The 1,153,433-nt window shown below is 44.0% G+C and overlaps 8 protein-coding genes, 8 long non-coding RNA genes and 4 pseudogenes across 52 annotated transcripts in view; 10 read left to right on the top strand and 10 right to left on the bottom strand.

The window, feature by feature from the left end:
• LHFPL3 (LHFPL tetraspan subfamily member 3) overlaps positions 1-223,983 on the top strand; it is a 578,471-nt gene extending 354,488 nt beyond the window's left edge. Inside the window, exons 2-4 of one of the 3 annotated variants that reach the window (XM_047695496.1) lie at positions 52,147-52,383; positions 163,310-163,337; positions 222,955-223,983. In XM_047695496.1, the coding sequence (XP_047551452.1) occupies positions 52,147-52,383; positions 163,310-163,326 (254 nt within the window). In that variant the 3' untranslated portion in view covers positions 163,327-163,337; positions 222,955-223,983. Of the gene's footprint in view, positions 1-52,146; positions 52,384-163,309; positions 163,358-222,954 lie in introns of all 3 variants that reach the window. The other 2 variants (XM_047695494.1, XM_047695493.1) reach the window with 2 other exon arrangements.
• A 6,189-nt stretch (positions 223,984-230,172) lies between these two features.
• Positions 230,173-230,447, top strand: LOC125080402 (mitochondrial import inner membrane translocase subunit TIM14-like; annotated as a pseudogene).
• A 1,903-nt stretch (positions 230,448-232,350) lies between these two features.
• Positions 232,351-232,461, bottom strand: LOC125081577 (uncharacterized; annotated as a pseudogene).
• Positions 232,462-298,394: 65,933 nt separating this feature from the next.
• LOC125081233 (uncharacterized) lies at positions 298,395-302,052 on the bottom strand. The gene is made up of 2 exons (XR_007121622.1): positions 301,911-302,052; positions 298,395-301,700 (listed from the first exon to the last, which is right to left on the bottom strand). It is a non-coding gene; the product is annotated as an uncharacterized LOC125081233 (long non-coding RNA).
• Positions 302,053-323,186: 21,134 nt separating this feature from the next.
• Positions 323,187-325,153, bottom strand: LOC125080479 (uncharacterized). The gene is made up of 3 exons (XM_047694361.1): positions 324,992-325,153; positions 323,908-324,070; positions 323,187-323,691 (listed from the first exon to the last, which is right to left on the bottom strand). Exons 1-3 carry the CDS (start codon positions 325,151-325,153, stop codon positions 323,339-323,341), a joined length of 678 nt encoding a protein of 225 aa, XP_047550317.1. The 3' UTR covers positions 323,187-323,338.
• Positions 324,133-422,748, top strand: KMT2E (lysine methyltransferase 2E (inactive)). Of its 4 annotated transcripts, XM_047695775.1 has the most exons (28): positions 324,133-324,505; positions 342,610-342,652; positions 346,391-346,463; positions 349,345-349,529; positions 375,437-375,551; positions 376,614-376,843; positions 379,909-379,989; positions 383,771-383,829; positions 384,921-385,093; positions 389,886-389,924; positions 394,449-394,679; positions 394,798-394,928; positions 395,928-396,045; positions 396,974-397,083; positions 400,837-401,101; positions 402,045-402,143; positions 411,159-411,323; positions 411,632-411,940; positions 414,558-414,812; positions 414,974-415,118; positions 415,541-415,791; positions 416,169-416,225; positions 416,375-416,938; positions 417,950-418,236; positions 419,068-419,156; positions 419,260-419,385; positions 419,543-419,640; positions 420,477-422,748. In XM_047695775.1, the coding sequence occupies exons 4-28, from the start codon at positions 349,459-349,461 to the stop codon at positions 421,986-421,988; spliced, it is 5,580 nt and encodes a 1,859-aa protein (XP_047551731.1). In that variant the 5' UTR covers positions 324,133-324,505; positions 342,610-342,652; positions 346,391-346,463; positions 349,345-349,458; the 3' UTR covers positions 421,989-422,748. The 4 variants fall into 4 exon arrangements, with proteins under 4 accessions (XP_047551731.1, XP_047551729.1, XP_047551730.1 ...); XM_047695773.1 differs by lacking the exon at positions 342,610-342,652; XM_047695774.1 differs by lacking the exons at positions 342,610-342,652; positions 346,391-346,463.
• On the bottom strand, positions 416,951-417,750 carry LOC125081234 (uncharacterized). Its single transcript, XR_007121623.1, has 2 exons — positions 417,196-417,750; positions 416,951-417,163 (listed from the first exon to the last, which is right to left on the bottom strand). It is a non-coding gene; the product is annotated as an uncharacterized LOC125081234 (long non-coding RNA).
• Positions 422,749-425,619: 2,871 nt separating the features above from the next.
• On the bottom strand, positions 425,620-679,993 carry SRPK2 (SRSF protein kinase 2). 13 transcript variants are annotated; one of them, XM_047695789.1, is made up of 19 exons: positions 673,046-673,202; positions 672,901-672,955; positions 612,684-612,747; positions 575,210-575,273; positions 505,893-506,044; positions 468,743-468,851; positions 467,973-468,060; positions 467,690-467,777; positions 464,444-464,550; positions 453,455-453,620; positions 452,283-452,308; positions 450,637-450,883; positions 449,440-449,922; positions 442,757-442,857; positions 442,537-442,644; positions 438,048-438,117; positions 437,327-437,419; positions 436,924-437,016; positions 425,620-426,749 (listed from the first exon to the last, which is right to left on the bottom strand). In XM_047695789.1, exons 3-19 carry the CDS (start codon positions 612,712-612,714, stop codon positions 426,565-426,567), a joined length of 2,211 nt encoding a protein of 736 aa, XP_047551745.1. In that variant the 5' UTR covers positions 612,715-612,747; positions 672,901-672,955; positions 673,046-673,202; the 3' UTR covers positions 425,620-426,564. The 13 variants fall into 13 exon arrangements, with proteins under 13 accessions (XP_047551745.1, XP_047551736.1, XP_047551740.1 ...); XM_047695780.1 differs by lacking the exon at positions 612,684-612,747 and having other exon boundaries at positions 673,046-673,096; XM_047695784.1 differs by lacking the exon at positions 436,924-437,016 and having other exon boundaries at positions 673,046-673,067.
• Positions 433,342-436,742, bottom strand: LOC125081232 (uncharacterized). The gene is made up of 3 exons (XR_007121621.1): positions 436,027-436,742; positions 434,706-435,812; positions 433,342-434,287 (listed from the first exon to the last, which is right to left on the bottom strand). It is a non-coding gene; the product is annotated as an uncharacterized LOC125081232 (long non-coding RNA).
• On the bottom strand, positions 578,320-579,374 carry LOC125081235 (uncharacterized). Its single transcript, XR_007121624.1, has 2 exons — positions 579,320-579,374; positions 578,320-579,115 (listed from the first exon to the last, which is right to left on the bottom strand). It is a non-coding gene; the product is annotated as an uncharacterized LOC125081235 (long non-coding RNA).
• Positions 679,994-697,270: 17,277 nt separating the features above from the next.
• LOC125080478 (LIM domain and actin-binding protein 1-like) lies at positions 697,271-704,842 on the top strand (annotated as a pseudogene).
• Positions 704,843-725,343: 20,501 nt separating this feature from the next.
• Positions 725,344-782,557, bottom strand: PUS7 (pseudouridine synthase 7). The gene is made up of 16 exons (XM_047695131.1): positions 782,320-782,557; positions 771,010-771,442; positions 768,911-768,995; positions 768,680-768,781; positions 765,251-765,395; positions 758,268-758,379; positions 756,386-756,463; positions 742,847-742,975; positions 742,080-742,205; positions 736,659-736,720; positions 735,482-735,642; positions 734,403-734,529; positions 732,371-732,472; positions 729,363-729,492; positions 727,462-727,553; positions 725,344-726,450 (listed from the first exon to the last, which is right to left on the bottom strand). The coding sequence occupies exons 1-16, from the start codon at positions 782,444-782,446 to the stop codon at positions 726,314-726,316; spliced, it is 2,148 nt and encodes a 715-aa protein (XP_047551087.1). The 5' UTR covers positions 782,447-782,557; the 3' UTR covers positions 725,344-726,313.
• Positions 782,558-787,654: 5,097 nt separating this feature from the next.
• On the top strand, positions 787,655-822,407 carry RINT1 (RAD50 interactor 1). 4 transcript variants are annotated; one of them, XM_047695469.1, is made up of 15 exons: positions 787,655-787,835; positions 788,295-788,340; positions 793,680-793,864; positions 798,520-798,761; positions 802,806-802,979; positions 803,072-803,221; positions 803,970-804,126; positions 805,776-805,886; positions 805,984-806,209; positions 806,729-806,866; positions 809,981-810,180; positions 815,411-815,625; positions 820,338-820,518; positions 820,593-820,711; positions 821,839-822,407. In XM_047695469.1, the coding sequence occupies exons 1-15, from the start codon at positions 787,794-787,796 to the stop codon at positions 822,029-822,031; spliced, it is 2,379 nt and encodes a 792-aa protein (XP_047551425.1). In that variant the 5' UTR covers positions 787,655-787,793; the 3' UTR covers positions 822,032-822,407. The 4 variants fall into 4 exon arrangements, 3 of the variants coding, with proteins under 3 accessions (XP_047551425.1, XP_047551427.1, XP_047551428.1); XM_047695472.1 differs by having other exon boundaries at positions 787,786-787,921; XR_007121574.1 differs by lacking the exon at positions 820,338-820,518 and having other exon boundaries at positions 821,839-822,016.
• Positions 802,680-802,805, top strand: LOC125081586 (uncharacterized; annotated as a pseudogene).
• On the bottom strand, positions 822,130-833,007 carry EFCAB10 (EF-hand calcium binding domain 10). Its single transcript, XM_047695473.1, has 5 exons — positions 832,907-833,007; positions 832,160-832,598; positions 824,083-824,247; positions 823,883-823,970; positions 822,130-822,211 (listed from the first exon to the last, which is right to left on the bottom strand). Exons 2-5 carry the CDS (start codon positions 832,266-832,268, stop codon positions 822,175-822,177), a joined length of 399 nt encoding a protein of 132 aa, XP_047551429.1. The 5' UTR covers positions 832,269-832,598; positions 832,907-833,007; the 3' UTR covers positions 822,130-822,174.
• Positions 833,008-844,818: 11,811 nt separating this feature from the next.
• On the bottom strand, positions 844,819-1,078,323 carry ATXN7L1 (ataxin 7 like 1). Of its 15 annotated transcripts, none has more exons than XM_047695956.1 (13): positions 1,078,076-1,078,313; positions 1,077,490-1,077,558; positions 999,577-999,681; positions 899,540-899,762; positions 876,136-876,419; positions 872,905-872,987; positions 871,704-871,960; positions 861,567-861,759; positions 857,860-857,981; positions 856,145-856,450; positions 852,675-853,614; positions 849,758-849,832; positions 844,819-848,175 (listed from the first exon to the last, which is right to left on the bottom strand). In XM_047695956.1, the coding sequence occupies exons 1-13, from the start codon at positions 1,078,254-1,078,256 to the stop codon at positions 848,134-848,136; spliced, it is 2,880 nt and encodes a 959-aa protein (XP_047551912.1). In that variant the 5' UTR covers positions 1,078,257-1,078,313; the 3' UTR covers positions 844,819-848,133. The 15 variants fall into 15 exon arrangements, with proteins under 15 accessions (XP_047551912.1, XP_047551913.1, XP_047551914.1 ...); XM_047695957.1 differs by having other exon boundaries at positions 844,819-848,172; XM_047695958.1 differs by lacking the exon at positions 1,077,490-1,077,558 and having other exon boundaries at positions 1,078,076-1,078,314.
• Positions 849,965-856,104, top strand: LOC125081373 (uncharacterized). The gene is made up of 3 exons (XR_007121659.1): positions 849,965-850,071; positions 855,630-855,723; positions 855,990-856,104. It is a non-coding gene; the product is annotated as an uncharacterized LOC125081373 (long non-coding RNA).
• Positions 989,825-994,068, top strand: LOC125081371 (uncharacterized). The gene is made up of 3 exons (XR_007121657.1): positions 989,825-989,994; positions 992,257-992,986; positions 993,671-994,068. It is a non-coding gene; the product is annotated as an uncharacterized LOC125081371 (long non-coding RNA).
• On the top strand, positions 996,000-998,448 carry LOC125081372 (uncharacterized). Its single transcript, XR_007121658.1, has 2 exons — positions 996,000-996,111; positions 997,088-998,448. It is a non-coding gene; the product is annotated as an uncharacterized LOC125081372 (long non-coding RNA).
• Positions 1,078,324-1,078,566: 243 nt separating the features above from the next.
• Positions 1,078,567-1,094,730, top strand: LOC125081265 (uncharacterized). 3 transcript variants are annotated; one of them, XR_007121629.1, is made up of 4 exons: positions 1,078,567-1,078,836; positions 1,078,962-1,079,081; positions 1,083,145-1,083,278; positions 1,094,205-1,094,730. It is a non-coding gene; the product is annotated as an uncharacterized LOC125081265 (long non-coding RNA). The 3 variants fall into 3 exon arrangements; XR_007121628.1 differs by lacking the exon at positions 1,094,205-1,094,730 and adding an exon at positions 1,088,178-1,090,007; XR_007121627.1 differs by lacking the exons at positions 1,078,962-1,079,081; positions 1,094,205-1,094,730 and adding an exon at positions 1,088,178-1,090,007.
• The last annotated feature ends 58,703 nt before the right edge of the window (positions 1,094,731-1,153,433 follow it).

Raw genomic sequence — 1,153,433 nt, 5'->3', positions numbered from 1 at the left:
GGTTCAGAGATTAAAAAGCTAGTAATCTATTCAACTAAAAATATACAACCATAAAGAGATTTTTTAATTGTGAAGAAAAACAAAACAGAAATTTCTAAAACCTTGGTTTCCACGGTAACTTTGACTCTTTTGTGTGCATAAAATGCTTTGCATGCCTACAAAGATATTATATCAAGACTGAGCTGTGTCCAAAGCAGCAAGAGCCATGATTATAGACATCCTAGTTCATGTGTATCCCTTTTTCATAACTTGTCTGAAAGAAAATATGATTTCTTTTTTTGGCAAAGCTTTATGTGTGTTTTTTTTTTCTCTGCTCAAAGGTGAGTTATTTCAGATGCATGAGGGGAGAGTGACCTATCTCTGATGGACGTGCGGATAAGGAAAGAATTGATCCTCTGCTTTGTTTTCGACTTTTTCCAGTGCTGTGATTGTCAGGTGTCTTCATAATCTCTTAACTATCAGAAAGGACTGCCTGACTCAGACAGTGCGAGTAGTGAGGTCTACTGCTGCTCATCAATTCTGTCTCCCTCTTGGAGTTCTCCCTCTGGGCACAAAGCCACAAACCACCAACTCGGCACAGGTGCGCTGAGCTTTACCTCTACAAATCCTATGCAAAATATTCTATCACCGCTTCTAAATAATTTTTGGTGAAACCTTTTTCAACACAAAATTCCCAATGCAAATATCCCCTCCTTCCATTATCCTTTTTTTTTGGGGGGGGGGGGATTTCTTAATTGGCTTGCACAGCACTGGTACAAATGAGCACATAAAGGTGTTTTATGTGGCTGTGCTCACATTCTTCTAATCACAAATCACTTTCACGCTCCCTGCCTGTATTAAGCATCACAGGCTACGGGCCATTGCTGTCACTTTATAGATTTGACTTTTCAAGGCTCACAACCCAGCGGCTGCTTTCATCCTCCTGGGTGCCTATGCCTGTAATTTAAATTAGCTGCCCCAGCAGAATCGATGTCATCTGGGTGATGAACTTGTGATCAGCTTAGCCAGTCTTCCTATAAAGCCCCGTAATTGGATCGAATATCAGCATAACTTATATCAGTTATCCCTTTAGTGTACAGCATTGAACTTGTCAATATCGCTAAGGGTAAATAAAGTAAACACACAATTATATCTTCAATTTACAACTTAGAAGTGTAATTAAAGTAACACAAGGAGAGATTGTGAGCTTTCCACTGTATGGTCTTATAGGAATATCATTTTGGTTTCAACACTAACTAGTCATGTGAACTGGAACAAAATCTTTAATTTCTTTCAGTCTCAGTTTTCTCATCTGGTAAAAAGACATTAATAGCCCCATTTATCTAGGACCCTCTGTGTGCTAAGCACTGAAATAATTGCTCTCCATCTTTAATTTATTCCTAATAACAACCAGCAATGTCATATTATGTCCATTTTATGATTTGTTGGAAAATGGGTGTTTGAGTTTCTTTTTGTCTACTAATATCAACATCCCTGTTTCTTTTGAAAGAATTATGCCTTTTGTGTACTACCTTTATGGATGGTGATGGCAGGACTAAAGACCTGTTGATATAAGAAAGTGGAAAAGTATTTAAGTTCTTATATTTTTGCCTTTCTTTATTTCTAAGTACATACTTTGTTGTTGCTGCTACAATGAGTGTTATCATGAAGACCTCCTCAGTGGTGGGATATACACATCCAACATTATGCCAGTAGGCACAGAAAGGGCCAGAATGGTGGGTCAATGGGTTGGTTTTGTCTGGCTACATCCCTTCTGACTCACCAGGCCCACATTAACAAGATGTTAACTATTTTGAATATCATCCATGATAAATGATCTGGGCTCACAGAGTCCCTTCCTCCTAGTTGCATGAACCATCATGTCTGCTAAGTACATGTTTCCCTCCTCTGAACTGAAGACTTCTGGGCCCCAGAGTCTGTATCTGCATTCATCTTCACGTTCTCCAGTTCCAAGCATAGTGATTGGCACAGTGAATGTGATCAGTAAATGTTTGGATGAATGGATAAATGGCTAAAAAGTAACTGATGTGAGGGGTGCCTGGGTGGCTCAGTTGGTTGAGCATCTGGCTTTTGATCTCGGCTCAGATTATGATCTCAGGTTTGTGAGACAGGGCTCCATGCTCAGCAGAGAATTTGCTTGAGATTCTCTTTCTCCCTCTCCCTCCCCACTCTGAAATAAATAAATAGATCTCAAAAAAAAAAAAAAAAAAGTAAGTGACGTGAAACCAATGCTCCAAAAAATGAAACCTGTAAGGTCCATGACTAGGAAGTGGCAGCCCCAGCCCTGTCTCTTCTCCCTGCTTCTTACATAGCAGAGGTGAGAGTTGGCATTCTAAGATCATGGGTGTGCCTACCTCTTACTGGGAATTCGAAATTATTTGTTTCTTTCCCTTCTCCACCAAAGTACTTTTGAGTATCTCAGTCCTCAACCCTTATTTTGGATTGACAACTTAATCTAGTCTTGGTTTTTGTGGTCTCACAAGAAGTAGACCCTTTTGATTCATCCTGAACCCTCGAGGAGTTCCTAGGCTTTTCCTCCATCTTTCTTCCTCTTCCACCATTTTGGTTGATTCCAAGAATGGCTTCATATCCTGCCCTCCTCTTGAGAGCAAACGAACCTTCAGGATCCCTGCGTCTTTTCCTCTACCCAATCAATAAGGGGAAAATAAATAAATTTTATATATATATATATTCATTTCTCTGCATGACTCTCCCAAGACTGCTCTTTATTTCTAATCTGAGTGAAATAATCCTCCTGCTTTCATTTAACCTTAGATGTTTATCCTTTGCAGCTATTGCTCACTTACTGATTAATTTTCATTTACGTACAAATCCATTACAACATCCAGCAGGCCCCCTGCAAGTTCACAGCTTGCCCTTTATGAAGGTTGTGTATTTTCAAAAGTCTGGGAATTACTTGCAATCTGAACTGAATTAGAATTTAATTTTTTAAATCACTTGAGCAAAATATAAAAAGACTATATGCATAGATGCAAGGTGACTTAGTCACATACAGTATAAAGTTTCGAGGACACACTAAATCATTATTTTGTTGGTTTGCCTTAAGAAGTTGTAAAATAGAATATTAAGTAGAAAATGATTTGCTTTTTATCTATGCTGTGTGTTCTCACCCAACACTTTTTGGAGGGTCACTGATATTATGTAATCTTATGATCAAAACGGCTGATGTATGATCAGAGATCTTTATAATCAAAAGCAACACACAGGGAACCTTCTGGCTGGCAGTTACTACTTGTCTTTGCACCTTTGCCACATGCTCTGCATGAAATCTTAACTCAAATGAAGCCAGATGTAATGCTTTTTGATGTTTTCCAAAAGCAGTGTGCACTAGATTGGAAAAAAAAAAAAAAAACACTTGTTTCTCTTTGGGGAAATAAAACATGCAGGTACAGAATAATGAGACAACAGTACAGAAGAGAAAATCTGATGGGAGGCGAAATTGCCTGCTAGAGACTGTGAGCGCCGTGTGAGTTAAGAGACACTGTCCCTAGGAAGCTGTGGATCTGGGGATCTCCATTTAGTGTCAGGAGCTTAGAACTGAATGAGAACAGGAAAAGACAGCTATTTCTTTCTTTTGAAGCTAGAGCCTCAACTAGACCTGGGAATGGAATTGAAAGCATAGCACCTTAAGCCACTCTGTTAGAACTATATCTACTTGTTTACTTGTTGCCCATCTCTATATTCCATCCAACAGTATTGCTCTGCCCATTGAGAAAGGAAGGAACTGTGCTGCCAAGAGGACTTTTGCAGGACGGTTCAGATCCCTGGTGGGAAGAGACCGGTGGGGCACAATCGGTCTTTCAACAGGACCTTCATGGATTTTCCAGGGTCAGCTTAGAGGGAGATAATTTCAGTAGCCCGGATGGAGACACCTTCTGCTTTGTCCATGATGAGGAAAACCTCCAAATACAAGTGCACAGTAATTTCACAACCACATGTTCTAGAAGCTCTGAGTTCATCATGCTCTGGTCTGTTCTCACGTACCTCAGTCTTACTTGCCAGTCACAACAAACAAAGGGGATCCTAGGTAGAGTGAAAAGTTCAACATTTTAAAAACACTCCACAAAGAAATGTGTGTGATTATTTTATTAAATCTGAAATGGACATAAGACTTTGTATGGCATAAAGGCAGTGGAATAAATTATGGGTTGGAAAAATGGACACACCCAACAATGTAAAATTCAAATATTTTTATGTTTCAGAGGATATAGTACATAAAATTTCAATGCCAATCAAAATTAGGAGAAAATGTCTCCAACAAAGGGTAAATATATCCAGAATGTAGATCCATCTTTTAAACCAATAAGAGAAACACTAAAAAGTTGAAAGAAAAAGGAATCAAAGATCTGAGCAAGTCACAAGGGAAGAAATGCAAATGTACTCATTAAACAAACACTAGCTATGTGGCAAGGCACTGTTCTAGGTGGTGGAATGTAACAGCAAGAAAAGACCAAGTTCCTTCCTTCATGGAAAAGAACATTCTGATGTGCAAAGACCATCAATAAGCAAATTTTAAAAGTAGGTAACTACATAATATATCTGATGGTGATAAATACTTTAGAGAAAAATAAAGCAGAACAGCGCAATAAGGAATCCCAGGTATTGATAGTCTGTCAACCTCTCTCAGGAGGCAACATTTGAGCAGAGGAAGAGAGAGCACTCCTAATTAGAATCTAAGTGAAGAAATCCTAGAAGACCAGAAGAGCAGATGCAAATGCCCTGGGGTAGGGAAGGCTTCATGTCTTCAAAATAAGAGCCATCAGTGCGGCTGAGTACAGCTGGCAGAAAGGAAAACAATGGACAATGAGATCAGAAAGGCAGGAGGTAGGAGCAGGCCAAGCAGGGTCTTCCTGCTACTCCCTGCCTTTGCTCTGAGTAAATGGTGAAGCCCTACGAAATTTTGAGCAGAATAGAGACATACTGTAGCCTAAGGTTTAAAGGAACCTCTACTATATGGGGAAAGTGTGAGAAGACAAAGGATTAAGCTGAGGAAGCAGTTAAGAGGCGATTCTAACCTTCCAGGTAGGACATGAAGGTAATTTGGACTAGGATGGTAACAGGAGGGGTGGTGAGAAATCATTTTTGGGTATATTTTAAAGACTGAATCAGTAGGTATTGCTGAAGGATCCAAGGTGTTGTATAAGGGAAAAAGTCTCATATGACGCCTGAGTTGTTGTTGTTGTTGTTGTTGTTGTTGTTGTTGTTGTTGTTGTTTTTAAGATTTTATTTATTTATTTGACAGAGAGAGAGAGTGAACATGTGCACAAGCAGGGGGAGTGGGAGAGAGAGAGAAGCAGGCTCCCCATTGAGCAGTGAGCCCGATGGGGGGCTTGATCCCAGGATACTGGGATTGTAACCTGAGCTGAAGGCAGATGCTTAACTGACTAAGCCACTCAGGCACCCCATGAATGATTTTTCAAGCTGAAATCAGGTGAGATGATCTTTGGCTAGGTACCTCAGAGCTAGGAGGAGAAATTTGTCTGGGTGTGAGCCCGGGACACCCCCACATTGAGAGTCTGTGATTTCCCAATGCCTACCAGGTGGGGCGGGAACATACCCCAACATAATAAAGGCCATATATGAAAAACCCACAGCTAAGATCATATTCAGTGGTAAAAAACAGAGCTTTTCCTCTAAGATCAGGAACAAGGATGTCCACTCTTACTACTTTTATTCAACATAGTACTGAAAGTCCTAACCACAGCAATCAGACAAGAAAAAGGAATAAAAAGCATCCAGATTGGTAAGGAAGAAATAAAACTTTTCACTATTTGCAGATGACATAGGAAAACCCTAACGACTCTGCCAAAAAAAACTGCTAGAACTGAAAAATAATTCAGTAAAGTTACAGGATACAAACTTAATGTATAGAAATCTGTTGCATTTCTATACACTTAATAATGAAGTAGCAGAAAGAGAAATTAAGAAAACAATCCCACTTACAATTGCACCAAAAAGAATAAAACACCTCAGAATAAACTTAACCAAGGAGGCGAAATACCTATACTCCAAAAACTATAAAACACGGATGAAAGAAATCGAAAGTGACACAAAGGAATGGAAAGATATTCAAGCTTATGAATTGGAAGAACGAATGTTGTTAAAATGCCCTTACTACCTAAAGGAATCTATACATTTAATGCAATACCCTCAAAATACCGACAGCATTTTTACCAAACTAGAATAAGTAATCCTAAAATGGGTATGGAATCACAGAAGACCCCGAATAGCCAAAGCAATCTTGATAAATAAGAACAAAGCTGGAGGCATCGCAATCCCAGATTTCAAGATATACTATAAAGTTGTAGTAAGCAAAACACTATGGTACTGGCACAAAAATAGACACTTAGATCAATGGAACAGAACAGAGTTTAGAAATAAGGCAATGTTTATATGGTCAATTACTCTATGACAAAGAAATTAAGCTATATTGTATTTTTAAAAATAATCCCACAACATGGGGCACCTGGGTGGCTCAGTGGGTTAAAGCCTCTGCCTTCGGCTCAGGTCATGATCTCAGGATCCTGGGATCAAGCCCCGCATTGGGCTCTCTGCTCAGCAGGGAGCCTGCTTCCCCCCTCTCTCTCTGCCTGCCTCTCTGCCTACTTGTGATCTCTCTCTCTCTCTCTCTCTGTCAAATAAATAAATAAAATCTTTTTTTAAAAAAATAGTCCCACAACCCCATTACATGAAGGAAACCACCTTGAAACACCATTGGGAAAGACGTGGGGATGTTTAGCCTCAGAAATAAATAAATACATATGAAAGTAAATACATAAATACTCAGAAATAAATAAATACATATGAAAGTAAATACATAAATACATAAAAAATAATTTTCCCTTACCAAAATGGCAAAGGACACAAAATAGAAAAATTCCAGAGTTGGCTAGAAGATAGAGAAATGGTCTTCTTGATATAGTGCTAGGGGGTGTGTGTGTTGGTATTACATACATTTTCTGGTGTCATTTTCTGGCGTCAGTTTGTATCAAAAGCCTGAAAACTTGGCATAGCCTTTGACTCAGCAGTCCCAGCCTAAGAAGTTCTGATTCTCAAAATGTATACAAAGGAAGCAATAATTGATAAGGGCAAAAATTTAACTATAAGAATCTCCACAGTATCCATAATTGAAGTGGTAAAAAGTTCGGACCCATAAGCAATACAGAAAAATCTGTATGAAAAAATACTATGCAGCAATTAAAAGTGATATCATAATAGTAATGACATAGAAAAATATTTCTAATATAGTGAAATTGTTTGACGCATTTCTGTTTATGTATGCCTAGAAAATAGACTGGAAGAAAATACACCAAAATGTCATATTCATTTCTGGGTAGTATGAGATAAGTGATTTTAATTTTATTAGATTTTCCTGTTTCAAATTTTCTACCATAAATTTATTAGCTAGACTGGCACACTGAGCAATTACAGACAAAAAGGCTAGAAATTTTTCACAGAAATAACACCGAAGCAACATCCTAGGACAGCACATCATTAGACTTTTCTACGATGTTAGAAATGCTCTGTGTCTGTGCTAGTTGGGTACTTAAAATGTAGTTAGTTCAATTGAGAAACTGATTTTTCATTTTAATTAAGTTAAACTTACAGAACCACGTACAAATACTGGGTACTATATTCGACAGTGGGATTCTATGGCAGATTGGCATGGCATAGAGAAAAGGATCAGCAGAATTTATTCAATGGAAGAAGAGCTCTGGCTTAGACCAGATCTGAGACTATCAGCCCTCATTGGAATTAGGATGCCCATCAGTTTCCTAGGAGAAATTGGAAGCTCATTTCCAACCCCAGTGTATCAAACTCATCGACGCCTGTAATTTAGGTGTGAGGTAAATGATACAGAATTTTCATTCCATAATGTAGGCTTTTTCTTAATTTATATGTTTGGTTGTTATAAAATTTTTAGTTTAAGACCTCTTCCAGGGGCGCCTGGGTGGCTCAGTGGGTTAAGCCGCTGCCTTCGGTTCAGGTCATGATCCCAGGTCCTGGGTTCGAGCCCCACATCGGGCTTTCTGCTCAGCAGGGAGCCTGCTTCCTCCTCTCTCTCTGCCTGCCTCTCTGCCTACTTGTGACTTCTCTCTGTCAAATAAATAAATAAAATCTTGAAAAAAAAAAAAAAAAGACCTCTTCCAGATCCTGGTAAAGACAGAATTCTGGACAGAGTGAATGCTATCCTAGTATTTCAAGCAGTATGCTGATGTCAGTAATCAACACCCCTTATCAAATGTTGGTTTTTCTTTAATTTATTTGAGAGAGAGTGTGGGGGAGGGGCAGAAAGAGGGAAAGAGAATCCCAAATAGACTCTGAGCCTAGTGCAGAGCCCAATGTGGGGCTCGATCCCAGACCCTGAGATTGCAACCTAAGCTAAGAATTGGTCAGTTAACTGACTTTGCTACCCAGGCACCATCTTATGTTGTTTTTTTTTTTTTTTTTAAGATTTTTATTTATTTATTTGTCAGAGAGAGAGAGGGAGAAAGAGCGAGCACAGGCAGACAGAGTGGCAGGCAGAGGCAGAGGGAGAAGCAGGCTCCCTGCTGAGCAAGGAGCCCGATGTGGGACTCAATCCCAGGACGCTGGGATCATGACCTGAGCCGAAGGCAGCTGCTTAACCAACTGAGCCACCAAAAACTGTTGGTTTTTAAACAGACTTATTACTACTAACTGCCTGTGCAGCATGTTAGTTTAAGAGTACTACCTTATAACGACCTCTTAAAAGGTGTACAGAGGACCTTCTCGTTTCTGGTATTCTTTGTGTGTGTGGCTTATGTTTTAAGAATTATTTTCTTGTTGTTAATGTGCTTAAAAGCTTACAAAAAAGCTACAATCTGTTTTTAGCTAGGAAAAAAGTCACAATTCTTAATTCTTCTTAACCAGGATTATTAAATTTTATAGCACTTAAGGTAATATAATGATTATACTCTGATGGGAGAATGATGTTTTAAAAATAATGAAATTATGGCAGAAGCATTTAGATATAATTATATAGCCCCAATAAAAATTTCAATTAGCCTTCCATTACATTGCAATTAACTTTGCATTTAACATTAGTGTGGCCATAGGCTTCACTTGTTTCTTGTTTTTTGAAAACAACATATGAATATTTTTTGTTTTGTTTCTTCACATTAGTCTGAGAAGTCTCCTGGAAAATTAAATTAAAATCTAAAGAAGTTTTCTTTTAAAAAAAACAAAAAAGTAGAAGATGGGGCACCTGCGTGGCTCAGTGGGTTAAGCCTCTGCCTTTGGCTCAGGTCATGATTTCAGGGTTCTGGGATCAAGCCTCGCATCGGGCTTTTTGCTCGGCAAGGAGCCTGCTTTCCCCTCTCTCTCTCTCTCTCTCTCTGCCTGCCTGTCTCCCTACTTGTGATCCTCTTTCTTAAAAAAAAAAAAAAGTAGAAGATATACTTCAAATGATAACAGTTCATAATTCCCATTATATTAGTTATCTACTGCTGTGTGACAGATTAACTCAAAATTTTGCAACTTAAAACATTTATCAGTCAGTTAGTTTGGGAAGGTGAGGAATCTGAGAGCAGCTTATCTGGGTGGTTCTGGATCAGGGCGTCTCATGAGATTGCCATCAAGCTCTCCACCAGGACTTCAGGATCCTAAAGCTTTCTGTTGCGCCCCAAGTGGAGGACCCACTTCTAATAGGGCTGTTGGCAAGAAGCCTCAGTTCCTTACTGAGTGTTGGCAGAAACGGAAGCCTCAACACTTGGATCTTGCCACAGGGTGCACCCAAGTGTCCTTTTCACATGGCCGCTGACTTCCTCCAGTGTTGGTAATCCAAAAGAGGAGGTGTGAAGCCTCCATGACTTTTATGGCCCAAACATGAAGTCACGTAGCTGTATTTCTTAGTCTGTTCAGGAGAAGAGTCACTAAGTCCCACCCATATTTAAGAGGTAGGAAATGAGATTCTACCTCTTGAAGACCATAGGAATTTGTGCACACACTTTAAATCAAAACATATCTGGAAAGCTAGTTCAACAGCAGCAGGCAAAGCCAGACTTAGAACATCGAATAGAACTTCCTTGCTGAGGTCCACAGCCAAATGTCAGATTGTCTTACACGTTTCTCCCCTTGTTTCTTGGAGTTCTGTTAGGCAGTCCTTGTAACTTTGTGCCTGACACATTTTTCCCAATAAGAATGTACCTTTGTGAGATCAAAAGTCAAAAACATGCATGCTACCCTCTGTTTTTCAAGATTTCTGCTAGGCTCACTATGAAAGAAGAGCTCAAAGAAAACTCAGGTGGTCTCTCAACTGGGAAGGAAGAGGGGCCAAAAAAGTATAATAGTGGGTGCTCTGCGGCTTTGCTTTCATGGATGGAAGCTTTCTATTTGAAATAACCCCTTGCCCTCTGCTACTCCCTACCTGCATTCTGTCCCTGGGTGATCTCATGCAATTCAACAAGGTTCACATTTTTATCTCCAGCCCAGACTTCTCCCTGATCTTTAGAGCGTATCCAGCTGCTCAACATCTCTCCTGGTCTGATTAATTGGCATCTCAAACATACCTGTCCAAAGCAGGCTATTTCCTTCAGAGTCCCAGGGAAGAAGAAAAGCAGTGTGATAAGCAGGCAGAGAGCACTGAGTGTCAGTTGCTCCCCTTGAGAGTGGGCCCTGTTTCTGCTCACACAATGTTGGGGCTGCTCAGTCAGCCTGCCTCTGCGGTTGGCTGTGCTCCCTGTGCCAAGAGATGGGTGGAGTTGTTTCCCACTCCTTTGGCAGCAGGAGTAATTTCCTAATTGGGCTCCAAGCTGAAAACAGATTTGCCCTGTTTGGATGTCGTAGCACTTCCTATGTGATAGCATTGATCACTCCTCATGGTTGCAAGAAAGCTCGCCAACATGGGATTGTTCGTTAATCATTTCTGCCCAGGATTGTGTGGGCAACATGAACATGTATTCTGATGGTGTGGTTTGAGGGCACTTGAAGTGCTTTTATCCCCCAAATACCTCCTTTTATCATACCCCCATACTTCCTTTTATCAAGCCCTACCATGTTCTGGTTCTCACCATATCAGTCACACCTTTGGTCCTTAAAACCAACTCCCCCTGCAGGGCCTGATGCTACTCAAGTCCTTCTAGGGAAGTTGGTCCCAAAGGGCTATTGTAGGTTTTGTTCTATAGTTTCACAAGAAAGAGTATATATGTTACAAAATGACACGTTAGCAGGGACAATGTAATATGAGACGCTTGTTGGCATCTCTGAGAGATCATTGCTTGGAAGAACCGGGACCTCAAACAAACAAACAAAAGCCAGATAAATTTGATTTTATGAGGTGAAAGAAGACAAGAAGTGAAGGTCAGCAGTTTCCTAGGCAGGGTGAATTCTTCCTGAGGGCCAACACACAGAAAGGGAAATATCTGAGGGAGGAAAAGTTTGTCTTGTTCTAAATGTCTCTTGAATGATGAGTTGGCTGACTGCATAGAACTGTAGTAGCCATCAAACGTCCACCAAACTTAAGTTTTTCAAATATTGCTATTTCATATAGGAAAGTAAACATATATTTGAGAAGATTGTATCATATGAAATACAGCCTCTTTCCCAGTCGTAACAGTATTTTTATTCATAAAGCAGTGATTAAGTGAAATGAGTTGTTCTGCATACTTAACGTATCTTGCCAGTTTGCTTTTTGGTTTCCTTCTGTTTCTTTTGCTTTTGTTTCTGTTTTTTAGTGTGCCCTGATGTTTTCTGTCTTATTTACTGCTATATCCCTAAACAACAGCTAACATAGTTCTTGGCACAAAGTATGCGTTCCAAAATTATTTATTGAAAAAAGAAAGAAGCATCAAAGGGTACAAACTTCCAGCTTAAAATGAGTAAGTTCTGGGGAGCAAATGGACGGCATGGTGACTGTAGTTAATGGTACTGTATTGAGTACTTGAAAGTTGCCAAGAGTGTTGGTCTTAAATGTTAAATATTCTCCCTACAATTGAAAAAGTGGTAATTGTGTGGGGTAAAGGACGTGTTAACTTGTCTTACTGTATAATTGTTTCTCAGTATATACTGTTAAATAACAAAAATTTTAGTCCATTTTAAAGATCTAATAGGCTGTAATTAATTCATCCATGAATCAGGCAGCATCCCATCTAGAAAGCAGAGGGGAGCTCCAAGAGGCTACAGAAAAGGAAAGGTTTTTAAAGGTAGAGAGGGAGCAGATAAAAGGAAATTATTAGAAAGAATCCATTCTTTTAGGCAAGGTTGCCCTCCTAAGGGGAACAGAAGGGGTCCATCAGTAAACTTCTTAGTGCTGACCAGGAAATTCCCATGTGGACTGGTTAAAGGTTACATTTCTGGGGAGCTGAAACTGCAGTTAGGTTAGGTATTAAGTCTTGGTTTACTGATTTGGGGTCTTAATGTAAGTGATGCTATTTGGGACATGTGGTTTTCTTTTTAACAACTGGTGTATCAATCTTTACAATGTAGGGGTGCCTATGTGGCTCAGTTCTTTGAACATCTGCCCTTGGCTCAGGTCATGATCTTGGGGTCTTCTGCTCAATGGGGAGACTGCTTGCCACTCTCCGTCTGCCCCTCCCCCCCTACATGTTCTCTCTCCCTCTCTCTCTCCCTCCAAATAAATACAATCTTTAAAAAATCATTACATTGTGTACCTTAAACTTACACAATGATATATGTCAATTATATCTTAATAAAGCGGGGGAAAAAAAGATGAAGGAAAGGAGGGAATAAGGGTGGGAGGAAGGGAAGACCGGAGGAGGGGAGGGAGGGAGGGAGGAAAAGAAGGCAGTAAGGAAGAAGGAAGGCAGGAAACTTTATCATATTTAATCCCCACAGGGTCTTGTTCTCCCTCTTTTACAAATAAGGTTATGGAGGCTTATCAAGGTTAAACCACAGCTAACAAAGAACTTGATTCCCACGTGTATTCATTCAACAAATACTATTCTTCTAACCTTAAAATAAAACAACACTTTGTCACATACAGACCAGATCTCACACACACAGTCCTGGTTTAGATTCTCATACATGTCTATGTGACTTGTGCATAATACTTAAATAGCTCAAGTTAAATCCAGATTCAAGTTAAATCCTATAAAGGAGATACTGTATATATTAACGAGGTCATAGTATACAGATGATAACAGCTGCTGCTCTTCAAGATAAATTGGTGGATTAGCAAATTAATAGTTACCAAAAAAAAAACCCTTGAAAATATAATGAACTACATAATTGCAAAGCATTGTTATTAGCAGCCTAACTAGTTGTGGGAAATAATTCAGTAGGCATCTAGAAAGGCTAATGTTTTACATGTCTCTTTTTCAAACTCAGTTTACTTTATTTTATTTTTAAAGATTTTATTTATTCATTTGAGAGAGAGAAAGAGAGAGCCCAAGCAGGGGGAGAGGCAGAGGAAGAGGGAGAAGCAGACTCTCCACTGAGCTGGGAGCCCGACGTGGGACTCAGTGCCCAGAAGGTCACCACCTGAGCTAAAGGCAGATGCTCAACCATCTGAGCCACCCAGGCACCCATGATTTATCTTAAAACAGCCAGAAAAGGAAAAAGGTACTCCCATGTCCATTTTGTATTAGTATGTGATTTTGGACCAGAGATCTCTCTCTGTAAACTCTCATTCCCCAAAGTGTCATCCAAGGAACACAGCACAGGGTTCACCCGAGACCAGGCCAGAATCCAGGCCCCAGACCCCCTGAATCGGAATCTGCATATTAAGATCCTCAGGTGACTCATAGATACATTGGCTTTTGGGCAGCATAGCTGTAAATCTCAGTGAGCTCATCTAGTAAAATGTAAGAATACAAGTGCCCAAAAGAGTTTCTGACCTTGCTCAAACAGAATTTTGTTCTTTATGCCCAAAGCCCCTGTGATAACAGTAACCTCAAAATCTCTGGGAAGACCACCTATTCTGGCACTACAGGGTCAAGGTAAGGGACTGGCTTTTTAGGGTCCTAGACAGGAACTCTGCCAACTGCAAAAAAACAATTTTTTTTGGATAAATATGTCCCCTCCCTCTGCCCTAATATGTATTTGTAAGTCTATTTTTATCCTCTGAACTGATGAGCCATTGTTAGGATTTGATTGTGTCATGTGCTTTGACATTAATTTTAATATGCAACAGTTTGAATTCAAGGTCCTATTCAGATGGAGGTTTTTTCCTTTTGTGGTGCTTATTTATATCTAACTATAAAAGCAGTACATACTGATTATAGCCAAGTTGGAAAACAAGAACCACTGCTGTGAACATGTGTGTGTTTCTTATCAGTCTCATTGCAAGCAAAAGTGGGATTATACTGGTGAACTTTGTGACCTGATTTTTCTACTTGTCCTAAACACTTGCCCATCTTAGGTAATTTGTAGATGATTAGATGGATCTCTATTATTTAATATTGTGATTATATCAAAATTTCACCACCTCTAACTGAAAAAGTATAGTTTCTAATGTGGTTACTATTTAAATTGTTATGATGAACATTTTTATTTATAATTGATGATTAATGATTTCTTACTATTGGTTCCACCTAAAATTTACTGAGTCAAAGGGTATCTGATACCTTTATTTTGATACATGGTATATCAGTTCATGGTCGCAAAAGCAGTCTAAGTACTAATCTAAACACAAAGCCAAGGAAGTCTAGAGTTAGTACATGTTAAGTCTCTATTAATTGAGGGGCAACATAATGATGGGTCATTATCTTAATTTGCATTCTTTGTTTCTTAGTAAACTTCAATAGTATCACCAAATTACAAAAACAAAAACAACTATCAAAATTCCACATCTCCTTTATATGGTCAATTAATCTATGACAAGGAGGCAAGAGTACACATTGGGGAAAAATAGTCCCTTCAGAATATGGGCTGGGGAAACTGGACAGGCAATGTGCAAAACAATGAAACTGGACAATTCTAACACAAAATAAACTCAAGCACAAAAATAAACTCAAAATGGATTAAAGACCTAAATGTGAGACCTGAAACCAAAAAATCCTAGAAGAGAACACAGGCAGTAATCTCTCTGATATCAACTGTAGCAACATTTCACTAGCTACCTCTCCTAAGGCAAGGGCAACAAAAGCAAAAATAAACTATTGGGACTACATCAAAATTAAAAGAATTTGCACAGCAAAGGAAGCCATCATCAAGACAAAAAGACAACTAACTGAATGGGAGTAGATATTTACAAACTATATATTCAATAAAGGGTTAATATCCAAAATATATAAAGAGTTCATATAACTCAACACCAAAAAAAAAAAAAATCTTAAAATAGGCAAAGAACCTGAACAGACATTTTTTCAAAGAAGACATACACATGGCCAACAGAAATATAAAAAGATTCTCCACATTGCATGTGGAATTCCCTGATGATTACATCAGGGAAATGCAAATCAAAATCACAATTAGATATCACCTCACATCAGTTCAAATGGCTAAAATCAAAAAGACAGGAAATAACAAGTGTTGTCAAGGATATGGAGTAAAAGGAACCCTCAGGCCTTTTTGGTGAGAATGTAAATTGCTATAGCCACTATGGAAAGCACTAGAGAGTTTCCTCAAAAAGTTAAAAATGGAAATATCATACCATCCAATAATTCCACTATTATTTACCCCCCCAAAAAAACCCACTAATTGAAAAAGATACATTCACCCCTGTATTTACTGCAGCATTATTTATAATGGCCAAGATATGAAAGCAACCTAAATGTCAGTCCATAGACACATGGATAAAGAAAATGTGGGAAATATGTGTTGGTGTAGTATATGACAGAATATTATACACCCATAAAAAATGATGAGATCCTGCCATTTGAGACAACATGGATAGACCTAGATGATATAATGCTAAGTGAAATCGGTGAGACTGAGACAGACAAATACTGTAAGTAGGATCTAAGAAAACTGAGTAAACAAAAAACAGAATCAGACCTAGAAATGCAGAGAACAAACTGGTGGCGCACCATTTCCCCAACACCTTATGTGTTCGCCAACCTGGAAGTTCTCTGAACCCTGTACTTTTGGGATTTTTGTGTAGGCTTCTTTACAGAGGCATGATGGATCACGAACTCCATTTCCAGCCCCTCTCCTCTCTGGAGAAGGGAACAGGGGGCCGAAAATTCCAAGCTTGTACTCGTGGTTTGATCTTTCTGGTCACCAGCTCCCATTGAGGAGTCCAGCAAGAGTCACATCATTAGGAGAAAAGACACTCCTATCACCCAGGAAATTCCAAGGGATTTAGGAACTCTACATTGGGAACTGGAATCAAAAACCAAATATTATAAAAGATGCTCCTAGTGTTCTTATCACTTAGGAAATTACAAGAGTTTTAGGAGCTCTGTGCCAGGAACTGGGGACAGGGACCAATAGATAGCTTTTCTATTATCCTGCAGTCATAAAATATTATTCTTTTTATTTCTTTTCAGTGGTTTATAAACATAAAATACATTATTTGCTCGCAGGCTGTATGATTTTATGACTCCCACTCTGGTCTTCTGTCTACACTGCATGCCACTGATATATGCTCAGGCTAAAAGCAGGACTGGTTTGCGGGGTGCGGGGGGAGCATACTCAGCCTAGACCTCTCTGGCTTCTAATTCTTAGACAATCTTCATCCTTTTTTTTTGAAAACTCAGGAGCTCAGGATACTCCTGATCTCTACCACTCCTGGCCCTATTTGCCCAATTTTGGGTGAGAGGAAAAATTGTAGTCCTTTTGTTTCTTTGACAGCAGTAAGAACAAAATATGAATTGATCATCTGACATTATCCTGCTTCTGTGGGTGTTTTTAGAAGCAAAATATATTATCCTTCACAAAGAGAAACTCATTTATTCATTCTTATGACCACTGAGTAAAGAATTAGATACAGGATTTCAGAATGATGCAGCTCTAGTCCAGTTGTTCCGTTTTTTCAGATAAAGCCTAACCCAGAAAGATTTAACAACTCATAAAAAACACTCAGCAGTAGCACAACCCAATCCCAGACACTCCGTGTTCTCTTCCACACCGTCTCCTCCCTGATGCGTCTTCCTTGCCTTACCCAACTAACTAGATTTATAAGTCAGAGTGTGAGAGTACCCGGGAGGCATCCCCATAGGTGCTCATCATGGGATACCCAGGGAAGATGTAACCAGGTACCTGTAGACACAAGAGATCAATCAAGCATCAAGCAGGGCCCTCTGCCACCATGATTCTGTTCATTCAGTAAGAGACATCCATGGTTTTGAGTCCATGATACACACGTTGTGCACGGTCCCTTCTGAGACCTGCCCAGAGAAGTTGCAGGAGTTTCCCACAAGAAGGTCAATTCTTCCTTGAGGCAGTTGTTAAAATGTCCCTGAAGATTTAGGCAAGGAGGAATCAAGAAAATGGTTAGCAAATCCAAGCAAAACCCAAGGTGACTTTGTGGCCAGATGATTCCATTTTGGCTTGGTAAATAGAAAAACCACTTATGTGACCGTGGTATTGCAGAGGAAGATAGGAGGGCTGAAGTGTGCTTTTTAGCTAGAGGGGAGAGGAAGAAGAAGAGAATAAAACCTGATCCTGTATTTATTTAAAATTGAAAGGGTACTTTCTGAAATGATTGTCTGTTAGATGGGTACTTTCTGAAATTTTTTAAGAAAATAAATTTCTGCTTGAGCTCTCTGCACCGTGTACTTCTTAGGGCCTTGTCCCTCCTTGGAGAAGAGTGATAAAAGCTAAGTTCCAAACACTAAGCAGTGTGTACAGGAAGTTCTGTAGAGGTTCAGAATAAACTTCTCCACAAAGCTGGTATGGCCAGAATTGACCAGGCACTACCTGCCAGTGGCCATCATCACGCTCTTAGCCTCAGGGTTGGTGCTTCAAGCTCCCCAGCGGCTCGAACCACAAAAAAATCTGTTCCTTCCTGGGTTGTCCTCTCCAGCTACTTCTAAGAAAGACCAGGTACAAATTGGACAGGGTTGGCCCTTCTCCATCATCTTGGGCACCAGTCTCAAATTAGACCTCTGCTTCCGGAGCCTGGATTCTGAGTTGAAAGTCTAAATAACACAGCAGATTCTCAGAAAGGAGAAAGGACTCTCATTGAAGATATAAATGGGCACACCTTACTAGATTCACGGAGGGGCAGTTACCTTGGATTCTCAGATGCATGGGGCATGCCTTGCTCTACTGAAGCAGAATTGTAGTGCTAGGAATCTGTCAAGCACAGAAATGGTACCGACAAAGAAAGTTAGGAAGTAGTCCCTTACACAGAAGCACAGGAGAAATAAGTACCAAGGATTGGTGAGATTGGGCTTCAGAATGCTGATTTATGGAGGCGCCTGGGTGGCTCAGTGGATTAAAGCCTCTGCCTTCAGCTCAGGTCATGATCTCAGGGTCCTGGGATCGAGCCCTGCATTGGGCTCTCTGCTCAGCAGGGAGCCTGCTTCCCCCTCTCTCTCTTTCTGCCTGCCTCTCTGCCTACTAGTGATCTCTGTCTGTCAAATAAATAAAATAAAATCTTAAAAAAAAAAAAAGAATGCTGATTTATGTTTTCCCATATTTTATTTTTTTTTTAATTACCCCTCCTCTTTCTATATTTGGGAGAGTCAAATTCTTGGCTCTTGAGTTTCAAAAGCCCAATTCCTAGGCTGTCTGGCTGGCCTAGTCAGAGGAGCATGCAACTCTTGATCTTGGGGTCGTGAGTTTGAGCCCCCTGGTGGGTGTAGGGATTACTTAAACAAATAAGATTTAAAAAAAAAAAAAAAAAAGTCTAATTCCTGGCATAAGACCAAAGATTTGGAAGCAGTGTGAATCATGACAGCACAGTGCCTTCAGGGTATGAGGAGGGTTTCGGGGAGCAAAGGTGGTCCCTGAAGAGAAGTCCTATCCCCCCACCCTTCAGGGCTGAGTCTCTAGAGGGGGTGTGCTCGAAACCTCAATGTGCACAGAGCCAGCAAGGGTCTGGTGCCACAACCAGCATCAGGAACAGCTGGGTATCTAGGCAGACAGGCCCCAAACGGCATCCAGCGTTCCTTACACCAGCCTTGGGGAGTCAAGGGGAATCCTGGTGCCTGGCAGGAGTACAGAAACAAAACTCACTGCAACACCATGGTATGGGAGTGATTGTGTGAGTCCCAGGCACCAAGAGCGGGACAGCCCAGGACAGAGAGCTGACCCAGCTGAAGGACTTTGCCATTATATACAAAGTATATGTAATAGCACCCCATCTGGACCAGCAGTTGAAAGCCGGGAGTCTCAATAGACCCCAACATTGACAGGGAACTCAGGACCAGTGCTCTGTAAGCCTATCTGGAGTTTAAATAAAACCCAAGAGAAAGGATGGATAAGAACCTTGAATTGCCTGATAATAGATATTTTTTAAGATTTTATTTATTTGAGAAAGAGAGAGCGAGAGCACAAGAGGGGATAGGGGCAGAGACAGAAAGGAGAAGCAGACTCCCCACCAAGCAGGGAGCCTGACTTGGGTCTCTATCCCAGAACTCTGGGATCATGACCTGAGCTGAAGGCAGACACTTAACCGACTAAGCCACCCAAACACCCCTGACCTGATAATAAGTTTCTATCCTCCATCAGAAGAGGAGATAGAAATTAAGTTCCATTATAGAAAAATACAGGAAGTTGTGTTTCTTGCATAGCTGAATTTGTGACCTGAGATCCTTAATAACCACACACATAATTAGGGATTGGTTTATGTCCTACATAAACTAGAATGTAGCTTAGGTCTGCTGATAGAGTCATAATGGAAGGAGCATTTGCCTCATTTTCCCTGTTCTGAAAGAGCAAAGGCCATAAAAAGTGGTTTAGAACTTTTTAACATCTAACTGAAGTATCCTAGGATTCACGTTGGTGGTCTGTGCTACATTCTCCCTGGGGGCCGTATCCATTTAGGAAAATTTTTAGGAAAAAATGTCTAAAAATGCTCCTTGGAGGAGAATAATGAAAACACAACAGTTGAAAAACACTGGTCTGTTGTAATCTGGAAGGCTTGGGAACCAGACTGAACAGTCTTAGCCTACGTACATCCAAAAACCACTCATTAATGGCACGATGGGAATCACTTTGAATTAATATAGTTAATTCACTTGCTCAGTAAAAACCTAAATTCACACACAAACTCACATCTTTTTTTTTTTTTTCTTTTTCTGGAAGTAGCAGTGGTGGTGATCGAAATCTAAATAAAGTTTGTGGACATGATGTCAAAATAGAATGAAAGCTTTGGAAATGTAAGAAAGTGTACCACAACCACCTCTCCTGAGAAAAGAAAAGGAAGTTGTCAGGTTTGTAACCAAATAAGTGAATGGATTAACTATTTTGATACAGTATCATTGCTGTAGATGAACCATCCCTATAGAAGCAGAACTGCAGGTGTTACAGTAAAAGATGCAAAAGAAGCAAGAAGACAGGGGAGCCTGGGTAGCTCAGTGGGTTAACCCTCTGCCTTCGGCTCAGGTCATGATCTCAGGGTCCTGGGATTGAGCCCCGCATCGGGCTCTCTGCTCAGCAGGGAGCCTGCTTCCCCCTCTCTCTCTGCCTGCCTCTCTGCCTACTTGTGATCTCTGTCTGTCAAATAAATAAATAAAATCTTTAAAAAAAAAAAAAAGAAGAAGAAGCAGCAAGAAGACAAGTACTACACGAAAAGGGCAGAACCTGATCCTGGGTCTTCTACCTTTTTGAATCCTCAGTATTGTGGTTAGGGCAGTTATCTGGCGAGAAATGCCAACGAACAGAAGCAAATATCCTAACTTGTAAACAGGGCAAAGGAAGCTGCTGAGACTGGGAGAGTCAAGGGCTTTGTCTCTGGGTGTTTCTGATCTGGAAGATTGGCCCATTGTTTCTGCTGGGGGAAGTCCATGGGGGTGAAGTCAGGTGACAGATGGAATGGCAAGTATCCAGAGGAAACTTACCCCCTATCCAAGGGACCTACAAGCAGTAAGCAGTACATCTACTACATCTAGCGTGTACCTAGATTAGAAAGACCAGGGCAACAAGCATATAATAAACAGACGGTTGGAAGCTATGCAGAAAGACAGGTACAAAGGCAGTTAGGCGATAACAGAAAGAGAAAACAGATTTGGGCTCACATCCTCGCTCCCCCACTTTGTAAATGTGCACCCCCTTTGCCAGGGGATTTCAATTCTGAGCTTCAGGCCTCTGTTTGTAAACCAAGCTTAATCCCTACTTGCCAGATTGTTTTGAGGATTAAATGAGAATACATTGCAAAGAAGCAGGTTCCGTAAATGGGAGTTTAAATAAAGGGGTGGGTGAAAGTTGAGAACAATGAGATGGAAAGATTTAAAGTGACACTAAGCTAAGTGTGTGTGTGTGTGTGTGTGTGTGTGTGTGTGTGTGTGTGTTTACTTTGTAATATTCACCATAGTGTACCTCCTAACGGGCGTCGAGAGTATGGGTGCACTTAATGAAGGGGATGCGGAGGGAAAGTCTTGGAAGGGAAGGTATAAACAAGTGAAGTCCAGCTCCACCATCACTAAAGAAGAGGACCCATCGCCGCAAGAACTGAGAAATTCAAGGTCATGACACCAAAGGTGAAAGAAATTGGTGACTCTGGGGATTTTTCAGCATTGATAAAATGGGTGTCCCTGCAGAGTTCTAAACCAGGAATTTGTTTTTGGGAGTTAGCCTTTGGTCTGTTCTATGAAAAAGAAATGCACAGCAGCAGACAGACTCATTGGAGAGGGGTTTCGCAGCACTGGAATGAACTTGCAAAAATGACACTAACTAGGAAAGGGGGAGTGGAACCATGAGGAAAGATAAATGAACTCTAAGACGTATTGGCTGGTAAAGTTAAAATGAATGAAATCCCCTGTCATTTTATCCCTTTGTTAGAAATGGTTCCCCATCAACAGGCCAGAGGAGAGAACAGAAGCAAGTCACTCAGGGTAGGATTTCTTTCTTCCACGTCAAGGAGACCTTCAATGACAAGGAGGTAGTTGTCAGAAAAACACCATCTCCAAAAATAAAGGCAAGCATTACCATTTAATAAGAGAGAAGCTCTGAGCAAAAGACTTAGCAAACAGCCCAAGTGCTTTAGACAATCTGTATGACAACTTAAAATTTATTTCAAATTGGCAGATCTAGAAGGAGGCTCGAGTAATTCATATGTTGTGAGAATCCATAAGCAAGGATTGAGCAAATTTACTGCCTGAGAGTATTAACAGCACATAATTTAAAAATAAAATAAAATGTAAAGCTATGTTTCCTGCCAAAAGGAGATTTATAGCCTTCTTGGAAGCACCAATAAAACAGAAATCATACTTGCTATCTATTAGATCAAAGAATATAAGTGTAACAATTCATTTGCCTTGGGGCACCTGGGTGGCTCTGTCGGTTAACTGTCTGCCTTTGTCCTGGGTCATGATCCTGGGGTCCTTTGATGGAGCCCCATGTTGGGCTCTGTGCTCAGCCGGGGGAGTCTGCTTGTCCCTCTCCCTCTGCCTCTGTCCCCAAACTCCACCCCACCCCCACACTGCTCATGCTCTCTCTCTCTCTCTCTCTCTCTCTCTCTCTCTCAAATAAATAAATAAATAAATAAATAAAATCTTTTTAAAAATAATTCATTTGCCTTTTCAAAAATAGTAAGCAGTGTACTTTCGAGATTGGGGCAGTTTCTCCGTATTGGACTTCAGAAGGATAACAAAACTATAAAGCAAAGCTTTTTTGAGCATTTCATCTAGTCTTCATAATTGAGTTTTACCCGGTGTGGATGCAATATTTATGTTGTTAAAGATGAAGGTAAACATGCCAGTTTGTCAGTTCTTTAACTGAGCCCATAGGACATCGGCAACAGGGAGAAAACCCAGTTAATGAATTTGTGTCCGAGGGATCTGCTGGGAAGGCAGCAGGTGTGACAGCGTATTGTCTTCTGAAATTCCGTTTTGCCTTTTATAACTTCCATTTAAATTCTCATCTTTACCACGGTTGTATGAGAGGTTTCTTATTCCCTGCACAATGGTTTTTGTGTTCTTGAGAAGGAAAAACAAACTATCCTAAATAAGGCCTAAATCCTCATCCAATATCACCAGGCCTTTGTGTATAACTCAAAATGCCAAACCAGGGGCTCCTGGGTGGCTCAATGGGTTAAAGCCTCTGCCTTTGGCTCAGGTCGTGATCCTGGGATCAAGCCTGCATCAGGCTCTCTGCTCAGCGGGGAGCCTGCTTCGCTTCCTTTCTCTCTGCCTGCCTCTCTGCCTACTTGTGATCTGTCAAATAAATAAATAAATCTTAAAAAAAAAAAAAAAAAGCCAAACCATTGTGCTTGCCCACCAGGCCCCATTCTAGGCAAGTTCTTGATGTGGAACAGTGTTCCAGGAAAGTTTTCCTGGGCTTTTGTTACATTTTGCTTCTGAATCTTCTGTCATCCTTTTGAATAAGGGCCAGAAATGTATGCACTGAAATTCAGATGTGTAAAAACGATAAAAGAGTAACTTTCATTTTCTGTAACTGATGGAATCTGGCCTGAGAGCTTCTATTCCTACTTAGTGGCCAAAAATAAAAAATAAAAACAAAATCATAAACTTATCAATTAAAGTTAATCATGTCTCTTGCAGTTTATTAAGCTTTGCAGGAGTTGACGTAGACTCTTTTGGGTCTCAGTCAATTCAAAATTTAAAACCCTCAAAGAAAAAGCATAAGCAACAAAAGAAAAAACTGGCAAGTTGAACTTTATGAAAATTAAAACATTGTGCATTAAAGGACACTATCAACAGGGAATCCATGATATGGGAGAAAATATTTGCAAATCAGGTATCTGATAAGAAATCGAGAACCAGAATATATAATGAACTCCTACAACTCAACAACAACAAAAAAACAAACAACCCAATTTAAAGATGGGCAAAGGCTTTGAATGAAAATTTCTCCAAGAAAATATTTAAGTGGCCAATAAGCACATAAAAATATGCTCAACCTCACCAGTCACTAGAGAAATGCAAATGAAAACCGTAATATACCTCATATCCATTAGGATGGTTACTGTCAAATAAAACCAGGAGCTATCTAGTATTGGTGAGGGCCTGGGAGAATTGGAACTCTTATACATGGCTGGTAGGGTTATGGGATTTTTGTTCCCTTAGTGCCCACAGTTCTTGGTCACACCTCTTTGAAGCTTGAAGACGTAGACCAGACGAGTGGTGGGCAGCAAGCAAAGTTTATTGAGCAATAGTATAAAGCTGCCAGAGAGGGAGGGGACCTGAAAGTTTTGCTGTTTTGGCGTTCAAATCTAGGGGGTTTTGGGGTGCCTGGGTGGCTCAGTGGGTTAAATTCTCTGCCTTTGGCTCAGGTAATGATCCCAAGGTCATGGGATCGAGCCCTGCATCAGGCTCTCTGCTGGGCGGGAGCCTGCTTCCCTTCCTCTCTCTGCCTGCCTCTCTGCCTACTTGTGATCTGTCTGTCAAATAAATAAATAAAATCTTTTTTAATAAATAAATAAATAAATAAATCTAGGGGGTTTTGTAAGCTCTTTCGAGGAACTATCTTAAGCAATCCTGGTGTGGGCCCACTGTGGATTGGTTGCTAAGGTGTGCCAATCAGGGCTTTGATCACCCACCTGTCTACCTATCGGGTTATTGTTCACATAGCGATGGTCTTTGGGGCTGACATCTGGGGACTAACTGCCTCATCTTGTGGTAGTGACCCATGTTTTATGGTTAATTGCGTTGTTTCAGGACGTTTTGCATAAGTCACTCCTGCAGAGGCTGCTGGACAGGAGGCTGTCATGCTGTTGTCTAAGCTGTAAATCAGGATGTTAGTGCACTTTCATCTTAACTGTTCTGGCTTCCTGTTTTCTTGTTAGGGACCCTGGCCCTGACCTCCTAAGTGCCAATTAAGCTCTAACAGCAGGAATGTAAATGGTACCATTTTTCCACAAAAAAAATGAAATATAGGATTACCGTATGATCCAGCAGTTCTACCACTCTGTAGACAAAAAATAGGCATACAAAGGAAAAAATGAAAGCAGACTTGAATAGATATTTGCACACCTGTGTTCATAGCAGCCTTATTCATAATAGCTGAAAGGTGAAAGCAACTCAGCTGTCATTGACAGAGGAATGGCTGAAGAAAATGGTATACATGCAATGGAATATTATTCAGCTTGAAAAAGGAAGGAAATTTTCCCTCCAGACCTTCTTTGTGGAGGGTTTTTATCATGAATGGATGTTGTTCTTTGAACATACCTCAACATACTAAAGGTCTTATATGAAAAACCCACAGTCGGGACACCTTTGTGGCACAGTCAGTTAAGCATCTGAGTCTTGGTTTCAGCTCAGGTTGTGATCTTAGGATCGTAGGATTGAGCCCCACGTTGAGCTCCATGTCGGGTTCTCTCTCTCTTGCCATCTGCCCCTCCCACTCATGCTCTCTCTAAAATAAATAAATCTTTAAAAAAAAAAAAGAAAGAAATAAAGAAAAGAAAAGGAAGACCTACAGTCAACATCATACTCAACAGTAAAAAACTGAGATTTTTTTTCCCTATGGTCAATAACAAGACAATACAAGGATGTCCACTCTCACCACTTTTATTCAACATGGTACTGAAAGTCCTCACCTCAGCAATCAGACAACCAAAAGAAATAAAGGCATCTGAATTGGTAAGGATGAATAAAACTTTCACCATTTGCAGATGGCACTGTATAGAGAAAACCCAGAAGACTCCACCAAAAACTACTAGAACTGATAAACGAATTCAATTAAGTCACAGGATACAAAATCAATATACAGAAATCTGTTGCATTCCTATCCACTAATAATGAAGCAGCAGAAAGAAAAATTAAGAAAACAATCCCATTTACAACTGCACCAAAACCAGCAAAATACCTAGGAATAACCCTAACCAAAGAGGGGGAAGACCTGTACTCTGAAAACTGTAAAACACGGATGAAAGAGATTGATGATGACACACAAAGACATGGAAAGACATTCTGTGCTCATGGATTGGAAAAACAAATATTGTTAAAATATCTCTACTACCCAAAGCAACCTACAGATATAATGCAATCTCTATCAAAATACCAACGGCATTTTCCACAGAAATAGTACAAACAATCCTAAAGTTTGGATGGAACCAAGAAAGGCCTCACATAAGCAAACCAACCTTGAAAGAGAAAAACAAAGGGCGTCTGGGTGGCTCAGTCAGTTAAGTGTCGACTCAGGTCATGATCTCAGGATTGTGAGATTGAGTCCTGGGTCAGGCTCTACACTTGGCATGGAGCCTGCTTAGGATTCTCTCCCACTCTTCCTCTGCCCCTCCACCCTCAAAAAAAAAAAAAAAAAAAAAAGGAAAGGAAAACAAAACTGGAAGTATCAACAATTCCAGGTTTCAAGTTATATTATGAAATGGTAGTAATAAAAACAGTACAGTATTGGCATGAAAATAGACCCATAGATCGATAGAACAGAAAACCCAGAAATAAACCTACAATTATGTGGTCAATCAATCTTTGACAAACCAGGAAAGAATATCCAGTGGGGAAAAGAATATCTCTTTAACAAATGATGTTGGGAAAACTGAACACCAACATGCAAAAGAATGAAACTGGACCACTTTCTTACACCATATACAAAAATAAACTCAAAATGGATTAAAGACCTAAATGTGAGACCTGAAACCATAAAAATCTTAGAAGAAAACACAAGCAGTAACTTCTCTGACATGGACCTTAACAACTTCTTTCTAGATATGTCTCCTGAGGCAAGAGAAACAAAATCAGAAATAAAATATCAGACTACAGCAGATCTCCCAAATCCCCTGAGATCAGCTGAACTTTGCATTCATTCCCCAATCTCCTTCAGTCCTTGGCTATAAAGTCTTCTCATCCCTTGCTGCCATGCTCCCCTCTGCACCCCAGGAAGACCACCAGTCAGCGTCTTCACGCATATTCCCCATCCCCCACAAGTGAGGACCATGTAGGATCTACAGGCTGTGGAGAATCAGTAAGAGCTGCCTTGAGTCCTCTTGAACTCAATAGGCTACACCATCCCTACATTTTCTCCCCTCCCTTCCCAATATTGTCTCAAAGATGATCAGCAAAGAAAATACTGGTCCAGGGGTACCTGGGTGGCTCAGTGGGTTAAGCCTCTGCCTTCAGCTCGGGTCATGATCCCAGGGTCCTGGGATTGAGCCCTGCATCAGGCTCTCTGCTCAGCAGGGAGCCTTCTTCCTCCTCTCTCTCTGCCTGCCTCTCTGCCTACTTGTGATCTCTCTCTCTCTGTGTCAAATAAGTAAATAAAATCTTTATATATATATATATATATATATATATATATACATGTATATATATACCGATCCCCTCTGGTTTTGGCTTTCCTTTTAGCCTATTGGAAGTTTCCATAATTTCTCTAACCGCCCAACCTCCTTGACCGAGGCCAGGATTGTTGGAGCCCCTGGGTTCATGAGGGTCTTAGTCAGGGTCTTCACCCTTTACGCATTGCCCGTGAATCTCTTCTTCTTCTGATTCCACCAACATGAAGGGCTTTCCACTCCTGCCCTGGGGTGAGGGGAGTGTATGTGACTCCTTACATGGTATATTTTGCAAGCACTATTAGGTCACCTGTACTTGGTCCATTGGTTGACTCTGAAAGTTGAAAATGTCTGAACTATCTTTATGTTAACATGACTTGCAAATGTGTTTTGGTCTTGGGTCACATGGTACATTTGGTTATATTTCCTTCTTCTATGGGTGACTCAGGGAGAGTATCATTAGCATAGAAATTATTGGATTGACTTTTCTTACATTCCATCAGCAATTTAAGTTTATGCCATGTTTAATTTACAGAATTTGATCTCTAGTTTTTATCTTGCATTTTGTCTTGCATTATTTGTCTTGCATTATTTGATTTTATTATGTCCTCCCTTTTCCCCCTCAGACTTCCATTGTATTCTCTATCCTGTTAAATCCCTTTTTTTCCTAGAGCATTCCATCCCCCTATCCAATTTGCACCTGTTTATCCCCAGGCCTGCAGCACATTCAGTAACATGAATCCCTCTTTATTGCTCTTTTGGTGTAGATCTACTATTTCAGGATCCCATGCCTTCCTCTTTCTTTCTTTACACTCTCGTTTTGCTGGAATATGTCCTCAAATAACTCCTAATAATAGATGTGTGGGTGGTAAACTTTGAATCTTTGTAAGGCTGTAAAGGTCTTTACTCTTCTCCCATTTGATGAATAATTTGTCTGGGTGTGGAATTCTGGGGTGAAAATCCTTTTTCCTTTTTAAGGAATTGCCACTTAATTTCAAGCATCCAGGTGTTGCTGATAAGCCCAGTGTCAGTCTGATTCTTCTCTTTGTTGAACTTTTTTCTCTTCAGAAACTGTTAACATTTACTTCTTCATCTTTGGCATTCTACAGTTTTACAAGGGTAGGTGTTACCTAATTTCACTCATTCTTCTCAACATTTAGTGAGGTTTTTTTTTAAATCCAAAAATTCACATTTTCTGTGATATGTATAGAGAGAAACAGAGACAGAGGAATATTACTCAGCCATAAAAAAGAATGAGATCTTGCTTTTTCCAACAGTATGAATAGACCTATTCAAAATAAGTCAAACTGAGAAAGACAAATACCAAATGATTTCACTCATATTTGGAATCTAAAAAACAAAACAAATGAGTAACTAACAAAAAAGTTGAACAAGACCTCTAAGTACAGAGAACAAACTGATGGTTGCCAGAGGGATGAGGGTGGGGGGATGGGAAAAATGGGTGAAGGGGAGTGGGAAATACAGGCTTCCAGGTATGGAATGAATAAATCACAAGAATAAAGGGCACAGTATACGGAATATATCAATGATAGATTCTCAAATTAAAAAATTTAAATATAAATAAAAGAATTAGAAAAAAGAACAACTATTTTGATTTTAAGACACTTCATTTTGTAAAATTTACCTATGTGTCAGAAAATTATGAAACACACTACATTTAAGAAATATGGATTATGGGGCACCTGGGTGGCTCAGTCAGTTAAGCAACCAACTCTTGTTTTCTATTCATATCATGATCTCAGGGTCGTGGGATTGAGCCCCACATTAAGCTCCAGATTCAGCACACAGTCTGCTTGAGATTCTCTTTCTCTGCTCCCTCTACCCCTCCCCTCATTCACAGTCTTTCTCTAAATAAATAATTATCTAATAAATAAAATATTTTTTAAAAGAAATATAGATTTGAACATATGAATAAAAGGTTGTCTCCAGAAAAAAAAAAATTTTACATCTTTCAGCTTTGGGAAATTCTGTATTTCTGTATACAAACTTCTGTTTGTTCTGACTCCTTGGAGGGCATCCCTTTCTCACTCCTTAGAGTATATTAACTAGAAATTTCTGTGTGTGTATGGGGGAACCAGGAGGATGGTGTTGTTTTCCTTTCTAATTTCTTTCCCCTACTTAATTTTTTATTCCTTTACATGTCATATTTTTCTGCTTATTTTTCGTATTCTCACTTATCTCACAGGCTCTCCTCCAATATCTGTTAATCCTTAATTTTCTATTTAAAATTCAGAATGAGGCAAAAACAAGCCCATTGGAAACCCTGCATATCTGAATGGGGCTTACTAATGAGTGAACTTCACTTAAAGATAAGCAAACAATAAATTGGCCTTCAAAAGAAGAAACAAAATTACAAAGCAGGCCGTTCTTTTCTCTTCAAGCCAATTCCCATACTGTTGCCTCAGTTCTTCCCAGACAATTAGTTCAGTTTCTTTAGAGAAAATTCTCCAATTATTTTTCCTGGGACATAAATGCCTGATGGGCATTACGCACCTAGGTAGGGAATGGGCCAGCTGTTCCAGATAGACACCTTCAATGCACTCCTGTTTTCTCCGTCATGTCTCATCCTTGTTCCTGCCTTTTCTAGTTTCCTGGTAGAATTCTTCCTCAGCCATGGTCCTTTCATCTCATATTTGAGGATGTGGCTGTTTCCAACTTGTTGACTCATTCCCTCTCCTCCATGTGCTCCATGGTTCTGTATAATCCTGGAAGGTTTCAGCTGCCAATAACAACTTTCCCCTTCATCTACTGTCTTGTTTGTTTGGGGATTATCTTTTTTCCTATATTGTGAATTTAATGAGAGTCTCAGAACAATGAAATAAACATATGTCATCGATCTGTTGTCTTGAAAAGGAAAACTTAGTCCTGTCGGTTTTGGATAAAGACTTCTTTCCATTTGTTCTAGATTTTTTTTTTTTAAGCTTCTAGTATCTATTTAATTTCCAAGTTGTTTTTTGGGTCATCTCATCTTTTTATTGTTCATTTCTAGTCTTTTCAAATGAAGATGTAGCTTTTTAAAATCCCAACTTGGATGAATTTATTTAGGCTCTTTATCACCAAATTGATGTTTGTAAGTATTCTATGGACTCAGATGATCTATTCTGTTTGGAGGGTAAAAATTCTATAAATGTCAATTAACTTGACCTTGTTGATTATGTTATTCAAATCCTTTGGTTTATTTATTTTTAGACTATTTTATCTGTCAAATTCTGAAAGAAGTTTATTAAAATCTCCCACTGTAATTTTATCATTTTGTCTTCAAATTTTTAGCAAGTTATGCCTTATCTGTTGCCGACTCTGTTTGTACATAACTTTGGTATGGCTTATTTTTCTCTTGGATTTCATCTTTGGTAGTATATAAATTACTTCTTGTCCCCTTAAATACTGTTAACTTTGAATTCTCATACTCCTGCTTACTGGGTTTGCATGAACTAAGTTTATCTTTGCCCATGCCCTTATTTTTTATCTTTCTTTGTCACTTTATTTTAACTGTGATTCTTGCTGACATATAGATCTTTGTCTAACTGAATATGATAATGTATTTTGATAGGGAAATGCAGACTTTTCACCTTTACTGTGATAACTGATAGTCTTTGTGTTATTCCTTCCATTTATTTTAGACTTGATATTCAACATCCTTTATTTTTGTTCCCCTTCACTGACTTCTCTTTACAGGTGCTTCTCAGTTTTTTCCCCCTTAGGTGGGAGAGCGTGGCTAGAGGGGGCTGAGTTCAGGCATTTCCCTTCTCCCCAGTTGATCAGGTTCTGATAAAATCCTGGTAGCTTGGGCTCTGGTAAAACAGATTCCCATGAGGGCAGGCCTTGTTAAGAAGTACAGAATGCTCCGGCGGATTTCAAAATGGTTCCTGTTTCCCTCCCCCTGCTGGAAGCATGAGGGGGTTTTTCTCTCATCTTTGCTGTGAGGACCTGGCAGAACTCCAGGAAGTTAAGAGTCTGGAGACCGAGCTATAACTGGGTCCCCTGGAGTTTTTAACTCCCAGACCTCTCCACACTGAGCCTCCAGCAACTCATCAAACACAGGTCAGCTGTCCAGCCCCAGCCCTGGTTCCCAAGGAGGTTTCTGCTCCAGTAAGTTGGACACTCTGGACCCCCCCCATCTGTCTCTCCAATTGTGAGGGCAGCGATAGGATGAGGTCACTTCCAGGCTCCTTGTGTGAGTGACCAGAAACTGGCCATTCCTGTCCTTATTTTTCTGGCTTGGCTAGTTCTCTCTTCACTGCATTTTTTTCTTTGTTTGTTTGCCCCATTGGTTTGGAAGTACTAAGGCATTGTTTTCAGTTCTGCCAAGCTTACCTTCTCCCCCAAACAGGTGTAGTCACACTTGTCTTTCTCTAGTCACATGTCAGAATTAAAAGTGTCCTCCCACCTCTTTTCTTGGCCTACTCTGCCCACATTCCCCAAAGATGGAATGTTTAGGCTGTGACAACTTCTTTCTACCTCCAGTACCCCTCTAGACGGTAGTGTCCTGAAACGGGTTCCTACCAACTCTTCCCTTCCCAACTCTGTGTTCGGAGACATCACCTTGAGAGCTTGAAATTGGCCATGAACAGAGTATTTGTGCCCTGAAAATTGGCAAGCACTACAAAGCCAGGCTTTGGATCTTCTTAATCATTTTTCCATAGGGTGAGTCATTAATCATTTACCAGCACACCACTGCGTTTCTGTTTCCGCTAAAGTGTGTGGGTTCTGCTGGCCTGCTGCAAAATTTCAGTTCAGGGCTATTATCTACCCTTTTGAAAGATCTTTTTTTTTTTTTTTCAAAACTCCGTACCATGCAATAACTAATTGTTTTAACTAATCTGTTTTTGCTGTCATTGTTGTGGTCCCTTTCTGTGTGGGACCTTAAAAGATTTTCTTTTTAATCTGAGGAATTTATAAATTTCACCAAGATAAAGCAAGGTATGTAATTTTTTGTTCCTTAATCCCACCTGAGTCTTGGTAACTGTTTTTAATCTAAAAATTTACCTTCTCCAGAGAAAATTCTCTCTTTTTTAAAAAATGTATTTCTATATATATTCCTTTCTTTCTTTCCCTGGAGCTCTTAATACAGCGGTCCCCTTCCCCACAGTTTGGCTGCTGGCAGTCAACTGCGGTCTGTAAACAGACAATCTTCCTTCTAACAAATCATCAGAGGGTCGACTGTAGCCAAACACTATGTCGCAATGCCTCCACCATTCACCTCACCACATAGACATTTCATTATCTCACATCCTCACAAGAAGAAGGGTGAATTTGGGATAATAAATTATTTTGAGAGAGAGAGAGACCACATTCACATTACTTTTATTACAGCATACTGTTATAACTGTCCTGTATTTATTATTAGTTGTTGTCAATCTTTTATTGTGCCCAATTTAGACATTAAACTTTCTCATGGGTATGTGGGTATAGGAAAACACAGTATACAGAGGGCTCATGCATCCACTGGGGGGTTGGGAAACAGTATCCCCCATAGATAAGGGGAGAAAAAGCAGGGTCTACTGTATTTCCATTTTAAGTCTCTAGCCTCCAGATCTCTTGTCTTTTCCCTCATTCCTTGGGATTTTGTTCTTTTCTGCCAATTGTTCTAAAGGGTCTTTCAAACCCTCTTTCAGTTCTCAGGAACAGCTATCTTTAGGGGTTTCTTTTCTTCTTCTTTTTAAATTGAGGACGTCTTGGATATTCTAGCTGCCTCTCCTCAAGGAGCAACAACACTCCGTAGCATGCTGTCCCATTTTTTTGTTCAGCTCTGTGGCAGTAGGGGTCCCCAGATCCAGTTCAACTTTGCCTTCTTGCCTTATATCTCTGATTCCCCCTTACAGACACTGTCTTTTCTTTTGCCTCTGCATGGTTTATTGACCTTCGGTCCTCAGGACTTTGAGGTTCCCTAGGCCATGATGTTGAACATGAAATCTTCTTTGGCTTTTGTCAGCTGCTGAGCAGTCAAGCCAGCAGGTCCCACACGGAGGCAGGAAGGAGACCCATGTGGGAACAAGCAGCGGTCCTCTCTATCTGCAGGCTCTGGGAGCAGCTCGTCCCTCCTCCAGGCCATGAGGTCTGACAGTTCCTCTCCGGGGCACATTCAGCACATGCACACAGGGCTCTGCCTGTCCAGCCCTCTCAAGGAGGAGGAAATTTGGAGGCTTCACACTACCGTTCTCTCCGCTCCTCCTCAACATCGTGGAGAGCAAAGACCTTAACCCTCCTGGTTAAGGCGCCTCCAGGCTCTCCTGCCACCTCATTTTTCCCATTGTGTTTTCAGAGGAGGAATGAGTGGGGGATGTGTTCTCAGGCCTCTGTCTCCTTGTGCATTTTTTTGGTGGCAAGGCAGTTGACAATGTCATAGGCCTACAATCTGACCTGTTTCAAGGTTATAGTAGTCATTACCTGTGATCAGACCAAAGCAATGGCGGGCATGGTACTTGTCAGTATGTAGAACGTTCTAGGATATTGGTTGTTGCCAGCTAGGGATAGCACTAGCGCACGAAGCAGGCAGGGTCATCACTCATAGAGAGGCCTTGTCAAGGACATTGCTGCGTTGGATCTGGCTCTAGCCTGTGACTCAGCATCCCAAGGGACCACTGGGTAAGAGAATCACCACCAGCACCTGTGTCCATTGGCAGAGCTGGACAAGTCAGGCCAGGAGGCAATATTCTCTGTTTCCTGACCGTCGAGGTCTCACATCCAAGATCATGAATCCATGATGTAGTTCATTCTCCAGGTGGAAGCAGAGCTCAAATTTAAGTTGAGTAAAGATCGCATCCTAGTACCACATCATTTGACGATGTATGAGTGGATGCTGTTAGGGTGGTAAAATGTAGGTATTAACTATTCCCTAGAAGCCGGTGTTCAGGTTGGTGTGGCATAGCTTATGAAATGCCCTCTGGTAGCCTCCTTTCCTCAATTAGGAGAAAGGTCATCATTGGTCAGTTGTATGGGTGATGTATGTCTTGGTAACTACATTTCAATGATCAACGTTGATGTTACTATCATTCCAAACTAAGTGACCCAGCCATGATTCTTGTTCTTGGCAACATCTTAAAAAAAAAATAATTTAAAACTGGTACACATGAGTAGTGGCCGTTGTCCCGGGCATAGGGGGTGAGCGATGACAGCTACGAAGTTCAATGCACAACTACACTGATACACGATGCAGACCAGTATCCTGGTTTCTCGGTGCAGGATGAGGAGAAAGCAAAAAAGAAGCTTTAGCTCTTCATTCTCCATTTGACACCAAGCATTCAACCTCCCTGGGGGTCCCGAAGGAACAGGGACATCATCCCTCACGCATGTCCAAAGCACTATCTCCAGTCAATCCCAGGATCTTGAAGTGACCACAGACGGATGGAGACCTACGTTCATGCTCCATTAGGCTTAACTCCGTCTAGACCACACCATTTGCCAGGGTGTGTAGGGTTCAGTCAGGGAAGAGCCAGTAGCGTAAGTTTTCTAACCAGCTCTTCCAAGAAAAATATATTCTGTCCAATTTAGAGCTGTATCAGCCAGAGATGAGTAAAATAAATACCACCTCCCTGCCAGGTGTGGAAACTTCCTGGTCACACTGGACGTGCAAAATTGGGATCCAGTCAGAACCAAAAGGAGGAACGAGCCTCCCATCCAGAAGAGGATGTAATAGGGCAGCAAGTGATGCCCCAGGAAGACCAGCCTGTCACAGCCACATGCCATCTGGAACCTCCAGGAACCTCAGTGGTCTTAAGGAATTTAACCATCTGTGATACAGGTCCTTCTAGGACCACCAAGAGAATGTTCCTTCCCTCCCTCGGACACATGAAGAGTGTTAGGTACAGAGCTATGCCTTCTTCATTTTCTCTGAGACCGATTTTTTGTTTATTTAGATTTTTCAGTATGCTGGCTCTATCCTGGCTTAGAAAAGACATTGTGACTTCTCCTCTGATTTCATCTGCATGACTGAAAAAATGTCCTGCAGAGTGTAAGGAGCCAGTGTGATCCCTTACCCAAGGCAGGAAATGGGATGCATAAAAGGAGAAGAGGTGAGGTTTTGGGGGAACACAGTTGGCCATGACTACTAGCGCAGCCAATCCAAACCAACCAAGAGCGATCTACAACCACGAAATGCTGCTGACTTCCAGAAAATACGAAGAAAGAAATCCAGATGGACATCAGAGAGACCAAAAGACCTAGGATATGTCCAAAATAAAAGGGAAGAGGGGAGCAGAAGTGTGAGTGCCTAGAACTCTTTTCCCCTCGCTTTCAAGGGCCAGCCTGAAGGGCTAGCAGAAATAACCAAACAACTATCACCATACCAGAAGGCCCAAGAGTGAGGTTCTGGTCAGCTTTCATAGCCCACAGATCACTTCACATTTCTGGGTAGCATTCTAGGATCTGGCACTAAAGAAGATATGAGGTGTCCTCTTCCAAATTATAGGAACGGTAAGTCATTTTCCCTGTTATGTGGGCTCTTTCAAGGAAACATATCTCTCACTCTGGAAACATCTAGGGTTGGTATCGGTTGTTGTCTATACTACAGTAGAAGAGGTGAGTGACACACCATGCTACTGATGATACAGGGACCTTGAGTTTGAATCTTACTGTAATAGGACAGAGACATCCCCAGACCTCCTTCTGCTGGAAACTAAATCAAGTTCACCTTTCTTTTGCTGAAATTATTACCTTTTTAAAAATCTCTTTTGTCTCCCTGGTAATTATAAGTTCTGCATATTTCTATTTTGATACTAGTTACCTTCCTATTCTTACATTATATTTAAACCTATATTTGAATATTTATATGCTGTAATTAAATAGACATGCCAGACACTGTTTTACTTTTCTCCTCCAAATCTTAGCCTTCTGTCTCCCAACCTCTTCCACATCTTAGATCTGGTTGAAAGAACAGTGGTCAGAAAAAAAGGAAACAGGGCGCCTGGGTGGCTCAGTGGGTTAAGCCGCTGCCTTCGGCTCAGGTCATGATCTCAGGGTCCTGGGATCGAGTCCCGCATCGGGCTCTCTGCTCAGCGGGGAGCCTGCTTCCCTCTCTCTCTCTCTCTCTCTGCCTGCCTCTCTGTCTACTTGTGATCTCTCTCTGTCAAATAAATAAATAAAATCTTAAAAAAAAAAAAAAAAGAAAAAAGGAAACAAACAATCTTAAGTTTGAGATTCCAAAGCATAGCTTGGAAGTTCAAAATTATATGTTCATTTACACTGAGCACCCTATGTCTCCCTTTCCTCACTTGGTTATTCATTACAGCAGTTAAACTGGGTAACTTTTTGATTCCAAATCCCTTGGCAAAGGGAATGAGATTTGTTTTAATCACCGGTATCCCCAGACCTGCGACATAAATAATACTTACCTGACTGGAGAGCCTGTTTGCCAAGGATACGTAAAATTGCTTTATGTCTGGCCATTCAAAAAACAGCCTTCGTAAGACTCTCCTCAGCCACTGACAAGAACTCCCTTAGCTGGGAATATATTGCTCTAAAGTTCAACAACAACAAAAATCGATGAAGTTCCTACATTTCTTTGACTGAGATTTTGCTGCCAGTTATTTCTGGGGATGTCATTTTGACAATTCAGAATGCCAATACCTTGAGATAAATTGGTCCGTCTCTTAATGTTCATGGGAACCCTAGTATTGCCCCACCACAGGACAATTTCTCAGCAATAGCCTTCTAGTGACGCACTGCAATACAGATATTCGTGAGACCAATTTTTGCATTCCTTCCAACCTACTTGGTCCTTACCTGTAGACTGTTACTTAATGAAGTCACAGTCCTGTCTTTGCCAGATTAGGTACATCAGTCTCACCGGTTCTTAGGTGAATCTGCTTCTCCTTTAGCATTCTAATTTTTACTGTTGGAGAAAACCCATTTGTCTTCCTGGAATAGGAAAAATTAAACATTATAGCTGTAAAGGTGTAAGAGAGGGAACAGCAGGCCGAACACCCAAGGTGTCAATCCTGGCACTTTACTCAATACCTGTGACATTTTTCAAGTTACTTAAGCTCTCCCTTCTTGGTTCATCTTTTATAAAATGGGGATATTAACAGTACCTACTTCCTAGGGATGTAAATGCAGTTTCAATGAGTTGATTCGTATAAGAGAGTATTTGGCACAAGTATTTGATAATGTCGCTCTCATTTGTACATTATCAGAATACTGTAGGAAAATGAAGGCACTACCAGCTTTTGCTCCAATTCCTCTGGAAGATCTTTTTCTTCAAAATGGTTCACACTGGGCGCCTGGGTGGCTCAGTGGGTTAAGCCGCTGCCTTCGGCTCAGGTCATGATCTCGGAGTCCTGGGATCGAGTCCCGCATCGGGCTCTCTGCTCAGCAGGGAGCCTGCTTCCTCCTGTCTCTCTGCCTGCTTGTGATCTCTCTCTGTCAAATAAATAAATAAAATCTTTAAAAAAAAAATGGTTCACACTACTAATTTCACTGGTGATTCTAGACTCTCAGAAGCCTAAATCATGACTGTGGCTTTATAGGAAAATAATACAATCATTAGGTCCAGAGATCAGCACTCATCACATGGGAGTCATGAGTAAGAATTGAGACATTGAGCTCATCCTCCATACTAGACCCATAACGAACTCCATGCAACTAATTCTGGACCTCTCAGTGTGTTGCTTGTCTTCTGAAGGTACGTTCAGAGGTGTGAAGGTTGGGCCACAGGTTGACTATATCAGTACCTGGAGATAAGGGAACAGAACACATATGTACTCTTACTCAAACTTCCAGATGTGTCACATGCCAGAAGTTTCAGGAAGATTTTATTTAGCTCTGTCCCTCTGCAGATAATGTGGGTGTTGATCACCCACATTTTAAGAAAGAATGGAGACAATATACATATAGTCCCTGCCGATGGTCTCTGCAGCGCTGGAGCTGTTGAGATGGCTTTGTTTGTGCAGTTTAGATGAGCTTAGCCAGATAGCATGCTCTAATCACAACAGGAAGCCAGTGCTGAAAGGGCAAAAATTGGGATAAGCAAGACTGATTTTACCTTGAGCCACTACTGGGACTAGCCAGTGACTTAAAGGATTACAAAGTTAGGCTTGATTCAAGCTAGAGGTAATGTCCAAGGCAGAGAGTGGGCAAGCAGTGGATTGGGTCCTGCAGCTAGAAGGCCCATAGGTCAAGGCCTCTCTGAATATCACTTGCTTTGATCAAGGCAATCCACCTTCTTGGAACATAACTCAAGCTTGCCTTTAATGACATAAGAAAGAGAATTCACATACAGAGCCAAACAAAATATCAGGACTGTAGACAAGCAGACTGAAAACATGATCCCATGTTGGCCCCAACGAAAAATCATAAAGCTAATCAGGAAGCCAAGACAGAACCGTGTCACAAGCTGAGGAGACCCAGCAGTGATCCATGGAAGGCCAGCTGGGAGAGGCATGGGTGCTCAGGGTTCATCCCATAGAACAGATCTCCAGCTGACTCTATGTATCTCTGTGTGGACCCAGGTGACTATAAATCTGAAGACCAGAACAAGAGTACAGCAACACACTGTTTTGTGTCATATTACATGGTAGGTAGAATAATGCCTCCCAAAGATGTCTGCACACCAACCCTTGGAAGCTATGAATATGTTCGGTTACATGGAAAAGGGAATGTAGTTTGTGGACACAAGTTTGCTGATCATCTGACCTTATCATGGGGAGATTATCCAGGTTTGCCTAATCTAATCATGTGAATTCTTGAAATTAGAAGGAGAAGAAGTAAACCAGAGCATCAGAGAGGTGGTACACCAAAAAAGACTCAACACACCATTGCTGGCCTTGGAGACGGACAGGTGCAGGGAACCAAGGAATGCTGGCAGTCTTTTGAAGATGGAAAAGAGAAGAAAGTGAATGGTCTCTTAGAGCCTCCAGAAGGAATGCAGCCCTACAATACCTTGATTGTAGCCCAGTCAGACCCTTAGCAGAATTCTCATCTACAGAACTATAATACATTCATGTCGTTTTAAGCCACTAGGTTGGCAGTGATGATTTGTTGCAGTAACAGTGGAAAACGAACGCACATTATGACAAAGGAAATGTTTAGATCGCCATTGACCCTAGAATCAGCCAAACCATAACTTGTCTCAAACGATATTCCTTCTATATAAAAAAGTGACTTCTCCTTGGAGAACACAAGTAATACCTTTGAAGAGGGGGGAGCAGGCTTGTTGGAGGGGGAAGAATGTGTGTTCATCTTGACTCCCTGGAGCTGGGCACAAATCAAGACAGGGACCAGACCCAAGCCTGGATCACAGCCATTTTAGACTGTTCTCAGTTTCCATTCAGGAATGTGAAGTTCTGCCCATAGTCATATATTTGTCTCCAGCAAGAACTAGTATCTCCTACTCTGTCAGGGCAAACAGGTAACTGCTACTCTAGATACAAATAGTGGTCATAGAAAAATTTTTAAAAAAGAAGAACAAGGAAATTCGTCAGTGAAACATATTAGAACAAGGGTACCATCCTGTCACTTTATTAAGTGTTTCTAACTAGCAGAGTCTATCAGTAATTCACAGGGCCATCATCCCAGAACTTAAAATGCTTAGATCATCACAGTACTATAATTACATTGGCAAACCCCAGCCTCAGTTGGCAAAAGTAGCAGATAAATCACAACTGATTTTTTGCATTCCCAGAAGGATCCTGGAGCCTATGGATAAAGGGTGTAAGTACAGAGCCCCGAGGGGAGGAGAGAGCCCCAAGGACAGAGAACAAAAGCCCAAGCTCCAGCTCAGGTTCTAGAACTTACCCTCAGCCCTGCCTGAGGCCACTCTGTGGCACCCAAGTTCAAAGCAAAACCACCTCCAGGGCATTTCTCTGGCAGCTTAAGACTGGGTTAAATTTCATTTTAGTCAAGGGAAGTCATTGTTCTCATTCTAGCATTGTTCTAATGTCACATTGGTCAAGGTTTTATCTATAAACTTTTGGCTACTGCTTTCAGAACTTGAAGTTGAAAGATGTGCGAAAATTTTTTGACAGAACATTTAACACGCTGACTTCTTTTACCCTCTCTTGACCTGGTTTTTGTCCTACACTTCTTTTGATACTTACTGCCAATTCCAATTCAGTTTCTCTGGTGAGTTTCTTATTCCCAGGAAGCAGTATTCTCTATAAATACATAGATTACCGGACAGTCTTGCCATAGATCGGTTGAAGCCTAACATATCTCAAATTATTTATTTTCCAAAGTCTGGATAATTTGTTTTGAATGAGCAGCAAAGAAAATGGAAGGCTAAAAACACACTTTAAGGAAAATCTGCTGGGAAAAGGGAAAAAGAAATAAAGGGAGGGAAAGGGGGAATTTAAACAATTTGCCACAGTTGTCTTTTTCTTTAGATTTTTGTTGGTGTAAGTGTTATAAATCAGTTGCTCTGAGTCCACAGAACCTTGATCTCTTAAGCAGACAAGGGGTGAGGGGATGGGAGGGCAGAAGTGACACTGAAGAGAAGCAGAATAAACGCAAGGAACAGTCAGCTTGCAGATTTTGTTACCCAGAGCCCCAGCATGCTGCTCTGCCCTTTTTTTCCTTTTTTTTTTTTTTAAGATTTTATTTATTCATTTGACAGACAGAGATCTCAAGTAGGCAGAGAGGCAGGCAGAGAGAGAGAGAAAGAGAAAGGAAAGCAGGCTCCCTGCTGAGCAGAGAGCCCGATGCAGAGCTCGATCCCAAACCCTGAGATCATGACCTGAGCCGAAGGCAGGGGCTTAACCCACTGACCCACCCAGGTGCCCCTGCTCGGCCCTTTTCAATGTGGTGGAAAAGTAATTCAGTGCCTGGTCTAGATCATGTCTGTCCTGAATGATACTGTGAGTCCTTTCTACAAAGAAATGACTGCAGTCCATAATGTATACAACCCTTTTTCCACTGTGTAAAGATGAGGACTGGTGCAGAGGGATATATAGATAAAGAAAGACAGGGAGGTAAGTAAGTAGGTAGGTAGGTAGGCAGATAGATAAACTGATTTACAGATAGATAGCTAGATAGATAATCGCTAAACTGTGAAGAAGCACAGCTTGAGAGTCTATTAGAAGTATGTGAATGTGTGCATCTGATCACCCCTGGGAAGTCGGTTCCACCCTTCCAAAGGTGGGCCATCTTTCTTGAACTTGGTTCTCCTTCGGACATTTTTGGCATGCAATATTTAGTTTTCCCATGTGTTTCCTTTGAACAATTCATTTTTGCCATTTGACATTTCTAAAACATTAAAATGTTACTTAAGGAGAAAAAAAGCAAAAGTGAGCAAACAGACTCATAAATACAGATAACAAATAGGTGGTTATGGGGGGGTGGGCAAAATAGGGAAAGGGGATTAAGAGGGACAAACTTCCAGTTATAAAATAACTAAGTCATGGTGACATAAAGTACAATATGAGGTGGGGCGCCTGGGTGGCTCAGTGGGTTAAGCCTCTACCTTTGGCTTGGGTCTTGATCCCGGGGTCCTGGGATCGAGCCCTGTATCGGGCTCTCTGCTCGGCAGGGAGCCTGCTTCCTCCTCTCTCTCTGCCTGCCTCTCTGCCTACTTGTGATCTCTGTCTGTCAAATAAATAAATAAAATCTTAAAAAAAAAAGTACAATATGAGGAATATAGTCAGTAATATTGTAATATCTGTGTATGGTGACAGATGGTAACTACACTTATCATCATGAGCATTTTCTAATATATATAAATGTCAAATCACTATGTACCCATGAAACTCATATAATATTGTATGTTGACTGCACTTAAATTAAAAAAAAAAAAAACAAAAAACAGAAACATAAAAAAGTGAGTGAGCTTTATAAAAGAAAATCTTGCCACTGCTGCCAAAGTTTGTCTCAGGAAAGTGTGTAGAAATGGGCATTCTGTTTCCAGGGGGTCCCGCAAGCTTGGGAGAGCTCATCCTCAGTGAGAAGGAATTTCGTTGTTCCTCAAGTTACCCCTTGTGCTGAAGAATGAAAGCCTGGTAGCCAGATTGGCAGGAGATCCCTGACCTTGTCCAATGGCAGCCAACAGTGACCTTACCTGAGTCCCGTGGTGAGTCAGGGGGAGAGCAAGCATTCCACCCTCTGTGCACCTGCTAGGCGGGAAGACAGGAGTCAGCTTGTGAAGCATTTCTCCAAACTCGTTACTTCCCATAATATGTGTAGGCATGGAGCATCAATGAGTACAAACTGATTCCTAACTACAAGTAATGCAAGGTAAAGAGTAGGTAGCGTTCAGTGATCTCCACTGGCCTCCTTGTCTCACAGATAAAACAGCCACCGCAAAGCTAGCCACATGGGAAACGACTGCCCGGGTCATTTTCGGTCTGTGGCTCCAGCAGATTTGCTGAGAAAATGGTGACACATAGGTACAGCAAAGTGTTCTGTTCATATGGCCACTGGAGAAAGAGAATCTTTTCTTTAGACCCTATGTCTGAAATGCAGTGTAGATTTGAGCCCATGAAAAATGTTGCCTGAGCCAAGGGCTTTCCTGCAAACAAAGAAACAAAATCAATTTCAGACATGTTCGTGACCTGCCGGCCCTTTAATGAACGTGTTCATTAAAACAATGTGTCTATTAAAAGCCAGAGATGTTACTCAGAAACCTCTAAAGAAACTAATAGATTAGTATCTTTATTTTTACCCAAAGGAGATAATTATGTTACAGGCAAGTAACCATGTGCAAATTAAGAAGGTACATATGTATTCCTAGACACGTATATGTAGGGATACACATAATCTCAAAAGGAATATAAGAACATATAAGAATATTCTTAAAGAACATATAGGAATGTCTGGCCGACACATAGGCAATTTAAAATATCAAGCCAAAAAAATCAAGCCAAAAAAGGCGGATTTTCTTGTGAAATGTGTATAAATCCAAGTATACGTGTATTTATGTAGTAAAACCTCATTAATTCCCATTCCACACATGTAGACTTTATAATGACTCTAATGCTCTTGGCATTGTATATAAGATGAAATACTTATTAGGTGAAATAGTAGTGTAAACAAAAGAAATATTTATACATATAAAAGCTCACAGTTTCTAAGTATCATTTTAGTAGTAGCTCTTGTACTCCAAGAATAAGTGTCTAATTATAAACACCATGTTAAGCACTGCCAAGATTCTGTAAGTGTTCTCAGTACTAAAACCAAGGCTCTATAGTGATTTCACATGCATTATTACTGTTAATAAGGAAAGGGTAATAGCAAACTTGGTGGTCAAAGCATGGATTCCAAAACTTAGCCTGTCTGATTCAAATCTGGCTGTCTGTTTTGTGAGCTTTGTGTGACCTTCAGCAAGCTATTTGGAAGTTCTGCGTCTCAACTTCCTCATATATAAAACAGAAAAGAATGTTGGCGTTGACAGAGAAGCAATGAATGACAGCCCTCTGTCCCCTTCCCCTGCAATGGACTGGATTTTTATGTCTCCCCAAGATTCATAGGTTGAAACCCTAATCCCAGTGTGATGGTGTGATGCTGTGAGGAGGTGGGACCTTTAAGAGGTAATTAGGTCATGGGCGTGGAGCCGGCGTGGATAATAAGAAGGGGCAGAGAGTGTGCTAGCTCTCTCTCCACCCAGTGAGGATACGAGCCAGTTATCCCCAAACCAGAAGAGGGTGCTCCCCACAAGCCAGCCATGCTGGCTCTCTAATCAAAGACTTCCAGTCTCCCAAACTGAGGGACCCTCCTCAGCTCTGAACCCACTGAGAAAGAGTGGCCGCAGGAAACCAAAATATCCCCTTTATTATGAGAAAGATTAGGCTGATGAAATGACTGTGGGTCGCTCGGCCAAAAGGACTTCGTCCTAAGCTGCACCTTCAGAATTATGCCTCTTACCTTCCTACTACAAGACAGCCCTGGAAAAGCAAGCCCGCCTTGTGTTAATCCCCAGCGCAGAGGAGTGGAACACCGGCCTCGGCCTCGTGCAATCAAGCCACTCCTCAGGTAAGGTCAGGAAACCATTACACATGGTTACTTGCCTGTGCCCAGATTTTCCTCCAGGAAATCACTCCATCTCCATGGAGAGGAATAGGTGTGGGATAAATGGCCAGGAGTGTTTTAGGGAGAATCCCTCTTTGTGGAAACCGAAAAAGCCAGGACCATGTGCTCTCATGTTTCTCTTGGCTTTGAGAATTAAATGAGATGATGGGCCCTCGACCCCACTCATGGGGAGTATAAATAATTAGCTATTATGATGTGCGTTATTCTTAACTATGTCACTATCAGTAGTTTAAGAAATTTGGTTGGATCCAAGATACATGTCAAAAGCCGTCTAGTGGACATTCTAGAATCCGAACTGCCTTGGGTTTTTAAGTTCTCCATTCTGATTTGTGTTACACTTGGTTATTAAGGTTCAAAATTTGGGTAAATTAGTAGGTGATGTGGTACCATTAATGGTGTTTCCTCCTGTCTGGCACCCTATTCTAGAAAAGCTTTTTCTCTACTCTGTAGCTCCTAAGTGCAGGTATGGGCAGACTCCTGATTAGCCCCTTTCAGCAACACCCAGGGCGCACAGCTGATTCAGCTCAAGGTACAGATAGATGTATGGCTCTTCACCCCGGCAATTAGGGGTGAGCATCTAGGCAGCATAAAGGAGCTTTTACCCTCCTCACACACCCCTGATTCTTGTCTTCTGAGAGCCCAGTGTTTATTCCCACTTTCTCTTCCCCTGCTTTCTAAGGGATTCGGTACTTTTTGTGCTATGACCTCAAGGTAACTCCTAAAATTATACTGGGTTTAAAACTGAAATTTATCAGGATCCCTTTTGTCTTCTCCACCGGACTCTAACCACAGTATTGCATGTCCTGGGTTACCTAGCAACTCGGCTGCCCAGAGGTAGACTGAAGCCTAAGTAGTACCTTCTCCAGCTGTAGAAATACTGCAGCTCTGGTTTGTTGGCTAATGAAGAAGCTGTGGGACGGGGCTCTGCTTTCCCAGGTGTTCAGAGTGACAATCACGTGAAAGTTCCCTCGTGCAGCGAGGTGGCTCGACCAGCATCAGGTCCTTCCGTGAGCTCATGCCTGAGTAATTGATGGAGTTAAGTGAGTGGAGGTTCGTTTTTTCACCATGTTCTCCGTGACTGCTTCAGCAACACCAGGCAATTCATCATGTTCTTTGTGCAACAGTGCGTGGACTTTTTAAAGGATGAATTTAGACGTCCTCTTCCTGTCCAAAAATATACAAAAATAAAATAAGCCATTCTCAGGTTCAAAGTCCTGATTAGGAGAGTTGGACCAGCCGTGAGGGCATGCCCACGTGACCCACAGCCTAGACCCCCCCCCCCTCGCCACCCCACCCTCGTTGCTTTTCTTCTCTTGCTTAATTTTACTTTGGAGAAAGACCCAATTAAAAAGCACTGGTGGGTTTTTCTAAGGACGTTTCCTTCGCAGAGCTTATGTTCCACTCTTTGGCCAGAAAACTGGCAGAGCAATTAGCAGCTCTAGGAAGTTTCTAGTTGTTTGTGTACTGTTTCAGAAGAACCCACTGTGGGCATCAGCAGCCTTCAGACAGAGGGCTCTTGGAGAATGTGAATCCTTCCTAACCGTTTGGAATACACTTAAAATTGAAATCAACAGTCCTGTCCTCACAAGGATGTTTTTTGTTCTAAGTTAGAAGATGACAGCGTACCATAAGGGCACAAATTTCTCTCCGTCATCCTTCTCCACTTACCTCCACCTTGTGAGCTCTTTAACATTCAAAAATGTTCTCTGATACACTTGCGCAAAACCTGCTGCTGAAATAAAGGAATCTATCGCTCCAAGCAACTTAGTCATTTCCTAGGTGACATTCTAATAAGAAACCCATTTGGGAATAATAGTCCAATTGGAACTAATTCTCCATGTATTCCTCGTGGTCAGGAAATAGCATGTGCAAATTAATCAAATGTTCCGGTGCCTTGTGTATTCTAATGTTTAGTATAGTGATTCCGCTACATCTTCTAGGATGATCAATTTGTAAAGCATTAGAAATAATTATAAAACCAAGAGGAGTATTATTTAATTTTTCATTGACTGAGACATTAGCTTAGGATCTTTCAGGTACTGCTTGGGATTAGGAACAGCTGTTGGTTTCCACTGGCTATACGCATTGTGCAGGTTAATAAGGTTCTGGTTAATCGGATGCCAGAAAACAGAATTTATTATAGCACTCAAGCATTCATGCGGAACATAATACCTTTCCAAAGAAACTAACGGGGCCTAAACTATGTTAATGGGTTCAATTAATCTTAAATACACTATAACTTTTGGGGGATTGTGCATTTCAAAAATAGCCAAGTAGGGAAAGTATGGATTAGAGGAGAAGAAAATGTATATTTTGATAATACATTGTCAGAAACTAAAATTTTTGTTATGTAATGGTCATGTGGAAGCACAGCTTTCAAAATTATAGAATTTACTTATTTATTTTTATTTTTTTTATTTTATTTTTTCAGTGTTCCCGGATTCATTGTTTATGCACCACACCCAGTGCTCCATGCAATACGTCCCCTCCATAATATCCACCATCAGGCTCACCCAACTCCTCACCCCCCGTCCCTCCAAAACCCTCAGTTTGTTTCTCAGAGTCCATAGTCTCTCATGGTTCATCTCCCCCTCCGATTTTCCCCAACTCACTTTTCCTTTCCTTCTCCTAATGTCCTCCATGTTATTCCTTATGCTTCACAAGTGAGTGAAACCATATGATAATTGATTGTCTCTGCTTGACTTATTTCTCTCAGCATAATCTCCTCTAGTCCCATCCATGTTGATACAAAAGTTGGGTATTCATCCTGTCCGATGGAGGCATAATACTCCATTGTATATATGGACCATATCTTCTTTATCCATTCTTCCATTGAAGAGCATCTTGGCTCTTTCCACAGTTTGGTGACTCAAAAAATGGGCAGAAGACCTCAGCAGACACTAATCCAAAGAAGACCTACAAATGGCTAACAGACACATGAAAAAATGTTCATCATCATTAGCCCTCAGGGATATTCAAATTAAAACCACATTGAGATACCACCTTACACCAGTTAGAATGGCCAAAATTAACAAGACCATTAACAGCAAGTGTTGGAGAGATTGTGGAGAAAGGGGAATGCTCTTACACTTTTGTTGGTGGGAATGCAAGTTGGTGCAGCCACTATGGAAAACAGTGTGGAGATTCCTTAAGAAATGAAAAATAGAGCTACCCTATAACCTGCAATTGCACTACTGGTTATTTACCCCAAAAATACAGATGTAGTGAAAAGAAGGGCCATCTGTACCCCAGTGTTCATAGCAGCAATGGCTACAGTTGCCAAACTGTGGAAAGAGCCAAGATGCCCTTATTTATTTATTTTTAAAAGACTTTTAAAAGAAAAAAAATTTTTTTTAAGATTTTATTTAACAGAGACAAGTGAGAGAAGGAACACAAGCAGGGGCAGTGGGAGAAGGAGAAGCAGACTCCCTGCTGAACAGGGAGTCTGATGTGGGGCTCAATCCCAGGACCCTGGGATCATGACCTGAGCCAAAGGCGGACACTTAACCAACTGAGCCACCCAGTTGCCCCAGCATAGGATTTATTTATTTAAAAATTGGATTTGAGGGCACCTGGGTGGCTCAGTCGGTTAAGCATCTGACTTTTGGTTTCAGCTCAGGTCACAATCTCAGGTCCTGAGATCAAGCCCTGCATCAGGCTCTGCACTCAGTGCAGTGTCTACCTGTCCCTCTCCCTCTACTCTTCCCCCCTGCCCTCGTGCTTGCTTGGGTGTGTACACAAGCGTACTCTTCTTTCTCTGCCTTAAATGCATAAATAAAATCTTTTTTTAAAAATTGGAATTAATCACAGATTTCACTTAGCAAATTTTAAAAGCTTTCAAATGCAATTGAGCTTCATCTTTATTACTCTATTATACGACCATCCAGATTTTCAGAACAGATACATTAGAAAAAGACCAAATGTTTTACTTTAAGAGAAGGCTAACAAGAAGTCAGTGGAGCATCCAAGATCTAGTCCAATGTCCTGTGGCCTACAGGATACCTGTTATGGAGTACCCTTCCTGGGGGGAGACCTAAACATTTTCCCCAGGAGTCCAGAGCCTGACCCTGTCAGCCCAGGTTTTATCCTCACATTTCTCTGAACAGCTACTCCCTTAGCCTATTGCAAATAAGAATTGCATTTCAAAAGTTCTGTTTTTGGAACTTTGAGCCAAATACCCATTGCATAAAATGAAGCACAATGGCATATCTTCTATCTTATTAGATTCATCTCTTAAAATTTGATTAAGGAAATCCTATCCTTTGAAGATAGGGAGCAATGAGAGAACCCCTCCTGTTCTCCTGTGGTTTTAGTTTCAGATTATTAATTCTACCCCTATTTTTATCCTAATTTGTAACTGAGAGTTTCTAGAAATTTTTTTAAAGATTTAATTTATTTATTTATTTGACAGATCACAAGTAGGCAGAGAGGCAGGCAGAGAGAAAGGAGGAAGCAGGCTCCCTGCTGAGCAGAGAGCCCAATGTGGGGCTGAATCCCAGGACCCTGGGATCATGACCTGAGCCGAAGGCAGAGGCTTTAACCCACTGAGCCACCCAGGCACCCCTAGAAATGGAAATTTTAAGATTGTCTACCCTCAGTGTAAAAAGACCTTGAGAAAAGATGTCTTTATCAATGGCACCATTCCACAAACATCCTGTTCCAGGGCATTGGCCTGCAGTGTCCAGTAACCTGCCCAAACCTGTGTCACTTGTTGATTTCTGTTAAGTTTCGCTAAAGCTATAAGTAATATAGTGTCATTCTCCAAGTGATTCCCATTCATAAAGGAAAAATACTTGCTTTCTATTTTTCTGTGTCAGAAAGTACTTTTCTCATACATAAACATTATTTAATGTGTAAAACATTTAGAATATTTTTAAACTCTTCCAAGTAACATAGCATTTTTAGAGGAGATTTTTCTCAACTGTAGTTTGGATTCAAGCATCTTGTGTGCCTTCCCAAATAAAGTTAATTTTTTCTCATGGAAACCATATATATATTTTTTAAATACACAGATCATCATTGCTAGAAAGACCTTGGAGAACAAGTTGGTATTGTGAGTGCTAGGAGATACAGAAGGAGCGGGAATTTGAAATATTTTGAAAGCATCAACTTTTTTCTTATTGTTCTGAGTACTTGTAATCTGTTGTCTGATCATAACAAAATTGTCTCCATTGAATGTCCCATTTTAAAGATGAATCTGTAACTAGATTTGTAATCTTGGGCAGTTGTGATATTGACTTCTATAAACTATATTTTTGAGTATACTGTCGAGGTATTATAATTCATTTATTCATTTTATTTCCCCATTCAAGCTATTTTAGTGCTAGCTATCTACGAGGCAGTTTTAGGTGCTAAGAGTATGGTGGTTTACCAAAGTTTCCTTCCTCAGAAAGCTTACAGTCTGTTAATTGAAATTCTTGTAAATAAGTAACAAATGTAAAAATCTACAAAGATTCTAAGTAGGTACAGTCAGAAGCTACAGGGAATTTGAGAAGGCAATATTTTAGGTCAAGAAGAATTTGAAATGTCTTGCTTTGTGGATGGTGTTGGATTTGACTTCATCATTGAGAGGGATTTAAGAGTGGACCATTTAGGGACAATGGTGGCAAATACTCAGCAGAAGAAAAAAGAGAATGATCCCAAAACTTGGTGCATAGGCAGGGAGTCAAGTGTGGCTTAACCCAAGTGAAATGGAGAGTCTAAAGGGGACGAAGACTGGGAAAGTAAGTGGGGGCTGGATTGTGGAGACTTTGGAGACCTAAGATATCTTCAGTACTGGGGGGAGGAAGGGTGGAGCCACCAAAGGTTTGGATCATGATGGTCTCAGTGGTCATATGTGATCTGGATTAGAGCGAGGTGAACCGAAGGTAGAGGGAAGTTAGGGTTCCTTTTGAGATATAAGGAGGCATAAAGGATAGTGTCCATGATACCTTCTTATGCAGAGATACTGCATATATACTGTTCTGTAATATAACATGAGACCCTAAATCCAAGTTCTCCCAGGCAGTCTTCCTTCATGTCAGCCCTCTTGGTCTCTGTGTTATCCACATCTGCCTGTAGAGTCATGCTCTTGTAAAAAATAGGAAATCAGGTGTCCACTGCTGGCTTGTTCAAGAGGTAGCAGCTTGCTAGCTTCAGGAATTGTTTGACCCTGACCATCCCACAACTCTATGTTGGTTGTGATATCAGAGTCTTCTTAAGGGACATGCCCTGGAAACCATCACCTGCCTAGATGCATAGCCCATGCCTCCCTTGTAACCCCAACATGGTAATGTTGTCCATCCCGTTACTGATCTCCTGGTTGCTCCTCAAACACCCCAGGCCTCTTTGCAACCCCAGGGCCTTTGTACATGCTGTTGCCTGGAACATCTTTCCCATCAATTTCACAGGTCAGTGCCTTGTCTCTTTCTGGCCTTAGCTTAAATGTCACCCCCTCAAGAACCCTTACCGTTACTCTTTATCTAAGCCCTTTGTTTCTTTCCTACCTAGGACTTCAACTTCCTACTGTTTTATTTGCATGTTACTTTTTTTTTTTTTTTTTTGGCCTCTTTCCCTGCTAAAATGTAATATATACCGTGTCTCTTTTCTGGATTAGTGTGTCTCTAGCGCCAAGAACTATGTCTGGCACTCCATAAGAAATCACTAATATGTAACTGTTGAATTAATGAGTGAATGAATCAATGAATTAGTGAATTAATGAACATACCTGTTGAGAAAGCCCTTTATAACCTAAAACTATCCTTCTTTATTCCTGAATAATTATAAACAGAGTGGCAACAAATGGCCACTTTTCTTCCATAATCAGCCCAGTGACATAGTCTATAAAAAATGTTCATAGGATTCTCATAGTGATATTTGGGAGACAGAATATAAGTATTCTGCTTAAATTCCTGAATTTTCCTTAAAAATTCTGGTACCACACCATATTGCAGTGTTTTTCAGCCTTTTAAAAAATGAAATAGGGGCACCTGGGTAGCTCAGTGGGTTAAGCTTCTGCCTTCGGCTTGGGTCATGATCTCAGGGTCCTGGGATCGAGCCCCACATCGGGCTCTCTGCTCAGCAGGGAGCCTGCTTTCCCCTCTCTCTCTGCCTGCCTCTCTGCCTACTTGTGATCTCCATCTGTCAAATAAATAAATAAAATTTTTTTAAAAATTGAAATAGAGATTAGAAAACATCAGGGTGCATTGCATCTGCTAAGTATAGTTTAGAAAATCTTTTCAGTGTGTGTGTGTGTCTGTAAGGAGGTTCCAGTGTGAAATTATTTTTTACCATGACTCAAAGTCAATATACACTGGGTATTTTCCATGTTATCCTAATCCCTTTATCTGGCTGCTGTCGAGCTCCTCAAAGCCAGTGTTGAATTGTCATTCTACAGTGTTATGATTCATTATGGCTTGTTTGCAGTGGAAGCCTTCCCACAAATGAACACCAAAATTCAATTTTTTAAGTATTTTCTTAGAGATCAACATACCTTAACCTCTCTCAGAATGCTAGGTTTGCAGTAAAGAATGTTCCCAGAGCTGCAGGACTAGGCTGCTTTTAAGGAAACCAGGAGAAAAACAAACAAACAAAAAACAAATATTGAGGATAGGACAGTGGTAAGATTTGCTATTCTTTCAATCAAGAATTTGAGGGGCGCCTGGGTGGCTCAGTGGGTTACACATCTGCCCTCAGCTCAAGTCATGATCTCAGGGTCCTGAGATGGAGTAAGTTCCAGCTCCCTGCTCAGCAGGGAGTCTGCTTTTCCCTATCCCTCTGCCGCTCCCTCCCTGCCGCTCCCCCCTGCACTTGCTCTCTCATGCTCACTCTCAAGTAAATAAGTGTTTTTTTTTAAAGTCCAGAATTTGAAGCAATGATTTGACACACAGTAGCAGTATTTGTTAAAATAACATTTATGTTAACTATTTTTTTTTCCTTTTCTCTCTCTCTCTCAGCTGCCTGCCTTGTGCTCGGCTGCATGATTTTCCCCGATGGCTGGGATTCAGATGAAGTAAAACGGATGTGTGGAGAAAAGACAGACAAGTACACTCTGGGGGCTTGTTCAGTCCGCTGGGCGTACATCCTGGCTATTATTGGGATTTTGGATGCCCTGATCCTTTCGTTTCTGGCGTTTGTGCTTGGTAACCGACAAGACAGCTTGATGGCCGAGGAACTGAAGGCAGAAAACAAAGGTAAGATTGCTTTGGGGAACTCTTATCTCGATGCCTTGAGCATGTCAAGTCCCAGTGCTTCCCTCGTGGGTCTAATTTGCTGCATCTTCCAATGCTGTCTGGTTCACAGATGTTCCCTTAGACTCAACTCAAGAAATTTTACACAGTTGAAATACAGTTTGTATTGAAATACAGTTTATACACTTTACATTTCTAAGGCTCTCAGAGTCCATTATTATTTAAATGTATTTTTCCATTTCCAGTTTCTTTTTCCCTCCCTAAGTTAATGGCTATGATGTAGCTTTTTTTTTTTTTTGGTCTGCTTGATTAGTGAGAACATCCTCTCCATGTATTTCTGCCATTTTCCAGATTGAAATAAAATCCTGGGGAATCTCACAAAACCATCTAGAAACATCTTTATTAAGCTCTTCACAATCATTTTATTTGAATTCAGACTCCTCTCAGAGAGAAGGCAAGTTTTGGCCCTAAATACTTAGGGGTTTCAACAGTTGCCTAATTAACTGAATTAGAACGTGTTATCTGGACGGTGAAAAGTTCTGTTTCTTTTCAAAAAGAAAATGGCTTCTGAAACACAAAGTAGAATATAAAACAGGACAATGACCAGTAAATGATATGTAAATATTACAGTGTGCGTTCAAAGTAGCAAGTCCTTAGTAAAGGTACCTCTCCATTTTCTTTCCAGACTTTTAAACCAAGTGTTTGGGGATAGTTTGGGAATAGAATTTTACCGTCTCTGTCTGTTGCAAACTTAGATTTATTTCACTGTTTTGTCTTGGTTATTTTTAACTTTAATACTTTGGACTTACATCAGCGCCTTCAATTGAGTGACTGCTGCCTCTAGTTTTTATTTCTGATTGCAAACTAAAACTATCTTCGAATTCCAAAATTTAGCTTACTATTTCAAGTAGTTGCTAACTCCAAAAACTCTTCACTGCTTCAACAAGCCTCAAATAGAAGTATGTATTAGTGTCTACAGGAATGTCACATGTAATGATAGTGTAACAAGCTTTATATTTAGACCAGCGCTGTTGATGCTTGTAAACTATGAACTATAAAGAGAGAAAATCAAGAGGTCTGGGAAAGCACAGTCATCCTTGAGCTCTTTATCTCCCTAATTTATGGACAGAAGACATACTAGTTTACTTGGTTTCATCAAAAATATTCTAAACATGGGGCAGCTGGGTGATTCGGTTGGTTGAACGTCTGACTCTCGGTTTCGGCTCAGTTCATGTTCTCAGGGTCATAGGATCGAGCCCCGTGTCAGGCTCCTTGCTCAGCATGGTGTCTGTACCTCCCCCTCTGTCCCTACCCACGTGCATACACACGCTCTCTCCTTCCCTCTAAATAAATTGTAAAAATTAAAAAAATATTCTAAACATAAAAATCTTTCACAAGGGTGTATTGCTTTCTAAAAACAGAATTACTTCCCTCTCATGGTTGTACTTTCTAGATTTAAAAAAAAAAAAAGATGATACAAAGATAATCATTATACTTTTAAAATCCTGTTCCAGATTTAAAGTACTTTCACCTGCGCTCATTCATTGGAACCCTAGTCCGGTCTTTGTAATCTGGTGGGTGTACACAGGTCTCTGTCTTGTTAGTTTCACTTCAAAGTTAATAAGAATAGCTCAATATTAGAATAAATTGCCTTTCCCTACAGAATGAATTCAAGAACACACCACTCAGTTCTGCAGATGTTGATTTCTACCACCACCTAGTAATAAACCGAAGTGCTATTTGTTCACTGTACAATTTAAAATTATCCTGAGAACATTTAACTTTCCAGACCTCTTTTGACCCCCAAAAAAGGAAGTTCAGAAAATGTTTTAAACATAACAAAACCAGGAAGATCTTTTAATTGGCAATTGAGAATTCTAACTTCTGTCCACGTATATGAGTGACAATTCTGAATGCATGCTTCAGAAAGAAATGGCTAGGATTAGAGGACAGCCCTCAACAGTTCTCAAAGTGGGTCTCTTCTTTCGCTGGATTCAGTTACATGTGGGTGTCTGATCTCTTCAGTTGAGGTTTTCATTTTTAAAAAACATTTTCCACTCCAACACCTTGGTAAAAGTGTGGATGGAAAAGGAAGTGAAAAGAAACCAGCACAGGGGCGCCTGGGTGGTTCAGTCTGTTAAGCGTTCAACTCTTGCTTTTGGCTCAGGTCATGATCTTAGGGTCATGGGATTAAGCCCCACATCAGACCCTGTGCTCAGCAAGGAGTCTGCTTGTCCCTCTCCCTCTGCTTCTCTCTCTCTCTCAAATAAAAATTTTTTTGAGAGAGGCCAGTATAAGGTCTGGGGACTATCTCTGCATGACTTTTCCGTGTTTATCATCTTCGTCTGTTTGTATCACACTTGCGTGAGTCCCTAGTTTCTTCCATCTGGTTCTGAAGGACACAAATAAGTAGTGGTTCATCTTTATCAAATGGGACCCAGTAAAGTAACAGAGAGCATCAGGCCATGCTGAGGAACATCTCAGTTGTACCGCATTCTTATTCCACAATCAAATTCTTTCCTCTGAATTCTGAGAACATATCGGCAGCTCTATTGTGTAGAAATTTCAGATCCTCCTCCGATAGGGTCTGTATAAGATCAGACTCAAAAGTGTAATCAAACCTACATGTTCCTGAGGAATGGTACAAGACTCGTCAAAGCTCTACCAAATAGCCTTTAGGGTTTGGTATTATTTAAACACTTGGTTCAGTGTTGAAACCTCCACAGTTGGATTGTTCGGGAGAGCACCAGTCAATGATTGTGTATGTTTGTATATGAACAATTTTTTTCAAAAAAAATTTTTTTAAAGATTTTATTTATTTATTTGACAGACAGAAATCACAAGTAGACAGAGAGGCAGACAGAGAGAGAGAGGAGGAAGCAGGCTTCCTGCTGAGCAGAGAGCCCGATGCGGGGCTTGATCCCAGGACCCTGAGATCATGACCTGAGCTGAAGGCAGAGGCTTTAACCCACTAAGCCACCCAGACGCCCCTCAAAAATTTTTTTTAAGATTTTATTTATTTATTTGACAGAAATCACAAATAGGCAGAGAGGCAGCAGAGAGAGAGAGGAGGAAGCAGGCTTCCCGCCGAGCAGAGAGCCCGATGCGGGGCTCGATCCCAAGACCCTGGGATCATGACCTGAGCCAAAGGCAGAGGCTTTAAGCCACTGAGCCACCCAAGCGCCCCTGTGTATGAACAATTTTACTAAACAGTAGTTCAGTTGCTTTCAAGTGCGTGCACTAACCAAAACTACCTTCGCTGTTACTCTCTATAAATCCTAAGGGGGGAGATCTGATAAGTGGAGAAAACTTGTAAATATGAAGTCGATTATATTTAAATTGGTACTTTTACAATTTGTATGGATACATCCATACCCCTTTTCACTAATTAAAACTTTTTTTTTTCACTATTCTTTTTCTATCCCTTGGTAGCGAAGGCCTCCTTTGGATTTTAGAGCAATGCAATGAGATAGAGGCCACTCTAGCTCACAGAATTTTAGCGAAATTTACTAATGCCACGATGCTTGTGGTATCCTAGAAGCAGACAATACCGTATCTCCAATCTTGGCTCAAAAGAGTAAAACATTTCTGTGTTCTGATATACATTGTATTACTATACACACTTTAATACCTTTTACAATCTTCTTCTAGTTTTATGGTCTGCCAATCATCCTAACAACCTACATCCTATAATAAATAGCAGGGGCATTATGGAGAGACTAAACCTACGAGTGGAGCATATGCCTCCCATTCCAAGAAGTTTGTCCCGAGGAATCTCATGATAGGATTTTATCATCTTTTTGTGACATTTATAATTAATCTAACAATATACTTCTCTGTATCTGGAAAAGCCACCAAATGCGTTCAGGTGTGCCATGTGTCACTACAGTAAGGATACTGCTTACGTCTATGAGTCCTGCCTAACACCCTCCCCAGTGGATAAAACAAGAATCACTGTTACATAAATCCTAGACTATCCTGAAACAGGAAAGGGAACTCCATTCTAATTGTTGAACTGTAGTCCACTCACAGATTCCTTAAGGGAATATAGGATGCTACTGAGCCATTAATTAATGATCACAAAGGTATGATTCAAAGGGAACGAACACAAGGGGTAGGTACACAGGTGAGCTCTCTACCTGGACAGACCACCACCTTTTGTGATAAATTTCCCGGAAACTCTCTCCAATCCCATGAGAACTTCTCCCTTCAATACCACCTGCAACATTTCTTAAGCATTTCCCAGGAGTGCAACAATAATTGAAAGTAGTCTCTGCTGAAATTTGTCACAAATTATAAAATGGCATAATTGGAATAAGGGAGTTTGGACAGAATTTCAACCAATGGAAGGCACCAACTTTGAAGATGCAAGGGTTGTCTTAGAACTTCTGTGAGATATTAAGTTAATCATCTATGTTGCATTATCAAAGTCCCACAATATTCTGTCACGGGGCGGGGGGGCGGGCGCAACAAAAACTCCACTGTAAAACAAAGAGAAGTGAAAACTATTTAAATATCCAACTAACTTATACAGGAGTTATCAGGTGTGAGAAAATTCGACTGTGCATGTGGGAAGCCAGCCCTGCAGGCTGTGTGCCGTCCCTGGCTCTGGGGATAAGAGCAGGTAGGCAGGTGTTCATTCTTGTTTGGGAGCTCAGCAGCATGGTTTCTCAATGAGCCAACAACAGGAGGCATTTCACCTTGATATGCTGCTTAATTGCATATTTTAACACACTGAACCGGGGAATCAATTTAATTATGTAAAATTAAAGTTTCATCCAGATAAAAAGGATTTGAAATGAGAGCTTCATTTTCCATTTCTTTCATTAATTGTGAGAGGATAAATAATTACATTTTCCAGAACTCCTGTGCCACAAATATCTCTTTTCCTTGTCAGACACCGTTCATAAAGAGGTATGTTTCTGCATTTGTGTATATGGTCTTTGGAATTGCTTATCAGATAATTGGGTCCTCTCATGAGCAGTTTTAAAGTCACTCTGTCTTCTAGCACTTAAACTGCAAATGAGAAAACATGATTATCCATTAAGAGGTGACTCTAGCTACCATTTATTAAGTGGCTTAAGCTCTTTTTAATGCTATAATAGGCGGAGTTAAATTCATTTTACTCAAATCGCTAATTGAGAAACCATTCAGAATCTTGATTTAAAGGTCCCACAGATGTCCTGCCACAACCACAGTGTGAGTGGCAGTGTGGTGTAGTGGAAAGAACGTGTGCTGCCTGAAGCCCACGTGGTCTCCGACATTCCCTGAGAGCCCTGCCCCCAGATCTCAGTAGGTCCAGAATGAAGCTTCCTCCTGCATAAGATTCAAGGTTGTCAATGGCACCTGCTGTTTCTTCCAGCTCTAAAATATTCTGATTCTGGGGACACCTCCAGAGTGTCTTTAAAGATGGTCCAAAGGCAATAAGAGCTCCTGCCTCAGAGCAGTGAATATGCCAACGGCTCTTAGGAACTTGTTGGCAACATAAGGGTAACTAAGAGAAGGAAACGATGAAGGTCCAGGGGGAGGAGCTCTAGGACGCCCAGGGTGTGTCTCCCCGAACAGCGCTGTCACACCCCCATCACTCACACCACCAAGTGAAAGGAGTCAGATTTAGAAACGCTGGCCAATGTGCCTCCTTGCCTCACTAATTCCCACGTTATTTGATGCCTGTGTGGACACCTTGACAGTGGACAGAGCCCTAGATCAGAGAGAAAAACTTTGTCTCTGGTCTCAACTCCAACAAAAAGGGTCATTAGGACTTTGAGCAAGTCCCTAAGAACCCAGAACCTCAGTTTTACGTTCTTTAATGTGAGAATAATAATAATACCCAGGTCTGCCCCCGTGGGATTGGGAAAGCCCAGTGAAAGCATGTAGGTAGACACAATTGATAACCAAAATGATCATTACTGATCATTTATCCTGTATGACTTATTTCATCTTTGCAAGAATCCTGTGAGATAGCTATCATTATCCTACCTTTATACATCAGAAACTGAAGCTCAGAAGAATTAAACATTTTATCTAAACTTCATAGCTGGGAGGGAATGAATCCAGGGCTCAAACACAAGTCATTTTACTCAAACCTTCAAGTTTTTTCTACCATACAAGATGGTGAAATCATTTTTTTTAAGATTTTGTTTATTAGAAAGTGCACAAGCAGGGGGAAAGGAAGAAGCAGACTCTCCGCTGAGCAGGGAGCCTGATATGGGACTTGATCCCAGGACCCTGAGCCGAAGGCAAACACTGAACAGACTGAATGACCCAGGCACCCCAGAATCATTTCTTAAAATACTCTGATTCGATTGCTTTCTAACGTGACCAATGAGCCCTGTACAAGTAAAGAGTTTAGTCTTACTTTCATTTGGTAGCTTTTAGATAACGTTAATCAAAAATCTAATCTACTTGAGAATAGACTACTCCCATGTTGGTACACGGTATATCCATTGTCATTTGTCTCAAGGTATTTTTTCATTTCACTTGATTTCTTCTGTGACCCACTGATAGTTCAGTAGCCTGCCGTCAGTTGCAAAAATGAGAAGCAGCCTTTGAAACTCCTCCTACTTCTTGACTCCATAACTTTGTGGGAACCTAGTGAGGAAGATCAGGAAGCCCTGGCAAAGAGTATCAGCCTTTTGAATTAAATCTTTAGTAAGGCCATAGTGAACCCGTGAGCCCCCTGTTTCTCCGTGGGGTTAGTGTTGAACAAAGTGTTCGTGATCGTCATTCTTATATTACCTTTTCACAGTCGACTGCAATGAGCCACCTTGAGACTCCATCAGCTTTTAATGGCTGTCCCTGCCTAGATTCCTTTCTGCCTTGCTGGATTCTTTCTATGGAATCTCCTATGGGGTTTCCTCCCTACTTCTGCGCTCACTCTGTAGGTTATCTCATTGGGTGCCATGTCTTGAGGAAACCATACTAATGACTCCCAGGTTTAATACACCGGCACCTCTCCAGGGAACTCTGGTCTCCCCTAACCAACTCCTACTTGATATCCTTTCTGAATATCTACTGAGCATCTCACACTTGACATGTCTGAGCCCCTGATGTTTCTTCCCCCCAAAGCCCCCACTTAGCACATTCTTCCCCATCTCAGTTAACGACTACTTTATCCTTCCAGCTGCTCGGGCCAAAACTTCAATCACTCTGGACTCCTCTCTTTGTCTCATGACTCACATTTAACCCACCCAAAAGTCATGTTTGTTCTACCTTCAAAATACAGCCAGAATCCTCTGACTTCTCACTCACCACCCTTGTGGCTGCCATCTTGGTTCAGGCCGTCATTGTAAGACACTCCCACGTGGGTTCGCTGGTGCCACCCATGCACCCTTTTAGTCAGATCTCAACAGAGCAGCCACGTGAAACTGTGAAAGGTTGAGGCAGACTGGGCCTTTGCTCAGCTCAGCACCCTCCAGTGACTGGATGACCTTACTCAGGGGAAAAGCCAGAGTCATTCAGTACAGTTCCAAAGACCCATGCCCATTTGCCTTTGTCTTTGCCACTCTGACCTCCTCTCTGTTTTTCTCCACATGTCCTCTGCTCTGGACATACCAGCTTCCTTGCTGTTTCTCAAACACACCAGGGAAGTCCTATTTCAGGGTCTTCATGTTTGCTGTCCTGTCTGCCTGCTATTTTCTTCCTCAAAGCCACAGAGCTTGCTCCTTTGTTTCCTTCAGGTTTTACCCAAACATCGCCTTCCCAGGGAGGTGTTCCTGGCCAGCCTCTCTAAAATTTCACATGCCTGTGCAATCCATCTAACCCACCAAATAGTTTGCCTCTTTGTCTTATGAATTGTCTGCCCCCAGAAAAGTTCCACAAGGCAGGGAGTTTTGTCTGTTGTTCACTACTTGTATCCCCAGTGCCTGGAATCATGCCTGGCATCTGTGGGCCTTCAGTAACCATGTGCTGCATGAGGGAATTATGGAATGAAAATGCATCTATTCTGATTTCTCTCTTATGAGATTCTTCCATTGTTGCACAATTCTTAACCTCAGGAAGTTTTGGTTTTGGTTAAGTTAAAATACACCTCCTTATAATGTCTACCCATTGCTATTCCCTCTTATACTTAAAGCTATTGGCTTATGTAGAAACATTCCTCATGTCTGTAATGGCTAAAGTTGCACATTGACCAAACAGACCAGTTCCCCGTGTCTTGTTGGACATCTGGAGACATTTATGTGGTCACTGCTGCCTACTACCCACCCAAGGCACCCTGGTAGAGTGCCACCCTTGGGAAGAAGAGGAGAGCCAGGACATCCGAAAGTGTGGTAGAAGGAAGAGAATTCCATGGCAGTCACTCATGAATGTGTTCTGGAGATTGTCTCCTTCAGCTTATCCTCCATGCCTAATGGTAATCTGGAGAACATCTGAGTTTGCAAGATTGACTCCAGTCCATTCAACAAACACATGCTGAGGTCATAAATGTACCATGGTGTGCTCGAGGAGGGAGCTCTCTCTCTCTGACCATTACCCAACCTCAGATGATACCCTCAAAATCAGTATATTCCTCTCAGCCTTCCCTAGTTAGTGGACTTGCAAGCAGAAGTGGTTTATGACTCGGAGGGCAAGCAGTGCTGACTTCGAATGCCCCATCATTATCTACTCTACTCCAACAGACAAAATGATTTTGATGTCTCAGTGATCTTTTCCATGCCTGAGAAAGGATCTCTGGGTATTTTTTTTTTAACTTTTTTTTTTAATTTATTTTCAGCATAACAGTATTCATTGTTTTTGTACCACACCCAGTGCTCCATGCAATCCATGCCCTCTCTAATACCCACCACGTGGTTCCCCCAACCTCCCAACCCCCCTCCTCTTCAAACCCTTCAGATTGTTTTTCAGAGTCCATAGTCTCTCATTGTTCACCTCCCCTTCCAATTTCCCCCAACTCCCTTCTCCTAACTCCCCATGTCCTCCATGCTATTTGCTATGCTCCACAAATAAGTGAAACCATATGATAATTGACTCTCTCTGCTTGACTTATTTCACTCAGCATAATCTCTTCCAGTCCCGTCCATGTTGCTACAAAAGTTGGGTATTCATCCTTTCTGATGGAGGCATAATACTCCATAGTGTATATGGACCACATCTTCCTTATCCATTCGTCCGTTGAAGGGCATCTTGGTTCTTTCCACAGTTTGGCAACCATGGCCATTGCTGCTATAAACATTGGGGTACAGATGGCCCTTCTTTTCACTACATCTGTATCTTTGGGGTAAATACCCAGTAGTGCAATGGCAGGGTCATAGGGAAGCTCTATTTTTAATTTCTTGAGGAATCTCCACACTGTTCTCTAAAGTGGCTGCACCAACTTGCATTCCCACCAACAGTGTAAGAGGGTTCCCCTTTCTCCACATCCCCTCCAACACATGTTGTTTCCTGTCTTACTAATTTTGCCCATTCTAACTGGTGTAAGGTGATATCTCAATGTGGTTTTAATTTGAATCTCCCTGATGGCTAGTGATGATGAACATTTTTTCATGTGTCTGATAGCCATTTGTATGTCTTCATTGGAGAAGTGTCTGTTCATATCTTCTGCCCATTTTTTGATATGATTATCTGTTTTGTGTGTGTTGAGTTTGAGGAGTTCTTTATAGATCCTGGATATCAATTTTTTGTCTGTACTATCATTTGCAAATATCTTCTCCCATTCCGTGGGTTGCCTCTTTGTTTTCTTGACTGTTTCCTTTGCTGTGCAGAAGCTTTTGATTTTGATGAAGTCCCAAAAGTTTATTTTGGCTTTTGTTTCCTTTGCCTTTGGAGACATATCTTGAAAGAAGTTGCTGTGGCTGATATCGAAGAGATTACTGCCTATATTCTCCTCTAGGATTCTGATGGATTCCTGTCTCATGTTGAGGTCTTTTATCCATTTTGAGTTTATCTTTGTGTACGGTGTAAGAGAATGGTCGAGTGTCATTCTTCTACATATAGCTGCCCAGTTTTCCCAGCACCATTTATTGAAGAGACTGTCTTTTTTTCCACTGTATATTTTTTCCTGTTTTGTCAAAGATTAACTAACCATAGAGTTGAGGGTCCATATCTGGGCTCTCTACTCTGTTCCACTGGTCTATGTGTCTGTTTTTATGCTAGTACCATGCTGTCTTGGTGATCACAGCTTTGTAGTAAAGCTTGAAATCAGGTAACGTGATGCCCCCAGTTTTATTTTTGTTTTTCAACATTTCCTTAGCGATTCGGGGTGTCTTCTGGTTCCATACAAATTTTTGGATTATTTGCTCCAGCTCTTTGAAGACTACCGGTGGAATTTTTATTGGAATGGCATTAAGAGTATAGATTGCTCTAGACAGTATAGACATTTTAACAATGTTTATTCTTCCGTGGATCTCTGGGTATTTTAAATATTAAATCTGCTTGAAGAAAGGAAGGAGAGGAGGGAGTAAAAAGTGGAGAATCCTTATATCACCAAGTCATGATGTCTAAGATTTAGCCATACCAATAAATTTTCAGCCCATATTCCAGCATGACTTTAAATGAAGTCTTATAATTAGGTTAAAGCCAGCTTTGTCCTCCCACCCCCACCTTCTCTTTTTTAACAGTAACATCATGAGACTTGAAAGTGGGGAGAATCATGACCTTCAGAGACACAGCCCAAGCTTATGGATTTTTTTTTCCGAATTATAGATCTGTGGCCAATTCCTTTTTCTTTTATAAGGCTGGATCTTATTTCAGATCTCTACAGTCTGGATAGCTTTGATAGGCACCTCAATATTTGAAGTTTATTTGTGATCGATTGTCTCTTTCTAAATTTGTTTTTTTTTTAACCTGTAATAAGACTTGCTCATTAAAGTAAACTGCTTTTAGCTCAGGGCAAATCTGTTGTCTAAAGCCCATTAATCTACACTTGTAAACCACAGATATACCTCTGAAAATTTTGTCTCCAGCGTAAATATACCAAAAGTAGTTTATTTTCTTCCTGTTTAGATAGTTTCCCAGCCATAAACCCCCATAATTCTATCTATCCTGAAGCCTCTGGTTCTTTTCCATATGCCCTATCAGAGAAGAAGAGGTACCAAGTGAAACATTAGTGTTCTTGACTTAATTCTAGTTGAAGCTCTTTGGGCCCCGGCTTTCTTATACGGACTTGTTTTTTAAGGTGCATAAATTTATTTATTTATTTATTTATTTTTTGGCAGAGCAGACGTTTACACTCTTGTTACACGTCCATTGGTTCCATGGGAAGGTCAAAGAACACCGTGAAAATGTTACCTGTCACTTGTCCCTCAGAAAGGAGAAGCACAGTTGTTGTTAACATCTGGCAGGGCAGATAAGAACACAGAACCAAGAAAAATTCTGCTGAGATAAATAAGTGTGGAGATTACTTGCTGAAATAGGTGTTGCCTCTGTAATGCTTCATAGAACATAGGATTCCCCAAAAACCACAAATTTCATTTTCTACTCTGAGTCTTAAGAACAAGGACTATGTCTTAATTTATCGGTTATCTCTGGTGTCGTAGATCCTGGGACATGGTGAGTGCCGAATAAATGCGAGCACTTATCGTGATTTTCATTGCCTCAATTTGATGGAAAAAAAAACTGTAAATATTTAATGAATGCCCCCACTTCACATGAAGAAGTTTGTCCCTTCTTTGATTGCAAAGGAAATAAATTTGCCTACACGTTACACACAGATACATATTTTAAAAGAATCATGGAGTAGAATGTTAGAGATACTGTAACTCTGCCACTTTAGGCCAATCACTGCACCTCTCTCAGCCTTGTTTCAACCTCCACAAAAATGTCCTGTGCACTTACCTTGTGCCAAGCAGTGGCCAAAACTATGGCTTTCAGTTCAGCAGGCCTTTATCATATGCCTCAAGCATGTCCAGCCTAGTGATAGACACTGAGAGTTCAAAATGAGTGGGAGAGGGACGCCTGGGTGGCTCAGTGGGTTAAGCATCTGCCTTCGGCTCAGGTCATGATCCCGGGGTGCTGGGATTGAGTCCCGAACCTTGCTTGGTGGGGAACCTGCTTCTCCCTCTGCCTGATGCTCCCCCTGCTTGTCCTCTCTCTTTCTCTCTTTCTCTGACAAATAAATAAAATCTTTAAAAAACAAAACAATGAGTGGGAGAGGCTTTGCCCCAAGTCTCCCCTTTGGGGAGGACACTCAGTGTTAGGTGTGAGGTTATATTTCTGTGGCCCAATCCTAATCTGATGTCTGTGGCCTCACCATGCTGTTGAGTGAATGGGTGAGTGAATTCCACTCCCTGACAGTTGACTTATTCCAGCACCAGTGAAAGATGATGCCTGTGATAAGCAGAAACCGCTTCCCAAGGACAATTAGACATACAAGATTTCATCCACTGAAAAAATCAGCTGTGGAAAAACATTTGCGAGTCTATTAGTATTAAATAAACAGAAGAAGACCCAACTATGAATGAAATGAAAAACAGGATCAATGTAAAGCCAGGGACAAGAAAGGTAGGGGAGATGGGAAGTTTTCTCTTCTTATCAGAGCATTCATTGTAGAGCAGCCTTTTTAAAATCTAAACTCCAGAAATGGCTTTGGGGAGAAGTCACTCTTAACGGCCAACACGATCCCTCTTGAACCCTGGCTTTCCAGCCAGTCAGCCTGCTGATACCCCGCGAGAGCTCTGTTTATATGCATCTCGCCAATGTTTTCTTCCTGCTTCACTGCACACCTAACCTGGGCCTCACATTTGATGGGGAGGAATAATCAGTTTGGCTGAGAAGATATCATCTCCCTAACTTACCTTGACGGTGTCCCCTTTGACGAGGTGCCTGGAATAATCAGGAGGCCAAGTGCGAATTCTGGCAGATACCCTGCTATGCCGTCTGCAAGTCCACGTGCTGTCAGCGCCCACAGCATGAGTGAAGACATCATCAAGAGATCTGGAGGGCAGAGGTCGGCACCTGTGGTGTTTAGTGTCAGCCCCCCTCCACACACATGAATGTTCTAACGGAGCCACTGGATGGGCTGGTGAGAAGTACAGGCAGGGACAGCTGGAGACAGCCCAGGTGAGGCTGCAGCCCTCATACCAGGTTAGCATCTCCAAAGAGATTCAGCTATCCTTCGTCCCAGAGTAGGCGACAAGCCCAGAAGTCCCACGAGCAAGCTCCATCTGCTGACCTGAGAGTTCCTCTCCAGAGGCCAGCCTTTCGGTGCCAGCGTACAACACGAACCAGACGTCCTCTGACCATTCAGGGGGAGAAATGCCATTGTCTGGTCTCCAGCAGCTTTGTTTCTAGTTCACACACAAGAAAAGAAAAAAAGGTTTCCTCACCTTGGTAAGGGGTGGGGTACGAAGATCACTTGTTAATCAATGCAGCTCTCTCCAAGTCCCTTTTTTAGGAAGATTTTCTAGAAGCAGGAGCAGCTGCTGTTTTTATTTGTTCATTTCTGTCTCCTTTATTATTCTTGTGGATTTTTTTTTAGAGTGCAGTTGACACAAAGTGACACACAGTGTTGGGTATACACCTAGTGACTTGATAAGTCTGCTTTATGCTACACTCCCCACAAGTGTAGCTGCGATCTGTCCCACCGTACACGCTCTGATATTACCTTTGACTCTTCGCTATGCCGAACCTCCCAGTCCCATAGCATTCATTCCGTAACTGGGAGCAACTGGGTTTTTTTTGTTTTTGTTTTTTAGTCAACTGCATGGTAGACTCGATATCTTCAGATGTGGAGTGATGATGACCTATTGGGGATCTCCCCTGGGGATCAAGCTAAGGGGGCATTGGGATACAGTCGTAGAGGGAGGGCTTGTAGAAGCAGAAATCATGTGTGATTCTGTCCAACCATCTGGAGAGATCTGAAGAATATTTCAGGGCTTGGGTCCCACCCCAGAGGCTCTCATACATTTGGTGTGAGGTGGTCCAGGTATGAAAACTCCCCCCGAAAATTCTGACATGCAGCTGGGGTTGAGGACCAATGGGTTCACCCAACACCCTCCTTTATTTTTTCTTTCTTTCTTTTTTATTAACATATAATGTATTATTTGTCCCAGGGGTACAGGTCTGTGAATCATCAGGCTTACACAATTCACAGCACTCATCGCATCACACACCCTCCCCAATGTCCATAACCCAACCACTCTCTCCATACCCTCCCTCCCTGCTCAGTTTGTTTTGTGAGATTAAGAGTCTCTTATGGTTTGTCTCCCTCCCAATCCCAAGTTGTTTCATTTTTTCCTTCGCTACCTCCCAAACCCCCCACTCTACCTCTCAAATTCCTCATATCAGGGAGATCATATGATAGTTGTCTTTCTCTGATTGACTTATTTCACTCAGCATAATACCCTCTAGTTCCATCCACATCTTTGGAAATGGCAAGATTTCATTTCTTTTGATGGCTGCATAGTATTCCATTGTATATATATATACCCCATCTTCTTTATCCATTCATCTGTTGATGGACATCTAGGTTCTTTCCATAGTTTGGCTATTGTGGACATTGCTGCTATAAACATTCGGGTGCATGTGCCCCTTCGGATCACTACATTTGTGTCTTTAGGGTAAATACCCAGTAGCAACACCCTCCTTTTACAGATAAAGAGGCAAGGCTCAGAAAGGGAAAGTAAAGAGCATCTCATCAGCTTGAATTATTATCATTAGAAATTAGCGGGTAGCCCATAGCTGAATTTCCCTCTGTAACAGGCTAAGAAATCACTGCTGATCGAGTTCCGTTGCTGCCTTTTTTGGAGAAAGCTCTCTCCCAGCCCTGGGAAATTGATAGCAGGTGCCCCTGCTAGCTCTGTGAACGTGTGCATGCCTCTCTAATCCTCAGTGTCACCACTAGGACATTTCTAGAAACTGCCTTGCAGAGATTTTGTGAAAATAAGGTAATGCCTGTAAACTGTCACGATCCCTGACCCCTATCAGCTGTGGTTCTTTCAAGAGCTTTGATTTTAACTGACAGACATATATACAGTGCTTAGTCCACACCGGGTTCCCATGATGCAGAGCACAGGCCCCTCCCCTTCCCCCCGGCTCTTGTCTCTGCAGCCCCGTGTTGTCCTGATGACGGCCTTAACTAACGTCCAGAGATTGCTTCCTCTACATGCTTAAATATGACTTGGTCATCTGGTAGCTTTTTTGAGTATTTTTAAGAGGACTGCTGAGGGGTGGTTGGTTGGTTGGTTGGAGGTTTGGTTTGGCGCGTCACCTGCCTACAGAAGCTCTACAGAACTCGGGGTGAGTTGGGGGGGACTCCCGTGTGCATTTGCTGCCCAGCGAGCTCACACCGTGCAGCTGGGTCTGCACATTCCGTGACAGTTACCAAGGAGAGCCCTGGATTCCCTGATGAAAATGTGACTCGCTCCTTACAGTGTTGCCTATTTTCAACCTGGCTCATAATGACTCCATCACTGCATTGCTGGACAGATGAAGGGCAAGCCAACCCACGGCCTTTAAAATGTCTGGGAGTGGTATTTTTCAAAAGAGAGGGATTCCAGCCATATTCTCCGACATCCCGCAGAAAGTGGAGAGAATATGATCACTTCCGTTCTTTCACAGGGTTATAAAAATACAGTGCCATGAGGCTGGCAGGTCCCTGTGTTTGGGTCAGAATACGTCTTTATTTCCCTCACTATAAACACGGCAAATAACATCCACATATCAAACCAACATAAGAAATAAAATTTTTATTTGGAGTTAAAATGAACTGTGAGACTCTTCCCTCATTATGCAAAAAAAGAAAAAAAAAGCCATTTTTCTCTGGCTGTGTCTCCTTCTGCTCTCTGATGTGATCCTGTCCCTCACCAGCTCACTCATACCCATTACCCACTTGCCTCATCATTATTATTATTCAAATAATAATAACTCTCTGGGAGTAACTGTCAGACTTCTATGAACCCAGTATTTACCTGGGATGGTTATTTTAAATGGAATGAACTCACCTGGGATGTTTATGTTAAGTGAAATGAAATTTTGGCATCTCTGATATTTTATTAATTAACTTTATTTTTTAAAACTACTAGTTTTATGTTTATAGCAAAACTGAGGAAAGTACAGAGAGCTCTCACATACCCTTTCCCCATACACACAGCCACCTCTACCGTCAACATCTCACATTAGTGTGGTCCCTTTGTTGCAGTCGGTGAGCCAACGTTGACACTGAAGTCTGTAGTTGACGTTAAGGTTCATACTTTGTGTTATACGTTCTTCGGGCTTTGACCATTGGAATCTTTATTTTTTAATAAACACATTTAGGTACATGTGATATAGTTGATTTGAGGACCACACCTTAAGCAACACTGCTCTGAGTCATTTGTAATCATATTAGGACTAAAATTATAATGTAATGATACAGAGGCTAGTGACCATAGGCAGACCAGCACCTTTGCTTCAGAGTTCCTTTTCATAAATATCGTGGCTGTATTCCATGTGTAAATAGGCTCTATTCCAAAAGTTTACTTCTAGATTGGTGTTTTGGAACTCCGATCACATGCTTTTTCATAGAAAGTATTGATGTACACAACAATCAAATTCTTAGACCTGCCCTTCAAACCCCACTTCATGGGGCACCTGGGTGGCTCAGTGGGTTAAGCCTCTGCCTTCGGCTCAGGTCATGATCCCAGGGTCCTGGGATCGAGCCCCGCATCGAGCTCTCTGCTCCGCAGGGAGCCTGCTTCCTCCTCTCTCTCTGCCTGCCTCTCTGCCTGTCTGCCTCATGATCTCTGTCTGTCAAATAAATAAATAAATAAAATCTTTAAAAAAAAAACTCATTTCATTCATAATGTTACAGGACTAAGGTTATTTTAGCAATCACATTTCAAAAGGAAGCAGGAGAAATTCATAAAGTTAGTAGACAAAAATATTTTTTTAAAAATCTTTGAGAACTGGAGGTATGATAGGATTTTTGAACAAAACTACAAAGGTCGAGGTGCCTGGGTGGCTCAGTGGGTTAAAGCCTCTGCTTTTGGCTCAGGTCACGATCCCAGGGTCTGGGATCAAGTCCCGCATCGGGCTCTCTGCTCAGCAGGGAGCCTGCTTCCTCCTCTCTCTCTGCCTGCCTCTCTGCCTACTTGTGATCTCTGTCTGTCAAATAAATAAATAAAATCTTTAAAAAAAAAAAACTACAAAGGCACAAGCCTTAAGGCAAAAAATATATATTAATTGAATTACATCAAAATAGGACTTCTGGGAGCACCTGGGTGGCTCAGGTCGTGATCTTGGGGTCCTGGGATGGAGTCCTGCGATGGGGGTCTCTGCAACAGGAAGTCTGCTTGTCCCTCTCTGATTGCCCCTCCCCCACCCATATTCTCTCTTTCTCTCAAATAAATAAATAGAATCTTAAAAACAAATAGGACTTCTGCTCATGAAGGACAACAAGGACAAAGACTAGGTGACAGATTGGGAGAAGTCGTTTGGAATATTTCAAGCCAATGAGTGTCTAGACCCAGGAATTCCTCCAAATTAATAAGAAAAAAATTAAAATCACTTACAAAATAAGCAAAGATAATGAATAGACACTTTGTAAAAGAGGAAGCTCAAAAACTGAACTAGCATATGAGGAAACGTCCCAAATCATTGGTAATTAGAAAATTGTTAATTAAATGAGTTGTCAACTTAGACTTTTTAGGCTCACAGAATTTAACAAGGTAACAGGTGCGGATTTGCTTCCATGCATTGTTAGTGGGAGTGTGGACTGAAGCAACTATTCTAGAGAGAGATCTAGTCCAATTGTTAAACACACCTGGTGACACGAACAGTTCTGTTCCTGGATTTATACCCAGGAATTTCTTACTAGGGCCCTAAGGGACAGTGTCTGAGGATGCTTACTAAAGTATTATTTGTGGTGGGGAGTTGCAGAAAATCTAGATGTTCATTATGCAGGGATGAATAAATAACTTGGGATGAGTGAAACTCATACTATTATATGGCAGGTCAGAGACAATAGATTAAATGAACACATAGCAACATGGATGGATCTTTATAAAGTATGCTTAATGAGAAAAGGGAAACAGAGTAAGATAGGTAATATTGTTTATATAGGTTAAAGCTAGTGCATACCAAACAACTATCCACATTGTGCAAAATGTATTCAAATAAAAATGTATATTTTAGGGGCACCTGGTTGGCTCAGTCACTAGGGCATGTGACTCCTGATCTCAGGGTCGTGAGTTCAAGACCCCATGCTGGGTATGGAGCTTAGTTTAAGGTAGGTAGGTAGAAATAGATATATATATATTGGTTGCCTGTGGATGGGGGAGCAGAATGAGTGGGAAATGGGGATAAGGGAATTTGCCAAGAAGAAGCAGCACTTCCAGATGTAAAGAATGTGGGCTCTGCCTTCAGACTGCCAAGGTTCACAACTTCAGCTTCACCATTTACCAGCTGTGGATCTTGGGCAAATCATTTAATGTCTCTTAGGTTTGTTATGCATAAAATATAGATCATATTATCTATCTTACAGCAGCACAGTGAGGTCTAAAACCTATAACCCAGGTAATGAACTTAGCTCAGTACTTAATAATACAATCCTATCATATCTCATAATAGAACTCCAGCCTTATTGCAAGGACTGGCTGTGGGAACATAAGTATTTAAGGGTAAGGGGCGCTTGCTTGGCTCAGTTGATTGAGCATCCAAATCTTGATTTTGACTGAGGTCATGACCTCAGGGTCTGAGATCGAGCCTCCCTGTCAGGTTCTGTGCTTAGCACTGAGTCTGCTTAGGATTCTCTCTGTCCCTCCCCTTGCTTGCACTCTCACTCTCTAAGTAAAATAAATAAATCTGTTTTTTAAAAAAAGAATTAAGGGTAGGAAATAGAGCTGGGGAGAAAAAGGAGATGGGAGAATGAAGGTTGTATCGGGAAGGGGATGATTAAGTTTTCCATGTTTCCCAAGAGAATCTCCTAGTTGGCCTTATTCTTTTCTCCTGTCCCCCTCTTTCCTCCCCTTATTTTCTCTCGTACTTCCCCAGAATCACAGCAGGTCCCACTCTTTGCCCCCAATGACAGAGTAAGGTGGGAAAGAAGCCCAAGGAGTACAAAAGATGAGGACCTGGGGTGTGGAGTGAGGAGATGAGAAAGCAGGGAACATATCATTTGATTTTTGCTGTGTATAAACCATCAGTGACTTAAGAGCATCATGTATTACTCCTGACATGTCCATCCATGACCTGGTGGTTAGAGCTGGTGGATTAGATTTGTCTGGGGTATTTCTGCTCCACATGTCTCTCATCCTCTTCCTGGAACTGATAGGCTAGGATGTCCTTCCGGTGGTGATGACAGGGGCACCGAGAAACCAAGTTCAATAACAGCAGGACTTCTGAAGCCTCTTCCGTGCCACAACTGCTAACATTCCATCGGTCAAAGTCCATCATCCTGGGTGGGGAATTGTACCCCACCCACAGGAGGAAGGCACAGCAAAATGATTAGACAAAGAGCAGGGAAGGATGAAGAATGGGAGCCATTGAGGCAATCCACACAGGGAGCCACATACTTAGGAGTGACCAGAGAGGGGGAGCACAGCCTCACTGGAAAAGCAGGAAAACTGAACATCAGGCCTAAGAAGGTCTCGCAGGTACCAGGAAATACCTATCCATATTATGGCAGAAGCCCCAGTGACTAGTGTAGTAGTCATCTTAATACTGTCAATTGGTAACTAAGAAATGATAGGTCTTACTATGGGCCACGGGATGGAACTCTGTCTTGAAAGAAGCAGACAACTGTATCAATAGTGCTGTTTTGAGATTTAAAAAAAAAAAAAAAGAAACGAAAACTCTCAGAGCACCTGGGTAGCACACTTGGTTGAATGTGTGGTTGAATGTCAACAATGGTTGAATGGTTGGTTGAATTTCCAACTCTTGGTTTTGGCTCAGGTAGTGATTTCAGGGTTGTGAGATTGAGGCCCATGTCCGGCTCTGCGCTCAGCATAGGATCTGCTTAAGACTTTCTCCCTCTGAGGTGCCTGGGTGGCTCAGTAGGTTAAGCCTCTGTCTCTGGGTCAGGTCCTGGGATCAAGCCCCGCATCGGGGTGTCTGCTCAGCGGGGAGCCTGCTTCTCCCTCTCTGCCTGCCTCTCTGCCTATTTGTGATCTCTCTCTGTCAAATAAATAAATAGAATCTTAAAAAGAAATAAAGAAATACTCTCTCCCTCTGCCCCCCACCCCCCGTTCATGCTCTCTCTCTCTCAAATAAATCTTTAAAGGGGGGGGGGTACTTACTTGAATTCAGAACAAAGGTGGAGATATTTAAAGACTGAGATTGAGTTACAGGTTTCTGTAAAAGCTGTTCCTAACCTTTAAGAAACAGTATATCGCCCTGAATGTTTGACAGACGTACTATCATAGCCTAATGTTGATGTTTGTACTAATATCCACAGTTACAGTCTGGCGTATATAAAATCTAAATACAAAATTGTCAGTTTCTAATGAAATAGAGGGTTAGCCACAAGTCTCTTTTAAGAGAAAAATAAATCCTCGGTCCCAGAGTAGGAGTAGACCTGCTTAAACAGCCAAAAATAGGTATTCAGGTTATGTTATAAATCCAACAGTTTTTCCTTTAAAGAAGCATTCATACCAAAGACAAACTCTAAACACCTCTGGCTGGATATAAAATATCCCTTTCTCTGCTGGCAAAATTCAATTTAAATGTGACTTTTGTATTTAAAAAAATATGATGATGTACCAAGTGTCTGGTACCAAGGGCAGAACCCTGCAAGCAAAGAGAAAAAAAGCAAAAAGTACGTGAAAATCAATAAAATAGTAGTCATGAATATATAATGGGGATTCTCATTTATCTCTATTTGAGTCCAAATTGCAGCTAAGACCATGTCTTGCTTAGTTTGGCACCCGCAGGGCCTGGCATCAGCAGGTTCTCACTGCTGACTGACACTTAAGTAACAAGGATCTTTGTGCACTCCACCCAAAATGTAAAACCTGAAATGAAAAGTGATGAGCTATTAACACGTATTACCCGTGCAATCTTACAGGTATAGATTCATTTTTCTGTACCACCTGGCCCACTCCACATGTCATTGTTTACTTTTCACAGGGAAATATCACCCAAACAAGCTATGAAACAGATGCACGTAATCTGTCCTAGGAACATACACCGAGGGCCTTCTTCCTATTATTAGAATGCTCTCTTGGTCTCCTGTAAGAGTTGGGTCTTAAAATGAGACTAAATATTTAAAGTATGGAGCGCCAAGTTTCCTTAATCCTTGTATCTTTTTTAAAGATTAGAGCAGACTTATGTCGTCTTGAATAATTTAAGAGGTGCAAATACGAAATTGTCATTTGAAACATCTCAACTCAGGTAATTCCATGAATGTTTCTCTCTGTAATACGCTTGATTGACAGATGATTTCCCAAGCTGACTTTTAAATGGAACCAAGGACAAGTAGACATCTGAGGGAATTGCTTTTCGCTGTCTTTTGTTAAGCAAGGGAAGATGGAGTGGGCTGAGAAACTCTCGTTTCCTGAAAACTGACTTTTTAAAAATGTCGGAAGGGTTCATCAAGTCTCCAGATTCTGCTTTTAAGAAAACCATGGTGGGATGGGGGAAGGGGTGATGCTAGCTGGGATGGGGGGCCCTGAGAGTGGGCATTATCAAGAAGCCTAGGTTGTGGCAGCTAGCCCCACATCTGCATTTGCACCCAGCACAGCCTCTGCTTTGAGTTCTGATTTACCTGCTGCGTGAGGATGTGTGTCTGCATGAGCGTGTGTGTCTGGGTGAGCGTGTACGTCTGCATGAGGGCATGTGTCTGCGTGAGCACGTGTGTCTGCATGAACGCATATGTCTGCGTGAGCTTGTGTCTGCATGAGTGTGTGCATGAGCATGTGTGTCTGTGTGAGGGTATGTGCATGAGTGTGTGTGTTTGAGGGCATGTGTCTGGGTGAGGGCATATGTGTCTGTGTGAATGTGTGTCTGCGTGAGCACACGTGTCTGGGTGAGGGTGTATGTATGAGCATATGTGTGTGAGGGCGTGTGTCTGCATGAGGGCTTGGGTCTGCATGAGGTTGCATGTCTGCATGAGTGTGTGTGTCTGCATGAGTGTGTGTGTCTGCGTGAGCATGCATGCATGAGCACATGTTTTTGAGGGCATGTGTCTGCATAAGGGTATGTGCATGAGCATATGTGTCTTGTGAGGGTGTGTGTCCACGTGAGGGTGTGTCTCAGTAAGGGCATGTGTCTACGTGAGGGTGTGTGTGTGAGCATGTGTGTCTGTGTGAGGGTGTGTCTCAGTAAGGGCGTGTGTCTGGGTGAGGGCTTGTGTCTACGTGAGCCTGTGTGTCTGTGTGAGGGCGTGTGTCTGCATGAGCATGTGTCTGGGTGAGGGTATATGTCTGTGTGAGCATGTGTGTGTAAGTGCATGTGTCTGCAGGAGGTCTTGTGTCTGTGTGAGGGCGTGTGTCCACATGAGCACAGGTGTCTGCATGAGCACGTGTGTGTGAGCTCATGTGTTTGCATGACGGTTCTGCATGAGGGCATGTGTCTGGGTGAGGGTGTGTGTCTGGGTGAGGGCATGTATCTACATGAGAATGTGTGTCTGGATGAGCACGTGTATCTGGGTGAGCAAGTGAGGGGTGTGTCCACATGAATATGCGTGTGTCTGCGTGAGCGCAAGTGTCTGCAGAGGGCTCCACTGGCGTTTGAATGCTGACAATCAGGGTAGAGTCTCCTAATTCAGCAGGGACCTGCCTCACAGAATATGTCATGAGGAATAACGGATAAAAAGACAATGGAATCCTTTGCAGCTACAAAAGACTGCAAAGATGATAATGAGGAATAATTCCCCAGAGAACAGAGGTTTTGTAACCAAGAAGCTACCAAGCAGGTTTTATCAGAAGACTCTCCCCGTGTTCCCTGGGTCTGGCATGAGGACAGGGCAGTGAGTTTGGGGGTGCCTAGACCCTCACTGTGCAGCAGAAATGTCACATGAGCCACATATTTACATTTTCTTGTCACTTTTTTTTTTTTTTACAGTGACAATAATACTGTGTGGTTTACTTGAAACTTGCAAGGATCTTGCCATCCATGGCCACATGTTAATTTTTTAAAAAGTGAACTTGGGGGGCACCTGGGTGGTTCAGTGGGTTAAAGCCTCTGCCTTCGGCTCAGGTCATGATCCCAGGGCCCTGGGATCAAGCCCCGCATCGGGCTCCCTGCTCAGTGGGGAACCTGCTTCCTCCTCTCTCTCTGCCTGCCTCTCTGCCTGCTTGTGATCTGTCAAATAAATAAATAAAAATCTTTTTTTTAAAAAGTGAACTTGGTTTTATTAATTAATGACTATAGTTATCTGAACTTTCCTTTTTTTTTAAAGATTTTATTTATTTATTTGACAGACAGAGATCACAAGTAGGCAGAGAGGCAGACAGATAGAGAGAGAGGTGGAAGCAGGCTCCCCGCAGAGCACAGAGCCCGATGTGGGGCTCGATCCCAGGACACTGGGACCATGACCTGAGCCAAAGGCAGAGGCTTTAACCCACTGAGCCACCCAGGTGCCCCTGAACTTTCCATTTAACATGTAATCAATAGAAGAAATTATACGTTTTATAGTTTGTTTTTTTCATGCTAAGTCTTAAAAATCTGGTGTATATTTTATGCATGCAGCTTGTCTCAGTTCAGATGGGCCACACTGCACATGCTTGGTGGCCACACATGGCCTGTGGCTCCTGTATCACATGGCCCAGACCTTGGCAACAGACAGCTCACTTTATACGAGATGTCTGACTTGTGCTGAGGAATGTCCATGTGAATGTTCTCTTAATTTTCCTCAAATATTGATGGAATCTTACCAACTGGATTTCCCAGCAGGAACCCAGCTTCAGGAAGGGAGGAGGAGAAGCACCCTTGTTTTCTAAGCTACTATGAAAGCAGGGACTTAGGTCACCTCATTTGCTCTACAACAGGTCTGTGAGGAGAGGAAGTGGTTCTCATTTCATAAAAGAGAACATCGAGATTCAGAGAGGCAAGGACTTGCCAAGGTCACACAATGGGGGCAGGTACTCAGGCTTGGCTCCAAACCCTGGCCCTTTCACTCTATCGTGTTCCTGCTCAGGCAGCCCTGGGTAGCAGGTGCTTCTCAAACCAATGAGCTTCCAAATCCCCTGAACGTCTTATTAAAAAAACGGCTGCCGGGCCCTACCCCCGAGTCCTTGATTCAGGTCAGAGTGGGGCTTCCAAGTTCCTAGGAGATGCTGATGCAACTGGTCCAGGAATGACATTTGAGAACCTCTACCGTGGAGACTGGATTTAATGCCTTTAATAGGGGTTGGTCTGTCTGTCTGTCTGTCTTAAGCTAATAATGGAACATCATAGGGATGCTGCCAGAAAACAAACTTTGATTGATAAATGTGTCCATTGTTCTCTTAGCTAATGTTGACTACCATGTAGTATGGACTGGAACAGGTCTCCTCATTCTGAACCTTTTTATTCATTTATAATTAACCACTGAACGTAAGTTCTTCATTGCAGGTGGGGAAGCGTACACCTCTTCACTCAGTTCCTGCAGGGAACAAGAAATTACACGTGTGGATGTCTTGTACCATGTAAACATTGGGTAGTCTTTTCTAAAGTACACACACTTCTAAGTCATCACTACTTCCTTTTGAAAAATTCATACAGTATCTCTCATTGAAGATGCAGCCACATCAAGTATTTTCCCAGTGGCATTTTTTTTTTTTAGATTTTATTTATTTATTTAAGAGAGAGAGCACAGAAGGAGCAAAGGGAGAAAGAGAAGCAAACGTTCCCCCCGAGCAAGGAGCCCGATGCGGGGCTCAATTCCAGGACCCTGGGATCATGACCCGAGCTGCAGGCAAGAGTTCAACTGACAGCCCCCCAGGCGCCCCCAAGTGGCATTTTTTTTAAAGATTTTATTTATTTATTTGACAGAGAGAGAGATCACAAGTAGGCAGAGAGGCAGGCAGAGAGAGAGGAGGAAGCAGGCTCCCTGCTGAGCAGAGAGCCCGATGCGGGACTCGATCCCAGGACTCCAAGATCATGACCTGAGCCGAAGGTAGTGGCTTAACCCACTGAGCCACCCAGGCGCCCCCCAAGTGGCATTTTTTAAAAGCAACTGAGAGTCACTGTCCATTCAGCACAGCTTAGAAAAATCCTATCTGAGGGGCGCCTCAGAGGCTCAGTTGGTTGAGCAGCCACCTCTTGATTTGCACTTGGATCATGAGATCAAGCCCCTAGTGGGGCTTCCTGCTCAGCAGGAAGTCTGCTTGAAGATTCTGTCCCTCTGCCCCTCCCCTCATTCTCAAATAAATAATAAATCTTCACCAACCAAAAAAAAAAAAAAGAAAGAAAAATCCTGTCTGAGTCTTCAACTTAACTATATGCTACCCGCCACTGTTGGGCTCAGAAAGCAAGCAATTATTTACCTCTCCATCTAACCACAAGGTCCACCACCTTTTGCTATACCAAGAAGCTTAGGAGCACTTTCAATCTTCCTGGCCGCTGACCTCTAGCCCTTTTCGTTCTTGGAAGGGAGGACCTTTTCTGTTCCTCTCATTTATTTTTAATGACTTTTTGGCCCTCTCATCTACCCCAGCTCCACACCCTGCCACATCTGAACAGGTCACCTTCTGCGTGTCATGGAGCCCATCATTTTCACAAGATAACAGCCGTCCTGGGAGTGCCGGTTGGCCAGGACCAGGTCAAACGGATATTGGCGCTGAAAATGGAGGAGTCACCTTCATTAGATGCTAGAGCAGAAATCTGAGGAACATCTGTGTGTTCCAAACAGAAAAGGGCGGCAGGGCCCTGTTATAGCTTCAGTCACCAGCTGGTAGTGTAAACAAGAGGCAGGCACAGTGGGACATCAGGCTGGGGAGGCCACGAGGTCTCTCCACTTTACTCACAGCCTGAACCTTTCATAGCAGGTGATTTAAGCCTGTTTGCTTATCTGAAGTGTATGGATTGATTTGGTTTTTGGTTTTTTGTTTTTAGGAGGGTAGGGGCAGAGGGAGAGAGGGAGAGACTCCATGCACAGCATGGTGCCCAGCGCGGGGCTTGGTCCCACGACCCTGAGATCATGACCTGAGCCGAAATCAAGAGTCAAACACTTATCCAACTGAGCCACCCAGATGCTCCTGGTTTTTATTTTAAATTTAGAAGAGTTCGTCCTTCTAGCGCTGAGAGCTTTTAAGAAGAAACGGCAGCGGGGGCAGGGGGGTGGGGTGGTGGTTAATGTATTGGAATAAATAAAAAAGACTAAAAATTATAATACCTGCCAATCTCACAAAGACACATTTTGAACAAAAGCTTTAGAAGAAAAGGCCACCAGTTTAGTCACGCCACCGAGAATACCTGCCATTTCTCCACGCTTTCCCCCACCATTTCCCTCTTGACCACTGGGCTCTGCTCTGTACTTGGGTACTGCTTCCAGAGGAAGTGGTGGAAAGAAGGCAGGTTTGGGGGAGCATGGCATACAGGTCCTAAACCCAGAATCCCTTCACTGGAGTTGATTCAGAAGCCAGTAGAACTGCCCTGGAGTGAGCTTCCCCGGACACATAACCTACTAGAATTCCCATTTAACTGCATCTCCATACCAGCATGGACCTCATCACTGAAACACAAAGCCCATGCCTGGGATGAAGAGACATAGGGTGTCATACTGCGGTCCCTTAGGTAGCAGTGCCAGCAGGCCATATGAGGAAACAGCGTTTTGTCTCAAGAACATGACAAGGAAAAAGGTTAATGGATTTTGCCGGGCACCACCAAAAGGTTTTCTAGCCACATTCCCTTGCTATAGCTCAGTGCTTCTCAGACTTCCATGTGCCCGTGCGTCAACTAGGGATCTTGTTAATACAGGTTCTGATTCCGAAAAAATAGCCTGTGATGCCAGAGGAGGAGGAGGAGGACCACGCTTAGCAAGAACCCAGAGGACTCGGTTTCCTATCTGGAAACGCTGCCTGGCATGACAGGGCTAATATCCAGGAGCTGAGAGTAGATTGTTGACTGTAGCAGGAGGGGAAGAAGAGGGACCCAGGGACCCAGGGGACGAGGAGAGAGAATAAGCACCCGACCACGAGTGACCAGAGAAGGCAGGTAGAACCGCACCGAGAGAGTAACATGACAATAGCAGGTGGTAGTAGCTAGGCAAGCAGTAGCAGTCTAGGATGTGAGAAGCTTTGAAAGGGTAATGTATGCAGTGGGGAATCTCAAAAATACCACATATCTACGTGAGCAGGCAGCTGAGTCACAGATATATAGCCGTGGAACTCAACACGGAACAGGGGACAAAGAACTGAGGGAGGAGAGGGAAGGGAGGGATAGAGATCTCAGCTAGGTCAAGGAGATGGTGGGGGCGGGGGGGACCGAGACACAGACTCAAATCAGGGTCCACAGGACAAGGATCCATTTACCAAAAGTGGAGCTTCAGAAACGTGGTTGAGCCCATAAACATAGAGACTCAGCCCTAAGGAAACTGATCTTTAATATGCTTGGTCTGTGGGTCAGACCCTGGGGCAAAGGGCTTCACAGATCCCACGTCATTCTCACGGATCTCTGGGGCAGACATTAATACTCCATTTTGGACAAATATCTGAGGGTCAGAGGGATTCCATACCTTGCCCTTATTAATAAAGGGCAAACAAAACAACTCCCATTCTGTGCTCTTTCTGTGACCCCCCACGCAGGCCTTCCATTAAGGAGGTAACCTTAATGCCAGCCTGGGCCTCCTGCCATCGGCCCCTAGATCTGAGGAAGGAGGTAGGCCTCCTTCCATGTGGAAAGTGGCCGCAACTGAAGACAGAAGGAGAAGGGAAGGGTGAGACGCCAGGCATCGTGTGAGCTAGGGAAGACCTGCTGTCTCAAGGCTGCGATCATGATTATGCCAAGAAGAGTTTCTTTGTTCTCTTACTTCATCTGGGAAGTACCCTATCTGAAGCTCAGGGCTTGCCAATAATAATGCAGCAAGAGGAAAGGAGAGACACCATAAGGGTCATGGTGTCCCAACCTTAGACCTTGTCCTCGTTTCTCCATGTTGGTCTCTGAACTGGCCTTCCCTCTAGAGCTCAGTGAAAGAAATCAAATGACCCCACAGCATATTCAACTGCCGCGTGCATGTGCTGATGAGCACTCTTCAGCCGAAATGAACAGAAATGGACTGGACCTCATCTGAGAAGAGAGGAGGCAAAATAGGGGCGCCTGGGTGGCTCAGTCAGTTAAGCATTCGACCCTGGATTTCTGCTCAGGTCCTGATCTCAGGGTCCTGGGATCAAGCCCCTCATTGGCTCTATGCTCAGCACTTAGTCTGTTTGCATTTCTCTCCCTTTGCCCCTCCACCCCCCCTTAAATAAATAATAATTTTTTTTTTTTTTTAAAAGGCCAAGTAGATATGGTAGGGACATACCAAGTCACCCACTGAATCCCGCGGCATCCCATGCGTGGCTTGCTACAGGCCACAGGAGGAAGAGTAGAAACTGCATTGGTCAGACTCCGTAGAGCATCGTTCTGGACATCGCCTAGCTTCCACCCAGTAGAGCTGACCTCAAAAGCTGGAGCCACGCCCCATAGCTGGTGAGGGAATGTGTGTGGGGTAGAGGCTGACTGCGGTAGCAGCTATTTCTGTGGCCAGGTCTTGGCTTCACAGGTGCCAAGAATTCTTCTGGTGTGGATCTCGGTCGAAGCCGTGTGGTTCTAAAGCCAGTGGCTACAGGATCAGCTTCTTCCGAGCTTTCTGGAAGGGCAGGTAGTAACTCTCTCCGAGGGTCTCTTCTGTGGGGCGGCTTGGGGGAGTTGTCTTAAAAGCTTGGCCTCGAGCCTGCTCCACTCCCTTCCGGCAATGTTGTAAATACCCAATTCCCACATTAAATCCCTTTCTGCTTAAACCAGCTAGAATGGATTCTCTTATCTGCAACTGAGCCTTGACTAATCCAGAAGGAATTTACAATAAGGATATTTGGGGATGTCATCGAGAAACGGAATAGTAAAGAAATCAGGAGGTAGTCTTTTGCTCTCTGTGTGTGTCTCTCTCTCACCTACTTCAGCTTGCCTTCTCAGTAAACCTACCTCCTACTTCCTCTACTGTCCTTTTATACAAGGCACCTAGAGTTCTCCTGATGTCCTCATTCAGAAATAACAGACAATCCTTTGTGCCTAATCCTAAATTCCTCGAGGAGAAAAACTGAGTGTCATAGATTTCTATCTCTGTTTCAATTGGTTATTATTTCAGCTTCAAAATCCCATGAAGCTTTTTGGTAGTTCAGTAATTCACATTTACAATGAAGAAAACTGGGACTCAGTTTACGTGGCTTGCCCCAAATCACACAACAGGTAAACAGAAGACTTGGGATTTATACCCATGTCTCCTGACCTCGAATTTGAGGCTCATTCCACTATACCATCGCTACCTCTCCAGTATTCATAATTAGATCTCTGGAGCATTTCACAATTTACAATGTGTTTTCATATCCCCAAACTCATCTGATGCCTCCAGCAGTCCCACTGTTGCCATTATGCCCATCTTACACGCAAGGAAATTGATGCTACGGGTGTTATGTGAAAGCTGGTGCCAAGATTCACTCCTCCATCTCCTGGTTGTCAGAGGAATTTGTGTTGGAAGAGGAGCCAAAAATGTAAATGGAGCCCATCTCCTAGGACAGATCCGATCTGATGCTTCAAAGCCAGGTCTTACACCGGGTTCTAAGAGAAGAAATCAGAAGATGACATTTCGGTTTGTGGGCAAATTTTCTTGGCCCCCAAATCTGATAAATCTGATAAATCTAAATAAAGGACAACTTGAAAGGAAAGGACTCCCCAGCCAGCTACAGGGAAGTGTCTCCTCAGCGCCATCGTCAGCGCCGCAGGAAATGTTATGACCTTCGTAGATTCCTCGGGAGTTGATGAAACAGGTCTGAAATCAGGATTTGATGATTTTCTTCAAAGTTTAAAGACCAGCAGGGGCTGTACAGCGCTCTGGAGCTCCGTATTTGGCCAAAGACCTTGCTGTAGCCTTTTTCTGTACTTCAGAGAGATACCTAGATGACCTTCCAATTTTAATACACCTTGGAAAGTATTTCTATTGTCAAGGGACAGGATTAGTATGAAGGACTCATCCTCGCTTCTCGTCATCCCCTTGAGAAGTAGTTATGGGGTGGTGGTGGTTTTTTTTTTTTCGCCTAACTTTTGCAAAGAAAGACATTTCCCGAGAGAAATTACAAAGGCATTTTCTGCACCATCTTTAATAGTTATTGAGCTGCTATCATGTGCCAAGTACAATGCAGGGCATGCAAAGGACCAAATACCTCTAGGATTTTGCAAGCTGCTCCCTTATTTCTCCCATAGTGACCTTGTGGCAGCAGGGCAGAGCCCTGTGATAGAAAGCTCAATTATTGCAATTCTCCCTCAGCTGAGCTTTCAGCAGGCATTTCCACTCCTACAGTTTATGTGCAATGCAGATGTTTGATTACTTTGAGGCACCGTGACGGAAGTCCAGGCTCCAATCTCTTGTGCACAATTCCTGCCCTTTTTCTGGCAAAGTTCTGTCAGCCCCTTCACGGTAAGTATCAGGCTCACTCCTAGCCATTTCACTTCTGACCGCTACTGGGAATGGTTTTAAAACTCCAGCATGTCCTTCCCTATTTTGTAGTCAGCTGTCATCGTTCTCTAAACCCTCCTCTGTGGCTGGGGTCAGTATCTTTTCTGCGCTCTCATCATTGTGTAATAAAAGTCTCTGTTCCTGAATTGGCACAGAAATCCCTAGTGATTATCTGGAATGACCCTAAAATAATTTCTGTCAATGATAAAGCTGAGCTCTGTCATTATTCTGGTATTCTAGAGAACAAAAGAAACTCAGATGTGGGAGACGATTTGAAGCCTGAGGAGTGGGGTGATCCAAAGCTAACCCGTACTTTCTTGGGAGCCTAAATGCTACGGGACCCAAGCTTCAGCAGAGGCCAATATGAGGAGCACCCTCTTGGCAAGGCCCTGAGTTTGGAAAGTTCAAGTATGAGGGGCATGAACCAATAACAAGAAGAAGATCTTTCCCTTGGGTCACTTGTGATCTTTGTTGGTTTTCTCCACCTTGCTCATTTTATGATGATTCTGATTTTAAAGACTGAAATACTAAATGGGTTCATTTGCACCTAGAAAACTATAGTTAGCCTTCTCTTTAGGATTCTATCTTACTGTCAAGTCCATGAAAGGTTTGGGGAAAAGGAAATGGAGTCTTTCTATTCCACCTCATCTATGAGGCAACTCCTGAAAAGAACCTCTGGGGTTCCTTGGCACACAGTTTGAAAACCACTGCCATACTTCTGGCCTTGTGTATGATCCTCTAATTCTAGGCCTCTCGGATGAGTGGCAGAAGTGTGACGTCGGAGGATAAGAAAGAGCGCAAACATTCCTTCTTTCATTCCTCAGTCTTCAACTCCCATTTTTTTTCTCCTAATTCCCTTCTTAATTTTTCTCCTCTATCACCCTACCAATCTACGGCAAAGTTCAAACTGTGAGTTTAGAAAACCATACCAGACGTCCCTGAAAAATCATACTCAAAACACACAGGATAATGTTTTGGGAAGGAAAACCCACTTTAGGGGTTTTCCATAAATATCTCCGATTGGCGCCAAATGCAAACTAGCTTACTCTTGCATACCACATTTGTACTTTTAATTTTCATTATAACTTGCATTTAGCGGAGCTTATAATCATGGGAAGCTTTAGAATTGCTCCTCTTTATCTTCAGAAACTTGGATTTTCTTCTTTTAAAGTTAAAAACAAAAATAACGAAACATCTCCAAATCTCGAATGATGAAGTTATAATCCAAACAAGTAAAAAAAAAAAGGTTAAAGATCAAAAGGAATAAGCTGGTCCTTTCTGAAGATAAACTCTGTCAAGGTAACCACCATGTAGAGGCCCTGCAGTGCCATAGTTCAGTGTCCTCAGTAAGGAGACTCTTGGTCATCCACAGGAAGCTGACAAGCCTGGAGCAGCTGGGGTTTAGAGGAGCTGAGACTAGTCTTTTCCCCGCAGTTAGGGAATGAGCTCTGGAAGACAGGCGGTGAATGCTGGAGGAACTGTAAACCCAGATGTGCCTCTGACAGATGGCCTCCGTCTCGGAGAGGACCTAGAGAGTAGGTCTGAAAATGAAGGCAATAGATTAACTGAATCACCCTATTTCTGATCCCATGAGGCATGTGGAAGCTGATCTGATTCTCTCCAGCTGGTATAGATACAAGAGGAAGTTTGCATTTAAGCACCTTCACAATGGGTTTTAGGTTCCATGTATACGTTTCTTTTCTAAGTTGTCCTCAGCTTACTTTCTTATGCTACCTCGCGTTTCTTTTATTTTTTTTAAGATTTATTTATTTATATGGGGTTAGGGGGGGAGAAAGAGGGAGAGTATAGGAGGGGGAGAGGCAGAAGGAGAGGGAGAGAGAGAGTATCCAGCAGACTCCCCACTGAGTGCAGAGCCTGATACGGGGCCTGATCCCACGACCCTGAGATCAGAATCTGAACTGAAATCAAAAGTCAGATGGTTAACCAACAGAGCCACCCAGGTACCCTGCTACCTTGCATTGCTAAACATCTTTCATTGAGTTTCTCAATGTATAAACCTTAATTAAACCAACCTTGCAACTTCCACGTGAGGCAGGGAGCCCTTTTGTTGGAAAATATCATGGAAGTCAAATGAATTGGCCAAACTATATTACAGATATAGTAGAAGTGTACTTCATTTTTTTTAAAGATTTTACTTATTTACTTGACAGACAGAGATCACAATTAGGCAGAGAGGCAGGCAGAGAGAGAGGAGGAAGCAGGCTCCCCGCTGAGCAGAGAGCCCGATGCGGGACTCAATCCCAGGACCCGGAGATCATGACCCGAGCCGAAGGCAGAGGCTTTAACCCACTGAGCCACCCATGCGCCTCAAAGTATATTTCAAATCCACGGGTTGGCTTGAGAATAAAAACCCAGGGTTCAGTTGCTTCTGACTCCCTCTCCTAACTATCACACCTCCAGATTTAGGGGTTTTCCCCACTTGTAAGATAATTTTTATGTATCTTGTCTTCATATGACATGACTTTTTTTAAAAGATTTTTTTTATTTAATTTTTTTTCAGTGTTCCAAAATTCATTGTTTATGTACCACACCCAGAGCTCTATGCAATAAATATTTATCTATTTTAGAGAAAGAGAGAGAGCATGCATGTGCATTACTGAGGGGCAGAGCAGAGGAAGAGGAAGTGGGAGATATTCAGACTTCACACTGAGCACGGAGCCCAATGCTGGCTTGATCCCACGATCCTGAGATCGTGACCTGAGCTGAAATCAAAAGTCAGAAGCCCAAATGACAACTGACTAAGGCCCCCAGGTGCCCCTATGCGACATAACTTTTAAAGAAATGGTAGAGCAAAGCAGAGAGAGAAGATATGTGGTTTTATCTCTGCCTAAAAGCAAATACTCCCAGATTCTGTTTTCTATCCTTCCATCCCACCACATGGCATCCCCAGCTTTCTAATCCCTAAATCTCTGAGCTAATGACTCTTTCAGCAAAGAAATAGAAGCTACTGACTCCTTCCGCATCAGCCTCTAAGGAGAGTACTTATGAAAGACTGAAGCAGACATCTACACACACTAGTGATTCTTTTCTTGGGGGAAAAAAAAAGAGGGGGGAGTGGGAACATTGCCTCTTTCTTCCTTCCTCTTACTGGAAATATCTCAGGTCTCTAGTTTTGATCTTCTTTTTCTTCTTCTTCTTCTTTTTTTTTTTTTTTTTTTAAGTGCAGCAACCTGGTGAGTTGGCAGAGGGAATCTGAGAATTTGCTGAGAACACTTTACTTGGCTTAGTGAGAAAAAGTTGACACTCAAGGGCAACGTCTCACTGGCCTTTTGTGAACTGGCTTCACAATCCTATCTCTGGGGGGAGAAGACCCCGCTCAGTGCTGTCATTTTTGTTAGTGAAGTCCGCCAAGCTGGGTGTGAGCCTGCTCCTTTGCCCACAGACCTAGAGGTATGAGACAGCAGCACAGGGAGCTAAGGTCTCTTAGCGTCCCATGGTCATCTTTAGTGGCTCCCCTTCCCAACAGCAGACACCCCACTAAGTAGCCAACTGGTTGCACTATTTCTATGACTGCCCCTTTTCCAACAATGAGAAATAGACCAGGGGAGCAAAGCCCTGGCCCAAAAAAAGAAGAGTTTGACTTTCATTTTGGGGAACAGAATGTTACTCCCAGCATCCCCCCTTCCGAGAGGGTTTGTTGTCATCTTCTATCAAATGGAAACAGCCCTCTCCAACTAGCCTATCCTGTTGCTCTCTTCAGTTGCTCTGCAATCCTTTCCACAAACATTAAAACACTCGGGCCCTTCCACACCACACCTGCGTGCACACACAGCCGTTGGATTGCATGAGTAGAATAAAAAGCGATGCTCAGACAAAACCCCTCTGAACACCAGGTTTGTCTTTCTAGAAGGTTCCATCAGATTAAATGCAGTTGCTGTTCAGTAGTTAACAGAGAAACTAGATTGCCCTCAGACTTTTGAGAAACAATATAGGTATGGATATCATTTCAAACATCCCAGGAGTTTCTCATGAAATGCTTCCTTTTTCCATTCAGCTGGTGAACACTAACGGGGACAAGCTGCCTTCTGGCTTTATGTCCTGTATAAAAGCCAAGCTGAAGAGGATCCAACTGTTCAAGTTGGGAAAGAAAAGTGTTTGAGCAGCTTTTCTTACTGTTGTTAAGGAGGAAATGGGAAGAATGGGCTTTGAAAGCAGAGAGATGTTTTTCGTTGTTTTAGTTGTTTTTTGTTGTTGTTTTCCAGAGAGAGAGAAAGCACATATGTGTGGGGGTCAGGGGAGCACACGGAGGGAGAGGGAGAGAACCTTAAACAGACTCCATGCTGAGCTTGGAGCCGGACATGGGGCTCGAGCTCACAAGCTGAGATCATAACCTGAGCCAAAATCAAGAGTGGGATGCTTCACCCACTGAGCCACCCAGACACCCCTAGAGAGATGTGTTTTAACAAAATATTAATGTTTATTTCCCTTTGCCTTTCTAATTACAAGGCATTCTCCATAAAGCATCCTAAAGCCCTGATCCTCAAGATTAGTATTATTACAGAAGGTAAACAAATATTAGATTGAACCATGGGAAATTGCTGGCAGTCAACCTTGTGACCTAAAATATGGCAATTTCCTACAGTACAACCTAATAGGAAAAAAATTAACAATTTTGATATACAAAACAAATTTTTCACTAAGAAGATATCTTCAAAGCAACACCATCTCAACAGAGAAGGGATTTTCTAAGTTTGTTTGTTTGACCTATCAAAAGCTAAGTAATAGGACTTCCTTCCATCTATCTTTAAGGGCCAGCCAGAAAGCTGGAGTCATCTTAGTTTGAAAGATTCTAGAGCCTCAGTACCTTGTAAGAGATATAAGAGGAAATGAGTCAACGAGGGGACTGTACAGTTTCCTAAGGAGACTTAAAGGAAAGAAGATCACTCTGTCAAATGCTGTGACAGGCATGAATTAGATACTCCAAACTGAAGAGAAAAATAGCAAATAAGGAACTAAAAATTCTGAGAGTCTAAGAGGCTGAAGCTCACTTTGAGTTGGGGTCCAGAGAGCAACCGTGGAAGCACATTCTATAAAACGTAGCTCAGTTACTTGACTACTTGTCTCAATGGAGAGGAGATGAAAAATGGAAATAGACCAGTAACTAGCTGCCTTTTATGTAGAAGAGCCTTTCTCAGAGGATATTCAAATAATTTTTCAGGCACACATAAATGCTAGACTCAAAAATACTGACATATTGAGCTTCATAACAGTCTCAGGGGAGTGGAAGGACGCAGAGCGTAATGACACAGGTGTAATCCAGCCACATGGGACCTCTCTGGGAATGGCAGATCGCCCTTTGCACCCCGTTGCAGACATCGTCCATTGATCCTGGCCAGATGTTTCTACCTGAGCCAGAAGGAATCTCAGAGTCCTTCTCAACATGGACTCCAAGAGCCACTAGCAACTAATCCAGAGGAAAGCCAGGATTGAAGCTTATTTTCCCTTTCCTTGTCCCCCTTCTGTGCCTTTGTTAACATCACCCAGAGGGTCTCTCCTCAGACTTACAACCTGCTTCTCCTAGCCCCCACCTTCTTCCAACTAGAACGTGAATTCCTGAAGTGCAGGGATCTCCTTTCTGTTTCTGAACACCGAAGGCCCTTGATAGTGCTTGGCTCGGGGTGGAGCCCCACAGATCTTGATGGAATGAATGATTCTTTGCTTGACCAAACTCATGTTGGGAGCATCGCCTCCGTAATGAACCCTTCTGTGTCCTTCCAGCCGGAGGCCACCTCTTTCTCCTGTTCCTTCACCGAGCCACACAGGATGAGTAACTTCTTTTTTTTTTTTTTTTTTTTTTTAACAAATTTGGATACTGGGAAAATTCTCTTCCAGTTGGTGAAGCTAGGGTTTTTTTTGTTTTGTTTTGTTTTTTTAAAGATTTTATTTATTTATTTGACAGAGAGATCATAAGCAGGCAGAGAGGCAGGCAGAGAGAGGAGGAAGCAGGCTCCCTGCTGAGCAGAGAGCCTGATTCGGGGCTCGATCCCAGGACCCTGAGATCATGACCTGAGCCGAAGGCAGCGGCTTAACCCACTGAGCCACCCAGGCGCCCCAGGATGAGTAACTTCTTGACCACACATAACACACCTGCCTAGTAGACCCCCAATCAGTGACTATTGACTTGAACTACAATAACAGCAGAGACCTGACCAAATAATTACAATAATGGCACTTTTCAGGTATTTTGTTTCATTGATCTTTGTGTCTGCTTTTATGCCAATACCATATTGCTTTGATTATGGCAGCTTTGTAATACAGTTTGAAGTCAGGGAATGTGGTGCTTCCAGCTTTGTTCCTCTTTCTCAAGATTGCTTTGGCTATCCAGGGTCTTCTGTGGTTCCATAAAAATTGTAGAGTTTTTTGTTCAGTTTCTGTGAAAAATGCCATTGGAATTTTGATGGGGATTGCATTGAATTTGTAGATTGCTTTGGATAGCATGGACATTTTAACAACATTCTTCTAATTCATGAGCATGGAATATATTTCCATTTCTTTACATTGTCTTCAGTTTGTTTTATTAATCTCTTACAGTTTTCAGTGTACAAAATTTTTATCTCCTTAGTTAAATTTATTCCTTGGTATTTTGTTCCTTTTGATGCGCACATGCAAATGGGACTGTTTTCTTAATTTCTCTTTCTGGTAGTTCGTTATTAATGTATGGAAATGCTGCAGATTTCTGCATACTGATTTTGTATCCTTCAACTTTACTGGATTCATTTATTACTTCTAACAGTTTTTTGGTGGATCTTTAGGATTTTTCTATATATAATGTCATATCATCTAAAAATAGTGACAGTTTGACTTCTTCCTTTCCAATTTATATGCATTTTATTTCTTTTTCTTGCCCAGTTGCCCTGGCTAGCGTTTCCAATACTATGTTGCATAAAAGTGATGAGAGTGGACATCCTTGACCTGTTCCTGAACTCAGAGGAAAAGCTCTCCGCTTTCCACTATTGAGTATGATGTTAACTGTGGCCTTGTCTTATATGACCTCCATTGTGTTGATATACCTTACCTTTGGACTTTCTTTATTAAGAGTTTTCATCGTAAATGGATGCTGACTTTTCTCAAATGCGTTTTCTGCATCCATTGAGATGACAGTGTGATCTTATCCTTCATTCTGTTAATCTGTGTATCACACTGATTTCTGGATATTCAGGCAGCCTTTCATCCCAGGATTGAATCCCACTTGATCATGGCATATGATCCTGTTAACACATTGTTGAATTTGGTTTGCTAATATCTTGTTGAGGAGTTTTGTATATATGTTCATCATAGATATTGGCTTATAATTTTATATGTGTGTGTGTGTGTGTGTGTGTGTCATCCTTGTCTGGCTTTGGTATCAGAGTGATGCTGGCCTCGTAAAGTAAGTTTGGAAGTGGCTCCCTCCTCTTCTGTTTTTTTGGAAGAGTTTGAGAAGAATGGGTATTCATTCTTTGAGCATTTGGTAGAATTCACCAGTGAAGCTGTCTGGTCCTGGACTTGTGTTTGTTTGGGGGTTTCTTTTTGATCTTTGATTTTTGTTAGTTTCTGTTTTGTTGTTTTAATGCCGTAAAATGACAACATCCCTCTTGATCAAACCTTTAAGGCTATTGATATCTACTTATATTCTTTTGTTGTTGTTGTTGTTGTCGTTTTGTTTTTTAAAGATTTTAATTATTTATTTGACAGACAGATCACAAGTAGGCAGAGAGGCAGGCAGAGAGAAAGGAAGGGAAGCAGGCTCCCTGCTGAGCAGAGAGCCTGATGTGGGGCTCGATCCCAGGACCCTGAGATCATGACCTGAGCCGAAGGCAAAGGTTTTAACCCACTGAACCACTCAGGTGCCCCAGCTACTGATATTCTTGATACGTCCGTGTCTATTATTTTTTTATTCTCTCACCCTAGAGAGATTGAGTGACTTTTTTTTTTATACCATCATTTGACAGATGAGAAAAATGAGGTATAAAGAAGGGAACTGACTTGCCAAAAATCATTCAATTAGTTAATGACACAGAGACTATTAGAACTCAATTCTTTTGACCCCCACGTCCTGCACTCTTTCTGCTCAAATTTAATGGCCTTTGTGTGAGCTGTCTTGCAGCCCTGCAGTCCCAGGGCATGCTGACAGGAGAGCTCAGACAATGGCTCAGATTGTCTCCTCGCAACAACTCTACAAGGACACTGGAACCCACACAGCAGTGCCCTTTCCCATTCTAAGGCCACCTTAGCTCACTCTTCCCAGGAAAGGGCAGGCTGTGCTAACCAGCACTGCTGCCCAGCAAAGTGAACGGAAACATCATGCAGAGATAAAGTAGAAAGCAGAAGCCTCATTCCCTTGCTGCCTTGAAGTAGAGAATAAAGCATCCTTGGAGGTCCTCCTTCTGAGAGTGGGTTCACCTTCTGAATACAAATGGCAACCTCCTTCCCGTGACTCTGCCTGCTCTCGAGGCAGGCAAACCACACATTCAGGGGCTAAGACACATGACTTGGGCTTCAATCCTGCAATCAGATATATTTTTAATTCAAGTTCCGCACAATTTGGTTAATATTAACTTTATTGGGTAATTACCTTATTTGGAGTGCTCTCAACAGCACTGTTGACAAGAATGTCAGCTTGCTATGAGAGATGGGCTTGCTGACAGCAACACAAAAAGAAGCTGAGGCAGGTTTTTCTTTTAACCTATTTATTAAAATTTCATGAGTAAGTCATTTTCTCCCTTGTGGGCTTTTCCTGCTACTTTGTATGGGATCACAGCTGCTTGAATGTAAATGTAGCCGCCCGGTCTCCCTGTGTTCCACAGCCAGAGAGGCCCCCTGAGGGTCTCACACACCGCCCCACTGCCCACACCCCGCCTCCAGGAACTGATGGAGCAGTGAGTCGCTGCTGGCTTCCCGTCACCCATCATCTTGGTGAGCTAAGCACAGACAGGCAGGGTGCTGCTGTGGGAGAGTCTGGGTGGGCTCTGCCCTGAGTTGGAGGGAGGACTTTCTGAGCCTGGTTCTCATCAGCCCTGATTGTCCATATTCATGACGGGAGAGTACCAGTCCCATCAGCACTGCCCCAAAAGCTGTCATGATTAACACCAGGCTATTAGGATTCTCCACAACAGAGCAAAAGTGCCCTCTAGTTAGATAAGTTTAAGAAATATCATGCATACTTCATAGCTCTCCTGGAGAATCACAGCCAAAGTTCAGAAGACTGAAAAGGTCGCTCGGTGCTACAGGTTGAACTGCGTCCCTCCCTCTTCCCACCAAACTCCCATGTTGAAGTCCTAACCCCCAGTACCACAGAAGGTAAACTTATCTGGGTAGAGACTCATCACAGATATAATTAGTTAAGATGAGGTCACACGGAAGTAGGGCAGGCCTCTAATCTCGTCCTGATGAAAAAGGGAAATTGGAACATGGACGCCCACACAGAGGGAAGCCCGGGCAGCTGTGACAGCAGAAAGCGGAGTGATGCCTCTCCAAGGCACAGGATGTCCTAGATGGCCATGAAGTCACCAGATGCCAGGCGTAGAACAGGTTCTCCCCTCACAGGCCCAGAAGGAACTAACCCTGCCAACACCTTGGTTCAGACTTCTAGCTTCCAGAACTGTGAGATGATATCTTTCTGTTCTTTTAACCCTAGAGTGTGGTACTGTGTCACAGCAGGCCTGGCAAACCAATACCGAAGGTAAGAAAAGCAGCCACACAACTGGTTCGTGGAAAAGCCAGGAAGGGAATTCAGCCTCCTGGCCTTTGAAGAGCTCGACGTGCACCACATAATACAGGCGTGCTCAACGCCCATTCCTGGGCTTCTGATCCCTCCTGGAATGTGGCACAGACAGAGAAATGGGAAGAGCAGGGAGATGGGAGGACAGGTAAAGGAAAAGAGACAGGAAGACCGTGGTTTCCCCTTCTTCTCTCTTCCTCTTCTCCTCCTTTCCTTCCAGGGCCCTCCTTCACAAAAATTGAAATGGTATTGGTAGTAAGAGCTCAATTTATTGAGCACTTGCTGTGTGCCAAGCATGGTTCTAAAATGTTTACAGACATCACCGAACCCCAACAACAAGGGAGATGCTGCTGTTATCCCCATTGCACAGATGAAGAAACTGAAGTGAGGATTTTTAGATGACGTGTCCAGTGTTGCTCAGCTCACCAGTGATGGAGCAGGGTTTGGTCCCAGGCTGCCAGGCTCCAGAACCCGACTCTAACCACTGTCCTATCCCCTCCTATACCTTCAGATAATGTAGAGAGAAAGGGTCTTTGCAACCTGCAGTCAAGCAAAGCCTTTAGGTTTTCCAGAGCTTAAACCCCAGGAAAACCTCCAAGTAAATGCTCATCACTGTGTCCCAGTGTTTTTCCAGAACTTGTGCTTTATAGAAGAAGAGTGTTTTTGGCTATTTGTATTCTGGGCATCAAGAGATGGTCTATTCTATTCAAGTGCTTTTGTATATTCAGTTGTAGCTTATCGTGTTCTTCTTCTGGAGCTTTGAGGATCTCTGTTTGCAGTACAAGGAGCATGCTAGATTAAAGGCCTCAGTCAGGAGGCAAAATATAGGACTCTTAAAAATATATATATATAGGACTCTTAGCATCTTCCTACATTAGAGCAGAACCACACTGTAAAATTTCCACTTGCCCTGCCTCTTTGATGCAAGGTGAATGCTGAGCCATCAGCATCGGTGTTACAGTTATAAGACGAATCGCTGGCCTTCCCGGGGAGGGTTTGATTTCAACAGTCATTGTCAATACGCGTGTCAAAGACGGAACCACACCAAGGCTCAAATGTAGGATCACCATAATATGCTGCATTTCAGGCCGTTAAATACGGCTATAAATTTTCATAGGCTCCTAACCAACTAATACTTCCATGGAACCCTCAGCTCTCTTGATGTTACCCATTCATGCCGGAATAACCAATATTTTTATGTTAAAAAAAATTTTTTTTTTCATTTTCCTGCCAGGTACATGAGTATTAGGCGCCATGTAGAGAAAAGTTACAGAGATTAAAGAAACAGTTTGCAAGAATTTAGAATACGCTCTCTTGCCAGGCTGAAGAATATGATTTAAAACCTCAAAGGTTTTTCTCTTACCCTGAAGCAAGCAGCCACTGTAATAATTTAACTGGAACCTTTTATTATATTAGTCATTAACTTTAAAAATGCAAATCTTCTGAATGCAGCCAACAACTAGCAATCTTTCTTCTTGGCTAAAAGGCTTATTCTTCAGGGTTTCTTCTAGATTCTCTGAACTTTCTCTTCCATATTTCCTTCTCAGCTTACCAGAACATAAAAAAATGCATGCTCACATTTTTCTGAAATCGTAGTTTTTCCATGCATGCCCTAAAATGCCTCCTATTTCTATGAGAATCTTGGAATGCATTGGTTGGGAGAAGAGGAGAGTGTAATTTCAAAAATAGCCTTTGTCCATATTTTCTAGTTCTGGTTTAAGTTATAAACTAGCTGGTACCAGACCAAAGCCAAAGAAGGATCTAGATCCAGTGGGATATGAACCTAAATGTGTTCCTAATAACATGAAAGCTTCATGGTGGTGAACATCACAGGCACGAAGGACTAGAAAGTAAATAACCTCTGCGAGTTCAAAGTCATCCAGACTACAGCTGAAATTATATGCCCACACTGGTAAGAAATTATTTGGAAAGATGGCACTTTGCCATAATTACAACGCCAAATAGAGCAATTTAAAATAAAATAAAATAAAAATAGATTTTTTAATTTATTTTTATTTTTTAAACATTTTATTTATTTATTTGACAGAGACAGCTAGAGAGGGAACACAAGCAGGGGGAGTGGGAGAGGGAGAGAGAAGCAGGCTCCCTCACTGAGCTGGAACCCTGACTTGGGGCTTGATCCCAGGACCCTGGGACCATGAACAAGCCAAAGGCAGATGCTTAACAACTGAGCCACCCAGGTGCCCCTAGAGGGGATTTTTTTAAACCACGCCTCAAATCCATGCTCTCAAGGTCCCTCTGGGTCTCCCCACCCCTGCTGCCCATTCGGTCCTCCTCCTCAGGCCTTCCTCCCAAGCTCTGACAAAGACTTCTTGTGTCTGAAACACCCTGAAGTCTTAGTCCAGGCCCAAGAGCCCCCTGAGGCTCCCTCTTTTACTCAGTCAGTGTAAACCCTGGTTCCCACCTAACCCTGTGCTTCCGAATCACCTTCCAAGCCTCCCCCTCTGCTGGGCCCCAATCCCGGGGGTTTCTGATAGTTAGGCTGGCGGAGGAGATACCAGGCCTGAGAATTCCTAACAAGCTCCCAGGTTATAGGACCCTGCCGGTCCCAGGACCGCACTTGGTGAACCCCCGCTCTTAAACCAACAACAAAGTCCCAGATATTTATATGAACATCTAGATTTTCTTCTCGTTGCGTATTTCCCTTGTGCTTGGTCTCCTCCTTTACAGCACGTGGACCTGTGGGGGTCACGTGGGGTGGCTGGGCTGCTAGACGGGAGGGTAACTGATCTCACGTTGCACAAAACCATGACAGACTTTTACAATAAGGGGAACAAACATAGCTCCTTAAGGCCAGATACCCACCACTCCTGATTCAACAGTGGCAAAAAGTTGAAAAAGAAAACAGTGCCCAATTCCATGAGCCCTGTCCGCCTCGCTGGAAAGGACCATTATGTTTCAGCATCTTCCAGAAGGCACAGTGCTGTGTGGTGCTGAACATCATGACCTGTAGGAGCGTCGGGTTGTCTGAGCCACAGGAAGGAGTCACAGGGAGTTCGACGGTAGCCCCGTGGATTATGGCGTGGCCTGAAGAGACAGAAGCTGCCTCTCATCTTCATTTTCTGCCTCAAAAGGACCATGTTGCCTGTATCATTTTTAATGGATCTTTGTACATCCTCTGTTTAGAGATGAACACTCAGGCTCAAGCACTTGGTCTTTTCCTTCTTGGTGCTCCTGGAAAACAGGGATCAAGGAGTAGGCAAAGAAGGGTACCCAAAGAGGCCCAGAACCCTGTTGGCAGACACCCCCAGCCACCCTGATTCTGTTCCTGCCAGCCCAGAGACTGCTGGGAATAAGGAGCCACAGGCTTTTCCTGAGGATGCCCTCCGGTTGGCCTGTCTGCAGTTTCTCACTTCCCTTTGCAGCTAATTATTCCCTTGGCCTGATCCAAACTCCCAAAGGCAACCTTCCCAGAAATCCCTGTCCCTTATCACCAGCACGTCTGAGAAAACCACTTGTCTTATGGAATCACACCTCAGAAAACTGGGGAGACCACATTGTTGTCCTCTCAGGCTGCTGGTACTAGGCTCCATTGCCAGACTAACCCCTTGTTTGCGGTCCTTCCCTACCTGAGAGACTGACCTGGAGGCAGGCAGAGTCGCAAGTGGAAACACAGCAGAAATCGTGTTCTTTGGAGAAGTCTCTTCAAGTAAAAGGAAAAGGGATGACAGGGATCCCCTGTCATTGAAGTAAGGCATTCTGGTAGCCTGGCTTCACCAGCTGCTTGCGGGGCACAGCAGGGTTTGGTGTCCAGGAGAGAATCCGGGATGTCTTGAATCTGCTGTCCTACCCCAAACAGTGCTTCCCCAAGCTCCTTCCGGGACGAGCTGGGCTCCGCTTCCTGGGGCAAGAGCCCTGCTTTAGAGGAAGAAGCAGGACTGAGAAGGAAGCAGATCCAGGTCCTATTAGGGTGGTGGGGCCACAGGTGCCCTGGTTGACAGACCCTGAGCCCCACACCTGGGTCACGATATCCTTCACATGCTGTTGGAACCACAAGATTGAGCGGAGTCTATGTTTGTCATTGTTGGGGGCTCTCAGTGGTCTTCACCTCGACTCTGAAACCCGGCTCTACTGTGAATCAGCCGAATCTCCCGTGACCTTGTGCACAGGGGACAGCCACCCCACCCCAGGCCCTTGTGCCTTGATGAGCTGCTGTGTCCCTAAGCCGGCATTGGTTGACTATCGCTAAGCGGCATGGAGTCTGGTGCAGGGAGAGGGGAGACAGGAACACAACCCCACAGACTTCACCACTCCACAAACTTACCCGAGAGACACCCAGCACTCTAATACTACTATGGGAAAGAACAAATATCCTGACTCCCAAGTAGAATTAAACCCCTCACTCTGTTTCTCGGTTTTCCAACCACTACGTGTACCCTACAGGAGCTCCCTGTGCCCACTAACATCCACTGATTTCCCACACATAACTCCTCGTGCCTGGGCCAACACACTCCCCTCTCCCCCCAACCCCCTCTCTCCTCCCACCATCCTCCTGGAGCTCCCAGGCTGAGGCACCTACAAGTGGTTGGATGCCCCAGCTCTGGCCTGATCGGCCTCCATCAAAATCCAGGCTCCGGTGTGTGGTCTGTCACATTCAGCAAGTGCTGAGCCACTTCATGTTTCAGTGTCCTCTTCTCTAAAATTGGGGTGGTGTGGGCCCCGGGGTGGCTCTGTCAGTAGAGTGTCCACTCTTGGTTTCAGCTCAGGGTCATGCGATAGAGCCCCATGTCAGGCTCCATGCTCAGCAGGGAATCTACTTGAGAATTCTCTCTGTCTCTCTCCCTCTGCCCCTCCACCCCCCCCACCCCATGTGCTATTGTGGACATTGCTACTATAAACATTAGGGTGCACGTGCCCCTTTGGATCACCACGTTTGTATCTTTAGGGTAAATACCCAGTAGCACGATTGCTGGGTCGTAGGGTAGCTCTATTTTCAACTTTTTGAGGACCCCCCATACTGTTTTCCAGAGTAGCTGCACCAGCTTGCATTCCCACCAACAGTGTAGGAGGGTTCCCCTTTCTCTGCATCCTCGCCATCATCTGTCGTTTCCTGACTTGTTAATTTTAGCCATTCTGGCTGGTGTGAGGTAGTATCTCATTGTGGTTTTGATTTGTGTTTCCCTGATGCCGACTGATTTGTGTTTCCCTGATGCACTTTTTCATGTGTCTGTTGGCCATCTGGATGTCTTCTTTGCAGATATGTCTTTTCATGCCTTCTGCCCATTTCTTGATTGGATTATTCTTTGGGTGTTGAGTTTGATAAATTCTTTGTAGATTTTGGATACTAGCCCTTTATCTGATACATCATTTGCCAATATCTTCTCCCATTCTGTCAGTTGTCTTTTGGTTTTATTAACTGTTTCCTTTGCTGGGCAAAAGCTTTTGATCTTGATGAAGTTCCAATAGTTCATTTTTGCCCTTGCTTCCCTTGCCTTTGGCCATGTTTCTAGGAAGAAGTTACTGCAGCTGAGGTCGAAGAGGTTGTTCTCCTCAAGGATTTTGATGGATTCCTATCTCACATTGAAGTCTTTCATCCACTTTGAGTCAATTTTTATGTGTGGTATAAGGAAATCGTCTAGTTTTATTTTTCTGCATGTGGCTGTCCAATTTTCCTAACACCATTTTTGAAGAGACTGTCTCTATTCCATTGGACATTCTTTCCTGCTTTGTCAAAGATTAGTTGACCATAGAGTTGAGGGTCTATTTCTGGGCTCTCTATTCTGTTCCATTGATCTGTGTGTCTGTTTTTGTGCCAGTACCATGCTGTCTTGATGATGACAGCTTTGTAATAGAGCTTGAAGTCTGGGATTGTGATGCTACCAACTTTGGCTTTCCTTTTCAACATTCCTCTGGCTATTCGAGGTCTTTTCTGGTTCCATATAAATTTTAGGATTATTTGTTCCACTTCTTTGAAAAAAAATGGATGGTATTTTGATAGGAATTGCATTAAACATGTAGATTGCTTTAGGTAGCATAGACATTTTCACAATATTTGTTCTTCCAATCCATGAGCATAGAACATTTTTCCATTTCTTTGTGTCATAATTTCTTTCATAAATACTTTATAGTTTTCTGAGTATAGATTCTTTGCCTCTTTGGTTAGGTTTATTCCTAGGTATCTTATGGTTTTGGGTGCAATTGTAAATGGGATCGACTCCTTAACTTCTCTTTCTTCTGTCTTGCTGCTGGTGTAAGCCTTCTATAGGTATTTTCACATACACGTGATGATGGGAGGCTTTGTGTTGTAGAGTGTGAACTCTGCAGCCAGACTTCCTGGGTTCAAAGACCTGGGTCTGCCACTCAATAGCTGTGTGATCTCCGTGCCTCAGTTTCTTCTCCTGTACAGTGGGGATAATAATCAACCTCCCAGGCCTGTTCACTTTCTGAACACCTGGACAGCTGCCCCTCAGTCCTCCTTCCCCCTCAAGCCCTGCCACCTTCAGTGACCTCATCCGAGATCACCCACGTAGTTGTAAACTCTCAGTTCTTGAATTTCCTCTACTTGCTTGCCCTTCAGTTCCTGCATACCCCAGCCACAAACTCTAGACCCTGGACTTTGCCACTAACTAGAACCTCTGGAAAACAAAAATCAGATCTCCATTTTCTGTCCTTCAAGGTGATCAAGACCTTGATCCCTCCAACTTTGACTTTCTCTGTCATCACAGGCTTTGTGACGAGTGTGCCCTCATTTCATTCCTTTCTTTGCAAGCATCCTGAAGTCCTTCGCCATGTTTCCTTCTATGAGTCCACCAAGAGGCCAACCCTACGTTCATCCAACTGTCCACCTTCCTTGATTCTATCACTGGACCATTAAATGGGACCAAGGGAAAAGAAAATCACACAAGCACAGAAGTAGGTACCACTCTCATGGATGCCATCCTTCTGTGTTTCTCGGCTCGGTCCCCTACTGTTCTCCACCAGTCTGAGCCCACAGCCTTGTCTCCGACCTCAAAGGAGAAACAGGTGCTGTCAGATAAATGTCACCTTACAGCTGCTGGGCGTTGTCATGCTTTTCCTCCTCTACATCCTTATTTTCCTGTTCTCTCCTGTCACTGTGGAAGAGGGGTCCCTCCTTCCATCCTAAGGAAATCCCTCTGCCAGTACAAAGAACACAGCCCCTCTGTGTTCTGCAGAACCTTACAGGGTCCATCTGCCCCAGGACCTCTCCCCAGCCTCTCCTGGTGTCCTTTCCATCAGCACCAAAATGTGCTCAAGTCTGGTAACTTAAAACTAAAAACCTTCTTGGGGCACCTGGGTGGCTCAGTGGGTTAAAACCTCTGCCTTTGGCTCAGGTCATGATCCCAGGGTCCTGGGATCAAGCCCCACATCAGGCTCTCTGCTCAGCAGGGAGCCTGCTCCCCCCACCCCCTCTCTCTGCCTGCCTCTATCAAATAAATAAAATCTTTAAAAAAAAAAAAAACACAAAAACCTTCTCTCGACCCTACGAACCCCCTGACCTCCCTGCTTTCTTCACCGTGAAGCTCCTGACAGTTACTTTCACTTTCTCTCTCCTCCCACACTTCCTCCCTGCAAGCTGCCTTCTGGCTTATTAGCTTTTCACCGATGTCACCAGTGACCTCTGTGCTAATAAGTATAAGGAACACTGTTTGGTCCTTATCGTCTTCTACTCCTCTGCACTATTCGACACTGCTAACCACTCCTTCCACTGTCTTCTTTTGGCTTCCATGACACCATATTCTTGTTTTTCTCCTTTCTTAAAATTTACTCTGTGTTGAGGGTCCCTCTTCCCCTACCTGCCCCCTTAAATATTGACGTTCTTTGCGTTTCCATTACTGAACCTGTTCCAGTGATCTATTGCAGAACAAACTACCCCAAAACTTAGCAGCAGAAAGCAATAACCATTTTATTGCATTCATAATATCATGGGTCAGAAATTCAGGCATGGCCCTGCAGGGCAATCCGTCTGCTCTACATGATGCTGACTGGGATCACTCAGTGATATTCAGCTAGCGGCTGGGTTGGGCTGGAAGTTCCAAGACATCTTCACTCAGGTGCCTGGTACTTGGCAGAGTTAACCAGAAAGGTGGTACACTCTCCCTCTCCAAATCTTGGACTTGTCCACAGGGTCTCCCCAGCAAGGCTGCTGGTCATCTCACAAGGCAGGTCAGGGAGCCAATAACAAGTGCTCCAAGACCTAGGAAGAGAAAGCTGCCAGTTTCTCAAAACCTGAGCCTGGACTCAGGCACAGCATTATATTTACCTTATTCTGTTGGCCAACCAATCATAAGCTTACCCAGATCCAAGGGAAGGAGACCTAGACCTCCTCTCTCAGTGGGAAGAGGGATCCAAGACTTTGTGTCCATCTTTAATCCACTGCAGCCCTCTCCTTGGCAAAAAGCAGTCTCCACACAGCACCCATCATCTTTCTCCTGAATCACTGTAACGCCTTCCTAACTGGTCTCCCTCCTCCTGTGATGCCCTTTCCAGCCCATTACCCACAACGAAGCCATAGAGACTTTCTTCAGTGCGTATCATATCACATCATTCTCTGACCCAACCCCTTAGCAGCTTCCCACTCCTTAGCGTGCAGTCCTATGTCAGTCCCTTGTGACTTGTCACTGCTGATATTGTCACTCCACTTCTCACCACTTCTTCTATTCTCAACTCCACAATACTGGTGTCCCCAAGCATGTCACACTCTCCTCAAGCCTTTGTACATTCTTTCCCCTTTGGAATGCCCTTCTATCCAGCATTCCCCATGCCCTACCTCCCATGGGCAAGCACAAGCATGTCGCACACGCACACGCACACGCGCACACACACACACACACTTTCCACTTTCACCCTCCTTCAGAGCTTGGCTTAGACAGGTGATTCTGGAAATGTGGTCCAGAGCAGGCAACATCAGCATCAACAGGGAACTTGTTAGAAATGCACATTCTCAGGCCCCAGACCTACTGAATCAGAAATTCCAGAGGTGGGACCCAGAAATCTTTATTTTGACAGTCTTCTGACTTAGTCATTTGATTTTGGTGTTTGGCTGAGAAACACTGATTTAGATAATCTCTTTCCCAGACAGCTTTCCCTGACCCAACCCTCCCCCCAGCTATTGGAATAGGGATGTCTCCTGCATATTTCCACAGTCATCCCCCACTCCCCCGGTCATCTCCCCATCACAGGATACTGTGATCGCCTACTTGTGTCACCTCAGTGACTCCCTCTGAGTTCCCATAGGCAGGGACTATATCTTAAGTATTACTCTCTCCTCAGCAACTACCTAATGCCTGTTAGGAGAGTAGCTCAGTAAGAAATAGTGAAGCCAAGATTCAAACCCCCGTGTGCATCCCAATCTTCAATCAGTGTAGACTATAAATACCAAAAACAAGAGATCTAATGCACTGAGAGTATTGGTAATCAGCAGCTGGGATCATTCTTCCAGTAAATGCTCTGATCCTTGTGCGATAGAAAGGGACACAGAATAGATACCATGCCTACAAAAGATTTTAATAAAACCCCCAAAGGGAAAGATAGGCACAGTCAAATCAACCTAAAACCCTGAAAAGGGACCACCCAATGCTAGTCCTGCCATCAGATAAACTAAGCTCATCATCATCCCATTTCTGCATGGCCGATTCCTCCAGTGTTTGCATTTTAATACACTAACTGTGTTTAACCAGAGTTTTTAAAATGCCACGGCATCTTTGGAAATTTGACAGAAGAGAAGAATCTGGGTCACGCAACTGTGTAATCTAAATAAGGTATAATTAATATGTCCATCAACTTCCACAGAAGTGATGCTAGTTTGCAAACTATTCATTAATTCTAAACAATAAAGGCAACTGGTTACAATGCACACACTGAGCCGAAGAAGAGAGGCTCACTGTGGTGCCAGCCTGGGGTGCTGTTGGCACTGTGTGGCAATGACCCACCTCTACGTGCTGCGTGGAGGGGGATGACCAGCTAAGAATTGGGCACCAGAATACGAGAGTGGCAGTGTAACTACGGACCCCCAGTCCGTTTAAATGCTACCTTGTGATTCACGAAATACTCTCCACGTTGTGAAAAACATTTGACAAATCAGTAGGGAACTGGGGAAAATGAGCCCTAATCATTGGAAATAAACCGTCAAAGTGGCTACATCTGAAAATCAGGAGAGAACTGAACTCATGTCCCAAGCCCCAACTACTTCCTTGGCCTGTTTAACATTTCTGTACCTCATCTGCAAAATGTGCTAGTAATACCACTTCACGATAAATAAGATAATGCACATTTGTGCTCAACACACAGCTAATACACAAGTAACTATCATTTCTATGTTTAGTAGTCAGAATTAGACAGTGATATCAGAAACCAAGTGGACTGCCTTTCTGCGCTACCCAGAGAAGTGTCCACTTCACCCAGCATTGTTTTGCGTTCCCATGGCAACTTAAAGGGAACCTTTTACAGTATCCAGAGCCCTTGGTGACCTGCAAATAAAAGAGGAGGATGTCCTCCCATTTCCTTGCAGCAGGAACCCACTTAGCTGGGACCAACCTTGACTTCCAGATGGAAGCATACATCTACAAAAGGAAGTGTGATGGGATCTACATCACGAATCTCAAGAGAACCTGGGAGAAACTTCTGCTGGCCACTCGTGCCATTGTTGCCACTGACAACCCAGCTGAGGTCAGTGTCCTATCATCCAGGAATACTGGCCAGCAAGCTGTGCTGATGTTTGCTGCTGTTCCTGGAACCATCCCTATGTCTGGCCACTTTACTCCTAGAAACTTCACTAACTGGGTCCAGGCAGCCTTCCGGACGCTGAGACTTCTGGTGGTTACTGATCCCAGGGCGGACCACCAGCCTCTCACAGAGATGTCTTACATTAATCTACTATCATCAGTCTCTGTAACACAGACTCTCCTCCACGCTATGTGGACATTGCCATCCCTTGCAACAAACAAGGAAGCTCACTTAGTGGGTCTGATATGGTGGATGCTGGTCCGAGAAATTCTGTGCATGCGTGGCTCCATTTACCATGAACACCCATGGGAGGTCATGCCTGATCTCTGCTTCTACAGAGATCCTGAAAAGATTGAAAAGGAAGAGCATTTCCCAACAAAACTGGAGCACTCAGCCGGCCACTGAAGACTGGTCCACAGTTCCCACTGCTCAGGCCACTGAATGGGTAGCAACAACCACTAAGTTGTCCAAATGGGCTCTTCACAAAGGCAAACAAAATGGAAATAAGGTTGACAGGAAATAAATAGTTTCTGGAAAAAACAAGCAAAAAAAGAAGAAGAAGAAGTAGACGGTATGGAACGGTACGAGGTTCCTCAAGAAATTAAAAATGGAACTATCAGCGGATGCAACAACACTACTGCTGGGTTTTTGTCCAATAGAATTGAAAGCAGATTCTTAAAGAGGTATTTGCACACCTGTGTCAGGGCAGTATTATTCACAGTGGCCAAGAGGTGGAAGGAAACCACATGTCCACTGATGGATGAATGGATAAAATGTGGTATGGACATACAATCGAATATTACTCAGCCTTCAAAAAGAAGGGAATCCTGTCACATGCAACAGCTTGGATGCCCCTTAAGAACATTACACTAATTAGCCAGTCACAGAAAGATAAATACTGCACAATCCCATTTACGTGATGTATCTAACGTCATCAAACTCATAGACCTTAGAAAGTAGAATGTTGGGGCACCTGGGTGGCTCAGTGGGTTAAGCCTCTGCCTTCAGCTCAGGTTATGATCTCAGCATCCTGAGATGGAGCCCCACATTGGGCTCTCTGCTCAGCAAGAAGCCTGCTTCCCCCACACCCCCTGCCTGCCTCTCTGCCCACTTGTGATCTCTCTCTGTCAAATAAATAAATAAATAAAATCTTTTAAAAAAAGAAGAAGAAGAAGAAAGAAAGTAGAATGTTGGCTTCCACCAGCTGTGGGGAGGGAGAAACAGGGAGTCATTGTTTAATGGATACAGAGTTTCGGTTTTTTTTTTTTTTTTTTAAGATTTTATTTATTTACTTGACAGAGAGAAACCACAAGCAGGCAGAGAGGCAGGCAGAGAGAGAGGAGGAAGCAGGCTCCCCGCCGAGCAGAAAGCCCAATGCGGGGCTCGAACCCAGGACCCGGGATCACGACCCGAGCCTAAGGCAGCGGCTCAACCCACCAAGCCACCCAGGCGCCCCCAGAGTTTCAGTTTTGCAAGATGAAACAGTTCTAGAAATCTATTGCTGAGCAATGTGAATAAACTGAACACTATTGCACTGTATACTTAATGGCTAAGATGGTAAATTTTAGGTTATGTGTTTTGTTACCACATTTTAAAATTTTTTGATTAAAAAAACTGGACCCGGGGCATCTGGGTGGCTCAGTGGGTTAAATCCTCTGCCTTCAGCTCAGGTCATGATCTCAGGGTCCTGGGATCGAGCCCCACGTCGGGCTCTCTGCTCAGCGGGGAGCCTGCTTCCTCCTCTCTCTCTGCCTGCGTCTCTGCCTACTTGTGATCTCTGTCTGTCAAATAAATAAATAAAATCTTTAAAAAAAAAAAAAAAAACTGGACCCAGTCCCTCCCTTTCTTCCCTGTAATGCTATGTACTCCTGCCCTTCTCACCACTCCAACTCAGTCCCTTTTCCTCCTTCCTCTTCCTTCCCCAGCTGTCCTTTGGGTGTTCACATTCCTCAGAGTCCTGTCCTCAAACATCCTCTCTTCCTGCTGTTGCCCTGCAAAGGATTTTAGCCACTCCTCTGGCTTTACCAGCCACTCACATGTCGGTGGCTCTTCACTGCTCTATCCCAAGTCTCTAAAACTCCATAAATACCTGTGAGTAAATGCATATCTCTATCTAGCCCCTACCCAGCCTGAGGCTCCATTTACTGTCTGCACACCTCCAGCTGACTGGAGGAGCCACCATTCCTTCAAATTCAACATATCCAACATTTAATTGACTTAACCTCTCTTGGGGGAACAAAGAATCTCCTGGGGGCCCTGGATGGCTCAGTAGGTTAAGGGTCCAACTCTTGATTTCAGCTCAGGTCATGATCTCAGGGTGGTGAGATCGAGCCCCACGTAGGGCTCCTCCCTCAGCGTGGAGCCGGCTTGAGATTCTCTCTCTCCCTCTCCCCGCTACTTTCTCCCTTGCTCATTTACCAAAATTAAAAAACAACAAACAAAAAACACCATAACTCCTCCCTGTGATCTTGCGTAATATTGTCCTCAAATCTCTCAACCTGCCTTTACTGAATATCCAAATCCGGCTGATCTTAAACTAGAAATGTTTGGAGAATCTGGTCACTTCTGTCCTTCCCCAGGGCCTCATCTTGTCTCAAGCAGGCTATGGCAGTAGCCTGCCTGTCTCCAAGACAGAAGTTCATTCTCTTCACTAGTGCTAGTTTCCTTCTTTCTAAAGGACAAATCGCATTAGTAGCAACGTTGCTTAAGCTTTAACCTCACTAGCACATCCATAGACTCCCATCTCCTACAGATTTCTTTCTACAGGTGCTGGTTAGACCGTCTATGCCCCTGTGTTCTGTCCCCCACCTATCCCACCAGTCCTTCCTCTCTAGCCCCAAGTCCCCCTGCACTGCAGACACACGTCCTCTCGTGTGCCGGGCCTTTCTATAACTCCATGTCTGTCCACGCCAGCTCTTCTCTCTGGACAGACTCTCCACTGTCTCCAACTTCTCCTGGAAACAACTCATGCTCCATGGGTATGAAATGAACAGTCAGCAAGGAGCATTCTAGCTAGAGGGAAACAACTTCACTTTGAAAATTTTCCTACCTCAGCTCCATGGTCCATCTCCCGCTCAGCTACTGGTAACAGACTGAAATGTTTATATAAAATTCAGCTATCCACAGAGAAAGATATAAAGGCAGGGAGTGGAGGCTTTAACTGACAGTATGTAGAATTAAAACAGTCAATTTTATCGAAGTCAAGGTAGCATAATTAGGAGCTGAGATTTAGAATTTTCTGATAGCTGGGTTGCTGTCTGCTCAGCCTCCTCATCTGTCAAATAAACGTAAGAATAACACCTACCTCTTAGAGTTATCAAATTGTGGATGAGATTATATACAAAATGATTGCCCTAATGTAATGTAATGCTTAATGAATAGCAGCTATTATTACTGTCATAGAATCAGCTTTCTCAGTCTGTTACTTAGGCAAAGTTTCTCACTATATACCCCATTAATGTCTCTAGTGTTGCTGTATAATTCCTGTAGGCAGGGGAGTAAGAGGGATTGAAATGAAAGATGCCATCCTGGACAACATAAGGTGACAGTTCATGGGCTTATGGAGTAGGACTGCTCTGGGGGCAAGGGGGATGGATTCTATATAAAACTTGAAAAGATTTACATACCTAATCATGTTGTTACATATGGTTAGCGCAATCTAATTCTGCTCATTTGTTCTAATTACACAATTAAGTTTAATTACCCAGATCATATGAATGCATTTGTATTATTAGGAAAATACCCTTTAAAGAGACAATGTAATATATTTACTGAAAGCCCAGCATTGTGCAGAACCAACAAGACAGTTCTAGAAAATTCTCTCATTGTGCCCTGTGTATGACTAGGCCTAGTTACTAGTTACAAGCTGTAATGATGATGCTATGTCTTTGCTTTTTCAAGCCACTTGCCTTCATGCTTTGTTTTGTTGTCTTTTAAGTGTTTTCATCACTAGAAAGTGTGAGAGATACTCTTCCCACTTCTGAAATGGGTTTGTTCTCTTGATTGCTTTGGGGATTACTCAGAAACTCTCCTAGCATGATCCCTCAGGCCTCATGTTATCCTTACTGTGATCTCTGCCCTTCAAGTCTAGGAAAGTCTGACAAGTACGGTTAGTATAATTTGGGTGCCTTGTTAAGACATAGCAGCTGTGAAGCCAAAAATTAATGTTAGCTCACTCCCGGGGTGGTCCATGTCCTAATACAATAGAAAGCATGAGAACAATTCATTTGAGATTGTTATCTTCCTTACATTCTTTCTCATTAAATTTTTAAGCCCTTTGCAATGCTGCCTATCCCTAGTGATGCTTTTATAAATCCTGTGTAGTACCATAGGCAAAGTAGAAACCATTTCTTTTTGTTCACACATGGAAGAAAACGTCATTCCTTTATGAAGAGTATTCTCAGCAGATTTCCTGGTTCTGTCCTTATAATCTCTGACACATGATGTAGGTCAACTAATTTGTAGTCGGATAAGTGGAACAGAATCACCTACAGCCTAACTATTAGAGAGCTCAGAATGCATATCAAGGGATATGATCAGATGATTCAAGACCACATTCTCCAGGAGGCCTCAGCATCCTCCATGCCGTATCCTGTCAGCCACAGCTTTTCAAACTGACTTGTCCGTTAACTTAGTTCATTCTCTTCACACACCATTTCACACTTTATCTTTTCAATCTATTGTAGGGCTTCATCCAATGGGACTATAAAACCCTTTTTCTGTTATGTTTGCTCTCTTGCTATTGAGAAAGCATGTAGTACTCTATTTTTGTGCTTAAATTATACATGGGAAAAGACAAACTGAATCCAAAGTTCAAAGTCTAAGGCTTTCTCATGGACCGAGGCTTGTTAATACTTTGACTTTCTTGTTTTTTGGTTTGTTTGTTGTTGCTGTTCTTGTTTTAATGGGGCTGAGGCTGTCTCCTCCCTGCCTTCCTCATGTGAGTGAGTGAGAATTGCTGAAGCCAGAGAGAAAGATGCTGCTTGAGCTTGGACACAGTTTCCTAAGGTGGTGGTAAAGGAGTCCTTTAAGTCATACTTGCTGCTTCTACCATCTTTCTCTTCACCTTCATTCATTCTCTCTCTCTCTCATCCTTCAACAAGGCTTCAGTTACACAGGAGCTGTGGCTAAAGTCAGTGTCAGGGCAAAAATTATGTGGAGCCAAATTGCCCTTGAAAATCTCTTTAGGAAAGCACCATGTCTCTGTCTCCAACATATCAAGCTTTTCTTCCCACCAGTGTGGGAAGCAATTGCTGCTTCCTGGGTGAGTTCCATTCTTGCATTTATGGACTATGCTTTTAAAAGAATAACTTTAAATTCCAAAGCACACAACATGGCAGGATGCCCACACCATGAAAAACACAGGGGAACTGAGAAGGACCAGGTGAAGACGAATTCATAGCCCCCATCACAAGCCCACTGACAGCTTGCCTTCCCCAAATGTAATAGAGGCCAGTAACCAACCTACACTATTTAAATTCTCTCTTTCTCCCTCTTCTGCACACACACAATCTCTCGCTCACTCACTTCTCTCTCTCTCTTATGTTACAGCTAACAAGTACATGCTGTGTTTGTAGTAAATATATGGAGAACCTAGTTCAGTCCTAGGGACAGAGGTAAGGGGATAGTTCTTGTTCTAAGGCTTGTAAACTCCAGCAGACTCCTGAGGTTGACAGAAATGCTAATGGGGACCTCCTTAATTGCATTGGGTTTCTGGGTTTTTCCACGTTCTGACCACCCTTCAACTATCTGCACAGGAAGCCACCATGAGGAAAACAAAATTAACAAAGCAACCTAAATTCTCACTGCATGTCCCACTACCCAACCTGCCAGAAGAAACTTTAGCTCCTGTTTTCAGGCATTAGTCACTCTTTCCCCATCATTTTCTGCTAAATCTACATTTACCATAAAAAGAGTTTAGGGCACCTGGGTGGCTCAGTGGGTTAAGCCTTTACCTTTGGCTCAGGTCATGATCTCAGGATCCTGGGACTGAGCCCCACATGGGGCTCTCTGCTCAGCAGGGAGCCTGCTTCCCCCTCTCTCTCTGCCTACTTGTGATCTCTCCCTCTGTCAAATAAATAAATAAAATCTTTAAAAGGGTTTGGACAGGGTGGCTCCATTGGTTAAGCGTTTGCCTTTGGCTCAGGTCATGAACCCAGGGTCCTGGGATCAAGTCTCACGTCAGTCTCCCTGCTCAGCAGGAAGCCTATCTCTCCCTCTTCCTCTTTCTCCCCCTGCCTGTGCTCGACGCACACTTGATCCCTCTCTCTCTCTCTCTCTTTCTGTCAGATATATAAAATCTTAAAAAAAAAAAAAAAAAGGTGTGTGGACACCCTAAAGAATAGTAGGGAAACAGAACAATTACTCCACTCATAAGCTGTTTCTTTCCATTATTACCAGCCCTGTGGCTGGCTCCAATGCTCTTTGAGGGAATGCCTGTCCGCGCACACCTTCATGGAGGAGTGAAGTCCGTCACAGGAGCCTTTGTCAGCATTCATATTGACTGCAGGCCCTAACTTTCTCTAGAAGCTCTTCCTTTCCATGAAGGCCCTAAATTAACATTATATATTATAGAATTTGCCAGCCAACTACATCTGTCCCTGGGTTTCTGGATTTCCTGATTTAGCCTGCTATTTTTTTATATTCAAAACTGCCTTGCAGGACAAGAAGAAAGCCGGTGGCTGTGGCTCTACTGAGTGGCTTGAGCCATGAGGACCCTGTGTGCTGGCCAGGGCTCTGTGCTCCAGCCTGGCTGTCTGGTTGGTTCCAAAAGCAAACAAAGATTATTCTGATGCTTTAAGCGATGTGAGTCTTCATAGCCTGCTCTCTTCACCACCCACAGCAGTTCTCCCCACAAATTCTTCTTGTAAGTAACTGAAATCAAGATGTCTCCCAACTAGCCTTTTTGCTCCCTGGGTCCTACTCACACATCTCACTGCTCTCCCCACAGACAGATCCCGCTTCCGTGCAATGCTCAGTTCATCTGGATCCTGCCTCCTATTTGAAAACCTGCCCAGCATTGCCTGTCCATACTTATGTCTCCTTTCTGGAATTGCTTATGGGTTTGGTTTGGTTTGGTTTGGTTTGGTACCATCCGGTTTTGTGGTGTCATGTGTCCCGGTGTGAAGGGTTCTTTCTCCAATCAGATCATAAACCTCCTGTGAACAACATCACAAAATTTCTTCCATTTGAAATCCATGGTACCTAAAACAGGCCATTCTAATCTCAGTTATTATCCGATTTATGTCACCTTCTATACCTTACCCTCCTGAAATATTTTAAAGGGCAGTCTATTGCACTGAAATTCACACATGACTGATTGCTAGATGACCAGATTTCCAGTCATTTGCGACTTTGAACCAGTCACATAACCTTTTGGAACTTCATTTCCTTGTGTACAAAGTGAATGTATTATATACCTCTCTCCTTGCCAGGCTCAAATAAGGATCAAACAAGACAGGATAAGCAAAAGCAACTCATAGCTATAAAGATATTATTCAAATGTGTGGCTTTATCTTCAAGTCGTTTGGTTTTTCTATATGTCATTGACATAAATGAAAAGCATGAATAGAGCATCTTTCTGGAAGATCTTCCATAAATTTTAGACTTTCTCATTGTTTTTTTGTGATTAATATTCTCTTGTTACCTTCACAAATCCCCCCCCCCCGCCTTTTTCTTCATGCTTCTTGTTGGTGTAATCGGAACTGTCTTTCTGAGTTGATTTCCCTTCCAGTAACCAAGCTGTCACCCCTGTGATCTGATTTGAGGAAGGGGAGGGGTTATTGGCTTAGCCTTCCCTGGCTTTGGAAAACTTTCTGTTTGTTCACAAAACAAACACAAAAGTACAAAGGAAATTTCAGAAGGCTGGAACCAAGCCTGTAGGCAATATTTTATTGATGGGGCTAGTTCTGACATAATTAAAAAGGGTTTAATTAAGTCATAGATAAAGTATTCTCCTCTCAGTGGTATCTCTGCCCTCTTCCTCTCCCTGCAGAGGCAGGGGCTTGTTGTCTACCATGATCCAAGGATAGAAAGACACACACAGGGGCACACCCCAGGAAGGAGAGTGAATAGAAGTGGGTGCCTCCTCACTAGCTAGCATGCTGGCATCTTATGGGTTTTTGTTTGTTTGTTTGTTTGGGTTGTTTTTTTAATCTGAGAGATCTCTTTTTGGCCAGATTCTTCCCTGGAAGTCAAAATTGCTAGAATTCTCTGCAAGCCCTAACTCTATTACAGTTGAATTCTTCCCCTCCATCATGGCTCCTTATATCAGTCCACTTTGACATAGTGCTGTCCATGACCAAATAGCTTTTTCACTTTTGACTCTTACCCATGCTTCCAGACTCAAATATCAGAAGAATTCTGCTGCCTCTGGGGAAGAAGGCACACGGCCATATAAAATGCTCTCTGGAGAGCAAACCCAAGCACTTTGTTCCTGTACCTTGTTTTTACTACTGTAACTTTACCCCTTCATTTACTAGACAAGGAAGATCTATTCTGTTTTTTTCCATATTCAGTAACTTATAGAGCAGAAAAATAAGATGATCCCCCGATATGCTAAAAGAGTTTGGACAGCTGGTAGACCCAGTTCTGCAGCCACTTCTATTTCTGTCCATAAACAGCTCTGGTGAGTGTCTGACTGTGCAAAGGGATATGTGGCCAAAAGATGCAGATCTTGCAGATACCCTGTGAGCTGACCATTCATCTGTAGCAGATCCTGCTACGTGAGAACATTTATAAGACGCAGTCAGCTGCACAACTGGGCAGTAAATGAAGCATGTAGATTTATATTACCTCCCAGAGAAAAGGGAGAAAACAGAGGAGAGGAAAACTGAGTATTTCATTTCAGCTGTCATAGAAAACGGAGCATTTCAACCAAAATGAAAACAAGCAAACAGAAGGACTAGCGTTGCCTTACAGGAGTGAGATGGAGAAAGCTGATTATTCGTTGTGAAGAAATTTAACAAGGACTCATATGATCTTTCTTTCTCAGGATCTGCTAAGATGTCAGTGATGAAAAAGCAATATTATCAAGGATGGTAATATGTCAGGATGAAAATCAACAGCAGCCACAAAAATGGTAATAAAGTTTTCTAAGGAATGATTGGAACTCATGCTTAGAGAATTAGAACTGTCATCAGAGTGGCCAGGAAGCAACGAGGTGGGCCTGCGGTCCCAGCTGTTGGACAGGATCTGGGTTTGGCTCGTTTGGGTTTTTTAGCACGTTGGCTCCGGTGAAGTGTCCTTGTCCCCAACTGTGAATGCAATGGAACTCTGACTTCACAATAGAGTCCGAGTCCCCTTCCAGGCTCAATTTTTTAAACTCCTGAACTGTTTTGTGTAATCTCCTTTAGGAGAACGTGGTGTCCAGAGAAGCTGGGGTGGTGCAGGGAGTTGCTGTTTGACAGGTTTTTGGATCCATTTATATAAAATCAAAGTTAGTTTAAGGTATTAGAAGATGGGGTCAGAGGGGGCATGGTATAGTTGTGAAGGGAGCCTCAAGGTCCTGATTCTGTTTCTTGAGCCGGGTGCCGTCCAGACAGGTGTTCCCACTTGTGAATGCACCAAGCTTACTCGTGTGATAGGCATGATTTTCTGTATCTACTACAGAAATATAATACACTTCAATAAAATGTTTACATTAAAAGGCCTTTGCACTCTTGCCAGATCTGCTCTAAATAGCCAGCACATTTGAGGGAGGCCAACTGAGTCTTGGTTTCTTCTGCAAAATGAAAAAAAAAAAAAAAAAAAAACCCAGAAAGGTAGATCAGATGATCCCAGCCCTGAAGCTTCTCATTGCCGTGATCATTGGCACATGATGAATGCAGAACATTGATATTCCTACTATTAGTGACTTGAATAATAATCAGAACATGGGCAAGGTTGCCACAGGCCTTCCCAGAAAATGAACGAAAAGGCTCTGTAAATGTGCTAGGTGGGGAATGACCTAGAATAATCAAACTACAGAGCTCCTGTTGATAGCAAAGAAGTAGAATTACGATGGCCATCAGTGTAGACCCCTATTTTATTTTATTTTTTTATTAAGATTTTTATTTATTTATTTGTCAGCAGAGCACGAGAGTTACAGGCAGAACAGGTAGAGCAGGCAGGAGGAAAGGCAGGCTCCCAGCTGAGCAAGGAGCCTGATGTGGGACTCGATCCCAGGACCCTGGGATCATGACCCAAGCCGAAGGCAGATGCCCAACTGACTGAGCCATGCAGGCCTCGCCGACCCCTATTTTAAAAGCAGTTGGTCATCCCACAGTTAGTGATGTGTGCGATCGCGTTAAATTTGAGAACCAATGTTTCTCGAATCTTTTCTTCTCAAAAGTAACTGCTATTGAAATATACTCCAGGAACGTCCAACCAATTCTGCCCCTCAGTGTTCCAAGACTTTCCTTTCCTTCCTTGTTTACTATAAAGTGAATTGAAAGGTCCGCACAGTGGCTGATAGGCAGCTGTCGAGAATCAGCCTACCATCAGTGAGAAGTTGCCAATCACGTCTCACAATGGATGGGAAAAGTCCAGGGCCTGGGCTAGAAGGCATTTGCTGGACCGATAGGAGAAATTACTGTGACCTCCATTTGATGAGTAAATAAGCTATCCCTAACTCCCTATGGGCTTTACCTACAACTGGAATCTCTTAGTAGGCAAAATATGTTCAATAGAACACAGAAGGGAAAAATAAATTATTTGGGTAATACCCTGAAAAATCAAGCTAGGTAGTCAGCACCCGGGGAACAGATCCACAGGGAAATTCTTAAACTCTTATGATCCTTTTCTAAAGTCTTTGAGGTCCATTAGAGACTAGTCACCTGATGCTACCAAGCCACCTGCCTTCATTCCCCCTGAAAACCATTCTGGAAAAGCAGGCCAGACATGCTCTCTGATGGCCATCCCTCTTCTGAATCCCAAGAATAAACCTTTGGTACAAACATAGAAGTGCATTATTTAGTCTTCCAGCAAACATGAAGGGAAACAATGAAATGAAGGAAATGCAAATCATGAGCTGCCACATAAGATCCTAATTACCATAATTTGACCCGGCCTCCTTCCCTCTGCCGGAAAGTCAGCCTTCTGGATGAGAGGGAGCCAAACCAGCTAGATAACAGCCTTCTGTTCTCTCTCCCCATCTCTTGCCTGCTTTCTTTCTTCCTCTCTTCCTTAAATGATGTTCATTAAGACAGCAATTCTTCTAACAGTTTCTAAGCCTCAATTGTATTAGTGAAAGCTTTGCATGACTTGATAAAATGAGCTAAAGAAAAGGAAGGGGTGGGGGGTGGGAGCAGACACACGCTGTCTCTTTATTCCCCAAAGCAACTGCCAGTCTCGGAATATTTTCCTAGAACCTGCCAGAAATCTCTCTCGAATCATCCCTGTTAGATACAAGGGCAGTCCGTGTAAAAGGTCCAGATCTTCCGTGGTCTGGTTTTAGGAAACATTAATAATTCAGGAAAGGGCCAATTCAGACTCCACATGTCAAGTCCCATCAGTACCGCCGTACCTACCACCCCCACACAGCTCCGAGAATAGTACCGTTTCTTAGATTGCTCACATTTTTGCGTTGTCCCTGATTTTTCCTAAACTGTTCGAGGTACGTTAACTTGGCATAGCTTCTTATATGTATGGTGGTAAATGAGCTGGGCTGGGAGACGCACAAAATGTGTTCACTTCATGCCTATTAGAATTCCCCTGAAATATGTCTATTAAAATCTGGATCTAAAAAGCGCATCCCTGCCCGCATCCACACTGGGCTTTCCGCTCTTTGCTCTGACAAGTGCCGCAGAAATGGGCCCTACTGTCACCCTTCAGCTCACGGATGGGATGTGATGGCGTGTTTCATGGCAGCTTTAAATCCGTTTGCTAAGGCTTCCACAGCGCAGCCCCAATTTGGGACTCAAGCAATTAAATCGCAAAGCGCGTGGCCCAGCCATGCTCCGCGCCCCTGACAGAGTGGAGGAACTACTCCACTGACCTTTCGTATTTTATAACGTTTGACCATGCGGGCTGCTTTAGTTTCATCCAGTGTGTAGGCAAGATACAGTTTAATGACAGGACATGTTTGAAAGAAACAAAAATGTCTTTGAGAACCTGGTCCCCTTCTCAGCGTTGGTGTGGGGGCTGCTCTTTGAGGCAAGCCAGGAATGGTCCAAGGAGCTGGACGCAGAGAGTTAAAGAGCGAGCAAGCCGCCTGGGAGGGTCATGAAGTCAGTACTAACGAAGGAAGGAACTCACAGGATACTGGGAGTTTGTGGCAAATCTGTGTTCTATATTCAAGTGAATTGTGACAAGAGGGAGAGGCAGCCAGTAGAGTGTGAATAAGGAGCCCAAGCTGGAGTCAGGGACTATAAATCGGCAGAAATGACATGGCAGGAAACCTAGTTAGGTGGATGTATCAGTTTGGATGCTTTTGGCAAGGATAACTGAGGTCCTGAGGGAGGAGAGGCTGAAGTTTGGCTGACCAACCCCTCCCCCAGCCAGTCATTCCAGGGGGGACCCGGGTTGTATCCAGCTTTCAGCTCTACAGCCATGGTGGTTGGTTCTCCTCTGGTCACAGAATGGCTGCAAATAACTTTTGGGCTTACATGCTTTCCTCCCCCACATCCAGGGAAAGCAAGGGAGTTACTCTTAGATGCTGTCCTAGAAGAATGAGAGGAAACCTTCCCCCAAATCCTCTGCAAACCTCTTATAGCCTCTCATTGGCCTGAATTACATCTTGTCTTCCTTCCTGAGCCATTTGCAGCCAGGCTAAGATGTTTTTGATTGGCTAAAGTGTATCAGGGTCCTTTACAGGAACAGGAAAATAGGGTCAGGCTTGCCTAGCTTAATGGGCAGCATGGGGGAGAGATGGGTAACTAATCAAAGTCAGCATCCTCCTAAGAAGACGGAAGAGGACCTGAATACTGAGTGGATGACTGTAAGAGCCGTCCATGCTGTTCACCCAGTATTTCTGGCTTCCCGCCTTTCTGGCACAGGATGGGATTATGCCTCCATGAGACCATGAGATCCGTTACAGTCAGGGAGTAGTGAGCAGAAGGGACGTGCGTCCCTGCCAGGCCAGAAACTTTAACAGCCAATGGGAGGCCACCACACCTGTCTTTAATTCCACTTGGGAGACCAGTGATGGCTCAAGATGCGCCCCCAAGTGAGGAGACGTGAAGCAGAGCCCCCAGAGAACAGATCCCTTGATGGAGATGAATAAAAAAATCATTCTTTGTCGTTAAAACCCACAAGGTTTTTTTTTTTTTTCTTTTTTTTTTTTTTTTTTTACCTCAGTGTGCCTTAGTCTATCCTTGATGCTGCTCTGGCAGCAGCCAATGTTAGCACCCATTTCTTGTCCTAGGAAGGGAGGGCCAGGTTTTAGGCGAACCCCAATGTCCCATACCAATTGGTGTGGCCAGACCAGGGGGAGGAAGTATGTACTAGAGCCAGAAAAAAGCAAAGTTTTCCTGAGACTCCCCTGCAATACACAAAGCTGCCACCAGGGTTCTCATCCTCAAGAGAGAGGAAAAAGAAAGATATACCCAATTTGTCCTTTTAAAGACTCTAATAAGCTTTAAAAAAAAAAAAGAATCTATTAATCTTAAGGATAAGAACACATGCCTCACATGGAAGAAATAAAAAACAATAAAACAAATAAAGACATCTACTTTTTTTTTTAAGATTTTATTTATTTATTTGACAGAGAGAGATTACAAGTAGGCAGAGAGGCAGGTGGGGGGGTGGGAAGCAGGCTCCCCGCTGAGCAGAGAGCCCGATGTGGGACCCTGGGATCATGACCTGAGCTGAAGGCAGCAGCTTAACCCACTGAGCCACCCAGGCACCCAAAAGGCATCTACTTTCTATTGAGTTTTTTTAATTAATTACTCAAGAATTTGGGGGTGGGGAGAATTACCCAGATCAAGGAAATCTGAATTCTTGGAAACAGTTATTTCAGATCAGACATGTATTAATGGAAAAAATAATAATAACCTACAAAATAAAAACCAAAAATTTTAAGTCTTGCACTCAAATTTTAGGTTTGGTGTTTTATTTTAAGATTTTATTTGTTTATTTGACCGAGAGAGTACAAGTAGACAGAGCAGAAGGTGGAGGCAGAGGGAGAAGCAGGGTCTCAGCTGAGCAGGGAGCCCCACAAGGGGCTTGATCCCAGGACCCTAGGATCATGACCTGAGCCGAAGACAGACGCTTAACTGACTGAGTCACCCAGATGCCCCTAAATTTTAGGTTTGAAGTGCATTTGAAATACAAAGGTGATCCCTAATTGGTACACATATATAATGACACCTAGGCAGTGTTTATTGCTCTGATGAATAGTCTACCAAAAGATTATAGTTCAGGACCATTTCATCTTATAACTATGTCTTTCTCATTCAGACAACCAACATAACACTGTGTAAATTTCAAGTGTACAATGTGTTGATTTGATACATTTGTCTGTTGCAATTTGACCACCCCTGTAGTGTTAGCAAATACCTCCATCTATGCCACATAATTATTTCTTTTTTGTGGTAGGGAAGTTAAAATCTAGTATCTTGGCAACTTTGAAGTTTATAATGTTGTCTGTTATCACTGTGCTGGGCATTAAATCTCCGGACTATGTACTAGTTGTACCTCTACACTCTTAAAATCTCCCCAGTTTCCCTATCTACCCAGTCCCTGATAACCACCTTTTTAACTCGTAATTGCCTTTCTTCTAAAATGACAGCATTTTCTGAATTATAAACAGTGAATGTCTGTGTATGTATGTGTGTGTGTGTATATATATATATATATATAATTATCCCAGACCAAGAGTGAGAAGTACCGTAAAGTCTGGATATTTTATGCGTTTTCCTAGCCTAGTTCTCAAATGAAAATAAAATAAAAAGCCACCATTCTTTTAGGGATTAATAGTTAAAATACCTCTTCCATTTATTCATCCATATTTTCTTCCTCAAAAAATCTTCAAAAACCAACTCTGGTCTTTGCTACTGCTTTTTGGGGACTGACTCTCACCTGTGCATACTGTAAAATTTTCCTAACCGCCTCAGCAAAAAAAAAAAAAAAAAAAGAAAAGAAAAGAAAAAAAACTGTACAGAATATCTTGGTATAATCTGAAAATGATTTGGAGGAGGTTTTTTTCCTTGCTCCCTGAGAGTAATGTTTAAGATTCAGTAGGGTTTTCTCCCATAGTTAATTTTTTATTCCTGCATCCAAAAACATCCTGTCTGGTGGTTGAGAGCTCCCAGAGCAGAAGACCTGGGTAATTTTGATTAGGTCATCATCTTCAAAGCAGGCTACAATTGCCTAATGACAGGATGTTCATTTCTCAGATTTTTTTCCCTATTCTGGAATGCAGTCATAATTCCCTATATGAGAGCTATTTTTGCTCTCCTTTCAGAGATGAAAATACATGGTGGAGGAATTGTTCTTGGGTTGTCTGCTGGCTTATGAAGGGGCACTGACTCAGGAACCAGAAAGCCTGGCCTCTGGGCTGTGGTCCTGGCTGGTTCATGGTTGAGCCAGCCAAGTTCGGATGGGAGTGGAGTCTCAGCCACTTGCAGAAGGGAAAGGTGTGCTGCCCATTTCCCTCCAGGCAACCACACCAGCCTCATCTGGAGAAGACTCCCTTTCCCCTGATAAGTGACCCTTACAGGTCTGTCTGGCCAATCTGGATCCAAGGAGCACCAGCGCTGCCTGGGGCACAGTCAGCGCAGAGAGGAAAGCATCCCAAAGTCCCCAGACCCCGGGCTCCCTCTTCCCTGGCACAGTGGGGGCACGAAAGCTCTTCTAGGATTGCCCTTGGCATCGATGACCCGGGCATCCAGCCTCAGGAGCTGGAAGCACTCTGCTGACAAAAGAGCAGGCTCTGTGTGGGAGTCGTGGGGATCTCTTCTAATGATTTCCATCATGCTCTCCTTCCCACACACTCTGCCCTGAAGCACCTCATTTTCCTTTCGCTTTTCCCTTGATTAATGCCCCTCATAAGTTTGCCTTCCCACAACTCACCCCGCGGCCGCTGCCCCGGCGTCCACTCACTGTCTTGATCTTCCAGAGTTGTTTTCCATCTTCTTTCTTGGCATCCTTCCTCCCACTGAACCCAAAGCCAGTTGGGGCCAGAATCTCTTGTTCTGCTCTTCAGGCGACCTTCCTGCTTGAAAGTGCCAGACTCCAGGTCTAGGTTTGGTCCCTCGTGGCTATTCCTTTCGAAAACCTACCTCATTGATAATGGAGGCTACGTGGCAGCTTGCCTAATATATGTCTATTTGAAAGGCAAAATGAACTTTAAGTATTGCTGTTGAAGTGAGTTTCTGTGAGCTCTGCACAAGGCCTCGAGCCCTCTGGAATGTGTATGCGATAGGCTCGGCTCCATGCCTGAGGCAGAGCGAGAAGCCTCCTCCTGCCTCCACAGCCGCTCTTTGCCAGGGTCTGTCCAGCTCCACGTCCTTGAACGTCTCCTCCCCTCCCTCTCTTTCTGGTGCCTTCCTTAACTTCAACCATTCCTGTTGTTTTAAACTACCCATAATCTAACCTGGGCGCCTGCGTGGTCAGACAGTTAAGCAGCTGCCTTCGGCTCAGGTCATGATCCTGGGGTCCTGGTATCGAAAACCCCTGTCAGTCTCCTCCCTCTCCCTTGGCCTCTCCCCCAGGCTTGTGCTCTCTTGCTCACTGTCTTGCTCGCTCTTGCTCTTCCTCTCTCTGTCAAATAAATTCAAAAAAATCTTTAAAAAAAAATAATCTACCCATAACCTGCAACTCTGGCCACAACTATTCTTTTTTTTAATATTTTTTGAAATATTGTGAAATATTTTTTCTGATGATAATATGATCTACTCTCATCTGAGAAATGTGTTTTTCTTCTGTTAAAATGACATTATTCAAGTAATAACCGTGGCATTCTCGTACTAATGGGAGAATGTGAGCTCTGTGAGGGGAAGGATTTTGCTGTTAATAACTACTTTGTCTGGAGCACAGGAACAGGCCCGAACCATAGCACACATTCAGTCCATGTTTATTGAATAGTTGAATGAATATGTAGATAGAAAAGGATCTTCTTTCTGGAGCTTCTTTTTGTTTCAAAGGATCTGCCACTAGCCAGAACCATTCTTGTCTCCAAATCCTATTTCCCGCTGCCAAATGCAGGATGTCTTAGAGTACCTCAGATACCTCAGATTCACCCTGTCTACACTGAACAAATTGTCCTTTATCCCCACACCCACCCTGTGGCCCCCTGCCACCATCATCAGCATCATCACCATCAAGGGGTAAGCATCGAGATGGTAGAGTTTCTATACACACCCCCAACTCTGGGACCAAAACCAGGGAGTGGACAGGAGGCAAGGGTACCACAGAAGCTCCAGATAGGTTCTGAAGGCCCCAGAATACATAGGCCCTCAGCCTGGTTTCCTTTAATGAAACTACCAGCCTCGTACAGAAATCCACACCATCTGGCACCTGAGCCAGAGATTAGAAGTGGCCTAAGGAGGTGACCAGGCAGATGTGCCTAAGAATGTTTTCAGCTTCCCAAGGGCTGCTCCATGCATGTAGGGGCTGCAGGGGTTCCTGCTTGTCCCAGAGGGGACCAGAGAGGTTCTGGAAAAACCAGTGGCTAGGCAGAGCGTGGGATCTGGACAAAGAGGCCACGGAGCGTGAGGACTTGGGACAGGAAGGATGTAGTGAAATGATGACTGCAAGCAGCAGGGGATCCAGGCATCAAACATCACTACAGGGACACCACAAAGTACCCGGCCCCAGGACCAGCACAGCCTTAGGTAGGGCCCTCACGGCTTTCCTCTACAGATGGTCCTCAACTTACGATGTTGTGACTTACAATCTTTTGACTTCACGATGATGCAAAAGTGATATGCATTGAGGAGAAACTGTACTTTGAATTTCAAAGTTTGATCTTTTCCCAGGACTAGCAAATTGGTGGGACAGTCCTCCGTCATGACGCTGGGTGATCCCAGTCACCATGGGATCACGAGGGTGAACAACTGATACGCTTACAACCCTTCTCTTTTTCACTTTCGGTGCAATATTCAATAAATTACATGGGATATTCAACACTTTATTATAAAATAGGCTCTGTGCTAGATGACTTGCCCAAGTGTAGGCTAATGTAAGTGCTCTGAGCAAATGTAAGGTGGCCTAAGCTGAAGGTAGGCTATTAGTTAGTTTTAGTGGAGTCAAAGGTTATACAAAGATTTTTTTTTTCAAATGCAGATTTTCAACCACACAGGGGGTTAGTGCCCTCAACCTCTGTGTTATTCAAGCGTCAGCTGGGTATCTCTGAACTGTCTCCCATGGATGTTCCATTCTTTCCATCCCCAATGCCAATGCCCAGATCCATTTTGGTCATCTCTTACCTGGATGGTGTGACCCTATCTCTGTCTCCCCTCTTTCCAACCCATCCTAATTCACCCTGCTCCCCAGCTTTCCAATCTATTAAAGGGTGATATTCAAACTCCATAGTTTGTCCTAGAAGCCCCTTCCTAATCCAGCCCTTGTCTACCCTGCCTTACGACCCCTCTGCCCTCTCTCACACATTGTGAATTCAAGCCATAGCAACTATTGGCCATTCCTAGAATAGACCAAGTGCTTTCAACCCACTAATTTCTGCACTTGCTATGCCACCCACTCAGGGTACCCTATCTTCATTTGCAGATCACATTCCCCAACTTATGGTTCCAAGGCCATGGCCGTATGTTAGCCTTTATTGCATTGTATTAGCTTTTATTGCATTGTTTCATGATCTCCAATTTGCCTATCTAACCCCACACTTGAGTCAAACCCTAAAGATCAGGAACCATATGTGGATTAATCTTTATAGCCATACCTTTCTACCATGCTCACTCCTTCCTCCCGACTCAACTTAACAAGGACAGCTGGCCTTTCACACATCAGAACTCCTACCCCCTCTACCCCCAACTAACCCACAGTAGATTGATTTCCACACCAGGGTAAAGGGTTGACAAACAGAAGGAAGATTAGTTTCAGTTCCCACTTACCCCCTTGGCTAGGTGCCTTTTTCAGGGCACAAACTACCCATCTATATGCAACAGCCCAGATCTAAGATGTAATAAGAGCAAAATAAATCATTGTTGATGAATGAGTTTGTCTAGGAAAGAGCCCCTACCTTTGTCCCTTTTATATTTTATGAACTGTTTCTCAGTCATTTATGTAGTTTTTATATTACACTATTTCATTCTTCAGCATGCCATTGATTAACTGATGTCATTTTCACTCACAGAAACTTATACTATGAAATCAGCAGCACTGAAAAATTATTTACCAACATTTTGTTGGGTGATCACAGGTACTCAATATATGCTTATTAAATAAAACTGACATTAATATTTGAAATTTTATTGCAATCCCTTTAATGGTTGCAGTATAACCATTATCCCCATTTTGTCTCTGAAGATAAGTGAACTATATTCAGGGATTGGATTTTAGGTACCAATTAACTGTATCATGAAAATAACAGCAACCTGAACATAAGTGGAATATTGGTGGCTTATTAAACTATAGGTCTTTTGTTTCTTACTAATGACTCTAACACCCAACCAGTTGGTGTGTGTCCCCATGCCCCACACAGCCTATTCACACATTCAGCCTTTGAGCTAAATTAGAAGCCAGGCAAAGCCAACAGAAGACTCTGTTGCAAGTTGAAATGAAATGTTAACACGTGCCTCTTCATTTCTGGAGAGTGAGGGTACTGAAGGGAGTAAGGGGAATTTTAGAATGTACAAAGGTCACAGTGCAGATCAATAAAGACATTGTGCTATAATATACCTTGATTTTTTTAAAAAAGGACATATTTGCCATAAATCTGCTCTAGAAGAAGCTATGAATTCCTATGCAGGATATATAAATATCTTGGAATCCCCATGAGTCTCTAGGCTGCTGCAGATACCACAGGGTCAAAGATGGAAGGAAAGTGATGCCATCCCCTTTGTCTCCAATCTTGTATGCCTCATGTTAGGACAATTCATGATAGGCTAAATATTTTAGGTAAAATATTGATCAGTGTAAGTGAAATAATTTGGCAACTCTAAAACTGTAGAGGACTCAAGAGTTGCTTTCAAATAAGCATGGGATATTCATGACCCTAAAATGTGTCAAATAAATGTTGGTTTCTTCCTCCGTGACCCTTTCAGTTGTGAATTACAGAAAACTTGACCCAAACTGGATTGAGCACATGAGGAATAACTCACTTAAGGCACAGCTGGACTCAAGGCTCATTCAACAATAACATAGGGACTCAGTATCTCCTCTTGGTTCTCCTCCTGCTTTGTTACCTTCAGTCTTGGGCTTTATGTCACAGCAAATGGAACAGCAGCTCTAGGCCCTATGTCCTCTCTAGTTTTAAATCATTCTGAAAAATAAACCATATCTTTCCAGGAATCCCAAGAAAGCTTCATTGTTTTTCATTGGCTCTTGTTGGATCATGTGTCCAAGTCTAAGCCAATCACTATCACCAGGCATGTGACATTCCTATTGACCATACTTGAGGAATGTGTCCTCTTCTAAAGTTGAGATTGCCAGAATTGCTTTAGGAATGATGGAGAGGGCTTTCCCTCAAAGGAAAGTCTAGGTATAATTACCAGAGGGAAGAGGAATAGATAGAAAGCAGAGAGAGGAAAAAAAAAAAAAAAAAAAAACAGGTGTCTGCCATCCCTCTTTCTTCCCTATGGTGGTGGGCAGCATCTAAGTGTCCCCCACTGATCCCCAACTTTTGGTATTCTGTCCTTTTGTAATACCCTCTCCTTGAGTGTGGTTGGGACCTGTGATTTGTTCCTAATCAATAGAATATGGTCATGGTGATGGAATGTCACTACCTCAATTAAGGTGTTAAGACTATGACTTCCATCTTGCTAGCAGACTCTATTAACTTCTTGGTTTGGGTGTTGTGATGAAGCAGGCATCACGCGGAGAGAGGAGAGGCCCACATGGCACGACACTGAAGACAGCTTCTAGACAAGAACTGAGCCCCTCAGTCTTATAGCCCTTATTGTACTGTATTCGCTGACAACCACATGAGTTGCGAATTGTATCCTTTCCCGGTCAAGCTTTCAGATGAATTTCAGCTCTGGCCAACACTTTGATCGCTGTTTTGTGAGAGATGCTGGGACAGAGGACATAGAAGCTAGATTATAAATGTATCCTATTTTAGGCCACTAGGTTTGTGGTCATGTCATTTTGCAGCAGTAAACAACCAATGCACTTTCTTTCCTTCCCACATCTCTTTTAGAATCTCTCCCGGACAACCAGCAGCTTTTGCACCCTGGGAAAGGCCTAGCACTCTCTGCTCCCCGTGCAGTCCCCTCTCGTAGCTGTGCATGACCCTCAGTTTACTGTTCAGAGAAAACATCTGACTGAGCCAATTATCACAGATTCCTTGGGTTTTAAGCCAAAGGAAAGGACTTCGGGTGACATTTCTCATTGAGGATAGCTGGGGCCCTTCTCACATCTCTTAGGTTCAATTACAGAAGTCAGCTTAAGGGAAACAAAGCATTTTGGACCCCAAAATCACTGCTGAGAGAGAGAGAGAGAAATGACTAAAGGGAAAATGTAATTCTTGCTGATGGCAAGTCATGACTGCCTGCAATGATGTCGACACTTGTCACCTGTTACTGGTTTTGAAGTCCTCTCCTATCTGGAGTCAGCAGGAATGGCCAGATTTGACCTCCATGGTCCCACCCAGCCTTCTTTCTGTCCTCAGTTCCTTTCTCTTATTCTCTTTAATCCTTTTCAGGGCTCGCAGCTGCAGCCTCCCAGAGCCCCAACTGCAGGGACACTGAAGGAGGATTCACAGCGATGCACAAAAGCTTCCCGCCACCACAGCACAAAGCCTTTCCTTCAGGCAGGCTCCAAGGTCTCTCCGCTCTCCAGAGGACCATCATCCTCCATGGAGAGTCCTATTTCCTCTCCCCCCACAGGGCCTTTGAGGCTGACCCCACGCCCTCTCTTTGCTCACCCCTGTCTCCTCTCTGCACGACCCGCAGTTTTCAGACTGGGTCCCTTACCCCTCAGGGAACAGGACTGACCAGGTGTGCCCTAGCCGTGCTGCTTCGCCCCGGATCTGAGCTCTGTTCTTCCGTGGACTCAGATTCTGCAACTCAGTGTAGTAGTTGAATCTCAGGGCACGGTGAATGGTGGTACATTCTATGATCAAGCGCTAAAAAGGCGACAGGTGGCACATTTACGGGTAATTAAAGCCTGCCGTAAACTGTGTTATAGTGCATAGACCGACGGTGCAGGAATTACAGCAGCCCCCGGTGAGGAAACAGCTCTCCCATCACATGGCTGAGCTGCATGCAATCTTTCAGACAAAGAACGGGATGAGGGGGGAGCTCCCTACTTCTTTTCTTTTTTTTTTTTTCCTTTTCCAAGGTTTTATTTATTTATTTGACACAGAGAGACACAGAGAGGGAATACAAGCGGGGGGAGTGGGAGAGGGAGAAGCAGGTTCCCGCCAAGCAGGGAGCCTGATGTGTGGCTCGATCCCAGGACCCTGAGATCATGACCTGAACTGAAGGCAGACGCTTAACAACTGAGCCACTCAGGTACCCCTCACTACTTCATTTCTAATTGACATTTAGGTCATTTTGGGTAATAACTGCTTGACAACGCTAGGCATTTGTCTCACTGTGGGTTTTTTTTTTTTCCCAGAGTTCTGATGTGATATGCTGGGGGGAGCATAATGATTCACTCATACTTAAGTTTCAATTTGTTCAGGGCTGAGTTATTCATAGACTCTTTAGAGATGCGTTACGTCTTCTGAATTATTAATTCAAGATAAAACTCGTTCTGGTAGGAGGAATTTCCCTATGACCCTTCATCCAGGGAATCTGCAAATGGTTCTTGATCCCTGCAATTTCCTAAACCAATAAAGGGAGTACACGGGCCCCTCAAGTTGTTTTTGACACAAATCCAAGTTCTGGATTCTGGGACCCAAAGTATCAAAAATCCCTTTGCAGTGATGATACATGCTCTCTTGGTGGCTGTGAACATTTTCTCTGGACTGTCTACTGAAACGAGAGCACTTAGGATCGTTTTTCGGATGTTTGTCCATTAGGTTCTTTGTTCTGAACACCATCTGAAATGTTTTTCAACATGGAAGACAAACCAAAATGATTAAATTCTCTTGACACTTCTGAAATTAAAATCAATTATTTGTTAGTGCCAGGGGGTCCTTTGGCCCCATTCAGTTGTGAACAAAATATTTACCGAGTACCTGTGGGGCTGGGCACTGGAATGAGGAGAGGGCACCCGACAAAGCCTGCTGTGGGCCACACACAGATGAGGAGATCACGCATCTGCCTTCACCTCAGAACTGCCAAAGCTGATGGCCTCATTTTATTCGTAATGCCTCTCAGGCATTAGACACTATTTTTGGAGATTCTCCTCTCCTTTTCTCAGTCCTCTTCTCCTTCTACATATTCTCCTCATAATTTCATTTATTTCTGTGACCCCATTGTGAGGCAAACTGCATTCCCCCCAAAAAAGATGTGTTGGGGTCCTAACCCCCAGTACCTCAGCATGGAATCATATTTGGAAATCCAGTCTTTACAAAGGTCGTAAGGTTACAGTGCAATCACAGATTAGTCCCGAATCCAATATGACCATGTGCTTACAAAAAGGGAAATTAGCACACATGACAGACACAGACACACAGGGAAAAGATCATGTGAAGATAAAGGCAGAGATGGGGGTGAAGCTTCCACAACCCAAGGACCATCAAAGATGGCCACCCGTCACCAGAGGGGAGAAGCCCAGGACAGATTCTTCCTCATGCCCCTCAGAAGGAAGCAACCCTGCCCCTACCTTCATCTCACACTTCTAACCTCCAGAATTCAGAGACAAGAAATTTATCTTCCATAAACCACTCGGTCGATGGTACTTCGTTACAGCTGCCCTAGAAAGTGGACCTAGATCTCAACTCCCAAATTATTGTCTCTGCCTCAAAACATTCTTCAAAACTGCCTGATCGACAAAGGGACACACAGGCTTCCCAAACTCACATAAAGGGCGAATCGAGCCCATGCTTGTATCCTAACAAGCTCTCGGTGAAGGGTAACGGTGCCCCTCACTGCTGCCGCCTCTGAGGCTGAGGATGATGTGGGGGAGTGTGGGGAACAGCAGAGGAAGAAGGGGGAAAAGAAGCAGAAGCAGCAGGAGAAAAAGAGAATGAATCCACTGAGCCTGGCTCCTCTCTGTGAAAGACAAAAGACAGAGACGGTATAAGCAACCTTTCTATCTTTTCTCTCTATACTTCCCCGCCCCGGACTCACCCACTCAAAGAATATAAAGCAGACACATTACTGAATCTTCTGACTGCTCCTACCAAACACACTGGTGGGCACTCGTATTTGATCACAAATGGACAGCCTGGAGAGGAAAGCACAGTTCCTGGCCAGTTCCTCGCTCACTGAACAGAAGTATTTATTTGTGGTCAGGAAGTCTGGAACTCTGCCTCATTAGCCAGCACTATCCTCCATCCAAGTAGAAGTGGGAAAAAGCGGTACGTTCACACAAGGGCCGCGTCTGTGATTTAAATGCCTTGACTCTCTGACTGCTCCTCTCCCCCTTCAGCGACACTCTTTCTCTGATAGAGACGAGGACTCATTAAACAGCAAACTGCGTCCACCTCCCTCAGGAACCGGAGTGTCCAGGTTATTTTAAGTGGTTCCATTTATCAAGCACCTGCTCGATATTCACAACATGGTCAGACACTTACTTTGTATTCATAATTCCAAATGATCCCACCAACCCCTACTTCCAGCATGGAAGACTTGTTATTCCCAATTTTCTTTTTTTTTAACATACCCCTCCCCTCACAAGTGTCTGGATTGCCCAAGGTCATCCAGCTAGGAAGTGACAGAGCTGGGATTTGAATGTGTGCCCCTGTGACTGCCCTGGAACAGTGGCCAAAATGACTCCAAAGCCTGTACTCTTTCCACAACATGGTAGAATTCTCTGGAACTGGAGAAGAGCTGCAGCAGACAAACTCAAGGCCAGAGCTCTGGGTAACAGGAGTCTGTGTTTTGGGAGAGCAGTATTCATTCTCTTTGTTCTGGCGATGGCTGATTTAACCAACTTGTAGTAACTACACACACCACCAGGCAATGTTTATTAGATACCTTCCAGCCAGTGAGTCTTAAAAACAGGTGACTAACAACAACAGCAAAGATGATTGTCATTAAGACTGTCTCTTGAGGTTAGGGTAACCCCCTCACAAAACACTGATTCATTCATTGCCATTTGGTCATTTGCTATCCTCACACACATATCCTGGTGTCTTGGATCATCTTGCCACGAGTTTAAGAATGAATCTGAAGGGGCGCCTGGGTGGCTCAGTGGGTTGGGCCGCTGCCTTCGGCTCAGGTCATGATCTCGGAGTCCTGGGATCGAGTCCCGCATCGGGCTCTCTGCTCAGCAGGGAGCCTGCTTCCTCCTGTCTCTCTGCCTGCCTCTCTGCCTGCTTGTGATCTCTCTCTGTCAAATAAATAAATAAAATCTTAAAAAAAAAAAAAAAGAATGAATCTGAAATACAGGTCTTGGAGAAAGATAATACTGAAGATATCACTTATATGTGGAACCTAAAAAAGAAGAAGTCACAGAAACAGTAGAATGGTTGTTGCCAGAGGCTGGGGGTGGGAGAATGGGGAAATGTTGATCAAAGGATACAAATTCCTAAGGGCACCTGAGTGGCTCTGTCGGTTAAGCACCTGTCTTTGGCTCAGGTCGTGATCTCAGGGTCCTGGGAAGGAGCTCCCTGCTCAGCAGGAAGTCCGCTTCTCCTTCCTCCCTCTCCTCCTCCCCACTCATGGTCTCTCTCTCTTTCTCTCTCAAATAAATAAAAAAATAAAATCTTAAAAAAAAAAAAGTACAAACTCCCAGTTATAAGACAAGTTCTGGGGATACAATGTACAGCTGGGTGATTGTAGTTAATAATGCCGTATTATGCTTGAAACGCTTGCGTACTTCAGCATTGTAAAGAGAGTAGGTCTTAAATGTTCTCACCACAGAAAAGAAATGGTAATTATGTGATATGCTAGAAGTGTTAGCTAACCTAAGGTGGGAATCAGTTTGCAACACAGAAGTGTATCAAATCAGCATGTTTTACACCCCAAACTTGCACAATGTTCTGTGTTAGTTATATCTCAATAAAGCTGTGGGGCAGGGGGAGATTAAAAAAATAAGAAGCGAAGTGCAGGTCTTTTAGCCTGGGGCTCTCCAGAAGGTTATAAATCGTTTAACATCTTTTTCCTAAATGTCAGATTCCTGAGACAGACAGAAGAGGTACCTATGCCTTCAGATTCTTTTCTTAGTACGTGTGCTGAAAAGAGTGAGCAAAATGTGACGCTTTCTTTCCAGTTTCCACTTAGGAGAGCAGATGAGTGACTGGTGCTAGAGGAACCATCCACATCTGCCTTTGAGGGGCTGGGCTTGGATGCAAGGACAGGTTTTCTATTAGGAAAAATCCCAAAGTCCTTGATCCAAGGTCACCTGCGTCCCCTGGTTCTTGATACACTAAAACATCTTGCCAGCACTCTCACAGCAGCAACACCTTTAATTTTGAACTATTCCTAAATAGTATTTCCTGTAAACAATATTATGTCCTAGAACATGAGTCCTAATATGAATATGGATGTAGCACCAAATGAATCGCTTAAGGAGCTTACTACGGAAGAGAAGAGAAGAGAAGAGAAAAGAGAAGAGAAGAGAAGAGAAGAGAAGAGAAGAGAAGAGAAGAGAAGAGGAGTCTGACCCAAACTGCACAGAGCACTTCATTCTACTGTGGCTCAGACACCGTGAGATTTAAATGTTAGTCATTTCATTGATGACTCTTCTGAGCACACCCGTGTGCTGTGTGCACTGAGCCAGGTGTTGGGGAGGCAGTAATGAGCAAGACAAGGATAGTTCCTAGCCACTTGGAGCCACTCATCGTCTATAAGAAAGCAGTTAGAACAAATCGTGGTAAGTGCTCCACTAGGAAAGATGCAGGCTCTACCTGGCAGGAACGCCGAACCTAGTTTAGAAGGGCCAGAGAAGGCTTCTCTAGGGGTGCCTGGGTGGCTCAGTGGGTTAAAGCCTCTGCCTTCAGCTCGGGTCATGATCCCAGGTCCTGGGATCGAGCCCTGCACATCAGGCTCTCTGCTCAGTAGGGAGCCTGCTTCCACCTCTCTCTCTGCCTGCTTCTCTGCCTACTTGTGATCTCTCTCTGCCAAATAAATAAAATCTTCCAAAAAAAAAAAAAAAAAAGCAACAGTCTGAAGGAGCAAGCCAGGCGAAGAGAAGGAGGGCGCCAGACCGGAAGTGTCTGTGCAGCGACCAGAGAGAGTGGGCATGGTGCTTCCTAATACCTGAGGTCCAGGAAGTGGGCATGGTGCTTCCTAACATGTGAGGTCCTGAACGCCTGGAAGGTACAGGATAACACATGGAATGCCAAAAGCAGCCAGAGGTCGAGCCACGATGGGTCCAGTGAACCACAGACTTCAGCCAAAGACAATGAGAAGCCCTTGCAAAGATTTATGCTGAGCTGACATGCTCACTCTTATGGTTCAAAGGGTGGAAATCAAGTCACAGAGAAGCAAGACTAGAGGCAGGAGGACCAGGGACGGAGCTTCATGGAATAGCCCAGGCAAGAGGTGATGCAGTGTAGAGAAGTACCATGGCAGGAACATGCAGAAGGGCTTGCTAGAGGAGGTTTCACAAGACTTGGTGAGAGATCGTCATTCTTCTCCACTTTGAGCCACAGGAAGAATGATCGTGCCCATAACAGGGAAGGGGGGCATCAGTGGAGTAGCAGTCTGGAGACGTGGAAGGAGGCTGGAGAAAGGACATGAGCTCCTTTTGGTAGGGTGACCTATCATTTATCATCCAGACGGACACACATTTGACAATAGAAGGAGGCACAGTTTGTGCAATCGGGACAACAACACAAACTAAGACGGTGCCTGGGAAACCAGGCTTTTGGTCATGCTAGTCTGGGGACATATTGCAGTTGGTGGTCTCGATAATAGATCCAAGGGCAGATGTCAAGTAGGCAGCAGATAGACGTGTCTGACCTTCCTTAAGGTGAAATTCTTGACCAAAGAGTTTTCCAGCAGGAGAACAATTTAGGAAGGCGTTTTTTTCCCAATTGCTTTATGATATGTAATTAAGACACGTATTATGACTGTTGTCACTGTGCATGCCCAAAGAAACTGGCAGGTAGGGATTAGTGCGCTATCCTCCCCTTACAGTGTATCTCCTATCAGAGGGGCCCAGGAGAACTGTCCCCAGCTTGAAGTTAGAGTCAGGATGAGTGCGATCAAGGCGACTTCCCTAAGGTCAGACTTTTAATGAAGGTCAGTTAGAGCAAGGATGGTTGAACACACATATATCCCCAGTCATGGGCGGTAGGGGAAGGGGCAAAAAAAAGCTTGAAAGAGATAAGTCTACTGACTTCAGATTAGTGGCATCATTTTATATCTGGATGACAGCATGTTGTTGCTGTGGTTGTTATCATCATTAGCAATTATCATTATTATTATGACAGATGCCACGCTGATGCGAAGCATTAGTCTTTGTCAATGCGAGCATAAATGAATGCATATATTAAAGTTCTTTCCACTTTCCGTTCATTCGCATTTTGAAAGCTCAACCTGAAATAACGTGAAGACATTTATTGCTGTCACCTACTAGCTGATCCTATCGTTCGAAAAGGAAGCAGTTCTAGAGAATGCACACGCAGTGAACGATCTGGCTGGCAAGCCTGCCGAGTTAGAACATCCCACAAACAAGGTTTAGATTATTATTTGATAATTTGTTACCCTGAGTGCAGTAATTATTTCTCTAATGCTGACAGAATTGCAGCACATTAAAATTCAAGAGCGGCTGGTGTGGAGACTCGGGCTTCTCCCAGGGTCTGAGCCACCATGAACTCTACCGTTCGCTGCATAGGCTGTCTTACTTGGAAAGTGGCTGCTAGCACTTTCTCCGTAATTGATCTTCATGACAATCTAGAAAGGCTCTGTCGGAAATTCAATTATTTTTTTGGCATGACTGCTGTTGACAAGAGAGCCAGCAGCTGCTTTCTCAAATCAGAAAGGGCAGCAAACCCCGAAATGGCCCTCCCCAGTAGAATGGATAAGTAAATGGATTTATTGATGGAGGGGAATACGATACAGCAAGGGAAACTTCAAAACCACAGCCACCCACGTCGATGTGGATAAGCCTGAAAATGCACCATGTTGAGTAAAAGAAGGAAACCGTGAAAGAGTACATAGAGTATTATTCTAGGATCAAAAATTGGACTCAGAATAATGTTGAGATGTGTACTTAGCTGACAACTCCGGAAATGAAAGGAAGGAAGTGATCGTCATCCAAGTCAGAACAGTGTTACTTCCAGGGGAAGGACTTGGCATGGGACTGGGAGAGATACGTGGGCTTTCCAGGATGCTGTCAATGTCCTATTTCTTGACCTAGCTGGTGGTTACATGGTGTTCACTTTATAATAGACTGCGCTTTTGTATTTCACACGCTTTTCTGAATGTGTGCTCTCCTTCACACACACACACACACACACACAAAACCCACATTTTTGAAGCTAAAGAAACTTTTGAATAGTAAATATGGGAGGCCCTAAATCTGTACATTTAACAATTCTAATTATATTCATTTATGCCATGGGAACAGGAATTCTTCCAGTTCTGCCTTTTCCTCCCTCTGTTCAGAGCTCTTCCCCAATGCCGTCCCCTCTCAGTCAAGCCTTTCCACTCACCTCTGACCCCTGCCCCCACGCACAAGATCCCACACCCTGGACCCTCCCTCTTGGTTTCTGAAGCAAAGAGAGGTTACCTTTTGGCAGGCTGCAAGTGTGGTGACGGTAGGAAAGCTGCCACGTTGTCTCATAACAGTACTGGGGAAGACACTCAGTGATAATGGCCTCCCGCCAAACTTACAGTATTAGTAGTGTCCCCTTCTCTCTGAGGAATGACGGATTTATGTGTGGAACTGCCTTGTTCGTTCATGACGACGGAGAGCCCAAACCCCTCCCTGGAGCTGATCACCACGTTCTGTACAGGCCAGCACCCCCTTTCCAATGAGGGGAATTAGCCCCATGGTGTACTTCCTGTTACCTGCTCTGGGACGTTCTGCAACAGTCTTGCCCCTCGTTGAGGATGAGGCGGAGATCCCTGCTTAAAAGAACAACTTGAAGGACTAGGCCCCATATAGGAACATCTGTATTCTTGAGTCCTCCTGGAAAACCTTTTTACAGTAAAAACCTTCGTTAGTAGAAAACCTTCGTTAGTTAGCTTTTCCCTGACTGGGCCCGCCATGGACAACAAGAATCAGCCCCGTGGGTAAGAATTGTGTCCTCAGTTCTCATACCTGTTACAAACCCAGTTTCCTTTCAGCCTAGCAGGATTCAGTCCCGCTCCCCAGGATTTCAGGGTCTGCATGAAGGTTCAGGGCTGTGTGAATCCCTACACTGTCTCCTGAGGTTGCTTCATAAAAGGACGCGTTCGCCAAAGATAAGCAGATGGTCTATACAAAGCATAAACGTGAGCTCTAGCTTAAACCTCTTCTATTTCCTTGGATTTGAAATCATCACCTTTGATCTTAATTTTAGTCCTCTGTGGTAACCATGGTTTCAGAATCCTTCTTTCAATCACTATGAGCTGTTGCATAAAAAGGATGTTGGGTTTAATCTCTTAAGCCCCCTCTGAAATTTCTGCAGTGGTCTGGGTGGCAACACATCTACAAAACAGACTTCAGATGCTGCTTGTCAAAGGCAGGCAGAGGCCGTCAGAGCTGAGCATATGATTCTCAAGACACTCAACATGGCCGAAGGCTCAGTCCTCAACGAGTCTTTGCCCTGCGTGGAAACATCCCTTCTTGCTCCAGTTACCACGTCTCCCTGGAGCCTCCCAGACTCAGGCTGTTTTAACACCACAACATTTTTAATAGAGAAGGCACTTTACAGGGCGCCAGGGTGCCTCAGTCAGTTAGGCGTCTGTCTCTTGGTTTCAGCTCAGGTCATGATCTCAGGGCTGTGGGATCAAGGCCTACGTAGGGATTGGCACTGAACACAGACTCTGCTTGAGTTTCTCTCCCTCCGACCCCTCCCCCTGCTCGTGCTCTTTCTCTCTTCCTCTGTAATAAATATTTTTTAAAAAACTGAAAGAAAAGAAAATGTACTTTCCAAGCCTGCCTCACTAACTCTCTGTCTTCTGACCTTCCAGAGTCCTCTGCCTGGGTCAAGCACATGCTTCTGGCAATGACTGCTTTAACTTCCGAACATTACCTCCCCAGTCATTCTGTGGGTCCCCTCTACCTGCTTTTCCTGCCTCATCCACTTTCCACCCAGACTCTGGCCTGCCCCAAGCCTTCCACAACCTGCCCCACTGCCCCAACACACAAGGGCTTCTCCGGCTCTGAAGGGAGGAGCTCCATCCTGCCTCCCTGCACATCTCACATAGCATTGCTTTGCGTGGCTGTTTGTCTCTGTCCACGCACGGCTGAACTGCCTGTCTTTCTTATAATGTCCCTGAGACTAGAACCATGTCCAGTATTTTCTGTGCCCAGCTGATACTTCGCCGTGCTGCGGGTTCTGTATTGATGGGCTGGGTAAAGGCTCTGGTTTTTTTAGCCTGACTGCGTAACCTTCACATGCCTCCCCTTTTCCCGCTCACCTGATTCACTGTCTCTAACCTTTGTCTTGACCCAGCCGAACCCCAAATGGGGAACACATCTTCCTTATTCCCTGGGAAGTCTTCTCATTAAATGCCACCCTTTTTTGTTTTTCAACAACCTGCTTTCCAACACAGTCTCTGAAATCCATCCTTTTTCCCAGTCTCCTGACATACTTATACGCTTGCGTTTAGAGTGATACTATGTTCTTTGCTCTTATACCTCTCTCCCCTTTAGTCTGGGACCAGCACCGAGGAACAAGAGTATGCCTGCCTTCGCTTTATTACACGACCCCCAGGGCTCACATCCCAGCATTCTGAGGCCTTCCCTGATGGGCTAAGTGGCAGTTTTAGGTTTGGAAGCTTCCTCCCCCTACAGCGGCGTTTTGCTCCTCCTTATCCCATAGGAGGCCCCTCAGACCCGCCACCACTCCCTCCAGCTCCCAAGGGCCCCTCCCTCGTGCTCCATCACCAACTGTCCTGTGAAATCCCCCCATTGTCGACTTATCATAAAGCCTATAATTGAAACACTAGTTCAGCACCAAGCACTTAGACCCACGCTGGCTCTTTAAATTGAAGTTAATCAGCATGAAACACAGTTCATTTCCTCAGTGGTACTGGCTAGAGTTCAGAGGATGAGTAGTGGCTATTGTATTAGACTGCGCGGGCCGAGAACATTTCCAGCATCACAGCAAGTTCCATCGGACGGTGCTCACTTAGAGCAAGAAGAAGTGAGGAGAAAACAGGAGAAGAGAGGGTTTGTTTCACTGGGAGGAAGGGGGGGTCATCTGGCTCATTCGCAGCTCTTAGGGAGGAGTTTGTCTACACTCCCTGAGGAGTACAGTGGTTCATTCTTCTGCTCGGCTTTATTTTCTGTCGATTTCAAGGCAAGTCTTCCCGCCTCCCGCTGGGCAATCTACCAAATCGGTCCCCATCAACAGGGCCAGGAAGTTCTCCCGAAAGTCTTGCCTTGTTTGTGGAATTCCTTGCCTGCCGAAAGCAGACGACCTGGGCAGCCCCATATCATTGTACCTTCAAATATCCGTTGTGATTTTTTTTTTTTTAATGCCAGGCATTGCAGTATCAGTTTTATACTTTACTCTGCTGAGATTCTTTTGTACTTGACCCTGGGGTGAACGAACATAGCACTGTGGACTCCAGTTTATAAGTAAAATAATCAATAACCTAAATTTCAGATGTTCAAAAGAACTCAGAAGGGGGAAACTTGAGCCAAGCCAGAAAAACAGAAGGCATTTCACCTTTCCTATAACGTGGTTATTTACATGGGTTGGGTTTGGGAATCTGTTGTCCTAATAAATCTTTCCTCCTCTCTCGCTCACTCTCTCTCTCTTGCTAAAAAAAAGGGGGGGGGGACTTCCTACGCAAACTCAAGATCTTTGAGATTTCATCTAAGTGCTCATTTTTAGGCTTTTCCCCCTTTTTTAATCTGGTAATGCCATCACAAGCTGTGAGATTCTCTTTTCCCATCATACGCCTGCTATGTAGAAGAAACTGCCTGTACATTTCACAGCTATGTAGGAGTTTATGAGAAAATAGATCATGGCCCCCTGTCAGTATTCACAACGTTTATTTTATGTGCCTTTAAGCATTAGGCAAAGCCCAAACCATTCCCAGCATTACTAACTGGATTTAATATCAGCTTAATTTGATCCCTGTAAATGCAACTGAAAATTTTTCATCTTGATCCTGCTAAGAGAGTAGTAAATCACATGACTGATAGGGAATGTGCTTGCATTTCCAATAATTTTCAAACAGATGGTCCCTGTTTACAACCATCGCAATTAACATATCACCACCAGGACTCCACCACGGCTCACCACGGTTCGGTTTGAGGCAAACATCTTTGCTGCTCTTTGTCTCCAAAACAATATATTCCTCTTGTCCATTTGGATCTGGAGGGAAGGGGGAACCCTACTCTCGACCACTTAAAATTAGCCTTGCCCAGGAGCCTCCAATGCGATTACACACACACAAAACTCTGACCCTTGCTTCTGAATGATTTCTCAATACCCCAGCAGAAAAAAAAATAAAAATAGACAGTAGCAAGCCTGTGCCTTTTTTTTCTTCTTGTCTCATAAAAAGCAGCAGTTGTATGACTTCTGTAATATAAAGTATATGTCCTTCAGCACTAATACCCCATGTCACAGCAGCCAAATTAATCACTTTAAACACTGTTCACAAGGAAGTCCTTTGCTTGAAGGTAATCACAACCGCTCAGGAGTCCAGTTCTTTCATACTGGAGTTCGTTGATTTTTGCCTCTCTTAATAGAGAAGCCAAGCCAGCTTTATAAATCCAGCATGGCAGCCTGCATTTTTAAAGACACACACAATTTGTCAAGGAACGATCAATTTCAGAAATTACAGAGAGACAAACACAGCCATGGGGAAGTTTCAGTGGCCACGACGGTCCCCACCATCGCCAAGCCTCTGATGGAAGAAGTAGGATCCGAGCAGTGCACAAGGTGAGTTGACTGTGACTTTTTATTAATGAGAGAGAAAGCCCTGTCTCTGTTCCGTGTCCTTATGTGTGTAACAATTGGACCCCATAGTTATATTATTAGAGAATCGTCTCCGGGAAAATTGAGCTCATTGGGAGCTTTGCACCTTCTCTCTCATACACATCTGGACATGTTACATCTGAAAATTGGAAAATGCACGTGCATTCACAGACGATGCAAAAATATGAGAGTGGGAAACGCCAAGCCCATTTATCATTCTCAGTGGGGGAAAAAAAAAAGCATACAGGCGGCTGCTTCTGCAAGAGAAGCAAATGAATGAAAAGGGTGAGCAGAGTGCTAATAACGTACCTCGGCTCCGGATTAAAGTGTCAGTGCTCCTGCTCAGCATCTGAGAAGCTGAAATGCTTCTCTGGGTTTTGATTAGGAAAAGGAAGATACTCAAAGAAATGTGAGCTGCTCAGGATACATTTTTGTAAGCCAACCCCGCCCTGTCAAGTCAGTCAGTAGCAGAGATGATGCTAGTGGGGCGATGGGGGGTGGGGGGGACGGGCCACAGTTTCAGGCCCGGCTGAAGTCCTTGACAAAGTCAGGAGGCAGGTGAATTGGTGTTTCCGGGGGTCTTTCCCCAGGCTCGCAAGCAGCCTGCCCAGTGCCCAGCTTTCTTCAGTTCCCGTGCTCCCAGCACCATGCAGAACTTATTTCTCTCTCTGGTCTGGCAGCTCGCAGAGAGCTCTGTGTTGCAAGATCCTGGCCATGCCCTCTCCAGAGGAGGAGGACAGGCCTCCCGTTCCCTTGCAAGGCACCCACTGCCAAGGAAAGCAAACACAGTAGGCGTCCCAACCAGTCCGTCCTGACACTGACTTCAGGCATTTTCAGGATTTGATCCCAAACCGAAGCCTAGACAGACACACACACACCCCCACCACCTAGAGTTTCCCCCACTAAAACTTGACTGCACTTTCCCTTCCTCTGGGAATTCAAACACCTCACCAGGGATTTCTTTCCAGTATTGGCCTGTGCAGGGCTAAGTCCAAAATGGAACCTTCAAAGCATTGGTGCAGTTATTAGAGTAATCATTATCTAAGTTTTTTCTTTTTTCCCCAGTTTTATTGACATGTAACAGACATACAACATTGTATGAGTTGAAGGTATACAACGTGACGATTTGATACACATATCTATTGTAAAATGATTACCAAAATAGGGTTAGTTAACGCTTCTATCACCTCACATTGTTGTCTCTTTGGGGGGAAGGGTGAGAGCATTTTAGATCTATTCTCTTAGCAACATTTAAGTGTATGACAGTATCACTAACCATCGTTACCGCCCTATATACACTCATCTCCAGAATTTAGTCATCTTATACCTGGAAGTTTATACCCTTTGACCAACATCTGTCCATTTCCCCCACCACCCAGCCTCTGACAATGATCATTCTACACTGTCTGTGAATTCAGCTTTGGCCCTTTGAGATTCCATATATAAGTGAGATCATGCAATATTTGTCTTTTCTGTCTGACTTATTTCATTTAGCATAATGCCCTCAAAGTCCATGCATACTGTTGCAAACAGCAGAATTTCCTTCTTTCTCATGGTTGAATAATATTCCATTATATATACACACCACACCTTCATTATCCATTTATCCACACATGGACACTTGGGTTGTTTTCACATCTTGGCTATTGTGAATAATTCTGCATCATGCAGATTCTGCTTTTGCTTCCTTTGAATATATGCCCAGAAATGGGATTGCTGAATCCTATGGTAATTCAATCTTCAATTTCCTGAAGAACCTCTACGCTGTATTTCCACAGAGGTTATACCAATTTACATTCCCACCAATGGTGCACAAGGATTCCCTTTTCTCCACATCCTCACCAACACTTGTGATCCCTTGAATTTTGATGAGAGCCACTCAAATAGGCATGAGGTGATATCTTCTGGGACTTTGTTTGCATTTCCCTGATAATCAGTAACATTGAATATCTTTGCATGTACCTATTGGCCATTTTTGTCTTTTTTGGAAAAATGTCTATTCAAGTTCTCTGCCCATTTTTTATCAGATTGTTTGGTTTGGGGGAGGGTTATTTTTGTTTTTGTTTTGTCATTGAGTTGTAGGAGTTCTTACATATTTTGAATATTAACCTCTTATCAGATGGTGGTTTGCAGATATTTTTCTCCCATTCCGTAGGTTGACTTCTCATTGTCCTGATTGTTCTGCTGTGCAGAAGGGTGCAATTATACTTCCTGATTTTTTGCTTCTGTTGTTTGTGCTTTTAATGTTAAAAAAAAAAAATCATTGGCAAGACCAATGTCAAGGGTCTTTTTCCCTATGTTTTCTTCAAGAATTTTATGGTTTCAGGGCACTTGGGTGGCTCGGTCAGTTAAGTGTCCATCTCTTGGTCTCAGCTAGGGTCTCCTGATCTCAGGGTTGTGGGATCCAGCCCTGTGTCAAGCCCTATACTCAGCACAGAGTCTGCTTGAAATCATCTCTCCCTCCTCGCCCCCAATGCTTGCTCTCTCTCAAAAAAGTAAATAAAATCTTTTATAAAAAAAGAATTTTAGAGTTTCAAGTCTTATGCTTAAGTCTTTAATCCATTGAGTAAATTTTGTGAATGGTATAACATAGAGTTACAGTTTCATTCTTCTGCTTGGGATTACCCAATTCTCCCATCATTATTTGTTGAGGAGACTATGCTTTTTCCATTGAGTATTCTTGGCTCCCTTGTCAAATATTAGTTGCCAGAATGCAAGGGTTTATTACAGCGCTGTTGATTCTGTTCCATTGGTCTGTGTGTCTGCTTTGATTACTGTAGCTTTGTAAGATAGTAGTTTCTGGTATCAGGAAGGCTGATGCCTCCAGCTTTGTTTCTCTTTCTCAGGATTACTCTGGTGATTTGGGGTCTTCTGTGGTTCCACAAAAATTTTAGGATCACTTGCTCTATTTCTGTGAAAAATGTCATTGGAATTTTGATGAAGATTGCACTGAATCTATAGATCATTTGGGATGGTATGGACATTCTTACAATATTAGTTCTTCCAGTCCATGAGTACAGGACATCTTTGCATTTATATGTGTCTTCAATTTCTTTCATCAATGTCATAGGTTAGTGTACAGATCTTTCACCTCCTTGGATAAATTTATTCCTAGGCATTTTATTATTTTTGACACCATTGTAAATGGCATTTCCTAAGTTCTCTTTCTGATAGTTCGTTGTTAATGTATAGAAATATAACTGAGTTCTGAATATTGGTTTTGTATCCTGCAACTTTGCTGAATGCATTTACTAGCTCTAACAATTTTCTCGTGGAGTCTTTAGGATATTCTATATGTAAGACCCTACCCTTTGCAAAAAGGCACAATTTTACTTCCTCCTCAACTATTTAGGTGTCTTTTTTTATTTTCTTTTTCTTGCCTTATTGCGGGTTTAGGACCTCCAGTGTTATATTAAATAGCAGTGGTAAAAGTGAGCACCCTTGTCCTGCTCCTGATCTTAGAGAAAAGCTTTCAACCTGTCACCATTGAGTACAATGTTAGTTGGGGATCTGTCTTATATGAACTTTCCTGTGTTGCTGCATGTTCCTTCTATATTTACTTTGTTGAACATTTTATCATGAAAGGGTGTTGTATTTTGTCAAGTGCTTTTTCTGCATCTGCTGAGATGATCATACAAATATTTTTATCTTTTTTTAATGTAGTATTGCTTTGCTTATGTTAAACCATCCTTACATTCCAGAGATAAATCCCCCTTGGTCATGATGTGAGAGCCCTTTATTTTGCCATTGGATTGAGAATTTTTGCATCCGGATCCATCAGGAATATTGACCTATAGTTTTCTTTTCTTGTAATGGCTGGCTTTGGTATCAAAGTATTGTCAGCCTCATAGTGGAGTTTGGAAATATTCCCTTTTCTTCAGTTTTTGGAAGAGTTTGAGAAGGAGTGGCATTAATTCTTCCTTAAATGATTGGTAGAGGGGCTCCTGGGTGGCTCAGTCAGTTTGGCATCCAACTCTTGGTTTCAGCTCAGGTCATGATCTCAGGATGGAGAGATCAAGCCCCACATTGGGCTCTGTGCTGAGGGCAGTCTGCTTAAGATTCTCCCTCTTCCTCCCCTTTTGCCCCTCCCCTCCCCTCAAATATATACATAAAATCTTTTTTTAAAAAGCAGTGTTTGGTGGGGCGCCTGGGTGGCTCAGTGGGTTAAGCTGCTGCCTTCGGCTCAGGTCATGATCTCAGGATCCTGGGATCAAGCCCGGCATTGGGCTCTCTGCTCAGCAGGGAGCCTGCTTCCTCCTCTCTCTCTGCCTGCCTCTCTGCCTGCTTGTGATCTCTCTGTCAAATAAATAAATAAAATCTTTAAAAAAAAAAAAAAAGCAGTGTTTGGTAGAATTCACCAGGGAAACCATCTGGTAGAGGACTTTGTTTGTTGGGAAGTTTCTTATTACTAATTCAATCTCCTTACTGTTGATCTATTCAGATTTCCTGTTTCTTCAAGATCTAGTCTTTGAAGGTTGTAGGTTTCTTAGAATTTATCTGTCTCTTCTAGGTTATTCAGTTTGTTGGTATATAGTTGTTTGTAGTAGTCTCTTATAATCTTTGTATTTGTGTGGTATCAGTTGTAATGTCTCCTCTTTCATTTCTGATTTTATCTGTATGAATCTTCTCTTTTTTCCTTAATCTAGCTAAAGTTTTGTCAATTTATCTTTAAAAACAACAGCTCTTAGTTTTATTGACCTTTTCTATTGTCCTTCTAACCTCTATTTCATTTATTTCAACTCTTATCTTTGTTATTTCCTTTCTTTTACTAATATTGGTGTAGTTTTTAGAAGTATAAAGTGAGGTTGTTTATTTGAGATCTTTCTTTTCTTGAGTTAGACATTTATCACTATTTCCCTCTGAGAACTCTCTTTGATGCATCCCATAACTTTGGACATGTTGTGTTTTCATTTTAATTTGTCTCAAGCTACTTTTATTGCCTTTTTGATTTCTACTTTGACCCATTGGTTATTCAGAAGTTTATTGTTTAATTTTCAAATGTTTGTGAATTTTCCAGTTTTTCTGCTATTACTGATTTATAGTTGGGAAAAAAATACTTGGTATTATTTCAATTTTAAATTTGCTAAGACTTGGTTTGTGACCTAACCTATGATCAATTTTGGAGAATGTTCTGTGTTTGCTTGCAAAGAAGGTGTATTGTGCTGCTTTGGGATAGAACGTTCTGTGTATGTCCGTTAGGCCCATTGGTCTAAAGTATAGTTCAAGTCCTTACTGCTTTTCTGTCTGGAGGATCTATCCATTGTTTTAAGGTGGGGTATTGAAGTCCCCACCTTATTATTGTATCTGTTTTTCTTTTTAGATCTGTTAGTGTTTGCTTAATATATTTGAGTGCTCTGGTGTTAGATACATATACATTTACAATTATTATATCTTCTTGATGAATTATATAACATCCTTCCATTTATTTATTTAAGTTCCAGTGTAACTAACGTGCAGTATTATATTAGTTTCAGGTGTACAATATAGTGATTCAACAAGTCTATACATTATTCAGTGCTCATCACAATAAGCACACTCTTAACCTCTTTCACCCATTTCACCCATCCCCCCACCCATCTCTCCTCTGGTAACCATGAATTTGTTCTCTATAGTCAAGAGCCTGGTTTTTTGTTTGTTTCTCTCTTTCATTTGTTTGTCTCCTTTTTTCACTGGTTTGTTGCCTAAATTTCACATATGAGTAAAATCATATGATATTTGTCTTTCTCTGACTGACTTATTTCATTTAACACTATACTCTCTAGCTCCATCCATGTTGTTGCAGATGGCAAGATTTTATTCTTTTTTATTGCTAAGTAATATTCCATCACGTACCTATGTAGATAGATAGATTCCCCCATCTTTATCTGTAATGGTCTCCTTTATCTCATTACAACTTTTGAATTGAAATCAATTTTTCCTAATATAAATATAGCTCTCTTTTGGTTCCACTTGGATGAAAAAGTTTTTCCATTCATTCGCTTTCAACCTACGTGTGTCCTTGAAGCTGAAGTGTCTCTTGTAGGCATCTTGTGGCTGGGTCTGGTTTTTATCCATTCAATCATGCTATGCCTTTTGATTGGAGAATTTAATCCATTTACCTTCAGAGTAATTGTTAATAGGTAAGGACTTACTAATGTCATCACAGGGATTGTTTTCTGGCTGTTTTGTAGTTCCCATGTTCCTTTCTTCCTGTCATGATGTTTGCCTTTGTGAAATGATTTCTGTAGTGGTATGATCTGACTCTTTTCTTCTTATCTTTTGTAGGTTTTTGTGGTTACCATGAAGTTTGCATAAAGCACCTTATAGATATAACTGTTTATTTTATACTGATAACTTAACATCAATCACATACAAATCACATACTGTTTTAGTCTCCCCTTTTATATTTTTATTGTCACAACATACTACTTTTTATATTATGTATTCATTAACAAGTTATTGTAACTATAGTTTTTAAAATATTTTTGTCTTTTAACCTTTTATATTACAGTTAAGTTGTTAACACACCACATTATAGTATTCTGAATTTGACTATATACTTACCTTTACCAGTGTGTTGTAGAATTTCATATTTTCTCTACTAATTAGCATCCTTTCATTTCAGCTTAAAGAACTCCTTTCAAAATTTCTTTTAAGGCACATCTTGTGATGATGAACTTTTCAGCTTTTGTTTATCTGGGAAGGTCTTTATCTCACATTCATTTCTGAAAGACAACTTTGCCATATAGAGTATGCTTGGTTGGCAGTCTTTAAATTTTAGCACTTTGACTATATTAACCAACTCTCTCCTGGCCTGTAAGGTTTCTGCTGAAATATCCACTATTGGCTTTATTGCGGTTTTCTTGTAAATTACAAGCTCCTTTTCTCTTCCTACTTTAAAGATTCTGTCTTTGGCAGTTTTATTTTATGTAGTCTCCCTTATCCATGGCCATATTCAACTGTGGTCCAGAAGCAGATGATCCTCCTCCTGATGTATTATCAGAAGGTCAGTAACAGCCTAACACTATGTCACAAAGCCAGTGTCTCATCACATAGGCACCTCATCACACAGGCATTTTATCATTTCACATCATCACAAGAAGGGTGAGTACAATGCAATAGAATATTTTGAGTGAGAGGCCACATTCCATAACTTTTATTATAATATATTGTTATAATTATTTAATTTTATCATTAGTTATTAATCTCTGACTGCCTAATTTATAAATTAAGCTTTATCATAGATATATATGAATAGCAAAAAACATGGTCTAGGGGCGCCTGCGTGGCTCAGAAGGTTGAGTCTCTGCCTTCAGCTCAGGTCATGATCTCAGGGTCCTGGGATCGAGCCCCACATCAGGCTCTCTGCTCAGCGGGGAGCCTGCCTCCCCCTTTCTCTCTCTGCCTGCCTCTCTGTCTGCTTGTGATCTCTCTCTCCTTGTCAAATAAATAAATAAAATCTTTTTTAAAAAATGGCCTATATAGGGCTTAGTACTATCCAGTTTCAGGTATCCACTGGGGGTCTTGGAAAGTATCCCCTGCAGACAAGGGGGGACTACTGTAAGATAAGGGGCCTTGGAGAATACCTCTTTGAGTTTAGAGACCTGTGAGCTTCATGAACTTGGATGCCCAGAACTTGCCCCAAATTTTGGAAGTTCTCTGCCATTATTTCTTTAAAAAGCTTTCTACCCTCTTCTTCCCTCTCTTCTCCTTCTGGAACTCTGATAACTCAGACTGTTTGTTCTGACAGTTTCCAGTAGACTCCCCGATGTGTCTAGTAGGGTCCACATCCTCTTTTTTTTTTTTTAAGATTTTATTTACTTATTTGACAGGCAGAGATCACAAGTAGGCAGAGCAGCAGGCAGAAAGAGAGAGGAGGAAGCAGGCTCCCTGCTGAGCAGAGAGCCTCATGCAAGGCATGATCCCAGGACCCTGAGTTCATGACCTGAGCCGAAGGCAGAAGCTTTAACCCACTGAGCCACCCAGGCATCCCTGGTCCACATCCTCTTGATATCTTTTGGTTCCATCATCGGGCAGCTTAAGACTTGTCAAGAGAGAAGTTGGCCTCTTTAGCAGTGCCCCCATGCAATTGGGGAACCTGGGCACTCACTTACACTCTTACTTTCCCCCACGGGAGAAATTATAGGCCTAGAAGAGCTCTCTGAGCCAGGGGCTGTGCCACCTTGGGGGTAGGGTGATAAAGGTAAAGTCAAACTATTCCTCTTACTCTCTTCACTGCATCTAATCTCAAATTTTTGTCTAAGATAGTGTTCTCCTGACTTCTAGACCATAGCTGAGAGTGTCTGGAGCTGGTTCACGGGCACTTTAGGGTCTGCAGCCAGAACTGAGGTCTGATGTCTATGACTTGACACCCAGGTGGGCGAGACTCCTCCTGGATTCCCTTGGCATATGGTGCTGGTGATAAAACCAAAGCTGGATGGGCCTATAGTCTAGTCCTCAAGGGCATGGTGTTGTTTCTGGGTTTATAGTTGGGGCAATGGTTGGTGACTCAGCTTCCTGGGTGCAGGTGTGTCTCCTAAAACAGTTCTCCTCCTTCTTGAACTACCCCAGGGTGTCACAATTTTCCACCTGGATCCCACAGCTCCCACAAAGGCACTTCTGGCTGTGGATAGATTCCAAACAGTTCTTGCGGAGGGGATACAAGTGACAAAGGTTGGATTCAGCCATCTTGCTACCATCACTTCTTCTGAATACCCAGGCTAATCTTTAGTGCATGTTTTCTGCTTTGAAAAAAAAATTATGTGGTGTTGAATTTTTTAATAAACAGGGTTGGTGGGTGCTTGCCAAAGAAAGCCCATTCTGTAATTCTTAGCAAGTGTCTATAGTGGGGAAGACAATGGAAACTGAGGGTGGAGAGACTGCCCCACATCCCTCTCCAAGGCTCTGTGGACCACTCCTAAGCAGCGCAGTCTTCTGCTAACAGCATCCACCCCACAGCACAGCAGGGCTGACTCTTCAGGAGGAGAAGAGGCAAGAAGTAAGGAATTCCCATTTAGAAGCGCTTGCAGCTACTGGCAAGAAGCAGTTAATGCAAATTCCCTCTGAAGTGAGGGCTGAGGTAGGGAATGTTCTGGAATGGGAAAATGAATTATCCCCTAAGTATATTCACCTGTCCCTGTTCTATAGCACCAAATCTTCAAGTTCTAGGAGATAAAGCTGTGTGGGCCTAAAGGTTCTAGAAGACAAAGGCTGGACCTTTTAAGGGTATTCCATGTGATGCAAATAAGGTGGGACACTGAATTTGCGGTCTCTGATGTATCCTACAGTGTGACCTCCTTGCCACACTGCTTTATAAAACCTAGTGGTGCCATTCTTTTTAAGATTTTTTATTTATTTATTTGACAGAGAGAGAGAGATCACAAGTAGGCAGAGAGAGGGGGAAGCAGGCTCCCCGCTGAGCAGAGAGCCTGATGCAGGACTCAAGGAGAAAGGACCCTGGGATCATGACCTGAGACGAGGGCAGAGGCTTCAACTCACTGAGTCACCCAGGCGCCCTTCTAGTGGTGCCATTTTTAAAGAAAGGCCTAAAGTAGCGAGCTTCTGGAGTTGCAAAAGCAGGAGTTCCCAGAGAAATGAATAAAATAACCAGTTCTCCCAGCTCCAAGTGAAACCTCATTTAGGTACAATAAATTGCACAAATAAGAATATAGGTGAAGTACTTTGCAAACACAGATTAAGTACTGTAATCAAAGGTTGGTAAATTTACCAAGAGTTTTAGAGAGCTACTTAGCTCCCCTGAATTGTAGGGTAGAGATGATAACAGCCTGCATATATTAGAAAGACATCAACACCAGAGAAAGGAGTTGCTCTTTAGCAAGGCATGAGGGGCTATAGCAAACATAGAGCTTGGTGGCAGTATCACCTGGAGAAGGAAGTGGGGACCGTCTTTCAGTGATTGACATCCAATGACCATGAATGGAGCTTTATCACCTAAGGAGGTTTCTGTGAGACAAGGTGATTGGGTGGGACTTCAGTAACCCCGGGCTCAGGCTGTATTCCGGAAGTGGTCTTTGTCTGAAGGGTCTTTATCAAAGGTAGAAAACACAGAGCCTAAATACGACTCTAGTGTAATTAGGGTGTTTGTAAATGCCAGTGTCCAGAAGTATTCAGTCATGGTCCAAGGAGGTATTTGCTGCAGGAAATGCTAAATGCTTAGTATAACACACTTATCAGACACAAAAAGTCCCTAAATAATTTTTGTCTAATTCTGAAAGTTTTTCTGCTGCACGGTTTCTCATTATCACCACAATTGACCTAGACCAACTGCTTCTTTGCAGGAAGGGGATTTTCCTGTATATAATAGAATATTTAGTGACATTCTTGACCTCTACCCATTATAAGCCCATGGGATTCCTCAGTTATAATAATCCAAAATATATCCAGTCTTTGCCAAATGTCCTCTAGGATCCAAAGTTCCCCCTGGCTGAGAACCACCAGCCTAGAGGAAGGAGTTGCTTTCTCTAATTCACACAAAGCCCTCCAAGGGCTGACAGTGGCACGTTAGCAAACCCATCTGCGTGCACCGCCTAAGACCAAATGAGCCATATCAGCTTGGGGGAATCCTCGATGAAACAGAGGTTTGGAATGTCTGCGATCTTCCGCAAAAGGCCAACACAGAGAGAAAGGATATGGTGGGAAGGAAAAACCAAAGGTAGAATTTCAAAGGACAGTGGGCTGATACCCAGAGGTTTCTTTGTTTTCATTGTTCCTTCTCCCAAGTAGTGCTTGTTGAGTGTCCACTGTGTGACTGGCTTGGGGCCATACCCTGTAAGGGCTGCAAAACCGAAGTAACATGGAGTCCCAGCTTTGCAGAACTTCCTAGTCTGCATGAGGAGGTGAGCAGAGATGGGTCCAACAGAAGGATTACATACAGTAGCATGTGTGATGTACAGAAATAGTGATGCATGATTGTGTGCTGTCAGACACAGAGCCAGTCCTACAGCACAGGACGCAGAGAGCAGCACTGACAGCTCTTGAGATTAACAGGTAACTTCAGTGAAGGAAGATGAGTTCATTCCAGAAAATTCTATTGTCCAACTATTTTGTTGGTATCTTTTATCTGAATGAAGATTTTGGAAGGCCCGGTTTGTAGGCCAAGTCTGGTCCTAACCAGCTACTTGACCCTGACTGGTACTTAACTGCTCTAGGTCTTCATTTCCCCATCTCTAAAATGGGCTGGACTGGATCATTCTTTGGCCCTTCCAGCTACAACATTCCCTGACTCTGAGCCCTTTTGGATAATTGTCTCCAGGTAATTGGACTTATTAAGCAGTTTTGGGGTTTCTCCATTCTGAGCTCAGCCTCTCCTCCAACGATATATTTCATCCCAGAATGTGCTATATGAAAAACCGTATTTCCAAGTCGACAATAGCTTCAGTTTGAAATATATATTATGCCATAAAAAAAATCACTATAGATTTGTAAAGCAAAACTTAGAAACATTAAATTAGCCCATAAGAGCTTTAAAATTAATTTGATCTTGAATGTGTCTGTGAATGAATGGGCTTGACATAAGCCTTTCAATTTTTCGCTCCACTTCAGAGAGTGCACAGAGTACTAATGGTAAATCAACCTCCACATTTGCTGATACGGCCACTAAGCTGGGAAAAAAAAGAGAGAGAGATGGCTAATAAACTATTCAAACAAGATTTAGAGCTTGGAAAGCCCAGGGCCCCAGCTTGTGACCTGCCTTCTGTGAATTATGTTCATGTGACTCTGGTGGTGGCTAGAGACACAGAGTGGACACTGGAAGCAGAGAGTCTAGTCACTCAAGATGGAACAGGACTTAGTCTTTATTATCCATTTCAAGCAAGTCTGAGAGAGAGAGAAAGAGTATGTTCTCGGATGGGAGTGATGGAAAGAACTGGAACTGAGGTCAGAAGCATACAGATGTTCACTTCATTTGTCCACTCAGGTTGGCATGGGCTGAGCAACAGTGAGCCTGATGGACTACAGAGTATGTAGACAACAAGAATAGTCCACAGATATCCAATATGCTTGTACAGAATTTGCCATCACACATTAGCTACTCCGTGAAAGGAGAAGCAATATGGCAATAGGATGGACTTGGGGTCAGGTTGATGCCCAATAAAATCTTGACTCTACCACTATCTGGTTGTGTGACCTTGGGCAAGCTATGTAACTTCTGGGAGCCTTCATCTCCCTATCTATGAAATGGATGTGATGAGACCCAGCATCAGAATTGTTGTGAGAATTAAATGAAATAATGGGTATTTTAGGATTAAGTCAGCTGCATATAACAGAAAACCTAAATAATAATGTGTTAAACCCAGTAGAGGTTGACTTTTCTTTGTAGCTTATGAAGCCTAATGGTAGCAGTCTAGGGTAGACAAGAAGGCTCCATAACATCAGGAATGCCCCAATTTCCTTCTTTACTTGGTTTTTATCCTTGAGATTACCTTGTGATCATAAGACAGTTGCTGCAGCTCCAACCGTCACATTTGCATTTCAGACAGGAACAAGGAGGAAGAGGGAAGGACAAAAAAGCCTGCCTCCTGGCTGAGTTTTTAATCCAACAACTTTTATTTATAATTCACCCAACTATTTAAAATTCATTGTCCATACCTATCTTCAAGGGAGACGGAAAAGTTGGTTTTAGCTGGAAACATTAGCACCCCCAACGATACAAGAGATTGTGGCAAAAGGCGAGAATAGGTACTGGTAATTAGCAGTCTCTCTCCTTTTATGTAAAGCATCTAGCAAATGCAAGGTATTCAGTGAATAATAGGTATTTTATTTAATTTATTCTTAAAGCTATCTTGGAAATGTTTGGCTCATCTCAACACACTGTCTCCCTCAGAAGATGTCTTCCATCTCTGAGTGAAGACCCATCCCTCTGAGGCCTCCACCACACTTTGGGGATCCCACAAAGGAGGCTAGACCCTCTTCTAGACCACAGCCCTTTGCATATTTGAAAGCACTCTCCTGTGCTCATCAGGCCACCTCAGCTCCACACAGCCTGCCCCAAGGTCCTTCTGGTCAAAGAGTATTGTCAGAATCCTTCACATTCTTCTCTGAACTAGATTTCTCTTCAGATGTGGCTCCCACAGCAGAACTCAATGATCCAGATATGGGTCACCCAAGAAGAAACAGAAATGGTCCACCAGTTCCCGAGTTTTAGACCCCCTCCTTGCCCTTCACTCCTGCCATGACTGACTTGTAAATCAGTCCCAGGAACCTCATTCAGCAGAGCTCTGACACAGCCGCAGGCCTCTTCATATGGGATGGTCTCCAAAACGCAGCCAAACTCCTCCTTGGGAGCAGAGAAGCAGAGCCCCTGGGTCTGTGTCCCCAGCGCCCCCTCAAAGACCCCAGGCAGGCAGGAGGGTGCTGCTCACTGAATTAGCAGGAAAAAAGACAAGGAGAGAGCCTCATAAGATGGAGAGTGGAGAGCTCCTGCCCCAGGAATCAGACAGCTCAGTAACTCATATCTAGCCCCTTCCTTTGTCCTCTTGTCTAAAACAAACAGACCTAGAGGCTCAGATAGTCTTCCAGCAAAGGAACGGTGTCCCAAGGGGACAGTCCCAAGGCCTGACAAGTCCTTCGCAGGGAGTGAGGCCAGTAGGACTCAGGAGAGCATAGCCATCTGGCCCTCCTGGTCTCCAACCACAAGGGTGTTGGGTAAAATCTCCCAGGCCAGAGCAGCTAAAGTGATCAAACAAATGGTGTAAGTAGGCAGGTAGGAGGAAAAACTGTCCCCAAACATACTAACTCCCAAAGCCCAAAGCCTCCTAAGAGGTCCAGGCTGCAGTCTGGCCCACTGGTCTTGGGACTTAGACACAGCTCTCACTCTCTGGGGAGATAGTGCACCCCCATGAAGGCCTCCCACAGAGTTTGACTCTCACGGACCAAGGGTTGGAGCCTGGCTTGCCAACCATCAAAGGCAAGCAGAAATGGGCAAAAGTAAAGGGAAGAGAATAGGAAAAAAATAAAAAGACTTACTCCTGTAATGGGGAATGTTTGAGGTCACACACAGGTGCCTTTTTTTTTTTTAGATTTTTTATTTATTTGACAGAGAAAGAGAGAGATCACAAGTAAGCAGAGAGGCAGGCAGAGAGAGAGAGAGAGAAGGGAGGAAGCAGGCTCCCTGCGGAGCAGAGAGCCCAACTCGGGGCTCCATCCCAGGACCCTGGGATCATGACCTGAGCCGAAGGCAGAGGCTTTAACCCACTGAGCGACCCAGGCGCCCCACACAGGTGCCTTTTAAGTTATGGATTGCTGGGCTGCTCAAGGAATATATGAAAGAAGGCATGGCTTCCCTTTGCATAGGATGGGTATCCATCCTGGAAACCAAGATGGTTTCCCCAGATATAATTACCAATAGGGGGCGCCTGCGTGGCTCACTCAGTTGAGTGTCCAACTGTTGGTTTCAGCTCAGGTCACAATCTCAGAATCCTGGGATCAAGCCCAGCCTGGAGCCTCACCTCAGGCTCTGTACTCAACATGGAGTCTGCTTGTCCCTCTCCCACCCCCTCTGCTCCTCCCCTCATACTCTCTCCCAAGTGAATGGATAAAGTCTTTAAAAATAGTAATAATAATTACTAATAGCACTCAGTTTCACTCTCAAGAGTGACCTGATCGGACAACAAATGCAATGGTGGCTCAACCTTGGGGAGGGACTAGGAAGAATAAAAATCATTCTTTTGATAATATTTTCCCTGTAACTCATATTTATATCCAGATATTGATGATTGCACCATGTGATCATGTTCAGCTTTACAAATTAAAAATTTTATTCCTTAAATGAAACAAGATGGGATTGGGAGGGAGACAAAAAGAGACTCTTACTGTCACAAAACAAACTGAGGGGGGTCGAGGGAAGGAGTATAGGGAGAGGATGGTGGGGTTTTGGACATTGGGGAGCGTATGTGCTATGGTGAGTGCTGTGAAGTGTGTAAACCTGGCGACTCACAGACCTGTACCCCTGGGGCTAATAATACATTATATGTTTATTAAAAAATAAAATAAATAAATTTTTTTAAATACAGTAAAAAAATTTATTCTTACCCAAGATAAGTTATCATAAAGCACTATATCATCAAGTGCACTTTTATTCTTAAATTTTTTTTTAAAAAGCATCTATGCATAATGGTGATACCAAAATTAACCAGAGAATTTTGACAGAAGTGTAGTCTACACAGTTTTTTGTCCCCCTGATTGTTGGAAGATTCAATTCAGGCAATTCCAGCTTAGGTAAAGAGAGCTTTGGAGGTAAACTAGTCATGCTCTCAAAACCTTCCTGTACTTACAAGTATTTTTTCTTTAAGAAAAAAATGGTTCATTTCTTTTGAAGGAAAAACCAAAAAATTGTTAAAAAAAAAAAAAAACCTAAAAAAAAAAAAAGTGAAGAGCATCATTTAGAGTGTGGCGCTATATGTCAGCCTATGTGTAACCATCTCCTGTGTCCAAGGGAAGGTCTAGGGCAGTGCATTCCATGATGAGAGAGAGACCTGGTGCCCCACCTTCAGCGCACCCCCACATGCACGCCACCCCTCCCCACAAGCTGCCCCCACATGCACCCTACTCCAAACCACCAGGCACCCCGACAAGATTGCCGGGTTCTCTGAGAGCCGTTATGCAGCACCATGTTCTCGTTTGAAAAATAAGAGGCAGTGGGATTTTCATGCATCATGAAAATACTGTGAAGATGAATGAAGTAATGTCTCACAGAACATCTTAATACATCAGAAAAAGATGTTCAGAACGCTGTACAACGCAGGGAGGGTGCTAGATACAGGCTTCAGAGCAACTGGACGGGAATTTGAATCCTCAGCAAACCTGCACTAATGCTTCTTGGTTATCTGACTGTGGGTGAGAGACTAGAAGGTTGCTGTCCTCACCTGTAAAAGGAGGGCTGGGCACCTGCCTAGGATGCCATCCCAATGGACAAAGACAGTGTAGAGGAAATGCCTGTCCTGCAGTAGACCCTCTCGATCCCTGTCTCTGATTAGCCCTTCAGCTCTCTGGGGACTCATGATGTGTGCATAATGTAAATTTTTCCAGCTTTATTGCTTCTCCTGTTTTTCTGTGTTTTGCCATTTCAGTGGCGTTTTGGTGGAAGCCAAGCTGGAATAGTAAGAGAACTTTGAGATGGAATGAACCTTCTAAAAGTCAGCGTTGTCCTTTGTTATTTTCTGCTCCCATAACAGAGCTCGCCACAGAAGATAGACTTGAATGTTTGGGGTGTTTGAGGTCTTAGATGCACCAGATAGCTTTCAGTGGCCTCTTTGGGTAGAAAATCTAGAGTTGGTTGTATTGTCCATCGCTCTGTCAGGCGCTGTTAATACCCACAGCATTACATCCCCTAATGAACATAGAGAACATAAAGGGTAACTATGAAGGACGAAATTTCTCTCCCAGCTACACATTCAGGTACTCTAATTCACAGGCTTGAGTGCATACATCTGAGGAGAGCGCTTTCTTCACAACCCATGTTCACTCTGCCCAAGTGTGTCATGGAGTAATACTTCTGTAAAGCACATTTAACCTGGCCAATTGAGTCTTAAAGTGTGTCTTTTGCTCTTGTTATTTCTCATTTAGAGTACTCTCTCATCCACCTCAGCAAGCTCTTTTCCTGTCATGGCTCGCTACCTTGTCTTGGGATCTTTCTATTTAGTATTTCTACTTGATGGAAAGGTCAGACCAGATGGTTAGAATAACCAAATCCTCAGGAGGACTTTCCTGTCTCTGGGTTCCATGAGGACCCAGCCCCAGGCTCCTTCTGAATCCTCACCTCTGTCTACCTCTTCTGTATCTCCTAGATGTGCCTAGACAGCCCCAGCGTGTTGGCCTCCTGACTTTAAATATTCTGTAGCATCATTTTCCTCCTGAAATCACTTGTTGAGACCTGTTAGACATCACTGGGGTCTGGCTGGATAAGAGGGACCAAAATGGCAAGCCCAGATAAGGTGTGCCTGCTGCTACTGTCCAGTAGAGACAAACACTTGCATGGTGGCAAGTGGACAGAAGGAAGATCTAGAGTCAAAAGCCAGCTGACATGCTTCCAATGTCCCATTGACTAGCTAATCAGCACGTGTGTGCATGGTCTGCTCAGTGTGGCGTGCTCAGGTCCTGGAAGCAGAGAAGGCAGCTTCAGTTTCCTGATGGCTTGGATGAAACATGCCCTAGGAATTCCTTTATTAGATGCCTGTAGTGCTGAAATTTTGCTCACCTTAGTTGAGGTGAACAGCTGATGTTCTCAGATCACTGGCGGCCATTGTAGCCTTGGAGAGGCAGAAATACCTTTTATTTTGATGCAGGTAGGAGACAGTTGTCAGCCAGATTTATAGCGTTAAACACATATAAATTCACATTCTCTAGCATTTTCTTTTTGCCATTCCTTCCTTCCTTTCAGTCTCCCCTTGGATGAGCTCCATTATATTTTCTGCAACACTTCACAGAGTGGCGTCTGGAGTCAGATGCCCCAGGTTCAATTCTTGGCCCTTCAGTTTACCATCCGGATGGCTGTGGGGGATACATTTAACCATTAGGACCTCAGTTTACTGATCCTCACTGACAGAAATGAAAATAGTGCCTACCAGATTGATGTATTGAGATTAATTGAGGTAATCCTCCTAAAGACTCTGGTATCAGACACAGAGTAAGTACTCCAGAAATATTGTTCAATCAACCGATGTTTGCTGTGTGTTTTACTAGTAAGAGTGATTTTTAGAGTTGCTCTCCATGGGGCTTCAGGCTTTGCTTCTAGGCAGACAACATCCAGAGCCTGGGAGACTCCCTGCAGGTACAAATACCACCAGCAAGAAAGTAAGCTTACATAAGATATGACCTGCAGGGGTCATCCCTTGTTCATCCACTTATTCCATTTGATATTTTTTGAGTACCTACTATGTGTTAAGCACAGTTCTAGAAGATGGAAATAAAGTAGTGAGCCAAGTAGACAAAATCCATATCTCCTAGAGTTTGTTTTCTGATAGGGAGAGATGGGCAATAAATCAAGGTAAAAGGCAAGAAAATATCAGAGAGTTGTAAGTGCCATGCAGAGAATTTAAACCAGGTGATAGGCTAGACAGTGGCCCCCCAGGTTGTTTATCCAGGGACGGTCTCCGTGGATGTGGCATTTAAGACTGATCCACCAGCCAGTGAGAAAGACTTTCACGCAGTGGGAAGAGTGAGTGCAAAGATCCGAAGATGGGAAGGAAGAGCAGTTTGGTTGGATGATAGTGAGGGGGAGAATGGTGTGCACTGAAGCTGGAAGGTAGGCAGGGGCCAGATCCCACAGGCTTCCTAAGCCAGGGAAAGGAGTTTGGATTTCATTCCAACTGTGATGGGAGCTATTGGATGGCTGTGAACAGGGAGTGATATAATCGGACTTAAATTTCTAAATGTTCCTCCTGCCTCTTTCCTATCACTGGCCACGGCGGGCCCTGCATGCTGAGGTATTTGTTGTCTTTGGAATAAGCCATCCTATACAGCTGCCTGCCAGAAAAGAGTGCTCAGAAGACAAAGAGGCCATCCCATTCGAATCTGAAAAGCCCACAGTTTTTTCACCCTTTGTCATTTTTACAGGTGACAAGATAAAAGCAAGGATTATACAAGAAGTTGACCACCTACCCTGGGAATCAAAAACCAAGAAAGATGGTATCAGGGCTGTGGTGAACATAAAACTGGGTCCCACCTTCCAGCACCCTGTTTTTCAGGAGTCCACTATGTTCTCCTAGTCATTGCCATACTCCAGAAAGAATTGAAGAGTTATCCTGGCTAAGCGGTGATATGCTAGGTTAACTTTTGGGGCATACCACAGACTAGATGTCAAGAACACCGAGCTCTTATAGATTGTGAGTCTGCCTCTTAGTGTCCCTTCTAGGAGATATGTCTCATAGGATATCAATTTATCTCTGGGGACAGATGAAAATTGTACCCAGTGTGGTTTCTGCATTCTGAAGTTAATGCAGTGTGTTTCAAACAGTGACAGTACAATAAGCATCTTTCCTAATATTTCATGGTGACGAAGATTTCTGTTCCATTTGGAGGCTATCGATGTATATACCACATGGGACAGGGAATCAGAAACCCTAGGTTCTGACCTCAGCTCTGCCACCAATGTGTAAACTTTGGGGAAGCATTTTGAACCTTAGTCTGCTCATCTCTGAAGGAAGGAACTGGAACTGACTCCATCTTGGATCATTCTTAGCTCTCATATTTGATTGTCCATATACCATCATCCCGATTTTCTGAGAGCCCATGTTTGCAAGGCAGGGGCATCTGGTCTACCCTACAGCTGAATGGATGCCACAGGGATTAAGCTTACACCTTGGACATCTTTAGCACCATTCCATTATCAGTTGAACGAACCATCTCTACAGTTAGGAAGAGCACAGCTTTTCAATGAGTCTTCCTTGTGGAACCATTTACTCTGATAATAACGTAGTTACTAGATTTTACTGAATGTTCACCTTCTATCATTCAAGCATCATAATAACCCCATGAAATAAGCAGTATCCCCAATTTAATGCAGGAAACTGGACCTTGGAGAAGTTAGCTAATGTGCCTAAGGACGCAGCTGGAGCATACCAGACCCAGACTCAGGCTGACTCCAAAGCCCACGCAGGAACTGAGCTGCCACACTCCAGCATCATTACTTACTTATTTTACCATACTCCATGGTAATGTATCAAGACATCTGACAGATATTACTAGATGCACAATAAGTCATTATTGAACGAATACATGTTTAATGCTCTGCGAACTTGCCTTCAGCAGCTCCCCATGCTGCTTTGGAGAAGCAGTATAACCTCCTGGTCTTATGTGGATAGGAGAGACAATGTCTAGTTTGACACAAGTTTCCAGGTGCTTCTGATAGCTCTCCCCACACATGTCCACCACCCCTGCCTCACATACACATCTCCATTTAACGAAAGTCATTCTATCATTTCATTTAAATAAAGGCTGATCTTCTTAGAATCTCAATTAAATGACAAGGCTTTGTGTGACTTGACCATAAATACACCCAGACTTCCAACTGTATTGTTTATTCAATAATTCTCCTCAGCACCTTACAGGCGGGTTTTGACGGAGGTTGTCTTACATATTTATGTTTTTCAGAATCTGACTTCTAGAGCATAGTACACATCTTGCATCCAAATTTTATTGATGGATATTAGATGTTTTAGAACATCACAATGGCAAAGAACAAGGACAGAAACGATCTGTAACTGCTATGTCCGATATGTGCCTTAGACACATGTGGCTTTCAAGCCCTTGAAATGTGGTTGAAAAGACTGAGGAACTAGATTTTTAATTGAGTTTCATTTTAATTAAATTTAAGTAGTGACGTGTGTCCAGTGGCTACCATACTAGAAGGTGCAAGTATAAAGAAATAACCTTTCTTCTTTCTTGACCAAAATAATATAGAACTGAGAACTGAGACCCCTCCCATTTTTTTGTAAGTTGCTTTCCATTAAATCCAAAACAAAAATAGCAACAACAACCATAAGAGCCAAGAAGAAATTCTAGCATGCTTCCATGCGCCACTGGGGAATGAATTCTTAATGGAGAGAATTCTGACCCCAGGGGTCGATAAAAACAGGTAGGCAGGAAGAGACGTTCCCAAGGGGAGGTCCTCGGCAAATTCCTAGTTGTGAGACATGGAGCAGACAGAGCCTGTCAAGGAGAGAGTAATTCCCCCTCAGAGGAAAATCTAAATGTGTTTTTAGTCACCTGTCACCCCAGAGGGAGGACAGGATGGCGATGTTAAATTGGCAAGATTGTAAAACACGGAAGTTAACTACCGTACAAGGCCGGCTGAGGTGTTTAAAGTGCATTTTAACTGGTAGAACTTCATTTCCCGAAATCCAGACGGTGGCTGTTGCTGGTGCAGGGCAGACTGCGGACCTCTAGCTCTTTCTTTCCACAAAACTCGCATTTTCAATAAAAATACCGTTCTACCAAGGCGGGATCGGGCTGGATTTTCATCTAAAGCAAATACTAAGAAAATCACAAAGGACCAGGATTCAGAATGAGAGCGATCAGCTGACGAGGTAACAGGACACACAAAACTGTGAACTAAAAACCACCCATTCTGTACAAAAGGGAGCTACCACGGGAGCAAAGAGGGCAAGAAACATAAACTGGAGGGGAAGTTCATTAACGGGCCCAGAGAAGAGAGCGAGAGATGGATTCTGAGCTAGGACAGTTTCTCAAAAGGAATGTCAAGGATGTATTCTTGCGAGGAGGTGGGGGTCACTGGGTTTAGTAGGGATGTTTAAGTTTTATGCTTTCCTTTCACCAAATATAAACATGTAACTTGTCTTTCTTCGGTGACAGTTCTCAACTGAGAATCATTTTCAAAGGATGAGATTTTGGCTTTCTTAAAAAAGCGTTTCTCAAATGCTAGCTAAGGGAGTATATCAGGTCTTGGACGATTATTTTCCTTTAAAGGGGTCCAGAGTTTATTCGGATTTGAGGATCAGTGACCTAAAGGCAGACCATACATACTATCTGATTTTATTCTTATTGGGGGAATGAAAGCAGCTTCCTAACTTTGCCCTTTGCTTATAAAGAGCTTAAAACTCTCTAAATTCAGCAGGGCAGGCCGAGCACAGTGCTCGTATTTTACTCCCTAAGGGATATCATTGCTTAGAAGATTATGTTCTTCTCTTGCAACTGGGGAGCAACACAGCACTGTCATTGAGATCGTGAGTTGGGGGTCCACCACTAACCCTGACTCTCCAGCAGGCTGAGATGTTCATAGCCTTATGTGTAAAACAAAGCAGCGGACTGGGTCACTAATTGCCAAGGTCATGTCCAGCCTAGATTTCTGATTCCAACCATAAATTACAGTCCCATGTTGTAACTCTCCTCTGAAAGACCTCTCAACTAAAAATCATTTTCCCTGGGGCTCTGTGCCATATCTGTTCTTTTCATTGCTACCCTCCACCACTGAGCGCTGAAGGTCCAGGAGGTGATGCATTTGAAGGAAAATCCATCCGCACCCAGTGTTCCACCTGTTACCTGCTACCACCTAGGAAGTGGGAAATTAAACAATCAAACCCAGACTCCCAGGGCTCAGTGCAAATCTCCCAGATATAAAAGAAATACGTAGTCCGAGGGACATTTGGGGTTTTTTAAAGTTTCCAAGGAACCAGACAGCTGTTCGCTAAGTGTGAGTATATCAAGTGGAACCATAAAAGCTATGTCTGCTTTTGTGTTTTGAATATTATAGAAAAAGTTATGTAATGAGTAGCATCTCAGGTTGTTAGTTCATCTACCGCTGTTAAGAGTGACTGATGGATTTGGGGAGCCTTCTCAACAGCCAGCTGTGCCCAGTAGCACCAGTGATGGTACAAGGCCTGCCTGGGTCTGAGGAGCGTGTGCTTAGAACCAAACCAGGGCTGACTTTTGGTAGGGGTAATGCTATTCCTTTTCTCTGAGAAGTCCTCCCCGGCTCTGGAAGGGTGCAGACAACGGATGTCCCATTGCTTCGGCCTTGTTTGAAACATGATACCTATGGCCTGGGGGATACTTCTCAGGGGTCAGAGGGATCCAGAAGAAGTTGGTCTTGAGACCTGACTCTGAGTCTCTGCTTTTAGCTAAAGCAGAGACCATCAGAATACTCTAAAAATGACTCTGGCATCAGTCCTTCATTTGGTGATAGAACCCATTCTTTTGGCCTTTTTCCTCCTTGGGCTACCTACTGAAACTTAGCCTAGCAGCTGACACCTGGGTATATCTGTATTGCCTTAGGGAGGATGGGACCCTGGGACCCAGAGTAGAGCTCAGAAGCTACAGCCATCAGATCGTACTAGAGCTCACCCTGCAGGACAATGGTGCCCTGGCCAGCTTCTCGACGTCAGGGGCTCCAGTCCTCCAGATGTGGTCCTGTGGCCTCATGAGCTCCTTGACCCTCCCAGAAACATGACTTTGCTTGTCCCATCAACCAGAAAGATGTGCCTGCCTCTCTCTCTTCTGTTAAAGCAATGACCTTCCAGACAGTACAGAATGAAAGCCTTCCAGTACAAGAGAGTGACTTACTTGAAATGATTCCCTTGGAGATCATCTTGTGTTTCCCACCCTAGTTATAATTTGGCTAATTGCTTAATAATTCTGTTTAAATGTCTCCATTTCTGCAAACATCAATTCATTAGGTCTACTTTTCCTGGTTGGAAATCTCTTCGCTTCTCTAAATATCCTCGGCCCCTTTCCATTTGCACTTTTGCCTGAGCAACATTCTGATGACATAAAGAACATCCCTTCCCAGAGGTGTTGAGCATATCAATGTGTCTCTCTGGGTTCCAAGCCCTGTAACCTGTAGCCTTGAAACAGGACCTGTGTTTGGGAAAGATCTCAGACTGTGTCTTTATTTTTTTTTTATTAACATATAATGTATTATTTGCCCCAAGGGTACAGGTCTATGAATCATCAGGCTTAGACATTTTACAGTGCTCACCATAGCACATACCCCCCCCCAATGTCCATCACCCAGCCACCCTATCCCTACCCCCTTCCCCAGCAACACTCTGTTTCCTGAGATTAAGAGTCTCCTTATGGTTTGTCTCCATCCCTGGTCCCATCTTGTTTCATTTTTTTCCTTCCCTTCTCCCCATGAACCCCCGCCCTTCCTCTCAAATCCGTCATATCAGAATATGATAATTGTCTTTCTCTGATTGACTTATTTCACTCAGCATAATACCCTCTAGTTCCATCCACATCATCGCAAATGGCAAGATTTCAGGGTTTTGATGGCTGCATAGTATTCTATTGTATATATATATATATACCACATCTTTTTGGATCACTACATTTGTGTCTTTAGGGTAAATACCCAGTAGTGCAATTGCTGGGTAATAGGATAGCTCTATTTTCAACTTTTTGAGGACCCTCCATACTGTTTTCCAGAGTGGCTGCACCAGCTTACATTCCCACCAACAGTGTAGGAGGGTTGCCTTTCTCCGCATCCTCGCCAACATCTGCTGTTTCCTGACTGGGTTAATTTTAGCCATTCTGACTGGTGTGAGGTGGTATCTCACTGTGGTTTTGATTTGGATTTCCCTGATGCCGAGTGATGTTGAGCACTTTTTCATGTGTCTGTTGGCCATTTGGATGTCTTCTTTGCAGAGATGTCTGCCCATGTCTTAATCTATAAAGAACTTATCAAACTCAACACCTAAAGAACAAATAATCCAATCAAGAAATCAGACTGTGTCTTTAAAAAGCCAGCTTCCCTGCCCAATGAAGCTGCCATCACCGATTACCAGCAGCCCTAGCCCCCTCCTGCAGCGGGAGGCATGCCATCCCAGGGTGGGAGGCTGCCCGAGGCAGGAAAACCCAGCCCAGCCTTGAGGAGCCTGCAGCCCAGCTGGCAGCTGGAGAATTCAACTCTGGGGTACCTCTGCACATAAGAATAGAATCCAGGTTAAAACTCCACTTAAAGCAGGAGCCTTCTCAGAGCACACCCATCCATGGTGGGGGACCACAGATACACACACACACACCCTGCTCGTAGCTGGAAGCGGAACACCCTGGTGGTGTCTGTGCTTTGGAGTGGGGGTTGGGATAGCCTGTGACTCACCCCTTCCGGCAGAGGTCGATTAGGCGAAACAGATACAGACACATTCCTTATCATTCGTTCCCTCTGTCCTCTACCAGCTGGAGACTTCCAATGTTGCTTTTCCTTTTTCATTTGAAAAATTTAGCACCTGCCCATCCAACCGTACCAACCCCATCACTTTGGCTAGACGCTCCCATTCCAGAAAGAGCCAACACAACCCCCCACGGCTTGGAGAAAGTGGGAAAACTTAGAGTGACAGAGGAGGAACCTGAAGCTTCCCCCTGGGAAACTTTCTTGGGCTCGTGATGAATAAGAAGTGACAGAGGTAGCAAGCAAAAGAAGGAAGCAGGAAGCACGCCCACGTCCCCTTCTTTCCCTCGGGACCACGATGTCCTGCCAAGTGAACTCAGAGCTGACAGAACGGTTCTGGGAAGGAACGGAGGAGTGAAATCTGTCCTCCCTTACCTGGTAAACCACTTTGTTCTCACGAGCCTCCCGTCCTCGCCTTTAAGCAATTCTGTGTGTGAAGCCAGTTGGAAAACACACGGCGCCATCAGTCCAAAGGGTAATCCCTGGTGACACATCCGCAGCCTTCAACTGTCCGACATGAACCGGGCCTCAGGGTTCTACCTGATCTGTGGGTACGCGATTTATTTTTATTCATCTTTCTTTAAAAAGCTACTCTGAATTTCTTTGGAATTTGCAATCATGCCCTCAAAGAATGATCGTAATACATGAAACGGCTGCCCAGCCTGTGCGTTTCTAACTTCGTCTGTTTCTCCTGAATGCTTGATTTGTTTCTATTGTTTTTTTTTTTTTTCTTATTGAGCATCGAAAACTCACCGTGAGTCCTTGGCTCTCCATTAATGTTTGATTGTCTAGTCTGGGTGGTACTGCCTGAAGAAGCCAAAGGTAAAAGCTAAAGATAACAATGATATCTAACACTTAGATAATGCTCAGTGGTGACTAGGATCAGGTATTTCGTGGGTGTTCAGTCATGCCCTCCTCACCACGATCTTAGGAGGTAAGTGCTCCTGTAGGAACCATTTCACAGATGAGGAAACTGAGGACGGGAAGGATAAGTGGCTTGCGGGGGTCACACAGCTAGCACGTGGTGGAAACAAGATACGAAACCAGGATATGGCTCCCAGAACTCTGTCTTTCATCACGGTGAACCCCCATGCCTATCCTTCTGCACACAGACTGGGAGAGCCCGGAATGACCTTGTTATTTTTAACCATGCACAAAGTGCAAGCTCTTCGTTTATTTTACCTTTAACCCTTCTGTTTTTCCCTCCCAAACTCTCAGACGACGGAAATGCTTAAAGCAAACTAAGGTAGTGTGAGACCACACCATGTAAGTGTGAGCATGGCTCCTTGTGGGTCCGGCTGTTGTGTTGTGCGCTTCTGCCTACCGCCCCCGCATGTTCTCCCCGCTGCTCTTCGCCGGCTCCCCGCTTTCGCCGCTTGGCGCTTGGGCCGCATGAACCATCACTTTTAAGCCATAGATCTTTTCTCGCTCCTGATTTTATATTTGTGCTTCTCTCTCCCACCACCCCTGGCACCTGGGCAGGAGCCAGAGCACGTGCCGCCGTCAGCCCTGCACCTGCCCGGGGCAGGAGCCAGGGACTCCTGTGGAATGCGTGAGGTCATTGTTCTCCGACAATGAGCCCTCGGATTGTCAGCTTTTAGGATGCTGAGCATGTGCACACATTCTTGTGGTGACGCCTGACTTCACAGGGTGGAAACATCTGTGGGCTTCTCCATGCTGGTCGTGATCGCTGCACTGTCCTTCTGGGGCTGCCAGCCTAAGCAGATTATTGTTCTGTGAGTCTTTGTAGAGGTGAACGTTATGTGAAAATTAATACCATCCTGCTGTGGCAGCGCTGAAATGAGCCATGGAGAGAAGTAGTACCTCGTTTATTATTTCCTCTGTATGTATGTATATGATGGACACACATACCTAATGTTAAATGTGTGATCATGGAGAATAATGGGTTTGAGGCCAAATGATGGGCATGGGTTTGAGGCCAAATGATGGGCTCTATGACGCTTCATTCACACAATGGTGTTTTGGTGTTTCCTGAATCCACATAAACTATATTTTCACTTCGAGTGAATTTAATATGTGGTAAACTAGACTTACAGAGTAAGTGGCGGAGGAGAAATTCGTGCCTGACAAAGAATATCTGGAACGTTTGAAATATGACCCTGTCTTACTGTACAGACTTCCCCACCTGCTGACGACCTTGGGGCTGGATCTGCTTGTCCTCAGCCCCACTGAAGTTTCAAGTGTGTGTTCAGTAGGCATCAGGAAGGAGGAAACTTTTCCAAATTAGTTGTTGGAGATGACAAGAACTTAAAATTGAAGGGGCTGTCATGAGATGCGTCCCCTACGTGTTGAGACCCCCACCCCGCCGTTTAGACGTGCACAGAATTCTGGAGCTGATGGATCCTCAGGGATGTTGGGTCCTTTACTCCAAATCCCTTAATTCACAGACGATAACTGGGAGGGACAGTAACTTGCCCAGGATGGTGGGGCAGATGCTGGACTAAATCTCAGTCCTCCTCTTTCCATCAAAGCCTCTCCCCAGTGTATCATCCCAGCTCATTTCTCACTGGGGGAGAACCCCCTGCACAGCCATTCACTTTTCTTCTTAAAAGTGAATGGAACCAAAGGAAACTACATCCCAAGAAAAGACTCCGGTCCCAGTCCCGGCTGTGCCATAAATATCTGGGTGAGCCTGGGAAAGTTACAGTGCCTCTCTGAACCTCAGGCTCCTCACCCATAAAACGAGTGTGAGAACTGCTGGTTTCAGTAAGTATATAAATGCTAACTTTGCTCATGAGCCTCTGGCTGCTTTTGTGCAGGTCCTCCCAGCAGTATTCATTTCCCACTACAGAGTTATGAAAAAAGTTCTAATTGGGCTGTGCTAACCCCAGCAAGAGCCCCATGAGTCTCTATTACCAAGTGAACGGGGACAGAAGCAGGAGGGAGAAGGTGTGGGTGAAAAGCAAGCAGCCTGCCCTCCTCACACCGTCCCATGAAACCAAGGGAGACGCAGCAAACCTCAAACTTGGTCATCTCCAATTTCTGCAGTTCGGGGCTATCTAGCTGATGTCTCCTCTTCTCCACCGCAAGACACCAAGCCCAGTATGTAAACAAGGTTACGTTGTCTCTTTCCAGTGTATTGCTTACGGAGGTGACAGGGCCAGGGAAGTCTCTGAGGCAATCCAAGAGTAATTGGAAAGCCAACAGAGGCCCACAGGTGCCACCTTCAACAAAATTGTGAGAAAAAGCAAACAGGGTTTGCTTTTTCCGTAGGAAATCCATGGCATTTTTACGAGGGATTTTTTTTTATAAAGCAATGAACCATCACTTGATTTAACAATTTGGCCCATTTTGGCTTCTGTATATCAAGTTTAGCTTAACGTGCATCTTTTCTCAAAGTAGCCCATCAGGTCTGCACCTGTCTTCCTTGGAGCTGCTCCTGATTCAAAGTTGAGTGGGAAGAGCAGGTCAGGGTATGGTAGGGAAGGGGCGTGAATCACAGAGATGGACAGTTGCCTGCTCACTTCTTAGGTTCTAATGCTGCTGGACAGAAGGTAGCCCCGCAAAAAAAAGCCATGACCTCAGAGAGTATCCCTGGGGTAGAATTTCAGCACCAGGATTTTGGTGGAGTGGGGAGGTAGGAGGGCAAATCTGGCTGGAAAGTTTGTGTTAAAGGACTCTTAAGTTGCGTTTGCATGGTACCTCATACTGGATTGAAAAATGTCCCTCCACCACATCCTTTGGAGGGAGCAGCTGTTGAAATGATGGGAAGGGCCCAGGGGCCTCTTCCTGGAAACCATCATTGCCCTAGAATTCCCAGCCTTTGTCCAGGGACAACCATTAGCACAGCACGAAGAGGAAAACAGCCTCCTTGGACAGCCGTGCAAGACCAGTTCTCCCACTGAGGATACTGGACAGACGAGCAGAGGTGGTGAGCTCCTCGCGCTACTTTTGTCTTTGCCGGAGAATACATGGGGCCGTGGGAGAGGCACTTTCCCCGGCTTCTTCTGGGTCCTTCCTGGCCCTTCCTAAGATAATCATTATCCTGCTGAGACCCCTAGTGGCCATTTGGGTAACTGCAGGCGTCTGAACAAGGCGCGGAGGAACCACGCGCACACTGAGGGCTGCCCCTGCGTGTCGTCGGAGGTGTGCGGAGGCCTCAGCCTGGAACACTTTCCATGTGGGGAATAAAGGGATCCTCTGTGGTCTGAGGCCCCTGCAACGTCAGCCCGGAGGCCTTGGAGGCCTGTCAGGTGAACGTGTCCGGCAGGCTCCCAACCACAGGATGAGAACTCGGCTTTCTTTCGTGCCTCAGTGATTCCAGCTTAGTTGTGGGACCTGCCGGAAGTCCAGGATTTGGCGGATCCTTCAAGGCTTGCCCTAGAACAGACCTGATCCTCCACTTTTCCCCCAAACCAAGCTGACCAAACCAAGGGTCTGAAAAGTCAGCCACCAGCAGCCTGACAAACACACCAGCCCGCGTTTGCTCCCCCAGGGCCTTCGGTAGCCCAGCCTGGCTTGGGGGCCGGACAGCCCTGGTTGGCCTCCCCAGACACTCAGCTCCCAGAGGGACAGAAAACAAGCCTGCCACCACCCCTGCCTCCCACATTCTGGTCCTCAGGGCTCCCTGAGAACAGTTAAGTAGGTTACCCCTGATGGACACAAAACTAAATTGTGGTAATTGTTCTAACCCACTGGCATTCTCAAGGCGTGGTCCCCAGACCAGCAGCATCAGGATCATTTGGGAACTTAGAAGAAAAGCAGACTCTCAGGCCCTGCCCAGCCCCTGCCCCAGCCACGCAGAATCAGAGTGTCTCTGAACAGGGCCCAACCACTTCCGGGTGATCCTGAGGCCGCCTGTGGTTCAAGAACCACTTCAAGCACCGATTCACAAATGTCTACAGATGAAAGATAATAAACTTCCGGCTTATTTAAAATGTGGATTCTGACCCCTGCCCCACAGGGATTTAGTAGCTCTGAAGCGGGGATGCAGAAATCTGATTTTGAAACCATCGTTCCATGTAACCCTGTTGTGGGTGACCGACGGACCACCATTTTGGATTTCTGCTCTAGAAGGAGCAGGACAAGCACAGGTTAGCTTCCTCTCTTGAATTAGAGGTAAGGGTTGTTCTCACATCTCCCTGGTCATGAAAGAGATCCCTGTAAGTATCTCAGAGTACTCCAGTCTTCATATTGCCACAAGTTGGGTGTTGCTGCAGCCGTGAGGAGAATCTCAGTGGGATCTCTCCCATAATCTGAACAAAGTGATGTTAATGCCTGAGAGACCAGGAAGGAGAGGAAGCCTGTGGCTTCTTAGGAGTCTGGGTCTCTGGGGTGGCGTCCCAGGCTTGTCCAAGCGAAACCGTGTGTCGTCTCTAGGCTGCCATCCTTCGAAATAGTTATTCTTCTCCCTTCTTGAACAGTGAGAGAGTTAATGGTGCTTTCCCAAGAGGACCCAAGAGGCTAGTTCATTCTACCATTGTCAGTTTTCGAAACTTGTCAAGTTTTCAAAACTTGAGGCTATGAGTACTTTTGGCTCACATAGAATTAATTTCTGTGAGGATTCTCGTGAATCAAATGTCCCAGCTCTCCTCAGCACAGGGCCCCGCTGGGAACTCCAGAAAGGATTTGCCATTCTTCTCTGTCCCCTGTCACACTCCCATTTCAACCCCCAGCCCAGTTCCATCCAGGGCACCCACACCCTCCCAGGGCATTCATTCTTCGGGAAGGACCGAGAAGACTAACATGCCGAGTCACACTTTCCAGGGTGTGCTGAGCCGGCAGGAGGCTTGGAACTGACATTCCTGGTGGCTGGTTCTCGTGGTCATTGTCTGACAACATGCAAAGATGTTGTCTTCTTGGGGACAGCAGCTTGATCAGGTCAGGCTTCTATTCTTTCTAGTATGTCAGTAGAGCAGGCAAAGCACTGGCTCCCTTCCTTTCCACCTTCCTTCATCTTCTTCCCCTTATCCATCCTCCCATGCCCTCTTTCCCACGTTTTCTGTCTCTGATTTTCTGCAGCGTTTCCCCTCCTTTTTCTCCATTCTTGCTGGGCCCCCCTCCATCCTGTAAAGTCGGCACCCACCCCAGCCAGGCATTCAAAGGCCTCCCCAGCAGTGTGCACCCTGCCCAGCAGGGACTGCCCCCCTCACCTACTGTAAAGCACAATAGAAAGACAGACGTCTCATCTGCCCTTCCACAGACAGGGGGGGAGAGAGGGAGGCAAGAAAGAGGAGAGCTGCAAAGGAACACCCAAAAAGAAACCATGACCAGTGTTCAAATTTTAAACTTACTCCATGTCCAGAAGGAGTGCAGCCCACTCTCCCAGCAGTGGGGTCAGGACAAAGCACCGTCCTTAAAACTCTGTGTGGGCAGGGGAGAAATGAGGGCACTGCCAAACGTGGGGCAGTACTGAGAGACATGAAGGCTTTATCTAAGGATCAAATCCACTCTTCACAGAGATGTTTTTGGGTCCAAGAGGTCCCCTCTTGGGAGCTGGGAAATGGGCAGGGCTGGCCTTGCTGACAGGGGCATTGATTCTTTTTTTTTTTTTTTTTAAGATTTTATTTATTTATTTGACAGACAGAGATCACAAGCAGGCAGAGAGGCAGGCAGAGAGACTGGGGGAAGCAGGCTCCCTGCTGAGCAGAGAGCCTGATGCGGGGCTCGATCCCAAGACCCTGAGATCATGACCTAAGCTGAGACAGAGGCTTTAACCCACTGAGCTACCCAGGTGTCCCAGGGGGTATTGATTCTGTTCTGGCTCACTCGATCTTTGCTCCCACAACTAGGGTCAGCTCCAAGGGTGCAGGACCAACCAGCATAGTCCTGTAGGGTCCTAAGCTCAGAAGGACCCCACACTGTGTTTTGTAAGTGAAGTCTGATAGGGTAGTGGAAGCTTGGAGCATGCAAAGGGGTAGGGAGGCTCGGAGACTGCTTCTGGGACCCTGCTTCCTGCTGCCACACCCAGCAGATGTTCCCAGCTAGGGGAGGAGGGGGATTTCTCTGCCCGTTTTCCTGTCCCCTGGAACCTGAGCCTGCCCAGCCTTTTCTTCTAGGGCCTGCCCAGTGACCGCTGCCACCTTCTGCCCCAGGAAGGGCTCGGGCATGGGTGGGGAAGATCCTGGCTATGTGCACCTGTCCTGCAGGATCCTGGGGACGGGCCACCATAGTACTGCCTCTGTCCAGTGGACATCAGGCAGGAGGCCACAACTCAGTAAGGGACACTTCCAATCCAGTTACCAAGTACAGAGATTGCAATCCCCTGGGGGATAACCTATCACCGTGTTTGGGGAGACCACGGCGGGGGGAGGGACCTGCTTCAAGCCAGGCAACAATGCATCCGTCTGTCAACAGATGGGAGGGGTGATGCCATCAGGCCCGAGTGGACACACAGAGCAAGGGCTCCCAGCCAGTTCCCTCAAGCCCATCCTATAGCTGGGGGAACCCTCTCTTCCTTCCCAACCTTCCCGAATCTGTGTTGGTATTTTCCAGCCAGTTCAAGGCCTCCTCCAGAGATGAAAAACAAATGATGTGATCTCAGGGATTGCACAAATGAGCTAAATGCTCTGACATTTACATTTAAAGCTAGCACGGCACAATGTAAAAATGAACGCTAAAATTCATGCTAATAATTAAAAGCTTGAACTTTATTTACCTAGAAGGACATTAAGTAGCAAATAAAGAGATGCCTGGGTGGCTCAGTCGGTTTAGCATCTGCCTTCAGCTCAGGTCATGATCCCAGGGTCCCCTGGCTCCTTGCTCAGGGAGTCTGCTTCCCCCCTCCTTGTTCCCCTCTCCCCTGCTTGTGCTCTCTCTCCCTCTGTCTCTCAAATAAATAAATAAAATATTTTATAAATAAATTAAAAGCAAATAAAATATGCCATGACTAGTGGTGGTTGCCCAATAGTGTGAATGTATTTGATACCACCGAACTGTACACTTTAAAATGTGTAAAATGTACATGTAACATACAAAAAAAGGTGAAAAGGGAAAAGTCGATGTTCCATGTATTTTACAACAAGAAAAAGAGTTGGGGCGGTGGTCCTGGGTGGCTCACCTGGTTAAGCGTCTGCCTCTGTCTCGGGTCATAATCTCAGGGTCCTGGGATCAAGTCCCACATCTGCCTCCCTGCTCAGCAGGGGGTCTGCTTCTCTCCCTCCCTCTGCTCCCTCACCCTACTCTTGCTCACTCTTTCTCTCAAATAAATGAATAAAATCTTAAAAGAAAAAAGAAAGAAAGAAAACAAGTGAACTCAAACGCCATGACAAGGCAAGAGAGACCACAAGAAAGAAGGGAAAAGCTTCGTATTGCAATACCTTTAATGGCAATTTTTCCCACTTTCTGAGTAATTTTCTTCTAGCCCCTGAGCCTGCAAATTATGCAGCTGACTGCCTATACCTCAGTACCCCCTGACTAGGAGATGGTCGTATTAATTCTTACACCAAGTTAGAGGTGAAATTCTTTTTTTTTTTTTAAGATTTTATTTATTTATTTAAGAGAGCACAAACAGTGGGATTGGCAGAGGAGGAGGGAGAAGCAGACTCCCCGCTGAGTGGGGAGCCCTGACACTTGGTCCCAGGACTCTGAGATCATGACCTGAGCCAAAGGCAGATTCAACCAACTGAGCCATCCAGGTGCCCCAAGGTGAAATTCTAATCTTTGGGGCAGAAAAAGTTTCCAGTCTATGACTAAAGGTAATATCCATCTTAGCCTCCATTCATCTACAGGAGGAAAAAAGGAAGAAATGTGAAAGTGAAAAAACAAAGAGATTCCTGTGTTTGGATAAGCACCCGGCCACCTTTTGAGGTGACCTCGTGCATGCACTGGACAGCTGAGGTTCCATGGTGAGGTCCATCATTATGAGAGCTCCTCTCTGAGAATGTAGCTTCTCAGGGGCACCTAGGTGGCTCCATTGGTTAAGTGGCTGCCTTCAGCCCAGGTCATGATCCCAGGGTCCTGGGATCAAACCCCACATCTGGCTCTCTGCTCAGCAGGGAGTCTGCTTCTCACTCCACCACTCCCCCTGCCTGTTCTCTCTCAAATACATAAATAAAATCTTTTTTAAAAAAATCTCTTTCTTGCACTCAGCATAACCGTCTGCACTCCCCACATATTGCAAATGACTTAGGTCCCTTATCACCCTCTTGTCTGAAGTGTGGCGCCTCGTGAGATAATTAATAAGCTTGTAGCTTCTTGTGGCTACAAGAGACAGTATAGCAACTTGTCCCTTCCTTCCAGGTTAAGAAAACTTTATCTGAACTGAGGTTGCTCTGGCTTATAAATTCCTCATAGTGACTCTCCATCCACCAGTAATGCATCTAGCCAAACACACCTTTCTTTGCACTCTTGTCAACCTCCATAAGCTCTTTAGGCAGGCGTGGGAAGCTTAATGTATTTCCTGTGACATCGTACCATTCTCCTTGATCAGCTTATCCCAGCTTTGCAAATTGAAAAAAAATTCATTCCTGGCACCAACAGCCTGTTAAATTGGTTCTGATTAATAATTGAATCTTAAGACCCGTTCAAGGCAACATTCATGACAGCAGATTAGCAGGGGAGGGGAGACCGGTGCCAGGTATCTCCGCGTCGTGACGGAACAGACTCATGACCTCAGACAGAGGTTAAAAGCGGAGTCCAGATTCCGGGAGAGTCTAATTCCTTAGAAAAATCATTTCTCAATGCACAGAAACGTCTCCCCTGCCCACTGAGGGGCCTAGCATATATTTCCTAGTGACAGACTTCGAATGCTGATTTGAAGGCATTCTTCTTGGACTTGGAGTGTCTTGTGGTTCACATTAAGCTCTCTTAGATTTTGAATTATTTATAATGGCAATGCAGAATATTTCTTCCTTAATCCTGAATGAGAATATACAGTCCTCCTGAAATGTCAGACTGAGAAACAGAGGCTCCTAGCTTTACAGTCCAAGAGCGTAGCCCTTGTGGGTGATTTCCAGGCACAGAGTGTGTCCGAGCGACTCTAGATCTTCATGCCAAATCCTTTAAGCGTGTCTGCACTTGCTCAACACCAGATTCTCCCAGCCCAGTCAATGGCTGAAGGTCATTTCAATCCTATGCTTCTTTCACCCATTGGAGAAAAAAGGACACCGAGAAGTAAAAGAACAAACAGATTCTTGCTTTGGGCTGAGCACCCATCACATTTTGAAGTGACCTCTAGAGTTTTTCGGTAGAGACCTTTAGGCTGCCCCAAAGTGTTGTCTCAACTGTCGGGGGGGTGGATTTAAGATGCTGGAGACAACCCTCTTTCCAGATCTTCAGATTCTGACTCTGAGGCGTTTTGAGTTGATCCAGAAACTCGCATGTGGTAAAATTTGAGAACCACTGACCTCCTGACACTTTCGTTAATTTCGGTGAATTGTTGTGTTCTCAAAACCTAAGGGTTAGACAATTCTGTTGTATACATGTAATATTGAAATCACTTGCTTAGTAAGACTAATGTAGGTGTTTTGTAATTCCCAGAGATTGAGAGCTAATGCCTTTCAACATACATTCTTTCAATAAGCAGGTTTTGAGGATATACTTTGACCTGGGCACCTGCCCAAGGTTCTGTCAATTTCAGTTGCCAACCAGAAATGAAAGGTGAATCCTAGGCTTGAGGGGAAAAGGGAATCCTGACAGCAAAGAGACTCCCAACCCCCAAGCACGATTGTGATTCTGCTGTGTGCCAGGGGCTTCTTCTCTCTTGTCTCATTTCACCCTCACAATGATCTGTGAAGGCACGAATCTATTGTCCCCGTTTTACAGATAATGATACTATAGCTCAGTGAGGCTGCTCAACTAGAAAGCAGTGAAGCAAGGATTCCCTCCCAGCAGCCTGCTTCTCTAGAATGCAGGCTCTTAGTCAACACCATTCCAGCTGTCAGAGTCGTGTTCCTTCCCCTAATAAGGCAGAAAGCAGGAGGTGATGCTCTCCAATGTGAATATTTTATACTACTGTGTGGCCACCTCATTTCTATTCCACTGGTGATTCCTTGTGTATTAAATCCATGACGCGGGCTTGGATGCCAGGTTCTGGGGATACAAGACAACGACATGTGTGCTTCAAGAGGGTCCCAATTACCAAGTTGCTCAGTCATATAGAAAAGTCTAGAATAGAACTAAGAACAGCACCCCCCCCCCAAGTCCTGGAGCAATCTTGAGGACATTCAGGTGACCCGCCTGCCTTTCTAAAAATGTTCCTAGGAAAAGTAGCTGCACCTCCCTCGAGTTACTGTGATGTCAGGATAACTCTGCCGGCTGGGCTGTTCTTACTCCAGCGAAAACACCCCTGGGGGCAGTAAATTTGGAACTGAATCCTCTTTGTCATGCCATCTGGAGAATTCTAATGTTTTAACACCTTTCAGCTTGTGAAATGCAGTCTTTTTCTTCTTTCTGAATGCTGGTAAAAATTTCCTGGGCTCCCATGACCGCGCTCCCCCAATGATAACAAAACTTACATTCAAACAGCGGAGAGGTTTCTAGCTGAGGGTCCTGCAGGAGAGAAATAGCGGGTATGCAGTCATTACCATGTAGCAGTTTCTATGATAGGAAAAGTCTAGTTGGAATAAATTGGTCAATTCTAGCTGGGTCCCAGGCTGCTCCTGCTAGAAAGGCTGAATCCAATTCAGGATATCTCACTGTCAGTATGAAAACTGTGTATAACTGTCCCAGAGATCCCATAGACTGGCCCCAAAATCTAGTGTTGCAGACGTCTTTCACCCTGACTAATCAATCGGTCAGAACTTTCCTCAGCCCCTTTGACGTTATAAAAGCTACAGGCTGCCCCAGTACTACAAGGGGGCTTCCTAGGGCCTCCCCCACAGGCTGTGAGACCTGAGGCACAGAACTCACAGCACACACAGCTCGCAGACCTCCCCTGCCCCTCCCAATCAGGTCCCCAAAAGCTGTCTCCAGAGACCCCCTCCCAAATATAGGTATGGGGTGTGTGTCTCACTCCAGCAGGCTCAGACTTTGTCAGCACCCCAAGCTGCTTCCTCCCACCTTGAGAACCCTCAGTCCAGGATTACCACCAGCACCCTATCTGCTTTCTCCCCCTGCATCCCCAGGTAGCCGAGGAGAGCCAAAGAAAGCCCCCAAACATGGTGCTGTGTCCACTGAACCCCCACACAGCTACCCTCCACTGAGCGTTCCTTGCCACCTGGTACCTCCTTCCTTCATTCCTCGCTGGTCCCTCATGCCTCCCTTCCACAGGTGGCCCCAGACCTCAGCCTCTCTGCTCCAGTCTGCAATACACCTCCACCCTCAGGGGACCCCACCAGCGCCTGTGCCATGATGAACCTAATCCAGTGACAGCTTCAAATTTCTTCTTGTCTCCCTCAAACTTTTTTTTCTTAAATCATCACCCTTTTTTGGGGTGCCTGGGTGGCTCAGTGGATTAAAGCCTCTGCCTTTGGCTCAGGTCATGATCCCAGGGTCCTGGGATCGACCCCCACATCAGGCTCCCTGCTCAGTGGGGAGTCTGCTTCTCCCTCTGCCTCTGCCTGCTGCTCTGCCTACTTGTACTCTCTGTCAAATAAATAAATAAAATCTTCAAAAACATTTTTTTTAAATCATCACCCTTTTATTATTCCTTCATCTCTGGTCTCTTTCCTTATTCTGCCCCAGAGACTACTCCCCATCCCCCCTACCCAGCTGCTGGGAACCTCCATTCTGCTTTCTGTCTCTATGACTTTTTTTTTAATTATTTTATTTTATTTTGGTTTTTTCATCATGATAAGTGTACTCTTTAATCCCTATTTAACCCATCCCCTACCCACCTCCCCTCTGGTAACCAGCAGTTCTCTGTAGTTAAGAGTCTATTTCTCGGTTTCTCTTTCTCTCTTTTTTCTTTGCTTATTTGTTTTGATTCTTAAACTGCACATATGAGTGAAATCAAAAGGTATTTGTCTTTCTCTGACTGATTTCACTCAGCATCATACTCTCTAGCTCTATCCATGTTGTTGCAAATGGCAAGACTTCATTCTTTTTTGTGGTTGAATAATATTCCATAATATATTCCATAATATTATATATTATTATATGTTGTATTACATATTATTATACTATATATAATATAGTATTATATATAAATATATGGTATAGTATATATGCCACCTCTTCTTCATTCATTCATCTTTCAATGGAAATTGGGCTACCTCTATAGTTTAGTTATTGTTAATAATGCCACAATAAACATAAGTGTGCATGTATCCCTTTGAATTAATATTTTTGTATTTTGGGGGTAAATACCCAGGAGTGTGATTGCTGGGTGATAAGACAGTTCTATTTTTAACTTTTTAGGAAATTCCATACTCTTTCCCACAGTGGCTGTACCAATTTGCATTCCCACCAACAGTGTACCAGGGTTCTTTTTTCTCTACATCCTCTCCAGCACTTGTTGTTTCTTATGTTTTAGATTTCAGCTGTTGTGATAGGTGTACAGTGATATCTCATTGTAGTTTTGATTTGCATTTCCCTGATGATGAATGATGCTGAACATCTTTTTATGTGTCCATTGGCCATCTGCATGTCTTCTTTGGAGAAATGTCTGTTCATGTCTTCTGCCCATTTTTAATTGGGTTGTTCATTTTTTGGGTATTGAGATGTATCAGTTCTTTATATATCTTGAATACTAATCCTTTACTGGATATGTCATTTGCAAATATCTCCTTCTATTTAGTAGGTTGTCTTTTAGTTTTGTTGGTTGTTTCCTGTGCAGAAGCATTTTATTTTGATGTAGTCCCAGTACTTTATTTTTGCTTTTATTTCCCTTGCCTCGGGAGACTTATCTAGAAAAAATGTTGCTTTGGCCAATGTGAGAAGATTTTTATGGTTTCAGATCTCACATTTAGATCTTTAATCCATTTGAGTTTCTTTTTGTGTACAATGAAAGAAAAAGTTTCAGTCTCATTCTTTGGTGTGTGTCCAGTTTTCACAACATCACTAGTTGAATAAACTGTCTTTTCCCATTATTTTTTCCTGCTTTGTCAAAGATTAATTGAGCATATAATTGTGAGCTTATTTCTGGGTTTTCTGTTCTATTCCATTAATCTATGTGTCTATTTTCATGCCAGTACCATACTCTTTTAATTATTACAGCTTCATAATATAACTTAAAATCTGGAATTGTGATACCTTCAGTTTTGTTTTTCTTTTTCAAGATTGCTTTGGCTATTCTGAGTCTTTCATGGCTCCATACAAATTTTAGAATTGTTTATTCCAGTTATATGAAAAATGCTTTTGATATTTTGATAGAGATTGCATTAAATCTGTAGATTGCTCTATGTAGTATGGACATTTTAACAATACTTTTTTCTTTCAATCCATGAGCATGGAATGCCTTTCTATTTCTTTGTGTCATCTTCAATTTCTTTTATCAGTGTCTTATAGTTTCCAGGATATAGGTGTTTTACCTCTTTGGTTAAGTTTATTCCTAGATATTTTATCATTTTTGGTGCAATTAAAAATGAAATTGTGTCCTTTTCTCATTTTCTGCTCCTTCCTTATTAGTGTACAGGTATGCAACAGATTTCCGTACATCAGTTTCATAAACTGTAACTTTACTGAATTTTTCAGCTCTAGTAAATTTTTCGTGGTGTCTTTAAGGTTTTCTATATGGAATATCATGTCATCTGCAAATAGTGAGAGTTTTACTTCTTCCTTACCAGTCTGTATGCCTCTTATTTCTCTACGTTGTCTAACTGCTGTGGCATTGACTTCCAGTACTATGTCAAATAGAAATGGTGAGAGTAGACATTCTTGTCCTGTTCCTGACCTTAAAGGAAAAGCTCTCCGTTTCCCATTGAGTATAATGTTTGCTGTGTAGTTTTCCTATAAGGTCTTTATTATGTTGAGGTATGTTCCCTCTAGACCCATTTTACAGAGGGTTTTTTTTTTTAATCATGGATGGATGTTGTACTGTATCAAATGCTTTTTCTGCACCTATTGAAATGATCATTAGTTTTTATCCTTTCTCTTATCAATATGACATATCATGTTGATTGTTTTGTGAATACTGAACCACCTTTACATCCCAGGAATAAACCCTACTTGATCGTGGTGTATGATATTTTTAAATGTATTACTGGATTCAGTTGGCTAATATTTTTTGAGGAATTTGCATCTATATTCATGAGAGCTGTTGGCCAGTAGTTTTCTTTTTTTGTGGTGTCTTTATCTGGTTTTGGTATCGGGGTGATACTGACCTTATAGAATGAATTTGGAAGTTTTCCTTGCTCTTGTATTTTTGGAATTGTTTAAAAAGAATGAGTATGAAGTCTTCTTTAAACATTTGGTAGAATTTACCTGTGAAGCTATCTGGTCCTGGAGTTTTTTTATTACTGATTCAATTTCCTTGATAATAATTGGTCTGCTCAAGTTTTCTATTTCTTCTGCATTAGTTTTGGTAGATTATATGTTTCTAGGAACTTATACATTTCTTCTAAATTGTCCAATTTGTTGGCATATACATTTTCATAGTATTCTGTTAAAATCATTCGCATTTCTGTGGTGTTTGTTGTTATTTTTCCTCTTTCATTAGTAATTTTGTTTATTTGAGTGCTCTCTTTTTTTTTAATGAGTCTTGCTAGAGGTTTATTTATTTTGTTGATCCTTTCAAAGGACCAGCTCTTGGTTTCATTGGCCTGTTGTATTGGGATTTTTTTTAGTTTCTATATCATTTATTTCTGCCCTAATCTGTATTATTTCTTTCCTTTTCCTGGATCGAGGCTTTGTTTATTTTTTCCCCCCCTAGCTCCTTTAGGTGTTAGGTTAGGTTGTTTATTTGAGATTTTTCTTGCTTCTGGAGTTAGGTCTATGTTCCTCTCTCTCTGTGATTTTGACTAAGTATCAATTATAAGTGGAATGGAGGCTCATATAAGTGGATATAGTATTTATCTTTTCATGACTGGTTTATTTCACTCAGCCTAGGGTCTTTAAGATACATTCGTGTTGAGCATGTGTCAGAATTTCCTTCTTTTTTTTTTTTTTAAGATTTTTACCTATTATTTGACAGACAGAGATCACAAGTAGGCAGAGATAGAGGGGGAAGCAGGCTCCCCGCTGAGCAGAGAGCCCTATGCGGGGCTCGATCCCAGGACCCTGAGATCATGACCTGAGCTGAAGGCAGAGGCTTTAACCCACTGAGCCACCCAGGGGCCCCAAAATTTCCTTCTTTTTTAAAGCTGAATAATACTTCATCATATATATGTCACGTTTTGCTTACCATTCATCCGCTGATAGATACTTGTATTGCTCCCACGTTTTAGTTATTGTGCCTCCTGAATTCTTAATCCCTTCCCCTTTCTGCAGACTGGAGTTTGGTCTATCAGTTGCTTTCTTTTTCCCCACAGTGAAGCCCCTCCTCTCTATTGGCATCTTCCCCTCTACTATCAATGTGCACAAGACCATGATCTGTACCCTCAACCTCATGAGCTTTTACTCTTTCTCTTGCTTTTTCACCACTATAGTTTCACTTTTTTTAAGATTTTATTTATTGATTTTGGCACACATGCACACGCACACACACCAGTGGGGGGTGGAGAGAGACAGAGGGAGAAGGAAGACTCCCCGCTGAGCAGGAAGCTCAGCCCAGGACTCGGTCCCAGGACCCTGAAATCATGACCTGAGCCGAAGGCAGGCACTTAACCAATTGAACCACCCAGGTTTTTATTTTTTTTAAGATTTTATTAATTTATTTGACAGATCACAAGTAGGCAGAGAGGCAGGCAGAGAAAGAGGAAGGGAAGCAGGCTCCCCGCTGAGCAGAGAGCCCCATGCGGGGCTTGATCCCAGGACCCTGAGATCATGACCTGAGCTGAAGGCAGAGGCTTTAACCCACTGAGCCACCCAGGTGCCCCTACAATTTCATTTTTAAAAGTAATCTATTGCCAGTACTTCTCCTTCCACACTATCTATTCACTCTTTCTGGGAAAAAAAAAAAAAATGTGGGGCACCTTGGTAGTTCATTGGTTAAGCATCTGCCTTTGGCTCAGGTCATGATCCCAGGGTCCTGGGGCCCCACTGGGCTCCCTGCTCAGTGGGAAGCCTGCTTCTCCCTCTCTCACTCCCCCTGCTTGTGTTCTCTCTCTCACTGTGTCTCTCTCTGTCAAATAAATAAACAAAATCTTTTTTTTAATTCTTTTATTATGAATATTTCCTACATTCAAAAAAATATAAATAATCATGTGATAAACACCTACTTACTTACCACTTGGCTTAAGAAAAAAAGCATTACCAATAGTATGCCTCCAGAACTGGTCTGGGATTTCATCTTCCTTTTAAACCTTCCATCAGCATCATCCCCCGAGCATGCCCCCCCACACCCCCCATCCCTGCACAAACACACCAAATGACCTTGACCCTTCTCCTTGGAACTATATCTTTTGCCTACCATGACCCTGGACTCTCCTAGTTCCCATCTGAATCACTGATTCCTTCTTTGCCTTCTCTAGCTCTGCTTCCCCTTTCAAGTCTCTGACCTTCATGTTCTGTCATCTTCTTTCTCTACATTATCCTTTTCCCCTGTTTTACTTCTCATGCACTCCCACATTTCAGTGGCTCCCAAGTCTAAATCTCCAGTCTATATTTTATAGATTTAAATTCTAATAATAACATATAATAATGGGATAATAATAATTAAAATCTGTAGTTTCCGTTTGCACGATACTTGTGACTAAGCCTTCCTGCTAGGACCTCTAGTTAGACCTTAGGACTTTATCCTCAACCCATCCTCTGACATTCCCAACAATGACTCAGATGGAGATATGAGCTTATCAGATTTGTAAAGGATACAAAGCTATTCTGGGTATTATATAGCTGGAAAACAGAATATGGATCCAAAAGATTGTAACAGGTTACTCTAACAGAATGAAATTTAACAAAGGTCAACATAAAGACTTGACCATGGATTGAAACACCCGGCGCACAGAGAGGTCATAAGTCAGGAGCTATAGAGAGGAAAGGCGCAAGGGATTTAGTTAAATGGCAAGGTCTTTGGGCACCAATACTGTGAAAAGTGAATGGAATCTTGAGTTATAAAAGATAAATTAGTTACTGCAAGGAAGGGATTGTCCTCCTCAGTTGAACAGTATTTGATTCAGGTCCATCCAGTGCTGATTTCAACTCTGGACACTACACTCAAAGCAAGGCTGTAAGAAACTTGGTAAGTATTCAGAAAGGAACAATGAGGATCATGATAGTACTTAAAATGGGTACTGTGGCCATGTCCTAAGGGCTATCCAGAAGAAGAGAGATTAGACAGACCTTTTGTAGCTCCGTGTTCAGAAGCACCAGTAGGAGGCACTGCAGGATACTGATTTGGCAGAGGCCAGTGGAAAACTAACCACATCTTGGAACTACAGAGCATGGAAGGGACTTTTTAGGGAGTTAATGGGTAATCAGGGGAGGTTTCCAAGTTCAGTGGATAGGGACATGGCAATTCTAGCCTCCTCTCTTCAAATCTCTGCTGCCACTGAGATCCTTGATTTTGTGTACCCGCCTAGACCTGAACTCTCCAACTTTATTGAAGAGTTGGAGTTGGAAAGTCACTGTTCATCCTTATAGCCACAGGGAAAAGCATTTGGAAATTTAAGAAATTTTTTTTTAATCAGAATTTAAAATACAGGAGAACTTCCTTGCCCCTTGATAGGATATCTAGTAGAAAGTCATGACAAACATCATTCTTAATTGTGAAACATTAGACATCCTTCCTTTAAAGTCAGAAATAAGAGATGCCTTCACCACTACCACCAATAAAACATTATGCTGGAGCCCTAGCTAGAGGGATAAGGCAAGAAAATAAATAAGAGATATAAGGATTGCACAAGATGTAACAAAATTTCATTATTTGCAGAAGGTATGGTTGTCTTTATATAAAATTTAAGAAAATCTCCTGGCAAACTACTAGAATCAATAAGATGGTTCAGCAGTATTTCTTGAATATATAATCAATATGCAACAATCAATAGAGTCTACCAACAACAATCAATCAAACTATAAATGTTTCAGTAGCAAAAAAAAAAAAAAAAAAAAAAAAAGACAACAAAGTAGCTCATGTGCTCTGGATTTTTAAGAAAATATTATAAAACTTTACTGAAGGTGGGGCGCCTGGGTGGCTCAGTGGGTTAAAGCCTCTGCTTTCAGCTCAGGTCATGATCCCAGGGTCCTGGGATCGAGTTCCACATCAGGCTCTCTGCTCAGCAGGGAGCCTGCTTCCCCCTCTCTCTCTGCCTGCCTCTCTGCCTACTTGTGATCTCTCTCTGTCAAATAAATAAATAAAATCTTTAAAAAAAAAACAAAACTTTACTGAAGGACATACAAGGAAGTCCAAGTAAATGTTCATGAATGGAAAGTTTGAGAAGCTTAAGTATGTCAATTCTCCCTCAATTGTAAGTCTATAAATACAAATTTATTCCAATCAAAATCCCTATAGAGTTGTCTCAGAACTTGGCAGGCTGATCCTCTATTGATAAAAAGGAATGAAAGACCAAGAATGGTTAAAATATTTTTGCATCTAGATAAACAAGCAAAAAAAAAAAAAAAAAAAAACCCCTGATAGACAAGAATCCAGAAGAGACCTATTTAGATGTATATACCTGGAATATGACATAAATGGCATAAAAATCCATGAAAAAGGGGTTAACTTTTTAACTCTTGGTAGTGAACAGTGCTTCTCCAAATAGAGAAAGAAAAGTTAAATCATATACCTACTTCATACACACAAAAGTAAATTTTATATGAATTAAATATCTATGGAATGAGCAAAACTTTAAACCTTCTAGAAGAATATTTAGACTATTGTTACATCCACAACATAAATATCTACATAGTCCATGTGTCCATATGTATATTTTTGTTCTTAACAAAACATTAAAGCACTAACCATAAAGGAAATGCATGGTAGATTTAACCACATTACAAGTTTAAATTTCTGGCTGGCTCAGTTGGTAGAACATGCAACTCTTGATCTCAGGGTCATGAGTTCAAGCCCCAGGTTGGGTGTAGAGCTTACAAGAAAAAAAAAAAGAAAAATTAAATTTCTACCTAAATAAAAAAATGCACAGGAAATTCACAAGAGAAGAAATGTCATGGCCAATAAATTTACTCAAACTAGGTTTTCAGGACACCTAAGACTTTTGCCTAAAGCAGGGAGGGTTGATTATTAAATAATCCACTGCTGAGTAAGGACTCTGCGTGGTGTGGTTACTCATAGCATCGTATTTGTTATAGCTCTGAGTACTGACTAATCATTTGCTATGTCTGTGTCCAAGGCAGATCAAGCATTTTACTACTAATAAAAGAAGCTCATAACATCCTGGGGGTTCACTTGTATGTGCACAGGGCTAAAAAGACATCTAGATTTATGAGGCCAGTCCTCCAGAGGCCACCCCAGGAATGGACCTGAATGGTCTACCCCCCCCCAACCAGCCCTCCCACACCACACCCATCATTTTGTAGTCTCTTTGCAAAAGCATCTGGGTTTTCCCACTACACACTCCAAGAGGGAACAATAAGGGCCCATTCTACCTTCTTTTTTCTTTTTTAACATATAATGTATTATTTGTCTCAGGGGTACGGGTCTGTGAATCATCAGGCTTACACAATTCATAGCATTCACCATAGCACATATCCTCCCCAATGTCCATCACCTAGCCACCCTATCCCTCTCCCCCACCCACCCCCAGCAACCCTCAGTTTGTTTTGTGAGATTATGGTTTGTCTCCTTCCCAATCCCATCTCATTTCATTTTTTCCCTCCCTACCCCCCACAACCCCCCACCCTGCCTCTCAAATTCCTCATATCAGACAGATCGTATGGTAATTGTCTTTCTCTGATTGACTTATTTCGCTTAGCATAATACCCACCAGTTCTATCCACATCATTGCAAATGGCAAGATTTCGATTTTTGATGGCTGCATAGTATTCCATTGTATATATATACCACCTCTTCTTTATCCATTCATCTGTTGGTGGACATCTAGGTTCTTTCCATAGTTTGGCTATTGTGGACATTGTTGCTATAAACACTCAGGTGCACAAGGGCCCACTCTTTTTATTTATTTGACAGACAGAGATCACAAGTAGGCAGAGCAACAGGCAGTGGGGGGGGGGGGGGAAGCAGGCTCCCTGCTGAGCAGAAAGCCCGATGTGGGGCTCAATCCTAGGACCCTGGGATCATGACCTGAGCCGAAGGCAGAGGCTTAACCCACTGAGCCACCCAGGCGCCCCGGGCCCACTCTATCTTAATGGCAGCTATACATAATGGATTAAAAGTATTGGGATGTATATTTTATCCCCTAGGATGTAAATTACATAAGAACTTCCAAGCTCTCGCAGTGAATGCCTCTCTCTCCTAGCTCCTCTCTTTGCTCGTGCTAACAACTAGAAAAATCAAATATTGAGATAAACCAATGTCTCCTGTCTCCAGATTTGGTAGGACACAGAGAGTAGACTAAGAATCCAGCCTGAAGTAGACAGAAAAATGTAATCTTTTCAATTTTTTTTTTTCTGGAATGTTTTTATCAGTACGATTACCAGAGGCAGTGCCATCCCTGACTTTCCCTACCAATCTTGTGTTTTCCACTGTCACATAAAATTAGGTGCTATTTATCATTTTTTTAAAAAAAGCAAAAGAAGATGATAGGATACAGCAGGTGAATTCTCCATCTCAGCGTTGATACAGGCTTTATCTCAATATAATATACCCCAGATATGTTTTAATTTATACTAATTGTATTAGATTGTGTTCTAGTATGGAAGGAGAAGAAAGAGGGGTGAACAAATACAGCATCAAAAACACTTTACCCGGGGCGCCTGGGTGGCTCAGTGGGTTAAAGCCTCTGCCTTCGGCTCAGGTCATGATCCCGGGGTCCTGCGATCGAGCCCCGCATCGGGCTCTCTGCTTGGCCAGGAGCCTGCTTCCTCCTCTCTCTCTGCCTGCCTCTGCCTACTTGTGATCTCTGTCTGTCAAATAAATAAATAAAATCTAGAAGAAAAAAAAAAACCACTTTACCCACCTACGAGAACAGGTAGAAAGGGCACAAGACAGATCCGGGTTTAATACCATGGCTTAGAATTTATACTACTTTGGGAAACAGATTTAACCCTATCTTTTTTCTCCACTGTGAAATGAGCAAGCATATCTACCTCAAGGAGGTTTCGTGAGGGGTGAGCCTTGTGGGGGGTTGGGGGGGAACACCACCAGACCCCACATGGTGCCCTCCAGGAGAGCGATTCAGCAGAGTTTAATGAAGCTTTTACAAAGTTTAATGAAGAGTTTACAAAGGTGTGGGCGGGGCTAAGGAGAGTGGAGGGACGATGAGGCTTCTCTGGGTTAGCAGCAGAGGGATCCCTCACCAGGGGGGTGGTGAACAAAAGCTGGAGAGAAGTGTAGTAGTGTTGGAGCTCTTTGTGCACCTGGCTGTGGGCGGGGGCCCTCTGTAGAGCAAGGCAGCCCCCAGCTTGTAACCCCAGTCAGGGAGGGCACCCCGACCTCCTCCTGCTTCCAACCCCCTGCCTCTCTGCCTGTGGTTCCCATGGCTGAAGCCTGAGGGCAGAAGAGCCCAGCCCATGCAGTCTAGACAGTGTGCCTCCTAGAACACACAACCCAGTGGAGAAGGGTGGGGAATGGAGTGGAGAGGCCATCAGAAAATATCAAGCAAAGGCTTCCCAGATTTAAGTCTCCTTCCTCACTCCGGACCCCGTGCCACCCCGGCCCCCAGGCTCATTTTGCTCACCAAACAATACTGGTCTCTTCTCTGGAAATTTTTTAGTCACTCTTCTATCTTTTCGAAAAGATTCCACTTGAAAGGCATTCATTATTTTTTTTTATATGATCCCCGTAGCATTTTATGAGGTAAATGGGGCAAGCCGTATTATGCTGAAGCTTGAGGTTAATGGTTCTTCAAAGACCTTAGAAGGTCCAAGGCTATAACCCAGATTCATGAGATCTGTGGGAGGCTGCAGAGACACAGAGGCTGACAAAGGTCATTTGACTATGTAAGCTAATGCATCGTAAACGTTACCGCCAGCCAGCCAGCCAGCTACATCCACGGGGGAAAGCTGTACCTCCAAAAAGGGATTTGACTCCACATATAATGAAGTATCAAAGTGTGTGTGTAGCATATATGCATTTATCTATCTTTATATTCCTTATAAGTCAGGAGATATATATATATATATATACACATATATATATATATGCAACAAAAGATACATATACTTTTTTTTTTTTAGATTTTATTTCTAAGTAAGCTCTATGCCCAAGGTGGGGCTCAAACTTAACAAACCTGAGATCAAGAGTTGTCCACTCCACCGACTGAGACAGCCAGGAGCCCCCCAGTCTATGTTGTTAATAAACGAGAAAGAGAAAATCAGAACCAGGGAATGGAGCACAGTCAATGTGCTAATCTTAAAAGTTACTCTGGGGGCACCTGGGTGGCTGTCACTTGGGCATCTATCTCTTGGTTTCAGTTCACGTCAGGATCTCAGGGTCATGACATTGAACACCACACCCGGGTCCATGCTTAGCATGGAGTCTGCTTGGGATTCTCTCCCTCTGACCTCCTCCCAAACCTCAAATAAATAAATAAATAAATCCTTAAAAAATAAAGAAATAAAAGTTACTCCGGTTGCTGTGGCTAAGCCGCAGATTCAATTCTGAGTTTTTTGGGATCAGTACATGAAACAATTCTCATTCTCAGAAAAGTAACATGCTATTTTCTCCGGGGAAGAAAGTGTGGGAGGCTGTTACCAGAAATAAAGTCTATAATAAATTTCCTTTCAGATAAGACACTGAGTGACATAATGGACAGTATCATTGACAACACATTTATAATCAATTAAAACTGTTTTCCATGGCTATTTCTTGAAATCAGAGCATGACATTTTTTTAAAGATTTCATTTTTAAGTAATCTCTACACCAATGTGGGGCTCAAACCCACAACCCTGAGATCAAGTGTTGCCCCTACAGAACATAAAATTTAAAGTACATGCCAGCAGAGCGTCTGGGTGGCTCAGTCATTAAGCCTCTGACTCTTGATTTCAGCTCAGTCTCAGGGTCCGGGGATTGAATCCTGTGTCGGGCTCTGCACTCAGTATGGAGTCTGCTTAGCTCTCTCCCTCCCTCTGCTTGTTCTCGTTCTCTTTCTCAAATAGATAAAATATTTAATGTTTTTTTTAGATAAAGTACATGCAGTGAAAGTGATTGCGGGAGAAGCTGAGGTCATGTCAGAGCATAAACCTCCCTGGTGTTCTGATGTGGTCAGTGGTGACATCAGTGAACCTAGGTGGGGAGGGGAGGTAGCCCTTCCCTTTGAGATGACATTCCCTGTAGAGCATTCCTATCAGTCAGGCTTTTGACTGGCACAGATATCTGGAGGTTGTTCTGTCCATTAAGGTCTTCACTGAATGCCAGGGGTCCCAAGCTGTGCCCCCCCCCCACCAGGGAATTCATGGGCATGGAGGCACAGAGCAGGTGGTAGGGCTACTGAGAGTCTCCGGCAACAGCATTGTGACTTCTCACTCCTGGAGACCTGAGCCCTGCAGGGGGCAGGTTAGAACTCACTTGGGCCAGTGATGGGCAGTGCCTCCCTGCAACCCGCCCCCACCTCGCCCCATCTTCCAGCACTTTGTTTTCCTATGGAGGAGGAGAAGGAGACAAACTGAATCCAGGATAGAAAATACTCTCCATATTCACCTCCCTCGAATACCAACCTCAGATACCAGTCCCCAGAAAGGCCATACCGTGAGCCAGCTGGAAGACTCGACCTCTCACTATTGCTGGGGGTTACAGACCAGGGCCAGTGAGAGTCCCCTAACCTCTGGGTTTCAATCCAGATGAGATGAGAATGAACTTCAGGGGTGAACTTGAAAGGATCTGATGTAGGCGCTGTCACAGACAGCCCCCTCCCAGCGCCAGGTACTTTAAAACAGTACCCTGAGCCTCCTGTTACCTTTCAGGTAGATGGTATTATACCCATGTTAGTTTTCAGATAAGAAAATGGTGTTCTGAGGTGAGAGGCAATTGCCCAGCGTCACACACTGAAAGAGCTGCACTTGAGCCCCGCTTTTTTGACCGAAACGGGGGCTCGCACCACCTCTCCCCTCCACGCAGCAGTAGGCTTGATACTTGGCCTCTGTGATTTGGAGAAGGGCAGGTCTGGGCTCCCTGGCTACCTGTGCAGTCTTGCCTGACTGGGTACTAGACCCCCACATCCCTCAGCCTGCAAAGCTCAAAGCCAGACATGGATCTAAACCTGCCACACCCAGGGTCAGCTTTTCAAGAAGATTTAAATCCCACTTCCATTGGCTCTTAAAACAACCCAGAAGTAGGTAGAACCAGATGAGCAAGGTTCAGGACAGGAGAGTCAAAAAAGTAAAGCTGTCTGTCTGTCTGCCTCTCTCTCTCTCTCTCACGTGCACACACACACACACACACACACACACACAGCCCTGCAAATGTCCGAGCTGGGAGAAGAGTCCAGCTACTAGGACTGTCTGGCCTCAGGAGAGTCTGTGAGGGAAGATGATGTGTAGCCGGGAAACCAAATGTCTGAGCACCCTTAAGCTAGCTCCGATGTGGACAGCTTAGCCCAATTACCCTGAGCAGGAGTCACGGTCTGTTAACTGCCCGTCATTTTTGGTATACTGGCTTTTCCTAATTAGAGCCCTGACCTGCCCAAAAAAGGAAATGAAGAATAGAAATGGCTTTGCATTATTGATTTCAGATCACATTTTTTGTTGTTTTCCCTGACTTCCACTGAACTTATCTCTCTCCATCAAAAAATCCTATAAAGTGAGCGATGCCAAAATGATGAGTAGGGGTCTTGATCTTCTGGTTGGAAGCATTTCCCTTTATTCCTATGGATGTATCCAACTGCATTCTGGTCAAATGAAATTGACTCTTTTTTTTTTTTAATTTATTTGACAGATCACAAGTAGGCAGAGAAGCAGGCAGAGAGAGAGAGAGAGAGGGAAGCAGGCTCCCCACCGAGCAGAGAGCCCGATGCAGGGCTCGATCCCAGGACCTGAGATCATGACCTGAGCTGAAGGCAGACGCTTAACCCACTGAGCCACCCAGGCACCCCTGAAATTTACTCTCTCGCCTCCATTTTTTTTTTTAAGATTTATTTATTTATTTATTTGACAGATAGAGATCACAGTAGGCAGAGAGGCAGGCAGAGAGAGAGAGGAGGAAGCAGGCTCCCTGCCGAGCAGAGAGCCCGATGTGGGGCTCGATCCCAGAACCCCGAGATCATGACCTAGAGCTGAAGGCGGAGGCTTAACCCACTGAGCCACCCAGGTGCCCCTCACCTCCATTTTTTGATCAGTGTCTGCCAACACCTTGCGGTCACCGGCCAGTTACAAATAAAGCAGTACAGCTAAAACCTCTGTGGGATTTCAGTGACATTGAAGGCATACCAGAATGCAAGGGCTGGGTTTTTAGGGTCTTGTCTCTTCCACTGGCTCTCTCTTCAGCTGGGACCTGTGTGGGAAAAGTCTTGGTTTGTGTGGGGGCAGCTTATGGTCAGGATGGCAGGGTGCAGCCAAAAAGGTGACTGACATTTATTGAATACCTATGGCATGCCAGGCACCTTCCTTCAGTTATCACCTTTAGTTTTCACATAAGCCCCTGTGTAGGAGTTAATGTCCTCATTGCAGAGGTGACAGCAGGGACTCAGGTCAGGTGACTGGCTCAGGCTCACACAGGGAGGCACTGGCTGGGCCCAGATTTGAACCTGGTTCTCTCTGATTACAAAGCCCATTTTCTCTTCCTTCTGTCATGCTCCTCTCCGTTTCACCCCTGGGAGAATCAAGCCCTGAACTCCATAAATTAGAATCAGTCACTTACAAAAGGCGAGCAGCCCTGAGGAAGTATCTTGTATTGGCCTGGACGGGTCTCCTCCTGATGCAGACAGATGTATTTCTCTAGGGGAAAAAGTCCCCCCCCACTTTTTTTTTTTAACTTTAGTGCCCTTCTTCGTCTTGGCCCTACTATTCTTTTTCCCACAATCCTGTCTTCATCCGGCCTCCCAGCCTTTGTCATTCTTCTCGTCATTTCCAAAATCATCTCTCAACCCGCCCCCCATTTCCCTCTTCACTGACTTCTTGCCCAGTCAAGAAATGGGTGTATGGAGTTGCATTTAGCTTGTTACTTAACATAGATGGAATCACCCACTCCATGCCAAGGAGAGGTCGACAAGAAAGCCAGCCATGAAGGGCGGGTGGCTTCCAGAACTGAGAGAGAAGTTGCTGCACAGGCCTGCAGGGGTCAGGAAGGTTTCCAAGAATAGTTTCCTCCTCCGAGATAAGCCACCCCTTACACAGCAGAATCCTGTACAAACAAGCAAAACAAAACTCTGACCTCTACCCTTCAGATGTGCTTATGTTTATTCAAGAAAGGCAGTATGGTGGACGCCTGGGCAGCTCAGTCGGTTAAACGTCCAACCCCTGATCTCAGCTCAGGTCCTGATCTCAGGGTTCTGAGTTCAAGCCCCGCATTGGTCTCCACACCCAGCGTGGAGCCTACTTAGAGAAGTGGTTTTTGTTGTGTTCAGGCTCACAAACTCTGGAGCAGCCGGACTGCCCACAGGAAGACCCCAGCCCCATCACCCGCTCGTTACAGGACCTCCGACAAGTTACCTAATCTCTCCACACTTCCTCTTGCCCGTCTGTAAAATGGGGATAATAAGACCACTTGTCTCTTGGAATTGTTGGGATATACATGTTCAAGAGGTACCTGGATGGCAGCCTGGCACAACGTTAGCACTGTAGAACAGTGTTCTTCACTCGGTCAGCCAGCATGTATGGGGCCCCCTCCATGTAGGACTTCTGTGCAGGAGCTCGTGACAGCACCTGGCCGAGGGCCACCAGGCCGAGTTTAGCCTCAACAGCCTCGTTTTCCCGGGCCACCCACTCTTCCTCTGCCTCTCTGCCCCCGCCCCCTGTGTGCACGCTCTCTCTTCCTCTCTCAAATAAATAAATCTTCTTTAAAAATAAAATGGGGATGGTGATAGCTGAGCTCCCCGCCCCATCCTCCGAGGGATGTCAGGAGAATTCAATTCGATGGAAAGAGCTCATGTACATTACTTGCCATAATGCCCGGCCAGATAAATGTGAGCTATGATTACTCTTCCAGATGCCACTGGAATGCTACACACATCTTCTAGGGACCTATCCTTCCCTCTTTGGCTCCCCGCACGTGAGCCTTCTATAGATATTTTCTTCTTTTTTTTTTAAATTTTTTTTTCTTAACATATAATGTATTATTAGCCCCAGGGGTACAGGTCTGTGAAACATCAGGCTTACATGCTTCACAGCACTCCCATAGCACATACCTTCCCCAGTGTCCACAACCCCACCCCCCTCTCCCCACCCCCCAACAACCCTCAGTTTGTTTTGTGAGATTTAGTATCTTCCGGTTTATCTCCCTCCCAATCCCATCTTGTCTCATTTTTTCCTTCCCTACCTCCCAAGCCCCCACTTTTCCTCTCAAATTCCTCATATCAGGGAGATGATATGGTATTTGTCTTTCTCTGATTGACTTATTTCGCTCCATGTAAAATCCTCTAGTTCCATTCACGTTGTTGCAAATGGCAAGATTTCATTTCTTTTGATGGCTGCATAGTATTCCATTGTATATATATTCCACATCTTCTTTATCCATTCATCTGTTGACGGACATCTAGGTTCTTTCCATAGTTTGGCTATTGTGGACATTGCTGCTATAAATATTGGGGTGCATGTGCCCCTTCCGGTCATTACATTTGTATCTTTGGGGTAAATACCCAGTAGTGTGATTGCTGAGTCATAGGGAAGCTCTATTTTCAACTTTTTGAGGGACCTCCATACTGTTTTCCAGAGTGGCTGCACCAGCTTGCATTCCCACCAACTGTGTAGGAGGGTTCCCCTTTCTCCGCATCCTCGCCAACACCTGCTGTTTCCTGACTGGCTAATTTTAGCCATTCTGACTGGTGTGAGGTGGTATCTCACTGTGGGTTGGATTTGTATTTCCCTGATGCCAAGTGATGTGGAGCTTTTTCATGAGTCTGTTGGATGTCTTCTTTGCAGAAGTCTTCCTACATTTCCATAGGGATTTCAGGTATGAAGAGCCTTTGCCCACTGGCTTCACTGGGTGGGAGATCACAGGGTGGGAGCAAGGTCTGCGGTTGCCCCAGTTACAAAGCTGGTCTCAGGGTCTCCGCAGCCCTCAGAAGGTTGTGGGAAGGGCCTGATAGTGTTTCTCCGGGGAAATGGTGGGACATGGGGGGGTAGGTGAGCAAGTTTTTGGAAACCCCTCATCCCACAGAGCCCTCCCTCACTGACATAAGCACTGATGTTGGCGTGACCACAAGGTGAGCCCGGAAATGTGATAGGACTGCCAAGAAATGTCATCTATACATAGCTGGCAGGGCTCTGATCTTATTCCTCTAATTCTCTTCATTGCTAAACTGTTCAAAATATTAACCTCACTCTGGATATTCAATTAATTTGGACAAATCATAATTGATGCCAATTAACTGTACTGAAGAGCGTCTCCTCTCAATACTACAATTCACAATTGCACATAATTGCCATCTAATTTATTTGCTTTAATTAATATTTGATTTATCTAAAAAGAGACGGGAGAGATTTTTCAAGAGTGTCTGTCTGTGAGTGTTTTGGTGCCTACAAGGTAGCCTTTTGAACGTGAAGGTCATTCTTTCTTATGTCCCAGCAAGTTGGGTTTGGGGAGGCTCTGAGCAGTCACGACAGGAACATGGTGATCCGGGCTCATCCATCACCCCCTAATCCCATGACATTAAAACTCTGCTGTTTGATGGTTCTTGCACAGAATAACTTTACATGCATTTGTCCTCTCTGTTCATGAGGTGGAATGCTCGTTCCCCCATAAGCAAGGCAGGCCCTGGCATAATTGTGCAATCGGAATTTGGTTTTGCTGCTCTTTGTGTCTCTTTCTTTGACCCCCTTACTAGTACTTCCCTGCACCCACGCCCAGGTCCTCACCCTTCCTGCCACCCTCCCCCCAGCCCATGAGACGCAGGCCAGCTCCACACTCTGGGGGAAATTTACTAGTCCTGCGTTCTGGCAAGTGATTAGAGCCCATCTGGGTGAATTAATTCAGAGGAAAATGTTACCTGCCTGATAATAGCTCCCAGATAATATAGCTCTATTTTAACCAAGATCTTCAAAGCTTTAGGCATATTTAAAAGTGATGGAACTGTTACTTGCTAGTAGCAGAGAGAAGACATTTTTCAGACTTCAACAACCCTTTCGAATGCTTTAAATGAGATGACAATCAGAAACATTGCAACTCCACAGACAATAAAGAGAGGCAAGAGGATTTCTAGTTCAGGATGCTACTGATTCAATCTTTTTTTTTTTAGTTTTTGTTTTTTTTGTTTTTTGTTTTTTGTTTTTTTGTCAGAGAGAGAGGGAGAGAGCAAGCACAGGCAGACAGAATGGCAGGCAGAGGCAGAGGGAGAAGCAGGCTCCCCGCCAAGCAAGGAGCCCGATGTGGGACTCGATCCCAGGACGCTGGGATCATGACCTGAGCCGAAGGCAGCTGCTTAACCAACTGAGCCACCCAGGTGTCCCTGATTCAATCTTTATTGCAAATACTTATTGATCACCACTGGCGTCCCACATTGCACCAAAGGCTAGAGATAAAAGAAGACGCACTCGATGTTTATGAAACTTTTCCCTCCCGAGTCTCCCTAAAATCATTTCCTGCACCAGACTGTGAGCTCCTCCTGGGAGCTCTTCGTCATCTTGGGAGCCCCAATGCCAGGCAAACAATTTAAATTCAATACTGAATAGAGGATCAAAATGAAGAACTCCAGGGTCTAATAACATTTGAGAAACACTGGCTTAAAAACATGTTTCTCGGGACGCCTGGGTGGCTCAGTTGGTTAAGCAGCTGCCTTCGGCTCAGGTCATGATCCCAGCGTCCTGGGATCGAGTCCCACATCGGGCTCCTTGCTTGGCGGGGAGCCTGCTTCTCCCTCTGCCTCTGCCTGCCATTCTGTCTGCCTGTGCTCGCTCGCTCTCCTCTCTCTCTGACAAATAAATAAAATCTTGAAAAAAAAAAAGTGGGATCTTCTGGGGATGATGTGTTAGTTGCCTAGATTTAAAAAAAAAAAAAAAAACAAAAACCATGTTTCTCAGGCAACCCACAGACTGGGAAATTTATTTGCAATTACATACCTGATAGGGCACTTTTATCCAAAATATATAAAGAATTCTTAAAACGCTGGGTGCCTGGGTTGTTCAGTCAGTTAAGCATCTGCCTGCAGCTCAGGTCATGATTCCAGGGTCCTGGGATCGAGTCCCGCATCAGGCTCCTTGCTCAGTGGCAAGTCTGCTTCTCCCTCTCCATCTGCCTCTCCCCTTGCTCATGCTCTCTCTCGCTCACTCTCTCTCTCAAATAAATAAATAAAATCTTAAATTTAAGAAAAAAAACTCTTGAAACTCAACAGCAAAAGGGTGAGTAACGCAATTAAAAACTGGGCAAAGAATTTCAATAGCCATTTCTCCAAATGATACACACAAGATATACAGATGGCAAATAAGCACATGAAAACACACTTGACATCATCAGTCATTAGAGTAATATAGATTGAAACTGCAAAGAAAGACCTCTTCCCAACCACCGTGATGGCTGGATTCAAAAAGACCATAACCAGTGGAGAAATTGAAACCCTCCTATATTGTTGATGCGAATGTAAAATGATGCAAACACTTGGGAAAATAGTTTGGAAATTCCTCAAGAAGTTAAACAGTTGCAGTTCAACCCAGCAATTCTACTCCTGGGTATACAACAAAGAGAAATGAAAGCACGGGCACACACAAAAACTCCCCAAGAATGTTTAGAGCGGTTAGTAGAGCATTATCCATAATGGCCATGGGGTGAAAACAACCCAAATAACTCTCTGCTAAAGATTTAATTTAAAAAAATGGCTATATTTGTACAGTGGAATATTATTTGGCAATAAAGAAAAAAGAATGAAACACTGATTCATGTTACAGCATAGACGACCCTTGAGACCATCATGGTGACTAAAGGAAACCAGTCCTAAAGGACCGTCTATTGCATGATTTCATTTGTATGAAATGTCCACAACAGGCAAATCCATAGACACAGAAAGTAGATTAGTCTGGTTTCCAGGTCCTGCAGGGAGGGGAGAATGGAAAGAATAGGGTGTTTGCAGTGATGAAAATATTCTACAGTTAGTTAGTAGTACTGGTTACACAACTCTGAAAATACTAACAATTAATGAATTGTACACTAGAAGACATAACTTAGGGTAGGTGAATTGCACCCCAAAAGACTTATAAGAAAAGTTTGGAGGGGGTGCCTGGGTGGCTCAGTGGGTTAAGCCTCTGCCTTCGGCTCAGGTCATGATCTCAGTGTCCTGTGATCGAGCCCTGCATCGGGCTCTCTGCTCAGCTGGGAGCCTGCTTCCCCTTCTCTCTCTACGTGCATTTCTGCCTACTTGTGATCTCTCTTTCTCTCTGTCAAATAAATAAAATCTTAAAAAAAAAAAAAAGAAAGAAAAGAAAAGTTTTGGGGCACCTGGGTGTCTCAGTTTGTTAAGCGACTGCCTTTGGCTCAGGTCATGATCCCAGGGTCCCAGGATCCCTGCTCAGTGTGGGGTCTGATTCTCCCTCTGCTTCTCTGCCTGCTCGTGTCTCTCGCTCTCTCTGTCAAATAAATAAATAAAATCTTTAAATAAAAAAAAAGTTTCTCTCCCATGGGACTTTTCAGTAGTAACAAATTCTCAAGATTTGAGGTTCTCATTTGCCTGGGATCAAGGGTGTTCCCGAACATACAACTTTCAGTGCTAAAACCAGGAAAGTCTTGGGTGGCGCAGTTGGTTAAGCATCTGCCTTCAGCTCAGGTCATGATCTCAGGGTCCTGGGATCCAGCCCCGAGTCGGGCTCCCCGCTCAGTGGGGAGTTGGCTACTCCCTCTCCCTCTGCTCCTGCTCGCTCTTTCTCTCTCTCCAATAAATAAACAAAATCTTTTTTAAAAAACGGGAAAGTCTAAGGCAAACCATGCAATATTGGGGTAGGTCCCAAATATTTACTTACACCAAAAAACCATTCAGTGTTTATCTGAAATTTAGGAATTCTTTATTTTTATTTGCTAAATCTAGCCACCCTAGTTTTATAAGAGGATCCAATTCCCCTAAATCAAGTTGAAGCAGAGATCTAGAATTAAAATGGATTAAAATCAAGGAGAGACCAAAAGAGCTTAAAGTTAAGAAAAAAGAGGTCCCAAAGCATTTTATAACCTTGGCCAGTGCTATAGCGAAATAGGTTTGTGGAAACCTCTTCAAACCGAACTAAATAGCAAAGTGTTCATATTGAGGACTTCCTTAAAAATGATATTAATAAATAATTACATGAAATAGTGTATTTCTTAAAGGTCTTTAGTCTTCGATGAGGCTTAAATTAAGCTTCCTCCCAGCTGCTGAGTACATGATGAATTGTATTATAAGTGCCTATTTTTAGCTCACGAGTGCTTTGGCAGACAGACTGTTAAAAATAGAAGCAGGCCTAGTAGAGGAGCTGGGGAGCTCTTCCTTACTGATTAATGAAAATGAAGCCAGTCTAACGGTTGGAGGGAAGGTGTATGCCGCTGTGATCAGGTTAAAAGGCTGTGGCTTGTAATTTGCAAATTAGGGTGTCACGTGTCTCTGAGGCAGAAGATGGGAACATCGCTCTAACTCAAGCTCCCCGGAAACGCGCAGATACTGGGAGTAGAGGGTTTGTGTGTTTGATCAGGTGAGAGGCTGGTGATATTTTAAGAATCACTTAGGTTTCTGTCCTGTAGACCTCATGCTGCCTCTGTTGCGACTTGGTTCCTTGACTATTCTGTTCATTTGATGGGTCTTCCTGGAATTTTCAGCACATCCCGTAGCGGCCACTAGGGGGCACCAAAGCATCCATCCCGAGGAAAGTGTGCAAGTCACTGAGGCTTTGTGGCTCGCTCCTGAGCTCCTAGGTGATCACGACAGCCTTCCCCTTGAGCTTTGATGCCCAGACTGCGCTTTTCAGCCGTGCCACACAGTGGTTGAACACGCGGATTTGGAGTCACCCAGGCAGGGATTCCAAACAGAGCTGGATCTCCCATTTAAAACCTTTGTTGCTTCTTAATGCATGCACAAGAATTATAAAATACCTCCCTCGCAGTAAGGTAAAAGGAATTAAATGAAATAGTGGCTGGGAAGTTTGGGATTGTTTTATTTATTTACATAATCTCTACCCCCCCCCCCCGTGTGGGGCTTAAACTCATGACCCCAAGATCAAGAGTCACATGCTCTTCCACCTGAGCCAGCCAGGCACCCCCGTATCTGGAAAGTTCTTAAAACCCAATCCTGTGTCTGGTGTGTGATAAATGTTCGGTTACTGGGTACACCCTGGAAGTCATAGGGTGCCGTCAGGTGCTAACAACATCAGAGAGAAGACAATAGCTTCGTTCCATTCCCTTCCGTACTGGCATCACTTCCCCCTTCTTCTGTCCTTCCACGGGGACACTGAGACCTACTCCCTTCTGTCAGTTCAAAGGTCTTCATTCTGGCAGCTTGCCAAAAATGCCCTCTGTCCCTCAATGTTCGTTCACTCTTCTGTACCCCAGTATTTCCCAGTGCATTTCACGAGCCACTTGCCTCAGAATCATCAGAACCAACAAAGGCGGAATTTCTGGGGATGCAACCTAGGACTCTACATTTTCATGTTTCCTAACTGACTCTTAGGCACCATATTCTTAGTGAGTTTGTTGTTTTTTTAATAGAGATATAGAGCAGACTGATCTCAACCAGCTGCTAGGAGGGAAATTAGCTGATTATCTGATTAAAGTAATTCACACTGAACTGTGAAGAACAAATAAACTTGCCTTTCAGGAGAATTTGCCTTCTGACATTTCGCAAACTTTATGAATTTCTAATTAGTGAACCGCATGGGATGGATGTTTAAAGAAAAGCGGCCTTACTTAGGACCCACTTCCTGGGGGTGGGGGAGGCTCTCTATGCACGTTGAAAGGAAGGGTGTGGGATTTAGGAGCGCATCCCTCCTGTCCTCAGCCACCTGAAACTCCGTGCCAGGCTTGCTGGCTGATGGAGAGGAGGGAAAGAGGAGGAAGGGAAGTGGAAGGCAAAGGAGGAAGAATGGGAAATTGGGGAAGGTTTGAGAGAAAAGTAGGGTGGGGGAGGGGAAAGGGAACAGGAAGAACCCTCTCAAACAGCCCCTCCTCCACAGCTTTCGGTCCCCCCAGACTCATGGGAGGACAGAATGGACTGATGGAGAAAGGACCCACCTGCTGTCCCTTCCACTCTCGACAGTCACGACTGACCCCTCTACTTTATTGGCTATTCGGTTTAATGTTTTAATATGAAGCTGCAATGGGGCGGTACTTAGCTAGTTCCTCTTTCCTGCTCCCAGGCCACTTCTCCTCCCTCTAAAGGCAAGCCTGGCATAGGCCCCAGTCCTTGCACTTCCCTACTTCCCTTCTACAGGCCCTAAGAGTGAATTCTAGTCTCATGGGTTTAAATACCATCAGTACAACTGATGACTCCCACCTGTGAATCTCCAGTCCCCACCTCTGCCTTGCACTCCAGAACCTTCTAACTGAAGACTCTCATCGCCACCTAGATGTCTAATGGCAGCTCACACCTTCAACAGGTACAAAACTACACTGCTGATTTTTCTCCAGAATAACCTGTTCCGGGACACCTGGGTGGCTCAGTGGGTTAAGCGTCTGCCTTCAGCTCAGGTCATGATCTTAGGGTCCTGGGATGGAGTCCCACATCAGGCTCTCTGCTCAGCAGGGAGCCTGCTTCTCCCTCTGCCTGCTGCTCTCCCTGCTTGTACGTGCTCTCACTATCTCAAATAAATAGTAAAGTATTTTTTTAAAAAATAACCTGTTTCTCCCCTAGTGTCCCCCATCCCAGTAAATAACACCTCACTCATCCAAATGGATCAAAAACTTTGGAGTCCTCCATCAGTCAATCAATATCCCTCTGCCCCCTCCACGCACAAACACACACACAGACACACACACACCTCATTCAAACTTTCACCGAATTCTGCTGCTCTACCTGAAGAATGCATCTTGAATCTGAGTCGCATCTCACCACCTCCACCCCTGCCAGCCTGTCCGAGCCAATATTGCCTCTCACCCAAGACACTTCATTGCTTCCTGTCCTCTCTGCTTCCACTGGTATCCTTATAGTCTAGAGGCCGCACACAGCCAGCTTGAACCTTGATTCTCCTCCCTCCCCTTTTCCCTAGCCTCCAATGACTTCTGATCACATGAAAATCAAAATGCCTTACCCTGGTCCTTGGCTCCAACAGGACCTGTCTCATCCACATTGTTGGCCCATCTCTCATCTCCAGCTACCCTGGCTTCTCTCTCTTCCTCCTGCCCTTGCCTTTGGGCAATGATGCCTCCCCCTGGAAGGTGGAGATGCCTTAAATGTCTTGTTCCCTCGCTTCATGCAGAGAACCCTTCCCTGACCTCCTACCCCCAAGATAGCAACTCTCTTCTTATCCCGATTTCTTTTTCTTCATAGCACTTAAAACCACCTGATATATTACAGTATATATGTGTTTGCTTAATGTTTGTCTCCGCATTTGAATGTAAGCTCAGTGAGACTGGGACTTAATGCTCTTTTCCCACCACCCTAGTGCCTGGAACAGTGCCTGATACATCTTATGTGCTCAATTAATATTTGTTGAATGAATGAAACAAAACTACAAATGTGAGTACAGATGGCTACTGACAGGTGCTTTGCAGGTGACACTGAAGGTCCTATTGATTAGGAGAGTTGGAGGAAAGAATGGGATAACTAGCCCCTCTCTCCCCCGACCCCCGATCCTGTGTTGTTTTTATGGCAGCTACTCAAAGATAAGATATGCCCCAATCTCATTCCCTATCTCAGTAAGTGGTCATTTCTGGAGTGCTGGATCTCCTCTTTGCAAACCAGAAAATCTCTTCTTTATTCCTAAGCACGATTACCAAGTCACAAACTCAGCTTTTACCCACTTACTGTACATAAAACAGAGTTAATGAGATTAGGCAATAGGAAGCTTTTCTACTGCAAAATTATATTAATGGGATTCTCCCAGAGGCTAAGCTGCTCCCGCTCTGAAAGTTAAGCACATTCCAGAAATCACATTAAAACTCTTTCAGTCCTCCCTGAGTCTCGGGGGTCGAGGGACGGGAAGCCCGATATAACTTCGCAAAGCAGCTTACTACGCTCACCGTTTGACCATGGGTGGGAGAATCTTCTTAGTGACTTTCTTCTTGTGCCTTAAAGAAATTTAGGGTATTTTCTCTTTTCATGCCAAAGCTTGTTATGCTGACAGCCATTTCCCATAAAATGGTCCCTGTAAAGATGAGCCTAACCTTGCCACACCAGTAGCTGCTCCATAGAGCAAAGCAGAAAGCAAAAGTGATTCCTTTGTAGGAAATACCTGGAGTGAAGGAAGGTGATCATCTTATTTATGCTCTAAGAATATTATCTTAGCTTGAGCTCCCCTATAGGCTGACCATGAAACAAGAAATCAAGGGTGAGTAGTGTTGAGGAAGAGATCCCAGATAACACTGGTAGGAGGTGAGGAAGCGAGACAGGCCAGGGAGGGCAGCCAACGTACTATCATGCAAGCCACTATTAGAGTCACTGGAGCTCTATCCTGCCAGAGAGCTCTAGAATCCCAGGGTAGGGAGGTGATATTTACATGTCCGCTCTCGTCAGTCATGGACAAAGGACTGCTGGGTGTAAGGGACAGTGATTCCCTGACATTTCCAGTCTGCCACATGGATAGGCAGGGAAAGCTCTGGTGTCCAGAGAAAGTCCTCTGGGAAAAAGATGGCAGCTGGACATAGGTCCCGTGGGCACTGACATGGTCAAGCCCAAGGGGAAAATGACTGAGAACCAATAGCCTCTGCTCTGAGGTTTGGCTTTTCCAAAAAGCACTTGTGCCTTAAAATGGATGTTCCCCCTCTTAAAGTCAGCTTGGATGTGAACAAAGCTTAAGAGGAGAACTGTGGAAAGTCTTCAGTGAGAAGTGAAATCCTGGGGATATGTTTGGAAGTGGGTCACCTTGGCTCAGGACTGGATCTGTTGGTCGGGCTTTCTGAGTTGGGCTTGAGTTTTGTTTGTGACAACCCTCAACAGCCTGAGAGTCAGAACAAGTTACAAAGAAGAGTGGATCTGATGGACCCAGCTGGAGAAAGCAGCCCTGGCTTTCCTACTAGAAGCTCTCACTTCCCCTGGGGTAGCCATCAGAAGGAAAGCCACCTGCTGTGGTTGACCCTCCTTCACAGAGCCACGCCGACCACTCTTTCCAAGACCCAGAACCTCAGACACAAGTACACATACATACTTGCTTACTCAGGGCACAATGAGAGTAGAAACACAGCACTGATTAATTTTTTCCTATTTAGACATGTTTTTAAGATATCTCATCCCTTTGAACAGTAAACTCGGTCTAATTATATAAAAATATATAATAGAAAAGTGCATGCATTCCACAAAACATTAAAGGCCTAACATGCACCAGGCGTTCCATTAGGTCATGAGAATATGAAGCACCCAGGTCTTGTCACTGAGTCTTGCCCAGTGCCAGGAGGGAGGGTACACCCTTGTAACGGATACACAAGATTCCTCTGCTGTCATTGGCATACGTAGGAACAAGGCATGAGCAGTCATGTGTGGGCATGTAGCTACCAGAGGCCTTAAACTACCTTTGACAATGGCTGGAAAGCATTCTCAAAAAGCATTTGGGTATTTGGGATGAGTCTAAGTTTTCCAGGAGAAGGAAGAAAGGAGGCTCCTCTCTGAATTGTTTTCATTGACTAATCTGTTGAAAATCCCCAAACTGACTTTTGAAAAGTCAAGCTCATGTCAGAAAGTCAGAGCTGAATAGGTAGAAGGAAAAGGAACAATCCTATGTGTTAAAGAGAGAGAGAGAGAGAGAGAGAGAGATTTAAATAAGTAAATTTTAAAGAGCTTGTTGGCTTCATTCAGTGATTTCCTGAATCAGGCAACATCTCATCCTGCAGACAGAAAGGAGCTCTGAAGAGCTGTACAATATGAAAGGCCTATATACAGAGAAGGGGGCAAAATAAGGAGGTTCCTAGCAACAAGGGGACTGTTTGTTGACAAGGTCACCTTCCTTCAGGAGCCAGAAGGGGTCTGTCAGGCAGATTACCTCACTAGTGCTGACCAGTTCATTCCAGCGGGCTTAAGATTCCACTCCTAGAAAAGATTCAAACAGAAATTAAGTTAGGTATCAAGCCTTTGGTGACATGGGCTTAGCACAAGTGACTCCATTTGGGGCCTATTTTTTTTAATACATGATAGCTTCACCTCAAATAGAGAAGACTTGAGTCTGACCAAAGCCAGAAAGAGAACAAGACAAACAGGCACAAGTATACATAGTATTTAAATTCATAAAGGCAACCAACTAAAAACTGGGAGAGAAAGAATGTGAGGAGGAATGGAGGCAAATTCTCTTTTCTAGAAGAGACTCAACAGATATTATCCAAACATGATAAATTAATAAATAGGGGATTATTTGCATACCATCTCAACTTTTGAAGGAGCTACTGTAATAAAACTGGAAGCTATGAAAAGAGAGCTTCTCCCCAGAGTAAGATTCAGTATGAGAAGCGGTGAGGTGAGGCGGCTCTTCTTACCACAAGTCCATCCCCAGGGTTTGATCTTTTTTTTTTTAACAACATGCACAGAGTGCCTTGAAAAAATCAATTTAAACATTCAGTGGTGCTACACTCCACCTAGTGTGTTGTACCCATCTCAAAGCTATGTAAGTGCAATCAGTTTTTCTTAGGAAAGAGCAACCCTAATTGTATTCTTTAGAGGTCTTCTTCTCTCTTCTCTCCTCATTCAGTCCTTGGGCTCTGGAAACATCTACAAGGAGTATTTCACAGCCTAGCAGAATAGTGCGGAAGGCATCCCGCTGCCCTAACCCTGCAGAGCCAAAGGGAGACCCTAAGGAAGGCTCTAAGTAGTCACAGACCATTATTACACACCTTCATATCTTCATCTGTGCCCCATCTCTTCCTTCCCTGCACTACAACCCCCTGTGGAGCTCAGAGGGTTCAGTGTGTTCAATGTGGAGCTCAGGGGGTTCAAGGGTGGCCTCCAGCTGTAGCCCCGCCCACAGCTCCAACTTGATGCTTACACGTGGGGGCCGAAACCACGCCCGGAAATGGGCTGTGTTGGTCCCTTTAGAACAGAGTCAGTCCCTCCCCCTCGGTGAGTTCTGAACGCTTGCCTGGTGAAAACCTCACTGCCCAGAGCGGAGATAAATTGCTAGCGGGAAGGAACAGATTTCAAGCCAGAGTCCGCAGATCAAGCGGCAGGGAAGCCTCCTCCGGCCAGAGCACCTCAGCAGCCAACCAGGTTCAGGCGAGCAGTGAGGACCGCCTTTGCGCTTGGTTCCACGGTGTGTGTACCAGAGACACAGGCGATGTGAGATGGAATGTGGCTCGCGGGACCGCCTGTAGAGGGCGCTGCGTGTGCTTCCCCGCCCCTGGCAGATGAGAACCGACAGGAAGGGGTGCCCGGAAGCTCACCAGCCACGCCCTGTGTGCCTCACACTCTGCCACAGACCAGAGTAGGCGGCCTTTGAATGTTCCTTTAATTTTTGTTAATGCCCCCACGGTAGATAATTTCTGTTTCTGCCACAGTTGCTGGATACATCTGTTGAGACTTTCTGCTGATCTGGTGCTGTGCCTGTGTGTACCCCAACTTTCCTCTCCCGTTAGAGACCTCCAATTGCCAAAGTAACCTTTGCTACTTAGTAACAACAAAGTAACAACAGTCTTGGGGTTTTGTTTGTTTGTTCGTTTGTTTGTTCTGTTGTTTGTTTTTAAGAGTCTGTTTCGAATGGTCCCTGGATTGGCGTTCTGTTGCACTGGCCAAGCACCATTCCCCAGAATCACTAATAAAGTTATCGAAGTCTGGTTGGAGGTTGGCAAGCCTTTCTAAGAGCCAGAAATCTGCTCCCTATCTCTGGAAGAATAATGTCCTATTACAGTGAACAAGCAACGGACAAAGGAGAAATGGGGTGTGCTGTGGAGAGCATTTTTCAGCCCTCCTATCTGTGACAGCCACCAAGGCAACAATAATGAAGAAAAGAGATGGAGTGTAGACAGGTTGATGGGCAACCTGTCCCAGCCAGCTCTTGCGGTGACTTAAACAGCTCCTGCCCTGCTCTGCCTTGATTCTGGGATCTGCTGGACTTGTTGAGTCACATTCAACACAAGCTAATCCTGCTAACCCGGAATCTGAGAAAAAGAAAGCGAGAGTTATTCTTTCCCATTGTTATGACTTCCTCCCGTCCTTACAAGAGTGTTCTTCTGGTGCGATATTTTGCGAATCAGTCAGAGATTTTCTTCACAGAGCTGGTTCATTCAACAAGAACATATTGAGTGCTATACTGAGGAAGGCATGGAGTGTATGGGGAGGTCCTAAGAGAGCTTGCAGATCCACACATGGCTCTCCTTTTGGTGTGCTCGCTTTTTTTTCCCTCAACTGTGGTTTTTTTGTTTTTTGTTTTTTTAAGATTTTATTTATTTATTTGAGTGAGAGAGAGCATGAGCGGAGAAGGTCAGAGGGAGAAGCAGACTCCCCATGGAGCTGGGAGCCGGATGTGGGACTCGATTCCTGGACTCTGGGACCATAAGCTGAGCTCAAGGCAGTTGCTTAACCAACTGAGCCACCCAGGCGCCCTGGTGTGCTCGCTTTTCACACCATCTCTTAACACCCTCTTAGAAAAACAAGCACAAATCCATGAAGACATTGATGATGGCACCATCTTTAATTTCCCTTTCTTTCCCAGGCATTTAATTTTCAAAATGATAATAGAGCATTTTTCTAATTATAAAAATAATGCATGCTCGGGCCGCCTGGGTGGTTCAGTGGGTTAAACCTTTGGCTCAGGTCATGATCTCAGAGTCCTGGGATCAAGCCCCGAACCCCACATCCAGCTCTCCGCTCAGTAGGGAGCCCGCTTCTCCCTTTCTCTCTGCCTGCCTCTCACTTGTGATCTCTCTGTCAAATAAATAAATAAAATCTTTTTTAAAATAAATAAATAAATATAAAAATAATGCATGCTCAGCTCATTGCAAAAAAAAAAAATCAGACAATGCAGAAAATAAAAAGCACCCTAAATCTATCATTCAGAACTTAATTAGTGTAGTATGGGGCAGATCCTTCCATGTTTTTTTCTATGTATATATAAACATATTTTCTTTTCAAAAAAGGATCACATATTCTATTTAATAGCCTATTTTCATTTAATATATTATAGATGTCACTCCTTTAATTTGGATCTACACTCATTTATTTTGGGGGGAATCTACATTCACTTATATTTATTTTAGCGAGCACGCTCAAGTGCGCACGCACATAGGGGTGGGCAGACAGAGGAAGAGAATCTTCAAGCAGACTCCCTGCTGAGCACAGAGTGCAGAGCCTGAGGTGGGGCTCGATCCCACAGCCCATGAGATCAAGACCTGAGCCAGAACCAACAGACGGTCTCTCAACTGACTGAGCCTCCCAGGCGCTCCTAGAACTACATTCCTTTTAAATGGCTATATGAGCCTGGGTGGCTCAGTTGGTTAAGCAGCTGCCTTCGGCTCAGGTCATGATCTCAGGGTCCTCTCTCTCTCTCTCTCAAAATAATAAATAAAATCTTTTTAAAAAATTAAAAATAGGGGCGCCTGAGTGGCTCAGTGGGTTAAAGCCTCTGCCTTCGGCTCAGGTCATGATCCCAGGGTCCTGGGATCGAGCCCCGCATCGGGCTCTCTGCTTGTCGGGGAGCCTGCTTCCCTCCCTCTCTCTCTGCCTGCTTCTCTGCCTACTTGTGATCTCTGTCTGTCAAATAAGTAAAATCTTTTAAAAAAATTAAAAATAAATGGCTATATGAAAGTACCACAATATATTTATCCAAGGTCATACTTGTGAGATCAAGTTTACTTTTAATTTTTTGTATGATCAACAATCTTATGTGTACAACTTTATTGTTATCATAGTATATTCAGAACATTTTTTTACAAATGCTCATTAAATGCCATCCACTGGATTTCAAGCTCACAGCCTGGTATTATTTGACACTCCTGTCTCATCTGTATAAAGCAAAGAAAGGAGTAGAGTGACAGGCAAGACTATCTCAAGACTCAGAGTTATTCCAGCGAGCAATATCAAAGTAGAATGTTCAAGAAAACAGCAGAGCAGGATCCCGTTTGCCTTTGCTCTCTGTTATCTACTGAATTAGTTTTCATGTGGTAAAACGGAATTAATGATATTACAGGCCACTCAGTGGTACTGTGCAGATCGCCCGGCCTACAGTCCGTGCTCAGTAGAGGTAACTGTTATCGTCATAGAGAAACCTGAAAATTTCAGCCAGTAGTCTCACAGGGAACAAGGATCACAGTTGATTTCTAAGCTTTTTGGGGAGATGTTCTTACTGGGGACATTATTTGACTCAGGGTATGACCACATCCATAAAACAGTAGACAGTCCTCTCCTGCGGTTGAGTCTGTGGCCCTTCCCTTCTCCCCCAAGCCAAAGGCTTTCCCCGAAAGGGAGTTGTATTTCTAGCTCTTGGATGTCATCCTTGGTGCCCATAAAACCCGCAAGAGTTATTTTTAAGTGCTCGATTCCAAAAAAGCCCTTAGAGACTATATGGGCTTTTTTCTTTTTTGGGCGGGGTTAGAGTGAGAAAGAGAGCATGAAAGGGGAGAAGGTCAGAGGAAGAAGCAGACTCCCTGCTGAGCAGGGAGCCCAATGTGGGACTCGATCCCAGGACTCCAGGATCATGACCTGAGCCAAAGGCAGTCGCCCAACCAACTGAGCAACACAGGCGCCCCTATGTGGGTTTTTTGTTGTTTTTTTTGTGTGTTTGGTTTTGTTTTTGGTTTTGTGTGTATGTGTATGTGTGTGTGTCAAAATAGTAAAAACTTCACAAAGAGGTCTTAGAACTGAGGCCTTTCTCATTTCTACTCTATTTCATCTCCTGTCTTTCCCCAGGGAGAATGAGTGTTAAATGCTGACCTTGATTCCACAAACAACCCCATAAAATAGGTACTATGTCCTATTTCACAGATAGGAATGCCAAAGCTATGGCAAGTAAAATTACTTGTCCACAGGTAGGAAGTGGCTGACCCAAGATTCAGACTTTTCTTTGATTCCAAAGCCCAAGTGCTAACAACCTTAAACTTGAAAGCGAATGAGAATCACCTGGGGATTAAGTCAAGCCAAGATCCTGGAATTTACATATTCCCAAATACCCCAATGATTGCAAACCAATTCAAGAAGATCCAGAGGCCACATCTGGAGAAGCTCTGCTCTTGGCCATATGGCCTTTAGAAAGCCCGGTTTTGAGGCTGCTCTCTGTAAGGCCATCGGATTTTTATTCTCCTGGTCATCACCAAAGCAGCTTCACCGAAACTTCTGTACCCCTTCTGATGGATGTATTTTATTTGATGATGTATATATTTGCAGACTTACAGAATGGATCCCACAACCATGGGTTTCTAGATGATTCTCTGTTGCAGTCATCTGTATCATCTCCCCAGGACAGAGTCAAATCAACTGCAGTGACCTTTTCTTCTCTGGAATCCTAACCCTACACCCTCTGTGCCATCATCATGCCTTGCCGTACTGACCCAGTTGGCTTTGTTCCTTCACAACAGGTTTCTAATCCTTTATGTCAGTGTGACAGAACACGGCAAATTGGGAAGATCTGTGCTACTGTGTGTGTAACAGAGGCAGCGTGGGGTACAACAGTCATTCAAAGTCAATTCCATGAAACCTTAGAGAATCACCGAGGTACAATGCAGAGGAGAGGTGGGGAAGTGGGGAGAGCCTGGGCAGGGTGGCTTCGGACCCCAAGACGAGGGAGCCACCCTCAATTCTGTTTCAAGAGATTCCCTTGAAAGAAGTTTTTAACTGGGAGGCGGGGTGGGGGAACCTAGTGGAGAAAGAACACTAGTCTCGCCCAGAATTCTAATCCAGGTCTTCAGCTAACTAGCTTGATGACTTGGGGCAAACTTTGTCTCCCGGCCCTCAGAGGACTTACTGCAACAAAGAAAACCAAAAGGCTGGGTTTGTTGCTACCTGTCTTAGACTGCTAGGGCTGTCATGACAATTTGCCGTGGGCTGAGTGGCTTACACAACAGAAAGAGATTTTCTCACCAGCTCTGGAGGCTGGAAGTCCATGATCAAAGGTGCAGGCAGGTCCGATTTCTCTGGAAGCCTCTCCCTTTGACCCGCAGATGGCCATCTCCTTGCAGTGTCTTCACGTGGCCTTTGTTCTCTGCGCGCTTGCCCCTCCCGTCACTCTCTTTTCTTAGAACGACACCATTCCTGTTGGATGAGGGCCTCCCCCATGACCCCAATTTAACCCTAATTACCTGCTAAAAGGCCCTATCTCCAAAAATAATGCCATTTGGTGGGGAAGGCTTCAATGTTTGAATTATGGGGGACACAATTCAGTCCATAGCTAAGCCGAAGGCTCCTTTCAAACAGTCCAGGGGGAGTTACTGAGCACCAGCTCTCTGCTGACCCGTGCTCTGGGCGTTTGGCACACAGAGGCTTACAAGCTGTGGCCTTTGCGCTCACAGGGCATGCTGTGTAGGATTAGGCAGTTCTGATAAGGGATGATGGGGGCAGAACGCAGTCCTGCTGGAGAAGTGACTTGAGATGACATTTGAAACAAGAGAAGGGTGTTCAGCAGCTAGAAAATGGAGCGAGGACATTTCCAGGAGCAGGAAGGAAGCCTTGGAGGGTCCATTCCGAGACCTGCAGGTCACATTAAATGGGCAAGGAGCGTAGTGTGAGGGAAGGAGCCCCTGAGAGGAGGCTGGAGGGGTGAGGAAAGGCCATGGAAGACCTCGTGGGTGGTGCTGAGCTACGGGGATTGATTGCATAGCAAAGACTCTCCCCTAAAGCGTTTTCAGCAAAGCACAGTCTATTCAGTTCTGCATCATAGAAAGCCCTAAAATCCTCCGATTCAAGTGATCTCTGCTCTCCCTTGCCACTATGTCATTTGCGGCTAACCGATGTCAGCCAGTCAGTGATGGATCATACATTTACTAAATGCATTAATTCTTGGCTACTTCTCTAGCAGGGGCAGTGGTGTGTGTGTGTGTGTGTGTGCGCGCGCGTGCGCGCGCGCATGCTTGATCAAACCTTGGTTATAAATTGCTTTCTGGATTCCGCAGTCCACTTCCCTTTGGTCTAGAGAGGAAGTATACATCATACTTGAATGTCTTAGTTCATTAACACCCAAACACCCAAATGGATAATTAGGATGAGGGCTATTAAATTTGTGGTAATAATGGCAATGGAAAGCCTCAGGGTCCTGAACTCCCTGCTAACAACTCACTCAAGTCCATAGGTCCATATCCTGAGGAACAAAAGCTTCCCTGTTTCCAGAAGAGAGAATGAGTTTGGGTTTTGAAGAGCTGCACCTTACCATAATTTCACAGAAGCCTGTAGAATAGTTCGAAAGAAGAACAGGGGAGCATCATCTGGTTTTATTAGGTAATTATTAACAAATCCCTTTTTAATAGCACAGATTTTAGCATCCTCTAAGAATTTTTTTAAGTTTTCTTTATTTAGTCTACAGCCATACCACCCTGAACACGCCCGATCTTGTCTGATCTCAGAAGCTAAGCAGGGTCGGGCCTGGTTAGTACTTGGATGGGAGGTTTTATTTACTTAACAGAGAGACAGCGAGAGGGGGAATACAAGCAAGGGGAGTGGGAGAGGGAGAAGCAGGCTTCCCGCTGAGCAGGGAGCCCGATGTGGTGCAGAGCTCAATCCCAGAACCCCAGGATATGACCTGGGCTGAAGGCAGATGCTTAATGACTGAGCCACCAGGCACCGCAGAATTTCTTTTTAAATAGTCCCTTCCCTCTTGTAAATTCTGTGCTAGAAGAGGACAGGCATTAAATAAAGCAATCTGACACACAAATAGGGTTTACCAATATACATCACACAGATAATATAATTAAAAACAATATCTTTCCCCCCGGAAAGCCTCACCATAACACTAGTAGAAAAAGAAAAATTCAGGTGCCTGGGTGGCTCAGTGGGTTAAGCCTCTGCCTTCGGCTCGGGTCATGATCTCAGGGTTGTGGGATCGAGTCCCACATCGGGCTCTCTGCTCATCGGGGAGCCTGCTTCCTCTCTCTCTCTGCCTGTCTCTCTGCCTACTTGTGATCTCTCTCTCTCTGTCAAATAAATAAATAAAATCTTTAAAAAAAAAGAAAGAGGGGCGCCTGGGTGGCTCAGTGGGTTAAGCCACTGCCTTCGGCTCAGGTCATGATCCCAGGTCCTGGGTTCGAGCCCCACATCGGGCTTTCTGCTCAGCAGGGAGCCTGCTTCCTCCTCTCTCTCTCTGCCTGCCTCTCTGCCTACTTGTGATTTCTCTCTGTTAAATAAATAAATAAATAATCTTTTTTAAAAATAAATAAATAAATAAAATTAAAAAAAAGAAAGAAAAAGAAAAATTCAGTGCTTAATACTGAAAAAGCATTAAACCAGAATGTGATACACAGCACAGGCAACCTGCTTGGAGAGGGCAAAGACAGAATGCAATTTCACCTTTTTATAAAGCCAAGCAGATATAACCCATTACATACGTGTTTTCAAGATAAACGGTAACAAGTCCTCCAGACGATTTATTATAGACTGTTCACCCTAGATTTAGCTGGTTAATTGAGGGCGGCCATCTGTGTTAATTGGGTTCATGCACAGGAGAAATAAGCTTGCCTTATCTTCACGACAGAGGTGGTTTTGCAGCATGGAACAGGTACTGCTGAGGGGAGGCTCCCAGGCTCCCACGGAAACTGGGAGACGGGGTAGGGGTAGGGGGTTCCCTGGACAATTCTGTTTCAAAGAGATGGCTGCCGTCCTTGAGAAAGACATTCTTGCATCCTAAAGCTGCCGGGAGCGTCAGATAGTTTCTAAAAGGATTTACACACATTTCAGACACAGAGAAAAGGTACAACTGCAAGATTTCCACATGCTCTAAGAAAAGGGGAGTGGGGGGCTAGGTGCCGACCTGTTGAAACTCGACCTCGCTGCAATCACCGTCATACCAACCAGGGGAAGAGTTCACAGAGGACTCACCATGTGGGAACTTAGGTGACGCCCACCACAGCTGGATAGGCAAGACTAGTCCACCCCTGTCTTACACGTGAGGAAACTAGGCCAGGTCACGTACCCAAGGTCACAGAGCCAGTAAGTAGTAAAATTGAAGCTCACACCCAGACAGTCTGTGTCCTGTGTCCCCAGTCTGAAGCGGTGGGCCATCCTGTCTCTGGGAAAAGTAAATGTTTCTGTGATTTACTGTCGGTTAGTATATATACGAGGTATTTCTGGAATGCCATAGTGTAACTTATACTATTGTGCATTTAAAACAAGAAACAAACAACAAAAAGCTACCTGCCAACATTTACTGAGCTCTTCCTATTTGCCAGGTTCACCTGTTAAGTCATAAATGCCTTACAATCATCATCTTGGTCACAATCTTCAGGACAGCCTTGGGAAGGGGCACCCCCATTTTTCAAAGGAAGTACGGAGTGTGAAGGAAGTTCTCTAGTGTTACCCAACCAGTAAATGGTGGAATTAGAGTTCAAAGCCAGAGAAAACAGCTTCAGAACACATACATTTAGGGGTGCCTGTGTGGGCTCCGTGTGTTAAAGCCTCTGTTTTCGGCTCAGGTCATGGTTCCGGGGTCCTGGGATCGAGCCCCGTGTCGGGCTCTCTGCTCAGCTGGGAGCCTGCTTTCCCCTCTCATCCCCCACACCATCCCCCCCTCACCTCCACCTGCCTCTCTGCCTACTTGTGATCTCTGTCTGTCAAATAAATAAATAAAATCTTGAAAGAAAAAAAAAGGAATTCTAAGCCAGAGAAAACGGCTTCAGAACACATACATTTAGCAATAAACTGTAGGCCTCCAAGAAAATCAGAAAATTTATATTATCCAGGAAGGTCAGTTGACTCTCAAGATAGTGTTTGGAGAAGAGAAAGCTTGTGAATGGAGCTTGTTGAGAGAGAAAGAGAGGGAGGGAGAGAGAGAGCAGGCTGCACAGGGAAATGATAGAAATCATCAGTCTTTTCCCTGAACAGGAAGGCGAGGAAGCTCAGAAGGGGATGTGTGAGGCTGAATATTCAATATCAGCAGAGACAAATTTATTATTTTGAGAAGACGGCACATAGTCGGGTGGCATGATTTGCAATTCCGTGTGTGATAATACTCAATTTGGTTTTATTTTTATTTATATTTGTAAAGGATTGTCATGACCACATAGTGAGGTGTTAGTCATGAGCTAGTTCATAAAATGGAAAGGCAAAACAATCACGAAAAATTTCCGAAGAGCACAGAGAAGTCGCTGAGCTAGGGCTGGCCCATTAAGATTGACACGGGATTTATTAGTTCTTGTGCACTGCACTAAGAATTGAGGATGCGGACGTCCTGCCCTGCCATGCATATGTTTCTTGGGCTTCCTTAATAAAAGCCTTTCAACCTGTATGCAATATGGAATGGCTTCATGTTAAAAATGGGCAGTGACTATTATTAGGATGGAGAAACCAGCACCTGTTTTCTTGCTTGCAATAGATTCTGCAGTATTTCTGAATGGGGAGAAGAAGAGAAAGAAAAGAAATGTTCATGAATTGATCATCTAAATGCCTTCTCATGAATTACTTCCTAGAAAAGGTCATGTGAGAAAGCATTGAGCCTGATGTCAAAGTCCAGTCGTCTGCTGCCTGCAGGACTAGCACACAATTATCAGCACCTGATTCTTAGGCCACTTTCTGGCCCTTCTCAGTTAAGAAGGTCTACAGGAGTAGCCAGAATAGTTTAGCAAATCTCCTCCAACTCTCTGTGTTAACATCAATATGTCAGATCAAAAGGGAGGTAGGACACGGAAGAAGATAGGGAGAAAAGCAGAGAATATAAGCTTTTTTCAAAAGTTTACACTTTTACACTTTGTACTTTTATATAAAAAGTTTGTACAAACCCAGTGTGGGGCTCCAGCTCAGAACCCCAAGTTCAAGAGCCACAAGCTCCTCCAACGGAGCCAGCCAGGCGCCCTGGTGTTCTGTTTTCTTTTGTTAAAGGGAAAAAAAAAAAAAAAAACTAGGGGAAGAAAGGAAGAAAATGTGGTAAGACTGTCTCAGATGGTACATTTTTCATTTCCCAGATACCTCTTCACGTATTTATACTACTGTATATTTAATTAAAGCCAAGTGTTAAAAGCGCTGTCTGTGGGCTGAGGGTAGGAGTCGCTCGCCCTCTGCTCCTTTATGGCGGTGTGGAAGGAACGGGGAGTCACCAGAAATCCACACTGAGTTTGCAGGTCACTGAGTACCTCTACTGGTTGCTCGAGATTTGTTTGGTCAGGTTTTCCATGGATGCCTGTGCCTGGTTTGGTTTTATTCAATAAACAGCCTTTGAGCACCTGTGATCCACCAGGCACCTCATTAAGCTGGGAAGACAACGGTGAAGAGGCCACAGTATCTGACTCAGGGAGTGCAACCCAGCGCCTTGGCAGCACCTGGGAGATAGACATGCAGATTCTCAGGCTTTACCTTGGACCTACGGAATCCCAGTCCGCATTTGTAACAGGATCACCAGGTGATTCTGAGACAATATTGAAGTTTGAGGAGCACTGACCTGGTGGGTCATTGGCAGGGACAGGGGGATCCTCTATTTCTTAATTCCTCCATGGTGTCAACCGAGAAAGAATTCCCTGAAATTTAAGCTGAAATGTATTTATTTGGGCAGTTAGAATTGCATTTCGGGAGACACAGACTCAGGTAGAAATCTGAACTCTTGTTCCAAGGAAGACAACAGAAGGGGCAGAATTGTAAAGGCTAAAGCTCAGGAGTACGGTTCTTATTCAAGTCCTCTGTATAAAACAGAGATTGAAAGTAGGTTAACTAGGGGGGACCTGGGTAGATCAGTGAGTTAAGTATCTGCCTTTAGCTCTGGTCATGATCCCAGAGTCCAGTGGTCGAGCTCCACATCGGGCTCCCTGTTCAGTGGGGAATCTGCTTCTCCCTCTGTTCCCTCTGCCTCTCCTTTTGGCTTGTGTTCTCACAAGCTTTCTCTCTCTCTCAAATAAAATCTTTTAAAAAGAAAAAATGGTAGGTTAGCTAGGATTGGTTGGGTTAATATGTAAATGAGGGAGGGAAACTTGTGGAATCATTGGCTCCTTTTGGAAAAATGCTAATGATTCAGGTGTCAGGTTCAGGCGGGAGTTAAGTCCCAGCTAAGGTCTTGCAGCTGGCAAAAAGCTCAAGGTTCCTGGGATGCAGACGTGCATAAATTCCTCCTCCCTTATGGTCTCCTGACCCCATTTTAAAAAGAGACTCTCTTAGCTAGACTTGTTTGCTGCATCTTGAAATTTTCACTTACAATTGGTTCAGCAAGTATTTGCTGTTATAAATCAGACCCTAAGTGCTGGGGGTACACTGTGAGCAAGACAGAGGAGGTCCTGAGAGCCTGGAGCTCACATTCTGATGCAGGGAAGGAATAGAAAACAAGAAAATATATGGCATAGTTAAAGATTGTGAGTAGTTCTATGAAACAAATAAACTGAAAATATGATAGAAAGAAACCAGAATGAACTATTACAGAGTGCTAGAAGTTTTCAGGAGTAAGTTATTTCCATTTTCTATCTTGCTTTCTCTTCTTATCTTTTTTTAAAGATTTCACTTATTTATTTGATAGAGAGAGACAGCAAGAGAGGAACACAAGCAGGGGGAGTTGGAGAGGGAGAAGCAGGCTTCCTGCTGAGCAGGGAGCCCAACACGGAGCTCAATCCCAGAACCCTGGGATCATGACCTGAGCCAAAGGCCAACATTTAATGACTGAGCCACCCAGGCACCCCTTGCTTTCTCTTCTAAAAATGTAAAAAAATGTAAATAGTCACTGCTCCTACCTGAAAAAAGTCAAAGATTATAATACAGTAGATCACCCCCACCCTTATTTTCAGAAGTTATGCTCTAAGACCCCTGTAGATGCCTGAAACCACAGACTGTACTGAACCCTCAAAATGTATATATATATAAGGTTTTTCCTAATCATGTGTAGCTGCTGTAAAGTCTAATTTATAAATTAGGCACAGTAAGAGATTAACAACAGTAACTAATACTAAAACAGAACAATTATAAAAATACACTGTTATAAAAGTTCTGTGAACGTGGTCTCTCTCCAATCTTGGTGTCCTGTATTCATCCTTCTTGTGATGATGTGAGCTGATGCAATGCCTATATGATGAGATGAAGAGACTTGAATGACGCAGCCCTTGTGACACAGAGTGAGGCTACAATTGACCTCCTGATCATATGAAACCACAGAAAGCGAAACCATGGATATGGGGGAACTACTGTATTTTTTCCTCCTTTCCTTTCTCCCAACTCCCTATCCTTCTGCCTCAGGAGCAATTACTAGCAATGCAGATGCCACCAAGCAGGCAGTCACATGCACTCACTCAGTCCCAAATAAAAATTTGGATGCAAAGTACATTATAGCACCCAGAGAGAAGTACTGGTATGCCCTTTCTGCTTAGGGTAAGAAGACATTAGAGAGTCTAGACAAACTGGTAACTGGGAGGTAGCTTCCTATCTGGCTGTCTTCCTGTAGCCCTGTGGTCAGGGGTGGGGAGTGTGCTGGTGGGGGCTCGGAGTGGGACGGTGGCATGAAAGTAAAGATTTAGCCAGTAAAGACGAAGTATACCCTGCCTTTCATCAACCCACTGGTCAATTACACAACAAGCAACTCCAACAAATTCAGACCCTCTAATCACCTACAAAGCTAGTGGTAATCAAACTGCAGCCAAAATCAATATTGGACTTTTTTTTCTTAATCCAGCACCAAAGTATGTTGTGAGCATGTATTTCTTTTCTTTTTTTTTTTTAAGATTTTATTTATTTATTTATTTGACAGAGAGAGAATGAGCACAGGCAGGGGGGGCAGAGGGGCAGAGGCAGAGGGAGAAGCAGACTCCTCGCTGAACAGGACGCTGGATGTGGGGCTCGATCCCAGGACCCTGAGATCATGACCTGAGCTGAAGGCAGACGCTTAACTGACTGAGCCACCCAAGTGCCCCAAGCATACATTTATTTTCAACCCAGATCCAAACTTCCTACAGTCAGAGGGACAAACTAATGATTACTCATATAGAGACTATGGATGTAATAGGAAAATGGAAGTTGGGGTTTCAGGTGTTGCTTCTCTAGAAATTGTGTCAGGAAGGGAAAAAACAGAGATAGCAGTGCGTTCTCTGTCCTGGGAGCACTGTGCCACTGTCCAGCCACACTTGTCATATACAGCGTACGAAACACAGCAAATCTAAACCACAGCCAGAGAGAGGGCATTTGCCCACTGTTCCAGTGATCTATGCTATGGTAGTAAACTATCCCAAAACTCTGTGGCTTAAAACTGTATCAAAGCTTTGTTGGAAAAACTCATACCCTTTAAGACTGCTACTGACAACCACTTTTTTTTTAAGGATTTTATTTTTTATTTGATAGAGAAAACAAGAGAGCACAAGCAGTGGGAACTATAGAGGGAGAGGGAGAAGCAGGCTCTCCACTGAGCAGGGAGCCAGATGTGAGGCTTCATTCCAGCATCCTGGGATCATGACCTGAGCAGAAGGCAGATGCTGAACCGACTGAGCCACACAGACGTCCCCTGACAACCAATTTTATTATATCCCACAATTGTGTGGATCAGGAATTCACATGGAACAATTCTTCTCTTCCATGTAGCATCAACTAGGGTAACTCAATGGCATTCAGCAGGTGGCTGAATGGCATGGAGGGCTCAAGATGACTTCACTCCTATGAAGCAAAGGCTGGAGAGCTGGGTTCAGCTGAGCCTCCCCCACCCTCCATGTGCTACCAAGGCCTCACCCATGTGGTCACTCCAGCAGAGGAATCAGAAACTGTCCTCAAAAAATGTTCAAGATCACTAATGATCCAAATCACAGGGCAAATCCAAACCACAGTGAGATGTCACCTTGTACACATTAGGATGGCTACTGTTACATTATAAAAATTCAACTGAGTACATCTTAAAGACTTGATTGGCTTTATTAATCAATTCATGAGTTGGGCCATATCTCATCTGGCCAGTAGAGGGGAGTTCCAAAGTGGTACAGAAAAGAAAAGTGTTTTTAAAGGTAAGGAGCAGAAAAAAGGAAATTACTGGTTAAGAATCCATTGTTTTAGGCACGGTCACCCTCCTGAGGGGAATGGAAAGGGTTTATCGGTAAGTTTCCTTCTGTGGACCTGGTAATTTGCGTGTTGACTGATTAAAGGTTAAAACTGTAGTTGGGTTGGGGCTCCTGGCTGGCTCAATCAGTGGAATGTGAGACTCTTGACCTTGGGAAGTGGGTTCAATCCCCACCTTGGGTGTAGAGGTCATTTAAAAATAAAAGCTATGGGGTACCTGGGTGGCTCAGGGTGTTAAAGCCTCTGCCTTCAGCTCAGGTCATGATCCCAGAGTTCTGGGATCAAGCCCCACATCAGGCTCTTTGCTCAGCAGGGAGCCTGCTTCCCTCTCTCTCTCTGCCTGTCTCTCTGCCTACTTGTGATTTCTGTCTGTCAAATAAATAAATAAAAATAAATAAAATCTATAATTAAAAAAATTGTAGTTAGGTTAAGGATGAAGTCTTGGTTTACTGAGGGGACCTGGGTAGCTCAGTGGGTAAAGTGCCTGCCTTCAGCTCAGGTTATGATCTCGGGGTTCTGGGATCAAGCCCCATGTCAGGCTCCCAGCTCAGCGAGGAGTCTGCTTCTCCCTCTCTCCCCACTTGTGTTCTCTCTCTCTTTCTCAAATAAATACATAAAATATTTTTTTTAAAAAGTCTTGGGTTACTGACTTTTGGCCTTAACCTAACTGACACGATTTTGGGCCTGTAGTTTTATTTTTAACACTACTATCCCCCCCCCCCAAAGAAACAGAAAATAAGTGTCAGAGAGACAGGAAGACATTGAAACCTTTGTGCAGCATTGGTATGGTTGTAAGAAGGTGCAACAGTATGGGGGTTCCTCAAAGGATTAAAAGTAGAATTACCATACGATCCTGCAATCCCACTTCTGGGTATAGATCCAAAAGAATTGACAGCAGGATCTTGAAGAGGTATTTACATACCCGTGTTTATCATACTATAACCAGAAACTGGGTTTGCCTCTTGGTGGGTGATAAGCCAAAAGACACAACCACGTCAAAGAGTAGAAAAGGAAGGATTTCACTTGAAACAAGAAAGAACAGCAGGGATAGTTCCCAACAGCATCTCCCTGAACAACACTGGAGCAGTTTTAAGCTAAGGCTCACACATACTCATGGGAGGGCTGGCCAAGGAGTGTTCTGTACAGACTTGGGGCAAAAGTCTTTGTAAGTTAACAATGTCCAGGTCCTAGCTAATAGAAGTCACGAGGCTGGCAAAGGTCAGCATCATTCAGTCTCTGGTTCCAATTAGTCCAGTGTTCAAGTGCTCAAACTAGCTTATATCCTGCAAAAACAACTCAAGAATGAGTGTGAGGTCAATTTTTCCTTTCGAAACAGCACTGAGAGTTCTACCACTGAATTCTCATCTCCGATATGGTTAGGTTACCTCCATCCAGGCCTGGTCGTGGCTGTTTGTTTTTACATTCTTCTCTTCCCTGAAAATCATCAGTTAGTGAAGTCTCTTTTTCTGCAGTTTTCACATACCCCATGAAGTTCTGCAAGATATGAGCTTGGGCGAGTAGTGCTGCTCAGGCACCGATCACAAAACACCTGGGTTCCTACAGTGACTTTTCTTATGTCAAGAAAACATCAGGGAGGGACGCTGGGTGGCTCAGTCGGTTAAGCTGCTGCCTTCGGCTCAGGTAATGATCCCAGGATCCTGGGATCGAGTCCTGCATGGGGCTCCTTGCTCGGCAGGGCGCCTGCTTCTCTCTCCTCCTCTGCCTGCTTGTACGCTCTCTCTCATTCTCATTATCTGATAAATAAATAAATAAAATCTTTTTAAAAAAAGAAAACATCGGGGAGCAAGAATTCCTGTCCCCTCAAATGTCCTTCTAGCTGGACTAAAAATCAAATTGCCATGCAACAGATTAACAGGAGAAAATCAAATTTAATAGGTGTACGCCGGGGGAATGCACATAGACATGGAAATTCCAAAGACAGGCAAAATGGGGTGGAGATGTCTTTCTGGGGGTAGAGGCCCAGAACATCAGAGGAACGCATACAGGGTGAGAAGAGCAAATGTTCGGTAACCAGATGTTTGCCCTTCCATACAGATGGGTCACTCAGATAAAACTGATGTGCGTTAATAGCTTACTCTGGGAAAGACCCCCAATTTAGATTCTTCTCGGTAGTTAAGGGAGGTTTCTCTTGAGCCGGCGTAGTCACAGGAAGACAGATACCCTACGACCCCACTCCCAGGAGCCATTTCAAGTTGTCCAACCAGTTGGTAGACACAGAAGGAATGGCAGTTACTGCAGAATGGGGGAAGGGAGAAGAGAGGAGTGTTGTTTCAGGGACATGGAGTTTTAGATGTGCAAGATGGCGAAGTTCTGGAGATTTGTCTCACAACAATGTGAGTATAGTAAACACTCTTGAACTGTGTAATACCTCAAAGTGATGGTTAGATGGTGAATTTCATTTTTATTTTATGCGTTTTTCTGCCACAACAACAACAAAAATAAATTGCCAATAGTTTTTTTTTTTTTTTTCCTTTTTTAATCGCTTTGTTTATTTTAGAGACAGAAAGAGAGCTGGGCGTGGGGAGCGTGCAGAGGGAGAGAATCTCAGATGTGCTGCTGAGCGGAGAGTTGGACGCTCTCAGGGTTCCATCTCACAACCAATGGGATCATGACATGAACTGAAATCACCCGTGGGAGGCTCAAAAGACTGAGCCATCCAGACGGCCCCTGCCAGTTCTCTTAAAGCCCAGATTCAAAGGGAGAGGAACAGAGCCCCACCCCCCATCCCTCCATGCCCCCCCAACCCCCAATAAAAAGAATGCTAAAGAATCTGCAGTCGCCTTTACTGTGCTCTGCCCACCTCGGGGCACATCCTGTCTAGAGCACCTGGGGACACAGAGAGAGAGGCTTTATTTCCAGGTACCTGTTTCAGCCTCCCGGAGAGGAAGGATGTCGGGAGGCCCCAGGAGGGGTGGGCGTGGCTTGAAACAATGGAGTGGGAAGAAATGGCCAAGCTTGTACAGCCAATGAGAGAAAATGGACTGGACCGCCTCCCTTCCTCATTTTCCCAGCAAAGATTCAGTGAGCCATTCTGCTGAAAGCCTGACCGCTCCCACCCCAAGCGTTTTCCTCCCTAAGATGCCTGCCCCCTCCCCCCCATCCCGACGGTGGGGGCCTGTGGGCCCTCATTGAATAGGTTGATAGGAACAAGAAGCAGAAGCGGACCACGGGAGACCTTGCAAAGTCCGCAAACACAGGGAAAATTCAGCCACGCAGCATTTAGATAGTCTGGACAATGTGGACATTATAAACGCCGCTCTCCTGAGCAGCGACTCAAAGGACAGCTTCGCGAAGGGTTTGCAAAGAGCCCTTTAGAAACAGAACACGGGCGACTCAGAGCCCCGTGACGTGTTACAAGGACAAACCCGACTGAACAAAGATCCAAAGCAGTGTTGAATGACTTATTTGTTCAGTCCTGCTCTGTGCAGACCTGGGAGGATATGACATCTTTTACATTGCCTCCCCTGAGCTATGCAATAGCCACGGGGCATGGGAAATGCGAGCAAAAGTTCGTCGGAAAAGAAACCATGTTTTAGGAAGAGGACATCACAGTGTAACCAGAGGAGGGCTTCCCCACCATTCTGCAGACCGCCCGGGTAGCCGGGTCCCTGGCCTGGAGAAATGACGGCCACATCCGGAGAGGAAAACCGGCCTTTTCAACTCCTCCACCCACTGGCTTCCCAAATCTGTGTGCAGGCCCGCCCTTCCCAAGCCTCAGGTGGGAGATTTCTCACCACATTTGCTATTTAAGCCATCCTAGGGGCATTCTCCTTTTGCTGCTCCCGGCAAAGTGTTTTCCTGATATTGTGTGGGGAGTGTTTGTGTTCCAATCACCACCAGCAGGAGCAGGCTGGTTGTTTTCAGCCTTGCAGTCTGTAGGATTCTCAAATACCCTGGGACTCCTGTTGAATGGTGGTATCATGCACTAGGAAGAAAAAAATATGGTGTTTGTAATGTCTGAGGAACTGAGACTCCAAGCAGAGATATTCCCAGGAGGCCCTCGCTGGAGAATGAGTGCCTCCTTCAGTCTTGGACCCTAGGAGCCTCCCTGAAGCCACCCAAGTCCAGCCTCGCTTTCTGGCTCCTCTCATTCCCATTCACTCCGTGGCTCCCCACCCGGCCTTGACACTGCAGGTGGGGAGTGCAGTTCCAAGGCTAACCCAAGTCAACAAAGAAGAGACCTTGAAGAGGGAAGGGTTGAATAATCAACGGTGAGGTCAGTCAGGAATCCAGTGAGGGATCTGGTCACGTGAACGGAATGGGTGATCCAAGATGGCAGCAGATCCAAGAAGGATTGGTGGTGACTGACCCACCTTGGGCAGCCGCTAACTGGGTTAGACCACCCAACAGTGAGTGGAGTGTGAACAGGAACCTTGTGAGATTAGCCCCAGATGTTCTCTTCCTACAAGAAGGCTCAGGATCTTTACAGGGAGATGACCCCCACCCTGCAGAAAGCTTCCTTCTCCTCCTCAGGTTTGGGTGTCAGTGCTAGGGGGCAGAGGGGGCTGATCAAAAGCCCTTCCACCCCTGTGTGCTCTCTTCCCAGCCCACTGTGATGTCGTAAAGTCAAATCAGGCAGCTCAGAGCCAGGGAAAAAGAGAGTGAGAGTTTCAGGTTCCTGGATGCCAACCAATGGTTCACACCAAAGCATGCTTTTCTGTCATGAAACTGGGGGCGTTTTTATTTGTGGATGTCCAGAAAATGAGAGCTACCTTCTTGCCTTCCTCTTCCCCTGCATCACCCACATAGGGCCTGGCACTTCCACGTACTATATTCTCTTCCCGTGTGCGTACCTACCTTTTCAAAACTCATTCCCCTCTTCTGCTTCATGTGTTTATAACTGGCACCCATTCCTCCCTCTCCCCCATCCCAGCTAACACCTTTCATGGATCTTACTAGAAAACCTGGACATTTTGCTCTGTGCATTTGAAATAGAAAAATATTCAGAGAAAAATAGAAAAAAAATAGAAAAAAATTAGAGCACTGAAATCGTAGACACACAAACTTGACTTTGGATTCCATCTAGCAAGACCAGCTCCCGGGCAGCAGAGCAGAGAGCACTCAAGGTTCAGAAGCACCTATAACTGCATGTAAAACCCGTGGGCTGCCTTTGTCGATTTTAATAATATCCGAAGAAAGCATTCCCTTCCATAGGGCTTCTACCAGTGTGATGCAATCTCAGAGAATCATTACAGATTAATCATCATTAGGACAAGATCCTATTTCAATTATCCCCTGTGTCGTCCAGGTACATCAACTGAGCAACTGAGTTCTCTCGCTGAGAGAATTTCATTGGAACCATAATGTGCATAAGATATCTTAAAGTGTTTTAAAGTGTTTTAAAGTGTACCGGAAAACAACAAGGGGATAAGTGCTCGAAAGGACAGAATCTTCCAAAGGTTTCTCTAGCCCTCATTCAGAAACCATAATCTTATCTTGTGATGTGGAATGAGGACTGTAACTGAATAATGGACCGATTGTTTTATTATCATATTTGTTTCTAAGTACTCTGTGATGAAAACAGCCCAGCAGGCTATTTCTTTCAGCCCAAATTTGGCCAGCTAGATGCATTTACCCATCTTCACAACATACAAGGGACCCTTAAGCCCTGGTTAGCAGTGCCGAAGTATATGGAGATCGTCCAGAGAAAAGAATCAATTGTACTATTTGTAGTCATCTTATCAGTATAGGAATAGTCTCTAATAGTGGGCTGGACAAAAGGAAAAGCAGGTTATCCCCTGAGAATTTGTTCTAAAGAAAGAAGTTGAAAGAACAAACAGCTTTCTATGCCAAGATACTTTTCTTGATAACAAAAAAAAAGGGGGTGGGGGACCTACCTACCATCTGCCAGTGGTCAAACAATTGAGAATAGGATACTGAGCTTGGAGTGAAAGGAATGAGATTGGAATGGAATATTCTGCAGCTCTTAGAAACTGATGTTGGTGGGGCATCTCACTGGCTCAGTTGATAGAGCATGCAACTCTTGATCTCGAGGTTGTGAGTTCGAGCCCCATGTTGGGTGTAGAAATTACTTCAAAATAAAAAATCATTAGTAAAAAGAGAAGGAAATTGATGCTGATGATGCAGAGTGGAGATGCAGAAAATTGTGATTCCAACTGTATAAAATAAAGGGCACATTTGGATATGGAACGGAAAGATACATGGGAAAAAAGCAGTGTCTCCTTTGCAGCTGTTACCATGTTGATTGCATAATAAATAACACCTGGAAAGAAAAGGAAAACGCTCAAGTGAGACATTTTCTGTGCCAGGCAGAAAAATTGTTGATGCTCGGGATCATTTCACATTCTTCCTTGCTCCTTCAAAGCAGCCTGTAATCTTCGCCCAGATTTGGGGAACACACATTTCTGGGTGATAGGGGGTCCCCTTGCCAGAAGACTGTGTGCCGTTTGGTTATGGAACAGGTGCCTCAAACTTTTCAGGCTTCTTTAAAACAAATCTAAAGTGCATTCGAGCCATGTGCTGGTGTGGTTTTTCTGTGACAGCTATGCACAAAAATCTTGCTGACAGAAAATGATGCATTTTTTTTTCTTTCTCTCTCTTTCTCCTCCCCCTGCCCCCCCTTTCTGCAGTTCTGCTAAGCCAATATTCTCTAGAATGAGCACAAAACAAATCAAATAACAGCTAAACAAATCGAATAAGAGCTTTTGTACATCAACATCAAGAAGGAAGACTTGCGAGAAATCAGAGTACAGAGACAGATCTGGACGAGAGTGAACCATCTACTTGTCAAGGCACCTTCTAAATCTGGACCGGCAGAGATGGCAGTGATTTTCTGGAAGGAGATGTGATAATGGATTAAACACCAGCTCATGGGAAGATATCGTCGAATAAGATCAGATCACATTCATGAGAAGTCACATTCAGGAAATATTTTAAGAGAAAGGAATATAAATGTGCTAGAATTAACATGTAAAATATATATGTACTGAGGTTTGTAAACTGTCCTTTTTTAATCAAACTGAAAACAAAAAGCTTTAATCTTTCAACCTTCTTTTAATAAAAGGCAGTCAATCCTAAATTATTCCTATCTCAATAGCCAAGAGGCTGATCAAGCATCATTTTACAGAGGAAGGCAGCTTAGGAAAATGCCTCAGCGTATTTTCACAGGAGCCGTGATCTTTGGTTCCCATCTCTGCCGTGCGTTTATTTCACTGTGTAATTAGTAAAACCACTCAGTTCAGAGATGTAACACTTCAAACTTTTTACAGAGTCTGTGTTCAGTTTAATCTGTCTGTACAAGTTATTACTGAGAAAGTGTTTCTGACATATACTAGAACTCCATCAAGCTGTATATTACAGGAAGTACATCTTTACATCATAGGTCCCTGAGCAACCTAGCTATCCCTATCTTTCAGGAAACAGCATCAGGGAACTCTGAAAAATATAGAAAGCTCATTTTCACCTTGGATGCTCACATGTAATATATAGGCTGCTATCAAATAAACACTTTTTTCCTAATTCTCCCTACATAAGAATTTAATATACTTTATAAATAGGCATCTAAAAGCTCTCCTTTTTTTTTCTCTATTTCTTTGCTGTACTTGTCATCAGAAATCCATAGCCTTTTTTTCCCTTACTAACAGGTCTCATTTTTGTTTTAAAAAAAAATCGTTCCATTAAGCCTATTTCTAAATGATAGTAAGTGGTACTAACAAAATAAATAATAATTTAATAGCCTTAGAAATAAATGAATATATACTTATACAGGTCAAGAAACTTGGTAGGAGTAAGTTGCCTGTTTGTTTACTAATGTTGGTTTCAAGAATACTCAGATTTCTTTGAGTTGGTTGATATTTGGAAGTAGTTCCAACTGGTCAGTTGTCTTCAACAATCTTTTGCTCCCAGGCTTTCCCCCACCATAACCCTCATCACATATCTCACCGATATGCAGAAAAATACGTAATACTGTAGTAGCCAACTTCTTGAGAATGGGCACAAGCTAAAACGTACATGCCAGAGGGGTAATCAGTGTGAGCCAAACCATGCTCTATACCCGAGTAAAACATGGAAACGTAGAATGCCTTCATTTTTAAACTCAAAATTACGATCGAACTAGCATACATCCCTGGAACGCCAGAGGGAGGATAAGACAAGAAGTGATACAGATAGGAACTGATTTCCTGTTCCCTGTCTCTCTACAGACAACACTCCCATTTTTGCCAAATGTTTCTGATACTAGCTATCTTTTCACCCTAAATGAGATTATGTTTTAAATGGCTAAGAATATATTACAGATATTCTCAAATGAGTGAACCCCAAATCACAAAGATGTGGGTTTTCTAAAGAACCAGATTAAGGAAATACTTATTATCTCTAAAGGATTAGCCATTCTGGGAGTTACCTGTTACAGTAAATATTAGCTCTCCCCCTGAATTCCAAACACCCTCCTTATGAAACTTAATTACACACAACTTTTCAAGAATTCATCTTTTATTTAAAGGGAGGTACCTCTCTATCTACAAGAAAATTAGAAAGTGTCAGTTTTCTCTAATCCGTGTAAATTACAGATTCCACTGGGAGCCCTCCATCACTGATAGTGATGTTTACGAAAATGAAAAAGTGCTTCCTATCCACATGCAAATGTTTTGTAAAATTTTTTTCTGTAAGACCTAAGTGTAATTTAGCATACCACAGTGCTCTGAGGAGGGTCATCGATGATGTACCATTTGTACATAGGTAATACACCTGTAAATCACTAAGTGTTAAGAAGTATGTTTTTATCTTTAAAAAAAAAAAATGTGACTCCCTTTCTCATTCTGTTCTGTTGTATTGCGTCCAAAAAGTTGTGTGTAATTTTTTTAAGGTCCAGGAAATGTAAAGAAATTTGTTGGAGTATCTGAATTTCTGTAAAAAATAAAAATAAAAATAAGATTTTGTTATTTAAAAGAGGGCTTGGTGATATGGCACACACATTCATCTCATTCAGTGTCTTCGCCTGGTGAGCCAGTGACAACACCATGATTTGACCAAAACGCTTTAATTCAGAAAAACTCCTTTGTGCGGTGCCCCTGGGTGGTTCTGTCAGTGAAGCGTCCGACTCTTGATTTCAGCTCAGCTTGTGATCTCGGGGTGGAGAGATCCAGCCCTGCGTCAGGCTCCACACTGAGTGTGGAAGTTGCTTGAGATCCTCTCCCTCTGACCCTCCCCCCCACACTTGCATGTGCACACATGCGTGCACGTGCTCTCTCTCTCTCTCTCTCTAATAGCAAGAAAACAAATTAAAAAGAAAAAAAAATCTCCTTTCTGTCAGATTCCATAATGTTCACCAACAGCAGACATTTATTAGGTAGACAGGACCCTCATTTAGAAGGCATGATTAACATCCCCAGACCTGGGGCGCCTGGGTGGCTCAGTTGTTAAGCATCTGCCTTCTGCTCCAGTCATGATCCCAGTGTCCTGAGATCAAGACCCGCATCAGGCTCCCTGCTTGGCAGGAAGCCGGCTTCTCCCCCTCCCACTCCCCCTGCTTGTGTTCCCTCTCTCAATGTCTCTCTCTCTGTCCAAAAAAATAAATAAAATCTTTAAAATAATCCCCAAACCTCTTCTAGCCGGTATAGACATACCTAAAACTGAATGTTCATATACTCAGCAGAATGAAATCAGCAAGTAAACAGCCAGACTGCTTAAGTAAAACTTGACCTGAAATAATAAATTGCTCAGTATCCACTCGGCAAACTGAAAACAGCCACCTGCTCCTCGGCCATGAGCAAGCCTTTCCCAGCTATTCATGTTGAATGTGTGCTGTCTAGGCGGGCTCCGGTGCCCCCTCTGTCACTTACTATAGGATTCTGAACACCTCTCAGCCTCAGTGTCCTTACGTATAAAATGGACACAAGTAATAATATCTGGCCCCACAGTGTGTGAGGATCTACATCAAGTTAGAGCATTGTTATGCCTCACTGGTCAGAGATATTCAATGAATGTGAATTCCTTACCCTCTTCTACATTCACGACATTCAAGACCTAGAAGAAAAGAAACACAAAACATGGTTTCTGCTTTCAAAATACTGAGGATGGGGGCACCTGGGTGACTCAGTCGTTAGGCGTCTGCCTTCGGCTCAGGTCATGGTACCAGGGTCCTGGGATAGAGCCCTGCATCAGGCTGTCTGCTCCGCGGGAAGCCTGCTTCTCCCTCTCCCACTCCCTCTGCTTGTGTTCCCTCTCTCGCTGTGTCTCTCACTGTCAAATAAATAAAATCTTTAAAAAAAAAAAAATACTGAGGATAATTAGAGTGACATCAGCAGGGATTGAAAAATCAGATGTCTAGAGCGGCCAGGTAGATATGTGAACTAACACAGCAGAACGAGATGGGGCAGGGAGTAACGGGCACTGTGGAGCACTAGGAGGCCCAGGTCCCGTCTAAAAAGAATAAATAGCTAATACTCAGTTCTCGTCATTCAATAAACGTGTACTGAGTCCCTCCTGTGTGCCAGGAACTGTTCTAAATCCTGAGAAGATGGTGGTAAACCAGACGAGCAAGGTCCCTGCGCTTAGAGGTCTTGGGTTCTAGTAGGAAAAGAGACCATTGGCAGGGAAATGTCATCTAAGAATAGGTGCCCTCGAGAAAATGAGAACATGATGATGTGAGGGAGACATGGAGAGGCTGCTGAAGACAGCTGTGAAAACGTGGCATTTAAAGTGAGATGGGGGGGCACCTGGGTGGCTCAGTGGGTTAAGCCTCTGCCTTCGGCTCAGGTCATGATCACAGGGTTCGGGCTCTCTGCTCAGCGGGGAGCCTGCTTCCTCCTCTCTCTCTGCCTGCCTGTCTGCCAACTTATGATCTCTATCTGTCAAATAAATGAATAAAAAATCTTTAAAAAATAAATAAATAAATAAATAAAGTGAGATGGGGGTGGCATCTGGGTGGCACTGTCAGTTGGGTGGCTGACTCTTGATTTCAGCTCAGGTCACAATCTCAGGGTCACGGGGTTGAGCCCCACGTCAGGCTCTGTGCTGGGTGTGGAGTCCTCTTGGGATTTTCTACCTCTTCTTCTGCTCCTCCCCCAGCTCCCTAAATAAATAAATAAACACAATCTTCCAAAAATAAAAACAAGGTGAGATCAGAAGAAAGGGGGGAGGTCCCATGCCACACAGGGGGAGCCACAAGTCAGAGGCTCTAAAGTAGGAATAAGGTCACTAGGCTTGAGACACAGTCAGGCGACAGTGACTGGTGACTGGAGCTGAACCATGAATGAGGTAGGCCAAGATAGCTGGTGCTGTTGTTAAGGGTGAGGCAAAGTTGTGGAAAGCGATGCAAGCTACTTTATGATTTTAAAGATTACTCTTGGCTTCTGCATCTAGCAGTATACACTAGATGCTCTAAAAAGCCTTCTTTACGTAATACTCCCAGGACTTGGATAAATGACAATGAGCTTATTTTTAATACACAGCTTAGGTTGCAAGAAAGTAAGAGAAATCCCAAAGGCATTTAAAAAAGAAGAGTAAACTGAAAACTGAGCGTGAAGTGTAAGCCAGTGCAGAAACTGGGACTGCATGAAGGCAAATGCATACATCAGAGTGGGAGGTGGGAGGCTGAGCCTTAGGCCACTGGAAATGGATAAGCTGAACTTGAGAGTCCCGCCTGAAAGCAGAGCACTTGAAGAAGGTTGCCACCTCCGGACCAGTGCGGTGTGGGAACGATGTTCATGCTAGCAAACAAAAGAAGTCTTGTCAAAAATTAAGTCTTCTCATTAGCTCTAGATGGATTTGCTGTGGGAAGCGGGGTAGAAAGAAAAAGAATAGTTACCCTCGGAAATGTTTAACCCATGGATATGAACCTCCCGCAATCTGGAATTCAATCTTACACTCTTACATTCTTACTCTTACACTCTTAAAAACCAAGAAATTAAAGAATTTGTCAGAGCCCTGGTAGCTGGCAAATTCAAATATACACCATTTTGGAAGGAAAGCATCTTTGTAACATAGATCTCACCAATTCAGCTCAACAAAGTATGTGTTCACAATTTGTAAGTTACTACACATACAAATAAGCCACAAGAGAGAATCAGCAGAAATCATGAATGACAGACTTTCTGCCTCATAGATTTTAGATATTGCAATTACCAGACCCGTTATATAAAATAATCATATCTTATATGTAAAAGAAATAAAGATGGTATCTACTTGAAAAATATAAAGAAGCCAGTAGATATAATCAGTTAGACTTGAAGAGAAACAAAAAATTTCTTAGAATTGAAAAAAATCATCATTGAAATTTAAAATATGGTGTATCATTTAAATATAAACTAGGTATAACAAAAGAGAGAACTTGTCAACTAGAAGACAAATCTAAAGAAATCACCCAGAATGTAATACAGAAAGCCAAGACTAGAATATGAAAAGTGGTTCAGCAACAGAGAAGATATGTATGTCTAATCAGAAAATATATATGTCTAATTCTAGTAGGAGAACCAGAATAAGGGAAAGACAATATTTGAATAGAAATTGGCTGAAATGTTTCCATAAATGATGAAAGGTATAAATCCACACATAGGAAGCACAATAGTCATCACTCAAGATAAATAAAAAGTAAATTCAAACATGACAGTAAAGTGTAGACCGAAGAAAGAGGAAGGACCATGAAAGTAACCGAAGAGAAATGTCATACCACATACAAAGGAATCATTTCTAAACTGATCATAAATTCCAGAGACATGGGGTGCCTGGGTGGCTCAGTGATTAAAGCCTCTGCCTTCGACCCAGGTCATGATCTCAGGGTCCTGGGATCAAGTCCAGGCTCTCTGCTCAGCAGGGAGCCTGCATCCCCACCCCCGCCCCGCCTGCCTCTCTGCCTACTTGTGATCTCTCTGTCTGTCAAATAAATTTTAAAAATCTTAAAAAAAAATTCCAGAGACATTAGCATATATACACAAAGTGCCAAAGTAAAATAACTCTGTCTAAAATTGTGTTTCAGCAAAAGTTGTCGAAGACCAAAAACGACATACAGTCATCTTGAGATGAACAAAGCTAAGGGGATTACCAGCAATAAAGCTACACAGAAGGAATTTCTGAAAACAAACCTAGAAGTAAGGTTCAAGATGCAAAAAAGAGTAGAGAGCAAAGAATTTGGTACGTAGGTAGGTAGGTAGGTAGCACTGTACAAAATAATAATAAAACATCTAATTTACAGAATTTTTAAAAATGACAACTAAAATACTGGATAACCATACCATGTCAGTTGAGATGAGATGACCAGAGTTTAAGGCATTTATGTTAATTGGAAAAAGAGTTACGTTACAGATTAATAAGTCATAACTAGCAATTGGTTATTTTTTTAAAGATTTTTATTTATTTATTTGACAGAGATCACAAGTGGGCAGAGAGGCAGGCAGAGAGAGAGGGGGAAACAGATTCCCCGATGTGCAGAGAGACGGATGCAGGGCTCGATCCCAGGACTCTGAGATCACGACCTGAGCTCAAGGCAGAGGCTTAACCCACTGAGCCACCCAGTCGCCCCAAATTGGTTATTTATAAAGGGCCAGGTATATGTAACAATTCGTTTAGCCCTCATACCAACCTTATAAGTTAGATACTGTTGTTATCCTCAGCTCACAGATGAAGAGACTGTGGCACAGAAGGTTTAAATAATTTAGCCAAGGTCACACAGCTGGTGAGCAAAGGCATGGACTTGGTGCAATTCCTCCATCCATCCTTTGGAGCGTATGAAGCTCACGTTTGGTGGCTGCCAGGGACCGAGCCCCAGCCCAGGCCAATAGGGTAGTAGCCACTGGCCTGACCACTGCCGCTGCAGGATTGGTAGCCACTGTGTTTTGCCAGTCACGAACCAGATGGAGCCCCAAATAAAACAGGTTTTTCAGTCTCCCAAAATCTGCCTTTCATGGTGGCTATCATGTGTGTGTGTGGGGGGGGGGTTGAACCCAAAATAACAAAACAAGAAGCAGCGTTATTACTAGGCAAAAGTCCTCCTGCCAAGAAAGGGAAAATAAGAGCTGCTCATCGATGAAGTATGCTTTTAAATCACCCAGACAAGGGAGGATCTCCTTATATGGCAGCCAAAATCCATAAAACTAAAGACTTATTAGAAGGTCAAGCTAAAAAATGAAGTAAATGTGTGATGAATTCTAAGTTCTTGTTGATTTATGCATACAAGTGGCAGCTTTTTATAATAAAATGCCTCAAAGCTACAAAAGAAAAGTGTAGGAAAAGGAGAAAAAATAAAAAGCACAATGTAAGGGGCACACCTAGGTGGCTCAGTGGGTTAAGCCTCTGCCTTCAGCTCAGGTCAGGATCTCAGGGTCCTAGGATGGAGCCCCAAGTCAGTCCGTGCACTCAGCAGGGGTCAGCTTGGGGGTTTGCTCTCTCTCCCTCACCCTCTGCCCCTCCCCCCATGAGTGCATGCTCTCTCTCTCTCTCTCAAAAGAATAAATCTTTTTTAAAAAGAGAGATATAGGGGCGCCTGGGCGGCTCAGTGGGTTAAAGCCTCTGCCTTCGGCTCAGGTCACGATCCCAGGTCCTAGGATCAAGCCCCGCATCGGGCTCTCTGCTCAGTGAGGAGCCTGCTTCCCTTCCTCTCTCTCTGCCAGTCTCTCTGCCTACTTGTGATCTCTGCCTGTCAAATAAAATAAAATAAGATTAAAAAATCTTAAAAAAAAGTAAAAATAAAATAAAAAGAGAGATATAAAACATGACACAGAAAAAATGAAAATAAAAGGATAGAAAAAAATCAGGGTGCCTGGGTGGCTCAGTGGGTTAAAGCCTCTGCCTTCGGCTCAGGTCATGATCTCAGGGTCCTGGGATCAAGCCCCACATCGGGCTCTCTGCTCTGTGAGGAGCCTGCTTCCCTCTCTCTCTGCCTGCCTCTCTGCCTACTCGTGATCTCTCTCTGTCAAATAAATAAATAAAATCTTAAAAAAAAAGGATAGAAAAAAATATATAGTAGACAAATACTAACCAAAAGAAAGCTATATTAATAGCAAACCAAAAAATAAAGAATGAAAAATATTTTCAACCATCAAAACAATCACTACACAATAGTGAAGTCTCAACTCACCCACAAAATAGTAGAATTCTAAACATGTGTGCATTTAATAAGATAGCTTCAAAATGTGTATAGCAGAAATGAAAGAATTACAAGGAAAATAGACAAATCCATTATCATAAAGAAATATTTTAACACATTTTTTGCAAATTATTAGTAGATACCTGGAAAATAATAAAACTGCAACATAGCATATCTTGTTTTAATGTCACTTCTATTAAACTCTGTGTACCTTATGTGTTATACCTCAATTTTTTAAAATGTTAGTCACCTACAAAGAAAACAACTATCAGATTTTCAGTGAACTGATTATTTATTTATTTATTAAGATTTCTTATTTATTTATTTGACAGACAGAGATCACAAATAGGCAGAGAGGCAGGCACAGAGAGAGGAGGAAGCAGGTTCCCCGCCGAGCAGAGAGCCCAATGCGGGGCTTGATCCCAGGACCCTGGGATCGTGACCTGAGCTGAAGGCAGAGGCTTTAACCCACTGAGCCACCCAGGCACCCCTGAACTGATTATTTAAAGCTAGTACATAATTATCCAGAGAGCAGAAAGAAACAATGCTCCCACAACTCACCTTGAGGGAAGTTTGATAAAGGAAAACTCTAGGCCAATCTGTGCCCTAATACAAACATCATAATGGAATATTTTTAGGCAAATCACTACATTAAGAGGCTAAAAGATAAAAACCATATGATTGCCTGAAAAATGCAAAAAAAAATCATTTGATATAACTTAAGATCACCCACAATAGCAGGAATTTTTACAAAACTAGGAATAAAGACAATTTTCCTAAGAAACCATTTCTACGAAACAATATACTTGTACATATAATTGTGACATGTTAAAAGTAGTCCCTTCAAAATAAAGGACTAGACAAATAATCCCACCACCAGGATATCTATCAAAATCGTATTAATAAAGCCAACACAGAAAAACAAGAAAAAGATATAAAAAGGTATAAGAATTTGAAGAGGAAAAATTGTCACCATTTTATGATCATAATTGCTCTCATATTAAACCAATAAGAACAGATACTACATTTGATTCTTAGCCAAAGGCCAAAAAGCAATGTATAATTGCCCTCATAAAAAACAAACCAAACGACAGGTAAAAATCATTAGAATCGGGGCATCTGGGTGGCTCAGTGGGTAAGCATCTGCCTTTGGCTCAGGTCATGATCTCAGGGTCCTGGGATTGAGCCCCACATCAGGCTCCCTGCTCCATGGGAAGTCTGTTATCCCTCTCCTACTCTCCCTGCTTGTGTTCCTTCTCTTGCTGTGTCTCCTTCTGTCAAATAAATAAAGTTTTTAAAAAAAATTTTTAAAAATTTTTAAAAAATTAAAAAAATTATTAGAATCGATAAGAAATTAACAAAATGGTTAGATTTAAGATCAATGTATTAAAGTTGCATTTCTTTTTTTTTTTTAAGATTTTATTTATTTGTCAGAGAGAGAGAGCAAGAGTGAGCACAGGCAGATAGAATGGCAGGCAGAGGCAGAGGGAGAAGCAGGCTCCCTGACGAGCAAGGAGCCCGATGTGGGACTCGATCCCAGGACGCTGGGATCATGACCTGAGCCGAAGGCAGCCGCTTAACCAACTGAGCCACCCAGGCGTCCCTAAAGTTGCATTTCTTTAGCACAGCAGCAAGCGATTAAAAAACTATTTTTTTAAATGTAAGTTCAAAACATGTCTTCAATGATAGCAACAAAAATCATGATACCCGTGGGGCGCCTGGGTGGCTCAGTGGGTTAAGCCGCTGCCTTCGGCTCAGGTCATGATCTCAGGGTCCTGGGATCGAGTCCCACATCGGGCTCTCTGCTCAGCAAGAAGCCTGCTTCCCTCTCTCTCTCTCTCTGCCTGCCTCTCCGTCTACTTGTGATCTCTCTCTGTCAAATAAATAAATAAAATCTTAAAAAAAAAAAAAATCATGATACCCAGGAATACAGCTGGCAAAATATGTATGGAAACTTTATGGAGAAAATTAGAAAACTTCATTGAAATACTTGAAAGATCTTTAAAAATGTAGAAATATACTATATGTACTAATAGGAAAATTCAATAGGATTAAAATCAGATTCTATGCCCACCAAAATTTCATCAGAGCTTTCTGAGGAGCTTGACTAGCTGATTCTAAATTTTTGTGAATATACAAGGCCCCTCGCTGGATCAGTCAGTAGAGCATGAATGAGACTCTTGATCTCAGCCTGGTGAGTTCAAGCCCCACATTGGGCATGGAGTATACACACACACACACACACACACACACACACACATATATATATAAAATGATGTCAAGATGTGACAAATAGCCATGATGCTCCTAAAAAAAGAATGAGGTGGAAAAACTTGCTCAATCAGATATTGATTTATTATAAAACTAAAATAATTGAGGGGTGTCTGGGTGGCTCAGTCAGTTAAGCCTCTGCCTTCAGCTCAGGTCATGATCCCGGGGTCATGGGATCGAGCCCTGCACTAGGTTCCCTGCTCAGCAGGAAGTCTTCTTCTCCCTCTCCTTCTGCTCCTCCCCACTGCTTGTGCTCTCTCTCTTCTCTCTCTCAAATAAATAATCTTTTTTAAAAACTATAATAATTAAGATAGACCAACTAATGAAGCAAAATATAAAGCATAGAAGTATATAAATGCATTTTTTTTAACTGAAATAAGAAGAAATGGCATGATACCTCAGTTGAAAAAGTATGTTCTAGTCAGTAAATGGTGCTGGAATGTTTGGTTGTTGTTGGGAGGTATTTCTACAGGAGAGTAGTGTTTCTGCACATCTCATGAGCAGAGGCACTTAACTGCCTTTATTCCCGGTTGTCCTGTCAAGACTCTTTGTATAGCAAACAGCCTGGGAAGATAGAGACAGGGCCTCCTTCTAGAGCAAAGTGTAGGTTTGTTTATTGTTCATCATAAAGGTAACGCCTCCGTCTAAGGCAAGACAGACCCTGGGCTGGCTCATTGCCCAGTATAAAAGATTCAGATTCCCTAGGGCTCAGGGCTCCTCTTCTGTAATACAACCCATCACAAGGTTCACCCAGCCCTCTTCTCATGGCCCTCCAGGAATGCTGCAAAGGGAACCACCACTGGCAAGCAGCTTGACTAGCCATGGATGATGATGAAGTCCTTTGTCTCTGACCAGGAGTCTTGTGTGTTCTGCTGGCATCCAGACACTGTGGCAGGCCAGCTTCTTAGTCTGCCAGTAGGATGAAGATCACCATGCTTCGGAAAAAAAAAAAAAAAAAAAGGAGGGGCACCTGGGTGGCTCAGTGGGTTAAAGCCTCGGCCTTTAGCTCAGGTCATGATCCCAGGGTCCTGGGATCGAGCCCCTTATCAGGCTCTCTGCTCAGGAGGAAGCCTGCCTCCCCCTCTCTCTGTGCCTGCCTCTCTGCCTATGTGTGATCTCTGTCTGTCAAATAAATAAATGAAATCTTTGAAAAAAAAAATCAATTTCTTCAGTGGTTCTGTCTGTTAAGTGGCTGACTCTTGATTTCAGCTCAGGTTAAGTTCTCAGGGTCCTGGGATCAGCCTCCACATCTGGGTGGGCTTGGCGCTCAGCAGGAAGTCTGCTTCAGGATTCTCTCTCTCCCTCTACCCCTTCCCCTATTTGCTCTGTCGTTAAAATAAATAAGTTTTTTTTTTAAATCAGTTTCCTAAAAGTTAAAAAAAAAAAAAGGAAAAACAAGCAAAAGATATGTACAGGAATTTAACAAAAAAAGAAAACATGGGGGGCACCTGGCTGGCTCAATCAGAAAAGCAGACGAATCTTGATCCTAGGTTGAGAGTTTGAGCCCTGCACTGGGTGTAGAGATGACTTAAAAATAAAATCTTTAAACACACACACACACAAATGGCAAACAAATTACAAGATATTCAACTAGTAATCAACAAATTCAAATTAGGGGCACCTGGGTGGCTCAGTCATTAAGTGTCTGCCTTGGGCTCAGATCATGATCCTAGGGTCCTGGGATTGAGTCTCACATCTGGCTCCCTGCTCAGTGGAGAGTCTGCTTCTCCCTCTCTCACTCCCCCTGCTTGTGTTTCCTCTCTCATTGTGTCTTTCTCTGTCAAGTAAAATAAATAAATAAGATATCTTTTTAAATGCAAATTAATTGCAAATGATAATACTCATTTTACTGTCATAAATTATAAGTCTGACAGTACTAAGCATTAGAATGGCTGTACAAAGTGGGGTTTCTAATACTATTGATGAGAGTAAAATGTGGTATAATCACTTTGAAGAACAACTTGGAATTGTCTTCCAAAATAGAACACTTGATTTTGGTTTGGCTTTTTTTTTTACATTTTTTTCTTTATTTTGTTTTTCAAATAGGTAATACCTTTCTTTTTTTCCTTCTTTCTTTCGAGTAATCTCTATGCCCAATGTGGGGCTTGAACTAACAATCCAATCAAGAGTCGTGTGCTCTACCAACTGAGCCAGCCAGGTGCTCCCAAACTGAATATCTGTATACACTAAGTTCATTAATTCTATTCTTAGACAAATATGCTGGAGAAATTATTGCACAGAAACACCCCCAAAAAATTCATCAATAGAGAATAAACTGTGGACTGTTTAAATTTTATATTTCAGTTAATTAATATTACTATAAGCATGGAAATGAATAAACCAAATTCATAAACCTCTACATAAATGATTTGATTAGATTAGATCTATAATGCTGAGTAGGAAAAAAACAAGTTACAGCTGATACACTATGGCTCCATTTCTATAAATGGCAAAAACTAGCAAAACTAAACTATGTCTTGTTCAGAGATAAATGTCTGTATGGTAAAATTATAAAGATAGAAGCACAGGAATGATAAAACAAATCTCAAGATTGTGGTTACTGGGGCGCCTGACTGGCTCAGTGGGTTGAACGTGCGACTCTTAATCTCAGGGTTGTGAGTTCAAGCCTCACATTGGATGTAGAGTTTACTTGCGCGGGGGAGGGGAGGATGGAGAGCAGAAGCAGAGAGAGAAGGAAGATTTCCCCTTGTGGAGGTGAGGGTTGGAGCTGGCAGAAACCAGAGCTGGTGTTGCAGACTGGATTTCCTGGGAAGCCAACTGGGAAAGATAAGGGTAAAAGCGGCTGATCATCCGTCTCTCCCGGTCAGCACCTGCGAAAGTGAGGCAGCAGGGTGGGCAGAAGCAGGTGGGCTCGGAAGAGGGAGGCGGGCTCACGGAGGCCTCTGCTGACCCTTGGGGAGCACAGATGCTGGGATGGCTTTCCAGGGTTGTCCTGCATTACATGAAGGGGCTAGGTCTCGAGCCTCCGTCACTTTATGTAGGGGGTTGGCCCCCAGGGAAAGGGTGTGACCTTGGGTGTGGTGGCTCTCTTCAGCTGAGGGCAGTTTCCAGAGAGGGCAGAGGGCTGTGAGGTATCGGCCCACCCAGCCGTTGTGGGAATGAGGCCTGGTTCTGAAGGGGGCCAGGGGGGCGCCTCACAGCATCTAGGACAGACAAGCGTCATTAGATTATGAGACTCGTTGGAGGAAAGAATTTGGAAGACGAAGAGAGAGAGCACTACTGATTTTTTACTCTGGAAAGGGATGTTGGTTCCTGAGCTAGGAAGAAGAGGAGGAAGAGGTTAGAGAGATGGAAATCCAAAATGATTACGAGAAGGGTGTTGAGTGGGTAGAGGCGACAATAAGGTGGGTGGTCTGACATGGTGACAGCAGTGACAGCAGCATTTGGACAGCACCGTTCAGCTTACCGGAGCTTCTACGTCCATTCATGGCATTTGCCCTCACAACACCCCTGTGAGGTATTATCATGCCATTTAACAAATGAGCAGTCTGGGGCTCAGGCTAAATGATGTGCCCATAAGATCACAGAGGATTAGGCACCTGGCTGGCTCAGTCCAAGGAGCGTGAGACTTGATCTCAGGGTCCTGAGTTCAAGTCCCACATTGGGTGCAGAGATTATTTAAAATAAATAATTTTTTTTTTTTTAAAAAAGATCACAAGGATGGGGCGCCTGGGTGGCTCAGTGGGTTAAGGCCTCTGCCTTCGGCTCAGGTCATGATCCCAGGGTCCTGGGATCGAGCCCCACATCGGGCTCTCTGCTCTGCAGGGAGCCTGCTTCCCCCTCTCTCTCTCTGCCTGCCTCTCTGCCTACTTGTGATCTCTGTCTGTCAAATAAATAAATAAAATCTTTTCGGGACGCCTGGGTGGCTCAGTTGGTTGGACGACTGCCTTCGGCTCAGGTCATGATCCCGGAGTCCCGGGATCGAGTCCCGCATCGGGCTCCCAGCTCCATGGGGAGTCTGCTTCTCCCTCTGACCTTCTCCTCGCTCATGCTCTCTCTCACTGTCTCTCTCTCAAATAAATAAATAAAATCTTTGAAGGAAAAAAATAAATAAATAAATAAATAAATAAAATCTTTTAAAAAAAGGGGCGCCTGGGTGGCTCAGTGGGTTAAGCCACTGCCTTCGGCTCAGGTCATGATCTCAGGGTCCTGTGATTGAGACCTGCATCAGGCTCTCTGCTCAGCAGAGAACCTGCTTCCCTCTCTCTCTCTCTGCCTGCCTCTGCCTACTTCTGATCTCTCTCTGTCAAAAAATTAAATAAAAATCTTTAAAAAAAATTTTTAAAAACTAAAAAAAAAAGCAGTTCTCGGAATAATAATAATAATTAATTGATTGATTGATTTAAAAATCACAGAGCATGATCTTGACGACAGCTGTCCTCATTCCTCATTTTGACAAAAGCTTTCATATATACTTTGGCTCTTATGGGTCTGTGGGCAGGAGATAGCCTGTGTTTGCCTTTCAAAAGTCACGTCCTGAACCTTCAGTTTCTTGGCGGGATTAGCTGGATTTCATTTCTTCTATGATGGTTCCCTGTGATCCTTCTAGAAGAGACTAATAATTTGCATATGATAGCTACAAAGAAAAAAAGAAGGCATTTCTAAGTCAGTTTTTCATTTTGAGGATATTTAGCATCCAGGTACAAATGTACTGCCTTCCCCGAAATAAAACATTAATTCTCTCTCCAAGATAGGATACCAGTTAGATCATTAAAATCCATCCTATTCGGGGAACCTGAGTGGTTCACCCTGTTAAGCGTTGACTCTTGGTTTCAGCTCAGGTCATGATGTTAAGGTCCTGAGATTAGCCCTGAGTCGGGCTCTGTGCTCAGTGCTGTGTCTGCTGGAGATTATCTCCCTCTCCCTCTGCTCCTCTCCTGCTCACTTGCTCTCTCTCTCTCTCTCTCAAATACATAAATAAAATCTTTATTTATTTATTTATTTATTTTATTTAGACAGAGATCACAAGTAGGCAGAGAGGCAGGCAGAGAGAGAGAGAGGGGAGCAGCCTCCCCGCCGGGCAGAGAGCCTGATGCGGGGCTTGATCCCAGGACCCTGAGATCATGACCTGAGCAGAAGGCAGAGGCCTTAACCTGCTGAGCCACCCAGTCAACCCCATAAATAAAATCTATACAAATCAAATCAAATCTTTGAAATCCATCCTACGAGAACCAAACCTTGGTGAACTGAGATGAGGAAATGCATTTACCTTACTTCCCGCCACTCACTCTTTTAAATAAAAAGCTGGGAGTTCCCTTTTATGGGGTGAGATTTATTTCATGATCTCAACCACAAGTCAATGGGCCCCAGGGTTCAGAGAGCAGAAGAGCCAACCTGTGGCTCAATCGGAGTTTCCAGAATTGCTTAAATACTGGCCTTTCCTCTGCCATGAACTGAAAGGAACTTTCCCTCGAGACTGAATTGGCGACTCTATTTGCAATTATGGACTAAAGGCTGATTCCTGGCCAAGCCGAGATGGTGAACTGAAAGGATCCTGGAAGCACGTGGATGCAGTCCTATTTTCCTGACAGTTGCCCAAGTCAAACATTTACTTGAAATTTTAACTGCCTCCAAGGCAGGAATTTCTAAAATTTTAGAAGCAGCTTCCCTATCAATGCTTTTGCACTTTTCAGGTCTTTTGACTTTAAAAAGCTTGTGATTCTTTGCTAGGTGATTAAAACCCATTTGGAATTAAATACAGTTGCCCTGATCATGTCAAAAATGATAAAGTTGCTTCCTAGAGCCTAGTTTACTGTTGATTTTTTAAAATTGATTTTTACTGCCATCTAGTGGTATGTTTCATTGCAAATTTCAACACCTTATAGTTGCATTTCGTCAGTCCAGTGGGTTACCCTTAAAAACATTGTAGAATCAAGGGTTTATGCTTGCAGATATAGAGAGAACTCATCCTCTGTGAGCATAAAAGTCCTATCATATACCTTATAGACTAACAAAAAATTTTTAACATAAATATGGAAAGGATCTCCCAACAGAGATCCTCTTAAACCAGAGGCTCCTAGCATTAACTTTTTTTTTTACTTTTATCTGTAATTTTTACCATAATTATCCCACATAAGTTGTTTCTTTCTCCTAGATAAATAAATATAATTCTGGCTGATTAATTTAATGGTCACTCCCCTTGGAAAGGCAGAACTGTATAAAGATTGAACACACAAGAAAGAACACAATGCTGTGTAGGCTCAAATCCTAGCTCAAAACTTGCAATCTGGGTGCCCTTGGACTAGTTATGAGATGGCTGCATGCCTCAGTTTCATAATCTATAAAACAGGGATAATCATCAAATCTACCTCAGAGAGTAGATTTAGACACTATACTCAGCCCAGAAACTAGCACGAAGTAAGGGCTCAGTGCAAACACAAGTTTCCATACATCCGTAGATCACTGGGAGGCGAATTTGCATAGCCCCTCAGGATGCCAGGATAACAGAAGAGCCCCTGTTGTATTCCATTTGCAAACAAATCTTTAAAAACAACAGGACCCATGGTCAGGTCTCTGGATACTAGAATCACCATATGATCCAGCAATTCTAGATAAATACCTACAAGAGTTGAAAACAGAGACTCAAACGAGTATTTATATTCTGAAACTCACGACAGTATTATTCACAATAGCTAAAAGGTGAGAACAACCCAGATGTCCATCAGCAGATGAATGGATAAATAAAGTGAGATTTATACATACAATGGAATATTATTCAGCCTTTAAAAAGAATGAAATTCTAATATGTGCTAACCACATATGTCGATGAACCTTGGAAACATTGTGCTAAGTGAAATAAGTCAGACACAAAAGAGTAAAGGTCTGATTCCACCATATATGAAGTACCTGAAATACACAAATTCACAGAGACACAAAGAGGCATAATGATTACCAAGGGCTGGAGGATTGAGGAATGGGGAGTTACTGTTTAAGGAATAGAGTTTTAATTTGGAGTGATGAGAAAGTTCTGGTTCGGAAGTAGTGGTGACAGTTGCCCAACAATGTGAATGTGTTGAATGCCCCTAAAACTGTACGCTTAACAATGGTGAAAATGGTAGCTTGTATGTTATATGTATTTTACCACAATGAACAAAATAGGTAGGGCCAGAGACCCGGCCACACAGTCCTCCTCCTCAGTCTTTAACCTCATTACATACACAGCACAGGGATCCTAGGCGGCAGGCACCAGCCCCTCAAAGGAGGCCCCACAGCCTTCTGACTCCGCCCCTCTGTACACACGCGCACACAGGGGCATGCACGCGCACACACACACACACACACACAGGCACACACACACAGGTATCTTTCCACGTTACCTTCTGACCCTTGGAATGAGGACAAACAGGCAGTGCTCCAGAATCCTGGAAAGTCCCGGGGGCTTATGTGACAGACTTTAACCTGGGTCCTTCTCTTCGCCTGAGGCTATCTTGGCCTAGGAAACCGGAGTTATGCTTTTTTTTTTTTTTTTTTTAATTTATTTATTTGTGGGTCGCCTGGGTGGCTCAGTGGGTTAAAGCCTCTGCCCTCGGCTCAGGTCATGATCCCAGGATCCTGGGATCGAGCCCCGCATCGGGGCTTGTGATCTCTGTCAAATAAATAAATAAAATCTTTTATTTTTATTTATTTTTTTAAAGATTTTATTTATTTATTTGACAGATAGAGATCACAAGTAGGCAGAGAAGCAGGCAGAGAGAGAGGAGGAAGCAAGCTCCCAGCTGAGCAGAGAGCCCGATGCGGGGCTCGATCCCAGGACCCTGGGATCATGACCTGAGCCGAGGGCAGAGGCTTTAACCCACTGAGCCACCCAGGTGCCCCAATAAAATCTTTTAAAACAAAGATTTTATTTATTTGTTTGAGAGAGAGAGAGATAGACTGTGAGCAGGGGCACGGGCAGAGGGAGAGAATCTCAAGAAGACTCCCCACCCACTGTGAGGCCCTAACAGGGACTCTACAGCAGCACCCATGAGATCATGACCCGAGCCCTTATAGTTTTAAAAATACAAAAGCAGGACGCCTGGGTGGCTCAGTTGGTTAAGCCGCTGCCTTCGGCTCAGGTCATGATCCCAGCATCCTGGGATCGAGTCCCACATCAGGCTCCTTGTTCTGTGAGGAGCCTGCTTCTCCCTCTGCCTCTGCCTGCCACTCTGTCTGCCTGTGCTTGCTCGCTCTCTCTCTCTCTCTGACAAATAAATAAAATCTTAAAAAAAAAAAAAATACAAAAGCAGGTGTGCCTGGGTGGCTCAATCGGTTAAGTGTCTGCCTTTGGCTCAGGTCCTGATCCCAGAACCCTGGGATCGAGTCCCCCATCAGGCTCCCCATCGGGCTCCCTGCTCAGTGGGAAGTCTGCTTCTCCCTCTCCCGCCATGCCACCCCTTCCCCCACTTGCGCGTGCGCTCTCTCTCTCTCTCTCTCTCTCTCTGAAATAACTGAATAAAATCTTCTTTTAAAAAAGTACGAAGTAGGGGCACCTGGTTGGCTTAGTCAAACAACTGACTCTTGATCTCCGCTCAGGTCTCAATCTCAGGGTCATTGGGCTCGATGCTAGGTTTAGAGCCTATAAAATAAAAAATAAAATAGAAGTACAAAAATATCCCCCCAAAAAGTGTGCATGATTCTAATTTTCATTTGTAGGCAAAGAGTAAATGTGGACAATCTCGATACCTATTGATTAATGCTGAGAAACAGCTTAAATGAACCAGTGAAGCAAAATATAAGCCGGATCCAGAAACAGCTGCGATGCTTCCCCCCGGTGAGGGCTGGACGTGCAGGAGACAGCTCGGCAGACGGAGAGCTAAAAACCTGCTCTTCTACGCTTCATACCAGAGTAAGTAACTGCGTGTGCGAAAGGAGCTGGGGACAAACAAAACCAAAAAGGCTCTTGCCCCAAACCCTACCAAGAAACAGTGTGCTTGGAGAAACAGTTCTGGCCCAGCATTTTGAAAATATCTTATGAGGAGGTACCCATTTTTTCAGTGTATCATCCACAACGTACTGGTTGTCTATTTTCAGTGTATTGGGAGGATCATATCTATCTATTGCTATGTAACAAGTTACCCCAAAACTTGGTGACTTCAAACAACAATCATTATATGTCACTGTCACATTCTCTGTGGGTCAGAAATTCAAACAGGGCACAGCGGGGATGGGTCATCTCAGCTACCCGATGTGTGGGACCTCAGCCACAAGCTTGCAGGTGGGAGGCCGAGCTCACCCAAAGGCTTGATTGCTCACCTGTCTGCTGGTTGGTGCTGACTGTTGACTGAGAGCCCGCTGGAGTTTTGGAGACCAGCCCCGTGTTTTAAATTCTGGTTCCACCCCTCTCCGGGCAAATAGCATCACCTCCCTGAGCCTCAGGCTTCTCACGAGCTAAAATGGAGATAACACTTACTCTAAAGTTACCGTGAGGATCGAAGGATAACAGAACAGAGAATGTCCCTCTTTGCAATATTTTAAAGCTAGAGTTAAGAATTCCCTCAGACTGGGACGCTTGGGTGGCTCAGTCAGTTAAGCATCTGACTCTTGGTTTTGGCTCAGATCATGATCTCAGGGTGATGAGATTGAGCCTGGCGTCAGGCTCTGCACTGGGCGTGGGGAATGCTTAAAAGTCTCTCTTCCCCCTCCCTCTGGCCTTCCGCCTGCCACTTGCACACATGAACACACACACTCTCTCACTCTCTGTCTCTGTAAGGGAGAAAAAAAAGAATTCCGTCAGAACAAGGAGCTCTTTGACAGTAGTAATAAGTGATAATTGCACATCCAGCATTATAACAATAATAATAATAATACTAATAATAACAACAATATTAATAATATCTTATTTCACATCAGGCTTCATGCTGAGCACTAAAATTTCAGGTACAAACCTCTTGTACTACTCAGCTGTATTTTTATTCTTTCTATAGATATGTTAGAAAGAGTGTGGCGTTAAGAGTAGCACATTATTTATGCTTAAGTTCTGTTTTATAAGGGCACATGGCTGGCTCAGTCAGTAGAGCATGCAACTTGTGATCTTGGAGTCAGGAGTTTGACTCCTGAATGTAGAGTTTACTTAAAAATGTAGAGTTTAGGGGCGCCTGGGTGGCTCAGTGGGTTGGGCCGCTGCCTTCGGCTCAGGTCATGATCTCAGAGTCCTGGGATCGAGCCCCGCATCGGGCTCTCTGCTCAGCGGGGAGCCTGCTTCCTCCTCTCTCTCTGCCTGCCTCTCTGCCTGCTTGTGATCTCTCTGTCAAATAAATTTAAAAAAAAATGTAGAGTTTATTTAAAAAGATAAATAGGGCCACCTGGATGGCTCAGTCAGTTGAATGTCCAACTCTCGGTTTCTGCTTGGGTCATGATCTCCTGGGTTGTGGGATAGAGCCCCACATCGGACTCTCTGCTCAGTGGGAAGTCGGCTTAAGGATTCTCTCCCTCTGCCCTGCCCCCCATGACTCATACACTCTAGCGTGCTCTCTCTCTCCTGCTCTCTCTTTGAAATAAGTAAATAAATAAATAAAGCTTTAAAATAAAAATTTGTTTTATAGAAATAATATTTTTTGAAGATTTTATTTATTTGAGAGCCAGAACAAGCAGGGGGAGGGGCAAAGGGAGAGGAAGAAGGAGGCTCTGCTCTGAGCAGGAGCCCGAGAGATGGGGGGACTCCAGGATCATGACCTGGATCAAAAGCAGATGCTTAACTGACTGAGCCACCCAGGTGCCCCTATATTTAAAAGTATAATTTTAAATTATACTTTAAAAAACCCTATACACTGGGTGCCTGAGTGGTTCAGTTGGTTAAGTGTCTGCCTTTGGCTCAGGTCATGATCCGAGGGCCCTAGGATCGAGCCCCACATCAGGCTCTGCTCAGTGGGGAACCCGTTTCTTCCTCTCCCACTTCCCCCTGCTTGTGTTCCCTCTCTCACTGTCTCTCCCTCTGTCAAATAAATAAATAAAATCTTAAAAAAAAAACCCTATATGTTTATCGTGTAGGAAAATAGTTAATTTATTAAATAAATCACACAAAGCATTTCAGTTGGTTCATATATATATAATATATATATATACACATACACACATAATCATTTAATAACCCATATATATGTATGTGTTTGTGTGTGTGTCTATTTTTTTTTAAGTAGGCTCCACACTCAACCCAGGGCTTGAACTCAGGACCCTGAGACCTAGAGTCACACACTCTATCAAGTAAGCCAGCCAAGTGTACCTACTCAGTAACCCACAGACAAGTATTTATAGGGTACCCATTATACCCAAGATATTGCCCTAGGTACTGCAAGGTATGAAAAATAGTCTAATGAATTGTCTTTATCTTCTTAAGCGAAATAACATGAAAACCTAAACACTATAAGATAATGCTGTGAGTGAAGTTGCAAGGAAAGAAATAACTAAATAACACAGCAATCCAGATTGGCTTTGAAGGTATCTGGACCTTAATCTCAGATTTGCTATTTTCTAGCTTTGTGGATTTAGGATTTAGGCGAAATTACTTACCTGTCTGCCTCAATTTCCTTGTCTGTAAAATTGGGCTAATAAGGTATTTGTTACTGAGATATCTCACAGGGTTGTTGTAAGGACCAAAATATATATGTATATACTTATATAATGTTACATATATATATGTACACACACACATATATACATATACAGGGTCTGATATAGAAGGGATGCTCCATTTCTAAATATAGGTTACAGGCTATTAAGAAGAAAGAAATAGGGGCGCCTGGGTGGCTCAGTCAGTTGAGCGTCTGCCTTTGGCTCAGGTCATGATCTTAGGGTCTAGGATCAAGTCCACATTGGGCGCCTTGCTCAGCGGGGAGCCTGCTTCTCCCCCTCCCTCTGCCTGCTGCTCCCCCTACTTGTGTTCTCTCTCACTGTCAAATAAATAAGTAAAATCTTAAAAAAAAAAAAAAAGAAGAAGAAGAAAGAAAGAAAGAAACCAGGCTGGAATATGAAATGTGCTGGGAGATACAAAGAAAGTGGTTTTTGATCTGGCCTTAAGACCAAGCCAGCTTTAAACTATCTGGAAGGAAATGGGCCTGGCTGGCCCAGCTGGAGGAGCATACAGCCCTTGATCTTGGGACAGTGAGTTCAAACCCCACACTGGGTGCAGAGATTACAAAACTAAATAAATAAACTTTTAAAAATAAAATTAATGATCTGGGAAGAGAAGGGAAGGGTGAGGTAGGAGAACCCAGCATGTTCTGAGCATTTGCAGGAACTGGAAGGATAGCTCTGACATCGGCCTGCCACCAATAACGATTCCACTCCCTGTAATAAGGAAACATAGAACAGATCCGAATAATGGCTGACCCCGTGTAGTCCTCACAACAATGCTATGAGGTAGTAATGGTACCAACCCATTCTCCAGAGAAAAAAAAACTGAGGCTCAGGTTTTAAATAATGTGCCCAAGGTCTTGTGGTTACTGAGCAGGAGAGCTGGGCCTGAACCCCACCCCTTCCTCCCAAACCTCAGTCTCACTCCAGACCCTGGGCTCTTAACTGCTGTGTTAAGCTTTTCACTGGTTAATCAGTGACCCATTGTTCACTCTCCTTAACATTTTCCCACAGCCTAGCCAAATCCCAAGACAACAGAACAGAAATCTCTTAGGGAAGGTAATTTTAAAGTAGCTCAAGTTAATATTAAGCCAACAAAACATTATCTGAATATGTCCCAAAGTAATGACTCTTAATCTTCAGGGGTCAGGGAACCCTTTGAAAACCTTACAGCAATTAAGTTCCCTCTTCCTAGAAATGTGTACATATATACACATATATAAAGTGTGCATAGAATTTCAGGGATTTCCCAAAGCCCAGGGACGAACCCTAAGTTAACACTTTTTTTTTTTTTTTTTTTAAGATTTTATCCATTATTTGACAGAGAGAGACAGCAGGCGAGGGAACACAAGCAGGGGGAGTAGGAGAGGGAGAAGTAGGCTTCCGGCAGGGAGCCTGATGCGGGGCTCAATCCCAGGACCCTGGGATCATGACCTGAGTGGAAGGCAGACACCCAACGACTGAGCCACCCAGGTGGCCCCCTAAGTTAACACCTCTTGACCTCACAATTTGCAGAGGAGATAAAGGTCCCTGGAGTGCACATGGCCGGGATAGAGGGGGATTTCACATACATGTCCCAATGACCTCATTAGTAGAGGTAATCAAGGGTGCCGGGACAGGAAGCAGCTCGGCCTACATACATATTCAAACCACAGACTTTCTCTTCAACCACATACATTTCATTGAATAAGGATCTGAGTTCTTGGCAAGCCTCCCGGTGTGGGGCTGCCAAGGGTCGAGCCTTCTAGAGGAAGCCTGTGTGGCCAGATGGTGTTGCTCCTGCCCCACATACACGCCAGGTACCACTGGCAGCTGGAGTGGGGAGAAGCCACTTCCAGCCAGGGGACCAAGAAAAAGCCAGAATCAACCCATCTCCAGGTGCGTCCTTGAACAGTCGAGCCCCAGGCGGCTGGGGCCAAGTCAAAAGAATGATACATCGTTTTCTCCCCCAGCTCTGCGTTAAGCAGTAGTGTCTTTCTCCTCACTAATTTTCTTTTGTGCAATGAACAAAACACAGACAATGTGGTATAACATTAAAAAATGGGCTTAGGGGACAGATGTAGGTTCACTCCTAGCTTTACCACTTAAGGCTACTTCCTTAATACCTCTGAACCTCTGTTTTCTAGCCTAGAAAAGGTAGACACTCAAATTTATAGTCCAGAATTATTCAGAGGACAAATAATAATACGATAAATTCCAGGCACATAATAAGCACTCAATAAGCAGCTGCAATCGGACCTCACAGTGTTTCTGGCTATCAAATTTCCACTGAGATTAGTAGTCCCCTTTGATGGGTGTGTTTAAGTCCTTGAGAATCAAGAGCTATTGTAATCTCCAGGAAATAGAAATGATCCATCAATCCTAAACCCTATCGGTCAGAAGCCATAACTGCTTCCTTTGATTTCTCACCATTCCCGGCACAGAGCTGGGTGACGATTAAATGCCGCCAAGTACATTCGGGCCAGAGGTCACTCTCAGAGAGCAAGGATCACCTCGGAAATTAACAAGAGAGCAGACTCCCTGTTCACTGTCAGAAGACAGGATTAATGTTAAATCATGACTACACTGAAGAGTGCTCTGGGCAGGAGAGGTCTGGTCCTCTGAGGCTGTCTTCAATCCTTTGGTTCCCTGAAAGGAGCTGGCTGCAAAGCACCTTGGAGGAGCTCTTCATCTCTTAACTCGGAGGTAAAGCAAAGGCCTTGGAGAAATCAGCTGGATTTATTTATATCCTGTATCCTTAAAGCAAACAAACAAGAATTTGAGGGGCACCTGGCTGGCTCAGTCAGAAGAGCATGAAACTTTTTTTTCTTTTTTTTAATTTAATTTAATTTCAGTGTTCCAGAATTCATTGTTTATGCACCACACCCAGTGCTCCATGCAATACATGCCGTCATAATACCCATCACCAGGCTCACCCAACCCCCTACCCCCTTCCCCTCCAAAACCCTCAGTTGTTTCTCAGAGTCCACAGTCTCTCATGGTTTGTCTCCCCCCTCCAATTTCCCCCAACTCACTTTTCCTCTCCTTCTCCCAGTGTCCTCCGTGTTACTCCTTAGAGCATGAAACTTTTGATCTCAGGGTCTTAAGTTCCAGCCCCACACTGGAGATAGAGATTACTAAAAATAATAAACTTAAAAAAATTGAAGAGGGTTTACAACAAAAGAGACAATAGACTTGAGAAAATAGAACCCAGGATTAAAGAAAAAAGGAGAAGCAGATGTAATGCCCCTAAAAAGTATCACAGTTACAAATTTGACTCTATGCTTCTTTTTTTTTTTAAAGATTTTATTTATTTATTTGACAGAGATCATAAGTATGCAGAGAGGCAGGCAGAGAGAGAGGGAGGAGGAAGCAGGCTCCCCACTGAGCAGAGAGCCCAATGCGGGGCTCTATCCCAGGACCCTGAGATCGTGACCTGAGCTGAAGGCAGAGGTTTTAACCCACTGAGCCACCCACATGCCCCTGACTCTATGTTTCTTTTTTTTTTTTTTTTTTTTTTTTTTTTTTTTAAAGATTTTATTTATTTATTTGACAGAGAGAGATCACAAGCAGATGGAGAGGCAGGCAGAGAAAGAGAGAGAGGGAGGCAGGCTCCCCGCTGAGCAGAGAGCCCGATGCGGGCCTCGATCCCAGGACCCTGAGATCACGACCCGAGCCGAAGGCAGCGGCTTAACCCACTGAGCCACCCAGGCGCCCTGACTCTATGTTTCTTGAATAAAAAGGGAAACAGTAAGTTTCCTGGCTCTCATCAGAAAAAAAATTAAATGCTGGGATGCCTGGCTGGCTTGATCGGAAAAGCATGTGGCTCTTGCTATCAGGGTCGTGAGTTTGAGCCCCATGATGAGGGTAGACGTTACTATAATAACTTAAAAATTAAAAAAAAAAAAAAAAAGGAAATAAAATACCAGTTTGCAGGGGGGACACAACTCTTTCCTGGCACTCAATTCTGGTGAAATTTTCTCATATGGAACATACATAAAAAACTGCAGTCCCAGCAGGTCCTGTCCTCAGCAACCGCTTTGTGGCTTCAGGTCTTCATAAAGTCAATATCAGGGCGCCTGGGTGGCTCAGTTGGTTAAGCGTCTGCCTTCAGCTCAAGTCATGATCTCAGGGTCCTGGGATCGAGCCCTACATTGGCCTCCCTGCTCAGCAGGGACCCTGCTTCCTCCTCAACCTCTGCTCCCTACTCATGCTTTCTCTCTCTCTCTCTCTAGTGCTCTCTCTCAAATAAATAAATAAAATCTTTTTTTGAAAAGTCACTATCACGAAAATCAAAGGTGCGAGAACATGTTCAGGATGAAAAGATACAAGATACTGAAGAGACAGAAACATTTTCAATGTGTGTGTCTTGGTTGGTGAAGAAATTTGAATAGGGGCTCTGAGGTGATATAGGGAATTATTGCTAGGTATGATAACAGCATTTTGGTGATGTAAAGGATCCCTTTTTCCCCTTCATTTACTTTTGGAAATGTATCTGGAATTATTTAGCGGTGACTTGGAAACGGTTCCAAAAACAGAAAGATACGTATCAAGGGAATGATATCTTACAAAATGTTAACCAACGTTTCGCAATAAGAAGTGAGAAAAGGAAGGCACGGGGGAATGTTTCAGGGGTGTGTGTACCCTACACATGCCAGAGAGAAAAGCCTGCAGGCGTCCCTGGGCACGCCAGACTGGGAGGAATGAAATGGACAGAGTTACGGCTCCATGTGGAAGGCTGGAGCCCCGGTACCTCAGAGTGTAACCATATTTGGAGCTAGGGTCAAAAGTGAGATCATTAGGCAGGACCCTCATCTAATGTGTCTGGTTTCCTTACACAAAGAGGACATTGGGACACAGACCCGTACAGGGAGTGATGTGAAGACACAGGGAGAAGACAGCCATCGACAAGCCGAGGAGACAGGCATGGGACAGAACTATCCCTCAGGGTCCTCAGAAGGAACCAACTCTGCTGACATCTTGATCTCAAACTTTGAGCCTCCAAAAACAAAACAAAACAAAAACAAAAAACTTCTAGCCTCCAGAACTATGAGAAAATAATTTTTTTAAGATTTTATTTATTTAGGGGCACCAGGGTGGCTCAGCAGGTTAAGCCTCTGCCTTCGGCTCAGGTCATGATCTCAGGGTCCTGGGATCGAGCCCCACATCTTCTCCCTCTCTCTCTCTCTGCCTGCCTCTCTGCCTTCTTGTGATCTCTGTCTCTCTGTCAGATAGATAAATAAAATCTTTTAAAAAAAAGATTTTATTTATTTATTTGAGAGAGAGGGAACAAGAAAGAGAGAGAAGGAACGGGTGGAGGGGAAGAGGTATGGGGGAAAGCAGACTCCTCACTGAGCAGGAAGCCTGACCCGGGGCCCCCAAGATCATGACCTGAGCTGAAGGCAGATGCTTAACCAACTGAGCCACCCAGGCACCCTGAGAAAATAAATTCCTGTTGTTTAGGCCAGAGCTAGCAAACTAATACAGCACTCCTGGATTTGTCACCAAAGCCCAGGGTCTTATCCCATATCCCCATGAGGCCCTGACAACCTGGCAAACAGAGCTTTGACTCATCAAAAAGCAGTTGCCCTGTGTAGGCTGGGACACAGACACACACACACACACACACACACACACACACTCCCAGATCCCAGAGCACTGCACATCTGAACAGCTACAATCCAAGTCTGACACATACCGGTCCCCTCCTTTCCTAAGTGCCTTCTGGTCTCTCTGTCTTAAAAATTAAGAAGTGTGTGTGTGTGTGTGTGTGTGTGTGTGTGTGTGTGCGCGCGCGCACGCGTGCGCGCACACACACATACACATACACATTGGAAAAGAGCGAATCTAGCTCTAAAAACCCTGTAGCTAACATTTCTTTACACTGATTGATCATTGGTATCTAGCACTTAGAATTACAATTGATACTCATTTGGGTGCTCTGCTGCCATACTTGATTGCTAAAATATTCATGTAACTTGACACTTGCTGATAAGAGAGCAGCACGGTGCTCTGGGAACCTGGGTGGCTCAGTTGGTTAAGCAAGTGCCTTGGGCTCAGGTCCTCATCCTGGAGTCCCGGGATCAAGTCTCGCATCAGGATTCCTGGTTGGTGGGGAGCCTGCTTCTCCCTCTGACCCTCCCCCCTCTCATGCTTTCTTTTTCTCATTCTCTCTCAAATAAATAAACAAAATATTTTTTTAAAAAATAGCATCACCATCCCCATCACTCCAGCCCCTCTCTGGAAATTCCCCACGATCCAGCAGCTAACAGCTAACGATCAAGGCCTCACACCCAAAGGCTCTCCAGAAGCTGCTCCCACAGTCTTGCCCTCTATTCCAGTAAGACGGATGCTGTCTCTGCCCTTGCTAGTTGTGACGTGCTTTTCAAGTTCATCCCTGCTTCCTATGCTCTTCAGCACTGTCCTCTAAATTCTTTAGGATGCATATTTCACAGCAACTCCAAAGCATATACTGTTCATATTTCCTTTTACAGAAGAATCTGAAGCCCAGAGAAACTAAGTAATTAGCCCAACCCACAGGCAGAGCTGGAAACCACTGCTCCCTATTTTCTGACTGTCTCCCGCTGGGATTGGTAGGTCAGAATTATTTTATCTTTAGAAGAGAGAGAGAGAAAAAAAAAAAAAAAACAAAACCAAAAAAGACCAAGCAGCCAAAAAGAGTTCAGAGGCTGCGGCCCCGGGGTCCTGGAGAGTCTGGGTGTCCTCAGGGTTCCCCTTTTCTCCATGTACCATCGCCCCCTGTGAAAGCACAGGTGCTAGCTCATAGTAAAGATTCACAAAGAACAAGCAGTCTGCGACCAAACAGCTTTCTAAAGCTCTGACAGAAGCTTCTGGAACTCCAGAGGGGCCCCTCACCTGCAGGGACAGTATTCCTTGGAGGGCAAGGCAGGAGGGAGCAGGTGGGGATGACCCATTTAACTGTACAAAGCAGCAGCAAAAGTCTGCATAGCTGTCTGAGGACCCCCGCTCCCGACCCCCAGGCCCCTCAGGGGGTTACAGCCCCAGAACTCTGCGCTCCAGTCCCTAACCCTCGCTCAGATCAGGCAACACCGGGAGGCCCGCCCTCCTCCTTTCACCTTCGACCTTGCCCGTGATTTCCTGGTGACCTTCTAACTTTACTCTTGCCTTTCTCATGGCACTTAACCCCTGCATGACCTGCAGACTCTCACCCTAAAAACCAGGCCTGCTAACCAGCTGGCGTGGATACAATAGCGCTCGGGGAGCAAAGTCATGGGACTGAAACCAGAAGAAAACATATTCATGAGAGGAGCAGCTGGCAGCTGGAAAACAGAAGGAGAGAGAAAGGAAGGCTTGTTCCTACCTCCTACGGGATGCGATTAACTGGGGATTTCAGAGCAAGAGTCACTAGACCTGCCTAAGAAACCCCTCTCCTAATGAAAGCAGTGATGCCCATCACGGCTCCCCCGGGGTTCCCAGCAGGGCTCAGAGGCAAAATCCCCTCGCAGGAGCTTTGAGACGGAGAGCGGTGGGGGTGGGGAGCGGGCTGACTTGGGTAGTTGAGATGCTCCCCATCTAATCCTTCCCTGCAATGAAACACGGAAGAAATCTTCCTGCGGGCGTGTGTTATTGTTAAATAGGTTATTCGTTTTAGAATTTCACAAGTAATATGTTTTTTATTGAAGAAAAAAAGTTAAAGAAGAAAAATAATGTAAAACATTTTTTAAGAAGACAAGAGAGAGAAAAGTTGTCCAGAATACAACCAGGACGTAACTACTGCCAACATTTAATATACCTCTGCTTTTCACACACAGAGTAACTAGATGCTGCTTTATGTGCCCTTAAGAACAGATGGTGTACGCTTTTCCAGGTCAGGATAGCAGTTTCGGCCACCTCCCATCTAGTGGCCACCATGTGTTTCTTTCTTTCTCTCTCTTTCTTTCCTTCTTTCAAGATTTTATTTCTAAGTAATCTCTACACCCAACATAGGGCTTGAACTCACAACCTGAGATCGAGAGTCCCCAACTGAGCCAGCCAGGAGCCCCTCAGCGTGTGCTTCTTTATATGGATAAAAGAGACGGGTTTAAGCCAATTCCCTGCTGTGGTGCTTTGGGATCCTTGATGGATGGAATTTAAATTCTTTTATGAAGCAGCAGACACAGACTAGCAGAGGTGACATCCTGGCCTCTTCAAGTTCCCAAACGGGCCACCGCGCCACTCCCTGTCTAACTACTCTGCATTTTGTATACGGTGCTCCCTCACAATCCCCCTCAGATCCCGTCTAGGTTAGCCACGCCAGGACCATGTCTTGCAGGGGCCGTAGTAGCATCATCTCTTACTTTGGCTTTCCCCTCTCAGCCCTTGGAGATAACAGATCACAAAAAAGGGCGGTTTTAGCTAGATCTTTTTACCAGAATCCTGTATTTTTTTATTAGTGGGCACTGACTTCCAGATCACACTGTTGGCATCTCTCCGCCCACATTAGAGTTTCTGGCTGATCAGAGGAAGGCCCTAGAACTGGCTGGCAAGGGCTTTAAATGCTCCTGCAGGGAGAGGGGTTGGAGACATCACACAGAGAAAGACACCAAGTAGGGAATGCGTGAACGCTTGCACACACACGCATACGCACACGTACACATAGAGGCATGCACACATAAGGGCACACAAGACACAAGCACACACACAGGCACACACACATAGGCACACACCCCAGCATGCACACACACATACAGGCACACACAGAGATGCACACACAGGCACACATACACACACGTACGGGCACACACACGCACGTGCACATATAGGCACACACAGAGATGCTCCAGGCCCTTTGCAATACAAAATGAGAAGCTTCCTTAAGGAGACAAAAGTTGTATGTTATGCATTTCAGAGGGAGAAAAGGCAGACCCCGGGACTGCCGGTGAGAGCCTGCTTTGCCCCACAGAAGTGACGCCCGTGTGGGAGGCATCCTGAGACTGCCGAGCCAGCTTAGGGCTGAGACTACGTCGTCCGGTACACATTTCACACCGCGGCAACCTCTTCGTTTTTTCTTGTCTCTGTGAGATGCCGTAAGATCCGCTCCCTGTGTCACTTCCCCATTGTGGCATTAAGAACACCTTTGAGGGCGCCTGGGTGGCTCAGTGGGTTAAGCCGCTGCCTTCGGCTCAGGTCATGATCTCAGGGTCCTGGGATCGAGTCCCGCATCGGGCTCTCTGCTCAGCAGGGAGCCTGCTTCCCTTCCTCTCTCTCTGCCTGCCTCTCTGCCTACTTGTGATCTCTGTCTGTCAAATAAATAAATAAAAATCTTTAAAAAAAAAAAAAAAAAAAAAAGAACACCTTTGAGACACCCCTGAGCCTTTAAATGACTAAGACACCGCCTCTGAGGTCGAGAGAGCTGGGGTGGGAGTTCGGGAAGGCCACTCCTGCTTTGGCCACTCCTCCCCTTAATGGGGCCCAGGGCTGGAAGCGTCTCCCCAGGCCCATCTGGCAGGGAGTGCCCGAAGGCAGCGGAGAACCACACCCTTGACTTCCCAGTTCCCTTCCCTTCCTGGTAGCCACCCTCTCTCCGGACTTGGAAACGCGAAGTCCCCTTTGTCTTTTCTTCCCTGGTCTCTCCTACACTTAAGCAGCACTCTTGTCAAGCTCTGTGGGGTCTTTCTTTCTTTCTTTTTTTTTTTTTTTTAAGATTTTATTTATTTATTTGACAGAGAGATCACAAGTAGACAGAGAGGCAGGCAGAGAGAGAGAGAGAGGGAAGCAGGCTCCTTGCTGAGCAGAGAGCCCGATGCGGGACTTGATCCCAGGACCCTGAGATCATGACCTGAGCCGAAGGCAGCGGCTTAACCCACTGAGCCACCCAGGCGCCCCTGTGGGGTCTTTCTTCCCACTTTCCTGCTCGCATTTCTTGCTTTGCATTTCCACAGTGATCACCCTAACTGGGGCTTGTCCCCTCCCCTTGGACTGACGACCCATCCTCCTCCGACCCATCCTCCTCCGGTTTGTCCTTGCCGCTCCCACTCCACCTTGTTAACTCCTCCCAGCCTGTGCTACCACCAGACTAAGAACCATAACAGATGATGTGCATTATGTTGGCCTCCTGCTAGAAAATTCTCAGTGGGTCCCCATGGCCTGGGAGAAAGAGCTCACCACAGCTAGGCTTTGTCCTGCCCTCTGACCCTTTTCTTGTCTGGCTGCTTCCATCCGTCTCCCAGATGTGCTGAGCCATCTAGTCTTCCCTGAGATGCTCATCTTTCCCCGGAATCCCACCCCTGGAATGCCTCACTCCCTGTCTCACTTCCTCATTGTGGCGTTAAGAATGCCTTTGAGACACCCCTGAGCCTTTAAATGCCTCACCTTTGTCATCTTTATCTTTGGAGTCAGAATGACCATTCAAAGGAAATCTCCACGAATCTCACTTATCTCTCAACCACGAGAAAGCGCTCCCTCTTCTGTGGCTTTATTCTTTGTACCTTTCACTGTCCTGTATTTTATTATCTGCTTCATGTCTTATCTCTCCTGTTGGATTACATTTCCTGAAGGGCGGAGGCTGAGTTTTGCCGGTCACTGTAGCTCCTACAGCCCCGGGAAAATCTGAGTTTCTGGGAGCTGGCTCGGTAATTACCGGTGATTAACCTGGCAGCTCTCTTGGATACAATACACCCTTGAAGACGTGGTCCCTGGCCCTGGAAGGCTCAAAGGCTCACCCACCTCCTGGATTCCCCCAGGCCTGAGAGCAGATGCCTACACTTGCAAAAAAAAAAAAAAAAAAAAAGCAAGCTTAGGCTAGTGTTAGGGACTGAACTGGGCCCCTCCCCCAATCCATATCCATATATTGAAGTCCTAATCCTCAATGTGGCCTTATTTGGAGATAGAGTCTTTGCCAAGGGGATCAAGTTAAATGAGGTCATTAGGGGTCCTTACGGGAAGGAGATTGTGGACCCACAGACTCACTTGCGGAGAGCAAAAATGAATGTGAGGATCCAGGAAGAATATCATCTACAAGCCAAGGATCTCTGGAGGCTACCAGAAGCTGGGAGGGAGGCCTGGAATAGATCCTTCCCTCACCGCTCTTAGAAGGCAGCAACCACACTGACACCCTGCTATCCAGCTTCTAGCTCCCAGACCGTGAGACCGTCAGTTTCTGTTGTTCTGAGCCAGCCTGTGTGTGATGCTGTGTTAGCGAAGCCCCAGTAAACTCCTGAGAAACATGAGGTGGGCAAAGCCGGGTCTCTGAGATCCGCTGAGCAGTGAGGAGCCCGTGCCAGCAGCCGGGCAGAAGTGGCTGGCCGGCCTCCGAGGGCAAGGCCAGAAGTTGGCCCGCCTGACACAGCTCTTTGAAGAGCGTGTTTTTGCTTCTGCATGTGGGCAGGGGAGGGCAGGCCTGGGGGTGGGGGCCGGAAGCCCGGCTGAAAGGCAGACCCTCCTTCCAGGCTCTAAGTGCTTCCAGCCAAACTGTTTTAAAATGAAAACACACACACACACACACACACACACACACACACACACACACGGACGTCTTAAACTCTGCGGAGCCGCTTTGCTCTTCCCTGGAAACTCCTCCCTAATTACCCCCTTCCACTGTGGCTCCCAGGGCGCCCCTCCTCCTCAGCAGGGGGCCGGGAGATGTGGAAATGCCTTTCCTCCAGACTCTTAAGGGGCATTTCCTGAGCCCTCCTCACCCAAAATACGTCCTCCCACCCCTGGGGAGCCCCGACAGACACGCTAATGATACCGAGGCTGATTCCATATAATTAGGTTTAGCTCAGCGTAAGGGCTCCCCATTGGCAGACCGGAACACCAAGGCCTGGAGGGCCCTGCGGTAAGGCTCCCTGCTGGCAGGAAACGGAAGCCAGAGCTTCAGCCCTTCTCGAGTCAGTCCCGAGCCCTCCGGTAGTGAAGGCAGCAGGCAGGAAAAGGTGAGACCAAAGTTTCCGTTTTTGTGGAGATCACACTCAGGCGCTGAGAGGTTAAGAAACTTGCCCAAGGACACACAGCCAGTAAGAAGAGGGAAAAACTGCAAGGGAGCGCCTGAGGGGCCGCTGAGAGATTGTGAGGAGGGGAACCCTGAGGGTTGGTCGGCACTAAGCTGGCGACCGGGAGACGGGGAGAATGGGCAGATTTGAGATAGATTCTCAGGGAGAAGTAGTCGGCGTGAGTTGTATGTGAGGAGCGGTAAGGAGGAGGGAGAAAGGACGCCCCCAGGCATCTGGGGCCCGGGAGCATTTGGGGCCACAGGGCTGAGTGACACAGGAAGAAGGCCCAGATGTAATGTTCAGGCCCTCACTTTTCCATTTACTGACTGAGATATCCGGAAGTTATGTCACCTCTTGGGACTCCGTTTCCTCCGCTAGCAAATGGGAAAAACAGAACCTCTCCTAACAGAGTTGTCAGGATAAAGAAATAGGATGAAGTTTTAGGATCCAGAAACATTGCTAGCCTCCCCTCTCTTGTCATTTCCCAGGGCTGCCACATCAAGGATTAGCTCATGGGGCTTCTTCCTGGGAGGCACATCAAAGCGAGGTGCAAGTGGGATGGCTTATCTCTCCCAGGGAGGCTGCCTCACTGGGTCACAGTCCGTTCTCACCGGCACACCTGGGCCAGAGTCACAAAGCCAAGCAAATTCCCACAATGTCAGGCCAGTGCTGGGCAGAGATCCAGGAGGTGGGGTCCATCTGGGCTCCTCTCTGCTCGCCCCATGGGACAGGGTTCCTTGTGCAAGGCCCCCAGATGCACAGCCACATACTTTCAGGGAAAAACTCACCCCCCTCTCAAAGTCTTCACCAGGTGAAGGCAGAACCCCCCCAAACCTGCCCTATGCTGCGAGTGATACATCATATTCTGAGAATGACGCCCTCTGGAGTTGTGTGGCAAGAGCTCCGTGAACCAAAGCCAATTCCTAGATGCTTCCTCTGGCCCTACATAGCCCAGGCAAATTGGGGCGACAGGAGGGTTCTCTCTGTCCCCTTCTGCCCTCCTGTCCTGTGATCCTCAGCAGGAGCCTACCTGGAGTCCTGCTCTTCCTCAGCTGCAGTCCCAGCTAGAAGGAAATCTGCCTGAATAAGGGGCCCTTCCATCATCCTGCCTGGGTCTCTAGCCTGACCTTAGTACACTAAATTGACAATTCTGTCATGAGACTAGGCAGGGTAGATCCTACGTCTGTTTGGTGTGTGGTACCCAGTAAATGTTTGTTGAATGAATGAATTCGTCTCTGCTAAGATCTCTGCTGACAGTGGCTTCCTACAGAGATGGTTGCATTTTAAATTAATTTTTATATTTTTTATTAACATATAATGTATTATTAGCCCCAGGGGTACAAGTCTGCGAATCACTAGGTTTACACACTTCACCGCACTCACCATAGCACATACCTTCCCCAATGTCCATAACCCCACCACCTTCTCCCTACCCTCCTCCGGAGATGGTTGCATTTTAATGGAAGGTTCTTTAAAACCAAAATAACACTGGGGTGTCTGGGTGGCTCAGGTTGTGACCTTGGGGTCGTGAAATGGAGCCCTGTGTTGGGCTCCGCGCTTGTCTCTCCTTCTCCCTCTGACCTTCCCCCTGCTCTCTCTCTCTCTCTATATATACAATAAATAAATAAAATCTTAAGAGGAAAAACAAACAAACAAACAAACAAGACAACTTCAGAGTCAAAGGATTAACCACTCTACCTATAGCACACCTGCTGTGACCCTTAGGGAAAGGGAGCCTTTCCAATTTTTCTCGGCCCATGCTAGGCAGGCAACCACCCACCGCCCCATGATCCCTATGGAAAATTGCAGGTGAGCTGGACTGGGGCTCTTGGAGGCCGCTTTCCAGCTACATTCCTTGGCAGAGCTGTTAGGTGTCTGGAGCCTGCGAGAAGGTTGACTTTTCTCACGTCTATGCCCAAGTTTGCTGTCGAGGCCTGGGTACTCTGGACCACACTCTCCATAGCTTCTGAAGGATCCTCACCTCCTGATTAATCATCTCAGGCCTTTTCCCTGTCTCTTATTTCAGAGTATTTTGAACAACACCATTTTTCAACAGGGCCGAGACTAAAATGAGGAGAGTGGGTTCCTCAGCTCTTCGCAAAATTTAAGTGAGGGGGGTGCTGAAACTCAAGTTATCAAGATAAAGGACATTTGGATGTAATCATTTCAAAAATTGAAAGTAATGCAAAATAATCCACAATGGACAAAGTGTCAAAAATTTTTAAAGATTACATTAAAATATTATTAATTTTGATGACTGAGGTTTTTTTTTTGGCACTCCCCCCCTTAAATTCTGGTCTGGAGGAGTACCTCACTAACCTCTTTCCTAAGCCTGTCTCCCAAGAGTCGAGTTGAGGTCTCTAACTGGTGTTGGCTTTGCACTGCCTTTAATTGGCGAGAGCAGCTTCAGGGAGGTTAGTAAGATGGTAATTGGTCTGGGGGCCCATTTACCTCTTTTCAGAAAGTCAGGCAAACAGATCGGCAGGGGGCCAAGTCTATTGTTCCAAAGCTTCCACAGACCTTGAACAGCCCTCTGGCTTTGCGGTCTGCTGATCAGAGGTGCAAAGGTTTATAAACAATCCAAGGCCTTTGATATGGTTGCCAACACCCACATTTTCCATTCTGGGAACAATGCCACGGAGCCACGGAGGGCCACAGCAACCCTCCCCCACCCAACTGAGGAAGTGTCTGCTGGTTGCCAGTGGGGACAGGTCCTGTGAGGGCAAGGGTCGGAAGGACAGAGGAGTCTTTCTTATCCTGGCTGCCAGCCCTTTCCCTCTGGTACATACTGACATCTCCACCCCTTTCGCACTTCCAGAACCTGTGCCTGTCTTATTCCTTTTGTCCTCCTTGGCCAAAGCAATTTCTTTTTTACAGAAAACGCAAAAAAAAAAAAAAAAAAAAAAAAAAAAAAAGGGGCTCCTGGACGGCTCAGTCAGTTCGGCGTCAGCCTTCAGCTCAAGGCGTAATCCCAGCACGCCGGGATCAAGCCCAGCCTCAGGCTTCCTGCTGCGGGGGCGGGGGAATATTTGCTGTTCCTTCTCCCTTTGTCCCTTCCCACCCACCCCACCCCCAATCATGCTCTCTCTTTCTCACAAATAAGTAAATAAAATCTTTTAAAAAAGGAAAATGCACCAAAGAGTGAGCCACCTTGTTACACAAGCAGGCAGACACAACCTCAAGTTCCCCTAACTGACGCCTCTTGAACTCTCTTGTGAAGAACCGGGGCGTCAAATTCGTCCACAAAGTCCCTTTGGGGGAATCCACCATCTGCGGATACCCCCCAGAAAGGTAGTTATCTGGGCTAATTTGACTGCTGTTTTGGAGGACTGCAGGTGAACAAAAGGTGGTTTCCACTAGGCAAAATGTTTTTTCCACTTCCTGTTCTTTGCTCGTTTGTCTTGTTCCGGCGTTAAACCGCGGAGTTTCAGAATCAGATGAAACTTATCAGAAGTCAAGGCCTGGCCCAAGTTCTCCATCGACCCCATACCCTGATAACTAAACCAAAGGGCAGGCGTTTGCAGTGAGGCATAACTGACTGTTCTGAGTCAGACTCTTAGGACAGAGCCCGAATTTCTTGAGAATGTTTCTTCCTAAGGCTGCCCTAATGGAGCTGTGCCTCTCTTCTGGGGAAGCCCGCGCCTCCTTCACTTCCTCCCGCGCCAGGCGGAACGGACGGCCGGGGGGAGCCGGGAGAGCCCCGCGAGCAAGCAGAGCCCCGCCCCGCGGCTTGCATCACTCTCCCGGAAACGGAAGTGTGGGCGCCCGTTTTGTTGCTGTGGCAACACAGGCCGCGGGACAGCGGATCTCTCAAGGCTCCGCCCTTTAAACGAGGGGAAGTTTGAAGCACCTCGTGTCCCCGGGGACGGGACCTCCCTCAGTCGGGGAGAGGCCAGCATCCGAAGACGTCCATGACGCAGAGGAAGCCAGGGGAGGCAGTGGGGTGGCTGATCATCACTGACTCACGGCCACAGACCTCCGAGCGGCCGGGCGACCCCTCACGTCCCCGGTGAAGGAACCGGAGGTCGGAAAGCCCTGGTTCCGGGCCCTTCTGCCGGGGCGTGGCAAAGCCAGGTGCACGGCCCGCCCGCCTTCTGTTTGTGGAGCTCGAGCAGGCGGCAGACGCGCTCACGGGCTCTCCTCCCACCCAGCCCTCCACGGAGACCGCGCAGTCCTCGTTCTTCAGCGGAGGGGCCAAACGGGGACTGCTTAGTTTCCTCACCTGAGAGAAGCGTAGTCTTCGGATGAATTATTAGGATTAAATGAGGTAGTAGTGCGGAATCCAAGAGGGTATAATAAAGGGTACCTCTTATTCCTTACAAAGCTCTGAGATGGGCAAGAAGAAACGCAACATACAAGATCAAAATTAGTAACTTTATCGCTGATCAGTTTTATATTGGAGTCAGTGGTTTGTATTTGAAGAGAAGTGCACAGAGCTAGGCAGGTACCCACACGGGCTGAAGCAGGCCTCTGGACAGGGGACTGTCCCTATAAACCATGGAGAATAGAGCCCATAGCGTGTTCAGGAGGCCAGCTGCCGAGGAGAAGAGGAGAGGGGCTGAGCTATGTATCCGGGATTCCTTCCCCCGGACTCACCGCGAAGAAGTGGCTGCTCCCCTCCACTCCGAGGGAGGAGTGAGTGCGTCAAGGAGTAAAGGGAGGTCGGAAAGCTTAGGCTAGAAGAACTTCCTCTGTGTGGAAGGGAACATCAGGGCCGAGGAAGAAGTTTTTCCGACCCTAATAAATAAGTACTAGTACTTGGTACAATAGTAAGTGCTCAATAAAAGTTGGCTTTTATCATTCTGGCTTCCCAACTAGTCATACCCAAGACTGGTTTACCTTCACCAGCGTGACTCCTCTGTGTCTCCCCTTTTTAGATGTGTGGCGTCAGCCATGTTACTCTCCCTAAGCCTGTGTCCTCCTGTGTAATAATACTTGGAAAACTATACGACTTCAGTGTAAAGCACTTAAGCACAACACCTGGAACATAGGAAGTATTCAATGAATGGTGACAGTTGCTGTTATAAAAAGGAGTAGGGAGTCCAGAGCAAAATCATTGCAAAATTAAGACAGCGACGTGATTTATTTCAAAGGCGCTTGTGAAGGAAAGGATGGCTACTACCCATCAGAATTAGAGCAATTGCTCCTGTGGGATCCACAATCCAGACACCTGATGGGGAAGCCCTGGGAGTACTGCCAAACCCTTTGGGCTTTTCCCCATCACTTTCCCTAAAATGAGGAAAAGCGCATTCCTGTGTTCACCTGTGGAAGGTGATGACAGTGTGGAGGCTGTGAGCTCCTTGGGGAAGGAAAACGAAGTGATATTTTATGTGGGGACCAAGATGGCTTGAGCGAGTCACAGAATCAAAGAGTCCTTGTCTGAGCTCCTGAAGGGTAGAACTGAGGCTGTTGTACTCCCTGCACTGTTGTTAGTCCCTCACTGTGGTGGGTAGCACATAACACACATTTATTCAATATTTGCTGAATAAGTAAGGTTGCTCTGCACACCAGCCACGAGGAGATAGTGCTTAGGAGGCTGTGGTCTTTTTTTCAACATCTAAGTCCTGCTGAACCAGAAGGATTTGTATAATCCCTGATTTTGGTCTTGCTTAAAGGAGGAGGGAGAGAGGAGGAGGTAATCCCCAGAACTATAGATTCCTGATTTATTCTTTTCCTTCGAAAGCCCACTGGATATTATTTTGAATGTGGGAATTTGAGTTACACATGCTAAAGATTTCCTATGCAAAGTGAGATGAGAGAAAGTGGAAATGTAAATATCTTAGCAAGGAGGGTCAGCTATAGAAATAGCCCGCTTTGAGACAGGGATGGATGTAGGACCCTGGAAGATTTAATCAAATTTCATTCTAAAGTCTCAGACACCCTGGGGCGCGTGGGTGGCTCTGTCGTTAAGCGTCTGCCTTAGGCTCAGGTCATGATCCCGGGGTCATGGCATCGAGCACCACATCGGGCTCCCTGCTCAGGGGGAAGCCTGCTTCTCCCGCCCGCTCCCACTCCCCCTGCTTGTGTTCCGTCTCTCGCTGTCTCTCTCTCTCTGTCAAATAAATAAATAAAATCTTTAAAATCAATAAATAAAAAATAAAATAATAATAATAAAGTCTCAGATGCCCGAAGAAGCTAACACACACTTTATATAATAGCAAAAGACTGGATACAGCACAAATGTCCCCCTGCAGGGACCCCTATGTAATGGTCCATTGTGCAGTTGTGAGAAGTAAGAGAAGGAACTCTGTGTATTAATCTGATCCCAGTAGTGTGTCATCACGTGAAAAAAGCAGGGTACAGAACAGCGTGTGGGGGCACCTGGGTGGCTCAGTGGGTTAAAGCCTCTGCCTTTGGCTCGGGTCATGATCCCAGGGTCCTGGGATCGAGCCCCGTATCGGGCTCTCTGCTCAGTGGGGACCCTGCTTCCTCCTCTCTCTCTCTGCCTGCCTCTCTGCCTGCTTGTGATCTGTCTGTCAAATAAATAAAAATCTTTAAAAAAAAAAAAAAAAAGAACAGCGTGTGGAGTATGCTAGTATTATCCAAGAAGGGGAAATACAACTACTTGTATATATTTGCCTCTTTTTTTTAGTGGAAAGATAAACCAAACACTAGTGAAAAATGGTTATCCATAGGAGGTGGGGGGTAGAGTGAAGAGGAGAGAGATAGAAGCTAGACTTGATTACTCTCGTTCTTTGTTTTGTAGATTTGACTCTGGAACCATGTACATATTTTAAATAATTATAAAACAAAATTTAAGAGAGAAAGGTTAAAAAGAGAAATGCTTGGGACTCCTGGCTAGCTCAGTCAGTAAAGAATGAGGTTCTTTTTTTTTTTTTTTTTTTTTTAAAGATTTTATTTATTTATTTGACAGAGAGAGATCACAAGCAGACGGAGAGGAAGGCAGAGAGAGAGAGAGAGAGGGAAGCAGGCTTCCTGCCGAGCAGAGAGCCCGACGCGGGACTCGATCCCAGGACCCTGAGATCATGACCTGAGCCGAAGGCAGCGGCTTAACCCACTGAGCCACCCAGGCGCCCAAGAATGAGGTTCTTTTTTTTTTTTTTTTTTTTTTTTTAAAAGATTTTATTTATTTATTTGACAGAGAGAAATCACAAGTAGGCAGAGAGGCAGGCAGAGAGAGAGAGGAGGAAGCAGGCTTCCCGCTGAGCAGAAAGCCTGATGTGGGGCTCGAACCCAGGACCCGGGATCATGACCTGAGCCGAAGGCAGCGGCTTAACCCACTGAGCCACCCAGGTGCCCCAAGAATGAGGTTCTTGAACTCGGGCCCCATGTTGGGTGTAGAGATTGCTTAAATAAATTTTTTTAAAAATTCCTAAAAATTGAAAGCAAAGGTAACAAGTGAATCAAACTGTATATTGAATTAGTGACTTAACTATGCAGAGAGGAATTCTTTCTTTTTTTTTTTTTCTTTCAAAGATTTTATTTTGAAGTAATCGCTCCGCCCAATGTGGGACCTGAACTCACAACCCCGAGATGAAAGGCTGCATGTTCCCCTGACTGGACCCAGCCAGGTGCCTCGAGAGGAATTATTTCTAATAATTTTAAATCATGGTCAGCTGACTCTATCCCTGCTATGATATATATCCTGAAGGTAAAAGGAACTGTGTATTCTTTTGCTAGGGCTGCTACGACAGGATAGGTACCACAGACCCGGTGGCTGACCCAACCGAAATGTATTGTCTCACAGTTGTGGAAGCTAGAAGTGTAGGAGCGAGGAGCCGGTGGGCTTGGTTTCTTCTGAGGCCTCTCTCCATGGCTTAGAAGTAAGTAGCCACCATCTCCCCATGTCTTCACGTGGTCTCCCTCTGTGCATGTCCATGTCTTAATCTCCTCCTCTTCTTAACCACACCAGTACACAGGACAAGGGTCCCCCTTGATGACATCATTTAACCTTAATTACCTTGCAATGTAGTCACGTTCTGAAGTACTTCAACATATTAATTTGGGGGGACACAGTTCAGTCCATAATAAACTGTAAAGAAACTTAAAACTATATTCTGTGTTGTAGTAGTAATACTGTTATTAGGATGGTGTTTTGTGGGGAGTTGGTAATTTGAGTTTTAACCCTAGCTAAGGCCTCAGATACCATACAGCAGAGATAAGCCATACCTGTTTCCCTTTCCACATTCCTGACCTGTCCAATCATGAGCAAAATTTAAAACGTGTTTAAGCTGCTGAGTCTGGGATAATTTGCTATGCAACCATACTAATCAGAACAGAAGCATTTTGTACCCCCCAACCCCAATAAAATGGGGGGGGCTGGATTTTACTGAGACTCTAGGTAAAATTCCACTGACCAGTTGCAGGATTTTTTTTTTTTTAAGATTTTATTTACTTATTTGAGAGAAAGTGTGAGAGAAAGAGCACAAAAACATGTGGGGGGCAGAGGGAGAGGGAAAAGCAGACTTCCTGCTGAGTGAGGGGGACCCTGATGTGGGGCTTAATCCCAGGACCCTAAAGGCAAACATTTAGCTGACTGAGTCACACAGGCACCCCTGGCCAGTTTTCAGGATTAAGGAATGTGTGGGGGGCACTGGGGTAGCTCAGTTGGCTAAGAATCCAACTCTTGATTTCAGCTCAAGTCATGATCCCAGGGTCCTGAGTTCAAGCCCCATGTCAGGCTCCATGTCAGCAGGGAGTCTGCTTGAAGATTCTCTCTATCCCTTTCCCTCTGCCCCTCCCCATTCTTGCAGTCTCATGCTCTCTCTCTTCCAAATAAGTCTAAAAAAAAAAAAAAAAAAAGGAACATGTAGAGGAACATGATGCAATAGAAATACAATCAGGAAAGTCCAGAATGTGGAAATCTCTGTGGCACAAATGATCTGGCTTTTTCAACAAAAAAAGTTGTGAGAGAAAGAGAAGGGGAATTCATAGGTTAAAAGACTTGAGAAACAGATCAGTCATAAAATCTGACATGCGGGCTTTGTTTGGATCGCGAAGCACACAGACCGAAACAAAAATATTATTCATGATACAATTGGGAAAACTTGGATACTAGCTGAACATTTGATGCTATGAAAATTATGGTCAATCTTTTTAAATTTGATGTTACTGTGGTTATGTTTTGTTTTAAAGGCCTTTATCTCCAAGAGATAGATGCTGAAGGAAATGGAAATGATGTAACATATGGGGTTTTTGCCAAAATAATGACTGTTGTGGGAGTCGGGGGAAGAGAGATAGGGATTGGAGGGGTCCAGACGAAACATGATCAGTCCTGGGCTGGGAGATGAGTGCATGGGACCTTAGTTTACTATTTTCTCTAATTTTGTATGCTTGAAAATGTCCATAATAAAAAGGGTGTTTTTTAAAAAAAGATTTTATTTTTAAGTACTCTTTACACCCAAAGTGGGCCTCAAACTCACACCACCAAGGTCAAGAGTCCCATGCCCTTGTGACTTGACCCCAAGGTCAAGAGTTACATGCTCTTGACCCCAAGGTCAAGAGTCACATGCTCTTGACTGCGCCAGCTGGGCGCCCCAAGGGTGTTTTGTTTTGTTCTTGAGCAGCAGACTTTATCCTTCCAAATATTTGAAGGTATAATTCACTTAATAAGCACTTTATTCAACAATTATTGAGCTCTTACTGTGTGCCAGACCCTAAGCTAAACTCTGAGGCTACAGAAATGGGTGAGTCATGATAGTGCCTCCTTGAAGCTTATAGTCTCGTGGCAAAGAAAGTATGTACACAAATGAAGTATAAGGAGAAGAAAATGCTGTGTGCCACAGAAAGTTCTAGGCGGCCTGTCTAGGGCAGTTTCAGGGAACAACATATCTTTGTAGAATCCACTTTACCCAACAATGACTGAGAACTTGGCTCAGCATCTACACCCAAGTCTCCCAGAACCCAGCTCAATATAGGTTTGAAGCTGTGTGGAAACTATGAAATTATTTGAAAGAGTCTGTGCTCTGTTGGCTGCAGCCTTCCCAGCAGTACAGAGGGTGGTCAACTTTGTGTATCTGCTTCACGGTTGTCTTAGCTCACGCCGCCATAACAAAATACCACAGACTGGTTTAAACAACAGACATTCATTTCATAGCTCTGGAGGCCAGGAAGTCCAAGATCAAGGTGTCAGCTGTTTCAGTTCCTGATGGCAGCCCTCTTATTTGCTTACAGTGTCTTTACTTGGGGAGAGAGAGGACCTGTCCCTTCTCTAATCCCATCATGAGGGTCCTTTCCTCAGGGTTTCAGCTAAGCCTCATTATCTCCTAAAGGCACTATTTCCAAATATTATCACGATGCAGTGTAGGGCCTGAACATAAGAATTTGGAGAGGGTGCCCCTGGGTGGCTCAGTCATTAAGCCTCTGCCTTTGGCTCAAGTCTTGATCCCAGGATCCCGGGATTAAGTCCTGCAACGGGCTCCCTGCCCAGAGGGGAATCTGCTTCTCCCTCTCCCACTCCTAGTCCCACTTCCCCTACTCATGCTCTTCTCTCTCTCTCTTGCTCTTGCTCTGAAATAAATAAAATCTTCAAAAAAATAAATAAAAATAAAAATAAAAAAATAAAAATAAAAAACAAAAGAAATAAAAAATAAAAAAATAAAAATAAAATAAATATAAATAAATAAAATCTTCAAAAAAAAATGCGGCCCACAGACCCAACAGCATCAGAATCACCTACTCTTTAAAAATATTCAGGGGGCACCTGGGTGGCTCAGTGGGTTAAAGCCTCCACCTTCGGCTCAGGTCATGATCCCAGGGTCCTGGGATTGAGCCCCATGTCGGGCTCTCTGCTCAGCAGGGAGCCTGCTTCCTCCCCTTCTCTCTCTGCCTGCCTCTCTGCCTACTTGTGATCTCTGTCTGTCAAATAAATAAATAAATTCTTTAAATAAATAAATAAATAATATTCAGTATCAGGGGCACCTGGGTGGTTCAGTGAGTTGACCATCAAACTCTTGATTTCTGCTCAGGTCATGATCTTGGGGTCCTGAGATCAAGTACTTAGTTGGTCTCTGTGCTCAGCGTGGAGTCTGCTTGTCCCTCTCCTCTGTTCCTTCCCTCACTCACTCTCTCTCTCTCTCTCTCTAAAATAAATAAGTTTTAAAAGTAAATAAATAATAAAAATACTTAACTTCAGAAACTTTGCCTCAGATTCAATAGGGCCAATCTGGGCCCTGGCATCTATTTTATTTTTTATTTTTTAAAAAAGATTTATTTGGGGACGCCTGGGTGGCTCAGTTGGTTAAGCAGCTGCCTTCGGCTCAGGTCATGATCCCAGCGTCCTGGGATCGAGTCCCGCATCGGGCTCCTTGCTCATCAGGGAGCCTGCTTCTCCCTCTGCCTCTGCCTGCCATTCTGTCTGCCTGTCTGCCTGTGCTCGCTCTCTCTCTCTCTCTGACAAATAAATAAATAAATAAAATCTTAAAAAAAAAAAAAAGATTTATTTGTTTGAGAGAGAGAGAGAGACAGCTGGTGGGGGGTGGGGAAGGGCAGAGGGAGAGAGAGAATCTCAAGCAGACTCCCCACTGAGCACGGAGCCTGCCGACTCACCACACTGAGATCACGACCTGAGCCAAAATCAAGAGCCCCCGACTGAGCCCCCAGGCGCCCCTGCATCTATTTTAATAACTTCCTGGTCATTTTCTTGAGCTTCCTTCAGACCAGTAGGGGCACTCACGCCTGGGAAAGGAGCAGCTTAAACATTAAATTTCATAAGGTCACTATTTCCACACCCCAATTTCTTTCTTTTTTTAATTAAAAAATTTTTCATTATGTTTTTAATTTTAATTCTAGTGTAGTGAACACGCAGTGTTCTGTTTCAGTGATTTAGCAATTCGATACATGTTTCATTGCTCATCAATGGTAGGTGTCCTCTTTATTCCCTTCCCCTATTTCACCCACTCCCCCCCCCACCTCCATGTCCCAATTTCTACTTTCTGGTTTTGGTTTTGGATGTATCTTGCATTTCTTTTGCTTTTGGAGCAACATACGTCCTGACTCTGGGTCCAAGCTCCCGGCCTTCTCTCCTGGGCAAATACTAATTCTTCCGCTTATCATATTCGCTCACACCTGAACATAGTCACTGTTTTGTACTCATCTGAGTTAATCCAACTTATACTTGCATTATTTTCTTTGGCTGAAGACTTTGGAAAGCAGCATGAAGCCTGGGGATTTTTCTTTTCTTTCCAGAATGAGAAAACTCTTCTTCGACAGAAGGTCCTTAGTATTTTCATTCCCGGTCCTTCATCTTCATTTAACACCTTTGCACCCACTCAAGAAAAAGAAAATTTTCTAGACCGTTTCAAGGAATTACACACATGGTTTATTAGAACATAAATTCCTCTCTAGAACTAGGACTTTTGGGGCACGTCGGTGGCTTGGCTGGTTCAGCAGCCAGGTCTTGAGTTCAGCACAGCTCATGATCTCAGGGTCATGGGATAGAGCCTGGCGTTGGGCTCCTCATGGAGACTGCTTGAGGATTCTCTTTTTTTGGTTCCCTCAGCCCCTCCCCGCCCACATGTTTCTAAATAAATAAATAAATAAATAAATCTTTCTAAAGATAAATGAATATTATAATAAAATAATCTAAATAGATAAATCTTTTTCTTTAAAAAATTCCTCTCTTTCTAAAATAAATCTTTTTTTTTTTTTTTTTTTTAAGATTTTCTTTATTTAGGGGTGCCTGGGTGGCTCAGTGGGTTAAGCCGCTGCCTTCGGCTCAGGTCATGATCTCAGGGTCTGGGTATCGAGTCCCGATAGGGCTCTCTGCTCAGCAGGGAGCCTGCTTCCCCTCTCTCTCTACCTGCCTCTCTGCCTACTTGTGATCTCTGTCTATCAAATAAATAAATAAAATCTTTTAAAAAATGCAAATGGGGAAGTAAGGCAATCACAAGAGATTATAAGACAATTTAAAAACAGCCAAATAGGAATGACCACGTCCCAGTTATTCCTTTATTGGAATCTGCATTAGTTTGCCAGTTTAGCTGCCTGGCTACACTGAGTGGCTGGTTCTCTGAGGCCCTCTTTGACCAAGTGTGAGCTATCAGAGAAAGCCATCTGGCACTTTCTCCGGGATCTTCGAAACAACCTGCACTTGGTATAAATCTGCAGGAAAGAGAACGGAGAGCCATGGTCTTGTGTCTCCAAAACTTCTGTACAAAGTTGGGGTGTCACTGGAATACATCAGTGAGAGAGAATCTGACTTCCCAGCAGTGTTTGGAAAAAGCCACTGCCAAGGCCACTCTCCACCCTCCTCCCCTTTTCTCTCACCTCAGTCATGGCTGTTATGGAAGCTCTGTCACCCTTTCCCTTCCAGCTCCAGTCCACTCATCAGGGACTCCCTTTTCCCAGGCGGCCAGCCTTCTGCAACCTCCACACTGTGTGTTCAGTGAGCTTTGTCACTAACGCAGGTCCTTGATCTGCCTCCTGTACTGGCCAAAGCACCCTTAAGCGTTCATGTACATTTCTTTTTAAGCAACATTTAATAATTCTCAAGTCCCAAGAAAGCAGAGCTATACCCCAAGGCCCAGAGAGAGCCTGAGAGCTGGCTAATTCATTTTCTGTTTTACATCACTAGCCTGTCACACCATTTCAAAGCACTGAGTTTCTTTTTTTTTTTTCTTTTTAAGATTTTTAAAATTTATTTTAGAGGGAAAGAGAGAGCATAAGCAGGGGAGCAGCAGGCAGAGGGAGAAGCAGGCTCCCCGCTGAGCAAGGAGTCCGATGGGGGACTCGATCCCAGGACCCCAGGATCATGACCTGAGCCGAAGGCAGATGCTTCACCAACTGAGCCACCCAGGAGTTCCTTAAAGCTCTGACTTTCATTCTTGGCATCTTCCATCTTACAACGTGCCAAATGCACAACATTGCAAGACAGCAAGATCTGGATCCTTACTCCTGGGTTAGGCTCTGATGCTGTGATCCTGGTGCTGTTTACACCCTCTGCACCTAAGTCTTACTCAAACAAGATATAGGAACAAAACAATGGGGCGCCTGGGTGGCTCAGTGGGTTAAACCTCTGCCTTCGGCTCAGGTCATGATCTAAGGGTCCTGGGATCGAGCCCCGCATTGGGGGGGGGTCTCTGCTCAGCAGGGAGCCTGCTTCCCCCTCTCTCTCTGCCTGCCTCTTTGCCTACTTGTGATCTTTATCAAATAAATAAATAAAATATTAAAAATATATATATAGGAATAAAATAAAATGCCTATTTGATGCTTACTGAACTCCCCCCGGGAAGAGAACTGCACAAGGTAAGGGAGTTAATTTCCCAAGAGATCCATCTTCAAGGTGCAGCCAGACTCCAGGAAATTTGCTACTGACCTTCCAGATAGAACGGTTCAATGGGCTCTTCTGCTTTGTCCACTAAACGCCTCTCGGGACCTCTCTGAATGATAAGTCAACTTTACACAGAATCCAGGATTTCTATATGCCGAGTGTTGCTAGAAATCTAGGATTTCTGTCTTTCCTACCACATAGATGCTTTTTTGCCTCCTCTGCTAAGCTGAGCAGTGTGGCCAGTAGCCCTGGGAAGTGAAAGCTTGGTCTGGGTATCTTGTTGTCATGACAACATCTATGCTTATTTTACCTTTAAAAAATGAGTCAGAAGCACATATTTTATGACTCCATTTATATGAAATGTGCCGAATAGGTACATCTGGACAGAAGACAGTTGAGACAGAAAATAAATTAGTGATTGTCTAGGGTCTGGGGAATTTGGGGTTGGGGGATCAGAATGGCTTTTTATGGTATGGTGTTTCTCTTGGGAGTGGTAAAATTCTCTGAAATTGTTTGTGATGAAGGTTGCACAACTCTACAAATGTATTAAAAACCATGGAGTCGGGGCGCCTGGGTGGCTCAGTGGGTTAAGCCTCTGCCTTCGGCTCAGGTCATGGTCCCAGGGTCCTGGGATCGAGCCCTGCATCGGGCTCTCTGCTCGGCAGGGAGCCTGCTTCCCCCTCTATCTCTGCCTGTTTCTCTGCCTACTTGTGATCTCTCTCTCTGTCAAATAAATAAAAAATTTTAAAAATAATAAAATTAAAATTAAAAAAAATCCATGGAGTCATACATTTTAAATGGGTGAATTGTATAGAATGTGGATTATAGCTCACTACAGCTACTAATTTTTTAAAGGATTTTATTTATTACTTACTTATTGGATAGAGAGTGAGAGAGGAAGAGGGGGTTGAGGACCAGAGGGAGAGGGACAAGCAGACTCTGCTGAGTGTGGAGCCCAATGCGGGTCTGGATCTCATGAAGTTGAGAGCATGATCTAAGCCAAAATCAAGAGTCAGACACTTAAGTGACTAAGCCATTCAGGCATCCCAATAAAGCTACTAATTTTTTTAAGATTTTTATTTATTTATTTGTCAGAGAGAGAGAGAGAGAGAGAAAGCGGGCACAAGCAAGGGGAGCAGCAGGCAGAGGGAGAGGGAGAAGCACACTTCCCACTGAGCAAGGAGCCCAATACAGGGTTTGATCCCAGGACCCCAGGATCATGACCTGAGCTGAAGGCAGACACCTAACTGACTGAGCCACCCAGGTATCTAAAAGCTGCTATTTTTAAAAGAAGACAGAAAATGCACAGGCAACACTGAGTTGGGTGTGTACTTGAACTTGTTCTAGTGAAGGAGACAAACCACCTTCCGTCACTAAAGGAGAAGAGTCTGGTTTCTTACACTCTCTAGGCTTACTGTATACACAGTTTCTATTTGTGGCCTTTTCATAGCTGTATCACAGGGAGTGAGCAACAGTTCAGTCAAAAACCACAAAGGCCTTGGTTACAGTTTACCCTTGTTTTTGATCAACAATAAATGACTGATGTCACCATGGCTCAGCTCAACCACACAGATGGATTCAGGAAGTTCTGGGTGTGTGCTGGGGAGTAGTGGGGATGACCAGCTGGAGATCAGTGCTACAGAGAGACAGTGGTTGGCCAGACCTCATCTCCAGGGCAAGATGTTGGTGAAGGATGGAAAAATGTCTTCCCCTGACTTGGAAGTGGAATGTGGCTATGGCAGGAATCCCGAGGGAGAGTTCTCTGGCTTGGCTTGGACATACAGAGTGGGAATTTGTGAGAAGACCTCATTTTGAGCCCAACATTTCTCTAATTAACTTCCAGCCCAGCACCCCTCTTCCACTTCACCCCCCAGGGGAAACCATATGAGGTCAGGAGGACAGGGGGCCTGGGGCTGACTGCCCTGGAGGTAGGGTGAAGTTAAAGCACAAGAACATGAGACAATTCTCCTGTTGCTTAGGTCCTGTGATGATTAACTTTATGTGTCAGATTGGATAGGCTACTATGCCTAGAGAGTTGGTTAAAGTTTTTCTGGTTTCTGTGAGCACGTTTTTGGACAAGATTTCCATTAAATCAGTGGACTTTAAATAAAGCAGATTGCCTTCCATCATGTGGGTGGGCCTTGTCCAAGCAGTTGAAGGCCTGAATAGCACAAAAGGCTGACCCTGTCCTGAGCAAGAGGAAATTCTGCCAGCAGACTGCCTTCAGATTTCTTTGGCAACACTGGCTCTTCCTGGCTTGCTAGCAGAGCCTCTACACTGAACTGCAAGTGTTTACTGAGTCTCCAGCCTGCAGGACTCCCCCTTCAGCATTTGGACTTGCCATAAGCATGAGCGCATTCCTGAAAATAAATCTCTTTGTATATATACCTCCTATTAGTTCTGTTTTCCTGAAGAACTCCAACTAATATGGGCCTATATGTCTCTGTTTTCAGGAGGGACACTCAGAGCAGAAGAGAAATATCGCTCTAACCTGACCGAAAGGAGACTAAGAGACAGACAACCAGGGACAGGAGCAGGAGTTGAGGCCTCGGTGTGGTGGCTTAGTGAGCGCATAGCCAATGAGAGAGCCATGTGAGAAACAGGTGAGCCTCCAACTAGAAAAGAGGATTGGGAGACCCTTGCCTCTAAGTCACAGCCCTGGGTGTGAAACTTGGCCAACAGGCCAAGCAAAGATGGAGGAGGGCCTCGGCTTACTTCTCTCTTCTGGAACTTGCGCAGTCAGTAAGTTGCGCATCCACAACTGCAAAAGAGCCTGGGAGATATAGTTTTAAGCTTTTCAGCCTCGGAAACAGAGAAAGGCACCCCAGGGAGAGGTGGGAATGGATACTCAGTGCCAATGGGTGTCCAAGCCAAATAGTGATTGTAACTGGGATGTTATCCTTGCTCTGGCTCGGGAGTAATCTTGTAGTGGGTCCAATCAGTGGCATTCAAGATCAAGTGTGAGGCTTACTCTCCCTCCACTCCCTCTCCTGCCACTAGCATGGTCCAGGGCCCCATCCCCTTCTCAAAGGCTGATGAACACTCATGGATATTGCAAGGAGGGATTATGCATATATGGTACAGTGAGGACAGAATCGGTTGCTGTCAAGTGTAACACCTGCTGGAAGGCAAGTAGCATTGCCCCTTGGCACAGGCAAAATATAGGGCTTACTCAGGTTCAGTTTTCTCCTGGTGGCCCACCCCACCTCTCTCTCTCTCTCATTACCTACATCCCTCTGTCTCCCTTCATCCCTCAGTCTAGAACACTTTGCTAATCTGGGTGAGGAGTTTTGCTTTTGCTCCTAAGGTTTTCTCAGTCCACTTCAGTCCACTAAAGGCCAAGGCCAGGGGTTTTCTTTTCTTTTTTTCAGTAATTCAGAATTATGATTAAAGTGGGAATTTGCCTTTTTAAAAATTTTTTAAAAATAGTTTATTTATTTGACCGAGAGATACTACAAGCAGGCAGAGCTGGGAGGCAGAGGGAGAAGGAGAAGCAGACTCTCCATTGAGCAGGGAGCCTGATGTGGGCCTCGATGCCAGGACCCTGGGATCATGATCTGAGCCGAATGCAGAGGCTTAACCCACTGAGCCACCCAGGTGCCCCAAGACCAGAGGTTTTCAAATGTTGCTGGCATCCTAATCACCCCGAGGGCTTCTTAGGACACAGACTGGCGGCCTCATCCTCAGAATGGGCCAGTTGGTAGGTCCGGATGGGGCCCCAGATTTTGCCTTTCTCCCCCTGTCGGGCCCTCCAGGCTCTCCCAACCCCTCTGCTGGGCTCTCTCTCAGTCTCGCTACTTCTCTCTCTGCTCAAGATGGCCATCGGCTCCTCCCCGTCTTCTCCTAAGGGGAAGGGCTTATGCTGATACTTCCGGACCCCGTGCTGAGCTATGAGCCCAAAACACCTCATCTAAGACTCACGATGATCCTGCAGATGGTATTTTAGTGCTCTTTTCACAGAAGAAAAAATGGAGGCTCAGAGAGGTCGTGCCTCGAGGAGTGCGGGGTCCGCATTTGGACCCAGTCCCGGACCCTTCCCCCACCTTCGTGATCTGGTGTCATTTCGCATCCCCAGCCCATGGGGACAGAGACCTTCAGCAGGACACCTGCCATAACCATGTGTGCAACGAAGAAGCTCCGTTGTAGGTGTTAGTCTCGGGACCCAAGCTTTATGGGATGTGTCACTCATATTGAGGGCTTCGGGGCTGCTGTTTCCATCCAGGAGGCTCATTCCCATATGCATGTTCATTTCTGGGACATTCTTTTTGACAATGAACTTGGTGGGAACTTAAATTTTATTCCAAAAAATCCACAAAATTCCCAGCAATCCCCAAACTGTGTAGATTGCAGGGAGGAGGCATGTTATTTTTTGGCAGAAATAGTCTGGCAGTAAACCTCTAAAAACATAATAAAAGTGCTTTTTAACATCCTGTTTTTCCTCCTTTTGTTGACTTTTGAGCATTTCTTCCCAAGCAAGGAGTTATGCAACAAGATTTGAAAATTGCCAAACTTCTATTTTTTTTGGTAGTTTTATTTCGCTCCTTCTCTGTGTTTCCGCGCACCTTATCTGCTCTGAACTTGAACCTAGGAACTGAAGTGACTTTATAGCATTCTGAGAGTGACCCAGAAACCACATGGGGCTAGATTACAGTTTCCTAACTGTGAAAAATGAAAAGCAAAGTGAAAAGCTAACTATAGGCATCAAGGTCATACATGATCTCCTATCAGTGGGTAGGTAAGCCTACCTTGAAGGTAGGAATATGGATGTTCGTGATAACTGGTTATTGCTCTTCTCCCCAAACAAAAAAATTCAAATCCCTATGTCTTTCTGGTGTCTTCAAAACCTTCCGTTCCAGGGCACCTGTGTGGTTCAGTTAAGCATCTGCCTTCGGCTCAGATCACGATCCCAGTGTCCTGGGATCGAGCCTCGAGTAGGGCTCTCTGCTCAGCGGGGAGCCTGCTTCTCCCTCTCCCTCTCCCCTTGCTCGTGCTCTCTCACTCACTCTTTCTCTCAAATAAATAAAGAAAATCTTAAAAAAACCAAAGCCACCCCAGCCAGTCTGGTGCAGGGGTTAGGAGTATGGACACTAGGAGACCGTTTCTTCCAGATTAGTTCTGCCTCTTCCTAGCTGTGTGACCTTGGCAAGTTACTTGACCTCCGGATGGCTCAGCTTCCTTATCTGTAAAATGCGGATAATAAGGTTAGAGTTGACAGAGTTGATAGGCTGGATTGAATAAGTTAATACATCTAAAACGCTTACCTAGAACCATCTCTGGTGTGTAGTAAATGCTCAGCTAAAGGTTATTCTCATTATAAGATGGCTTTGGTCTTGTGGCATAAATTCGATCACACAAGGTGAACCCGTCTACGAATACCTTTCTAGGCTTCCAGAGTGGTAACGGACTCACGAAGTCCTGGACCTCGCCAAGATGTGTTAGAGCAGCAATTCCTCCAGAACAGTTCGCTCCTTCTAAGCAGCGTTTGTCATCCTTTCCATTAGGCCTCCTTTGCTGCTCCCTGTCAGAGATGAAGACACAAGGGCAAAAGCCACACGTTCAAGCAGTCTCCCATCAGAAGCCCTGGGTGCGACGTGACTTTGCTTGTTTCCAGCCTCCTCTGGGGAGCCTGAGAGCTGTGCAACCTCCCTCTTGGCCCTACCATTGACTAGCTGTGTGATGTGGGACAAGTTACTTCACTTCTCTGAGCTTCAGCCATAAAGAGGAAAATTAAAGGCTGGGGCCAGAACCCTAAGATAGGGGAGCTTCTTACATCCCGGGGAAACCTGCCCAGGCCTCAGAACTGACGGACGACACACTCAGGTGTGAAGTTTGACCATAGCCAATAAGCCCCATCTACTGGCAGTGAAGTCAGCTGGGGTGGGGGAAGCATAAATGGGAGAGGCAGAACACCCGTTGGTTCTTTCCATTCTGTGCTGGGAGGCAGCGTAGCTGAGATCCTGCACGGCCCCTCTGAGAGAGCTCCCCCCGCCAAACACAGTGTCTGGGAATGATGTGGAGCCAAAGTGAATATTGGGAACTCTTGGCCTATGTTTAAGAGTATTTACCTGGTGTGATACTATGATTCACAATAAGAAATAGATGTTTGGTCTTTGACCCCATTTCTGGCACAGTGCCCCCCCAAGCCCCTCAGAATTTTCTAAGGAGTAAGATCCATAAAGGTGTCTTGTTATGATAACAAGGTAAGTTTGCGATGCCTAACTAAGGATGGGGTTGGGTTGCCAGAACCAACCAAGTGATTAGGGGGTTAGAACTTTCAGTCCCACCCCCTTGACCTAAGGGGTGGGGAGAGGGGCTGGAGGCCGAGGTCAATCAGTGGACGATGATGTAATCAATCATGCTCAAGAAATGAAGCCTCCATAAAAACCCAAAAAGACGGCGTCTCAGAGAGCTTGTGGCTAAGTGGATGGAGTTGCTCAGGGAGATTGACGCGCTCGGAGAGGACATGGCAACTCTGTGTCCTTTCTTTACGTCTCGCTCTCCGCATCTCTTCCATCCAGCTGTTCCTGACTCAAGTCAGAAGCCACCATTCTGCTAAGTAAAATATTTGAGTTATGCGAGCCGCTCTAGCAAATTAATGGAACGCAAGGAGGGGGTGTTGGAACCTCCGATCTGTAAATGGTTCGTCGGTCGGAAGCACAAGGGACAACCTGTACTTGCTTGCAATTGTCCCCTGAAGGTGGCAGGAAAGGGCGGGCCAGGGAGAGCGCCGTAGTTCCACTGAGCCCTTAACCGTGGGATAGGACGCTGTTTCCAGGAAGACTGTGTCAGAACTGAGTTGGATTGTGGGACATCCAGTTGGTGTCCGACAGTTGCTCGGTGTGTGGAAAAAGCCTGCCCGTTAGGACTGGGAACAGAAATACCGGTGTCGGGAGGCTCGAGGTTCCCATTCTAGCTGTGCTGTTCACCGTATGGGTGATCTCGCCTGAGTCACTAAACCTTTCCCAGCGCCCGGTTTTCCAAAGGGTGTAGTCGTTCCTAAATAAATATAAGTACGGGAAGCACCTAAGACAGTTTAAGAGAGACTAAGCTCCTAATCATTCATTCCTGTGATCATCAGCGTTTTAGCAGGGTCAGCTGGTGGGTGGTGGGAAGCAGTGGAACTGACTTGGTTCAGTTCCAGGGCTGGTTCTGGAAAAGATCGTCGGGTGGGCTCAGGGGAGGAGGCAAGCTAGGATCAGGTGCAGGCAATTATCAGTATCTTCAGGGGGCAGAGTAAGCAGGGAGTAAATGCCTGGATGGTGGACGAAGGTCGAGGAGGAGTCCTGACTCTCCAGCACACGCCTTACTCCCCAGAGTCCCAGCCCGTGTGGAACTGTGGGAAGACAAGCACGGAGCTGGCGAAGAGGAAGGCAGGGTAGTTAAAGCTCCACTGCGAGGCAGGTCTTTGGTCCTAATGAGGGAAACTGAGGCACAAGGCAGATGTTGAATAAAGGAAGTGGAGGAAAGTGATGCAGGAAACCTCGAGCTCTTGGAACCCTGCCATAGCTCTGGTCCTGGCCACCCAGAACCCCGGCCCTAGGAGCACACCTTCCAGGAATGTGCTCGTTGGATGTCCAGGAGGGTGATCGGGCATGGCCGTCTGAGGGAGATAGGAGCAGAACATTCCTTAGTAGTGACAAGGGCTTGAGCTAGGCATAAAAAGACTTTTCTTAACTATCTTCGGAAAAACGTGGTATTTCTTATCAAACCTGGTTCATTCTTGGAAAAGAGAGCTCCTGGCTCTACCCCAGCAGTCTGTTTTTTCACAATTGCTGAAACAAAACGAAATGGAAAAGTTTGACTGTAAGAATAAGTGAAGTTACTTGGCCTGTAGATTTCATGGAATTTCCCCAAATCCTTTACCGAGGCTCATGCCTTGGTAATGTCGTACATAGGCTTTAAATTGGGACGCGTTTGTTTCTCTTAAGGTCAAAGCAACCCTGACTATTGAACCCTGTTATAAACTGGGTTACCAGAAGTCTGTAAGTTTATACTGCAAATTTCCTGTCACTTTTTTCTCTATTCATTTGTTTGTATGTATGCATTGCTCACGAGGAAGAGGGAATCCATATCGGGGATAGGGGGCAGTTTTTCTAAATTTCTGACTTTTTTACTTATTTCTGCTTAGCATCTCTTTTCGATGCAGTTTAGTGTCTGCTGCTCCTGTACAAATCACTGCATGATTTTTGGCCTCTGCTTTGAGCTTCCTGAGCTTTCTTGTTTATGCTACCTTGGAGCCAAGTGTCCATATAAGGCTTCTTCAATTCAGTTGTGTGTCCCAGGATTTCATCTATGCTTCAACTTGGAAACAAGGTCCCTAAAGGAATTAGCTCTGTCCCTTGCTGATGAAATCGTGAAGAGCAGCAACAACCCATTTCTATTTATTTTTGTTTTTTTCCTTAGAGGAAATGCTCCAGAGAAGTCTGAGGTTTCAAAACTGGGAGAAACTGGCTCATATGTTTATAGATTACAGGATTAAAATATTTGCAGATTAGGGGCGCCTGGGTGGCTCAGTGGTTAAAGCCTCTGCCTTTTGGCTCAGGTCATGATCCCAGGGTCCTGGGATCGAGCCTCACATCGGGGGGGGGGGGTCTCTGCTCAGCAGGGAGCCTGCTTCCTCCTCCTCCTCCTCTCTCTCTGCCTACTTGTGATCTGCCTGTCAAATAAATAAAAATCTTTAAAAAATATATTTGCAGATTAGTACTTTCAGTGCAGATTATAGCTTTTAAAAGTTGAATTCCTGGTGTTCTAATGATTTAAAAAATAATAATAATTTATCGAGGCGCCTGGGTGGCTCATTTGGTTAAGTGACTGATTCTTGATTTCTGCTTAGGTCATGATCTCAGGGTCCTGGGATTCAGCCGCAAACTGGGCTCTGTTCTCGGTGCACAGTCTGCTTGGGATTCGCTGACCCTTTACTCCTCCTGCCCTCCGTCCCCACACGTGTGTGCATGCTCTCTCTCTCTCTCTCTCATAAATAAGTCTTTAAAAAAATAATTTATCATACTTCTTATAGTATAACTATATCTGAAATATCCCCCAATTCCCTTCTGGCACAAAAATTTCAATATGAAGACACCCGGGTGGCTCAGTTGGTTAAGTGTCTGCCTTGGACTCAGGTCATGATCTCAGGGTCCTGGGATCAAGTCCCGAATTAGGCTCCCTGCTCAGCAGGGAGCCTGCTTCTCCCTCTCCTTTTCCCCCTCCCCTCCCCTCACACGCTCTCTCTCAAATAAATAACCATGAAAAACATTTCAGTGTAGGTACAAGATCTGAGCAGATGGTTTGGAGACAAATGGGTAAAGGTTATTACTTTGTAAATTTCGTCAAAGCTTATTTTAAAAATACTGTGCTGGGTTGCCTGGGTGGCTCAGTCCATGAAGGTCAGACTCTTGGTTTCGGCTCAGGTCGGGATCTCAGGGTGTTGGATCAAGCCCCACGTCTGGCTTCGTGCTCAGGGCAGAGTCTGCTTGAGATTCTCTCTCTCCCCCTGCATCCCCTCAAATAAAATAAATAAAAATCTAAAAAAAAACTATGCTATTGGGGGAGCCGGTTGGCTCAGTTGGAGCATGTGACTCTTGATCTCAGGATTGTAGGTCTGAACCCCATGTTGGATGTAGAGATTACTTAAAAATAAAATCTTAAAAAAAAATACTGTGTTATTAAGCTGTCTTTGTAGTGATAGTTATATAGCCCTAAAGTTTTATGTAAATAATGAAAATTTTCATTCAGCAGTTGCATAGATTTAATTTTATTATTAATAGAATACAAAATGTTCTTATTTCAAGCTGGCTTTCTATCTTCATGATCTTTATTAAGTTTAACTGGCCTAACCAGCTAGAATAGACTCTGTTACAGCTCTAATTCATTGGCTTTACAGTCACTGAATCAGAAGCCTTTATAAAAGTCTATTTTGTAGGTAAATCATGTTGTGGGCTCAACACTTTTGAGTAAAACCTTTCATTATAAAGAGATTCCCTTTCGGTTCTGTTAGAAATAATTTTGGTTAGAAAATAAATATTGATTTATTCTTGGTTATGGAGTAAAAAGTGGGAGAGCAAGAAATGTGTGTGTGCGCACGTGCACACACACACTTGTGCATGTATTTAATGGACTAGAACAAATGTAAATTGTTTCCTTGGGTTATCATAAAAACATTTACAATAGCATTTCCAGGGCAATGATGAGAGTTGGTCACAAACTGAGGTCTATTTTAAAAATAGCATATATACATAATATAAATGAGAGAATCCTACATTGTTCGTGTACAGTGTGTGAATTTGCACGTGTGCCTAGCAGTCATGAAACAACGTTTAACTTCACGAATCTGAGGAACTTAAAATGTGGAATTCTAGTAGGGATGCCAAAGAGAGGGAAAGGAAGAGAAAAAAAGGAACAGAGAATACCTGATAATATTTCCTCCTGTTCGGTGGTGTTGGTAAAATGGTAACAAGAGGTTCTTGTTACACACAACTAAAGGATCCATTAAAGTGTGGAAAGTGTTGCTTTGCATAGTCAAATGCTAGGCAGGGAAATACGATGTCACTAGAAATCGCTATAGCAGAGTTTCTGTAGGACAATAAGGCCTTGTTAATCCCATACTAGTTGATTCAAACAGTGTGTAATTCAAAGCAATCGCTGCTCCCCAGGCAGGAATTTAGAATTGCTACATTTGCTAATGTGTCATTCCAAGGGGAAATAAGGTCTGGAAAGGGCCTCCGGGTTGGAGAACTCCGAAGTCCCAAAACAGCTCCGCAAGCAGGGCCAAGTAAAACAAAAGGGCAGAGAACCGCCCTGTGAAGTCAGTCTGCCTTTGAGATGAGCTGTATTTCCCTTGCTTCTCTCCTGAAGTTCTGGGGGATTGCAAACGTCCCCAAAGCAAGGAGCCAGGGGGAGAAGGCAAAGGAACTCAAGTCCTGGATAAGCTGTGATTTCACTTCCTGCCCCCTGGCGACGGCATACAAGTTCGGTCATGAGAGCCCCATGTGTGCGTGAGCTGTATGCATATTTAATTGATGGTGAACAGAGCGTCCTCTCTTGGCATAAGAACCCTGGACAAGAGTCAGACATGAGTCAACGGCAAGAGGAGGCTTGAATCATAATATATTTTGAACAATTTGGTCAACAGTCTTTTTGAGAACAATCCTCCAACTTTATGTTGGCATTTTCATGGAATTGAATGTGAACAGCTTAAAATTCCATGATTTTAAGAAACCTCGGTTTTGGTTCCAATGACCGACCCATGCTCCCAGGGAATGCCACGCTACGCCAGTCTCCCAACAACACTGCGAGGCCAGCTGATGAGGTAAATAAAAAATGGGAGGAGTTGAGGGGTTGAGGTGAAACCCTGAAGAACCCGCCTTAAATGGTGGCGGGGCAGCTCTGTTTGACCCAAGAGCTGCCTGCTAGACACTCAGGAAATGATCAAGAAAGACCTTTGGATGAGACCTCTCAGCGGACTTGGATTCAAATGATCCTTTCGTGGTCTGGGATTCTGAGCTACTATTACGTGTCCTAGCATGCACTCAGGGTGGCTAGGGCAGACGCATTTCTGGCTCGGCTCTATCTACGTGTGTCCCCGGCCATCCCGGCCCCTCTGTATTTGGTTCTGTCCAACCACGGGAAGGGACCCATGGCCCTTCCAGGCTGAAGCACAGAGGAGCACATGGGAATTCTCCATGCCCTGTTTCTTCTCTGGCAGGATGGTGGAGCCCTGACTCCAGTCATATACCTTCAGCTCGGAGCCTCTATCAACAAGGGTTTTTTGTTTGTTTGTTTTAAAATATTTTATTTATCTGACAGAGATCACAAGTAGGCAGAGAGAGAGGGGACGCAGGCTCCCTGCCAAGCAGAGAGCCCAGTGGGGGCTTCTATCCCAGGACCCTGGGATCCTGACCTGTGCTGAAGGCAGAGGCTTTAACCCACTGAGCCACCCAGGCACCCCTCAACGAGGGTTCTTGAGCAGGATTCCCTTGTCCCTACTTCTCACCCCACCCCCGACCTGCATCCATCACGTCACAAAAGCGACCATAGATGTTATTGTGCTAAACAAAGATTCTGGGGACGCCTGGGTGGCTCAGTTGGTTAAGCAGCTGCCTTCGGCTCAGGTCATGATCCCAGCGTCCTGGGATCGAGTCCCACATCGGGCTCCTTGCTTGGCGGGGAGCCTGCTTCTCCCTCTGCCTCTGCCTGCCATTCTGTCTGCCTGTGCTCGCTCGCTCTCCTCTCTCTCTCTGACAAATAAATAAAATCTTAAAAAAAAAAAAAAGATTCTGGACTAATTTTGTTATTGTAGTAGAGGCGAGGCTCATGAAGTGGCTCTTCTGGATCTTTCTGTGTTAAAGGAAACTCCATCCGGAGGGTGAGCAATCGGAGTTAGGCAGTGCTTGAACAAGACCCCCAAGGCTTTGCCAGATTGCCTTGGCATCATGTTCTCCCCAGAGTTAATCCACACCATTGTTGGTCCCTGTTCTAGAGGGAGTGGGGAAGGAGGAAGTGAGGAGGAGCCCTAGTTGATGGGGGGGTTGACATGGGACAGTTCCCTTCTGATAGTTTCTCTTCTTATTCCCAACCTTCTCTTGGGATTTGGGGCTTGCTTAACATAGGGTACAAATCACTGAAATTATTCATTGCGGTTTTCATTTGAGTGAGCTGGTTTCCGCTCCTATGAAGGGTCTTAACAAAACAGGAAGTTTTTCTTGGATCTAGAAATGGAACTCTGCCTCCTGACATGAGTCTTTACCAACTTCTGCAAATCTCTATTTTCCTACTTCCCTGTTAGAAGGTGGAACACAGAGACCACTAGATGGAACTAGAAAATGCCGATTAGTATGGTGGAGTGTTAGGGCTGATTGGCTTTGATAAAATGGCAGCCTGCCCAGGCTAGACCACATCCTCCCATCTGACTGCTTTATCTCCTACCTCTTCATCCACTTTAGCCTTGACAAAGAGGTGTGAAGGGCTGAGGCACACTATGATTGGTAGATACTCCTTGATAGTAATCCTTGATCTAGGTTTCCCTGCTGATATTCCCCAAAAGATTTTGATAGGCGTCACCTAGTAGATTCTACTCCAGGGGTACAGTGAGCACGTCTTATTCTCAATACCTTTCACATGGAGGGCACCCAAGAATATTTGAAGGAATCCAGGAAGGCTTGATTCTTACAACTATCTTGTAATGGGGATTGGAAAAACACGTAAATGTACATTTTATAGCTGGAGAAATGGAAACATGGGGAGTTTGTTACTTGCTCAGGGTCATGAAGTGGTCAATTAAGAGCTAGAGCTAAAATCCAAGTTTCTCCATTTGTTTTCTTTCAGCTGTACAAAGAGGTGAAAGTCCTTCCCCCCCCTCACCCCACACAATATAGCTCATTTGTCATCACCACCATCATGCAATGTAAATTCCCACCCTAAGACTCAACAGCTACATTTGTATCATGCAAGTCTGTCAGGAAAGACCTCAGAATCCTGACATCCCTCTCACAGGGGGATGGAGTCTAAAGGTGGGTTTTTTTTTTTTTTTTTGCCAGTTTTTATTTAAATTCCAATTAGTTAACATATGGTATAATAATAGAGTGATTCATGAGGATGCTAATCCTTAAAATCTTACTCATCTGTATTTTCTGTACCCCCCCAACCAAAGAATAAACATGTATTAACTATGCTATCCAAATGTAATAGAGTAAAAAGGCCTCTCGTTTTCAATGTCTGCACATAGGGAAATTAGTGGGCTTATAGCCCCAATATTAATCAAGTAGGTCTGGAGCAGAAAACCACAGGATGTGAAATGTGGCAGAAACTTCTGGATGTTCTCTGGTCTGTACGTCTTTTCTTACATAATAACAGAATTTTTAGCCAGATACATGGTCACTCAGCTTCCCCGACTTCCTTGCAGCTGGATATGGCTTAACTTGGGAGTAGAAGTTGGTGTATACAACATCCCGAGTGTTGCCCTTAGACAATTTATCTTCTCCTTCCCTGCCGGGATGTCGATATGAATGTTGGAACTAGAGCAGCTACCTTGGGCTATGAAGCAAAAGGCATGTTTCAGGAGCGGCAGCACAATGAGAAAAAGAAACTGGACCGCGAACTCAGCTGAACTGCCACTGTATTTTGGCATCTCTTTGTGAGTTGTTGAACCTATAGCCTAAGCAATACCAGATCTAAACATTTACTTAGAACCGTGGTCCAACTTTCTGACCGGGAAAACAAATGTGGTTTGTGAAGAGGATACAATTGAGTTAATCAAGCTTTCTGTGTTTAGGGTCCGGTTTTAAAACCTCTGTGATCAAAAAAGACCTTCATCCAGGCACGATGGGTTACATAATAAGGACGGTGAAGAAGCTGTCGAAATTCATCTGGCATTTTCAGCAGACCATGTATACTTAGGCTCTCCCCCTACACAACTCAGAATGTGTGCATGTGGTGCCAAGGTTTTGTGTAGGAGGGCTGCCCGAACAAGCCAGCTTGGTATGCAGCCTCGCCAGCAATATGGTAAATTCCAGGCTACATCTGCCGGTTAGTATGAATTCAGATGAGTTAGTAAGAATTAAAATTATTCATGTATTAACACTCAGGATAAGTTAAGATGACTAAAGATCTGGAGCAGCAACTTCTTTTTAAAATAAAGATTTTTATTTATTTGAGAGAGAGCGTGAGTGAGAACATGAGCAAGAGCGTGAGCAGGGGGAAAGGGAGAAGCAGGCTCACCACTGAGTAGGAAGCCCGATGTGGAACTCGATCCCAGGACCCTTGGATCATGACTGGAGCCAAAGGCAGATGCTTAACAGACTGAGCCACCCAGGTACTCCCAGGAGCAGCAGCAGCTTTTTTTTTTTTTGACAGACAGAGATCACAAGCAGGCAGAGAGAGAGAAGCAGGCTCCCTGCTGGGAAGAGAGTCCAATTCGCGGCTCCATCCCAGAACCCTGGGATCATGACCTGGGGCCAAGGCAGAGGCTTGAACCCACTGAGCCACCCAGGCACCCCAGGAGCAGCAACTTCTTAATAGAAATCCTGCTTTTTTGGAGGCCTATTAGGAACACAAAATATGCTTACCTTCTGAGTTGCTCAGTGGCTGAATTGCAGCCACGGGCTCAAGTCTATGACCTTTAGGGGTCCTACTAAATCTCTTCATAATCTATAACCAGAATGTCATCATTTAAAGGGAGGTTGGTGAAGCTCTCCTAACTCAAGTTAATTAGCAGCTCTGGTCTATTTGTGGAAGTATGTAACCTTTCAGGCTCCTTTCAGATTAAATAGCCGATGGAATGCTAGATGTGTCTGAGAATTCCTTCACAACTTTCAAGGTTACTTGGTATTTAATTTTTGCTGTTTTTCAGAAAAGGAATCTAAAAAGTCACACAGGGGTGTCTGGGTGGCTCAATCAGTTCAGCATCTGCCTTCGGCTCAGGTCAGGATCCCAGGGTCCTGGGATGGAGCTCCCCATCAGGCTCCCTGCTCAAAGGGGGGGGGGGGGTTTCTGCTTCTCCCTCTCCTTCTCCCCTGCTTGTGTTCCCAGTCTCACCGTCTCTGTGTCAAATAGGTCTTGAAAAATAAAATAAAATAAAATAAAATAAAATAAAATAAAATAAAATAAAATAAAATACAAAAGTCACACAGCAGCATCAGAATTGAAATCTTCCTCTGAGGTGAAAGCTCATTTTGTTTCCAGCTCTCGCAAAGCAGAGTTGGTCCAAAGGCTGGAAAAGTCCTTTGACGGCATTCCAGCCCCATCAGCATCTTCACATCGCTTTGCTCTTCGCTGTAAACAGTTGTAAATTCCAAGAACCGCAGACACACCCATATAAAAATGTTAATTACCACGATGTCCCGTAAAATCAGATGTAAATGAACAGGGAATTAAGGTCCCATTGGAGTCCCATCTGGGGATCCCCTCCCATCATACAGATCGCTGAGAAAGGACAAGATTTCATTTTTCTTAAGTTGGTTAGCCAGATTTGCCAAATCTGATCCCTCTGTTATTTTGTGACGCTTCTTGGTTCTGGAGAAAATGATGGTTGAGGATATGCTTCGGTGCTTTTCGACCCTGAAACCTGAGGCTTGTTTAAAGAAATAGAACTTCTTTAGGCCCCCGAGTTTTGTTTAAACTTGTGAGGGGGACACAAGTAGGGCCAACTCTGTTAGTGCTTCTGCTTTTTGCTTTCCGAAGGTTCCAGAAACCACAGCTTATGGTGAAGTGCCCTGCAGGAACAGCCGGCTTTAGAAAACAACAAAAATCCCACTGGGATGAAAGAGGCTCATTTGTTTTCAAGTTGTGGCCCTTTTCTCCTCTGGGCAGCAACCTCCCCCACACCCCTCCCATGGCTGTGTCTGAGGCTTTGATTTATAATCCTCCACCCACACAAGCCTTGGCATTCACTGGGATCCTACAAAGAGGTTAAGGTGTAAACCTGGAGAAAGCATTTAAGGACAAGGGTGAGGTGGTGACTGCGGGCTGCTGCTGCGGAGGAGGGAGAGGGTTAAAAAGAGGAAAAGCAATTAGGAGACCACAGGCTTGGCCTAAGCGAATGGGCCCGAGGTGGGAGGCCCTCCGACTGCAGGCCTGCTGAAGGTGGTTTTGGCATTCAAGTCCGAGCCTTTGCCTCTGCATCACAGCTCTGGGGGTGGAGAGCTCCTGTCCCAGTGTCCTGGGACCGGGATGGCCAGTGTCTGCATGCCACTCCTTTGTCAGGATTTGTTTTATATGCTTGCAGAGCCAGATCTGCACGTTCCGGCTGTAAGGCTTGGGATCTGCAGTATATCCCCTGGGGGTAAATAACAGCAACTGCCATCTTTTGCCTGAAAAGAACCTGCTGCCCGAGCTTAGCTTGGGGGTTTAGTGCATGACGAATGCCAAAGGTTTTCTGGGAGAGAAAATGAGACACCTCATGGGTCAGCCTTGGAAAAACTGCAAGGTGCCGACCCTATGTGAGCCATCGCAGGTTCTAATCATTCCCATTATGGCAGGGCTAGATGGGTGGGCTTTCTTGAAAGGGAGGAAACCTCAGAACAGATGTCTTGGTACTTGAAGGGAGTTGCGTGATTCTCCTTGCACTTCTGAAGACTGCATAACCCACAGTTCTCCCCTTTGGAAAGTATTTCTCCCCAGCCCCCTGCAAAGATTTTATTTATTTGACAGAGTAGGCAGAGAGGCAGGCAGAGAGAGGAGGAAGCAGGCCCCCGGTTAAGCAGAGAGCCCGATGCGGGGCTCGATCCCAGAACCCTGTGATCATGACCTGAGCCGAAGGCAGAGGCTTTAACCCCACTGAGCCACCCAGGTGCCCCACTGGAAAGTATTTCTGATGTGAAGTTGAGACCTTGGGCTCTAGAAGCTGACTCAAATTCAAAGTCTGGCACTAACATGTACCACCTGGGTGACCTAGTGTGATGTTCTCCTCTGGAAAATAGGCCTAATACCACCTACTTTACTGGACTAAGGTTGTGGGAATTAGAACTAATGTATGTCAACTACTCAGCATAGTGTCCAAACTTATAATAGAGGCTCAATAATAGTTAGCCGGTAGCTGTTCGCGAAGAAACTAATCTGGGTTAGCACTCAAGCAGTGGAAGGGAAGGAGAAACAATTGTGACCTGTAATATGACACACAGGAAAAATAGCACGGTGACATTTATTAAACACAGGACCAGCCAAAGACTCTAGAATACAAATACCCTCCACAGCTTGTTCAGGAAATCCAATCCAGAAAATAAAATCCAAAAAAAGGAATTTGGATCTTCCAGCTTAAACTGAAGTGTGAATCCAAATCTTCCCAATTTTTCCTTTTCCCCGTCATTCTGCATCTTAGATTTTCTAAGATCTACCATAGAACCATTTACCTTAAACATTAACACAAGTACTTTTAAGGGGGTGTAATTACAGGCATTGTGAAGGATGCAAAGAAACAGGTTTCCAGGACTGGAGAACTTGGCATGAACTGACTCACTAAAATGGGACCAGGGATAAGAGTCCTGCCTAGGCTTTTCTTCTTTCTTTTTAAGCTGTTCAGCATTCTCTGCATTCCCAAACTAGCAGATTAAACGTATGAGTCAAGATTGAATACCCTCTCCAACATGTTTAGTATTGGCTGGGACTATTTATGTGTATTTTTAAAGCTAGCAATTACTGAGCTTCTACTATGTACAAGGTATCCACATTACATGCAATGGCTCACTTAGTGCTGAGGAACCCTACACAGCTCTTGTGATTGTCATTCGTATTTTATAGATGAGGAAACTGAAGTCGGGAGATTAAGCTACTGGTGCAGGGTCACAGGCTAGTTAAGAGTGTCATGGCTGGGAAATAATGTGTAGGTACAGAGAAGGGTGTATCTCTTTGGATGTCGCAAAAAGCCAAGATCAATCACACTGGGAAGGTAGGATCAAATGTATTTTATTTTATTTTTAAAGTAATCTTTACATCCAACACGGGGCTCCAAGTCATCACCCTGAGACTAAGAATCGCAAGCTCTACTGACTGAGCTGGCCAGATGCCCAGGGGAAATTGAAATTCACATTTTACCTTCCAGCTAACAGCTTAGCAAGGGTAACCTGGCTTTTGTTATTTAGAATACACTAGAGGGCGCCAAATACAAAAGCTGTGACTTTGAAACTTTTAATAATGCGGTTCCCACAGGGCTACAAGATCAGTTAATGGATTCAAGCCAAAAGACCATCCCAAAGAGTATGACGCAGTTCATGCTAATTAAGAAGCTGTGTTTTCATTCCCTCAATTATTAAAAAAAAAAAGCCCTCATGCTTTATATTAAGCAATTCATAATGTGTTTCTACTCGATACTGTTATTCAAAGTACCTTTCAGCTAGTTTGTCTGCTCTGACTGCCTTGCGAAGAAGGCAAAGAATAAACTTGGAAAGAACAGGTTAACCTACATGAAATTCTTAAAATATACCTCAGTGTAATTTTTAACCTTTTAAATTTAGCAAAGTAAAACATGCATATATTTTATAAAGAATATAACTCCACCCATATCTAAGAGCTTAAAATGAAAAGGAGTTAAGTCCCCATCTCCAACCTCAAACTGGAAAGGCATCATCTTTTAGCAGTAATTCCAGATTTCTAAATATTTATATTTCTTGATTTATCAAACTATTTTCTTTGAAAATTGAGTTAGCTAACAGAATGAACATCCATCCTTTATAAAGACATCCATCTCTTATAATCCATCTTCCTAAGTTTACAAAAGAACTTTTACTTTACACTATTACAAGAAAAGTACATCACCAGAGAACTCTTAAAAAGAGCTTTTAAAGGGCGCCTGGGTGGCTCAGTGGGTTAAAGCCTCTGCCTTTGGTTCGGGTCATGATCTCAGGGTCCTGGGATGGAGCCCCACATCCGGCTCTCTGCTCGGCAGGGAGCCTGCTTCCTCCTCTCTCTTTGTCTACCTCTCTGCCTATTTGTGATATCTGTCAAATAAATAAAATCTTAAAAAAAACAAAGAGCTTTTAAAGAAGATATTAATATTCTGATCATATACATACACATATTTCTGCAAAAATTACACTGTACATGTAATTTCATTAAACTACACACTGCTTGTATTTCCATATCATTAAATATTCCACTTTGGTTTTTTGTTATTGTAGTGTAACTTACATACAAGTTAATTAAAGTGTAAGGAACTTCCAACTCATCAACCCATGTAGGAATAGGGTCATTTGACTCCACAGTGGGATCTGTGCTGTTTGAAGGCATTATGCGGTCTGAGTTATGGATGCTTAATGTTCGAAGGGGCAAAGACTTAGAGGCTAAGACTTAAAAGAGTCCTGTAGGGTCAACAGAAATCCACCAGAAACTTAAGTTAGCAACTCAACCTGGAAGGGAAGAGTTTTAGTTATTCCTCAACATCTGAAGACTCAGTGAATCACCAATGAGTCTGCTACAAGTTCATGGAGTTCGTACATTTTTTGGTAGGGATAATAATCTTTTATATGTTTAATTTGTATTCTTTTATAAGTTATCACCAAAATTATCTAGCATCTCTCTCTCGTTCTTTTAAGACCACCCCCCCATCTATACTTACCTCCAAATGGTAAGGGATCAAGTGTAGGAAAGCAATATGGCCTGCTATAAGGCAGCTGCCTAAAATGTACCTGGGAAGAAGCTAGTCTACCTCTTAATTCATGCCATGCTAAAATCACACCAAACCTAGGCTTGTCCACTGTCGCTACAGAATATTCATCCAATACAAAGCGCTGCAAACGGGGAAGACAACTAAAGAAACTGTTTTAGGAGCTGGGAGCATCAAGGGCTGCGTGGGAGACGGCAAGCAAACTAAGGAACTTTGTCAGACATCAGCTCTTTCAGGTACTGGAAGGCCATTCCATGGGAATGAACAATCAAAAGCACTTTACATGCCTAGGACAAGGAACATGGCATGAGGAAACAGGTGCTCAATAAACTCTCATAGCTTTCTCTTATTTTTACTTTTATGCCAGACACTGTTCTAAGCGCTTTGCATGCATTACCTCATTTGACCCATCAACAAATGAGGCTCAGAGACCGTCATTTTTCAACGTGGGGCAAAGCCGATGGAGGAAGGGTGGGGGGTGGGGGAGTCGGAATTCAAATACACGCGAGTCTCACCGCAGGGCCACTCTTGCTCCCGCCCTTCCCAGCAGCGTATCAGGAACACGGACGGAACCGTCCTTTCCTCTCCGTACAGAGGACAATAGCCGCACCGGCCGTTACCAGCATTTCCGGAAGATGGCGGCTGCACTGGGCTCACGGTCTGAGCGGAGTGCGTCACCGCGCGGGGAAGCCGAAGAGGCGATACTTTTCTTTTTTTTTTTTTTGGAGAAAGCGATGGATAAACCACATAAAAGAAAGGGAGTCACTTAAGACCCTCAATACCGAAAAAGCTAGTGCCCTGGACCCTAGGGGCCGCAGACAGCGATGGGCGGAAGCCAAGCTGGCAAACCCAGGCCAGCACCACCAGGGCTCTCGGCCGCGCCGGAAGTGCGTTTCTGGCGCTCCTCTGAGATGGCGAGTGCAGGAAGGCAGCGGCGGATGTGCCCCGGCCCGTCTTTTCCCTCCTCAGTTCCTGCTGTACCGCCATAGGCACGCTGGGCCGCCCGAGCTCCCCGCCCCACCCCTCCCAAGACAGAGCCACTTTCCCGCGGGACGAGGGTTAGGGTTAGGCGCGGGCGGACTTGGCCCGCCTGCCCCTCCCCCACCGGGAGGGCGGCGCCCCTGTGACGCAGGAAGCGGCCAGGGCTACACCCTTAACCGCGAGGGCCAAGCTTTCTGCCGCGACACAAACGCCGGGTCCGGACTCGCTCGGGCCGGCGGCCAAGCCACGAGTTTGCATCTGCTGGCAGCCACCCACGGCTCGCTCTCCAGACGCGGGGCGAATGTCTGGACGGCTTGGTGGAGGTCACGAGAACAAATAACCACCGAGGGCTAGAGGTCTCAAGGAAGGGTTTTCGCCCTGTAAAGTGGGTGGTGGGCCCTTAAAGGGGATTCTCAGGTGTGTCCACAGGCACGGTAAGCCAGTTATGTATTGTACGCAGTGTCAGGGGCTATCTCCCCAAAAGGTCAAAACTGGGTTATGAAACCCCTCTTTCATATTGGCAGGTCAGCATGTTGGAAGCCCGTCTGTTTCTTATCAAAGAAAATTTCTCACTGGCTTCTCACCTCAGCCACTTTGAAGTGTGCTCATTTCTCGGTTTAGAGAAGGGGTCACTCCAGCCAGAAGCTAGAGTAACACACAATACCCCTAAACTGAACAGGGCCCTCAAATATCACTAGTTACAGTCCTCATTAACTTAGTTGTCTCTCCCAATTTTAATAACCGGCACGTGACGCTTAACTAAATGTCTGTAGATGGGAGTTGTATGTGCAGTATGTAATACACATGTAAAACATCCTGAGAAGAGAATCTTAAAGTTGCTGTCAAAAGGCCCCTGGCACTTGGGTGGCTCAGTGGGTTAAAGCCTATGCCTTCGGCTCAGGTCATGGTCCCAGTGTCCTGGGATCGAGCCCCACATCGGGCTCTGTGCTCTGCAGGGAGCCTGCTTCCCCCTCTCTATCTGTCTGCCTCTCTGCCTACTTGTGATCTCTGTCTGTCAAGTAAATAAAATCTTTAAAAAAAAAAAAAAAAAAAAAAAAAAAAAAAAGGCCCCTGGCACAAAACTGAAAACCTATGTAGTTGGGGGCAAGGCAACGATCTCTGGAAGTAACTTCTGTAAAGGTCCTTTATCTTTTGGGATCTTGAAAAAAAAAAAAAAAATGAAGCTTACAGCCTTGGCCAGTTAGCAATGTTTTGGGGAAAAGTACTTTTTTCAATGGACTACTACTACGGAAACCAGAGTGGTCCTGTTCTTTCCCCCTTATTTTCCTTTTCTCTACTGGGAAATACATGGTGGTTTCTCAGTGCAAATAATTTGGTCCCACAAAACCACCATAAAAAGGATTCTAATCTGTCACTGTTTAAAGCTGCTCTTTAATGGACAAAGAAACCTGGTTTTTGTTCCTGGATTACCCTTGACTATTTCTCAGTTATGGATGGATTCACAAAATAACGTTAACTTGCTGAAAATATTTTTAAGCCTATCAACAAATGGTCATTTTTTTTTTAAAGATTTTATTTATTTATTTGACAGACAGAGATCACAAGCAGGCAGAGAGGCAGGCAGAGAGAGAGGAGGAAGCAGGCTCCCTGCTGAGCAGAGAGCCCGATGCGGGGCTTGATCCCAGGACCCTGAGATCATGACCCGAGCCGAAGGCAGCGGCTTAACCCACTGAGCCACCCAGGCGCCCCAACAAATGGTCATTTTGACTGCAGTATCCTTTTACGGTGAACCTACTATGCACAGAGGTAACTTCCTTTTACATAAACATTGTCTTGATCGTTAATCCCCTTAACTCATCTGGCCCAGCCAATCCCCTTCCCTGACAATATTTGAGAGAGGTGTTTTGTTCTCTCACCTCCTACAATTATCTTTAGGTCAAGTTACTTTTAATGACTAGGTTTCCTGTTCAACAGGAATACAGAGGAAGAGAGACTATCCATCAAATCTTGGATATGATGCAATTCTCTGTGATCTCAACAGCATTTTCTCCCCCTCCTTTCCCTGTAGGATTGCACTGTAAATTAAAAGCCCCCCCTCCCTTGGGCACCTGGGTGGCTCAGTGGTTTAAGCCTCTGCCTTCGGCTCAGGTCATGATCTCAGGATCCTGGGATCGAGCCCCACATCAGGCTCTCTGCTCAGCGGGGAGCCTGCTTTCCCCTCTGTCTCTACCTGCCTCTCTGCCTACCTGTGATCTCTGTCAAATAAATCTTAAAAAAAAAAAATCTAAAAATAAAAAAAATAAAAGCCCCCCTCACCCACCAAATCCATGACTGCTCAAATACACTCCTCTTTGCAACTGTTTATGCAGTGCCCTATTTTTCTGCATTCCTAAAAGCTTGTTAAAACACTCATTTGGGTTTCTTAACATCCCATTAATATTATGGTATTCTTCATTAATAGATAATTTTCAAAGAGAACAATATCTTCACTGCAGTTCTAGGATCTCAAAAAGGGGACATTTCTTTTTATTATAGTTGCCTTTTCAAAATACAGAAATGATCTAGTTTTGACTTGGTTTGTCAAGAATCTGAACTCTATACAGACACCAGGTAATTCTGATGCAGGCTGACTCAGAATGCACATTTTTTTTTTTTTTTAAAGATTTTATTTGTCAGCTCGCTCCCCATAAGCCATTGGTTTTTAAAATGTGGATCCCAGGGTGCCTGTGTCGTTCAGTGGGTTGTAGCCTCTGTCTTCAGCTCAGGTCATGATCCCAGAGTCCTGGGATTGAGCCCCGCGGGGAGCCTGCTTCCTCCTCTCTCTGCCTGCATCTCTGTCAAATAAATAAATAAAATCTTTAAAAAAAATAAAATAAAATAAAATGTGGATCCCAGGGATGCCTAAATGGTTCAGTTGGTTAAGGGTCCTGATTCCAGGGTCCTGGGATGGAGCCCTGCATTAGGCTCCTTGCTCAGCAGGGAGCCTGCTTCTCCCCCTGCCCACTATCCCCAAACCCCACTTGTGCTCTGTCAAATAAATAAATCTTAAACAAAAAAACGATGCTTAGCGGCAAATACATCATGTTTGCTTGGAATTATTTCTGTGGTCGATTCCAAGGTTATCCTGGCACCCTGTAGATTTTGTCGAATCAAATGGAAAATACCTATAGAGGTAGGCAGAAAACTGAATAAACTGTACGAAAATGAGAATCTTTTTTAAAAAGATTTTTATCCATTGATTTGTCAGAGAGCGAGAGCATGAGCACTAACAGGCAGAGGGAGAAGGAAGCTCCCCTCTAAGCAAGGAGCCTGAAGCCGGGGTGATCTCAGGAGTCTGGGATCATGACCTGAGCCAAAGGCAGATGCCCAATCAAAAAAGCCACCCAGGCGTCCTGCAAAAGTTTTACTATATATAAAGTAACACAGCCAAATGAAATGTGCTAGATGGAAACTGTGACCTTTCTGTAGAAAAACCTGTTTCACAAAGACTTTGTTATTTAAGATGTTCAGGCTCAGATATAATGTATTCCAAGTTTATTAAACCAGTCTAAGTTCTCCACCTGTTTATGATTAAAATTTAAAATTCTTTTTTTTTTTTAATTATTTATTTGACTGAGAGGGAACACAAGCAGGGGAAGTAGAAGAGGGAGAGCAGGCTTCCCGCCGAGCAGGGGCTCCAACCCAGGACCCTGGGATCATAACCTGAGCCAAAGGCAGACACCCAATGACTGAGCCACCCAGGCGCCCCTAAAATTTACAATTCTTTTTTACCTTTGTTAATACTAAGGGTCCAAGTTGAGGGAAGTGCTGCTGTTGGGAAAGCCCTGTTAGCAAGCAAACGGAGCCTCTGCAGGCCCAGGACTTGAATCAAAATGTTGAAACAACAAGAAAAAGCCTACTTGTCTTACAGTCACACCTTGCCAAATACCTGGCAAAATCTATTGGTTTAACTCAGTGAGACATTCCCCAAAGATGTGAGACAGACACTGTGTCTCCTTTGTAGGGGTGTCCCCCTGTGACAGGCAACTTCAGGGTTTTTGAGTAAGGCTTTGCATTAAGGGTAAGTGCTACACGGCAGCACATAACATCTGATGGTATTTGCTACATCCTAAGCAAGAATATACTTGCTAAGGCTGGATAGAGTGCACAACTGCTAAATTGTTCTGCGTAAGAAGACTTAAAGGAGGAAACTTTTAGAAAGACCAGGCAGCTGAGAGTGAGAAACAAGAGCAGGAGAAACAGTACTATATAGTGCACTTTAAAATTTAAGAGGGTTGTGCTCATGTTTCATCGCAATTTAAAAAAAAAAAAAAAAAAGCAAAAACCGAGAGCTGCATGGGATTTTGTGAGCAAAATGGGTATTTTGTAATTTAAACTCCCTACTCAGTCTATGTTGTGAAATCATGAATAAAATAAACACTATGTCTCACAAACTAAATTCTTTTTGAGGAATGTGATTAAGTTTACACAGCCCTGTTTTTAAATTTTGGCAGGAGTCAAAGGCTGCCCAAGCAGGGCAGCTGCATTTAGGATGTACATGCATGGACGACCAACCTTAAGGCCAATACAGCTTTGATAACTGCTTTATAAAAAGCTTACACCTCACTGAAGAGTCCGTCATCTTAAAATAAAATCTTGACCATGTTTAACTTTACGAGTAGTCTGTCGAGTAATAAAAAAGTGTTTACAGTAATTTGTGATTCCACTGCAGTAAAACTTTCATAGTAGTGCCATCTTTTGAAGGTTGTTTTCCCCAGCAAGGAGGCAAATCTCCTTCCATTTATTAATGTCACTTATCCCATCAGTTTATTCTTTTTGAATCCTGAACATGGTACAGGCCTTGGTACACGAATTACTTAACCTAGTAGTTTCCATTTCTCTTTAAAATAAGGGTATTGCCAACATGGTATTTCAGGGAATGCTGCTAAATAACCAACCACTTAACAACAGGAAAGTGAGATTAAGTAAAACTACTAGAGAACTGTGCACTAAGTCAAAGTTAAAATACATCTGTATTTGCTTGCTGTGGTGTGATATATTTTTAAATTACTTTTTCTTCCTGTCTAACAGGGTATATTAAAGCTCTATCCTAAAAGTTTAAATATACCAAAACAATTTTTACATGCTGTTGTAAATTCATTTTAATGGTGGCATATTACTCCATCTACTGGCTGTGACATGATACATATAATTATTTGCCTATTCACTAGCCAGTTCTTTTAATATTTGTATTCTGACTTCCTGGCTAAGCTGGCTTCCCTCTTTTCTACATACTCACTGACTCCTTGATGAACAGCAGGCTCTCTGGTAAACCATTTCAGCATTGTTTTTACAAGTCTTATGTTCAAAGTATTTCCTTTAATTGCTCTCTCTAGTCTAGGGATCTACTTTTGGGGGGTGGGGGGGTGGGCAGGTATAAGGCCACCCTGGAAGTATTCTAGGCTTTTCAGGCCACAGTATCAGCCACATGGGACCCCCCCCCCCCCTCACACACAACTTTTTTAAGGAACTTTAATTCCCAGGCTGTGCTTCCTGTATTTTGCCCATTTCTTTCCTAGTCATTACTGGGGGGGAAAGGGTAAATTTCAGTTGTGTGCACATATGATCACAGTAACTTAAAAAGTTCTGGCTAGATATTTAATTCAATTTGGTCTTCACCATAATACTTCTTGGCATCTCACATTATCACTGTATGCTTCTGTTTGGCCAATTCATACAGCATGTATTAAAATATATGCCTGCTACACTATGGAGAAAGAGAAAATGATTAAAATAAGAAATCACTACAAGTGGGATGCCTGGATGGCTCACTAGGTTAAGCATCTTCCTTTGGCTCAGGTCTAGGTCCCAAGAGCCCTGAGATGGAGTCCCTCATCAGGCTCCTTGCTCAGTGGGGAGCCTGCTTCTCCCTCTGCTTGTGCTTGCTCCAACAAGTAAATAAAATTAAAAAAAAAAAAAAATCACTTAAAATGATTTAAGTTTATTGAAACAATGCTACAATCATATATGTATAATCTGTTACATGTTTTTATCTCACATCTCAAATAGGTCCTAAAACTTGCTACTGCAATTCTAAGCTAACATAATGAAAACTAGAGTTATTTTATGAAAATATTCCCACAGATCTGAAAATCACAATAGTTCAAAAACAAACAACAACCCTAATAACCTGGTTAAGTTTCTCAGTTTACTTATGGAGTGAGCTACATGTCCTAATAACCTATGTTGTTTGCTACTTACCCACCCAATTCCTTATTTTACTCAGGTTTCTGTGGCACAGAATTAATTTAGGATCTTGTATTCAGTTCTACAGCCTAAAAGAGCTGTCCAAAGATACGATGAAGATGAACTGCCCCCAAATCACTGTGGCTATTTGAAGAAAAGTCAATCACTTTTTAGGCAAACTAAAGCTTGCATAAAGAGGGAGAGTAATTAGTTAACACTGGATACCTTAGAGGATTTTAGGTTGATCCTAAATTCAACCAGTCTCCACTAATACTTGTTAAGCTTATGCTGAATGGAGCAAACCTGCAGATAACCCTGCTCTCTTAAGATACGTAGTGTTTGAGGGGTGCCTGCATGGCTCAGTTGGTGGAATGTGCAACTTCTGATCTTGGGGTTATGAGTTCGGCCCCATATTGGGTGCAGAGATTACTTAAAAATAAAGTCTTAAAAAAATACAGTGGTTTGAGAGAAGTTTAATAGGGTATTTTCTTGTTCATGTATTTGGCACTTGGTGAACTCTGGTTTTAGAAATAGTGACCTTAATTAAGATGACTCTCTAGGGGCAACAGAAACCATCAAATGATAAACAAAAGAGAATGAAGTTCTTCTCTTTGACAATCATAACCCCCTTATCTCAGCCCTTGGGAGCTTATATGGCACATTATTTATAACCGCAGCCACTCAAATTACTCTTTGCTGCCTCTCTGAACAGGAAGAATGATTAACACGGTGGAATGTTGGAAGGACTAAATTCCACACCTCATTTATCCTTTCAGCCATGACTTTATTAGGCAGGATGATTTAAAGTCTAGTCCTTAAAAAAAATTTCTTTCTTACACAATTCCTTATCTTACTCAGTTACCCTTAAATGCAATTGTGTTGTCTTTTGCCTATCACATTAAAAAAACCCATAGCTAATGAGGTGGACTACTTTGTTATCCAATTCGGAGAATCCCAATCCTTTAACTTTAAAAAAATAACCCAAGTCCCCCAAACTAGTGACTTCTGCCCAGTGCTTCAAATGTCAAAATAAAGAAATCCAATGAAATGAGGGTATCATAGAGTAACCACAACTCTCAGGGTAGCCAAATACCTCATTATCTCAACAGTGACGCCTATGAATGGATAACAAGATTCCCACTGTTCCTACCTAGCACCCAGTGAAGCGTAGTGGAGCAACTAGCTTGGCAGAATCAGCAGGAGAGACCTGGTTGACCTTAACTTTGATCTAAGGGAAATTAATTGTATTTTTTTCCCCTGGTTAATCTTCTGGATAATACAGTGACCATGGTAGAAGTTACTCCAGACTAAGACATGTCCATATTCTCAGAAACACTCTCTCACACAATGTTTATTGCCAACTTGATGGAAGATTTTTTTGTATTTACTGTATTTTTTTCATATGTATCTCCCTAGGTTTGGCTGTATTACTGACTTGCTGAAATAACTGTAGTTCCTTGTATTTAGCTTTTATAAGTGATGTAAAATTCAAAACAATGCTTATTTACCTAAGGTGTGGGAGCTCAAACATACCTGATCTTATTAAGATAAGCAAACTTGATGTCTCTCAGGCTGAAGGCACAGCAACCAGGAGACAGGTTATGTTTTTAAAAAACAAAAAAAGGTGTTTTATCAGTTTGTTAAGAAAGGAAACTTAAATCTCTTCGGCCAGTACTTTACCTCCATTACAACACAAAAAGTGTAATTATACTCAAAGTGTAATTATACTCAGAGCTGGTTGGTGAAAAGGATACCAACACATGGAATTAGATGATTTACTGGCATTATCACCAAATTTTCTATGTTGAAGTGGATCCTTAAAGACCTAGCTCAATATAAGATCTACTACTCATAAGTTACTAATATTAGATGAAGTGCTGCTTCTTTCCACTGAGTTGCACAGAATTTAAAGTTACTGGTTTGAGCTTTAATGGAAAACATTAACCTTAATTAAAAGATCACACTGTATAGGGGGTGCCTAGGTGGCTCAACCAGTTGGTTGTCCGCCTTCAGCATGGGTCATGATCCTGGGGCCCGGGGAGCGAGCCCCTTCTTCCTCTCCTTGCTGCTCCCCCTGCTTGTGCTCTGTCAAATAAACAAAACAAAAAAAAACTTAAAAAAAAAAATCACACTGTCTAAAACATCTCAGAATTGATTCTTTGTAATAGCTGTAGGAGGAAATGTCACTATCTTTACATAATAGCTGATAGCTCCTCCCTGCCCCCATTCAGATTTTTTAAAGTACTCTCTACACCCAAAGTGCAGTTCTGACTCACAACCTGGAGACCAAGGGTCACACCCTCCACCAACTGAGCCATATACGTGCCACTCTCCCCCACTCCCCTTAAAAAAATGTTTTTTAGAAGATTTTATTTTTAAACATTTTATTTGAGCGGGAGGGAGAGATAGCGACAGACAGCTTGAGTGGGGAGGAAAGGGAGAAGCAGTTTCCCCACTGAGAAGGGAGCCCAACTCAAGGCTTGATCCCAGGACCCCGGGATCATGACCTGAGCTGAAGGTAGCAGTTTACCTGCCTGCACCTCCCAGGCACCCATAGAAGATTTTACATTTAAATGACCTCTACACTCAAGTGGAGCTTGAACCTACCAACCCCAAGATGCAGAGTTGCATGCTCTAGCAACAGAACAGCCAGGTGCCCCAAAAGCTCCTCCCCTTTTAAGGTGCTCATATATTAAATGTGGGGAGTTTAGAAATAGGTTTCCTTTTCATAACAAACCTAAACACACTTAAGAAACCAAAACAACAAAACACCAAAAAACCTAAATAAGCACACAGACTGATTTAGACTCTAAGAATACTTGGCTTTTATCTAGAGAAAAAAGTTCAGTCCGTCAGAATATTTTAAATTTCTTTGAAAAAAATTTATGTTGCTGTTCTGATAAAGTTATTGAGAAAATTTTAAGAAATAGTTCATGACAACAGTACTTGCAAGCTTCTTAGATTGGAGAGGTCTAATATTACAGCAACAATTTTCAAAAAAGAACTGAAAAAAATTCTTTGTACTGTAAGTTTGTATAGACCTTTTATTTTATTTTTTTAAAGATTTTTATTTATTTGACAGAGAGAGATCACAAGCAGGAAGAGAGGCAGACAGAGAGAGAGGAAGGGAAGCAGGCTCCCTGCTGAGCAGAGAGCCCGATTGGGGGCTCGATCCCAGGACCCCGGGATCATGACCTGAGCCGAAGGCAGAGGCTTAACCCACTGAGCCACCCAGGTGCCACTGTATAGACCTTTTAGTGAAAACTCTGACATATCTAAGTGTTTATTAAATAGAACTCTTGGGGCACCTGGGTGGCTCAGTCAGTTAAGTGTCTGACTTCAGCTCAGGTCATGATCCCAGGGTCCTGAGATTGAGCCCCACATCAGGCTCCCTGCTCAGCAGAGTCTGCTTCTCCCTCTGCCTCTCCCCCCTCCCCCCCACTTGTGCTCTCTCTTGCTCACGCTCTCACTCAAATAAATAAAATCTTAAAAAAAAAAAAAAAAAAAAAAGACCTCTGCATGACAAGTACCTGAGGTCTGTCAAAAATGCATTCCTGGGTCACATTAAATACTTCAGCATATGGTTCTTCAGGAATTGCTACACCCTAAGAAAATTATGAATGATGACACCTAACATCTTGTTCTGGGGAAGTTTGGGTGTGGAGCTCAGGAATGTATAGTTTAATAAGCTTCCCAGATAATTACAGTGATCAAACTGGCTTGGGAACCACCGACTTGCAACATTTTAACATTCCCATAGAAGGGAAACAAATTTTAAAAAGTGGTTTTTCGGGGGGACACCTGTGTGGCTCAGTTAGCATCTGCCTTCATATCAGGTCATGATCCCAGGGTCCTGGGATCAAGTCATGTATCGGGCTCCTTGCCTAGCGGGAAAACCTGTGTCTTCCTCTGCCTGCTGTTGCCCCTGCTTGCACATGCATGCTGACAAAAAATAAAATCTTGGGGGGTGGGGGTGGGGAGAGAAAATGCCAGAATCTAGCCCTGAACTTTCATCCTATCAATAGAGGGTTGTTGAACTGTTAAGAAAAGTTCGCTATAGGAAAGATAACTTCTCTAAGTTAAAGTACCTTTATAGTTATCTTTTTCTATGCACTGGAAAGGTAGGTTACACATGACAAATAACCTAACACATGGAGAAGAATTTTCAACTTGCCCAACACAACACTGTTTTGAGAGGCTTTTACCTGCCTGCAGTGGAGAGTAGTACCAGGAATGTCTGACCTAGGATTGTTAATCTTTCATGATAATTATACCCGATTATTTTACCTAAGACCAACAGATGTCCAATTATTATTATTATTTTTTTTTAGTTTTTTTTTTTTTTTTTTTTTGGACAGATAGAGATCACAAGTAGGCAGAGAGGCAGGCAGAGAGAGAGGAGGAAGCAGGCTCCCTGCTGAGCAGAGAGCCCGATGTGGGGCTCGATCCCAGGACCCTGGGATCATGACCTGAGCCGAAGGCAGAGGCTTTAACCCACTGAGCCACCCAGGCGCCCCTATTATTATTATTTTTAAGAGTAAGAAGGCTTTGCCCTTTGGCACAAATCATTAGCAATTTTAGGTCTCCTAACTTTTAACTACAAAAATTCATCTCTAATCTTTCCTTCTCTTCACAATCTAAGTTTTGGAGCTGTTTTGCCAATTTGTATTTATACCAAAGGAAGAAAAAGTTGTAATAAGCCAAACATCTACGTGAGCATTTACTCTATCCTGGGTATTAATGCAAGCACTATTTATCTCAGGGAGACAAAGTGAAACACTGCCTTTCTGGAGTTTGCATTCTAACGGGGTGAGGGGATTCTAACAAGCTTATACTTCTAACAAACTACAGTAAGTACAGTAGTAGTGCTGGATAAAAGGTACATGGAATTATAAAGAACAATGGACTGCTTGGAAAAAACACCAGAGGAAGCTTCATAGAGGAAAAACACTTGAACTGAAGGATGCCTTCACAATGGGGGAGAGAGAGGGAGAAAGTACTTCATGAAAAGATGATCACATATAAACAAAGGTCTGAAAAAACAAAGTAGCTTTTTTGGGGGTGTGGAAGCAAAAGAAGGTGCAACTGAATCTTTGGAAAAAAGGCAGAGCTAAACACAGGGCCTTGTTTGCCATCCTGAGGAGCAAGGACTCCTCCATTAAAGCATTTCTAGTAAGATCAGATTCACATTTTAGTAAAATCACTTGGAAGGATGACACATAAATTTCAAGGAGTAAGATTATAGCCAGGATCAGCACAGAGGCCACTACATCATCAAATATGTAATAATTTGTTTATCTGGCAAATACTCAGGGCAACTGCCCACTCTATGCCAAGCATGAAGTAGTAGTAGTCATGATGAAGACAAGGGCAGGCAGACCAAGAAATAAAAGGGTTAAAATGGACATTACTAGGGACATAATGGACACCTGGTGTTAAAGGACTGAGAATGGGGCGTAGGTTTCGGACAAGCTGAGACCATACTGGTTTTAGTTTGTATCTTAGTTTTTAGTTAATGTACGAGCATTTTCCAGTATCATTACAAACAATAACAACTTTGGGGAAAAAAAATTCTGGTAATACATGCCTGCTGCAGAAAATCCATCTATAAAGCCTACAATCCAGAAAGACCCAGTGAAACCATTCGATTTTTTCTTTACCCATTTTTTTTTTAAAGCTTATTTATTTTTAGAGGAGGAGGGAGGGGCAGAGGCAGATTCTTTTTTTTGTTTTGTTTTGTTTTTTTTAAATTTATTTATTTGACAGAGGGAGAGAGATCACAAGTAGGCAGAGCAGCAGGCAGAGAGAGAGAGGAGGAAGCAGGCTCCCTGCTTAGCAGAGAGCCCGATGCGGGGCTCGATCCCAGGACCCTGAGATCATGACCTGGGCTGAAGGCAGAGGCTTAACCCACTGAGCCACCCAGGCGCCCCCAGAGGCAGATTCTTAAGCAGGCTCTGCACCCTGTGCAGAGCCCAACTTAGGGCTTGATCTCACAACCCTGAGATTGTCACCTGAGCCAAAATCAAAGAGTCCGAGGCTTAATCGACTGAGCCACCCAGGTGTTCCTCTCTACTCATTTCTATGATAACACTTATGTAAAAGTCCCACAAAATTGTAACCCTATTTTTGTTACCATTTCTTTGTAGTATGTAATACTTTGAAATGATTCTTTGCAAATAGTTTTAATGACTGTTATTCATGAATTTACCCTAATTAGACTGCTGGAAATACAATAATCTATTATACATATATAATACACACATTTGTTTACTTCTAAGACTGACTTGTCATAAAACAGGAGCTGAGATACAGGAGTCCCAAATAGCCCAAAATGAATCCTGAATATTTTTCAGTATTCCACAGCAAAATGAGAACAATGTGGCAAGCTTTTCAAAAAGACAATTTATTATCTTTAAAATCATATGTCCTGCGGCACCTGGTTGGCTCAGTTGGTTAAGCATCTGACTTCAGCTGGGGTAGTGATCTTAGGGCCTGATCCTAGGACCCGACACAGCAGGGAGTTTGCTGGTCCCTACGTGCCCTGCCCCCCACCCCCGCCTCACTAACGCTTGCTTGCACTTGCACTCTCAAAACAAATCTTTAAAAAAAAAAAAATCCTATGTTCTTATTTGCTATTAATAACTATTTAAAACCAAATGCTGCATACACTGTCACTATTTTAAGAACTGAAACTGGCAACTATGTTTATTATCTGTATTATCATTTGATTCATTCAAGAAATCCCAAAGTCTGGAAACCAATGGATTTGAACAGCTCTGAAACCTGCCAACTCTTTAGTTTCTCTCATATATACCAAATCTGAGACATTCTGTCAAAAAAAACCACACAAGTTTCCTAACTGCTTTGTTGATTCATATCCTAGAGATCTAGATGAACACTCATTACTTGAATTCTTGAAGTTATCCTGTTCTCAAACAACAGCTCTGTATGGTTTGAATGGAATACAGATTTTGAGTCTTTCCCATCTTAACCATTCTATGCTATCAAGGCTCCTGTGAGACACAAAACCTTAGACAATGAGGTCTGTGATTTAGAAGGAACAAACCTAACCTGCTTGTTGGGAAGCTATCTCGCCATCGACAGCTACTAAACACAAGGGAGTTACCCACACACCTTGGCAAAGACTGTTTATTATGATTAAGAATTACCCTGTTTTTCTTTAAATTTTATTTATCTGTCACAGAGAGAGAGAGAGAGAGAGAGCGAGCGAGCGCACATAAGCAAGGGGAGCAGCAGGCATAGCAGGCAAAGGGAGAAGTAGACTCCCTACTGAGCATGGAGCCCAATAGGGGACTCAATCCCAGGACCCTGGGATCATGACCTGAGCCGAAGTCAGACACTTAACCACCTGAGCCACCCAGGCATTGCAATAATTATACCATTCTTGTAAGCACCTTTTTCCCCAAGTAGCTCATAGCCTTCTGGTACACAATGCCTCCTTGATGCACAGTAGCAGCAGAATGAGCAAGAAAATAAGGTCTGCCAGTGAGACAGAATGACTATAAAGAGCATGAATAATCAAACTCTAAATACAGAAAATACTTTCAAATTCACAGCTTTTTAAAAAAATTAAAAAAAAAAAAAAAAAGAATCCATTTATTTATTTGACAGACAGAGATCACAAGTAGGTAGAGGCAGGTAGAGAGAGGGGGAAGCAGGCTCCCCGCCCAGCAGAGAGCCCGATGTGAGACTCGATCCCAGGACCCCGAGACTATGACCCGAGCCGAAGGCAGAGGCCCAACCCACTAGGCCACCCAGGCGCCCCATTTTTCAAAATTTTTAAGTTCAAATATAATTAACAGTTAATTTTAAGTGTACAAAAATCCATAGCTTTAAGTCCACATGGCCTGTGATGTCAACCTCTTCCTATTCCTTCCTCAATACCCTTCATATGAACCTTCATATGAGCAGTACCGTCAAATGAATTACCTTCATATGAACATTAGAATAGAGCCCAAAGTTTAAAAATTAAGTTAAAAGTTAAAAAAAAAACAAACCCTCACTGGTCTGGCTGTAATTATTGAGTTCTAAAATACCAAATTTTCAGAGCACCTGGGTGGCTCAGTGGGTTAAAGGCTCTCTGCTCAGTGGGGAGCCTGCTCCCCTCCCCCCACCTGCCTCTCTGCCCACTTACAATCTCTGTCAAATAAATAAATTTTAAAAAAAATAAAATGCCACTTTAAAAAAAATACCAAATTTTCGATAGTTAAAAGATACACTTTTCACTGAAAATTCTTTCTAGAGTATTAAATTAATACTTCACACATAATGCTTAACTGTCCTCTCCAGCATTGACCCGGACTTGATTTTTATAATCTGGTTCCTTCATTTTACTTTGCTAATTCATATTCAGAATATTTTAATTTTCACACAAATTAGTTGTTTCATAAAAATGCATCGCATGGAAAAACCATTTCAGTTTATTTACCAATGTAAAAGTAATTAAAGGAAACATATGACTTGGTGGACTGTTTTAGAAATAGAAAACAAAACTTACTGAATTTTTTTGGTGATGCATGATGGCAAGGGTTGGAGGGGGCAGTTTATGCATAGAAAACCAAGCATGTACTTCTTTTCCGCAAATAACTGATTTTACCAAGCACCTGTATGGACAACTTAACCGTGAGTGTGAAGAGTTTAACGTTTAAAAACTACATACTTTGATCTAAGCCTCCCATTAAACTACTGTCAGAGTTTATCCCTGAACATAATTTTTCCATTTAGCTGACAGAAAAAAGAGATACACAGAAACAATTCTATGTCATAGCTATTAAGATCTTATGAGCATTTATTTATTTTTACACCGTAAACCTCACTCTACTACTTTCAGTGTTTTGTTTTTAGTTTCTGAGAAAGCTATCTGGACCTAAAGCTATGAACTACAAAGTAATCTTCTACCTAAATGCAACTTAAGAGGTCAGTTTATTTTGTAGCTTAATACAAGAAAAGTTTGAATCTTGGCTTCCCTCTCAATTTTACTATGCTAGCTAACTTCTGGTCATCTTTACAGAGGCTGAGCACTTCTGTAATACCAAACTTTGGTAGGTCAGCGATAAATAAAACTCATTCTTGCCTCCAGAGGCAAGGATAACAATTTTTTGAAAATGTAATTTTTAAGTAAACTTAAAAATGGGGCTTACAACCTCAAGATCAAGGGGCACACGTTCCACTCCACTGACAGAGCCAAAGATTACAAATTTAGAGGACTCTGATACACAGGTATTTACAGAAGAGTACACACTGTTACATTAACTACAGAAATGGTATAGCTGTTGATCGAGGGAAGTCTGTAGAGTACAGAATAGAAAAAAAAATGGGAGAGGACAGTAAAAATGGGAACCAAAAATTAGCTATTTATTTTATGTTAATGATCACCCAAGAGAGATGAAGACACCAGATATAAAAAGTATCGAAAATAAAAATGAGTTGAGGAACCTGGGTGGCTCAGCCGGTTAAGCTCCAATCATGATCTCAGGGTCCTGAGATAGGGCACGGTGTCAGGCTCCCTGCTTGGTAGGGAGTCTGTTTGTCCCTGTCCCCCTCCCCCCATTCATACACTCTTCCTCTCAAATAAAATCTTTTGAAAAATGGACTTAACATAAACATTAAATAAAGAAATTAAATACATTTACTAAATTAAATAAACATTAAATACATTTCATATAGAAATGAAAAATAATGAATCAAATGTGAAAACACCTTAGGTAAATAAAATAATATCTAAGTTATCTTGATGGGTATTTCCTCATTTGCAAAAAGGACTAAATAAAAAATCACTAAAAACTATCACTAAAAACTAACTGCTGGGGCACCCAGATGGCTCACTCAGTTAAGTGTCAGACTCTTAACTTCCGCTCAAATCATGATCTCAGGTTCCTGAGATAGAGAGGCCTGAGTCAGGTTCTGAACTAGGCATGGGGCCTCCTTAAGATTCTGTCTCTCGGGGCGCCTGGGTGGCTCAGTGGGTTAAAACCTCTGCCTTCGGGTCAGGTCATGATCCCAGGGTCCTGGGATCGAGCCCCGCGTCGGGCTCTCTGCTCAGCGGGGAGCCTGCTTCCTCCTCTCTCTCTCTCTCTCTCTCTGCTTGCCTCTCTGCCTACTTGCGATCTCTGTCAAATAAATAAATAAAATCTTTAAAAAAAAAAAAAAGATTCTGTCTCTCCCTCTACCCCTCCTCTCCCTGGCAACTTGCCTGCCAACCTCCAGTCCCCCCCCAAAAACAACTAACTGCTGCAGGATACATTATAAAAGCAAAGATAATGCAAGTTTAGCTGACATGCGTTAAGTATAAATGGTATTCATTCTCAGCTGGTTCTGACCTTTGTATGTCAACATTTAAAAAACAGGAACAGGTATCTAGTACAGCTGCGCCCCACTCCCGCATTTTGAGCACACAATATAAATACACACACAAACCACCAGACACTTGATATAAAGCACTGTAAGTCAAACTTTGTTTTTCAAAAGTTTAACTGTTAAAGCCAAGAACCTTCAGAAAAAAAGGTATTGGCTACAATAATATTTAGCTCACCCAGGAACCATATTTGGTGACCGCTCACATGATGAAACAAGGGCTTAGGCATTTTTTTTTTTTAAACAAACAAACAAAAATCACACTGAAACTTGTTTAGTTTCACACAGGTGTTATATTTGGGACAGACTTCCTTTGTGAAATAGAAAAACTATCCTGTCAAAGTACCAGTAAGGCTGATAAAACCACACGTGGAAGATGGACACTCTTAAACTTTATTAAAAGCACTAAAACAATTAATACAGCTCATAATTGAGTCAACATGTGTAATATGGAGGTGGCACCTGGGTGGTTCAGTCTATTGAGTGCCCAAGTCTTGGTTTCAGCTGGGGTCATGAGATTGAGCCCAGTGTCAGGGTCCACACTCAGTGGGGAGTCTGCTTGTCTCTCTCCCTGCCCTCCATTACTGCTCCAACCCATGTGTTCTTAAAAAAAAAAAAAAAAAAAAAAAGTGTAACACAGAAATCTGCCCAGGCAGGAAGTATTAATTCTATAAGACATGTGTTATATACAGAATATAGGTTATATATTTATTTAAAGAAAAATGCCAATGATGACAGTGTTTTCCCTTCTCAATGTCCTAACTCAAGTGAATACTATTATACAATAAATTATTTCTGCTTTCCAATGGGTGTACCTCCAGATCTATAAATGGGTAAGTTCTTCTGAAATAAACACTGTAAAATGGTGAGGACATGAAAATCTCGTAAATGAATTATGAGAACTATTTAGGACTATTTTCAAGTCCAATCACAACTTTCTTACAGCAGTAGTTTTATATGGCCAGATAATGTACTATTTAATACTAACCTCTTGGTCATATAAGGGTAGCATTTATCTATTACAACAATGATTGTTAGGATTTTTGCTGACGGCCAAATGTTTGTATGTTGTCCTAAAGCTGTAAAAAAATGCACTTGGCATGGGCATAATGAATTTAAGATGTACAAACATGAACAGAAATACCTGAAATTTGAAGCATCCTAATAAAATTCTTTTGGGTCTGGAATTTTAGTAAGGAAAGCAGGTATCAAGATGTATTTCCTGATGCAGGAGGCAAAATTATCAGTTCTGGCTTTTGTTATACAGGTAAACACAGATTGTCTGTGCTACATGGATTCTCAGCGTAAAATTTAAGATGCCAGAAGTCTCTTAAATCCATACTTATTATTTGTGACCATCAGTTATTATCTCATGCTGTCAGGCACTAAGCTATACATTCGCGGATTAAACAGTTTACAGATGAGGAAACAAAGCAGCAAGTCAGTAAGAACACGTAGGTTGTAGAGGTGCCTGGATGGCTCAGTTGGTGGAGAATGCAACTCTCATTTTGGGGTTGGGCCTTTGAGCCCCATGCTGGGTATGGAGACCACTTAAAAATGCTTAAAAAAATAAAATCTAAACAACAAAAACCACAGATTTTAACAGGTGGGCATAAACAGGAAAGGAAGTTATCAGACTTGCTCATACCTGCTCTTTCATCCCCCCCTTTCTCTTAAAAGATTTATTTATTTGACAGAGAAAGATCACAAGTAGGCAGAGAGGCAGGCAGAGAGAGAGAAGGGGAAGCAGGCTCCCTGCTGAGCAGAGAGCCCGATGCCAGGCTGGATCCCAGGACCCTGAGATCATGACCTGGGCTGAAGGCAGAGGCTTAATCCACTGAGCCACCCAGGCGCCCCTTCCCCTGCTTTTTTTAAAGAAACCAAATACTTTTTCTAACCCTAATCACACGTAAGAGTGAGGTAAGATTAGGAATTAAACTGACAACCTAGTTATATGACAGACTTTTTACTAATGGTCTAGTTTTCAATTTGGAATTAGTTGGCAATAGCTGAGTCCAAGACCTAATCTGAGACTTTACGCCAGTCATTTCCCTCTTTGAGACGATGTCCTCAAAACAGAGAAAGAAAAAATGAAAGTCTTGAGCTTCACTACCAAAGGACTAAATTAAAAAAAAAAAATAACATGATCCTGGGATGGAGCCCATCAGGCTCTCTGCTCGGCAGGGAGCCTGCTTCCTCCTCTCTCTCTCTCTCTCTCTGCCTACTTGTGATCTCTGTCAAATAAATAAAACCTTTAAAAAATAATAAAAAATTAAAAAATGATCTGGTCACAATCCACCCTCTTTTCCAGTCTTATCTCTCCATGTACTGCATGTAAGCATAAACTAGTTTCTTGTATTTTAAACATGTCCTTTATTCCTGTTCTATGCTTTTGTATATAAAGCTATGCCAACTACAAGTATGTTGTGCTTCACTGCCTGTAGCCTGTCACTAATGAAATCCACAAATATTTTGCCTCCTAGGCCAAAAATTTGATTTCCTCTGTGAAACACATTACCTGTGAGCAGGCATTCTGCCTGAATGCTTATGGTACATGCCCACATGGCTTAATCCTAAACTAGATTATAAACTAATAGTGTAGGGGCCTAATCCTGGCTTGCACAATGACAGGTACAAATATTTCAGAAAGATGAACATGACAGACAGAAACCAGAAGTGAGAGCTAATAACACTGGCAAAATATGTGTCCAAAAAAGTGGGGGGGGACCCCTCAATTTAACATGATGGTATAGAATCAGAGCATATTGCATTCAATTACATAGCTCACTGACTTGCTACTATTACCATAAACATAAGGTATGGCAACATTTTCAAGCACCTGGCCTCAAAGCTGTTTATTATTTGTACAACAAAACTGGGTATCTATTATATGCCAGGAATTTTGCACTTTAGCTATGAAGATAAATGAGACACTGCCTATCCATATCTCACTACTGAATAGAAAAGAGGAACACCTGGGGTGCCTGGGTTGCTCAGTCAGTTAAGTGCCTGACTCTTGATCTCAGGGTCCTGGGTTCAAGCCCTGTGTTGGGCTCTGAGGGTACTTATTTTTTTAAAGATTTTATCTTATTTGCCAGAGAGAGAGCACAAGCAGGGGGAGCAGTAGGCAGAGGGAGAGAGAGGCTCCCCATTGAGCAAGGAGCCCGATGTGGGACTTGATCCCAGGACCCTGGGATCATGACCTGGGCCGAAAGCAGACGCTTAACTGACCAAGCCGCACAAGCGCCCCTGAAGACAAATATTGAAACTTAGGACTTTTCTTTTTTTTATAATTTTTATTTTATTTATTTATTTAACAGAGAGAGAGAGAGAGAGAGAGAGAGAGAGATATCACAAGTAGGCAGAGAGGCAGGCAGAGAGAGAGGGAAGCAGGCTCCCCACCGAGCAGAGAGCCCGATGCGGGGTTCGAGCCCAGGACCCTGGGATCACAACCTGAGCCAAAGGCAGAGGCTTAACCCACTGAGCCAGCCAGGCGCCCCAGGACTTCTTTTTTTTTTTTTTTAAGAGATTTTTACTTATTCATTTGAGAGAGTGTGTAAGGAGAGAGCTGGAGCAGGGGGAAAGAGCAGGAGCAGGGGGAGGGGGAGAGGAGAAATGGATTCCCTGGGAGCAAGGAGCCTAACATGGGCTCCATCCCAGGACCCTGGGATCATGACCTGAGCCGAAGGCAGAGGCTTTAACCTACCGAGCCATTCAGGCGCCCCTGAATCTTGGGTCTTTTAACTTTAGTGGTGTTCACAATCCTCAATCTCTGGCAAATTATTTGGAGGGTTTTAAGCAAATAAGACGTGTTTTGGAAAGATGTTTGATTACATCAAGCCAGAAGCGTAGAAGAACATCATTAACCAAAAAAAGAAATTCAAGAAGGAAAGTTGAGAGAGAAAAAGTTCAGTTTTGAATTTCTTTAAATTCCGGAATCCTCAATAAGTAAAGATGTAGGAACTGATAAACACAACTGGTGAAGAAGGGCTGGGGACATAGCACTGGGAGATACCAACAGTTAAGAAGTGGAAGAAAGCAACTAATGAAAACAGGAAAGACAGAAGTAGCACCTAGCAAAGGGTAGCATATAAACCAAAAAGTTTCAAAAAGGTATATTCGTCTTTTTTTTTTTTTTTAAGATTTATTTGAAAGAGAGCGTGAGTGAGTGAGAGTGGCAGTGGGGGGTTGCAGATAAAGAGGGACAAGCAGACTCTGCACTGAGTGTGGAACCAGATGTGGGGCTCCATCCCAGAATCCTGAGATCATTACCTGAGCTAAAATCAAGAGTTGGATACTCGACTGACTGAGCTACTCAGGTACCCCTCAACAAGGTATATTCTAAGCAATTAAACATGACAGGGTTAAGACAACCCATATCTGGAGCACCCCGGAGCACATAATACAGAACTTCCACAAAATGTTACATATGCAGACAATTGCATATAATTTTTCCTTATTCCCTAGACTATGAATCCTGACTTTTGATGTTATTAGTATAGCTCCTGTCATTTAATTTTTAAAGGATTCTTCAATCACCCATCTGATGTATCATGGGAATAAAGAGAATAGCCACAGAATGTCTTGCACGGATGTGGTCAGACAAGTTGTGTTTAGGACAGAGCAGAAGTGCCTACACTACCATACTATACCATACTACTGTTACTATGTGAACTTGAGAGTAATGAGTATTTCTGCTGCCTTTTCAGGTTTCAACCACAGAATGTGGGGGGAAAAAAGCAATTTCTTGCATATCTAGAGTAGTTTTTGGAAAGCCTGCTGGTTCAGTTGGAAAGCATGTGACTCCTGGTCTTGGGGTTATTAAGTCTGAACTCTGAAATAGGTGATTACTTAAATAAAACTTAGAAGAAAGTTTTCTTTAGGAAGGAGTGGCTTACCTTACCGTAGCCTTCCTCCGTAAAAAATGTGAACACTAGGGAGAAGACTAAGCTGGAGAAATAGGTTCCCTCTTTATCTAAAAACGTCAAAACTTATCAGAAAGACAATGGGAACCAGGCATTGGTCTTACGTGTAAGTGATGGAGAGGTGCAAATAGGTCACAGAGTGAATTTATTTTTACATGTAAAAGGAGAGGTTAATAGGGGCACCTGGGTGGCTCAGTTGGTTACAAATCTGCCTTTGACTCAGGCTGTGATCCAGGAGTCCTGGGGTCAAACCCCACAGTAGGCTCCCTGCTGGGTAGGGGGATTCTGCCTCTCCCTCTGCCCCTCCTCCCCTGCTTTCTAATAAATACACTCTTAAAAAAAAAAAAAAAAAAAAAAAGATCATAAATTCCTACAAGATTAGTTAAGTCCTGACCTACCTATAAGATTTCAAGTGTCCAAAAAATCAGTAGCAATTTTCCCTAGTTCAGAGTTGGACATATAATAGCTAAACCATCTTTTTTTTTTTTTTTTAAAGATTTTAATTATTTATTTGACAGAGATCACAAGTAGGCAGAGAGGCAGGCAGAGAGAGAGAGAGAGGATGAAGCAGGCTCCCCACTGAGCAGAGCCTGATGTGGGGCTTGATCCCAGGACCCTGGGATCATGACCTGAGCCAAAGGCAGAGGCTTTAACCCAATGAGCCACCCAGGTGCCCCAATAGCTAACGATCTTACACAAACCAAACATTTGGGTTGTTACTTTACTCCTTATGAATCAAGTCACTGGTGGTTGAAGCAACCTGGTTTGAAAGATTTACCAAGCAATGTGTGTTTTCCAGAGTTAATCAGAACTGGTTTATGCTATTTTACTTTCTAAAGAAGGAAGAAACCTAAAGGAGGTGATGAATAATGAAAACCTTGTTTGTTTTATTTTTAAGATTTTATTATTTGACAGAGAGACAGTGAGAGAGGAAACACAAGTAGGGGAGTGAGAGAGGGAGAAGCAGACTTCCTGCTGAGCAGGGAGCCTGATGCAGGGCTCCATCCCATGACTCTGGGATCATGAGGCAAATGCTTAATGACTGAGCCACCCAGGTACCCCAAACCTCATGTTTAAAAACGAACTAAAATCCTAACCTAAGACAACTTGGCTGAAAAAAATCTCCACTTATTCGAGAATCATTTAAAAATTTTTAAGGGTACTTTAAAATGCCATCATTTCTGCACATCACAGAATAATCTAACAGTAAGAGGTATCCTTAGGATAGTTATGAACGGGCACCTGGGTGGCTCAGTGGGTTAAAGCCTCTGCCTTCGGCTCAGGTCATGATCTCAGGGTCCTGGGATCGAGCCCCGCATCGGGCTCTCTGCTCAGTGGCGAGCCTGCTCCCCGCCCCCCCTCTCTGCCTGCCTCTCTGCCTACTTGTGATCTCTGTCTAATAAATAAATAAAACCCTTATTAAAAAAAAAAAGGATAGTTATGAACAAAATACTATTTTTACTATGACTAACAAGACTCGGGTAACTAAATATGTACTGGTATAGAACTTATTTTTATTTATTCATTTTACTTTTAAAAAAAACGAGTATAGTTGACATATGTTACATTAGTTTTCTCTATACAAGGATTTGACAAGTTTATTATACATTAAGCTATACTCTCAAGCGTAGCCTACGGCCTACTGTCAACATATGATACTATCACAGTATCACTGACTACATTCCTTATGCTGTGCATTCTTTTCCTGTGACTTTTATTCCATATAATTTAGCCATCCCCCCAAAAAAAGAATGAAATCTGTTCCCTTAGATCTAAAATGTGAACATGTCCACTTTCTTGTTAGATCTATTAAGACTGAACACTCAGCTTTAACACTCATCTTCTAAAACTACCTTAAATTTGGTATTTAAATTAAATAATAATTTAATTATTTTTCTTCAAAGTCAGTTCTTTTTTCAATCCAGATCCAGGCAACATGCATGATGTTCTTCTAATGTCGTATACCACCTCCTCGTATTACTCCCATTCTCACTCAGACTCTTCATCTACATTAAGGCCTCTTAAGTATCAGTCCCTTCCCCCAAGGGTGAAGGGCAGGTAAGATGTAAAGATTTAAAACAAGTCCTAATACACTTCACTGTCCCGTCTCTCCACTTAAAACTAAGTTTTCATTCAGATGGTGTAATTCAGACAAAGAATATAAACTTTAGCTAGGTCAGAGTGGTGCTGAAATCACCTATGCCAACTTCAGGTAAGTAGCAGCACGAACAGAGATAAAGTATACAGTAGTATCAAATATGTTTCCGGGCACTCAGCATTCCTTTTGGGGGGTGCAGGGATTCACTAGCAGTTAAGATTTTGAGTGCTTACGGTAGGATAACTTCTCTCCACTCTTGCTATACTAGTATGAGTGACAGAATACAGCTTACCTTGCTAATTTAAAAAACTCCTGTTATTAATTCCATCTGTTATATCCTCACTTATTAACCAGGGATCTTTCCTTTCTTTAATGTTAACTATTAGCAACAAGCCAACCTATACAAAAAGAGACGGACGTGGCATTAAAACTGAGCTAAATTTAAAAAGGTAGAATAAAAACTGGGAGAAACTAGCAAGTAAACATTTAGACACAAATGCTTCGAACGTTCTAATTACCAAGTAGTTTATCTTGCCAACCTAACTGAAAATATAAGGGCTTGGAATTATGTTTTCTGTGTCTTAAATATGGTAGGAATGCCAATTACTGTATTCAAATTAGAGTTGGAGTTTCAATCTGTCCCAGGAACAAAGCAATCAAAGGGGAAAAACCAGATCACAGTTTTAAATTTGAGACACAAGTACATCAATATACTTTGGGAGGGGCACTTTTAAAAATACTTTTTAGGGGGCGCCTGGGTGGCTCAGTGGGTTAAGCCACTGCCTTCGGCTCAGGTCATGATCCCAGGTCCTGGGTTCGAGCCCCACATCGGGCTTTCTGCTCAGCAGGCAGCCTGCTTCCTCCTCTCTCTCTGCCTGCCTCTCTGCTTACTTGTGATTTCTCTCTGTCAAATAAATAAATAAAATCTTAAAAAAAAAATACTTTTTAGGATAAGTAATATTAAAGTGATATCATCACTTAGAATAAGCTTCTATATAATTTAACTCGATTTCAGTTTTAGTTGTATGAGGTATCATTTACTCTAGGTCGATAACCAATCTATTAGGACCAGTACTGTTTAAGAGATAGTTGTTCAGTGAAGGTATATTCTGTACCTCGAAAAGACAAGGCTGACCATATTGCTGTTTTGTGGTGTGCTTACAACAAAGGAACAAACAAACAAAAAACCCAAATCCAATTTTCTTTTATAATACAAAGACAAGAAAAACTGCATACTTCAATGCTTATGGCAAACAGAGGCAGCAATTGGAAAAAGCCATAAAATACTTTAAAAAAAGACAAAACACAATCACCAGCTCTAAACAGGACAAGCAGAGCTGGAAAACTAGGTCCATTCAGAAATTTTGTTCTGTAAATTACCACTCATTATGAGTAAAGAAAGGACCTCCAATAGATTTCTCAGCTCTTCACTGGCTCCATTTTTACATTTCATACTAAAGTTTATAGTTCACACTGAATGTTAAAGAGCCCATTTTCTATATCTACTGTTAAATCATTCCAGAGAACACTACAGTGGGCTCTGTAAGATTTTGCTAGCTTCCTGTCTGTTTCATTCAGGTGGAAGCAGAATACTATTAGTTTCTGTATTTTCCAGGGCAAACTCCGTACTTAGAAGATGTTTCAGGGCGCCTGGGTGGCTCAGGTCATGATCCCAGGGAAATGGGATCTAGCGAGCCCCACATTGGGCTCTCTGCTCAGCAGGGAGTCTGCTTCCTCATCTCTCTCTGCCTGCCTCTCTGCCTACTTGTGATCTTTGTCTGTCAAATAAATAAATAAAATCTTTAAAATATATATATATATATATGTTCCAAACTTGAACAGTTAGCAGGGAGACTACTGGCCTGATCATTTTTTTTTTAAAGACTTTATTTATTTGAAGAGGCCCCAGCCAAAGGCAGACAGAGCCACCCAGGCACTCTAATTTTTTTTTTTTTTAAAGATTTATTTATTTGGGGCAGGGCCGCTCCATCTCATGACCTGAGTTGAACCCAAGAATCCATGCTCAATGACACTCATCAGACTAAGCCACCCAGGGACCCCTAAGCCTGATCTTTTTGAATACCAGAAGGCAGTTAACTTCAAAATGTTTTTTTAATACTCTGGAATAAACCTATCTTTTTCTTAGGAAAACCAATCAAGTTGACTCAAGGTGTCCACAACTCTGAAAAGTTTTTTTTGAGGACTATTTGCATATATGAATTTCAGGTTTAGTGTTAAGATAAATAACATCTAGGGGCGCCTGGGTGGCTCAGTGGGTTAAGCCGCTGCCTTCGGCTCAGGTCATGATCCCAGGTCCTGGGTTCGAGCCCCACATGGGGCTTTCTGCTCAGCAGGGAGCCTGCTTCCTCCTCTCTCTCTCTGCCTGCCTCTCTGCTTACTTGTGATTTCTCTCTGTCAAATAAATAAATAAAATCTTTAAAAAAAAAAAAAAAAAGATAAATAACATCTTGCCCAGAAAGAAAGAGGTAGCATTAAATCCATTTTTTAGGAAGTTAAACTAATCAGGTGGCATGTTCAACCGTAACATTTTAAGGTATATATATTTTTTTTTTTTTTTTTTAATTTATTTATTTGTCAGAGAGAGAGGGAGGGAGAGCAAGCACAGGCAGACAGAATGGCAGGCAGAGGCAGAGGGAGAAGCAGGCTCCCCGCCGAGCAAGGAGCCCGATGTGGGACTCGATCCCAGGACGCCGGGATCACGACCTGAGCCGAAGGCAGCTGCCCAACCAACTGAGCCACCCAGGCGTCCCCATTTTAAGGTATATTTAAGGGCTTAAGTTAAATCCTCAGACATATCTTTTTGTTCTACACTTCGACAACACTAAAGTCAGGGGTTGGAGTGGGGCAGAGGAAAATTCCATATAAAAAAACAAAATCCAGGGGGGCGCCTGGGTGGCTCAGTGGGTTAAATCCTCTGCCTTCTACTCAGGTCGTGATCCCAGAGTCCTGGTATCAAGCCCTGCATGGCATCGGGCTCTCTGCTTAGCGGGGGGGGGGCTCTGCTTCCTTCTCTCTGCCTACTTGCTATCTATCAAATAAATAAATAAAAACCTTAAAAAAACAATTATTTAAAAAAAAATCCAGTGAAGACCCATTTAATCAGAGTATTTTCCTACTTTGAACTTGAGCTTCAAAAGATAAGACAATCACTATTCAAAAATACCCTAAAAGTGGGCGCCTGGGTGGCTCAGTGGGTTGAGCCGCTGCCTTCGGCTCGGGTCATGATCTCAGGGTCCTGGGATCGAGGCCCGCGTCGGGCTCTCTGCTCAGCGGGGAGCCTGCTTCCCTCTCTCTCTCTCTCTCTGCCTGCCTCTCCATCTACTTGTGATCTCTCTCTGTCAGATAAATAAATAAAATCTTTAAAAAAAAAAAAAAAAAACAAACAAAAATACCCTAAAAGCTTTAACAGCAGACAAAAGGGTCACCAATGTTTATAAAGTTCAAATCTGACCCTTAGAATTCTTACTGAAGAGCTTCATTTAACATGCGATTTTAATAAGCCCTATTATTGGAATGCCAATCTCAGGATACATAAAACACATGTAGGTACCAGAGGCTGTCACACAGACACTTATAAATGACAGCAAGAAAAATGATAAAAACTAAACTCATGGGGGTCCTCTGCTATCAGAGCAAGCAGTACTAAATACTTCAATAAGGCCCAAACACATCAAGGAATTAAAAACCCAAATAATAACTGGTGTTTATATACTGAAGTTAAAATGTCCTCTAGATTTGAGAAAGACGATGTTGAAAAATACGGCCAGTTTTTTTCTTCCCATCTTTCTGCAGTCAGAAATATCCCACCAGCAGCGCCGTCCCCCTTTTACCTAAGTCAAAGGGAAGGAAACCTTGCCTATGAGTCTCCTAATCCTTCCTTTCCTCATCAAACCCTGGTACTCAAGTGTGCTTTTGGTAAAGTGTGAAAGCTACAGTTTGCACTACAGTTTATTAGTAGAGTGTTATCTTAAAAAAAAAAATACCCCCCCCACACGGGTATACCTGAAAGCCAAACAAGTGTCAAGCATTGGGCCGCATCACTATTTAAAGAACGGTTCATATGACTTGGGAGCTAAAATATAAAGTTTCAGGAGGCAAAGTCTCAAGTTACCCAGGAGTGGGAAGTACTTTGGGTGGAACGGACAAAGACACAAACGTATGAAACAGCACTCCAGGTGTATTTTATCAACTAGGGGATGTCTGTCACCTAAAGCCAGTTACAAAACTTCCAATTATATAACAGATGATAATTTGAATCAAAATGTAAGAAGGCTGGGCTATGGTTTACTCAAATAATTAAAGAGAATGAGAAGGAAAAATATTTTGAGGGAATGGGTGAACAAAGTTCTTTGGAATCTAGTACCAAGCTCAGTATTTTTTCGGTAGTTTAGGAAGACTGTGGGCACCCCCCCTTGTATACCTTAACACTGCATTTACAGCTTGAGATAAAAATTTAGGCTTTATGGAGTCATAGAAATAAATGAAATTGCCCAGAGAGAACATATAACACAAGGAGGTAGTCAAAGAAATAATTCCAAGTAGTATTTAAAACACCATAGGAACGTGGCAAAGAAAAACTAGAGCTCAAGATGTGGCAATTGGGAATAATGTAGACATACTGATGAAAAAGACAAAAACTTGGGGCGCCTGGGTGGCTCAGAGGGTTGAGCCTCTGCCTTCTGCTCAGGTCATGATCTCAGGGTCCTGGGATCCAGCCCCACATCTGGCTCTCTGCTCAGCAGGGAGCCTGCTTCCCCCCCTCTCTCTCTGCCTGCCTCTCTGCCCTACTTGTGATCTCCCTCTGTCCAAAAAAAAAAAAAAAAAAAGTAAAATCTTATAAAAAGAAAAAAAAAACAAGGATGTTTCTATTAGCTTGAAAAATGGCCTCTCTTCCTTATTAAGGGAGAGTGAAGCTAGGAAGACTGAAAATTACCTTAAAAACCTGACTTCAGGGGTGCCTGGGTGGTTCAGTGGGTTAAAGTCTCTGCCTTCGGCTCAGGTCATGATCCCAGGGTCCTGGGATAGATGGAGCCCCGCATAGGGCTGTCTGCTCAGCAGGGAGCCTGCTTCCTCCTCTCCCTGCCTGCCTCAATGCCTACTTGTAATCTGCCAGTGAAATAAATAAATAAATAAATAAAATCTTTAAAAAAACAAAACAAAATGAAACAAAAACCCGACTTCATATTTGTTCCCTTTTTCCTGAGCCAAAATAAAAGTTGCTATGACAGTTTAGGGAGACACAATTTATACACGACAAATCCTCCAAGTTATTCAAGAGTTCTTAAATGCAGTGCCCATTTTCTATTCACAAAGGATGAACACAAAAAACTCTGAACTCTAAAATCTTAGTACTACTTAATATTTACACTTTAATTACAGGCTTTTCAGTTTATTCATACTGTTACTTCAATGAAAAAGCCACAAAAACTAGCAAGGGTTTAAGTATAAACAAAATCTTGTTTTCACACTACCAAGTCTACAACTAACACTATAAGAAATAACATAACCTTGACCTGAGTTAAATCCATCTTTTCAGGTCTAGCAAACATTTCCTCCTAGCACAAGATGTGTCCTGTCAAAAAGCAATTCAGGTTTCGGTGCAAGTATCTTTGTTGTGTGTAACTCCCTACTCTCACCACCACCAGAGGGGAGAAGCTTTTTCAATTTTCACCAGTTTAGTTAAATGGCTACTATGCTTGTCTGTCCAAGTGGGAATAACCAAAAACAAAACTAGTATTTCTTACTGAACCTACCAATATAGGCTACTTAATAACTTTTGAACTAAAGACCTTCAACTAACAAGGTTTCAAAAACTGTAACTAAAGTTCCACACTTCCTACAGAAGTGGTTTAAAGAGGTAGGCTTCATAATGGTGCAGGAATCTTAATGAGTAACATTTACCGAAAGTGATTTCATCTTTTATTTTTAAAAACCATACATAAGAGGGCAACAGAAAGACAAAAGTTTGAAAACATCCTTATTTCATGTAGATTACAACAGCAGCAGCTTTTATTGTTATTACTAATCACTCCTAAATTTGAAAAGCGTATCCACTAAAATGACATATTCTTTTAGAATATACAGATAGGGAGAATATGAAAAGTACACAGGAAGGAACAGAAAGCCTGAAAATGATCCTCAAAATTCAAATGGTAACTTTTAGGAAATTTTAAGTGTTCCTGGGTGTTACTTACACCTTTTACACTTGCTTCCAAATATAGGAAATATTTTTTCCTCTGGGATCTGAGAAACCTAACGCTTTCTCAAAAAATTACCGATAACTTCTTGACGTTGTGGCCCAGCTAGTCTTTTTTTACTCAGTCCAGCGGCCCTCAGGGACTCGCAGATGACTGCGACTCCAACACTACGAACCTGTCACCTTACGTAAGAACTTTGCAAGGAGAAAGGTAGGTAAGAAAATAGGGCACCAAACCTCCACCACCAACAGCCGTCACCCCGTAAGGAGTGTCCCTCCAGGGGCTTTCCCCCCGCAGCCGCAACTGTAAGCTATATGGGGGAGGGGAATCGCTCTCAAACAGTCATCTCTTCCTTTTCAGGCCGCCAACGCCGACCGCACCACAGTCTCCTCCGCCCAAGCCCTTTCCCCTCCCCCGCCCAAGCCTGGGTCGGAGCCAAACCCCACAGGAATGCAGCCCGGTCACATGCGCTGCGGCGGCGGTGGACGTGCCTCTCCCCCCGCGCCCCAAGGAGACCCAGCGCCATCTTGCCCTGACGCAGTTACAAAAGTCATGGGAGGAATTTCGTCTCCTCGTCCCCGCCAGCGCCCCAAAGTTTCGCAGAGGCCGAGCCGGGGCCCTCACCTCGCGCAGGGACAGGAGAAAATACTCAGGGAAGAGCCTTGAGATTCTCTTCGCCACTGCTTGGGTTCCATATCAGCCGCGGCAGCAACGATCACCATCGTCACTTCTCCCTCTCTGCCTTTGCAACAGCCTCCCCCGACGGCTCTGGCCCCCACCCGCCGCTGCAGCATGAGGTCATCGCTAGCCAATCACGACGCGCCCGACAGAACACATCAGGCACTGATTGGCTGCACGGACCGCCTCTGCCTCTCCCCACTTCGCTTACCAAGCGCTCCCGGTCTCTGTGGAGCGAGAAGACGGAAACCGCCATTTCGGGGGAAAGACCCCGAAAACAAGAACAAGAATCACCGTGTTATTTTAGTGGGGAAACCCTTGTTTTATTCTTTGGCTTCCCCTTTTTTTCTTCGAGATAACCATCTCTCTGTCCCTCCCTCGTTTAATCACCACCACATAAAGGAACTCCCGCTCCCCACCCCGCACACTGTCCCGCCGGCGGGGAAATCCTTCCCCTGGGCCAAAAGAAGTAGGAGGCAGCGACGGCAACTGCACCGACGGCAACGGCAGCTTTTTACCCCGAAACACGGTGGCAGGAAAGCGGCGCTGACGGTGGCTGTACTTTTCCTGCTGCTTCTCCCCCCGACCTCTTCCGTTTCTCGCTCCTCCATCGAGACGGCGCTGGACGCCCCAGCTCCGCTTTTATCCGGTGCCCGGAGTCTGCGCACTGGAGCCTCCACAGCCCCTAGTGGGCGTCGAGTGACACCCCAACCGAGTTCACCCAGCGCTGGAGGCCAGACTGGGGAGGGGGAGGGGAAGACTGAGACTGAGATGGTTTGGGGAGTGGGAGAAAGTGCATCGCTTTAGGAAGGGGGGGGAGTTGTTCCCAGGGCCTAAAGTCCTCATCCTTCCACCCAGCAGTGGCGTGCCCAACGTCGCCGATATCCAGACTTGAGGGCTGCTCAAGGAAAAGGGGTAAAGAACCAATCCCACCAAATACCGAAACTTCCCAAACCTTCTGTGAATTGTTGAATGCATCTGTTGTGAAAAAGACGGAGGTTCTGCCCACCTCTCTGCCTCCAGTTGGCTATCTTCAAGCCTCTCTGGAAGAGGCAACGGCGGGTGGCAGCCCACAAGCAAAATGGCGGCGGGAAGCTTCGTCCCCTCCCCCTCTGCCCCTGCGGAGCGGGGCGGGCGGGCCCCGTGCACTTGCCGCCGCCGCCGCGGCCGCCGCCGCCGCCGCCGCCGCCGCGGCCGCCGCCGCCGTCGCCGCCATTTTCCCAGAGCGAGAGGCAGTGACACTGAGCGGGCGCAGGGGGCCGAGTCGGAGACCGTGCCTGAGTTCGGGAGCGGCAACAGAGGGGGCATAGACACTCTGAGCAGCCTTGCCGTCGCCTCTGCGTTCCTGTTGACTGTCTGGGTGCCCCCTCCCCTACTCTTTGATTGCTGGTGAAGAGGCTGCGCGCTGCTGTTTGGGGAGGGGGTGTGTGGAGCCGGGTCCTGTGTCCGCAGTGGCTGCTGTCGGGGGGTCGTCTGTTCGCGGAGGTGTGGAGAGACTCCCTGGGGGTCGAGCAGATAACGGGGTTCGGGTGTCTGGTGTGTGAACATCACAGGTCAGTGCTTGTCGTCTCCTTGGGAGTTCTTGGGGTTTGTGGGGTGGAGGGACGCGTGTTTCAAGGGGGAGGGGGCTTTCTCATTTTTATTCTTTTGCGAGGGGGGTGGGGGGAGTCGACGTTGACTCTCAGGTGTCTGGGCTGGAGGAAGACGCTGCTTGTTTGAATAGAATTTATCCTTTCTCTTCCCTGTCCCTAGAAAGGGAGCATTATGGCGGGTTTTAGGGTTGGGGAAAGGGGAAACTGGCAGTTAAACCCCCTTGAGAGTGGGAGTTAGGGAGGGGGCGCACTCCTCATTGGCAGCGGGTTAAGGCCGCTTGGGTGAGGAGGGAGGCTTGTGACTGTTAGTAGGGTTTGTGTCGAAGTGGTCCCAGGAGCTGCCAGTCTCCCTTTCCTCGACCGCATCTTGTTCAGGTGCTGAAAAACCGTATAGGCCCCATTTTCTTCTTCTTCCATTAATTGCTTGGTATTCTCTGGTGCAATTACCTGGTAAATACGAAGGGGGTTAAGAGGACGTTCTGGGTCTCTATCTCCCTTTGTGGGGGAACGAGACAGCTCCTCATCCTCTCCGGGAGAGGGTAAACCCGCCCCTGAGGTGGTCACCCCAGTACCCAGCCTTCTCAGTCTCCTCCCCCACTCCTCTTGCATTATCGCGGTCCTTTACTGTACCGCAGGCTTAGAATCCACAATATGGCACATTTCAGAAAAGCTTATTTTGACCAAAGGGATTGGCACAAACACTGTGGCAGCAGATAGAGAAGAGAAACAAACGGTTCACTGTGCTAAACGGGGGAGGGGGGAGAGAAAAAACAATCCGGAGTGCTCTCTTCCATTGGCCCCAGTTCCGTAGAGATAGATCCGTTCTTGCTAGACTCTTAAGAATGATACAATTTAAAGTCAAAGAGAAATCGCTAGAGTTCGCTTTGGAGTAAACCCTGGGTTTTGTTTTGGTTTGGTTTGGGTTTTTTGGTGCCTGTTTCCCCTCCTTTTAGAGATGTGAATAACGTAAGGTGTTGGAGTTCTGGAGACCTTGGAGAGAATTAAGTGAGGTGCATTCAACTCTAGGCTGGAGACATCAATACCTAATTGGAAGATAGCCCCGTTTTTTCCTTTATTTTCCGAGATGGGAAGTAAAAAGTGAAATTTCCCTCTTTTGTCCTTTACAGATTCTAAAAATGGCGGCCCCAGGCTGATGTTGTGGTAATCTAATCAGCTCGGGTCCTCCACACCCCATGCAGTGCGTTTGTCTGCAGCATATTACGGGCTTATTATGTTTACATGAAAAGACTGTGCTTCTTTTCTTCCCCAAATAGTTTACAAAAATGTGTTGATTTTACTGCAAATTACAGTGCTGTGTTTTAGTTGATTAATTTTATTGGTTTTTCCTGAGAGGCAAATAAAATGACACCACTTTCGAAAAAAAATTAAAACACTCAGGTAGCCTTAGAAATTCAAGTAGTGAGGGTAGGTACTCTTAAACATTTAAAAAAAAAATTACTTGGGACAAGGAATAGTTTCTTGCTTGGTTTAGTGCAAGTGTTTTTTATTCTCTGTGCTAAAGTAAGTTAAAATGTTTAATAAGTGTGTAAGTGTAACATTTTGTGGGACTACATGTTTTAATTTAAAGTGAAATGTTTCCCATCCACTTCTTGACCAATTTTGTGAATTTTGGTTTTTGTACTCTTTCAGATTAATTTTTAGGGAGCTGTACAAACAAGCCTAAACCTGTTACTTCACTGGGTGTGGAGATGCTTGTTCTTCTCATTATTCTATTTTGCATCCATTTTTCTCACGTATTTTAGCATTCCTTAAGAATTTTCCAAGTTATCTGTATATTTCACGAAGTGCAGCTGCACACTTTGCTACCTTTTAAAATTGTTTTATAGCATACTATTGTAATTATGTAAGTAGAAAAGTAAGGCTTTAGTTCTTGAAGCCACCCCCCCCCCCACACCAATGCCCATTTACCTATTTTGGGATGTGGAACTTTTTCTGTTTTAATGACTTGAAGTAAAAGCCATATCATAATATAGGGTCTTGAATCCATTTTATTCTAATTTCAGAATCTACTAGATTGAGACAGAAAATTAAATGGTGTCATTTACCAGTATTTGAAAAAGTAGGAATGATTAAAATTCACCTCTGTAGTAGGAGGTTGATATTTTTGGCCTCAACTTAGCAGTGAGTTTTCAGTGGGGCCATTAATGGCGTTTAATGACCAGTCTGATATGGAATAACTGAAAGATGAGTGCCTTTCAATCCAGTAGTTCTTAAAAAGGTTGGGGAGTATACACCCTTTAATGATTCTTTTATTCCACTGTAAATTCTGCTCTGATATTTACAGTGGAACAAGAGAATCATGAAGTTCACAAATGAGCTAGTTTATTTTTTGTTCTACAAAATAATCTTAGAAATAACTGGCTTAGAGAGTTTCATCATGGAAGACTGAGCACATAACCTTACTTAGAATCTTTGAAATAATAGTGGGTAGTAGGAGTATGTGTAGGGATTTCTGGTCAATACTCATTTTTATTATGCTCTGGGTGATCATGTAAGTCTAGGTCGTAACTTCAGTGTAATGATTGTGCGTTTGTTTTATAGACTGTGTGGTTAAGATCTGTGGTTCAGAAGGTTGGTACTTTAACTTACTATTTAATGTAGGAAATCAGTATACTCTTAGGGAAATTTGGTTTATGTAGCCAGGGGAGGGAACACTGTCTACACCCATTGTTTTTTCTTGATAGTGACCTTGATCAGGTCTAGACACAGAGCATTTGGACTTACTTGGCTTCAGATAAACAATACCAAGTTAGAAATCATGAGAAAAGCTGCCTTCACGCTATTAGCTTTCCTCATACTGGGCTGCTCCATTGCCTTAGGTTTTTTTTTTTTTGCTTGTTTTGATATATGTTTGAAGTATGTTATACTTTATTTTAAATGGTTAATTTATAAATAACATGGTTATAAATGTTTGGCTTTTGTTAATGTATACCCCATTGACTGTGTTTTAAATTAGAATTGTAGAGGCAAATTTATTAAAAGGTTAGGCATGGTTTTTTCTCTCGGTGAGTTTTGATACAGTATGTCTGGTAGGGTAGGGGGGAGACTAGTCAAATGGTCTTTTGTTCTTAGGGTAGCTGAGTTTTGAGGGATTAGGTGTTTATCTGTTTAAGTGGATTTGTGGAAAATTATAACGTAATTGGAGAGCAAATTTATTTTTAGAGACTATATTTTGATCGTACTTCCCTTTTGTTGTCAGTGTACGTTATAGGATCCCTTTGATCTCAATTTAAGTTTAGAACCTTTACAGGGCTCCTCCATTTCCCTTCAACTCTTTAGATCTCTGATAGCTCTCTCACAATTTTGGCTTGTCTTAGAGCTTCCAGCCAGAGAATTTTTACCATGTATACCACAGTAAGCTCTAGGACTTCTTGGATCTAAAATGAGGAAGTGAAGATAAAAGCCCAATTAATAATTTAGGAGAAATTCTTCCTTTTAACACACACCTTAGTGGTCTTAGTGAAAGTCTAACTTCTTAAATTGGTTTCTTATTTCTAAGAATAATGTACCCATTTTCACGCATCAAAGCCTTACACCTGTAGGGTTTTTTTTTTAAAGTGTGTTACATAAATCCTAACAGATCCGCTTTTCTGGAAGTTAGTACTGGGACTTAAATGTGTGCTATCATTGAGTGTTTAAAATGGAGAAAACGAAAAAGACTTGGAAGAACTGTCAAAAGGAGCTAAAGAAATATCAGTGTGGAATTTTTGTAAAAGATGCTGTGTTTATTTTTTAAAATATTTTAATAATGTATAACTAGCTTTCATTTCCAAAGGATTGATTCACAGTAGAGAGTAGGTGCTCACTTATTTGTTGTACTTAAAGCTTTCATTTAAGCAGACACATCTCAAATATTCTGGGTGATCAGGAACTGTTCCTTGTGATATGTTAGAATAAATGTTTAATACTTGTATTCAGGGAGAATTTTTAATGTTAGCTATAGAATTATTTTTACTTTATGGTAAAATTTTTCTTTTGTGTTGACTGACAAAAAAACAAGGATACTATTTTAGATGTTGCTGTATAAGTGTTAGTTTTTAGGCTGAGTTTAAAATTGGAGTACCTTACTGTCTCTTTTTGACTGTCTTTTGTAACGTACAAGTGTTGGGAAGAGCCTTTTTAAAATATTAAATGGATAATATGTATTACTTAAAATTTTATTTAATATGGAAGAGGAATATTTATGGTTGAAAATAGTTTTTTAGCACACCAAATTTGAAGTAACAGTATTTAACTAAAAATCTTGCTATTGCAATTAAAGTAATTCCTACCTAAAGAGAGAGGTAGGAATTAACCAAAAGATTTTTTTTTGTTAATTGTGAGCATTCATGCTAAGTGCTACATTAAAAATCAGATGGTGACTGGGGCGCCTGGGTGGCTCAGTGGGTTAAAGCCTCTGCCTTCGGCTCAGGTCATGATCCCAGGGTCCTGGGATCAAGCCCCGCATCGGGCTCTCTGCTCAGCGGGGAGCCTGCTTCCTCCTCTCTCTCTCTCTGCCTGCCTCTCTGCCTGCCTGTGATCTCTATCTGTCAAATAAATAAATAAAATCTTTAAAAAAAATCAGATGGTGACTAAAGCTAATTTAATTAGATATTACTTGTATCTTTAAGAATATAAGAAGTTTTTATTAACCATTAGTAACTAGGATGCTTTTTTACTTAAGTCAGAGTCAAGAAAATAGTTGGGCCTTACATTTCACTTGATAAATATTTTCCCTTAATATGAAATCAGTTCTTTCTTCCCTACAGACAGCTCATAAATAAAATTCTATTTTTAGGTAGTTTACAAAAGCCGTTTTTGTATTGTTAGGTGAATTTTCCAGCTTTACTGGAAAATCTGATTTGATTATTTATAAGAACTATTTGTTTGGGATCTTGGACTTTTAGTGCAACAGCTCAGTCAATTTTTTGATGTGTTGAGTTATGCCATCAAAACAAGATATTATGGCTTTCCACACATAAGTAATCTATAATATAGTAATTCATTGAGTGAATAATCGATTACTTGTCCATTATTTCTAGTTAAAATATTTATTTTTGCATTTTAAAGTTGTCCTAAGTGTGAAATCTGAGTTTAATTAAGACAGGACCTGAGAAAATTATTTGTGCAACTTTCTTTATTTGAGTTGTACAGTTGGAGAAGAGATAATTTTCTAGCAACTCTTAGATGTTTGCTTAATTTAGAGTTAATCTGAAGGAATAAACATCTTCGTCCTGAAGTTTATAATTGAGAGAACATTGAGTAATCACACCTGTGTTATAGCTAACTTTGTTACAGCATTTAAGGTCTGAGCCTATGGCAATAAAGTTAACTAATGGAACAGTGGGATTGAGATAGTTTTGGTTTGTGGTATTCATAAAATAATCTTAAATTCCAAGTTCACAGAATTAGGTTAGCTAACATTTTATCTACAACCAGAAAATTTTTTTAAAACATTTATTTGACAGAGAGATCACAAGTAGAGCAGCAAGCAGAGAGATGGGGGGGGGGGAAGCAGGCTCCCTGCTGAGCAGAGAGCCCCATGCAGGGCTGGATCCCAAGACCCTGAGAACATGACCCAAGCCGAAGGCAGTCTTAACCCACTTAGCCAGCCAAGTGCCCCTAAGACCAGAAAAATTTTCAATGTTTAACTCTATTTTGACTTTTGTTTTCAAAAGGTATTTATAACATAATTTTTACTTAAAGACTAACTGAAAAAAATTCCTCTTGTTTTTGTATGTTGTTTGAAGAAAGACAGGTTTCAGTAATTTGAAAACCCATTTTCTGTTTAATGATATGGCAAAAGATGGGAAGATTCTTATGTGACTGATTGAAAGGTTGAGACTGCTTCATTAGCCATAAATTGATGGGGTTCTGGGGTTGGTCTGATACATAGTAACTCTTCTTGAGAAAGTAAGATTGTTCCTTTTGAATTATTTGCTTTTCTGCTGCTTCTCTTTAAATGAAGCTGCATAATTGGCTGAATTGACACAGCCCTGTTACATCTTACCATTAAGCCCCCAGCAAAACCATATTTTTCAAGCACAGACAAAAGATTATTTTATTTCTACTTCTCAAAAGCCTGCTGTTTTACAGTTTGTTTGGATGCAAGGTACAGAAATCAGCTCCAGCTGTAGGGAAATCTTAGAGAACTTTTTTGAAGAAAGTACAGTTAGACCTCACAGGAATTGGCAAGGTGTCAGTAAGCCACTGTTCTCCATCTTGATCCCTTTAATTAGCTGTGACTGGTTAAGGAGATGGTGGTAGAATGGGTATTTATGGTGTGGGGGAGTTTGCTTGGGTGGAGAGCAAGAGAAGGACACTTAATTCATCGTAAAACAATTGCTTTTTTTCCCGGGATGTTCATGTGTACTTGGGAGGGCCTCTGAAACTAAATAGTGTCAAATGCATGATTCCATTTTTTAAATTTAATTTTATTTTTTTAAAGATTTTATTTATTTATTTGAGAGAGAGACAGTGAGAGAGAGCATGAGCGAGGAGAAGGTCAGAGAGAGAAGCAGACTCCCCATGGAGCTGGGAGCCCGATGCGGGACTCGATCCCGGGACTCCCAGGATCATGACGTGAGCCGAAGGCAGTCCTCCAACCAACTGAGCCACCCAGGCGTCCCTCCATTTTTTTAATTTAAAAAAATACATATATTATATATAATTATATACACATATGCTGAGGAATACTGCCGAAACACCAAGATTTTTTCTGTTTTTGTTTTTTTATTTTTAAATAATTTCAGGCTTACAGAAGTTACGAGTAGTACAAAACTTCCCTTAAGCCCTTTACTCAAATCCCCTCATTTTTAACATTTTGTCATATTTACTTTATTATTTTCTCTGTGGATGTGAAAAGAAATTCTTAACTATTTGAGAGTAGATTGCATATATGATGCTGTCTTATACTTAAGTATGCATTTCCTAAGATCAAGTGTCTTAAGTAAGCAGAGTGGTTAAATTTAGGAAATTTAGCATTGATGTAATACTTTCATCTAGATTGTTGTCCATATTCCATTTTCATTGGCTCCCAGTTATGTCCTTTATTAGCACTTTTTTTCTGGTTTGGTTGCCAATTCAGTATCACAGATCGTGTTTAGTTCTCGGGTCTCTTAGTCTTTCATGATATTGGCAGGCTAGTCATTAAAGCAGTGTCCCTCAGTTGGGTTTACCTAAGGTTTCTTCATGATTAGATTCAGATTTTGGACTTTTTTCTGGAGTACTAGATAAGCAATATATGGGTTTTTTGTTTTGTTTAATCATCTGGATGCACTTAATATTTGTTTGCCTCTTATCAGTAGTTCATTTTAATTGCTTGGTTAAGGCGTGGTGTAGTTTCTCCATTGTATAGTTACTGTTTCTCTTTTTGCCATTATTAAGTAATTTGTGGGAAGGTATTTTGAGGTTGTGTAAATATTCTGTTCCCTGTCAGACTTTCCTAGATTCAGTGTCTATTGGTGATTCTTGCCAGAATAAGTTTTTACCATGTGGCTGCAAACACACCAAAGTTTTTAGCAGTGATTTGTGTCTGGGTAATTGGAATTATGGGAGTTTTCTTTTTTCTTCTGGTCTTTCTGTGAGACAGATGAATCGTTTTTGAAATCACACAGATTAAAATCCAATTTAAGGAAGGAAAGTGTAGATAATTTGGATAGTGTCAGATAGTGTCATTTTCTACACAAATGGGATTTAAAATAGCTTACTGAATGCTGTCCTAATTTGAAATTCAAAATACAGAAAATAAGTACATAGGTTGTTAAATTATTTTTTTAATTATAGTGTTCTAATTACTCATTTAGTTTTTAGAATTATTGCTAAATGAGCCTTGAGTTAGAGTTGTTTAGGTTTATGATTTGCTGCTAACGCTCGCATTTTGATATCTGAGACAATGCTGAAAATATATATACATATATGTATTTTTAAATTTTATTTATTTGACAGAGACACAGTGAGAGAGGGAACACAAATGGGGTGGTGGGGGGGAGGGAGAAGCAGGCTTCCTGTTGAACAGGGAGCCCGATGTGGGGCTTGATCCCAGGACCGGTAGATGGCTAACAACTGAGCCACCCAGGTGCCCCTGAAAATATGTATTTTAATTATGGTGTTATTCCCCTTTCTCCATTAAAAAAAAAAATCTTTGAAGTAATTCTTTTGAAAATTTTTTTCCTGAAATTATTGAGATAAGTTTTTTTAACATATATGCAAGTTTGTTCTTTTTTTTTTTTTAAGATTCTATTTATTTATTTGACAGAGATCACAAGTAGGCAGAGAGGCAGGCAGAGAGAGAGGAAGGGAAGCAGGCTCTCTGCTGAGCAGAGCCCAATGCGGGACTCTATCGCAGGACCTTGGGATCATGACCTGAGCTGAAGTGAAGGCAGCGGCTTTAACCCACTGAGCCACCCAGGCACCCAAGTTTGCTCTTCTAAAAAGGGTTGGTGAAATGGTACATTTAATAGAGCAGAGCATCAAACATCTATAACTCTTAGAACAAAGTGCTGTATGATTTTTGGAACAAATGTAGTACTCACTGTGGAAAAGTTCATTAGAACAAGAAAAGAATAAACAGGGAAAATACTTATTCAGACTTTAATTACACTATAATGATACTCTTATCAATTTGGCATATTTCTTCTTAGTGATAACAAAATATTGGTAGTCAAATTGGGTGGTGATTTGAATATTTTACTGATTTAAGCCCTGGGTAACATACTGAATGAAAATTACTAATTTCTTTGGAAATTTTCAGAGAAAATTGGGAGAAGAAAATTTTGAGACTTGTGGGTACTTACAGAGTGGAGATTACATTCTCTAAAACTTGAAATATCCTGGGGCGCCTGGGTGGCTCAGTGGGTTAAATCCTCTGCCTTTAGCTCAGGTCATGGTCCCAGGGTCCTGGGATCGAGCCCCACATCCGGCTCTCCGCTTGGTGGGGAGTCTGCTTCCCCCTCTCTCTCTCTGCCTGCCTCTCTGCCTACTTGTGATCTCTCTCTCTGTCAAATAAATAATAAAATCTTAAAAAAAAAAACTTGAAATATTCTTCTGATAAATTTAAGAACATATTTCAAAATAGGATTAATGAGATGATACACTTGAATCAGCATTTTGTAGGGGCTTAATTAATTTAAATCAACTTATCTGTGTCTTAAGAGGATGAAAGTTCAGTTTGTAGCACTACTAAATCATACTCTGTTGTCTTAAAAAAGTACAGGGTGAGAGGTGCAAAACAAATCTCATGATGAACTGAGGATTTTCTTTTAGGCCACAGCCCCCATGCTGGTTATGTAAAGTAGCATCATATTGACTGAAGCTAAGAAACTAGAGTTAGAAATGATTTCTGAGATTTTTTATTTAAATATTTTTCATTGTGGTCCAGGGACCACATGTATTATTTACGTGGTGCTCACTAAAGCAAACATTCTTGGGCCCCATTCCAGACCTACTTAATCACATCTAGTGGAGTTTTGTATTTGCATTTTAGTTGCTAGTCTCAGCTAGTTTTTACAGTGTTCTAGCTCTTCCCTTTTATTTTGCAAGTAGAACAGAAACCAGGGAGGTTAAATGATTTTCCTTAGCTCATATAGTCAGATAGTGGTTGATCAGGGTTTAAAATTTAGGTCACAATTCTTGATATTTAAACTTTTCCAGGAAACCATGCTGACTGTCCTCTTGAGAAGCCAGTCCACTATTTTTAGATTATCTGAATGAAGGAATACTAGTCTTTGTGCAGTGTCATGTGACAGACTATGTTTTGTGTTTCTTTACATCCCAATTCAAGATTATCTGTTGGTTTCCAGAACCCACGTGTTATTTGGATGAATCTCGGATTAGAATTTTAGCAGTACAAATTGTGATCAAGTTGTGGTGAGCCTTGAATGCCAGGACAGAAGATTATGGACTTTATGGGAGAGCTGCTGAAAAATTTGCTTTGGGGAGTGACATACTAGGACTTGATTATCCCCTCCAATTTTTAAGATTATGAAAGCAGTATATATTCATATTATATATGACTCAGTGATACTTCTTTAGAGGCAGTATTGCATAGGACTTAAAGTAGAAACTAGAACTATAATGAAACCAGATTGTATTGCCTTATGATCTTGGGCAAGTTACTTATCTTTTAGTGCCTTAGTTTTTTGATCTGCAAAATTGAGATAATAATAGAGCCTATCTTATAGAGTCATTTTGAGAATTCATTGAGTCAATAGGTGTACAATTCTTAGTAAGTTCTCCAGCTGTTTGTGTTGTAGCTGTTCCTGGAAAAAAAGTGAGTCTCTGATTCTATCCCCATTGTCTCATGTGCTGTACTGATCACTATTTATAGCTTTTATATATATACAAACACACACACATGCACACACATATATATAATTTATTTAATTTTCTTTTTGTATATTGTGTTTTTCCCAAAGCCTTTTATATAGATATTGTAGAGGATTCCTTAACTTTCACTTAAAAAATATTAGTGCCAGGGATTCCTGCATGGTGCAGTCGGTTAGGTGTCCACTCTTGGTTTCAACTCAGGTCATGATCTCAGGGTCCATTTTAAATTAAAAAAACAGTGTTTAAGGTATATGTAATTTTTTTTTTTTTTTTAAGGAAGACGTTTCCTTTTTTTTTTTTTTTTTTTAAGATTTTATTCATTTATTTGACAGAGATCACAAGCAGGCAGAGAGAGAGAGGGAAGCAGGCTCCCCGCTGAGCAGAAAGCCCAATGTGGGGCTCGATCCCAGGACCCTGAGATCATGACCTGAGTTGAAAGCAGAGGCTTAACCCACTGAGCCATCCAGGCACCCTAGTATATATAATTTTTTTTTTAAAGATTTTATTTATTTATTTGTCAGAGAGAGAGAGGGAGAGAGAGCAAGCACAGGCAGACAGAATGGCAGGCAGAGGCAGAGGGAGAAGCAGGCTCCCTGATGAGCAAGGAGCCCGATGTGGGACTTGATCCCAGGACACTGGGATCATGACCTGAGCCGAAGGCAGCTGCTGAACCAACTGAGCCACCCAGGCGTCCTGTGGTATATATAATTTTTAAATGAATCTCCATATTAACTGATGAACTCAACAAATTTCGAGTTCCTCTTGTCTATACATCCAGATTTTTTGGGGGGGGGGGTTGTATCTTGGAAATAAAATGCTCTTTTATGCTAACATCTTGATTTCAGACTTTGGTCTCTAGAATTGTTTATGATCATGTGCTGTACCATCCTTAAGAAACAAATCCACCCCTCTATTCCAGTTAACCTCAGTGAATCCCATTGCTAGACAACATACATGCAGCACACACCATATATACACAAATAAAAATAATTAAAATGCTGTTTCAGAATCTGTGTCTTGTCCTACTGGGGTTTATAGAATTCTGTCTAAATGAAATGACATTTCAAATGTCTATGGAATTGAATAGATGTGCTGATCTGTCAAGATCCCTTCGTTATTTTGTGAGATTTACTTTCTTTTTGTGAGATTTACATTCATTTCTTTAGGACTCTTCTGTTAATATTGTAAACTAGATTCATTTAGTGGCAAATAGTTGAACACCCTCTAATTGAAAGTGTTATGGTAGCTACTAATTTTGGCTTGCTGACCTTGCACATATTTCCTAAGGGAAGTAACTGTTGATTGTGTTGGCTAATAACTCTCGGATCAGTTTGTGTGGTTGCAAATTTTAGCCTGTAGTTTTTCGATACATTGTAACATGGTTGCTGTATGTTAGCAAAACCTATTAATTACACACTAATGTAGTAATTTTTTTATTTTATTTTATTTTTTTTTTAAAGATTTTATTTATTTATTTGACAGAGAGAGATCACAAGTAGATGGAGAGGCAGGCAGAGAGAGAGAGAGGGGGAAGCAGGATCTCCGCCGAGCAGAGAACCCGATGCGGGACTTGATCCCAGGACCCTGAGATCATGACCCGAGCCGAAGGCAGTGGCCCAAACCACTGAGCCACCCAGGCACCCAATTTTTTTATTTTTGAATTCCAAGTAAAAACTGGGAGATCTTAGGGACTTGGTATTGTGCCAGAAGACAAAAGTTCTTTTATTGTGTAGTTACTTTGAGAATATTTTATTTATCATTTAAATTGAATCCAGAATGATAATGGAGATTTGAAAGGAGTCTCTGCTGGTATAGCCTTTTATAAAAGGAGTCTCTGCTGGTATAAACTCTCACTTACAGGGAGTTTAAATTTTATGCCTCTTATATCCTGAGGTAAATTGTTCATTAAGGATTTGGAGAAAAGTATTTCTAGTTCAGCCCCTAACTTCGCACAGCAGTTTTTTCATGTACCAATGACGTTTATAAGGGTGGCCAGTTGGCTCAGTAAGTGTTGATTATTTTTTATCTATGTATATACATAATATTTTCTATTTGTAAAGACAAGTCTTTAAGTTGGAAAGTAAAAGTGGATGTAGCCTGTCTCATAGCAAATATGCTTGTCAATAACACTTTTATCTACCAGGTTCATTCTTGACATTTTATTTTACCCTTTATTGTACAGTTTCTCTGTGATTATATGCCTGTTCAAAACTAGCTACTCTAGGGTGCCATTGGGGTTGGGCCTCTGCCATCAGGTCAGGCCCTGGTTTCAGGGTCCTGGGATTGAGCCCTGCATCAGGCTCTCTGCTCAGTGGGGAGCCTGCTTCCCCCCTCTCTCTGCCGGCCTCTCTGCTTACCTGTGATCTCTCTCTCTGTCAAATATAAATAAATAAAATCTAAAAAAAAAGAAAAAAGACTGGCTACTCTAAAAGCTTGAATAAGACATAATAAGTTAATAAAGTTTGCATTTCTGAGTAATTTTCTTAATGGAGGCTTAGATCTACTAATTCCATAATTCATTCTTGTGAGATGCATAGACATTTTTTCCCTAAGCTTCAACTCTTTAGTTCTTAGGCACTGGTCTTTTCATTTCCGGGTTTTTAAATTTTGTTTTTCTATTTATATTAATATATGCAGAGGAAGAAGTTGATCATTGGATACTGTAAGTCTTGGGATTAAAAAGACTTGGGGGGGCACCTGGCTGGCTCATTGGGTTAAGTCTGTGCCTTCGGCTTAGGTCATGATCTCAGGGTCCTAGGATAGAGCCCTGCATCAGGCTCTCTGCTCAGCAGGGTGCCTGCTTCCCCCTCTCTCTCTGCCTGCTGCTCTGCCTACTTGTGACCTCTCTGCCTCTGTCAAATAAATAAATCAAAAAATCTTAAAAAAAAAAAAAGACTGGGGAAAATTTTGTAGAAATAAATGGTTTAAACATGGAAAGTATTTTTTCTTATTCATTTTGCTAGTCTCTTGCTGATTGTATAGTTTGTTGATACTTAGAAATTACTCTTTTTTAGATTTATAGCCAATATTTTAAACGTGGAATTTTAAGATCTTTTCAGATATTTACAATAATAGAGCTGCTATTTTTCACTAAGTGTCTTCAGTGGTCCACAGTTTTGTGACTGGGATTGATTAAATTATCATTAAATTGAGTAATGGGAACTTCATGCTTTTAATTCTAAGAGGGAAGGTGCTAAAATTCATACCAACTCTGCAAGGTAGATATTTTACCCATTTTTCATGAGAGACCTAGAGAGACTCAGAGTCGCATAGTTAAAGAGTGACTGATAAGGGGTCCCTGGGTGGTTAAGCATTGAACTCTTGAGTCTAGCTCATGTCACAATCTCAGGGTCATGAGATCGAGCCCCTCATCAGGCTCTGCACTGGTGTAGAACTGGCTTAAGATTCCTCCTCATTACCCCCCCACCTGCTTGCTCAATCCCTCTCTCTCAAAAAAAAAAAAAAGAAAAAAAAGGCCACTGATCAAGAATTTGAATTCAGATCATTTGAAAAAAATCTCAGCTCTCTATTGATCCTTATAAAGGACTAATTTTTGACTAAGTTATGAGAATACACAAATCATTATCAAAGGCAATTTACTTAAAACTACTCTGAGATACCTTTGATTGTATTATATTGCCCTAGCTCTTCAAAAGGGCCTTAAGGGCAACTTAATTTTGTTTAGTGCTCATTCCCAAGCACATAAACCAGTATATAGAACATGTTAAGGGACGCCTGGGTGGCTCAGTTGGTTAAGCAGCTGCCTTCGGCTCAGGTCATGATCCCGGCGTCCTGGGATCGAGTCCCACATCGGGCTCCTTGCTCGTCAGGGAACCTGCTTCTCCCTCTGCCTCTGCCTGCCATTCTGTCTGCCTGTGCTTGCTCTCTCTCCCTCTCTCTCTCTGACAAATAAACAAATAAAATCTTAAAAAAAAAAAAACATGTTAACATATATGTGTTAAATGGATAAATTTTAGTTTATTTTATTGCATTTTAAATTAATAGAATAGTTACCCTGTACTCTGGGGAAGTGCTTAAGAATAAGCAAGATTTCTTCCATTGTTTGGAGACCAGGTATTCAGAAGTCAATGGTGGCAAGCTGGAAGGGTTGTTGATTATTGGAAGTTATTCAGATGGTGAAGATGATGGTGGGAGCCATGGAAACTGAGGAAAAATGGATCTGGAACACTGAAGAGGCACAAAAGGCTTGTTGAGCAAGTATAACAGGAGACTAGAAAAAAGAAGGATTAAAAAGAACTAGGGGAATGGGGTACAAACAAAAAATGGAATGCAAAGTGTGGAAGAGATTCAGTTTGTTTGGTTTTTGCAGTGATGGCAGATGTTTGGATAGATACATACCCTATAGATGGCTAGGAATAGGAATTCAAAGAGGAATGAATGGTGAAATCCAGTGTGGGTGGAGATTAATAATAGGGAGGATTGAGCCTTGAGAGACTCCACATTTTAAAAAGTAATAAGAGAAAGAAACAATTAAAAAAAAAAGTTCCAGAAGGAAATCAATAATGTTGTTCTCTGACAGGTATTTTGCTTTGTTTTGAGATATGTTCCTGTTTATCTAAAAGAGGGAGGAAGGGATTGAATGTGTTAGGGTGAGGAAAAATATGATTTAATCCAGAATAATTTTAGGTGGTATCTTCACTGCCACGACCTGGGCTTTGATAGCTAAAATGTAAATATTAGTTCTTGGTAAAGGGTAAAGTAGATGATACAGTTTTGAGAACTAAGCATCTAATAGCTATTTCAAGTAATGGGTCAAATGTAAGCTAGTAGCTTAAAAAAATATAGTAACATTCTTTGGGAAGTTAGGAGATTAGGGTGGAGCAGGTTTTATAGCTGGGATAGTTTTTTGAGGTAGCCTGGCCAAATTTTTGTTTATAGAGGAGGAAACAGCCCTCAGGAGGTTGATCTAGAGACCTTAATGCTAGTGTGGGTTTTTTTTTTTTTAAGATTTTATTTATTTGACAGAGATCATAAGTAGGCAGAGAGGCAGGCAGAGAGAGAGAGAGAGGAGGAAGCAGGCTCCCTGCTAAGCAGAGAGCGCAATGCAGGACGGGATCCTGGGACCCTGAGAATATGATCTGAGTCGAAGGCAGAGGCTTAATCTGAGCCACCCAGGTGCTAGTTTTGTAGCAGAAAAGTCTAAGTTGGGAAATTGGGAATGCTTCCAAGGAAGTGTAGTAAGTATTTACATAACTCTTGAAGGTTTAATAAGGTTTTTGTTGGTGGGATGGACAAAAATGAAGGACTATTACTGTAGAAAATTTGAAGGGGAATGAGCGAAGTTATGCCAACAGTAGTAAAAAGACTGGCAGTCAGAGAATTTATGTATTGGAACAGGGTTACCTGGTAATGTCAAGATTAGGAACTTAACTGTAATTACTGTGAGCTGCTATGCTTTTGTGAAGAGGGCAAAATTAGGATACTAGTGCGTTTTGAAGTATATCTGTTCAGTGTCTAAGCAATTGTTACAAAGGGCTTTTTAGAAAATAAGACATCCAGGCCACATCCCAGACCCACTAAATCAATCTGTGGGAATGAGGCCTAGGAATCCATCATTTCCAAGTCCAGACCCCAGTATATGAAAAGTAGCAATTTGTGGGTTTATGTTTGAGAACCACTGGTTTAAAGGTCAAGTTAGAAAGGAAAAGAGACCGCTTAAAAAATTGCTCTGGCAGCCCAGGTCTGAGATAATAAAATGTAGACGGTAGAACCTGAAAGATTTGTTTAAATCCTATTCATTAGATTTGATACATACTGTTTTTAGTTAGGGAAGTAAGAGAGGACTCAAGATCTCTAGTCTGAAAGAAATGATTCAAAATAGTGATTGAAGGTGTACTTAGTTAATCCTGGAGAGGACATTGTTTTACTTGAGACTAGAATGAAGAATGAGAGAATAAAATTATTACCAGCTTTAATTGTTTCAAGAATTATGCCCTTATATGGTGGGATACTTATTTAAAGTCTGAAAAAGCAAGAATGAACCAGCCTAACAGTCTGTATAGGTTGACTGAAAGATAAATGCAGTTTTTTTGTTGTTTTTGTTTGTTTGTTTTTTAATAGAGTAGACTCCGGCACTACTTTTGGAAGCTTATTTTTTCTTTTCTGCTTTGGGCAGGTAGAGTATACCAGTGAAATAAGTTTTTCATGTCATATGTTGAGTCAGTAAGTATTTTCTTTTAACCAGTGATTTTTGAGCTATTCTCCAGGAAGCTGTATGCTTTTCATGGAACTTAACTGGTGGGTGGTAGGACATACAGGCAGGAGCATACCCCTGCCACCCTCTTTAACCACAGACATAGCAAATGTGGTACAGATGCCTGTTGTACCTGTTCACAGACATTACTGATCACTTGAGGCCTCCTGCTATTGTATCTGGCTGTGGCCTCCTTAACATAGTACTTCAAGTTGACATTAGCAATCGTTGGGGAAAGCATAGGAGATTCAAGCTATTTTTCAATCTGGAGTCAAAATACATGCTTAGATTTCACATGGGGCACCTGGGTGGCTCAGTGGGTTAAGCCTCTGCCTTCAGCTCAGGTCATGATCTCAGGGTCCTGGGATGGGGCCCCACATCGGGCTCTGTGCTCAGCGGGGAGCCTCCTTCCTTCCCTCTCTCTACCTGCTTGTGATCTCTCTCTCTCTCTCTCTGTCAAATAAATAAATAATCTTAAAAAAAAATACATGCTTAGATTTCACTGTATAATGTTATTCGTAAAAAAGTTTCTATCAGTACTCAAAAGTTTGAAGGCCACAATTTAAATGTCATTTTAGAAAATTAAGTTTTAAATTTTGAAGTAATGTAGAGTTACATGCATTTGTAAGAAATAATACAGAGAGGGATCCCTGGGTGGCTCATTTGGTTAAGTGTCTGCCTTTGGCTCAGGTCATGATCCCTGAGTCTCCCAGGATCAAGCCCTGCATTAGGCTCCCTGCTCAGTGGGGAGTCTGCTTCTCCCTCTGCCCTCCTCTGCCTTGTGCTCATGCATGCTCTCCCTCCTTCCCCCCCAACCCACACACATAAATAAATAAAATCTTAGAAAAAAATACAGAGAAACTATTTTTCCTTTATGCAATTTCCCTCAATGGTAGCATCTTGCAAAACTGTAGTACAGTGTCACGGCCAGAATATTGATACTGATAGAGTCTATTCACTTCGGATTTCCCCAATTTCACTGTGTGTGCGTGTGTGTGTGTGTGTGTGTGTGTGTTTAGTTCCTGGCATTTTTATCACATGTAGGTTCCTGTATCCACTACCACACTCAAGATACAGAACATTTCCATCTCTACAAGAATCCCTGGTGTTACCCTCTTACAGCCACACTGATGTGTGTTCTGTTTCTATAATTTGTCATTCAAGACTCTTTTGTAAATGGAATTACATGGTATGTGATCTTTTTGGGATTGGCTTTTTTATTTCACTCAGCATAATTTCCTTGATATTCATCCAAGTTGCATGTATCAGTAGTTCCTTTATATTACTAAGTAGTGTACCGTTTAATATCATTTTCTCATTTTCTCATTTGATAGGTTACCCCATAGGACATGCAGCCTCAGACTTTTCCTTTAAATCTGTAGTACACGTCTCTCCTTTTCTTTTGTTAACTTCCCTGATTCTGTTTTCTCTTAATATCTCAATCACCATCTCCATGAGCGCTGTTGGGAGCACAGTTAAAAAATTACTAATGTGGATAGCAACTTTTTTTTTTTTTTTTTTACAGAAGGACGTTGTACCCATGAAGTATGTGGTATTATGCTTTACAGGTATGATGCTTCACATATGTGATGCTTTACATTGAAGCATGTGGTATTACTGCTTTTGTTTGTAAAAGTAAGCTATTAAGGAATTTGGGAAGGTGATTCTTAACTTTGAAGATTTTTTTCTTCTGCACTTGTATTGTGAGCAGTAAATTCCAAGATATGTAGTTGTGGGCCATATTGAAAATAGAAAGTGGCAATAGATAACTGTTTTAGCAGGAAATAGCTTTTGTTATATTCTCAGGTATGAGTATAGACGAAACTCTCTAAGTGCAGTTTTGTGTGTATGGGAAACAGATTGTATTTTTATACCTAGGGACAGTCTAACCTGTCAGATCTTACCAGTCACTGAATTGCTTTTTATTTTATTTTAAAAAATATTTTATTTATGAGAGAGAGAGAGAGAGAGAGAGCGCGCGAGCAAGCATGAGTAGGGAAACTGATGTGGGGCTTGATCCCAGGACCCTGGGATCATGACCTGAGCCGAAGGCAGATGCTGAACTGACTAAGCCACCTAGTTCCCCCTAAATTGCTGCCTTAAAAGGCCACATTTTATACTGAAGTTTAGTGATCCCCAACACTTTGGGAGATAAATACTCCTCAAAAAAGCATCGTACATTAAAAAATTGATAGTAATGAATTAATTTTTTTAGCTTATAGGTGCTTTGGGGTGGGGAAGGAGGAATGTACCAGTGTTCAGAAGTTTTCCAGAAACCCTAGTAGAAAGAATGGTACCCCATTTTATAATGCCAGACAAATAGTTCACTATATTGTATTCATACATGTATTTTAAGAATTAATGGACTTCATCTTTTAGAGTAAGTGTAGGTTCACTTCAAGACTGAGAGGAAAGTATAGATTTCCCACGTGCCTCCTCCTGACCCAAGTACAACCTTGCTCATTGTCAGTGTTCCTCATTATTATGGTACATTTGTTACATTTGATGAACCAGCAGTGAAACATCCTTATCAACCAGAGTGTATAGTTCACATTACAGCTCACTCTCTGTCTTCCATGTTTTCTTTTTTTAAAGGTTGTTTTTAATACTTTAATACCCTTTTTTCAAGTTTATTTATTTGATTAGTAATCTGTGCACCCAGTGTGGGGCTCAAACCCACAATCCTGAAATCAGGAATTGCATGCTCTTCTTACTGAGCCAGCCAGGCACGCTGGCCAGAAATTCTTAATAGTTGACTTGACTTTTGCAAGTATAATAGTTGAGAATTGTTCTCCAGTACTCATTCTTAAGGACTTTTATAAATATTTAGTTCCCAGAAATTTTATCTGATCATCATAGCTAATACTGAGTGCCACACACAGTCTTTAAAACAATTCAGAAATACATGTTCTATGATTATTCCTGTTCATAGATGAGGCGCTAAATTAAGGCTTTGAGAGAATAAGTAACCATTATTAGTAAGTGTGAATGTGAATGAATGTGAAAATGTGAATGTGAAAGAATGTGAAAGCTGAAGCATTGCTACTTTGACATTGAGTTTAGTAGTAATGGGATTATATTAAATATGATACAGTAAAACACTGAGACTTTTACAGAACCAGAAGATACACTTTCTGAACATTGAATTTTATATTATAGGTTCCATTTTTCAAGTAGGTCCACCAGCGTTAACCCTGGCACAAGAATACAGATTTTCTTAGAAATTTCATTTGCTACAAAAGGATTATAATGGGGTGCCTGGGTGGCTCAGTGGGTTGAGCCGCTGCCTTCGGCTCAGGTCATGATCTCAGGGTCCTGGGATCGAGTCCCGCATCGGGCTCTCTGCTCAGCGGGGAGCCTGCTTCCTCCCCTCTCTCTCTGCCTGCCTCTCTGTCTACTTGTGATCTCTGTCTGTCAAATAAATAAATAAAATCTTTAAAAAAAAAAAGGATTATAATGTAGGTTGGTGAGATTGCTTCTAGGAACCAAGTGGTGGTTTAAAGGGGATTCAAGTTAAAAGTTAACTGGTTAGATAGGTGGTCTTTACTTAAATAGTTTTGTATAAGGAATTGAGTTATATATTAGTAATCTCAAATTTGTATATTACTTGTATATTACTTGTAAATTACTTGTATATTAGTAATCTCAATTTGAAGCACAAATTTGTTCGTGAAAATAGAGAATTTGAATATTCTATGATGATGTCCTTTGCACTGTCCCTGAAATATTTTAAATCCAAATTTTAGACTTTGAGCTATAGGTCTCCTCTTTTGTAGTATTTTAGTGCATTGTTGTAGAATGCATGTAAGTTGAGTAAGTAGATCAAGTTTGGGGGAAGAGCAAGGTGGGTTTCATTACTGTTCTTTCAGTGTGCTGGAATAAATGTGGTCCAGATGTCCTAGAGTGCAACACTTACGTATTTATTTAATTTCTCCTCTTTTTGAGAAAGGCAGTTGTCAATTTTTTCCTCTTAATTGTAAACAACAGTCATCTAGCAAATTTTAATTTCAGGCAAACTAATGTGTAGGTTCTGGAATCAGACTGCTAGCATTCCAGTCTTGATTCTCCTATTTATTAGTGATAGAACTTTACAGAAGTTTAATCTCTCCACTTTGTCTGTAAAATGGGGGTAATAAATATACCCCCACCATAGGTTTGTGATGATTAAGCATTGCAAGCACTCGGTATTTGTTATTGCTGTCAGAACCTCTGTTTGGGGAGATTTGAGTATTAGGTCAGTGCTTGTAGAGCACTGTCTGATAATAATATTAACCCAGTTTGAGAAGTAATTCATTCTGTTGTCAAAATTATTTTTTGTTGCTTTTTGGAATATGATATTCAGTGGTTAGATTATCAGGAGTGATCTCCTAATATACTTGTGATTGTATGATTTAAACTGTAAGATCATCAGCCTAACCTACCTCCATTTATAGTTGAAGCCCAGAGTAGTGAAATGACTTGTCCAGAGTTTCATAGGTAATACTTGGTAATAGATCTCGATCAACCAGTATTTTTTTTTTTTTTATTATACCTTAGCTAATTGCTACAGAGGAAAGAAATCTTATATTCATAGTGAGGGCAGTTTAATTTCTAATTTATAAGGAAATCTTATGTATGTGGTCCCTCACAATTTCTTTCAAGTTTCTTTATTTCATTTTCATTAGTAATTTAGCCAAAAATTCACCAGCTTATTAGTGATACATGTCCAAAACACAAACACTGATTTAATTCTAATATTTTTTGAACTGTGTATAAGGTACTTATAAGGGACAGAAAGATAATAAATGACTCTTCAAAGAGATTTTGTTAAATTGGGCACTTTTATTCATAATTTTAGAAAAAAAATTTCCTCATATTTTCATCCTTCTGCATTTGGGTATGATATTCATCTTTTCAGTGGTATTTTTTGCCTTCTGAGCATGGGCTTAAAAGCAGCCTCAGCCTTCCAGTTTTTCTCATAGACTGTTTTGTAATTGCTTTTCCTAGCTTTTCATCTTGTTTTTCCTACTTTAGAGTTTTGTTTTTGTTTTGGTATTGTTGCCTTTGCTTTGCTAAATCTGTATTTAATATTGTATTTTCTCAGTTTCTGTCCAGTTTGATTTGGTATTTAGCTTTAATTGTTGCCTTTACTGTGTTTACACTCATTTGTATAAAGAAGTGAAGGATAAATTTTTTTTTTTTTTTAAGAATTAGCTTCTGTCTTTGTGTGAGTCCCTTTGGTTTTAGGTGCCATATTAGACAGACGTACCTATAATTTTATGCCATTTAAAAACAGCTCAATACTCCTGTGTTCACTTGGTTTTTAGGTCTATTCTGGATAGCAGGTTTTGTGAAGACATTTATTCTTTCTTCGACCTCAGATTTGCCAGACATCTCATGGTATTTCCTTTTACATTATTTCTTTAATGGCTGCCATTTATTCTCAGTGTGCTTTGTATATATTTTACTTGATAGTTGGAAAATCAGTTTCTTGATTCGCATATAAGCTGTGAAAGCTTTGTGGTAATTGTTTGGATAGTGTTGAATTGTTGAATTTCCACTAGTTGTGAGTGTGTTGGAAGCTCACACCTTTTCCGCTTATTACCTTGGCTTTCCGTTCTTATTTTTAAAGAAGTAATGATTTCACCCTAATGAATTTATGATTTTATTAAGTATCAACTATATTTTTAAACAGTGTGAGTTTTCTGGCTAGAGTTTTTGATATTAATGAATACAGTGAAATATTTGCCATTTTATGGTCTCAGTAGCTGGGACCTCTTAGCTTCTAACCTTTTGTGAATAAATTACTGAGATTTTCCCTGTTAAGTCAAATTCAGTCTATGGTTCTGTTTCAATTGGGATGATGTGTCTATCTTGGGGATTAGCATCTGTGTTTTTAGAGTGATGTATTTGTGGAGAAGGTATCATGTAATTGCTGTTATAGCACTTAATTCTAGAGGTTGGCAACTCATTTGGCTAATGAGGCCAGGGCTGCAGTTTCATCTTAGGTGCTCTAATTCATTCACCAGTCCCTTAATAGAGTGTTAACGCTGCAGGCATTGTGCAGCGTTTGAGAGATAGGCCGTAATCACACAGACACAAGCTATTGGCTGAAATAGGCTCATGGCAAGCTCTTCATTGCTGTTTAAAAATAGTTCAAATGTAGTTTATTGAGTGTATATTTTATAAAAATGGAGCATACTATTGAAAACATACTCAAGTAGATTCTTTAGGTTGGACATATTACTCATTTACGTAAAGGAGTACATAACAATTTGATTTCTGCTTTCTTGTTTCTGCCTCTGATTAAAACAAACAAAAATGGCACTACTAAATATTTAACAACATACACCTGAAATGTAAGACTTCTTATGAGTCTGATGTAAAGATAAGCTGAGCTGAAGAAAACATCTACCAAATAGATCCTAACAACAAGGAAGAGAATTTTTTTTTTTTTTTAGGTTGTAGTTGTTACCTGTTGTTAGGCTCATGTCTTCAGCATTTAAAAGAAATACACAATGAGGTACCATTTGAATGAACAAACTTACAGTTTGGTATTACTTGCATTTTGTTAATTAGAAATTTTTATAGCTTTATGTGGCTTTCATGAAGTAACTCTGATATGGTCAGGTGTAGAAAAGAAGGTGGGACAGCTTTTCATTTTTCCTTTTTCTCATTCTGCTTTAATTATTTTTAGAGAATGATTTTAATTTGATGGAGCAAACTATAAAAACATGGCAAGTTGAAAACTGTAATTACTTTAGTTTCAAAAGCTATTAGAAGATTCACTTTAAATGAAGTCTAGAGAGCTTTTCCATGAAAGAAGAGCAACTCTTCTTACGTGACTGCCACATGTTGATTGCCAAAAAAATTGAAGTGCTGTGTACAAAAATGCTTTGCATTCATTATTTAATTTTCTTCTCAGAAACCCTATGAGGATAAATTCCCATTTTATGAACAAGGAACCTGAGGCTTAGGTTAAATAACTTGCCTGGCTCACACATCTAGTGAGCGTTAGAGATACGTCCAGTGCTTCTGTTTTTAACTTTTAGGTGCAAAAGCCTGTTATTGTGTACTTTTATTATAATATCTTATAATCTAGTAGGTCTCCCCCAGTTATACATGGTTTAAAAATAGAGGCTAGTTTTCTTGGAGAATTCAAACTACTGTTACCACTTTATTCCCTGTTTTGGTATTTACTCCAATAAGGTATGAGCTCACAGTCTGCATTATTTGAGAAATAGGAATTAACCTGAATTAGGTATTCTCGAGGTTACTTGTAAAAATTAAAAAAATTAAAAATAAATACAAGAATTGCTGTTTGAAGAAAGCTTGCTCTTCAGTATTTCAGGTATAACATGGCAAAAAATGATGTTGACTGTTGCTCTTTTCCTGTTTATAGGATTGTCTTTCTGTTTTGTTCCTGACTTGTACTATTTTATTATTTGAAAGATTTTGAGTAGATACTTCACGGAGAGTACCATGTACAAATGTTATACAGTGAATTAGATTAGAAGCATTGATGTTAAAGCTGAATATATTTTGTTACTTGGTAAATGTGTTTAAAAACAATGAAGTATATTAGTTAAGAAATAGCCTGTATTAGGGAACATTAGTTCTAGGGAGTTGATACTAACTGAAGAAATGGAGAACTCCCTCAGTAGACCTATATTTACGTAGTATAGAAAATGATAACCACTTTAAAGCAGTGGGTTTTATTACAAATAAAATAGCTTTGCTTTTATACATATATAAACAATAGAGAGGAATTGGTTCAAATCCTGGGTTTATTTCTTCAACTGAGCAGCCTTGTTTAAGTTTTTTAATCTTTCTTGGTTTTGTGATCCTCAATGGTAAAAGATCCCTATCTCCAGCTGTAAGGATTAAATAGATGATCCATCTAAAAGCATAATATGATGCTCAGTCCATAGTAAGTTCTCAGTATTTGTTAGTTTAGATCACTTTCTGAACCGGAAGACTTGTTTTAGATACTAGTGCTGTAAGAAATTCCATTTTATCTTTCAAAATGAGTAATATTTGTTGGTTCTTCACTAAGCAGTACACCTTAGTTAATCTTTCTTTTGGTATTTTAAATTCATTCCCAAAGGGAGATTTTGATTTAGAAACTTCCTTCAGTCTCCCTGAGCACATTCCAGTATATATGGATATTTTAATGAAGAATGCTTTCTTCATGTTTTTTACTTACTGTTTTAATAGTATGACTGTGTTAGGAATATGAAGGTGATCTTTAACTTTTTGTTCCCCTTCTTTTTTTAAACAGGGTTTGTGGATGCACTTAGATGTTTGCAATGAGCACTGTGGCTGGCATGCCCCAGTGTTTTGGATACCAATGCATAGGACTCCATAGTAATCGAATTTACCAGAGGCGAACGTCATGAGCATAGTGATCCCTTTGGGGGTTGATACAGCAGAAACATCATACTTGGAAATGGCTGCAGGCTCAGAGTAAGTATTTAAATTAAAAGTATTTTGGATAGGAAAGGCAAAATATTTTATACAGTTATTTTAGCACAACCAAGCCATGGTTGATTTGCATTTATATTTTTTCTCATTTTAGATTCTTATTAAAAACAAAATATCAGAAGGTTAAAATTCCTTTAACTAAGTTACTTTTTAAAACAATTCTTCAGCCAAATGCTGTATCTTTTCTAATTCCTTTTGTCTTTTCTGTCTGCTAACTGTCAACCTCAAGAATCAAGATCTAATGGGTGCCTGGGTGGCTCACTTCATTTTGGCATCCAACTCGATCTCAGCTCAGGTCTCGATCTCAGGGTCGTGGGTTCAAGATTACTGTTGTTTTTTTATATTGTAAGATTTGTCATGTTTATATTGGAAAAGTAATTTGGTTTTAAATTTGAATATTTGAAAAAAAATCTGAATATTTGAAAATATTGTAGGATCCGTTTAAATGTGGAATTTGCTTTTTTTTTTAAGTTGAGTTGAAAAAACTTCAAACCATTTTTAAATAAGAGAAAGGGATTATTTTCTGCTGTATGATTATTTTGATAACCTTTGCTTTTATGAGAGCCATTTCTGATGGATTTAGTGAAAGGTTCTTACCCTGACTCCAGACTATTTGGTCTAGGCAGTTGTGCATATAGATTTCATTATATTTTGTTTTTGAATGACCAGCCACTTTAATAGTAGGTTATATTGGCTGTGAGGATTAATTGATTGTTTTTGGAAATTACAAGGGATTCAAGTAGCAGTGTTTGACGCATAGAAAGATGCATATGTTTGTTCTCTGTCTTAGTGAATAGATATATTGTGTCTAATGGGACTCTGATCAGAAAGCTGATCTTAATAGAATTTAAGTTTGAAAAAGGAAATTTATTTATTTTAGGGTCTCTAAAACTGATACATAAGAGGATAAAAATGCTATTTATTCTCCTTTTGCTGTTGTTTCATGTGGTCTGAAGTGTTTCACCACTTCTGTTTATGCCATTGGGAAAACCCTAGAGATGCTCTCTATTGTTTCAGTAATATATTATACAGTCTGTGTAACTGTATGATTGTTGTAATATAGTTTTTAAAAGCCATTATGTTTTTTGCACTATGTATAAATTATTTTTGTCATAAAATAATAGATTCCTAATGGGGCACTCTGTGACAGTTGCTTTGCCATTATTCTGCCCAGATAGGGATACTGTTGGAAGGAAAGATCCTGGAAGCAGTGCTTGGGAAACAAAGGGTTCTGAGTCTAAAGTACTGTTTTTTCTTAATATGAAGTATCTGGTAGATGCAAATCCATATCTGATAATACTTAAAGGCACTTATTGGTAAAGATTCTTTGCTTCCTAAATAGAATCACCTCTTAAGTTCTTTTCTTTAAAACAATAGTCTTTTAAGCAATTACTATAAGGTGTAATTTCTGAAATTTATATACAGGGTAGGAATTTGTCTAGTATACAGTATGAGATGCATCTGTGTTTTGTTGGCATGTCTAGTATTTGCTCTTGAAAATAATTCACAGAGTGGAAGGCATTATACAGTTAAAAGGGAATGAATAATACAGTGAAAGAGGACAGTGTAGGGAACAGCTTCCTGTTTTTTTAATTGAATATATTTATTAGAATACTTAAGAAGTATGATTTATATTATGGCGCCAAAACTTTTTGGGTACAAATATGGCCATTTTGATTATGGGAAAATGATCAATTTGTAAGTAATTACAGAATGACTGTCTTTCTATTTTAGGAAATTATTTTTTTTTCTATTCCACATACAGGTGTATATTTTTTTTTAAAGGTTTTATTTATTTATTTATTTATTTGACAGAGATCACAAGTAGGCAGAGAGGCAGGCAGAGAGAGAGGGAGAGGGAAGCAGGCTCCCTGCTGAGCCGAGAGCCCGATGTGGGACTCGATCCCAGGACCCTGAGATCATGACCTGAGCCGAAGGCAGCGGCTCAACCCACTGAGCCACCCAGGCGCCCCCATACAGGTGTATATTGCTTGGGCATAGCTTCCCCTACTTAGTGGGCACAGAAAGTATAGCTAGTGCCAATGTTTACTATGGGACAACCATCAGAATTTTTGTGGTTTAATTTTCAAGCTTTTAAATTCCCTTTTTAAATATAAAACCTGGAAGCTTAAAAAGAGCCTTAAATAATATTTTCCTTGCTTCCCACAGAAATGAAGCTTTTAGAGTTGTTTTTATAAGAAATTTTGATGTAATTAATGCAGTGCTTTCTTTTTATTTCAAATACAGAAAAGTTGTGTAAGATGGAGGATGCGGGGGGAATGGTGCATGGAACTTCCCTCTCTATTTCTTTACCTTCTGTGAAGCTGCATAATTATTTCAAACTAAAATGTTTTTAAGAGAATTACATTTTATTGTATACATGTGGCTAGATAATAATAATTATACATAAGTATTTTTAAAAAAGAAGATTGTACGAACCATGAGAGACTATGGACTCTGAGGAACTAACTGAAGGTTTTGGAGGGGAGTGGGGTGGAAGGTTGGGTGAGCCTAGTGGTGGGTGTTGTGGAGGGCACGTACTGCATGGAGCACTGGGTGTGGTGCATAAACAATGAATTCTGGAACACTGAAAAATTAAATAAATAAAAATAAAGAAAAAAGATTGTGCTGCTAAAATACAGTCTACCACTAATAAACTATTTTAAAATTTAGGAGATACTCAGTGATTGTTTATTGAGTGTGTTATATACTAGACCATATTTATACTAGCTTCTAAGGCTATAAAAGAGAATTTATTGGATTACTTATTTATCTAGTTTATCTGTAGCATTTTATAGACAGGAAATTTGAAGTTTGAATGTCTAGTTTAGGATCTCTGAAGAATGGGTTTGCTAAGCCCTAGTCCATTATTTCCATACTTGGTAACATTTGCTGTTGAATTATTGTGTCTCTAAAATAAAACTCATTAGTCTTACCAAGTCCAGCTTCTTCTTTTTTACTTTTTTTTTTTTTTTTTTTTTGCTCTTCTCATCACTAAGTTTTGAAAAACCTTAGGTTTTTTTTGCCTTTCTTTCAAAGTTAGGGATCTTGTATTTTACTTCTTTCTGTTCCCTATTACTTGCCAAGATTGGCTCTCTACCTAAATGTTTGCACTAAAAAAAAGAGTAACTTTAAAATATTTTATGAGTGTGCTCGCTTCGGCAGCACATATACTAAAATATTTTATGAGTAACTGACCAGTGAAGATTGATAGACTATTGTTCAGGTATATCTGCTTTAATAATAAGAATAAAATTTAAAAATTTTTGTTTCATTAGCCTAAGTATTTTTAAATTTTATTTATTTATTTTTAAAAAGATTTTATTTTATTTGACAGCGAGAGAGGCAGTGAGAGAAGGAACACAAGCAGGGGGAGTGAGAGAGGGAGAAGCCGGCTTCCCGCAGAACAGGGAACCCGACATGGGAAGTATCGATGCAGGGCTCCTGGGATCATGACCTGAGCCAAAGACAGATGCTTAACGACTGAGCCCTCCAGCCACCCCTAGCCTAAGTATTTTTTTAAAGGAGTTATAAACATTCCACAGTCAAATGTAATTGAAGATGTTTTATTTAAAAATTAGTTTTTACTATACATAGCATTGATAAAAACCAGTACCTAGATCTTGATGAATAGAATTGGATTTGGAGCCAAATGCTACAGGGGAGACTCTTAAGATACCTTAAAAATTGCTTGTTAACTCTTTAGATCTTAGCAGCAAGTTTTTACCTGCATTGTGTTCTTAGATTTGAAAAGTACCCATCACAACATACAGGTTAATATGATGACTCACTGATTTCCTCACTAGTGTCTCGCATGATCCCGGGTACAATAAAAAATGTGGAAAGATGATAATATATTTAAAGGGAAAATTGAGCTAAGTGTAAATGCAGTTTTTAAAAACTTGATTAGCAAAATGACCATAATTGGAATAAACAGGAGACTGCCTTTATTATCAGGAAGTGCCGTCTGTAAAGTTTTTTTGATTAAGGCTTAATACTAGAAGTGGATTTCTTCTAACATAATTTCATAGGGTAAGACTAGTAATCCAAAAGAAAGCACATTTTGGATCATCACTTAAAGCATCAGCTGTGTGGAAAGTGTTTTACAAAAGGCTCAGGTTACGAAGGTAAAGTATAAATTTTACCCTTACTCTTTTTTTTTTAATTTTTTTTTGTTTGTTTATTTATTTGACAGACAGAGATCACAAGTAGGCAGAGAGGCAGGCAGAGAGAGGGAGGGGAAAGCAGGCTCCCTGCTGAGCATAGAGCCCGATGCAATGCGATGCAATGCGGGGGCTCCATCCCAGGACCCTGCGGTGAGCCAAAGGCAGAGGCTTTAACCCACTGAACCACCCAGGCGCCCCTGAATTTTACCCTTACTCTTAAGGAAAGTATAAGCATTTGGAAGTCAGAAATCTAGATCAGAGCTGTGCAATAAGAAGTACATAGAGTCATGTATACTTTCAGATTTTCTAAAAAAAATTTTTTTCCCTAGTGTCCCATATTATAAAAAGGTTTATAAAAAGTTGAAATTAGTTATGTATTTAACAGAGTCTGTCCAGAGTATTATCATTTTAACATAAAATCAGTATAAAAATGTGAATGAGAAATTTCATGTCTTTTTCTCCATACTAAAAATATTTAAGATCTGGTATGTATTTTATACCTTCAGCACCTCTTAATTCAAACTAGCCACATTTCAAGTGTTCACTATATGTCTAGTGGCTACTGTATTGGATAAAGAAACTCTAGATTAGACAACAAAGTGGAACATCAGGAAAGAAGGACATAGTGAAGCCTAGGCTGTAGGCTAGTTAACGAAAGTTGTAAAAGTGAGATCTATGAATCTCTCTTTCTGAATGAGAAAGATAAAGATAGAGCTATGAGGTAGATATTGTCATTCTTAATTTATAGATGAGGAAACTGAAGTCACAGAGCAGAAAAGTGGCAGAGGCAGAACTCACTGTGTTCATTTTAGGCCTTTTCTGTAATATAGCTCCTTTACTAATATTACAAAGAATATTTATGCCATAATTGTTTTGACATGTGGTTCATATATATAGTAGCTTCATTTCTAGCAGTAGTAAATTCAGGGTAATAAATAACTGCATATAATAACACAGGTATTCTCAGGTCGTTGCTCAAGGATAAGGGAAGTAAAAGAAAACCTAGACTCCATTATCATTAGACAGGAAAGATGAGCCAGAATTCAGCTGTTTATTAGAATTGTGTGTTTTTTATCCTAATGGAGAGAGCTTACCTCCTCTATTTCTTTTTACCTCTTCTACCTCTGGTATTCCAACTATCTGAATTCCTAAATTGGTTAAATAATCAAACAAAAAGATGGGAAGTCCTGGGGCTGGAAAGTGGGAAGATGTGTGAATGGGGATGTTAAATTTCTTCTTTCCTAGCCTTTTTAAAAAAGAAAAGCCAAACTACTTTTCTCGTCAGCAACTGGGAATAAGATTGCCAACATTATATTCCTTTTAATATTACTATTTTGGTACCATTAGAAATCATTAAAATGAGCTCTTATATAATTATGGGTACTTTCAGATGAGGTAGACAGATTACTAAATGTGACATGTAGGTTAGAGATGAATTATTTTGGAGGAGGGCTCCTTTTCCTATACCTGGCAACATAGTAAATACTCAGTTCATAACTAACAGTAGGAAAAGGAAATATCTAGATTTTCAGTTTTGTTCGGCCACTGTCCTACTACATGACACCGAATTATTGTAGACTCTGGTTATCTTACTTTGAAAAAGAGGGCTTGGATTGAGGTATTAATGTGACTCCTTTTGACTTGAAATTTATGAGGTTCCATACATTTTTACCTGTATTTGTTATAGCATGTGGTACTAAGTTATTTCAATGTCACTAGAGCCACCTGCTGACAGAGTTCATTACTTGTTGAAATGTTTGGGTGCTTTTAGTCTGAATTTGTGTAATTGAAGATGCTAAAGTATTTTGTGTCTAATGAAATGTTTTTAGTAGCATTTTACTGGTTCATTTTCACTGATGCTCAGCATTTTCACCTCTTATTTCTTTACACATAATCCACTATCAGGAAACTAATACTTTCTGTTGCTCTTAAAGTAAGTGTTGATTTGCTTATCCTAATTTGGAAGTGCTTTCACTTAAATGTGGTTTTGTTCTAACATTTAAAAGCCTGTTTTATAGCACTATACTTGCATTGTTTAGAACTGTTCTTAGAATGATGCTGAATCATACTTAATCATACACAATTTTTCTTCTAATTTTTTTCACTTGTGATAATTAACACAAAGCTCAGCACATTAATGCAGCTGTCTGTAACACATGTATCCCGGCAAAAAGCCAAGTATTCCCATTTTGAAAAAAAAAAAAATTTTAAAAAGGCAGCTAAAGGTGATGAACAGACTTCAGTAAGGCCACATAATTAATAAAAAGTAAAGTTAGGTTCGAACCCAGGGTTGCTTGACCACTTGGTCAGGAGAGCTAGGTTTTACTAACAGATGAGTTAAATGAAGTAAGATGCCACATGAAATAAACTGAGGGCAGTTGTCAAACCAGACCTCTCTTTTTTAAAATGTTTCTTGGTGTGCTATTATAATGTGTATGATTTTCATGTGATATCTTTAAAAAATAATAGGTTATCGCAAGGATAAAAGAAATGGACAAGCTTTGATTACAAATCTGAAGGAGCATATTGAGAACTCACAGAGATCTTTTTTACCTGTTACTGTAGTGGTTAGGGAGTCATTCTATCCATATGCCATTACTGACACCCAGGTATGTCTTAACGTTAAAAAGAAAATTAGAGATTTTACCTAAAACACTGATATATAAACTATTAAAATCAAACTATATTTTGAAGGTTTATATAAGGAAGAAATTAAATTTTTGTTGAGAAAAAAGAAAATCATAAAACTCCCAATTTTTGAGGAATCACATCTTATTTATTCAAACACCCCCTTTTTTTGTTTGAGATTTTATTTATTTATTTGACAGAGTCCGAAGTAGGAGGGGAATGGCAGAGAGAAAGGGAGAAGCAGGATCCCTGCTGATCAAGGAGCCCGATGTAGGGCTGGATCCCAGAACTCTGGGATCATGACCTGAGCCGAAGGCAGATGCTTAACTGACTGAGCCACCCAGGTGCCTTTCAGTCACTGGTTTTTTTTGTTTTGTTTTACTACCTTTTTTTTTTATTTGAGAGAGAGAGAAAACACGGGGGTGAGGGAAGGAGCAGAGGGAGGGGGAGAGAGAGAGGCAGACTCCCCACTGAGCAGGGATGAGCAGGGAGCCTGATATGGGACTAGATCCCAGCGTCTTGGGATCATGATGAGCTGAAGGTGGATGTTTAACTGACTGAGTCACCCAGGTGCCCCTCAGTCACTTTTTAAAAAAGATTTTAGGGGCGCCTGGGTGGCTTAGTGGGTTGAGCCTCTGCCTTTGGCTCGGGTCATGATCCCAGGGTCCTGAGATCGAGCCCCGTATCGGGCTCTCTGCTGGGCAGGGAGCCTGCTTCCCCCTCTCTCTCTGCCTGTCTCTCTGCCTACTTGTGATCTCTGTCTGTTAAATAAATAAATTAAAAAAAAAAAGATTTTGTTTATTTGAGAGAGAGCGTGTATATGCATGAGTGGGGGGGTGGCGATGGAGGGAGAAAGAGAAGCAGACTTCCCCTTGAGTGGGATACCCAATGTGGGGCTTGATCCCAGGATCCCGAGATCATGACCTGAGCCAAAAGCAGATGCTTAACTGACTGAGCCTTCCAGGCACCCCTATTCAGTCATTCTAACCTGTTCTTTTTCTCTATTGCCTCATTTAGTGATCGGTCCTTTTCTCTTTTTAGATCTTAAATTCACTTTACCTAATTTAGTTAAATGCCTGCACCAAGAATGCATAATGTGCATTGGATGGTTATTTATGATGCCTTTTTGAAGAATTAGAATATTTTGGTCTAAATAAGATTTTTAATTTACAAAGTGGTTCCAGAAAAATGGGGCAGCATCATCAGGTAGATTACTGCAAACAAAATAATAGTAGTTCTGCCTTCTAAGTTTTTGACAGTAATTTAGAACTTCAGTTAGCACGTTTGGAAATAGCCTGTTTTCATTTTTACAAATGGAAATACTACATAAAGGAATAATTTTAATTTTAATGACCAAAAATATTCTCCGTATTTGTGGAGTTTGATGTAATGAAAATTAAAATGGCATAGATTCAGGATTACCAGAACTCAGGCTTTGTGTAACTCTATAAAGTGACACAAACTACCATTTTGTATTACAAAAATGAGGTAAAGCTGTTTACCTCATTAAGTCACTAATCCACAGGCATAAACAGCACATAAACAGTATGCCTATTTCACAGGCATACTGGGGACAGTGCTGTTTAATGGGAAAAGTTCTAGAGCACATTCAGAGATCCAGGCTTTGGTATTTTCTTGGCTGTTTCAAAGCCACGTGACTTGGAATTAAGAGTTCATTTTACAGATGTGGAAACTAGACCCAGAGTGGTTATATGACATGTCGCAAGGGTACATAGTGACTTAGTGGTAGAGTTAGTGCTTGAATTGATTGTGTTTTGTTTTGTTTTAAAGATTTTATTTATTTATTTGACAGAGAGACACAGCGAGAGGGGGAATACAAGCAGGGGGAGTGGGAGAGGGAGAAGCAGGCTTCCCGCCAAGCCAGGAGCCTGATATGGGGCTCGATCCCAGGACACTGGGATCATGACCTGAGCCAAAGGCAGAGGCTTAACCTACTGAGCCACCCAGGCACCCTGAATCTGTAGAGTTTTTGAAGCTAGCATCAGTCATCTCCTGTGGGTAAAGCTGGAGGGTAGACCATGTGATCTACAGAATACTTTCTGGGACAGTGAACATTACTTTGGAGCAGCAGAGATTCTTCCCTGAACAGTTCCTGTCCCTTTGCGCTCTGTCCCATACCAAGTAGGACTCAGCAACTGATCCACCATCCCTAGCTTCCATATTGCCTGGGGTCCAAAAACTGCCTATTTCACTGTACCAATCTGGACTGAGCCAGAACAGATCGACTCTCAGCAGGCCCGGCCTAGAACAAACCTCCTTGCAGGAAAAGAAACTGTGCCCCAACACTCTCTTGGGGCCAGATGCAAACCAAGCCTACCACATCTTTGTTCTACCTCCTCTACTTACCAAGTCTTAGCAGCAGTATTTCACCTTCTCTCCAGGCCCCGAACATCACCCCAAGTAGGTCCTGGGAGTGGCTAATTCGGTTTAAATCTTGACCCTCTGTCAGTATTTGTGCCTCTTACTTTAATAATTCCATGGGCACTGTCTCAGTTGTAGGCCTGGTCATGTGTTTGAATTCTTGCACTGATCTTCCCCTTGCTGTGTACAATTTGGCTCTGACTTTGGCTGTGCTGCTGTCACATTGAGGCAAATGCATAGTTTTCAGACTTATTGCTTGCTCTCTCAGGATTTGATACTGTGACTCTTAGTACTTTTGTTTTTAGTGAAACTACCTTTTTGTAGTTTGGCTCTTTTTATTGCAGAAAAATAAAGCTAATATAAAATTGATTACTTTAGTCATTTTTAAGTATAGAATTCAGTGTCATTAAGTACATTCATAGTGCTGTGCAGTCAGTCTCACATCTGTTCCCAAACTTTTTGATCATCCCCAACAGAAACTTTGTATTTATTATATACACAGACCTCTTTGTCCTCTTCAGGCCCAAGTGCTTGGCACCTCTATTTTACTCTCTCTCTCTTGCTCTCTCTCTGTCTCTTCTAGATACTTTATATAAATAGAATCATAAAATATTTATCTTTTTTGTGTCTGGCTACTTAGCATAATGTTTTCAGGGTTCGTGTAGTAGCAGTTATCAGAATTACCCTCTTTTTTATGGTTGAATAATATTCCATTGTATAGATGTACTGCATTTTGTTTATCCCATCATCTGTTGATGGAAACTAGGACGTTTCCCTCTTTTGGCTATTGTGCATAATGCTGCTATGAATATTGGCATAAAGTATCTATTTGAGTCTTTGATTTCAGTTATGTGGGGGGATATATACTTAGGAGTGGAATTGCTAGGTCATAGTTAATTCTATGTTTAACATTATGAGAAACCACCAACTGCTTTCATCTAGTTTTCTTTTTGTGCCTTAATCTTTTTTTTTTTTTTAAAGGTTTCTTCTCCGTTTGTTAAATATTTACGCTTTCTAGGAGTCTTTAACTTAACCTAACCGTGTACCCTGTCCTGGAGGTTTCATCCACTTCCGTAGCTTTCACCATTTCCTACATGCTCATGACTTCAAATCATCCTTAGCCTAATTCTGTCTCATGAGCTCCACCCATAGAGCCCCCTGCATTACTAGATCTCTTAGGTGTCTCATGACTATAAAGTAGATGTGTGTCTCTGTAGTGTGTGTGGTAGTGAATCCTTTTTCACTTCCCACCTTATTTTGGAATTTAAAATTAAATTTAGAGCTGGAGTCAGCAGACTGTTTCTTTAAAAGGCCAAAGAGTAAATATGTAAGATTTGGAACAGTACGGTTTCTGTTGAAACAACTCCGTTGTATTGTCACTGGAAAGCTAGGCAGTATGTATAAAGGAATGGGCATAACTGGGTTCTAGTAAAACTTTATTTACAAAACCAGGCATTGTAGCTGGCTTTGGTTTAGGGATCCTAGTTTGCTGTCTCCTTGTTTAGAGAAAGTGAATCTTGGGTATTCTTTCAAGTAAAGAGTATCATTCTTTCTGATTTCTTTGTCATGACTCTATTTTAATACAGGAACTTCCTGTTTATTAATAAATATTTATTAAGAGCTTATACTATATCAGTATGTTTCAGATGTAGGAACACAGCTCCACATCTGAAGTCTGTCTATACTCAAATTTTGCTTTTCTTATAAAATGTCAAATTTTGTTCTTGTACTTGCTGTCTGGATCTCATTCCCCCTCATCTTTTTCAGGATGTTTACACTTCACTCTGACCTGCCATCCCATATTTCCTGCATCTTCAGTTTCTTTCTAATTAGATCATTCCCATCTCATATAAATACCTGAAGAGTGCTACCCCTTTTTATTTCCTATTCCATTTTTCTGTTCCTCTTTATAGTAAACTCCTTGAAAGAGTTCACACTCAGCTTCAGGCTACACAACACCATTATAAATACCCAGGTTGTCAAAATAATTGGTAGTCTTCCTTAATTTATATAGCTTTATCAGCATTTGATATAAAACTGTTTCCTCCTACTAGAACGATTTAACCCGTTGGCTTTCTGGATGCCACACTTAGCTGGCAGTTCTTTCCCATTTTTTGCTTGGTTTTCTTCCCTCAGATCTAACTCTGCTCCAGGCTCATCTTTTTCGTTAAATGACTCCACCTCTATCTAGTTGCTTAAACAAAACCCTAGGGCATTCTGGGTTATTCCTTTTCCCTTACCCACCACGTCTGATTCATTGATTAGTTGATTAATCCTGTGTCTTCCTCCAAAATACACTTTGAATCAGAATACTTCTCTCCATTTCTACCATTGTCCTAGTCTAAGCCCTTTTCATCTCTTGTTTGGACACTACAGTAATTTCCATGTTTCTCTTTTGCTTTCCACAATTCATTGTTTCTGTAGAAGATAATGTAATTCTGAAGCATTAAACAAATTTCTCCCACTTGAAAACCTTCCAGTGATTTTTTTGTTTCACTTAAAATCCTATCTTTTGGTACTGTAGGCCCTACTTTTCTAATCTCTGCTCCATATTCTCCCCTTAACCTACTGTTAACTCCCATGTTTATATTATTTTCCTTGTTCTTTTGAACATTCTAAACTTGGTCCTGCCTTTGGACCTTTGTACTTGATGTTCCAGCTACCTTGAACATTTTTCTTTTCCTCTTAGCATAGTCTTCGCTGAGCTCAAATACAACTTTTCAGTGAGGCCTTTCCTCTGCACACTATCTAAAATAGTGCCTGAAAAATCTCTCTGAAAAAGTCTTGTTTTCTTTCATTATTTTTTCCTTATCTTTTTACTGAAATACAAGCTTCATGTATATAAACATCTGTTTTATTATTACCACAAGCCCTGGCATATAGTAAGTATTGAATCATGAATCATATTGGTCTCTTTGTTAACTCTGAAGCCTATTATATAGCACTGATTGTTGAATGTTCATATCTTAGCTAATTTTATTTCAGTTGTTTAGGAGAGACAGAACTAAAGCTAGAAATATTTTATAGCCTCTCCGTTGTAGGAAAAGATGTAAGGAGCTATAGAATTGAACAAACTATTTCCTGTGTATAAAAAACCTTACACAATTGGTGTGATTTCAGTGATTGAGTTCAGTGCTGTAGTTCTTTAAAGTAGCTGTTTTAGTTAGTACCTATTTCAGGAAGCTGGGAAATAATAAAAGGCATTAGGAAACTAGTGGCATTAAAATAGCAACTAGAGAGAGATTGAAGTTTACTGTATACATTACCTGAGTGACTGTTCTGATGGTGATAGGCTACATTAGACAGAATGTAAAAGCAAGAGGGATGATATAAGATTCTCCAGTATTAGAATTTTAACAAGTGATGGTACTTTTTTTTTAAGTGATAGCATTTTGACTAGGATACTTGAAATCATATTTTCTTTAACTGTTGAGGGATTAAGTGATGAAATTTCCCTGACCAGTTAAAAGTAGGAGTTTAAAATATAATTTCATCTTCTTAACTGTAGAGTCTTTGTAAAGATCCCTTTTTGGAATCTTGGTAGTAATGTGCTGTAGATCAAAAATGGGCACTTGAATCTGATTTAATCTTTGTGCAGCTAACCAGCCAAATAAGAGATGCTGTTATAAATAAAACAACCGTATAAAAGCCTTCTTTTAGAATACAGAACAGTTGATTAAGGGGAAAAGTAGATGCAAAGAAGTTCGGCATGTCATGTAATAATTAGAAATTAAGTGGATGAAAAGATAATTTAAGGCATATTTGGCAAATGATACCAAGTTTGGTAAGGTTTTAAAAACATAAGGCTACTAGAGAATTAATGGGACTTTCTGTTGATAATGTAATTCACAGATTAAGAGATTTACTAAGAGTTGTCTTTTAGTAATAAAATATTTGAAAGTCTTTTATTTCTACATTGTCATTGAAAGTAACTCAATATCACATGAATCTTATAGTGGTTAATGTGCCCAGTGTATGTAATAAAAAATTGATTGTAGGTAAAACACCAAGGTGGGTTGGTTCCATACTTAATTGAAGAAACTCATTTGTAGAAATTACTGCTTGTAATAGCAAGTTACACATTTTATTATCCCTTTCTTAAATAAAAAAGTTTACTGATTTGGACTGTGGGCACTATTTGCTCATGAAGATTACTTTGAAACTATAGACAGGGTATTAATTTTCAGTGAAGCAAAGAACAGCCAAGGTAACTTACTTGTAAGTGGGGTTGGAGAGGTAGACTTTTTACATGCCCTGATCAGGATCAGGGCTTTTTCTTGAACCTACTGAATCTGGGAGAATTGCATACCTATTACTCAACCTTGCATTTGGAACCCTTAGATTTATTTTGAAATGCTGCTACTCTGATCACATTGTTACCTTCCTTGGTGAAGAAACAAATCATTAGTGGCTCTGTACAGTTTTTCAGAATAAAGATATTCCTTAGCTAGATACCCAAGGGTGGTTTTTGAACTTGTGCTTGGTTAACTTATCTGCCCTCATCTCTTGGCCTCTTCTACATACTTTAACTCCATCTGCTCTGAATTGTAGCAATTCTAGCCCCCCTCAACCTTTGCTAAGCAGGGAGTCTACTTGTCCCTCTGCCCCTCCCCTGGCCCATGCTTGCGTACGTGCGTGCGCTCTCCCCCACCCCCGTTTTTCTCCCAAACACATAAATAAACAAACTTTAAAAAATCCAGGGTTTTAGTAGTTCCAGGTGTACAATATAATGATTCAGCAATTTTATACATTACTCAATGCTCATCACAATAGTGTATTCTTAATCTCCTTTTTCTTTTTCACCCATCCACCACCCCTCTGGCAACCACCAGTTTGTTCTTTGTACAGTTTTAAGAGTTTTTTGTTTTTCTCTTTTTTCTTTGTTCATTTGTTTTGTTTCTTAAATTCCACATGAGTGAAATCATACGGTATTTGTCTTTTTCTGACTTTACTTAGCATTATACCCTCTATATCCATCTATGTTGTTATAAATGGCAATATGCCATTTGTTTTTATGGCCGAGTAACATTCCTCTGTGTGTGTATGGTGTGTGTGTGTGTGTGTGTACATGTACATGCCTTCTTCATCCCTTCATCTGCTGATGGACACTTGGGTTGGCTCTGTACATTGGCTATTGTCAATAATGCTGCAAGTAAAATAGGGGTGCATATATCTTTTTGAATTAGTGTTTTGATTTTCTTTGGGTATCCAGTAGTGGAATTGCTAGATCATATGGTAGTTCTATTTTTTATTTTTTGAGGATCCACCATACTATTTTCTGCAGTGGCTGCCCCAGGTTGTGTTCCTATCAACAGTACATGAGTGTTCCTTTTTCTCCATATCCTTGCCAACACTTGTCATTTCTTGTTTTTTTTTATTTAAGCCACTCTGACAAGCATAAGGTGATACCTCATTGTGGTTTTGATGTGTATTTCTCTCATGATTAGTTATGTTGAGTATCTTTCCACGTGTCTTTTAGCCATCTATATATCTTTGGGAAAATGTTATTCAGGTCCTCTGCCTAAATTGGATTATTTGGGGTGTTTTGGTGTTGAGGTATACAAGCAACTCTTTCTAATCTGTGCTTCCTGAACTTCAGTGAACATGAGGATGAAGGTGCTTATTAGGGGTGCCTGGGTGGCTTAGTGGGTTAAGCCTCTGCCTTCAGCTCAGGTCATGATCTCAGGGTCCTGGGAGCGAGCCCCGCATCAGGCTCTCTGCTCAGCGGGGAGCCTGCCTCCGCCTCTTTCTCTGCCTGCTGCTGCTCTGCCTGCTTGTGATCTCTGTCTGTCAAATAAATAAAATCTTAAAAAAAGAGTGTGCTTTTTAAGTTGTAGATTTCTGAGCCTGATCTTTAAGAAAATTTTATTTACTTGGTTAAGTAGAGCTATAAAAAATTCATGACATGCATTACATGTGATTGTGATACTGGTGTTCTGTCAGTCATGCTTAGAGAAACGTGCTTAAACATGTCTTGGTGTTTATATCTCTGACTGCATGTGTGCTTTCAGTGTGGAATACCTTCTTCATCTCTTCACCTTTCTCTTTCTTGGGCTTGTTAACTTTTCATTCCTTACAGTTTGGTAAATACGATTACTATTGTGAAGAGCCCCTTGCATACCTCTGATGACACTACTATAATCACTGATATACTTGTCTTCCCCATGGATCAGTTTCTTGAGAAGGACCACTTCTTTCCCTTCTTTATTTCTTAACTTCGAGCATCTCAGTGTCTTCTACTTACAGATGTGTGCTAAAATGTTTATTGAGTGAATTAAAACTGTATTATAAGTTCCTTGAATACAGGGACAGTCAGTGTCTTACCTTTCATAGTGCCTGGCAAGCAGCAGGCCCTCAATATTTGTTTAATGCTTGCTAGTCCAACTGAGGTCTATGGATATAGTCCCTAGGGACTTTATGAGCCCTATGAAATTTTAATTAATTTTTTTTTTTTTTGCCTTTTCCCTTTTGAGCTAGGAAAAGTCTGTTCAGAGTGATCTTGGATGACCACCACTTTATGCTGAGTACTGCCATGAGTTTTCAGTGCAAGTGCTTATTTGTGTTTGATGATGTTGGTATACAGATCACCTAAAGACCTAGTTTAACATGTTTCTCTAAATCCAAATCTACAAAGAAACCCCCCCTCCTTCTATTGCAGGGTTTTGTGTGTTACTTAATTTTGACCAATAGCTAAGTAAGCAAACACTATTCTATTTTTTTTTAAAGATTTTATTTATTTATTTGACAGAGAGATCACATGTAGACGGAGAGGCAGGCAGAGAGAGAGAGAGGGAAGCAGGCACCCTGCTGAGCAGAGAGCCCGATTGGGGACTTGATCCCAGGACTTGATCCCGATGCGGGACTTGATCTCAGGTCATGAGATCATGACCTGAGCCGAAGGCAGCGGCTTAATCCACTGAGCCACCCAGGCGCCCCAGCAAACACTATTCTAAAGTCTAACTGACCCCTTATATTCCTTGAATACTCCCCATGCAATTTTTTCTCGTTTTGCATATGTGTGGCATATTGTCTTTCTCCATCTTACTGGTTTAAAATTTTTTTTTTTTTCAATAGAAGATACATGCTTGGTATAAATTTCGAATGTTTAAAGTCTGTCTGTCTTTCAGAAATATTATCATTTTTAATAAAACTTCATGATGTTTATTCCTTATCCTTCCTCTTATTCAAATATATGTCCTTCTCTTGAATTCCCTTGATTTGGGGGCCTTGAACTTTTGCAACCCCTCTAAGGAGGTGGTCTTAGGCTCAACTAAAGATTCAGATTTATAAGACTATTGTAGGCTGTACTTGGCACTAGTCTATGTGGTATCCTGGACAGGAGCCCCAGTTTATCAGAGGTCAGCATCAGTTGTTCATGTCTGTATGAGACCATGTAGGAGTGCAGTCAGCCATCCAGAAACTATGTTCTTCGACTTCTCAAGTGACTGTCAGGTACAAGGAGACAGGGTCCACATTAGGAGCTATGGTAGTCCTGATTTAGAACCCTTATGCCCTTAAGAAGCCATTATTTCTTGTAACAAGCATAGGCGAGGTTTCCAAGTTCCCTGAAAGGGGCATGCCAGTTAGAAGAGTCACTGCATCTTTGGGAAGTTCAGATCTGTGGTATCCTCATCAAATATTTATAGTTTTCTCAGTCTAGACAAAACTTATTTACCAATCAAGGGTCATTTTAATTTGCCAAGCAATATAGCAAATTACCCAGTCAGGTAAAAGAGCAAAATCTCACACAGAGGAGGAAAGAGTTCTTGTTAAGCATTTGCCCATACTTTTTTTATGGTATTTATTTTTGCCTTGTATAGTGCTACCTGTCTCTTTTTGCTAATGCTGCTGTTCCTCCCAAGATCAGAAACTCTTTGAGTGATTGGAGTATGTTTTATATCTCTTTATCCTGTCTAGGATCTAACAAGTTACCTTAATCACATAGTGAACACCATCATAGAACTAACTATTCATTGAATTACAGTTTGTATGCTCCTTTGGCTGTAAGGTAAATCCACCAAGAAAACTTGGAAAAAATTTTCTGACTGGGATTTATCATAGATGGAAACAGAGTCTAGGAATAAACTTTCTGGGTGAAGTGATATAAACAGCGGTGTCCTCCTGCACGACGGGAGTTGCTCTTATTTTAATGTCTATATGGCTTCTTTGAGATAGGGACTGTATCATGATGTGTCCAGATTCATTCTTCTATGTACTGAAAGCATATGTTGTTAGTGGTGATAAAATACAAATTTGAGAATACTTCAGAAAATAGCGAAGGTTTCTCAATGGGCAATGACAGAAATACTAAGATATGGTGGTTTTTTGACTTTGGTATAGTTATGTCAAAAGAATCTAGAAAATGAGGAGCCATCATGATGAGATCATCACTTTCTACAGAGTGTGTTATACTCATGGCTGGAGTACCCTGCCTTTCTGTTTGCCACATCTTATTGAAGAAATAAATGGATCTGAAGAAAGCTAAATGATCACCAGGGCCTCAGGGGCTGTGTTATAAAGACAGTTAATAAGGAGAGCCTGGTTGGCTTGGTTGGTAGAGTATGCGACTCTTGATCTCAGGGGCATGAGTTTAAGCCCCACTTTAAGTCTAGAGATTACTTTAAAAACTTTTTTTAAAAAGATGGTTAATAAGATTGAGACCTATGGGGGCACCTGGGTGGTTCAGTGGGTTAAGCCTCTCCCTTCAGCTCAGGTCATGATCTCAGGGTCCTGGGATCGAGCCCCGCATTGGGCTCTCTGCTCAGTGGGAAGCCTGCTTTCCGCTCTCTCTGCCTGCCTCTCTGCCTACTTGTGATCTCTCTGTCTCTGTCAAATAAAAAAATAAAAAAAAATCTTTAGAAGATTGAGAACTATGAATCAAGAAACAGGATAGTTCAGTGGATTGACCCAATCATATGGACAGGTACTTAGTCACTTAACATTAATACATAAAAACTAGGGAGCACCTTTAGAGTTGTAGAGGAGTAAAAGATGGCAAAGTATTTCTTTGCAAAGCTTTTGAATAAAATGGCTCTTTCCAAGGAGCTTACATATCAGTTCTTGGTTTAACATGTTAGATATTAGATTGGGTGAACAGTGACTCAAATGCATTGTGTCTGATTTTGTTAATCTAGTTAACCTCATGTGTATGTATTAAGTATTCCACAAAATCATGTTGATTTTTCATTGACATGCCTAAGGCTGAACATACCTATGTATAGTCCTTTTAAAAACCTTTCCAACCAAAAACCTTAAAGTTACTACTTTTTTTTTCTTTCTTAAAGATTTTATTTATTTATTTGACAGAGAGAGATCACAAGTAGACGGAGAGGCAGGCAGAGAGAGAGAGAGAGAGAGAGAGAGAGAGAGGGAAGCAGGCTCCCTGCTGAGCAGAGAGCCCGATGCGGGACTCGATCCCAGGACTCTGAGATCATGACCTGAGCCGAAGGCAGGGGCTTAACCCACTGAGCCACCCAGGCACCCACAGATTACCTTTCTTGATGTAAAGTTTAGTCTCTTACTATGTGAAGAATCATGTATTTATGGACTCAACTTTAAGAAAAAATATTTTAAAATTCTGCTTTACAGAGGGATTACCAAGGAATCATTTTATTTCAAGGCACTTACTTCAGTATAATTTTGGGAGTATACTTTTAAAAAAGAATGAACTTTAAGAGGACTTAGCACATATTTAGTGCTAAGTATTTACCAAATGATTTAAATATCAACAGTGTTTTTGATAACTTGCAAATTTAGTGATTATTTATAACAGGTGTAGCTAGACCTTGTACTTAGAATCATTGTTGGAAGTTTGAATTACTGTGGATTCAAGGTTTTAAAATAATTGAAAAGTAATTTCAGACTGAATATTTAGTTACACCTGAGAGACATTTCTGAAGAAAAAAGTAGCGTTGCATATCTGCATGATGCATTATAGTTGAGAAAATGCATCTTCATATCCTTTCTATCTTTTGAGTTTCATCCATATTGTTGGGAAGAACGTGAAGGGGGATATTTATCCCCACATTATAGATAAAAAGTTGAGCTTTAAAAATGTGACTACTCAGCTGTACCCATTGAATGGCCAGTCTTAGACACAAATGTCCCAATTCCGTGCTTTTTAAAAAAGTTTTAATTAAAGTAATCTCTACACCCCACATGGGGCTCGAACTTAAAATCCTGGAGATCAAGAGTTGAATGCTTTTCTGACTAAGGCAGCCAGGCACCCCTGTGTTCTTTTTTAAGAGAAGATGCCTTGTTAATTTTGATGGCGTTTGGAAGAAAGAAATAATAAATCCATGTGATAAGATGGTTGATAGCCTACAGAAATATTATATGAAAGGTAATAAGTTAATAGTACAGTAAATAAGTGCTATAGGAGTCCATAGGATTTATAAAAATTGTGATGAGTAGAAGCAGTTAGGAAAGTACTCCTTGAGCATGTGAAGTAAGCTTTGAGAGATGGGTTGAAATCAAGAAGTAAGGGTTGAGATTCCACAGATAGAGGCTTAGAAATAGAAATCCCCAGGATATCTTCCTGAGTTTGGGAGGAAAGGAAATAGTATACCATTCTTACAGGTACTTATTGAATAAAGGATAGTAAATATAAGATGAAAACGTTGGGGAATGTAAAAAAACTTTTTAATAAGGAAGTACAAAAATATATACAACAGTAGGGAATACAGTGTAATAATTGCAGGTGCCCATTACTTAGCTTCAGTAGTATTCCAAGTTTTGGAATCTTGTTTCATCTATTTTACAGTTTTATTGAAATATTTTAGAACAAATTCCTAGGTCATTTTACTTGTTTTCTCCAATATACACCACTTACAGATAAGGATTTTTTAAAAACCACAATACTATTATTTTGTATGGCCAAATTAACACTTTCTTAATATAAAATACCAAATTCATCTTCAGATTTCCCTTACTTGTCTCAAAACTGTCTTTTTGTAATTGATATATTCAAATTGACATCCAGACAAAATCTACACATTGTATTTGATTGAAATATCTTTGAATCTCTTTTATCTGCAGCAACCTTTTAAATTTATTTTCCCTCATACCATATACTGGTAAAAAAATGGGAGTCTTTTGGTCTGTAGAAGTTTTAATGTTCTGGATTTGGCCTGTTGCTTCCTTTTGCCGTCATGTATTAATCTACTTACTCCTGTGTTTCTATAAACTGGTACTTTGACCTAGAGATGCGATTAGCTTCAGATTTGTTTTTTCCCTCTCTCATTTTCCTTTTTTCTTTTCAGCATGATACTTTCAAAGTGGGACCTTGTACTTTCTGTTGCATAGTATGAGAGAGGCGCAGAAAACTTGGTTGTCTAACTTTCAGTGATGACAAGAAAGATCAGCGGGTTCAGGTGTTGTCAGCCTTATCTGTCCATCAGCTTTCAACCTTTCAAGGTTTTAGCATCCATTGGCTATCTTTTGCCTAAATCCGTCATCTCTAGAGGGTTGAAAATTCGTGATTTTTCTACTTTGATCATTCCTTCTGCATTTATTAGCTATTAGGGAACTTCCAAAAGAACCAGTCAGTATCTGAGTGTTGGCTTAGTCAACAAGAGAGCATATTTCTTTTTTAAGAGAGCATATTTTTAAATTTGGTTTTAGAGCCAAGTTGCATATTAGAAACTCTGTATGCATTTCATGTCCTCAATTTGTGGGAAACAGAATTCAGAGTTTTGAAAAAGAGAGTTCATGTACAAATTCTGTTTTGACCATTTGGCCATACCTTATTGCATGTATCTATCTATATTTATTTTTGAAGATTTATTTATTAGAGCATGTGCGAACAGGGGTAGGGGCAGAGGGAGAAGAAAAAATGCACATTTCCTGCTGTGCTCAGAACCAAACATGGGGCTCCATCTCATGATCCTGTAAGATCATGACCGGAGCCAAAACCAAGAGTTGGACGCTTGACCAGCTGAGCCACCCACGTGCTCCTCTTAGTGCTCATATATTATGAATACTTTAATTGCATGTTATTTTTTTAAACACTGAATTCTCAGATTAGAGAGTGATTATCTTTTGGAAAGTTTCCCATGGATAGAGAGTATCTCTTTGATAGTGATCATTGTTTCAGTGATTTAAAAACACATACAAAGCCATATATGAGTGAGTACAAGTAAGTATCTTACTACTTGAAAACTGACATCAGAATTATAAAGGTTGAAATCTTATCGGTCTCTAGGATGAAAAAAGCAGCATGATTTATGTTTTGATACGTAATTATGTATAGAAATATGCTAATGTTTCTTTATGATAAATGGTATATCTATATTCGTATTTATATGTGTGTGTGTGTGTGTGTGTGTATAGATATATATATAAGTATATAGGCTAAACAGAGCACTATAGCAACCGTTCACATAAAAATTTGTTATTGCATATTATCCCTTTAGCTCTACATTAGAAATTTATTAAAGCTTTATGAAATGGTCCAGAAGATTTTGATGGAAACTTCTATAATCTCAGTATAGTTGTTTTTGTTACTAAGAGTTCCTGCCAAGGTGTTACCCATCTGTAAATATAGTAGGTTTGCTTGGATATAATTAGTCATTTTTTGACTGGATATTTAAATGAGTTCTCCTCTTACATATTGTTTTATGAATAGTATTACAATAAACATCTCAAATCTGCAGGTCTTCATCTAGTGGGAATTACTTTCTTAGGATAAATTCCTGAAAATGGCATTACTGGATCAAAGGATGTTTGACTTTTGGTATTTGTCACAAAGTTGTTTTCATGTTTACAGTGTTACAGAAATGTAGAGTTTTGAGGATATTTAGCACCGTGAAACTTATAAAGAATATTTCTAATGATATATATTGTATGACTTTTTTAAAATGCTATCTTATGGTTCAGGAAAAATCCTTAAAATATTTTTTTCTTAAATGTTTTAAAAAATATTTATTTATTAGAGAGTATGTGTAAGTGGGGGGAGGGGCAGGCAGAGGGAGAAGCAGACTCCTGCTGAGCAGAGAGCCTGACGCGCGGCTGGATCCCAGGACCCTGTGATCATGACACCAGCAGAAGGCAGACGCTTAAACTGACTGAGCCACCCAGGGACCCCATCAACCAGATTTTTTAAAAAAAGTGACCATTACCACCTTCTTAAAATTACTTTTGGTATAAGCAGCAGCATTAGAAATGAGGATCTTGATAAAGAATTTCTACTTTCTTCTATTGCCAAATAGTCAGTGGTATAGCTTTAATTTGAATCATGAGGTTATGCATTTGTGACTTATTTACATGCTTGAACTTAACTGCTTTTGTGCTGAAAATTTTTTTATACTGAACCATTAACTACTCCAAAATACCGAAGTTTTTGCTATACTCTTCAATAGTATATTCAGAGTTTGATCTAATTCTTAAGTCTGAGTCTTTCTCTTTTGACCAGAATACCTCCATGTTGCCTTAATAGTAGTATTATAGATCAGGAATTCCCTAAATTTCACTTCTTCCTTCAACATAAATTTTTTAATTTTTAATTTTTATTTTTGAAGATTTTATTTTATATTTTTGACAGAGATCACAAGTAGGCCGAGAGGCAGGCAGAGAGGGGTGGGGGGAGGAAGCAGGCTCCCCGATGAGCAGAGAGCCCGATGCGGGGCTTGATTCCGGGACCCTGGGATCATGACCTGAGCCAAAGACAGAGGCTTTAACCCACTGAGGCACCCAGGTACCCCATCCTAATTTTTTAAAAAAAGATTTATTTATCTATTTGAGAAAGAGGCAGCATGCTCAAGCACAGGCCATGGGAGGGGCAGAGGTAGAGAGGAGGGGAGAATCCTTGAGCAGCCTCCCAGCTGAGCATAGAACCCAACATGGGGCTCAGTCCTGGGACCCAGAGATCATAAGTCAGGTGAAATCAAGAGTCAGATGCTTTGCTGACTGAGCCACCCACGAGCCCTGACTTCTTCCTTCTGTGTAATTGTTGAAGAATTTTAAAGCAATCAATATTGTAAATCACTCAAAGGCAGTTTGCTAGTACCTATCCATTTTATATGCACTTACCCTTCTGTTGAGCATTTCTATCTCCCAGGGATCATACTGTAGAAATACTCCCATGTATTTTAAGAAGATACATTGAACAGTGTGCAAATGCAGTGATACCTTTAACAATGAAGAACAAATATCACCAGTAAGGAAGTTGTTTTCTTTCTTTTTACTTATTTATTTAGTTTTTAAGATTTATTTATTTACTTGACAGACATCACAAGTAGGCAGAGAGGCAGGCAGAGAGAGAGAGGAGGAAGTAGAGAGCTGCTTCACAGAGAGCTTGATGGGGGCTCGATCCCAGGACCCTGGGATCATGACCTGAGCTGAAGGCAGAGGCTTTAACCCACTGAGCCACCCAGGTGCCACTGTTTTCTTTCTTTTTAGAGAGCATGTGTAGTGGGGGGAGGGACAAATGGAGAGGGAGAGAGACTCCCAAGTGGACTGTGTGCTGAGCATGGAGCCCATGTGGGGCTGGACTGCACAATCCTGAGATCATGCCCTGAGCCAAAATTGAATCTGACACTTTAACTGACAGAGCCACCCAGGCGTCTTCTCCCGAATAGGGAAATTGTTAAGTACTATGTACACTTATATATTGAAGTCAGTAGTTATTAGCAAAAATAAGGTAATAAGTATTGACATTGGAAAAGCTGATTATGAAAAAGCAAATATAGCATATTCTCACTTTTTATAATTTTAAAAAGATTATTTATTTGACAAGAGAGAGGGAACAAGCAGGGGGAGTGGCAAGCAGAGGGAGGGGGAGAACCAGGCTCCTGACAAGCAAGGAGCCCATGCGGGTCTCCATCCCAGGTCCCTGGTATCATGACCTGAGCCAAAGGCACCCGCCCAACTGACTGAACCACCCGGGCGCCCCTGTATATTCTCAGTTTTTGAAATAAATAGCTCTGGTGGCTGGGTGGTGGTCATTGAAAAGGGTTTGTGCTATGGTGAGCGCTGTGAATTTTTTAAGACTGATGAATCACAAACCTGTATCCCTGAAACAAATAATACATTGTATGTTTTTAAAAAATGAAGAAAAATAAACAGCTCTTAGATTTATTTATGGATAGAAAAAATTTAGAGGGAGTTACATGGCCTCTTAACATGGGTATGTTTGAGATTTGGATGAAGACATCTTTCACTTTCTTATGTATTTAAGTTTTATGCAGTGAGAATGTGTTGATTTTAAAATTTAAAAATTTCTTTTTTAAAAGAAAGTAATCAAATAATTTTTAAAATAGCAGCATAGGCATTGATTTTCAAAGTATTCAGAAAATTTTTGGAGGCTCTTCTGCTATTTCCTCCAGAACCATGTGACAACTTCAGTTTGTGCTTCTGTTCTCTCCTGGTTGTGTAATACTAGGTCTTAACAACAGCAGCCACTTAGAGCTAAATTGAGACTTTGTACAGGGGATTGGGGGGGGCAGTATATCAAGAAGCAGTTGACTATAGAAATATGAAACCAGGGTGTAAGTACATGAAGAAGTATTAAACCATGAGGAGTGCAAAAGTACTAAGTTCTAAGGGCAAGTTTTTAATGCGAGGTAAGATAAGGAGTGTTATGAAAAAATCTTCTCAGTTGGTGGCTGCGATAAGAATAAAGGCACAGAAACAGGTTATGTTTTGTGTATGCAAGCCAGAAAGTAATTTTATTCTGAATTGGCTTCAGAAGTAGGTTTACTACCATATTGATCAATAGGAATTACCAGGATAGGGTTCAGGAGGATTGATATGAGTAAGGAAATTGGGAAAGTGATATATGTATAATGTTAGGCCAGGGAGCTTATATGTCAGTGACAGTGGGTGAGTTGTTAGTCCCATTTGTATAATTCGATGGTCAGGTCATCACCTAACCATTGTAGGCGAGAACTGCTGATCTTACTCTACCTGCTGCTTATATTTTTTTGTAAGCAAACCTTGGTTCGTTGTGAAGTTTGCTATTTCTTAACTTTATTTATTATTTATTTATTAATTACTATTATTTATTCTTAACTATTCATTAACTTTAATGATATTTTCCAGAGCCTCGTTACATCTTGGCACACTAATGTAGACCTACAGTTTTGAACATTGAAATGTGTACCTCACATTGACATTGGGTTCTACATAGATTCAGTGTGTTCTTCCTCCTGTTTAAATTCTCTCTGCCACTTTTCTCCTCCCCTGTGTTTAGTGTCCCCAGTGCCACTGAGTATATTAAAGAATGTTTAATCTCTGATAATTTTTCCTAATGAGAGGGCAACTATATTTGAACTTGGAGGTAAGATATTATTTTACTTAAAAGTTTTGTTGTTAGGACACAGAATCTAGATAGGATATATAGGATATATCTCATCCACAGGGTGTCTGCCTACTATGAAAAAACATTTGTATAGAAATAATGACAGGGGGCGCCTGGGTGGCTCAGTGGGTTAAAGCCTCTGCCTTCGGCTCAGGTCATGGTCTCAGGGTTCTGGGATCGAGCCCCACATCGGGCTCTCTGCTCAGCAGGGAACCTGCTTCCTCCTCGCTATCTGCCTGCCTCTCTGACTACTTATAATCTCTGTCTATCAAATAAATAAATAAAATCTTAAAAAAAAAAGAAATAATGACATTTGTGTAGAAACAATTTATATGAAATAAATGCTTAGAATTTTAAATGGATGAACAGAACAAAAATGAGTGGAATTCTCTTTAATGCAACTCTTCCCCCTCCAGACCAGAATCCGTAGAAGCTAGCCCTGTGGTAGTTGAGAAATCCAACAGTTATCCCCACCAGTTATATACCAGCAGCTCGCATCATTCACACAGTTACATCGGTTTGCCCTATGCGGTAAGTGTCTAATATTTCTCTCAAAGGGTACTTTTTATATCTAGAGGTTGAAAGTAGATGTGGTATTGTACCTAAAACAATATTTAGAAAAAATACTTGTTTTATATTATCTAAATAATTAGGTATGTAATTTATAGTTTAACTTTTTATTACTCTCACTATATTGAGGGATTAAAATTCTAAAAGAGGCATTCCCTAGAAGTTTTATTATTAATCTTACTCTTATCATTATGCATTTTATGCTATTAATAGTTTAGTGTTATAATTCTTTACCTTCTCTATAAAAAAATAGGGTTGTATTTACTATCTACTGTTGATTCTAAATTATAAAGTAATTTTATAATTATATAATTGCTACTTATTGAGCACTTATGTGCCAAACTTTAAACATTTTTACATATATTATCTCATTTAATCTTCCAAACCACCTTCATCAGATGGGCATAATTTTTGTCCCCATTTCATAGCTGCAAAAATGAAGGGTTATCTAAACTCATTCACTTGTTGCATAGCTAGGTACAAGTTAGATTGTAACAGTTACAGAACTGGACACATTTGTGATACTATCCGGGTAAATTATGAGGGATTTTTACCTCCGGGACCAGAGTAAACACCAAATTTTTAAAAATCTATATAGGGATAATATGTCTTTATTAGTTGTTTTTGTTATTCTTCAAGAATGTCTCCACATTCCTGAGTTTTTTTGTGGGTTTTTTTTTGTTTGTTTGTTTTGTTTTTAACCCCTATCTTCACATCTTGTACCTGCTTCTATCTTGAAGGCGGAGCTCTTTAACCAAAAGACTTTGAGGATATCTTTTGATTAGGGAGGTGAGGGCATGGAGTTTGAGGGAAGTCCTTGTGCAGGTGACTGAGATTGGGTAGACATTTTCACTTACTAGTATGGTTTAATATCTAGCTTCACCAAGTCATTATTTTAAAGGTATTAGGGAAGAAATGGGTCAATTTCATATTTCTTGAATATTCAAATTAAGGACTGACTTTTATCTAAGTTCATACTGTTGTTGGAATTATATTGTGCTGTATTTGTGTTCAATTATCCAGGACCATAATTATGGTGCTCGTCCTCCTCCAACACCTCCGGCTTCCCCTCCTCCATCAGTTCTTATTAGCAAAAATGAAGTAGGCATATTTGCCACTCCTAACTTTGATGAAACTTCCAGCGCTACAACAATCAGCACATCTGAGGATGGAAGTTACGGTACTGATGTAACCAGGTGCATATGTGGTTTTACACATGATGATGGATATATGATCTGTTGTGACAAATGCAGGTAAAATACCTTATGCTGTTCGTTTACTCTTCTTGAATGTTGCTAACCTTTGATTGTTATTCTTGGAGAAGATAAAGTCACTTTTAAAGGAATTGATGAACACATTTTTTTTTTTTTTTTTGATGCATTGCTAGTATCAATGCAGTGTGTTTTGCTAGAAAAATTCCTTATGGGAAAGAAGCTCTGTTAGAGTTTGTTAGAAATCCTCATTGTTAACTGAGTAATAGGCAGTCGGTTCTGAACTTCATTCGTATAGGATCCCATCTCTCTTTTTGCTCATCCAATAATAATACAACTACACATAGTGGTAGACAAGATAGAAAAATGAGCCCTCTGAATTTCCTTTGGAATTATTTGTGCTGTATAGTCAACTGTGATTTTCCAGTTTGGGGGAATTATACATTTTGATTGATGTCTGTTTGACCTGACTCTCTCACCTCCTTTTGACTTGAACCTTGCAGCCCTCTGGAGTCTCCTTGAACCAGAACCACAGTCTCCCCTCCCCCAACCCTGGTTCAACCACCAAGAAAGGCCTCCTCCCCTAGAGAAGGTGTGATTGGGACAGAAAGTGGGGTTTTCTTTTCTTTTTTTGTTTTTGTTTTTGTTTTTTTGTTTTGTTTTGTTTTTTGATTTGTTTTGCAGGGGAGGGAGTTGGGGAGGGTGGAGAGGGAACTGTAGGATTTTAGCCTGAAAGTTACTGAGTCCATCCCCTGTACAGTGGGAAGCAGAGAGGATTTAAGCAGTGTACTGTAGGGGGTAAGATATTTTGGTGGCTTTACACAATTTCCTAGGTCAGATGTTTGTGGCAATGCTTCATTATTTGATTTGAAATAGTATAACATATACCCATATTTGAGTATGAGTGTAAAAATACATCTTAGAGCCAAATATAAATTACTTTGCATTATTTGTAATATTCTTCCCATCTATTACATGATTAGGAGTTGAATGTTACTGATAAAAACATGCATATAGGGTTATATTTTAAAAAGCTGATTTACTGGGGCGCCTGGGTGGCTCAGTGGGTTAAGCCGCTGCCTTCGGCTCAGGTCATGATCTCGGAGTCCTGGGATCGAGCCCCGCATCGGGCTCTCTGCTCTCTCTGGGAGCCTGCTTCCTCCTCTCTCTCTGCCTGCCTCTCTGCCTGCTTGTGATCTCTCTGTCAAATAAAAAGAAAAAAAAAAAAATCTTTAAAAAAAAAAAAAAAAAGCTGATTTACTTTTGCCAGAAGGAGGGAATTAGTCTTAACTGGAGAGTGAAATTTGACATTTTTGTGTAAAGATGTGATATTTTGAATTTTAGTAAAATTATTGTGATACCTTTTAAAATTTAAAAATAAATACTCATTACCTGTGACACATATCATTAGTATGAACAGTCACCTCAGTAAATTTATTCAGGAGGTAAATTTAAAAACTAAAAAAATAACTTCAATGATAACTTGTTTTCTTCATTATTTTTTTAAATAATTAGGAAATTTTAGTTCATATTTTAACTGATCATGTAATAATAGCTTTCTCTTAGCTGATCTTGTCTAATGTGATAAATTACTTACCATTTGGCAGTGTTTTCATTTTAATGCAGTGTTTTCTTTCGATTTCATTACAATGATCTAGATATAATATAGAATTATCTCAATTAGAAAATAGTGAAATAGTCCTTAGGATTTATACCTGTCTGCAAATTCTTGAAGGACCGGTTCAGTTTTTGGATTGTTCAAGGTATTTGCTTCTCAGCAACTGCTCTCTGTTATGAATCTGTTTTTTGTTGTTGTTGTTGTTGTTCTATTTTTCTACTACTTAATCTGTAGTATATTTGCAAGGCTTTACCTCTTTTTCTCTCTTTTTGTTCTGTATTGCTTCTGTGTATGTTCATGTACCTCCTGCCTATACTCCTCTTTCAAGTTTGACACCTAGAGCTCAGATCATTTATTGCATTTTCTAGTTTTGTTTCTACTTTCATCTGCATGACATTATTACTTACCAAATTTAATTTAGTTTGTTATTCTAACCTGCCTTGTCAGGTGCTCTGCTTTTATTTCTCACTCCCCCCCCCATCTTATGTTTTGTTACCTTCCATCTTCTACCAATTCTTTTCCCAGCTTTCCCAGTTTAGAAGTGAAGAGCATACTATAGTTAACTCAGTAGGGATATATTTGAAATGGCTAATTATTATATAAAGAATAATTAAGATCTATCTATCTGTCTATCTATCTATCTGTCTGTCAGCTTTGGGCCAATTAAAGTCCTGGCAACAAAATAAGTAATAGTAGCAAATTGAGAGATTGCCTCAAAGTGATCCATGTATTCCATAAAAATAATTTGAGGACAGAATAGGTTTAATCCCTATCCTTATGGAATGTATCTTGGATTCTTTAACTTCTCTGCTGCTTTTTAGTTCTGTCCTTCTTTAAGTTTTGGAATGTTGGAAAATCGTCTTAGTTGTTTTTTCTACTTTGGGTTTCTTCTTTGAATTAACTGTATACCACCAAAGCACCTCTAGTTTTACCTCGTGCCTGTCAGAGGAGATCTGTACACATCCTGAATTTTGAGTCCTGTATAATCTGACTACACTTTACTAATCCAGTTCTACCCCCCTTTATGTCTCAGAATGAAAATCCCCCTTCATATTGATAACTGCCTGCTGGCTGTTGCTCCTTATATCTGTCTACTTGAGAAAAGTTGCTATAATGACATCATTTCTTTCTAATCTCCCAAATGAGGTTTTAATTCAAGTCCATTATTCGCCAGGGTTATTTTCCCATTACTTAAAATAGTGTGGACATCTTCATGCTGTGACTTTTGATAATATTTATAATGTATACTACCTTTCACATTAAAAGTTATATTTGCTTTAGAAATAAATATATATATATATAATCCTGTATTTGTCCTCCTGAGCATCTCAAAGTTTTATCTCCCCAAGGACATATTTTTATGAATTCCTCACAGCACCTTTTACAGTGCTAAACTCAAAGTGTGTGCTTACTAAGTGATAGTTAAATAGACAAATCTTAAATTAAGAATATTCTATTAACATTTTATATGTTCTGCTTTTTCTTTAAGTGTTTGGCAACATATTGACTGCATGGGGATTGACAGGCAGCATATTCCTGATACATACTTATGTGAACGTTGTCAGCCTAGGTAAGTTGTGCATACTTACAAGATTTCCAGTTAATTTACTGAAGTAATCTTCTGTTAAGAGAGGTTTATGTATGAATTCTGGATTAAACAATTAATGGATTACTGTGTTTCATCAATTCTAAGATAAACTTTACATTTTTATGTTCATTATATTTTTTTTGTATTCTGACATCTCTAAAGGAGTCTTTCCATTGATAATATGCCATAGTTTACTTTGTGGAGTTTTTTGTTTTTTTTTTTTTAATTTATTATTAGTGCATAAAATAGTAGCACATCTTCTAAGTGATGGCATCTTTTTTCATGGGAGTGCACTATGTTAAAGAGTTACTAGATCCACGTATTCCATAAAAAAAATTATTCCACCACCCTGCTTCAATAATTTTCAACAATCTTTTTCATTTATACTGTCATACATATCTTCTCCCTTTCACACATTTTAATGGGAATCCCAGATACAGTATTTCATACACATGTATCCCTATGTATTTCAATATATATATATTTATATGTTTTTCAATATATATCTGTAAAAGAATTTTTTAAAAATCAACCCCAAACCATTATTATACATGCAATAAAATTTATTATCATTCAACCACGGTTAAAATACTGATTGGTTGATATACATCTGTCTCTTAAGACTCTGGTAATACAAACCTCCTTCCATCACCCCACCAACTCTGGTCTCACTTTTAAGGAACTGAATTGTTTGTTCTGACTTGTTTGCTGATTGCATTATCATGATAATAACCAGTTTCTATATCCTTTGTATTTCTGTAAACAAGTGTGTGATGGGATTTTTGGGGGAGTGCTGAGAGGAGGATTTTTCATAGACTGTTCTGTCAGGTAGCACATAATATCTGGTTGTCTCTGTGATAGGACACATTGATAGTCCTTATTTAGATCCATTAATTTATTAGGGGTTGCAAGTTAGTGCCATGTTAATCTTATTGCTTATAACTTATTAGCTGGAATATTTCTATAGAAACAAACTCTCCCATATTAACTGTTCAGTGCTCTTAAGAAATACAGTTGACCCTTGAACAGCATAGTTGTGATCTGTGCAGATCCACTTAAATGTGGATTTTTTCTTTTTTTAATGTGAATTTTTTTCAATACAGTATGTAAATGATTTTTATGACTTCCTTGATCACATTTTCTTTTTTAAATTAAATTTTATTTGAGAGAGAAAGAGAGGGCACGAGGTGTTGGGGGGAGAGGCAGATGAAGAGGGAGAAGCAGACTCCCTGCTGAGCAGGGAGCCAGCAGATTCGAATGTGGGGCTGAATCCCAGGACCCTAGGATCATGACCTGAGCTGAAGACAAGATGCTCAACTGACTGAGCCACCCAGGTGCCCCCCCTTAATTACATTTTCTTTTCTCTGGTGCACTTCTGCTGTAAGAATGTATAATGCATATACCAAATATGTGTTAATCAACAGTTTGTTATCAGTAGGCTGACACTCAATAGTAGGCTTTTAGTAGTTTAAGTTTTTGGAAAATCAAAAATTATATGCAGATATCTGATTGCACAGGGGGGGTTGGTGCCCCTAACTCTTCATGTTGTTCAAGAGTCAACTGTATTTCGGTAAGGAAAGGCAGGATAAATGTTTGTTGATTCTGACCCTTTATTTACTAGTGTTGAGAATACTGAAAAGAAATTTAAGTATCATTATGAATTCAGAGATTTAAACATCTTGGATATCAGTCTGTTGCAGTTATCATTCTTATTGATACTCAAATTTTGTCCAGTTTTGGTCATTGGGAACCTCATCAAGTTTGCTCTTGAGCCCTTATGACCGTATCCTACTGGTACTTGATAGGTTTTGTGCTTTCTGGTATAAGAAGTCTCGAGCTTATTTTATACTCTTGTGCCTCTGAGAATTGGTTTTCAGTTGTAGAATCTGAGAGCTTAGTCATGCTCCTTCCTACCGGATTGGTCATGTTCCTAGGTCTTTGTCTTTTTAGACAAAGCTAGGAAATAACGTTTTGTGTGTTATTTTTAAGATAAAGTACATGAGTTTATACAGATAATTGCAATTTAAATTTAGGAATATAAAGTTTTCATTTAGCCGTTTCTGTATTCCATTTTTACCTCCTAGTTCCCAGCAGTATAGACAGTAATGTAATTAGAATCTCACCAATTACTTAGTTGCTTCATTTCATAGAAAAATACAGTGGTCTCAGAGCAACAATACCAACACTAGCACCAACCATATGATTGTGTAAAACAGTTCATTTAATTAATTTATTTATTTGTTTTTAATGTAAACTCTACACCCAAATTGTGGCTCAAATTCATGACCCTGAAATCAAGAGTTGCATGCTCCACTGCTGAGCCAGCCAGGAGCCCCTATGTAAAAGAGTTAGAACTTTTTTTCTTAAGTTTTGTTCCACAAGGAATGTATAGTTACTGTGTTTAAAGTCCCTTAAAAGGATTTCACTGTGTGATTATAACACCAGCTGAATACACACTATGTTGATGTTATTTTATTTTTGATTTTTTAAAATAAAACCTTTTATTTTGAGTTAATTACAGATTCATATACAGTTATGAAATAATACAGAAATTCTGTATATACTTTACCCAGTTCCCCCTTATAGTGACATGTTGCAATACTATTAATACAGTATTACGGTTAGTATATTGACATTGATACAGTCAAGAAACAAAATATTTCCATGGAGAGGATCCCTAATGTTGCATTTAACGGCCACACCACCTTCCACTTCTCCCACCCCTCTCATACCTGACCTTTGGCAACTCCATTGCTGTAATCTATAATCCATGGCTATAATTTTGTCATTTCAAAAATGTTGTATAAATGGAGTCATAAAGTATGTGACCTTTGGGATTGGCTTTTTTTACTCAGCATAATTCTCGGGAGAGCCAGCTAATTCGTTGCGTGTTACCAGTATTTTGTTCGTTCTTACTGCAGAGTAGTGTTCTGTGATATATATGTACAGTAACCACCTACCCATTGAAGGACATTTGGGTCTTTTCCACTTCTGGGCTATTACAAATAAAGTGGCTGTGAACATTTGTGTACAGGTTTTGGTGTGAGTGTTAAGTTTGTCTTCTCTGGGTTAAATGCCTAGAAGTGCAGTTGTTTAGTCACATGGTAGTGGCATGTTTAGTTTTACACAAAATTGTCCAGCTGTTTTGTGGATCAGTTGTACCATTTTACATTCCTATTAGAAATATATGAATAATCTAGTTACTTTTTATTTTTAGGATTGTTTTGTACTTTATTTTTATGACTATATGCTAATGTGATTATGTCCTTCCACCCCTGAAGTAGGATAAAAAAATTCTTTCCATTGTTTCCTTATTAGAAACAGATATATACATACATATTTGTATTTCTTACTTAGGTAAGTGATAGTATATTACAGTTTTTGCCACATTTCCTTTTTTCTCTTAAAAATATTTGCAGAAGGTCACTTTATAGTGGTATGTAGAGGTTGATTGATTTCTTTCCATCCCTTCAAGGTACTCCATCTTTTTCATGAAATAGCATTCTTTTTTTAACAGACTTTTTGCTGTTTCCTAAGTAAAAGGTTTTTTTCTTAAAAGTGCAGTAGAGTCACTTAACTGGCATCTACTGCTAATTATGCTGGATAAGATCTAACTAAGGCAAGGGACAATACATATATTTTATACTTTTCATTTTTCAGCAAGAACATACTAGAGAAATTGTAGTTTATCACGTTTAAAACCAATCTGCTTATACCTAAAATCATGAAAGTTTGATAAATAATCATTAATATTTTAATACAGGAGTTTGGATAAAGAGAGGGCAGTGCTACTACAACGCCGGAAAAGGGAGAATATGTCAGGTAGGTGAAAAGAATCTATACTAAATGAAGATCAGTGTGATGGAGAGAATGAGTGGCCTGCGTATTTTAGTCAGATGTAAACACCTTAGCAGTGAATGTTGATTGTGTATATGACTTAAAATCAGGTAGAGATTTTAAATAGTCTTTTCTTTTTACAGATTATAGAATAAGAATGTACTTATTTTAGAAAACATAGGAAGTAGAGGAAAATAAAAATTATAAATCATCCGTGTTTTTCTACAAAGGTAAATTGGTTTAAAGAAGTATTAAAATATGTTTGCTTTTCAGAGAGATGGTGATCTGTTAGTTTATCATATGGAATAGTAGTTTTTCATTTTTTTTTTAAAGATTTTATTTATTTATTTGACAGAGATCACAAGTAGGCAGAGAGGCAGGCAGAGAGAGAGAGAGGGAAGCAGGCTCCCTGCTGAGCAGGGAACCCGATGTGGGGCTCGATCCCAGGACTCTGGGATCATGACCTGAGCTGAAAGCAGAGGCTTTAACCCACTGAGCCACCCAGGTGCCCCCGTAGTTTTTCATTTTTAAGAATAGATTTTAGAAGTGTAACTGCAAATAAAACTTTCATTTTGGCTTAAAACAGTACTAGGTTACAAATGAATAATCATAGTTTATTGAACTCGTCCTGTTTGATGGACATTTAGGAAGCTTCCAGTATTTTCCAGTACCTTCAATGAAACCCTTCTGGATAAGTTTTTTTTTGGGGGGGGGTTCCGTTCACTTTATCTTTGAATACATACTAGAAATGGGATTACTGGGTGAAAGGGTAATAAATGTAGAATTTTGCTAGATATGGCTAAATTCCCCTTCATAGGGAATTGTGAATTTCCTTGCAGCTTTCCCACAGTCACACCATCTCTGTGTAATGTCAGACTTTTGTATCTAGTTTAGTGTGTAAGAAATGGTACTTGTAGTTTGCATTTGAATATGTCTTTGAGGTGAGGAAGTAAAAAAAAAATGTTCTTCAGACAGATGGAGATAAACAGTTTGCCATGTAGAATGCCATGTAGTTTGTTTTTTGTTTTGTTTGAAATAGTATTGGAAGTACAATAGTTTCTGTTTTGCCTTGAAAGATGGTGATACCAGCGCAACTGAGAGTGGGGATGAGGTTCCTGTGGAATTATATACTGCATTTCAGCACACCCCAACATCGATTACTCTAACTGCTTCGAGAGTTTCCAAGGTTAATGATAAAAGAAGGAAAAAAAGTGGGGAGAAAGAACAAAATATTTCAAAGTGTAAAAAGGTAAGTTTTTCCTTTCTTAAGATGTATATATGGAAAGTGGTGGGAGCTGAGTTTTATAGGAAAGGCAGATGAGTATTGGATGGTAGCCAGAAAAGGTGTTAGAATCTTAAGTTTTTTAAAACTCATTTTAAAATTTTAATGTTTAAAAGATTGGAGTGTAATAGAGAAGAATGTTTGCACAATGATTTGCAGTCATCACTAGTGAAACTAGTCCTAGAAATGCAAAAGCTAAAATAATATAGAAAAAATTGCTGTTTTAGAAAACAGAAGTGGGAGTCCTAAATTTTTAATAGCTTATGAACAGGTAAAGGAGCACAGAATGATTGTGAATGACTGTTTATATTTATTCTCTGAATTATATTTAATCATTTTAATAAGCCCCCATATTTATTGAATTCCTTATCATGTAGATTTTTTTCACTTAAATTCTATGTGATAAATTATCCCAAGGATGTAGAGGCACAGAATCATTTCTAGGCCACTTTTTCATTAAGTTTGTTATAAATGCTTTTGAAGATTTTTGTCTGCTAAGGTAAAAAATACTTTTCACAATGACTACATTGCTATTGTAGAGTGAAATTATCCCTAGATAATATAATCAGGGTTTTTCAAAGAAAGCATTTTTTTCCTCGAGTAATTCACGATATCATCTGGTTGTTTACTAGGCAGCATGTACTTTGCATTTTCTAATTTCACCTCTCTGCTTAAAATGTACCTTGACTATAGCAGTCTTCACGCATTATGTCCCTGTCTCCAGTTCTGCCATTCTTCTACCTGTATTTTACCCATTGTGGATAGTTTGTTACTAAATTCTACTTGTACTTCTGTGTGTTAGCTTTTTCTTTTCTTTTTTTAAGTAAGCTTCACACCCAGTGTGGGGCTTGAGCTCATGACCCTGTGATCGGGAGTCACAGGCTGTACTGACCGAGCCAGCCAGGTGTCCTACTGGGTGTTACCTTTCCTTATGCTGTTCCTTTAACCATTTAGAATGCTAACCATTTAGAATGCTCTCTTCTCAGGAGCCTGGATGGCTCAGACAGGCGTCTGCCCTTGGCTCAGGTCATGATCCTAGGGTCCTAGGATAGAACCTGCTTCTCCTTCTCCTTCTGCCACTCCCCCTGCTTGTGCTCTCTCTCTGTCAAATAAATAAAAAAAATCTTAAGAAAAAAAAAGTTACCTGAGGGGCATCTGGGTGGCTTCTTCAGTTAAGTGTTCAACTAGTGATTTTGGCTCAGATTGTGATCTCGGGATTGTGAGACTCAGCCCCTAGTTGGGCTCCATCCTCAGAGGGGAGTCTGCTTACCCTCATCTCTCTCTCTCCTTTTTATTTATTTTTTCTCTCTCTCAAATACATAAATCTTTTTTTTTTTTTTTAAAGATTTTATTTATTTATTTGACAGAGAGAGATCACAAGTAGACGGAGAGGCAGGCAGAGAGAAAGAGAGACTCCCTGCTGAGCTGAGAGCCCGATGCGGGACTCGATCCCAGGACCCCAAGATCATGACCTGAGCCGAAGGCAGTGGCTTAACCCACTGAGCCACCCAGGCGCCCCTCAAATACATAAATCTTTTAAAAAATATGTTACTTGGAAATTTTATCCTTGTATATTTTTTGTTTCAGGTCCTTTGGTTTTACAGATCTATTTTTTGAGTAAAGCATAGATTTCTGATTTTTTTCTGGCTGGAATGACTTTTGGCTATTTAAAATGAATCAAAGTTATTTCAGAATATTGCTTTGTATTTGAGAGATTTTTTTCTCTCGTGTAATGTTAGTAAATGTAGACAAAGATTAGAAAAAAAAATCAGGAACTGTGCATAGAAAAATCTAGTTAGCTGTATCCACTCTTAAGGTTTTACTATTATTTGAGGTTAATATGTAATAAAAAATATATAACAAAAGGATATATACAGTTTTGCTTTTTACTCAGCCTGTTGCTGTTACAGTTAATTGTTAAAAATTTGAATGGAGTTTACAGTAGATGTTCTGGATAGATAACAGTTGTTAAATACTCAAAACCGTAGCAAGGTATTGGTGTCTCAGCAGTTCAGGACTTTGACATAAAGTATTAGTACTGTTGTTTTTGTTTTGTTTTTTAAGCATGGAAGGGACAGAGGGAGAGAGAGACTCTTTTTTTTTTTTTTAAGGTTTTATTTATTTATTTGACAGAGACACAGCGAGAGAGGGAACACAAGCAGGAGGAGTGGGAGAGGGAGAAGCAGGCTTCCCACCCAGCAGGGAGCCTGATGCAGGGCGATCCCAGGATCCTGGGGTCATGACCTGAGCTGAAGGCAGACACCCAACAACTGAGCCACCCAGGCACCCTGAGAGAGAGGCTCTTAAGCAGCTCTGTGCTCAGAATGGAGCCTGAGGCGCAGGGCTCCATCTCCTGACCATTAGATCATGACCTGAGCAGAAATAAAGAATCTGACACTTAACTGATTGAGTTGCCCTGGTGCCCCATGAAGTATTAATATTAGTGATAATGCAGAGTAGCATAGAAAAAGATGTGTATTGTGACTATTTTCAAATTCTTTTTTTTTTTTAATTTCAGCAGCATAGCTATTATCCAGCCTCAAAAATCTTTTTTTTTTTTTTTAAAGATTTTATTTATTTATTTGACAGAGATAACAAGCAGGCAGAGAGGCAGGTAGAGAGAGAGGAGGAAGCAGGCTCCCCGCTGAGCAGAGAGCCCGATGCGGGGCTCGATCCCAGGACCCTGAGATCATGACCTGAGCTGAAGGCAGTGGCTTAACCCACTGAGCCACCCAGGCGCCCCCAGCCTCAAAAATCTTTAAGTTATCTTTACTTTTGGACATTCAGATTGATTTTCTTTTTCTTTTTTTTTTTTTTTTTAAAGATTTTATTTATTTATTTGACAGACAGAGATCACAAGTAGGCAGAGAGGCAGGCAGGGAGAGAGGAGGAAGCAGGCTCCCCGCTGAGCAGAGAGCCCGATGCGGGGCTCGATCCCAGGACCCTGGGATCATGACCCGAGCCGAAAGCAGAGGCCCTAACCCACTGAGCCACCCAGGCGCCCCTCAGATTGATTTTCAAAAGCACTATTAATTTTTTCCTTTGGAATGTCTCTTACTTTTTAATTTTTCTTCTTTTGCTTCTACAAACTCATCTAAGCCCTCATCACCTCATTAAATACCATATTTAATTTCTCCAACTTTATCTTTCTGCTTTGCAACATCTCCTGTGAATATTGCTCTTATATCTCTTCTCTGCTTAGAAGTATTTTATTGATTCTTCTACCGTAAAGAAAAGCATAACTGTATTCGAGTCAGAATCATAAAATCGGACTTTTTAAAATAAGGCTTCCAAGATCTAATTTTTAATTTTTAGCCAATTTTATTTCATACTCTTCAGTAGGTACAAGTGCGTTTATTCATTTTTCCTTGACTGTGACATATTTTTTCCTATTTAATGCCTTCTTTCATATTTTTCATAATTTTTTAGAAGATTTTATTCAGGGGCGCCTGGGTGGCTCAGCGGGTTAAGCCGCTGCCTTCGGCTCAGGTCATGATCCCAGGTCCTGGGTTCGAACCCCACATCGGGCTTTCTGCTCAGCAGGGAGCCTGCTTCCTCCTCTCTCTCTCTGCCTGCTTCTCTGCCTACTTGTGATTTCTCTCTGTCAAATAAATAAATAAAATCTTTAAAAAAAAAAAGATTTTATTCATCTGAGAGAGAGGGAGAGCACGAGGGGTGTACAGAGGGAGAAGGAGTACCAGACCCCCCGGGGGCAGGGGGTGGCTTGACCCCAGGACCCTGAGATTATGACCTGAGCCACCCAGGTGCCCCTCATATTTCTTTAGTATTAGGATTGGGTTCCTTTCAGTTCATCTCTCTGAGTACATCCATTCTCCAAAGTCTACCTAGCTCTTTTCCCATGTTTCCCATGAAGGTTCATTGCCTTGTTTTTGTTGTTAGTAAATCTTGCTTTCTTCTAACATGTAGTCTACACACAGACTTGACACTTAAATATATTTGGGTCTATATTGCTTACTCTCGGCTTATGTTTGTTAGTCCCCCTAGAGACTTTTGGGGTGGAGTGATGATGAAGATAAATGTTAAATACCACTTCAGGACCCAGCAGATTAGTGAGCTGTCACTAAATACTTATTGAATAAATACAACTCTCTTTTACCACAGTGCTTATTTCTTAAATAGCACAACAAGTTCAAATCACTTACTAGTTGACTTAGAGAATTAAAGTAGTAACATTATTTTATCACTCCCCAAACTCATGACTTCAATAAAATTATTGTAATATTTTTAATACCCTTTCAATTTTAATCAGATATTTTTCCATGGTTGTAATAATTGAGCACACAGAAAACGTGAGGGTTTTTTGGGCAGCATCATATACATATTCTTATAATCTGCATTTTTTTTAATTTGAGTATAGTTGACATAAATTGTTATTTTAGTTTCAGGTATACAAAGTTTGCACTCTTTTTTTTTAATTTTTTTTTATTTGAGAGTGGGGTGGGGAGAGAGAGAGCGAGCATGCATGAGTGCAGAAGTAGAAGGGAGGGGCAGAGGGAGAGGGAGAAGCAGACTCCCCACTGAACGGGGAGCCTGATGGGGAACTTGATCCCAGAACTCTGGGATCGTGACCTTAGCTGAAGACAGATGCTTAACTGACTGAGCCACCCAGGCGCCCTGTCTGCATTCTATTGTTAATAATAGAATAATATTCTAGTAGATGACTTTAGTGAACTGATTGATTCTTAAATATTATATCCAGTTTAAAGAAAAACTCACTCAGAATTTAATGTTATTTCAGGCCTTTCGTGAAGGATCTAGGAAGTCATCAAGAGTTAAGGTAAATACATTAAATTTAAGTCCTTAGTACCAACTGTCAGTTTTTCAGGAGCTTATTAAGTGATTGTCCATAATCTTTTATGTTCTCTTCATTGTGTATCATTTATTGCTTATTATATCTTTATCAGAAGTGGCACAATAGAAAATCCTATTTTGATTAATATGCCACTCTTGGAGTTTACTCACATTGTTAAAATATTAAGCAAAAGGAAGTGGTATGTAAGTAATAGCTAATATCAAAATTTGGGGTAATATGAATTTCAGTTATTGCATTCCATGCCTCCCAGTACCACTTCATATACTGGACATATGAATGCAAAATCACATTGAGAATTTGAAAATTTGTGTATTTTGCATAGTTGGGATTCTAGTGATTTAGTCAAGTAAGTTGTTATAAAATACTGTAAAATCACCATGAAGTACAAAGTAGTCACCTGTACCTTGAATTAATTAGAATATATCCTCAATTTTGTAGATGGCCAGATTGCTGAGAGAGGCAAGGCTCTTTAGCTCTACCCCCCCCCCCCCAAATGATAGGTGTTGGATAACAGAGGTCAGCTATATAGTATGTCGATAGCTTTCTAGGTTATATGGTTAAAGGATAATGGGTTTCTCAAGTTGTCAGATAGTAAAATAGGATGTGGGGAGCATGTTACAGTCTATTTGTTGTGCCCATCATGTAAAGCATAATAGTTACTCATTATTCCACATTCCCTGGAAAACAAATCATTAAACACCTGTGCAGTGATGATTACTGCATACTTTTGTAGTTCTTTCTCAAGAAAGTTAATACATGGTGACATTCAACAGACTATAAGCACAAAAATGTTCTTTCTGTGTTAAAGTTGTGTTAAAGTATATGTTTGTACTTTTATACTTACTATATATATATTAAACTTGGGTTTATGGGATATTCTCTGACATAATGTACAGTCTGAAAAGGTTTTTGGATTTACCCAGTGGAAACTCAGTACTCTGTAGTTTCCTTTTCTAATTCATCCTGTAGTCATCCCAATAGGTTTATTGAAGATGGGGTATCTTTTACTTAAGTGAAATATTTTCATTTATTATGTAAAGAAGTGACTAAGAAAGTGAAATTTTAATAATCCTTTGTGAATCTTTAAAGATATATACATATATTTTAGAAGATTTTATTTATTTGACAGAGAGAATGAGAGGGAGAGATCACAAGTAGGTAGAGATGCAGGCAGAGAGAGGGGGATGCAGGCTCCCCGCTGAGCAGAGAGCCTGATGCGGGACTGGATCCCAGGACCCTGATCATGACCTGAGCCGATGGCAGAGGCTTAACCCACTGAGCCACCCAGGCGCCCCTAAAGATATTTTTTTACTTAAGTCAAAGATACTTTCTTTAAGATGCAGCAATTCCAGTTAGTAATTCTGTAGTATTTATAGGTTGAAGAGATACAGAAGAATTTACTGCATCAAATATATACCAGGTCAGTAGAAGGCTTGGTTGGTGGGGGGCGGGGGGTAAAAAAGAAAGAAAAAAATCTTTAAAATTTATTAGATTTCTTGGGGCACCTGGGTGGCTCAGTGGGTTAAAGCCTCTGCCTTCAGCTCGGGTCATGATCCTAGGGCCCTGGGATCGAGCCCCGCATCAGGCTCTCCGCTCAGCGGGGAGCCTGGTTCCCCCGCCCCTGCCTGCCTCTCTGCCTACTTGTGATCGCTGTCTGTCAAATAAATAAATAAAATCTTTTAAAAGTAAAAAATAAAATTAATAAATAAAAATTAATAAAATTAATAAATAAAAAATAAAAGCTAAGATATTACTAGATTTCTTTAATAAAGCTGATGAAAGCCTTAATATGGAGTATTTCATATTTGTGTAAAAATCTATTACAAGGTGGTCATCATAATGTTGAATATATAATTACATAAAGTATCAGTTGGTAAAAATAAACACATTCCTGTCAAGTAGTTGAACAACTTACTATAGTTTGTTTCATTGTAGGAAAGAATGATAACTTTTTGTAATAAAAATTACCTATATGGAAGGTGGACAAATGGTAAACTTTAGTGTTTACTGTACATGTGTACATGGCTAACAGGATATATAAGAGCTTTTATGAATTCTACATGTGATTTTAAAATTTTAGTTATGTAGGTTGTACATACTTTAGAAATAACAGTCTTTATTAGTAGTACATCTCACACCAACTGAGAAAATAAATGCCTTCCTAAAGCGACAGTTCTTAAACAGTTTTGTCTCAGGGCCTCTGTGTACTAAAAAAAATTATTGAAGAAACCAAAAAAGCTTTTTTTTTTCCTGTGTTTTTCTTTTCTTTTTTTTATAAACGTATAATGTATTATTAGCCCCAGGGGTACACGTCTGTGAATCGCCAGGTTTACACACTTCACAGCACTCACCATAGGAAATAATCTTTTCTCATCAAGGTGTTCAGTGTTGTAGAAAGAAATTGATGAATAGCATTTACAAAAAATTGAAATGTCATGTGTTAAAATCATTTACAATCTGAATTATGCTAATGAAACAAAAGTTTTTGTTATCTGCATTGATTGATTTTTATCCCAAGATTGCAAATAAGAGTCATTCTGGAGATGCCTGGGTGGCGCAGTGGGCTAAGCCTCTGCCCTCGGCTCCGGTCATGATCTCAGGGTCCTGGGATCAAGCCCTGCATCGGGCTCTCTGCTCAGCAGGGAGCCTGCTTCCCCCTCTCTCTCTGCCTGCTTGTGATCTCTCTCTGTCAAATAATTAAAATCTTAAAAAAAAAAATCATTCTGGAAGGGGTGCCTGGGTGGCTCAGTCGTTAAGCGTCTGTCTTTGGCTCAAATCATGCTCCCAGGGTCCTGGGATCGAGCCCCAGGTTGGGCTCCCTGCTCAGTGGGGCGCCTTCTTCACTCTCTCCCTTGTGTTTGCTCTCTCTGTCTCTGTCAAATAAATAAATGAAATCTTAAAAAACAAAAACAAAAACCTTGTTGTGGGCATCCACATTTTAATATATTTTTAAAATGTGTGGTAATTATGCCTGTCTGTAAGTTGCATTCCAGCAAGAAAAGTGTCCCCTTTTGTTCTTTTTTTTTTTTAAAGATTTTTAAAATTTTTATTTTATTTTATTTTATTTTTTGAAGATTTTATTTATTTATTTGACAGAGAGAGTACAAGTAGGCAGAGCAGCAGGCAGAGGGAGAGGAAGAAGCAGGCTTTCTACCAAGCAGGGAGCCTGATGTAGGACTCAGTCCTAGGATCCTGGGATCATGAACTGAGCCTAAGGCAACCACTTAACCAACTGAGTCACCCAGGCGTCCAGTAAGATTTTTTTTTATTTTTAAGTTAATCTCTACACCCAGCATGAGGCTCAAACTTACCATTCCAAGAGCAAGAGTTGCATGCTCTTTGAACTGAGCCAGCCAAGTGCCCCCCACTTTTTGCTCTGTAACAGATTAAGAGAGGCTGTGACTTTTTGTACTTTGCACTAAGCATTCTTATCTTTTGGGTTTTTAGTAGGAGGTATAGATGAAGAGCAAAGGTCCTTGCTGTCACTGTGACCCTTGAATTTAGGCTATAGACCATTTTGGTCATTTCACATTCTGTGAGATACTTTGTTCCTTATGTCAAATTTATCATGTGGACAGTTGATTATAGATCTTGAAATTACACTAAATTAAGATATCAACATGTATTTTTAAATAAAATGTGTTAAAATTGTAGTCTGTCAAAACTATAAATACAAGGTAGATACTGACAGTCTCTAATAAAAAAGTTCATTTTTTTTTTTTTTAAAGAGCTCCCAAGAGAGCAGTGGGAGAGGGGCAGAGGGAGAGGTGGGGGAGAGAGAATCTTAAGCATCTTTTTTTTTTTTTTAAAGATTTTATTTATTTATTGACAGAGAATGACAATGAGAGAGGGAACGCAAACAGGGGCAGTGGGAAAGGGAGGAGCAGGCTTCCTGCGAGCAGGAAGCTTGATGTGAGGCTCTATCCCAGGACCTTGGGATCATGACCTGAGCCGAAGGCAGACGCTTAATGACTGAGCCACCCAGGCACTCCAATCTTAAACATCTTAAGCAGAATCCACACCCAGCTCAGGGCTGATGTGAGTCTCTGTCTCTCAGCCCTGAGATCATGACTTGAGCCACAGTCAAGAGTTGGACGCTTGAGAGTTGGACACTAAGCCACGCAGGCTTAGTCAGCCCCATGCTATCCTTTTTTTAACCAATAGCTAGCAATGACTCCAAAGTTTGAAGTATTTGCGGTTTTATTAATGGCCCCCATTTGGCTACAGTGGTATCAGTGAAGGCTAAATTTTTGCTAGTCCAACATAACTTGGTCTCCTTTAGTTTTCTAAGTCCTTACCTATCTGGCATGCAGTATGAAGATGGAGTAGGCTGCTCATTTATGGTCTGTTTTTCCCTAGGACCTCTGAAAGCCTATCATTGTCTCTACTTTATATTACATTCTTTTACATAGATGATCATTTATTTGAGTGTGTGTATGTAAATACTTGGAAGTCCAGATATTAATGCTTAGTTTGCTGTGATTTTAGGGTTCAGCTCCAGAGATTGATCCTTCATCTGATGGTTCAAATTTTGGATGGGAGACAAAAATCAAAGCGTGGATGGATCGCTATGAAGAGGCAAACAGTAACCAGTATAGTGAGGGTGTTCAGAGGGAGGCACAAAGAATAGCTCTGAGATTAGGCAATGGAAATGACAAAAAAGAAATAAATAAATCAGATTTGAATACCAACAATTTGCTCTTCAAGCCTCCTGTGGAGGTAAATATATCATTTGCCCAAAAAAATTATGAAACAAAACCGTTTTCTAATGCATATCTTGAGTAGTTAGCTTTAAAGCAATCAGGTTTAATTAATCTCAACATTTCTCTGGTTTTAGAGCCATATACAAAAAAATAAGAAAATTCTGAAATCTGCAAAAGATTTGCCTCCTGATGCACTTATCATTGAGTACAGAGGGAAGTTTATGCTAAGAGAACAGTTTGAAGCAAATGGATATTTCTTTAAGAGGTATATTCCTTTATTTTACCAGTTATCTATAGTTATGAGTTGATTTTGTTTTTTTGCTGTTTTACCAAGATGCTGTGTTCATACATATTTTGCCTTCCTAAGTGCATTTTAATACACTTAAAAGTGTAGTGTGACTGAACAATGACTAATGACAAACTTTTGAGCTATAATAAAATACAGCAAAAAGCAGATGTATTCCTCAGTCTCTTACCCATCTCTGTCTTGCTGACACTCCTACAATAGTCTACTTCAAAGATAAACTAAAGCAGTTTAGATGGATGTTAATGGAAAACTCTGATTACCTAAGATTCTAAGGAATCCTTTTGCATCCAGGACCTTTCCTAACTCCTTGTGACATAATTGGTAGAACCTGAAAAGACCATTGGTGATCACAGGCAAAAATTCCTTTCTCTTTATTAGAGGATGTTAGATGTGCCCTACTTTAAAACCTTCACTTTCTTGGTACTGGAATGGCTCTGGAGCCCTCTTCTATGGTTGGTGATTTTGATGGGGATTTGATGTTGTGACCCATTGCTTCCCTGAGGTGTAGAAATATGTTGGTATCTCTACAGAGAGAACATTCTCAGTCTATATGATTATTTGTTGTTTATAATTGAGTTTTTAAGATTTGAAAGATATACAAGAATACTTCTCTTTTACATACAAATTTTATGTGAAACAGTGCTGTAAATCAAACACTTAAGTGCACTAGGAGATAGGGATTTTAAAGGCATCCAGTTATGAATCCTTCTGTAAAGGCAGTAGTCACTCCCTTTTTATTTTTCCTTGTAAATTTGAATTTCTACCTTCAGTTAATTAACTTTGATTTAGATAAGATTATTGGGGCAGGTAAAAATCTGATTAGCATGAACTTGCCCTTAACAAATGGGTTCTGGTATCAGATTGCCTGTATTCAGATCTTGGCTTCACTATTGACTTTGAGTATTTTAGAAGTTTGATAATATGTTAATAGTTGATAATGCATTTCTTTCTTTGTAGACCATATCCTTTTGTTTTGTTTTATTCTAAATTTCACGGGCTAGAAATGTGTGTTGATGCAAGGACTTTTGGAAATGAGGCTCGGTTCATCAGGCGTTCTTGTACACCCAATGCAGAGGTAAGCTTACAAAAATCTTTTTGGGAGGCAGGGGTTGGGGGGATATGTGGAAATGAGTATCAGACACAAATCTGGTAGCCTTTTTGACTATTGATGAATTTTATAGTGCCCAGTGTGCTTCCATTATGAAAAATCAGGTGATTACTTAGCTCTCAGGTCTTAGAAATGACTTTGCACATTTTGAAGAAATTGTGATTTTTTTTTTTTAAGAGGAAATACTGGACTTTGTTTATTTCTGAAGCTCTGTGGGTCACATACATCTTGATCTGATTGGATCAAGATAGATGACAAAACTAAAAGCTAAAGTAGATTTTACATGTGCTACTATAAATTTTTTTAATAAAAATTCTGCTTTAATTTGGAGCCTGAAGTAGTAGTTCTGGTTTTTCATGCCAGAGTAAACATTTACAATTTATATGTTACAGTTAAGAGTATAGGTTTTGAAGCCAGACTTACTAGATTCTTGTCTTCTCTTTGATGAACTAGCTTTGTAATCTTGTCTGTGCTTGTTTTCCCTGTAAAAACTTATTGGGAGGACTAAAGGAGTTAATACCTGTGAAGTACCTAGAACAGTGTCATAGAAAAGTGTGGTGTTAACTGTACCATTACTCATTACTGCATGTCATCATATCAAACGTATTATCACTTATAAAACTCCCAATTCCAGGGATACTGAGAGGTGAAAAAATATGCATTGTGGAATTGTGAAGTGTAGTGTTTGCTTTTTAATGCTACGTGGTGGATTGCAGAGTTTGCCTCACTGTACTTGCTTCCAGCTGATAACCACCAGTTTAGAGTTACAGTCTTACAGTTGCATATTTTTCACATTGTACTCATGAATTACTTTGAAAAGTTTTCAAAATTGCAGGATGAGGTCTTCTAAAGATAGAAAATAATTTATAAAAATATAAAATTATTCTTTTAACAGGTGAGGCATGAAATTGAAGATGGAACCATACATCTTTACATTTATTCTATACAGAGTATTCCAAAGGGAACTGAAATAACTATTGCCTTTGATTTTGACTATGGGAGTTGGTAAGTTCAAGTCTCTAAATATGTTATCTGTTTTGAAATAGTTCCTTAAGGCCCTCCTAAAAATCTAGGTATTGTCATCACTTTCATAGTTTTTTATTTGTATGTATTACGAGGCAGTGAAATGTACTTGAAAACAAGCATTTTTGGGCGCCTGGGTGGCTCAGTGGGTTGAGCCGCTGCCTTCGGCTCAGGTCATGATCTCAGAGTCCTGGGATCGAGCCCCGCATCGGGCTCTCTGCTCAGCAGGGAGCCTGCTTCCTCCTCTCTCTCTGCCTGCCTCTCTGCCTGCTTGTGATCTCTCTGTCAAATAAATAAATAAAATCTTAAAAAAAAAAAAAAAAAAGAAAACAAGCATTTTGGTGTCAGCTTCCACTAAGCATTATTACTTAGTTCTTTTCCAGACTTTTATTATGTAAATGATCACAGTAATTTAAAAAGGTAATCCTAATTCAGCCATATAACACTGACCTTGTTTACATGAGAATTTCTTCTTTCTTGTATTTTAGGGGATACATTTTTGATCTTAATGTAAGTTAATTGATCAGTGTGAATGGATAATTCACTTTTGCCCTTCAAAATAAAAGAAAATTGTGCAGGGGCCCCTGGGGTGGCTCAGTTGGTTAAGCAACTGCCTTTGGCTCAGGTATCCCGCTTCAGGTTCCCAGGGGAATTTGCTTCTCCTTCTGACTTTCCTTCTCCTGCTCTGTCTCTCAAATAAATAAATAAAATCTTAAAAAAAAAAAAAGAAATTGTGCAGATTTTTTTGTAGTATAAATTGAAAGGGTTTGTTGGAGTCCTGTAAGGAAATTCTGAGAACTGTTGTTCTGAAACACTAGGGAAATAAAGTTAATTCTGAGTATAAAAACTTTTTTTAAAGTTCTGTGTAAATTACATTCTGTAGTGTTTTGTTTTCATCTTTTCTCATTTGTTACTTTTGAGATTTGGTTCTTTGATTTTGTATAGCTCTAGTTCACTTGTTTTCACTGCCAGTAGCATTTATCCATTTCTCTGTTGGATCTTAAATTTACCAGAACCGTTCCTATGACTCCTTGAACGTGTCTTTGTGGGCCCATGTTCTCTCCATGGGAGAGAATCTAGTGGGTATGCTTGCTCAGCTGTGGGATGTGCATGGCCTCAGTGTTACCTGACATGGGGTCATGACCAGTTTCTATTCTCACACCTTTCTTCTTGCTCTACACTTCCTGTGACTTTCAAAAATTGGTGCTAATCCATGTGAAATGGTATTTTTTATACATACGTGTGTGTGTGTGTGTGTGTGTGTATACACATGTAATATGTGTGTGTGTATATATATATATATATATATATATATATTTTTTTTTTTTTTTTTTTTTTTTTTTTTTTTAAAGATTTGTCAGAGAGAGAGAGAGAGAGAGAGGAAAGCAGAGGGAGATGCAGGCTCCCTGCTGAGCAAGGAGCCTGATGGGGGACTCAATCCCAGGACACTGGGATCATGACCTGAGCCAAAGGCAGACGCTTAACCTAGTGAGCCACTCAGGCATCCCATCTTTTTATATTTTTAATTATCATTTTCCTTGATTATTTTGTAAGCCCAAGGATCTTTTTGTATATTAGTCATTTGGATTTTTTGTATATTTTTTGTATATTAGTCATTTGGATTTCCTCTCTCATGAATTGTTCAATTGCCTTCAATTTTCCTACTGGTCTTTTTCTGATTTTTTTGGGTGGGGAGGGGAATGGTTCTTTTGTATCCTGTAGTCTGTTTGGTTATAAGCATTTGAGCTCATTTCCTCCTATTCTGTATTTTACTTCTAAAGTTTTGTATGGTAACCTATTTAAATGTGTAAGTTTTACATGTTCATGATGTTTTCTGTTAATGAAATTCCACTTCCTGCACTGTGTATCTCTACTTGATTGTTGGGAGTCAAATTTATTTTAACTTAAGCATGACCTTCTTAGCCCCTTTTCTCCCAGATGGTAGAAAATTTAGCATAATGGCTCTTTGCTCATTGCTTTGAAAGACTGTCTCTCATAAGTGGTTAAGAATATAAGCTTTTTATAATCTGAGTGGTTTCAAATCCTAGCTTGGTTGCTTATTCAGCCGATTTCTTCATCTCATTATATCATAATAGAAGAATAATAATACTCACCTAACAGGAATGTTTTGAAGATTCAATGAGTTTAAGATATGTAGAGTGTTTCCTGGCACAAAATAAGTGCTTTTAGTAAACATCAGCTGTTGGCCATCATTATTTGCAGTTGTTATCCTAAAATCAAAGAAAACATCTAGAAAGACTTTCAACCTAGTTTCTAGTAATACCTAATTTGGGGAGATGGGTCCCATAGATAACAAATTTTTGAGTTCTATCCCTGATTTACAGATTTAGGCAGTTTGACTTGTACTAATCTTGAAAGTTAATAAGGAACAGTATTAGGAACTGTAATAATTAGTGAATTAGTGAATCACTGTAATTAGTGAATTAGTATTAGGAACTAAAATAATTAGTGAATTATTTTTATGGTGAACAAGTATTAAACTACTTAAAAATATGTCAAGTGGGGGGCTTCTAGTGTTTTACTCAGGTTTGGGCATTTTGCCTGCATCCTGGAGAGAAACTAAATGGTGGTGGTAGGGATATGGAGGGCAGAGTTAAGAAGAGATGGAAAGTGTGAGCTTTGGACTCACACAGACCTGTACCTGAATGTTGTCGCAACTGTTTAGTAACTGTGCCACTTTGGACAAAATGCTGAACAAATGCTGACAAACTGTTTTTAGTAACTGTGCCACTTTGGACAACAACAAAATGTTGACTCCTCTCTGTATGGTGGAGGTAATAATTACCACTGCAGTGAAGATGAGAGATAGTGCAGTTATTTTTCAAGCGTCCATTTGAAAGAGGGAGTACTTAAGAGAGGTGAAGGAATACATAACTTTACCCTTTTTCAGGGTGGCTTTTTTTTTAAATAAAGATTTTATTTATTTATTAGAGAGCATGAAAGGGGAGAAGGTCAGAGAGAGAAGCAGACTCCCCATGGAGCTGGGAGCCTGATGTGGGACTCGATCCCAGCCAGGATCATGACCTGAGCTGAAGGCAATGGCTTAACCAACTGAGCCACCCAGGAGCCCCTCAGGGTGGCTTTTTAAAGACAACTGGTTACCAAAGTCATTTCTTAAAGTATAAGACATAGTTAAGGTTTGGGACTACTGAAGTAAATACCATTTTTGCCTTAATGTGAACCAAATGTATCGTTTCGCTTACAAGGATTCACTTTTAATTCATTGAGGTTTTTTGGTTTTTTTGTTTTCCTCCTCTAAACCATCACTGGTTATCCTTACGATTGAAGGTCCAATCTCTATCAGAAATCAACTTCTAGGGGCGCCTGGGTGGCTCAGTGGGTTAAGCCTCTGCCTTCGGCTCGGGTCATGATCTCAGGGTCCTGGGATCAAGCCCCGCATTGGGCTCTCTGCTCGGCAGGGAGCCTGCTTCTCCCTCCCTCTCTCTGTCTGCCTCTGCCTACCTGTGAACTCTGTCAAATAAATAAATAAAATCTTTAAAAAAAAAAGAAGAAATCAACTTCTAGGATTAATGTTTTTTAAATGAGGGAAAAAAACTTTTGTGATAGTTATGGGGCGTGCAAATTAGTGAAAAGTAAGGATTGCTCATTAAGTGGTAGTAGTAGCATGCAGCTTTGCAGAGTTGCAGCTTAAAATGAATTAGACAATTTTACAGTTTGTGTCTTGAATAAATATTGAACTGGTTATCTTTCCAGTAAGTACAAGGTGGACTGTGCATGCCTCAAAGAAAATCCAGAGTGCCCTGTTCTAAAACGTAGTTCTGAATCCATGGAAAACATCAACAGCGGTTATGAGACCAGAAGGAAAAAAGGAAAAAAAGAAAAGGATATTTCAAAAGAAAAAGATACACAAAATCAGAATATTACTTTGGATTGTGAAGGGACAACCAACAAAATGAAGAGCCCAGAAACTAAACAGAGAAAGCTTTCTCCACTGAGGCTATCAGTATCAAATAATCAGGTATGCTCTTCTGATTGTCAGCGGAAGTCAACAAAAGAACATAGTTTGTCGTATTTTAACCTCTTTATGTAAAATGGTTTAAATTTTTTAAGTTAAATCTATTGTTACTTAATGAAGTACCTAGAAACATAAAACACAAGTACAGAAGTTCTGCTAGAATTTGTGCAGTGTTCGTTAAGCTCGTTAAACAAATGAGCCAGCAGATCCTTGCAGAATTGAATACAAGATTTTTCTGTAACTGGGTGATTTAAAAACTTCTCCCAGATGGTATTGTCCTTATCTTAATAGTAAGTGTTCCTATTTAAAGTCTTAATTTCCTTTTTTTAAACATTTGGGGTATAACTAAATCAATTCTATAAGGATGAGACAGAAGATTTTTCAGAGAAAATACTCTTAACATGTAAGATCATTTTGGGGGAGGAGTTTGGCCCATATGTCTGCCCTGCCAGGAAACAGTTTCTTATATGGCCTCTACATAAATGGAAGTTAGGAGGCACCATTTAAAGTGAAAAATAAGTAAGATTTCACTCCTCTCCAGTAGCCCATTTTCCATGATTTAATAGTTTAATTAACTTAATAATTTCCCAGAAGTTTTAAATCAAACATTTATTAAGCACTTGGAATCTCCAGGCAGCAAGTTTTATGAAGTAATTTTACATGTTTATGTTTTGGGAAGAATGTAAACAGAAAGCTATGATACCATATTTGACCTTGTGGGCTCTATTAATATTATGGACTAGAACTCTAAAAAGCAAAATCATTTAATTTTGAAAAAAATTTTTAATTACAGCCAGTTTTAAGGTTCTGAAATGGATTTAAGTAGGCTTGTAATTTTTCTTTGTTGAATACATTAGTTGTCATTTAAAGGTATTTTAATAGTTCAGTGTCCCTAGTTTGTAGATGGAATAGTAGTTTCTATAAAGCAGTCATTTCCATCTTTCAGGAACCAGATTTCATTGATGATATAGAAGAAAAAACTCCCATTAGCAATGAAGTAGAAATGGAATCCGAGGAGCAGATTGCAGAAAGGAAAAGGAAGATGGTAAGTTGGGAAGCCGTAGCTGCTTCATGCTGTCTCGTGGGCTTACGACAACTGCTCTTCCCATAGAGATTGTTGTTGCCTTTAGGAAGGTTTTGACACTGTTCTTTATTAGGAAACATGTTAGCAAACATGATGTGCCACTGAGCATTTCTGTTTGACTTTGTTATTGCCATTCAAATAACTTGCACTTATCTCTTCTATTTTTATGGTGTGTTCATTAGAAATTTTAGAATGTATGACATTTAACATTTTTAAAGCTGAGAACTACTAATAAATTTTAATGCCAGAATTACTATTCAAAATCTTTCATTAGCTAAATGTTCCTTTTCATAATTTAATGTAAAGCAAAAATGGAATTTTAAACCTTACACCACCACCAAATAAATGAGTTATGTGTAAAAAAAAAACCCCACTGTTTGGTAGCTACTATGTCTCTCATACTGGTATCATAAAATAAGGTTTTCATTAAAATGCATTTGGTATTTATGTTCCTTGTTCTACTTTTTATACAGATATTTGCAAATAAATAATACAAGATATTTTATTAGAAATCCATGTTAATTTAGCAGTGGATATATATTATATAGGCCAGTTAAGTATTACATATGGTATAGTTTACCCAAAGATTTGAAAATGACTTTACACACCAGTTAATGATCCTAATATGGGTTTTTCCCCACTCCCTTTTACTTTATATGCTTCCTTGTTTCCTATCTGTGATTTTCACGCTGAATTCCATGGAATCTCAGGTGTCTTACACTTAGGGTAGGGAGGGATAGGATCTTTGGAATTTGGTCATTGTAGGCCTACTTAATGTAAGCCTGGATGGTCATTCCTGTAACATTTCCTTGTTGACATTCAGAATTATGAGAGCAATGCAGAACTGTTTCCCAGCCTTTGGATTTCAGAGGCACTGCTCTGAGGGTGTGATAGGGTGATATTAGAGATCAGAGAGACAAAAAACAGCTGTAGGAGAAGGTACTGAAGGAGTACCTGAAGGAGTCGCCATGAACCCTTTTCAAGATTTGATTATATCTGAATTATCTATACCTACCCAAATCACCTGTGGCCCTCTCTTGACTAGATTTTAAGTATTGGCCCATTCATTCTACAGTAGCCACAACAGTGTATTTGCACTAACCTACAAAACCAATTTGAAGTATTACTGGTTTTTGGATGAATAATGTGTCTGGTAGAAGGAACCTCTTTCACAGGTGACTTTAAGGGCTATAATAGCCACTTGGAAAAAAATCACGAGATTTTAAAAAAAAGGTTTAATGCCCTTAAAATAATTTTACTCAGATTGCATTTTTTATAAAAGTTTTTGTGACTGTGGGACTACTTTAAAAATACGTCTCTCTTTTAATGCTGAGAAAATCCATGAACTTAAGAACATCCTCATTTTTAGAACCCAGAAGAAAATAGAAATACCCTTTTGCTGATGGAACTTTGGACAGATAAAAATGCTTAGTTGGTCCATTTTTAGTCCTGATTTTACCTGTTAGTATGCTATATTAATACAGGCAAATGCTTCGAATTCCGTGTCCATTTGGGCATACTCATTTTAATGTCTGCCCAGTCTAAGGTTGTTTGTGTGCAGCTAGGTATTTTTCATACAAGTAAAATGTGGAAAACTTGAAAAGTATCAGTGTTCAGAATTTGTCTGGTATTTTGAAGGGCTATGAAACAAATACTTAAAAATCTTTTTCCTTGACCTGTAGTTCTCAAAATCATTGTAGTGTTACTATTTCTAATGGTATATTTGCTTTGATATCTCAGTTACAGAATTTTTGGATATACTCATATAAGCAGAATGCAAAAGCATGCATCCTAGGATTCTTAAGCCAGTTTGGCAGGGTCTCCCCACCCCTGCCAACTTATTAGTATTTGTGAGGAACAAAAGAATTCGGTTCTTTAAATATTAGCCTTTAGTGTCTGTCTTTTGTATTGGTTAGGTTAACATTAGCAGTTGGAAAGATTAAGGATAGCTCGTGAGAACCTTAGGTTAAACTGATTGAAATTTCCTTCTGTGAGAGGACAGACTTTAAATTATTGTGGATATAATAGGAGATTCTAGTTGTCTTGTATATTTATGAGATTGGGATATAAAAGGAGTTAGTCATACTCTTTTTGTCATGTCCAAATTCAAATATACTTTAGCCCATCCTTTTGTAGTATAGCTTGAACTGTATGAAACTGTTGATTCGACAGTCTTTACCTACATAAATGGCACTTGTTCTTTAAGATTTTACTTACTTGACAGAGAGAGACAGTGGGAGAGGAAACACAAGCAGGAGGAATGGGAGAAGGAGAAGCAGGCTTCTCACAGATGAGAGGACACTGGGATCATGACCTGAGCTGAAGGCAGACCCTTAATGACTGAGCCACCTGGGTGTCCGTAAATGGCAATTTCTTGAACAACCTAATATTTAACATTGTGTTCAGTCTCCCAAGAATTGCACCAGTGGATGTATTATTTTGTTGCTTGCTTATTCTTTTTGGTGAAGTTGGGAGATAAGACTGTCTCTGCCTTCAGGGGCGTTTACAGAAACAATTACAGTACGACAGATGTAGTAATGGAAATATAAATCTGATAACCTAGAGCTGTGGTTGGGTTGGGGGCTGCTCAGAGGCCATTCATGAAGTAGTGTTTATGATGGACCTTAGCAGTACGGTTGGAACAAGTACAGATTAGCTTATAGCTAAACTGTATGGCACTGAGTGGAGAAATAGCCCATGGGGAAAATAGCCTGGAAGGGGTTATAAAAGTGATAAATCATACTTGGCTGGGATTATGGAGGGTGTTTTTGCGGGGAGCAGGGAGGTAAGAATTGGTAGCAGATCACATGAAATGTTGAATGATAATTCCATGGAAGACTATTCAAATTATTGTATGACTAGATACAAAGCTTTTATTAACACTTTCCTTTTCCCTCCATTTTTCCCCCCTTAAAAAGTTGTCACCTACCTACAAAAGCAAATTTCTGCCTAAATGGTATAAGAACTGAATAGATGGTTATTGACCTTTCCTTTAGCCGGTAAGAAATACTTCTGTGGCAGTGGGTTTGGAAATTGACTTTGGAGAATCTTACAGTCAGCCCAGTTAAGCTACAGAAGTTGAAATAGGGTAGAGAATCACCTGATTCCAGAACCAGGGCACTACTGAGTGGACACCCCCAGATACATAGTAGTTGGTGAGGGGAAGTGAGGCGGCTGTGATCTCGTCAGAGGTAGAGAGTGTGCGGCCGGGGGTTAGATACTGGGAAGCGCATTGCATTTTGTTGAACTAACAAGGGGTCAGTTTAAACATAAAGCTTTTGAAAGATTTAAATAAAAAAGGTGGCTTGCCACTCCACATTTATTATGGCATGAGAAGAACTTCCTCAAGTATCTTCTAATCAATGTTTTCAAAATAATTTTTTGTGGCATTGTGGAAAAACTGTACCTTGGGGATATATATAGTCTTGGTAATATTTGATGGTATATTTTCGTCAGATTGCTTACACTGGAATCCAGGGAAGGTGGCCAGGAGGCCATCACAGTTTGGAGGATAGAGATTTAAGGAATGGGCGCCTGGGTGGCTCAGTCTGTTAAGTGTCTGCTGTTGGCTCTGGTCATGATCTCAGGGTCCTGGAATCGAGTTCTGCATCAGGCTCCCTGCTCAGCAGGGAGTCTGCTTCTCCCTCTTCCTCTGCCCCTCCCATTTGTGCTTGCTCTCTTGTTCGCCTGCTCTCAAATAAATGAAAAACAAAATCTTTAAAAAAAAAAAAATTTTTTTAGGGGCGCCTGGATCGCTCAGTGGGTTAAACCACTGCCTGCAGCTCAGGTCATGATCTCAGGGTCCTGGAATCGAGCCCCACATTGGGTGCTCTGCTTGGTGGGAGCCTGCTCCCCCCTCCCCTCTGCCTGCCTCTCTGCCTACTTGTAATCTCTCTGTCAAATAAATGGATAAAATCTTTAAAAAAAAATTTGTAATTTTGTTAAATGGTATAGCCCCAGCTCCTAGGAGGAAGAAAAAGCTGCCTGGCTTTATTAAAAAGTCTGTGGTCGGTAAATGAGCCTACTAAATATTTGTGGCAGCCATTCAAGTAGAGATATGGGTAAGCCTGTAAGTGTGAATTTACCGAAGCTTCCTTATAGGTCAGGAAGTGTCCTGGAAGCCTTGTTAGTATGCAGAAATCTCCATCATTTTCTTATGCCTCATCCTTCACACCAGAAATTATTCCACAGAACTCAAGTACATTTTTGGGGGGAGGGCAGAAGAGCTCCATGGCCAGTTGAGTTTAGTAAACAGTGCTTCAGTTTCCCAACTTTGAGTTTCCCAGTATACACACAGTGTGTTTAAAAACTTGAGAAACTCCGTTTGTGAAACCATTTCATAAACTTACACACCCTGCAACTTGTTTGTGGTGATACCTTTGATATCCTACAGATTTTTATTCGATGGTACAGGCATCCTGGGGGAAAAGACTAGAAAGAATCCTGTTGTTCCTAATGTCTCTAGGAAGTAACTTGACTTAGATCACTTTAGAAGATGAGGAAGAAATTTTGATAGTAAGATATCATCAGGATTAATCTTGGCCAGAAAGTCATCTGATGATATGTGTAATATATCACCCATCTGATCAACTTTCTCTCCTTATGACATGATTAAGTTTATGTCGGTTACTAGTTTTAATTTTCTTAGGTCCTCGTTTTCTCTTATTAGAGAATTTAGGAATTGTGTTCTGAGTGATTACTGACATTAGGCTACTGAATAGCAAAAAGGAACCCATGTATTTTTATCGGTATTCTGTTTAAACAAACTGAGGATCTTCAGCTTCACCTGCCTTGATAATAAACTCAGGATTCCCAAAGTCTTGCTAAAATACTTCATTCCATGCTTTCACGTAACAGTGACATATACTCTATGTAATATATACACAATCCTTACTCATTTAACAAAACTGTGAGTGTTTGCTGTTTGCTAAGGACCACTGAAGGTACTGGGTGAAAAAGGCAGCCAGGTTCTGGAGAAAATTTCCTGGAGGATGGCATGCATGGAAAGAAGAAACAGATCTCAAAGAGGAAGCAGTACTGTGAGGATAAACTGAGTCATGTGGTAGAGAAGAAATGGGGATGTTATTATTTTGGAATTATTCTGTTGGTAATCAGTAATCGTAACCATTTTTTAGAAGATTAATAAATTACTCTCTAACTCTTGTTCAAGAGGATAAGCCAAGTTATTTGGGTGAGGAATCTCTTATTTCAAGGCTGTGGGTAGGGTAATTTGGCAGGCTGACCCTGCTGGTTCCCTTTCCTAAAAGGCAAGTTTTTTCTTTTGAGAACCACTTTCTGCCCATTAGCAAGGTAAAAAAATAAACTGTGAGTCCCTAGAGGTCTTCATTTTGTTTCCTTCTCAGTTCTCGCTCTCTCCTATGAGGTGCGTTGCCCTCTGTGCCCGTGCTGTGGGGCACGCACAATGCATCAGCTTGTTTTTACTCAGTAAAAAAGTGCCAGTTATCTCTAATTATTAGGATGAATTATAAGTTTACTCAGTGGAGTTTCTTTTTTTAGTTGCCATATTGTATAAAAATTTAATGTGTGTTCTTTATTATGTGCCCTTGAACTATATGGACTTCACCGTTTATTGAGAGGCTTAGATAAGATCTTCATAATCTCTTCCAAGTATATCAAGTTATATGGTTTCAAGACAGATTTGTCCTCCATTGTGTTTGTATATGGAAGCACGAAATTGGAATAAAAATACTAAAAATATCTACTCAAGTGATAAAATCCTAGAAAGGGATGTTAAGCAGACTTTTTTCTGCTTGCAGGAATTACAGTACTCTAGATTTGCTCTGTAAGACCGTAAACTAAGGTACATGTCATGAAAGCAATGTTGATAGATATCATCAGGGATCCTTCATAGGTTAGCACCCAGTACTCCAGCATTAACAGCATGTCAAATGCTAATGTAGTATTCTTGAAAGGCAAACCTAATTCTAACTCTGTATCAGGTCTGTGATTGCTCAGCTCACAGATAGCTGATTCTGAGGTCGGGTCATGGGCTTGGAATAAAGAGTCATGGTTACAGAACATGCAGGTCTTAGCACTAAGCCATATCTGAACAGTATCAAGCACAGATGTTGGGGTCTGCTGGGGTTAATTAGGACTCCTGATATCGCTAATCCCCTACACAAACTGTAGCTACCCCAGGCTATATGTATAAAACTGGTTATTTTTCCATTAGGTCTGTAAAATAGACAAGTTTTCAGTCATTAAATACTGTGTATCTGATTATGTACTCAATGCAATGGTGAAAACAAATGCTGAACGACATATGAAACTTGGAATTTAAAATGAAAGTAGACCGGTGTGCTTATGTTTTTTTTCACGTAGAAAATCAAAGGCGTGCTTACATTTCCAACACTTGTGTTTTTTAACGGTGAGATTGTATTAAAAGTAGTAGGATGTCTTTAGTGCTTTCAGCTGACAGTTGTAGTAAACATGGGAAGAGTTACGCTTTATTTTGCTTTATGTAGTATTGGTGGTGGTTAACTGGAAAGAGTAAATTAGGAGCCAGAAAACTTGAATAATCATCATGGCTCTGCCTTTGAATGAGTCATATAATGCACACGGGCTTTGGTTTCTTCAGCAGCACAGGACTAGATTTTTTTAAAGATCCTGACTAGTTCTAAAAGATTGAGTCATCTCTAAAATATTTTCTTTTGACTGTCAGTTAATTGTATTGTTTACATGGAGTTCAGTATTTTTATTATTTCATGAGAGAAATAGCATGCACGTGTGTGCAAGCTGCGGGGTGGGGACGGCGGGAAGGGAGAGGGAGGGAGGGAGGACCTTAAGCAGGCTCTGTGCTCAGCGCAGAACCTAAAGCAGGGCTATATCTCATGACACCCAGATCATGACATGGGCCAAAATCAAGAGTCCGATGCTTAACCAGTGGTGCCACCCAAGGCACCGTGGGAGTTCAGTTTTTAATTGAATGAATTTGGTCTTTATGTCAAATAATTTTATCTTTGACCCTCACTCTAAACATTTAAAACAAATGAATATTAACTATGTCAGATTTTTGTCATAAGTTCATATTTATCTTAAATGCTAGTAATTTTTTATACATAAACTGATTTGCTAAGTTTATTTCTTCTGGAAAAATGTACTTTTTGTCAGATATATTTTAAAATTTTTCAAGAGAGAAAATAACCGCAATAGTTAACCCTTTCTCCCTCTTCACCCCCCTCCCCTGTTCAACAGTTGAAGCAGTTAGGAAAATAATTTTTTAATTACTCTGGATTTCTACATTTAGGATTTTAGAAAAGCCCTCATACAGAGATAGGGTTTTTATAAAGAGCTATAAGATGAAAGGGGTTTGAGTAAATTTCCAGTTCCAGTGAAAAGATCACTTTTGCCTATGCTGTTAATTTTAGTACCAGTTAACCCATCCTAAAGCAAGAGAAGTAAGGTACAGACGTATGTATGTGTCCACAAACAAGCAGCCTTGCCTCTGTGGGCTGGCTTCCTTACCTGTAATACAAAGTGAGGATGACGGGTTTTGTAAGAGTGGCCAATTTGCAGTACGGCAATTTGTTGCGACTAACTAGAAGCTCAGCAGTATTGTCAGAGGAGTCTGCTGACTGTTTCTGTCCCCAAATTGAGTGTAAAAAAAATGAAGAAAAGGGGATACCCACGTGGCTCAGTCAGTTAAGTGGCTGGCACTTGATTTCTGCTCAGGTCATGGTATCAGGGTTCTGGGATTGAGCCCCACTTTGGGCTCCACGCTCAACAGGGGAGTCTACTTGTGAATTCTCTCTCTCTTCTCCCTCATCTCCTCCCCTTCTCATGCACATGCTCTTATCTGTAAATCTTTTTAAAAAAATGAATGAAAAAATACAGTAAGCAGTAGTTTCCCCAGTGTGTGGGTGTCTTAATGCTTAAACCTCTGCTGATAATTGCTGGGACTAAAGCTCCAATGTGGAGAAGACCATGCAGCCCGAGCTTGAGATCCCAACCCTTCTTCCCCCATCACTGACAGAAAAGAAGGAAAGCCAAATGGTCCTGATACTCAGGAGCTGGTTCTCTTCATGTGGAGAACTGGACAGTCCATGGAAGTGCTTCCTGTTTCTCGTTGAAAGCTGAAGCACTTGACAGGCCCACAAGGCCAAGGCTCTGGGTCTTGCTTTTAATATTCTCTCTCTAAAGAGAACTGAAGGTCAAAGGAACTATTGCTGTTCTTCAGTCCCTGCCTTAAACTGTCAGCAGAAGACAGGAAGGTCAGAGGGTAGGAGGATGCGTTGCAGGAACTCTGACAGAGGGCAAGAAAGCTAAAGTACAAATAATCACTCACAATTCGGGAATGCCATTTTCCAAGTGCTATTGGCAAGCTGCACAGATATTTCCCAACTGAATTCAACAACAGTTCAGTGAAGTGTAATTATTATTATCCACATTTTGTAAGAGGCTCAAAAAGGTTAGTATCTAGGGTGGTTAAGTTGACTAGAGTCACAAAGATAGTGACTAGTGTCACAAAGATAGTGACTAATACAGTCATAAGTTGAACCCAGGACTTCACCCTGTAATATCCTGCCACGTATCAATAATGTATTCATTCCCTAAGTTTCTGTGAATGTGATCTTTTCAACATTCATTAACGTGGAACTTTGAATCTTATTTTTAAAAGGGCTAACTTCCCTTTTATTCAGAAGGATTTTCAGTTTGGAGTAAAGCAAGGTAGATTTTATGCCCCCCCACTTTTTTTCGTTTTGCTTAACACTTATCTTTGACAATCATCCAACCCTTTAATGAAATGTATTTGCAGTGAAAGGGCTTCCTGAGATGTTTCGGACTCTGAAGGATCTCGAATGAATATGTCTCCCTCCCCCCACCCCCCTAAGCTATCATCAGTAGAAATGTTTTGCTAACATCATAGAATTTATTTTTTACATTTACAAGAACAGTTGGACTTTGGAATTTTACTTCAGTGCAATGACATTTATTATGCCAATTAAAATTTTTTAGACAAGAGAAGAAAGGAAAATGGAAGCAATTCTGCAAGCTTTTGCCAGACTTGAAAAACGAGAGAAAAGAAGAGAACAAGCTTTGGAAAGGATCAGCACAGCCAAAACTGAAGTCAAAACTGAATGTAAAGATGCACAGGTTGTCAGCGATGCTGAAGTTATTCAGGTATCATTATTCAGGTTTAGTTTTGTTTTCATACTTAAGCACTTTCGGAGAAAATTGTCACACCGATTTAGTTGCATCTGTAAAGAATTTTTAACGTGTTAGTAGCATTTTTCAAATTCTGAGAATTTAGACCTGAGATACAAGATTCTATTTGCTTTGTTTTAGACTAAAAAAAAAAAGGTTATATTTATCAGAATTCATCAACTTCAGGAAATTAGCTTCTGAAGTTGATTAATGCTTTTAGATTTCAGCTTCTTACTTATGTAAATGTCGTGTGCAAAGTTCCACTCTGTTGTATTTTGAATTAGGAACAAGCAAAAGAAGAAACTGCTAGCAAGCCAACCCCTGCCAAAGTGAATAGAACTAAACAGAGAAAAAGTTTTTCTCGGAGTCGGACTCACATTGGACAGCAGCGTCGGAGACACAGGACTGTCAGCATGTGCTCAGATATCCAGCCATCTTCTCCGGACATAGAAGTCACTTCACAACAGAATGATATTGAAAATACTGTACTTGCGATAGAACCGGAAACTGAAACTGCACTAGCAGAACTAATTCCCGAAACTGAAGTCCCAACACTTACTAAATGTCCCGCGAAGTACCCTAAAACTAAGAAGGTAGGGCTCTTCAGGAGCAGGGAAACTCTTCTCACGAGAGTATCTATGACGTTAAATATATTCGTGTTTTTAAGATTTAGTCTGTAACATAAGGAATAGAATAGAACAACAGGCGTAGTTTTTACACTTAACAGTTTTCAGACTAGAACAAAAATCACAAAACAATAAAATCAGTTAATAAAAATGTTTGCACTGTTGTTATGAACAGAGTTAAAATGGTCAGTATATCAAGACTTCCTTTTGGAAATTACAAATCACAATGTAATGATTTTAATCATTTATCAAAATTCCTTTTTTTTTTTTTTTTTTTTGCCTATCCTGTGTACTAAATTTATACTTCGCAGAAACAAATGGTTTTATATATGTTATCTTTTATTTTTTTACTTCCTAAAGTTTTCACAATATAGGGAGATTATAAGAATTAAATGTGAAGAAATTCCTGATTGCCATAAAGGGTAGTTTTCAAGTTTATTCATCTTTGAAAAACTGTTAAGACTTAATAAAGCTATTACGAGAAACTATTCACTGAGCTAAACCAGCCTGAATTTCACAGCTCAGAAATAACAGAACATCCTTAAGCACCCCCAACCCCCAGTAGAATAGAATACAGTACAGTGGAGCACAGATAGCAAAGTGGTAATCCTTGGGCTCTTTTGAGCGGGGAGGGGTTAGATCATAACTAGATTCCTCTTGTACACTTGTACACAAAATGTTTTCAAACTTTATCTTGTTCTTACCAGATTCAGCACAGTTTGTAGGTACTGTAAAACCAAAAGTATGTTCAGTAAACATCTGGGATGAATCTGGGAGTATATTTTAATGGCGAGTCAGAGGGTTAGTTAGAGATTTAAGACACAGTTCTAACTGGAAGGCTGTACTCTTCCTCACTGCCCCATGGATCTTGAACAAGCCAGCCAACATTTGCCTTAACGAGGAGCGATTTAAATATATGTTAATTTGATACTGTCAACAATGAGCAGTTATTTTTGCCCACTTTGGAAGGACAAAAAACAATTGCAACTTTTCTTTGTAACTTAGATTAGTGAAAAGAAAAACTCATGTTTTAAAAGAGAAGCTACTTCCTCTACTACAGATAAGACATAATTCTGCCTTTTAGTTTTTAGATGGCTTAGTTATGGTGGCGCTATCAATTTATTTCAATTCCTAGTCAGAGATGTAGACTTTACTCCCATCTGATTCTCTAAAAAAAGCCTCCTTTGCCACAGATTTTGTTGATGGTATTCCATTCTTTTAAACATACTGTTCGAGCATGAAAGTATCATGATTCCCCCTAATGTGAAGGCTTCATTCAGTGTAATAAGACATAGTATCTACTCTGCCAGATACTGTGCTACTTGAAGAGCTTTATAAATATTATTTAGCTCTTCCAATCCTCAAAATAATCCTATTTGTAGAGCTAGTTTCTGTTACGACCTTTCTTTTACAGATAAAGATTGAGATGTAGAGAAGTCACGGTGTGAGTGGCAAAGCCGGGATTCCTACCCAGGCAGCCTGGCTGCAGACTCCACGAGCTTTCTCTTTGTCCAGGATATGCAGTTGTACAGACACGGGGGGTAAAAAAAAAAAAAAAAAAGGAAAAAAGATGCTAAAATGTTTTAATGATTATCACTGGAAGACAGTGTCGGTAGATTATTTTTTCACTGTGTGTATAATTATGTGTGAGAATGCATATATTACTTTAAGTTTTATTTTTTTAGAACAAATTAGAGTAAAAATAACAAGAATATCATTTGATTACCAGATAGAAGGATATGAATGCCCACACAGCAAACAAAATGTGCTTGTGCTGACAGATGTAATCCTTATTTCCGTGCCCATTACAATTGCTTTATTAAATAACTGTAACCAGCCTACAAAAAAAAGTGAGTAGTAGGTTCCAGGTATATTCATAACAAGTAAACTCTAAATTACATACACTGTAGATAAAAATAAATCAACAGAATTAATATAAAAAGGGCTATGTAAATTTTAAAGCAGGGGGTTTTTTTGTTTTGTTTTTTTTTAAAGATTTATTTATTTGACAGAGATCACAAGTAGGCAGAGAGGCAGGCAGAGAGAGAGAGAGAGAGAGAGAGGAGGAAGCAGGCTCCCCGCTAAGCAGAGAGCCCGATGTGGGGCTCGATCCCAGGACTCTGGGATCATGACCTGAGCTGAAGGCAGAGGCTTCAGCCCACTGAGCCACCCAGGCGCCCCTAAAGCAGGGTTTTTAATGCTGACACTTTTTTTTTTTTTTTTTAAATATATATGCATTGATCTCATCATTGGAAATTCTGATAGGCAGCCAGGGTACAAAAACACTGCATAAAACCAGATTTTTCTTACACAATGATAACAGAAGCAATAACAAACCTAAATTTAATGTTTGTGTTTATAAGATAGAACTGAAGTCTCTTAGACCTTGCTGTTTTACAAGGTCTTCCTGGAAGAGTACTATTGTATACAAAATTTAGAAGTAAGGTAAGTTAACCAAAGAAATGTAATGATTGCCCAGTGTATCATTTTGGATAATATATCAATTTCAAATTTGGTATAAAAATGTTCAGTAGGACAATCTGTGCAATTATATATAGAGTGATCAAATTTTTCTTTTCTCTAGCACTTGGTCAATGAATGGTTAAGTGAGAAGAATGAGAAGACAGGAAAACCTTCAGACAGCCTTTCAGAAAGGCCTCTGCGCATAACTACAGATCCTGAGGTGTTAGCTACCCAGCTCAATTCCTTACCAGGCCTGGCCTACAGTCCGCATGTGTACTCTACTCCTAAGCACTATATTCGATTTACTTCACCATTCCTTTCAGAAAAAAGGAGAAGAAAAGAACCTACTGAAAACATTTCAGGCTCATGCAAGAAGGTAAACCATTCTTTGGATATAAAAATCTAGGAATAGCCAAGTGCCAGTCTCCTTCCTTACTACCATCCCTGTTGGTGAAGTGCTTTTTAGAATCAGCTCTACATTTATAGGCTGTGTGAAGAGCTACAAACTGATTCCTGTTCATTTGTTATGTATTTCAGCGATGGTTGAAACAAGCCTTAGAAGAGGAAAACTCAGCAATTTTACATAGATTTAATTCACCCTGTCAAGAAAGATCCAGAAGTCCTACAGTCAATGGTGAAAGTAAAAGTCCACTACTACTAACTGATAGCTGTTCCCTTCCAGGTAGAATTTCTTTTCAGTGTTGTTTTAGTTTGAAGAATGTGGTAGGATGTACACAGCTTGTGTAACAGACACATTCTAGTTGTTACATGCTTTATGAAAGAAGCATTTTGTTATTGTTTCCAGTCCTCTAACCTTTTGTTTGAAGATAAACATGAAAACCTTAAATTCGCAGTACCCTATATATTGGGGCTTATGGTTGAATTTTTGGCCTGCTTCTCAGATCGAAAAGAACTCTCCTGTAAGCACTTTGGCTCGTGGGGGTGGGGAGAGCTTGTTTCATGTTCGTAGTATCTTTGAAAACCCTGAAATTTAGTTTGGGGGTGAAATTCATAATTACTATTGATGATGTTTTGACCTTGCCCAGAATACAGAATGTAGCAAATACCAGCAGTATAATGTCTGAATTATTATTTCACCAACAGATCTAACTACACCACTTAAAAAACGAAGACTTTATCAGTTGCTAGATTCTGCTTACTCTGAAACCTCCACACCTACTCCTTCACCGTATGCTACACCGACTCACACAGATATTACTCCCACGGACCCATCATTTGCCACTCCGCCACGGGTAAAATCAGATGATGAAGCCTGCAGAAATGGTTATAAGCCCATATATTCACCGGTTACCCCAGTAACTCCTGGCACACCAGGAAATACCATGCACTTTGAGGTGAGAAATTTAAATGGGGAAAAGAAAACCTATGGGGATGGTACTTAACAGCTCCCACTGCCCCCGAACTACTGTGCTTTGAGTAGGAAGAAAACATTTTTAAGAAACCAAGAGAGTAAATTTGGAATGTGCATTGATGTGAATTTAAACTTTTATATTTTTATTAAAATGAGCATAACTTTGATCTTACTGATACTCGGTGTCAGACTGAATGGCTCTGTGTGTATCAAACTGACCTTAAGGCAGAGATTTTACAGGGGGAATGGAAATAGAAAGAAGTTTAAAACCAAAGTCTTTGTAATAGTTTGTTTGGATTTCTGTGAATATCATGGATTTATAGATTTTAATTTTCAGTTCTACTTATTTATTTTATACAGAATATTTCTTCCCCAGAAAGTTCTCCAGAAATTAAGAGACGCACTTATAATCAAGAGGTAAGGAGTTACGCAGAAAGATTGTTTAAATTGGTGACCTTTTCCTCTCACCATTATTTTGCTTAAATTATTGGGAGATCTTAAAATAGTACATAGTCTCAAGATGTGGTTATTTGTGTAATTTTTTTTTGTTTTAACTCCTTAAACAGGGATATGACCGATCTTCAACCATGTTAACATTGGGGCCTTTTAGAAATTCTAATTTAACTGACCTTGGTCTGCAAGAAATAAAGACTATTGGTTATACCAGCCCTCGCAGTAGGACTGAAGTCAGCAGGCAGTGCCCTGGGGAAAAGGAATCCGTGTCAGACCTTCAGCTGGGACTCGAGGCAATCGAGCAAACTGCCTTACATAAAACCATGGAAGCACCTACACATGACAGGACTGATCCTAACAGCCAACTGGAATCTGCTCACTCTGGACGGGGCACAATGTATTCTTCCTGGGTAAAGAGTCCTGACAGAACAGGAGTTAACTTCTCAGTAAACTCTAACTTGAGGGACCTGACGCCCTCACATCAGTTGGAGGTTGGAGGAGGCTTCCGAATAAGTGAGTCAAAATGCCTGATGCAGGATGATACTAGAGGCATATTTATGGAAACACCTGTGTTTTGTACTTCAGAAGATGGGCTTGTTTCTGGTTTCGGACGGACTGTTAATGACAATTTGATCGACGGAAGTTGCACACCCCAGAATCCACCACAAAAGAAAAAGGTTACAAATTTAACGATTTTAGTTCTTTTAATAGTGTCTTTTTCATACTACTTCTGAGGGTTATTAGCAGTTATGTGTTATGTAAGGCATTCATACTCCAGGTATTCAAGTTAAACTTATGTACACTTTCAAACCTTTTGTAAATGCTCAATTAGAAAATGCAGAGAAGTAGAACATTCTAGTGATATGGGAAATGCTTACAAGCACGGTTTCAGAAATCGAAACCTCAAGATGATTTATTTCACTGAAAGAGTAACTTCAAGATAACCACTTCCTAGCCAAATAAAGAGAGTTAAATAATACTTGTGTTATTAATATCCTTATTTTATGTAGAACAGGCAGCTTTGTATTGGAGAAATGCTTCTTTCTTCATCCATAATATCTATAGTATTTAGGCCGTGGATATGAGTATTTTGAAAAGTGTTCTGTAAATAATTGTATGTTCCCTGACTTACCACCTTTGGTTGGCAGCAGACATACTGAGACAATTAGAATGCCTTACTGCAGAGAAATGGAATGAACTACAACACTTATTTTGTTAATGGGCTTATTGCTTTGCAAGTCAAAGAATTTTAGTGATGTGTGCTTTTAATTTTTATAACAGAGTCCAGTTGGCAACTTTGTGGGAAGCAATGTAGTATAGTGGAGAGAGCACGGGCTTTCAAGTAAGACCTAGGTTCGAATCCCGGCTCCAACACTCACCAGCTGTGTGACCTTGAGTGAGTGAGTTACTCAATTTCCTCATCTGTAAAATGGGGATGATAATATACCTATTTCATAGGGTTGTTGTGAGGATTAAATGAGATAATGTATGTAAATCATCTAAATACAATGCCTGGCATATACTAGGCATTGGTAATTGTTAATTATTATTATTTGTTCAAAATCAAATTATTTTACATAATTTTCCTAATGTAAATATAGTAATTCTCTTTAGAAAAAAAAATAGATTGACTCTGACATACAAAACAAGAATAAAAGATTTGCTTTTCCTTCACTTTCTTGCTCAAGGTCTCTCTATTAGAGTACCGTAAAAGACAGCGGGAAGCCAGGAAGAGTGGCTCGAAGGCCGAGCACTTTCCACTGGTTAGTGTGTCACCTCACGCAAGCGGCAACTCGAGCAACAGTGGTGACGGGTGTGGCAACAGGAGCGAAAGCGGGGAACAGCTAGAAAGCACTGCTAGCCTGCCGTTACCAACACCAGCTACCGTTTATAGTGCTACTTCGGAAGAAACCAGCAATAACTGTCCTGTTAAGGAAGCTTCTGCCAGTGAGAAGAACGACCCGGAAGTTCAATGGTAAGCCTGTCTAAAAGAGCTCACTGCTAACTTTAGAACTCCGAGCAGTATACCTTATAATTAAAGGAGTCTCTGTTCTTTATCGTCCAGGCAGGATCTTTTCTGTGCTGATTGTGACCGCAGCTAGATCTAGAAAGATCTGAAGTATGCTGTTCTGCAAAGCACAAGCTTTGGGTAGCGAACTCTCTTCCTGTTTGTCATCATTACCCCAGTTCTAAGGAGAGAGATGTTTGCGGTCCTAATTTTGAGAGATCCTCCTTGCTGATAGGGCTTTAAACCCGCTCTGTATTTGCCTATGTTAAGGGTCCACTGTGCTTCCTCTTTGACAGTTTTCGATTTTTCATAATATCCCTCTCCAGAGAACTTTTATCGTAGTCTGTATCCTGCCTGGGGTTTCCTTAGATCCCTAACCAGTTACAGAAAAGAAGAACCAGGTTTTAGTATTTCTTCAGTAAGAACAGCAAAAGCTGGATATGGGATGGGTCTTGGCAAAGGGCAGAAGGGCTCATTCACTTTCCTCTCGGGTCCCCTTCCCCCTGAGCGCGTCCCATTACTCTTACAGTGCAGACACAGGCTCACCTGTAAAGGGTGTTATCTGGTGCCCGCCATGACATTCTGAGTGTGGATGCACTTCAGCCCCCCACCCTTCTCCCACCAAGAAATTGCTTAAAACAAAGGACTGGAGTCTGGCTACTTTCAAAGCTTTACACCTGAGTATTTTCCCAGCAGAGCAAAAGCCTTGGTCTGAGAGGACATGTTGACCATCAAGGACAAAGACTAATCTAGCTGGCAGTAGCTTCCTTGAATTGAATGTATGATTTTATGTTCAAGGACTGCTTCAACCTCAGTGGAGCAAGTGAGAGAAAGGAGTTACCAGCGAGCACTACTTCTCAGTGATCACCGAAAAGATAAAGACAGTGGTAAGTGAGCTTGTTCCTTTGCCCAAAAGCGGAGCCAGCTAATCCCTGTGCACCCTTGTTCTTTGCGGTTCTAATGTTCTCTTTGGGTCTGCTTCATCTCTAGGGGGAGAGTCACCATGTGTCCCATGTTCACCGAGTCATGTTCCGTCTTCACCTTCATCTCATTCAAATCACATTCCCCAGTTGCAACCCAGGGGCCCAGTCCCTCCTTTCAGTGAACTTATGGAAGGTCAGTAAGCAGATGACCTATCGTGGTTATTGTTTTAAAAACCTTTTTGACTCAGCAAGGAAAGTACCTTTCTACAGAGTTGGGCTGAATAATGTTAGTACAAGGCAGCGCTGGTCGTGCAATGTTCCATTCACTCCAACTTTCTTCTGCTTTACAGATCCTGACCCTGAAAATCCAGAGCCCGTGACTACAAGTGAATGTCCATCCCCAGACACCTCTCAAAACACTTGTAAAAGCCCTTCAAAAATGAGCAAGGTAATAAAATTGACCTTTGAACATGGCTGTTCAGGAAAGGCGGCGCTCACATGCACGTGGATCTCTCTCCTGCCATCCCAAGCATCAGTTTGCTATTTTTGGACACTTTGGCATCACACGGTCTAACGTGCTCACTGCTCTTCAGTCCTTTACATTTTCTCCTGGAGGTCCACCTCTGTCACCCCAGGAAATGCAGTCTTTTCATACAGTTTTGGACCACGTGGTCCGTTCTCTAAAAACAAAAAGTCAGATGACACGTGTTGAGAAGCAGTGCTCTGGCCATCCTGATTCAGGAAGAGGGGCCGGTCTCGTGTGGCGGCAGGTGCTGTGCGAACTAAGGACTGAGGGGTGGGAGACTGGGGCTCTTTTTCCGTTTATGTGACATCACATACACTGACTTGTCTTATACCTGGATTGTTCATGTCTGAACAACGTAAGAGATGTTTCGGGTCAGAACAGTTGGGGTGAGCACGTTCATTTACTCAGACCGGGTGATAGGTTGGGTGCAGCACGTCCTGTTACGGAACTGAAACTTGCTCAGTGAATTCTTCCAGAATAAGGCTCGAAAGCAGGTTGGATCACTGAGGGGAAAAAAGGCTAATGGAATGTAAAGACCATTCTCTCCTTAAACTTGTCTTCCATAAAAATTAATCCAGAGAATCTGGTGGAAGCTCAGCACCAGAACTCGGTAGACTAGTGAAAAAGCTGCCCTTGCAGGATCCCACGCCTCTGCGACAGACCTCCCCAGTCCACCTTACCCGCTTCCCCTTTCTAAAGTGAACCCCGAAGTGCCATTCGTACCCCTGGTAACGGACGGATTCGTTTTCTCTCCACAGCCCGCGTCCCCGGGACCCGTACCTCCTGTTCAGCCGCATGGGAAAATAGCCACAAAGTCCGAGTCCCACTGGGAGGCCGCAGCTGCCACGTCGGAGGTGGAGAACGGGGTGCACCTGAAAGCAGAGCTCCCCCAGAAGCAGCTGTTAAACAGCACCCAAGCACTTCCAAAGAACCCTCCTCCTCAGCCGCTCGCTCGAAGCTCCGTCGAGCAACTTGCACAGAAGCTGCCCTCGGCGCCGGTCAAGTTGCACTGTCCTCAGTCCCCTCACGTAGAAAATCCTCCCAAGTCCTCGACACCCCACCCGCCTGTGCAGCACGGGTATCTCTCACCAAAGCCCCCTTCCCAGCAGCTAGGCTCGCCCTACAGGCCTCATCACGCACAGTCGCCTCAAGTGGGAACACCTCAGCGAGAGCCTCAGAGAAATTTCTACCCAGCGGCACAGACCCTTCCGGCCAGTACTCCGCCGGCCCCGTCCGGAGCACTGTTCACGCAGACGCCCTCAGGACAGTCTTCGGTGACCTACAGTCCGTTCACCACCCCCAGTCTGAGCAGCACGGCACCGCCCCCTCCGCCCCCACCGCCCCCTTCTTCCTCATCTTACTATCAGAACCAGCAGCCCTCTGCCAACTTTCAGAATTATAATCAGCTTAAAGGTAGTCTTTCCCAACAGACTGTGTTTGCTTCAGGACCAAATCCAGCACTTCCGGGCGGCGGCAGCCAGCAGCCGGCTCCAGGCCACCACGTCACTCCGGGGCATTTCTTGCCTTCTCCGAACGCTCCTCTTCACCATCAAACTGCTGCTGCTGGGGTGCCCCCCCCGCCCCCCCCTCCCCCGGCCCCAGGGCCACACCTCGTGCAGCAGCCCAGCTCCCATCAGCAACACTCTGTCGCTCATGTCGTAGGGCCTGTTCACGCGGTCACCCCCGGGTCCCACATTCATTCTCAGACTGCTGGACACCATTTGCCACCACCCCCGCCACCTCCCGGTCCTGCCCCTCATCACCACCCACCACCCCATCCTTCCACAGGACTCCAAGGTCTACCAGCACAACACCAGCATGTGGTCAGTTCGGCACCCCCCCCACCCCCGCCGCCGCCACCTTCCAGTGTCTTGGCTTCTGGGCACCATACCACCTCTGCTCAAGCCTTACACCATCCACCTCCTCAAGGACCTCCACTCTTCCCTGCAAGTGCTCATCCAGCCGTACCACCGTATCCCTCCCAAGCCACACATCACACCACTCTGGGACCGGGACCCCAACACCAGCCTTCTGGAACAGGGCCACATTGTCCATTACCAGTCGCAGGTCCTCATCTCCAGCCCCAAGGACCAAACAGTATTCCAACACCTACTGCTTCAGGGTTCTGTCCTCACCCTGGCTCTGTGGCCCTGCCACATGGGGTTCAAGGACCTCAGCAGGCATCTCCAGTGCCTGGACAGATTCCAATTCACAGAGCACAGGTGCCACCAACATTTCAGAACAATTACCATGGTTCGGGGTGGCATTAAAATGGACTCCAAAAACATTTTTTTAAATGTTCTGTAAGATAAACTGTATATTTCATATGTACCTATTAAGGTACTTTTTAAAGCTTGTACATGAAACTTTGTATAAAAAAAAAAAACAAACACCAGTGCTCTTTCACTGTATTTTTCCCATTTTTGCTTTTTAAAATTCCTTAAAAAATGTGCTGTTAAAAGCCAGTATTAGGTATCTTTATTTTGTAAGTGAACATTCCAGCTGTTTTTCTGGCAGTAGATTTGATGCTACATGATCTTTAAATTTTATTGTTGCAGTTAAAATTCATTTAGTGAATGTTTTCTATATTATTTTATACATATGCATTTAAGTACACAGCTAAGTAATGGCACTATGAGGATTTTTTTTCCTGTCAGCAGTTCTGTGAGTGCATCTTAGGTATAAAAAAAAAAAATGCAATACAGATCTTTATAGTTTGGTGTGGACATGGCTCATTTTGTTTTATCGGTTATTTGCAAGCAGAATGTAATTTAATGTATAGATGATTTTTAACGTCTCCTGACAAACTGTAAATACTGCACTTCTTTTGCGTATATAATTGCTTACAGCTTTTCTCATTTGATATATAGCATTGTACATATGACAAGTCTTTGCAAAACTGTGTGATCTTTGTGAAAGTAGTACAGTATATGGCCTTTAATTTCTTTTTTATTTTAAATATACTGTCACATTGAAGCACTGGTTGGGCATTTTAATTCATGTTAATAAATCACAATTATGTCAGTTTTACCAAATTGTCCTGTACAACTTCTGAGATTGGAGTCTGTTTAAGCCAGTGTGTGTGTTTTTTTTTTTTAACGAGAAGTTCCCTTTCATCAGATCAGTTTGTCAGGGGTTAGCCTTCCGTTTTCTTCAGCTACACCTACCTCAGCTGGACTGTAGCAGACATCAGGAGGCAGTGAGCAGTTGGGCTGTTCCTTTAACGCTCCTTCCTGTCATTTCTGCAGGAAACTTCTAAGCTGGGTTGGAGGCGCTACCTCTAGCTGACGTCATACAAAATGAGTCCATATCGTTAAGTATTACACGTGATCGAGTTCTAGAGTGGAACTGACAACTGTTCAAAAACATGGCGTAGTTTTGCCTGACAAGTATCTCATTTGTACACTGCAGAACATGCATGACAGCAATGTCCTACTGATGAATCAAAATTATTTGAAAACCTTTTAAATTAACATTTACCATCTAGCTATAGTATTAAAAAGAAAGTACTAATAGGAGGTCTTAAAAATTTGTTTTGGGTGTATAAAATAAAGGAAAACGGCATCATTCTTAGAGTTCTCAAGTGAAATGAAAACAGCCTCTCAGACGGACACTTTGCTGAAATACCCAATGCTAGTTTTTGTTTTGAAAAAATTCGGTTTTCTACCTCTTCGGAGGATTGATTAGGTAGAACCATAAGTAATGACACATTTTTCCAATTTTCACCTGACATAATTTGGCACAGCATTCTGTGGTTTGGAGAAAAACCTCAACAGACATAAACATCACTGGGTAAGATTTGGCAGTAATAAAAGATGTTTTACAGTAACTTTTAATGTCCATTTCCTTTTAAAAACCAGCTAATCATGGTACAGGAAGAAAGCTGCGTTTAGGGCTCAGTTCTAATCAGCTTCAAGTTTTAAAAGAACTTGGGTCAACTTCACCCTTCTTGACTTGGCAAACAACACTCTACTTACGGTATTCGCTAAAGAAACACTTGTCCAAGAAATCACGGCTTCACGTCACCCGGCCCGAGGTTTCACAGAACAAAGGTGGTTAATTAACTATCAGCACAGTGAGCGGTAGCCTTCACCTCTTTCAAAGGACTGTTCTAAGGATTTAAAACTCCTGTGATAAATCTGCCTACGACAGAAATAATGATAGAGAAGCTTTTCTATGAACTGCAGAATCTCTTTTATTCTTTGACTCCTTGATGAAGGGCACATACACTCTCAAATATCGTCTCTACCAGAATTTCATTCAAGTTATAAAAACAATAATGGAAGAAAAAGTGGCATTTAAGGAATAATCTCAACTGTTAATTGAAACTGAAGTTCTCTACCCAAGGAGAGAAACAGTTTATCGTGTTTAACTAACTAGGAATGATTCAGGTACAAGAAGAGGCAAGTGAGTAAATCAATTTTCACCTGAAAAGTTTGCTTTCCTGAAGCCTCTAAACTTGCTTTTTTTGGCCTTTGAGCGGTTCTAATTTCCAGACAGCCAGCTTCTCATCTGCCACATTCACGATCCACTGCTTGTCCTTTTCCAGGAAGACTTGGCACGGGCTAATGAGAGGAAAAGCCAGGACATTCACTGAAACCACCGAGCTGGCCTCCGTGAGCCACGCACCAGCGCCGCTCCTTCAGCGCAGTATTCTCTCCTCAAGCCACCGAGCTTCTGCTACAAACCAGACTATACCTAATACAAACGTACATTCCTTCTAGAACTTTTTTACATTGTGTAAGGGACAGATCTTTCCAAATTCCTAACAATTGAGTTTATTTTCTAACATGAGCCAAAACTGCATTAGATCAAGTTCATTCAAGTGTGCTACAAACCCTGACACAGATTTTTCAGAGTTAGGGAAGACGTGCTTTGTGGTTCTCGTGAGAACGGCTCCTACGGAAACTGCAGCAACCATCTGTTGCAGAACTGGCGGGATAACCTCCAGCCTTGTCAGAACACAGCATGCGTGATGCCTACGGAAGTGGTTACGCTCTATCGTCTGTTCCCTCAAGGTGAATACAGTTAAAAAGAAAATTTGCAATGCTCAAACACAATGCAGTTAGTAGGTTTCTGATGGAACGTGAATGAAAAAGAATCACTGAAATCCTAGGTAGTGCATCTGTCCTACAGCAATTCTTTTAGGTCCATATTCTACTCTTAAAAAACAATGATTTCCTGTAATAAGGCTTAAGCATGTTCTACAGCTACGTTCCCTGCAATGGGAACGTGGGTACTTCTTTAGTTGGGGTTACGCTACACTAAAAGGAGAGCAAATGTTTGTTGATTCTATCGCTTCAAATATAGGCCAATGACCAAGGCAATGTCTGGAAAAAAAAAAACCAAAACACTTTAATTTTTAAGACAACCGCAAGCACCTCAAACAATGGATTATTATTACAACACTTGTTATCTTTTCACAATCTAGTTATTGCAAAGGCATATGGATAAATGTTAATGGACAAAGTCAAGAAAAACGAGGCACCTTAATGAATGTAAAATTTTTAAAAAACCTGACATTCAATCCACTGACTTCTAAAAGAGGCTAAATACACCTCCATATATTACATTCTAAAATTGTATTGCCTACTATGGTTTGTGTCCTGGATTCTATAACATTAAGGAAATGCATCAACAAAAATCGTGTGCAACCTGCAAAGGGAAAATCGTTTTCTCAACCTCAGTGCATGGGAAGACAATGAAAAAGCTAGTGATGTCGTCGTAGCCGCACAGCTAACCGCCTACGGAATGAGTGCGATCCCCGCAACCTCGCAGACGCCAGGCTCGTGCCCGCTGCACTGCTAACTGTGCATACCATACCTGGGTTTTGGACAAACACAAGCAAACTTCTCAAAAAAAAAAAAAAAAAAAAAATATATATATATATATATATATATATATAGATATATATATATATATTTTGTTTTTTCTCATTCCACACACTGCACATGGTTTTGTCATCCAATTTAATCTACGTAGAGTTTAACTTACAGTGTTTGGAGGAGGCAACACCACATGGTACCGGGCTATCACATTTTTAAAGGGAAATTGCTCTTTTTCCTTTAAAGTACTTTTAAAAAATATGCAAAAATATGAATGGGAGTGCTAAAACTATAATACGTATTTTAGAATGAAAGCATGTCTTGCTTTAAAGTGCCATATAGGGAATGACATAACTCAGAGCCACTTTCTTTAAAATCCAATGTAAAAGGACTGTTATGGAATGAAAAGTCTGCCCCACTCCTGGGAGCAGTTCAAGTCCGCTACATGCAACTCAGGCTACAAAGCACTCAAGACTTGGTAGCTTTTCTGAAATTTGAGTCCCCATCCCATATTTAATGGAGATTAACATTTACAGGTGCATTTACATACACTATAGTACAGGAATGATGTCCCTTTGCCGGAAGATAAAATTGTACATTTCCTTGCTATTTCTTGGTTCCAACTTGATAATTTCTTAAGATTGTAAATTATATAGTACTCAGCTAAAATATTTCTTCATAAATAGTTACAAAACCTGCCAAAACACAAGGGGGAAAGTATTTTTTGTTCAAAAAAACTGACATTTGAATGTCACACGACACAAACAATGCTTCGAGACATGTTATTGTTTCCAGAAGAGAGTGGGTCAGTAAACTACTAAGCTGAAGACAAAAGACTACCCTTCCCCAGGATCACAGTGCACAAAAAGCAAAATGTCAAACAACAGTACCTCAAAGCAAAATAAAGGTCTGAGGATGAAGCCAGCTCACTTGTAATCCTGTTAAAGAATGAGAGTCACCGTTTAGGTCCAATGCACTGGAAAACATTTGCTAGCTCAGAATGCTCTATTTGTAGAATCTGCTAAGAATTCAACCAAGGATGCCGAAGGCATTCGCCAGCTGAGGCTCGTTTTTCTGGAACCATTTCTAACATGGGAATCAGGAAATCTGTAAACTGTGCAGCATCTTCGTGGGGCCAACCGTACTTTTCCACAAGGACATCAAAGAGGCTCCAGGGCTTCAGCTTGGTGATGTGCCGCAGCTCTCCTACAGGGAAGAAACAGGCAGGGTCAAGAAAGCTCCAGATGTGCACGTCCCACGGGTGGTCCGGGCGGGCGTGTGAGGAAGCAGCCACCTACCTGCCCGACACTGAGCCACTAAGCCACAACGAACAAACCAGCTTCCCCCCCAAGATGGTCGTCCTTCAAGGTCTACAAGGCTGTGTCATATTTCAAGTAAGCTTGGCAAATGCAAATAAGGGGTTCATCAAACAGGGAACAGTCCACTTGAATCAGTTCCAGGTTTTTTTAAATGAGCAGAGGTGTCGAGTTCACCCGGAATATTTTCTTTTCTCTCTCTCTTTTTTTTTTTGAGTTTATGTATGTATATATTTTTAGTCAACTCTACACCCAATGTGGGGCTCAAACTCACAACCCCGAGATCCTTGAGAGTTGCGTGGCTCCTCTGGAGCCAGCGAGGGGCGCTCCCACTCAGAATGTTTTCCTTAGCAAAGAACGACAAAGGTGCTACTCTCCCACCAATGTGGGATCTCTTGCAGTCTGTAAACAGGCTTAGAAAAAGCTTGAAGATACACACTATATAAACCCCTTGGAGCATGACTTCTGCATGTGACCATGCAGAGAGAAGGAAGTCTCTCCTTCTAGAACAGCGCCGTCATAACTTTCTCTGGTGGCAGAGATGCACTTTATCTCCCTGACAGGGCAGCTGCGAGCTGGAGGTGACCACTGAGCCCTGAGACGTGGTTATCAGTGCGACTGAGGAGCTGAAGTTCCCCTTTGTTTAAATTTCACCAGCCGCTAGCGGCTACTGTAGCAAGCAACCCCGTCTTAGAGGCCGACCTGAATTAAATACCATTCATTTCTACACACGTGCTCCAACATCTGAGAGAGCAGAACATCGGATCTTGAAGTTAGACTGTGCCAATGTGCTGGCTGCACGTACAAGGCAGAGGTTGCAAGCAGCCCCCACTGACAAGCTACAGGGACTGACGATCCGGTCGATGGTCGGACAACAGCCTTTTCCAGGATAGGAACAAAAGTTGTCACAAGTCAAACTACCGAAAGGTGAGGATCCCTTTCATGACGAGTAACTCCCTTTTTCTTCCAGTTAGACATCTGCACAGGACCCCACACCCATGGCCTGGCTCACCGATTTATGCATCTCAACTTAGCCCACCCCCCTTTCTTTCATCACAAAGATGATAAAAGCACATTACAGAAAATAAAAAAACACAAGCAGAAACAACTATAATTCCACCCACAAGGATCTTTCCTTTCGGCCCACATGCTTTCTCAGTGACACTCCTGGGAAACGGTAGGTCTACAGAGCTGTAATCGGGCATGCACAGGATTCGGAACAACGTCCTCTGTCAGAGGGATGGCGCGGAAAACACTCTGAGGACAAGGAGAGAGGACAGACTGCAGCATGGGCATGGAACTGTCAGTAGGTCTGTTTTCTGAGGAAGGTGGACCTGCTGAGAGGAGAGGGCTCCCTCCTGTGGAAGGACCACGTCCCTGAGCACAGAGTCCAAGCTGCCACTCCAACTTCACCCCCTTGCATCTGCAATCCCAGCTCTGGAGCTTCAGCACCCACCAGCCCACGCCCCAAATCACACACACTGCAAAGTGAGAGGGACGTGCACAATTACAAGTGCTCACTAACAGGAGAATAGGGCTTAAAAAACAACAAACCACACTCCATCCACTCGATGAATACTACTTAATTACATGGCAGAATGTTTGGTACTAGAAGAACAGAAGACTAGAAGAACATGATCACAAGAGTAATTTCCACAGTCCCTAGAAAGGCAAAGCAGGTGCCCCCGAACTCCAGCTTCATTATGGGGTTTTACAGTGACTGTGGCTTTCAGCAGAGCCAGCCTAAGGAAACTAAGAAAGTTCACACACAACAAGCTAAAGGCAAGTTCTTTGGGAAGGGGAGAGAACTTCACTGACCTTCATGTCTTCTGACCCGGAACACGCCCCGGGCTCGCGAACAGATGTACCTGCTGAGACGCGCAGTTTGCCCAGAACAAGGAAGGAATGGCTTTCTGACGGAGCCGGTTTCAAACTAAAATGCATCAAATTAAGTACAATCTTCCATGTAAAGAAAGAAGCTTTACTGGAATCAGCCACCTTAAAATCTGCATAAGAACACTGATGAAGACAATACACTGCAGAAGACCAGGGCAATCTGTATTCATACCTAACTGGCTGTGAACCAACAGAGATTTCTAAAGAACAGACTAGAATATCTACCTTCCTTCCACCAGGTAATTCCACACAGAAAACTATGTGCAAAGAGGCTGTCAGGAAAACAGGAAACGTGCAGAACAGTCTTAGGCACCGATAGGTACTGACCACAGCACAACAGTGTAATCACAGAATACGGAACGGCCTCCTAAGGAGCAAACATGTGGCCACGCAGACAGCTGGAAAAACGTGCCAAGAAAAACACAGGACATAAACTCGCCTAGGCCCTATGATTACATGCACTAGTTAGTATGTTCAATTCAATATGAAACACAGTCTTCTAAACAATTGATAAAGTATGATTTCACTCATACATGGAATTTAAGAAACAAAACAGATGAACACAGCAGAAAGGAAAAAAAGAAAGAGAGAGGGAAACAAGCCATAACAGACTTTTTTTTTTTTTTTTTTAAGATCTTATTTATTTGACAGAGAGAGAGCGAGCGAGCACACAAGCAGGGGGAGCAGCAGGTGCCCCGCTGAGCAGGGAGTCTGAGGCGGGGCTCGATCCCAGGACCCTGGGATCCTGACCTGAGCTGAAGGCAGATGCTGACTGACCGAGCCCCCCGCAGCCGGCCCTAAGAGTCTCACTAACAGAGAACGGACAGAGGGCATCTGAAGGGGAGGCGGGTGGGGGCTGAGGAGGGCCCTGGTGATGAGCACTGGGTGTTGTAGATAAGTGATCATCACTGAATTCTGCTCCTGAAACCAATATTGCACTGTACGTTAACTAAATGTTAACTAGACGTTCGATACGAAGGGGAAAAAAAGGAAAGAAAACAATAGTTGATAAATGTTCCGTAATAAACTCTAAGCCCCCAAGCCTGTGCAGCTGCTGCTGTCAGGACAGCCTCACCTGGTAAGGAAGGACCTCGGGTCCACCCCGCAGCTCCAGCCCCACCAATCACATGCGGGAAACACAGCCAAGCCACTCCTACCACTTAGAATACAAAATAAAATAATAACACGTGTAAGGGAGGGAAATAAGAGACCAAAATGAGGGGGGGGAAATTGAGACCACTATTTCTTATTATACAAGTAGCTCCTGACAAGTCAACAAATTTTTACCTTGACGATTTTTTCTGGCCTAGGAAAATGTACCAAGGTATGTTTCATTCAAAGTTTGCAAATAATTAGACACTGAATAGTGCCAGTCTTTATTCTTTAAACCGAGCTTCCTTTCCTTCTTAAAGAATGCTGAGAATCACAGACTCTTTCCTCTGGAGCCCAGCAAGGCCAGATGGATGGCCCTGACCTCGGCAGCCCACCCCTGCCCCCCACCACCAAGTAAGTCAAGGCTTTGGGGCTGCAAATATATTTGCCAATCCTAGATTATCAGAATGCCTTTTAATTTTTATTATTTTTATCTTATTTTTTATTTAGAGAGAGGGAAGGTGCACACCACGTGCATGACGGGGTGGGGAGGAGCAGAGGGAGAGACAGAATCCGAAGCAGACTCCACACCTAGCACAGAGCCCAAAGTGGGGCTCGACCTCACGACCCTGAGATCATGACTGAACTTGTAGCTCAGTCAGTTAAGCCTCTGACCCTTGATCTCAGCTCAAGTCTGGATCTCAGGGTGGTGAGTTCAAACTCTGCATTGAGCTCCGCACTAGGCATGGAGCCTACTTTAAAAAAAAAAAATTCTCTGTGGAAAACAAAAGGATAATCTCCAGGACCTTGAAGTAGGCAATGGTTTCCTGAATGGACATGAAAAGTACAAGTAACACCGGGGTGATGGACACTGGGGAGGACATGTGCCATAATGAGCTCTGGTGTTATATGAGACTGGGGGGATCACAGACCAGGACCCCTGAAACAAATCATACATTATAATTTAAAAAAATTAAAAAGTAAAAGCAACAAAAACAAGTAACAGAAGAAAGCGTAAAAAGTTAGACTTCATCAAAATTGAAGTTTTATACTTCAACATCACACATGCACATTCAAAAGAGATGAAAACACGTCCACCCAACAGCTGTACAATGCTCACGGCACCATTATGCCTAAGAGCCGAAGAGTGGAAACACGACCCACCCAGCCGTCAAGAGACGAGTGTGCAAGCCGGCACACGTCTCTGCGCACACACGAAGCCCGCAGTCCCAAAAGCAGTGGAGGGACCCCGAGTGCACAGACCGCGGGACCCCACCCATGTGAGGTGGCGGCTTTCTCAGGGAGAGTGAAGACGGCTGCTCGACTCTGGAACGTGCCAGAAACTACTCAGCTGTCCACCTGGAAACGCATGGGACGCAAGAGATGGCCTCTCGATAAAGCTGCTCTTTAAAAAGGTACAAGTCTTACAACAGAGTGACACCTGAGAGAATTCCAACACAGGAAATGTGCGTCCAAACACCCCCACTGGTTAGCAGCTCACAACGAGCGATGCAGTACACGGGGAGAGCTCTGACTGAACCTGCTACAGCAATAATTTCATCACTTTTTTGGCATTATATGCTTAAGTTCAAATTGAAACGATTAAAACATGGATTCGGACCTATGGTCAGCTGTGGCCTGGGGTCTGTTCTTTTCCAAAGTGTCTGCTGTGTTCAGTGTCCTGAGTCGGCCTCTACGCAGTGGCATTATTGCAACAGTGTCCTCCCGTCTCGCACCCCAACCCTGGGCGGGGGGTGCCTGGACGGTGCAGCCTTCCAACAGGGCCCCGTGAGAGGGTGCGGGGTCGCTGCAGGGGCGTCCAGGCTGAGAGAACACGGTGCCACCAGCTCCTGGCTCACGAAGACCTCCAAACACCAAAGATGGAACAGGGCTCAGGTTTCTGAGTGTATGAAGCCCTCAGGGTGCCCCCTCTGCACCAGGCTGTAAAAAGACACAGCGAGCCTTGGATCGCGCCGAGAACCTCACCACTCAGAGCCCCTGTTTGAAGTCCGACTGCCGCGCAAGTCGTCCACAATTAAGTGTCAGACTCACTGGCGTGAGGAGCCTTTTCTAGATGCCTGCACTGCACCCATCTCCTGCGGAGATGATTCCTGCGCGCGCGGCCCCCCGCGCTGTCACCCGGCCGTCACTCGCGGCCAGCACACCCTGCCCCTCCACAGCGGTCCCACGCTTCCCAGAAATCAGGCCATCTGGTGATCTGGGGTGATTCTGGGCAGCATCACAACCCTTCCAACAGCTTCCATCTCAAACCGAGAATGAAGAACACGGAACAGAGTGTCTCGTTTACAGAGCTCCCCGCAGTGCCTGGTCTGTCCAGGGCCACGCTGCATCCACAGCCCGGGACATGGGAGGGCAGGACGCTGCCAATACTCCGGACATGCAGGTTACATGCGTGCCCTGAAGTCTCCAGTAGCAATTCAAGGTCTCTGGTCCCACACACAGACCATCCTACACATTCCAGCACACTCGATGGCCTTACTTAGAATCAAAGCAATTAAAAAAAGAAGTCAACTCCTCTAATACTTCCATTCTCAACACAGTGACCTTTAATCAAACGGTGGCAACCGCCTCAACACACAGGGAGGTGGGCTCCCGCCGGCACTGTCTGTGCCACCACCACTTTTGCGCCGGAGCTCTTCTGGAGGACGGCTCACTTCTGGGGCTGTGTCAGCCTGCTCTAGCAGCCATCACAAAGTACAACCGAGTGGCTTATAAATCAACATTATTTTCTTGCCCATGGTCCTGGAGGCTGGTATTCTGGGAGTGACCACCAGCCACAATGGCTTCTGCCGCAGGCTGTCCTCTGGGTCACGGGCCTCATGTCCTCATGGGGCACACGCAGCGAGGGAGCCAGCTGGGGTCTCCTCCACAAGGGCACTAGTCCCACCCATGAAGGCTCCGCCCTCATGACGCCCTCATGACCTTCTGTACTTTCCCAAGGCCCCACCTCTTAATACCACCATATTTGGGGGGTTAGGATTCCCACATATGAATTTGCAGGGGGAGGCACCTTCAGACTGTAACAGGACAGGACAGGGACAGAATTCACAGAGATGCTTGCTTCTCTTGGGGAACATCTTCACACACTGATCAAGATGATTTTTATGAGCAATCTTTGGTGGCTAATGTCCGCATCGGAAGGAATAGCTTGCTGGTTATTAAAGCCTGACAGGGTGAGAACAGGAACTACATCCTTTGCCAAAAAATCCAGCTTCTTTTAAAAATCCCTGGCCAAGAAATAACTCAAACTAGTAACAACCATTTTACCCAGAATAACTGAGATGTCACTTAGCAGCACTTGATCTCTAGCCTCCTTTCTCCCCGGCCTCCCAGTGGGGAGGAGATCTGCTTCCACCCAGGAGCATGGAGAGCACAAAAATGTAGTGCTGTTCACTCCCTCTCAACCACTGGCTATTTTCCAAGGTGACTTCAGCAAATTAGTAAGTATTCGGTTTTGCGTTTATCAGTTCTGGTACAAAGGTGTTTTTTAAAAAAATTTTTAATGGATACACTGAAGATCTCATTACTTCCAAAACGTATATTCACACACATTACCAAAGCCCACCTTTAATGTAGCATCGTCCTAGGGCACACGGTGAAATCTATTTTCACAACAGGCCGTCATTCATCATCGTACTAGTTCTGTGACTTTTAACAACCCTAAGTCCCTTCTTGTCTCCAGTTATTATAATTCAACAGTGATCAGGACCAAAGCCCCAAGTCCCAGTCATTTTAGAGGATGTCTTGCCTAGTCACAAACTCTCCCTTATATCCAAATGAAGAAGAAAAGTAACACCAGGTCACAGTGTTTTCGGTCTACATTTACCAAGGATGCCAAACACACTTCCGCTCTGCAGCTCGACAAGCCCCTCAAACCTGCCCCACGCACGTGAGTCCCAAAGCGCGTGCGCGACCGAAACCTGTGGCTCCAGCAGCACGGTCCTGTGCTAGCACTCGGGCTCCCATGGGGCCGCGGGCCGTGACTGCGCACAGACCACGCCGAGTCCCAGGACTGGCCGCGTTGCTGACAGGGAGGCCAGTGTGAACATCGCCTGCCAGCACCAAGGGCTACGGGTCGGGCAGCTCTGAGTGGAGACCCGCCGGCGACCCGGCATGGGTTCACTGTGCATCACTCATCAGCCTCTCCTGTAAAGACAGCACCTGCCAGCTGGGCTGAGGCGAGGCTTCTGGGCCCTGTGCCAGGTCTGGGCTTGTCCTCAGCAGGAGCTGTCCCTGGTGGTCTGCGGCCCAGGCAAAGCATGAGGGCACGAGAGGTTCAGAGCAGCTGCCTCCAGGAACAAGTCTGAGCATATGACCTCAAATAACTCCCACAACTTCACTCTCTCACCATTCAGGTCCCCTGCCTGCGTCTCAGTTCCTCTTCCTCCCCAGGGACAATGCACTGAGGGAGCTGCAGAGCTTTAAGTAGCATTTTAAGAACAAATGAATTTGAAGATAAAGAATTATTTGTTTTCTATTTTGGACACCTGCAAATGAAGTGGATCTAGTAACAATAACTGTAATGGACTGTGACAATTCAGTTTATTTTTAATTTTGATGGTTGGGTATTTGGTTTCTCCTAAAATGAGAAATATTTTAAACTATAAAGAATTTTCTAATCAGTTTCAACTTTGCAGGCAGTTTCCTGCATAAATTGGGAAGTAACACTGGAAAGTAAGAATTTGGTTAGTAGGGAAGGCTGTATTTATAATTTGCATGCTACTTGCAATTTTTTGTTTTTCATCTCTTGTAATAATGGAATGGAAATGTAAGCTGTAAAGATTCTCAAATATAAAGTATTTGCTATGATGTAAAAAAAAAAAAAAAAACAAAAAACTGTACTGCAAGCGGCTCCTCGCTGCGGAGCAAAGGCAGCAGCAGCACCTTTCTCGGCTGTCACCCCCCACAGCCTGATGCCAGAACCTGCTCACGCACCCGTGGCAGACCCTGCGGTCCAGTGCCCTGCAGTGCCTGTCCCCTCTCCCAGAACATCGGCAGGTCAGTAATATCCCCTCTTTCAGGACAAACTAAGGGGGTAAGCTCTCTGCCATGCTCCCCTCCAACCCCCCACCTGACAACAGTGACAGCCGTGGCTGGGGGCTCACTGCAAGTCATTTGCCAGCAAGTCCTCCTACCATCTCTCCAGGCTCTGAACACATTCTCCAGTGCAGAAGAAGGGGTCTGCCTGATTAAAACAGAGTTCCTCAAGCCACAAGGAATCCCAAGCCATAATCATCCGGAGCTTTCCCTCGCTTCAACCATTTTCAAGTAACATTTTCTGGAAGTTTCCTGTGCAAACTTGGTCCACTCTCCCAGGAAAACCACTGTCTAGAATTTCACCCTGTTTAGAGTGTTATTTTGTTTCCAACTTTGCCTTAGTGGACATGGCACAAGCTACTAGAATGCCACACACTGCACAGATACCTCTTACATTTCTTTGTAACAACCACAAGGAGGGGACCTGAAGATGAGACACGCCCAGCCTCACAGCACGCTCACACCCCAGCTGTCGCCGAACACGGTTCAGTGGCAAAGCCATTCTGCTGCCCTCAAGCCTCCTGGGGCCCCTGTGTGAGGGGAACCACGGAGCTTGCTCATGGGACCCAAATGCAAAGACCACATAGATTCTGGGAACCAAAATACAGGCTGTCTGAAGAACAGTTCTCCCTGACAATCTTTTCTCCTGTGATAAGCCTTTAACGGGTAATAAGAGAGTAACTGCGTCAGTTACATACTTCAGAGGCTGCCCCCTAGGTGATCCCAGAACAGCTGGGAGTCGGGGTCGCTGTGCTCAGAGTAAGAGGCTCAGGAAATCGCCAGCTTCGGCACGGTCAGTTCTCAAGTCTCCGTGCATTTCACAAGAATATGTAGAGGATGAAATGAGGGCTGATTAGGTCAACATCACCAAAGGGTATAAAAAAGGATTATTCCTCTAAAAGAGTAACTTATCAGGCACCTGGGTGGCTCAGTTGGTTGAGCGACTGCCTTGGGCTCAGGTCATGACCCCGGACTTGCAGGATCTCGGACCGCCTCGGGCCCCCAGCTCCTTGGGGAGTCTGCTTCTCCCTCTGACCTTCTCCTCTCTCATGCTCTCTCTTACTCATTCTCTCTCAAATAAATAAATAAAATCTTTAAAAAATTTTTAAAAAAAGAGTAACTTATCTATCTCATAGGAAAATACAAAGTCAAAACCAGTCCTCTAAATCTGGTTAAAGCAGAGAGGAACAGAGTACCAAGGACTTTCAGAAATTTCTAGAAACTCCATGTCCTGCTCAAACCAACTTTAAAAGTTATTTATTAAAGGGTGCTGCAGCCCTCACTGCCCACCCCACCCCCGCAAAAAAATCCAAGCTGGAAAAATACGAAAAGGACCAACATGCTCACACAAAGGAAAATGGCAATGGGGAGGGTCCTTCAAAAATAAATTCCTGGGGCTTTAGGGTATTTTAAAAACCTGATCACTAATTAAAGACTACACAAGGCAAAGAAACATCTATTCAGGGTCACCTCAAGGGAAGATCAACAGAACTTATCAAAGTAAATCAGCTACAACACAGTATAAGTAATGCAACAAGAGAACAAAACTTGATTTCTCCGAGTTTGGGGCATAGGGTTTCACAGGCCCACAACCACTCCCCAGTAGCTCAAACAGACCCAAGACGACACGGACAGACATTCATTAAGTCCAGCCCCTCAGCTGCCTCCACTCCATGGCAGAAACACTGGGGCTCCAAGAACAGAGAAAAGGAAAGTTAAGTCTAGCTGGCTCCTGAAGATCACTTAAACTCCTTTTTCCAGATCCACGAATATACACATGGGCTCAGACTGGGACAGGGAGGTGGGGAGGAGCCCAAGGGTTTCAGGAAAATTGTGCTCTTACAAAATCCGTACTCCACAGATACAAGACGGTTCGAGCTTATGCCTTGAGAGCTTTCTTCAGCAGAATCCCCAGCTGTAAACGTCCAGGTCTTTCTCCACTGCCCAAACGGAAATGCAAAATTTCTCCTTTTGGGAGAGGATTATGCTGGAAATTAGCGTTGCATAAATACCGTTACCTTTTCTGGTGAAAAACTCCTTGGAATATTTCCCCAACATAGCGTATTTTCGAGGGACTTTCCCCAGCAGTTCAATGATCAATGCTATGTGATCTGCATTGGGAAACATTGCCAGCAAAACAGAAACACACGACAGTTTAATCAGTACACTGCATGCGGACACTGCTACCGCCCGCGCAGACAGAAACAGAGCGCCACCTGGTAATGCGAGCACGGATGCACGGGGCAACCACAGCCCGGGGCGAGTGCGGTCTGCCCTCTCAACTTTTAAATCAGCAGAGGAGTTTGGCTAGGTTGCTTTTTGAATTTAGGAGACAGGTCTGTCACCATTAATGCTACGATCAGCAGCTGCTGTCCCGTTTCTGTCTGCATCATGGCGCTTTTCAAAAAGATGAGGTACTACCTCTGCGATTGAAGAATTCCCGAGAATATTTTCCAGACAGAGCAAAGTGCCTTGGGATACTGCCTAGCAGCTCTATGATGTGGGCTATGTGGTCTATGGAGGAGAGAAAAAAAAGGATACGGGAATGGGAGGGGCAGAGGGAAGGATGGGATAAAAGAAGAGGGGAAAAAATTGAAATTAGTAAAAAATCCAAAATAGATTCAAATCAACAATGTCTGCGCACATCCATGCAGAGGCTCCTGGGGCTGGCGGGCCTCAGGCACCGTCTGGAGCATTAACGGTGACTGGCCCCAGCTCACCCCCAGGCCACCCCAGCATTGCAAGCAAATAAGCATGGAGATGGTCAGGTTTACAGATGGAATTCAAGCCAGAATTCCCCGGTTTTCAACTCAGCTCCCCAAGAGGACAGAGAAATGGGCAGCAGACTGGTGGACACAAGGACCACAGAGAGGCTCTGCGGTTCCCACAGCCTGTCCTCTCCTGGCCACCAGGCACTAGGCCCAGGGCAAGCAGGAGGCCAGGTGAGCTCGGGCCAAGGGCTCTCCACAGAGCTGCACATCCACTGTGCCCAAGGGGGCTTCAAGCTCAAGGAAAAGTGACTGAATTGGGCGTTTGAAAACCGGAACACAGCTCTCTTTCAGTATAGAAACATATTACTTTCCAGAAGCTCGGGTCTCTCAGGAGACCCCGCCTGGGATGCGCGGTAGACAGCGCTACTCACCTTCATCTCTGGAGTAGTCTTCCCCGGAATGTGGTTCAAACAAATAATCTCCCGTTGCCAGCTCAAATGCCTAGGATACAACAGATGACATGCTAAGCACTCCGTGAAGCGGCCCCCAAGGCAGAAACTTTTTCTCCTTGTACAAGAGACCTACATTTTATGAGGATCTGATCAAACCAAAGGGCCTTCTAAAAGAGTTCAACACCAACTTTTTTCTTCCCTCCAAAAAGTACGAGGAAGTTTCAGAAATACTCTTCCATTTCCTCTCTTGGAGGATGTCAAGTCTACGTCCTCCCCTCATCCTGCAAGAAGCATGTCGGCCAGGTCTGCCGGGGACCACACACCCCCCCGCCCCCGAATGGCAGGACTGGACTCGATTCAGGACCAGGGCTGACTCATGCCTGCCCTCTGCCCACAGGCTCACCCAGCCCCTGGCGAGCAGGTGAAGCAAAGACCCTCGTGTCTTGGTAACCAAGAGCTCTTCCCAGCGTCTCATCATTTCTTTCACTTCTGACTCAACCAAGGGAAACCCAGAGCCACAAAGAAGGCTCTGTGGCTCCTTCTCTGGGCCCTGGGCGGGGAGGACCCCGGGGGGTAGAGGGCAGGGAGAGCTGGCCTGTCTCCTGGGTTGCCACTACCTGCCCCCACACCTGCTAGCTGGCGGGGGAGGCCACGTGTTTCCGTTTCTGCCAGGCAGTCTTCTCCCCCTGTCTTCAAAAAACCCCTCAGGACCACGAGTTTCATCTGCTAACGGTATATAAAGATGGCAACTGCTGCTGCTGTGCAGATCCAATACCATGTTCTTAAAATCTTTTTTTAAAAAAGAAAAGGCTCAATCCTATTTTTGGTTTTTGTACACGTCTATTCTGTATTAGATCTTGCTGTTCTGAAAGGCACTCAGGGGCCCTGCCCTCCCGCATCCCCCATCTCCTCCCCAGGCCCCGAACAGGGTGCAGGGCAGGGCCTCCACCACGGCCTGCCACAAACCAAGGATGGGCACAGGCGGGCCACAACCAGACTGCCTCCCCCCCCACCTTTTTTTTAAGGAAAGGGGGTAAATGGGGTGACAAGATGGTCGTCAGCTACCCTATGAGAGTACCAGTTCATGAACTCAGAATCCCGCAGGACCTGGATACACCCAGTGTCAGGTCACGCAAGTGCGGCAGAGCCGCAGAAGGTCCTCACCTGGGGCCTCTCCCTTCCACCCAAAGAACAAGAAATACCTATTGCAGATCAGGGCACAAAACCTCACACGTGGCCGCGAATGCAAAGGGAACAGTCGGATCTCATGTAAATGGCCAGAAGAGTCTTCCTCACCTGGGACAAGCCATGAGGAAGAGGGGAGACCATGAGCAAGCGAGGAGCCGCTGTGGAAGCCCCGAGGATGGTGCCTGGGCTGCTCCTGGCCCCGCCCTCGAGCCCTTGCTCACTCTTCTAGTTCGTTTTCAAGAACATTTCAATCGGGCAGAGTCTACTTCTTACAACCCAACACAAAGATATTAACTGAGTATTCCTTGAAAGATGACCGTTCTGATTAGCACCCATGTTATTTCCAGTGAAACTCTCAAATCAAAGAAGCCCCAAAGAAAGGATTTAAAAGAAAATAAGGAAGAGGAAAGGTAAGCTGGAGGCTGTCCTGTCGTGCTATCTGGTCCTAGTTCTCTGAAGAAGGATGAGATTTTCTTAACAAAAAGGACCTGTTCAACAGCGCAGAGGCAGGTATTGGGTAACGTCGGCCGCCGAGCTTTCTGGCTGGCTTCCGTGGCGGTAGCCACGAAACTGTGGAAGATGATTGCCTTCCACTCACCAAGTCCCTCCAATACAACTTTTACTGTTACTAGTTCAATACTCAGGAACTGTGAACGCTTTCCTCCTTACCTGACCAGATCCCCTGTCAGGATGGCCCCCACACCAAACTCTGTTCTCAGGTTCTGGGAAGAGCGCACACTTCTTTCTTGGATGCCCTTCCACACCACTCTAAATCAGTAAGGTTGCCTCTTCTTTCTGAGATGTGACCAGTGCTGAGGAAGTCGGGTGACGTCTGTCAGACTGGCTTTTCCTACTTCTAGGGCACTCACTGGGGCCCCCTGCCGAACCCGAGGAAGTGCCCTCTCCTGGGGCTCTGACACAAGTCCAGAGCACTCCACGCCTTGGCCCGCACGGAACTTTTACATCACATCCATTTCCATCTGGAAGGGTCCCAAAAGTCCAGAAAAAGACAAGAGGATCAACAAGTGGCATATTTCAGTTACTCTGCCTTGTTCTGTTGTCTGTCCTGACAACAGCGCAGGCACTCATCACTGAGCTTGAGCACCAGCTGCGCGCGGGCGCCCTCAAGTCCACCGGGGTGTGTGCGAGACTGAGCGCCATGATGCCATGAAAGGACCGCACGCCGCACCCACCACCAGGCTGGAGCTCCAGTACAGCGTCGGATCATGACTTTAATGTACTGTTGTACTTCCAAACTTCAACACAAGCAAGGACTGGGAAAAACTGCCTTGTGTTTACCAGGTCCTCTAGGAAGAACAAAAGGGACCTCTCAGCCTCACCCTCCGGGATGGAAGGTGGGGGTGGGGAATAAGGCTTGTCCCCTTCCAGAAAGAAAAAAGAAAAAAAAAAACCACCCTGGTGACAACCAACTGAATTTAAAACTTTAAAAAACCCTCCAAATAGCCCTCGAAGCCCTGAGGGAGTTACACCTACTCTGGGGGAGGGGAGACAGGAGAAAGGAGATAGGCTGCTACTTCTGTGCCACTGTTTACAGGAGTGGAAGTGGCCAGGATGCGGATACCATGTGAGGGGACAAGTCCGGACTCATGGAAGACAAGACAGACAACGGGTATAGAAGTATTCTGACAGCTCCACCATTATTCTCCTACCTCTGCGATCCTGTCCTATTTTTCTGGTTATATCACCAAAATTTAACACCCCAAATTAGAAGCACAGGATCTCAGAGTTGAAAGAGCCTTCAGGATCTAATTCAGGGCAGCCTGGTATGGTCCCTTCTGTGTTGCTGGGGACATGTAAGACTTGACCTCACCACATCCTGAAATGGAACATTTCTCTCCTTCCTATTGACCTCCGCTCCTGCCGCTTCCAGGCCCCCCGCCTCCCCCCACACTCCAGAGTCCCGTTCCTCCCTGCACAGCAGTCTCCAAATTCAAAGCAGCCATCATAGACCCACCAATTCTTTTCACCATTCTTTTCCATACCTAGCACAGCAAAGACCTAAGTTCTGATACTCACTGAAAAACTTAGTTTTAAAAATTATTATCTAGTATAATTTGTCAGAGCAAAGTGGGAACAGAAAGGCACAGTTGCGTTGGTGGTATAGTGGTTAACATAGCTGCCTTCCAGAAAGGCACAGTTTCCAATCTATTGCCTGGGATCTTCGTAACTTTACACAAACATCTACTTTTTTTTCATATCATCCAGCACCACGCTTTTTACTGTAGCATCGGAGGGCTTCCGGCACAGCCAACTCTGAAGAACTGTTAATCTCTGAATAACAATGACATTCATTCCTCATTGCTCTTTTTATTAAGAAGACAAGTGCCAAGTTTCATACAAAAAGCCTCTTGTTTTAAATATATCAGAGAATTTGGAGGAAAAAAATAAAGTTCAAGAAAAACATGAAATAGCACCGCAAGCCCCCCCCACCTCCCCCCGCACGCTCTGGCTGGGAAACAGGGTCAAGAAAGAGGAAGTGAAATTGGCTTATGGATGAGGGCCCACTCATGCTCATCAAGTCACAGGTCAGCAGTAAGTGAGAAAAAGGCCCCGGTGAGGGCCTGGGGCGCAGTGTGGACACAAGCAGTCTCGTGATGCAGCCAAGAAATGAGGACACATGGGGGAAAAGAAGAGGCGTCGAGGCCCTGACAATACGCCGTCATGTTCTCCCTGGGAACAGACTCAAAGGGGATCGTGCAGCTGCTGTGTCTGGAAGTCAGTGGACAGCCTACAGCAATAAGCCAGAATATTCTCTAGATTTTGCCTTACAAAAGAGAGACATTCTACACTGGCACAAAGGGAAATCCTTTCCTTTGCGGTAAGGACAAGGTCTGCCAGAGGTCACCAAGACGGGCTCCTGCCTTTCGACCTCAATCTTCCCCTCAGACATCACTGCCCCCTCATCCTCCACAGCATGAGTATAGGGCAAACCTGCAGACGGCCTACAAACTTTCAGAAACCAGGAGGAATTACTTGAAGTGATTTTGTCTCCAGAGCAGAGGGTGTGGTTCTCGGGGCGGTGGCCTGAAGAGGGCCTTGACCAGAGACTATCTTAAGACTAAATCAGAGATGCCCAACCCCCAAACACACCTGAGAAGAACTCAACTCTTCCAGTTCTCAACCACTCAAGGCAGCACGCATGCCCTCTCCCATCCCGCGGTCGGGAAAATGCACGCCATGAGCCGTGGGGGGACTGTCCCATCATGAGCATTAAGGGGATGAGCCTTGCACAGAAGAGAGTGGCCGAGGCTGTCCTTACCATACACGCTGTGCTCCAGATGTCAGCAGGCGTACTGTAACCTGCCCCTATTAAAACCTCTATGGATCTGTACTGACGCGTCTGGATGTCTTCTGTGAAGTGTTTATGCTGCAAGGGAACACACTGCATTACCAGGGAGGAAAACAGGTGTTAAGAGCAGAAAATGTCTTCTAATATATGATCACGAGCAAAATGTTCTAGAAAGAAAACTCTTACTTACCACCCAACAAGCATTTCCCAGGTCGGCAATTTTAACTCTAATTTTCTCTGCGTTCCGCGGATCCAGGGGATTCACCAACAAGTCAGCCGCCCGGGTTTTTGCTGGCATGAGCAAACAGCAGGACAGTTAGTGTTGGGACACGGTGTCTGCATGTATGCACACAGTGCTTGCCGGCCACAGTCTCCTTTTCTAAACAAGTGATGGGATGATCACTTAGGCCTGGAACTCTGTAAGTTGACCTCAACAGAAATTTTAAATTCTTGGTCTTCATTCCTGGAAGATAGTTCATAAAAGAGAGCACACTGCGCTGCCCAGACACCTCCCTGCTCTGGCCTTGTCCTTTCTCCTTATATCCTGGCTTCCTTCACCTCTAGGTTGACCCTACTCGGCTCCCTTTCGCGTTTTTCTAGCCTCCCCTCACTGCAGCAGAGCCCACAGCGGACCACATCGAGTTCACCGGCACATCACCACGTGAAACCTGAAGGTAGTGAAGACATGTCCTGAGGTCCGATACCCCTGTAAGTGACACATGTCTACCTGGTAACCACCTCACCTGCCTCTCCTTCCACTTGGGCTGAGCACACAGACCTCAAAGTTTAGGTGATAGCTGATTCACAAACAGAGATGAAAGGCCACGACTAATCAGCTTGGGTTTGGCCCAGATTTAAACCCAGGGTGAACCCGAGAGAAGCTCAATGGCAGACACAGGGTCACCAGGCTTCCTAGCCCTCCTGGGCCAGAAAAGCTTCTCAGACAAGTCCAGACCACGCCCGTCTCAAGCACAGTTAACCAGCGGCAACTGACAAAGGAAAGCCACTGGGAGGGGCCCAGACAGAAAATCCTGAAGCGAGTAAGCGTCTTCAAACCTCCCCGCTGACCAAAAGCTTGGATTTCTAGAGGGGATGAGTTATGACCATGGCTCTTATTTCCTGTAGAAGTCATTCTGAAATGGTATTTACAGACTAAACCGAAAAGTCCACTCAACGCAGAACATTAAATACCCCTTCGTTCACTCAAAGCTGCACACTGCTAAAGCACACACAGCCTCCTTCGGGGACACCTGTGCCACAGAGCCCCGGGCTCAAGGGCACTCTGACTCCTGGGCATTCCCACACAAGGCCACCACGCTCACCTGTTAGCAGCACAGCAAGTAAGCAAGGCAGCCAGGAGCTGGGGCACCCACAGAGCTTCCCAACATCTTAACCCTCAAGACCCACTCCTCAGGCCTGTGGGTCAACGTGGACAGGCCAGGCTCATGTGTTCCCTTTTGGCTATCTGCCCTATGACCACTTTCTTCTAAGGATGCCCGTGTGCTGTGGGCTTCACCGAAGGCGGTCTGAGCTGGCAGAACAAACAGGAACTCACAAAGGAAGAGAAGGAAAGCAGAGACCCACATGAGGAGCAAAATGTTTATGGTGACTGGGGGGCAGGCAGAGAACAGAGCTCCAGGAGAAACATCAACACGCTGACCCAATGGAGAGGGGGCCGCACTAGAAATGGTCAGACGAATCCCGCATGTCACTCAGTCAAGGAGAGCCAGCAGGCAAGAGCATGGAAGCTGAAGTCTGCAGAACTGGGCTCCAGGGGTTAGAGCACTGATCTCGTGAAGTCTGTAGAATAGGATTCAAATCGAAGTTTCAACATCAACAAGTTATAAGACTCTGGCACGTGACTCAAATTCTGTGAGGCTCAGTGCTCCAGAAAGAAGAGGAAGGGGCCATGCTACCCTCACCCAAACCAACCAATCAACATAGGAAGCCAGACCACCCTCCCCCCAAATCCCAGACAGAGGCTTCCACCAGCCAGAACCAAAGCCCCACTAGCAGAGAGCAGAGGAGAAGCGAAACAATTCCGATCAACATTCTAAAGAAGAAGGGGCTGAAGCTCTAGTTCTGACTAGCCCAGAGTAAGTTGGTGCCCTAGGGTACTCGTGGGGAAGGAGGGGTCTGTGATCACCACCCATTCCCAGGTATTTATAAAGAGGTCTCCCAGGAGCTACATTATTCAAGTAAGTTAGAGGAAATGCACTGTAAAAAACACAGCATCGCACATGTTCAATATAGTTTCTTTGCATTTAACCCCTCTCATTTATGATCACTAGACAAAGTCTCTTTGGTGACAGGTGGTTATCCTCCCGGTTCAGTTGGTCAGCAGGGACCCTGCTCACGATGCCTTCCAAGTAAGAGGGAATTCATTTCAGAACTTTAACTGGTGAAGAACACAAAGCAGGCTTTTAAAGGAGAATCAACTTGCATTTCTGACTTCCTTCTCTCAGTGTGATAATTCCCCAGGCCAGGGTACTTGACTGCAACCCTCAACAGAGCCTATTTAAACACAGGGACGCTTGTGCCTGCTGTGTCCTCATACCAACTTCGCTTGGCCCAGGAACCAGCCGGCTCCTCTGACTACATCATCACTGCAGTGGCCTCCCACAGCCCTTCCATGTTCTCCGCCTCTGCCAGGAGGGGATGTAAAGTGGGAAGAGAGAGGTGGGAGAGGTCATTTCAGGAAGGACTGGAGCTCTCAAATCCTCTCTGATGACCTGGTATCTGAGGGACACTGTTCATTCCACGTGAAGCCATCTTAGAAAGGAGTGAGATGGCAGCGTGATTCCTGAGTGACCACGCAGCCGTCCCCATTCATCTGCAAGGTGCTGGGCTGGGCTCATGCTCTTTATTGTACTTTAAAACGTCCTCACAGTAGAGGTGTGGATACCCTGTCGATAAGTGGCTCCAGTGCCAGGCCCAGGAAGGAGCAGCACTGGGAGAACTGAATGCCCGAGCCTGGTCCATTCATTCACCCAGTATGTACCGAGTCCCTTCTGTGTACTATCCTGGCACTCAGAACAGCATGAACAAAATGTGTAAGGCTCCCACCACATCCCAAATGAGGAAACTCACATGTCAGTAGGCAATGAAGTAAATAAAATGGTGGAGTCACATGCCATGTCAGAGAAGAAAGAAGAAAAACAAAGAAAGGAGATGGGACGATGAGGGTGTGCAGGGGACGTCTTTCCAGAGACGGTGATGTGTGAGGAGAGGCCTGAACAAAGGGAGACGCAAAGGGCGAGAGGCTCTGGGCAGAGGGCCACATCAAGTGCGGAGTGCCAAGAAGCAGAAACAAGCTTGCATGCTCGAGAGCCATGAGGAAGGAGCCATTGTGGGAGGGCGGGGCGGGGGGGGCAGTGCCAGAGAGCGAGCTGCCGGAGAATGGGCTGCAGGGAGCTCCTGAGCTTTACAGAGTGTGATGCCTCGGAGTGTGACTCTGAGTGGAACAACACTGGAGGTCCTGGGGAGAGAGCGGGAGGGAAGATGACAGGATGTGCTTTGAAAAGCTCTCTGGACTGCCCCACAGAGGACAGGCCGGGCAGCAAGAGTCACAACGAGGGCAGCGACCCGGATTGCTGCCTCAACCTTCAGTGGCCACCCAGGCACTCCAGGGAAAAGTCCACACCCTTCCACCTGGCATGTAAGTTCTCCCTCCACCCTTTCCTTCTGGCCATCCTCTTCTACTACGCCCTGACGTGTGTAAGCTCTGCTCTAACGACAAGGACCCACCAACTCTGAACACAGCCTTCTCTGTGGCCTCATGGTCACCCAGTGGTAGGGGGCCACCTGGCCGCCCTGGACCCTGCCCCTCCCACGCAGGCGGCTACCCATGGTTGTCGAACCAACACTGAGGGCCTCTGGACCAAGAACTGGATAATGAAATCCTGAACCTGGTGTGTACCTTGAATTTTACAATAGTGGTAAGAGATTCGGATCAACATGAAAAACCGGCCTCGTATTTCTCCCTGACAGGACACTGACGCAGCAGAAAGGCTGCTGGGGACGGAGCGTGTGCCAGACAGAAAATTCTGGTGCTGAATGGGAAAGGCGGGACCGAGCGGAGAAGAGGAGAAACAGCTATCAGGGGTCTGCTCGTTACTCCGTAAAGCGCTGACTGAGATGCCGAAGATACAAAGATAACGCACATGGCTCTCAAAGAGGTCACATCCTAGCGAGGAGAAAGAGAATGGAAAAAACGAGGGTTCAGCTAAGAGAAGCATGAGCAGTAGGTGAAGAGGGGAAAGGCAACAGGCTGGCTGGAGAGACCAGTCAGGGCCTGTGTGGAGCTGCCGGCTGGCAAAAGAGTGAAGTTGGCCAAAAAGACGAACCATGGATCCCAAGGAGGAAACGTTTCGAGCAGTAGAAAAAGCGTCAGCAAAGGCGCAGAAGCATGAGCAAACATGCCATTTGCACACAGACACTCTTCCTTAGATCCCGCAAATAAGCCTGGGAGAAGCTATTATACTTGTGATCGTGGAATTCTCTCACCGTTTACTCCTTTAATAAAGAATGTTTGCGTATCCACGTCCACAGAGACATGTTTATGAATTTTACATGCTACTGTTCCTATATATTCTGTACATGATAAAAGCTTAAAAAAAAATTAAGTCACGGAAGAGATTATGCTGAGTGAAATAAGTCAAGCAGAGAGAGTCAATTATCATATGGTTTCACTTATTTGTGGAGCATAACAAATAGCATGGAGGACAAGGGGAGATGGAGAGGAGAAGGGAGTTGAGGGAAATTGGAAGGGGAGGTGAACCATGAGAGACTATGGACTCTGAAAAACGATCTGAGAATTTTGAAGGGGTGGGGGGTGGGAGGTTGGGGGCACCAGGTGGTGGGTATTGTAGAGGGCACGGATTGCATGGAGCACTGGGTGTGGTGCAAAAATAATGAATACTGTTATGCTGAAAAAAATAAAAAAATTAATAAAAAAAAAAAAATTAAGTCACAAGAACCACTTGGAGACACACTGACTCCAGCCTGGGGCAGGGAGAGTCTGAACTGGGAACGTGGTTCCGGAAAGCAAGGAAGCGTGCAAAGAATGACGGGGTCGTGTCAACAGGACAGAAGAGACAACTGGAAGAGGCTCGTGTGGCCCAAATTTGGGACAGTTCAAGCATCAAACAACTAGAAGCTGTAAATGATTACAGACATAATCCAAAGTGTTTATCAGGAGAACGAAGAATCCACAAGCACATGCATGACAGGAAGGGACATGTGAGAGGTGGCAGGGCGGGAGGCTCGCCTGGAGAGAGTGTGAACAGCCTCACCTTCTCCATCTCCTCCATCAGGCTGCTCCTGAGTTACAGCATTTCGTAACAGACCAGTGACCCAGCAAGCAAGCCGTTTTCCTGAGTTCTGTGAGCTGCTATAACACGTTAACTGAACCTGAACCGGCTGACATGGGCATCTCCGAGTCATGGCCCATGGATCGAGAAGCACAGGTGACAACATGGGCTTGTCACTGGTGTGTGAAGGGGGTGGGAGTGTCTTGTGGGACGGAGGTCCTTTTTTTTTTTTTTAAGATTTTATTTATTTGTCAGAGAGAGACAGAGAGAGAGTGCACGCACCCACAAAGGCAGGGGGAGCAGCAGGCAGAGAGAGAGGGAGAAGCCCCCAGTGCAGGGCTGCATCTCAGGACCCCGGGATCATGCCCCGAGCCAAGGGTAGACACTTAACCAAATGAGCCACCCAGGTGCCCCTGGGACTGAGCCCTGCATCTGTGGGATCTGATGCTATCCACAGATGGTGTCAGAATTAAGCTAAATCGTAGGACACCCAGCTCGTGTCAGAAAAGTTTCTGGTGTAGGGAAAATGGCCTACATACCCATTAGGTGACCAAAGGTGTCAGAAGTAGTGTGTGAGAGCGAAGGAGACACACAGAAGTGAGGCTTTCCCTCGATGAACCCACCTTCCATGTGAGAGCATTTTATAAGCACCTTTGAAGAGTTCTTGATCAGAGTAAAAGTAAAAAGGAACAGGGTATTCCATCCAAGTAAGAAAAAAAAAAAAAAATAACCCACATCCTTAGGACAATTAGCTAGAGCCAATGAGGAACACAGATGGCTGTGCAGGTCTCCCCCCTGCTGGCCTGAGGGGCTGCAGGATTCCGTGGGCTCTTGCAGGGCTGGGTCACTGACGCGTCATGTGGTAAACTCTCTTGTCAGCAGAGGGAGCAGAGGAGGTTTCTGAGCCAGTCCTCTGCGGGTTGGAACGGAAACCATCCGTGATGCCCCGGGTTTGCTTACTGGGGCCCCTAGCATGACACCGGCAGAGCCAGGTCATGTGGCATTCACTCTCAAAATACGGGTTTGACAGAGGTCATCATCACATTAAAATCCATGCCACTTCCTCTAAAACGGCTTTAACATTTCAATAGCAGAGTTCTACAATCAGGAACAACCATCAAAATAAAATAAGAGAATTTTTCCTCAATACAGACAAAGAGCAGGTGTATTTTTTTCCCTGAATACAAACGAAATGAAACAAAACCCAAAAACTAAATACAACCTATCAGATGGAAGTAAAAATTAGGAACAACACACTCTATAAAAGCTACAGTACGTGTAAGCCGCTGGACTGGGAAGGTTTTCGCAACCATAGATGTCACTAGTTACAGAAGGAGTAACAGAAGCTCTGAAACGCGACTGATACTCAGAGAGCGAGAGAGAGCCTACGTGGCACCGAGTATGTCTGAAATTACACCACAGATTCGGGAGCAGAAACACGAGAACGGTTAATGCACACGTACATGATGTGACCATCTCCAGCCGATCCCCTTCACAGCGTGTGTCAAGAACACGACACCCAGGCCACTGTAAGCAGACACTGGTGGGGAAGGACACTTACTTTTTGGCAAATCTCCAGTGCTGGAGGCTGACACCGTCCGGCTTCTGTCGTGGGATGGACTGCTTTCCTCAGGCTCGGTAAGTGGGGATCCCTCGGAAAGTGCAGAGCCACAAGCCACAGGTTCTAAGGGCCCAGAGAACAACGATGTGGAAAACTCCGGAAACTGTGACTCGGGAATTTTATGCCGTCCATTTGGCAATTCACCGTTGAATTGTTCATAGGAGCTGCTATATGTGTAATCGCTTTCTGCATTTGGCTCATCGAGGTTATATTCCTCAGGATTTGGGCAATCTTCTTCTTCTTCATCTTCATCATCCAGCTGCTGTTCCAGTAAGAACGGGCCATTCTCAATATGGCCATTGGTTTTGGGGGATTCTATCCACGCAGGGTCTGTGTTGGTCAATTCCTGTTCAACATCGTCTTCATCTTTCTCAGTGTTTTCTTTCTCGGTGTCTTCTTTCTCTTCCTGGTCCTCAGCCTCACCTTAAAAAGTTGATGGGTTCAGAATCAGAATGTGTCACTCTCCTTAACACAGTGGCACTAAGCACATACTTCCTCCAACAGGAGACCATTTTGAATGTACTTAATTTAATATACTTAATCCCTCCACCCATCCCCCGCTCCTCCCCGCTCCAAAGTAAGCTCTACACCCAGCATGGGGTTCTCAAGTTACATGCTCCAGCGACTGAGCCAGCCAGGTGCCCCTGGATTTGCTTGATTTATGTACTACAGAGCAAAAGGCCTCTTGGCTGTCAGGGTAAGATCTTAGGTTTTCTAAATCTTATTTTTCATTTAGTAAATGACTGGCTAACTCTTATTAGGAAAAAGATTTGGGGAAAAATGACTATTTATAAATAGAGGTGCCTTTCCACTTCTACCCTCTCCTCTACAACCTTCTGAAAATGTCCGTGGGTACATTACTGTTAGGTTAAAGGTTAATTACAAAATAAAGAACAATCATTAGCACAATCAAGACATGGTGTCAGACTTTCTCCATTTTTAAAAAACTATTTTGAAATACTAACATATTTCTGGCATTCATTTTACAAATGAAGTGGCAGGTGGTTTGGTTTCCCATATTCCCCAACCGCGAGCTGATAAGAATCACCCTCGCATGTGAAGGAGGAGCACAAGTGAGCCTGTGCGGCGACCCTGCGGGAGCCCAGGGAGGGAGCTGCAAGCCCTATACAGACTGACCATTGTCGTTGGTGGGCTCGCCCTCGGCTGCGTCCTCTAAGCCGGCAGCTTTGAGTTTGCTCTCTGGGCCGTACCCATCGTCCTGTTCATTGGAAGGTGCCGCCAACGTGATGTTTTCTTCTATTATTTTCCTTTCGGCTTCTCGCTCCAATTCTTCTATTTCCTGCAGGCGCTTTTCCAGTAACTCAGCCTGCCTTTTTTGCTTCTTCTTCAGTTTTTTCTTTTTGTTCTTAGATATTTTTCCTATCTACATGTCAAGAAAATGCCACAGGTCAGTCTGCCTCTTGGGGAAGCACTACACAAGAGGTCCAGCGCCAGCGGCACAGCAAACACGGACAAGTCCTGTTTCCTCGGGGCTTATTCGTGAACACCAAATGACCAGACATGACAGCCATGTCGTGCTTGGGGTTACAGTGAAACCAGAAAAAACAAGCCTAACATCAAGTAACGGGGATACTAGCAGGCCCTGCCCTCAGAAGGACACAAGGCTCCCTTCCCAGAAGTCTGTTTCAGTTCAACTTTAAGAACAGAAAATGCTGAGACACTCTGGCCTTTGAACAAGCACCACCTCCGGCAAGTTCTATCTCCCGCTACCTCCACACAAACTAACAGTATGTCCTCTCCTTCCTGTCGTCCCTGACTCTCTGCCTGCCGACACGGGTGTCCTGCTCTGTCTACAGCACTGCTGGTGTTTGGGTCTCACACGCTGAGCTGCTACCAACAGCCAGGACCGCAGAAACGGTCAGCCATCAGCACACCAAGTCAAGGAGAAAAAGACAAAGCCACAGGCTTGGCCTGCCTCCGATCAGGCCACATGACTGGGCAAGTGCTAGCAACGACAGTCTCCAGTCTTGCCACAGAACCAATCCTCAAAACGAGGGGCTCAGACCACCACAGGCCTGGAGGCAACAACTTGGCACCTCAGCAAGCCGGGTGGCGTAAGTATCACGACTTCCTCTGGTCCTGGGACTTTCATTCCAAAGCTCAATTTCTTGACATTTCCTTTCAAATGCTTCTGGTTCATAAAGCTCTTTCAAAATTTCGCCAACTCAAGATCTACGTATTCTATCCTCTACTGGAGCTGAGCAGGTGGAGGGACACGGGGTAAGATTTCATTCCAAGTAGCTTGTTTCATACCATACACAGACAATACTCTTCCATACTTAACTACTGGCTGGAAAACAAACTGGGAGTATAAGCTTCAGAAAAGTAGGTATCTTAGAGGCAAATCGGAAGTAATGTTAAGGGTTTTAAAATAATCACACTTCAAGCTCTATCTAGATCATGTCACATTTCACCAGGCTCAGCCAACGGCATCCCAGAAAGTGCACAGGGAAAATGAAGATCAAACGTGGAAAAGCTCGAACGACACCAACTCTAAAAATCACAATCACTTCAACTTACTGAAATAGCAAGTCTCATAGATTCAAGGATACACACAAACACGCCTGTCTTTTGCATTACTATGTATTAAACATCTACAATTGAGAACATAACAAAACAAGGTATAACCATTCCCCCCCAAACCACCTTAAATGAAAAACTGTTGCAAAAAAGCAGAGACTACTGTTGTAACTTGAAAAGCTCGGTAAGGAACAGCTGCTTCTGACGCAACGGTGAATACAAGCGTACAGGTAAGTACTTACGGGCTTTTGCTGCGGAGCCGTACTCACTAAAACAAAATGAGACAAAATGAATGTTTAGAGGAAAACAGATCTGTATCTTTACACAGGTAACCTGAATTGTAAAATGAAAGCAATTATTGCCTTTTAATGGCTATCCAACATCAAAGGAGCTAAACATCAGAGCTTCTTCGTCATCGAGATCTAAAGAAAGCTGACCCAACTCAAATGACAGGCTCTGAAAAGGCACAGCAGCCGATGTTCCTATGAAGGCACATCTCTTATTTATCAAAAATTAAATACCCACTCATTTCAAAACAGGTCAATCCTAAACTCTGACTGGTAACTTAGGAAAACAGATAAGAGTTCACAAATGTCACATAGTCATCTAACTAAATTTGTTTTATTGACAATAAAATGAACAGTTTAGGAGATGTACATCTGTGTTTGAAAACTAGTTGGCAAGTCTATGCAGTGGAAATAAATAAAATATTCTAGAAATGCCATGACTGGTCTTTGCGGGCATCTTTAAGAAACAACCCCCTAGTGGGAAACAAGACGAGGAGGCAGTGCCTCTCCTGAGAGCCACGTGAGTCACTCGACCATAGCCCCTCAGCGACACACTTGCCTGACAACACACCAGGGGGCAGGCAGATCATGTGAAGAGATGGCGAGAGTGATCCCTGCGTCCCCACAGCCATTACACTCCATCAAAACCAGACGGAAAGCTCTAGATGCCGATACTCAAGGCAGTTGGCCTTCTCCCACCCTTGAGTCTTTTGTAACCGATTCCAAACCTCCAGTTAGACTCGGATCGATGACTAACCAGAAGCTAGGAAGCATTCTAACAAACCAGAGAACAGTTCTGAGGACTACAGGTTGCCACAAGCAAGCTGTTACTGTGCACCCCACCACAGACGAGTGCGCAGCATAAGACAATGTTCCAACGTAGATGAAGCAGCTCGTAAGATTTCAAACGCTCTTTCAAGGGAGGATAAAGTTAAGCCACTCAAATATTAAAGCAGAATTTAATTGGGGCATCTTCCTTTTCAAAAAAGGTCTCGTGATGTCTAGCAATCAGACTCTTCCAAAAGTTCCTACGAGGTACACATTTGACTCAATTGCCTTCAGTGTGCAGCTCCGCCAGCTCTCGATGCCCCCAAACAAACTGGAACCAGCCAGCTTGGTGCCCTCACCTGCAGACCCTGAAGGAGGAGGAGCACCTGCTTTCTGCCACTCGGTGGCCTCGGCTGCCATTCTTCTCACATACGCGTCATCCACACACATCAAGATGTTCTCTGGCTTTATGTCAGTATGAATGATCTTGCACTTACTGTGCAGATAATCTAACCCCTGAAGGACCTGGTCGGAGTAAATCAAGAGAGGACAGGAGTTATTAATACCTTCGTTGTTCAACATTTGTAAAATCGGCAACATAATCACGTGGCACCAAATACAACAGACATGAAGGCTGCTTCGTAAAAATCTGCCCCGCCCCGGCCCCCAGAGCAGCCCAGTACCTTCCCATGAGCTACTGATATGCATCGTTCTGGTGATTCTTTACGTTCATGGGAGCGAGCACACCTGCACATATAGTTTGTAACAACTTTCTTGAAATGTAAATTACATACGATTCACGATTCACGCTTTCTGGTGTACAATTCAATGGTTTTTAGATGTGCACCATCACCACTATGTAAATTAAAACGTTTTACCCACGGGCAGTCACTCTCCCTCTCCTCTCAGCTCCCAGCCCTAGGCAACCACGAGTCTACTTTCTATCTGCACACATCTGCTGGCTGTGAACGCTTCATATAAACGGAATCTATAAAGTGGTCTTTTGTAACTGGCGTAACGTTGTAAAGGTCTGCCCCCTGCATAGCGTGTACCTCCTTCTGCTCCTGTAATTGCCCAGTAATACTCCACTGGCCATGCCGCATCTCGTCGAGCCGTTCAACTCATAGGTATTGGGATCGTTTCCCCTTTTTGGTTCCTATAGAGAGTACTGCTCTACACATTCATGTAGGAGTTTTTGTGCACACACACATTTTTATTTTGGGGGGGGCGCATACCTGGAGTACAGCCGTTGGGTCACAGGGTAACTCTGGTTTTCTACAGCGGCCGCACCCCATCACATTCCCACAAGCAACGTAGGAAGGTTCCACCCTCCGCGTCAAGGCCTACACTTTGTTATCTGTCTTTATTTTAGTCACCCTAGTGGGTGTGATGTGTGATCTGCATCTCTGTGATGTTTAATGATGTGTATGAATTTTTAATAGCACAAGAAAGGAGGATTAAACAGCTGTGGAATCCAGACCACACAAGAGCACCAAACCCAAAGAAACTGCTGGACCAGAATATCCATGAAAACTAAACCCACAAAACTTACAGAGTGCAGTGACCTAGATACAAGGTCACAGTATTTCTAGAACTCTTTCTGTTAGAGAGGAATTCTTTCAATTCTTCCCATCAACAAAAATATATTTTTTAGGGGTGCCTGGGTGGATCAGTGGGTTAAGCCTCTGCCTTCAGCTCAGGTCATGATCCCAGGGTCCTGGGATAGAGCCCCGCATCAGGCTCTCTGCTCAGCGGGGAGCCTGCTTCCCCCTCTCTCTCTGTCTGCCTCTCTGCCTACTTGTGATCTCTCTGTCAAATAAATAAAATCTTTAAAATATATATATATATATTTTAAATATTCCCATCATGTTCCTGTATGTTATAAATTCTATATATAATATTTATATATTAAATATTAGCAATTAATAAATATCATCATAGGGGCGCTTGGGTGGCTCAGTGGGTTAAAGCCTCTGCCTTCGGCTCAGGTCATGATCCCAGGGTCCTGGGATCAAGCCCCACATCAGGCTTTCTGCTCAGCGACGAGCCTGCTTCCCCCCTCTCACTCTGCCTGCCTCTCTGCCTACTTGTCATTTCTGTCAAATAAATAAAATAAAATCTTTAAAAAAAAAAAAAAGAAACCAAGATGAGCATGGGCATAACAAATAAGTTCCTAGTAAACACCAAAAGAGTGAAACAGATAAAACCATAACAACAGAAGGTAAAGCACTTTTTTTGTTTTTTTGCCTGAAAATTATTATTTAATGTTTGCAATGGTACTGCGATTAGAACTACTAAATTATGTTTAAAACATCAAAGGACAAGGAAGAAAAATTCATTATACGTTTCTATAAAGAATTAGGTTATAATCCAGATGCCTTATGTTATTCACTGACATTCATACATCTTCTTTGTTCAAAATGAAATAATATGGGGAATTTTTATATTTGAATAACAAGAGAGATTCCGAGAACTGCAAGAAATTAATGGACAGGAACAGTAATGATTTCTAACCTATGGAGGTAAAGGAACAAGATTTTTGAGAAACTTTAAACAGCTTAAAATTATTCCAACTGAAATTGCATTTCAGTGATCAAATATTAACTCAAAGTAAAAATGTCAGCATCTTCTCACTACCATTTCATGCCTGAGTCACTCCTATCTTTCCAACCTGAGCTCTTTTGTGATGGTCTGGTTGTCTTACTGTGTGGGAGGCTACACAAGTAAGAGTTAATGTGATCCAGCATCCAGATGTGTTCATGAGTTCCCAATGAAAAGCAGGCACTTGAGATGAACACAGTGTTCTCAGCAAGAAGTTAAGGTTCCAGATTTTTAAAATATTTGCGATTGCATGCCACTGGGTTACCTTTCCTTAAGAAGCACAGCTTATAATGTCTAATGATGAACACAGATGAAGAATGGACTGCTGAGACAGATTAAGTATGTTAATTAAGATAATGCAAATCTTAAAGGAAATAACTGACAGACATAGCACAGTGTGGTGTTAAAACACAACCCTGGGACTCACCCACTCCCAGACTGCGGCTACATCATGCACTCACTGGGCAAGGTCCGCACACTGTCTGAGCCTCCATTTTCACATTAAAAAATGGGAGGAATGTAGCTACTAAGTAGAAATATGGTAAGAGTTACTCTATGGAAAATCTACAAAAAAAGAAGGTCTAGCTCACAGGATGCTCAATAATGGGAGAACTGAACTAAGTCAAAACACTTATATTGACATCAACAAAATAACTTTAACTTTGCTAAGTCACTTATTAAACTTCTCTGAGTCTCTTTCTCCCACCTAAGAGTGGGCTATCCCTGATAAATTCTGTGGTACATCCCAGCAATGAAATTCTGACGCCTTAATTTAATTCCGAACTATAATTTTTTTTATAAAGTCTCCAGATGTAGACTAAAAAGAATGGTTATTCTGAAAAATAGCATTTCTCTTCTCAGCCAGTGAAGTTTAAAGCAATAAAGCACCCCAGAATCCAGAATAAACAGTAATGATGGGCAATCTCATAACCATTTATGCAGAATAACTAAGATGATGCAAAATAAGAGAAAAGCAGTGAATCAAGCTTCATGCCCAAGGATAGAGCTCCTCTTGCAAAATCTGAAAAACAGAGTTAAAAGGAGCCTTTACTCATTTTCTGTGTTTCGTGCACTTGCCAGGCCCAGTATATTTCTTTCTTGCCTAAAAAAACATACTTCGCCTCATCAGCAGGAGGCAGCAGAGGCTGCAGAGAACCCTGCCAACCGGCTGCTGGAATCTAAGCCGCCAGGAGCGCTGAGACCAGTCTGAGCACAGCCGGGCCTGGGGCAGGGCTGCATCTCATTTAGAGGAGCTGGATCACACCCTCGGAAGCAGGGGCCAGTTCTATGAAGTTGGACGGGCAGGCTAGCAGCCTATCAGCGAAGGCAGAGCCCAGGCCTGGGAGCCAGGAGCCCCCAGTTCTGCTCCAGATACTAACTAGCTATGGCTCAAGCAAGTCCCCTTCCCTGATCTCAAATTCATCTGTAAAGTAAGGGGTTTGGTCAGACAGTCCCTTAGGTTTCTCTCTGTACACCCATGAAGATGGTGGAGATGGTCTGCTGCTGGTGTGAGTGACATAAAGCTGCTCCTCTTGCAGCACGCTACAACAGTCCCATGATGCTGCAGATACAACAGCAAGAGTGAGCTGAGAGGAATGTGGGAAATTCCCTCAAAGATCTCTTCTGGGCCCTGCTCACTCCCCAGAAAATGAAGCTTCCTTCAAAATCCTAAACTGTAAAAAGAAACAGAATGAGAGCAGCTTTCTAAATTATTTTCTGACTCTGGTCACCACATGGGGACTTTCTTCCTTCCACACCTGAACAAAGGACACGGGGCGAGGAGATTTGGCCGGGCTCTTACTCTATAAGGCCTTACTATGCAGCGGCCGGGCCAACAGGCAGCAGGAAGGGCTGGCCCACGCAGGAGCCCTTCGACAAGATACTAACACCGGGTGGTGTAAAGGAAAGCACACCTGATGGTTCTCCTCAGGCCTGGACACTTTCTACTAGGAAAGCTAAGGCTCCCACTGGATTTCTTTTCTTCACTGAACAGACACGAGGTAAACCCTACAAGCTGATTCTGACAATTCTGACAATCAACCCACTGAGCCACCCAGGCGCCCCCAATTCTGACAATCAAACTGAATGGGGAAGTGTAGGGATCCCCACTCAGTGGAAAGGGTGGGTGTGCACGCACACACAAGTTTCAGTGGACACTGTGCTTGTCTCCTTTGACACAAAACAACCTTCTACCCCGTGTTCTTTTTTTTTTTTTTTTTAATTTATTGATAGACAAGTAGGCAGAGAGGCACGCAGAGAGAGAGGAAGGGAAGCAGGCTCGCCGCCGAGCAGAGAGCCCGATGCGGGGCTCGATCCCAGGGTTCTGGGATTGTGAGGCAGAGGCTTTAACCCACTGAGCCACCCAGGCACCCCTGCCCCATGTTCTATTCTAACTCAGGACTACTGAGAATCCGTGAAAAAACCCTGCAGCCGTTCTGAACGTGGTTGGAAGGAAAAGAGAAAGCCTCCGTGCCCTGTAGAGGGTGCCACAGAGCGCTGCGCTGGGAAAGAGGCTCACCCCATTTCATAGATGAGATCCCACCTTCAGAGAAAGATTCCGAGTTAGGACAGAACCATATGTACCACCACAATGAACATAAAAATGTTTACCAACTTAAAATTAATCTTCTGTTCTATCATTGATTCCTGGCTCAGTGATCATAAATTCACGGGTAACTAGGAGCAGGGACATAAATGAAATGGTCAACAGATACTCAGTGTAGACAAAGGCATTCAGTGCTAACAGTCGACTCATCCTGCCCAAGCAGGGCCCGGTTCTTCATCCGCCCCCAGAATCCCCGCCCCACAGAAGCGGGGTGTGGAAAAGCACTGCATTGCACAAGCCCCCTTGGCTAAACAGCACAGCACATATTACCAATTACAAATCACTTAGTAAGTAACACCTGATGACTATTCTTTTAAATACTCTAATTGCTAGTTCTACTATTAAGGCAAAGAATTACCACAAACAGACCCCCAAAGGCACACTTTTCACAAACACATGCTATCACCTAAATGCTCCCAGGTTTTTCCATGTAGACGTTTCACAGGACCTTGCAATTGAGAGCATGGGTTCTGGAATTACATCACCTGAATTCAAATCAGCGCTTCAAAAAGAGGGGTGTCAAAGAGTACTGTCAATGCTAGTGATGATTACAGTTATAGAAAAGAGTAGTAAGAATTTTTTTTTAATATATTTTATTTATTTGTCAGAGAGAAAGGGAGGGAGACACAGAGAGCAAGCACAAGCAGGGGGAGCAGCAGGCAGAGGGAGAAGCAGACTCCCTGTGTAGCAAGATCAATGCAGGACTCGATCCCAAGACCCTGGGATCGTGACCCGAGCTAAAGGCAGCTGCTTCATGGACTGAGCCACCCAGGCATCCCAAAAGAGTAATAAAAATTTAAAAATCCAGAGCTACAAGCTGCAACTGCTAGTTTTTCCAGTACCATAGCAAAGTCACCAAAATCAGGGCCTTGCCCTTACCAAGAAGCCACTTCCTTTCTTCCTTTCACATTCCTATAAAGGGTAATGAACTAAACCGTAAGGTTTTATTTTATTTTATTTTTTTTTAAGATTTTATTTATTTGACAGAGAGAGATCACAAGTAGACGGAGAGGCAGGCAGAGAGAGAGAGAGAGAGAGGGAAGCAGGCTCCCTGCTGAGCAGAGAGCCCGATGCGGGACTCGATCCCAGGACCCTGAGATCATGACCTGAGCCGAAGGCAGCGGCTTAACCCACTGAGCCACCCAGGCGCCCCTAAACCGTAAGGTTTTAAAAAGTAAAATATCAGCTACCCCTTCAACGTACAAGCAAGTCAAAGCCAGGCCAAGAGGAGAGCAGCATGTAAAGAAGCCGCACCTTCCAAGCTCCACAATAAACATGGCCAACACGAGCACCCGTCTCTTCTCCTGGATGCAGAAGGAAGAGCAAGACATGAACCAGACCTCACTACAGCCAATTTCAAAAGCAGCACGGAAAGCTGGAGGTGAACAGACTAACACAAGCCTCCACGCCTGAGCCAGAGCAGCCTGGGAGAGGCCGCACAGAGCTTGCCAGACACCACCAGCACGGGCCTCTCCCCCCCGCCCAGCACAAGCCACCAGGACTACACGAGGACAGCTCAGAACTGACCAACGGACTGACAACAGTACATGGGAAACCCTGAAAAGACAGATGATTCAATTATGTCATTACTTTTAAAATACAAACTAGGGGTAATGCTGGTCTACAAGCCCATAAATCACAGAAAGTGAGCCATTTTGTAGAATAAAAAGAGGAATGTATACTGCTTTCATTTAAGTAAAGAGCATATTAAAAACATTCTTTGACCACCTCTGGCACGAGGGAAGCTCCAAAGAGACACAGGAGTCACAGAGAACTCATAACTCCAGAAACCCGCACGCAGGTGGGGACACACTGGGCACTTCACGCTGGTCACCACGCTGGACGCTTAATCCACAGTCCCTCCGTGTTAATTCCACAAATTACCTATTACCATCCCAGCTTTACAAAGGAGAAAGCAGGCTCACAGAGGCTACATCACCAGAAAAGGGTCACAAAACAGTACATGCCAAAGGTATAATGTGAAGTGAGGCCTACTGGCAAGGCACCTAGCAGGGGTACCTTCCCCTATCCCAGTGGTTTTCTCCCAAGAGGGAATTCCACCTCCTCAGGAACACCCCACAAAGTTGAGAGACCTTTAAAACCATCACAGCTGGGGTGGTGGTGGCTGATACAGGCATCTAGTTGGTTGAGGGTAGGGGATGCTGGTGAAGATCCTACAAGACAGATCCCCACAACAAAGAACTGTCCAGTCCAAAATGTGAGTAGTGCCGGGGCTACGGGGCTGCGGCCCATGCAGGAAGATGCTGTGATCATCAGGAAAGGCCCAAATGGAAGTGCAGGTAGACTGAGGCGGCAACAAAGAGCACTCCTAACCGGGGCAGTGTGGGAAGCCTTCATCATGGAAACAGGCTGAGTCTTTCAAAGCCTGGGTAGAAAAGAAAGGGTGGTATTTTCGGCAGCCTAAGACAAAAGAAATGATCAAAGATGTGCAGCTAAAAAATGGCCAGGTGAGTACTTCCTCTAAAATACGTACAAAATGAAACCAGTAAAAATTCATGAATAAAAACTCAGGTAAATCTGCATGTATTTATAAATGCTTGGGCATCTTTGAACATTCATAAGAGACTGGTAACTTGGTTGTCTCTGGGTGAGAAACTGGGTGCCAGAAGGACGTAACCATTTAGAACACTTACATGCATTACCTATTTAAAAGATTTTTAATGGGAAAACATTTACCTGCCAGGAGATAAAAGCTGAATTGGGATTTGCAAGGGGAAATATGGGCTGATACCAGATGGCAGAAAACCTTAAATAGTTTCATAGGAAGAATAGTGATTTAACTTTTACTGGACATTAGGCCAAGTACAATTCTAAAGGTACCCTATGCTGCTTGGCAAATGCTAAAGGTAAAACCTCCATAGCCAAACGCTCTGGGTACGAATGCCCATTCCACAGCTTACTACTTGTTTAAGTCCCTTCCTGACTGGGGGAAAGTTAAACTCTCCACACCTCCATTCCTCTTCTGTAAAATCAGAAGGGTAAAAATACCTATTTCATAGAGTTACTGTGAAGAGTCAACGGATTAAAATTTGCAAAGTACTTACAATGCTGCCTGGCACATACTAAGTAGCACTGAATAAAAATCTGTGATAATTAATAGTAGCATCCCTTTACATGTAACAACAATTGTACAAGGAAGGTATTTTTATTATTCCCATTTTATTCATGATGAACTTGTGGCTTAAGGAGGTTAAGGAACTTAGCTCAAGTTCCAAGCTAGAAAAGGGTACATCTTGATACCAAAATTCGTTCTCCCACCACATGTAGCTTCCTGAAAGCAAACGTTAAGCTTCAGACAACACGCACTGGAAAGCCACTAAAGGTTTCAAAGCAAAGTTTTGTTTTGGAAGGTAATTGCCAATGGAAAGGAGATAAAAATTGGCACAGGGAAATGGAGTAGGGATGCGCAGGCATCTGGGAGAGTCGAGAGAAGCCCATTAAAAGGTACTGGCTGGAGGGCTAAGGGTCTGAACTAAGGACAGTGGTGCTGGAAAGGGAAAGACCAGGAGTAAAAGGCACAGCACAGGAGGAAAGGAGGGCCAGGCGACCAGTGAAGCATGGCAAGTTACAGACGATGGGGGACTGGAACGGGGTCAGCCACACCTGACTTCGAAGACAAGGGAGGCCACATAGTGACAGAGTATTAGAAAGCTGGTCTACCTTGTCTGTTTCAGGAAGCACTGAAACTGTGAGGTCTATTTATAAAGGATTGTCCCGCTATTACCTAGGAGTCAAAAGTATTGAATCCATAGGCTGTATCTAAAGAAATAAAGGGAATTCCAGGTGATATAGATTATTAACTGGATAGATAACAATTTACTACTTTGAAAGTTACAAGTTTAGGGAAAGAACTCCAGAATCGACATCTTTCTTACATAAAATTAAAGGTGGGGTCACACTAAAAGCAAAACTTCTAAATATTTCCTATAATAACTAAGTACAGAAAATGAAAAAAAAAATTTTTTTTAAAGATTTTATTTATTTATTTGACAGAGAGAGATCACAAGTAGACGGAGAGGCAGGCAGAGAGAGAGGAGGAAGCAGGCTTCTTGCTGAGCAGAGAGCCCGATGTGGGACTCGACCCCAGGACCCTGAGATCATGACCTGAGCCGAAGGCAGCGGCTTAACCCACTGAGCCACCCAGGCGCCCCCATGAAAATTTCACTTTGAATTTTTTCTAGACCAATGAAATGCTATAAGAGCTCTCAGTGTATGTGAATTACACACTCATTAAAATCATTTGTTCATTGGGCAAGGACCCATGAAAATTTCATTAAACTCCAACAATTTCATCTTTAGATTTACAGACTCTTTCACTTGCTGAGAAAGGCCACATTTTGTTTCCCCGTTCAGGAACACAAAATAAGTATAAACAGCTCATCTGCGAAGTCATGTCCTTTCAGTGCCCAGCGTAAGCTGTGCTGTGGTCAGTGACCTCAGGCAGCCACAGACAGCTTTCAAAGTACCAGGTTCCAGGGGATGACAGACCTAAGTGAAACAGATGCGAGCTGGGGTTTCTCAAATTATCTGCTCTTTGTTAGAATCTGTAAATCTTAATATTTTCAGGATTTATCAAGAGATAATTAAGACATTTTTTCGGAGTTTTAACAAGATGACTTTTTAGAGTTCAGAGTTGCCACTAATAGTTATAAATACCAAAGTGTCATTTAGGTATCAAAAAATTCCAATAAAGGTTAAATGCCATCGTTAAAGGGAAATTGTTTTTTGGTTTGAGATATTAGCCATGTTAAAATAATAAGTTAAAATGCTACTATCTAAAATCTAAAAGGGAACAGACAGTATTATTAATCCAGAGCTGGCCACAAGTCCACAAAGGGCATGTGCATGTACCCAACATAATATTGTGCACAGAATAGGATTTCCCTGGATAAGCCAAGGCAAAGGGCCTTTCTCTCTCCGGCCTCTCCTTTCACAGGACATGTATAATGCTAAGAGACAAGCTGCCAATTTGCAATGCAAAGAAACAAAGATAAATGACAACACTCAGGCTAAGCAATGCTACCTATATACAATTTCAAAAGCAAAATCCAAGATGCTTTCACAAACCAATTTAAGCTCCAGAATCTTCATAAAATGGGTTTAAAAACCTAGTCCTGTGCATGTAAATACCATCTGTGGAAGGTTATTTTGTAGGTGCCCAGCACTTGAATTCACAATTCTTTAATTGTGAATCATTCCCTGATTCTTTTCCTATGTAAGAATTGTAGACGGAGGCCTGTGTTTTGGGTCTAGAAACCTCCCCCACCAACCCCAAGCACCAGCTTAAGCTCTGGACCTAAATGGGCAAGGGATGGGCGCCAAATCACCCAGCCCTTTCTTGAGCAAACCAAGTAAACCCCCTGATATATCACTTACTCTGCAGAATTGTCCATGGCAACTGTCCATGATACCAGAACAGGTAATTCAGAATAAGTCGTATCCACAACTTTCCTAATGTAGGCTATAAGGGCAATGAGGAATACAGACTGATGTATTCCATGCAGAAAACTGAATCTGGTAAATTTTCTAATTAGGAGATCTTCCACATGTGTAGACTTTCATTCTATTAATCTTTGCTGGAACATTGTCCCTGAACCAGACCCCAGCTAAAGGTTTCCTTCTGTGCAGGCAAATGAACAGAGTAAAAATCTAACATAATACTCCATATATAACTTCAACATTCCTTATATTATCTTTCATTTAGCCTCCATCCAAAGAGACATAGAAATAGTAAAAGAACACAAATCATCTATTTCTTCTGAATTATTTTCTAAGGAACTAAGTGGGACATTTCACAGTAATGATATTAGATAAAACAATTTCTCAGCATGCTGTATCACTTACCTTAAAAAAAGGTCAGTACACCAAAAGAAATGCATGCCTGACATTTACATACTGCCCTCTGTACAAGACAGGATGGCACATGACTAAATACCTATAAAGTTGACTTAACAAGTTCAACATGTTACGCACTGTACTATACACGTATGTATTTATGAAACAGGGATTATATTTATACGAGTGTGTGTGTGTGTGTGTGTGTGTATTTAAGAACAGGAGCTTTCGTTGAAAGTCGAGCCAGTTAGGGAGGAGAGGATAGGGACTGCCCTCAGAACCTCACCTGCCGAATGATACTCTTCACACAACGAACTGGGAGGCCTTGGTAGTTGGACTTGATGATCCACTTGAGGAGATGGTGGCCGAGTACTTCGAAGACCATGCAGACATCTGGGACATGGTAAAGGATCATCCAGATACACTTCCTGGAGTGATGCAATTACTCAAAGCAGCAACTTTGTGGCCCTTGGTAATTTTTTCTTTATAAAATACAACATCATGGGCACCTGGGTGACATAGTCGGTTAAGTGACCCTTGGTTTCGGTTCAGGTCACGATCTCGGGGTTGTGAGATCGAGCCCCACATAGGGCTCCATGCTCAGCACGGAAACTGTTTGGGGTTCTTCCTCTCCCTCTCCATCCCGTTCTGCCCCTCCCCCTGCTTGTGCATACCTGCACTCTATCTCTTAAAAAACAAAAACAAAAACAAAAACCACTTTAAAATGCAATGTTACTACTATCAGTAATAGTGATCATGTGCTGTTTCTCACCAAAATAAATAGATCTAACAATTCCTAAGTACTTATATCTTCTATGTTTCTCAATGTATGCTCGTCAAACAATGTGCCTAGCCCCACACAGAGGTGGCCACAGTGAACCCAGGAGCTGGAAGAGCTTTCTGGCATCACACAGTCCCAAGGTGGTCTGGCCAGGATGTAAACCCACACCTCCCTGCACTCATGCTCATTTCAACACCCCTCCCTGATCATCAGTCGTAATGAAAGTGAGCAAGGCTGAAACCTCATAAAAACTAACTGGGGGGGACCCAAAAAACTCTGTCTTTAGGCAATCAAGGAGGACACTTAATTCCAATCCATGAAACACTTTTATATTTTATATATTTTATAAAAATAGAAATTTAAAAAACACAGTGAAGATACTTAATCTTTTCCTTCAATAGTATCTTTCATTGCAGAACCAGACCAACTTTAATACTCTAGGCAGTTTTCAATAACATAGGATCACAATATAAGACATGGCACTTAAGACCCACTTACAGGGGCACCTGTGTGGCTCAGTTGGTTAAGCGACTGACTTTGGCTCAGGTTATGATCCTGGAGTCCCAGGACCAAGTCCAGCATCCAGCTCCCTGCTCAGGAGGGAGTCTGCTTCTCCCTCTGACCCTCCCTGCTTTCATGCTCTCTCTCTCTCCCTCTCTCATTCTCTCAAATAAATAAATAAAATTTTAAAAAGATCCAGGGACGCCTGGGTGGCTCAGTTGGTTGGGCAGCTGCCTTCAGCTCAGGTCATGATCCCAGCGTCCTGGGATCGAGTCCCACATTGGGCTCCTTGCTTGGCGGGGAACCTGCTTCTCCCTCTGCCTCTGCCTGCCACTCTGTCTGCCTGTGCTCGCTCTTGCTCCTCTCTCTCTGACAAAAAATTAAATAAAATCTAAAAAAATAAAAAAATAAAAAAATAAAAAAAAAGATCAAAAAGAATTAAATCTATGGAATCTGAGGTGTTGTTTCTTGTTGTTTTAAAGATTTTATTTATTTATTTGACAGAGAAAGACACACTGAGAGAGGGAACACAAGCAGGGTGTAAGAGTAAGAGTAAGAGAGGGAGCCCGATATGGGACTCGATCCCAGAACCCTGAGATCATGACTCAAGGCAAAGGCAGGCGCCCAATGACTGAGCCACCCAGGTGCTCCTCTTGTTTCTTTTTTTTAAATAGAAATCTAGTCTGCTGCAGACTTTCTGGGACTGTGACCCACCCAAGTCCATCACACAAACACATTCATGTTATTCATACAGGAAGATTTAAAATGGCTCTGAAACTTCTTGAGAGTACATCATTCGTCCCTGGAAGCCTACAGATAGATTATTAAAGCAGGTTAGTTGATTTAATATTCTCTACAATATCTGAATCTACCAAATCACATCATCACAATAACTGTTGCTTTAAATACTTTTAATGAAAATTTAAAAAAGAAAACATTTCTACAGTGGAGAACATTATAGACTTATGTATAGGTAATCTAAAGCCAGAAGTTTCTTACTATTTCCCAAATCATCATTAAAAAAGGCAAACTAAGGATTAGCATTAGTAAAAGACAGAGAATCAAAGGCCAGAATTTCTAAATTATGACCTAAATCTTCTTCAAAGCACTGACAACCTGGATTATAATGGTTTCCTAGCATCCTATTTAATGGTAAAAACAGCCACTGGAATATATATACCCCAAACACTCCATTTACCTATATATCAGGTAGTTTCTCCAAAGAAATCCTGTCAGCTATCCCAATAAGCTGCCTTACAGAACTGATCCAAAGAAGAGGGGCCGCCCTGCCTGCCCATAAATAAACAGATTCAGCAGGAGACTAGTCAGAGGATCAGCTCTTTCTGTATGTGGAGGTGGGGTGGGGGGGACTGGCACCTGAGTGACTCAGTTGGCTGAGTGTGTGACTCTTGACTTTGGATGAGGTCGTGATCTCTGGGTCTTGAGACGGAGTCCTGCGTCAGGCTCCATGCTCAGTGGGGAGTCCTGCATGAGATTCTCTCTCTGTCTCCCTTCACTCTTAAACTTGCTCAAAACATAAATAAATCTTTTTTTTTTTTTTAAGTGGGGAAAAATGCACTCAGCAACTAGCAAAAATAATCTTGAGGCAAAGGTCAAGGTGACACTAGCAGGCATTGGTACTTACTAGTAGTAGCCTCTAGTCCAATCTCTAGAAGAAATACAGAACCTCCCTCAGACATACAGGGTATGAAGGAAGTGGCTCCCCAAGGATTAAAGCTTAGGAGATGCAGAAACAGGGTGCCATTCTGGGATCTGAAGTGGGAGAAGGCTTTGTCCTTGGGCTTCTGGAGTTTGACCAGGTCAAATACCAAAATGATGGATCTGATCCAAACATGGTAAGATGATGATCCTGGCTTTTGACACACTGATCTTTGCTCCCTGTAGTCTGTAAAGATGACTATAACCCATCTTTCTCTACTCTCCCCTTACACATATGTAAGGCCCTCCCTAGCTTGGTAGTGAAGGTAGAGGGGCTGTCTGTAAAGAGCCCAGTACCTGTGCAGTAAGGATGCTTAAGATGTTATACAACCTCAGAGACACCAGACACGAAATGGACTGGTGGCAGTTGGGGAATTTTTTTGGCATACCATTTTATAACAATCTGCAATGATATTAGAGGCTTTATGTGGACATTGATACAGCAAACAGAGGTTTAAATAAGCTTAAAATATTTCCATATTTTAAAAGTAAAAAGTCATTAGGAAGAAAAGGAACTGTCAATAAGGATACGTATTCCATTCATGCCTGAAATCTTGAAGTCATCAATTAACTGTACTACCATGTCTTTATTTGGGTCAGTGGGATCACTTTCTCGAACCTATGGAAAGAAAAATGAATTCAAGAACAGAACCATTTAGGACCAAAAGTTGTTTCCATTATAACCAACCAAAAACATTTTAGCAAAAGTGATGTTTTTAAAAATAAAAGATTCAGTATTTGAACATAAAAATCCCTCTGTAAAATTTTAAGTCATTAATTCTTCTTGCATTATTCACATTTTTGCAGTACTTACACATTTGAGCAATTTTATTTCATCCAAGGCTGTCTCTGTATAATGCTGGGCACTTTTTACAACTTTCATTGCAACAAATCTTTTCCCCCTTAAAAAAAAATTTAATATTATCAGCAGAACTTATCATTATAATAAAATCGATTCAATAAATAGAAACTTCTAATAACCTTCCCTTTAAAATAGTACTTTTCAAACTGTGTGGCCACAATTAAGCAATAGGCTAATGGATCAAAACAATTTCTTTTTTGCTTTGTTTTTACCTAATAAAAGGTGGACTAGAAAAATGCCAGAGTTCATCATACAGATTAAGGGTAATTCTTATTTTATAAGACCTGTGTTTTATTACACACACATACACACCATCTGTGTGTGTGTCCTGGGTAGGAGCTCGGTTTCAAACTATGGGGTCATGACTTTTTTACGAAAAAGTCAGAAACCACAGGTTTTAAAAGCCTATACGTTATTATTTTACATGTGAATATTTTTCTGATGTGGATGAATTACCACAAGAACAGTATGTCTGACATAATGCTATTTCAATGAATAAGCTTCAGATATAAAAGCAGAAAAAGTTAATATATTAAGATAACACACAAGTGAACTTCTTACGGGGGGCCATAGCGTGCAGGGTGGTGTCTAGCTGGGTGAGGCAGGCCTGTGCTAAGTACTATACATACCACAACAGAAGTAGGTGTGCTCCTCAGCCATACCTGATGATAAAGGTTGAACTAGACCAGAAATCAAATGCACAAATGACAAAGTACACTTACTGCATATCCCAGCACAGCCAGACGGTTGAGAAGTGTCCCCATCCTAGCTTCCTAATGACATGGTATCGGCCATTGAAGAGGTCTCCAATTTTCACTGGATGGTAGCCACCTTTTATTAAAAAAAATTTTTTTTAATTTCAGAGAAATAGTAATAAAATCTCTTCCTTTGTGTCAGTTTTTCTTCAAGATTTTATTTATTTTTAAGTAATCTTTATATCCAACCTAGGGCTTGAACTCAAGACCCCGAGATCAAGACTTACATGCTCTATTGACAGAGCCAACCAGGTACCCCCTTCAGTCAGTTCTTGATACCATTTAAGAAAGCTCTAAACAATAAAATCAGATCAAAGTATGTTTAATAATTAAACATTTTTCTCAAAAATATCTTTCATCAAGACAAAAATGTCCTTTGCCTTCCTATTACGCTTTCTGTTCGTTCTGATTTAACTCAGAAAGACAACATGCCATTCAGTACCCCATAACAATAATTTCGGGTTTGTATTTAAGTCTAGGTATACATAATATGCACACACCAGCTTGCTACCTTTCCACAAGTCATCGTCTTCTCTTTTAAGCAATAAATTCAACACAAATCTTTTTGGGTCAGTAGAACATAACTCAACAAAATAAAGGGTGTATACTCTACCTCGTTTTGCATACACCAATAGTTTATGCATAATCAATAAGGAATCATATAACGTACAGCAGTTTACCCTCCAACAGAGTTTGCTCCTCTCCCCATACTTCCTCCAACCTCAAAAGCCCTGGTGACAAACAGGCTGGATAGAGAGAGAGGACACCCTGTTGAGGCAGATACTTGGGAAAGATAAGGGTGCTTTCACAGATGTGCAGCATTAAAAGACCTTTACTTTGGATTTGGAAGTAAAATAAGCAGGCTAAAAAGTAGCGTGTAGAATATGATAACATTTTTGTGAAACACACAAGGAAAAATCTAGGAGGATAAGATGTTAGCAACGGGGCACCTGGGTGGCTCAGTGGGTTAAAGCCTCTGCCTTCGGCTCAGGTCATGATTCCAGTGTTCTGGGACGGAGCCCTCTGCCTGGGGCTCTCTGCTCAGTGGGCAGCCTGTCTCCCCCTCTCTCTCTGCCTGCCTCTCTGCCTACTTGTGATTTCTGTCAAATAAATAAATAAAATCTTTAAAAATAAGATTAAAAAAAAAAAGATGTTAGCAACAAACACCTCTGGGTATAAAATTACTTTTATTCTTTTTTATCTATCTTAATTTTTTTTATTAAAACAATGCTTTCCTACTTCTTATCCTTTTAACATCTGCTTTTTTACTGCAATGTTGTTATCTCTCATTTTTTAAATCTACAGAATTCTTACAAATCACTCAAGAAAGACCTGGATAGTTGGTGTTCAGAGGCTCAAAGCAGGTGCAGAAGTATTCAAGCCACATCTTTTAACATATCTCAGTATCTTTCAGAGGGCTAGGAATAAACTTCAAATAACACTACAAATGTTTATGAATTTTTAAACTGTTAATCAGTGGAATTAGTGAAGCAGAAATCTGACCAGATACTGAGTTTCTTACTCTCCTCCCACTATATCAACATTTCTCAGATCTTAATATCGAAGTCTTTAACAATATTCTGAGTAAAAGATATGAGCTAAAAAATAATAAATTAAGAATATGGCAAATTATTAAATGAATGAAAAGGTGGTGACTAAACTCACTGTAGTAATCATTTCACAATAAATACATATGTCAAGTCATATTAAGCTTATACAGTGCTGAATTATTAAATACATCTCAATAAAATTAGAAGAAAAAATAGTTAAACTAAAATTGAACTGGGCTCTGAGTTTACAATATAAGTTTTGAGCCATTAAAATTAACACTGGAAAGGAGGAGGAAAAAACCTATAAATTTCCAAGTGCAAATTAGGGGCACTGTGCTAGGCACTTTATTTTCAAAACCAGGTTCCAAGAAAGGAAAGGAAACCACAATATGGTGCAGGCATTCCATGGTGGGGGCTGGGGGAGAAGAAGGGAGAAGTCCTTTTGGGAAATTTGAAGTTCAACAAAGCAAAGCAGATTTCCTGACCAAGGGGTTCAAAGAGCCCAATGTCTTAATACACAGTGGGACCTCAAAGAGGAAAGAGCAAGCTGCAAATCCCAGACATATTTGCTCATGAAATAATTTCTTCAAAAACAAAGAAAGAAAGAAAGAAACAACAACAAAAAAAAAACACCAAGTCACATTTCACAACACAAGGTATTTAGGAAATACTGAGGTCTATGTCATTTCTTACAATCACCCCCAAAGCCGATGGTGTGACTGCTATACTGCTGAAGTGGGCACAAGTCTCAGAGACAGTAAGTAAGAGGGTCAGGGCTAGAAACTGGGTCAGATTCCGAAGTCCATGCTCTGTCTACCAGAAAGAAATGTATTTCATTTTTAACAACTGCAGTCCTATTTCCTGATCTTAGTATTTGGGGAACACTTGAGAGCTTAATTAAAAGTTATTTACTACTGGGGCGCCTGGGTGGCTCAGTGGGTTAAGCCGCTGCCTTCGACTCAGGTCATGATCCCAAGTCCTGGGTTCGAGCCCCACATCGGGCTTTCTGCTCGGCAGGAAGCCTGCTTCCTCCTCTCTCTCTCTGCCTGCCTCTCTGCCTACTTGTGATTTCTCTCTGTCAAATAAATAAATTAAAAAAAAAAAAATCTTTAAAAAATAAATAAATAAATAAATAAATAAATCGATTGTGCAATGTATTGCTTTAAAAAAAAAAAAGTTATTTACTACTTAATTGCATATTATTCCCAATATTAAAGTCTCTAAATTTAAAAAAAGTTGAATTATTCATAAAGAGAAGAAATTTGTATCATTATGGTATGTTTCAGACTTGGATTCTCCAACAACGAGAGGAGCACTAGTTCCTATATAATCACAGTGTAAGCACAGCCACTCCTTTTCTCAATAAGACTCTGAAAGTTGAACAAAAGAAATTACTAGTTTAGTCCCGGTATCTCAGGAGCCCACAGATGAGGTAAGAATGATGTACCTAGCAGAGGATTAAAAATAACAATAATAATAATAATAATATACCTAAAAGCAGGCCAACTAAAACAAGACGGGGTAAAGAAGCAATTTTTTAATACAAATATAAAAACAATGGGGCGCATGGGTGGCGCAGTGGGTTAAAGCCTCTGCCTTCAGCTTGGGTCGTGATTCCAGGGTCCTGGGATCGAGCCCCGCATCGGGCTCTCTGCTCAGCAGGGAGCCTGCTTCCTCCTCTCTCTCTGCCTGCCTCTCTCTGCCTACTTGTGATTTCCATCTGTCAAATAAATAAGTAAAATCTTTAAAATAAATAAATAAATAAATAAATAAAAACAATAAAAAGTACTAAACACTTATCTTTTAATTTTGAAAATATGACAGAATTTCAAACCAGTATTCCATATATTCTCCCTAACTACCAAATCCATAGAAAAAAAGTCTCTTCTGACCATTTTTTTTTTAAAGATTTTATTTATTTATTTGACAGACAGAGATCACAAGTAGGCAGAGAGGCAGGCAGAGAGAAGGGGAAGCAGGCTCCCTGCTGAGCAGAGATCCCGGTGTGGGGCTCGATCCCAGCATCCTGAGATCATGACCCGAGCTGAAAGCAGAGGTTTAACCCACTGAGCCACGCAGATGCCCCTCTTCTGACCATTTTTCAACCTCTTCCCATAGAAGGGTAAATAATATTCATGCTGCCAGAAGGTAGACTATGACTCCCCCTAACAAACCACACCAACCTGCCCAACACCCACAGAAGTAGAGAAAAAGGACACTCCAGTAACTCTCCCAATTAATTCTCCAATTCCTTGAGATCAGCTAACAGTGTGCACCACAATGACTACTAGCAATGGACACTCCATGGTTGACAACACTGTCTAGCACACAAGGAATCTTAAGAACAGTCACAGAATAGGTAAGGACATCTCCTGCTGCTGTTTAACCAACAGGCACTAAAGGAATTTATCAACAGTGCTACCCATAGATCCTGCTCATGGCATCAGGCAGAGTACCAGAAAGGATCAAGCACCTGAGAATTACCATGCCTTGGGGTTTAGCTGACACACTTGTACTTCAATATTTGTATTATTCAATATAAAAACCATGCACTTATCACTTAGAAGTTTATCTCTGATTATTAAAAAATAAATACTAGATCGGATTACAAATACTAGAGAATAAAAATAGATTGTTAAGTAATTAAGTTCACATGCTGATTTCTTCTTCAACTCCTATCCCTCCAGTACATTGAAGAAAACTGTAGCTAAAGCTCTAGTCCAACTATCAAGGCTCCAAAGAAGGCAATTCTAAAACTATCCTTCTTAGCTGTGCTAGAAATTGCTGGCCAAAGATAAAGATGACTCTTCTTTCCCTTGCTGAGCCAAAAATAGGGTCAATTTGAATGAATCAAAAATTCAGAACACTGTTATACAAAATAGTTTGGAAGGATTTTCAGCAAAGTCTTTATTTTCTAATAAAGATACTATATTAAGTACTCATTTCTTTTGGACCAACACTAGTTTCTCAGGCCTCTGGTGGGGAGGCTGTCTCTACAACCACTGAAGGCTATCAAAAGGTGTAAAGAAAAACTTGAGAATCACCTCCAATACATGCAGTCTTAAAACAGGAAGGTGTGGGGGCGCCTGGGTGGCTCAGTGGGTTAAGCTTCTGCCTTCGGCTCAGGTCATGATCCCAGGGTCCTGGGATAGAGCCCCGCATCAGGCTCTCTGCTGAGCAGGGAGCCTGCTTCCTCCTCTCTCTCTGCCTGCTTGTAATCTCTGTCTGTAAAATCAATCAATCAATCAATCTTAAAAAAAAAAAAAAAGGAAGGTGTGGTAATATGTAATTCATTCACAGAACAATAATAAAGACACACCTGGGATCACATAAGATATCTGTGCTTCTTTCCTCAAAAGTTAATAGAGCAGATACAAAAGCAGTAAAGCTACGGATGATCTGAATACACCACCAACCAACTTGATATAATTGACATTTATAGAACACTCTAATCAACAGCAAACATTTTTTTTTCAAGTACACAGAACATGTACCAACATAGACCATATACTAGGCAAAAACAAGCTTCAACAGATAAAAAAAATTCAAGTACTATAAAGTGTGTTCCCAGACCACAACAGAATTAAGTTAAAAATGAGTAACAGAAAATGGAGGCTCTGTTACTCATTTTTAACTTAATTCTGTTGTGGTCTGGGAACACACTTTATAGTACTTGAATTTTTTAATATCTGTTGAAGCTTGTTTTTGCCTAGTATATCATATGATCTCCCTGATATGAGGGAGAGGAGATGCAACATGGGGGGTTAAGGGGGTAGGAGAAGAATAAATGTAACAAGATGGGATTGGGAGGGAGACAAACCATAAGTGACTCTTAATCTCACAAAACAAACTGAGGGTTGATGGGGGGAGGGGGGTTGGGAGGGGGGGGTGGGGTTATGGATACTGGGGAGGGTATGTGCTATGGTGAGTGCTGTGAAGTGTGTAAACCTGGCAATTCGCAGACCTGTACCCCTGGGGATAAAAATATATGTTTATAAAAAATAAAATTAAAAAAAAAATGAGTAACAGAAAATACCACAAAATTGGAAAACTAACACACTTCAGAATAACCCATGGGATAAAGAAGAAATCAAAAGGAAATTATAAAGAATTTTACACTAAATGAAGATGAAAACCTAACATCAGAATCTGTGAAATGTTGTTAAAACATTAAAACTTAAGAGGAAAATTTAGAGCACTAAATGCATATTATCAGAAAAAAGTTCTCAAATCAATAAGCTGTTTCCAGCTGAGAAAAACAGAAGAAGAACAAATGTAACTTCAAGTAAGCAAAAGAAAGAGAATAAACATATGAGCTGTAATCAGTGAAATAAGAAACATAAGAGAGAAATCAGTGAAACCAAAAGCTGGTTCTTTGAGAAAATGAAAATAATAAATCGACTAAGTTGACCACAGACAAAAGAAAGAAAACACAAATTACCAACACGAGTGAAGTGACATCACTACATATTTTATAGCTAGTAAAAGGACAGCTATAGAGAATACTACAAATTTATACCTATAAATTTGAAAACATAGAAAAAATGGACAAATACCACGAAAAACACAACATACCCAAGCTCCAATCAAGAATCACATACCTAAAAAACTCTGTTTCCGTTTCTAAAAAAATCAATTCGTAGGTAAAAACCTTCCCATAAAAAATGAACTGGTGAATAATCTCAAACATTTACAGGAAAAATACTTAAAATTCTACATATTTCCTGAAAACTGAAAAGGAGGAAATACTCCTAATCTCATTCTATGAAGCCAGCATTACTTTGATTCCAAAGCCTGGCAAAAATATAAGAAAGTTACAGGCCAATTTACCCCATGATGTAGATATAAAAATTCTGAATAAAATTTCATCCAATCTAATTAAATAACATATAAAAAGGATAATACTCCATGACCAAGCAGGTTTTAATTCCAGGAATGAAAACTTAGAAGCCATATGATTAGCTCAATAAATAGGAAAAAAAAAAAATCTCCTAATAGCCAACACGCACTCCTGGTCAAAATTCTGGACAAAGCAGGAACAGAAGAGCATCTGTGAAAAACCTACAGACAGCATCAGACTTAAAGTTGCCAAGGAACGGAAAGAAGAGGGGACTCATTCCTAGATTAAAAGAACTAAAAAAAAAAAAAAAAGTAGTTAACATAATGGGTAAATCCGATTAGGACCCAGATTTAAAAAGAAGAAAAATATAAGTGTAAAAGACATTTCTTCAGACAATTAGGTAAACTTAAATAAGATATGGATTTTAGATATTACGGAATTATTCATTTTCTTAGTTCGAACAATGACATCATGGCTATATAATGAGAATGCTTATTCTTAGATAAGTCTGCTGAAAATTTTTTGGAGTACAATGTCATGATTTTTGTAACTTCCTTTTCAGTAATTCAGCAAAAGAAAATATATATATATATGTATACAATAAAGCAAATAAGGGAGAATGTCAGCAACTCCTCATCTATGCTAAAATGGTAACACCCTCCTCCACAGAGGAAATGCAGGAACTCCCTACACTATTCCCTTCAACACTTCTGTATGTTCGACAATTTCCATAATAAAAAGCACGTCATTTTTAACCAGTCTCTTACTCATTCCAAATGTGTGCAGGGGAGAGGGCTGTCTAGAGGCAAGCCCCAAACAGCTAAAAACCAGTTTCAACCACTGAGGGACAGAGGATGCTCTGCAGCGTGACCAGAGAACACACACAGTGGGACCCTACTTTTACTAAAATGACCTCTAAGAAGGGGCGCCTGAGTGGCTCAGTGGGTTAAAGCCTCTGCTTTCGGCTCAGGTCTTGATGCCAGGGTCCTGGGATCGAGCCCTGCATCAGGCTCTCTGCTCAGCAGGGAGCCTGTTTCTTCCTTTCTCTCTGCCTGCCTCTCTGCCTACTTATGATCTCTGTTTGTCAAATATACAAACAAAAATCTTTAAAAAAAATTATAAAATGACCTCTAAGAAATAAGTTAGAAGGAAAGCAAAATAAAAAAGCCTACTGAAGGTCCACTCTTGATTCCTTGTGTTTATGATGATACTTATGATCATTCCTACTAAACGTGTGTGTGTGTGTGTGTGTGTGTGTGTGTGTGTGTGCGCACGCGCACACGTGTATGTCAGGGGGTGGCTAGCGAGGCTCCACCATCATCAGTTCCCTGCCATGTGGGAAGCACGCGGGAGAGTCAGAATTAGCATCCAGATGTGCCAGACTCTCAACACTGGGCTCTTTCTGCCACACCATGCTTTACTAGTCACCCATGAGCTAAAATATGTAACCCTTTTCTTTCTGTCTACAATTGTAATATGAATTAAGTGAATACTGGCATTGTGAATAAACAGAGAGAAAAAAACTCCAAAATAAAAACTGCCATTTTCAATGGTATCTATTTTCTCAGTACGAGGTATTGACAACATGCCTGAGTTGGAAATGGTTTGCCTGTCAATGACTCGTAAGAATCTATTGTAATTGGTCTTTATGAACAAGTTTTACAAATATTTAGCAACCATAATTTTGGTTATGAACTAAATATGAAAATAAAGTATTGCTCTAAAAGTTTATCCCACATAAGCTTTGTAAAATTTCACAGTTGCATCTCTCAGTTGTGAAAATGATGTTTACAGGCAACATCAAATAAAAAATGTTGAAATCTAAGAAAATACTCTTTTCTTCATTAGTAAGTTACAGCATAATTTAAATCACATTCACCCCACCCAAAACCATAAGATACTTAGGAATAAACCTAACCAAAGGGGGGGGGGGGGGCTAAAGGATCTGTACTCAGAAAACTACAGAATACTGATGAAAGAAATTGAGGAAGGCACAAAGAAATGGAAAAACATTCCATTCTCATGGATTAGAAGAACAAATACTGTGAAAATGTCTATGCTGCCCAGAGCAATCTACACATTCAAAGCAATCCCTATCAAAACACCATCAACTTTTTTTCACAGAACTGGAACAAATAATCCTAAAATTTGTATGGAACCAGAAAACACTCCGAATAGCCAGAGGAATGTTGAAAAAGAAAACCAAAGTTGGCAGCATCACAATTCCAGACTTCAAGCACTATTGCAATGCTGCAATCATCAGGACAGCATGGTACTGGCACAAAAACAGACACATAGATCAATGGAACAGAACAGAGAACCCAGAAATGGACCCTCAACTCTATGGTCAACTAATCTTCAACAAAGCAGGAAAGAATGTCCAATGGGAAAAAAGACAGTCTCTTCAACAAACAGTGTTTGGAAAATTGGACAGCCACATGCAGAAGAATGAAACTGGATTATTTCCTAACACCATACACAAAAACAGACTCAAAATGGATGAAAAACCTAAATGTAAGACAAGAATCCATCAAAATCCTTGAAGAGAGCACAGGCAGTGACTTCTCTGACTTAGGCCGCAGCAACTTCTTGATAGATACATCTCCAAAGGCAAGAGAAACGAAGACAAAAATGAACTATTGGGACTTCCTCAAGATAAAAAGGTTTTGCACAGCAAAGGAAACAGTCAACAAAACCAAAAGACAACTGACCAATGGGAGAAGATATTTGCAAATAACATACCAGATAAAGTGCTAGTATCCAAAATCTATGAAGAACTTATCAAGCTCAACACCCAAAGAATAAATAATCCAATCAAGAAATGGGCAGAAGACATGAACAGACATTTCTGCAAAGAAGACATCCAAATGGCCAACAGACACATGAAAAAGTGCTCCACTTTTTCATCAGGGAAATACAAATCATTTTGTATTTCATTTCATTTCATCAGGCATCAGGGAAATACAAATCAAAACCACAATGAGATATCACCTCACTCCAGTAAGAATTGCTAAAATCAACAACTCAGGAAACAATAGGTGTTGGCGAGGATGCGGGGAACCCTCCTACACAGTTGGTGGGAATGTAAACTGGTGCAACCATTCTGGAAAACAGTATAGAGTTTCCTCAAAAAGTTAAAAACAGAGCTACCCTATAACCCTGCTGGGTAAAAAATACCACTAGTAGTGGGGTGCCTGGGTGGCTCAGTGGGTTAAAGCCTATGCCTTCAGCTCAGGTCATGATCTCAGGGTCCTGGGATCGAGCCCCGCATCGGGCTCTCTGCTCAGCAGGGAGCCTGCTTCTCTCTCTCTCTCAGTCTGCCTCTCTGCCTACTTGTGATCTCTCTCCATCAAATAAATAAATAAATAAATAAATAAATAAAATCTTTTTAAAAAAAAATAAAAAAAATAAAATCTTTAAAAAAAAAAAATACCACTAGTGGGTATTTACCCCAAAAATACAAATGTAGTGATCTGAAGGGGCACCTGCATCCCAATGTTTATAGCAGGAATGTCTACAATAGCCAAGCTATGGAAAGAGCCAAGATGTCCATTGACAAATGAATGGATAAAGAAGAACACACACACACACACACGCACACACACACACACATGAAAGAGAGAATATTACACAGCCATCAAAAAATGAAATCTTGCCACGTACAACAATGTGGATGGAACTAGAGGGTATTATGCTAAGTGAAACAGGTCAATCAGAGAAAGACAATGATCATATGATCTCACTGATATGTGGAATTTAAGAAACAAGGCAAAAGATCATAAGAGAAGAGAGGAAAAAATGAAAGAAGACAAAACCAGAGAGGGAGACAAACCAAGACTCTTAATCTTAGGAAACAAACTGAGGGTTGCTGGAAAGGAGGTAGTGGGAGGGATGGGAACTGGGTGATAGACATTGGAGAGGGTATGTGTTGTAATGAACACTGGATATTATATAAGAATGATGAATCACAGACATGTACCCCTGAAACAAATAACTGTATGTTAATGGAAATTTAAAGAATAAAAATAAAAAATAAATCACATGTATCCCAGTAGAAACATTAATAACACTACACATTAAAAGGCAGCAGAAATAAGAGTATTAAAAAATATCCCTAGTAGCCATCAAAACAAAACAAGGCAATAAGAAAGACTCTGACACGACTATTAAACTCCCTTCAGATTAAGGGAGATTCAAAAGCAGTTAAGCAAAGGAATCACTATTATTTAAAGACTCTTGAATATAGGGGTGCTTGGGTGGCTCAGTCAGTTAAGCGTCCCACTCTTGGTTTTGGTTCAGGTCATCATCTCAGGGTCATGAGATAGAGCTGCAAGTCAGGCTACTGCTCCCCACAGAGTCTGCTTGGGATTCCTTCCATCTCCCTCACCCCACTGCTCCTCCCCACACTCCACCACTTGCTTGCACACATGTGTACATGTGCTATCTCAAATAAATAAAATCTTTTTTGAAAAACCCTCTGGAGGGATGCCTGCGTGGCTCAGTCAGTTAAACGTCTACCTTCAGCTCAGGTCAAGATCTCAGGGTCCTGGGATTGAGTGCCGCACCGGGGTCCTTGCTCAGTGGGGAGCCTGCTTCTCCATCTCCTCCCCTCTCCTCCCTGCTCATTCCCTCTTTCACTATCCCTGTCATTATCTTTCTCAAATAAATAAAATCTTATAAAAAACCCTCTTGAATATAAGTTAATCTGTTGTTATACCAAATACTCTCTGTAACACTAATGAATAGGAGAGAGCTCTACATGGAAACCCAGAGCAAAGGAATGCTCCAAAAGAATATTCCTACTTATCTATGACCTAGAGAAGTAACAACAAAAATGACTTGAGAGTAAAATATGATAAAATGGAGAAACAATTTCAGTAGTAGAGCCACAGAGATTTAAGTAAAATCCATAGGTTGAGAGACCCTGAATATCCAAAATGTTCATATAAAGTCCCATGAATAATTTTAAGCTCTTGACTAACTGCCAATTACTTATTCAGATTTGTGCTTTAAAAAGGGTGCTGATTTGAATCACACTGGCATTTACTAGCTATGTGACACAGAGCAAATTACTCTGTTTCTCTGGGTATTTGCCCCTACAAGTCACCTGATCAGGACCGTACCTGGGCACACACTCAGTGCCGCCTAAGTGTTCCCTATTGTTCTGCCATTATCCAAATCCACTGTGACTGATGACAGACTAACAAGTCAGCAGACCAGGGTTCAGGGTATTGTCTATAGCTCTTTAATTCACTAATGTAGCCCCTTTTGTAAAAGGTTTGTGATACGCCAGATATGATGACTAAAAGCTGCCAAATGTCAAAAAGAAAGAAACTCATTTTTTTCTTAAGGTTTTTGTTTTAATTCTAGTATATTAACGTACAGCATTATATTAGTTTCAGGTATACAGCATAATGATTTCACAATTTTATACATTACTCAGTGCTCATCATGGTAAGTGTACTCTTTAATCCCCATCACCTTTTTAAGTCCCCCCACCTCCATTCATTTGCAGAGAACAAACTCTATAGTTAAGAGTCTGGGGGCATCTGGGTGGCTTAGTCGGTCAGGCATCCAATGCTTGGCTTCAGCTTGAGTCGTGATCTCAGGGTGGTGGGTTCCAGCCCCATGTTGGACTGTGCTCAGCAGAGAGTCTGCCTGAGAGTCTCTCTCCCTCTTCCTCTGCCCCTCTCCCCACTCGCACTCTCTAATAAATAAATAAGATTTTAAGATTTTATTTATTTATTTGGGAGAAAGAGAGAAAGAGAGAGAGAGCATGAGAGGGGAGAAGGTCAGAGACAGAAGCAGACTCCCCGTGGAGCTGGGAGCCTGATGCAGGACTCAATTCTGGCGCTCTGGGATCATGACCTGAGCCGAAGGCAGTTGCTTAACCAACTGAGCCACCCAGGCACCCTAAATAAATAAAATCTTTAAAAAAAAAAAAGGTCTGGTTCTTGGTTTGTCTCTTTTTATTTTGCCCATTTGTGTTTTAACTTCACATATAAGTAAAATCATATAATATTTGTCTTTCTCTGGCTGACTTATTTTGCTTTGTATTATACTCTCTAGCACTGTCCACATCGCTGCAAATGGCAAGATTTCATTTTTTTTTTTAAAGATTTTATTTATTTATTTGACAGAGAGAGATCACAAACAGGCAGAGAGGCAGGCAGAGAAAGAAGGAGAAGCAGGCTCCCCGTTGAGCAGAGAGCCCGATGTGGGACTCGATCCCAGGGCCCTGGGATCATGACCTGAGCCGAAGGCAGAGGCTCCAACCCACTGAGCCACCCAGGCGCCCCAAGATTTCATTTTTTTTTTAAGATTTTTTTTAAATTTATTTATTTGACAGGCAGAGATTACAAGTAGGTAGAGAGGCAGGCGGAGAGAGAGAGAGAAGTGGAAGCAGGCTCCTGGCTGAGCAGAGAGCCCGCTGTGGGGTTCAGTCCCAGGACTCTGGGATCATGACCTGAGCCAAAGGCAGAGGCTTTTTTTTTTTTTTTTTTAAAGATTTTATCTATCTATCTATCTATCTATCTATTTATTTATTTGCCAGACAGAGATCACAAGGAGGCAGAGAGGCAGGCAGGGGGGCGGGGGAGAAGCAGGCTCCCGCTGAGCAGAGAGCCCGACCTGGGGCTCGATCCCAGGATCCTGAGATCATGACCTGAGCCAAAGGCAGAGGCTTTAACCCACTGAGCCACCCAGGCCCCCCAAGATTTCATTCTTCTTTATGGTGAATATTCCACTGTGTATATGTGTGTATACACACATTTTCTTTACAAATTCATCTATTGATGGACATTTTGCCTGCTTCCATAGTTTATGGCCTGTTATAAATAATGCTGCAATAAACACAGGGGTGCACGTATCCATTTGAATTGCTGCTTTAGTATTCTTTGGGTAAATACCCACTAGTCCAATTACTGGATCGTAGGGCAGTACTATTTGTAACTTTCTGAGGAAACTATATACTGCTTTCATTTTTCAAAGATTTTATTTATTTGGCAGTGAGAGAGAGAGAGAGAACAAGCAGGGGGAGTAGGCAGAGGGAGAAACAGGCTCACTACTGAGCAGTGAGCCCGATGTGGGGCTCGATCCCAGGACCCTTGAATTGTGACCTGAGCCGAAGGCAGGAGCTTAATGACAGAGCCACCCAAGCACCCCCATATACTGTTTTCACAGTCACTGCACCAGCTTGCATTCTCACCAACAGTGCTAGAGGGTTCTTCTTCTACATCTTCAACACGGTTTTGTTTGTTGACTTTAGCCCTTCTCACTAATGTGATGCTCGTGTGAGGTGTTATCTGACTGTAGTTTTGATTTGTATTGCCCTGATGATGAGTGATGTTGAGCAACTTTTTATGTGTCTATTGGTGATCTGGATGTCTTTTTCGGAGAAATGTTTGTTCATGTTTTCTCCCCATTTCTTAATGGATTATTTGTTTTTTAGATGTTGAGTTGTATCAGTTCTTTATACATTTTGGATACTAACCCTTCATCAGATATGTCATTTGCAAATTTTTTCTCCCACTCAGTAGGTTGTCTTTTAGTTTTGATTGTTTCCTTCACTGTGCAGAAACTTTTTATTTTGATGGAGTCCCAGGAGTTTACTTTTGCTTTTATTTCCCTTGCCTCAAGAGGCATATCTAGAAAAATTTTGCTATGGCCAATGTCAGAGAAATTATTGCTTGTGCTCTCTTGCAGGATTTTTATGGTTTCAGTTTTCACATTTAGGTCTCTAACCCATTTTGAATTTATTTTATCTATGGTATAAGAAAGTGGTCCAGTGTAGCCGTCCAGTTTTCTCAACACCATTTGTTGGAGACTTTTTCCCATTGCATATTCTTTCCTGCTTTGTTCAAAATTGACTATACCATTATGGGTTTATTCCTGTGTTTTCTATCCTGTTCCACTGATCTATGTATCTATTTTTGTTCTAGTACTACACTGTTTTGATTACTAGAGCTTTGTAATGTAGCTTGAAACCTGGAATTGTGATGCCTCCAGTTTTGCTTCTCTCTTTCAAGATTGCTTTGGATGTTCAGGGTCTTTTGTGGTTCCACACACATTTTAGGATTGTTCTAGTTCTGTGAAAAATGCTGCTGGTATTTTGATAGGGATTTCATTATATCTGTAGATCGCTTTGGATAGTATAGACATTTTAACAATATTTTTCTTCCCATCAATTCTTTGTGTCATGCTCATTTCTTTCATCAATGTTTTGTAGTTTTCAGCATCTAGGCCTTTTACCTGTTTGGTTAAGTTTACTCTCAGGTATTTTATAATCTGGGGTGCAATTGTAAATGGCATTGATTTCTTAATTTCTCTCTCACTGCTTCATTATGGGTGTATAGAAATGCAACAGATTTCTGTACACCGATTTCATATCCTGCACCTTTACTGGATTTGTTTTATCAATTCTAGCGGTTTTTTGGTGGAATCTTTTGGGTTTCTGTCTTATCATGTCACCCACAAATAGTCAAAGTTTTACTTCTTCCTTACCGATCTGGATGCCTTTATTTCTTTTTGCTGTCTGACTGCTGTGGCTAGGACTTCCAGTACGAATAGAAATGGTGAGAGTGGCTGGGTGTCTCAGTCGGTTGAGCATCTGACTCTTGGCTATGGTTTAGGTTGTGATCTTGGGGTCATGAGGTTGAGCCCCATGAAGGGTTCCACACTCAGCATGGAGTCTGCCTGAGATTCTTTCCCTCACCCTCTGCAACCTCCACCCTAGCCAGATGGCTCATATGCTTGCTCTGTCAAATAAATAAATAAAGTCTTTTTTAAAATTTATTAGAGAAACTCATCTTTTTATCAATGGTGTATTCAAACATTAAAATATACTTTTAAAAGAATCCAGGTTTTCAAAATTCAAGTTTAATGTCATTTCCTAAGAGATGAGACTGTGGCTTATCGTTGTCTTATAAAAACTGTGGCTTCTATTTTGGGTGCTCCCTCCTCCCCCTTCTCTGCTAAGCTAGCTGCCTTGTTGTAAGCAGCCCTGTGGAGAGAGGCACATGTGGCGGTAACGGAGGCCTATAGTGAACACCAGTGAGGAACTGAGACCTGCCAACAACCACCTAAATGATCAGGGAAGCAGATCCTTTGGGCCAGTCAAACCTATAGATGACTGCAGCCCCAGCTTGATGGTAACCTCATGAGAGAACTTGGTCCCAAACCAACCAGATTTCTGCACACCTTTTGAAATAGACATTGATAGCCTTTGTTCCAGACTATCTTTCAAAGGATTCCAAGGTGAATAACCTTGGAAAACAGACATACTATCTGCCACTAGAGAAGAGGGTACACTGGTTTGCTATCCTGTATGATAAGTATCTCCCCCCCCCAGGAACAAAGGTTGGGCAGGTTTGGTTGCATACCAGGAAAAGATTAGAGTTTCCCAATCTTGAAGTTCCTCAGCTTTGATACAAAGGCACAGTGTGAAGAGCACCGACCTGGGCCTGCCTCCACATGGCCTCTGTGGGACTGGGGCGGTGGGGGAACCAGTATGGACATGAGCACACGCTGCTTCTTGTGCTGTAATAAAACCCTTTGTTTCTGAAGCAGGAGTATCACGTCTTCTGCAAGCATCTGTGAAACTGGCTGGCTAAGTTATCAGCTTGCAGGAAGAATAAAATCTCACAAATGTCTTGGTTCATGATAGATTTATTTTTAGCACCATGAGAAAGCACTCTTGTTTAGAGTGACTAGTTTGTTTTCATCTTATGAAAACTGTCAGTCTCACAACCACTGCATTTCCTTCCTTGCTTTGATGACTAAGAAACCCAGAGGAAAATCTGCAACACTCTTAAATTGTACAGATACTTATTTATATATCTTTATGTATTAACCTTAATGTGACTAATTTTTTCTTTAATTTCCTCATTATTTGTCTATTATAGTCTATGTATTTTATGTGTAAAATGTCTCAAGTATGTAAAGTGTTAGGATACAATTAACAGCTACTTATCATTCAGGATAAGCTCAAACAAGGCCCTCTCCAGCATCAGCATTTCCTGATTTCTCCTGGATGAGGAGAAGCTCCTGTCCTGTACTACTCTTATGAACCCCTATAATGTCTCATTATGCTGTTACAAAGCACAATGTTTTAATTATTCATTTCCTCATTTGTCTTTCCTCAGATTTTACTTTAAAGGTTTTGTTATTATTTTTAAAGATTTTATTTATTTATATGACAGAGAGAGACACACTGAGAGAGAGAGAACACAAGCAGGGGGAGTGGGTGAGGGAGAAGCAGGCTTCCTGCTGAACAGGGAGCCTGATGTGGGACTCGATCCCAGGACCCTAGGATCACGACCTGAGCCGAAGGCAGACACTTAATGACTGAGCCACCCAGGCACGCCAAAGATTTTTTTTTTTTTTAAAGATTTTATTTATTTATTTGACAGAGAGAGATCACAAGCAGGCAGAGAGGCAGGCAGAGAGAGAGGAGGAAGCAGGATCCCCACTGAGCAGAGAGCCCGATGCGGGGCTCGATCCCAGGACTCTGAGATCATGACCTGAGCCGAAGGCAGCGGCTTAACCCACTGAGCCACCCAGGCGCCCCCAAAGATTTTTTTAAAGTAATCTGTACACCCAATGTAGGGCTCAACTCAAAATCCAGAGATCAAGAGTCACACTCCATGGAAGGAGCCAGCCAGGCGCTCCTTTCCCAGGAGATTTTAAACACTACGAGGAGAGAGACAGTGTCCCTAGCAGATAGTACCTGATCACAGCAGGCAAGTCAATAAAATACACAAGAGAGAAAGCAGAGAACAGAAGAGACACAGATGGGAGCGAGGCTGGTTGTCTGTTCCTTGGTATGGTGTGAGGAAGAACTGAAAAGGCTTTACCAGTTTAAGATGTGGGCTAGCATTAAATTCTGAGTTAATATTACACTTAAACAGAAAAACAAAAAAAAAAAACAAAAAACGAAAAACAGAGGAAGGCCCAGAAGGAAAAAGAGATAGCAAGAGGAAAATTACAATAGCAGGAAGGCATGCTCACAGTAAAATCAATACTTCTGTTTGCTGCTAAGAAGAAAACAAGAAAAGCACTTTGGGATCAGATTGTGAAAAGCCTCGAGAGTTGTTTCATTATTAACTGTGAACAGAATTTACTAATACAGCATATCCTTAGAAGATTTCCCTTTATTTCTCTTATGAACAGACAGGGGAAGAGTAAACTAATAATTTAAATGTATCCCAAGTAATATCAAATAAAAACACCACTGAGAGAATTGTGTAGTGGAAAAATTATACTTTTTTATACTGCAAAATTAAAACATACAATACTTAAGACAAACTGGTAAGAAGGAAATTGAGCCCTGATACTATTTCTAAGACCCTAAACATGGCCATCATAGGATCTACAAATATTTAAGGGTTAAAGTCCACTAACAGCTCCAAATATTTACAAAGTTGGAATGTGATTCTAGACAAAAATCAAATAGAGTAAGGATATGATCTGCTTTTATGATCAATAATTAGGTTTCTTGTCATTTCTTTAGTGCCATAGTTTTATAGATATAGCAAAGTTTTTCTAAAATATAATGATGTGGACATTTTCACTTTGCTAGAAAAGACCCTCAAGGGGCATCTGGCTGGCTCAGTCAGTACAGCATGCAACAACTGGTCTTGGGTTGTGAGTTCGAGCCCCACACGGGGTGTAAAGATTACTTAAATATAGAATCTTTAATAAGAAAGGAATGCCAGAGCCCACAGTGGACATGCAAATCCCATGGTGGAGCAAGGCAAACTCTAAAAGCCTCATCTCTACAGTCTGTAGTCTAGAACACTTCTGAATCACTTCTTAATCCAGGAAGAATGGTTTAGAACATAGTATTCTATAAAGGCACCTTGAAGGTAGGTAGACCTTAAAATGCAGAGGAGTTAACATCAGATTATAAATGGTTAATGGATGTTTCTCATGTTTATGAGTTTCTCATACATATACATACAACAAGTCTGCAATTTCACTAAAAATATATTTTACATACAATAATCTACAAATCTCAGAATTCACAGCTAAAGAGCTCACAGACACATTTTGTATCCATTACTAATACTTTCTATTATTTCTCACACAGTGCCAGGCACAGCCATTTATCTCTTCATGTGTCTTTGATAGGAGAATCTAAACCACTGCTCTATTAAATATGTTGTTATAAAATTTACCCTTAAATTGAAAAATACAGTCAACAGAAAGTAAATACTGATTCTTCAAAGTCCTTTTGAGCATCTAGTTAATATACCTACTTAATAGTATGTTGTAAGATAAATACTCCAGAGGCTGATAGAGCTGAATTTTTCAGGTATGATTTTGTCATTTAATGAAATCAGTCTTTGTATCTATCCCTCTACATTAATTTTGGTTGTCTGCAGTTATTTTTTTGAAGAACAGATTTCTCAGAGAAAAATACTCCCTCAAGACTTGCATGTACCTAACAGTTTTCATGGGACCTTTAGAATTGAAGGTCAGTTTGACTGGATACAAAATGCTTGGCTCAGAATCTCTTTCCTTCAGTATGTCAAATGCATTACGCTATTGTCTTCAACAATACGCTATTGTCCTACAACACTGATGTGCAAAAGTCTGATAACAATCTGATTTTCCTCCGATAAGATGTGGTCATTCTGCCTAAAACTTTTATCACTATATCAAGCAGATTAAGGCTGCAGTGTTTATTGGGATTTCATGATTTTTCCAGCTTTTATATCTTATTTCTTGTTCTTAGCCTTCTCCTTACTTGCTTTCTGGGCAAAGGAAGAGTATATATATATATATATATTATTTGAAATTCTAAAAGGGCGTTACTCTCCCCTTTTAGTAAACATAGTACAAGAACTTGGACATTATTCCTATGTACTCAAAGATTCTGGGCTCATTCTTGGTTCTTAATTATGTTCTAGATAAGTTCAAATATATTAATATATGAACTGGGAAAACAATTGATCTGGGAAAACAACTGAGAACGTATTGGGTAAAAGCAGAATTCAGAAATCAGAAAACAAAACAAACAAACAAACAAACAAACAAAACACTGAGATTTCCTTTAGTAACTAAGAAACTTTTCAAGTAAAAGTACCCTGAAAGCAGTTCCCTGGCCATTTGAATCCAAAGCCCATAATTACACGCACTCAGATACCAATATATAACTGAAAGACTACACTCCTTTACGAAGTCAAGGCCCTTGTTATTTCTGGCTCCTACTGACCATAAGACAGCAAGGATATACCGAAGTGCACAGCAAGGTCAGACTCAACCACACAACTGCAGGTGTCTTCCAAAGCAGATGTTACATCTTTTAGAAAAAATGAAGAAACATTGTGTATAATCCAAATTCTCAATTATTCTTAAGAAACGTTTAAAATGGGAAAAAGAACATAGGTCTTAGAGTCAAAGGACTACAAATATAGTAAGTAAAAGATATTTAACATATATAGAAAACAGAACTTACTTTGAGCCTCAATCTAAAGCCCCATCTAGATTTATAATCCAAAAGCAAAGAATGCTTTCTAGTTTAATCATCATGAGAAAGCCCAACTCATGAACCAACTTGTGCATACTCCTTTATGAGGCACCCGACACAGCAATTTGATACAGTTAGTGGGCTTCAGGCTTAGGACTTTGAATTTATGCCAGACAAAAAGAGTATTAAATGAATTTATGCTCTAGGAAAAGTAGTTAAATGATTACACAAAAAAATAAACCTAGCTAAACATTCACGGGAGGCTGCAATGTCCTTTCATTAAGTTCTTGTGACATTCTTCCAACAAATCATATTCCCCAAAAAAAGACACAATATCTTCCAAACCACTTGCTCTTCTAGAACCCTGAAGTTCTATCACTAAGAAATGGACTCTACTTCTCTTCCTTGTGGGATCTGATCGGCTTCCAAAATGCTTCGAGCAGAAGAATGTAGCACGAATGGCTGCGTGATTTCTGAGGCTAGGTTGTAAAAGGCAACACCGCCCTGACTTTAAAATTTAAAAGGTGGATGTCTGCTTTTGGAACTCTGAGTCACCAGGTAAGAAGCGTGACTATTCTGAGGCTGCCATGCTGTGAGGAAGCCAAGCCACATGGCAGGGTTCCAGCTGGCAGTTCCAGTCTTCCAATCCTCTGTCCCAGGGACCAGATATGTGAGAGTAAACAAGCTTCCAGATGATTCCAGTCCCCAGCCCATCAAGTCACTTCAAGCCTTTGAGATGTCTCAGCTAAAGCCACAGACACCATGCGGCAGAGGCAAACCATCTTGTTTTTGCCCTTTCCAAATTCCTGATCCATAAAATCATAAGCAAAATTAAAAGCTGGCATAAGGCTGCTGAGTTCTGTGATAATTCATTATTCAACAATAATAGCCAGACAGTCACTATTCTGCTTACCACAACAGCTATGTAAAACCTCCCTATTTTGCAAGAAAGAGGTAATCTCAACCTCTCCAATACTATCTCCAAAATTCACTCATTTAATTCTTTGTCAGCCCTTCAACTTCTCTTCAGATTTCTTCTCTTTTTTTTTTTTTAAGATTTTATTTATTTATTTGGCAAAGAGAGATGACAAGTAGGCAGAGAGGCAGGCAGGAGAGAGGGGGAAGCAGGCTCCCCGCTGAGCAAAGAGCCAGTTGTGGAGCTTGATCCCAGGACCCTGAGATCATGACCCGAGCCAAAGGCAGAGGCTTTAACCTACCCAGGTGCCCTGAGATTTCTTCTCTTCTGCCTAAAAATATGCTCAAGGGATCCTGTCCTAGAGTCAACTTTTCCTTGTTAATTGGGTAACCAATTTGCCTCGCCCCCAACAAGCTAAAAATGTTTTCATTTTACCCAAGGATCTGCTATGATCACTCTAGAACACCTGGTCATTATCCATGACCCCAATCAAGGGGTCTCTAGGGCACTCCCTCCAGGTAGGTCACTGACCCTGTCTTAACCTTCATCCTCCTCAAACTGTGGCTTAAGTGAATACTGCTATTATTAGATCCTTCCTTCCTGAAAACTGCTTCTTCTGTGCCTCAGACCTAACAGCCTTGGAGAGAACTTTACCATCTCAGTGTATTATTAATAGAGGAAAAACTACTATTCTCCCAGCAAGAACTGTGGTCTGGAAGTCTGAGCGAGATTTAAGTTTGAAGGCTCACAGTGAATATGAGTGATATGGTGAAAAGAGCTGAGTAGCCTGAAAGAATGGATGAAAGTCACAAAACTACGTAGAACGATTTTAATTAGCATATAAAAGGACAAAAGAATAAAGCCTAATCAAGATATGATGAAATTATTATAAAAGAACTAAACCTTTAGAAAAAGAAACACAAGGTCACATGACACAAAAAGAATAAAATCAAGCTTTAAAAACCCAATAGTCAAAAAAATATGAAGGACACAATTAACTTTAGAAATGTTAAATACAGGGGCGCCTGGGTGGCTCAGTGGGTTAAGCCGCTGCCTTCGGCTCAGGTCATGATCCCAGGTCCTGGGTTCGAGCCCCACATCGGGCTTTCTGCTCAGCAGGGAGCCTGCTTCCTCCTCTCTCTCTGCCTGCCTCTCTGCCTACTTGTGATTTCTCTCTGTCAAATAAATAAATAAAAATCTTAAAAAAAAAAAAAAAAAAAGAAATGTTAAATACAGGGCGCCTGGGTGGCTCAGTGGGTTAAAGCCTCTGCCTTCAGCTCAGGTCATGATCCTAAGAGTCCTGGGATCGAGTCCCACATCGGGCTCTCTGCTCTTCCGGGAGCCTGCTTCCTCCTCTCTCTCTGCCTGCCTCTCTGCTTACTTGTGATCTCTGTCTGTCAAATAAGTAAATAAAATCTTAAAAAAAAAAAAAAAAAAAAAGAAATGTTAAATACAATCAGCCAGTCTTACGAAAAATCAAATGAGTAAAATAACAACAGAGATTACTGGTGACACCGTGTAGTGGTGCTATGTGGAACCACCCTCATGTACTTGTGGTAAATGTATAAATCAGTATAATATTTCTGAAGGGCAACTGGTGACTTTTTTTCCCCTCTAAGATTTTATTTTTAAGTCTTCTCTACACGAACTCACAACCCTAAGTGCAAGAGTTGCAAGCTCCACCGACTGAGCCTGCCACCCCCCAATGGTGACATGTTTTAAAGTCAAAATGTACTATGCATCAAACTAGCTAATCCCATGTAAACATTCATGCTCAAAACAAACCCATAAGATAAATACACAAGCAGTTCCCAGTAGTATTATTTACAACAGTGAAAGGGGGAGACATTTAAGTATCAAAGTTAAAGTAAATAAACAGAATATAATATCATGCAGAAAATCATGATGCAGAACTGTATTTAGATTCATGGAACTGTATCCATAAATATTACTGAAAGAAAAATAGCATGATAAGGATCATGCACAGATCAATTTCATTTATGGAAATTATACACATACGGATATACATATACATTATATATATATATATCATATATATAATATACATTTTATTTATACATATATGCACATATATATACACACACACATACATACATACATTAATTTCTGGGAGGACACCTAGGAAACTTTTTTTTTTTTTTTAGAGAGAAAAGGTTGGGGAAGGGGGCAGGGGAGCAGAGAGAGAATCCCAAATAGAGTCCACACCCAGCACAAAGCCTGATGCAGGGCTTGATCCCACAACCCTGAGGCCATGACCCATGCTGAAACCAAGAGTCCACAGCCCAACTGACTGAGCCACCCTTTAAATTCACCTTGGAAAAAATGGACTGCGGAATACTGTGTTGGAAGTAAAGTGAGAACTTTTTTTGCTTACTTTCCACTTGGTTTGAACTTTTAACATTACTAAAATCATTAATAATAAATTAGGAGAGGGCGCCTGGGTGGCTCAGTGGGTCAAGCCGCTGCCTTCGGCTCAGGTCATGATCTCAGGGTACTGGGATCGAGTCCCACATCGGGCTCTCTGCTCAGCAGGGAGCCTGCTTCCCTCCCTCTTTCTGCCTGCCTCTCTGTCTACTTCTGATCTCTCTCTGTCAAATAAATAAATGAAATCTTAAAAATAAAATAAAATAAAATAAATTAGGAGAGGGTAGCAATATGGCTTTCCCGTGTACTGAGAGTGGAGGAAAGTTCTCACAGACCCTCATAATGAGAACATGTGTTATTATGAACCATGGGCTCAAGAATAACGGAATTTTCATCTGAGTACACGCACACATATACACAAATAGCAACTCCAAAGAAGATATGGAAACGGCCACTAAGCATATGAAAGGGTGATCAGTACCAAAAGTCACTTAGAAAATAAGGGGTGCCTGGGTGGCTCAGCGGGTTAAAGCCTCTGCCTTCGGCTCAGGTCGTGATCCCAGGGTGCTGGGATTGAGCCCGCATCGGGCTCTCTGCTCAGCAGGGAGTCTGCTGCTTCTTCTGACCTTCTTTCCCCATCTCATGCTCACTCTCTCTCTCATTCTCTCTCTCTCAAATAAATAAAAATCTTTAGAAGGAAGGAAGGAAGGAAGGAAGGGGGAAAAAAGAGAAAAGGAAAGGGAAGAGGAAGAGGAAAAGGAAATCAGAGGCCCCTGGCTGGCTCAGTTAGAAGAATATGTTGTGAGTTCGACCCATGTCAGAATTAGAGATTAACTAAAAGTTAATGTCAGAATTAGAGATTAACTAAAAGTAAAATCTTTAAAAAAAAAAAAAATCTGTGTCAAAATCACAATGCGATTCCACTTCAGTACCACTAGCATGGCTAAAAAAGAGTTAAGTATTGGCAAGGATGTGGAAAAACTGTAACCTTCATATACTGCTGGTGAGAATATACGGTGATATGTAGCTTCTTCAGAAAAAGTCTGGCAATTCCTCAAGATATTTAAACATGGAGTTACAATATGACCCAAAAACAATTCCACTCCTACGCATACCCAAGAAAATGAAAACACACCCATTTAAAAACTCATATACAGGGGCACCTGGGTGGCTCAGTGGGTTAAGCCTCTGCCTTCGGCTCAGGTCATGATCTCAGGGTCCTGGGATCGAGTCCCGCATTGGGCTCTCTGCTCAGCGGGGAGTCTGCTTCCTCCCCTCTCTCTGCCTGCCTCTCCGCCTACTTGTGATCTCTCTCCCTCTGTCAAATAAATAAAATCGTTTAAAAAAAAAAAACTCATATACAAATACCCACACATATACACACACAGACATACATACACACACAGTAGCATATTATTAGTAGCCAAAAAAAAAAAATAGAGACCAAATGTAAATCAACTGATAAATGGACAAACAAAATGTAATACATCTCAAGCACAGCATACTGTAGTCTAAGAAGGTATAAAGTAGTAACATACGCTACAACATGGACCAAAGTTAAAAAGATGCAAAGTACGCCAGCTACAGAAGACTACGTACTACAGGACTCTGTTTACATGAAATGTCCAGAATAAGCAAATCCATAAAGAAAGAAAGTAGAGTAGTGGTTGCCCAGGACTGGGAAGAATGGGGATGAGGACTGACTGCTAATGAACATGTTTCTTTTTTGGTTTCATTTTGATGAAAATGTTATGGAATTAGTGCTAATAGTTGCCCAATCTGTAAATATACTGAAAAACAATGAATTGTAGCTTCTAAAGTGGTAAATTCTATGTAAAGTACCCCCCTTCCATTGTTTCCACTTAGCATGGCCAACCGCAACCGGGAAGCAGGTGAGCCTCCCTCTGCAGGTCACCAGAAGAGCAACAGTAGCCTAACATGAGGTCACGATGCCTACATCATTCGCCTCACTTCATCTCATCTAGCAGGCTTTTTTTTTTTAATGATTTTATTTATTTATTTGACAGAGAGTGAGCACAAGCATGTGGGGAGAAGCAAAGGGAGAGGGAGAAGCAGGCAGTCAACACGGGGCTCGATTCCAGGACCCTGAGATCATGACCTGAGCCGAAGGCAAACTTAACAGACTGAGCCACCAGCGTGCCCCGAAGGAGGCTATTTTATCATCTTACATCACCACAAAAACAAGAAGGGAGAGTAAGAACAATAAGACATTTTCACAGAGAGAGAGAGAGAGAGAGAGAGAGCGACCACCTAACTTTGATTACAGTGTATTATTATAATTGTTCTATTATTGTTGTTAATCTTTTTACTGTGCCTGATTTATTTAGAACTTAAACTTCATCACAAGTATGTATGTATAGGAAAAACATGTATATATAGGGTTTGCCACTCCCTGCAGCTTCAGGCATTCATGGGGGTCCTGGAACATAACCCTAGTGGTTTGGGGTTGGGGGGGGCTATTGTAATCAATACACAAAACTGTATGAGGGGGAAAAAAAAAAGCAAGTTTTCAAGTACCGCTAGTCAATACCAAATAGAAGGAAAAAGAAAAAAAAAACCTTCAACAAAATCTAAAACTCCTTTACTTCATTTCAGTCTTTTCAATTCTAGGTTGAAACAGGATCTGGTACAGATAAATAGGAAAATCACCCTGCCCAATCCATCCTACCAATTCAGAATATCAATGCTAAGAGGGAGAGGGAGAGGGAGAGGGATCTGGATAAGGAACTCTTAAGAATACAGCTCTTTTTTATACAAGTCTCAAGAGAGAAATAAACATAGGCAACTCTATTGTAAACTTCAAAGTTGCTAAGAGACTAGACTGTCATCGATCCCACTATGAAAAGGAAATGATAATTATGTGACATGATAAAAGTGTTACCTAACACTAAGGCAGTAATCACAGTTCAGTATACCAATGTATCAAGTGAACACCTTACTTACATAATGTACATCTTACAGAGTGTTGTATGTCAATTTAGTAAAAATAAATTCGAAAAAAGAGAAAATAAATTATTCTAAAACTTGTCTCATTACTTGGTTCTGTTTGTAAATGTTTTCAAAATCCTAATTTAGGTCCCAAAAGAATCAAACATGCTTGGGGCCCACTGAGAGAACTGGTAGACAGCCCCAAAGAGCCAGAATGTATCAGTTTGGGGCCAAAGAAGGAAAGTAAAGGAAGTTACGGTCCAGTGAGCGGGTAAATGGACTGGGAGAGGATGGGACAGAAGAGCGAGCCCTCACATGGCCTGCAGACTCTTCCTAGATCCAGCCTCCTGGGCCCCGTGGTGCAGACCAGCAGGGAGGGGGCTGTGGGGCGACCGCAGGAAGCATTTGCACAGGGGAGACGGGGAGGTATGGAGCAAGGGCAATGCTGTGCAGACTCCTGCTGGACTAAGTGGAAACAGAGGAGGCATTTGGGCTGCACCACCTGGTCCTGCTCTGGCATCCAGCACAGCAGGGACAGCCCCACAGCATGACCAGGAGCAATCTCACAGCAGGTACCAGCAGCATTGGGTCATCGAGAGGCAGGGAAAGTCCATGGCAGACAGCATGTGGTGGTACTGGCCCCAATCCCATGCCACCCACCTCTGGGGACATGCAGACCCAAAATGGCCAACGATGCAGGGGACCTGCCGGTAGGGCAAGAACCGCAGACATCGAGAAGGCAATTAAGACCCCACGGGGCGCCCAGGTGGCTCAGTGGGTTAAGCCTCCGCCTTTGGCTCAGGTCATGATATCACGGTCCTGGGATCGAGAGCTGCATCAGACTCTGCTCAGCAGGGAGCCTGCTTCCCCTCTCTCTCTGCCTACTTGTGATCTCTCTCTCTGTCTAATAAAAAGAAAAAAAAAATCTTTAAAGAAAAAAAAGACCCCTCTGCACCAAAAAATGGAAAACTCCAGTTACACAACTGACTACGCACAGAGACCAACAGCTGCTGTCTGCTAGTTCCTCGATCTGCTCCATGTCAAGCCGAACCCCAGTTCTGGCTGTTCTCCTACCTCTCTGCCTGCTCTTTCTCTCTCACCTTGTTCCTTCTCCTCCTACATTCCATGGCATCTCCCAAAGGCCTGTCAGTGAACAGCCTTACTGCATCTTTTGTATTCGCTTAACACCTCTTCCACAATTTGCTTTCCTATCAGATCTGTAGTTCTTGTGCAAGGTTTGGGAAGAGTCTCAAGAACCACAGAACCGTGGAGCTGAGGAGTCCCAGAGACCCCGCCACTGACACCAACTGCAAGTCTGCAGGTTCCAAAGACAGGCTCGGCTGCAACAGTTAATCCGTAAGAACTCACAGAACTCCCCGAAGGCTGTCATACTCATGATTACATTTTATTACAACATAAGGGCCACAGATGACAGTCAACCCAGGCAAGAGAGGTAAGGCAGGCTCTAGGAGGCTCCCAAATGCAGAGCATCCAGGTGTCCTCTTCTGCCAGCATTAAATCATGACTCTAAGGCTTAACCACCTGAGCTACCCAGGTGCCCCCGGCAGTGCTGCTTCCTTTACTACACCATTTGCTAGCAGCTCTTCTGAGCCCCGGATTCCTATTTCCAGCTGTCTTCTTGATATCTACGCCAGTGTCTTTAAACTAAATGAATAAAGTCAAACTCAAAATTTCCCCAGACCAACTGTGATTTCACTGTTCCTGTTAATAGCTCCAAATCCACTCTTTCCAATAAGGAATTGAGGCAGTTCATAAAACCACAGTAAAAGATACAAAATTAGAAGGAAATTGGGGCAAAGAAAAAATAGCCCTGAAAAAAATAAAATAGAATAATGTTGCAGTGAAGATAGGACACAGAATACAATGCTGGGAATTCTTGCTCACTTGTTAATAGGAGGGTTGCACATTTGGCTCTGAGTTCTTTAATAGCCAAATAACATCCTAAACAAAGAAGAAATGGCAATCAGATTCAGAATTCACAGAGCCCTTAAAAAAAAAAAAAGACGTCCAGAATGCACTCTCTTCTTCCAGTCGCACCACACACAGTTCAAGACATTGTCCTTTATGGTCAGTCTTTTGTCAAAGACAGAAATGCTTCCTCTATGATGCTGCTTACTTTTTGACCCCTCCATTATGTGTATCTTCTCTCTCTAATCATTCAAGATTGACAAATGAATCTTTCTTAAGTACAGCCATTGCCCATGCAAAATCTGCAATGGTTTCTCACTCTGTTTTTCTTTTTTAAACATTTTTTTTCTATTTACAAAAAAACGCATGCTTAGTACAGAAAATCAAGAAAAATTAAGACAAAACGGTAAAACACACACACACACACACACACACACACACACACACACACACACGAGAAATCCTATAATCCACATTTACCTAGGTATGGCAACCATTTTTTAAGTTGAGGTAAAACTGAGACACCTGGGTGACCAGTCAGTTAAGTGTCTGCGTTCACCTCGGGTCATGATCCTGGGGTCCTAGGATCAAGTCCCACATTGGGATCTTTACTCAGTGGGGGGCCTGCTTCTCTCTCTGCCTGTTGATCCCCCTGCTTGTGCACTCGCTCTCTCTTTTTCTGACAAATAAGTAAAAAAATAATAAAAATTTTAAAATTGAGTTAAAATTTACATACAATGAAGTCAAACATCTTATTACATAATTCCCTGATATTTGACAAATGTATACACCCTAATCAACATGAAGAATATTTCTCCAGACTTCCTATGCTTGTTCTCACAGTCACATTCTTTGTCAGCTATCTATGTAACCAGTATTTTCTCCTAGTCTGAGGCTAGTCTTTTCATTTTTAAAAGTGCCTTTAAATCTGCAAATACTTTTTTATTTTGATGAAATCAAATTTATTAATCTTTATTTTGTAGTTAATACGTCTTGCTTATTCTCTAAGAAATCTTCCCTACTGCAAGTTTGTGAAGATATCCTACTTTTTTTTAATAAGCTTTATAATTTTAGCTTTACATTTAAATCTATGATCCATCACAACCTGTCAAAAGAGAGCTAAAAAATACCTACACATCTACCATAAGGTCAGAAACAATCGATGATGTCCACTCTTACCACACTTCTATTCAACCTTAGGCAGGGAGCAAGGAAGCAAGAAAGAAAAATAAAATGCATAAAGAATGTTGAGGAAAACAAGTATCTGCATGACACTTTGTGATATGATAAATGTGCAGAAAATGCCATGTGCAGAAAATCCCAAGAAATCTATATACACACACGAACTAGTTTGGGTTCCTTCATATCTTACTACCCAATTTTAATTTACTTCATGTACAAATTTCTTTTCCTCATCTTCGTCCTCTACATGATGCTCCCAAATTCCTCTTCAACCTAATCTACGCATCAGCCTTTAGCTCACCATGGGCTAGGAAAACAAGAGCCCCCAGCGCTTCACAGAAACACCGGTCCCAGCCTCGAGGGCTGAATCAGAGAAGTGTCCTGTGCCATCAGTAAAGTCCAATAATTCTCCAGTGGCAAGGCCCCCTTTAACATCTTCTAGGAAGTCTTTTACCTCTAACCAAATACATCAATCCTCTAAAAGCTCTCACCAATCTTCCTTTTCCTTCTTATAATTATTAACCACACAGTAAAGGTAAAAAAGGCTATTTAAGTCATTTCTCGATGTGGCCTCTTCAGTCACTACTCAACAAGCCACACATTATTCTACTAGGTGCCAGGGACGGACTGCAAAGGCAAGACCAGTGAAGGACTGACTGGCTTCTACCTACTCTAGCGGCAAAGTCCCAAGGCCATGAACTCCCGGAGAGTCGGGGCTGCTTTCCAATTCACCTTCCTAGTCCCTGAGGTAAAACATAACACCTGACACAGAGTAAGCCTCAAAGAATTGAACCGTCACGCTAACTAACGCTTAGTGATCGATCCCCCGGTCAGTGGCAACTGGCAGCACCAGCGGTCCTATCAGGTGTCAGGATCTCCTCAGTCCCCACGAAAGAAATGTAATGAGGCCTTCTGTGATTAACTCAGGAGCTTCTATGACTTTTCTCACACAGATAAGCAGAGTTTCTTTTTGAGGCTTCAGGTAAGCCAAATTAAGCCAAATAATTTTAAAAACATACACAACCATGGTAGGATTAAGGTGTGCACAGCCTTAGTGGTTTATAAGGAAAATAACTAAATGAATAAAGGTGATCTTTTTTATACCCCCCCCACCAAAAAAAAAAGGAAAAAAGCAAACTAAGGATGACACTTCTATAAAATACAAGCTGTATGACACTGGTTTCTAAGGCAACCCTATGTAAGGTGTACTGTGTTCTTATTTTAAGACAAGCTAAAGCTATAATAGTCCCAAGGCATACACTGTAGAGAGAAAAGGCCAGTAAGAACATATAACCATCAATGTGAAATTTTGAGAGTTATTAAAATTCAGTCAATCCAAACTTTTCATAGATGGAGAGGCAATTTGTGTGTAAGAAAGTCATCAGACATTTTTATACTGTGTGAATATTTATACTGTTTATCCTATCTTTTGAAGAAGATATTCCTAAGTTTCAATATACCAATGTATCAAAAGGAACCAACTGGATGCCACTCAAACGTGGATAATAAATAAGACCTCTGGAGCATTACGGATAATTTTTAAAAGATTTAGGGAAGAAACGAAATCTGTATTCTGACTTGTGTCCCCTTCAAGGCATGTCAACCTTCTCACTCTTGACATGCCTTCTGAGACACACGGGAAACATTGGTGTCATTTGTCCATCCATTGTAACTTAACACTAGAGACAGTTCCTTCATCCAACCAAAAATACTTATTGCACTGTGGAGATTACACACACAGGGGGGCTGACAAAATACACAGCCCCTGACCACAGGGAATCTTCCAAACTGAGGAGAAGGAGATCACAAATGAACCGAAAAATAACTGTAGAATTACATACCCTGGTGCCGGCTGGGGGCCGGGAGGCTGTGGGACATGCTCTTGTGAGGGGCAGGGGCCTAAGGAAGATGTGACTCAGGGTTTAAAGAAGGTCTTTCTGAGGAAATGACACACACTTACCAAGTCAGACCACAAAAGTGTTGAAATCGAGGTCTCCAGAAATAATACCCGATGAAACTGTGCAAGGTGCCAACTTACTGAAGAACGATTTAGGGGAGGATCTCCAGGAGGCAGGGCAGGCAGGATGATCTAACAAAACGACTTTCCAAAGACCATCACCACTGACCAGTCCCCGTAGCAAGTCTGTGCTGAGGGTGGGAGAAACGTTCAGACACAAGGCCGTCCAAAGCCGGTAATTCCCCTCATGCGCCTCAGTCACCTACGGTGAAGCGACCGGAAGGCACTTCTCTGTGCTGGCTTTGAGGCGCAGAGGCACCCACGTACCTTAGCTGGGCCTGACGAGGCTCTGAAATACGTAGGGGTGCGGGTCGTCCTCGCTGAAATCCCAGTCCGGGGGTTACAGTCCAGCCTAGGAACGTCCAGCGGGCACCCCCAGCCATTATGAGGCAGGAGCTACCGGGTCACACTCTGCAGAGCCACCAGCGCCGCAGTCTCCCCTCACGACCAGGTTCCACTCTGGCGAGGAGGCTTTATGCTCAAACTCACGGAGTGTGCGCATGCGGCACAAGGGCCTCCCGGAAGTGTCTGTTCAGTGGCTCATCCTGTGCCTGACCCTTGTTATCTTCCAGGCTTGGAAGCAGGAATCTGAACAAACTGCCCGGCCTGCTGCTACAGGTCTCGCCTGAGACAACTGACCAGAGGAGAAACCAAAATGAGACACAGAGAGAGAGGTCACGTGGCACGGCTCTGTCTCTCCGGAGGCCGGGGCTTGGCCCCGGCACAGTGAGGGAACGAAGACCCCATGGGGGCGGCACAAAGGAGACCAGCATGAAAGCACAGGCAGGAACAAACGCGGAAGGAGAACGAAGGAACAAGGGCAGGACGGAGGAAAATAAAATTCACATTTCTTAAGCACCTTCTATGTACCAGGCAGTATGGCACATACGTGGTGTATTGGTCCCATTTTCATCCTCATAAAACCTTAGGTGGTATGATGTGGTTGTGTGTCATATTACATGGGGAGACGATATTCCATCACAGATGAAGAAGCTGACGCCTGGAGGGCAAAGAGCCTGACTGAGGCTTCTCTGAGCTGAGAAGCCAGATTCTGGACTCAGACACCAAAGTCCATAGTCCTCCTGGGTCTGGTGGGAGAATGAAAAATAAAAGGAGTGGGAACAAGCCAGCCGTGAAGACAAGAGAATGCACAGCCAAGTAGAAAGGAGCAAGGAAGAATGCTTTAGCGATACTAGAACTCTAAACAGTGGCCTTTGGGCTCAGGTGGCTGAGGTTTCCTATGTTTCAAATGGGGAAAGACATGTTAAGAGATGAAAAGGAAGGTTGGTTGGTCAAGAATGATCCAGGAGGGCAGAAACCCAGACGCTTAGCACAGCTCCTGTGAGGCACTGGGATTCCAGGCCACTGCACACTCCAACCCATGACCTGTTTCCTGAGGTGAACAAACACTTCTTTTGTGAAGAGATAAAACAGGTACTGCGTTTTGTTGTTGACATTTTATTTTACTTTGTGAATACTAAGAAGTGGTTGGTAGGGCAGAGGTTCTCTAGGAATGAAGTCAAAGAAAACAGAAGGGACAGGAAACAGACAAGACACCTCCTCAGACTAAGTAAAACCCACCCCTAAAAACTGCAAAAGCCATCCCTTCCCTTCCCCCGCCCGAACAATTCAGTCCACAGTCACGAGTCAGGGTGGAGTGACACGGGTATCTGAGCACAGGCTAGGCAAGGGCAAAGTGGGGAGATGCCCTCTGAACCAGAGACAGCGACTGGTGACTCATCATGTACACGGAAATTAATCAAATAATTAAACGTAATGAGGATAACGAGAGCCTAGCCTCTTATTGTCAAAGAAAGAAAGAAACACAGAAATACAGAAAGGGAGAAAACTGGGCTGAATCCCCTGGTATTAGAGTGGAATTAGAGCTACCTGATTAAATTCACATATCTTAATAAATACATAAGTAAAAACAGAAATAATCGTAAATGTAGAAATATATATAAACATAAAAGGTGTGTGTCTCCCTAGACCTATGTTAAGAGATCTACAAACACTGCTACCCCAGTAGCAGTGATAATCAGTGATAATCAGTGATAATTGATTTGATAATCAAATCCAATGCCCAGATCTTATTTTCTAAATCCTATCCTCCCCTAAAAGAGACCAGGGATCCTTGTAGAAAGAGTAGACTCCAGGGCTGGGGTAGGGAAAATACAAGCCTGGAACAGTTTACTATACTTGAAAGTAAGCAAGTACTCAAAGAATGACAAGGACATATAGAAAGGACACAGAATCAACCTGAAAGAACTCCTAATGGCCAAATGTGGGATAAGCCACGTACCCAAACAAATAAGGAGAGGAACTGGTTAGAACTCACTGAATAGGGAATTCCATGAATGAGGCCATGTGACATAGCCAGACAGACAACACAGGGAGATGGATGGAAGGAATGGGTGGGAGACAGGAAGAGAAAAAAAGGAGAGAAAGAAGAAAATATATTTGTTGACAAGAGGATACTTAAACAGTCTCAAAGAAGTAACTCTCAACAAAATCTGTATTTATGACCAGCAGAAAAAAGTAACTTCACAGAACAGATCATCTGGCAGACACCATCCTAAACAAAGTGACCACATCAACTCCAATGGTATAAACCAAAACACTGCACTTCTTGGTAAAATAACATGCTAAGAGAACACTTCCCAAAGAGGAATACTTTTCTGGATTTTTTTTTTAAATGATTTTATTCATTTACTTCACAGAGAGCAAGAGAATATAAGAAGGGGGGAGCAGCAGAGGGAGAGGGAGGAGCAGGCTCCCCACTGAGCACAGAGCCCTCCAATCTGGAGAGCTGGGCCCCTTGATCCTAGGACCCCAGGACAATGACCCAAGCCAAAGGCAGATGCCTAACAGAATGAGCCACCCAGGTGCCCCACAACACTTTCCTGATACTCCAAACTAAGAAACGGGGGGTGGGGGGGGGGTGGGGGGTGGGGGGGGGGGGTGCACACCGGGCTGGCTGAGTCAGCAGAACACACCTCTCTTACTCTCAGGGCTGTGAGATGGAGTTCCACCTTGGGTATAGAGATTACTTTAAAAACAAACAAACAAAATCTACAAAATAAAGAAGTTTACCAAACTAAGAAACATACAAAATAACGAACCTACAATCTTCAAAAATGTCAGTCATGAAAGCCAAGAAAAGATTAAGGAACTATTCCAGATTAAAGAAACAAGTGTTCACAAAGAAAAAAACAAGCCAAACAAGTCATTTGCCCCTCAACAGGGCAAACCAAGACTGAATTATAGTTTCAAACTACCTCAGGAATGTGACCTTTTAGGAGTCAACCAGGAGTTTCCTCATAAGTACAGTGAGGTAATCTGCATGATAAAAATGCTACCACCTCACTCTCCGCTCTCCTCACTAGAAGGAAGAGGTCCTGGCAGGAAATAATCCTTCCTCTTGGTAGTAACTCCAAGCCTCACCCTCTTTCCCAGAGAAAGCTCTCCTTTCACAACTCCGAGGAGCATCTCCACTTGCTGGATTACAGATGCTGTCCAATTCGTGAAAAGCTTAATAAAGCCAACTAGATCTCCAAATCTATTCAGTTGAATTTTATTTTTTAACACAAGAAAACAAACGTAACATGATACTGAGAAGGACTGGTTTCACATAAAGGACGATATTGGCAGCTGGCAAAACCTGAACAGAGTCTGAGGAATGAACCGCAGAACTATTACAATGTTAACTTCTTGATCTTGATGGCTGCATTGTACTTACAAAGAAGAATGTACCTGATTGTGGACAAAATACGCTAAATAACTCAGGGGTGAATAAGCAGCATGTTGGAAATTTAAACTATTCAGGGCTGGAGGGTGGGGGTGGGGTGCAGTTCTAGTCCCAGACATTCCCAATCAGTTTCACAGACTCCTTGAATGCATTTACCTCAGTTACCTTGGACAAAGGGTTCTGATCTACATACAAAATTCACAGAGTAAAGCATCTGGTATGTGTAATGCTGACTAGAAGCACAAGTAACTTAGCAAAATCTGGAAAGACAGAGGGAAAGCGAGAGAGAGAAACTTCTCTCTCTCACACATGCTTTAGTGAGGCTGACTTTAATACTCTAAGATGTTTAGAGTTCAGTAAATGTTACCTAAAATCAGCCCTGACTGTGAAATCCTTCATTCACAGGCCTGTATTTTGGTCTGAGGTGTCTGCTGTGCAGATCTACAGACTGGAAAGGGATAACAAGAGCACTGGTTACATCTTCTGATCCACACGCTTCAGAGCCAGATGTGAGGCAAAGGGCTCTCATTCTAGCAAGGTGGGGCCCGTGTGCTAAAAAGAAATGTTCCTACAGAACCAACCTAATGCTCTGGCCTAAGCAGTAAAATTGAAAGACAACTGTCGGCATCTCCTTTTCAAACAACTTCATTTATGAACCAAGAAATGCAGAGTAAGAGGGAGGATACAAAATCTCTTCTTTTCACCTTTCCACAGACTCCTGTTATATTCCATAGTAGATGGCAAAGACCTCTGGGGTCACAATCACTCCTCATAAAAATGCTGAAGATCTACATTCCTTTTCCTAAAGAAAACACAGATTCCACATGTAGAAACCCATTCTATGGAACAATGAGGTCAGAGTGGAAGATTGGTTCTTAAACTTTTACAGCAGAACATAATTTTCTCTTCCTCCTAATAGGTAACTAAAAAGCACAATGTTCTCATAACCAATACAAGAATGGCCTGTAATCACGAGGTAAGTGACACTACAAAGCCAGAGAGTCATTAATGCTCTATGGCCTAAACAGCAGAATCTGCTTTACATCTATCTTAATCTATAGCAAATCAGTGTTTCATCACATGTTCAGAAGCTCAGACTATCAGACTGTGATAATTTTCTATTAGACAGAGTGAAACTCCAGATGAGTAAATTAAGTAAAGAGGAGTCAAATGGACACAGCAACTTCCCTTCTCCTGCATTCTCAGAGTCCCGTCTACACCAAGTATAGAGTCTGGATCCCACTGTTCTCAATATTCATCATACAACATGCTTGGCATTTAAGGAGTTTAACTCTATGTTCTTGATCTTTAGGAAGCATCAATACAGCAACACTTTGCTTGAGTAATTTTTTTTTAAGATTTTATTTATTTGTCAGAGACAGAGTACGTGCCCGTGCACACAAGCCGAGGGAGCAGTAGGCAGAGGGAGAAGCAGACTCTCTGCTGACCAGGGAGCCTGAGGCGGGACCTGATTCCAGGATCCAGGGATCATGACCTGAGCCAAAGGCAGACGCTTAACTGACTGAGCCACCTAGGCATCCCTCACTTGAGTAATTTCTGTGTCTTCTGCAAAATCACAGCTAAAAACATAATCCACTATGTCACACAATGGTAGAACCCACAGAATGTCTTTTTCATTGAGCACAATGCCAGGAAAATGCCTGTTTCTGTAAACAAATGAACTGGCTTTCTTTCCACAGACAATGAATACTATGTAATTCAATGCTATACAGAGAAAGGGCTGGTTCCTTGTTAGTCTTAGCAGCCTGAAAACGTGAAGTCAAGTCTTGCACAAGAGTTAAACCGGCCCCCTCAGGAGCCTGATAATTTCAAGTCTCTATGTTCTTCCTAGATGGCTTATTCCGTTTTTATCTTTAATTGTTGCTTAGTACTATCTTTAATTCTATTAGTAGATTTAAATCCTCTGGTAAGTACTCAGTGTGAATGTACATATGTATATATTTTCTATAGGTTACAGTTTTCCTTCTGATGTTTCTTACATTTTGGGGTATCATTCTATATTCAATGACCCAGAAATTAAAAATGATACTGATACCAAGAGGTTAATTTAATAAAGACCAAGCAATGGGCCTCATTCGCTCCGCCTGACAAACCCCACGAGCATATCACCTTTGCAGTAGTCGGCAGGGTCCTCCTGCTCCTCATCGTCGGATCCTAGGATCTCCTCCTCCGGTTCTGGGGGCGTGGGGTCCGGCAGGGGCGGCGGGGGCGGCGGAGGGGGCGGTGGAGGAACTAAGGGAGCTTTCTGCTGAGGCTCCGGCCTGAAACAGTGGAAGGAAAATTCCTGTTTACTTAGAAGTCAGTCTTGCATTATGGACACACATGAGCGTTTCTTAATACAAGACAAAAAAATAAAACACACTAAGAAGAGTTGATTAATGTCACTTTGTCATTCTAGCTGAATTCAAGTAATGTTTCAACATACAGGTCAAGAGGAAAGATTATACTTTACAGACATATTTTCACTCAAAGATTCAGTATTTCTTAAGTCCTGACAAGATCATAAAATATAAGTGAAATAAAGTATTCACCCTTACCCCCCACGATACACAGCCTTATTAGTTAGAACACATCCCACAGAGATTATAAAAAGACAGATGAAAGCAGCCCTGAACGTAAAAAAGGACTTAGTTTCCATTATTTAAAAATGAAATCCTATTGAAATAGTAAGAATGTGGTTAGGTTTCTTGGATGCTTCTAAAAGCTGATTAATATACACTGTAGCTGATGTACAGTCATTTTCATCACAGAATTCACAGTTATCGATCAACCTTGCTTATCAAGAACACTGTCCCCAAACTGGAAATTAAACAAAGAAAATACCCATTGTCAAACACAGATACTGTCCAAATATTAATGCCAGGTTTGCAAGGTTTGCAAAATGGTCATTTCTAATCGTCACATAAAGGCTCAATGATGATTAATTATGCTCTTTTACAAAAGTTAAGAAAACCTGTAATGAAAAACATTTTTAAGCTTGAGAGATTACATATATAAACCTTCTTTCAGGAACCTAGAAACTCAAGAGCATACTGAATATATTTGCTTAAATAAATAAGGCATTCATAATGCAATCCTATAAAATCAAGCTTTCACTTACTATAAAATGTAACTGCTATTTCTAACCATGTCCTTCTGGGGAAACCTGAACCTAAGGTCACAACACAGGCATAGAAGCACATCTCTCCCTTCAACTAAGACAAGCTGCCCTAGCAATGGAACCACCACTGCCCTCCCTGGGCTGACCAGAGCTTCGTGGGTAGGAAATGGGGATGTGCGGATACCCTGCAGAAGGTATCTGTGTTCCCCAGAGAGAGTTTCAGTAGGTGAGCAGGGGGTCTCTAGTCTGGGAGCCAGGGGAATCCCACAAGCCCTAATGTGGTAGACAAGTGCTCTTGGCTTTGGCCTGCCCAGTATTCATGGTTCCCCTTCTAAAAACACCCTTCAAGACATCACTACTCTCTGCACAGTGGAAGGCAGCTTCCAGATCTGCTCTCTTCCTGGTGGTACAGGGGAGGGCACCGACAGCTAGAGGTCACCTGAGAGCCCTGGTGCCTTCGGATCAGCAGTCACAGGGCGCAAGTTCATCTGCAGTTGCTGGTACGAGGCAGGGCCAGCAGAGCTGCCCTGACCACTGACCCCTTCTAAGCTGGACCTCTAAATTCTTGCCACATCTAAGATCCTCCAAATAGCACTTACTATATTGCCTTAAGCCTAAGTTAACTACAGTTCATTTATGTGGTTCATCCCCAACACTCACATTGTCGCATGCAACAAAGGGGGGCAAGGGTTGAAGGCAGCGGAAACTCTAGCAGTCACCAGGAAGAGGTAGGGGTCCTTAAAGGCAAATGCTGGCAATCAGGACCACCTTTGGCAGAACTAACAAACACTTATGAGCTGAAAATGACTTGTATTGATTTCTACTTGCTAGAATTTATGAAGACTCAAAGTTACAGCCCTCTGGGTGACAAACATACGATCGTGGTGGTGATCATATTCTGAGTTAGCCACTGCTCATGATGAAGCCCTGGCAGAGAAGAGTCACAACCAAACACCCACATCACTGCCAGGATGCATCCAAAAATACATCCAACAGACCTTATGCAAGTGTGATCATCTTTCTGGCAGCTTTGCAGATGCTCCTTCTCTTGTTAACATATGTGCTCTTACTGCAAGTGGAATGTACTGGACAGAAAAGAGGTCCGAGGAGGGGGAGGCAGGGGAGGACTGCACCCATCCCACGGCTTCTCCGGAGAGAAGAGAAGAGAAGGTTAGCAAGATGAATGGTCTCATGCGACCCATTCATTCTTCAGGGCCGTTAGCAGAATCTACCCAGCTGAAAACTCTGCTCAATCAGAAATGCTTTGAAAGTTAGCTATTTCTTCCTTAGAAATTTTATATGAATAAACGAGGAGATTCTCCAAATTCAAAAGAAAACATGTTCTATTCCCTATAGAAACTAGGGAACAAGGAATGAAAAGAACAGAACCGGAGGATCTTGTTTTACTATTTGTTACATTTGGGCCGGGTAGCAGGGGCTGTTTTGTCCTGTTGGGATGTTATCAGCATCCCTGGCCTCAAGCCGCTGACGTCAGTAACATCCCATCCCCCACCCCCAGGTGCGACCATCAAAACTGGGTCCAGCCTCGGACAACTCCCCTGGGGACAAAATCATGGCCATTAGGGATCCACTGCTCTCACAATATTTTCTGTTTTTAGCTTCATCTCTATGGAGTAGATTGTATCTGTGTTAAGAGAAAAGAAATTCTAATTTTAATGGGCTCATTTTCTCTCATTTGAGAGGCTCAAATACCTTCATCACAATGAGTTTCTCTTTGCTTAACAAAATTCTCAGACCCTCTTGTCTCAATGAATAGGCACCTCCCACCCCTCCAGGGAGGACCACACTCAACAGGCAGGCAAAAATCTCCCCCAAAGCCAGTCAGTTCTCTCGGTTAAAGGGATGAGTCGGGGTGCCCTGAAGTATAAAGCAAGCTGAGTAATGCTGACGTAACATTCCAACCAGCCATCATACCGAAGGATCTAGGGCTATGCTGCCTAAATCAGCAGCCGCTGGCCACATGCAGGTATTTGAAATGGGACTAATCCAAATCAAGGTAAGTGTAAAACTACACACTGGATTTCCAAGATTTCAAATAAAAAATGTAAAATATCTTATTAATAATTTTATATTTATTACATGTTAAAACAATAATGTTTGGGATATAATAAAATATATTATTAAAATTAAACTCACCTGACCCTTTTTACTTTTTTTTTAACGTGACTACTACAACACTTTGAACTACAAATGAGGCCAGCACTACTCTAGGCCCTTCAGATCACCAACCCCACAGGACAGATTCCTGGTCACCCAATAACTGGATTTTTCTTTTCCCTTCTTTTCTTTTCTTTTTTATGGCTTTATTTATTTATTTGGAAGAGAGAGAATGAGTAGGGGGAGAAGCAGAGGGAGAAACAGATTCTCCGAGGAGCAGGGAGCCGGATCCCAGGACACTAGGATTATGACCCAATCGAAGGCAGACGCTTAACTGACTGAGCCACCCAGGTGCCCTGTGATTTTTTTTTTAAGGCTTCTCCCAGGAACGCCTGGGTGGCTCAGTTGGTTAAGCAGCTGCCTTCGGCTCAGGTCATGATCCCAGAGTCCTGGGATTGAGTCCCACATCGGGCTCCTTGCTCAGCAGGGAGCCTGCTTCTCCCTCTGCCTCTGCCTGTGCTCACTCTGACAAATAAATAAATAAAATCTTAAAAAAAAAAAAGGCTTCTCCTAGTAACCTGCCTCACATCAATTATCACTAACTATTAAATCACTCAACTCAGCATAGTAAGGCTCAGAACAGTGTTATAGTCCCAATCATTATCTTTTTCATCCCATCCATCCTTGTTACTGCTTCCACACAGGAGAAGCTCTGGTAAATCTGCTGTAGGGCAGCTGTGTGGACTAGGCCACACATCTTTTTTTTTTTTTTTTTTAAAGATTTTTATTTATTTATTTGACAGAGAGAGATCACAAGCAGGCAGAGAGTCAGGTAGAGAGAGGAGGAAGCAGGCTCCCTGCTGAGCAGAGAGCCCGATGCGGGGCTCGATCCCAGGACCCTGAGATCATGACCCGAGCCGAAGGCAGCGGCTTAACCCACTGAGCCACCCAGGCACCCCTAGGCCACACATCTTTAAGGCTGGCTTCTTCACAGTGGTTTCTCATGGCTTCTATAGCAGCTGTTTCTATCACCAAATACATACTCATGAAATTTATCAACAGATTTTAAAAAATATCTTTTCATCAATCCTGTTGAAAACCATCAAAAAGATATTTCATATAAGAATTACTAGAAGCACTTAAGAAGCCATGCAGGGAACTCATAAATATTTTCACCAAGGATGCCAACACAATTAAATGGTGAAAGAATGCTCCTTCCAAAAAATGGTATTAGGAAAATTGGTCATCTGTATGAAATGGGGGAAAAAAAAAAAAGAATCTGTAACTCTACCTCACAGAAACATAAATATTAATTTGAAATGGTTCAAAGACTTTTTTTTAAAAGATTTTATTTATTTATTTGACAGAGAGACAGGGAGAGAGGGAACACAAGCAGGAGAAGGGGCAGAGGGAGAGGGAGAAGCAGACTTCCTGCTGAGCAAGGAGCTCGATAGGAGCCTCTGTGAGGCTCGATCCCAGGACCCTGAGATCTCTGAGATCATGTGAGCCTCTGTGAGGCTCGATCCCAGGACCCTGAGATCATGACCGAAACCAAAGGCAGAGGCCTTCATTACCCTAGGGCTAGGCAACATTTCTTAAATATGACACTAAAAGCATATGCAATAAAAGAAAAAAGATAAAGTGGACTTGATCAAGATTAAGAACTTTTGTGTTTCAAAGGGCAATCAAAAAAGTAAAACCAGTCTACAGAAAGGATGAACATACCTGCAAATCATACAAGATAAGGGTATTATATATCTAGAATATAAAAAGAACTCGAGGGCACCTGAGTGGCTCAGTTGGTGGAGCCACCTGCCTTCGGCTCGGGTCATGATCCCAGGGTCCTGGGATTGAGCCCCGTATCGGGCTCCTTGTTCATCGAGGAGACGGTTTCTCTCTCCCTCTGCCTACCACTCCCCTTGCTTGTGCTCTCTCTGTCAAGTAAATGAATAAAATCTTTAAAAAGTAAAAATAAACAAAATAAAAGAACAAGAACTCGGGGCACGTGGGTGGCACACTTGCTTGAGCCAACAACTCTTGGTTTTAGCTTAGGTCATAATCTCAGTGTCACGGGATCGGGCCCCATTTTGAGCTCTACACTCGGTGCTTCCCTCTCTCCCCCTCCTGAGCTCATATGTGTGTGTACACACATGTGCTCTCTCTCAAATAAATACATCTTTAAAAATTGTTAAAAATAGGGGGCGCCAGGGTCACTCAGTGCTTAAAGTCTCTGCCTTCGGCTCAGGTCATGATCCCAGGATCGCGCCCCACATCGGGATCTCTGCTCGGCGGGGAGCCTGCTTCCTTCCCCCCTCTCTCTGCCTGCCTCTCTGCCTACTTGTGATCTTTTTCTGTCTCTCTGTCAAATAAATAAATAAAATCTTTTTAAAAATAAGTAAATAAATGTTAAAAATAAAAATAAAAAGAACTCTTACAACTTGACAATAAAAAGGCAAACCCAACTTAAAAAAGGAAAACGACTAGAAGAGATATTTTCCAAAGATGACCGGTAAATGACCAACAATCACATGAAAGGTGCTCAACCTCACTAGCTGTCTGGGAAATGAAAAATCAAAATCACAATGAGATACCACTTCACACCCAATAGGATGGGTATAATTTAAAAACAAACAAAACAAAACACACAATAACAAGTATTGGGGAACCTAAAGAAATCAGAACCTTGAATTTGCAGCACGACTGTTACACGGCCCAGCTGCTCGGCAGCTGGGCAGTTCCTAAGAAGGTTGAATTCAGACTTATCATAAAACCCAACAATTCTACTTCCAGGTATATACCCAAAAGAAATGAAAACGTATGTCCCCACGTAGTCTTGTGTGAAAATATTCATAGCAGCATTATTCATAATAGACAAAAAATGTGCACTGACTGATAAATGAATAAATAAAATGTGATATTATTAAGCAATAAAAAGAAATGCAGGGGCGCCTGGGTGGCTCAGTGGGTTAAAGCCTCTGCGTTTGGCTCAGGTCATGATCCCAGAGTCCTGGGATGGAGCCCCCAATTGGGCTCTCTGCTCAGCAGGGAGCCTGCTTCCCACCCATCCCCCGCTCTGTCTGCCTCTCTGCCTACTTGTGATCTCTCTGTCAAATAAATAAATAAAAATCTTAAAAAAAAATAGGAAATGCAGTACTGACATATGCTACCACATGGGTGACCCCTGAAAACATTATGCTAAATGAAAAATACCAGGCACCAAAGACTACGGTGTAGGATTCCATTTGACATGAACATGTCCAGATCAGGCAAATGTACAGAGAACAGAGTAAATCAGTGGTTTCTGAGGGCTGGTGGTAGGGAAAAGAGAAAAGGAAGGGGAATGGGATTAGCTGTTCGCATGTACCGAGCAACTTCAAAATGCTGGGTTTTTTTAAAGCAAAAAAGTGCACGCACACGCAAACACACACACACACACACACACACACACACACACAGGTATCTTATAATGTCCACTTTAGAAAGGATAGGCCTACAAGAAAAATTAGAGATACCTACGTTTGGATTTAGAAAATCTGTACACATGGTCTCCTTCACAATTGCCCCAGCCACATTATAGCAGAAAGCAGTATGTAGTTCTGTAAATTAATTTAAAGAACATGTTCTCATATAACATAAACAAGGTACCACCCTCAATGACTAGAATAAAAAAAATTTAGAAATGAAATTCCAACTTGTCATTTTATTTTTCACAAAGGATTACATATTCATTTTTCCCAACAAAGGACACCTAAATATTCTCACTATTCCAAATAGGATGAGCAAAAAAAAATGCCATTTAAAAACAAGCGGTTTTCCTTAAATATTATAATACTGAGATGATTTTACCATGCTTATCTACTGCCTATTGTATTTTTCATGTACATTGGCTCTACCACACAAGGGAGGAAACTCGAACCCTAGCAAAATGCACGCATCATCGGCCCCACACTGTCATGGCAACCGGAGTCCCGACTTCCTTCCAGCTGCTACTTCTTTTGAGCAGAGAAAAGGACAAATAAACTTCACATTTGGCAGAAAAAAGGCCTTTCCTTTATTACCAATGTAAATGGCAGCTAACACTAGTTTAAGAAATTAATTTATTCACTTCATCTTTAGCCAAAATATACTTTAAAAAATAAGTTCAAAATGAACTTCTAGAACATTCACATAAAGCCAAATTTTGTTTTCTTTCCCCCTATGTCCACCACCTAATCTAAAACTCCCTCCCTCCCTCCAACTCCCCATTCTTGATGGTAAATTGTCAGCCAGAGGAATAAGCAATCTGCCATTTCTGCATAAGGACAGAACTAATCAATATATACTTTCTCTCAAAATAGCTTATCCGAAAAGCCTTGCTGTAGCACTGGGGTAAAGTCTCACAACTAAGGAGAAAAAAAACCCGTAATGATTTCATGTGTTCTTCCCTAATGAAAAACTTCCAAACTTTGGGTAAATCAAACATGAATGGTAAGTGTCTGCTGTGGTAGGCCAACTTCTAAAACTGAGCCCCAGTGACCCTCACCCTACAGAATTCCCTGTTCCTCTGAATGTGGGTAGATGCTGTGAACAAGATACCACTCTTACCACGATATTATGCTACACAGCAAATGGGCAGGTATGCTGGGGTGGGCTTGACCTAATTACATGAGCCTTTTAAAAGGAGAGCGTTTTCTCTGGCTGGTCACAGAAGTCAGAGTCGTGCTGCAGCTGGCAGAGGAGAAAGCAAACAACCCTGCTGTGAACTGCCCATCAGGGTCACAGAGCAAGGAATTTCCAGCCACCTCTGGGAGTGAGCACAGTGCCCAAGCCAACAGCTAGAAGGACTAACAAGGACTTCAATGCAAGGAAATGAGTTCTGCCAGTGACCAGTCATCTTGGAAGAGTGCTCTGAGCCCCAACAGAGAACCGCAGTCTTGGCCAACAGCTTGATTTCCAGTCATGAGAATCCAGTCATGCTGTGCAGCCCTAATTTCTGACCTACAGAACTATGAGCTAATAAATGGGTATTGTTTTGGGCTGCTAAGTGTCTGGTAATTTGTTACACAGCAACAGAAAATGAATACAGCTGCCAAGTAAGTTCTAAGTAATAGAGCAGTTCATGTTAATTTCTCAGATTTTGGCCTCAACTGAGGTCCAGGTTTTTTTTTAGGTAGTTAAAATGGCCAGAGGAATTAAGAAGCTGGGTATTCAAGAATGGAAGCCAATTCTTTTTTGAGCATAGGCAGGTTAAAAAAAAAACAAAACAAAACAAAAAAAACCACGTATGCCCCAAATTCTAACAGAAATAATCATAATTCCAAGCTAGAACATTTAGACCTTATTTTCCAAGACTACATTTTTTTCTAGAATATGGAACACAGCCAACTAAAATTTGGTGACAAAGCAAACAGACCTGCCTCCCAACTTATTAACATTTTAGATAAGAAAGGAGTTAACTGGGCACCTGGGTGGCTCAGTGGGTTAAGCCGTTGCCTTCAGCTCAGGTCATGATCTCAGGGTCCTGGGATCAAGTCCCGCATCGGGCTCTCTGCTCAGCGGGGAGCCTGCTTCCCGCTCTCTCTCTCTCTGCCTGCCTCTCTGCCTACTTGTGATCTCTCTCTGTCAAATAAATAAATAAAATCTTAAAAAAAAAGAAAAGAAAAGAAAAGAAAGGAGTTAACTCTTTGATCACCTAACAACAGATATATGACAGAGCTACACACTTCTTAAGCCACCGGTACTGTGAATGTTTTAAAAAACCTTAGTGGGACCTGGGAGAAATATTACTACTGAAGTTGAAAAAGACTAACAGAAAAAATATAAGCCAGAGCTAAGAGGCGTGTAAGAAGACATCCACCGATCCCACACACGGTCAGAAGAGTGTCTACCACAACCCAGCAAAAGCTTCCCAGGAGCCCAGCACTGAGGGATGCACTCTAGCAAGGAGAGAAATGCAGGTCAACAGGGATACATGAACACAAGCAGTGCTTCCCAGGTATCGTCAGGGAGGGGGAGATGGCAGAAACACCTACATGCTGGGACTGACCAGGACAAAGCGCGAAGGGTCGGGGCAGCAGACAGGTGGAGGCCCAAGTCCCGGGGACATAAGGTGACCAGAAGCACAAAGGCCTAAAAGAGCCTTTGGAGTGCCATGGCTGGAGACAGGCAAGAGATTCTGCTGTCATCAACTCATGGAGGAATGACCCACAGCACCGTTCTAAGCAGGCTGGGCTCTATCCTTATAGCAAGCAGGAGCCACTGAAATGTAAGAGATATGTTTTCTGCCAAGAACATACGGAACTGGTATGTGGAATGGGTAGAAAGGATAAAAGCCAGAAGCAAGGAAACTGGTGCGGAGCCCAGAGAAGAGAGGATAAAGCCATGAACTCAGAACTTGGTAATTCAGTTGGTGGAGGTTGGTCTTTGCCTCCTAGATTTCTGGTAGTAAGATAGCACTACCATTAATTTGGATAGCAAACAGAGCCAGGAGGAAGAGAGGAAGGGTTTCCAGAGAAAATTTCCTTCTCTTTTAGTTCATCTCAGTTTGAGAGGCATTTGGGACACCCAGCAGTATAGGAATATAGTGGCTTGCTTGGTATATAGAATCTATAGCTAAAAAATATAAATTTGGGCTATAAATAGAAGTAGAGCTCATAAGCAAGCAGCTTATGGTAGCTACAGCCTTTTCCAAAGTACGTGAGAATGCCAAGGAGAAATGATGAGTGAAATGGCCCAGGGCAGGGGCGTCTGGTTGGCTCAGTGGTTAAAACCTCTGCCTTCGGCTCAGGTCATGATTTCAGGGTCCTGGGATCGAGTCCCGCATTGGACTCTCTGCTCAGCAGGGAGCCTGCCTCCTCCTCCTGTCTGTCTCTGCCTGCCTCTCTGCCTACTTGTGATCTGTCAAATAAATTAAAAAAAAAAAAAAAATCTTAAAAAAAAAAAAAAGAAAAAAGAAAGAAAGAAAGAAAGAAATGGCCCAGGGCAGAGCCTAGCGGAGCCAGAGTACAAGGTTATGAAGGCACCAGCTTAAAATCCGTAACAATGACCAAGACTATAATCACCAATATAGAGTCATATATTTTATGTACAGACTTTTTTTTTTTTTAAGATTTTATTTAGTTGTTTGACAGACAGAGATCACAAGTAGGCAGAGAGGCAGGCAGAGAGAGAAAGGGAAGCAGGCTCTCCGCTGAGCAGAGAGCCCGATGCGGGGCTCGATCCCAGGACCCTGAGACCATGACCCAAGCCGAAGGCAGAGGCTTAACCCACTGAGCCACCCAGGCGCCCCCATTTTATGTACAGATTTTAAAGAATATGCATATATTCTTTATACCTCTTACATGAGGTATAAAAACCTCATGTAAGCCTACCTTTTACATTAGGATGAGATATGCACTAAAAAAAGGAAAAAGAGAAAAAGAGCCAGCAAACCTAGGTAGGACCCATATGTGTTTCCACCGAAATACTGTTTGTAGGTGATCAAGTCAAAGGGGCGTAGGCTCCTTGGCTACAAAGGAAGGACTGTTTGTTGAGACCTGTGTGTTGACGAAACTTACTACGACCACTCACGGCTGCCTCGTGTTACTCAGGAAATAATGCAACACGTACCACTTTGGACAAGACTTCTGCAAACATCCACAACTTTTAAATCTGAAAGCAACTGTAATTATACAATTCAATAGGCACTAGCCAAATTAATTAAGAGAGTAAAATTTAAAATTCAGTTCTTAATCACTCTAGCCTCAGAAGCACTCAGCAGCCACACACGGCTGGTGGCTACGGTACTAGGCAGCGGAGACCCACAACATTCCCGTCACCACAGGAAGCTCTATTGGACAACACTGCTATAGGCGATATTCTAAAAGCATGAACTTCTTCCAGCATGTCATTGTTTTTAATAAATAAATAAGATCAACCAAAAGAGTCTGAAACATTTTTCTATGCAGCCCACTACTAGAAGTTTGAAAAATAAGCTATAAAATTATAAACAGGGCGTGTATATTCAATTTAAATTGGACAGATGATTCCAATATCTGAATACCCTTTGGCTCAGCACACCTCCTTCCTGGAATTCATCTTACTGATACACTCACAGTGACAAGGTCTGCAAACAGCAATATATCAGAACCCAAATGTGTAGCAAGAGAGGACTTATTATTAATAACACCTGGTAGATTACGACAGACATATACAATACAACTCTGCCAGAAAGAATGAGATGAATGAGATTAAGAAAAGTCCACCCACAATGGCATCTAACAGAATAAAGTACTTAGGAATAAATTTAACAAAATAATGCCAAAACTTGGGACACCTGGGTGGCTCAGTGGGTTAAAGCCTCTGCCTTCGGCTCAGGTCATGATCTCATGATCTCCGGGTCCTGGGATCGAGCCCCACATCAGGCTTCTGCTCAGCTAGGAAGCCTGCTTCCCCCTCTCTCTCTGCCTGCCTCTCTGCCTACTTGTGATCTCTGTCTGTCAAATAAATAAATAAAATCTTTAAAAAAAATAATATCAAAACTCATACAGTAAAAACTAAAAAACATTAAAAAGAATTTAAAGAAGACCTAAATAAACAGAAACGCATGCTAGCTTCATGGACTGGAGATTTAATACTGTTAAGATGACAATATGCCCCCAAATGATCTACACATTCAATTCAATCCATAGCAAAATAATAGCTGGCCTATTTGCAGAAATTGACAAGTCATTCCTAAAATTCATATGCAAATGAAAGGGCCCAGAATAGCCAAAACAATCTTGAAAAAGAGCAAAAATTGGAAGACTCATACTTCTTGATTTCAAAACGCACTACACAAAGGCACAGTAATCAAGACAATGTGGTATGGACAAAAGGTTGGACGCATATTAATTCTGTCCAATAGAGTATGACTTTTTGCTTTGATATTAAAAATCAATGAGTAAAGCAAAAGCTAATGAAATGTGTTAGCAGCATGCAGAACAAAATCTTTCAACTATATCTCTTGTTACACAGTACATTGTCATGTGAAGGTGTAAATTGGAAGAAATGTTGATTCTGTTTGTAACTGATATTGTGAAGCCTTTTATGAGCTTTAAAATAAAGTTCATCTTATGGTGTCATTTCTTAAAAAAAAAAAAAACAAAAAAAAAAAACGAGTTGACGGGAACTGAGAGTACAGAAATAAACCCTTAGCATATAGTCAACGGATTTTTCAGCAAGAGTAGTCTTTTCAACAAGGGCAGTGCCAACAAAGTGATGGGACAACTGAATATCCACATGGAAAGTACAGACTCCTAACTCACATCATACACACTAAAAAATAACTCATAACAGGTCAAAGACCTAGATGTTGAGATCTAACACTAAATAAATCTCCTAGAAAACATGCTCATCATCCACTGTCAGAAAAATGAAAATCAAAACCACAATGAGATACCACTTCACAATTACCAGGATAATAATCTCAAATCAGTAACAATCAAGTGCCGTGTGTGTTGTTATACTGTTGTAAGGTCCAGGGGCAACAATGACAAGAACAAAATACACAGAAAGGCAACAATGTTCTCTTGGGCCAGGTGAGTCCCAGGGAATGCTTAGAGAAAGGAGTCACAGTTGAGGCTCTCCTATAAGGAGTGACAAGTAGCAAGGGAAAAGACTTTCGGGCAGGGAACTGCATGAGAGAACACAGGTATGGCGGCAGGAAAGGGCTTGTTCAGCTTTGCTGACACATAACAGATAGATAATAGCATGTGATGGCAAGGATGTGCTGACATCAGAACCCTCGTACACTGCTAAGGAGAAAGGAAAATGGTGCAGCCATTTTGAAGACATTTGAAAAACTGGAGGCACTTTCTCAAAACGTTGGAAGAGAGTTACCGTATGACCCAGCAATTCCACAACCAGGTATATAACAATGAAGAGAAACTAAACATACATCAAAACAACAACTTGTATATAAATCGTCAGTGCATCACTACTCGTAACAGCCAAAAGGAACAACCATCCAAATGCCCGTTACCAGCAACAAAACAATCAAAAGGAATAAAGTACTTTCAGAGGCTACAACGATGATCTCTGAAAGCATTATGGTCGATCAGAGAAGCCGGTCGCTAGAGATTATGGTGAATGACTCCATTCTTACACAGTTCCCAGAACGGACAAAAGATCAACAGCTGCTTAAGGGGATGGGAGGAAATGGGAGGACGACTCACGTCTAAGAGTTCCTTTGCAGGGTGATGGAAATGTTCTAAAATTAAGTGGTTGGTGATGGTTGCAAAACTTTAAGTATACTGGGAAACCTTGAAATTGTACGCCTGAAATGGGTACATTTAGAGTAGGTGAATTCTCTCTCAAGAAAGGTGTTACACAGAAATAATGAGGCAGTGCTCTATGTACAGACAGGGAGGACGTGCCCTGCTAAACACAAGACGCCAAGCAGGTGTCTTATGCCGTGCGGACCTCCGGCTCTGCAGAGACAAGAAGGGTGTGCCTTGTGTTGCTATCTCTGGATGGAGCGACAAGAAACCAGCAGTGACGGCAGTGACGGCTCTATGCAGGGGGAGGAACTCAGTGACTGGTGGCCAGGGAAAGGAATGAACGTTTCCAAAATTCCTCATGCGCCTTCCATACTTTTCCAATTTGGTACCGCATACACGCCTACTTAACTTATAAAGACAGGAAAGGAAAATAAGGAAAGAGAAACAAGATGCTGGGAAAGTAGTTCACACCTATGACACCCATTCCCTGCAGTTCCGCTAAGGAGAACTTACTACAGAGCTCTAATATAGAACCAGAGGTTCAGCTAAAGGTCAAAGTCCAACTGCCATGCAGCTTTCTGATAGAAAGGCTGTGGTCAGGCTTCACTATTAGTTCTAGGACTTACAAATCCAGCGACAAGTTCTCGGGGCCTGGAAAGAAAGTCAGAGTGTGGTGAAAACTGAGAGAGATGATACATAAGTGGGCCGGGATGGTGACTGTGCATGTAGTGGCAGGCAGGGTATCAAAGTGAATCCTGCCCTCCCTCCCCACCGATGTGTGGTGACTGTGAACCTGTCTGTCTCTGCAGGGCTCCAGCTGTGGCTAAGAGGGATGCCCTGACATCTCCCCTAACACTGCTAGTGGGCCTCTGGCCCTCTGTTCACCTGTGACTGTCGTAATGCAAAGGCCGGCCTCAGCCCCACCCCTTAACCCCTGTGTTTCTACACCCGTGTGATCTCATAGTCATGATTAGTTAGAGATTTAGGAATGTTTCACCAGGATCTCTGTTGTTAACAATCACATATCCCTATAGACAAAAAAGGGGGCTATATTGTTGTTATAATCATCTTTGAAGAGAATGATGTCTAACATGAATTTTTAAAACTTAATGTGTAAACAAATTGCTTAATAAATCTTCTCCATTAACACATGACTTGGGCGCCTGGGTGGCTCAGTCAGTTAAGCATCCGCCCTCAGCTCAGGTCATGATCCCAGCGTCCTGGGATCAAACCCTGCATCCGGCTTCCTGCTCAATGGCAGCCCGCTTCTCCCTCTCCACCACTAGTGCACTCTCTCTCAAGTAAATAAATAAAACCTGAAAAACAAAAACAAAAAAACATGACTCATTCTAACTGGGTCTTTTTTGACAAGTACAAAGGTAAGAGCTTGTGAGCTAGGGTTCCACACAATGAGCTTTACACATCAAAACTGTTCCCACATTGGGGCGCCTGGGTGGCTCAGTGGGTTAAGCTGCTGCCTTCGGCTCAGGTCATGATCCCAGGTCCTGGGTTCAAGCCCCACATCGGGCTTTCTGCTCAGCAGGGAGCCTGCTTCCTCCTCTCTCTCTGCCTGCCTCTCTGCCTACTTGTGATTTCTCTCTGTCAAATAAATAAATAAAATCTTTAAAAAAAAAAAAAAACTGTTCCCATATTAAAAACGATATCCCCCAGAGGGGAGACAATTCACAATTGCTGGCACAGAATTTTGATCACCTGAAGATTTATTGGTCTTCTCCAATACATTCCGTCTCTCTGGAACTTTAGTTTCATTCATCCATATTGTTAAATTTTAAATAAACAGCTTTATTTCTGAAGGCAGTTGTTTCAATTAGCCCTACTACCAACCTCACTGTAGGAATTGTGTATATTGTTCTTTGAAGATGTTAAAGCACATGCATATTATTCTTGTAGGAGTGGCCATTCTCAGAGACTGGTGGTTACCTGAAGAAGCCATCAGAAAAACATTTTCCAAGGAAATGAGACATTCTGCAAGCACCAAATCCAATCCCAGCGGGAGAGGCTCCAGAATAAAGTGGGAGTAGGTTAGGATTCCAACTACGTGGACAGGCTCTCGGAAGAGGTAAGACCAGAAGAAGTGAAGCAAGCACCCAGGATTGGCCAGTGAGGTGGACGTGGGATACCGTGTCGAACTTCTTCAGGTTGGTGTGGATGGGGAAGTCCTCCTTAGGAATTCATGGCCTCGCGCTTCCCAGCATGCGGAGTTAGCACCGGAGTTTATCATCATACCTGCCCCGTCCTGGAAACCTCCCAAGCCAAGTAATCTAGAGTGCTTCTGGGTCGCTGCCGTTTTAGGGCTCCCAGAGGAAGTAAAAACAAATCCTCTTGGGAGAAGTGTACCCTCAGTCCGGGCTCCCGGGTTTCTCAGTGACTAAGACTGTGGAAATGTAACAGTTTTTTTTTTGTTGTTTTTTCAAATCATCACGGAAACAAGGAAACAACACCCTGCGAGCAAGCCAAAAGAAATAATCAACAAAAACAGATTTCAGATACTAGTATTGTGGAATACAGAATATAAAATAAGGATGTCCTCAATGTCGATAGAAATACAGGAAATAAAGCATGAGCAGAAAAAAATAAGACTTAAAATTCATTGAGCGGATTAGACCACAAGTAGACTGAAGACGGACCTGAAGAAATCACCCAGTACAGATCACAGATAAAGAGACTGAAAATATGAAAGAAAGGTTAAGACATGCAGTAGAGTGAGAAGATCTAAATTAATACCTGGATCCAAAAAAAGGGAGAAAACAGAGAAGAGTCACTATTAGAAGAAATAACAGCAGAGGATTCTCCAGAATTGATAAAATAATATAATAATAATAATAACTTCTCAGATTCAGAAAGCACAAAGTATGCCAGATAAAAAGGAATCACAATAGAGAAAAATTGAAGAACCCCAAAAGCAAAGAGAGAAAAAAAGTAGGGGGGGGGGACAGCCAGCTTTCCTACAGAGAATGACAACCACACTGTCACCAGACCTCTCAAAAGGAAGAATGCAATTTGTCAAACAGTTGTGTGAGATCACTGAAGTGTCAGGAGCCAGTAACTGAATTCTTGGTTGTGTAACTGGCTAAAGACAAAATACACGTGAGCACATGCACCGGGAGGAGTCCTCTCTGCTACTGACAGCCACTTACGGCATACAGAGTGTGACTCACCAGGACGGAGATGAGGCCCAGGAACCTGCATGTTCGGGCAGAACCACAGCCCCCCGCCCCTGCACCAGACTCTGACGCCCTCCACTGCATGCACATGTCACCACCATCAACATTACACACCAAGTCTTTTGCTCTCGTTTTCTGTATTACTTTCTAACGACCTTTTAAACAAGAAAAATCAGGATCACGTGCACTTTGGATATAAGTGTCAAGTAAATCTTCAGACAAATAATGTGCTGATTTCATGCTGTCCAAAAGATGATGGCAGGAAAGATAAACTGTGGCTAAACAAGGGAATAACTACTCAGCAATAAGACAATCAACTGTAAGCACAGTGCTCGTCACTACCGAGTACAGAATAGTGCGGACCCCTCAGTTACTGACATAACACACCCGGCACTCAGTCCCGACCTTCGCTCCGTGTGAGAGGACGCGCTGCCTCACAAGGGCAGTACCTAACCGGAGAGAAAACCAAAGCTCCAGCCTTAAACACAGGAAGAGTCTTACCTAAGGTGGAACAGAAATTCAACACATACAGTGGTACTAAGACCAGCTCCCATGACAGCAGATACTACAAACGACTCTCGCGTTCACAGACAACAGAGTCCCATTTCAGTGCGAGTTTATCGAATAACTGAAGACTGTCCCGATGAACATCGAACTCACAGCGCTGTCGGGGCAGGGACTAGAGCCCTCGACCCATCTGAGCAGCTCACCAACTCACCGCTGACAGAACGCACAGACTGGGACATTCTCTCCCCTTCCCTGTGTCATAAATTTTGTGATTCTACCTCACAGTTCCAAGTTCTGCTTGATTTCCCGAGTACTGAGAAGATACCTCATTTATGTATTCAAGAAATATTTACTGAACTCTTTTTCTTGCTAAAATGAGTAAAATATGTATCTTTATTCACAGAACTAGGACTCTAACAGGTTATATACAGGTATAATATACAAGTATATCAGGTTAAATAACAAACTAAAACAAGCCACACACTGGTTTGAAAATATTATTTCTGTTAACTCCCAACATATTCAATTTATAGTTTCCCACACTGTTATAAGGTCCAGGGGAAACAATGACAAGAACAAAATACACGGAAAGGCAATGACACTCTCTTGGGCCAGGTGAGTCCTGAGGAATGCTTAGAGAAAGGAGTCACAGTTGAGGCTCACCTGTGAGGCGGGACAAGTAGCAAGGGAAAAGACTTTCGGGGCAGGGAACTGCATGAGTGAACACAGGTATGGCGGCAGGAAAGGGCTTGTTCAGTTTTGCTGACACATAACAGACCCACAGGAAAATACTGGCAGAAATTCTATAAAGAAAGGTTCGGACCAGATTTTGACACCCTTGAATAAAGAATGTGGACTTTATTTCTGGTAAGATATAAATGCCATGCAATATTTAATCTACTTTTATCTTAGAAGCCGTAACACAATAGTTCCTAAAGCAGACTATACACCAAAATCACAGGGAAGCTTTTCCAAAAAACCAAAGCCTAGGCCCAGGAGACTGTGACTCAGTGGGTCTGGAATGTGTCCTGGACACAGTCACTAGGAGACTGGTACACACCCACGGTTAGAAGGCACTGCCACCTCTACCAGATGTCTATCAGTAATGCACTCAAGTGTGCTTATGATTCAAACACAGTTGACCCCTGAACAATGTGAGTGACAGGAACACCACCAACCTTCATCCAGTCAAAAATCTGCATATAATTTCTGATTCCCCAAACACTTATCCACTGTTCACCAAGTGCCTTCCTTATAAACAGCCAGTTAACACACATTTTCTATGTTATATATGTTACATATTGTATTCCTACAATTAAAAAACTGAGACAAAAATATTAATAAAACTGTAGGGAAGGTACATTTATAGTACTGTACTGTATATAAAAAAAATATCTGTGCAAGTGAACCATTTCAGTCCAAACCCCTGTCATTCAAGGGTCGACTGCATGGGCAAACAGATAGGAGGAGACTAAAGCAAAGAAAGGCTGACAGAAATAAAAATTTCTAATCCTCTAAAAGACTTCAGGAAATGGATCTCCCTTTTAACGAATGCATATTTCTTAAAATTTACTATCCTAATCACCCACTTCAAGTAAAAGCAACTTTGGGTTAATTCCATTAAAATATAAATAATTATATCCTTATGTAGGAGGAGTTCCACCTCAGAAAACCACAGTTCAAGAATGTCTAATTTAAACATGACTGATTAGCATACATATTTCTTCTGTCTTTCCAATAATAAAAAAACAAGAAAACCCACAAGAACAAAGACAATAAAAAGTAAAAACTGAAAAACAAGACATTTGATGTTTTTTGAAAACAAAGTGAATGGAGGAGATGAGCAGCAGGAAGAACACAAGCAGCTACAAGTGAAAGTCACTGCAGAAACAGACACTGACTAGACACTGGTGCAGCCTCAGCACCAGGGCAGGGTACGGCAGGAGGGGGGGCGGGGGGGTGGCAGCACTGGATGAAGCCCAGGCTCCCTCCCCACACACCCTCTCCCCTCAGAGTGGCCAGATTACAACTGTCCCTGAGGCCAAGACTAGATGTTTTGGAGACTGGAGGCACAGAGCACACGGTAAGGTACTGAGATAAGCGACATTTTGACGATGAACAGTGAGACTCTCGGACTCCTTACTCCACGCTGCTTCCACAACCACAAGCCCAGCTGCACCTTCTCCTCCTGGGCAGGAGTCTGGAGAAGTCTTTCCTGGAGAAACTCAACAGTCTCACCCAGGCCAGAGCCATGTACAATTACAACGGAATTTTTTCCCACCCTCCTCTTTTTCTGTGATACAGAAGAGCGTTTACAAATCACCCACTGGATTCTCCCTTGATGAAGGTCAGTTAGCCCCTCTACCCAGGTTCCCTCCAGCTTTCTAGCGCTGGGTGGTCCAGCGTTCTTTACCGGGTCTTATGCTACGGCAGACGACCAAGGACAAGAACTAGGCCTTGCTGCCTCCTACCTCACACAGGTGCCTACTCAGACAGACCTTAAATAATGCATGCTGAGCGAAAAACCACACCTGAAAAGGTGAATACGTGCTACTTTCTAAATCATCACACCTGTAATACTCTGATTTCCTCGCTTCACACAGCTTCGGAACTTCAGTGCAATCACAGAAATTCTCTGAATTGAAGAGTATATTTCCTAGTCCTTTCTTTCCCCCAAATATGCAGTAAATAATGAGGTTTGGTTTGCAAATATAAAAAATTCTGTTGAATAGATACTATTTCTATATGTCAGGAATTCATGAGTAAAGAATCCCAGTAATGACTCCGTCACAAACTGGGAGCAAAAACAGGGAAAACTTTCTGACTAGTGTACTCTTGACCCAGAGGCATACAAGCTAAATAGTCTCATTACCACTTATTAGAGAGAATCTGAGGAACTCAAATAATACGTGATTGAAATCCTGAAAAATGAAGTAAGATTTCATTTAAATGATTTGTGTTTTCAAATCAGCAGACAAAAAACAAAATACAGCCACTGCTCAAAAGATGGAGTTTAGTAAAATCCATGTTTCCTACACTGAATCATTTAAGTGATCCCCGACCTCTAGGGCCCATTTGTCGTTTAGACAGTCTGACTTGCGACACCCAGCTGACACTGTCATTCTCTCCACAGCCTGTCAGTATATGAAACACATCACAACCAGCACACCATTCTAGGAGAATTCTTTTTTTTTTTTTTCTTTAAAGATTTTATTTATTTATTTGAGAGAGAGACAGTGAAAGAGAACATGAGTGAGGAGAAGGTCAGAGGGAGAAGCAGACTCCCCATGGAGCTGGGAGCCCGATGTGGGACTCGATCCCGGGACTCCGGGATCATGACCTGAGCCGAAGGCAGTCGTCCAACCAACTGAGCCACCCAGGCGTCCCTAGGAGAATTCTAACACACTGTTTTCACTACAGTTCGCCTTAACCACCTGGATATGTCGAGGCACCCAGATTCCCAGCATTAATTCTCTCAACCCAGACTGGGGCTAATTTGTTTCAGTTGGTATCTTAAATGTCTAAAATGTTTTAAAAGAGCACTGGAGGAGGAACAACAGCCATAAGTGCCAATATAATCATCTTTTAACAATGGGGAGAAGTAAAGAGTAGAAACTGATAAAATTATAAATCATCAATTTAAAATATTTGCAGTATTTAGTTGGCAGAGTCAGAAAATGAATTACACATGAATACTTTAGTCCGAAAGGTTTACTAATCCTGCTCACCTTTTTTTTGACGACGTAAGGAAATCTCTAAATCATAGTATACTGTTCCTTTATATACCTGTTTTTATAAACTAAATAATATTTCACTCCTTTCAATAAAATTTGAAAAATACAAAGCAGTAGTTAAATACACAGCCCGGAAAGTTCACAGACCTCTTTTTTTTTTTTTTTTTTTTTTAAGATTTTATTTATTTGAGAGAGAGAGATCATAAGTGGGCAGAGAGGCAAGCAGAGAGAGAGAGAGGAGGAAGCAGGCTCCCTGCAGAGCAGATAGCCCGATGTGGGACTCGATCCCAGGACCCTGAGATCATGACCTGAGCTGAAGGCAGGGGTTTAACCCACTGAGCCACCCAGGTGCCCCCACAGACCTCATTTAAATAGGATGAGCCCTGTGGCCTTGAACGGGCCCCTGGACCTTCTCTGCTGCGTACTTTCCTCATACCTCATTCACCTGCCAGTGGCAGCCGCCCTCATGCCCTACTTTGGACCTAGACAAGCATCTCTACCAGCCTGCCAAACTGGTGAGCAGAAATCTGCATGTTTCTTCTAGGATCTCAAACCAACATCACACCAAAGTCTACTTTCACCCCAACTGCACCTGTTTGCAAAGATCTATGCCTCAAATCATTCTTTGATGACTGTCTTGAATCCCAAAGCCGCTCGTCCTACAGGCTATCCCTCCATCAACCCCTGCCTTAAACACCGTCCTCCTGCATCCATCTCTGACGTGCAGTCCCTCCCCATTCAGCCCATCTCTCCCTTCACCAGAGCCACCTTGCCGAATCAGAGATACGACCTGGGGTATTTCTGCTTGAAAAATAGTATTTATTTTTCTTCAGATAACAAAAACATTTTTGTTCATTATTAAAAGTATATCAGGGAGCTATAAATAATTATTTACAGACCTAGTGTACAGAGATAAGCCATAATATCTCCATATATGTCCTCCCAACTTTTACCCATATATACCTTACTTAATTTGAGGATATTCTTTCCAGGAGTCATGAGCATTCTCTTCTGTCATTAAAAACTCTCTAAATGCCATTTTAATAGGCAGAGACTACTTCATGACACACATCTACCAAAATTACTTAACCATTCCTTTGTTTTAAGCCTCGAAAAACTGTATCTAATAATGTTTAAAAATATCTTTGGTCAAACATCTTTGTCTATATCTTACAAATTATATTCTTGGGACACAGTCTCAGGAGTAAAACGATCAGATCAGAGATTACAGACATTTAAAGACTGCTGTACGGAGACCTGTGCACCCCTGGCTCTCCTCACCAGGGAGCTTCTGTACTGGGAGCGTAACAGTGTGGTACGGGCTCCCGCACACGGCAGCAGCAGGAGACTCTTTGCTTATCGGAAGGAGCATCCCATGCGACATAACAACAAAAAGGCACTATAATCAACAAAGTATGAAACTCAATATGTGAAGTAAAATTTGATCTAACAATACTGAAGACAATATTCTAGCCATTTTATAAGCATTTTAAGCAGAAACTGTTTTTGTTAACATCAAAATCACGGTTTTAAAACTACTTTTTTTTTTTTACATACTTGGTATCTATTTCTTTAAACACTGTTCCCCCACATTCCTTTTAACTTTTTCATCATTACTTACATTTTTGAGAAAGAGCATTCTGATACAAATACAGAAGCTGAATCCATGATAACATGAATCTTAAAAACATACTTCTGAAAGACTTCCACTTACATGCAATAACCACACTAACACTGTATAGGTCTGTGTTGTTTCATCATGAACAGATATGGACCCTGACCTCCTGGAGTACTTGGTTGGGTCTACACTGGAACCGGAACAAGGAAGTTTGTATTTGTAATTTTAAGGGTGGAAAAAGCCAGCGAAATTCTAGTTACTGCTACAAGCCAGGCGTTATCTAAATGCTTTTGCATTTATTCAAATATGTCTTTTTTTTCTTTCCAAGATTTTATTTATTTGACAGAGAGAGAGAAAGCGAGAGCACAAGCAGGGGGAGTGGGAGAGGGAGAAGCAGGCTTCCTGCCCAGCAGGGAGCCCGATGCAGGGCTTGATCCCAGAACCCTGGGATCTGAGCCAAAGGCAGACACTTACAGACTGAGCCACCCAGGCGCCCCTCTAATACATCTTTTTAAAGACTAATTTCTTAAAAAGCACAAAGAGCACAGAAGAAACTTTCACCACTGATGCAATTACTCTTTATGCAAAATGACCGAGCTGTAAGACGCAGCGGCTGAGTGCGGCACTGAGCTGCACACAGACACCACAGAGGACCTGCTGCCTCAGCCCAGGGCCCAACAGTCCAAAGAAAACATGAGACTATGACACCTCACAACCTTAACTCCACTTGCCCAGAACAGGCTCAAGGACAGCAATTTTTTTTTTTTTTAAGATTTTATTTATTTGAAAGACAGAGATCACAAGTAGGCAGAGAGGCAGGCAGAGAGAGACGGGGAAGCTGACTCCCTGCTGAGCAGAGAGCGCGATGCGGCCTCGATGCTAGGACCCTAGGATCATGACCCGAGCCGAAAGCAGAGGCTTTAACCCACTGAGCCACCCAGGTGCCCAGGACAGCAATTTCGAAAAGATTTCTCTTCAGCCTAAAAACAAACAAAAAAAACCTGCAATGGATTATTTGCTGTTGCCTTCCAGATCCTTTCCGGTACATCGCCGAAAATGAAAAAGCATCTTCAAAAGAAGTTCCTGATGTGCTAACCCATCACAAGCTCTCCACATTTCAACAATCCAGGCACAATATGGGACTAAAGGCCCCTCCTTTGCAATTCGTCCTGCCACACCTCTGCACCAGAATGCCAAAAGTTTAACTATCTGCCACCTCTGTGCAACCTTCTGCTTCATAAAAGCCATTTTTCTGATAACTTATACTCTTCCTTCTGCCATCAACTCCTGTGAAATGTCTGTGTCCTCTGCAGATATAAGGACAATGCTACCCACATCCCGCTGGCATGATCGTGAACTGAAGGGACACACTGGGCTCCCCCACTTGCAGTGTTAGCACCACCTCCAACCACCCAGCTCCTGGTTCCCTGCCTTGCACACTGCACAATCTCAAAACTCCCCATTCTTACTCTCCCCTGTGTCTGAGACAGTTGAGGTGAAGAACAAAAGAACCCCAGATAATGGAGTTCTTGCTCCACAGGTATTGTGAAAATTGCAAATGTGCAAACATTTAACATATCCTTTAATTTAAAAACATGAAATTAGGGACACCTAGGTGGCTCAGTCATTAAGCATCTGCCTTCAGCTCAGGTTATGATCCCAGGGTCCTGGGATCGAGCCCCCGTTGGGCTCCCTGCTCAGTGGAGAGCTGCTTCTCCCTTTCCCTCTGCCTGCTGCTCTGCCTACTCTTGCTCTCTGTCAAATTTTAAAAAACATGAAATTATTTCCTTATTTTTAAAAACTACTAAGTCCGGGGCGCCTGGGTGGCTCAGTGGGTTAAGCCGCTGCCTTCGGCTCAGGTCATGATCCCAGGTCCTGGGTTCGAGCCCCACATCGGGCTTTCTGCTCAGCAGGGAGCCTGCTTCCTCCTCTCTCTCTGTCTGCCTCTCTGCTTACTTGTGATTTCTCTCTGTCAAATAAATAAATAAAATCTTTAAAAAAAAATAAATAAAAAAATAAAAACTACTAAGTCCTTCTCTTTTTTTTTTTTAATTTATTTATTTGATAGATAGAGATCACAAGTAGGCAGAAAGGCAGGCAGAGAGAGAGGAGAAAGCAGACTCCCCGCTGAGCAGAGAGCCCGATGCGGGGCTCGATCCCAGGACGCTGGGATCATGACCTGAGCCGAAGGCAGAGGCTTTAACCCACTGAGCCACCCAGGCGCCCCAACTAAGTCCTTCTCTACCCTTAATTATTTTAAAATTATTTTTATGGTTTTTTTTTTTAATTTATTTGACACAGAGAGAGAGATCACAAGTAGGCAGGCAGAGAGAGAGGGGGAAGCAGGCTCCCCGCTGAGCGGAGAGCCCAATGCAGGGCCATGACCCTGAGATCATGACCTGAGCCGAAGACAGAGGCTTAACCCACTGAACCACCCAGGCATCCCTCTACCCTTAATTTTTAAAAATAAATCAGGGGCGCCTGGGTGGCTCAGTGGATTAAAGTCTCTGCCTTCAGCTCAGGTCATGATCCCAGGGTCCTGGGATCTAGCCCCGCATCGGGCTTTCTGCTCAGCAGGGAGCCTGCTTCCTCCTCTCTCCCCTCTTTCTGCCTGCCTCTCTGCCTACTTGTGATCTCTGTCTGTCAAATAAATAAATAAAATCTTAAAAAAAATAAAAATAAAAATAAATCAAATATCCAAATACAATAAAATTATTACCTTGTAATTACGGATAATATATATGGAAATTTAAACAGACAAAAAGGTTTTATCCGGAAATCACACCAATGCTTTATTAAACCACCTGACCAGTGAAGGCTTCAACACCAAAGGGCTCCTGCTATCCTACATTATTTTAAGGGAGCATTCCAAGCCACTTAATTTAATCCTGCTCACTGAGAACCATCATCTGTTCTCTCACTCTAAGTACAAATACACTTTCAGGAGTGATATTTTAACTTCATAAAGTAATAACTGACCTTCAAAAGACACTAGAAACTGTGAAAGATTCAAATCCTCACTATGTTGGCCATGGTTTTCATTCAACAAATACTTACAAAAGACTAACCATGTGCCGTGCACTGTGGCAGGCACTGTAACGATTTACAGAGAGAGAGACCATCCGATGACCAGCACAGAGCCGTGCCTGTTGGTGTCAGTAGTGACTATTAACATGTCATCCTTGAAGGTTCTTAAGTAACAGCTCCAACACAGAAAGACATAGAGAAGCAACGTTGGTTTCCATTCCACTACCAGGTGCGTCTCCAGCATGTTCCTACAGAAAAACGGTTTATACATATGGTGTCGGCTGGAACAGTCAACTTTGGATTTTATCAAACTTCTTTCATGTGCGGAGGAGAACAATAAAGTAATAAAAGAATAAATGCAAAACTGGCTTCCGGAAACTAACTGCAACGAAAACAGAAGTTAAAATTATAGAACCATGACAGTGAACAATTAAAAATCCTTATGTTCGGGGGAACATGGGTGGCTCAGTCAGAGAAGGATCCAACTGCTGATCTCAGGGTCGTGAGTTCCATCGCTGCACTGGGCTCCATACTGGACATGGAGTGTACTTTAAAAAAAAAAATTCTTTTGGGGCGCCTGGGTGGCTCAGTGGTTAAGTTGCTGCCTTCGGCTCAGGTCATGATCTCAGGGTCCTGGGATGGAGCCCCGCATCGGGCTCTCTGCTCTGCGGGGAGCCTGCTTCCTCCCCTCTCTCTGCCTGCCTCTCTGCCTGCTTGTGATCTCTCTCTCTCTGTCAAATAAATAAATAAAATCTTTTAAAAAAAAAATTCTTTTAATGTTTGAGAAAGTAATTCGTAAAATTAAAAAAATCCCAACAGATTAACCCAATACCTAACGATACATCTAAAAGTTCTGTAAATACATATAAATTGTATCATGAGGCAAAACCAATTCCCTATTATAATCATCTCAAGTATCTCTACTACTATTCAAACTGGTACTTTGTTATACAATCTTAGTACCTTTCTTTGTTTCATTTTTAGTGCAAAAATCACCTTTTTAATCAAAACTAAAAAGAAATACTATTCTATAAACATAAAACAATGATTATAAAATATTAGTTTTAGTTCTTCTGAAATGGAATCAAGCAGAAATGATGAGCATAATCATGTTCCTACAGAAAACCTGACTTAAGTTCTAATCCAGCCCTTCTGCTTCCCCTTCTGGGGAAGGCCACCATCTTTACACACGTCAGTGGTGAAGAAGGAAGCTAGGAGTTACCTCAGTGTCAGTCCCTACCCCTGCATCTGATCAGACACCAACAAACTGACTGCCTCCTCCATGTCTAGCCACCCTCCCCCTCCTACCCTCTCACTGTCCTGCTCTGTTCCATTCACAAACACCCCACGGAATCATTACACCCCCCTCAGCCTCTGCTCCCTCAATTTTGTCCCACACTGTACTCAAAGAGGGCCTTTAAGAACACCAATCTGGTATCATCATGCCTTTTTTAAACCCTTCTGCCCTTGGGGCGCCTGGGTGGCTCAGTCAGTTGAGCACCCGCCTTCAGCTCAAGTAAGGATCCGGGAGTCCAGGGATCAAGTACCGAATCAGGCTCCTGGCTTGGTGGGAAGCCTGCTTCTCCCTCCCCAGCCCCCTGCCTGCTGCTCCCCCTGCTTGTGCCCTCCTGCACTCGCTCACTCTCTCTCTCTATCTGTCAAATAAACCTAAAAATCTTTTTAAAAAATAAATAAAACAAGCCCTTCTGCCATTGAGATTGAGGAAAATATTCTTTTTTTAAAAAAGGAATTTATTTGAGAAAGAGCACAAAAGAGAGAGCGAGAGCGTGCACAAGTTGCGGGGGGTGCAGCAGAGGCAGAAGCAGACTCCCCTTCGTGGGGGCCTGACAGACACGGGCCTCCATCCCAGCACCCTGGGATCATGACCCACACTGAAGGCAGATGCTTAACCAAGCCACCCAGGCAACCCAAAGCAAAAATATTCTTAATATAATGAATACATCCTGATGATCCTGCTTGCAAACCCAGCCTCACCTCAACACCACGGCTCCTTCTTTTCTCCCCCGTCTTGATTATATCATATTCCATGACTTCAAGCATACAACAAAGTATGCGCAGCTGCCATGTTTACAAACTGTAACCCTGTCCCATGTGCTTCAGACCGTTTTAGAGACTAACTTAAAACAGACAGACTTGAAGACCCTCAGATCCTCCCCCAACCCTTCTACTGGTAAGAGCTATCCCAAAATTAAGGTTCATCATACCTATGCACGTTTTTATACTTTAACATGTATCACTTCACATTATTACAAACATGCTGAAATTGTCACGCACGTCTCCTTATACACATGCACAAGTGTTTCTCAAAGGCAGTCTCTGTCAAGCTACACCCAGTAGCTCATGAAACCAGTGCCCTGGGTCACAGCAGTATTTTATTAAAAAATGGAATAATGTAGAAAAGTGTGTTTGATTTACTATGAGGATTGTTTCTTTAAAAAACTTTCAGTTCTACATGCGAAGTTCTGTATATGCAGTGGGTCACAAAGGAATAAAACATGAAAACCATATACTTGAAGGTATATACCCAGAAGTAAAAGCTCTAATCAACGGGCTATGCACATCTTCAATTCTGATCCACTGGTAACATAGGTAATTATCCACCTGGAAATGTTCTTTGAGGTGTGAGGTAGAGCTCTAGCTTTCGTTTATCCCATATGGATAACCAACTGTCCCAGCAGCATCTACAGACTAATAACTCCCACACAATATTAAATCACACTGCCCTCTCTCATTTTATATTTCAGTGCTTTTTTTTTTTTTTAAAGAGAGGGAGAGTGTGCAAGTGATTGGGGCGAGGGGAAGAGGAAGAGGGGCTGAGTGCAGAGCCTGATCTGGGGCTTCATCCTAGTACCCCAAGATCATGATCTGAGCCAGAATCAAGAGTTGAACATTGGGGCGCCTGGGTGGCTCAGTGGGTTAAGACGCTGCCTTCGGCTCAGGTCATGATCCCAGGTCCTAGGTTCGAGCCCCACATCGGGCTTTCTGCTCAGCAGGGAGCCTGCTTCCTCCTCTCTCTCTGCCTGCCTCTCTGCTTACTTGTGATTTCTCTCTGTCAAATAAATAAATAAAATCTTTAAAAAAAAAAAAAAAAAAGAGTTGAACATTTAACCAATAGAGCCGTCCAGGTGTCCCTATATTTGAGTGCTTTTATGTCCTCTGTAATATTCCATCATTTTCTCCCCAAAAAAGACAAGTTATTTGTCAGAGTTTCTTTCTAGGAATCCAGAGTCTCTATCCTTTCCTCAGAAAAGACTTTAACCCACTCTCCCCCACGAACACACCCCTCACTTGTCATACAGTTACGGCTGGCTCAAATTTCAGCTTGCCACCTTCTTCCATTTTGGAACATGCAGAATTCTAAATTGAACTGCAAACTGCCAGTTAAAATACATCTTGCCATTATCCCTGTTGTATACTTTTATGAATTTGGTATGTTTATCTACCATTTAAAGTGAACTAAACATCCTCTCTTGCCCCCCCCCAAAAAAAAAAATTAAAATGTTTACTTGTTAAATCAAAGTTAAACTTTTCATGAACAAAAAAACTAATCTCAAGACACACATGAGCTTAAATATAAAAAGGGTGTTAAAACATCAAATCAAGTGATTCCCTTTCCTTTCTGAAGCTTTCATACTCATGTTAACGAAGCTAAATTTACCTAGAATCCTGCCACCATCCAAAAACTGTCAATAAAATTTGGCTTCCTCTTCCATCTTAAAGACAGTGAGTAATTTATTTAAGCCTAGCAACCAGCCCTCTCCATTTGCACTGGAGAATCACTGCAGCTGCTATCCCTGGAGCAAGCTACAGACTGAGGGCAACCAGCAGTTAGAATCACTGCCCTAGTTACTTTCTACTTAAGAGTCATACTTCAACCCACGAGTTGGTTCTGTATGTTCCGGGTCCTGGATTAGGTGTGGCAGGGAGGGCTTCCCATCATCCATCAGCCTCTTATAGGTAACAGCCACCATACTCCCCAAATCCAGTCTTAAGCATGACACACAGCCTATATTTTCACTCACAACATCTGAAACCTTCTAAATTTGGTGAAAATCTGCGGAGCCATTTTCTACATTGTAATTACAGATAGACACAGAAATTTAACTTTATTTATAAAGTTTAATAGGCTCCACATAGAAAACAGGCACTCTTCAGACTAGAGAAAATAGAAAATACATTCAGTAAAAATATTTGCCAAAAACACACTGCCCTTATTTCCTATAACAATTTCGTTATAGCTGAATTCATACTTCTAAAAAACATAATAGATTAGTGAGGCTCCACACCTGTAGCATCTAGAACTTGGGCAACATAGCCACTAACCACATGTGGCTATTTAAATTTTAGTTTTAACTATTAAAGAAATTAACCTAAAGACTCAGCAGTCTTATCAGCCACGTCTCAAGCATTCAACAGCTACACGCAGCAGGCTTGTTTGCCATACTGGACAGAGTACTTCCATCACAGTGTGCTCTACTGAACAATGCTGCTGCAGAATTTAAAAGCTGTGAAGAGTGCTAATAAAATGAACTATATTTTTAAAGATTTTATTTATTCACTTTAGACAGACAGAGAGAGTGAGAACGATTTGTGGGGGAAGAAGAGAGGGAGAAAGACAAGCAGACTCCACATGAGTGAAGAGCCTGATGCGGGGCTGGAACCCATAACCCTGGGATTACCACCTGAGCCAAAATCAAAAGTTGGACACCCAATCGAATGAGCCACTGTGGCACCCCAAAGTTAACTTTAAAATATAGTTTTATTACCAAATACAAACTTCTGTTGCGTCTCAGAATCTAAAGGCCTCCAAAATATGGTAATAAGTATGCCAAAATAGTAATTCTATTTTATTTTTTTAATGCTTTTTTAAAGTTTATTTTTTTAAAGTAACATCTATACCCGACATGGGGCTCGAACTTACCACCCACAGATAAGAGTCACGTGCTTTTCTGACTGAGCCAGCATGGCGCCCCTAAATCTATTTTAAGTAAAATAAATACAAAATCTTACCTGCCTATGAAGCATTTAGGGATTACATTTATGTACTTCACAATACACAAAAATAAGAGAAAAACTTTTTACTTTAAAAAAAAACTGCATGTGTTCAAGGAAGAAACAAAATTCATGCTTTAAAAAGATTTCCAAAAAATAAAAAAATAAAAAGATTTCCTTGTCACCAGCAGCAAAGACCTTCCCTCAGAAAGAAAGCTCCCCGCCCCAAGTTTGGGTTAAATCAAAAGAATATCCTGACTGGGATATAAGGATAAGAGCAGTGACTGCTTTCATCTGCACCAGGAGCTAATCACTTCTCATCTCTCACTTACTCTACCCTTCTGTGTTAAATTACTGGAGACACCTTAGTGGCGAGTGGTTACAACTGCGACTATTAACTGTTGCTTGGCCCCTTTTCCCCCAGAATCAAAGGCACCGTAACTCCCAAACTCAATAACTGAAAGCAAATAAAGAACTCTTACAACTCAGTAATAAAAAAGATAAATGGCTCAATTTAAAAATTGAGCAAAAGATCTTAACAGACATTTCTCCTAAGACGATAAACAAATAGCCAGTAAGCACATGATGATAAGTAATGATGCTCAACATCATTAGCCATCAGGGACATAAAAATAAAAACCACAGTGAGCTACCACTTCACACCCAATAGGATGGCTATAACAATTAAATAAAAGCTAGTAACAAGTGCCGGCAAGGATGTGGAAAAACTGGGAATCCCTTACACTGCAGGTGGAATGCAAGGAAGTGCAGCAGCTCTAGTAAACCGTCTGGCAGTCTGTACAGAAGCGGAAACATAAGCATTACCATATGACCTAACAGTTTCACTTCTAAGTATACCCAATAGAAAAGCAAACAAACAACAAAAAAAAAGTTGACTCAAAAATCTGCACAAGAATATTCATAGCAGCATCAATCAAAAGGGCCAAAAAACCAGAAACCCAAATGTCCATCAACTAATGAACGGATGAACAAAATGTAGTGTATGTGTGCAACAGAGTATTATTCAGCAGTAAGAAGGAATCAAGAACGAATATATGCTACAGTATGGATGCACTTCGAAACATTATGTTAAGTGGAAGAAGTCAGTAACCAAACACATGGTTCTACTTGTACCAAATGTCCAAACTATGCAAGTCTGTAGAGAAAACAGATTAGTGGTTGTCCAGGGCTGGGGGCCAATGGGAAATGGGGAATGATTGCTACAGGGGTCAGGATTTCATTTGGGGTGATAAAAATGTTCTAAAATTTACTGTAGTGATTGTTACACAATTGGGTGAATATATCAAAACCACGGACTTGTGCTTTTTAGACGAGTTAACTATATGCTATGTGAACTATAGCTCCATGTTATGTATATATGTTTTTTTTTTTAAAGATTTTATTTATTTATTTGAGAGAGAATGAGTGAGAGAGAACATGAGAGAGGAGAAGGTCAGAGGGAGAAGCAGACTCCCCAAGGAGCTGGGAGCCCGATGCGGGACTCGATCCCGGAAGTCCAGGATCATGACCTGAGCCGAAGGCAGTCGCTCAACCAACTGAGCCACCCAGGCGCCCCTGTATATATGTTTTTAAGTAAAATTAAATGCAGAGCTTATCATTTTCCTATTAAGCTGACTTTGTTCACTTGAAGCTTTATAAGGGAAGATATGGGGCTACCAGCCAAGTGAAGTAAGCCATACAGTGAGCCAGAGAGCTTAACAAAAATCAGGAAGGATCTGAGCCCAGGATTTGACTGGACATTATCCCAAGGCTTTACCAGGAGATAAGAAGCTTATGTCTCCCAAAATCCATGTCCCTGAGTTTGAAGACAATCTCCCAGAAATTCTCCCCAAAGAGCCCCCAAAGTAAAGCATCTCTGTTATTTTATAACCTCACCCAGGGAAATTTCAAGGTACAAAGACATCAAGTCTACAAAAAATAGTTAAAGCACTAACACACAATCAACAATCAGAATGTAAATCTGAAGAGTGTCTCTGGTTGAAGGGACATTAGGTAGGCACAGTCTTTTTGTCTTTTCTAGGTTTTCTCCCTTGGGTTCCAAATTCATAGCCTGGCTTTGAAGATAAAAAATGTTTTCAGAAACACTTCATTATGAATTTGGAAGAATTCACACTTACCCTCAAATTCTGCAACACCTCACAAGATCCGAATATTCTAATATTTTAAAATTCTTTAAAATATTTAAATAATATTTTTAAAATTCCAATATTTTAAATATTTTCCAGTATTTTAAAAATTCTGTCTCTTTCAATGATGCAACCATTCCTATTCTTCCAACCTCAAAAGCCACATTATGCCTCAAATCCAGAATTTCTTCACAGCTCAGAACCCATTACACATCACAGACACTTGTCACCTCCCATCCAGCTTCACTTCACCGCACCCTCACCGGGCTCAAGACATTTACATGGTTATCTTCTCGTCAATTCATAGACATCGGCAAGAACATGAACAAAACATGTTCACCTACTTCTGCACTCCTGTGTCCATGCCACCAGTATAAAGAATATAACAGAAGTATTATATGTAATAACTACTGAGATTAAACGAGTGCTAGGTATCATCCTAAACTCTTGACAAAATGTGTATTCATTCACTCCCCTGTACAACACTATCATGGAGGGCATTATTATCCTCCATTTTGCAGAACAGAAAACAGACCAATTTGATCTAAGCTTGGTAACTGGGGACCCAGAATCATATCAAGGAAAATAATGAAGGAAAAGTCCAGCAAGAGGGCTTAACGAGTCTTAAAACTATAATTAATTCTCCCCATCCCACCCTCCTAGACCACCTTTCCTTTGAATTATTATCCCCTTACCTCATCTGCTGCCAAACAAACACCATATGCCACAGACCACAGGAAGTCCCTTTAAAGGAGAATGTGCTGCTAGAATCTTTATTGCCATTAATTGAACCAGTAATTCTCAATAGTACTTTTTAAGTACAGAATATATTATTAAGGAAAAACATTTTAGATTTTAATGTATTCACCTTGTCACAGTTCTTCTGTCAATCATGTAAATATTAAAAGCACTAAAAATATAGTAATGGAATGCCCTCTTCCAGATTGTGGGGCAGTGAGGGTAAAAACTGAGGTAGCTACAGCATACTTCATTATACTTAATTATCCAGAAAATCCAATATCCTATACTAATAATACAAAGCAGTTCTGAGAGGCCCAAGAAGTGTATTTTCTTTTCTCTTTCATTTAAAAAGACATTGTTTTATTTTTTTTTATTTATTTTTTTTAAAGATTTTATTTATTTATTTGACAGACAGAGATCACAAGTAGGCAGAGAGGCAGGCAGAGAGAGAGGAAGGGAAGCAGGCTCCCTGCTGAGCAGAGAGCCCGATACGGGACTCGATCCCAGGACCCTGAGATCATGACCTGAGCCGAAGGCAGCAGCTTAACCCACTGAGCCACCCAGGCGCCCAAAAGACATTGTTTTAAAAAGCATAGCAAACATCTCACAACCTACTTTGACCCTCACAGAAATGAGGAAGAGGGGAAATAACTGATACAGACAAATTTCCATACTTACCAGCTATTTTTAGTATTTTTAATCTACTATTTTAAAAAGAGAAGGCTTTAATAACAAAAATATGAATGATGGCCAAAACCAACATCCCACGCTGGGACGGGAGAAGTGTCTGACACCAGGAATGGATAGAGCCCACTGTATGCAGAAAATTAACTTGCTAGGAGAACAGTACAGTGCCTAGATTTAAAGCTTTTGGAAACACTTAGAAAATTTACATTTGCAGCTGCAAGGCACATCAACCTTCTGAAAATATCTCTCTTCAAAAAATGTTTAAAACAGAAATTTCTGACATTCCAGTATCTGGATACTAAAGGGAATAGGAAAGATGTAACCCAAGTCTTTTACATGTGTGGTATTGGGCCACAGAAACGAATTGGAAGAGGACACCAAAACACCTTTTTGTTTACATTGGAGTAAATTAATATCTACAGTCATTTATCTCTTTTATACAGAAACATCAGAGTTTCTGCTGATTACGTACAACTATGGCTCCAGAAGCAGCAGCCTGTTCGCTGCCTTTTCACTGTGGCATTGATGCTGGAACGCCACGGACCCACCGACAGTTGCTGAGAAAGCTGGTACCGAGAGGGCAAGAAAGGAGCAGGGAGCTCACTCAGTTCAGCAGGGCAAGCGGAGAAACCACCCTAAGATGAGAAAGGACAGGCCTGCTTTAAATGGCCTTCCCGCTAACGTAGGGCAAACCCAGACACAGACAGACAGGGCCTCGATTACATCAGACAGACGGCCTCAAGCTTTGCTGTGACAGAGAATTCTCACCTTCCCTCTCCTCCCACACCCGTCCTACAGATGGAGAGGGAGCGCAGGGATAAAATGCTGGAGCGAGGACCCCTGACGGGAGCCCAGGGACAGGTCCTGGTTATGTTAACATCCGGCACGGAGGCCACGAGGGGCGAGAGGTGCAGCGACCACACAGGGAGCATCTGTGTGCACCGGCGCAGACGAGCAGACCCAGAAGCAGCCAAGCAGAGTCACTGTCCCAGGAATCCCGCCCAGAAGCCAAGGCGACCACCTCAAAACAGCTTCTAAGAACAAAATGGTTGTGACGAACATCATAAGGGCTTAGCAACCCAGAAAGGTCTCACGGGGGGTGGACCTGAGCTCGGTCCTGACACAAAGGGAGAATCCAGGTGGGGGGACATTTCCTGACGGGAGACTGACCCCCTTCTTCCAGCCTGAAAACCCGAGAGCACCAATGAAGCCAGTCGGACAGCCAGAGCACCCAAGGATCCGAGTGACCAAAACCACAGACTCTTTTTTTTTTTTTTAAAGATTTTATTTATTTGACAGAAAGAGATCACAGGTAGGCAGAGAGGCAGCCAGAGAGGAAGGGAAGCAGGCTCCCTGATGAGCAAAGAGCCCGATTCGGGGCTCAATCCCAGGACCCTGGGATCATGACCTGAGCCGAAGGCAGAGGCTTTAACCCACTGAGCCACCCAGGCGCCCCAAAACCACAGACTCCTTTAAGGGAAGGACAAAGTGCTCCTTTAACAAATGATAAAGACACTTGGGATGGGACTTGAAGGACGTGTCCCGGACAGAGGTGGAGGTAAACAGGGCACTCCAGGGGAGGAGCAAACTCAGCTCTGAAGACAGTGCGGACCCCAGTTGCGCCCCGGCTCTGCCAGGCTCTACAACTGGCAGAAGGGCGAGTAAGCAGTAAACGGAGGACAGGAAAAGGACAAGACCATGTGTGCCTTAGAAGGAGTAATGGAACAATGTAAACAACGGGACTGGAGGAACACAGGAAGCTGAAATGATCTACCCAAAGAATGGATTTATTTTCCTATAAAAGACACATGTACCAATGAGATGCCTTTGATACACCTTTCACATTGCTTCCAAGTTTTGGGTTTTTTTTTTTTTTTTTTTAAGATTTTATTTATTTGAAAGAGAAAGAGGGAGGATGAGTGGGGGAGGGGGAGAAGAGGGAGAAGCAGGCTCCCCGCTGAGCAGGAAGCCCAATGCAGGGCTCCATCCCCGGACCCTGGGATCATGACCTGAGCCGAAGGCAGATGCTTAACCGACTGAGCCACCTAGGCGCCCCTGTTCCAAGTTTTCAAAAACAACCATATACACTGATAAAGGTATACTGACAAAGGCACTCGTATGCCACTGACGAACATAAATTGCTAGAATCACCAGGCAATATGGATCAGAAACCTTTAAAATGGCCTCTCTTGTGATTTTTCCTTAGGAATTTGTCCATGGAAAACATTCCAAATATTTTTCTGTTAAAATGTTTATAGTAGTAGAGGTGCCTGGGTGGCTCTGTGGGTTAAGCCTCTGCCTTTGGCTCGGGTCATGATCTCAGGGTCCTGAGATCGAGCCCCACATTGGGCTCTCTGCTCAGCAGGGAGCTTGCTCCCCGCCCCATCCCCCCGCTCTGCTTGCCTCTCTGCCTACCTGTGATCTCTGTCTGTCAAATAAATAAAATCTTTAAAATAAAATAAAAATAAAAATAAACTCAGTCACATAAAAAGAAAAAAGAGATAAGAAAAAGAGTACAGATGTGTGTCAGTAGTTGCCACTGGAACGTCAGATTGTGGGTATTTTAAGAGACAGAATTAAACAAATACTGTTTGAAACAATGCAGATATGTTAGTAAATAAGACTTTGAAACATACACTAATATTTCACCTATGGGTTACAATTGCTTTTTGATCTATTCAGAGATAACGGAGTGCAAATTAGATAAAACTCTTCTATCTCACTTAAGAAAGAGATCTTGAGTACCTATGAGACATGAAAGACAGAACTGAATAATAAGTATTTACTGATGTTTAACTGTCACACTTCATTCGATCTCAATATAACGTAACAAACTATTATTTTCAATTCCTGGAGACTGAGAAAGACGAAGTAACTTTCGCTAGGTGATACACCTACACAGTAGCTAAGCCATCCTTCACACCAAGACTGTCTATAAAGCCCATGCTCATTACACCTGGTTATGAATTACCCAAAGAGAAAGCCTTCAAATAACTTACACATTAATAGAAGAAATAAAGCAGCAAACAGAAAGCAGGGAAGCAGTGAAGACAGGTGCACTGACATGCGGCACGTACCATCTGCCAAGGCAGGAAACGGTACTCTCAACCTCAAGGGTCTGGGGAGAGAGGGGTACAGTAAACATGAGGAGAGGATGGGAAAGGAGTTTCAAAGAGTACAAAGAAGCCCGCAAAGAGAAAGGGGGTCCCAGACCATTCCAGGCAGAGAGGACAGCACAGTTTTCTTGAAACCGTAAATATGATTTGACAATTGCTCCCCCAAAATTTTTGGTAAAATTCTAGGTATAGAGGTGAAACAGCCAAATGTTTTATTATAATATTTAATCACACCTTAAGCATATGTAGTGAAATGCATATTATAAAATATTGTTCAGCTTGTTTTTCTTACATTCATGAAGCAACTTTATTCAAATGCGTCATATGCATCTTGGTCATCACTGTATCCATCAGTAAAGCCAACTCTTCAGTCTAAAATGGGTTTTCCAAATTAAAGCATCTTTATTTCTAGTCCTTTGGCAAAGGAATTTTGTTCTTGTTTTTATTTAAATAAATATAATACTGCCTGTGGACCTGTTATCCCAACTCAGAAATAACCATTCGATTAGCCATTTGATTTACACAAACAGATACACAATCTCCACATCACAATCACCAATGTTTTTGCTTTTTGTGTGATCTTTAAAAGGCGTTAGATGGTCAACACCTGCAACTGTGAGGACTATTAGAAAATCAGTGTTAAAATGCCTTTGCCTTTTTGAAAACTACTTCCACTACTGAGTTCTAAAAATATCTGAAATTAAGCACTGATTCAAATCATTTTGATTTATAGTATGTCATCACAAAGAATTCTTTGCTATCCAAAATAATGTCCTTGAGACAGCCCCCAACCTCAACATGAGAGATGCCCGCACTGCTCTTCTCTGGGGGATATTTTCTGGGAAGGGGAGTACTCACCTTATATCCAAGCCATCCCACTACTTCTACATTAACTTAAGTACACATAACAGTAAGGGCAGGGGGAGAAACTTAAAATTGGTTTGACCTAGACCAAAGTTCTCAAACTGGTGTAAATCAGAATCTCCTGATGAACTTGTTAAAGCTCCTGGGTCTATCCCCAAGTTTCTGTTCCACAGAAATGTGATAGGGACTGAGAAGTCCCATTTCTAAAGTCCCCAAGTGATGCCAGTGCTTTGGGGACCAAACGCAGATCCGGATTACACTGGCCCCTGTTTATGACATTAACGGTTTCAACTGTGTCCTTAGGTTATGGGGAATCACTGATGAATTTCAAGCAGGGAAAGGACATTAGAAGACTTGTAATTTTTAAAATATCACTGTGACAGCAATATAGAGAATGGAGGTGTCACATACAACATATTTCACTTAGTTTAACGTGTATTTTTCACATTTTAAATTTTTGATCGCAAGATGCATTTTGTAATCAATGGTGTAATACAGTTTAATACACAATGAACTTTCTCAGTGGCATGTCAAACAATGATGTGTGTTATGATTTACAGGTGGCTAGTTCACCGAAAAATAATCTCTCTTCTCATTCAGCTGTAGGAGGGAAAAGTAGGTTTTATTCCCATTTTACAGACGAGGAAACAGATTTTAGGGCAATATAATAGACCCATTTCAGATCACGCAGTTAGTAAATGATGGGTCCAAGATTAGAAAACCCAAAATCTTTGACACATAAACCAAACATCTTTCCTCCAATATGATACTGCTGACAACATGACCTGCAGTCTGCACGCCAGACAGAGCAAAAGGAGAGGAGGGCAAACCAGTGCAGCAGAACGTACCAACAAGGGGAGCCAAGGGAAGTTACGGACACCAGGTGAGAAATACCAAATTTAAGCAGTTAAGATGAATTGCTTCGAGGTTTTTATTAAGGAGCTATAAATAAATGAAGAGAGTCAAGTGAACCCCTCCACAAACACAGAGCTGGAACCAGAACAGCAGCTTGGGATCACTGTCCCACAGAGTGCTGCAGGATGCGGAGATGACATAATGTCTCTGAGGAGACAGACAATGGTTTGAGGATTCACTTTAAATTATAGCAGGTTGATACCGTGAAGTCAGGTTTCTGCCACGACTGGCCCTGGGTCTGGAGAGCTGTGGGAACACCACGCATCATCAGCTTGCTGAGACTACCAGAAACTCAAGAGATTTCACAGCAGTGCACAGAAACTACTCTCAAAAACAAAACAAACAACCAAAGTAACAACCCACAGGCTTTATGCTTCTGATCAGATTTGGTTTGAAACATCACTTTCTGGGGGTGCCTGGGTGGCTTGGTCAGTTAGGCATCTGACTCTGGATCTCAGCCTAGGTCTTGATCTCAGGGTCATGAGCTCAAGCCCTAGCCATGGAGCCTACTTAAAAAAAAAAAAGGTGACTTTCTGAAAAGACCACTCTGTCGGCTGCCAAAATGATTAAACCTGAAACTTAAAGAAAAAGAATTAGAATAGGAAATCCAACATATGATTTGTCATAATATCCTGCAGATCTCCACTCCTTAGTACAAGTCTACTAAATTATGTAACCTACTCAGCACATTCTCAAAACACACTTATACCTTTACTTGGATCAATTAAATGTTATAACTCCTAGGAGAAGAATGTGCAAATATCGTGTTCATCAAACAGATCTTCCTTACTAAAACAACTGAAGAGGGGAAAACCATTTAAGCTGGTAATTCTTCTGGGGCCCAAATATTTTTCATCACTGCAAGGAACTCTAAACACTACTTCAATCCCACATTCCACTTCTGATTAGAAACGTGTAAATCAGACTTAACTTTGAGGCCACGAAATTTTTCCTGTAATTACCATGTATGTTTAAAAACTTGAATGCCTCTGACTCTATTAAGTAAAGCGTTCTCACACAGATGGCTTCTGCCACCAGACCTGAGACACTGGGGTGCTCTATTAAAACCATAAGCCAAACTTTAAGAACCTAAGAAAGCATATCCAAAGCCACTAACACAAGAGATTTCTATTTTTCTTGCTTGGTTTTAGGTTCGCTATATACACATAAGTCTTGAACTGATTTCAGAGAAAGCGTTTAACTGTTTATAAACAACCAATAACAGCAGCAGCACACTCTGACAATTACAGCACTCAAAACGCTACAGTATTATTAAGTTTGAAACAACTCATGAGAAGAGTCCAGAGCTAGAGGCAAAGCACGTATCTACATCAACCCTGCTGTTAGAAAAACCACTCCGTGCCCCGAACAACGGACAACGGGCCCCAAGGAAGGGCGGAATCACACAGGGTAAGCGACAGCAAAGCAACATGAACTGGGACTCTCAACTAGTGGTAATTAATGGTCATTTTCAAATCACAGCAAATGCCTTTAGAGGGTGCATGCCTCATTCAAATGCCTAAGAGACAGGGTATCAAGATAACTAGACTACGATGATGATGACAATTCTCATCTCCTGGGTGTGCCTAGATGATAAAAGAAGTTCATACGGGAGTCACCCTGAAACTCTGCCTCTCACTCCTACAGTAGAAGAGGGGATCTGTTCCTGCTCCTGAAAGGGCAAAGGACAGCCCCATGGCCCAGGAGGAAAATCACTGCAGGAGGGGTCCGGCCACAGCCGTGGGACTTGTGCAGGAGCCATGATGTCCCAAGGCTGACTCGAGGCAATGGCGGTGGCTGTTGCCTCTCTACTGGTCCCCCAGCCTCTCTGCTGTTCCACCACCTACATCTGTGACCCTACAACAACAGGGGTTTGAACTGTAAAAAATCTCCCCTATAAGTGGACTGGAGATTTTTTTCAATAAAATATTGTAAAATTTTTTGGAGATCTTTGACAATTCGAATAAACAGGCAGACAAACCGCATGGCCTAGAAATATAAAAAAAAAAAAAAAAAGGAAAAAATTAAGTATGTCAGAAATACATAAAATAATATAGATACTAATCTCCTTTATCATTTATTACCATAAAATATACACAAATTATAAAAGGTTAAAATTTAGGGACGCCTGCGTGGCTAAGTCAGTTGCCTTCGGCTCAGGTCATGATCCCAGGATCCTGGGATGGAGCCCCAGGGCAGGCTTCTTGCTCCCCGGGAAGTGGGGAGGGCACTTCTCCCTCTTCCTCAGCCCCTTCCTTCTTCTACACTGTCAGGCTCGCTCTCTCACTCTCTCTCAATTAAATAAAATCTGGGGGCGGGGAAGGTTAAAACTTATCAAAACTTGGGCGCCTGGGTGGCTCAGTGGGTTAAAGCCTCTGCCTTCAGCTTGGGTCATGATCCCAGGGTATACCTTGGGATCAAGCCCCGCTTCTGGCTCTCTGCTCAGCAAGGAGCCTGCTTCCCCCTCTCTCTCTGCCTGCCTCTCTGCCTACCTGTGATTTGTCTGTCAAATAAATAAAATCTTAAAAAAAAAAAAAACTTATCAAAACTTACACACACCCTTATGGACTATACATGGCACCGTTAGCAGTCAAGAAAAATAGAAACAAAGATGCAGTATTAAATAGTAACTGCACAAAATGAACTAATTCAGCCTGCACTACTGCGGTAACTTCAGAGCCACCTCTGCCGCCAATGCGGGGGGCTCAAGGGTGCAAGCGCCCACCTACAGCACTGAGTAACCCTCATCACGGCACAGGCGGGCTCTCTCTCCAGGAAGCTGTGTATCTCGGTAAAAGTGATCTCTCTCAGATCTCATGTGTTTTTCGCTGTGTTTAGTGCCAGACCGTAAACCCTGAATAACACCTAGGGACCCATAAGAAGCGCCACAGATGATGTGGGAAGCGCTCCCAGCAAGCATGACCTTACAAGAAAAAGTTCAACTGCCTGCTGTGTATGCAGACTGAGGTCTGCAGCTACGGTGTCCACCATTTCAAGATAAACGAATCCAGCGTAGGGACCGCTGTAGAAGAAAGAAAAGGAAGTCGATGACGCTGTCGCTGCTGCTATGCCAGGAGCCATGAAAACCTTGGACTTTCTGCAAAACACATTTTTATCCCGTATTGAAAATGCAGCTTTTATGTGGGTACAGGATGGCGAGATGAAAGGTATACCTCTAAGACTAAGAGGATTCAAGAAAAAGCCAAGTCATTACATGACAACTTCAAATAAAAGGCAAGTGAATGCTCTAAAGCTGGAAATTTTAATGCCAGCAAAGGATGGTGTGATAAATGCAATAAGAGAAAAGTTAAGGGGGGTGGAGGGATGGGTGAACCCGGTGATGGGTATTAGGGAGGACACGGCTTGCACGGAGCAGTGGGTGTTATATGCAAACAATGAATCATGGAACACTACATCAAAAAATCATGTTGTACTGTATGGTGACTAAGAGAACACAATAATCAATTAATTTATTAGTCAGTTAATTAATAATAAAAAGAAAGTTAAGATAACAGAAGAAGCAGCGCTGCCAACCAAGAGACAGCAAATGACTTCTCTCTCAGATGCCATTAAGAAAATTACTGAGAAGAAAGGATAGCTGCCTGCATAGATTTTAACGCAGACCAAAGTGCCCTATTCTGGATAAAAGTGCCATAAAGGACATTTGTAAGTCGGACAGAGAAGGGAGCACCAGGACTGAAGGAAGGAAGGAAGGAACAGTCTGCTTCTACTGTTTGGTGCAAGCGCAGCTAGGCTTGTGACCAGGACTGCCCTTATCTGCAAAGCCGCTAGCTAACCCCAGAGCCCGGAAGGGCCAAGATAAACAGCAGCTGCCAGTCTTCTGGTTGTATAGCAAGAGGCCTGGACAATGAGAACCCCTTTTTCTGGATATTCCCTCAGGCTTTGTCTCTGAAGTCAGGAAGTGCCTTGCCAGTAAGGGCTGCCTTTTAAAGTTCTTTTGATTGGTCAATGCCCCCACCCAGAACCCCAAGAGATTAGCACCAAAGGTATTAAAATGGACTACTTGCCCTCAGACACAATGACTCTAACTCAGCCTCTAGATCAGGGGTCACTAAGGCTCATTACACATGTGATGTATAATGGAATGGATTGTGAACACTGTGGAAAAGAACCCTGACAGAACATCATTAAAGTCTAGAAGGATTACACCACTAAAGAGGCCAGGGTTGTTACTGAAAAAGCCATGAAAGCCATCAAGTCTGAAACAAGGCATTCCTGCTGGAGAAAACTGTGTCTAGATGTTGTGCATGACTTCACAGGATTTATGACGGAGCCAATCAAGGAAATCATGAAAGAAACCGTTGATATAGCAAAAATGGTGGGTGGGTAAAGGGTTTCAAGATACGGATCTCAGTGAAACTCAAGAGCTGACCACACCAGAGGAATTAAGAGAGGACTGGCTGGAGTTGAGTGCTCTCGGATACCGCCAGATGATGAGGAAGAAGTCGTCACAGGAGAAGCAGCGCCAGAAAACAGACATTGGACAATCTAGACTGCTTTTGATTTCTTTTACGACCTGGACCTGTCTGTGATATAGGCACTGAATCTAAAGTAAACAGTGCAAGATGGACAGGTACCAGACAGAAACATTTTCAGAGACGTGAAATAGCAGAAGTCTAACATTACGACATATTCCCAGAGGGTGACACCCACTGTGCCAGCCTCTGCGGCCTTGCCTTCCATCACCTCCACCTCTGCCCCTTCTGAGGCAGAAAGACCGGCCCGCCCCCTCTTCTACTTCCTCCTCAGGCCACGAAACCCCAAGACGACAAGGAGGAAGATTCCATGATGACCCACCTCCACGTAGTGAACAGTAAACAATCACCATGCTGTGCAGGTAATACACTCCTCCGTGGTGTGTGTGCGTGTCTTTGTGTGAAGATCTAAGAAGTGCAGGACAAGCACCGCACAAGACATTTCCCTGTCATCACCATCACCGCCTTCACATTCCCCATAAACAACATCGCATGTCCAAGACCTGCATGGACGTGGACAGCCTATCCTTACACAGGCACAAGGTGACTGATAGTTAATACAAAATATTGTGATTTTCTATTTTATAACTCTGCTTTTAAAGAATTACGTTACTGGGGGTGCCTGGGTGGCTCAGTGGGTTAAAGCCTCTACCTTCCGCTCAGGTCATGATCCCAAGGTCCTGGTATCAAGCCCCATGTTGGGGTCTCTGCTCTGCAGGGAGCCTGCTTCCTCCTCTCTCTCTGCCTGCTTCTCTGCCTACTTGTGATCTCAGTCTGTCAAATAAATAAATAAAATCTTAAAAAAAAAAAAAAAGAATTACATTACTGTATAGTACGCCCCTCTCATACCTAGAGGAACTGCTCATTATCCTATCATCACAGGTAAGGGATTTTTTAATTGTAAAAATGTTTCTAATACTGTATTATGAATGACTATCATACTGTATGGCACAAAAATGTTGTAACGATTCATTCGCCAGTGTATAAGCCAGGCTGCCATGAAGCAATTGTACTGATTACAGAAGCTTCCATAAAATAACTGTACTGCTGCTTCTTCATTATGAAGGCATGAATCATTATACCTGTAAATAAATACAAACTACTTCTTCACATTATGTTTTCATTTTTTCTCAGGATTTGTTTATCTGAGGGATGCCATATTCGATAACGCACACGTGAGTTGGGCAGGGCGGAAGGGTGAGGGAGAGAGACTCCTCAAGGAGACTTCCTGCTGAGCACAGAGCCCGATGCAGGTCGTTCCCAGGAGCCCAAGATCACTACCTGAGCGGAAACCAAGAGTCGGACACTTACCAACTAAGCCACCCAGGTACTCCTATGTTTTCATTTCTGATGTCTAGTGTTAATGTGTGCAACAGCTACAGTGTTCTGTACCATCTAAGACACTACCAATGCAGGTACTGACAGACAATTCACGTTATCAGCAGACAACAGAAACTTACGCGATTGACAAACACTGTACAGTACTATAAATGTATTTTTCTCTGCCTTATGATTTTTATAACATTCTCCTTTTTCTAACTTACTTTATTGTAAGAATACAGTATTATAATACATGTTGTTTCAGGACTTCCTTTCCGTCAATGCCCCCGATTCTTGGTCACACCGCTCTGAAGAATGTAGAGGTCGACCAGACAAAGTGGTGGGCAGCGGAGCAAAGTTTACTAAGGGACCATACAAAGCTCCCGAAGAGGGAGGGGACCTGAGAGGAGTGGTCCTGGAGTTCCTAAGTCTGGAGGTGTTTATGAGATTGCTGGTGGGCTGTTTTAATCTGATTAACCCTCCCTGCCCCAGTCGCCCAATCAGGTTTTTGACCACAGGCTCATCTACCCATCACGTACTTGTTCACATGGGAAAGGCCGGAAGGCTCCTTCCAGGGGGTACAGAATAACAGGATGGGATCTCTTTTCTTTTAAGGGTAGTTTCCTCTTAGGACAGGGGTCCCTTGCCCCACTTGCCTTTCTTCTGACTATCCTCCCATTAGGTGTAACACACAAAATGTGTGCTATGTCAGCATCGGGAAGGGTTCCGGTCAAGTGCAGGTGATTAGTGGTTATGTTTTCGGTAGTCAAAAATTACATGCAGACTTTTTACTATTGGGGGGTCAGCATGCTTAACTTCTGCACTGTTCAAGAGTCAACTGTACTTCAATCATTCCAATAAACTATTTCTTACTTAAAATAGACAGAGTTGGGGGTCGCCTGGGTGACTCAGTTGGGTAAGTGTCAGCCTTTGGCTCAGGTCATGATCCCAGCATCCTGGGATCGAGCCCTGCGTGGCGTGGGCTTCCTGCTCAGCAGGGAGCCTGCTCTCCCTATCCTTCTGCAGCTTTCTTACTCTCTCAAATAAACAAATAAAATATTTTTTTAAAAATAGACAAAGTTGGTTTATATTGCTTGGAACGCAAAAGCCTAATTGATAGACTTCAGCATTATACAGTCCCCATTTAATTTTTGTTAAACAAACAATTTTTGAAATGTCTTTAGTTTTTTGTTTTGGTTTTAATACCAAACTCATTTTGTTTAGTAGAAAATTGGAAAGTAGGGCACATACGCTGAAGAATGTAACATTGTTCATAATCCCACCACCTAGAGAGACAACCACAATCACTTTGGAACACCTTTCCAAGCTTTCTGCCCAAATGGACATTTGACCCCGGAGAAGAAAGTGTGGACACAGTAACCACACTGCAGATCTATGAAGACATTAAGCCAGGGTGACCACATAATTCATTATTCCAATACATTTTTAATAGTGAAAAGGCTTCTTTCTTTCCTTTCCCTATTAAAAAGTCAGCCAAGAAAACATACTTAAATTGGGGCTACCCTTGGCAAACCCAAGTGTACAGTTGCCCTACATATCTGAATAGTTCAGCCTACTGATTAGAAACCTCTACTTCAGAAACTGTACCATTCATCAGAAAAGGGTATGAATCATAAATTATTCTTCTTAGCAGGATTTATTTTTATCAACTGGCAAAAGGGGAACAAGAAGATAGACCTTTCTATGTCCTCACAAATCCAAAATTTTAAAGAACGTCTTAGAAAACTATAATATAACAAGCCATCAGAAAATGCAAAATATAGCCATCACTCCTTCCTTCTTAAGTCAGAAAAAATGCTGATGCAACTTGTCTTTGCACAGGAAGCCATTCAATAAAAAACAGAGAACAAAGGACTCCTTTCCTGAATTATCAAGGCACCGCTGAAGCAGTACGTCCAGTTCTTCACACCCAGAATAGTCTATCTTTTAGGGTTTTCTTCCCCCTTTAAGTAGGTCAGAGCCCTTAAGAAGGCTGGAGGGGAGAATAGCCGAACATCAAAATACATTGTTTCTAACAGACTCCTAGGAGCTGACAAGAAGTGATGGGATGAGGGGGAAAAGATAAAACATCATTAACAGACTCTAATTCAAGGGAAGCAGACAGAACAGTGCTCTACAAAACAAAGCAACAGAAAAACTGTGCAAGTATGGGAATACCGGAGAACAGATCCAAAAACAGTGATACACGGTTGATGAGAATATGAAAGCCAGAGTCCCTCGAGCTCATTTTTTTTCTCCCCCTTCTGAACGAGATCTTGCTTTGCAGCAGCTTTCGCTTCTGGCTCTCTGCCTCAGTCAGCAACTGCAGCTTACCCACCACCTAGTATTTCCTCTTGTTTCCCTGGTTCTTTTCTCAAGATGCGACCTGCTCACTTTCCCCACCTCCACTCATCATATTTTACCTACAGGAGAGTAAGTTCTGTCTCTGAATCAAATACTCTGGGTTCAGCCTGAAAGGTCAAAAGTCAATTTTTTACGAAATTACCTTTATCCTTTTAGAAAAGACAGAGAAAGAGTAATTTTATCTGGAAGCAATATAGAATGAACACATTTTAAAACATTTCTTTAAACCGAATCCCAAGAATACAGAATGGGTATAAAAATCGTGTGAGGCACTACATATTATACCTGGTTCGTACAGTTCTGTATGTAGAAATCCTAGAGAGAAATTACAAACAGGCAGGGATGAAGGGAGAGAGGGAGGGAGGGAAGAAGGAAAAAGCTTTTTTAACATTTAAAGCCTAAACATAGATTGTAGTTTCAGAAAAGCACAGGGTGAACTAACAGTTGACCTTGGAACCTCACTTGCCTCTAAAAATGAAAAGATTACAGAGGAATGAGAAAGAACACTGCTTTGAAACAACATTTAAAAAAATATGTTTTTTCTCATATGTTTTATTTTAAACATACTCTTGAGTCACTGGAGGCCTTTACTTACCACCAAGGAAAATACTTACCTGGTATTTACCCAAATGCTTATTTATCAGTATTTTTAAACCAGACATATGTATCTCTTGAATATTGGCCTGTTTGAGGCGTATAATTAAAGTAACCTTTGGCAGCACAATTCCAGCTCAATGCTTTATTTTTGTTATCATTTTGTTTGTCTGCCTTTTAAAGAATGATCAAGAACCAGTTTATACAAGCATTGAAATTGTGTCAGAATACAAAATGACTTTTTAAAAGGAGATTATAGAGTAAGGAAGGGATGTAAACTCCATTTTGTAATGTTGCTAATAAAGAACTCTAAGTAGATGATAACAAACTGAGGTAAAGAACAGGGCTGTTCAGCTCAATTTAAGACATTCCTTCTCTGCGGCCTCTCCTAGCTCCTAGACCATTTATTGAATGGTTAAATTCATGATTCCCCGACTGGTATGCATTCTTATATTTGCTCTGTACACATAACAGGGACCGGGGCCCAGAGAAGGTTACCTGCTTGCCTAAGGTAAACAAAGCAATTCAGTGACTGGCCTGGTTCCAAAGCATGGGATCGTAAAACAAGACCACCCACTGCCTCTTGAGCATCCACTTGATACCATTACCTCCTTGGGCATTATCCTCTTTATTTTAGAGAACAAGAACACTGGGGTGCCTGGCTGGCTCAGTCGGTTAAGGCTCTTGGTTTCGGCTCAAGTTATGTGATCCCAGGGTCGTGGGACAGATCCCCACATCAGGCTCCCTGCTCAGAGCAGACTCTGCTTGTCTCTCTCCCTCTCTCACTGTCTTATAAGTAAATAAACAAATAAGACAAAAAAACAAATAAGACAAATAAGACAAGCTTGCCAAAATTTAGTTTCTGGTCCATGGCTCTGAAGTCCATACATTCTTTTCAATATATCCTCCTGCTTTTAATACTAACGTTCTATAAATCTATCACCACAAGATGATCCCCCCCCGACACACCTTATGGGAAACTTGATTCCCACAGGATGGAGATCAAGTCAGATTTGGTCTTTTGTTGCCAAAGCTGTTCCTCCTCCCTTCCAGGTCCCCACTGCTGTCCCAGGAAAAGATCAGACAATTCTCAAGGATTTACATTATCATCAGCCACTCCCTCTAACCAAGCTTCTCAAACAGATAATTGGAAAAGCTTAAAGACATGAAAGGACTTCTTCCCCCAAGAAGTTATCAGGGCAAGGCCACAGTCAACAGTCTGACTTCCTCTGAATAACCTTCTTCCCAAGTCCAAGGACCAAATCATATACTGATGTATTTTTAAAATAAAAAATTAAGTATTTCCTGCTGTCATTTCTATCTGGTGCCATTCTCACCTGATTTACGACAGGCAACACTTCTAGGTCTGCCACCGCCTCTATAAAATGAGCAACATCATCTCAAACGATCCTTCCGACTTAGAACTCTTAAGTTATCTCAAAAACTCCCCTCCTCCTTCGCCTGTTTGTGAGGAGGAGGCTGAAAATTTATGGGGGCTGGGGAGCAGCGGGTGAGGGCTGCAGATAAAACCCCACAGTAAGTAAAGCAAAGTCACTATTACTTGGTTCTACCGAATATACAAGGACCCACTCGCAGGCACACACACAAAGTCCAACCTGAAACGAGCAACAAAAACAACCCAGAGCTTGTGCTTTGCCAACCCAAAGTGAGTCATCTATTTTTAGCTCACATCCACTCAGGACAGGGCCTAGACTGGTCTGTAGCAGCCACATGAGCAGCCAACTGGGCTCACCAATGAATCTTAAGGCAAGCTGCATCTCTCAAGCCTTAAGAGTAGCCTTTGGCTTGACTACAGCTATAACCTGAATATAAGAACAGAAAGCTCTGAAGCCTTACAGCTTGCCAAGGAAGTAGCATTTCAAATATTTAAGTCTAATTCCCCATTTTATTTATTCTGGTAGAAGGTGTGGCCAAAGTTCAAAAAGGCTGGACATCTTTACATTCTAATCGCAATTTTCCAAGTCTGTGTTAGTCATTTTATAGTTGAGGAACCGGAGAAGGAGCAAAGGTGACCAAGATTAAAATTAAAATCCTAAAGTCACTTGTAAAACAACCTTAAATAGTAAATGGTGATTTTAGGGCTGTGAACAAAGCTGGTAATTTTAATAAACTTGGAATTTGAGAAAATACACAAAATTTTAAATTTCAGTTATCAAGATTATAATTTTCTATAAATTAGAGCATATTGATCAAATAGTTGCAGTTCAGTCAATCACTTAAAATTTAAATGGTATCAACAAAATTTTCTCACTCCAATCCAGGAAGCTGTGCCTAGTGTTCTCGCTGCTGCCATCAGTCACACGCAAGGGAAAGAGCACGAGACAAACAGGTAGTGGAAGGCTCAAGTCCCAGTTCTGCCATTAATGAACTGGTATGCCTCCCAAGGTCTGTGGCTCACAGGTAATTCAAACATCAGGTGGTACTTCCGGAAGAAAAGAGTGCTACCAGACAGAAGCCGCTGGAGATCCCACCGAAGACAATGTGAGGGTTTCCAAGCACAGCAAGGTTGGGTAAAACGGCTACAGAAACAGACATTTAACAAAGCTTTTCAGAAGAGAATAAAATAAGGGAATACTTGCCCAATACTGTCTAATAAAAAAGACAAAAATAATCTTTCCTCAGAGAAAACTTCCTTACTAATCGGGAAAGCAACTGAAAAACCTTCATTCAGATAAACGTTTGTGTCTCCTATACAGGCCAGAAGACGTGCCAGGAGCACAAAGATGGATAAAACTCTGTCTCTCACAGTCTCGTGGGGTGACAGGCAGCTTCTCAGACACATGTATCAATGGCTTTCGGGGAGACACAAAGAGAAGGACGCTCTACAGGGGTGCTGGAGGGGCAGTGCAAACTGGGGTTACTATCAGAGCAGTGAGGTCCACACAGCGGGAAGAGCATCAACACAGCAAGGATGGTGAGGCCAAGGCAGCGGGGCAGCAGGAAGTGCGGCTGGGGAGCACCAGACAGTGAAAGACCTTCTCAAGCTAGGTGAGTAAGTCTTTTAGGAACGCCATCCCGGAGATGGCTCAATGGGCGGAGGGGATAGGCTAGTGGCAGTCAGGAAGGAGACTAAGCAGCACTGGAGTAAAAGCAGGGCACAAAGGTCACAGGGGAGCACACGGTTTGGAAAGAACTAGTGTGAGAGAATTAACAGCCCCCAGGGACCAACCAGATGTGGACTAGGAGGCAAATTGAGAGGATAAGGCAATGCCAAGGATTTTGAATCTATAGAAAGTTATAAATACTCACTTTTTTAAATTAAAATGAGCAGTGTGACAAAATCTGAGAGACAGAAGGACCATTCCTGGTCACAGCAGGCCCCTAATTTGAGCTTGAGAGTTAACAAGTAACATAAGCAAGAAATCTGGCAGAGAGAGGACAGCGGCTCCAGCAGCTGCTACAAAGAAAAGCTTAAGAACTCTGTACACAGCTGCATTCAAACAGTGCAGGGTGAGGGCACCAAATCCTGAACAGTAACTCTGGGGCCCCCAAAACATAACTACTAATAGCCAGGAACCCTCACTGATAACCGAAATAATTAACACACATTTTGTATATTATATACTGTACTCTTACAATAAGGTATGGTAGAGAAAAGAAAATGTCAAGAAAATCATAAGGAAGAAAAAAATAACTTATTGTATTGTTAAAAAAAAAAAAAAGTTCTCTATCAGCGGACCCACACAGTTCAAATTCCTTCAACTGTCCACATCAGCAAAAATCCTATTTGCTGGGCTGAGATTAGGGAACTTCTTTCTATCCTTATATACACCTTACAAAATTTCCTGTTGCCTTCTACTTTCTTTCAAAGATATTTATAATGTTCATTTAAGCCCACAGAGGCAGGGAAAATTTTAGCATTAATATTTAAACACACAGGGTAATTTTTGTCCTTGACTCCAGAGCCCCTAAGGGCAAACATACATCAAAAGCATGATTTATACCCTCTCTTCCCCTTACAACTACATTTTACAAGACAGAACAGTGAGACACAGATTGGCCATATAACCTATCAGCACAGTGAAGAAGGATTAAACAAGATAAAGACTTTATTTATGGTATGGTTTCAAAAGACATTTAGGTAATGATGTAAAGTAAGCAGGTTGATACATATGTCTATAGCTCAGTATGGAGAGCTAAGATAGAAATCTGGGAGTCACCAGCACACAGATGGTACTCAATACCATGGAAACAGTTGAGATCATCTTCAGAGAGAATGCAGACAAAACAGAGCAAAAGACCTAGGACAGAGACCCCAAGGAAGGGCCAACATTTGGATAAGGAAAACCCAAAGAAATTGAGAAGGATGATGTGGTTCATCTTCTGTCCCAACTTTTTTCTAACCCAAAACAGAAACTTCTTATATTAAGTATATCTACGTATTTCGGCGCCAGGTATTTTGAATGCTGAAGACAGCTACAAATTTCACCAATTTCAGTAAGTGGCTAGTGACAGTAATCTTTCATTTGCCTCGAACTGTCAGGAGTTAAATCTGCTGATGAGTGACATTTCCAGATAAAGAAAGCTTTTCCCTTTACACGTATAGCTCACAGCTCAAATAACTTCAAGAATCAGGTAGGTGAGGGGCGCCTGGCTGGCTCTGCCAGTAGCGCATCCGCTCTTGATCTGGGGGTTCTACGTTTGAACCCCATGCTGGGTGCAGAGATTAAAAATAAAATCTTTAAACCAAATACATAAACAACTAAATAAAATCTTTAAAAACAAAAAAGAAAGAAAGCATCAGATAGGTGAGTGTGAAGCACTAACATATACAATGGTCAACGTTGGGTCCTGGTCCTACAGGCAAGGGCCACAGCTGACCCTATGGACATTCAAATGCAGTGTACTGCAGAGAAGAAAGGAGGGTCCTGGTACACAGAGCCATGTGAACTGGGAATCAAAACCACATCTCCAGGGGCTCACAACTACAGCACAAGGCTGCATATTAACAAAGTCTTTCTTCCAGCCATTAACCATTCCCCTCTAAAGATGAAGTACAAATTCATTCAGTGTTGTAAAAAGAAGACACTTTTGGGACGGCTGGGTGGCTCAGATGGTTAAGTGTTTGCCTTCGGCTTAGATCTTGATCCTGGGGTCCTGGGATCGAGTCCCGCATCAGGCTCCCTGCTTTGTGGGGAGCCTGCACCTCCCTCTCCCTCTGCTACTCCCCCTGCTTCTACTCTCTCTCTGTGTCAAATAAATAAATAAAATCTTAAAAAAAAAAAAAAAGGAGACACTTTTTAAACTCATCAGCTCTGTGGCTTTGGCTGCTAACTCCAATCCACCCATAAATCAGAGATCATACTGCTCTGAGGACTAACTAAAAACGTGCCTAGAAAAGGTTACAAATTTGGTGACAGAAAAAAGAATGAGGAGCTTTCTCAACGTACCACTGACTGCTAAAGCGTAATAATACCTACATGGCTGCTAAGAATCATCAAAGCACCATATACACAAATTTAAAAAAAAAAAAAAAGGGAGCTACACCTTTTACAGGGGTCTCATTTTTTTTTTTTTTAAAGATTTCTTATTCTGACAGAAAGAAACACAGCGAGAGAGGGAACACAAGCAGAGGGAGTGGAAGAGGGAGAAGCAGGCTTCCCATGGAGCAAGGAGCACAATACAGAGCTCGATCCCAGGACCCCGGGACCATGACTTGAGCTGAAGGCAGACATTTAATGACTGAGCCACCCAGGCACCCCTACAGGGTTCTCATTTTATTGTTCGAAGTTTTTAACCATTAACTGAACAAAATATGACAGAATAATGGTGCCTAACAAAATGTATTAAACGGTAGCTAAAATGAAGTTTGATTCTCCGTATCAGAACTGACTATACTGATGACCTTTCTTAACCTTCTCCTGCCAGTACTTCTGTGACTCCAGAAGGTCAGAGTCACTGGTCCTCCTGCCTAAGAAATTGCATAATTCTCTTCAGACAGAATAGATTTGGGGCTAAGAAGCCCTGTCAGGCCACAATGGGTGATAAAGGGAAGACGACAACAGAAGTGTGACTTCTGTCCACATGTGCCCATTACCTTTGCTTTGTTCCAGGGCCACAGCTGGCAGCGCGAGTCGCACTGCCTTATTGGTGCTTGTACACTGATGCTGCTGGAGGAACATGTGAGGAGTGCACTTGTTTATTAAATGCATGCGACCTACCTCAGGACACCCTGTATGTGGAAACCCTCGAAATCCTGGTTGTTCTGTGTCCCCTGCAGAGGGTGGGGCTGTGCCCAACCCGGACCACCACCCAGAGCATGACATCATCATATATAAACACACTGGTTTTCTCACCTAACCACACTATACTTCTAGAGAACTGTTTAAAGAATGAAACTAACAGTGAACAGGGGAAAGCCCTATAAAACCAAGCACTAGTGGGGCACCTGGTTGGCTCAGTGGGTTGAAGCCTCTGCCTTCAGCTCAGGTCAGGATCTCAGGGTCCTGGGATCGAGCCCCACATCAGGCTCTCTGCTCAGCGGCGAGCCTGCTTCCCCCTTTCTCTCTGCCTGCCTCTCTGCCTACTCGTGATCTCCGTCTGCCAAATAAATAAATAAAATCTTTAAAAAAACAAAGTACTAGTTATTTCTTCCATTCTCTGGCTAGACCAGAGCTAGAAGAACAGTCCTCGTATAATTTAAAATCACCACTCCTGCTTTTCTTAAAGAAAAAAGGAAACCATCAGACCAATTTCTTTGTACAATGATCCAAGACTCTAAACTTAAAGTACTAAAAGTTATGGGTTACAAGAATCTAGGGGCACGTCCGACTTTTGGTTTCAGCTCAGTCATGATCTCGAGGTTGTAAGACTGAGCCCCGTGGCAGACTCTGTACTCAGCGTGGAGTCTGTTCAAATTCTTTCTCCTTCTCCCCCTCTCCACTCACTTGCTCTATCTAAAAAAACTTTTAAAATTAAAAATAAATCTTAAAAAAAAAAAAAAAGAATCCAGTGTGGAAGCTTAGAGGAATCACTTCACCATGTGGGGCATCAGTCTTCCTCATTCAGAAGACAAGCGTGGAGGAATCACTGGATCTCCAAGCTCTTCCTTGCTGTGATTTTTTTTTCTCATTCTGTTCATCTATGTATGCCCGGGCAAAAGGACTAGTGAAATGCTGTTAATTAGTTAATAAAAATGCATCATTATAACTCAGTTGCATCATTCATAAATGAACTTTTACATTCCACTACCTCAACTGTGTTTAAGTTAGAGGGGAAATGACAATTTTAGGGGCAACTGGCTGGCTCAGTCGGGAGAACATGGGACTCTTGATCCCAGGGTGATTAAGTTCAAGCCCCACGCTGGGTGTGGAACCTACTTTAAAAAAAAAGAAAATGACAACTTTGGAAATGTGGTGATTCCTCCTAACATTTCCTTTCAGTAAGTGTAGGAGGTAGAATGACAGGCGATAAGAAGTGTGAATCTTTGATTTCTTCACATGAGCTCCTGTTGTCCACGTGCTTCTCAAAGCATGACCATGTCGCTCAGCTACGTTACTCTAATGCCCCAAAACACACCATTTTGTACCACATGCCCTCACACGTAACAAACGATACAAAGGAACACTAATGTGTTGACCTGTGGGTGAAAGGCTGGCTGTGCCCCACTCACAGGGGACACGATGTCAGTCACCACCCGGTAATTCCACATGCAGAGACAGACAGGATTTACCTCACGCACATGTAAGGTGTGATGCCACTGAACTCTTGGTGGAAATTCTTAAGTTCAGAACCACAAAAATGATCAAATCATAGGAGGTAAGTAGACAGAGCCTTATTTTTAGAAAAAGTTAACTTCCATACATCTACTTCAAAACATTAAATGTAAAGAAATTGCATGGAAAATGCTCAATTTGCATTTATATAAAGTATCACTACAAAGAGCTCCCTTGTAACACCTAGTCCTAAGAATCAGAAGGCTTTTAATGATCTCCGTGAACTGACTGGTTTCAACTACCAGAAGGGTGGCCACAGATAAGCAGTTCCATTTCTGTCACTACCTGTTAAATATTTGATAGCACCTCCGAGAGAAGCAGAACAACTGTGTTCTTCTCCAGGAGCTGTCAGACTGCCACACCGGACCTTAGGCTAGTGCCGGGAACATGACGGCCCCATGGGCAGCGAGAGCAGCAGAAGCCGCGTGGGAGCAAAGGCAGCGGAGGGACCCAGCGAGCACCGGCTGGACACTGCACAGCTCCACATGCCCAAACACGACTTGCCCATTTGTCTGCTTGGAAATAAATACTTGCATCTACGCGGAAACCTTAGAAGGATCAAAGACACCACCACAGCAATAAATCCATAATCAATATCCTCTCCTTTCAAATACAAAAGCTCAGGAAAAAAAGCAACAAATTATTAACCACAAAAATTCTGTAATCATGACTAATCATACATAACAAAGAAAAAAATACTTAAGGTTTGACAGGCCAACCACCTGTCCTCAGGACATCCCTATCCATCTAAACAAATAAGGAACCAGTCTCTCTTTTTTTTTTTAAGATTTTATTTTATTTATTTGACAGAGATCACAAGTAGGCAGAGAGGCAGGCAGAGAGAGAGAGAGAGGAGGAAGCAGGCTCCCCGCCGAGCAGAGAGCCCGATGCGGGGCTCGATCCCAGAACCCTGAGATCATGACCTGAGCCGAAGGCAGAGGCTTTACCCACTGAGCCACCCAGGCGCCCCAGAACCAGTCCCTTTTAAAAATCTTGAAGAGAGGGGCACCTGCGTGGCTCAGTGGTTTAAGCCTCTGCCTTCGGCTCAGGTCATGATCTCAGGGTTCTGGGATCGAGCCCCGCATCGAGCCCCGCATCGGGCTCTCTGCTCGGCGGGGAGCCTGCTTCCTCCTCTCTCTCTCTCTCTCTCTGCCTGCCTGTGATCTCTCTCTCTGTCAAATAAATAAATAAAATCTTTTTTTAAAAAAATCTTAAAGAGAAACACACTCCACAAGCTCTTGTGGTAATCCACTTCAATGTTTACTAATCACAGCATCAAGGAATTCACCTACCCTCTGTCATTCAAATGGTAAATACTGCCATAACGCTACCACCCCTTTCAGAGCAAATGCATGGTAACATTTTGTCACCAACTCTACAACACATCTTGCAACCTTTGATTCTATCCTGGAGGGGAAAGTGCATTTCTTTTTTTTTTTTTTTTAAAGATTTTATTTATTTATTTGACAGATCACAAGTAGGCAGAGAGGCAGGCAGAGAGAGAGAAAGGAGGAAGCAGGCTCCCTGCCAAGCAGAGAGCCCGATGTGGGGCTCGATCCCAGGACCCTGAGATCATGACCTGAGCCGAAGGCAGAGGCCTTAACCCACTGAGCCACACAGGCGCCCCGGAAAATGCATTTCTTAAGACTTTCTTAAAAAACCTGAGACCGGACTTTAATGCTTACAGGTGCATGTGTAAATTCTACACATGGGTGGAACATTTCCCTTGCTAAACCCTGTCAATGGCATTAAAATCCAAAAGCCTGGGTGCCTGGGGGGCTCAGCTGGTTGAGCATCCGAATCGGGTCTGGCTCAGGTTTTGATCTCAGGGTCGTGAGATGGAGCCCTTTGACAGGCTCCAAGCTGGACATGAAGCCTGCTTGAGACTCTATTTCTCTCTCTCCCTCTTCCCCTGTTCATGTGCTCTAAATAAATAAAATCTTTTTAAAAATAAAATAAAATCCAAAATCCTGACCACTGAACAGAAGAATCCTTGCTGCCAGGGCACAGTATCTCTCTGCCCTGTTGTCCCTACCCTTCCTACACCTCTTTCCCAGCCTTACAGAATTATCTGGAGTTCCCAAATGGTACCACAATGTTTCAATTCACTCTGACTTCTCACATGCTCTCTCCCCAGACTACAAAGCCAACCTGAGGACTGCAACTTCACATTTTAGCCCCCCAACTCTACAGAAACACACACACACTGCTGGGCCCTCCCCTCCAAAACTCAAAATTATAGCAGGAAAAATGCAGTTTGCCAAAAATAGATCTTGACTAAAAAGGTGATTAATTTTTACAATAAAGTCAGTGAATACTTACTAAACACAACAAGGCCCTAGTTCACAACCCCTACAAGGAGGGTTGGAGGAACTTAATTTCTACACACCTTTAAAAAAAATTTTTAAAAAGGAAAGCCTATCATTGGTGTTAAACGTTCTGTCATCTGTATCAGGTGAGAAGCTTCTAAAATATAACTTCCTACAATTTCTTACAAGATTAAGATTCATGGGCGCCTAGGTGGCTCAGTGGGTTAAGCCTCTGCCTTCGGCTCAGGTCATGATCTCGGGGTCCTGGGATCGAGGCCCACATGGGGCTCTCCGCTCAGCGGGGAGCCTGCTTTCTCCTCTCTCTCTCTATGCCTGCCTCTCTGCATACTTGTGATCTCTCTCTCTCTGTTTCAAATAAATAAATAAAATCTTTAAAAAAAAAAAAAGATTAAGATTCATTAACAAAGGCACTCAGTATCACTTCAGCATTTCATAAATGCGGATGAATACAAGAATCTACTGTGTCTTACAGTCTGTTAAAGTTGGTTTCATGGACTCTGCTCTCGCGTATGCACACCCAGAGGAACACTGAAGGCGTCACAGAAGCAGCTGCCTCCCCCAGAGAGAAGAGCTCGGGAGCAGGACTGGTACAGGTAAGCAGTGGCTAGCACACAGTCCGTCATCGACACATGGCCATGAGACTCCCAGATACGAGTGTATGGCTGCCAGTGAGAGTGTAAAGCCCTATCTTTGGGGAGCAAAGTAACAGTCCTGCCCAAGACCCTGTACAAGCTGGCTTTGCAAGCCATTCCAACTCTAAGACCACCCAGACTCCATAAATACAATCACAGTATGCCCATCCCTATCACAGACTCAGTCCTATGCAGCCTTTAAAAATGAGACCATAAAAAAAATGATGCTACAGAAGATTTACTTAATAATACAAGAAAGACTGCATGAGATAAAAAGCCAATTCCAAAGTAATTTGTCAGTATGATACTGGGTTTTCTTTCTGATGGTGGTGATCCTGTTAAAGTATGTCTGCTTGATTTTTATAGATGTACTTACAGTAAAACAAAATATTAACTTCAAAAAACTAATAATGGTGACTGACCTTTAGTGATAAAAGCATGGTGCTTTTTGTGTCCTTTTTATCTCAATTTTCTAAAATAAATAAACTGGAGATATGTGAAAAAGACAGTAAGGGGCACCTGGCTGGTGCAGTTGGTTAAGCATCTGCCTTCAGCTCAGGTCATGATCCCGGGGTCCTGGGATTGGGCCCCATGTCAGGCTCCCTGCTCAGATGGGAGGCTGCTTCTCCCTCGCCCCTGTCCCTCTTCCCTGCTCCTGTACACACACACACACCCACACACACACACACACACACTCTCTCTCTCTCTCTCTCTCTCTCAAATAAATAAAATCTAAAAAAAAAAATTATATTAAATAATACTAATCATAATTAAGTTAAAGAAAAGGTTTAGTTCTCCTGTAGGAACTAGTTTATTTTCTCCTTATAAGTAAGAGCAACATTACTTTTTTTCTTTAGTCTGGCTGTCAGGAGACTTTAACGTCAAATGTGCCAGTCACCATTAGCAGGTGCATAGAAAATGCCACGCATCTGGGGTGGGAGGGGGGAGGGGGCTGCTTCTGACTATCCACCATCACAACCTTCTACCCTGACCTGCATTTTCTCAGGCCCTTTCTCTATTGCATTGTAGATATTCTTCTAACTAGCCTCAAAAATATTTTTTTGTGGGACGAGTGTGGGTGAAGGGGGAAAAGAAAGATGGGAAAATAAGGGAAAGGAGAAGGAGAAAAGGAGGAAGGAGAAAAGGAGGTGGCAGTTGCACAAACGGGATATTGCTGTACCTCTGTAATTTTCAGGTTAACTTACTGAAGTTTAAGTTCTACCATGGTGGGCACCCTTTCAAGGGCCCTTCCTACTTCAAACAGTTGAGATCTTCCTGAATTTTGGTACCTTAGTACACAGTTATTAGAGCACGATCACCATTAGAAAAACCTAGAGACACACTTCTTAGTAAAACAATAGTTGGACTTGTGTGCCTCCCGTAGACAGAAATGCTTATAGTACTCACAGGACTTGAAAATGCTTTACTGTAACTCCACACAGGTTTGCGGCCCCCAGACTGGAAATCAATGTGCTCCAGCACAGTTTACCATGAGCTGAATTCAGACGGCAGATACTCTTTTCTTTTAAGGCTCGTACAAGTTTTGTTTTTTAACTTGGATCATCATTCCAGTGAGAGCTCTGGGGGCGCCTGAGTGGCTCAGCAAGTGGAGTGAGCAACTTTTGATCTCAGGTTTGTAGGTTTGAGCCCCACAATGGGTGTAGAGATTACTTAAAAATAACATCTTTAAAAAATAAATAAAAAATGAGAGATCTGACATTTAAAAAAAAACGAATTCTCAACTTCTCCTAAAAATCACAAAAGGCAGCACAGCTTGGCTTGTATTTCAACATGTCAGCAGCCAGCAAGAGTGGATCAGCAGCCACTTCTTTATTTACTTATTTGTTTTGGAAGGACACGGTTCTTTATAAACACTTGATGTCAAAAACACATGTCATTATAAAAACTGCATTACAGGACGCCTGGGTGGCTCAGTGGGTTCAAGCCTCTGCCTTTGGCTCAGGTCATGATCCCAGGGTCCTGGGATGGAGCCCCAATAGGGCTGTCTGCACCACAGGGAACCTGCTTCCTCTTCTCTCTCTCTCTGCCTGCCTCTCCGCCTGCTTGTGATCTCTCTCTGTCAAGTAAATAAATAAAATCTTTAAAAAAAAAAAACTGCATTACATACCGACAGATCAAAAGTGTAACACCGCCAGCCACTGCAGAATTAGTGTGTCTTTGCATACCATATATTTGTGTGTATAGGCTCATTCATACATACACGCGCAGACACACACACACGCGCGCACCCTTATATTATAAACTCTGGGTTTACAGAAGCTAGAACATCTTTAAAAACTTTTTTGCCACCTGTTTTCCACCTTTCCTACTCTCTTTTTTACAATGTCTTTTAATAATATTTTTGCATTATTAAGTCTTCTATAACACAGTTTAATCTCTGCATCATATTCCTTACACTGTATAAACTACAACGAATTTAGTACTCTCACACTGCGAATCATTCTGTTTATTTCCAGTAGCTTTGGTATCATAAAGGTGCAGAGTAATTCACAAAGACCATTTTGGTTTTATTTTTGCCTTTGAAGAAGCACAGAAAAAGGTGTTGAGTTCTCTGTGCTACTTCTCCCCAATTCTCCCTCCCTTTCCTCTTTTTTCTTTTTTAACTGAAGTGTAACAGCAGCCACATCTCTAGATGGGACTGTGGTCTCCAGTGTTGTGGAGGCCGCACCTGGCCCTCCTCACTCACTCACAGTTGCCGTGGGTAGGCAAATGTCTGTAACCCCTTCACCTCACCCCTAGCCTTTATATACGTTCACCCAAAGTGCAATTACTGGTTATTTGTGGTCTTTTCAAAAAAGTGCCAAGAGCCTCCCCCTGGAGTGGTCCCTGAAACAGTGCTCAGCACACCACATGCCCAAAACACTGACCGACTAAGGTCAGGGGTAAGACACACACCAAGGCCTCTTCTGTCAAGAGCCTATGCTTTCATGCTGCCTTTGCTGCTCCCAGATTTCCAAATCACTGACTGGCTAGTGCACAGCAGCTGCTGAGAAATGCTGGACGGATGGACAGATGATGGATGGAGGACACATGTAATGTACACTAAAATTAGTCTTTAATTTCTGCCAGCCAGTAGCCGGGAGAATTCTGCTCCCAAGGGAATCTGCAATATGCTTACTAGAGCTAGAGTTCTCTTTTATTGTTGTCGTTGTCGCTCTGACACTAGCTGTTCACATGTGTGCAAAATTTCCCTGCTCTGCCATTTGGGGGTGGGGAGGAGGGCAGTTCCCAAAGCACAGAGAAAGTGCTACTGTGGGTACACAAAATGGTGACAGGTAACACTTGGGACTTGGTACTGAATTACAATGAATCACCTACTGAGAGAGTTACTCTTTTCCTGACTTTTCAGGCTATCTGAGTCTATCAGAGAGCATGTCTCACTTTGGTGCTAACACACATTTAAGCTCCTTTCTGACACTTGCCAGTTTAATTTCCCTTGTAAACAGAGGGAGCATATGGCCAGGCCTAAAACCTTTACCAGACAAGAGAATCGAGACAGGATTTAATAGAAATTTTTTAAGTTTTTTAAGTTTCTCATAGGAATACAAAGATTTCTTTTTAAAGAAAATTAACTTTAAGAAAGCATTATAAAAATCTATGTTACAGGGGTGCCTGGGCAGCTCAGTGGGTTAAGTCTCTGCCCTCGGCTCTGGTTCTGATTCCAGGGTCCTGGGATCGAGCCCCACATCGGGCTCTCTGCTCAGCAGGGAGCCTGCTTCCTCCTCTCTCTCTGCCTGCCTCTCTGCCTGCTTGTCATCTCTCTGTCAAATAAATAAATAAAATCTTTAAAAAGATATATATGTTACATACGTTTTATCACAACTAAAAACAAGCAAAAGACATGTTATTAAGTAAATAACAGCAAAGGATGAAGTACAACCAAGACAAACAGCACCAAGGCGATATACAAAGCACTGACATCTGGGGAAGAAATGGCTATCGTTTGATGCTACCAGTTTGAAAACGAGATGGAAAGTGTTCAGATTTACTTTAATTTCCATTTTATATTATAACAAATATAAAAAATATCTGTAATAACAAACTGCATATTTATGGTGACAGAAAAACCTAAGATGCATAACCTTGCTACTCTGATTTAAATTAGCTTATTACTAGCACTGACTATATATGAGAATACATATAACCATTTATGACTATATACGGCTATACTCTATTATTCTAAGCCAACATCATAAAATGATGCCCTATACCAAAAAAGTCTTCCCCAAAAGTTCCCAAATTGTAAGCCGCAAATGATGATATAAAATAAAAACATTCCACAATGAAAATACTTCTATATTTAAGTTCTTCAGCTGGGGCTAATACTAAGTAAACTAATAAGGAGACCCAATGTCACTGATACTTCCCTCTGTCAAACAGCAGCTGTGACAAATGCTAGAAAGGTGAGGTACACGGTTCTACAAGGGCTTACAACAGGTGTAATCGGACCTCAGCAGGGCTTCCTTAAGATGGGAGGGATAGGAGCAGCGTAAGACTAAAGCAAGAGGGAGAGGAGTACAGTCAGAGGAGCCTGAGGTCGGGCTGGAGAATGTGGGTGCTCACCGGCTCAGGTATGGAGTTCTCCTCTCTGCCAAGGACAGTGGGGAGAGAGCTGAGGGGTATCTAAAGAGGAGGGCCCTGCCTGAACAGATCCAAGCTCGGGAAGGCTGTGCTGGCTCTAACATGGTAGCCCTGCAGAGAGGCAACAGGAAGCAGAAAGTTTAAATTGATAATAAACACAATAATCCAGAAATTACTGCATCTAGACCACATAAATAATGACCAACAGGAAGGAAGAGCAGATAATTGTCCCGGTTTTTTTTAAACAGACATTAAAAGACAATAGTACACTTTTATTTAGGTGTATGATACAGAAATTTAAGAGACTATGATATAAAATGTAACAACTCTACAAATTTAACATTATAAAAATGTAATATAAAATCAAAACATATCAAAAATGTTCTCATTTCTTGGTCAGACCCAAGGTGGCCTACCGGAGGTCTACGGAGGCGTTCTGGGGGGGGCGCTGAGCACCAAGAACGGAGGCCCTGATTACTTCCTCAGTTCTCACCCAGGCTTTTATGTTTTCTGTGATAGGCCTCTAATAAGGTTTAAATGAAGAAGTAATTTTGCTACTGAGACCAAGTCTGAAAACTAATGGTAACACCTGTGGCCTCCAGGGCCCAGTATAAAGATCAGAATCAGTCAGTGGGAGAGCAGTACCTCAGATAACTACACCTTATGATTCCCATTTGGTCTAAACTTCTAATTTCCTTCATGAAAGCTGGTACTCAGAAAGTCCCTTATCTCTATCTAATTCTCCTCCCAAAGGTTCAAACTGTTGGTCACACCCGCACACCTATCAGAATTCTGACAGAGAAAGAGAAGGGGAAGGGAAAAGAACTGGGGAGACAGAGAAAAAGGATGTATAAGTATCAGCCTCACCGGGACCTGGAGAACAGCTAGAACAGCTAGTGCGAGTGCAGACTGGCACACTCACTCTGGAAAAGTGGCAATGTCGCTAACACTTAGCAATTATGCTCCTGGGCGTACACAAAACAGAAACACACTGGTCCACTCCCCAAAGGGCATGTATACAAATGCTCAGAGCAGCAGTGTTCCTAACAAGCTGCAAACATCCCACATGCTCATCAACAGCAGAATAGATAAATAAAGCGGGGCACATTCAAACGGTGAATTCTGCCCAGCGACGAGACCCAGCCAACTCCCAGCCGACTCCCATAAGCACAAAACACAAGTGCGCCTCACAGGTAATGGGGATGGGGAAAGCAGACAGACCAAAAGCGTGTACAAAGGGTTTCTAGTTATAGATGATGCTCAAAAACAGACCCAAATGAACAGTCCTATGGAGAAATACCTTCATCTTTACCTTACTACTAAGACCCAAATGAATCCCAGTCTTAATATATTAAGAGCCAAAAACTTTTATTAAGTAAACCTAGCAGAAAATCGTAATGACCTTGGCCTTGGCAAAGATTTCTTAGATACAACTCATAAAACATAAACTACAAAAGAAAGAAAACCCAATAATTGGATTCCATAATGATCTATGATCTGTGCACTTTCCCATATATACTTTCAATAAACATATTACTAAAAATTAAATGAAAACAGAAGCAACCGCAATGACTGAATGGAGGGAGACCACACAGTCAGCCACTGTCATCTCTTCTCACCACTCAGGGAAAGTCTGTCCCAAGTGCATTTGCCCCACAAACTCAGAGTATGGCTGAGGTGACGATGAGAAAGGGAGAGACAGTCACCACTAACTACCCACCCCACCTTGGGAGCTGGAATGGGTAGACAGAAATTACAATGAAGAGGGAATTTTGTTTTAAGATCTCTTTTTTCGTTTGTTTGTTTTTTAAGTAATCTCTACACCAAACGTGGGGCCCAAACTTACAACCCCTGAGATCAAGAGTCGGACGCTCTAGCGACTGAGCCAGCTAGGCACCCCAGAAGAGGGAATTTTTTGGTAAAATCTAGCTATCCTTCCATGACTGCTCTTAGTTCACCACAGAGACATGGAGGAAAATACATTTGACACAAGAGCAAATAAAAGGCACCTTGGTCCTGGACCCTTTCCCCGAACACCCTTCACTTACCTCTCCCATCCTGATTTTTAAATATTCCCCCCCTCCCTTCCCCTTATTCTTCCAGGCTTCCCTTTTTGCTTTCTGCAACCACGCATCATTATCATATGCCCTTTTTCTTTCACTTATGAGGCTCCAAAATAAGAAAAGGAATTAAAATACACACACAAAAATAGCACAGGTTCTCTGTGTGTTTCAAATGCCCTTCTTATGCTGGGGTAGGGACAACAATCTCACAATCCTGTTTATACAGCATAGGCAGAAAATAGGACACAGCGCCAATGTTTTTATACTTTCTCCCTCTTCCTTTCTCTCTTCTCCTGAAGAAGGTAGTTACCAATTTATAAATTCAATTAAGTCCTAGCTCTGTGGGATACTATAACCTCAGCTAGCCCTTATCTGCTACAGTATAAAGAGCCCTTTTAACCCCCCAAAATGTCAAACACCTAATACACACACACGAAATGATCCTTTTGGTATCTGGGAAAATGCAAACTTCTGACAGACTGTGAACTTTATTAATTACAACAACATTTACATTTCACAAGAGCAGATGGGAGCAAAGCTTTGTGTGAATGCAGGTTCCCGGCTCCGTGGGACCTGCCAGGCACAAACTCCTCAAACTCCCCACCTTCCCAGGAGTCCTCATGTAAAGACTGGGAATCCTCACTCTGAGCACCTTGGGCTCAATCCTTCTTTACTGATTAAGAACAGTCCGATTTTGTTCATGAGTTCACTGAAGAACTAGCAATACAGCTGGACAAAAATTTTAATGGAGCAAAGTTCCTTCTGCTCACTGAGGTCCTTCAGGGGATGATGCATCAGAGGCCTCCGCACAGCGTGCCCATGCGTACGCCCTCTCTCCCGCCCTCCCTCTCCATCCCTCTCCTCCCTCCTCACTTAGAACTTGTATTTGGAACTGTTTAATAAATGATTACTACCTTTTTGCTAGCTATTATCATGATTACTACTCCTTTTCCTCCTCTTCCCTACCCACTCCATCCCATAAATTTCCAAATCCCATTAGTGTTATGGCTAAGAAAAGTCAAGAAGAAATAAAACCTTGAAAACCTAGTTTTTATATCAAACAAACGTTTGCAGCTTTCTTTTTTTCATTAAATGGGGATAGGTGAGGAAGTAATCTTCGAATGGTCCTCTCACTACCATATTTAAGATGAATATATTCACTCATTCAACAGGCAGCAATTAAAAAGCAGATACCGGTAGTTACGATTTGCTTCTAAAATCTGCAGAAGGGGCCCCCTTGCAACCGACAGATGTTCCTCTTAACTGGCAACGACATCCATCAGGTATCACATGGTTTGTTGTTGTTTAATTCATTCAATAATGTTCTCTGACCTTAATTTAAAAAACCAAGTTAACATTTTCCCCTTTCTCCAAAGCTTAAAACCAAAAAACAATTATAACTTTGTCACCCCAATGGATTTCATCCTATGAGTCAGCCATTCTGAACAGGACTCCTAGCATCCCCTACAAAATAACATTCAATGGACCCCCACTACTTTGTTAAAGGTAAAAATATAATCTTAAATGTCAAGGTTTTATTGAGATCTGTGTTAAGAAAATATATTTTCTTATTTAGGCTCCAAAACAACCTTCAAAATTCCATATATTGCTTCAAATCAGATTTATTCCTTAATGAAGGATCCTAAGTCCACAAAAGTATTTATTTTTTTGTTTTGTTTCTCCCATTTTATAAAATTGAACAAGAACTGATTCAACCAACACTAGATGTCACACAGGACTAGCAATTCCCATGAAGCAGGTTAAAAATATGAGATGGAAGAACTATTAGGACATCACTGTTTGTATTTATTATATTTTATACTTAGAAATGTTGCTTCTCCACTGGATGGCCTGAAATATCAAAAGATCATTGTATGCTGCAGTGAACAAAATCAATTGTAGAAAATGGTAAGTTTTGGTTTCTTGCAAACAAGTAGCTTCTCCCTTCTTTTAAAGAAGACAGGCTTTCTTCATCATTTTTACCAAAAAAAAAAAAAAAAAAAAAAAAAAAAAAAAAAAAAAAAGGAATACTGACCAGATATAAATTCAAAATAGCTTTAAGACTTAAGGTCATGACTCAAACACTCAAACAGCTAAATTTAAACAAACAAACAACTAAGACTTTCAAAAACTGAAGTAACTGGAGGACGAGGAACTGGAGGATGTGATGTAATGTTACCTGATGTTACAAGCTACTTACATTCATGGGCACAATATAGCATTACTAGGCCATGAATTTTTTTTTTTAACTTCATATTCTTGTTTCTCAAATTTTTTCAGACACATTAAAAAAGACAAAAGGTTTGGCTACTCATTATTGTATGCCTTTTGAAAAGAAGAGAAAAAAGGCATAAGTTCTATTTTTTAATATATATATACATTAATGAAGCAACTTCCTTGCAAAGTGTTGGCTGACCCATAAACTACATTTATCACCCATGAAGTCAGCATATCACAAGGGTCATATATGTCTAAGCACCCCCAAAAGCATAACAAACAAGCTCTGGTAAAACTGTGTATAAAGCTGTCACAAGCCTAGTGGCTGCTTTCTAAACTTTGAAACCATGACCACATGCGACCTCCCTTTCCATCAAATTTAACTACAAGAGCGTAGATAAAAAGACTTTTAAAATAGTAAATAACAATAATAATAAAATAAATAAATGTAATTACCAAAATATTTTAGCACCTTTCCTTAGAAGAATGTATTTTAACCATAGAAACCTCACACATTCCTAACATGTTTCTCGCTAAGATTCATCCATTCTGTCCAACCTTCAATTGATCAATGCAGAATTCATGCTACTCAGAAGAGCTGACATAATTATTGCCGCCATCCCACTGAGAATGCTCTTCCTAGTAACAAACTCCAACATTACAGTTGGCATCCGGACCGCTCACTATTTACACCACTACCCTCTCCCCTTCCCATCACCACCATTTTACTGGCAGAACACTCACAAGGCTCAGGATTGTTTTTCATCTCAGCAAACAAGAGTGTTCAAAATCAGATGGCTAGCCACAAACCAGGAGTTAGAAACTACATAAAAATAAACACAAATGTGAATAAATTTTTCTATTTTCAGTTTCTGAAGAAAGCAGTTAATGTCTTATTTGTAATGTTCTAAATTACAGCCAGGAGCCTTTTTCCTAATTACACTAATAAATCGATTTAATGTCATCATTTTGCCATCAGCTCACGTCTTCCATACACTAGTGGACTTGAATTAAACCCATTTTACCATGGTATCTTCTTCGCCTCATTTTTTCCCCAGTGCTTTTCCTCGATCATCCTCAACTACTAAATCATGCCTCCATAATATTTTCCTAAATATTAAATCTGTGAACAAAAAAGATAACCTGAAAACTAACCACCGGAGAGACAAATCAACACACCTTCAATACAAAATATCAACATGAAGTATAAACTATTAGGTAACCAAGAGAAAGGTAAGCATCAGCTGTATGCCCAGGAACCTCAATTTAAAACATTATGTAGTATGCACAATTTTGGCAAACAGAGGTGAACACAATATTTACATATCAAAATGGGCAACTATATAGCCTCATTTCTGGCTGGAGATAAAAATATCTTAATTCCATTTATTAAGTAAAATAGCCATTTTAAGGAAATACCTCCTTTTACAGGTATAAGCATTTGACTGACAGATAAAATAATTGCTTTAAAAACACTTCTGAGTCATTTTGTCCTTACCTGCAGGCACGAACCATTACTGCATGCAGTGACTGTTCCATTTCCTAGCACAGACTTGAGGGAGCATCATATCTCTTTCAGAATGTGACTAATCTGTGGGTTTGCAATTCCTAAGCTATTTACAAATGGCACTCCCTTTCCACATAAGAAAATATTTATGACAACCAAAAGCCAAGTATTTTTAACCTACATGGTACAAATCATGTTGGTAATTTTGTAGCAACAACCTCAAAATACAGGAAGAAAATCTAATACTATTATTTCCTTAAAGAAAGCAAGATTTTTGTTTTGCAGCGAAGTAAATTATTTTCTAAAGCCTCCAACAGCTGTCACACATGAACGAGCACTCTGCTGGGCTATGGTGTACATGCTGCAGCTGATTCGGCTTCACTATTTTTTTAAAAAATCAATTACCCTTTGTAAAAGCAGAACAGCCGGCCCAAATACACATCTTCAATACACCACAATGACCAGCATGCAGTACAAAACGTTATACAGCAAACTTAACAAGGAAAAAAACACGTCCTGGTTTGTTTCTTAGCAATGCTACACCATTAATTGTTCATGCAAGAGATGTAGCTGTACCTTTCTGAAGAGGACGACTTCTCAGAGTTAACTGACATCAGCAGCTCAATCTTCTGCTTGATTTCTGGAAAAATCAGAAAATATTCACAACCAAGATTGCCTGCCCTTGCTTTCAAGCTTTATATCAACAGATTTTTCGTCTCTGATCCCTTTTGTTCAAAAAGAGGCCACAAGATTCGCAGTACTTCTGTTAGGACTGGGATTCGATGGTGCTATAAAGGGAAAAGCTCCAGAGGCACCAGGCCTTGCTAAACTATGCACATGACTGTTTATGAAAGCAGGAAGTACCATTTCTTTTAAGCAGAGGGGTGTTTTCTTTTTTAAGGTAGAACTAGCACGGCTCTGCCAGAAGATTTCAAATGCAGCAAATTAAAACACAAACAAGAAACACTCACCACTGCATTCGATACCCTAGATCATCTGAGAAGCCTGGGTAAGAAAGGTATGAGCTGTAAGGAACAGATGTGCAACCCTTGGCTCCTTGCATTTCACTGGCCCTAAAAAATATGGCTCAGTGAATCATTTTTGTCACTTAAGAATGAAATGTTAAACGAGAACCCCAATTTATACATTGGAATTTTTTTTAACCCCTGTTATAATTTCTTGCTTGTCTTTAATTGAAGAATCTGCCTAATACCTAGTCCCTAACTCCTTTAGAAAAAGACTTCTATTTTACACCTTAATTCTCCCCTCCTCCTTCGGAATACAGCACAAGTGAACAGCAACACCCAGTCACCGAGCAGATAATATACTTGTCCTTTTAGGAAAGGACTCACAATGCCATCTGCAACAGAAATGGAAGCGCCAATTCAATTTAATTAAAAGAGAATTGCCGATACTGATTTGGAAAAAAAAAAAAAAAGATAGACTAAAAGGGAAGGAGAAGTAAAAATAAAAGGGAGAGGGGAAAAGAAAAAGAAAAAAAACCCTAACACATTTCCTTTAAAAATACTAATGACTAACCTAAAAATACGTAATTTTATGTGAGTAAAACTGACAAGGTCCCATTAGACTATTTCACATGCAAAGCTGTTTTCCTATTCGTAAATGTGATTTCTATGCATAATAAAAAGTTCACACACCAAACATATAACACCTGGCCCCTAAAATGCAACGAGAGGCAGTCACAGGAGTCCAAAGTGGACCTCAAGAGTTTGGAGGGTTTTACGGGGAAAACAAATCTTAATTTTTAAGAATATTGATTACAAAAATCAAAGGAATATGGAAAGATAGAAAAGGAAAAGGGAATAAAAATTAGTTTTTTTTTGTTGTTGTTGTTGCCTAAAATACAATGGACCTGTTTAGAATATAGCCTTTCAACGTTGTTAAAATAAGGGATTTTCCAAATTGTTTAAGCTTCATCCAGTGGGCACTTCATAAAACTGGCACAAACAGAATCTGCCACAGGCTGTGGCCAAACTCCCTAACCATCGGGGAGAGCATACCACACGGTGGTTAAACGGAGACGACGACAATGAAACTTACCTTAAGGATTCCTGTGTGGTTAACAGAGTACCGCACGGGGTGCCACAGCAAACATTAGTAAGCCCCCACCCCCACCCCACCCCAGCTTCAGAAAATCACAGAGTTTAAGAGCTCAGGCTCAGCCACCAGCAGCCATGGATTTGAAGGCAGGCTCCTCCAACGTTTTTAATAGCCACATGACCTTGGGGAAATTACTTAGACTTTCTAAAAGCCTCTATCTCCTCTCCTATAAAATGGGGATAAAAACTGGGCTTGGAAAGGGCTGCTGTGGGGATTTAATGAAATACAGTGTTCCGTGACAGTCATGCAGATGGAGGGTCGTGCCGGACAGGGTTCAGCCCTCCCTGTCTACTGCTAGGGAGTGTCTGGCAGAGAATAGCAATCCTCAACAAATACTTGTTGGATGAGTTAATGAGGTACATACACTAGGTCTGTCCTGCCTTAAGCAGCTTTTCCACAGTTTTGATCCACCTTCTCCCTCTTGCTATCAAGCTCAATATATACTTTTTTGTCACTATAGTTTGATTACATATGGAAGCATAACTAATCTGTATCTCAGCCTCCCCATGTAGAGAGTTACTCTGTTTCTTAACCAAGTCAGAAATGTGGTTACATTTGAATCCTTCTTCATTGTGGTGATTGCTCATTTCAAAAAGACAAAAAATTCGAACTTCGGTGTGCAGAAGATCTGTGCACATAAGCTGAAAGACCCCAAGTTTAGGGGCACCTGGGTGGCTCAGTCAGTTAAGTGTCTGACTCTTGGTTTCAACTCGGGTTGAGTCATGGTCTCAGGGTTGTGGGATCAAGCCCAGTGCCAGGCTCTGTGCTCAGCGCAGAGTCCACTTGTCCCTCTTCCGCCCAGTCACGTTCTCTCTCTCTCTCTCAAATAAATAAATAAAATCTTGGTGGGGGGGACTCCCAAGTTGTTTTGTTTTTTTTTTTAAGATTTTTTTATTTATTTGACAGAGAGAGAGAAATCACAAGTAGGCAGAGAGGCAGGCAGAGAGAGAGAGGGAAGGAAGCAGGCTCCCTGCGGAGCAGAGAGCCCGACGCGGGGCTCGATCCCAGGACCCTGAGATCATGACCTGAGCAGAAGGCAGAGGCTTTAACCCACTGAGCCACCCAGGCGCCCCAAGACCCCCAAGTTTAAACCGCACAGCTCTTAGGGAAGTGTATAAACATTAGAAACAAAAGTTAAAGCTTTGAGAGCTCCAAACCAAAATGGTTTCCAATAATGCACGGACAGGTTTCTACCACCATTTTCACAATTTCTTTAAACCTTCAGATTTGTTTCTAGCTCCCAAAGGACTAAAACGTTTAGGAATATTCACAAATACTACGTGAATACTGTATACTCTGAAGCCAGTGTATCCTGTCTACTCTACTATCCACTCCTCTTTACCAATACCGGCCATAGTCTGATTCCTCCCCACATTCATTAACAACTCTAGAAGCCATCCCACCACAACGCCTTCCATGCGATGTTCATATTGACAGGCCTTCCAAAAACCCTTGGCTAAGGACCTCAGCCTCCTGAACCCCTCACTCTTACACACACTACAAATTAGCTTGCTGTTCCTCTATTTCATTCACAGTATCTAGGATCCTATACTTTTTTTTTTTTGCATTTAAGTCCACCAATATTTTCCTTAATGAATGATGGTCTTTCTGTTACATTTAGATTTTCCCCACACCAAATTTTTTAAATCACCCTGTTTCCTTCCAATACCTTATAATTTTATTTAGCCTGTAAACCTTGGACCCTCTTAGAAGGTATTTCAGTCTATGAATTCATGTAGAGATCCAGTCTGCTTTTATAGTTAATTTAAAACCTTATGTCCCCTACCCCCAGAATTCTAAATTACTCTCTTCACCACCACGCCTCAGTTCTTTCAAAGCGGCAGTCTTACAACCCCGTAAATACATATTTATTCAACCAACCACGGTCTCTATTTATTCATTCAGGCCAATGAGTACTAAGGCCACATGTCTTTATTTCACAAAGAAAATGAACAAGTGGCTCCTATGTAGTCTGAATAAGCATATTCAAAATTATGGTTGATTTTTTTTTGTCACAATTTTGTTCTAATTTCTAAGCAACATTATGGGACAACACAAGTTTCTTGTTTTTCTAATCCTTTTGTGTTCTTATGATTCTCCTCCTAACTCTAGGTGCTTTGCCATATCATCTTTTTTCACACAGACCTTACATGTTAGCGATACTTCTCTTGCATGACCTCTTTTTACTCACTGACTCTTCCATCTATTCCCTTGACATCCACAACCAAAGGACACTGAGGATGACTAAACCTGAATTTCGAGCCCCATATTCTCTCCTGCAACCCAGAACTGTAGGTCCTTCCAACCCTACTGGACATCTTCACCTACATACATGGTCCTGACATGCCCTGAACACAGCATCTTTTTTTTTTTTTTAAGATTTTATTTATTTATTTGATAGAGAGATCACAAGTAGGCAGGGAGGCAGGCAGAGAGAAGGGGAAGCAAGCTCCCCGCTGAGCAAAAAACCCGATGTGGGGCTTGATCCCAGGACCCTGAGATCATGACCTGAGCCAAAGGCAGATGCTTAACCCACTGAGCCACCTAGGCGGTGCCCCTGAACACAGCATCTTAAAGCTAACCTCATCAAAGCCTCAGTCTAGGATCTCCTGTTAAAGTCTTCATCTCCCTTGGGCACCTGGGTGGCTCAGTGGTTAAGCCTCTGCCTTCAGCTCAGGTCATGATCTCAGGGTCCTGGGATCGAGTCCCACATCGGGCCCTCTGCTCTGCAGGGAGCCTGCTTCCTCCTCTCTCTCTCTCTCTGCCTGCCTCTCTGCCCACCTGTGATCTCTCTCTGTCAAATAAATAAAATCTTAAAAAAAAAAAAAAATAAAAAAAAAATAAAGTCTTCATCTCCCTGAACAGCAGCAGCGTTGCCCTCCTGAGCCAAAAATTTCTGAAGGACCCCAGACTAGCACCCCTGTCTCATCTGGGCTACCATCACTACCACTCACCCTTTTCAATCTATTTTATGTTCCAGCATTACTCAGCACTACTTTGTGATCCCCCAAACACACCATGCTTTCTCACACCAACTCTTTTCTGACACAGTTTCCTTCCCTAGGATCCCAGTGCCCAGTCTGCTTCCCCTGCACCCCCACCTCCCTTTTCTAATCTCAGCCCAAGTGCCACCTCCCCTCCGACAGTGCCCAGACAGCACATACTTCACCTCCTCTGCCCCCTCTGCAGATCACATACACTTGCACTAGAGAATTCCTAAAATATATGCACTACTTGGCCAACACCCCTGAGACCACAGCTTCCTTAGGGATGGGGACCTGACATTTCACTGCAATTCACACTTACTTACTGAGTCTTTGATGGTTTTCTTAGCCAATTCTAGTCAAAGTTACAATCTAGCTAATTTGGTTTCCTTAAATATACATTTCCAAATACAATTAGCCAGCACGTCGAACAACTGCAGACTTAGGAGAAACCTCAGAGATCATCACCTTGCTGGACCACCCTAATTTATGAAGAAGAAATCGGAGAGTTAAAAAGATAAACAACTGGTAGCAAGAATACTCTTCACCTTCCCCATAAGACCACCGTCTCTGAGAGCTATAGTTAAGTTTCCAAAGACGAGCAACCCAAGCAGAACATGCAGCTTCTTTAAAATCAGCTTCGGGACGCCTGTATGTCTCAATCCGTTCTGTCTGCCTTCGGTTCAAAGTCATGATCCCGGGGTCCTGGGATTGAGCCCCAAATCAGGCTCCCTGCTCAGCGGGGAGCCTGCTTCTCCCTCCCCTTCCCACTTGTGCTTTCTCTCTATCTCAAATAAATAAACAACATCTTTAAAAAAAAATAAGTAAAATCAGCTTCTAAATTCTATATTCTCATATCTCCAATTAATTAAAATCATCACTATTGGTCAGCTTTCTCCATTACAACTGCTCCGTCTATGACATCATACTCTTATTATTCATCACTTTACACACTAGAAGGGAAAAACCAATTCACCATGATCTCCCAACTCATGGTCTTCTAACCAACCTATAGACCTTCTTCACAAAAACCTTTTATTCTCATACCTACACTTTAAAAGATACTCAAATTCCTTGTAAAGATGATTATTTTTAACTCTTCGGTTAATGGCCTACTATCTCTAATATTTCATTTTCCAATTAATAACATGAGTCTGGAGACACATGGCTGAGTCCAGAGCTAAGCCTGTCCCTAAGAACCCAGAATAGCAGTTACCAGTAAGTGCTATTAAAATAAAGTCCAATAAAGGATGTGCTTCACAGATCAGACAGCCCGGGAGGGAAAGTGGGAGCACCAAGTCCACCTGGATCCGGAGAGCGGCGGCAGCATGAGACTACCATGCCCTGTACAGCACTACACACCCACCACGAGCTCACGTGGGACGCCCCTTCCTTTTAGGACATGGAAATTAAATAAGACCTCGATTCTTACACCTACATCCTTTTCTCATGGGTGTTATTCCAACAGATTTACTAAACTTCTTTTCTCTTGCCAAATTCTTTACATAATCATTCACAAAGCTGATTTTATTTTGAATACACATAAATAAGGAGGATTTTTTTAAATTAATGCTTTATATATATTTGGAACCGTTTCAGGCCACAAGAAACAGGTATGTGCTCAGTTTGCTTCAGGTGATAGGATAATACTGCAAGAAAACATCTAGAAGTTAAGAATAGAAAAATGCCTCCACAGGCCTCCCAGTGAGAATCTTGCTCAAAAGGCAGGGCCGCTCTTGATACTCGGTTCTGTTACCAAGTGCTCTGAGGGATTGCTCTCCACCTTAATGCTTCCCCATTCTGGTGATTCAACACCTCTGTGACCCTAATTCTACTTTTCCTATCACTACCAATTAACTGATTCTCCGCTCTCTTTCACATGTTCACAGACTCTGCTGCCCCGGGATGCTGGCTAGCAGCCTTCTCTCTCTCTCTCTCTTTCTCTCTCTCTCTCTCTCTCTCTCTCTCTCTCTCTCTCTCTCGGTGTCTCCAACTTCACCCTGCATGTATCTTTAAGGGGCTCCCATTTAAATAAAAAAACACTGGGCCTGCAGAAGCTTTCTGGCTCAAATGTCAAGCCCTGATATTACCATCTGGGACCAAGTACTGTGTTCCCAACTCAAAATCAAAGACGGACACAGACGATACCCTTCATAAAGGGGTAGGAGTAAAGCAAGCTCTGCAAAACCACTAAGAAGGTCGGTGACTAACTGGCCAACAACATGAAGACAGTTCAATCTTAAAAAGGAGTCCTTGCTATCCCAGCATTCATTATTCAAGTCATCTTTTATAAGAACACACAGAAAAGCAAAAATTGTGCAAACAAACACAATTGTTAATGAACTGACCATTCAAACTGTCCCTGGTTATCCCTAGCCTCTATATCCACCCATCAACCCCCTTCTCTCTCTCTCTCTCACTGATTCTCATATACTCCCAACAATTCAAATAGAATGCAAACCCAGAACAAAGTGAAAACTGAAAAAAGGCAACAACACAAGGTGCAACATTTGACCAAAGATAATAATGAAATGTTGGAATCCCAAGTGAGGACAGACACTGAGAAATCAGGTCATAGGAGGAGTCAGGAAGGTTAGTAATTGGTTAAGAAAAATCAACAAGGACAATAATATGCCAAGTGTATCAAGAATGATTATTTATCAGTGACTAATGGGAAAAATAATAAAACTCTTAAATAGTTTACAAAAATGACCTTCATTACAACTGCATTGCCAATTAAAAGATACCCAATCACTTTATTATATAAAATTTAGTATTAAAGCACATGTCAAAAACAACTGACACTTGATACATTCTTTGTACACTCTACTACTCAGGACTTATTTTTCAATTACAATTCAAATTTTGATAAATAAACTTACGTTCCAAACCTGATTTTATTCTTCAAGACAGAAGTCCCAATTTCACCCCCTTCCTTAAAAGTAGTCTTTTTCTAGTACCAAATTTCCTCATGCTATAATCCCCCAACAGGGTTACTTGTGTTCCTGAACATGGTACGGTGCCAGTGGAGTACACTGTGTTCACGCCAAACCCTACAATGGGGCGGAGGTGGGAGGTGGAGGGGACTGGAGGAGGAGGAGGAGGTCTCCAGCTGGTGAGGCTTCAGTCTGAACTTTCACGGTAGCTGTTGCTGCTACTTATGAGAAACTTCATTTACTAGAGGAAATATGTTTCCTCTGTCACTTCTTAAATTATTACTGAGTGCAATTTATAACCTAAAAGAAAGATTAGTTTAAAAGGAAAGGTTTGCTACTGATTTTCAAGTCGTAGTGAGAAAAGTGGGTCAATCCCCTCAAACTGGGATTCCCATCCTCACTCACCCCCAGAAGCCTGCAAGCAAGAGGCAAGGAGAAGAGGAGCCAGGGGCTCTGGCTGTGTCTGCAACAGCCCCAGATCCAGGTTACCCATCCTGACTCTGCAGGGGTGCCTTCAGACTTCACAGTACATCAGGCAATATTTGTTACATTGTTTTTGTTCTTTTCATGCTGAGGAATTTCAGGACAACTAACTACAAAAATGCATTAAAATGTGAAAATACGCATGCTTAAATAAATGTTTCATTTTATTAGCATCATCATCAGTGTCCTCCCTCTATCAGTAATGAAATATAATGGAACTAATCCCTGAAAACTGCCTACACATTTCTCACCACAGCAGAGGATCATTAATAGTTAATCCCAGCTGCTAAACAGAACAAAGGCACTCTTACCCGGACTCTGTTGGGGAGACAGAAGAAGTAACACAAGTTCTTAGAAAACTGAGCTGTTACACTCAGGGTGAGAGATCCAATGCTCTGTTTACCATGAGATCAAGTTTAAAGCTTTCTCTGTTTTACACTTATAAAATAAATACCGTTTATAAATTTTTCTGATATAAGAATTTTAGAAATTACAGTACTCAGAAAAAGGAAGTATTTTATAATCTTAATTAAAAGACTGTATTTCATACTAATTATTAACATACAACTGAAACTACGTGATTCTTTAATATTGTGGCTTACAATGTCATAAATTAAGACATTTTAATTCCATTTACAATTTTGGCATATAAAGGACTGTGAGTTCACCAATGCAATGAATTCTTGCTTTCCAACTCCTTTAGTAAATTAAGGTCCATTCATACATCTTGAGAAGTAAGTTCACTATCTTAAGAGGTGGTAAAATTATTTACTTATATAAGAAAAGAAGCCCTATCAAAATATGAAATATAAGGAGGGATTAGAGTCCCTAACTCCCAATCTATGTTAACTTTCAAACTTAAGAACTGAAATTGATGATGCAGGACAATTTGTCCACCTTTCTACACTCCCTCAGTACCAATAGGCATGGTACTAAATTCTACCTGAACAGGGGGAGGAAGAATGTGTCTCAAAAATACATAGGGCAAAATTCCACTCCTCAGAGAGTTCACAGCCCAATATTTAACATTTAGCTTGAACTATAAGGCCTACTGGAGCCCTTTATGTGAACTAAATAACAACTGAAGAAAAGGTACTTAACATAAATTCAATTTTGCATGCACAGAAACTAAAGCTTTGAAAAGAATCTCTAAAACTTCCAGAGCTAAACAGTTCCATTTAAAATAAAATCAAAAAAGAATACAATACTGAGGAATCCAAGGAAATGACAGACATGCACACTGAAAATGCAAAACACTGCTGAAAGAAATTAAAGACTTAAATGAAAAGACACCCTGTATTCATGGGTTGGAAGACCTACCATTATTAAAATGGTCAGCCTCCCCAAAATTGATCTACAAATTCGCACAATTCCTATCAGATTTCTTTTTTTTTTTTAAGTTTTATTTATTTGACAGAGATCACAAGTAGGCAGAGAGAGAGAGAGAAGCAGGCTCCCAGCTGAGCAGAGAGCCCGATGTGGGACTCGATCCCAGGACCCTGGGATTATGACCCGAGCTGAAGGCAGAGGCTTTAACCCACTGAGCCACCCTGGTGCCCCTCCTATCAGATTTCTAACTGCCTTTTTTTCCTTCCAGAAATGGGCAAGCTGACCCTTCAATTCAATCCTTGAAAAAGAACAAAATTGGAGGACTCACATATCTTGACTTCAAAACTTAATACAGAGCTACAGTAATCAAAACAGTGTGAAACCAGTATAAAGGGATGACATATAGATCAATGGAATAGAGTAAGATTCCAGAAATGAACCTTCCCATTACAGCCAAGTGATTTTCAACAAGAGTACCAAGGCCATTCGATGGGAAAAGCATTCTCTTCAAAAGATGGTGCTAGGGGGCGCCTGGGTGGTGCAGTCAGTTAAGCATCTGACTCTTGGTTTTGGCTCAGGCTGTGATCTCAGGGTCATGAGACAGAGCTCTGTGTAGGGCTCTGCACTCAGTGCAGAGTCAGCTTGGGATTCTCGCTCTCCCTCTGCCCGTCCTGCTCATGCTCTTACTCTCTCTCTAAAATAAATAAATTCAGAAAAAAAGAAAAGATGGTTCTAGACTACTAGATATATACATGCAAAAGAGTAATGTTGGATTTCTATCCACAGCACATACAGAAGTTAGCCCCAGATGGATAAAAGGCCTAAATATAAAGGCTAAAACTATAAAACTCTTAAAAGGAAATATAGATGTAAATCTTCATGATTTTGGATTAGGTGGGCTTTTTAAACATGACACAAAAAGTAAAAAAAAAAAAAAGAATAAACTGAACATCCTAAGAATTACAAGATTTTGTGCATCAAAAAGTAATTATCAGGGCATCTGGGTAGCTCAGTGGGTTAAGCCTCTGCCTTCGGCTCAGGTCATGATCTCGGGGTCCTGGGATCGAGCCCCACATCGGGCTCTCTGCTCAGCAGGGAGCCTGCTTCCCCCCTCTCTCTGCCTGCCTCTCTGCCTGCTTGTGATCTCTCTGTGTCAAATAAATAATTAAAATCTTAAAAAAAAAAAAAAAACAGTATCAAGGGAAAAAAGGTAATCCACAGAATGGGAGTAAATATTTGCACATCATTATATCTGATAAAGAACCAGAATCCTGGGGAGCCTGGGTGGCTCAGTTGGTTAAGATACTGCCTTAGGCTCAGGTCATGATCTCGGGGTCCTGGAATCAAGAGCCTACTTCTCCCTCTCCATCTGCCTACTGCTCTGCCTACTTGTGCTCTCTCTCTGTGTCAAATAAAAACCTTCAAAAAAAAAAAAAAGAACCAGAATCCTGAATATATAAAGAATTCTTACATTCAACAATTAAAAAAAAATTTTTTAAAGGGCAAAAAAGATCTAATAGACATGTCTAAAGAAAAAAAAATGGCTAGTAAGTACGTGAGAAGCTACTCAATGTCATTTGTCATCAGGGAAATGCAAGAGAGAACAATGAAATATCACTTTATACCCACTAAGATGGCTATAATCAAAAAGACAGCAGCAAGTGTTGGCAAGGATGTGGAGAATTTGGAAACTTCATTTACTGTTGGTGGGAACGTTAACCAGCACAGCAACTTTGGGAAACAATCTGTCAGTTCTTCAGAAAGTTCAACCAAGTGTTACCACATGACCCAACAATTCCCCTCCTCAGTATACACCCAGGAGAAATGAAAACATATGCTCATACTTTTCACAAAAAAATGTATAGACAAGTGTTATTCATAACATTCAGAAACTGTCAGCAACCCATATATCCATCAGCTGATGAACGAATAAACGAAATGTGGTATATCCATACATAAGAGAAATGTAGTTAAAGATTCATGCTACCACACGGATAAATCCTGACACATTATGGAGAGTAAAATAAGCCAGACACAAAACACGAATTGCATGATTCCATTTACATGAAATGTCCACAACAGGGATATCAGGAGAGACAGTAAGTAGCCCTAAGGGCAGGCGGGGGGAAGGAAAATGCAGAGTGTCTCCTCTAACACCGAAGAGTTCCTTTTTAGAATGACAAACATGATCTGGAATTAGGTAATGGCAATGTTTTTACGAGATTATAGGCATTCTAAAAGCCACTGATATGTAAACTTTAAAATCATGGAAAAGGTAACATACGAATTTAAAACCAAAAGGGATGCCTGAGTGGCTCAGTTGGTTAAGCGTCTGCCTTCGGCTCAGGTCATGATCCCAGCGTCCTGGGATCGAGTCCCACTTCGGGCTCCTTGCTCAGCAGGGAGCCTGCTTCTCCCTCTGCCTCTGCCTGCCACTCTGTCTGCCTGTGCTCACTCTCTCTGACCAAAAAAAAAAAAAAAAAAAAAAAAGTTAAAAAAAAAAAAAGCAAAACCAAAATTAAGGTTTCAGATGTTGCTGAGCCAGTATGAGAACCTGGACCATAGAGCTCTGAAGCCAAGCTTCAGCCTGCAAGGGGGAGATGACCAGACTGGGCAGAGGGAAGGCCAAAGAAGGCATTTGACCTTCATTACTAGGGTTAGAGGACTCTGCCAGGTGCAGAAAAGTCCACTCCCAACAGGAAAATGGCAGAAACAAAGCCAGAAAGACCGCCGTCGTGTGGATAATCTGAGCTGCTTTGGTGATTGGCGAGAGCCAAGGAGGTACTGGTAGGAGATAACGCCGGAGACCCTAGTGGGGCTTTTCATGCCAGACAAAGAAGTCCTCTTTTCCATATGGTAGAATACAACCAACTATACAGCCAAAGCTAAAATAAGAGATTCAACAGGTGAATCAGAGTGAAAAGCAAATTTTTAAAACCTTATGTCATGCTTGAGAAACAATATTCAACTTCATGGCGCTATTTATGAGACTTGTCAATTCTCCACAATTCAATGTGTATCTTTCCGCCCACACAGTGCCCCTCAGGAACTTAGCCAATTATCACCTCTCTCATTTGTAAGTCCTAAAATTCTCACCTCAAGCATCAGTCCTCCCTTATGTCTATAAAAATCTTTAACAGAGGCAAGCAATAGTAAAGCCTACTTCCAAGGCTTTGTTGCTTTACAAAATGTTACGAAGTACCACAAATACTTCAGCAAATCAAATACAGGCTACTTTATTTTTGTCTGTGGGATTTCCTACCAATTACATAGAAAAAAAACCTCAACTAGTTCTCCATTTTAATATGCAAAAATCAACAAACTGGGACTTAAACATATCAAGGAAACAGAAAACCTTAGTTTTGTTACATCATAGTGACCTTGAATCGATATTCCAGAGTACAAGTTCTTCATCCATATCATCTCTGAGCATGTATCGAGTTGCTGGTTTCTAGTCATTAGAAAACAAGTATTTTGAGCATGAAACAATACCTAAAGATTAAGACATTAGGATTCATAATTGTCTCTGTGATAACTAGCAACAAGAGTAACAACAGTTAACAACTAATATTTCATACCAACCACAATGCGTCAGGAGCTCATTTGCTTTCTGTAATAACTCTTAATAATCTCATACCTCTGTAAGATCAATATTATCATTAACCCCATTTTGCAGATAGGGAAACTGAGGTACAGAAAGGCTCAGTAACTTGCCACTGTTCACAGAGCCAGTAGACGGGGAATCTGAACCGCAGCGGCCCTGCACATTGTCTGGGCCCTCAACCATTATGCTCTCTGTGTGGCCCATTTAAAATATTCTCAAGTTTTTCCATAGAAGAAAAATTTCTTCCTCTCTGTTCATCTTAAAATAATCATTTATGTGTTAAGCATCTGCGGGGTAAGGCCATTAACTTATATTAAGAGTTGAAAGAAAACCCAATTTTTTGGCTATAATTTGATTGCATTTTATGGGGCAAGCTAGGTTCTGAGCCAGTACTGGGTAACTTGGGCACTCTAAGAAAGTCTTGGGATGTACTTCTTGTATTTTTTTTTTTTTTTTTTTGACAGACAGAGATCACAAGTGGGCAGAGAGACAGGCAGAGAGAGATGAGGAAGCAGGCTCCCTGCTGAGCAGGGAGACTGATGTGGGGCCCGATCCCAGGACCCTGGGATCATGACCTGAGCCGAAGGCAGAGGCTTTAACCCACTGAGCCACCCAGGCGCCCCAAGTACTTCTTGTATTTAATTTTCCTCTTCATCCTAAGGGCCGTGTGCACTTATTTGCAGACCTACCAAATCACTCTCTTGGGGTGATGATGCCGACAAAGTCCTAGAGGTCATTCTGATGCACAGCCAGTGCTGAGAATCACTGGTTTTACACTTGGCCCCTGTCCTCCTTATTTAACTAAAAGGACAGTATTACCAAAAAAAAAAAAAAAAAAAAAAAAAAAATCATTTCACAAGCACAAATGGGCCAATCATGCCAAACAATATTCTATTTATTGACTTCAATATATGGAATGCTAGATAGTTAACAATCCAGCAATTCCACTTCTTCCAAACCTAAGCAGAGAAACAGTCCCATCTGGCCTAGGAGAATCACACAAAGACGCTCGTCAGAAGCTGTATGCCACAGCACATAATGGTTAACAACCCAACTGATAAATGAACTATGGTACATTCATCCCACACAGCATTTGAAAAGAATGAGGTAGATCTGTTTACTGAATGATCTATAAAACTAAAACTGCAGCTTGCAGAATACACACAGTATAATACTACTTTTGTTATACACACGTATTTTCACAGGTGTACCTATGTGTGTATATGTATATACATATAAATGGGAAGAGTATATTCCAAAATGATTAGAAAAAGGTCTTCCTTACTTCTGCAGATGAAATGAGGAATGAGGAAATGGCAGCCAGAGAATTTTACATTTATGTGCATTCAACTTTTACAGGTATTATTTGTGTAATTAAAAATAATTTTCTTAAATGACATTAAGTGTTGCCAAATGATATTCCATTTAAAATAAACCCCTTTTGTGATTATCCAGCTTTCAAATGGACATTCTGCAGGAAGACTGTCATCACACCCTTATAAATAGCCTCCAAAATGCCAATTTTCACTTTCAAATAAAATTTACAGTTTAATCAAGATCAAAGCAATGTCTGTTGGAATCCTGAGCGTGTTATACTGAAAGTGGAGGGGGGACAGCGAAATTCTTCTGACACCGTACTAACATAAGAAAGGGAATCTTGTAGGGGCGCCTGGGTGGCTCAGTGGTTGAGGCCTCTGCCTTCGGCTCAGGTCATGATCTCACGGTCCTGGGATCGAGTCCCGCATCAGGCTCTCTGCTCAGCGGGGAGCCTGCCTCCTCCTGTCTCTCTCTGCCTGCCTCTCTGCCTACTTGTGATCTGTCTGTCAAATAAATAAAAAAAAAAAAACCTTAAAAAAAAAGATACAGAAATTTAAAAAAAAAGAAAGGGAATCTTGTGAAGGTTGTACAAATTGCATTTAAAACTAGCTTTAAAAACTAAATTCAGTCTGTCCCTTCTAAGTCTATCATGAGCAGGCTCTTAAAACAAAATAAAATTCCTGAGACAAATTGGTGAATTAAAAAAAAAAAAAGTATCTAAAAATGTAACTTAGCAGTCCAAAAATGATCAGGTTCCAGCCAATGGATGCAGTGAGCCTACAGACTGCGCTAGAGAAGAAATGTAGAAACCGATGGACAAGGGTAAGACAACTAAATTGTGTAAGCAGAGTCATGGAATGTCTGCGTTCTTTTTTAGACAGTGCAGAGGGGAAAGGCATGAGCTTGAGAAACTGAAGTGCCAGTGCAATTACATAGCAAAAAACACGTCCCACAAAAGAACCACTGCAATGAAGAGCTAAGTATAAAACAACTCAAGAACAGAGGGTTAAGAAATTCTAGTCTTGCTTTTTTTTTTTTTTTTTTTTTTAGATTTTATTTATTTTTTGAAAGAGAGACAAGGCGAGAGAGGGAACATAAGCAAAGGGAGTGAGTGGGAGAGGGAGAGGCAGGCTTCCCACCGAGCAGGGAGCCTGATGGCGGGGCTCGATCCCAGGACCCTGGGATCATGACCTGAGCAGAAAGCAGACCCTTAATGACTGGGCCCCCCAGGTGCCCTAGTCTTGCTTTTATTAAAAATATAACTTCCAGGACACCTGGGTGGCTCAGGGGGTTAACCCGCTACCTTCAGCTCAGGTTATGATCCCAGGGTCCTGGGATCAAATCCCGCGTTGGGCTCCTTGCTCAGCAGGGAGCCTGCTTCCCTCTCCACCTCTGCCTGCCGCTCTGCCTGCTTGTGCTCGCTCTTTCCTTTTCCCTGACAAATAAATAAATAAATAAAATCTTTAAAAAAAATATATATATATATATATAAATTCCTTCCAGTCATATCATTATCTACTTTAATAAAATAGTTTCTCGATTTATACTGAAATATGCTAGCCAATGTGTTTTTAACTCATCTGAAGTAACTTGCTTTTTCCTTTTTCTAAAGCCTAATTCTCTGAAAACTGGACCAATAACAAAGAAGGGGGGATAGGGGAAATATGTGGACTGAGAGCATTCTACTTCTTTTGGGAAAGTGAAGTATTCAGGTGCCTATTTTGCTATTCTTCAAACTTACAGGGTTGGTTAAGTGTTCAATTCTTGATTTTTAGGTCAGGATTGTGAGATCGAGTCCCATGCCGGGCTCCTGCTCAGTATGGAGTCTGCTTAAGATTCTCTCATGCCGGGGCGCCTGGGTGGCTCAGTTGGTTAAGCAGCTGCCTTCGGCTCAGGTCATGATCCCGGCGTCCTGGGATCGAGTCCCACATCGGGCTCCTTGCTTGGCGGGGATCCTGCTTCTCCCTCTGCCTCTGCCTGCCACTCTGTCTGCCTGTGCTCACTCTCGCTTCTCTCTCTATGACAAATAAATAAATAAAATCTTTAAAAAAAAAAAGATTCTCTCATGCCCTCTCCCTCTGCCTCTGCCCCTCCCCCTTTCTTGAAAACAAAGAAAAACAAAGCACTTACATTTGTATTTCATTATATATATGAACGATTGCATAATTTTTTAATGTTTTTAACTTTTCACCAGTTCTTAACCAGTTTCCCCTGCTTTCCCTCCTCTGAACACTGGCAAAGCTCAGCCCCCGGCCTTCAAGGAATGAGTGACTCTGGATAGCCATGTGCTCATGACAGCTGAAAGACTATGTGCCTTACCTTACTTAAGCCATTCTGGATTGAAACATTCACTTCACTCCCTCAGAGACTTCTGTTCTAAGCACTACTCGAACATCCTCACGGGTCTCTGAATGGTAGCGGAAGGTCTGCTTCGGCACCAAGGCTCCAGGTTAGGACAGTGCTTTAAGCTTCTTATGGCTTTGCTTTGTTGTCCCTTACAGGGGCTACATGTGGGCCCTTCCCACCGGCTCATTCCAACCTGGTGAGTGCACTATAGACAGTTTCCCACACTGTACTCCAAGTTTTCTTTAAACTCTCTCTAACACTTGAATGTTTCTGGGTCCTAGACATTCAAGGCTCATATAAAAACAGTTCTAGGCCCACTCTTTTGAGGGTCCCACTGCCACAGTACATCTGCTGCTCTTTGAGCATCCATTTCGTTCCTTCACAAGTAACTAGCTCTAGACCTGCAGCGTGCACATGGAATATAGAAGTATTCCACATTATGGTGACAAAAGGAACCCGTTCTGCATTACGACGTCAACGGTAACTCCCGAAGGTGCAAGGATAACACATCTTTATCTTCATAAAACACTGTGAGACAGATACAACTGTCCCGCCTATTTTGCAGATGAGTAAGGGAAAGGCAGAGGTAAGGTAACAACGGGTCTAAAAGTTGTGCAGCCATTTCACGGCAGACACAGAACGTGGCCCCAGGTGAGCCAAACTCTGAAGCCAATGCTAGCCACGTCATACGGTGGCCCTACCGAACTGGCCCAATCTCTCCGTGTCAGAAACCCAGATTCCTGAGGCACGGAATGCATTATTCCTTTTGGGCTTCTCTCGCCAGGATGCAGTATCCGCAAGATGCTGGGCCCCCTGGGGCCTGCCTGTGCTGGAACCAGGGTGCACGCCTGACCCAGCCCCTCCGGAGGAGACAGCATGTGGCAGACCGACACACGGGCAGGCTGCCACGGGGCACCTCCAGTCTACAATCCTGTGTGCCCCTCGTGCCCGACAGCGGCCCTGAGTGCTTGGCATACATCAAGCACAATCCCCGAAGTTCAGGGAATAGGGATGGAAAAGAAAAATCCCAGAGTTTGGGCAGGAGTTTTTCATCAAGCCGCACGGCACCCACTGCAATTCCTGGTCCTTCAGGACCAGGCTCTATTCCATGTTCAATTTTTCTCCGCAAAATGTTAATTACCTATGGTTTACCAGCACTGTATTTAGGACAGCGTGAATCAAAAATCCTGTCAAGAGTTCTTTACATCTACTCATCAAGGTTCTGGCAAAAAGAAATTCAGAGTTAAGTATTTCTTCCTCTAAAGGTTTTTAACCCTTGTGAAGTCTGAAACAAAGGAAGAGACAGGCCTGAATCTTTGTTATCTTTTAAATCCTCTTTTTCTGTAGTGGACTATAATCTCCTCTAAAATTGTTTTTCAGCAAATAATCTTCTTCTTAAAAAAAAAAAAGTTTGTGCTGCCTAATAATTTTAAGTAATCATCCTTTATTCTAGACCTTCACTGTCCAATACAGAAATCACCAGCCCCATTTGGCCACTGGGCACTTGAACGGTGGCTACTCCCAACAGAGATGCACTTAGCATAAAAAGAAAATGAAAAATAATCCATTAATATTTTTATACAGAATACATCTTGATACAGGATTTTGAGATACTGGGTTAAATGTATTATTTAATTATATTATTGGATTTGTGGAATAACACTCAGCCGTAAAAAAAAAAAAAAGATGGAAATTCTGACACATGTTACAACATGGATGAAGCTTTAAAACATGCTAAACGAAGTAAGTCGAACAGAAAAGGACAAATATAATTCCACTTACACGAAGCACCTAGAATAAGTAAGTTAGGACAAAAATAAAACAGAGGTTGCCAGGGACTGAGGAGGGGAAATGGGAGTCATGGTTCAGATTCCACAGTGAAGAAGCCTCACTCAGGTGGTAAGAGAGGTAGCAAAAGTTCCCTCGGATTCTCGGTATAGAGGATATCATCACCGCCAGCAAATCAGTTGGTAGTTTGAGAACCTCTAATGAATACTACCCAATTTAACCCCACAGGAAGAAAAGTGTAGTAAACTGGTTTGCTATCATCAAGCTTAAAAGACAAATCTCATTTTGTCCTACAAAAGAATGGGTCTGAGGAGAACAAGAATACTCTGTGAAACCTCAGAGCCACTCCATAAACCATTCCACAAGTGCTTTTTTTAACAAGTATCTTCAAAATACTCCGACCAACACAATTAGCTTTGTGCTGAGAGCACTTATCTGCATAAAAGACACAATTTTTCAAAAGTAACATAGGGGGCGCCTGGGTGGCTCAGTGGGTTAAGCCGCTGCTTTCGGCTCAGGTCATGATCTCAGAGTCCTGGGATCGAGCTCGCATCGGGCTCTCTGCTCGGCGGGGAGCCTGCTTCCTCCTCTCTCTCTGCCTGCCTCTCTGCCTGCTTGTGATCTCTCTGTCAAATAAATAAATAAAATCTTAAAAAAAAAAAAAGTAACATAGTACACAAAGAAGCAAACAATCTGTTCTTTTGATTTCTGATATTCAGTCCTCTAAATGTACCAAGTTTCCAAATCTCAATTTATAGCCACATTCCCTTGCTCCCGATTTATAAGATACATTTAGTTCCATCTCATATTTCTCGAGGCAATGAGTCTTTTTTTTTAAAGATTTTATTTATTTATTTCACAGAGAGAGAGAGAGATCACAAGTAGGCAGAGAGGCAGGCAGAGAGAGGGGAAGCAGGCTCCTCACTGGGCAGACAGCCTGATGTGGGGCTTGATCCCAGGACCCCGAGATCATGACCCGAGCCGAAGGCAGAGGCTTAACCCACTGAGCCACCCAAGTGCCCCGGCAATGAGTCTTTAGAAAACAAATTCCAAATGTAACAAACATACTGACTAAAAATCAAATATGCAATGAAGGCAGAAAGAAACTTCAGGGAAACAGGAAAGAAAATAAGAGCTAAGTCCACTGGCTTTGCAAAAAGTAAAGAAATCCAGTCTCGGGAAGCCGAAGGGTGAAAGAGCATCGCAGCCGCTCTTGGATGCAAGCACACGGAAGGCGCACGACACCCTGCGCCCACAGACGAGGACTGCTAACAACGGCAGCTAACGGCTGTCCCTTACCTGCTGGGGGGGCTTCCCGCGTATTAGCTCAGCTAATCCACACAAACCCCCTGGAGCTGGTACTATAATTATCACCCTCCCCTCACTTACTGACGAGGAAACAACGGCTCAGAGAATTTAGTAATTGTGCCCAAGGCCACAGAGCTGATAAACGGTAGAGCTGGCAGACAGAGCCAGGTAACCTGGCTCCAGAAGCCGCTACTACAAAGCGCCTCTCACAATCTTTACAGCAGGTTCTCGATAACATTTACGGTGGAGTTCAAGGGCCATAAACTAACCAAAAAATGTAGAGACTAAGAATACTGACTGAGCTCCTCACAGTCACTGGACAGGACTCAAGGGAATTTTCAGTAACAATAACTCACAGGTGTGACAGAACTGTCACCTATTTTAGAAATAAAACATGAAAACCAAAAGACTGTTGGAAATAGCAAATCAACTGCCAATCACATTACCAATCAATTATGGTGAGTTCGATGATACACTGACGGAATGAAATGACACGGGCCGGCTCTATACGCCACACAGGAGTCACAACTGCTGGAACGCGAGGCAGGACACAGCGCATCTGTTGTGCCTTCGCCACATTTTCCTTCACCATCAACTGGATTTAATGTCTTGCTCAACATTCGCAAATTTCTCATCTTTAACACATGGCAACGTCCTCCAGCCTACCTCCTTGGTTGCCCACTTTGGCAAGAGATGAAGCAGACAGAGGCCCTCACGACAGTCACCAGAAAGGCTTTCAGAGGTGATCGCATTCTGGCAAACTATTTCCCCAAACCTGTGAAATCTTATCAAGCTTTAAGAGAGTTAACAAAACTTCTGATAATCACCTGTATCAATTACTTTGGTTTTCTTTTTGAATTAAGGTATAATTCACACATGGTAAAATTCACCCTCTAGCTTTCAGTTCTCTGTGTTCTGTGCAAAACAAAGACAGTTGTGTGCCAACCCCACCGACAAGATATAGAAGAGTTGCAGTCCTAAAACAGTTCCTCCATGCGCCCCTACAGCCACCCTCTCCCCACCCATGACCCCTAGCAACCACTGATCTGCTTTTGTCCTACTGTCTTGCCTTTCCCTATACAAATGCAATTGTACAATCCTCAGGCTTTTAAGTCTGGCTTCTTTCACAAGCATAACACCTTTCTTTTTTTCAAAGATTTACTTATTTACTTGAGAGAGAGAGAGACAGAGAGTGCGAGCAGGGGCAGAGGTAGAGAGAGAGAAAAATCCTCAAGGAGAACTCCCTGCAGAGCAGGGAGCCCGATGTGGGCTCAATCCCAAGACCAGAGATAATGATCTGAGCCAAAACAAAAATTCGGCCACTTGACCAACTGAGCCACCCACACGCCTCAAGGCGTTAACACCTTTTAGATTCACCCATTGGTTGCAGTGGTTATCGGCAGTCCATTTCTTTCTCCTGCTGAGCAGCATTCCACTGTACTGATGTATCACCATTCGTTTATCCATTTACCAGTTGAGAGAGATCTGAATGGTTACCATTTTTTGGCAATTGTTTAAATTTAAAAAAAAAAAAAAGCTGCTACAAAATTAGTGCACAGGTTTTTATATGAACATAAGTTTTTATTCCAGGAATAGGTTCATATGGTATGATGTGTGAGGGGTCCATTGGGTCCACATCCTCACCAGCACAACAAGGTACAGTCAGTTTCTTTCTATTCTAACTATTCTGAAAGGTGTATGGAGGTATCTCATAATTCAATTTACATTTCCCTAATGACTGATAAAATGGCCATCTTTTCATGTGCTTATTTGCCATCTATACATCTGCTTTACTGAAATGTCAGATCTTTTGCCCATTTTTTAATTGGTATCTTTTCCTGAGTTTGCAAAGTTCTCTATATATATCCTAGAAAAAAGTCCTATACCAGATAGATGATTTGTAAATATCTTCTACTAGTTTGTGGCTTCTCTTTTTGTTATCTTAACAATGTCTTTCTATCCTTTTCTTTTTTTCTTTTTTTAAAGATTTATTTATTGAGGGGCGTCTGGGTGGCTCTGTCGTCGAGCATCTACCTTCAAATCAGTTCATGATCCCAAGGTCCCAAAAGCAAGCCCCATGGTCCTGGGATCGAGCCCCACATCTGGCTCCCTGCTTGGCAGGAAACCTGCTTCTCCCTCTCCTACTCTCCCTGCTTGTGTTCCCTCTCTCACTGGGTCTCTGTCAAGTAAATAAATAAAATCTTTTTTATTTTTTTTGAAAGATTTTATTTATTTATTTGACACACAGAGATCACAAGTAGGCAGAGAGGCAGGCAGAGGCAGAGGGAGAAGCAGGCTCCCTGCCAAGCAAGGAGCCCAATATGGGACTCGATCCCAGAACGCCGGGATCATGACCCGAGCCGAAGGCAGCTGCCTAACCAACTGAGCCACCCAGGCGTCCCTAAAATCTTTTTTTAAAAAAAGACTATTGAGAGAGAGACAGAGAGAGCATGAACAGGGGGAGGGGCAGAGGGAGAAAGAGAATCCAGACTCCCCACTAAGCACAGAGCCGACTTACGCCTGATTCCAGGACCCCAAGATCATGACCTAAGCAGAAACCAACAGTCGGACGCTTAACAGACTGAGCCACCCAGGCACCCCAAGAATGTCTTTCAAAGAGGAAATGACTTTAAGTCCAATTTATCTTTTTTTTTTTAATGGATTATGCTTTGGGTTTACTTAAGAAGTCTTTGCCTAACTCAAGTCACAAAGGTTTTCTCCAAATGTTTTCTTCTAGTAATTTGTAGTTTTGCATTTAACCCTATAATCCATTTTGAGTTAATTTTTGTATGTTGAGCAAGGTAGCAATTATTTTTTTTTATTTTTACTGCTTGATCCAAAGTTCTGGCCTTTTGAGGACGCGGAGAAAGGGGAACCCTCCTACACCGTTGGTGGGAATGCAAACTGGTGCAGCCACTCTGGAAAACTATATGGTGGGTTCCTAAGAAAGTTAAAAATAGAATTACCCTATGACCCAGAGATGGCAGTACTGTGTATTTACCCAAAGAATATAAGAACACAAATTCGAAGGGGTACATGTATGCCAATGTTTACAGCAGCACTATCAACAATAGCCTAATTATGGAAAAGCCCAAATGTCCATCAACTGATGAATGGATAAAGACGATGGGGGGGGGTGTATTTATATATATATAACAAAACACTACTCAATCATCGAAAAGAATGAAATCTTGACATTTGCAACAATGTAGATGGAGCTAGAGTGTATTATGCTAAGTCAAGAAACAGACACCATAAAATTTAGAATTTAAGAAACAAAACAGATGAACATATGGGCAGGAGAAAAAAGAGAGCGCAAAACAAACTATAAGAAACTCAATGATGGGAGCTCCTGGGTGGCTCAATTGGTTAAGCGTCCAAATCTTGATTTCAGCTCAGTCATGATCTCAGAGTCTTGAGATCAAGCCCTAGTTGGGATCTGTGCTGGGCATGGAGCTTGCTTAAGATTCTCTCTTTCCCTCTCCCTCTGCCCACACTCCCCCATTCCCCATCTCATGTGCACGCATGCACTCGCTCAGTTGCTCTCTTCTCAAATAAATACATAATTTTTAAAGTTTTTGTTTTATTTTGTTTTTAAAGATTTTATTTATTCATTTGACAGACAGAGATCACAAGTAGGCAGAGAAGCAGGCAGAGAGACGGGGGGGGGGGGGGGGGGGGGGGGGGGGGTGGAGCAGGCTCCCTGCTGAGCAGAGAGCCCGAAGCGGGGCTCGATCCCAGGACCCTAGGATCATGACCTGAGCTGAAAGCAGAGGCCTTAACCCGCTGAGCCACCCAGGCGCCCCTAAATACATAATTTTTAGAAGAGACTTTTAACAACAGAGAGCAAACTGAGGATTGATAAAGGGTGGGAGATGTGCTAAATGGGTGAGGGGGGTTAAGAAGGTCACTTGTGATGAGCACAGGCTAACAAGGGAATTGCTGAATCACTATATTGTGCACCTGGAACCAATATAACACCGTGTTAACTATACAGGAATCAAAATAAAATGAAAAAAAAAAAAATAGTACTGGCCCTTATGAGAGGATTTATTTGAAAATGTTTTCCGGGCATCTATATTTGGCCTAGGGATATAAGAGTATATAAGAAGGCACAAACTAATACAGACAACAACATAATCAACTCACTAAAATACAAGGTGAGCAGTGTAAGAACAGACTACGTCCAAGTACAAAGCAGGAGAAGGCACCCAGCAGCTGGCAGAGGGCTAGTTTCATGCCGAGCAACAGTTCAGGCAGAGAACAACATCCTAGGAAGAGGAAACACCATGAGCAATATACAAAGATTCAAAGAACAAGGCTGGTTTAGGAAATAGCTGGGGGCGGGGATTCTTCTAGACCACTCCCTATGCATGGCAGGCATTTCTGGCAAGCCATTTGAGGGGACTAAAAAGCTAAAAACCCCACTACACAAGTAAGCCATGAAATTCGATCACTACGACAGGATAATAGTATTTCTGAGTCTATAAAAGCAAACAAAATTATCAAATAAAGACGCTTTCAGGATAGTGTGGCTCAGAATAAGGTGTCCACCCCACCCTAGAGCAGGTCCAAGTGACTGCGCCCAGGCCCAGCAGGGGAGAGAGGAGGTGCAGACAGGCCCCCAGCACAGCTTGTCCCCCAGGAGGCCTTCACGTGTGCTCCTAGCACACGGCTCTCATGGCCACCAAGAGAACCAGCAACAGCCCCCATTCAGCTAGCACTGCTCACCCACCAGTCCAGACACTGCTCAGTTCTGTCAGCCCAAGTTACCGATGGCACCAGCACCACTAATATGCCCTAATTTCCCATTGCCCTCCCCCCACTGCCCACTGGAACTTAACAACCATCAGCCGATCCCCACAACCTCTGCCCCGGCTCTGAGAGGACTGCCTGACCAAACCTGACCAGCAGCCTTGATGACGTGACTTCTCCTGCAGGCCCCGGGGACCAGAGGCCCTGGTTCCTCCAGTGTCCATATTCTGCAGGGCCTGCATGGAGGTGGGGCCACTGTTCTCACGTCCCCATCCTTATTGCTGAGTGGGTTCAGGTGGGAGAGCCTGATACTTCAAGTTCCCACAACGCTCTCAACTAAGGGCTTTGTCCCATCTCAACATTGTGAACAGCCTCTTTTCCATCCACATAATTTTTTAAATGAATTATTTTCCATATAGTTAGAATGAAGAACAGAACTTCTGTTTGGAGAATTCCACATTTTAATAATCTTTCTGTAAAAGATGTTGGTGAACCAACTTGTCAGAAATTAATAAAGAAAACATGAACCTTGTAAAGATAAAGTCAATTGCTATCTGGATAAAACTGTATCGATGCTCAGAACAGTAAAGACTTATATTTGTTATCTGCAGGACAAATAATACTTTCTTCAACTGAAACATCAACACTTTCTTCCATCCTATCCCTAACGTTAAGGAAATTCACCACCCCACATGGCCCACAGTCCAAAACCCACTTGCACAGCTTCTACTCTTAAGGGACGCCTGGGTGGCTCAGTGGGTTAAGCCTCTGCCTTCGGCTCAGGTCATGATCTCAGGGTCCTGGGATCAAGCCCTGCATCCGGCTCTCCACTCAGCAAGGAGCCTGCTTCTCTGTCTCTCTCTGACTGCCACTCTTCTCTCTCTGTCAAATAAATAAATAAAATCTTTAAAAAATAATAAAAATTTTTTAAAAATAATATTTTATTTTTAAGGAATCTTTACACACAAAGTTGGGCTCAAACTCTCAACCCCAAGATCAAGATCCGCATGCTCCACCAAATGAACCAACCAGGCCTCCCAAAAAGGAACTTTTTAAATTTTTAAAGAGGAACTTTAAAAAATAAGAAATAGGGGCGCCTAGGTGTGTCAGTCATCAAGCATCTGCCTTCGGCTCAGGTCATGATCCCAGGGTTCTGGGATCGAGCCCCATGTCAGGTTCCCTGCCCAGCAGGGATTCTGCGTCTCCCTCTCCCATTCCCCCTGCTTGTGTTTCCCCCCCTCACTGTGCCTCTCTATTGTCAAATAAATAAAATCCTTGAAAAAAAAAAAAAAAAAAAAGAAATATTAGCCTTCTCTTCTACCATAGGCAGAGGAGAGCTATAATGGTACCTCTAACCACCATAAGCGTAACCCATTCTAACACAATGCCTTACAGGAAAGCAGGTCACCCCAATGGCTCAGCTTAATATAATCATAAAATTTAGAATGACAGGATGGGTGGACCACATGTAATCCTTCATAAAAATATTTCTTCCCACTGAGCTTCTGAGAGTTTGTGTGTGGCAGAATTTGCTGGTAAGGACAGTTCCTCAACCCTTGACCATCGAGACAGGCAATAATGGACCACAGGAAGCTCTTGGTGAAGACAGCCACCTTTCCCACAAGACCTAACAATTCCTGTAGCTCTCCTCAGAGTACAGTTTATGTTTGCCCTAGAGTTGTAAGAGGGATACCTACACACAACAAAGGGAGATGTGGAGAATATGAAAGTCAGTTGGGAAAATGCCCTAGATGTGTGAAGAGCTGGAGGTGATGACATTTGAGCTCAGTATCTACATGGCCCCGATAGTCGCTACAGGAAGAACAAGGAAGCAAAGTATACCATGTCCTGAGTCAAAATGAGCAGGTAATGGGCCTGTAGTGAATGACCAGTTCTGGTTCAGAGTCTCATCTAATCTCCTCACCTGTGATAATAGTATTCTGACTTCTATGTAAGAACCCACTCCTCCCCAACACTCACACATCCAACTCAGCTGCCATCAATACAGTATCTAAGGGAATACCCTTATCACATTTCCCAGAAAAAGAATGTGGTGCCAGGTGACCCAAACTACTCCAATCAGAATAAGCATAGAGTACAATACATTTTCACAGGTCTAAAATATTTCCAAAGTAAAAATGATCTCTTCTTCAAGTTATAAGCATATGAGGACACCACCATAAATGAAATATAATACTTAACAAAGAAACTTGATGCTTTAACCTAATTTAAGGGTACAAATCTATTTTAAGATTGATTGATTGAGGGGTGCCTGGGTGGCTCAGTGGGTTAAGCCTCTGCCTTCAGCTCAGGTCATGATCTCAGGGTCCTGGGATTGAGCCCCGCATCGGGCTCTCTGCTCAGCAGGGAGCCTGCTTCCCCCTCTCTCTCTGCCTGCCTCTCTGTCTACTTGTGATCTTTGTCTGTCAAATAAATAAATAAAAATTAAAAAAGAAAAAAGGACTGATTGATTTTTAAAGAAAAAAGAGAGTTGAAAAGTGAGCAGCAGGGGGGTCAGGAGGGTCAGATGGAGAGGGAGAGAACCCTCAAGGCGACTCCAGCTGAGTGCAGAACCCGACTCGGGGCTCAATGTCAGGATCCTGAGATCATGACCTGAGCCAAAATCAAGACTCTAACGCTCAAGTGACTGAGCCACCCAGGCACCCCTTATGTAGAAAACTTTTAAGTGTGACTTTTGTAAAAATTATGAAAAAGACAAACTAATGTTTCAATGCAACATTAAAATACACGTGATTTTCTGGCATGATTTATGGAAACAAAGAGACAGGCACAGGAGGAATGTATTGCAATTTTTTCATATGCAACAACTGTTTTCAAGGCCAAAGCATAATGGGTTAATGTAAATGCATGTATAGGCTCCACGCTGATCTATAATGAAAAATGACCCTACTGAGAAAAAAATATTCAATTTTGGGAGTCATAATATCCACAAGTGAACTATATGGAAATAAAGGGGGGAAGCTCTTAATTTTTATATTACTAATAAAAAAAAAAACCTGAAATAAATAAATAGGACTTGATTCCATGATGACAGCATTAAGTACTGAAAACGTCCTCAAAATTAGAGTCGGAAAATTGGGATTTAAATTTTTCCTCTTTAGTTAAATTACATTAAGTCTCATCTTCCATAAGTCTTTTTCCTCATCTATAAAATGCTATCAGTGTAATAATTTAATTCATCCAACTGAATAATTACGCAGAAAAATCAGAACACAAGAAAATCTGTTAGTTGAGGGAGAGGGCTGAGGCAGGGTGGCTAAAAAATATATCAGAGGTAGGGGTGAATAATGTTCCAATTATTTTCACTAAGTGACAAAAAACAGAATCTGTTCTTTGTTTTGGATCTTTCATGGACAGCTAAAGAAAATAACATTTTGAGAAAATTATAAGAATACTAATGATAAAAGGTTTCGTAGTCACCTAAAGACACAAAATTTGCGGGGCGCCTGGGTGGCTCAGTGGGTTAAGCCGCTGCCTTCGGCTCAGGTCATGATCTCAGGGTCCTGGGATCGAACCTCGCATCGGGCTCTCTGCTCAGCAGGGAGCCTGCTTCCTCCTCTCTCTCTGCCTGCCTCTCTGCCTGCTTGTGATCTCTCTCTGTCAAATAAATATATAAAATCTATTAAAAAAAAAAAAAAAGACACAAAATTTGCAATGGAAAACTTTGTTGCAGTCCAAAACCCCCCCCAAAATCTCCATATCAAAATCACAAGCGAGGACAATGCTAACTTGTTTATTTGATCTCAATGGCTCTGCTACTTAGGAACATCCCACAAAGACCAAAAGTCAAATGGACCCATTGTTCGAGTCTGCTGAAGTAACAAGGAGTTAACTGTAGCTCTGAAACTGGTTTCATCATCCTGAAAACGTTCTGGCTCATAGTCTGAGTCAAAAACAGTAAGCCAAAAACTCTAACAACTCAGTACTGCCTATCCAGGTTACTCACCAGAGTTGGCACTCGGTGATTTTTGGCCAATGCCAAATATTGATTCTAACATCAAAGGATAAAAGACTTATGACCAGTGAACATAGTCAAACCCTGAAAGTGTAACGAGACCTTGAGGTACAATGGCAGCGTTGTTGGAGTAAGTACACAGCATTTGGAAGCCAGACTCATTTCAACTTGAGACTGGTAAATGTATTTGTAAGTCTTACGCAGGTCATAAAAGCTGCAGAGAAGTATCACCTTAAATCTCTTAGAACAAGGCAGACGATGCACACATGCATACTACAGTCACTAGAAATGTCCTGCCCAAAGACTGGACACGGAGTCTTGCCTTAACCCTTCGTTTCCTATCAGGTAATATCCTACACTTTAATTAGATGGGGGGGGGCCTGAAAGAAAAACCAAAATATTTGATCTTTTCATTTAGTATTAATTATTGAGACTATAGGACTCTAGAGACTAATGATTCTAGCGAGCAATCCACAACAACTCAGGACTGTCCCAGCCCCAGGTTATTACTAACTGCTACACAACAACTACAGACCAGACCCTTCAGACAGACCCTTCTCCCTGCAGAAGAAAAACTAAAAGCCTCCCTAGACTAAAGATAAATCAAAAAGTATATGGCTTTATAAAATCAAACCACCACACAGCTACAGAAGATTCTGATCTAACTGAAAAATACACTATCACTCTAGAAGCATCCAGACCATGGCAAGAAATAACCATTGCTCAAAATGCTTTCTATCAAGTACTTATTTTTTTATAAAGATTTTATTTATTTATTTGACAGAGATCACAAGTAGGCAGAGAGTCAGGCAGAGAGAGAGGAAGGGAAGCAGGCTCCCCACTGAGCAGAGGCTTGAGAGGGATTACAAGTAGGCAGAGGGAGACAGAGATGGGAAAGCAGGCTCCCTACTGCGCAGAGAGCCCGATGCGAGGCTTGATCCCAAGACCCTGAGATCATTACCCAAGCCGAAGACAGAGGCCTTAACCCACTGAGCCACCCAGGTGCCGCTCAAGTACCTATTTTAATGGGTTCCTATGCCCTCTGTATCGCAAAGCCCCAGACAGAGAATACAGGATGTTTACTTAACAAAAATCCTGCCTTATCACAGCAGTATACAAAAAACCATGAAAAGGAGCTAATAGTTTATTCTAAAGAAATAACTTTAAAAAACAAAAAGCTTCCTCCAGATAAACTAGCTCTCTTCCTCATTCCTGTGTTATTCTAATTGTCTTCTGTATGACTTGGGGGACAATCAGAGCGAAATTATCCAAAAGGAAGAAGATGAAGAACAATGCAGAGGAGAAGAAAACTCTGTCACCCTCTTGGGTTCAGCCACCAGGCCCACAAGTCAAACTGATGAACCACAAATTAACAGGAGGAAAGAAGCTTGTTTGTTTACACCCATCAAGTGCATACAAATAGGAAAACTCAGGTGATGAGGAACTCAAAGGGCTGGATGGAACACAGGGCTTCATGCTGCAAGGGGAAAAAAAGGCTAAGAAAGGAAAAGAGGTCCGGGGAGTTGCGAGAAGAGGACTAGGATAAGGACAGTAAAAAAGTGCTATTTAGGGGTGCCTGGGTCACTCAGTGGGTTAAGCTTCTGCCTTCAAGCTCAGGTTATGATCTCAGGGTCCTGGAATCAGCCTGCTTTCCCATCTCTGTCTCCCTCTGCCTACTTGTAATCTCTCTCTGTCAAATAAATAAAATCTTAAAAAGAAAAAAAGCACTGTTTATAAGGTTTGTTACACTGAGAAGATTCTCCTCACTCCCCGTATGAGAAAGGGAAACACTTCTACAAATGGAAACTTATGTCCTGCTTTTACACAGAAAATAAGAGGGCAGAGAGCTAATGGCCTTCAGTTCACAACAATCTTCTTGCCAGAGTGAGGTGTTTTGAGGTGGCAAACTTTGTTCTCCCTTCAGCATGCTCAGGGAATACCACCAAAAAAAATTATAAAAATGTTTTTTTCTTTAAATTAATATTTTAAGTACTTTTTCAACTATGGGTGGCAATGGAAATTCTTTTTTAGCTTGCTATTGAGAGTACTGTCACTTTACATTTTGGAGGAAGAAAAAGACACCCTGTGCTTCAGCCTTTTATAGGACTGAACCAGGCCCTGGAGGGCCATTGATCTCTGTACTCCCACCTCGTGCCTTTCAATATTTACCAAAAGCACCATAAATAGTTTCAGAACATTAATGAAAGTCTTAAGAATTATGAGTTATTACTGCAAAGGACATATTAGAACCAAACCATTTAAATAGAAATATTTAAATTTAAGAGACCACACCACAGTCAACTTCTGCTCAACTCTTTTAATAACCAGGCAAACAACATTCTTTTAAAATCACAGAAAGAGGAGAGGAGTTTTCCACCATTGAAGTAGCAGGATGTTACTCTGCCTGAACAAAGAAAAAAAGTCATGTAGAAAGACGTGTTGGCTAACTGCCGCCCTCTCGCTGGCAAGAGGCCACCTTCAGCTGGAAAAGCATTTAACCAAAACATTCATTTACAAATGCCTTTACTGGCAATCCATTTTAATGTTGTATACGTCTCCAACTCAAGGAGAGAGTAACTTTCAAGAAGAAAATGAAAAATAAATGTCATAAATTTTTCAGAATTAGAAAACACTACCACAGGAGCATTTATGTAACAGAAGATAATCCCATGAAAGGGAAGGAAAGGACTCTAATACCGAGAAAAGCAATGTTGGAACATGAACTTACAATCTGCTTATGGAAATAAAAACTCACGTTTAGGGTCAGGCGTTAAACATTCATGCCAAAAGGAGGTTTTAGTAGAAGGGTCGTATTTTATGTCAAACCATGATTTCCCCAGTAGGGATGGGGGAGGACAGTGTCAATTAAAGTAATTAATTTTTAGTGCTATTTCAGGAGAGTCTTACTACTAAAAAATTTAGAAGTACAAGGGCCTTTCCATCTGCCATGGTGGATACAAAGAGGCTTTTCTTCACGTAAGAAAGGCCTGTTGTTAAAACAAGAATTCCGTGATCTTTTAAAAAGGATAAACGAATGATAAACCAAAACAAGGCGTATAGAATCAAATAATTTCCAACTTATACTAAGTGGTTCACTCCAGAACTTAGTCTGTTAAAGCTGGTGACCTAGAACTCTACTGAATATCAACTGAGACAGGGAGGCAAGAGAAGTGCCTGCCCTCCCAACCACCCCCTGGCCACACCATCCATTTGGCCACTGACATATACTGAATTTTCACTCTCTCCTGATACTTCCAAGTCTTATCCCAATCTTACTTTTTTTTTTAATATTTTATTTATTTATTTTGACAGAGAGAGAGAGATCACAACTAGGCAGAGAGACAGGTAGAGGGAGAAGGGGAAGCAGGCTGCCCACTGAGCAGAGAGCCTGATGCTATGCCATGTGGGGCTCCATTCCAGGACCTTGAGACCATGACCTGAGCCGAAGGCAGAGCATGACCCATTGAAGCACACAGGTGCCCATTATCTCAATCTTACTTTTACATGGAAAAAAACTCCCATGAGAAAAAGTACCAAAGGTATACCTCTACAAATGCACAGTGCCTTGAGGAAATCTTCAATAAATGCAAGCATGACAGAATCCAGAATCCAGAGGAATTTAGAGTCCAAATGATTTCTGAATTTCCTACACTGGACTATAAATATACATTTTATAATCAGGATATATATTTTTTATAATCAAGTAGTAACTTAACAATTAGGTGGGATATACCATGGCAATTAAGGGTATGGGCTCTGGCTGACTGCCCAGACATGCATGACCACTCCTAAAATTCAAACTACTTACTATCCCAACCATCATCTAGAAAAAGAGAATTTAGGGGTGCCCCAGTCGGTTAAGCAGTTAACTTCTGATTTCAGCTCAGGTCATCATCTCAGGGTCATGAGATTGACCTCAGTGCTCAATGGGTGGTCTGCTTGAGATTCTCTCTCTCCCTATCCTTCTGCCCCCCAAAACACACACACAAGCACCCTTTCTAAAAACAAATAAAACTTAAAAAAAAAAACCACACACACAGAAAAACAATGTATTAAGAATATCTGTCTCATGAGACAGTAATGAGGATGACACAGATAATATATACAAAAGTGGTTGGCAGGGGCCCCTGGGTGGCTCCATCAGTTAGGCATCTGCCTTCGGTTCAGGTCATGTTCCTGGGGTTTGGGGATCAAGCCCTGTGTCGGGCTCTCTGCTCATGGGTTCCCTGCTCATCGGGAAACCTGCTTCTCCCTCTCCTCCCTGCTGTGCTCTCTCACCATCCGTGTCTCTCAAATAAATTTTTTAAAAGGGGGGGGGGGGTGGTTGGCAAAGTGGGTGGCCTTTATTAGATATTAGAGCTTCACTACTAGAGTTGTAGGCTCATCACCTGAATATATCCCAAAGTTAGAAGTTTGGGGTGAGAGCTTTGTTGCTCTACCTGGAGGTCATACTTGTTTATGATTCCGTTTTCACAGAAAATTAATTCGGGGGGGGGGGCGCAGGTGGCTCAGTCATTATGCCTCTGTCTTTGGCTCGTGACCCCAGGGTCCCGGGATCGAGCCCTGCATTGGGCCCGCTGCTCAGCAGGAAACCTTCTCCTCCCTCTCCCACTCCCCCTGCTTGAGTTTCCTCTCTCACTGTCTCTGTCAAATAAATTTTAAAATCTTTAAAAAAAAATTCTGCATCAAATTAAAAACAAACAAACAAACAAAAAAAAAAACACTGGGAAAAAACCCTGTCCTCCTTTTGTCAACAGCCAACCTTGAACAGACTGAGATGGCACCCAAGCATTTCTTTTGCTCCCCTTCTCCCATTTCAGCACCCAAGCATCACAGGATTATGTTCTCAGAGGGCTTTAGAAAACCCATGCTGCTGCATGCTGTTTACAAAGTGTAAAAATGTTCATACAGCTTAAGTGAAAAGTACTGTACACTAGAACTCCAGGAACCACCAGAGCAGGACCTTAAGGAATGGTGGACATGCACTGACTCTCTTACTTGTACAGACTTTCATCTTCATTCTGATCACCACTTAAAAAGCTATAATGCTCAATTCTTATTGCTGATTTGGAGCCAAAGAGTATTGTTTCTGAAACTTCTGACTACAATGTTACACATAATGTAACAAATTTCAGTCAAAAGAATTCTTGTTTGTGTATCTCTCCATTGATAAAAATAGTAAACACAGTGGTAGAAGCAAGTGTGCTAAGTACTTATTAATATACCTGACACTACTGTAAACACCTTACATATATTAATCTATTTACTCTTTCCAACAATGCTGAGTAAATAGAGCATACAGCTGAGGAAACTGAGGCACAGTAGGAGGAAGTGGTGAATCTCGAGACTGAGACCCAGACACCATCTCCTGCTTCTAGCCACCAGGCCGGTATGTCTGGCAGCTGGGAGAACTGCTTCTGTTGGCGGGACCACTTCCCTAGTGCCTAAAGCACCTGACAGCGCTATGCCCAACATGTGGGAGTACAGAAAGGAGGAATCCGGAGTTTCTGCTTACTCAACTAAAAAATTATTTTCCCACAGAGAGACATGAGACTCCTACCCTCTCTTTTCTCAATTAGCATTAATAGACTCAATAAGAGGATACTGTCAGCAATAGTATTCCCAGGATTCATTCATTCTTATCTGAAAAGCAGTTTCGTAATTAACCTAAGTACTTATATGACATAACTTCACCAAAAATAATCAGAATTTCTCCCTCCTTAATCATTCATTTTCATTGGAGCCTCCCCTATCTGCCCCTGGTATCTCACCCCTGTCTAATCCTTGGCCCACAATGCTACGGAGTCAAGCTTCAAAGACAAAATCCGATCCCCTTACTGCCCCACTTAAAGAAAGCCCTTTAGGACTGCCCCATTTCCTACGTCTACAGTTCTTTGCTTGGACTTAGGATCAGCCCTCTGTGAATTTATGCACCATGGCCAAAAAAAAAAAAAAAAAAAAAAAACACACACCACGAATTTTGCATACAGTCACACCAAGAACACAATTTACTTAATGCCTTAAAATTCCAAACATAAGTAACAAAACTCCATCTTTAATCTCATAAAGGAATTAAAGATTTCTCTAAGTAAATCCATAAATATTTGCTAGGTAAGAGATATTCATATTTTAGGTCGCTAAGAGATTTTAGGTTCATATTTAAGTTCATATTTTAGGTAGATAAGAGATTTTAGGAAGGTAAGAGATGTTCACATTTTAACCAAAATCCATTCATCAACATACAGATTACATGTCAAAAACTTTAAAAGGGAATTTAGGAACTTCAGAGTGATAAACTTTCCCATAACTAAACATGTCATTTTATTTGAACTTGTGTAATTAGGACATTCTGCTAATGTCCTTGGAAGTTCAACTCACCAGCACTTTGTGAATGTCTCAGTTGTGTATGTATATAGGAAAGTTTCAAGCTCTATCCTTCATCAGCCTCACAGAAAGACAGAACTGTAGAAACACACCAGAAAGCAGAACCTCAGTCTGCCACCCACCTTCTACCTAAAGACCAACTGGAGGCAGACAGAGATCTGGCTGCAGGGTATGCCCTCCATCCTTCCTCTGCATCAGGGACCTAACCCCAAGCGTCTCAAGCGAACAATAAGAAACACGAGTAAAGCCAGTCTCCTGTGAGATGAAAGGGATGGGAGTACGGCAAATCCTCTAAACGGGGCAAGAACCACAACCAGGCCTAGTGAACAGTGCAGTAAAGGGATGCTGATGCACAGTGGCCAGACAGTCTCGTATTTTCAGAAGATGGAAATAGGGATTTTGTTTTAAGAGCAGTAAAGTCATGAACCTTGGAAAGTGATACATGTGTTTTTTACTTGAGACAGAGAGAGAGCAGGAGCAGGAGGGGAAGAGCAGAGGGAGAGGGAGAAACAGGCTCCCTGCTCAGGGAGCCCTATGGGGGCTCGATGCCAGGACCCTGAGATCGTGACCCGCACCGAAGGCAGATGGTTAACCAACTGAGCCACCCAGGTGCCCAGAAAATAGGGATTATTTTAGGAAATATCCCAAGTTTCCACGCACGTAAGGTACACAAACATATCCACAAGTACGATCCAGCCCATACCCACCAGCTGGCGCCTCATGACCGTTCAGACCTTATTTATTAATTGAATAGCCAGGTATTTGGGCCAACCCTGCACCACACACACTGCTAGGCTTGGGGACAGACAAAGAAGTCAATGTCCTCATCCAGTGGAGGATAAAAGCACACAGACACAATGCATAAACATTGTGGTCAGCACGACAGAGCCAGGCAGAAGCCATGGCAGAGTGAGAAAAGGAACCCAGGTCAGCACAGAAAGAGTGCGAGACATCAGAAGAGTCTTCCCTGCATCTGCGCACACCCCAGGGATGAGTCCTAGCAGAACTGAGGCAAAAAGAAAGGAAAAAGCAGAGTGGCCAGGCTGCAGCTGAGAGAACCATAACACAACGTGCAGGACGAGGGAGCCAGGGGCCGGAGGCGCCCGGCGGGGTCCCAGACCAGGGCAGGGTTGGGGGCAGCGAACACCGGGCAGGTGGACCAAACGAAATTCAGGGAAGAAGGACAAACTGAACACAAACGCCCACAGCAGATAAAACCAAGAGAATGGATCATATATCAGTGTGGAGAAAGCAGCAATTCTGACAAATGCATTCAGAATTTTAATAGTACTATAGTAAAATCTTCTCTTTACTAAAGTAATATATGCTAAATTAAAAAAAAAAAAGAAAACAGTCATATACAAAGAAGAAAATGTTATATCACCCATAATCCTACATTAGCGACTGCACAGTTCTCCCCATCTAGAAATGCCCAACGATATTCTTCTCCCCAATCTCTGTTTTTCCTTTCATCCCAATTTTTATCTTTTACTTAGACTTCTCCATTTGAGCACATCTACCATAAGCCTCCTCAAACCTTCTGTGATATGAAATGGAGCATAACACAATAATTTAAGTATCAATTTAAAAATTGATTTTCCTTAATACACATTCCTTAATACACCTTTCCATAATACACATTATTTATGCCAACCACTTCAGCCTTTTCACATAACACAAGTCAGAGAGAGAGACAATCTTTACTCTTTTTCACCAGAGCACCCATAGTCGAGGTAGGAGGGGCTTGGCTCCATACATGTATGACCCTGCTTAACTGCTTTAGTTAACTAAAAGCTGCAATTAAAGTGAAGAGCTGGGGCTCGGGTGGCTCAGTGGGTTAAGTGTCTGCCTTAGGTTCAGGTCATGATACCAGGGTCCTGGGATCAAGCCTTTCCTTGGGCTCCCTGCTCAGCAGGGAGTCTGCTTCTCCCTCTCCAGGGGGGGAGCTCTGAGAGCTCTTGGTCTCTCGGTCACTACTGCCTCTCTCTAATAAATAAATAAAATCTTAAAAAAAAAAAAAACCATCATAAAGTGAAGAGCTATTTTGTGCATCAAAAGACATTATCAAGTGAAAAGACAATCTATGGAATGGGAAAAAATATTTGTAAAACATTTATCTGATAAGGGTCTTACAACTCAACAAAGACAACCAATTAAAAGACAAGCAAAGGACTTGAATAGACATTTTTTCAAAGAAGATCTAAAAAGGACCACCAAGCACATGAAAAGATGTTTAACATCAATTAGTCACTGGAGAATGCAAATAAAAACCACAAGCTCTTCCTCAAATCCTAGTACATGACCGTTCACAGCAGCACTATTCCCAACAGTCAAAAAGGAGAAACAAGCCAAATGTGCATCAGTGGATGAGTAAACTGTGGTATGTGTGTGCCATGGATTCTCATTCAGCCAGAGGAAGGAATGAAATCTGACACACACATTTTTTTTTTAAAGATTTTATTTATTTATTTGACAGAGATCACAAGTAGGCAGAGAGGCAGGCAGAGAGAGAGGAGGAAGCAGGCTCCCCGCCAAGCAGAGAGCCCAACGTGGGGCTCGATCCAGGACTCTGGGATCATGACCCGAGCCAAAGGCAGAGGCTTTAACCCACTGAGCCACCCAGGCGCCCCACTGACACACATTTTAACATGGGACCTAGAGGACCTTGTGCTGAGGGAAACACCCCAGTCACAAAAAGATGAATCCTCTATGATTCTACCTGTACAGGTATCTGGAGCACTCAAGTTCATAAAGACAGAAAGCAGACTGGTGGCTGCCAGGGTCTGCAGAGAGAGGGGAATGAGTGAAGTCTATAGTACATGATTTATATCTCAATAAAAGTTTATTCTGAGTAAGCAGCTGCTCTTTTGGAGCTACAGAATCATATAAAACAAAACCAAAACTTTACTAGGTCAAGTGCTATCTTCCCATATTTCCACCCTTGTCAGTTCTCGGCAGGTACCAGCTAGCTTCTCTCCGCCCTTTACCAGGGGGAAAACAGCAACAGGCAGGCTGGTGTCGAGCAGCTGGGCTGCAGGTGCACGCCGGCGCTCCCTGGCCTACTGAGAAGTGCGCACACGCCCGCTCACTCAGGGCTCCGGGGCTCTGGGACCCTGGGACCCCACCCGCCGGGGCGCTTCGATGCTCTGCTGTGTCTCTTCAGCAGCTACAGACTCACCTCACCGCTGCCACCTGTCTCCTTCCTGTCCTTCTGCTCTGCTGTCAATTCTCTTCTCACACTCGGCTGGTAAACACTACACTGTAGCCGGGTCACACCTGAACTCGGCACTGATTAAAGTATGTCCCAAGTACAACCTCTGCCTTTCTGGTTTCCAATGTTGCTTGTGCTACGGAGTGGGTTACTGACAAGCTTTCCAAGCTCTGGTATTAGAGGAAGGGGCTAAAAAACCAAGGGGGAAAAGTACTCTGAAGGCAAGGGAGGGAGGGAGAGGATGAAGAAGCTGTTTCAAAGCACCACAAGAACATGATCAAAAGCCCAACGACTGGGGGACACTGTTCTGCCAGCCAAGCCAAAGGAATAGTACTCCAAATGACTAAGGAAGACAATATAAAAGACCAGGTTACCAGCTGTGAGAGTCAAGCAGCTCAGTCAGGAGCAACAAGAAACACAAAAAGTGGGGAGATGAAAAAAGACCCAGGAAAAGGCAAACCCCAAGGATGCAAGTCCTCGGATCAGAACAAATTCCTTCCTGCACCCACATCCCCACATCTAGTTACAGTGACGGGCTCCAGAGGCACAATACCACCCAGGACCAGCAGGGGGGGCCGTGGAGAAAATCCTCAAGTGGCAGAGAAGCACAGCATGTATTTTAGAAAGCTTCAAATCACTGAAGATGCCTTGTTTCAATGTTCCGAGTAGGACTACTTGTGTCACTGTGGATAAGTCAAAGCCTGGCTATAATAGCCTTTACGTTATCACTGGAATAGCCCCTTACGGTTTCCAAAGAACATCTAACTTCAGCCTCACAATTATCCCAGGCAAAGAAAATACCCACCCTCCGCTTGTAAATGGAAGGTCCTCTGACTTGACTAATCTCCCCACAATACCGTGTGACTCCGCTGACTGACGTCAGGAGAAATATACACATAGGCCCACAGATGATGAACAAATAGAGAAAAACTGGAGTCGACAGCAGGAGAAGCAAATAAAGAATGAACACGGAGAACAGGAACAAAGGTTATTCTGTGGAAAATGTGTAACATCTGCCATACACAGAGCATAGCTATGCAAGCTAAACGGCACACTCACACAGCAAACACGGTGAGCCGCCACACAACGGAAGAACAAGGAAGGGAAGCAGGTTAAGGTCGGAAGGAAAGGAAGATTCTTGGGTTTTGTGTTCTTTTTTTTTTTAAATTTTTAAACTAATCTCTAGACCCAATGTGGGGCTTGAACTCACAACCTCGAGGATCAAGAGCTGGATGCTCCATGAACTAAGCCAGCCAGGTGCCCCTGTTCTTTTTAAATGGGGCAAACAAACAGGGAAAAAATGCCAGTAGAAAGGGAAAAGCTGTGAACTTCAACACCCACTGCGGCAAGGTTAAAGTAATTTCCTTAAGATCACTTACTGAGCCCTCATCCACGCCTACAGGTCCTGTCCGCACACCGACGATAGCCTACTGGCATCTAATGTTGGAGAGTTGAATCCTTACTAGAAGTAGCACAGACCTGGGTTCCATACCACGAATTTCGGGGTGGAACTTTAATAGCTCACTGGGTACTGCCTACACCAGAATGACAACATGCCCAAATGCGCAGAAGATGTACTTTTCTTTCCCGGAGAGGGTGCTCCCGAGCTCCTCTTACTGCCACTGGGCAACTCCAACAGGCATCACCTCCAGGAAGAAAGCCAGAGGGGCTGCTTCTTCAAAGACCACAGACCGCTGAGACTGAAAATCTGGAACCTCCGACTTCACAGCCAGTCTTCTTCCCTGCAGTCTGCACTGTAGCATGGGTTGCTGTTTCAGAATTATTTTCATCACAAGTAATTAGAGGAATGAGAAGTGGAGTCTCCCAAACCAAACCTTAAGAAACCTAATTCCGTCATAAAGCATTAAACAGACATTTCTGAGCTCTGTTTTCAACTCCCTTTTCAGGGGATGGTTCCTTCTCTGCTCACAAATGCAAGTAACTCGGCACCACTCAACACCTGGTTTGTCTCTGATCCATAAAAGGCAAGACTTTTATCTTGGTACATAACACTTAAACACTATTCTGTTCACTGATGCCTAAACTAGTCTACTCATCCTTATCACCCTGTTTAACTTTCTCCAGAGCACTGATCTGAAATTAGTCATGGTCACAACCACATCCCTAGCATACTGAAGAAATGGTTCATTAAGTATCTGCTGTGCTGACCAGTAACAAATTCATTAACAATATACCTCAGAAATGTTCAGTCACCTCCCCTTCCCTCTAGTCACCTCAGAACATGGGGCTCAATTCCACACAGAGCACGGAATTGAAGGCAAGAGCTGAGGTCAGAACAGGTGGACTCAGCCCTGCACTTCCTGGCAGCTGAAGGCGCTCTTGCTGGTTGTAGATGGAACAATTCATGCAGCCGTAAGTGTAACAATACACAAATACGGTTAAATCCATAAGTAATTTTTTCAGTCATTCTGGAAGAAGCCAGTAAATCAACTATTTTGAATGTGCTAAATAAAAGGGAAGATTATACAAAATGCACCTGAAGTATCCAAACAGTTGATATGGGGAAGCTTCTCTACAATATTGTAGGAAATGCATAAAGAAAAGATGGAATGGGGCACCTGGCTGGCTCAGTGCGTAGAGTGTACAACCTTCCATCTCGAGGTTGTGAGTTCAAGCCCTACACTGGGTGTAGAGCTTAGTTAAAAATAAAATCTTAAAAGAAAAAAAAAAAGACAGAATGATAATATCAACCTTTTAGAATACCGAATGAGTTAATGGATGCAGACAGGGGCCACCACAAATGGCTGATGATAACACAAAGAAAGGAAAATCAAAAGATAAAAAGTTAAACTTCTTTCTGCCAAAAAGTAGTGATTTTTTTAAGCCTGGGTAAAAAACGGCAAAAGATATGACAGGGATTGTGGGGATAGAGGGGGCACAGAGTAGAAAGACATGCAGGTGTTTCCTGAACCCTTGTTTTTTTAAAAAGAGAGAAATACTCAAGTAGAAAAGCTGCCAAAGTAAAGAAACTAAAAATTTACAAATGAAAAACCAGAAACAGCTAATAAATATAAAGGGGGAAAGTTTAACCTCATTTATAATCAACTACAAATTAAAATAATGACCTATTTAACTGCCCTGTCGAGAACTCATTACAAGAGTTTAATTACATGATTTGAGAAAGTATAAAATGGCAAAACCTTCCAAAGAGATCAGTTAGGAAATATGCTTCAAATATATATATATATATATATATATATATATATATATATATTTATTTTATGATTTTACCTATTTATTTGACAGACAGAGATCACAATCAGGCAGAGAGGCAGGCAGAGAGAGGAAGGGAAGCAGGCTCCCTGTTGAGCAGAGAGCCCAACGTGGGGCTCGATCCCAGGACCCTGGGACCATGACCTGAGCTGAAGGCAGAGGCTTTAACCCACTGAACCACCCAGGCACCCCCAAATACATTTTTTTTTCAAAGATTTTATCTATTTATTTGACAGAGATCACAAGTAGGCAGAGAGAGAAGGGAAGCAGGCTCCCCGCCGAGCAGAGAGCCCGATGTGGGACTCGATCCCAGGATCCCAGAATCCCAGAATCACTACCCGAGCCAAAGGCAGAGGCCTCAACCCACTGAGCCACCCAGGTGCCGCCTCCCAAATATATTTTTAAGGCATCTGTTGATCTAGTAATTTGAAATCTAGAAGTTCATATTCCAGAAATTTTATATTCACTAAGTGTTCATTACAGCATTAAATATAACAGAAAAAAAAGAAAAAAGAAAAACCCTGCAAACATAAATGTCCAAAAACGGGAAACATTAAACAGTAAATAAAACTGCATGATTTAGTAAAGTTTCATTAAATAATCATTCTCATGAAGAATGACTGAATGAAGAATTTAAGGGGAAAAAAACACACTTTAGAATATACTGTTAACCTTAAGAAAACATAATAAAATAGTATGTTAGATTTATCAATTTTCTCATGCACATTTATAAAGGAGGCTAGAAAGATCAACACTAAAGTATTACCAATCCCTAATTAGTGAAGTTAAGTATTCTTTCCCTTTTACACTCTCGCCTGAACTCAAAAATGTTGGCAATGACACACATTATTTTCCTATCTGGAAAAACGACATACCACATACACCATCAGCTCAACTGGCCAAAGGGTTTCAGTAACACTAACTCTACAGAAAACCCTGGGTGACTCACGGAAGCTCTCTGTGCCTGTTTCTTCAGAGATAAAGTTCACAGGCCGAACTAGATGAGTGGTTTTCGAAATGTGAGATCATGGATGTGAAATACTTCGTATCACACTCATACACGTGAATGTTGTTTATTCCTATTAACCAGTGGCTCACAGCAGCGGCGAACAGAACCTGCCAAGCAACATGGGGATCCCAGACCCACAACTCTCATTTCAGCTACTTGTCCTTGACGCTTTAAATGCTGGACTCCGGGATATGATTTCAATTAAAGAAAAGGTTCGACCAATTCTAAAGTTCTAAAACCACTTAAGTAGATAACCCCTAAAGTCCCTCAGAGTATTATATGTCATTCTAAATATGACACCTTTCTCATCCCTTTGGCAAGTCTGGAAACACCCTTGGTGAACACACAAATATTAAAAATCTAGGTGAAATATATTTCACATGGGGTGCCTGGGTGGCTCAGTGGTTTAAAGCCTCTGCCTTCAGCTCAGGTCATGATCTCAGGGTCCTGGGATCGAGCCCCGCATCGGGCTCTCTGCTCAGCAGGGAGCATGCTTCCTCCTCTCTCCCCTCTTTCTGCCTGCCTCTCTGCCTACTTATGATCTCTGTCAAATAAATAAATAAAATTTTTAAAATATATATATGTGTATATATATATTTCACATGATTCTAATATACTGCATAATAACTTTTTGTTAACTCTGAGATTCTATGATGGTTTTCCTCCTAATGCATATTCATGTCACAGATATTAGTTACTAAAAATTTTCTGAAATTACTTCTCAGTTGGTATCCTGAAACTCCCAGCATTTTTACACAATGCAAAACACTGTACTAAATGAAAAAGGTATCTTTCAGGTAATCTTAAAAGTGTGCCTCTTAACTTGAAAAAGAGCTCTTTAAACAGTGGAAACCACCTCTCAAATTACTGTTTGGAAAGGACTGGAAAGGAGCATTAACTTTGGTAGTCTATTATCCACTACTCGGTGAAGACACTCTCAAGGGCAAGGTAACACACAGTATTCACTTGTACTGCATCCCCTCCATTAAGTAAGTAAGTGCTTCAGAGCAAAGTCCCTCCGTTAAATAAGTGCTTCAGAGCAAAGAGCACAAATTAGTACAAGTGATTCTAAAAGCCAGAGAAAAAACCCACTAGATAAACTACATTCCTGACTCCTAGCTTGACAATATTTTATTCCTTGACCTTATTTCAATTTTACAAATGAGATCAAAGATCAAGTAAATATCACTACTTTCCATGAGCATCTTTCTAAACCAAGATTCCTGTTATTCTTAACGAAAAAAGTTAATGACAAGAAAAAGGGGGGAAATGGCTGCAAGCACAAAGTGGTACAAGACAGAGCAATGGTCAAATGACCTCTGAATTAGACTCTCCACAATCCAGGAACCATTACATCCACCTAGAGGTGAGTGTTGTTTAGGGAAAACATGTCCTCTTTGATTTCACCCAATTTTAGTTCCAGCCAACTGGCCTCTATTTCCTACTTCCATGACCATGGGTAAGGTATGCAACCTCTCAGGGATCTATGTACCTCATTTGCAAGTAAGGAATAACAATGTCTAGTCTCCAGGGCAGGCCGGCGGCACACATGAGAATGATGACTATTAGGAAAGTCATAAATATTTGCTGAGTCTGAAAATCAGACCCTGGTTTGACTCTCTTTCTTTTTTCCTACCGGGAGGAAGAGCTGCCACAGCAATTCATACCAGGGTGCCCATTCCCCCCCAACAACTCTCAAAGTAGGTTCACACATCCCAAGAAATCCAGGAGCTCTATCTTCGTAATAACAAGACAGCCTCTGCCCTTTGCGCTGTGCTGACATTTGCACCGACAAAGTAAATGGGGGGGGGGGGGGACACGAGCACCTCATCCCCACTGGCCCCAAATGGCACCCAGCAGCAGTCACTGTACTCTTCACCTGACTTGCACCTAAAATAATGGCAGTTTCACTTCAGAGTGTATTTGACCAAGGAGTAAAACATATTAATTTTATCATATCTCAACCCTGAGCACATATTCAGTCGGATGAAACAGGAAGCACTTCTGCTGCACACGTTCATCTCAAGGGAAAACCCCCTGAGCCAACAAGGGGCCAGGCTGCAAAGAGAACTAGTCTCTTTTTCCAGGGACACCCCTCTTACTTAACTAAAAGAGGAGCCATGGTTATTCAAACTCGGGTATCTGTCAGACAGTCTCAAATATTAGTGAAATGAAGCTCCTGCATTAATACAAACACTGGATGCAAGGACACAGGATGAGATGAAAGATTTTTTTTCATTCAGCCAAAATAACATTCTGTGACAGACTAAAGGCAGAAGCATATAGAAGAAACTAGCTTCTATTAAGCCAGACATTAATGAGACTGACAAAAATGTGAAACAATCTCATTCTAATTTTTAGTTTCAAAAAGTATTTATTTTTTCATTTAATTTTTTCATTAAAAATATGCTATTTTATTAATATGCAATGGTTTAGGGCGCCTGGGTGGCTCAGTGGGTTAAGCCGCTGCCTTTGGCTCGGGTCATGATCTCAGGGTCCTGGGATCGAGTCCCGCATCGGGCTCTCTGCTCGGCGAGAAGCCTGCTTCCCTCTCTCTCTCTCTGCCTTCCTCTCCGTCTACTTGTGATCTCTGTCAAATAAATAAATAAATAAATCTTTAAAAAAAAAAAAATATATGCAATGGTTTACTATTATTCTTTAAATTAACATTTTTTAAGTTTCTCAATTTTAATTTCTTAAATTTTTTTTAACATTTGTGGGGTTTTTTTTAAGATTTTATTTATTTGCGGGCACCTGGGTGGTTCAGTGGGTTAAAGCCTCTGCCTTTGACTCAGGTCATGATCTCAGGGTCCTGGGATGGAGGACCTGGGATGGCAGGGAGCCTGCTTCCTCCTCTCTCTCTCTCTCTCTGCCTGCCTCTCTGCCTACTTGTGATCTCTGTCAAATAAATAAATAAATAATCTTTGAAGATTTTATTTATTTGACATAAAGAGTGAGAGCGCACAAGCAGGGGAGCAACATTCAGAGGGAGAGGGGGAAGCAGGGAGCCCAAAGCAGGGCTTGATCCCAGGACCGGGGGGGACCCCAGCCAAAGGCAGACACTTAGCCAACTGAGCCACCCAGGTGCCCTCAATTTTAATTTCTAACGAAGTACCAATAAACATAAACCACATTTTAAAAAGCTCTTTAGGGGGCGCCTGTGTGGCTCAGTGGGTTAAGCCGCTGCCTTCAGCTCAGGTCATGATCTCAGGGTCCTGGGATCGAGTCCCGCACCGGGCTCTCTGCTCAGCAGGGAGCCTGCTTCCCTCTCTCTCTCTCTCTGCCTCCCTCTCCATCTACTTGTGATCTCTCTCTGTCAAATAAATAAATAAAAATCTTTAAAAATAAATAAATAATAAAAAGCTCTTTAGTCTCCTCAATAATTTTTAAGAGTCTGTAAGAGTCCTGAGAGCAAAATATTTAAGAATCACTGACTGGGGGCGCCTGGGTAGCTCAGTTGTTGGGCGTCTGCCTTCAGCTCAGGGCATGATCCCAGGGTCCTGGGATCGAGCCCCACATCGGGCTCCCTGCTCAGCAGGAAGCCTGCTTCTCCCTCTCCCACTCCTCCTGCTTGTGTTCCCTCTCTCACTGTGTCTCTGTCAAATAAATAAATAAAATCTTAAAAAAAAATCACTGTCTATACAATTATCACATTCCTTAATTCAAGCTATTTGAAAAATCAGAAATGTCACTCAGCACCTGAGGATTTTATGTCCTGTCACATCCTTAACAACAAAGAAATATACTAACCTTACTTTCAGTTTACCCTTCAGTTGTCAGTATGATACCTTAATGGACCTTTTAACTTTTTTTTGATACATGCTTCCTCCACCACCTTTGAGAATATGAGTAAAGCTCTCTCTAGAACACAGAACCCAAGCACTAAAGAAGGCTTGCAATTTCTGGATTCAAGAACAGTGTCCTTCAGTCCCAGCCATGAAAACTCTGGCACTGGAGAGCAGGGAGGAACCTGGACTTCACATGCCCAGTTTTTAGCTGCTGCACTCCAAAGACAGTCATAAATCAAATGATCACCATCCAACTCACAAAACAGTAATTTACATGCAGGAGTGAAATTAGTGTTTTAAAACAAAACCTAGGTAATATTTTCAAATAAACCAAGGAGACCTATCTTAACCAAAATAAACACAAACCCAAAGGAGTAAAAATGAAATCTAACATATTTTTTAAAAACTGGTTAATTTACTCAATATTTCCAAAGTGACTGGAAGTCACAGTTAAGAAAAAGCTATGTTCACAATTATCATCATTTACACCATTTAGAATCTCTAATTTCAGTGAAAATGTACCTAAATACTATTTTTAAATTCTTTTTTTTTTTTTAAGATTTATTTATTTGTCAAAGAGACAGAAAGAACACAAGCAGTGGGGAGGCAGACTCCCCCCCAGAGCAGGGAGCAGGATCCTGGGATCACCAGAAGGCTGCTGACCAACCGAATGAGCCATCCAGGCTTCCCTATTTTTTTTTTTTTTTTAAGAATTTATTTATTCAGGGGCGCCTGGGTGGCTCAGTGAGTTAAGCCGCTGCCTTCGGCTCAGGTCATGATCCCAGGTCCTGGGTTCGAGCCCTGCATCGGGCTTTCTGCTCAGCAGGGAGCCTGCTTCCTCCTCTCTCTCTGCCTGCCTCTCTGCCTACTTGTGATTTCTCTCTGTCAAATAAATAAATAAAAAAAAAAAAAAAAAAGAATTTATTTATTCATTTGACACAGAGAGGCAGGCAGAGAGAGAGAGAGAGAGAGGGAGGAGGAAGCAGGCTCCCTGCCTAGCAGAGAGCCTGATGCGGGACTCGATCCCAGGACCCTGAGATCATGACCCAAGCTGAAGGCAGAGGCTCAACCCACTGAGCCACCCAGGCACCCTGGGCTTCCCTATTTTAAAATTCTATACTTGCTAATGGAGGACTCAAAAAATTTTCACACTGCAAATGTCCTTTTCAACACAGCAGAGTTCTATCCAAAGAGAACTATTAAACATTAGTCTCTCAGAATACAGGGACAAGTACAAGCACAATAGTCTCCAGGTGTTGACGGTTTCATGAATTTTTTTAAAGACCATTTATAGTATCAAGGTTTAAAATTATCCTACTCTTTGTGTCTTCCACCTTCTTGAAAACTTATTCAAGAAACACATTAATGATTAACCTTAACAACCTTTTGTTTTTATTGCCAATATCCACTCTTACATTTAATACAGGAAGAGGAAAAAATTATATGATCTGCTTTTTAAATGTTTTTCCAAATAATCAAGTGGTCCTTTTCTGGTAAACCAGTGTAACAAATTTAAATATTACATTTTCTTTTTAGTCGCAGTGTTGTCCATAGGCTGTGTATTTAAGGCAAATTAATACTCAGAAGAGCAAAGCAACATCTGTGCTTTAAAACACACATAAACACACATCAACATATATCCTCCCCCCCACACACACACAGCCACATCCACTCCCTCAACAGAGGAATGAACTGTAAGCTAACGTTCCTCTTTCGCTCAGCACCTCTCATCTTCAGTCCCTTACTTTCTCTAACACAAAACATTGCCAATTTAATCGTGAGGAAGAGGGGAAAAGAGGAGCTACATATATGCAAACTGTTCATGTTAAACTGAAAGCAAGTTTATCATTATCATTATTTGTTGAGAATCAAAGATTCTCATTTTAAAATACATTACTGGGGTGCCTGGGTGGCTCAGTGGGTTAAGCCTCTGCCTTCGGCTCAGGTCATGATCTCAAGGTGCTGGGATCAAGCCCCGCATCAGGCTCTCTGCTCAACAGGGAGCCTGCTTCCCCCTCTCTGTCTGCCTCTCTGCCTGCTTGTGATCTCTGTCAAATAAGTAAATAAATAAATAATATTTTTTAACAATACATTATTAATTAATTACCTTGAGAATAATGTACAGAATAAACTGTAAGTTTTCAGAAAAGGCAACCAGTAAGCCACTTCACAGTACTGAACTACCACTGGCAAACTAAAGAGGACTCAGAGAAAGGCAGGACGCCTGGGTGGCTCAGTCGGTTAAGCGTCTGTCTCCGCCCCAGGTCATGCATGATCCCAGGGTCCTGGGGGTTCCCTGCTGGGTGGGGAGCCTGCTTCTCCCTCAGCTTCTGCAGCTCCTGCTGAGATATTCGGAGTAGAAAATCCGAAAGGACAACATGCAGAACAGACGGGTGGCAGCTAGGAGCTGGAGCAGGGAAGCAAGAAGCTGCAGCTATTTAATACAAACTGGTTTCTACTGGTCTGGGGGCCGGTGGTGAAACATTTTGGAACCGGCGCTTCACAACACTGTGATTATACTGAACGCCATGCTTTACTTTAGACTGCTTGATTTTATGCTGTGTGAATTTCACCTCAATTCTTTTTTAAGTTTGCAAGGATGTCTAATTTGCTAGTCTGTACATCTCCACCTCAGCCAGGAATGCTCTCCCCAACTCAATGTGCCCCCCTCAACACTTTAGGTCTCCCTGGCTCACAGCCTAGATGCAGCAGGAGAGAAAACACTGGATCAAAAATGACCTACGAAGGGGCACCTGGGTGGCTCAGCTGGTGAAGCGTCTGCCTTCAACTCAGGTCACAATCCTGGGGTCCTAGGATCGAGCCCTGCATCGGGTTCCCTGCTCAGTAGGAAGCCTGCTTCTCCCTCTCCCTCTCCTCCTGCTTGTGTTCCCTCTATCGCTGTGTCTCTGTCAAATAAATAAAACCTAAAAAAAAAAAAAAAAAAAAAAAAGACCTATGAAAACAAACTGTAAGAAGGTGTATTTACATAAAGACCGAAATTTTATGCTGGGGGAAAAAAACACTAGAGAAACATATACACTAAAACTTAACAAAATTCAAAAACAAATGGAAGGTGAGGAGCTCTGTGACTACAGGCAGTGACAAACATTAAGTCTACGTTACCACCACCAATGCTTGAAAATATCAGGCAGCAAAGGACTCCCTCTTAGGTTTCAAACTTCAAACCACAGGCAGAACTGCACAGACAGTTCTCTGAAACACTTACCCATATTTCACATTTGAGACATTGCAGGCAGTCTATTAGTTTCTCAAGAACTGATTCTTAAAGCAAATAAAATTAAATACTGGCCCTGTTCAGAAATGTTAAGAAAAATAAAGTCTGGGCGCCTGGGTGGCTCAGTGGATTAAGCCGCTGCCTTCGGCTCAGGTCATGATCTCAGGGTCCTGGGATCGAGTCCCACATCGGGCTCTCTGCTCAGCAAGAAGCCTGCTTCCCTCTCTCTCTCTCTCTGCCTGCCTCTCCATCTACTTGTGATCTCTCTCTGTCAAATAAATAAATAAATAATCTTAAAAAAAAAAAAAAAGAAAAGAAAAATAAAGTCTTTCTTCTCAGTTACTTACTGTGTAACTTACTCAGCACTCAAGTGTACAGGATGCTACATATTGACAAAGAACACAGGGGAACCGTGTTTGATGCCTTTAGAGTGAATATTTTAAGGATAAAGTGGGAATAATACATCAGTTTCCAAGAAGTTGAAATGAACCTATATTATGTATTACATAAATATGTCTATGCCTTTAACACTATAGTGATGATCTGGGGACACATCACTCACACTCTTCCCTTAGTAGACCAAGTAACCTGCTGAAAATTTCCCTTCAGGAAGCTTTTTTCAAGGTAAGAAATGCCACCTTCGAGTATGCATGATAGAAACAAATTAAAAATTTAAAAGAATCAAACTGTGTCTCCTTAAAATTACTTTGACCAAATGACTCAACTGAAAAGCTAACAACTGTGAAACATGGATAAGTAAGGTTAGTAGACCCTTTGACTGGAGAGGAACACTACTGACATGTATAGGGTACATCCATCAGGCATGCCTGGGGTTTTTCCACCTATTACCATTTAATGCCCAACAACCCTGTTACTCCTATTTAAAACCCGCCATGTACGTACACTGAAGTAGGTACATTAGCAAGTTAACTGAACCTATTCATCAGAAAGAATCATGTAGAGGCAGTTTTATGCAAGCAAGACTTTTATGATTCTCAACTGTAACCTCCTTCCCCCACCCAAAAGGTGCTCTCAACATCCCTACACATACTAATTTGATAAGTGATCCAAATCATCTAAGTCAATGATAAAAATATTTAGCAGAATACAATCAAAGACAAAGTACTTCATCTCACTATTTAATGAACCATTTTAAAGTTTAGAAGTTGGTGATTAGGGCGCCTGGGTGGCTCAGTGGGTTAAAGCCTCTGCCTTCTGCTCGGGTCGTGATACCAGGGTCCTGGAATCGAGCCCCGCATTGGGCTCTCTGCTCAGTGGGGAGCCTGCTCTCCTCTCTCTCTCTCTCTCTCTCTCTCTCTCTCTCTCTGCCTGCCTCTCGCCTACTTGTGATCTCTCTCTCTCTGTCAAATTTTTTTTTAAATCTTAAAAAATAAATAAATAAATAAATAAATAAATAAATAAATAAAAAAGAAGTTGGTGATTAAATCATTGACACTTCCGGAGAGCAGGTGTTAAACTATCTAGGTATGCAGTTATATAAACCACGTTTCTCCAACACTTCAACAAAGTATCAGCAGAGACTATGACATGCCTTGCTGAAATCAAATCCTCAGATGGCTACAGTGGCATTGTACACAATGCTGTGCACATGAAGAACTCAAGACCTGGAAATGTCAAGACAAGTTCAGTTCCCACACCATCTCCATGGGTGAGCTAAGACTAGAAACCAGGTCCTCTGACCCAAAGAAAAAAAAAAAATTCATGGCATTATGTAACACCACCATCTTTCCCAAATTCCTCAAACCTTAAAAAAACCAAGAAGCTAACTTTGACTTTTTTTTTTTCTCACACCCCATCAGTAAATCCAATCAGCTCTTTCTTCAATATAAGTCCCCAATCTGACCTTTCTCACCTCCTCCATTAAGACCGCCTGCCCAAGGGGCACCTGGGTAGCTTGGTTGGTTAAGCATCTGCCTTCTGCTCATGTCATGATCCCTGGGTCTTGGGATTGAGCCCTCCAATGGGCTTCCTGCTCAGCAGGGAGTATGTCTGCTTTTCTCTCTCTCTCTCCCTCCCTGCCCTCTGCTGCCCCTCCCCACTGCTCATTCTCTCAAATAAATACATAATTTAAAAAAAAGAAAAAGAAAAAAGACTACCTGCCCAAGCCACCAGTACTACCCTCCCAGATCAACTACTGCACCAACTTCCTCCCTAGAATTCTGCCATTCTACAATCCTTTACCATACAACAGCCAGAGTGACTGATTTTTTTTCTTTTTCAGTATTTTTTAAGAGAGTTATTTATTTATTTGAGAGACAGAGCAAGAGCGAATGAGAGAGCACAAGCAGGGGGGGAGGGGCAGAGGGAGAGGAAGAAGCAGACTCCCTGCTGAGCAGGGAGCCCGATGTGGGACTCCATCCCAGAACCCCAGGATCATAACTTGAGCCAAAGGCAAACACTTAACCAACTGAGCCATGTAGGCGCCCTTCTTTTTCAGTTTTGAAACAATGAAAAGGACAGTACGAAGAACTTTCTTCCTCAAACCACCTAAGAGTTAGCTGCCCCCCTCAGGCTCCATCATCCTCCAATACTGAAACAAGGATGGCCTAGATAACTGCAACATAATCATCAAGACCAGAAAATGAAGACTGATAGATGACCATGACTTAATCCTCACAGCCCATACTAAGCCACCCCTTCTATGTGGTGGGGACAGCATGGGCTCTGACTCCCTGTGCACTCTGCCCTCCTCTCGGGACACTCCTCACCCTGATCAAGCTCTCCCGTCCCACACCAGGAACCCAGTCAGAAAGATCTGGCTTCACCCTGCTTGGGCTCTGACTCCTGTGACATCTCCCGTGCAGGCTCTTCTCAACAGTGACATTCTGTCACAAACCGCCCTCCTCATCCCACTTGGGCCCAGACATGCTGCTCTGGGACACACAGCTCCCCACACCCCTCCCTCAAATTGTGTGTGCCTACCTAGCTCTGCCCCACCTAACAGCTTTAGGACAGAACTGTTCTGGAAGAAGGGGTTTGGGAGAGTAATCATTACACATGTACACAGATTTCACTCTTTGGCTTAAAATCCTCCTATAGCTTTTTTATCTTTCTCAGAATAAAATCCAAACTCTTTTCCATGGTACAAAAGGTCCTATAGATCTGTCTCCATCACTTGATCCAACATACGCTTGCTGGCCTTCAGTCAACATACTAAAGAACTCCTTCTTACCTCAGGGCCTTGACAGTGGCTCTCCAGCTCCTTGAAAGCTTCCCCACTCCCCAAACCTCAGTAACTTCAAAGCTTATTTCCTAAGAGGCTTTCCCCAGTACATTCCCCATCCACAATCCCCACACGCCCATTGCCCCTTGCTGTATTCCCATAACTAGAACAGTCCTTAACACACGGAGATGACAAACATCTACAGGACGGCGGAATTCCTCACGAACTCATCTTGTAACGCAAACTAAGCAATCGTAATGCCATCCTATATGTACAGGATATATGTAAAGATGAGAGAAATGGCTAATTTTAAGATATTAATGTTGACAGGTTACATAGTGCTCCAAAGTACACTGTTAGTTGCAATAATTCCAAGCATCTGGCTTGAGTTTACTTTCTCTTCTTCACAAAGCTCAGAAAAGGGCAATGTCTACCCGGCCAGTAATTGACAAGATCATGACTGGGACTTGGGCCTTCTAAGTACTATTAATTACACCACGCCAGCCCCTCTGTACGTGCAGCACCACTAGTCACTTAGTCTCATAATTCCCAACATCCTTTCCTTTGAATTTCCAGAATTACTGGACTGTTTCAAAAGAACAGCTAGAGGTACAGAAACACTGTAATTTAGATCTTGCTGAAAGCCAAATGCTCGCGCCAACTGCAGGTCTATTACACCATAGCTCTGCTTTTACCAGGGGTTCCGGCAAAAGACCCTTGATAACAGGCATTTTAGTCCCATATTCCAGGAATCAGCAAACTCTAGCCCATCACCTGTTTCTGTAGCAACACGAAAGCTAAAAATGGTTTTTACATTTTCAAATGGTTGGGGGGGAGAATAAAAATAATAATATTTCATGACATCTGAGAATTTTACGTAATTCCGAGTCTCATCATCCATAAAGAAAGTCTGACACTCATCTGTTTACTTCCCAGGCCACTTCGGCACTGGAATGGCAGGATGAGGTAGTTGTAACAGATATCATGTGACCTGAAAAGACAGAAACATTTACTATCTGATCCTTTACAGGAAGAGTCTGTCAACCACTCTCATAGTCTCTCAGTCTTGGCACCTCTCCCCAGCATACTGACCTCCTCCCTGCCAAGTTCAGGTTAGGTTTCCCTGAAGCCCCTGATTCTTCCCCTATCTCTGCATCCACGTGAGCTGTGTAACTATCTCCTTACAAGATGCAGCATGAAGCCCACAGCTCCTCCTTCAGGACAGTATCCCAGTGCCTAGCAATGCCATTCACACTTGGTGCCCAGGACCTACTCAATGAAAAGACAGAAGGTACTAAATTCAGAGGAGCTGATCTAAACAACCTTCAAACTTACAAGAGTTTCTGCCAGAAACACAGATTATCAGACTTCCAAAGGAGTCCTACGAATGGCTCTATCCCTTGGTTCATTCCAGTCATAAACCCTAATATCACACAAAATGGATCAGAGTAGGGCAGGAAATTGGGGGGGGGGGGGTAAGGGTTGGGGGAAAGGGTTAAACCAGCCTGCAACCCAGCAGTAAAAGGTTTTAACAACAACAAAAATGGTCAACAACAACAACAAAAAGCAAAACAAAAAGCCGGAATGCCTCAGGTTCCCGGGCTCAGATGTGAGTCTTCACAAAACTCAGCTACAGGACAGGCTGCTCCTCAGTTTCAACCACCCCCTCCAAATATCTTTCTCCCATGTCACACTGCCTATTAGTCACCCAATTTATTCACTCACCTTACAAAAGAACCTTTTTAAACACAAATAGATTCAAAAAGCTTAAGAAAATGTCAAAGCTTCATCGCATTATTGCGGACCAGACAAAGCAGTTTTGATTGTGAGACAGAAAAGTAAGATTCTCAACCAGGGAACCTAGGGAAAACTGGGACAAGAAATAGACCCAAAAGGCAAAACTGATGGAAAAGGTACAGAAAGGGAAATGGGAGGTGTCTAATAAAGAGACACTCAGTTCAATTTTCCTTAGGTCGAGGGCTCATCTCTACAATGTGGTTTAAAAACTGCTGGAACACAAAAATGTCTTCTCTTCAAAAGAAAGACAACTAATCAATGTAAAAAGATACTAAGAGAATTAGACAATTATCATTTGCAACCCACGGTTACCCACTGATTCAGGCAAGAAATACCAAGTGATGTTAAAACCATTGCATAATTATAAGAACAGACAGTCACACAGTCTCACAGTATCTTATTAATTTCAAAAGGGAGGGGGTGCCTCGGTGCCTCAGCCGGTCAAGTGTCTGACTCTTGACCTTGGCTCAGGTCTTGACCTCAAGGTTTTGAGTTCAAGCCCTGTCTGGGGCTCCACACTCACTGGGGAATATGCCTGAAGATTCTTTCCCCTCCCCCTCTCTACTCCCAGCTCACACTCACCCAGCTCTCTAAAATGACTAAAATCTTAGGGCACCTAGGTGGTTCAGGTGGTTAAGTGTCTGCCTGCAGCTCAGGTCCTGATCCCAGCATCCTGAGATAGAGCCCCATGTCAGGCTCTGCACAGCGGGGAGCCTGCGTCTCCCTCTCCCTCTCCCTCTGCTCTCTCCCTCCCATTGCTTTGTTCTGTCTCTGTGTCAAATAAATAAAAATCTTTAAAAAATAAATAACTAAAATCTTAAAAAAAAAAAAAAATTAACCTGAGTGAACTGTTCCAGATCAGTGCTACCTAACTCACAGACCAGTAAAAGCCCTCAAAATGTTTGTTACTGATCGATGGTAAGTACACAAATTTAGAGTTCAGAAATATTTATAGCAACTTGATAGTAGAATCTAATTTTTTAAATGAGCCTCATTTTTATTTTCCATTTTATTTTCATAGTAATTCATTATTATTGTATTTTAGAAAATTACTGATCCACACCAGAGTGGAAATGAAAGAAAAAAATGCTCCTTTGCCCTGTAGAGTCTCAGAAGTACTATTCCAGATTAAGAAGAACTAAGAGACATGACAACTAAATGCAACATGTGATTCTGGGTTTAAATTTTACATACATACATACATTCATACACACACACACACACACGAAACACGGGTATATATAAATACTACATACAGATACATACGTATGGACTATACACTGAATGATATCATAGTAATGTTAAACTTCCTGAGAGCGGTAACACTGTAGATGTGTTACAGAAAAATATCCCTTTTCTAAGGAGACATGCTTAATTATTCAGGGGTGAAATCAGTATGTCAGCAACTCTTGGAGCGCCTGGGTGGCTCAGCGGGTTAAGCGTCTGACTCTCTGAGCTCAGGGTCCTGAGACCAGGCCCCATGGCAGGATCCGTCATCAGCCGGAAGTCTGCTGGAGATTCTCTCTGCCCCTCCCTGCACTCACACATGGACAGGTGCTCTCTCTCAAATAAATATCCTTTTTTTTTAAAGTCAGCAACTCTTTTTTTTTTTTTAAAGATTTTATTTATTTATTTGACAGACAGAGATCACAAGTAGGCAGAGAGGCAGGCAGAGAGAGAGGAGGAAGCAGGCTCCCCGCCAAGCAGAGAGCCGGATGTGGGGCTCGATACCAGGACCCTGGGATCATGACCTGAGCCGAAGGCAGAGGCTTTAATCCACTGAGCCACCCAAGGACCCCAAAAGTCAGCAAATCTTAATGGCTACTCCTAAATGGATTACCGAGGGATAAAGTTGTAAGATGGGTGGGGTGGGGTGGAGTAGGGTGGATGGTTAGATGAAATAAACTATTTAATTTAAAAACATGAAAACTATCCCAGTGTAACTACGATTAACATAAATTTGAGATTAAGTGAAATACCAAGTAGAAACCACAGAGACTATTTCCTTTAACTTCACCCTTTGATAGTAAAATTCACATGGGTTTGACAATAAATCTAAATGACAATTACTATATATTCACAGGTACCAGATTTCCAAAGTAGAACAGTTTAGAGTTTTCTGGTTTTAAAAAGAGAAGACAATGGGGCGCCTGGGTGGCTCTGTCAGTTAAGCGTCTGCCTCTGCTCGGTCATGATCTCAGGGTCCTGGGATCGAGTCCCATAGCCGTCTCCCTGCTCAGCAGGGAGCCTGCTTCTCCCTCTCCTCCAGCTCGTGCTCTCTCACTATCTCCGTCTCTCTCTATCTCTATCTCTCTCTCACTATCCCTGTCTCTCTCTCTCTCAAATAAATAAAATCTTTAAATAAATAAAATAGAGAAGACACTAATCGATGGACTAAAACAGTATTTTTAGGCATATTTAAATTTTTAACCACAAATAATAAGGAATGTCTCAATACATACTAAATATAGTTTAAAACAAAAGGAATAACTTTGCATTGTACTTCATACTACTTAAATCTACAATAAATTTCAGATGTGTCAAAGAGTTAAATATAAAGAATAACCCATAAAAACAAATATTGATCCTAAAAACATATCCTAGCTTTGGAGAAGAGGAAAATTCATTACCACAGAAGGAACAGACAAGAGAGATGAACAGAAAACAGTTCAATGAGATCTGACAGGTAAACCTTCAGTCTTTAAAGTTAATTCATTCATTGGACTTATTTAATTCATGCAACCTTCCAAGCACAGGTGTAGGTCCTGCATTTTCAGAGTCTGAATAAAGTGCCCGTGATGCCCAGAGGCATAGAGTTCAAGTCCATAGGGAACTGAGCAAACAGTACAAAAAGCAATGTAATGTTCTGGTACGCACCAAAGAGGAAAGGACAACTGCTCCAAGAAAAGACCCACTGAGTAAGCAGTGCTCTTAGAGGATGGGCATGAAGTAAGTCTCTGAGGGACAACACCAAAGTTGGTGCCAAATAAAACACAAGAAACCAGCAAAATGAAGAAGAGGGAAAACAGCAGCTCAGAAAGACCAGAGGCAGGACAGAGCCCAGAGAACCATGAACGATACCGCTGGGCAGGGGCAAATGATAAAGATGATATTCTGAAGCACCAAGAAAAACACAAGTTCCTACACAGTACATCACTGCAAGGGGAGTATACATTCCTGACAGCCACCTACATGTATCCACGAAACAGAATGACATACAAAGCCCAAAACTGGACAGGATAAGGAAGGAGACAGAACTGCAAGCTAGTGTGTTCTTTCTAAAGACACTCTAGGGACGCCTGGGTGGCTCAGTTGGTTGAGCGGCTGCCTTCAGCTCAGGTCATGGTCCTGGCGTCCTGGGATCGAGTCCCGCGTCGGGCTCCTCGCTCAGCGGGGAGCCCACTTCTCCCTCTGCCTCTGCCTGCCTCTCTGTCTGCCTATGCTCACTCTATCTGACAAATAAATAAATAAAATCTTTAAAAAATAAAAAATAAAATAAAATTAAAAAATAAAGACACTCTAAAAATAAATGACAGAAACTCTAACATTTCTCACACCTTTGAACTTCTACTTCTCCAAAAAATTACTCTTCCTCCCCCCAAAAATCCTAGTGGGTAAAATATATCCAAGAGAAGTGGTACTTACGAAATAAAAAGGAAACCACCAAAAAGATAAAAATGTGGAACTATGTAAACTGCAATGTGTTAGTTTACATGAGAAATGTATATGAGTATAGGTTAGAAAGTACCCAAAATATATCAGGTAGTAAATAATGGGGGGCTCCTGGGTAGCTCTGTTGGTTATGCATCTGACTCTAGATTTCAGCTCAGGTCATAATGTCAGGGTCGTCAGACTGAGCCCTGAGATGGCCTCATGCTGGCGTGGATCCTGCTTAAGATTCTCTCTCTCCCTTCCCTCTGCTTCTCCGCCCCCCGTGGAACAAAAAGTAGTAAAAAATGACATTTAGTTTGTATATATGGGCAAAATAGAAGATGTTTGTACACCTTTAAAAAGTGTTAAAATTTGCAGTGACAAAAAACATTCTGTGAGCACTGGTTGTTCTGCTCAAGATTATTTATCTTCAGTTGTGTCTTTTGTAATTGAAAAGATGAACAAAGAACTGAAAGTATTGTAACACTCTTCTTCCTATTTTTTCAGAATTAACTGCTAATATTATAAAAAATGGCTAAAAAAAAAAAAAAAAAAAAAGCTAAGCTAACCCTTAGTAACCCTGAGTACCAAGCCCCTCTCCTACTTCCTAGCAGCCATGAGGTTCTGTTGTGACCCTGACCATCCACCCTGGATAGTTTTGTAAGAGACAGAGGATTCCCAGAGAGGGTTGGCGGGAGAAGAGAACACAGACACATATCCATCAACAACAGATGGTACTGGAAAACTTTTACAAATGGTACTGTACTTTTCTCTCCTTTGTCAAACTTTCTTTTTTTTTTTTTTAAAGATTTTATTTATTTATTTGACAGACAGAGATCACAAGTAGACAGAGAGGCAGGCAGAGAGAGAGAGAGAGAGGGGAAGCAGGCTCCCTGCTGAGCAGAGAGCCCGATGCGGGACTCGATCCCAGGACCCTGAGATCATGACCTGAGCCGAAGGCAGCGGCTCAACCCACTGAGCCACCCAGGCGCCCTCCTTTGTCAAACTTTCTGATGCAATGCTGTCTAGTTGATACACGTTAACAATAGATCTGATGCACTTATAACATTACAACATATGAATATACTCCCCATTAATAAACACTGATTTTTCCCAGTTTAGTCTATCATACAGTGTTATAAAGTTTCTGGGTTTTTTTTTTTTAATATAACCTTACTTTCAGTAAGTTAAAAAACACTACTTACTATAGTATCATGTTATTATTAAGCTTCTAACAAAGCAAGGCACAAAGTAACTCCCCAAATCATGCTTATTTGTGTCCACTGGGAAATAAATCCAATAACTGCATTCCCAGATTTTACACACAACTATAAATTAATCATCCAACTATCAAAAATCGATCACAGCCTTAAAAAATAACTATATATATCACACAAAAATAGAATCTATACCGATTTTGCAAATCAAAAGGCATGTACTGGGTGACTCAGTCAGCCAAAACTCTTGGTTTTGGCTTAGGTCATGATCTCAGGGTTGTGGGATCGAGCCCCAAGAGCAGAGCCTGCCTAGGATTCTCTCACTCTCCCTCTGCCCTTCACCACCCCAACCCCTGCTCAAGTGCTCTCTCGCTCTCTATTAAAAAATTAAAAAAAAAAAAAGGCATGTACTTAGGGCATAAACACAAAACATTTATTTGTAAGAAAATATCAAATATACCTTATCTATATATAAGGTGTATGCATTTACTTAATACTATTTTTCCTGAAATTTTCATAAAAATAGATTCAGATATTGATCTGTTGCCACCTACTGGTTAAATTCATACTTGAATAATATCACTGCACATTAAATATTCACTATAGTTAATACAAAATACAGAGTCAAAAATTTTAGTAATGATCTTTACAAAATTTTACTAGACTACTCTGATAAATTCAGCTTTGGAGAATTTTGGGTTTTTTTCTTTGTGTTTTGGTGAGGAGGAGTTTTTAAAGCTACATCATCATGAGTTAATGATACCTTGACTTTCAACAATACTTTTAACAAAATCTTCATCTGTGTGTTCGTAATTTTTGTTTGTTTGTTTGTTTGTTTTTTAAAGATTTTATTTTTTTATTTATTTGACAGAGAGAGGGAGATCACAAGTAGGCAGAGAGGCAGGCAGAGAGCAGGGGGGAGGGGAAGCAGGCTCCCTGCTGAGAGCCCAATGCGGGACTCGATCCCAGGACCCTGAGATCATGACCTGAGCCGAAGGCAGAGGCTTAACCCACTAAGCCACTGAGGCGCCCATGTTCGGAATGTTTTAAAACTAAAATACCATTGTAATTTGTGAAGAACATAAGAATCTTTATTTAATTAAAACACTTCCAGAATGTTAATCTTTTTTTATTTACAACTCAAATGTTTACAAGTGTCAATTTTCCAAAATACCGAAGTTATACAACTTCAGACATTGTCATCTTTTTCACTATTGATTTGTCAGAACGAGGACATCCCCCAGAGAAGGCCCACATATTACATTTGTTTATTTTGCATTTTAAGTATCTTTTACTTTACAGCCGTCCCTCCCCCCTCCTTTTTTTTTTAATTCAATCACTAGGTAAAGTGTCCGTCGTCCCAATGCACTGCTTTTTAGAACCACTATTTTAGTTGCCCATATTTAAAAAGCAAAACAAACAAATGTAACACATGGACTTATTTTTGGGTCCCAATTCTAAAAAACTCAACTGTAAAAAGTAATTGAGGAAATGTGAATACAAGATTGGGTTTTAGAGGATCCAGAGAGAATTTTATGACTTTGTTAGATATGATAATGAGCTGTGACTATGTAAGAAAATGTCCAAATCTTTTAGTGACTGCTATGGACTGAATTATATCCCCCTAAATTCGGATACTGAAGCCCTAACCCCCAAAGTGAAGGTGTTTGGAGATGGGGCTGACAAGTGGTGATGTTCACTGAGAGAAGGTCATAAGTCCAACTAGCGCCCTTGTAAGAACAGCAGGCAGAGTCTTCCTCTCCAAGTAAGGACTCAGCGAGGGAACATCTGCAAGCAGGAGGATGGCCCTCACCAGAGCCGGACCCGCCTGTCTCACACTTCTAGCCTCCGGAACTGTGAGAAAATTCATGGCTGTTATTTAAGCCCCACAGTCCACGGTATTTTGTTATGGCAGCCCGAGTTTAGACCTCGATACAGGATGTGGAAGTACTTAGGGGTGAATAATAGATCACATATCCCCTGGGACAGGATCTCAGGGTCATGGGATGGAGCCCCGCACCCTGCTCTGCTGAGTGGACAGTCTGCTGGGGATTCCCTTTCTCCCTCTCCCTCTGCCCTCCCCTGCTCATGCTCTCTAAAACAAATAAATGTCTTTAAACTGCACGCACGCACACACACACACACCAAGAAGATGTGACACAGGAGGAAGTAGACAACAGTCCAGTTTCTTAATGATCCTCTATTTCTTCATTTTTTTCTGGTTGCCACATAGATAGGTAATTAGATACACCTCCTCAAACTGGTATAAAGCATCCACACTGAATTATTTATCACACTTTTCCTGGATATTGATGTAATTCAATGATTTCCTCCCCAAAGACTACCCTTTCTGAGCTTATAACAAAATAACTTAAAAGTGCCAAAACAATTTAAAGAATATATGATATAGCATCAACCAATTATTGTCTTCCATAGACAAGTTCTCTGAGTTCTTTCCGTACATATCAAATTAACGCTCATGGCAATCTCACCAAGTCAGAACAACAGTGATTCCCATCAGGGGTGATTTTGATATCCACCCCCTCCCCCAATGCCCAGAGACATCTGGCAATGTCTGGAGACATTTTTCGTTTTCAGGCTGATTAGCTGCAACTGGCATCTACAGCTCCAAGATCGAAAAATGCTGTCTATAATCATTCTCCATTTTACTGATGAAAACAAGTTCAGAAGAATAGAGTAATTTTTGCACGATCCATGTCACCCAAGAAGTAGCAAAGCTGCAATTTAAACCTCGGTCTAATTCTAGAATCCACAATCATAGCCATGATTTATGTAAGCTAAAATTATAATAAAGTAAAAAACTAAAATTAAAAAATATATACTAATAGCATCAAAAAGTACTAAATACTTAGGAATAAATATAAGCAAAGATGTGTCAGAACTGTACACTGAAAACCACAAAATTGTTGCTGAAAAGAAACGAAAGACAACCTAAATGAAGGCAGAAACATATGTTCACGGACCAAAGACTCAACACTGTTAAAATGTCGCTTCTCCCTCCGCCAAATTGATCTATAGATTCAAGCCCAATCTAAATTAGCACTTTTTGGTAGAAACTAACAAGCTGATCCTAAAATTCACAGAGATATACAAAGGATTTAGAATAACAACAAAAAGAAAACTGAAAAATAACAAAAATGGAGGGCTTAAAGCACAGGACTTCAAGAGTTATTAAAGCTGCAATAACTAAGACTTTACTGTTTACAGTTACTTTACTGTTTACTGTTACTACATCTAGATGGGTGAAGAGGTCTATAATCGGTAAAATAGTCACTGTGAGTCCAGAACAGAATACACACAAATATGGTCCATTAATTTTTCACCAAAAAAAAAAAAAAAAAGGGAATTCAGTGGAGAAAGAATAGTTTTGTCTTTTATTTTTTTAAGCGGGCTCTACACCCAGCTGGGAGCTCAAAGTGGAATTTGAACCCACAACCCTGAGATCAAGACCTGAGCTAAAATCAAGAGTCAGATGCTCAACTGACTTAGCCACCTAGGTGCCTCGAGAATAGTCTTTTCTACAGAAAGTGCTGTCTGACTGGCTCAGTGAGTAGAGAGCATGTGACTCTTGATCTCAAGGTGGTGGGTCTGAGCCGCACACGAGGTGCAGAGATTACTTTAAAAAAAAAAACTTTAAATTAAAAAAAATTTTAAAAAGATGAAAAGTACAGGAAAAATAAACCCATCTGCAAAATAAACTTTGATCAGTGTAGTTAATTTACGTGTTTAATATACAAAAATCAGCTCAAAATGGAAAAAGTAAAGGCTAAAACAATCAAAATATCTAGAAGAAAACATAAGAAGACTAGTTTGGGCAGAGACTTCTTAGAACCAAGAATAAAAGAAGATTCGTTAACTGGACTTCATCAAATATAAGAACTTCTGTTCCTTAAAAAATTGCCAAGAAAATGAAAAGACAAACCATAGCTTGTGAAAAAATATTTGCAAATCATACATCTGATAAAGGACTTGTACCCAAAATATAAAAAGAACTTTCAAAGCAAACCAACCAATTTTTTTAAATTTTTGAACGATTTAAATAGACGCTTAATCAAAGAAACCTAGTGATGGCAAAAAAAAAAAAACGTGAAAAGATAGACGCTTACCATCATTAGTCATTAGAAAATACAAACTAAAAACCATGAGACTGGGTGTCTGGGTGGCTCAGTGGGTTAAAGCCTCTGCCTTTGGCTCGGGTCATGATCTCAGGGTCCTGGGATGGAGCGCTGCATGGGGCTCTCTGCTCAGTGGGGAGCCTGCTTCCTCCTCTCTCTCTTTGCCTGCCTCTCTGCCTACTTGGGATCTCTGTCAGATAAATAAATAAAATCTTAAAAAATAAGATAAAATAGAAAGCCATGAATACTACCACACACCTATTTGAATGCCAAAATATTAAAAAAAGATTGGCCATGCCAAGTGTTGACAGGGATATGGAGAAACTACCACTGGTGGGAAGAAAAAAATAGTAGAGCCACTTCGGGAAACATTTGGCACTTTTTAAAAAAGATACCCTTATTACATAACCCAGTCGTCCCACATCTACCCATCCAAGAAAAATGAAAGCACATGCCCATATAAAGACCTACAAGTGTTCACCACAGCTTCTTCATAAAAGCCAGAAACCAGAAATAAATGCCCATCAATAAGTAACAAATATCAACAAATTGTAGTATATCCATATAATAGGATCCTACTCAGCAATAAAAATGAAAATACTGATACACTCAGGGCCGCCTGGGTGGCTCAGTGGGTTAAAGCCTCTGCCTTCAGCTCAGGTCATGATCCCAGGGTCCTGGGATCGAGCCCCACATCAGGCTCTCTGCTCAGCGGGGAGCCTGCTTCCCTTCCTCTCTCTCTGCCTGCCTCTCTGCCTACTTGGGATCTCTGTCAAATAAATAAATAAAATCTTTAAAAAAAAAAAAAGAAAAGAAAATACTGATACACTCAAAAAGGAGGACAAATATCAAAATAATAATTGTGCTGAAAGAAGCCAGACACAACCGGATCCATGATGTATGGCTCTTTTATATAAATTTTAGAAAAGGAGAACTCATCTACATGATAGAAGATTGGTGGTCATCTAATAAACAAGGTGGGGGAAACAGGGAAGGCCAGTAGGGAAAGATTACAAAGTGACAGGAAAAAACTTCAGGGGATAATGGATATGTTCATAATCAAGACTGCAGGGATGGTTTCACAGGTATATTCATACACCAAAAACCTACCAATGGGATGCCTGGGTGGCTCAGTTGGTTAAGTGTCTACTTTTGGCTCAGGTCATGATCCTAGGGTCCTGGGATCAAGGCCCACATCAGACTCCCTACTCAGCAAGGGAATCTCCTTCTCCCTCTTCCTCCCCCCCAGCTTGTGCACTCTCTCTCAAATAAATAAATAAATAAATCTTTTTAAAAAAATCAAACACATACAAATTACTGTATGTCAACTGCACCTCAATAAAATTGGTAAAAATCCAAAACAAAAAATGTATGCAAATGGTCTACAAGAATATATACAAAAATGAAAATAGTACTAGGAATGTTGAGTTCACATTCAACATCATTTTTTAAATGTGTCAATTAAAAGAAATAGAGATCACTTCTTTCATATCTCATATAATTCCGAAAGGGTTTGTGGTTGTGCATAATAAAAGTAGACTTGTTAATAAAACCATTAAACAAGACAGTAAAACTGTTATCAATTAGAATTTGAAAGAAAGATTTCAACTGATAATTGCAAAAAAGGAAAAAACAGCCAGCCACCTGCAAAATTTACTCCTTTCCTGAACTAAAGCTAATTTTATTAATTTTCCAAAATTTAACACAACTTATTTTATATTCCTTCATTTTTCATCTTCTTTGTCCCGTATGTCAGGAGTTGTCTTTTCCATTTTCAAATTCTTTCTCACCAATCCAAGCCATTTCTGTAATGAGGCTGAACACTGATGAACTTCCATGGCAGCCTCCCAGCCTTTCCGCCCTGCATCCCATTTCTCCTCATTCCAAAGCAAGCTGAACAATTCTTCCAGAGATGGCTTTCCCAAGGTTGCTGTACTGATGAAGAATCTTAAAACAGCTATCTTAAGGAGCTGACGTCCAAACAACACACCAAGAATCTCCATAACCTGCTCTTTCCCCAGCCACCCTCATACCCTAACTCTCATCACCTACTCTGGATTCCCAGCACTTTGGACTCCAAATCTCTGGGTGTGGGGCCAAACACGTTCTACCCAGGCAGGATGAATCTTACGCACACGAAGTAAGGACTGAAAAACCTGCTGGTATAAGCAAGGGTCTTCCATAGCAGAAACTTTGCTGAGCTCCCTGGTCTCATCTCCTAACACTTTTCCAAAAAGACACTGAATTCTAGACACACCAATCATGTGCAGAACCCACCTCGCTCTGTCTTGACTCCATGCGTCCTCACACATGCTGCTCTTCTCTCGTAGCAACGTCCGATTCTCCCCAGTCTGGTCATTCTTCTCCCCCAGCCCCCAAGCATCCCAACTACAGATGTGGCCCAGATACGCTTCAAATAAGGAGGGAGAATGAAATGGAGTATGTAAAAGTAGGGGAGAAAAGATGGAGCCAAAAAGAGGTGAGAGAATAAACTGCTGAACGAGGTCCCAAACATAAATGACATAGGAAATGTGTCCCCGGTCGACCTTTGCTAAGGGGCCTGGACAGCAGGGTGTGTTCGTGGGCTAATATACAAGAATGAAGGGAAGCAGGAGGAGAGATGGACGAGGTCGGTAAGTAGAAACCTGGAGGAGGCGCCAGATGTGTCTCAAGGACCTACTGCAAAATGGCAGACGTGTGCAAAACTCCTGTCAAGCGGAGCAATATTTTAGCAATGCCTGACTCAAAAATGGAAGAAGGTGAAGGCCAGAAAACCTGTAGGAAGTTGTGTGACTCTCAAGTTCTCTCCCAGAATTCAGGCCTTTGAGGAAAGAACCCTTGTTCATCTTCCATTCCGCACACATTCATAGGTAGCTCACTTTGAGTACACTTCCATTTAGCACTGGTATTTCAATATCCTGTTAATGAGATTATCAAGCACTGGCTCTTCCTCTCTCATTTTTTCACAAAACTATACTTCATGGTTTACAATATCATATCCTTCCATTTTTCAATAAAATTCTCACCAGAGGTTGGCAAACTTTTTCTGCAAAGACCCAGGTGGCAAGTATTTCAAGGCTTGTAAGGAGTATGATCTCTGTCACAGCACAAAAAGCACATAGACACAATGCATGAAGAAACCAATGTGCTTCAACAAAACTGTGGACACTGAAATCTGAATCTCGTATGATTTTACGTGTCACAAAATACTCTTTTGAATTCAGTCATTCATTGAAAACCTTAAAAGTCATCTTATCTCACAGAATACACAAACACAGGTATTTGTTTACTGTTTTTTGGCCATCAAGCCACCGTTTGAGGATTCCTGTTATACATCCTAACCTAAAATTTCAACTGCACAGCCTTTCCATCACTCCAATTTCCACAGCACCACTATTACTTTCACCTGCAAGTCTCTGCTAAGACCCTACTGTCAAGTAACCAACAGAAAGGCATTCCTTTGACCTAAACTCATTCAAGTTCACCCACATTCATATTTTTTTTTAAAAAAATTGCTTATCTAGTTTCTGATTTAAAATACTAAAGGAAGGAGAAAGGGATTTTTTTTTTAAGATTTTATTTATTTATTTGTCCAGAGAGAGAGAGCACAAGCAGGCAGAGTGACAGGCAGAGGCAGAGAGAGAAGCAGGCTCCCTGCTGAGCAAGGAGCCTGACGCAGGACTTGATCCCAGGACCCTGGGATCATGACCCGAGCCGAAGGCAGTGGCCCAACTGACAGAGCCACCCAGGCATCCCAGAGAAAGGGGTTTTAAGTAATTGTGTAAAGGGAACAAAAAAGAACAACTCTTATACTGACGTCAAGTGTTCAGAGTCCATTAGGACAATTCTCAATTCACAGTCCAGTTTCTCTCTTGCAGATTCAAAAACTAAAAACAGTAGCTTTTCAGATTGATAATGAGATTATCTAAGCTCATTAGAAACATTTTAAAGAAATGCACAAGACCAAAGAAATGAATAACACCACCAAATACAGTGCAAGAAATGAAAAAATACTGTATTAAAAATAAGGAAAACACATTATATAACATTAAGAAGTTACAACAGAGAATAAGATAAAATACAATCGAAACACCGTATCTTCTGAAGGATAAAACTTCTCAATTCTTCTATTAATTCATAAATATTTATGTTATGCACAAAGAAATCAGTGTGTTTGGAATATAAAGCTGGCCAAGAAACAAATTTCCAAAACAGATTCGGCCAATGACCGCAGGGGCACATGTTCTATTAACTAGTCTCCCAAAAGCTTAGCCACTAGCCACATGTGCTTATTTAAATTAACTTCTGTTAAATAAAACTAGAACTTCAGTCCCTCAGTCACAACAGCCAACTTCAAGTGATCAAGAGCAGGCTTACTGGGCGCCTGGGGGGCTCAGTCGCTGAAGCATCTGCTTTTGGTCAGAGCCCAGGGTCCTGGGACAGAGTCCCTCATTGGCCTCCATGCTCAGCGGGGAGTCTGCTGCTCCCTCAGCCTGCCGCTCCCCCTGCTGTGCTCTCCCCCTCTGGCAAACAAATAAATATTTTTAAAATAATTTAGATAAATAAATGAATGCATATAAATACAATGGGACATTATTTGGACTTCAGAAAGAGGTAATCTTGACACACACACTGTAACACTGATGAACTCTGAGGCTATTATGCTCAGTGAAACAAGTCAGTCACAAAAAGTCAATGCTCCATGACTCCATTTTTTTTTAAGTTTTTATTTATTTGACAGAGAGACAGAGATCACAAGTAGACCAACAGGCAGGCAGAGAGAGGGAGAAGCAGGCTCCCTGCTGAGCAGACAGCCCAGTGCGGGGCTCGATCCCAGGACCCTGAGATCATGACCTGAGCTGAAGGCAGAGGCTTTTACCCACTGAGCCACCCGTGACTCCATTTATATAAGAGATCAGGGGCACCTGGCTGGCTTAGTTGACAGAGCATGTGACTCTTGATCTTGAGGTTGTGAGTCTGAGCCCCACACTGGGTGTAGAGATTACTTTAAAAAAACCTTAAAAAGAAAAAAAAAGGATCTAAAGCTGTCAAACTCTTGGAAACAGAAAAGAAACGGTGGTTGCCAGGGGTCAGGTAAGGGGGAAGAGAGGAGATGCTGTTTAATGGGTACAGAGGAGTTGCAGTTCTACAAGATGAAGAAGTTCTAGGGTTGAGTTACACGGCAATGTATGTACACGCTGCTGTACTGTACACTGAAAATGGTTCAGATGGTAAATTTTATGTTGTGGCTTTTTTTATAATAAAGGAAATGAATGTATGTAAATTATTTCTTGTAAGTGACAGAAAACTGGCTCTAAAGCAAACCTGACAAACTTTTCTAAAGAACACTTAAACTGTTATGTATTAAAATATTGACAATGATCTCCAAAGGGATATTCATGGTAACTGGCTGCTACTGAAATTTTCTCTTCAATATTTTAAGAAATAAGCTCTCTGGGAAGCTTCACAAAGATATTTTACTATAAATATATTTTAACGATACTATATGTAGTAAGTGTCAATTTCTATTTCTCTACTGTAGCAAACACTAGTGTGAAAAATCTTGTCTCAGTCTTTTAGAAATTAAAAAGAAAAAAAAAATCAAATGGTTTTTTCATAATAGTAGCCAGTGACAAAACATTTAATTAAACTCTGATTTCTTTAAGAGTCATGTGCTCACCAACTGAGCCAGCCAGGTGTCCCTGAAACTCTGAACAGGGTTTGAATATGGGATGACGGAAAAGTTCTGGAGGTGGACAGTGGTGACCAATGCAAGACAATGTGAACATACTTGATGCTCCTCCACAGTATGTATACTTACAAATTAATTATCAAAATGGTAAATGTTATGTTATGTACATTCCACCACGATTAAAAACAGACTCTGGGGGCGCCTGGGTGGCTCAGTGGGTTAAGCCACTGCCTTCGGCTCAGGTCATGATCTCAGGGTCCTGGGATAGAGCCCCGCATCGGGCTCTCTGCTCAGCAGGGAGCCTGCTTCCTCTTCTCTCTCTGCCTGCCTCTCTGCCTGCTTGGAATCTCTCTCTGTCAAATAAATAAAATCTTAAAAAAAAAAAAAAAAAAGACTCTGGTTTCAACAAGAATGAGAAGCTTCTATGTGAGTCATCTGCAATAGTTTATCAACCATTTTTGTTACATTTATTTATTTAATTGAGAGTGTGAGTGGGCGCCTGAGGGGGTGGGAGGGTGGCAGGCAGAGGAGGGAGAGTCTTAAGCAGACTTTGAGCTGAGCACACAGCCCAATGCAGGGCTCGATCTCCTGACCCTGAGATCACAATCTGAGCCGAAAACCAGGAGTCAGATGCTTAACCAACTGCACTACCTAGGTGCCCCATGAACCTAGATTACTAAGTCATTTGCACAATAAACTACCACTAACACAGATATCTCAAGGGTTTCCGTTATTCATAAAAAAAAGATTACATCACAATTGGAAATTTTCCTTAAAAACAGAAACTTAGAAAAAAGCAAAACATTTTCAAACTGATCCACAAATGACACATACTAATATTCAAGAGACTGTAACTGCTCAGCAAACTTAGTAAGTCACTATCTGGTAGAGCAAAGTTAGAAATATTTTCTAACCAAACTAGTTCTATATAATCAAAGGATACATTTTTAAAAAGGAAATGTTTTACTGAAAGAAACATATCTGACTGTGGATCAAGGATCCTTCATAAATATCCATGTGAAAGTCCTAGGGCCGAATACTGGTTGAAGCCCAAGGAAGCGATAACAGAAAGGACACAAGCCTAAAGAAAAGACCCTTCAAGTGACTATTTATTAATACCTGGCCTGATATGTACAAGCATTATACTAAATATATCCCATGAATTCTTATTTAATCTTCACAGTAACCCCATGAGATGGACAACTGAATTAATCCTGTTTTACAAATGAGGAAACTGAGGCACGAGAGGGGTCAGACACCATGCTCGAGATTACACAGTCCGGGACTGGACTGAGCAGTCACACCGGTCAGCAGAGCCCACAGCACCTGAAGGGGTGCAGAGCCCATCGCGGGTGCTATCGCTTTGCCGGCACCTTGGTAACTTCCTGTGAAGCAGCCTGCAGTTTCATGACCCTATTTTCAAAGAGGAAATGGACTTTTAGGGAGGATAAGCCACATCCTCAAGAGTCTCAGGGAGCAGGGAGCAGAGCTGAGTTTGCAGCCCCAGTCTTCTGACTCCTCCCCCAGCGCCTTTCCTCCTCACTGTGCCTGGCCTGTGTGCTGGTTTTAAAAATGTGTTCACAAATTATTTAATGTGCCTCTCTTCAAAGAGCACAGCCTCTACTCTCCCCGCAGTAGTAGCTCACCTCTAAGCACTGAAGTGTGGTGGAGGGGGCAGTTGTGAGACTTCCCAGAGGAGGTCATGAAAAGCATGGCAGCCTCCTCCTTGCTCCCTCAGATCATCACTCTGGATGAAGCCAGCTGACATGTTGTGAGGACACTCAAGGAGAGGTCCACACGGCAAGGAACTGAGGTGTCCTGCCAACAGCCCTGTCAGTCAGCCAGCTTAGAAGGAGCTCCTCCAGCCCTAGCCAAGCCTTCGAAGGTCTGCAACTCTGAGCCAGAACCACCCAGCTCCACTGCTTCTGAATTCCTAACCTCAGAAACTAGGCAGTGATAAACGTCTGTGGTATTAAGCCATGTAGGTTTTTTCCCAGCTTTACTGATGCATAATTGACAAAATTTTAAGATATTTAAAAATGTGCATCCTGGTGATTAAGTCACTGTGTTTTAAGGTAATTTGTTGCAAAGTAATAAATAACGAATAGAGCTAGGAAGGAAAACACAGATCATCTCACAGGTGACCAAGACCCTAAAATCAAGAGTGCAGGCTCTGCGGGTCACCTCTCCATAGAAGCTAGACGACCAGGACTAAGGAGCAGGTCCTCAGTATGACAAATAATAAGCTCACTTTAAATACCCTCCCCATTTTACAATAATCTTTCCATTTACTGTACCTCTTAGTCACTATGAGGACTAAAGGGAAGAACATGTCCAGCCCTCAGCACGGTGCACGCACTGAAGGTTTAGTAATGTTCATGGTGTACTAATTTCTTTAATCTGCCCTTAGGTGGCAGCCACCCCAGTCTTAATAAACATGCTTCAAAAATTCCCAGTTCTCCACAGGGAACATCTCCATTAGACACCTAAATTCTCCACTGGCCTTCTTTACTGGTCTTCATTTGCTTCACTTGCTCCTCTGCTACACAGGACACACATTCAAACAGTCCCCAACCCTTGGCTTCCAGAGAATAAACGACTAATAACATGGTTCTCTTCAGGTCTCTGCTAGTGCTGCTACTTCTCTTCCTGCCTCTTCAAAATATAGGTTATCCTCAACATTCCCTTAATTCTCACAGAGCCTCAATTAGGACCTTTGTGCGGATGACCCTCTGACTCCTAAATGTATTATGGCCGCTATCTCTCATCTGAGTGGACAGATGAGATCCCAATTTCTGCAGCTCAGCAGCCACATTTGAATGTCTCACAAGAACCTCAAACTCAACAAAATCCCAATTTTTTTGCCTCCCTCCTCTATTCCTTACATTTTCCCCTCATCTCCATGCCCAGCCCTGCTTCTCCTCTTGTGCCCACAGATCAAAATCTTCAAAGTCAGATGATGACATAATCAAAGTCATATGAAAATGCTCCCCCACTTCTACTCTCCACCAACGTGTGAGGCCCTGTGCTGGGTGCCAGGGACACATGGCAAGCAGGACAAGGTTGCCCCCTAGAGCTCAGAGTCTAGCTGCTTCCAACTTGTGGCCAAGTCCTAATGATTCCACCTGTGCAGATGCACATTCCCTCCTTCCTTTCCATTCCTCCCACAGTCACACAGCCTCGTGCACCGGGATGACTGCGAGAACATGCGCAATTATCTCTCCAAATCTTCACTGTCTGCCACAGACCTCAATCCAACCTTCACGTGGCTGCCCATGACCTTCAGCAGGTGATCATGCCACGCCTCCTCGAAAATCTGCCATGGTCCGCACTGCTCTCAGAGAGAGTCCGAGTTCCCTAACGCCACCTTCATTCCTTTCCCACTAGAATCACCTTCGGCATCCTGCCCTGCACTCCAGGTACGCACGGAGACATTCAGGACCTCTCGCTCTCCCTCACACTCAGGCCTGTTTCCCAGCTATTCCCTCAGCATGTCACAGCCTCAATGAAAACCCCCTGGGGTAGTCATCAGAACTGAGCCTTCCCTGAATCTTACACTGCACAACACCCGCACTGCTATTTGCTATCCACCCTTTCCACGGATTATCACTGCTACTTGTTTACGGGCCTGTCACAAATCCTGGCCTGCCGCTAATTACCTTGGCAATATCGAGTAAGTCATGGCATTATCTGAGGTTCAATTTTCTCATCACTAAAATGAAGGGGTTAGATTACGTAACTGCTAAGGAACTCCCAACTCCTAACTTTATCTTGCATAAGGATGAGTCTTATTTATCTTTGGAAAAGGAAGCACAGGGGCGCCCGGGGGGATGGATCAGGTCAGCATCCATCCCACTCTTGGTTTCAGCTCAGGTCATGATCTCAAAGGTCGTGAGACTGAGCCCAGCATCAGGTTCCATGTCCATCATGAAGTTTGCTTGAGATCCTCTCCCTCTCCCCCATCCAAATGCATGTATGCTCTCCCTCTAAAATCAACAAATAAGGGACACCTGGATGGCTCAGTTGGTTAAGCGTCTGCCATCAGCTCCGGTCATGATCCCATAGTCCTAGGACTGAGTCCCACATGGGGCTCCCTGCTCAGTGGGGAGTCTGCTTCTCCCTCTGCCTGCCACTCCCCCTGCTTATGCGCACTCTCTCTCTCTGACAAATAAATACAATAAATAAATACAAAGATAAAGTAAAATCTTTAAGAAAGACAGAAGGAAAATAGGGAAGAGAAGAGCAGAGCAGCGGTAAGCTTAGACCTGGTAGTCAGACAGCTGGTCTGAATCCCAGCACTCCATCCTCCAACACTCAACAATAGGCCTAATGCTTAGCCTTTATACCTCAGCTCCTCATCTGTAAAATGAGAATAATAGTAGTATAATCTGGGACGCCTGGGTGGCTCAGTTGGTTGGACGACTGCTTTCGGCTCAGGTCATGATCCCGGAGTCCTGGGATCGAGTTCCGCATCGGGCTTCCAGCTCCACGGGGAGTTTGCTTCTCCCTCTGACCTTCTTCTCGCTCATGCTCTCTCTCACTGCCTCTCTCTCAAATAAATAAATAAAATATTTAAAAAAAAAAATAGTAGTATAATCTGCAACAAAACTAAGAGGCAACCCATGGAATGGGAGAAGATATTTGCAAATGACATAAGAGATAAAGGACTGGTATCCAAGATCTGTAAAGAACTTCTCAAACTCAATACCCAAAGAACAAATAATCCAGTCAAGAAATGGGAAAAAATGAACAGACACTCTGGGACACCTGGGTGGCTCAGCTGTTGAGTGTCTGCCTTCGGCACAGGTCATGATCCCAGGGTCCTGGGATAGAGCCCCACATCAGCAGGGAGCCTGCTTCTCCCTCTTCCACTCCTCCTGCTTGTGTTCCCTCTCTCGTCGTATCTCTGTCAAATAAATAAATAAAATCTTAAAAAAAAAAAAATGAACACTCTTCCAAAGAAGACATACAAATGGCTAACAGACACATGAAAAAATGTCCAACATCCTTAGCCATCAGGAAAATATAAATCAAAACCACAATGATATACCACCTTACACCAGTTATAATGGCCAAAAATTAACAAGACAAGAAACAACAAATGTTGGCGAGGACACTGAGGAAAGGGAACCCTCTTACACTGGTGGTAGGAATGCAAGGTGGTACAGCCACTTTGGAAAACAGTGTGGAGGTTCCTCAAGACGTTAAAAATAGAGCTACCCTATAACCCTGCAATTGCACTACTAGGTATTTACCCCAAAGATACAGATGTAGTGATCTGAAGGGGCACATGCACCCCAATGTTCATAGCACCAACATCCACAATAGCCAAACTGTGGAAGGAGCCGAGATGTCCTTCATCAGATGAAGGGATAAAGAAGATGTGGTTCAGGGCGCCTGGGTGGCTCAGTGGGCTGAAGCCTCTGCCTTTGGCTCAGGTTATGATCCCAGGGTCCTGGGATCGAGCCCCACATCGGGCTCTCTGCTCAACAGGGAGCCTGCTTCCTCCTCTCTCTCTGCCCACCTCTCTGCCTACTTCTGATCTGTGTCTGTCAAATAAATAAGATCTTAAAAAAAAAAAGAAGATGTGGTTCATACATACAGTGGACTATTACTCAGCCATCAGAAAGGATAAATACCTACGATTTGCATCAGCTTGGATGGAACTGGAGGGTATTATGCTGAGTGAAGTAAGTCTATCAGAGAAAGACAATTATCATATGGTTTCACTCATATGTGGAACATAAGGAATAGCACAGAGGACCACAGGGAAAGGGAGGGAAAACTGAATGGGAAGAAATCAGAGAGGGAGATAAACCATGAGAAACTCTAGACTCTGGGAAACAAAATGAGGGTTACATAAAGGAGGGGGGTGGGAGGATGGGGTAACTGGGTGATGGGATTTAAGGAGGGCACACGTTGTGACAGGCACTGGGTGTTACACGCAACTAATGAATCATTGAACACTACATCAAAAACTAATGTAATAAGTTGGCTAATTGAACATAATAATAATAAAATAACAATAATAATAATAATAATAATAATAATAGTATCTGTCAGCATTTTCGGGGGGGTTTTGTAACATCATTCCAGTTTTGTTTTGTTTTATTAATAGCTTTAGACAGATCCAATTCACTGACCATACAATTCACCCATTTAAAGTGTACAATCCCATGACTTTTAGTATATTCAGAGTTCTGCAAGCATCACCACAATCAATTTTAGCATATTTTCATCACCCCAAAAAGAAACTCATAGCTATCAGGGCGCCTGGGTGGCTCCGTGGGTTGGGCTTCTGCCTTCAGCTCAGGTCATGATCTCAGGGTCCTGGAATCAAACCCCCCCATTGGGGGGGTGGTCTCTGCTCAGTGGGGAGCCTGCATTCCCCCCACCCCCATCTGCCTCTCTGCCTGCTTGTGATCCCTATCTGTCAAATAAATAAATAAAATCTTTAAAAAAAAAAAAACCAAACCTCATAGCTATCAACAACAGCTCCCTATTTCCCCTCCCACCCAGACCTGGGCAACCAGTTCTCTATTTTCCATCTCTATGGATTTGCCTCTAGAAATTTCATGTCAACATAGTATCTGGTCACTCATGACTGGCTTCTTTCACTTGGTATGCTGTTTTCAGAGTACATCTAAGATGTAACATGTAACATTCACTCACTGTTTTTGTAGCCAAATGATATTCCACCATGTGGATTTACTACATTTTATTTATTCATTCATCAGTTAATGGACATTTGGGTTATTTCCACCCACCTTGATGAGGAATGTTGGTCTTTCAGTTTTAAGTAACAGAAACCCCAGCTCAACCTGGCTTATGTAACTGCCAAGTCCAGCAGGTAGCCCTTGCTTCAGACGGAGTTTCAGCATCATTTTCAGGATCGAGACTCTCTCCACCTTTTGGTTAGGCTCTGTTCTCTGTTCATTTGCAGGATCAGCCTGGTGACAAAATGACTTCAAATAACTCCATTTAACAACCTCTCACAGTCAAGCCAAAGAAAGTAAAAGCTTCTTCCAGATCCTCAAGCAAAAGCCCTGTGATGAGCTCTAGGTGGGATCGAACTGTGGCTGAAACAGCCGATGCTCGACCCCTAGAGCGTGAGGAGAAACAGGAAGAGACCCAAATTACTGAACCAAAAATAGACAAGGGATACTCCCCATACAAAAACTGCGGCTTCCTTCCAGTAGAAGAAATGGATTCTGGACAGCTGAAAATTTAAAAAGCCCAATTTCAGGCTGTTAGAATTAAAAGAAGTACCTGTTAAGCATTTAGTAGAATGCCCAAGACACAAATGCTTAATAAACATTAGTTGCTCTATTAGCCATTTATGGATATGAGATAAACCACAAGAAATGTGATAGAATTGGACACTTAAGGAAAAAAAGCCAATCTCATATAGCTCAATGTCATATATACTCAGCTCAAAATTGAGGCATGTTCAACCATATTTGCTTTTTCATAGTGACATACAAGATTACATCTTTATTGAAAAGAAGGAATGAGGCTTATTTTCAAAATCTTTAAAAACTTGAGGTTACAGAGTAGAGAATCTCTCCACTTTAAGAGGGATTTCTCTGGTCTTATAGAAAATATGACAGGCAAAGCCTGGGAAAGCAAAGTCCCTGAGATGGGTAGGGCTGCAAAGCATTTCCCACCCTAAGAGCAACACCACGGCTCAGGCCTAATACCCACCTTCATCCTTTATTAGCAAAGTTCTCAACTCTCTTAAGAAATCTTTTCATGGGAAAATACCACATTTGTGGGGGGCGCGAGGAGGTGTTTTATTTTGTTTTAAATATCACTTTGATTTCTTAATATTAGCTAACAGGAAATTAGAATTCCCCTTTACAAAAAGTGGTTTTTCAGTCTTACCCAAAGTACATTTACTTCATAAAACAAGGGATATCAAATGTTTATTTCCTTCTTAGACTCTGCCTAAAAAGGACTAAAAGGGAATGCCTGGGTAGCTCAGTCAGTTAAGCAACTGCCTTTGGCTCAGGTCATGATCCCAGGGTCCTGGGAGCAAGCCCACAGCAGGCTCCCTGCTCAGCGGGGAGTCTGTCTCTCCCTCTGCCTGCTGCTCCCCCTGCTTGTGCGTGCTGTGTCAAATAAATAAATAAATAAAATCTTTTAAAAATAAATAAATAGGGGTGCCTGGGTGGCTCAGTGGGTTAAGGCCTCTGCTTTTGGCTCAGGTCGTGATCCCAGGGTCCTGGGATGGGGCCCAACGTCAGGCTCTCTGCTCGACAGGGAGCCTGCTTCCCTTCCTTTCCCTCTGCCTGCCTCTCTGCCTAGTTGTGATCTCTGTCTGTCAAATAAATAATATGTAAAATCTTTAAAAATAAATAAATAAATAAATAGATAGATAAACTTCAAAAATTACTGAGCCTGGATGGCTCAGTCAACAGGCTGCCTTCGGCTCAGGTCATGATCCCAAGGTCCTGGGGAAGAGCCCCACATGGGGCTCCCTTGCTCGGCAGGGAGTCTGCTTCTCCCTCTCCCTCTGCCTGCTGCTTTGCCTACTTGTGCTCTCTATTTCTCTATCAAATAAATAAATAAAATCTTTTTTTAAAAAATGACTACTGGGATCAGCCATTCCTTTTATCACATGCATTCGTCTCCTCCTCCCTTGCCCTTCTTCTAGTTTCAAATTATACACCTAGACAGAGATCACCTACTATGAACAATTAGTATCTCCTTCATGATTTCTAGAAGTAATTTCATTGCTCTAATTCACTATAAGGACTTGTGCTTAGACAATGTACCTCCCATAAAAACTTATAGGTGTTGGTATAGAAAGGTAAAGATTTAAGCTGGCCAACAGACTCATGGAAAGATGCTTAACATCACTCACCATCAGGGAAATACAAAACAAAACCACTATTGGGTATCACCTCACACCAGTCAAAATGGCTAAAATCAAAAAGACAAAGGGGCACTTGGCTGACTCAGTAGGAAAAGTACTCAACTCTTTCTTAGGATCCCAGGGTCCCAAGAGCCCCACATTGGAGGTGGAGTTTACATTTAAAAGAAAAAAAAATGTAAGCAAAGCAAGTGTTGAGGCACCCCCGTTGGATCAACTGGAAGAGCATGTGACTCGCAGTGGGTGTGGGTGGCTCAGTGGGTTAAAGCCTCTGCCGTGGGCTCAGGTCATGATCCCAGGGTCCTGGGATCGAGCCCCACATCAAGCTCCATGCTCAGTGGGGAGTCTGCCTCTCCCTCTCATGTCCCCACTCGTGTGTACTCATCTTCCTCTCTCAAGTAAATAAGATCTTGAAGAAAAAAAAAAAAAAGAGCATGATCTCAGGGTCATGAGTTCAAGCCCCACGTTGGATGTAGATTACTTTAAATAAATAAATAAAAACTTTAAAAGAAAAAAAGAATTAAGTGTTGGTGGGGATGTGGAGAAAAAGGAACCCTCTTGCACTGTTGGTGGGAATGTAAACTGGTGCAGACACTATAGAAAGAGTATGGAGGTTCCTCAAAAAATTAAAAATAGAAATACCATTATGATCCACTAATTTCACTAGTGGGTAAAAAAAAACAAGAAAACAAAAACACTAATTTGAAGAGATAATATATGTACCCTACATTCATTGCAGCATTACTTATGATAGCCAAGATACGGAAGCAACCCAAGTGTCTATAATGGATAAAGAGATAAAAGAGATATGGTGTAAGTGCGCAGGCGCAAACATGATGGAATATTACTCAACCATAAAAAAGAATGCAATCTTGCCATTTGCAATAACATGGATGGACCTAGGGGGTTTGATGCAAAGTGAAATAAGACAGAGAAAAACAAATACCACATGACTTCACTTATACATGGAATCTTAAAAAAAAAAAAAAGTACAAAATAAGAAACAAAAAACAGAAACAGACCTATAAATACAGAGAACAAACCGATGGTTGCCAGGGGTGAGGAAAAATGGGGGAACGGAAAAATGGGTGCCGTGAGAAGGGACATACAGGATTCTGTCATGGAGTAAGTCAGTCTGGGGATGAAAGGTACAGCAAGGGAATACAAGCAACGGTACTGTGACAGAGCTGTTGAATCACTGAACTGTACATCTGAAATTAACACAACATGGTATGTCAACTATAGTTCAATCTTTTTTAAAATTAACTGTGTGTCTGCATCTTGATTACACAGTTCTTTTTTTTTTAAGATTTTATTTATTTATTTGACAGAGAGACAGTGAGAGAGAGCATGAGAGAGGAGAAGGTCAGAGGGAGAAGCAGACTCCCCGTGGAGCAGGGAGCCCGATGTGGGACTCGATCCCAGAACTCTGGGATCATGACCTGAGCTGAAGGCAGTTGCCTAACCAACTGAGCCACCCAGGCGCCCACTATAGTTCAATCTTAAAAAGTTTAAGCTGGTCAAAATAAAGGAACGTGCATGTTTAGATAAGAAATTTTCACAATTCCACAGCTTGCCTTTTGTCCTATTTTAAAAATCCCTAAAATACAACTGAGATATCAGTAAACTAATAGCTGCCACTTACTGAGCATTTACTATGTGCAGAGTGTGTGTGTGTGTGTGTGTGTGTGTGTGTATCTCACTTAATCCTCACATTTACATTTAGAAGTAAGTACTCTTAGCTCTACTTTAGGATGAAGAAATTGAGCTTTAGAAAAGTTAAATAAATTATCTAACACCACTGAGAAAAGTGATCCCTTTAAGCGCAAACCCTGGTGGGCGAGCTCTGATAGCAATTCCAGCATCAGCAAAGAATACCCAAAGGTAACTCAGACTCCGGGGAAGAGAAGCCATCACATTTTCTCTGGGAAGTTGGGGAAGTGAGACAGCATTTTCCTATACAAAGTAACAGACAAAGCCCAGGAGCCTCTAAGAAGTAAACTTATCATCGAGTGTCCCTTAACTCGATGACAAAGATGCTGCTAGTAGCAGGCAGGAGTGGAGCTAAGGTTCCACTCAGCTGGAACCTCCCCCAGAGCTTACTTGTCTTTTAACTGTAAGTTTATATCCTTCGACCAGTCTGCCCTTTCCCCCTCACTCCCCAAGCCCCTGGCAAACACCACTCTACTTGCTGCTGCTAGGAGTTTATCTTTTTTCAGATTTCGCATGTAAGTGAGATCCCAGGCCCACTCTTACTAGCTGCTATACAAAGGATATTGAAAGCCTCAGCCCTGTAGCTACTAAAAAACAAAACAACACACAAGTTTTTAAAGCTAAGACAGAAAACAACGTTATTTTTTTTAAAAAACTATCTTACTGTACACGAAAATTTTCTACTTGAATTTCCATCCCACTCCCACCACATCTGCACATGACAAAACAGTCCAGACCCATGTGGCACGCCAACAGTCATCTCCACCCAGGGAAAGAGAATACACTTTTTTTTTTTTTTCCTCAGAGAGAAAAGGGAAGAATTAAAAAATAAGGTTCTTGTGGTGCCTTGCTGGCTTGGTCGGTATACAATGCAACTCCTCATCTTGGGGTTGTGGGCTCAAGCCCCACACTGGGTGTAGAGGTAACTTTAAAAAATAAATGAAATCTTGGGGCGCCAGGTGGCTCAGTGGGTTAAAGCCTCTGCCTTCAGCTCCGGTCATGATCCCAGGGTCCTGGGATCAAACCCCACATCGGGCTCTCTGCTCAGCGGGGAGCCTGCTTCCCCCTCTCTCTCTGCCTGCCTCTGTCCCTAAATTGTCAAATAAAATGTTTTTATAAATAAACAAATAAGAAATAAATAAATAAATAAAATCTTTTTTTTTTTTTAATAAGTTTCTTGCAATAATCTCTCTTCGGGGGTTTAGAAACTTCACCTTCTGTATCAGACCCAGAATTGCTTGTCTTTCTGCAGAACAACTGGTGGTTTCAAGGACCACTGAATCAGAGTCCGGGGCAGCAGGCCCACACTCTCACCGGCTCAGGCACCGAACGGGTTGACGGGTTGCCTGACTTGAATCAGGTCAGATCCCTCGATGAAGGAGAAAGGAAGAAGAAACGAAGTCCTGAGAAATGTGAAGCTGTGTCCACGAAGCCGCCATGGGGAGCCCCATAGGGGCTGAGGGGAAGGCCGGGCAGCCACGACCCCTCACCTGCCAACTCCCCCAGAACTTTCCCCATTTTACATGGAAGAGTTCTCCATCAAATTTTATTTACTTTTTTTTAAAGATTTATTTATTTATTATCTATTTGACAGAGCAAGAGAGAACAAGCAGGGGGAACAGCATAGGGAGAGGGAGAAGCAGGCTCCCTGCTGAGTAGGGAGCCCTATATGGGACTCAGTCGCAGGACTCCAGGATCATGACTTGAGCTGAAGGCAGACACTTAACCGACTGAGCCACCCAGGAGCCCTCCATCAATTTTTATTTAAAAAGCCTTCTGCCACTGCAAAGTAAGGGGGAACAACACTCGTCCCAGCACCGACGCTGCATTCTCGGACCCACAGCCCTCACGCGGTGTGCTTCATCTGCAAAAGAGTCAACTCCACATTAATGCTGCAAGTAACATTCGATTACAACTTATTTGGGGATAAAACACATCATACCTCCTCCTCAAAAGATTGCTCTCCTCAGCAAGAGATTCTAGAAATAAAAACAAGCAGGAGAACAAGACTCCCCATGCGAGCCAGCAGCACCTGTGCTCCACCAGCACCCAGGCACGGAGCCCCAGGAGCCCAGGGAGCTGGAGAGCCGGAGAGCCAGAGAGCCAGGGAGCTGGGGAGGCCTTCCAAGGGCGAGGTCCATCTTCTCGCCTCTGTGTCTCAGACTTCTGCTTCAGGTCAGGAGGTAGCCTGGGCTGAAGTCTTTCTTCACTCCTTCCCACACCCTACCTAGTTAACCTGCACATCCAGAGGCACAGCTACAAATTTTCAGTGCCACAGGGATGTGGCATCCACACTCTACGCCTGATTACACTGAGCAACAGTCATGGGCTACAAAGTATCAAAGCTTAAAACATTCAACAACCTCACCCGGGTGTCCCCTCTTGTGCCTATCTTTTTAGACCCCACATTTTAAGACCCTGACTTTAGAATTATCATGTTTAAAAATATTTACATTATTTGTCCAAGAGATAGCTGAAATAAATGTACCCTGAAATTGATAAATCAATCATTAATTTGATTATTATTAGCAAAGCAGTGTGGCTACAAAAATATTCAATGTAGAATGGAATTCAAATATCGGGGGCAAAATGTTATGTAATACATTTTGCAGGATTTATCTAGTAAGGCTCAGAACTAAGCATAAAGTATCACATATGCGCAAATATATAAAACATGGTCTTTCCCCAAAAATTCTCTCAAAAAAGAGATAGTTTTCTTATACTCCAGTCCTTACAAAGCATTTATTATGACAGATTGCTCCTTCAACTATCCTATCTTTAACATAATAAGGGAAAAATATCTTCAAGCCAAGAGGAAATGAACAATCAGGATTATGGTAATGCTAGGCTTGATGGCAGAGGACAGAAGATTATTCCCAGAGGAGCTTGGCTCAGAGGAGCTGGTCAGACAGAATGGGGGAGGAGGGATAAGCCACTCTTCACTGACTGAGAACCTTCTGGGGGAACTGGCTGAAATCACTGTAATCAATACTAATTTGGAAGGCTTAGAGACATCAACCCCATAAAATCAATTTAAAAGGAGGCAAGTAAATTCAACACATTTTTGGAATTATTCCTTAAGATATTATTTCATTAATGCTATACACAAGCCTGTTTTTAAAAATTGTTTTAGGGGTGCCTGGGTGCTCAGTGGGTTAAGCCTCTGCCTTCGGCTCAGGTCATGATCGCAGGGTCTTGGGATCGAGCCCCAAATCGGGCTCTCTGCTCAGCAGGGAGCCTGCTTCCTCCTCCCTCTCTCTCTCTCTTCTCCTGACTCTCTGCCTACCTGTGATCTTGGTCTGTCAAATAAATAAAATAAAATTATTTAATAAAAATTTTTAAATTGTTTTAAAAAGCAAGTAAATCATTAAGTTGTAATAAATGTAATTCCACAAAACAAATGAGGAAAAATGAAACAAAACAAATGTCTCATTGTTTTGCAGTTAGCTGCCACCTGGATCAAATATCCAGTGTCAGTGTCCTGTATGGATTCAAGAATGATGCATCTCAGGTTAGACTGAAATAAATATCACAGGCTCTCTTCATACTATCTTCACAGTTTTCCTGTAAATTTAAACTTGTTCTAAAAAATGAAGCTTTTAAAGAGATAGGACTTGTAACCACACATCCCCAGAGGCTGGGGACAGGAGAAGTAGAGGAAGGTAGCCAAATGTACTAACTTCCAGTCATAAGACAAATAAGGACAGGGGATGTAGTGTGATGTCGTATGATGTAGCTTGATGACTATAATCAACAACGCCATTCAGTACACATGAAAGTTGTTAAGAAAGTAGATCCCAGGGGCATCTAGGTAGCTCAGTCATTAAGTGTCTGCCTTCAGCTCCGGTCATGATCCCTGGGTCCCGGGATGGAGCCCCACATCAAGCTCCCTGCTCAGCAGGGAGTCTGCTTCTCCCTCCCCGACTTTCCCTGCTTGTGTTCCCTCTCTCCCTCTCTCTCTCTCTGTCAAATAAATAAATAAAATATTTAAAAAGAAAAAAAAGTAGATCCAAGGAGTTCTCATCACAAGGAGAAATTTCTTTCTTTTCTTTTTATTGTATCTTTATGAGAAGATGGATTATTAGCTGAACCTGTGGTGGCAATCATTTCACAACAAACATAAACTGGACCATCATGCTATATGCCTTAAACTTACACAATTACTTCTCAATAAAACTAGGGAAAAAATTAAGTTTTAAAAAACATATACCATGTGCTCTGGAAAACCATTAACTGGTTCAAAAAGCATTCTTTATTTAACACGTTTAAAAAACCTTTTTTTTTGTAAATCGATAAAATAAGGAAGACAATAATCAATCTCCAAAACCAATTACTCAGACATAGCAATTTCAAGATTCTTATAACTTTAACAGCTTTATTGTGGTATGAAGTTGTATGTATTTAAGTCATATATCATGATGATATGACATAAGTATTTTTGTGAAATAATTATCACAATCGGGTTAATTAACACATCCATCACCTTACACAGTTACCATTATTGTATGTGTAGTGTATCAAAAAGCATTTCTAATACAGTCATGGATGTCACAAATATGAAATGTCTCAATAAAACTGCTTCAAGAGGTGGCTCAGTTGCTGGGTATCTGCCTTCAGCTCAGGTCATGATCCCAGGGTTCTGGGATCAAGCCCTGCATGGAGCTCCCTGCTCGGCAGGAAGTCTGCTTCTCCCTCTTCCAGTCCCCCTGCTTGTGTCCCCTCTCTTGCTGTGTCTCCTGTCAAATAAATAAGTAAAATCTTAAAAAAAAAAAAAAACTTCACAAAACTTAAGAGGAAAAGAGACATTCCTTTTTTAAAGGTTTTTTTTCTTTATTTGATAGAGACACAGAAAAGAGATATTCCTAAAGTAATGTATAAATTCACTTATGAATTTAAATGTATGTGTAATTAACTTTAGGAATTAAATATCATAAGTAAACATTTGACTATTCCATTTATATCTCAGATTTATATATTCAAGTTGTAGACAATCTTAATCTTCTCACTGGGGAATTAGACTTATAATCAAGGGTGTCTTATATTCATAGACATAAGGTATCTTACAAAACAAATTCAACCTGAAATGTTCCCATGGAGACATACCAGACAATACCCCCATCAAAACACAGAAATAAAAAATTCTCTTGTTAATACCTGTCCACACAAGTTACTCTAACACCTCCAAAGTCTTAAAGGTAGACCGTGCTACCTTTAACCTTGGCTGATAATGCTCCTGAAATCAAGGCAGGCCACAAGCTCAAAAATCTGGCAACAAGTCAGGTAAAGACTTTTGTTTTTGTTTTTGTTTTCTGGGTTGTTTGTATTTTGTTTTTTTTTTTTTTTTTTTGAAAACAGAACCCAAGATTTGGTGTCAAAAATCTGGGGGCCCTATTAAAACTTTTTTTTTAAACTGCATTTTTTAAGATTTCATCTATTTATTTGACATAGCAAGAGAGAGCACAAGGGGAGGGGGGAGGGAGAAGCAGACTCCCCCTTGAGCAGGGAGCAGGATGTGGTGCTCAATCCCAGACCCAGGGATCATGACCTGCTCCAAATGCAGACACTTGACAGTTGAGCCACCCAGGAGCCCCTGGTATATAAATTTTTAAAGTCACCTTTCTAGGGGTGTCAGCAGAGCATGTGACTCCTGATCTTGGGTTCTGAGTTCAAGTGCCACACTGAGCACAAAACTTACTTAAAAAAGAAAATCAAAAATAAATAAAGTCGCTTTTAAAAATGTATTTCTAATTCAAGACTTGTCAGGTTTCCCTAAATTAATCTACAAATTCAATTACCTCAAACCAAAGAGCAAAAGCAAACTGGGGGAGGGACTTAGAAATGTGATCTTTAAAAAAAAAAAAAAGAAAGAAAGAAATGCGATCTTAATAAATAAATATGCAAGAATTGCCCCCAAAATTCTGAAAACAAGAGTAACAAGGTGTGTATGGGTGATGGAAGAGAGCTTCTGGCCTACCAAACACCTGTAAAGTGTATCTGAAACTACAGCAATTAAAACAACATGGAACTAGAGCAGACAGAGAAGTGAATACACTCTACATGGAAATGCAACACAGCTGGGACAGCTGGATATGTCACTGAGGAAAAACAGGACAGCTTTAACGCCAGAAGCCTATTAACAGCCAAACTTTCCCGCACTTACCACAGGTCCACAACCCTGAGGGCCGGACGTTACTCCACTCTAGTTTTGGGGGGGCCAGACATTACTCCATTCCAGTTTTTTTTAATTTTCCAAAGATAATACAGTACCTATATAATGTATTATGTAACATTCCAGCAAGGTCTAGGAACATGTTTTTTAAAACATGCAACCTATAGCCTTCCTCATCTCAGGGAAAGTCACCATACTCATGTCCTAAGCAAACCTGTCTCTGATCCTCCCCCTTCCTGTCAACTCAGGGTTTCTGCTCCAAAATCCCACATGCCAGTATTTTCAACCTCTCCCTTTCTACAGACTCCTTACCATCTGCTTGCATGGTAAGCAGGGTGGAGGTGGGGGACGGGGGCGTGGAGGAGATGACCCACTTCTCAAGAACCACTTCCTCAACCTTTTCTCCTTCACACAAAGTTTATTCGAGTAATTTTTTTTTTTTTAGAAGTATCTATTTATTTGAAGGGGGGAGGCAGAAGGAGAGGGAGAGAAAGTCTTAAGCCGACGCCCTTGCTAATAAACATGCAGCCTGAGGCAGGGCTCAATCTCACGACCCTGAGATCATGACCTGAGCCAAAACCAAGAATCCCCACTTAAGTGACTATACCACCAGATGTTCCAAGGAGTACTCTTCTAAAAGGGGAACAAGAAAAAAAAAAAAAAAAAAAAAAAAAGGACTCCAATGTCCTGTCATCCCATTCACTGATCTAAAAGCACTGGCGTTGGGGCGCCTGGGTGGCTCAGTGGGTTAAGCTGCTGCCTTCGGCTCGGGTCATGATCTCAGGGTCCTGGGATCAAGCCCCGCATCGGGCTCCTTGCTCAGTGGGGAGCCTGCTTCTCTGCCTCTGCCTGCCTCTCTGCCTGCTTGTGCTCTCTCTCTATCAAATAAATAAATAAAATCTTTAAAAAAAATAAAAATAAAAAAATAAAAGCACTGGCGTCTAATGACCCCCTAACTGCCAAAATCAAAGGCCAAGATTAGAGCTCATCTCTTGGACTTTTTTGCATACTGTGACTCTGGTCTCCGTGAATCACCTTTCTCCTGGTTTGCCTCTCTGGCTCCTCCTTTACCAATCCCACCTGTGGCTTTCTTCTGTTCACACACCTTCAACCAGCAGCCTCCAACAGCTTTTCCTAACAACTCCCAATACACATCTCCCAACCACAGCTCTTCCCAGTGCTCCAGCTGCAAACACTGACTAGCATCTCTAACTGGACTCACAGAGACACCTCTAACAGCCTAACCAGAGCCAGCCATCATCAGCTTTTCCCAAACTGGATCTGGATTTTCTGTCTTGAGGAATGACAACACCATCCATAAATTTTGCTAATTCAGAAACTTGGGATTCATCCTCCCACCCAACTCCCACATTAAATTGGACACTAAATTCAATTAATTCTACTGCTTCCTTAATACCCATCAGTCTCCAGAAGCCTCCTCTAATAGCCTCCTAACAGATCTCCTGGCTTCTAAGGCCTTCTCCACACAGTGGCTAGAGTAATCTTCCTAAAAATCTCAACCTGTGCCTCTGAACAGCTCCCCAGTCCCTTGTCAACTTCCTCAGACAGATGAGCTCCACTCATCGATCACCACACTTTGCACCCTAGCCTTTCCTACCTGCTTAACAGTCTGGAAATACAAGCATGCCGTTTATACCAGCTGCAACACTCCTTCTGCCTGGAAGACACTCACCCTGCTCCTCTTCTTACTTGGCAAACTAGTACTGGCTCTCCAAGAATCCATTTAACATAACTATGAATCTACTAAAAACTCCTGAATTGTACACTTTAAGCAAATGAATTTGATGGTATGTAAATTGTATCTCAATAAAAGTGTCATAATCTCCTACAAGAAAAAAAGACTTGAAACCCAGTATCTTTTTTTAAAGGGAAAAAGACAAAACAAGCCCTTCACAAAATAGGAAATTCAAATGACCAATAAACATATCAAGAGATGTTCAACACAATCACTCAGAAAAATACAAAACAGAACCAAAAGGAGGTATCAATATATACCTAGAAGAGCCAAAATTAAAAAGAATGATTCTATCGAAATTAAGGAGTCAATCCCATTTACAATTGCACCCAAAACCATAAGATACCTAGAAATAAACCTAACCAAAGAGGCAAAGAATCTATACTCAGAAAACTATAAAGTACTCATGAAAGAAATTGAGGAAGACACAAAGAAATGGAAAAATATTCCATGCTCATGGATTGGAAGAACAAATACTTTGAAAGTGTCTATGCTACCTAAAGAAATCTACACATTTAATGCAATCCCTATCAAAATCCCATACATTTTTTTTTTTTCAAAGAAAGGGAACAAATAATCCTAAAATTTGTATGGAACCAGAAAAGACCTCGAATAGCCAGAGGAATATTGAAAAAGAAAGCCAAAGTTGGTGGCATCACAATTCCGGACTTCAAGCTCTATTACAAAGCTGTCATCATCAAGACAGCATGGTACTGGCACAAAAACAGACACATAGATCAATGGAACAGAATAGAGAGCCCAGAAATGGACCCTCAACTCTATGGTCAACTCATCTTCAACAAAGCAGGAAAGAATGTCCAATGGAAAAAAGACAGCCTCTTCAATAAATGGTGTTGGGAAAGTTGGACAGCCACATGCAGAAAAATGAAACTGGACCGTTTCCTTACACCACACATGAAAATAGACTCAAAATGGATGAAGGACTTCAATGTGAGAAAGGAATCCATCAAAACCCTTGAAGAGAACACAGGCAGCAACCTCTTCGACCTCAGCCACTGCAACTTCTTCTGAGGAACATCGACAAAGGCAAGGGAAGCAAGGGCAAAAATGAACTACTGGGATTTCATCAAGATCAAAAGCTTTTGCACAGCAAAGGAAACAGTTAACAAAACCAAAAGACAACTGACAGAATGGAAGAAGATATTTGCAAACGACATATCAGATAAAGGGCTAGTATCCAAAATCTATAAAGAACTTATCAAACTCAACACCCAAAAAAACAAATAATCCAATCAAGAAATCGGCAGAGGACATGAACAGACATTTCTGCAAAGAAGACATCCAGATGGCCAACAGACACATGAAAAAGTGCTCCACACCATTCGGCATGAGGGAAATACAAATCAAAACCACAATGAAATACCACCTCACACCAGTCAGAACGGCTAAAATTAACAAGTCAGGAAATGACAGAAGCTGGCAAGGATGCAGAGAAAGGGGAACCCTCCTACACTGTTGGTGGGAATGCAAACGGGTGCAACCGCTCTGGAAAACAGCATGGAGGTTCCTCAAAAAGTTGAAAATAGAGCTACCCTATGACCCAGCAATTGCACTACTGGGTATTTACCCTAAAGATACAAATGTAGTGATCCGAAGGGGCACGTGCACCTGAATGTTTATAGCAGCAATGTCCACAAGAGCCAAACTATGGAAAGAGCCTAGATGTCCATCAACAGATGAATGGATAAAGAAGATGTGGTATATATATACAATGGAATACTATGCAGCCATCAAAAGAAATGAAATCTTGCCATTTGCGATGATGTGATGGAACTAGAGGGTATTATGCTTAGTGAATAAGTCAATCGGAGAAAGACAACTATCATATGATCTCCCTGATATGAGAAAGTGGAGATGCAACATGGGGGGTTTGGGGAGTAGGAAAAGAATAAATGAAACAAGATGGGATCAGGAGGGAGACAAACCATAGGAGACTCTTAATCTCATAAAACAAATTGAGGGTTGCTGGGGAGAGGTGCGTAGGGAGAGGGTGGTGGGGTTATGGACATTGGGGAGGGTATGTGCTATGGTGAGTGCTGTGAAGTGTGTAAACCTGGCGATTCACAGACCTGTACCCCTGGGGCTAATAATACAATAAATAAATAGGGGCGCCTGGGTGGCTCAGTGGGTTAAGCCGCTGCCTTCGGCTCGGGTCATGGTCTCAGGGTCCTGGGATCGAGCCCCTCATCGGGCTCTCTGCTCAGCGGGGAGCCTGCTTCCTCCTCTCTCTCTGCCTGCCTCTCTGCCTGCTTGTGATCTCTGTCTGTCAAATGAACAAATAAAATCTTAAAAAATAAATAAAATAAATAAATAAGTAAAAAGAATGACTCTATCAAATGTGGCAAAGATAAAAAGCAACTGAAACTGTCATACATTGCTGGTGTGAGAGTAAGAAGTCCAATCAAAACTATCTCATAATAAAGATGGGAGAAAAACATCTTTGCCCTTACTACTAACACTACTAACTTTGCCCTTACTACTAACACAGAATAATACCTATTCTGTAATCTAGCAATTCTACTGCAAGGGCTTATCTCCAAGAGAAATGAATGCAAACATCCACAAAAAGGCATGTACAAGAATGTTTATAGCTGCCTGGCTCAGGCAGTTGACGGTCCAATTCTTGGTTTCAGCTCAGGTCATGATCTCAGGGTCGTGTGATCGAGTCCCTACCTCCACTTCCCTCCTGAGGCTCCACTCTCAGCAGTCTGCTTGAAGTTTTTCCCTTTTTCCCTCTCCCTTTGCCTCTCCCCCAGCTCACTCACTCTCTGCCAAATAAATCAATCTTAAAAAAAAAATATTACCATCGGGGCACCTGGGTGGCTCAGTGGGTTAAAGCCTCTGCCTTTGGCTCAAGGTCATGATCCCAGCATCCTGGGATCGAGTCCCGCATCGGGCTCTCTGCTCAGTGTGGAGCCTGCTTCCTCCTCTCTCTCTCTGCCTGCCTCTCTCCCTACTTGTGATCTCTGTCTGTCAAATAAATAAATAAAATCTTAAAAAAAAAAAAAAATTACCATCAGTTACAAATGGTATGGTAGTGAGCACTTCTTTAAAAAGAAACTTTATTCATAATGCTTTATTCCTTATGCAGAATTATTCAGAATGCTTTATGCATAATGACCAAAAACTGAAGAAAAAACTACTCATCAACAGAATAGACAAATAAACTGTGATATAGTCATTCGATGGAATAGTACAGAGCAGTCAACAGTGAACTACTGGTACCTGCAACAACATGGACAAACCTCACAGAGGCCAGACACAAGAGTGTTCTCGATATGAAGTTCAACAACAGGCTGGTAATCAATAATGCAGATGTGAGCACAGTGGTCATCTCTGGGTGGCGGGGTACAGACTGGGGAGAGGCCTGAGGAACCAACCTTGTGAGGCAGGTACCGGAAGGCTGTGTATCTTGATCTGGGTGGTGGTTACAAGTGTACGAATACATGAAAAATCATCAAACTCAGGGCACTTTACTCAGAAATAGTACACTTTACTATACACATACATATATACCCTATACCTCAATTTCTTAAAAAAAACTAACAAAAAAATGCACAAGTAGACTATGATTACCAGTACTGTATCATATACCTGGAAGTTATTAAGAGTGTAGACCTTAACTGTTACCACCACACACACACAAAATGGTAATTATATAAGAGAATGGAGGTGTTAACAAACCTTACTGTGGCAGTCATTTCACATTTCACATGCATGAAATTATCATGTTGCACACCTCAAATTTACATGTTATACAGCAACTATATCTCAATAAAGACGGAGAAAAAATATGCACAAGCAAAAGGATAATACACCCAAGTAACTGGTGGACCTACAACTGATATTTATTTCTTTAAATTGTTCTGTACTGTCTGAATTTTCCAAGACCATATTACTTACTTCTAATCATTAAAAAATTTTAAAAAAAATTTTTTTAAAGCTATTTCATTAGAATAACAGTAGTGCTAAAATTAAACAAGATCTCTTCCTAAAGCCTTTACTTACCAATCAAAGCACCACTGCACCTAAATCACAGTGCTTATCACAGTGTCCCACCACGGTCTACTGACCATGAGACACATCTATCTCTCCTACTCTCCAGTTAGAACTGGGCTTTATTTATCTTAATCTTCCTAGCAAACAACACACTCCCTAGCACTAAGAATTTGGTTCATATGTGTTTGTTATATTGAATTGTCTTGTAGTAAGCAAAAATATTTGCAGAGTAAACAATATGTAACAACCCAAGAAGTCAAAAATAAGTGATTACCTTCTATGGGAGGTATTCCAAGGTCATGGGTTTGTGAGCTTGAATTTATACTCCAGGAGAGTCAGGTTGAGGTTTACCCAATAAAAATATCAACTTGCATGACAGCATTCCTAAATTGTCTCACCTGTGATTTACTGACCCAATGCCACCAATCCCATGCCAATCATTCCTGTAGCAGTCAGAACCTACACCACAGAACAGAGCCAAGCAATAACCTATAGGATCCACCCACCAACAGAAAGTTAAAAGCCCAAAAGATCCAGCAAAGAATCCTATCACCAACAGCATACACACAGATCACAGATATCCTACAGAGGAAAAAAGAGAGAGAGAGAGAGAAAGATACACATCAAGAGACCAAGTTGCTAACTCCCTAGAAAGCCAAAGTACAAACATAAGTCCTCCAGCAAACATTCTCTTGGGTATTTATCTTACAGAAATGGAAACATATTCACATAAAAACCTATACACAAAGGTTCAGCAGCTTTATCCGTAAGAATCAAGAACTGGGGGGGGGAGGGCACCTGCTCAGCAGGGAGCCTGCTTCCCCCTCTCTCTCTGCCTGCCTCTCTGCCTACTTGTGATCTCTGTCAAATAAATAAATAAAATCTAAAAAAAAAAAAAAAATCAAGAACTGGAAGCCATCTAAATGTCCCTCAGCAGGTCAATAGATACATAAACTGTGGTACATCCACACCATGAAATACTATTAAGCAGTAAAAAGGAATGAGCTACTGATACACCCAGCAACACCGAGGAGTCTCAAAGGCACTGAGCTGAGTGAGAAAAGAAAGTCTCCAACAGTTACATAGTGTGTAACTCCGCTTATGTAACAGTCTCAAAGTGGCGAGATCAGTGCTGGAGAACAGACCAGTGCTCGGCTGTCCAAGGTGAGGGCTGAGGGCAGGGTCAGACGCTAAAAGGGTAATAAGAGGAACTTTCTCTGTGGTGGTGAAGCAGTATGGCATCCTAACCCTGGTGATGACCACATTCATCTAAACAAGTGATCCATCTGAGAGAACAACACACAGCAAGTACGAATAAAAACCAGTGAAACTTTATTTCAGTTAATAGCATCATGGTGGCAATGTCAATTCCCTGGTTTTGGGAATCTTCTATGGTTATGTGAGATATCACCACTCGGGGAAAGCTGGATAAAGGGTACACAGGGAACTCAGTATCATTTTTGCAACCTCTTAAGAGTCCCCGATTTCAAAATGAAATATTTAAATTTTTAAAAAAAAAAGGAGTTGGGGGCACCTGGGGCACACAGTGGGTTGGGGGTCCGACTCCTAGTTTTGGATCAGGTTGTGATCTCAGAGTCAAAATCAAGCCCCACAAGGGGCTTCATGCTCAGCACGGGTTCTGCCTGAGATTTTCTCCCTCTCTCCCTGCTCACGACCACTCTCTCTCTAAAATAAATAAATCTTTTTAAAAATAATTGGACTATAATAATTTATAGTCAAAAAGTGGAAAGAACTTGAATGTCCATCAATGGATGAATGGATAAATAAAACACGGCATATCAATACAATGGAACATTATTTGGCACTACAGAGGTATGAAGTACTGGGCGCCTGGGTGGCTCAGGTCATGAGCCCAGCATCCTGGGATCAAGCCCCCATATTGGACTCCCTGCTCAGCAAAAAGCCTACTTCTCCCTCTCCAGGTCCCCCAGGCTTGTGTTCCCTCTCTCGCTATCTTTCTCTGTCATCAATAAATAAAATCTTTAAGAAAAAAAAAAAAGGATGAAGTACTAATACATGTCTCAACATGGATGAACCTTGAAAGTGTTATGCTAAGTGAAAGAAACCACACACAAGATGACAGAATTTATATGAAATAGCCAGAATAGGTACATTCATAGAGACAAAATAAACTGGGAGCAGGGAAAGATGATACATGGCTGCTAAAAAGTATGGGGTTTATTCTTGGGGGAGGGGAGGATGCAAATGTTGTGGAATTAATCATTGTGATGGTTCCACAACGTTGTGAATATACTAAAAACCAGCAAATTATACACTTGAAAAGATAAATCTTATAGTACATGAATTACATCTTAATGAAGTTACATGCGTTAAAAAAAAAAAAAGATGCTTAAAAAATTTTATACATGGGGTGCCTGGGTGGATCAGTTGTTAAGCGTCTGCCTTCAGCTCCGGTCATGATCCCAAGGTCCTGGGATCGAGCCACACATCTGGCGGCTCTCTGCTCGGCAGGAAGCCCGCTTCTCCCTCTCCCACTCACCCTGCTTGTGTTCCCTCTCTGGCTGTGTCTCTCTCTGTGTCAAATAAATAAATAAAATCTTTTAAAAAAATTTTTATACATACATTCATTCATTCATGCCCCAAAGCAACACTCTCCCAAGCCATATGATTTAGCTAATTCTTAAGATTCATGATTGAATTGACACTGCAGTCCTTCCCTGCTGCCTGTTACTCACAAAGCAGCTCAATTAATAATTAGCAAACTAAACTCACTGGAACAATCTGACAAGATTAAAATTTTGACTCAGCTAAATAGAGAAATCTTAATGCTATTCCTGACAATTACAAATTCAGCATACTAAAAAAGTAGCCTCCAGGAACTGGCTCAATTCATAAAAGCTCACTGAATGAAAATGAATGAAGAGCCAGCTTGCGTATACAAGTAGATAATGACAAAAGCATATCATATTACATCAACCCAGGCCCATGTTGTCACATAATTTAGGTTTGCCAGTCATTATATTTATATGGTTTCAAATTAGACCTATTACTCCTTTTCCTCCTCTGGAGAATTAATCAAAAAACAAAAACACTGGGCATCAGGAGACCTGAATTCTGGTCCAAACACAGCTAATTGTGTGACTATCACCTTCCTCAGGGCTGACTATAAAAATCAGGACTTCTCCTCAGACCAGCCGTCTCTGAAGCCCCTTCCACCACTTCTGAGACCACTGCTTGCAACCTGAATCAAGTCACCATGGTTTCCCTCAGACAGAAGGCCAGCTCCCAGCCTCTACTTCTTCTCTATCCCTGACAAGCCACTCTCCACAGACAATCCGAGCTCTTTTAAAACAGGAACTGATCCTGTCAGTCCCATCGGTAAGCCCCTGGACGCCCTACAGGGCAGGGCCCTACCCACTCTCGACCTCCCCTGTCACCATCTTCTCCCAAAACACTCCAGTGACCCTGACCTTTGGGGTCCTCCAACATCGCTACCCATTCCTCCCCAAGGCCTCTGCCACACTCCCATCTCCTCCTCCTCATTCTAGTTTCTGGTCAAATGTCACCTCTTGAGAGAGCTGAGTGTGGACTCGAGTCCCAGGCTGCCTATATTCAACTCTGCAGCCAAGCATGTTGCTTGCCCATCTGTAAAATGGTGATCAAAAATAGTGTCTACCGTAGTGCTGTCACAGGGTAAGAGGCAGTAAAGCTATCAGCATGGTGCCTGGCACTGGGTTCAAATGTCACCTACCACTGTTACTTAAAGTATCCCATCTTAATGTTGTCCCTATCTCATAGCATAGCACCATCTGAATATGCCATCCTGATCTGTCATCATCTTTGACAAGAAGGGGAAATCTGGATAAAGGGTACACAGGGAACGCAATACCCCCAATACCCACAGAATGTAACATTCATGAGGAGCTTTGTCTTGTTCAAAGCTCTATCACCATCTCCAAGGAAAGGCGTGTAAATACTTGTTGAACACATGGATAAATCATATCAAGCGTTCCTTTAGAATGTCTTAATTCAAAGAATTAAGCAAAAAATGGCATTGCATTTATCAGTTATATAATTGGGCTGGTCTCCTCTTGTTAATTACCCTGCAGTCCAACTAATTTACTCTGCCATTGCCTGGGGGCTTTTCCCTCAAACCTTATCACATAAATACAGAAGACAATGGAAGAATCTGGAACGTTAATCTCTTAGAGTGAAAACTGGATATTGTGGATATACACTAATTCTTTATAAACATACCACATAAATCCAAACTGCAGCACATCAAAAAAGGCTCTTGGAGGGGCACCTGGGTGGCTCAGTGGGTTAAAGCCTCTGCCTTCGGCTCAGGTCATGGTCCCAGTGTCCTGGGATCGAGCCCCACATCGGGCTCTGTGCTCTGCAGGGAGCCTGCTTCCCCCTCTCTATCTGTCTGCCTCTCTGCCTACTTGTGATCTCTGTCAAATAAATAAAATCTTTAAAAAAAAAAAAAAAAGGCTCTTGGCCATTAGGAAAATCATACCCTGAAATATGAAAATATGAAACACATGTTGACTTAGTTAACTAAAAGGGTTTTTCAACATGTATGTCTACCTATAACATATACACAAACATATTATACATACATATGTGCGTACACACACACACACACACACAGAGCCATTCCCAAAATTGGGGACATGCTTTTTTCAATTCCTTTTTACATTTCTAAACATAATGCACTATGTGAAAATAAATGCTTCGAATTTAAATTGTTTTTTAAAACCCAATACTGAGGATCTTAAACGTTACAGTTCTCCTTACTCATGGGCTTAATCTCCCAACATTCAAAGCAAATCCCAAATTTAAGGCCCTGACTTGAAAGCCAGCATTAATTTTGTAAAGCATCTCAAAGTACCACATCCATTCTGTTTTAACGTCTTAAGAACCCAATATCAGATTTTTACCCACCAGTTAATAAGTCCTTAATAAGCACTTTTTCTATCACTGTAATAATTTTTTAAGGCATTATATGGAGATCCACATTTTGAGACCCTGAAAATACTTTCAAGTTATAGTCCATCTTGAGTGAACAAAAATCCTGTCAGAAGTAACCCTTCAGTCAGTTTTCATAGAGAGCCTGAAATTCACCAGGCAGAGACCAAGGTGGATAGGAAGGGGAAAGCCTAGGAATGCTGCAGGGTAGTCCCCCAAAGGAAACAGAACCAGAAATGTTCGCGATTCTAAAGAAAATCATGGACTACCATCCCCTGGAAGACCACAAATACCACCGAGTATCTCTTGCTCAAAAGGAAGAGTGAAGCCACAAATCTAGGAGTAAAGACGCTGAACGCCGGCTGGCTTTTTAAAATTGAGAGGAGAAGGAGCGACGCGGCGGCGCTCTGCGGTCGGAGCAGCTCTCCAGGAAAGGCTTCTCCGGCGCCGGCCGCTCCCTCCCCGGGCAGAGGCCAGGCTGGAGGTGGCCGGCGGCTGGCACGTTTTAAATATCTCCACCCTATTCATCAACTGCCCGGCACAACGAGGGCCGGGGAGCCGCGCCGGGGACCGCCCGCGCACACGCCCACCGGTCCCGCGCAGCCCGCGACCCGGGCGCACCCGCCGCGCAGCGAAGTGACGCTCGGCCCGAGCAGAAAGTTTCGAATAAAACCCCGAGCCCCGAAACGCACAGGTCTCGGCGCTGAACTCGCGCCAGGAACACGCCCGAGGCAAAGCACTTGACAACCAGCTCGGGTTTTCAGCCGCAAAGGCCGAGAGGCGGGGGCCGGGGAGGAAGAGAAGGCCACACACACACACACACTCGCTCACTTTCTGGCACACTCGGCTCTTCTTCCTCTTGGGCCCCCGTGCCCAGGTGAGAGCCACGCAGCAGCCTCACGCGCGCACGCGGCGGGGCCGGGGAGGCAGACGCCAGCGCCCCTCCAGGGAAGGGCCCGCGACCCCTGGGCCAGCGCGGCGCGCAGGGGGGAGGGTGCGCAGGCCCGGCGCCCCCGCGCCCCGCCGCCCGTCCCCCGCCCCACCGCCGCGGCCGCAGCGGCCGCCGGGGCCCGGGGGTCCGGGGATGCTCTGCGGGCGGCCGCGGGCTCGCGCGCGCCCCTCCCCCGCCCGCCCCTCCCCCCGGGCCGCCCGCCGGGGCGCGCAGGAGGCGAGCGCCGGCGTCCCGGGGGACCAGCCTGCGGCCCTGGGGATCCGGGCAACTTTCCCCTGCGTGGTCGCGGGCAGCCCTCGACAGGCGGGGGCACAGGCCCCGGGGCTAGCGCGGCGTGGACTCACTTTTTCGGATGTTTCTCTCTTTTCGGCCTCCGCTTTCGGGCCTGAATGGCCAGCACTAGGGAAAGAGAAGACACACATTAACGGTCGGGCCGGCCGGCCTGCGGGGCCGCGTGGCGGGGAAGAGGGGACGCCGCGGGCCACTCACCTTTCCGGGAGCTCATCCCGACGCGGCGGAAACGGGGCGGGGGGCTTCGCGGCGGCGGCAGCGGCGACGCGGGAGCCGAGCCGAGCCGAGCCGGCTGCAGCCTCCACTCGCTCCGCCAGCCGGGAGGAGGCGGGAACCGCGCCTGCGCCGCCGCCGCAGCAGCCGCCGCTCCCGCGGGGGGCCCAGCGAGACCCGCCCCCGGCCGGCCCCGCCCCCGCCCCGCCCCACCCCCACCCGCCCGGACCCCCTGCGCCGAGCCCTCCCGCGCGCCCCGCACCCACCCACCTGCCCCACCTGTGCAGAAGTCACTCCCCGCCACCACCGCCACTCCCGCCCACGGCGTCCCCCGCCCCTGCCTGCGGCCGGGGCCTCCGCCTCTTGCGCCCCCGCTGACGGCCCAGGCCTCCCGACCCTCCTGGGCACCCGGCCCGCGCGACCCTCCTTCTCCACAGCCTCTCCCCTACGCACCCCGGCCGACCGCGCCACCCGCCTCTCCATGCGCCCTTCCTTGGCTGGCGCCTCCGCGGGTCTCACACCACCTCTCTTCGCGCGGCCTCTTCTCCCCCTTTGCTCCTCTACATCCTTGCATCCCCATGAGCGCCGCTTCCTTCTCTCCGGCGGGTGTGGAAAGGGCACAGGACCAAGAGCGGGGAAACCTGGGTCCTTCACTAGCTGTGTGACCTTGGAGAAGTCCTCTCATCTCTCCCCTTTGCCCACCCCACAGGACTGTTAGTTCAATTAAGGGAAAAGACGCAAATGGTATGGAAAGTACGATGAAGTTTTGGCACCTGAATTAAAGCCCAGCTCAGTAAACAAGTGCATGACCGTTAACACAACAATCCCACCAAGTAGTTATTGTCTACATCCTACAATGAGGAAACTGAGTCCTAAAGAAGTTGAACAGTTTACCCAGCGATAATTCAAACTTAGGCCTAGCTATCTCCGAATCCTTTCCACCTACCATGCTACCTAATAAAGACGGGAATCACGCTGGTAGTGGGACAAAATGACAACTGCAGTGTTCCTTTGTTTAAATAATTATAATGTTTTGGAAAGAGAGCCACCCGGACCATTTACTCTCTTTGGTTGTACAACTATTTTCTTAACTCATCAAAGTAACTCGTCTTATTCTGAAGATGCTAAACCCAAAGAACCGAAAGCACAGCTTAGATTTGATGACCCTTTCACTTTCACAACATTTTTTTTAAGTTCTTATTTTAATCACCTCCTTGGAGTGCACTCCTTACTCCCCATCACCTACTTCGGCCACCCCCCCACCCACTTCCCCTCTGGTAACCATCAGTTTGTTCTCTCTACTTGAGTACTTTCTCAACTTTGTATTTTCAAAAATATTAACCTTACAGAAACGTTATGAGAAAAATATAAGCAACGCCCATATTAACCCATATTCACCGATTTTTAACATTTCATCACATTGGCTTTCCTTGTGTGTATGTGTGCGTATGGAACTTTCTTTGTTGTTTTTGCTGAATCACTGAAGTTTTTGCATTGTTAGCCTTTACCCTCAACATTTCGATGAGTATCTAAGAACAAAGATATTCTGCATAATCAGAATTCCATTATCATTCCAAGAAAATTTAATATAATATAATATTATTTGTAATATTATCTGTACAGAGGCCATATTCAAATTTTTAAAATGTCCCTTTTTGCTGACTTTTCCCAATCCAGGATACAATCAAGAATCATGCATTACATTTAAATGCCTTGTCTTTTCACACTCCTTTAGTCTAGAATAATCCCTAGCTGTTGTTGTTTTCATTTATAACATTGACTTCATTTGAAGAACCCAGTTCTACTGTTGTGCAGGATACTCCTCACTTTGTACTCGTCTGTTCCCCGTTAGATTCAAGTTAAATAATTTTGTCAGGTACACTGTATGGATGATATTGTGTCCATCTCAGTATGTTGCAACAGAAGGGAAATGATGGCATTTTGTTCCATTATTTGTGATGTTACATTTAATCATTTTTCTATGGTAAAGCTAGCTTTGTTTCTTTTCTATTTAAAAAAGTAGTCTATGTAAAGAATGGGTAAAGGACTTGAATATACCTTTCTCCAAAGATACGCAAATGGTCGAAAAGCACATGAAAAGATGCTCAACATCATTAGAGAAATGCAAAGCAAAACCACAAGGAGGGGCCCCTGGTTGGCTCAGTCGGTTAAGCATCTGTCTCGGGCTCATTTTATGATTTCAGAGTCCAGGGTCAAGCCCAGCATCAGGCTCTCTGCTCAGCAGGGAGTCTGCTTCTCCCTCTTACTCTACCTCTGTGCTCTCTTGCTCTATCTCTCAAATAAATAAATAAAATCTTATACACACACACACACACACACACACACACACACACACACACTAAGATACCCTTTCACACCTACTAGGTTGGCTATATTCCTTTTTTAAAATGGAAAATAAGGGGCACCTGGGTGGCACAGTCGGTTAAGCTTCAGACTCCTGTTTCGGTTCAGGTCATGAATTCATGGGTCCTGAGATCAACCCCCATGTCAAGCCCACATCAAGCCCCACGTGGAGCCCCACGGGCTCCGCACTGAGTGGGGAGCCACTTGAGATTCTCTGCCCCTCCCCCGACTCACACGCTCTCTCTCTCTCTCTCTCTCTCTCTCTCTCAAATAAATAAATCTTTAAAAATAAATAAATAAATGGAAACTAAGTGTTGGCAAGGATATAGAGATATTGGAATCCTTGTACATTGCTGGTGGAAATGTAAAATGGTGCAATCACTGTGGAAAACAGTCCCACAGTTCCTCAAAAAGCTAAACATAGAATTATCAGCGATTCCACCCCTAGGTATATATCCAAAATAACTGCAAACAAGTACTCAAATCCTTGTACACAAATGTACACAGCAGTGCTAATCACAGTAGCCAAAAGGTCAGAAACAACCCAAATATCCATCAGCACATGAATGGATAAACAAACTATGGTTTACACATACAATGGAACATATTTTTTTAAATGGGTGTTGCTTACCCCCCTTTTTTAAAGATTTTATTTATTTATTTGACAGAGAGAGAGATCACAAGTAGAGAAAGCAGGGGAAGCAGGCTCCCTGCTGAGCAGAGAGCCCGACTCGGGGCTCGATCCCAGGACCCTGAGATCATGACCTGAGCACCCCTACAAGGACCCAGGCACCCCTATAATGGAATATTTTTCAGTCCATAAAAAGAATGAATAAGGGGCACCTGGGTGGCTCATCATCTATTGATGATGCTTGCCTGGGTCGATTACTACTATCATGGTTGTACAAGAATGACACTATAATCCTGTCATTCCAACTCTTCCACCTGTATTGATTAGGTGGCATTCTTATATAAAGAAGACCTTTCATTTCTCACCACTCCTTGGTTCTCTGTTTTTGGCTTGTTTTTTGCCTTTGTTTTTGGTATCAATATTGACAGTAATTTCTGTCACTTTGATATTTGATCTTGAATTGTTCCATATTTGACCACGAAAGACCCTTCCAATTGGTAGTGACCTTTAGATATGTCCCAGTAGATTTTTGAGCACCTCTTCACGTTCCGGCACAAGAAGTTACAGAACACCTTGTGCTTTCCTTGACATGGTCTCAAAACCAGCACGTGTCCAGTCTTAGCTCCTTCTGGAAGGTGATTAGAAGCTTGGAAACCAAAGAAATGTGAATTTGAAACCAATTTCTTTTATTATTTTTAACAGCTTTATTGAGATTTAATTCACATACCGTTCCATTCACCCCCCTTAAAGCGCAAAATTCAATGGTTTTTTAGTACGTTCACATGGTTGTGCAACCACCACCACGATCTAATTTTAAAATTTTTTGTCACCCCTAAAAGAAACTCCATAGTCATTAGTAGTCACTCCCCATTTCCCCCATCCTTCCCTGCAAAGCCCTGGGCAGCCACTAATCTCTTTTCTGTCTCTATAGACTTGCCCGTTCTGGACAGATCATGTAAATGAAATCATACACTATGCGGCCTTTTGTAACTGGCTGCTTTCACTTAATGTTGAAGCCAATTTCTGCTACTAATTTCTCCATAACCTTGAACAAGTTACTTAATTACACCATCTGGAAAATGGTAATAATATCAATACCAATCCTCCTTGATCAATATGATAATCAAATAAAATAAGTAACAATTTAGTACATAATTAATTATAATTAACACTAGATGGGAGACACGAGACCCAATCTGCCTGCTAGATCTTTGCATTCATTTGTTCAACAAATAATTATCCAATACCTATTAATGTAGCATTATTCTACATATTGAGTCTATAGCACTGAAAGAAGAACACAGAAATCTCCCTCCCTCGTGGAGCTTACATTCTGCTGCCAGAAGAGAAAATAAACAAAATAAATATGTGAAGTATCACTATGATTACTAGATGGCAGTAGCATCTATAAAAAGAAAAAAACAACAACTAAATGAAAAATTTAAAAATACCAACCTTTCAGGGAGGTCTTTTCTTTTTTTCGAGAGTTTTTTTTTTTTCCTTAAAGATTGTATTATTTATTTATTTATTTGACAGAGAATGTGAGAGAGAGCACAACCATGGGGAGCAGGAGAAGGAGAAGCAGGGTCCCTGCTGAGCAAGGAGCCCGATGTGGGACTCGGTCCCAGGACATGGGATCATGACTTCAGCCGAAGGCAGAGGCATCACTGACTGAGCCACCCAGGTGCCCCTGAGGAGCACCTGGGTGGGTCAGTCAGTCAAGTGTCTGCCTTCGACTCAGGCCATGATCTCAAGGTCCTGGGATCAAGCCCAGAGTTGGGCTCCCTGCTAAGCGGGGAGTCTGCTTCTCCCTCCCCCTCCCCCACTACCCTTCCCCCTGCTTCTGTTTGTGCTCTCTCAAATAAATAAATAAAATCTTTTTTTAAAAAAAGGTCTCATGGGGCGCCTGGGTGGCTCAGTGGGTTAAGCCGCTGCCTTCGGCTCAGGTCATGATCCCAGGTCCTGGGTTCAAGCCCCACATCGGGCTTTCTGCTCAGCAGGGAGCCTGCTTCCTCCTCTCTCTCTGCCTGCCTCTCTGCCTACTTGTGATTTCTCTCTGTCAAATAAATAAATAAAATCTTTAAAAAAAAAAAAGGTCTCACTGAGAAGATAACAATTAAAGATCTAAGGTGATCTTGTCAATCTTTTTACATCTATAAATTAGGAGAGAACCACATTTGCCACCTACAATATCTGTGAATTGCTTTGAATTTATTGAGTTAAAATACACCCACTTAATTATCAATCAATAAATTTGCACATACTATATTAGGTGCTTACAGAAAGAATGATAAAGTATAAACCTAGTCTCTACAAATTTAAAAATTAAAAATTTGGGGGCACATGGCTGTTTCAGTGAGTAGAGCATGCGATTCAATCTCAGGGTCAGTTGTGAGTTCAAGCCCCATACCGGGTGTGGAGCCTACCGAAAAAAAATTTTTTTTTAATTTTAAAAATGGAAATTTAAAAATGGAAAATTTCTTTGGGATGCATAATTTAAAATGACATTTTCAATGAAATTAGAAAAAGAAACAAAAAGAGTATAAGTATTTTTTTAAGTTTTTTTTAAAGCTCTATATACCCAACATGGGGCTTGAACTCACAACCCTGAGTATAAATTTAATTTTTTTATTCTACCATTATTTATTGCTAATAAATCTAATTCTGAGATTATAGTTAAGAAGCGGTAGTATTAGAACTGGATATATTTTGTTCTCTGTTAGCAGTCCAACAGAAATGAAAAGGGCAGTATATGTGCATTTTCCCCCCAATCTAGCACAACGGAATTCAAGGTGAACCTTTCATGTTAATCTTTACTAAACATAAGAGAAAATTACAGAATGCCATAAACCCAATTGTACACTAACATTTCTAAGTAGAGCTATTAAATCATGCCATATGGTAGAGGATATATTTAGTATGTCATAGAATTAGAAACAGACTGGAGAGGTCATACAACCCACCTTTGGGCCTTTAGTGGATGTGAACCTAGCCTCTTTCTAAAGGCTCTCCAATGCTTTGACATTTCTAGGAAAGTTCCTTTAGATCTAATTTATACCTTCTGTTATGAAGCTTAAGCCCGTCTTTTATGATTACAGCATATTTCTCAATGGTATTAGTGCCATTAAAGCAGGAATTTAACCCAGAAGTTAGTGCACAGAGTAGTAGAGCCAGACTGCCTGAGTTCAAATCCCAATTTTACCATTTACTAGGTAAACCTCGGGCTGGGTAACTTGGGCAAGTTACTCAGTTTCTCTGTGCCTCAGTTTCCTGAGCTGCAAAACGAGGATAGTAATATTAACTACCTTATATGCTTGTGAGGATTCAATGAGTTGTTTCATATAAAATACTTAGAGAACGATCTAATTGTTCAATAAACATTAGCTGTTCTTGGGCGCCTGGGCAGCTCAGTGGGTTAAAGCCTCTGCCTTTGGCTCAGGTCATGATCCCAGGGTCCTGGGATCAAGCCCTGCATGGGGCTCTCTGCTCGGCTGGGAGCCTGCTTCCTCCTCTCTCTCTGCCTGCCTCTCTGCCTACTTGTGATCTCTGTCTGTCAAATAAATAAATAAAATCTTAAAAAAAAAAAAGAAGTTTAAAAAAAATACTAGCTGTTCTTATCTATATGCATATCAGGACATGTCTTACTAATCTATTGCTACAAAACAAATTTCTCCCAAATTTAGCAACTTAAAACAAACATATATTATCTCACGATTTTTGTGGTCTGGGCCTTGGGGAGCTGTTTGGCTGGAGAGTGAAGTTGTCACTTGGGGCTGCAGTCATCTGGAGGCTTGAGGAAGGCTGAAAGATCTGTTTCCAAGATGGCTCACTCACATGGCTGTTAGCAGGAGGCCTCAGACCCTCACTGGCTCTTTCGAGGAGGCCTCACTTGCTCCACCTAGATCTTCCCATAGGGTGGTTGAGTGAGTGGCTTCCCCCAGAGAGCAAGGAAGAAACTTCACTGTCTTCTGTGACCTACCCTCAGAAGTCACAATCTGTCATTTTCACCACATTCCATTCATGAGAGGGAAGTACAGCCCATGCTCAAAGGAGGAGCACGAAACCACTTCTTGAAGGGAAGAGTGACAGAGAATAAGTGGACATAATTTTTAAACCACCACAAGGGGTCATTCCTTCTTTCTTTCAGGGCCTCTGATTTGCGAGTGAGAATCCTTACAGACCCCCTCATTGGGCTATTGTCTAAACAGTAGAAATGAAAGGGAATTTTCAGTCCAATGTTCACATTAAATAAAGAAAAGGGAATGTAGTCTAGATTATCTAGGGAAAATCAACAATAGTAATAGATGTGTTATAAATAAAAGGAGCCAGTTAAAAATGGCTTCGAACGATCTGTCCAAGGACTGTATTACTAGGGATATAGAATCTTGACTAATATGCCAGTGCGTATCTAAACAAATCAGAGGGTCGGACCATAATAAACTATGCCAAACTCTCGCACCCTGGGCCCCAGTTCTTTCCAGCGTTTGAACATGGACAGAGCCATGAGAAAATACTTGTTTCTCAAATACATGAACTCTCTGAGTATAAGAATTTTGTTTTCCATTTTATGGTAACTGATTCAAAAATCCAATATAAAATCTGATGTAAAAATAAGCTGAGGGGCACCTGGATGGCTCAATGGGTTAAGCCTCTGCCTTCGGCTCAGGTCATGATCTCAGGGTCCTGGGATCGAGCCCTGCGTCGGGCTCTCTGGTCAGCGGGGAGCCTGCTTTCCCCTCTCTCTCTCTCTGTCTGCCTCTCTGCCTGCTTGTGATCTCTGTCAAATAAATTAATTAAATCTTTAAGGGGCGCCTGGGTGGCTCAGTGGTTAAAGCCTCTGCCTTCGGCTCAGGTCATGATCTCAGGGTCCTGGGATCGAGTCCCGCATCGGGCTCTCTGCTCAGCAGGGAGCCTGCCTCTTCCTCCTGTCTCTCTCTGCCTGCCTCTATGCCTACTTGTGATCTGTCTGTCAAAAAAAAAAAAAACCTTTAAAAAAAAAAGCCAAATTAAAACATATTAAAAAAATTAATTAAATCTTTAAAAGAAAAAAAAAAAGAAAGAAAGAAACAGCTTTCGAGGGGCACCTAGGTGCCTCAGTCAGTTAAGTGTCTGACTCTTGGTTTCAGTTTAGATCATGATCTCAGTGTTGTGAGATCAAGCCCTGCATCAGAGCTCTGTGCTCAGCATGGAGTCAGCTTAAGATTCCCTCTCCCTTTCCCTCTGCCTCACCCACTTGTGCTCTCTCTCTCTCTCTAAAATAAATAAATAAAGCTTTAAAAAAAATGGCTTTATAGTCAGGGCACCTGGCTAGTTCAGTCAGCAGAGCATGTGACTCTTGATCTCAAGATTGTAAGTATAAGCCCCACATTGGGTGTAGAAACTACCTAAAAAGTAAATCTTTTTTTCATTTTCTAAGGCAGGGAAGGGACAGAGGGAGAGGGAGAGAGAATCTCAAGAGGATTCTATGCCCAGCACAGAGCCCAACTAGAGACTCAATCTCACAACCCCAAGATCATGACCCCTGAAATCAAGAGTTGGATGCTTAACTGACTGAGCCCCCCAGGTGCCCCATAAAAATAAAATCTTAAAAAAAACACAAACACGGGGCGCTTGGGCGGCTCAGTGGGTTAAAGCCTCTGCCTCCAGCTCAGGTCATGATCGCAGGGTCCTGGGATCGAGCCCCACATCAGGCTCTCTGCTCAGTATGGAGCCTGTTTCCTCCTCTCTCTCTGCCTGCCTCTCTGCCTACTTGTGATCTGTCTATCAGATAAATAAATAAAATCTTAAAAAAAAAAAAACCCACAAACACAAAACAGCTTGGTGAGTCCTCAAGATTATAGTGTTCAATTATACTTATTTGAGGGGCACCTGGGTGGCTCAGTTGGCCAAGCGTCTGCCTTCCGGCTCAGGTCATGATCACGGGGTCCTGGGATGGAGTCCTACATCAGGCTGTTAGTGGGGAGCCTGCTTTTCCCTCTCACTCTCCCTCTGTACTCTCTGTCTCTCTCATATAAATAAAATCGTTAAAAAAAAACAATGTTGAACCCTCCCAGTACCTCCCGAAAGCCCCCTCGTCCCTCCTCAGTCACTACTCCCACCCAGATAACCTCTATTCTAACTAGCCTGCTGATTAAAGGTGCTCAGTTTTTAGGTTTATGTAAATGAAATCATACACTAGGGCTTTGCAGTTGGTTTCTTTTGCTGGACCTCATGTTTGCAAGACTGAGCTGTGTGTTACGTGCAGTAATACTTTCATTAGAGTGTTCCATTTTGTGAAATACCACTTGTTTTTTAAATCCACTGGTGCCATTCACTTATTTATTTTTTTAAAGATTTGGTTTGAAAGTAATCTCTGCACCCAGTGTGGGGCTTGCACTCACAACTCTGAGAAAAAGAGCCGCATGGTCTACCAATTGAGTCCGCCAGGGGCCCCCACTGACACCATTTATTAAACTGCTTGGTGTCTTGGTGCACCTGGGTGGCTCAGTCTGTTAAGTGTGCTACTCTTGATTATCAGCTCAGGTCATGATCTCAGAGTGGTGAGATAGAGCCCCGCCTCAAGTTCCACATTGGGCGTGGAGCCTGCTTAAGATTCTTTCTCTCCCCCTCCCTCTGTCCCTCCCTACTACACTCTCTCTCAAAAAAAAAAAAAAAAAAAAGAAAAGAAAAGAAAAACAAGGGGCGCCTGGGTGGCTCAGCTGGTTAAACACCTACCCTCAGCTCAGGTCATGATCCCAGAGTCCTGGGATGGAGCTCCAAGTTGGGCTCCCTGCTCAGCGGGGAGTCTGCTTCTCCCTCTCCCTCTGCAACCCCCCGCCTCAAGTGACCTCTCACTCTATCCAATAAATTAAATCTTAAAAGCAAAAACAAACAAGCAAACAAAAAAACAAGTACTGTGTCTTAACCCCAAACTTGCCCTTCTAGTCTCAGCTTTGTAAGGAGGCAGCTGACTCAGCCAACAGACTATAATTAGTTCTGCCGGCTGGGGGCGCCAGAGGGAGCCTGGAGCCTGGAAACGGAGACGGAGTTTACCCCCTTCCTGTGGTTGGCGGGTCCTGTCACCATCATCTCTTCACAACAGCAGAGGGGTCCAGTCTCAAGTTTTATAGTGTACCTCAAACCAGCCTCATGCTATCCCCTCAGAACGACACCCAACGCCAGGCAATACCCCCTCCTCAGACCTCCGAGTCCCAGCCCCTTCCTCTAAGCTGGGCGTACCCCAGCTCTGCACTTTGTTCCCCAGCTGTAGAGAAGGGAATTCCTGCAATATGGTCTTATCACAGTGTCCCCTTTATCCTCTTTTCGTTCTGCAGTACCTGTTCAACCAAACGATGCCTTATATCCTGTTTGTTTGTTTGTTTGTTTTGTTAAAGCTGCTGATCTAACTGCCACAAGAAAGTAATTTCTGTTTTGTCTCCGGACTCTGATGATCACATGATTCTACCAGTGATGCGTGGTTCCGCTGTCTCCAGTTTGGGCCATTACGAGTAGCGCTGCTATGAATGTTCTCGTCCCTGTCTTTGGGTGAGTATGTGTCTATAACCTAGAAAATGGAATTGCTAAGTCAAAGGGGATGTGTGTGTGTGCTCACTTTTAGCAGACAACGGCCAAAGGATTTTCCCAAATGGCTGCCGCAGTAACTGCATTGATTTCAAGGCATTCTCCTGGATCTCACACTTGATTCTCAGAACTTCTAGACATCATGAAGTCCCACACGCTTGTAATTTACTTTCCACGTCAGGATTTTTATGTTGCAATGCTAACAAAAACTAGACTCTGTTGCTTAAAGAGGGACTGTATGTCCTTAGTTCCACTGGGAGTGCCTAGCACATAGTAGGTGGTGCTGAATAAATGACAAGAACAAAAGGAAGTTTAAATCTGTCCCCTTGTACAGCTGAACTCATGTGAAACAGTAATGTAAACTGAGGGCAGTCCTGTCCAAGGGCATACTCAGTAACCCAAGAACACATCCCTCTGGGCAGCTGGAGATAAACAGGACTTGGTTTCCACTGGCTGCTTCTATTGTCCTGCAAGACCCATTTCGGGCCTCACAGTCTGCTGAAATGACTTGACAGAGGAACAGACCCAACGCGACAGTGGCAGGGGGGCTGCTCATGGGCTGGGCAGTCTCCCTGCTTAAACTCTCTCCCCAGGGCGTCTGGGCGGCTCAGTTGGTTAAGCGTCTGCCTTCAACTCAGGTCATGATCTCAGGGTCCTAGGATCGAGTCCCACACTGGTCTCCCTGCTCAGTGGGGAATCTGCTTCTCCCTCTACCTCTGTTTACTGCTCCCCCTGTTTGTGCTCTCTCTCTGTCAAACAAGTAAGTAAAATCTTAAAAAAACAACAACAACCTTTTTTAAAAATTTAAGTAAGCTCTACATCCAACATGGTGCTTGACCTCACAACCCTGAGATCAAGAGTCACACGATCCACCGACTGAACCAGCCAGGCGCCCCCTTTCTCAAAAATCGTCAATGGAGATCTGAAACTGAATTGAATCCCATGGAGATTTATTCTTAGAGGGACTCAGACTTCAGGGGGTTCCCCCTCAAACTTCCTCAATGTCTTAAGAATCACTTACACATGGGGCACCTGGGTGGCTCAGTGGGTTGAGCCTCTGCCTTCAGCTCAGGTCATGATCTCAGGGTTCTGGGATCAAGCCTACATCGGGCTCTCTATTCGACGGGGAGCCTGCTTCCCCCCCACCCCCACCTGCCTCTCTGCCTACTTGTGATCTCTCTCTGTGTCAAATAAATAAATAAAATCTTTAAAAAAAAAATCACCTACACAAGCTCCAAGGCAAACGACCCACATCAGCAGACCCCACCAGAAACCTTTACAAGCCAAACTCTGAAGAACCAATGGGTTTCTAGCACCTGCTGGGAGCTCAGGGCTCTTGATTTCAGCTGATCATGGAGAAAAAGCAGCAACTTGCTAGAAAGATTTTGGTTCAGGAAGTTGGCCACCATCTAGCCCTTCTTTTTTTTTTTTTTTAAGATTTTATTTATTTATTTGACAGAGATGACAAGCAGGAAGAGAGGCAGGCGGTGGGGGGGGGGGGGGAAGCAGGACCCTGAGACCATGACCTGAGCCGAAGGCAAAGGCTTTAACCCACTGAGCCACCCAGGCGCCCACCATCTAGCCCTTCAACCTGCTCAACAAACATTAGAGAAAGGGAAAAGGGGAGGAGGAGTGAAGGCAACATACCCATTTGTTTATAAAATAACTTTTTAGAAGTAATCTCTACACCCAATGTGGGGCTGGAACTCACAACCCCAAGACCAGAAGTCGGATATTCCACTGACTGAGCCAGCCAGGCATCCCTATCAAATCATCTTCACGTGCTCTAGAACAACACAATTTACAATTGCATAAATCTATTTTTATATAACATAGGATTGTTAGAGTGATATTCTTCTGACTTTATAAGTAATATAAACTTATTGAGGTTCTTTTAGTAGAATAGTCAAAACAATTGACTATACCAAACTATGAATTAAAGATAATGGTATTGGGGTGTCTGGGTGGCCTCTTTAGTGTCTGCTTTCGGCTCAGGTCATGATCTCAGGGTCCTAGGATCGAGTCCTGCCTGCATCGAGCTCTCTGCTCATTGGGGAGTCTGCTTCTCTCTCTCCTTCTCCTTGTGCTCTCACTCTCTCTTTCTCTCTCAAATGAATAAAAATATCTTAAAAAAAAAAAAACCCTAAATCTTAAAAAAAAAAAAAAAAGACAGTGGTATTTTGAGAGGCACCTGGGTGGCTCAGTCAGTTAAGTGTCCAGCTCTTTCTTTTTTTTTTTTTTAAGATTTTATTTATTTATTTGACAGAGAGAGAGAGAGCATAAGCAGGCAGAGAGGCCAGCAGAGAGGGGGAAGCAGGCTTCCTCCTGAGCAGAGAGCCTGATGCGGGGCTCGATCCCAGGACCCTGAGCATGACCTGGGCCGAAGGCAGAGGCTTAACCCAGTGAACCACCCAGGTGCCCAAGTGTCCAACTCTTGATTTCAGCTCAGGTCATGATCTCAGGGTCATGAGACTGAGCCCTGGATCGGGCTCAGTGCTGGGCATGGAACCTGCTTAAGATTCTCTCTCTCCCCTGCTCCCATGGCCGCTCCCCACCACCACCCCCTCTAAATAAATAAACAAACAAGCAAATAAATAAATAAATAAATTAAAGACAATGGCATTTTTGAATCTCTGGGTACGTATGGCATGTTTTCGTGACTCACCACGGCCAGTGACATACAGCAAGTGGATGTCTCCTCTCGTGCACCATTTGTCACCAGAGAGGAAGGCAACATGTTGTGTTGTCATCGTGGAGGCTGATGTACGGGCCTCCTATTTCCGAGTCCTCAGGCATGTCTTCAGTTCTCACTCTCTCCTTCTCCTTCCCCCTTCCTATCTAATGCCAGATTCACACACAACCAACACCTAAAGAGTCTGGGCGTCACAAGTTGAGAATGGCCTCAGTTCCCTATTGCTGCATAAAAGAAGAAAAAAACCCTAAAATTAGTAGCTTACAACAACGATTTTTTATTTCTCGAAATGCTGTGAGTTCACTAGGCGGTTCTTCTGGTCTCATCCGGGCTCACTCACGCTGCTGCATCCATCCAGTGGATGAACTAAGCTGGAGAGCCCGGGATGACCCCGTTCCTATATCTGAGACCTTGAAAAGACCGGAATGGGGTTGGGGGGACCTCTCTCTCTCCATGAAGTGGTTCATCATTAACTGGTCTAGCTCAACTGCTTAGAACGGCAAGGTGAGAGTGAAGGCACAAGCTGTGCAGGCTTCAGAAAAGTCACACAATGTCATTTCCATACTATTCTATTCCTTTAAGCAAATCCTAAGACCAGATTGATTGCAAGAGGCAGTGATACCAAGGGTGTGAATTTAGGGAGGCGTTATTCACCAGGCGCACTTTATAGTAGTCTACCATAGGTGTATGTGTGTGTACGTGCATGCACACACAAGTGTGTATGTGTGTATGTGTGTGTATACAATCCCATGGACTTCATTTGAGGCATGCTTGCCAATGCACTCAAACCTCTGCAAGGCCAATCTGTCAACAGTTTTACTTTGTGCAGCAACCACAAGGAACAAAGGCTTGGAATACACATTACATTTATCTTGCAATTTTTGGCTAAAAGAATGCTTTCAGATCCATGACATTAAATTCTTTCAAATCCATTCCATGGACTAGGTAAAGGTGCATGTCCCTGTGCTATGATAGGACATTCATTTGGTATTTGATCCCAGTTCCTGGCTCAGAGCTTCTACAACCCTTTGGGATTTCCTGAGTATTAGAAGGGTCTTTTGTTTTTCATGATGAACCCATTTACATCACACCTGACCAACTTAGGGTAAAGTTTCTAGAAAGCCTCAAGATAACCTGGTCACCAGAAAAACCCAGTGATGAGAGGGTTGAAAGTTTCAGTCCCTCCCCTGACCTCCTTGAAGGGAAGGATGGCTGAAGGTTGAGCTCGTGAAGAGAGAAAGTCTTTTTTTTTTTTAAAGATTTTATTTATTTATTTGACAGAGAGAGATCAGAAGTAGGCAGAGAGGCAGGTAGAGAGAGAGGAGGAAGCAGGCTCCCTGCTGAGCAGAAAGCCCGATGTGGGGCTCGAACCCAGGACCTGGGATCATGACCTGAGCCGAAGGCAGCGGCTTAACCCACTGAGCCACCCAGGCGCCCCGAAGAGAGAAAGTCTTGAACAAAATTTGAACTTCCAAGCTGGTGAAGCATCCAGATGCTGGGGGGGGGGTGACCAGAGGGAGCAGGGAAGCTCCATGCACCCCACCACTCAAACTTTGCCCTGTGCCTCACTTCTGTTTGGCTGCTCCTGAGTTGTGTCCTTCATCATAAACCAGTAAAATGCCCTCCTGAGTTCTCTGAGACATTCTAGCAAATTATCAAACCTGAGAAGGGGGTTGTGGTGACCCCTCCTTTATGGCCAGTCCTTCAGAAGCGTGGATGATGTCTCTAAGACTTACAACCAGTCCTACAGCTGGAAGGGGAGCAGTTTCGCAGGTTCTGCGCTAACCCCAGTTAGTTACTGTCAGAACTGAAGTGAATTCTTGAACACCCACTGGGTGTCCTGAGAATCAGAGGATTGGTTGTCTGCATTGGGAAACACTCCAGAAGTCCCATTTTTGCAGTAGGTAGGAGAGCTAAGACACACACAATTTTTTGACCCAGCATATACTTTTTTTTTTTTTTTTTTTTTTTTTTGTCCACTGTGGTTCCTCCTCTTTGAAAATAAAACATTAGGCCACCAGGGTGGCCAGTTGGTTAAGCAACTGCCTTCAGCTCAGGTCCTGATCCCAGCCAGCATCCTGGGATCGAGCCCCGCATCTGGCTCCCTGCTCGGTGGGAAGCCTGCTTTCCTTCTTCCACTCCCCCTGCTTGTATTCCTGCTCTCACTGTCTCTCTCTCGCTGTCAAATAAATAACTAAAATCTTTAAAAAAATAACCCAATCCAAAGTTCCAAGGAGAAAATTGAGTTGACTGTCATCTACTTATATACATGCACACACAGCACCACTAGAAACAAGATATCTAAACTGTCTGGAAACAAATAAACCAAGTATCATGACAGCAAACATTTCTGCTAATAGTTCCTGGCAAGCGTTAAAATCAATTTAGAGCAGATAGTGGTGCTGGACGTGTCCAGAAAGTGAGTTATGCTGAGATCTATAAAACAAACAAAAAGCTTCCTATAACATTTTCAGTGGGACAAGGTCTGAAAAATCGACCTCGATTTTTCTCAAAAAGGTATCTTCTCAAAAGTACCAATAGGCAACTCTGCAATGACAAGCTACAGTTAGACAGACTATCATCTGAGTGTTCAGTTCTGAAAGCACTTGGGAGGCCTTGTCACCTGCAGCACCTTGGACAGAGGATTAGCGGGTCTCCGTTAGCCTCCACAGCCTTAAGGGGTTCTTGTTTAGGATTCTCAGACCCTACATGGGCGATGAACATGCTACTTTGCTTTTTCATTTTGGAGTAAAACAGTCTTATAAATAGTTTTTCTCGGGGTGCCTGGGTGGTTCAGTGGGTTAAAGCCTCTGCCCTCGGCTCAGGTCATGATCCCAGGGTCCTGCTCGCATCGGGTCCCGCATCGGGCTCTCTGCTCAGCGGGGAGCTTGCTTCCTCCTCTCTCTCTGCCTGCCTCTCTGCCTACTTGTGATGTCTGTCTGTCAAATAAATAAATAAAATCTTTAAAAATATAAATAAATAGTTTTTCTCCTATATCGTTTTGCTCAACTACATAAAATCATGATTTTTTAAAAAAATGTAAATGTGTAACCCAGAGAAAAAAGGTAAAAGTATTTTCATACATAAGGCACAAGATTACCACAATACCTTTTTTATTTTTTTTAAAGATTTTATTTATTTATTTGAGAGAGAAACAGTGAGAGAGAGCATGAGCGAGGAGAAGGTCAGAGAGAGAAGCGGACTCCCCGCGGAGCCGGGAGCCCGACGTGGGACTCGATCCTGGGACTCCAGGATCATGACCTGAGCTGAACACAGTCGTCCAACCAACTGAGCCACCCAGGCGTCCCAACACAATACCTTTCACTAGTGAACCAGTCTGCTAATGCTACTAACACTAGAGCCAGACCTCCCCCACCCCCTGCTTCAGACTGGTCACTGTTGATCAGTCTTCTATAAACTTGCCTCCCATAGCCATAATGGAAGGGAAAAGCTTACTTGTTCTTGTTTCCCTTGACCCATCCTTACACTTTCCCTCTTCTTTAGTCATGTTCCAGATTCAAACCATCTTCCTCTGGTAGCAGCCATCATTGGATGCCTACCCACGAGCCATTTCCCTTTTCCTCCATGTGGGCAGCGCTCTATTTTTTTTGTTTCTGTGTTCACCATCCCTCCATTATTGGACTATATTTTGGTTGATCTAAGCCAGTGGTTCTCAAGTTTTTTGGTCTCAGAATCTCTTGACACTTTTTTTTTTTTTTTAGATTTTATTTATTTGAGAGAGAGACAGAGAAAGAATGCACACAAGCTGGGGAGGGAGGGGCAGAGGGAAGGGGAGAAGTAGACTCCCCGCTGATCAGGAAGCCTGACTTGGGGCTCCATCCCAGGACCCTGAGATCAGGACCTGAGCCAAAGACAGACGCTTAACTGACTGAGCCACTCTGGCATCTCTCTCGATACTCTTAAAAATGGTTGAGAACCTCAAAGAACTTTTGTGTTACCATATTAGAAATTAAAACCAGAAAATTACTTACTGATTGATCTATATTAAAATAATAATATGCCCAGTATGTAAATTTAAATAACATATCTTGGGGTGCCTGGGTGGCTCAGTCATTAAGCATCTGCATTCGGCTCAGGTCATGATCCAGGGTCCTGGGATCAAGCCCCTCATCAGGCTCCCTGCTCAGTGGGGGTCTGGGTCTCCCTCTCCCTCTCCTCCTGCTTGTGTTCCCTCTCTAGCTGTGTCTCTATCAAATAAATGAATAAAATCTTTTTTAAAAAATCCTTATTTCAAATAGCCCTCATAATTTTCTATATCTGGCCCAATTCTTGTCAGATCTGATTAGATTATCATTTTTTTATCTTGTAAAATAGCTTTCTATGAGTTTGTCACTGTATGTCATTTCCTTGTTGTTAGTTTGTGCCCATAATGTTAGTGTTATCTTCAATCTGTGATTTCTCAATTTTTTTTTTTTTTTTTTGGTCTCAGGACCTCTTTCTACATTTAAATTATAGACCTCAAAGAGATGTTTTTTGGTGTGGTTATAAATCTATTGATATTTATCATATTGGAAATTAAAATAGAGAAAAATTTAAAAACATAAATCCCCAAGCACACATTCCATTTGTAGCAGAATGATGATGTCATCATGTCATAGAGCCCGTAGAAAACCTCGCTGCATATTCAGGAGAATTTGAGAGTGGAAACAGGCACATAATGTCTTAGGGCTATGTATTTGGGATTCCCAGACCTCTTGTGGGTTCCCAGACCACACTTTGAGAATCGCTGCTATGGAAGAATTTTTTTTTTTTAAAGTAGGCTCCATGCCCACCCATTGCGGGGCTTGAACTCATGACCCGGAGATCAAGTGTTGCATGTTCCACCAACCGAATCAGCCAGGTACCTCTCTTGGGAGAATCTTTTTTTTTTTTTTTTAAGATTTTATTTATTTGACAGAGATCGCAACTAGGCAGAGAGGCAGAGAGGAGGAAGCAGGTTCCCTGCTGAGCAAAGAGCCCGACGCGGGGCTCGATCCCAGGACCCTGAGATCATGACCTGAGCGGAAGGCAGAGGCTTTAACCCACTTAGCCACCCAGGTGCCCCTCTCTTGGGAGAATCTTTTGAAAGCCATAGATTAATTTTGTGAGGGCTGGTTTCACTAAACTAATTATACAACCTACAAATCTAGTAATTAGGCTGGTGTAATCTGCAATTGGCTCCTTATTCTGAAGTGTGATGATGCCTCCATACCAGGTGAGGAAAGACCCCAAGTCTTTCCTGAGAATAACATATCTGACACTGAATGACTGATGTATGAGTGACAGGATGCCAGAGTCAAAAATCCACATACAAAATACTAATTGAGCTTAATTTAACACTTACACAAAAATAAACATAAATACATGATATACTACTTACTCCAATATCCCAAGCAGCCTACACCCCACTATAGAACCCTAGATGTAGTTAGTGTGTAGCGTATTGCCTAAGAGAACAGCCCAGGAGGGGGCCCTAGGGTAGTTTGGATTGGGTCCCCTGAAAAGATAATCTGAAGTCTTAACATACCCTCCCCTTCACCCCATACCTGTGAATATGGCTTTATTTGGAAATAGTCTTTGGAGATGTCATCCAGTTAAGATGGCACCATACTGAGTTAGGGTGGCTCCTAATCCAATGACCGGTGTCCTTATAAAAAGAGAAATCTCGGGCGCCTGGGTGGCTCAGTGGGTTGGGCCTCTGCCTTCGGCTCAGGTCATGATCTCAGGGTCCTGGGATCAAGTCCCGCATCGGGCTCTCTGCTCGGCAGGAGGCCTGCTTCCCTCTCTCTCTCTGCCTGCCTCTCTGTCTACTTGTGATCTCTCTCTGTCAAATAAATAAATAAAAAATCTTTAAAAAAAAAAAAAGAGAAATCTCTGGATAGAAAGATACAGAAGGCAGAGAAACAGAGGGGAGAAGGCCACATGACCTTGGAGGCAGGTGTTGAAGTAGTGCGTCTACAAGGCAAGGACTGCCAAGGGTGTGGGCAGCCACCAGAAGCTAGGAAGAAACCAGGAAGGATTCTTTCCTAGCACCTGCACAGGGAGAATAGCCCTACCAATGCCTGCATTTCTGACTTCTAGCCTCCCGACTTGCGAGGGAATACATTTCTGTTCATTTCTTTGTTTTAAAGTAAGCTATGCCCAATATGGGACTCGAACTCACAACCCTGAGGTCAAGAGTGGCATGCTCTTCCGACTGAGCCAGCCAGATGCCCCACAGTTTCTGTTGGTGTGAGCCAGTTTGTTACAGCCACAGTAGGGAAGTAATAAAGGGCCCCATGTCTGGAGAGGCCTTTTGGGTCTTGGAGAAAAAGGTCAGAGGACAGGGTTGGGAAAGACAAATTCCAGGTGCTGTTGCTCAGTTTTGTCTTTCAACTATCTACCAGCACAACTCCTAATTCTGGGTTACATTCTGAGCAGTTATTATTAATGATCTATTTTCTTTATCCTATTATTATCTATTTACTAATTCAATATTTTTTAAAGATTTTATTTATTTGAGAGAGTGATTGCACATGAGAGAGGGAGAGGTGTAGAGGGAGAGGGGCAAAGGGAGAGGGAGCAGCAGGCTCCCCACTGAGCAGGAACCTGGGATCATGACCTGAGTTGAAGGCAGATACTTAACCGACTGAGCCTCCCAGGCGCCCCTAGATATTTTCTGTCTTTATCCTACTTCTATTTGTCTGCTCTTTGACAATCAAAGCAAAAATCTATTCTTTCTTAAATCTATTCTCTATTATGTATTTCAATATTTTGGTTTGACTCTGCAACTGTGAGGCTTCAGTAAATATTTGTTTCCTAACTAGTGTAGGAGATGGGGAAGGTCTTCTAAAGGATATATGTCATAAAAGATTTAAATTTCTGCATCATAGGGAGGGTCCATATGCTGAATATGTGTTGACTTAATTTTTTGTCTGTGTGCTGACTTAATTCAGTGTTTCTTTATTTTAATTTTTTTTAAAGATCTTATTTATTTATTTGGCAGACAGAAATCACAAGTAGGCAGAGAGACAGGCAGAGAGGAAGGGAAGCAGGCTCCCCGCCGAGCAGAGAGCCCAATGCAGGGCTCCATCCCAGGACCCCGAGACCATGACCTGAGCTGAAGGCAGAAGCTTTAACCCACTGAGCCACCCAGGTGCCCCTAATTCAGTGTTTCTTATTTACAAGTTTGAGTAGAAGCACTCTGGAACTGATAAGAAATTTTACCTATTACTTTTCTTTTCTTTGGTTAGTGTATTTCAAAACTGCCAAAGTGCTTAGATGATTTCAATGTTTGTTGTTTGTTTCTTTAAGATTTTACTTATTTATTTGACAGAGAGCAAGACAGCAAGAGAAGGTACACAAGCTGGGGACTGGGAGAGGGAAAGCAGGCTCCCCACTGAGCAGGGAGTCCGATGTGGGGCTCGATCCCAGGACCATGAGATCATGACCTGAGCCCAAGGCAGACACTTACTGGCTGAGCCACTCAAGTGCCCCAAAGTTTTTATAATTCTTATAGGCATATATATTTTATAATATATAATGCATACATATATGTAGGCATATATAATAAATAATGTATATATACATATATAATTCTTAGAGGCATAAAACATTTTAACCAGGAATGAGGTTTAGCTTATTATTCACACTCATAAAAAAACCTATAAATTGAGAATATTTCAATAAATGATGTTAAAAGATGAACTGAAGTACGTGAAGATTTTGAAGAGTTTACACGAGCCAACATCAATTTGGGCAGTGCCAAACAAAGAACGGGGAAGAGCACTCTACTAGGGGAAAAGCTTTTCTATTTTTTTTAAGGATTTATTTATTTGAGGGGCACCTGGGTGGCTCAGTGGCTCAAGCCTCTGCCTCCCTTCAGGTCATGATCTCAGGGTTCTGGGATCCAGGCCTGCATGGGGCTCTCTGCTCAGTGGGAAGCCTGCTTCCCCCCCCACCCTTCTCTCTGCCTGCCTCTCTGCCTACTTGAGATCTCTGTCTGTCAAATAAATAAATAAAATCTTTAAAAAAAAAGGATTTATTTATTTGAGTGGTGCCTGGGTGGCTCAGTGGGTTGGGCCACTGCCTTCAGCTCGAGTCATGGTCCCAGAGTCCTGGGATCGAGTCCCATGTTGGGCTTCCCCTGCTCTGTAGGGAGCCTGCTTTTCACTCTCCCACTGCCTCTCCCCCTGCTTGTGCTCTCTCTCTATGTCAAATAAATAAATAAAATCTAAAAAAAAAAAGAATTTATTTATGTGATAGTGAGCAAGTGAGTGAAAGAGAGAGAGAACACAAGTAGGGGGAGGGGCAGAGGGAGAGGGAGAAGCAGACTCCCACTGAGCAGAGAGCCCAATGTAGGGCTTGATCCCTTGACTCCAGGATCATGACCTGAGCCAAAGGCAGACACCCAACTGACTGAGCCACCCAAGGGAGGTGCCCCATGAAAGGGGAAATGCTTTTATAGAGCATGCAAAAGCAAAGCAAGGAAATTATTTGATCAGCTATAGCTTAGAGTAGCTTTATTTGGGAAAAACTACTCGGATTTGTGATTAGTTGTTCTTAGTTTTCAATTTCTTAATCTTGAGGCATTTACAGGACTTAACTCTGGCTTAGGTTTCCATTTGCTTATACAGGCTATCAAGATGTTAGAGCCACCTCAGTCTAATGGGCTCTGGGTTTAATTACTTTAATGATGGTAATATTACATCAAATATCTGAAAATCACCTGCTCTTCTTTAACTAAAGAAGCATTTAGCTAACAGTTTGGGATAAATGTTGTGAATATTTAAAAATTATAATGACTATAAAAAATTGTGGCTACAAAATTACTACATCATCAAGGTGGGTCACCCCACAATAGTTTCGATTTTCATTTCCCTGATGATTAGTGATGTTGATGCCATCTTAATGGCAGCATTATTTACAATAGCCAAGGTATGGAAGCAACCTGCCTGTCCACTGATAGATGAACAGATAAGGAAGATGTGGTATTCATACGATTTCACTCATATGTGGAATTTATGAAACAAAACAAGCAAAGGAAAAAAAAAAAAAACAGTGGAATGAACCAAGGTTCAGACTCTTAACTACAGAGAACAAACTAATGGTTACCAGGCAGGAGATGAATGAAGGGAATGGGTGAAACAGGTGATGGGAATTAAAGAGGACGCTTACTATAATAAGAAAGAAAACCAGGGAACCCTGTAGTGATGGAAACGTTCTGCATCTTGACTCTATCCATTTCAAGGTCCTGATATTGTACTATAGGCACAACAGGTAAAGGGAATATGCATCTCCCTGTATTATTTCACAGCAACATGTAAATTCACAATTAGCTCAAAATAAAAAGTTTAATTTAAAAATATAGAATTAGGGGCGGCTGGGTGGCTCAGTTGGTTGACCGTCTGACTATTGATTTTGGCCCAGGCCATGATCTTAGGTCCTGGGATCTAGCCTCGCTTCAGGCTCCCTGCTCAGTGGGAGTCTGCTTGAGGATTTGTTCTCTCTCTCTCTCTGCCCCTCCCCCAATTGCACTGGCACACGCACACTCTCTATCTCAAGTAAATACATAAAATCTTTATTTTTTTTTAACATTTATTTATTTGACAGAGAGAGAGAGATCACAAGTAGGCAGAGAGGCAGGCAGAGAGAGAGGGGGAAACATGCTCCCTGCTGAGCCGAGAGCCTGATGTAGGGCTCGATCCCAGGACCCTGAGATCATGACCTGAGCTGAAGGCAGAGGCTTAACCCACTGAGCCATCCAGGTGCTCCAATAAATAAATCCTTAAAAAATCCTTTAAATTTTTTTAAAAATATAGACTCAATTAAAAAATATGTAGGGTATATGTGTGTGTGTATATATATATATATATATATATATATATATACATATATCTAATATATTTATAATATGGGCATACATACAATATATATGATAATAAATATATTACTACTCAGTCATAAAAAAGAATGAAATCTTACCATTCTCAACAACATGGATGGATGTAGAGGGTATTAGGTTACATAAAATAAGTTAGAGAAAGACAAATACCCTATAATTTCACTTATGTGTGGAATGTATAAGACAAAACAAATGAACAAACAAACAAATAAAAGAGAAATTCATAAATATGAAAAACAAACTGATGGTTACCAGAGGAGAGGTGCGTAGAGGGATGGGTAAAATCGAGAAAAGGGATTAGGAAGTACAAACTCCCAGTTACAAAATAGGTGAGTCATGGGATAAGAAGTAAAACATAGGGTACATAGTCCATAATACTGTAATATTGTTTGGTGACCGATGGTGACTACACTTACCATAGTGAGCATTTCATAACGTATATAAATGTCAAATCACTATGTTGTACACCTGAAACTAATATAATATTGAATGTTAACAATACTTCAATTAAAAAGGAAAAGGAAGAGAGAGAGAGAGAAATATGGGTCACCCTTTAATTTTTGGCAAGCTTTGATGTAACAGGACCTTATTCTACACTGAGTTCTGACTTGAGAAGCTGCCTGAAGACCAATATTCAGATGAGGGGATACATGAGGAATTACTTTAAAGAACATGGAATGAGAGTGTTCTGATAATACAGTGGTTAGGGAGGAAGGCATGCAAACTGGTTCATTATACTTTTAGTTCCAATTGTTTATTTAAAGATTTTATTTATTTATTTGAGAGACAGCAGGAGCAGGGAGGAGAAGGAGAAGCAGGTTACCCGCTGAGCAGGGAGCCCGATGTGGGGCTCAATCCCAGAACCCTGGGATCATGACCTGAGCCAAAGGCAGAGGCTTAACCAACTGAGCCGCCCACACACCCCTAGCTCTGATTGTTTAAAAATACTATCGAAACATGAATAAGGCAAAGAGATGGTAGCATATCTTTTGAGGATCACATTAAAGCATTGTTTAACGTGACCACCAAAGTATGACTTAATTCTCTAGAACCCAGGGGTCAGCAAACTTTTTCTGAAAAATGAGTCAGGTAAGTCAATATTCAGGGTTTTGTTTTTTCACAATCCTTAAAAAATGTAAAAGCCACTCTGAACTCAGGGGCTACACCCAAATCTGGCCTGCTGACAGTTTGCTGATTCTAGAAGTCCCTTTGTTTCACTATTCACTATTTTTGTTCGTTTCAATATTCACTATTGATTAAAAGCCTAAGATTCTATGAATTTACATGTTAACTTGTAGATTTTTCTCCAGTAAAGGTAAAATTTAATGTCTGGTAGAAATATAACTTGAAAGGTTATGGGGAAAAAAAGTTTATGGTTTTATTGTCACAGGATATTAACAGTTTTGTATCTAATAGAGCAATCCCTTTTTAAAAAATTGAACTTTACGGGCGCCTGGGTGGCTCAGTCGGTTGAGCATCTAACTCCTGATTTCGACTCAGATCATGATCTCAGGGACGTGGGATCGAGCCCCATGTCGTTGGGGTTCCCATTCAGCAGGGAGTCTGCTAGAGATTTTTTTTCTCCCTCTTGCATGCTCTCTCTCTCAAATAAATCTTTTTTAAAAATTAAATTTCTAAATTTGAGATCATTGTATGTAGATTTACATTCAGTTTTAAGAAGTACTGCAGAGATGGTGTGTGATCTCTACCCAGTTTCTGCAATGGTAACACCTTGTAGGACTACAGTACAGTATCACAGCCAGGATATTGCCTGATAGAGTCAAGACACAGCATTTCCATCCCCTCAAAAATCCCTCAGGCAGCCATTTTGTAGCCACACCCACTTCTCTCAAGACCCCCACCTCCTTCTTAATCCCCAGCAACGACTATTCTGTTCTCCATTTCTGTTTTGCCATTTCAAGATTATAGAGAAGAATCATATCTGTAACCCCATATATATAACTATATAACCTTTTGGGATTTTTCTTTTTTCACACAGCATAATCCTCTGGCAATTCATTCAGGTGAGAGGTGAACAATCTTACTTCTTTTTTTTTTTTTCTTTTTGGTGAACAATCTTACTTAATTTAAATTTCCTTATTGAAAGGCCTATTCAATACACAATTCCTCAAATACCCTTCAAACTAGCCTTACTGTTCTGTTTGTTCCCTCACTGATGAGGGGACGAAAACCTTTTCCCTGTGTTCGGACACATTAATTTTTTTTTTTTAAAGATTTATTTATTTATTTATTTATTTTACAGACAGAGATTAAAAGTAGGCAGAGAGTCAGGCAGAGAGAGAGGGGGAAGCAGGCTCCCTGCCAAGCGGAGAGCCCGATGCGGGGCTCGATCCCAGGACCCTGGGATCATGACCTGAGCCGAAGGCAGAGGCTTTAAACCACTGAGCCACCCAGGTGCCCCAGGACACATTAATTTTTTTTTAAAGGTTTTATTTATTTATTTGAGAGGCAGAGAGTGAGAGAGAGAGAGAGAGAGGAAACACAAGCAGGGGGAGTGGAAGATGGAGAAGCAGCCTTCCCACTGAGCAGGGAGCTCAACACAGGCTCGATCCCAGGACCCCGAGATCACAACCTGAGCCAAAGGCAGACGTTTAACACCAGGAGCCACCCCGGCACCCATTTTCCCTGCATTCCTTCTCTATTTGTAGGAGTCATAAATATGTCATAAGTAAATATATACACTGTTTAAGTATAGTTGACACACAATGTTAGGTTAGTTTCAGGTATACCGCATAGTGATTGGATAAGTCTATACCTTACACTATGCTGTAGCTACATCTGTCAACACACAACCCTATTAGAGTCCCATTCACTATATTCCTCAGGCTGTACCTTTCATCCACGTAACTTATTCTTTCCATAACTGGAGGCCTGTACCTCTCACTCCCCTTTGCCCATTTTGCCCAATCCCTCACTGAGTCGCCCCTCGGGAAACAACCAGTTTGTTCTCTGTGTTTATGTGCAAAAGTCACATTTTTAACTTTTTGAAATAATACTTGGATATAATTACTTTTCCAGTGCTTGCTCCCTAGAGAGAATTTCCAGTTGGCTCAATTTTTTTTTACTTAGAAAACTTGCATCTAGTTAGAAAAGATCAGATCACCTTTCCTTCCTTTAGCCAGAATAAAAGTGTAATTTGCTTTATTTGAGTTTCAAAGTAATGATAAGAAATATGTTCTCTCTCCAGTGACAGGTTATTTCCATGAGATTTTGGGGTGAGTTGAGAAGAAAGAAATTTTTTTTTAAGATTTTATTTATTTATTTGAGAGAGAGTGAAGGAGAGAGAGTGGGGGGGGGAGGATCAAAGGGAGAAACAGACTCCCTGCTGAGCAGGGAGTCCCATGAGGGACTCGATCCTCGAACTCCAGTTCATGACCTGAGCCAAAGGCAGAGGCTTTAACCCACTGAGCCACCAAGGCGCCCCAAGAAAGAAATTTTTAAATAGCATTTTTATTCTATGCCACTGGCTCACTTTTTATTTTTTAAGCAGGGATTCCAACAGTATATCAGCATAGAGATTTATGATTAATTGGTCAAAAAACCCCATGTGTCTTTCGGACTTCAATATTTTGCTTCTAGTGAGAAGTAGATAGTTTATGATCATCACTTAATAGAAAAGTTATGTTTTCTCAGATGAGAAGATTAGAAGCCACTTAGTCCACTCCCCTCCTTTGGAGCAGGACTAAAATAATCATTTCTTAAGAAACCAAACAAGAGTGGGGTGCCTGGGGGGGCTCAGTCAGTTAAGCGTCTGCCTTTGGCTCAGGTCATGATCCCAGGGTCCTGGGATTGAGCCCCGCATCTACTAAGTAGGGAGCCCGATGCGGGGCTCTCCCTCTTCCCTCTGCCGCTGCTCCCTCGCTTATGCTCTCTGTCAAATAAATAAATAAATCTTAAAAAAGAGAGAGAGAAACAACAAAAATCTATTATGGGAAATCTCAAAATACACATGAGTAGAAAGAATGGTATAACAAACCTCTATGTAAATGCAATATATTTAAATGCAATATATATATACACATATAAATGCAATTTATATATACATATTTTTACAGAAATTGTGCATTTAAATGCAATATATATATGCATATATAAATGTAATATATATACACATATATTTTAATGCAATATATATATACATATATTTTTTTTGACAGAAATTGTGCACTCAAGTGGGAGGTGAGGGACAGAGAGAGGGAGAGAGAGAATCCTAAGCAGAGTGAATAAAGTCAGTATTAGTAATATTTGGCTAACCTTGTTTCATACATACGCATCATTTCCTCCAACTCAGTAAATCCCAGACATCATATAATTTGATCCGTAAATACTTCAGTATGTATCTATAAGAGATAAGACACTTTTTAAACATAACAACCCCATTATCACACTGAAAAAAGAGTAACACTCTAATATGCGGTCAGTATTCAAATGTTCTCCAGTGCCTCTTTTTAAGGTGGGGGAGGGGCAGAGGGAGAGAGAGAATCACAAGCAGGCCCCACACCCAGCAAGGAGCCTTATGCCAGGCTCAATCCCACGACCCTGAGATCATGACCTGAGCCAAAATCAAGAGTTGGACACTTAACTGACTGAACCACCAAGGTGCCCCTTTCAAGCATCTTTTTACAAATGATTTGAAACCGGATCTAAACAAGATTTGTTGTGTATATTTTTTTCTTTTTTTTAAATACCATTTCTTTTTGAGCAGCTTTATTAAGGTAATATGGACATACAAGTACATGTTCAAGTATACTATTAGATAATTTTTGACATGTTATTCACCTGAGAAATTATCACCACAATCAAGTTGATGAACAAAGCCATCACCCCGAATTTCCTCATGCCCCCTTGGTAATCCTGCCCCTTCCAATGTCCCCACACACTCCCATCCCCAAGCAACCACAGACCTACTTCCCATAGATTAGTTTGCATTTTCTAAAACTTCTTTTTTTTTTTAAAGATTTTATTTATTTATTTGAGAGAGACAGTGAGAGAGAGCATGAGCAAGGAGGCAAGGAGAAGGTCAGAGAGAGAAGCAGACTCCCCATGGAGCTGGGAGCCCGATGCGGGACTCGATCCTGGGACTCCCAGGATCATGACCTGAGCCGAAGGCAGTCGTCCAACCAACTGAGCCACCCAGGCATCCCCATTTTCTAAAACTTCTTAAAAGTGGAAACATACAGGGGCTCCTGGGTGGCTTGGTCAGTTAAGAACCTGACTCTTGATTTTAGCTCAGGTTGTGATCTCAGGCTCGTGAACTTGAGCCCCACATCAGGCTCTGCACTCAGCGCGGAATCTGCTGAGACTCTCTTCCTCCGCCTCCCCACCCTATTTTCTCGCTCTTTCTCAAATTAATAGATAAATCTTTTTAAAAGATGGAATCATCTGTATTCTTTTTAGGTCTGGTTTTACTCCCTCAGCATAATTATTTTGAGACTCATAATACTGTTGCATGTATCAATAGTTTATTCCTTTTTTGTTGCCAAGCGGAATTGCATTACAGGGATGTATCCCAATCTGCACCACCATTGACTTGTAGATGGATACTTGGGTTGTTTCCATTTCTCAGCTATTACAAATAAAGCCGCTCTGAACATTTGTGCAAAAGACTTTGTATCTACATGGGCTTTGCTTTCATTTCTCTTTGGTAAATACATTAAGAGTAGGATCGATGAGTCATGGGTAGGTTCTGTTTAACTTTCAAGTAACTACAGAATTGTTTTCCACAGTGGCTGTAGCCCTTTACAGTCTCTCCAGCAGGAGTATGAGAACTTCGATGCTCTGCATTCTCAGTAACACTTGGTATGGTCAGTCTTATAAGTTTAAATATTCAAATTTTAAACATTCTTACAGGCGATGTCCCTGTTTTCTAACTACATTTGCATTTAAGGACAGATCATCTTTATTATCTTTAACCAAACAACACATTGCAACAGACTGAATGCAAAAGCAAATATGAAAAGTCTATCTCCTATTACACCAGACATCAAAGAGACTTGCCAAAATGTAAAACAGTGTCATCCTTCTCACTTTTTTTTTGTCTTTGAAAATAGAGTTTTTTCTATAGAAATATAATATAAATGGGTTTACTATTCTTTTTGTAAATTAAGATAAAATTCCTCTCTCAGGTAGATGCTTTTTCCATGTGACAGGGCTGTAAACTGTTCACAGTTGTCTGAAAGGTCAGTGGACCAGGAGCAGCTTAGAGTTTTAACTTTAATTTTAAAAAGAACAACGTGTTTGGAGTGCCTGGGTAGCTCTGTCCATTAAGTGTCTGCCTTTGGCTCAGGTCATGATCTCGGGGTCCTGGGATCGAGCCCCGTGTCGGGCTCCCTGCACAGTGGGGATTCTGTCTCTCCCTCTCCTTCTAACCCTCTCCCCACTCTGGCTCTCTCTCTCTCAAATAAATAAAATCTTAAAAAGAAAAACAAACACAAAAACAGAACAACATGTTTGAAGGTTTCAACAGGCAAGTTATAACTTCTTGTTCCTCTAGAACACTGATCATCTCCCCCAGCCCTGCAGGAGGGGGATCCTGATTGTGGTAAAGAAGAAGTGGGAGAACCCAGCCCTGGGGACAGAGTCTCCCACAGACTCCCTCTGAACAGCAGTGCTGAGGTCCGACTCAGAGGCAGCCGTCCTCCTGGTGAAGAGGCATCCTCTGCTTCTGAGGCCCAAGCCGACCATGAGGAATGAGTTCACTGCAGACCCAGGCTCGGACCACCTCCTGAAGCCCGTGTTCAGTGTCCACATCCCCGCCTTGAAGGCAGTGAGCGTCTTAAAGACCACTCGAAAGAAAGTTAAAAAAAAAAAAAAAAAAAAAAAAAAGGAAACTTGCCTAGGAGAATTCAAGCACCAGGTAAAAAAAAACCTGAAATCAGTGAGAACAGGGAAGCTGCAAACAAAACAGGGAGATACCATGATCCGCTGAACAGGCTTCAGATGACGGTTGAGGAGGGCGAGCCAACATCAACGAAGCAGATTCTTCAGGCCAGAGCCACAGAGCAGGTGGAAGGAGGATCTCTGAAAACAGCCACTCTCTGGATGATGTGGAGACAGGCCCCGGTCAAAGCGGAGGAAACCAAGAGCCAGTGAAATCTGGATTCATGACCCTTGTCAGAAATCTCCATCAAGGATCGAATGGCCAAGCACCAGGCAGCTGTGTCCGAACAGAGCAGTTCCGCCAGCTCTACAAATGACTTGCAAGCTGCTGGTAGTGAAATCAAAACTCATAAATTAGAGCAAAAGGAGAACGTGCCCCCAGATCCTGAGGTCTGCCTCGCCCATCAGGTTGGAGACAAGGTGTCTGCCACTGAGAAGAGTCTGGCAGTCCGTTCCACCGCTGTTGAGGATGACTCTGTAATTCCCCAGTTAAGAGTGAGGTCCAGCAGCCTGTCCATCCCAAGCCACGAAGTCCCGATGCCAGAGCCTCCAGCCTCTCTGGGAGTTCTCCTCCTGAAGCAGTGAAGAAGTTTCAGGGACCTGCAGGAGAGACTCATGCACCAGGTCAGAAGACAGTCTACCCCATGGAGCGCGTCTGGGCCAACTGGCGGGGAGGTCACGTCAGCGGCTTCTGTTGCTCCTACTGCAACAGCGGACTTAGTCTAGGAACATACGTGTCTTTACATGAGGGAATCTACCACAAGCCTCACTTCGACCAACTCTTTAAGGCTAAAGGCAACTATGAAGAAGGCTTGGGGCACGGACCACACGAGGATCTGTGGGCAAGCAAAACTGAAAAGGAAGGGACTTTGGAGAGACCAGCCCAGCTTCCAAATACGGGGGAGACCCCTCAGAGCCCAGGGCTGGAAGATGCCCGCATTGAGAAGGTGGGTGTGCTGACAGCAAGTGTGGAAGCCAAGGCCTTGTCGCAGCCAGAGAAAGAAGACAAGCCCGCTGAAACCAAGAAGCTGGGGACTGCCTGACCACTGCCCCCCTCCCCTGGCCCCCAGAACCTGGTAGTTCAGGAAGGACCTTGGAAGAAGGGATCAAAGTCTCTAAGCCCAACTGGCCTCCTGAGCATGAAATCAGCAAGCCTGACCCTCCCGAGGACCTCGATCTGGATCTGAAGAAGCTAAGACGGTCTTCTCTGCTGAAAGAAAGAAGTCACCTGCTCACTGTAGCAGCTCCATTTCAATGACTTCAGTCAAGAGCCCCCAGATCCCATCCCCACCTATAAGGAAAGGCTGGAGCATGTCAGAGCCGAGCGAGGGGTCTACAGGAGGAAGGACCGCAGAAAGGAAACAAGCGGAAAATGCCAATACCTCCGAAAAGAATGGTAGCATGGGAAAAACATCATGGCAAACCCAGGAATCCGGAGGAGGGGAGACGGGGGTGGGGAGGAGAAGAAAGGGAGATGGTGGTTTTGAGATGGGGAGTGAGACTCTTACAGAGAATGGTGCAGACTTAGATGGAGAGGATAGAGACCTCAAGCAGCAGTCTCCATGAGCACCCAAGCCTACAGACTGGTCCAGCTTTGCAGACGATACCTCCCCTAGAGAAGTCACTACCCAGAATCAGAAATCCCGCAATATAGGATTCTGGCGGAGAGAAGTAGTCAAAGAGCTGTCTGTGGAGGAACAGATAAAGAGAACCCAGTGCTATGACGAGGACGAGGACGAGGACGGGGAATGACAGACTGCAAATGGATGCAGCATTCGGTTTGTGTCTGTGTTAGGGAGCCCCTGCCTGTTCTCACAGTGACGCTCGCACCCAGATAAGAGCATAACCTGTAATGTACATGGGAGTAATTTTGGAAGAGTTCTTCCTTCAAAAAAAGAATGCCATACCGCAGCTTAAGTGAACCAATTCTAAGTGCTAGAGATAATATGACTTCAGTCCTCTATTTTAGCAATGCTGATATGCATGAGGGGCTTTCAGGTCTTCTCCTGAGGGGAATCATGCCAGCTGATACAGTCCACACCCCACTGTACTCCCAAAAGGCAATACAAAAATACACGATTAGTAGCACACTGTTACACTAAAAATTCAATTATGGAATTAGGGAACATAGAGAAGGGGTTTAGGGACCTAAACATTTTGACTGAATACATTGTATTTTATTTTTAAAAGATTTTATTTATTTATCTGACAGAGAGAGACACACAGCAAGAGAGGGAACACAAGCAGGGGGAGTGGGAGAGGAGAAGCAGACTCCCCACTGAGCAGGGAGCCTGATGTGGAGCTCGATCCCCAGGATCATGACCTGAGCCAAAGGCAGATGCTTAACCAACTGAGCCACCCAGATGCCCCTCACGTACAAGTTTTTGTGCAGACATGTTTTTATTTCTCTTGGGTGTATAGCTAGGAGTGGAACTGCTGGCTCCTATGGTAACTCACTATTTAACTGTTTGAGGAACTGCCAAATTACTTTCCATAGCAGCTGTACCTTTTTACATCCCACCCCTCGGCAATGTGTGAGGGTTCCAGTTTTCTCACCTCTGTGCCAGTGCTTATAATTATTATTTTTTAATTTATTTTTAAAATTATAGTCATCTGAGTGGGTGGAAAGCAGTACCCCATTGTGGTTTTATTTTGTATTTCCTGATGGCTGATGATGTTGAACCTTGTTTCATGTGCATATTGGCCATTTATACTTCTTATTTGGACCAATGTCTGTTTAAATCTTTTGCCATTTTTTTAAAGATTTTATTTTTAAGGGGCACCTGGGTGGCTCGGTTAGTTAACCGTCTGTCTTCGGCTCAAGTCATGATCTCAGGGTTCTGGGATCGTGCCCCATGACAAGCTCCCTGCTCAGCTCACTCTCCCTCTTCCTCTCCCCCTGCTCGTGCTCTGTCTCTCTTTCTCTCTCTCTCTCAAATAAATAAAATAAAATCTTAAAAAAAAAAAAAGATTTCATTTCTAAGTAATCTCTATACCCAAAGTGGAACTCAAACTCACAACTGCAAGATCAAGAGTCACATGTTCCACCAACTGAGCCAGCCAGGGGCCCCAATCTTCTACCCATTTTTAAATTGGGTTATTTCCCTTTCCTTGTTGAGTTGTTAAGAGTTCTTTATATGTTCTAGGTACTAGGCCCTTACCAGATATAGGATTTATAAATATTTTCTCCCATTCTATGAGTTGTCTTTTCACTTACTTGGTAGTGTCCTATGATGCACAAAAGTTTTAAAATTTTGGGGCACCTGGGTGGCTCAGCTGGTTGAGCATCTGACTCTTGATTTTGACTCAGGTCATGATCTCAGAGTCCTGGGCTGGAGCCCCACGTCAGACTCTGTGCTCAGCGGGGAGTGTGCTTGAGGCTTCTCTCTCTCCCCCTCTGGCTGCTCCCCCTGCCACGCATATGCTCCCTCTGAAATAGATAAATAAATCTTTTTAAAAAGTTTTAAAATTTGGATGAAGTCCATTTCATTAACTTTTTCTTTTGTTCTTGTGCTTTTAGCATCATATCTAAGAAACTGTTCCTTAATCCGAGGTAATGAAGTTCTACACCTATGCTTTCTTCTAAGAATATTATAGCTTTAACTCTTACATTTATATCCTTAATACATTTTGAATTAATTTCTGTACATGGTGTCATGCAGGGTTCCAAATTCATGCTTCTGCATATGTATATTATATAAAAAATTATTCTAGGGGTGCTTGGGTGGCTTAGTCAGTTAGGTATCTGAGTTTTGATCTCAGTTCAGGTCTTGATCTCAGGGTCATGAGTTCAAGCCCTATATGGGCTCCATGCTGAACGTGGAGCCTACTTAAAAAAAAAATTACTCTAGGGGCTCCTGGGTGGCTCAGTGGGTTAAGCCTCTGCCTTCAGCTCAGGTCATGATCTCAGGGTCCTGGGATCAAGCACTGCATCAGGCTCTCTGCTCGGCAGAGAGCCTGCTTCTCCCTGCCCCCTGCTTGCCTCTCTGCCTACTTGTGATCTCTGTCAAATAAATAAATAAAATCTTTTTAAAAAAATTACTCTAACACTTGTCAAAGATGATAAAAACTTTTCAACAGACAATTGCAGTGGGATTTTGTAATAGGAAGAGAGATTAGGTTCAACTACAAATATAATAAGGAAAAGTGGGGATTGATAGCCAAGGAGCAGGGTTGGAGAGGATGTCAGTGGGTGGAAAAATAACTAAAGGAAACATCAGGGTAAGGGGTGACTCTGGCTAAAGTGACTTGACAGGATTCTTGGTGAAGTCAGGTCAGCAGGATCAGACACAACCTGGGGGGGTGGTGGGGAAGGGGAATTTGAATATATATTGAGTGTGGCGTTCTTTTTAAACTGATTGAAAAGATTCTTGCTAAGCTGGGTGATGCAGGCCCAAGAGTAAACACAGAAAGTCAAAGCCTAGAGGGATTATAGGAGCCTGACCAGAGTTAGGTCAAGGTGGGGGTCTTTGCCAATATTCAGTTGTCTCAACACCATCTGTCGGAAGATTCTTCTCTCCTTATTAAATGAGCTTGGAACCTTGCCAAAATGAGCAGTTGATCATAGGTGTTTGGTATGGATTTACTTCTGGACTCTCAATTCTGTTTCATTGATCTATACATTCATCCTTATGCAGATAACACACTGTTCATGTGCCATTTTACATTAGCTTTGGAGTAGGTTTTGAAATCTGAAATGGGAGTCCTCCAACTTTTCTTGTTTAAGACTGTTTGGCCAGGGGCACCTGGGTGGCTCAGTGGGCTAAAGCCTCTGCCTTTGGCTAGGGTCATGATCCCAGAGTCCTGGGATCAAGCCCCACATCGGGCTCTCTGCTCAGCGGGGAGCCTGCTTCCTCCTCTCTCTCTCTCTCTCTCTCTCTGCCTGCCTCTCTGCCTACTTGTGATCTCTGTCAATAAAATAAACAAAAATCTTAAAAAAAAAAAAAAAAAAAAAGACTGTTTGGCCATTTGGGGTCTCCTGCATTTCTTTATGAACTTTAAGAACACTGTTCATTTTGCAAAATAATCGGTTGGAATTTTGATAGGAATTACACTGAATCTGTAGATTCATTTAGGGATTATTACCAAAAGTTATTATTACAGATATTTTAATTATTTTACTTAAAACATTTTTCATTTTATCTATAAAGGAAACTCATTGGTCCTATCATTTCTCCTCAAGTAAAGTTTCATAAAGGATCAGTATAATGATCCAACTATATTATAGGACAGAAATAAAGGAAATATGCATTTCACTAAGTACATGTCCAGACATGACCATATAGGAAGGCTGAATGAAATAATCAGATACTGGAAACAATGTAGAATCACAGTGAATGTGACAGCTATAAACGCTGAGTAATATGGGAGTTGTATGGTATGTTCAATATCCATCAAAAGCATTGACACCGGCAATACATTTTTCAGAAATGGTGAAATCTTCGGGTACCTGGCTGTCTCAGTCTTTGGGTATCTGCCTTTGGCTCAGGTCATGATCTCAGGGTCTCAGGGTCAAGCTGGGGATCAGGATCTCTTCTCAGCAGGGAGTCTGCTTCCCCCTCTCTCTTTGCCTGCCTCTCTGCTTACTTGTGATTCTCTCTCAGTCAAATAAATAAATAAAATCTTTTTTAAAAAAGTAGCTTGTGTTTCAAATCTTGGTTACTATGTTCATTTTTCCAGGCCCTTTATCAATATGTCACAACAAAGTATCCATTTTCTCAACATCTAAACTACATTTAGAAAATCAGGTCAAATTTCAAAGGAAACTAAAATATTGTGTTGGTCAAGGAATTTTGGCTAGAATGATTTGGCTCATTCTCTCAGAGTTCTCCAGCAGATCATCATCTCTGAAGACAGAATTTTCCATTGGAGTCAGCAGAATCTCGAGAAATATTCAACAGAGCATTAATTTTTGAATGGCTAAGTCATGAAAAATCTGTCACATAGATCTTAAATAATTTTTAAATACTAACATTACCCAAACTTCAAACTTCCTGTAATGATTTTTCCTCCTTCTTTTATTCATCTTATTGTTACTATTATTATTGTTTGTTTTTTTATGTTACTTGGAAGGCTTATGGGAACAAAATTGGTGTTATATTATTTGAAGGTGTTTTTTTTTTTTAAGATTTTATTTATTTATTTGACAGAGAGAGAGAGAGAGATCACAAGTAGGCAGAGAGACAGGCAGAGAGAGAGAGGAAGCGGGCTCCCTGCTGAGCAGAGAGGCCCGACATGGGACTCGATCCCAGAACCCTGAGATCATGACCTGAGCCGAAGGCAGAGGCTTAACCCACTGAGCCACCCAGGCACCCTTGAAAGTGGTTTTTAAAAATAAAGTTATGCGGGGCACCTGGGTGGCTCAGTGGGTTAAGCCGCTGCCTTCGGCTCAGGTCATGATCTCAGGGTCCTGGGATCCGAGTCCCACATCGGGCTCTCTGCTCAGCGGGGAGCCTGCTTCCTCCTCTCTCTCTCTCTCTCTCTCTGCCTGCCTCTCCATCTACTTGTGATCTCTCTCTGTCAAATAAATAAAAAAAATCTTTAAAAAATATATAGTTATGCAAAAAAATAATAAAAATATAGCTATGCAGGCAAAATAAAAAGAAAAGGTAGAAAGAACTGAAGTAGAACAGAAGGTAGAAAATGAAAAATGAAAGTCGCCCCTTTCTCATTTCCAGGTTCATGTGCACAGACAACCACTCTTCATAGTTTCTGGTTTTCATTCTTTCGTTCATTATCCTTATAACATGAAATAAAATCCATCCCTGTTTGTATCCTGACTTTAGGCTGTATTTTCTCCTTCCTAGTATATAAGTGATTCACTTATATGGTCACTTCTCATTTACTCCCAACAGTTCCAGTTTGATCTTCTACTTCTACTGGCTATCTTTCTCTCTTTAGATATTATATGACATCATCTACTTCTTAAATTATAAATGTCACACTGTATCTATGAAAATGAGTAAATTAGTATATTTATTCTTTTAAGATCCTCCCAATTTTTTCTAGTTATATTATCCTACTTGTCAAGACAAATATTTATACACTGTTTATCCACTAAAATATAAAGCTGAATTTCCTCTTGGCTACAGCTAGCCATGTGTTTTTGCCTTGGAGGCTTTGTATTTGCTCTTCATGGCTCATTCCCTCACTTGATTCAGATCTCGGCCACCTTCCCAACGTGTCTCCCACTTGGAAGAGAGTAAGTCCATGTTGTGTTCACTGAATGTTCCCAATGCCAGGAACTGTTCCTGGCCAACAAGCGCTCAATAAACATACATTTATTTATTTATGATTTTATTACTTATTTCAGAGAGAGAGAATGCGCAGGGGGGTGAGGCTGGATGGAGGAAAGTGAGGGAGAGAGAGAGAAGACTCTGTGCTGAGCAGAAGCCCGACGCAGGGCTGGATCCCAGGACCCAGGGATCATGACCCAAGCCAAAGGCAGTCACTTAACCCAAGGAGCCCCCTAGATACCCCTCAATAAACATTTATTGAATGAATAAATCCTAAAAGACCAAAGAAGATGTCATAAAAGATGTGAATGTGTAAATATCATTACAGAACCAACTAGTATATTGGAACTAATAAAAAAAGGAAAATGTAACCCTATGCTGTTAACATTCTGGCACTCAAAAAAGAACCTTCCACATATTTCCTCTTTTATTTCTTACATGAACTATGTTGCACTTTAGTTTCTAACTGCTACTCCCACATCATGGTTCATTGTTGGATTATTTATTTATTTATTTATTTAGCAATCTCTACACCCAACCTGGGGCTTGAACTCACAACCCCGAGATCAAGAGTCACATGCCCTACTGACTGAGCCAGCCAGACGTTCCTTCTGGATTTTTAAAATTTTGTTGGAGAATCTCTTAAAAATCCCCCATGCAGGGGCTCTCTTTATGTTTGAAGCCATCTTCATTTGGTCTTTACATTTGACTGATGCCGTAGCTAAGTATAGAATTTTAGGTTCTAACGCTTGTCTCCTCCATCTCTGAAGCCATTGCTCCCACACCCTGCAGCATTTGGTGATGAGAAATCTGACGTCGGTCTGATTTGGATACTCTGCAGGTGTCACGGCTTTTCACCCCTGTCTTCGGAAGATTTTTGGCTCTGAAATCTCATCAGAATGTGTGGGCCTTTCCAATTAGTCCTGCTTGACAGTGAGTGGCATTTTTCTTCGGTGAGAGGAGATTTTCTATGATTTATTTCTCCACACACGTCTTTGTTCTCCTTCTTTACAGCGACGTCGCCTCCATCTGCGGTCTGGTTTCTGTTCTGAGAGGCTTCCTCTACTCTGTCCTCCTGATTACGGGTCCTTGCGCCAGCCCACTTTATCATCCATGATGGTTTTCAGGCAATCACTCCCTTTCCTTGCAGACTGTTGGACAGATGCACCAACGTCTGAGGATACTAGTTAGGACCATTTGAAATCTCTTCTTTCTAGAGTTATTTAAGTCTCCTGTGGGGTCCGTGATTCAGTTGGTTCATCTTGGGCCTTCCCGTCCATGCTGCTGCCATGTTTCTTTCCGTCTTGCTTGCTCAGACGTTCACTCAGACATCGGTGCAAACGCCTCCAAGGGTTGGCCTCGGCTGTGGTGGGCAGGTTTCAGCAGTGATGTTCTCTGGCTCCCGCTGGCCTCTCCCTATGGGGAGAGTGAGCTGCTTCTGAGGAAGTGGCAGGGCCTGCCTTCCAGCGTGCCTCACCGACAAGATGTGTGGGTGAAGAGCCAGGCAGACTGGGGAACCCCACAATTGCCAAACTGAAAAGGGTTCTACTTCAGATGGAACAGATCAAGTGTGTTTCCTCCTACGTGCTGCCTTTCCCTCCTCCCCACGTGCACATCCGTGGTGGAGTCTGAAGTCCACTCAGACACTGTTCTCCTTCGCCCTCCTCAGGCCACGTGCCCACTTTCTTTGGAGAGCTGTTCATGGGCTTCAAGGGCAACAACACTTGGAACAGAGCCTAGTCCTTTACAAAGTGCCCAACAAATATTTGTTGAACAAATAAATGGTGGAAAAGAGAGGGGAGGTAACCAGCTGTCCTTGTAATTCCAAGCATGCTTCTTTCATGACTTACTCTAAATATGGCTTCCCAGCCCAGCCCTGCTCTTTCTTTTCTCGACTTCAAGCTTGCCAAGTGCCAGGATTCCCTCATTACATACAGCACGTTGGGCTAAATCCAGTTTCCTCTTCTTTTTCTCTTCAATGTCTTCCAACCTGCTCCCTCTCCTATAATTTCATAGTTAAATGAAAGTCAGATGTGTGTGTTCAGTCTGCCATGTTAAACCAGAAACATACCTGAAAGTATAGGTACTAAAAAAATTGTATTTTAGAATATCTGTTGAACTCTTACATGATGGAAGGTGGAAAAAAGTGAGCAGAGGTTTTTTATTTATTTATTTATTTATTTATTTATTTTAAAGATTTTATTTATTTATTTGACAGAGAGAAATCACAAGCAGGCAGAGAGGCAGGCAGAGAGAGAGGAGGAAGCAGGCTTCCCGCTGAGCAGAAAGCCCGATGTGGGGCTCGAACCCAGGACCTGGGATCATGACCTGAGCCGAAGGCAGCGGCTTAACCCACTGAGCCACCCAGGCGCCCCAAATTTATTTATTTATTTTTTTAAAGATTTTATTTATTTATTTGACAGAGAGATCACAAGCAGGCAGAGAGGCAGGCAGAGAGACAGGAGGAAGCAGGCTCCCTGCTGAGCAGAGAGCCCGATGCGGGACTCGATCCCAGGACTCCGAGATCATGACCTGAGCCGAAGGCAGCGGCTTAACCCACTGAGCCACCCAGGCGCCCCAAGCAGAGGTTTTTTAAAAATTTATTATATGTTGGTATTTTATTTGGAACTTAGGGAAAAAAATATATAATTTAATTGAGTCCCTGAAGAAAAATTAGTGGGCTACGAGTTAGAGTTTTTGCATATGTTTTTAATAGAATTCCATAGCCACCTACTTAATACATTTTTTTTTTTTTACAAGTTTCACTATTTAAGTAATCTCTCTCTACACCCACATGGGGCTCAAACTCATAACCCCAAGATCAAGATTTGCATGCTCCTCTGACTGGGCTACTCAGATGCCCCTTAATATATTTTTATTGGATAAAATGACTGATTATGAATAATAGATGAAATTTCAGGAAAAATATAGTTCTGTCAGTTGAATATAAACCTCACTTAAAAATTTCTTTTTTAAGATTTTATTCATTGTTTTTGATAGAGAGACAGCGAGAGAGGGAACACAAGTGGGAGTGGGAGAGGGAGAAGCAGGTTTCCCACTGAGCAGGGAGCCCAACTCGGAACTCGATCCTAGAACCCTGGGATCATGACCTGAGCCGAAGGCAGATGCTTAACGACTGAGCCACCCAGGTGCCCATAAGCCTCATTTGAAATAAATTTAGCTTTTAAAGAAAAAAGCACAGAGTATTACATGGAAAAGATGTTGCAGCATAGTATATACACCTTGATTAAAAATGTGTGTGTATATACATATGTATGTGTGTATGTCCATCTTTGTGTATAGGCACATACAGATATGGATATATACACACATATAAACATAGAGAAGAAATTAGAAATAATAGCAAACTGTTAATAACAGTCATGTTAGGAGGTTTAGGATTAATACAAATGGTGTTTGAGAAGCACAAGAATGACATTTATTCCAAGTGGGGGCACTATTTATTTATTTATTATTTTATTTTATTTTATTTTATTTTTTAAGATTTTATTTATTTATTTGACAGAGAGATCACAAGCAGAGAGAGAGGAGGAAGCAGGCTCCCTGCTGAGCAGAGAGCCCGATGCGGGGCTCGATCCCAGGACTCTGAGATCATGACCCGAGCCGAAGGCAGCGGCTCAACCCACTGAGCCACCCAGGCGCCCCTATTTTTTATTTTTTTAATTTTAATTTTTTTTAAAGATTTTATTTATTTATTTGACAGAGAGAGATCACAAGTAGATGGAGAGGCAGGCAGAGAGAGAGAGAGAGAGAGGGAAGCAGGCACCCTGCTGAGCAGAGAGCCCGATGCGGGACTCGATCCCAGGACCCTGAGATCATGACCTGAGCCGAAGGCAGCGGCTTAATCCACTGAGCCACCCAGGCGCCCCTAATTTTTATTTTTTAAAAAACATTTTATTTGTTTATTTGACAGAGAGATCACAAGTAGGCAGAGAGGAGGGAGAAGCAGGCTCCCCACTGAGCAGAGAGCCCTATGCAGGCTCAATACCCGGACCCCAAGCCGAAGGTAGAGGCTTAACCCACTGAGCCACCCAGGTGCCCCGGGACTATTTATTTATTTATTTATTTATTTTTTTAAAGATTTTATTTATTTATTTGTCATAGAGAGAAGCGAGAGTGAGCACAGGCAGACAGAATGGCAGGCAGAGGCAGAGGGAGAAGCAGGCTCGCCGCCAAGCAAGGAGCCCGATGTGGGACTCAATCCCAGGACGCTGGGATCATGACCTGAGCCGAAGGCAGCTGCTTAACCAACTGAGCCACCCAGGCGTCCCTATTTATTTTTAAATTAATAAATTAGAGGGGCGCCTGGGTGGCTCAGTGGGTTAAAGCCTCTGCCTTCAGCTCAAGTCATGATCCCAGGGTCCTGGGATCAAGCCCCGAATCAGGATCTCTGCTCAGCAGGGAGCCTGCTTCCCCCCACCGCCCCGCCTGCCTCTCTGCCTACTTGTGATCTCTGTCAAATAAATAAATAAAATCTTTTAAAAAAATAAATTAATAAATTAGAGAGAGAGAGCAGGAGCAAGGGGGAGAAGCAGAGGGAGGGAGAATTTTTTTTTTTAGATTTTTATTTAATTGAGAGAGAGAGAGGAGAGGGATAAGCAGACTCCATGTTGAGCACAGAGCCCAGCTTGGAGCTCATTCCCATGACCTGAGCCAAAATCAAAATTTGGAGGCTCAAAGGACTGACCCACCTTGGAGTCCTGAGAGAATCTGAAGCCGGCTCCACGCCCAGAACAGAGCGAATGCAGGGCTTGATCTCGACCCTGAGATCATGACCTAAGACAACATCAAGAGTCAGAGAGAGAGATCACAGAGAGATGCTCAACTGATTGATCCACTCAGGTGCCCCCAAGAAAGACTATATATAATTATGTACATGTTTAATGTGAAAAAATACATATGGGGGGGACTTCCAGTTTCAGTTCTGATATATAAAGAGTTTGGAAGTTGTCACCCATGTCCTTATAAGGAAAAACTTGAACAAACTGAAAATCAGTGACTTGAATGAGTTTTCTTGGAGCCATCAGAGAATTCAGGCTGCAGGGCAAGCTGTCACCTCAGAATCTGGAGACAGGAAAACACAGAGAATCACAGATGAGATCAGCTTACCTGGGACAGAAGCTCCTGGAGCCATAAACTGGTAGATGAGTAAAACAGTAACTGAAGAATTGCCAGGGGCTGGGTGTGGACTAGCTTGGGGCAGGAAACTCCTATTGGCTGTGGCCTTACAAAGGCCCCCCACATTCTAGTAGATTTTACTTCTAGAAACCCCACTAAGTTCTCATTATGAAAAGCCAAGAAGAAACACTTGTGTTTCTGGCAGGGGGGAGGGAAAAGTGACCGTTTTGATATATGCACAGAGTGTTCTCCATGACAAAGCCCTCTTCAGCAGGGTAAGTAGACCTTAACAGAGCTTTATCTGACTCTGGGGGAAGGAAATTACCCAAATTCAGCCCCCCTCTAGCCTTCCTGTCACACCTAAAGGGAAAAATGCTGAGAGGCACTTGTGAAAGTCACACTCAGGGACACGGACCCCTTAAAAAACTGAGGTTTAGTATAGGATTTAGAATAAGATTATACCCCTCACCGTGCCAACAGGGCTAAAAAATAACAGTGGACTATAGCTGAAAGAGCAGCAAAGGTACAGATTCTATTTAAGAAGGAGTTTCCGGGGAAGATAAAACAAGGACGTGAGAGGCCATGAAAGCCTCCAACACCTACAGCTGCAACAAACATGAGAAACAGTCCAACTCCTAGCCAGATTAACACCAAACCACACACTGGACACCTACTTATCTCCTATTACCCAATACATGATGTCAGGCTTTCAACAAAAATTTGTAAGGCATACTAAGTTTCAAGGCAAGAAAAAGCCCTCTTCAGCAGGATAAGTAGACCTTAACTGCTACTATCAGAGTAGATCTAAAAAACAAGACCCAGGGGTGCCTGAGTGGCTCAGTAGATTAAGCCTCTGCCTTCGGCTCAGGTCATGATCCCAGAGTCCTGGGATGGAGCCCCACATCGGGCTCTCTGCTCAGCAGGGAGCCTGCCTCCTCTTCTCTCTCTGCCTGCCTCTTTGCCTACTTGTGATCTCTCTTTGTCAAATAAATAAAATCTTAAAAAAAAAAACCAAAAACAAAACCCAAGACCCAATTGTATGTTGTCTAAAAGAAGTCCACTATAAATATAAAGATTTAAGTTAAAAGTAAAGTGATACCCTGAAAACACTAATAAAAAGTAACCTGGAGTAGCTGTATTAATGTCAGATTTCAGAAGAAGGAAAATGATCAGAGATAAAGAGGAGCATTATGTAAAGATAAAGAAGTTAATTCTCCAAGTAGACTTAACAGTCTTTTTTTTTTTTTTAAGATTTTATTTATTTATTTGTCAGAGAGAGAGAGATCACCAGTAGGCAGAGAGGCAGGCAGAGACAGAGGGAGAAGCAGGTTCCCCGCCGAGCAAAGAGCCCGATATGGGACTTGATCCCAGGATGCCAGGATCATGACCAGAGCCAAAGGCAGCAGCTTAACCAACTGAGCCACCCAGGCATCCCTAGACTTAACAGTCTTAAACACCTATGCACTTGACAACAGTGTGTCAAAATATGTGAGGCAAAAACTGACAGAAATTCAAGGAGAGACAGATAAACCCACTATTGCTTCAAGAGACTCGAACACTCCTCTTTCGGTAATGAATAGATCCAGAAGGCAGAAAATCAGTAAGGATCTAGTTGACCTGAACAGCACTGTAAGTCAACTTGGTCTGCTCAACATCTATAGAACATTTCGTCTAACAACAGCAGAATATACATTCTTCTCAGGCTCACGTGAACACTCACCAAGATAAACCGTATTCTGGGCCATAAACCATACATGAAGGAATTTTTGAAAAGACATATATACAAAGCAACATTCTCAGATCACATGAAATTATTTATTTATTTTTGAAAGATTTTATTTATTTGAGAAAGAGAACACAAGAGAGTGAGCGAGCGGGCAAGCATGAGCAGGGGTGAGGGAGAGGGATAAGCAGACCCCCTGCTGATGCAGGGGCTCAGCCCCAGGAATCCGGGATCATGATCTGAGCCAAAGGCAGATGCTCAACGGACTGAGCCACCCAGGTGCCCCAGAGCACATGAATTGAAACGAGAAACCAACTACAGAAAGCTTGTAAACCCCAAATATCTGGAGATTAACAAGACTCTTTATTTATTTTTTTTTTTAAGATTTTTTTTTTTTTTTTTTTTTTTTTTTTTTTTTTTTGACAGAGAGATCTCAAGCAGGCAGAGAGGCAGGCAGAGAGAGAGAAGGAAGCAGGCTCCCCGAGAGAGCAGAGAGCCCGATGCAGGGCTCGATCCCAGGACTCCGAGATCATGACCTGAGCCGAAGGCAGCGGCTTAACCCACTGAGCCACACAGGCGCCCCAACAAGACTCTTTAAATAACATACTAGTCAAAAAAGAGCCTGCAAGAAGAACTTAGAACATATTTTGAACTAAATGAAAATGAAAATACAACTTACCAAAATTTGGGGATGCAGTAAAATCAGTGCTTAGCAGGGCATTTACAACATTAAACGCATGTTCTAGAAAAGAAGACCTAAAGTCAATGACCTAAGCTTCCCTCTTAGGCAACTAAAGAACAGCAATTTATGCCTAAAACAAGCAAAGAAAAAAAAAAAATAGAGCAGCAATCAGTGAAATTGGAAACGAGAAAACAATCGAGAAAAAGCAATGAAAGCGAAAGCTGTTTCTTTGAAAAGATAAAATACATTGTGAATTCTTAAACATTAGCTTTGGTGATTTTGACTGCAAATACGAATCAGAAACTCATTTGGAAGGTAATATGAGGGGCGCCTGGGTGGCTCTCCCTCTGCTCTTCCTCCCTTCCTGCTCACTCACGCTCTTTTTAAATAAATAAATAAAGTATCTTTAAAAAATGTACCATGAGGGGTGCCTGGGTGGCTCAGTGGATTAAAGCTTCTGTCTTCAGCTCAGGTCATGATCCCAGGGTCCTGGGTTCGAACCCCACATCGGGCTCTCTGCTCAGCAGGGAGCCTGCTTCCCCCTCTCTCTCTCTGCCTGCCTCTCTGCCTCCTTGTGATCTCTGTCAAATAAATAAAATCTAAAAAAAAAAAAAAAAGTAACATGAGCTATAAGAGAAAATCATCTGGATTTTTTAACATTTAGTCTTGCCCTTAATATTTTAGTGGACAGTAAATGGATACTCTCAGTTTTATTATTTTTTCATTTTTTTTTTAAAGGAAGCTCTGCACCCAATGTGGGGCTTGAACTCATGACCCTGACATGCTCCACTGACTGACCCAGCCAGGTGCCCTCTCTGGTTGGTCAGTGTAGTCATGCCTTTTTATTTAATTTTTTAATTTGAATATAGTTGACAATGTAACGTTAGTCTCGGGTCCATAAGAGTGATTTTGACTTGTCTGTATGCTATGCTGTGCTCACAGGTGTTAGCTACCTCTGTCACTATACAGAACTATTACAATATCAGTTATGTCTTTGCAATTATCTGTCTTTGCTGAACCTAAAATTAGGACATTACACATCTAAGAACAAATATACCCTTAACGTCTTAAGTGCTACAAAGTTCTTCAAAGTTCTGTGAAAAACAACTATCTCCGTTATCTTGACTATTCACTTAACAAAGCTTCCATTTTCTGATGTACTTTCCACAGTTACGTATTTATTCTGCTGGGTGTCCCTTTACCACCACGCTCGCGGACTCTTTCTCCTTTGCCATCAGTCAGTAGATGCACAGGAAGGAAGTAGTGGACAAACTGACCTCAGGAGCTCCCTCAAGGCAAGGTCTACTTAAAGACGGAACCAGACGGTATTATGTTGAGCGAAATAAGTCAATGAGAGAAAGACAATTATCGTTAAGATCTCTCTGTTATGAGGAATTTGAGATTCAGGGCGGTGGGGTATAGGGGTTAGGGAATGAAACAAGATGGGATCCAAAGGGAGACAAACCATAAGAGACTCTTAATCTAAGGAAACAAACTGAGGGTTGCTGGGGTGGGGGTGCAGGGAGGGGTAGGGTGGTTGGGTGACGGACACTGGGGAGGGTATGTGCTATGGTGAGTGCTGTGACATGTGAAAGCTTGATGATTCACAGACCTGCACCCCTGGGGCAAATAAAACATTATATGTTAATTTAAAAAAAAAAAAAAGATGGCAACACAGTTCATTCCATATACCAGGAATGGAATAAACATTTGTGGAATGAATGCCACATGTTTTCCTACAAAAAAGCCAGAGATACCAATAAGCTGTGCTGTATTTAAAGTAAACTTTAGGGGCATCTGGGTGGCTCAGTGGGTTAATCCTCTGTCTTCAGCTCAGGTCATGATCTCAGGATCCTGGGATCAAGCCCTGCATCGGGCTCTCTGCTCAGCAGGAAGCCTGCTTTCCCCTCTCTCTCTGCCTGCCTCTCTGCCCACTTGTGATCTCTCTGTCAAATAAATAAATAAAATCTTAAACAAAAAACAAAAAACAACTTTAGGGATCTGCTTCTCCCTGATCCTCCCCCTACCCAGCCCTGTCATGTTTTCCCCCTGGGTGGGGGTGGAATCTAAAAATTAGTAAACTGTATCTTGTGGGATTTGGGCAGAATAAGGGAAGAGGATTAAAAGTACAAACTTCCAGGTATTAAATAAGTAAGACCTGTGGGTAAAATGTACAGCATAGGAAACATAGTTGATAATATGTAACTACTTTGTATTGTGACAGATGGTAGGTAGGTGTTATCAAGGTGATCACTTTGTCATGTATATAAATGTTGAAGCACTGTATTTTACACTTGAAACTAATACTGTATGTCAACTGCACTTCAATTAAAAAAATAGACTATATCTAATTTTGAAAGATTTTCACTGTTTAAAGATACTCACATTCTGACTTCCTCCTAATTAATGCACAGAGACCCTGCTCTAAGAGGCCAAGATGGCCCAGCAACAAAGCTGTTAATAAAAAGAAAAACAAGTAAGACAAAAATCTCAGCCCCATCACAGTTGTCTTACCACCCCCACACAACCTGAATTTCTGGTTTATGCTAACCAGTCACATAATCCTCATTCTCATGCCCTGAAACCTCAATTTATATTCCATAGATTTGGAATTTATAATCTAGAGGTTGCACTGAGGATTAGCTTCTGCAATATTTAAAGAGAGAAAATTCCAGAGTGTGATTGGAACTGCCTAAGGAAAACTTCAAGCATTCTGAAATATTTCAAAATCTATTAATGATATTTATGTGCTCCCATAGCAAAAATACTTACTCCAATCTCCATAAAACTTAATAGTCTAATAAGCTTTTCAAAATCATATTTAATTAACTTTCCTCCCATATTCCCAATTTTACACATTAAACTGTAACACTTAAGACAAATTTGCCATCATACTGATGACGTGCAATAAAGGAAGGATCTTTAGAACTTTGCTATCCAATATTGTAGTCATTGGTCCCATGTGGCTATTGAGCACAGGAGATGTGGCTGGTCCTAGTTGAGATCTGTTTTAAGTATGAAATACACACTGGATGTTAAAGACTCAGTACAAAAAGGGGAATGTATTTAGCTTTAATTATCTTTTTTTTTTAATTTTTATTTTTAAGTAATCTCTATACCTAAATGTGGGGCTAGAACTCACAACCCCGAGATCGAGAGTCACATGTTCCACTGACTGAGCCAGCAAAGTGCCCCTGTTTTTAGCTTTTTTATTTTTTTAAAAGATTTTATTTATTCATTTGACAGAGAGAGAGATCACAAGTAGGCAGAGAGGCAGGCAAGAGAGAGAGGGGGAAGCGGGCTCCCCACCAAGCAGAGAGCCCGTCTTGATCCCAAGACCCGGAGATCGTGACCCGAGCCGAAGGCAGAGGCTAACCCACTGAGCCACCCAGGCACCCTGTTTTTAGCTTTTAATATTAATTACATGTTGAAGTGATATTTGGGATATATTGGTTTAAGTAAAAGACACAAAGTTAATCTCACTTGTCTCTTTTTAAATTATTTTTTTTAAGTAATCTTTATACCCAATGTAGGGCATGAACCCAAGACCCCAAGATTGAGAGTCACAGGCTCTACCAGCTAAGACAGGTGCCCCTTTTTACTTTTTTAACGGAAGTATAGATGACACACAATGTTATATTAGCTTCCAGCATACAACATAGTATTCCGAGAAGTCTATACCTTATGCTGTGCTCATTAGAGTAGCTCCCATCTGTTACCATACAATGCTATTACAGTATCATTGACTACACTCCCTAGACTGTGCCTTTTATTCCCATGACTTATTCCTTCCATAAAACCTGAAGCCTATTATCTCCCACACCCCTCCTCCCATTGTCTATCCACTACCCTCCCCCCCCAACTATCAGTTTATTCTCTGAATGTATGGGTCTGTTTCTGCTTTTAGTTTTAGTTGTTTTTTTTTTTTTAGATTCCACACATAAGTGAAATCATACAGTATTTGTCTTTCTTCGTCTGATTTATTTCCCTAGCATTATACCCTCTAAATACCCATTTGTTATAAATGGTAAGAGCTCATCTTTTTTTATAGCTGAGCAATAGTCCATTGTGTCTTTATCCCTTCATCTATCAATGGATCTTTTTACTATCTTAATACAGCTACTACAAAATTCTGAATTACATATGAACAGATATTATATTTCTCTTGGACGGCATTGTTCTAAAGCAACATTCGGAGCTCCTGACACAATAGGAGGTATACATTAGAAGGTAAGGGTCTTGAATAACGTCTCCCATTATAGGTCCCTTTGCATCTCTTTTACATACTGGTCACTTTCCCAGAGTCTTCAGCACAGATGGAGAAGCTGCCACACAAAGTGATCCCTGTACTCATGCTAGACCTCCAAACCATATGGACTCTAGCCATCCGTGCTTTTCATAGTTGCTGCTTTCATTAGAAGCCACAGTGTGCGCCACCCAAGGAACATTTTTTTTTTTTTTTTAAGATATTATTTGAGTGAGAGTGCTAGAGGGATCACAGAGGGAAAGGGCGCAGACTCATCTGATGAGCAGGGAGCCCGATGCAGGGCTTGATCCCAGGACCCTGGGATCATGACCTGAGCTGAAGGCAGAAGCTTAACCAACTGAACCACCCAGGTGCCCCAAGAAGGAACATTTTTATTTAAAGCAGTTACAACTTTTGAGGGGATGATTTTCCCAAGACAGGGTTGACTAAATCTTTGGAGGAGGTATCCAGATCAAAGCAAGGACAGAGAGAAGGAAAACAGGACCATAGGTGGTCCCAGAGAAGACCAGAAAATGGAAGCAAGTTTAAGGAATACTCTTAAGATGATTTATTTCAAGAGGGACTCCTAAATCACCAATATGAGCTCTGGATCTAATTGCAAGGTCATCCAACTTGCACATGTTGAACATGTACAATGTGCCCTTAGTCATTAGGACCACTGGGTGTCACACCTGGTCGACAGACTCCTGTGTAGCTCAGGTGATTGGTGTGTGACATCTAGAGTGGTGCCATTCTGGACAGCCACCACCACCCATACATGGCAATGGAGCAGTACAACTGTGGGTAGCTGAAAAGCTCCATTATAAATTTGATTTAACTTAAAAAAATTTGTTGGGGGAGGACCTGGGAGGCTGTCAGTTAAACATCTGCCTTCAGCTCAGGTCATGATCCCAGGGTCCTGGCATCGAGACCCGCAACGGGCTCCCTGCTCAGCAGGGCATCTGCTTCTCCCTCGCCCTTCGCCTGCTGCTCCCCCTGCTTATGCTCTTGGTCTATCTATCTCTCTGTGGAATAAATAATAACACCTTAAAACTTTTTTTAGTTAAATTAAGTTAACCACCTTTGGCTGGTGGCTGCTGCACTGGCCACTGTGTCTGCAGCCTTGCTTCCCCAAGTGCCGTGTGCAGACTAGCAACACAGGACCCTCCGGAAGTTTGTCAGAACTGCAAAGTATTTCCGACTCCACTCGCAGTTCCCGAAGTACACCCACAGTGTACAAGACTGCCAGGGGGTTCCCACGCACATTCAAGTTTGGAAAGCCCTGACTTAGAGTAGGGGGTCTTATTTAAAGTCATGTAAAAGTTAGCCTATCTATGTATGTGTAGATACATAGGTGTACACCCACCAGGGGTGTGTGGGTGTGTCTATACACACTTGCTCTCTTTCCTTCCCCATAAGGCAACATCCATACTTTTTCCTTCAATTTTTCAATTCATGATCCAAAACTGAGATGTTTTAGCCTATAGGAATATGGCCCTATAAATCAGGAAGGCAGATTTCCCTGATCAGACAGAACTGTGCTGTAATCCTTGGCTCTGTAGCCACACCCTTCAGCCTGTGGGGGCAGAACCCGGACCTTCACAGCTTGGAGCTCGTCCCCCGTGCTGTCACTTCCTCACGGTGGCAGCGCCAGGGCACTGTCTCTGCCTCCGAATACCGCACACACACACATCCGTACAGACTGGAAGTAACACACACACACACACACCCTATTGTGTAACACACATACAAAGAGATCTTTTTTTTTTAAAGATTTTATTTATTTATTTGACAGAGAGAGATCACAAGTAGACAGAGAGAGAGAGAGAGAGGGAAGCAGGCTCCCTGCCGAGCAGAGAGCCCAATGCGGGACTCGATCCCAGGACCCTGAGATCATGACCTGAGCCAAAGGCAGCGGCTTAACCCACTGAGCCACTCAGGCGCCCCCAAAGAGATCTTTATTAGTGCAAGCTTGGCCACAAAAAGCATCCTGGTAAAAATGGCAGCTTGTGCTCGTTTGCACTGTGTGGCACAGCTGGTCAAGTTTTAAGTACGTGTGCTACTGCGGATGCTAAGTTTTTGGCTGGACTCAAGTCGGAAGTATTCTTTTATTAGTGTGATTAGAGGCTGTTTAGTTACTCTCTGCAACATGAAACCATGAGCAGAAACAGGTGATAATATGCGTTGATTATTTAGCTTCTTAATTAACAGTGCTGTTTATATCATAAAAAATAAGGGTCTTTTATTATTTCTGTTAGGCAAAAACTGAGAACAGAAGGTATTTGTACATGGAGGACGAGGCTCACAGAAATGTGTCCCCTTTGTGAACAGCAACAAAACGTCCTGACGTCGATGCTAAGGCAATGATTTATTCCAAGCCGGCAAGTCCCGGGGTTAGATGGGCGGTCCCAGGGTCTCAAGGCAGCGCGAAGACTCAGCCTTGAATCCTCTTTCCCAGTGGTGTTTACCAGGAAACACGCACAAGCTGGCAGGGGGCTAATGCAGCAGGCAAACGAACTCATGCCACAGGGCTGTAAGTATTCCCCAGATGAAGACCATGTTTCTAAGTTTAGCCTTTTCCCCCCCTAGTAACGTAAATTTATAAATGCAGAGCTACTGGAGGCACCTGCATTAGGCAGTTAGGTCCCCTGCGGGAGTCCTTTTCCACTCATCAGTCTGACGAAGGAAAGTAACTTGCTAGCGCTGGAAAGCACCAACAGTCCAACATACATTTAACAAATTGGGCTTTTGTAGGCCAGAAGATTCTGTAGAAACTAGCCAGCTGAGAGGGTTCTTTCCCATGAGATCTCTAATCCTTTCTCACCTCTGCAGTGTGATGGACGCCACTAATACACAAGGGCTGAAAACCAGTTCTCAAGTCTTCCACTGCCAGACACGGGACACGTCACCCACACCGCCATGGGGAGATGTTCCTGGTAGGGAAGCTCTTTTCCGTTCCTCTCTCCAGAAAGCATGCTGGGAAGCAAGTGAAGGATGCCTCGGGAAGAATAACCCTGAATCCAGTCTAACTGGTCCAACCGCCGTAGAGCCTGACATGCAACTAGGGTATCCTTGTGATATCTCACACCCGCGCAGGACACCTCTTTGTGTGGACACCATCTCTGAGGACCCCTCATTCACTTCGTTCCTTGCCCTCAGTCTGGGCCAAGGTTCTCATTTGCGCTCGGTTTTAGAGAATTTATTTGATTAACATATAACTAGTAGAAAGGAGTTTTAAAAAATATTTATTATACTCTGTTCTAGAAATGGTAGAAAATAAAAATCGGTGCACTGACGTCACACACACCCTTGGCAAGGCCCGCGTAGCCTCTCACGCCAGAGACAAGTTTCACACAATGCCAGAAACGCAAACACCTATGAGGCAGGTGACAGAGGCCGATGCTGCTGATTGGAGGAGCCCTTGTGAAGGTTTAAAGTTTTCTTCTCTGCTGTCACTTATTTTGGGGCAAATAACCAGTCCAGTGGAAGGAGTTCTGAACATAAAAGGCACCTGGAGTAAAAATCAGACCTTGACTAATAAAAATCGCTCCATGTGTTTACCTTGAGGAAAAAAAAGCCCTATCAACCCAACCTTCCGCAAGGCGATGAGAAAATAAACGCAAAGCTATAGCAACGGAAAGATCTCTCAGCACTTGCCTCAACCTGGTGCAGGAGTGAGATGATGACACAGTCACGTGTGTGTCTACAGACCTGGCGATGTTTTATCATCATTTCAATAAGCACGAGTACTGTACTTGTAGTAATAGCTGGGGGGCGGGGTGCTACTTATTCATAGTCAAGATTTGTTGCCTTTTCTCTTAAAATGCATCACTGAGTACTCCATTCATGGATACGTTAAAAGTTCATGTTGTCCATTAAGAATGTAGCAAAAACCTAAAACTGCACTTTAAACCAAAGTCCTTTTTAAATTATTATAAAGCCAGGAAAGCTGACATTTTACTATGATTTAAGCACCTGAAATATATTCTGATCAATTTATATCCTCTGAGCTAGAATTAGGATCCTCAGGATTTGTGTATGTGTACAAATACTGCAAATTAAGCTAATAAAAACCTGAAAAAATACAAATAATCTTTAACTACAAAGATCTAAAGTTCTCCTATGGGTCTGTACTAAGAGAAAAGGGAAGAGGGAGCCGGCGAACACTCGTGCGTCTTCTAACCCTGGGGGAAAGGACTCAGCGGAGCCAGGTGGTGTTCAGCTGGGTCTGGTTCTTGATGCTGGTATCCATTTTTAGCACTTCGCGAATGGCCATGGTAGCGTAGGTAGAGGGAGGGAGAGAAAAATCCATCTTCAGAGCTCTGTATTTGCCTTCTGCCAGGCAAGAGAGAAGAGAACAGTCAGAAAAGGCAGGCAGTGGCAGACAGACCGGGGCGAGTCCTAGCGTCTGTACAGAAAGAAAACCACCTCACTCCTTTCCTCAGGCGCTACTTCCCGTGGGGCCTCAGAGAATAAAACGTGGAAGTGAGACCTGGCAGTATGGGATCCAGCTGAATCCCTATGGTGATTCTACCTGGAACCTTCATAAAAAGGGCAGGAGACACAAAAGCAATAGGGTGGAAACAGACAAAGGAATGGTGGGAAAACTTGGACGATGACAAGGCAAATTTCATGTGTTAGACTCCGTTCCTGGACTTTGACTCACCTGTGTTAACTTGGGGGGACGTGGGGAGGCGGTGGAGGAAATATTCGATCACCTAACACCACAACCTTCCGTAACGTTCCTTCATTCTCAGCAAAATCTACCGTTTTAATTATTAAGGTATAACCATGAAACTAAGATGACAAAACACAAAATAGAAGTCACTGAGCTGGTGGAAGGTGGTGGTGATTGTAAGAGTTTTTTTCTTTCTTTCTTTTCAAAGGCTTTATTCATTTATTTGAGAGAGACAGAGAAAGAGCACAAGGAGTGTTAGCAGCAGGCAGAGGGAGGAGCAGATTCCCAGCCGAGCAGGGAGACCAACTCAGGGCTCGATCCCTGGACCCTGGGATCATGACCCGAGCCGAAGGCAGACACTTAACTGACTGAGCCACCCCAGGCACCCCAAGAGTTTCTGTTTTGTTTTTTAAAGATTTTATTTGACAGAGAGAGAGAAAGAGTGAGTATAAGCAAGGGGAGGGGCAGGCAGAGGGAGAAGCAGGCTCCCAGCCGAGCAGGGAGCCCGATGTGGGGCTCGAACCCAGGACACTGCGATCATGACCTGAACCAAAGGCAGATGCTTAACCTACTGAACCACCTAGGTGCCCCCAACATTTTTTTCTTTATGTTTTGGATCAAGAAAACATTTCACAATTGACACAGAACTGACGGCTGAGTAAACTTACCAGAAGCAAACACTGGTGGTGGTTTCCCTTCCAGGTTGTCCACATCTGTGTTGAAGAGTGGGATTTTAGGATCATCGTACGCAACGACTTCCCTTCAAAACACAGAACAGAAGTGTGAATGTGCACTGCCATAAACGGTTATTAAGCTGCTCATTGCCATTTGCTTAGAAAGAAAAACACATAGGCCTGCTGGAAGTAATTCTGGGTGGAACTATTCGGTAACAGGATAGGACCAGATCTTTCATGAGTATTGCCTTTACATCACTATATGGTAAGGTGACAAAGGATGCCAGCCTCTGTAAAAAAAAAAAAAAAAAAAAAAAAAAATACAATATATTTCCTTGGGACAGAAATTCTTTTTATATGTAACTGATAGGTAGTAAACTTCACTTTGCACAGATGCGAAATGAATTAATAATGGCATTTATGTTTTCTCCAGAGTGGTTTTTACTACTAACACTGTGGTTACTCACGAGGAACTGTTCTCTGGAGTGGGGAGGACCAAGTCCAACCCTGCCAACCTTACCCCACAACCCAGGAAGAGGAGGGAAGACAGGAAGGGAGAAGGAGATGGAGAGAGGAAAGAGAACTTTCTGGCAATGGACAACTGACTCAAGATCCAATTTTAAAAATTATCAAATAAAGCTTTAGTTCACATTAGGTACTAAAATATTTTAAATGAGGGACGCCTGGGTGGCTCAGTTGGTTGGACGACTGCCTTTGGCTCAGGTCATGATCCTGGAGTCCCGGGATCGAGTCCCGCATCGGGCTTCCAGCTCCACGGGGAGTCTGCTTCTCTCTCTGACCTTCTCCTCACTCATGCTCTCTCTCACTGTCTCTCTCTCTCAAATAAATAAATAAAATCTTAAAAAAAAAAAATATTTTAAATGAGTTAATACATATATACTTTTTTCTCTTTAGAAACTGTTATTAAATGTTATTAAACTGTTATTAAAACAAATAGATCAGGGGCACCTGGGTGGCTCAGTGGGTTAAAGCCTCTGCCTTCGGCTCAGGTCGTGATCCCGGGGTCCTGGGATCGAGCCCCGCATCGGGCTCTCTGCTCAGCAGGGAGCCTGCTTCCCTTCCCCTCTCTCTCTGCCTGCCTCTCTGCCTACTTGTGATCTCTGTCTGCCAAATAAATAAATAAAATCTTTAAAAAAAAAAAAAAAAACAAATAGATCAGTGTTTGGAACTGACAGCTAATTCTGAATAAAGGTAGCTTGTTCAGGGATAGCTCTGGTAAGCAAATCTCAATGTTTAAAAGATTTCTTTCTGGGGCACCTGGGTGGCTCAGTGGGTTAAAGCCTCTGCCTTCAGCTCGGGTCATGATCCCAGGGTCCTGGGATCAAGCCCCGCGTCGGGCTCTCTGCTCAGTGGGGAGCCTGCTTCCCTTCCTCTCTCTCTGCCTGCCTTTCTGCCTACTTGTGATCTCTGTCAAATAAATAAAATAAAATAATACTTAAAAAAAAATAAAATAAAAGATTTCTTTCTTTTTATTTGGGGGGGGGGCGGGGAAGAGCCTCAAGCAGACTCTGGAGCCAGATGCAAGGCTCAATGTCACCACCCTGAGATCATGACCTGAGCTAAAACCGAGCTGGATGCTTAACTAACTGAGCCACCCGGTGCCCCAACAAATCTCAATTTTTTATTAATAGGGAAAAGTTTATTCTCCGCACATTTCTTCAATGATTTAGCAAGGTCAATAAAATGTTAACTTTAACACTTTCACTCATTTGTTTCCCGATGATTTGAAAAATCCCAAGTAATAGCAATAATAATAGTAATAACAGCAAGTAGCACTTCTACACCAGGTCGTAAATGATGGAACATATATAGGAGATGCAAAAGCTTTCAGTCTCACATAATTCAGTTCTGTATCATTCCAGACGGTCACTCACCAACTGACATTCTGAGGACGAATAATGATCTTTCGGTAGGCCCCTGATAAGGAATAATCTCGAATTTTGTGTCTCATGTTGTCAATATCCAGGTTGTCTGCTGTGAGCATTTCCCTGTAGGCTTCGCTGACTATAAAATACAAAAAGTTAGTTGGAATGCAGCATGCCAGCAAGCTACCTTCAGTTAGACTATGAAGAGAGTAACGTGTACATTCAGTTAGATCGTCCTAACAAAACCAGAAATCCCTCTAATGTATAATCCAGCCTGTCCTCTGGAATCGAAATTTAGGGACTTACTCCCACGTCTAGGAGTCTGCAGCTTAGTTTGGACCAACTTGTAAGTTATCTCTTGCGAGCAGCCACAGTATCTGGGCATAGGTTCTTAAGCTAACTACAAAAGCATTTCCTCCGAAGTTGTTAACCTACAATTTATACATGCTCAGAGCTGGAAGAGACCACGCACATGGCCTCAGACTCTTTCTAGAAGAAGGCAGATATAAGTTATATATATAAGAGACCTGGGAAAACCATATGGGCTCAGCCTCACACCTGATGTGGGAATACCCGAGAGAGGCCGTCATCCAGCCTTGCTTGCATGTGGCCAGTTACTGGTCACCAATTCCTTGTGAGAAACACAATTGTTAGAAAGCCCCTTATTCCGGGCTGTAATCTGTCTTCTTAGAACTTCCGCTGATTGCTTTGGAACACAGAGGATTCACTGCCCTCACGTACTCACGAGTACTGGCCCTTTAAGCCGTTTCTTCTCTAGGTCACACACCTGTTCCTTCAACTGTCCCTCCTCTGCCGTTTCTGTACTCCCCACAAAACACTCAATCGGCCTCAGAGTAGCAGTCTGATGCTAGTAAGAACTCCAGATACTTTACGTAGACTACTATCAAACTAGGCCTTTACAAGAATACTATTTACATTAAACCCTATTCAATACCTTCTGCAGTTCTTTTCAAAAAACTTATTTTTCATACAATTAGTATTAACCATTCTGGGTAAAAGAATCTGCAAACATGATAAACAGGTTTCTTGATTCAAGTTATTCATAAAAAATGCCGGGTAGACCAGCGTGAAGGAAAGACTCCCTCACAACACACCTATGAGACAATAGGGATCCCTACACTGAGCACAGCTGGACACCGCGTGCGCGTGTGTTACCCATCCATGCGCCCGACCTGCCACCCATGCAGTCTGTGAGCCCCTGTCCTGGCCACAAGGTTTCCATGAACGGCCTGGTCAAAGGCTGTGCTGAATTTATGTCTTAACTGGCATTAGCCCATAATTCTGATCCTGAGAGGTACAAGAAAGAAGAAAAGAATGTTCACTTTTTCTTTCTTGGAAAGAGAGCAAGTGTGGGTCTGAGCATCTTAAGTGCTTTCCTTCTCACTAGTTCCCAGTGTCAGTGTGTCCTCAGGGCCTCCTCGTCTCTGTTCCTGCCCCTCAGCAAAGTCAGCCTCGGAAGTATGAGGAGCACAGCAGTTTGACTGTGTCAACCAACATGGAAGTGGCAGATGACTAACTTTTTTAAGTATCTGCATTGTCAAAGAAGGGTGTTATTATTGAATCATTCTCTAACTTGTACAATTTCAAGGAACAGAACAGGAAAACCATTCTGGTCCCTTGACAGAAAAGATGGTTCTCATTTGTTGGTTCAAGGAGGCGCCCAACGTGGGGCCTGAACTCATGACCCTGAGATCAAGACCGGAGCTGCAATCAAGAGTCAGATGCTAATCAGCTGCGCCACCCAGGTGCTCCAAGAGAAAAGTTTTTTTTTGTTTTGTTTTTTTTTAAAAGATTATTTATTTGTTTTGACAGAGAGAGAGAGAGATCACAAGTAGGCAGAGAGGCAGGCAGAGAGAGAGGAGGAAGCAGGCTCCCCGCTGAGCAGAGAGCCCGATGCGGGGCTCCATCCCAGGACCCTGAGATCATGACCTGAGCCGAAGGCAGCGGCTTAGCCCACTGAGCCACCCAGGCGCCCCTACATAATTTTTTTTAAAAAAGGATAGGCTGTAACATCAATAATATTCAGAGGCCAGTGGTTGGAGAATGCTATTTATTGATCCTGCCCAAGGAGGGCGTGAATCCTCTTTTTCATCGGGTACCTTGTGATGTCTGAGAGGCAATCTGTTAGGGTGCTGTTTGCAAAAAGGTTTTTTTTTTTACAAGAAATAACCTCCCACAGACCAGTTCTGGCTAAGGGTAAACTTCCAGGGTCAGATCCATCAAGCTGGTCCCATGCTCAGAGTTGCCTTCTTTTTTCCAATTTCTGAATCCCTGAAGAATGAAAGTTCCAGTCCACAACCCCCAACCCTAATCCATGAAGATAAGGGAAGTAATTCCTAACAGCCTATGGGGAATGGGAAATAAGGGTAGTGAATGCTCACTTTTCACTCCATAAGCTTCTGTGCTTGTTGACTTTTAAAACACAGTAAGCAGGTATTATTTACATGGTGTCAAAGAAAAAAGGCTGAAGGAAGGTAAAGTTGAACAATCCATTCACTTTCTCAATGACTTTTTCCAAAGCCTTCCTATCCTTTATAAGAATTAGTGGATTTCAGAAATTTAAATGATGCCACTAATAACAGCAACACTAGGAACAATAATACCAACACTACTACAACTACCCCATTACCGCTGCCACCACCACCACCATTTTGCTTCTCAATTTAATTATCCAGGGGGGCCTGGCTAGAGTAATCAGTAGATTAAGGGATTCTTGATCTTGGGGTTGTAAGTTTGAGCCCCATGTTGGGTATAAGAGACTTCTTAAAAATAAAAAAATTAATTTATCTATCTCAATACATCCCTTCCTGGGGGACTTTATATGTAAATATGATTTATAAATGCCTGAAATTGAAACATTTTCAAGTCTGATGGAAATCAAAGTTCTAAAATTCTATTTCAAGTACTGATTATTTTTCCCTCCTCTCTCTACTCTTCACAGCCAATGGCTTAAATACGTCAAACTTTGAACTGTTTTCCCCAAACAGGGAACTTACTTTTATGCTTTGGGTAGATAACATCAAAACCTGGCAAGGGCATTACCACATCATGGATGGAGTAATTATTAACATCTTCTTCATCGATGTAGGTGGCTGTAGCTGCAAGTTCACAAAAAGAGAAATTGAGAAAAATTGTGAAAATAGGTAATATTTTCATGAGCCTGAGCTTCTAAAATTATACACATCTAAGAAGTCAAAAGGGCAAGTTGACATGGCTGAGTGGCCTACAAAGCTTAAGAAATGAAGTTAGGGATCTTTTTGTCTTTTCTGCTCTACCCAAGAAATAAAAATCATGGACTGAGAACAAGTGGGAAGCGAAAAAAAAATTTCTCAGTTGCACCCTCAATTTTTTAGAATTTTTTTTTAAATGATCAGCTCCTGTGAAGTGTGTAAACCTGGCAATTCACAGACCTGTACCCCTGGGAATAAAAATATATGTTTATAAAAAATAAAAATTAAAAAAAAAATGATCAGCTCCTTTATAAACAACACTATAAAATACCATCTAGAATGCTATCATCAATGGATGCATTTTGCTAAGAGAATAATTTTATTTATTTATTTATTTATTTATTTATTTATTAAAGATTTTATTTATTTATTTGACAGAGATCACAAGTAGGCAGAGAGGCAGGCAGAGATAGAGGAAGGAAAGCCAGGCTCCCTGCTGAGGAGAGAGTCCGATGTGGGACTCGATCCCAGGACCCTGGGATCATGACCTGAGCTGAAGGCGGCGGCTTAACCCACTGAGCCACCCAGGCGCCCTAAGAGAATAATTTTAAAAAATCCACCTGCATTTAGAGAATGAAATGTAATGGCACATGGGACATCAAAATACACTGGATGTAATCAACACTAAATGAGGTTAAAAACTACTAATTTAGGATAATCAACATTTCTCAACAGAAACCTGGATCTATCAGGCATACATGCAGATGAGCAGGCTATTTCTGCAGATAGTAGAAGGACAGGTGGGTATGCCAGAAGGAAGTGGACTATGGAAACAGACAAACCTTGATTCTGAATCCCTGCCTTTTCTTTCTTTTTTTTTTTTAAAGATTTTATTTATTTATTTGACAGACAGAGATCACAAGTAGGCAGAGAGGGTGGGGGAAGCAGGCTCCCTGTTGAGCAGAGAGCCTAATGCGGGGCTCAATCCCAGGACCCTGAGATCATGACCCAAGCCAAAAGCAGAGGCTTTAACCCACTGAGCCACCCAGGCGCCCCTGCTTTTCTTTCTTTAACCAGCCATGGAACCCTGTGAACCTCGTCTGAAGAACAGAGAGAATACTTCACAGAATACTATGAACTTTAAACCAGAAAATGCAGACAAAGGGCTTAGCACAAGGCCTGGCCCGTAGTGAGAGGGATTGGCATCAGAGGGGATCATCTGTGTGTCTTCTGAATGCTGTGGGCACAGGGTATGCACTAAATATCTGTTATATCATGGCCCGTATGTAAAGCGGGCTCCAGCTGAGTGTTGACTTAAAGAAACTCTTTGAAACTGGCAGACAACAGCTGAGAGGCCAAGGTATGTCCAGAAGTAGAGAGGAGTAACTGCAAGACCCAGATTACAGTTTGGAAAAAGATTTAAGGCAACACTGAGTCCAAATCTTATTCTAGCTGAGAAATAGCCCAGAGACCCAGAGAGAGTTAGGTACTTATTCAAATTGGAGATTACTCCTTTGACAGAGAGAGAGACAGAGAGCACAAGCAGGGGGAATGGCAGGCAGAGGGAGAGGAAGAGGGACTCCCCACTGAGCCGGGAGCCCGATGCAGGGCTCGATCCCAGGACTGCAGGATCATGACCTGAGCCAAAGGCAGACACTTAACGGACTGAGCCACCCAGGCATCCCTAACTGGATATATATTTTCATTAAAGACACAGGTCCAAACTGTTCAATCTGAGTTTACAACGTCTTTCCATTTCAACTTTACCAGACATCTCTCTCTCTTTAGTGGCCAGGCTGCATTTTAAGCACAAACAGCTAAGCCTAGTTGGATGGAATGAGGATATCTGCCTTTTTACCTCCTTTGAGAACAAGGTCCCCTGGAACAGGCTTCAGTCCATACTCTTCTATTCTCTTGCTTACCATGTTATTCCACACATAGCTTTGATAGCTATGAATATACATCAGGCGATTATTTCTTGGTATCTGGAAGGAAGAAAAAAATGGGCAAGGAAAAAAAAATACACATTCTGAGTATTAGAAGTACTGTACTTTCCAAGACATCTCATTTGTTTAGTGGTGACCCTAGGATAAGCAGCCCATATGCTGAATGGATAGAAACAGTGGGTGACACACAGCAACCAGTGTGAGGGACAGAGCCCCTGTGCCTACGAGTGCTCAGTCGCTCCGATTTCAGCAGCTGCCAGGCATTCATGCAACGAAGGCAACTCTGGGAGACCCTATACCCTGATTCAAAGACACAGCGCTCCTACTGCAGAAACTGACACGTCACTTACAGAGCAGACCATGCTTCCTTCCTGATTAATTCCATGGAAGGAGAAAACCTGAAGGAACGGACAACTAATTTAATGCAGCAAAAAAGCTGTTTTGTTTCCCTGGGGAAGAGCAGAAAAGACTGAAGGTGAAGAGTTAAACTTTGGTCTCTTCTGGGTTACAGGTATCCGAATGCTAGCACAAGCCATGCGTGCCAAGATGGGACCCACTGCTGAACCACCACGAAGAAACCAAACTAAAATGTGATCATTTAGACCACTCCTCGTGCAGCCTCTTACTTAGGTAGGTCACAGGGCTGATGCTGGAGAATGACCAAGAAATGAACTCTAACATGGTCTGTGAATTTCTGAAGTACCAAGATGGTTAACTTAAATTTCCTTGTGGATAATATCTTCCATTTCAATGCTCTTCTCATGCCCTCAACGTTAACAGTTACTGCCAACATTTCCTGCACCCACCCTCCACCCCCATCACCGTTCAGGGCACAAACAAGGATCACTCTGGTCACCTGCCACTCAGAGATCACCAAAGGATCCTTATTTACCTTCTGCTCTCTCAAAATTTAGTAAAATATTTAAAGAAAAAATTTAAAAAGCATTAAGCCACCTCAAGTCATTCGCCTGACTTCACAAATAGGACTCACTATGCCAAACGCAGAGACTATATTCTTCATTCCATATTTTGAAAGTCCTCGAAGCAGCTGCCCTTCCACACACCTTTTGACAGGAAGTTTTCTGAGGGCAGCGGCTGGGTCTTTGGTCTTTGCCCACTCTTCTCTGCACTTAACCAAGTAGCCCTTTTCGGCTGGGGGGAAGAAAAGCTGTGATTAAAATAAATTATTGACAGGCAGATTTCTGTAACTTAATGTGCTGCTGAGAGGACACAAAATTAGAAAAGGCTCTCTGTGCTTCAGGTACTCTGAACAGCTTCTGCTCACCTGAGAACAGCCACCAGAACGTGACAAGACAGGACAGGCAGAGCGCACTGAACCAGCCGGCTCTGTCCACCTTCCGCCACCCCAGGATTTAAACACCATTACTGTTCCATGATAATGGCTGAGTCACAACACAAAACCCAGGTAGGCCTTTCTTCCTTCTCCTTCTCTACTGGGTGGGTAAATTTAAGAGGCCACTCTCCTTAAAATTAGACAACTTTATCTCTCTTAATTTGGAAACGATTACACAAAGGGCATACCTGTTTTGATAATTTGTACAGGTTTTTTTTTTTTTTTTTTTTAAAGAGGCCTATGCCCAGCACAGAACCCAAAGTGGGGCTCAAACTCACGACCCTGAGATCAAGACTGCGCTGAAATCAAGAGTCAGACCCTTAACTGACTGAGCCACCCAGGCGCCCTAGTACAGTAGCACTTAAATCTTTTTTTCATACAGTATGAATGTAGAGGTACTTTCTGGGAAGTTCTTGACAAACTCTTTAAACTAAAAATCCTCAACATTTTTTGGCCCAGTTTTTACATTCTATCACGCTATGCTTAAAAATTAACCACAAGTGAAATGTGTCTGCATTCCTGAATGTTCAGAGATTTAGCAGAGCACAGGGAAAAGGAAATACATGTATTCATTTATGAATGAATAAATTAGATGAGCTAAACTGCTGAAAACAGGATATGTTATAAATCTCACATATATATATATACAGAATTTGTGAAAAAATGAATTATCCTTTTATTTTACTATAAAAACAATCTTGAAAATTCTGAAATAACCACCCCCAGTATGCACACATACTTTTTATTCAAAGCAATTCCACGAATACTTAACAAAATATTCTATTTCTTTCATTAACATGAATTTTATTCATACCTCCAGAACGGGGTTTCAATATTAAATCCATGACTTCAGTCCAGGAATTCTGCAGGATAGCTCTAAAATTAAACATCATTTATTTTACTTAATTTTGCAGTAAGATGTATTATATATGTCAAAATCTGTGCAGTCACAAATCATGTTAACTGTCTATATCTTATTAAATGCAAAAGTGAGCTGGAAAACTAATATAATGATAAAGGTTTCAAACGTAAATGCCAAAAGAACTTAAAAATGAGAGAACAAAATGAAGAGCATGTTCACTCATTAACATTCAGTATCACCCTCAGTTTTAAAATGCTAATAGTATAAATACTACCAACTCATCAAGCTGTTATACATGGTATTACATGTATAAATCAAAGTTAAGCCTTTCTGCACTTGAAACTTCTCAAGAAATTTCTCCTCCTTGTTAATACCTTTTTGCCTAGACAAACAGAATAAATAACACTTTATCCTTCCTTACTATTCTTGCGAAAATGGAAATACCTTTATTTTTACTGATTATAATATATGCTTCTTAAAAATTAAATAGTATGTAAGAAAGGTTACCTGTTATCTAACACTATCTAAATCAACACTTTAGAGAGTATTTTTCATAACTTAAAAAAAAATTTTTTTTAGAAGATTTGAGAGAGAGAGAGAGCAACAGAAAGTGAGAGGCAACGAGCGATGGGGCTGGGGGAGTGGACAGGGAAGGGAAGGGGCAGAGGGAGAAGCAGATTCCCCACTGAGCAGCGAGCCCCAAGTGGGACTTGATCCCAGGACTCTGGGATCATAACCTGACCCAAAGGCAGACGCTTAATTGACTAAGTCACCAAGGAGCCCCATTAAAGATTTTATTTTTAAGTAACCTCTATATTCAATGTGGGGGTAGAACTCACAACCCCAAGATTAAGAGTCACACGCTCCACTGACTGAACCAACCAGGTGCCTCCATGATGTTTTTGATAAATCTGTAAGCATATCCAATTTTTCCTTTAACTTTTATTCCATTATATGTTGCCATACAAAAATTCTATTTTGGGTGTCTTACCTAAATTCTTCCAGTTAAGATTTCTGGTGTTGGGAATCATGCTTAGAAAGGCCTTCCCTAGTGGCACCTGGGTCAGTTAAGTGCCCAAATCTTGGTTTTGGCTCAAGTCATGATCTTATGATCCCATGACTGTGGGGTTGAGCTCCATAGGGAGTCCCAAGTCAGGCTCCATGCTCAGTGGGGAGTCTGCTTGAGATTCTGTCCTCCTCCTCCACGCACCCCGCCTACTCACTTTTTCCCTCTCTCTAAAACTAAATCTTTAAAAGAAGAAAGGCTTTCCCCACCAAAAGGATACCGAAATCCCTTCTACTAATTTTTGTTTTTAGTTAATTGGGATTTTTATTTTTCATATTTAAGAAACCTATATGGCATATTTTTGCATATTAAACTGTATAAAATGCTGTTTGGTATCCAATGATATGATCATATCGATTTTTTATCTACTAATGTGATTAATTACGTAACAGACTCCTACTGCTGGCCATCCTAGCAGTCCTGGAAGAAGCCATGCTCTATCAGTCCTTCAATATTCTCCTGGATGACACATTATGCAACTGGCTAGACTATCCACAACACCTCCAGAGAGAGCGGAGAATGAGTTCAGGATGAGGCACTGGTCGGTCAGGTGGCATAGAAGATGTCTGTGTTCAAAAACCTGTGACCTGGCTGGCCCCTTGATTTTGTAAATAGGTTTCTTGCAAAACACCTGTGCTCCTCCCTGACGCATCATATGTAACTCCTTCCACACTGTTCCACACTCAGCAGAGCTGAGCACCTGCTATGAACACTCCTTGGCCCACCAAGCCCAAGACATTTACTACTTGGCCCTTCACAGAAAAAGTCTGCCAATGCATGGTATACTACCACGTTTCTTAAGATGCTGCCACATACACAAAAGTTCACTACCTAGTGCCATATGAAATATGTGCAGATTTCACTTACAAGAGGCCATTCTATCTGGTCCTCTACACATTAAGATGTTTCCTACTTTTCTTACGTTACCCTTTCTTTCTTCCAACCTTTTTTTTTTTTTTTAAAGATTATTTATTTATTTATTTAACAGACAGAGATCACAAGTAGGCAGAGAGGCAGGCAGAGAGAGAGGGGGAAGCAGGCTCCCCGCCGAGCAGGGAGCCTGATGCGGGGCTTGATCCCAGGATCCTGAGATCAAGACCCAAGTCGAAGGCAGAGGCTTTAACCCACTGAGCCACCCAGGAGCTCCCCCCTTTTTTAATTGTATATAAAACGCAAAACATAAAACTCTTAATTTTAGCCATTTTTAAAGTGTAAAGTTCTACGCCACTGAGTGCATTCACACCGTAACCATCAGGACGACCTGCCCCCAGAACTTTCACATCTTCCTCAACTGAAACTCTGTACACATCAAATAAGTTCTGTCTCTTGGCAACCACTGCTCCACTTCATGTATGAATCTAACTATTCGAGGTACCTCAGGTAAGAGGATTTACACAGTTTTTGTCCTTTTGTGCCCGGCTTATTTCATTTAGCATCAAAGTCTTCAAGGTCTATGCATGTTGTAGCACATGTTGGAGTCTCTTTCCTGTCAAAGCTGAAGATACTCCACTGTATCGATCTAACATGTCTTGGATCCATTCACCTGTTCAAATGGACACTATTGCTTCCACCTTTTGGCTGCTGTGAATACTGCTCTTAAAAACATGGGTGTGTGGGGCGCCTGAATGGCTCGGTGGGTTAAAGCCTCTGCCTTCGGCTCAGGTCATGATCCCAGGGTCCTGGGATCGAGCCCCACATTGGGCTCTCTGCTCAGCGGGGAGCCTGCTTCCTCCTCTCTCTCTGCCAGCTTCTCTGCCTCCTTGTGATTCCTGTCTGTAAAATAAGTAAATAAATCTTAAAAAAAAAAAAAAAAAAAAAAACCCATGGGTGTGTAAATACTTGCTGAGTGTTCATGTTCAATTCTTTTGGGTAGATAATAAAAAATGGAATTTATGGATTATATGGTGATTCTACATTTGATGTTGTGAAGAATTACTGTATCATTTTCCATAGCAGCAGGCCCATTTTATATTCCCATCAGCAATGCACAAGGGTTCCCATTTTCCCACATCTTCACCAACAATTTATTTTTTTAAATAATGGTCTAATGGGTATAAAAAATTAGCTCATTATGGTTTTGATTTGTATTTCCTTAATGATTGGTAATCTTGATTGTAATCTTTTCGTTATTAGTTTATGAGTCATTTGCATTTCTTCTTTATGAAAGGTCTATTCAAGTTCTTTGTCAATTTTTAATCAAGTTGTTTTGTTATTGTTGAGTTGTAAGGAACTCTATATGTTTTGGACATTAACCCCTCAACAGATAACCTGCAAATATTTTCTCCCATTCTGTGGACTGCTTTCTTATTCTGTTGATAGTGTCCTTTCTACACAGATATTTTTAATTTTATGGAACCCAACCTATTGTTAGATCCAAGAAATTGGCAATCAAATGTCATGAGGTTTTCCCCTAATTTTATAACTGTAGTGGTTCAGGTCTTGGATCTATTTTTAGTTAATTTTTGTGAATGGTGTGAGACAACTTGTAATGGTGTTAAGGGTCCAACTTCACTTTTTTTTATGTGTATATCCAATTTCCCCAACATAATCTGTTGAAAAGACTGTCCTCTCCCCCCTGGTCTCATTACCCTTGTCAAAAATCATTTGACCATATATGCAAGGATTTATTCCACTTAAAAAAAATAATAAAAACAGTTTTACTGGGATATAATTCATATATCCATATAATTCATCTATTTAAGTGCACAATTCAATGCTTTTGGTATAATCACAGAATTGTTTACATTACACAATCATTCTGGAACATTTTTAGCACCCAAAAAGAAATCCTACACCCATCAGCAGTCACTCTCCACTACCCCTCCCCAAACGTAGGCAACCACTAATCAGCTTTCTGTCTCTATGTATTTGCCTATTCTGAATATTTCATATATATGAATCCTACAATATCTTGCCTTTTGTGACTAGCTTCTTTCACTTAGCATGTTTTCAAGGTCCATCCACGTAGTCGGAGTCAGTACTCCATTCTCTTTCATCGTTGAATAATATTCCATGTGATGTATGGATACATCACATTTTGTTTAACCATTTATCAGTTGATGGGACATCTGCGTTGTTTCCATTATTTTTGGCTGCTATAAACATTGGTGTAAATTTCTGTGTAAACACGTTTTCAATTCCTGAGTATACACCTAGGAGTGCAATAGCTAAGTTGTATGACTGAACCTTCTGGGGACTAGCCAGGCTCTTATCCAAAATGGCTGTACCGGTTTACATTTCTACCAGCAGCACGTGAGGGTTCCAATGTCTCCACATCCTCACCAACACTTGCTATCGTCTGTCTTTGTGATGTTAGCTATCATAGTGGATATGAAGTGATAGCTCACTGTGGTTCTAAACTGCTTTTCCCTGGGGCGCCTGGGTGGCTCAGTGGGTTAAAGTTTCTGCCTTCAGCTCAGGTCATGATCCCAGGGTCCTGGGATCGAGCCCTACATCGGGCTCTCTGCTCAGCAGGGAACCTGCTTCCCCCTCTCTCTCCGCCTGCCTCTCTGCCTACTTGTGATCTCTGTAAAATAAATAAATAAAATCTTAAAAAAAAAAATCTTAGAAAAAAAAATTTATTTAAGTAATCTCTACACCTAAATGTGGAGCTTGAACTCATGACCCAGGGATCAAGAGTTGCACGTTCTTCCAACTGAGCTAGCCAGGCGTCCCTTTTAAAGTTTTTTTTTTTTTTAAAGTTTATTTATTTAGTGATCTCTACACCCAACATGGAGCTCTAATGACCCCCAAGATCAAGAGTCCAATTATTTATTGATGGAATTTCCACCCTAGCTTATACTATAGGGATTCCCCATTGCCTGAAAGTGAATCAGAGTTCTTAAACTTTACCACGCTATATCCGTCCTACACCACTTTCTTTAAGGGTGGGGAAAGTGCAGATGAAAATTTAATAAACTGGAAGGCACTTGTAAAAAGAGATCACAAACTGTATCATCTTTGTCAGGCTACCCAACAGCTTATTGTACTGAGCCAAGATTTACCTGTAAAAAAGCAACTAAAAATAGAATTCCTAGATGAGTTATCCCAGATGAGAGAAAAACTTACCTTCCAAATTATAACCTTTTCAACAGTGATTTAATTTATTATTATTATTTTTATATCAATTTGTATTATCTTAAAACACAACAAAAATTAGAAGGATTCTACAGATCAGCTGATGAGACATACTGGTTCACTCAGCCCAGACATGAATGATAAAGAACAACAGCAACAACAAAAAAAAAACCTTTCTTCTTTTTCCAAGTGAGCTCTTTCAGACAGAAGTTAAGAAATTAAATACGCACCTTCCAACCTGATATGTGGGGACAGCGGTAGTTCCAAATCTTTGCATCCCATAGTAGTTAATAAATCCGATCTCCTTGAGAGAGTTCATAGCTTGCTGAACTTGGTCATCAGTTCCTGTTATATTTCTGCAAGGGCCCAAGTTACCCAGAGAAAAAAACGGAGTCAAATACATTCAGGGATGCCTATCATCAATGATATGGCTTGGCTTTGTGCCTTTCCCTTATCCCCTGCAGCTTTCTCTCCACCTGCTGAGGACTCTGTGCTTTTTTAAAAAAACGGTGGTGAAATACATATAACATTAAATTGACCATTTTGGCCATTTTTAAGTACACCGACAATGTTGTGCAACATTCCCCACTATCTACTTCCTGAACTTCCCACTCTTCCCAAACTGAAACTTTGGACCCATTAAACAATAGCTTCCAAGTCCCCATCTTAGACTCCCCGCCTTCTACTTTCTGTGTCTGTGAATTTGCCCATCCTAGCTACTGCCTATAAGCAGAAGCATAGGCTCTCCATCTCTTAACACCGTGTCTGAAGCACATGGCTCCTTTCCAAAGGAGGTGCTGAGTTTTGAGAGGTGAGGGGGTGTTGGTACAATTCTCCAGCACTATTTGCTCTTCCAGCCCTATGAGGCTCTGCTGGGCCTTCCCTCACTGACACACCTGCTAGAACCAGCTCACCTGGATTAATAACTATTCCGAACAGATGTGAGGGGGCCCAGGGGGACCCTCTCTGGTTTGCACTCCTACCTGCAGGTCTTTACCTGAGGACAACTGTGAAGTGATTCCCTTGAAGCTCTCCCAATTTCAGAGGGTTTTTCTGATAGCTGAAATTTCCCAGCTTAAAGTTCATCAAACACTTGTTCAAGTGGGCAAGTCTTTGAGCGGTTATTCTAAAAAATATAAAATAAAAAAGCAGCACAGAGAGGATCATGAAATACTGCCTGAAGGGGCGCCTGGGTGGCTCAGTCATTAATCGTCTGCCTTTGGCTCAGGTCATGATCCCAGCGTCCTGGGATCAATCCTCCCATCAAGCTCCTGTACAGCAGGAAGCCTGCCTCTCCCTTTCCCACCCTCCCTGCTTGTATTCCCTCTCCCTGTCTGTCAAATAAATAAAATAAAATAAAATAAAATAAAATAAAATAAAATAAAAAGAAATACTGCCTGAATGAAATAGTCTTGGGCACCCTGCTATAGGAAACAACAGCTAGAAATAAGACTGCACCAAGTTATGAGGAGCAGAAACACAGGCAAGTGGGCTGAGCATTTTTCATTTCCCTCTGGATTGTTCCTTCAGCAAAATGATGCTGGTTTGATATTACTGGATAGATTAACCTGGGCCACATTTATATTCATAAAGCCTACTGTGATTTATGTGTAATGGAACAATCATATCTGTAAAATTTGCTACATTTTGTGAGAGGGAAGGGGATAATAACAGAGAGCAATCCCTTAGTCCTATTTTCATCTATCAGAAAAAATACTGTGATCTTAAGAAAACTTGAAAATGTACAGAGAAAAGAAAAAAAAATCTGCTAATATTTAACTTTGCATTTCCTCCCATTCTTTTTTTTCAAACATATTATATAGATACAGATAAAGATGGCATTCTACTACAAATGTGTACCTTGCTATCATTTAAAAGGTGTAAGAATGGGGTACCTGGGTGGTTCAGTTGGTTAAGTGTCTACCTTCAGCTCAGGTCGTGATCCCGGGGTCCTGGCATCAAGCCCCAGGACCATGATTGTAAAAGGAGTTCTCCCTCTCCCTCTGCTCTCTCTCAAAAAAACCAAAACAAAACAAAACAAAACAAAAACTTTAAAAGGTATAAGGAAATTTTCATGAAAATTCCTTAACTTCTTTAATAGTAATTTACATAGAAAAACAAACACAGAACTGAAAAACCGATGTCCTCTCTCTATCCCTCAACACCTCTCCTCATCAGCAGCCCATGTTAACAGTTTTTTTTTTTTAAGATTTTATTTATTTAGTTGAAAGACAGAGATCACAAGTGGGCAGAGAGGTAGGCAGAGAGAGAGGGGGAAGCAGGCTCCCTGCCGAGCAGAGTGCCCAATGCAGGGCTCGATCCCAGGACCCTGGGATCGTGACCTGAGCTGAAGGCAGAGGCTTAACCCACTGAGCCACCCAGGTGCCCCAACAGTTTCTTGTGCATCCTTCCAGAAACACTTTCTGTATAAAGAGGCATAGGTGTATCCAGTCTCCTCCCTTTTTGGAATTTTTTGGTAAGATCTTTATATGTTGTATATATGGAAAAATACAAGACTCGTTAAGTGTTCTGCTTGATGAATTTTCACCAAGTGAACTCAACCATGTAACTAGCACCCAGATCCTCCCCTCTTTTGTTACATTATAAATTGTTCAGCCCTTTTTTTTTTTAAGATTTATTTATTTTTAGAGAGAGAGAGTCTGTGTGTGAGCAGGGTAAGAGGCGGAGGGAAAGGGGAAGCAGACTCCCTGCTCAGTGGGGAGCCCAATGCGGGGGCTTAATCTCCGGAGCAGGAGATTATGACCTGAGCTGAAATCAAGAGTCGATGCTTAACCGAGCCACCGAGGTACCTAGCATCTTGGCTTTCTTCCACTTACAAATGCATATCCGAGATGCGCTTTATCCACACAGTACTTCCGAGGCTGCTGCATTCTTTGCCCAGGTGCACGGGATGGCTGTTGTCCTGCCTATTCAATCCTCTATCTGACCCCCCATTGGTGTACATTTAAACGACCTAACTTTTGCTATCACAAACAATTCTACAGCAAACATCCTTACACACACATCTTTGTGTGCATCTATACAGATGCATCCTCGGAATAAATTCCTTGATGTGGGAGGTACGGATTTTAAATTTTAATCCCTACTGCCCTCCAAAGAAGTTTTAGCAACTCATGCTCACACTATTAACATATGAGTGCCTATTGCCTCATCCTTGTGTCTCCTGCCAGGGCCTATTATAAACCTTTTTGAGGTCTGCCAGACTGTTAAAAAAATATCTAACCTTGGTTTTTATTTGCACACTTCCTCTTATGAGGTTAAACATTTCTACATATGTTGGTTGTGAACTGTTTGTCCTGTTACTTTTTTTTTTTTTAACATATTTTGGATTGTTATTATTTTTCTTTCTGTTTTCAGAGTAAAGAAATCTGTCCTTTACCACATACTTTGTAAATATTATCTCCCATTTTGTGAGTTTGTTTATTTAAATATTTTATTTATTTATTCAACAGAGAGATAGACAGCACAAGTAGGCAGAACAGCAGGGAGAGAGAGAAGCATGCCCCCTGCGGAGCAGAGCACCTGATGCGGGGCTTGATCCCAGGACCCTGGGATCATGACCAGAGCCTAAAGCAGTTGCTTAACCGACAGACATCCAGACAGCCCTAGTTTATTTCTTTTCATAAAAAGATTTTATTTGTTGGGCGCCTAGGTGGCTCAGTTGGTTAAGCGGCTGCCTTCGGCTCAGGTCATGACCCGGGAGTCCCGGGATCGAATCCCACATCAGGCTCCCTGCTTGGTGGGGAGTCTGCTTCTCCCTCTGACCTCTCATGCGCGCTCTCTCTTATTCTCTCTCTCTCTCAAATAAATAAACAAAAAAATCTTAAAAAAACAAAAGATTTTATTTATTTCAGAGAGAGAGAGAGAGAGCATGAGCTGGGGGGAGAAACAAAGGGAGAGTTGAGCAAGGAGCCCAATGTGGGACACAATCCCAGGACCCTGGGATCATGAGTTGCGCCAAAGGCAGACACTTAACTGACTGAGCCACCCAGGTGCCCTGAGTCTAGTTTATTTACAGTAATTTATACATTAGAAAATCTCTCCCTACCTGTTTTATTAAAAAAAAAAATTCAGAGCTGGAGAAAAATGGCAACATTGTAACCTTGTACGTTCTAAGAGACTTACCAACTGTTAACTCCCTCCCCTTTTATAAGTCTCTAACTAGGAACCTGCACACGTACACACACATGCATACACAAAGACACACATGTGAAATCTAAATACTTTACTGAATGATTCTGAGTTAGTTGCAGACATCACACCTTAACCCTAGTGACCCCTGTGTGTGTATCCTTGACTGCTACCCATGCGGGTCCTGGTCAGGAAGCCCAACATGAATTTGACACTACTGTTAGGCAGTCCGCACCCACACTTACCCAGTTACCCGATAAAATCATTTCAATTTTTTTAAAGCTCCCTGAATTCAGGATCTAACCAAGGACTGCATCTGCCGTCATGATGTCCGGTTAGCGTCTACTAAGCTGTGTGCATCAGCCCAGCCTTTTGGTTTCTGCTGGTATCTGACTTTTGGCAGAATCTAGGCCAGCTGTCCCACACCGTGCCTTTACATTCGGATTTGTCCGATTGTTTCCTCGTGATCCGACTCAGATAAACACATTATTTAGGTGATGCTATGACCTTTTCAGCGGATCCCAGCAAAAGGCAACAGTGTTCAGTTTGTCCATCACTGATGGTGATAAATTTAATCACTGGGTTAGGATGGTATGTGCTAGGGTTTTCTACTGTAAAGGGACCTTCCCCCTTCCCTAATCCTTAGGATTATTCTGTTCCTCAGTCTTTCATCCGCCTGTCCAGGTACCCCATGAGTCTTACTGCCTGAAGCAAACACTGGTGTGTTAATGTGAGAAAGAGTGTTTTACTCGATCTACCATTCCTCCTGCCTTAGGTGGCATTCTTCTGTAAACAAGGGACTATAGAGCAGAATTTTAGTTATGTTCATGAATTTTTTTTTGTTCTAAATAGTTCTGAGATTTAGGGTTGCCTGAGTGGTTCAGTCAGTTGAGCATTCGCCTTCAGCTCAGGTTGTAGGATTGAGCCCCATGTCGGGCTCCCTGCTCAGCAGGGAGTTTGCTTCTCCCTCTCTGTTCACTCGCTCTCTCTGTCAAATAAATAAAATCTTGAAAAAAAGAATAGTTCTGAGGTTTAAGACATACTCAGGGTATCCCTAGCCAGAGAGGTTTTTCGTTTTTGTTTTTAAATGTTTCCCAAGCGTAGAATACTTCTACCGTTTTTTGTTTTGTTTTCAGGAAAAAGGACACTTTCCTTTTTTTCCTTTTGATTATGGTACTGATTCCTTTTTATCACACTTCACTTAGAGCAGGCCATGTGCTCACCAACACACTGACCTTCACTGTTGGGGTTTTCTAAGTTCACAGCAGGTCGGTCGTGGAGAAAAGAAAAGACCTTGGGGCACTGCTGCCCAGGGGCTTTGTGTGGGAGTGTCCGTTGCTCCTTCCCCAGTCTGCCTGTGATGCCAAAAGTGGGTTCCTTACAATGGAGGGGAATATAGGACAGGTCCTGCTGACTTGGGAAGGCTTTCCTGCTCTCGCTCCCCCCCCCCCCCCCCCCGGCTTTAAATCATGGCGTCTCCTTATCCTAAGCAACAAGAAGGTGAAGGAAAGGGGGAAAGCGTTTTTCACACATAAACTGGCAACCGTGTCAGCAGCTACTCAGTGGCGTGGACTCCACATTTTAAATTAACAGTATCACACACGCCTTTCTGCTTTATGGCCTTTTATTTTTTTAAGATTTTATTTATCTGACAGAGAGAGACACAGCGAGAGAGGGACCACAAGCAGGGGGAGTGGGAGAGGGAGAAGCAGGCTTCCCACTGAGCAGGGAGCCCGATGCAAGGCTCAATCCCAGTACCCTGGGATCATGACCTGAGCTGAAGGCAGACGCTTAATGACTGAGTCACCCAGGTGCCCCTTTTATGGCCTTCTAAAGAGGCCAACTGTGGAGTAAAAAAAACTGCACCAAGGACCTGACTACAAAAAAAATAAATATGTATTTATCTGTATCCATGGGCAGTGATACTGTGGCTGGTGCTGCTTTGTAACCGGTTTTGTTACTCTCTGGCAGAGGCGAGTCACAGCTCTGGAAGCCATTCCCAGTGATCACCTTCTTTACTTCAAACAAAAGTTTTCTTTGTGTGAAGAAAAAAAAAATCTGACAAGGATTAGGGAAGGGGGAAGGTCCCTTTACAGTAGAAAACCCTAGCACATACCATCCTAACCCAGTGATTAAATTTATCACCATCAGTGATGGACAAAGCATTGCCACTTTACCCACTCAGTGAAGACAGACAAAAGTCATCATTGATTATTTTGTACTTTTTTTATGTTTAAATTTTTGATTCACCTGGAATTTATTTAGACTAGGGAACAGAGGTAAAGAGCCAATTTTTTTTCCCAGATGGCTATTCAGTTATCTCAACAACATTCATTGACTCATTTTTTCCCTCTGATCTTTTATTTTTTAAAAATTTTATTTATTTATTTGACAAAGAAAGAGAGAGAATGTGCAAGTGCACAAGCAGGGGGAGTGGGAGAGGGAGAAGCAGGCTTCCCACTGAGCAGGGAGCCCGATGCAGGACTCAATCCCAGGACCCTGGGATCATGACCTGAGCTGAAGGCAGACGCTTCACCAACTGGGCCACCCAGGCACCTCCCTCTGCTGATTTTAAATGCTACTTTGAATACACAGTAAATTTGTGGATGGATTTGGGTCCCTAATTATTCTACTAATTTATGTGCCAAGATCAAATTGCTTTAATTGTGAAATTTCTATATGCTTTAATATATACAAAGGTTAATCCCCCTTGGTTAGTGACTTCTTCCAGAATTTTTTTTTATAGCTAGTTTTCATCTTAAGTTTCCTACATTAACTTTATGATTAACTTAGTTAAACAATACCATTCTACGGCTATTCTCACTAGTAGCAGCACAAATTTATACACTTATTCAATAAGAAAAGACATTTATATGGACCCAAGAACAGGTTGTATCATTCGCTCATTCAGTTCTTTTACATCTCTCAACAGTATTTAAAAATTTTCTTCATAAAAATCCTATATATATATATATATTTCTAGGTATGTTCTTTTTCTCCTTGTGTAAAAAACTTCTTTTCCATTATAATTTCCATTAAGATATTGTCTTCATATTACGTTTCGTCTCTTTCTTCCTTCCTTTTAAAGATTTTATTTATTTGACAGAGAAAGACACAGTGAGAGAGGGAACACAGCAGGGGCAGTGCAAGAGGAAGAAGCAGGCTTCCCGCTGAGCAGGGAGCCCGATGCAGGGCTCAATCCCAGTATCTGGGGATCATGACCTGAGCTGAAGGCAGACTCTTAACAACTGAGCCACTGAGGCGTCCCTATATTAATCTTTCTTATCTTGTATAACTTTCAGTCAACTCCTTTGGGTAGAAATAATCATTTATGACAAAAACTGCAATTTGGCCACCACCCTTCTAATTTTTACAACACTTACTTCTTAAAATTTTTTTAAAGATCTTTTTATTAATGTCTAGGGGTGCCTGGGTGGCTCAGTGGGTTAAGCCTCTGTCTTCGGCTCAAGTCATGATCCCAGGGTCCTGGGATCCAGCCCTGCCTTGGGCTGCCTGCTCAGCGGGGAGCCTGCTTCCCCTCCACCCCCTGCCTGCCTTTCTGCCTACTTGGGATCTCTGTCAAATAAATAAATAAAATCTTTAAAAAAATAATAATAATTTTGTCTGTACTATAGTTTGTCCAGAACAACAACAAAAATAGTGGTAATAGTGTGGTCATCCTTATTTATTTTTCTCCTGACTCTAAATGACATGCTTCTGGTATTTCCCCAATAAATAAGACACTGGCTTTTCATTTGAGATTTTCATATTTTATCATGTTACAGTATTTTTATATTGTTATGACAACTTGCATCTCTACTTTAGTAAAAAGGGTTTTTGTTTTTTTAGAAATAATCTAACATGGGGTGCCTGGGTGGCTCAGTCGACTGTCTACCTTCAGCTCAGGTCATGATTTCAGGGTCCTGGGATCAAGCCCCTGGTCAGAGCTCCCTGATTATCGAGAGCCTGCTTCTCCCTCTCCTTTTGTCCCTCCCCCTGCTTATGCTGTCAATAATAAAATCTTAAAAAAAAAAAAAAAGACTCTAACATGGTCAAAAACAATGCACCAATTAAAATTCATCTGTTTTAACCATTCATTCTATCAAGATTCTCCAATTTGGGCCATTTGGGTTGTTCACAATTTTTCAAAATCACAAATAATGCTGCATGGTACCTCACTGTGCATAAGATGGTTTCTGACTTTCTCTAAGTTCAGATTTCCTCTGAAAAGACATCTACTCTGAGAACTACAACAACAAAGGGTGTTTGTGCTTCACCTTGGGGAACAATACACCTGACACTCTGGACTGGTTTTCAGCCCTAGTCCTGGAGCTCATTCCTGCTGTCAGGAGCCACATTCTGGCTTTAGCCTGAAAATGCAGGCGCTGGATGGGCGTGTGCGTCTGGCTGTGGAGCCCGCGCACTGGGCCAGCACGAAAGGCCGAGCTCTGCCCCGGAGTGCCTGGTCCACACACCCAAAGCAGCTCATCACGGAAGCCGCCCTGCACAGTGTGCGTCTCCGCCCGCCTGAAGTCCCAACGTCCCAGGAAGAACTGACAGGCAAACTCTGTCATAGCCTTAGTTAAAAACATGCTGTCTACTGAATCCAACTGTTTAAAATTCATCTATATAATACCAGCTTGCCAATTCATCTCACAGAACTCTTTTTCTTTGCTGAAAATTTCCCTATACTTCCTAAAGATACGCAATCATCTCTTTGCTGCATATCAATCAGTTTGTTTCCCAGCTCAACATGTGCAAAAGCAGCCTGACCAAATTTCTTGAGGAAAAAAATCTGTCACTGCACCATTAATTAATATAAAACACAGGAAGCTAGAGAGAAAAACTGGGAAATGGGCAAAGCTCCTAGTCCAGTACCCTTCCTCACCACATCCAATCCGAGGACCAAACAGCATAAAGCAAAGCTCGTGCAGCCTTGGGCCAGTGGCAGGTCCAGGAAGAAAGGACACCAGGTCCTTATCTGCATACATATGCAGACAGTGGTGGGACCACACGGCATAAATTAGTCCAGGACTTACATCCCAAGGAGTCCAGGAAGCAGAGATCAGGAGGAACAGAGGGGAACAAGGATGACAGAACTCCTCTTTGGTCATAACTGCTGTTGTAGAAACGAACAAGATATTTAAGAGGGAAGAAGTAATCAAGCACCTGGCAGCTCTGGAGAGACTCTGGAGAGTACCCCCTGGAAGCCATGTGAGTACCTGACGGCTCCGTTGTTTTCTCTGTTTTTTGAGATAAAATTAATATAACCTAAAATTTATCACTTTAACCATTATAAAGTATACAATTCAGCAGTTTTTAGTACATTTACAGTGTTGTGCAACTGTTACCACTATCTAATCCAAGAATATTTCCATCACCCCCCAAAAAACCCTACACCTATTAATCCCATTTCCTCTCCCGGCAGCCCCTAGCAACCACTCATGCACTCTGTCTCTATACGTTTCCCTATTACGGACATTTCACATAAACATAATCATATATGTGGCCTTTTTTGTCTGACTTCTTTTATTTAGCATCACATTTTTAAGATTGATCCATGCTGAGTGCCTGGGTGGCTCACTGGGTTAAGTGTCTGCCCTCAGCTCAGGTCATGATCAGAAGGTCTTGGGATCAAGCCCCGCGTCTGTCCCGGGTGGGGATGGGGTGGGTCCCTGTTCAGCGGGGAGCCTGCTTCTCCCTCTGCCCCTTCCCCCACTCATGCTTGCTCTCTCTCTCAAATAAATAAAAAACATCTTAAAAAAAAAAGGTTCCTCCATATTGTAATATGTATCAGTACTTCGTTCCTTTATATGGCTGAAGCATACTCCATTACCTCTTCCTGAACACACAACAGACACATATTTCTGAATCCCACTGGCACAGCAGAAAGCAAGAGGTATACTCATTCTTATAGGATAGGATGGGCATTCCCTGAGCAGAGGTGGAATGGGGTTGACAGTATCTTCCTGATACTGTTCACAGTTTTAATTCTGATGATCTTGGATAGAGCTCTATGGTTTTAAATTCATAGCGAATTCTGTGACTAACTTGGGACTACTAAAAATCTCACTTTTAAACATCAGGAGCCAACCTAAGCAACACGTTGCACAAAAAGCCTTTATTAACAAAGCCAGTGAAACACTGGCTCAGGCTCAGAAAGGAGATTGGCAGGAAGAGACAGGAAAAGAAACAAATCATTCTGAATGGGGCTGTTCCTGCTGGAGAGTTACATGAAGCTGAAAAGAAATGCTGCTTACTCCCAAGAATGGGCGATTCAGCAATAATCAAGACCCCTGCGAGGCAGAGTAGGGTTATCCTGTGTACTCGTTCTCACGGGAAAGGCCACCCTGCCCGGCCCCGGGGATCCATTAAGCCAACGAAGGGTGTCACCTGCATCCGCGAGATAAGTGCTATGTGCCTTCCAAAGGCCAACACTTAGGTGTCTAATATAGTTTCTTACTAAGTCAACAGGAAGATGAGAAAAGCAGCAAAAGGCTCAGAAGACAAAGCTGCATTGTGATCAAGTGTGACACCTGGTGGCTGACCAAGAAGAGAAAGAAATACCTTCACTCCAAATATTCAAAGATTTCACATCATGTAACACAATATAAAATAATGAGATGCCATTTTTTGACCCTCAGATTAGTAAAGGATTAAAAAAAAAAACAGAAAACCGTAACACGTATTAGGGAGGATTCTGGGGAAGCAGAATAAAGGTGTAAATGGTACCACCTTTCCACAGGGCAATTAGGCTTTGCTGTCAAAAGAAACTGTAGAGGGGCGCCTGGGTGGCTCAGTGGGTTAAAGCCTCTGCTTTTGGCTCAGGTCAAGATCCCAGGGTCCTGGGATCGAGCCCCGCATTGGGCTCTCTGCTTGGCAGGGAGCCTGCTTCCCTACCTTTCTCTCCGCCTGCCTCTCTGCCTACTTGTGATCTGTCTGTCCAATAAATAAATAAAATCTTAAAAAAAAAAAAAGAAAGAAAGAAAAGAAACTGTAGAGTTCCACATTTCCTTTAAGTCAGAATTCTGCTACTAAGTTTTTTTTGTTTTGTTTTTTTTTAAGATTTTATTTCTTTATTTGATAGAGAGAAAGTGCACAAGCAGGAGGAGCAGCAGGGATAGGGAGAAGCAGACTCTGCTGAGTAGGGAGCCTGACACAGGGCTCGATCCCAGTACCCCACGATCATGACCTGAGCTGTAGGCAGATGCTTAACCCACTGAGCCACCCAGGCGCCCTTCTCTGCTAAGTTTATCTTAATGAAGTCTTCACAGATGTTTGCCAAGATTTAGCTACCAATATGTTTCTCATGGAATTGCTTATAATAGCAAGAAATGGGAAACAATGTCAACATCAGAAATTAGGGTTCGCCATATTTTATGTATCTTTTGCCATGTACTAAAAGGGAAAGATGTACATCATTTACTGTTCACAAGAACACATCTTATATAAATATTTTGGTTCACAGGGAAAAAGAGTCCCCCACAAAAAACACACCAAGCTGTGAACAAGGCAATCTCTGAAGGAGTACAATTATGGCAGAACTTTCATCTTCCACCTCGTTCCTTCTGGGAGGAAAATAAAACAACTAAATTACTTAATTTTTAAAAGATATTATTTTTAAGTAATCTCCACACCCAGCATGAGGCTCGAACTCACAACCCGGAGATCAAGAGTCACACGCTCTACTGACTAAGCTAGCCAGTCGCTTGTGAATTTATGATTTTTTTTTTTAAGATTTATTTATTTGACACAGAGAGAGAGAGAGAGATCACAAGTAGGCAGAGAAGTAGGCGGGGGGGGGGGGGGGGGCGGGGAGCAGGCTCCCCGCTGAGCAGAAAGCCCGATGCAGGGTTCAATGCAGGACCAAGACTAGGGCCTGAGCTGAAGGCAGAGGCCCAACCCACTGAGCCACCAGGCGCCCCTATTATGATTTTTTTCTAACTTTTTTTTAAATTTTGGTGAAAAAACTTGCAGAACCAGCCGGACAGCATAGGAGTTGACTACAATGATAGTTTAGATACAGAGGACAGAAACACCAGAGTCTTTGAGCCACTGCTGCTCCCCCTAACCCTTCAGAGTTTCTGGCTAGCCCAGTGGCCCCACTACCGGCAGAGGCAGTTTCAAATCTTCCCACTCTTTTCAAGATCCCTCCCCCAATCCTGCCCCCTGCACTCTCAGCAGATGACTCCATATTCTGCATCACAGGACGAAAAAGAACAGGCCACCACGCAGGAACATTTTTAGGCGTCTCCTGCTGTTCTTGCAAACACGTCAAGATTCCCACAAACCTTAGCAGAGTCACGGAGAGATGTTCTTTTTTTTTTTTTTTTTTTTTTTAAGATTTTATTTATTTATTTGACAGACAGAGATCACAAGCAGGCAGAGAGGCAGGTAGAGAGAGAGGAGGAAGCAGGCTCCCCGCTGAGCAGAGAGCCCAATGCGGGGCTCGATCCCAGGACCCTGAGATCATGACCTGAGCCGAAGGCAGCGGCTTAACCCACTGAGCCACCCAGGCGCCCCACGGAGAGATGTTCTTACTTCGCATTTTCATGACCACATCACGCCTCCTTCCCGAAGTCAAGGAGGAAAAGGGCTGCAAAACCATTAGGATGCAACCAGATGCTTAAACCTGACACCATTTCATGTGAATCAGAATAGTCGTGGGAAAGCAGCAGACTATAGGGGACCGTGGGGTAAAGAGGAGAGGTCGCCTCAAATTCTTCATGAAAAGATAAGGGAGTTACAAATAAATGCACATATTTAAGTGGGGACAGCAAGCACAGATGACTTCATTTATCATTACAGTATAATTAACGTGTGGTAAACTGTACATATTCAAAATGTACAAGATTTACCACGTGAATAAGCCCATGAAACCATTACCACATTCAAGATAATGAACACACGCATAACCCTCAGAAGTTTCCTCCTGCCCCTTTATTTCTCTCTCCCACCACTCCTTACCTTGGGGTGGGGGCGGTGATGGTGTGTGTGTGTGTATCTGACTTCACATGGCTATAAACTCGGCGAGGGGTGTGTGTGTGTGTGTGTGTCCCCGACTTCACAAGGCTAGAAATTCATCTTCTCCCCTTCCTTTCACTCAACTGGCTGGGTTCAGAGCCCCCAGGACAGAGCAATAGCCGCAATCTCCAGGGTCACCTGCCTGCTCCAGTCACAACCAACCCTTCCTTACTCCTGCCTCTCCACACAATGCCCTCCGTTTAGATCATGGCCAAGTCCAAGATCCTCACCACAACCTGCAGGGTCCGAGGACCCTGATTTCTCACTAGCTCCCAGAAGACTAAAGTCACCTGCCAAGTACCAAAAGTGGAGTGCTCCCCAACTCCTTTCCAGAGTCCTTTCACAAGGTATTTTCTCGGTTCAAACAAGCAACCCTAGACCCTCTGCAGCCCCAGAAAACTCCTACTCATCCTTCTAGAATCTAGACCAGTGGTTCTCAGCCCAGGTGACTCTGCCCTTCAAGAGACATTTGGCAAAGTCTGGAGACATTTTTGGTTGTCACAACTGGAGGGTGGGGGGCAGGGTGGGAGGAAGCTGCTGACATCCAATGGATAGAGCCCAGGGCTGCCATTAAATGCCCTACAATGCACAGGACGCTCCCACAACAAAGAATTATCCATCCCAAAATGTCACTGGTGAAAGCGGACATGCCCTGATTAGATTAAAACTAGAGCATCCCGTTTTCAGTGAAACTGGCCTGCCCTAATACCCCCACATTTATCTCACTGTGTGATAAGCTCTGATTTACTTGTCTGTCTGCTCCATTAAATTGTAATTGCTTTAAATGCACAGACCATCTTTTCATCTGTATATCCCCAGTGTGTAACAAAAGAGTCACTGTTTTGTAATTAAATTTTAAGTAACATATTTAATAATGAATGAACAAAAAAGGACGGAAAGAAAGAAGCACTTATTCTCTTGACTCTACCACAAAAATCCTTTAAAAATCACACAAACAATACCTGTATACTCCTAAAAACATTAGGAAATACAGAGAAGCAAGAAGAAAAAAGAATAAAACTGATTTTTCAAATAGGCAGAGGCACCATTTAGAGAGAGAAGAGAGAGGGGTGCTTGGGTGGCTCAGTCGGTTAAGCGTCTGACTCTTGATTTCAGTTCAGGTCATGATCTCAAGTGGTGAGGTCAAGCCATGCATCAGGCTTGTGCTCAGTGTGGAGCCTGCTTTGCCTCTCCCTCTGTTCCCTCCTCCCTATGCTTTCTCTCTCTAATAAATCTCTCAAAAAAAAAAAAGAAAAGAAAAGAAGAAGAAGAAGAAGAGAGAAACCTCCTCACGGTGAATTTGAGGACGGTGGCACTAGCGTTTTTGCAGAACAAATCCTGACGTGTACTTGGTACTTACTTAAGAACAGCAATCTCTTGAACGGTTATGGCCCTTTTATCTTTGGTTCCCATGTAGGAGAATATGTTTGGTTTGACTCTGGTAAGACAAAAACAAAACCATATGAAGTTGCACATCATTAAAAAATCGTATTTCTCATGATTTAAGACACAAAGTAAATAAAATGGGACCAGAATAGGAGAAGAGTAAGGAGAAACTTGATTTTAAAATGTACCCGGGGGCGGCGCCTGGGTGGCTCAGGGGGTTAATAGCCTCTGCCTTCGGCTCAGGTCATGATCTCGGGGTCCTGGGACCGAGCCCCGCATCAGGCTCTCTGTTCGGATGGAAGCCTGCTTCCCCCTCTCACTCTGCCTGCCTCTCTGCCTACTTGTCATCTCTCTCTCTCTGTCAAATAAACAAATACATCTTTAAAAGATAGAAAAATAAAATGTACCCAGGAAACAGTATGCAAGCTAAGGAAGTAAATGATGCCTGGACAGCAACCTTCTTAGCAGGGCTTGACTTAGAATGTTTGTGACTATGAGTGAAAAAACGTGCGATCAGAAGACTTTGCTAGCCAGTCGCCAAAAGGAAACAATGTACTTCCTATTGACCGTAGGCCTTTCTTTAGATGACATGACAGTGAAGGTAAAGAGGAATTCATTCTAGATATGTAACATACTACTCTGAAAATATTATTATCTTCAGTTTTTAAAAAGTTAATAATACAAAGTTTCCATAAATTCATGGTATTTCTTTGCATAAAAAAGCCAAACGCTGTAATAGGGATCTGAATAGTTGTGATATGAAGATGTAACTAAGATAGTTAACAATGAAGTATTTTATAGAAACTGCTCCACGTGAAAAGGAAAAGGACAGGACAAACTGCTTGAATTCTGAGCGCTCTCCAACTGCCCACGCCAGAGGAAGTCCCTCCGCAATGGTGTATCCTTGCAGGCTCAGGGACAGACAGGCCCCACCGACTCTCTCCCAGAGAACCAGCAACGAGAGTAAAGTAATGTCCCTTGTAGGGTACTGCACCCTCCTGGCTAGAATACGGACTTACTGGCCCTGACTCCCAGTACCTCAGAACGTAGCTGCACTTGGACAGGGCCTTTAAAGAGGTGGTTCGGTTAGAATGAGGCTGCTGGGGGGCCCTTATCCGATCTGTTCCAGCAGGAAGAGAAAATCTGGACAGACTGTGGGACACACACGAGAGAAGGTGGCCATCTATAAGCCACAGAGAGGCCTCAAGAAAAAACCCAAACCTGCCAACACCTTGATCCTGGGACCCCCAGTCTCCTGAGCTGTTACTGAAGCCCCCCAGTCTGTGACAGTTTGGTATGGTGGCCCCAGTGGACTGACACATTGTGTACCATGTTTAAACTGGGTTAAATGTGTATCAGAAAGTAAACTTCCAGTGCACACAGACTGGCTGCGGTGCCTGCATCCACAACTGAAAAACAATTCTTTGGCTCCTGGCCGATCCTCGGAGACTCAAACCTGTCCTATCTGCATTCCCAGGAGGAAATCCAACTGGTCTCAAGCGTTCGATCAAGTCCATCTCCAAGAAGTAAAGAGTTTACAGTCTAGTTAAGCAAACCCCTGCAAACACATCAAAGTGTAGGCTTTCCAAGAAGCAAGTTACTTTTTATTTTCAACTGGATGGGCTAGTATGATAACTATTTACTTATAGAATTTCCATCTTGAATCACTAGCAGTATGCATGAAGGTAAAAAAAAAAAATCAATAAATAATTCACCTACTGCCTAAGGAAACCGTAACTGGAGGGCACATTTGCTATCTGTTTGCTTATTTCCCTGCTTGTTTTTCATTAGCATTGAAAGAGGAAAATAAATTCCCGTGTTGTCATTTTGTGTCCACACAAGAACGAGATACTAACCGTAAGTATTTGGACAGCACATTAATAGCATCCATGGTGTCTTTGTTTTCCTTGTACAGTACAAAGTGGCAGTAACTTCCCCTAGATTTTGGCCAAGAATGTTTTCTTGGATCTTAAAAACAAAAAAATTAAATGTTATACAGACCATAACAAAAGTGCTCTAAACATAAGCTTTAGCTTATGAAACCTACAAGCTCATTTTTTGCTAGAGAACCTCTGAGTGAGAAATCCGATCTAGTCTGACAAGAAATATAGGTTAAGCGGTAACAGCTGTGTGGACTACAGGTATGACACTTCCTGTGACTGGAGACTCCACATCATCTGTCCACATTCACAATCAAAAGCTGAAAGGCAGGTTATGTGACAAATGAGTATGACTAACCAGCCATCCTCACACAGAGCAACTCCTCACACAGAGGGGTCCCCACTCCCCAGTGGCGTTTACTTCACAAACGCGTATCTTCTTGGTGGGTAACTGGCTTTCTGGAACACACGTGGTCCAGAAGGAAAGAGAACTCCCCTTGGAATCTACACGCCCTGCCTCATATCCCAAGCCGGGAGTTCACACATACATGACATCAGCAAGGATGGGGACAAAGTTTGTGAGGAGCTGCCTCAGTGACACGTTCAAACTTTCCAAAGGCCACTTCCTTCACTAAAGTTGAGTTAATCCTAGGTGGTTTACAAACACTTACCTGGCAGAGAACGTGGCTAGCATTCAAAACATAATGGTCATTATTCTTGGGGAAAAGGAAACTCTAAAAATTAAGCCAGGTTAAATGTTAACTTTCAATGTGAACTTCTGAACTACAGTTACTTTGATTATTCAACTTTCTGAAAAGTGACCAATATGTCCAGGCTTTGGAAAACATTTAAAAATTTTCTTTTAAATGTACTATCATCAGAGACGTATTTTTAAAATATTAGGATTTAAACTCTGATTGTGAAAAATCAACATAGTTTGGGAAAAACAGGTAAGCCACAACCCCACTTCCAGATGCTGTACAATGATGTTCCCGCGTCTTGAGCAACACACAGCAGCAAATTTCATCTGCACACCTTTAATTCACTTGATTTCTACAACTTTGTGAAAGAAAAACTGTGGAAAAAGTATTTCATACAATCCTTAGAGTCTTCTCCTTCTAAAAATGTTCCTTTGTCTTTGTCCCTAAAAATAATTCTTTAGGATGAACTCATGAATCTGTCCTCTTTAGAGACGTAAGAAACTTCTGGTACTGAAGTTGCTGGTACATTCGGCTTTGTCAAGGCAAAAAGCACTCTTGGTACGTTAGTGATTTACGCTACAACGTAAACAACAAATGAATCAATGGATCATCTTGCAAAACCGCCACAGCCTGCATGCTCAGCGAACTGCTTTCCCTTTCTGATAAAGGTGAAGGTGAGACTCTTCTGTCTTGAACAACAAAAATATTACAAGTATTTCTTTGGCTCTTTGTGGGACTTCCTCGCAACTCATCCTCAGGAAATTGTGAATAAGAGTATTATTTTTGGCTTTCCATCCAGCTCACCAGTTAACCAAAATTGTCTTCTACTTAGCACTTGGGAGAAAAATCATTGGCATTTCATTTTCTCTACATGAAACACCAACCGCTCTTACCTGCTGCAGTTCTGACCTCTGTCCAAATGCACAGCATAAAGAGCACAAGAGAGCAATGTTTAATTTATAATAATATTAAAGTGCTTTAGAGGTGAACATGCAAATGATCGCATGGAAATTTCCTACCAAGGACTGCTACAGTACCTGGTAGTTATGTGGTGGGTTAACAGCCATTCAGACGTTAACAATGGAATGTCACAGAGGCAAACAGTGAACGAGGAGAAAACTCACCTATAGGTACCAGCCTCCCTGTCTCAGCCTCCTCACAAGGGCAGGTCTGTTCATCCTCAGAGCTGCACTGGCCGTACCCACGGGACGCAGCGTAAGGTTTACAACTGAATACAGTGTGTTGTCTACCCAACACTATTGTTACAAGGCATGTTAACTGGAATTTAAATAAAAGCTTAAAAAAAAAAAAAGACCTAATGCAAAATGCTGCCCCATCTAGAGATTCGTTTTCACAAAGTGCTACTTGTGATTATCTTTTGGTGGTGACACTGCATGTAATTATTGTTTATCTTTGTCTTTTTCCGTGCTTTATGAGTTTCTGGCATTGAGTTATAAAGATTTTTTTATTCGATAAAGATTTGAGAAATCCTGGGGCGCCTGGGTGGCTCAGTGGGTTAAGCCGCTGCCTTCGGCTCAGGTCATGATCTCGGGGTCCTGGGACCGAGCCCCGCATCAGGCTCTCTGCTCAGCAGGGAGCCTGCTTCCCTCTCTCTCTCTCTCTCTCTCTCTCTGCCTGCCTCTCCGTCTACTTGTGATCTCTCTCTGTCAAATAAATAAATAAAAACTTAAAAAAAAAAAAAAGATTTGAGAAATCCTTACAGAAAACAGCTCCTGAAATGATAAATTTGAAGGGATTTAAGATGATTTTAGAGACTTCTATTTAATGCAATGTTCAGACCTTTTTTGTATCATTGTCTGACAAGTCATCTATTGTAAAAGACATATTTGAAATGATTGGGGGAAAAACTGAATGTGCACTGGGTACTGGATATTAATAAATTATTGTTCGTTATGTAGGATGTGATAATGGTTTGGGGTTTTAGTCCCTAGCTGCTAAATACACACTGAAGTATTTATAAGTGAAATGAAGTGCTGCGGAGAATTTTCTTTAGAATACTCCACAAGAAAAATGAGCAGGAGGAAAAGATCAAGCAAAAACAACAGAATGTAAACAATCTTCAAGGTGGTTGGTGGGTCCACAGTGGTTCAATATATACCACACTCTGTGCTTGTTTGAAAATATCCATAATACAAAGTCGAAAAAACCTTGTGATCAGAAATGATGTAGTGGAACTGTATGCGTCCTTAGTGACCCCCTCAGGACCCCTTCCCCTTCCCAATCAACTATAATGGCGAGAAATGAATGAGGCCACAAGGCTAAAAAACTTAATGCCTAAGAGAAACCATGACAACCGAGCATGAGTTTTGGCTCACAAGCATGCATCTTTTATTAGCAAATCCAAGCACTGCACATGCATACCATTATCTCCTCTGTCACTAACATACGAGGATTCTTTTTCTAGGCACACTCAGTATACAAAACAGCAAGTATATGCATTAATTAACCGGGAATATTTTGAATAATGGAAAAATCAGCAAGACTCAACTTATTCTGGGTGAATGGGACTTTCTAAAACTCCAAATCCTTGGAATGCTAAGGAGCATGTATGTAGCTTTGTAATTAAAGAGAATTAAAAATGACTCTCAGACTCTTTTGAGACACACTGATTTAAAAGATAGAATGCAAAGAATTCTCGGACTGAGATCATAGAAAGCAACCTTCTGATGGTCTGATAGGGCAGCGCCAGTCCAGTAGAAATAGAAACCAGAGAGAAAAAGAAACCACATTCGGGAAGGGTCAGGTATGGAGTACAGAGATCCTCATGAATAAGGAAGGAAAAATGTAGCTCTAGAAAGATGACATGATGGTGTAGCATACAGAACATCCTTTCCTTCTTATTCAAGGCCATTTCCAGGACTGCATTGCTACACACTGACCTTCCAGCTGCCTCAGGATCCTGTCCCACCCGCTATCACTCTCCTCCCAGAATTTCTGCTCACCCTCTGGCTCTTTCCCTTCAGGAGATCAAGACGCCAGGGCTCTTCCATTTTAAAAGTCAAACTTGCATCCCTCTCAACCATGCTGCTCTCCTTTCTCCTTCTCTTCACGGCTTATTTTTTTTTTTAATTTTAAATTATTCAAGTAATCTCTACACCCCAGGTGGGGCTCAAACTCACGCCTGCGAAATCACACCTCCCAATGAGCCAGCAGAGCGCCCCTCTTTATGGCTTATTTCAAACAGCATTCCGTATTGGTGCCTTCCAGCTCAGCCTACGGTGTCAACCGGTTCCCAACCCTATTCTACTGGAGCTTCTACGGCAAACGCCCCAAAGATATCGACGTAGCTACAAACGGACACATCTATTTTAGAGTTCTTCTCTTGCCAGATCCATCTGTAGTATTTTCCACTGCTAATCACTTTGGTTATTGGCATTCCCTCTTCCTGTGGATTCCACAATACCAGCCTCTCTCAGAGAGTTTCCTTTTTATCCGTCTGGCCCTTTCTCTGGAGTCTCTGTGGATTTCTTTATCTGGGAGGGTATCCCCGCTGGGAACCATTCTTTTCAGAAAGTATACAGGAACCTCTACATATCATGTGGCAAATTTTTTTCTTATTTTTTACTTAAGTTTTTTAAAAAAGATGTTCTTAGAGGCATTTGGAATATATGATCTATCTGAAAATACTATTAGTTTACCTGACTACATGGCTTATAATAATTACACGATATTTTCAGAAAATACTGTTAGGCATGGTTTGGTAGGTGAATCAAGGTGCCCTGTCTATCAGACTGGATTCACAAACAACATAGCATCGGAGGTAAAAGAGCTGGTAATCTGTGGTGTCTGGGCACCATGATGTGGGATCCACTGTTTTAGGGTGCATGGCTCTAGCTGAGAAAAGTTTAGGTGAGAATATTGCCAATCTGCTCAATAATGCATATGATAATTAATATCAGGGTATGGTAGGAAAGAAGTGCTGAAAACACTGTAAGCTTAGCTTGGCAATGAAACTCTAAAGGCTAATTTATTCATATGCTAGTGAAGGTAGCTCAAAACGGTAAGTTATCATTGGTACTGGACTCTTATTTGCAGGGGCATGAAGGGTGGTCTCTGGATACCAGCTTTCCCGACTTTTCCAACGGTCTTTAACTAAGGCACTCTCACTGGTGGGGAGTTGGATCTGCAAGAGATGAACACAGGCCCTCCAGTGTCTGTCTGGGGCTATGAGGAGGTGGGTGAGAATGGCTCAGACCTCTAGTCCACTTTGACGAAACACCAAAACGACTCAAGCTCAAGAGGTTTAGAACTCTGGGGCGCCTGGGTGGCTCAGTGGGTTAAAGCCTCTGCCTTCGGTTCAGTTCATGGTTCCAGGGTCCTGGGATCGAGCCCCGCATTGGGCTCTCTGCTCGGCGGGGAGCCTGCTTCCTCCTCTCTCTCTGCCTGCCTCTGTGCCTACTTGTGATCTCTGTCAAATAAAAAAAAAAAAAAAGAACTCTATGCAGGTGACGATCCAATCTGACCTGCCTTCATGCTTCCTCCAGTGAGAAATTCCTATTTTACTGAAGATGTGCAAGGGAAAGAGGGAGGGTGGTTCAGGTCCTACAGAGCTCAGCATCTCACCTAAAAAATCTTAAGGAAATTTCTTATTTGGAAAAAAAGGAAGGTGGGTATGGCTTAGGCATAGAGAATGTGGCTAAAGACAGAATGTGAGAGATCTGGTGCCACTCACTTGAGGGGAAAGGGTGGGAAGACTCTCAGGGTCACCATGACGTGCAAATAAACACCCTAACACCCCTGCAGGTCACAAAGGCCAGCATCCTCTAGGAAAGAAAGATAATTTCCAAGCAGCAGCCAGTCAAAACAATCCAGGTTTTGCTAACCTGCTTCCTCATGACCACACTCAGCAGAATCAGGACCTTGCCTTTAAAAGGGGGCTGCTGCCCAACATGGGAATTGCCTCTCTACAAGGAATGGCTCACTAGCAGCCGTGCTCAGCCTGGGCTCCTTGAGAGAACGGGAGTCTGAGTGCACCATGGCACCCTTTCTACATCCAGGACAGTAACCAGCCATCTGCCAATCTTGAGAGAAGGCAAAAAAAAAAAAAAAAAAAAAAAAATCCACTCAAATCACTTTCCATTGGGATTAATACTCCTGAACAGCCCTGGCTGGAGAACCATTTTATACTGTGACTCAGACATCAAAGAAAGCAAGCAAGACATCAGCATGTGGCTCGAGGAGTGATTAACAACCCATGCCCTCAGCTGTTCCAGAACACACCATCTCATTTCCTTTGCAGCATCCACTGAGAAGTGAGCTCCAATGTCCACCTTCTCCTCCCACCTGCTCAAGATTTCTCATTTCTGTGTCACTATCCAGACATACTGAACCAACTACATTATTTTTTTCAGGCACAACTGAACCTTATTTCTGTGCCCATTTTTCTTATAATGGCCTCATTTCTCTAGATTTATAGTTACAAACAATTAAGGCTTCATCCACTCACAGCATTAACCTGAGAGAAGACTGACAAAGCACCAACAGCGTGAGCAGTCATTTGTTACGCAGTCTTCGAGTTTTGCTCTGACAAATATATCTAGAAATAACTCTCCCCTAATAGAAGCCATCAAGGGTAGGAGACGAGGGTGAGGAAATATCTTTTTCCTCACTGTCATTTTCATTAGAATTTTGTCTGCTGATTTGGCAGACGACCTATTTTTTCTTAAGGATATAGAAATTTTCATGGCTATAGAAAACATATTAGACTTGTTTCAAGGGAATGATATACAACAAAAGATGAGCATGGGTAAAGGGGTGCTTTCCCGTATATTCTATGGTTTTTTTTGTATGAGTGAAAAAACTCACAGTTAGAAAGCAGCAGGCCTTCCAATATAGGGCTTGGCAGAAAATATGCCACTGGGATTTGGGGTCCACGGAAAGCTTTCTTTTCTCCATTAAGGCACGGAATGAGCAATACCCTTCCATTTTCTTCTTGAATTACTGCTGAGCCCATTCTGCTCCTCAGGGAACGTATCAAATTCCTAGCACTGTCTCTTCGGCACCACTGTAACTACAGCAAATCGTGACTCCCAAAAGAGACCCACTGCTCCCAACCAGACACATTCTACAGGGCTGCTCTGTGAACGTGAAAGCTATCATCCACCTTCTCTGAAAGAGTGACACGGCCAATATCCTCTCCCGCCCACCAGCCAAGTAGCCCTGAAACATGAGCGGGCAAGAGCAAGAGGAGCAGGACGGTCCCCAACAGCACAAATGCCAGGTCACTCGCACACTTACTTGCCAGAGCCTTTTTCCCAGCTGCATGGTAGGCTACAATATATTTCTTCCCTTCTCTGTCCTCTGTTTTTGTCTCTAATCCTGGAAACAGAGATTTAATCGCTTGATGGATGACGGTTCTTTTCTCTTTGGTGTCCTCAATAACCTATTAAAAACAGAAATACTGCGACTACTGATTTAACAAACATCAAATAGAGAGATAACACTAATGAGTCAGTAAAAACACGAGTCGTGTTATCAACCGTGCGAAGTAACAGAGTCCATGGGTAGGACTGCTGGATCTCCCAGAGCTCCGTAACGCTGCTCATCTTAAGAGCCTGTTTACTGAGCGTGACCGCCGCCAGGCACAGTACCAAGAACTTCACAGTCATCGGCTTATTTAATCCCCATCATCTCCTCACCATGCCATCCCTACACCTGCTCGGAGAGAAGGAAAACGAAGCTGACAGAAGTGAAGGAATGTGTCCCAGCTCACAGCTGGAGGAAGGCAGCGCCAGATGTGAAATCCAGGCTGTGAGACTCCAGAGGCGCCCATCACAGACACTGCCGCTCAGGGACTCGGGGCTCCCAGACGGCGATGTCGGCAAGCTGGGCCTTTGGGGGATCACACACTCAACTCCCTGGAATGCTCCAATCTACAACTGCCCCACAGTGAACCCTATTTTAGATGAATTATTTTATAATGATGTTCTAGCACATTTGTTCATAATAAAAAATAAAATCAACATCAAGAAAATGTAAACTTATTAGTTATAGAACCATTGTTCAGGGGTGCCTGGGTGGCACACTAGGTTGAGCGTCTGACTCTCGATTTCGGCTCATGTCATGATTCTCAGGGTCGTGGGATCGAGCCCTGAGTCGGGCTCCAGCTCTGCACTGGGTGTGGAGTCTGCATAAGATTTTCTCTGCCCGGGATGCCTGGGTGGCTCAGTTGGTTAAGCAGCTGCCTTCGGCTCAGGTCATGATCCCAGCGTCCTGGGATTGAGTCCAACATCGGGCTCCTTGCTTGGCAGGGAGCCTGCTTCTCCCTCTGCCTGCCTGTGCTCGCTTTCTTGCTCTCCCTCTCTCTGACAGATAAATAAATAAAATCTTAAAAAAAAAAAAAAAAATTCTCTCTGCCCCTGCCCCCTGCTGCACACATGTTCCCTCTCTTAAAAACAAACAAACAAAAAAACTGTTGTTCAATTTCTGAATGTCTCACATTAAGAAAATCTCACACTAAGAAATACATTTCGTATCTGGATTCAACCACCAGAAGTAAAGACCTAAAATTTTTTTACAAAAACAGTATTTATCCTTTATGTGTACAATACACTGTTATTTTCTGTTTTATCGTATTGCATTCACACAGATGTCAGTTAAGTTCTACTGAACTAATTCCATGATCCACTGAGGACTGTAACCTGCAAGCTGAAAAACACCAGGATACACTAAACTATTTGCTAAACTTAGTAATATTTTAGTAAAATTAAAAATGTAAAAGAAAACAAACTACATTTTAATTACAGACATGTGACATTTTCATATTAAAAATGAGTCTAGATCTGGTATTTACTGAGCACTGAGATGGAATCAAACTTTGTACAGATGACTGAACACATAGTTAGACTTCAAATATTTGGCAAGTCCGTCCTCATTTTACAAATAAGAAAATGTGCCCAGGCTTTATCTTTAAAGGTAAAAACTTTCAGTAGATGTCATGATTATAGCTTTTCAGATGACAGTAAATTTTGCTGTCCACGCAGGAAAACACACACTACAGGGTTGAAATCTGCCACTGTGTTGTACAAGCAAGAGAAACCTGAGCCACCCTCCCGGATGGCTCCCCAAAACAGTTCTTTGTTTTCTTTTCGGCACTGCAAGATTTTGTCCATCGGTAAATTCAGTAACTGATGAACCCTAAAACTGTAATATACATACTTTGGGGACATTTCGGTGGATGGGAAGAAGAGGCAAGGGTTGGGGGCAGATAATGAATTCTGGAAAGTTATGGTAAGCTCTTGTTAACTGGGAGTGATGGAAAGCGGGATTTCAGACAACCCCAAATCAAGTAGGTCATTAAACTATGGTATAAAATGAATTTAACATAAACTTAAAATTCTAAAAATCTTATGCTACAAGACTCTTAAAATCTTGTATCACCTAGAGCTGCGCTATCCCATACAGCAGTCATGAGCTACAGATGGCAACGGAGTCCCTGAATGTGGCTAGTCTGAACTGAGCTATGTTACCAGCATAAAAGAACACCAGATTCTGATGATTAAGCAGGGGGAAAAAAGAATGTAAAAACATCTCATTTGTAAATAAAAATATATATGTATATAGATTACCTGTTGAACTATTCTATTTTTTATTATTTTTAAAAATTTGTTCATTTATTCCAGATAGAGCAAGAGTGGGGGAAAGGGCAGAGGGAGAGGGAGAAGAATCTCAAGCAGACTCCCAGCTGAGTGCAGAGCCCAGCGTGGGGCTCGATCTAATGACCCTGAGACCATGACCTGAGCTGAAATCAGGAGTCAGATGTTTAACTAAGCCACCTAGGTGCCCTGAAATTATATTTTAAAATGTACTAGGGTAAATAAAATATACTGTAAAAATTAATTTCACCTCTGTAAGTTTTTAGAAAGTTTAAAATTAAAAACATGGCACGCATTATAATTCCACTGGACAGCACTAATTGAGAAGAATAAAATTTTCATAACAAAAGCTTTTGAAAAGGCATCCACTATTGCATTTAGTAGCTCAGCTCTCCTTTTCCTCCATAGTGGAAGCAGATTGAAGTTGAGCAGAGATATTTCCCTTCTCTTTCCCCAACACCTCTCCCTCTAAAAACCCACCTGAGACCCAGAGGCTGCAGGAGGCAGAGCCAAGGCCACCGCCTCCCTATCAGGCCACACATCTGATTGTCAGGCTGTCCTAGTCTTTGGGCTACAGACACCATGTGACAGAAAAGTTACTCTATGGTTCCGAACAATACCTTTCTTTGTTGATTTGTGGTCATGTATAAAATTTTCTTAAAACAAAAATGTTAACTTTTTTGTTGTAGTTTATCTGGATATAGGTTATCTGCCACTGACAGAAACATTTTTTTAAAATTCTATCTATCTATCTATCTATCTATTTATTTATTTATTTGACAGAGAGATAGAGCCAAAGAGCACAAGGAGGGAAATGGCAGAGGGAGAGGGAGAAGGAGACTCCCCTGCTGAGCAGGGAGCCCCATGCCCTAAGGCAGATGCTTAAGTGACTGAGCCATCCAGGCACCCCGATAAAAACATTTTTAGTGTAATGCTCTTTTACATCAAATAGAGCAAGGTCATCCTTTTATAAACTACTATAATTTTTCTAATAGACACTTAGATATGTTCACCCAAAAAGCAGCACTCAAAACCCTAAAGAAACTTTTCCATGCATTTTTGTGCTATTTACCTCGATGGCAACACTGGTTTCCTTATTTTTAAAAAGCTGGAGTTCTTCTAAACGCTGCTTTTCTTCAACTGTCAAAACCGTAAATACATCTTCTGAAGGATCCTTGAAAATAAATGAAACTCCCAGTGAGTCAAACACAGAATTTAAAGCTGTTAGAGATCTGTATTTCCAGGATCTCCAGGAAATGCTATTTTATACAGAAGGTGACTTCTACTGGAGAGCTGCTCTTACCTCCTCATCCACCGGGACGGACAAGTCATCCAAATGGCTGATCTGTCCATCTTTTCCTATTTCATGAACAACGAAGTCGGAGTACCTAATGAAAAGGAAACACAAATTTTCAAAGCATTAACATTTTGCTTCCTAGTAATTTTAGGAGAAAATTTATTAACATTAAGCCTTGTTTTTTAACAATCTTCAGTACAAAATTCACATGGAGTTATTTCTTCTGGTTTCTTAATGAATTCTAAGCCATGGCTTGGCTTTGTATTGGAATGTAAAGGCCCTCTGAACTTCTAGAATATTCTTTCAGAGAAATGCATAAATCAAAGCATAGGAATGTTACAGAGACAGTCCATACTAAAGTGAATCCTAAAATATGGGACGGTTAATTAAATCGGAACCCTGTGAGTCTACCATGAACCAACCTGAAGCTTACTTTTATGCTAAATACTCTACACACATTACTTAAAATCCTCTCAAAAACCCCAAGGTGGTATTAGGACCCATTTTCTGGAAAAGGCTACTGAGGCTCTGAGTTAAGTAAACGCAGTGACCGGACCAGATTCACACCCAGATCCACCTGCTTTCTACTGTAGACATGGCACATTTAGGTGAAAGAGCTGAGTTTAAGATTTGAAAACCAATTCAAGAGAAAACTTAAGACCATTTACAATAATATATTTTAAAGAAGTAAACAGCACTAATTCACATATGAGCAAGGCATGCCACAAAAATTATTTTTATTTACTCATTTCATCTTTAAATGGCTTCATCTGCCTATTTAGGCAGCTCTTCTCCATCCCATTCTGTGAGGACCTATTTTATATTTTTATTTTAGCCAGAGGCTTCCATTGAGGTTAAACAATAACTTTGTTGTTTAACCCTTAAACTGTCCCTGCTCCCCTTCCCCCAGGGGACTTAAAAACAAGTCCTGGAGACCAGCTCCAGGTGTGGAGGCCAAGAAAAACAAGGCTGTACCCACCTCGAGTCTAGCCCTGACATAAGTACAGCCATCTTGGCAGAGCAAAAGCCGGCACCTGGCCCTGTAAGAGTGGGTTAGCGTAAGAATGGCCATCCTGACAGCCGGGAAGCCATTTTACTGAGCGTCCCTAATCAGCCCACAAACGCACATGTAACTTGAGATAAGAGAAAGTAGCTAAAACCTGAAAAAACAACTTAATCATATACCACCAGGGCCGGTTAGGTGGTGGCACCACAGGGATCAAATGTTGAAGAAAAACAAATAGTTAACTTGCAGAGATCACAATCCTGCAAGACAGGAGTCTCCCTTGGTTTGCAAATGTCCTGGTGATTTACAACAAAAAAGGCTATCTCTTCAATGGCCCAATTTCCAGAGACAAAGGGCTCAGTTCCTCAAGGCCTAAGGTCGCCCTCCCCCCCCATAAAACTGAAGGAGGCTGAGGCAGAAGGAAATGTAAATAAAGTTAAATTTCTTCTAAACCTAAATCACACTTAACTGCCAGGACGGCTCCAGGGTGATGCCAGGGTGGCAAAAGGTTAAACTAAGTTAAACTGTCAAAGTGGGGCACAAGATATGTTTGTAGCTGTGAAAAAGTGCCTTGAAAATGCTATATAAACCCTTGGCTTTGAGTGCTCCGGGTCCCCGGTTTTCCGCTGCGCTGGGCGGATACTCGGACCCCAGCTAGATGGAAATAAACCTCGCTGTGTGACTTGCATTATCAAGAATGTTCTCTGTCTAGTTGAGGGGTGGTCAACTCCATACCCTAACAATTCCTTTGTGACCATCAGTAAACAATCCTTGGGGATAGAAAGCTAAATAGAAGAATAAACAGAGGGCGCCTGGGTGGTTTAGTCATTAGGCGTCTGCCTTCGGCTCAGGTCGTGATCCCAGGGGTCCTGTGATCAAGTCCCCCATCAGGCTCCTTGCTCAGCAGGAAGCCTGCTTCTCCCTCTCCCACTCCTCCTGCTTGTGTTCCCTCTCTCGCTGTGTCTCTCTGTCAATTAAATAAATAAAATCTTAAAAAAAAAAAAGGAGGAAGAAAAAGAAATAGAAGAGCCTCTTGCTGATTTCTTCAAGAAAAGAACAAAGAGGATGAAAATAACTTGACACGTAAATAAAAACATACCTTTCTTTCAAGATGCCTGAAAATCCCTGATGAGAACTTACAAACTTGGTGATGCCAACATCAAGTTCGGTGAGGCCGTGCTTCATCATGTCTGCAAAACTCTCAGCTTCCTCCTCCTCCTCACCCTCCTCTGAAAGGCCATCTTCTTCCTCTTCTTCCTCCTCCTCCACCTGCACATCAGAATTCTTTCTACCGTCTCCGGCACTTACAGCTGCAGGCGGTCCAGGCACATCTACACCGCCGGAAGGAGAGACATGCTCCAGCCCATCCTGACCTGTGGTCAGACCGCCATCCAAGACCTTCTGTCTCTTTGCCTCCTCTGATGGGGCCACACAGTCATTATCTTCGACAGCATGAGACCCTCGTTTCAGCGACACACCAGTCACTTCTGTCATCTCCATTTTTAAGGCTCCAAGAAAACATTTAAGAGAACCTTTTGGGAAGGAAGAGAGAGCAGGAAGTAACAATCACTTCTGTTAAGAGGTGTTAAGGGGTGAGTTTCAGCAAACAAAGGCACAATTAACTTTGCTCCTAGGGTCCGAAAACTCATTTATTACAATAATTCTTCCTGATGCTGGAGCAGAAAAATGGCACAACACTTCTGCACAGAATTTGAGTATGTTTCATAAACCTTAAAAAAATGTATGTTCTTTGACCCAGAAATACTACTTTCAGGAGTATCTTAAAATAACTGAAGTGCTTAAATTTTTTTGCTAAGTGTTTCAAGTTCAGCTGTAAGGATACTCATCTCAGTGCTTTCATATTAGCAAAAAACTAAGAACAATGATGCCTGGGTACATAAACTAAACAATAAGTCGAAACAGTGTGAATAGAAACTGGGAAAGGTGGTTACTTCTAGGATAGGGTATGGGTGGCTGGGCTGTTTTTACTGAAAACCGCAGTCAGGCTACTTGAACTTTGTTTCACGAAGATTATTATCCTTTCAAAAAACTGATTAAACAAAAATAGTGCATAAATACACTTACTGACATGAGTGCATACTCGTACCATATTAAAAATAAAAAGCAAAGGGGATGCAGAGTTGCTTACTAGGTACAGAGTTTCAGTTTTGCAAGATTAGAATGAGCTCTGCATACTGGTTGCACAACAGTGTGAATGTGTGTAACACTGCTGAACTGTATGCTTCAAAATGGATAAGATGGGGCACACGGGTGGCTCAGCCAGTTAAGGGTCTGCCTTCGGCTCAGGTCAGGATCCCTGGGTGCTGGGATCCAACCCTGTGCTGGGCTCCCTGCTCAGCGGGGAGTCTTGCCTCTCCCTCTGCCCCTCCCACCACTTATGATCACTCTCAATTAAACAAATAAAATCTTATCCAAAAAATGAATAAACTGGGTTGCCTGGATGGCTCAGTGGCTTAAAGCCTCTGCCTTCGGCTCAGGTCATGATGAGCTGGGATCCAACCCCAAGCATCAGGCTCTCTGCTCAGCAGGGAGCCTGTTTCCCTCTCTCTCTCTGCCTGCCTTCCTACTTGTGATCTCTGTCAAAAAAAATTAAAAAATAAAAAATAAAAATAAATGAATAAACTAATGTTACATGTTATATGTATTTTGCTACAATTTAAACAACACAGTTTATCATTTAACCAGCCCACACATAATATAATGAGGGAAAGTCTAAGAAGCCATACATACTTCCCAGTACTGAGCAGCTTGCCAGAGGGGTAACATGTGGCAATCAAAATAAATACATTTATCTAATTTGATCTTACTTGGTACTCTTGGTGAAATAAGGATAAAAGTTTTCCTGTGTTAATTATATAGGGAGATGATAAAATTAACATGCTACAAACTTAGTAAACATTCATAAATATAAATCAGCAGAAAATTAATATTTGAAGGTTCTCCAAGGCCTAGTTAATAAGAAACCCAACTACAGAAGCTTCTACAGCAGAATAACAACAATGAACTGAAGTTTAAGAATCCACATTTGCAGGGTGACCGGCTGACTCAGCTGGAGGAACGCGCAACTCTTGATCTCAGAGTCATGAATTTGAGCCCCACGCTGGATGTAGAGATTACATAAATAAACAAATATTAAAAAAAAAAAAAAAGAATCCACATTTGATATTGCTTCATTGTCAAAAATCTAGAATGGAAAGAAAAGTAAAGTAAAACAAACACACACACAAAATGAAAAGAGGATGATGATGACTACAAAAAAAATGGAAGAAGAGGTACAAAAAGATACGAATAAAATCAATTTCCTTTGAAAGACAAAAATTTAAGTAAAGAAAATGGAAGAAACTAAGAAACTGGAACAGAATTAGAGGTGATACAAAATCACCTCTAATTCAAAGAAGAAAGTATTTACTCCTTATTTGTTCTAAACAAACTATAATAAAAAAAAAGAATATGCATTCATGAAATGCTGATGCTAACTCATGCTCACGTTGTCACCAAAGCTGCCCTCACAGAACCTACAGGCCAGCAAGGAAGACAAAGAGGGCACAGGGGGTCACTCGGGGACTAGGGGAACACACAGAAGATCTCAGAGGGCACTGATGGGCAGGGTGTCAGAGAAGACCCCTCTCCTAATGCAAACCAGAAATGAACACCTGAGCCAAGTTTTGAGGACAGGGTAAGGTCACAGAAAGCAGGAAGGAAGCTGTTTGCTGGGGTGGGGGGGTGGGGGGTGGTAGCAGGTGCAGAGACAAGGAGGCATGGGAGAGCAAGGAGCATGGGAAGAGGCCCAAGGAGCTCATCACACATCATGGAGAGTAAAACACACAGTGAGAGAGTCTGGAGCTAAAGCTGGGGAGTGGGCAGATGCCACACTAGGCAGAATGCAGGGAATTCCATCTTGAAAACCAAACCACCGCTAGACTTTTGAGTTCGAAAGATTTTGCGGCACCTCTTTGAAGAGAAACCAGGGTTAGCTGGAAGACTAGGTAAGAGACTATAGCCAGGGGCGTCTGGGTGGCTCAGTGGGTTAAAGCCTCTGCCTTCGGCTCAGGTCATGATCCCAGGGTCCTGGGATCAAGCCCCGCATCAGGCTCTCTGCTCAGGAGGGAGCCTGCTTCCTCCTCTCCCTCTGCCTGCTTCTCTGACCACTTGTGATCTCTGTCTGTCAAATAAATAAATAAAATCTTTAAAAAATAAATAAATGAATGAATGAAAGAAAGAAAAGAGGCTACAGCCAAGGGGCACCTGCCTGGCTCAGTGGTCAGAGATTGTGACTCTTGATCTCCAACTTGTGAGTCTGAGCCCCACAATGGGTGTAGAGATTACTAAATAAAAAATAAATAAAACTTAAAAAAAAAAAAAAAAAAAGAGGGTATAACCGAAATTGAGCCAAGAAATTAGTACAATGTGATCTAAAGCTAAGGCAAGGGCAACAGAAAAGAAGTTTGGATTCCAGGACATTTAGGAGGTGATGGGAACAGGACTGGATGACAAATGTGGGCAGAGAGGAAACACTCCAGGATGACTCAGGTTTTCTGCCTTGGGGACCTGAGAAGACAGGGGAGCTCTTCCTGGCACGAAAACCCCAGGCAGAGGAGCAGGTGGTGGGAAAAGACAAGCCCACTTACAGTCCTGTGGTGTCACAGGTACTTTGAAACATCTGGGAGCCAGGCACCCCCAAACCTGCGACAGCCTCCCAGTGAGGGTACAAAGCCCTAGCTGGTGTGCCAGGATCCACGGGGAGATCCCCAGACCTTCCCAGGCCCGAGCTCTCAGCGGGGAGGAAGCGCAGCCTCAGCAGCCTGGCTTGAGTCGGCAGGATGTCTACCTCCTTCCCAGAACACCCAGGATTCATCAAGCTCCTTCTCCACAATTGACAGTCAGAAGCCCTGGTGGGAATGTCAGTTACAGCCTCTGCAGAAATGTCCAACCGTCCTGCGTCGGCCCCGCCCATCATCTAGTGACCACTGTTCCCCACAGGCCTCCAACAACTCACGCCCTGCCCCGGGGGTGCCTGTTTCCTGCCTGACTGCTCATAAGCTCTCCCCAGATATTTTGTAGACTTCTTGCAACAGGTGCTGAAACTGTTTCTCACCTACAGAGATCAAAGACACACTAAATAGCAAATCTCTAAGGAAACAGTGGGCCTGGACGACCAGCCACCATGAACGGCCACTAACGTCACAACAAACAGACAACCAGACACACCGCAAGGCCCGCAAGGCCCCGCAAAGCACATGCTATCATCTGTGAAGTATTCTTTTTTTTTTTAAAGATTTTATTTATTTGTCAGAAAGAGAGAGAGAGAGCGAGCACAGGCAGACAGAGTGGCAGGCAGAAGCAGAGGGAGAAGCAGGCTCCCCACAGAACAAGGAGCCCGATGTGGGACTCGATCCCAGGATGCTGGGATCACCATGACCTGAGCCGAAGGCAGCTGCTTAACCAACTGAGCCACCCAGGCGTCCCGTATTCTTTTTTTTTTTAAATCTTATTTACTTATTTATTTGACAGAAAGAGGCAACCAGAGCAGGAACACAAACGGGAAGTGGGGGAGGGAGAAGCAGGCTTCCCACTGAGCAGGGACACTGATGAGGGGCTCCACCCCACCACCCCAGGACCCCGGATCATGACCTGAGCAGAAGGCAGAAGCTAACGACTGAGCCACCCAGGCACCCCTCTGTGAAACATTCTTACTGACTGGAACTCGATGTCTAATTGGTAGGTTAGATGGCATACAGAGACAGAAGGTTTTAAACTCTATCACAGCGAGGAACCGGCAAAATTCTGAATGTGGAAAACTCTACAAGGACAAAGACAGTTCCTTCACTAATAAACAACAAAGGGGAAAAAAGGGAGGGGAACTTAACAGATAAACTTAAAAAGAAATGCAATGAGTGGATTCTTCTTTAAATAAGTCAACTATTTAAAAAACTGTTTAGGGGGCGCCTGGGTGGCTCAGTGGGTTAAGCCACTGCCTTCGGCTCAGGTCATGATCCCAGGTCCTGGGTTCAAGCCCCACATCGGGCTTTCCGCTCGACGGGGAGCCTGCTTCCTCCTCTCTCTCTGCTTGCCTCTCTGCCTACTTGTGATTTCTCTCTGTCAAATAAATAAATAAAATCTTTAAAAAAAATAAATAAATAAATAAAAAACTGTTTAGGACAATCAGGGATGCAGAAATACTGGGGATATTTGATGACATTAAGGTAGTATTATCAATTTTTTTTTTTTTTTAAAGAGAGAGCATGTGTATGTGAGAGTTTGCAGAGGAAGGACAGAGAAACTCTCAAGCAGACTCCTCGCCCACGTGGAGCCCTACATAGGTCTCTACCCCAAGACCCTGAAATCATGACCTGAGCCAAAATCAAGGTCAGACAGGAGTTTGACGCTTCACTGACTAAGCCACCCACGGGCCCCAGTACTGTCAACTTTTTAAGGTACAATTATGTTACTGTGGTTACATTTAAAAATAGAATTCTTGGGACGCCTGGGTGGCTCAGTTGGTTGGACGACTGCCTTTGGCTCAGGTCATGATCCTGGAGTCCCGGGATCGAGTCCCGCATCGGGCTTCCAGCTCCACGGGGAGTCTGCTTCTCTCTCTGACCTTCTCCTCGCTCATGCTCTCTCTCACTGTCTCTCTCTCTCAAATAAATAAATAAAATCTTTAAAAAAAAAATAGAGTTCTTATGTTTTAAAGATACCAAGTGAAATATTTATGGTTGAAAATGACGAAGTCTAGAATTTGATTCAGGATAATTTACCAGTGATGAATGGAAGTGGAAAAGGTATAGATTTGAAACCACGTAGGTAATTACTGAAACTAAGTGATGGTAACAACACATCTTCTACTTTGAGCTTTTGTTTTTCTTACAAGAAATTTCAAACCTACAAAGTAGAAAGAGATACACAAGCTATTCTGTTCCAATCAAACCACTGATGTTTTCCCTTCTTCTGTCCCACCCTCTGTCATCACCTGCTCTTCCGACCGGTTCCAAGAAACTGCTTCCTCCACCCTCACTTCCTCAAGTGCCCCAAGACTTAGTATCTGTGAGCCACCACTCGACACTCCTGCTCCTTGGTCCTGCTCCATGATCCCTGCTAGACCCCAGGCCAAGTACCAACCCTACTGCCTCCATCTGTGCTTCTGGTTGCTGCTGGAGAAAACCACACCTGATCAGGAGAGTTCCTCTCTTAAGGACAGCCATCCCAGGTCAGGACAGGCTTCTCTGAGTCCTGCTGGCCATCCACAAAGAAAACAGGGATTACCTTATCAGAACCACTTCCCTAAATACAGCAAGCCTCTTAAAAGAACCCGTGGTCATTTGAACACTCACTCCACCCCTTCCACAAACGCCACGCACCCTGCACCAGGCGTTTCTTCCAGGCACCACAAAAAGACATTGTAGCAAATGAAACTACTGCCCCACCGGTGTGGGGCTAACGTTCATTTGAGGGAAGATCCTGCTTCTTCCTCCAACACGCCAATCCAATTGTTTCTTTACAGTTCTGTGATGGCGTCCTTGTGCCCAAACCACAGCTGCGCTATCCTGGCTCTAACTGACATCTTTTCCCAAAGGGACATGGTTCACTGCTTCCCTTCCTTGAAACCCTGCTTCTACTCCTTGCCCTTCTCCTGCCTCTCAAGCTGCTCTTTCCCCTTCCTTCTCTGCTGCTGCCACTTAAATGGGGGCATCTCCAGCTTCCCACCAGTCTTGTTCCCCGCTCCAATTCATCCCAGCTGAGACCCCTTTCCAACTTCCCACATTGCCTGGGGGCCCAAAGCAACAGTGAGGACAGCTAAGCAACTGCAGAGTGTGCACGACAAAAGCATTCAAGCCTCTCCTCGGCCCTATGGCTCGGGGTGGGGGGGTACCCCAGAGATTATGGCTCTAGCTCCAGCTTACCCAGCTCAGAAGAGCTGAACCAAATGCTCAAATTCAACATGCCCTAAACTGATCTCAGCATTTCCCACCTTACACCTCTTACCTCAGGGGATGTTACCACCGAGGTCAGAATGTGGTCATCACCCCAACTCCTTGCTCTCCTCTCTGCCCACATCAGTGATTTTATGCAGACAGTTCTAGAAGGTTTAGAACAGCACTATTATGCCTACCATCCCCAGAATAAGAATATAGGCATATGAAGTATCACCCACGGGTTTCAACCCAGTCTGGGTTCTACCCTTCACTACATGGTGGCTCGCCCCTCTACAGGCTGAGTTTCTTTCTCTGTAAGGCTGAAAAATGATGACTTGCTCAGAGGTCTATAATAGCTGTTCCCAGTCAACTGCTGGTCATTAATATTTATTATGGATGGTTTACACAGCAGAGCTGTATTGCTGAGTCTGGAGAAAAAACAAAGCTTCTTATGCTTCTTTTGTTCTCTGGGTTAATGATTAAACATGGTTTCCTCCTTCAAATACCATTTAATTTTTTTTTTAAAGATTTTATTTATTTATTTGACAGAGAGAGAAATCACAAGTAGCCAGAGAGGCAGGCAGAGAAGGGGGGGGGGAAGCAGGCTCCCTGCTGAGCAGAGAGCCTGATGCGGGGCTTGATCCCAGAACCCTGAGATCATGACCTGAGCCGAAGGCAGAGGCTCAACCCACTGAGCCACCAGGTGCCCCCAAATACCATTTAATTTTAAGAGCCCCTCATAGCACTGCCAACAGCACCAAATAAACAGGCCTTTAATATTCTTTGGCAGTTTTTTCCTTGATACTTGTGGATACTTGTCTAATCTCTTTTTCTTATTATGTTTTACTGTAAAGACAAGCTCATTAACTAATCTAACTTTTGTGTTCCCAATTATAGTTTTCATTTGTTTTAGCCAATGGCCCTTTCACAGGCATTAATTATTAAAGTATACATAGCACCAATGTCTATAAATCTGTTAATATATATTTTGCTGGGCACTTGGGTGGCTCAGTCGGTTAAGCAACTGCCTTCGGCTCAGGTCATGATCCTGGACTCCCCAGACTCAATCCGATCCGGCATCAGGCTCCCTGCTCGGCAGCGAGTCTGCTTCTCCCTCTGACCCTCCCCCTTCTTACCCTAGCGCGCACACCTGTGGGCTCTCTCTCTCTCTCTCCCAGATAAACAAATAAAATCTTAAAATACATGTATATTTTATATATCATATATATATATATTTTGCTAAGTTCTTTCACTGGACCTAGAAGATAAAAACATATTTAACTAGAACAGCTGTGCAAACTTCTAGACTAGGAGAGAGCAAACTCAAATTAGTACCATTTTCATAATCAGGAACTACATAGAAGGGAAGACTAAAATGCAATATAATTTTTAAATGGAGGGAGGGAGGGAGCAGATCCTCTGAACATGGAAGAGGCTGGGAAGAATTCAAGCAGAAAGAGAAAATGGCCCTGACTACCCCAGTATGATTTTCCTAAGGAAATCAGTTTTGCATTCAGGAAAATCCAAATATACATATTCAAGCACTGTACCTCACAGCTGGAAAAAATGACTGGCTTTTTAAGAAGGGGAGGAAGGGTGGAGGGTACAGCTTCAGGAGTTTTTTTAATGGTATTTAAAAAAAATGTTTTTAGGGGCATTTGGGTGGCTCAGTTGTTAAGCGTCTGCCTTCAGCTCGGCTGCCTTCAGCTGGGGTTGTGATCCCAGGGTTCTGGGATCAGCTGCATTGGGCTCCCTGCTCTGCGGGGGACCTGCTTCTCCCTCTCCCACTCCCCCTGCTTGTGTTCCTGCTCTCGCTCTCTCTCTCTCTGCCAAATAAAAGTAAAATCTTTAAAACAAAGCTTTTTTAAAAATTTTATGCTGCACAAATACACAATCCAGAACAATAGTCAAGTAATATAGTCACAGTCAAGTAATATAGACCAGAAGCTTGATTCTGGAACCAAGAAGAGAATGAATCTACTGATACTTTCCAATGAACTTCAAAGTCCTACACAATTTTTTGAAGACAGGACTAAAAAATGGGGTTTTGTCTCTTTTATACTCCAAATGACCCAAATGAGATCAGGAATATTACAATTTTAACAATATATATTTTTTTATAATTTGTTAAAAGATTTATTTGACAGAGAGAGAGATCACAAGTAGGCAGAGAGGCAGGTGGGGGGGGGGGGGAGCAGGTTCCCTGCCTAGCAGAGAGCCTGATGTGGGGCTTGATCCCAGGACCCTGGGATCATGACCTGAGCCAAAGGCAGAGGCTTTAACCCACTGAGCCACCCAGGCGCCCCTTACAATATTTTAAAGTCTTTTTCATTAAGATTAGATTCACCAATAAGCTTCCTTTACACCCACAACAAAAAATGTTTAGCATTCTCAAAACTGTAATACAACACTGATAGTCCCTTAACATATTTCCTGCAAAGTGAACATCTTAAAAAAGCCGTATTGGTCTTAATTCTATGTTCAAAATACAACATCCACTTTTTAAACACATCCATCCTCTGCAAACTGTCAATAATCCCTTTAGCTCACAATAAACAATCCTTTCCCCAGGGCAGAACACACTACACTCTAACATGCAAAATCATTAAGTCCATTAGATTCATTAATTCCACAAATATCTGTGGACCCCTTATAAGTCTGCCACTAGTCTAAGCACAGGGGGGAAAACGGACAATTTCTTGCCCTAAGTTTACATTTACTTAAGGATATTATCAATGAATAAAGTAATAATCTCTCAGAAATCTGCATGCAGAATTACAAATAAAGCACAGTAAAGGGAAAGAGGAAGAGGAGTGCTATTTAGTGAACATCTCTAAGTAGGCGTCCTTTGAACCTTGACTGGAAGGAAGAACTAGACATGAAAAGATGCCTGTGGGATGAGTTCCAGGCAGTAGGACTAGGACAGGTAAAGGACCTGAGTCAGGAGCAAACTTCATCAACAGATCAGCTAGACTGTAATTTCTGTCTCCTATTTGGGGGTAAAAGCTATGTTTTATTAATACCTGTATCACCCCAGCTTCTACCAAAAGTTATGTGCAAAAGGTTAAGGGTCCCAGGGTGGCTCAGTGGGTTAAGTATCTGCCTTCAGCTCAGGTCATGATCCCAGGGTCCTGGGATTGAGCCCTACATTGGGCTCTCTGCTCAGCAGGGAGCCTGCTTCTCCTTTTCCCGCTGCCTGCTGCTCCTCCTGCTTGTGCTCTCTCTCTGTCAAATAAATAAAAATATTTAAAAAAAAACAGGGACGCCTGGGTGGCTCAGTTGGTTGGACGACTGCCTTCAGCTCAGGTCATGATCCCGGAGTCCCGGGATCGAGTCCCGCATTGGGCTCCCAGCTCCACGGGGAGTCTGCTTCTCTCTCTGACCTTCTCCTCGCTCATGCTCTCTCTCACTGTGTCTCTCTCAAATAAATAAATAAAATCTTTAAAAATATATATTTAAAAAACAAAATAAACACACACATAAAACAAAAGTTGTTAAATTAATATATACAGATTGTTGGCTACTTGCCTAATGACTGAACATAATCACTGACTATCCGTCCCCTTTTCAATATGAGTGTACTGGCTTCTTTTTGACAGATCCGTCAATTGTCAAGGCATCCACAAACCAATGGGGGAATGCCTGTTTTCACAGATCAGACTGGAGACTTGAAACAAAAGCCCTTCATAATCCTGTATTTTCGGAATTTAAAAAAAAAAAAAGTGGTCTGACAGCGCGATCAAATATGTGACAAACGGAACTCTCCAAACCCTACTTCCTGGCAGGCGCTAATAACCCAGGCAATAAGGATGTCCTTCGAAACCTCTCAGTGCTGGGCTGGCGGACTCAGCGCGGATGAGTTTTCAACAAGCACAGCAGCACCTACAACATCCACTCATTGAACACGGACCCGGCGGAGGGCTGGAGACAGGACTCTTCGGCCCCAACTTGTTCGCTCCTACTCTGGCAAACGTGTACTAAAGCAGCAGCTGAGTGCCTGCCTGGCGTGCAGGAGGCTCGCAGTAAGCAGTGATGGATGAAAACGAGGACAAAAGCACGTGGGCTTCACCCCGCAGAAGACCGGCCCCGCGAAACACCCGAGCCCTTAAGGCTCCGGGATACAGGCCGGTTTTCTCCCCAGCGAGAAGAGTTTAGGGAGCGTCCCGGACGAAGAAAGGGAGGAGAGGGGCCTGGGCCCGCGGGCTGCAAACCGCGCGGGGAGGCGGGAGAGCGCGGCGCCTCCTGCCGACCGGCCCCGGGAGGGGGGGCGGGACTGGCACCGCGGGAGCAAGACCGCTGGCTCCAACCGCGCTCTCGCGGGCACGGTCCGTAATGGAGGCACCGCAGGCGCTCCGCGGGCTCAGGCCGCGGCCGGGACGCCTTCTCAGTCTGCACTGCCCCTCAGGGCGGGGCCCTGGGGCCGGGCCGTCGGCTAGCCGCGGTTCCCGGGGGCTGCGGCGAGGCCAAGCACTTACCCGGGGCCTGGGAGCGCGGGCGCGGCACCGGCCGGGCGGCGAGGGGGCGGGCGTGCTGCTCCGGGCGCAGGAGGGCGGCGGCGACGAACGCCACTCGGAAGAGCCAGCTGCGGGGGCGTCCCGACATAGGCAACGCTGCCAGCGTCTTCAGCCCCTGCGCCGCGGAACGCGCGCGTGGACTAGCCGGGGGGCGAGCTCTCACACGTGCCGCGCAGCGACGCGCCGCCGCTGGTCGGCCCCACCCCCGGGGCGGAGCCCGGTCTCCGCCGTCGGCCCCGCCCCCGCGCCGGGCTCTCCCGGGGAGACCCCGCCCCCTTTCTGCAGCAGGGTGTCCCGGCTTCCTCGCGGAGCTGCGTCTCGCTGGTTCCCTGAGGCCTGGCAGGCTGCGGGGTGGGGAGCTTGCTGAGGCCCATTCGCCTGGGCTTTGAGCCCGGCAAACTAATTTCATCGTGCACCCAAGAGTGCTTTACGCTGCCTTTAGGACCTCTAAAGTGGCCACGGCCTTACTATAAGGGTTTCTTCCACATAGTTAAGGCCCTTTTGTGTTCTCCACACGCAACTAACTTAACGAAAATAGTAACTTAAGGGACTATATTCTATTCAGGTTCTATATATAATTTCCTCCAAAGTGCAGAGAATCCAACAGAACCATTTTCCCACTTCTTCGATTTACCCCTCCGGCTTGACGGCTCCCCCATAGGATCTGCTTCAGGAAAACTGATCTTTAGCAAGTTTGTGCTTCTGTGAGAAGAAAAAGCAAACCCATTACTCCTTCCATGCTCTTCAAATAGCACACGTTAGCAAACAAACCCGGGCCTCGAATAGCTTTTGCACATTCAATATTTTGCCAGATCTCAATCCTTAGTGAAAAACCGGTGTTATTTCCGAGTTCTTCTTCTTTTTTTTTTTTTTAATTGTGGTAAAATACACACAACATAAATTTACCATTTTAACCATGGTGGGGCGCCTGGGTGGCTCAGTGGGTTAAAGCCTCTGCCTTTGCCTCGGGTCCTGATCCCAGGCTCCTGGGATCCAGACCCGTATCCGGCTCTCTGCTTGGCGGGAGGCCTGCTTCTCCCTCTCTCTCTCTCTCTCTGCCTGACTCTCTGCCTACTTGTGATCTCTGTCTGTCAAATAAATAAATAAAATGTTTTTTTAAAATTACAATTTTAACCATGGTCAAGTGTACAATTCCGTGTTCAGTGGCATTAAGTACATCACACTGTTGAGCAACCGTCCACCTCCAGGACTCTTTTCATCTTGCAACACTGAAACTCTCTACCCAGGAAATAACAACTCCGTTGTCCCTACTTTTGGCCATGGCAACCACCATTCTACTTTTCATCTGGGTGAATGTTACAACTGTAGGTAACTCACGTAAGTGGAAATCATACAGTATAGGTTCCCTTGTGACTGCCTTATTTCCTTACTGTTCATCCATGTTGTGACATGTGTCAGAATTTCCTTCCTTTTTAAGGCTGAATAATATCCCATTACATATTATATAACCACATCTGTCACCTCTCATTACTTGGATTGCTTCCACCTTCTGGTTATTGTGAATAATGCTGCTATGAACGTGGGTGTTCCAATAACTATTGGAGACCTTGCTTTCAATTTTTTGTGGCATATACCCAGAAGCAGAACTGATGTATCATATGGTAATTCTATTTTTTTTAAAGCTTTTATTTATTTATTTGACAGAGAGAAATCACAAGTAAGCAGAGAGGCAGGCAGAGAGAGAGGAGGAAGCAGGCTCCCTGCTGAGCAGAAAGCCCAATGTGGGGCTTGAACCCAGGACCTGGGATCATGACCTGAGCCGAAGGCAGCGGCTTAACCCACTGAGCCACCCAGGCGCCCCGGTAATTCTATTTTTAATGTTTTTTTGAACAACCCCCACATTGTTTTCTATAGTATCTGTAGACTTGTTTTTAAAATCTGGGTGTACGTTATCCATACTCAGTATGGACAATTTACTCAGACTGGTAGGATTCTATATTGCCTGTCTCTGAGGTCAGTCACCTCAATTAAGTACAGTACCATGGACTGTTTTGTCTCTAATGCATGTATAAGCACATGTCCTCTGGCTATGGCTAATTCATAGGTTAATGTTCCAGTGACAGCAACTGCAAATATTTTTACCACAGCCTCAGTAAAACTTCGATCCCAAACTTTAAATTTTTGTATACTTCAAAGAGTGTCTTCTCTGAGAATGTGTCTACATTCCTTTGGCTGTTAGCTAGGTCCACAGCCAAAACTTACCCTTTTTGCATTTTTAGCCTGAGCTGCCTTAGACAAGGTCCAAGTGAAACATGTATTGTTAGTTTTGTTTTTCAAAATGGCAGCTCTTTATTGGCTTTTTTTTTAAAGATTTTATTTATTTATTTGAGAGAGAATGAGTGAGAGATAGTATGAGAGAGGAGGTCAGAGGGAGAAGCGGACTCCCCAAGGAGCTGGGAGCCCGATGCGGGACTCAATCCAGGAAGTCCGGGATCATGATCTGAGCCGAAAGCAGTCGCTCAATCAACTGAACCACGCAGGCGCCCCGGGCTTTTTTTTTTTTTTTTTTAAGAATTTTATTTATTTATTTGTTAGAGAGAGCGAGCGAATGAGCGTGCGAGCACAGGCAGACAGAGTGGTAGGCAGAGGGGGAGGGAGAAGCAAGATCCCTGCAAAGCAAGGAGCCTGATGTGGGGCTCGATCCTAGGACGCTGGGATCCTGACCTGAGCCGAAGGCAGCCACTTAATCAACTGAGCCACCCAGGTGTCCCTCTTTATTGGCTTTTATACTTAAAATAATGCAGAAGCATTCAAAGCCTGTCCCAAATTCCAACTTCCTCTAATAATCATTTAACAATTTAATGTTCTCCTTGACTTTCAAATTATATTTAACATGTATATTATGTATATTATTCAGGATCCTGCTTTTAACCCACACCAGCACTATGTATTGCTAAGTGCGTAACAGACACAATGTATCTCTTGTTTATCCTTATTATTGCCAAGTATTCTGTCCATTTTAGATGGCCTCTCTCCACTCCCCAGATAGTAGTTGATTGTTTTTTGTGCTCCCTCAGTCACTGCAAACATTTCTGTTGTTGAGCCTACGGCATCCAAACTTAAATTATTTTTATTTCTATTTCCCTTACCAGAAAGTGAATTCTTCAGAAGCAAAAATATGAGTTTAGAGCAATCTTCTTTTCCCTTTAATGTTTTTATTTTTATCAGTTATGCATGTTTGTGATTTAGAGTCAAATAGTTCTGTAGAAATCTTTTAATTTGCAATGAAAGAGTAAAGGTTGTACCCCCACCCCCTCCTTACCAATTTTCCCCTCCTCAAAGACAGTCATGTCACTTTTTAATTTTTATTTATTTATTTAAAGACTTTATTTATTTATTTGTCAGAGAGAGAGACAGAGACAGAGCACAAGCAGGGGGAGTGGCAGGCAGAAGAATCCGGAAACAGGCTCCCTGCTTGGCAATGCAGAACTCAATCCCAAGACCCTGGGAACATGACCTAAGCTGAAGGCAGACACTGAACCTACTGGGCCATCCAGGCCTCCCTCATTTCACACTTTTAAAAAGACTTATTTATTTATTTTTATTTTTTTTTAAAGATTTTTTATTTATTTATTTGACAGAGAGAAATCACAAGTAGATGGAGAGGCAGGCAGAGAGAGAGAGAGAGAGAGAGAGGGAAGCAGGCTCCCTGCTAAGCAGAGAGCCCGATGCGGGACTCGATCCCAGGACCCTGAGATCATGACCTGAGCCGAAGGCAGTGGCTTAACCCACTGAGCCACCCAGGCGCCCTATTTATTTTAGAAGGGAAGGGGCAGAGGGAGAAGGAGAGAAGGAATCCCAAGCAGGATCCCCGCTGAGCATGATGCCTGCCATCGGGCTCAATCCCACAACCCTGAGGTCATGACCTGAGCCAAAATCACGAGTCAGGCACTTAACCGACTGAGCCACCCAGTGTCCTCATGTTGCCTCTTTCAACAGCTATTGTGATATTTACCTTCATTTCTCTATATAAAATGTTTGCATTGCAAAAAATAAAAATAAAAAAATATTTGCATTGCTATTTCTCAATTTTTCACTTTCAAGCATTATCTATTGACTTCACTAAGTGGAAGATGAGGTTTTAACTTTTCTTCCTTCACCCATCCCTCCCCCAACCTCACCACACTTTCAACTCTTTATCTACTCAATCTAGTTATACTGTCCTTTCTTCTCTCTTTTTTTTTTTTTTTTTAAGATTTTACTTAATTTATCTGACAGAGAGTGGCACAGTGAGAGAGGGAACACAAGCAGGGGTAGTGGGAGAATAAGAAGCAGGCTTCCTGCTGATCAGGGAGCCTGACACAGGACTGGATCCCAGGACCCTGGGATCATAACCTGAGCTAAAGGCAGACGCTTAATGACTGAGCCACCCAGGTGCCCTATACTGTCCCTTTTTAAAAATATATACATATATATGTATTTAGATTTTATTTATTTATTGACAGAGATCACAAGTAGGCAGAGAGGCAGGCAGAGAGAGAGGGGGAAGCAGGCTTCCGGCTGAGCAGAGAGCCTGATGTGGGGCTCAATCCCAGGACCCTGGGATCATGACCTGAGCTGAAGGCAGAGGCTTTAACCCACTGAGCCACCCAGGTCCCCCGAGCCCAAACTTTTTAATGATTGTTTCAATCTCCACCTCCCAAGATTTAGATGGTTGAGGTGTTCTATCAGTTTAATCTGTCTGAAGGAGTCTCTCCTGGAGCCTTTTGGACCTGCACCAGTCCACGTCTGGTGATGGTTGGTGTCAGGGACTCTCAATTCATTTTTCTTCTGTATTGTGTTCTCTGTTTCCTATATCCCATGTCTTCTTTTTTCTTTTAGTCCCTCATTTTAGTAGAGCACAACCTCCAGAAGCATCCTGAGAAAGACGAAGTAAATGTAAGGGAAAGGACAAAGAAATGAAAAATAAGGAAGAAAAAATGAGAAATTCGGGGACCATTCCAGGGAATCCAAATCTGAAAAATAAGAGTTCTGAAAGGAAAAACCAACAGCGGTTAGGGAAGTAATGGTCGTCAACAAAAAGTTCAAGAAAACGTCTCCAAACTAAAAACTATGAGTTTCCGGGTTAAAAGGGCCCACTGAGTGCCCAGAGAGGTGGAGGTTTTTTCCTGGTTGAGAAGAACCGCCCCCCGCCCCCCCAACCTTTCTCGGGAAAGCCTTGGGGCACAGTGCCCACTTTCTGAGCGGCCGAGCCGGCCTCCTGCCAGGAGGGGGAGCTATGGCGCACGGCTGGCGACTGCGCGGGCAGGGCCTCTCTGGGAAGAGAGGAAGAAACCAGAAAGACGGAGGGGAAGTAGCGGTGGCGTCCAGCCCCACAGACTTGCAGGCTGAACGGGTGTGTGGCCGCTGGCCGGCCCCGAACGGTACAAGCCACGCTGGCTGCGCGTGGAGCTGAGGACTCGTGCGGAGGCGGGATGCTCCCGGGCGGCGAGATCCGCGAGTCGCCGGCAGCTCCGGTGAGGCGGCCTTGGTGATCTGGACAAGGGACACCAGTGACCCAGTGCGGTGGCACAGATCTCCCAAGGAATATTGTGTCTCTAAGGTGGCCTTGGCAGCCTGGCGACGTGGTTTCCGTGGCCCGGGGGAGATAGCGCTTGCAATCTAGTGAGGTGGCACGGACCTCCCAGGGGAGCTGGCCCCGAGGCGGTGGCTCTGGCCATCCCAGTGAGATGACACAGACAGATCTCTCTAGGGACGTGGCGCTGGAAGCTGGGCGCGGTAACGCCAGCCATCCTGGGGTGATGGCAGTGGTGGTCCCAAGGGCCACCTGCATCAGATGGCCCTGACCCCTCAGGAAGGCCCCAGGGGAGGGGGTCTGGGACCTCGTAGTGCTCCAGTGGATGCCCTCTGGGAATTCTGTGTGAGTTCCACCTATCTCTTCAGTCTTAATGTGTTCGTTACACCTGTTCTTCTAGTGCTGCTCTGAAAGTGGTGACGAAAGGAAGGACGTCGAAGAGAAAAGTAAGCGGACTCTATAAACACCTAAGCATTCTGTACCCAGCCATCTCTCCAAAACTCAGCCCTCCTGGGTCTGCAGCGAACCGCCTTGCTGAGCCTGTTATCTTTTAGACGAATCTCTCTTTTTTGTACAATATGCTTGCATAGTATTCGGTATTGGTTATCATTATATACATATCTTTCTTTCTAAAATTGTAAAATATGGGATGATTTGGAGATAAACATTTCCTAATCCCTACTTAGTGCAGGGTCTGGTGTGGATTTACTGCAGTGCTGCCCCTCATACTGGATTCAGAATAATTAGGGCCCGCCTGTTATTTTAATGAAGCATTGACTTATCAAGCATCAGGAATTTGGAGGGGCTAATGATCTAGGAGAGATGACCACCGCTTTAATTGGAGTAAAAATGGTAATTGATTAGTTGTACTCTACCTTCGGTGAATTTTCCTTTAAAAGTTGAGGTGGGAGGAAGAGGACAAGTGATAACTTGTTTCCTGGGTCTTGGTCTGGACAAGGAAGAGGGAAAAGGTCAGCACCTCCATTTTCCACCTAGGACAGGAGCATATGTCAAGGACATGGACATTAGTCATTTTTACTTTAATGAGCTAAGCATGGCAGGCTTTTGGAAATCAAGGAGTCTTCAAGGGCATTTGAAGTGAAATTTATTAGGGGAGAAAGGGAAGAGCATCTAACAGCTGTTTCATCAGAGGGTTTTGGTTCTTCTGACCATGGCAAATAGTCTAGGAATGAATAGTGATAGTAGGAAGGGTATCCACATTACCACAATGGCTTCAGGAGTTAGGCTTGCCCTTGATATTGCCCGCTGATCTAGTCTGCCTCAGAAGGAAAGCTCTAAGTAGTCCACAGCCCTTGACAGGCATAGCTCCCACAGCTTCGCTCCCTTGTAAAAGGATTGGAGAGTACCCCAGTCTTTGAGTTAAACCCTTCCCTTTTCCACCTTTGCCCATTCAGATGCCTGGAAGTTGATGCCTACTGAGCTGTCATTTACTAGAATGAGAGACAGACTATAGACTTTGTCCTTGTCCCTCCTTTGGTGGCTTGGTCAACTTCTTTGCAATTAGGAGTGCTCATTACAAAAAAACGAGAAGAGAGTCATAAAAGCCTCGCAAATCATCAGTGTGTCATCTTCATGAATATCATTTGGGGCACCTGGGTGGCTCGGTTGGCTAAGCCTCCCTGCTCAGTGGGCAGTCGCCTCTCCCTCTCTCACTGCCCCTTCTCAACCCCTGCCCCCGGCCTCATGCTTTCTCTCTCTCAAATAAATGGATCTTTAAAAAAAATATGTCATTTGACTAAGAATGTACTATGCTGCATTTAAATGGTGATGTCAAAGGAATATCACTTAAAGGAGTACCTGGCTGGCTCAGCCGGTAAAGTGTCTGTCTTCGGCTCAGGTCATGATCCAGGGTTCCTGGGATGGAGCCCCTCTTTAGGCTCTCTGCTCAGTAGGGGTCTGCTTCTTCCTGTGCCCTTTTTCCCCCACTCATGCTTGAACTTGTTCACTCTCTCTCTTTCTCTCTGAGTTAATTCAATAAAATCTTTGAAGAAAGAAAATCTTTAAATCTTGCTTATTTAGGATAAAAAAAGAGGACACCATGACTCCTGTACATAATGGTAGATGGGTTTCTGTATTAATAAAATTTGATGGAGGCCAACCAATTCTGCTCATATTTGAAAGAAAAAAAAATAAGAAAATTGCGTTGAGAGTCAGGAAACATGGACTTTAATCCTGTTTATAACCTTTAAGTATAAGCCGGGCAAATGTTACCATTTATAGTTGGGAAGTTGAGGCACAGATTTACGCTAGTTTTGCTTCTTCTTACTAGTGGGCTGCTGGTTCTCATAGCACAGAAACAAGCTTTTAATTCTTATAAGTTTAATAGAACAAAGGAAAATTTGGTCTTGGAGGGCTGGGGAACATTCCCAGTCCTAAACACGTTGCTATATATTCTGTTAATCTTTTTTTTAAAGATTTTATTTATTTATTTGAGAGAGAGAGAGACAGAGCACGACGGGGGAAGTGTCAGGGAGAGAAGCAGACGCCCTGCTGAGTAGGTAGCCTGGTGTGGGGCTCGATTCCAGGACCCCGAGATCATGACCTGAGCCAAAGGCAGACGCTTCATTGACTGAGCCACCCAGACGCCCCTGTTCTGTTAATCTTTACATAAATAATTGAATATCTGACAGTTACATTTTGCATTTAGGCAAATCTTTTTTTTAGATATTAATATTTTCATTTTATCAGAAGTAACAGTTATTTTGTAATGAGGCTGATTATAACCTCTTGCCTTTCCCTCATTGCTGCTTTCTTAAAACTTCAGTTTTGGTAAAGAGCCAAGTTCTACAAGGGCAGCTCCAGAAGAACAGAGGCGAAGTTCAACCAGTATTGCTCCCCAGGAGGCTCTGTATTGTTCCCCCAGCTTTATCTCTCATGCACACACACTGTTTTTTTCTTTTTTAGAAATTGCTGCAGTCTCTAATTAAACATATGCTAGTATAATTAAGCTTTTAATTTGTTTATAAACTCATTGTGAATGGTTTGTTTAGAGAGGACCAAATCCTTTAGTTAAACCTGAAGTAGAGAAATGCACTGTATGTTCAGGTTTATTCTAAGGTTTGGTTTCTAGGAAGTCTGCTTTTTGTCTGGGACCTTATTTTATAGCACTTATTTTCATCTGGAGACCAATGGCTATTCCTCTTACATTATCTTTTTTTTTTTAAAGATTTTACTTATTTGAGGGCGCTGGGGTGGCTCAGTGGGTTAAGCCTCTGCCTTCAGCTTGGGTCATGATCTCAGGGTATTGGGATTGAGCCCCTCATTGGGCTCTCTGCTCAGCAGGGAGCCTGCTTCCCCCTCTATCTTTGCCTGCCTCTCTGCCTACTTGAGATCTCTCTCTCTGTCAAATAAAAAAAAAAAAAAAAGAAAGAAATCTTTAAGACTTTATTTATTTGAGAGAGAATTGCACAAGCAGGTGGGGGGTAATTACAGAGGGGATGGGAGAGAGACAAGCCTATTCCCTGCTGAGTGTCGAGCCTGATGTGGGGTTTGATCTCACATCCCCCAAGATCACCACCAGAGCTGAAACCAAGAGTCAGACACTTAACTGCCTGTGCCACCCAAGCTCCCCCCACCACCTTTTTAAAAAATCTGTAGGTCCTACTAAATCTAGGGGGTTTAAGCTCTGTCTGTGGAATAATTCAAATTGTGGAAAAGCAGCCACCATTGTACCAAGTTTCCTAGCCTTCTCCAGGAAGAAGGGTACCCTAAGTAAGCAAAGGGGGACAGCCTGCACATGCAACAGATACCTCAGAGGAAACAGTGTATCTAACACACAGGGCTCAAGTGGAAAGAGCCTTGGTAGGCACTACAGATCACGTCACTCCTACCTTCCTTGCCAACACCCCACTGTGGCCTTCAGATTTCTGTGGGGTGTAGCCACGTCCAGCCGGGCACAGACTGTCAGTGAAGGTAGAGCTGGAGAAGCTCTGCAAAAAAGGAGCAGTGCTGTTGGTCCACAAATTCTGGACAGTGGAAGAGGATTTAATTTCCTTTGAAGTGGATTAAGTGTTTACTAGAAATCTGTTTCTTTGACTAAAAAATGGAGAATGTAGCTTCAACGACTTAATTATTTCTGAAACATTGTGGACAGTGGAAGAAGGTATAGAGGCCTGCAGAGTGAAAAACTGACTTGGAACTGATAGGAAACAATTGGCGTTCAGTCGCAGAGTGAGGAATGGGCTTTTGGGAAATCCCACCCGCTAAATGGGGTGAGAGCAAAGTTACACAGTATTCCTGTTTTCACTGGGCATTGTTCACTCCATCACAGGCCGTGCTGCCTCTGCCACTACTCCTCCATAGAAATGGCTCAGGGTTCCAAGTCATTTGTTTTCGTCATATTTAATAAGCGTGTATAAAATTGAATGACCCAGTTCAAGTCTAGTGTATTTGCCGTGGAAGGAGTCTCACTTCAGACTGTACCAAGTTAGTGGTTGCACGTATCATTTTGCGTTTTTCTTAGTAATTTGTGTTTTCTTTCACAGTTCCTTTTATTTTCTTTTTCCGACATGGGCATCTTACTTTGTACAATGGCATTTGAAGAAATGGCATTGAAAAAAATTAAAATTTTTTTAAAATTTAAAAACTTTAAATTAAAAAAAAATTATTATTATTTTTACTTTTTAAAAAAAGAGGGGTGCCTGGGTGGCTCAGTGGGTTAAAGCCTCTGCCTTCGGCTCAGGTCATGATCTCAGGGTCCTGGGATCAAGCCCCACATCAGCCTCTCTGCTCAGCAGGGCACCTGCTTCCTCCTCTCTCTCTGCCTGCCTCTCTGCCTACTTGTGATCCCTGTCTGTCAAATAAATAAATAAATAAATCTTTAATATAAAAAAAGATTTATCTGTTTATGAGAGAGAGAGGGAGTGTGTGTGTGTGTGTGTGTGTGTGTGTGTGAGTGTACAAGAGTGGGGGAGAGGCAAAGGGAGAGGGAGAGAGAGAATCTCAAGCAGTCTCCTCACTGAGCATGGAGCCTGATGTGGGGCTCAATCTCATGACCCTGAGATCATGACCTGAGCTGAAACCAAGAGTTGGATGCTTAACCGACTGAGCAATCCAGGTGCACCTAAAACTTTTTTACTCTTACATAAGGAGGAGATTTTACTCATTGGTCAGCCTTTCAAATTTTTTTTTCATGTACTTGAAATCTTTGAATACTTTTTCCTTTTTTTAACATTTTAAAATCAGAGTCCTCTGGTGTTATTCTAGATCACATTATCTGTTTCCTTACAAATTTTGAAAATATATTACTACTGTAATAAAAACCGTATCCATAAAATAGTATTTGACCTTTTTTTCCTCTAGTAATAAAATAGATTCATAAGATAAAAGTCTTCTGGAAAAGTTTAATATTTGCTTATAACTGCATTGTCATGCCAACATCAGTTGAAACCCATGGTTACTAGGAGAGACCTCAGGATTTTTCCTTCCTCTGAATTTCCTCAGCTCCTAAGCATTTTGTAGTACTTGATAGATTGCTTTATAGCTATTCATTTGGATATCTGTGTGTGTGTGTGTTTGTGTAAAAAATAAATCCAAAAAATCCACATATATGCAAATACATCTATACGTATTATATATATTAATTTTGGTATTTTATATGTGTGTAAATGGTGTATGTATATATACATGAACATATATATGCATACCATATATGGTGTTTTTTTAAAATTACTGACTTTTGAAAGTAGATATATTGCTTTGTATATCTTTTGTATTTCCTTTAACTCCATGGTACTTAGTAATGTTGAATAATCTTTTGTTTTAGGTGATGTGCATATTACAGCTCTTGTTGGAAATGAACAAGTCAATGAAGATACAGATAATGGTGATCTCCCTTCTTACATGTCTGCATTTATAGAAAAGGAAGTTGGAAGTGACCTTAAATCTTTAAAGAAACTTGATAAACTCCTAGAACGGATGACAGAAAATAAAATGCAGTTAGAAGAACAGGCAAGTATTAAAACTCATTGAAATAATATCAGAAGTATACACATACTATAATATAAACATAACCGGTATTATATAGGGAATTTTGAAGATATAGCTTATGACTAATAGTCTAATCATTTAAAACTGTTTAATAGGTTTTAAGACTTACAGTGTGCTAGGTATTTTATGAATTATGTAAAAGACAAAGATCCTGGGGCCACCTGGTTGGCCCAGTCAGTGGAATGTACGATTCTTGATCTCGGAGTTGTGGGTTTGAGCCCCATGTTGGATGGAGAGATTACCTAAAAATAAAATCTTAAAAAAAAAAAAAAAAGACAGTTCCTGCTGATATTATTTGGGTCTTAAAAATATAATGACAGGGGGGGCACCTGGGTGGCTCAGTGGGTTAAGCCTCTGCCTTCGGCTCAGGTCATGATCTCAGGGTCCTGGGATCGAGCCCCGCATCGGGCTCTCTGCTCAGCAGTGAGCCTGCTTCCTCCTCTCTCTGCCTGCCTCTCTGCCTACTTGTGATCTCTCTCTCTCTCTCTCTCTGTCGAATAAATAAATAAAATTAAAAAAAATATATATATATAATGACAGGGGCGCCTGGGTGGCTCAGTGGGTTAAGCCGCTGCCTTCGGCTCAGGTTATGATCCCAGGTCCTGGGTTCGAGCCCCACATCGGGCTTTCTGCTCAGCAGGGAGCCTGCTTCCTCCTCTCTCTCTGCCTGCCTCTCTGCTTACTTGTGATTTCTCTCTGTCAAATAAATAAATAAAATCTTTAAAAAATATATATATAATGACAACCGGGCCGCCTGGGTGGCTCAGTCATTAAGTGCCTGCCTTCAGCTGGGGTTGTGATCCCAGGGTCCTGGGTTTGAGCCTTGCATCGGGCTCTCTGCTCAGTGGGAAGCCTGCTTCTCCTTCTCCCACTCCTCCTGCTTGTGTTTCTTCTCTCCTTGTGTCTTTGTCAAAAATACAACGACAGCTAATGTTTTAAGTAGCTTTTCATACAGTGACCTTATTTTTATTTATTTATTTATTTTTTTAAAGATTTATTTATTTGACAGAGATCACAAGTAGGCAGAGAGGCAGGCAGAGACAGAAGGGGGGAAGCAGGCTCCCTGCCAAGCAGAGAGCCCGATTCGGGGCTCGATCCCAGAACCCTGGGATCATGACCTGAGCTGAAGACAGAAGCTTTAACCCACTGAGCCACCCAGGTGCTCCTGACCTTTTTAAAAAAAAAAAAAAAAAAAAACTTTATTTATTTATTTGGCAGACAGAGATCACAAGTAGGCAGAGAGGCAGGCAGAGAGAGAGGTGGAGGCAGGCTCCCTGCGAAGCAGAGAGCCCGATACGGGGCTCGATCCCAGGACCCCAAGATCATGACCTGAGCTGAAGGCAGAGGCCTAACCCACGAGCCACCCAGGCGCCCCCATACAGTGACTTTTAAAGTGCTTTTACAACTAAGTCATTTCATGGTATATAAAAATGTTATAACATCATCATTCCAAACTTTGTATATGCCCACTCATAAGGAAAAAACATGAAAATGAGTATAACATAATAGTGGTTATTTATGGGTGGTGCATCAACAGGTGATTTATTTTCTTCAGATCTTTGTGTGTTTTCAGTGTTTTCTTTTTACAGTGAACATATTACTTAAAATAGTTTTTAAAACACCCAATGAATGTAATCTTAAAACAAGTGTTTGTCAAGGATAAAAGCTTTATATCCTGTAGCTAATATGTTGGGCTAAGGAAACTGTGTGTGGCTATGTTGGTGTTAGCCCTGGGTTGTCAGTCGTCCTGTGTTCCCATCCCCAGCACCTTCGGCCTCCCGTCTTCCTGTCTTTCCCCCATGTCTACCTCCAGTCTGCCCCGTCTTCCTCTTCCACTCCCGCAGGCAGGCTGTGCTGGGCTCTCTGAGGAATCCCACCGAGGAGTGCAAGGAGGCTGGCCTGGATGAGTGGTCTCCAGCCCCACCCGGCAGTGCTTCCATGGCTCCTTCCCTGGGAAGGTCGGCTCCTCTGCTCCTCCCCACAGCTATTCTTGAGAATTCTGACCCAAGATACTATCCCATCTGGCCATTCTGTCTTTGCCCTTTCCCAAAAGAAGAAATTGAGAGCGCTTAGCGTGAACAGTACACACCACAGCCCACAAACTTATCTGCAATCATTTCTACTTGGTAATTCAGCAGAGGATCGATCTGAGGCAGTCCTCATGCCTCAGGTCCCACCTGCCACCTGAGTGAACTTGCTTCACACTTTTGTAGTGAGAACCTCTGCTCCTCAGCCAGTCCTGTCCCCTCAGCACAGGAACACACCCAGATGTTTGCTTAAAACCCAAACAAAAAACCATCCCCTCATCTTTTACTAGGTGTTCATTCCTTTTACTGTTAGACTTCCTCAGAAAGTCATCTTTCTTTATGTCTATCTCCACTTCCCAGTTAGGCCCGTTTCCCCGATGACTGCAGAAGCTTCTGCCGAAATCCCTACTGAACCTTAAATTCAGCATGTCTGTCTCTAAAGATGCTTCCCCTCCTTGGAAAATGGTACCACCATCTGCCTGTCACTCAGGCCTGAAACTAGGAGCCTTCCTGGGTTGCCCATCATCCTGCCTCCACCTCCCCATCACCGAGACATCAGAGTTTCACCCCCGCTTCACGTCTCTGGTGTCTTTTCACCCCAGTATAGGGCTGCAGCCTCTCCTGCACTTGATGGCGGTTTGCACATCATCTGTTTCCTTCCCAGCCCCACACTAGCTATCTTTCATTTGTATTCTTTACAGAAACTATGTGATGTGTAAATAAGCAAATATATATATATAAAATATAGTCAACAGCTTTTATGTATATATAAGCATATGCATATTTCAAATATGTATCACTTAACTTTTTGTAATTAATGTAATATACTACTTTTTCATATCAGTGTATATAGAGCTCTCTTTTTTAATGGTTTTATGATATTCAGCTATGGCTGTGCATAATTTCTTTGGCCAGGCCCTTGTTGGTTGACATTTTTGATGTTTCCAGTTTTTATTATGGCAAATAATAGGAGAATAAACGTAATATTTTGTCACTTTATTTTCTAAATCATAAATCTAACTGAACGATTTCCTTGTTCAAATCTCTTGGGGCACCTGGGTGGCACAGTTGGTTAAGCATTTGACTCTTGATGTCAGCTCAGGTTTTGATCTCAGGATCATGAGTTCAAATCCCACGTTGGGTTCCATGCAGACATGGAGTCTACTTAAAAGAAAAGAAGAAAGAAAGAAAAGAAACTCTTACTGGCTTCCCCTTGTCTGTTGGGAAAAGCCCACATTCTTCTAAGGCACAAGATGTCCCTGTGATCGTATCTCTCCCTACCAATCTAGACTCATCTCTTCTTCCTACGTTTTGTTTGTTTGTTTGTTTGTTTGTTTTGTTTTGTTTTTTTGAACTGTATTCTGTGCCTTACTCAGCTCTTTGCTGTTCTCTGATCATGACCGAGTCATTCCTTTTCCTGGAATGCCCTTTCCTTCCAAAGCTCCCCAGAAAATTCCCGCCCATCCTGTGAAGGTTTGTGCAGGAGCCAGGCAACCACCTCAAAACCTTGTTGGCTAAAGTGTGAGAGCTTGTTAGACATGTGGAATCTCAGTCCCTACTTTAGACCTAATAAGTTCACGTTGGCATTATACCAGATCTCTAGGGGATTCCTGTGCACATTCCAGTGTGAGAAGCACTACCTTAGTCACCATTACACCTCGCATCTCTCTTTCACTGCATTCATCCCATAATAAAGGACGTATTTGCTTACATTTCTCTTCCACACGAACTGAGCTTTAGGGTAGAGGCTGTCTTGTTTATCTGTTCCTAGCACAGGGCCTTGTGAAAAGTGTCTAATCAGTGTTGATTAAATTATAATTCCCCTATAATAGTCTTTGTACTGTATTGATACCTAATGTTTGTATATGTTTTTCCATGTGCTATAAGAAGAATGAGTAAATACCATATCTCAAGGCATTATCTGGTTATCATCTTACCAGGTCAGTGGTTCTCAACCTGGACTTAAATCAGAATCACCTGGGTAACTTTAGGGACATACACATACTCAGACTTTTAGAATCAGAGCTTCATTTGTTTTTTTTTTGTTTGTTTGTTTTTTTAAAGATTTTTATTTATTTATTTGTCAGGGACAGAGGGAGAGAGAGCGAGCGAGCACAGGCAGACAGAGAGGCAGGCAGAGGCAGAGGGAGAAGCAGGCTCCCTGCCCAGCAAGGAGCCCGATGTGGGACTCGATCCCAGGACGCCGGGATCACTACCCGAGCCGAAGGCAGCCGCTTAACCAACTGAGCCACCCAGGCGTCCCTCATTTGTTTTTGAATCAAAGTATTTAGTAGATAAAGTATAAAAGTATTCTCTGGCTGGACCTTCTGAAAGTGCTGAGCTACATGAGGGCAGATCCAGAGGTGTTTACTGGGATGACAGGCCGCTCCCCACACATCTCCACATACAGCATTTTGTGTTTCGGTTTGGTGGGTACAGGATGCAGAAATCACACCTCTCTTTTGAAGCTTGTAATTGACAATTTTCAGTTCTGTTAGAACAAATGTGTATTTTGAAGGTAATAGTCTAAAGAAAAGGGTTAGGAAAATTTTATCTGATTGCTGCTGTTTTTGTTTTTTGTATGGTCAGGTACTTACGATTTCATCAGAAATCCCTAAAAGAATTCAGAGTGCCTTAAAAAATGCAGAAGAATCAAAGCAATTCCTTAATCAGTTTCTGGAGCAAGAAACTCATCTCTTCAGTTCCATTAACAGCCATTTGCTGACCGCACAGCCCTGGATGGAAGATCTTGGGGCCATGATCAGCCAAATTGAAGAGATTGAGCGCCATCTTGCTTACCTTAAATGGATTTCACAAATTGAAGAACTAAGGTAAAAAGGGCCTCTTTGTTCTCATAATTATTATTTTCCTTTGAGGCTCTGTCTTAGTGAGTGCATGCATGCCATTAAATAATTGAGTTAATTAAGGATTATAATAATATAATTTTACCAGTTGTTATGAAAATAGCATTATGATTATGATTCTTTTCCTTTATTGTGAATGAACATAAAGTTTTCAGGGAGCTTAATTTGCATTTGAAAGAAAGTAATCTAAGTAAAAATTGTAAGTCCTATACTTGTGTTGTGAACACATAATAAAAACTGTTATTTATAAAACCAAATTAATGCAACAACTCTTCAACGTAATATTCTCTACTTTTACTTTTTAGACATGGTCACTTGAAGTGGATTGCTTTCTCTAAAATTTGAATTGTTTTCAATGAGAATCATTTTTTTAAAAGACATTTACTTATTTGAGAGAGAACATGAGAGAGAGAGGGAGAGGGAGAGAGAGAGGGAGAGGGAGAGAGAGAGACAGCACTAGCGCACAGCAGGGGGAGAGAGAGAAGGAGACTCTCCACTGAGCAGGGTGCCCCATGTGGGGCTCCATTCCAGGAAACGCCCCCCCCCCCCCGGGGGGATCATGACCTGAGCTGAAGCCACCCAGGTGCCCCCAATGGAAATCATCTAACAAGAGCTACACAGTATTCTTGGATGAGTAACAGAGTTTTGCTACCTATGGGTAGGGGGAAAAGTACATACTTTTTTCTGAATCAAATGTGTGTTACTGGTGTTGACTGTGTCTGATATTGCCTTTCAGACAAGCTAAATGAACATTTCTGCCTAGATTGGCACATTATTTGGTTTCATGATATAGTCCCCCAGCCCCTCCAAACTGCGTGGTTCCATCCTGCTTGGTTTCAACTACTCTTGCTCCAAAGCTGTCAGCAACCATTCATGTTGTCTGGAAGGCTTAAGGAGGAAAGGTCATCCAAGAGTCTTAATGTCCCATTGTAAATTCATCACAGTTAGTATATTTTATGTTATGTCTTCCAAAGAGTAATGCAGTATCACTTTGTCCTGCATTTTTCTTGAGATTTTAAAGAGTTTTACCTGTCAGTGTGGTGTGAAAATCTTTGAGTTGCATCTGAGTTTTACATTTACAGCAAGAGTGATATGCCCAAGGTTGTAGTGTTACCAGTGATTCCAGATATCAGCTTAAGCTTTTAGACCATCTCCTTGTTTAGATAAATTACTTGCAATGAACGAATTTTAAACCTTCCTTCTTTTTACTTCACTGCCCCTTGCCCCTCTGAAAGATAATACCAATAAGGGGCAATATTAATATTAATAACCTTATTAAGTAGAATAAATTGTTTAAAAGCCTCACTCTTGTAGTAGCCAAGGTAATAGGTTAATTAAAATAGGACTATGGTTGTAGATAGCTTTTATCTATGTTGGAATTGTTTAAAAGAGATATTTGGGGGTGCCTGGGTGGCTCAGTGGGTTAAGCCTCTGCCTTCAGCTCAGGTCATGATCTCAGGGTCCTGGGATCAAGCCCCGCATCGGGCTCTCTGCTCAGCGGGGAGTCTGCTTCCCCCTCTCTCTCTGCCTGCCTCTCTGCCTGCCTCTCTGCCTACTTGTGATCTCTTTCTGTCAAATAAATAAATAAAATCTTAAAAAAAAATAAAAGAGACATTTGGCTTGGAAATCATATTAGAAATAGGAAACAGGGCATCTGGGTGGCTCAGATGGTTAAGTGTCTGCTTTCAGCTCAGGTCATGATCCCAGGGTCCTGGTATCGAGTCCCACATGTGGTTCAGCAAGGAACCTCCTTCTCCCTCTCCATCTGCCTCCCCCTGCTCGTGTTCTCTCTCTCTCTCTCTGTGTCAAAATAAATAAATGGAATCTTAAAAAAAGAAATAGGAATCAGAGCGCTTGGGTGGGTTAAGCCTCTGCCTTTGACTCAGGTCATGATCCCAGGGTCCTGGGATCGAGCCCCACATCGGGCTCTCTGCTCAGCGGGGAACCTGCTTCTCTTCCTTTCTCTGCCTGCCTCTCTGCCTACTTGTGATCTCTGTCTGTCAAATAAATAAATAAAATCTTAAAAAAAAAAAAAAGAAATAGGAATCAAATTCATAATCAAGTAAAGCACAGCTATTTCTCTCTTTAATAACATGCAAGATCTTTCCTTTAGGTCTTCAAGATAAATCTCTATTTCTGGCTTCCTTAGGGCTTCTGAGATTTTCTTCATCTTCTAAGTTCTAATGTTAACCTGCTTTTCATTGGCACTCTCTTTTTTAAAAGAGCCGTGTTGGGCACCTGCGTGGCTCAGTTGGTTAAGCGGCTGCCTTCAGCTTGGGTCATGATGATCCCAGGGTCCTGGGACCAAGCCCCATGTCAGGCTTCCTGCTCGGTGTGGAGCCTACTTCTCCCTGTCCCGCTCCCCTTGCTTGTGCTCTCTCTCTCTCTGTGTCAAATAAATAAATATTTTGACATCTTAATTAATTAATTAATTGAAGAGCAGGGTTCTGGGGCAGCTGTGTGGCTCAGTCGGTTGAGCATCTGATTTTTGATTTCTGCTTAGGTCCTGAGACTGCGCCCCCTGTCAGGCTCCGTGCTCAGTGGGGAGTCTCCTTGCGATTCTCTCTCCCTCAGTGACTGCCCCTTCCAACTGCTCTCTTGCACTCTCTCTCTCTCTCAAATAAATAAAGCTTTAAAAATTTTTTTTTAAAAATTAAAAAGTTTTTTTGTTCCTTTTTCTTAGATAGTTTAAGCTATGGAATATGTTATTATTATTTTTTTAAATTGCTGTGGGTTTTTGTTTTGCGAGCGAGTGCAAGCAGGGAGAGGCAGAGGGAGAGAATCTTAAGTAGGCTCCATGTCCTTGCACGGAGCCTGGCGGGGAGGAAGTGGGGGCTTGATCTCATGACCTGAGTCGAAATCAAGAGTTGGATGCTTTTTTTTCTAAATGAGTTGGTTTCTTGATATTCTTTTTTTTTTTTTTTTAAGATTTTCTTTTACTTATTTGACAGATAGAGATCACAACTAGGCAGAGAGGCAGACAGAGAGAGAGAGAGGAGGGAGCAGGCTTCCCGCCAAGCAGAGAGCCCAACGTGGGGCTAGATCCCAGAACTCTGAGATCATTACTTGAGCCGAAGGCAGAGGCTTTAGCCCACTGAGCCACCAAGGCATCTCATTTTTTTAAAGATTTTTATTTATTGGGGTGCCTGAGTGGCTCAGTGGTTTAAGCCTCTGCATTCAGCTCAGGTCGTGATCTCAAGGTCCTGGGATCGAGCCCTGCATCGAGCTCTCTGCTCAGTGGGGAGCCTGCTTCCCCCCTCTCTCTGCCTGCCTTTCTGCCTACTTGTGATCTCTGTCAAATAAATAAAATCTTTAAAAAAAAAAAAAAAGAGAGAGATTTTTATTTATTTATTTGACAGAGAGAAAGCACAAGCAGGAAAAACAGCAGGCAGAGGGAGAGGAAGAAGCAGGCTGCCCGCTGAGCAAGGAGCCTGATGCAGAACTTGATTCCAGGGCCCTGAGCTGCAGGCAGATTTTTAACTGACTGAGCCCCACAGGAACCCAAGAGTTGGGTGCTTAACTGATGGAACCATTTAGGTGCCCCTAGAATATGTATTTTTATCAAAAGAAATATCTCATTTTAATTTTCCTAATTTTTTTTTGAAGTATAGTTGACACGCAACATCTAATTTTTAAACAAAGTGTTTGCTTTATAAAGGCAAATAAGCAAAATGGTAGTTCATGGGATCTGTTTGTCTGGTTTCAAAGAATTTGATTAATTGGCTTTACATGGAAATCTTGACTTCTGGCTTACCTAGAACAATTTTAAGCTTTGGCCACATTGGTAAAAAAGCCACTTCTAGCTGGTGCTTCCTTTTTCCTTGTATGTAACTTGATACACAACAGGAAGGAGAAGCAGTTTTTCTGCATTTGGAGTTCTCTTGAAGCTTTGCGCAGTGGCAGTATCGTAGCCAATGAGGTTTATCCGAGGCGCGATTATTGCTAATTGAAAACTAATTGGAGTTCTCTTGAACAAACCATCTTTGAAGTTTGCTTTGCCTCATTTTGCAGCGATAACATTCAGCAGTATCTGATGACCAATAACGTCCCAGAGGCAGCCTCTATTCTGGCGTACATGGCAGAACTTGACATCAAGCTTCAGGAATCATCTTGTACTCATCTTCTCACATTCATGAGAGCCACTGTTAAATTCTGGCATAAGATTCTCAAGGACAAGCTTACAAAGTAAGGAATTATATTGCATGCTAATTGCTTTCAGAAGGATATTTTGTGACTTGTATTTTAACTGAAATATGTGTGTTACTTTTCTGTTACAGTGATTTTGAGGAAATTTTGGCCCAACTTCATTGGCCCTTCATCACACCCCCCCAGTCTCAAGCTGCTGGCTCGAGTCGACCAGCCAGTGCCCCTGACATCTACACCAACCTGGAGACGCTGTTTTGTCAGCTTCTGAAACTACAAACCTCGTATCTTTGTTGGAGTTCAAACTTACTAAAATGGCTTTTTTTTAAAGAGTGGATTCGTGGCTGGAGAGTAAAACTTTGAAAGTGGCCAAGAAGCCAAGTGGGGGTACTGGGTTTGGTCTTATCTTTATATTTATATACCCATGGGGTGGTAAATTATTCTCCTTTCGAGTGAATTACATGTGGGGCAGGGGAGGGTCAGGCTGAAATACGACCGATCCAAGTTTACATCACACTTACATCATACGTAGGTCTCTTGGGAGAAAAAAATAAAGCAATTGGGAGGAGATCTTAGTAACTTTGTGTCAATTTAATAAAGTGATTTCTTTTTTTTTTTTTTGTTAAAGATTTATTTATTTATTTGAGAGAGAGAGAAACAGCACGAGATTGGAGAAGGTCAGAGGGAGAAGCAGGCTCCCTGCTGAGCTGGAAGCCCAGTGTGGTACTTGGTCCTAGGACTCCGGGATCATGACCTGAGCCAAGGCAGTCACTTAACCAACTGAGCCACCCAGGCGCCCCAATGAAGCAATTACTTGAATGTGTTTAGTTCCTTACTACTATTTTTTATTTTAGGAAAGATAGATTAATTTTAAGAACATTTTTGTGCATTTTTTATTGAAATCATATGTAATGTAAAATTTTCTGTATTATAATTAATTTTACCTAGTATCATATATTTGTTGGGAAAATATATCACATGTACGTATACACACACACACATGTATTTTTTCCCTTGACTCGACTATGTCAGAGATGAATTACTTACTGAGCCAAAACAACTTCCAGAGAAATACTGTCTTCCTGCCTCCCCGGCTATCATTCTGCCCATCCAGGTCATGCTGATGCCCCTCCAGAAGAGGTTCAGGTATCACTTCAGAGGGAACCGACAGACTAATGTTATAAGTAAGGTATGCTTTCTCAACTCTTTTGTCCTTGGTTTTTATTAATAGCAAATGCGAAGTGTTCTGTACTTTTCTGGTTTAAGTTAAAATCTGATTCCATTCACATTTCTTTTTTTTCTCTAAAGAGTTAAATTCCTATTTTGTCACTGTCCTTAATAGATCTACTTCTGGGGCTCCTGGGTGGCTCAGTGGGTTAATCCTCTGCCTTCGGCTCAGGTCATGGTCTCAGGGTCCTGGGATCAAGCCCCGCATCTGGCTCTCTGCTCAGCGGGGAGCCTGCTTCCCTGTCTCTCTCTCTCTGCCTGCCTCTCTGCCTACTTGTGATTTCTCTCTCTATCAAATAAATAAAAAGAATTTTGCATTAAAAAAAAATTGATCTATTTCCAGACTTTTCTTGAGAGGTTGTCGAAATCCACTCACTCATTAGCATGTCATGCCCTTACGACCACAAATCATTTTAGCATCAACGATCTATTCAAAAGCTAATACTCTGCTATCTTGCCTTCCACTTCTTTTTCTGATACATTTATAAACCTGAAGAAGCAATTTGCACAGTGAAGCGTGTGGGGCCAGGTATAAACAGTGCCCCACAAATGCCACAGCAGTGTTTTCCTAGTTCTTTTTTTATCCCCTTGGTTCTTAAATTCGGCTTCTTTTGTGTTTATGGGGCTCCTTCTTTTTTGGATGGGGTGTTGGTGGAAAGAAGAGTAGAATCAATTAGTAAGTGGTAAGTGAGACAAAGCAATAAACCTAAAGCTCTAGAGAAGCAGTAAGAAAGGTAAGAAAATTGTGTTAGGTTGACTCCTTCCTAAAGTGCTTTCACCGTCATCAAGCCTAAACCGTGCAGTCCCTTAGATTACAGGTGCTTGTTACTCATGTTTGTATTTCCAGCACCTAGCACACAACAGTGATTTACCACCCAGCAAATGTTTTTGAATACTAGCCCAACAAAACTTGGAAGGTTTGTAGAATCGGCTCTAGGGACAATTTCAAAAGCTGCTACTTACATTATTTTTCTCTGATTATACCTGTTTTAAGGCATATGTTGTTTTGTTTTGTTAATTTACCTTTTTAAAAGACAGAGCAGAAGAAAATCAAGTTTAAAAGTTATTTTGGAATGCTATGGCCAAAAACAAAAAAAAAAAAACAATTTAAAGGCTGTCAGATCTTTTTAATACTCATTTTGTGTATTTCCAGAGAAATACACAAAAACAACTTATTTTTATTTTATTTTATTTTTTAAAAATTATTTATTTATTTATGGGGGGGCAGGTTCTCCACTGAGCAGGGAGCCTGATGTGGGACTCGATCCCAGGACCCTGGGATCACGACATGAGCCGAAGGCAGACGCTTAACTCACTGAGCCACCCAGGTGTCCCCAAAGTGCCACATTTTCAATATACCTGGTACTGTAACTTTGTGAGTTTATTGACTTCTGCCACATTTTGGGAATTTGGTGGGAATACATTGGGATACATTTGATTATTAAGCCTTGCATGACCTTAAAGTTCAGAATAGAAATTACGTCCTTACATTTAGGAATTTTCAACTAATTTTTGTAAGTACCGCTTGTATACAATTAAATAGAGCCCTTTAATTGTAACTCTCTACTTGGAATGACTTAAGAATTCAAACTGTTTTACTTCTTTCCTTAGCCTGAATGGTACCTGGCTCAGGTGCTTATGTGGATTGGGAATCACTCTCAGTTTCTGGATGAGAAGATTCAGCCGATTTTGGACAAAGTGGGCCCTTCGGTAAATGCTAGGGTAAGAGACTCAGTCCTAAGCATTCCAGTTTTAGAGTTGGATGTGTCCACAAATAACCTGTCATCTACATTACCTTACGCGTACATATTTCTTTCAGCTCGAATTTTCCCGGGGCCTTATGATGCTCGTTCTGGAGAAGTTAGCTGCTGATATTCCGTGTCTGCTCTACGATGACAGTCTCTTCTGTCATTTGGTGGATGAGGTGCTTTTGTTTGAAAGGGAGCTACACAGTGTTTATGGCTATCCTGACACGTTTGCCAACTGTATGCATATTCTGTCAGAGGAAACCTGTTTTCAGAGATGGTTGACTGTGGAGAGAAAATGTAAGTGCTCTTGTAGCCATTGGGTGGGAAGAATTGTCTTCTTTTGTGGGTATTAATATTTGGTGTTTTTCTTCCCCAGCTCTGGGTAGAAAACTAGAGTCATCTGAATTTTTCTTTGTCATGGTTTACTAAGGTGCCTTATTTGCTTCCCATCAAACTTCAGTTTCTCTTGAATTTACACTTAGACTGTACATGTTTCCAGAATGCAGCAGTCAAGCCAGTAGCCTATACAGTTAGCTGTCCTACCGATTGTACTACATTATTTCTGTAATTGGTAGAAACTGTTGGCTGTAGCTTATCTAATCAATGTAAATATTTTGAAGATTTTGGGTAGGGGTGGCAGGGAGAAGTCAAGTATCTTGTTCAACCCTAAACCAGAGCATGTTAAATATAATGCAACCAGTAGGGGATTGTGGAATTGTTTACTTTTTACAGGAAAGTCATTCCTAAAAAATTGTGCTGAAAATTAAGAGTATCTATAATTACTTAAATGACATATTCCCTTTTTCTGCATATTAGTTGCTCTTCAAAAAATGGACTCTATGCTTTCATCAGAAGCTGCCTGGGTGTCCCAATATAAGGATATCACCGATGTGGATGAGATGAAAGTTCCAGATTGTGCAGAGACTTTTATGACGCTACTACTGGTGATAACTGGTAAGTAGAAGTCTTTTAAGATATAACTTTGTTTTAAAAGTACTGATTCAGGGCGCCTGGGTGGCTCAGTGGGTTAAGCCGATGCCTTCGGCTCAGGTCATGATCTCAGGGTCCTGGGATCGAGTCCCGCATCGGGCTCTCTGCTCAGCAAGGAGCCTGCTTCCCTTCCTCTCTCTCTGCCTGCCTCTCTGCCAACTTGTGATCTCTGTCTGTCAAATAAATAAATAAAATCTTTAAAAAAAAAAAAAAAGTACTGATTCTTCATATGGTACTTTTTTGAGTAGTTCAACAAAATTAATATCATATAGTGGTTATTTTAATATCTTTAAATACAGTTTCTATCTTGGTAGAATCCTAGTACAATATACTAGCTTTCAGATTTTTAATAATTTAATGTCTTAAACATTGGTATATATAAGGAGGAAATTCCTGAATGGCTACCTAAAAGTAATTAATGAGAATTTTATTTATTTATTTTAAAAGATTTTATTTATTTATTTGACTGACAGAGATCACAAGTAGGCAGAGAGGCAGGCACAGAGAGAGGGGGGAAGCAGGCTACCCGAGGAGCAGAGAGCCCAATGTGGGGCTTGATCCCAGGACCCTGGGATCATGACCCAAGCTGAAGGCAGAGCCTTTAACCCACTGAGCCACCCAGGCGCCCTAGAATTTATTTTTATTACCAGAATTCTTTTGCCATTCAGCTTAAGTGTCTTCAGTAGATTGACCTGAATTTTATTTTATTTTATTTATTATTATTATTTTTAAAGATGTTTATTTATTTGACAGAGAGAAATCACAAGTAGACAGAGAGAGAGAGGAAGAAGCAGGCTCCCTTCCAAGCAGAGAGCCCGATGTGGGACTCGATCCCAGGACCCTGAGATCATGACCTGAGCCGAAGGCAGAGGTTTAACCCACTGAGCCACCCAGGCGCCCAATTGACCTGAATTTTAAATACTGTTATTTTTCTCCTTGATATAGAAAAGATTGCAGAAGGGACCCCTGGGTGGCTTAGTCGGTTGGGTGTCTGCCTTTCGCTCAGGTCCTGATCCCAGGGTCCTGGGATCGAGTCCCGCATCGGGTTCCCTGCTCAGTGGGGAGCCTGCTTCTCCCTTTCCCTCTGCCCCCCGACTCATGCTTCTTCTCTCTCTCTAGTGCTCTCTCTCTCAAGTAAATAAATAAAATCCTTTAAAAAAGAAAAGATTGCAGAAGAATACAATATTAGGGGCGCCTGGATGGCTCAGTGGGTTAAGCCTCTGTCTTCAGCTCAGGTCATGATCCTGGGGTCCTGGGATCGAGCCCCGCATCAGGCTCTCTGCTCAGTAGGGAGCCTGCTTCCTCCTCTCTTTCTGCCTGTCCCTGCCTACTTGTGATCTCTGTCAGTCAAATAAATAAATAAAATTCTTAAAAAAAAAAAAAAAGAATACAATAATAAAGTGACTTTAAGGATTGGAATAGTAAGAGGAACTCTTCTTATAGTGCAAGAATTTCTGGCTGGAGGAAGGCCCAGCAGCCTCTAGTCCTGTTTGGCCCATCCTTGTCTGCATTGTCCCACTGGAAACTTGCCACTGCTCCAGGTGCCCCTGAGCCCTCAGTACCATCCTTTTCTGGCTTGTCCATTTCTTGGGCCTGTGTAGTCACCTGAACAAGTGTCATTCCACCCTAGCCAGTAAATAACTCCATATTCTTCATTGTGTGAAGAATATGAAAAACACTAGAAATAGAACACACAAGAAATCTAAAAAAACTTTTTTTTTGGGAGGTGCCTGGGTGGCTCAGTCATTAAGCGTCTGCCTTCAGCTCAGGTCATGATCCTAGAGTCCTGAGATCGAGCCCCGGCATTGGGCCCCCTGCTTGGCAAGAAGCCTGTTCTCCTCTCCCACTCCCCCACTTTTTTTTTTTTTTTGAAGATTTTATTTATTTATTTGACAAAGAAAGAGAGAGAACCTGAGCAGGGGGAGGGGCTGAGGGAGATAGAGAAGAAGAAGAGGGAGAGAGAGAAGCAGGCTCCCTCAGGGAGCCCGACACAGGGCTCCATCCCAGTACCCTGGGACGATGACCCAAGTCAAAGGCAGACATTTAGCTGACTGGGCCACCCAAGCGCCCCTTCCTCCTGTGAAAAAATAAGTCATTTTTTTTTGTTGAAGAAATGGAACGATTTTTGCATATATAGATCTTTGACTTACAGTGGGGCTATAGCCTCATAAACCTATCCTAAATGAAAATATTTTAAGTAAAAAATGCATTTAATATGCCTAACCTACTGAATATCACAGTCTACCTTGCACATGCTCACAACACTTAACATTAGCCATTCATTGGGCAAAATCATCTAACAGAAAGTCTATTTTATGATAAGGTATTGACTGTCTCATGTAATGTATTGAGTGCTGCACTGGTGGCGAAAACCAAAATGGTTGTGTGGGTACAACCGTTCTGTAAAGGCCGAGAGGGCATCGGTTGTCTTCCCTCTCCTTCCCGTGGCTGACAGAGCTGTGGCTTGCTCCCACTGCCCAGGGTCATGAGAGGGTTGTACCCCATATTGCTAGTCTGCGAAAAGATCCAAATAAAAAATTTGAAGTCATTTCTATGAATGCACATGGCTTTTGCACTATCGTAAACTTGAAAAAATCTTAAGTTGAACCATCATAAATCAGGCACCATCTACAAATTCCTCATGCCTTAAAAAATTTGGCATGTGACTTATACACAGTAAAAGACGTGAATCTGAAGTATACAGTTCAGTGAGTTTTGACAAGTACATATACTTGTGAAACCCATACCCTTATAAAGTATAGAAATAAGTCCGTACATGAACAGTTGATAGAGGTTTTTGGTGCTTTTCTTTTTTTTTAAGATTTTATTTATTTATTTATTTGACAGAGATCATAAGTCGGCAGAGGCTCCCCACTGAGCAGGGAGCCCGACGCGGGACTCGATCCCAGGACCCTGGGATCATGACCTGAGCCGAAGGCAGAGGCTTTAACCCACTGAGCCACCCAGGCGCCCCCAGTTGATAGAGTTTTTGACAAAGGCACCCAACAGTGTCAATAGGAAAGCCTCTAACTGTGTAACGGATGGAACCCAAACCTTCATGTCTTACTTTTTCCACAGACAGATATAAAAATCTCCCCACAGCTTCCAGAAAGCTACAGTTCCTGGAGTTACAGAAGGACTTAGTAGATGATTTTAGGATACGATTAACTCAAGTGATGAAAGAAGAGACTAGAGCTTCCCTTGGCTTTCGATACTGTGCGATTCTCAATGCCGTGAACTATATCTCAACAGTCCTAGCAGATTGGGCTGACAATGTTGTAAGTTAATGTACTTTTATTCATCTATTTTAATATATATTTTTAAGTTTACTTATTTATTTTTGTTAATTCTGCATCCAATGTGGGGCTTAAACTCACACCCTGAGATCAAGAGTTAGTTACATGCTCTTCTGACTGAGCCAGCCAGGCACCCTATTAATATGCTTTTATATTAAATAACAAATTAGTAGTTTTAACAGTTTTACCTTTTGAAATGTTTAATTTATAACATGCTGAAGTTACACATTAGGTAGAATAACAATTAGGCCAAATTTAGGGGATATGATTAAATTACATATTTTTCTCAATTAAGTCTCAAATGGTTAAATAATCCCAAGATTTTAATCATTAGAAAAGAAAGGCAACCTTTCGTGTAATAGTTGTCTGTAGAATGAACCTTTTTCTTCTTTAGACTTGGGAAATATTCATGTATGGTAATTGCCATCTCGGAAAAAGCTAACATCGAATAAGGGTGTCAAAATCAGTAAAATCCAGGACTGTAAGAAAGATCGAATAATAGCATTTGAGGGGCACCTGCCCCGCTCAGTTGGTAGAACATGGGACTCTTGGTCTTGGGGTCCTGAGTTTGAGCCCCACATAGAGATTACATAAAAAAACAAAATAAATAAAATAATGATATTGGCTATCTTTTGAATGCCTTCAAGACACGAGTAAATAGAGGGGCACCTGCGTGGCCCAGTTGGTTAAGCAGCCGACTCTTGGTTTCAGCTCAGGTCGTGATCTTGGGTGACATGGAGCCCTCTCTCTCTGTCCCTCCTGCTTGTGCTCTTGCTTTCTCTCTCAAATAAATAAATCTTTAAAAAAGAAACAAAACATGAGTAAATCTAATAATAAAAGGGATTCCCATGTGCCTATGACCCAGCTTCTTAGACCAGTTTTGTTTTAAGCCTCTTCTCCACCCCCCACCCTTGATTATTTTGAAGATCTTAGATATATTTCATGATAAATATTTTTTTTTTTAATTTTATTTATTTGTCAGACAGAGATCACAAGTAAGCAGAGAGACAGGCAGAGAGAGAGGAAGGGAAGCAGGCTCTCGGCCAAGCAGAGAGCCGGATGCGGGGCTCGATCCCAGGACCCCGGGATCATGACCTGAGCCGAAGGCAGAGGCTTTAACCCACTGAGCCACCCAGGTGCCCCTCATGATAAATATTTCAAAATGTATCTCTAAGAGAACGCCTTTAAAGAAAAAGTACCACAATGCCATTATCACATCATCCAAAAAAATTAATTTCTTATAGTGAGAGGTATCTTTCAAATAAACCTAAAAATAAAAACCTTGGGTCTGGTTAGCATGTATTACAAGGGCCTTTTACATCCAGGAATTTTATTTATCTTTCCTTTTTCCACACAATGCTGTGTGTTGACAGATTTGGTCTGCCTATTTATTTATTTATTTATTTATTAAAGATTTATTTATTTGAGTGCATGCACACGCTTGAGAGCAGGGAGAGAGAACCCCAAGCTGACTCCTGATAAGTGCAGACACTGGGCTCGATCTCACAATCCTGGCATCAGAACCTGAGCTGAAATCAAGAGTCAGAGGCTTAACAACTGTGCCACCCAGGTGCGCCTGTATTTACTCATGTTTTAAAGGCATCAAGGGGCGCCTCTGCCTTCGGCTCAGGTCATGATCTCAGGGTCCTGGGATCAAGCTCCGCATCCGGCTTTCTGCTCAGCAGTGAGCCTGCTTCCCCATCTCTCTCTGCCTGTCTTTCTGCCTACTTGTGATCTCTGTCTGTCAAATAAATGAATAAAATCTTAAAAAAAATAAATTTTAAATTATGAATTTATGACAAAAAAATTATATAATGCTAGTGTATTATATAGAAGTTCTATTCCTCTACTGTGAAAGAACGAATGAAACAAAAAAGTCTTTAATCTTAATTAAATACAGGGTAATAAATTTAAAAAAATAGGGAACAAAAATAAAATAATAACAAATATAAACAAGATGAAAACCTGAGAAACACAATCATAGTTTATTCTATTCTGGACTCTTTGGCTGGGACTTAAATATATAAAGCCTTTTTTCTACAAAAACATTAACTGAAATCCATGTATGTAATAACATTCTGCTAAGCAAGGAAAATAAGACACAAAATAATTACTTCATAAAATGAATATAATGTAAAGTGTAATGATCACAGCTTTTGTTTATAATGGCACCCAATTAGAATACATTTATTCATTGTGTACTTTTATGTGTTGTTTTTCTCATCCTGTACTTTCTTCACTCAGCCCCCACACCGCTCCATGTTCTGCTAAGCTTTGTCGTAAAACAAATTGACATTCTTCTTTCTTGTGCCAGATGATCTAATAAGAGACTCATTCAGGGCCAGATTTTTAGCTTCAACGAATTATTTGTGAAACATCATTAAATACTTTACTTGGTGCCATAGTCTGTTAACGACAGTGAATTGGCCATCATCCCTATCCTTAGGAAATTTATAATCTGATGCTGAATTAACTGGATCCTTCTGTCAACAGAAGAATAACTAAATTTAGAGTTACTCTTCAAATCATGAATGAGTTTTGTCCTTGCATGTTATTATATTACAAATCTGTTTAACATCAAAAATTGACTTTCTTCATGGTCCTTCAGGCTGTGAATGCTTAAAATAAAATTAAAGCTCTTGTATTGTCTAGATAGAAAAAAGAAGAGTGGACAGAGTTCACTTTCCATTCATTTAGATTCTATGCTAATAGCTGTCTGACTATTGCCAGATTGTGCCAAGCCTGACATACACAGCCCTTCAGCATCAGGACTTTTTGAGTTGTAGGTGACAGAAACCAGATTCATGTTGGCCTGAGTACGAGTGGGGGGCTGGGGTGAGGAGGTGAGGATTTGGTGTAACTGAAAGCATTAGGCATGGCTGCCGCTGCCCTAAAGTCATTCACTTCTGGCTTCGTTCTCAGGCAGGCTCTGGGGAGCATGGCCATAGGTGGCTTCAAGCTCACATTGTCATTCACCAGTCTCCAAAGGTCCAGTGCCTCTTCTACGTTTGAGCAGAAAATTCCATCTTAGCCTCTCACATGTCCATCCGTGAACAATCCCTAGTGTGGCCATATCCAGTCCCCAGTTAATGGACATTTAGGCTATTTTTAATTTTTTGCTAATTATCCACAGCATTATTCATATTAGAAAAATATTTTTTGCTACCCTACAGAAAAATAATATGAATTCTACTGAAAATGCCACTATGAAAATGGCATTTTAATTTTCCTTTTTTTAAAATTAATTAATTAATTAATTAATTTGACAGAAAGAGAGACACAGCGAGAGAGGGAACACAAGCAGGGGGAGTCGGAGGGGGAGAAGCAGACTCCCCACTGAGCAGGGAGCAGGATGTGGGGCTCAGTCCCAGACCCTGGGATCATGACCTGAGCCAAAGGCAGCTGCTTAACTGACTGAGCCACCCAGATTTTAATCTTCTCTTTTTTAAAGATTTATTTATTTATTTATTTGACAGACAGGGATCACAAGTAGGTAGAGAGGCAGGGGAAGCAGGCTCCCCGCTGAGCAGAGAGCCTGATTCGGGGCTCGATCCCAGGACTCCCGAGATCATGACCTGAGCCAAAGGCAGAGGCTTAACCCACTGAGCAACCCAGGCGCCCCTCGCATTTTAATTTTCTTAACTGTCATAAATCTCTTGGTTTTACTACAACTCTTAGTCTGTACCCAGAAAAAATGAATACCCAAAGAAGTTAGCCATCAGGCAAATGCAAATTAAAATCAGTGAAACCTCTACCTCTGAAACCAATAATTAAATTATATGTTAATTGAATTTAAATAAAAATAAAAAATAAAATCGCAGTGAGATGGGCTGCCTGGGTAGCTCAGTCGGTTTCTCTTGATTTCAACTCAGGTCATGATCTCAGGGTTGTGAGATTCAGCCCCACCTTGGGCTCCGTGCTGGGTAAAGAGTCTGCTTGAGATTCTGTCTCTCCTTCTCCCACCAGCCCCTCCCCCCACTCCGGCTCCTTGCACACACCCTCTCTCTCTCATTCTCAAACAAACACAGTGAGATACCACTAAATATAAACTAAGATGGCTATAATAAAACAGTAAGTGTTATCAGTGCAGATGTGGAGAAATTTGTATGGTCACACATAGTTTGTACAGTCACTGTGGAAAACAGTCTGTCATATCCTTAGATAGTTAAACCTAGAATTACCATATGATCTAGCAATTGTACTTCTAGGTGTATCCAAGAGAAATAAAGACCTATGTCTACAAAAAACTTACACAATGTTCATAGCAGTGTTATTCATAAAGACAAAAAGTGGAAAAAAAACAATTATCTGTCAAATGATGACTGAATAAATAAATATAAATAAAATGTAAATATATTGGAATATTATTCAGCAGTGAAAAGAAATTAAGTACTGATTGATATATGTTACAACATAGATGAACCCTGAAAACATACTAAGTGAAAGATGCCAGTCACAAAGAGCCATAAATTGGGACGCCTGGGTGGCTCAGTTGTTTGAGCAGCTGCCTTCGGCTCAGGTCATGATCCCAGCGTCCTGGGATCGAGTCCCACATCGGGCTCCTTGCTCAGTGGGGAGCCTGCTTCTCCCTCTGCCTCTGCCTGCCACTCTGTCTGCCTGTGCTCTCTGACAAATAAATAAATAAAATCTTAAAAAAAAAAAAGCCATAAATTGTATAATTCCATTTATATGAAATGTCCAGACAGGCAAGTTGACAAAGACAGGAAGATTAGTGGTTGCCTACAGTTTGGGGAGTAGGGAGGGCAGGCAGGGAGGGAATTGGGAGATGATGGTTAAGTGTGGGTATCTTTTGGGGGTAAAGAAAACATTCTAGAGGCGCCTGGGTGTCTCAGTTATTAAGTGTCTGCCTTCAGCTCAGGTCATAATCCCAGGGTCCTGGGATCGAGCCCCACATTGGGCTCCCTGCTCAGCAGGGGGTCTGCTTATCTCTCTCCCACTCCCCCTGCTTGTGTTTCCTCTCTTTCTGTCTCTCTCTGTTAAATAAATAAAATCTTAAAAAAAAAAAAAAGATTCTAAAATTGACTCTGGTGATAAATGTACAACTCTGAATGTACTCTAAAACCCAGTGAGTTGTCCATTTGAAATGAATAAGATGTAGTACGTGAATTATATTTCAAGCTGTTAAAAAAGAAGTATCTTTTTTTTTTTAAGAAGTATTTTAATAACCATGTGAACCTATTTTTGCTTTCAGTTTTTCCTGCAACTTCAACAGGCAGCACTGGAGGTCTTTGCAGAGAATAACACCCTCAGTAAGTTGCAGCTGGGACAGCTAGCCTCCATGGAGAGTTCTGTCTTTGATGACATGATTAACCTGCTGGAACGTTTAAAGCATGACATGTTGACCCGCCAAGTAGACCACGTTTTTAGAGAAGTTAAAGAAGCTGCAAAATTGTATAAAAAAGAAAGGTAAGTCCTTTTGTATTTTCTGACAACTCAACTCTCAAATCCAGTTTGCTAAAAATTGAAAGACGATAAATACCTATTTTTCTCAAATTATTCCAAAAAACAGAAGAGGAAGGAAAGCTTCCTAATTCACTCCGTGAGGCCAACATTACCTTGATACCAAAACCAGATAAAGGCACCACAAAAAAAGAATTATAGGCCAATATCCCTGATGAACATAGATGCAAAAATCCTCAACAAAATACTACCAAACCAAACCCAACAGTGCATTAAAAAAAAATCATTTGTCATGATGTGGGATTTATTCCTGGCTTGCAAGTGTAGTTCAGTATTTGCAAATCCGTCAGCATGACACGTTACATCAACAAGAGAAAGGATAACCATATGATCATTTCAATAGATGCAGAAAAATCATTTGACACAGTATAACATCCATGATAAAAACCCTCAACAAAGTAGGTTTAGAGAGAGCACACCTCAACATGATAAAGGCCATCTATGAAAATCGCACAGCAAACATCATCCTCAATGGGGGAAAACTGAGAGCCTTTCCCCTAAGGTCAGGAACAAGACAGGGATGTCCACTCTCATCATTTTATTCAGCCTAATACTGGAAGTCCTAACCACAGCAATCAGACAACAAAAAGAAACAAAAGGCATCCACATTGGTAAGGAGGAATAAAACTTTGCTGAAGACATGATACTGTATACAGAAAACATAAAAGACTCCACCAACAAACTGCTAGAGCTGATCATGAATTCAGTAAAGTCAGAGAATATACAACATACAAAAGTCTGTTGCATTTCTCTCCACCAGTAATGAAGCAGAAAAAGAAATTAAGAAAACCATCCTATTTAAAATTGCACCCAAAATAATAAGGTAACATAGGAATAAACCCAACCAAAGAGGTGAAAGACCCATCCTCTGAAAGCTATAGCACGGATGGAAGAAATTGAAGATGACACAAAGAGGTGGAAAGACATTCTGTGCTCATGGATTGAAAGAACAAACATTGTTAAAATGCCTGTGCTATCCAAAGCAGTCTACACATTTAATGCAATCCCTATCAAAATACCAACAGCATCTTTCACAGAGCTAGAACAAATAATCCTAAAATTTGTATGGAGCCGCAAAAGACCTCAAGTAGCCAAAGTAATCTCGGAGGGAAAAAAAAAAGTGTAGCTGGAAGCAGCAGGATTCCAGACCTCAAGTTATATGACAAAGCTATAGACATCAGAAGAGTACTGGCCCCAAAAATAGACACATAGATCATAGAACAGAATAGAAAACCCAGAAATAAATCCATGATTATATGGTCAATTAATCTTCGACAAAGCAGGAAAGAAAAATGGGAAAAAGTCTCCTCAACAAATGGTGTTGGGCTGGGGCGCCTGGGTGGCTCAGTGTGTCAAAGCCTCTGCCTTCGGCTCAGGTCATGATCCCAGAGTCCTGAGTCGAGCCCCACATTGGGCTCTCTGCTCAGCAGGAAGCCTGCTTCCTCTTCTCTCTCTCTGCCTACCTCTCCCCCTACTTGAGATCTCTGTCTGTCAAATAAATAAATAAATAAAATCTTAAAACAAAAAACAAATGGTTTTGGGAAAACTGGACAGCTACATGAAAAGGATGAAAACTGGGCCACTTTCTTACTCCATATACAAAAGTAAACTCAAAATGGATTAAAGACCTAAATGTGAGACCTGGAACCATAAAAATTCAGGAAGAGAACACTAGCCAGAACTTAGATATCAGCCATAGAAACTTTCTTCTAGATAGGTCCTCTGAGGCAAGGGAAACAAAAGCAAAAATAAACTATTGGGGCTACATCAGAATAAAAAGCTTCAGTACAGGGAAGAAAAGTCAATAACTAAAAGGCAATCTATAGAATGGGAGAAGATATTTGTAAATCCATATCTGATAAAGGGTTATATATCCAAAATATATAGAGAACTTCTAAAACTCAAAAAATAAATAGGCCAATTAAAAAATGGGCAGGAGCACCTGGGTGGCTTAGTCAGTTGAGTGTGGGACTCTTGATTTCAACACAGGTCTTGATCTCAGGTTTGGGAGTTTAAGCCCTGCATTAGGCTCCATGCTGGGCATGGAGCTCACTTTATTTTTTTTATTTTTTTTAAGATTTTATTTATTTATTTGACAGACAGAGATCACAAGTAGGCAGAGAAGCAGGCAGAGAGAGAGGAGGAAGCAGGCTCCCCGCTGACAGGAGAGCCCGATTCGGGGCTCGATCCCAGGACCCTGGGATCATGACCTGAGCCGAAAGCAGAGGCTTTAACTCACTGAGCCACCCAGGCGCCCCGCATGGAGCTCACTTTAAAACAAAACAAAACAAAAAAAACAGGGCAGAAGAACTGAACAGATATTTTTTCCAAAGAAGAGATCCAGACTGCCAGCAAACACATGAAAAGATACTCATCATCACTGACCATCAGGGAAATGCAAATCAAAAACCACAATGAGATATCGCCTCACACCTGTTGGAATGGCTAAAATCAAAAACAAGAAAAAACAGGTATTGGCGAGGATGCGGAGAAAGGGGAACCCTCCTACACTGTTGGTGGGAATGCAAGCTGGTGCAACCACTCTGGAAGACAATGTGGCGGTTTAACTCAAGAAGTTAAAAATAGAGTAACCCTATGATCCAGCAATCCCAGTACTGGGTATTTACCCAAAGAATACAGAAACACTAATTCAAAGGAATGAATGCACTGCAATCTTTATAGCAGTACTATCTACAATAGCCAAGTTAGGGCAACAACCCAAGTGTCCGTCAACTGATGAATGGATAAAGATACACACACACACGTGTGTGTGTGTGTGTGTGTGTGTGTGTGTGTGCCTGTGTGTGCACGTGTGTGTGCACATATCATAGTATATGTAATATAATGGAATATTATTCAGGCATAAACAAGAATGAAATCTTGCCATTTGCAAGACATGAATGGAGCTAGAGAGTATTATGCTAAGTTAAATAAATCAGAGAAAGATAAATAGCATAAGATTTCACTCATATGTAGAATTTAAGACACAAAACAAATGAGCATAGGGGGAAACAGAGATGAATCAAGAAAGAGACTCTTAACAATGGAGAACACACTGCTGGTTACCAGGGGGGAGGTGGCTGGGGGAATGAGTGAAATAGGTGACAGGGATTAAGGGAGTACGCTTGTGCTGAGCACCGGTGATTTAAATAAAAACTTAAAGGGACACCTGGGTGCCTCAGTGGGTTAAGCTGCAGCCTTGGCTCAGGTCATGATCCCAGGGGCAGGGGATCAAGTCCCACATCAGGCTCCTTGCTCAGCAGGGAGCCTGCTTCTCTCTCTGCCTCTGCCTGCCACTCTGCGTGCTTATACACGTTCTCTCTCTCTCTCTGACAAATAAATAAATGAAATCTTAAAATAATTTTTAAGACCTTAAAAACAAATTGAAAGATGATACATATAGTCAATTTCCAAGGCATCTAGACAGCAGAGTTTGGCTCTTTGTGCTACAAACTTTACCTTTTGATGGAAATCTTTCTAAAATATATTCAGACATTCTTAATCAGAATAAACTGATCATAGTTGAGCTCCAGGACTGTCTGTAAATACAGGGAGCTGGTGTGTGATGTGGAGCTGAAGGGCCTGTCACCGCTCTACCAAGCATGGTCCAGGGGTGTCCTTCGTGCGCCTGCCTGTACACTTGATCCCGCTGTGGTTCTGTGTGCGCCGCACAGTGTCCTCTGGGAGAACAGTGCCGGTCACATGGAGTATTTCTAATCAGTATGGAAGTGTTTTCAGTCCCTGTGATCTTGCCGAAAATCAGATCACGAAGTTAGCAGATGTCTTAAATGCTAATACAGGTTACATGTTGCCTGTTTTATAAATATTTCAGTAAGTCGTATTAAAATCGGGGGATTTAAAAAAAACTATCATCCTCATTACATAGGGGGTATTTAATTTAGAACTAAAGTATAAATTGGGCGCCTAGGTGGCTCAGTGGGTTAAGCCCCTGCCTTCGGCTCAGGTCATGATCTCAGGGTCCTGGGATCAAGCCCCACATTGGGCTCTCTGCTCAGCAGGGAGCCTGCTTCCCTCTCTCTCTCTCTGCCTGCATCTCTGCCTACTTGTGATTTCTGCCAAATAAATAAAATCTTTAAAAAAGCACTAAAGTATAAATTTATTTATTTAAGATTTTATTTATCTATTAGAGCGAGAGAGAATGAGCAGGGGGGAGAGGGAGAAGCAGACTAACTCCCCGCTGAGCAGGGAGTCCAACGCAGGGCTCGATCCTGGGACGCTGGGATCATGACGCTCAACCGACTGAGCCACCCAGGCACCCCAAATACATTTATTTCCTGAGAGAGCTTTCCATGCTGGGCTGTGTATAGTTTCTTTCTTTCTTTTTTTTTTTATTTGACAGAGAGAGAGAGATCACAAGCAGGCAGAGAGGCAGGCAGAGAGAGAGGGGGAAGCAGGCTCCTCCCTGAGCAGAGAGCCCGATGTGGGGCTCGATCCCAGGACCCTGAGACCATGACCTGAGCTGAATGCAGAGGCTTAACCCACTGAGCCACCCAGGCGCCCCCTGTATATAGTTTCTTATCCAACGTGCACTTCCCCGAATTTGAAAGGATCTGTTAAATCTTTCAAAACACCACGTTTGGAAAATCTTGTAGTCAAACTTAAAGTGCCACAGGCCGCACTGCTCTTGTGTCTTGCAGATGGCTGTCCTTGCCGTCGCAGGCTGAGCAGGCGGTGATGTCCCTGTCCAGCTCGGCCTGCCCGCTCCTGCTCACGCTCAGAGACCGCTCCCTTCAGCTGGAACAGCAGCTCTGCTTCTCCTTATTTAAAATTTTCTGGCAAATGCTTGTGGAGAAGCTGGATGTGTACATCTACCAAGAAGTAAGTAAGAGCAGACCACATGTCGGGGCCTCGAGGATCAAGGCGACCGTAACATGAGCTGCTCTTTGTTTCAGATCATTCTGGCTAATCACTTCAATGAAGGAGGAGCGGCTCAGCTGCAGTTTGATATGACCCGGAACCTGTTCCCCCTGTTCTCCCACTATTGCAAGAGGCCGGAAAATTATTTTAAACAGTAAGCTCGATATTTAACAGTGACTGCTAATGTGTCAAGTGTTTAGAGGAGGTTGATTCCTTTTGTTTTGTTTTGTTTTGTTTTTTTTTAATAACAACTCTCAGGGTTCCAGTGATGTTTGGTGGGATAAGTAAAGCATCAATTGAAATTTTAAAATATCTAGTATGTACCCAGATAATCAAAGATGTGATTCATGACCCCCCAGATTTATCAGGACTGGATCTAAACTATGTGTTGGGCCTTTTGTTTCTTGCATTTGGTTGAATGCTCCTATTTGCCTGTTACTAGAGAGAGAAAATGCAAACAAGTACAATTCTGCCATATTCAAGAAGTAGAAGAAATTAAAATTATGCTTAATACCTGGTAGTAGGCCAGGCCTGAAGAAAATCTGTTTTCTTAAATATTTAGTATTAATTTTGATTCTAAGCATAACTATAAATGTATGTAAGAACATTTTTAGAAATTGCTGATGTAGGGGCGCCTAGGTGGCTCAGTGGGTTAAAGCCTCTGCCTTTGGCTCAGGTCATGATCCCATGGTCCTGGGATCAAGCCCCGCATCTGGCTCTCTGCTCCGCAGGGAGCCTGCTTCCTCCTCTCTCTCTCTCTCTCTCTCTCTCTGCCTGCCTCTCTGCCTACATGTGATCCCTCTCTGTCAAATAAATAAAATCTTAAAAAAAAAAAAATTGCTGATGTAAAATTTAAATTATTGGGGGGAATTTGAGATTATAAAGTATTCCTTTTAAAGTTATTATAAAATGAAAGATTTATTTTTGCTCATTTTAGTAAATCATCTGAAATTTTCTCTTCCCATATTCTAATCTAGCTAAACACTAAACTACATTTAATAGGCTATTATGTTAGTATCATTATTATATTTTGGGAAGTAATAGATACATATTGAAAACAATGGTCCTATTATAGTAATCTAATGAAATATAAACACTATACAAATACATAGTCCTAATGTGTTAAAAGAGCCAAATAAATCCATCAATACTTTTTACAAAAGGCATATGGACTAGCAGTGCAGGGAAGTTGTTGAGTTTCTGAAAATGAATATATTATGGAGTAATGTGGATGATACAGATAATGGACCTCCTGCCCTTTTTTCCTCTTTTTCTTAACAGTGTCAAAGAAGCCTGTATTGTTTTGAACCTGAACGTCGGTTCTGCCCTACTTCTGAAAGACGTCCTCCAGTCCAGTTCCGGGCAGCCTCAGGCCACAGCAGCCTTAAGTGAAGTTGGAATTTACAAACTGGCTCAACGAGATGTTGAGATTCTACTTCATTTGAGGACAAACTGGCCTGACACTGGAAAATGATGTATCTTTTCTTGTTTTGGAGTGTTTCGTTTTTAACAAAGAGGAAGCCAGTTGGATTTCGAGTTATATGATGATCTGAATTAATGAAACTGGACAACTGAAAACTTTATAGAATCATTTATTATCTTGGACTTACGGTGTTATTAAAATGCTGACCATATTTTCTCAGTCCTCTTGTTCCTAAGAAAATAAAAACAGAAAACTCAGAAGCCAGAAAAACTCAGAGTAATTCCATTTGCAAATATAAATGCTAAGTCTGTCTGTTGAGTAAGATACAAGAGCAGAGATAATAAATTACAATGAATTTTCAATTTCCTATGCTAATTAAGGGAGACTACTATAGATAATCAAACACAGCAAATAAATATTTTAAAAATCAATGCATGTTTATGATTGAAGTTCTTGTATTTGGTTTGGAAATTCACTGTGTTTCCTGTAAGAAAACATATGGGATGGTGACTAAAACAGAATTGCTCTCATTTTCCACAAACGTCCTTACATTTAAAATCCTTCCTAGGGGTGCCTAGGTAGCTCAGTAGGTGAGCATCAGACTCTCGGTTTTGGCTTAGGTCATGATCTCAGGGTCCTGATCTCAGGGTCATGGGATCGAGCCCCATGGTTTGGGCCCCCAGCTCAGTGGGGAGTCTGCTGCAGATTCTCGTTCTCCCCCTCCCTCTGCCCCCCTACCCCTGTGCACACTCTCTCTCTCATAAATAAATAAACCTTTAAAAAAAATCAATAAAATCCTTCCTAGTTCCATTCCATATGACAGTAGACAGCCTTTTCTTTTGGATGAAACATTTCAGGCCAGAGCACTGTTTATGTCTTTCCCCCGCAAGGGTAGGGATGGGAACTAAGCAGTTTTTGTTTAATATTTATGTAAGTAACAATGAGCTGGGAATCTAAGTTTTTTTTTCTTCCAACTTTTCCCTGACTCTGGACTTTGTTACATAATGATTTTTTTTTTTTTTTAAAGATTTTATTTATTTATTTGACAGACAGAGATCACAAGTAGGCAGAGAGACAGGCAGAGAGAGAGAGGAGGAAGCAGGCTCCCTGCTGAGCAGAGAGCCTGATGCGGGGCTCGATCCCAAGACCCTGAGATCATGACCTGAGCCGAAGGCAGAGGCTTAACCCTCTGAGCCACCCAGGCGCCCCATAATGATTTCTTGATTAATAAATCCTCAGAGAACAAAATATTTAAAGGCATTGAGTTACCTTGGTCAGAAGCCTTCTACAGCTATCAAATTTTATTTTTTTTTCCTGATTTAGCATTTAGTTAGTACTTTTCAAGTGTAATACCCGAAATCTAAAATTGTTGGGCTGGCATGCGACTTATACTGATTTTTTTTGTTTTTTTTTTTTTGTTTGTTTGTTTTGAGTAAGCCCTGCACCCAACATGGGGCTTGAACTCATGACCCTGAGATCAAGAGTCTCATTCTCTACTGATTGAGCCAGTCAGGCCCTACAACTTCTACCATCGATAAACATTTACTTGGTGATAAATAACTTTGAGGAAATGTTCTGAGAGAACTTCTACTGCTCTATATTTTATAGAGAGATTTTCCAACTGGTGTATTGGGCTCAAAGCTTTTCTGTAAGTTCTAGCAGACTAGTGCTTCTCTCCCTCATTCTTTGAGAACTGCTGAGCTTTCCCATGGAGAAAAGAATGAGTCTGCCCCAGAATTTCCTAATTCCAGACTTGACTGTCACTCCTTGCTTTCTAGATAGCTGAAAGTTTCAAGGGAATGAAATGTTTCTGTCAAAAGGAAGGAACTTCTGTTTTAAATTATAGTCTTTGTACCTCAAAGTCATGTCCATTAAATACCAGCCATGTCAAAATAAACTTACACTTCAGATCTGAATTTTTCCAAAGTTATCACATGTCCATCATCTTGTAAAACTTCATCTTCATCCAACAGACCCAGGGTTTTCAGGCCTGTAAAGTCAGAATAAGAAGAAAGGAAAATTCATGAAGCAAGCATTATTTTCAACTAAGGAAAGTTCAAGAACGAGCACAAACTGTACTTCAATGGGTAGGGGATACTGACCTTCTCGGTACTGCACAAATGATATGGTGCCTTTATGTGAAGTATCCATCATCTCAAACATAGACACGATGTTAGAGTGATCCATAAAGAAAGGAAAAGCCACGCCTGTTACTTTGGCAATTCTCAGTCGTTCCAATATAGATATTAAATACTCTCTTGGTTTTTCTGTAAAAGAATGGTTCCAATTCTTTCTGATATAAAATGAAGATATATCACACATGGAAACAGTCATTTAACAATTATTAAGTAACTACGTTCAAGGTACTGTACTAGGCACTGGGGTCATATACCTTGCTCACAAGCAAAACAAGACATTAGACAATTAATTACATATACAAAGTGCTCTACCCAGATATGGGACCTGGGAATTTTTTTAAAAAGAGCTCCTCAGGTGATTCTAATTTGTAGATAAGCGTCGAGGGGGAGGGAAAAAAAAGTATAACATGAGGGGTACCTGGGTGGCTCAGTGGGTTAAAGCCTCTGCCTTCAGCTCAGGTCATGATCCCGGGGTCCTGGGATCGAGCCCCGCATTGAGCTCTCTGCTCAGCTGGGAGCCTGCTTTCCCCGCTCTCTCTGCCTGTCTCTCTGCCTACTTGTGACTTGCGATCTCTCTCTGTCAAATAAATAAAATCTTAAAAAAAGTATAACATGATGCATGGAACAAAGTAGCTAAAAGAAGGGATCAAATGCGGGGCGCCTGGGTGGCTCAGTGGGTTGAGCCGCTGCCTTCGGCTCAGGTCATGATCCCAGGTCCTGGGTTCAAGCCCCACATCGGGCTTTCTGCTCAGCGGGGAGCCTGCTTCCTCCTCTCTCTCTGCCTGCCTCTCTGCCTACTTGTGATTTCTCTCTGTCAAATAAATAAATAAAATCTTAAAAAAAAAAAGAAGGGATCAAATGCAAATAAAAACAGAGACTCTTAGGTTAATATAGTCTTCCAATTAGGAAGGATGAATGTTCACGTATAAAAGCAGTAGTTTGGATAAGTAGGCCAGCTTTCATTTGAGCAACATGGAGGCTGGAAAAAGATCAATCTACTTTCCAGAAATAATGCCGGCCAGTTATGATGAAAAGCAGCCAGAAGTTAAGATGGAGCAGCTGAGATGATAAACGCCACTCATTACACACACACACACACACACGGTGATTATATATTTCTTTCAAAAACTTTTTTCCTGATGGGGCGCCTGGGTGACTCAGTAGGTTAAGCGTCTGCCTTCGGCTCAGGTCATGATCCCGGAGTCCTGGGATCGAGCCCCGCATCAGGCTCCCAGGAGCCTGCTTCTTCCTCTCCTGCCTGCCACTCGCCACTTGTGCTCTCTTTCTCTTTCTGTCACATAAATAAATAAAATGTTAAAAAAAAAAAAAGACGTTTTCTTGAGAATTTCATAAATATATAAAAGCAGGAAAGTATAACGAACCCGTCAACCCACTCTAACTTAAAATTTGTGGCCAGTCTCATTTCACCATCATCTCATCCAGGCCTCCTCTTCCTGTATTGTTTTGAAGTCAATTACAGTGATAATATTTCATTAATAAATATTTGAGCATGTATCCCTAACAGATAAGGACTCCTTTTGAGATACAACTGACATGTAGCATTGTGTAAGTTTACATAATATGTTGATTTGGTACATTTTTAATTTGCAATATGATTGTCACTGTAGTATTCGCTAACACCTTTACCACATATTTCTTTAAGATCTAGTCTCTTAGCAAGTTTGGTGTTTATCACACAGTGATACTGTCTGTAAGCCCTATGCTGTGCATTAATTTCCAAGAATTACCTTACTTGCCCTCAAACAACAGCTCTCCTACTCCCCCACCGCTCACCATTCTACTCCATTTCTACAACTGGCTTTGTTAGATTCCCTGTATAAGTGGTGTCTTGCAGTATTTGTCTTTCTCTCACTTAGCTCATTTAGCCTATCCTCAAGGGGCATCCTCGCTGCAAATGGCAGGATCTCCTTCTTTCTCATGGCTGAATAACATTCCATTGTACAAATATACCACATCTTCATTATTCATTTATCTGTAGACAGACACTTGGGCTGTTTCCATACCTTGGCTTTTGTGAATTATGCAGCAGTAAACATGAGTGCACAGATACCTCCTTCAGACCCTGTTTTCATTTCCTTTGGATATACACCCAGAAGTGGAATTGCTGAGGCATATGGTAGTTCCGATTTAATTTTTTTTTAAGATTTTATTTATTTATTTGACAGAGATCACAAGTAGGCAGAGAGGCAGGCAGAGAGAGAGGGGGAAGCAAGCTCCCCCCTGAGCAGAGAGCCCGATGCGGGGCTCAATCCCAGGACCCTGAGATCATGACCTGAGCCGAAAGCAGAGGCTTAACCCACTGAGCCACCCAGGCGCCACTGATTTAATTTTTTTGAGGAACCTCTATACTGTTTTCCATAGTGGCATTTCCCTTATAATTAGTGATGTTGGGCATCTTTTTTTTTTTTTTTTTTTTTTTTTTAGTAATTGCTACATCCAACATGGGGCTCAAACTCATGACCTCAAGATCAAGAGTCCCATGTTCTCCTGACTAAGCCAGCCAGGAGCCCTGCCTTGCCCATTAAAAAATATATATTTTATTTACTTGTCAGATAGAGAGTGAGAGTGAGCAAGGGAGTGGCAGGCAGAGGGCGAAACAGGCTCCCCGCCAAGTAGGGTGCCTGATGCGGGACTCGATCCCAGGACCCCGGGATCATGACCTGAAGGCAGATGCTTAACGGACTGAGCCACCCAGGTGTCCCATTTTTAAATCAATTTTTTTGCTATTGAGTTGTAGGAGTTCTTTATACATTTTAGATCTTAAATGATACATAGTTTGCAAATATTTTCTCCTATAGGTTGCCTTTCCATTTTGTTGATTCTTTTGTGGTGCAGAAGCTTTAAATATGATATAATCCTAGCTGTTGGTTTTTTCATTTTGTTCTTTGTGCTTCTGGTGGTGTATCTAAAAAATCATTGCCAAGACCTGTGTCAGGGAGCTTCTTCCCTGTGTTTTCTTCTAGGAGTCTTATGGTATCAGGTTGTCCCACAAATTTTATGAATTGAGAACACTTTTTAAATATAAAAAAGTTGGGGCGCCTGGATGGTTCAGTCAGTTAAGCATCTGACTTCTGCTCAGATCATGATCTCAGCGTCCTGTCCAACATGGAGCCCCATGTTGGGCTCCGTGCTCAGCAGGGAGTCTGCTCCCTCTCCCACTCCCCCTGCTGTTCCCTCTCTCAATGTCTTTCTCTGTCAAATAGATAAATAAAATCTTTTAAAAATGAACACTTATTCAAATAGCACCCACACATTGTGATTACGTTTTTAGATCTCTCTTGTGCCTTTCTGTACAAATTTTAACAGACTATAGAAACAATTGGGTTACTGAAGGCAATCCCACCACGTACGTGGTCTTCTGTCGCTTCTCTCTGAACTACTTACCAAATTCAGAAAAAGAAGAAAGGCCAAGTTTGAATTTCAATTTACTACTTTTCTTTTTAAGAACAGAGTAAGTAAATAATGCTAATGGAACTTGGTGTGTTTCTCTGATGAAGGATTTTTACTGTATATCCTTTAGACTACATGAGATGCTATAATGTTTAAGTCTAGAGTCTATAATTTATACTCCACCTGCTTCTAAAAATGTTTTGAAAATGCTTACAACAGAAGTAATAAAAATATTACCTTTAAAGAAATATTTTATTTTTAAGTAATCTCTCTACCCGACATGGGGCTTGAACTCACAACCTGGAGAACAAGAGTCATTTGCTCCACTGACTGAGGAAGCCAGCTGCCCCTAAAGATAGGACTTTTTAAAAACACGAAGAGGGGCTGCCTGGCTGACTCAGCTGGTTGAGCGTCCCACTCTTGGTTTCGGGTCAGGTCATCTCAGGGTCCCGGGATTGGGCCCCACGTCAGGCTCTGCACTGGTCATGGAGTTGGCTTGAGATTCTCTCTCTCCTCTCCCTCCCCTTGCTTGTCGGCGTACTCTCTCAAACAAATAAATCTTAAAAAAAATTTTAAAATAAAACATGAAGGGAAGATCCAAATGTTACTAACTACCTAAGTTATATAAATGTCAGCTGATAATGACACTCAGTTTTTGTAAAACAAAACCTCAAGTTCACATCTTAATAATAAATGCTAATAATTGTTGAGCCCTCACTATGGGCCTGGTATTCCCCATAACCATCAGTTCCCTAAGACCACGGCTAGCATGAATCCCTAATGTGCTCCCTAAAATGTGCAGTAAAGCCTAGTTTCTAGGAGTTAGTAGGGAGTTAGTAGGGAGCACTCTACTAACTCAAATATGGGAAGCATCTGGAAACCCCAAACCTTGTCAGCATGATGGTCTCTGTTGAGATTTTCCTCCTCCGTAACTCTCAAAGGTATCTTATCCTCATTTAACCATTCCCATAGCAATATCTCTCACCTAGGTTACTACAACTGTCTCTTTTTTTAAAATGAAATTTTAATTCTATTAAAGGCCTCTCCTAAGCATTTATACTCCCTCCCTCCCTAGCACAGAATTGTCGCTAGGAAGTGACACATTTTCCTACCGAATGACTTCAGGTCATGTTAGGTTTTGCTGTTAAATGAGTTATGAAAATCTGTTAGTTTCCAGAGCTGATAGAATTCTGGAGTTGAGGATGTGGGATTGTAGACCTGTTCCCTCAACAGTAGTAACACAATCAAACTGCCTAGACTTATTTTCCATAAATCCCTTTTTAAAATTTTTTTATTTTTTTAAAAGATTTTATTTATTTGTTCGACAGAGATCACAAGTAGGCAGAGAGGCAGGCAGAGAGAGAGAGGAGGAAGCAGGCTCCCTGCTGAGCAGAGAGCCAGATGCGGGGCTCGATCCCAGGACCCTGAGATCATGACCCAAGCCGAAGGCAGAGGCTTTAACGCACTGAGCCCCCCAAGCGCCCCCATAAATCCCTTTAAGATCCAAGCTTTTCAAACTGGAATCCATGTCATAATGCCAGAGGCTTCGGATAGACCCGAGGTAAAGATAATGTTTCTTCCTGAGAATCAATCATACTCTAGTGAGTAATGTGAAACATTTATAGTAAGAAATGGGTATTTCTGTAGAACAAAACTTGTAAATTTTTATGGTAATACAAGTGACTCCAAAGAAACTTGTCAGGCAGCAGCAGGCTAAGGTCTCAGATACCAAAGGTACAAGTCCCCTCTTCTCTGCCATTAGGAGAATCTGGGCAGGAACCTTGGAGAGGCATTGCTCTATACTCTGGACACCAGCCAAACTCTTCCTTAGCTTCTCCTCAGTATTTCCTCATCTTTTTCCGGCCCCTCCCCACTCCCTTTGGAGTTTGTAAAGATGTTTCAAGAAGTTTACATTGTGGGGTGCCTAGATGGCTCAGTCGGTTAACTGTCTGCCTTCAGCTTGGGTCATGATCTCAGGGTCCTGGGATAAAGTCCCACATCTGGCTCTCGGCTCAGCAGGGACTCTGCTTCCCCCTCTGACCCTCCCCCCTGCTTGTGCTTGCTCCCTCTCTCTCAAATAAATAAATAAAATCTTTAAAAAAGAAAAAGTTCGGGGCGCCTGGGTGGCTCAGTGGGTTAAGCCTCTGCCTTTGGCTCAGGTCATGATCCCATAGTCCAGGGATCAAGCCCCATATAGGGCTCTCTGCTCAGCGGGGAGCCTGCTCCCCCCCGCCCCCCGCCTCTCTCTCTGCCTTCCTCTCTGCCTACTTGTGATCTCTCTCAAATAAATAAATAAAATCTTTAAAAAATAAATAAATAAATAAAAAGAAAAAGTTCACATTGTTACAGGGCGTAACAGCATCTCAGTTTCTTACATTGATAATTATTTAAATTATGAACGGGATAGGATTACAATATCAATTGTGTAACTACTACCAGACCTCCCCTTCCTATCCTCTGCTGAGAAAATTTGTCTTTTTATTTATTATTTATTTATTTATTGGAGAGAGAGAGAGAGAGAGAGAAAGGGAGAGAGCATGAGAGGGGTAAGAGTCAGAGAGAGAAGCAGACTCCCTGCTGAGCAGGGAGCCTGATGTGGGACTCGATCCCTGGACGCCAGGATCATGACCTGAGCTGAAGGCAGATGCTCAACCAACTGAGCCACCCAGGTGCCCGAAAATTTGTCTTTATCTTAGATTCTCTTTCCCCCACCATGCCTTCTAGAGGAGAATGCTGCTTTTGCCAGGCGAGTTCAAAGCCTTTTATGTTAAAGGAAAAAAACGAATCCTTGAGATACTACATTGGTTGACATTAGAAAGAGCTTGAGAGAAAAAGGCCAGAAAAGAAGCAGGAAACGGGAAAAAAAAAAAAATCTACAAACTAAAAAAAGACCACAAAGTACCTACTAACACAGTGAATGAGAAAACAAAGAAAAACAAACCCACTTCAAGGCATATAAACATTTAGAACAATAGGGATAAAGGGTGCCTGGGTGGCTCAGTGGGTTAAGCCTCTGCTTTCAGCTCAGGTCATGGTCTCAGGGTCCTGGCACTGAGCCCTAGAGCCCGGCATGGAGACCCAGCAAAAAAAAAAAAAAAAAAAAAGGAGGACATGTATTTAAAAAAAAAGAGAGAGAGAGAACAACAGGGATAAAATAAAACTTCCAGAAGAGAGAAAAAGTCTTCATTAAACAGGTCAAGAATCTGATGACGTCATGCCATCAGACTCTTCAGAACAACTGTGGCAATCAGAAGACGAAGGGGCACAGCCCTCCAAATTCTGAAGGCAGTACTTTCTGAGAATTGTATCTACCCTAGTTATCATGTTTGAGTGTAGGATGAGACACTACCATACACGTGAGTTCTCAAAATATTTACCGCTCCAAGGAAGCAGGCTCCTTGGTCTGTCCTCTAGAGGAGGGGAGAAAAGGCAAAAAAAAAAAAAAAAAAAGTGCGGGTGGGGGTGGGGGAAAGAGACCCAAGCACCATAAAACAGGCTGTAAGCAGAGGAGAGAGGTGAAAAGGTTAAGGTCTGAGAAGAGAGAGGGAAACCCCTGAATTACAGCCACACAGCAGTGCAGCTGGGCCATCAGTCTAGTCCGGAGCAAGAAGACAGAGCTGGGGGATGCCCTGGGGTAGGGGAGTGGTTACACCATGACTCTCCTCTCCTAGACTCTTCCTGTCCTACCTAGAGGGGAGCTCTGCTTGCGACAAAAAGAGAATATCGATGACTGAGTAGTAATGACACAAAATTTAAGTCAACATTTAAAATGTGGTATTACTAATTTCCAGGAAATCAACAAAGGAAATACAGTCATAGCATGCTACACGGATTCGCTGTGGATATTTGCCTAATAATAATAATGCACATTCTAAATGCTGGCCACACCAAAACTGAATTATAATTTTACTGGGAAGGTGGGGATGAGTGGGAACAGGTGTAAGTGTACATGCATGTCTGTAAACGAGCTGACGTTTCCTCCTACACAGTATAAAGCTAAATCTAAACCCCGGGGGCTGAGGGGACATTTGTAAGTAGCAGTGAAGTCTGTGATCTAGAAATATCAAGGAGTTGGCAATCATTCTTTACAACAGGAATCTGGGGCAGGGAGGGAAATGCTGTTTTTCTCTATAAGCCTTGGGGTGCTTTTTGACTTTTAAACCCCATACGCATATACTTTTATAAAAATCGAAATGAAACACGTGATGGTTGCCAGCCGTAGGGTTAACTTATATATTACCCTTTCAATCTTCCCCACGTGTCCACAGCTCGGTACTGTTCCCCCATTCTCCAGAAGAGGACCCTGACGTGCAGGCCCTCGCCCACACTCCGCTAGTGTTAAGGACGACCCTCCCCCGAGCCTCTCCCCACCCGCCGCGAGCCTCCCCCTACGTGAGCCCCGCGCACCTGGCCAGTGGCCGGCACAAAAGAGGCCGTTCAACCAGTACTCGCTTGACTGAGGGCCACAGCCGCCGAGAGGCCGGGCGGGGAGTGCGTGCTGCGGGGTCCGGGGAAGGCGAGCGGCCCGGCGGTGCGTGCGCGCAGGGAGGGCGGTACCGGGAGTTTCTGGGAACCGCCAGGGCAGGGAGGCGGGTGGGAACGAAAGCCGAGCGGTAGGCAAGACTCTTACCCGGCCGGAAAAAGAGTAGGGTGCTGGTGAGATAGTTCAGCAACTCCATAATCCGGTGTTTTTCCAAGTAACTCCTGGCCTCCAGCTCCCTGCTGCCTCCGGCCTGCATGGCTCAGCGTGGGGGCGTTGCTAGGCGACCAGGCGGCGTCGGGGCCGTTGGGCTCCACCCGCTCCGCCCCGCGCGGTCGGCCTTCGGGGGCGACCTGAGACCGGAGTTCTCCACTTCCTCGCGGAGAGGAAGCCTGGGGCGGCGTGGGGTGGCGCCTGCGCGGAGGCTGAGGGTGGCCGGTGCAGAGCCCCTGGCGGGAGGAGGGTCCGGTTCCCCCGCTGGGCGGAGGGCTGGGCCTGATCGGCTTTTCCTGTTTTTGTCTCGAGCACCTAACCCAGTGCCTGTTGATCCAGGGACTGAGACCTCAGGTTCTAATAACATAGGATGAACCTGGGGAATTAGAGAGCATGCAGGGAGAGTCCTAAATCGGGGCAGGAGTCCGCCGGCTCTCTGCCCTGGGCTGCGGGTCGGGAAGCGTGCTGGGATCCTGAGCGCCAACGTCTCTGAAGCTTAACTAGGCTGCGCTGAGGGATCGTGTCAAAGACACCTGACAGTAGTGTTGAGGGAGAGTCACTGAGTACGACGGGATGCAGGTGCATAGCGGGGCCCGCGCTTCAGTCATCGGTTTGCCTCGGAAACTGGACTCTAGGCTGGGACTTCTGTCCTTGAGGGCCAGGCTCGGAAGCCTGTGGCCTTACCGTCAACAGGGAGTTATCCCAGGACAGGCACTTCAAGGAGAGAAAAGACAAATGGCCAATAAACATACGAAAATATTCCCGGCCTCTTCGACAATCCTGTAAACAAAACTACAAGAAAATGCCAGTTTACATGTAGCAGACTGGTCATAGTTAGGAAGTTGGACAATATCGAGCTGGCAAGGATACACTGCGACAAAACAGTGATGACGGGAGCCCAAATTGGAACACCCACTTTGGACAATCGATTTGGAATTATCTTGATAATGCAAGCATGTTTCTGCACTCAGAGAGCAGCTCTTGGACAGGTGTACCTGGATATGTGCACAAGAATGTTCACAGCAGCACTCTTCATAATAACAAACACTGACGGCCCCCAAATTCATCAAGAACACAATGGATTGGGGAGCCTGGGTGGCTCAGTTGGTTGGGCATCTTTGGCTCAGGTCATGATCCCATGTGTTGTGGGATAGAGCCCCATATGCGGCTTCGTGCTCCCGGTGGAGTTTGCTTGTCCCTCTCCCTCTGCTCTTTCCTGGCTTGTGCTCTCTCTCTCTCTCTCTCTCTCTCTCTCTCTCTCTTTCTCTCAAATAAATGAATAAAATCTTTAAAATGTCAGGACTGTTCTTTAATGGAGGAAGAGAAGACTGCGTGGTGGTCCATTGGAGACGGTGATTTCTGCCTGGTGCTCTAAGCTCAAGACATTTGGTCCTCCCTGTGAGAGCTTCACTTACTCTCCCTGGGTTACTCGTGCCCTGAATAAATAGCTCTGCTCTTGGAACCTCAGACGACCTAGAACCTTGACCTGGAAATGCAGCGGTCCGATCTTCTGTGACTGTGGAGGCAGGCTGCACGCTGGACCCTGCGGACGTCTTCCTGACTGTCTTCTGTTCCAAAAGGCCTGGCTGCGTTCCTGTGCCCAGTGCTCCCTCTTACTATTCCCACGGAAGTGATGCTAAAGAGAAGTATCCAGATGCCACCTAGTGGACCAGCTATTTCTGTTGATGCCTTTCCTCTCTCTCAAGATTTTACTTATTTGAGAGTGTGTGTGCCTGAGCGTGAGCAGGGGGGAGGGCAGAGGGAGAAGCAGACACCCCGCTGAGCGGGGAGCTCCATGCAGGGCTCGAGGTGGGGCTCGATCCCAAAACCCTGGGATCGTGACCTGACCCAAAGGCGGATGCTTAGCAGACTGAGCCAGCCAGGTGCCCCATGCTGGTGCCATCTCTTAAGGCAATTTGGGCTTAATTAACCACCGTCATCAACATCGCCATCCTAATGCGTCACCATCCCTTCGACTTCCCCCTCGCCCCTCTCCTTGTTATTGCTAACCCTTTAGTGGTTTGGGAGAGTAACTCCAGTTGGAAGACATGAAGGCGGTGGTTCGCAGTCACAACTGCACCTTAGAACCAACCGGGTTCTTTAGAGAGTACTGGAGGCGGGGCCCCATTCTAGACGCACGAAATGGAATCTCTTGAATTGGGGCATGAACATTGGTAGTTCTGTTGTTGTTGCTTTAAAAGCAAGGATTGAGGTATAATTAACATTTAAAAAACTGCACATCTGGGGTGCCTGGGTGGCTCAGTGGGTTAAAGCCTCTGCCTTTGGCTCGGGTCATGATCTCAGGGTCCTGGGATCAAGCCCCGCATTGGGCTCTTTGCTCAGCCCGGAGCCTGCTTCCCCTGCCCCGCCGCCCTGCCTGCCTCTCTGCCTACTTGTGATCTCTGTCAAATAAATTTAAAAATAAATAAATAAACTGCACATCTTTAAGGTTTACTCATTGATAAATATACATCCATGAAACCATGACTGCAGTCGAGACGAGAAACATATCTATAACCCCCAAAGGTTGCCCTGTGCCCCTTTCTAGTTCCTCCCCCTCACCCCTCCTCCACCCTGCTCCCCCATCGCCAGGTAACCACTGACCTGCTAGTTATTCCTCTAGATTAGTTTACATTTTCTGAATTTTATATAAATGGAGCCACACGGCGTGGGTTTGCTGTTCTTGTTTTGGCTCAGTGAGTGTCTTTCACTCGATATAATTTTTTTAAACATTTTATTTATTTATTTGTCAGAGAGAGAGAGAGAGCACAAGCAGGGGGAGCAGCAGAGGCAGAGAGAGAAGCAGACTCCCCGCTGAGCAAGGAGCCCAATGTAGGACTCGATCCCAGGACCCTGGGATCATGACCTGAGCTAAAGGCAGACACTTAGCCAACGGAGCCACCCGGGCGTCCCTCAATATAATTATGTTTTGAGACTCACCCGTGTCGTTGCACGGCGCCGTACCTCATCCCGTGCTGGTGCTGAGTAGGACTTCAGGGACGGCGGAGCTATGACAAACAGATCTGACATAAACATCGGCATATGGATCTGGGTTGGGCACGTGAGTTCATCTCAGGGTAAGAGCTAGGAGTGGACTGCTGGATCATATGGGAAGTGCAGTATTTTGAGAAAATGCCAAACCATTTTCCCCAGTGGCTGTGCCATTTTACCTCCCCAAACTGGTGGTTATGAAAGGCCCCCCAGGGTGAGCCTGGTGCTCGGGCAGGACTGAGACCCTGCCTGATGGCCACCTGGGAGGCCTGCGCTGAAGGTCTGAGTAACATTGCTCAGGATCCCCGAGAGTAGAGTCCCGCCCGTCTCCATGCAGGACACACGCGGGAATCTCCCGGGAGCTTTCTACAAACACAGCGTCTGTTCCTTCCCCTGCAGGGACCCTGATGTGATTGCTCCACAGACACCGGGCACGTGGCGGGGCTATCTCAGGCATCAGAGCTTTTCCTAACAGCTTCCTGGGTAGTTCTAGAGCACAGAGTGACTAACCCCCCTTGTTTTCCCAGGACCCCTAGGGGGCCGGTTCTGGGAAACTTTATCATCACAAGACTAGGAGAGTCCCAGGTCAGCTGAGCACCTGGTCACCCTGTTTGTGGACCACTAGCACAAGGGCGTGGGCTTTGGTGTCAGATTTGCCAATCTCTCCGTGCACCGGGGATGTGTAGCTCACGGGGCCAGTGTGTGTGTCGGGGGCCATTGTATAAGGGGGAAGCTGAGCCTCCACAACAGATTGTGGGTGACTCCTCTCTGTTTTCTGTTTCAACCAGGAGTAAGTCAGAGATGCCTCAGCTAGGAGTTTTGCTTGCTGTTAAAAAGGAGGGTAAGGGGCACCTGGGTGGCTCAGTTGGTTAGGTGTCTGCCTTCGGTTCAGGTCATGATCCCAGGGTCCAGGCTCCTTGCTCAGCAGGGAGTCTGTAACTTAACCACCTCCCTCTCCTTCTGCCCCTCTCCATTCTTATGCTCTCTTGCTCAATTGCCTTCTCTCTCTCCCTCTCAAATAAATAAATAAATAAATAAAATCTTAAAAAAAAAAAACAGTGTAGAAATTTCCATGTGGCCTTCCTTTGGCTCTTCCCAATGACAATACATCACATAACCATAGAACATCACCATCAGGGCGCCTGGGTGACTCGGTCGTTGAGTGTCTGCCTTTGGCTCAGGTCATGATCTCAGGGTCCTGGGATCGAGCCCCGAATTGGGCTCCTTGCTCAGCGGGAAGCCTGCTTCTCCCTCTCTTACTCCCCCTGCTTGTGTTTCCCCCCTTGCTGTCTCTCTCTGTCAAATATATAAAATCTTAAAAAAAAAAAAAAAAAGAACATCACCATAGAACTAGGAAATCAACACTGGTACATACTATTCACTGGGGCATAGACCTCATTTGCATTTCACTAGTTTTTACCTGAATTCTTTTTTCTTTTTCTGTCCTGTTTCACTTTTTGTTTAAAAAGTAATCTCTAGGGGCGCCTGGGTGGCTCAGTGGGTTAGGCCGCTGCCTTCGGCTCAGGTCATGATCTCAGAGTCCTGGGATCGAGCCCCGCATCGGGCTCTCTGCTCAGCGGGGAGCCTGCTTCCTCCTCTCTCTCTGCCTGCCTCTCTGCCTGCTTGTGATCTCTCTGTCAAATAAATGAATAAAATCTTAAAAAAAAAAAAAAGTAATCTCTACACCCAACATGGGCCTTGAACTCATGACCGCAAGATCAAAAGTTGCATGCTCTCCTGACCGAGCCAGGCGGGCACCCCAGTTCTGTTTCATTTTTGAGGATACTTCTGTATTTCAGAATATCATATAAACGGAGCTTCATTTTATAAACTGAGACTAAATTTAACTTCCATCCCACTGACTGGGTCTGCTGAAGCTTGAATTAGGTCCACCAAATTGAAGCCCAGAACAAAATTTATGAAAAACCTTCTTTGTGCTTCTAAATTATTTCTATGATGGATGACCTCAGATGATTTGCTATTTATACAATTTACCTGGGGGATCGAGGACCCTTTCCCAAAAGGCTTCCCGTGCATGAGCTGTGTGGTCCTCACCAAATGACTTGACCTCCGCAAGCTTTGGTTTTTCTCAACTGTAAAATGGGGACAAGAATGTCACCCACCTCATGCAATTATGGAAAAGCCTTGCCCGCAGCTGGCAGCCTGTGGGGTGGAATGGAGGGTGTGGTCTCTCATGGCCATGGGTGGTGACGAGGGGGCACATGGTCCTGTCTTCCCTAGCTGAAACTGAGAATGCATGTCCCCAAACAACACTACTGCACTGATGTGTGACTTCAAGTGCATCGTGGATCTGTGGGCTCTTGTGGCTTGTCCTGCAACCCAATCACCCTTGATATGACACTTAAATGGAAGAATATATTCAGTTCCAAATGAAGCATTTGGAGCACAGCCCACAGAGTGGGGACGGCTTTTACAGGAAAGACAGATCATTGCTTTGTATATAATTTTTTGAAACTAAGAGACCCACTTTGCCCCAATGTCTTTTTCAGCAGAAACAAGTTTAGAAGGCAAATAAAAAGGGGTTAAAAAAAAATTGGATGGCTTCATTGTTAGTCATTTCTAAGGGATATCAAAATTCTCCTTTCTGGTCTTACTAAAGGATTAAATTATTTCATGTAGTTTGACATTAATTAATATAGAATTACTGGTCATAAGCACACCTGTTGCATTGGCCAAAATGGATTCATTTGGAGTCAACTGTACACCTCTCCTCCCTCTCTGTGTGCAGCAAAGTTGGGCTGATGGCTCAAAATGGGTAGGCCACGGTGGGAGTATTAACATCCCAGAAATCATCAAGTGCTTCCCCTGGCATTCCCCGAAGCCCAATATTTGACATTTATCCACACACCATCGATGCCTCCATTATTATTATTTTTTTAAAGATTCTGTTTTTAGGTAATCTCTACACCCAACATGGGGCTAGAACCCACAACCCTGAGATCGAGTCCCAGGCTGCACCGACAGAGCCAGTCAGGTACCCCAACGCTTCATTTTTTAATTCAACATTTATTGTATGTCTGCCACTATTTTAAGAACCATGTGGCATTGAACAAGACAGCTCCTTGGAACTCTAAGGGGACACCTAAAGGTAAATTTAAAGTCCAAGGAAGCATGAAATATACATGGTTTGAAAGAAAAAGCACCTGAATGTCAGGGTAACCCACGTGAATTTCCAACTCAACATGGCTGGTGGGAAGGACTGCGTTTAAAGCATCCCCCACCCCCTGCGGTCCATTTTTAACCACCTCCAGAAAGTGCATTCATTGTAATCAATTATACTTGCTCACTTTCAGTTATTTTTTTAAAGATTTATTTATGTATTTATTTGAGAGAGAGAGAACTAGAGTGAGCACACAGAGGCAGAGGGAGAAGCAGACTCCCCACTAAGCAGGGAGCCCAATGTGGGGCTCCATCCCAGGACCTTGGGATCATGACCTGAGCCAAAGGCAGATGCTTAACCAACTGAGCCACCCAGGTGCCCCTCACTTGCCGTTTTTCTCTGGTCCTATTTCCAGACTTTTCAAGTTTTCACGCCCAGAGCCAAACACTGTACTCTGTCAAGCACAAATGTGAGATTACCTCATGGCTTCATTATATTTCCTCATTACTTAGGCCTCTGGTATTTTAGGTATTTGCTTACCTAAATTTTAAAAATATCAAAGCAATACACCCAAATGGTAACAAATTAAAATGATGAGAGGAGAGGAGTTCATGCCTCATCCCAGCCCCCATCCCATCTGATGCTAACTTTCTCCGCTGAGCCTGGTAACCCGGAATCCTGAATCTCATTATCCCATTCCATTTTTCTAGAAAATACCCCTTCTGGCTCCAGCTGGGCAGGTAGGGAAAGAGTAGTTGCTTGGCTGCATGGGGGAGGTGACCGGGATCCCCGGGGTCCAACAACCTCCTATGAGACTTTTCACGCCCTTCTCCATTTTCAGCCCATTTCTGCCCCTTCCCCTCTGTGGCACCTGCCGCCCCTAGGGGGAGCTGGGGAGAAAGCAGGCCTCTCATCAGCATTCTTCTTAAACCGCTTTGCAACTTTCTTCTTTCTGCCGACACAATTATCGCTCCAAGTCTGCCATTTACTTTTCGTGTCTGTGTGTAAACTTTTCAACCTCAAAGTGCACAGTGAAATGAACCAGTCTTGAGCCTACAACCTGATAAATATTTCACCAATAATTATATTCATGTAACAAGTTCCCAGGTCAAGATACAGAACACTTCCAGCACCAGAAACCTCCCTTGTGCCCCCCAAAGTAAGAGCTATTCTACAAAGCCGTCTGTTGGTATTCAAGGCTTTAATTCACAAGGTTACTTTGAATGCCAATTCATTAATTAAAATGTTGAACAGCGCTGGGTTCAGTGTAGACCTGGAGGGAACATCCTGCCAAGCGTTTGAAGGTGAGTGCCCCTGGGGGCACTCTCTCCACTGATTCAGTCAGTCACATACTCAGGGCGGTGCATCTAGTCCATAGCAAATTTGTCTCAGTTTATTGAGTTGGACAGAACCAAAAGACTTGCAAAAATTGCAAACAAAACCAAAAACATGCATCTGATTTTTTTCCAAAAGAAAAGCTCCCGAATCATGGTTTCCTCCCTGTTTGCTTCACTTCTCTGGGGCTCTCTGCCTTTACCCCATTCTGATAACGTGTTGGAATTCTGTCTTTTTCCTGTCAGCCCCAACACGGTGTCCAGATTACTCAGGAAAATTGGGAGATGCGTGTGTGTGTGTGTGTGTGTGTGTGTGTGTTTGGTTGGGGGCTTAGTAATAATGGGCTAGGAAATCAGATAGGGAAGTGAAGGGAGCCCAGAGAAACCAAAAATCCTAATACAGGATGCACAAGCTCCAATTTTTCCAGCAGCTTCCACAGTGCTTGCTCAGGTCTCAGAGGAAGCAAATGCTTTTGTGATGATGAGGTTTGCTTTAATTAGAAATTTACTGAAATATTTGAAGGTGAAAGGGAAGCCCAGAAAACTTCCCAAAATTTCTGAAATCGAGAGAACTTTCCCAATATTTGTGACTTTAGATCAGATTTGTATTTCAAAAGGTCACAATGAATGACACACCTCCAAGACGCTGGCAAGCTTCCTACAGTCGTTCTGTCCTGACGTGGACTTTTATGGGATTTAGTTTTTGAGATATTCAGCTTTTCTGCACTTTCCTCATTTACCTACCTAGGTGAATGGCTTACGAGGCTGTACTGAATAAAAATACACTTATTAAAATACATGCCTGGGAACTGGACGAATCCCAACCACATCAGAAAGCAAGAAATAATCCATTGGGCAAGTGGTTATTGCCTAATGGGAAAAATCAAAAAGGAGAAAAATATTTTAGTAAAAGAAATTCCAGAGACCTGAGTAAGCCAATTAAGAGATGCACAGAATTTTATTTTAGTTTAAAAAAATATTTTATTTACTTATTTGTCAGAGAGAGAGAGCACAAGCACGGGGAGCAACAGGCAGAGGGAAAAACAGGGTCTCTACTGAGCAAGGAGCTCAATGTGGGACTTGATCCCAGCACCCCAGGATCATGATCTGAGCCGAAGGCAGCACTTAAGCAACTGAGCCTTCTAGGTGTCCTGTCACATAGACTTTTAAAACCTCATTGTGGAAGAATCTGTAGGTGGAGTTTATTTCTACAGGAAGCAGTGAGATACTACGGAAAGAGCCCTAGCCCGAAAGAACAGGCTTGCCCATCAGCCAGCGGTGTGGTTTTTGTACCTCAGTTGACCTCTGTGTCTCAGTTCCCTCACTTGTAGAAGAGGGTCTTTAAGATCACTTCCGGTTTTCTAGGGGTTCTCCGAACCTGTGACTAGAACCGAAGGAGGCTTCTCAGTCTAGGTTTGGAAAACACAGAATGCATAGGCTCCTTTCAAAATGGAGTGAAAGGTGACCCAGGCCAATGCGGTGTTGGGTGGCCAGTCGGAGACAAAGCTTAGAACAAATGGCTATATGCTGTCCTTGGTGCTAGAAGCATGACACTGAGGTTTTGTGACTACGGATAATCCATTTGTACAAACATTTATTTTCAAGGTGCTCACTATGTGCCAAGTCTCAAATCTGCTTCCCCTGGTTTTCTTTTCTGCACAACAGTGAAAGGCAGAGGCAGAATGGTAAGAAATGTGTCTTAGTGTGACTTGGAACTCCAATGGCCCTGCTCTGCCCTTCGTGTGCTTGAACCACTCTCCAAGATCGTCTTCCCTGAGCCGGGACCTTGCTTTGAACACGGATCTCGAATGTGCTCTCAATGCTGTGGCAATCTAGTTTCACTAATGATTACTTAATTCTTTCTTAACACTTCTCCCACGCTCCCACACACATTCAAGTTACCTGCGGTCATGGAGAAAATGACGGCCACCAGGTGTGAATTTTCCCTGTCTTCCCAACAGCCAGTCTGCAAGCTGACTTCTTCCCCACTGCCCTGGAGGAAGGGCCCCTCTTCCTACTGGTCTTTCCATTAAACAAGGAGGCCTTGAGACTGAGGAGACACTAATGCCCAGTGGCCTTTGTAAACCACCCCAAATCTCTGCTCATCAATGCCTCAAGGTCACGAGCACAGAACACTAACAAGGTCAATCAATCACCAAAGTCAACCAGGCTTTAAGCTACAGTCCATCCAAGAACTTCTTTGCTTCTACCTTTTCTCTGTAAAAGTCTCTTCCCTGTTGATGGTGCGCCCCAACCACTTCCTGTTTGGTGCTGCCTATTCAAATTCTTTTTGGCTTAAATAAACTCTTAGAGTTTAAAAAATATGCCTCAGCTTATCTTTTTTTTTTTTTTAAAGATTTTATTTATTTATTTGACAGAGAGGTCACAAGCAGGCAGAGAGGCAGGCAGAGAGAGAGGAGGAAGCAGGCTCCCCGCTGAGCAGAGAGCCCGATGCGGGGCTCGATCCCAGGACTCTGAGATCATGACCTGAGCCGAAGGCAGCGGCTTAACCCACTGAGCCACCCAGGCGCCCCATGCCTCAGTTTATCTTTGAACCCTACAAACATATGCGTTTTGGTTCACCTCCCTCTTGGCTTCTCAAAGCCTTCCCTTCTTTTTTTTTGGGGGGGGGGTGGGGGTTCTCCTCAAAAGAGAATGTGAGCAAGAGAGTGAGCATGAACAGGGAGGGGGCAGAGAGAGAGAATGAATCTTAAGCGGGTCAGCGCCGCACCCGACATGGGGCTCCATCTCATAACCCTGAGATCATGACCTGAGTCAAAACCAAGAGTCAGACACTTTATCACTTGACCCACTGAACCACCCAGGGGCCTCTCCCTTTTTTTTAAATCACCCCGTTTCTTCTGCTCTTCCCCTCTCCTACCATCCCATTCTTACCAGCATATGAATCATAATCTTGTCTCTTCTCTCCTGAAAAACAATAAACAAAAAGAAACAAAATCCAAACACTCTCTTGAGCCTTCTTATCTCCTTAAGATCTGCCGACATACATGAATTTCCTTCAAATCACTCCAGTCTGGCTGTGGGCCCTACCATGCCATCACACCTGCTTTGCAAGGGTCACTGTAGTGGGTTGAATAGTAACCCCCCAAACGACAGGGCCCTGGAACCTTTGAGTATGAACTTATTTGGAAAAAGATGTCATTAAGCTAAGGATCTAGAGATGAGATAATCCAGGATTTAGGGTGGGAGGTAAGTCCCCTGCGGATGTCCTCACAAGAGAAAGGCAGGGGGAAATCTTTGATGTGGGAGAGACATGGGGGCCATGTAGGAGCCATGTGAAGACAGAGGCAGCGATGGGAGGGATGTGTCTACAAGCCAAGGAATGCCACGCACCGCTAGCAGTCCACAGAAACTGGAAGGATTCTCCTCTAGGGCTGTCAAAGGGAAGGCATGCCTGCTTGATTTTGGGATTTACGGTCTCCAAAACTCTGAAAGAGTAACTTTTTGCTGCTTTAAGCCACCACATCGTGGTAATTTGTTATGGCCACCCTAAGAAACTAATAGTCACCCATAACCTCCATGCTACGTAAGTCCAAACATGATACCATCTGGATCTAACATCATGCATGGTATCTGACTCAGTTGACTCTTCCTTCCTTGAAACAGCTCACAGTCCTCTCTTTGAGGGAACCACTTTCTGTTGGGTTCTCTCTTCTCTTTGGGAATCCTTCAGCTTCAGGTTCTTTGCTAGTTTTCTGCTTCTGCCTCACCTCTAAGTGTCTGCTCTTCCCGCTCTATGTTCTCTGAAGCAATCCCACTCATGCTTGGGGCTCTAAATATCATCCATATACTAAAGGTCCCCAAACTGGTGTTTCCAACTTAGAGCTGCTGATCCTTTCAGTCATGCGTCTGTCATACCTACTTGGCACAGCAGCTTCAGTGATCCAGTGATCCCACTGATGAGACAACACATGTCCCCAGAAAAGGACTTCTGAGCTTCACCAATCTCTCCTCCTGCCTGTCCCCTGAAAAACTCATTCCTCCTCTGGTTTCCACATCTCAAGAAATGGCAGGCATCTCCACGTAACCCAGCCTGGGAGTCATTTCTCCCTACTCTCAGATCCAATTCCTAAGCAAGTCTTGTCAATTTAATATGTAAGCTGTATCTCGACTCCATTTACTTCCCCTTGTCTCCACTGTCATCATCCTGGGACCACTAGAACATGGTGTCTCACCTGGTCTCTTGAACTAGTTTCTGAGTGATTCTCCACGCAACAACTCGTATGTAGGGGATCAAGCCATGTCCCTACTTTAAGCCCGTCAAAGGATTCCCACTGAACTGAGCATGAAATCCAAATTCTGTGAGGCCTTCTGTGACTTTGCCTAGTCTTCTGTCCATCTCTCTCCCTCTGCTCTGTCCACAGTGGATCTTCCTCAGGCTCTAAGTACTTCCAAGTGTTTCCTACCTTGGACCATCTCTGCCGGGGATTCTCTCCCCCGCACTGTGCTTTCAGCTCACTTCCTCGAAGGGGACTCCCTGATGGCGCCCTATCGTCCACTGTATGTCAGCTTCTCCTGTTCTTTTCTTTCACAGAATCCGATTCTTTCCGCGACAGCCTTTGCCACAAACCGTAATTACACATTTGATCATGTGTTTATTTACTGTCTTCCCCACTGGGCAGCTTCCAGAAAGCAGCTGGGACCATGTCTGTTTCTCCTCACTGAGCAGAGAGCCTCGTTGAGGGGCAGCCACCCCACGATGCTCCATAAATATTTGGTGAATGAATTCACACTCTTCTAGCAAATGTGCATCCTAGCAGGAATACTTTGACCCAGAAGACAAAAGAAATAGAAAAAAATCTAAATTTTATGAAAACCCAAAGACTTTGTTTTACAAACATATAAATTATTTTATTTACAAAGCCATGTTACAAAAAAAAAAAAAAAAGGCAAAAAAAAAAAAAAAAGTACAATCGCTCACTGGAGAATGTCTCCAGGCCTGGTGCTGAACCATGGCAGTATCAATGGATACATGTTTGTTCTTTCCTTTTAAAACTGTAAGCCGTAGAATTTACTATTTACACCTACTTTAGACATTTATTCTGCTTACAACATCACAGGCATGGAATGACTTCTATCTGATAGTGCTAATACGTAAAGGTGCGGGGACAAAGAAGGAAAATACTTAGTGTTACAAAATATGGATCGTAGAAAAGAAACCCACTCCACAAGTGTGGCGTTTGTTTAGAATGTTGGGACATGCTTTCTCCAAAATTCTTCTGGAAAAGGTTCTAAAATCGGTAGTAGGAAAGGATAAATGAGCAGGTGCAAATTCTTGTCTGTGCAACAACAGTTATTGAATATACCCCATGACTGACCAGCTACGTAAAACCCACAGAGTTTTGTTAAAGTGCCATGGGCCGACAGCATAACAAAATAGAAGGTGTAAATAGAAAATTTTTCTTTTTTTTTCCTTTTTTAAAACAAGAGTTCACTGAGAATCAGCAATAATAGAATATGCTGTAGAAACTATTCTCTACAAAGGTTGATCAGCGTTATTTACAATTGGTACATTGATACAAAAGAAGGCATACAAGTTATCCAAGTCGCTTTTTTTTTTTTTTTTTTTTTTATGGCTGACAGGTCTATGCATTGTGTTATGCTTAACAACCAGAGCTTTCGAGCCTCTATGGCTGATGACAAGTCATGAGATCTTCAGGCAAATGAAGGGGGGAATGGTGTGTGTGTGTGTGTGTGTGTGTGTGTGTGTGTGTAGTCAAGGGGCTGGGGCGGGATGCGCAGAAGTACCCAAAGGGTCTCACCCTAGTAATGCTTTATAGGCTGGTCCAGTCGAACTCCATTAAAACAAACCCAAAGAAAACCTTTTATTTGCATTCCATTTTTCAAGCTGTAAGTTTTTAATACATCATTATAAAGTAAACCTGTGGTTGACTGTGAAGGAAGAAACACCGTGGGTTTTCCCTTTTTGCTCAGTTTTCCAGAAATGTCCTCACCTTGGTCAGAGCCAGTCTTTCACCAAGTAAGCAGCATTCGGTGGGGAGCCTCTTTATTCCAGCTTGCAATTCAAGATGCAGACAGCTAAAATGTTTAAGCCTACTGAATTGCTCCTTTCGTCCCTGTCGAGACATTATTTCTCAGAAGCAGCCACTTAATCTCTCAACCATTGTTTTCCCTCTTTTGAGTTTAAGAGTTTATAAATCAGAGGGTTATTTTGTTGCTGAGATTTTTTTGTTATTTTTTTTGTTTTTTACTCCTGCAGGTTTTACAACTTAAAATAAATTATAAAAAAACAACAGACTTCTAAAACCGAACGAGACAAAAATTGTGCAAAAATAACAAAGATATGTACATACTTTTCCGTCTGAAGAAATGTACAATAAAAACATAATTCAAAGAACATTTTAAAAATATAAACATTGCTTAAACTTTCCTACGTTTCATATTGTTTCTGAAACTATTCTGGTCAGTTAGCTCTGTAATATAGTAAAACATAAATTATTACAAAATTAACACTATAAAAATTTACTTTAAGAATATCTTCTAAATTTTTTTTCCAAAGGGTCTAACCTGTTTATAATTTCTTAAACATTTTATAAGTCTTAAAATCTGCCTTAATTTTTTTTTAAAAAAGAAAAAGTAACCATCTTCCCTTCAATTTGTAGTCTCTTTTTCTCAAGATGTAAATAAACCGGCATATAAGTGCACTTTTAACACTGTAGAAATAAAAATGAAATCATCTGAACTAATGTCCTGGTACCTAATATCAACTCCTGATTTTTAAAAAAATCTTCATTTTATATTAAAAATTTTAGGAATCCTATAAGAAACACGGTCAGTGCAATTCCATTGATACAAATCACTCCATTTGCCTCCCGTCTTCGCAAAATCCAATGTGGTAAAACGTAACAGTAGTCTGATCTTTGGGTTGTGGGGATGGGAAGGAAAAGGGAAACTTCGGGGTTGGGATGAAGGTTTGGGTCCAGCTGCGAAACTGGCATTCATTTCTGATTTAGGGATGAAGCAAAACTTCCTGGTCTCTCTGGCTAATATATCATATACAAAATTTCATGATTAATAGCACAAGATGCCTATTTCATATTGTGAATTCCTTTCCTGATTACCATTCCGTAGTACAGCTTGTGGTTATTGCTATTTCTTTTAAAACTCCAGTGTGAACAGCTGCAGAGCTGTGGGGCTCTAGCTTTTCTCTTCCCACACTTTCAGACAGCTCTGCACTAAGGGGTAGGTAGCTGGGCTGACCATACCTCCCTGGGGTGGCTGTGTCCAGGCTGGGGCTTGGGATAGCCTAGCACAAGCTGACTGATGGGTGTGCTGACTGCCTGGGACCCTGGGGCTGGGGGCTCCGAGGCGGGAGGGCAAGACTAGAAGTTACTTATTCTCCCAGGTGTCTATTGCTTAACCCTTCATGGAAGTTTGTCCTCAGACCCTTCCTGCACGCCCAGCCCTGCTTCTACTCCTCTTGCCTAGCCCTGGAAGGCAGCTTAAGAACTTGCACCGTGGAAGCTGTGTCTCAAGCCCTGAGGGACCTCCTGGGGTCTCCTGCCCTCCTTCCTGGGATTTCTCCGCCTCTGGTTCGCCTGGCTTTGGCATCACTGTAGACCCGCACCCTGGAAGGGATTCTGCTGCACAGATGCCTAACAACCTCATATTATCAGTCACTGGCTTTCCTCTGTCTTTTGACAGGTATCTTCCCCTACGCAGAAGCTCTGCTTCTTGTCACCTTCCAGGCCCATTCCAGCCCGTCCCTGACCCCGTAGCTCCTCTCTGAGCTGCACAGCTGGACAGTGGTATCGGCTAAACGACATAGTTCAACAGCCACTCTTCTCGGTTTTGCTCATAGCATCTGGCTCTCGCAGTGCTGGTGCGGCGCAGAACCCTGATGAGCGCGCTCAGCCCTCACGGGGCTCCCTGCTCTCAGCGCCCCAAACACAGGCTCTTCCCCAGGAAAGCCCCACCCCCAGCACACTGTCCAAGGGGGAGCCGGCTCCTTCTGCATGGCCAGTGAGGACCCGGTGAGCGGCAGGTGGGAGGGGACGCAAGGGATGGGTGGGAGGTCGAGGAAAGGAGCACCGCGTGCTCAAGTTCAAGAGTTTCAGACAACACCAACCGGGAGCGGACATTGGGCCATGTCTGCGCTCATGGCTGGAGCGAAATGATGGTGCAGTAGCAGCATGGGAAGCTAGAGGGGCGACCCCGAACTTGGAAGAACGTATACACAAGGCAAATGAAAGAACCCAAACAGAACACTGGTTATTGTTTTCTGTAAATCTTAAATTCACATTCTTTTGCCTTTTGCTCTTTCTTCAAAACTAAAAACTGGTCAATTAAAAAGGAAGAAGAACGGCCCGAGCCACAGTCACGGCGCAGGAAACAGACTCTCCCCGGCTACGCGCTCCCCTCCCTCCTCCTCCCACCTTGGCCAGGCGGCCAGGCATTGGTTTCCAAGTGGCTTCACAGTCTTGTTATGGAAGAGTCCTTATCCTGCCCGTTCGGTTTGTGGTCTTCTAGGAAAGAAAAGAAAAGCTTGTTTCAAAAACCGTACACTTGGGATGACCCGCAAGAATTCAAGAACAGAGAGGCTCAGTTTCCACGGCTGTGATACAGAGCCACCTTGGGCCTAAGGTCATGGTGAAAGGCATGTGAGGCGCCGGGTGTGGAGGGCTGTCTGCACCTGCGGCCACACAGATCCTCTCTGGGGGGGAAGACACAGGGACACATCTCCTGGACATGCATGGTGGGGGTTCCCTACTACAGAGAGATCTGGAATAATGGGTCCATCTGTTTTTTTCCTCTCTTAATTCACCTTTTCCTACCTAACCTGTAGACCACAGGGAGAATTCTCTAAGGAAGACGTCTAATAACAGGTTAAGCACAGAGGCTCTGGCTTCAAGTTTCTTAGCCTCTCCCTCTGGGCATCTTCGGCTTATAACATGAGGATCATCATTTGTCCCTCATACAATTGCTACAAGGGTTATATGTATGAAATGTATGTGAAGGGCTCAGCACAGCACCCACAGAGAAAAGCCTCAACAAATGCTATTTTATTACTATTACATCTGTTAAGGGTGACCGTGTAGCCAACAGGTACACTGTGCAACCTGTGGAGGAGGCCGGTCACAAACGGGGGCAGGTTACCAGGGCATATATGACTCCAGCCCCCGCCCCCGCCCCAGCACAGAGGATAGGCTGCAGGTCCTCAGGCACAAAAAGTGACTCAAATTAGTGGAGACGCTCCTTGATCTAGGGATACAAAAACTATTTTCCCATAATCTTCACTCAAACACTACCCAACACTGGTGGAGAAACCCCCAAAGGTCAAAATGCAGGCATATTGCAATCTGTTATCTACAAAACCTCTGCAACATTGAAAATGATGTAACACAGCCGTGCATGTATTTTTTCCAGTCATGTAGAACACACCTCACCCCACTGCCTACTCTCCCTGGCCTCCCTCAGAGGCGCACACACACTCCACTGGAGAAAATCATCTGTTCGCTGACTACTCTCGCACTTTGAGTTTGTAGAAACTTCTAGATCCACCTTGAATATTCCTACCATGAAACCACATCTTGAATAGCAGCCACAGCTCACCAGAGGCCTTGAGAAAGGACTGATGGATCAGTGCCCGAAGCAAGGCCTTCTGGTCAACACCATTCATTTTCACGATAACCTTAGGAGGTAGGCGTCACCTTTGCCACTGAACAGATGAAAACACTGAGACTCAGAGAAGGAACCTGCTTAATATCACATGGCTGCGATTAATAATCGGGCTAAGACTTATAGTGTTTGGTCTGTGTCAGGCATTTTCTAGAGGGCTTATGCAGATAAGTTAATTTAGTCCTCACAAAAGCCATATGGGGTAGGAGCCATTATGATCCCCGTCGTGGGTGAGGAAACTGAAGCACAGAGAAGTTAAGTAACTTAGCCAACGACGCACAGCTACTAACAAGAAGGCTAAGCTCTAGAAGCGAAGAAGCTACACTCTTAACTGGAGCTGAGGTGAGTCAGGGTCTGCCCCAACAGCCTCGCTCTCTCTGCTGGTGACCCCGTGTATTCCCTCCCCACAGCCCCTTCCCAGTAACTTACCGGTCGGCTGTGTCCTGGGCTGGATATGCTTGAAGGACTGGATTGTGACAAAGCTAGGCTGCTATTTTTCCCGACCTGAAAGACACCAGCGAAGTCCCCCTCAGATCCACCAGCCAGCCTGCTGCGAGAGACCCCCGGTATCCGGCGCCGCCCAGGGTACAACAGCGCCCTCCGGTGGTGAGTCGCTCGCGTTTCCCTCTTAGATGGCGGAAAAGACGCCAATGGCTCTGGGGACACCCTGAGGACGCCCTTCCCATCCCAGAGGGAAAGCGGAATAGTGGGTAACTCTTAATTCTGCTTCCCAGATGTAGCCGGTGAGTTTCAGGGGTGAGGATGAAGGCGTCTGGCGAGAGGCCTCGCCCCTCCTGGGGGTGGGGGTAGCATTTACCCCCGCAGAGGCCCCTGCTTCTCCACCTCTGACCTCCCAAACGGGTCCCAGACCTGTCTTGCTCCCAGCCCAGACTCCCTGGGACTAGCTCAGGATAGAAGCTTGCCTCTTATTCTGGCTGCGTTTTCCTGGCCACCGGACGCAGCGAACACCTTGCTATCCTAAACTAGCCAAGTGAGGGGGCGGGGCGGCTGTGGGTGTGGCCGTCGAGCTCCTCCCCTTCCTCTGCGTCCTGGGTGCGCACGTGGTCGGCGGGTTGCTCAGGTGAGTACCCTGCCTACAGGCAGCTCCTTGGGCCTATAAAGAGCTCATCCTCTCTCTTAACTTGCCTTTGCAGAAAGACGTCTGCCTTATACTCGCAGCCTTGTTTTTTTGTTCAATTTACTACCTCTGTGAGAAATTCTGGTCTTAGACCTACCAGATACAATTAGATAAATCCCCATTTGATTCCCAAAGCACGTTTACCCTTCCTTTCTCAACCTAGGTCATGCTTCTCTCAGTCTCCTAAAAGAATCCACACAGATTGCAAAGGCCTTTCCCCAGCACTTGGACATCCCTGGGGGGTGACCCTAGACAAAGGCTTTTCTAAATGACCCGGTGACAAGCACCCAGGTATCACTCGCATCCGAGAGCCAGTGCGAGCTAGACCCGAGGCAGCTGTTCAGGGCATCAGGTTTTTTTTTTTTTTTTTTTTTTTTTTCCCCTCTTGATAGATGCTCTGGTAGAGACCTGTCTGTTCCTTTCACCCCTCGCTTTGACTAATTCATTGTGTTAGCTAAACACTTCTTACAGTCCTGCTGACCCAAGGGCAAAGAGGACATCGCTGACTCGGTACAGAGACATTCCCTGAACACAGAGGCAGGGAGGTTAAGGGCCCAGACTCCAGAGCCAGACTGCCTGGCTTTGGATCTCTGCCCCACTATTTCCTTGCTGTGTGACTTTGGGCACGTTGTTTAACCTTCCTGTGCCTCGGTTTACTCATTTGTAAAATGGGGGGTAAGGTAATAATTAAGTGAATGAATATATCTGAAGGGCTTGGAACAGAGCTCATCCCTTAAGTGTTGGCACCTAGAACTTTATCTAAAACGGGTGCCACTAGGGGGCGCCTGGACGGCTCAGTCGGTAAATACCTGACGGTTGCAATCTGAATCTTGCAGGAGGGATATCCGCGTTGTGAGTTCAAGCCCCCTGTTATCAGGGTGGCCTGGAACCCAATGCAGTGACACCCCTGACCAGCTGACTCGGTCTGCATCTTAATAAGACCCTCCACTCCGCTCGAATACACAACCCTAGGGGATTCCTGTTACACATTCAAGTTCAGAAAGTGCTGGTTCTGAGGCCTGAAGGTGGCCCGGATCAGCAGTGTAGTCTCTGGAGAGGGCCCTGTGGTTGCTAGCCCGCCTCCCCTACATGACTGGCGGTGCGGAGGTCAGAACAGTGGGACACCTGCCGCAGCTGCAGACGGGTGTGAGCGTCCCGGGCTCCAGCGAGAGGACCTACATCTCCCCCGGTCTTACCTTGGCCTCAGTGTGCAGCTTGTCTGGCCCTTGGGACCCAAACGGGCTGTCTCTCATGTGTCTACTTGTGATTTATGAATCCCCCTCAAGATGCTCTCTTTGTGGAGTTTTAACAAGTTTAAACATGACATAAAACATTAAAACATCTGTTTAACAACGAACTCTCATCTCTCCGAAGTCCTCATCCCCACACAGGGATGGGCCGAGGGTCCGGCCCACTTAATTCTAAACCTGGGCAGCCGCAGCCCACAGTCCGGGCTGTGGGGCTCAGGCTCTGAGGCAGGCCTGTGAGTGTGGCCCTCTGCCACCTCCACCCCCTTCTGGACGCCCAAGCAGCAGCATCAGGAGGGGGTGGGGTCTCTCCAAATAGCCCCCCCCCCCCCCCACTGGAAAAGACCAGGCTTGAGGATGCCTGAGACTGGACTCTTCTCGCCCCATCTTCCCAGGCTTCCTCACGGTACGCCCTCCTACTTGCACAGCGGCATCACTGGACACGTCTGGGCCGGCTGGGGTGAGAAGCAGGAACGCTCAGGCACCCAGGGGGCAGCAGCACCAGCCACCACATCCCAGGTAGGGGCTCCCCCCAACCCTTGCCCCCCCCTGCCTATCACTGAACCTGCCTGGGCTTTGGGCCCTTCCTCGGGGGCTTCCCGGAGATCAGATTTAATGCAGTCGTCCTCAGAGCTCAAGATACAGAAGAGACAGGCGTGGCGGGGGAACTCAGCATCCCCCCGTGCCTCACTTTCCTCATCTGTAACGCAGTGATAACAAACGCACCAACCGCTCTGGGTGGTGGGGTTTAAACGAAGTGATATTTGCACAGTGCTTCGAACGGCCCAGCACACAGCTACAGCCACCTAAAGTATGTGTTCACTAAGCCATCCTCAGAACAGAGGCCGCTCTGGTCTTGACCTGAGCCACCCGGCTCAGCAGGGGCACTGCCCAGCCCGCTCCGTCCCCCAGAGCCCACGAAGGCAGCGCCAGGAGGCCCCCGGAAGCACGGGTCCCTTACCTGCCGAGAGGAGGCGCTGTTAACGGGATCGGGCACCGGTGCGAGAAGGCTGGGAGGGTTCTTTTTGTGAACGCTATTCATACCAGGCATTTTAGTGATTTTACAGGCTTTGCTACTAGAACTCGAGTTCTTACGCTTTTTTCCTTCTGATTTGTCAAAAGAGAGGGGCAGCGAAGACACGGCATTGTGTGAGGCCAGAGAGAGGTCCCCTGCAAGGGAGGGCACAGAGAGGGGACAGGAGTCACTGCTGCCGCCCACAGAGCCCACGTGTCTCACTATGTCCGCGGGGCCGCCGGGCAGCGAGGTCCGTCCTGAGGGCTCCAGTTTGGCACTGAGTGGGCTCACCCCATTGTTTGAGTTGTGCACAGACAGACTGTTATAGGGAGGGGCCGCCTGATAGGAGTTCAAGGCTGAACTGGCATTCAAGACACAGTTCTTTCTGTGGGGCCCTGACAATGGAGACGAGAGGGATGTCGGCAGGGTTAATGAGGAGGAGGAGGAGGAAGTCGAAGGCTGCGGCTTCCTCTTTTTGTTACTTGGAGACTCGTCGCTACGGGCAGACAGGTCTTTGACTTTTGAGGATTTGCTGGTTTTGGTTTTAGATGGCTTGTGGGATGGGGAAGGGATGACGGCTGGTATCGGGGACACGGCGGGTGGGGTCTTGAAGGTTGAGTCCATGATGCTGAGGGTTGCAGCCACATGGGGGAAAGCTGTGGTGTGTGACATGAGGGCACTCGGGTCCGGCGACGCCACAAAAGGTGCGTTTGAGAGCATGGCTGATGTCATTATGTAGGAAGAGGTGAGTCTCGAGCTGATGGGAGCTGAAGGAAGATACACGGCACTGGGGTTGTTGAAAGGCTGGGAAACGGATGCTGGAACGGGGGTGGTGATGTGGGCTGCTGGCGAGGGCATGGGGCTATCTGCCGCAGGAGGGATCTTCCTAAACATGAGAGAAGAGTGAAAGAGAAACCGTGAGAAACAGGCTTGGCAGCGCTCCAGAGGCTCGAGCACGTGTGAGCGGCAGGGCTCCACGGAAACCCGGGGTCGAACCACACTATGGAAGATGAAGCCTTGGAGGATGGCGGACTCTGAATTATGGCCCTTCCCTGCAGTTCCCCCCATTGCAACAGCCAGCAACCTAGTCTGAGTCACTTTCAGGTTCTCAGATCCTTTTCTCCATGCTTGGCTACCGGATAATGGCCGATTTGGGTTCATGAACAAAGGCGAATGTTACTTAGAATAAAAATTTCCCCGACAGTGTTCTCTCTCTCTCCCTTTTTCTTTTCCTTTCTTTCTTTCTTTTTTTTTTTTTTGGCAGTGATGACGGTGATTTTTAATGAGAAGCAGTCATTTCACAGGTAGGTCCTGGCTTGATGTAAGAAGTGTGAGGACAGGGCTTTGCCACCTGTACCTGGGGGGACAGCCCTGCACACTGCCTCTCGGGGCTTCCCAGCCCCTCCTGTCCTCTGCCCAACCCTCCCCTGCCTCCCCACCGCTGGCAGGCCAGCATCCTCTTGCCTTTGCTGTCTGCTGCCTCCGCTTTATTCTGCAGAGAGGCATGAACACGTGAGCTCGGGGCTGGGGCTGCTGGCTCCGATTTATTCTTATTCACTGCACCCAACCTCAGCTCTCACTCTGAGGAGCTATGATGGGGGTGTGGCGGCCCTCACACAGGTCTTCCCGCCCTTGGGTTAGGATGGGGTGAGAGGACAGCGACCCCCATGGATCCTGACCAGGGGGTCAGGAATTTCCAGTTTGTTCTGAAGACAGATGCAGGATATGGGCACAGGAAAACACAGGGGGTGGGGGTGGGGTTCTTCCAGGAGGTTGGGGAGCCCAGGCCAGCACCAGGTGGCAGGTCACTCTTGAGGCCATCCTGTCAACTCCGTCTGTTGACTCTTACCTCCAGACCATGGTTGGCTCGGTGTCGCCGCTACTCTGGGAACTGGGAGGGGCACAGGGGCCTTGGGGTCACCCTTTGTTCCTGATTTTTTTTTGGGCAAGAAAGGATACTGACCTCAGGAACCAGGTGAATATTTTCAAACGGGCGCTTTCCTATCTTTCCCCTCGCTCTCCTCTCCCCGCTTCCCTGGAAATCATTTTCAGGGGAGCCGAGTCCTCCCACCCCCCAGCAGTCAGGAACTAGCACTCTTTCTTTGAAAGCAGCACTGGCAGGTGGGGAGACTTGGGACCTGCACCCCCAGGCTTCTAGCAGGTGTGAGATGGGGCCTCTCGGCCTCTTGAAATTCCTTGGCTCCTTGGCCACCCTCTCAGCTGGAGTAGCAGGACGGGGTGCCCCTGGACTCCCCAAAGAGGCCCCACCAAGGAGGACATTCCTCTCCTAGCGCTGCCCTGAGGACTCGGTCTTTTGCCTGCAATCTGGTGGAGCTTATGGCTTCCATCTTTAGGGTGGAATCCAAAGGAATCCTTGAATACAGAAGCAGCACAGGGTCCTTGAAAACATCAGACCAAACGGATCAAATATAAGAGAAAAAATGTTGCGAAATCCACTGTGGCCGTGATGGCGTTCAAAAATCTACCTTTTCTTAAGCCCAAAGGATATAAAAGGTCCTGTCGGCACCCAGCCAGGGCTCCTCAGTACTTGTTGCAATGAACCGATGAGTGAATGAATGGATGGATGGATGGGAGGGCGGACAGGTGAGCAGGTGAGTTCTCAGCAGCAACGTTACTATGCATGCGGGGAAGGGACTCCCAGGAGAGCAGACCCGGAGGCCTGGACACGCCCTTCAAACTGTCTGGCAGGCACATGCCACCCTGACACTTTCGGGAAGACTTCTCGGGCTGTGCGGGCTTAGCACGCTCTCCCTCTCCCTGCCGTCTGTCGCCAGCCCGCGCCGTCTTTCCCTGACTCCAGTTTCTCACCAGCTAAAGTAGGGACAGAAATACATGCGGGCAGAGGTTTGGCAGTGACTTGTTAACAAATGTTATTTACAGATACCAGATGGCTCCTTTAGAGAGGACCCTGAGCAATGGCCTTAACTGGGATCGACTCCGAATGCCCTGATTTGTAACTTTCCCACTGAGTCACGTGAGTGTGTTTTGACTTGCGAGGACAAGCAAGGGCTGGAGTCATCCGTCTTACCCGGGACACTCCGGACGGGGGTGGGGGTGGTGGATGCTATTTTCCTCATCTACTTTCTGTCCCTTGTCTTCTTTTCCCCAGTAGCCCTAAGTGGAGGGCAGAGGCAGAGGAGAGAGAGGGCAGGGGTGAAGCAGAGCGAGGGGCATGTGGTTAGGCTCACTGTCCCCGGAAGCCCCTGCCTCCCCGGCTCGACAGTTTATGTGTTTTTCTAGGTGGATGGCAGTGGACTTCAGCTCTGCGGGCTGTGCCCTGGTTTCAACTTTGCACGCTGGCCTAGAAAGTCCCATCCAAAAGCCCACAGATGCGAATAAATTACGGACAGCGCCCCTCCTCCCCTGCCAGCTGGCATGGAGCTCCAGATGCTGACCTGGCTGAAAGAGAATACTGTGTTGGCGTCTCCTGATGCAGAGTTAAATGCTTGTTAAAGAAAAAAGAGTCTTGGCCGTTCCTTTTCTTCCTAATGTCTTCCACGCCCCCATCGGCTGCCACGCCTCCAGGTTCGGGCCCGTCGGGGCCTGGGGTTGGGGCAGCGAGGCTGAGAGGGCAGCGGGGTGCTACGCTCTCCAGAGTTGACACCCAGGCAGCCCCAATGTTGCTCAGTGACAGCAGATTGGTTAGGCAAGTCCTGAAAAGGGGGGAGGGACCTGACGCCCTGGGGCTCGGGTTTCTGTGCCTGAGGAGGAAAGGAATATGGAGCTTGAGCTGACAGGACACCAGGTAGCGAAATACAGATCAACACATTCCTTCCACGTGTCCGGGATTTACACTTCCACCACACAGGAGCGCAAAGAGCTGTGGGAACCCCCGGGGCGGGCTGCCGTCTTGGGGGAGCAAGCGCACCAGGGTTAACCCCCCAAACACTGGGAACCCAGGAACCCCACATGCAGCGCCCGGTGGTGGCTGTTTAGGGCGGTCACAGGCAGACACCGAGGGTGCCCTTCAGACACACTGAGCTGTCACTTCCGTGAGAAGAAGCGATAAGCTTCTCTTGTGGCCCTTGCCTATTTGGTAGTAAGTGTCACCACGGAGTCCACTGGGACAGCGGCCTGCACACCCCGCGGGGCTGGCTTCTGCTAGAAGGTCGGGTCTGGAGGCTCTCTGGGCATCGCAGTGGAAAGGGGCTGAGGTGCCACAGCTGCCTGGGACACGGGTCAGCTCTGAATTCTGTTCCCGTGTCCCCTCGCCGCACCATCCCATTCTTAGGAACGCCTTCCTGCTTTTCCCCGGCTTCCCTCAGTAGGGTTCGGGATTCACCCGTGGCTTTCCTGACCCACCTGGGCCCAGCCCTGAAGGGTCCATGACTCTAGTGGATTATGATGTCCTAGGGGTTCACTTCTGTGGGAGTGGGGGTGCGGGCTGGCCGTGCATTCTCAGCCCGTTAGCTTGTCATTCTTTCACAAGGGCATTTGGCTAAGGCAGGAAGTTTCCTCCCCTTTTTTATGAGTCTCCTGTTAAGATGTAAATACATCGGGAGGTGCTGGAGAAGAAAGGGGGCTCAGAGAAATGGAACATAAGCTGGGGCAGGGGGGCAGAGAAGTACAGGGAGAGGTGAGGAGAGAGCTCTAGCCAGGCGGGAAGGGCCAAAGACAAGCTTAACCAACTTCCAACATCACTCAGGACCCGCCCTGTTGGCCGCCATATGTATTTTTCTCACAGGACATTAAACAATTAGAAATTGGTCCATAACCATTGTGAAAATTTTAGTATCGACATTGTAGCATTAACATTACAGACAGAGGCATATTCTTAGTATCCTTAGATGTTCTTAGTCACAGCAAAAAGGCCCTTTAACAGTCTTAAGTAGACGAGATCTTATCTAATGCCTTTTTCACTTAGTTTAGAAGATTACCAACGCAAAAATGATCTCCAAAGAGGACAAGGCATACCACATGTCGTACGCGTCTCTGAGAAACTGTCGGAAAGCCATTAAGAAGACCTGGTACTTATGAATTAAGCAGGGATCCCGATTTCAGAATCATTTTGTTCCATGAAAAGCCAACTACCACATTCATCCAGAAAGCTAGGGTTCAGACAGTCTCGGGGTAGCTCTGAGTGTATATTACACAAAAATGGCTCACTTACTTCCACATCTGTGAATTCAAGTGTTTTTCTACCATGGAGTTTAGTGCGAATCGAAAACGATCCCATCTTCTATCAAACACATAGTACCCTCGTCCCATGAGGCGACTCCCGAATGAGCAAAACTGTGAGGGGAAAAAACATTTTAATTTTGATTACAGGTTAATAAGCTAATATAAACCATGCAGAGAAAAATAACATTTGCACAAAAACACACAGGGGTACAATTTTACTCAAAATAAAGAAGCAAATAGTACTGAAGCCAAAAATATTTCTGTGGTGCTCTCGGCTGTGCTCTAGATTTTCTGCAGAACCTCATGTTAGGACTCGACAGTAGTGACATTCAATCTTCTGTGGCCCTGAGGGCTACCTTCTCTACACCCAGGATCGAGCCAGTATTATAGGTTAAAAACAAACACACAAACCAAACCAAACCAGCAGTGGGGAGGGTTTTTCAGCACTGCCTGCTTATGGTATATCATCTGTCTTCTCCAAGGACTCGGTGGTTCCCTGCTCCTCCCTGCAGTAATGGACACTATTTGTCCTGACAGTCTGCCAACTGGTCAGAGCTTTCCCATCTGTTGCCAACAGAGCCATTTCACTTCCAGGGAGGCTATAAACTCCTTCCTTCCCCAGTCCCGACCTCATGTCCACCTCTCCACACTTTAGGCTGCCCTGTGACACATCACCGTCACCACGCTTCTGTTCATGCTGTTCCCTTGGCTCGTTCATGCTGTTCCCTCTGTTCCCTGTCTTCTTCCCTCTTCTCTTGACGTCCCAATTCTCCCCTCCCCCAGTGGTCTAATCAAGACTCTCATTTCCAGTGGCTCTTATGTGACCAGCCTCATGCCTCTAGCTCCCACCGCATACCTATCGCATGCATTATTACATGTCACCTTGGAATTGGCTGTTTTATGTTCTATGTAAATAATATCTATGTGCTTTGCTTGATTTTAAGTGTATAAAGGCTGGAAGCCTCGTTCTCTTCTTCCTCCTTAGTGTGAGGATGGTAGGGAAGAGATCTGGGATAAAGAATGGATTGCAGAGATAAGGTCCGACAAAATGTTTTTTAAAGCAAATCGTCACATTTAGAACATGTGGCTGAAGTATGTGCAGTAAGATGTTTAACGAATGTCACTGGATTACAATGTTAGGGCAACCAGAAGACCTGCAGACAGAAATTCGAGAAGCAGCCTCTGAGAAGGTGACATTTGGATGGTCTAGAGCTCAGGCGAGTCTGCAGAAGACTCTCTAACTCAAATACAGCTTCTCCCCCTTTCCCCAGACCTCCCGGCAGCTCCCTGGCCTCCATCCCAGACACAGAGGCTTTGGCACTCATTCCACAAACCCTTCCTGGAACCAGCCTTTGGAACGGTTCTTAGGAGGAAATGCAAGACCTTGCTTTTGTTTTGTTTCTGCTTATGTTTTAGGGGCTTTGCATGAAAATTCTGTCACCCTTCAAATCTGGTAATCCTGATGAAAAACTCTTTCCTGCACTTTCCTACCAAGTGCTTACGGACGGAGCAAGAAAATAAACAAAAGGGATTCTCCAATGTGGAAGCTGGTCCCCAGCAGCATGTGGAAGCTGTTCCAGGTCTAGACATCTTTTCTTCCTTCGTCCCAGTTGCTAAAGACACCCTGAGTGACCGTTCATGATAAAAAGTGATTTAATGTAACAATTGACCATGAGGAAAAGGACAAAGCAAGGAAACAGTCCATGGGCTTTACATTTAAATCAGCAAAACATGAAGGGCACACAAATCCTCCATGCCCAGAGTTGAGCTAAGCCACTGGAGCCTGGCAGCCTGTCACTTGGACAAACATCCCAGGCTTTGGAGTCTGGCCTTCTGGTAGAGCCCAGGCTTCCTTTCAAACTCAGAAGCTGAAGGCTCCCTATTGTCTTTGCTACCCATGTCTCTAATTCGATACCGACACAAGGTTAGCACCCAAGAGGCTCCTGTTCTCTGCCACCCATCGTGCCTTAGATGGTGCTGCGGGTCCTCACTGCCCCAGCCACCATGGCTGGCTCTGCTGCCAGCCCACCCATACTTCTCCCCTCACCTTTTCCTGCCTAATGGAGCCGCCCTTTTGTTCCGGTATCTGACACGGAACAGGGAGTAGGGAATGGGGTGGGGGTGTGTATGGGGTCCCTTCCCAGAACCTTGAGATGAACCTTGTCTACTTTCATCCTGTGTCACTGCAATCCCCTCGTCCTGAGCCCCCAGTTGGTACAGGGGTAGGCTCGTCACCCTTTTCTGCTGGACGGAAGCAGATGCCTGCTGGGGGAGCTCAATGTAAACTTTCCTTCCTTAAGAAATGATATAAGATAGCACCTTAGAAGAAGACTCCCTTTCTGTTTGTCCCCTTCTGGAGGGTGTGACATGGGAGCTGTCGCAGGCACAGGGGACCGTGGATGACAGGCAAAGAGGCTTGAGAGATTCTCGCTGAGTAGCACCATATTACGGAGGTGCTGAACCAAGGAGGCAACCACCTACCTCTGGACCTCTTGTTCCATAAGATGAACCAATGACTGTGGTATACACTATACATGACTTCGACATTCTGTTCCTGGCAATCAGAGGCATTCCTCCCCGTCCCTATTTCTGCATTGTCTAAGCAGCAAAGTCTCAGGGTGTTGGTGAACCACAGGTCACCATCATCCCCAGAAACGGTAAGTGAATTTGGCCTGTATCCATCATACAGATAGAAGGGAGGAGGCACTCACTCTATCTTGTTGCAGGACTTTTTTTTTTTTTTTAAAGATTTTATTTATTTAAGTAATCTCTAAACCCAGTGTGGGGCTCGAACTCCCAACCCCGAGATCAAGAGTCACATGCTCCACTCACTGAGCCAGCCAGGTGCCCCAGTACAGGACTGATTGTCCCTACAGAGCCCATGACATCTAGGGATAGTCAAAGGAAACCTTGCAGGGCTCCAGCTGGGACCAGACCAAAGAGGCCATGGGGTCCCACGTTCCAGGCCCCCCTGAATTTGGCTACGTGATGGTAGCCAGGAAGTCCCTTCTTAAGTGCTTGTAGGGCAAATGTAAAAAAGCCTTTAGCTCATACCTCCTGACACTTCCCACCTCGATTTCAATGACCTTTTGAACTGTCGAAAGAAGACTCTTTCAAGGAATTGGACTTTTTAACCAGTGATCATGCTGATGTGCAATGTTTCCTCCTCTCTTTGCACACACACACACACACACACACACACACACACACACTCTTTCTCTCAGTTCTGGTGCCATATGGTCATACTTACTAATAACAATAAAATTCAGAACCACAGGGGAGAAAAGCAGCTAGGGCTGGCACCTGGCATACTGCTAAGACAGACAGTTTCCAAAGCAGGTGAGCTAGACGGACTCTGGAAACCAGAGGCTCCATTCTGAGCCGGGTACAGCCGCAAGGTCAGCTGCCCAGCGCACTTACATCAACATCATTTCTCAGGCCTTCTCGCTGCAAGGTGGACCACGGCTACTCAGACGCTTAAAGGATTATAACCAGGTGGGAGCCCTGCCCTTTCCTTCTGGGATGTTCAAGGGTAAACTGAAGGCAGTCGTTCAACCTCAGGGTAAACCTTTCCATCAACCACTGTTCTGGCAGCCTCTCCTCAGGAATGGGCGCTGGCCGGCAGGGCGACCTAAACGCCTGCAGGGCACCGGGGGAGGGGGCGGAAAACACATGGGTGGAAACACGGTGGCCTACCGCAAGAGGTCTGGGGTGGTGGGTAGAGAAATGACAGTCTAACTTCTCGGGTTCGTCAGCTCCATCCATCTCCCCTTCATCACTCGACAGCCGGCTGGTGAGGTCCCCTCCGGCGGGGGGCAGCGGGGGCTCCGGGCCGTAGCCGCTGTGGTTTGAAGATGTGCTGCTGCTGATGCTATTTGCAGAAGACGGTCTGAGGGCAAGAGAGAATGGACAGAATGAACTTGGCGGAGGGAGGAAGACCCACCGGGTTGAAGGGAGCTCCGAAGGCAGACTGATCCGCTCTCTCGATACATCAAGGAAGGCGGGCCAATGGTAAATTTACACGAGGGAAAACTTCGGGCTGAGAGCAGGTAGGGATCAACAGGCTTTCTACAGTGATCCAGGGGCGCTTAGACTCTGCCCTGCTTAAGTCCAGGCACCAGGGAAAACTCCAACGATGTAAGTGGAACATAAAATACAGTAAGAGAGAATTAACTTAAAACCAGTCCTCTAACGAATTGTTATAACTCATCTGTTTGCATGTAAGTAATTTGTACTCGTCATGTAGCTGCTTCTTCCTGAAAGTGGAACCTGACAGGAAGATCAACCAAGTAAACAACTTCAAACCAATTACCGAAATATCAGTCACGAGGGAAGATGGCCCCACACTTGGTTTTAGCTACTAAACTCCAGCTTTATGAAATTAACACACTGGCATGGAAAAAGTCTTTGTCCCATTGATGGGGCAGAAGTCTCTTACCCCACAGTTAGATCTGTCCCCCCCCCATTTTTTTTTTTTTTTCTTTTTTAAAGTAAGCTCTACACCCAATGTGGGGCTTGAACTCATGACCCTGAGAACAAGAAATGCATGCTCCACCACGGACCCACCAACAGAGCCAGCCAGGTGTCCCCAGATGTGTTTCTTTTTCTTTTCTTTTCCTTTTTAAAGATTTTATTTATTTATTCGAGAGAGAGAGAGAGAGATAGAGAGAGAGAGAAAAGCACTAGCTGTGGGGAGGGGCAGAGAGAGAAGCAGACTCAGGGAGCATAACACAGGGCTCAATCCCAGGACTCTGGAATCAGGACCTGAGGCAAAGGCAGATGCTTAACCAACTGAGCCATCTAAGAGCTCAAGCTGAGTTTCTTAGTATCATGCCACATGTTGTTTAATCATATCTTCTGAGGATGAATGTTTCCATTTAACTTTTGACAAACCACTAGAACCACAGGCTGCCATGGCTGGCCTACAGTAGGTGCTGCAGAACTGTGTTTCTCGCTGAAGGAATGAATGTGTTCCCTGTGTATGAACAATCCAGCAGATCTCATCTGGATGACAGCTAAGCTTGAAAAGCAATGTCATAGGAGGAAGTACCGCGGGTTTCATGAGCAGCAAAAAACCAAAACAAGGAGAAAGCAAAAACAAACCAAACACATCGCTATCAGTGAAAGACCTAAAGGAGGAATAGATAGATAGATAGATAGAGTTAGCTATCAGTTGTTTTTCCTCAGGAATGGGCACTTGTTTTTCCTGCTTCTCCACTTTCAGAAGGTGACTGGGGAGAAATACAGGGAGAAAAAGAAGTTTGGGAGGAAAAAAAAATCCAGATCCTTTATTTAAAAAAATATTTTATTCATTTAACAGAGCAAGAGAGAGAGAGAGGGTGCAGAAGCAGTGGAGCAGCAGGCAAAGGAAGAGGGAGAAGCAGGATCCCCATTGAGCGGGGAGCCTGATGCAGGACTCGACCCCAGGAACCCGGGATCGGGATCTGAGCCAAAGTCAGACGCTTAACCGACTGAGCCACCCAGGTACCCCAAAATCCAGATCTTTTAAAAAAATGGGCTTTCTGCATTCTGCTCTCCCTTCTCCCTCATTTTCACTCTCAGTGCTGTCCAGGGGTCAAACAGCTAAGTTCAAATCGATCCCCAAAACAGTCCTTTAAAAGCAAAGCCACAAAAGTGGAAACAATCTGAACGTCCATCAATAAATAGATGAATGGATAAAACATATTTATGGTATAGCCATACAATGCACTATCAGTTAAGTCCTAAAAAGGAAGGAAATCTGGAACACGACAACACGGATGAACCTTGAGGACCTGATGCTGAGTGAAATAAGCCAATCATGGGCGCCTGGATGGCTCAGTGGGTTGAAGCCTCTGCCTTCGGCTCGGGTCGTGGTCCTGGGGTCCTGGGATCGAATCCCACATCGGGCTCTCTGCTCCGCGGGGAGCCTGCTTCCTCCTCTCTCTCTGCCTGCCTCTCTGCCTACTTGTGATCTTTGTCAAATAAATAAATAAAATCTTTGGAAAAAAAAAAAAAGAAATAAGCCAATCATGAAGGACGAAGATTGTATGACTCCACTTATGTGAGATACCCACAGTAGTCACGTTCACAAAGACAGGAAGTAGAACAGTGGTTACCAGCTATTGGGGATGGGTGCAGAGTCTCTCTACGAGATGACAGAAGTTCTGGAGATGGATGGTGGTGACGGTCATGCCACGATGTGCATGTCCTTAAGCCACGAACATATACACTTAGAAATGGCTAAAATGGTAAATACACCTTACGTATATTTTGTCACACACACACATACACAAAATCCATAAGAAACCAAAAACAAGGCCACAGGTAGTTTGCAGTGTCACTATAAGAACTCTGTTGGTGTGATAATTTATTGACTGTCATCTTCCTGTATTTAAGCAAGCAAGGATGCCATTCATTCTGCATGTTCCACGTGTATCGTCCAGAGAATACATCACCTCAAGTGCACTCCTAGATGCCTACTCTCCTGTATCAGAAGGGGCAAGAACATTATTGCTTATTTACAGCTGGAGACCCAAACACTAAACAATTTTGATAATGCTGAAACATGCAAAGAGAGAAAATGGCACCCATAATCCTGCCACTCAAGATCAAATGTTATTACCATTTTGATTTATATCCTTCCAGATTTCTCTACTGTGCATAGATAGCACACGCGTTTTTAAGCAAGAACTGGATCGCACCGTACATACTATTTTGAGATGTGCTTCCCCCCCACCCAGCCTAGTGATGTTGTAGAGATCTTTCAACGTGTAGAACTATATCATCATTTTTAAAAAAAGATTTTTATTTATTTGACAGAGATCATAAGTACGCAGAGAGGCAGTCAGAGAGGAGGGGAAGCAGGCTCCCCGCTGAGCAGAGAGCCCGATGCGGGCCTCGATCCCAGGACCCTGAGATCATGACCTGGGCTGAAGGCAGAGGCTTTAACCCACTGAGTCACCCAGGTGCCCCATATCATCATTTTTAATATTCCCCAATATTCCGTAGTAAGGATATATCATAATTTACTTAATTAGTCTATTGATGGACATTGACATTTTTTCCAAAATTTCTAGCAGGCTCTTTTTGAGGCCTTCTCCATGGTGATAGGGCCTCCTTGTCCTGCAGGAGATAAAAGTGAGCTGGGTTTTGTTAAGTGTGATTAATAGCATTTTCGTTATATAGGAAAATATCTTTACTTTTTAAAGATGCATTTGGAAATCTTTAGAGGTGAAATGTCATGTTATCTGTAATTTACGTCAAAATGTGTCACCAGAAAATGTAGATAAAGTAAATACAATAGCAAGATGTTAATATTACAGCTGTTAAAACTAGGTATGCAGGTGTTCATTTTATTATTCCTTCTACTTTTCTGTACGTGGGTAAAATTTCATAACAAAAAGTAAACAACAACAACACGACAACAACAGAAAAAAACCAGAAAGTGAGCTACTGGTACAGATACGTGTAAGGAAGTAGTTGAGGAACTTCCTGTTATATGGGCCACATGGATTGAACACGCTTATCTCCTCATCCTCCCCAAACACTACTAAAATCACAGTAAAGGGATCAAAAAGGCATGGCTCCGAAGAACAAAGAGATCAGCAGAAATACAGCGATCCTTATGGTAGTTACTCCCCAGCCTCCATTTAACCCCTAAACCAATAATGGAAATCTCATTCATCCGGCTAATGATTGGTTTGGAAAAGGGCATGAGAAATACATAAACATTTTTTTCTTGGGGGGTGGTTGCAAAGACTTTTCTCACTTTTATAATGAGACACAAGGAAAAAGTGGTCTCCACCTTCTTCTGGATGTCCCTGGAAGTGCAGCTGCCATCTTGCTACAAATTTTGAAGATGAAACTGGAAGACAGAAGAGGATGGAGTAAAAGAAAGGCAGGGAACGAGAGCTGATTCCTCATCTTTGGGGACTGGTGCCCTTTCACCTCTGGACTTCTTGTCCCGTGTGATAAGAAAATTTTTAATTATTTAAACATTTAGGAAGACTAGGTTTTCTGCCACTTGCACCTGTAGCATCCCAACTGATACAGTGTGAACGTGAGACTTGAACATATTTTCAGAATACAGAATGTGTCTGCAGAAGTGTTAAATGGAGGGCAAGGAGCTGACCTACCACAAAACCTCTGAGAAGCAGGGCACCTGGAGCTACCTCAAGCTGCAAAGATCATGGGTGAGGTGAAGGCTAAACGTAGTGGGAAAGTTGAAAGTCTTCCCATGTGGTAGCTGGACCAAAGGTCAACACTAGGACCTTACAAGGCCAGATGACTCACCATTGCCCCTGCCAGGTCCCACCTCTTCCAATCAACTCTCCAACAAGAGAACAGAAATTTACTCTTCAGAGAAAATGAACTGGAGAGACCCTAGATAAGGGGCTGCCAGGCTCAGCAGAGATCAGGAGAGAGGCAGAGGGCTGGAAACAAGGTGACCATCAGCTTTCTCTAGTCAAATCCTTAGTGGGCACTCCCCAGAATGCCTATCACTGGCACATCAGCAGAGAGGAGTCTTTTACCCTGAGAAACTGAATGGCTCTGGAGAAAAGGATTCCAGATCTTGCCTTTGGGAATCCTCTAAAGAAAGGCTGATTGGTGACCTGATGACTTTTTTGTTGACAGTCCCACACAAAGACTTCCAACCGGCCTGTTAGCACTTCTCTTCTAAATGTGAATGGTTAGGGATCACTTAACATTCCTGGAACATCTCCATAATGAGACCGACCAGCCAAATATCAAACGCATGAACACACATGAAAGAAATGAAGAGAATGAAGCAAAGAGGAGAAAATTTAAAAACCTACCTTACAGATATTAGAATGGTATTAACTGCAAAATGATAGTATCTTGTAGGATATTATAAGAAGCAGTCATAGGATGGGGTGCCCAGGTGGCTTGGTTAAGCATCGAACTTTTGATTATGGCTCAGGTCAGGATCTCAGGGTCTTGAGACCAAGCCCCACATGGGGTTCCTGGCTCAGTGGGGAATCTACTTGACCTTCTTCCTCTGCCCCTCTCCTCACTTGCACATTCTCTCTCTCTCTCTCATAAATAAATCTTTTTTTTTTAAAGAAGCAACTGTAAGAAGTTCTTTTTATATAAGAACCAGATCCCAAAGATTTAAAAAAGTAAATCATAAATTGGTTATTTCATATACAGTTTTGAAGGTAAGATAAAAGAACGTTTTTTAGAAAGAATAACAGGAGATTAAGAAATAGCAGGAGAAAAGAGACAAGAGAAGGAAAGATCAGAGCAAAAGGTCCAACATCCAACTAACAGGAGGTCAATAAAGAGAAAAAAGACTATAGTGGGGAGAAAATTAGCCATGGTGTAACATAGGAAATTATCCCTGAGACAGGTGTTCATAGACTGCAAGGATCTACTAAGTACCAAGTACCATGAATGAGAAAAGACCCATATTGAATGATCCCTGTGAAACTTCAGAGCCCCAGGTCTCGGAGATTAAAAACAGGTCATATGCAAAGAGAAGGACAACAGACTCCCCAATAAAAACCTTTGGTGCTGGAAGCCAATAAAAAAATGTCTTCACAATTCTATAAGGAAATGATTTTCAATTCAGTTATATATTCGGAGAGATTATCAATTAAGTGTAAGGAGAGAATAAAAACATTCTCAGGTGTGTAAAGTTTCTAAAAACTGACCCCCGTTGCACTTTTACAGGAAGCTGATGGAAGAGCTACTCCATCAGAATAAAAGAGCAAACCAACAGACAGGGAGGCAACGGGATCTAGGAAACACGTGCTCTAACACAGACTGGGTAGAGAACCCCCCCAGGATGGCAGGAACTACTTACTGTTTTTTGTACTAAGTCTTTCAGTTCTATTTGACTTCTGAACTATGTGCCCATTTTACTTTCATTTAAAAAAAAGTTTAATTAAGGAAAAAAAATAAGAAAAAAATGGTTGAAACAATAAAAAATTCTAATTGCTGGCTGAATAAAAGAGAGATGAGGGGAGGAGAATCCTATAGAGGGAAGCTGAGCATGGAAATTTGCGTCTAGAGCAGAATGGGCTCTGAGAGCAGAGACAGAATCATGAATGATGACAGTGTGCCTGTGCACACGGAGAAGAAGCTCGGAATTTGTTCCTTTGTAGGTTTGATTCACTCAAGATGTAGGCACCCTCTGGGCGATAATGGGGTAGGGGATGTTTTCAAGACCTTCCAGCTCTGATCACTGTACCCCAGGGCAGAAGCTGGAGGGAAGGAGTTTGATGGAACCAAGCTGCGTCTCAGAAAAATAAGGCTTGGTGAGGAATGATGGGGAATGGGGCAACCAGTCATGAGAATGTGTTGAAAAAAATCACTTGAGTTAAGCTGCCACCCACCCTTCTGAGGTCAGCATGGCAACATCCACCATTCTCCATGGACCAGTCTGGTCTAAAGACCACGTGACAATCAGTGATCCCTGTGCTTCCAGTTCCACTCAGGGAAACTTAAAGTTCCTCCTCCACTCTTTTGAGGAACCATGAGCATCAGTCTGTCTGAGTGCTCTGGGGAAGACAGCACAAGATAATCGACCTTAACTGAGTCCCAACTATGTGCCAGGCATGCAACGTACATTTTCTCACTCAATTTACCCTCTGCTTTAGGTGGGTGTAACTCATCCACATTTCTCAGATGAGGGAATGGGTGGCAAAGCTAATGAGAAGCAGAAATGAGACTTGATACTATCTGCCTGACTTCAAAGTCCCTCAGATTGGGGCGCCTGGGTGGCTCAGTGGGTTAAAGCCTCTGCTTTTGGCTCAGGTCATGATCCCAGGGTCCTGGGATGGAGCCCCGAATCGGCCTCTCTGCTCAGCAGGGAGCCTGCTTCCTCCTCTCTCTCTGCCTGCCTCTCTGCCTACTTGTGATCTCTGTCTGTCAAATAAATAAATAAAAATCTTTGAGAAATGGATGTAGAAAAAAACAGAGGGTCGGGGCACCTGGGTGGCCCAGTGGGTTAAAACCTCGGTCTTCAGCTCAGGTCATGATCCCAGGATACTGAGATCGAGCCCCGCATCGGACTCTCTGCTCAGCAGAGAGCCCGCTTCCTCCTCTCTGCCTGCCTCTCTGCCTACTTGTGATCTCTGTATGTCAAATAATAAATAAAATCTTTAAAAAAAAGAAAAAGAAAAAACAGAGGAACATGCATGAAGTCAAGGGTTACAGTGTAGCAGTAACACTTATCCTAATGAGGCATGAGCTAGAGTTGCTTTCATTCGAACCATCGCTGCCCTTTTTCAGGTATCTAGAACCTTCTGCCTCTCTCTCCACTTCCTGTGCCAATATAAAATTCCTTGGATTTTGCCACTTCATACTTTAAAATTTTTTAAAAAATTTATTTATTTTAGAAAGAAAGCACAAGCACATGAGCAGAGAGACAGGCAGAGGGACAGGGAGAGGCCCAAGAACTCAAGCAGACTTTGTGCCGGGCGCCAAGCATGATGCGGGGCTCCATCTCAGGACCCTGAGATCACGACCTGAGCTGAAACCAAGAGTCGGATACCCAACTGACTGAGCCACCCAGGCCCCCACTATTTTTATACTTTAAGATTAGATATGTGAGCGTCCACAAGACAGAGGGGAATGTGCCCAGGTTTTGTCAGCACGGGCTTCCATGGCTTACCTTTCCTCCCTCCCTCCTGGGGGCCGGAGACTGGCTTGTCAGCGCCTAGCTCAACCCTCAACCCTCTTTCCGCAAAAGTCCTGATGGGTTTGGTTGGGCTGGTCATCCATAGCCTTGGACTCTCTGGGGGTACATAATATGTTCCCCTTGGAGCTGGGGCCAAGAAACAGAGCATAAAGCCCCTATTCGAAGGCCCCCAGGTTGGTGAACAGTGCCCGGGAGGATAGGCAAATGGAAATCTGGGGGCCCCAAGGCCTTTATTTCCTCACACTACTTTCTATGGGACACCTATAATAAAAGAGGGTTTTCAAACTGGGTTCCTTGGAGCCCTGGGGGACTCCAAGGTGATCCTTGGATGGGCTAAGGGGACAGCAGGCTCTGGGTGCATGTGCGAAGGGAGCGGAGTGGAGCTGGCGTTAGGTGGAGCAGGTCTCTGTTTTTATACTGGGTACACACAACGTTTTATGGGAAGTGAGAAAGCTCTACAGCCACAGAAGAGTTTGAGAGCCACTGTGCAGAGACTTGAAGCCCTTCCCGGAAATCTGGAACAGAACTGCCTGCTTAACTCTAAAGCTCAGGAAAGGTAATAAATATCCTTTGGCAAATTCTGGCATGACCATGAAAAGTCGTTATAAAATGATCCTGCAAAACGACAGGACGTCTAAGTTGGTGGCAACACCAGGGCAATGTTTCTGCCGCAGGAAATGTGTGCTGGTGGCCCTTCCACCTGACTGTCCTCCTGAACCTGAAGCCGCCCTTCGCAGTTCCGACAAAGGGACTCCAGCTATCCATCTGGATCAGACTTACACCAAAGTGGAAGGCAGGAGGGTGAGAACCCGGCAGTTCCGTGCCAGCTGTCATCAAATATTTGTTTTTGCTTTAAAAATCAACCCCTTCCCCTTGTTTTGTAACTGTGTTCTCTTAATGCTTGCTTGCTGACTGCACAATTACCCTTTGAGATTCATGATGTACACCTTAAAAGCGATCAGATAATACCACTACCTGTACGTCTCATTATTTTATTATTAACGTTTCTTTTCCATGAAGTTATGAGTATCTGAGTCTCGTTTCTTCTAAACTCTGAATTCTTAAAAAGTGGGATCTAATTGCATTCATCTCTGCACTGTTGCTTGAAAGTAACTGACACAGTTCAGGTGTACTTGGGAGATAGCTCGGGGTTGGTTCTAGACCACTGCCATAAAGACAGTATCACAATAAAGTGAATCAAATACATTTTGGGGGCTTCCCAGTGCCTATAAAAGTTATGTTTACACTATATTGCCGTCTATCAAGTGTGCAGTAGCATTATACCTAATGTGCATGCTTTCATTAAAAAATACTTTATTGACACAGAGACACGAAATGAGCAAACCCTGTTGGGAAAATGGCGCCGGCGGACTTGCTCGACGCAGGGTTGCCACAAACCTTCAGTTTGTTGAAAAAAAAAAAAAAAAAAAAAAGCAGCAATATCTGCGAAGCACAATAAGGAAGAGGTACACTAGTCCCTTGCTCATGGAGCCAGCACTAGATAAATATTTTTGGATGAAGGGCTCCCTGTCTTATTACCTGGAAACTGGTTGGCCGCTCAGGATTCCACTGCCCATCAAAACAGACATGCATGGGTTTTAAATCACTCTTAATCCAGACGGATTTTAATTCTGTTTTCTGTTCTTTCCTCTCTGTCCAGGTCAACCAAATAAAACCCCAAACAGATGGCTCAGTTTTCTTGGTGTGGAGGGAGATGTAAGGACAAATGGCCTCAGTGATGCCAGTTTTCCTTTCGCCCTGATCATAGGAGAGTTGTGGGAAAAAAATCCACAAAATTACGTGGCACCTGGGCTCCTAAGGTGTGATGACTGCCCCACTCTCAGCGCCAGGAGTGTCCAACTCATCTAAAAACTCAGGCAACCGGAAAGTTGCCCAGGGGCTGGTCGGTCATCCTTCCACGTATTAATTCCCGGATTAGTCTTGCTCCGTCTGCTAAAGGTCTGCTATGAAGATGAAGATGAAGATGGTGACAGCAGTAAAATCCACCAAAAGCTACGTGGCGGCCACTGGCTGAGCCCCTCATGCCCATGATCTCGCTTAAACTCCACAACCGCCTCACGGGGAAGGACTATGAGAACTTCCCCTGCCATGTGATCAGACCGCACGTGACCCGGCCAGTCACTTGACCTAGGACCTGGGGCTTCTACCGGCAAAGCAGGACTTACCTAGGAAGCACAGAATTAGGTGGCCTGGATTTTGCAGGGGAGGCGACTTTCGGTTCTGGCCCAGAGCTCCCTGAAGGTCCTGGCAGAGTGTCCTGGCCCGGCCCGGGTTGGTTTGGAAACACTTCCCTCGCCGAAGTCAGGAGATGTTCTTTATCTTTGACTTCTTTTTCCCGGGACTTGGCTTTGTGTTCTGCCAGAAGGAGGTCAAATTGCTTTTTCCGGCCCGGGACTGCCCTCCGATGGCTTAGCGAATGTGTCTAAGGAGAAGAGAGATGAAAAGCACAGCCTCTTTGATCAGCACATAAACCTTCTTCCCCAGGCCCTCCATCTCAGATACAGCAATTCATGGGAATTTAGAGGTGCTTGAAAAGTCAACTTCAAGGCAACAGCTCCCGTGCTGTGGCTGGGAAGAGGCAGACACCACGCAAACGCAACCATGCCCTACACTCCTGGTGTTAAGAAGCCAAAGCTTCCTCCAAAAAAAAAAAAAAAAAAAAAAAAAAACCAACAACAACAAAAAAAACCAACCAAAAAAACCACAAAAACCAAAACCCAACAACAACTGGTGCAGGATGATGAGCCTCAGCGCAGAGCCCACGGAAACCTCTCTGAGGCCAGGCGACGGGGAGGACGGGCTAGAGTTAATCCGGGTGCAGGTGGGAGGCTCGCCGTGGCCCAGACCCACGGAGCCACCGGGCGGAGGGGGCCACGGCCTCGATCCCAAGAAGCACTAGCAGTTCAGTATGAAATACAGGGCTGGGGGCTGCCCGATGGCGGCTGCCTTGGGTTCAGCTGTCCCCCTGGCCACCCAGTGTGGCCCGATCAGGGGCGCGGCCGCTGGTCCTCCCCTCCACGGCTGCCTTTCAGGCCGCCGCCGCCGCCGCCGCCGCTGCCGCCGCTCCTGCATACATTAAAACGTAGCAGGGTTTAGAACCGCCTGTGAGTGCCTATAAATACAATTTACTGTCTGGCCTCACAAGTAACAGGGGAAGCCTATTTTTTTTTTTTCCTTCTTAAAAAGCCAGCCAGCTCGAGGCAGGCACTCTGCTACCATGGAAGAGAAGAAAGCATTTCCCTTACAAAGAACAGCTGGGGGTCATGTCGAGGTTCCACACCCTGCCGTGTGCAGAGAGTGGCATGCAAACATTTCGACAAAGGCCCCAGCGAGAGCAGGAAGTATTTTTTATGGAAAGAGAAATACCTTGCAGGTGAGGGATCTTGTGCAAGGTTTCTTTGTCTCGGGATCCAACACTCCACAGTGTTTATTTGGGTCAAATTCTCTCTCTGGTTTAAGAAACAAACAAAAAATATAAGAAAAAAGGAGACTAAATAGGATTTGGCATTAAGACTACATTTAAAAAAAAAATGCACATTTGCACCAACAAGTGAGACATTGTCAGGCAATCTGGTTTTTTGTTTTTCTTTTCTTTCTTTCTCTTTTTTTCCCAACCGGCTGCTAAAATGCTTCAAGAACCGCTCAGGGGGAAATACACTCCCCTCTGACCCCAGAGTTCCAAGTCCAGCTTAGGTCGGGATGCGGGACACAGCCCCAGCGCAAGGACTAAGGAGGGGAGGGGCGGGCAGGCACAGAGGGCAGGAAGCCCTGATGCTCACACACTTTATCTCACTTAAACGGTTCCCCAAGCACTTGGTACTTCGGGCGCAGCTGGCTGCAGACCAGGGAGGGCCACCGTTTCTCCTGGGGCAGCTCCAAGAATACATCACACACCCCCCTCCCCAGCCCCTTACCTTCCCGCTAGTTCTCGCTAAGTAAGTGGGAGAGTGTTCCTTGCCATGTCAGTGTGACCTGCCTCTCTTGTGCTTTGCCAAGTCCTCAGCACCGGGCTTTCCACGCAGCCCAGCTGACCAGAAACACGGTTTACCTGATTCAGCAATGCTTGGCAGTGTCACAGGCAGGGCAGGGGGAAAGGCTGGGTATGTGCTGTCTGTGCACGTGAAGGTGAAGGGGCACAGAGGGCGGGGCCCACCCACTGGGGACGGAGGATGGCTGCAGGGAGGCCAGGCTTCCTCTCTCCTGCCCTCTTACTGGGCTGTGGATGGCACTTGGTGATGTTCCTTCTAAGAAGTCTGCTCTGACTATGCCCACTTTGGATCCCTTGCCCCTTCTGGATGACCAACACGCTCCCCTCCCCTGGAAAATGAGGGGACGTGAGACAAGCCCTGATGGATGCTTTCCGCTTCAAAGGTCCACGTCTCAGATAGGCCATGCTGTTTCGGGAAGGCTCCCAGCAACCACCTGGGTCCTTTGGCACAGGGAAAACATAGCTCCTCTGGGCATTTGGGGAGGTTGGCAACAGTGTTGCAGGGTGGGTGGGTGTGTGGGTGGGGGGCTCGTATATCAGTTTGCAGGAAAGTCTCCTTAAGAGGTTTGAATGGCTGCAAACCAAACAGGGCTTTACCTGAGGAGCCGTCTGAGATTGGTGGAGGAAACTCTGAGCATAATAAATGAACGTGTTCTGTTTTTAAAAGAAAGTCTGGGGCCTGTGGGGTGGTTGCAACAGTGGCAATGATGACGGCTGCAATGAAAACCATTCTAAGATCTGAGACAGGTTTCCTGGCTGGACATCAAAATGCCTCCCCATCTTTTTTTTTTTTTTTCTTTTCTTTTTTTTCAACGTAGGGCTTGAACTCACGACTGGAGATCAAGCATCTCAGGCTCTTCTGACCGAGCCAGTCATGCGCTCCCTCACACCGCCTGCAACTTCTTATTGTGGTTGTTGTTAGCTTCTTTTTTAAGGCTAGAAAACTGTGAGGCCTGGAGAGGCCCGTTTCCTCCGAGCCCTCTCTGCCTGCTGAGGACTCCCCAGGAGCCAGGCCCCAGGCTGCCTGCCACCGAGTTCTTTCCCCGGGGCCTGTCAGAGTCACACCCGGGCCCAGATCCACAACAGCGCTCACCCTGGCCTGCAACCGCTCACCCTGGCCTGCAACCGCTCACCCTGGCCTGCAACTGAGCAGGTTGTTAGGCGGGGGTGGGGGGGGTGGGGGGGGTAGGGGTGTGGGGGTAGGAGCTTGCTGCCAAATGTGAAAGCGAGACAGAAACAAGCAAAAGACCCAATGAGACAAAACAACCAACAAAATGCAAAACCAACAAACACCAAAGAAGAACCCCAACCACCCCTCTACGACTTCAGGCTGGGCCGCAGGCTGGAAGCCATGATCATGCTTCTGCCTCTGGAGGCCGCCCAGCTGGGCCTACTGGTTTTTCCAGGGATGTTGCCACCCACCCCTGCAGAGTGAACTTGAACTTTCCGTTCAGGAGAGAGCCAGGAGCTGGGGGCTCCTGTCCACACAGCCCCCCCGCCCCCGCCACAATGCTCAAAGACTGCGCCAGGCTCTACCTTTCTTTCTTCAGAGTGGGTGAACAGTACCGAGGGAGAAGTTTAGGGTAAACATCTTTTGCATGCTTGGGTCCAAAGAACTTTTAAGAAATGATTTTTTTGAACAGTTACAGATGTTAAAATAGGACACCTGAAATACAGATTAACACGAAGTAAAAAATAAAAATGACCCACAGTTCTTAGGCTGATTCAGAATTACGCTCTTACTGGAGGGCACAGTTTCTCTCTCTCACCAGGTGGCTTTCACTGTATTTTCTTTCTTTCTTTTTTTCCAGTCAACATTTGATAAATGCCCCCGGTGTGTGAAGAAGTAATAAAGTTTATAGCTTTTCTTGGTCTTTTGGAGAAAGCAGAACCGCCAGATTTAGTTCCACAACAAATCCAAAGCAAATATCATCCACATGGGGGCCCCTGAAGGCAACCACTGCCTCCAAGACCAGCCCTGTGCACCTTTCTGGCCATCCCAACTGTCTACGCAGATAACCGAGAAGGATCCGAGAGAAACCCCTCAGCCTCGCACTGGCTGTGCTGGTCTGCGGGTTCCCAAGTGGGAATTCCAACCTGAATTTGTAGGAAAGGTGGTCGTAGCCCCAGACCATGGAATCAACCAGGCGACCAACTAAGACCCAAGCATGGAGCGGGGCAGACAGCACTCACGGTCCTGCCCCCGCGTCAGCCCTGACCTACTGAGAGGTTTCCATCCCTGTGACTGTCCGACTTCCCTGCGGAGAAGCTTCTGCGGAACCCGGGGCGGTTCAGCCCATCAGCCTGATAAGACCCTGGAGAATGAATGGGCTGTCGTGTTTGATATAAGGCATCCTGTCTTCTGGGCGGGGAGGACCCCTCCTGCTGAGCACTGAGTCAAGAGCGAGAGCTCTCATCTGGCCCGGAAATAAGAGAACCCGTTTTCCCTCGCATTTTTAAGTTGGGTGGGGGGTCCTGCTGGCAGGTAAAGCCCGTGTTCCCCTTACAACGAAACGGACCTGCTTAATGATAAGAACACAGCACTGCTTGATCTTGGAACGTGACCCAGATCTAATCGTGAGCCAGGCTCGAAGGAAACAGACACGTACCTGAAAGTCTCCTGTAAGGCTTGTTGTTGTTTTTGGTGCCATTCTGGTGCTTCTTGTCTATTGTGGCAGACAGAATTCCTTTGCCATTTAAGATCTTCTCTGGGGAAGGTGGCACTGACTTGGACATCAAGACTGGCTTAATTAAAGGTGGGGTGGAGACAGCAGAGGATGACATGGAGCAGGAGGTGACCACGGTAGTGGTTGTAGAGTTCATTTTGACATTGGCACCATCTGCCTTCACTAGGTTAGGGATTTTCTCTAAACTGACTACAGGAACCGGAACACTGGAAAATAAATGAACAAACACACACAATTGCCTTCTTTGATACATGCGGTCTGCTGAGAAGCTACACGCGCCTCTCATCATCAGAACACTTGCTTATCACTTATTTATACTCCTCTCATAAGCAAGCAGCAGGAATCCCGTTTGGACGGGAGGGAGATCTGTGTCTCGGAAAGGACCGACAGGGGGTTCAAGGCTGGCACAGTGCCAGGGCCGGCTCAGATCTGAATGAGTCCCTCCGGCACCGGGCTGTCCCCATAGATCCTGCAGCTCCCCCCTTCTCAGTCCCTCTCTGCCGGCGGTCTCTGGGACAGCACCTTGGGCAGAACAAGGTGCCTGCTGGGAAGCTCAGGGAGAGATGCTGTTTGTCCCCTGAAGACGGCGTGCTACCATGCCACTTGCTGAATCACGTCCCCTCCCCCTGCTGCTCGTTGGCCTCCCACCTTGGAGATCAGGCTTGACATCTGCTTGGCTTGGGAGTGCTGACAGGCTCACACCACACGGAGGTATGGCGGCAGGCCAGCGCTCCATGCCACATGCTTCGGGAGGACTCCGGGAGCACTCAAATCCTGGGGATGGGCTCCAACGGAGTGAGGCACCGTGTAACGTTATTGAATATTCCATTTTAGGAAGCTAGTTATGTAAATAGGCAATTCTCAAGGCTGGCAGGTGAGAGGATGAATTTTAAGAAGACAGAGCACAAAGGTGCATGTTTGCTCTTCAAAATGTGTCACCTCAGCTCCCCTTCCCTACGATTTCTCCTGTAATGGATATGCATTTGATTTCTGCACATTTAATGCTGGAGAACCCTGTATCTGGGGGGCCGTGAAGGAGTCTGTCTCAGGGTCTTAAAAGATGAGATGGGATGAATACGCTTTCCTTTGGTTCCTGAACTAGATTCCCTTTCCTCCTTGCAGGAGGGCAGAACGCTAACACTTTAGCCCCCCGATCATCTCTGAGCTGAGTGGAGCCGACTTAGCTATCTGAATGCCAAATGGTCTAGAATATAGCTTATACATGCCTGCAGACAATGTAGGGCATGAAAGAGAGGCTGGTATTTGGGGGGGAGGAGTCTTATCTGTCCACATGGCTGGTGAGCTCTTCCTTCTCTATGATTTATTCACAGATCATTTTTTTGGTCAATTTGTTCATGAACTCATTTCAGCAACCCCTCAGCCCTTGCCGCTTTGCTTACTCTGAAACCCGATCACAGATGTTATTCGTAGGTCTTTGCCAGGGAGAAGGGCACTTGGTGGTGAAGCGGATTGTAGCTGGACGTCCCTGACTTTGTCCTGGGACCACGTGCTTTCTTGACCCGGGGAAGGGAGGTGTGGGACTTCAAGCCCCGTGTGAGGGGAAACTGGAACAGTGGGTTTTAGTAATACACCAAGTCCCTGATAATTCCGCCTTTGACCAGTGTCTCAGTCACGGAGGTACAGCTGGACTGCGGCAACTTTCTATTTAATGGTGATTCTCAGAACACTCACACAGGGCTGAGGAACGGCACAGGCAGCCCTTGAAGTCAGCACACTGAGAAGCTGTAAAGATACTACCTGGTGAAATTAGTGTTGCACTCCTGAGTTTTTCCAAATGGTAAAATAATAATAATAATAATAATAAAACCGGGGCGCCTGAGAAGCTCAGTGGGTTAAAGCCTCTGCCTTTGGCTCAAGTCATGATCCCAGAGTCCTGGGATCGAGGCCTGCATCGGGCTCCCTGCTCAGTGGGGAGCCTGCTTCCCTCTCTCTCTCTCTCTGTCTGTCTCTCTGCCTACTTGTGATCTTTGCCTGTCAAATAAATAAATAAATAATATATAATTAAAAAAAATAATAATAAAACCACGGGATGTGGAATTCTTCTAGGCTTCCTTCACTCAATTTTAAGAGACACTAATGCCAATCAGGGTCTTGAAGAGCCGTTCCCACACTTGTTCATAGTGGCACAATTCAAATACTATCCATGGGCGGATGATGGGATAAACAAAATGTGGGCTTGCCATACAACGGAATATTAGCCAGAAGGAAATTCTGACACACGGATGAACATTGAGAACATTACACTAAGTGAAATAAGCCAGTCAGAAAAAGACAAATACTACAGAATTCCACTTACATGAGGTGCTTCGAGGGGTCAAATTCTGAGACAGAAAGTAGAAAGGTGGTTGCAAGGGCTGGGGTAGGGGAAAACAGGGAGCTGTTGGTCTGCGTGTGTGAAGCTGCAGTTTTGCAAGATGAAAAGAGTTCTGGAGATTGGTTGTAGGACACCGTGAATGTATTTAACACTGCTGCACTATGTATTAAAAATGGTTAGGATGGTCAGTTTTTTTTTCTTTCTTTTTTTAAAAAAATTCAATTCAATTAATTTATTAAAGATCTATTTTATTTATTTATTTAAAGATTTTATTTATTTGACAGAGACAGAGCACAAGCAGGGGGAGAGGCAGAGGGAGAGGGAGAAGCAGGCTCCCCGCAGAGCAGGGAGCCCGATGTGGGACTCTATCCCAGGACTCTAGGATCATGACCTGAGCCAAAGGCAGTGCCTCAACTAACTGAGCCACCCAGGCGCCCCAAAAGATCTATTTACATTAGAGAGAGAGAGAGAAAAACCATGCAGGAGTGAGGGAGGGGAGGGGCAGAGGGAGAGAATCTCAAGCAGACTCTCCACTGAGTTAGGAGCCAGACACAGGACTCAATCCCACAACCTGTGAGAACATGACCCGAGATGGATGTTCAACCCACTGAGCCACCAGGCAGCTCCCCCCATTTTTTTAGAGTGTGTGTGTGCATGTGTGTGTGCAAACAGTGGGGTGGAGGGTATGGTGGAGGAGCAGAGGGAGAGGGAGAGAGACAATCTCAAGCAGACTCCTGCCAAGTGCAGAGCCTGACGCGGGGCTCAATCTCGCGACCCTGAGATCGTGACCGGGAGCCAAAATCAAGAGTCGGATGCTTAACTGACTGAGCCACCCAGGCGCCCAGGATGGTAAATTTTCTTATGTGTGTATTTTGCCACAATTAAAAATACAATCCAACTCCCCAGCCCCCAAATTCATGCAACTTAAATTATACATCAATATCTTGACTTTAAAAATACTCATTACAAGAGCTGCTTAAAAAGCTCTTGTCGATTTAGTCACCTTGGTTCTGATCTGTTGATTTTTATTATTTTTAAAGAAGGAAGTTCAACTTCAAATGTTGATGGAATTCCAGGTGGGAAGATTCTTCCGCGCCTGAGCAGCCTTCTCGGATGTACTTCGTCGTGAAGCCCAGTAAATTCAGGACAAGAAACTAGGACCCTTGGGTTTCAAGGCCGGCTCCTGTCCCATGAGCTGGTAGGAGAAAAGGGAAGGCCTCCAGTCTTTGTGAAAAATGGCCGGGGCCCATGTTGAGTACCGCGATCTCAGCGGACAGATATGATGTTGGGAGAGAATAATCCAGAGTGATTGTATGAACTGGAATAAATTTCAAAACTGAGCCAAATGGTCCTCCGATGCTCACAGTACAGTCTGTATTTCTCCCCTAAAGTCAATGTCCAGCTCCAACAGGCTCCTTAATTCAGCCATGAGCACAGTGCCAGCTGACTCCTCTTTGGTCATGCTTCTGTCCTACTGTGTTGGGAACTGAGCCTGAGCCAGGCCCCCTAATACCTGTGACCGATCTCCTGATTTGCAACTTTCTCCGTTATATAACAAGTGTGCTTCATTCCTACCCGGTACTGCCAACGCTTCCAGAACTCCAGCTGGACTGCGATCCCAGCGTCCATGGGCAGGATGTGGAATTGGAGTCCATCACATACTAGACGAGAAGCCTAATGTGAAGTTCTCTGGATTGAGTTTTCTTGCGTTGGAATGGAAGGTGTTAGGGGGAAAAAGTCCGATCAAGAGTGTTTCAGTGGGTTCCACAGACCAGGGGAGTAGCAGGGACTCAGCCGCTGAGTAAGTGCCTCTGATACCAGCTCTGGTGGGGGGGGACACTCCATCTTGGCAGCGGGAAGAGGGTAGGAGACTCTAGTTGTTTTGGGTGAGAATTCCAAGGGTGTCCAGTAACGAATGGAGATTGGCTGTATATAGAATGAAGGAGGAAAGGGATTCCTGGGGGGCTCAGTTGGTTAAGGTTCTGCCTTTGGCTCAAGTCATGATCCTGGGGTCCTGAGACTGAGTCCCGCACTGGGCTCCTTGTTCAGTGGGGAGTCTGCTTCTCCCTCCGCCTGCCCCTCCCTCTGCTTGTACCACCCTCACAAATAAATTAAAAAAATTTTTTAAGAGATTTTACTTTATTTATGTGACAGAGAGAGACACAGCGAGAGAGGGAACACAACCAGGGTAGTAGGGAGAGGGAGAAGCAGGCTTCCCGCAAAGCAGGGAACCCGATGCGGAACTTGATCCCAAGACTCTGGAATCACAACCTGAGCCAAAGGCAGATGCTTAACAACTGAGCCACCCAGGCGCTCCAATAAATAAAATCTTTAAAAAGAATGAAGGAGGAAAACCTGGAACCTGACCTGGATACTTTTTTTTTTTTTTTTTTTAAGATTTTACTTTTTAAGTAATCTCTATACCCAATGTGGGGCTCAAACTCACAACCCCAAGATCAAGAGTTACATGTCCTTCTGACTGAGCCAGCCAGGCAGCCCTGACCTGGATACTTTTATCTTTGGTGTCCCTTCTGCCCCGCTTTTGGGCTTACCTGCTAAGGTAACCTGCCTCTGGTCTGAGCTGAGACGGTACTTCTGCTGGGAGGTAAAAACGACAGGGAAGCAGGCATCTCGGTGATGGTGGGAAGAATCAAACCCATCCCCAAAGGAAATGAGAATCAGAGACAGACAGAGAGAGGTGAAAAGCCTTCCCGTTTGCCCTTGCCAACCTCATTCCCCAGGATAAATGTCAGCCGTCCATCCAGTGGAATATTTAGTCTCTCTTCTTCACCACTGTTGACAACAGCCCTCAGATCCGAAGCTGATGAACAAAGGAGGAAATGATGGCAAGATGGTGCCACCTGATTTGGAAAAACTAATCCCAGAGACTCCATCTTTTTCCAGCTATGAGCTCAGGAAGGTGCGGAGAGCCCCGGCCGCTGCTTCCGGGGCACGCCGATCCCCGCGGGTGTCTACACTCCAGGGCATGGGAGTGCAGCTGTCCGGAAGCCTTCTGTGGCAACTGCCTCCTGCTTTCTCCCACCGTCCCCTCTCTCCCTGCTCCCCCTTCCTCTCCCATCACCCCTGGCCAGGACAGCATCCCAGCCCTGGGCAGTGGACCCTGAAAAACAGATTTAATTTCTTTCCACTGGTAAGAAGCCAGAAAATGCTGACCCCCCACTTTCATGGTGCAGGCATCTCCCCTGCGTGGAATCCGGGTAATTCAAACACCTCCCTGTGCTGTTGGCGCTGGGAGGAGTGGGGAGCTGGCAACACCCGGATGACTAAGCAGATTCATTACTCTGCGTTCTTAGGTGATCCACAAGCCTGGCAGTGACCCCTGAGGTCCCGTCTTTGCGGTCTGGAGGGGTGCACGCAGGCGCCCCCTGGAGTCTCCCAATTCCACACACAGGTCACCTTGCTGTTGGCCTTTCTCGGAGCCGTATCTGAAAGGGAGAGAGGGGGGCGCCTGGGTGGCTCAGTGGGTTGAAGCCTCTGCCTTCGGCTCGGGTCATGATCCCGAGGTCCTGGGATAGAGCCCTGCATCGGGCTCTCTGCTCAGCAGGGAGCCTGCTTCCTCCTCTCTCTCTACCTGCCTCTCTGCCTACTTGTGATCTCTGTCTGTCAAATAAATAAATAAAATCTTTAAAAAAAAAAAATGAAAGGGAGAGAGGAGTCCAGGCTCGGCCCTGGTTGCTTTCATAATCCTGTTTTATTCCCTTGAGATGAACTCTTTCCGGGAGCCCAGGGTGGCAGCTTGTTTTCCTGCTGTGTCGAACACCCTGGGAGTCATCTGCTCCCAGTGACCACGGTCCCTCTGTCTCTGGTCTGGGAAGGGATCCCGCAGCTGAGAATAGTCCTCCCTCGTCTTCCTTGCTCTGTGGGGACAGGTCTACCTTGCTGAGTCTGGGCCGTTTGGCTGCCACGTCCTTTTCCTGGGGGCCTGTCTGAATTTATCATTTTGGACCAAGGAGGGTGCTCTGGCTCTAAGAAAAATGGTTCTCGTGCCACCGAGTGGCAGTGACGTCTGCAAACGAGCAGAAGTGGAATGTCTTACAGCGCTGTTCCAAGGGCTGCCCGTGTCTCTTCGGGCCCAGAGCTCTCCGGCTGCTCCCCATGCTTGGGGATCATGATTTATTCTTTTTTTTTTTTTTAAAGATTTATTTATTTATTTGACAGACAGAGATCACAAGTAGGCAGAGAGGCAGGCAGAGAGAGAGGGGGAAGCAGGCTCCCTGGAGCAGAGAGCCCGACGCGGGACTCGATTCCAGGACCCCAGGATCACGACCTGAGCCGAAGGCAGAGGCTTTAACCCACTGAGCCACCCAGGCGCCCCATGATTTACTCTTTCATCGTCAACGGATAAGCCTCAAAAGAACGGTTCAGAAAACCTTTGGGCCTGCAGAAATAGGTGCCAGCCCAGCTCCATTTACCAGCGCGGGGCAGAGATGGATTTGTCAGGCAGGAGCCTGCAGACATACTGTATTTGTGCTGTGGGTTATGTGTCTGGTGGAGAGTTCTCAGTGGTCTGGTTTCTTCCCACCCATTCTTTTGACAAAGGCCCCTGTGCCTGTCCTCCTGGCCTGGCAGAATTTCAAGGATCTCCGATTTACTGCACCCCACCCAGCCTCCTGCCTTGTAAGCAGTGATGGCATTGAAGTCATCCCAAGTGAAAGGGGATCTGCTCTATTTTATTATTATTATTTTTTTAAGATTTTTATTTATTTATTTGCCAGAGAGAGAGAGAGAGAGAGAGAGAGAGAGCGCAAACAGAGAAAATGACAGGCAGAGGGAGAGGAGGAAGCAGGCTCCTCCTGAGCAGAGAGCCCGATGCGGGACTCGATCCCAGGACTCTGGGACCATGACCTGAGCCGAAGGCAGAGGCTCAACCCTCTGAGCCACCCAGGCGCCCCATTATTATTTTTTTTATTTAAAATTTTTTAAAAAATATTTTATTTCTTTATTTGTCAGAGAGAGGGCACAAGCAGGGGGAGCAGCAGGCAGAGCAGGCAGGGGAAGCAGGCTTCCTGCTGAGCAGGGAGCCCAATGTGGGACTCGATCCCAGCACCCTGGAATCACGACCTGAGCTGAAGGCAGACGCTGAACCCACTGAGCCACCGAGGTGTCCCGATCTGCTCTATTTTAAAAGACCCTCAGAGAAGGAATTCTATTTGGCTCTCTTGGGAGATTTTGGGGGGCTGCTATCAAGATGTTTTTTACATCACATTTAAATTCTTTTTTAAGGGGCACCTGGGTGGCTCAGTGGGTTAAAGCCTTTGCCTTTGGCTCAGGTCGTGATCCTGGGGTCCTGGGATCGAGCCCTGCATCTGGGCTCTCTGCTCAGCAGGGAGCCTGCTTCCTTCTTTTTCTCTCTGCCTGCCTCTCTGCTTACTTGTGATCTCTGTCTGTCAAATAAATAAAATCTTAAAAAAATAAATTTAAAAAAATTTTTATTCATTTATTTGACACAGAGGGTGAGCACAAGTAGGCAGAGCAGCAGGCAGAGGGAGAAGGAGAAGCAGGCTCCCTGCTGAGCAGGGAGCCCAACTCTGGGCTCAAGCCCAGGACCCTGGGATCATGACCTGAGCCGAAGGCAGACGCTTCATTGACTGAGCCACCCAGGCGCCCCCACATTTAAATTCTTTAAGTAGAGAAAATACCTGGGATGTTCCTGAAGGCCAAGAGTCAGACAATTGCTACGGATCTGCCTAAGTAAGAGAGCTACGAAGTCCTCCCATGGTATAGCACATAGAGGAGGTACGGCAAAAATCCCGACGAATGAATAAATGGTTTTTTTGTTTTTGTTTTTCATTTTTAATCTCGGAAAAGATTGGGGAAACTTTCAGAAGGCCAATCTGTAAACACCTTAAGCACACAGAAAACAGGGTAATCGGCCACAGGGCACAGTCAATAAAAAACCAGCCAGATTAATCTAATATTATTTGGTGGCTGACTGTCAGGTCTGGCGGTCAGAGAGAAGGCACGGTGTCTAATCTCTCCTGGCCTTTTGCACGACTTTGGATTCGCTCCCATAGAACCCACCCTCAGTAAACTGGGAAAATGTGGCCAGACCACACAGCCACAGGGGGTGAGCGGCCCTGGCGACAGAGCAAAGACCAGCTAGCGGCGGCTTATGCCAGCTCTGGGCAGCACCCTGAGCAGAGCTCACAGGGGCCCCTCGCCCGCCAGGAAGGTGAAAGCATCTTCACCTGTTACTTGGATGATGGGCCGACACCTCGTCTGTCAACTGGGGGAAGAGATGGTCAGCCATCAGCCACCGTGAAGAATGGTGTGGGACTCTCCCTTAAGCCCGTTAGGAACAGGGGAGAGATGAACAAGCTGAGCTGATGAATTGGAAAAGTGGCCGGAGGCAAGTGAAATAAAATCAGTGAGCACAAGTAGGGCTGACTCCAAGGGCTGTGCCTTGTCACTGTTCTAGAGGGTGTCACAAGACAGTGGAGGATGATGGTTAGGAATGCAGGCTTCAAGTCAGATGAACCCAGATCTGGATCCTGCTTTTTCTACTGCTGGTTTCATAAGGGTAGGCCATCCGACTTCCCGACTCTGGTACCTCCATGAGCCCCTAAGGACTTTTGAGAGAATTAGAAGAAGGGACAGCCTCGTGAGGGGCAAAACCCACTCAGGCATAGGAGGCTGCCCTGACTACCTTATCTCAGGACTTTACCACTCTGGGCCTCAGTTTCCCTATCAGTATCAGTTTCCCTATCAGTAAGATGAAGATGATGATGGAGATTTGAAAGGATTACATGAGATTTTCATATGAAGTGCACAGTAGAATGGTGGGCGCACGGTTGGCTTTCAATAAATTGGAGAGAAAACAAAAAGGGGAGAGAGGATCCTGCTGTCCCCTCTCCCGACTGACCCTGCTGCTTCTTCTGGGTATACATCAGGGGTGCAACTCATCAGAAATGTATGTCCCCTTTGCCCTTCTGGTCCCACCACAGAGGGAGGGGGGTACACAAGGTAGGGAGAGGCAGGGGCAGCAGAGGCTGGGAGCGAGTGGACCTTCCATATTCACCCAGAGTGGAGGACCACTTCTGGGGGGTGCAGTGAAGAGGAAAACCGAAGCCAGGGAAGACATCTTCCCCACTGCTTCTCCATCCCTGGTCTTCCATGCATGGCCCAAGCTCATACTAACGGGCTGAGCTCCCGTCTGGAGAACACATTCTGGAGGAAGAGTGAGCAGAAACTCCAGCCTCCTTCTTAATGCAAACACGTTGTGCTGTAACCCCAAATTATGTTAGGCAATTGGCGGGGGGAGGGTCCTTCTGGCTCTACAGTGTGTCTTCTGGAGGAGTAACTGCTTGGGCCCCTTTCTAAGCTGCTCCAGATTTCCTGGAAATGGGAGGCCCCAGTACCAGCCCCTGCTAGTCTCTCCAGCATTTTTGTTAACCAGGGCTTCCCAGGGCGAGGAGCTTGGGAGGTGGTCTCCAAACCTGCTGGGAGATCAACAGGCACTAAATGACACTCCGGGGAGTCACGATGCCCTAAAACTGTGGGAAAAATGGACAAGCCAGAGGAGAGGAGGATAGAGAAGGAAAAAACAGTCCTGGCACAGTAGGGTACGCATGCTGGACAGGCTGTCTCTGGGGTGCACTTGGGACCAGCAACGCTGCCAGGAGGGGTTTGGCATAAGCCCTGGGCCAAACCAATGGCCCCTAAAATGAACACTCAGTGAAATTCACATCAATGCATAAAGGGTGTCAGAGCCTTGGAGGGCAGGATGTGAGATGTCAGACGCCAGGAAGTAAGTGGATTCTGGAGGGAGCGACGGGTGCAGAGTGGAACAGAGCCCCAGATCCCCGGGCAGCCCAGGAACAGGCTCGGCTCCGGAGCAGCAAGCAGGTGCACTCCCCTCTGCAGCCACCAGAGGTCAGAGGCTCCCGCTCCTGGAGCTGCTCCTCGCCTCCCGCAGCCAGAGCAGCCCCAGACATTTATAGTCTCTTTCAAGCCCAGGAGCCATCACCGGCCAACCAAGCCGGGGGAGGGAAGAGGAGTCCTCACAGAACAGTCTCTGTCTCCCTGCCAGCGGAGGCCGGGTGCCGAGCCCTGACCTCAGGTCTCAGCCTCTGCTTTCAGGGAGCTTGTCCTGAGCGTAAGAGGGGACCAGGAAATGGTGTAGCATCCCTGGCCACCTGTGGGGGTCCCAGTCTCTGCTCCCCAGCTTCCTTCAGAGACCAAGAGCCCCAGGGGGCATCTTCCCTCACAGGAGGTTGTCACTCGCCCTGCTCTTTCCTTCTCCACCCCCGAGCCCCACACCCCAGCCGTCTCCACCCAGAACAACGAGCACACTTCGTTGAAACCCTTGACGTTACAGTCTTCACAGGACCTACAGCACACGCGGGAAATTCTTCGTCCCAAATTTAATACGCTTTGTCTTTTTAAAAAACCCACATGTGAACAACATCAACAGCCAGTTAGAGACCTTGGGTCTTGCACGACGTTCAGTCACTCACGGGGTCTACCTGCTCCTGCCTTGTCTGTCCTCCTCCCTCCCTGGAGCCTGGAGGAAAACCCCACCACCAGCATTGCCACCCTGCCCCCTGGCTCTCCCCTCTCTCCACTCGGCTACCAGGCACACTGGTAGCCACGTCTGACCCTGCTGTTCCAGGTGTGGCAGGCTCCCCACAACCCAGCCCAGTCCACCACAGCTCCTGCCCTGGGGAACCCTCTGCATAACCTCATGGGGCTCTCACCGCTCCCTGAACACGCTGCGAGCATGGCCTGGCTCTGGGCCTTTACGTGGGCTGGGCGGCGCCTTCTTCAGGTGTGCCCTCCTCCCTTCTCCAGGGAACACTCCTCCATCTGCTGGGATCGGGGTGGAGTGTTCTCTTCTCTCGAAGCACTGGCTGGTCCTTCCGAGGTGTTTGGGCCACATTCATCATGTCAAATGTCAAGGTCTCAGTTCTGTGTTTGTGGCCTGACCAGAAAATGAGCTGTTGCCTGAGGACAAGGACCTTGACTGAGTGTATACATTGCTCTGGAGTGACCCCAGGGACAGATGCATTATTGGGCACTTTGGAAGGGCACAAGACATGGTCGATGAATGAATGGCTGTTCTCAGTAAAGGTGAAGTCAGGATAAAAACCAAACCAGAGCTGCACCAGAACAAATAAATGCTTTAGGTAAGGACCAGCCCACAGCTCTCTCTCCCACAGACCGACGACGAAGGTTGTGGGGGGGGCTTGTCGACCCTCCCCCGGCCTCTTACTCCTCTCACTGTCCCTTGACACTGCCACATGCCGGCCAGGAGGCTATGCGTTCATAGGGAATATGTGTCTCACCCTCAGGCCCGCTGGATAGGTAAGGGGCCTGGGGCTTAAAAAGGTTGTCCCAGGGCCCTCATTCAGCAAAGAGAAGGGCAGCCATGGGGCTTGACTTCGGGCAGCTCTAAGGACAGCGCCCTTGATCTTGGCACTGGCAGTGAGAAGTCCGGGGGTGGGGTTCCCCCTCTGGCCGTTCTCTTCATCAGGATGCGCCTGCTTCCTCCTCTCATCACTGAGCAGGCGAGAGGCTCAAAGGGGTGGGGCTACAAGGTGTGGCGCAAACACAGAGGATGCGGTGGCCACGAATCCTTGTGGCTCCGTCACACTGTTCTCCCCCTTCCCCAGCTCTCCAAAGCTCTGGTTTCCTCCCCTGGACTCTGGTCCCTATTTCTGAGCCCTTCTGTGACTTGACAGGTCAGGGGAGTCTAATACACAAGGAGCTGTCCATTGTCCTTATCTCGATCATCTGGAAACCCATGCAGCCTTTGAGAGGTTTCCGTTCCTGTGCCTGCCTGTCCTGGAAAGGACACCATCCCCCCCCATTCCTGCCCCCCATGCTTGCATATTCTGGCCTGTCCCTCCCAATCTCTCACCAGCTATCTTTTTCACTCACTCCTTCCCTCTGGGGCCCCTTCCGGTAACTTCCACCCTGCCTTTCTCCTCTCTGACCCTCTGTGGCACTCCTCCTCCCTCGCTACCCAAACCCGCACCACTGGTGGTAAAAACTGGCCTTCGAATGTCCCCCCCCATCTCTTGTGTGAGGGGCTGGATGTGGACATGGGATCTAGGGAGGGACTTCTGTGCAAGGCCGTACCGACGACATCTCAGCTCCCTCCTGACTCGGTCAAGTGCACACCGGGACACGGGCACAGACACAGACGGGCCAGTCGTACGGGAAGCACCGAACCTTCCCCTTCTTGCCAGAGTGCAGAGGGTTTCTCCTTTTTATCATCCCAGAACCACAGTTCTCCTTTCCTAGCTCTTATAATTGGGACAGGGACAACGACTCCACGATGGGAACTGGCACTTTGATTTCTCATCAAGAACCCGAAAGGTACGCTATTTATACCCGTCATTTCCTTTCACATCAGAAAAATCTCCGTGAGGTAGAAGGAGCCGCTCTGTGTCACGGACTACTTCATTTATTCACGCATCATTCATTCATTTGGATGTCTGGGATTTCCCAGCCTGAGTGGGAGCCCCGAGATGAGTCCCTGTGTCCTCCGGGAGCCACTAGTAACAAGCCGTGGTCTTGCCCCCACTTCATGCCAACACCAGGCAAGACCAGATAAGCCAGCCTCATTTCTCCCAAGGGATGGGGCCCAGGCCTCTCAGCTATCCCCCCGTCGCCATACGACACTGGGAAGGGCTTCAAGAGCACGTGTACTCCCCAAACCCCCGAACCCCCACCACTCCGGGAGGACACGCCTCCCATTCTAGGCGTCCAGAGTAGCCCTGCCTAAGGGAGGGCAGTGACCCTGTCACCCCCACCTCACTGTCAGGCATGCACAGGAGGCCGGGGAGCCTGCTGATTTTTCTCTTGCTCTGGCTCATTCTCTTTCTGGGGTGGCAGGCTCGTCTCCTGCATTTTTAATAGCTGGGCGTATTCAGCATTCATCACACACATGTGGGCCGATCAGGCCCAGAAGAAGGCAACAAGCCACGCGAGGAGGGAAGCCTCACCCGCTCCCGCCCACACCAACGGGTTTGCAGGTGTTAAGTGTCCCCACAGCTCCCTTCCTGGTCCCGGGTGGCCAGAGGGACAGCAGAAGGGAAAGTCAGACTGGCCAACCCGGTCCACTAGGCGGGGCGAGTCCCCTGGCTGAGCAGGGGGCTCAGAAGTAAAGGCTGCGATGTTCATTTTAAGCTCAAAAGAGCCAAAGCGCCATAATTCCCTCTCGACTTCCACCTAGGGACAGAATCATCTTGCCACCATCCCTCGGCCTTTCTAGGCTCCGTGGACACTGAGAGGGTGAGATGACACAGTATTCCCCCACCGCTGGCCCCCTGAGGGCAAGGCACTGGTGGAGGGGGTCTCTGGGTGGTGCTGAATGGGGGCTCTGGTGGCTGTGAGTGGTGGCATAGGGATGCCCCTTTTTTCCCTTTCTTCTAATGCAGAGTTATTTTTTAACCTCCCAGCCACAAAAGGGAGAAAACAACACACCCGCAGGCCCTTTAACCTTGAGTGAGATGCCAGGAGGTCAGCCTGAACTCAGGAGTGGTGTTTTTTATTGCCGTACATGGGGATTTGAGCTACTTGGAAAAGGGCGCCCCTCAACTCCTGTTAAGTCTAATCTAAAGGCCATGCTCCATCCCCTGCACGCAAGCCTTATGCTTTCCTGACCTTTAGGGGCTGCGGCAGAACTCCTTCGGGGGCAGGGGATCCTTGGCACGGCCTGCCTGCGTCCGCCAGGCCCATTCCCACCTCACACCTAGTGGCAGCTGGCTAATCCAGGCAGGGCAAACGTGCCTTCCACCCTGAAATCTGTCAGCTCCTCTGGGGAGCATGATGTCACGGAGATGCCAGGAGCCACGTTCATGCACCTGTGAATCAAGGAACCAGAGGGCCCCACCCAGGGTCGCCTGGCCTAGGTGCCCAGATCTGTGTGATGCAGCAACCACTAGCTGTTTGTGGCTAATGAGCACTTAAAAAAAAAAAAAAAAAAGATTTTATTTGTTAGAGAGAGAGAGAGAGAAAGAGAGTACAAGCAGGGGGAACAGCAGAGGCAGAGGGGGAAGCAGGCTCCCCGCTGAGCAAGGAGCCCGATGTGGGGATCGATCCCAGGACCCTGGGATCATGACCTGAGCTGAAGGCAGATGTGTAACCCACTGAGCCACCCAGGCATCCCATTATAGAGCACTTTAAAAAGGGCTGAGAAACTGAATTTTAAATTTTATTCAATCTGAAGAACTTGATTCAGTTATTAGAAAATGCTTCAGTGTGTTTGGAACAACCTAGGTATGCGAATTCACATTTTACAATCTCTAGTTGTTTACAAAATCTAAATATAGGGTTAAGTATTTATGATGAAAACGCACTGTCCAAATTGACGTGTGCGGTAAGTGTAAAATACAGGCTCTCAAAGACTTGGTAGGGGAAAAAAAAAAGAATGAAAATGATCCCACTGATACGTTAAAATTAGAAGATTGTGGATACATTAGGATAAATAAAATACACTGTTAAAAACTGTGATCTTGGGGCGCCTGGGTGGCTCAGTGGTTAAAGCCTCTGCCTTCGGCTCAGGTCATGATCCCAGGGTCCTGGGATTGAGCCTCACATCGGGCTCTCTGCTCAGCAGGGAGCCTGCCTCCTCCTCCTCTCTCTCTCTGCCTGCCTCTCTACCTACTTGTGATCTGTCAAATAAGTAAAAATCTTTAAAATAAAAAATTGTGATCTTTTTGGGTGCCTGGGTGGCTCAGTGGGTTAAGCCTCTGCCTTTGGCTCAGGTCATGATCTCAGGGTCCTGGGATCGAGCCCTTCATCGGGCTCTCTGCTCAGCAGGGAGCCTGTTTCCTCCTCTCTGTCTCAAATAAATAAAATCTTAAAAAAAATTTTTTTGTCATCTTTTCACTTTCTCCACCGTGGCTACTAGAAAGTTTACCACTACACGTGTGTCACACATTGTATTTTCACTGGAGAATGCCAGTCCAAACAGTTGTAGGTAAAAGGTTAACTGTCTTCAAGAACAGAAATCTTACCCTTTCAATGGTCAGATCAATTTCATTCAATTCAACAAATATTTACTGACAAGGGGACCACGTTGGCCGAGTGTGAGGCCTGGCACTTACTACGGAGCAGAAGGAGTGGCAGGAGGTCTAACCTGGGGCAGACCCTGGACAGAGTTGCAGGAGAGGTAGACATGAAGTGCTTTGGGAATTAAAAGATGTCAGTGTATCAGGGGCCTGCAGGGAGGAAGCGGGTGAGGCACAGGGTTCACGGAGAAGGTGGCCGGGCGGACAGGCCGTGAGGGCGCTAAGGATCTGGACCAGGAAAGAAGGACCAGAATGCCGTGGGAAGAATCTCAGCTCAGCAGTCCTTCCCTCCTCAGACACTCTTCCCTCGCACACCCTCCACCCCCTCACCGTCCTCGGCCCTTGACCCCTGCTCCTCTCAAGACACACAAGCTTCCCTGGAGGACCCATCTGTACCTCCAGTCTCCACGCCTGTGTCTACACTGATGACTCCCACAGCTCCTTTCCCAGCCCACGCTGCTCCCTTGACCTCTGGGTCCCCACATCCAATGCCACCAACCGGACATCTCTATGTGGATGTTTTAGTGCATTTCGCTTGGTCGCAATTTGCACACGCTGCGTAGAGCAAGTCTTTCGGTGCCATTTTCCCAACGGCCACCTGCTTACTGTGCGTCTCTGTGTCACATTTTGGTAATTCTTGCAGTAGTTCAAACTTTTCATTATTACGATGCTTGTTATGGGTGATCTTTGATGTGACTGTTGTAATCATTGCTTCGGGGCGCCGCGAACCGCATCCATAAGACCACATCGTATAAGACCACAGATGCAGCTGAGCAACAAGCGTATTCTGATAGCTCCCCTGACCAGCCGTTCTCAGCCGTTCTCAGGCTCTCTCCCTCTCCTCGGGCCTCCCGGATTCCCCAAGACACAACAGTCTTGAGATCAGCCCAGTGAGTAACCCCACAACAGCCTGTAAGTGTTCAAGGGGAAAAAAGAGGCACTCGTCTCTCACTTTAAACCGAAAGCTAGAAATTCTTTAGTGTAGCAAGGAAGGCATGTTGAAAGCTGAGACAGGCCAAAAGCTTGCACTGGATAGCCAAGCTGTGAATGCAAAGGAAAAATTACTGAAGGAAATTAAAAGTGCTACTCCGGAAAACACATAAATGATAAGAAAGCCAAACAGCCTTACTGCTGATAAATGGAGAACATTTTAGAGGTCATGGATATGGACGGTGATATGGACAGATCAAACCAGCCACAACTCTCCCTTAAGCCAGAGCCTAATCCAGAGCAAGGCTCTAACTCTTCAATCCCTGAAGGCTGAGAGAGGAGACGAAGTAAGAGAAGAAAAGTCTGAAGCGAACAGAGGTTGGTTCAGGAGGTTTAAGGAAAGAAGGCGTCTCTAGAATGTAAGAGAGCAAGGTGAAGCAGAAGGTGCTGATGGAGAAGCTACAACAAGTTCTTCCAGAAGATCTAGCTCAGATCATGAATGAAGGCGGCTGCACTGAACAAGAGGTTTTCAGTGTAGGGGAAACAGCCTCCTACTGGAAGAAGATGCCATCTTCTGGGACTTTCATGGCTACAGACAGATCAATGCCTAGCTTTAAAGCTTCAAATGACAGGCTGGCTCTCCTGATAGGCAGCTGGGGACTTTAGGTTCTACCTAATGCTCATTTACGAGTCCAAAAATCCTGGGGCCCTTAAGAATGACACTAGATCGACTCTGCCTATAGCTCTCTAAAAGAAACACCAAAGCCCGCCTGACACCACATCTGTGTACAACATGGTTTACTGAAAATTTTCAGCCCATTGTGGAGAACTCCTGCTCAGAAAAGAAAAGAAAAGAGAAAAAAAAAAAAAGATTCCTTTTAAAAGGAATCTGCTAGGGGCGCCTGGGTGGCTCAGTGGGTTAAAGCCTCTGCCCTGGGCTTGGGTCATGATCTCAGGGTTCTGGGATCGAGCCCCAATTGGGCTCTCTGCTCAGCAAGGAGCCTGCTTCCTCTCTCTCTCTCTGCCTGCCTCTCTGCCTACTTGTGATCTCTGTCAAATAAATAAACAAAATCTTTAATAGAAAAATATAAAGTTTAAAAAAAATAAATACGACTGCTCATTGACAATGAACTTGGTCACTCAAGAGCTCCGATGGAGATAGACGCTGCGATTTGAGTTGTTCTCATGCCTGTGAACACGGCGTCTGGTTCTGCAGCCTGTGGACCAGGGAAGCACCTTGAGTTTCAAGTCTTACTACTGAAGAAATACCTTTCACTTAAGGCTGTAACTGCCCCCGATTGTGATTCCTCTGAGGGGTCTGGGCCAAATGAACTAAAAATCTTCTGGGAAGGATTCACCATTCTAGATGCCATGAAGAGGGGTTCGAGGCTCCAGTGGAAAAAGTAGCTACAGGAGGGTGGAAACAGCCAGAGAATCAGGGTGAGAAGTGCAGTCTGAAGACATGGTTGAATGTTACGATCTCGTGCTAGAACCTGAACGGAGGAGGGGTCACTCCTGATGGAGGAGCCAGGAAAGTGGTTCCTGAGATGGAATCTACTCCTGGAGAGGATGCTGTGAAGACCGTGGAAACGACAGCAAAGGATTGAGAATACAGCAGAAACCTAGTGGATAAAGCAGTGTTTGAGAGGATGGTCTCCAGTGTTGAAAGGAATTCTGGCGACTAGGGGTAAAATGCTCTTGAGCAGCACTGCACGCTACAGAGAAATCCCTCTTGAAAGGAAAAGTCAACCAATGTGGCAAATGTCATTGTTGTTTTACTTTAAAAACTTGTCACAGCCACTCCAAGCTCCAGCAACCGCCACCCCCATCAGTCAGCAGCCATCCACACGAGCGAGACCTTCTACCAGCAAAAACATTACGACTCCCCGAAAGCTCAGATGATGGTAAGCACTTTTCACAGCAATGAAGTAGTTTTATGTATTTATTTATTTGAGAGAGAGACAGAGATAGCAAGCAGGGAGGGGAGGGAGAAGCAGGTCCCCAACTGAGCAGGGAGCTGGATGCGGGGCTTGATCCCAGGACCCTGGGATCATGACCTGAGCCCAAGACAGATGGTTAACCAACTGAACCACCCAGGTACCCCACAATAAAGTATTTTTAAATTAGGTGTGGGGCTCCTGGGTGGCTCAATCAGTTAAGCATCTGCCTTTGGCTCAGGTCATGATTCCAGGGTTCTGGGATCGGGCCCCACATCGGGCTCCATGCTTGACGGGAAGCCTGCTTCCCCCTCTCCCACTCCCCCTGCTTGTGTTCTCTCTCTTGCTGTATTTTTCTCTGTCAAATAAATACATAAATAAAATCTTTTAAAATACATCCATCCATACATAAGGTGAATACACTGTTTCTTAAAGGCAATGCTGTTGCACACTTAATGATTACAGTGTAGTGTATACATAACTTTTGTATACACCAGGAAACCCAAAATTCATAGGACTTGCTTTATTGCACTATTCACTTTATCGCGGTGGTCTGGACAGGAACCTGCCCATCTCCGAGGTGTCTGGACTTCACACGCATGGACTTCCCAGTTTAATCCTGCCTTTCCTTCCCACCCTAAACCCTGGCCCTTCCTATCCTCCTCAAGAGACAGCAGCAGGACCAGTCAGCCCGCTATCCGGGCCCGGGAGGACAGCGGCATCCTGCTCTTCTCACGAACTCCGAGCCCTGCGTGCAATGAGTGCTGAGGTCCTGTGGCGGTTTTCTGCCCGGTGTTTCCCCTACCTGGCCCCTCCTGCACATGCTCTCGACCGCTGCCTGCGTGCAGAATGTCCCGGCACCTCACCCGGGATATTCAAAGCTCCCTCACTGTTCTTGCTGCTTTCCGAGGGGACCCTCAAGCCATCCTTCACACGGCCGGCAGGGGGCCCCACCACCTCGGAAAGCTGCTGTAGTGGGGGGCGCGGGAGGGGCAGAGGGAGGGAGAATCCCAAACAGGCTCTGCGCTCAACACAGAGCCCCACGCGGGCTCGACCTCACCACCCTGAGATCGTGACCTAGCCAAAATCAGGAGTCGGAGGCTTAACCACCTGAGCCGCCCAGGCGCCCCTGGAAGCTGATCTCCTTTAGCAGCTCCGTGCAGCCTTCCAGAAGTCCAAATCCCTGAATTTTTTTTAAAAATTTATTTATTTGACAGAGATCACAAGTAGGCAGAGAGGCAGGCAGAGAGAGAGAGGAAGGGAAGCAGGTTCCCTGCCGAGCAGAGAGCCTGATGCGGGGCTCGATCCCAGGACCCTGGGATCATGACCTGAGCGGAAGGCAGCGGCTTTAACACACTGAGCCACCCAGGCGCCCCCAAATCCCTGAATTAAGCACACAGAGCGGAACTTCATAATATGGCCCTGCCCACCTACCCAGGTTCACCGCCCCCCTCTCCCCACGTGCAGATACTCCTATGCAGTCCATTCCCTTTGCCTGGGACCCTCTTCCCACTTTCTTTTTTTTTTTTTTAAAGATTTTTTTTTTTTTTTTATTCGACAGAGAGAGAGATCACAAGCAGGCAGAGAGGCAGAGGAGGAAGCAGGCTCCCTGCTGAGCAGAGAGCCCGATGCGGGGCTCGATCCCAGGACTCTGAGATCATGACCTGAGCCGAAGGCAGCGGCCCAATCCACTGAGCCACCCAGGCGCCCCTCTTCCCACTTTCTTAAAAAAAAGTTCAAAAAACCCCAAAGCATGTTGGTAAAATAGATAAAACATTCACCATTTGAATCTAGTTTTCTTTTTCTAGATGACTCCTATTTATCCTTCAAATTCAGCTCTAGTATGACCCCTTCTGAAAAACCCTTCCTGAGTCCTCAGGCTGGGGTAGGTGCCCATCTTTTGTTCTACCAGTATCTTAGTTCTTAACACATTGTACTCTGTGTTAGCATCTGTCTCTTTTTATTACAGACTCCCTAAGAGAGTCTGTGTCTTTTTTTTTTTTTAGGATTTTATTTATTTGAGAGAGAGGGAGCACGCACAAGAAAGAGCACATAAGCTGGGGTGGGGGGAGTGGCAGAGGAAGAGGGAGAAGCAGACTCCCCACTGAGCTCAGAGCCTGACACGGGGCTCAATCCCAGGACCCTGAGATCATGACCTAAGCCGAAGGCAGATACATAATGACTGAGCCACCCAGGCAGTCTGAGAGTCTTTGTCTTATTTAATTTTGCATCCCTAAGGCTTCAGTGTGCAGTTGTACAGGTTATGCACTGCACCAGGATTTCTGCTTGAGGAATTGAGTAGGGGATGAAGACAGTTAGCCAACAGTGCACTCTGGGACAGGGCTGTATCCAAGCTTTTTTCTATTTGCACAAAGATGCCATAGAGGACATCAGGGGCCCCCATATATACCCTGAATATAGGCCTTGTTACAGAACTGGCACACAGTATTATAGTAGGTGCTTATTAAATGTTAAATTGAGTAACGACAGATGGATGGATATTTTAGACAGGTACCAAAGAAAGGCATGGTGGGGAAGCTTGGGGCCAGTTTGTAGAGGGTCTAACCCTTAGTCCAGAAGGCAAAGAGGAAGCTTTGAAAATTTTTGAGATGACTGTGACTTAGACTCGCAAACTACTCAGGCTTGAAAAGGAGACTCAGAGAAGTGAAGTGACTTGTTTAAGGTCACACAGAACATTTCTGGCTGAGCTCGGACTTGAACTGGCTTCTCTTGCCCCAGCTCTCCGCTGGCGCTTTCACACTGCTCTCCAGGGAAGCCTGCCAGAACCAAGGCAGAGTCCTCTGAGTCTCCAAGAAAAGTCTTCCCAGCCTTCCCGACACACTCCTGGCAATGGAGGGTTGGGGGCTGATAGCTGGGCTAGAGGCCAGGGAGAAAGCCTCCTGCATTGCCCACCTCTTGTCAGTCTTCAGGTTTGCCTACTTGAAGGTGGGCAATCACCAGCCAGGTTTCCACTCTTCATACAAGACAAGTGCTCTAGTGTCTGGAGCCTCTTTTTCCCTAAGAAGGATTTCCCTCCTTGCAATCCTTCTGGCTGCTCTTCTGTGGGCCCTGACCAATGTTCTCAGAGACTTCCAGAACCACTCTGCTTGGGCTGATGGGCCTGGCCCACAGCGGTCTTCACAAGGGCATGTGGCGTTTGTCTGAATGGAGCGTGGGGACTGATCTAACCCAGGGGTCTCCCTGAGGAGACGTCTTGGACGTCTTGGAGCATGTCTCATGCCGCTGGGACGTCTATCATCTGTGATCCGTTTTGTTCATGTTATGATCTTCCGTGACCCCGGATTTTCCTTCTGGCTCCTTCCTCCAGGGCCCCTGGTCCAGCTCTCTCTGGTGGTTTCTCAGTACTCTGGACTCTGAAGAAAGGACTTTATCCTTTTCCATTTTCAACTTCATTTCTCTAGTTTTGCAGAGAGATTTGACTTCTCAACCTTTGTCACCAGTTAGAGGAGCTCTGTCCTTTGGCGCAGATGACAATGAGGATGGTAACATTATCCTCACGGATATGTCAAATGTGTGCTCCTCTCCAGACATTGCACTTGCTGCCTTTATAAAAATTAGCTCACTAGGGCCTCACAGGAATTCCACGGGGTAGAGCTCCCAGTAGCCCCATTTTACAGATGAGGAAAACTGAGGCACACTGGATTGAGCAACTTGCCCAGGGTCACCCCGCTGAGACCTGTATAGGGGCAGTGATGGCCAGAGCATGCATGTGCTTACATCGAGACACCTAAAGCTGCTGAGGTCACAGATACAAGGGAGCCTCTCATCCGAGCTAGCGGGTCTGGGGGCTACCCACCGTCGCTCTCAGGCTGGGCCTTCCCTAACCTGCTCCATCCTCCTACAGGATGGCCCCGGCATCCTAACAAGCAGAGAGAACAAAGCCTGCCCACGAGGCCCACCTGGATGACAGGTAACTCCCCTCCTTGACAGCTGTGTCTAAACCTTTCCACTCTATCACAAGAGGCTCTCTAATTGATCTGGCATAATTAGCTCTTTACAAAGTCATCATAATTTCCAGTGAGCGGTGACAAACTAATTGATGGATGATTTTAGTCCACAGCTTTACTAGGTATGAATTTAAGTGTAATTAACTATCATTAATTAACAGAACACTTTTTCTCTTTAAATATACAAATGAGGCAGGCTCCACACTTATCCCTCGTCTGCCTCCACGATGCCTGAACGAGAAGGCTAGAGGCTCTGTCAGAAGCCAGTCCCTTAAGTGTTTCACGTTGGGGCTGTCCATATTTGAAGACGTTCGCCTCCTGCCTCCTGTCCTCCTTTCCATGTCTCGTTTCCTATCTTTCCACTCCACAGGTAACCTTTCCCTGACTTTTGGGTAAAGACTGAGATAAAAACAAAACAAAACGAACCCAGAGCCTCTGATTCTCCACAGTCACTTGCAAGCAGCCCTCTCCCACCCCTCAAAGGGGTGACATTCTCTTTGGATTTCCTCTTTTTCTTTCAGTGGTCAGCTCCCCATTACCTGCCTCTGTGGGCTGCTATTCAGAGCGGAGGCCAGGCTGCTCAGGGCAGGGACGCTCGGTGGGGGGCTTGCCTCACAGGGCCTCACTCCCCGCTGGGCAAACCGTCCCTGCTTTTGATTATTTTCATCAGTGCTTCTCTTCACTGGGGCGGAAAACGGAGATGACCGCCTCACTGAGGAATACTTCCCTGGCACCCTGTTCTTAGACATGGCTTGGCTCAGCTCTCAGGGACAGAAAGGCTTCCCCTGTCAGGCACGTGGTGCCTTAAGGCCCCGTGTGCCCTCTCAGGATTTAGGTTTCTCGTCCCCAGTCTACGGCCATACCACCCTGAACGCGCCCGATCTCGTCTGATCTCGGAAGCTAAGCAGGGTCGGGCCTGGTTAGTACTTGGATGGGAGGTTTCTCGTCCCCAGTCCCGTCATTCTGGTTTTCTGCCCCTTCCCTCCTCATTCCCCAAATTCCTGGACACGTCGCCCAGGATCAAAGCCAGAGGGGTAAACACCGTTTCCTGCGGTGACCCAGGACTGACGTGCAGGGGGGACAGACAGCTATCGGCTGCCAGCGCCCGACACTCACCATGGTTTGTCCCTTGATCCTTTTGCAGAAAAGACTGTGTGCTGTTTGCTGCTGGAGGTAAGGAGATTGTCTTTGGGCGTTTTGAATGGCTTTGAGGTGCTGCTGGCAGAGTTCTGGCCGCTGAGACAGGCTTTAGTTTTCACCTGTACTAACGATGTCCTGGAATTGGAGGGTGGAGATGCCGGAGAGGGAGAAGGCCTACACATTGACCCGTGTCTTCTCTCTGCAGAGGAAGAAAGAAGAGAACTCAGCACATCACGGGTAGCACACGAGCCCCACACGCTCACGCACACTCAAATACACAAGAGGCAAAGAGAAAAGCATCTATCTTGCAGGGTCGGGACCCCAAAGCCCCAGTTCTGACTACGATTCTGTCTGGACATCTGCTCCTATCCCACCAACGAGGAGTGACGACGTTCTGAATTCTTCTGTCAGATGGCACGTTCAGCTAATACCCGGCTTCTCAAGGAGGCGTCCACCGGGCTTGCTTCCTGCAAAACCAGCCCCAGAGGACTAGCAGAGGGAACCAGGTGTTCCCAGAACACCGTGGGGCAACCATACAGCCCAAGTGATCCCCAGACAGCTCCTCGGAGGCCACAAGGTCCCTCAGCAGCGGGTAGAACAGGGCTCTCAAGAGAACAAATAGGAAATTCTTGAACCTGACCCCCACCCCCCCACCCCCCAGCAGGAGCATGAAGGTCAGAAGGAACAGGAGGGCTGAATAAAAGGGTCTTTGAATGCCAGGAAGTGGCCCGGCTTCTGTCCACGTGCCCCTGCGGCCTCTCCAGGGCTCACTGAGGGCCAGGCCCCAGCTGCTGGGCTCGGACCCACAGAAGAACATCCGTGCTTGAGGGAGAAGTCACAGATGTGGGGCTGGGTCTAGGTGGACGGGCACAGCTTCCTGAGGTTCTACAGAAAATACTAGAGTTCTCCGCAGATAAGCCTCACTTGTTCTCCCACCGTTAGCCCATGTGGTCTCGACTCAACAGGCAGGATGGGGATGCTGACCAGGATGACAGATGCACGATGTCAAGTCCTTAACTGTTGCAGGGTAACGGGTCTGACCCATGCTAGGGAAGCCCCTCTCAAGAAAAACGTGCACTTACACACGCACGAAAACTTCATACACAATTATAGGAAGGAATCCTGGACCCCCAAAAGACAAAGGCTCTGAAATCTTAAGTTCCTTCTGGCTCTCTGGGGCCCCCATACAGTGAGGGGGCCCTGTTCGTTCAAGTGCTGAATAAATAAAGAAAATTACATCAGACATCCTCATGTGGGGCACCTGCCCGGCTCAGTGGGTGGGGCACGCAACTCTTGATCTTGGGGTTGTTAAGTTCGAGCCCCAACCACTCTGGGGGTCGACATTACTTAAAAAATAAAATCTTCCGAAAGAAAAAAGAAAAAAAAAAAATGATGTCCTGATGGGAAGAACTAGACATCACAGATCTAGAAATCTAGGCTGAACGTGACAATGAACAAGGTGGGAGCTGAAAATGATAGTCCACGTTGTCCCTCCATCTCCAAGCTGGGTATCAGGCTTTTCTCATGAGTGAGACACTTCTGGCAGTAAGTTATTCCGGGTACCTGGCCTAGGAGGAGAAAGCCAAGTTCACTTGGTGATCGGGAATGGGCTCTTGGGGGTTTCTCTGGGTTCCCTCACACTGATGGGCTGCCGGACTGTCTCATGCAGACTGACTCTCGTCCTCTGATGAAGTGGGGCTTGGGGGAGAAGCGGATTTTCGAGCACCATCTGATTGCTGAGGGTACTTCTGCCTGACCAGTGCTTGTAGGTTGCCTATACTCAGGAACTTTCCTGGGTAGTTTTTCTTCACTGAGTCAGAGCAGACCCTGCATCCACGCTCCGATCCTAGAACCATCCTGCTGTAGGTTTTACAAACCAAGAGCTGGTCCCAGGGCATCTGTTTTGAAGTAGTGGGAGAACCCTGGGCTGCGAGCCAGGGACCGAGGCTCCAACTCCAGCCACCCCGCAGTCCTGGGCCTCTGGCCTGGAGTCCGCCACTCGCGCAGTCTCAGTCTCCGTGTCTTTATCTGTAAATGAAGAGGGTCCCTAGGTGGCTTCTAAGGTCTCTTGCCTCTCCATTACCATAAATATAAGGATACTTACACCTGCTGCTTCTCTCCTCATCCCTCATGATTCCCGAATATTATGGCAATAATTACAGCTGAAGTATTGAAATATTTTACCCAGGCAGGGTCTTCCTTGGAGGAATTCATCCTTTGTGAAATTGGACTGGCCTTTACAACCCCTGCGAGACAGGCAGGAAGCAGCCAGGCGTCTCCACCCTCCTCACGGCTGACTGGCCAAAGAAGACCCAGAGCTGCGAGGTGACTCGCCAAGGTCAGGGCCAATGGCTACGCGAGGAATGGGCCTCTGTGCCGTGTGCAGGGGGCCGAGTGGTTTCTCAGGAAGACAGGAAATGGGGTGTACTGCAACCAAGATTTGGAGCCAGGAAATTAGGAAGTGCAGGACTCAGAATCACAGAAATTCAGAACTAGATCGAAAGTCAGCCGGTCCGATCTCCGTGCTGATGGACGAGGCTACAGGGGCTATCGGTTACCAGCCTGCAAGGCGAAGCCAGTTGGGGGCCACGCCGAGACCAGAACCAAGTCTTCTCGCTTCAAATCCATAGTTCTTGCTGCCCTTCCGGAGGCTTCCAGAATGAAAATACGACTCTGATGTTTACCACCACTGTTTTGACATTTTTGACATTTTCATTTACTCACTTGCTGATCACTTGCTCAAGCTGACACAGTGGGGTTGGGGGGTGGGGGAAGGATGTGCAGAAATAGTTCTCAGCTCTGGGGGAGAGGTGGGCTTTGATAACGAAGAGAAATTTTGTTTTGCTAAACTAAGAGTTAAAAATAATACAAGTAAATGGAGAGAGACAAATACCATATGATCTCACTCATATGTGGAATTTAAGAAACGAAACAAACAAAGTAAAAAACCAAAAAACAGACTCTTAACTAGGGAAAACAAACTGGTGGTTGCCAGAGGGGAGGTGGGCGGGGGGGGATGGGGGAAATAGGTGATGGGGATTAAGATTAAGAGTATACTTGTCATGGGGTGTCCCGGGGGGCTCAGTCGGTGAAGTGTCCATCGCTTGAGTTCAGCTCAGGACACTGAGATGGAGCCCGGTGTCAGGCTCTGTGCTGAGCATGGAGCTTGCCTAAGATTCTTTCTCTCCCTCCCACTCTGCTCCCCACCTAACTCGCGTGCCCTATTAAAAAAAAACAAAGAGTACATTTGTCCTGATAAGCAGGGGGTAACATACAGAATGGCTGAATCACTATATAGTGCACCTAAAACTAATATAACACTGTATGTTAACTCTACTAGAATTATAGCTTTTAAATAATAATAATAATAATAATAATAATAATAATAGTAAACAAAGATAAATCACAAGGAAGGGTGTGATTAAGGACAAAATGAATGAGCCACACCAATGATTCTGAAATCACCTTCTCACGGAACTCTGTTTAGTGACCCAGCCAAAACGTTCCACTCCTAATTTCACAGAAAAAAAGGAAATCAACAGATACGCTTATTTCTTGGTTTTTAGTTCCATAAATTCTCCTCAAATGACCAATTAGAAGAACAAGTTGTAAAGGAGAGAATTACTCATCAAAACCTAAAGATAGCCCTTTACCCTTAATTTAAAAAAAAAATGTGTGATTTTGAATTGTAATAAACAGATTAAAGCAGTGTTTCCTATTGAACTATACCTTATTGTTCAGACAGGAGTAAATGTACCACTCTTTCAAGGTACCCCACAAAGAGACCCGTACTTCTGTCCCCTGAGCTTCGAGAACAAGCTTGGCAGCCACTGGTACGAGCGAGAAAGGCTGTGTACGGATTTAAAGTGGGGAGCCCGGGTCACAGTGATCAGAGCCTCCCTTAGTAGGCGAGCCGCACACTTCACTCGGCGAAGCTTTTGAAAATGGGGAGAACTGATGTCCTGGGTAGCGCGGAGTGAGTAGATTTTTCAGAGAGATCCAATTCCTATTCAATCGGTATTCCTCTAGTCTGGGATGACCCGCCCGTGGAGAACTCACATGGTTTTTGTCTTTTGGTGGAGAGGTGGGTGGGCTGCTGATAGAGGCAGACGGGGTCCCGGTTTCTCGTAAAAAGGTACTCTGTGCGGGGGCAATGTCCTTGGGTAAAGCATTCCAGATTTATGACAATCATTCTGACACGAGTCCTCACCTACCCTGGGCTTATTTTTTTCTGTTTTGGTCAAGGTACAGCCTAAGGTAGATCTTTATAATTATACTTATTCCACCTGCCCTGCCCAGGAAGAGTTTATAGAACATTGAATTTTTTATTCACTATTAAAATACATTATAGACTTTTACAATTTTTTTAGAGAAAAATTCTTTTTCTCCAATTTTTCTTTCTTTTTTTTTTTTTAAGATTTTATTTATTTATTTGACGGAGAGATCACAAGCAGGCAGAGAGGCAGGCAGAGAGAGAGGGGGATAGAGCAGGCTCCTTGCTAAGCAGAGAGCCTGATGCAGGGCTCGATCCCAGGACCCTGAGATCATGACCTGAGCCTAAGGCAGAGGCTTTAACCCACTGAGCCACCCAGGCGTCCCTCTTTCTTTTTCAACGTAAATAGATGCATTAGCAAAACAGCAATCAATTGCTGTTTTGGATTATTCTTTTTCAACTACCGTTACTCTATTTATATGCTACTGATTCTCATATACCGGTCAATTAAAATGGTTAGAAACAGTCAATCATTGCTCTATATTATTGAGCCACTTTTTTTTTAAATTTTTTATTTTTTCAGCATAACAGTATTTATTGAGCCACTTTTTAAGCCATGTGCTTACTATCTGGTTTTTTGGTTTTCTTTTTTGGCTTTTAAAAAAAAATAATTTATTTAAAAAGGGTTTTAGGATTATTTCTTTGAGGGATCGTTTCCAAAGCGAAAGACTGCCAACAGTTCATCGCTCTTACGACGCGTGTCTTTCTGGACAGAAAGACCAAACCCATCTACTGTGCCAAAGCTAAATACGAATAATAAAAATAAATAAATAAATATTCCACTTACTCCTAAAGTGGAAACAAAGTCACCGTGAGAACACCCATACAGAAGTAAGTGTCAAGAACAACGTCTGCGATTGATTTTGGCTTAGCAACCTCTGGTCTCAGCCCTCTGTCCTCTGGCCAACACTACTACTAATTTATTAAGAAAGTCCCCTGTATCAGGCAGTCTACGAAACACTTGATTTCCCTTGGAGCATTTAATTCTTTCAATACCCTAAGAGAGGTATTATTACTAGCTCTCTGCCACAGATGAAAGGAATGAAGTTCAGAGACATGACGTGCCCAAGGTTACAAAGCTAGAAAACATCAGAGCCTATGGTCTGAGCTCTACCACCTGACAATCCTGGAAGACGCTGCAGTGGACAGGGGAGCCTGGAAGATCCCTGAGGACCACCCCCCGCCCCACCCACCTGTATGGGCATTCCAGCACGGCACTCCTGCTCCCTTAGGAAGAGGAAAGAGATGCCTTTTAGGTCCTGGTCAGCAGTCCCATGCCCACAGCCTGAGGCCCCAGCCTTGAGGAGCTGGGGACTCCAGGACCGAAGACCAAATCCTTTTACTTGTTTTGCATTTCTGCCACAAGAAGTCCAGACCATGGCCTCAGCAGCTAGGCTGACCACCTGCTTCACCATACAGGCCTTAACCATCCAGGTGTGACTCCAGGGTGCACAGCTGGAGACCAGCTGAGTAACGGGCTTGCAGACATCGCCTCCCAGCGTTCTGAAAATCTCTGGTAAGTGTGGGGAGCCTGGTGTCTCCACAGTCCTTTCTCTCCCTTGCTCTCCACTGGCTGGAGGCACCTGGTCCTTGAGCAATTCCATTTCAGTAAAAATTCGGACCTCCCCCACCCCATGCTTATTCACTGAGATATTTTCATATTCACAGCATCGATATCCTGCATTGAAAGCCTCAGCGCAGACGCCTCATTGAATGGCTGAGCCAGCTACCAACACCCAGTGTGGTTCCCTATACAGGCTTTAGAAAGAAACTGTCCTGAATTTTCCAATATGTCTTTTAGGGGACCCATCCCCTCCCAGGAGACTTTGAGCACTGCCATCACCTGTGGCCCTCACGGTTGTGTCGGCTCACTCAGGCTTAGGCTAGCCTCTGGCTTTCTCATTCAGCAGCGAGGACTCTCTTTCAGCCCCCAGCTCGGAGGGCAAGTGCTTGGTGGATGATGAGCCCGGCTCCGTTTTATCAATGGATTCCACCTGCAGTAGGAGCCGCAGTCGGGATGCTGTCCATAAAGGACAACCCCGAATTCCAAGTGAGCGTCTTCCAAAAGAAGACTGGAGCTGGAAGGTGAGGGGTGCAGCACGGACCCTGGCACAGGGAACCTGTCACCTTCCCTGCATCCCTGCCCCTGAGGCAGGTAGTCTCCAGTTTACAGCCATGGACACGAAGGCAGCCCGAGTTAGAGAAACTTGTCTGGAGTCACAAGGGAATTAAGTGGCAGAGTGGGGGCTAGAATCTGAGCCTGCAGTCTCATTTGCCACGATGGTCGTTAGACACTAAATATAGTGCCATGGTGGTTAGGGGAAGTGTATTGACCTGGTGGGATATTCTCAGCAGGGGATGAAATGAAGACACAGCAAAGTCAGGCAGGCAGAGCTGTGTCTTCTGCCAGAGTGCTGTAAGCCCCTCTGAAATGCCTCCTCCCTCCTCAGGCCAGAGGACCTCTTTAAAAGATCCCGGGGCAGGGACACCTGGGTGGCTCAGTTGGTTAAGCGGCTGCCTTCAGCTCAGGTCATGATCCCAGCATCCTGGGATCGAGTCCCACATCGGGCTCCTTGCTTGGCAGGGAGCCTGCTTCTCCCTCTGCCTCTGCCTGCCACTCTGTCTGCCTGTGCTCGCTCTCACTTCTCTCTCTATGACAAATAAATAAATAAAATCTTTAAAATAAAATAAAAGATCCCGGGGCCTGAGCGGAAGTGCTCCCGAAGGCATGGGCACCTACCACCAATCAGCGTATACTGGCTCTTCTTTACCCTTTTCACCTCCTACCCACTGCCAGGCGGCGGGCACCGTCTGCAGCACCTAAACAAATGCCACTGTGGGCTGGTGGGTTGTGCCAGCTCGGTTCTCAAACCCCTCCAGGCTCTAGCTGGGTTTCTTGGTCATCTGGTCACTCCGTCCATTCATTCAGTTAGGAGGAGAGAGGGCGCTCTTGAGTGCTTCTGCGTCAGGCACCGTGCAAGCTACTTTCCGGCCTTCCAGCTCACACAATCTACTCAACAGCCCGACAACGTGGATGCTGTTAGCCTCCTGGTTATAGGCAGGAAAATGAAAGCTTAGCAAGATTATGAAACAAGACCAAGGTCATGCAGCCCTTGCCATTTGAGAGGAGAGCCCATGTCCACTCAACCCAAGCCAACGCTCTTCCCACACCACGCCACCCTGCTTGGACGTTCTCTTCCCTTCTACACTGCAGCAACGCGCTTCTCCCATGATTCTTCACAAAGCATCTCCCGTTTTCAGAGCTGGCCCAAGACACAACTCTGAAGCTCGAGAACTTGAGATCCTCTTTATCTCCCCCGTGAGCTCTCCCCTCTCCTTTTCTTGGTTATTTATACTAAGGTGCAAGTTTCTGGCATCACCTCCTGCTGGGCATGATTTGGGGAGTCCCAGGGACTTTCCAGGGCCCTAAAATACTTCCATCAGCCCTCAGGGGTGAACCCCAGTCCTCAACAGGCACCAAACCTAGCTCTAAGAAAAAACCACAGCAAATATAGACCTCTGGGGAAACAAACTCATGCAGACACTGCTGGGGTACTTTCAAGGGATGACATTTCTCTGGAGACCAACCAGTGATAATAGCAAGAACCAAACAGGAATCCACAGCCTTTGATCTGGTAATCTGGTAACTATAGTCTGGAAAGCAGACCTCAAGGAAATCATCCGCCCCCTTCCCCCACTGCAAAAAAGTTCAAAGATAGTCTCAGTGTGGCACTGTTTACAATAGTAAAAAATATCACAACTGACCTGAATTATCTATAATAAAACAACTGAAAATGACAGGAACAAGGGTCATTATTATCCCAACCTAAGAAAGGTGTATGTGAGATCATGTGCCCAAGCCCACAAGGAAATTACAAATATCACAAATCATGTGTAACCATGAATCATTACTTTACAAAAACAAAAAAAAATGTAACACACACACTCACATCTATATGAATACAGAATGTAGACAGATGGGGAAAAAGACAAAGGATATAGGATGGACTGCTTAATAGGGTTAGTTTTGTTACAGCTGTTTAAGTCCATGTAAGACAAAAAAATCAAAACAAACAAAAACAACTACGAACACATCCTTAATCTGAGAGGGGGGCAAAGGAGGGCGAACAGGTGCAAATACAAAGGTAGGAAGGAGTCAAACGTGTTTAAGTCACCCCTGTTCATGCGTTCATTCATATGTAAAGCATTTCCTAGACACGACACTGTGTGCCACGCACTGGGATGGTGGGGACGAGACACTGTCATTGCCAGAGGGTTCCCTCAGGATGGGGGGACACTCCAGATCCCGGGCTGGCCACCACTTGGTCACCCTGAGTGGTGGAGGAAGGCTGCTGCCGGCAGGACCCGAGGTCTAGCCCTCCTGCCTTGTGGGACTCCGCCTGCAGGCAGAGCCTGGATTCTCTTAATAATACCAGGCCTTTTGTTGTCCCGGCTGTCCTCATGTGCCCAGAGCCAACACGGTAGTGGAGGGGTTGAGAAGTTCCTCTGCATGGTATTAAGTCTTCCATCAGAACGACTGCCTCCAACAACCACCCAACAGACCCACTGCACAAGCCACACGAGTCCAAACACAGGAGCCTCCAAAGCTTAGGTGAAAACTGGTGGCTTCCGGCTTTAGGATAAGCTAGCTGTTGGATTCTACCTTAGGCTGGCACAGCTAACCTCCTCCCCGCCCCAGGGTGCCACAGGGACAGGTGTGACAGGCAGCTGGAAGCTGGGTGAAGCAGGAGGCATGGACTGCTGTGTCTCTGGGGAGAAAATATGCGAATGGGGATTCCCAATGTCTAAAACACCTGAACAGCTGGACTGAATCTTCCCATCAGTAGCTTTTCCCCAGAGGCAAGTGCTTAAAGAGTCCCTGTCACAGGCATGCCCTGTCCACACCCCACAGGAGGTGGGGAGAATCCTGCAGCAAGAGGTAGAGAAAGGGGCCAGGCCATACCTCTATCTCTGGGACCACTTGGTGCAGTAAGGCCAAGGCCCGCAAATCTGTATTTTTTTTTTTTTAAAGATTTTATTTATTTAATTGACAGACAGAGATCACAAGTAGGCAGAGAGGCAGGCAGAGAGAGAGGAGGAAGCAGGCTCCCTGCTGGGCACAAAGCCTGATGTGGGGGCTCGATCCCAGAACCCTGGCATCAAGACCTGAGCCGAAAGCAGAGGCTTTAACCCACTGAGCCACCCAGGTGCCCCAAATCTGTATTTTTTAAAAGTCCCAAGGGGGGACACACTGGGTGGCTCAGTCGGTTAAGCATCTGCCTTTGGCCCAGGTCATGATCTCAGGGTCCTGGGATGGAGTCCCACATCTGGCTCCCTGCTCAGCGAGAAGCCTGCTTCTCCCTCTGCCCCTCCCCACTGTTCCTGCTCTCTCTCTGTCAAATAAATAAATAAAATCTTTAAAAAAAAAGAAAGGTACTGAGGTGATTCTCATGCTCTGTGCCAGCTTTGGGAGTCACGGGAAATGTGGACCAGACACTGCTGTCTTTGGAATCGGAAGGATCTGCGCTCAAATCCCAGACCTGTCACCCATTAGCTCTGTGACTGTGCAGATAATGTAACCCACTCCCCGAGCCCTAATTTCCTTACCTATAAAATGGGAACAACACTGTCCACGTCATAGGGTTGCAAGCGGGCAGGTGCCCCCCGCCCCCAGACACTGATGCGCCCTGTCTCGCCACACACCTCATGCTGTCATCCCTGGCTGACCAGCCTGGCGTCCTGTCATTGTCACCTCGAGGGCAGGTGCCTCGTTCCCTCTTATCCCTGGCAGTCGGCCCTGTGTCTTGCCCTAATAGGCACTTGCTGCGTTCAGCGTCGAAGAAATGAGTGTTGGGAGGATCGACGACCCAGAGGAGGTAGCGACCAACTCACTTACTGTGGTAAGTGCCAACTCACTTATTTTAAGTTCCCCATCCGCATGAAAACGTCGATTTTTTTTTTTTTTAAATACAAGGCGTAGCCTTACTAAGTGGGTAGCTCCTTCTCCCTGCCCCTGAATTAAAACGATTCCATGTACAAGAATCCTCTGGGAGCACACTGTTGTAAAAAAAAAACACACAGGCTGAGGAAGGAGAGGCCACCGGGGCTCGATCTGTCTCTGTCCTGACCTCCAGTCTCCAGAGTGCAGGGCCACAGCCTCTTCCAAGAGAAGCTTCGAGGTCTCAGCTTCCTGCGAAGCCCACGGTGGCACCCAGAACCACTCACCCCACAGACTGCCGGGGTCCTGCAGCAACCACTAATAACGGAACCACTTCTGTTCTCCTTGGAGTGGCAGTTGGCAGTGGCAAACAGGAAGTTGTCTTGAAATAGGGTGTGGTTGTACCCTGTCAATATGTGCGTACAGAGACACACTTGTTTTGTCTCTCCCCGGCCCCCTTCTGTTTGCCCCTGCCCTCCCTTCTTCAGGAGCGGAAGGTCTGAATTATTTTGGGGAGAACAAAGCCTTTTCACCTGATTGAAGATCAGCCACTGACTACCACCATGCGCACAAAAACCCGGGCAGAAGGCCACCTAACATAGATGGAGGGTCTGTCTTCCGACCGTCAGTCACTTTGCTTGTGGCAACTGAGTTAGTGACTGTGTGTGTGAGCCCGTATGAGTTTTCTCCTCTACATCACCATGGGCACACAGGAAACAAAACCTGAGCAAGAAACCAGGGCAGGTACACCGCCAGTCATCCCAGGGAGCCGGCCAGTCTACCCAGGGTGGGGGGGTGGGAGGCCGGCCAGCAGTGTCTGCCCAGGGCCCGCTGTGGGCACACCCGGGACCGAGGACCGCCCCCCCCCCCCCGCCGCCCAAGTAGGAAATGGGAAAAATCACAAGTCCCGAGTGTCAAGTGATTTTCAAAGTTCGAGGGCAAGAGACCCGAACTATTTCTTCATGCAAATTACATATAAAAATGACCAAACTGATGGCCAGGGAGGTCTATGCATTAAGTGAGCTGCGCAGAGGTGCAGAGAAGTGGGGGTGACGGGTGGGTGAGGTTCCCACGGCTAGGGGAGGTGTGCCATAAAATTTCCCACTCCACTTCTTCCCAGGCCCTAAGGCTAGTGCCTCCAGAAGGGCTGTCCAAAATGGACTGGTCCCCAACCCAGCCTCTTACTCCTGACCTCTTTCTGAGGCAGCTCCTTTCCCCCCGCATGCCTCAGCCCTGTCTGGGGCTCCGGTGCCAGCCCACAGCCCCAGAGCGCGGTCTGTGCTACACCTCGGACTTGCTAAATGGATCGTGGGCTGACAGCACACTCCGCCTGCCAGGCTCTCTCTTCCGTGACCTGGGCCCAGCCCCATGCCATCCTGTGTGGCAGACAGGCCCTGCGCTCACACTTACACATCCTGGGGAGACAGCCTTGCCGTTTGGATAAGGAGGCTGAGCCAGTGACACGCTGGGCGACGCGAGCGACTCGTGGGAGCTGTTTCCTGGCTCCTGGCTGAGGGCCCTGGCCAGTCAGAACGCACCACTTCCCCTTTAAGAGAGCACGCCCAGATGCGATTAGGGAAAGGCAGAAAGAAAAGCCCGGAACAGTCAGGGCTGTATCCCGAATTTGGCAGATGAACTTGGGTTTTCCTGAACTGCACTCACAAGGTGTGGTCAGAGGCAGTGGGCTCCCCTGGGGGCTGATTTGAGCAGACGGTGTTTGGGGAAGGGTTTGGGGGGCGGCCTGCCGCAACCCCCACCCCACCCCCATTCCCTGGCTTGATGGCCACGTGCAAACTGCATGGGCCCGGCTCCCAGAGCCGCTGTCCGCTCGGGCCTGGTCTGGGCCGCCTGCGGGAGCTCAGGCCTTTCTGCTCCTCCTTCCCCCAGGGCCCATCCAGCACGCAGGGCAGAGTCCACGGCAATGCCTGGCCCCGTGCTTTCGAGAGTAGAGACATTATTATAAAGACTGAAAGATACTTTTGTGGGACATTTTAACCACTAATTCCAGAGGGGAGTTTTCATTCATTCTGGCTATTTAGGGAGTTCATTCCTTGAGCTTGGCAAGGAGACTGGGGGGAAGACGATGGTCCGAAAAAAACCCAACAGTTCACAAAAGGCCACGTGTTGTAGAGTTCCACTGATAAGAAATATCCAGAACAGGCAAATCCACAGAGACAGAAAGCAGATCAGTGATTGTGGGGGTGCTGGGGAAGAAGGCAGCGGGGAGGGACTACTTAATGGGTATAAGGGCTCTTTTGGGGGTGACGAAAATGTTTTAGAACTAGGTAGAGGCGATGGTTATCCTGCATTGGGAACAAACTCACTGCCACGGAACTGTATGCTTTCAAAGTGTTAAGTGAGGGGGCACCTGGGTGGCTCAGTCGACTAAATTCCACGGCTCTTCGTTTCAGCTCAGGCTGTGATCTCAGGATCGTGAGATCGAGCCCCGGGTCAGGTTCTGCGCTCAGTGTGGAGTCCGCTTGAGTCTCTCTCTCTCTCTCCCTCGCCCCCTCCCCCCTGCTCTCTCTCCCTCAAATAAATAAATCTTTAAAAAAATTGTTAGGCGAAGTTCACCTCAATTTATTTTTTTTTTTAAAGATTTTTAAATTTTATTTATTTGACAGAGAGAGATCACAAGTAGACAGAGAGGCAGGCAGAGAGAGAGAGAGAGGGAAGCAGGCACCCTGCTGAGCAGAGAGCCCGATGCGGGACTCGATCCCAGGACCCTGAGATCATGACCTGAGCCGAAGGCAGCGGCTTAATCCACTGAGCCACCCAGGTGCCCCTCAATTTAAAAAAAAAAAAATCCGGTGGCAAAGTGCATTTTGGGCAATTTTATCTTCTACTGAGATCTCTGCTGTGTTCCAACATTTTTTTTTTTTAAAGATTTTGTTTATTTATTTGTCAGAGAGAGAGAGAGAAAGAGCAAGCACAGGCAGACAGAGTGGCAGGCAGAGGCAGAGGGAGAAGCAGGCTCCCTGCCGAGCAAGGAGCCCGATGCGGGACTCGATCCCAGGATGCTGGGATCATGACCTGAGCCGAAGGCAGCTGCTTAACCAACTGAGCCACCCAGGCGTCCCTGTTCCAACATTTTTTTGTAAAACCTGGTTACTACCTGAAGTTACTACCTGGTTACTGTCTAAAGTCAATCCTGGCTGAGGAACATATGTCCTCTAATAAGGAGAATTAAAAACAAACTTCTAAGAGACAAAGGGTTTACAAGCCACAGAAGTACAGCTCTATGAAGAATTTTCGGCCCAGGGGAAGACAGTATCCTCTTAAACCAGGCCACATATGCGAAGCAGGGCCTTCCTGCCTTTGCAAGACCATCCCACGTTGGGACCATTCCTTCAGTGGCTTACCAGCATAACTGAAGCCGGCCAGAGGGAGTCTCCCGAGGAGAATAATTCAAGAGGACGTGACTTCGGGCCTCTGGATTCTTGGCTCCCTTTCCCCTCTTGGAGAGTTTCTTCCCAGAATGAAGGAGAACTCGTCAGCTTCTGACAGGTAGGGTGTAGTGCTGGTTGGCCAAGCAGAACTGGTCTCCACAATTCCATTACTTTGGGATGGAGCCAGTGGGAATGAGGGGGTGTGAGCCGATCACCGACCTGACCCAGGTTCACTGGAAGGAGAGTCCGGTCCTCCTTTCCCAGTTACTTGCAGCTTTGCCTAGAGACAGGCTGCCTGTGTGGGTAAGGCTGTGAGCCTTCTCTGCTGAACCCTAGGCCAGTAGGTCAAGGGCCCATGGGTATACTTCCCACGCTTAGGGGACTGTCAAGAGGAGGTCTGCAAGATGTTGCCATGTTTCACAGATGAAAGGGCAGGCTCTGTGGCCCGGGAGCCCTACCCTTTCCAGAGACAAAGGTGAACAGCTTTCCTAGTCTCTGCTGAGTTCCAGGATAGCCCACGGGGCAAGAGCTGTGAACAGCTTCCTTGGGTCAACTCTCCCAGAGCCCTTGATCCTTCTGGAGCACCTTCCCCTGCTTCCTTAACCCTGTGCTCTCCTACTACCTCCAGCACCCAGGGAATGAGTCGGTGGCCTACATTCTCAGCAAACAGGTGGTTTATGATAAAAAGATGCAATATTTACCTCTACTGCTCTAACGTTAGAACCTTAATTCTAAGTACAAAAAACAGGCAGGTTTGGCCCAGTTAAAAAATGCACAAAGGTCTTGAACACAGACATTTCTCCAAAGGAGATATGCACAAGGCCAACAAGCACATGAAAAGATGCTCAACATCATTAGTCAGTAGGAAGCAAATCAAAACCACAATGAGCTCCAGCCTCACACCTACTAGGGTGGCTGTATATAAAAAATAACCCAAAACAACCAAAATGTAAAATGACAAGTGTTGGCAAGGATGTGGAAAAATTGGAACCCTTAGGCACTATCAGTGGGACTAAAATGGTGCAGCCTCTATGGAAAACAGTTTGGGGGAGCACCTGCATGGTGCAGTCAGGTAAGGGTGAGACTCTCGATGTCGGCTCAGGTCATGAGCTCAGGGTCATGAGATCCAGCCCTGTGTTGGGCTCCGAGCTGGGCACGGAGCCTGCTTAAGATGCTCTCTCTCCCTCTGCCTCTGCCCCTCCCCCTGCTTGCACTCATGCTCCATCTCTCAAAAACAACAAAAAAGAAAGGAAACAAGTTTGGTAGTTCCTCAAAAAATTAAACGCAGAATTATCATAGAATCCAACAATTCTGCCCTAAGGTAGATACCCGAAAGAACTGAAAACATGTGCCCAAACAAATTCTTGTATACAAATGTTCATAGTAATACTAGGAACAGACTGCTTCAGGATATCAGGGCTGGGGCGTGTGGGTGGCTCAGTCGGTTGGGCATCTGCCTTCAGCGTGGGTCATGATCCCTGGGTCCTGGATCGAGTCCCACCTCTGGCTTCCTGCCCCGTGGGAAGCCCGCTTCTCCCTCCTCCATCTGCCTGTTGTTCCCTCTGCTTACACTCTCTCTCTGTCAAATAAATAAATGAAATCTTAAAAAAAAAATTATATTTAAAGGATAACTCAGAGTTACTTTCAAAAGGATGTAATTTTAAAAATCACTAAAAGGATGTAATTTTAAAAATTAAGTAAGTTATTTATTTTAGAGATAGGGACAGAGAGAGTAGGGGAGGGGCAGAGGGAGCGGAAGAAGCAGACGCTGAGGGAGGAGATTATGACCCTGAGATCATAACCTGAGCTGAAATCAAGAGTTGGTTGCTTACCTAACTGAGCCACCCAGGCATCCTAAACGAGGTAATTTTTAAGTTAAGGGAATTAAGGTGGTCAGTAGGAGACAGCTCACAGGCCCTCCATGATAGTTCTCAAAGAAGGCCAATTTGGGTCCATGAAGAAGTGTGAATTTACTTCAAACAATATCACACATGCGCTTGCACACGCACGTACACACACACACACACACACACACACACACACACACACACACACACCAGGCATTGAGGCACAGTTCCCCTCTGCCAGCCCCTCATCTCTGCTACAACCGTCATTTCCATCAGAGGGACTGTCATTCCCGTGACGGAATCATCATTGCCACCAATGATGGCATCTTAGACCTTGATGTTGGGACAGAGTAACAGACTCCCAAGAGGCGAGAAGAAGCCCCACAGATAATCACTCTCTGCTAATCCCTGCTGGCCCCCTCTTGGGACTGCTGTTGCCTCCCTAGCACTCTGGCCGTGGGGCTGCCCAGCCTGGCTTCTCCCCTTGGAGACCTGACGTGCATGGCGCCTTCCAAGCGTGCACCAGGTGGGACAGAATGGCATTTCCATTGGCTGTTGGAGCCTCCTCCCCTCCTGAGCAGCTCTGCAATGTTGCATGTTAATCCCATTTCTGCTCCGTGGGAGTCACCTTGACCCAGTCTTACTTCCCTTTCACCAACACCTTGCCAAATACTTGCTCCTTGAAATCTTTCTCCCGGCTAAACACCCCAGACGTCTTTTTTAAACCTCACAAAACATCATTTTCACTATTCTCATCTCTGGGCTGTCTTCAGCTCTACTGTCGGTCCTTCATAAACTGTGGAACTCAGAAGAGAGAACTGGGGTTTGACGGGGTCTGAGCAGCTCCTAGCTGTCCCTCCTGGACATGATCCTCCTATCTACACAGCTAGAGAGCCAACCTCGATTTTTTAATTTCTGATAACTGTATCACCCCTAAGTCTTATTTCACACAAGTTCCTGCCAAGCCACGAAGCCACAGGTATCCTTTAGAAATGTCATCTGGTTGGTTTAGTCTGACCTGCTGAAATCGTTTTGGACCCTGATCCATTCACATATCCATTCTCCCTCCCAAATCTGCCACCTGCAAACTAGAGAAGCCTGCCATCAATACCATTCTTCTTCCAAACCCCACAACGCGGAGGAGGACACGGCCAAGTGTGTGACTGCAGACATGCATCCCCTAGAGTGACCATGATCCGTGAACAGCACTCTTGGCCACTCAGCTCAGGTGTGTCACTTAGCCCACATTTCTTCATCTTCCCTCGGAAGGATCTCATGGGCAACCGACAAATGGGGCTAACAACCCCCGTCTTCTTACCAGTGGTGGTGAAGATTAACCGTAAAGGTCTTAGAGCAGGGCATTGCACAGAGTGAGCAATCAAATGTTGCTTTTATAACTGACAGGAAACACAATTAAAAAAAAAAAAACACCCAACCACCTGGTTTTCCAATTCTCAAACTACCGCTTTTTTTTTTTTTTTTAAAGATTTTATTTATTTATTTGACAGAGAGACACAGAGAGAGAGGGAACACAAGCAGGGTAAGTGGGAGAGGGAGAAGCAGGCTTCCCGCTGAGCAGGGAACCCGATGCAGGGCTCGATTCCAGGACTCTGGAGTCATGACCTGAGCCGAAGGCAGACCCTTAACTGACTGAGCCACCCAGGCGCACCCCCAAACTACCACCTTATTGGCAACCAAATACAGACAGTAGGCAGCTGAAATCAAGAGAAGAAGCAGTGGAGTCCAAGAGCTGGAGTGTCAACCCTGGCTCTCCTTCCAGAATTTCCATGCTCAGGGGTTAACAATACTTGCCCTCCCAGGGTTATAAGGAGGAGTCAATGAGATCAGGCATGTAAAAAAAGGTTTAAAAGTTGAGTCAGGCTATGCCAACATAAAAGAAGAGTTTTATGATTATTGCCGTTATAAATAACCCAGATTCCCCCCTCCACTGGCAGAAACCCGCCTGTTAAACCTAGGAGGAACCAGCAGCAGCATTCAGGCTGCCGGAAGCTGGCTGTTCGGCACAGAGCAGCTGGACTGCTGCAAGGGAGCAGACGCCTGACCTCCTCTCGGGGCAGTAATCCCCTTCTTCCTCGTCTCCGACCAAAATCCAGGCTGGCTCACAAAGGGTAATGGATCCTCCCCACCAGCCCGCAGAAACACTCATCTCTCCATGGTCTTGCTGTCGAGACCCGAACTCGAGTCATCCGCAGCAGGAACCCAGTGCGCAATGAAGGGCTGGGAGGGCTGCTCCTAGTTCCTAGCTCTCCTCTCCTAGCTTCCCTGTGGCTTGAGCAAGCATGACCACAACTCATCCGTGGGTTTCTGAGTGGGGCGGCAGTTTCCAAGAACACCAAGCTTTCGTCTCTGCCATTCTCCAGGTGGGCCCCCGGGAACCCCACTCTTGCCTTGGTTGAGGGTGGGTACCTTCTGAGGGAACAAATGTCCTTTACGGAAGAAAAAGAACTTGGGGGAAATTTTGTGTGAAGGGCTATCAGGGGGCCACCTGATGGCTCCTAGCATCTCCAGGTCAAAGATGTCTCACAGCAAGGGAAGAGGGAAGGAGATGGACGGCCACCCACAGGCCCCTGGGAAAAGAGCAGCTGTTGAAATGGGAGACATAACTGGCTAAATTTTCCTCTCCTAGCCCATGCGAGGCTGGGTTCCCAACTTCCAGAGGGAATGAACACTGAGGGCAGATTTAAATATATATACATAATTGTTGGCAAGACACCGAGAGGATCACGCCAACAAATCTATTCACAGTTCAAGGAGTCTGCCCAGAAAGGCATCGGGAGGAAGAGGCCCAGAAGGGAAGGTAACACTTTGTCAGATGATTTCTGGGGCCAAATGGTCTACCAGCTACCCCTGCTCAGCCCACCCCTACAACAGCCTTCCTCAAAGCAGGTGAGCTGCTGAAATCATCAAAAAATCATCACAGGACACATGAAAGCTTACTCAGACGTCCACCGCCACTGGTGACATCTTGTGCCTTTGAACATATTTTATCTTTTTCTCATTGTGTTCCCTTTGACTGTGCACCCACACAGAGAGACGGTGCCTGGTTCTCTACACTCATATGTGCAGAACAAGGCACAGATGAACCTCGACATCTTGCTGGTGCGGAAGTGCTCCGACGCAGCTAAGGAACAGAGCTACAGTGGGACCAGGCTCAGTGCACCGGCGTTGTGGGCTGAATTACGTCGCCCCCAAATCCGTATGTTGAAGTCCGATTCCCAGTATCTCCGAATGTGACCGGATGAATGGGCAGATAAGGCCTTCACAGAGGTGATTAAGTTAAAAATGAGGCCAGTTGGGGGTGGGCTCTATTCCAGGAGGTCTGGAGCCCTTTGATACAAGAGGGACAACCTGAGGAGGAGACAGCAAGAAGACAGCCATCCGCAAGCCAAGGACGGAGGCCTCCGGAGAAACCGAGCCTGCCAGCACCTTCATCTTGGGACTTCCAGCCTCCACAACTGTGAAAAAATAAATTTCTGTGGTTTAAGCCACCTGGTCTGTGGTACGTTGTTATGACAGCCCTAGCAAATTCATGCAACTGATTTACCTAAAAACCCTCGCTGTTCTCCAGATTGGAGACAAAGAGGAGAGGACAGAGGACAGAGTCCTAAGCTCGGACATGCTGTGGAGCAAATGGAGCTTCTTCTTAGTCTGAGACGTGCCACTTTGATGGCAAATTGTAGCAAGGTCAAAGTGGGGACAGTCTACTGGTCACCGAGGACTGCCAAATCGTGCCTTCCCCGGCGGCCCGAGGCTGAGGTAGCCCGGAGGGCCACAAGCGTCTGGGATGAAAGAAGGTGACTAAGCCGCCGCCGCCGAGGAGTAACCAACTCTGCCTAATCTATGTGTCACTGCTGTTGTTCCAGAAAAGGAGAAGACCTTGGGGATGAGTGAGCCAGCAAGTGAGGTGGCCACCTGCAAACTCTCATAGGTTTGACAAACCAACTCAAATCTGGCCCAACTGCTGCCTTTGGCATTGGGAACCGGCAATCTCCCAGTCTGCTTGGATGCCTTGGCCCTCCCGCAGCCTCCAGGACCCTGCCAGACCATGGGCTTCCCACCGAGTGTGGGGCCCAGCCGAACCACTCCCTGGGGGCCAGGAGTGGACCCCCAGAGGGACCCACAAATGCTTGCTGCTGCTAAGGGGCCCAGACACACCCAGCAATTATCCATCCAACCACAGCTCTCTCCAGGAGGGCGGCAAGGATCAAAGCAAAGAAGGAGGGTATTTGAAAGGTATCGGCGGGCGGATGTCTGGAGGGCCTGGGAGGGGCGGCATGCTCTGAGAGGTGGACAAAGGGCTGTGCCTTCACTCTCTCGAGGATGCCAGGGTGGGCGGGACTGGCTAATTCAAATGCAAAAGCCTCAGGGCAGGAAGACTGGGAAACCTTTCCATTCTCCAGCTCCATCCGAAAGGCCTATAGGTTCTCTCCAGGTCCCTTCATTCACTCTGGCCGTGAGGTTGTTTACCCGGAGGAGTGGGAGCCCCCATAATCACCACTATCTGAGAGCACACAAACCAACACACACTTTGGGCCCCTTCAAAAGGCGAGCCTCAAGTCCTCCCGCAACCCCAAAACCTCAGTACAGGAGGAAGAAGAGGGAAGTGTCGTAGGGACCGCATCCTTGGGGGTGGATTAGAATCACGCGGGAACAAAGGGGATCCTCACTTCTGCAGTGTGGTTCCTGGGGATGGATGGGCAACGGGGAGGGGAAGGTCCGACAACGGGCAAGCCTGGCCCTTCAGCCTCTTTCTGCTGGGACCCAAGGGCTTCTCTTGTCCTTCACCAGCTTGGCGGGGCTACTGTGAGGAAGCAGAGGGCACGCTCTCAATTAAGAGAGCGGAAGCCGGACAGCCTCATCATTGTTGTCTGCAAGGTGAGAGGAGGACAAACAAACCAAACCAAACCAAACCACCACCAAGGAAACTGCACTCTGCTACAGATTAGAGAAACGTGGAGAAGAACAAGAAATCGGCTCCTGGCCTTGCTCAGCAGTTACAATGACGCCGCGTTTACTACCTTGGAAATTTCCGCCTCAACCATCCATTCTCATTTGCGTGTGCGAGTCACTGATGGTAGGTGTGGGCCTGTCTGTGAGGGACCCACAGACCTGCAGCAGGGCCGACTTCCCACTCCGAAGGCCTTTCGCACAAGCCCACACGATGTTTACTGTTTCCTCCCTCCCTCCCGATTTGTTCCTTTAAAAATATTTAGCCCGAGGCACAATGAATTGTCTCCTTTACAAGCGTTCCCCTGGACCATTAGGCTGGGACTCCGCACTCATTACGCTGGAGAAGGTACTACTCCCCATGCAAATTCCAGGAGCCTCCGACCCAGAGATGGGAGGTGCTCAAGGTACGCTATCAAGGGGTGATTTAATTACACAGCCATTCAGTGGGCAAAGCAGAGCGATTTCCAGCCAACTGTGCTAGTAAATATTATGGAAGCCCTTTCAGAAAGTTCATTCCGGCTTAGTGATCTCAAGCATGCCCAGATTTCCTCTTCATTCCTGCACATACCACCCCCCCCACAAAGGTGCCACCAGTAGGTGCTACCCACCCCCTGCCGGGGCCAGAAGATCCAATGGATAATGCATTAGCTGGGATGCCACCTTGCCGTCGATTATGACTCTTGTTTTTACGTCGCGAACACCCGAGGATCACAGACGCGCAGAGGAGGACAAACTTTGCTAGCCATGAACTTTCCAGCGGCCGGCCCTTCCTCTGCCCCTACACCGCCCCCGCCCCCTGCCTGGGCCCCCCGCTCTTGGTTGGTCCCGCCGGGTGGCTTCTGGGAGGGCCGCGGTAGCCAGCGGACCCGGCTCCCGTGGGTGGGACAGCACAGCCACCACAAACCCACTCGGCCCGTGTGAAACAACACCCAATCACTGCATCCACCCTCCCAGAGCGCCCCGGAGGAAATGGCATCATGACTTTCATTTTGCTCCGTTTCTGACCGACCCAAGGAAAACAACTCGTCCTAAGACAATCCTCGGGGTATCCGATGTCAGGGGCTGGGCGGGACGCTCCGGAATGTTATCAAGTGACCTCGAGGAGAAATTAATTTTCAGGAGCTAAAATAACCGCCTGCTGCCCAGGCACGGCCAGTTTCCCTCCCTGCAGACGCGGATTTTCACTTTCCCCAGCCAGAAGAGAACACACTCCTGCATCCCCGTTTCTTCAGAAAAGTCTATAAATAACCGAGGATCAGCAAAATTATGCAAAACACCCTGCTAGGAGAAGAAATGTAAACTAAAACCACTTACAGAGAGACTCAGGCTGCCAACTTAATCTGATTCTACGACGACTGTAAACATGTTGTACTTTTGGAACCTGAAGAGATCCACATTAGCACGGATGCCATCGCAAAAAAAAAAAAAAAAGAAAAGAAAAGAAAAAACAAAACAAAACAACAACAGCTAAACAACAAAAACCCACCCCTGAAACCGAGCAGCACGGTCCGGCGCCCTGCACCGTCCGGACCTGCGGTGACCAGCTGCGGCAGCAGCAGCGAGCCCGGCTTGCACACGCCAACTGTTTTGACTACGGGCACTTGTTAAACACAGAGTTTCAGGTCCTACCAGTTGGACACCAGAAGTTCATAGAACTGACCCGGTGCCAAGAACAACAAGCACAGAAAGCGAAACGGCTGCCTCGTGTGCCGTGTTTTTGTTAACTGTTTATGCAAGCCCCAAAGCGATTGGGGAACAATTACGAATAAAGCAGAACTTAAAGAACAAAAGCAAAAGATTACCACCTTGAAGGAAATGGAGATGTTGGCAGATAAAGGACAGACGTCAACCTAGTTTATCGGTGGGGTGGGTGGGTGGTTTTCGGAGAGAATCAGTGGAGGGGGGGGAGGGGCAGGTGTCACATGACAAACTGCCGTTATTAGGAGGAACCGGGTGCTTCCTCGAAGCATCTTTTACTTTGAGATCGACTTAAGAGATCTCGCAAATGCTGAGGCCTCAGTGCACATCTGGGGGTGACTGCAGAGGCCCTGGAATTTGGAAGTTGGCAAATCCCATAGGAGGAGAAAGGGGCGCGCTGAACAGAGATTTCAAGACACAGGAAAGGGACTTCCAAGCGTCCTGCTCCGTGATGTGAGATCACCGAGCCACTCAGGAAGCAGACGCAAGGGCCCGCGTCCCTGGGTTGTTTCTGTCCTGGTCCTGAGAAAGGTTTCCCTGCCCTCTTTGGGTTTAGGGTTGCTGGGGTCAAGCTTTTGCCTTCATCCGGGACCGCACTCTGTGTTCTTTAGGTGACAGTGAATAAAGTATTTTCATCTGGCAAAATAAAATAAAAAGGAATGTTTACATCGCCTGTTTAACCAGGGTTTCCATTTCTTCTCCAGAATGCATTCAGCACCATCTCAGGTGAGGAACAAGACAAGAGAATTAACCAGATTGTCTGAGGATTTGAAAAAGTGAATTCCAAGAGAACTGGGGTATAGATGTAAGAGTGAGGAATTTTAAATTGCTGAGTGGACTCAAGCCCTCCTCCCATTATCTAGCTATCTATCTACCTATCTATCATCTACCATCTATCTCCTTATCTAAGGAGATTTCAAAATGTAGCAAGCAAGCCTAGCTAAAACAATCTCTTTTTAAAACGGGCTTGGGAGGCCGTAAGGGAAGGGGAATATTTGCACGTCCTTATTGTAGGAGCCAAGAACTTTTAAAAAAGGCTTTTAGCCAGCGGCAAGCCCTCAGCCGGGACCTAACTTCCTCCTCAAGACACCTGAATCATCCTCACTCTTCATCTCAGAAAGAGCCCATGCAATTAACACGGTTCAGTCCCTTATTTGTATATTAACCTGACCAATCCCAGCTAGCCTAGTTTCAATGCCTCCTTTGCACAGAGGACCTGAATGAGGACTGCACACCTAGCCCTGCCCCTTCTTTGTCTTCCTTAGGACCCAGTCGCGGTTTCTACCTGAATCTGTGTCTCCTCAATTCCAACTCTAGCGGCACAAGTGAATACCCGTTGGCTTAAATTTTCATGACTTCTTTCTTGGTCCACACTATTTATCTATCATCCATCATCTACCTTCGATCCGAAGAATCCAGTGTTGCCACTTTCCCACTCCAGAAGGTTAGGAAAAAGCAATGAGTAAGTAGTAACAGGTTGTTGGGATAACCACTGTGACTTAGGCCAGATTCGTGTTTATTCTGGAGAGTAAATGTTGTTCCTCTGGTTCCGGGGGTCAGCAGTGTGATGGTGGACACGAGCCCACTTAGTGGCTACGAGCCCACATTTTATTACAAACTAGATATAGAAATAGTTTCGCTGTGATCTGAAATGGAGCCCTCCCCCACCACCCCCTGGAGCCAAACACTGCAGCTGCCTGACAGATCAAGAGAGAAGAGCAAAGGCGTCCAAGACAAAGGAAGGAGCTGAGGAGGAAGACGGCTGGGGGTGGGGGAGGGGAGAATGGGGGAAGGGCTTCTGTGGGAGAGAAGGATCCGGTTGGGCCCAGGGGGTTTCCAACCACCTCTGGGCTCTGGGTTGGCAACTGACTCTAGAGAGTGACCCCAGAACTTTTGCTAGGCGTGCCCTCCACGTAGAGCGCCATGGTTTACGGGTCCCCTTCAAGCTCATTATGTTATTTGCCCCTCAGAGACATCCTGAATGGGCAGGTCCCGAGCAACGAAGGAAGCAAGCTGAGGCCCAGCGAGGCCTCTGTCTCACCCCGACCCGCGAGAAGACTCGCGTGCCGCGCTGGCCTGGTGCTTTCTATTCACAGAGCACTTGAAAAGGGGCAGGGTTTATCCTTCCCATGTCCAAACAAGTACACCGAGATTCTGGGGAGGCCACAGGTCATGTCCAAGGCCACACTGCAAATAATATGCAGCACTGGGTCTCCTAATTGCTCATCCATCCTTTCTTGCTTACCTTTACCATGTTCCCAGAACACTTAATGATTGACCCAAAAAGGCCACCAACGTGGCTGTATTTTAAGAGCACATCATCTCTAGGTTCTTCTCAGAACTGTGTGCACAGCTCTTTGGCAGCCGTTCACAGTGCCGCTCCCCAGTGTAAGGGGTGCCTCTCCACGCCTGTGAGCTGCAAACATCTGGACAGCAGAGCTCTCGTAAGTCAATGGGAAGCCACCATCTCCGCTCCGTGAGAACCCTGTCCTTCTTCGTCCGCTTACTACTCCCACGTGCTAACCCCTGGCTCTTCCCCTAATCCTCATCTAAGGAGAAGCCCCAGCAGAACGTCCCAGCAGGCCTGCCAAGCTGAACATTAGGGAGTCTGCATTTCCAAGGTGTGCTGTCTCCAATGCCGGAGGGATGGGGCTCAGCCTACGGTTTGGTGGATGTCTTCTTCACGGGTGTGTTTCCGGGCTATGCTTCTGCTGAGTTCTGTAGCAGCAGAGGCCACTGAAAATATTGGATCAAATGGAGGGTCCCACTATCGTGTTCCTGGTCTGTGCTGAGTGGACACGCTCACAGCCTGATAGAAAATGGTATCGCTATTGTGTGATACACCGTGAGCGAGTTTATTGCAGATTTGGGGCACTTCCTCTGAGGGAATATGGTAGTGAGTTCCTGCAAATGGCCACAGGGTTTGTGGGGGAGAATGGAGATATGTGTCGGGAATCCAAGAGCTCAGGGCCATGATCAGTGATGCCAAACGTGGAGGGCAGAGGGAAGACAGTCCGGAGGCAAAGATTGCAGAGTTCTAGAGTGTTTGGCCACTGCCTTATGAATCCACCTCTCCTCCTCTTTTCTCCCCCAAAACCCAACAAGAAAACATAGAAGCAAAAGCCAGAGGAGCTGGGGGTCAAGGCAGACTTTATGTTCAAAGTGCCTACGCAGCCTAGCTGGTGAGGACTGATCAAATGCAGAAGGTTTTGTTGGCTGCAGAGGCTCTGTGGTCAGAGGAATGCACAGGTGGCACCTCTCACTGGTTTATTTGAGGTTGTTTTGGTTTGGTGACCACAGGACATTTGCATCCATGCTCCCTGAAAAGAATGTAAGGCCTGGGTAAATGAGAACAGTCTCGGTAGGAAAACTCATTTGCTTACAAGATAAAAAGCGAGTAGAGTACTTCCACATAACTTGTGACTCTTGTGAGCAGAGAGACCACTTTTTTAAAATCCCAAAATGGAACACATGGTTCAGCAGGCACTGGTATATTTAGGGAAGACAGGGTAGGCTATTTAAAATCAGCAACTTCTGAAAATCCTTGAGGCATGACCACCCGATCTGTACGATCACATTAGTAAAAGTGGGCTAGGAGTGGGCTGTGGAATATTAGCAGAAACTTGTAGTTAGTATCCGTGTGCTCCACAAAGCGAGCTCTACCACAAACAGACAAACAGTACTCTGTCGGTGGATACGGTGGTTTGGGGAAGGCAGGTGAGGACAATACATCCAGGCCCCTGAGGACGATGGCAGAGGGTGAGACAGAGCTGAGGCCCTGGACCCACTCTCTGGGTGTCGAGACTCCCCCTAGTGAAGGCAGCTGCCTCAGAGTTCATCCACACAGGAGGAAGCTGGTCAGGGACCAGCAAGGTCTTCAAAACATAGCCCGGACATGTGGAAAGCTGACCAGGAAAAGGACGGAGCCAAAAAAAAGGACAGAGGCCTGAGGTGTCAGGGGACAGAAAGCCACAGCAGCTGTGGCCACGGATTTGGCTTCTCGTCCCTTGGGTTCTTGTCCCTGATGCTCCCTACACACTTTCAGGTCAGGACCTGTGGCCCAGCTCCATGCTCTTCCCTTCTGCCTGGATTCACAGGGGCTGAGCCAGCCTTCCAGATCTTACCTGGAACTGGCTTTTGGCTTAATCCTTGGTGATGTGGACTCATGATCAAAGCCATGGGCCAGTGGTATCCACATGGAGGCTACATACCCTGGGCTTTTGGGAGAGTATCAGTTTCTGCCAGCCTGAGTGCTATGGCACCACAATTTGCAAAGTGGCTTTAAATGTGGGTTGACTGGGCTTGGACCACCGGGCTGTAAGTTCCTTGAAGGCTCCAATTCCGAGCCTCGTTTATTTTGAAGGCTGACACCTCGCCAAGCACAGAAGCCTTGCTGTGAGTTTTTAATACGTGTTTTGAATGAATGATTGAAATTCCTCGTAACGTACACCACAAAGATACATGGATACCTCACTGGGCAGCAGCAGGGCTGCGTTGTGAATGACCAGACCCGGGCTCCCATGTACGAGATTACTGGGCAAGCCGCTGACCCTACTCTAGGCAGTTTGCAATGCTGTAGCCTGGCTTTCCGCTCCCGGCTGAGCTGCCCTTTGCCCTGTTGTCGACTAGCTCTTCCTGGTCAATACGTCAAATGTCGGTGCACTTTCCACCCAAATGCAAAGAAGACAAACTAATCAATAAATGAACCTCCCCCTGTAGGGGTTTTGAAAAGTGTGCGTGCGAGTGTGCGTGCATGGCTACATTAAGAGTAGAGAGCTTGGGGTGCCTGGGTGGCTCAGTGGGTTAAAGCCTCTGCCTTCGGCTCAGGTCATGATCCCAGGGTCCTCAGATTGAGCCCGGTGCCGCCGGGCTCTCTGCTCAGCAGGAAGCCTGCTTGCCTCTCTCTCTGTCTCTGCCTGCCTCTCTGCCTACTTGTGGCCTCTGTCAAATAAAAAAATAATCTTAAAAAAAAATTTTAAAAAAAAAAGAGTAGAGAGCTCCCCCCCCCCCTTTGAGAATGGGTATCTTACATTGATTTTTAAAAATTACAGCAAAAAGGGTAGATCCTGTGCGCCCAACCAAACCTAAATAACAAGCAATCGGGCCCTGGGTAGGTAAATTACTGAGCCCGCTACTCCGTGGAATGCTGGGAAGCTATAAAAGTGATGATGTAGATCTATATTCACTGAAGTGCGTCCTCACCAATTCTAAATGAGAAAAAAAGGGCAGATTTCAAAAGGCAGATTTCCACTTTTATTTTTTAAAATATAAGATGTATGCATATAGATACACGCACACAACACAGAGACAAACATAGAAACACAGAAAAATGACTGTTACATTTTACACCAAAATATTTACTTTTTTTTTTTTTTAAGATTTTATTTATTTGAGAGAGAGAGAGGGAGCAAGTGCAAGCTGGGGGAGCAGCAGACAGAGGGAGAGGGAGAAGCAGGTTTCCTGCGGAGCAAGGACTCGATCCCAGGACCCGGGGATCTTGACCTCAGCCAAAGGCAGACACTTAACGACCAACTGAGCCACCCAGGTGCCCCACTTTCTTATTTCTTGAAATTTAGGCAGTTTTTACAATGTATTACTTTCATAATAAGAAAGAAAAGCAGTTTTCACTTTGGGGAAAAAAAAACCCCTGCTTTATTATGCAAAACGGTATACTGTGCCTGGCCTCCCCACCTCACCCCCACCTCAGGTGTGACTGTTGCCATGGGAACATTTGCTTGGACTAGGCATCAACAAGGCGGGATACTCCTACTCGGGTGGGCCTTTCACCTTCGGCTCCCACTAGCTGGTTTCCTCAAACTTTCAAAAAAGTTCTACTTATACAAATAAGGGTAAGTGGAATCCTTATTAGAAAATTTTTACATTAATGCCTTTAAGGCAAAGGAAAGGCTTACAGGTTGTACTTGTAAGGCTCATTCTCTCTTCTCTGATGGAATTAAGGGGGAAAGTAAATCTCCAAGCAGGACAGGGATGGCTTTTACTTCCCTGCAAAAGCAGGGTCACTCATGGGGTCTCTCCATTCTATAGGAAGACAAGTGAAAGAGTTGACATGATCTATATTCTAAACATGTATTTATTTGAGAGAGAGAGCACCTACATGCGCAAGTAGATAGAGGGAGGGGCCGAGAGAGTCTTTTTTTTTTTTTTTTTGAAGAATTTATTTACTTATTTGAGAGAGAGAGAGTGAGTACAAGCAGGGAGAGCAGCAGGCAGAGGGAAAGGGAGAAGCAGGCTCCCTGCTAAGCAAGGAGCCCCATGTGGGACTTGATCCCAGGACCCTGGGATCATGACCTGAGCCGGAAGTCAGCTGCTTAACCCACTGAGCCACCCAGGCACCCCCTTCATCTATGTTCTAAAGCTAGTTTTCTCCCAAGCCAGAGTTAAGTCAAAGCATGAACCAATGTTGGGTTTAAGGACAGGAATAACCCCCAGCTCTTGTCAGTGCTCTTCTCTGCACAAAGTGTATTCACGTCTATGGGGTGACTGGTACCTCCTGTAAGAAATGAGTAGGCAGAGAGGGCAAGCAAGTGTATCACTCTCAGTTTACAAATGAGGAAAGGAAGACTTATCACGGTGAGGCAGGCAACGTGCCCAAGGCCTGCCTACTGGAACTGGTAGAGACAGGACTCAAACCCAGTTCTCTTGGGTGTGTTCTTTTCGTTCTGTGCTACAGCACTGTCTATAAATAGAGTAACCATATACTTTCTTATCCTAACTGGACACTTTCGAAAATAAAAGGGGGTGTAAAATGGATGGGCCGGCCCCAAGGCAACTTTCCCGAACAATCCAGGATTTTATGGTCACTTTGAATATAATCTGGCCCCCCAGCCCGCCACCAGGAATCATACGTTTCGAACGGGATGGAGAAATGGAACTCAGTTACAATGTCTGTAATTTAAAGTACTTTAATACAAACAAATAAAAGAGAAAAAAAAGTACTTGAGTCTGACTGGTGGTGTACTGTGTGAGTCTGGGCTCTCCCTCCAGGGGTGACCAGCTCACAAGTTATCAAGAACACAAAATCCAGGCGCGCCTGGGTGGCTCAGTCAGTTAAGCGTCTGCCTTTGGCTCGGGTCTCGATCCCAGAGTCCCGGGGTTGAGCCCCATGTCAGACTCCCGGCTCTTCAGGGAGTCTGCGTCTCCTTCCGCCCCTCCCCCCAACTTGTTCTCTCACTCTCTCTCTCAAATAAATAAATAAAATTAAAAAAGAAAAAGAAAAAGAAAAAGAATACGAAGTCCAGCTTGGGTAAACGGTATTAATCTTAGAGGTCACACTCCAAAAGTGGCTGCGTTAAGGGGAGGTGGTGGGGGGATGGGCAAAATAGGTGATGGGGATTGAACACTGATGAGCACTGAGTAATGCACAGAATTGCTGAATCGTGAGAAACTAATATGCTACTGTTTTTTTTTTTTAAAGATTTTATTTATTTATTTGACAGAGAGAGATCACAAGTAGATGGAGAGGCAGGCAGAGAGAGAGAGAGAGAGAGGGAAGCAGGCTCCCTGCTGAGCAGAGAGTCCGATGCGGGACTCGATACCAGGACCCTGAGATCATGACCTGAGCCGAAGGCAGCAGCTTAACCCACTGAGCCACCCAGGCGCCCGCTACTGTTTTTTCTTAACTATACTGGAATTGAGATTAAAAACTTAATACAAATTAAGAAAAAAAAACCCACAAAAAATTCCCAAAGTGGCCGACTATTTTAAATCCCTTCGCTATCTGTTTTTTTGATCAACACTCTAAACATAAAAAAATGGGCTTCTGTTCGGTGAAACCTTGACTTAGTGTAAGGAATGCTAGAAAATGATTCTTTTTGGTGAAATTAGAGGTATTCAAGATAGGTGGCCGGGGCAAAGGCCTTAGACACATCCCACCCTTGAATGAACAGAGGGTTCGAATCCAGCGAGGCCCGTCCCTTCGCCCTTAGGGAAGGCACCAGAGGTGGCCTTGGGCAGCCAGTGAGTTAGGAGGGTTGAAGACAGCATGATGCTGATTTGGGGAAACAGAGTCCTGTGTTTGGAATATTCTTGTCACTGCCTTGAGTGAACCTTCTGTACAGGGATGGCTGGGATAGCTCCGAGGAGAGGAGGCGGGGACTTCAACATGTTTACCCAGGAGCTTTAGTCCATTGTTTTCTTCCCACTGGTTGATGCACATCTGTTTAATCAATGTTGTACCAACCGCAGCCTTCAGTCTGACAGGAAGACCCACTATAACCTGGTAGTTATAGTGGAGCAGCAGCCCTCACCACCTCAACCTTCTACAACCTTCTACCATGGCAACCCCGAGGAGTTCTGTACCGCCACAGCAGCTGAGGTCAGTCCACAGCGAGCATGCCTCTAGGTGAGTCTCTAGTGGGTAGATTTCAGGAAGGGATCCCTTGAAACACATTCCTTTTCGGGCGCCTGGGTGGCTCAGTCAGTTGGGTGTCTGCCTTTGGCTCAGGGCTCTATCCCTGGGCCCTGGGATCGAGCCCTGTGTTGGTCTCCCTGCTCAGGGGGGAGTCTCCTTCTCCCTCTGTCCCTCCCTCTGCTCTCTCCCTCTCAAAAAAAAAAAAAAAAAAACCAAAAAAACTTAAAAAAAACCCCCAGGGGTGCCTGGGTCATTCAGTGGGTTAAAGCCTCTTCCTTTGGCTCAGGTCATGATCTCAGTGTCCTGGGATCAAGCCCCAAATTGGGCTCTCTGCTCAGCGGGGAGCCTGCTTCCCAACCCCCTCTCTGCCTGCCTCTCTGTCTACAAGTGATCTCTCTCTGTGTGTCAAATAAATAAATAAAATATTAAAAAACACCCCCCCAGAGCCCCCCAAAACAAACAAAAAAATTCCCCCAACATATTCCTTTTCATACCAGATTATGAGCCTCATGAAGGCAGACACTGGGTTTGTCTCATTCACTCTTCTAGTCCCTAAGCCTCATGCAGTGCCTGACCATAAAAATTAAGCGACAGACACTCATCCAATGAATAACAGAAATGAATAGGAATTCTTTTATTTCTAGCATGTATTTTATTAACTAATCTGTGATTGTTCTTTACTCCGCTAAACGATCACTGATTTTCATATACCATATTCTGCTGCTTGCTTTGGATTAAGTCAGTACCTTAAAAAGTAACAAATAGGGCGCCTGGGTGGCTCAGTTGGTTGGGCGACTGCCTTCGGCTCAGGTCATGGTCCCAGAGCCCTGGGATTGAGTCCCACAACGGGCTCCCAGCTCCATGGGGAGTCTGCTTCTCCCTCTGACCTCCCCTCTCATGCTCTCTCTCACTCTGTCTCTCTCTCTCTCTCAAAAAAAAAAAAAAAAAAAAAAAAGTAACAAATAACAAGTGGGTGGAGGGGCCTGGCTGGCTCACTCAGTACAGCGTGCAACTCCGAATCTCAGGGTTGTGAGTTTGAGCCCCGTGTTGGGAGGAGAGATTACTTAAAACACGAAACACAACAAGCTGGTAATAAAAACCATGGGGACAACATGGTTTAATCTTCACAACAGCACACTGAGATTGGTATCCTCGCCCTCTCATCTGGATGAGGAAATCAAAGCCCAGAGCAGCTCAGACTCAAGTGAATCAAGGCAGAACCTGAGTTTAGGACGTGAACTCTGTCGGATTCCGAACCCAAGTGCGCTCTGCTGTCTGGAGTTAGCAATTCCTCAGTGGGGCAGGGATTAAGTTTTTAAAACTTTTGTTTTATTTTTATTACTTGTACGCTACATGTCCTGCTTCATGTCCTGCTCTTGAACACACACAGTTTTTGGCACTTCGTGGTATTTTATCAAAAGCTTTTTCTGGGCCGGGGAGGAAAGCTAGATGGATGTTGGAATATGGGAGCCAGTTTTCCGGTTCTTTTGCTTTTAATTATTTTGATTGACATGTGGCATTGCTCTCGATGTCTAATGGCCTCTCGCGTCTTTGAGCCGCAGAAGAATCAGTCCCTAGGAATCTGTCACAGCACTCGTCTCCAGGGCCCTGGGCGCTCTGGCTCGCTCTGATCCCCTCCCCGCCCCCCCCCCCCGCCCCCCGGCATCCTTCCCTCCTGTCACCCTGGACTCTGGACAGCATTTTGTTTCATGCCCCTGTGACTCGGTGCACAGTGTTCTCCCCTGGAATCCACCCTAGCCTTCCTCACCTTGCTTAACTCTTTGTCTTCTGTCAAGACCCAGTTCACACGGAACCACATTCGGGCTATGCGGGGGACCCCATCACCCTGCACCTCTCCCAGGCCGCCTCCAGTCCCCTTCTCGGGGTTCCCAGGACACACTGGGTACACCTCCACTTAGCGCGTGGTCCACGGCTCTGGACTGACCCGTGGGACGGCCTTCCTCTCCCACGATTCCCAAAAGAGCCGCAGTCAAAGATCTCATCTCGGCGCTGGCACACAGCAGGCACTCAAAGTGTGTCAGAGAACACTGCGGGGACGAATCGGGAAATAATTCGCCAGTCCGCGGTAAAGCAAGAGAGAATGCAGGGATCAGCTAGGCCAGAAGTTTTGAGTGGGCAGAGGGCTAGCTAATCTTAATCACTTGTCTTAGCCAGTGGGCTCAAAAGTTATTTTTTGAAGCCTAAGAGCACACGAGGGTGGGTTTTTATGAGAGGCAACAGTCTATTTAATTTTGAGAATTCTCCCTTGCTTGTTACCGGAAAAAAGAAAAAAAGAAAAAAGCTCTGGAGAAATTTCCCCGATGCAACCAGTTACAAGGTGGCTAGTGTTTTGTGGGCTCCCGGCATCCCCTTGGGGGCTGGGGGTGAGCTGACAGCACCCATAGGTCAGGTGGCCCTGGCAGTTCACGGGGCGCTCACCAACTCCGGGGTGCCCCGCTGAGCTGAGAAGTTCCTGGGTCCCAGATGCACGACCCGAGGAGAGCCGCAGCTTGATCTGACCGTGGGACTCTGGCCTAATGAAATAAACAATTCCCAGCAGAGGCTGACCCTTCAGAATGTAATTCTTTCTAACCACACTGTGTAGATAAAAATAATTTAGTGATTTCCTCCCACTAAACTCTTGGGCACCAACCAAGAAGTCTGCAGCTTGGCTGTTGGGATGCTAACTGTACGCGTGTAAATATTTAGGCGTTCCGGAGTTCTTATCAGTGTTTATCCCCAGGGATGCACCTGGCAGTTTCAGTCGGATGATTTTTCCCTGGGTGGGGCTGTCCCAGGCATGGCAGAGCACTTAGCACCTCCGGATACTAGGACGGCCACAAAAACGCACATTTCCAGATGTGTCCAGGGGTGAGAGCTGTTGCAAGTCCTGGGACTGCTGGTGGGGTTAGCTTTAATTCCTTTGGTGGCCGCAGGGGCTTGGAAGGGATCAAACAAGCCACCCGCACCAGTGGGGTGTCAGAGAGAAGTCAGAGAGAGAGAGCGCACCGGAGTGGGAACTTGCCTGAGAACAAGGCCTGCCTGTGGGAGACAGTAGAGGTCCAGAAAGCAGGGAGGATGCCGGGGTTGCTTGCGTGAAGAAGTCAAAGCATCCAGCGAGCTGGCCTTCCAGAACCAAGAGATCAGAGCTGAAGCAGAGGCCTACACGGTGCAAAAGGGCTGGTGGAAAACAATGGCCGTGAACTCTGGTGACGCCGGGCCTCCTCCTCCCAGCCTGCAGAGGCCAAGGAGGACACAGACACAGGACAGCGCTAAAGGTCCCAAGGTTCTGCGGAGCACCAACAACACAACAGCCTCATCCCTGCCACCATCACCGCCGTGGCCAGCCCTGTCCACATCACCCACTGCCGAGAATTTCCAAGTCTCTCAACATGACCTTCCAAAGGGCATCCTGACTCCAAAGCAGGAGAGGCTCTAACAGTAGCCAGGGAGAAAAACTGGCCGAAGTGCTGCTGAGTTGGAGGGGCCACGGGCACAGAGACCCCACAGCCATCACTCGGATTTTGGGGCTGGACACTCGCTTGAGAGCTGGAGCAGGAAAGCACTGGGCAAAGCTATTAGGAAGCCACTTATTCCTTTGTCTCATCGTTCTCACTTATTTAAAGTTTATTTTGCTCTGTTGTTTGCAATTTTACAAGCGGCCTTAAATCCTTTTGTAACAAGGCTGGGTATAAATAAATAAAGCAAAGAAATGAAATACACGGCTGCAGCGTCAGCACTGCCAGACTGGGCATGAGGAGCCTGGCTCGCATCTCAGAGAAGGAGGCGCTTGGCCGAAACGGGGGTGAGGGGAGCTGGCGCGACCAGGAGAACAGTGAGGGCTGGCCCTGGGCCTGGAGCCTGTGTCCTGTCCTGTCCCCATCCAGGAGTCCCAGCACCTTGTGCAAGCTAACTAACATCTTGGGCCTCAGAGTCCTCATCCTTAAAACGAGAGATTTCACTGGATGGATTCAAAGGTCCCTTTATGTCCCAGCACTGGGATTCTAAGCCACACCCACACTTGGCTCTGGTTCCTCGTGCTCTTGACTCTTTCTCAATACACCGCCTCTTCTCCAAGGGGAATGGACCAGTCGGGGCTCCTTCTAGAGGACTTTCTGTCCGTGCTGACAAATGGAAATGGCACCGGTCAGCTGAAGAGATAACTGGTCCGACCAGAGAGATGAATGTCCCATTACAAGAATCTGAAGCACTACTCGTTTGAGATGAGAGAAAACCTGAGTTTTATGGGATAATTTTTTGACCAATTTTCCCACTGTAAAAGGGGATAAAAACACTGGTTTTTCTTTCCACTCACTGATGAGGTGGTAAGTTTCCTACTTTTAAATAAGTTCTGTTATAGAAATGAATACCACCTTTGTTTTCCCAGTTTCTATGACTGCTACATGGATCATTAATGATCAAAAGGATATTAGTAGCATCTGCCCAGGAAATGAAAGGCGTTGTTAATGTTCTGGGACATTCTTCTCTTAGCTATCCATTTAAGATTTCAGTGTAGCTTGTCTCTCAGACCCGTAGTCACCATTCCTACTTTTTTTTTTTTTTTTTTGAGAGAGTGAGCGAGAACACGCATGTGTGCATGCGGGGGTCAGGGCAGAGGGAGAGGGAGAGAGAGAGAATCTTAAACAGGGTCTAAGCCTGCCGGGATGTGGGGTTTGATCTCACGACCCTAAGATCATGACCTGGGTTGAAATCAAGAGCTGGATGGCTTAACTGACTGAGCTCCCCAGGCGACCCACCAACCCTTAGGGCCTCTGTTGCTCTGCTGCTTTTAGCACACCCCATTCCAGAGAATTCCAGACTGCCAGAGAAGAGTGCCCTACAGGTGCTTCTCAGAATTTAGACTGCTCATTAACTACCTGGAGATCTGGTTAAAATTGCAGATTCCATACGTCAGCATCTAATCACGCCTTTTTATCTTTCTGTATTTCTGATGCTTTAATATCTGAGAGTCTTGCTGACCATGGGCTGTCCAACTCCCTAGAGGTAGCAAAGGACTCACACACAATGTATCTTTCATATGCAAATCAACCAATCTAAAGCCCATACCCACAACCATCTCCTTGACAGTCTAGGCCACTGCTCCCTTGTCCCGGTCACCCCAGGGTGGGATACAGATAATCAGAGACGGCCCCTACACCCCGGAACCTGCTTTGATTACTCCAACTAGCCACTGCCATGCCTGCTTACTCTGCCTCACCTGCTCCTTCCCGTGCAAACCACAGCAAAGGCTCCTGCCGCTGCTTTCCCCACTTCCTCTGCCGCCTGACTGACCCAGGCGCTTCTCTGTGTGGTCCTGAGTGACACAGCACACCTCCTCCTCTTTGGAACTGTAACAAAGTACCTTGTCACAGGCAACAATCTCCTGATCTGTTGACCTCACCAGCCCCGAGGAATAGTAAAACCTCCATCTTCCAGGGGCTGGGCATGGGGGTGCAGATGCTGCTGTTCTGGGAACCACACTCGGCCGTGGAGTGGGGGTTCAAGGCTGGGCTCTGAGGGCAGTGCCCGCCCCACAGACACGCTGACACGTGGGTCCACAGAGCCTTGGCGACACAGAAATTAAACAAAATACAATGAAAAGGAAGCAGGGCCCGAGGCCCTTAAACTATATCAGACATAGTGGCAATAAGGGTGATCCCAGGCCCCGGTAGGGGGGAAAGAGTTAGGGCTCTGGGGGGACAGCGGGCACAGGGAGCTTGCTGTGTGCTCCCTGCCTGAGCCCCATCTGATGTGGGCCCTGGAAGCCACGTAGGCATCTGTGGGAAGCCCCAGTCGGGAGGCTCCAGAGGACTCCCAGGATCCGAGCTCCTTATGGGTCTCCAGAGCGAGAGGCTATGCAGGTACCCGAGCCACAGGAGGGCTCTGTGGGCCTCCCACCCCCAGCAAGACTCGGGGCTTACAGAAGTGGTCTAGGCGGGATCTCAAACCTTCCCACTCCCTGTCAGAGCACTTTCCTCCGCCCCAGGGCGGTGTGGCTCCACGTGTTACTAATCAAAGCAAATCCTGATTAAGAACTATCAATTGTTAGTACTTCACAAGGCTTATCTCATCTAATCCTCAGACCTCAGAGAAGTAGCTGCTATTTAAATCCTTATTTTCAAGATGAGTAAGCAAGTGCAGAGAGGTTAAATAGCTTGCCCAAGCCACCCACTCATTGGCAGGATCAGAATTTATATCCACGTTCTGTGTAACGGGGCCTTTGCCAGCCGGCCAAGTGCTGCTTCTGAACCTAGGGCCCTGTTATCCCAGAAGGAGGCCTCCGTCTGCAGCATTGGCATCAGCAGGCGCCCCGCCCAGACCTGCTGACCTGGGATCTGAGCGTCACCCCAGCACACTCCGCTGCACACTGCAGTTGGAGAAGATAATATCCAAAGCAAAACTGGTGGACGCTCATTTCCCAGGCTAGACCCATAGCCATAGCACAAGTTTAACTTGAAGCACAGATTTCACTGCTTGGAGGAATGTTCTGGAAGGCGGCCTGGTATGCCAGCAAGAATTAGGCAAGAGTGCGAAACCCAGTTCCAGCAGTAGCTTACTAGCTCAGAAACTTTGGGCAGAGAATGTGAACTTATTTGAGCTTCCCCCCACCCCCACCCCCAATCTGGAGAAGGGGGATGCAATATCCACCCCCTGGAGTTCTGGGGAGCATTAAGAGAGAGAACTGTATAAAGCGCACTCACGAGGTGCCCAGCAATGGCGGCCCCAGGAATTTCTCAGAGCTGCCCAATTTTCTAAAATTCACGTTCTTTCGTATCCTGCTATCAGTCTGAATCCTGAATTCCTTTGGTGCCAAACCAAGAAGAGCTTTCAGAAAGAATAAAGAAGTCATAATCTTGAATAACTGGAGTGTTGAGAACTATCTAACTAATGCCCAAAGGCATTACTGTTATCACCCAGATGCGGTGAGTGTCTCTAATACTATCAAAAAAGCTGCCAGCCCCATGGTGTGGGAGGAGTGCTCACTTGTGAATGGCGGACATTCACATTTAAAGCAATCGCTTTGCTCCTGACTACTTCCCTCCGACACCTGGTAAAGTTGTTACCCATGGCATATTTATAAAAAAAAATTTTACCCAATCCCATACCCCAGAAGTGCAGCAGGGATTATGGTGTGAAAAATCAGCCCCAAGTACGCACCCCATACTACAGTGATGATTCCAGTCCTTTCGGAACCAAACCCATCCTCTCACTTCCAGTCCTACAGACACCTTGGAGGAAGCAGATGTCACGCTGATTAGGGAGGGCTGGGGCATCCCAATCAGACACCAGCAGGCTTCAGGTATAAGCAAAGAAAAGGGACCCTCCCCAAAGCGGGGGAGGGGAAAGAGAAAGGATGTGGTAGGGGAGGACGGGAGCCTCAGGGGGCATTTCTGTCATCTCTACCTTAGTAAGCTGCTATCAAATCAGCTTTTCACTCAAGAGCAGGGGGTACAAGTAGAATTCAAAGAATTTTTTAAAAAGATAAGAAAAAAATGTAACCCTAGCTGTATTATATAAATTAAAACCCCACTGGGACATGTCAGTAGTTACTCTTCATATCTGTAAAGAAAAATTTCAATGACAGGGTGTAGGTGGTAAATTGAAAACCTGAGCAGACCTCATCTTTTCATTATTCCCTCCAGGATTTGAAAATCGCCACAAAAATATTAGATATTTTGTATGTGGGGGCCCAGTTCCCCCCCACCCCCCGGTCCATTTAGATTCTGATCTAGAAACAAACAAAACACCTAACAAATGCCAAGACCAATGTGGGTTCTCATGCACCTTAACTCGGTCACTGTTATCATGTTACTTGTTAAATAAAAAAGCGAATCATATGGAGTACTGGCTGGCTCCGTCGGTGGAACGTGTGATTCTCGATCTTGGGGTTGTGAGTTTGAGCCCCACGTTGGGTGTGGAGATGTCTTAAAAATAAAAACCTTAAAAACCAGTTGAATTGTATAAGCAATATATGTGTGTGTAATACAAAATGTAGAAAATTCAGACAATGAATGAGGAAGAAAACTGGAATTACCTGTGGCCACTACACCTTTTTGTTTAAAAATTCACGTATGTGCATATTTTAAAAAAATGAGACTGTACTAAGGACTTTGTATTAAGTGGATTTAATGTTATTTATTTTTTGCATCATGAACATTTCTTCACGATATTAAAAAAAAGTCTTTTTAAAGACTTATTTATTTGTTTGAGAGAGAGGGAGAGAGAGAGAGCACACCTGGGGCGGGTGCAGAGGTAGAGAGAGAGAGAGAATCCCAAGCAGACTCAGTGCTGAGTGCAGAGCCCAATGCAGGGCTCAATCTCGAAACCCTGAGATCAGGACCTGAACGGAAACTGAGATGGGGCTCTTAACCCACTGTACTACCCAAGTGCCCCATGAAAAAATTTCTGAAACTATTTTGAGAGGTCTACTTGGTATTCTCATAGCCCTACTGTCAGGGCATTCATATTGGTTCCAATTTTTTGCTATTTTAGATAATTGTGTAGTGAACATCCTTTAGGTAAAATTTTCACACATTTCTATTTACTTTCTTATGTAAACTCCTAGAAGCAGAATTTGTGGTTCCAGGCCCTTGATTCATGAGTCAAATGCCTGGTGGAAAGGGAGGCCCCATTTACATGCCCATCAGCTTGGGAGTGAGTCTGTTTTCTTTCTTCCTCACTAAAACTTGGTATTGTCGACTTCTAAACATTTGCCATTTTTTTAAAAAAAGATTTTATTTATTTATTTGACAGAGAGAGAGAGAGAGATCACAAGTAGGCAGAGAGGGAGGAAGCAGGCTCCCCGTGGAGCGGAGAGCCTGACGCGGGGCTCTATCCCAGGACCCTGGGATCATGACCTGAGCTGAAGGCAGAGGCTTAACCCACTGAGCCACCCAGGCGCCCCAACATTTGCCATTTTGATAAGTTTTTGTTTTACTTATTTATTTTTTGTTTACCATTGAGGTTGAATATTTTTCATGTTCATTGACTACTTGAGTTTCTTCTCTTATGAATTGCCTGTTTATATTCATTCTGGCATTAGTATATTTGCTTTTGGTCACTAATCTGCAAGAATTTTTTATAATAGTATGAATAGTAATATTTTAAAACCATAAGTTCAAAATTATAATTGCTTCTTAATAAGACAACTGGGAAACAGTTACTATCCAGCATTAAAAGGTGGTTTTTAGTTTTTGTGGGTTTTTTTTAGCTTAGTTTTTTTGTGATGGCTTAGAGGGGGAAGAAATGGGGGCAGGTGAAGTTTAAATCTGATTAAAAAAATCTTTGTCATCAAACTTGATCCTGGAATTCTTGTTTTAAAACTGCTTCCCTTGTGGGCGCCTGGGCAGCTCAGTCGGTTAAATCTCTGCCTTCGGCTCAGGTCATGATCCTGGGGTCCTGGGACTGGGCCCCACATCGAGCTCTGCACTCAATGGGGAATCTACTTCTCCCTCTTGCTCTCAAATAAATAAAATCTTTAATAAATAAGTAAAACTGCTCCCCTTTTAAAATACCAACAAAAATATCAAAACCCCAGACATAAAAATAACGACAGGGTGACCCCTTAGGTTGAGTCCCGAGCCTGTGCTAGGTAGCCTAGTTCATCTGTGGCAGGATGCCCGGGTGGGGGGGTGCAGAGGAGAAGAGTGGTCACGTGGGCACTGACCCACGTGGGTCCAGCCCCAGTGGCCACAGGAAGGATAGAGCATTTTGCAGAAGTTCTTGTTTGGATGAGAGCCAGCAAGCCAGTGGGTTCGAATTCTTGAGTTCCCGTGTGCCACTTCACCTAAGCTGAGCGATCAAAAGAACCCATGTAAATGCGACTACCCCCTCCCTCGGGGTGGATGAGATGGAAGAAGGTTTTTTTTTTTTTTTTTTTTTTTTTTTTTTTAAAGATTTTATGTATTTATTTGAGAGAGAATGAGTGAGAGAGAGCATGAGAGAGGAGAAGGTCAGAGGGAGAAGCAGACTCCCCAGGGAGCTGGGACCCCAATGCGGGACTCGATCCTGGAAGTCCGGGATCATGATCTGAGCCGCTCAACCAACTGAGCCACCCAGGCGCCCTGGAAGAAGGTTTAAGAAAGCTACCACAAGGTGTCCTGACCCACTGTTCCCAAGGGACAGGGCCACATCCGCCTTCTGGGTGTGGATGCCTGAGGGCTCCCCAGAGAGGCGGGGCATAGGTGGATACAAGCTCTCAGTTCTCAAGGAGCTGTTGACCAGAGTAGGAGAGAATGTGGCCAGCCAGGTCCGGAGGGTGGAGGGTGAGGGCGGACAGGAGGCAGGCAGCCACCTGGTACTTGGGGCAGACCCAGGTGGCTCACGGTAGGGCAGGTGTTCAGGTTGGATGCTAGCCATTCGCACGCGCTCTGCGTCTGCCAAGGCATCTGTCTGGACTACAACTGTGCAAATAGAACAGGAAGTCCAGAACGAAACAAAAGCCGAGAGGAGGCTGCAGCATCTGAGTGCGGGTCGAGCACATTCCCGGAGAGAGGACTTAGCTTGTGGGGAAGGGCTCAGTGTTGAGCAAGGACGCATGGGCTCCAGGGTGGGAAGTCAAGTAGCGCGTTGCCTGAGGCCTGTCCATATTACATCTAGATTCCAAATGAACAAAACTAGGTCACAGACCATCCATGGTGCTCGCCAGGCTCGCACATTTGCCCACTACAAGAGAGCTTCCTCTCCTTTTGCAATCAAGAGTTGAAGGGCAGATACGGGAAGGGTAGGCAAGAAAAGAGACCAGGCAGGGGACAGGTAAGGAGAACTTTTGGTACTTCCCCCTTTTGTTTCTTCTTCCAATTACAGGCTTTAATTTTCCTCTGGGGAACACCCTTCTCCCACATTCAAGTCTAGGAGGCCCTCATGGGGTAGGCTCTGCCCCACCTCTCACCTCTTGGAGGCTTGGGAGACGCTCTCTAGGGAACATGGCTAGTGGCCAAAACCAGTATCCCAGGGATTTGTACAAGCCCTTCCAGGTTAAAGAGCTTCCACTGATACAATTGCCACCTGGGCTCTGGGTCTTTCTGGTTTCCTAAATTCATGCATGACTGTGTGTCTTAGTTCACTGCGTTAGGATTCCCATGGCCCTCGAGGCACTGACCAGATCCCAGGAGCCATCCCAGAGCTCCCTCTGAAGCTGGAGCAGGAGGGAGTACAAAGGATGCAGGTCAGGAATTGGAGCCTCCTTGGAAAGAGGAATTACATTACATTTGGGGTGAATCCGACACCTATTTAAATCGGGGGCGTACCTGAAGCCCACAGTGGAGACAGGAAGTTAGGGTTTGGCAGCCCAACAGACTGAGAACAGACCGAAACCCACCGCTTACAGAAAAAAGCAACAGCACAGGGAGTGAGCCCTGCTTTCGAAGTTGATTTCTGCTGCTCAGTGACCGGCAGGAGAAAGAGCCGCGGTGAAAAGCCTGGCCAAGAACACACTCCAAGATGGCGCTACCGGAGAGCCAGGGAAAGGAGACTCCCCTCAGCCGTGCCCCAAACTCAGGATTTTTCTGAAACCCGGGGTGACTGTCTAATCCCTTCAGGGTCTTCTGACCTTATAACTGCCAAAGCCGAATTATATCTTAAGCCCTAGAGAGCCTGGGGGCCTGGGCTGGAATGTGGGACCTAGACTCTACTTCCTGCTCCTTTAAATAGTCTGGATAGGTCTTCGGAAGGCTGGGATCTTGATCTTGGTGCCGTCCTTGGCCCACAGTGGCTTCTCTGGGCTGTGATCCTCGGTGCAGGTGGTTAATTCATTAACACCTGCAGAGTGTAGACAGGAGTGGGCAGAGCTAACTCTGGCTTAGTAGTAATCCAGGTACTTCCCTTTACCTCAGAGGACCTGGCGTCCTTTGGGTTTCTACCAGAGGACCCAGGGTGCTCTCCACCTGTCTGGCTGAGGCAAAGCAAAACCTTGGTAAGCGCCAAGCAGGCTCCCCAGGGCAGCCGTGCCTCCCTCCACGAGCACTTGTTTCACTTCCCTCCCTGTGGCCCTTCTAGTCTCTTTGGCCCGGGGGGCAATAGGAACTCTGTTCTGGGTCCACACACATGGCTTCTCTGTCTGTGGCCTGACCCCCCAGAAATTCTAGCAAGATGACCCTTCATCCACAACAGTCTGGGCGGCCGTGACTACAAACACCTGACCTCTGAGGCTGCCGCTGAGGTGGGGAATGGCTGGGCCAGGATGGTGGCTTCAGATAGTCGGGGCCTTCCTGCCCTACCTCGCTCCCTCCAGCCTGCGGGCTGTCGGTTGGAACGAGGCAGAGGACACCCACACAGAGTCATGGTGTGACAGGGCATGGAAGTCCCCCCACATCTCTGACTCAGCTGATGTCCCCATGGCCTCCAGCGCTGCTCCCCGTGCCTCCCCGCCCCAAACCAAGGAAGCAGAAGAAGGAGTGGAACCAAAGGCTGACTTAGGGAGAAGCCCGGCGACGGGCAGGGGGCCACGACGCACCACACCTAGCTGGATCCTTCGGCACAGCTGGCCTTCAAGCGGCTCATCATTAATATCCGTCTCTGGAAGACACCAGGCCAGCTGGAGGGCAGCAACGCCATCCTGTGTGCGTCCTGTTCTCCCGCACATGGCGCATCTATCACAGCCGCTCCTGGAGGCCCGGCCACGTGGGGAAGGGGTCTTGTCCCAGGGCGGGGGTGGGGAACAGTGGGGATGGAGTAGGCGCTTGCACCAGTGGGGGTGTCTGTCATTCCTCTGCGACCTCATGGTGCAAAACAGGGCGAAGGCCCCAGGGCAGCGGGGAGGGATCAGCCCAGAGGAAACTGGGAAGAATTCCCAGGGGCTAGTGGGGCCGTGTCAGGCTACCGCTCTGGCCAGCGGGACCCACGGTCCTCATCTTGAGACCATATGGCTGGTTGCGCTCATCCTGTGACTGCTCCTCGCAGACACAAGTCTGACCAGTGCGTTTTTGGGAGGGAAACGCTCCGCCGAAACTTGTTTTGGAGAAACTTTTTACATTAATGGGAACTGGGTAGCCTAACTGATAACGCAATGGGGTCTTTCTCCTAAATCCCTTCTTCTAAGCTTATGTTCTCCTGGAAGTGACTGGTGGTCCCTCTTTTTAAGAAGGGTGTGTGTGTGTGCGTGAGCACACACGTGCATGGACACACGCATGCCTGCATACACGCTCGTACGTGCCTCTGGGTCTATATTAAGGAAACATAGTCCCACTTCCAGTGTTCAGGTTATGTGGCTCCTGATCTTGACGCTCTCGCTCTCTGGCTCTGGCTCTAGGAGAGAACAGGCGTATCCTATCCTGTTGCATCTCTGCAGAGCAGAGGGATCAGGGTAGAGCAAACACGATTCTGCCATTTGTGAGCCGTTGCTCTCTGAGCAGGTTCCTGTTCTCTCTGTACTTCAGCTTCCTTATCTATAGACTGAGGATAACGAGAGCCCAGGTGACAATGTGTTACTGTGACGATTAAATAAGTTAAAATACAGAGACCACTTAGAAAATTTCCTGGCACAGGGGCATCTTGTCTGATTTCACCTCGGGTCTCTTGATTTCAGCTTGGGTCATGATCTCAGGATCCTGGGATCAAGCCCCATGGCGGCTCCGTGCTCAGTGGGGAGTCTGCTTATTCCTCCTTCTCCACCCCTCCCTCTGCTTGTGCTCTCTCCCTCTCTCAAATAAATAAATAAAATCTTAAAAAAAAAAAAAAAAGAAAATTTCTTGGCAAACAATATGTATTCAATAAGTATGTGGTATTATTTATATTGTTACTCAACAATAGCAGATGGCATTATTATAAATAAAATGGGGTGGAGAGTTGGACTGCATCATAACCCAGGTCTTCTGCAGCTTTGAAATTTTATGATATTTTGGAAGATTCAATGAATTCTGAGCGGATCCTTTGAAGGAAAACATCAGCCATGGAGAACCTAGGACTAGGCTGCCTACCCTACTCCTGGCCCCTGTATGTGCATTTTGTGTAAAGCTCGTGTGTCTCCGGTTGGTACAAACCAGGACGGCCGTGGGTCCTCTAGTCTGTGCCCTATGAATGCTATAGAGTGCTGAGGCCATAACCCTTTCTCTTTGGCCGGTTGGTGGATTCTAGCTCCGCCCCCCGGCTGCAGCTCCGCCCCCCGGCTGCAGCAACCCCGCCCCCCCCGCAGCTCTGCCCCCAAACGGCCCCTCTGATAAGCTGGGCTGTTGAACTGGGCCACTGAGGTCAGAGCAAACAGATTTCCACTCTCCACGCAGCTGCTAAGATCCTCCATTGGCACTTGATTTTGCGCAAAGCAGGGAGAACAGGAGAAGGCTAGATTTTGGAACGGAAAGTCATTGCTAGATGTGGGATTGAATCTTTCCTTGATGGAAACAGGATATTTGGGTTCAAAGGCTCCTTTTTCAAGAGAACCAAAAGACAGGGTGTATTAGTTTCCAGGGCTGCTGGAACAAAGTACCACCAACTGGGTGGCTTAAAGCAAAAAAATGTATTCTTTCCCGCAGTTCAGAAGGCCAGAATTCTGAAATCAAGGTGTTGGCAGGGTGAGTCCCTTCTGAAGACCTTGAGGAAGAATTTGTCCAAGGTTTCCCTCCTAGCTTCTGCTGCGTCCAAATCCTTCTATCCTTCCTCTCATAAAGACACCAGCCTCTAGGTTTAAGATGGGCGCCAACTGGATCTAGCGCCCACCCTGACCCAATACAACCTCACCTTACCCGGATTGTGTCTGCAGGCCCTATTTCCAAATAAGGTCACATTCCCAGGTAGGGGTGGTGGGATTCGAGCATATCTTTTTGGAGGGGGCCACAGTTCAACCCCTTATGCAGGATGGACAGGGTCCAGAACACGGAGTTGAGGAGAGGAGAGAATTTACTGTTTGACAACGAGAGAACAAGAGAAATCACCTCTGCTCTGAGAAAAGCTATAAACCACTAGTAAGTGGAAACAACCAGTCTCCCTCCATCCTGCACTCCCCACTCTGGAGCCGGTTGTGGTAAATTATAGGACCACGGGGAGAATAAGCCCCCGATAATTAGCGTCCTGATGAAAGCTCCTCCGCAAACCTTTAAAAAAATCTGTCTGACTCCTTCCGCACCTCCTCCTCAGATGCAACATCTACGACTTCCCACGGTTGGCAGGTTACGTGCGTAGAGCCTGCTTCATGGGGAATCTGCTCTTTAAATGTGAAGCATATACCTGATTCTGATTAATCAGAACAGGGACATTGTGAGCAACTTTAATTTAATTTTTCCACATCTGATTAAATAGCAGCCCAGCAAGTTATTAGCTTTCACACATCCATCCAAACGCCCAATCACCTCAGAAATAATTCCGGGAGCATAAAGCGGTTTTGAGAGTGAAGCTGGAAACGCTGCACATCTGGGAGGATTGAATCCGCCATTCACCTTATTTAAGGATGCTTAACACATCTCCTGTCCCTCAGCTTGCACAGAAAGTGCCTCATCGGCCCCTTAGCATGACCAAATCAGGACGATGCTGAGAGTCCAAGGTGACGGCCAGCAAAGCCAGGACCGCAGCATGTCACCCTCTCATGTGTGTCTCCCCAGTGCCGGGCTTCCTGCCTGGAACCCAACATATGCTCAGCCAAAGGGGAAATGAAGGTGCAGAAATGCAGTGGCCGCCTCTGTCACGGAGATTCTGGAAATTTTCAGCCCGTCTGAGTAACTGGATGCCACAAGGCCAACCCCGTGGCCAGCCTTTAGTGGATGATCAAGCGTGACTGCCAAATGAACTCAGGAGCTTCCTTACTCCGAGGGAGCACGTGAGAGGCCATGAAAAATCTCCCCTGGCGTCTCCCATCTTGGTCCTTCAGTGTCTGTGGCGTTCTGGCCCCTGTCAAGCCGATAAGGAGTTCCTGGGGAGTCAGACAATTGCTGTACATCTGCTTAGAATCGTGACCCAGAGCCGGTAGCCCTCTATACCACACTGTCCCTCTTCTAATTATTTAACTATTACAATTTTAAAAGCCCTGGAAATCATCACAGTGTGAGGTTCTTTTAAATAACACACAGTGAGTCTTACCCCTTAGTTACTATTCTCTGGAGAGAAACATTAAGACAAATTAGAAACTGGCAGTCTGATTCCTTTCTCGGTCCCACTCAGCTATGTAATACGGAACAAGGTTTTTTTCCTGACTTAACTATACCAAGAGGCATTTTGACAGTAGCTGTTACAGAAAACATGCATTTTGGTGACCCAGCAATTCCTGGAGAAGTGCTTGTACAAGACTGTCCCTGTAGCGTGGCTGAGGAGGGTAGAGCGGGACCCCACAATCGGGACCCACATGTCCATTCTGTGCAATGTTGCTCAGGGGCACAAAGCCACACATGGACTCGAAAGATAGTCAAGCTGAGTGGTTTGGAGAAAATCGAGGTGCAGCAGTTATGAGTGAAACTATTTGTGTCAAAACGAGAACATTTCTACACTTTAAAAAAAAAACATATTTTCAACGCAGGGCTTGAACTCAGGACCTGGAGATAAGACCTGAGCGGAAATCAAGAGTCGGGTGCTTAGCTGACTGAGCTATGCAGGTACCCTAGCATTACCACACATTTTCTATGAGTACATATATATGAGGATATAATTGCAAGAAAAAAGTGAGCACTGGGGCGCCTGGGTGGCTCAGTGGGTTAAGCTGCTGCCTTCGGCTCAGGTCATGATCTCAGGGTCCTGGGATCGAGCCCCGCATTGGGCTCTCTGCTCAGCAGGGAGCCTGCTTCCTCCTCTCTCTCTACCTGCCTCTCTGCCTGCTTGTGATCTCTCTCTGTCAAATAAATAAATAAAATCTTAAAAAAAAAAAAAAGTGAGCACAGACACAGCCCAGATGTACAGCAACGTTTATCATTAGGAGGGGAACTGGGGTTGGAGCAGTAGTAAAGTAGTATTACACTGGGGCGCCTGGGTGGCTCAGTTGGTTAAATGTCTGCCTTCGACTCAGGTCATGATCCCAGGGTCCTGGGATCCAGCCCCACACTGGGGCTCTCTGCTCAGCAGGGAGTCTGCTTCTCCCTCTATCTCTGCCTCTCCCATCTGCTCTACTTATTCTCTCTCTCTCAAATAAATAAATAAAATCTTTAAAAAAAAGTAGTATTAAGTAGTTTAACTTATAATAAATCTATTGTGTAATGTGAGAATTACTTTTTAAAAAAACCAAGGAAATGAAAAAAACGTATGATTGTACCACTTTGTTTCTTACGGCAGTTTTTCTCTGTGGATTTATCATCCTAGCTAGAGATAAAACATTAAAAGAGTTAAAAAAGTGTTCTGTGGGGCACCTGGCTGGCTCAGTCGGTAGAGCATGTGAATCTCTCTCTCTCTTTTTCTTTTTTAAAAATATATATTTATTAAGTAATCTCTACCTCCACCACAGGTCTCAAATTCACGATATTTACATATTGGGGTTGCAACTCTTGATCTTGGGGTTGTAAGTTCAAGCCCCATGTTGGGTGGAGAGATTACTTAAAAAATAAAAGCTTTAAAAAATAATGTCCCCTTATGGGCCCCTGGCTGGCTCAGTTGGTACAGCATGTGACTCTTGATCTCGGGGTTGTGCGCTCAAGCCACATAGTGGGATAGAGCTTACTTTAAAAAAAAAAAAAAAAATTATCCCCTTAGATCTCAGGAAGGAATATAGACCATGACAAGAGACTCTACTTGTATTACAAATTATGAAACCACCCCACTGAAGAGGGCTGGGGAAAAGTGTTGACCTAAGTAACCTTCGAAATGAGTGGAGTCTCCAAGACTAAAGGCATAAACGCTGTGTGCTAGTGGATAAAGTTGTTCTCCACGGGGACACTGGTTAACAATTCCGATACTGCTGTCGATGCCGACTGGAATTGAACAATGGAATGGAGAGCATATGGGGGAAGGCAGGTTTAACTTTACACATAAGCTAGAATGATCTGTGTGGTAACAGGTAAGAGCTGGAGACATCAGCAAGAACTCCTGCTTACCTTCCTAAAACTACAGATGGTTATATACAGAAATATTTATAGATATGTATATATACATGAGTTAGGTTAGTATACACACGCATTTTCTTGCTCTGTCAGCTGAGAGGGTCTGGAAGCAACAACATTCCAATAGCAGTGAGCACACCCTGGCTTTTTTTTTTTTCTTAAGATTTATTTATTTGAGAGAGAGAGAGAGAGAGCGCGTGAGCAAGCACAGGGGGTGGGGGGGGCAGAGGGAGAGAGAGAACCTCAAACAGACTCCCCACTGAGCCCAACACAGAGCTTGATCTCGTGACCCTGAGATCCTGATCTGAGCCAAAATCAGTAGTCAGTTGCTTAACCTACTGAAACACCCAGGTGACCCCAGATCCTGGTTTCTAATACCATTCTTCAGCAAAAGGAACCAGGACTCCTTGGGGAAATGGTTGATTTTTGACAGGGACAAGATATACAAGGTGAGCCTCGAGGGTCTGCTGGTGCCAAAAGGTAAGGATAAGCTCAACCTACCCCCTCCCCCGCAAAACCCCTCCAACCTCTATATGTCAAAAGAACACAGGAATCAGGGCACCTGGGTGGCTCAGTGGGTTAAAGCCTCTGCCTTTGGCTCAGGTCATGATCCTAGGGTCCTGGGATAGAGCCCCACGTTGGGCTCTCTGCCAGGCAGGGAGCCTGCTTCTTCCTCTCTCTCTGCCTGCCTCTCTGCCTACTTGTGATCTCTCTCTGTCAAATAAATAAAATCTTAAAAAAAAAAAAAAAAGAACACAGGAGGTCAATGGAGAGAGCTCCCAATGGCCAAAACTGGAAAAATTTGAGCAAAAAAACAGAGTAGTATTGGATGGGAACCGCAAAATATAAAGATCTGTGAGTCCAAATTGATATAAATAAGTGATCAAATAATAAATAAATGGGGAAGAAGACAGATTTCCCTTTCAAAAGAATTCCAAAAAATATACGTAGATATTCCATCCTTAAGGAGGGAGAGCACAACTCCTCATTTCATAAGTGTGGGCTGTGCATAGTGACCTCCTTGCAAAGACTATGGGATGGGAAAGGGCAGGGGGAGTAAGTTTGCTGGAGAGCCTGCACGAGATCATGACCTGAGCTAAAACCAAGAGTTGGATGCTTAACTGACCTGAGCCACACAGGTGCCCCTAAAAAATAAAATCTATTAAAAGAAGTGTCCTTTTAACTTATACATTATTTCCTATTCCTTCTTAAAAAACCCCAAACACCCTGAAACCTAAGTACAGATTTCAGATTTACAAGGATAAATCATGGACTTTTTCCCTTGGGAGAGATTTTGGGACGAGGAGGCTGAGTACTTTAGACTATAGCTGGGATGAATTTCTAGTCTAGTCTCAGCAGTGATGGCTGCTGAGGCCTTGGCAAGTCAAGGGTGCACTTGCCCAGATGGGCATTTGTACTCAGTACCAAGGCAACTGGAGTCTAAGTTGGGTGGGGCAGGGTCATTGTCCACTTTGTGTGTAACTCATGAGGTACCCTGTCAGCCCCTGGACTCCTCCCACGGGCTGCTGGTTTTGATGTGAGCAGTAGCCGGTGAGAGCCAGAGGCTGGCGACAATCCATCACTCTTCTGTTCAAAATTCTATAATCTCCTGTAACCATCTGCTTTGTTTACCCCCGTCCCATCACACTGGGCTCCTGGCTGTTCCTCAAATCCAACAAGCTCGCTCCAGCCTCAGGGCCTTTGCACCTGCTGGTCCTCTGCCCGGAATGCTCCACCTTTGGGAGAGCTCACGACCTGTTGTCACCACTTCTTTAGGGTCTCTGCTCAAATGTCACAGCACCAGAAAGGCCTTTGTGGCTAAAATAGCAACGCCTGCATCATCACTACATTGCCCGGGCTGGCTGCATTTTTTCTTTCTGTGTGCTAACACGCTATCTAGTTAGTGGCTTATTATCTGTTATCTCCAAGTAGAAGGCGATTCCTGTAAGAGCCGAGACCACATTTTTCTTGTTCGCTGCTTATTACCGACATCAAGACTAGAACTTAGTACTTAGCCCGCACTCAGTGATATTTTTGGAATGAATACATGAATGCATGGGAGATGTTTTTACACTGCAGGACGGTGAATGACGCGTGTTGATAAATAGTAACAGTCACACTCACAACGTATTTCTCAGTCCCTTTGATTCTTTACAGCTCAAAGAGCTACCTTCTCTGCAAACTCTTGTTTGTCTTTGTACAAAAGTATATGCATATATAAGTGGATTATTCATTCAACAAATATTTGGGAAGTGGGCCTTGCATGTCAAAGTACTGCGGTGGGCACCATATATAGAGGTGAATAAAATCCACTTTCCAAGGTCTGGGAGTTCCATCCATCCATCCCATCCTTTTGGGATGCAGTGCCAGACACTGCATGTTTTTTATTTTAAAAGATTTTATTTATCTGAGAGACACAGAGAGAGAGAGAATGAGCAGAGGGAGGGGCAGAGGGAGAGGGAGAAGCAGGCTCCCCGGTGAGCAGGAAGCTCAACGCGGGGCTCAATCCCAGGACCCCGGATAACGATCTAAGCTGAAGGCAGCCGCTTAACCGACTAAGCCCCTCCCAGGCACCCCCAGATTCTGCATGTTTAAGTAGCACTGGATACACACCCCTGTCTTTCTCATGGCAGAGAACTGAAGAATTTAGTTGTGGCTCTGCTGGTAATTTTCGGACCCCCAAATCGTTAAACTCTGAGCATGAGTTTCCTCATCCATAAACGAGAGTCTGAGTCCCCCAGCCAGTCTGCCACACCGGGAGCTGCTGGCAGCATCAAAGGACGAGACCCCAAAAGAAATGCACCTCGGACACTGTGAATCCCTGGTCACACATGCGGGGTTCTCAGGCAGCAAATGCTTAAAAACAAAACCAAAACCCAAACGCAAGGACAGACACACAAACAAAACCGAACAAAACAAAACCCCAAACTCCCATCTTTTGCTCTGACCGCTTCTCAGTGGGCCTCAGAGCCCGAGGCAGCTGCGGCTTCTGGCGGGGGCCGATCCGCCATCACTCAAAAACTCAACGGTTGGACACAAATCAGGAGAGGCAGCCCAATTCCTGTCAAGGTAATCCTTTGCAGATTAAGTAGACCATCAATAATCTTTGGTTACCATTTGATTCAAGCACACACCAGCTCTTCCCACCCCGGCCTCTCCTGCAGCTGAGGGCCTGTCGGCTATTGTGTTCTGTTCTAAAGCCTTCACAACCCTCAGAGTCTCCTTTTATATTTTTTAAAAACCTTGACTTGGCCGGCTCTGGAGTTTCTTCCAAGATGGGGCTTGCTAGTAAATGAAAGTGATTCCTGAGTGTTGACATATAAACATCATTGACCAGGCTAGGCCTTCTTCAAAGGGAAGATACTGTAAGTCTTCTAAAGTCTAATCAAAGTGAATAATGGGGGGCGGGAGGAAGGGGAGAGAGAGGAAGAAGAAGGCATGAGCCAAGGCGAGTGGGCGACAGAGGGAGCCAAGGAGAATGCACAGGACACAGTCCTTCCTGGAGCCATGGCCGGGTTCCTCCATCAGCTCTGGCATTTTCTTGCCTTTGTATTCACGCTCTCACTTCCCGATGGGGTGCATGAAATTGTCAGCGTTCACTGAGAAGGGGGAGGCTTGCAGACAGAGCTGGCACATTTATTCTATGAGAACAAAGACTCGTCCCTCTGCGGTGTGTCGTGTCCTCTCAGGGCTGAAGACGGTTTCAAGGTAAATACTAGAAGAAACTCTTGTTTCCTCAGCCTCTTCCGTATGAGATCCCCACGTCCCGGACTGCATAATAACAACATCTATACAGGAATGATGCTGTCGGCTGGCTGCCTTTCACAGGGCCCTTGCTCTGAGCCAGGGAGACACTAAGTATTAATCTGCCAACAGCTCACATGGCCTGAGACGCTTATCTGCACTGAGACCCTTGTCCCTCTTCTGGGACTTTCCCCCACATATTTCGGGGTCCAGAAGCTTCCATGGGTCATGTGGCCATGGAAGCTCATCCCTACTCACATCTGAACTCTCCCAGTCTTTTTTTCTTTCTTCTGATGGAAAAACTTCAAACACACAAAGGGAAAGAAGAACATTAGAGGCACCTGTACCCACCCCTCCCCGCTGTAGGAGTTAATATTTTGCCATTCCTATTGTTTTCTATTCCCACCCTGAAGGCTCCTTTTAGGGACTATTATAAAGGGAACACCAGACACTGTACCACCTCACCACCGCTCCTTGGAATCTTTCGTTTGTTCTTTCACTTGCTTTAATGATGCGGCGACTCTGAGAACCCAGTGAGATTTCCTGCTGGTTCTTTTTCTTGGAAGGAGGTGGCGTGGTGCACACAGGAATACGGTTTGCATTTCTCCTCTATCAATTAACCCAATCTAAGCCAACAATCTGTTCATTTAAAAAAAAAAATGTTGTCTTATGGTGAAAGTTGTTCAAATTGCCTTATTATTATTATTTAATGAAACAAGGGATGGAGAGTAGATTTACACCTAATGACGGAACTGAAGATGGATATAAAACTATTATTGTCACCTTGAGTTCTGAGGACAATGGATGGTTGGAAGGGTTTCCAGGGCCCCGGTCTGGGATGGATATCTAGGACATCTGTCCTCTAGGGAGCTGACAGGACTGTCTGATGAGGCTTCAGCCTGCGTGGTCACAGTGCTGTCCCTGCTGGTGCCGAGCACGGGAACTGGGGAATGATGAAGGCGGAAAAGCCGGACTGTGGATTGACTGTGTGCCCACACTGCGAATTAATGATTTATGTAACTGCTTAGCACGTGTGCTTAATGACCTTGTGGCATGACAATGAGCAGGTCTGTCATTAAAATCCTACTGGAGTCCAGAGACTGAAACTCTGTGGGCTCTCCTGGCCTTCCTTTGTGGCAGGCAAGGTTGCTGGCTCAGAAGTTGCCCATGCAAGTGGCCCTGTTGCTGGCTAGGTCTTTGGTCTCTCAAGACGCGGCACGTGGAGCTTTCTGGAGACCTTTAGGCTCTGATGGGAGCCTTGGGGTGACTGTGGCTAATGGCTGCCTCTTCTAGCTCTGATTGTGCCAAAGCTTTGTCTAAAAGTCTCTCCTCGAACTGCTTCTGCCGTGCTGGGACGGTTTCCCCAACCCAGGCTTGCGGACTTACGTAATTTCCAGTTCCCTGAAAGCGGTGGTTCTGGGGAGTTGAAAAGTGTATCCATGGCCCGGTGCTTCCCCAGACTAGTGAACTCGGGATCTCTGGGAGTGGGGCCTGGCGTTCCCCAGTGATTCTTACCCGCCTTCAGGGCAGAACCTGGGGCCTTAGAGCAAGTGCTTTGTGCACACAGTCCTGCTTTCTTCCCCTCTTTCTTTGGGGGTCATTTTTTCCTCAAAGCTTTTCAGATAGAAGAGACATGTGCTTTTCAGGTTTAAACATTGAGGTCATGCTGGTTTCATAAAACGAAGTGAGGGAAATTTTCATCTTATTCCACGACCTGAAATAGTTTGAATACAAAGAAGATACCTGGTTTTTGAAGACAAGCTAGTGTCCAGTTGTGAGACCATGAAGGCCTTTCAAAAAGGGCCCCTTTAATAAACTTTCTAAAGCATTCTATGGTTATTGCTCAATTCAAGGTTTTCTACCTCTTTGGGGGCAATTTTGATAATTTATATTTTGCTAGGAAATTCTCCATTTCCTCAAGATTTTCAAATTTATTGCCATAGATGTTCACATACAATGCTTTTACAATTCTTTTACTCCTTTCCCAATGGGTAACCACATTTTCTTTCTCATTCTAATGCTGCAGACTAGGAGCTGCTCAGATCTCCTCTGCTGAAATAATAGCAGTGCTTACTGATCACTGACCACATGCTAGGCACAGGGGGCTAACTGCTTTACTTGCAGTAGCTCCTTTAACCCTCAAGAGCACTCAGTGAGATAGGTACTCTTAAGAGCCTCATGTTACAGACAAATTCCTCACCTGTAGGCACGCAGAGAAGTTAGGTAACTCGCCAGTAGCTCTGTATGTTGCCTACTGACCTGTGTGTGTGAGCTGAGACGCCACCTACCATTTGAGTCTGTTATTCTAGGGTTAAGAATTAAGGGGAAGGTGAGAGCCTGGGTGGCTCAGTGGGTTAAAGCCTCTGCCTTCAGCTCAGGTCATGGGCTCAGGATCCTAGGATGGGGCCCCATATTGGGCTCTCTGCTCAGCGGGGAGCCTGCTTCCCCCTCTCTCTCTGCCTGCCCCTCTGACTACTTGTGATCTCTCTCTGTCAAAATAAATAAATTAAAAAAAAAAAAAGAAGAGGAAGGGGAAAGGAACAACAAGAGTGTTCCTGTTCGAAGTTCTTAACTAGAGTGGATAATCTAAGAGTTGTGTGGCTGGGAGGGGACAAGATTCCGCCAGCAGAGAGTGGCCCAAGGCTTGGGGTTGTGAACGCCAGTGCTTAGACGGATTCTGTGCTATGTGACTCTTTTCATGTCCTAGTTCGAGGTCACTTGGACTCAAGGACCTTGAGTATTCAATTCATCTCTGGGTTATACGTTCGAGCCCCACCTTGGGTGTAGAGATTACTTAAAAATAAAATCTTAAAACAAAACAAAACAAAACAAAACCCTCCCAGAACTGGCTCTCTCTTTGCTTCAAGAATAAAATCTGGACTTTTCAGTTTGGCCTTGAAGGATTCCCACCACCTGGCCCCAACGGGCATTCTAAGACCATTCTAAGCTCAACAGCATCTGTCAGTCTCAACTCCAGGCTCTGTATGTCCTTGTATGTCTGCCTCTGGATCTCTGCCCATGATTTTCCCTCCACCACGAATGCCCTTTCTCCATCTCTGGATACACGAATGCGATGAATCCCTCAAGCTCTAGCCGGTCACGACATGGGTGTCAATCCTCTCTTCCTGTAACTACACAGCACTACCACAGACATACAGCTCACCGTGTGTGCCAGCATTTGATTCTGCTGGTTTATTCAGCCTTCAGAACAATCCTGTAAAGGATGTATTATTCCTGTCTCTCTTTTATAATTGGGATAACTGAGGCTCAGTCATTAGCTCAAGGCCCCAGGGCTATAGCAGAGCTGGGATTCAAATCCAGGCAGTCTGGCCCCACACACCTAACCTGGACGCACGGTGCCTGTGACTCTCTCTCCGCAGGGTGAATTATAGTGACTTTCACACTTGTCTTACCTTCCCTATAGGACAGCACGCTCCTCCAGGAAGGGCTGTGCCTATGGTTTTGGTGTACGTCTGTAGTAATGGGGCACCTGGCTGGCTCGGTCAACACAACATGTGACTCTGGATCTTGGGTTGTGGGTTCAAGCCCCGACGTTGAGCGTAGAGATTAGTTAACAAAGAAATGGCTTAGTTGATGTGCCGTAAGTATCTGCCCAGCCAGAGAATAACACAGTACTCAGTAGATGGGTTGAGCAGGGCAGGGGTGAGGAATTTGGACCCAAGGTCCCCGAGGTCAAGACACTTTAAAGTGTAGGTAGGGAGGCCAACTTGGACAAGCGATGCAGTGGAAAATCTCGGCTGGAGAGTAAGCAAAAGCAAATGCGGTGAGCACAACCTGAGGCAGGCAAGGGGGATGCCAGCAGTGGTGTGGAGGTCTGCACGCTCTGAGGGACCTGTGGCCATACCATCGTAAGGCCTTGCTGCACAAAGTGTGGTCCCTGGACCCACCACAGGGGGCCTGTTCCAAAGTACAGACTCCTAGAACCCACCCCAGACCATGGAAGCAGAATCTGCTTTTTTTTTTTTTTTAAATGATACAGAACTTCATATATATATATATTTTTAAGAGAGAGCGAGCAAACACACGTGCTTGTGTGTGGTGGTGGGAGGCGTGGAGGGAGAGGGAGAGAGAGAACCTTAAACAGGCTCCACACCCAGTGGGGAGCCAGATGTGGGGCTCCATCTCACAACCCTGAAAGCATGATCTGGGCTGAAACCAAGAGTTGAATGCTTAACCGACTGAGCCATCCGGGCACCCCAGAATCTGCATTCTGACCAGACCTTCACAGGAGTCATATGGACACTAAAGTTGGTAAAAGGCTACCATAAGGCTAGACGTTGAGGCCCACCCCCAGAGGCTGTAACTTAATTGGTCTGGGCTGAGGCTAGTTCTAAAAAAACATTTTCAGGTAACTGTAACATGCATCCCATGCCTTCCCTGGAGACCTGTGGAACAGAAAGATGGGGGAATGGCAGGGGAGGGAGAATTCCAGCTCTGCCGCTAACAAGCTGTGTGGCCGTGGGCATGGCACTCAGTGTCAAACGAAGAAAGCAGATTCGATCAGTGGTTCATGACACTCAGAATCAGAAAATACACATTCTTGGGTCAAGTGAATTTTAATTCCCAGGGCCGGGCCTGAGGAGTTTAGCAAGGACTTCAGGGGCCATGGGCACTCATATAGCTTCTAAACTGGGGAGATCCGCAGAACATTTAGAGCTGTGGCTCTCACGCTGGAAATGTATCAGAATCGCCTAGAGAGCTCTCGAAAAGTATCAGGACCGAGGCCCTCCTCCCAGACATGTTAGACCTCGAACCCGAAGTTCTTCTAAGTGACTAGACTATGCAGTATGGAAAACCACCGGGGTCAGTGAAAGATGTGGAGGTCACACAGCACCAAGAACATGGCTTTTGAGGTCTTTTCAGTTCTTGGAGTTTTCTATTTGTGGAATGGGGATAACAACACCCATTCTGGAGGCCTGTTGTGAGGATTAAGTATAAAGTCACATACACCTTTGACCTCAGTCAAAAGTCACTTCATTGTGTATCCAGCTTCCTCGGTGGACTGATGAGAACACTAAACCCCAGAAAGGCAGGTCCAAGTTCACATAGCTGGGCAGCATGAGAACAGACACGACACTCTGCTTCAAATGCTAATTCTACCTCACTGTGTGGCCTCCTCTGGATACAGGAAAAGAGCCCAGAGGAAACTTAAACGACCCCAAATGACCACACTGAACTTCGGCCAGAGCACTGGGCCAATAGACAGTCCCTCACACAAAATAAAGCCTTAGTTTTCCTTACCCAAGAACCAGGCCACCCCCCCCCCCCCATAACCTTGGCTGTCAACATGTTTGATTCTGACCCATATGAGCTCAATATTTTTTTCTGATCACAGTATCAGGAGTGAAAGAAATGCCTCCATGGGGACAATGGAGTGGGAGAATGATTCTTCCCCCACTGTGTGGAAGGTGAGCGGGAATGGGAGGTGAGGGCTGAGAGCTCGGCCAGCTGGAAGGTGGTTTCAGCAATTCCAGTGTGAGGGCTTGAGGAACTGTGAGTACCATGGGTTGAATTGGGTTCCCCTAAAAGATGTGGAGGTCCTGACCTCCCCCGTACTCGGGAATGTGACTTTTCTTGTAAATAGGGTTTTTGCCGATGGTCGAATTAAGACAAAGTCATGAAGGTGGGCCCTGATTTAATAGGACCGTGTTCTTAGCAAAAGGAAATCTGAACACAGAGATAGATGCACACAGGGAGAACAGAATGTGAAGGTGAAGGCCGAGACTGGGGTGATGCTTCCATAAGCCAAGGAAGGTCTAAAATGCCTGCTGGAGCATGAAAAGCTAGGGGTAGGCATGGAGCAGATTCTCTCCCCCAGCCCTCAGAGGGAAGAGACCCTGCGGACAGCTTGACCTCAGACGTCTAGCTTCCAGAATTGTAAGACAAGAAATTTCTGTTGCAGTACTTGTTACAGCAGCCCTAAGAAACAGATATCCCGAGCGCCAGATCCTTGCTCAAAGAACATGCTGTCATGCACCAAGGCAAAGACGAGAACTTCAAAGGAATAGGAGTGTTCTGTCTCTCGTGTGACTTACTCTATGACGCAGATGCCCTGCCTTCTTTGGTGCAGGGACCTAGCCTTGAAGTAGAGCTTGTGTTCTAAGTTCAAGATTACCAGTCTCTTTGTTGAGGTTTTCAAATATGTCTGGATATGAGCAAAATCCAGGGGTAATTTTCTCATTGACCAGTACAGCAGGCGATAACTCTCTTTCTCGCGCTCTCTCTCTCTCTTTTTTTTGAGAGATAGAGAGCACGTGTGAGCACGGAGGTGGGGGTGGGGGGCTGGCAGAGTGAGACGGAAAATCCTAAGCAGGCTCCATGCTCAGCCAGGAGCCTGACTCGGGGCTCGATCTCAGGAGCCTGAGATCATGACCTGAGCCAAAATCAAGGGTCAGATGCTTAACCAACAGAGCCCCCAAGGCACCCCAGGTAATAACTCTAATATGGTTTGCTTAATACGCACTCGGTGTCTTTCTAAGTGCCTTCTGGGATCAATTCATGCATGGAGCTCCTTGCTCAGCGGGGTGCCTGCTTCTCCCTCTGGCTGCTCTGCCTGCCATTATCCCTGCTTGTGCTCTCTCTCTCTGACAAATAAATAAATAAAATCTTAAAAAAAACAAAGCCCCCCACCCCATTTTCCATAACACACACACACACACACACACACACACACACACACACACACACAGGACCGGGTCCCTCCTACAAAGCCGGTCACTGGCTGCTGATCCCACAGCTACCCCTAGTGGATATCTTCCAGTGGCCAGCTGCTTGCCCTTCCCCCTCTCAACACGCCCGGCGCCCGCCCCAACTTCCAGCCCTGGTCCTCTAGCTAGAATGAGGAAGCGAATTACTGCTTCTTTAGGGGAAAGCAAGACCTCCTAAGGCCAAGGTCATTGCTTTCCAAACTGGGATTTGATGGGTCTTTTTACCTTCCTGGTCAGTGTGCAGGGGACTCGGCCTCCCAATCTCCGTTCGTGATACTGGTACAAAATAACAACTCTCGCTTTGACTAAGGGAGTCAGAGAGGGGAAAGGAGGGGGCAGGAGAGCAACACCGAGAAGGAGAAGGTGAATGGGCGGAAAATAATGGAGGGAGAAGAGGGAAAACCGAAGATGATTGCCTATCTGTGCCAGGAACGGGGGCTAGGTACTCAGCACGCACTTCCCACCGCCAGAAACCCCAAGAGGCTGGGCAGCCTGCTGCACAGAGCTGGACTTGAACCCAGTACCCCAACCGGTGTCCCTGAGAGCTAGGGGGTGGTGCGGTGGGGTGCAGCAGCCTGGCTTAGCAGTTCTGACAGGACGGGACTCTTCTCCACGAGGATTTTTGGTCGGGTGGGGAAGTGATGCTCACGGCATCTATAACGTCCACAAGGAGATTTGGCCACGATTCCAGGTAGCCCCTCACGGCGACAGTGAGAAGGTAGCTGAGAGGTTTTTCCCCCGCTTAGAGACAGATGAGAGTCACCCAGATACGGAGTCATCGTAGTCCAGGCGGTGCCCACGCCTGTGCCCTGGGCCGCTGTCCCCCGCCCGCCTCCTGCCCCGCCCACCACAGAGGCTAAGGAGGCCAGATGTAGCACAGCTTCCTCTCTGAATTAGCCAGCGAGACAGCCCCGGTGCTGTCTGCTAACTTAGGAGGAAATAGATCTTTCCGCCTCAGTAACAACAAAATTGGTCTTTGCATCTGTGAAAATTACGCTCTAGATGACGGCAATCCTGAACATTAATCAAGTATCAATCACTGACATGAGTGGAAAATAGAGCTGGAGTCTTTATTCAAGCCTTGTTGTGAGCAAAGCCAGGCAAGCGCTGATTGCCGAGGAAGTCCTCTCCTAGGTTTGAAACAGCGCTGTGGAGTGCAAAGAGCACGAACTGGGGCGGGGGCAGAGGCCCAATGATACTCCCCTAACTGCGTCTGTTCCTTGGGCCTCAGTTTCCCCATCTGTAAAACAAGGGAAACACTGCCAGCCCTCAGGTCACTGAGGGACTGAGTGAGAGGAGGCATGTTAAGTGTGTATCCTACACAGGCCCTACACAGAAGTGATGATTTTTTGAAGATTTTATTTATTTATTTGAGAGAGAGAGTGTGCATGCATGAGCGGGGGGAGGTGCAGAGGGAGAAGCAGGCTCCCCACTGAGCAGGGAGCCCAACTCGGGGCTTTATCCCAGGATGCTGGGACCCTGTCCTGAGCCTAAGGCAGACACTTAACTGACTGAGCCACCCAGGCGCCCTGGGATCAATGATTTTTTAATGGCTCTGAATAATTGGGGAGAATAAACCTACTTTCCTGCCAAACATTAGCTCAGAAGGTATTTAACATGCATGGCGTCCATACCAGCTGAACCTTCTCTTTAGGTCCCAGTCCAGTTTCTGAGCTGTCGGGTCCCCACCAAAAGGGCCTCCCCTCCTCTCCGGAGTGGCCCTGTCCTGCCCTCCCTCTGTCCTTGTCCCAACATCTCAGACTCAGACCTCACCCTGTGGCAAGGGCCTTCTGCCCCAAATACAAAACTTGAATTTAACCCTCAGAAAACATCACACAAAGGAAACTGAGGAACATTTTGTAAGATTATTATCTTGTAATCTTGACCAGGGTCAAGGCTGGGAGCCTCGGACTATAGGACTCTCCCCGATTCAAGGAGACTAAAGGGACATGACAGAGAAACCCAACATGTAATTCTGGACTTTTACCTTTTTCTTGGCTCTAGGGGGAGGTTGGCAACATTTGAGTAAGGTCTCTGTTGGTGACATTGGTTTCCTGATCTTGATAATTATACTACAGTTATGTAAGAGAGTTTTTTGTTTTTAGGAAATACACTTTGAAATATTAAGGGGTAAGAGGACATGATACTTGCAACTTACTCTCAAGCCGCTCAAAAAACCTTTAAAACACAATATATAAAACATGTAAAAATGTCTAGCTACACACCTATATGTGGGGGAGGGGGTTGAACTATTTTTTGCAACTTTTCTGTGAGTCTGAAATGTCCTCCTTTAGCCCAGACAAGCACTGCACAGTCAACCACGCTGCCCCCCTTCCACTTTGGGAATGTCCTTGGAAAAGGGTGTGCAGGGATTTCTTTTGTCCTCCTTGGGCCACTGGACTCAGGGGCAAATAACATTACTGTGGGAAGGGTCCTCAGAGACCACCCAACTGGAACCCATCCAGGTGACGTGGCTTGTCATCCCTTGGCTGAATGGGCCCGAGCCGGCCTGGATTCTGTGTCCCAACCCCCCACCCAATGCTCGTTCTTCGACTCCACACTATGCGACTGCACAGTGCATTTGGCCACAAAGGAGTGACAGCTGTGACAGGACATGGATCCTTCTGGCCTTGAGGGCAATGGATGGAGACCTCTCGAGAGGGGGAAGAGGCCCCGGTGTCAGCATCCTCTTCCTTTCCTGCAGAGGGACTGGGGTATGAAAAATGTTCAGCTCTGATCTCTTCTGCTCCCAGGGCTCAAATGAGTCTCGAATTTGTCCCTCAACCCCGACCTCTGTCTGAAGTCCCCACTCCTGGATCCAACATCCAACTCTTGCCTGTTGAAGGGGCACCACTAATGCAGTATGCAAAGCCAAAAGCTCCCCTTCTCCCCTCCCCCACTCTTCCTCATCTCAGTCCAGCCCCTCCACTCGCCTGGTTGCTCAGGCCAAGCCCTGAGGGTCAGTCCAGCCTCCTGTTCACTGGCCCCCCCACAGCCTCATCATCAGCCACATTGTCCTGTTTGCACCCCCCTGCCCCCAACACAGACCCAGAACTGGCTTTTCCCCAGCACCACTGACACCAGCCTGACTCAGGCCATGGCGCTTTCTCCCCGGGGCTTCCATGAGCACCTTCTGATCGGATCCCTTTCCATGTGTGTTCCCTGCCAGTGACCAGAGGGAGCTCAAAATCTGCCCAAGCACGTCTGCCTCACTCTGAACTAACTCTCACAAGGGTCTACCCCACGGGTCTCCTCAGAGTCATGCCACTTTCTCCTTGTCCTTCACCCTGGAAGCTCCAGGCACCCCAGCTCTGCTGCACCAGGAGCATGACCTGCCTGGCACACCCCCGTTTCAGGGTCTTCCCCTGGCTGCTCTCCCTGCCCTGAGTCCTTCTGCCAAGTATCCACGAGGCCCGTCTCCAAGTTCACGCAGGAGCGGCCTCTAGCCTCTTCAGACAGGCCTTCCCTGACTGACTCATGGGAAGCAGCACTCCCGTCCTCCCCCATGCCGATTTTTCTGGTCTCTATCCCCTCACTAAGTTCCTAGAGGCCGGGGATCTATTTGGTTCCCTTTGTATTCTAGCTACTGAGTGGCACCTAATAGGAGCTCAGTACATGTTTGTTAAAGTAATGAATGAATGCATTGTTAAGTTAAAGAAGCAAGGAGCGGAACAGTGTCTATAATACACACCCACTTATTAAAAAAGAAGAAGAAATGAACACATCTATGCTTGCCTCACTCTGGGAGGAGTTAATTGCTATGGCTTCTGGGAGGGTGAACGGGTAGCTGGGGGCAAGAGAGGAGGAAGACTTGTCAGTGTAGACCCTCTTGGTACCTTTTGAATTTTTTTTTTTAAGATTTTATTTATTTATTTGTCGGAGAAAGAGAGAGAGAAGAGAGCGAGCACAAGTAGGGGGAGAGGCAGGCAGATGGAGAAGCCGGCTCTCTGCTGAGCAGGGTGCCCGACACAGGACTGGATCCCAGGACCCCGGGATCATGACCTGAGCTGAAGGCAGACGCTTAACTGACTCGGGTCCTCAGGTGCCCCCCTTTTGAATATTTTCATAGGGACATGTATTACTGATTTGATGAATTAAGGATACATATGTATATCAAATCATTATGTTGTACACCTAAAGCGAATACAATGTTATATGTCAATTACATTTCAATTAAAGAAAAGGCCACTTGTAATGAAATCCACGTTCCAACCCCCATCCCGCCGAATGTTATAAGGCACACTTCCACCAATGTGGACACACGTGTTAGGGATGTAAAATCGTGATACACAGATTCTGTTTGGGCAGGCTCCCGTGATGTCCGTGACTTGTGTGCATGTATCTCACAGAGCACCTGTCCATTGGTGAGGTTCAACAGGAAACATCTACTCAGAACTACAGAGTGTTAGAGCTGGAAAGAGTCCTCTAAGATAACAGATCCAACCTCCGCAACCCCTTGCTACAGTAGAGGGACCCCAGACCCGCTAAGGCGGGTCTTTTTTTTTTTTTTTTTTTTTTTACTGTAACACCGTTTGGTGAAGTTTATCCTAGTCGAGGCTAAGAGACATGATATCTCGTGCCTACAGTCAGAGTTCCCAGAAACATCCCACACACACATGCAGTCCCCTAGAGACCTAACTAAAAAGTAACTGAAAGGAAGACTGAGGCAGAAGAAACAAAGGCAAATGAGCTGGAAGGATTACTTGTGGTTAAAAAAATAAAAATAAAAAGTATGCCCAACCCCAAGGCCCAGCCTAGGTGGGGGCTGTGACTTTTCTAGGTCTGAGGGGCCTTGGGGCCCTCTGCTGTACCTGGTAATGTCCTGGCCCTTCAGGCTCCTGACGAGAAATATGAAAAGACATTGTATCTGCGAAAAGGGGCCAGGGGCCGTGGTGGAGCACTGGACCTTGACCCCCGGCAGTGTGGGCCGCCTCTCTCACCACCCTGAAGCACTCTGGGCAAATCACTTGCATGGCCTCAGCGGGTCTGGTGTCCCTCTACTGTAGCGAGGGGTTGCGGAGGTTGGATCTGTTATCTTAGAGGACTCTTTCCAGCTCTAACACTCTGTAGTTCTGTTTTGAGTAGATGTTGCCTGTTGGACCTCACCAATGGACAGGTGCTCTGTGAGATACGTGCACACAAGACACGGACATCACGGGAGCCCTCCTGCCCAAAAGTGACCCAGCTGGGTGTCCTCTGGGCTACCTGAGCCCGAGCATGACTGAGTCAGAATGCTAAGGCTCACCCTCCTGCTTCCAGGGGCTTCCTTGTTGAGCCCTGGAATTTGGGGCTTTTGTACCCTGTGCATCTGACAACTTGTATTAGCCAAGTAAAGTGCTCTGGAGGGCTGCTACACATGATCTGAGCAGAACAACCAGAGCCTGGCGTGGACAGGGCTTCGTCTGCGTCCTCGGGGCTGGGCCCACCCAGAAGAGCAAGGAGGTCAGGTGGTTTCATGAGCCAGTAGGCCAGACTATTAAAGTAAACTTCCCTTTCCTGAAAGATGCTGGCAAGGAAAAAACCATGAAAGGACCTCATGTGGGGGAGGGGAGTGGGCAGTGGGAGAGAAAACTTGTGGACATCGACTCTCAAATTATCTGCAGGAGGAGAAGGAAGGAAATGGCAGGAGGGCATGGGAACTGGCTTCTCCCTTTGGAGTGCCTGCGCGTTACTGTTTTCATGACTGCAGTTGCCTTGCTAGCTATTTTAGGCTGCAACTGATAGGAGGACTGGTTCCCTCTGCACATGCCCGTGAACTGGTGGAGAGAGGTTCGGGAGTCTGTGGGGCTCCAGAGGGAATTCCCTGGGGAATTAAAGGGTTCTCAGTGGATAGTCCTCAAAATTGAGTTTAGGGCGTGGTTACAGCATGGAGGAGTACTCAAGGGTGAATGAAAATCCTTTAAGTCAGATTGGAATGAGAAAGAAAGTCTATCTCTCAAAAGAAGTTGGATGATACCTATGGTTTGATTTTCTTCCTATTTCTTCAAAGTTTTATTTACTTACGTAATCTCTACACCCTACAGGGGATCGAACTCATGACCCTGAAATGAAGAGGTGCATGCTTCTCTGACTGAACCAGCCAGGTTTGATTTTCTTAACCAATTTTCTTAACCCATGTATTTAAGCCTAATTCTGCCCTTACTGTGAAAGCTCAGGAGCTGTAGTCTTTGGAGGTGTTTTTTGGGGCCTGGGGGTGTGGTGGCGGGGGAGGGGCACAGAGTTGTCACACTCAGAAAAGGACCATTAAAAGAGGCCATGGAAACTCCGTCCCTGGATATTAAAGTAGAGACAAGACAGCATGTGGGCTGGTGGATTTAAATTGAGGAAAGCTTTAGAATCCCTCTGGGGTAGGGCCTGTTCTTTATTTCAAAAGCCCCAGAAACAATTGCAACTCAATCTGCTTGTCTATTGTTGTCCCCATACCCACTGGTCCCCAGGTCCAGGCGCCCTGCCGAGAACCACGGCTGGACCTGTTCTGGACACTTATGGCCTAAAATGAATCAGCCCGTGAAGTTTCTCCCTGCGTTCTGACTACAAAATCTTCATGTACCTATTACAGTTGTGCCTCATAGCGATCTCCTTGGCCTTCAAATGGGAGAACTGGGGGTCTACCCCATTTTTTTCTATTTAAGAACATTCCAGAACTGTGTGTATAGCCTGCAGGCACCTCAGGAGGAAGTGCAGACTGCAGTCTGTTTTAACACCAAAGGAAGGTCATGTCCCATCTCCAGGCCAAGGCCTGCTCTCTGCTGTCATTCACCAGTATGCACTGCAAACAACGTTTTGTGAGCAGTTCAATGTTACCTTTACAATTGCACTGTTTAAAATGTTACTTTTAGGGGCGCCTGGGTGGCTCAGTGGATTAAAGCCTCTGTCTTCGGCTCGGGTCATGATCCCAGGGTCCTGGGATCGAGCCCCACATCAGGCTCTCTGCTCAGCGGTGAGCCTGCTTCCTCCTCTCTCTCTCTGCCTGCCTCTCTGCCTACTTGTGATCTCTGTCACATGAATAAATAAAATCTTTAAAAAAATTTAAAAAAATGTTACTTTTACCCATCACTTTCCAAATCTGCAAGACTCCCTCCCCAACCACCCTGTCCCCCCTCGCTTCTCCTCAAAATAAGGCCTTAACTCTCTTAAAGTGGCTTTTCCTTTTTTTCAGTTTGCCACTCAAAGCCTTCCATGATCTGGCTCCAGTATGATCCTCCAAGCTTCTCTTTCTCCTTATAACCCAGGCCCACTGCTTCAAGCTGGCCGGCAGCCTCACTGTTTCATGTTCTCCTCGAGTGTTCCAGTAACTGCGTAGGATTGTATCATTAGGATTATGGATGCAACTTAAGCCATTCCCAATGGCGGAACATCTTTCTGCTGCTCCTCTCTGAATTTTGTCAGGAAGGGTCCAAGGAATCGTCTAGACCAGCGGTTGTCAACTTTGGCCAGTCACTGGAATATGGGATTATGGGCAGCGGGAAGGTGGGGGGGTGGTGCATTTTTTTTTTTTTTTAAACTGAGATAGAACATGTATATAGGAACGGGGAAAAATCACAAGTGTAAGCCCTTTAACTCTGGGTGTACAAAACAGCCTCATGTGACCAGCATCCACATTAGGAACCAGAATGTTATCAACAACCCAGAAAGGCTGGGGTGAAGGAGGCTTTTGAAAAATTCTCACAAGTCAAGTCCAGGAATTTATATCTTTAAGGTTTTCCCCAGAGATGTCTGGTTTCCCACGCACCTACTGGACTCAGAGAGCAGGAATCTACCAAGGATTTTCAAATTGCCCCTCATGTGTCACCCGGGGGGACGGTGGTTGAGGCAGGGAAGTGTCAGACCCGCCGGGATCTCTTTCTTAAACGGAGACTCCAGCTCAAGAAAGGCCTTTTCTCTGTGGATGGAAACAAGCCCTCACTCCACAGTCCTGAAAGCTAGCTGTATCGGTCGGTTCAGTCGAGGAAACAGACCTATGAGGAGGGGTCCAAGTGGATCTGTATATATATGCATCAAGGACGGGCCTTGGACCTTTCACAACAGGACTTGCTGATTTAACAGCCCCTATAGGGCTGTTGTTTTGGTGTTCGATGCTGGAGCGTGAAGTCCATAGGGCAGGCAGTTAGGAAGGAAAGACCTTGGTAGACCAAGAATAATCTAGAATCCCATGAGGATGGATTAAAACTCCTGCTGCCTTTGACCTTCACAGTAGGGATATCTATCCCTCAGGAGCCATGGAGCTAAGCACTTGCAGCCGGCCGGAGAGTCAGAGAAGCCAAAGCGGGATGCCCGGAAAGGAGGAGGGATGGCAGGCCTGGCCACTGCTGCCCGGCAATCCAGTGAGCCAGCAGGTAGACCACAATGCACGTACTGCTTCCCTTCTGTCCTCCAGCTCTCCCGAGAATCGCTCTGTGGCCCAACCCAACGAGGAACCCACAGACCAGGGAATTCTGGGAGATGTAGTTCAGCCTAGCCACACCTCCCCACGACAAAGCCATCACCACCCGTCTGGTTCTCAAGCCTGGCTACTCGCTGGAATGACATGTGGTTTTTAAAAACACAGACGCCAGGACTAGCACCACATTATGGGAAAGCTTCCCAGGCCACCCTAATGTACAGTCGTGGCTAAGAACCACTGCCTGGCAACCTCGGGACTAGCCCCAACCTGGGGCTCAAGAAGATCAATTCTTCTCTCTTTTTGCCTCAGGAAGAGCATAACAAGATCTGGTTATTCTTTCGAAGGTTTTCTCATTCTCCTGCCGTCCGCATCATCCTGTCTAATCTGCACAAACCCAGCCACAACCCTCCCTCAGTCCACAGCACACTGGCTGCCCGGTGGACCAAGCTTCCTGGCTATCTCTCCTTCTGTGCTCAATAGATTGGGGGCACAGAGGGCAGACCCTGGGATCATCCCAATGCCAGCAAGCTCATCAAGAACTAGAGACTCAAAAGGTTTCACTAGTAAGCTTCTAAATAAAGCACCTCTTCCTCCTAGGCATAGACGAATTAAAGGATTATAACGCAGCCAAGTGGTCAGCGAGCACTTTGCCAACAGAGGGCAATGGAAGAGAGGGATGCGGAAGAGCTTGGGGCAGGGGAGTAGGTCCAAAAGCATGGGCGGTTCTTCATGGGAGTAACTCTGTCACAGGGAATGGTCATCTCCATGACGGATTCGACCCATTGCTTTCTTTCTTCTAGCCACAACATGGTCGTTCCTAATGAGGTCTGCGGCTGAAGTGTGAGATTGACACGAATGGTCAAAATAAGGTCTTTGGGATTTCCTCTGGGTTTGTATTATTTATGCCCTCCCCATTACAGTAGTGAAAGCCTGCTGGGCCACCCTTATTTACCCTTACTATCATTACACCTTATTTACCCACACTCTTATTTTAACCATAGCCCATACCCATACCCAATACTCTTTTTTTTTTTTTTTTAAAGATTTTATTTATTTATTTGACAGAGAGAGATCACAAGCAGGCAGAGAGGCAGGCAGAGAGAGAGGAGGAAGCAGGCTCCCCGCTGAGCAGAGAGCCCGATGCGGGGCTCGATCCCAGGACCCTGAGATCATGACCTGAGCTGAAGGCAGCGGCTTAACCCACTGAGCCACCCAGGCGCCCCCCCATACCCAATACTCTTATTACCCATACTCTTACCCATAAATCTTATTTACCCTTATTATTATTACACCTTATTTACCCATACTCTGTAAATAAGTTTAGAGAGAGAAACCTTCTGAGAGGTACCAGCAGGAATCTTTTGGACCATCTCCGTGAAGCCACCCAGGGAAGGATTGGGCCATGCTCCAGAATGTTCAGTGGCCTATGTTTCCTGTGTGAGGTCGCTTTCTGTGCCCTGGATCTGAAGTGGATCTGAAGCTTCTTGAGGGCCAGGTTGATCTTTGATCCCCCTTTACTGGGATCTCGGTGCGTAGGACAGGGCAGCAGGAAGGATCCCTGACACACAGACCCCAAGTTCCAGGTTCCCGTTATAGCTCTGCTCCTCAAAAGTGACTGGACCCCTCCCTGCCTCAGTTTCTGTCTCTGAGAAGTGGGAAGTACCTACTTCATGCAGCGCCCTTGAGACAGCGTGTGGGGAAATACTTCCGTGACCCAGAAGTGTCGTCTAAGCAGGAGAAACCGTGGGAAGGGCTGGTACTTCTCAAGAATTAGGTGCTGGCTGAGTCCCTTGTCGAGGAAAGGGAGGCAGGAGGGCTGACCCCAGGCTGCTGCGAAGGAGATGCCTAGAGGCGGAGGCAGGGGAAGGGGTTCCTCAGAGCCTACGGAGCGACAGCAGTCCCTTTCTCCCTGCCCCTCTTGGGATATCCCTGCAAACACTTCCCCGATACAAGCTGGTTTTGGCCTGGTTCATTCATTCATCGTCTTCATCCAGTGTCTCCTGAGCCCCCGGCGTGTGCCGAGCACCGTGCCGGGGGTTGAGAATTGAATGGTGAGCAAAACCAGATGAGGTCCCTGCCCTTCCTTCCCAAGCAGGTTTGGACTCAGGCTTATGCACCGAGAGAGCTGGACAACTAGCATCATGCAGCCCCCGGGACGGATGGCAATGTCGTGATCTTAGAGTTAGCTGAAAAATATCAACGAGTTGAGGCCAGGTGTAATACGAAGAAGAAAAGGAAGAAAAGGTAGAGTCCCACCAACCCCTGTTGCATTCTCCCTTACTGTGTCCTCACCTCAGGCTTCAGGAGCCTACTCTTTGACTGTATCCCCTGTTGAAACTAGCTCTCACCTAACTTCCTCGTGCTAAGGTGGTCAGTGCTCTCGTGGAACGACACTTCACAGGGACGAAAGCCTCGAAGTAAAGGAATGGTATCCCTGCTGGACAGAGAGATGTGAAAGGGCACCCTAAGATCACACCCCAAGGGTAGTCGCTGCAGACAGGCATTTCCAGGGACAGCGAGGTGGACAAAGCAGGGGCTCATGGCAGGGGGAAGGTCCCCAAAGCAAACCTTTGTGGCCTTTAGCGATTTCCAGAGATCAGGGAGGAGGAAGAGCGGGAGAAGATGTTGTCAGGCTCCCAGAGTCTGTTTAGGGAGGGTGGGTTTGCAGGTGTTTATACCAGTACCAAAAGCAACTGACTAGATAATTAGGTACATTAAAAAGAAAAAGAGAAAAAAGAAAGACCAGAGGATTTTCAGTAGCCAGAACCCAGAAAAAGCTCCAGCCCCAGGCTCACAGTTCCGACCAAGCTGCCAGAAAACCCCACTAGTGGATTTCCAGCTGGATTTATAATTTACCTCTCAGTGAGAAAACGAAGACATATTTTAAGATCGCCACCCTTCCCCCTCCCCCCAAGCCAAATTCTGGAAGGACTGTAGGTAATATAAACCCCAAGTGGTCTCATTAAAACAGAAGTTTCTATTGTAAAACAAAGCATAGACACTCAAAACCACACAAAGCAAACGGACTGCACTGGGCAAGATGAGAAGGCAAGCACCCCAGGAAGCACCGGCCAGGGGAGGGGAGGGGACTGTGCCGCTCCCCCGCAAGAGGCCCCTACATGCACCCGTCCCAACTGCAGCCCTCCTCCCTCCCTGGCTCCCAGAAGCTACTGCACTCCTAACTTCAGTTCCTCGTGTTTGTTTATGGTGTCATCACCCATGTATCCCGAGACGCTGTAGGCCAGTCCCGTCCACATTTTATTTTATTTTTGAGGATTTTCTTTCTTTGTGTGAGAGAGAGAGTGTGCAGAGCACATGCAGGGCAGAAGAGGGAGAAGCAGGCCCCCCGCTGAGCAGGGACCAGGATCTGAGCTGGAGGCAGACGGCTGAGCCCCCCAGGCATCCCAGTCCAACCCGTATTTTTAGATGTCCTTTACATTTCTTATAAGTGGCCACGAGTCCTCCCTCCATCTATGCCTTTTCCTTGCACATGATCTGTGGAAGGCTCAGGCCACCAAACCTGCCTTTTCCCACCATCCGGATTTTGTCTTGGTGCATGCCAAACGTGTCCAAGGGCACTCATTCTTAACCCAAACAATCACGTCTGAGAAAAACCCCCATACACAAGCACCTCACCGTGATCACTCTCTCACATTAAAGGTAATGAGAGGAGGAGAATGGGATCTGGGGGAGCTCTCTGTGAAACTAGTGATTTACGACTTTTTTTTTTAAACAATTGGAAGTGACTGGGGAATGCTTTTCTTTCATGCCTTTCAATATAGTTTGGAATGGGATTTGACATCACACTATGCCCCAGGGCCCAGGGTTGTCTACTGTTCAGTTTTATCAAAGATGATTGCATAATAGCAGCCTGGATGTAGCAGAAGCCGAAGGAATCTCGACCACTAACTAGACTCACCAAATGTAATAAATAAATGATAGATGAAGGGAAGACGAGACGGGCCATTCACTTATGGTCTGGAGCAAGAACAGTTACACTTAGAAAGTTTTTCCTTTCTCCAATCTCAGCAGACAGTCCCACAAACACAATTATTAGCATTATTGCAAAGGGCTTTATCAACTACTGACTTAATAAAGAGTGCATCCACTTAATGGTGACCTCTAGATCCCCCCCTCCAGTAAGTCCAGGACCCTAAGTTACATGCTCCAGGGCCGTGACACCCCCAAATGGACAAAAGAAATGAGCACTCTTGTACTAGGAGATGAGAGGTTTTATAACACTTAAAATTAAACATGTGTGAGTGACGCCTGGGTGGTTCAGTCATTAGGCGTCTGCCTTCGGCTCAGGTCATGATCCCAGGGTCCTGGGATCGAGTTCCGCATCAGGCTCCCTGCTCAGCGGGGAATCTGCTTCTCCCTTTCCTGCCCTTCCCCCCTGCTCCCGCTTTCCCTCTGACAAATAAATTAAAATCTTAAAAAAAAAAAATTAAACACATATGGGGTTTGTTTTGATTTGCACAGAAAGAAAAAACTCCAAAACTGATGGGTACAGCAAAAAATTCAAAAGCCAAGGCACTCTTCAAACGCAATAGGCTCCCAATACTACCTTCAGACCTTTATTAGGGCAGAAGTCATATAAAAGCCACGGAAGGGCCCTGAAAGACGTCAGGGGGAATAAAAGAAGTCAGGCAGAGGTCCCAACAGATCACATCCTGGTTCTCGGTTCATATTTCTTCCCTTGGTTCTCCCAGGGGGTTTTATTTGTGAAGGAGATCAGGATTGTTTGTCCCTGTTAACAGCGGGGAGGATACGGGATGGGAAGGAGCAGGGATGGAAACTTAAGGAAACTTCTCTGGTTATGATCAGGAGAAGAACTTAGGCACAGTGGACAGGCAGACCAATGTCTTTCCTGGCCTCAGGAGCTTTTCAAATCTGCTTGCAAGATTGGGTTCCTGCTCTTAGAGTGTAGACGGTTAGTGAGTTGCAATTTGGTAAGTTTTTACAATGCTCTAGGGTATTTCCAATGATGACCTGTGTGTTTAAAGCTCTACAACTGAATTAACTTCGGTTGAATTCACTGTCACTGAATTCACAGTGAAAGTGAATTCACTTTCACCGAAAAGGCAAATATGATTCAGAAGCTTTTGTCTTATTCTTAGTGCCCGTCCTAGGCTACCTTCCTATAAGATCGGATACTCCCTGGAATTCCTTCCTGCCTGGGCTCTGTGACACTGTCAGGCTGGGGCTCGAGTCTAGCTGCTTATCTTCCTGGCTGCTCCCCCTGTGCCTCCAGCCCCTCTCTGGCTCACTAGGCCTTCCAGGGAGCTCTTCCCTGACCCCCTTCCTTGTACCTGTCCTCCACCCCAACGCCATCATGGACTCCTGTCTTCTCAAGATTCCTAACTTCAGCCTCTAAGAACCACCCAGCATATGACATTCTGGAAGTGCAAGCTGAGCTGGGGCCCAGGGGGGATGTCCTAAGGCAGACCAGAACTTGGAAAGGGGGTTCAATCTACCACGGCTTCCATGCCTCTGTTAGCTCACTGCTCCTGCTGGGGAGGGCTCAGTCAAAGCACGTTATATGCATTATGGTGAAAGCATGATTATACCCGTTTTCCACACGAGGGATTTCAGCCAGCAGAGGACAGGAACTAGGTGGGGCGGAGGGGAACTCTTAACCCAACTCTGAACCACCAAGCTCTTTCGTCTGAAGCAGGAGACTGTGTCCTCATGTTTCTGGACATCTGAAGGACTCAAGAGCTTTGGGGTTTGCTCCTTTGGGGGACCAGAGGGAGGACAGATCAATGGTTCCAGGTTTCAGCTCTGCTGCCCCTGCCAGGCAGCCATGGGAGAGGTTCCACCCCTACCTCCTCACACTGACCACCCAGCTTCCCCGTGAGGGTCTGCCACTGAATCAGGTACAAGGCCTTTGCCCTGTGACTGTCAAGGAAAGTTCTAGACCTGGGAGCTGTGGGGAAGAGGCAGAGACATGCATGGATTGGTCTTTAGATGGGCAACATGGGCTTCAGCCATCATGCTCAAGGTCTTCGAACCCTCCCGGAACCATTTTAAAGTCTTCTTGGAAGACTGCCTCCTTACTTCACAGACCCATGTTCCACACCATCAACTACTACATGGAAATGAAATAACTCGTGGTCTTTTCTTCTAGGTTTTTTTTTTTTAAGGCTTTATTTATTTATTTGGCAGACAGAGATCACAAGTAGGCAGAGAGGCAGGCAGAGAGGGGGCAGAGGAGGCTCCCTGTCGAGCAGACAGCACAATGCGGGGCTTGATCCCAGGACCCTGAGATCATCACCTGAGCCGAAGGCAGAGGCTTAACCCACTGAGCCACCCAGGCACCCTTCCTCTAGTTTGTTCTTAACATTCTTCCTATTGAGTATCTAGTTTCGTCAGCCAGGGTTTAGAGCATGGAGGGGTGAAGATGAATGTTGAGACTGGCCACTGGAAGTTCATTAACTCATCACATCTTTCTTATTCAACAAGAATAAGAATACCGTCCCGAGATGGTAAGCGTGGGGCTCTGGTGCAGCCTGGGCCACTCGCCTCAAGGGCCCGCATACAGAGAGATGGGCTGCGTCTCGGTGAGGCCTAAGCTGCCATGTTGGAGTAACCATGGACCTCTGGACCTAGCTGGGGTGTGTGTGTGTTAGAGTGACCTACCCTGCATGGACAGTTGTGGTAGAAAGTGAAATGTAAACAGAGACCCCAAAAAAGCTCACAGCAGTGAAACTGCCCTCACACGGATCTCACACCACGGCTACCAGCCTACACATCCAGCTCTGTTCCTCCTATCGGGACGCAAGGAGTTAAAAATGAAACGACCCTAGAAACTGAAACCTACTTATCCATGGCAATGTAAGAAATAACTGAGGTTCACTGGGCCCTATTACAATAAATGTGTGGGGTATTCTCTTATCCTCAGATGCTCACTTCTTCACTTGTCCGCACCTGTTGCTGGCAGCTGGAGTAATCTCACCAATTCTGCTGTGTGTGCAAATCAACTTGATTTCCCTCCGAAAAGATAAAAAGTAGTAAAGTGATGAAGTTACAATTAAGGTACGTCACTGAAAGCACAGACAACGTGAAGAGGCTGAGGAGGACTTGTCCTGAGGTCACCAGCGACTGCGAGTTGAAAGACTGTTTTCCTCTCATTCCTTGCTTGCTTTACTGTATGTGATGCTGTGGTCAATCAACACGCCTCCTCTCACTTCTTGAAATTCCCTCCTCTTTTGGCTTCCATCACACTATTCCTGGCTCTCATGCTGGCTCCCCATTAATCTGTCCATCCGTCCATGCAACCATCCATCCATCCGTCCACCCATCCATCTATCCATCCAGGCTTCTGACAGCTAGTGACAAGCACTGGAAAAAATGACAAAGTATATTCATGTCTGGCTTTACAGTTAAAAGATGTTTATGTATATTATTTCATGAATTTCTCACTACAACCAAGTGAAGTGGCTGTTGGCACCCCCACGTTACAGATGAGGAAACAGACCCTGAGAGGACCTGTGATTTATTTACAACAGCACAACCAGCAGGTGGCAGAGTGTGAACATGCATTCAGCTTTTCATCCCAGAAAGAATTCATAATGGCATTCTACTGCATACTGGTCGACTGTAATCTCTCTACTAGTTAAATGTCATGATCCAGTCAATATGTATTTATGAGACAGTGCTAGGCTCTGTGGGATCAAAGACTGGGTCCCTGCCCTTGTACAGTTTGTGGTCTAGTGGGGGAAGACAAACATTAATCATGTGTTCACACAATAAACATTTGTTTTGGGGGTATAAGAGAGTGCCTACTTAGTTATGGAAATCAGAGAAGTCTTCTAGGAGGAAGTAATCACTAAGATGCATTCTGAAGGATGAGTAAAGCGTTAGCTTCAAAAAGAGGAGACGAAGGAAAAAAAAGGTGTACACAGAGAAGGAAAAGCATGTGCAAGGGCCCTGTGGCAGAAAGACCCAATGAGCTGAAACGCTGAAGGTTGGCTTGACTGGCATACAGAGAGTGAAAGGGGGCCTGGCACAGGATGTGGTTCAGACCATGCAAGACTTTACAGCCATGAGAATGATTTCCTTTGAGCTTAAAAGCAATGGGAAGCCACAAGTCAAGAGAATGATATGATTAACTTTGATCTTTGATTCTGACTTTGGTGTGCAGGATGGATTGTAGAGGAGCAAGAGTGGAAGCACGGAAAACAGCTGGGAGGCTTTTGCACTTGTCCAGGTGAGAAGCAATGACAGCCTGGACCAAGGTGGTAGTGGTGGAGATGAGGAGAAGAATCCCACAGAGGCCCCCTGCTCTGTGCAAGCCCATTTTCTCCCTAAACCCTGTCACCAAGAGTGTGCTCACGAGTTTGCAGCACATGGAAGCTTGTCCACACTGCGGGGCTCCACTGGAGTCTCCTCTTCCAGGAAGCCTTCTCCAGACAAGGCCAGTCCTCCAAGATCTTTCAGAAGCTCTGTCTACCTTCTGCACTGTCCATTCTCACACCTGATTCTCCTCTATGGCTTGGCTGTTCTCCGGTCCATTCCTGGAGATGGCTTCATTTGTCTTGTTGTCTTGCTTCCTCCCTTTGGAAAGTAAATGCTTTGTTGGCATTTGCTGAATGGTATCAACAGGGCTCCTCTGGAAATCACATTTGTAAATGATTACTCACGCCAATTGCCTTATCTTTTCTCCCCCCCCTAAATTAAACACTGGTTGCTTAAATCTGTCTTCATGATCTTGTTCTATCAAAACGTATGTCCCCAATTTTTCTATAATTTCCTCTAAACTCGTTTCCACATTTCTCCTAGTAGAGAGCAGTTCCAGAGGGAACCGAGTGAGAGGGCGGGGTGGGGGGCAGGAGTGTAATTAAACAGGGGCTGTCTGACCAGAATTCCTATACCTTTTAATGGGATATTTGATTAATCCTTTCCACAGGCACCATTATTCATGCCTTGATGGTATCTCATTTTATAGCCCTTAATACATGGACCCAATTTATCCACATCACATTGTATTCTAATACTTGTCATCCAAGTTATTAGCTATCTCCTTCTTAGTGTAAAATCATCAGCAAGTTTGATTAGCTTATTCCCCAGGGATGATAGGGGAGATAAGAACAGACACAGTACAATATGACCACCAATGATTCTGCATTCTCAGAAGAAGACTGCTAACCTGGGATCCATTTATGCAGCCAGGGTAGCCGAAACAGGCATGTGCCCCCGGGGGAGGGTCTCGGTGTGGGACCCAGGAACCACAGCCACAAAGGGCTGATGGCCTCTGTGCCTGGCAGTACGGAGCCACCATCCCTGATGAGGTCACTTCAATAAAAAAGAGTGAGGCTTCCCCACTCCTGCTTCCTAACATCCCCTCCCCCCAAGTATTCTTCCCGGGAGGCGCAGCCCGCAAGCTCCCCTTTATCCCAGGACACCACATCTGCCTGGAATTGCCCTGCTTTGGTGTCCTGGGTACCTGCCAGGCCAGATGACCTGGGAGGTGCCAGAGCTGCCGACTGCTCTTTCTCTAGCACACAGATGGCTCTAAGCAGGTGCCCTTCTTCCTCTTCTCTGAAACCCAACCTGAGCCCTGGGACTCACAGGGGGCTTCAGTCCCTTATAAGCAAGGTAGCACATGGCCCAAAGAGACCCCTACAGGATCATGGACTCCAAACCCCCAGAGTTTCCAATGCCCCTTCCTCTATGCAACCACTCCTCCTTAGCCCCATCCGGCAGAACTCCCACAGCTGCCCCTGGAGTCATTTTCCAAAGGCCTTTCACCAAAGGCCCCATATAACTGACTCCTGCGCTTTTCTGAGCCTGGCAACGGGAGGGTGGGAGGGGCTCACTCTGCGGTGGCGCCCCTCCTTCCTTTCCCCTGCAGTGGGGGCCAGCCTGAGGCACCTGTTTTAGCCATCTGGCTTCCTCTCTCTCTCAGCTTGCAGGCGCCGGCGGGGGGGGGGGGGGAGGCAACTGTTCTGCTGTGATTGGGAGAAACTGAGGCCTCCTGCCTACAGCCAGGTGAGTGCTCCATCTTGGAAAAGGGTCCTTCGGCCCCAGCCAAGCTTCAGGTGACTGCTTGACTACAAGTCATGAGAGAGCCTGGGCCAGAAGCACCAGCTATGCTACTCCAGGCCTGGGTCCCCTGGAAACCATGTAAGACAAGAAATACTTGTGGTTTTAAGCTGCCAAATGTTGGGGTCACTTGTTACACGGCAATAGGTTACTTATAAACTTTCCCTACTTCAGAGGAAGGTCTCGGTCCCCTCCATCCCTTCAAATCCCTTCTTAGGCTCTGCTTTGATCTCTTCTTTCTGTTTAGTGAGTCTGGTGTCCCTCCGGTACCTTCTATTGACCTGTCGCTGGCCTCTACTGAGTGTCCTCATGGTCTCGAGGACTCTTTCCCTGAGAAGAGGGGGGATGCATGGTGCTGGGGAGCTCTCCAGGGCCTGGGTTTGGGAATTCTAGCTCTCTGCCTGCCATTCAAAATGACATCTAAACTTAGAATGACTTTTTGCAAAGAGCAGCCTTCCTTAGGCCATGAAGCTCCCTCTGTGTTTCCGAATCCCGGGGCCCTAATGACTACGGTCGGGCCGACAGGCAGCATAAAAAGCCTTTTTGCAAGGAACTTGTTCCCTTTTGTCTCATATGCTCATCTCCTGTACCCTTTTTGCTCATCTACAGTTTCTGCAAAAGGTCACGTCTCATTTCAACTTTCCTGCTAAGCGCATCCAACACTAAGTAGGGATTCCCAGACTGGAGGGAGATATAATCTGGCTCAAATGTTGCAAGCTGTACCACCCTGCTCCACCCCTCCTGGCTGTGTCCCACCAGCATAGGCCACCATCAAGAGGAAGGAGGTGATCTGATTCTCACTTCTCCTCTAAATGTACAAGGAACAAAATGTGGTTTGTGATTAAAAAAAAAAAAAAATTCAGGTCACTTTTCTATCTGATTAAATTCTGGTACTTTTTACAGAGTCTATCTTAGGTTGATGGGGCAAGGTCAGACGACTAACTAAAGGGATGTCAATCTCTTGGAAGTCCTGAAACAGGTGAAGTACCAGAAGACCGAAGCAGCAGAATGGACCCAAAAGCAGCAGTTCTCAAAGTCTAGCCCCTGGGCCCATGGCATCAGCATCCTCAGGAGGCCTAGTGAAAATGCACATTCCCAGGTCCCAGTCCAGACCCGCCCAGGCACAAACTCTGAGGCTGGGGCCCGGTGATCGGTGTTTTAAACAAGCCCCCTGAATGATACTGATGCATGGCTAATGGTTCAGTATCACTGACTTAGAGGATTAAACATCTAAATTATTCATTCTTTCATTCATGAGACATTGACTGAGTGCCTGTTTGCCAGACACTCTGGGGCAGGGAAGAGGGATTACGAGGAACTCCTTCCGAGAGCAGTCTGCAGTCCTCCCTTCTCTAGCTTTATGACAAAGCTTAAAAAGAAAGCAGGAATTTGCAGACACTCATCCAAGGAGTGGAGATCATTCTTCACATGCAACTCTTTCCAGACGGGCAAGAGGCACACCCAAACGGTGTTATTTATTTATTTTTTTCCAGGAGTGATTATACTCTCAATATAGTAACTTTTTGAAAAATAAGTAAACATGTGGGTTTAATATATCATGTCAGCTGGCTTAGCCTTTTAAGCTTTAAAAAAAAAAAAAAAAGATGATGTGATGTCGCCATGAATGAAATACAGAATTACCTTAGAGAGGCACTAAAATTCACACCTGTCTTGCTGAACAAACGATTCTCTCATTTCATCCTCTTGATGAAGTAAGAGTTTCTGTAAGTCTAGGTAAGTCACAAGAGCTAAGATGTACTGTGCGTTTCCTACAGCGAAGCTCGGGACATTTCTACGTTTGATCTTCTCCTGTCCTTATAAAGTAGATGCCGCAAACACACATGGTGGGTAGAGGAAGGACGAAGGCCGGAAGAGGCAGAAAGAGGTCCAGACCCAGCCCTCAATCTAGCATCAATTACCCTCCAGGGCTGTTAGTCCAGTCCCACTGGGTCATCATGTCGCTCATTAAAACTACTGGTTAGTGGGGAAAATGTAAAAGCAAATGCCACCCTCTCCTCAAAGATTTCTAGTAGGAAACCGCTGGCTAAAGCTCAACTGGGGGACTTATTTCTAAATGACAAAGGTCACGCTGGCTTTCTCCTTCAGTATCACAGGTAATTAGGAGCTGTCTCCGAAGTCCTTATGGTGGCGGAGAATGGCGGAGAATCTGGTCCACGCTCAGAAGATCCAGCTCTGAGGAAATGCTCCACATTTGCTCCTTTCTCAGGGTGCCCCGGGGATGCTCAGTGACTCACTGTAATACTATCAGGGCAAATGATCTCCCTGTGGTTAGGGACGAGCTTGAGTTGATCCAGCCAAGCCTGGGCTCTCGTGACTGGGGCTGCCCGGTGACTCTGGCAGCCACAGGGGGGAAGGGTATGACCAATGACCCCAGAAGACATCAAAGCTGTCTGGCAGGACCAGCAGCACATGCAGACCTTGGCATGGGCAGCAGGCCTGCCCTGGCTCACGGAGTTCATCCGCCCATAGGACTAGCCTTTATTTACAGGGGCGTCATAGGTCTCCCGTGTTTTGGCGAGCAAGAGGCCCCCGGAGGCCTCTTCTGCCTATTGCGTCCTTGGGAATGACCTGGTGACTTTAGTTATAGGCCACCAAGAAAATCTATGGTCCATGCGGGTTGTGTAGGAGACCATGGGGGTTTCTCTCCGGCCACACAGGGAGCGTGGAACTTGAGGTGAAGGAAACGCACCTGCCTTTCCCATTGGCTTTCTATTATCAATGTTTTTTGGAACACCAAGCCCCACCCCTCTCTCTTTCTAATTCAGGGGTGTTTGCTGGCTTCTGCTGAGACATTGATTTGATTAGTGGCATTCTGTGGGACTAGAGACATGAGAGGCAGGGCTCGCAAACGTATGATTCATTTCAGGAGTCTGAAATGAGAAACGCACCCATCACTGGCACGCTGGGGGCTGGGAGGTTCTGAGAAAGCATTTCGTGCATAGAAATGGGACATGTGATGAAAAAATTTGCTTATGGCTACAATTCTGGGGCCAGGGACCACCCCACCGTGCTCTCCATCCCTGTGGAGTGACGGCTTCGTGGGAAACCGCAGGGATTAGACATTCCTGCATTGGGACACCCATGCGCCGCCTCATTTATCTACCTGTGACAGGGACAGTACTGGAAGAGAATCAAAAGATGACAAATTGCTTCTGGTTTTAAAGGAGCTGTTCAGGCTGGGTGTACGCCCAGGGGGAACCAGGTTTCATGCCAGGAGCCGTCACTTCTTCCTGTCATGAGGCCACATTTTGGCAAACACCATCCCGCAGATGACTGCTGTCTCCTTTCACCAGCGGATTTAAAGACACTTGCTCTGAAAGCCCGAAATCCCGTCATTCTGAAGACGTGTGCAGCAGAGAGCAGAGCTGCCCACACACCGTTGGCAGGCAGGGCAGCAGGCATTGGACAGGAGTCCCAGATGACAGGGATTTTTCCCTTGTTGAGGCAGACAGATAACAGGGGAATGATTTCGTAGGATTCCAGACTCGAGATGCAGTATCAGCGAGTGACTCTGGGAAAGACAGACTTGCATGAGATAAACAGACAGAAATTTCTAGGAGACTGGCCACTGGAATCTGCTTTTGTGGATACAGCCAGTGGTCCAGCCAAGCCTGGTTATCGTCTGGCTGTGACCCTTCTTCTTTCCAGCCGACGCTGCCTCTCTGACAGAGAGGTGGCTCAGATGGTTAAATGTCTGCCTTCAGCTCAGGTCATGATCTCCACATCCTGGGATGGAGTCCCAGCTCTGGCTCCCAGCTCAGTGGGGAGTCTGCTTCTCCCTTTCCCTCTGCTTCTGCCTCTCCCTCTCCTTCTGCCTCTGCCCCTGCTTCTGCCTCTCCCCCTGCTTGTGCTCTGTTTCTCTCAAATAAAGAAATCTTAAAAAAAAAAAAAAGTGGGGCACCTGGGTGGCTCAGTGGGTTAAAGCCTCTGCCTTCGGCTCAGGTCATGATCCCAGGGTCCTGGGATTGAGCCCCACATCGGGCTCTCTGCTCAGCAGGGAGCCTGCTTCCCCCCTCTCTCTCTGCCTGCCTCTCTGCCTACTTGTGATCTCTGTCAAATAAACAAATAAAATCTTTATTTATTTAGTGAGGGTCAGCACCCTCAGTCCTCCGGAGGTGAACCCCTCTCAGCCAGTCCGGTGTGTGTTCTGTCACTGCCATAAGCCAGAATTCGCAAGGCTGGGGAAGCCCTCAGGATGCTTATGGGGACAGATGCTGGCTGTTCTTGCAAATGCCACACGCGCGGTTACTCATTTCATCCTCCTGACAACCTCTGAGACAGGTGCTAATTTCACCCTCTTTTGTGGATGAGGAAAGAGGCGTGGAGATTGAGGGACTGGCTGAAGTTCCCCTGGCTGGCGAGGAGCAGAGAGAGACACCAGCACACAGAGGCAGCTTGCTCCAGGGCCTGGCTCCTTCCTGACCTGTGCTGCTTCTCCTAATACAATCCTCTTCCAAACATGGCAGCTGAACCCCACACGGCCACTGGTCTGCCTAGGTCTTCCTGCTTCCCCAGCCCCAATCCTCTGGAATTCAGTGCATGGCTGGCGCTGGACCGCAGAGGCCAAAATGTGAAAGGACAGAGGTTCATCTCCAATCCCCTATGTGCTTCTAAGTTCAGGCCAGGCATTCAAATGTTTATTTTGTGCTTGTTTGTTTTGAACACGCCGTGTGTGTTTGTGGCACGGTCTTTGCGTCCTCCTTCCGTACACAAGCACCTGGCCCTCTCCCTCACACCTCTCCCGACTCTGGCAAGGCTCCCTCTGCCAGGGACTGACGTTCCCTGCTTCACCTCATGGTACATCGCAGCTAAAAACTCCCTTTCCCACATGGCAGCAAAGCATATTTATAGTGCAAGTCACATGCCAAGGCATTTTCAAGGTCTTCATTTCTAATAATAACCTTGGAGCGTCACCACCAAGCCCATTCCACAGATGGGCAAAGAGAGGCGGGAGGTCACAGCAAGGCTGCCAAGGAGTCCTGAACGGTTTGGTCTCTCTTTTTTTTTTAACGATTTTATTTATTTATTTGACAGACAGAGATCACATGTAGGCAGAGAGGCAGGCGCAGAGAGAGAGAGAGAGAGGAGGAAGCAGGCTCTCCACTGAGCAGAGAGCCCGATGCGGGGCTCGATCCCAGGACCCTGAGATCATGACCTGAGCCGAAGGCAGAGGCTTTAACCCACTGAGCCACCCAGGTGCCCCACGGTTTGGTCTCTTGAGCCACTCACACCTAATTCTCTCTCCTGACTGCTTCCTCTCATCTTCCTGCTTAACAAACTTATCTGAGGCCCGGGAATGAGGGAAGCTATCAAGATCAAATTGTGTTGTATCTGTGTCTATAATCGAGCTCGCAGAATACTAACAAGCAACACTAAGCCCAGCTTTCTGCCAAACCCCATTCTCATTAGTAGGTTTACAGGCATATGAAACACATACTTGGAGTTTTTGGCCCACACAATTCTCTCATCACCAGTTGTAACTAATCAGAATGCCGAGAGGATTTATTCTCAGGTGGAATGCAACCGAACGCCTTCAGCGTCTGCTCAAATGACCGTAACTTTTTTCTGATGGAATCTTCTGACCAGGAAATGAAAGGATGGATCCTAGCCTATGAGCAGGCTGAATAATATTCCTTCAGAATCAGGACAGTAAGGCTGTTTTTCAAGTAGTTATTACAGAAAGCTTGGATCCCATGTGAAGTGGAGACGAGAAAGCGAGAAGAGGGAGGCGCTGGTTGCTGGTCCATCTGGAATTAGAAACTGGCCGAGGCTGGAAGTTTCATAAAGGTACACTTGCCTCCAATATTTTGCTGCTGCTGTGCATTTCTTCCCTGGGGTCTCGGTCCACGGAAAACACACTGAGGTCAGATTCAGGAGTCCTGAGTGCTTGTCCCACCTCTGCAGCGGGCCGTCAGCGACCTTCGGAAGGGTGCGGAGCTTCTTTGAGCTTCCGGAGCTGGGAAGCCAGCGCCCAGTTCCCCTCACTGAGTTGTTACCACGGTGAGAATGAAGAAGTTACTAGAGAGTGCTTCATAAATGACAAGATGCTCTAGAAATTGAAGATATTTCCAGAGATACATGCTCACCCTCAGAAGGCTGTAGTGAGAATAGAAGCCTCTAGTCTCTGTGTTCAAAGGAATCATCTTAGAGAGATGCTGTGTCTAAGTGGCATTTGGCCGCTCCCAAATGCGCCACAGGAAGGCAGTCTGTGTCATGGCATTCAAAAGGAGGCCAAGGGACACTATTTTACTTGTTCACCCTCTCTACTCATGTTCACCCTTGAGTCCTCTCACCACCCAATGCAAGGCTTGGCATACAGTGGGTGCTCACAAACATGAGACAAATCAATGAGTGCCAGTGTAAGGATTTTAGTCCCTAGTGTAGAAAATTCACCCACAGGAAAGGAGCTGGGCTGAGGGGAGAATTTCTGGAAGCCTGAGTCTAGGGTGAATGGCCAACATGGCCCCAGTGACTTCCCAAGACAAGCTGGTCACTCTACCAAGCGTCATACTTAAATATCCATTTTGCCTCCTCCCAGGTGGCAGGCGGCAGGGAACAAAGTCTCTGAACTGAGGGAAGTCTGGTGGAAGGCATGTGTGTCTCCGAGCTCCTAAAAAGTGGAACCCTAGAGATTTAGAATCTTGACGTTTTCTTTTCCCCCTTGGCCCCCATTTGTTTCCATTTCCTGAGCTGACACCATCTCTCGCTGTGAGGCATCAAACAGAATTTCTGCTCCATCAGATGATCACCTTTAAGCTCTTTCCCTGACCTCTGTCACTGGCTTCCTGCCACTAGTTAAATCTACCAAACTACCAGGGGGATGTGTGGTGCAAAACTGCAGGGCTTGCAGTAGGGACCGTCTGAAGTGCCCTGTGCAATATTCCCCAGGACATGCGTGGTGCAGAACCACCGTCCAGATCAAGGGCTGGTGGGTGCAGGGAGCAGGGAAATCACACTTCGGGCTAGTGAGGAGTTGTGATCGGCGGGGATTTCTCCTTTAAAAACTTATAGCCAAAGCCTGCCTGAGACCATTCAATATTCATAAGTGGAAAGCAGAGACGGTGTTTCTGTTCCGCCAAGAGCGATAGCTATTTATCACAGCAAATGACTGAAATCGTTGTACGTACAATGCTTTACTCAGTGCTGTAAATTATGGCGTACAGAAGATTAAACTTAAGCCTAATGCTACCCTTGAGCCTCAACAGCTGAGTCCTATAAATGGCTCCCCGTTTAAAAGAATCTTTTTCCTGGTTACTATTTAAAAGTGTAGTTCTATTAAAAGCTTGTCTTAAACATAAATTACCAGGAAACCTGCCCCCGGCCCCAGGCAGGCTCTTTCTTGGGGCACTGACTCACAGAGTCACGTCTACCTGAAGCATGTGCTGTGCTGACCTCCAGAGGGGAGGCAGACAGAGCCCACGGGGGTGAGAGGGACTCCCGGTGTGTGGAATGAGCACTGACGCTGTGCTCTGCCAGACCTGAAGGCTTTAAGGAGACCTTCAGACTCTGAATGATCCCGAACCCCTCAACACTTCGAAGAGCGTATTTCTTCTGCTGTCTGCTGGTCTGTGAGGTGTCATGGAACCCTGACCTAGGACTGAAGCCCCAACTTTCCTAGCTAAATTTTATTCTCCAAGCACTTGTTTTCTCAAATGTGGTCTACGGACTGAAAGCACCAGCATCACCTGGAAGGGCATCAGAAACACAGACATACTCAATCAGAATCTGCATGTTAGCAATTTAGCATTTAGCAAACACCTGGGGGATTCAAATGCACACTAAAGTTTGGGAATCATGGGATAAGAAAGCAGGAGTCAGGAGGGAGGGGTCCCTTCATTTTCTCACTAAAAATCTTACACATGACGAACAGGACGTATGGGAACAGGGCCTAGCAGTACAGCATAGGGTTCTGAATTCTCTGTTGTCCAGTCCTACTTCAGAATGTTTTCAGACACTTGACAGATTTTTTTAAAGACTGGAAATGGATGTATCACTCTGAACTAGACAGATGTCCAAGAGCACCCCAGGGTGTAAAACGGAGTAAATTAGCCAAAAGTTCATGCTTTAGAAATCAAAAAGGTGCCTCTAATCTGCCTGTGAGTTAGTAGGCTGAGAATGCATGGCAATGTTTTGGGCAAGGATTTCAACTCTTTATTGTAATTACCAGTTGACTTTAAGTTAAGAGAAAAGTGTACAAAGGTCTTTGTGTTGTTTGAGAACACCAAAATCCTGGATAATTGTAGCCTTTACTAGGAAAAAAATTATTATTCAGTATGATGTTAAAAACTTAATGGCAATCACCACATAAATAAATAGATAGATAGACAGATTTTTTTATAGATAAAATAAAATCTATTCTGGCCAAACTAGCAGAGAAAAAAATGGGAAGAAGGTTAAGAAAACTTGGCTAATCTAATGGAAGATAGGAAAGGAGAACAAAGAAGCAAACAGGAAGCAAGGTACACAGAAACACAAATTAAAAGACAGAAATAAGTCCAAATATATAAAGTAATCACAATAAATGTAAATGGATAAAACCTACCTATTAAAAGGCACTATCAGATCGGACTTTCACAAAAGCTAGCTATATACTGTTTACAAGAGAAGAGCCCAAGACAAGAGAACACAAAAGAGTTGAAAATAGGGATGCCTGGGTGGCTCAGTCATTAAGCGTCTGCCTTTGGCTCAGGTCATGATCCAGGGTCCTGGGAAGGAGCCCCACACTGAGTTCCCTCCTTTGCGGGAAGTCTGCTTCTCCCTCTCCCATTCCCCCTGCTTGTGTCCCCTCTCTTGCCGTCTATCATAAACAAATGAAATCTTTAAAAATAAAAGAATTTAAAATAAAAGACTGGAAAGAGACAAGACAAACATTTATTCACCAAAAGAAAACTGGGTAAGTTAATCAGATAAAATAGGACCTAAGGGGAAAATTAATGAGATGAAGACTCTACCATTAAAAAGACATGTGTCATAAACTTATATGCACCCAACAGCACAGTCTCAAAACTGTAAATCAAAAGCTATCCGAGTTCCAGGAGAGCCTGACATACTTATAACTGTCATAGGAGACTTAAGACCCTTTTCTCAGAGGGATGCCTCAGTGGCTCAGTCGGTTAAGTGCCTGCCTTCTGCTCAAATCATGATCTTGGTGTCTTGGGATCAAGCCCCCCATCGAGCTCCCTGTTCACATAGAGTCTGCTTCTCCCTCTCCCTCTACCCCTCCCACTGCTCATGCCTACACACTCTCTTTCTCTATCAAATAAATAAAATCTTAAAAAAAAAACAAAACCCTTTCTCAGAAATCACAGACCAAGCAGACAAAAATGCTCAGGATATATAAGATTTGAACAAAATAATAAATACAGAGAAACTTGCATACAAAAGAGAGGGTAAACACATTTTCTAATCACACATGACACATTAAAAAAAAATGATCGCATGCTAACTAGTCACAAAGGAAATATCGTAAGTTCTAAAATGGACAACTTAGAGCTGACATTCTCTGTCCATCGTAAACTAAACCAGAAATCAAAAATAAAACAACAGTAAGGCCTCCCCCAACTATTCTTACATCTGAAAACTAAAACCACACTCCTAAATTACCACTTGGTGGTTGTGTGATTTTTTTTTTCTTCTTCTATGTGTGGCCGAGTTACTATGGGACCATGTTAATTTACATGACATTTGTCAGTGGCTATCACCAGAAACAGGAAACTCCCTGAGCCATGATAACTTCATTCTTTTGTGCTTTGAACTTAATTCTACACCAGGGGGAAGATGAAGTACAGGAGTCCTGGAAGAAAAGAGGGATGTGCGTGGGTTAATTATGACCCAGCGTGTAGGCCTAGAAGCTGCTCCTGGCTCATTCCCCAGGCTGTGCTGGCTCGCCCCACTCTATGCCCATCTCCCTCCACTCACTGATGTGGGCTGTTTGGAGAGACTGTTCTGGAAGTGCCACTGGCACCTGGGGGAAGGTGCTATCCGGTTGATGTGGCATCTGACAATGAACAGTGTCCTGGAATGGAGCAAACACTGCAGGTAAGAGAGTGTATGGGGCCTTCTGTTCATTCTTTTCCACGGCCAACCACTGCTGAAAAATGATATGTTAAGGCTGCAGAGGAGAAGCCCAGGAAAAATACAGGTCCGGTTATCCTGCAGGGAGGAAGGGTCTTGCCCAAGGACTCCCTCAAGACAAAACCCCAACCAGGCAAATGCTCCGTCCCCTGGACTGCATTGCTGACCCAATTCAGTTCCAGAGCTAGCTGATGGAGGGGACAAATATATATATATATATATATATATATATATTTTTAAGATTTTATTTATTTATTTGACAGGCAGAGATCACAAGTAGGCAGAGAGGCAGGCAAAGAGAGAGGAGGAAGCAGGCTCCCTGCTGAGCAGAGAGCCCGATGTGGGGCTTGATCCCAGGACCCTGGGATCATGACCTGAGCCGAAGGTAGAGGCTCTAACCCACTGAGCCACCCAGGCACCCCTATATATTTTTTTTAATAAGATTTCATTTATTTATCTGTCAGAGAGAAAGAGAGACTGTGAGCGAGCACACGCAGGCAGAGTGGCGGCAGAGGCAGAGGGAGAAGCAGGCTCCCCGCCGAGTAAGGAGCCTGATGTGGGACTCCATCCCAGGACGCTGGGATCATGACCCGAGCCAAAGGCCGCCACTTAACTGACTGAGCCACCCATGCGTCCCAGAGGGGACAAATATTAAAAAGAAAACCGCCCAACCACGGAAAATGGATGGTATGCAGGATCAGGGCAATGTGGCCCAAACCGAATTACTGACGGGTCTGTAAGTTCTGTGGGTGAGCGGAGGCAGGAGGCAGAAAGATGGAGGATAAGAGAGAGGGGACGCAGCTCTTCTGACTGTGGCTGGTGCACCTGCTGTGGTTAAAACAGCCTGGTGGTTTCCTGGGGCACAAATGTCCCCCGGCCACCGGGCGGGCCAGCTTAATGGGGCAACCCCTCCACCTCCAGGCCTCCTCGCGGGTCTCCCGGCTCCACCACCACTGCTCCCCCTTCTCTGAAGAGTAGCCGAGGCCCAGGTTTGTCCTAAGGGCAGAGGTGCCCTACTACCAGCTCCCACGATGAGTGTCACCAGTAGTAAGGATCCGACAGCACAGCTGGGAAAGCAGGGCTGGGATTCTGAAAGCACCTGCCATCCAGGCCCTGCTTCCTTAAACACGTGGTAGCTTGATCACCTATATCTCTGGACATCGTGCCACCATCAAGCGGACACCCAGAGCTGACAGTAGTGTGGGTCACGGAGCAAGGATGTTGGTCGGGGCCTGGGTCAGTGTGACCTTGCTGATGGGGACAGAGGCAGTGCACTCCTGCTGGAGGCAGACACTTGCCAAAGAGAGTCAAGAGCAGTTGGTGGACAGCACGGACCCAGCACGGATGCCGCCGCATGAACCTCTGTGGGAGGCTCAGGAATCTGAAGAAGTGATTCCTGGGGGAGGAAAGCAAAGCATTGACAACACTCATAGACAAGCAAATCACAGGGTTTGCCAGAGGCCACACCTTGGACAGAGATCGACAGCTGCGGTTTTGTAAAGCTAAGGGAACTTTCTCTGGAAAGAAAGTTATTATTATTCATTGCACACGAAGAGGGTTCATCGTCGTGGAACAGTTTGCTCGCTCCCAGTCGTTACTGCCCCCAGACCACTTATCTCTCCAGTCTTCTGCTTCGCCTAACTTGTGCCCAGTTCCAAGGGGCCTGGCTCGGTGCAGCCCTCCCTGAGCTGCAGGATTCCCTGGATCCCAGGACACCACTAACTGCTAAGAAGCCATGGCAATTTAACAGCACCTTCCTCCAGAGGAGGGAGCAAGAAACCTGCCACAGTCAGTGTACACATGAGGGGAGAAGGGCTTTGACTTTAGAAACAAGAGGGCCTGGAACCTTCCTTCACATCCCCGAGGTGAACCTATACAGGGCTTCCTCGTATGGGACGCTCTCAGTGACCCCTGCCGCGCACTAAGAACCAGCCCCTTGAACGAGAACTCCAGAGACCCTTCTAAGAGGACAAGCGCTCAGCAGACTTCGAGCTTCGACAGCAGCGGGGATCCTGCATCCGGGTGTGAGGCAAAAATGGTGTATAATCCCCACGCCCTCAAATGCCCTTCTGTTAGAAAGCATAGCGCCCAGGGTTTGGGAATCGTGGACTCTCTCTATGGCCAGTTTCTCCTCCAGGGTTGGTGGGGGAGAAAAAGAAAAAAATCTCTGTTTCTCCGCTCCGGCACCAGATGAAGTGGGTTTGTGTCTGGGGTCATGTTATTGGAAACAGAAGTGCCTGACGACGACCATGATAGTTACCCCGTGTTTGTGGCTGGATTAAGATAAACTCGGTGATTAGACTCCACAGTGAAAGAGATGTTCCTGTGTTTCACTCCAAGACCTCAGATCAATTTAATCCTCAGAGAGCAGCCACGAACCTCCGGAGGGATCTGGGCACAGGTCCCCCGGTGTGCGTGTGCCCACCCGCGTCTAGCTGCAGCTCTAGCTTTCATGGTACGGTTCGCCACACCAGGGAGGGACCTCTGCCTGCGAAGTGCTGCCCTCCTCACGGCTTGGGATGCAGAGGATTGCAAAATGACCTTTTGAATCTGTGCTGGCCACATTCTTTCCTTGGATTTAAATAAAGCGATGACTGTTCCCCTGATTTTCCTTGGTTGATACAGCTCTGAGGAATGGAGCAGGGCAGTCGCACAGCAGGGACAAGCCAGTGATGAGTCAGAAGCTGGGGGTCATATTATGGGGAGAGCCCTCCAGAAATCAGCTGTGGTCAAGGATCAAAGCTGCAGCCTCCCAAGCTGCCCGCAAGGAAGGACGTTTCCCCGGATGCCGCCTCTCCAACCGTATTGGAACAGAGCTGGTCATTCTCCTTCAAGGAATGGTGTCTTCTAAATGAATGTACTCGTTCACATGTGGAATCTGGCTTCTTCACAAACAGCAAGCCAATTTTTCTTCATTGTTTGCTTCCTTCCTCTCTTCTCCCTTCATTTTCAAAGACATGTACTGAGCAGCAACTGTGTATCCAGCATCATCATTAACGCAGGTAATATAATGCAGGTGATGACAGGGGTCCTGGCTCCTTGGAACTACTCCTGGTGTGTGTGTGTGTGTGTGTGTGTGTGTGTGTATGACAGAGACAGAGAGAGGGAGAGAAAGAGAGGGAGAGAGATGGGATGGACAAGTCAGCGAGCACTTCCAATAGCCCTGATGTATGCAAATGCTGGTGAAGTGGAGGGCGCCAAGGGCACCCTAACTGGGATCAGAGGAGTCCTTCCTTCTACCTGACTGCATACCAAGTCCAGAAATATGCTCCACACCGGGACTCAGGGACGCATACAGCTCATCTGCTGGTTTGCAGGTGACCCTGCTGCATAGTAATCAGTCCCATAGAACATGGGGATGCCAGGGGCAGAGGAACGACCTGACAATTTGACTGGGTGGCAGCTGACCTCAGCACAAATGCAGATAGAATACTTGGGGCTCTGTCAGCCTAAAAAGAGGTCTATCAGGGATGGTAAAAATGAAGTCACCCGCACTTGGGAAAAAAAAAAAAATCTCAAGACCCATCTGAGATGGGGATTGTCAAGGTCAGTTACAGCCTATGATGGCAAATCTAGGGGCTTCTTCTCTTTTCTCCTCTCACTCAACCTCTTGGCATTTGACCGGGTCTACTTAAGGCCCTGCTGTCTTGGCTTCCATGTTGTCATCCTCTGCTGCTTTTTCTGCCCTGCTAACTAAGCCTAAATGTTGACCCCTCTCTTTTCCAATGTGGCCCATCATCAAATTCTGTCAGTTACTTTTCCAGAACAGACTTCAAAGTTATCCTTTTCTATCTGCACAGTGCTGCTTTCGTCCCTAGGAGGTTTCCCAGGCTGCAAGCCGCCAGAGTGATCATCTAAAAATATCAACCAGATTATGTCTTTGCCTCACTCGATGCCCTCAGTGTATTCTCACCGCACCCAGAATAAAACCCAAACTCTGGGCCCTGGCCTGCAAGGCTCTATGGTTCTGGTCCCCACCCACCTCTCCTGCTGGGACATTCCCGTGCCAGCTCTTTATATGACTTGACTGCATTTTTGTTTATGTCATTTAACCTCCCAGAATATTGGCTTCAAGAAAGCCATGCCCTTGTCTGTGACACTCACCAGGACACCCGCAACACAAGAACAATGCCTGCGTGTAACAGGTGCTCAGGGAACATTTTTCAAATAAATGAATGAGTCAAAACCATGCGACTCTGAAGGTAACCCGTGAGATTCAGCCTTCAAGAAACAGGCTTTGATGAGATTATAAGGGAGACTTTTTTTTTCAATTAAAGATGAATTCAACAATCCTAAGGTTATGAAGATCCTATTGATTTAGCTTTAAATTTGAGCTGAACTGTTACATCTGCTGTTTGTTAGCATTTCTACTTAATTTACAGAAACATGCAAAAAGGGAATTTCGATCGGTGTAGAGGAAAGCACCAACTGTGGGCCTCAGGGTTCCATTCTTTTGTTGGAGATACAGGAGAACCTACAGGCGCAGGTACTGCTGATGGTACCCACTCCACCACCACGAGAAGCTCCCTTCTTTTTATCTGTCGATATTTAAAGAGGTTTGGGGCTGAGGCTCCAAATACACTCACTAGGGCTGATTTATTCCTCCCTTCTTCCTTGTGCCCGAGACTGTGCCCAAGTTCCTCACCTCTGCCAGTGAGCAGACCAGGTCAGCAGTGTGGGTGAGGAAGAGACAGGGAGCTCAGTTGCCCGAGAGCACCTGTGCAGATCCCACAGGGGACCCCGAGGACCTCTCTGTAGCCAAGCCTAGCTACAGTGCTACAGAGAGCTCCAGGCCCAAAACTTTCCACCTGGACCATGGTTAAAGTGACTTGAGTCAGACAGAGGTTAGAATCCAAGTTCTGCCACGTATATCGGCCAGATCTGGAGCAGATTTCCAAAACCCTCTGAATTTCCCTTTCTTGGCTGTATGACAGGGAGAATATGACCACATGGTGACAGGATTAGCTAACACACGGAAAGCTTAGCACGTGTGAGGGCTCACGACATGCGTCAGCTTTATCATCATTGTTGTTACTGGTATTTTTGTTTGCCGTTAGCAGAGCAAAAAGAAAAGTCCGGGTTGGGGACCAGGTCAACCTGCTCTGTTCCAGACCCAGCATTGACTGTAACTTGGGCAGATGCAAGTTCAAAATATAAACACTTGAACTGGAGCACAACGCGGTCCTACTTGTGGGTTCTTGCAGATGTAATGCTTGACTTAAGGTATAACCGTTTGTTAATCGGTCTGTCGCTTCTTTCCATAGGGATCTCTGTAGGATTTGTAGGAATTTCCTGAGGACCTAGCATATGATCCACACTTTACCAGGATGATGGGAAGATGCGATCAGAAGAAACAATGGCAGACACTGCTTCTGATCATAAGGAACCCCAAAGACATACCAGTCTAGGAGCTCATTCCGGACTGGGGTACATTCATCAAATTAAAAGTAAAAAAGAATCCTACTAACAAAATAAAGTTTGCACATATTCCCATGCTTTTGCCAAGCCTTATTAATTAATGCTGTCAGACTCGACAAAGACTATGTTTGATGAGAACAATTTCCTTTAATTATTTTGTACTTCTCCAGGGTAAGTAATCCAGTCTCATAAAAAAACGACGAACAGTAACAACAACAGAAATGTAATCTCAGCAAACAAATCCAACTGCACTGACACTCAGACCCAAGGGCTCCGTGTGGTGAACACAAGCACCTTCAGACAGGAAGTGATCTAGGATCATTAGTCGCCGATGATTCCCGAGAAGCCCAGGGGGCACTGACATTCAGAGGGACTGACTGTCTCTAGGGCTCAGAAGCCCAAATGGTGTGTTTCCTCCTCAACTAGAGGTCACCCGGAGACAGCCAAAGTGAAAAGAACAATGGCAGGAAAGCCTGGAACCTCCTTAATGAGGCTCCCGTGTGTAGGGCTGCTGGGCTGTGTCGCTCCCGGGACCCAACCGACACTGGCATCTGGACATGTGTGCAAGGAACGGAGGTGAGTTGCTGTCACTCATTTATTTTCCTGCTCAGCCTCTCTGCTTTAGCTCACAGTTCATTAAATCCTGCTGCATTCACCATCAACATGCAAAACAGCTACTTGAAGGGCATTCAAAAATATAATCAGGGAAGGGAATAAAAGCCCTCTCTGAGAAAGAGGGGAAAAATTAATCCTCTCTTGTCTATTGAATGACATCTAGGTTCTTTGGTTCGAATACATTCTTTTTCTTTTTTTCAAGTAGCAGCGACATCCCAGGATTATCTCTGTCTGATGGATGGGGTGTGGGGCTGCGGGGCTCTCCTCTGCGTGGAGGGCAGGAACCAAATGTGGCTAAATGATCTGTGTCTATGGATGTGCTCTTTCTTTTGCCTCTTCTCCCCTTTTTTGGTTTGAGGTGGGAAAAACTGCGGCTTCGGGGCTTCTAGAAGATAGCTTGTATTAGGGTTGGCATACAAATGTGACGGGGAAATTAGCCCGGTGACCAGCTCTGTGGAAGCCGAAATAGTAAACTTTCTCCATGCTGCCGTGTGTGATATTCTGCTATGTGTGTATGTGCACACGCATTCACGTTCATGCAGAGAAAAATTTAAATATAGAAAAGCACAGGATATGCGATAATACGTGGGGGTGTTCTATGTTATGGGAGTCGTTTTTTAACCGGGGGCGGTTTTTGTCCCTTAGGGAACACTGGCAGTGGCTGGAGACAGTTCTGGCGATCATGACTGAGGGTGGTGGCTGCTACTGGCATCGAGTGGACAGAGGTCTGGGAAGCTGTTCGGTGCCCCACACTGCACAGGGGGTCCCCAACACAGACAATTAGCCAGCCTCCGACGGGACCGGTGTCACTGGTGAGAAGCCCTGCTTTACTGTAGTAGCTCATTATGCAAATATATTGGAGATAAAGAGAGGGGAAAAAAATCATACTCCTTTCATTTGGACAAATCCTACAACTACAACTTCATAAATGTTCAACCCCATTACAAAGATACTACTTAAATCTATTAGTCTTCTTTTCGGCTGACTACAATATTCTAAATTGTTAAGGTGCGCCACTACTGAAAGTAATACTAAATTTTTTTGTCCATGGCAAGCACCTCACACCTCCTTGTTTTGAGCTCATATCCACGCCTGTGCACACAGATAAGACTCCTGTGCACGCGTGCACACATGCACACGCACACACACGCACCCGCATACACGTATCACAGAGAGAGGGTTCTTTTTGGAAAGATGGTAACGACTGCGTCTCTGGGATGAGGGTGGGCCCCACAACAACGGACGTAAGAGGAAGGTCTCACATGCCATCCTCCGACTCTGTTTTATTTATTTACTTTAAAGATTTAATTTATTTGAGAGAGAAAGACCGCGAGTACAAGTAGGGGGAGCAGCGGATGGAGAGGGAGAAGCAGGCTCCCCACTGAGCAGGGAGCCCATCATGGGCCTCGATCCCAGGACCCTGGGATCATGACCCGAGCAGATGGCAGACGCTTAACTGACTGAGCCACCCAGGCAGTCCCTGCACAAGATTTCATTACAAATCTCTGTAGCGTATCGCCCGGTTTTCGATAGCTTAACTTTTTTCTTGTTAGAGCAAAATTTGTTTAATTATTGTACAAACTACTTTCCAAAGGCAACTTCTTCTTCTTCTTCTTTTTTAAGTAGTCTCCATGCCCAACATGGGGCTTGAACTCATGATCCTGAGATCAAGACCTGAGCTGAGATGGGAGTCAGACACTTCACTGACTGAGCCACCCAGGAGCCCCAAGTTCTTTTAATCATTACAACCACCTTATGGGCTAAACCACTCTACCCATTTTAAGCATCAGGAAACTAAAGCACAGAGAGGCCAAGTAACCTGCCCAAGTCACATAGCTAACAAATGGTAGAGCTGGAACTTGATTCTAAGCAGACTGACCCCAGAGGGGCCAATCACACCATGGCATACCATGGCAGCATATCAAGCTACAACTTGGGCTGGACAGCCTCCAAGGCAAGGCTTCTGTTTCCCCTTTCTGTGACTATCCCTAAATCACCCCAGCAACTCACCTAAGGGGCTTTAGAAATAGAGCAATCCCTCAAAAGTCTAGATCGTCTGAGTAGAGGTTTAAAAGACATTGAAAGGACCCTTGCACAGACTCAGAAAACAGAACTCAGAGGACCAACACAGGCTCCCAGAGAGCCCCCGCCTGTGCAAAGCACAGCTTTTTATGTCTGGGACATCAGCATGGGGCACAAAGTCAGGAGCAAACAGGAAGGCAGAGAGTCCTGGGAGTGGGGACTCATGGGACCCCATATTGGCAAAGCAGCCAAAGCAGGATGGACCCTGGCAGAGACCTGAGAGAGGGTCCTGGAGTTTCACGGAGTTTCCAGAGGATCTGACACTGGGCCTTATGCGAACACAAACCAGATCTATAGAGCCATATCCTCAGGGCCCCTGGCCGCGTAGCCATCTGCAGGCTGACAGTTACTTGCCTCCAAGAGTACGCGAGGCGGATCAGTCATGGGCCCGTGTCTACAGGCTGACCTCGGCACTCACGTCCCCTGAGACAGGGCAAGAAACGAAGACAGGAAGCATTTTACTGAACCAGTTTTCCCATTTTTCATAAGAAACATTCAACTTAATAAGAAGGAGCCACACTTTATTGAGAATAATAGCGACCCTTTCTTTATTTCTTTACCATGTGCCGGGAAACTCTACTCTATCTCCTCTCCTCACAGTAACAGTGAGGCAAGAACTATCACCTTCATTTTAGAGGACAGGGAGGCTCAGAAAGGTCATGCAATTAGCCCACCGTGACACAGACGGTAAACGTTAGTCCAGATTCTAGCCCAGGTCTGTCTTACTCCGAAATTCATGATTTTTTCCACTATGGCTTTCAATTTTTCACGTTACCATCAACCTTCAAAGTCCCCAGGACCAACTGCCTAAATACTTACACACACACACACACACACACACACACACACACACTCTCTCTCTCTCTCACACAACCATGCGCTTTTTTCAGTTTAACTTAAGCAACCGGGACATTGAGATCTCGGATATCGTCACACACCCATCTCTTGCTCTCCGTGCCGGTAACCATAAAATCCAGGAGCTGAGTCACACGTGCTGTGAATGAGTAAGTGGCTAAAAGAACACCCTATCCAGTTCCATGTCATTTAAAAAAGTGACAAGACCAGGGTCTCAGGGCTGGGAATGGCTGAGCTGGGATTTGGCTCCAGGAGCACTGGCCTCTAGGAATGTCCCTCCCAGTGCACCCCAGCTCAGCTTCCTGGGGTCAGTGCCCGTGATGATGGTTCATTTCGGGGCGTGGGAATACAGAGCTAACAAGACACGTCCCTGGTCCTGAAAAGATCTGAGAGGCGGGTAGAGGGGCTGAGACAGTCCGCAGACAACCGAAGCACACGGCAGAAGATGTCGTGGCACAGGAGAACAGAACTCGATGGCTCCTAGGAGGGACGAACCGCGTCCAGCTGGGGGCAACGGGGCATGATGCCAAGAGGAACCCATGTTCTGGGGGTAACTGCAAGAAGGTGCTTCCTGCCAGTGATTTCACACCAACCACTCCATGAGGCAGACCAGGTGGAGAGACAGAGGCGGCCTGCCCAAGGTTACCCAGTTAACACGAATTGCTTTGTCTGGCTCCCATTCTATATCCTCCCCATCATAACAGACTTCAAATGCTGTCTTATGGACCCCCGCAGGCTGGGGCTCAGGAGAGGCCAGGCAGGTGGGGCTCGAGCTTCTATAAGAAGTTCAACGCCAGCGGCTTTCCTTTGCATATATATTTTTGGTGGGGTTCTCCATGAGATGCCTTTTGAAACAAAGCTCTGATAACAAAATAGGGGATAAAGACCCGTACTCCCAGGTGCTACTCGGTCAGTGAACCGGGGCAGCTCCTGGAGTCTGGGCAGGGCGGGGAGGGCAGGGGACCCCTGCAGGTGGGCATGAGGGACAAGGGCTAAGCAAGCCAACGATGCATGTCCCTCGCTCTGGAGTGGCGCTCCCTGCACTGAACCAGGCTCTGCACCTGCCTCGCTTGGAGACCGCAGGCACGGCAGTTCTGAGCCTGAGCCTCCTCCTGTTCAAAACAGGGATCACACCAGTACCTGCCGCACAGGGCTGCTAAGAGGACCACACACGCGAAAATCGGGAAAGCGCACGGCACGGTACATGGCACTTAGCACAGTGTCCCTCTTATGAACTTGTCGGAAATAGCAAGGCTAGTCAGAGGGCATAAAACATAGAGAAAAGAAGTATCATGAAGCCACTGAAAGAATTCTCAGGGACACTGAGAACTCCTCCCTGTTCCCAAAGAACTGCTGTGGCTCCGAGCTCTGCCTTGCGTTCTCCCGGTCTGATAAGCGTGGGGTGTGCATCAGCAGGACACACACCTGAAAGACAAGGTTTGGTCACCTCTGTCTGCTGAGCTGTGGTTGTGTTCCCACCGCTACTCGTCAGCTCATTCGGCAAGAAGCTCGGTGGAGTCTGGGCTTCGAGTGATGAGGTCGGTCTCCCCAAACCCCCATTCTCATTTACTGCCACTGCTCAGAGAAGATGGCCATAAAACCTCAGGCTGTCCCCCTGAACTCGACTTGGCTCTTGAACTGAAAGGCCTAGAACAGAGGGAGGCAGGAGCATCAGTGGAGCCAAGCCCTCGAGACCTCTTTCACTGGCTAGAGGAGGCATCGCCTTGGACAGAACTCTGCAAGGCACGGTGAGGTCCCAGGTCCCTTTCTGGTTCCTTCCATCACAGACTCTGCCAGTGAATCAAGTTCCTAGGGAAGGTTTTGAGGGCCTATGGGATTTTCATCTGTCCCGTTCCATCTGTCCTGTTCATCCGTTCCCGTTCCCCAGTGCTCAGAACAGCAGCACGTCCCTGCGAATGAATGAATGCCCACCATATTCGGAGGGCTCTAGCCTCTGCATCTTCCCGAGACAAACCGAAGCCATCGGCCTCGCGGATTCCACGGTCATTCACTGAACAAACCAGCTGTGTGGGATCCTCCCGCCATTGCTCTGCTTTCCATCCCCCCACCTGTCACCTTAGCTGGTAGGTGTCCCCTCTGGGTCTCTGACAGCTTCCCTTTGGAAAGGCCTGCCCTATTCTCTCCTCTTGGAGGAAGAGAGGGTCACTCGCTGCAGAGCACTGAGCAAGAAGGTCAGCTCATGCCGAGAATACAACTTGCTCCTTTTGGACTTAGCCTGCCAGAAGCGGAAATGTTAGAGCTAGAAGCACCTCTGGAAATCACTCTCATGGAAGACACGCAGAAACCAAGCTCACGGAGCTGGCCGCAGGGACAGCGGGAGACTGGGCCTCTATGCAGAAGCTCGCTGTATGGCCCTTTCCCTCGGGCCCCCCCTCTACCTTGTGTAGGTAAGGAAGTTTTGGAAAGCGCCTATAAATCCTGCATTCTCTGTCTACGTATTAAAAACATGAAATATTCCCACTGTATATATATATATACATATTAAGATATGGATATATCATACACATACATATTCATAGATGATATTAGAATACATAAAAACTATTCTAAAGGCCCAAATACACTTACTGAAGAGCTTGGATAAGCAACTCCCTTTCAAACCTATTTATTACAGAACAGTGACAACTGAAGGGGGTGGGAGAGAGCCAGAAATTCCAAGTGTGAGAAGGGAAATGTGTGTTTTACAAAAGCATACCCAGGATTATTATCGCTTTGATTTTTTAAGGCACGATATTTAATGTGCTTTAAGCTACAACAGTAAAAAGGGGGCAGCGAGACACTACATTCACCCAAAGAGAGTGAGGCTTAAATACAAAGATCAGGGAAGCCTCTTCTGGAGTTCACAGCTTTGGAAACCATCTGGTCCAACTCCCTGCTCAACGATAAGGAAACTTCCATCCCCAGAGGTTCAGCGACTGCCTGTCCGAGGTCAGTAGCTGTTTATGCGTTCCTGACATAGCGGTCACGTGGACTTTATCTGTCCTGTGTCCATGGCACCTGCTCTGAAGGGGGGCCTAGGTTTGTTGGTGACCTACCGAAGGGCATCTATGACACCAAGGATGTAAAGATACAGAGGGAAAGCAAGTTCCCAAACACAAAGAGCATTCTTGGAGACAGAGAAACTGAACCTGAGGCGGGAGGTACCAGGCATCTCCTTGGGGCAGCACCCCCAACAGCCCCCACACTAGGCTGCCCTCAGCCCCAGCCCGTTCTGGGGGAAGAAACCCCGGGAGACTCAGTCTGGCCCCCTCGTTCAGGGATGTCGGGCTGCAGGGGCCATTCCTCAAGCCACCACTCTGCCCTTCCTCTGGTCACCTTGGGGAGGCCCTCGGAAGGTTGGGCGGACGGCTGCCTTCTGGTCCCATTTCCCTAAACAAGTTGCACATTTTCCCTCCTTTGCTCTGACAGGGCTGAGCCTTTCGGAAGGACTACAGCTCAGAAAATAGTGCCCCTGAGAGTAGAGGCAGAGCCGCAGGAAGTTTCCCCATCGCCTTGGGCTGAGGTAGGCACAGGGGGCCGACCCTGTCTGGGGGCCAAAGTGGCGGGGGGAGCGGCGGCTGCGAACGTGCGGCGGGGTGCGGGGGTCCACTTACCGCAGTGCGCCTGGAAAACCTGTGGCTTGACGGCCTGATTGCAGGCACTGCACACTACGAGATAGAAGTCGTCATGTGCGGGATAATGGCCAAATAAGTGCATATCTGTGGGGGAAATGAAAACACGGTGTTTTGAAAAAAGCAATTAAGTCTCAGAAGGTCTACAGTTTCCTCTTGCAATTTCCTCAAGGACAGTTTTTCAAACGAGACGCGTAGAAAGGCAATGATCTTTACTAAAGGGAACACGGTCCGTGCTCATGGGGCTCCCAGCTGTCACAGAAGCTGCAGCCTTACGGATCCCCCTCCTCATGTCACCCCTGGAGGTGGACTGCTGTAACCCTCGGTGTGGATAGCGTGGGGGGCTGCCCCGGGTCCTATGCTATGGGAAGTTACCTCTTCCCGACAGACAGCCCACGTGCTAGTGGGCACCTGACGGGGCTCCAGTTATTTGAGGACGTGGGGGGGTTCCCCCAAGCCCATTCCAACTTCAGCAGAGGTCTCTCAGGTGGGTTGCGGGGGCAGGAGGCCTGTGAGCGCTGCTGCCTGTGTTCTCCACTGCCTGAGGGAGACCCCATGGCAAAGCCTCCAAACAAGCGATTTGTTTGCTGCCCTCATTACCTGTTACTCATCTGCCCGATATTTACTGAGCGCCAAGTGCCAGGCACTGGGCTCGTGCCAGGAAGGACCACTGAATGCCAATGAGGGCCCCACTCTCCTGGAGCGCACGGCGGCAGAAGAGACAAGTACTAGACAAAGATCACCACACAAGTCACCACGTGGCTCTCCCTGGGGTTCATGCTAAGGAGAGAGATGGAAGAGTCCCAGGAGAGCGTGTGGCCCCAACCTGGTCAGAGGCATTGAAGAGGCTTCCCGGAGCACGGTGTATTTTGGCTGAGACCTTGGGATGCATGGGGGTTCAACAAAGGGCTGGGGAGGAAGGTTCTGGGTCTGCCAAGGTAGGAGTCGCTGTGTGTCTGAGGAACCTCTTGGTTCTCCGAGGAAGAGAACAAGGGGAGAGCCCAGAAGCTGTAAGGCTTGTGGACGGAAAGGATTTTGAACCTGATTTTAAAAACGACAGAAGCTACTGAGGGTTTTTGAGCAAAGGATTGACACGATCAGCTATACACTTAAAAAATCAGTGGTGTGGCCTAAGGGACATGAATGCATACGTCCACACAAAAACTTGCTCATGTGTGCTCCTAGCAGCATTATTCACAACAGCCAAACAGTGGGAACAACCCAGACACATGTCCATCAACTGGTGAACAGGTAAAATGTGTCCTAAGCAGATCGTGGAATACTATTCAGCCACGAAAAGGAAGGAAGTGCTGACACCCGTTATATCCTGGATGATGCTTGAAGACATTATGTGAAGTGAAAGGAGCCAGACACAAAAGGCCACATGTTGTAGGATTCCATTTGTCCAGGGCAGGCAAATTTAGAGACAAAAATTAGATTTTTTTTTAAAAAGAGTTTATTTATTTGACAGAGAGAGAGAGTGAGAGAGAGAGAGAGTGCGCGCGCACAAGTAGGGGGTTGGGGCAGAGAGAGAGAGGGAGAGCTGGCTCCTCGCTGAGAAGAGATCCCCAGACTGGGCTCAATCCCAGGACCCTCAGATCATGACCTGAGCTGAAGGCAGACACTTCACCCACTGAGCCACCTGGGCGCCCCTCATGGGTGAATTTGTACAGTATGTGAATAAAAGTTGTCAAAAAAGAAAGAAAAGTTCTGAGGAGACACGGTCACATCCCCTGGAGTATCACTGGGTGCACACGGAGCCCTGGGGGCACTTGGCCCTGACTCCGCTCAGCCCACCAGCTCTAGAGTCGCTCCAGAATCACACAGAGCAGGAGGCTCAGGGACACCGACGCAGCAGACACAGGACTTGGAGGACTTAGAAGACAGTGTCTGCAGGAGCGCGCTTTCCGTCGCAAGCCTCCTGAACTTCCTCTCCTTACCCCGCAAGGCCTCATCTTCTAGAATCAACCTGTGTCTTTCACAAAACCCCGGCAATCACAGGACGGTTCCCCCAGCTGCAGAGCTAGATCACAGGGAAAACCTGGTCGCCCAGGATGCGGGGGTAACTCGTTTATCACCCAGCAGCTGCCTTCCCAGGGGCACCCTCAGCGCTGTGCCCTCGGAAGAGCCCCACTGCCCGGAGAGAAGTGGAAGAGACATGTTTGTCACTGGGCAAGGGGCTGAGTCCTCTGTGGCCCTGGAGGAGGTGTGTGGCTGTGCGGGTGCCGCTGGCTCTGGGCACCTCAGGTCCTCTCGAGGTGGGGGTGGGGCTGGGGACGCAGGCCCCCTGAACTTCTCACTTGTCGGTGGCCCTGGGTGCGGCCTGTTATTTCCCCTCTCAACGACTCGCCTCTGTTTCCACTTCTGACTAAGACTTGTTACCGCAGGGCAACGTTATGAGTCAGTGCCTGGTGGGCGGGAGGCCCCGGGAAAGAGAGTTGGAGAGAACACAGCCGTGACAAGTGTCCTGAAGCATGAGGAGGTCCATGCTGGGCCCAGCCAACGTGTCCGGGGCCCCTGGTTCAAGCAGCACAGCGTGGGGAGGGTGGCTGTTGGTCTCCTTCACTGCTGACACCACTCAGTTCTACTCTGGATTATATAGTCTGTTATTTTTATAATACATGTCCTTTTTTTAAGGACAAAATTGATCCATGTTCTTTGAAGACACATTTGAAAAATGCAAAAAAGCCAGAAGAAATTAAAAAAAAAATCACCAGTAACTTTTATTCACATTTTGCATCTCATTTAGATGTCGCATTTTACGTCCAGGAACACGTGAAACCAGGAGCTGGTGAGGGCTAAGACTGAGGACTTACTGGTTCGACAAGCATTTACCGAGGGGCCTTGCATCCTTTCTGCAACAGATTAAGCTATGCAGGAACAAAAGAAACTGATGAATTCAAAACACAGGCGTGAACAAAAATGTCTTGAGTGCCTACTGTGTGCGGGAATCTGTGCAGAGTCTGGGAGGCTCCGGGGAACGAGTGGTCTCCACACCTCTGTAGTGCATGCCTGCTGACCTGTTCAGAGGCTCTCAGGAATCCTGCTTCTGGAATCCTTCAGAAATCTGCAGAACTCCCCCCTCACTTCCAAGGTACACACACTCATCTCTGGTCATGAGTTCAGCTAGCCAGAGGCTGGCCCCAGCGGTGTGTGCGTGTGCGCGAATGTGGGATCCCGGAGAGAGTGTAGAGAAACCCTTAACTGTGCGCTCCTCTTCAGGCTCTCCGCTCCACTGAGACCCTTCCTGGTTTCCTCTCGGGCACTTTCAACCTTGCCCATGTTGGTTAAAAGTGTGTCTCCCATGAAGTGAAAGGACCTGCTTGCCTGCCTGCTGACTCCTCAGCTGGCCGGTCTCAGAATCTCCTGTGCAGGCTGCCCAGGTTCTGAGAGTCCAGCAGATGGGGGGCGAGATAAGGGCACTTGGCCTCTCAGAAGACCACTGCCTCAGGTAGCCTGGCCATTACAGTCCCTGTGCTGTTGGCTTGGGGAGGGAGGAAGGTCGGGCAGAACTGAAAACTACTACTCCCAGCACGATGCTAGGTATTCTATTCATTAATTTCCTTTCTCTCTCTCAACTTACTGCCCAAACAACACATTCAGTGCACTGTTGAAAAGACCAACGGTGGTGTGCTGAAGTGGACTTGTCCCAACGCATCTCTCCCCAGTTTGTTCAGTGGTTTCATAGTGGGGGCTTGGAATCAGCCTTTCTGGGGGTATTTACAACATGGAAAGGGGCACAGGCTACCAATCAGGTCTGGTCTTTTGAAGAGCTGGTTTTCAAGCATTTAGCTAAGTACCAGTGAATAAAGATGAGAAAACAGGGAAAAAGTGACCACCTGCAAGGAGGCCACCCCAGGGGTAGCCACTGTTGACCGGTTACTGTGGCTGTTTCTCAACTTTGTGATGTGATAACATTACCTTGGTTAATCCTCATAATGCATCTAGAAAGTTGCCATCACCTCCACTTTCCAGGCAAGGAAACAAAGGCAGTTTGCTTGAGATCCCGGGGTGGTGATTTGTAAACTGGGCTGAGACGCCAGGACGCTCTACCTAAAGGGGATACCCCCTCCTCAGCAAAGGGCTGCTTCCTTCCTTAAGAGAGCAAAAGCCCAATTCACAGATGAAGAAACCAGTTTGGAAGGGTCTCCTTGGTGACTGCCAGGCTTTCCCAAGTCTCAGAGGGAGTTACTGGCATGAGCACAGGCCTGGAGTCAGAAGGAGGGATTTTTTTGTACAGTGCTCATAGCTCTGCAACCTCAGGGAAGGTGCCCAACCTCTCTGAGTGTCAGTTTCCTCATCTGAAATGGGGCTTACAGGTCACAGAGTTGCTGTGATGGCTCATAAAAGTTTGTGTTTTCTTCCACCAGGGATCTGGGAGAGAGTGTAGAGAAACCCTTAACTGAGCTCATCTCTCCTATTTTCCAGAACTAACTAGCTCCATCTCCATCGGGACAATCCTTGCTCTAGGCAACATATCCTTTGTGTCTCCCTCATGACCACTCACAGGAGACCTCCTGGGAAGGATGGGGGTCCCTGCCACCTGCAGAATTTGCACACGTGCATGGACTGATGAGGGCTGAAATCCTTTGGGAGGGCTCTCTCTCTGGCTGTGGCTGGATTCCAGGAAAGCATGAGCACAAAAATGATGAGACTTTGCCCAGTTTCAAACACAGTGTTCAACCATCTCCCAAACAGAGAAAGGCAAACTTCTGTTTTGGCTCATTCTGCCCCTGCAAATAGATCACCTGTATGTCAGAGAGGGTGCCAGAACCGCCAGGGCACGATCACAGTGGTGACCTCAGTCATCTCCCTGGCCTGAGGGAGCAGGGAGGGAGCTAACTCCATTAGCTCAATTTTGCAGATACAGAAAACAGGTACGCTTGCTTCTAGGTCAGTATTTTTTAGTTTCTGAACCCTAACCCACTATAAACTATCTATCTATCTATCCATCCATCCATCCATCCATCCATCCACCATCCCTCCTTGGAACATGTATATCACACTCCGATGGGTTCTGTTCTACTCATTTCTTTTTGTTTTACTATATTCTACTTCATTTAAAAAATGCTCATTGAGATTTCACAATTTCAGGACTCCTTAGTGGGTCACAACTCCAAGTATCTGAAAAACACTGCTCAAGGCAAAGCAGGCAGTCAGGGGCTGAGCTCCGCCTGAGGGTTCACTGGGGACTCACCGAGGTCTGAGCTGGTCCTCAGTGGTCACGTGGGAGTTGGGAGCCTGGAACTGAATTGTTAGTGCCAATTTTATGCTGGAGCCCGTGGTACCCCCTCACAGGAGCTGATGGTAAAGTCCCATCTCAGCATTCGAGGAGGCACGCTGGTAGCTTCAATCAGCCAAGGGGGACATATTCACACTGGGTGAATCGGTATCCACCTGACACCAGAGAGAGCTGGGTTCTTCTCTCAGAGAGCAGGCTGTATAAACATTTAAACCACTGACGAGCAGCCATTCTGTGGTCACTCTTCCCTGTACTAACTTCCCTAATTACAAAAACGGAGAAAAGTATATTCATCGTCTATCACAGTGGGATGCAGAGAGCCTTCTGTGAACTTGGGAGGAAATCGTTACATGACTATAAAGTCATGGTTGGGGTACTGATCGTGAGCCCAAGAACCCACGCACAACGGAGCCAGGTGGGTGTGTGGATGGCTTCCTGTATCCGATGAGCACAGGGAGGCCACAACGTGCCAACGGTATGGTGGCAAGAAGGGGGAGGGGCTGGCACAGTGGGGGAGAGAGGGTGAGAATTAAGTTACTGGAGTACTTTCCAGTGTCTGTCAACTTAATGCCTCCTTACTAAGGGTTATTCACGGAGGATACTCTCAGAATGGACTCACGGTATTAACCTAGTGCTCCTTATAAGGTCACCGCAGGCCATTCTCAGTGCCCCAATTTAAAGTGGGACTCCTTCACTTCCTTCCTTCCTACTACTAACATGCTCACTGATGGCAGAGTGGACTGTCAACCGCTATCCGTGAGGCTGGCACCCTTGGCCTGCTTACGGATGGCCTCACCTTCCCTACACACACCCCACCCCCAGACAGCACAGGATGGGGGAAGGGGACAGAGCTCAGCCGTGATGGAAGGAGACGCGCAGTTCGAGAACGCAGAATGGTTTCTGTGAAAGTAAAACAGTAACTCTCATGTCCTGGTGTCATTGGCTGTCTTTTAAGTCAATGCAAAAAAGAAAGTGGTGGGATAGGAGCCTCGTTCTACTCCAGATACACAGCTTTTTGAGGGGAACCTTTTGACATGCAAAGCCACGTGTGTGCCCGAACTTCTGCTGCAAACTGTCCTCACGTTCTCAAAACGGCTGCTGTCACGGAAAAGGCAGGGTAACACGTCCAACCCACTGTTTGTACAGGGTGGCTGCTGAGATGGGAAGACAGCTGTTTGTGTGGACCCGGGGATCCGCAGAGGTGCTGTGCGCCTTTGAATTTGCCCCGGACGCCCTCCAGAGCCCAAGACTCCGACATTATGAGGTAACAACTGGTTGAGAGCTCAGAAGATGAAGAAGTTGGGAAGGCTTGAGTCAGGATTGATGCCTTCCCCCTGCGAGTGGGAACGCCGAGCGGAGCGCAAGCTGAACAGAGAGGCCACAAGAGGCTGACTTGCTTTGAAAGCAATGGAACGGCTTCTCGGCCATCGGCGGTACCTGTGCCTTCTAGAGAAAACCCCACGGCGCGGAAAGGAAGACAGCACAACAGACAACGCTGAATTTCAGTTTCCATTTAAAAAAAAAAAAAAAAGCCCCAGAAAATGTCCTTCAGTTTCCCCCAAAAGTCTGGTCCACGGTTGGGAAACCACCCCAGTTGCTATAGGAATGATAAAAATGTCAAGGTAGCCATTGCCCTAACACCCTATTATAACAATTACCTTTAATTTAAAAATTACGTTTCCCTTTTCACAGACTCCAAAAAACTTGTGAAAAATGAAATGAAAAAAAAAAAAAAAAAAAAAAGGAGGTTGTATTTATGTAATTGCAACCCACCACGCCCTTTCCAGAAAGGTGAATGCGAGCCCTGCCTGAAACTTTGCACGCCTCTGCCCGTGGGATGTAGCTGGGCACGCGGAGCTCGGGAGGACCTCAGGGAGTGCCGACCCCGCGCCCAGGGCTGGAGAGCGGCATGCCGCTGGGCTTCCTTGCAAAACCATCAGAAGGGCGAGCTGGTGGCTGCCAGAGGCACTGATCTGTGGGCTTCCCCTTCCATAAACTCAAACAGGGGAAATCGCTGGGAAGAACCGTCGCTGTGGTTCAAAGAGCCACGTGACTGCCTCCAAGCGGATTCTGATCCGGACGCATAAGGGCACCTACAGGAATGACGCGCGTGCCACCTCGGGAGGCGCATTCCTCACGCTGGGAGAGGCTGGGCCCGAGCGCCTTCCCGTCCCCCATTCCCCCATTAATCTTAATACGCTCATTACACAGTTTTTATTAATTCGTCTTTTCTCTCTGCCGGTGGAGTTTTCAGCAGCATTTTAATCACTTGTGTCAAATGGAAAGCTTGAGGGGATATAAAAAACGTTTCTCCTTTGCTCTGACAGCGTGATTCTGTTTGTTCCTCAACTCCAGAATCTCCTTAAATCTAGAGATCAAAACAACGTGGGGTTTTCAAACAGTGACCTCAGACCCAATACCTCCCACTTCTCCGGCAGAATGTTGAACTCCCCCTCTAGGAAAATGCAAAAAAAAAAAAAAAAAATGTGGTCACTTTCCGTCTTTCAGATCTCTGAAAACCCAGGGCCTGACTGTGAGGGCTTCAAAAACAATGAAATCTGGAAACGGAAACTCCAGGGGAGGACTAGAAAGCAAGCAGCAGCAGAGAGCTCCTCAGCGTCCCTGAGGGCGGGCGGGCGAGTGCGGGTGGCAGGCACAGAGCCTTTCTTCTCTGACAGACCAGGACTAACGGGGGCCCCCAGCCTGTTCTTGCTGCGGCTGGGCCGGAAGGCGTCCCCCTGCACGGCGGCCGCTGGGAGCTAGGTCCGGTAGCAGGTGGACGCTCCCCGTGACACTGTGTGAACCACTCCTAACCCAACCAAGCCACAAACCCCTGCCGGCCATGGCCATGGCCTAATCCCGCCCCCTCAGAAGGGCCTTTAACTCCCATGCAGTCATGCTCTGTGCGGTGAGGGGGGCTGCTCCCTGGGCCTCAGGCCTCTCTCAGCAGACTCTCCCCGTGCTTCCTCCCAGACCCAGCCACACAAGGAAGGGTGACAGGATGCAGCTGGACCCTGGGGGAGACCGTACTCCAGGGCTTAGAACAAAACCTGTGAGACGTGGGCTTTGTAAGAGGCAGGGCCCCAGAGCTGGGCACCGCAGTCAGGCCATCTTAAGTTCAAATCCTGACTCTGCTATTTGGCATGACTGTCCCCTCTAAATTCCTGGCTCATCTGGAATTAAAGGGCATGTGTGTGAAGGGGCTGGCACTCAGTAAGGATATAGGGAACAAAATACTCTTACCTGCGGCCTTCTTTCTGTCTCTCCAATGGATTGGAGATTCTGTCTCTCCAATCTCCATCCCTTCCTCTGGGAAGCCTTCTCTGCCTCCTCCAGAGGAAAGGCAGAGTCGACCCCCTTCCCCCACAGGGTGCCATCCACATGTGCCCACAGCTCCGGGGCTATCCCAGAGCACGTGGCCCACACCTCCCTCACCAGACTGGGACCTTCTCGAGGACAGGAGTTGTGACTCAGTGCCCTTTCTGTCTCTCCAGCCAAACAGTCTGGCCCATGGTGGCTGCTTAATAAATGTCAATTCGTTCATGAGGGTGGAAGTCCCCAAGAAGTTGATTTACTTTCTACGCCCCTTAATTTTCTCTTCCCTCAAAGGGGGAAGTTGTAAATGATAATAAATTGCCTTCATATCCATGCTGCTATCTAAGATTATGGGGCCAATAACTATGTCCATTTATTTGTTCTCTGAGATCCCTGGAAGCTGGTGCTGCCTGAATTTTTAAGACGCGCCAGGTGGGCCCTCGTTGGGAAGAAGAGGTTCATTCCTGTGGCTCCCGGTGCCAGATTCACGAAGGTTGTGTCCTTCCCCATCTGGCAAAAATGGATGCTCCCCATTCCACCCCAGTGAGGGCCCCATCAGAGCCAGCATTTGGAGCGGGCATAGGGGTGTTATCTGGATGCTCCCCTGGTCTCCTTCTCCACTTCCTCATCCTAGGGCTGTAAAGTGTCTTGTACATCAAAACAGTGAGAGAGGGGCGCCTGGGTGGCTCAGTGGGTTAAGGCCTCTGCCTTCGGCTCAGGTCATGATCCCAGGGTCCAGGGATCGAGCCCCACATCGGGCTCTCTGCTCAGCAGGGAGCCTGCTTTCTCCTCTCTCTCTCTGCCTGCTTCTCTGCCTGCTTGTGATCTCTGTCTGTCAAATAAATAAATAAAATCTTTAAAAAAACAAAACAAAACAGTGGATCTAGGGCCCAGAAGATAGAGACTTGCCCCCATCCTTCCTGCCGCCCCCTTTCCCAGTCTGGCGCTGGACTGACACAGCAGCTGGGCTCAGCCCAGGGCACACTGAGCCATCTGAGGCCAGCCTGGCAGAGGATCCACAGGTCAACAATGACCCTGGGAGCTAAGAAAGTCATTTTGCAAAGGGATCCCCTTTGCCCATGCACGGCCTCGACAACAATGCCAATAATCTGTCCCTAAAAATATTGCCTGGGATATAAACCCAGCGCTGACTCCCTTTCCAGCAGCTGCAGGGACACCCAGGCTCCTCCCTGCACAGTCACGCACATCCTTGTCCACCACTCCAGCCAGGCTGGCTGGTGGCTTCTGGCCTGACATCTCTACTCTGGCCCTCAGGACAGATAAGGAACATGGAATCACTTTGGCCGGTTGCTGAGTCCTGATAAGGTGTCCTCTGCTTAAAGCAAGGGCTGCTCGTGGTCAGAGGTCAGCTACATGGGCAGGACAGCCTCCAAGCCCCTTTGCCACATCAGCCCCAGTTTCCTGGACCCAGCGGGAGAAAAGTTCTGTGGAGAGGACAAGGGTGGATGTATCATATTCAGCCAAAGGCCTGCTATGTAAAAATTGTAATAGTTCACTATGACTCATCTAGAGAGAGAAGCATCAACCTACTGGGGGAAATTCTAGTCCCTTCCTTCAGCTTCAGGTACGTAGAAGGTCCTACGAATGGTTTGGAAGGGCCGCAAGTCATCACCACACCTTGTTCCCTCTCAGGTTCTCCAAATGGGTCACTCATCCATTCATTCATTCATTATTCATTTATTCATTTATTAAGGGGAGAAGGAGCAGAGAGAGAGAATCCTCAAGGAGACTCCCCCTGAGTGCAGAGTCCAACACAGGGCTCGATCTCACAACCTTAAGGTCATGACCTGAGCTAGAACCAAGAGTTGGATGCTCAACTGACTGAGCCACCCAGGCGCCCCTCCCACCTGGGTCATTTAAACGTTTAAACGTTCACCTAAGTCTTTACGCCCATATCACCTTCAACTTGAGGACAACGATTGAGATAATCATTGTTTTCACAAAATAAGTAGGCCTCCCTGGACAGTGTTCCTCAGTTCTTCTTCAGGAGGCTTTGCTTTGCTTCTTTGTTTGCAATAGGCCTTTCTTACCCTGAGCTGCCTTAAGAGTAGGAAATTTAAGAGCTGGTATGTGTGAGGCCTGTTTCCAGTTCATTCTGGGGTGACTCCTTCCACCTCTATCCTAAGCATCCCTTGCGTCCAGGCTGGGTCTCCTGGCGAAGTCTGTGATGCCTTCCCTCCTTCTAATCCCCCACCCAAGAGAGATCTTTGAGAGGTAGGGGTGAGTGCTATATCTCAAGAAAAAGGGCAGTGAGTTTGGGGATGAGGAGGTGATGATGTCTTTCCTAATAAGACAGGGATGGTCAAAAATAATTTCCATACTGAACAGAGCACTGCTGTGAAGAATACTTAAATGAGTCGAGGGGAAATCAATGGGAACATCTCCTTTGGTGCCGTTTCCTATAAGACAGTCGACCTTCTTTTCTTGTGGCAACTGACAGAGTCTGCAGGATGGACTAACTGGTCCCTTAATTCCTTTCTGGCTCTTCAGTTATGATGACAGGTCCAACAGGGAGTGTCTCAGGAGAAGGATGGCTGAGAAGGAGGGGAGGATGCCACACTGATTTTACAAAGGAAATCTCTAGAAAAGGTAAATAAAGCACAAAATCTGAGCAGCTTATTCTTAAAAGGAGTTAGTGAGGGCCATCCATCTGTTGTCTCTCTTTATCTCATCTCCCATATCTTTCTCACCAATCATCTATCTTGATCTATCAATCATCTATATTGATCTATCAATCATATTTATCCTACCTACCTACGTCTCTTACCTATCTTCTATGTCTATCATCTTTCTTTGCCTTCTATCATCTTTCTCTCTCTATTCCTTTCCTTTCCTTTCTTCTTTTCTTTCATTCTTCTAACATCTCTTTCTATATTTCTTTCTTCTCTCTCTTCTATCATCTCTCTCTCTCTCTCTCTCTCTCTCTATATATATATATATATATATATATTAGGAAGCATTATATTCTTTGAGCAATGTGGTTTTGAGGTGGACTTAACTTAGTTTCAGCCCATTTTATTGCTACACCAGATGCTACAATTTGGGGTGACAGAGGTGAGATGGCTTTATAAAAATAAATAAAAATTTTAAAAAGAAGGAAACAGAAGATAATGAGAAACTTAGAGAACACCAAAAGAGTGTTAGTTGGTTTTCAAGGGCTGCATCACAAACTATGTGAGAGCATGGACCAAGCCCCATGCACACCTCACCCCGGCTCAGTTCTGTTCATACAGCAGGAGCAAAGTGAAGTCTGAAACGAAGGCAACTGAGTTCAGCCTTCTCACCAAAACCTGAATAGACTTTAGGCTTTAAAAAAGGCTGCTCTAAGGGGTGCCTGGGTGGCTCAGTGGGTCAAAGCCTCTGCCTTCGGCTCAGGTCATGATTTTCAGGGTCCTGGGATCCAGCCCCGCATCAGGCTCTCTGCTCGGCAGGGAGCCTGCATCCCCCTCTCTCTGCCTGCTGCTCTGCCTACTTGTGATCTCTCTCTCTGTGAAATAAATAAATAAAATCTTAAAAAAAAAAAAAAAAAAAGGCTGCTCTAAGGCATACTGAAGGACTCGATGTCCGCCACCTTGCTTCTTGAGACTCACATGCCGAGACGCTTTCCATCCTTTTTTTTAAAAATAAGATTTTATTTATTCATTTGAGAGAGATACAGAGAGAGAGAGTGAGCGAGCGAGAGCACGCAAACAAGCAGGGGGGAGCAGCAGAGGGAGAGGGGGAAGCAGACTCCTCTCTGAGCTGGGAGCCTGACGCAGGGCTTGATCCCAGGACCCTGAGATCATGACCTGAGCCAAAGGCAGATGCTTAACCATGTGAGCCACCCAGGTGCCCCGAGGCTTTCCATCTTGATGAAAATAAGACCAAGAGCCCCAGGCAAAGGAATGGGATGGGGTTGGGGTACCCAGCCATCTGTGGGAATCCAACCATGCCACAGCCCTGCTAAGATCAGGACAATTATGTAAGAAGAACGTCTCCCTGGGCCTGCCATCACCGTGTAGAGATTTTAATTTAGAAATGGACCCGATCGGCCAGGTGGCATCTACCACACAGGTGCTCTGCTGTTCCAGCCCAGCAGTTTGGGACGTTTCTTGGATGGCATGTTGCTGGAACCTGCTGGAACCTGCAGCGTCTATGAATAAGCCCTCCAGTGGTGCCTCACAAATGCTGGAAAATGCGACATTCTTAAAGACACAAGAAGATGCCTTCACGAGGCCATAATACGGCAGGATTCAGCCATCAGATGACCATTCCTAGTGCCGTCCAGAACACGCGATGGGGACCACAGGGTCAAGAAAATGCCCACACCAGAAAATGCCCCCATTATTTCCAACATGCCAACACCTGCTCAGCTAGGAGAGGATACATCAGTGTGACGTTCACAGATTTGGGGACGAAGAAGAGCTTATGTGCAGAATCCATGAGACAAGTGGCCAGGAATGACGGCTGGCCCTGGTGCCTGGGGGGGTCTTGATGAGTCCCCTGGCAGTGAGGGGCTCATTCGCCCTCAGAGGGTCTAAGGATAAGAGATCCCTGGATCCCGTGGCACTTGTCACCAGCTCTGAGTGCCACGCAGAGCTGGCTTTGGCTGTAATTGGCAAAGAGAAGGCGGCATTTTTTTTTTCCCCCAGAGGGCCATTTGTCAAGGCTCTGGAGCCCCACATATGCCCTTTAGGACTACAGTGATCATCCAAACCAACCCGCCAAGCTCGGAGGAGGGTGTGTCATCTGGCTCTGTCACGAGAAGCATCCATTTGGCATAGCCAGAGGGCCGCGACAAGAACTGTTTAACGTCCCCGGGAATCGGTGTCCAAAGCGTTCAAGCCACTGGGACAGCCAGCCTGCAGGAAGCTGATGACAGATATCCCAAGGCATCCCCTGGGGAAAGGGAGCCTACAGGGGAGTCAGAGCCACTCCTGCTGTCCCTGCTCATGAAGGACAGAAAGGGACGTCTGCTCTAAGAGAAGAGACAGGAGCATCTCGATGCACGTAGGCTCCTCGAACCAGCCACACGCACCTGGCAGGCACTGCGCCAGGCCGGTGCTTCAAGCTGGCAGATTTCGGAGCAGAGACCAAGGAAGAAAAAAAATCCACCACAGAGAGGATTACGGAAGGCTGTTTGAAGGTACTAATGGAAAATAAGATCGACCGGCTGGAGGAGAAAAATCACAATGTCTCCCATCACAAATCAAGCGTGAAGCTAGTCACGGGCCCGAGGGGCAAAGGGAGACTCTTGGCAGGGTCCGTGAGCCCCTGGGCTCTGGCCCTGCCCCTGGGTCCCTCGTTCAGCTTCCACCGTGTCCTCCTCCCCTGCAGCCCTTCCCCCGTGCCCCTCCCTCCACGTTTGTGGAGGTCCTGGCCAGCACTGGTGTGACCTCCTCCAGGGAGCCTGCTACACACACAACTAGCCCCTCCTCTGTATTTCCTGCACTTACTGGCTCACTCGGCCCCCGGTACCCGGTGGCTACAGACAGTGGTGGGCAGGCTCATCTTCCCCATTTGTACACTGATATTTTACATATGGACTCAGACACCTAACAGTCCAAAATCAAGGCAGCCAGAAACACGCTCAAATGCTTAAAAAAGCACCAGAGCATCACGGCGGCCTAAGACTAAGGCAGTGCCCTGGAGACGTAGCCGGGCAGCTGTGGGGGAGGGCAGGCTGAGCGGCAAATTCCTGCTTGGCCTTGAGCTGGCTGTGTGACACTGGGCAAGCCACGGAGCCTCTCTGGCTGTACGGTTCCTCTTCTGGGAGATGGCAGTCAGACCCTCCCCATCCGGCTGCTGGGCGGATTAAATAAGAGAGCTCATACCAGTGCCGATGTCTGGCAAGCACTCAGTGACATACCCACAGAGCCCAGCAGAACCGGAGCCTGAAGTCGCCGCATGGAAACCCACACACCTGGTGAGGAGCACCACTTCGCAGAGGCAGCTCGATGTCACGTTCAGAACGGGAGTCAGACTGTCCGGACTTGAACCCTTGGGACACGTCTCCATTTCCTCATCCACGAAATGGGAAGGATAATAACAGGGGAGTTGTGGGGCTGCGATAGGAGTCACCCACTTTGATGTCTGGTGTTTGCGAGGTTCTCAATAATGTCAGCTGGCCTTGGGATTTGGGATCTGCTTTTGCATGGTGGGTCTTGAAGAAAACAGCCCTGTTTCACTGGAGGGAAACAGGGATTGTGGAGAACGACATCATGATGCTCACGGCCTCCAGACCTTGAACTTCTAGTTGTCGAAGCCACAGGGGGAGGAAACAATGAGACTTCCTCAAGGTGTGAATCCTCCCTGCTATTTTGTGGCCAGATGCAGAGGCCTAGACCCTATCCCAGATCTGTGGAATAAGATTTTCCAGGGGTGGCACCTGGGGAGGTCAAGGGAGGTCAAGGCCCACCTCCCTGGGCCTCAAGGGAGGTGATCTCCCCGAGAGCTGCCCAAACACTATTGTTACCATGGAACCTGCTGATACGGAGACAGCAGGGGGAACACACCCGCATCAGTTTCCTGATACGGAATCTCTCAGTGGGTCAAAGACTGTTAGCCAAGGTACGGGGTGTTCTGTACATGTATATGGCGGTGCCACTGTGAGTCCCCACGGCCCGGGGATTCGTGGCCCCCCCCCAGGTATCCCTACTCTAAGCGCCGGGGGTCTGTGGGTTAGAGACGGTGTTGCACTGAGCTAACCGTGTGCCTCTCTTCCCCAACTCCACATTTGGTGGCTTCCGTTGGCTTTCTGAAAGTCACCACGGTGGGAGCACTTACACCTCAAAAATCACAACCAGTAAAATCAGGCCTCTTAAATTAGGCACTCCACTGGTTCTTATCCATAATCAATTCTCTGCTGGAACCCCAATTCTACGGAATGTGGAACTGGGCACTATATTAGGTGCTTGGGTAGTCTGGGACCATTTAGAGCCCGGCTTCTGAAAGCCTTCCTGCTCGATGGTGCTCATGAGGCTAGCGGTGTTCCAGTGTTCAAGTCCTCACACTGGGGGTCAGGAGAAAAACCCCCTGGACCCCAGTCCTGGGCTGGCCAGGAGGTAAAGTGTGGTCTTGATTCCCCAAGTGGAAGAGAGTCGGATGTGGGTGCTTCGGGACCAATCCCTTTTAGAAACAACGTTCTCCCGAGGGCTGCCCAGTGGCCTTCAGACCTGCAGGGAACCAATCTAGAATGCCCAGGCAGGGCCAAGGTTCTCCAATAAATCTCCCTCTCATCCCAGGGAGTGGACGGTTCTGGTGTGGGGAGGGGGAGGGGAGCTAAGCTTTAGCCCCAGTCCCCTGTCTGCTGTTGAGACGCCCTCAGCTGCCTTTTGAAAGGTCACCTGTTAAGAGCTGCAGGCCCTGCTGTGGCCACTGTTTTGGCTGATAGGCCGGTGGGGGGAAACATACACTTTTCCTTTGCATTCTTCCACTCAGCAATCAGGTGAGTCCGGGGGAATTCAATCCAATTTCTCAGTAAAGCCTCCTATGCTCTGGAAGGACACGGTTTGAAAAATCTATTTTTGTGCTTTTATTTACTTAAGGTCTGCATGCCTGGGGAAGCTTTCTCATAGTGCCATCAAACCGCCTCTCACTTGCCAGGGGGAAAAAAAAAAAAAAGAAAGAAAGATCCCACCTTCCTGGAATGCTTACCAGCAAGAGCCAGGCCACCCAGCCCCTCCCCCCATCCCTGTAGGCCTAGGGTGGGCCTCCTCTTGAAGCCCTGGGGGGGTAGTGGCTAGAGGAAGACACCTTCCCAGTGGGGCTGCAGCTCTGGGCCCTCAGTTCCTCATGGCAGGAGGCTCCCTTGTGCACCCTGCAACACGATCCCCTTCTGGGGCTGCCCAGGGTGTGTGGATTTCTGTTTTCCTGGTTTTAATGCTGCTTTCGGTCCAGATGCCTAGCCTGTCTCTGTCGGGTCTGTGCCTGCCATTCTAGAGGTTTCCCAGAGTGAAATGCTGGGAGCCGGGCTGGGTATCTTTGGACAGTCTCATCTTTCTAGAAGGCTTTAATGCTCAGATCAGAAGCCCTCCTGTGTACTTGGGGGCTTGGGGTCGTCTGTATCAGTAAACTTCCACTTCTGCCTCTGTGTCATATCTATACAGCTGGGACACTGTACAGCCAACTTCAGTGTGGACCCCTAAAAGGACTCCAGTGCCAGTGACGGTGGATTGTAGGGGTGCCGAAAACGTGGTCACAGAGGGCAGTGGAGGGCAGAGAGTGGGAGTACAGGCCTCTGTAAGGAATGGTTGAAGAGCTCCTTTCTCTGCCCTGGCTCCTTCCTCCACTTCCCTAGAACTACGGACAATGGGGAGGGGAGCCCCCAAGTCAGCACCCCACTGCTGGGGCACTCACCCCAGTGACCGGATCCTGGCCATCCTGACTTGGCTGGCTGTTGGGAGAAGACAGGGCTAGACCGGTGTCTATGGTACATTGGGCCTCTGTCTCTGACCTGTCAACATGTGAGACCTCTCTGGGTCCCTAGAGCACCCCGGTCCCTGCAAGTGAAATGAGGCCATGGGATGGTTCTGTACCTAGCTGAGCAGCAGAATCTCTTAGGAGTTCCTAAGGCACAGATTCCTAGCTCTTAGCCAGACCAAGTGAATTAGGAATTCTGGGAGTGAGTCCCAGGAATCTGTATTTTGGACCAAAGTTTCTCTGGTGATTTTGCAGTAGCCATTCAACTCAGCACTGGGCTGGGCTCCTCCATAAAGACTTCCCATAAAAACCTTCTCATAAAAACAGTCTATTACTTTGTACTCTTTCACCTAGTTATCAACCAGGACAGGGAAGAGAAAGGACGGGGCTAAGAGTCTTATGCACAACTTGCCTCTCTAGCAAACAGGATGGGTCTAGAACACTGTTTCCCTCTCTGGCCCTGTTGAGTGGCCACTGGCCAACCACAGAAGGCAGTAAGGGGCCACCATGGGTGAGGGTTGGGTGTCAAGGCTTCAGCTCCCCTCTCCTCCCTCCAGCCACAGCCTCGACCTAGCCACACCCCGGTGCTGGACAGGTGTGGCCCAGGTCTCCCTTCCACCCAGGCTCCCATCAGGTCCCGCAGGCTGCCTTCCCCTCACTGATGCGTTAAGAAAAGCCCTTCGAGACAAGTGGCAGCCGTGCTAAGACCAGCTTAGTCAGCAAACCCTCACCTCCTGATGTGACAGGATGGGAAGGGCCTGGTGGATGACCTCTAAGAAAGCCTGATTAGAGAGGGACTTGTGGGTTGGGCTGTCCAGGTGTGTGCACATACGGGAAAGGAGCCAGCGCAGTCCACCCTGTACCAAGATCAGATTCAGAGCAGTCATGTTCATGGAGAAGATGGGAGGTCTCCCTGCCCCCACGTTCTCCTCCCATCCTGGAGGAAATCAGTCTCTTGTGCCAACCAATGAGTAAGGGGTAGAGTTTCAGGGTGGCCCTATGAAATCATTTGCATGCTAGTCTGATATTTCTACCAACACTTACTCCACATGTTGGCTGCTGGCCAGGACTGCTCTATACTAGATCCTTACAGGGAAGATCTATTGATAAAATAATACCGCCAACAACATCAATCACAACAGCCAATACTTATCAACTATTTACCCTGTGCTAGGCACCGTGCTAAGTGCCTGACATCGACTGCTTCGTTTAGTTCTTACGACAGCCCTGCAGGGGTGATGGAGTCTCCATTTTACTGCTGAGGAAGTAGAAGCTCCAAGAGGGAAGCTACTGGCTCCCAGTCTCCCAGTCTCCCAGCTTGGGAGCGGTGGAGGCAAGATGGGAACCCTGGTCTGCTGACGTTGAACTGCTGGGCCATTGTGCCTTTCCAAAGGGGACGGCAGTTTGGAGGAAAAGAAAGCAGTGCGGAATTGACAGAAAGCCCCAGTACATTATGAATAAAGAGTCGCATGAGCCAAATGCCCGGGGAAGTACAGAAGCACGAACTGCAGCCCCTTCCCACAGCGAGGGCACAGCTGGGACAACACACACGTGTTAAACAACAGACAGACAGACAGCTGAAGGGCTTGACTGGGTAACGGGGTAACCAGCGCAGACAGTCAGACGGGACAACACTATCAGAACTGAGCAGAACAGGCAGAAAAGGCCAAGAAGGCTGGCTTGGGGAGTGATGAACCAGGGTTGAGGCAGTTGCTGAGGTGGCCAGGGGCCCGCTGGAGGAGGGTGGTCTCTGTGGGCGGGGGGAGAAGGTCTGGGAAGAAGACTGCTGGGTTCACTCAGTACCCTCACCCACACTCTTAACCATGTTCATTTGTTCGTTCATTCATTCATTCATTCATTCATTCATTCAATACCTCTTCACTGTCCGGACTACAGACAGTGGAGTACAGAGAAACGAATGAGATAATTCCTCCCCTCAAGGAACCTAGTGACCATGAGGGGAAGCAGGCCCACAGCACACTCCAGTGCGTGATAAATAGGGTGTTTATGGGGTACAAAGAAGGGAGAGCCTGTTCTGTGGCAGACGGCAGGGAAGGCTTGGCCATGGTGACCCGGTGTCAGATCCTGGCGGATGAGCAGGAGTCTTCCTGCAGCCGAGAGTGGAGCAGCGCTGCAGGCGAGGGACCAGCAGAGGACTGAGATGGCTTGGTCAGGGTACTGCAGGAAGCCGAAGGTAGCACAGAGGAAGGGTGGCACGAAGGGCTGGGGACAGGGCCAGAGAGGCAGGAGGCAGGATTTTTGAGTGTGCATGTGCACAAGAGGGGAGTGCAGAGAACGGGAGTGCATGCTCCTGCTGGTGGCAGTGATCAGTGTGCTGGGCCACGCTTGGAGCTGGCAAAGCTGCTGCAGAGGTCTGTGGGGAGGGCAGGGAACGTCTGACCTAGGGCGTGACCACAAGGAAAGAGGAGGAAGCACCCAAGACTCACCCGGCACAGACCCACTGTGGGAAATGACTTAGAGCTTCTGGGCTTGGGATGCTGGGAAGAGAGGAAGGTGGGTGGGAAGACAGCAGGAGCGCAGGAGGTGTTATGGGCTGAATTGTGTCCCCCTGAAGTCATATGCTGGAGCCTTAACTCCCAGTGTGATGCGACTGGGAGACAGCCTCACCAGGAACCAACCACACTAACCCTCTGACCTTGGACTCCAGCCTCCAGAACGGAGAGGCACAGATGCCTGTGGTTTAAGCCCCCCAGCCTGTGGCACAGCGGAGGGCAGCCCAGATGGATGAACACCAATGGGACAGGTATATTTGGCTGCAGCCTACTGAGTTTGAACAACTGATCTGCAGTTCAAAGCAAGCTGGGGCGAGGGGAAGTGAAGATAACCACGAGCGTGTAGATGGTACCTGAGTCAGGAATATGGGGGGGGGGTGTCAGCCTGTGAAATAATGACACGGTAAAGGATGGAAGCTGGGGAACACCAACATGGCAAGGACAAGAAGAGGAAGGGGACGGGCGCGGGAAGCTGAGAAGAAACATCCAGAGAGGGGAGGGGAGTCATCAGTAGGTGCCAAAGACAACACAGGCCACAGAGGACCATGCACGGGACATCGGGTAGGAAAAGGCTGCAGAGTGCCCAATGCCTCTGACAGCAAGGATCAAATGCTACTTTGGGGACAAGGTGAGTTATGGAAGCCAAGTGGCCACTTCAGGACACGAGCAACCAAGAAAAGGTGATTTATTTGTTTTGATTTAAACAACAAATATCTGAACAAGGGTTTAGTCTCCAAGAAGCCAGGAGAGCCTTCTTTGCCCCTTTCCAGGGTCTTTCCCAGGTGAGCCTCTTGGACATGGGAGACCCTTCTCTTGCCCCCTCTGCCCAAGTGGCTCCCACGAGTGCCCTTCAGCTGCCCCCCAGTGAGCCAGGGCCTGACGCACACAGCTTCACAAACATTGTATCATCCAATCTTTCAGAAGAATCTCACAAAGCTGGTTTGCAGAGAGCGGTCTACAGGTGAAGAAACTGGGCCTGGACAAGGAAGTCACCTGCCAAGAGTCTCATGGATAGTAAATGGGGTGTGGGATTGGAATCCACATGGGTCAAACTCCACTATCCTCGCCCATCGCAGAAGACCATCTCTCATTCTTGTCTTCCTTGAAAGAGCCACCCGGTACCGACCCCGCACGCCGCCCACTAGGGACAGGATAGGACATATTCTACGACATGCGACTCCTGGGCAGATGTTGTAGGAATGACCCCGATTTGTTTACTCTTCTGCATATCCATGCCCTTGACCATTCCCCTCCCATACTGATTCTATGCTTGGTCACACAACTTGCTTTGGCCAATGGGACAACGGCAAATATGACACAGACAGAGACACACTGAATCCTTGTGCATTGGGGTTTGTTTGCCCTCTCGTGTTGCTCTTTGGAATGCTGTTGTCTCACACAAAGAAGCCCAGGCTGGCCGACCACGGAGTGGGATTAGCCATTCCTGGGAAGGTCACTTCTGATCAACCAGCCTCTCAACTATGAGACAGATGAATGTGGCTGTCTGTCCTAGACCATCCCATCCCAGCTGAGCCATCCACACCAGAAGAACCACCCTGATGATCCCCAGAATCATGATAAATGATGTTTACTGTGTTAAGAAGCTATCAAATTTTGGGGGCTTTGTTTTGCAGCAAAGGCTGATTGATACAAGTTTTTAAAGAAAGCCCAAACTGCCTTCTCCTTCTAGCTCTGAAAAGTGGAGGGAAGTCTTAGGTCTCTGGTGTCCACAGACTCCTTCGGTGATGGAAGAACCACTCTAACAGTATGACGCCATCCTTGGCCTGGTGTGTCCTTGTGCTCCTAGAGAGAGCAGGAAAAGGGACAGCCTTCTGTGTCCCTTCCCTCTGGAATGTACAGTGGGCCTGTCCCCAGGCAGCAGACAGCCCCTGGTGGGTGCCAGGTTATCTGGGGACAAGGTGACATGGAGTCTGCTTCTGCCATATTGTCCCCAGCCTAGTGTTTTTCCACTGATGAGAAAGGAAGGAGATCATCTCTTTAGTGAGCACTACTGCAAAGGCTTCAAGGCAGCATTTCATCAAAGGGTGCTGGAGGAGCTCTTTCGGGAGGCTCTGCAAAACCCAGCAACCTCCAGCACTGCTTAGCAAGGAGCTTGCTGTTTCTGCTTCCAGACAGGCATAAAAATGAATGAGCACCCAAGAAGACTAACCTGATCAGTGGCACTTTGATACGGTGACAAAACTGCTCCCTCCTCCAGTCCAAACCCACTCTCTGGGGTGAACTATTATGGAAAGGAAGCATCAACTAATTAGAAGCATCCCTAGGACATGGGAAAAATCAGCACCTCAAAATGCTTAAGCAAAGAGAATTCCTTGTTAGGAAGAGAGACAACAATAACAAAATGCTAGGATGTCACTTTCCCCAAGCATATTTATAAAGGGAGGAGGAGAGAAGAATTAATTAGGACAGGAGCTTCTACCCAAGTGACACAGAAGACACAATTATTTTTGCTGCTTTTATAGACCAAGGGTCCCTTACAGGTGGGGACAGATGCCTGATGCTGCCCGCCATTTTGAAAAATGACTTTTGGTCTTTGCTGGTTCTAATGAAGCTTGAAATGAAGACGGTTCTTTTGTTTACTCCCCCTGTTTGCAAAGCCTTAGCCGCCCATCAATAACACCAATGTCTGGATTATTTGTTTCTCATTGCCCAACCTATGGGGCTTTGAAGGATTTTATGGAGCCAAAACATGAGGCGTTTCCCTTGAGGGAGTGTGCATGTGCCCCTCTGGGACGGCCGAACATGGCCCTTCAAAAATCTGGACGCAGACAGACAGGACCAATGCCCCACCTGGGGCAGGCCAAAGAGCCCCGAGAGTCAGAGGCTCCATTCTTGCTGTCCCCCTGCCATTTATTAGCTGGGAGGTTTGGGCAAGTCCCTTAACCTTGAGAAAATTCAGTAAACTCAAGGGGTTAGGGGCTAAAAATATTTTTCTTTTTTTTTTTAACTGTGGCAAAAACAAAACAAAAAAAAACCCCATGAGATCTAGCTTAATATACTTTTAAAGAACACAGTCTTGTTAAATATAAACACAATGCTGTACAGATCTCTGGAACCTTCTCATCTTGCACAAGTGAAACTCTACACCCAAGAAACAACTCGAATTGCCCCCTCCTCCCAGCCCCTGGCCACCACCACGCTACTCTGTTTCTAGGAGTCTGACTACTTTACAGATACCTCATATAAATGGATCATGTGGTATTTCTGTGGTTTATTTCACGTAGCAGGATGCCCTCAAGGTTCAAACATCCTATATTCTTATAGTAACACATGGAACCCACTGTTTGAACCTGAGTACTGACATATCAACTCACTGAACCCTCAAGGACATCTTGTGAGGGACAGGATCATTACTATCTCTCTTTGAGGCACGGGGAGGTGAAGTCATGTGCTCAGGCTCACTTGGTGTGGACATAACAAACACAAAGTTGATTCTGGAACAATTTATACTTTTTATTTTAGGCAAATCTGTTTAATAGAAATACTGACGTCACTGACGGTGATGGCAAAAGATGGGGGGCAGGGAGAGTAAGCGAGAGGTGGTGTCTGAAGGATTCACCTTTGCACAGTTGGACGTGGTCCTTCCCAGTAGGAAGCTTGGAGCCGGGGAGGCCTAGGGCTGATTCTGGCTCTATCCCGGCTCCAGGCACTTGGGAAACAAAAATGAACAAAATCAACAAGATCCCTGCCTCATGGATATTACATTCTAGCAAGGAAGACAAAGAATAAACAATAAATATTTCAAATAATGTGTGGTATGTAGAGAGGGAAAGTATTCTGGAAAACACACTTGAGCAAATAGGGGTTCACGAACACTGGTGGGAAGGCTAGTTGGAATTTTAAGGAGGGCGTCCCTGAGAAGATGATATCTGAGGAGTGTGTGGAAGAAGGTGAGGGCATCAATCATGAGGTAGAAGGATATCTAGGGAATCTTGCTCCAGGCAGAGGGGAGAGCTAGTGCAAAGGTCCTGAGGTTGGGCAAGGTTAGGATGTATAAGGGAAAACAGGGCAGCAGAAGTTGCTAAGAGAGTAGATCATCTCAGTTCTCATCACGAGATTAAAGGTTTGTAACTATTGGGGCAACAGATATTAGCTAAACTTACTGTGGTAATTTTGTAACATATACATGTATCAAATCATACATGCTAAACTATAGGAAGTTGTAGCTTATATTTCAGTAAAACTGGAAAAATATTAGTTTTCAAGCCTCATTTTCTCTTCTCTACAAACTTTAATGAGTAGATCATCAAAGTCTTTACTCAAGTCAATAATATAACACTCAGCAAGATGGGGCAAGGGAAGAATCCTGTCATGCTTCCCACAAATTCTCTCTCTGGCTTGGTAACAGCACTCTCATTTAGCAGATACTTATTAAGCACCAACTGTGTGCCTGGCATTGTTCAAGGCTATCAGTTAACAAAACAAAGCTCCCTGCCCCCAACAATTTATAGTCAGGTACAGCCTTTAGGAAGTTGGCTACAAATCTACCTACTTGGATGATATTCAGAACCAGAGTCTCCTGTTATCCACACACACATTTCACAAGGGACCTTTGTCAAATGCCTTGTTAAAATCAGGGACACTGTGTCTTAAGTATTTCTTGACCTCTTAGCCCAGTGGCCTTTCAGAAGAGGAAATGGCATTTGTCTGGTGTGTGTAATTTCTAGTAAACCTGGGGTGGCTTCTGTTGGTCACTATCTTCCCTTTCCAGCATTCACGATCTATCATTTTATCAACGTGGTTTAGACTCCTCTGTTCTGTAAACTCTGGAATTAGTTTCTTTCCCTTTTGGGGAAACAAACAAACAAACAAAATAATTGACTACGTTCAGTCTTCTGGGACTTCCCTTTTTTCTCTGTGACCCTGCCAAGCTCACCAGAAGCAAGTCCATCTCCTGTTTTCTATTATCCTAGAATATCACTAACTGGTTCTGCAATCTGAACTTAGACTAATTGGGTCTTCTTGGGTAATTTCTCCATCTAGCCTGAACTCCTATTTCCTCTTACTAGTTTTGAGTCCCACAGTTTGCAAATCTTTCTTCTTCTTTCCTTTTTATTTTTTTTGGAAAGATTGCAAATTATTATATTAATGCAGCACATATTTAGATAATAAAAGCATTTCTATGAGAATCTTGCCAAGTTCTTTAAAGTTAACATATATTTACAAGCCATGGGCAAAATGCACTGCAGATATCATACAAATACACCCTAAGCCCAATTTAACTCGGTTGACATTAACTTTGAGCCAATGACTGAGCTAATTTGAAGTTTAAAATGATGCAGATATTAGTAAATTATCCATTTAGAAAATCTTTCTTCTTCTTCTTTTTTTTTTTAAAGATTTTGTTTTTAAGTAATCTCAGTGCCCAACGGGAGGCTTGAACTCACGACCCTGAGATCAAGACTCTCATGTTCTACTGACTGAACCAGGCTGGCACCCTGAAAATCTTTCTTACTAATGGGCTACTTCTGTAGCCTCAGCCTTCTCTTCACCCATCTTCCCGTAGGTGAAAGCTATCTTTCCCCGAAAATGCTGTGTCCTCTGGACACTCGTGGATAAAGTCCAACTTTGCTGCTCCCCCCCCACCCTCGCAACTCTGCAGCCCCTCCACACCACCAATGGTCGGACCCTGCCCTTCGGGATGCTCTCTCTGCCAGGGGCCTTCCCTGCCTGTCTAGTGCTCATTCTCTCATCCAGTGTCCAACCATCGTCCACAGCAAGGGCAACAGCCATGTGGACCCAAAACTCATCTGGCAGTTCATTGCTCTCAGGCCAGAAAACTTAAAAAAAAAAAAAAACCTCTAATAATAAACTTACCATGGCCCCCCACCCCCCATACTTGAGGTTTTGATGATGAGGATGTTGAAGAAAAAGGGGGTGGGGGGAGAAGAAACTCTCAATTCAGCGTTTCCCACTTAGGTTTGCTTAGGGTCTCATGTCTGAGGAATAGAAAAGCTAGGAAAGGGCACCCGGGTGGCTCAGTGAGTTAAGTGCCCCGACTCTTGGTTGGAGCTGAAAAGCTCAGGTCATGATCCCGGGGTCGTGAGATAGCGCCCAGCATCGGGCTCTGTGCTCAGTGTGCAGTCTGCTTGGGATTTCCTCTCACCCTCTGCCTCTCCCCCCCCGATCCTGCTCTCTCTACCTCTAAAATAAATAAGTCTTTAAGAAAGAAGCTAGGATACCGATATACCTCTGGCTACTAGATTATATCTATATATACTTATAGGGTATTAATAGGTATTTTATTATAACTTGGACTTCAGGTGGAGTTTCCTCTCCCTCACTGCTTCTCAATTCCTCCCTCATTCCAGTGACTGAATGACTCCACTGCTCACAAATTCTTTCCAGTACATGTAAGGACGGATAAAAAGAAAGACAGAAGAAGAAAGGACCCAAAGGGGGGACGGACAGAGTTGCAAAATACTTGCGTAGTTTAAAAGATAACATTTTACTTTGTCTCTCACCTCCTCATGGCTAGACATTCAGAGAAGATACAGAAAGTTTGATGTAAAAATAAATTCTTCCTTAAATAAGAAGAGAATGTTCTGAACGGCTTCTTCCTGGGGCTTTGTATTTATTACTGTTTCACAGAAATTGCCAGTCTAGAACAATCAGTTCACAGGGCTGTTAGAAAAGAACATTCACTGGGAGCATAGAAGGATCGGGATTGCTGCTGAGAGGGGGTGTGAGGGCTGTGGATGGGGCTGGTCTCCCACCCCTTGGCTCCCGTCTCCCTTTTGTCTTTTTAGGGGAAAGAGGAGCAATTATTCTTGAACCTAAGTAACCTAAGTAGGGGTGCTTGTTCTCTCTGTCCCAGACACTTGGAAGATGGCTCTCTTGTGTCTGGAGGGCCAGGTATTGGGGAGTCAAGGGGGAGGAGTGCCAGGTACAAGACATCAGAGAGTCAGACAGCGTTGAGATCTCACATCTGCCCTTCACAGATGGCTCTAGGAAAAGGGACCCACATTGCAGCTTGCCTCTCTAACTTACTAAGAGTGGTGCTGTTTCCCTCTATATGGTCTACATTGGGATAATTAATAGTCTCCTTGAAACACAGCTGATTCAACCACATGTTATTATGTTTTGTGTTTCCTTTCCCTCATAAATCCCTGGAAGAATATATTAAAGATATTACAGTGGTTGAACATTGAGGATAGAGACAGGCAAGGAGCCCTTGGGTGTGCCTTCCGGTAGGCAGACAGGCTGCGGCTTCCTTTGTGAGCCTGTGGTTTGTCAGCCCGGGAAGGCTCAGAGCTGGGGGTGCTCAGTAGCAAAGAGAGGAAGGGAAGGGCCACGGTCAAGGCTGACCAGAGACAGGCCGGACCCCTGTTCCTCCACGAGAGGGAACCCCTAGGTTCCCCCCTCTCTGCCCAGTGCCATCAAGGAAGGAGCAGCATTCTAGGGGGAAACTGTTCCAGGTAGGCTCCTGTTGGGGCAAAAGTGTGGTGCTGGAAGAAAACAGGGAAGGAGGTGAAAGTCTACACCCTGAACAATGAACCGAGCATGAGCCACTGCCCTCTGTGGTTTAGGACTCCCCGGCAGGAGGAAAGAATGGTTCCACGTCCTTCAGCAGGAGGTGGACTCCCTGTTGATCAGACACACCAGACACTTGAGGAAAGCCTCCTGAAGTGAAAAGGCGAGCCTGAAATCATAAGGAAAGTGGCGCTCGAAGGAAACAGGCAATTTGAGAAGAATAAGAAAACCTAGAGAGAGAAATAAAAAACAAAACCAAACCCAAATCCCGGTAATTAATACCATCAGTGAGATCAGACATGGTATGTCGGAAGCAACGGTGCTCTGAAAAAGAATCAGAATAGAAAGTACTCCTAGAAATTAAAAATATGTCAACTGAAATAAAAAAAAATCCAATGGAGCATACTGGAGTACTAATAAAGTCTAGGAAATAGCCCGGGAAGCAGCACAGACTCGTCAAAGGATATGGGATAAGGAGAAAAGGGCAAAGGACTTAGAGGCCAGTCTAGGTTGGCCAACATCTAACCAGCAGGGAGTTCCAGGAAGGAAGAACAGGGGCAACAAAGGAACCATCTGAAATATGAACATATTCCAGAATCAAAGAAAGGCATCTTCAGTTTGAAAATCCCCAGGGAATAGCCAACTTAAGGAGTGGACCATGAAGAAAGGCAGGCATGGCGGGAGGGAAGGGGGTGCGGAAAACATAACCATCCAAGGCACGTTATTCCGAAGGATAAAGAGGAGATCTCATAAACTCCCAGAGAGAAAACGGGTCACATTAAAAACCCAGAATGTCATCTGACTTTTCCAGGAGGCTGGAAGGTAGTGGAATGTTACTTTCAAAATTTGGAGAGGAAATTATTTTCAGCCGAAAATTCCATAAGCAATGAGCCACCATTCAGGCTGAAGGGAGACACCGGCCTTTCCAGACCTGTGTGGCCTCAGAAACTTCGCTTCCCATGTCCTCTTAGCTGCTGGAGGATGTGCTCCCCTCAGATGAAGGACTAAGCTGAAAAAGAGAAAGCCATGGGGTCCAAGAAAAACAAGGACCTAAGGCACAGAGGTGCGGTGGAGGGAAGTCCCTAGGTGATGTCTGGAGATTGACGGGTCTAGACTGGCGAAGGAGGAGGAAGGACTGGAGAAGGAGGCAGAGGGCAGGGCTAAAGCGGCACATTGTCTGAGGCTGGAGAGCATCTGGCGAATGGCACTGGGAGGCATCTGATAGGTCTACGGGGTGTCTGGGAAAAAAACATGCAACAGGTACGTAGTCAACTAAGCAATCTTTTGGAGGTAACGATGAACTCTGAGAAAAACAAAAAGTCATATGAGAAACGAGGCGTAATTCCGGCCCAAGAGCTGGTTCTCTAGGGAATCATACTGAAATCATCACAGCCCTGGAAACACTGCCCACAGACTATGTCCCACTTTATATGTAAGTCTACTGGGAAGAAGGGGCGGGGAAGTGAGCGTGGGTGGTAGGAGGGGTCACACTTCCCTAACAGGAAGTCAGTAGGCAATGTTTAAAACCTGTTCATCAGGAAACGCAGGATAAGCATCTAATTTATGGAGATCAATACCAAAAGAAATAGCTAAAAGATTTTTAAGAGGTTGCTCTGGGGAATGAGGCTGGGGGGCTGCAGAGGGGCTGAGAAGGGTACTGCTGTAGGCTTTTAATCTTTGTTTTTGCAATACTTTGATAAAATAAAACTTCATTTAAGAAAATGATGCAGTCCCTTGACATTTTTATAGAAGAAAGCTTTTAATACGGAAAATGCAGTGACAAAGCAATTCAAAATGGGGGAGATTAAGGTGGAGGAGGACAAAGGGGAAATAGGACAAAATTCTCAGTGTGAAATGATTTGAATTCAGAAACCGCAAATGTGATTTTCCCGCTGCCGGAAACTTCCAAGCACAGCACTCCAGTAATGCTGTGCTCCTCTTCCCCACACCTGGAGCCCAGGGACATTCCATGTACCTCAGGGAGGGGTTCGACCACCGAGAAGTTTCCCCAAACTCACTGTCACTCCCACCACATCTGTTCTCGGCCCAAGGGTAGGCCTCCAATTAGGAAATATGTCTGCTGAGACTTGCCTCCAGCGGTGAGCTGGAATGTTCAGGAATATTCTGGAATGTTTGCTTTCGAGGCGGGAGAAGCTAAGAACTCTAGGAAACCCGCAGAGTGTAGGGAGCAGGGTGAGACGCAGCTGATGACAGGTGTCATAAACCGTGACCTCAGAGTTTAGAAGACAAACAGGGGAGAACAGGCATGGGTCACTCAGTAGTTCAGCCCAGCTGATGGATCTGGTGGGGCAAGTCAGTCAGCAAAGGGAAGCTGGGCACAGAGGGTACAAGGAATATTCCACTGAACCGAGAGCTCCCTCCTTAGGGCGGGAGACATAAAAAGGCAACGGTGTTCCCACCGGATTAGGAAAGTGTTAAATTATACTGGTATTTACTCTTTCACTTCCAAGGCCCGGGAGTGGGGTGGAGTATTTATTTTTACTCTCTGTCTCTGATGTATTTAGAGACCCTAATGAGGGCAGAGAGTAAACAAACATTTGATTGAAAACAGAAATGTCAATACGCACCCTCTACCTAGTGTGGATACAGAAGAAGGCAATTTTAGTAAGATTGAAACAATTAGACTCGAAGACTGCTGCACGCCAACCACAGGAAAATGGAACCCTATTGCTCTGCGTACAGAAGAAAATAAACCACGGCTGGCTGGCGGTTTCATCTGATTGCACTGAATGCTCAGCTGCTTCATGCACTGAAGTTGAGGACCGTACTGAGGTTATATAAGAGACACACACGCTCGAGTCACTGGTAAAGTGCCAGGAAGAATGTAACTTGCCCTCAAACGGCTCAGAAAAATATTACGTGTGGCTGTTAAAAAGTACACGCGGATACGCGTCTATAGAACTCTGTCCTCTCCATATGCACGTATGTATCTCTCCAGCTAAAGAGACATATCGATAAAGCAAATTGGGCTAAACGTTAACAAATTGGGTAAGACCTAGAGGGGGCTACTATTCTTGTTCTTGAAACGTCTCTGTAAATTTGAAGTTATTTCCAGATAACGAGTTGAAAATCATATAAAACAGGACGGACAGTATCCCAAGTGAAACCGTTAAGAAGATGACCGATGGCTTCGCAAATATTCCAAAAGCATCTTGGCCGAGTGCCAGACACCAGCCGCTGACTCTAACAAGCTGCCTGAGCTAAAATCCTTGTCTTTTGGAATAGCTTTGGGATTCTTAGCAGCAAAGGCGGCAAAGCAGTCTTAGAATGTTGAAGGTGGAAGAAAACTAGTCTTCCGGGCTTTGTTTGACACCATAATGGCCCAAATTCAAGGCTGAAGGACCAGCGGCACAACACAGCTTCCGTTCAAAGCAAAGGGACCATCCACCGTCTGACCAAAGTCAAGATAATTCCACAAGGCGGTGGGAGGGTCTCCAAAAGTTTGGATGCCACTGGGTAAGTCTGCAGCAGGCACTGAGGTCAGCATGTATTACAATAATTCGTAACTGCACCCCGGTGGAGACGCATCACCAAAAACCCAGGTTTCTGGAGCCATGTAGGACCTCAAAACATTGCGGCTAGAAAAGACGATGCCCATAGTTATCCCTTATTGCTGAACCTATGAGTGGCTAATTTTCACATCGAATTTAATTTTGTTTTAAAAATTCAGGATGGGGGCATCTGGGTGGCTGAGTCGGTTAAAGCCTCTGCCTTCAGCTCAGGTCATGATCCCAGGGTCCTGGGCTCGAGCCCCATGAGCCCCATGTCGGGCTCTCTGCTCTGCAGGGAGCCTGCTTCCTCCTCTTTCTCTCTGCCTGCCTCTCTGCCTACTTGTGATCTCTGTCAAATAATAAAATCTTAAAAAAAAACAAAACCGCAGGATGGGGGTGTCTGGGTAGCTCAGTCGGTTAAAGCGTCTTAGGCTCAGGTATGATCCCAGGGTCCTGGGATAGAGGCCCATGTTAGGCTCCCTGCTCAGCGAGGAGCCTGCTTCTCTCTTTCCCCTCTGCCCCTTCACTCCTCCTCCCCCTTGTATGTGTGTGTGTGCTCTTTCTCTCAAGTAAATGAATAAAATCTTAAAAAAAAATTCAGGATGTAGGTTGCTCTGCATCTAAATGACTACGAAGGTCCTTTCTCAACATGGGAGGTGGTTACAATAGTGTGGGCCTCATGTATATTTGTGCATCTGTTTTATGAAGTTTTCTGCATTTGTGTCGGATATTTAACAATAAAAATGTTTAAAATTAGAGAAAGGTAGAAAGCATTAACTTGTTTTGGGATTTTTAAAAAATAGTTGTGTCCCAACCATAAGAGACTCTTTTTTTTTTTTTTTAAAGATTTTATTCATTTATTTGACAGAGATCACAAGTAGGCAGAGAGGCAGGCAAAGAGAGAGGGGGAAGCAGGCTCCCTGCTGAGCAGAGAGCCCGACATGGGGCTCGATCCCAGGATCCTGAGATCATGACGTGAGCTGAAGGCAGAGGCTTTAACCCACTGAGCCACCCAGGCGCCCCAACCATAAGAGACTCTTAATCTCACAAAATAAACTGAGGGTTTCTGGGGGCAGGGGGGTCGGGAGAGGGTGGTGGGGTTATGTACATTGGGGAGAGTATGTGCTATGGTGAGTGCTGTGAAGTGTGTAAACCTGGCGATTCACAGACCTGTACCCCTGGGGCAAATAATACATTATATGTTAATTTAAAAAAAGTTGTGTCCCATTCAGATGTCCTCTCTCCCATCTAATATTGATGTCTGAAATAGAAGCAAAACCTTGCCAACAGATATTCAAGAAAAATAGTTCAAGTGTACATATTACCAGGAAATAGTGTATTGGTCTAAAATTCATATTGGCATATGGATGACTGGTAGTTGGGTATTTTTCTGGAGAGCAAGGCTTTTTGGGGAGAATGAAGAAAGGATGGGTATGATGGGGGCGGGGAAGGTGCTGGCATTGGAGTGGGATCTGCAAGGGTCATCTGGCCCCTGGGAGAAGCTGGAGCCCCCACATGAATGGACAGACAGCTGTGGTTCTCATCACTGTAAAGGCTCAGATATGCAGCCCTTCTCTTGGGATGCCAGAACTCCCATTCTCCCACTTGTACTCCAGCTTTGGGTAAAAGGAGAGACCATTGCTTCTTCAATTGCAAACTCTCCTGCATGTCCTTGGAAGAGTCGCCTATAAGAAGCCAACAGATTAGCTGTGGCTGTTGGAAGATCCCAAGGCCGGCAGTGGGGGCCTGGGGTTCTACCCCAGCTTAGCCTCAGGGAAGTGGCTGGACTGGGAAATCTCCAGGCTTTTTCCAGTTTGGGGTCCTCTCCTAACTCCATAAACAATTGGCTATACAGATATCCAAGAGGGGTGTAAACTGTCATCAAAGGTGAAAATAGCTCTTTGCATAGGCAGAAGGGTAGCGCAGTTAGGCACGTGGGCTCTGGAGGCAGAGGGACCTGGGTTGGAACTGTGGCTCCACCATGACCTTGAGCAAGCCATCCTGCTTCTTTTACCTTCACTTTCCCCCTCTGCAAAATGTAAATGAAACTGATGCGGATTACAGGAGATCATGCAAGCACAGAGTCCGTGCTTGGTATGGACAACTGGGATTGTTGCTGCTTACATTAACTGGTTGGTACTTGGAGCATTTATTTTCCCCTTGCATAATTAATAATAATTAATCCTTTCTTTTGCTTGATGCCAGAGATGCAGTCTTGCTACACGCTGAAAGCGTCAGCCCCGGACCTTTTCCGGGGACCAGCTGTGGGGCCCAGAGACTTGCCATCAGGTGGCTCATTAATGGTCTTGCCGAGGCACAGAGCCCTCCTCTCACACTTCAGCTGGACACCCTGAATTTCTCCAAGTCTCATGGATACTGCTTCTCAAAAACAGATTTTTTTTTTCAATATTTGCAGTGTCTATATGAGCAGAGCACACGACCCTTGGAGCTGCAGGGAGAAAGAGGCCCTCTGTGAATGGAGAGGACAGGTGACTCATTAGCTGCAGGATGTGGCCTGTATTGCTTGTGGCACTTGTCTCTTTAAGGAAGGGTGGGAGGCCTCCACGGCTTCGCTTGCCCGCTTCCACCCCATGACCTCTAAGACCAGCAGGCCAGATTTCTGGATGGTGAAAAAGAACAGCTGGCCGGGGACAGGCAGCGGCTGGCTGGTCACACGACTGGGTCTGTGTAATGAGTCCTCTACAGTCTATAAAATACGCTCAGAAATGTCAGCCCAGTCGCTGTCACCACCACCCTATGAGGAAGGCAAGGAAACTGCTGTATTTCTATGACTTCAGAGATGGGGAAACTGAGGCCCAGAACCCAGTGGCTTGCCTGACATCCCTCCACGCCAGGTTACAGTGCGATCTATGACCAAGTCCTCACTCCCCTTCTCCCGGTGACTGGTTCTTAGTGAGGGTTGGATGGCCAACACGATCCATTAGAGAGCCGAAACATATTAAAACTTCGGATTCTAGTTACTTTTTCTTCTTCTTCTTTGTTAATTAATACTTTATTTTTTTTAGCACAGTTTTAGTTATTCTGGTTATTTTTAGCTCACCCTTTTAACATTTTAAATCTTGGATCTGTTTCATAATACTCCCAATATGTTACGAATTGTAGCTGCAATTATAGAACAGTGTATTAAATACACACAGGCTGGGGGACCAGCTCCCGATATTTTAGCCGATACAGGTGTACAGTGGAAATAGCTTGGGGATCTCTTCTCTAAGGAGGAGTCTTCCTACTACCGACCATTAACAGATTGTTCTGCTCCTTTCTCTTCCGTAAACTGCTACTGGTGACTTCGGTCAGGAAATTTTAATGATGTGTCATTTTTCAGGTTGCACCTCAGCCTGGCAAAGCCATAGGACCTTGGTTTTAATAAAGACTCATAGAAGGTGTTTTCTCCTATGGAGTCGAGGGCTGCGACCAATCATCTTTCTTTGTAAGAGGGTTCCAGGGGCATGCAAACATGGTTGTTTCCACCTCACACAGCAGAGACACCCCAGTTTCAGCATCATATGTCACCACTTACAGGCAGCAAAGGTTCAAGCAAGTAAAGGGGTAAGTGGCCGGGGGCACATTGGCTCTTGAACCGTAACAAGCCCAAACTGCTTCTATAGTTGTCACATGGCTATCATTTTGTGGCACTGAAGAGCATGGAGCGTCCAGTGCACAGGATTTGGGGGGTTTTAAGAAGGATCTGTTCACTGCTCTACCCCCAGCAGTGCCTACAACCCAGTGGGAACACGACTGTGGTCTCCTGACCGACGGGATGAATGGTGGATAGACTATCCTTCACTCTCTTTTCCTAGCTCAACAAAGACACCCCCAACATGACAGTCAAGAAAATGGGGGTGAAATGCAAAATGAATGGAAATGGGAGAGATCAATAAAGAAGTGATATTTCTAGAAGGCAGAAGAGGGATGATCCCAGAATGTGCAGATGGGAGGAAACAGTGACCAATACGTCTACAGAAAGGGATATGGATGCAAGGAGAGCCTATGTGTCTGGGATACAACCTGGGCAGGCTCGGGAGCTGGAGACACTGCAGATGACAAGGCCAATCTGATGGCGGGGGGCTATTTGAAAGCCTGATGCTTTATTTCCTAGGGAAATGAACTGGAAGAATCCCCAGACTAGGAGACAGGCCAGGTGGAGGGACAGAGTGACAGGCACTGCTAAAAACCGTGGGATGGAGTCCACACTAAAAGACATAATGCTCTTGGTCCCCATCCTCCATCTGCAATTAGACCTGGCAGGAAAGGGGAGGATTAGTCTCCTAAACAAAACAAAACAAAACAAAACAAAATGGATAGCCTCAGGAAAAGGCCTCCCCATGCTGACAACTGAAAGTTCTCCAGAACCTCCAAGCTGCTTGTGCTTCTTAAGAATTTTTTGTTTCTTTTCAAAGTAATACATACACAGTTGAAGCCCCAAATACCAGCGCCTTGCCCTGTCTCTACCCACTCCCCTGGAAGCAACCACTCCACTCTTCTAACAGTTTCTTCTTGTCTTACTCTGTATCTAAAGGAAATGTGCTCATGAGAGTATTGAGTATTTCTTCATTTATCGACTCCAGAGATCACCTGCATCTTTGAACAGGAAAGGAGGGCTTGGCCCTCATACCCCTGAGCCCCACTCTCCAGGGCTATGTCATGGCTCTCAGGGAAGGGACTATGGTGACAGGAAGCTGATGTCAGCATTGAGTATCCAAATCTATTGAGTTCCTGAGTCAGACACCAAGTTCAGAAAGTGAGGGGCACCTCGTGATCCATATTTCTGTGGTTTCTGGGTTCTGGATATAAGCAGCGTGAGTTCAGATAGTGGGGAAGAGCTCTCCCAAGAGGTATCCGAATATATTGCCTTCCAGTGGATGGACAGTGAGGGTCTGGAGAGTGAGGACCACCTGTCATGTTTACAGCAGAGCCAAGGAATACTGACCTCCTCTTTTTCCCAAAAACATGTGTATTGATGACATTCTCGCTGATCAGTTTTAGACACTGCCGTTTACACTTCCTCTCATGTGTAAGTTTTTGCTTGTCCTAAAATAAATGATTGCCTCATGGCTTGTACCTGCTACATCCTATAATCAAAAGCATTGATATTTCTGCAGAGAAATACAGGACTAATCATACTAATTTGGCTAAATAAAGAGTATAATAAATAGCCACATGCCAGTTCTGGTCAGATTTTGATGCCAGATGACTATACTGCAAACTCTGGCGGGGCAGGGGGGGGACTTTCTATTTTCAGAGTATTTGGGTTTCAGAGATGCAGACCCTAATACTAAAGCAGTACTCTTATCTCTATTTGACAGATGGGGAAACTGAGGCATAAAAATTATGGAACTTGTCCAAAATTCACACAGCTAGTCCGTGGTGCGGTCAGGAGGTGACCCTGGGCAGTTCAGCCTCACACCTAGGCTCTTAACTCCCCTGCCCCATGGCTTCCTTGTGCACGGCTTACAGTTTGGGATTGGGCCTGGGGGAGGCACAAATTACATTTTCACCATCCCAGCAGGTGAGGAACCCGGCATTCACACCCCGGCAGAACCCTGCTGCCCGGTAAGATAGCCGGGAGATATCTGTGCTTCCTGTCCCTGAGAGCAAGTGTGGGGTGGCTTGTTAGAAGGCCAAGGCTTGCAGTAACGTACAGCTGACCATGAACCAGAAAGACCCTGGGGCACACAGCACCTTGCAGAGGGCTGGGCCTGCTCTGAATTCCACAGGAAGGCTGGGATGAGGAGGGATACCAAAAGTCCCAGGGGTAGCCAGGTAAACCAGCTCAGTCCCAGGTGAGACCGATGACTATGAACGTGAGAGGCAAGAAGAGCTGTGTATTGGACACAGGCTCCACACCGGATACCATGCTGGGCACTTCATGCGCACTATCGCCATTTACCCATTCCATAGCCTTTTGAGGGAGGGACCATGATTATTCCCATTTCACAGAGGAGGACACTGAGGCCCAGCTCACACAGTTCACAGTTTATGAAAAGCAGAGCCCAAAGGGAAGAAGGACTTGGTAAGAGGAGAACACAGGGGCGCCTGGGTGGTATAGTCAGTTCGGCATCTGGCCCTGGATTTCAGCTCAGGTCATGATCTCAGGGTTGTGAGCTCGAGCCCTGCATCAGGCTCCGAGTTCAGTGTGGAGTCTGCTTAAGACTCTCTCTCCCTCTCCCTTTGCCCTTCCTCTCACCTGCCCCCCAATAAATAAATCTTAAAAAAAGGGGGGGGAGGGAAAACACGGGGTTTAGAAGCTGTAACCCTCACGAGGACCATGAGAGGTTGTGAACAGCACTGATCTCTACAGGAAAAACACACGAGCTCTCCTGGCGAAGACATTCACGGCTTACACAATGAGAGCTATTTTCTATGAAGATACTTTCCAAATTATGTTTTCACGGGATAAGGCCTTTGACAGAGTCAATGAAAAGAGAATTTAAATACTAGATAAGCTGACTTCTTTGCTTTTTCACAAGGAAAGATGAGCAAATACATAGTTTCCAATTTCCAGCTTGGAGAAGGCATCAATACCTTTGACGGGCTGAGCCCTCCAACAGCAGAGTTGAAAACACAGCCACTGCCCACACAGAGACAAGGCTCCTGGAGGCCAACGTGCAGGAGAGGGGAGACATGACCGTGCAATTTTGCGATAATGTGCATTGAGCGAACAGCAACAAACCCCCACAAATGCACATTCCCCGAGAAGGTCCACACCACCGCTGGCTTCCCCACCTTCAGCGTTGACCAAAATTGCAGACTTCAGTGCAAATGATCAAAATGCACTTCCCAGAGTAAAGCTATTTCTGCTAGAGGAAAAAACATGAAAACTTCCTTTCAGAATGGGCCAGAGACAGAATGTTGTTTACATTCCGAGCAAAATCACAAGCACTTAACAGCTGATGTTACAAGGGCCTTACAAGGACCTTCTCTGGAAAGAAGGGATTAAAAAGAAAACCGAGTTATTACAAACTGCCGAGGTTGGGGTACAGCGAGGTTTTCGAAAACATTCGCACGCGAAGCTCCCCCAGAAAGGAGCTCAGGGGTCTGAGGAGGAGGTCAGGGGAAGGGTCTGTGTCGCCGAGGCCACTCCAAATGGCCCGCTCAAAGCTAGCAGCTGCTACCCCACTTTACAGATCTGGAAAAGGAGGCTCTGTGAGGTGACATCACTTGGTTCAGGTCACACCAAGTACAGGAAGTGGAAGCAGAAATGACACCAGGGTCTGTCCCCACAATGGGGGCTGGGGCCGGTGTGATTGGCTGGGGTGGTTTCAGCCCATCCCACCCCTCAATCTGAGCTGGGACTCCATTTTATCTGTCTTGTTGACCAAGACAGATAAAATGGGGGGAAAGGGTCCTATTCTGCAAACATCGTCATCAACAGCAAAGACAATGACTTTGCAAGCCACTGTCACATGCCCACGGCATGCCTTGGTTTGTGACTAGAAGAGTCTTTTTTCTTTTGTTATTTATTTATTTATTTATTTTTTTAACCTTCTTTCCCTCTCCCTGGCACGGGGGTGTGGGGTGCAGCCCGTGGTGACTGTGGAAGAGGATAAGACGTTGCTGTGTGGGAAATGTTATACATACCTAACACGTGATTTGGCAGTGGAAGATAACATCTGAGTCATAAAGCAGCCCTACATCAAAACAGTAAATCAAAAGCAAACAATGTGGGAAAACAAATTCCTGTATTCTTACAGAGCCCGTGTTGGGAGGATTCCCATCCCAGGGCTCTTAACCCATAAATCAACAAATCCACCCCTTCTAGAAGAAGCAAGAACCAACATTTCTCACCTCTGAAGGGGGCAAGGGAGATGAGGACAGCGCGTGCTGGGCCCTGTAAGTCCAGGGGCCCTGGAGACAGTGGGGGGCTGCCTGTCCTGAGACTCTGCTTGCAAACAGCATTTTATCACAGACTGACTACAGGGCAGTGAACACTGTGAAGATTCGCAGGGCTGTCCTACTGAGACTTTAGAGACATCTTCAAGTACAGGGCTTCTCAATCCAGGTTCCTAGGAGCCCTGAGGTGCCTCCGAAGTATATTAGGGATCACCCCAGGACAATCTGTCACTCCTCCTTCCACCAGAACAGTTCTGTGTGTGTGTGTGTGTGTGTGTGTGTGTGTGTGTGTGTATTTTATTTATTTATTTATTTATTTTTTTTAAAGAGGGCTCTAAGCAAGGTTTGGGTAAGAAACGAGGTTTTCTAGTCCACTTTTCTCACATCCTAGATGAAGCGACTGAGGCCCTGAGAGGGAGAGTGAGTTGTGCACTGTCACACAGCTGGTTGGAGGCCACGCTCCAGCCTGCCTGCTCATCACTCTGCCCCTTTTGCCACCTCGGTTGCGGGAAGGGTTCTGCTTCAAAACCACCAAATACATGTGAAGGCCCCGTAGTCTCAGCATTAGAGTATGAAGGCACATCAGGCCCACTCAGGAGGTCTCCCAGACTGCTCTGGAAAAACCAGGAGGAACTTAAAAAGCCTAGAAGTCACCAGCTGTGGTGACGGGCACTTCCGAACTCCCAAGCTCCAACCCTGTGGGCTAAGGTGGGCAACAGCTGGCGAAAATCATTAAGTAGGGAACATGTGCCAATATCCGCTAGGAAAACGCTGTGGGCCAGAAAGCATGAAAAATGCTTTGGGAGACTTGTGGCTAAATGGGGCAGATGGGTCACCACGGTTACCTCGACTATCTTCTGAAGTCCCACAACAACGACAGCAAATCTAAAGTCTGAAAAGCATGAACTACATGAACAACAGAAATAAGACAGGAGAAGAGGGGAGATCTCAGAGGTCAACAAAATTTTGGATGCTCCTGGGGAGCAGTTGGACAAACAGCAAAGGACTTTGTAAACGCCAGCTGGGGGTGGGCCCAGGCTGATTTGAGCCCCAAGGACCCAGAGAGGCCGAGGATGGGAGGACCAGGAGTTGAGGGGTTGGGGAGGTAACCACAGGGAGCTCGCCGGAAAGTTCCCGTAACCTCATACCCTCATACCCTCTGCATCACCATGGCAAAAGGTGGCAGAAATCAGAGCTGTGTAAGAGAGGACGTGTCATCATAGTACACTAGCAGCCTCAGCTGTGATACCTACATGGACATAAGGATTACGAGCCCCCTGTACCTACTTAGTGAAAAACCGCCATGCAACTATCTTGGAGGGAGGGATGGATGGAAGAGAAGTGCTGTGTGTGGAGGGACTATCAAGGAAGTGAACTTTCATTTCTCAGGGCAGGACGTTACTACATAATTTAAAACTTTTTTTTTCTTTTAGATTTTATTCATTCATTTGACACACACACACACACAGAGAGAGAGAGCGCGAGAGAGCGCACAAGCAGGGGGAGGGAGAGGGAGAAGCAGGCTCCCTGCTGAGGAGTGGGAACCTGAGGTGCGGCTTGATCCCAGGACCCTAGGATCATAACCCGAGCCAAAGGTAGTCACTTAACCAACTGAACCATTCAGGCGCCCCTAATTAAAACTTCTAAAAAATTGAGAAATGGCAGAAAAAGCCAGTTATTTTTTTTAAAATTTGTTTCTTTAAAGATTTTATTTATTTTGAAAGATTTTATTTGTCAGAAAGAGAGAGAACAAGCAGGGTAAGCAGCAGGAAGAGGGAGAGGGAGAAGCAGACTCCCCACTAAGCAAGGAGACCAATGTGGGACTTGATCCCAGGATCCTGGGATCATGACCTGAGCTGAAGGCAAACGTTTTAACTGACTGAGTCACCCAGGTGTCCCTGAAGATTTTATTTGTTTGAGAGAGAGAGAGTGCACACATGAACAGGCACAGGAGGGGGAGAGGGAGGATGAAGGGCAAAGGGAGAGAATCTCACTCGAGCAGACTCGCTGCTGAGCTTGGAGCCCAGTGTGGGGTGGGGGGGCTTGGGGGTGGGCTTGATCTCAGGACCCTGAGATCATGACCTGAGCGGAAACCAAGAGTTGGATGCTTAACCGACTGAGCCACCCAGATGCCCCAAAGCCAGTTATTTTAAATTACAGAAGTAACTATCACAAAACCTTCTTTACTCCATGCCTCTCTGGACTACGGGTGGTGGTTTTTAAAATAATTTTACAATTTAATTTTATAGTTAAAGAAAAAAAAAGTTAGTTCCCAGAGGAAAAGGGGACAGCGCTGGTGGGGACGACGCTCTGAGACTACTGCTTGGATCTGGCATCTCAGTATTTCAGTTTAGACTTTAGTGTACAAGGATTTCAGCTTTAAAAGGCTCTGGAGAAGTAGTTTTCATCTTACAAACTGGTTTTGCTCCCAAAGTTCATTTGTAAGTTCTTGTTTGGGACTTGGAATACATTTCCCTATAAAATGGAAGCAATTTCTCTTTTGGCTGGGAAGAGCTTCTCTGACCTTTCATGAAACCAAAATAGATCTGTCATAGAGCACCGTAAAACCCAGACGGTGGAGATCCTGAAGGGACTTCCACAGGACTGGTGACAGAGGCTGTCACTTTTCTTGAAAAAAGAAAAAAAAACCTTTCTAGGGAAGTCTGGCTAGTGGCACCCTTATTTCTCATGTCTTTTTTTTTTTTTTTTTTTAAGAGGGAAGAGTAGCAGAGAAAGAAACAATTTTACTGAGGTAACGCGTGGAGGGATGAAAGTGAGTGGTGAGGGTGAGTCTTTAGTGAATGTGTGAGAACAGGCTCCTTCTGAGGTGAAATTATCTGACTTATCCCTGGTGAGAGGGGGTGAAGGAAGAAGGAGCAGGTCCTCCTGCATCCCCCGAGGAAATTCAAAGGGAGGCAGTGCCCCAGACCTGAGGGCTCGAGGAGGAGGAGAGTGGGATGCAGGACCAGAAAGGAAACCGCTGGAAACCTGAACTCTCTCCTACCTAAGGGAAATGCCTCGACTGCACAGACCTTGGAGGCAGCAGACAGATACTCATTCTTGAGCCTCAGAACAGCCATGGAGATGAGGAGCTTCCAATGGTTCAGGATTTGGGCAGGCCCCATCACTCCAGCACAGCCCTTGGATCATTAGTTTGCAGACGACAGTGACAACAGGGGCAAATAATTGTCAGTAAATAATGTATGTTTCTGTCGGGAGGAAGAGGCCATATCTCTTTAGCCGAACGTCTTATTGCAGCTTGAGACTATAAGGCCCTGAGTCGCACAAGAGCCGCAGGGTCGCCCTAACAACCAAAGTGATCCAAGGACCAAAAACGATCTAAGAAATGAGATGATCAAACTATATTATGAAGCTAGAATCATCAAAACCAGAATAAAAACAGACACACAGATCAAGGAACAAAACAGAGAGCCCAGAAATAAACCCATGCATACAGGGTCAATTAATTTATGGCAAAGGAGCCAAAAACAAACAATGGCGAAAGCAGAGTCTTTTCAATAAATGGTGTTGGGGAAATAGGACAGCTACATGCAAAAGTATGACACTAGACACAATCTGACACCATATACAAAAATTCATTCAAAATAGATGAGAGGCTTGAATATAAGTCTTGAAACCATGAAACTTCTAGAAGAAAACACAGGCATAAGCTCCTTCACTTCGGTCCTGGTGATGACTTTTTGCATTTGACACCAAAAGCAAAGGCAAAAATAAGCAACTGGGACTACATCAAACTAACGAGTTTCTGTAGAGCAAAGGAAACCATTAACAAAATAAAAAGGCAACCCACTGAATGGCAGAAAATATTTATAAATCATATATCTGATATGGTGTTAATATCCAAAATATATAAAGAATCCTACAACTCAACAGCAAAACCCTCCAAATAATCCAATTAAAAATGGCCACAGGATCTGAATTTCTCCAAAGACGACACACGATAGCCAACAGACAGACGAAAAGATGCTCAATATCACTCTCAGGGAAATGCAAATCAAACCACCAAGAGATACTACCTCACTCTTGTCAGAATCGCTCAAACCAAAAAGACAAGCAGTAAGTGTTGATGAGGATGTGGAGAAAAGAGAACCCTTGTGCACTGCTGGGGGAATGCAAACTGGAGCAGCCACTGTGGCCACAGTATGGCAGTTCCTCAAAAAGTTCAAAACAGAACGACCATATGATTCAGTAATTCCACTTATGGGTATTATCTGAAGAAGACAAAAACACTAGTTCAAAAAGATGTATGCTGGGCACCTGGGTGGCTCAGTGGGTTAAGCCTCTGCCTTCGGCTCTGGTCATGATCTCAGGGTCCTGGGATCGAGCCCTGCATTGGGCTCTCTGCTCAGCAGGGAGCCTGCTTCCCCCTCCTCTCTCTAGGCAGTGATCTCTCTCTGTGTGTCAAATAAATAAAATCTTAAAAAAAAAGTATACTTCCCATGTTTACTACGTCATTATTTACAATGTCCAAATATGGAAATAACTAAGTGCCCGTTGATGGATGAATGGATGAAGAAAATGTGGTACACACACACACACACACACACGCACACACACGAGTGTTACCCTGCCATAAACAAGAACTCATTCTTGCCATTTGCAATAACATGGATGGATCTTGAGGGCACTATGCTAAGTGAAGTAAGTCAGACAGAGAAAGATAAATACTGTGTGATCTCACTTACATGTGGCATCTAAAAACAAAACAAGGACATGAGCCAAAAAACCGAAGCTCATAGATACGGAGAACAAATTGGTAGCTATTGGGGGGTGGCGTGGGGAAAGGAGGGGAGATGGGGCAAAATGGGGGAAGAGAGTCAAAAGGTATATTCTTCCAGTTATGAAATAAATAAATCATAGGACTATAATGTACAGCATTGGTGACTAAAGTTAGTAATACTATATTGCATATTTGAAAGTTGCTAAGAGAGTAGATTTTTAAAAGTTAAGAAAATTCTGGGTACCTGGGTGGCTCGGTTGGTTGGGCGACTGCCTTAGGCTCAGGTCATGATCCTGGAGTCCTGGGATTGAGTCCTGCATCAGGCTCCCAGCTCCATGGGGAGTCTGCTTCTCCCTCTGACCTTCTCCCCTCTCACACTCGCTCTCACTCTCTCTCACTCTCAAATAAATAAAATCTTTAAAAAAAAAAAAAGTTAAAATCCTGTTAAGTGTGTGGTGGTGGCTGAAAACTAGATTTATTGTGGCAATCATTTCACAATATAGACAAACACTGTATAATTATGTTGCACACCTGAAACTAATATAATGTATGTCAATGTACCTCAAAAAAAAAAAAAAAGAAAGAAAGAAAAAGGAAAGAAAGAAAAGAAGAAAAACCAAAAGGAATGAGATGAACATGTTAAAAGCCCAGAGAGGGCAATGAGGGAGAAACAGGATGCCAGGGTAGGACATTTAAGGGGTAGGACAATGAGGTGACCTGTACACGGCACAGGGTGAGGCTTTTGGAGATGAAGTGAAGGAAAAGTGAATTACGAGGGACAGACGGCAACCATGACCAGGTGACATGTGGGCCCCAAAACTGTTGGGATGGGGAGCCAGTGAGGGCAGGACTTGGTTCTGAGCAGATCCTCGAAGAATCTTTCTGATTTGAGGTTCTCTTGAAGCAGTGCTCAGACCAATGGATTGGTTTTCTGGTTTTCCCTATTCCTTCAGATCTTAGAAGAATGCACCCTTATCTTACGGACGGCTAAGCAAGAGAAGAACTGACAGACCAGTTCAACTATGATAACAGCGTTGATTTTAAAGACGCATTTCAGCGCTGGAGGAGTCAACACCTCGCATCTTGGAAGCAATGAAATCCGCAAGGTCTATCAGATGCTACCTGGCTGTTCTGGGAGGTGTGCGTGGAGCCATGATACTGCCTCACCCCTCCTCACCGGCACCAAACGAAGAGGGGTGCAGAATCTCCACAGGGTGAGGGAAAAGCTCAACAGGGTGAATGGCTGACGAAGGAGCCACAGAAGCAAGCAGGCGCTCCCCACGGATCTGCTTTACTAGGTCCCTGTGGAAGGTGGCTTTGCCGCGGGGCGCAGGTCACTGGCCACCCTTCTCTGCTCGCATGGCGAGCCTGATGCCAAGCTCGCAGCCTCCGCAGGTGCGCAGGGCCTTTGGGGCCGCCTGCTAAGTGTTCGCCTCCCTCATGAATGAACACCGTGCACCCCGTGCATTCGTTCTCTATGGCTCAGGTCCTAAAAGCAGGAGTCGGGCTGCACAGGAAATGTTTTTGCAAAGAATGAACCAAGTCTTCTCTCTTGGAAAATAGCTCCCCCTCCAACCTCCTTCACTGGAGTTGGAAAGGAATGTTGCCCATTTGCAAATCAATAACTTACATTGGCTGCGTAGACAATAACGCACGATATGTGATCCTAGAGACCCATAATGGCTCAGTGTTCTAACATAATCCTGCCCTCCAAGCTGCAGACAAGAAAACGGCACAGGCCTCCTGGCTGTGTTGCCCGGTGCCACACCAAGGGCTAGTGGTCTGTTGGCTTTTCTTTCTTTCTTCTTTCTTTCTTTCTTTCTTTCTTTCTTTTTCTTTCTTTCTTTCTTTCTTTTGCGGTGGAAAATCAGAAGGCTTCGGCTGAGAACACGGCCAGGAGCCAGGAGCCGAAGATACTCTCGACATTTTACCACTTCCTACTTTTCACAGCTATTTGCATAAGGGTTGTTAGGAAAACACCTATAGCAGAAGGGAGCCAGCTTAATGGAAAAAGCATTTCAATCATTCACTTTCAGCCAGAATTTCACACACTCGAGGCACTTGACATTATCCTTGGAAATCAGGAGGGAAACAGCTGCAGCACAGGCCACACCCCCCAGGATTTCAGCCTTTTGATACAAGGGGTGTCTCCCCCTCCCCCGTGCACAGATTTGGATTCTGTGAGATCCCCGCCAGGAGCTGGAGCTGGGAGGCCAGGTAAGAAAAGTGATCTCTGTTCCCCCCTGGGTCAGACCCCCATGCAACCTGCAGAGACAAGGGAAAGGGGCTCTGAGGGGCAACCTTCATTTCCCCCTGACTGGCTCACTGCCTTCTCCTGACTGTCCGAGTCTGGCACCAGGGCAAGAGCCCTAGGCCATGCAGAAATGACCCCAAGTGTTGGGTCCCTGGGAACCGAGCCAGCCCGATCTAGGAGCGAGCCCTTCTCCACCCACCTGCCTCATCTGGAGGGTTGGCAGTGGCTCACCTCCACTTCCTGTCCACTCAAGAGTCTCTCAGGCACTTCCCTCGCTCCAGCAGAAAAGCAAAGGAATCCATTCCCCCATGGAGGGTGACTGCTGCACAGATACGTGTCCTTCGGTTCCAACTGCGTCGCTGAAGAACTCTCAGAATTGCCCACTCAACTCTGGGGGAGCCAGCCCTCGAGGGAGGCGCCCATGCCCAGCCACCAACCAAACAAGCCAACAACACATGACACACTTGGCTGTGGGTGTTCTAGATTCGAGTGCAGAGGTGTTGCCTTTTAGAAAGGCCAAACGGCAGGCGGTTATGGGCAGTTGTGCAGCTGGGAGACATTTTAGGAAGCTGTTGCTGCTGCATGCAGGGGAAGGAAAAAAAAAAAAAAGCTTGTGGGTTTTGTGCACCTACAATGAGTATCAAAACTTGAACCTGGAAGGTGGTTGCCCGAGGGTTTGGCAGCTCTTCCTGGCCTGAGTGCTCTGGATCCAAGGTGGGGATTTCCGCGCCTCAGCCCAGCACTACTCTACTGGACCTCACTCTTAGTCTGTCGGGCACTTGGGTGTTAACTGCTGGCAGCTTCCCCATTTGGACTGGGTTCCAGATGGTACCTGATTAGCACGTATGAGTCTGTTTTGGCCACTTGGCCTATATTGGACAGTCCATCTGGGCCGTCTGGACAGCAGCTGTTCGTTAGTTTGTGCAAGGGGCACAGCGAGATGAGTCTTCCTTCCCTTCTCCTGCAGCTCAGGGCACCCAGGAGACAGGGAAGAGCTTCAGTACCCCATGAGGACCGGTAGCCTTAGGTCCAGCCCCGCATGCAGGACAGAGAACGCTGGTGAGTCTATTGTCTGCCTCAAACTCGGATAGGCCATGAACACTGATAGGAAAATATGCGTATAGAGCACCTACGGTGTGCTGGGAGTGGGGAAAAAAGGAGTATGTATGAGACATGGGTCCTGTCTTTTTTTTTTTTTTAAGGTTTTATTTATTTATTTGACAGAGAGAGAGAGAGAGTGATCACAAGTAGGCAGAGAGGCAGGCAGAGAGAGAGGGGGAAGCAGGCTCCCTGCCTAGCAGAGATCCCGATGTAGGGCTCGATCCCAGGACCCCGAGATCATGACCTGAGCTGAAGGCAGAGGCTTAACCCACTGAGCCACCCAGGTGCCCCCATGGGTCCTGTCTTAAAGGAACCATGAGCCCACCGGGGGGAAAAAAAAGTGACGTAAGAAACAATAATAAGATATGACAGATGCTATGACAGAGGCACCTGAGACATGCCAGGAACCAGGTAAGGACTCAGTTAACTATGCACAGGGCCGAGGGTGGGATGGGGTCAGGGAAACTTCCCTTGACCTGGGTCTTCGTGGATGGGTAGGAAGTCGCCAGGTGGTCCGAGTCAGAAGTGAGAAAGAGAGGAATAACAGGGGAAGGGAGCCGGGGTTGGATGTGTGACAGGCCATGTGCCCAGTGTCACTCACTAGAGCCCAGGGGGCCTCTAAGGTGACTTAAGAAGCAGAGTAACAATCAGATGTGAGTTTGGAAAAAGCCCTCTGGAGACGGTAAGACCGGGATTAGAGAGGCAATAGGCAGGAGAGGGGTCAGTTAGCAGGCTGCTGTGAAGGTTCTGCAGGATGAGGGCACGTACAAAGTCCGCCCTGTAGGGGAGAGGAGGAGGAGCCGGAGCAGAAATGCTTTGGGGCTGCGGGCAGGAGGGGAGAGAGGCCTGTCTGGGGCCCGCCTGTGCGCTGCTAGGTTAAAAAGCCTGGTGCATTTCACGTCTCGATCCAGCCTGCCAATGCACCAGCTCTCTGGGTCACGTTTACTGGAATTTCCCGATCCCTGGATTCACCCCTGCCAGAATCCAGGCAACATTCTGGCTTCTACCGCTACCTTTTATATCTTCTCCAGATCATGCATTCCCCCCACCCCCCGACAGCTTCCAAACATCTCGCCCACCCAACCATCAGATGCTGGGCCAGGGAGCCTTCATGTCCTCCCCTGCATCCCTGTGGGCTTCCAGACCAGAAGCCCCAAGAAGAAATGGGGGTATGCACACTGCCTGATCTTATGACTGGGCCCCTTTCCAAATACAAACTGCAAATGACTTACTGGAGGTGAGGTCACCCTTCTAGGTTTACCTGCCCCAGCCAGTATGAGGAATTCCAGGATCTATCTGGTCTGCCTGTACCCTCCAAGTCCTGGCCCCATAGCATAAGGCAATCTTGGGAGTTTTCCCAGAAACCTTTCTGGGACATTTTTCTGCGACCAAAAGAAACATGGGTTTAAGATGATAATCCTAATTTCTTTGGTGAAGTCCACAAGGAATACGTTCAGGGTGGGACCAGGCTGTGTCCCTGAGGCACATGAGCCTCAGGTGTTCTTCCTGTAAATCTAATTGCTAATATGGAAGGCAGGAGTAACCCCAGACCTTGTGTGCGTGGCACAGTGTTCATGTTTGGAAGAGGGTTTTGTGGTGTATAATTGCGTTTGATCCCTACGATGACATGGGAGGTAGGTGAGGTACAGATTCCTGTGGGGACAACTTGGGGGCATAAAGTCTGCAGACAGAGGGCCTGGGTTAGAACCCTGCTCTGGCTGACCTTGGACAAGTACTCTACCTCCTAATGCCTCAGTCTCTCCAGCTGGAACCTGGGACTAATACTAAGGACTAGCACGTAATTAGCACTTTATAAGTGTTTCTGAAAGGAAGATCTCCAATTTGGAGATGACTTCAACATGGTGCTGATGGTCTGGGGAACTTGCCTGGGGTTGTCTGGCAGGCATGTGAGACAGAGAACTAGAATTCCTTGCTCCTAGGCCCACGCTTTTGGTGCCGTGTCAAGCTCCTCTGGGAAGCACCTATTCCCTGGCAAGTTCCTCATCCTTCCTGGGAAAGGGTCTTCCCAGGGAAAACACCCGTCCTTCCAGGGAAAACAAGGTACATCTTCATTCCCCAGAAAGGACCATTAAAAGTAGAACACATCTTTTTCTGAAAATTTTTGCTAAGCTAAAATTTATATAACATCAAATTTATATTTAGCCACTTTAAAGTGTACAGTTTGGTGGTTTTTAGTATATTCACAATATTATGCAACCATTACCATTATTTAATTCCAGAATATTCACCACCCGCAAAGGAAAACCCTGTACTTCCCAATTCCCCTCCTTCCTTAGCCCAGGGTAACCGCTATTTACTTTCTTTCTGGCTATTCTGGATATTTCATATAAATGGAGCCATAAATAGGGGGTCCTTTGGGTCTGGTTTCTTTCTCTGAGCATGTTTTCAAGAACAGTCCATGTTATAACATGTATCAGTACTTCATTCCTTTTTATGGTTGAACAGTATTCCACTGGATGGATATACCACATTCTGTCTCTCCATTCATCAGTTGGTGGACATTTGTGTTATTTCCACCTTTTGGCTGTTAAGAGCAGTGCTTGTATGAATACTGGTGTACAGGTTTTTGTGAGAACTTGGGTATATACCTAGGAGGAAGAGCTGGGTCATACGGTAACTTTATATCTAACTGCTGAGGAATTGTCAAACCCCTTTCTATATATATATATATAGAGATTGCTTCACATCTACTAAGATGGTTATAACCGTCTTAGTAGATGTGAAGCAATCTCTCATTGCTGTTTTGATTTGCATTTCCTTAGTGATGAGTGATGTTGAACATTTTTTCATGTGTAATACATCTTTATGTTCTTGATATTATGGAAGTAGAGATAAAAGAGGTCTTGGGCCCCCTTTCTGAGACAAAGAAGTGTCGCTTGGTATATGTGCACAGAACTGACCCACTTACAGGCGGCAGTGGCAAACATAACACCCAATGGACAGGTGAGTTGTCAGTTCCTGTGTGTAGCAAGCAAATGGCAGCCTGTAGTGGTAGGCTGCGATTTGAGAAGGCTGCACAGGCCTACAAAAGCTTTCATATTCACCTGGGGCCCACCCTGCCCCATTCCTCTTGCTGGTTATTAGGGCACATCTGTTTTTGAGGGCCTTCTTGGCTGCCTCTGCCTTTAGGATAGCAGTCCAACTTGTCCAAGGGCTTGAAGGTGGGATCAGCAAGAGGCTTGGAGATGCTCAGTTGGTGAACCAACTGCAGACCTGAGAAAAAAGGTGGGAGCTAAGGGTAAATGCCACATGACCGATCCATCTTGAATGTGAAGGGAGCAGATGGCCTGGAATGCCAGCCATGCCAGGGCTAGGCACTCACTGAAGCAAAACCCTCCTGGTATCAGGGCAGCAAAATGGCCCCAGGTTGACCAGCGCGTGAGCACTGTGAATTTTGAGCTACTCTGCCAAAAGCAGGGGCCAAGTACAACTGGACAAATGCCTTTTCTCAAAACAGGCCACTAGCTACCATGGTGAAGAATGATTACCCCAAATATGGGTGTCCTGGGCCCCTGCCGCCTCTTCTTTTCATTGCTGCCTTCTGGCTGTTTTTGTCACTTTTCAGAGCCTTCTCAGAAACTGGGGAGAGGGAAAATACCACTGTGTGCCCCCATAATTCTTACAGAAAGGTATGGCTGAGAGGCAGGCTGAGGCAATTGATTCCTGATCTATCATCATGCCATAAACTACCCCCCAAATCTGTGGCTTAAAAACCACAATTTGTTATTATGTCTCATGGGTTTGCAGATTGACTAGACTCAGTTGGGCGGTTTTCTCTTTGGATGAGATGTCAATGGAAGCAATAGTCACATGAAGATCTGCTGGGCTGTGTGTCCGAGATGGCTCTTTCCCGTGATTGGTGTTTGATGCTGCCAGAGCCAGAAGTCCACTGGGGTACCCCCCACCCTGCTGGGGCTTGGGCTTCTTACAGCATGGCAGCGGGCTCCAAAACGGAGTATCCCAACAGTGGATGTTCCCCCAAATGCAGGCAGAAGTCACAAGGCTCCTATGTCCTAGCCTCATGTTGCACAGAGACATCTGTCATATTCTATTGGTTAGGAGTGAGCCAAAGGGAACCTTTCCTGACTCTATGAGGCCATTATTACCCTATCAGACAAAGGTATCTTAAGAAAATTACTGATCGGATCCCTTACGAATTACATGTAAAAATCCTCCACAAAATACCTGCAAACTGAATTCTGCAACATATAAAAAGTATTATATACCTTGAACAAGTGGAATCTATCCCAGGAATACATGGGTGGTTCAACATATGAACGTTAATCCATGTAATACACCCTATCCGTAGAATACAGGATAAAACCACATGATCACCTCAAAGGATGTGGCAAAAGTACTTGGCAAGATGCAACATACTTTCATGACAAAAACTCTCAACAAACTAGGAATAAAAGGGAACTTCCTCAACGTGTTAAGAGGTATTTATGAAAAGCCCACAACCCAGTATCATACTTAATGGTATGCCTTCCTCTGAAGATGAGGAACAAGACATGACATCTTGCCATGCCACTTCTAACCTATATTGTACCAGAGGCTCTGGCCAGGGCAATTAGGAACAGAGAAGAGAGGAGGGGAGGGAAAGGAAAGGGAGAGGAGAGGAAAGGTAAAACGGAAAGGAAAGGAAAGGAATAAAAGGCATTCAGATTGGGAAGGGAAAAGTAAAACTACCTCCATTTGCAGTTGACATGGTCTTACCTATAGAAAATCCTAAAGAACACACACACACACACAGAACTATTAGATGTAACAAACAAGTTTAGCAAGTTGCAGGATAATAGCCCTGTATACAACCTGAAAATGAAATTAAGAAAATAATTTCATTTGTAATAGCACTGAAAAAATAAAATATGAATAAATTTAGCCAAAGGGGGACAAAACTTGGACACTGAAAACCACAAACAACACAGCTAAGAGTAATTCAGAAATTATTTAGAGAAGTGGAAAGACATCTCATGTTCATGTATGGGACTACATAACATTGTAAAGATGGCTATCCTCCCTAAACTGACCTACAGATTCAACACAATCTCTATAATAATTCTAGCTTTTCTTTTCTTTCTTTTCTTTTCTTTTTTTTTGCAGAAATTGACAAGCTGATCCTAAAGTTAATATGGAAATTCAAGGGGCCCATATTGTTTCAAGCAGAAACAATCTTAAAAAAGAGAACAGTTGGAGGATTCCTATTTCTTGGTTTCAAAACATACTGTGAAGCTACAGGGGCGTCTGGGTGGCTCAGCCGGTTAAGAATCTGCCGCTTTTGGCTCAGGTCATGATCCCAGGGTCCTGGGGTGGACCCCTGAGTCGGGCTCCCTGCTCAGTGGGGAGTCTGCTTCTCCCTCTCTCCCTTGCTCATGCTCTATCTCTTGCTGTCTCTCTCTCAAATATATAAATAAAATCTTAAAAAAAAATACTATGAAGCTACAGTAATCAAGACAGTGTGCTAGTGGCATAAGGATAGACATACATTTCAATGAGACAGAATTGACAGCCCAGAAATAAGCCCTTATATTTATGGTCCACTGATTTTCTTTCTTTTTTAAAAAAAGATTTTATTTATTTATTTGAGAGAGAGTGAGAAAGCATGAGCAGGAGGGCGGAGAGGGGCAGACTTCCCGCTGAGCAGGGAGCCCGACGTGGGACTTGATCTCAGGACCCTGGGATCATGACCTGAGCCAAAGGCAGGTGCTTAACCGACTGAGCCACCCTGGCGCCCCTAGTCTATTGATTTTCAATAGAAGTTCCGAGATAGTTCAAAGGGACAAAGAAGAATCATTTCAACAAATTGTGCTGGGACAACAGGATAACCACATAAAAAAAGAATGAATTTGGGCCCCTACTTCACACCATATGCAAAAACACCTTGGAATAGATCAGGGATCACAATGTAGGAGCTAAAACTATAAAACTCTTCGAAGAAAACACAGAAGTAAATCTCTGTGACCTGAGATAAGACTGGTTCCTTAGATGTGACACCAAAAGCACAAGCAACAAGAGAAATTACTGATAAACAGGACATGATAAAAACTAAAAGCTACTGTGCTTCAAAGGACACCATTAAGAAAGTAAAAAGACAACTCACGGAATGGGAAAAAATATTTGCAAATCCTACCTCTGATAAGGGTCTTATATCCAGAATATATAAAGAACTCTCACAACATAGTAAAAAAAATAAACCTAATTAAAAACCAGGCAAAGAATTCTCAAAACATTTCTCCAAAAAAAGATGGTCATACGTGCCAATAAACACATGTGCCACATTAAAAGATGCTCAAAATTATTAGTCATCAGGGAAATGCAAATCAAAACCACAATGCGATAGCTTCACACCCACTAGGGTGGCTATAATCAAAAAGATGGACAATAACAAGTGTTGGCAACGATGAGGAGAAATTGGAAGCCTCAGACACTGCTGGTGGGAAGATACAATGATGCAGCTGCTTTGGAAAACAGTTTGGCAGTTCCTCAAAAAATTAAGCATAGAGATACCATTATAATTCAGCAATTCCACTCCTAGATATATACACAAGAGAGCTGAAAAAAAATTCCATCCACTCAAAAACTTGTACACAAATATTCATAACAATGCAATTCACAATCGCCCAAAGGTGGAAACAACCCAAATGTCAACTGATGAATGGATAAACAGAATGTGGTACATTCATACAATGGAATACTATTCTGCCATAAAAGGAATGAAGTCCTGATTCATGCTACATGAATGAACCTTAAAAACATTATGCTAAGTGAAGGGGGCCAGACACAAGAGGCCACATACTGTATGATTTCCTTTAAATGTAATGGGTAGAAAAGGCGAATCCTATTCTAGAAAGCAGATTAGTGGCTGCCAAGGACTGGGAGAGGAGGGAAAGTGAGTGACTGCTAATGGATATGAAGTTTCTTTTGGGGGTTATTAAAACGTTCTGGAATTAGATAGTTGTGTTGTTTGAACACTTTTGTGAATATGCCAAGAACATAGAATGATATACTTTAAAGGAGTGGATTTAATGGCATAGGAATTAAATTTCAATAAAGCCACTATAAAACATGCACATCCACACACGTGAATCACGGGCTTGGCCAAGGGTCCCAGGGAGGGAACTATAATGGGAGGCGTGTTCACTACAAGGGCATCTTTGGAGATCAGTCATGCCGTGTTCTCCAACTTGCTACTTTCTCTGTGGAGACTGCTGATGAAAATCTGACTTGTAAGACTATGATTAACCTGAGAGTGAGAGTCAGCTTGGTAGAGTGGAGAGCACATGGATAGTAGAGATGGGCAGATCCAAGTTCAAATCCTGACTCTGCCACTTGCTAGCTGTGAGCTCAGGTGAGATGCTTCATTCTTCTCTGTCCCACTTTTCTCAGCTCTTTACAGGGTCATAGGATTAAAAGGCTAATACATGTAAAGTGCCTGGTAAATAACAATTGTTCAGTAAATGGTAGCTCTTACTCTTAGTCCTGTCTTGTCAGCATAAGTAATATTATGTGGCCCTTGCCAGCGTTCAGTAACACCTACCACACGGCTTGGAAATTATCTGGAATTTCTATTTTCCTAGCTACTTTCATCTTTCAGGCTAGATCAAAGAGTCAGAGTTTTTGAGCTACAAGATTTTCTAAAAATCACGTGATCCCCATATAAATACAATGGTAAATTAGCTTTAATATATAGGGAGCTTTTGCAAATCAGTGAGAAAAAGATTAAGAGACCAATAGGAAACTAAGCAAAAACCATGAAAAAAGCAACTCACACAAAACATACACAAGTGGGTAATAAACACATACAAAATGGTCACCCTCATTAGTAATCAGGAGAGGGCTCATTAAAGGAAGGAAACATTTAAACTTATTAAATCACCAAATATTTGAAAATCTTCAGTGAGATATTGGCCAAAGTTCAGGAAACATTCTCATATTCTCCTAACAGGGGTATTAATGGGTAAAATATTTCTAGAGGACAATTTAACAATGACATCAAAAGCCTCAAAAATATTATACCCCTGGACTCAGCAGTCCTCTTCAAAAAATATACCTATGGAAATAATCATGAACATGTACAAAAATTTAGCTACAAGTATATTCATTCATTCACTTACTTATTTATCTTGAAAGAGAGCGAGACAAAGATTAAGTGTGCTTGTGCAGGGGTGGGGTGGGATGGGCTGGTGTGGGGGAGAAGCAGAGGGAGAGAGAGAAGAGAGAGAATCGCAAGCCGACTTCCTGCTGAGTGTGGCGCCCAATGTGGAGCCCAATCTCACCACCCTGAGTTCACGACATGAGCCAAATCAAGAGTCGGACGCTTAACTGACTGAGCCACCCGGGGGCCCCTAGGATATTCATTTATTAATTGCAATACTTTTAGTAATGAAGCACTGAAAACAACCGATATAGCCAGTGACAGGGAACTGGTTAAATAAATTATGGAACACATATGCAATGGACTAGCGAATAATTTGAAAAGTTGCTCACCACAATCCAAACAAGACAAGACTACCTCATTTTTGTAAATTGTTACCTAGAAATAACCAGAGCCAGCATAGGTTAATTCTACATGACAGGATGAGGCTAACTTTTCTTTTTGTCTTTTGTTGATATGTATTTTCCACAGTGATCATGCATCACCTCTGTATTAATGAAAAAATATATTTTTAAAATACCTTGACTCACGGAGGCCCAGAGCCTCCAGGAAGGCCTGCTCAGTACGCTGCTTCAGCTCGCTTAATATCCACTCTCCCACCTCCAAGCCCCTTCTTCCTCCAGCCGAGTGCCATCTCCCAGGGCCGGGGCACTGCTCTCTGCTCCTGTCTGGGTCCTCCCCCCGCACTATCACCCCAGGGCAATCACAAAGTCTCTCAGCACCTCCATCCTGCCATCTGCAAGCCCTTCAAGGTAATGCCTACCTCACCGACCACCCCTAGGACCCAGCACTCCGACCCAGCACCCCTAGGACCCAGCACTCCCAGGACACATGCTCCACAGAAGTTGGCTGACGCCATTATTATGAGTCATCTGTTCAGTCTCGACAGGGCTGGGAGAAGTCGTTCTGCTTCAAGGTGCCAGAAGCTCCCTGGGCCACACTGAGAGTCCCCAGACACCTGTCCCCACATGGCCATATGCAGGTGGGAGCAGAAGGGCCCCACAGGGAGAAGGAAGCTTAATCAGACCCTTTCTGAGCCGCCCGAGAGTTGCCGTAAGTTTTTTGAGGGCAAGAGGGCAAAGCTGGGTGTCCCCGCAAATGTCTACCGAGGTATCGAAACACCAGTGCTAGGAGCCCACTGGGAGGTGTGCTGCTCCCAGCAAGCAGCCTTTTCTCACTGGGGGGCAGTGAACTGTGGTTTCCACCCCTTCCCAGGTGTGGGCTCGTTTGCTGGGTTTTATGACCCCCTTCTCCTCCTCAAAGTGCCACGTGTGGATTTTCCTCCTAAGCGAAGTTAACTCAAGCAACGTCTGCCTGAGGATGTTCAGGCCCTAAGATGAGTTTGAGCCTATTACACTCTGGGGGCACTTCCTTGACCTTCCCACCCCCCGTGTCCCAACTAAACTCACAGGGAGGTCAAACCTGGGCACTCCTCCTCCCTACACAATCCTTGAAACAGAGTCACACTGAAGGTGGAGGTTAATTCACACGAATGTCACAGTGTGGGGCTCTACCAGAGCTTTTGGTGTTTCTTAAACTTTCATGCTTTAATCTTTAAAATTCATGTAAATTTTGCTTGAGACTCTATTTTTGCCCCACTGTATTTCCTTAATTCTGAGCTGTATTCCCTACCCCCTTCCAAACACACTGTAACATCTTTAAAATCCAAATGGATTCTTGGAATCAATAGTGGCTATAGTTTAATTGGAAGGTTTTTTCCCCTATGAAATACAATGATTAAAAAAAAATCATCATTTCCCCTAGAAATGCTGGCAAAGAACTGGAAGATGCTGGCTCCCTGCTGGGGGTCCCCCCATTTATGGGCCATCTCTAGCTGAGGTTTCCTTTTGAGCTGTTAAGTCCAGCAGCATCTAGAACACAGCCCTGGCCAAGGCACCGTGTCTTGTTGTGAACAACGCTCCTCGGGCGCCCCTTCCGGGGACACTCCGCAGCATTGAAAAGGAAAGAACTAGTGAGCATTTAAGATGGGCTGGGCCCTGTGCTAAGTGCCGTTATGTCCCCTTCACTTCCTTTTCCCAACAACCCGATGAGGCTCTTTTACAGACGGGAAAAATGAAGTTGGGTGGCATGATGTGACTCCCAGGACGGAAAGAGGCTGGGCTCTGACCCTGACAGGCAGGCACAGAACCGGCACAGACGTCTGCTCTCAAACATCCCAGTCCCCTCTCTGTTCATACAACAGGGGTCCAAGACCCCTGGGGTTTGTTTCAAAAGCAACCCTTATTTGCCTGCAGGGGGGCGAGCTCCCTGGCCTCTCCTCCTGGTTCTGCAGGCCCTGGGCATGCCCTCACTGGGAGCCCAGATCAAGTGGGAGCTCAGAGAATGAGAGTTGGTGCCAAAGGAAGCAGAAGGCCCATCTCCGCCCCCAGAACACCTCACTTCAGATCTTACTCCGGCCTGTGGCCCCCTTCCTTCTAAACCCATTCTTCACCTGGAACTTCCACACTCACCTTCCCACAACACTTCCTGCCCTTTGCTCTCAAATTCTGGCCTCTTTTTCACTCCTCCTGTAATTTATGCACACATAGAGGTTACCTGGACTTCTCAGACCTGTCCCCTCTGGCGGACAGTAACGGCTGCCATCTCCTTGTGAGGTAGCCCTCCTTGTGACTGTGACTGTGGTTGGAATGAGCAAGCGGAGGCCCAGAGCAGTGAGGCTGCGTGCCCAGAGTCACACAGCCCGCAGGCAGCAGGGCCTAGATGTTAGGTTAAGATCTGACTGCAAAGCCCAAGTTCCTCCGTCTCCGCCAACAGGCTCCGCTACAGGCAACCAGACACAGATATAAGACTCGGGTGGCTTATACCATGTTGCCCATCTCTGGAGCTCTGTGTCTTCAGGGCAAGCCTGACTGCAATCATATCAGCAGAGCTAGCTTTTTAACGTGGCTCCACTGCCAAGGCTCCTCCCCAGCTCTCTACCCCAGCCCAGGCAGGACTCTTCCTCAAAGGAGATTTCAAAGTGTCATGAAACCCTAACTCCGAAATCCACCCTTAAGCCAAGGCCCACACCTCCCTGCTGGCTTGGATCCCCCGTCTGTGCAGTTCGCACCGTGGTTATACTGGGCACACGTGTGTCTCCCCCAGGAGCTATGAATTTCCTTAAGCATCTCTTTTTTTGAAAGGGGGTTGGGAGGGCCATACCTTTGAGGATCTCAGAAAAGCCATAAAACCGCTGCCCAGAAAAAGTGTGCGCACACAAATCAGGTCCTCCAAGAGTCTTCACGCAATGGGAGGGTTTTACACATCACAGCCCGGCGTCACTGCTCTGTGTCCCTCCTATGCCAGGCAGAGGGCTCTGTTCAGGTGGTACTAAATAATTTCATTAAGAAGGGGACACCTGGGTGGCTTGGTCAGTTGAGTGTCTGCCTTCAGCTCAGGTCATGATCCCAAGGTCCTAAGATCGAGTCTAGCATTGGGCTCCCGGCTCAGCGGGGAGCCTGCTTCTCCCTCTTCCTCTGCCCCTCCCCCTCTGCTCATGCTCTGTCTCTCACTTTCTCTCTCTCCAATAAATAAATAAAATCTCTCAAAAATTTTTTTAAAAAGTATAAAATGAATAATAATTTTATGAAGGAAAAATACCACCACTTTTTTCTCCTCCTCCTCCTGCCATCATCTGTGGTCAGAAAGAACGCAGCCATTCACTTTATGACACTTTCTGTGAGGTACTTTCCCTGTTTCTCCCTCCTGAGGTCTCTGTACCATCCATCTTCCCTCGTCCTCTGTGAAGTTCCACCACCATCTTGTTCCAGGCTCGGAGCCTTCCAGCCTAGTCTCTAGCCTCATGCCACCCACACCCCGTCCCCACAGGCCTGCCTGCTCTGGTCTGAATGTCTGAGTCCCCCTGACTGCACATGTTGAATCCTAACACCCGGTGGGATGGTGTTAGGAGGTGGGGCCTAGGAGAGCTGATCGGGTCATGAGCCACGAGCCCTCAGGAATGGATGGCATTACGGCTCTCATATCAAAAAGAGGACCCCGCCCCCAAGCTTCCTCACCCCTTCTGCCATGTGGGGACACGATGAGAAGTCTGTGACCCAGGAAGGATTCTCACCAGAATTCGACCATGCTGATGCCCTGATCTTGGACTTCTGGCCTTCAGAACTGTGGGAAACAAGTTTGTTGTTTACAAGCCAACCAGACTGAAGTATCTCATGACAGAACCCAAGTGCACTCGGACATGGCCCCATACCCCTCCTCCTCCTGATGGATTTTGCTGGCTCTGTGCACTGGGAGCTTATGGCCCTACTCTCTCTCACAGAGGATGTGCAGCAGACCTTGTCCCTGTAACTGCCCATGGTGGCCTGGATTTCTGGCAGCGGGAGACCCAGGAATCCTCATGTAGGTAATCTAGCCCTCTGCCCCAGCCTCAGCCCAGCAAGGCCTCCCTTCGCCCCAGACACAAAAGCACCGCGTGAACGCCGGCCTGTCAATTTTCAGTCTCAGGGGCTCCTCTGGTAGCAAAGCGTCCCTGTGCCAATTAGGAAAAGGTACCCACTCTGGGTGGATGCAGCCAGAAGGACACACAATTCCTCTGGCCCCGGGCTGGTGTCTGGAAGGGGCCTTCTTGCACACCTATTCCTGGCAGCTTTGACAGAGAGCCGCACCTGAACTGAGTAACATTGGAAGGGCTGACGAGTCATCCCGGACAAACTGATTCCTCCATCTGACTCCATCCCATACCCGGGTCCACGGCAGTACAATTCACAACAGCAGAAGGGGGCACACAGCCCAAGTGTCCATCCGTGGGAAAAATGCATAAACAAATGCAGAAGACACACACTACAGAATACTACCCATCCGTGAAAAGGAAGGAAATTCTGATACATGACACAATATGGAAGAACTTGGAGCACATTATGCTACAGGAAATAAGCCAGTCACAAAAGGACGAATGTTGCATGCTTCCATTTGTCTGAGGTCCCTGGATTAGGTAAATTCATGGAGGCAGAGTAGAGGTTACCAGGGCCGAGGGGAGGGAGGGATGGGGAGCTACTGCTTAACGGGTGCTGAATTTCTGTTTGGGCTGATGGGAAACTTCTGGAGATGGCTGGTGGTGACAGATGCACAGCGCTGTGCTTGTGCTCGATGCGGCCGAATCGGTTACAGTAGTAAATACTATGTATATTTTTAAAAAAAGTTTAACAATTAAATCTGCTTTTATTGTGGCTTAAAAAAAAAAAAAAAAAAAGGAAACGGCCCACCTGCCTTTACCTCACTTTGAAAAGATAGGAGGATCTAGTCCACTTTCCCAAAGAGCCAGCCACAACCAGAACACGACCTCAGTACCTAACTCCCAGGTGCTCCCATCTCCACAGGAGACTAACTAACACCCTTGGACACGCAGCCATCTGAGACCCCACTGGATGAACGGTGTGACATAAAGGGAGACACGCTGTCCCTCCTGCTGGTCCTTTCCACCCACAGGCCCCATCCCCACTGGCAGCTGGTTTTCTCAGGAAGGCCTCGGCCGCCAGGCCCGTTCTGGGTAGGCCTGAACTGCCATCCTGTTATAAATCCTTCCCACAAAGCACTGGAGACTGGTGCTCGCGCTGTGCCAAGAAGTCTTTCTCTGACCATCTGTAATCCATTCAGAGGCAACTGGCAGGAAATGGCAGCAAGGAAAACCCCAGTGCCACGCAACTGGTGGGACCACCTCTCCTCGCGCTCCTGGCCGGCAACAGGAAGTCGGCCCTTCTCAGGACACGGAACATCTGTGGGGGTTCTGGAAGCTGCCGGGTGGCTGTTAGGGGGCTCCACGGCCCGAGACAGATGCTCACAAAATTTGGTAAGGAATGCATGCTGCACTGAGTTTTTAAATCAGCTCGGAAGGAAACTCATTTGAAAAACCAAAACAAACCAGACCCTAAGAGGGAAGGAAAAAAATTGTATGAAAACTAACCTCAAAAATGCTTTCTTCTGATTTCTAGGTTCAATTAGACCACAATTTCAAGTAGTTCAAATCCGCTCGCTGTGGCTCCCCCTCCAATCTGGCATTGTCAGCTGCTTCTTCCTATTAGTGACGGTCTCACTTTTTGGCACTAAAAACAGAGGCCCTCAACGCACTGCAGTGGTGAGCTGGGTCCAGCATGGACGCGTGCAAGAGCCCATTGTTAAATTTTCAGGAATATGGTGAGCCAGTTGTTAAATTATTAAAAATTCTATGAGCTTACAGTTCAATGTGTTATATATCTTAAAAAGAATACTCAAAGTTGATCAGTTCCTATTTATTTGGCTGCCTTTTACTCTTATCTATGCTTTTCAGCACGGGCTGACTCTTTTTTTCTAGAAGGGGCCAGGGATATTTTAGGTTTTCAGTGTCTTGTCTCAGTCACTCCACTCTGCCATTAATGGCAAAAGGGACTAGGACAATATGTAAATGAATGAGCATGGCTGCATTCCAATAAAACTTTATTTACAAGAACAGGTGGCAGGCTCAATTTCAGTGATGGGCCATAGGTTGTGAACCGATGCTCTTAAAGTTATTTACACCTGTTGTATCTGTGTGGTGGAAATCCCATATCACAGCGTTTGGATGCGTATCTCTTCCCAACTCTGAGTTCAGTGAGAGCATGCTAGCTTATCGTATGGTGATGGGAATTTACACCATGGAAATTACCAAATGCTACAAATCAGGCATTATTATTACTATTCTTATTATTATTCTGGTGATTAAATTTGAGAAAGCGACAGAGAAAATTATTCAAAAGTATACCATGTCTATAGCTATATTGTGAACAGCACCAAAAAATGAGGACATGTTCTCTCAGTACTTGAAAACTATTCTCCAAGTCAGCAAGGAAGTCACTCTCGTCACCAACGATCGAGTGAAGTTCCAACACACGCCTTTGTTCTTTCACTTTCATCTTACCCACTGATTTACATGAAAATATCAACCAACATACTTATGTTGGAGCACTACTTGTTTGTCAAGTTCGATTTCAGGTTGGCCGGATCCCAGAGTTTGGCAAAAATCAACGAAAGCATTCTGTTAGAATCAATGGACTATATGAAATTTACAAGAGAGTATCAACTATTTTATTATTTGTAAACTGTATGCGAAGAAGCCTCTCATGGGTAAAATGTATCCTACACATATGTATCCATGCCCATTTATTCAGTGCGCAAGTTGTTAAAACATTTAATAGCAGGACACGGATTGTGATGGGGAAGAACTGACAGATGAACCAGGCAGCAAGAAATAAGGGGAGTGTGTGTGTGTGTGTGTGTGTGTGTGTGTGAGAGAGAGAGAGAGAGAGAGAGAGAAAGAGAGAGAGAACAACCCTCCCCCAGCACACTGAATGGGAAAAACAAAACATACAAACCTGACCAAACCAAAAAGGAGCATGCTTCCTGAAAATTCTACATCCTAAGAAGCTGAACTGTGCTGGATAATGGAGGAAGTATACACGTGGAGTAGATGATGAGCTATCTCTCCTCAGTGCCAAGGGCAGGCCCAGGGCTCTCCATGACTCCTTTTCCTAAAAGTGACTTTCTGGGGAACTCACAGCCCTCACCAGGGCTCTCCTTGTGTCGGTCTGTCCCCACACAGTGCCCAATGTCCAAATCCTATCCCTGATGAAGCATTCATTCATTCATTCATTCATCCTTCAAACATTAACTTGCCTCCTATGGCATGCCTTTACCAGGGTCCAGATAGAGCCACAAACCAAAGAGCCCCTGCAGGTCAAAGGCTGTGCAGACAGCAGACTGGAATTTTCCTTCCTGGAGTCCCTGGGCACTCAGGCCACTTTTCACCCTCTAGGTGGTCAGTGTTTCCAGCCCCCTGCATGGCAGGTTTCTGAGTTCCTGGGAGGCAGGGCCCAGGGCTTTTCCACCATTACGTCCTGTGCAGAGCCCAGCCCAGTGCCTGGGCATTTGGTCACTTCCTAGTGAATCAGTGGTCCGCAACGCACTACTCTAACTTCATAGCTCATCCCTCATCCTGGTGTACAATTTAACTGGAGCAGGTTGCCAGACCCAGGTTAAATGCTGGGCTCCAGCTGAAAGGTGGCAGAAAGATTATTTTAGGTGTAGTTATCTCTTTCCTTCTCCAAATTAAAGAAGAAAAGGTCCAAATTAAAGGAGAAGAGGGTCACTTGAGTGTGTGGGGTAATGTTGCTCAAAGTTTGTAAACTCATGCTCTACCAACCAAGATGGGGTCACACTTGACTTTTGAGGTTTGCACTACAAAGCTCACCCTCTCTAGATATCCTATTGACTATGGGTTTTCTCACTACGCATACATCCTATTGAAATGCTGGTGTGCCCAGTCCTTGGCCTTGTTCCTCTTTGCCTTAAATCACGGGGGTTCAACTCCTTACTCTGGAAATTGGTAATTAGAGGGAAAGACTGTATTTTAGGGGGAATTGAAAATTTCACCCCTGCTGATGAAAAACAGGTCTCCTTTATAGGTGAATGTCAGCCAATCGATGTAGATAAAATGACAGAATTTGAAAATGATCGTTCTACAAACCCCCTAAGAAGTAAGTGATCCAAACAAGGATTATCGACCAATGCCAAGCCAATTCCATGAAATTTCTTATTGGGGAACTGGGCACTCACTTGGTGCCAAAGCAGCACCCACAGAACCACACGCCGGTTGCAGAAGGAAAATGGCTTTGCCAGGGAGAGAGGTGGGCACCTCCTTACCGTGTGACCAATGCCTAATAATGGGGTGCCCTGACATGGCGAGATGCTTAATGAGGCACTCAGAATCACTCAGAATTCTTGCCAAAATGCAGAGCCTAACTTGGAGACGTTAGCTCTAAAACTTCAACTATGAGGGAAAAACAAGGCCTAGAAAAACAAGATACAAGACACCATGAGCAGAATGTGAAGCATTTTAAATGGCAATGTTTTATAGATGACACACAAAAATATATACATAAACATCCATACAGATATACACACACATATGGGGGGCACTATTCTAGATTAAAACTGATTAAAGAGACATAACAGCCAAATGTAACGCAAGAACCTTGATAGAATCTGGCTATATACATTAAAAAAAAAAAAAGCAGCTAAGAAGAGAGTAGCTATAAAAGTTTTTGGGAGGATAACAGGGGAAGGATGAACATGAACTGGATATTAGATGCTACTGGGGATTAACATTAGTTTTCTAAATGCGATGCAGGTGTTATGATGATGTAGGAGAATGCCTTTGTTTTTAGGGGACGCAGGACACAGTACTTACAGGTGAGGTGCCATGCTGTCTGCGACATACTTCCAAATGTTCAGCAAAAGCACACATGCATATTTATACTAAAATAAGGCTCTGAGAACTTAAGTGAGTAGTGGACCAAGGTTACGCAACCAAGATGTGTCAAAATGATAAATATTTTGAGGTGAAGTGTCATGCTGTCTACAACTTATTTCCAAATGCTACCAAAATTTCTATCTTTATAGGAAAGCAACGAAGAAATGTGCACTAATTTTTTACTCTAAGTGGAGCTTAGATGAAGGACTACTGTATTATCGTTTTGGCTTTTTTGTACACGTGAAAATTTCAGTATCAGTGTAAGATGGAGGGGCACAGAAAGGAGGATGCCAGGTGGGGGTTACATCAGATCTGAACCGGGAAACTTTTGGCTGTGCAGGGGCCCAAATTACAGCACTTTTCCACTGAACTTATACTGCTGGCAGAGGGACCCACAGGGGACCCCTAAGTTGAGCCAGGCCTTTTTGCATTCTTGCTCCAAATATCCACCAAAACAGAAACTTCAGGAGTCCTGCCAATGCTTAGACTCTCAACAACTTTGAAAATATCAGGCGATAAATCAAGGAAACTCATAAGTCATCTCCAGACGGCATTTAAAAAGGAAGATGTAAGTGTGGAATTGTTTAAAGGACATAGAGTTTCAGTTTCCTAAGACGACGAGAGTTCTGGAGATGGGCTGCATAACGCGAATGTACTTAACACTACTGAACTCCTTAAAAAGTAAGATGGTTAAATTCTTTGTTATTTGTATGTAGCCGCAGTTTAAAAAATAAAAAAAAAGAGGAAAGGAAGAAAAGAAATTAAAATACAGGTACATCAAGATGGGGACCTGAAAAACAAATTGGATGCGTAGCTGAAACGAAGCGCTCTGCTGGCTGAAAATACCTGAGGAAGGAAAAAGGGAAGGTACAGTCCCTCCTCCTCCATCAGGTCAATAGTGGAATGGTCTGGTAGACAGTGGAAAGGCCTTGAAGCGGGAAGACTCTAATGCCGAAGTACATGGTGGGTACAGCCCGCAGGGGTCTGGGCTGTGCAGCCTGAGAGGCCGGGGGAGGCTTCCTCAGAGAGAGGATGTGGCCCGGGGCCCTGCAGAATGAGAATCATTCACTTGCGGGGAAGGTTCTAGAAGCAGAGGACCCCACCGAGGCAGAGACTGGGACCAGGAAGAAGCAGGGCTTGTCTAAGGCGGTGAGGGGCAAACCACCTATGGCATTTGGAGGGGTGAGGCAGGCAGGACCTGGAATACAGCGTCAGCTTTGGTCGCTGGGTAAGTGATGAGAGGTTTTCATTTGAGGAACAACCTGATACAATGCGACTTTTCAGGAGATTAATTTTGAAGTGGTATGCAGGAAGATGGAGTCAGGGAGACCAATTAAGCAGCTATTATAAAAAATCTAGGTAGGCTATGAGGCAGACTAGCCTGGGGGTGGGGGTGGGGAGCGTGCGGAAAGAAATGGGGAGGCTCAGAGAATCCCTCTAGAGAGGAGAGAGGGAGGGTGGAGAGATGGGGGGGCTTTCTAAAGACAGTAGAGAAGGGAAGATACAGAGAAGGCTCTGCGCCTGCCTAGTGGCATCACGGGGTGCGGTTGGGACCCCTGTGGGGGTCTGTCCAATGCAGCGCACCGGAGGCGTGAGCTGCGCACTCCGCGGGGAAGAGGCCAGGACTGGAGGTGCACACGCCAGAGTCACCACACAGAGGGACGTCTGCGGTGTGCGCTGGGAGCCGGGTTCGCCTGACACAGAACAAACTCTGGAGGGAGGAGCGGACAGGACACAAGGAGCTGGCAGAAGAGGCATAAAAGTGGGTGTCACCGAGACTTTGGAAAAGAAAGTATAATTTCTAAAATGCTCCAAGAAGGTCCACTATTTAATGAAATCTCCAATCATTCCATTGAAGGCTGGATTATTATCTACTGCGCTTGCATGAAACTGAACGTATCTCTGTTTTCCACTGTCTTTTGCAGTTCGATGTTTGGCCTGAGCCTTTGAAGGTGGCAGGACTCATGTGAGTTCCGTGTTCTCTTCCAGCCTTGCCCTGCTTCTCAGAGGACAGTGAGGAAGGTCACCACGGTCAAGGTGAAAGGATGCAATGCAAGGAACAGAAGAAGCCTAGAGTTTGGGGACAGGGCTCCCAGGGCTGTCTGTCACGCGTGGGTGGGCCAAATGGAGTCAACCTTACCCACATGCGACTGGTTTCGCTTCCCCATGTTTGTCTTTCTTCCAAGCCAGCCTGGGGCAGATTCTGTTGCGTGTGGAAGGTGCTCCAACCCACATGCTCCCGGCCCCTGCCAGAGAGATCAAGTCACCTGCCGGCAGACCAAGGGGTCTGGGGTCTGTCAAAGGCCACCTGAAACCCCACACTGAAGAGGTGACCAAGCAGGAGTGGGGACAATACTGAAGAGAAAACACATGTCAAGAGCTCTTATCTGTGAAACCACTGAGGGTGAATGAGAGAGACAGAGACAGAGAGAAGCAGAGAGAGAAACACCAGCTCCTTTGGGACCAGCCAGGTCATCACGCACAAAAACCCAAGTGCCCAGGTTAACGGAAAGTAGATGAACCCAAGTCCCAGAACCAGATGTCACCTCATGGCCCTGGCCCTGGCCTCCTGTGGGAGAGGCATTCTGTGCCTTTCTCGGCTGCTCCAGTCCCCTTGGAGCTGGTGACAAGGAGGGTGTCAGTGTGGCTGCGGAAGCAAAGGTCTTTCACACCCACTTAGCGGGCGCGTCACCCATCAACAGGACACCTCTAAGGTGGAGGGTATTGAAAAGCTATCGTCTTTCCATCATCAGAAGGAGTGTACCCTTCATGAAAACGCTAACAACAGAGAACCTGAAAAGCGGCCTAGAAGATGTTCAAAAGGGGGGAAAAAAAGAGAGAAATCATCACTGTAGATAGATGCCCCTGGAGTTGCTTGGCAACCATCTTTGCTAACACCTTCTCCCAAAAAGGAACAGTTTGAGTCAGCTCCTGAGATTTCCCTGAGGCCAGGACTCCGACCACAGAGGCCCCAGAATGGGGGGAGGGGGGCTCTGAGATGGGAAAGCAGGTCACTGGGGGCGGGAGCAGGGGTGGGGCCCTCTCTGCAGGCTTCCCCCCATGAGGGAGGAAGGAAACTGTAACCAATTTGCTTAAGGACACGCCCTCTGTCACAGGGCTGGTCCTGGGGTGAGGCTAGGGAGGTGCCCCGGGTGCGACAGTTAAGGACTTACCTCCTCAAATATGGGTCCTGGGGGTCCCGCCTGCCTCACCTTTGTCCTAAATCTGCTCTGGGGCAATACTGGGACCCAGGGCTTAAGTATACAGACTCTGGAGTCAGCCTGCCTCTGGGTTCAAATCCCAGCTCTACTACTTCCCAGCTGTATCACCTTGGGTAAATCACTTAACCTCTCTGAGCCTCAGTTTCCAATCTTTAAAATGGGACTGATAATAAGAATTGCCTCATGGGTGGTCATAAGGGTTAAGTGAAACAATGCACACTTAGCTCTGTGTCTGGCTCCTGGTCAATGCCCAATAAATGCAGCTAGGACTGTTATTTTTAAAGATATACACGCAGTGACCCCTTAAACCAGCCCTGTGGAGTCACAATCTCTGGGAGTGGTCCTGTGTTTTTGTTCTTCAAAATCCCTTCCCAAAGGATTCTCAAGGTGGGCAGAGCCAAGAGTCATTTCTCAGAGACCATAAAGAGTGATTCAGAAAGTTAGGTGAATAGCAAAGCCCCCCCAAGGGCCTGTTTAAAATCCACCTTCCTGTGCTTCACTCCCAGTGCTCCTGATTCAGTACACCACAGGCTGGGTTGCTCAGGACCTAGAGATTTCAATGCACAGTTCCCAGAACAACCACACTCCAAAAAACCGAAACTGGTAATCACTCGTAAAAACAAATAGCACAGAGACACCAGTCCAACTCCTTGTGACTTGATTCCTGGCATCCTCAAAGAACCCCAGTAAACCCCTGTAAACCCCAGTAAACCCCAGGCACACCCCTGGAGCAGTAAGGACGCCGCCTGACCCATGCAAGTGGCAGTTCCACCAAGGCCAAGGAGAGGACCCACACGCCTGGTAAAAGCAACAATCATGATGAGAACTTACATTATTAAGCACCTGCTGTATGCCACAGAGTATCTCATTTGTTTTCACAACTAACCCAAGAACTTATCCCCATTCTGAAAAGGAGAAAACTGAAGCTCAGAGAAGTGTCCCACTCCACAGCTAGGAAGGAGGACAGGTGAGATTTAAAGAACCCTCTCTAAAACTTCCGGGTCTGCAGTGCCAATGCACTCCTATGCTAAAATGCACAGGACGTAAAATCTACCACTTGAACCATTTTTTTTTTTTTTTAAGATTTTATTTATTTGTCAGAGAGAGAGGAGAGCGAGCGAGCACAGGCAGACAGAATGGCAGGCAGAGGCAGAGGGAGAAGCAGGCTCCCCGCCAAGCAAGGAGCCCGATGTGGGACTCGATCCCAGGACGCTGGGATCATGACCTGAGCCGAAGGCAGCTGCTTAACCAACTGAGCCACCCAGGCGTCCCCCACTTGAACCATTTTTTTTTTTTAAAGATTTTATTTATTTATTTGACAGAGATTGCAAGTAGGCAGAGAGGCAGGCAGAGAAAGAGGAGGAAGCAGGCTCCCCACTGAGCAGAGAGTCCCATGTGGGCTCGATCCCAGGACCCTGAGATCATGACCTGAGCCGAAGGCAGAGGCTTTAACCCACTGAGCCACCCAGGTGCCCCCCACTTGAACCATTTTTAAGCGTACAGTTCGGCGGCGTGAAGTATGTTCAAATGGGCTTGTAGCTGTCTCCACCATCCTTCTCCAGAACTTAGTCATCTCTCCCAACTGGAACTCTGTGCCCATGAAACACTAAGTCTCCCTTTCCCCACCCTCCCCCTGCCCCTGGCAGCCAGCACTCTACTACGTCTCTGTGAATTTAACTACTTTTGGAACCTCTGTAAGTGCAACATACAGTCTCGGCCCCTCTGTGCCCAAATACTCTTTTTTTTTTTTTTTTTAAGATTTTATTTATTTGAGAGAGAGAGAGAGTACACGCACATATGCAGGGAGAAGGGCAGAGGGAGAGGGAGAAGTAGGCTTCCCGCTGAGCAGGGAGACCAAGCGGGGGCTCAATCCCAGGACCCTGGGCTCATGACCTGAGTTGAAGGCAGACGCTTAACGACTGAGTCCCTCAGGCACCCCATGCCAATATACTCTTAGAAAGAGCCAGATTCTACTTTAGTCTGATAGGACCAAGCTAGGAACGTGTCTCAACCATCTTTATACCCTGGTTTGTGGCATGGGTTTGGGTGCCCTGTGTCCCCACGCCAGGTGTGCAGGTGCAGTCCCCCACTCCCGCCAGAGAACCCCATCTAGCTCCACGGAGTAGACATACCGACCACTCCTTCCGTCACGCAGTCACTTTCATCCTCCCCACTCTGGTGACCTAGTACCACTTTGTCCTGCTCTCGGGAATACTTACTGGGCTTCCTTTTTTCTTTAAGTACCTGATCCTTTAAACTTGGCAAGTGGAATTGTGTTATGAACCGCAGGTACGAGGATAAAACATCTGCCTAAAAACAAAAGCGTTCCTCACAGTGGGACTCCAGCTTTGCTTAGAGGCAACTGGGCGAGCCAAGTGTAGCCCCTGAATACTAAGGCTTCTCGGGCTCAGCCCACTTGCAGAAAGGGATTTCCTAGCCTCCCCTCATTAGTTCAAGTGCCTCAGGGTCTCAAGCCAGGTCCATTTGGCTGAAGTGGCCAGTCTGAGCTCTGCCACAGGAGAGAGTGAGAGGATGCCAGCCAAACAGCATTGGCTGGAGCATGTCATCGCCACAACATTGCACCAGGAGTTTCAGGAGAGAGAGACGTGGAAGTCAGTCTTTGACATTCAGTTTCCACAATACGGAAAAAGGCCAACCCACTGGCTAACCGTCTTCCTCTCTATTATGGCTACATTGGATTATTACATTCACAATTGGACTCCCAGGAATCAAGCCCCACAGACTCCCACTGTGAGGTGAGATCAGAGAGGGCACTCCCAAGAGCTGGATGTTTCCCCGACCTAGGGCTCTCTTCTCCTGAAAGGAGCCTGGGCACAAGGTGCCCTCTCCGTGTGGTGCTGTGCCAGCCTGGGGAAGGCCACTGCGGGCAGTGAGCAGTGCTTCTCCTACCCTCCCGTGCTGTCTGTCTTGCTCTCTGTGGCACAGGGGGCGCCTCAGCCCCTGCCCCCCGCCACATTCTCAGATTCTCCCTGTGGTGTCTGATCCACAAATAGTTGTTAGCTGTTCTTGTGAGGAGGAGTGAGGTCAGGAACGACCTAAGTCACCATCGTGGGGACATCACTCCTACTGTGGTCACTAAATGACCCTAGCGTGCAGGTGTAAGGACTGGGCTACCTCAGCCCACGGGGTCCGTGGGTAAAGGGGATTTGACTAGGGCAGGGTCTTACTGAGTCTGCTACCACCTTAGGTCTACTTCTGAAGGATGTCAAGAGTGAAATGAAGTGTTGTGAAGGACAGGTTAGTCCAAAGGACAGAAACACACATACACAGAAAAGCGAGCAGGAATGGAATTGGCCTCACTCTTCTAAATTACTGTGGAAGCAGAGCCGGCCAACCCCTGATAACTACCGGCTGCAGTGAACATGGCCTTCCAGTTCTAAGTAATGCCACAGACCACTTGACACCCAGGTCAGAAGCCCTCAGGAATGAGACCTCCTCTGCCCACCTATCTCCTCATCTTGAACATGGGAATCCTGAAGCTAGCTGCTTTGCTCTCTGTCATGTGCATCCCCATTTCAGACAAATCCCGTGGGTAATCAAACTGCACAGAAAGCCAGTTGTATTTCCAGCCTGACTTTAAACATACTCCGAGATCCTTAATGCTTCACCATTATCGGAATCGGCGCCTTGGGGTCTCCTCTACCCACAGCGAGGGAGGGCTGGGCCACCCAGAATTAGAACCTGAATCTCACCACTGTCACCGTTTATGACAGAATGGAACTGAAGGCTTGGAGAAGCCATCCTGGATACCTTAGGAGGAGAGCTCCTGGAGGGAGCGAGTCCGCTCTCTTTAGCTCCTCCTAAATGCAACCCAGGGCCCAGGGATGTCAGGGGCTACATAGACACCTGCCAGGTGTTCACTGGGGTTGACCCCCTCCCCCGCCCCGGGATGTAGGCCTAAGACAGAGGCAGGCAGGAACAGAATATTTCTGTGAAAATCTTAAGTCTACTTTCCTTTGTCTTCTTTTCCAGCATCCTCCTACAGCAGTGATTCTCTATCTGGGTGATTTTTACCACGCCCCAGTAGAACTTTGGCAATGTCTGGAGATGTCTTGGGGACAGGAGCCACTGGACTCTACTGGTAGAGGCCAGACATGCCACTAAGCAGCCTGCAATGCCCAGGATGGTCCCCCACCACAAAGAAGGAGTGCCACTGTTGGGAAACTTTGTTAGAACTCTCTGCTCTGCTGTCATCCCTCTAGGGACAGACTTCTTTGTTTCTAGAACATTCTATATTCTCTCACGTGTTGGGCCTTTGCACGTGTTGCTTCCTTTAACTCTGTCCTGGCCAGCCCTGCACATGGAGACTTCCATTTGTCCTCCAGATTTTGGCTCACATAAAATGTCCCCAGAAGGAGGCCTTCACTGAGCCCCTAATGTGAGGTCCCGCCAACATGCCAATCAACGGCACCCCAATGTTCACTTTCAGAACACACACTGCGGTCACAACAACTTTGTGGCAGCGCCACGAGGCAGAGGCTGTGCTATTTCATGGCTGTCTCCCCAGGCCCAGCCCAGGGCTGGCACGCTGCAAGAGCTCGCTTGGTCTCCAACGCACGGCCGAGGCCAAGAATGCAGGAGGGGGTGTTAAAAACTCAGCAAGACCCTCAGAGGCTTTAGTGATCACCCTACCGCCCAGGCACCAAAAGGCGAAAGTGGCAGCTCCTAGTGGAAGGGCACGGACCACTCTGCAAGATGAGTGGTTACGGTGGGACACCAAGCGGCACCTCCAGGGGATGCCATCATCCACGCTGGGGATCGGCGGGGGGATGGTGCAAGAAGGAAAAACCGTGTATGAATCTCCTGGAAACCACGGGGAATGGGGGAAGGGGTGGGGACAGGGAGACTTCCTTTCCACGGCACACTCTTTTGGATTTCATAACCTGTGTCCATTATTAAAGAAAATAAGCATTTGAATGGCTGGATCTGTATAAAAGTGGACATCTTCTAGAGATTAAAAAAAAAAAAATGGCTCGTGTAGAATGACATATGATGAGAACCCAGCACAGCGAACCGTGCTTCGAAGCCAAATTCACATACAGTGTTTCAAAGTGTGCCCACCCTCGCTTCCTGTTTTGGAAGGAGCCAGAGCCACATTTTCTCCACATGAAGACCCGGGCACATGGAAATGCTTGTATGGATAAAGAGTCACTCATTTTAGAAGCTTTATGTTTTCCAAACTAGATGGCTTTGAAAACACGCATGCTCGCTCGCTCTCTCTCTCTCGCTCTCTCTCTCTGCTTTGCGGTCTCGGTCCTGGCATCCCCCTCCCTGCCCCACCAGTTGGAGGCAACTACAAAGCTTATTCATTCTCCAGGCCTTTCTCCTCCTTTCCAGCCTGCCTCCCTGCCACCTGGAGGCCACTCTGTCGCTCCTGTCCTTTCATCCCAAACGCTGGGCGAGACAAGAGAGACGATCATGAAACGTCAAAGCGAACAAATGTTGCTGCATGTTAGCCAAAGGGGAGACAGGTAGGGTTCATGGGCAAGGAAGGTGAAATTAATGCAAAAATGAGGTTTATCTGTGTAACCTGTGGACTTGGTGTCCTCCCATCTCCTATTAGCATAGATACGGAGTTGTCTGTGTAATGACAAAAGGAAGCTGCCTGCGGATTCCCATGAATCCCCACCACTTGTCGCTTGCTTCCCTGGCTTGGCTTCTAAGAACGCCTCACTCTTCCCCCAGTCAGCTGCCACCTTTGCCTCCAATTTGCTCCCATCCGGCCACAACGGCAAGCCTCCTAAACCTGAGGTGAACACGTTCCCAGGTTCCCGGCTTCCTCCTCCGTTCCAGCCCAACTCCGCCAGCACCTCAGGGGAGAGGAGCAAACTCTTACAGTCACGGCGAGACCTTACTGGCCCAGCACAGTTTCCAAATCGGACGCACTCCACAAGTTTACCTCCATCAAATCAGAACATCTGGGAACATTAAAACACAGACAAATGCCCAGAGAAACCAGCATCAACTTCCAAAAGACCCAAACAAGGATCTCTGGAGGGCTTCCTTGTCTCAGTGACAAGATAAAACAACTTATCGATCAATTTTTTGAATTATTCTTTACATCTCCCCAGTCCCCAGAGAGATGTCTGTAAACCCTCCTTAGCTGCAGGCCCGAAACTGCCTAAGTATATTTTCTAACTCCTGATAAAAGCTATAAATGACTACATATTAACTGCACTCCACGAAACACATGGATGTCAGAAATCAGTTTTTTTAAAAAAATCGCTAGCTTTATAAAATTATGATAACACGGTTTACTCTAAAAATGCAATTTCTGATACAGGATCTCTCTTCCCATTTGTCACTGGGTAGTTGAAAGTCCTAGTTAAGTACAATAATAAAGTGTTCTAGAACTGGTTTCATTAATAAATGATAATCATAATAATAGTTAAAGAATAGAGGCAAACATTATGTGCTTTCTGTTTGCTGGGTCCTTTTCTATTATCTCAGTCAGTGCTCACAACCCTGTTAGCACCTCCATTTTATACAGATCTAGGCACTCATGAGCCATTCACACACTGTTCCCGATTTACAAATTGACATCCTTAAAAAAAGTTCAGGGGCGCCTGGGTGGCTAAGCTGGTTAAGCCTCTGTCTTCAGTCCGGGTCATGATCTCAGGATCCTGGGATCGAGCCCCACATCGGGCTCTCTGCTCAGCAGGGAGCGTGCTTCCTCCTCTCTCTCTCTGCCTGCCTCTCTGCCTACTTGTGATCTCTCCCTCTGTCAAATAAATAAATTCTTTAAAAAAAAAAAGTTCAGGTGAGCCAATGAGAAACAAAGACCATCCTTCTAAATCACAGAGCTTTTTCCCAATTAGCTGGGGAAAAAAAGTCTTCAGATAAATCTATGAAGCTAGAGGGAGAAAATTATTTTAAAAGGTTAGCTAGATGAATGGCCTTCCTTGGAATTTTCTATCATGGATGAATTTCACATCTTTAGATTAGACTAACAAGGTTTCTGGGACCCTTCTCCCCCTGCAGGAATGTCAGTGCCTCAATGGTCCAGGCTGACTGAGGTCCGCTTACTCTCTACTTCGGGAGGACACATGAGCCTGGGTTTTGAAACTCAGACCCTCAGTGTTCTCAGATGGCTAAAGGCCACACACTCTTCACAAACTATTTGCTTTTGTAGGAGATACAGTAATGTTTGCCACCAAGAGATTATAAAATGAGAAAACAGACCCAGTGTGTAGTAGTTAGCTGAGATATTTTTAAGGCGAGGGCTGTTGTTTCTTTAAAAAACAGCCTGGAGTGGTATGACTGGATCTCAAACAGAGGTACATTCTGTAGAGAGAGTCAGGGTCAGCCGTCTCAAAGGGACCCTGGGGGACGTGTCATCCCACTCCCTTACTTTACAAGTGAGAGGAGAGGCCTGGAGAAGGGAGCCGATGTTCCCAAGGTCATACAGGGGTACTTCAGGAAGCTGCCCCAGAGCCCTCTCTCCTGCTCTGTGGGCACTCCAGGCCGCCCTCGGCGTAACCCCCGGTCACCATATCCAAGCACGCAGTTCGCAACACCTTCTGAACCCAGGTGATAAGCTGGCAAGGTCTGAGGGTGTTTTGCCAAATTCCTCTTGTCTGTGATTTTTGCAAACTTTGGATGAAATAACAACATGAATGCGAAGAATTCACTACAGAAATTCCGAAGCATCCGGTTAATGTTTCCTACTGATACAGGTGGAGAACCGAAGCCATAAAATCTAAAAGGAAGAAGGAAGAACATTCCAATAACCAGGCTATCCCAAACGCCCGCAAGTCCTTCCTGGGTCTTCTGACGCTGTGGCCAAATACAGGCAGAAAGCAAAGTGTTTCTTCTTTCACGTTTCCAGCCTAACTTTCCTCCCTGAGCTTCGTCTATAAAATATCCCATATCACAACAACCGTCACAGCGGCGTTATTCACTATAGCCGAAAGGCAGAAACAAGCCAAATGCCCATCACCAGATGACTGCCCAAGTAAACCGGGGTCTATAAACACCATGGAATGCTATTTAGCCGTAAAAAGGAAAAAAAATTCTGACACCTGCTACAGTGTGGATAAATGATGAAAATGTCACGCTAACTGAAATAAGCCAGACACAAAGAGGCAAATACTGCATTTCAGAGAGAGAGAGAAAGAGAAGGGGGAGGAGAGAAAAAGAGGAGTGGGAGAGGGAGAGGGAGAGAATTTAAAGTAGGCATCTTCCTAGAGGCAGAAGGTAGCACAGAGGTTTCCTGGGCCGAGAGGAGGGGCAATGGGGAGTTACTGTATAAAGGCTGCAGGGTTCCCGGCTGGAATGATGAAAAAGTTCAGGAAACGTACAGAGATGATGGCTGTACAACATTGTAAATGCACCTAGCACCACTGAATTATACTATTTAAAATGGTTAAAGTGGTAAATTTCACATTATAGTTCTTTCACCACAATTTAAAGTATATTCAACTACGGACCACAGCCCTTGGTTTCTCACTTGGCGTTCCCCACCCATTCGCTGCCATCAAAGCCCAAACTTCTCCTCAAGACCTGCTTCCTCCCAACAGCGTCACGGCCAATCTGTGCGCTTCCCACCCATGGGTAAACAACGATCACACCTAGGTCACTTTGTGTCCTGGAGACCCATCCACAAACCCATATCCATCTGGAGGTCACCCATGTGGTGACTCTGACAAGAAGGGCCGTGGCAAGACGAATGCAACCAGTGTATCTGGAGATCCTGGCAACCAAACATACCAATACAGAGTCCCAGCGTGACCCTGCGATTCCTCACCATGATGGCGGGGGTGGGGATGGGTCGTGATAGATATTGACTACCGTATCCTCCACCTCTGCAGACAACCGTATGCACACACCAGGGAGACCTTCGGGTGCTGCTAAGCCAAGCTTGCTCCACCAGGCCCAGGAACAAAGAGATTTCAGCCCATGTGTGGCTATTTGGTGAACTCAGCAATCGCACGTTACACCGAACAGTGGGCGATCTTAATGCAAACTCATATAATTAGGAGCTAAATCTTTGTACCTTTACAGGACAAAGGCTGTAATAAGCAGGATGTACCACTTGTGACTTCTGAGGAAAGGAGAGCTTTTCATTTTTCCTTAAAAGAATCTGTTTCCCAAGAGGCAACGAGAATCTGTGAACAACAGGCTTTTGAGACAGATGCAGGAAGGAGGGGGCAGAATACGAGCTTTGGGTGGGTATGGTCAGAATCTGCCGCCCAGGCCTGAAAGGTACCAATCGGTGACGCACCATGACCTTTACTCAACTTATTTAAAGGTTTTCACAACCTCATCTTCCTCTGTGGAAACCTTTTCATGGCCGGTGATCTGACAATGGAGTCCCATGAGCTCTTAAAGATCTCAAGAGTTTGTAAAGAAAACCAATTTCGAGAGATACGTTCCATTGCCAACACACATGGACGTTTAGCACCAATAAGCTGCCACTTGTAAGATTTCCACTTGACATCGTTCCCTCGTGCATCCTGGAGACACATGGCAGGGATCACACTAAGATATTTAGAAGCAAACATCTTTAGAATAAGGTTTCGTTCCCGAAGTGATTAATTAGCAGGAACACTATGCTAGAGAACTGTCCTTGAATATTTTAACCTCCATGCTCTTTTTTCTAAGGCACAGATTCTCTTCTGGCTGGATGGTCAGGAGATCCCTGGGCCCAGAAACCCGACCGTCTCAGGTACTGATCCACAAAACGTTTCCAAGTAGGTTTTAACTGCCTTCCGGGGTGATATCCTGGTTTAGGAGGGAGACCATTCTTGGGAGTCTGACTGGCCTTTCCTCCATTCGTTCTGGATGAGCAATGCTCCCACGGCCTAGCGATGGCTGAACTCCTTCAACACTTCCCACCAACCTTTTCTGCCCCCTCATGCCTTCCTCCCACCCCAATTTGAGCCAGCCATGTTTACAAGACACTAGTGAGTAAATCGCAATTCAAATGAACCCATCCATTTGTTCAACAGAAAGTGGCCTCTGGAGTTGCTTCCACGTGAAGCCCAGAGGCCAGAGTTACATACAGCAGGCCTGCAAACGCAACCAGGATATGATTTATTTATGATGACCATGTGTGTTTGACGCCCAGTTCCAGCAGGCTGTGGCTTCCCTCCCCTGCCTCTGTCTGGGATGACCTCTATCTCCTCACTGTGTCCCCTTTTGGGGGCTGTATTTCCAGGCTGGGGAAACAGAGATGTGCAACCAGCTGGGGGCTGCACACACATACATCCCTAGCCCTCCCTGCCGCACAGCCATCTGTGACCAAACGCAAAGTGGGCCGAACGCAACTTGCTGCGAAGGTCTGCCATGTACAATGGTTTTCAGTGGAGAGTGGAGAAGTAGCTGTTGGAATGACCGGCCATGTGGGGCTCATTAAGCTGTTGTGTATTCGCCCACAAGGAAGGCTGGGATGCTGGTGAAGAGAGCCCCGCACCTCATTTCAGAGATTACGAACCCCACCGCCCCCCCCACCCACCATTTGGCAATGATGCTCCCCAAAGGTGAATGGCAGACACGCATCAGAGGGTCCAAACGGGGGACTCCAGCTTAAGTGCTGTAAACTTCTGCCTTCCACAGTCACCCCCCTTCCCCCCACCCCAGTTGTATTTATACTTTGAAAGAAGTTAACGTGAAGCAGTAGTCACCTGGGCGTGCTCGATTTTTGACAAGCCTTAGTCACTCTGTACCCAGCAGAACAATTCACATTATAGTCGAAATCCTGTGAAGATTCTACCACACATGCTAACACTAAAATGCCAGTAGCTCCACTTACCTTCTTTATTAAGCCTCATAACCTCCCTGTTTTTTCCACCCTCTTTTCCAGCCTCTTCTAAATCTACATCTGCAGATGAAAAAGAAAAGGAGAAAAGAAAATGAGGGGGGAAAAAAGATCAAAAAGGGGGGAAAAGCCAAAGTCAAGGGGGGGGGGGAGGGAGAGTGTTTATTTGCAAACAGATCGATAGAAATACTGAACATGAAAATCTTTCAAAAATTGACAATGCAACATTTTCTCCCAAGTCCGGATTGCCATCTACCTGGCCCAGATAGGTACCAAAAAAACTATGCAAGCAGCAACAGAGTAGCCTTTTAAACAGATACACCGTGGGGCTGTGAAAGCCCACCCCGCGGGCTGCCACGGGGAGCCGGGCACAGACAGACAGACAGCCAACCCTGGCAGCAGGGCCTCTCTCTGTGCATTGATGATCGTCTCTGTGTGTATTTATTTAGAGAGAGAGGGAGAAGCATGGAGGACACCGGGGGCCACTCTCTCTCTCACACACACACTTTTTCCCAGTGGCTCTAGGTGAATGGAAAGGTTACAGGATAATAAAAGGAGGAGGAGGCGGTGGGGTTCTTACTGTCGGAGCAGTGTAATTTGGCGGCGTCGATCCAGGAGGACCAGGGTTTGCCCAGAAACGCCTCCGGACTGGGCACTTTGCGATCCAGTGTCGCCATTGCTCTTCCTTCTTGTTGCTTTTTCCCTGTTCCTTCGGCAGCAGCAGCCGAGAGACACGGGATTCGAGAACGCTCCGACGTCATCTTCGGAACGTTCCGACATTGAGTGCTCTGAAAGGGGGAGGGAGGGAGGGACGGGAGGAGGGCGCGGGGAGGCGGCGGAGGAGGGGAGAGGGAGAGAGAGGAGGAGGAGCCGGAGCCGGCGCTCGGCGCCCGGGGTCGACTGGGCTCGCTGGGCGGTGCGCGGCCGCCAGAGGCAGCAGAGAGGCGCCCGCAGCTCGCCGCGCGCCCGCCCGCCTGCCCGCCTGCGCGCCGGGGGAGGGGCCGCGCGCCGGGGGAGGGGCCAGCGCGCCGGGGGAGGGGCCGCGCGCCCCACCAGCGCCGCGTGCCGGGGCGGGGAGGCTGCGGCGAGCGCGCGCGTGGAGGTGCTGCGGCTCCGCCGCCTCCGCAGCTTGGTTCGCCCGGCGGCCGGAGCCCGCGTCCGAAGGCCCGGGCCTGCGGGGCCTGCGGGGCAGGGGCGGCGGGTGGGCTGGCCCGGGAGAGGCACGACCCGGGGCCGGAGGCGGGGAGGTCTTCCCCGCAGAGTGGCTGCCAGACGACGGAAAGTTTTTTGCACGCAGCCCTTCCAGCGTGTCCTTCCCTCGCCGGCTCCCCGTCGTCCACGGTGAGGCGCCCCCCACGGAGACCCATCTCCACCGCCGCGGCCCAGTGAGGGGAAGCGAGGCAGGGTTTTCCCCTTCCGAGCATCCCAAGCCCGGGAGGGACCCCGGTGATGACCTCTCCTCTCAGCCACCACTCCCTTGTCCCTTTCTCTTTCCTGTCACGGCGGACCTTGGGACCGTGGAGGATTCCGCGGATGCCTTTGGGAACTGAGACCCGTGGGTAGATGGAAGTGGTTCTAAAACGCAGGTGAGTTTGGGGCAAGGCCAGTTGCCTACCCAGCTCAGGCTGCGGGACATTGCAAAGCTCAAAACTCAGGGCCGCGGTGCCCCCAGATGCTCCGCGCGATGCGTGTCTCGGGCTCTCCGCGAACCACTGCGCAGACCTTGCTTCAGGATCACGGTAGCGGGAGAGCCCGCTCCCCGCACGGAAGACGCTGCTTACTGGCCCAAGCCCCTGGAGCAGTTTCCAGCGCTCCCTACCGTGATTCGACGGTGGCCGGGATTAGCGCCTGCAACCTAGGGCCAGGAATCGGACTCCTGGGAGCATACACTCCAGGCGTAACTGCTCTAGCCAGTTAGGAAGGAAGCGTTAGATTTCCTCTGAATTTTGGGTGTTTGATGCTTTAATTGAGATTTCTTCTCCTCTCCCTAGGGGTAAGCAACAAAGGCCTTAAAAGGTATTCTGGTATTGTTTTCTCTCTCTTTGAATCCTTTCGTTTACTAGGAATTACCTAGAATATATGGACATTCCCCTACTATCGATCTATCTTTCATTTTCCTCTGTACCCTTTTAGTTCTTACCACTTTTGTTTCTGCCCTGTGGCTGAAACACACTGATTTGAGGTTTTTCCCTACTGAGTTCTGTCCTGCCTATGCCATCTATCTAATGTCCTTGCACTTGGCATGCTGTACCTCAAAGCCAGGTTTAGGATGGGCAATGAAGGAGGAGCTATGGATTGGTCTTTGGTTGTGGTATTTGTGGGAATGGGCTTGTGTTTCATCAGACCCAGACAAGTTTGATTTGCCTCTGCTGTCTTTGGAGGGGTTTCTACAAAGGAACCACTAAGTGACTGAGATGCCAGGGAGTATTCTCATTTTAAGAATTGGTGGGTATTAACAAAGATGTGTTACTTTTTGACCTCTTAGGATATGCTAGACACTATGCTTGACATTTCATTCCAAATATCCATCCATCCATCCATCCATCCAATAAATTTTGCCTGTCATGGACAAGTGCCTTCCACAGAGGAAGACAAATAAGACCTAGCCTCTTGTATAGATGCAGTCTGGTGGTCTCTATGGAAGAAGGAAAGTGTAAAACTTATCAGCTCCTTGGAAAAACAAGACAAGTGCCCAGTGACTGGCCAGGGCAGTGAACGGTATGGTCTCACAGAGCTGCGCCTGTTCATAAGGGGAACCAAATTCTAGTTTGGAATGACCAGAAAAATGTGTCACAGAGAAGATAGGATTTGCTCTGCACCTTAGAGATTGGTGAGGATTTATCATGGTAAGGTGAAGACTGGTTTTGCTAAGGGAAGGAGATTGATGGTATTCAAGGAGGTTTCAAACTGAGCACAAGCTTGGTGTGTTTGAGAGGGGGTGAATGTGGTTTACCTGGAATGATGAGTTATTATTGGGGATTTGGAAGTATAGTTAGGCCTGGGTCAAATTATGGAAGGCACTGAATGGCCACCTGAAGAGTTTGGGTTTTGTTTAACAATGGGGAGCCCCTAAAGGGGCTTTCTGGTGCGTAAGGGTGAGTCGAAAGTGTGATTTAGAAAGGTTGTGGTGCCCAGGACTTCTTGGATATGGAAGCAGGTTAGGAGAAGTGCTGCAGTATTCGTGGTGTGAAGAAATGAAGGCCAAATGAACTTTGGTGGTCCTGTACAGGAAGAGGAGGGGACAGGTATGAAAGACTGTGAAGAGAGCACCTCATTGAAGGGTATGTTGTATGACTGGATTTGGGGAGAGATAGAGCTCAGATGCCTAGGTAATTAGATCCTGGAACATCTTCCCTTCCCCAACTGCTTTCTTGTTTTCCTTCCACTTTGTGTGTGTGTGTGTGTGTGTGTGTGTGTGTTTATTTCTCTATTGCGTGTACAAGGGAAGATGTGGTAGGCAGCCTCTAAGATGATGCCAGTGATTCCCACATCCTGGTATTCACGCACTTAGGTGATCCCCTCCCCTTCAGGGTGGGCTGGACCTAGGGACTTGCCACTAACAAACAGAATATATCAAAACGAATGGGATGTCCCGTTTGAGGTTAGGTTACAAAAAGACTGTGGCTTCTATCTTGTTCACTCTTGCTCTTCCTGGAAGCCCCCTGCCATCTCGTGGGCCATCCTATGGAGAGGCACAGGGGGCAAGGAACTGGGGGAGGTCTCTGGCCAACAATCAGTGAGGAACTGAGCCCTTGGTCCAACAGCCCATGAGGTGCTGAATTTTGTCAATAGTCATGTGAGTGAGTTTGGAAGCATATTTTTCTCCAGCCAAGCCTTGAGATGAGATGACAGCCCTAGCCCATGCATGTGAGAGACCCTAGGGCAGAGGCACCCAGTTAAGTCATGCCTGGATTCTTGACCCCCCCCCCCCCCCCCCCCCCCCCCCCCGCTAAACTATGAGATAATTAGTGTTTGCTGTTTTAAGTTGTTAAATTTGGGGATAACTTGTTGCATAAGAATGCATAACTAATACAGAATGCTTTGCATATAAAATGATGAGATAACAAAGGCAAAATTCCTTGGTCCTCATTTGAGCTTCCTGTGAGTTGTCTACCATCCTTGCCAGCTTGGTGGGACTGGTTTACTCTAGTATCTCCTACATGCTGAGTTTTGTAGTTTACCTTTTTCTCTGGGTACTCCAGTTTTTTGCTTTTTAAACTCAATCACTATTCTATGGAAAGAATTCACCAATGACAAGGTCATGTAACTGTTGGAAACAAGTCCTTACTGATCACGATGCTGTTGCACTGGTGCCCTTACAACCCTGCCATCTTTGAGGTGTGTGGAGAGTAAAGTGACAAAGGGACTTGAGCCCAGTGGTTGGCAGCTTCTAGAAAATTCTCTTCTCTCAGGGGCCATTTTGAACCACCCAAAAAACCAAAGGTGGCTTATCTGGAGGAGTCAGGTCACCTCAGTCTCAGAGAAACAAGGTAGTGGTCCAGTATTTTATTTTATTTTTTTACTTTTATTTTATTTTAGTTTTTTTTTTTGGTCCAGTATTTTTTTTTTAAGATTTTATTTATTTATTTATTTATTTATTTATTTATTTATTTGACAGAGAGAGAGATCACGAGTAGACAGAGAGGCAGGCAGAGAGAGGGAGGGAAGCAGGCTCCCTGCCGAGCAGAGAGCCCGAGGCGGGACTCTATCCCAGGACCCCGAGATCACGACCCGAGCTGAAGGCAGCGGCTCAACCCACTGAGCCACCCAGGCGCCCCTGGTCCAGTATTTTAATATGAGTTTACGCCCCCAGCTAAGTCTCTCAAGTCAAGATTACTTCTACACAGCATTTAGGCATGACAGCCTAAATATTATTCCCTTCTAGCTGGGAGCATTTGGGTTTGTAACATAGTAAAGTAGGAGCTGGAACCTACAAAGAGTTTAACATCTCTACAAAACTGACGTTGGCTACATTGCCTGTTTGACTGATAATCAGAACGCGTGTGTATTACCGCAGTTAGACTTCTGGAGTATAATTTGTGGTTTCCACTCTCAACTTTGCCCAGTGTCTCCAGCGACTCTAGAGATCATAATACCAACTTGGTGAAACTCTAACCCACCTATGACTTAGTAACTGGAGAACATGGCTGTCAATTAAATTATACCACTGGGAGCCCAACAAGGAAGGAAGCATTGCTCATCAGACCACTAGACTTTCAGACTTGACTTTGGATGAAAACTGAGGTCAGTCAGGAATAGTATTTGGGTCAACACTGTGCATATATAGTGTTATATACATGTCTGTACTTATATATCAGCTATACATATGGCAAATTTATGGCAGACTTGAATTCCTTCTGGTAATAAAGAGTTACAAATATTGATAGTGGCAACAAGAATCTTATACATTCTTAATAGGTACAAATTGACCCACAAAACAGTCATTGATGGCATATTAGTATCATGTCTATGTGATAAAACTGTCTAGCAAAGGTAGAACACTTTCTTCCCTTCATGATTAATGTTTGGGAAAATAAAAGGGGTATAAATATTTTTATTGTTTTGTTATCTTTCTTAGAAAATAACAGTGGTTGATTTAATTAAAAAGGAGATGCTAACATAGACCAAGTAAAGAAATCCATTCCACAGAGACGGCCGTGGAAAATACCTGTGTTATTTGAGTACCACCTGGTTCGGGAGAGCAGTGCGTCTGATACACAGCCTGCATTCACTTAGTCTGATTCATGTGCTGTTTTACCTCATTATTGAAAAGAAGAGAAGAGGTAATATTAGCTCTCTCATTTGAGGATATTAAGCTCCTGCTGGGGTCGAGGTGCTCGCTGTGTGTGCACCTTACTTCCTACCTAGACTGTTGGGGGGAGCTCCCTGGAGGGGATGAGGAGAAAATGACATTCCATTAGAATGAGGCATCCCTGGAATTGTTTGATGTTCTTTGTCTTAATTGAATCCATCTATCCCATCTGCCACTCTTCTCTCTAAATTTATTTCCCAAACCCACTCTCTCTGAGCATTGTAATTGGGGGGGGGGGGGATTTGTTATGTACATTGTTACCTTTTATAAGAGCTCACCGCAGCTGGAGAGCAGGTGTGCTGTCTCTGTCGCCTTGTTAGACAAGGTTGCCTGCCTCTTCCCTGCCCCTCACATGTCGCCAGATCAAAGGGGATGGGGAGAAAAGACCCCCAGTAGCAACGGGAATAGGGAAGAAAATAGGGATTCCAGGCTTTGAGTTATTGGTTTCCATATAAAGCCCTAGCCATGTGTCTGGTCTAAATAACAGGGACTTTAGTGATAAACAGAACTACAAAAACATACAATTTGCATTCTGACTCTGGCAGAAAGGTCCAAAACGGGAATGCGTGGCATTGAGGGACAGCTGCCTTGACAGCCCTGGTAGACTCATCTGGGGCTCTGATGTCTCAGGGCTTCCTGGAACCCCTCGGCTGCTTCAGGCTGAGGAGGCCTCTGTTCCCGAGTGTCCCTTGCTCTTCCTCAGGAGTCAGACAGGAGAAAAGATAGCGTCTCTTTGGCATCGTCGTAGAAATAACTTTTTAAAAATTTTTATTTTTTTTTAAAGATTTTATTTATTTATTTGACAGAGAGAGATCACAAGTACGCAGAGAGTTAGGCAGAGAGAGAGAGGGGGAAGCAGGCTCCCCACTGAGCAGAGAGCCCAGTGTGGGGCTCGATCCCAGGACCCTGAGATCATGACCTGAGTCAAAGGCAGAGGCTTAACCCACTGAGCCACCCAGGTGCCCCCAGAGAAATCACTTTTGGCCCTTCATCTAAATATAAATATAGACAAACGTTAAAACTCATGTGCACTTATTAATTGGAGCAAAGCCCAGCCCCCCGACCTCCCGCCCCTCCAAACTCACTGGTTCATATAGCTGCAGAGGCAGAGCAGGGTGAGCGCAGGCTTGAGATCAGCAGGTGGTAAATGAGAATTGCTCTTCAGTCATTTGCTTGAGAATTCTTCTTCATCCCACCCAACCTCAGTTTTGCAATCTGCTAAATGGGTACCAAGGCTCTTATCTTCAGATAGTTGTGAGGATGAAGTGAGATCCTGGCTATGGAGCCCCCAGCCGAGGGCCTGATGCACCATGGAGCACTGTTAATGTTTGCTATGATTATTACTTTAGCTGCAATGCGTTGTGTAGACAACAGCGGCTAGTCAGAAACAGGCTGATCCTCTGATGCTGGGAGGGCTCCTGTGGTTGCTTCTGACCATCCTTCTATTTAGAAAGGAAACCAAAGCTCCTGTTCCTTTGTATGGGTCTGCTGTCCCACTTCCACTCGGAGACTTCTGTCAGCAATCTTCTGCCTGGAACTTCATTTCATGTGGACTTCAGGGCTGCGTGCATACCCCTTTGTTCTGGGGAAGGCCCTACCAGACTTTTCTGTTCTGCCCGAATCCCATGTGCCTGGAGGCAAAACTGCTTTTGTGCGGCCCTGTAAATAGTTGTCCTGATAGTAAACCGAGTGGGGTCTCCACAAATTACTTCCTCACTGCAAAAACAATTTATTGTCAATATTATATTCTAAAGGTTACATGTGGATGTATTCCCATGAGATAGTGAAACAATAATGATAAGGAGAAAATTCCTTTTGAGTATTTCCTTCCAAAGTGGACATGTCCCTGCTCCCAGGTCACTTCCATACACCCCAAATCTGAAGGTGGTTGTCCAAACCGTTCTCTAGATGTCTATCTGCTGTCCATATTTATCATTACAGGCATAGATGGTATTGCCACATGTGTGCTCCTATTTTCTTTTGAATACAAACAGCATCATTTTGTAGACAGATGGGGTTTGTCCCTGGCTGAGAAAGAAGACTCGCATGAGCTTATAAAACAAGATCGACAGGTGCAACAGACTGTTTTGTGAATATTTTTCTGTAGCAATTTTCTTTTGTCACACATAATGACTGAATGTCATTATAGGTAGAAATACCTCCTTTTAAACTGCTGCATACTATTCCATAAGATGTTCTGAGTCTGTTTTCCTAGTGATAAGCATCAAGGTTTCTGGTTTTACAAAAAACAGAGCGGTCAGCATCTTTATTTTTAGATCTGCTTCCTGGGCACATGAGGGAGTATTTCTACCTAAAAGTAGAACTGCTGGGTATGTGCATTTTAAATTTTCGTAGGTCTGCCAAAATGTCTTCTGAAATAGCTGATTGATTCATGCTCCCACTAGCAGCGTAGGATGGGCCCATTGTCTCGTGCTCTAATTCCTACCCAAAGTTTTCAAACATTTTAATTTCGCCAGTGTTAGGGTAAAAACATATCTTGTTTAATTTGTGCTTCCCTCATTTCTGGAATATTTTTGAGCATTCATTCTTATGTCCATGTATTTTCACTCTGTAAATTGCTGTTAGTAACTTTTGATGATTTCTTATTGGCGTTTTCAGATCTTTTTATTGACTCTTAGGAATTCTCTATACATTCTAGATTGACAGCTTTTGTCTGAAAATAATGTAATTTTCCAGCTTGATGCTTGTCTTCTTTTAACCTTGTGTGTGACGTATTTTCTATGCACATTTTTTTTTTCCATTTGGTTGTAGTTGGGTGTATTAGATTTTTTCCTTGAGGCTTTTTGTCTTTTGTGTCTTGCTTAAGAAGACCTTCCCAAGGTCACAAAATATTTTCTTACATTTTTTCTTTATGCTTTACAGGTTTTGTTTTTACATTAAGCTCTTAGATATTTTTGGTTAACGATGTGAAGTAAAAACTTAATTTTTGATCTTTTCCCAGTTACCAGTTTCCCCAGGCGTATACTGAAGAGCTTAGCCTTTCTTTCCACAGAGATCCTTCATATACTCACTTCCCAAATACATGGGTCTGTTTCTGAGCTCCCTTTTCTGTTCCATGGCTTGGCCTGTCTTTTCCATACCAGTCCACAGTTTAATTGCTCTTGTTTTATAATATGTTTTGCTGGTGTATCGGGGAAAAAAATGTTTCTTTTCCACTGTGGACTGAGAATCCTCTGTCTTGGTCTGTTTGGGTTGCTGTAACAAATTACCACAGACTGAAGGGCTTAAAAACAACAAAAATGTCTTGCTCACAATTTTGGAGGCTGGAAGTCTGGGACTGTGGCGTTGGAAAATGCAGTGTTCAGTGAGGGTGTCTTGGTTCATAGCACTTTTTTACCATGTCCCCACGGGGTAGAAGGGGCGAGCTAGCTTTCTAGAGTCTCTTTGATAAAGGGTCCACCTTTACAACCCACTCTTCCCCCCCCCTCAGGCCCCAAAGGCCCTATCTCCTGACACCATTACCTTCAGGAGTAGGATTTCAACCATATGAATTTGGTTTGGACACAATGATTCAGACCACAGTACTCTATTTCTTGGGAAGTATTTTTTATTCCTGAGAAACGTGTTATAGGTTTCATTGTTCAACAGTTGTCATGGGGACATCTCATGGCAGAGACTGGGCCATGTGAGGAAGATCTTTGGAAACCCGACCTCATGCCTATTTCATGGCTACTGTAAAGTTTGGGCCTAATGGCCACAGCCAGCTTGGACTCTTGGGGAAAGCCTCCCCCAAGATGATTTACCAAATATCTCAGCCTTAGGAAAATGAATTATGGAGAGATTATCCTTCCAACTATCTGAAAAGGCCAACCCCTGTGGTTAGTGGTTGAGACTTTATGGGGATATTCCCGTCTGTCAGTCATTCCAGGGTGAGAAGAAGGAGCCATGAGCACTAGAGGCTGAAGGAGAGGGTCGCAGACCTGGGAAGAGGGCTGAGCTCTCCCCGGTGTGGGGAGCAGGTAGGTAAGAAGAGCCTCCAATGGGCCAATTGCCGGGCCTGGTAGTGTCCAATAGCAGACCCCTTCTGGGATGACCTGGCTATGAGTCAGGAATCATTCAAACCCAGTAACCAGTCATAAGGCTTTCTGTGTTGTCTTTTCTTTTGCTTCCCTCAAAGTTTTAAATGGCCCGATCTTAGGTAGGGGCGTTGTGGGAAATTGAGTCATATCACCATAAATGTAAGGTTATGTGATCGCCATAGATGTAAGGTTGCAAGTTGCTAGCTTTCCTTCCTGCCAACCCTGTGTGGCAGCAACATCATTATTCGAGAGAAGATGGCTGTTCCTACACCCCAGGAGGTGGCCAGGCCCAGAGCAAGCAGGGGACAGCCCCCAGCGGTTCCTAACACCTTTCTTCTAGCCCCAATCCGATACCCTCAAAAGGAGGAAATCCTGAAAATGAGAGGCCAGAGTTTGGGTGATGTTTATATGACAGAAAATAGAAGCCTGGTATCCCTAAGTTCATCAAACAGTCACTGCGGAACTTAGAGTACAGACCAGGTCTCTGTCTGGAGGCCTGCTGACTCACAGATGACTACGTCCCAAGAATGATACTAGGGCTAAAAAGTGACTTTTCTATATAGGCCAGTGTTTCTCAACCAGGGATGATTTCGCCACTACCCCTCCTCACTCCAAGGATATCTGGCAATGGCTGGAGACATCTGTGGTTGTCCTGACGGGCTGAGGTGTACTACTGGCATCTAGCAGGTACAGGCTGGGGATCCTGGTAACAATCCTACCATTAGATGAACGGGAAGATTTATCTAGCCCCAAATCCTAGCGATAAGATCCAGAAACCCTGATGTAGGACAACCAATTGCTAGTTTCCTCTCCTTCTTTTTCATTTCCAGAGAATGAATACCTAAGCCCCAGCAACTTCTTTGCCATAATGGGCTTCCTTCCTCACATAGAAACCAGTAAGAGTGCGGCAGGGCTGTGAGACCCATCATCCATCGCTACGAGTTAAACCCAAGGTCTTTGCCCTTTCAGTGTATGAAAGCCAAATTATATTATTGGATGAATTGGTAGAATCAAAGGAAATGGATATAGTTCTTATGCAATAATCAAGTAATGTGGTCACCTCTTTCTCTTTGAATCCCTTACAGACCATGGCTTACCTACTCTATGGGGAACGTTGATCAGTGCTAAGACACCCATGTGAGATAGCTCTTATTATTCCCAACTTATGGATGATAAAAGTGAGGCACAGAGTGGAAGTAAAGCATGGTGCCCTCCCTCTGGTTTCTTTTATTCTAAAGTTATCAAACACCTGGCTTCGGCCATTGCACAGGTTGTGTACTGCACAACGGTGCCACTTTTAAGGGAGCACCATTCTCAGGACAGACCTAGATTTATTGTGACAATATTCTAGGCAGATGGCACAAAAGTGGCTTGTTCTAACAAAATCAGGACTATGAAGCGATTTTCTAACAGAACTTAAGTTTCTTCAGGAAAGTACACCTCTCCCTAATGCTTGTGAAAGCGCTAGATGGACTAGCGGCAAAGAAGGGGGTTATTGATGACTCTCCGTATGTTAGCAGTTCAGCTGGGAGCTGTGTGGGAAATAGAGTGCTTTGCGTGGTGGAATAAATAGAACAATCTTGCTATCTAAATGTGCTTGTTCTGTTATGGTTTAAGTCATCCTAAGCTTGGTTTGAAGGAGGAGACATTGACATGTATATCAGTTTATAAATTCAGCAGCAGGAAGTGCAAAGAATGTCGTTTCAATTATGGATTGACCCATGATTGATTTACCAACGTCAGTCAATGGCTCCTAGGGTGTAATCAACACCAAGAAATGGCAGGTACTGGACCCTTAGGAGGATGAGGGCAAATGTTGCAGCATTGCTCAGCTGACGAGCTCCGTGTAGGCCCCCTACAGGGAGCATCACATCCAAGGAAAATACTGTAAGGTGGGAATCGCTTTTGCTTGTTGTAGCTACGTAACCATCTCTGTAACACACAGACTCCACTCTCTGTTCTTGACTTTGTTCTGAATCTTCAGTGTGTGCCATTTCATGGTGCTTTTAGGGAGGAAAGGCCTCACCGGTTGACTCAGTTGAGAAGGCTTTAATTTTTCTACCTATGCAAAACCTAGGCATTCACGGACTCTGGCTAAGCCAAAAAAAAAAAAAAAAAAAAAAAAAAGGTCTTTTCTAATGCCTAATAAATAGTCAAGTTTGGGTGGGAGGTGGGGTATGTACAGGAATTGCAACCCTCATTTCATAATTGGAATGAGAGATGCTGACAGACTGGCCTGGCCTGGGCCCGTGCCAGATGGCACAGACTGAGTAGCTGCTTTCACCCGGGGTCGGGGGAGATGTGTGTGTAGTCAGTGACTGGAGAACGGGAGGGTGTGGGGCAGAGGAGAAATCTGAGCTGGGAAAGTTGGGGGGGGGGGGTCTTGAATAGCCGGTGGGCAGAGCATGCATGGGGGACAGGGGCCTTCTTCAGTGAGAGCCTCAGGTCACATAGACAATAATTCCCTACAACAAAGCCCTTAGTGGAAAATAGGCAAGTCGCAAGGGGATTTGGAAACAGGAAGGGTTTGAAAGTGTTACACAATGTTTCCAAGATTAAAATCTACAGTATGAGATAACTTGAGTATAATACTGTGTTCTTAGGCAAGTGGCAGATTTCTTGGAGAAATACTTTTTGTCAAGAACGAATCTCTAGGGGCTCCTGGGTGGCTCAGTGAGTTAAAGCCTCTGCCTTGGGCTCAGGTCATGATCCCAGGGTCCTGGGATCGAGTCTCACATTGGGTTCTCTGCTTGGCAGGGAGCCTGCTTCCTCCTCTCTCTGCCTGCCTCTCTGCCTACTTGTGATCTCTGCCTACTTGTGATCTCTGTCTGTGAAATAAATAAATAAAATCTTAAAAAAAAAAAAAAGAATGAATCTCTAAAACGAGGGCTCTGTGGACAGGAGCTCATCAGGTAAGAAACTTGAACTTTTCAAGATTCTTTAGCCGTCTGGCCGGTGTGTTCAGAAATGGTGCCCAATGGCGCTAATAAAAGGGATCTCTGTGTTCGTGGTTTACTCTAATACTCCAACCCTGGGTCGTTATCAAGGGCAAGTTAAACAGATTTTTCATCCCAAGTAGGATGACCACATGGCTGAGTTTGCCTGGGGAGTCCCGGATTATGCAAAATTATTAATAGCTTGTCCTTTCAATCTCAAAAGTGTCCTGGTTTTGGTGATACATTATATGGCTGCCCTAATTCGAAGTGATTCATTGTGGACTTCTTTTGCTTACTCTGCGAATCCTCCGTGACCAAAAGGGAAGCCTCCGCCTCAAGGATATTTGCCCCTATGTGCATTCTGTCTTTTTGAAATGGTTGTATTTTTCTCCTTACATATAAAAGAATTTTTACAAATCATTCAGAAGAAAAACAAGCAGCATAAATCACTTAACACAAACCTAGAAGTCAATGTTAATATTTAGTAGAATATTAGAGTAATACTCTATTTAACTATATCTATACCTATCTATCATATATTTATATATTTTTAGATCCCAATCTCCAAACTAAATGACTTTACTTGGAATAGCATTCCATATATACATATATAGATATGGATACTACATCAAATTGTATATTTAGAACTGTATAATAATTTAGTCAACATAGATAGATAAAATCACCCTTTAAAAATAATCACTTTTTTTTTTTGAGATTTTATTTATTTAGGGGTGCCTGGGTGGCTCAGTGGGTTAAGCCGCTGCCTTCGGCTCAGGTCATGATCCCAGGGTCCTGGGTTCGAGCCCCGCATCGGGCTCTCTGCTCGGCAGGGAGCCTGCTTCCTCCTCTCTCTCTGCCTGCCTCTCTGCCTGCTTGTGATTTCTCTCTGTCAAATAAATAAATAAAATCTTTAAAAAAAAAGATTTTATTTATTTATTTGACAGACAGAGATCACAAGCAGGCAGAGAGGCAGGCAGAGAGAGTGGGGGGAAGCAGGCTCCCTGCCGAGCAGAGAGCCCGATGCGGGGCTCGATCCCAGGACCCTGGGATCATGACCTGAGCCGAAGGCAGAGGCTATAACTCACTGAGCCACCCAGGTGCCCCTAAAATAATCACTTAAAAAAAAAAAAGATTTATTTAAGAGAGAGAGAGGGCCTGAGCGGGAGTGGCAGAGGGAGAGGGAGAGAGAACCTCCAGCGGACTCTGTACCGAGCACAGAGCCCAACGTGGGGTTCAGTTTTACAACCATGAGATCACAATCTGAGCCGAAGCCAAGAGGCTTAACCGATTGCACCAGCCAGGCGCCCCCTTTAAATAACCACTTTCAAAGACTGTGTTGTATTCTAGTGAATGCCTGTTCTTAAACTGGAATATATTTAATTCCTCAATTGGGGGCAGTTAGGTTGTTTCTTTTATATATTTTATTAACAATATTATAAGAAGTGTTTTCTATAGCTAAATCTCTTCTCACATTCATGGTTATTTGGGATGCTTTCTTATAAATGAAACTGATGGTAAGTCAAAGGGGCTATGCATTTAAAATTTGAATTAAAATTTGAATATGTCAAACTTGGCCAGCATGTGTGAAAATTCCCACTCTCTACCTCATCTGTGGTGTATCTTTCTTTTTTCATCTTTCAGTCCAACAGGAAAGAATTTCATCTCTTATTTATTTCAGTTGTATCTCTGATTATTGATTTTTTAAATTTATTTTTTAATAAATCGCTTATTTTTCTATTAGAGTGTATACCTTTCTCTTATTGAATTATGAAAGCTCTTTATATATTAAATAAATTAAAGCTTTGTGTTACAAATTGTAAGATTTTTTCCTGATGTACTATTTGTCTCTTCATTTTATTTCTGGCGGGTTTGTGTGTGCATGTGTGTGTATGGATTCAGAAGATTTTTATACAGTTACACCTATCAGTCTTCTCCTTTGTGGAGTTATATACTTTTCTAAAGGACTCAAGTTTTCAGGAATTAACCCGTGAAATTGTCATAATCTGATCTGGTGCTCTCAACCCCCCTGAGCTCCTTGTTTCAAATTTACCAGTATGGCCCTTGTCTTAGATGAGCTGCAATTTTGTTTCCATTTCTCCAGTTCAGGCTGTCCCCCAGATGAGGTTCAGTCACTTCACAAACTCACAGATAAGTTACTGCAAGTAGAAACTGGTGATAAGCATTCCTTTCCTCAACCACAAAACATGTATGGCTCCCTTCATGAAAAGCTGTAATGGGAATTAGAAAAGACCAGTTTGTTTAGATTCTTTGCGGAGTGAATCATCACTGCCCCATTGATATGCTTTATAATTTCACTGGTGTGATCTCAAGACAGCTGTGGCATCAACCTTAAGTTATAGTTACTATTCAAAGAAACGCCATGGCCCGCCATAGCTCCCCCAAAGCAAGCAGCTTTCCATGGAACGATGCCCCTGGGCTTCATGGCAGCGTTACTTATCTGATGGGGAGGGCATTCCAGCAAACGCACATCTTGTTCTAGCTGGGACTGTTGGGGGTGAGCTTGTCTCTGGGCTTCTCTGCTGGCTTGCTGGGCTGAACCACATGTGAGCCTCAATTCCTTCTTCATTTTTTAAGTTAGACCTGTGCATCCTACTCTCTCCTTGGCCCTCGCCCTTGCCCGCTTGGCCCTTTCGGTGTTTATTCTAGGGAGCAGGGAGAGAAGAGAATCCTCTTCCACTTACATACCTCAGGGAAGTCCCTTTGATTGTCCTCAACCCCACTCCCCATTTGCCCAGAGTCCCCCCGCAGGGTGATGGAGGGGAGGACTTGAGCTCCATTGAGGACTGAGTGTTACATTGATGATCACCGTCACCATGATAATGACATAGGGTGACTGTCTCTCTTCTCAGCTGTCAGAGCATTTCCTCTGCTGTTTAGCCATGGGGACCTCCAGGGACCAGCCCAGAGGCAATCTTAGGATACCAGACCCCACCAACTGACACTTTCTCTAGAGAACCCTATCATGGCGGGAGTGTGGGCATGGGGACCAAGGCCATAGACCAGCAGGTCTTTGCTGTCTGGTTTTGCCAAGGAGTTGTTAAAACATAATACATGCAGGGTGCCTGGGTGGCTCAGTTATTGGGTGTCTGGCTTCAGCTCGGGTCATGATCCCAGGGTCCTGGGATAGAGCCCCACGTGGGGTTCTCTGCTCAGCCGGGAGTCTGCTGGTCCCTCTCCCTCTGCCTGCTGCCCCCTGCCCCCCGCTTGTGCATGCTCTGTCAAAGAAATAAACTCTTAAAAAACCATAATACATGCAATTACTGCAGACTAACCTGCTCCTGCCCACAGGGAATGGGGTGTGTGGTGCTACTCTGGGAGCCAGACCAGGGCCTTGGAAATAGTTTTTACTATGGAAGGACCCTATTATGGATCTGAGCAGCCCTTCCCCAGAGGTTTTTAGATGAAGTCCATCAGGGGTCCCCTCAGTTTGGGAAAGACACACCCATTTCCTTTCTGCCTCATCAGTGCCCTGTGGTCTCTCCATATTCTCTTATCCAATATCTCCAGAGCCAAAGAACTAATTTGGCCGCAACATAATCCTCCTCGGAGAGCTGGAGAGGGAGAGAAACCAAATGTGAGCTCAGCCCAAACCCCTCGAGTGGCCAAGGCTCAGTCGTAAATAATTTTAGTCTTGTTACCCATTCACTAATCATATATCCTCCCGATGGGTATTGGCAGCATGTCAGAGGTAGCTCACTTATGAAAAGACGCTCCAGTTTCCAAACCCATTCTGGCTCTTCATGAATCTGGGAATTGGGGAAACCAGCTATACTAAAGGAACTATAGGCCCATTTCTTTTTTTTTTTTTTCCTCCTTTTGCGGGCTGGGGTGGGGCGTGTTGGAACAGAACATCCATATGTTTATTCATTGAGGAAACACTGGACCTTCCTCTGGCAGGCACCACCAGAGGAGCGGGAGCGAGAAATCCTGGATACGTAATGGGTCCCCATTTTGCAAAGGCATTTCTCAGAGTCACTAATGACACCTGCAGGGGGGCTGAATGGTGGCCCCCAAAGACACGAGGCGCTAATCCCCAAGACCAACGCGTGTACTACCTTTGGGAGCATGTGGTCAAGTCTTACGGATGTGACTGAGTGAAGCATCCTGGGTTGGAGAGATTATCCCGGCTTATCCAGCTGTGCCCGAAACACCATCACCTGTGTCCTTTTAGGAGGGAGGCAGAGGGATTTTACAAGGACACAAAAAGGGGAGAAGGTGATGCAAAGATGGAACAGATAAAAATTTGAAGGTGCTGGCCTTGAAGATCGGGGTGATGCAACCCCAAGCCAGGAAACAGCAGTTGCCACCCGAAGCTACCAGAGGCAAGACTGTCTCCTAGAACCTCCGGATGGAGCGCGACCCTTTGACACCTTGATTTTGGACTTCTGGCCTCCGGAATTATGAGAGAATAAATTGTGGTTGTTTTAAGTTCCCAAACATGTGGTAATTTGTTATACAGTCCCAAGAAACTAATAAAACATCTTTGCATATAAAACGGGGACAATGGTCTAGAGGACCGTTTTCAGGCAGGTGGAGTCACAGGCATCTGACCAAGTCCGTTTATTCATTCCCTCGGCAAATATTTTTTGAGTGAGCACAGTTGTTCCAGGCATAGGAGAGAGAGAATAAGGCTGTGTCCCGACTGATACCAGGGTGGAGGGAGGGAGCAGGTAGTAAAGAGGTAATGAGAAACAGGAACCAGGTAACTTTAGTTTTCAATAAGTGCTTTAAAGAAAACAAAACACGGTGGTGTGGAATTGGGGAGGGAACTATTTTAGATTGGGCAGTAGGAGGGCCTTTCTGATGAGATAATCTCAGAGCTGAGCCCTGAATACCAAGAAGGAGTTACCATCTGGACGAAGCTTTCTAATTGGCGAGAGTTGTAAGTGCAAACGCCCTGAGGTAGGTATGAGCTTAATGTGCTTGAGCTTAATTGTGCCCAGAAAGACCAGATTCCTCCATGTCAGCGTGGAGAGCACCCACAGAGGGCTGCAGGGTTCTGTTGGAGGCCCTGTCCTGTGCAATTTTCTTTGTTTGTGACTAAATTAGAAGTAAACATACGAGTCATATAAATCAAGTGTGGGTCACATGAGCTGGTAGGACTTATATTTAGTTAGATGTCAGGGATTGGCTTTTAAAATATCTTGGCAGGTGTGAACAAAACTAAAGATAAAATTTGACAGGGACAAAATATGAAATTACTTGCCTTAATCAGTACTTGTGTAAAGGCCCTGAAACTCAGTATCAGAAGCAACCTTGTGGTGAAACTCCTTTACGGCTTTTTACAGCATGGAGGACAGCTCAAGAGAGGAGGCAGCCACGGGGCTGTTTCTGGAGCACTGAGTGGGCATTACATTTTACGGGGCCACAGAAACAGTTCATTCATTCATTGATTCATTCATTCATTCATTCATTTATGCAATGAATAAATGTTCGGTGGATACTTATGTACCTGGCACTGGCTGGGTTGTGGGGAAAAAACACTGAATAGGATAAAGCATATGCTGACCTCAGAAAGCTTCTAGGGAGAAGAGAGACACTCTAGATTTAATTATGTAACTGCAAATCCACTGTCTCCTCCCAATCTTCACATTTCTGGCTTATTCTCACCTGCTCCTTCCACATCATCCCAATAACAGCTCCCAGTCAGTCTGTCCAGCATGCCTGGGCGTCTTCCAGGATGCCACCCTCCCCACCCAACCCCAGCCAAGCCTCAGTTCCCATCAATTCCTACCTTTCTTTCTGCATTAATTTTTTTTTCCTGATTATAAGCTGTGGTAATAAAAGGGCAAAATCAAACATCACAGAACTATGCAATACAGAAAAGAAAAATATCCCCTATTAATTTATCTTGCTTCCCCAGAAATAGCCACCGTCAAGAGGTTTGTGCATTTTCTCCAACTTTTAAAAATCTAGCTGTCTTTTATTTACAAAAAAAATAAAATGCATTTTTTAAATTTCTAAAATTTAAAAATGGAACCATAGTCTTTTAAATCTTTTTTAGCTTGATCCGCATGAATACAAGAAGATCTACCCTGTTTTTTAAATGGCTGAGTCATACTGCATTTTATGAATGTACCACAGTTTAGTGTCTTATTGATGTGTACTGTTTCCACTTTTCACTATTATAAACATGTTACCACCAAACTTGTTCTGCAAAACCTTCCCAATGAACTGGTGGGAGTATTTCTTCCTAAAGGAGAGTCCCTGGAGGTGGGAACCCTGGGGCGTAGGGTCTGAAACATTCAAATGACAGTTGTGGCCATACTTTACAATTCAGGTGGTACCTGAATGACAGTGCACATCAGAGTGCATTTTTATCAATAATCATAATCTTTTTTCTCTGACAGGCGGGAGACAATCCTATATTGTTTGCACCAACCATGTTTGGCCTACAACCGAGATAAAGGATATGCAGACATGTGCAGGTCACCTGTGTATGTCAGAGAGGCCACAACTGCTGAGGCCTGAAATTAACCAGGCGGGGTGTGGTGACAGGTGACCGCAGCACGCTGGGCAATTCACACCGCACCGTACAAAGGCCCTGTGGTGAGAGCATGCCTGGCCTGTCTACAGCATCGGAAGGGTTCTAGAGCAAAGAGCAGGGAGCAAGGGGAAGAGTGAAGAAGAGGCAAAGGCTAAACTCTGCAGGGCCTTGAGGTTCATCTTATGGGTTTTGGATTTTATGCCAAGAGAAACGGAAGCCAGTGGAAAGTTTTTGAACAATCTGACATGATCGGACTGGCATTTGGAACAGATTCCTCTGGCTGCTGTGTGGAGAACAGATGAGGAAGAGGAGAGACTGGAAGCTAAGAGAACATGAGGTAGCTTTTGGCTTCCAGGTAGGAGATGGTGGTAATCTGTCCCAGGGCAGAACCTGGACTTGGGTGGAGGCCCAACAGATGTACCCTAGAGAGAGTGGCTAGACTTTGGAGGGACTGAGACGGAACAGGGCTTGATAGGAATTGATGGGAACTGAGGCTTGGCTGGGCTTGGATGGGGAATGTGGCATTCTGGAAGACGCCCAGGCGTGTTGGACAGACTGACTGGGAACTGTTACTGGGATGATGTGGAAGGAGCAGGTGAGAATTAGCCAGAAAAGTGAAAATCAGGAGGAGACAGCGGCTTTGTAGAGCCGTCTCTCTGCAGTTTCCCGTGTGCCCACGGCTCCAGCCGACAGGCTGACCCTGAGATTCTGCCACGCTGGCCACAGGGGGGCTGGGAGAGCGCCGGAGCCCCGGCTGTGATGTGGTCTGGTGTGAAGCTTGCCCGTGATGGGGATGGTGCCAGATGGAGCTGACGCTGTCCTTTGGGGAGTGGCAACATCTGGAAGTAGGGACATGGGAAAGGTCACATGAGGGGAGGGCAGAAAGTGGGAGTCAACAGGAAGGAAGAAGGGACAAAGAGGGGAGCAGAGGCAGAAGGGGTAGAAGGATCACAGAGCACGGGGAGGACTGGCGGCCCCACCTGCCTGTGGCGGGGGAACAAAGCCAGTCTTGCTTGCCCAGCTGTGAGGCTGATTCATGGGAGGACCCCAAACAAAGCAGTGACCTTCTCAAAGGCTCTGTTTTGTCCCCTCGACCATGAAACAGATACCACAATATCTTTTTGTTCGGCTCGAGAGGATTGAAAGGCATATGAGAGAGTGAAAGAAGGTATTTGCAGCCCAGGAGACCACTAGAGAACCAGTATCTAGATTCAAACCGGGAGAAATCTACAAATCAATAAGGAAAAACCAGCCGACCCCATGGACAAACGAGCAAAAGACTTGAACAAGCGATTACTGAAAGGGGATAGAGCATGACTCAAAAATACATGGAAATACATTCAACCTCCTTAATGAGGGAAATCCAGTGAGGCTCCACGTGCAACAACACAGACGAATCCTATAAACACAGCGTTGAGCACAAGTAACAAGATCAAGATGAATGCATGAAGTAGGAGTCAATGCATTTAAAGTTTAAAAAGAAAACGACCATTAAAACTATAATTAAATACCACACGTGTCCATCAGATTGGCAAAATTTGAAAAATCTGTTAATACCAAGTGCCGGTGAAGAGTGTGCGGAGAACCAGAAATCTCAATGCTGCTGGTGGGAATGTACATGAGTATAAGCATTTTGGAAAACGCTTCAGCATTATCTAGGAACCTGAAGGCTGACGCATTGTGCAACCCAGTAATTCTATTCTTGGACATGCACCTCTAAGAAGAATGTCTCATATACAAGCTTGTCTATAACTTTGTCCATCATCTCATGCTAGAAACAACACAAAGACCCATCAACTGTTCAGTGAATAGATAGATTGTGAAATATTCACATGGTGGAATACTATACAGCACCAAAAAATGAATGAGCTCTGCTAGGGGGAACAACATGAATGAATTTTACAAACACAGTGTTGAACCAAAGAAATAATGTGTACTATATGATTTTACTTTAAAATCTATAAATTGGGAACACTAAACTCTATATAATGGAGATTATATTGTGTAACATATATTATTGAGCAAGCTATCAAGAAAAGCAAGGGAGCAATGATCACTAAATTTGGAAGGCTGGTTGCTTCTGGGGAACGGAGGGTTCTGGGATAGACAGGGATACTTGGGGCCAGGTTGTGGGGTCCTGCAGTGTTTGAAGGTCTTTTATTTCTTGACCAAGGAGGTCATTATCCTAGTGTTTGCTTTGTGATTGTTCATTATGCTGTACATTTGTTTTGAACACTTTCATCTAAGAGTATTTTATTTCACAATTTAAACAGGTTTAAAAAAAAGAAAAGATAGCTAACACTTGTAAAATGCTTGGCACAGTGCCTGGCCCATATTAAGAGCTCAACAGATGGCAATTTTATTTACTGTTATAACCCAGTTGTTAGAGCTGCTCTGTATCCTAAGCAACCTTCCAGCTCCTGGACTCAGCTCGAGTCTCTGTGAGGCCTGGCTTTGAGGTGGAGATTCTGGACCCCTCTGGTTCCCAGGGTGGCCTCCTGATAAATCTCATTGCTTTGTTCAGCCCTTCTCACTGGATGTGCGGTGGTTTACTGCACTGCCTCAGACTCTACCAAAGTGTGCTACCAAATTTTGGCAAGCGGTTAAACTTTTTTTTTTTTAGTGTCTCTGTTGCTATGCAATTCCAGAAAGTGAGATTGCTGAACTGAGGGCCATGGGACATGGTCTACAGCCAGAGGCCAGCCTGCTGGCTGGTCGGAGGTCGGGAATCAAAGGCAGCCCCTGGCGGCAAGCTGGTGCCAAAGAAATGAGGACACGCGAGAACTTGACCTGCTGAGAGTCTATTGGCCACACCCAAAGAGGGCTGATTCAGGTGACCCCAGGGTAACTGTGGGTGCCGTTTAAACCCTTCAAGTGTGTGGCCCCCAAACCTGATATTCCACAGGAAGGTTGACCTTCCCTGATTTATAGGAATCTGAGAATGTCTCTGCTCCTTGCACGCCAAATAATGGAATCCCCATTCCATGGTTATGGGAAGGGTGATTGTGTCTAATAGCGAATTATAGTAACAGCTAATAATTATGGGGTGTTCATCAGATGCCAGACACGGGTTAACATTTCAACAATTCAGGGTCTTGCTGTAGGTCACACAGCCGCTGAGGGCTGGGGCCAGGATGAACGGTCCTTCTTACTCTCTGGTTCTGCAAGGAAGGCATAGCCCAGTGTTTAGAAGTTACATTGGGTGGGGGGGCAGGTTTTGGTACCCAGAAGCCAAAAATGTCCTAATGGGGACATTTTTGGGACCCATTAGGGTCCCCAGCGAAATAGGGAGTTTTAGGGCCCAACACATTCTCTCTCTCTAAGCAGAGGCAGCAAATACGTTTCAGAAGAAGTTCCTGCATTGGATGGCAGGTTGGACTAAATGACTTTCAAGGTTCTTTCAAAGAAGCCGGAATTCTAAGTTTGGGTCTTAGTAGAGCTTCCCATAGGGGGCTGCGCTCTACACTTATTTTCATTTAAAATAGAGGAACCTCCAAAGTTCAGTGCATACCCTGACGTGAAAGCTATTGGAGCACTTTCATGTGGGTGTTCATGAACTTCCTCAGAACTGCTGAGGCACGGGAAAATGATTTTCCCTCTGGGGTTGTTTTCTTCTAGTCTTTTAGCTGACAACAGTTGTAAAGAGGCTTTCTGACCGGCAACGAAGTAGCTTTCTTAGCTTTAGAAGCGAAAGAATTTGCATTCAACGCTCTCCCACACTTATTGCTTTAATTCCAGACCCGAGGTGCTGATCTTTTTCCTCTGGGCTCTCCTGCCGCTCCACCTACGATCCGCGCGTGTTGTGTGAGGACACGTGTGTGGCATTGAGGGGGCATTAGAGAGCATTGGGGCTGTTTAGAATTGGCCCTTTAGAACCGAAATGATACGTCTGGCTTTGTTTCCAGGGTTACAGAAATTTTCCGGCCTATTTCCATGACTGTGACCAGTGGAAACGCATCACTTCCTGCTTTTCAGACTGCGCTGCCCCTCTCCAGGATAATGGGGGCGTACGGTGGCATCTCTAGCGGGAGGTGGCTTGTGTTGAGCCCAGCCCCCCCTGCGCCCACACATGCACAGCCTGTCCCACCCACTGCCAACATCCCGGACCAGAGCAGTGCATTTGTTACAATCCACAAACCCAAAGTCCATAGTTTACGCTGTGGCTCACTCCTGGTGTTGCGCCTTCTCTGGGTTTAGATGAAGATATAATGAAATGTATCCACCATTAAGAATAATTTCATTTGCCTAAAAATCCCCCGCACTTCTCCTATTTAAATCCCTCCCTCTCCCCAACCCCTGGTGACCACAAATGTTTTTACTGTTTCTGTGCTTTTGCCTTTTCCCTGATGGCACAGAGTTGGCACACTATGGTACGTAGCCTTTTCCAATGGACTTCTTTCACATAATCATATGCATTTCAGATTCCTCCATGTCCTTTTGTATCTTAATAACTCATTTCTTTTTAGCGCCGAATAACCCTCCATTGTTGGGTTGTACTACAGTTTATTATATATCCATTCACCTACTAAAGGACATTTTGGTTGCCTCCAAGTTTTGGCAGTTGTGAATAAAGCTGCTATAGGCATCCATGTGCAGGTTTCTGTAGAAATGAGTTTTTAATTCGTTTGGGGAAACAACAAGGAGCATGATTGTTGGCTAAATGGAGAGAGTGTATTTCATTTTGTAAGAAAGTGCCATGCTGTTTTCCAGCGTGGCTCTACCATTTTGCTTTCCCATCGACAATGAATGAGAGTTGCTGTTGTTCAACATCCTCTGGTGACGTCATGTTCCGGATTTTGGTGATTCTAAAAGGTATGTAGTAGTTTCTCACTGTTATTTTAATTTGCAATCCTCTCATAACAGCTGTTGAAAATCTTTTCATGTGCTAATTTGCCATCTGTAGAACTTATTCGGGGGAGAAGTCTCTCCCTGTCTTTGGCCCATCTGAAAAATCGTGCTGTTTGATTTCTTATTGTTGACTTTTAGGAGTTCTTTGTATATGTTGGCTAACAGTCTTTTATCGGATGGGTCTTTCGCAAGTATTTTCTCCCAGTCCGTGGCTTGTCTGCTCATGCTCGTCAACGTACACTATTTTAACAGCGATCTGCTAAATGTTGTATGAACATATAAGATATATTTAAGATAGAATTTCATGCTTTTAAGTTGCTTATTGGGAAGTACCCATTTCCTGGATACAGAAGGATCCCCATTGCTTCTTTTATTGGCTACTAGTGAAGCTCTTATGTGGGAAACACTCCAGAGAAGTAGTATATTTGGGAAACTTGCTTAGATATTATTTAATGTGCTGAGAGTTCCATGATAAATTATACTGCGGTGGCTCATGTATAGAGAAGCTTGAGACTGGGACTTGTCTGGACAGACAAAATGTTGTTAGCATTCTAAGAAATGTCAATGACTGATATTTATATATTCATGTACTGCTTTGAAGATATTACCTCACTGATGTTGCACAGTGACTCGTCCAAGAAAGAAACACGGCCATTGGGCCCAGGGGAAGAAATGGTATTCTATTTGTCTGGTCTTTTTATAAAATTTGAATTATTTGAAAATATTTAACCTAAGGGGATCATTTCTGCAGAGTATAGAGTCACAGATAATACACCTCGCATGACTTCCCATTTGGAATCGGAGTTTGCTAAACTGAATTACATAACGTCAGCAAATGAATGCACATGCTCTCACTTCAATCAATATTACACAAAACTCTTCACTGTAGTCAGGCACAGACAGACAAACCAACAGAACAAAACGGGGTCCGAAACCCCAGTGTGGACTGATGTTGGGGGGGCTCAGTCTAGATGTACTGGATCAGCACTAATTCACTGGTGCCAACGCCATCTTGGAGCATAACGTTCAACTCTAAATTGTAAATGAAAAGGAGATTCAAACATTTAGCAGAGAGTGGAACAAACGCTAGGGAGACAGGGTCATTTGTTAAGGCAGAACCACGAGCTGGATCCAATATCCAGGACAGATGCTCTTCACCACTGGTCCAGTCCCAAATCCACATGTGCCATTCCTCGGAGAAAGCCAGAGACTGAGAGCGGGCAAGGCAAGAAAGAGAGGGGACAGTTGTATCTGTGAGGAGGAAGATATGCCGGCTCACCCAGCTGCAGGCCCCTCTTCGTGGTCTCGTACAAGTCCTCTCCAATATTGCCCAAGCTGCGAGGTTCCCAAAGGCAAAGATTAAAACGCAGGAACTGCAGAACATTAATGAGGACGTGGGGTCTGCGGCTGGGACTCAGGCTGGAGCAAGGTTTGTGGGTGTGGGATCTCCACAGGCCTGGCTCCCAGTCTCAGCTGTGTCCTTATTAGTTATATGAACTTGGGCCTTGATTTCTACCATTTGCAAAACCAGAATAATAATTTCTTCCATTCAATACCATCTTAGGGATGGAGACTAATTTACATCAAATACCTGGCTCATAGCAGGGGCTCACTGAATGTTGGGTGATTTAAAAAAATCATCCAGGCCTTATTCCATGTGTTTAATGAGTCAGCTGTAAGGAAAGGTCAGAGGTACTTTATTTTTATTTTTATTTTTAAAGATTTTATTTATTTATTTGACACAGAGAGAGAGAGAGATCACAAGTAGGCAGAGAGGCAGGCAGAGAGAGAGAGAGAGAAGCAGGCTCCCCGCTGAGCAGAGGGCCTGATGCGGGGCTTGATTCCAGGACCCTGAGATCATGACTTGAGCCGAAGGCAGACACTTAACCCACTGAGCCACCCAGGCACCCCAAGGCACTTTAAATACACTTCTGTTTGTACAGCTTCCTTCGGAAATGAAATACTAATATATTACCTCCTTAAGAGCATTGGTAAGTATATAGCTACTAAGATGCTTTTTGTTGTAAGCGGCAAAACCCTCAATTTAAATAGGCTTTAACAATAAAGCAATTGTGTTTGTTCATGTAACTGCAAAATCCCATGATAAATGTCAGATTCAGGACATGCTTGATCCAGCAGCTCAATGATATATTGAAAGAGCTGGTTTCTTTTGTTTCTGTTCTGCTGCCATGGTATCAGCTTTATTCCAAGTCTGCCTTTCTTTATAGCTACAAGATGTTTGTCAGCAGATGTCTGGGTCCATCTATCAGAATTGAGTTTACTCTGTGTGATGGAAAATCCCCTCTTACAGTGGTTATAACAAGACAGATGCATATTTCTCCCCCATGGCAGAGAACTTCAGAAGCAGGCAATCCAAGGGTGGAAGTATGGCTCCATCATGTCATGGGCCCAGATGTCTAACTTGAAGTTCTTCATCCCTTTCTCAAGGTCACCTCAAGCTCCAAAATGACTGCTGGAACTCTCACCATTATCTCTGAATTCTAGGCAAGAGGAGGGAACATGAGAAAGTCTTGCCCCCTCACTTGTAAGGAGACTCATTGGAAGTACCGCCAAACAACACTTTTGCTTGTATTTCATTGGCTGGATCACAGTCACATGGGGGAGGGGGCGTCCATAAAAGGGAGAAGATTTATTTTTCTCAGAAGACCCCAGAAAACACACCTCATATCTCACTGGCTCAGAGTGCGCCACCCCCACACCACTCACTGAAGGGGAATGAGTGTGGGAGTTGGTCAGTGCTGACGGGCTTGAGCACATTAGCGCCCCCTCCTGGAACTGAGGGTGTGGCAAGCTCCCCCGGCCAGGGCCCTGGGACCCTCAAGAACCCATTAAGATAAACAATGAATTTTGCAACACAGAAAAAAAATTAAATTAAAAAAAAAAAAACATTAAGAAAAGGGAAAGGGGGCAATGAACATCCCTACAATTTTTCCTCCCGCCGACACCAGCCCCAGCCCTCTTTTTACTCCACTGAACAATGCTAGGATTTCTAGCCTCTTATAAAAGCTGTGAATTTCAGATTCCTTTTTATGGATATTCTGTGACTCTTCTCCAGTCTTTCCTGACTCACACAGAACAGTCATGAGCAGGCAAATCTCCAAACCTCTCTATACCTCAGTTTCCCCATCTATGAAGTCATGAGGGTCATAGCATCCATCTTCAAAATCAAATGAGAGAATGCATATAGGCTTGGTGCACAGTGAGCATTTAAAAAAGGTTCAATAATAAACATAATAATAGGTCCTGATTCTTGGATTCTGTTCTCCTATGTTTTTCTCTCTCATGCTTGTGTTTCTTTACCTGGAACCTTAAAACTGTCTTTATGCTCTCCTCCAGCTTCTATTTCTCTAGATGCTTTTCTCTCCTTCGGAATTCTTCTCAGTAACAGCCCTGTGTCTGTTTCTGATCTCATCTCTAATTTGCCCAGGCAGCTTTCTGTGCCGGGAGGTATGACAATAACAGAAAATGACTCGGGAGTGCAGAGAGGAGACCGGGAGCTGTGAGGAGCAGGTGGTGGGAAGCCTAGAATGGCCCCCACCTGGGTCGCAGCCTCACCCCTGCTTAGCCAGATGTTGACTTCTTGTTCCCAGGCTGGGTTATTTGGAAAAGGAAGAAGAATGTGTTCTATTTGTTCATGTAGATTTCCATAAGAAACACATTCTTCGGGCCTGGAGCTCATTTGTGACAGATTTGCCAAAGAGTTGAGCGGGTGGGTTTATTTAGTCTGCAAATTCAAAGGTAGAGGCTCTCTCTGCTTTGAGAAAGCCTCGGCCAAGTGCACCTAAGCTGGTTCGTCCTCCCCCTCTTCCCTCCTTCCAGCCTTCTCTCCTGGCTTCGTCAAGGCCAGAGGGCTTGGGGGGATTCACGCTCAAGTTTCCCAGAAAAGAGTTGCTCACGCGTTCCTGCCCTTGCCCACACTGGAGGAGACCGAAGTTTCCCAGAGTGCTGCTCACTGCTCAGTCTCTATAATCCAGGAGGGAGGAGAGCAAGCGGCTGTTGCCGGCCACTCCAAGCACTTCGCAGGTGTCATAATAGCAATAGGAAGAGCTGACAGTTACTATGGCGCTTACCGTGTGCCAAGCGTAGTTGAAATCATTCAATTGTATGTTAATTTATGTTATTTCTGGAGTAGCTACCAGCATGCATACTCTATAGAGGAAGACCCAGGCTCGGAAAGGTTAAAAAACTTGCTCAGAGTCATTCAGCTCCTGCCAGGGCCTGGATTCGAAGACTGCTGGGCTCTGTGTTCTTAACCCACTGACCGCACTACCTCCCCTCGGGGAGGTTTCCGTATCCTTAGCTTACCCATCTTATGGATGAGGAGACTGAGGCACAGTGAGAAGACCAGGGACTCCAGAGACTGGGTCTTATCTGCTATGTCATGCTGCCGCCTCCAGGGACATATGGGAAAAGTCTCTCGATCCCACACTTCACTGGAGAAGTAAGCTGAAGACATCACAAGGCTGGAGCGAGCAGTGGCAAGGCCGAGGATGCAAACCCCACCCGGCCCGGTACTGCTCCGGAGGCCCCTTATGATCAATAAACCGTGTCCCGGGCCCCAGGGGCCACATTCACCTGTGCCTTAGCTGCTTCCTGATCTTCATTTCCACCAGGGCTGTTAGTCAGGGTGTCCTGGGACCCTCAGGGGACCTGGGAGCATCAGACACCACACTCCTAGTTCCACCGGTTCAATCAGGGAACTAGCAAGAGAAGGCATCGTTTAAAATGTGATTCATTTATTTATCCCACGACTCGTTCCCTCAAGGGCTTGTGACAGCACATGGAAATGCCTCGCCTTCTAGGAAAGAACATCAGTAAGGGCTGTGTGGCTGGAATCCCAGGGCTCCCCTTCCCCTCCTCGGGGACCTGGATGGATCCCACTGTTCTCCTGCCCCGAGGTTTCTTTATCTGAGACTGGCGATCATGGCTCCCTGGTGGATCTGGGCAAACATCCAGGACAGCTCCCAGCCCTGGCCTGGCCTACAGAAGGTGCTCCGTGGCTCAGTGGGTGATAATGTGGATGGTGATGAAGAATTACTGTTCCCAGGCCGAGAATGACGCTGTATAAGGAAAACAAGGGGTAGGGCCACAAACGAAAGCCAGCCATGAGGCCCATGCAAAGACACCTACTGCAAAGCGGTACTTGCTTTCTCAGGGCCCCCGTGAGGCCAGAAACCTGATCGTTAAATCATTCATGAAAAGAGCACTCAGGAGAGGCAACGTCCCAGACTAAAGTGGAAAGAAAGATCTCTAGAGCCCTTTGAAGGAGGACACTGCAACATTATAAACAGTGTCCTCAACAACTTCTTTTTTTTTTTTTTATTAACACATAGTGTATTATGTACCCCAGGGGTATGGGTCTGTGAATCATCAGGCTTACACATTTCACAGCACTCACCATAACACATACCCTTCCCAATGTCCATCACCCAGCCACCCTATCCCTACCCCCCCATCCCCCAGCAGCCCTCAGTTTGTTTTGTGAGATTAAGAGTTTCTTATGGTTTGTCTCCCTCCGGATCCCATCTTCCTCAACAACTTCTTTAGAATAAATGCCATAACAAGTGCTACTGGCTGTCCCTTAACAGAGACCAATGGCAACAAGCCACAGCATAATCCAACAGAAAGCATTCCACCGAGAGCCAACATGATAGAGTCCTGGGCTCTAGTGGCCTGTCCAGGGCCAGTAATCACTAATGCCTACTGAGCACTATGAGGGGCCAGTGAGGGTACTGAGCCCTCCATGTAGATCGCCTCACTCAAGTTTCACCGCAATCATGTGAGATTGGGGCTACGATAGTTCTATTTTGCAGATGAGTAAACCGAGGCCCAGAAAAAAATGTTAAGGGCGCTCCCCAGGGTCACAGAGCTCATGATCTCTAGCCGGACTTCACACCTAGGCAGGCAGTCTCCAGGGCCCATGCCACTGCCTCTCTTGATCTGGAAAACTGGTTGGACTCAACAGCCTTGTCATGGTCCTTGTCAGCTGAGGCTTTGACTGATCCTGGGCTGCAGTGAGTTCAAGAGACTGTCTGCATCTTGAGAGGTTCCTGAGGAGCAGATATCCTGTGGGTTCAGTTCGGGTGGTACGGTGTGGTCTCTCCGTCAGCCAAGATGGGACAGAACCAACAGATTATCCAAGGGCTTGAACTAAAGGTGCTCATGAACTTGGTTCAGGAAAGCAGAGAGCAAGCAGAGGAATAGGTCCAAGATCCACCTTAGAAAGTGTTCTTCAGAGGCGCTTTGTTGGTTGAGAGTCTCTTGGTTTAGGCTCAGGTCATGATCTCGGGGCGGGGGCGGGGGGGGGGGAGGTGGGGGTGGGGAGAGAGATTGAGCGCTCAGCGGGGAGTCTGCTTCTCTCCCTCTGCCCCTCCCCCCATGCACATGTTCTCTCCCTCTCTTTCTAAAATAAATAAATCTAAAAGAAAAAAAAAGGATCTTCAGTTCACTTGAAGGCGCGGACATATGGATGACGAAAGACCTAAAATTTTCTGTGTGTCATGCCTGCAATAGTTTTAGTCTGAAAAATTGTCAAGGCACTGAAGTTCATTTTGGCTGTTTGAAAAAAATGAGTCTATGGCCCCCATAGGATACTCAATGCATCTTCCTTTAATTGTGATTTTGGCCCAAGATATTGGCCTCCTAAACTGTCTGGCGGGAAACACACCTAAAGCCCCCCCATCTCAACCATCGTCACAGAAAAATGATCCAGAAAGGCCAAAGATAGCATTGTGCTGCTTCTGCAAGGTAGACATTATGCGATCACAATTGTAAAACAAAGCCCGATTCTCAGCGGCCCGGCCTTCTGGACTCCTCCTCTGCTTGCGATCCAGAGTAACCGGCAGAGTCCCGTCTTGCCTTCTGTGCGATCCAGCTCTCCTCTGGATTTCCAGAGGCTGTCTCTGATGGCTTGTGGTCTCCTGCTCAGCTCACGGGGGCTCTCAGGCCCAGGGGGTGACTGCTTTCTCCCTGCTCATGTCCCCCTCTGCTATACAAAGCCCCCGTTCCCTTCTGCTTTGTGCCTCAGGCTTTGTGCTTGGTCTAAGCAGAGGGAATGGGGCACAGCAGAAGAGAGAGGCAAGAGCAGAAAGCCAGATGTCCCATCCTTTATCAGGATTACTGACCATGTTCCCTTAAGGCCCTGGCTTGGCATTATTTTCACGGGGTTGCTCTTCCTCAGGAGCTCCTGTCTGCCCAGCTGACTAGTGCCCCCAACCCCCAAATTCCAGTTACGTCCTTACAGAACAGAGTTTAGCTCATTCTGCATTTTCCCCTTTACTTCCCAGCCATGCCTAGAGCTTGATTTTCTCACCCATAAAGTCTCATCAAAGTTCATATAGCATGTTTCTTTCTTTTTTTAAAAAAATATATTTTTATTTGAGAGAGAGAGAGAGAGAGAGATAGAAGGAGGAAGAGCACAGAGAGAGAATGAGAAGGAGAAGCAGACTTCCCGCTGAGCAGGGAGCCCGATGCAGGACTCAATCCTGTGACCCTGAGATCAGGACCTGAGCGGAAGGCAGATGCTTAACTGACTGAGCCACCCAGGTGCCCCCACAGTCAAGGTTTTAAATAACATTTCTCCCTACTAGATCTGACACATCAGAGCTTACAGAATCATTGGGAATTAAATTCTTACAAAGTAAAGACAAAAAAATAGCATAATACAAATGATCAGGAAGGCGTTTGCAAGCCATGAAAAGACATGGAGGAATCTTCAATGCATACTCCCAAGTGAAAGAAGGCAATCTGAAAAGGCTCTGTACTGTAGGATTCCAACTCTGTGACATTCTGGAAAAGGCAAGACTGCAGAGACAGTAAAAGGATCTGGGCTTGCTGGGAGTTGTGGGGAGGGAGAAAGAACAGGAGGAACGCAGGGTTTTGAGGGTCAGTGAGTCTCTTCTCTGGGATGCTGTGATGTGGACCCACGGCATTATACCCTTATCCAAATCCATAAAATGTACAAGAGTGAACTCTAATGTAAGGGGTGTCACTGGAGGTCCCCAACAAACGTACCACTCTGGTGAGAGATGCTAATAATGGAGGCAGTGGTGTTTGTGAGGGGGACAATGGGTGCAGGAGAAATCTCTGTACTGTCTGCTCAGGTTTGCTAAGAACTTAAAGCTGCTATAATAAGGTTGTCTAGTTAAAAATTGAGCTACCCTATGGCCCAGGAATTGCACTACTAGGTGTTTACCGCAAAGATACAGATGTAGTGAAAAGAAGGGGCATGTGCACCACAACATTCATAGCAGCAGTGTCCACAATAGCCAATATGTGGAAGGAGCCGAGCTGCCCTTCAACAGGTGGATGGGTAAAGAAGATGTGGTCCATATACACAGTGGAATATTACACAGCTGTCAGAAAGGATGAGTAGCATTTGCATCAACATGGACGGAACTGGAGATGGGATTATGCTAAGTGAAAATAGTCAAGCAGAGAAAGACAATAATCATATGGTTTCACTATATGTGGAACATAAAGAAGAGTGCACAGGGGAAGGGAGGGAAAACTGAATGGGAAGAAATCAGAGAGGGAGACAAACCATGAGAAACTCTGGACTCCAAGAAACAAACTGAGGGTTCCAGAAAGGAGTGGGGGTGGGGGGATCGGGGAACCGGGTGATGGGTATTAAGGAGAGCACGTGGTGTGTTGAGCATGGAGTATTACATGCAACTAATGAATCGTTGAACACTACCTCAAAAACTAATGTTGTGGGGCGCCTGGGTGGCTCAGTGGGTTAAAAGCCTCTGCCTTCAGCTCAGGTCATGATCCCAGGGTCCTGGGATCGAGCCCCACATCGGGCTCTCTGCGCGGCAGGGAGCCCGCTTCCTCCTCTCTCTCTCTCTGCCTGCCTCACTGCCTACCTGTGATCTCTGTCAAATTAAAAAAAAAAAAAACAAAAAAAACAAAACTAATGTTGTACTATATGCTGGCTAACTGAACATAATAAAAAAATAAAAAAGGTGACTATTTTTTAATATATTTTTCATTTTTAAAAGTTTTTTTAATTTATCTGTCAGAGAGAGAGGGAGTGAGAGAGCACAAGCAGGGGGAGTGCAGGCAGAGAGAGAAGCAGACTCCCCGCCGAGCAGGGAGCCCGATGCGGGACTTGATCCCAGGGTCCTGGGATCATGACCTGAGCTGAAGGCAGATGCTTAATGATGAACTCCCCCCCCCACCCCAGGCATCCCGGTGTCTATTTAAAAACAAACAAACAAACAAACAAACCCCAAACTGAAGATGGCCATATGATATGACTCGATAAGGGGTGGTGGCACCGGAAACCAGGAGGAAGAGGTGGATGGATGTCCGTGGGCATGACCCGCCTTGGCTCTCAGGGGAGAAGGAGGAAGTGGGGCTGAATAACGAGAGACGAGAGACGGTGGGGTCGGTGAGTGGGGAGCGGGGGAGGGGGTGCATCACAGGCGAGAAAAACAGCCTGATCCAAGGTGCGGAGCTGCCAGGGCTCCTGGCCTTGGGGGAGGGACCGGTGAGCAGCCGTGCTGGCTGGCTGGAGGAGCAGGGGTCCTCCCAGGTGGGAAAGAGAAGCAGAGCGTCGAAAACCGCAGAGCCCCTGCCAACTGCTTTCTGGTAGCTTCTCTACCAGAGAAGCTGGTTCTAGCATGTTGACTGCGGTTCCCCGTGAACAAGTCACTCAACAATGTAAACTGCTAGGATGCAGCTCTCTCATTAAGTTGATTTTCTTACAACATGTGTTTGTTTATTACCGAGAGCTGTGATAACACAAGGGAGTCGTGTCAACCTTGTCTCATGCGCCAGCTGAACTCAGTGCCCCTGGCAACGTGGATCCCGACAGACGGGGTGTTATGACTGCAGCCCAGGGAGGCTGCCCAGGGCCCGACCGTGTGGCTCTGAAGGTGCCTCGTGCGCAGCATGGGGCAGCCTGACCTGAGCGAAGGCAGCCCACATGCCTCGAGTTGGAACCCCAGCCGGAGTCAGTAACAGTGGTTCTCAAACCTCAGCCTGTGTCTGAGTCACCTGCGAGATGTGTTAAAACATTGAGTTTTATAACCCCTGCCCCCAGAGACTCTGATTCAGTCGGTCTAGGACAGGGACAGTGATTTTGCATTTCTATTTCCAGTTCCTAAGAGCTGCTGGTTGGGAGATCACACTTGGAAAACGACACGCCTACTTCAGAGCCTTGACTCAGAAAGTGCTTCCTCTCCAGGTCTTCTGGGCCCTAAGGGACTTCAGAGCTGGGGAGAAAAGTGAACGGAAGCCCGAAGATGGACACCACCCAGATATCCATCAACCGGTGAAGGGATAAGCAGAGGGCGGTAGATCCCTACGGCGGAGTACTATTCCACCAGGAAAAGGCACGAGATACTGACACAGGCTATGACATGCAAGAACGGGGACTACATGCGGAGCGGAAGCAGCCAGTTGCTGAGACACACTGCATGGTTCCATCGATAGGAGATGCCCAGAAGAAGCAAACTCATAGAGACAGAAAGCAAATTGGCGGTTACCAGGAGGTAGGAGGGAATGGGAGCCACTGTTCACTGGGTTTCCATTTGGGATGATGCAAACGTTCTGGAACTAGGCAGATGTGAAGGTTGGACAACACTGAATGCACCTAATGCAACCGAACACTTAAAATGATGCACGTGGTCAATTTTATGTCATTTGTATTTTACAACAATAAAAAGTACAGAGTGAACGGAGCACTCTTTTGATTCAAATCGTGGGGCCAGTGGCAAGGCGTCCAGGATAAAGTCTGGAAGTGCAAAGAGCCTAAATCAGTGGTTCTCAGCCTGCCTGCTGTGAAGAATGAACTGGGGACTTGTGATAGCCCACCCTTGTCTTATTCGGATCTGAGTAAGACCAGTTAGAGCAGAATCTCTGCAGGGGAGGTTCAGGCACCAAAAAGTTTAAAATTCACCCCCAGACCATTGTAATGCAAAAGCAGGACTGAGAACACTGGCCGAAAATCTCAAGGACCAAGTGGGCTGACAGCCCATGGGCACACTTACTTGGGCTACATCCTAGATGCACCCCCGTCTTCTCCTGGTCTGGAGAGAAGAGCAAGCAGGCTTTGGACTCAGTTTGGAAAATCAGCCCCACTAGCAACTTGCTGTGTGACCTTGGGCCAACCAGATCGCCTCTCTGAGATTTATTTTCGCCTATGGAAGGCAGGAGTCTCTTTTCTCCTTTATTTTATTTTATTTTTTAAAAGATTTTGCTTATTTATTTGTCAGAGAGAGACAGAGAGCACAAGCAGAGGGAACAGCAGGCAGAGGGAGAAGGAGTAGAAGGCTCCCCGCTGAGCAGGGAGCCCAAGGTGGGGCTCCATCCCAGGACCCCGGGATCATGACCTGAACTGAAGACAAACGCTTAACCAGCTGAGCCACCCAGGCCAGCCCCTCTTTTCTCCTTTGGAAAGAACACACTCCGGAGGGGTTTTGTGCGGCCGGTTTCCTGGTTATAACAGGTCTCAGACTCTGTATCTCCTTCTAGACCGGAAGGGAGCCACCATGCCTTGTTTTTGTGAGAACCCCAGCACCGCAGTGTCCTATACTGTGGTTCGATCTTCTCCCTCCACCTGAGGAGAGGGACATGCTTAGACTGAGAATTTGTGGTAACGGCCTCGAGGATCTCTAATGTGCAAGCAGAGGAGGAGATCCTTTCCGTGCTCACGTTTGTACTTTCTTTTGTGTACTGAGCTTTATCCTGACGTAAACACACTCTAGGATAAAAGCAGATAAATTCACGCAGAAGTTCCTAACAATAATTAAAATCATTTGGATTTTTTTCATGTTTCTCTTCAGCCCTCATTCGTAGGTAATGTAGGTAACATATTTTTATTCCACTATAATTATGGCATTGATATACTCTTCCATTGTGTTTTTTTTTTACTCAGTACTTCTGCATTTGTCATGTTTCTATAGTTCTTTAATATTGACATTTTATAGGCTACACAGTATTTTGTTGAGTAGCCTTACTATGATTTACTTTTACATTCCTCTATTGTTAAAGCCTTTTGATTGCTTCTAAAGTTTCGATATGAGAAATTGTGTGCAATGAAATTATTTCTGCATATAACTTCAACTTCCTTTGGTTTATTTACTCAAAATAAAATTCCCGTAAGTGTTTGGATCAAGGGTCCTGAACATTTTAAGGCTTTTGAATGTACCACTAAATTGCTTTGGTAAAGGACTCTAACAATTTAGGCTGCCAGCATGGGGTTGGGGGGAGGTTGCCCCATTTTCAGCAATGTGCCGGCACCAAATTTCATCATTAGAAAAACTATAATCTAATTTAATAGAAGCTAGTAAGTTCCTGGGTCTGACTTTTGGGCATGCATGCCCAAAACCTGTCTTCTCCATCCCTACTCTTGTAAACTCCTGGAAGGCAGTTTATAAACCTTGCAAAGCATAAAAAATCAATGATTACTTTTTGAAGCGATGAAGGATTTACGCAATCCTCTTCCTGATAATTCTTTGGTTTTCCAATAGCAGTCTTTTTTATTTTTATTTTTATTAAGATTTTATGTATTTTTTGACACAGAGAGACAGCGAGAGCAGGAACACAAGCAGGGGGAGTGGGAGAGGGCGAAGCACGCTTCTTGCCAAGCAGGGAGCCCAATGTGGGTCTCGATCCCAGGACCCTGGGATCATGACTCAAGCCAAAGGCAGATGCTTAATGACAGCCACCCAGGTGCCCCAGCAGTCTTTTTAAAAAATAAAGTAAATTACACTTATTTCACTTATGTTGGTAGCCTCAGAGATCTGTTTGCCAGAAAATTGTATGAAGATTTTTATTGGTAGGAAGCAGACCTCCCCACCACAAAAGGAAGGCAGCTACCTCTGTGCTCTTCCTCTAACCCCTCTCTGTGTCTCCCAACACCCGAAGACCCAGCTCCATGCGAAGCCAGGGAAAGCTCTTTGCAGGGTGTATGGGAAGAAAATGAACACAGACAGGCGCCTCCTAAGCTGTGGAAGTCAGTTTTTTTTTTTTTTAAGATGTTATTTATTTATTTGACAGACAGAGATCACAAGTAGGCAGAGAGGCAGGCAGAGAGAGAGAGGAGGAAGCAGGCTCCCTGCCGAGCAGAGAGCCTGATGTGGGGCTTGATCCCAGGATGCTGGGATCATGACCTGAGCCGAAGGCAGAGACTTTAACCCACTGAGCCACCCAGGTGCCCCTGGAAGTCAGTTTTGACTCCTGCAAGAAGGAGAAGGTTGGTGCATACCCAGATGTCCTTGTATTTGGTCCCATTGATTAGGACAGATCTCAGGGGTGGAAAACTACTGTGAGTTCAGTAGTGTTTATAAGTGACTATGAATGTATTCTACTGATTACAACAGGATCCACGTAAAGTTCAAAAATAGTAGCGAAAATATGCAGGAGACCAGTGTACGCAGCCATGCACACAATGTTTGGGTCCGTGTGCATTCTCGAGTTCTTCAGGTGTCCTCCTTTGCCTGAAGTTAGGAAACGCGGCTCTGGGAATAAGCCAGTATCTCAATATTACAACACAGAGGTGCTTACTGAGTTCAGATGATTTGTAATGACGTAACTGACTAGTATTTAATACTCTGAGCCACACCCCCCCCCAGGCCTAGGAGCTCCTCCTTACTTTTTAGTATTTATTTATTTGAGAGAGAGAGTGTGAGTGCATGTGCAGGCAGGGGGCGGGGCAGAGCGAGAGAGAATCCCAAGCAGAACCCCCGCCCCCGCCATGGAGCACAGAGCCCATTGTGGGGTTCGATCCAATGACCCTGAGACCATGACCTGAGTGGAAACCAAGAGTCAGACACTTAACCAACTGAGCCGCCCAGGTGCCCCCTCCTTAATTTTAACGATGGCTAATTTTAAAAAGTCCGTTCCCTGTCTACCTTCTTCTCATCGGTGACAGCAACAAACAATTAATGATATTTCTTGAATGTCTTGCTGCCTGAAATAATATCTCCTTCCAATTAAAAAGCACCAAAGGCTGCACTTGTCCTCTGCTCCCGTCACAAGCTCCGGCATCTTCACATCTCCCCTTCCCTTCAGTTTTGTCCGAGACCTAGCTTACCGCTCAGAGTGGGATATGTCCTATGATTCTGCCAGGGAGGGATTGTTTGGGATGATGGTTTCCAAAGAAAACGCTTGCTGGTGATTTGTAGGAACTTGACATGTCCTTTGTCAGAGGGCAACAGGGCCCCAGGGGATCCTGGCCTCACTTGGGTTGTTGCAGGAATGGGGTAACCCCCTTATCCCCCTTTTCCATTCCTACAGAGACTCTCTGGCCCTCGTTTACACTAGCTTCCCTCTTCAAAATTCAAGTCAGCATATATCCTTTTTTTAAAGGTTTCATTTATTTATTAGAGAGAGGGAGAGAGGGAGAGAGAGCACGAGCCAGGGGAGGGGCAGAAAAGCAGACTCCCTGCTGAGCGGGGAGCCCCGAGGGGGGACTCGATCCCAGGACACTGGAATCATGACCTGAGTCAAAGGCAGACGTTTAACTGACTGAACGACCCGGCTGCCCGACTTAGCATATATCATATCACAGATTCTTAAACTCAAGGCAATAGAGAGGTCATAATCTAGAGGTATCCAGACCTGGCTTTTCATCAGTCTCTTGGCAAACTTTACTGAAATACATATTCTGGCCCCCTGACTTGTCCAGACGCATCGGGACTGCATGGGGACAGGAAAGCTGTGTGTGGGAAAGCTCTCTTTGTGCCTCTGATGATCAGCCTGGGTTCAGAAGCACTGACCCAGCCAAATGCCTCGGGCCAGTCTCCCCCTGACCACCTTCTCGGGCAGGTGGTTGTGCGTGACCTTCCGCCCTGGCGCCCTCGCAGCTTTTCCCACATGGTCTGTGCTGAACCAGCTCTTCCTTACGGTGAATTGAAAGGCATTTCCGCCACAAGTATTTCTACCCATTGGTCTCGACGGTATCTTTTAGAGCAACACAGAAAAACGTTTCTCCTATTTTCCCCCCCCAGCACTTAAAGATAGCTACTGTTTTCCTTCTCAAGATCTCTGTTCTCAGTCCTGGGCTCTTAGTCCTGGTTGTTCTGCCCTGAATATGGCTAAAGTGAGTTTAGGTAGGTCTTTCAGATGATCTCTCATGAGCACTTGATGGAGGAGGTATCTTTCCAGGATTAAGAGGTGACTGAGGGCCAGTCAGGTTAGTGACCCACCCACCTGGTTCCTAGAAACTAATAAGTAACTGAACTGAAATTCAAAGCATTTGTCTGACTCCAGATCCTGCGCTCTTTTTTTTTTTTTTAAGATTTTATTTGTCCATCTGAGAGTGAGACAGGGAGAGAGGGAGAGCGAGAATACGAGTGAGGGTGGGGGCTGTGGGGAGGGGCAGAGAGAGAGGGAGAAGCAGACTCCCTGCTGAGTGGGGAGCCTGACACAGGGCTCGATCCCAGGACCCTGAGATCATGACCTGAGCTGAAGGCAGATGCTTAATGCTTAACTGACTGAGCCAGCCAGGCGCCCCCAGATTTTGCACTCTTAACTAACATGTTGTGCTCCCAACTTTTCTTTTCTTTGGTTTAAATGCAAATAGATGCTAAGTGAGTATTAAACTGAGTATCGGAGCCCCCCCCCCCTTCTTCTCCCAGCAGGGAGACACTGTCACACTTACCAAGCTGGATGTTCCATTCAGAACAGAGGGGAACGGAACTGGCCTCCTTTGCTCTGACCTCTGACTGCCTTGTGGGCTTGGAGGAACTAGAAGGAATGAGGAGGAACAAGGTCTTTGCTCATTTTGCCCTTGGTGGCAAGAAAACCCTTAGTTTTTTGTTTGTTTTCAGAGTCCAGAGTGCTAACCATTACACTATGGAAACTTTTTGTTTGTTTTCATAAACTGCTGTTGATCCTTGCAAACAGAATTCTTTTTCTTCAAAGAGAGACCTCATTTCCGTCTCCAGTATCTTTCTTCTTGGCTGTGATGACCTATCGTCCCAACAGATACAGATCATGTAGCTTCCCGATGTGATAGCCCATTAAACTAACGAGCTCAATGTCATGCTCATATTTTAGTGACTATAATGTTTCTTTGTGTCCAAATTGCTGATAAAGGTTTTGTTGAAGGTAAGACCAAGAACAGAGTCTTTGAGCACATGCAGGGGAATTAATCAATCATTTAATTAATCAATTAATTCACATTCCCAGGCTACAGTTATCCAACCAAAGGTGAAGACCCCTAATTGACCATTCAGTCTTGTCTATCAGGACAAGGGAAATTTGGTTGAATGCCTTTCTGTCCACAGCATTTTCCTGTTGATTAACCTAGTAAGCCTGTCTAAAAAGGGAAGTATTTAATTCTGTTCTAGCAAACCCTATGTGAGCTCCTAGTTGTCATCACCTTTCCCCTTTCAGGTTCACACAATATCTTCTACAGTCTGGTTGAGAGTTTTTGTTGTGGGTTGATATCAACTCACTTTTTTGCTGGGCTCTGAGTGGATCTGAAAGGGGCCAGGTTCCGTGGAGCCTGGAATGGCAGGCAGGGCCAAGGCCAACAGGGTGATGAATGAAGGCAGTTTCAGAGACAAGGTGGGTGGCTGGTTACATGCATAAGTTGGGCTGGTTAATTAGAGGGGAGATTTGACTACCACTCATTGGGGTGAACTCAAGGGTCCACCCTACAGATGCATCGAAAGACCAGGACAGATCAAGAATGGGACAAGAGGGGTGCCTGGGCAGCTCAGTTGTTAAGCGTCTGCCTTCGGCTCGGGTCATGATCTCAGGTTCCTGGGATCGAGCCCCACATCGGGCTCCCTACTCCACGGGAAGCCTGCTTCTCCCTCTCCCACTCCCCTGCTTGTGTCCTCTCTCACTGTGACTCTCTCTGTTAAATAAATATTAAAAAAAAAAAAAAAGAATGGGACAAGAGCATATGTTCCTTCAGGAAGAAAAACAGCGGAGCAGGGGAAGACTGGAGGCTGAAGTTTGTTTGAAACTAAGAAACCTAGAAAACCCAAGAGTCAGGGCAGTGAGGCTGACGTGAGTTAAGAGTGAGGGTGGGGGGTGCCTGGGTGGCTCAGTGGGTTAAAGCCTCTGCTTTCGGCTCAGGTCATGATCCCAGAGTCCTGGGATTGAGCCCCGTATCAGGCTCTCTGCTCAGCGGGGAGCCTGCTTCCCCCTCTCTCTGCCTGCTTGTGATCTCTCTCTCTCTCTCTCTGTCAAATAAATAAATAAATAATCTTTAAAAAAAAAAAGCGTGAGGGTGAATCTTGGAGGAATGACTTGCCTCTTTAGGTCTTGTAATGGGACAACTTCATTCCCTGTCTCAGCAAATGACACCAACTAGCCAACTGTCCAACCCAGAAATTTGGGGTTCTCCTAAAGCGCCCCTGCTCCCTCAGTTTCCCATTGGTCTGTTTAATCACGAAGCCCTATTCTTTTTTTTTTTTAAGATTTTATTCATTTATTTGACAGACAGAGATCACAAGTAGGCAGAGAGGCAAGCAGAGAGAGAGATGGGGAAGCAGGCTCCCTGCTGAGCAGAGAGCCCGTCTTGGGGTTCGATCCCAGGACCCTGAGATCATGACCTGAGCTGAAGGCAGAGGCTTAACCCACTGAGCCACCCAGGCGCCCCAAGCCCTATTCTTTCTACCTCTAATATTTCCCCAAACTGCCTGTTTCTCTCCAGCACTCTGTCCTCACCCTGGCCACTGTCATCTCACTCTGTTTTTTTGTTTGTTTGTTTGTTTGTTTTTGTTTTTGTTTTTTTAAGTAATCTCTACACCCAACGTGGCGCTGGAACTCTTGACCTCAAGGTGAAGAGTCAAGTGCTCTACTGACTGAGCCAACCAGGCGCCCCTGTCCGCTCACTCTTGAATCACTACCCAGACACCTCTTCGGTCCTCTTGCCTCCGGATTTGGCTTCTCGGTCTCCATGCCATGGATTCAGCCCTTATTCTGAAACACAAACTTCATCATACCTCTCCCCTGCTTCAAAAGCCTTCAGTGGTTTTCCTATGATTTCCAGGATAAAATCAAGCCCTTCAGCATGAAACGGCAGCTCCTCCTTAGGGATGCCTCTTTTCTCACTCCCTCCCACCTTATCTTACCTGCCTCAGGCTCTGGGGGACTGCGTTCCATAGATGCTCCCTTTTATGCTACTGGACATACTGCTCCTGCTGCCAGAAATACCTTACCCAACCTTACCCCCACCCACCTAATTGCTAGTCCACTCCAGTGTCTCCCCTGCCTACTGCCTGCTCCGTCTCCCCTTTGTAAAGAATGTGACCCTCTCCAAGTGCCCTTATCTCATTTCCTTCACAAGATATATGTGCCCTGTATTGTAATAACTGACTTATTTGCTTGCCTCTCCTCTGGAGTGTGAGCTTTTTGAGGGCCAGAAAATATCTTGGAATCCCTAGTGCTTGGCACAGAGCTTGGCACATCAAGGTAAACAAAAAATATTTGTTGAATCCGGGTGTCCATACATTCCATACTAATGAAAGAACAGCCCCCTTTGAAGACCAGCCCTTGAATTGGTCTCTATCTTGAGACATTATATGCCCCTATCCAAGTGCAGTCTAGTGGGTCTTGACACTTACCGGTGACAGAGGGGATTGTTTTTTAGAGGTTATGTATGTAGGAGGTATGATAGCAGGTCACATCTCCTAGTTCACCAGGAACTGAAACTTTTTCAGAATCCTTTCATATCCTTTATCAGGAGAGGAGGCAACCAGGTGCTATGGTCACGACATAGAATCAAGCTTGGTTGCCAAGAGGAGGGGATGATGAAGAAGAGAATGGATTTGAGGGGTAAGGGGGATCTATGGCCCCAGGTCCCCAGAGTAAATGACCCAGGCAGTGGGAAATAGGACTAGAGAAAAGTCATTCATTGTCTTAGAGTTTGGCATACATAGCAAAAAAGGCAGAATTGGGGCATTTTGGTGGGTATCTGTACTAGGTTCCTAACATGGAGAATTTCTCCAGGGAGACAGTTTGTTCAACCTAATTTTGTAGACAGACCTGATCTGGTGTAAGATTATGTATAAACTGGCCTGTCAATGGGACATTTGCACTGGTAGTTATTTTTATCATGATGGCTTTAAGAGATCTGGGGGCTGGCAGAAACTGGCGTAAATGTAGCAGAACAAATGGGTATTAGAGGGGAAATTTAACGGTGAGGAGAAGTGATAGCTTGGTGATGGTGGTAGTAGAGCATAGAGAAAAAGCCATCTTTAATTTCTGCTTTGCAAAAATTGGGGTATAAACTGAGTCTACAATACGGAGGCAACCCACTTGGGAGGATTCATGAAAATGAAACGCGTTTCAAATACGCATCTGGGCAGTCGTAGCCACCATGGGTTTCTTGTAGGCCTGATAGAAAATAAGCTGTGTTAGCAGATGCATTAGCCAATATGGTGAATAGTAGTGAAAGGCTCTGCCTTGGGGAGCTTAGGGAAACACCAGTTACTCCCACAACCTAGTTACTGGGTTAAATTATGAGGAATGTGGCAGGAACTAAATGAAGAGTTGACCCAAGAACACTCCTTGAATGTGTCCATTTTCTGTCGGCATCTCCTTCTAGAACCACTAGAAGGTCCAATTTATAAAATATAATGGTGGTGCCAATTGAGAAGGAAGACATGGCCACAGTGTCTGGGTGTTGGAAAGTGTATTCTGGGGGTGTCCGGGTGGCTCAGTCGGTTAAGTGTCTGCCTTCAGCTCAGGTCATGATCCCAGGGTCCTGCGATAGAGCCTATGCTCAGCAGGGAGTCTGCTTCTCCCTCTGCCCCTACCCCCCACTCATGGGCACGCATGTTCTTTCTCTCTCTCAACTCATTAAATAAAAAAAAAAAAAAAAAAAAAAAGAAAGTGTACCCTATGGTTGCCTCAGTGGCCAAGCAGCGCCATGGTCCGTGCCTTGGGCCGCTGCTCTGTGGAAAAATGCAAAGACAGCAAGGCTGAGTTGTGGCAAATTTCTGGGTATTCTTGTGCATTGAGGCTGCTTCTTTGAACTGGCCAGGTAGTCAGTCCTCTGGGCCAGAACAGAAAACCTACGGTTCTGGATACTCAGGGTGCTATGTGTATTGATGTTGAAACAGAGGGTTTGATGGTTGGTGTCAGCATCTTAGACTCTGGAAATGTTTGGGTTTGCTGTGGTCCACACACTATATGACAGACTGCCTGATTCCTACCCCTCCAGGTGGGATCTATAGGATCAAAAATATGACCTTGATGGCCAAGTGTTCCTTTTTCTCAGGTGGTCTAGATCTGCCCTGTCCAGTATGGAAGCCAGTAGCCACAATGATATAAAATTGAAATGGATGAATCAAAATTAAAAATTCAGTTGCTCGGGGCACCTGGGTGGCTCAGTGGGTTAAGCCTCTGCCTTTGACTCAGGTCATGATATCAGGGTCCTGGGATCGAGCCCCACATCGGGCTCTCTGCTCAGCAGAGAGCCTGCTTCCCCTGCTCTCTGCCTGCATCTCTGCCTACTTGTGATTTCTCTATCAAATAAATAAATAAAATTAAAAAAATTCAGTTGCTCAGTCCCACTAGCTACCTTTTAAATGCTCTGTAGCCACATGTAGCTACTGGCTACTATATTGATCAGTGCTGATTACAGAACATTTTCATCATTGAAGAAAGTTCTGTGGGACAATGCTGGTCTAGATCTCTTTGAAGGAGAAGAATTTGTAGGAAGTTGTGCTCCTGCAAGGTCACCAGGCTGGTGAATTTTAGACCAGGAAAGGATAGGAGATAGAGAAGAGGTTCTCCCTCCCCCAGGAAAGGTTGCAGAGGTAAATAATTTCCTCAGGTCTTTAAAGATCCAGTGGATAACGCCTCAAACTTATAAATTTTTGGCAGCTGTTTTTTGTGGGAGGTCCTCAAAATATAAACCCAGATCGTCTTGGAGCTGAGTGGGGTAGGTGTCTGGGGGATGGTGTTACTCTATCTGGATGCCATACTTGAAGTTGATACGATCCAGAAATTTGACTTCCACCAGTTAAAAAAACGTGCTTCTATAGTTTTATATTTAACCTGTAAATCCAGAGGCATATCAGGGCTTTTTAGATAAGGGATGAGAAATTAATAGATACTGAAATCTTTTCCCTAAAAGATCATGCACTACTTGGCCCTCCCCCATAGTCCTCCCCCATACTGTGGCTTCCAACAAATACTCTTTGACAAATAATTTGTTCTGTAATGGTAGTAAGTCTAATAAATGAAGGGTGGTTCTCCCCTTAGAAAATTGAGATAAGGGATACCAGTCTCATTGACTCTAATTCACAAACACAGGGATTATGAGAGGCACTGAAAGCATGAATGACATTAAGATTACTCTTTATTTTTGTGGTAGGCAGCACAGTGGCCTCCGAAGATAACCACGTTCTAATCCCCAGAACCTGGGAATATGTTACTTTACATGAAAAAGCAGACTTTGCAGGTGTGATCAAGTTAAGGATTTTGAGATGGCGAGATTTTCCTGGATTATCCAGTTGGGCTCTATGTCATCACATGAATCCTGAAGAGCAAAAGCAGAGAACCTTTCTGAGTTGCAGTCAATAAAGAAATGAGACCAAGGCAAGGTGAATTGGAGAATTATAGCATTGCTGCCTTTGAAGACAGAGGCAGGGACATGGGGAAGGAATGTAGGTGGGTGGCCTTTGGCAGCGGGAAAAGGCAAGGAAACAGACTCTCTCCCAGAGCCACTGGCAAAAATACAGCCCTGCTCACCTTGATTTTAGACTTCTGATCTCCAGAACCCTAAGGTGGTAACTTTGTGTTGTCGAGCTTGCTACATTCGTGGTAATTATTAATAGTGGCAGTAGGAAACGAATTCATTTTGTATACAGTGGAAGATTATTAAATAATTTATTTTGAAAAATATAACCGTTAAGAAGATAGAATATTCGTCTACGGCCATACCACCCTGAACGCGCCCGATCTCGTCTGATCTCGGAAGCTAAGCAGGGTCGGGCCTGGTTAGTACTTGGATGGGAAGAAGATAGAATATTCATGTTCACTAATTAGTGCATTCTTAGCTTGTAACAATTCTGTATGAAGCCAAATTATAGTAAAATCATCGCTTGGTGAGCACAGAAATCTTGCTTAGTGATTAGGCTGAGCCCAGAGGCTATGTGTCTGTTTCCACCCTTCACTTATCTGGGGTATAAGGCCTCTGAGAGTGTAATCCGGTAGAGAACATGACTGCCAAGACCTGGCCTGGTGAATTAGGCAGCAGCCATGCATGACTGTGGTGTTGAAACCTTCTGCTCGTTTCATAGCCTGAGCTCCCTGGTGTTATTTTTTTTCACAGAGATGACCAAAGAAGATAGATGGCAAAACTTGGTTTTGAGGAACTCTTTGTGGGGAGCAGCGGGGTGGGGGGGCGGTGTCCCACGGGATTTGTACCCCAGTACACACCAGTGGGAGCTTGATAGTCATGTTTGTCACTGGCAGCAAAGTCAGGATCATGGCTGCTGAGGACTACACACATTTCAGTTCTCATACACAAAATAATTAATGGAATTGACATTCATTCTTAGCCTTGGCTTGGATGAGAGCACCCTTGAGCCTCCTAGGCTGTCCCTCTTCCCTCGGTAGACCATGGCTACGACTCAGGGAGATGGAGCTCAGCTAATGAGCCTTTATTTTGCTAAGGCGTAGCCCGTGCTTGGCTTCCAGAAGGCATCGCTTCATCTTTGTGGAGAAAAGATGTGATAGTTGCCATGAGGGGCTCAGGAAGTCCACCCACTGATTCCAACGCTCACTGGAGGGCTGACCGTTTGCCCACTTTTTTCCCCTATTATTTATTATGCTTTATTATGAACTTGACTTCACATACCAAGTAAGAAAGGCAATTATGCTTAGAATGAACTCACTAAAAAGTTGAAATATCACCTTAGAGATATGCAGGCTCCAAAATCCCAGAAGGTGTTTAAACAGGTAACAGATACTGCTACTCATCTTTGGACAGACGGGAACAACATTACTGAAGCTGGCTCCCAGGCAAATATGGGCCATCGGCTGCTGTGTCTTGGAAAGAGACGAGGTCACTATACAGGCGTTGTTGGTGCAGTAATTCAGGGAGCGTGGTTCCTTATAACAATGCAAAATTGGGTTCACATCTTTTTTTTTTTTTTTAACTTTGCAAGGCGGCTGATGACTGCTGTCCTTCTTCTGTTCCTTGAGATCTACCGCTCAGAGTACTGACATTATCGCTATTTTTCCAAAAGGCACCAGACATGTGCATGAATATATAAGCCTCTTCTCAAAGCAAAGCACCTCAAATTCATAGATGGTGTCCAGCGTCAGTCTCTGACTGGTCTTAGATAATATACGACATCACTTTCTGGAAGTGATGAAGGTTTGGTCTCCTTTAGCTATGGCAGAGGGCGGCATAAGTCCTTCCAATTCATGACTCATCTGCTATGCCTGGGGCTGATTCCTGGGGCTGAGGGGCTGGGCTAGGCAAGGCACGGCTGTATATACAGGGGAGAGAAAGGGCAGAATCGAGGCTGCAGGTAGGAGTGGTGCTGGTTAAAGGGCTGGCTAGCTTAGAAGGAGGTTGGCAAGCATTCGGTCAGCAGGGCTGGGAATTAAAACTGAGGACTGGGGGCGTCTGGGTGGCTCAGTGGGTTAAGCCTCTGCCTTCAGCTCAGGTTGTGATCTCAGGGTCCTGGGATCCAGCCCAGCATTGGGCTCTCTGTTCGGCAGGGAGCCTGCTTCCCGCCCCCCCCTCCCCGCCTGTCTCTCTGCCTACTTGTGATCTCTCTCTCTGTGTCAAATAAATAATATATATAAAAAAACCAAACAACTGAGGACTGGACTGAGGGTAGGTCAGGGGTCCCGGCAGCAACACAGTCAGAATGAGGGGAGAAGCACGCAAGCAGAGGTAGGCTGAGAGAGGACTGAGATGGAGTGAAGTTGGCTAAGTAAGTACACAGCAGGTAAGCCGAGGAGGCAGGGGGTAGGTGGTGGGGTGCCATGGTCAAGAGCAATGGGTTTTTCATTTACATAGAAGGCTTGAGCTTAATCCTGTCCTGCCATTTACTTGCAATGTGATTTGGGTCAACTTACTTAAATCTGTCCCAGTTAAATCATTTCTAAAATTAGAATAATAATATATATCCTGCTGGTCATTTTAAGAATTAGAAATAATGCGGGGCACCTGGGTGGCTCCCTTGTTTAAGCATCCGAGTTTTGATTTTGGTTCAGGTCATGACCTCAGGGTTATGAGATTGTCCCGCCGCCCCATCAGGCCTCTGTGCTGGGTGTAGAGCCTGCTTGAGATTCTCTTCCTTCTCCCTCTGTCCCTCCTGCCCCCTCTCCCCACTGTCTTAGAAAAAAAAAAATTAGAAATAATGCATATGAAGCCCCTTACACACTATTTCTTCAACTGGGTCCATGGTTGTACTTTTAGGAATCCAAATGTTCTCCATGAAATTTTTATTCTCTGTTCTTAGCTTATTTTTTAAACACAGATTTATTTTTTAGAGGACTTGTAGGTTCATAGCAAAATTGAGCAGAAAAAAGAGTTCCCGTATACCCCTCACTCCGCACACGCACGACTTCCCCCACAAACACAGTGGTACATTTGCTACAGTCAATGAGCCTACACTGACACACCATTTTCATTCAAATTCCCTAGTTTACATAAGGGCTCACTCTTGATGGTGTGAGTTCTACGGGTTTGGACAAGCGTACAATGACATGTATCCACTCTGAAAGGCCATACGAGTCATTACACTCCCCTAAAAGTCCCCTGTGCCCTTCCAGTTCATCCTCCCTTTACTCTCCCCAAGCCCTAGCAACCACTGATCTTTTTACTGTCTCTATAGTTTTGCTTTTTCCAGAATGTCATATAGTTGGAATCATACAGTATCTAGTCTTTTCAGATTGGCCTCTTTTTACTTAGAAATATGCATTTCACATTACTCCATGTCTTTTTGGGTCTTGAATGCTCATCTCATTTTCATGCTGAATAATATTCCGTGGTCTGGCTGTAATTATCCATCCACTAGCTCTTAGCTCTCAACCCAGTGCTTTTCAAACAGGGATCTGTGGCTCTCTGTCTGGACTAAGTGTGGATCCTTGAAACTCACGAGTTTCAAATTTGAGAAACATGAGCCAAGTGTATAGTAGCTACTCAATAAATGTAAATAATTAACAACAGGATTATCACTCCTATAACAGAAGCTAGAGATGGGGCTGGGCCCAGACCTGCGTTCATAAGATCCAACCTGGCAAGCACAGTCTTCTTAACAGGATTTGTAGTCACACCTACTTTTTTCTGGAAAGGGCGGGTTTGGGCTTCTCGGGACAGCTGCCTCCGGCTGCCCAGTCTTCAATGGGCCCATCCCGGGGGCACATGCTGGACATGGCCACCACCTGAGGCTGCTGACAGCCCTTGCTTCAAGACTTGGAGCATTTTTTTTTCCTTGTGGGTTTTCTGGCCATGTTCCCTCAGTCCATGATTTTCAGAGATCACAGCGTGATTCCTCAATTACCTCTGCGAGGTCTTCCCGTTCCCAGATTATAATTCATGAGGCCCGAAGACCTGAGCTCTTTTAGAGCTGCCTGGGGCTGCCTCTCTGTGTCCCCACCCATCTTCAGCTGCCTTCCCTCTGCGCCGTCTGTGTTCTGTTTTACTGGTGCTGTAGATTCTGCTTCCAGATGGCAGGGGACAGAAGGACAAGCGTGGCTGGGCAGATCCGTCATCTGTTCCTCATCTACTCGGAACGCTCGTCCTTCTTGTCCCAAACACCATGTTACGAGGTCCAGTTTTTGCTCCCTGGGTGTTTCGCAGGCCTGAGACCAGAGTTGTCAAACCCACAGTCCTTCCTGGCCTGTCCTTCTTCCGTTCTCCCTACCCTCACTGACACGTCCCTTGTACTGACACACGGAGGGTCAATTTTAGGTCCCTCCTCAATGTTCATTTGGATTATGCCTTATAAAATTTCCAGAATTTTATTCTTTACAACGCTCTATATTTCAAGTCGTGTTTCCTCTTGGTGCTGCAGTTCTCGACCCTGACTGTACACTGGAAGGTTCAAGCAACCTTTAAAAAGCACTGATGCTTGGCCCCAACCCAGACCCACTGAACCAGATCTCTTGGGACTGGGTATGGGTATTTTTACTTTAAGTTTGCCCAGATAGTCACAAAAGAAAAAAAAAAAGTGTAAAAATGGACTTCATCAAAATTAAAAACGTCTACTCATCAAAAGAAACTGTTAAGGAAAAGGAGGTAAGTCACAGGCTGGGTGAAAATATTTGCCACACATATATCTGAGAAAGAACTTGTATCCAGTGTATCATAGCAATTCCTATAATTCAGTAAAAAGACAACCAGTCCCGTTAAAAAAAAATGGCCAAAAAGCTTGAAAGGCACTTCACAAAGGAAAATATATAAGGGGCCCATCAGTATGTGAAAATGTGTTCAACACCACTGGGCATCAGAGAAAGACAAAGTAAAACCAAAATGATATGACCACTAACAGTTAAAGTAAAAGACAAACCTGACAACACAAGGATGGAAAGTGCTAGAACTCTCACAGGCTGCTGCTAGCGGACCAGAATGGCGTGACCACTTTGGATGCTGGTTTGGCAGTTTCTCACAGAGCGAAACACACACCCTCCTCAGGACAGAAATGCCACATCTGTTTTTATCCAAGAGAAATCAAACCACACACACACTCAAAGACTTCACAGCTACATGAGTAACAACCCCAAACTGGAAACATTCCTGATGCCCCTCAATTAGAGACAGAAGGAACAAACTGTGGTACATCCATACAGTTAGATACCACTGTTACAGAAAAGAGGTCCTGATTCACCTGATAACACTGACGGACCTCGGAAACACGATGCCGAGCGAAGAAGCCACACGCAAAAGACGACCTACTCTGTGATTCTCTTTATATGAAGCTCAAGGACAGTCAAAACCAAAATATGGAGAAAGGAACAAAACAGACGCTGCCTATGGGACGGCACAGCCTACCCGTGACCGGGAAGTGTGTGAGGAATCTTTCTGGGGTGACAGATATATCCTCTATTTTGATGGCAGGGTGGATGACAAAGCATATGCATTTATCTAAATTCATATGAAGGGTGGGGGTCTTAAATGTTGTCCATTTGGGTTTATCTAAATTACAGCTCAACCGGAGAAGTTCGAGGAATACATATTCCCCACATGAACTTATGGCTCAGGAAGGGTTGAGAGTCACCGTTAGGATAAAATGTGTTCTGTCTTTTCCTTACAGTGTGAAAACCTTCTTTCTAACATCCAGACCCTTTGCTTGCCAGCATCCTGCATTCCAATCTCTCGCGCTGGGGAACCCCAGACCACCATGAGAATCGGACTGGAGATCCCTCTCATTTCCAACACATCAACTACACTTTGTTGTCTGTCAAGGTGGAATGGAACACAGAGTCTCCGTGCTCAGAGAGGAAACTGTCAGTGAGAGAGCAGGAAAGGTGACCACCTGTTCTTCTTGTGGGGGACCGAGACCTGTAACCGATGTCTGGGGAGTCGAGTCCCTCCAGTCTCGCTCTCTGTCTTTATGCAAAGGTTCATATTCTGTTTTGGGAAAACTTCTTTCATTCACTTCATCGGATGAGCGTCTTTTCCCTCCTAGACTTACTGATTTTTTTTTAAAGATTTTATTTATTCATTTGACAGAGAGAGATCACAAGCAGGCAGAGAGGGGGTGGGGAAGCAGGATCCCCACCTACAGAAAGCCCAATGCGGGCCCAGATCCCAGGACTCTGGGATCATGGCCTAAGCTGAAGGTAGAGGCTTTGACCCACTGAGCCACCCAGGCGCCCCTAGACTTAACTGATTTTGAATGAGCTGAACGTGTTCTTACCTAAAGTTCTGCATCTCTCTCTCTCTCTTTTTTTTTTTTGGTAAGGTATGCTCCTTTAGAATAAAACCTGCTTTTAAAAATGACTATTTCCATTCGAAACTCTTTCCCACCAAGATCCCAGGGTACCTAGGAGGGTGTTTCTACCATGGTGTGCTATATTTTCAGGCTACTTGATGCCCAGCTCCTAGGTCTTGCCGTATTTTCCGATCTCTGGAAAATGCTGAGATCTGCTTTAGGATCTTTTTTGACCTTGTATCAAACAGCTGCAAGTAATACAGAAGTGATACATCATCTACTCAGCAGCCTTAACTGTCCAGGATTCTGCTAAAAACTAAAAAGTGAAGCACAGCAAGGCTCGGAAGACGCAAACAGGTGGCACAAATTCTGTATGCTTCCCTCAGAGGTGAGCCTCCTGGATCCTCATAGCCAATGGACTCTTTTTTTTTTAAAGATGTTATTTATTTATTTGACAGACAGAGATCACAAGGAGGCAGAGCGGCAGGCAGAGAGAGAGGGGGAAGCAGGCTCCCCGCTGAGCAGAGAGCCCAATGCAGGGCTTGATCCCAAGACCCTGAGATCATGACCTGAGCCGAAGGCAGAGGCTTTAACCCACTGAGCCACCCAGGCGCCCCTAGTCACAATCTTCACAGCCGGGTTAGAAGGGCCAGGTCAGAAGCCGAACCCAGGCATCTTTATGTCTGTAACAAGGTCCAGCTGAGGGAGAGAAGATTGACCTCCACTTTCATCTTACCCTGTTAAAAAAGACAGAACAATCTAGTGACCTTTTGGCTTAGGAGCCCACATGTAAAATAAGTCCCCAAATGGTCCTTAACGAGCTTTAAGTCATCGGGAAAAGGCTAAATATTCCCTGCCTTTCTCTCCTGAAGGAGGCAGAGGAGTGTTTTTATCAAATTGGGTGGAAAGAAACGTTTTGACAGTTCCAGTGAACAAATTTCAGGATCCCAAACCTTGCGGGTCCCCGCGCGGCCCCCTCTGCGGCAGCTCGGGTGTGATGACGTCATACAGCGCAGGAGGTGAGCACAGAGGCCCGAGGGGCTGACCCTGCTGTCCTCCCCAGCCAGCCCCTCCCCTGCTCTGGCTATCAGCTGCGGAGTCCCCTCCCTGCAACCGCAGCCCCCAGGTGTGGCTCTGAGCCTCTAATCTGCCCTTCTCAACGGTTACTCTGCACCTGCTGCCTTTCTTCCTCACCCCGCCCCCCGACCGCCCTCCGCTGTCTCCCGCACCTCCAAATCGCGCGCGTTTATCTCTTGTTATCTCTGGGCGGACTCTTCACTCTACAAATCCACCTGAAGCTCGTCTGTTAATCCCATGCATCTGAGAGAAAAATAAATGATGCACACAGAAGTTCTACAGATGAAACAATAATGATCCGTGGAATTATTTTTTATTAAGTTTTAAATTTTAACTCCAGGATCGTTAACGTACAGTGGCATATTTGTTTCCGGGGTACAATGTAGTGATTGAACAATTTGATACATTACTCCGTGCCCATCGTGGTTAAGTGTTGGAATTTGTTTTTAAATAATCCATCGGGAGCGGGGGAAGGAAAGGCATAGATGAAACAAGACGGCTCTGGACACAGCCGGCGCTGGATGTCATGGGAGCACGTCAGATCATGTGCGCTTTCAGTGCACATTAGGAAAGGGCCATCAAAAAATTCGCAGAAGAATATATGTGATGGCACACGACCTAATTTAGAGTTCTTGTTCTCATTTTCATGTGATGCTAGAAAGGGAGCATATATTCACTTTATCATTAGCAAAAGATCACTTAAAATTTTTCCCTTCATAGCTTTATCCAGGAAGCAAAATATTAGAATTATTTTTATTTAAAAAAAATCATAATTATAACAACTTATAAAATTTTTATTATGGACACTTTCCAACATATAAATGTCTGTCTGTCTAATAGAAGGAACCCCTTTTACCATCACCCAGCCTCAGTGGGTGTTCAGATGTGACCGGGCTCCCTTTATCTGTGTCTCCACTCCACATTACATTAAAACAAGTTTAAGACATCATATTGTTCCATCTGTAAATAAGTCAGTAGTACCTCTAAGAGATAAGATCTGTCCTTCCTTTTTTAAAAACACGATCACAATACCATTACCACATCCAAAAAACAACATTGATTTGTTAATATAAGATATGCAGGAAGTGCTCAAATTTCCCTGATTATCTCGTGATTTCTTTTTATTCTTAGTTTGCTCAGATCAGGATCCAAATAAGATCCACACATTGTATTCAGTTGAAATGTCTTGTCTTTTTGAATCTACAGGTTTTCTTGCCTTCATTTTTCCCCCCTTTGTTATTGATTGATTAATTGATTTGATTTTAGAGGGAGAACAGGGGGAGAGGCAGAGGGAGAGAAAGACTAAACAGACTCTGCCTTGAATGTGGAACCTGAGGCAGGACTCGATCTCACAACCTTGAGATCATGACCTGAGCCAAAATCAAGAATCGGCCATTTAAGTGAATGAGCCACCCAGGTGTCCCTGCTTTGGTATTTATTTACTGAAGAAGCTGGGCTGTTTGCCTTGTGGACTTTTCAACATTCTGGATTTTGGGACTGCATCCCCATGGTATTGTTTATCATGTTCTTCTATTACCTGTAATTCTTGTAAGCCGTTGGCGGTACCTGGAGGCTTGTCATCACTATTAATGATATAGGAAACTTCTCTTCCAAGACTGACAATTTCCACAACATGTCATTGTATGACATCTCACCGTAGTGAGTAAGGCAGTTTCTAAACCTTCCTGAGGCAACAGAAAAGAGGATAACTATTTTGCAGTAAGGTCAAGTCTAGTCCCCGTTGCCTTAAAACACATCTAGCCAGAATCCATCATTAGCTCTAGGATGACTGTCAACTAGAATGCGTTGGGCCTCTCTTCTGTGCATTTTGGTGAATCTGTACTGGTGGACAGAATGTGAACTTGGGAGTCAGCCATAGATTTGAATTCTGGCTTTGCCTTTCATTAAGTAGACACCTTTTCTAATTTCTTAATATTTCTTAACCTCAGATTCTTTACGTAGGAGGATAATGTTTATCTCACCAGGCTGCTGATATGTACTCGCTGTGTAGTATGTGTTCAATAATTGTTTGTCTCTTTTCCGGCGTAGGTTAAAAATGAGAATTTGTGTTGAAAACTACAATTCTATAGGCTTTGTTTAGATCCAAATGCAAATATGGCATATACCAGCTTCATAAATTATAGATGCTTTCAAGTAAACCTTAAGAAAGGACATGCTGAAAGAGGAAGCAATATGAGAAAAGGAAATATTGCTGTCTTCCCTCCTCCTTGTACTCAGAAAATTCAGGAAATTCTCCCCAAAGAAAGCATGACCTATTTCAGCTTCAAACTTTGCTATTCTCTGGACTGTGCTGGCTTGAGAACGTATTTCTTTTACCAAAAGATGAGTTCACAGTAAATGACTCAGAAACATATGGATGAAATTTCCCTTAAGCCACTCAGGGGATTTGAAATTAAGGGAAAGAATACTTGGCAGAATGCTTTTGGGGTTTTGCCAGACCCAAACCAACTGAGAAACAGTTAAGACACAAGGCAGATCTTGAATGCTGCCAAGTTTACCCATCTTAGCAGGACAGGGATTTATAATCAGAGCTGCTCAGAAAAGCACCGCCTCACGGGTGGCAAAGGACAGAAAAGCCTTTGTCCTCAACATCTCAACATGGCCGAGATTTCCCAGACAGATCCTCTGGGATGCCCGCCTCCCCCTTACCCGTCAGGGTCCTCCAAGCCACCTGGGAGGCCGCAGATCCCTCCAGCATACTGAGCCCCTGACTTCTCTCCAGGATGCTTTGTTTCCAGGCTGGCCTGGATGTATCTCGCTGTGAATTCCCAAAGGAGAGAGGCCAGCTCTTGAAGAGTGTTCTGGAATCACAGCGAAGGGCTGAAAGGGGAAACGGTGACAAAGCACTTTCCTTCTCTGACATACACTTTTTTTGGTCTTCAGTCTCTTACCTTTGTCACCTTTCCACATTTCTCTGCTTTCCACGGATTTCTTTGTCTGTAAAATGAAGGGACCTGATGAGCTGTTTTCACACTGTGCTGCCTTGAACGTTTTAAAGGCTTGCCAGGGCCCAGAGGATGGGCTGAGGAGATAGAGAAAGGGGCTCTCTTCACGATGGGGGCAGTGAGGGGTGGTGGTGGTAGGCTTCAGCTTAATAGCAAGTGAACCAAGGGCTTTGGGGAAAACAACTGGAGAATCGCGACACCACCATGTCCCTTCTGACTAGAGTGTTGAACTCTGTGCTCAGAGTTCAACACTCATTGTACCAAATACTCCTATAAATGGGCACAGTTTTCTCTCCAGCATTTGTCCGAGGGCTCCTGTGAGCCAGGCATGGTGCCAGGCACTGGGCGTTTAACAGTGAACAACACAGCCCGGGTCCCCACACCCATGGAGCCCACAGACGGGTTGGGGAGGTTGGCATCAAGGAAACAAATGAGTACGTACATCTAAATCAAGATATATCCGTCATGAAAGATAAGGTCAGGGTTGAAGTTGGAGCATGCCTGGGGCTTGAAAGAAACTACAGAAAGCTTCCTAATCAAAGCAGCTTCCCCACGGGACTGGCTTGCCACTTGTCCCTCTATAGAGTCGCTAATCATTGTGAAGTCATTGAGGGTTTCCGTTAAAAATAGGCCTCTTCTACCTGACAGGGGAGGTCAAGGAACACAGATGACAGTGTCGGTGATGGATGTCACTAGCCATTACTTCGGAAAGTCGAGAGGATGAGCTGGAGAGAACAGACTGGGGGCTTTAGGTGGGCGAGGGTGGGAGGGTTTATATCTTGGTGGGCCTGGAGGGGGATGAGAGGTTCCGAAAGGAGACGACCCAGAGTGACTCCCTTCATGTAGTTCACTGTTGTGTCTAGAACTCTCCTTAATTCCTCACTGAGTTTAGTGTGCTCTACACAGTAAATGTTAACTCCTGCCTAAATCGTCATTCTGTCGCTGTTCTTGCTGTATCTAACTTACTCTTGTGCATTTTGTAAAGAGAAAAAGGGATTAGAAAAATATCTGGAGACATTTCCATGATTCCTCCTGTAGGTAAGGGGATTGTGCTGACCAGTCCTGGCCTGTGGTGTGTGTGACCTCTGGTTGGGGAGAGGGGACAATGAAGCTGGGGGTGGGGGCTGGTTTATTGTCTTAGAGAGTGAAGACTCCTGTGGGGCACTAGATGGCAACATTTCTCCAAAACTCAGCAAGGGTGAGGCCCTGTTGACAGAAGGTCAACCCCGCACAGCTGCCAATCTCAACACATTCTATGAAACCTGAACTTCTGGAGATGAGACGACTGAAGCCAGATCGGGTAGAGGGGGAAGCCTCCATGGCACGTCTCTTGGGGTCGGTCGAGAGAGAGGTTCAGAGGTGTATACTGTTCTTTCTACTACCACCTCTCCAACCACCACCACCTCCAACAACATCACTGCCTCCACTGGGACAAGCTCCACATCCTTGGCCTCCACACCCTGACCTCAAACTATCCCTCACCACCCCACCATACCATCACCCACACCTCTTCTATCACCCCCACCATCTCCTCCGCTTCTACCACCTCCTCTACCTCTGCTACTATCGCTGCCTACCTTCACCACCTCCTCCTCCACCACCTCCTCTACCACCACCTCCACCACCATCACCACCTCTACCACCTCTACCACCATCACCACCTCTACCTCCTCTACTACTACCTCCACGACCATCACCACCTCCACCACCACTACCACCACCACCACCATCACTTCCTCGGCCTCCACCTTCACTGCCTCCTCCACATCACCACTACTGAATCACACAGGTTGCTATTGTTTCTGTAGGTGTCAAAAAGAAAAACTTCATGTAAACCAACTCTGGGAAGAGAGATTTAATCAGAGATACATTTCTTTTCTTTTTCTTTTTTTGCATATCTATGCTATAAGTATATTAGCAAAAGTCTGCCTGGTTTAGAAATGGAGAAGAACTGCTTTAATGAAGAATGATTTGTACTTGACACACTCGTTTTTTTGGTAAATAGGTAGTTGCTTCTTATCTAATTAAGCAATATTTGAAAACAGAGTATTCTTCTATGTGGACTTAAAATATCCTCTGGAGTTTTGTTTGCTTTATCAATTTATTTAGTGCCCTCTTTCTGCTTAGCCATCACCCCCACTTGCCAGCCCTTATCCTTCTAATTAGCAACCTGTCACTATATTTCAGTGTTTCTGTTCAGAAACACCGGGTGATCCGTGAAGAGTCAAAACCTACCACTTGACATAAAACAACATCTACTGAAGTTCTCATGCAATTGGGCAGGTTAAATGAACTCTTTCCTGGGGACCAGAAATTGAGCCTTCCTTATGTGGGAAGACCAGGGATCAAGATACTCCGGAGGGTGAGAACAGCAAGGGGAGAGAGTGGCAAAGCAGAGTTACAGGACCAAAAGTTAACAGTACCTCTTTTGTGCCTTAAGGCCCCAGTGCCCCATAATCACCACCTGACAGAGGTAGATCTTCTGCATTGATCCATTCCTATATTCAATCAACACATAATGATTAACTTCCGACATAGGTGCAGTATGGCTCCATGCTCTAGGGACAGAGCCATGAGCAAGGCATGTACCCTACTGATACTCCCGTACTGGCAGAGGAGAAAAATAAACCAAATTAAAAAATTGCCAAATATCATTCAGGTTTGATAAGTGCCAATGAGAAAAATGAAGCAGGATTTGGACATAGTGACAGATAATGGCGTATGTGTGTGCATGTGTCCACTGGCTAATGCAGTTAGATTCACTGCCCAGAAGGGGTGACATTTGAACAATAAGACCTGAATGAAATGAAGTGGTGAGTCATGGGAGGGTTCCTGAGCTAAAATGAGGCTACATATCACTGTCACTATGAACTGACCTATGTCAACTTGGTCATGATGCTTTTAGGTTCTTGGTAGTGATGACAGCTATTGAAGGAGATCAAGGTAATAATAAGGGTGAATTGAATAATAAGGGTGAATAATAAGGGTGAATTGCTCCCCCATAACTTTGCTCCCAGTTTGTAAAGAGACCAGATCTTCTACCGAATTTGGTCATGCATACACAGATTTATCAAATGTTTTTAACTAACTGGTTCAAATAGTTTACGCAAACTATCTATTAAACTCAAAGGAGACTCAGCACTCTGTTCTTTCAGGAGCTCTTAGCACTTTTTTGCATGAGAGGGTCATTTGAAGTGGGGACAATAATACCCCAGAGGCAGGATTCTGTTACACTGGGACTCAGCAACAGGTGGCCAGAGCTCACCTGAACCAATGCACAGACACTGAACTATACTGGACCATGCCTCAGGGGCCATCCCAGGATGCATATTTGTGATGTTTAATTTTATGTGTCAACTTGGTTAGGCTGTGGTGCCCAGCTGCTTGGTCAAACACCAGTCTAGATGTTACTGTGAAGGCATTTTTTAAGGCATTTTTTTTTTTTGATGTAACGAACACTTAGATTAGTAAACTTTGAGTAAAGTAGATTATCCTCCCTAATGTTGGTGGGCCTCATCCAATCAGTCGAAGGATTTAAGAGCAAAGACTGAGATGCTCCAAAGAGGAAGAAATTCTAACCCCAGACTACAGATAGAGATTTGGCCTGAGTTTCCAGCCTTCAGACTCATCAGTTGACTCAAGAATTGCAACAATAACTCTTACTTGAGTTACCAGCCCCCAGCCTACCCTTTGAATTTTAGATTTGCTACCCCCACAACCATGTGAGCCAATTTCCTAAAATAAATCTCAATCTGTCTATATCTAGATCTTTGTCTCCTATTGGTTCTACTTCTTTGGGGAACACTGACTAATACTAGGAAGTGGGCTGCAGGTGTAATAAATGCCTTAAAAATGTGAAAGTGGCTTTGGAATGAGGAAAGGGTAAGGGAATGGACAAATTTAAAACACGGGACTGAAAAAGCCTAAATTGCCTTGAAGACATCATTGGTAGAAATAACAGGTATGAAAGTGGTTCGGCGAGAGCTCAGGAAGGAAAGAGCTGGAGAGCAAGTCTCTATTGTCTTAGAGCACACACATACCATCCTGAACAGAATGCCGCTCGAAATAGGAATGTTAATGGTGCTTCTGGTGATATCTCAGACAGAATTTTGGACCCAGACTCAGACAGGCATAGAGGGAAGATGTCATCGAGACACAGGGAGGAGACAGCCATCAACAAGCCACGGAGAGAGGCCTGGGACAGACGCTTTCCCTACAGTCCTCAGAAGGAAACAACCCTGCCAACATCTTCATTTGGGATGAGCTGTGTGACAGTAACTATCTGTGGTTGAAGCCACCCGGTCTCTGGTGCTTTGTCTCGGCAGTGGCACCCTGTGCCATTTGTCACCAGTCAGGCTCTCTGCAAGCAGGTGCTGAGATAGAGTTTGGGGTGGAAAATGTCTGTTAGGGACCAAATCCCATAAAGGAAAGGGGGAAGGAACCATCATCAGAAACAGAATGCAACTGACATGAAATGAGTTAACATATAGGGCTGGCTCATTCCGCTTCTTAAAAAAAGGCCCCAAATTGAATATCACAGAGTATGGATGGTCTTTAAACTCCATTTACACTTATTGCATGTGTTATCCCATCGTAGTTTATAAAGAGCATGATGTAATTTATTTTCATGTTGATAGAGATTTATAATCCACAAATTGAAGAGACTTATCAATGCCAATAACAATATATTATGAATGCTAATGAAATAATAGTTATTCTTTACTAGTTAATAATAACAGCTTTATAGGAATCTACTTCAGTTGGAAGGATTTCAATTCAATACAATTTAAAGTACATTTTGTTTAGAAAGGAGGACGAAGGAATAGAGATTGAGCAGAAGGAAAATATGAACGATAAGGTACATGGGAGGAGGCTTCAAGCAAACCCGAGTTGAGCTCTGGACTGAAGGCTGCCCTACAGGGTTGCCTAGCACTTTGTCAAAACGGCTGGGACTTCATCCCTGCTGGGCCCAATCAATCACTGCACAAGGGCCGCCCCAGGAAGGTGGCCTTGAGCAAGGAGGCTCCTACAGCTGAAGCGGACCCTGGAGGGGCGGGCGGCCAGAGATGCTTGCCGACCCCACTCCTTGCTGCAAGCCCTTTCTGGGAGGGGGACCCCGGGCCACACATCCCCACTCCCACCGTGCTGCTCGTGGAACAGCGAAGGATGGTACGTGACTAAACTCAGCCAATCCACCTATCTTGAAGACCTTTAATTTCACCATAGAGTCCATTTCTAATATTCATGGTACCTATTAACACTGTCCTAATTTAAACAATAAAACTCCATTTCTGACACTCACTATGCTAACTAACCAAGCCTCAGGTGAGACTTCCATCACAGAAGTGCGTGGAGTGGCTGTGAGACTTCCATCACAGAAGTGCGTGGAGTGGCTGCTTCTGGAGTGTGGCTTTTCTGATAGAATACGAGCTGACTGCCCTGGAGTGGAATTTTCCATTAGAGCAACTGACGGCCCTTAGAGGAAAAGCTCAAAGCTTAAATGAACCGGCACACACGTCACAGGACTGACTCTACCTTGCTGAAATCACAGACATCCTAACAAACCTCATATAGATACACTTGTCTTTGGGGTCTTGGACACCTATCCTCCCCTTTTGTCCAGTCGTACTGCTGTAGGGATCATTTTGTTGCAAGAAAAAGAACACTACTCAAACTGGTTTGAGTTTAATCAGGGTTAAAGGCTCGACCCTGAGATTAGGGATGAAGTCTCTTTGGATCACTCAGAGCAGACCTGGGGTGTTGGCATGTCAAGCTTCCCTGCCTCTCACGGGTCCACAGACTCTTTTCCTCTCTGCTTTCATCTGAGCAATCTGCTTCTGTCTCCTGCTTCTCTTTCCCTTTCTATTTACTTATCAGCACACTCCCCCAATCTTTTCTTAAGGTTTTATTTTTAAGGGGCACCTGGGTGGCTCAGTTGGTTGAGCGTCAGATTCCTGGTTTCAGCTGAGGTTGTGGTCTCAGGGTCATGGGACCAAGCCCCGTGTAAGGATCCATGCCCAGCGGGAAGTCGGCTTGGGATTCTCTCTCCCTCTCCCTCCTGCTCTGTCCCTCCCCTTGCTTGTGCTCACTCATACATTGTGTGCGTACTCTCTCTCTCTCAAATACATACATACATAAATTCCTTCAAAAAAAGATTTTTTTTTTTAACCCACTGAGCACCTGAGTGGCTCAGTGGGTTAAAGCCTCTGCCTTCGGCTCAGGTCATGATCCCAGGGTCCTGGAATCCAGCCCCTCATCAGGCTCTCTGCTCAGCAGGGAGCCTGCTTCCTCCTCTCTCTCTGCCTGCCTCTCTGCCTACTTGTGATCTCTGTCTGTCAAATAAATGAATAAAATCTTAAAAAAATAAAAAAAAATTAAAAAGGATTTTATTTTTAAGTAATCTCTACACCCAACATGGGGCTTGAACTTACAACCCCGAGATCAAGAATTGCATTCTCTACCAGCTGAGCCAGCCAGGTGCCTCTCATTTCCCCTCTCTTGATTCTACATAACCAAATCATTTGACCATTTTCATGTCTCTTAGGTCAAGGTCTTGAGAGAAAAAAAAGGAAAGAGCAAATATGGCTGACACAGCCCTGTTTATGGCCTGGGGTCCTTGGAGGTGGTGGAGCACTGTATTCCAGTCATTTGTGGCTAGGGCTGGTGTGAATGGGGTAAATGAAGCTTCTCCTTCTAGGGATCATGAGAGGCCAAATTCCCCAAGAAGATGATGATGCTGGAAAGGCTCTGACCAGGATCTCTGCCGTGCCCATCCCAATCCTACTGACCAGTAGCATAGTATCTTGCCAAAAAATTCCCTTGTATGTGCACTGCGTGTGTGCGTGCGTGTGTGTGTATGCATACAAATGTGTACACACAAGCACACGCATTCATACCCTGGGTAGTTGATGAAGCCCATCCAGGAATTACTGCCAAAGGCCATGTATTCAAATTAAGATATTCAAATGTCCTCATAATGTGTCTTCTTGATTTGGTTCATGAAGAAATGTCTTCTTATTACCATTTTCTGAAACCTCACCTGCTACAAATACCCCTTTCTCAGAGTGCCTGGGAGGCTCAGTTGGTCAAGCATCTGACTCTTGGTCTCAGCTGGGGTCTTGATCTCAGGGATGTGAGTTCGGGCCCTGTGTCGGGCTCCGCACTGGGTGGGAAGGCTGCTTAAAAACACCACCACAAATACCACCTTCTCAGCTGCAACCCAAGAAGGTCAGACTTGATTTCTCATTAAGGATAGCCACTGCCACCACCTCTGGGTGCTGCCATGGCTCGCAGGGTGCCGTCTGTCCCTCCCAGACCACACACTGTCAAGGCTGTGAGTCACAGAACCTGGTTCTACGGTGGACTTTCCAAGGAAACGCTGGCCTCCTTCCCAGCTCTAACAATTAGACCTCAGCATAAGCTCGCAACCCACGGATTTGATCCATGAAAGAAAAGCTGTCCTGCAGCCTGGGTACATAGAAACCCCAGACTGTCCTCTGTTTTCTTTCATGCCTGTTTGCATTGACTGCTTGGAGTTTCCCAGGGACACTGGTACGTCAACCAATGTATCAGCCAGGTGCCCTTAAGCAGACACGGTGGAAGCCAAGAGAGCCCTGTGTCTGGCTTCCTGCAGCTGCTCACTTCTGCCTAGGCAGGCTCTCTCATTCCTCATGCCCTTTCCCCCTCGCTTGATACCCCTTTAATGGGGGCAGAGGAAATGCAGAGAAACTGGAGACATCTCAGACAGAAAAGACCTTGCCAAATCAAAGACCTCAGAAACACTTAAAGAGAAATGACTCACTGTTCCTTCCCAGACCACCCTTGTTACAGTAGGAATAGGAGAGATCTGAGTAAAAACCTATATTTACTTGCCCCTCCCCTCCCCTGCTTCCCTCAAGTTCAGATGCCTGTAGAACTTATTGACTTCCATGAATAATTAGGTCAGTGGTAGAATATTCTCTCCTGAAAGCCCGTTGGAGAAGGGTCCCGAACTGAGGGCACTGAATAAAAGATTTCTTTTTTCCAGTTGTGCCTCCATCCAGCTGCTCTGATGAGTACTGTCAAGTGCCATGGGGTCTGGACCTGTGTGGTTAGGCTGGTGCATTGTCCCCTGTCACGCGGCCAGGAGCCCTCCACCTGGGATGGGGCAGGGCCATGGGGGTCACCAGCTGCTGCCCCTCCTTGTCCCCAGCTGTCTGTCCAGGTGTACGGCTGATCCACTGCCCACTCGGCCATAGTGCCGCCTGCTTGTAAAGGGGTCCCTCGGCTCTCAGATCAGACAATGCCCCAGAGGGTCCCCTCCCTGCAGAGGCATAACCTTGCTGACTGACTCCATACCTGCTTTCACAGCCCCCGTCCTTGGCCTCGGGGACTTCCAGGGGTTGGGGCGCTTCTTATCTCCCCAGACAAAGCCCCCAAAAGGCATTCATTCATCTTGCCCCTTTTTCCCCAGGGTCAAGCTGGGTGCTTCATCAGTAAGTGTCAAGTGGCCCATTCAGGAGGCCCTGGAGCTTAAAATACCTATGAGCTTGTCCCATCGCTCTGAACACAAGGAGCACCCAGACCCCAGAAACTCCTTCCTTTCCTCCCTGATGACCGAACCCCTCCCCACCCCACCTGCTCAGTGATTGGCAGTGGGGGGTGGGGGTGAGGGCACTTCTTGTTAGAGCAGCAAATAACAAAGAAAGAACAAAACCAAACTAAACCAGATTTAATCTTGGTTCTTTAGGCTCTCGGCCTTCCCCCCTCCACAACCACCCCCAGACACCATTTGCAGTTACTTTTCTTTCCAATGAATGCAGGAGGAGGATTGAGGGGGAGGTGGTAGGAGAGGGAGGCACCTTTCCATTTTAGAGGACCTGTGTGCTATTTACGTATGTGGTTGTTCCATGGAGTTCAATAATCGGGACACAGAGGTTATCTATCGATAGAGTGATCTGAAACCCAGACGCTACGGCCAAACTGCCCGGCTTTGAACCCTGGCTCTAGCACTTCCTGGATTTCTAACCTTGGGCTGGTTACTGAACTTCCGGGTGGCTTGATTTCCCCATCCAGCAAAGGGTGTGTGTGTGTGTGTGTGTGAGCATTCGTACAGCAGTCTTATAGCGTAGAAATCCTATCAATATTTGACGCACAGTAGAGGCTGTCAATAGTGAGCCTGACTTTAATTCAAACACTAAGTGATTATGTTTGACAAAGAAATGTAAACAGGGCTTTAATTGATTCTGGTGCCGACAGTTTGTGGCTCATTTATTACTGTCTTCTCTATGAGAGCCTCCGTCTGCGATCTAGGACCTGGGTGGCCACAGAGTCTTGCCCAGAGCCTGAGCTCAGGTCTAACGCTGCTCCTCTGAGGACTGACTGATCTGGTTAGCAAGTAAATGGTTCTGTGACTCACGCTGCTGCAGTCATGAATGAAGCAGATGTGGGCCCTGCTTCATGGCACTCACAGTCTGATGGGCTGTCTGCAAATGACCTCATGAAGAAATACAGTGAATGGGTGCCTGGGTGGCTCAGTTGGTTGAATGTCAGACTTTTGGTTTTGGCTCAGGTCATGATCTCAGGGTCGTGAGATCGAGCCCTGTTGTCGGGCTGTGCACTGGACGTGGAACCTACTTAAGATTCTCTTTCTCTCCCCCTCCCTTTTCCCCTGTCCCGTCCTGCACCCTGGCCCCTCTCGTGTGCATGAATGCACACACTCTCTTTTTCTCTAAGGAAAGAAAGGAATACACAGTGAAGTGTGATAAGATCCATGAATGAGAGGACCTAGGGTGCTTGGAGGGAAAGTGATTAAGGAAACTCTTAGTGAAGAGAGACATTTAATCAGAGATCTACAAGTTGGAAGTGGAGGGGAAAGTTCCAAACAGAGGAAACAGCATGTACAAAGGCCCTGGGCCAGGAAGAGCTTGGTATTCTTGACTTGATATAAAGCCAGGGTGGCTGGTGGGAATGGAAGAGGGGGTGAGCTGCTTGAGATAGGGTAGTTAAGAGGAAATACAGGGAAAATAGAGACACTTTAAACAATACATGTGAGGGGCACCTGGGTGGCTCAGTGGGCTAAAGCCTCTGCCTTCAGCTCAGGTCATGATTCCAGGGTCCTGGGATCGAATCCCGTATCAGGCTCTCTGCTCAGTGGGGAGCCTGCTTCCTCCTCTCTCTCTCTCTCTCTGCCTGCCTCTCCACCTACTTGTGATCTCTCTCTCTCTCTGTCAATAAATAAATAAAATCTTAAAAAAAAACAATACATGTGGATATAATAATTAAAATAGAGACTGAGGGAATAACCACAGGAAAAATGACCTAAAGTTTGACAAATAACAAATAATTTACAAGGGGGAAAAATGTAGAAAAAGGTAGGGGGGAGCCTATAGACTAAGAGAGTTTAGAAGACGTGTCAAGGATGTGGAGAGGTTGGAACCCTCATACATTGCTGGTGACAATAGTCCTGGAGTATGGGACGTACATAGCATTAGTGGAGATGCCTGTCCATGCCACCCCCACCCCTGCCATCATCACACACACCATTCTCTTGTGGTCTGGATGCTTTCTGTTATGGATTGATAACCCAAAAAGATATGCTGAAGTTCTAACTCTCCACCATTGCCGTAATTATATTAATACCAGTCAAGTTCTTCAGAGAAATGGAACCAATAGGTTTTCTGTCTTTCCCTCTATCTCTCTCTCTCTTTCTTGAGCAGGGAGCCCAATATGGGGTTTAATACCAGGACCCCAGGATTATGACCTGAGCTGAAGGCAGACACTTAAAGGCTGAGCCACCCAGATGGCCTGAAATTGGTTGATTTAAGGACTTGCCTCATGTAATTATGAAGGCTTGGCAATTCCCAAATCTGCAAAGGAGGCTGGCAGGCTGGGGACCCAGGGAGGAGTCATTGGTTGAGTCCAAAGGCAGGCAGCTGCCATAATTTCTTCTTGCCTGGGCGGGAGTCAGTGTCTTCCACGAAGGCCTTCGGATGAGGAGATGCACCTCCCCCACATGCATTATGGAGAGTAATCTGCTTTACTCAAAGCCTACTGATGTAAACATGAATCTCCAGTAAAAAACAAAAACCAACCAAACAAAACATTCTGAGAAACATCTAGACTAATTTTTGACCGACTATCTGGGTTCCATGGTCTAATTGAGTTGACACATAAAATGAAGTGTCACAGTGACCTTATTTGCAGATGTAATTAAGCTAAAAAGGCCCTAAATAATGTGATCAGTTTCCTTAGGAAAGGGGAAATTTGGACACAAAGACAGGCATGCACACAGGGAGAACACCATGTGAGGATGAAAGGATGCTTCGGGGTGATGCTTCAGGGTGATCAGGGTAATGCCAGCAAACCCCCCAAAGCTAGGAGCAGAGCGCAGAGCAAACGATTCCTCACAGCCTTCAAGAGGAACCAACCCAGCTAACACTCCGATCTCAGACTTCAGCCTCCAGAACTGTAGGATAATAAAATGCCACCCCGCCTGTGGTATGTGATTACGTTCCCTTTCACTTATCATAATCCAAACTGCAGAAATCAAGAACAAAGCCTCGGAAGGCCTTCTCCAGGCGTAGACAGAGGGAGGATCTGAAAGAGGATATGAGCAGATAGCACCCATTTTTCTCTGCCTTCTCTCCACCCACAACCTCCCCACTTCTGAGCCAATGGGTGAAACCCTTACTCTGAGTGGAGAGAGGAGAGCTGAAGGGAAAATAAGATAGCTGGGTGCAGTGTGGAAGTTATGCCCCATCTCCCCACCCCCATGCTAGCCACCTCGCAGATGTGGGTGTGTCTGCTGAAGGCACACAAGGAACTCCTGTTGAGTTTGGACATCTGAGAATGGAGAGGACCTGTGCCCTGTCCAGGGAGATGCTAACTGGCTCCATGGTTGTGTATCAACAGTAAGGTGGAAATGGCAGTGTGACATACAGGGCCGGAAGGTAGCCTGAGCATCCTGTGTCCCTGAAAATGTGTGAGTTGCCATGTGAATACGCCCAAGGCTCTTCAATGACACACAAAAGCTATCTAGGAGGTAGCAAGCCCATGGGACCTTGAGCTTTAGCATTGGACAGGACTGTAGGAAATCTGGAAAGACTTTTTGGAGACCAGACGGTATGGGGTACATTTGAAGCAACAAGGCAGTAAAGCACCAAGAATTAGGTGCCCAGCCACCACTCCTCTCCCAGCCCCTCACCACCATGTGGGCAAATGTGAAAGGAGTTGGATATTAGGGTCAACTTCAGGGATAAGGAGAAAGAGGGAGAAGAAAATCATGATATGACTTGGTTATGAAACTGGAATGGCTAGGAAGTCACTGAAGTTGGGTAGATTTATCTGAAAATAGCTAGATAAGGTTTTCTGTATCAGTTCAAAATGGGAATTCAAGATGAAAAGTCTCATTTCATGGCAATACTTTCATACATGAGCAGGTTCATGCATAAACACATTTGAAGGGTCCTTTTAAATACCTCTGGACAGAAGCCTTCTCTTCCTTCTTGACCATCATCTTCTGGGTCAGAGCTCTCCAAATCTGGGAACCTCAGGCAAGCCACCTATTTGCTGGGCCCTGGGGAGTTGTATAATGCTAGTGATGATCATGCCCAATGAGCTAGTGACTGATTTCCCAGTCTCATTCCTCAGGCCCTTCCCCAGCCATGGTTCTTTGCCTGGTAAACAGCCACTGTTCTGGCGATTTCCGTAGCAGGATATCTATATTCTCACATTATCTGTTGAGGGAGATAGGCAGTAGCCTGAAACACCTACATTCTAAGCATTGGTCAATGAAGTAGTCCTAGCAGAAGGCATTATCTTCCCATAGAAGTGCTTTCTATGAAGTAGCACACATGCATCAGTCATTTACTGCTGCTGGTGCACTCTTCCTACTATTAATCAACATTTTTAGAGTGAGAGAAAGGCAGCAGGGAGGAGAACACAGAGGCTGGACATCCATCCGCTCCAGGACCTCTACTAACTGCTCTGTGAGCTAGGGTAAGGCATTTAAACTGTTCTCTTACCTAGAAAATGCAAAGTTTATATAGTACTCAACTAGAAGATCTCTGTGGCCCTTTCAGCCTCTAACATTCGATGGTGCTAACACAGTTTTCACATTTTCTAGTCATTTGAGGAAACTCCATGAATATAATCAGCTAAATGTCCAGAAAACTTTAACAAAGGACAGATCTGTTAGGAGTTCAGAGGCAAAGAGTTTTCTTATTTTTAATATAGTCTAGGTTTTAAATATAGGTTATGGACTCCCACAGAAGCACAGACGGCTGTTTATAGCCCAACTGGTTAAATTGGAACTTATTTTTGAATGTGGGTTTATCCACCACACAAACACAATCACTCACATGCACTACAAACACACACAAACAAAAGAATCGCATATTAAAGGATAATGTGTTTCTGAAAGGGTGCATATTAAGCTAGACTTTTGTAAATTGAAATATTTGGACTGCACAAAGAGAGTATACTAACATTTTGGAAAGGTAGAAAATCCTAATAAGTCCTCAAAATTAAGCAAAATCAAACCAGACCAGACCAATACAACTTTCAATTTGTCTTATAAGAACCCTTAATATTATTTATCTGGTATGAAAATTCAGATAGTCTTTTTCTTTTGGAGATGAGTTTTGTAATGAGACATACCTATACATAATGACCTGAAATGATTTTCATATCCTATTTGCAAATTGTGTTATTTTAAAGCTGGGTTTTATATATAGTAAGTGAGAGTACCTCACATTAAGCAGAAGTCCTGATTTATGGACACTTCTAACAGATCTATTTAAGTGGTTTTGAAGAGACAACATAATGAGAAACTCTTTGATAATAATACTATTTGACTCAATGAATATGTTCTTCACTTGACAGTAAACCATTCGAGCTTTCAAAACAGTTATTAATCTGTTAGGTTTTTGAGACCAGGAAGTTATAATGTGTCCTCAAGAACAACTAAGCTTGTAGTCTCACAACAAAATTAGAATTTTGTAATTGCAGGACATTGAGGCTAACTTGAAACCTTAAAAGTCACTGGAAAGGAAAGACATATTCCTCAAAACAAAACCCAGAAAACCATCAGATTAACAACAAACCACTACAGGTAGGAGCTGATGGCAGAAGACAGGGAGAAATATCCTCAATGAGAGGAGGAAGGGTAAAATGTTAAGCTAGAATTCTATACCCACCTAAACTATTTTTCACAAGTGAGGATGAAATAAACAATATTTCCAGACATACAGAGCACTTATTGCTTACCGAGTCAGGCAGAAAAAAACAGCTAAAGAATTAAGTATGAGGAAAAATGAATCTAGAAAAAAAAAGTATTGAGATGCAAGAAGCAAAAATGTGCAAAGGAATCTGCAAATTATATTGATAAATGTAAATATGAACAATATTGATGGTTAAAAGCTTTTAGAAACAAGGAGAAACTTAACTTTAAATAACATAGAAAATAGACAAGATAGGAGAGGAACTTTTAGAGAAGTAGAAGGAAGCTAAGGTCTTTGTTCAGAGAGGACAAAGATAAAACTAACAATGACCTTTAGCATTTTGGGGAAAAAACATAAAGTTATGTGTTCTATTAAAATAAGACAAATTGCACAAGAAATAGAAATAGATGTATATCTTCCAAGGTAATGGGGTGAAGGAAAAAAGGATCTGTCAGAAAAAGTGAAAAAAAAAAAAGAGAGAGAGAGAGAGGATCAAGATGGCAGAGAAGTAGGAGATCTGAATAGCATCAGGTCCCAGGAATTCAGCTAGATAGTTATCAAACCATTCTGAAGACCTACAAACTCAACAGGAGACAGAAGAGAAGAAGAGCAGCAATGCTAGGAACAGAAAAGTGACCATTTTCTAGAAGGTAGGACATACGGAGAAGTGAATCTGAGGGGCTATATGGGAACAGAGATGCGGGGGGAGGGGCTGGCTCTTGGCAAGTGGTAGAGCAGCAGAGCACAAAATCAGAACTTTAGAAGTCTGCTCCACTGAGGGACATCACTCCAGAGGGGTGAAGCTCTCATGGGGACAGTGTGGTCTCAGGACCTGCAGGGTCACAGAAAGACCCAGGGGGTGCCTGAGTGCAGCAGAGCTCCCAGGTATTGGAACAGGGAAGCCAGCTGTATGGAGCTGAGGAGGGGGCTCCCAGCTCAGGGATACCTTAAACCATGCTCCAAGGCACAGTCAGACCATGACTCTTCGAGCAGGGACCCCAGAAGTGGCAGACCCGGGAGACTCACCTTCTTCTCCCAGGAGGGGGGAAGCAGAAGCATGCTGCAGGAATCTGCTGGGTTTGGAGACTCCAAACAGGGCTGTGAACCAGAGATAGAAATATTTGATCACAGGCCTGGTGAGCATGGAGTGCGGCCAGAGACCAGGGAGATGGGAGGGATTGGCTGCTTTTCTCTGAGGGAGCACTGAGGAGTGGGGCCTGAGCTCTCAGTTCCTCCAGCCAGAGATTGGGAGGCCGCCATTTTCATTTCTGTCCTCCAAAGCTGTACAGAAAGCGTTCAGGGAACAAAAGCTCCTGAGAGTGAACCCAAGCAGATTACTTAGCCTGGCCCCTGGCAAAGGCGGTGCAATTCTGCCTCAGGCAAAGACATTTGCCAATCACTGCAACAGGCCCCTCCCCCAGAAGATTAGCAAGAACATCCAGCCAAGACCAAGTTCATCAATCAATGAGAACAGTGGAACTCCAGAGTTAGGGGAAAGCAACACATAGAATTTATGGTCTTTTTCCCATGATCCTTTAGTCTTTCAAAGTTAAATTAAAAATTTTTTTTTCTTATTCTATTTTTTAAAAATTTTCCTCCTTCCTATTTTAATTTTTTAACTATTTTATCTTATCAATACCTTTAAAAAATCTTTTAAATTTTCATTGTTATAGTCATACTTTATCCCTTCATGGTATTTAGCCTTATTTTTTTTGCATACATATAGAGTTTTTTTTTTTCCTTTAAAATTTTTGGATACAATTTCTTCTAATAGATCAAAATATACCCTAAATCTAGCACATGGCTTTGTTCTAGGCTCCAGCCTGATCACATTCTCTCCTCTTTTTTTTCCTCTTTCTAACCAACTTATCTTACCAATTCCTTTTTTAGAATTTTTAAAATTTTCATCTTTACAGTCATATTCCATCCTTTCATCGTATTTACCCTTATTTTTGTATATACATACATAAGTTGTTCTTTCTTTAAGATTTTGGGAGGTAGTTTCTTCTAAGAGACCGGAATATACTCAAAATCAAGTGGGTGGCTCTGTTCTATTCACCAGTCTATATATATATATATATTTTTTAAAATTTTATTTATTATTTATTTATTTCTTCCCCTATTCTTCTCCCCCAGTTTCGGGTCTTTTCTGATTTTATTAGAGGATATTTTTCTGGGGTCTTTGCCACCCTTTTAGTATTTTGTTCTCTCATTCATCTATTCTTATCTGGATAAAATGACAAGGCAGAAAAACTCAGCCCCCCCAACAAAGAACAAGAGGCAGTACCAATGACTAGGGACCTAATTGATATGGACATTAGTAATATGTCAGAACTAGAGTTCAGAATGATTATCAAGGTGCTATCTGGCCTTGAAAAAAGCATGGAAGATATTAGAGAATCCCTTTCTGGAGAAATAATATCTCTTTCTTCAGAAATAAAAGAATTAAAATCTAACCAACTTGAAATTTAAAAAAGGTGAAATCATAAATGGAGGCTCTTACTGTTAGGATAAATGAGGCAGAAGAGAGAATTAGTGATATATAAGACTGAATGATGGAGAATAAAGAAGCTGAGCAAAGAAACTGGACCACGAGTGGAGAATTCGAGAGATAAGTGATACCATAAGACAAAAAAAATTAGAATAATTGGGATCCCAGAAGAAGAAGAGAGAGAGAGAGGCAGAAGATATATTGGAACAAATTATAGTAGAGAATTTCCCTAACATGGCAAAGGGCACAAGCATCAAAATCCAGGAGGCACAGAGAACCACCCTCCCAATCAATAAATATAGGTCCACACCCTGTCATCCATAGTAAAACTTAGAAGTGTCAGGGACAAAAAGAAAATCCTGAAAGCAGCTCAGGAAAAGAGGTCTGTAACATAAAATGGTAGAAATATTAGATTGGCAGAAGATCTACTCACAGAGATCTGGCAGGCCAGAAAGGACTGGCATGATATATTCAGAGCACTAAACAAGAAAAATATTCAGCCAAGAATACTACATCCAGCTAGGCTGTCATTGAAAATAGAAGGAGAAATAAAAAGCTTCCAGGACCAAACAAACAAACAAACAAAAAACCAACAAAACAAAACAAAATAAAACAAACAAACAAAAATACACAAAACAAAAAAACCAACCAACCAAACAAACAAAAAACCCCCCAAACTAAAAGAATTTGCAAACACCAAACCAGCCCTACAAAAAATATTGAAAAGGGTCCTCTAAGCAAAGAGAGAGCCTAAAAGTAACTGACCAGAAAGGAACAGAGACAATATACAGTAACAGTCATCTTACAGGCAATACAATGGCAATAAATTCATATCTTTCAATAGTTATCCTGAATGTAAATAGGCTAAATGCCCCAATCAAAAGGCATAGGGTATCAGAATGGATTAAAAAACAAAAGACCTATTGATATGCTGTCTACAAGAAACTCATTTTAGACCCAAAGACACCTCCAGATTTAAGGTGAGGGGATGGAAAACAATTTACCATGCTAATGGACACCAAAAGAAAACTGGGGTGGCAATCCTTATATCAGATAAATTAGATTTTAAGCCAAAGACTATAATAAGAGATGAGGAAGGGCACTATATCATACTTAAAGGGTCTGTCCGACAGGAAGATCTAACAATTTTAAATATCTATGCCCCTAACATGGGAGCAGCCAATTATAAAAACAAATTAATAACAAAATCAAAGGAACACATTGACAGTAATACAATAATAGTAGGGAAATTTAATATCCCTTCACTGGAATGGACAAATTATCTTAGCAAAAGATCAAAAAGGAAATAAAGGCTTTAAATGACACACTGGACCAGATGGACATCACAGATATATTCAGAACATTGTATGCCAAAGCAACAGAATACACATTCTTCTCTAGTGCACATGGAACAGTCTCCAGAATAGATCACATCCTGGGTCACAAATGAGGTCTCAACTGGTACCAAAGATTGGGATCATTCCCTGCATATTTTCAGACCACAATGCTCTGAAACTAGAACTCAATCACGAGAGGAAAGTTGGAAAGAACTCCAATACATGGAGGCTAAAGAGGATCTTACTAAAGAATGAGTGGGTAAACCAGGAAATTAAAGAAGAACTGAAAAACGTCATGGGAACAAATGATAATGAAAACACAACTGTTCAAAATCTGTGGGACACAGCAGAGGTGGTCCTGAGAGGAAAGTATATAGCCATACAAGCCTTTTTCAAGAAACAAGAAAGGTCTCAAGTACACAACTTAACCCTACACCTAAAGGAGTTGGAGAAAGAACAGCAAAGAAAGCCTAAATCCAGCAGGAGAAGAGAAATAATAAAGATCAGAGCAGAAATCAACGAAGTAGAAGCCAGGAGAATACTAGAACAGGTCAATGAAACTAGGAGCTGGTTCTTTGAAAGAATTAATAAGATTGATAAACCCCTGGTCAGACTTATCAAAAAGAAAAGAGAAAGGACCCAAATTAATAAAATTATAAATGAAAGAGGGGAGATCACAACCAACACCAAAGAAATACAAACAATTATATGAACATATTATGAACAACTATATGCCAGCAAATTTTGCAATCTGGAAGAAATGGATGCGTTCCTAGAGATATATAAATTACCAAAATTAAACCAGGAAGAAATAGAAAACCTGATCAGACCCATAATCAGTAAAGAGATTGAAGCAGTCATCAAAAATCTCCCAGCAAACAAGAGCTCAGGGCCAGATGGCTTCCCAGGGAAATTCTACCAAACACTTAAAGAAGAATTAATACCTATTCTCCTGAAACTGTTCCAAAACAAAAACAGAAGGAAAACTTCCAAATTCATTCTATGAGGCCAGCATTACCTTGATCCTAAAACCAAACAAAGACCCCATCATAAAGGAGAATTACAGAACAATATCCTTGATGAACATGAATGCAAAAATTCTCACCAAAATACTAGCCAATAGGATCCAACAGTACATTAAAAGGATGATTCACCACAACCAAGTGAGATTTATTTCTGGGCTGCAAGGTTGGTTCAATGTCAGCAAATCAATCAATGTGATACAATACATTCATAAAAGAAAGAACAAGAATCATAAGATACTCTCAATAGATGCTGAAAAAGCATTTGACAAAGCACAGCATCCTTTCTTGATAAAAACTCTTCAAAGTGTAGGGATGAGAGTACATACGTCAATATCATCAAAGCCGTCTATGAAAAACCCACAGTGAATATCATTCTTAATGGGGAAAAACTGAGAGCTTTTCTCCTAATGTCAGGAACATGACAAGGATGCCCACTATCACCACTGCTATTCAACATAGTACTAGAAGTCCTAGCCTTAGCAATCAGACCACAAGAGGAAACAAAAGGCATCCAAATCAGCAAAGAAGTCAAACTCACTCTTTGCAGATGATATGATACTTTATGTGGAAAACCCAAAAGACTCCACTCCAAAACTGCTAGAACTCATAGAGGAATTCAGTAAAGTGTCAAGTTATAAAATGCACAGAAATCAGTTGCATTTCTATACACCAACAGCAAGATAGAAGAAAGAGATATTAAGGAGTTGATTCAATTTACAATTGTACCCATAACCATAAGATATGTAGGAATAAGCCTAACCAAAGAGGCAAAGAATCTATACTCAGAAAACTATAAAGTACTCATGAAAGAAATTGAGGAAGACACAAAGAAATAGAAAAACGTTCCATGCTCAT

This window comes from Lutra lutra, chromosome 11 (assembly GCF_902655055.1).
Source record: "Lutra lutra chromosome 11, mLutLut1.2, whole genome shotgun sequence".
NCBI classification, from domain to species: domain Eukaryota; kingdom Metazoa; phylum Chordata; class Mammalia; order Carnivora; family Mustelidae; genus Lutra; species Lutra lutra.
Note: the sequence above shows the minus strand (reverse complement) of the source record. Positions and strands in the feature narration are given on the sequence as shown.

Coding starts and splice junctions, on each gene's coding strand:
- LOC125080479 (XM_047694361.1), bottom strand. CDS start 325,153: ATGCAAGAGGAGTGGGGGAGGAGACTGAGAAGGCTGGGTACTGGGGTG. Junction 324,071..324,991: donor ACCCCCTTCGTATTTACCAG/GTAATTGCACCA, acceptor CCCGCTCCGCAG/GGGCAGAGGGGGAGGGGACG. Junction 323,692..323,907: donor CATTCAACAATTCACAGAAG/GTTTGGGAAGTT, acceptor CCCCCTCCCCAG/TCTGGCCTCCAGCGCTGGGT.
- KMT2E (XM_047695774.1), top strand. CDS start 349,459: ATGAGCATAGTGATCCCTTTGGGGGTTGATACAGCAGAAACATCATAC. Junction 394,680..394,797: donor TCTTCAAGCCTCCTGTGGAG/GTAAATATATCA, acceptor CTCTGGTTTTAG/AGCCATATACAAAAAAATAA. Junction 414,813..414,973: donor TTTCAGGCTCATGCAAGAAG/GTAAACCATTCT, acceptor TATGTATTTCAG/CGATGGTTGAAACAAGCCTT.
- SRPK2 (XM_047695789.1), bottom strand. CDS start 612,714: ATGAACTTGAGTGCTCCAGATACCTGTACAG. Junction 464,551..467,689: donor TTCAGGCATGAATGGAATAC/GTATCCTTATTG, acceptor ACCATGTCCCAG/ATGTCTGCATGGTCTTCGAA. Junction 437,017..437,326: donor GGAATTCTTCAATCGCAGAG/GTAGTACCTCAT, acceptor TTCCCAATGCAG/ATCACATAGCATTGATCATT.
- PUS7 (XM_047695131.1), bottom strand. CDS start 782,446: ATGTCGGGACGCCCCCGCAGCTGGCTCTTCCGAGTGGCGTTCGTCGCC. Junction 768,996..771,009: donor TCAGGCATCTTGAAAGAAAG/GTATGTTTTTAT, acceptor CCTTTTCATTAG/GTACTCCGACTTCGTTGTTC. Junction 756,464..758,267: donor GTGCTGTCCAAATACTTACG/GTTAGTATCTCG, acceptor TTGTCTTACCAG/AGTCAAACCAAACATATTCT.
- RINT1 (XM_047695469.1), top strand. CDS start 787,794: ATGCTCCCGGGCGGCGAGATCCGCGAGTCGCCGGCAGCTCCG. Junction 804,127..805,775: donor AGACTAATGTTATAAGTAAG/GTATGCTTTCTC, acceptor TTCTTTCCTTAG/CCTGAATGGTACCTGGCTCA. Junction 820,519..820,592: donor ATGTGTACATCTACCAAGAA/GTAAGTAAGAGC, acceptor TCTTTGTTTCAG/ATCATTCTGGCTAATCACTT.
- EFCAB10 (XM_047695473.1), bottom strand. CDS start 832,268: ATGCAGGCCGGAGGCAGCAGGGAGCTGGAGGCCAGGAGTTACTTGGAA. Junction 824,248..832,159: donor CCTACTCTTTTTCCGGCCGG/GTAAGAGTCTTG, acceptor ATTCTTTTACAG/AAAAACCAAGAGAGTATTTA. Junction 822,212..823,882: donor GAAAAATTCAGATCTGAAGT/GTAAGTTTATTT, acceptor TTATTTTCTTAG/GAACAAGAGGACTGAGAAAA.
- ATXN7L1 (XM_047695956.1), bottom strand. CDS start 1,078,256: ATGACGTCGGAGCGTTCTCGAATCCCGTGTCTCTCGGCTGCTGCTGCC. Junction 899,763..999,576: donor GGTTTTCCAGGCGCACTGCG/GTAAGTGGACCC, acceptor CTTCCTCTGCAG/AGAGAAGACACGGGTCAATG. Junction 861,760..871,703: donor CCTAATTCTGTGCTTCCTAG/GTAAGTCCTGCT, acceptor TCTTGCCCTCAG/ACCGTCTTCTGCAAATAGCA.